This window comes from Furipterus horrens, unplaced genomic scaffold (assembly GCF_987537825.1).
Source record: "Furipterus horrens unplaced genomic scaffold, mFurHor1.1.pri manual_scaffold_1, whole genome shotgun sequence".
NCBI classification, from domain to species: Eukaryota; Metazoa; Chordata; class Mammalia; order Chiroptera; family Furipteridae; genus Furipterus; species Furipterus horrens.
Genome location: NW_028327171.1, coordinates 130,597,266 through 131,746,424, shown reverse-complemented (window position 1 = coordinate 131,746,424; position 1,149,159 = coordinate 130,597,266). Strand labels below are relative to the sequence as shown.

The following is a 1,149,159-nucleotide window of genomic DNA, read 5'->3' as shown; positions in this document are numbered from 1 at the left end:
AAAATGAGACCATGTCCAGGATTTACTTGAAAATAATGGGAGGTGGAAGTAGGTAGAGCTACGAATAAAACAGGATTAGCTATGAGTAGGTAATTGCTTTAAGTCAGTGATACACACAAGACTGTTTATATTCCACTTCTATTAGGTCTGAAATTTTTTATAATTAAAAGGTTTTAAAAAACCAAATCTCATGTAATGAGTTTTGCAACCCACAAGAAGGAATTTGAGGGTAGAGAGCTAAGAAGTGCAGTATAAGCAATACAAAATTCAATCAAAATAAAAGTTTAGAGTTATCAAAATTTGTTGATATAGATAGAGCAGATGAGGAAATTAAGGTCAGAAAAATTTTGACAACATATAGTTTCTGCCAGTGCCAAGCCTTGAACCTTGTCTCTTAATGGTCCTTCTAGTTTCTGTACACCGTGCTGGTGGGGGATTGTGAGCACTACTGCAGCAATTTTTCCCCAGAGGTCTCAAATTGGACCTTCATTCATTTTCAAGCATTTGTTCAACACGAACTATAGTAGATATCGTCCCTGACTTCAAGGAATTCAGGGTCTTGTAGGGAAACTGGAAATTCACTGCACATATAGAAAGAAGAGGTGCTACATGTGTCAGCATCACTATTAGCAATGGGGGGCGATCAGTGGTAACCTTGACAAGAAGCATCTTGAAAGCTGAAGGATAAGATGGGGGCAGCCAGGTTGGGGTGGGGAAGGCTTCTAAGCAGAGGGAATAGCATGTCCAGAGGCTTGAAGGTAGAAAACTCAGATCTGTATAATGACCAAAGAAGAGCACCTCAAACACAGTGTTTGCAATGAAGTTGAAGAAGTAGGTATAGACCAGACCATATAGGGCTTTCAAGGCTAGGCCCTTTATTTGAAGTACAATGGAAGTCATTAAAATCTTTCAAGCAAGAGGGCATTGTGATCCAATAAACATTTTGTAATATTGTCTGGGTGCTATATCATGAATTGGAGGGGACACAAAAGAAGTAGTAACAGCTGGTGACTGTAAAGCCTCCAGAGAGAGATGGTTTGGAGACTTTGACTAGGGTGGTCAGCAGATCAGGTGAACTTATTTGATATGTATTTTGGATATATGATAGACAAGATTTGATAATGAATTAGTGTAATAATAAGGAAAAGGAAGGAATCAAAGGTAATTTTCTGGTGTCTGACCTAAGCGACTATGTGAGTATGATGCCATGTTCTGAGATGAGGAAGATGGGAATGAGCAAGGAAACAAGTGTTCATTTGGCAAGTGTTAAGTCTGACAGGCTTGTAAGACATTCCAGGGGTGTTGTCAAGGAAAAACCTGGGGTGAAGATATAAATTTGGGAGTCTTTTAAATCACAAAAATAGATGAGGTAATTTAAGAAGAGACTATAGAAAGAAAGAGAATGAGCTTCACATAAAGGCCTGAAGAAATTTTATTTTTAGAGATGTAAAAAAGTATCCAGTGAAAAAAGAAAATAGTGGCTAGAGAATTAGGAAAATGAGAGAGTGATGGCGCAGAACCCAAGAAAGGAGACTATTTCAAGATGGTAAATATTGACTGCTGCTGTAAAATTAAGCTAGAGGGTAATATAGGGTCAAGAGTTATTGATTGTTGTTGTTTCTTGGTTTTTTGTTTGTCTTTTTCATTTGTCAAATGATAATACAGTTGACCTTTGAACAATATGGGTGGGAGGAGAAAGAGATGATAGCGATGAAGGGGGGATGGAGTTCTTCAGAACACACAAAAGGGAATGAAGGATATGGGGGGAGGTTGGCTTTTTCTGATAAGAGAAAAAAGGAAAGAAAAAGATGGATACAGAATTAAACATCAGGAGATTTGTACATATAAAAGGAAAATAAAGGCCTGGCTGCTGTGGCTCAGTGGATTGAGCGTCTGCCTGCGAATGAAGGGTCGCTGGTTTGATTCCCAGTCAGGGTACATGACTAGGTTGCACGTCAGGCCCCGGTTGGGGGCGCAAGTGAGAGGCAACCACACAGTGATGTTTCTCTCCCTCTCTTTCTCCTTTCCCCTCTCTCTAAAAATAAATAAATAAACAAATAAATATAAATAAATAAAGGAAAGGAAAATAGTTACTTGTTCACTTAACTTTTCAAGATTCTCACCAAGTGAAATAAATCTGTAGGTTTTAAGGCTAGACAAATCCAGGTTTAGCCATTTACTAACCATGTGACTTTGAGCAAATTAGTTAACTCATCTAAACCACAATTTCTTCATTAGTAAAATACAGCTTGTGATACCTCTTATTTCATAGGATCATGGCAAAGATATAATTCTATGTACATATGTAAAATGGTTAGCACATGTCCTAGAATGTAGAAGGTGATCAATGATGGTAGTAGCATTTATAATAAATGTACTATGAAAATCATAAAGTGCTATTCACATGTAAGACATTACTTTTTTCCCCCTTACTTAGCCATGAAGAAGTTTCAGTACATATCAAAACCAGAAACTAAAAAATTCACAAAGACTTGGCTTCATGAATTTTAGAAGTGTATGAAACAGCCTTATCATGTTGCTAGATAAAGTTTTCTTTCAAGATATTTTTGGCTCCCTGTCTTCTCCCTGGAGAAACTTTTTAAATTAGTTATTTGTTAAAGTGAAGCGTGAAGCCAGATGCTAATGATGTAAAGTACTCAGGGGAGACACACTTTTATTAGATTTTCACTGGTTCAAAAAGCAGAAAAACGAATGTTTCTTCTGTATTGAGAGCTATTTTGCTACACGTCCAAAGGCAAGGGCTTTTCCATGCCAATGTGTTTCCTCTCTGGCATAATTTTCAGTTACTTCAATGAGTTACCAAAATTGCAACAGGGAAATTTTTGAGGCATAGACAATTTAAGAGATTAGAAGCCTGAAAATGTGGGGACATAACAGATTGATTAGGTCTTTGTGAGAGAGTCAACATTGTTTGTAAGAGGAGCAATAACAATGGGACTACACCATCCTCATCTACCTTGATGGCATCTGTGCAGGGAGACTCAGGAATTTCTATGCTGCTACCATGAGAACAATTGCAACAGACAGTACAGCTAGAAGAGGAAGACATGCTATGAGAACAAGAAACTCTTTAGAGAGAAAGTCTCAAAATCAAAATTCTCAGCATTTATTCATTCATTCTGCAATATTTATTAAATGTCTACTGTTATGGCACTGTGGTCAATCTATGGAGGGATTCAAAGAATAATCTTTGTGCTCAATGTGTTCACAGTCTGAGGTAAAACATAAAGAATTAAAATATGGTTTAGAAAGGGATGAATCATGGTTATCCACTTCTTAAAACTCTTTGTGAAATTAGTAGCTGGAAAATATTCAAGTGATCTTTCAGAACACACACATTATCTTATATTCTAAATAAGTAGTCCATTATTTCTTGAACTAGAAAGAGGTATAGTCAACAAGTCATGGAATCTCCAGAGAATTTCAAGAGAAATAGTCTTCATATATTCACCATTTATTCAGTCATTTCTTCATTTAATAAACATTTGTTAAAAGCAGCTGCTATGTGCCTGGCACTATTCTAGAAATTGGGATATAAAAATATAAAGACAAAGTGCCTTACCGCAGAAAGTTTTAAGTATAAAGTAATAAGTGAAGAGCAGCTAGTTCCAATTTTTAAGTTTGTAACTTGTTGTCTACTAGATTCAGAAAGGACAGTATTTGCTGTTAGGCTGATTTAGTTTGTCCAAGTTTATGTGTTTCTATTTTTTAAAATATTTTAATAGTTCTTGAATTCTGAATCTAGGAAACTAAAGAATTAATTCAAGAGTCATGAGATTTGTGTACAAGTTTATAGAATAAGCAGGCTTTTCTAAGCCTATGTTTGTATCTGTACGATTAGTCATATTTTACACAGGCATATTCTTATTTAATCACCAGTCTTTCCTTGTTAGTGAGAGTGAACTATTTTAGGCACAGATGATTAATAAATGCAAAAGCTTATACCCAATCCTGACATTATTTTGTATTGTGATGCTCTAAGTACCACTGACTACTTTTACATTAATAATATTTCCAAATGCTTGCTGATCTGCTCATCAAATATCTTTTAACATTCAAGTCAGTCTATTTTCTAACTAGACTAGATGGACTGATTTCCATCCCAGCTGCTTCTGCTATATTGCTGCAGTTAATATTCTACTTTCCAGTTACCTTTGATCTTGCATTTGACCATTTATATACAGCAATATACTGCCTAGTAGGAGATACTTAAATCACTATCACCAGAGGTAGAGAGCCTGGGAATTGGATTTTAAATGTTCAAGTACTATACAATTAATGGGAATTTCTTTTCATCACAAGTTTCAAATTATATGCATAAAATAAACAACTTCCTTGACTGACTTTTCAATTCCCATACCACCAAGATAAAATAGCTAATATCAATTGTGTGAATTCTTTCAGAGCCTTTCTTATGCTTTTACATACTATTTGTGTATATAATAGATTTAGTTTTACCCCTCTTAAATCATTTTTGCACAAATGAATATGTGTAGCACTTAATATATGCCAAGCATTCTTTTAACTGTTTTTCTTATATTAACTCATTTATTTCTTACAATTATCATATGAGGCAGGTACTATTCTAATCATACATACATTGCAGATGAAGAACCTAAGGCAGAAAAAGCATTGATAACTGGCCCAAATCGTACACCTAGTAAGTGGTAGGTCTAGCTCCCAAACCTCCTCATCATACTAAAACAGGCTAAGCCTCTCTTTAACACGATGAGTATGCTCTTCAGTTGGTTTTTTAAGCCTCTCCCAGATGGGTTTCAAGTTTCTTTTCAGGCATTTCCCAAAGAGATTCACTCTGCACCTGTGCTGGTGGATATCCGCCAAAGATGGGTACCTGGAAAGCAAAGAGATCTGCTCCGCGCCTGGGTGAAGTGCCGGGCCCTGTATAAGCCAGACCCTGGCAGCTGTCTGGGGAGCCACGCTGTCTTCAGTGTGTGCTCCCATGGTGCATCAAGTTCCCTCCCTTTCTTCTTTCTCTCCACTTCGTTTTGAATTTCCTTTGTCTCCTTTTCTGATTTCTCTCTTGGGGTGGGGGTCAAGAACCTTTTCATCAGTGGCTGTACCAGTATCATGCTACTGTATATGCATTTTTCAGCAACTTGCTTTTTTTACTGAACTAGATGACTTGGTGCCCATTCAGGACATGATATAAAGCTCTTCTCACCTGTTTTACACTGCCCCACGGCATTCTAGAACTCAAAGCATAGATGTAGTACTTTTTATTTAATTGTCTCCTATAAGTTGACATGTAGATGATTTACATTCAAAGCCTTAACATTCTTAGATGGGTGATAAGTATATAGAGGTTCATTATATTATACTGTTTACTTTGCATGTTTGAAATTTTCCATGATAAAAGTTTTCTAAAAAAAAATACTAGGATAAAAATTTATTATACCAGCATTTTTGTGATCATTTGTGAGAATCATTCCAGGGTGAATACTGAGAAATGGAAATCCTGAGTTGAAAGTATATGTATTTTTAAATGTACTGTAATAGATAACACCAGATTGCAATGTCCAAAACAAGCACTACTAATTTACATACCCACCAATAGTAGCCATTTCCCCCATGCATTTAATATTATCAATCTTTTAAGTTTTTGCCAATATGCTGAACAAAAAATGGTTCAATTTACATTTCTCTGATCCTTGGTAAAGTTAATTTTTTATGTGTTTGCTGCCTATTCATATTTCTCTCCTATAAATCTTTCACTTGTCTTTCTGTGAGATTGCAAGAATCTGTGTTTTTATAAAATCTCTCCAGATGAAGCTGACAGCAACCGTATTTGTTTGCCAAGGCTTTAAGGATTGTCTTTTTTGGCTCCATATCATAGCACTGGAAATGTCCCTGCTCGTCTTCTCTTTTTGAGTTGCAGAGCACCTTATTTAATGAAATTAACAGCTGCTGCCATGCCCTTCAGAGTCACTGAAAACCCTGGTCTCCCTCTAGGTTTCTGTGTCTCTTAGACCTCAATGATCTCCTTTGTCTCTCTTCTCAGTCCACTAAAACGCCGAATTTATCCTCCTTTCTTTCCTCCAGTCTCTCACTCCCTCCTCCATCACCTTCTAAGTGAAAAAGAAGAGATTTAGGGCAAAGTTTTCCTAGGAAGATTGTGATCTTTAAAAGCAATCAGCCTTTTCACCCTGACTGGTGTGGCTGGGTTGGTCATCCCACATGCTCAAAGTCCCCCATTTTGATTCCCAGTCAGGATGCATGCCTGGATGGTGGTAAGTCTCCAGCTGGGTGTGTGCAGGAAGCAGCCAATCGATGTTTCTCTCCCTTCCTTCTTCTCTCTTAAAAAAAAAAAAAAAAGAAAGAAAAGAAAAATCAACTGACCCTTTCATGATTTTCTGAAAAAACTTTCACCTCTTTCCACAACTGTGCTTGCTGCAGGTTGAGCTTAACATGCAGAAGATGCAGTTCACATTCAAACTACTGCTGCCTCAGCAGAAAAGCTCTTTTTAAAATTTTAAATCCTTTAATCCTGTTCTACTCAATACATTCAGGTTGCCCAGGCATTCCAAAATTATTCATAGTGTATTCTGACAGTTAACATTGGATTTAAATCTTTAATTGTCATTCCTTTCAAGCTCCCCTACAGCATCGCATCTGCTACTGTTGTATCCTTAAATTATTTCTCCTCTCTACCTAGCCAGTATGTTATAAAAACATAGCTCTACTGAGAACTTGAGCTTTTCCCATACTGTTTTATACCCCTGCACAAAATTCTCCACTGTTTTTGAGCTTTCCCAGGTATATATTCAGTTCTAGAAACATTTACTGAGAAACTCCTATGTGTAAAATCCATAAACACATTAAGGGAAACAAAGATCATTAACATGCATCCCTTGTCCTCCAGAATCTAGAATCTAATGGAGAGATAAAATAACTACAACAAGCTTGATTCTGTTAAATGTCATAATGGAAGTATGAAATGATATGGGAACAGAGTGGATTGGAGGGGAGGATATTCCATCAGAGAGCATAGTGGAGCTTGAGGGTATGGCTGAATAAGGGCAAACTTTAAAAAAAAATTTTTTTTAATTGATTTTAGAGAGAGAGAAGAAGGGAGAGAGGGTGAAAGAGGGAGATATTAATTTGTTGTTGCATTCATTGGTTGTCCCTTGCATGTGCCCTGACCAGGGAATCAAACCTCCAGCGTTGGTGTATTGGGATGATGCTCTAACCAAGTGAACACCCTGCCAGGGCCAAGGGCAAGCTTTTGAAAATAGTGACCACCAGAGGGAAGACTTGATCACTGTGTTACTTCTCATTCCTTAGTTTTTCTTGCGTAAACAAAATTTTTTTCCTTACTGTTTGGGAATCTGAGGTTTTTAGAATCAGAGGGAATTTCTGAAATCATATCATATATCACTTTTTCATTTTATTAATGGGAAAACTAAGCCCAAGTCACATAGCTAGAGAACATTGAGGATGAGAGTTCAATAATCCTAATTCCTATTCTAGGGCTCCTTGCACCAAAAAACAGTGTCTTTGTTTATTGTTTTAACTTCTCTGCTTTTCTGTCTCTTGAAATATCAATCTAATATCAGGGGTTTTGCAGGTAGTTCCAAAGATAATTGCATTAATTAGTTGAGCGTGTGTGTGTGTATTTAATACAAAGGATTATATTGTCAAATCAGATTCACACAAATCAGAGATCTTATCCAGTATGACACTTTAGGAGTAATTACAGGAATATATTCAATCAACAGAAACAAGCAAGCAGGGAGAGGTCTGAGACACTGAGGGCAGCTCACAGGTACTCCCTTCCCATAAAGGACAAATGCTCTCCGTACCAAAGCATTTTCATTTTGTAGTCATATAGCTGAATAGTTTATGTGACATTCTTCAGAAAGCCATTCTCTTTAAATCCACAGATTCACCATAAGCAATCTTAAATTAGGGATATTCTGCAAAGAGCATTCCACAGATAAGGACACTCCTCCTAGCAAATAATACGGTATCTTTTCCAGGAGGTCCAGTTATCAACATATTTACAATACCTTCTTTCTTTGTCTGGGAGAATCTTGACCTTCTCACCCTTTATAATGGGAGAGAAATGGGTCACAGATCATCTGCCTTAACTCCTTCCCCAACATTTATATATCCAATAAAAAGTAAATAAGCGCCACACGTATACATCTCCTGTAACACTACCAGATACTTCATCATTGCAAAGATGAAAACAAATAAGTGGGTAGTTTTCCATGTTTAACTATGATCAGAGTGAGAGGGAGATGGAATGTTAAAATTTTGGTTCTGGGGCCTCTTTAATCATAATCTGTAAAAATGCTATTCAAATCAGTTTCTTTGGGTCAAAAAAGCAATAGAAATCTCAGGCAAGCAGTCATACTTTAGGACCTTTTATTTCACTCTCCCTTGGTTTCAACAAAAATGTACTCATAAGAAGAGTCTAGTCAAGGAACAAGTATAAAGGACCCATGGACATGGAAGACAGGGTGGGGATTGACTGTGGGAGTGGGAGGTGGGTGGGGCAGGGGAGAGCAATGAGGAAAGATTGGGATAACTGTAATTGAACAACAATAAAATGTGTGTGTGTGTGTGTGTGTGTGTGTGTGTAGATGAACACAGATCTCTCTAAGACCACAATCCAGCAAAAATGTTATTTATTTTTATTTACCTCCAAGCTTTTGAAATATATGTGTTTTTATCATATAATACATATATCTCTACATAAATGTATACATGTGCATAGAGCTGTGTGTATGTATATATATGCATATAAAATTCAAATTTTATGTTAATCATTTCATATCCATCTATTTTTACTTAATTTAAGTATTTGCTGGTGCAATCACTGATTCTTTACAAATGTAATTTTAAATTACCAGGCAACATTCTCTTACCAAAATACCATCATATATTGAATTATTTTCTATTAGGTTGTTTTGCTGTTATACATCACACTACAACTTCATAGTTGCAGTATTTGGAGTTACTTTTTAGGAACTGGCAGGTTTATTCTCTTGAATGAGAGCCAAAAATTTCACAGATATGTAACTACACAAAAGCATGAAACAACCACATTAGAATTTTTTTGAAAATTTATGTTGATAAGGAAAGGGAGTAAAAGAATTTGATTGTTTCTTACTAGGAGGTAAATGACCTTCAAGAGTTTACTATATCTGTTTTACTCAAAAAGATATGCCAAGTTCTTCATGGTACTTTTTCACCTACTTATCTCTTCCATCTCCAATTCTTTTTCCACTCAAATTACTCTCAACATTCTCCTTGAGCCCCTTAGGCCAATGCTATGTATAAGGTGTAGTAAGAACTAAGAATTTAATTACTACTTGAAGGACTACTTCTTGTTAACTAATTTAACCTAGAGGGGGTCACAAATGAGATTATAGCAAAATAAAGATTATTTAAAAAAAAAAAAATATATATATATAAAGAATGTTCTTCAAACAAGAGCACTCACAGTCATTTATATAATTCTCTTCTGTCTTCAAAGCTTTCACTTATTGGTAGGCACTTATGGCAAACCAAGCACCAACTGCTGCTTTTACATTCACCTCTGACTTCCACTTTTGCAACCTCCAGTCTTTTTTCTATAGAACTATTGATACAATCTTTAAAAAAAAAAAAAATCGACCCTGTTACTTCCTTGAGTAAAATATTTTATGTTGCACTTGGAATAATATCAAACTTCTTACCATGCCTATGAGATTCTTCAAGATCTGGCTCCTGTATGCTTCTTCTTCCTCAATTCTAACACCTTCCCCAACCTCCTTCTTTCTGTAACTTGAACATGTTGTATTTATATATACCTTAGGACCTTTGCACCATCTGTCCCTACTGCCTAGAACTCTCTGCCTCCAACTGGCTACTTCTTTGCATTCAAGTAACACATCAAATGTTACTTGCAAGGAAGATCTTATAAGAGCATGCAATCTAATAAAGGTCCCTCTTACCCACAACTGTCAGTCTCTATCACTTTAATTTTCTTTATAGCATTTATAGCCATTTGATATTATCTTCATTATTTATTTGTTTATCTATCAATCTGTTTTATCTGATATTTTTCAAGTACTTAGAATATCTCGTCATGCAAAAAAGACTTTCAAGATATGATGTTGAATGAATGAGTGGTGGGCTCCCTTTTTCCCTCCAGGTATACTTTCTGTAATGTAACCTTACATCTGTATGTAGGTGACTCTCAAATATTTGGAAATTATACAACACACTTATAAGAAAACCAGAGATCAAAGAAAAAAATCATCAGAGAAAATATTTTGAAGTAAATTGCAATAAAAATACAACATATAAAAATTTGTGGTGTACAGCAAAAGTGGTGCCTAGAGAGAAGTATATAGCCTTATATTAGAAAAGAAAAAAGCGTCAAAGCCATTGAACCTCAGTGGTGACATAATGTGATCCATATACACAGATGACCCTCAAATTTTTATCTCCGAACCAAAGAGCTTCCCACACACTGCAGACTTCTATATTCAGCTGCCTTACTTGATATCAATTTTTTGAAGACTAACAAGCATCTCATACTTAATAGGTCCAAAACATAACTTTTTTGTTAATTGAATTTATTGGGGTGACATTGGTTCACAAAACCATTCAGGTTTCAACCATACAACTCAATAAAACATCCTCTGCACACTGCATTGTGCACCCACGGCCCCAAACAGTCTCTTTCCATGCCCCTTTATCCCCCCTTTGTCCACCCTGACCTACCCCCACCCCCTTTTCCCTCTGGCTATCATCACACCGTTGTCTGTGTCTTTGTGTCATTTATGTTCATAACTCTTGACTGTTTTGCCCCAAATGTTACTCTCCTACTATCTGCATCCCAATAAATGATACCTTCATTTTTACATTCCTTAAGTCCCAAATTTAAGTCTTCCTTGATCCTTTCTTGTCCCTCACCTCTTAATTTCAATCTTCTCTGCATGTCCCCTTAATTATATTTCTAAAATACATTTCAAATGGTCTCATTTAGAATTGGAATAGACACAACCATTTACTAAGCAAACTGTTCCCTGACTCATAAAACAGATAAACTGTACCAAACCATGTTATGCAAAACAAACTAACTAAACTTAATTTAGAGCTATATGTTCCAAAACAAGTGTACAGCTATAGTATTATTACACAGATTCATATATTCTAAGGTTAAAACCACTGACTGTTCTAACAATCCTCCTAGTTTACAAAGTCCCTGCCTAAACCACCCTATGCTTACTATATGTCCCATGGAATTTATGATTGTCATGACTTCTTGATGATTAACTTTTTTATCATTATGAAACATTTCGCTTTATCTCCAGTAACACTCTTTGTCTTGAACTTTATTTTATCTGACGATAATATAGCCACTCTGACTTTTTAAAATTGATTTTTGTATGGTATATCTTTGTCATGTGTTAACTTTCAACCCGTGTCTTTATACTTAAAACATGTCCAATACACATGTTTAGCGTTTTCTTCTTTAAATCCATTCTAACAATATCTACCTTTTATAGTTAATGTAATTACCCATGTGATTGTATTTATGTCTACCATCTTGTTATTTGTTTTTCAGTTGCCCCATCTGCTTTTTTTTTAATTTTGTTTTGAATCCCTGCATGGTGCATACTCTGTCTAGGCACTGCAGATATAGCAGTAAACAAATAGAACTAAAATCCCTCTTCACTGATTACACTCTGATTGTGATACATCTGTCTTCTTTACACCCTGGAAGTCATCCGACAACAGAGACCCATTTCATCCCATCTTCACTGGAACCACACCATCTACCCACTAAATTCCCTAGTAACAATTTCAGAACTCAGTTGATTCGAGATGGCTGTATTTATTAGGACCATTCCCACATAAGTTTTCTGCTGGAATCAAAGCTGTGCCTGTCAGCCAGGGACAAAACACAGCAGTAGAAAGTTCATTTTAGATCTTGTGGTCCTCAAATAATAGCCCTCCAAAGATGTCCACAGAACCTTTTGATATGTTAATTCACGTGGCAAAGGGACTTTGGTTGTGATTAAGTTAAAGCTCTTGAGATGGGGTTATTATCCTGGATTGCCAAGGTAAGCCCAATGTAATCACCGGGTCTTTCAGCAGAGGAAGGAAATAGAGTTAGCAGACTCAAGGATGGAAGCAGAGATCAGAGAGGAGAAAATGCTGTGTTGGTGGCTCTGAAGATAGGGAAGGCCCCATGAGCCAGAGAACTCTGGAAGCTGGAAAAGCAAGGAAATGGATTCTCCACTAGGGCCTCCAAAATGAACAGGCCTGCTGGTACATTTGGACTTCTGACCTCCAGAACTAAGGTCACCAATTTATAACATAATATACATGTATTACATATGATATAAATGTTATATATATGCTATATTAAGTCACTCACTTGGTAATTTGTCATGGCAGCAACAAGACACTAATATAGATTTCTACCTATCCTCCCCCTAATCAGCCCTTCCCTCTGCTCATTCTCCCTGGTGCACAGAGCAGGACATTTCTAATTTGTTCATTATTTTCTCAAGTCATGGAGTTGTCCTGGTTTTTCTTAACACAAGTCTATAACTGTGTTTCTCTAACAGGGTTGTCTATAACCTTTGGCATTCTTTGGTATATCCCAGAGCCCTTGAGTTTTCCATGAGAATTTAAAATTCTGTATATTCAGTTCCAAACTTAGTTAAAAAATTAATATATAATTCAACTTAAAACCCAAAGGTCAGCCTCACCCTCATAAGAACACAAAAAACATTCTCATTAAAGTCAGGAACAAGACAAGGATACCATCAGCACACTCTTGCTGTTATGCTGAAGGTATTGGCTAATGTCATTACACAAGGGGAAAAAAATAAACCAAAGGATAGAAAAAAATGGGACAAGAGGAGGTAAATTTGTAGTTATTTGCCAACTGATATGATTGTATACCTGAAAGTCCAAGATAAAAATCTTTAAAAAACTATACAAATAGAAAAAGAATTCAGTGAAATGGCTGGGTGCAACACTGATGTATAGTAATCAATGTATAAACAATTACTTAGGACATGTAAATAATGGAAAAACTTATTCTATTCTAATGAGAAATGATAAAAGGTAACAAGAAATGTGCAAAATCAATGTGAAGGAAATAAAATAAATAAAACTTGAAAAAGAAGAAAAGTATGTCATATTCTTTGATAAAAAGATTTACCACCACAGGAATGTGAAAACCAAACCTTATGGTCTCACTGCAGTTGGGCTTCTTTTATTTACAACCAAATAAAACTGATAAGAGAAATAGTCTTGTTCATTTTCTCTTCATAAGATCATTCTCCACCCAGCCTTTTATATTACCTGGTCTTGTCTCAAGAGTTTCAATCTTCATAGGGGTATTTAGGCTACCCACTGGCAGAGGGCAGGGCACAGGCTAAAGGAGGCCTGATCTCTGGGTAGTTCAAGCAGATCCCACCTTTGGACTGCCAGGCCATGGTAAGTGAGAACTCCCTAGTTGTTGACCTCTGCTAGTTGTCATGACTTGTCATGGGCAACTTAAGTCCTCCTTTGTCTTTCTCTGTCTCTCTCTCTCTCTCTCTCTCTCATGCACACACACATACACACTCACACACACGCTACATACTCACTCACTTAGGAACACCCATTTCCATAACTCCATCTGGACCATGCTAACTTTCATTATCTCCTCCCACCACCACTTGAGGATATTGTTATTGATCTTTTTTCTTTTTTCTTTTTCTTGAGTTTTTTCCTTTTTTTTTTGTTTATTTTATTGATTATGTTGTTAGAAGAGTTCCAATTTTTTTTCCTCCTTTGCTCCCCTCTGCCCAGTATCCTGCTTCCCCCAGCAATCCCACCCCGCGTAGTTCATGTCCATGGGTCGTGCATACAAGTTCTTTGGCTTCACCATTTCCTATATTCTTCTCTTTAGTTTAAAAATAAAATTTTTAAAACAATAAAAAATAACAATTCCCCCCCTCTCAGATTTAATACCCTTTATAATCTTATAGAGGGCAATGGTCAAAGGTCTTGTGCTCCTCTAGCTGCTTCAAGCTGGACATGGTCATTGTCCTACCTACCTTTGGGTCCAGAAATCCCTAGTAAGAGTGAGAGTGTGGACGGCAGGGTGGCCTTATCACATGGGGAAGGATCATGCAGAATCCACATCGGTTGGCTGTCCCCGGACAATGGCATGCTTGATTTAACAGGCTGGCATCCCTGTTGTATTCTGGAGGCATAAGATTTGGCAACAGGGTTAAAAGACATCATTCAATCTATAACCACTAGGTGACAAAAGACAGGTATTAATTTTTCAATGTCCCACATTAGGGAAAAGAAGGGCTTCTTTGGAGGAAGGTGTGCCAGGTACATCTCACCTGTCCAAAACCCTTTTACCCATTATACTTAGTTTGGGCTGAGGGAAATATTTTAGGTTTCCCCCTTCTCAGACCTCTGGACTATTTCTGTCCAAGCCATTAGGACAGAAAAGAGAAACCAGTTTTAAAGTGAAGCCCACAGACCACCTCATTCTTCACCAACCCAGCCACTTAGTTCAGCCAAACCATTGAGTCTCAGGAGGCAGCAATGCAGACAGGATTAAGTGAGGCCTATACGTACAGACAATCATTCAGGTAATGAGATCATAGGCTTATGCCCTTTGAAAACAGAAAACGCATGTTAATTTATGTAACATAACCCTCATACAAGTCTCGAAATCAGTAGGATTGTCTTATCAAAAAGACATACAGTTTCTGCAAGACTTTCTTATTGGAAAGACATCCAGTTGCAAGGCATTTGACATTCTTCTTGCCTGTAAATTAAACATCTTTGATGATGTCACAGACCTAGTTTAACTTTCAAATGAAAACAAACTTTAAATGAAAATAATCTTTAAAGACAGCTGCACTACTTTATAGTCTACCACTGAGCATTATGATTTTCCCTGAATCGTGATTTTTCTCCCTAAGATTACCCTTCTTGTCATTAAAGGGACTACATTAAGTTCATTTTAAATTTATTCTGTTCATTTGCATAAACACAACAAGAGCAGCAAATGATCACATATGATCTTTAGGTTTGCTTTGCTGGAACCTTTAGGGTGACTTTCAGGCTGCCCTTCAGGACATAGAAGCTGAGCCACATACCTGCCATTCAGCCTTGCCTGTAAACACTTGTCTTTCCTAAGTCCTTCTGGTTTTCCATTGTGCTTTAAGGTCCCTTCTAGCCATCTTTCAGAAAAGCAACCTTTGTTCCTTCCCTGGAAAGATTGCCTTGGACCGCACAGCCAACCAAGGCACCAGGCCTTTTTTTCTCATGGGCTTTTATTACTTCAAAAGTCCATCCCAGTTCCTCAGGGCTTTTTGGTAACAACCAGAGCCCTAGCATGCCTCCTTTAGGCATGACATTTCAGTCAAAGTCTTTGTCAACAAAACCTCTATTAATAATTGGTCTTATTAGTTTTATGCAAAGAACCTTATGTCATTGCTTACTTCTTCAGAATGCCAAATTCTGGAGGGATCAGGTAGGGAAAAAAATATACAATGTGAAGTAAAATCCTCGTCTTTCTAATATTCACTAAAATTACATTTCCATACTTTACATTTTCTTTTGTTCATTGTCCTACATGTGAGGTTATTTTTTGGGAGGGGGGTTGCTGGCTCATTTATTAATTTATTTTGCTTTCATTGTTTTCCCCACTAAAAATTTTTGTTTGTTTGTTTTTCTATTACAGTTGTCTCACTTTTTCCCCCCTTTTGCTTCCCCGCAACCTGCCCACCCCTTCTCCCACAGACAGTCCCCACCCAGTTGTCCATGTCCATGGGTCATTTATACATGTTCTTTGACTAGACCCTTTCCCTTATAACCCCTTCTCTCCCTCCCACCTCCCCCCTTGTCACTGTTAGTCTACTCCTTGTTTACATACCTTTTTTTCTATTTTGCTCATTTGTTTGTGTTGTTCATTAGTCTCCTATAATAAATGATAGCATAAGGTATTTTCTTTTGTTGCCTGGCTTATTTTGCTAAGCATAATTCTCTCTAGTTCCATCCATGTTGTTGCAAATGGTAGAAGTTCCCTCTTTCTTTCTGCTACATAGTACTCCATTGTATAAGTATAACACAGTTTTTTGATCCACTCATCTACAAATGGGCACTTAGGTTGTTTCTAGCACTTGGCTATTGTAAATAGTGTTGCTATGAACATAGGTGTGCATAGGTTCTTTTGAACTGGTGTTTCAGGATTCTTCTAATATAATCCTAGCAATGGAATTGCTGTTCAAAAGGCAGTTACATTTTTAGTTTTTTGAGGTAATTCCATACTGTTTTCCACAGGGGCTGCACCTGTCTGCATTCCCACCAACAGTGCACCAGGGTTCCCGTTTCTCCACATCCTCGCCAGCACTTGTTGTTTGTTGATTTATTGATGATGGCCATTCTGACAGGTGTAAAGTGGTATCTCATTGTGGTTTTTATTTGCACCTCTCTGATGGCTAATGATGTTGAGCATTTTTTCATGTGCCTATGGACCTTCTGTATGTCCTCTTCGGAGAAGTATTTGTTCAGGTCCTTTGCTCATTTTTTAATTGGGTTTGTTTACTTGATGTTGAGTCGTATAAACTCTATATATTTTGGAGATCAGTCTCTTGTCTGAGATATCATTGGAAAATATGTTTTCTTATATGGTTGGTTTCCTTTTGATCTTGCTAATGTTTTATTTTGCTGAGCAGAAACTCTTTAGTTTGATGTAGTCCCATTTGTTTATTTTTTCCTTTATTTCCCTTGCCTTAGGAGATGTATCAGTGAAAATATTGTTACATGGGATATCTGAAATTTTCCTGCCTATGTTTTCCTCTAGGACTTTTATGGTGTCATGGCTTACATTTAAGTCTTTGATCCATCTTGAGTTTATTCTCATGTCTGGTATAAGTTGGTGGTCTAGTTTCGTTTTTTTGCACGTTCCTGTCCATTTCTCCCAGCACTATTTGTTAAAGAGGCTCTTCTCACTCCATTTTATGTTCCTTCCTCCTTTATCAAAGATTAGTTGACCATAGAGGCCTGGGTTTATTTCTGGGCTCTCTATTCTGTTCCACTGATCTATATGTCTGTTCTTATGCCAGTACCAGACTGTTTTGATCACAGTGGCTTATAGTATTGTTTGATGTCTGGTATTGTGATTTCTCCTGCTGTGATTGCTCTTCCTATTTGGGGTCTTTTTTGGTTCCATATGAATTTTTGGAGTATTTGTTCTAGGTCTGTGAAATATGTCTTTGATATTTTAATAGGGATTGCATTGAATCTGTAAATTTATTTGAGTAGTATAGCCATTTTGATGATGTTGATTCTTCCCATCCAAGAACATGCTATTTGCTTCCATTTATTTGTATCTTCCTTAATTTCTTTCTTCAATGTTATGTAATTTTCAGAGTATAGGTCTTTTATCTCTTTGGTTAAGTTTATTCCTAGGTACTTTATTTTTTTTTTTTGTTACTATAGTAAATGGTATTTTCTTTTTTGTCTCTGTAGTACATCTACTTTAAAAACATTTTTTTAACTTCTTGATTTTGAGAGAAAGAGAGAAGAGAGAGAGAGAGAGAGAGAGAGAGAGAGAGAGAGAGAGAGAGAGAGAAACATCAATTTGTTGTTCCATTTGTTTATGCATTCATTGGTTTCTTCTTGTTTGTGCCCTGACCAGAGATCAAACATACAACCTTGGTGTATCAGGATGATGCTCTGACCAATTGAGCTACCTGACCAGGGCCTCCCTATCTATGCTTTGCTTATTTTTATCTCTTTATCTTTTGCATTAATAAATTAAAATGACCTCTTGGTTTTTTATTATATCTCTGCATTATTAAAGGTTTACTAATTAGAGAATTTTCTAGTGGTAACTCCCAGAAAGAAAACGTTCATCCTTAACTTTTAAGTTTACTTATGGTTAATGAAGTGCATCATTCTCATTTAATATTAGAGCATTCCAACCATGTAAGTTCATTTACCTTGCCAGTTGCCTTTTTTTTTTTACTGAAGTGTAATTGATATATAACTCCCCTTTTAAAAACATCTTTACCCACGTGTTTGCTGTTTCTGGTGCTCTTCACTCCTTCCTACAGGTCCAGCTTTCTATCTGATATCAAGTGAAGAACTTCCTCTAGCACTTTTTGTAGTGCCGGTCTGTTAGTGACAAATCCTTTCTGTTTCTTTGCATGTAACAATGCTTTTCATTCAATGTCCTTTAATTAAAAAGCATGATTTATAGACTTTACTTTTTTATCAGGTTTAGGTTTAAGGAAAAAATGTATCTGTCACAACTCTTTAATGGAATCTTTTTATGATCAGAAACTTTAATTTTTAAGAAATATATATACATATTTGATCATCACCTGAGGATATATTCATTGATTCTGGAGAGAGAAGAATAAAGAGAGAGAAACATTGATGTGAGAGAGAAAAACATCAATCAGTTACCTCTCTAGATAGGTTCCCTCCTGGGCAACTGACTGGGGACCAAACCCACATCCCAGGCATGTGCCCTGACCAGGAATTGAACTTGTAAACTTTCAGTGTATGGGACAACACTCCAACCAACTGAACCACACCAGCCAGGCCCAGAAATTTTGAATTTTAATGTAGTCAAAATTTCAGTCATTTACTTTAGGTTACTAAATTTTACATATTAAGAAATCTTGCTATGCTGAGCTCATGAACCTGTTCTCTTAATATTCTCTCCTAGAAGGATTATAGTATTGCATTTCACTGTTTGGTCTTGAGGCCATGGAATTCATTCCTGCATATAGTGTTAAGAGAAGATCTATTTTTTTCCCACATTATTGAAAAGACCATTTTACTCCACTGATTTGCAGTGCTATCCTTATCACATACCAAATGTCTGTGTATGGATGGGTGTGTTTATGGGGTCTCATTGCTGTTTCATTCTAATACGGTTTTCTCCCCCTTTTAAAACATTTTTACTTACTGATTTTTAGAGAGAGAGAAACATCGATTTGTTTTTACACTTATTTATGCATTCATTGATTTCTTCTTGTATGTGCCCTGACCAGGGATTGAACCCACAAACTTGGTGTATTGAGACAAGCTCTACAGGGCTGGTTGTCCCCTTTTTCTGCAATTTTGCTTTCTGCAGCTTCCGACTGCGGTCAATTGCAGTCTGAAAATATTAAATAGAAAATTCCAGAAATAACCAATTCATAGGTTTTAACATGCAGGCCATTCTGTGTAACATGATGAAATATATATACTCTTCTTTTTCTGTTAGTCACTTAATAGTTCTCTGGGTTATCAGACCAACTGCTGCAGTATCACAATGCTTGTGTTCAAGTAACCCTTACTTTACTTAATAGTGATCCCAAAGCGCAAGAGTAGTGATGCTGGCAATTTGGATATGCCAAAGAGAAGAAGCAGTGACATGCTTCCTTTAAGTTAAGGGGGAAAAAGGTGTATGGTGAGTTTGCTAATATCTATGGTAAGAATAAACCTTTTATCCATGAAGTTGTGAAGAAGGGAAAATAAATTTGTATTAGTTTTGAAGTCATACCTCAAACTAAAATACTTACTGCTGCAGTGCATGATGAGTGCTTAGTTAAAATGGAAAAAGCTTCTTTATGGGTGGAAGATATGAACAGAAAATGTGTTCCGACAAATGGCAACATGTTGCACCAGAAAGCATTGAACCTGTACAGAGTTCACCAAGGGGTCACCTAAAGTGAGTGACACCAAGCCGTTTACAGCAAGTAGGGGGTGGTTACACAGATTCAGGAATAAGTTTGAATTGAAACATGTAAAAATTACTGAAAAGAGGGAGACCACATTTATATAACGTCTATTACAGTATATTCTTACAACTGTTCTATTGTGGTATTAGTGTTGTTAATCTTACTGTGCCTAATTTATAAATTGAACTCTATCACAGGTATGTTGTTGTTGTTGTTGTTGGCAGCCGTCCGTCTCGAGAGACGATGGTGTAGCTTCTTAAGAGTCTATCTGCACCGCCGAGAATGGCTGTGCAGTCCGACTCGGGAGTGACACAGTATCTGTCTCCTCCCCTGTTGAATCGACATCTTGCGATGACGCTGGAGTGTCCTCTCCAGTGAAGCTGAAGCTACAGAGCCTGGGCAGGGTAATATGGAGGGTCTGCTGTTGCCCATGCAGCAGACCCCCCCTCTCTTCGCAGCTGAAGGGTCCAAGGGAAAGACGGAGTCAATACAGCTTGGCTTCAGATGTGCCGCAGGAGTTGCCGGTGTTGACTACAACGTCAAACCGCCTTAGGGACTCCAGCTCCGGATTTTCTGTCGGGGTTTACTCCCTTAGCCTTTCCCCTGAAGAGGTATGCCGCACGGAGGTTTTTTGGAATCAGAGTTTTCCTTCTCTGATGTGCCCTGACTGGAAGATCGAACCAGCGACACTTAGCTCGCAGGCCGACGCTCAATCCACTGAGCCAAACCAGCCAGGGTCCACAGGTATGTATGTATAAGGAAAAACAGCATAAGTAGGGTTCAGTACTTCCACGGTTTCAGACAACCACTGGGGGCATCCCCTGTGGGTAAGGAGAGACTAATATAGCAATAAAAATCCTCTTATCTTATTTTTTAGAGTATCTTTATTATTTTGGGCCCTTTAAATTTTTATAAAAATTTAAAAGTTATCTTTTAATGTCCCCAAAGTAACTTTTATGATTTTGATTGTGACACCGTAGAAAAGGTATATCTTTTTTCATATTTTTGTAAGTCTACAAATAAAAATTTTAAAGTTTTCTCCATAAAAGTCTTAGACATATTTCATTAGACTTATTCCTAGATATTTTATATTTGTTGATAATATTATAAATGGTACTTTTTTATAAATTTTATTTTATTTTCTAACATTTTTTGGCCAGTACATAGAAATGTAATTGATCTTGATTTTGTATCCAATTACTTTATTAATTCTTATAATTCTTATACAGTACTCCCTCCTCTATATCGCGGTTCACTTATCACAGCCTCACTGTATCACGGGAGTTTTTAAAATATTATATTTAACTATTTATCGCAGACTTTTTGCTATATCGCGGGATTTTGTGGTACTGTATATGTATGTTGCTAAAGTTACGTAGGTTTAAGAGTGTAGAATATGTTTAAGAACCTAAGTAGTGTTTATAAAAGTGTGGAAAAGGTTAATAAGGGAGTGGGAATGGTTTATAAGTTGTGGGAAGGGTTTATAAAGCCTTAAAATGTATATAAATTCTAAAATAAATGTAAGGTTCCTACTTTGCGGATTTTCACCTATTGCAAGGGGTCTAGAACATAATACCCACGATGAGTGAGGGAATACTGTAATTCTTTTCTATTTCCACATAAACATTTGTATTAACCATAAATAATGTCAGTTTTGTTTCTGTTGTAGTACTTTGTGGTCGAGGGCATGGAAGTAATTCCAGCAGATAGAATGAGAGAAGGTCACAGGGCTGCCGCTGGCTCAGGCAGGATCAGCACTGAGCAGTGCAAGCACCTTCCTTTTATTGGATTTTGCAGATATGCTAATTAACAGGGAGGGTCCAGGAATGAGCTCACAGGCACATCCCGGGAATGATCACAATGTACTTGAAACTTACAACAGAGGAAGTTCAAAATGTCAACTGAAGAGAACGCTTCCTGACAAACAAGTCTATATAGCATTCATAGACAGAAAAACAGGAAAACAGAAATCCAATCACTTATCCTTTTAAGGCTAAGGAAGGGATGCACTGTTCAGAAAGCAATTAAGGTTAAACACCATTTGTACTTAGTTTTGTTTGATTTCCTTATCAACATCAGTGAAGATGGAGTACTCAGCAAGAGTCTTTTTAAGTCACAGGATGTCTCTAAGATCCTGAGGCCTGAGCAGTCAGAGACTGTCGGGGCCAGTGAGTCCAGCTTGCTGCTTGGATCATTAAACACCTGGGCCGAGAGGCATGTAAACATACCTCAAATCAGAAGTCTTGATTTCTAGCATCAGTTTCTTCCTTTCCAATCTTTGACTTTTTGTGTCTTATTTTTTGCTTTGTTCCTTTTACTTTGGCTTTAATGTGCTTACAAAAATCACTAGCAAAATTTTAAAAGGATGTGATGATAGTGTTAGAAACAAGGACACAGTGACTCCCAAACCAGTAAAAGGTCATTAGTAACAAAGGGCAAATGTAATTAAAGGGTCTTAAGGGCAAATGTAATTAGAGAATCTCTGAGAAGGGAGTTGACAGCACTGGCATATCTACAAATCACTATAGGGGCATTTAGATAACCGTGTTAGATTGTAACTCCGGAGTAACCAGTAATGGAGAAACCGGGAAGAAGGAGGGGGGGGGAGCTAATTGCATTAGGGCGGGGAAGCTAATTGCTCTCACTTTAGGGCCAGGAAGATAATCACTTTAGAGTGGCAATTTTAGGGTGGGAAAGATAATCACTTTAGGGTGGCAATTTTAGGGTGGGGAAGCTAAGACTATAAAACCAGTTTCCTCTGTCTACTTGGCGCGCACATTCTCCTGGCTGTGAGGGTGCGCCTGGTTCTGCAGACTCGTGAATAAAGGCCTCACTTTACTGCTCAAGTCCTGTGTCCCAGATTTTATTGTGAGCATTTCTCACAATAGCACTCATCCTTAGACAACAGGGGTTCTTTTTTTGCACCTACACTTTGGCCTGGTAATTTTTTATTATCTCGTTAGTTCTTCTCTACTGATAAGAAAATTCTGAATTATTTTATTCAGCATTTCTATTTGTTACCTGTGGAAGGATTGGTCTAAATAACATAACCTATCATATTTCTGAAAATTCTGAAACATGTTTTGTTTTGTTTAATCTCTTGACTGAGCTCCTTCCATTTATCTTTGCTGTTAGTGATTTAAGTTGTTACCATTATATTTTTCCTGATCCATTATAATAATATTCTAAGTTTTCTCTCTGTCTCTCTTCTTCAATTAATTTTCAATACTGCTGTCAGGAAGTTCTTTCTACAATACAGATTTAATCATGTGTCTCCTTGAATATTTTCAATATTTTGTGCTTTTATCTTCTCTCCGGACATGCTGTTGTTTAATCTACCTGCAATGTCCTTCTGTCTGTCATTTACCTGGTGAATTGTTTGTCCTTCAAACTTCAGCTCAGATAACTGTCTTTTCTGAAGACTCCCTATATCCTTCTGTTATGGGCTGAACTGTTTTCTCCAGGGCACATCAGAGAAGGAAAACTCTGACTCCAAAAAACCTCCGCTGCCTTGCGGCATACCTCTTCAGGGGAAAGGCTAAGGGAGTAAACCCCGACAGAAAATCCGGAGCCGGAGTCCCTAAGGCGGTTTGACGTTGTAGTCAACACCGGCAACTCCTGCGGCACACCTGAAGCCAAGCTGTATTGACTCCGTCTTTCCCTTGGACCCTTCAGCTGCGAAGAGAGGGGGGGTCTGCTGCATGGGCAACAGCAGACCCTCCATATCACCCTGCCCAGGCTCTGTAGCTTCAGCTTCACTGGAGAGGACACTCCAGCGTCATTGCAAGATGTCGATTCAACACGGGAGGAGACAGATATCGTGTCACTCCCGAGTCGGACTGCACAACCATTCTCAGCGGTGCAGATAGACTCTTAAGAAGCTACACCATCGTCTCTCGAGACGGACGGCTGCCGACGACGACGATGTTTTCTCCAGATTCATATGTTGAAGCCCTAATCCACAGTACCTCAGAATGTGACCGTACTTGGAGATAAGGCCTTTGAAGAGCAGCTTAAGTTAAAATGAGGCTGTTAGAGTGGGCCCTAATCCTGACTGGAATTCTTATTAGACAAGGAGATTCGGATGCATGGAGAGAAACCAAGTACGCAAGTACACAGAGAAGAGACCATGTGAGGACTCACTGAGAAACAGTTATCTGCAAGCCAAGGAGAGAGGCCTTAGGAAATACTAAATCTATCAACCTTATCTTAGACTTCCTGCCTCAGAACTGTGACAGAATAAATATCTGTTGGTAAAGTCACCCAGTCTGTGGTATTTTGTTATGGAAACCCTAAAAACTAATATACCCCACTCCTTCCAACCCAGAAAGTTAGGCACTCCCCTTTGGTGCTTCCTTGGAGCCCTGTAGCTCCATGGTGGCCTTATCACCTAATATTATGTTTGTTTTGCACACTTGACTCACCTTTATTTCTAAAAACCCAAGTTTCCTGAAAACACATGATTTGAATGAATATTTCTCAAAATGAGAGATGAGAGGAAGATTACTCTTTGGGAAACCAATTGAAATATTTTTGGATTGCAGACTAGCCAGATGGAACCCAAGGGTAACCCTGCAAAGATCTCCAACATCAGAAACCACCGTATTTAATTGAAAAACCAAAAAATAAAAAAATAAAAAATATAAAAATAACTGAAAAACAGTTTTTCTTTACTATTTACTCTATACAATATATAAAATGAATATCTAATGGCTACACTCATTTACTTTAATATAAGATGAACCTTATCTGAATGCATAAAGTATGTGGAAATCAATATAATAAATGTAAGCTTTTTTTCTCTAAGTCTACATTGTACCTTATGCCTTAAAGTTTACATTTTAAAATCTAATTTTGGTCATATATACTTTAAATAAAAATATTTCTTCAAAAATAAAAGAAACCACAGTATTTATAAATTTCTCTTGACATAAAAGTTAAGAGACAATACTATTCCTGCTGGGAGGTGAAACAAGGCAGGATGTAGAAAGTAAAACAGAGAATGACAATATTTGGATTAATGTCAGGGTGCTTCAGGCTGAATTGGATGATGAAAGAATATACATAAACCTAGAAACATCTGAGTGTTTTTTACCCTGAGTTGTATGTTAGCATATTAAAAGTGGTCAACATGGTGGTCAGGCTGATTAGGTTCAATCCCTTAGCCCTACCAATTATTAGCTTAAAATTTCTAAGTCTCAATGTCCTCATTTGTAACATGGGAATGATGGTGATTATAGTGTTTATAGAGTCATTGTGAGGGATAAATAACATCATTCATATAAAGGACTAACCTCATAAATATTTACTAAATATTAGTTGTTGTTATAATAAAATATTTGTACCCTATTTAGTTGAGTATATATAATGTTAAATATATCTTTAAAGCTAGCAGCACACAAATTCCAGGTGGCCTTATGTTTTAGAGTGCTCTGAATATACTTCCTTGTGAGTGTGTTTTTGTAGTCCAGAATTTAAAGTCACAAACAACTGGACTTATTACTATTTATGACTCACAAAAATGTAGTTGACTTACTAAAACTTCTGCTTTAAAATATTACAAGTGTAGATAATAAATATGTTCTAATGTAAGAATTTCAATCATTGGTACTTTCCCAAGCATGACTCTTAAGAATACAACTAGTTTAAGGGTAATCTATTGGGTTCTCACTCTGTAAGATTCAGATTTGGAAAGGGGCCCTTCTGGCACATCATAGCAATTACAATGGCTTTTCTGGAGAAAACCTCTGGGTTGGTGCCAACCATAGAAATGCACAACTATCCAACTCTTTTAAGCACTTGAAACAGCAACATTGAAGAGTGTACAATACTTGTTTTCCTTGCTGGGTGAGATTGTCCTGTTTTCAATTCTCCAAGCTAAATGCACAGTGGATGGTTGCCTGGGTGACAGCTTGTAAACTAAGCAGTTGCTTTGCAAGTAGCTGAAGGGTATGTACACACAGAACCAGCTTTAAATATATTGTAAAAGTACTTTGAGCTGTGCAACACTGGAAAATAATTGAAGATAAAAGTCTAAATCTATACTGCTTTTAAATGAATCCCTTGTTGAAATGTGGGTTGACAGCTGTCCCAGAAATCAGTGCCACAGTGAATTAGGATATGCTGGCTGCTGCTTGGCTTGGTGTCTCTTCAGCTCTACTAACTTCCTTGGTAAAACACACTATAGGTAAGCCAAATCTCCATTTTTCATCACATTTTAGATAATACCATATATTGTAACTTTCTTTCCTCCAAAAGGATGTCCCAGAGGAGGAATATCAGATAAACAGAGAAAACTGTATCTTAATGTTAAATAATTATATCCTTAGAGTTGTTGTAATAAACTATTTTTGACTTTTCCAATATTGAGACAATCCCTTCTAATCTTTTATGCAAATGCCTCCAGGTCATAGGCTAAACTAGTAAGGACAGGAAAAGTGTAGAAAATTGCTTCCATCAAGTTATACACAGGGACAATCTTTTATTTTAATCACCAAAATATGTGTTAACTTTATGTGATATAAACCTTCTTGTAACCACTCAGTATCGTATATATATATATATCTAGGCCATATTTTCTCAAAAAGAAAAAGGATTCCCACTGCTTTCAGCTTTAATTTCTTAGGATTCCAAGTCAAATATGCAGTGTATGAAGATTTTGTTTTACAAATAGGTTAACCATGCATACAATTAAACATAAAAGAAATTGGGCTTCAATAGATATGGGATGAAATATTATTGCTTAAAAACCATTGATCAAAACAATTTTAAAGAGAAAATTGAGAAGAATTTTCTTATGAAAAAATTTAAAATGGAAATGTATAGACTGAAGATCACAAAAGGAAATAGATCTCACTAATAAAAAGCAATGTGGGTTTGTCCATGCTAATTGAAAGAGGGAACTATAGATAGGAATACTGCTATATGTCATTCTTGACTTTTTCCAGTTGCTACTCGGTATCTGAAGCAATGGATGATCAAATAACGACCACATTGTTCAGTATTATTGTGATTGGATTTAATAACCTTGAAGTTGCCATTTGACTTAAATCTTAATTTTTATTTTTTATTTAGATGGTAGATACTACTTGTGGAATGCTCTAATTTAAAGGTTACATTAAAAATTAAACTACATGAAGTCCAGCATAGGGAATATAGTCAATAATATTGTAACATAATAACTATGTAGGTGTCAGAAGGGTATTAGTTGTTATTTGCATATCCAGTTCTTAGCTTTATTGAAGAACAGGGTTTAATTATCCTTTGTTTCTGAAAGTGTTTCTTTTACCTACAATGATATTGCAAATAGTGTTGCATTTTCAAAAATAAGTATATAAATCCAAGCTGCAAAGCAAGTTGCTGGGGCAGATATATATATATATATATATACATACGTATATATATTAGTTTTTAAATTTTCTGTGGCCTGATTCCTAGTGTATCATCTCTCCTTCAGCTCTTAGTCAAGTTCCAAGTACACTGTGCATTTAATGATGATGATTAGGATCATTATGATGAAGGGACAGCAACCAAACAAATGTCTGCTTCCCTTAGAAGAGCTTAAAGAGAACAGTCAGGCAATACTAGTGAGAGTGTAAATTGGTACAGCCATTCTGGAGACAGATCCAGCAGTATTTGGTGAAGATAAATACGCTCGGCCCATTCACCTCAGAGAAACTTGCATGATGTGAAATAAGGCCTGAGCGAAGGTATTTATTACAGTGTTGTTTGTGGAGTGGGAAGTTGGAGGCAACTTAGATGTCCATCACCAAGGGAAGGGATAATAAAATAGTACAGTGGATACTCCTGTTAGAGCTATTAGAAGCAGACAACCAGAGGTACACATAAGTACAAAGCTGAAGCTTAAAAATGAAGTGTTAAGTTAAAAAATAAGTAACCAATATCATTTCTACAAATTTAAAACAGGCACACACACATAGTAGCACCATACATGTATGCCTTATAAAGACATACACATATCTGAGGATACCTCTAGGTATGTTAGATTGGGTTCCTGTGAGGAAAAGGGGAGTGGAAGATGGGATTAGACCTGGAGGGGGAAAAATAAAATAAAACAAAAGGAAAGCTGGACATGGCCCAACACTACTAATGAGGAACATGTTTAACCCAAATCTCCTCTACTGAATGTCTGAATGAATAAATTAAAATAGGCTTATTTTACAAACGTTTCTTTAAATACTTGCTGTATTAAGGCTTTTGGGCACTAGCACCCACGTCTCTCCATGTGAGATCCCATTTTGCCAATACCAGTGCCCTGTTTTCCTCATCTGTAAAATGTGGATACTAATATTGCTGCTCTAATGGTATGGTTTGGAATTAGATAGATAAAATACAAGTAAAGTAGCTAGCATAGTGTATGGCACATAGTAAATGCATTTAATAAGTGTTGGATATTATTACTATTGTTATTATGTAATATTACCTTGAGCAAAGAAAGGTAGGAAAAGCCCTGAGGAATTCTTTCAGTTTATTCTCTATTAGAAAATTTGGGGGAACATTAGTATTTAAATCAGAAGGAGTAAGTGGTAATGATAAATGTTAATTAGAAAATAACATGAATTGCAAGAAAGATTGTGAATTGGATTCTAATCACTAGGTGAGTGTCTCCAGAAGCTGTCTAATGATAGAAATCACTTGAATGCTTAAGTGGGAAGGGAGAGAGAAGGGGGCGCGGGAGTTGGGGGGGCAGGTGGAAGCTGCGTCCTGGAGCCAAGAAAAACGTCAGCAGTTGCCAGTAGTTGGGGGAAGGGGTGTTGAACAGGTGGAGCACAACGGATTTTCAGGGCAGTAAAACTACTCTGTATGCTACAATAATGGGGGATACATGTCATTATATTTTTCCAGGTCCCTAGAATGTGCAACACCAAAGAGTGAACCCTAATGCAAATTCTGGACTTTGGATGATGATGACGTGTCAATGTATGTTCATGAGTTGTAACAAATATACAACTCTGGTGCTGAATGTTAATAGTGCGAAGGCTGTGTTTGGAGGGGTCAGGAAATATATGGGAACTCTGTGTTTTCCACTCAATTTTGTTGTGAACCTAAGAGTGCTCTAAAAAATAAAGTCTATTTTCAAAGAGTCTATTAGTCTTTAAAATTAAAACAAAAAGAGGGGAGAGTCCCCAGTCTTATGCCAGACCTACTAAATCAAAGGAATCTGGGAATGTTTATAACAAGGGTACAGTTCAGTCAAGTTTAGGAAACTGCAAAAAGCTAAGGCCACAGTTCTTTAAAATCTAAAGGCACAACATGCCCTACTTACATGCTGACTCTGTTGCTGACCTTAGCAAATGCCTGCCTCCTCTGGCATCATGTCTTGGCAGCTGCCCAACCCCATTCCCTTGGACCCATCTTTCATTATCTATGGCCAATATATCACAAATCCTTGTAAGCTTTATTTTCAACTTTCTGTTTCTGCCTCTATGTTTTATATCATAATGACCTTCCTAAAGTATCAATGTTCCTAAAAAGCACTGCTCAGAACTCTCCATGGCTTTCCCAAACTCTTGAGAAGTGAAGTATCAATTCCCATGTAGTTCACTCTCTCCTCATTGACCTGGGTATCAGCCTTTGTTCATGCCCTTCCCCCAGCCATAACTGCCCCTTCTCCTTCACTTTGGGTCTCCAAATATGATTGATACTCTTCTTTCCATGGAGTGCTACAGCCCACACAGCCATTCCATTTCTCTGGCATCTATAAGATGCAACATCTGTTGTTTGCTTTAACAATTAGGCATTTTCTTTCTTGTGTTTTGTCTTAATTATTTTATATTATGTTCTATCATGATGGTCAATGAAAGATCCTGAAGGACAATAGTATCCTCTTGAATGAATAGATGAATTTATCAAAGAGTACTAAACCTGGGATGAAGTACATGTTCTCCATGAGAAAAAAAAGCTTTATGTTGTCTAACCCATGAATTCGGAAGGCATCTGTGTGTTTAGAACAGTAAAGACTGATTCTAGATATTTTCTTGTTTATTTTTCTTAGCTTTTCTCCAAATGGAAGTTTATTGCAAATAAATTGTTCATTCAGTGAAATAGCATATGACTATGGTGTCGGAAATTGACATTGGAATATTGAATCTGACAAAGGACTTTGTGCTGTTTCCAACAGCAAGAGGCTCCATGGGGGAGATAGTTTGGTGACTTCAAAAAATGCAATTTAAAAAATATTTCACTGATTTGGAATATTGGGGTGGGATATTTAAAATTAGGACTTCACTGAAAAATTTAGAATGCTGGCCACATGCTCTTCATTGACCCACACTGTGCTAGAATTATGGAGGATACAAAAGTGGAAGGCATGGATGTCCCTGCTATTGAGGAGTTTACAGTATTGTAGGGAAGATTGGACTTGCAAAAAGAAAATAATATAAGAACTTTAATAACAACACTAAAGAAAATAAAATCCTACAAGAATTTTCACCAATAGAATGAGCCAACCCTTTGCATATAGTATTTCAGATCCTCACCAACCATTTGAAAGGGGGAATATAATTTCCATTTTCAAGATGAGAAAATAAAGTTCAGAGAAGTTGAATGACATGCTCAAGGTTACATAGTCAATAATCTGTACAGAAGGGATTTGAATTGGGGTCTGTCAGGCTCTAAAACTTGTGTTCTTTCCATTCTGGTGTTGATTCATCCTTTCTTCTCCTGTACCACAGCAGATCTTGAAAAGTGATAGTAGGTTTACAGTTGTGCGTATGTGAAACATAGTTCATTCTTGTATTATTACTTACTAATTATTGTATTATTTTTCATATGAACAACAGTAAACCTACTTTTGTCTTACCTTGTATATGTACAAATAACCAATATTGGTGGGATTATGGGGTTTTCTTCTTTTTAAAGTTGTCTTTAAAATTGTTATAATATTTTACACAAAAAAGAAGGAAACAGGGGAACTAAAGACAGACTTTTTTACATTTGAATCACTCACTGCTTTGTTTTCTCTCATTTAATTAAATCATTTATTTTTTCTTAAAAGCAATTATATAGAGTAAGCAAGATGAATAAAAATAAACTGATTCATGATTTCCTGGAAGTAGTTTCAAGAGGTGATGTGGAACTCATCTGTGACCGTATTACTAAAGTCCATTCCATCCTTGGAAACCTCGACTTTCAGCATCCAAAGACTGGGAATACAGCTCTCATTACTGCAGCAGAAGAAAATTTATCAGAGGTAAGATGTGGTGTTTGGGGCCCATGGATGTTCTTCTAGCTAAGGGTTCCAAGATGAGATGCTTGGGGAATGGCACTATCACCCACCTCCATGAAAGACTGTCTGAAGGCACAAAGCAGGGGTAGAAGTGGGAATGAGGAGGTGAGAGGCAACTGAAGGGAGAACTAGGAGACCCTAAATAATCTAGACAGTTACCATCTTGATTTATTCCCTTATTCAGTCATTAGATTACTAGACTTTAGATTGGATACAAAGTTAGGTCAAACACAGATGTCACTCTTGAGGAGCTTATGGTCTCGTTGGACAACATAAAGGAGCTTGAGTTATTTCCTCCTTTCCACTCCCCACCCTCAGCCCCATCAGACCTAAAATTTTGTTTCCTGCTCTAACAGATGTATATAACCCTGACAGGGAGGAAGGAAAAAATAAATAATAGTAAGACATCAAAGGACAGTATATTGTCCTCTTTGTTCTAGCTATATATCCAGCTAGAGTGTTTGACATACCTAGATGTTCAATAAAGACGTGTTTAATGGAGAAACTAATGAATGAACAATCCCTTTGGGTCTTATCAATCATGTATATCATTGTGTGTGGGAACTTACAAGATACTTTTTAAGAATGCAGGTCAAAGTCATAACATATGAGATTTGGAATTGAGGATGGTAAGCAAGAAGGGAGCTATAGGTGGAATAGAAAAGGGCTTAGAATGGGGAAATGCTAGTGAAAAAGACAAATTTCATTCAGTTGCACAGGTCAGTGACTCTACAAGTTCTTGGGAATATAAATGCAAGGGAATCCTTAACCCTGACTGGCCACTTCAATTAGTCTCTCCCTTGACTAATTCTTAGCTCTTTTTCTCTTCTGATTCTTTTGTATTAATACCTTTTAAACAAATTCTAAAATATTAATACATGTGCTAAAAAAAAAGAAACATGTATGTTCAACTCTTTTAAAAAAATGAGACTAACACCCTGTACCCACCATTCAAGCCAAAAATCAGAACACAGCCATGCCTCAAAATCTCTTTTTATGCTCCTCCTGAATTGTATTATCTTAAATTTTGAGTTAATGGTTTCCTTAGTTTTGACAATTCTGCATATATTCCTAAATAATTCATTGTTTACTTTTCCTGTTTTTGAACTTGATAAAAACAGACTTGCATTGCATGTGTTTTCTCTGTAACTTGCTTCATTATTATGTTCTTGAGATTCCTCCATTTCAATAGCATTTTTACTGCTATTTAGTATTCTATTTATGCCACAACTTAACTGTCTATCTTACTTTGATATACAGGTGTGTGGTTTCCATATTTATGTTATTGCTAACAGTGATGTTATTTTCCATTTGCAGTTAATATACTTAGATTCTTCCTTTTGATGACACATAAATAAACAAACACCTCTATTGACCCCCACATCCTCCTCCAGCCATTTTCGTTCCTCTTTCAGGCCTCTTCACTTGCAGACCTCTGTCAATAACTATGGAAAATCTGAGGTTTTACTCTACTTGCAAGCTAACAAGTTAGCCTGGCACAATTTCTTGCATTTTTGTCATAAGAAACAAAACAGGGTCAGAAACAATAGCATTTGCCATAGAATTATCAGTTTTATTTCAGTTCCTAATTCCCAGAGGATGATAGGAAGAGGACCAGATGACCCTTACTCATAAGGGATTAGATTGCAGGAGAGGAACCCTAAATTTATGGAAGACAGATATTTTATAATGGGCATTAAGGATTCTTACTCTTTGCTCCAGAAGGAGATATTATCTCTATTTAAGGCTACTCACTATGCAAACTGTACAAAAACTACACAAATAAGCTTGAAAAGAGAGTCTGGGGCAAAGACAGTCGGTGCTTCTGCTCATTCGACTTCTACAAATGTAAGAGACTCAGGGAGACTTGTCTCTTAAAAATATCTACCCTTCATTTCTACATTGTCTTGGTTTCTGGTGAATTTTCGCATGAATGTACCACTCTCCTAGTCACTCTAGCTAATATGATCAACAGGGGCTGGGACCAAATTCATCAATTTGTATCATATGACATTCAATTAAAACTACTCTATAGGACTCCAAGCAGCAGAATGAGGCCATACTGTAGGGTAGCTTCAACCATGCCAGAACCCTTGATGGCATGGTTGAAGCTACCCTCATCCTGCTGCTTGAACAAATCCCATAAACCATCAGGATCTTACCCTAGAAAACCAGGTGGCTTTCTCCTTAAGTTCATCTATTGATCATCTCATTTGGTTTGAGGCATCAACCCAGGTGCAGTAGCATGTGTTAGCCATTGCAGACTTCACCTTGGCCTGCAAGGAGGAAGTCTAGGGAAATTCTATCATCCATAACCACCCTGGCCAGTGACTTGACTGCTGATCTGAATGAAGTGGTATTATCGATAACTTCAACTAAACTCAGAGACAAAGTTTATCCTACTTTTTCTAATTGTATGACTCCTGTCTTTGAAATAATTATTCATAAGGGATACACAAGTGACAAGTCAGCTGTCCTGCTGGAAGCTCCTTCAAATAACCAATGGTATCTTCATTTTAAGGAGAGCTCCGAAGCTATATCATCTATTTCCTTAAAGAGTTGAAGGTCTCTTATGACCACCCCTAAGGCATAAGTCACCATGTTTTCAGGAGAGATGGAAGTTAATGCCAAGTTTCTGCACAAGTGTTTTCCCTTAGTGGGTGGGTGGGGGAGATGGTATTTACAGTTGTTGGGCTCCCCAAGTGGAACCTACATTTTTAAGAAGGCACAAGTTGACGGCGCCTCCATGTAGCCTCTCAGCTGGATGGTAGGCTGAAGATTCCTGATTCAGTCTGAATAGTAGAGTCTGGTCCTTGATTTGAGAGGATTATCAGTACTGTTGGTCTGTGCCAATAGCCTAGTAGTATTCATTCACCCTATAGAATGAGTGAATGATGGCTACAGGAACGGGAGTAGGAATAATCTGGAGGTGTTGGTTGGTGCACGGTCTGGGGCTGTTGGCCACTGTTGTTAATAGACTTCTTGGTTAGTCTAAGGGAATTGGCAATCAGATCATGATTGGGCTATCTGGCAGACCCAGCAGTCAGTTACATTTAAGGTGCTTGTAACAGTTTTAGAGAGCCACACCAGTATATTTTCTTTCACGAGGGTGGTTCTAAAGCACAAAGGTCATTAATGTCCTTCCTTCCCCTGTACCTTATGGTGTCAAGGATTTTCTCTCTTTAGGTAGCAGAATTGTTTCTCTCCTTCCACCAACACAAAGTCTATGTGTCCCATTTTAGTAACTGCAACTTCACCCCTATATCAGTAACATGGAGTTTTTTATTTTGTGCCCAGTCCACATTGGTGGCTGTATTGCCATGTCTGCTTATAATGGGTTCAGGCAGCAGGGTCAATCAATAGTTTCATTCAGTCTATCCATCATAGAACAGATCCTTGCCATGGGTTTCTACATGAGCTCACCTAGACAATTTGTTTTTGTAGTTCATGGCCTTAAAGAGACATGTTGGTCTATAATTTTAATCTGCCAGTCTATAATTTTAATCTTTCAGTATATAATTTTCCAAGTGGCAGACTAACAGCTAGGCCATTGGCAGCTGCCCAAGAATCAGTAAAAATATAAGAGGGTTCATCAAGGAGAGTAGTGGCCAGAGCTATGAGGAGAGCCCTCAGTTTTCCCCATTGAGTACAGCAGCCATGTTCATTATCAATTCTGCACCCCTGACACAGAGGCTGACTAGCTGCAACAGTCCAGTGCATGCCATTGGGTTTCAGCTCAGCTGAACCATCAGTTACCAAGGCCCATGAATTTATGGGAACCCTTGTGAAATTCTCTTGAGCCAATAGCCTTGCTTCGGGGTGGTGAAGTAGGGGATAAAATTTCCCCCAAAGGAAAAGATACCACTTTTTCATATAAAGCAAAGATGCCAATGTGGCCAGGCTGGCAGCTTTCTTAAATATATCATTTCCATGTGACAAGCAAGGCCTGTTGGGTCTTTCCCACCATGTTAGTCATTGAGTCCAAGTTGACTCACCACAAAATGGGAATACAGGGGACAAGGGTTGGCAAAATTAGGTTTAAAATTGTAAGTAACATTGTTTTGAGTTACTAATGTTATTTCAATAATCATAATTTGCATGTCTTTTTCATAGAAACAATTGTAAACCTACTTTTGCTCACCCCTGTATTGGGCCTGAGGGTCATAAGGTCTCCATGCATAATGAGTTCAGTTTTGAAAATAGCCACTAGCAAGCTAATATCCACTTTTCAAAAGTGATGTATTTATTAGACATGTCAGGGAGACAACAAGTTCAAATCTACAAGGGGTGCCTCAGGGTGGAGTCTGCCTCTCTTTGCAAGAGGCTCCCCAATTGATAAAATTATCAGTCAGAGACTCAAAAGGGTTGGGGACTCCAAAGATACTAGCACTTCTCTACATAGTAACTCATTATGATCAGAAGAATCCTTCCTGACACTTAATGGGATTGGGAAGTATACACTTACAGTACATTAATTTCTATTACAGATTCAGATATAGAAGTTGCAACCATAGTACATTGAATTGACCCAAAGGGCACCACCCACATAGCCACATTAGCTTTCCTTCCACACTGCAAACCATGTTGAAACCCAATTAGCTGAATTCGGACACTCACTTGCCCCAAGGGTCTGGGAAGCAAGCAATATGACTTTAAGAGAGCCATTAATGTTTGAGTCTCTTCCCTCCCCAAAGTTTACCAACATACTCACATGAGTGGCCATGATCTTCAGTCCTCTTAGAAGATAGTATATCTCTGGCCCCACTTCTAATGTTATTTTTCCTTAAAGCAGATGAGGTTGAGGTACTGGGGACTGGGGAGAGGTTAGGACCATGGAGAAAAAGGGTGGTTACAGACCAATAAAAAAGACACATTTACTTTTGGTTCCCAGGAACATGGAGGCTTCTTGTTACTCCACTAAATGAACTCTCAATGTTTTTAGTCCATTTATAGCCCTATATCAGGTGACAAAGGAATTATTACTGACACTATCTATTTAAGCTTCCAGCAAGGGCCACTCAATGGCTTGCTGACTGGAGCTTCAGATTTGAAGCGTTCGGTTGACTCAGGCTTAACTTTCACAGCAGGCCCTTAATGTTTTTAAAGGATTTTATATAAATATGAATTATTTGTTGACTCACTGTCATGATAACATCTCTTAAATTTTCACCTGATTTTAACATAAGATCCAAAGGACTTTTCCAGGGCAGTGGGGATAATCATAAGAATTTGTCTAGATTTCTTTGTGTCCATTTCTCTTTCCCCATTGAGTCACCTTCCTTGTCACTGTACCCAGGTCAGCAAGAACCTGAACACTAGTTAATGCCTCAGCTATAGTTTACCACGAGAATTTGTCATCTCAGAAAAATCTCCCAAGAGAACCAAACTTCTCTTAAAGTAGTGAAAACCCACTGCAAAAATAATTTTGAGGCTTTACCTTAATCATTAAATGGATCTAAGGCTGTCAGCAGGAAAGGCTGAGCTGCAAGATAACTATTATCACTTTTCCTTAACAATAATTATGCATCTTACCATCCAGATTCTAAATGAAACAGCCAAAGTTCAAAGTTTGCCTGGGTTTTTATTGTTTCAGTCATGAATTTTCCTACTTCCATCCTCAGTGAAAATATGAATCTCTGTAACTGTTGTCTTCTGCCCACCCAGGGCAATCTTGGCATTATTTGCTACATGGCATGAATTTGAGGCTGACTGCCAGATTGGTGAGGAAGACACAACCCACAGAAGAATGATCAAAAACAGGAAATGACTGTTTTAAACTTATTTCCTGATGCATAGCCTATAACTACTTTCCTGCTTAGTTTCTTAAACAGTCATGTATAGCCAATAAAGTGGGACTTCCAGACAAGATGGAGTCCTAGACAGACTCATGTGTCTCCCTCGACAACTAAGAAGGAATACAACTACCTCAAAACTAGAGACAACCAAAAAACTAGACTGCATGGAAGTCTAACAAACAAAGATATAAAGAAGAAATACCCATCCAGACAGGTAGGAGGGGTGGACCCTGGGCAGAGAGGACGCAGTGTGATGATGGCAGCAGCGGTGGCAGCGACAGGCGGGCTGAAAGTGCAGTCACACATTTTATAAAGTAGGGGGGGACACCTGGGGGGTGCTCTCACCACAAAACCAGACTGCAGCTCATGGTTCCAGTGCCGAGGAAAATAAAACCTCATTGCTTCTGACTGTGCAAACCAGTGGGGGTTGAGGTGGAAAAAGAAACTTCCAGTCTCTCAGCAGAGCCCGCTTGTTTAAAGGGCCCCCACATTCCTAGAATATCTGCAGACCCACCCACTCTGGGAACGATGGCCAGGGCAACAACAAGAGAGGCGCCAGTTTCATATGGAAGTGAAAGATGTGCCTGGAAAGGAGGCCAGTGCTGAGCAAACGGCATTGTTCCCTCTCAGACCCCTCCCCCACATACAGCACCACAACATAGTGAAACAGGTCTCCCCTACTGATGAATACCTAAGGCTCCGCCCCTTACAACATAACAGGTGCAACAGCTCTACCTAAGACACAGAGGCAAACAAACACAGGAGCCTGTCAAGATGAGGAGACAGAGAAGTATGGCCCAAAAGAGGGAATGAATCAAGGTTCCAGTGGGAGAACAAACAAGGAGGAGATAGCCAACCTAATAGACATAGAGTTCAAAACACTGGTGATAAAGATGCTCACAGGCTTGACAGATATGCTTAAGTATGGCAAATGCATAAGGGAAGAAGTGAAAGCTATTCTAAATAAAATGAGAAAAATCCACACAAAACCAATGGTGAAGGGAAGGAAACCAGATTTCAAATCAATCATTTGGAACATAGGGAAGAAAAAAAAAAAGTCAACCAGTACAGACTGAGGAAACAAGAGTAAAAAAAAAAAAAAAAATGAGGAGAGGCTTAAGAACCTCTGGGACAACTTTAAACAAGCCAACATTCAAATCATAGAGGTTCCAGAAGGAAAAGAGGAAGAGCAAGAAATTGAAAGCTTACGTGAAAATATAATGAAGGAAAACTTGCCAAATTTGGCAAAGGAAAGAGACATACAAGTCCAGAAAGCACAGAGAGTTCCAAACAAGCTAGACCCAAGAAGGACCACACCAAGACACATCATAATTCAAATGCCAAAGGTTAAGGATAAAGAGAGAATATTAAAAGCAGCAAGAAAAAAATAGAGAGTTACCTACAAAGGGGTGCCTATAAGACTGTCAGCTGATTTCTCAAAAGACATTTTGCAGGCAAGAAGTATCCAAAATGATGAAAAGCAAGGACCTACAACCAAGATTACTATATCCAGCAAAGCTATCATTTAGAATGGAAGGGCAGATAAAGTGCTTCCCAGACAAGGTAAAGCTAAAGGAGTTCATCATCACCAAGCCATTATTATATGAAATGTTAAAGGGACTTCCTTAAGAAAAAGAAGATCAGAACTATGAACATTAAAATGACAATAAACTCACAACTACCAACAACTGAATCTAAAAAAGAAAAACAAAATCCAACTAAGCAAACCAGAATAGGAACAGAATCATAGGTAAAAGGATCATTTGGAGGGTTATCAACTGGGATGGGGGAGGGGGAGAAATGGGAAAATGGTGCAGAGATTAAGAAGCATAATCAGTTGGTACAAAATAGATAAGGGGAAGTTAAGAATAATATAAGAAAGGGTGAAGCCAAAGAACTTATATGCACAACGCATGGACATGAAAGTGGGGTGGGATTGCTGGAGGGAAGGGGAGTACTGAGTGGAGGGGAGCAAAGGGAAAAAAATGGGACTACTGTAACAAGATAATAAATAAAATATACTTTAAAAAATAAATAAATAAAGTGGAGGATCATTTATAGTCTAACCTACCATACAATTTGGTAAACATATTTGTTACCATTTCCCATGAACTTTCCTTAAATCCCATCAATTAGCCAATGAAGCCCTCACTCTTCCTCTGCCATTACTGTTTTTTCTCATCACCTCATCTTTTGCAAAATTTATCAGTTGCGAAATATCTGAGGTTTTTCCTTTTATGCATCTATAAGTTAGCCTGCCACAGATTCCGAATCTGGCAGAAGACACAAGACTCCTGGGTCAGAGAAAAGTAATAGTCTGTTATTCTTAATAGTAACAGTCAGCACTAGCTTCAGTTCCCTGGGCCCTAATTTCCAGAGGGCAACATGAAGAGGTGATACCTGCACACACCGTGGGTTGGATTATAAGAAAGGAACCTTGAATTTAGGAAACCTGAGTCTTTTATAATAGCCAATAAAGAAGTCTTCCCAATGCTTCAGAGGGAGACACTATCTCTGTTTTCCAAGGTTGTTCACTATACAACCATCTTTAAAAACATAGTCCAAAACAAATTAGTCAGTGCTTCTGCTCACAAGACCTACAGAAACCAAATTTCTGGAGTTTCCGGAGAATTGTCGTTCAACAGCATTTTGAAGAATGTTCATGACCTGTAATGTCCCTGGTTACTTACAGCTTTTAACAGCATTGGACACCAATTTTTCTTGAAATGCTTTCTTCCATTGACTTCTTTTTGTTTTTTTTCTCCTACCTCCCTGGCAACATCTTCCCAACCTCATGTATGGAATCTTTGTTTTCATCCATTAAATATCATTTTTCCTCAATAATATGGAGATGGCTCCTAATTCTGAAACTCAGCCCACAGCTCTGTGAGCTTCCAACTGTCGTCGTCGTCGTCGTCGTCGTCATCAGCCGTCCGTCTCGAGAGACGATGGTGTAGCTTCTCAAGAGTCTATCTGCATCGCCGAGAATGGCTGTGCAGTCCGACTCAGGAGTGACCCGGTATCTGTCTCCTCCCGTGTTGAATCGACATCTTGCGATGACTCTGGAGTGTCCTCTCCAGTGGAGCTGAAGCTACAGAGCCTGGGCAGGGTGATATGGAGGGTCTGCTGTTGCCCATGCAGCAGACCCCCCCTCTCTTCGCAGCTGAAGGGTCCAAGGGAAAGACGGAGTCAATACAGCTTGGCTTCAGGTGCGCCGCAGGAGTTGCCGGTGTTGACTACAACGTCAAACCGCCTTAGGGACTCCGGCTCCGGATTTTCTGTCGGGGTTTACTCCCTTAGCCTTTCCCCTGAAGAGGTATGCCGCAAGGCAGCGGAGGTTTTTTGGAGTCAAGAGTTTTCCTTCTCTGATGTGCCCTGACTGGAAGATCGAACCAGCGACACTTAGCTCGCAGGCCGACGCTCAATCCACTGAGCCAAACCAGCCAGGGCTGCTTCCAACTGTATCTCTCCAGTTATATGTAACAAACATCTTAAACACAGCATGTTCAGGTTATCTTCATTTTTCTCCCCTAATCTAATTCTCCTGAGGAACACCAGCATCAATGTTTCATTAAACAGCATCACCATTTTTTTATCTTAAATTATTTACTCATTCACAAAATATTTATTCATGTAATAAGGTCTCTTCCCCTTGTGAACTCACATTCTAATGAAGGAGAAACACAATAAAAAGAAAACAAAAAACACTTAATTAAATTACAAATTGCTATTAGTGCTTTGAAGTAACCAATAGAATGCATCCTTTTTTGCTAAGGTGGCCAAGAAAGTTCTCACTGTTGTGGTTACATCTATGCTAAAACTAAAGTAATGATAAAGGATGTCATCTTAAGAGCAGTTGGGGCAGAGGTGACAGCAGAGACAAAGGCTCTTGGTTGGGAAGAACTTGCATATTTGAGGTATAGAAAGGTCACTGGAGCTTGAAGAGGGAAGGGGAAGAATGGAACAGGATGAGGCTGGAAAGAAAGGCAGGGTCCAGGTTATTCAGGGCCACAAAGGCATTCAAAATTTTTCAAAACAACTTTATTGAGATATAATTAATATACCATACAATTCACCCATTTGAAGATTGACATGAGGGTGCAAGCATCACCACAGCCATCTTTAAAGCATTTCATCACCCCAAAAAGAACCCTTCATCCTCCCACCCCCAAGAGACAAACAAAAAAGAAACCCAATAACCTTCGGCCAGTACTCCTTATTTTTCTTCCCTCTCCCTGCCCTATCCCTAAGCAACCACTATCTACTTTCTTTCTCTCCCTGTTTTTTATTCTGGACTTTCATATGAATGGAGTCATACAGTATGTGGTCTTTGTGGTTGGCTTATTTCACTTAGCATGCTGTTTTCAGGGTTCATCCATGTTGTAGCATGTCTCAGTACTTCATTCTTCTTTATAGCTGAATAATATTCCTTTATATGGATATACCACCTTTTACTAATCCATTTGTCCATTGATGGAAATTTGGGTTGTTTTCATGTTTTTGTTACTGTGGATAATGTTGCTATAAACATTTTTATACAAGTTTTGGCATGGTCATGTTTTTATTTCTCTTTCATTCTACTCCTAACATTCCTGGGAGTAGAGCAGCTGGCTCATATGATAACTGTTTGTTTAATCATTTGAGGAACTGCCATATTGTTTTCCAAAGTGGCTGCATCATTTACAGCATTGTATAATGGTTCCAATGTCTCCACATCCTTGCCAACACATACTGTTATTTGACTTTTTTGATTCTAGCTATTGTAATGAGTTTCATACAAAGGTATCTGACAATAAGAGACCTATTAGAAGGTTGTTGGATTGTTTCAGGTAAGAGAACATGGTGGTCTGGTATGCAATGGCAGTAGGGAATATAGACAAAAAGGGACTGGAATCAGATACCTGGGAGTTATTCTTGATTTCTGGCTCACCTTCAGCTCCCACATTTAATCATCTCTGCCTGCTAACTGTCCCTGGATTATACCCTCAGACATCCATGTCCACTGCCACTTCCCTTATTCAGTCACCACTATATCTCCAGGATCTCATTGGTTTCCTGAATCCCACTCTTCCCCACCTCAACCTATTTTAGCAGCCAGAGTGATTTTTTAAAAAATACTTATCTGATCATGTCATTTCTCTGCTTAAATTTTTTTACTGGCTTCTCATTTCCCCGGAGATTATAATTCTAATTCCTAAAAGGAGTTGGCAAAGCCTTTCAATTTAGCTACTGGTGACTTCATCACATTTCTTACTTTTCCTAACCCCATCCTGAGCTCCAACCATGCATAACTCCTTCTAGAGCTTTGAATGGTATTTGTCATTTTATCCAATGTATTAGTTTGGGCTCCCATAACAAACATACCATAGTTCGGATATCTCAAACAACAGAAATTTACTTCTTCATATTTCTGGAGGCTGGGAAGTCAAAGATCAAGGTTCTGGCTGATTTGGTCTCTGGTTAGAGGTCTCCTCCTGATTTGAAGAGGGCCAACTTATCTCTGTATCCTGACTTGACAGAGGGAGGGAGAGAGAGAAAGAGTAAGAAAGAAGAGGAAGAAGGAGGAGGGGGATGTCTTTTCTTTACAAATCCTGTTAGATCAGGGCCCTATCCTTATAATCTTATTTAAACTTAATTACTTTCTAGGAACCCTCTCTCCAAATACAATTACACTGTAGCTTAGGGCTTCAACATATGGATTTTTAGGAAACATAATTCTGTCCATAGAATTCACCGTACTTTGTTCACACTATATCATTTGCCTGAACAATCTTTCGCAGCAGTCTTTGCCTAGTTGACTGAGCCTGACATTGCAGTTCTCAACTTAGACATCACTTTCTCCAAGAAGTCTTCCCAGTCCCTGTAAGACAGCTTTTGGTTTCTTCTAAGTGCCCCACCCCCAGCTTTCTATATTTACCCTATCATTGCATATATCACACTGTGTTGCAATTGCCTTTTTATGCATTTCTGTTCCTCACTAGATTGTAAATGCCTTAAAGCATGGTCATCTGTCTTGTTTGTTATTGGGGTCTCAACACCAAATACAGTTCTTGACAAATACACTAGTCACTCAATCCATGTTTGTTGAATAAATTATGCCTTCAACATTTTGAATAGAATTTATTCTTTCCCTAGAAATATTTGTAACATTCAATAATCTATAAGCCTGAATTTTGGGGTTTGATACTGTAAACTACAGATCATACTAATAGTACTTGAATATTTTATGTGGGCTTAATATTTAGTTGTGACTAAAGGAATTAAGAGGATATATTTTTTAAATGCTTTCTTAGGGTATCGATCTTCCTGTTTAGATTTTCTACCCATAGATGCTCTTTTCCAGTGTAATTTGAATAAAATACTCACAGACTTCTAGTTAAAAAGAAAAACCATAGTATCCTCAAACCATTCACATCAGGGAAATTTTTGTTTCCCAAATTTAAGAAAGGCAAATAGCAATCACCTGCTTCCAAATCAGTTCTTCATTTTTATACTTCTTTTATTCTGTTTTCCTATATCATAAATCAAAACCACCTCTAAGTAAGTTTCCTACTCAACCCTGAAGACACTATTGGTACTCAAAAATGCTAAGTAAGAATATTGTGGCATTTCAGGTTGTTGGCTTTCTTCTGGAAAAGGGAGCAGATATCACCCTTTGCAATTACAACAATCAAACTGCAGCCCATGTGGCTAATTGTGATGTCCAAAGACAACTCTTGGCCACCAATGGAACCCAGACTCCCCAAATGCAACTTCTACAAAGTTCATGGCAAGGTGATCTTGAACAACTTCAACAATTGTTGGTCAGTCCAATTGATGTTTACTTCTGCCTTCGGGTAGGTGGGTTGGTGGGTGGTAAGAAGGGACAGACTACATATGACTCCTTTTAAAGAAAAATAAATTCTCTCAAAATGCAGTATCAGCAAGTTTCAGGCAGGAAACATGAGAAAGAAACATGATCAAACAGGACACTGGAGTGAAAAACAAGATAAAAGAACAAAGCATCAGCCTACTTCCACCTTCCTCCAGCTGGATGCTAGAAGTTGCATGGCACCCCTGGGAAATGATGTGCTCCCAGGATGCCCCTAGAGGACTACTGTCAACTTCCTCAGAAGCGTTCCCTTGACATCACTTCCATTTGTACAATTGCTGTTTAGATCCCTTTGGACTAGTTGCAGTTATTATCTTTATCCTGAAAAGGGAATCAGAGAGCCTGTTTTGCATAATATTTAGTTGTTACTAAAGGAATTAAGAGGATACTTTTTTAAAATCTCTTCCTCTTAGGGTATTGATCTTCCTGTTTAGATTTTCTACCCAATGATACTCTTTTCTGGTGTAACTTGCAAAACCATATACATAACCAAGCACATTAATTATTGGTAGCCACTGCCTACTCTTGGCATTTACCTTTAGAGATTCTGTCAGATTACATGACCTTCTATCTGAAAGGAAATAAATTGCTGCTAGGAAACTGTTTCTTCCATTCCCTTATGGTAGAGACACAAATAGGTAAAGAAAAAGAGAATGGTATTCTAATCACCTAGAGTTCAAGAAAATATACAACATCCAAAGAACTCTACGTTTTTTTTTGTTATGTTAAATAATAGTCTAAAATTGTCATAGTTCATGAATTCCAGCTTAGAATATTTTTGAAAGACAGCAAGTTTTATTTCAATGGCAACAGTTGTAATCCAATGTCTATTTTTGTGACCACATTTTTTACCCCTAAAGACTGGCAGCAGAGTTTTAAGAAACTAGTATCTATAACTGCATCCAGAGTTTAATCAACAAATGCTGGAATTAATGTGCTATTGTAAGACTATTCTCAGCTCAAAACTTGCATGTTGGTTCTAACTAATAATAAACATTGATATAAGAGGTGGTTTCTTTTCAGAGACTGAAAAAAATGCTAAACTAATTAATTCCCACAGCACCCCTATGAGGTACTATCATTATCTGTTGTTTGTCCCTGGTGAAACTGAGGTTGAGACACTGACTATATTAACATAGCATAAAGTGAAACAGATGAAAATTAGTGAGTTACTTTGGTCTACGAAATAAACAATTTTGATAATTTTGCCTTTCAGTAGCTTTTCAGTTTTGAATTAATCCAAAATTTAAAAATTAATTAATTTATAACATTAAAATAACAACCAACATTTATATTTCCACCATTTGATTATATAAATACAGTTATATGAATGGTCTCATTATTGTTAGTCATTCATTCCACAAATGTTTATTGAGCATGTGCCAGACACTCTACTCTCCAGTCATCAAAACAACCCTGCAGAGAAAACTCTTTTATTTCTACTTTAAAGCTGAGGACACTGAAGGTCAACGAGTAGGGTTACCAGATTTTGCAAATAAAATACAGAACACTCAATTAAATTGTACTCTTAGATAAATATCATTTTTTAGTATAATTATGTCCCAAATGAAAATTATTCACTGTTTAACTGGTAGTGTCCCTTATTTTATCAGGGTGGTTTAATCACCTTTTAACAGCGTGTCCTTGATATAACCTTATCAGGGAGGTTAAATAACCAACTTAAAAAGCTAAAATTCAAACCCAGGTTCATCTGCCTCTCAGGCCTGTGGTCTTTCAATTCATCAGCTCCTTCTCAATATACATATCGAAAAAGAATGTATTAAAGTTAAAAAAAGAATTTGGCCAAACAATGAAAATACAAAGATTAGTGTAAATAGACATTCAGAAAAACATAATGGAAATAAAGCTTCACATTTTTAAAGGCATCTGAAGAGTTCCTAGATGTAAATTTCCCAAACCAACATGGCTTGACCCCTCTGATGTTGGCTGTGAGAGACGTGGATCTATTTGACAGTCTGGACATGCTAACAGCCTACAGACCTGTGGAGGTCCTGTCTGAGCTCCTTGGGCATCACGCGTGAGTATGAATGGTCAGACAACGCCAGGGGAAGGGCACATGTGCCATTCTTATTTAGAGAAGTCATTTAGATTTTAAAAATTAGATATACTAAATGCACACACATGTTCATAAAAGGGATTTTGCAGTTGCAAAGTGATATACATATGTTAGATGTTGCTATCTATTATTCTTATTACATTGGTCTTTTGTTTTATTGGTTTAAATACTTGTTCTTTTGGTAGTCACTGGGAATGTCAGATGATTCTTTAGTATGTAACTCCCTACTCCCAAGATGTTACTAATTTCGGCAAGCATTTTCCATTATCAAAAGCAATATATAGTAATGATTTGAGGTTATCTAAAAACTACTACACACCAACATGCTCTTTAGGAGGAGACAAGTAAACACTTAACTAAAAAAAAAATTAGAAGGTTAACAAACAGTCTCTCGTGTTAGAATTTCAGTTTCTTAATGCTGCTTGTTACCTAGATACATTGTCATCAAATAAGAACAGATGGCCCAAACTCTTTCATATGGATTTTGTTTTGAAGAAAAAAAAAGAAAGAAAGAAAGAGAAAAAGGAGGTTCAAAAAGAAAAGTATAATCGAGAATGTGAGCTGTTTTAAAAGTATCAGGTAGAATAAGAGGTTGAAGATGGAAGTTTGAAGCTACCTCAGAATTTGGTGTTGAGAAACCAGTAAGGAGATTGTTAAAAATTGAGGTTACTGGATACCACCCCAGCGGTGGTGTTCAGCAGTCCTAGAGTGGGGTCCAGAATACAGGACACATAGGGACAGCACCTGGAGAAACACCATCAAGGCAGACAAACAAACTGAGGCTCCAACAAGTTAAGTGACTTGCTTAAGGCAACATATCAAGGTAGTGGCAGTCTCCTGAGCCTTGATTTTATGTTATTTCTTTTGAATCATGACCTTTGGTGGAGAAAAGGCCATAATAGAATATTGCCACCTGGTCCTGTAACAATAGATTCAAATTCAAAGGTGTTAGATCAAAGACCATGATAAACTCTCTCCTTGTTCCATAACATGACTAGTGAAGTTTTAGCATTGTTTCCCTCATCATAATCTGTCGATAGGGTTCTCATCATTTACCCTCTGGATCTCTTTGAATTGATGTCTAATCCTAGGATTCAGTACAGGTTAGAGAGGATATTAGTGCTGTTTCAAGGAGCCCTAAGATCAGCCAGTTGGGTTCAACAACCACAGGGCAAAGCTAAGGGAAATGAAAAGACCATGCAGACAGGAATTTTATGACACTGTCACTCCACTCAACCGAGAACCTATGAAGTAAGCTTAATTTTAAAGAGAGATTCTATGCCATTCTTCTGTTTTGAATGATAAAAGAATTTTGTGTTAGCATTAGAAAAAATATACATCAAGAAAGTAAACACTTAGCTAAAACATTGGAAAGAAAAAAAATGAAGTCAACTATTTGGAATGGTAAGATAATGCTTATCAAGATGTTTTCATATTTGCTTAATTTATATATCACTAAAGAGTTATGAAAATTTTGTGCAAAACTTTTCTGCAAAATTAGGATGTTTTAAGAATGAGAGTGGGAATAAAATATATAGCATATTCCTTTTATTTAAAAATCTGGAAAAATTGTCACTATATCATGTATTTTGAAGTCATTATCCCCAAACTACATATGATTACTTCTGTTTATTTGATGTCAATGTTTTTCCTTCCATATTCATTTTTTTCAACAGATTTAACTAAATAATCTTTGGTGTTCATTCTATTTTTCCTAGAGATCCTAAACTCTGTGATTTTAGTGGAAAATCAGCAATACATTATGTGTCACAAGTAAAGAGTTTTAAAAAACAGAAGTTATTGGACATTCTAATGAATTCTATGCCAAAACCAGGTAAATATTTCATTTCCATTCTCAAATTTCTCCTGCTATAAGGACCATACTAGAAATATTTCTTTTTCTATGTGTATTTGATGGATCCACTTCAAGAAATATAGCCAACAACTATATTAAGCAGTGACTGAAAGCCCCTGGCTAGGTTCTCTAAGGAATACAAAGAGGCCTAAGACATGGTCCAAACTTCTGAAAGTATTCACTATAGTCAGGGACACATCACATGAGTCAGAGGAGAAAGAAATTATTATGAACTTGAAAGGGGAAAAGAGACTTACGGTGGTTCTTGAACATTAGATATGATATGGTAGGAAGAAAAAGGAGAGAAGGTTTGATATAGGTGAGGAGAGAGAGTCTGAGCAAAGACATAATAATAGCCACAGCAAAAGGTATAATAAAAAATAATGCCACTGAGTTACCTGTGATTTTGTGAAACCTGATGACTTCATTGTTTAATTGGATTATTTCCTGGGCAGGAAATAATATATACCTAAAAAATACTTCATGGAGGATGTGAGACTCAGTCTGGTCCTTAAAAAATGATAAGATTTGAATTTGTGAAGCAGAGGCATCATGCTGTAAGGGGTTGTGGTTATATCCTAGGGCCAAACAGGAGACTAGAACCGAAAGCTCATGTCAGGAAAGAGGAACACATAGCATCAGATACATAAAGAGACTGGATCCATGGATGAGTCATTAAGTGTAAAGCTGAGGATATAATTTTTTTTTCAATAAAATAGAATTACTGAAGAATTCTGAACCACAGAATGATGAAACTTATATTTAGGAAAATTAATCTCTTCTTATTAAGTAAGATGGATTCAGAAAAAGAGGCTCATGGCAGGGAGCTCTATTAAGAAAGTATAGAAATGTCCATGTGTGGTGATAAGAACCAAGAAAATAGTCCTTTGACAAGGTGTGGTAGTGGGTCTGAGAATTGCTGGATGTGGTGAATTTAATAGATATTGTGAAAGAAGAATTCATAGACCTTGATGTAAAGCTGATAGAGGAGACACAAAGACAAAAGTTGAGAAAAGATATGTCAAACATGATTCTGAAGTTTCAGCCCTGGAGTGTGGGGAGATGGAAAGACACTCAATAAATTACAAAAACACTAGTTTGGTGAAGATATTGAATGTAGTGTGTTCTAAAACAATGTATTGATGGAATCTTTCACTTTGATGTAACAATGTTCTGTAGGACAGAGCTTCTGGGAAAGGACAGGTTGATATGTTAGTCTGGGAGTTTTCTACACGAAGAAGATAGTGAGGACATGAGAATGGACAAGATCATTGAAGGATAGATGATGGTGAGAAAATTGCAGGAGACTGAGCCTAGGAGATGCACCCACAGTTAGAGAGTGGTGCACACATAGGGTCTCAGCAGAGTGAGAGAGGTAGGAGGAGAATTGGGAGAGAGTTGGAAGAGGCATAAATGGAAACAGCATCAAATTAGAAAAGATATGCGGCCAAAATGGAGGCATAAGGAGACACAATTTTCCTCCTTCCACAACCATAAGAAGGACTACGTCTATCTCAAAACAAAAAACAACCAGAACCACAAGAAATTTGAACTTCATGGAAGTCCAACAAACAAAGATATAAAGAAGCAATACTCATACAAACAAGTAGGATAAGTGGAGCTGGGGCAGAGCAGATGCAGTGTGGTGGTTGTGGTAGCAGCAGTGGTGGTGGCAGCAAGGCAGTGGCTGTGGCTGGCCGTTGTAAAGAACAGAGCAGTCACAGATTGTAAAAGTTGAAAGGGACACCTGGGGAATGATCTAAGTCCCAGGCCAGACCTCATAGTTCTCAGTTCCAGTGCTGGGGAAATAAAGCCACATTGCTTCTGAAAACCAGTGGGGGTTGGGGTGGTGGAAGAAACTTCCCACCTCTCATGAGAGTCTGTTTAGAGGACCGCAGTCATAAAATGTCTGCAAACCCACCCACACTGGGAACCAATACTAGGGCAACAGCTAGAGGGTGCCAGTCACAGGCGGGAAGTGGGTGAAGTGATGGGGAAAACGGTGAGTGCTGAGCAAGTGGTATTGTTCCCTCTCAAACCCCTCCCCCATGTACAGTTCCACAAGATGGTGAAACGGGTGGCTCTACACCGCTGAATACCTAAGGCTCCACCCCTTATAAAATAACAATTGCAACAGTTCTACCTAAGACACAGAGGCAAGCAGAGGAGGCTGTCAGGTTGAGGATACAGGGAAGTATGGCCCAAAAGAGGGAACAGATCAAGGTTCCAGTGGGAGAACTAAGCAATGAAGAGATAGCCAATGTAACAGATGCAGAGTTCAAAGTACTGTTGATAGTGATGCTCACAGACTTGACAGATGTGATTGAGTTCAGCAAACATATAAGGGAATAAGTTAAGGTTACACTAAGTGAAATGTAGAAAAATTCACATGAAACCAGGGTTCAAATCAACAATATGTAATATAAGAAAAAAACAAAAAGTCAACCAGTAAAGAATGAAGAAACAAGAATTGAAAAAATGAGGAGAGGCTTAGGAACCTCTGGGACAACTTTAAACATACCAACATTCAAATCTAGGGGTGCCAGAAGGAGAAGAAGAAGAGCAAGAAATTGAAAACTTATGTGAAAAAATAATAAAGGAAAACTTCCCAAATTTAGTGAAGGAAAGAGACATACAAATCCAGGAAGCATAGGGTTCCAAACAAGCTAGACCCAAGGAGGACCACACCAAGACACACTGTAATTCAAATACCAAAGATTAAAGATAAAGAGAGAATCTTAAAAGCAGCAAGAGAATAGAAGTTATCTACAAAGGAGTTCCCATAAGACTGTCAGCTGATTTCTCAAAAGAGACTTTGCAGGCAAGAAAGGATTGGCAAGATGTATTCAAAGTGATGAGAAGCAAAGGCCTACAACCAAGATTACTCTATCCAGCGAAGCTATCATTTAGAATGGAAGAGCAGATAAACTGCTTTTCAGACAAGGCAAAGCTAAAGGAATTTATTATCACCAAGCCATTATTATATGAAATGTTAAAGGGACACATTTAAGAAGCATAAAGTTAAAACTATAAACTGTAAAATGATAATAAATTCATAAGTATCAACAAATAAATCTAACAAACAAACAAAGTAAACAACTAGAACAAGAACAGAACCATAATTATGGAGATCATATGGAGGGTTGTCAGTGGGAAGAGGGAAGATGGAGAATGGGGAAAAGATGCAGGGATCAAGAAGCATAACTGGTTAGTACAAAATAGACGGAGATATTAAGAATGGTATAGGAAATGGAGAAGCCAAAGAACTTACATGCATGACCCATGGACATGAAATATGTGGGGGGGATTGCTGGAGGGAAGAAAGGTACCAGGCAGAGGGAGGCAAAGCAGAAAAAACTGGGACAACTGTAATAGCAAAATCAATAAAATATACTTTAAAAATTAGAAAAAATATTACAAAGCAGATATGGTAAGGAAGTGAAAAGTTTCAATGACAGGATAGAGTCAGAAGATAGATTGTAAAGAATAAAGAAGAAAAGTATCATGAAGAAATAGAGGGTCTGAGTATAGATCACTTGTTCAATTTTGTTTGTTGTGAGATAAATGGAAGAGCATTGGAAAAGGAAGACATTTTCATCCAAGAGCCCATGCTTATTTGAAAAAATGTCAAGCTAGCAGCTGAGGTCTGAATATGAGAGCGGTGTCCCTTGGGAACTAACTGGGAGTTCACTATTGGGTGTTCAAACTTTGTTAATTTAATGTGGCTTCAGTGCTAGAAAGGACACGTGCTCACAGTAGCTGAGTGTTTTTGTCCTTGGCAACTATTGAATGAATGCAATTTCCTGCCCATTGTTAGGAGTTTCACTTAGCAACTTTGCCTAATTTTAAAAACTAACAAACAAAATCCATTCATTTTGTGAACTCTTGTTATCCTCTCATCTTCCTGTGAAAATTATCCCCTAAAGTCAGGACTCCAGACTACCATTTCACGAAAATCTTTGATAAACTGGAGCTTCTTTTAAAACAAAGAGCTAGGTCTCCCTGTGAAATTGCTGGAGATAAGTCTTATCAAAACATGTTATTATGTTTCTTTTGGCAGAAAGACACGCTGAATCATTGTTTGACATTTGTCATGATAGAAACTCTTCTCCAACTGATATGATGGTTACTAAAAACCAAAATATACTCTTGCAAAGCATCAGCAGCAGTGAGGTAAGATGCTCTCTTTAAAGACACAAACCAACAAAAAATGGATAACCTATTTCATCTACTGCTTCATTTGTGTTGCTTGAATATTTTGTAACAATTATATACTACAATTATATTTTAATATAATCATAAATAAATTTAAGTACAATAAATATGACATTGTTCTTTGCGTTTAATCTCAGAAGAGTAATTAGTCAACTCTCAGTCTCATGTATTGTGTGTGTGCATCTAATACCACAAAATAATGTTGCATCTACACAAATTAAGAAAGTGTAGCTTGTTTTTATGGATATTAATATGGAAATGGAGAAGGACATGAATCTAACCATGTCATTCATCACGGGGTACCACAAAGCAGATGCATCCTCTTGTCCCTAGTCGTCATGTCCTGTCTGTGATGAATGACTCCACATAAAGTCCCTCATAGTACAGTAACAGTACTAGTAACAAACACTGTGATCTATAGAATGACATGCAACAAATTGGTAACAGTAGTTGTCTATGGGGAGAAAAGTAGAGATGGACTTCACACTGTATCCTTATTTGTACCATTTGAATTTTTATAAAATTAACATAGCCCAAACAATTAAAAATATTACTACTCAATATTTATCAATAAGAAAAATATGGCCACAAAATTGTTTACTTTTAAAAGTTAATGAAGTATGGACTATAATATTTATAAACAATAATGAGTTTTTGAGACAGTGGAGTAAATAACTTTCAGCCCTTTCGCCATTTAAAAATAATCCCACAAGAACACAGAAATTTTAAAAAATTATTTTCTTAACCTTTTATTTTGAAATAATTATAGATTCACAAGAACTTACACATAGAGGTCCCTTGTATCCTTCACCAGCTTCCCCCAATGAGAACTACTGTTATAACTACAGTACATTGTCAAAACTAGAAAACTTACATTGATGCAATGCTAGGCTAGAGAACTTACTTGGATTGCACTTGTCTTTGCATGCATGCCTTTCTCTTTTTCTTTTCTTTTCTTTTTGTGTGTGTCTGTGTGCAGAGTTCTACGACATTTTATCCCCTGAACTACCACCATCAAGACACAAAACTATTTCATCACCACAAAGTAATTCTCTCCTACTACCCTCTTTATAACTACAAAAACCTCCCTTTCCTAACTCCTGGCAACTACTGATCTGTTCTCCATCTCTATAATTTTTTTCATTTCAAGAATGTCATATAAATGGAATTATCATAGAGGTAAACTTTTGAGATTGGCTTTTTCTACTCAGCATAATGCTCTTGAGATATATTCAAGCTGTGTATCAATAGTGTGTTTGGATTACTAAGTAGTATTTTATGATACAGATATTCTATTTTATTTAGCCATTCACCTATTGAAAGACATTTGGTTTGTTTCCAGTTTGGGGCTATTACAAATAAAGCTAATATGAACATTTGTGTACAGATTTTTGTGCATACACATGTTTTCATTTTTCTCGGACACATGCCCAGGAGTTCAATTACTAGGTTATATATATGGAAAATGTATATTTAACATTAAAAAAAAAAAGCCAAAATTTTTTCTAGAGTGGCTTTACTATTTTATATTCTCACCAGCAATAAATGAGAGATCCATCTTTGTCAGCATTTGGTACTGGCAGTATATATATATATTTAAAACCATTCTGATAGTTGTGTTGTGTGGTATCTCATTGTGGTTTTAATTTGTATTTCCCTAATGACCAATGCTGAATATTTTTTCATATGTTCATTTACCATCAGCATTAATCATCTGTTTAAGTCTTTTGTCCATTTTCTAATTGGATTATTCACTTTCTTACCATTGAGTTTAGAGAATTTTTATGTAACCTGGATATATAATAATTTACAAATATTTTTGCTAGTCAATAAAAAAAAAAACTTGGCTTGCTTTTTTCACCCTTTTAAAAATATAATTTTATTTTTCAAATATAATTGGTCTCCAAAATTGTATTAGTTTCAGGTGTACAACCAGTGATTAGACATTTATATAACTTACAAAGTGATCTCCCTGATAACTCTAGTACCCATCTGACACCATACATAGTTATTAAAATATTATTGACTACAATTTGCACATCTTAATCTCTCCCCCTTTTTTAGTTATCCACACCCCCCCGCCCCATGGTCCAACCATCAAAATAGTTTCTGCGTCTGTGAGTTTGCTGCAGGTCTACTTGTTCATTTATTTTGTTTTTTAGATTCTATGTATTAAGTGAAATCATATAGTATTTGTCTTTCTCTCTCTGACTTATTTTACACAGCATGATGTCCTCTAGGTTCATCCATGTTGTTGCAGATGGCAGGATTTCATTCTTTATTATGGCTGAGTCATATTTTATTGTATACAATATGCAGTACTTCTTTTTTATCCATTCATTTGTTGATGAACACTTACGTTGCTTTCATATCTTGGCTATTGTAAATAATGTTGCAGTGAACATATGTCTTTTTGATTTATTGTTTTGGGTTTCTTTGAATAAATACCCAGAAGTGGAATTGCTGAGTCCTTCATTGTCTTCTGTTACAGCCTTTGTTTTAAAGTCTATTTTGTCCAGTATAAATATTGCTACCTTAGCTTTTTAAAAAAATTTTATAAAATATCTTTTTCTATTTCTTTACTTTCAGTCTCTGAGTGTCTTTTGATCTGGAGTCACCATATGTCTTTTGATTGCAGCATTTAGTCCATTTGCATTTAAAGCACTTGTTGATAGATATGTATTTATTGCCATTTTATTTTTCATAGCTTTTATCTTTTTTCTTCTTTTTCTTCTTCTACTTAAAGAAGACCGTTTAACATTTCTTGTAATACTGAATTGGTGGTGATGAACTGCTTTAGCTTTCTCTTGTCTGGGAAGCTCTTTATCTGTCTTTTGATTCTATATGATAGCTTTGCCAGGTAGAGTAATCTTGTTCATAGGTCCTAGCTTTTCATCATTCTGAATATTTCATGCCAGTCCCTTCTGGCCTGAGGACTCATGGACAACAATGTGATAATTGCTGGGGGAGGGGGGATATAAGGGGACAAAATGGTAATGGAAAAAAAATACAATAAACATTAAATTTTTAAAAAATTTTTTCTATTGAGAAATCAGCTGATAGTCTTATAGACGCTCCCTTATAGGTAATAACTGCTCTTTTCCTGCTGCTTTTAAGATTCTTTCTTTATTTTTAACATTTGTCATCTTAATTATAATGTGTCTTGGTGTGGTCCTCTTTGGGTTCATCCTCTTCAGTACTCTCTGCACTTCCTGGACTTGTATGCCTGTTTCCTTCACCAGGTTAGGGAAGTTTTTCAAACAGGTTTTCAATTCCTTGCTCTTTCTTCTCCTTCCAGCACCCCTATGATGCAAATATTAATATCCTTGAAGTTTTCCCAGAAGCTCCTCATATTATTCTCATTTTTAAAAATTCTTTTTTCTTTTTGTTGTTCTGACTGGATGTTTTCTGCTTCCTTATATTCCAAATTGCTGATTTGATCTTCTGCTTCATCTACTCTACTATTGAGTCCTTGTAATGTATTCTTCATTTCATTTATTATATTCTTCATTTATGACTGATTCCTTTTTTATTTTTCTATCTCCATTTTTAAGTTTCCTATATTTTTGTTAAAGTTCTCATTAAGTTTGTTGAGTGTCCTTACAGCCATCGTTTTGAACTCTGTATCTGGTAGTTTGATTGCCTCTGTTTCATTTAAATCTTTTTCTTGAGATTTTTCCTATTTTGTTATTTGGGATATCTTTATTTGTCTCCTCATTTTGGCCACTTCCCTGTGTTTGTTTCTATCTATTGGGAAGAGCTGCTACATCTCCTGGTCTTAGCAGAATGACCTTATGTAGTAAGTGTTTTGTAGGGTTCATTGCCACAGACTTTCTGGTCACCTGAGCCAGGCGCTCCAGGTGTGTCTCTCTGCCATCTTGCTGTGTAGGCTGTGTGCACACTTCTGTTGTAGTTGAGCCTTGACTGCTTTGGCACATCACTGGAAAGAATTGATCCTCAGACACCCAGGCAATTGGCTGTAAATTACCAACTGCGACTACAACCAAGGGACTGCTGTAGAGGAGTCAACTCCATGGAGCAGGACTTCCTTCAGTGGGACTTTGGTGCCTGTTGAGTCTTCCCCTTGAATATGTTGCCTGTGAAGGTGGTTGGGTTGTAATATGGTGTGGTCTAACACACTGGCTCTGGAGCCGCCCACGAGGTTCAAACCAAGGTCTACCACTGCCTGTGCCCTGCCTGGGGCCACCCAGCATGAACTACAGAGTAATATGCAGATGGCTTCTGCTGGTGCTGGGTTTGGAGGTGCCCAGGAGAGTCCATGTTTTCAACTAAGATTGGGGCCCAATGCCACTAGTGCCTGACCTGGGACCACTTAGTATGAGGTATGGAATAGGTAGAGGCCAGATGCTGCTTGTTTGGGGTTTGTGAACCTTTTTGATATCTTAAAAAATTAATAGTATGAGTCAAGACAGAACATTTGTATGGAAAAGCCACTGGAAATGGCTAGGTTAGGATTGCAAATCAGGTGGGGTGGGGTCTCGGGGGATCAGCAGGGCAGGGTGAATAGTGTGACCTAGGTTAATGAAGACTCAGATATGACACCTACCTGTCAAGCTTGATAAAAACTAAAGTGAACTAAGAAAAACTCACTGTGGTATATCATACTATAGAAAACTATGCCTTGGTTAAATCTATGTATAGAGTGTGATGCTGCTTACATCAGAAAGAAAACCCCACAACAATACCATATGTTGTGCATGAGGATGTTGTTATGTAAGTAAATGCATAGGAATTGATATGCATAGGAACTGCTAACTGAGGCTGGGCTGGAAGGGGAGGGAGCCTCGAGGCTCGGATTGGGGTGATTGTTAAAAGGTTGTAAAAAGTACTGTTTTCCTAAAATAGAATATAAACAAAATTTGTTGAAAATTAAAAGAATGAAATGAATTTGTTTGTACTGGTTAAAAATTAAAATACAGAAGTGGTTAAATAAGGACTCCTCTGGGGTATGGGATAGGCTGAGGTAGAATGGAAACTTTTATTTTTTAATACTATATGAATATTTTAACTTTATGCACTTAAAACATTCTAAATGTGTTAGTATTTTTTTTTTAAGTTCCTTTAGTACAGTGTTTCTCAAGAGGGGGTGATTTGCCCCCCTCGGGACATTTGGCAATGTTTGAGGACATTTTTGATGTCAAAATGGGGGCAGAGGTACTATTGATATCTAATGGGTAGAGGCCAGGAATATTGCTAAACATCCTACAATACACTGGGCAAGTCCCACGGCAAAGAACTATCCAGCCACAAATGTCAGTAGTGCTGAGACTGAGAAACCCTGCTATGTAGTGGTTTTTTTCACACCACTGAAGGTTCTATTGGTTTTGGTTACTAAAATAACATAGTAATAGAAATAAAGTATCTAGAGACTAATATTTAAATTGAGTGTCATGGATTAGAAATTGATAAACAAAACACATTTACTTTTAATTTTAATATATTTAAGGAATTTTCTTCTTGAAAAAGCAGAAGAAAAAATTCCTTCATATTAATGCATTTTTGGTGCAACTTTAAATTTTTATTAAATTTCTTCTTATAATGGTTGAAGTAACTTTGAACTCATTTCTGAGAGACAAACAGACTCTCACCATTGAATTTGCCTTTTCTTCCCTAATGCTTTCGCTAGAGTTTAAGTTGCAAAACCAAAAGTCATTCTTCACATCTTTTCTTTGAATTAAAGTTCACTTTTCTTTTTCATTGTCTGCAATAGGTTTTTATAGTTGACAAATATAAGCAGGTGCCTTGCTTGTAGGATTGTTCCTAGAGGCCTTTTATAGCTTCTCCAAATCTTTTTCATCTGAGAACAATCCAAATTTAATTTTGTATTCTTATTTTTGTAATGTTGATAACAGCTTTATTTTTTTTAATATATTCTATTGATTATGCTGTTACAGTTGTCCTAATTTTCCCCCTTTGCCATCCTCTACCTGGTACCCTCATTGCTTAGTTCATGTTCATGAGTCATGCATATAAATTCTTTGGCTACTCTATGTCATATACTGTTCTTAATATGCCCCTGTCTATTCTGTACTACCAATTTGTACTTCTTAATCCCTGTACCTTTTCCCCCATTCTTCCCCTTCCCTCTGTTAACTGATAACCCTGCAAATGATCTCCATATATAACTGCTACTGTTCTGCTTGTTTGCTTAGTTTGTGTTTTAGACTCAGTTGTTGATATTTGTGAACTTATTGCCATTTTAATGTTCATAGTTTTGATCTTTTTTTTCTTAAATAAGTCCTTTTAACATTTCATATAATAGTGGCTTGGTGATGATGAACTCCTTTAGCTTTACCTTGTCCGGGAAGCACTTTATCTGTCCTTCATTTCTAAATGATAGCTTTGCTGGATAGAGCAATCGAGGTTGTAGGTCCTCACTTTTCATCACTATGAATACTTGCCAGCCCCATCTAGCCTGCAAAGTTTCTATTGAGAAATCAACTGACTGTCTTATGGAAACTCCTTTGTAGGCAACTATCTGCTTTTCTCTTGCTGCTTTTAAGATTCTCTCTTTATCTTTAACTTTTGGCATTTTAATTATGTTGTGTCTTGGTGTGGCCCTCTTTGTGTCCATCTTGTTTGGGACTCTCTGTGCTTCCTGCATTTACATATGATTTCCTTCACCAAATCAGGGAAGTTTTCTTTCATTAGTTTTTCAAATAAGTTTTTGATTTCTTGCCCTTTCTCTTTTCCTTCATGCACCCCTATGACTTGAATGCTGGTACATTTGAAGATGCCCCAGAGTCTCCTTAGCTTATCCTCATTTTTTAAAAAATGTCTTTTTTCTTTTCATTGTTTTGATTGTTTTGTTTTTTTCTTCATTATGTTTCAAATCATTGATTTTATTCTTGGCTTCATCCACTCCACTGTTGGTTCCCTGTAAATCTTTCTCTTTTTCTTTTTGTATTTTATTGATTATATTGTTACAATAGTTCCAATTTTCTCCCCTTTACTCCCCTCCCCCCAGCATCTCCCTCCCCCAGCAATCCCCACCCCCAATTCCATACCCATGGTTCGTGAAAAATAACTATCCCTCCCTCTCAGATATTAAGACCCTTTGTAATCTTGTAAAGGACAATGGGCGAAGGTCTCAAGCTCCTCTAGCTGCTTCAAGCTGGACATGGTCATCGTCCTACCTACCCCTGGGTCCAGAAAACCCCAATAATAGTGGGGGTGTGGAGGGGAGGGTGGCCTTCCCACAGGGGGGAGGATCGTGCAGACTCCAGGTCAGTTGGCTGTCCCCGGACAACGGTGTGCTTGGTTTAACAGGCTGGCATCCTTGTTGTGTTCTGGGGGCAACAGATTTGGCGAAAAGGGTTAAAAGACATCATTTAATCCATAACCACTAGATAACAGAGGACAGGGATAAATTTTTCAATGTCCCACATTAGGGAAAAGAAGGGCTTCTTTGGAGGAAGGTGTGCCAGGCACATCTCACCTGTCCAAAATCCTTTTGCCACCATACTTAATTTGGGTTGAGGGAAATAATTTAGGTTTCCTCCCTCTCAGGCCTCTGGGCTCTTTCTGTCCAAGCCATTAGGATAGAAAAGAGAAACCAGTTTTAAAGTGAAGCCCACAGACCACCCCATTCTTCACCAACCCAGCCATTTAGTTCCGCCAAACCGTTGAGTCTCAGGAGGCAGCGCTGCAGAGAGGATTAAGTGAGGTTTATGCGTACAGACAATCACTCAGGTAATGCGGTCATAGGCTTATGCCCTTTGAAAACAGAAAACACATGTTAATTTATGTAACATAACCCACAAACAAGTCTCTAAATCTGTAAGATTGTCTTATTGGGGAGACATTCAGTTGCAAGGCACTTGACATTCTACTTGCCTGCAACTTGAATATCTTTGATGATATCACAGACATGGTTTAATTTTCAAGTGAAACCATTTTTTAAATGAGAAGAAACTTTTAAGACTGTTAGTTACCCTACTTTTTAGTCTACTACTGATCATTGTGATTTTCCTTGCATAATGATTTTTCTCCCTAAGATTACCCTCCTTGTCATTAAAGGGACTACATTAAGTCCATTTTAAATTTATCCTGTTCACTTGCATAAACATAACAAGAGCAGCAAATGATCACTTATGATCTTTAGTTCTGCTTTCCTGGAACTTACCCAAGGAACATTTAGGGTGACCCTCAGTCTGCTCTTCATGGCACAGAAGTTGAGCCACATACCTGGCATTCATCCTTGCCTGTACATACCTGTCCTTTCCAAGTCTTTCTGGTTTTTCATTGTGTGTTATGGTCCCTTCTAGCCATCTTTCAGGAAAACAACCTTCATTCCTTCCCTGGAAAGATTGCTATGGACCGCACAACCAACCATAGTACCAGGCCTTTTATCTCGCGGGCTTTTATTACCTTTGAAAGTCATTCCCAGTTCCTCGGGGCTTTTTGGTAACAACCTGAGCCCAAGCATGTGTCCTTTAAACTTGACATTCCAGTCAAAGACTTGGTCAAAAAGAAAAAGAAAAAAAGGAACCTCTATTAACAACTGGTCTTATTAGTTTTATGCAAAGAAACTTCTGTCATTACTTACTTGTTTAGAATGCCAAACTCTGGAGGGATCAAATAGGGAGAAAAATATACAACATGAAGGAAAATCTTTGTCCTAATATTTACTGAACTGGCATTTCCATTCTTCATATTTTCATTTTTCCCCCCACTAAAAAAAAAAATGTTTGTTTGTTTTTCCATTACAGTTGTCTCACTTTTTTTCCCCTCTTGCTTCCCTGCACCCTGCCCCTCCCTTTTTCCACATTCACTCCCCACTCAGTTGCCCATGTCCGTGGATCGTTTATACATGTTTTTTGACTTGACCCTTCCCCTTCTTACCTCCTCCCCTCCCTCCCACCTCCCCCCTTGTTTCTGTTAGTCTACTTCTTGTTTACATACCTCTGGTTCAATTTTGCTCATTTGTTTGTGTTGTTCATTAGTTTCCTGTAATAGGTGGACAGCATAAGGTATTTTTCTTTCGTTGCCTGGCTTATTTCGCTAAGCATAATTCTCTCTAGTTCCATCCATGTTGTTGCAAATGGTAGAAGTTCCTTCTTTCTTTCTGCTACATAGAACTCCATTGTGTACATGTACCACAGTTTTTTGATCCACTCATCTACAGATGGGCATTTAGGTTGTTTCCAACACTTGGCTATTGTGAATAGTGCTGCTATGAACATTGGAGTGCACAGGTTCTTTTGAATTGGTGTTTCAGGATTTTTCGGATATAATCCTAGCAATGGAATTGCTGGTTCAAAAGGCAGTTCCATTTTTAGTTTTTTGAGGAAATTCCAAACTGTTTCCCATAGTGGCTGCACCAGTCTGCATTCCCACCAGCAATGCACCAGGGTTCCCATTTCTCCGCATCCTCTCCAGCACAAGTTGTTTGTTGATTTGTTGATGATGGCCATTCTGACTGGTGTGAGGTGGTATCTCATTGTGGTTTTTATTTGCATCTCTCTGATGGCTAGTGATGTTGAGCATACTTTCATATGTCTATGGGCGCTCTGTATGTCTTCTTTGGAGAAGTGTTTGTTCAGGTCCTTTGCCCATTTTTAAATTGGGTTGTCTGTCTTCTTGGTGTTGAGTCGTATGAGTTCTTTATATATTTTGGAGATCAATCCCTTGTCTGAGATGTCATTGGCGAATATATTTTCCCATATGGTTGGTTTCCTTTTCATCTTGCTGGTGTTTTCTTTAGCTGAGCAGAAACTTTTTAGTTTGATGTAGTCCCATTTGTTTATTCTTTCCTTTATTACCCTTGCCTTAGGAGATATATATCAGTGAAAATGTTGCTACATGGGATATCTGAAATTTTCCTGCCTATTTTTTCCTCTAGGATTTTTATGTTATCACGGCTTACATTTAAGTCTTTGATCCATTTTGAGTTTATTCTGGTGTATGGTGTAAGCTGGTGGTCTAGTTTCATTTTTTTTTTTTAATATATTTTATTGATTATGCTGTTACAGTAGTTCCAATTTTTTCCCCTTTACTCCCCTCCACCCAGTATCTCCCTCCCCCAGCATCCCCCCCCCAAGTCCATACCCATGGTTCGTAAAAAATAACTATCCCTCCCTCTCAGATATTAAGACCCTTTGTAATCTTGTAAAGGACAATGGGCGAAGGTCTCAAGCTCCTCTAGCTGCTTCAAGCTGGACATGGTCGTCGTCCTATCTACCCTTGGGTCCAGAAATCCCTAATAAGAGTGGGGGTGTGGAGGGGAGGGTGGCCTTCCCACATGGGGAAGGATCATGCAGACTCCAGGTCAGTTGGCTGTCTCCGGACAACGGCGTGCTTGGTTTAGCAGGCTGGCATCCTTGTTGTGTTCTGGGGGCAATAGATTTGGCAAAAAGGGTTAAAAAGCATCATTCAATCCATAACTACTAGGTGGCAAAAGGCAGGGATTAATTTTTCAATGTTCCACATTAGGAGAAAAAAAAAAAAAAAAAAAGGGCTTCTTTGGAGGAAGGTGTGCTAGGCACATCTCTCCTGTCCAAAACCCTTTTGCCCATTTTATTTAGTTTGGGCTGAGGGAAATAGTTTATGTTTCCCCCCTCTCAGACCTCTGGGCCCTTTCTGTCCAAGCCATTAGGATAGAAAAGAGAATTCAGTTTTAAAGTGAAGCCCACAGGCCACCCCATTCTTCACCAACTCAGCCATTTAGTTCAGCCAAACTGTTGAGTCTCCGGAGGCAGCGCTGCAGAGAGGATTAAGTGAGGCTTATGCGTACAGACAATCACTCAGGTAATGCGGTCATAGGCTTATGCCCTTTGAAAACAGAAAACACATGTTAATTTATGTAACATAACCAACAAAAAAGTCTCTAAATCTGTAAGACTGTCTTATTGGGAAGACATACAGTTGCAAGGCACTTGACATTCTACTTGCCTGCAACTTGAATCTCTTTGGTGATATCACAGATATGGTTTAATTTTCAAGTGAAACCATTTTTTAAATGAGAAGAAACTTTTAAGACGGTTAGCTGCCCTACTTTACAGTCTGCCACTGATCATTGTGATTTTCCTTGAATACTGATTTTTCTCCCTAAGATTACTCTCCTTGTCTTTAAAGGGACTACATTAAGTCCATTTTTAATTTATCCTGTTCACTTGCATAAGCATAACAAGAGCAGCAAATGATCACTTATGATCTTTAGTTCTGTTTTGCTGGAACTTACCCAAGGAACATTTAGGGTGACCCTCAGTCTGCTCTTCATGGCACAGAAGTTGGGCCACATACCTGGCATTCATCCTTGCCTGTACATACCTGTCCTTTCCAAGTCTTTCTGGTTTTTCATTGTGTGTTATGGTCCCTTCTAGCCATCTTTCAGGAAAACAACCTTCATTCCTTCCCTGGAAAGATTGCTATGGACCGCACAACCAACCATAGTACCAGGCCTTTTATCTCGCGGGCTTTTATTACCTTTGAAAGTCATTCCCAGTTCCTCGGGGCTTTTTGGTAACAACCTGAGCCCAAGCATGTGTCCTTTAAACTTGACATTCCAGTCAAAGACTTGGTCAAAAAGAAAAAGAAAAAAAGGAACCTCTATTAACAACTGGTCTTATTAGTTTTATGCAAAGAAACTTCTGTCATTACTTACTTGTTTAGAATGCCAAACTCTGGAGGGATCAAATAGGGAGAAAAATATACAACATGAAGGAAAATCTTTGTCCTAATATTTACTGAACTGGCATTTCCATTCTTCATATTTTCATTTTTCCCCCCACTAAAAAAAAAAATGTTTGTTTGTTTTTCCATTACAGTTGTCTCACTTTTTTTCCCCTCTTGCTTCCCTGCACCCTGCCCCTCCCTTTTTCCACATTCACTCCCCACTCAGTTGCCCATGTCCGTGGATCGTTTATACATGTTTTTTGACTTGACCCTTCCCCTTCTTACCTCCTCCCCTCCCTCCCACCTCCCCCCTTGTTTCTGTTAGTCTACTTCTTGTTTACATACCTCTGGTTCAATTTTGCTCATTTGTTTGTGTTGTTCATTAGTTTCCTGTAATAGGTGGACAGCATAAGGTATTTTTCTTTCGTTGCCTGGCTTATTTCGCTAAGCATAATTCTCTCTAGTTCCATCCATGTTGTTGCAAATGGTAGAAGTTCCTTCTTTCTTTCTGCTACATAGAACTCCATTGTGTACATGTACCACAGTTTTTTGATCCACTCATCTACAGATGGGCATTTAGGTTGTTTCCAACACTTGGCTATTGTGAATAGTGCTGCTATGAACATTGGAGTGCACAGGTTCTTTTGAATTGGTGTTTCAGGATTTTTCGGATATAATCCTAGCAATGGAATTGCTGGTTCAAAAGGCAGTTCCATTTTTAGTTTTTTGAGGAAATTCCAAACTGTTTCCCATAGTGGCTGCACCAGTCTGCATTCCCACCAGCAATGCACCAGGGTTCCCATTTCTCCGCATCCTCTCCAGCACAAGTTGTTTGTTGATTTGTTGATGATGGCCATTCTGACTGGTGTGAGGTGGTATCTCATTGTGGTTTTTATTTGCATCTCTCTGATGGCTAGTGATGTTGAGCATACTTTCATATGTCTATGGGCGCTCTGTATGTCTTCTTTGGAGAAGTGTTTGTTCAGGTCCTTTGCCCATTTTTAAATTGGGTTGTCTGTCTTCTTGGTGTTGAGTCGTATGAGTTCTTTATATATTTTGGAGATCAATCCCTTGTCTGAGATGTCATTGGCGAATATATTTTCCCATATGGTTGGTTTCCTTTTCATCTTGCTGGTGTTTTCTTTAGCTGAGCAGAAACTTTTTAGTTTGATGTAGTCCCATTTGTTTATTCTTTCCTTTATTACCCTTGCCTTAGGAGATATATATCAGTGAAAATGTTGCTACATGGGATATCTGAAATTTTCCTGCCTATTTTTTCCTCTAGGATTTTTATGTTATCACGGCTTACATTTAAGTCTTTGATCCATTTTGAGTTTATTCTGGTGTATGGTGTAAGCTGGTGGTCTAGTTTCATTTTTTTTTTAATATATTTTATTGATTATGCTGTTACAGTAGTTCCAATTTTTTCCCCTTTACTCCCCTCCACCCAGTATCTCCCTCCCCCAGCATCCCCCCCCCAAGTCCATACCCATGGTTCGTAAAAAATAACTATCCCTCCCTCTCAGATATTAAGACCCTTTGTAATCTTGTAAAGGACAATGGGCGAAGGTCTCAAGCTCCTCTAGCTGCTTCAAGCTGGACATGGTCGTCGTCCTATCTACCCTTGGGTCCAGAAATCCCTAATAAGAGTGGGGGTGTGGAGGGGAGGGTGGCCTTCCCACATGGGGAAGGATCATGCAGACTCCAGGTCAGTTGGCTGTCTCCGGACAACGGCGTGCTTGGTTTAGCAGGCTGGCATCCTTGTTGTGTTCTGGGGGCAACAGATTTGGCAAAAAGGGTTAAAAAGCATCATTCAATCCATAACTACTAGGTGGCAAAAGGCAGGGATTAATTTTTCAATGTTCCACATTAGGAGAAAAAAAAAAAAAAAAAAAGGGCTTCTTTGGAGGAAGGTGTGCTAGGCACATCTCTCCTGTCCAAAACCCTTTTGCCCATTTTATTTAGTTTGGGCTGAGGGAAATAGTTTATGTTTCCCCCCTCTCAGACCTCTGGGCCCTTTCTGTCCAAGCCATTAGGATAGAAAAGAGAATTCAGTTTTAAAGTGAAGCCCACAGGCCACCCCATTCTTCACCAACTCAGCCGTTTAGTTCAGCCAAACTGTTGAGTCTCCGGAGGCAGCGCTGCAGAGAGGATTAAGTGAGGCTTATGCGTACAGACAATCACTCAGGTAATGCGGTCATAGGCTTATGCCCTTTGAAAACAGAAAACACATGTTAATTTATGTAACATAACCAACAAAAAAGTCTCTAAATCTGTAAGACTGTCTTATTGGGAAGACATACAGTTGCAAGGCACTTGACATTCTACTTGCCTGCAACTTGAATCTCTTTGGTGATATCACAGATATGGTTTAATTTTCAAGTGAAACCATTTTTTAAATGAGAAGAAACTTTTAAGACGGTTAGCTGCCCTACTTTACAGTCTGCCACTGATCATTGTGATTTTCCTTGAATACTGATTTTTCTCCCTAAGATTACTCTCCTTGTCTTTAAAGGGACTACATTAAGTCCATTTTTAATTTATCCTGTTCATTTGCATAAGCATAACAAGAGCAGCAAATGATCACTTATGATCTTTAGTTCTGTTTTGCTGGAACTTACCCAAGGAACATTTAGGGTGGCCCTCAGTCTGCTCTTCAGTGCACAGAAGCTGGGCCACATACCTGGCATTCATCCTTGCCTGTACACACCTGTCCTTTCCAAGTCTTTCTGGTTTTCCATTGTGCCTTAAGGTCCCTTCTAGCCATCTTTCAGGAAAACAACCTTCGTTCCTTCCCTGGAGAGATTGCTGTGGACCGCACAACCAACCATGGCAGCAGGCCTTTTATTTCGCGGGCTTTTATTACCTTTGAAAGTCATTCCCAGTTCCTTAGGGCTTTTGGTAACAACATGAGCCCAAGCATGTCTCCTTTAGGCTTGACATTCCAGTCAAAGGCTTGTTCAGAAAAAGGAAACTCTATTAACAACTGGTCTTATTAGGTCTATGCAAAGAAACTTAAGTCATTACTTACTTGTTTAGAATGCCAAACTCTGGAGAGATCAAATAGGGAGAAAAATATACAACGTGAAGGAAAATCTTTGTCCTAATATTCACTGAACTGGCATTTCCATTCTTCATATTTTCATTTTCCCCCACTAAAAAAAATTTTTTTGTTTGTTTTTCCATTACAGTTGTCTCTCTCTTTTTTTTTTTTCCCCTCTTGCTTCCCTGTATCCTGCCCCTCCCTTCCCCCACATTCAGTCCCCACTCAGTTGCCCATGTCCGTGGATCGTTTATACATGTTTTTTGACTTGACCCTTCCCCTTCTTACCCCCTTCCCTCCCTCCCACCTCCCCCCTTGTTTCTGTTAGTCTACTTCTTGTTTACATACCTCTGGTTCAATTTTGCTCATTTGTTTGTGTTGTTCATTAGTTTCCTGTAATAGGTGGACAGCATAAGGTATTTTTCTTTCGTTGCCTGGCTTATTTCGCTAAGCATAATTCTCTCTAGTTCCATCCATGTTGTTGCAAATGGTAGAAGTTCCTTCTTTCTTTCTGCTACATAGAACTCCATTGTGTACATGTACCACAGTTTTTTGATCCACTCATCTACAGATGGGCATTTAGGTTGTTTCCAACACTTGGCTATTGTGAATAGTGCTGCTATGAACATTGGAGTGCACAGGTTCTTTTGAATTGGTGTTTCAGGATTTTTCGGATATAATCCTAGCAATGGAATTGCTGGTTCAAAAGGCAGTTCCATTTTTAGTTTTTTGAGGAAATTCCAAACTGTTTCCCATAGTGGCTGCACCAGTCTGCATTCCCACCAGCAATGCACCAGGGTTCCCATTTCTCCGCATCCTCTCCAGCACAAGTTGTTTGTTGATTTGTTGATGATGGCCATTCTGACTGGTGTGAGGTGGTATCTCATTGTGGTTTTTATTTGCATCTCTCTGATGGCTAGTGATGTTGAGCATACTTTCATATGTCTATGGGCGCTCTGTATGTCTTCTTTGGAGAAGTGTTTGTTCAGGTCCTTTGCCCATTTTTAAATTGGGTTGTCTGTCTTCTTGGTGTTGAGTCGTATGAGTTCTTTATATATTTTGGAGATCAATCCCTTGTCTGAGATGTCATTGGCGAATATATTTTCCCATATGGTTGGTTTCCTTTTCATCTTGCTGGTGTTTTCTTTAGCTGAGCAGAAACTTTTTAGTTTGATGTAGTCCCATTTGTTTATTCTTTCCTTTATTACCCTTGCCTTAGGAGATATATATCAGTGAAAATGTTGCTACATGGGATATCTGAAATTTTCCTGCCTATTTTTTCCTCTAGGATTTTTATGTTATCACGGCTTACATTTAAGTCTTTGATCCATTTTGAGTTTATTCTGGTGTATGGTGTAAGCTGGTGGTCTAGTTTCATTTTTTTGCATGTCCCTGTCCAGTTCTCCCAACACCATTTGTTGAAGAGGCTCCTTTCACTCCATTTGATGTTCTTTCCCCCTTTGTTAAATATTAGTTGACCGTATGAACCTGGGTTTATTTCTGGGTTCTCTATTCTGTTCCATGGATCTATATGTCTGTTTTTATGCCAGTACCAGACTGTTTTGATTACCGTGTCCTTGTATTATTGTTTGATATCAGGTATTGTGATTCCTCCTACTGTGTTCTTCTTCCTCAAAATTGCTGTGGCTATTTGGGCTCTTTTTTGGTTCCATATAAATTTTTGGAGTATTTGTTCTAGGTCTGTGAAATATGTTGCTGGTATCTTAGTAGGGATTGCATTGAATCTTTAAATTGCATTGAATCTATAAATCTTAATGATGTTGATTCTTCCCATCCATGAGCATGGTATATGCTTCCATTTATTTGTATCTTCTTTAATTTCTTTCTTCAGTGTTATGTAGTTTTCTGAGTACAGGTCTTTTACCTCCTTGGTTAAGTTTATTCCTAGGTATTTTATTTTTCTTGTTGCTATGGTAAATGGGATTTTTCTTTCAGTTTCTATCTCTGAGTTTTTATTGTTGGTGTATAAAAATACCTTCGATTTCTTAATATTGACTTTGTATCCTGTTATTTTGCCAAATTCATTTATTAGGTTGAGTAGTTTTTTTGTGGAGTCTATAGGGTTTTCTATGTACACTATCATGTCATCTGCAAATAATGAGAGTTTTACTTCCTCTTTTCCAATTTGGATGCCTTTTATTTCTCTTTCTTGTCTGATTGCTGTGGCTAGAACTTCCAAGACTATGTTGAATAGGAGTGGAGAGAGCGGACATCCTTGTCTTGTTCCTGATCTCAGGGGGAATGCTTTCAGTTTTTGCCCATTGAGTATGATGTTGGCTTCAGGTTTCTCGTATATGGCCTTTATTATGTTGAGGTATGCTCCCTCTATTCCCATTTTGCTGAGAGTTTTCATCATAAATGGGTGTTGTACTTTATCAAATGCTTTTTCTGCATCTATTGATATGATCATGTGGTTTTTGTCTTTCATTTTGTTTATGTGTTGTATTACGTTTATTGATTTGTGAATATTAAACCATCCTTGCATCCCTGGGATGAATCCTACTTGATCGTGGTGTATGCTCTTTCTAATGTGTTGCTGGATCCGGTTTGCCAATATTTTGTTGAGGATTTTAGCATCTATGTTCATCAGCGATATTGGCCTGTAGTTTTCTTTCTTTGTTGTGTCTTGACCTGGTTTTGGAATTAGGGTTATACTGGCTTCATAGAACGAGTTTGGGAGTCTTCCCTCTTCTTGTATCTTTTGGAATAGTCTGAGGAGGATAGGAGTTAGTTCTTTTCTAAATGTTTTGCAGAATTCACTTGTGAAGCCATCCAGTCCAGGGCTTTTGTGTGCTGGGGGTTTTTTGATTACTGCTTCAATTTCACTAGCTGTTATTGGTCTATTCATACTTTCTGCTTCTTCTTGATTCAGTTTGGGAAGACTATAGGTTTCCAGGAATTTGTCCATTTCCTCTAGGTTGTCAAATTTCTTGCCATACAGTTGTTCATAATAATTTCGTATAATCCTTTGTATTTCTGTGGTATCAGTTGTGATTTCTCCTCTTTCGTTTCTGATTTTGCTTATTTGCGTCCTCTCTCTTTTTTTCTTGATGAGCCTGGTTAAAGGCTTGTAAATTTTGTTTATCTTTTCAAAGAACCAGCTCCTACTTTTTTTGATCTTTTGAATTGTTAGTTTAGACTCTATGTCATTTAATTCTGCTCTGATCTTGATGATTTCCTTCCTTCTACTTGATCTGGGCTTTGCTTGTTGTTCTTCCTCTAGTTCTTGTAGCTGTAGGGTTAAATTTTTTATTAGAGATTCTTCTCGCTTTTTTAGGTAGGCATGTATTGCTATGAACTTTCCTCTTAGGGCTGCTTTCGCTGTATCCCATAGGTTTTGGGTTGTTGTGTGTTCATTATCATTAGTTTCCAGAAACTTTTTGATTTCTTCCTTGATGTCATTGTTAACCCATTCATTATTTAATATCATGTTATTCATTCTCCATGAGTTTGAATGTTTTTGAGTTTTTTCCTTGAGATTGATTTCCAATTTTAAGCCATTGTGATCTGAGAAGATGCTTGATATAATTTCAATTTTCTGGAATTTGTTAAGGCTTGTTTTGTGTCCTACCATGTGGTCTATCTTTGAAAATGTTCCATGTGCACTTGAGAAGTATGTATATTTTGCTTCTTTGGAGTGAAAACTTCTATATATATCGACTAAGTCCATTTGATCTAGAGTCTTGTTCAGTGCCTCAATATCTTTGGTGTTTCTTTGCTTCGAAGATCTGTCCAGTGTTGACAATGGGGTGTTAAAGTCCCCTATTATGAGTGTGTTGCTGTCTATATCTTTCTTGGAGTCTTTCAAAATTTTCCTGATATATTTGGGTGCTCCTCAGTTGGGTGCATATATATTTATAAGGGTTATATCTTCTTGATGGATTTTTCTCTTAAGTATTATGAAATGCCCTTCTTTGTTTCTTTTTATGGACTTTACTGTGAAATCTGTTTTGTCTGATATAAGTATTGCTACCCCGGCTTTTTTTTTTTAATCTCCATTTGCTTGAAATACTTTTTTCCATCCCTTTACTTTCAGTCTGTGTAGATCTTTTGTTCTAAGGTGGGTCTCTTGTAGACAGCATATATGTGGGTCATTCTTTCTAATCCATTAAGCTACCCTATGTCTTTTAATTGGAGCGTTTAATCTATTTACATTTAAGGTTATTACCGATAAGTACTTATTCATTGTCATTTTTCCCCTTTGTACCGTGTTCTTCTCTGTCTCTCTCTGCTTCTTTATCTTCTTAGAGCAGACCCTTTAGCATCTCTTGCATTGCTGATTTGGTGGAGATGTATTCTTTTAGCCTTCTTTTGTCTTGGAAGCTCTTTATTTCACCCTCCATTTTGAATGAGAGCTTTGCTGGGTATAGTATTCTAGGTTGTAGGCCTTTGTTTTTCATTGCTTGGAATATCTTTTGCCATTCCCTTCTGGCTTGTAGTGTTTCTGCTGAGAAATCTGATGATAGCCTTATTGTAACTCCCTTGTATGTTATTAGTTGTTTCTCTCTTGCTGCTTTTAGGATTCTCTCTTTGTCTTTGAATGTTGCCATTTTAATTATGATGTGTCTTGAGGTGGGCCTGTTTGGGTTCATCTTCATTGGGACCCTCTGTGCTTCCTGGATTTGCGTGACTCTTTCTCTCCTCATGTGAGGGAAGTTTTCTGTCATTAGTTTTTCAAAGAGGTTTTCTATCCCTTGCTTTTCTTCTTCTCCTTCTGGAATTCGTATGATACAGATATTATTACGTTTCATGTTGTCCTGCAGCTGTCTTAGAACCTCTTCAGTCTTGTTCAGTCTTTTTTCATTTTGTTGCATTGTCTGGGTGTTCTTGTGTACGTTGTCCTCCAGCTCGCTGATCCGATCTTCTGCTTCCTCTAGCCTGCTTTTAATTCCTTCTACTGTGTTCTTCAATTCAAGGATCGTATTCTTCATTTCCTCCTGGCTCTTATTGATAGCTTCTATGTCCTTTTTCATGCTCGTGTAATTCTCTGTGAGTTACTTTTAGTTTTTCTGGAGTTCCTTGTAGTTTTTCTGGAGTTCCTTGTAGTTCCCCTGGAGTTCTTTGTAGTTTCTGCTGAGCTCATTGAGCTTCTCCATAATCCATGTTGTGAATTCTGTAACTGATATTTTGCTCCCCTCTATTTCATTTAGCACTTTCTCTGGGGATTCTACCTTTTCTTTTGATGGGGGGTTGTTTCTCTGTCTCCCCATTTTTGTGATTCCTATTGTTTGTTGGTGCTTTCTTAGATTGATCTGCTCTTCCTGGATCTGCCTCTGGTAGTGTCAGTTCATGTACCAGACTGGCCCTAAGCAGCCTATTGGAGACTTCCAGTTATCTACTGCCTTTGTCTGTCTTCTTTAGTTGTTAATCTACTCAATCTGTTATTAGCCGTTGGGCTTAAGGACCGTGGATGTGGCAGCTTAATTCCTGTAGGCAGGGCTTTTATTTCCCCTCAGGCTGATGCCATTTGGAGTGGAATGATCTGTCTGATGTACTGGGGCTGAGTCAACACTGGCTGGTCCTGGGAGGAGGTTAGTGTAGCTTCCACTTACTCCTCCGCCATCTTGGATCTCCGTCTGTGTTGTCCTTGATGTTATTTCTTTAATCTGTCTGGTTGTATTTCAGCTACTCTTTGGTGGATCTTTTTCTCTGGTTAGTTGATTGAGAGTCACTCTGCCCACCTTTTCTTGAGATCTTTTGTGGAGGTGCTGCTAAAACGTAATCACACAACCCAGGCAAGAAACCCACACCCTCCAATATCTCCCCCAACTACAATCTCACAATAGGCTGCAAATGAGCCCGTATTAATATACTTGTGGAGATATTGGGACTCTTATTTCGTAGGAGAAACAGAAAGGAGTTGTTTTAAATGAAGGAAGGGTAATTTTTGAGCTGGAAGTTAATAGAGTAATAATATTAGCAATTGGGATCAAGGTTATGTAAGACAGCAATTAACATTTACACTGTACGTTTGAAAAGGAGGAGAGGGTTACAGTGTGGAGTGAGAAAGTGGAAGTGTATAGTATTAGGATTATATAATTGGTATATGGTATATGATTAGCGTGGGAGGGAGGATAGACACAACAGACATCCAGGCAGACAGACAGCCAGAAATTGAAAGAGAGGGCTGAGGAGGTTAGAAGGTAGGAAACAGATTGAGAAAGAATTTTTCAAGAATAAAAATACAGAGTAGAAAATAGCAAGACAGGAAGGGAGAGAGGAAAGAGAGAGAGAAAGTAGAGAAGAGAAGGGTAGGAGAAATAACGCAAGAAGAAGGGGAGGAAGAAGAGGGGGGGCTGATTTATTATTATTTTTTTAAAATTATATATTATAAAAAAAGATTAGGAGACTAAAACATGATATAAAATTGCAAGATAGAGAGAAAGAGGGAATATATATAGAGAGGAATAAGAGATGGGAAAGCAAGAGGATGGGGGAGGGAAAGAACACAGAGGAGGGGAGGATATCAGGAGGAAGAGGAGATATTAGAGAGGGAAAGATTGAAATTGAAGAAGTGACAAAAGATAGGATGAAGGAGAGAAATACAAGAGGGAGAGAACGAAGTGAGGGGATGGGGTGGAAAGAGAGAAGGGGTAAGAATGGGAGGGTGAAGGGAAAGGGGGATAGATTAGAATTATAATTTGAATATTAAAAGATTAGAATATAAAGTGGAATAGGGAGAGAGAAAGAAAGAGAGAGAGAATATTTATAGGGAGAGAAGGAAAATAAAGGCAAGGGATGAAAGAAAAAGGAATGTAGATTGAAGGGGACAAAATAAAGAAAGAAATTTAATAAAATTGAAGATGCTTAGTGCAGAGAAAGGAGAGAGAGAGAAAGGGAGAGAACTTAAAATTAAAAAATTAACTGAGAATAGGATGCAGGGGAGACATGCTAAGGGGAGAGAAGGGAGGGAAGAGGAGGGGAGAAAAGGAGAGAGAATAAGAAAGGACGGAGGGGCAGTTAGAGAGAGAGTGAGAAATAAAAGAATGAGAGGATTTTAACTCAATTCAACTTTTAGGCACAGTCTCTGTTTATTTTGGTTTGTTTGTTTGTTTTTCCTTCCTTCCTCCTGAGTCCACTCCTGTTCAAAATTCCATGAGTTTCAAATCTTTTTTGGTTGGTTGGCTGGCTGTGGGAGGGTTCTGTTTGATTCTGGGATTACTAGTCTTTTATTCGTGGGCCTACCACCGCTCTGCTGTGAGCTGCGTTTAGTTGTCCCCTCCTGAGGCACCCTCAGCCCTCCTCAGGCTTGCCCAGCTACTCCTTCCCACTGTTGGTGCAGCCTGTGCCTGCCAGCAATCCCCGCCCTGCCTCCAGTCGTGTCTCTATTCCCAGGCCACAGCTTCTGTTCTCTTCCCTGTCTATATGCTTGTGCACCCCACCTCTCTCCCTGTCTTAAGATCATCCCCCCGTTTTGTAGGACTCTGGCACAGTCAGTCAAAGTGCCGGGCCCAGTGGCACTTTCCTGCTCAGGGCCTCTCCCCTAGTCTGGAGCTCCGCAGCGGCTTTCCCGTGTGTGCTTTTCTCCTTGCCCCAAAACTGTCTCTATTCCGAGCTACAGCTTCCGCTGGCTTCCCTGTCTATAGGCCTGGGCCCTCTATCTTTCTTCCCGCCCCAGCACCGTCCCTTTGTTCTGTAGGATTCCAGTGTGGTCGGTCAGCGCAGCGCTCTCCTACCCAGGAGTTCTCCCCCAGTCTGGAGCTCTGCAGCAGCCCTTCCCTGTGGCCCCTTCTCCCCACCCTAAAACCGTCTCCACTCCAGAACCACCGCCTCCACTCTCTTCCCTACTTACACACCCTGTGCATCCTATTTCTCTCCTAGCCCCAAACCCGCCTTTTGTTCTGTGGGATTCTAGCGCGATTGCTCAGTTCTCCCCCGGTCCGGAGTTCTGCAGCAGCTTTTCTGTGCGGCTGGTCTCCTTGCCCCAAATCTGCCCTTTGTTCTGTAGGGCTCTAGCACAAGTGCTGTGCACACCCGGAGTGCCGAGCTTTTGGTCGGAGGCTGCAGCTGAGGAGGTTTCCCTCTAGACTCAGATCACACAGTTTCTCCCAGTCCTGGTTGTTCACTGTTCTCTCCCTCCTCTGGCTTTTTCGGCCAAATCCTCTCCCCAACTCTCTACAAGAATTCACTTATTGGTGTGCCCCTAGCAGGGGGAGCCTCCAAGCAGCTCTCGGTTACTGAATTCTCCGCCTCAGTACTGCAGATGCACCGAATCCCGGAATGACTCAGCCTGCAGTGTGTGGCAAACCCCTCCACCCCCCTCCACGCTGCTCCCACGCTCTCCTCCCTGTTCACGCTATCGGAGATCCACACTCACTCAGTCACTCCTCTCCGCATTCGTTCCTGGAGTCTCTCCCTAACAGGAGCGAGCTGAGAACACTGTCCCTACTCCGTGGCCATCTTCCCCTCTCCTAAATCTTTATTTAAGTTAGTGTAATCTATATTTCTCCCTGAGGTTTTTTTTTTTTTTTTTTTATGCTGTTGAAGTACCCAATGAGCTTCTTGAGTATCCTAATAACCAGTGTTTTGAACTCTTCATATGATAGGTTGGTTATCTATGTTTTATTTAGTTCTTTTTCTGGAGTTTTGTTCTGTTCTTTCATTTGGGTTATATTTCTCTGTCTCCTCATTTTGTTAGCCTCCCTTTGCTTGTTTCAGTGTTATTGGGTAGAGCTGTTTTGACTCCCTGTCCTAGCAGTGTGTCCAGTTGTAGAAAAGCACACCTGTAAGCTAGATGGGGTGAATGAAGCCTTAGGTAATCGTCAGGGTGGGGTCACTCTGTGGCTCTGTGTGTGGGAGGGCTCAAAAAGGGGACAATGCCACTGCCTGGCATGTGGAATTTTGTCCAGGAGAAATCTGTCCCCTGGATGTCACTGTGATGCCAGACATTTCAATTTCTCTCCATATGCCATTGGGTGCCCTTCCAGCTGCTGCCCAAGTGCTGGAACCCAGAGGGAGTGTGTCTGTGTAAGTCCTACATTCATTGCAGTCTCTTTAAGAGGAGACTTCTGAGAATCCCACAGTTTATTCTGCCACCCCAACCACCACTGGTTTTTACAGCCAGAAGTTATGGGGACTTATCTCCCTGGCACTGGAACCATGGGCTGGGTCATCTGGTGTGGGGCTTGGATCCCTTGACCCTAAAGTATCCCTCCTGATTTTTGTCCACCACATGTGGGTGTGGGTCCACCCACACTATGTCTTCACGTCTTTGCCCCTCCTACCCTTTTAGATAAATATGACTTCTTTAATTCCTTGGTTGTCAGACTACCATACATCTTGATTTTCTGATTTTTCTGGGTGATAGTTTTTTTGTAGCTTAGTTATAATTTTTGCTGTGGGTATGTGAGGAGCCATGCCATTTTTTCTTCCACCTCTACCTTGACCAGAAGTCTGTGATTATGTATGATTTCTATGCCTTTTTCTCTTCCATATGTTTAGCATTCCATTGTTTGTAGATGAGAATGCTGTTCTATTTCTAGTCTTTTGTCACCTCCTGCATTACTGTGAGTAGTTTATGAAATCCATTTGTGTTTGGGATGTGCTATTCTAATATTTTCTCTCCTTCACTCACAATTGAGTGTCATTATTTCAATTTTCTTCCTCATGACACCTTAGCACATCTTAAAGGCTTTCATATTTAGCATCCTAAAAGGAATTAGAAAAATTCTAAGCTGTTTTTGTATGAGTCTTCTTTCCCATGACAACCTTCAAAGTAGATATCATTCCCTACATACTTTTTGTCTGTGATGCTTACGGTTCTCAGTTTATTCTAAATAGAAATTTTGTCAGACACTTGTAGATAATATACATTTTTAATTTTTTCCTATACAAAACTTATAAATTAGGTTTGAGTATACTTTTTCTGAAGTTTGTTCATTGTTAGTATTTCTATTTTTCTGGTTTTTATTGGGATTCTTTATTTGAACTTTTCATGGTAGCAAGAAAGCAGAGTTAAGAGGTCTGGAACCAGACTTCAGAGTCTGGATGTGAATTGTGGCTCTACCCTTGGCTAGCTATGAGACTTTGGGTAAGTACCTTAACTTCTCTGGGCCTCATTGTGAAAATAAGAAAATAGACTTCTGGACAAGATGGAGGGGTAGACAGACATGCTGCGTCTCCCTCCACAACTAAAAAGGAATACAACTACCTCAAAACTAGAAACAACCAGAAGTTCCAGAAAATCAAACTGCATGGAAGTCCAACAAACAAAGATATAAAAAAGAAATACTCATCCAGACAGGTAGGAGGGGTGGAGTCAGGGCGGAGAGGATGCGGTGTGGTGGTGGCAGCAGTGGCAGCAGGGGCAGGCTGACAGAAAGTGCAGTCACATGTTTTAAAAAGTCAGGAGGGACACCTGGGAGCGTTCTCAGTTCCTCACCAGACCTCACAGCTCACTGTCCCAGCACCGGGGAAAATAAAGCCTCATTGCTTCTGACTGTGCTGACCACCAAAGGGGGATGTGGTGAAAGCAGAAACTGCTGGTCTCTCAGCAGAGTCCACTTGTTTAAAAGGTCCTTACGATCCTAGAACATCCGCAGACCCACCCAGTCTGGGAACAATGACTGGGGCAGTAGCTAGAGGTGCAGAAGTGGGGGAGGTGCCTGGAAAAGGGGCGAGTGCTGGGAAGGCGTCATTGTTCCCTCTCGGACCCTTCCCCCACATATAGCGCCACTACGTGGTGAAACAGGTTGCCCTGTACTGATGAATCCCTAAAGCTCTGCCCTAACAACATAACAGGAGCAAAAGCTCTACCTGGGACATGGAGGCAAACAAACACAGGAGCCTGTCAGGATGAGGAGACAGAGAAATATGGCCCAAAAGGGGAAATGGATCAACGTTCCAGTGGGAGAACTAAGCGACGAGGAGATAGCCAACCTAACAGATGAGGAGATAGAAAACCTAACAGACGCAGTATTCAAAACACTGGTGATAAAGATGCTCACAGGCTTGACAGATATGCTTGAGTACGGCAAATGCATAAGAGAAGAAGTGAAGGCTATGCTGAGTGAAATGAAGGAAAATCCACACAAAACCAATGGTGAAGGAAAGGAAATCAGGGTTCGAATCAATGATTTGGAACATAAGAAAGAAAAAAACAGTCAACCAGTGCAGAATGAGGAAGCAACAATTGAAAAAAATGAGAAAAACTTCCCAAATTTTGTGAAGGAGATGGACATACAGATCCAGGAAGCATGGAGGGTCCCAGGCAAGCTGGACCCAGAGGGGACCACACCAGGACACATCATAATTGAGATGCCAAAAGTGAAAGATAAAGACAGAGTCCTGGGGGCAGCAAGAGAGAGGCGAAGTGTTGCCTACAGGGCAGTGCCTATAGAAGTATCAACTGATTTCTCAAAGGACATTTTGCGGGCAGGAAGGGACTGGAAAACAATATTCAATGTGATGAAAACAACCTACAACCAAGATTACTCTATCCAGCAAGGCCGTCATTTGGAATGGAAGGGCTGATGAAGTGCTTCCCAGACAAGGTGAAGCTAAAGGAGTTTATCATCACCAAGCCATTATTATATGACATGTGAAAGGAACTTCCTTAAGAAAAAGAAGATCAAAACTATGAACACTAAAATGACAACAAACTCACAACTATCAACAACTGAATCTAAAAAATAAAAACAAAATCCAACTAAGCAAACCAGAATAGGAACAGAATAATAGGTATGGGGATCATTTGGAGGGTTATCAGCTGGGATGGGGGAGGGAGATAAATGGGGAAATGGTACAGGGACTAAGAAGCATAATCAGTTGGTACAAAATAGACAGGGGGGATGTTAAGAATAATATAAGAAAGGGTGAAGCCAAAGAACTTATATGCACAACCCATGGACATGAACTAAGTGGGGGGGGGGGGGGATTGCTGGAGGGAAGTGTGGTACTGGGCAGAGGGGAGCAAAGAGGAAAAATATTGGAACTACTCTAACAACATAATCAATAAAATAACTTTAAAAAATCGTGAGGATTAAATTAGTACATATATGTGAGGTGCATAGAACAATGTCTGGCACTATGTATGGAAATGTTAGTCATCGTTACTGATTTGGTAGATAGGTATGCTTACACCCATCTTCTTCTAGCTTTTCGTAAAGGTCAGTAAGCATTTAAAACTATCTTCACCTTTCCTACTAATCAAAGTATGCACATTCAAACAACAATATGGTAACAAATTCAATATATTATTAATACATTAATACAAATGAAAAGTGATGACAATCGATAAGGGAGAAGATGGAATGAAACACATTTTTGCACAGCTGATAAAGTGTAAGTGTAAACTTTACTTTTAAAGCAATGTGTGTAAAAAAAAACACCTTGAACATGTTTATAATCTTTGGATCAATAATTCCATATCTGGGAATCTACTCTAAAGATATAATGCAATATTAGAGTATTAATTTCCAAGATGTTCACAGCACTATATGTAACAAAGATGAATTAAAAACTGCCTAGTACGCATTATAGGGCTTATGTTGTGAGATTCATGGGGCAGATAGATATTTATTGAGGGAAATTTGAAATTCCATTAACTGATGTTTGTTTAGTAAATTGCTGTATAATTTATGCTTACCTTAAGATATAAAATTTATATGATATAACTATATATTTTTTAAAACAATTATGTATTTATTTATTTATATATTTGTAGAGAGAGGGGAAAGGAGAAAGAGAGGGAGAGAAACATCACTGTGTGATTGCCTCTCACACGCCCCCAACTGGGGACCTGACGTGCAACCTAGTCATGTGCCCTGACAGGGAATCGAAGCAGTGACACTTGGTTCGCAGGCCGACACTCAATCCACTGAGCCACAGCAGCCAGGGCTTACAACTATATTTTTTAATTCTTAGGGAGAAAACAGAAGAAATATGATTGTTAACAATGTTTTAAAATGTTTATAACAATTTTCATTGGTAGAATTATAGGTGATTTTTCTTCTGCTTTTTTAAAAAAGACTATTTTGTAGTTTCATATATACTAAAAAGAGGCCTCCCCTTTGTAATTTGATTGGAGGGAGAAGAAATTTGCTGGACAGTGGTAGAATTTTTGAAATGCAGAGGAGGGTGAACAGTGAAATTGACAACAGTGTAGGATAGGAGTGAACCATTCCAGGTCTCCCATCTGCCATTGACAACAAGGATGGTCAGAGGAGGGCACTTGAGTTTTGCAGAACGTAGAAAATGCTTCTAAAAGCAGGACTTGCTGCATAAAAGTAATGTTGACAACTAAATTATTATGATTGAATACCTAAAATATTGTTAATGGCAGTATAAATGATGGTTTTATTTTTATAATTCTCTATAATAATTAAAATGAACAAAGTGAAAAAAAAAGATTCCTGTGCTCTCTTGGTAAATAATGAATGACATAGGCTTTGTGATAGACTGCCTGCTTGTCCAACAGGCATTTGAATTTAGGGCAAAGACTTTCATCCAACAGTTTCCTTAAATAGGTGTTTACGAAGATCAGAGAAGCCAGAAAGCTAACTGTAATATCCACTGTGTGCAATATCCAGATGTAACTACTACTTGCATCTGTCACTGTTCTAGACATCGAAAAGGGAAAAATCACCAGCAACAACTTCTAATGAAGGAACCTATCAACATCAATGAATTCTAGTAAGAAAGCATTTCTTCTTTAGAGAGTTTGGAGAATTTTTATAAATCAAGTCAGTTCCCAACATGTTTTTCAGCATAATGATTCTTTTCTAGAGGGTAAAAATGAAGTTTGAGAAGTTGTGTGCTATGATTTGATCAGAAAGCTGGCAGAGTGAAACTTTAATCAGCTTTGCTGCTTCCTTGCACTCTAGGGTCCTATCTGTAGCTTCAATATGGGGCAGTGATTTCCACCCTCAGCATTTGTAAGTGACACCCCAGGGAGGCATTTGGAAAAGATCATGTTCCTTTGGGGTTGTTCACTGTGACCGTGGCCAAAGGATTCTTTCCAGTTACTCACCCAGATGGAATTTGTGGCAGCTTAGAAATCTGGATGCTGACATGATAAAGTATAAAATATTGAATTTCTATGTGTCTATGTGATTTCAGCTTTGATCTTCATTTTTGATTACGCAATTAATCATATCTATGTCCGTCTGAGCCTGCTGCTCTGGGGGTAGATACTTTCCTATCATTTTAGTCTTAAATACTTTATCTAATTTAAAAGGAGTCCACAGTGTGAAACTTCAGTCTAGAAAAGTCAACATTCACTCTGCCAAAAAAGAAAAAAGAAAAGAAAAAGAATAGCACATCGAATAACTAAGTTCTTATTTTATGACATTTCAGGAGTTTGACCAAGATGATGACTGCAGTCATTCCATATTGGTTAATGAAGGAGGAAATGCAAGTGGTGATGGGCAAGATTGGCAACCCAGGACAGAAGGTATCTTAGCTTCTGTCCTTGAAGTGTTTACAAAAAGAATGTGAAAGATAATGTGGATTATTTGGATTTCTCCCTAATTTCAGAAGCACTCATTACAGAACTTTGAAAACACAGAAGAGCACACAGGGAATAAGAACACATTCATAATTCTATCATTTGGTCCATATCCAAACTTGCTCTGCCAAAACAGGCATCCCCTCTGGTGTCCCTCTTCTGTCTCCTACCCCACTTCATCTCAACCACTCATTTTATGCCTCTTGCCTTTTTGTTTGATATCATGCCTCACCCCCCACCCCCCACCCCCGCCTCCATACACACACACTCATTTCTTTCCTCACAGGCTCTTCCATCAGCAACAGGGATCTGTCCCTTTCAGAATCGGGCATTTGTCCATCAGCTGTTGTCCTGGAGCTACTCCCTTGAGGGGAAGATGGGGGACTGAACAAGGTATTAAAGCTCCAAGCCTCAGTCTTTTATCCTTTGAGACCATACGTCTCAAATTTCCCGGAACAACGACTCATTCCAAATATGTTTTCCTGTCGTATCTTTAAGTGTCCTTGCATTTAACAGACCACAAGGCATTTGCAAATTTTTGCCTCAGAAAAGTCACCATAGCATTACGTTTGTCTATCACGTTCGCCTATAAGCTTCTTAAATTATATGTTTGTTCAAACTGTGCAGTTTCTTTCTGGCAATTTTGACTCCCATTTCTAGCACTCCACGGAACTGCCCCCTTGGAGGTCTTGTTTTCCCTCAGGCCTGCGACCCCGCTGAGCGCCGCAAGGTTAGTCCAGCCGCCGTGGCCTCGGGCCCCTGGGCGATGCTGCCCTCTGCTGGGCAGCCTGCTCCATCTCACTCGGAATCTCCTTTTCCCCAGGCGAGGGCCTGGAGTAATTTAGTAGCATTGGAAATTATGAACGCCTTGCACCCTGAAAGACCTAATTAAAATAAACAAATCCTGGTCCCTTTCCAAACAATCCTTGTGGTTGGCCTTAGACTTCCAAAGATTCAAAGCCAAGTTCTCAGATACCCAGTTGTGCCCAAGCACCTTCCAAGAGGTTAAATAATTCATTTACTCTGCTCTGTTTGGAGGTGACCTGGCATCTGAGGTGCTAGGGATTCTTTTTAAATTAGTTTATAATATTTTAGGTTTTCATATAGGAACCATAACACTTATGCAGCGTCTCCACAAAGCTCTTGTGGTTTTAAGCGTACATAACCTGGGTTATTAAAAATAACATTCGTTTTCAAGTTTCCTTCTCATAGTTGATTAAATTCAGTTGAACTAGTTACTCTTTTCAGTCACAAATTCTAAAATAAAAATGTTCTGGGCATTATTGTGCATTGAATTCATCTTAGCTATCAAAACATCTCTTTAAATTCCATTTACATGTTGTTTCTAGCGTACTCCAAGTGGTTAATGTTTAAAGTGCTAGCACACTTTATGAAGACCTTATACATATACCATAGAACTATGTATTCTGTTGTAGATATACACATTTAATCATTTAGTTTTTATCTGTCCATTGTCGGCGGCGGCGGCGGCGGCAGCCGTCCGTCTCGAGAGACGATGGCGTAGCTTCCTGAGAGTCTATCTGCACCGCCGAGAATGGCTGTGCAGTCCGACTCGGGAGTGACAATCCCTGCCGCACTTGTTACAGGTGAAGGCAGATGGCCGTTGTTGCTGCTGTTGACGCTGCTTCCGCCTCGATCTTTTCTGGACCGCCTCCTCGTTGCGCGCAGCCTCTGCACGTGACGTACCTTGCCTGACCGCGAGCCTCCAGGCTAGGCGGTCGTCTGCTTGAACTTCCCATGTGTTGAGATTGATGGAGCATTGTGTCATGTCCTTTTTGCAGATGTCTTTGAACCGCAGTTTTGGGCGCCCTCTCATCCTCTTGCCTTCTGCTAGCTCGCCGTAGAGGAGGTCTTTGGGGATACGGCCTGCATCCATTCTTTTGACATGGCCGAGCCACCTGAGGCGTCTCTCGCTAAGAACTGCATGCAAACTGCTCATATTGGCTCGCTTCAGCACCTCGGTGTTGGGGACCTTATCCTGCCAGGCGACATGCAGGACGCGTCGCAGGCACCTCATGTGGAAGCTGTTGAGTTTCCTTTCGTGCCTTGCGTAGGTGGTCCACGTCTCGCTGCCATAGAGGAGAGTGCTGAGTACACAGGCTTGGTAGATGCGCAGTCTGGTTTTCTCAGTGAGGCTGGAATTGTTCCACGCTCGCCGGTTCAGTCTGGCCATAACTGTGGCTGCCCTGGCGATTCTCCGGTTGACCTTCAGGTCGACTGACAGAGAGCTCGAGATGGTGGACCCGAGGTAAGTGAAGTCGTTGACAACCTCCAGGGTGTATCCGTCGATGGTGATGCATGGGGGAGTCCCCGTGCCTTGAGCCATAACGTTCGTCTTCGTCAGGCTGATGGCTAGTCCGAACTCCTTGCATGCGTGGGAAAGGCAAGTGACTAGCTGCTGGAGTCCCTCTTCGGAGTGTGATGTCAAAGCTGCGTCGTCGGCGAAGAGCATCTCACGGATGAGCACCTCTTTGACTTTGGTCTTGGCTCGTAGACGGGCCAGGTTGTAGAGCTTGCCATCGGATCTGGTGTGAATGAAGACACCCTCGCTGCAGTCCTTAAAGGCGTATTGGAGGAGCATGGAGAAGAAGATTCCGAACAGCGTAGGCGCGAGGACGCAGCCCTGCTTTACTCCGCTGCTGACTGGGAAGGCCTCAGAGGTTGCGCCGTTGTAGGACACCGTGCTGTGCATGTTGTCGTGAAAGGACATGACCACAGCAAGCAGATGTGGTGGACAGCCAATCTTCCGTAGCAAGCTGAAGAGACCGACCGCTTCGACTGACCAGATCAAACGCCTTCGTGAGGTTGATAAAGGCGAGGTAGAGTGGTTTATGCTGCTCGTGACACTTCTCCTGCAGCTGGCGTAGGGAGAAGATCATGTCCACTGTTGAACGGCCAGCTCTGAAGCCACACTGGGACTCTGGGTAGACGCGGGAAGCAAGGGTCTGCAGGCGGGCAAGGGCGACCCGGGCGAATACTTTGCCGACGACGCTGAGGAGAGAGATGCCCCGGTAGTTGTTGCAGTCGCTGCGGTCTCCTTTGTTCTTGTACATGGTGATAATGTTGGCATCTCTCATATCCTGGGGGATGTAACCCTCCTTCCAGCAGCGACAGAGTAGATGATGGAGCGGCTGTAGCAGGACTGGTTTCCCGCTCTTTAGGATTTCTGGAGGGATTCCGTCGCTTCCTGGTGCTTTCCCGCAAGCGAGGCGGTCGATGGCTTTGCCGAGCTCTGCCGCAGTAGGTGGGGTGTCTAGCTCCTCCATGACTGGTAGGTCTGGGATGGCGTTAAGAGCAATGTCTGTTACGGTGTTCTTTGTTGCGTACAGCTCGAGGTAGTGCTCGGTCCACCGCCGCATTTGCTGTTCCTGGTCAGTGATGACCTCACCTGTCTTGGACTTAAGGGGGGCGATCTTGGAGGGGATTGGGCCTGTTGCCTTCTTGATACCCTCATACATTCCTCGTGCGTTGCCTATATCGGCGGCTTCCTGAATGCTTCTGCACAGGTTTAGCCAATAGGTGTTGGCACAGTGGCGGGCGGTCTTCTGGACTTTGTTCCTGGCAGCCCGTAGAGCTTGAAGTGTACTGGGAGTGGGCGTGACCTTGTAAGCCAGTAGGGCCTTCCTCTTAGCCTCGATCACGGGTTCCATTTCTTCCCAGTGAGCCTCGTACCAGTCAGCGTTCTTCCGCTCTTTCTTCCCGTAAGCAATAATGGCGGAGTTGTATATGGCGTCGCGGAGACGTGGCCAATTGGATTCGATAATGTCATCTGCCGCCACTCCCTCGCCGAGTGCATCTTCCATCTTGTTGATGAATTGCTGGGTCTTAACTGGGTTGCTGGCACAACTGGTGTTGATGCGTGGGCGACCCTTCATCTTGGAGTGGTGCAACCTCTTCGGCATTATGCGCACCTTGCTTACCACGAGGGCATGGTCCGTGTCGCAGTCTGCACTGTGGTAGCTGCGGGTGAGGAGGGTGCTGCCAATATCCGTTCTTCTGGTGATGACGAGGTCAAGCTGGTGCCAATGGCGGGAGCGGGGGTGCCTCCATGACACCTGGTGGATCTCTTTGCACTTGAAGAATGTGTTTGTCACGCACAGGCCGTGGTGACACGAAAGCTCAAGCAGTCGCTGACCATTCTCATTGATCTTTCCTCTCCCAAAGTTTCCAAGGCAGGTGGGCCAGGCCATGTGGTCGGCTCCTACTCTTGCGTTGAAGTCTCCAAGGAGATAGAGAGCGTTACTTCTGGGGATCTTGGATAACGCTTCGTCCAGTGCATGGTAGAACTGTTCTTTCTCTTCGATGGTGGCGCAGAGGGTTGGGGCGTACGCGCTAAGAATGCTGACTGGGCCGAAAGTTGTTGACAATCGGAGGGTAAGTAATCTCTCTGTGCCTCCTGTGGGTGGCTCTATGGAGTTAACAAGCGTGTTCTTCACAACGAACCCAACACCGTGCTGTCTTGGTTGGTCCGGAGACTTCCCTTGCCAGTAGAAGGTGTAGTTGGTTTCTCTGATAGTTCCGTTGTCGGCCAACCGGGTCTCCTGTAGAGCCGCAATGTCGATGTTTAGTCGTGCCAGTTCCCTATCGATGACAGCGGTTTTCCTGGCACCATTGATCCACGGAAGGTCTGCAGTAAGTCCGGGGCACATGGTCCTGATGTTCCAGCTAGCGAGACGAAGAGCTGGAGGCTTCTTTCTTGTTGTTTGCTTGGAATTAACTGGTGCGGGTGTTTTGTGGCCCACTTTTCGAGAGGCGCCTCTCTGATCCCCACGCACCCAGTGGGGCAGGCGAGCCATGGCGAGACGGCACCTAATTGGCTGGGGCTGCCCAGCTTGAGGCGGGCGGTAGCTGTCCAGTGAGGTGCGATGACCTCTCCCACCATCAGAGGAGACCCCTGGCGCTCGTTTCCTTCGCCAATCGGATGAGCTTATAACCGGTATCTGTCTCCTCCCGTGTTGAGTCGACATCTTGCGATGACGCTGGAGTGTCCTCTCCAGTGAAACTGAAGCTACAGAGCCTGGGCAGGGTGATATGGAGGGTCTGCTGTTGCCCATGCAGCAGACCCCCCCTCTCTTCGCAGCTGAAGGGTCCAAGGGAAAGACAAAGTCAATACAGCTTGGTTTCAGGTGCGCCGCAGGAGTTGCCGGTGTTGACTACAATGTCAAACCGCCTTAGGGACTCCGGCTCCGGATTTTCAGTCGGGGTTTACTCCCTTAGCCTTTCCCCTGAAGAGGTATGACGCAAGGCAGCGGAGGTTTTTTGGAGTCAGAGTTTTCCTTCTCTGATTTTAGAGATGTCCTTCCTCTTTCCTGCTTTACAGGAGTAGTATTTTATTAAAGGGAGCATTACTAGTATATATATATATATATTCTCTATGTATGGCTCACTCCCATAGAGTTTAACAACTAAATATTCCTGCATGATGCATTTGCTTTAATATAGGCTTTTGCAGGTGGTAATGTGTAAAATGCAATCTTTAGACTTCAAAAGCAAAATCCCTCAATTTTTTCCTTAGTATAAAAATCTTTCATTCCTCAAGCAGCTATTTTCCCAGAACATAACAGATACAAACCGTGTAGACTAGAAATAAAATGTGTAAAATTGCTCTTTTCATGAGTGAATAAGAACCTATTTCCTGAAATGAGGGCTTAAATTTTTTTTATACTACAGTGTATATCCATCAAGATTCTTAGTTGCAGATAATAGAATCCACTGTGGTTGGGTTAAAAAGGAAGTTTTGAGAAGATATTAGAAAGTTCATAGACCACTGAAAAGCCAAAGGAGAAGAACAGACTGGGTTGGAGTTTCAGAAATAAATCTCATAACTACATCTCGAAAGTGGCTGCTACTGACCTCAATCACATTGCCTCTTCCCCAACCAGGGAGCTGCTTCCACATCAACCTTGACTCTGTGCTGCCACTGCATCAGCAAAAAGGAAGCCTGCACCTTATCTTTTTTCACGTAATTCATGTGAACCTCTCTCTCAAGTTATTTTTCTGAACTGTAGTAGCAAAGGAGGCTGGAAAAATGTAGTTTTTGAAAGCTCTTTGTTGAGATTTATGATTTAAGAAATTATCAAAATGTGGAAAGGTTATCAAAATATTTTGAACCTTAATGCCCATCAATTTAAGAACAATTAGAAAACATAAGAAAGTGAGACTTTTAAGGAGAAAATAATTTTTCTTTAATGAATGTTTTTGGCTTGGCCAATTCTTGTTTTCATTTTAATAATGGCCTTTACATTACAAATTAACAATCACTTTTAGTTTTACGAATATAATTTTTACCACTTTTGTGAAGAAACTATGTTTCTGCCTATGTTTAAATGTTGTCTTTTAGTTTTTCTACTCCAACATTTTCCAGTGGGGTTAAGTTACACCTGCTTATGTGGAAAGACGCACTCAGACAGACACAGATGCTTATTTTACACATGACAATGCATCATCTTTCCTGGCCCACATTCCGAGGCTCCCACGACCACTCACTGTGTTCAAGAAACAAAACAGAACACATTTGTATGTTCCCGGCTGACTTCAGAGTCAGCACATTTTATAATTTCTTTTCCCACTTAGGGCCAACAATTTAGGGGGCCCATCAGCTTTTAACAACTTCTTAAAAAGCAGGTATTTCTTATATTTGTTTATTGTATCTTTTTTCTTTGGTGTGAAAAAGAAATCAACCAATTAACAGACTTCTGAATACATTAACTTCGCTTTAAAATATTCTGGTTTTATTTGTCCTCAAAAATGTAAAAATAAAGTCATTCTTAACATGTTCTTTTGAATACACTGCACAATTTTCTAAGTTCTGTAGCAAAGTACTAACTGCACCTTGCCTTTGTATAGAACATCCTTTCCACTGACAGTTATTAGAAGTGGATGCTGTATGTTTTTCTTACTCTTAACATACCAACTAGGTTTCTGCACTCCAGGATGATTACAAAAATGTTATGAAAGACATCCATCTTCTTTCTAGTACAAGAGGGGCCCTCATCATGTCACTCAACCTCATGGGTCTCAGTTTCTTCTTTTCTAAAATGGACTTAGTAGTTTTTTTAGGTATATTTGTTTAACATGGTATTATAAGCAAGCATCGATTCTACAAATTGGAACTTTCCATTTTCAGAGTTATACTGGGAATCATTCCATGGCATCATACAGGAGATCACTAAAATTACAGATGAGCAAGTTCCCATGGAAATACATAAATTATCTCATTTAATTCTCAGAGCAGTCCTAAGTAGTGTCATCAGTTACACTTTACAAAAGGTAGCCTTGTTTTTTCTATCCTATGGACAACATTGCTCACAATTAAACTTCATTTTACAACTGAAAGTTTTGTTATACTTTTTTTTTTTTTTTGCTCTTCAAGTGAGCATTTATGTAAGACCTATCATATACTGAACAGAAAATATACAAAGATGGCTAAACCTCCTGGTTAGTTCCATTCTGTAATCATTGAGAATAGATTAGCCAAGTAACGAAAAATAAAATACTTCCTTCAGTTACCACTGGAATTCAGTACTTTCTTCTTTTTTCCACTCTTGTCATGTATTTCTATAGGTGTAGAGAATATTGCTACTTTTCCAAGAGATGTACATCACCCCCAGGGAATGAACCAAGAAGATATAAAAGAAAACAAGTAAGGAATATTCTTTTAAGTGTTAGATTGGAATTTAAGTATAAAATGATACTTGTGTGGCAACCTACATTTTTAGCAAGCCAACCAAAAAGAAGAAAAAAATCACCTGAATGCAGGGATCATGTTAAATATCACTGTGGTAAAGCCCAGATAAGTATTTGTGGCCCATATGGTTTCTGTTGCAATGATCCGTCTCTGCAATTGTATCTTGACCGCAATCAGAGACTGTTGGGAAACAGTCGGGTGTGTAGCTGTGATGTGATAAAACTGCAAAAACAGATGGGAGGCCAGAGTTTGCTTTCCCCATGTCACTGCTTCTTAAAATGTGGTTCTGTGGTCCTGTTACCAGTTCACGATGAAGTCAGTATAAACTTGAAAATTTAAACATTGAAAGTTGTATAGCAATTGGACAAAGTAACATTTCATTCATGGATCTGGTAATGCAAAAAATCGGGGCTTATTTTTCATTTTGATTTTCATTTCATTTTTATGGTAATTTATATTCATTACATTTTACAAAAGTATTAGACCATGGTGAACTGAAAAATTTAAAAACTGGTCCTTTACCAAAGATAGTCTGAGAAGCACTGGGCTGGTTAATGCCCTTGGAGACGTAGAAAGGCGCCCTTGGCCACTCTGCTCAACACAGGGACTAGGAAAGCTGAGGCTGGGGTGCAGGGGGGAGATGGTGTGAGGAGCAAGTCGGAGGGTGGAGAGGTCTCCCTTCAGGAATGCAGCCTCCTACTCAGCAGCACCATTTGGAAACAGTTCTCCCAACTTTCCAGTGATGTCAGACTGGACTGAGAACCGGAGATCCAGAAGACAGGGGGAGCGAGTTTTAAATCAATCCATTTCCTCCCCCTTTCAGTCAGATAACTTCAGTCCATCAAGACCCGGCACAAGCACATTCTGTTCCTCTTCCAAATGAAATGGAAATGATGGACTTCAGAACACAGGTACCAACCACACAGCCTTCACTCCTAAAGAAAGAGAAAAGCTCCAGGGAGCTCTGTGATGAGAACCTGGGTTCCTTGTGGCCGAGACCTTGCTTAGAACCCACCATCTCCAAGTCTGTAGCCAGGGAAGGTGTTCCTCACTTTCTGAAAGACCCGCAAAGGAAACTGGAAGGTGAGTCCATTTAATTACACAGTGATTCCTATATTCTTCATTTAACAAAGGTTTATCTTTTTAAAAATTTTCATCTGAGGATATGTTTATTAAATTTTAGAGAGAGTGGGAGAGAGACAGAGAGACAGAGAGAAAGAGAGATAGAGAGAGAAACATCTATCAGTTGCCTCCCACGTGAGCCCCAACTGGGGATCAAACTGGCAACTTTTGGTGAATGGAAGGACGCTCCAACCAACTGAGCCCCCTGGCCAGGGCTATTTATCTGTTTCTTGAGTGTTTGAAAATCTTTACTCTGAACTCATATTTCATTGATGTTTATCTGTGGGACTCTTGGGGGGCCCACACTGAGGATGCTTTCCTGCAGGATTTGAGTTTGCCTCTGTCTCCAGCGCAAGACTTTTGTACTTAGTAGTTAGCAGCACTTGTGCTAGCATTTCTCCTTTGGGCAATGTTGTGTTTGACATTTGCTTTCTACTGTTCTGAACCAGTCAGCCAACCACCTGAGACAAACCAAATGTGTAATCCAAGAAATTACATTTGTTGGCTTATCACAATGAGGGAGATCACACCACATGGGAACTGTGAGGCATCTCACCAAACAAAGGGGAAAAAAAATTATAAGATTTAGGGGGATGGGTAGAGCTTAAGTGAAATTTAAATAAAGCAGTATTCTATTATAATTTAAATTTTGATTGTGGTAAAATGTATGTTACTTAAAAGTTACCATTTTAACCATTTTACATGTACAGTTTAGCAGCATTAAGTACATTCACATTGTGGTGCAACCATCATCACTATCCATCCCCAGAACTTTTTCATGTTGCAAAATAGATGCTCTCTACTGATGGAACCAGAACTCTAAGGCTGTCTGCCTCCAACACCCCAGCTCAGTTGGAAACTCCCTGTCCAGCAGAGGATTCAGGATCACAGCTTAGAGAACACATTTATCCAGGACACTGTATTTTGTCTGGAGGGATGGGAGGTGGCAAATCTCTGTAGGGGAGAAGTGCACAGAATTCCCATTTCCCATGCCTTTTATTGAAGAAGGGATTCAGGAGATACAAGGTCAAGACTTATGAATCGTCAATAAGCTTTCAGACACTTGAGTTACTGTTGACAGTTACTAATTACAGATATCAATATAGAGAACACGATGACCAGTCCGTGTCAGGGTCTATTAAACATCTTGGCACCACACTGGCATTAGGTGCAAAGCTTCATACATTTTTAGCTACAGGTTGTTTATAGTTAACTAAGATATAAGAAAATCAGAGCAAGCTCTAATGCATAATATGCATTTTTAAAATCCAATTCCCATAGGAACCCTCTGAGTGGCCTTCAGTCCTGTCTGCATGTTAGCCTTCCAGTTTTCCATTGAGTCTTAGAGGCCTCTTGAGAGGCCCTGGGCCACGGCTTGGGCTACAATTCCCAAAACTTCAAGGAGCAGTCCCCTATAGAACTCCCGTTCTCCCTTCCCCTGTAACCCCCAGTAGCTATTCCACTTTCTGTCTCTATGAATCTGACTTTTCTAGGTACTTCATTTAAGTGAAATCATATAATATTTGTCCTTTTGTGTCTGGCTCATTTTGGTTATCATAATGTTGTAGCAGTGTTTGGATAGGCTGTATGTAAGAGTGTTAACATCAGGTCTGGACTGTGAGTAGACCCAGAGTTTTGTTTCTTAAAATCAGCAAAGGTAGCTCCAACTCTCAGCAGCCTCTCTTCAGCCTCCTATCTTGCCACTTTTCCTCAGCAGTGTGATAAACAGCACTGCTAGATGCCTTCCATTCTCGTAACAAACATACTGTTGTTTTTCTGCTGGAAAATTATGCCATTCTTCACATGTCACCTAAGATACCACGTTCTCTGGAAAGTCTTCCTGAACTTCCTGAAAATTGGATAAGTCATCATTCCTTTTGACTCCCATAGGCTCCTGCAACAGTGTTGAGTTGCCACTATTTGTTCATATGTTTGTCTTTACCAGATTACAAAGGCAAAAACCATTGTACCTTCAAGCACCTGGCACCAGGCCTGGCACATAACTATGAAAAACTGTATATTAAGTAAAAAATAACAATGATAACCATTTATTAAGTGTCTGCTATTGCAAGGCACAAATATACACAGATAGAGATAATATATCAAAGACTTGTTTTAGGAATGAGGAAACTGAGCCCTAAGAAGGCTAAGTGTGTATCCAGGTCACATAGCTAGTGAATTATAGAGGCTAGGTTCAAACCTGGACCACCTGTCTCTGAAGCCAATGTGCTTAAGCACCATGCCATCTGTTATCAGAGCTCATACCTTCTATCTGAGTCCCTCTCTAGTTATAAGTGAAGAAAAAGATAAACATAATTAGTGTTGTAGTAGAGACGGTTTAGAGAAAAAGAGGGGCAGTTGGTGCAGGTACAGACTGATGGGAGTGTGGATGGAGAGACTGAATTGGACATCATGGAAATACCCTCTTCAAGCCAAACCACAGAGAATCTTGAAGATGTAACAGAAGTAACTATGCACACCCAGACAAGAATAAATGTGGTTAGGTCAGTGTTCTGTAATGGAAAGTGCTCTATAGGAGCTGCAATCTCATGTGGAAATGTCAACTGGGGTTTCCCAGGCCAGTATTTGCCCTCACCCTTTAAAAATTGTCTAACTGCAATTTTAAAAAAAATTAGTCAATCAATGTATATTGAACAAGAAAAATTCAGACCCTGACTGGTGTGGCTCAGTGGGTTGGGCATTGTCCCACAAACAAAAGGTTGCCAGTTTGATTCCTGGTTGGAGGACATGCCTGGGTTACAGGTTCGGTCCTCAGCTGGGGGCATGCAAGAGGCAACTGATTGATGTTTCTCCCACACATTGATGATTCACTCCCACTCTTTCTTCCTCCCTTCCCCTCTCCCTAAAAAAGGTAAATAAATAAAAAATTTTAAAAACTTCAGGACAACTGTAATTGAACAACAATTAAATTAAATTTAAATTTAAAAAATAACAAAATTTCAGAAAAGACTAATGAACAAATATAAAAAATAAAAATTAAAAAGTACAAATAGTATTCCAAGACCATTTCTTTTGGAATGTACTTCCATATTTCTAAATAGCTTGTTTATAATGATAATGCTTGATTGTTCAATTTAGACCTTATCTATTAGAATTTAACACTTTTACATTACTCTCCTCACACATAGGCAATCCCCAATCTTCTCAATCTTTGGGTTTAAAAGAAATCACTATTTAATGTGTTTGTTCTTATGACTGGGTAAAATTTTATTTACAACTGAGCTCATTTGTGTGCTATGATTACATTTTCTCCCTTCTGAGACATTGTATTTATTACAGTGTTAAGTGCCTCATTTCATTATTCGCATCCTCTCTATGTATCTGTTCCTAATTCATCCCCATCCTGTCTGAAGGACTTGTAAAATGCATCTGCACATCAGGTAATCTGTTGGTTAGTTTTGTGTTTGGAGACACTGCTCCCAGAACCCTCTATCCTCTTGTTTCATTCTGTGTTGCTTGTTTTGGACCCACTGACCAGCTATGTCTGGGATTCCCTTAGCATCATCCTGAAAATTTTGTAAGCCTCCCTGCTGCATTGGACCCTGTTTACTGGATACTTAGCTTCCTCTTTTTTTATTTACTCCCTTGTTTCAGTGGGTACGTTTTCCAGTAGCTTCATGAGAATGGTGCATTAATGATGGTTTTTCATCCTCTGTTTCCTCTGAGCTCTTTACTTTCTTTCAGTTTGTTTTATTCTCTGTATTTTCACATTAGAGGCTTTTCTCACATACCAGCTGATCCTTGGCTATCTACATATTTGTATTTAAGAGGGCAGCTCTAAAAATGTGGAGCACTCCAAAGGGCTTCTTGAGTAGGCAGAGACCTGGACAGTTGGATGGGGGATTCCTGGGTTTCTGTGTGCATAACCAGGCTTTTCTCTCAATGAATTTCCCTAGAGAAAGATTATCCCAGGCTCCTGTCTTTAGGTTGTAAGGCTGAGGCTTCACATGTCAGTGTGCACGTTTTCATTGAATCCTCTTATGTTCACTCTAGCAACTCATTCCTGCTCTCAGCTGCAGCTGGCTCCTGTGCATCTTTGTTTCAAACTCTCCAGAGGGTAAACCTCCAACCCTCAGCTGGGAATGTTAGAAGAGCAACTCCTGACTAGTGGGGCAGGTCAGGGAATCAGGAACCTACTCCTTCTACAAACTAACAAGCAATCCCTTGTCTCAGCCTCAGCTGCATGCTTACCTTCAGAGGTACCTAGTGTCTTCAATTCCTGCTCCCTGCCCTTGTTTGTTATTGAGTTCTGTCCTCTACAGGTAGTGAGCAGAATAGAGAAAACTGGCAACTAATCAATTATTATTCACTTATATGGTTTTCACTGTCCAAAAGTTCGTTGATGTTGATCATCTGCTATTTTATTCTCTGGGTTTTTGTTGTTCTTACTCACACCTTTTAAAATTCTTTTATTGTAATTTTAATGAGGTTTGTGAAGAGAATGGAGAAAAGTTTGTACACTCAATTTTTTAACTGGAATTCTATATACATTTTAAAAGGCTTTCAAATTACCTATCAGAAAGATCTTATATCTGCATCTCACCAGAAATGCTTGAGTGCCTTTTTACCACTTGTTGTTCCTTTCCAACACTGGATACTAGTTATCCAAATATTTATAATAATATCTGAAATTTTAAAAAATTCAGGAAGTTATCCATATGCACCCAACTATAAATAATATTCAGTTGTATTTCTGGAATTAACTTGTAGTGTCTTTTCAACAGAAAATCTCAATCGCTAGCCCTTGGCTGCTGTAGCTCAGTGGATTGAGTGCTGGACTGCAAATCAAAGGGTCACTGTTTGGTTCCCAGTCGGGGCACATGCCTGGGTTGTGGGCCAGGTCCCCAGTTGGGGGCACATGAGAGGCAACCACACATTGATGTTTCTCTCTCTCTCTTTCTACCTCCTTTCCTCTCTCTCTAGAAATAAATAAAGAAAATACTAAAAAGAAAAAGAAAATCTCAGTCTCTAGAATGTCATCTCTATGAGGACAAGGATTTTGTCTTCGTTATTCACAGCTATATTGCCATCTTCTGGAACAGTGTTGGCCACTCAACAGGCACTCAATATTTATTGAATAAATTGTTGGGAGGAGGTGCCTTGGCCAGCTGTGGCTAAGGAAATGAATGCCTTTGCCCCTTCAGTTGGAATCCTCATCTCAGGCAACCATTTTTCACCTGAGAATGGCTTCTTTACCTATGTTACATCTTAGAGAAGCCTGTTTCTAAGTGAAATTTCAAAATGGTAGCTGTGGCTAAAATGGACCCACTGTCACATTTTGTTCAGCCTTCAAAATATTCAGAAAAGAAGGGGCAAGAGGGAGATTTCACATAAAGTCTTCAGATTTCAGTTTTCTCTTGACAATAGGGAGGTCTAGCAGTGACAGATTACCCATCTCTAATGGGCAACATCACTTAGAACTTGATAGTGGATCTCCCTTAATTGGGGCACATGATTTCAGTTTACTGCTGTCTCCACCTCTCCCACTTCATTTATTGATGTGACCTGCTTTGACTTTGAACACATTGACACTTTTGGTTTCAGCTTCAAACTATGGCAGTGCATGGGATTTTGGGGACCATTCTTACTTTTTGATAAGAAGACAACAACTGGGTTTTACACTACCCAGTAAATCACACCTCCCCTTTCCACACACATCCCCTTCCAAATTTATGATGTATTCTAAGTTTGAGTTCAAATGACAGTTGGGAGACAATTATTCATGAATATTTTCATGTTTCTACAGAGCCCAGACTTTCTGAGCAAAAAGCACTAGGAAACTAGGTTAAAAGAGGATTGACTGATAAACATGTCTTAGAAATTAGAGATCGTGTCCTGCTCCAGAGAGATTCAGAGGCTTACTTCCTCAGGAGTGTTTGCTTACATTCTAGGATCATAAAACCCAGTGACACATTTGTCCTTTCTCCTGGAAACATTTGCTTGCATTTCATAGTGAAGTTCTCTCTTTCTCAGGAAAAAAATATGGGTCAAAGTGCCAAACACTATATCAACTCTGAGTCTCATAATTCCTGTGGGGCAGCCCCTCTACGTGCACAGGTGGACATATGGCTCTCAGTGTGTTGCCTTGTTGGAACTGGGGTGTGCCTTGTTGGAACTGGGGTGTTGGAAACTGGTGCTATGATTCCATGTGAGTGATAAATGCTCTGCTCTCTATTCCAGAGATCTTGTGTTTCCTGCCAGGAGGTAAATATAAATATATATCAACATATAGATATATATACAAATGTTATATACATAAGACATATATATATATAACCTACATGTATATGAGAAACAATATTATGCATGAAACAACAACCTTCTTTAGTGGAAGCAGCCTAAGGTTTTGTGTGATTATACCATACCCACCTCCACATGGATTACACCTGGAATAACTCTTAATTTTGACTTTTTCAAACCTCAGCACCAAGATTACTCATAAACTCTAAGATAAGACAGACTGTGTTCATTCAACTACTAAGAATATCTAACTTTTATTATTTTTTCCTGTTACAGAGTTTTCTATCTCTGATATGAAGTACAGTAGCTGCAGAATTGAGGTAAGATTAGTTTTAGTGTTATTGACTTAAGGGTTAACACCAAAGAACCTTCGTTGTTAGAGAGAAACTTGATTAAATAACTCAGAACCAAAATCCTCAGCAATTATTTCTTGGGAAAACAACAACTCATATATAGTTTATAGAGTAGCCAGTAATTTCTGGGAAAATTATACGTTGCCATGGATATATTCCTTTTCTGGGATGTTTCCTATTCTCTACATAATGAGATGAGCAGCTTTCTTAGACATACTAAATTTTATCTTCTTATGACATATTAGAACTTAGGTCATTCTTTTTTCCAGTGACACAAAGATTTTTCTAGTTGTCTAATTTATAAGTATTTGGAAAGATCTTGCAGTCCTCAACTGTCTAACTCTTCTGTATCCAAGAGCCTTTGAGAAAATGCATAGGTACTGCTTCTTGTTGTAAAAGGGGTTTATTGGCCTAAAAAAAATGGCTGCTCTTGGAGAGATGTTTAAGCACTGGGAGAATCTGTCTTTATTTCCCATTATTTTTAAGAGATTGGAGAAAATCATCTAGGCAATAAAACTGCACTTCACTGGTATCAGGGTCCTTTCATTTTCCTTTATTTTTACACACAGTTGGCAACAGAATGAAAATGAAACATGTAGCTCTCAGTTACCATTCAAGATCCAGCTCATAAGTATTCTGAAATAATTAGGTATTAAATCTGTATATGCAGAAAAAGGTCTCAATGAAAAGAAGGATAAAGTTAGAGTTTAAAGCTTAATGACCCGAAAGCTGAATATTATACCCTGGGTTACACTGACCTCTAGAGGTTGATAATAATAAAAACTAGCTTAGTTTGAAATTAATTGGAGGGCAAAGAATTAGAAACCGTCATGGTTGCTAACATTCAAGTGTAGAGTGTGGCACATTGAAAAGCTACCCTCAACAAAACAGTTTGGCAAAACAATGAGAAGTAGTTGTACTCTGGATACAAACTATGAATTAGTATGTAACTCATTGTTAAAGTAAATGTGAAGAGCAATTTTAAGGTATTCTAAGTGGGAATTTAAAAAATCTTAGATCAGCTCTGGCCAGGTAGCTCAGTTGGTTAGAGTGTCTTCTAAGCTTGTGAGTTTGAGCCCCAGTCAAGTACATACAAGAAGCAACCAATGAATACATAAATAAATGGAACAACAAATCAATCTCTCTCTCTTCTCTCTCTCTCTGTCTCTCTCTCAAATCAATACATAAGAAAAAATATTTTTAAATCTTAGATTAATTCTTTGACAAATAAAAAGAGAAGAGAAATAGAATGTTTTATCTTGTATTTTTAATGTTTACATTATAGGGTCTTCCTTTTAAATATATAACTATGAATCTCTATGATAATTTTGGTTTCTTAAAAGTATTATTTTACCTTGGTTCTTAAAAAAAAAAAAAAAACAACACTGGGAATAAGCTTTCAACTTTTAAAATTGTGATCTCCAGCATAGCTTTGTATTTCCTAAGTATAAGGCCTTCCTATAGAAAATCTTAGATCCTCTTCAGATTACTTTAGTTAACATGATATGCATATATGTTTCTGTATTTCTTAGCTTTTTCTCTCTTTCCTTTTAGTTTCCTCTACCACCATTGTCACTCTTGCCCACGAGACCTGGATTTTTTACTATCCCCCAAAATCACAAGGATCAAAAAGTGAGAGGAAGAAATATTTCAAGCCTTGTATCTTTTGTACCTAAACTCTCAGAGCCTTTTAGTCTATCTAATGAGTTTAGATCATCAAACAAGCAACCGGAAGCATCATTTAAGGTGTCTGTGTATCAGACTCTCAGGTCCTCTGATAACTCTATCTGGTCCAGAAACATGTTTTGTTTTTGGAAGGCTAACCATCACAGACAACACCTGGAGATGGAGGAGAATAGGACATCCAAGGAAACAGAGGGATGTGACAAAATTCAAATCTCTCACTTTGACAAAAGGCCGTCTTGGGTGTCCTCTGAGAGTTTTAAGGAAGGCAATTTTCCTGCAGATAGGGAAGTGGATAGTGACTGTCTTGGTAGTGAAATGAAAAAAGCAGAAGAGACCTCTCAATATCTCTCATCAGGAAAGGTAGAGGGTTCTGTAGCCAGAAACTATGAACAAAATTCAGATGTTGGATGTACCACGCCAATTAAGTTCCAAGAAGCCCAGCATTCAGAAATAACTCTAAGCAAGGATAAAGAGACTAGAAATGATAAAGATAATCCAAAAAGTGCCTCAGTGCATAAAGGTGAAGGAATTGAACCAAATCAGATTTTAGAAGAGTTTACTGTACTTAAAAGTGTCTCCAATGTAATTCCTGATGGCCCCATTGAGAAGCTCCCAGGTCATAACAATATAGAGACAAATATAAAAATATCAATAGCAGAGGCAACCAAACCAGAAGTGAATGGAATAGTGCCTCTTATCCATATCACTTTCCCTGGAGATGAGACTCCCAATGCACCAGCCATAGTTAAACCAAGCCTCCAAAAGAGAAAGGGCACCCTTCATAACAACAATAGTGTCAACATAGTTGCACACCAGGGAAATGACAGGCATAAGATGAAAACCCATAGAAATAAGTCAGATTCAAAAACCAACACCAGTAACAAGACACCTCAGAATTTTGTGATTTCCATTGAAGGTTCCATTAAGTCTGCTATGCATAAAACCAGTATAAAAACTCAAGTTTTCCCTTCTTTGGGGCTTATTGACCCAAGACCTCAGCAATTAACCAGGTTTCAAAGGAGAATGCCACAGATAGAAAAGAAGCAAGCAACTTACCAGACTCTAAAACCTAAAAAGCAATCATTTCCCTGCATCTGTAAAAATCCAGGAATAAAAAAGGTTTCCGTTCCTCTCCCTGTTCAACCAAAAGAGCCAAGACTAAATTACCTAGATCTTAACTATAGCGACATGTTCAAAGAAATCAATTCAGCTGCTAATGGACCTGGAATCTATGAAATGTTTGGGACCCCTGTTTATTGTCACATGAGAGAGGCTGAACGACATGAAAGCACATGTTACCGAGAAATAGGCTCAGCTCCATCGGGCAAATGCACCAGCAGTAAACGTCTATCTTCACACAGTAAGAGGAGCAGCAATAGCAGAACAAGACTTTCTCAAAAGAGACCACATGTTAAACCCCCTAAGGCTTCGTTTGGAATTAAACACAAGCACAAAAGTTTAACTTCCAAAGAAAAAGATGGCGAGGCTCCAGGTAGCAACCTACAAGACATTGAAAATGGTGGTGGTATTTCAGAACCAGAGTGGCAGATGAAGTCTTCAGGAAAAGATTTTCTATCTTCCAAAGACAAAATTCAGCCCATGAACTTTGTTCAGACTCATGAGCAGTCTATTAAACAGAACAAATCCCTTTCTGTCTCAGATTTGTCCACTGTTGAAGAAGTCCCTATGGAGGAGTTTGCCGATGAAGGAGACATTTCTAACAGTCAGATACTTGCCACGAGCCTCAGAGATCTGCATGAACTTGAAGAGCTACATCACCAGACCCCATTTTTTCTGTCAGAAAACAGCAGAGCATTGCCTAGTGAGAAGAGTTTCAACAAGCATGTGCCACAAGAAAAACAGAATACAGCATCTCTTGGTAAAATAAATGCCAACCAAATTTTAACGAATGATGTAGAGTTTGATAGTTTGATAAATAAGTCTAAAACACTTACGAATTTCTCTTCCCAAGAGAAACAAATATACCAACATTGGGCACATTCTTTGGAGCATGATAGTTTAGCTAATAAGTCAATTACACATCGAACATTTGGAAAAACTTTAAGTGATACAAATTCAATTTCCCAAGATATTCTAGACTCTATAAAGAATGAAGAATTGACAGATGAACTATTAGGTTGTCTAGCTGTAGAACTGTTAGCTCTTGATGAGAAAGATAACTCTTGCCAGATAATGGCAAATGAAACAGATCCTGAAAACCTAAATCTTGTCTTCAGTAGGAGAGAAAATACCACACAAGTGTTGGGTGGAGAGACAACAAATGCCAAAATTCAGGTTGGTATAATTAAAATCAATGATTTAATTGGGATGGGAAAGGACCCCAGAGACAATCTGGTTCAAGCCCCTTGTTTTCAAATGAAGAATCAGATATCCCAAACAATTAAATAGTTTCATCCAGGTCTCATTGTTTGGTTGCAAGTTTGGAATCCAGGTCCCCTGATTCTCAGGTTAAAATGTTTTCATTATGCTGCTTTACTTTTGAAATTTGGCCAGCCTGACACTATGGTGGAAAAATTGGGGGTATGTTAATAGAGCAAAACTAGTCATTTAAATAGGTGAACATTTTATACAGTGATGAAGTTTTCAATCAACAAATATCAGCAACAGTGACCTGACCACTGTGGTTCAGTTGGTTGGGCATTGTCCCGCAACGCGAGGGGTTGAAGGTTCAATTCCCAGTCAGGGCACATGCCTGAGTTGCACCCAGGTCCCCAGTTGGGGACATGTGAGAGGCAAGAGATCGATGTTTTTCTCCCTCCCTTCCCCCTCTCTAAAAATAAATAAAATCTTAAAAAAAAAACATGAAATATGAGCAGCTGGGTAATTATGAGTAAAACATTGTTTCTAGGTGGTGTGTGAGTAGAAAGAAGTGGCTCACCATCTAGTTTACCACACAAATATTGATGATGGCTACTGTGTTTCTGGCACTGGGCTAAGAACTAGAGACATGATGGGATATAAGACCTAGCCATTGCTCTCAAGAAAGCATAGGCAATAATTAAAAAAAAAAAAAAAATTAAATCTGTTTGGCATGGGAGTGAGGAGAAGAAAATCAATGGGTAGTTGGGTTTTGTTAGTTTGTTTTAGTTCTCACTAAAGTACATAAGCCCCTGTTCTCATATGTTAGAGATAGAAACAGTCAGTTTAGATGAAATGTTGCTACTGAGCATTAACTCAGGTTATATCACACTATATCAGGATCAGGAATAATTATTTTAAATAATTGATCAGAAGAATACACTAGGGAAATAATTATACAATGACTAGGTTTACTGAGAACTTACCAAGTATGAGTGAGGTGCATCATATTGTCTCCTTTATATGCTTCGTAACAGCTCTATGAGACAGATACTAAAGGTACCAGCAAGTCCCCATGTAGCAGAAGAAATTGAAGTTTAGAAGATCACCCAGTTAGTGAGTGGTGGGCCAGGCATTCCGATTCCCATCTCACACCTTTAATCACTTAATCATGGTGGAGATCATCGTTGTCCTAAAAGGCCAACTCTACCTTCATGGTGATCTTGGTCTCTGCTGGGAGATAGTTATTCAGAGAGGCCTTAGGGCTGGGGTGGAATATGGGGGTATGTGTGTGCTGGTGTGTCTGAGATGGGTCTACCACTCTGCCTTTTCAAACTGAAGAAAAGCTAATAAGCTAGTAAATATAATTAGTGATAATCCCACCTTGCAACCAGTGAGTCAAAAACTGACCTTTTCTTTTCCAAGCAGTCCTTACATTTCAGTTTGGATAGAGAAACGTGAGAGGATGGGGAGGAAAAACCCAATGGCCCTGTGGAGGCACACATGCCCATCTGTGAGGAAGGTGACCCCATAGGATGTCTTGTTCCCAGAGGGCCTTCACCGTGCCTCTGCATCACCATGATCATTTATTTTTAAAAACTAGTGCAGGAGATCAGAACAAAGTATTTTCGGTCATGACCAACTAATGGGAAAACATAGTCTAAATTCAATAAAGAGATACTTGTTTCCTCCTTTCTAGGGCAGGGTCTCTCATAGTTTACTACGAATGCAAATCTCTTGGGGATCATGTTAAAATGTAGACACTGATTCAGTGTGTCTGGGGCCTGAGATTCTGAATATCTAAGAAGCTGCTCCCAGATAATTGCTGATCCAACTGGTCTGCAGATTCTCCTTTGAGTATCAAGGATCTACAGGGCCATGGATCTTCAGTCTGTTGCACCTGGCCTTGACCTTTAGACTTGCTTGTTAAGGCTGTGTGTGCACTCATCACAGAGTCTCTTATTTGTGTGTATGTTTGTGTGTAAATGTATGTATGTGTATATAAGTGTACACAGATATGCTTATGTAAACATACGTGTGTTTGAGTGTGTATGTGTTGTGGAAATAAATGAAGAACAAAGGCTATTTACTTAGAGCTCACTACAGCAAAGGAGTCAGCCACTATCACTTGGTTTTGGAAGGAACTCAAAGGCAGGCAGAGGAGTGGGAATGTTTTTTAGTGGAAAAAGGGAAGCTTCAGGTATGACCTGATGGGAGGCTGTTGGCACGGGGAAGCTGTAGTCAGGATAACTAGGAGGGGCATCCTATTTGACGGTTAGGGGTCCATATTTGGCTTTCTCTAGTTAGTTGATCTTACGTTGGAAAAAGGGAAGACCTGACTCTACTCTCCACCTCTTCTCTGCATCCCAAAGACTCAGAGTTTAATGGTGACTTTTCTTTTTGTCTCATTCTTCCAGAGACATAGTAATAGGTTCAGAATATATGATGAGGAGAAATTTCTCAATGAAAAGATCTTTTCTGAAAATAGTTTAAAGTGTGAAGAACCTATCCTGTGGACCAGGGGTGAGATCCTTGGGAAAGGAGCCTACGGCACAGTAAGTTGAATGGAAAACAAAATGAAACTCAAAACCTCCAGTCCTCCTTGACCCTCCTTCTTTATGCTCCAAGTGGGCCCTCTCCCCCAACCCCATCATACTCTTTTGTTTAGAACTATTTCAGGTTGAAGTAACAGGAAACCCAACCCAAACTGACCTAAGGAAAAAGTGGTTCACTGCTGTATGTAACTGAAGGTTCTGGAGTGGGTGTGGCTCTGGGCACAGGTGGTTTCAGGGGTGAAACAGTGCCATCAGGAGCTGGCCTCTCTAATTCCTCCTTCCAGCTCTCATCTCCTTCCAGCTTTCATTCTCAGGCTCCATGTGCTGGTACAATGGCCACCGCGCTTATAGCTTCTCATTCTCCTTGGTTCAATTCCAGAGGGAAAGGAATCTCTTTGTTCAGCAGCCCAGAATATGACACCGGAAGTAGGGAGAGTCATTGCTGAGTGGCAAAAACAAAAGACGTTCCTTATATTTTGTGAATTGTGAAAAAGATTGCTTGAACTGATATAGTACTAGTACTATAGATTGTATTTACATAGATTGGTCAAGAAAAGACGGACCCGCAGATAAAGCATGTTACATTTCTAGCTGGAGACATCTGAGGAATCAGTGAAAAGGCAGGAAGCATGAAACCAGTGAAATCACGTGATAGAGATGACTGCTGAATTTTCTCAGGATCTGCCTTCCTCTCTCTCTTCAGAGCTTTAGCACTGAAATACCCCTATTTTATTTATTGCATGAGGAGCTTTCCCAAACCATGATCTCACGTAGTCATCATATATGTCTATCAGGTAAGTATTGCTACCTCAGCTTTATAGACGAGAAGTTAACATTGCTGGGGAATGGAGGAAGCCAGGATTCTAACCCATTCAGGCCACTTGACTCCAAGCCATTATGATATCCATGCACCATGCTGCTCCTCCCCATCCTGGCTCCACTGAAACATTGGATTATATTTAATCATAAGTTGTTGGTTTGCTTCTAGGTGTATTGTGGTCTAACTAGCCAAGGACAGCTAATAGCTGTAAAACAGGTGGTTTTGGATACCTCTGACAAATTAGCTACTGAAAAAGAATACCAGAAACTGCAAGAAGAAGTAGATTTGCTCAAAGCACTGAAACATGTCAACATTGTGGCCTATCTGGGGACGTGCTTGGAAGAGAACATTGTAAGCATCTTCATGGAGTTTGTTCCTGGCGGCTCAATCTCTAGTATTATAAACCGTTTTGGGCCACTGCCTGAGATGGTGTTCTGTAAATATACAGAACAAATTCTGCAAGGTGTTGTTTATCTCCATGAGAACTGCGTGGTGCATCGAGATATCAAAGGAAATAATGTTATGCTCATGCCTACTGGAATAATAAAGCTGATTGACTTTGGCTGTGCCAAACGTTTGGCCTGGGCTGGCTTAAATGGCACCCACAGTGACATGCTTAAGTCCATGCATGGGACTCCATATTGGATGGCTCCAGAAGTCATCAATGAGTCTGGCTATGGGAGGAAGTCGGACATCTGGAGCATTGGCTGCACTGTGTTTGAGATGGCCACAGGGAAGCCACCACTGGCTTCCATGGGCAGGGTGGCAGCCATGTTCTACATTGGAGCACACAGAGGGCTGATGCCTCCCTTACCTGAACATTTCTCAGAAAGCGCAGCTGACTTTGTGCGTGTCTGCCTAACCAGGTAAGCAACTCAGAGCAGAAGGAGGAAGATAAGTTCCCAGAGATTTCAAGCAGCTGACAGTTCCCCTGTAATTTATGGCTCATTCAAACCTCCACTCCCATTATGAAGTCAAATAGGGAGTGAATTTGTGCCGATAGGAACCATCATTAACTATTTTGGATGATTATGTTCTATGTTGTATCAGTGTTTGGGGGGTAATGCTTCAAGTAGAAAGTGCCACAATTAAATGTCTTATCAGGTCCTAACAATTCTTCCCCAAGTCAACAAGTGTGCAAAAATTGCTAAAGATCTACGTACTTACTGTCACTGGGACATCTTCCCAGGAATGGGCCAAGGTGAAATGGCATGACCTTTGCTTAGGTTCCCCTTTCCTCTCAGGGAACCAGTGTTCTCATTCCCTTCCTAAAACCAGCTCTCAGAAAAGTCTGTGAGAAGTTCATTCATATTGTGGGATTGATATGAATTGATTGGTTGAGTGATTGATGACTAGCATTGAATGTACTGGTTTTCCCAGAAATACTTCAATTTAAAGTGAGGGTAAACATTTTGAGCCAAAGAAACAAATCTCTAATTGGAACATTTTATGCATTAAACTGGGGAGTATTTGAGAAAGCAGAAAATCCCCAACGAGCTGTCTTTCTCCTGTTCTGATGTCCCCTAGTATCTATGGAATAAAATTCTGGGTAAAATGTTAGACCTTAGGGATGACCCACTCGTGAGGTTTTCAAACCTTTCTTAGCTAGACACTCTATGCTCATACAAAATCTTAATTCAAAGAATAAAACATAAAAGTGGAGAGATGGTTCTGGTTGAAATGTGTGTATATGATCAGGGAGAGCTAGGGGAGCTGGCACCCATCCACCTGGCTTCCAGGATGATGCAGAACAGCCTGGTCAGGCTCAACATTTAGATGCACATACAGGACGAGGGAGACCTGAGACCGACAAAACACTATTTCTTGCCTTTCAATGAAATATGCTTTCTTATTCCTAGATGAAAAATTCCAGTGCCCTAGCTTTCAGCAAGCATATATGGCAACCTTCAACTCCCGGGGTCGGGGAGTGGGGGTCATTATGTCTTTCTTAATGAGTCTCAGAATGCACAGGTCTCCCTTTTCCAGGACGTGTGTATCAGCTGTCCTGGTTGATTTCAGGAGATCATGTAGGCCAGGTCAGGAGCGCATACTGCTGGGGTTCTTAGGTGCAGAGGCACCATAGGTGTTCCAGCATTGATTTTGTGGGTGGGGCCCCAGGCAGAGCTGCCCCTTCCTTCCCCCCAAAATCACAACTGGAGCATAAAGGCGTTAAGAATATCATATGAACAGTACCAGTTTTGGAGGTTAATCTTAACTCTTAAAACTACTGCAGTTTCTTTGTTCTAAATTAAATAATTACCTATTATTGAGTCAGAGAAACTACTTGTTTTCATTTTCTTTCAACTGTCACTACTCATATATGTGAGCATGTGTGTGCACAAACACACACACACACAGATGTAAAGAGAAAGGGTAGAATCTTTGTTATGGCTCTCCTTTTGAATCATTGTTTTATAAACTAAGCAACACACAAATCGTCGGCAGCCGTCCGTCTCGAGAGACGATGGTGTAGCTTCTTAAGAGTCTATCTGCACCGCCGAGAATGGTTGTGCAGTCCGACTCGAGAGTGACACGGTATCTGTCTCCTCCCGTGTTGAATCGACCTCTTATGATGACGCTGGAGTGTCCTCTCCAGCGAAGCTGAAGCTACAGAGACCGGGCAGGGTGATATGGAGGGTCTGCTGTTGCCCATGCAGCAGACCCCCCCTCTCTTCGCAGCTGAAGGGTCCAAGGGAAAGACGGAGTCGATACAGCTTGGTTTCAGGTGCGCCGCAGGAGTTGCCGGTGTTGACTACAACGTCGAACCGCCTTAGGGACTCCGGCTCCGGATTTTCTGTCGGGGTTTACTCCCTTAGCCTTTCCCCTGAAGAGGTATGCCGCAAGGCAGCGGAGGTTTTTTGGAGTCAGAGTTTTCCTTCTCTGATGTGCCCTGACTGGAAGATCGAACCAGCGACACTTAGCTCGCAGGCCGACGCTCAATCCACTGAGCCAAACCAGCCAGGGTAAACACACAAATCACACCACTAATAATTAATAGGCTTGTTGTGAAGGTTAAGTGAAATGGTGTATGCAAATTGCTTAGCAGAGTACGAGGCACATAATTAGGGCTCCTTGGTCTGTAACTGTCAGGGAGAATACTAACCTACTTTACCCAATTAATGTCATACACAAGCCTATAATTATCTCCTGAAATTCTATGGCAAAAACCCTAAGTACTCTAGAACCTGATGTCTATGGCAGTGCTCCTTGGAGGGTGGATAGTCAGAAATAAAGGGCTAAGGTACCTTAAAGATTTGGAAGTAGAAATGAGCACCAAGACTGGACAGAACAGAAATTAATTTCAGGGAGCAGTAAGATGTAAGCATGGGTGGGGATATTCCTATGGGCAGGCAGAAAGCTCTGGAAAGCGTGGCCAAGGAGCTTAGCTTTGTTGCAATGGGCAGTGAGGAGCAGGGGACTGCAGAAGGTTTGGGGTAGAAAGTGCCATGAAGGAAAGTATTTAGGAGGGCAGGTCAGAGGCATTGTATGGTCAGTCCTCAAATAGAGACTGCTTGAAACTTGGATTCCAGAACATTTCAGGGAAGATGAATCAGAACTTGGTGATGGAGGATAATAGAATTTCATGGTTTTGAATCTGGATAATGGAAGAAATTATAATACAAAGTTGTGAAAGAGAAATAGAGAAGGATGTTGATCAGGGTCGCTTCATCTAAGGACATGTTTGAAGCTATGGAACTGGAGCTCAGGAAAGCAGTTAAAATTGGGGGCACATATTTCAGAATCATAAGGCTGGTAGCTATAGTTGCAGAAGCAAAACAAAACAACTAGAGGGCTGATGATAATGTTTATGAAAATGGGAGAAGATAACAATAAAGAATATTGAGTCTAGCACATAACTGGTAAAAGGAAAGGAAGGGAGAAAGGGGGTGGGGGAGGCAAGGGAGTTGCTCCAAGGCAGATGAAGAACCAAGAGAACAGCTTCTTCTGTCTAAACAGAGATCATTTCAGGAAGGACGAGGTAGTGAATACTTCAGATGCTACAGAGATGAGGAGAATGAATTCATTAAATTTGGGAATGAGAAAGTCATGGTTAGTTTTTTGTTTTTAAGATTTTATTCATTCATTTTTAGACAGACAGGAAGGGAGGGAAAAAGAGAGGGAGACAAATATTAATGTGAGAGAGAATCATAGATCGGCTGCCTCTCATATGTGCCCTGATGGGGCACAAATCCACAACCCAAGCATGTGCCCTGACCAGGAATTGAACCAGCAACCTTTCACTTTGTGGAATGCTGCCCAACTAACTGAGGCACGCTGATTGGGCATCATGGTTAGTTTTAACAGGGCAATTTCTAGAGAGCATTGGGCCAAAGGTTAAGAATTTAAGATAATGAATGTTGAAAAAAGTCACTGAATTGTGGTCATATTATGGAAATTTGGCAAGAATAGAGGAAATAAGACAGCAACTAGAAATGGTAGCCAGATTAAGTAAGGAAAGGATTTTTGGAGAGAAGAGATTTCTGCATATTTTGAAGGCAGGAGAAAGAGCCTCCAGATGTCGGGAGGTTTTTATTTGTAAATGACTTATCATCACTTTTTTTTCAAACTATTTTTATTTCCATTTTCACCTAGGCTTCCTTAGGGGTTATTTGCTTCAAAACTTATCCAAAGATGCCAATTTAACCAAAAGAATTCCTTTGGAATAGGTCATTGCAGATAACTATTGACTGGTTCATTACTTCATTGACAGTTCATTGGTAAAAGTGTTTTGATTTCTTGAGAGAGGAAAAAAAAGCACAATTATACTGTTGTTGAGCAACTTCTCCTTTTACTTTATGCTCTTCCAAGAGTGCCCCAAATAGAATTATTTTAATTAATCACCAAAGCATACTTAAATGTTTCTTTAAAGGCTTTTCAATTTGGATTCTAATGCCTCAAAAATTTAAAAAGTACATTTATTGCTAGTTAGAAGTGCATCAAGCTTTTAAAAAAGTTATAATTTTACTAGTGTATAAATTATATCCCAAACTGAACATAACCTCAATGTGAAAAATATGGCCTACTTTTTAGTCAAAATAGCTACTATTTTTTGAACAACTACTACGTGCCAGACACTGTTTAAAAGCTGTACATATATTATTTAATTCTCCCATGCTGGGTATGATTGTTATTCCCATTTTACTGATGAGATAAGAGTTTGAGTCACTTGCCTAATATCACACAGCTGAAAACTAGCGCTGGGCTCAATCCGTTTGACTGGCAGAGGTTGTACTTTAATCTTGAAGTGGGCATTTTGAGTCAAGTAGATCTAATTGGCATGCACATTTCTGGGGGTTGCTTCTGATGTGTTTTTCCCTTCTTAGGGACCAGCATGAGCGACCTTCTGCTGTCCAGCTTCTGAAGCACTCTTTCTTGAAGAGAAGTCACTGAATATACACCAAGAACTTTCCAGTTTCATTATTGATAATTGCTATTGCTTCATTGTGGGAATGATGGTTAATGGGCCTTTGTTTTCCTTCTGGAAAGTCAATCTAACCCAATTTAACCAGATCCTACAGTGTCACTAACTGAAAAGTTTGTTACATATTAGTCTCTTCAAGCTTCAGGCATAATTACTTCTGTATATGAGAAAATTTTCTTTAACGAAAGCAACCAAAAACCTATTCTAGTGTTTACAGATTTGACTATCCAGGAAATATAACCTCTATTGCTTATGCAACATTTCTTTTTATTTTTGTTCTGTCAATTTTAATGTCATTACTTTAAAATAAATTGTAAAAACAGTTGTATTTAATTGCTTCGTGGGTAAAGATGCATTTCATTTTTACAAGAGTTGAGGAAGGTGGGAAGTTAAAAGTAGAGAGACATTAGATTCTGTTTGTTTTGGCAGCAGCCTTACCCTTGCAGTTTATAGGAGCTTTAAGGTTAACAGAAAGAGCGAATGGCCTTGGTGTTTCATCAGAAGAGGGTCCCCAACAAGAAAACTCCACCTACAAGAAGCTGGGTTATTCAAGGCGGCTTCGTAAACCTCAAGCTGCTTTCCCTGTAATTTATACAGAATGATTTGAGGTCTTCACTGGTCTGAAGAGTGACTTAGATCTTTGCCACATCTATAACTAGCTAAACCTAAGACAGCTGGTGGAATAAAGCTAGCTAGGGTAAGCGGGGAGTGAGTCAGCATATATAAACTTCTCAGGGCACTTTGCTCCTCTCACTTGAATGAAGGGTATCCCCACTTAGGTCATCTTCACGTCCATTTCCCAAACATTGGTAAACCTCGCAAACATGAAAATGGACAAGTTGTCAAAATTATTACAAGCCCTTGTTTCAAGTTGGTGGACTAAGCATATTTGATAAGGTTTCTATAGCTGTCAACTCCACCCACCTACTGAACTTCACGACACCTATTGTTTTTAGTTCTACCTATAGATTTTTATTTTAAACTGGCTGCTATCATTTCAAGATGGTACAGCTACAAACTTAGCTGTATTCTAACACTAGTTGTCAGATTTTGTTAAAATCAAGCTGCTGCTTCAAGTTTTTGAGAAGTAAATGTGAAATGCATTCTAGGCAGTCCAGCTGGGGTAAAACAGCTTTTACTTTGGTTAAACTGTTAGATGGGTCATTGTAGGTGAATCTTCCTTTCTTCTTTCCAATTTGTAGTTATCATATTTGATAGGAATTTAAGGAACACGCCCCATATTTTACTTACAGGCATCTCATTTTATTGAGTTTTGCTTTATTGCACTTTATAGATTTGTGTGGGTATTTTTGTTTTGTTTTGTTTTGAACAAATTGAAGGCAAGACCTTCCACCAGCTTACAACTCACTTCATTGCAGTGCTTTGGAACTGAACCTACAACATGTTACGTCATGCCTGTATTTGTGTATCAGCATAACCTGAAACATCATCTTGTTAAAGTAGGGCTTAAATTTACAAAAAATGTAGTTGCGATCTTTAGTGTTCTTTAAAATCTGAATGGTTTTATCTTACTTTGGAGCAATTATTTACATTCTAGCCTATTAAACTTTATGGGGAGAGGGTGGGAAAACGTTTGTAGTATGTATGCAAGTCACAGTAATGGACACAAGCCTTTGGTGGTAACCTACTCCTCTTTTGATATGGAATTCTGAAGTTTGGGAATGTTACACAGAACCTTCAAAACTTGAAAGTTTCAAGAGCAAGCCTTTGTCCTAACAACTAGTTCTGTTGTTTTGTTGGCCAGTGAGTTTGACATAGCAGATTGGAATTATGCTCTTACCAATGTCCAGGTATTTGATCCATTGTAGCTTCCTTAGTAGAAAATGAATTTGGAAGGAGATTGGGGTGCAGATAGGAGGGGGTTGGGAGGGCTAGCATTCATTTAGCTCTTATTGGAAAAATGCACATCATTTAATTCTGGTTGCTGTTTGGGTTGGTAGGTAGTTCATGAACAGGGCTCAGAGTTAAATAATTTTCTCAAGGCCATTTGACTGATAGGTGGGAGTTGGGATTGCCACCCAGATTTGTCTGACTTTAGAGTACTTTCTCTGCTAACTCCTAGTCATAAATAAAATCAGTTAAATTTTACCACTGAGATACTGATAAATTCACCAGTGTGATTATTTTTATTACATTAATGGTGTGAAAAACTTTCACTTTTCACTTCGCAGTATTCCCTTCCCCTCTATGATCACCTCTTTTCACCAGGTACAATGACCTGTTTTCACATTTAGGAGTGCATTTCATTATGTGCTGAATGTTCCTGTTCGCTCTGGGCCCCAAGCTCAACCAAAGGAAATGTAACTTCCCGAGTAGACCTCTGAAAGTCGTTCCAACTCTACTGCATTTCCTTAACTTGAACCTATGTAAGCCCTTACACTGTGGCCATGTCTCAGTGGCTGAATTAGGAGTTGCCATAGTGGAAGAGTGAGCACTACTATAGCCTGGAACTGGGGAATATGCTGTATTCCACTTACTTGCTTTATCCAGTCCCTTCTGCGTGACCACAACAGTCCTGCACCTCCCATAGTGTAATCAATAGCTCTGAGAGATAAAAAACAAACAAACACCCATTCACTCTGCTCTACGAGCACTTATTGGTCTGTCTTTATCCTTCACACTTGCTGCACTTCTAAGTATTAATTCGATTTAAAGCAGCTACATAATGTAGCAACTTGCATTTAAGAAGGCTTTCCAGGTGATGTCAACTTTAAAGCACCTGGTGTTGGTAGTCTACATCTTCATTTGTATTCAACAAAGTTTTTGTGTATGGCGTTGTGGTGTGAAAAGTTGAAATAGCACTCAAGAGGAATGGCTATGGGTTGGCCAAAAAGTCAGTTTAGTTTTTTCTGTAAAGTAAGACACATTTTGCATTTTCATCAATAACTTTATTGATTTGGATATTGTATGTCAGCTATCTCCCACATGGTATATACCATTGATTGTTCTCAATTAATGTCTCAATTTGATTGCTATCAACTTCAACTGGTTTATCCAACCTTGGAGCATTGTCCAGTGAGAAATCCCCAGCACAAAACTTCACAAATCACTTTGGACATGTTTGATAAATCACAGCCCTTTCTCCATACACAGCAAAATTTATTTTTTGGGTTTCAGTTGTTTTTACCTTTCTTGAAATAATAAAGCATAATATGCCAAAATGTTGCATACTTTCTTCCATTTTCAATATAAAATGGCTACACAAAAATTCACCAATTTTTTTTTTTTAAAATACACTGACGCAACAGCTGTCACAATACAAACAAAATTGTTTCAAATGACGTTAAACACAGCTAAGAGCTACTAGAGCCAACTTAACGGGGAAAAAAACCAAATGAACTTTTTGGCGAACCCAATACTTTGTCCTATTGCCATGACTATCCAAATTTGTGAAAAACCAAGGCTGAATTCATTTCTAAAACAGTCACTGCCAGATTATGACTTGAAAGACTGAAAGAAACTGATCTCAGGAATATGCCTGAATATTTGCCGAAGATCTAAATAAGCCTCTTAATTTCATGGCAATACGATAAAAACCCTTATTAGTGAGATCCTACATTGCATTGAGAGGTGGTGTTGGGGTGAGGAAACAGGCAGGTCCCTACAGTAGGAATTCCCGACTTTGTAATGCTTCTAAATAAAACTCATGTAATTATATGCTAACAAAATAAGCCCTTACTGGTCTTACCAACATAAAATGAAGACAAACATTTTAATATAATTTCAAAACATTTTATTTTACATTTATATTTAAAATGCATTTTAGAGGAAGTAACTTTTCTATCCTACTGCTGTCTTATTGAAGCCATGCAAGGCTTCAGTCTTCTCTCAAGTGAAGGTGCAGGAAAATCAGTGGGGAAGTGGAGGTTGGAGAAGAGCAGCAATATTAAAGCAGTTCATGATTTAACTTTTCATGGCTGATTCTCCTTCCAGATAATTGTAACTCTTTGCTTTTTGTGGAGCTGATGCAAGAGATTAAACAAGAAAACCCTGAAGTATGAATTAGTGAATAAAAATTCTGTTAACAGTAGGCATGCAGTGTTGAAACATACACTGAAGTTTAATGCACCTGGATTGGCCTTCCTCATTCCCTCTAATACCCAAAATACATACCTCTATTAGGATGCTCTTCCATGTCATCTATTCTTTTTAAAAAATTTATGTAAGTCCTTCTACCTCCTCCATTTTTATTTATATTTATCCTCACCTGAGGACATGCTTACTGATTTTAGAGGGGAAGGTGGTGAGGGGGGAGAGAAACATTGATTGGTTGCCTCTTGTATGTGCCCCAACAGGGGCCAAACCCGCAACCTACGCCCTGCACCCTGACTGGGGGTGAACCCTCAACCTTTTGGTTTATTAAACAGACACTTCAACTGAGCCACACTGGCCAGGGCTCATTTGTTCTCTTTAGCTTCCCCCCATCACCCATGCCTTAAACCTCACACCCTATATGATAGGTACTATTACCAACATTCTGTAGGGAAGACAGGGGTGGGGCCAAGATTGGAATGCAGACAATCTGATCCCTGAGGCCACACTCCTTGATGATATCTGAAGTTACTCAGTGTAACTTATATTAGTAACCTTATTTCCCACATCTCCCAGGGACTGAGTTATTTCTGATTCACATTAACAAGACATGTTAGAGCCTTAGATTTACACTGTTAATACACAAATTTTATTAATTCCGTGTAATAGATACCGAGCTGAAATTCAATGACTAACTGGATTCATGCCATATACACATATTCCTGTTTTGGATTTTCTATCAGCAAACACCCGATTCAACAGTCCTTGGGGATTGGAGAACATTCGGAAAACGAAATCCGTCATTGTTAACATGAGTACATGTGAAGTTTTTCAAACCGAGTGAAACTGCTTGAAAAACACATTAAAAAATGAAAATGTACTCATCAGCAACAGGCAAATCAAATTAAACCAACAACAGGTTTTAAGTTGGGCTTCCCCCCAAAACTTGGAAATAAAGGGTATTACACAGACTTCAGAATTTACTTTTGAGACTAATGAATCACAGTGGACAGGTTAAGTCACCTTTATAAGAACAAAATTAGTCCTAGCCACACCACCTTTAATGTTTCTTGCTTACCAACCTACGCCAAGAACCTGTCAGGCAGAACAGATACTGGTAAATTACACAGGGCATAAAACGAGGAGTAACATGTGCAAAAGTTAGCTGTGGCCAACTCTACATTGTGGAAAAATGGATGCATGGTGTCAGACTGAGAACAATTTGAGCATCCCAGACCCACTGACTGTAAAGATGTTTCAGAGGCAAATTTCTCTTACAAAACAAGCAGACTTCTGGTCTTACAGGTCAGCTTATAGTAATCATATTTCAGATATTAACAGCTGAATTTTGAATTTTCAAGTTAACACATTCATATAGTAATTTGGCACCCTAGGCAGCCAGGGATAGAATACGCCTATTTTCCAATGTAAATATCAGTCTAAATCAGCCAATTATAAGCAAATGGGCACATGAGACAGCAAGATATCTACAGAAATTATTTAGCAATTTAAGCATGGTACTCGGTGAGACACACTTTTCTGTTCAGATAAAATTTGGGAATGGTGAGATATCTTGAGAACAGAAACGTCTTCCTTTTCACATAATACCACGTTTAAAAAAATCCTTATTTCCTTAGTAAATGCAAAACCTTAACATATCTAATTAACTGAGGGTACTTAAGGAGCACGTAACATTCATTGATATATAGGCAGTAGGTTATTTCTACAGCTGGTGAAGGGGAAAAATCAGCAATTTAAATAATCAAATATAATTAAAAATGTGTTTTAAATGTTTTTAAGGCAAGACAAAAAATTTTTCTAATTTGGTTATCTAAAGTAGACCTCAACTGGTCATTTCTTTATTTCTAAGGGGATAGACCAAAAATTAAGGTATCCTACTGACAAGAGGAAAAAAACTCATGTTAAATTACAACAGGCCAGAGTGTTAAAGACGGGGGGTGGGGGGGTGGATCAGTTAACAGAGCCTAGGGCCAAAACCAAGAAAAGACTGTTCACATTCCTGAATCTACATTGAAACTTATAATTCCAGATAGTTATTCCTATGATTATCTAGAGAACAGCTCTCACCAGATGATGCCCCACATAGTTCACACAGGAATACTCCAGACTGTTGCTCACAACCAATAAAAGCCTATCCTAGAACTGTCACAATTCACCTTTTCCAGCCTCAGTCCCTTTTACCTAGAACCAATGTAAATTCTTTCATATAACAACTCACATCTTTCTTCCTCAGACTCATTGTATAAGAGCCGTCAACCCCAAGATGGCGGCCATGTGGGTCTTCTCCATCCAGCCCCACTGCTGGGGGTTTTAACTACACACCCCAAAACCTAGACTTTACTCTGGATAGCTCTTTCAGAAAACTTTTGGCCTTGAAGGTTTTTTAACATTATATAATGTCGGTACAAAATAATGTAAGCACTTCTCATAAAACTAGGCATGAAACCAGGTATCCCGGTAGAAATTTTCTTTGACTCTTTAAGAACTCAAACCAGAATGAATTGTACCTAGAAGAGCCAGATGCATCTATAAATACATTCAAAATAAGCCTAGGGGTGATTACATGACTTCTCAATATTTAAATACCTGCAATAAGAAATGAACCTCAAGGCTAAACAAGAAAAAAGAACTACGAGTTTTGCAAGGTCTTACCAATAAAGAAAACTACTGCCAGTTTTGTAAAGTAGGCCTCCAAGAATATTTCTGTGAAAAGATACTTCCTTGCTTTGGTTCTGAAAATACTGTATTTTAAAGTAACTAAGGCAAATATTTAGGGGGCACAGGTCAATATTGGAAAATTAGTTGAAAGAGGTAGAAGTAAAGACTTTGTATGCAATGTGCTTTTGCATTAAGGTAACAGATCTATGATCTAGGGAAAACACAACTAAAAAATGAACCACTCTTTTATAGGCTGTTTAAAGATAATGCTTTTTAATATTTCAAATATTTAAAAAATCTCACCAAAAATGTTTCACCTTAACAGTACTTTGCACATGTGAAATTTCATACCTAAATTTGATGATACTATTTTGGTTTATTTATGGCTACTTAACAAGACTCAGTAATAATGTCCATTCACTTGAGTCTTTTTCTTTGGTTGAGCCTATTGGGACCAGGCTACTTATGCAAATGACATGGCTAAAGCAAATTCATGGTAATATGAATTATAAGGATTTTCACTGAATGGAATAGAAGCTTAAAAGGATTTTCATATTTATCCCCATTGTGGTTTTGGAAGCTAATATCCTGTTCAGAGGTTAAAGAGTTTGAATAGCTCACACAATCCTGTAAAAATTACAACTGGCTGCCCTTTAATAAATAAAGTTATTGTAAAGATTTACATTTACAGAGTGAAAAGTAAATACACAGCATTTCAAATTCAATTTTGGAAGTACTATTAAGTACTGACTCCTAACAATATACACTAGCTACCTTTTTAACTGTCCATCATTAGCACCAATAAAGATTCAACAAAATTACCTTTATTCCCACATCTCAAAACAATTCTGCAAATTCTTGGTGAAGTTTAAGTATAGTCACAGACCTTAAATATTCACATTTTTTCTGTCATACTGAAAATATGTTCACTAATTTTCTGGATATTCTTTACAAAATCTTATGAAAATTCCTGGTATTCTCATCCCTAAGTATACAGTAGCACACCATCCTATGCAGTTTCACATGATAGCGCCTTAAGAGGTTTCACATCTAAATTACCAAGAACAAATCCCTTCCCTCCCTCATTTTCCCTCAGCTTAAGTCTATCTATACTAGTCCTTGGATTATGTACCACTGTCAAAGTATAACTGTATCAAAATTATCATGTTTGTGGATACAATAATATGCCATACAGAACAATAAAGTTACACATAATGACAAAGATTACTAAAGTTATGCAAGACAAGAACAAATGTTAGGACATGCTAGCTAGGCAAAGTCCCTAGAAAGAGGCTCCTAGCATCCTAAATTCAAATAACATTGACAAAATAATGAACAATAATCTTTAAAAAATTATAAAGCTACTTGCAAAGTAGGTAATTGCTAAATAAAAGTAGAGCACAATATTAAACTCTAATATTTACAACAGCAACATACTCGAGTAATTACAATTGTGCACATATCAGTGGTTTTAACAATAATAATTCATATACATAGAGGAAAAGTTAAAGACAGCTTTCAGTTCAACAGAAGTTGATTTCAACTCATCTCAAAGATACTCAACATCTCAAAGGTTTACCACAGAATAAATACAAGACTCGCTGATGAACCGAAGCCTATTACTGGTGTTTAAGACAAATGTTAAACAAGTTAATGTCTGTTTATTCAAAAGTCAGATGACTGTGCCAATTTGACCTCAACAGGAATATACTGAGATGTGCAAACAAAGGTAAAACCTCCACCAGCTGTTTACCTGGAGGCCAACCTTTTTTTTTTCTTCCATCAGAGGTTTCTGATAAGCTATAAATACAGGTACAATGCACAGTGATCTTTTCTTTTTATTTATTGTTAGAATATAAAAGAACTGAGAGAGCAATGGGTTTCACTTTGTTTTTATAAGGAAGACTGCATTTACCTGGAAAAGAAATATGACATCACACACAAACACGCTTCAGGGGAGGGGTATGTTTAAGAATATGGTGTCATTCTGAATGCTAAAGGAAACGCGATTCCTGTTTACTATTAAATTACGTAGTGTTAAAGTTCTTTATTTAAGAAAAAACTTAATTTTTCACTATGTATGTTTTATGAATTTAGTTTTCAAATCACAGTAATTTACATAACCATTATTAACAGCTGTGTTATAGTACTGCAACAAACCAACAAACATTTAACTGTACTTCACATCAAGAGTATGTAAACTTTATTTTTTCCTCTTCAAGCCTTCAGAAAATTAGGGGCTATTTCAGCAGCCAATCTGGTCAGAACCTCTGAAGGCAAAAGTTCAGTGCCTCACAGTGTAAATGACCACCTGTGGCACTGCATACCCATCCGGTAGTGAAGTGTCCCCCCCTTCAGAGGCTTCCAGTAAGGCCTAGAGTTTAAGGTTAACATGGAAAAGTGCCACCTTTGTTTTAGATTAGCGATGGACTCTGACAAGATAAAATAAAGTTATTCTGTATATTGTTATACTTACAAGCAGCTCCAATCCTGAGTATTTATGGTAATATCTAAACATACAAAAATGTATGTACATTTTTTCTCCACTTTCTTGTAAACAGTTTTCAGTACACTGTTTTATCCCTTTAACATTGAAACATGCAAATCATACATACAAGTATAAATACACAAAAGAAAACAATTTACACTCATTCAAAAGCCAAGCAACAACAAAAAAATATACCTACAGTATTCAAATTATAAATAACAAATGCTTGAGGCATTTTATATCCCTAGAAGCAGCCAGCCATTCATCTTAATGTTCTTAGCTGCAATTGTAGAAATACTGAGTTTTGCACCTTCCATGCTTTTACAGTATTTATAACACTATCATATGTGGAGATAAAGACTTGTTTACTATAATCTCTTCTTTTCAGAATGAAGAATAAAGCAGCACTTACAAATATTGAAACAGTGGCAATAGCAGGTGTTACCACTGCTAGATCAGGAGGATTCCATTCTAACAATTTTTAAATTAAAAAAAGGAAAGGAAAAATTGACCTAAACAAATGATTACATGTTCATTCCTTGGGCACTTAACAGCGAGTCCAGCATGTCGTATGTGTCTTTGTAGTCCATATGCTGGCTGTTTGTACTGTATTCGTGATTGACATCAGGACCGTTGGTCTCCACTGGCTTCTTGTCCAGTTTCACGAGGGTGCTGAGATGTCCGTAGCCCACCTGGTATGTGACAGGGGGAGGAGGGGGTAAGGGATGGTTAAAAACAGAGTTGTGAGAGGATATATACTGCTTAACAGAGGAGGAAGAACTAGATGAACTACCTGAACTTTTGGAACCTTTGCTCATTTTGGAGTGATGGTTGTGAGATGCATCATTGATATGCAGCTTCTTCCTTGAAGAGCTGGAACTAGAGGAAATGCCATCACTGCTCAGGCCAACAGGACTCCTCAGCACAGTGGGTGGTATTCCATCAGCACTGTGTTTACTGCCCCCACTGTTGCTGCCACTATGTGAGTGGGAATGCTTGTGACTGCTGGGGTGGTGGCGGTTTGAGAGATGTTCCTTGTGCTTTTCTTTGTGGTCTCTGCTGACATGTGGGCTGGAATGTTTGCTCTTCCCACTGCCTTCATCAGAAGAGCTGTGTCTTTCTGAGGAAGAAACTTTTATTTTCATTTTCAGTTCTTCTTTACTGACACTTTTATCAGTGGGTGGTAATGGAATCCGTAATTTCAGTGATCCACTTTTTTCCTTCTTATCTGCCATATATTTTTCAGGTTTTTCTGCATTTGTGATGGGGATTTTCATTTTAATGGGAGAAGTCACAGAACTGCTGCTGGTTGCCTGTGAGTGCACGTGCTTGTGTTGCTGTTCTACCTGGGCAGCTACATAATGATCCCTGACATCCAGATCAAGGGTTTCTAGCTTACGTTTTTCTCTGTATTTATCTAAAGACATTTTCTGAGGAATAACTCCAGGAGTTGCAGAAATTGGCCCATGGTGCTTACTGCTCCCTGCTTTATGGGTATATTCTTGCTTAACAGAAGAATGATCAGATATTTTGTCAGGTCTGTGATGTAATCCTGAATGCAGTGATATAGAAGGTCCCTGCTGGAAGTTGATGTTGTACTGGCTACCAGACAAAGATGCCTCCTGTTTCTGTGAATATATCTGCTCTGTCCTTGCTGATTCTTGATGTTGAGGCCATTCTTGGTGTGATGACAAACTGTATGAGGTACTTGGCATTCCTGTTGCTAGCACTGACAAATTATCAGATGTATGGCTGTCTTGAACAGAAATATTTCCTGAATTGAGAGGTACTGGTGCAGGGAATGCCGATGTAGATGGTTTCTGAAAATTTGGGTTTGCAGGCACACCAGTAACACTATCCACTAAAATGGAATTCTGGACCAATGATGAACCAAGAAGTGGCGTTTCTGATACTTGTCCATCTACTTTTGGTTTCTTAGCCGCCTGATTAGCCTATATAAACGAAACAGAAAAGAAGCAGAGACAGCAAGGAATTTAATATACATTGCTTATAAAAATTCTATATTTATAAGCATAAAGGAAGGCTATAAAAAAATTGAAAGCACTAATTTTGGAATTCGATACAGGTTAAACCCTAGCCTAGCCATTTAAGGAAGTAACTTAACTTGTCTAGGCTTTAATTTCTCCATTTGTAAAATGAGAAGAATATTGCCATCACTGTGAGATCTCTGCAAATACTTCATAAAATACTTAGTAAAGTCCACTGGACACAGTAGTTGAATGAACCATGTGTGCATGTATTACAGTTTATGATACACTGTAATTATTTAGGGATACTAGAAATAAGAATACTTAACCACAAAACATCACACTGGTTAGCTATGCAATTATTAGGTAAATGACAAACGGATAATTTATTAAACCCTGCCAATTGTCTTACCCTCCAGTTTCGAATCCTCTTCAACCTACTAGGCGTTTTCTCCAATATCTGTAGAAACTCATGTGTTAGCTCTAAAAATAAAATTTAAATTTATAATTTAGAAGGTTCCTTTAGGATTTATATTTCTCTCAAGTGTTCAATATGAAAAAGGGATTTCAAGAATTCATCTACTTCACTATCGCCCTCGTATTCAGCCTTTGGCATATTACAGAAGTAGACACAGCTCTGAACTAGTATTTATAAAGAAGAAAATAACTTCCTCACCCCAATTTTATGTACTTACTCAGAATTTCTGGAAAATTTAGTAGCATACAAAAAGACTCCCCCAAAATAGAAACCTCGATTAGGCAAAAACAATTGTAGTAATTGTTGCAGGCAAGATCCATCAATAGATTTAAAATTAGTGGGCCAAAGTTTGAGGAAAAAAAAAGTTCTCTGTATAATCTCAAATACCTCCCTCGAGGTATTAACTGAAAAGAAAAGCAATAACTTTAAATGAAAAAACCCACCAGATACGACCTTTACCAAGTTATCATGGTTATCATTACTAGCAATAACATGTATCAACATGATATGCCCCACTGATAAGATGCAGAGCAGGACACCCATTTTTATGGTATTCCTGTAAAAATTGTGTAGCCTCAACAAAATGAGAAAACAGGAGATAAATAATAAGGAACATTATATAAAATAACCATTATTCTTCCAGTGTCAAGGTTATGAAAAAAAAGGGGAAAGATTGAAAAACTGTTATATGTTGTAAGAAAATAAAGGGGCATATCAACCAGATGAATTGTGGGATCCTAAAGCAGAAAAACTGGAGAATAAAATTTGCAGTTTAGTTAATAGTATTGTACCTATTTTAATGTCCTGGTTTTGATAATCATGTATTATTATCTGAAATGTTAAATTAGAGAAACTGGATGAGGTGCATATATAATCTCTGTACTATTTTGCAATTCATATAATTTTATTTTTAACTTAAATGAAAAAAATTCCTCCACCTAACTCATAACTTCCTTAGCAATCAACACCATTAACATATTGGTAAACTGCCCTGGTCATATTTTTAGATCAATTTTTTTCTTACATTTAGGATTAAAATTAGATGACTCACTTTTCAAAAGTGGTGTGGTTAAGATCAATTTATACCCCCAAATAATATGTTTAACAGTTATTGGCAACTCTCAAGACAAATTTAGTATCAGTCTTGGCAATGCTATGAGTTCACAACTAGCTCCTGTGAAAGTCTCATGAGCTTCCTGACACAGTTTGGATGAAAAAAATCTAATGTCCAAACTACTTCCTTCCTCACTTGGAAAAAAAAATCCCCTTTCTACTTGGACTCTAAATAAATCTAGCAGATACATAATACTTTTGGGTTCAAAATTAATAAGAAATTGGCTCAATTTCTTTAACAGCTTGGTTGTCAAAGATTAAATGCACATACAATTTCTGGTCCAAAACCTCGTATTCCGCGGGCACAAAATGTAAGCTTTGGTTTTCCTTTCTTAAGTGTCCTATTCTTAATATTTATAATGGAGGAGCAAAAGATTGTCAAATAATCACTGTTAATGTTAAATATATAGCTACATCCATAAAAATCACAGTACACTTAAAATAGAGGATCCTCCTCCTAAAAGCTAATATACAAAACAAATTCAAAATATAAAAACAGCACACAAGGGTTGTTTTTATAAAAATAATATATAAAACCCCACATATAAATATGAAAAACCCCACATAACAAAAACAAAAAAACTTACAGATTGCTAAATATAAGCAAACATGGTTTTGGGAAGAGTCTTTTAGATGAATTATTTCAATATATATTGAATATACATTGATGCTTCACACACCACGCTAAAATTCAGATACATCTTAATTATCTTAAATTTTGTTTATTATTTTGGGACAAAAACAGAAAAGGCTGCTATATAATATGTTAAGTGTCCATAATTCCTGTTCAATGGCTTTCCAAATAAATAATGGGCTTGAACCTTTTCAGAATGGAAGCAGAGGATATTTAGGTCACCCCTGTGGTGTCAAAAACAAACAAACAAAAACTACTTTACCTATAACTTAGGAGAATAAAAAGCACTTTACTTTTTTTGGTGAGGTTTATTTTAGTACCATATATGAAGTCTGTCCAGAAAAAGTCCACCACTGTAGGACATGGGGGTGGTGGTGGTGGTGGGGGGGGGGTTGTGTGTGTGTGTGTGTGTGTGGGGTCATCTGTTGTGAAGGTATCCAGCCATTAATATGAGAACGAGAGACATTTATTGAAGGAGATACAAGAAACATTGTAGACAGGACAATGACGCCTCAGTTCCCTTCAAAGTACTTGGGACCTCACACAGTTCTCCCAATCACCATAAGCTGCCTCATTGTATTTTCCTGAACTCATCAATGGTTTGAAATCTCTTCCATTTCAAAGGTGATTTTAGTTTTGGGAAAAGCCCAAAGTCACAGGATGCAAAACCTGGCTTGTAGCGGGGCTGAGTCACCTTGGTGATTCGATGTTTCACTAAAAAACTATGCATGAGATGTGATGCATGAGTGGGTGCAAGTTACCTATAGCTGTGGTTTTCTGAATCATCTGAATAGTTTCCACAGAGGAATGTTCAAGCTTAATGCAAAATTTAATGCTGGTTCCGGCCAAGAAGAAGGCCTAGACAGACACGCTGGGTCTCCCTCCATAACTAAGAAGGAATACAACTACCTCAAAACTAGGGACAACCAGAAGTTCCAGAAAATCAAGCTGCATGGAAGTCCAACAAAGACAGAAAAAAGAAATACTCATCCAGACAGGTAGGAGGGGCAGAACCTGGGCGGAGAGGACGCGGTATGGCAGTGGTGGCAGTGGCAGGCCGGCGGAAAACGCAGTCACATGTTTTAAAAAGTGGGGAGAGACACCTAGGAAGCGTACCCAGCACCTGACCAGACTGTGCAGCTCACAGTCCCAGCACCAGGGAAAATCAAGCCTCATTGCTTCTGACTGTGCAAACCAGTGGGGGTTGGAGAAGGGGAAGAAATTGCCAGTCTCTCAGCAGAGTCCATTTATTTAAAGGGCCCCAGCGGTCCTAGAACATCCGCAGACCAACCCACTCTGGGAACGAAGGCCAGGGCAACAGCTAGAGAGGCACCGGTCCCATATGAAAGAGGGAGAAGTGCCTGGAAAAGGGGCAAGTGCTGAGCAAGTGGCATTGTTCCCCCTCCCCAACATACAGCACCACAACATGGTTAAACGGGTTACCCTGTACTGACGAATACCAAAGGCTCTGCCCCTCACAACGTAACAGGTGCAACAGCTCCACCTAAGACACAGAGGCAAACAAACACAGGAGCCTGTCGAGATGAGGAGACAGAGAAGTATGGCCCAAAAGGGGGAATGGATCAAGGTTCCAGTGGGAGAACTAAGCAATGAGGAGATAGCCAACCTAACAGATGCAGAATTCAAAACACTGGTGATAAAGATGCTCACAGGCTTGCCAGATATGGTTGAGTATGGCAAACGCATAAGGGAAGAAATGAAGACTATGCTAAATGAAACGAAGGAAAATCCATACAAATTCAATGGTGAAGGGAAGAAAACCGTGGTTCAAATGAATGATTTGGAATATAATAAGGAAGAAAAAAGCAGTCAACCAGTACAGAATGAAGAAACAAGAATTGAAAAAAATGAGGAGAGGCTTAGGAACCTCTGGGACAACTTTAAACGTGCCAATATCCTAATCATAGGGGTGCCAGAAAGAGAAGAGGAAGAGCAAGAAATTGAAAGCTTATGTGATAAAATGATTAAGGAAAACTTCCCAAATTTGACGAAGGAAATAGATATACAAGTCCAGGAAGCACAGAGCGTCCCAAACAAGTTAGACCCAAGGAGGACCACACCAAGACACATCATAATTAAAATGCCAAAAGTGAAAGATAAAGGGAGAATCTTAAAATCAGCAAGAGAAAAGCAGAGTTACCTACTACAAAGGGGTGCCTATAAGACTCTCAGCTGATTTCTCTAAAGAAACTTTGCAGGCAAGAAGGGACTGGCAAGAAGTATTCAGTGTGATGAAAAGCAAGGACCTACAACCAAGACTACTCTATCCAGCAGTTATCTTTTAGAATGGAAGGGCAGATGAAGTGATTCCCAGAAAAGGTAAAGCTAAAAGAGTTCATTATCACCAAACCATTATTAATATGAAATGTTAAAAGGACTTAAATTTAAGAAAAAGAAGATCAAAACTATGAATCTTAAAATGACAACAAACTCACAACTATCAACAACTGAATCTAAAAAATAAAAACAAAATCCAACTAAGCAAACCAGAATAGGAACAGAATCATAGGTATGGGGATCATTTGGAGGGTTATGAGCTGGGAGGTGGAGAAATACGGAAATGGTGCAGGAATTAAGCTGCATAATTGGTTGGTACAAAATAGACAGGGGGCAGTTGAGAATAATATAGGAAAGGGTGAAGCCGAAGGACTTATATGCATGATCCATGGACTGAACTAATGGGGGTGGGCTTGCTGGGGGAAGGGAGGTACTGGGCAGAGGGGAGCAAAGGGGAAAAAAATTGGAACTATTGTAACAAAATAATCAATAAAATATACTTAAAAAAATTTTTGATGCATATTTGTTGCTCTACTCACTCAGTCATTTTGAATGCAATGTCCACATAGAGAGGCTCACTCAATGGCGTCCACTGCCCCCAATGACTTAGTACAGTGAAGTCATCACTGTTCATGCATGTGCATTCCAGTCTACTCTCCTTGGCTGCCAGGTTACCCTGATGTCATGCAAACCATTTTTGTTATATTAAAAATAGCTGGGCCCTGGCTGCTGTGGCTCAGTGGATTGAGTGTCGGCCTGCGAGCCAAGTGTCACTAGTTTGATTCCCAGTCAGGGCACATTACTAGGTTGCACATCAGGTTCCCAGTTGGGGGTGCCAGTGAGAGGCAACCACACAGTGATGTTTCTCTCCCCCTCTTTCTCCTTTCCCCTCTCTCTTAAAATAAAATAAACAAATAAATTATAAAAAAAAAAAAAAAGCTGGACCTTTTCCAGAGAGACCTTGTACATTCAGTTTATTTTTCTTTAGGCTAATGAATCCTTATTTTCATCTTGTTCATTTGATCATGTAATTATACTTTAAAATCTCTTACCAAATTGTTAAAACAGAATTATAGTTGTTTTTAAAGTGTATATTTGAAATACAAACTGAAACACTAATAGATGAAATGATATATGGGATTAGCATTAAAATAACTAGAGGGGAGGAAGGATGTTTTATTGGCCGAAATTGGTAACTATTCAGTTGGGCATGAGTATATGGGATTCACTAGTTTTCAAACCTATGCAGAAGTAGACAGAATTTTTCCATATTAAAAGAAATATATTAATGTAAAAAATATTTATTTTCTCTACTTACCATCTAATAATTCTAAAGTAACTGTAGGATCCACATATTCCCACCAATGTTTTCCATCAGTTGACACAGGAATCTCCCAATTGGACCATTTGCAAGCCAAATGAATGCATACACATGCTATCACTGTTGGTTTGTACTGAAGACAGAAGGTGGTAAGATGTAGACTGTGTGGCACAGGTCGAAAAGGAAGAGCCACAGAAATTCAAATATGTAAAACAAAGAAAAAAATTTGCCAGTAAGATTAGAGCAAAAACAGAATCACAAGTGTTCTTCTGTAAGAGTACAAAACCTTATTTTGTTAAATTAAAAGCTGCTATCGCTAGTTATAAAATTCTAGTACTAAAAAAAGCTTTTATAAACATTCCCCACACCCTTACTCCCCCGAGTATTATATTCATATTTTATTACCACTATTAATATTTCTAAATTTTGCTTTTATATCTAAATTCAAAATATTTTTATTTCTTTATATAAAAAGGGGAAGATATACTTAATATACTTCTATTTCCAATAGTCACTATATATAAGTACAACACCTTAAACTTTTTGTGTGTGGCATTTTTGTTTCTTTTGTAACATCATGGCAAAAAAGTAAAAAAAAATAAATAAACAGAACTCTTTGTAAAAGTGACAAATTTCAACATTGCATTATAATATGGGATTCTACCATTTGGTGTGGTTTAATAAACAATTCTCAAATAAGTTAAAGAGAATTTAACATTTATCTATGTCAACCTCTGTCTTCTTTTCAATAAAGCCACAAAGAACTTACCTTTGGCACAACAGCTTTAAGAGCCAATGTTGCTATATACTACAAAAATACTACGTTTCTCCTTCTACTATACTGGGCATGTAACATGTCACAAATAAGCTTTTTTAAGCAAAGTTTTAAATTTAAGTGTTTTCTTTTTTTGTTTTTGTTACTGTTTGTAATTCTCATGATAGAGGTTAAATCTCAACAACATATATTTAAGAAAATACATTGACCTTTCCCAATCCAAAGTTTTAAATAAAACATAACAGTGTCACAAAAAGTTAAGGACCACACCAAGCTGGTTCAGTTCCCTGCTACCAATGACCCAGTAAAAAAACAAATTTAAATCAGTAATATAATCAACAGAGGACAGAATTTTATATTAAATTTTAAAGCCTTTTAAAAACGATTCTTCCATGGTTGGGTAGCTCAGTTGGTTAGAGCATTGTCCCCAACATTGTGGGTTCGATTTCTGGTCAGGGTACAAACAAGAATCAACTAATGAATGAATAAATAAGTGGAACAACAAATCAATGTTTCTCTCTCTCCTTTCCCCCTCTCTAAAAATCAATAAATAAAATTAAGACAAAACACTATTCTACTTAAGTTTCAGAACTGATGAAAATGTTCAACCCACACCATTTTTTATTTATATACACTGAATTTTTTTTAAAACTAAAGACTGTACTTATGCAAATTCAGGCACTGATAGGAGTTGACTACTTCTAATTTATTATTAGTGGATATTATCTGGATAAAAAACCCAAGTTATATAAATTTTATTAAAAAAACTTTAATTAATTAAAGATTGGATCAATGTGAAATTTAAAAAATTGTTATTTAACTATAATTGTAAACTAGAAATAGTTTTATACTTACCAAGTTGCTCGAATTTCTACGTTAAGTTTAGCTCTCTGTAATCTTTAGCTGCTATTCAGGCTACCAATTTTAGACTTATGCACTCACAAATCGAGAATATGTCATCAAAAAGCACCACTACACTTCACATTGTGCATTTAACCCCTCTGTGCCCAAAGTCCCTTGTACAATACACCGCAAAGCAGACAGGAAGGTACCACCACAGTAGATGGTCCAGTCTCCTGTTGCAACAAGGGTAAGAGACACATTGAGGGGGCCCTGCATTAAAGGAAGCTATAGTGTGCTACAACAGTGCAACAAAGAGGGTCAGGATAACAACCTGTTGGTAGCCATGAAATAGGATGTCTGTGCCAAATCCTTGCTTGCTGTAAGAAGGAAAAAAAAAACGAAGACAATACTATCAGCTTAAACATGATACCATCGAAAAGTTCTCAACACAACAAAAACTTCAAAGATGTGTACACAAAAAGTAAATTTTACTTACTACTTACAAATATCAAAGAGCGCCATCATTTTCTATACTACTGAAAATCTTCAACAACATTCACTCAAATGTTTCTTGCTATCCCCCAAAGATCTGAGAAACAAGCCGATTTGCTTTTAGCTAGCCAGTTACAAGGGCTAAACTTGTTACTAAGTTTAAGCATCTAGTCAGCTAAAAGTTGCAATAAAGCATTCTCCTGGATTTAAAAAAAAAGAAGAAGAAAAGATTTTGAAGTCTAATACAAAACACAAAGAGTTGCCTGCCAGACTTAATCCTCAATCATATTTAAATTGGCTTAAGTACTTCCCTCAAAACAAAAGAAAACAAACCCCCATCCCACAAACTCAGAGAGTAGAATCGCTCAGTTTTTCATTATGCAACTAATCATCAACAGAGAATAAACCTAGAAACATTATAAGGACATAGATACAGAAAATTCCATTGTATTATTTTTAAAAAACTATAGAATCCAGTTAATAATGACAACTTTAGATATGATACAAGTACTGTAGAGGGAATCAGCATGCTGCAAAACACATCCCCCCAAAAGAAAAAAGCTGAAAGTAAGACACTGAAACTGAAAACGCACCTTCCCAACAGGAATGCCACTGCTATAGTTTACCTATTTTTTCCCCCAACTACCCTAATATTCACTGACATACCTTTCCCCTCTGCTTCAACTAGGATCAGTTCCCCTCAACTCACCCCTCTCTAAAAGGCCTCAAAATCCTTGCCCCCTCCTAGTTTTATCCGTAGCACCTGTAACCCCAGCTGCCCCACGTGAATCTTTACAGAAAGGGATCTGGGCTTAACAGAGCTGTGCTAATGAAGTGTCAAAGCATCAGATGTCTTGGAGGCAGTGTGACTTAAGTACTGCATTCTTTCCTGGTAGGAATGGAAGGAGAATCATAAAAGTGAAAGGTCCCTCTGTAAAATGACATTAGCCAATTCTGCAGCAAAGTAGCAGAGAACCAATTCTCTCATGGGGGCTTTGGCGGGCAGGAAGGTGAAGAACTTTAAGGAAGTCAAACCATTTATCCCCTCACAAAAAACTCAAAATATGTAGAGAAGAAATTTTAAACTGCCATAGCAGTTTTCACCTCAAAATATCTAAATTCAATAACCTATCACTGTGCAACAGAGGAAGAATGAAGGGTAAATGTTCTTTTGTTAGCGGAAAATTGTAACAGAGCAAAGGAAAAAAAGACACCAAACATAAACGAGCATTTCTTAAATATAGAGTGAAATACAAACCAGTTACTTGAAATGTTAAGACAAGAGGAGGCTGGTTACATACATTTAAGATTTGTACTAAAATTTAAGAATCAGTACATTTTAAACATTAACAACAACAAAAAATCATATTTAAATATTTTGCTTTGGATGATAAGTCAAATTTGTAGTTTTTGTAAATGTTTTAAAATTCAGCATTCAATTTTGCAAATGAATGTTCTTTGTATGTGTCTAGCATCTTTAGATATAGAAGAACATGTGCAAAAATATAAACTCTGACAAAGAATTTTTAAAAAGCTGACTAAAATGTCAAAATACAAAAATCTAGTTTCAATTCCTACTAAATCAAAGTATTATTTTAGCCTATATTAGTGTCTTCCTTCAATATCTTTCTTCATTAGGCTCGATTCAGAACAAATTATATGGCTCTCCATTATTCTGAAAAAAGTTTACCCTTTCAAGTTTTCAGGAAAACAGAACTACTACTCAGTTTTATTCTTAATTCAACATCTACATTAGTTATCTATACAAATCTATACTACACTGTAATACTGGGGAGGAGAATGTGCTATAAAATGCATTCATATAACCACGAAGAACAGAAACATTAATTATGTTCCAGTTTACAAATGATAATATGTGCCATTAGGAGCAAAAAACATAAATGGCATTTTTAGTGGTCCAGTCTTAAAAACACTGTGGTATCTGATACGAGGTATTTTTCTTTTTCTTTCTTTTCTTTTTTTAAATGTAGCCATAACATAATGAAATCCTACCTAGGTATAAAATGAATTCAATTTAGAATGAATAAAATGTGAGAGTATTTAGGTAAAATACTAAAAAACAAAACAAGGCCTTCATAAATCTTACACATTTTGTTTAGAATAATCCTAAAGAAGTCCAGCGGTAAAAGAATGAAACTGCAAAATTTAATTTTCAAAAAGGAAATAATAGGTAAAGGAACACCAAACATTCCAACTGGTTGCTATTAGTACGTAACACTTCTAATGGGAAACTGGAAAGTTGAAGAAGTAGTTTAACAACATGCAACTGTGTACAAATATTTCTAGGAATACAGCAGCCATATAGGATTCATTAACAAGAGAAGAAAAATGTGTACCACATGCTTTATAAGCAGTAAAGTTAAAAAAAAAAAAAAAGCTTCCTATGCTTGTTTACAAAAGGTGTAACAGCCATATCACACTCTATAATTATTTCATTATACACAAAAAGGAAACCATTTTTAGTAATACTAAAGAACTGTGAAAAATGTATTAAACCAGTTTTGTTCAAATGAACAATGGCAAAACATTTCCAAAAATGATAAATCTGCTAAGAAAGGCAATTATTTATAGGAAAAAACTTTCAAATTAACCTCTAAATTCTTATACTCTAATCTTTTCAAGAAGTCAACAAAAATCTGACATAGATAAAAAATTAATATTACTTTCTACACCCACGTGTTAACAGCTTACATCTTAAACATTAACTGAAATAGGACAGACATAGCTCAACAGAGAAGTAGACACTCCTAATATTTGGAAGCCTTCCAGTTTGTCAGTGAAATAAGACTCTCATTGAAGTATAAAGGAAGCTAACTGACTGGTAGAACCACAAGTAGAGGGAGATGAATAAGTAGATATAGAACACTAAAAAGTAACGCTTCAACATGCCATTTTCCCCATTTTAGTAAAATTCAAAAGGCTATAACAACAAAATAACATCCAAATCAATTCTAGGTAATAAAAATCATTAATACTGTACTTAATTTAAAAGTTTCAAAGATCACTTACCTCTTACTAACTGGGTACATTTCACCACATCTGTATGTGGGTGCTCAATGGTGATCTCAAAACCTGAAATGAAAAGCACTTTTTTCCCCAATCACTTACCACTACAATACTTGCCTGAGAATGCCATTCACCACACAAGCATAAACATATATTTTTCACTATTAAAAAAACCCAAAGACGATATTTCTCATCACTGACATAATCATTATACCTCAGATAAGAAATCTTTCCTTCTCAAAAACAATGTTCCAATTATGAAAATTATCAGTTACTTATAGGTCGGGGATATTATTCATTTGAAATGCTGAATTATAATTAGTTTTTGATTATCCTCATGTTAAAAACAAACTGAAATCATGACAAATACAATTATTATCAAGCTTGCCCCACAGTTTAAGCAGGGAATAATGTATTTCTCCCCTCACCCCGCCACTTTATTGAATTTATTGGGGTTCTTAAGTGCATTACAATTATTTCAGATGTGAAAAGAACATTGTTCATAAATGTAACCTTTGGGCTACAGTGTAAGATAAATGACCTCTTAAATAATACAGTGCTCTTATTTTCTTAGTATGCCTTAAATCAAAAACTTTCAGTCAGTTAGCTTATAATTATGTTTCACTAATAAGAAAATTGTTAAGGTAAGTCAACTTTGTAGGCCTCATGATTTATTAAATCACTCTTTTTCAAACCAAAGATAAAATGTAGAAAAGCTTCCAATGTTCAATCTACCCTCAGGTAGGGCGGGGTTTTTCCTTTTTTTTTTTAAAAAAAAGTGGTCACATCTAATGCCTTCAGAAGAATTAAGTGAATAACATCCTAATAAACAGGTAATCTGGATTTATAGTTATTGTATGGTCTGTTTACATTTCTGTTCCAATTAAACTTACAAAATCATACTTTAATGAAAGCCAAAGAGGTGTATCTTATGAATTCTAATATTCCCCTTAAAATGCTATTCATTCTCTGTGCTCAAGTATGTGCCATAAACAATACAAATTACACATGATTTTAAATAAAATAACTTTATATTATTTTAAATAATATAATCTTCCTTTTCAACTTTCATTATATAAGTATTTGTAAATTTTTATATTTATATAATTTTATACAATAAACCAATAACATGTACTTTAATGGATTTGGAGGGTGTAAGAAAATTGTCAGTTTTATTTTTGTTTTTTTTTTTTTACTATAAAAACTTCAAGCAAGTGATATATTTCAAACTACTTCTATAATAAAAAGAATCTGTCATGAATAAGAAGCTGTTATTATCACTTCTATTCAACATTTGGGAATGGAGTAATACATAAAATAACTACCATAATAAATAATGATTATTTAGGACATACACAGTATGTGACAATTTTTAAAATACACCATCTTCCATCTTCAAAGTCACAATGTGAAGATAGGCATCATTATTCCACCTCACATATATAGAAAAGATGTATGAAAGGTAAATAGGAGAACTTTGCCCAAGTTTACAAAGCAAGTCAAAAACCTACAGATTTAAACCTAGATCTCCATAAAGCCAATGTTCTTCTGGAATATATGACTTTATACACATCAAAACTGCCTTAAGCCTCAATTTCCTCATCAGTAAAGTGAAAGATAAGAATGATCTTTCAAGATCACCTAAGTTGCACAAACGTTGTAGACAATATAACTTTTAGAAAAGGATGTTCAACATTTAATTAACTATGTCACATTAAATACTGACTATAAGCTCTAGGAGAACAAGAACTGCCATACATGTTTGTATACATTACAATCATAAGCAACAGCCTGAAAGCAGTACTTTATTCCTCCAGTACAAAGCTAGAATGAAGCACAGTATCTTAACTACTTGAAGACATAGAAATCACGTTGAAGGCTATTTATGCCAACTGAAATTAACTTAAAAAATAAATAAATAAAAAGGTTTCCTTATATTATAGCCCCAAATTTTGTTTTAAAATAAAACTTTCCCCAAAGATAACATCACTACAGAAATTTTTCCTTTATTTAGCATATAGCAGGCCCTTGAATACTGTCATTCCATTCAACATTATTTTGTTATACCATAGGAACTTGTTCATATCAATTAACCTGTAGTAAATTGGTTTTGTCATATGTTGTTTCACTTAAAATTGCAAAACCAATCGATGACATTAAGTAAGAACTTACCGTATTGCACTGTAAGAACATACACAAAAATATATGACATAAAAGTACATACCTAGGGTTTGTAGCATTATGGTTTCAAGTAAAACCAGTTCTTGAGTTTGCTGAAGATAAGCCTGCCAGGAAAAGAGTAATATTAAAATGCTTCATATAAACATAACACTACTAGACTAAGCAACCCTTAAATCTCATGACAATTATAGCTTGATTACAAAAGAACCAGAGTTGCTTAAAAATATGAAGGAAATAAACTTGAGGGTAAGAGAGAAAACCTATACTCTTGACAACTTGGAATTGAATTACTTCTAGTACAGGAAATGTAAGCAAAGCAAAAACAAAAAAAACAACAACCTAACAATATGAAAGGGGGTGAGTTAACTGGATCAAATCAATCTACAATGTAAAACTTTCGTCGTTGTCGGCGGCGGCAGCTGTCCGTCTCGAGAGACGATGGCGTAGCTTCCTGAGAGTCTATCTGCACCGCCGAGAATGGCTGTGCAGTCCGACTCGGGAGTGACAATCCCTGCCGCACTTGTTACAGGTGAAGGCAGATGGCCGTTGTTGCTGCTGTTGACGCTGCTTCCGCCTCGATCTTTTCTGGACCGCCTCCTCGTTGCGCGCAGCCTCTGCACGTGACGTACCTTGCCTGACCGCGAGCCTCCAGGCTAGGCGGTCGTCTGCTTGAACTTCCCATGTGTTGAGATTGATGGAGCATTGTGTCATGTCCTTTTTGCAGATGTCTTTGAACCGCAGTTTTGGGCGCCCTCTCATCCTCTTGCCTTCTGCTAGCTCGCCGTAGAGGAGGTCTTTGGGGATACGGCCTGCATCCATTCTTTTGACATGGCCGAGCCACCTGAGGCGTCTCTCGCTAAGAACTGCATGCAAACTGCTCATATTGGCTCGCTTCAGCACCTCGGTGTTGGGGACCTTATCCTGCCAGGCGACATGCAGGACGCGTCGCAGGCACCTCATGTGGAAGCTGTTGAGTTTCCTTTCGTGCCTTGCGTAGGTGGTCCACGTCTCGCTGCCATAGAGGAGAGTGCTGAGTACACAGGCTTGGTAGATGCGCAGTCTGGTTTTCTCAGTGAGGCTGGAATTGTTCCACGCTCGCCGGTTCAGTCTGGCCATAACTGTGGCTGCCCTGGCGATTCTCCGGTTGACCTTCAGGTCGACTGACAGAGAGCTCGAGATGGTGGACCCGAGGTAAGTGAAGTCGTTGACAACCTCCAGGGTGTATCCGTCGATGGTGATGCATGGGGGAGTCCCCGTGCCTTGAGCCATAACGTTCGTCTTCGTCAGGCTGATGGCTAGTCCGAACTCCTTGCATGCGTGGGAAAGGCAAGTGACTAGCTGCTGGAGTCCCTCTTCGGAGTGTGATGTCAAAGCTGCGTCGTCGGCGAAGAGCATCTCACGGATGAGCACCTCTTTGACTTTGGTCTTGGCTCGTAGACGGGCCAGGTTGTAGAGCTTGCCATCGGATCTGGTGTGAATGAAGACACCCTCGCTGCAGTCCTTAAAGGCGTATTGGAGGAGCATGGAGAAGAAGATTCCGAACAGCGTAGGCGCGAGGACGCAGCCCTGCTTTACTCCGCTGCTGACTGGGAAGGCCTCAGAGGTTGCGCCGTTGTAGGACACCGTGCTGTGCATGTTGTCGTGAAAGGACATGACCACAGCAAGCAGATGTGGTGGACAGCCAATCTTCCGTAGCAAGCTGAAGAGACCGACCGCTTCGACTGACCAGATCAAACGCCTTCGTGAGGTTGATAAAGGCGAGGTAGAGTGGTTTATGCTGCTCGTGACACTTCTCCTGCAGCTGGCGTAGGGAGAAGATCATGTCCACTGTTGAACGGCCAGCTCTGAAGCCACACTGGGACTCTGGGTAGACGCGGGAAGCAAGGGTATGCAGGCGGGCAAGAGCGACCCGGGCGAATACTTTGCCGACGACGCTGAGGAGAGAGATGCCCCGGTAGTTGTTGCAGTCGCTGCGGTCTCCTTTGTTCTTGTACATGGTGATAATGTTGGCATCTCTCATATCCTGGGGGATGTAACCCTCCTTCCAGCAGCGACAGAGTAGATGATGGAGCGGCTGTAGCAGGACTGGTTTCCTGCTCTTTAGGATTTCTGGAGGGATTCCGTCGCTTCCTGGTGCTTTCCCGCAAGCGAGGCGGTCGATGGCTTTGCTGAGCTCTGCCGCAGTAGGTGGGGTGTCTAGCTCCTCCATGACTGGTAGGTCTGGGATGGCGTTAAGAGCAGTGTCTGTTACGGTGTTCTTCGTTGCGTACAGCTCGAGGTAGTGCTCGGTCCACCGCCGCATTTGCTGTTCCTGGTCAGTGATGACCTCACCTGTCTTGGACTTAAGGGGGGCGATCTTGGAGGGGATTGGGCCTGTTGCCTTCTTGATACCCTCATACATTCCTCGTGCGTTGCCTGTATCGGCGGCTTCCTGAATGCTTCTGCACAGGTTTAGCCAATAGGTGTTGGCACGGTGGCGGGCGGTCTTCTGGACTTTGTTCCTGGCAGCCCGTAGAGCTTGAAGTGTACTGGGAGTGGGCGTGACCTTGTAAGCCAGTAGGGCCTTCCTCTTAGCCTCGATCACGGGTTCCATTTCTTCCCAGTGAGCCTCGTACCAGTCAGCGTTCTTCCGCTCTTTCTTCCCGTAAGCAATAATGGCGGAGTTGTATATGGCGTCGCGGAGACGTGGCCAATTGGATTCGATAATGTCATCTGCCGCCACTCCCTCGCCGAGTGCATCTTCCATCTTGTTGATGAATTGCTGGGTCTTAACTGGGTTGCTGGCACAACTGGTGTTGATGCGTGGGCGACCCTTCATCTTGGAGTGGTGCAACCTCTTCGGCATTATGCGCACCTTGCTTACCACGAGGGCATGGTCCGTGTCGCAGTCTGCACTGTGGTAGCTGCGGGTGAGGAGGGTGCTGCCAATATCCGTTCTTCTGGTGATGACGAGGTCAAGCTGGTGCCAATGGCGGGAGCGGGGGTGCCTCCATGACACCTGGTGGATCTCTTTGCACTTGAAGAATGTGTTTGTCACGCACAGGCCGTGGTGACACGAAAGCTCAAGCAGTCGCTGACCATTCTCATTGATCTTTCCTCTCCCAAAGTTTCCAAGGCAGGTGGGCCAGGCTATGTGGTCGGCTCCTACTCTTGCGTTGAAGTCTCCAAGGAGATAGAGAGCGTTACTTCTGGGGATCTTGGATAACGCTTCGTCCAGTGCATGGTAGAACTGTTCTTTCTCTTCGATGGTGGCGCAGAGGGTTGGGGCGTACGCGCTAAGAATGCTGACTGGGCCGAAAGTTGTTGACAATCGGAGGGTAAGTAATCTCTCTGTGCCTCCTGTGGGTGGCTCTATGGAGTTAACAAGCGTGTTCTTCACAGCGAACCCAACACCGTGCTGTCTTGGTTGGTCCGGAGACTTCCCTTGCCAGTAGAAGGTGTAGTTGGTTTCTCTGATAGTTCCGTTGTCGGCCAACCGGGTCTCCTGTAGAGCCGCAATGTCGATGTTTAGTCGTGCCAGTTCCCTATCGATGACAGCGGTTTTCCTGGCACCATTGATCCACGGAAGGTCTGCAGTAAGTCCGGGGCACATGGTCCTGATGTTCCAGCTAGCGAGACGAAGAGCTGGAGGCTTCTTTCTTGTTGTTTGCTTGGAATTAACTGGTGCGGGTGTTTTGTGGCCCACTTTTCGAGAGGCGCCTCTCTGATCCCCACGCACCCAGTGGGGCAGGCGAGCCATGGCGAGACGGCACCTAATTGGCTGGGGCTGCCCCGCTTGAGGCGGGCGGTAGCTGTCCAGTGAGGTGCGATGACCTCTCCCACTGTCAGAGGAGACCCCTGGCGCTCGTTTCCTTCGCCAATCGGATGAGCTTATAACCGGTATCTGTCTCCTCCCGTGTTGAGTCGACATCTTGCGATGACGCTGGAGTGTCCTCTCCAGTGAAACTGAGAGCTTCAATGTAAAACTTTACTGAGGTATTATTAGTGCTTCAACACATTAAGAACAGGAACTACTAACCCAAGTACAAACACCAAATTCAAACCCACTTTTTAAAGCAAAGACTCATCAACTTAATCTAGTATAATTCGTCTGGTAATTCCTAGACAGTCACAGTAAATTTGAGTGAATTATTTTTAGAATTAACTTCCTCTCTTCAGAAAAAACAAAATAAAATCAAAACAATTCGTATAATTTCTAGATTTAAAGAAAAAATTTTAGCTACAAAATATCAAAATATGGGTAGGTGTCCATGGGGACATTAAAAGAGGATCTTCTCCCTCAACTTTAATAAATTATTCCCTTATTGCAATTACTCTGGAAATAAAGGAAATGAAAAATTTTCTGGCATCTCATTCTTAGATTAAGAAAATAATATATCACATATAAATATTAATTTATATAGGAACATATCACTAAACCCAGAGTGAAAGCACCTTTAATTTTATTTATGCCACATTCTGAAAAGGTCACTGAGCTGATTTTTAAAACATAGATTTCTATTATTTAAATAATATCCTAAGTATTCACAAGAAATAATTCTAAATTTTTAAAATTAGTAGACATTACTAACTTGAAAGAGTTCTCATTTTGAATAATCACACATTCTCTATTACTGAACGGCTACATCAATATTTTGCTTCCTTAAAGCCAACATCTAGGATAAAACTTGTCAGTAATAAAATGAGATACATTTAATCTGACTAAATTAATATAATCTAGTAGTCATTCAGTAGTTAAAAGTTCCTGATAAAATAATTCACCTATAATAAGTGTTAGAAAAATTATTTTAAAGGCCCAGAATTCTAGCTTGTTTTACGATATCAGAACATTTTAAAATGGTACTTTCAAACAAGGTCTATTAAAATGTTGATGATGAACAAGTTGTTTGGAAACTAGCATTATTCTTTAAACTGAAATATTAAAAAATGACACTCATGAGCCATGACCGGTGTGACTCAGTGAGTGGATGTTGTCCTGCAAACTGGCAAGTTCAGTTCTTGTTAAGGGCACATACCTTGGTTGGGGAGGGTGTGAGGGGAAGTCCCCTTCCCCTCCCTCTAAAAATAAATAAGTAACATCTTAAATAAAATGCCACTTATGAAAGCATGATAAAATGTATCTTTGTGTATCAGAGAGCTAAATAGTAGTATATGTACATTAAGTCCCCCTGGCTGGTTTGGCTCAGTGGATTGAGCGTCGGCCTGCAAGCTAAGTGTCGCTGGTTCGATCTTCCAGTCAGGGCACATCAGAGAAGGAAAACTCTGACTCCAAAAAACCTCCGTTGCCTTGCGGCATACCTCTTCAGGGGAAAGGCTAAGGGAGTAAACCCCGACAGAAAATCCGGAGCCGGAGTCCTTAAGGCGGTTTGACGTTGTAGTCAACACCGGCAACTCCTGCGGCGCACCTGAAGCCAAGCTGTATTGACTCCGTCTTTCCCTTGGATCCTTCAGCTGCGAAGAGAGGGGGGTCTGCTGCATGGGCAACAGCAGACCCTCCATATCACCCTGCCCAGGCTCTGTAGCTTCAGCTTCACTGGAGAGGACACTCCAGCGTCATCGCAAGATGTCGATTCAACACGGGAGGAGACAGATACCGTGTCACTCCCGAGTCGGACTGCACAGCCATTCTCGGCGGTGCAGATAGACTCTTAAGAAGCTACACCATCGTCTCTCGAGACGGACGGCTGCCGACGATGTACATTAAGTAAAGGAACAATTCTGTGAAGAGATTAATTACTGGTCTGGAGGCAAATCCTGAGATTTTCCTATTCCTTTATTTGCTGACAATTTAGAGTTATTTTTCTCTGGTCTTGAATACAACGGAGGTGATATAATTTACTCTCTGCATGTATTACAATTTGCTGTGAAGATCAACAACAAAATATGAAACATTTAAAAAGTACCTTACATGATTCAGAATGACATTATAATTCATGAACATACATGAAATATGTTTCTGGCATATTGCTTCCTGACATTACATTCCTAAGTGGTAACAGAAATAGGCAGCACTTGGAAAGCAACACTAATTAAATTATATTATTACTAGGTCTAAATAATGAAAAGGTTTCAAATTTACAAAGAAAAACCAAAAAACCCAATTATTACATACATCGCACTTAGTATCCAGCAGTGGCTCTAGGGGGTGAAGACAAGCATGTGCTACTTTGATAACATGTTCAAGTTTTCGAGCCTGTTCTTCCACTTTTGCAGCCAAAAATAATGCAGTAGGTGCTATTATCTGTGGGAAAGATAAAAAGTTGGTGATTTAAAAGCAAATAGATTTTGGAAAAACCTACTTTCTAAAAGGGAGGGGAGTGCAAGGAAAGAATGTAATATTAAAAGTATGAATTACTAGTTGGGTTATGAAAAGACTGATGTTAAGAATATTAATAAAGATATTCATTAAATAGAACTAGTTACCCTAGTCTATAAAATCTGTTTTGTTTTGCAAGAAGAATGCTACAGGCAAAAAGAAAAGACTTATACTTTACCTAAGAGAAAGTTTAAATAATATTAATGCACATGGCAAAGAAAAAGGAAAACCCCCCTCAAGACAAGGAATAAAAGCATAGATTTAAAAAAAGATGAAAAGTGAGTAAAGTATACCCAGATTTTCCTTCTTTTGGGGCAGCCACCACTTTCTAAGGTTTTCTTAAATTAGTGATTTACTGTGTAGCTAAAAGCTACACAATCTTGCTTAAGAACAGAAAAAGGATCTACAAGGCAAAATGAGGATTCTGCACATGAAACTGCTACCTAATATCTCTATTACTTTACTAACCTCATTAAAAGCAACATAACAGAAAATAAACATGTAAGATAAACCAACAGAGTAGAAATACTGCCAATTGGAGATCAAGAAATTAGCAATTTTTTAAGCTTAGTGAATTATGTTCTTTGGCCAAAAGTATAAGAACATAGCACTAACAAAGACATTGACTAAAACAGAGAAACATCTATTTTAAACAAATATTTAACCCTAGAATTACTAATAAACCAAATAACTGTTGACTCAGAAAATGGGCATACTTTATACTCAAATAACATTTTAAGATTACATACAAGAAATATCTCATGGTGATGGAAGGAGACTAGATTTTGGATGGTGAGCACACAATGGAGTATATTGATGATGTATTACCAAGCTGTACATCTGAAATTTATATATTTATTAACCAATGTTACTCCAATAAATTTAAGAAATATCTCATGGAAAGATAATTTCTATATATTGAAATTCAGATACATTACTTTTCAAGAGATAAATATCTGAGTCTCACTGTATCTTGGGGGTCATCAATCACTACACAGGAACAATGTCAAAAGAGGGAGGGAAGAGAGACAGGCATAAATCATGCTATGTGATTTGGGTACATAACAAAAGGAAGAAATTTCTAATATAGAGAAGGTGGATCCTTTCCTCTGAGTGCTTTTAGAACTACTTATAAATATCATTGTGGAGATGAAATTTAATTGTTGGATTCTGGATCTGAAAGGGAACTTCTCTATTCCAAATGCATTTGCAGATGAGTAAATATGACTAGGATTTCTCTTCCTGATGCATAAATCTTTAAAACAGACCTAAAATTAATTGAGTCTGGCTCCAAACCACCAGAAATAATGTTGCTGTGAAAGGCCTGAATAATTTCAACTTATTTCCATCTTATAAAATTAAAATTACAACAAAAGAATTTTTAAAATTGAGAATGCTCCAGAAAGCAATGTATTCTTTGTTTTCATAGATTTAGAATAAACTATTATTCTAACAGATTAATTAAGCAACATCAAAATTAGTTAATATTCTTGAAACACAGTTAAACAGCAGTCACCCAGGGTGGGGGAAGGCAAAGGTGGTGGCGATGTTTCTGAGATGTAGAAAGTATAACTGAGATCAGACAATTATTCCTATCCGTTGTATTTTCCCCATACTTAAAATTTCCTACCACTGCTATCTACTTTGTTTAATTACTTTTCTATTTGAAGGCTTAACTCAAAAGATCATCTACCAAAGTGAAATTTCTGAGTTAAAGTGTCTCTCTTTATTGAATAAAAAATTTTGTATACCTCTATCATTGTACTTATATTGTATTCTAACTTTTATTTTATTAATCTTGTCTGTCCTCTAGTCTAGAAGCAGCTTGAACAGAGATTGAATTATTCATTCATGTTACTATTATCTAGATTGTGTAGCTGCTGTTTAATATATCTGAATAAATGACATGTGGACAATCTATATATAAATATAAAGGCATCAATATTAAATTCAAAGTATTCCAAATGCCACAATAAAAATCTAAGAGCCAATACCAAGGTAAGAAATGCAAGAAACACTTAATAAAACATAGACACTCAGTTTCCCACAATCTCTCATTTATTATCTTATTCATGTCTAAGAGGGGAATGGCTTTGTCAGCCTTCAAATGCTACAACTATTTATCAAGGAGTGAAGCAACAGAAGAACAAGTCAAAAGTCAAATTACACTGAACTTAACATTTAAACTTCCTTCCTAACTGCCAGATGAACCAGAATTTCTCTTACTTGCTAAAAGGCAGTTCTAAAAGTATCCAATAAGATTTCCTTGGTAAAATCTTTTAGGATTCCCATAGGTCAATCCTCTGGAGATTTTTTGAAAGCCTCAATATCAAGAGGTACTTTCAAACCACACAGCTCTCCCCTTAGAAGAGAGTCTCAATATAAACAAAGTATGTGTACTAGTGAGTGATTCTCAAATTCTACAAGTAATTTTAAAAAGTAAGTATTCAGGGAGCTAAACAATGATCTTCAGGGTAGATTCCTGTGTATTTAACCACACTCCTCACAGAAGTTTTTCCTGTTCCCTTTAAATAGGGCTCAATTCTCATTCTCCTCCAGTGCAACTAATACCCAACACTCTTCCAAAGTTCCTGGTGAAATCCACTAACTCCATTCACATTTCCTCCTCTACAGCCTGCGAACATTTTACTCCACCAGGGCTGTAAAAACAAAACAAAACAAAACATCTTTTTAGATACTTTGTAAATATCTCCATGTGAGACTTTAATTTTAAGGATGACTAAGGAAGATAATCAAACTAGGCACTACTGCTTTTTGTATGGAAAGCTGATTCTTTGGTCTGGCTTATTAAAAGGAAAAGAATTCCAAACATTTTAAGTATTGGCAATATTACTAGTTGGTCTGTGGTTTTAGAGGGAACAAACATTCATTAACACATGTAAACTTGGTTAAAGTCAAACAATTCACACCAATACTGGGGTACATACTTGGCTGGTTCAAGTGACCAAACCATTACAAACTCAGATTCAGTTCATTGTGTTCTCGTCCCTAGTTTGATGAATTTTCTCCAATTAGGATTTTTTAATAGTCCAGAGTTTATAACTCTAGCAGATGTACAACTATCTCAAGGAGATATTACATTTGCAAAACAAGACAAATTTCTACAGAAATTATACCATACAAATTAAAGAGGTGATGAAGTCAGCTGTAGCAGAGTATGTCAAAACTGCCTCAGTGTAATTTGACTAGCCTAGGCAAATTACTTATTCTCTTCATGGTTCAGTTTCTGCATCTGTAAAACGGGAGAAATAGTATCTGCTATAAAGTTGTGGTGAGGATGAAATGAATTAATATATGTAAAGCACTTAGAACAGTGCCCCAAGGTAATATGACTCGAATATTAACACTATGTTGAAAAATTAAACAATTGTGTATTGTTGAGCTTGAATTTCAAATGTGATTTAACACACTTTAAAAAATTTTCTTCTTTCTAGCTCACCTTCTTTCTTCCACAGTTAAACCCAATTCTTTAAAGGTTCTTAGTCCTAAGTGAACAGGTTCAAACACTGTTATGATACTTGGCATTACTTCAATGGTTATACTCACAATCCTTTCTTCCTTTCTCCCTCCAGTTGTTTTCACTTCCTTCTCTTTTTCTATTCCTTTATACATTTCCTTTCCTACCTCTTGATTTGACTCCCTCCTCCTGCCCATTTCTGGCCCTGGTCTCTACTTTCTGCTCATGATGATGCCCTCACTACTGACATTCTTCACCCTCCATTGCTGGTTTCAACTGTGATAGTTGGAAGAAAGGTCAATCTGAATTAACAAAAGGCCTGGGTAATTTCTAAGATACCGGAATGGCTGTATCAAGTGAATCATCTGTCTATTCTTTTAGTAATTAATTTTATGCACACACTTTGTGTATACATTTGCATTTAAGAACTACCCATAGCTGTTTTGATACTCAAGTTTAAATCTCCTAATCCCAAAGAGCCCTAAAAGAAGCAAAGATAAGACTTCTATGTTATATGAAATGTTAAAGGGACTTGTTTAGAAGAAAGAGGATCAAAACTATGAATATTAAAATGAAAACTGTCTCACAACAACCAACAACAAAAGCTAGGGAATCGAAACAAAGGCAAAAACTAAGTAGGCAACGAGAGTGGGAAAAGAATTACAGGTGTGGGGAACATATTGGGGGGAGGTCAGTTGGGAGGGGGAAGGAGAGAAAGGGAGGGAGATGGTACAGGAATTAAGAAGCATAGTAGGAGGGAGTGGATAGGAAGATGCTGAGAAGAACTATATGCACAACCAATGGGCATGGACTAAGGCGGGGGGTGGGGGGGACAACTGCAGGGAGGGGGAAGTCGCTGGGTGGAAGGGAACAAAGGGAAAAGAAATTGGGACAACTGTAACAGCATAATCAATAAAGCGTATTAAAAAGAGAGCTGTAGAGAAAAACTTGACGTGCTAGAAGAAAACTAACTGCAGTTTTGAAATCAGCAGGCCTACTTAAGTCTAAAACAGCTGAAAAACCAACTCAACAGGAATTATGTTAAAAATTGTTCCCCTGTGTTATAGAACTGTACCCCTGAAACCTGCATAATTTTATTAACCAATGTCACCTCCAATAAAAAGTACTTCTAAGACTGCTTTCTAACTGATCATTCAGTAGGAACCTAAGCTGTTCTAATGTTTCAGCTCTAGGTTTTAATGGGTGAGGAAACAACTCCTTCCCTTTGCCATAACTGCCTCAACACCCACCCCTCCTCTGATTAAGACTAGGATAATTATTTCTGTGCTTTAAAAAGGACTAATTATCTAGCTAGTTCTAGGTTTTGCAGCTCAAAATTTGGAAATCACGCTGGCTACGGCTATAAAGTGGTAATGGTATAACTTTAGCAAAAACTCATAAAAAAGAAGTTCCTAGAATAGGAAAAGGCAAAGCAGAAATTAGAAATAAAAACAAGAGAGCCCCTGTCCAATGAGAATGGAAAAGGTCAAAATCACCATTTGTTGATAAGAAACATCACCAAGCACAAGCAAATTAAAGCAAAATTCCAGTACAATGTAAAAAGTAGATTAAATCCTTAATTTTGCTGCACTTGAAAAGACTAATTTCATTACAGAAAATATCATTAACTCGGTTATTTTTTTGTTAGATTGGCAAAAATATGTATTTTTTGGTGTGGTGCAGAATTTTATTTTTTATTGTAGTTTTCCATTACCATTTATCCTGCTTATGCCCCCCAAGCCCCACAATCACCATCCTGTTGTCCACGAGTCCTCTCTCCTTTTTGCCCAATCCCTCCAACCCCTAACATCTCCCCCACTCCAGCTGTTATCCCTGCTCTCCAGCTATGAGTCTGTCTCTATTTTGTTAGTTCAGTTTGCTCATTAGATTCACCTATAAGTGAAATCATATGGTATTTGCCTTTCTCTGACTGGCTTATTTCACTTAGCATAATGTTCTCCAGGTCCATCTACACTGTCACAAAGGGAAAAATTTTCTTTTTTATGGCTGAATAGCATTCCACTGTGTAAATGTCCCACAGTTGTTTTATCCACTCAACTACTGATGGACACCTGGGCTGTTTCTGTATCTTGGTGATTGTAAATACCTTGTAATGCTGCAGTGAACATAGGTGTGCTTATGTTCTGAATTAACAGTTTCGAGTCTCTGTGGAGATATTCCCAGAACTGGGATCACTCATTCAGAAGTCCATTTTTAATTTTTTTGAGGTATCTTCATACTGTTTTCCACAGTGGCTGCACCAATCTGCATTCCCACCAGCAGTGCAAAAGGATTCCCCCTTTCTCCACATCCCCGCCAGCACTTGTTCTTTGCCTATATATTGATATCTATTCTGACAGGCGTGAGGTGGTATCTCATTGTGGTTTTAACTTGCATTTCTCTGATGATTAGTGACGTTGAGCACCTTTTCATGTCTATTGGTTATCTGTAGGTCCTCTTTGAAAGTGTCTATTCAGGTCCTTTGCCTATTTTTAAATTGGATTATTATTTTTTTGGTGTTGAGTTTTAAAAGTCCTTTATAAATTTTGAATATTAACCCTTTATCAGATATATCAGTGGATATGTTCTCCCATTTGGTGGGTTTCCTTTGCTGTGAATAAACTTTTTTGTTTGATGTAGTCCCATTTGCTTTTTCTTTTCTTTCTCTTGCTTGGGAGATATATCCAATAAAATATTGCTACAAGCAATGTCCGAGATTTTGCTGCCTACGTTTTCTTCCATGATTTTTACGGTGTTGGGCCTAACATTTAAGTCTTTAATCCATTTTGAATTTATTTTTGTGTGTGGATTAAGAAGATGGTCTAGTTTCATTTTTCTGCACGTATCTCTCCAATTTTCCATCTATTAAATAAACTATATTTAGCCCATTGTATGTGCTTATTTCCTCTGTTGAATACTGATTGACTATCACAGTGTGGGTTTATCTCTGGGCTCTCTATGCTGTTCCATTGATCTATGTGTCTGTTTTTATGCCAGTACCATGCTGTTTTAATTACTATGCCCTTATAGTATAGTTTCATATTAGGTAGTGTGATTCTTTCAACTTTGTTCTTTTTCAGGATCGCTGTTGCTATGAAGGGCCTTTTGTGGTTCCATATAAATTTTTGAAATATTTGTTCTAGTTCTGTGAAATACATCATTGGAATCTTTATAGGAATTGCACTGAATCTATAGATTGCTTTTGGTAGTATGGATATTAATTCTTCCTATCCATGAACATGGTATCTGCTTCCACTTATTTGTATCTTCCTTAGTTTCTTTCTTCAGCGTCTTATAATTTTTCAAGTAGAGGCCTTTTACATCCTTGGTTAGGTTTCTTCCTAGGTATATTTGTTTGTTTTTTGTAGCAATTATGAATGGGATTGTTTTCCTAATCTCCCTTTCTGTTAGGTCGTTATAGGCATATAAAAATGCAACTGATTTCTGGATATTAATTTTGGATCCTGCTACATTGCTGAATTCATCTATCAGTTCTAGTAGTTTCTCGGTGGAAACTTTGGGGTTCTCTATGTACAGTATCACATTATCTGCAAATACAGTTTTACTTCTTCTTTTCCAATTTGGATGCCTTTTATTTCTTCTTCTTATCTGATTGTTGTGGCTAGGACTTTCAGTACTATGTTTAATGAGAGGTGAAAGCAAACATCCCTGTCTTATTCCCGATCTTAAGGGGAACACTTGTAGTTTTTGCCTGTTGATTATGATGCTGGCTGTGGCTTTGTCATATGTGGCCTTTATTAAGTTTAGGTATGTTCCCTCTATTGCCACTTTGCTGGGCTTTTATCATACATGGGTGCTGGATTTTATCAAATGCTTTTTTTGCATCTGTTGGTATGATCGTGTGTTTTTCTTTATCCTTCATTTTGTTTATGTAGTGTACCACATTTATTGATTTGCAAATGTTGTACCAACCCTACATTCCTGTAATAAATCTCACTTGGTCATGGTGTATGAACTTTTTGATGTATTGCTGTATTCAGTTTGCTAATATTTTGTTGAGGATTTTAGCGTCTGTTAATCAGGATACTGGCCTATAATTTTCTTTGTAATATCTATTTAGTTTTGAAATTAGAATAATGCTGGCCTTGTAAAATGAGCTTGGGAGTCTTCCCTTCTCTTGAATTTTATGAAATAATTTGAGAAAAAGAGGTGTTAGTTATTCTTGGAATGTTTGGTGAAATTAACCTGTGAAGTCACCTGGTCCAGGATTATTATTTTTTACTCATATAATTATATGTGAATGTAATACTCTCAATATATGATGATTTATCTTGAGAATTAAAAAATATATTCAGGCTGAATGTTATTCAGGACATAGAATTACATTTAAAAGAGTGTTGGTTTAATAAAAACTAAAATATACTAGTATCCGGAATTGCTGAAAAACTGTCCTAATTGAGAGAAGAAGGCTTGAATTCCATAACTACACTTAAATATACTAAATATGCTTAATACTTTCTGGCATATTAAAATTTATTTATTTAAGAGTACCTCACCTTCAGGAATTTGTTACAAAAATAAAAATAATTATAAAGTACACTTAGTATTTCATAGTTGTCTTTTTTCTCCATTACTCAGCTACTACCATCTCCCAAGCACATTAGTATTACATATTCAAATATTCTACATAAACTGTAAAAAGTCTACTTTCTTTCATATGGCTAAACAAATAAGAACTAATATTACAGATTACTTAATATTGTGAAGATGGGAGTATTCCCCAAATTAATCTAGATTCACAGAATGTCTGTCAAAATCTTAGCTTCTGTTTTACAGAACAAAATTGGAAGACTGATACTTCCTAAATTCAAAATTTACTACAAAGTTACAGTAATCAAGACTGTAGACTGTAACTGCATCAGACTGTGGCTCTGCATCAGAGTGCCACTCAACCACCTCCACAAATGACACACACAAAGAGCAGGTACCAGAGCCCCACTATAGTGAATACTGCTCGACAGCTCCTCCCGTTAGTCTAGGTCAGTTCTTGCACCTATCAGCCTGAGAGTGCCAACTGCAATCAGGTCTCAACTGTAACAGGAGACCACATAAAACCCACACAGGGGACACTCCTGGAACACCTGGCTCAGGTGACCAGGGAGACTGTGTGACTGGGCCCTATAAGACACCTACAACATAAGGCCATTCTACAAAGACCAAGAGATGTAGCAGCTCTACCTAAAACACAGTAACAAACACAGGGAGACAGCCAAAATGAGGAGTAAAAGAAACTCGTCCCAAATGAAACAACAGGACAAAACTCTACAAAATGAACCTAACAAAATCTACGAGGTACAGAGTTCAAAACACTGGTTTAAGGATGCTTAATGAACTTAGGGCAAGGACAAATCAACTCAGTGAGAAGTTTAACAAAGAGATAGGACACATAAAAATGGAGACAGGAAACATAAAGATGAGCCAGTAATAAATGAAGAATAACTTAATGAAGAATACATTACAGGGAATCAACAGTAGAGTAGATGAAGCAGAGATCGAATCAGCAATTTGGAAGACAAGGCAGTGAAAAACACCCAATCAGAAGAGCAAAAAGGGGGGGAAAAAAGAGGATAGTTTAAGGGGTCTCTTGGACACATCAAGTGTACCAGCAATATTCACATTATAGGTGTTCCAAAAGAAGAGAGCAAGGAATTGAAAACCGATTTAAACGTAAGTCCAGGAAGTGCAGTGAGTCCCCAACGAGATGAACTGAAAGAGGCCCACACCAAAGCCTAAGAATAATTAGAATGCCAAAGGTTAAAGACAAAGAATTTTAAAAGTAGCAAGAGAAAAAAGTGACTTACAAGGGAGCTCTTCCTATAAGACTGTCAACTGAAACTTTGCAGAAGGGATTGGTAAAATTTTTCAAAGTGATGAAAAGCAAGGGTCTACTACAAAGATTACTCTTCCCAGCAAGGCTATCATTTAGAATTGAAGGACAGATAAAGAGCTTGCCAAAAAAGAAAGTACTAAGAGTTCAGCACCACCAAACCAGTATCACATGAAATGTTAAAGGGTCTTCTTTAAGATGAAAAGGAAAAAAGATAAAAAATATGAATAAGATGGCAATACATGCCTACTGATAATTACTTTAAAGGTAAAGAAGTAAAATCTTCAATCAGAAGACAGAGTGGCTGAAGGAATAAGAAAACAAGACCCATACATAAGCTGCCCACAAGACAGCCAATTCAAATCAAGATAGAGTCTAAAAGTAAAGGGACGGGAAAAGATATTTCATGCCAATGAAAATGGAAAATAAATAAATAAACAAACAAAGAAACAAACAAACCTGGTTTAACAATATTTACATCAGATAAAATAGACTTGACAACAAAGGCTATACAAGAGACAATTCTACTTCTAGGTATTTATCTGAAGAAACTCTACACACTAATTCAAAAAGACATATGGATCCCTATGTTCACTGTAGCATTATTTACAATAGCCAAGAAGATACCTAAGTGTCCAATGATGGGCAACTGGATAAAGACGACGTACGACATATATAGACGATGAAATAGTACTCAGCCAAAAAGAAAACAAAATCTTGCCATTTTTGATAACATGGTCAGACCTAGAGGGTGTTACGTTAAATAAGTCAGACAGAAAAAAGACAAATATTGAATACTGTGTGTTTTCACTTATATCCAGAATCTAAAAAACAAAATAAAGAACAAGCAGAACAGAAACAGACTAACAGATACAGACAACATTTTGATGGTTGCCAGATAGCATGGGACATGGGAGGATGGGTGCAAAAGGTGATGGGATTAAGATGTACAAATACCAATTACAAAAACAGTCAAAGGGGATGTAAAGTACAACATAGGGAATATAGTCAATAATGTTGTAATAACTATATGGTGTCAGATGAATACTAGACTTATTGGGGTGATCACTTTGTATGTTGTATAAATGTCTCATCATTATGCTGTACACCTGAAACTAAAATAATAGACAACAATAATAGTTGTATGTCAACTATAATTAGAAAATGAAAAGTTATTTTTAAAAAATAAGACTGTGTGATATTGGCATAAGGAAAGACATACCTATCACAGAATAGAATAGAGACCCAAAGTCTTTTCAACAAATGGTGCCTGGATGACTGTATGGCCATGTGCAAAAAAGGTGAAGCTTTTATACCATAAACAAAAACTTAAAATGGATCACAGACCGAAATGTGAGAACTATAACTATAAAACTTATTAATAATGCTTTCTTAGGTATGACATCAAAGCACAAGTGACAGAAGAAAAATACGGATTACATGCATGTGCCACAAAAGACACCATCAGGAAAGTAAAAAAGAACTTTTACAGCTTAATAATAAAAAAAGACCCCACCATTTTAAAATGGGGGAAAGGATCAGAGCAGATATTTCTCCAGAGAAGATACACAAATAGGCAATAAACACATGTAAAGATGCTCAATCCCATTTGTCATTATGGAAATGCAAACCAAAACTACATTGAGATACTTCACACTTACTAGAATTGATAGGCAGGACAGATAGCAAACCAAGGCAGAGAGCACGGAGGGAGATAAGTCTCACTCATTAATTCAGCAATCCTGAGCCTGGTCAGGTAAGACTGTCAGGTGTTCTGAAAAATCACAAGAAAAACCATGATAGAGCAGGAGGAGGGGAGCCCTTGAAATTCTGTCTCATTTCCATTATCTGGGAAAGAAAGCCTTTGAAACTATACATTAATCCCAAGGTCAAGAAAGGGAATCTAAAGCTGGCTACAGGCATTAAACCCCTAAAATCCCATAGCTGGGGCACTCAAGACTAGCTGGGTGCCCACTTGTAGCTTCAAGTTCAAGTGTACTTCATAAATAAACTTACTATCTCATTTCCACTATATGTGCTATCTCTCACCTGAATTCATCTCTTTCAAGTGAGACAAGAACTGAGGAGGGGAGCCCCCTAATTTGGGACTCCCCAGTAACAAAATGGCCAAAATAAGATAGCTTTAAAACAAACTAACTAACAAAGACAGTATCAAGTGTTGACAAAGTAGAGGAATTGGAACCCTTAGACATTGCCTGTGGGATGGTAAAATAGTGTGGCTACTTGGGAAAACAGTGTGGCAATTTTTCAAAACGTTTTTAAAAAGCTCCCAAAGCCCTGGCTGTGTGGGTTAGTTGGTTGGAATGTTATCCTGTAAACCAAAAAGGTCACAGGTTCGATTCCCAGTCAGGGTATGTGCTTGAGGCAACTAATGGATGTTTCCCTCTCTTTCTCCTCCTCTCTAAAATCAATATGCATGTGCCTGGGTAAGAATAAAAAGTTCTCCAAGATTACTGAGGTCTAGTGTCAAGCAACCCAGCAACTCCACTCCCATATATATCAAAAAGAAATAAAAACATATGCTTATACAAAAACATGTACATGAATGTTCCCAGTAGCATTATTCACGATAGCCTCCAAACAGAAACAATCCCAATGGTCATAAACTGGTAAATGGATAAATAAAGTGAGGTCTATACACATGAAGTATAGAATGTTATTTAGCAGTAAAAAAGGAAAGAACTGATACATGTTACACTATAGATGGATATCTTGGAAATATTGTACTAAGACCATACTGCATAATTCCAGCCATATGAAATGTCCAGAATATGCAAAGCTAAGAGACAGAGAATGGTATTCCAGGGTTGAGAGGGGCAAAGAAATTGTGAACTACTAATTGATACAGGGTTTCTCTTTGGGGATAAAAATATAAACTTAGGACTGTGATGGTGCTTGTACAACTGTAAATATATCCACAGAATTATACATTATATGTAGGTGAATTTTATGGTATATGAATCATATATATCTCAACAATGTCCAAAAAAAGAAGCTAATGTTAAAGATATCTTTTAGTATACACATCGACAAAAGAAATATCAAGGAAACCAAAAGCCTGATCACAGAACACTAGTAAACATGTAACCACGTATAAATTCACTGCCCATTTGTTAATTTAAAAGTAAAGTTAGGTTTCATTTTCAGAATATTTCTCAAACAATGATTCACTCTGTAGTTTAAATTATGCAAATATTTCAGAAAACCATTAACTTGTTTGTTTGGTTAACAAAAATCTGAACTATGCTCAAGTCAAGGTAAATGAACCATATCATTAACTCAAATAGCTACTCCTTTTAGGCTTTCAAAACACCGATCACTGAACCAGATAAATACAAACTATGTTTTGCACATGGGGAGCTTGAAAAAATGTGGTATACTCTCTGAATCAACACATTTAAAGGCTGCCCCCAAATATTCAGAACTTTCTTTCCCTGTTTTATTAGCTGCTTTTTTCCCAAGAATGGAACTATGTCGGTTTTTATGAGCTTAGTATTCTTCACAAGAGAAGAATCATTTTTACTTTTTCAACTTCTAAGTGAGTCCTGAATTTAAAATTAGTTTGAATTGCACACTTCCCTATAGAACAAATTCCAATGTGAATTCCACTTTATGTGTCAATAGATACAAATGTCTATACTTCCCATTAGTTAACTGGTATTACTTTTAATAGGTTCATAGCCCAAACCAGCACCCAAACAGGAAATTAACCACTTCTAGTTAGTGGTGATATATATATTAGCACAAGTTTAAACCCACAGTTGGCATTCTGAATATAAAATTCATTAAAATTATATAAAAACAAATTTAAATGCATTAAATGGTCACAGGCATCACAAAATGCCTCTAATTTATGTTGCTGTCATTCCCACATTAGACAGGCATGTTTCTTTTTGCTCTCTCACTGGAATGTAAGTCCCTTAGGGAAAGCACTGTCTTATTTATTTAAAAGAAAATAAATACCACCTCTGCATACTGCTTGTCACATTACATGCACTCAATGTTTGTGGAATAACTATTGTCTTGTAAGCACTAACACTAATGCTGAACAAGTAGGTGAACTTCTAGTCATTGTTTCTTTTTCTGTATCAGACTCAAATACCTTAGAGAAAAAGTCACACTGCATTTATTTCCTTAATAAATATGATCATATAAGGAGCTCTTAGTATGCCAGCTTTGTAACTAGAACCATAACCTTTTAAAGTATAAAATATTAAGTTAATGCCCCCAATATAGTAGGGTTTAAGAAGGTTCCCACCATTTCCCCCATTCCTTAGAGTACGTATACATGTTTATAGTAGAATGTACAGATTTTTTTCTTCACTTTAAAAAAATTACCCTATTTTATGTACTAAAAAACATCTTCAGAATTCCTGTTCTAACTGCCAAGTCAATTTATAAATTACAAAAGTCAGTTTTTATACAAAGACTTTTGTGTGCCTTAGCCTATACAAGTATTCAAAGACCAGATTTAGGTTAGAAGCACCACATTATCATATTGTACAAAATGCTGTCTTAGTTCTAGGACAAATGGGTTGATCACCATAGAAACATTTGAACTATAAAGACTAACAGACATGTATGTATGTATGTGTATGCATGGAAAAACTTTGAATTATTTGAATATTTTATAATCATCTAATATTGAAAAATAAAAGTGCTTCAAAAAGACTTTATAAAGACTTGTGTAATATATAGTCAATACACTCTATCAGTCAGATGGAGTGTATCTGTAATTAGTCAGATAGAACACCATGTTTCAAAATAACCATAAAGCTTTTTGGAAAACTTTCTACAGTTCTTTTCAGAATCAATCTGAAAAAAAAAAAAAAAATCAATAAAAAAAATTACATAAGTTTTATGTTTATCAATAAACTCCCAGAAAGATCCTCCTCCTTGTTTAACAGAATTTAACTTCAAGTAAATTATTCCTAAAAAATCATCTTTATCTTCCTAGAAACACTTATACCTATACCTAATTAAGTACATCTAAATGATAGTCTGGAGACCAGTGTATCAACTCCTAAAGTGACTGAGGATAGCCATTTGTTTGTTTCTATTCCATCACTTTGCCCTTTATTTCTTCTTTGAACATTTACATTTGGCTGAAGTTAACAAGTTTCAGGGTATGATGCTTTAAGAGGGTTTCATCATTCCAGTGTACATTGTCGATAAGTATTTATGGCTTGGAGTTATTTTCCAGCATTTTTGTTGACTCGTTTACAAATTTTTTGTTTAATTAATTTAAAAAAATAGTTTTTTTAAAGAGAGAAAGAGAAATATCCATTAGTTGTCCCTCACACACGCCCCAACTGAGGGCTGAACTGCAATCTGGGTATGTAATCGAACTGGTGACCTCTTGCTTCGCAGGATGACACCCAACCAACTGAGCCACACCAGTCAGGGATTTTGTGTTTAATTTATATTTAACATGACTAAGTTTGACTATGTATCTAAATGATGTAAAAACATTGAAACATAATAAATATACATTTTTGTAAAAAAAAAACCCACACTTTTTTTGGCTATAACTTCACAACATACTTCAGTATTTTATAAGAATAATTCCCCAGTATTACTTCTTTTCCCTGGATAGTCCTTTTTTATTTTTCCTTTATGGATCTGAGAATCAGTTTACTGAATTAAGAAAAGAATCTGTTTATATTTTTATTTTCCCAAAGTTATACTTACTTTTGGAGAAAAAACACTGCAAGTTCCTCCACTCTTTCAGTGAGTCAAATCATTTAAAAGGACTCCAGGACAACAGTAGACACTACTACTTTAAAACTGGTTTATTCTAAAGACTCAGTGGCTATGTCTACAGATTTTACCACAAGTAAATTTGAGTCAAATCATTAATAAACTATGTAATTACTTCATATATTGCTTTTTCTGTGTCTACGTACATTCACCTTTCTTTTTCCAGTGCCAGAGCTGCTAGCCGATTTCCTTTCTCCATGAAGTATTGGGTTGGCCAAAGAGTCTGTTTAGTTTTTTCCATAAAACACAATAAAAGATACATTTTTCATTTTCACCAGTAACATTACTGATTTGGGTATTTTGATTATGTTGGCTATCTCCCACTATTGGCTTCTAGTGCATAGAGGCTAAGGGTGCTGCTAAACATCTTCCAATGCATAAAACAGCCCCACAGCAAAGAATTATTTGGCCAAAATGTTGACAGTATCAAGAAACTTCGCAAACCACTTCTGACATGTTCAATCAAAGCACCTTCTCCATACATTGCATAAATCTGTTTTTGCATTTCAGTTGTTTTTACCTTTCTTGAAATAATAAAGCATCATATGATGAAAATGTTGCTACCTTCTTCCATCTTCTATTTTAAAATGGCTGCACAAAAATTCACCAATTTTGATGTTTTTTAAATGCATGCTGATATGACAGCTGCCACAATATAATCTAACAAAATTGTTCTGAATCACGTTAAAGACAACAAAGAGCCATCGAATGGAAAAAAAGTAACAAACTTTTTGGCCAACCCAGAATTTCAAATGAACTGTTATAAGAACCCCATGTGTTTTCTTATCTTTTAATTTATTTTAAAAAATTATTAATAATGGCTTCATCAAAATAAAACTCATACTGTTAGGAGAAGGTAGCTAGCTAGGCATGAGCTGAGTGAGGGGACAAATAGGGAAAGGAAAATATCAACCCTAAACATAACTGAGGGAACAGTGGGAAAAGGAAGTATCACCTTAAACATAATCAGCTGATAACTAGACATCTGGCTGCTCCAGATTCGGTGTAGGGCAGTTACGCACCCATAAGGGGCATGTGCATGGCCTCAATCATGAACAGCATAGGTGTAAGACTGCCCACTACTGGCAGAGATGTGTGCATGCATGGGCAGGAACAAACTGGCAGGGGGAATTGGGTGGGGAAGTTCAAGTCAGCATAAAAACCCAGTTTGTAAACGAGGAGGAGGGAACTTGGTTCAGTCTGAGTGGCTGGCTTGGAAATCTTCAACTGCACTTTCCTTCTGCCAATAAACTTCTGCCTGCTTTTCTATCTGTGTCTCTAGCCTGAAATCTTTCTTTTGAAAGGTCAAGAACTAGGTTTTCAGAACACCACCACTTCTCGGGTGACAATGCCATACAATTCATCTATTTAAAGTGTATACTCAATAGTTTCCAGTGTATTCATATATTTGTGCAACTATTACCACTCTCGATTTTAGAATATTTTTATTACCACAAAATAGAAATTCCAATCCGTTTAGATATATCAAGCTCTACCCCTATTCCTCCAAGCCCTAAGCAGCCATCTATAGATTTGACTGTTCTATTTTATATGAAAGAAATTATGTAATATGTACGTTTTCTTGTGACTGACTTCTTTCACTTAATGCTTTTAAGGTCATCTATGTTGTAGCACCTATAAACATTTCTTTTTATGGCTTAAAAATACTCAATTGTATGCACATACAACAAACTGTTTTTTGTTGTTTTGTGGCTATTCAAATTTATCTCTGTAAAAAATTTCATGTTTCCATTAACACTTGTTTTTCTTATGGTAAGAAACATAAGTATATGGTACAGTATTGTTGACTACATGCACATTATTGTAAAGCAGATCTTTAGAACTTTTTCATCTTGAATGACTGAGCAATGACTCATTTTTTTCCCCTAGTTCCTGGAAACCACCACTCTATTTTCTACTTCTTAAGAGCTGACTATTTTAGATACCTGATACAAGTGGTATCATGCAGTATTTGTCCTTCTGTGATTGACACAAGTTGTTATTCTGTTCTTTGGTCGACAGGCATTTGGGTTTTCCATTTTTGCACTATTACATATAATGCTGCTATAAACATTCCTATACATATTTTTATGTGGACATATTTTTATTTCTCTTGAGTATATACTTAGGAATGAAACTGCTAGGTCATGTGTTAACTATATTTACCAATTTGAAGGACTGCAAGACTATTTTCCAAAGTATCCGCACTACTTTGTATTTCCAATAACAGTTTGCGAGGGTTCCATTTCTCCACATTCCTCACTTTTACTTTTATTGACTGCCTGATTATAGCCATATTATTGTTGTAAAGTGTTATCTCATTGTGGTTTTGATTTTTTCATTTCCTTGATGACTAATGTCAGATAAAAAGATGGGGCTTCCAGAAACTGTCACAGAGTCAATAATGTGATTTGGAATCATAAATACCACAGATTCAAGGAATCCTGGGGTTAGAGTCGAGAAAACAGGCAGACCTTTAGTCCAATCTCCCTTAATTTTGTGTGACTTTAAATTTCTGATCAAATGCATTCCTTTTAATAAAAATTTATCAAGTACATAGATGTGATGAAGTCAGGTAGGAAAGAACTTGTAATGAAAAGCCATCTTTTCCTCCCCTACCTTCTTCATCCTACACTAACAATGAAACCAGTCATCATCTATGTTAACCTTTTTTAAGTTTCAGTTCTTCTGATTAAATACATACATTAAATTATGTAAAATTATATAACTCATAGTTACATAAAATTCTCTCTAACACATAAATATTATCTACAGCTCCCATTTACTTCTTCCTCATTTTTAACAATTACTGGTTGTTTTTTAATGTTTAAACTTGGCTGTTCTGCTTGATAAATATCTGAGCTCAATTAAAAAACACTGGTGGCAGAAACCGGTCTCTATAAAAACAAAACAAATTAAAGAGAAAAAACATCTTATATTCTCTGTAACCTGGCATTTAAGGCATGCACATGGAAGCAGGTCCAACTAATCATTGCACCATCCTGGAGTTTTGATTCTGCAGTGATTTACAGAATCAGAAAGCAGAGGGTTCATTCTCAGAGTCATCATCAACCTTCGCCAGCATTAGTTATCTGTGCAGTCATGGAGTCCAATGCTCAGTAGTGGTACTACAAGACTGAATTTATTGTGAGAGACCACTTCAGATGTGGTTCTGTGGGCTGGATGCTTAAAATTTTATGTTGTTATTACCCTGAGAAATGTTATATTTCATAAGCTAAGTAACTTGCCTAATGCAGCTTTACAAATGAACTTAATATACATAAATTAAAATCTGATTTCCTGCTATACTGGTATTTAATTATTCTGTTTTCAGCCTATCCTCTCTCTTCTGCCTTCATCACACTTGCATATTCCAAGCCCAGAATCCTTGGATTTCTTCTCCCTCTATTATCATGCTTTGGGCATATTTAGGTAGTAGGTGTTATTCCACCTGATATTATTCTACCATTTTCCTCAAGTTCAAAACACTTACTAAACTACCTTATTTTCTGATGGCTCTACTCTCATTAGAGTTATAAGTTTATTGCCCTTTAAAATATTCCATCTGTAAATTTTAGAAGAAAAAAAAAAAACCTGTAATAAGCTCACGTGGCCATCCTGAAATAGTAGCTTAAATGGCCTTTTCATTTTATAGCTCTAAATTACAGGGTTAGTGAGTTTTTACTGCATAAACTACTTTTGATTCTTTTGTATCTATAGCTGCTTCTTTTTTCTATTTCCTAAATTAATATTTTACACTGGGGGTTACTGACAAGTCAACCATAGTGCACAAACAATTTGAATATTTATCTGATCAGTCAGGAGTTCTGTGGCTATCACTATCTTTATTTAGTAAGTTCTGGCAGAAAGAGAACAATATTGCTTATCTGAAATATCTATACAACCTGAGAACTCCACCATACAGGCTGTTACAGCACTCCTTCCCAGCAGCAATCATAAGATTTTTGAAATTCGAAAATTTTTATTTTTTCAGAACAGAGTCCAATAGTCCCTCTCTATATCATGGTTCACTTACTGCAGCCTCACTGTACGGCAGGATTTTTAAAAATATTGTATTTAATTACTTACCACGGATTTTTCGCTGTATTGTGGGATTTTGCGGTACTATATACATATGTTATTAAAGTTACGTAGGTTTAAGTGTGTAGAATATGTTTAAGAACATAAGTAGTGTCTATAAAAGTGTGGAAAAGGCTAATAAGGTTGTGGGAAAGGTTTATAAGTGTGTGGGAAGGGTTTATAAAGCCTTAAAATATATATAAATACTAAAATAAATGTAAGGTTCCTACTTCGTGGATTGTCACCTATCACGGGGGTGGGTAGGGGTCTAGAACGTAATACCTGCGATAAGTGAGAGAATAGTGTATGTGTGGAACACTTAAGATTTCTCCGTATGAAATTCTAAATCATTAACCTAAATATATCCTTCTCCTTTACCAGAATGGCATCAAGATTAAACAATGTTCAATTAAAAAACTCTGATTAAGTACTGTCTGATTTGGAATTTAACAACTATTATATGCTTTAATACATAACTACTACTGCTTGCTCAACTCATTACATTTTTATTGACAATGTACCACTCAATGTTAACACACTGTTGACAGGTCACAAAAAAATGCAGGTTTTCAAGCCCAAACATTGTTGACTACTAACAAGTTAACTTGTGTTTGCACTTAATAAGCTTATACAATTCTTAAAACTGAGAGTAATATAGAATTTTGTAAGTTTTCTTAATCGTGTTCAATTATTTACTTTATAAAAAATTATTTTTCTAGATATTACAGGTTTTATCACAATTTTAGTATTGCAAAAATTGCCAATTGTATGTAAATGCTTTTTCTGATTGTCTAAGTGACTTTGAAGTACATAACAGAGATTTGAAAGACAACAGTCTGTTGGAAGATAGTTATGAATCTGTTATCAGACCACCAAAACGGTAAAAAAGAGATGTGATAGTATCTGGTAGTCAAAGTGATTCTGAAGAAGAGTGGACAGAAAATTACATTAAACCAACCTTGGAGGATTATACAAATAATCTGGTATAACTGTCGAATTTAGTGATCCACGGAGTATCAGTCAAGTGATGGATTTACTTTTTGATGATGATTTTTTTTATTTAATTGCTTCTCAAACCAATTTATACCACCACCAAATGGAAAAAGTTTATAAAACATCTGCTAAAACTTTACCATGGACAGAAGTTACCACTAGTAATATGAAAAAGTTTCTAAGTTTATTGATATTGATGAGACAAACAAAAAAATCAAATTGGAGAGCTTACTGGTAAACGGACTCTTTGCTTGAAGTGACCATATTTCCTAAAACTATGACCAGGATGAGATTTGAGTAAATTCTTACTTTTTTTCATCTTAATGATAATTCACAAGCTACATCTAATGAAGACAGACTTTACAAAATTAGGCCTGTTTTGGATTACTTTATTCCAAAATTTCATTCTTTGTACAGACCTAAACAGGAGTTATTCCTAGGTGAAGCAATGTTACCATATAGAGGGTATATCAGCTTCAGAACATATAATCTGGCAAAGATAACAAAATATGGAATTTTAGTGAGAATGCTTTGTGAAAGTGAGACTGGCTACATTTGCAATTTCAAAATCTACTTAGGTGAAGGCGAAAAGCTACAAGAAACTATATTCTCCGTCTTAGAGCTCTATCTTTATTCTTGACATCATGTTTATACCAGGATAATTACTATAACAGTGTGTCTATTACTGAAATATTATTGGAAAAGAAAACACTGGTCTGTTGTACTATAAGGGAGAATGGGGCTTGCCAAAAGAACTAAAAGAAAAATCAAAGAATCTTTGGAGAGGGGAAATGATTTTTATTGATAGGACACATTCTTCTTTTCACGTGGAAAGACAAAAGGCTACTGCATATGATCTCAACTATTGACAATGCTTCTATGAAATCTACTGGGAAGTGAAAGAGGAATTCTACAGATGACAGTTAAACCCACATGCATGCTAGATTACAACAAATTCATTAAAAGGGGTTGATCAAGCAGATCCATATTTGGGGAACAGCAGTATCTTAAAATGGTATTAAAAAAGTAGCATTCTTTTTGATCAATTGTGCTTTATTTAATGCATTCAAAATTTACTCTAACTACAATTTACAAAAGAACATGAGATACAAACAATTTCTACTGGAAGTTGCTAGGGAATGGATATGATGATTCAAATGAATGTAGTACAGAACCTGGCACTTCTTCCAGTACTTCTAAAAGAGCGCCTTACAAAGATACCCCTTTCAGGCTTTCAGGGAAACAAAAAGACCACGTTTCAGAAAAAACAGTCACTGGCATAAAGAAGAATCCCACTAGAACATGTAGAGTATGCTCTTCAAAAGGGAAGTGCAGCAAAACTAGATATATTTGCAAAACCTGTTGTGTACCATTGTACGTAGGTGAATGCTATACAGTTTTTCATACCAAAAAAAGTTATTAAAAATTACATAGAAGATACGTACAAAGTTTCACTTCAGAACATTATGTATAAATAAAGTATACTGAAGTTTATTTAGATTGTTTCATTATCACATTCAATTACAAAAAAATAGCTAGTGATATGGGATAGTTTTGTATAAAATTGCCGGTCAATGATGTGTTAATTTAGCACAGCTCAGAAAAACCTTAATGGAAGTGATGAGAATAGACACTTACCAATGAACTTCACCAAATGAATCAAGCCTCAGCAGTTCTTTCTGGCTTGGAGACAACCTGGCCTGATTAAACCAGCTGTCCTTTCCAGCTAGGATTTTCTTCCGTATTACCCCTGGCACTGTCACTGTCCTATACCCACTTGAATAGGTTACCCTCTAGCTCTGGTTTCTTACTGCTAAGAATAAGCTTTTAATGTCTTACCTGAGGAATTCTGAGAAGACAGTGACAGGTGATACCCAAATTCCCACAGAAAACCAGAGTAATTAGATAGCAAAATCAAAACCCAGGGATATGTATAACCAAATCATTTGAGGAGACATTCTTAGGAAGTCTGAAATACAAACGGGTAAGGACAAAGCAGACTACTGTGTAACCACAATACCTGCACAGTATCAGCATCTATGCAACAAGAAGCAAAGTAAAATAACAGGGCATGTGATTACAGAAGAACCTCAAAGTAGCCGCTAACAGACATTTATTGGAAATGATGGGGGCCAATTTGAGAATAGTAGCTAAACATATATTTAATGTACTATGTATTTTCTCACCATTCATTAAAGATGCCCAGAAACAAGACCAACATAGTAACAATAAGTAACTTAGTGTCAAGCTGGAATCTTGAAATGCTACTTGCTACTAAAAGAAAGCAAATTTCTGCCCTGGCTGGTGTGACTCAGTGGATTGAGTGCCGACCTTGGAACTGAAAGATTGCCAGTTCAATTCCCAGTCAGGGCACATCCCTGGGTTGTGGGCTGGGTTCCTTGCTGAGGGTGTGTTAAGAAGCAACCAGTTGATGTATCTCTCTCCCTCTCTCTCTCTCTCTAAAAACGAATAAATAAAATCTCTTTTTTTAAAGCAAATTTCTTCAGGAAATGGCCATTCCAGCTATGGAACAGAAAATGTACAAGATGAGCCTGTAATATGTTGCTATAGTGAAGAAGCTACTCAAGATTATTGGGGTATAGTTACCATATGGTCCAACAATTCCTTCCCAAGAGAAACTAAAATATATGTCCACACATATATAAATGTTCATAGCAGCAATATTAATAGCCAAAAAGTAGAAAAAACCCAAATGTTCATCAACTGATGAATGTACATAAAATGTGGTATAATGGAAGTTGTTCAAAAAAAATAAATGAAGTACTGATACATGCTATAACACAGGCAAACCTTAAAAATGTGCACTAAGTGAAAGAGGCCAGTCACAAAGGACAACATACTGTATAATTTCATTTATAAGAAATGTCCAGAATAGGTTGAAGGGAAGACTGGGAGAGAGGGCCAAAGGGCGTGGGGTTTCTTCTTCGGGTGATGAAAATTTCTAAAACTGATGCACAACTCTGCGAGTACACTAAAAAAAAATTCAACTGTACACTTTTAATAGGTTACTGTACACTGTTAATAGAAACGTATGGTATGTGAATTATCTCAATGAAGATGGTAAATATAGGGCAAGAAACAAGTATTTATTCTCCCTTTCCAATATGAACTGTACCACTGGGTGTCCAAATAGTATATGAATCACAGCATTTCTTATAAAAATACTCCAATTAAGAAATGAATAAGAAATGACAAGTAGAGTACCAAAATAAATAAAAGGATCTAGGAATTGAATACCAAGAGCTGCTAACACCACAAAAAGAGACAACCAGGTATTAGGTAGCTCCTGATGAAAGAACCTAACACCACTTGTACTTTTGCCAAAGGGATCTAATAGGAATCTGATCATATTTCAGGATCCAACTAGCAATTTGCAGGGAATACAAGAACAAAGGAACATGATAAACTGTACCATGAGTACACAATGAATAAATTCCACATAGTTGGAAAAACTTCAGGTCTAATGCCTTAGGTTTTTCAACAGATAAAATTTAGGAAGAGGAGAAACCTGCATATTGAGAAACTTAAAAGACCTATCAAATGTTTAATAACAGGCAAAACTAAACTGTGATATTTAGGAATTCAGAGTTGGGTGGCAAAACTATCTATGAACTGAAAAAAGTGATTACTGTAACATAAGGATACTGTTACTTTGTGGAGGGAAGAGGTTGATAGCAAAATGGGGCACATGGAGGCACTTCTGGGGTAGTTTGCAGTTTCTTGAATTGAGTGTGATTTACAAAGTTGTTTGCCTTATACTTTATTAAGCTATACATCTGGTGGTTTTGTATGTTTCTGTTATATTTTATAATAATAATAATAATATAATAATAATAATAATAAGCACTTCACCTCATATATGCATGATTTTGCCTCCGCATTAAAGGACACCAAATAGATGGAATACAATAGGATGTGAATAGGACGCAAAGGATAAGATGAGAGATAAAAACTTAGAAGAGTGGAGTTATCTGGAAAATGCTTTATGAAGAGTTGTAATTTTGGCTGAGTCATAAAACCCGACACACCATGGTCACATGAAAAAGAGAAAGCACCATACAGGAAAAGAGTGGAAAAAAAAAAAGGAATGCACAATGCACAAATGCTAAGACCGATGTATGGCTGAAAGAGGAATTACGGGCCTAATTTTCAAAGAACTTTACTGGATTTTGTGCAATGAGATAAGCAAATCAAAATCTGAGAGTATTTTCATTTACTTGTCTACTCATTTCCTCAGAAATAAAAGGCATCAATTGTTAGTGGGCCCTATTTCTTATCATATTAGAGTAGGACAAAAGTGGGAGAACTACAGCATGGCATTAGGCAACAGATCTGAGTTCAAATACCAATCACATAATGGATGCTTAGATTTTGGACAAGTCACTTAGTAACTACATCTGTTTTCTCAGGAGGTTAATATTTTAGCTGAGATAAGTAAAGTGTCTGTTTACATAGCAGGATCTTAAATTTTCATCCATGCAATTTATAGTTAAAAAAGAATTTAAGTCTAATAATCTCAAATTTATAATCCAGGAAACATATTTTTGGTTAGCATCTACTGTTTTGAACAGCAAAGGCACAGAATACTTTCATATTGCAGAGGTCTACTGGATAGTACTGCAGTATTTCCGAGTAGTATTAATGGATTTCTGAACATAAGATTATCCTTGAACTAATTACTTTATTAAACTAAGTAGAAGTGCACTATAATATAAACCACCACTCAGATTTCACAATAACAGAGCGTTAATGGATTATGAGACTCACAGGAAAAAGCAAAATTTAGACCAATGGTCTTCAAGTTGAGCAGCTATTAGTATCACCGAGGAAGCTTGTTAAGGCAAAGAATCCCAGGTCCCACCACAAATATCCTGATTACATAGGTCTAAAGCACAGTCCAGTAAAGCATATTTTTAATGAGCATCCTGATAATTCTGATGCAGGTAGTTAGTGAATCACAACTGGCACAAAACAAAAGCTTTAACACATACTGCTTTCATTGAGAAATCTCAGGGTTATGAAGAGATTTCTAGAAATAGATACCTGAGGTAGACATAATGATAACTGCATGAGCTATGGAGTCTAGATCTGGCTGTGATTTTTGCTTTTGTCACTCTGTTGGTGTGTGAATTTAGACAAACTATTTTGCTTGTGATTATCTGAATTAAGAAAGAGTGTATCAACTTCAAATAAGTGTTTAAGAACCACATACCAAAGTAAACCTAAGAAGGAAAAACAAACAACAAAAAGCCAAGAACTGTTCCCACGACATCAGTAAATATAGGGCAACACTCACCTCCAGATAAGCATGAAGGTCATGAAATACAGCAAAATTTAAGGCTAGCAGATTTGATTAACAAACTTAACAAAATTAGAACATAATTAAAACTAGAAGAACATAAAATTAGAAAAATATATTTATTAATATAGTGTCAAATTCTTAAACTCTAACAAGAAGCTAAGAAATACAGTATTCACAGAAAGGAAACATTCATTTATAAACTAAATTTAAACTTTAAATTTCAAAATGTTTCCTAAAATCCTCAGTTTAAAAAAATCACAAATGTGATAATTGTTCTTAAGGTCCTTGAAGAATTAGATATGAATAGGCAATTTCTTACTGAACAGGTGAAATTCACCAAGCACTCAAAATTAATCTAGTGAAAAGTAACATAGTTTTAGTATCCTTCACTCATTTAACTCTTTAGGTTAATGCAGGGTTTTCTCAACCTCACCACTACTGACATTTTGGACCAGTAACTTTTTGTTATGGGGTTCAGTCCTGTGCACTGTGGGATAGTTAGCAGCACCTGGCTTCTAAGAGATGCGATCAGCAGCCCTTCTTCCTTTTGCAAAAACCAAAAACGTCTCTGAACACTGTCAAATGTCCTTTGATGGGCTAAACTGCCCCCAGTTTAGATCCACTGGGTCAATCTAAATATACTATCCCTTCTGGTGCCATCTTAAATATTATTTCCCCAGAAGTAGCCACACCTAATAACTCCAAATAGGGTGAGTCCAATTCTGCATGCTGCTATGTGCTAGATGTAAGAACTGTGTGCGGTGATGGCAGCGGGGGGTACTGAGGTACTGGGAGAATTTTCTGTGCTGAAAAATATATATACATGTATGCCTGAACAAGCAGGATGTCTTCCTGAAAGGACACACAAATACTCTAGCAGCATGTAGGGTAGGAGGCTTAGACACTTAGATTGGAGGGAAGTTTATCATATCCTTTTTTGTATTGTTTTCATTTACTCTATGCCTGCATTAGTTTTTAATTTAAAAAAAAATCATTGTAAGTGTGTCTGTGGGGAGGACGTATATAGAGGAAAATATAAGGACTCATTCAATAGAACTATGGGGTAACAATATTTGATCCATTCTATTGATATATAGTTGCTGAATATCTGCTCTATGAGGTACTGGTAATACAAGTAAGCAAAGTTAGAGAAAGAAAACAAAAAACCCTGCTCTTTACAGTGCTTACCTTCTAGCTTGTAGTTTGAATATGTGTATGGCTGTTGAGGGGAGGGGGCATTTTTACATTTAACTTTATCTACATTGCTTTGTTTGAGAAATACTAGAGCTTTCACAATAAAAACTTAAAACAATACCCTTTAGTTAACCAATTCCCCCTAAATGTCTTCTTTCACAAAAGGCAATGATTATAAGTAAGTACAATGGAAAGTGGATAAAATTTACTTTTAAAAAAGGGTTTGATTCCCCCATCAGGGCACATATAAGAATCTACCAATGAATGCATAAATAAGTGGAACAATAAAATCCATGTTTATCTCTCCTTCCTCCCTCCCTCTCTCTCTCTAAAATCAATTTAAAAAATTTTGAGCGAACACTGCATTATCAAAGAACAGAGATAATGAGCACTTTTCTAGATAGAGAAAATAACCTACAATTTTCAAATGGTATCTACTAGTCAAGAGCCAAGTCAATTGAGAAAAGATTATATTAATAATTAAGAAAAAATGGCAATCCAATTTTAGCACAAGCAAATACAAGTTTGCTTATGTATAGCAGCTGACCAAACTTAGATGCATAAAATCAAACTCATATATGAGATAGATGATGCATTCGTTCTTAGAATTTGTTATAGCCATTCCTTAAAATCATTAGTCTTATTAAATAAATACTGTCCTTAACCAACCATGTACTCTTGGGACCTTCAAAAGAATCACAGCAACTTAAATTTGGCATATAAAGTATAGTTCTGATTACTGCAGCTCCAAAGAGGCAAAGGAACAAAGAGAAGTAGAGGTGCTATGACAATACCATGACCAACAAGATACTCAGAAAAAGTGTACTCTTTACAACTGATCTTAAAAGAAGTCATTAGACTTGGAATATAAAAAGCAAATGCATCATAAACTTGTCTAACCAAATTAAGAAGCAGAGTTACTAACCAAATTAAAGAGAAACTCGGTCAATATCTATTCTAAGATTGACCTTGAGGGGGATGCTTTTTCACAATATACACCTTGGAGGTACCGCTGCCTTCAGGACTTTTCTACTTGACTAGATTTCTATTGAGCTTAATCCAGCAAAGCCATTCTTTAATTACTAATCCCAATTAAATAAACCTCATTGCATCCAGTGAGCAAAGGGCAGATTAATCTAAGTATGTTACATACAAAAGTCATTTACTGCTGATAGTGATCCAACTCTCCAAAAGAAAATGACAATAAAACTCAATGACAAAAGTCTTTCTGGGTCACACACATGTTGAAACTGATTTTATCCTTCAATACAATAGCACTTGAGTTTTATAGAAATTTTTACTTTCAGAATTTATCAATGTGGGAAAAATGAAGCCACATAAACAGTAAAATTTTTTAAAATTAATGCACGATACTTATTATAAAATTAGATATAGTTTGTCATCAGCATCTTAAAACTTAAGCTTGTTAGGGTTTAATATATTGAATGATGTTCAGCTTACTTTGTGAGGACTCATGCTTTTCATAAGTTTACTTTATTATCACAATCCATTATAAACCTTTACAACCTTTTTCCCAATGATGAAGGGGAATATGAATTTAAAAGTGACTCATTCAATTTGAGACCACCCCCTTAACCCCAAAGAATAGGGAAAAAAAGATAAAGAGTGTGGCTGTACAACTGATGTAAGTGCACAAACACAAATATAAAACTTTTGATTTAACAGCAAAAGTAAAAAAACAATTAGATATGAACGGTGCACTATTACTTTTTGAAATAGAAATTAACACCAGATTTCAATTATCCTGCTAATAATAAGTCAATGTAAAATGCCTAAGTTTACTGCCGCACACATATAAGACACTAAGTAGGGTAATAAAAATTACTGAACAATGGCATTTAAATAAAATAGTGCCAGTAAGAATGCAAGTGACCTGGAGTTCACCAGTCAACTTTAAGTTAAAGTTGTGAGTTTTAGCTGTAAGCAAGATAGTTGTTTTAAAGCACACCAACCAGGCCATAGACAAATTTATGTAAGAGGGAGGGTTCAAAATGAGAAGTGTAGTCTTTAGAGAAATAATTTATTGGAAGTAGAAAAGTAAGCCTGATTCACAAATGGGGTATCTGTAGCCACACAAAGAATTTCCAGAACTATTTTGACTTTTGATTTCTACCAGCATTTTCCTGGGCTACTTAAGGAAAGCCACATTTATAATAGTATTCATTAGTTCACTACTGCCATTGGAGACAATTTACATAAAAACGCAATTTCTCAATCTAAATGTTATTGCCAAAAAGATTTCCTCTCTTAAATAACACCATCATTGACCTAAGTTCTGTGCACAAGAAATACTAGGAAAATGGAAACAGATCCAGAATCAATCAAATTTAAAAAAGAGTAAAAGCAACAAAGAATGCAAGATACCAAAATGACATAAATATATGGTTCAAGATAAACCTATATGCTGATCTAATAAACCAAATCAGACTGGTGATCAGAAGAAGTTAAAACAGGAATCAATCTAAATTATGAAGCTTTTCCTTTCAGTTAAAAAATATTTTAAGGATGTTTCAAAGATTTTTTTTTTAGCAAAAACGTCCTAATGACAATCCACAAACAGTATAAAGTCTTCCCTGGCCCATTTTTCTACACACACCTTTGGAAATAGCATTCTAAAAATAGCTGTGATAAAAAGACCAAAAAAATACAGTGAGAATTAAGGTAGGGTTAAATATTTCTAACAATACACAATTTTCTTTGTTAACAGATGCAACACACTCTGTATCTTACTCTGAAAAGAAGACACCAAATTCACATATTTCATTACTTAAAACTTTCAACTAAACATCATTACTAAATTTGCCAAGATTTATAGGTTATGCTTAAAATCAGTGCCTAAGTATGGGAGAGTAAGTTTTACTTCAAAATTACACACACACATCCCTGACACAATGTTTGAAGCAAGATTTGACGTTTGAATCACCAAAAATTTATGTAGACAACTAATGCTGATGTGTGATAAACAGGAATATTTGGCATCTTAAGGAATTATTGTGATAGCAAGTGAAATATTTCTGGTAAATACTTCTTTCAAAAGATCATTTCAAACTAATGTTACAATTAAATTAAGCCCTAGTCACAATATCTGAAACAATGTAATTCCAAGTTAAGATACACAACAGAATGACTGGGCTTGCCCAAACAACACTATACATTACTATTTGAAATTATTGAAATTTTAAGTATAAAATTTAAATGAATATCGAGTTAATAATCCTTTCAGTAAAGAAATGTCTCATATTTATCTTTTAGTTCAAAGGAACTGGCAGAGCCTAGCAGTGTCTGGCAGCTTATAATGACAAATTTAAAAAACCCAAAACACCCAGAAACTCTGCAATTGAAGTAAAACATTCATCACGAGATTCACCTTCACTGTTAACTTAGAACACTAAATCCAAAAGTAAAATCCATAACCAACTTTCTTCCTGCGTATCGACTTAGTTAAAATTTGGTTGTATTTAAAACAGACAATAAGATAGTACTTACATTTCTATTGAATTTGGTGAAAGAATGGTACATATAAAACCTGTGCATATAAACAATCGCAGTGTTTATTGTAAGCTGAGATCTGAACCGTAACATTTAGGAAATATCTGAGAAAAACAAGATGTCATTTCCAAAACAATTTTGATGGAAAATCCCCGTTCACACAAAAACTAATAAAATAAAACTCCGCAAGATGGTGAAGGTCGACGTGAAATGAATAGTAGTAACAACTCTGAGCACTTCACTCTAACATTACTATTAATCGAGCCCAGATAGGGTTTATCAATAGGTACGACTGGCTAAACTCAAAACCAACTAGTTGAAACGCGCGCGCACATTTGCACAAAACCACGCCAGGAACATAAAGACCTTCAGTGGGCTCCCAAGGGACAAGAGGACCGCCACCAAACAGGCGAGGGGGAAAGACTTTGAACACTTAAGACGCCTTTCGGTATCCTAACCGTCCTACCTCTCAACCCCTTCCCGGAAGAGAAGTCCAAGCTGCCGCCTCTTTCCTGCGATAATCCTTCTGATTCCCGTCTCGCCCTGGCGGCACTCCCATACCCCGCCAACACCACACGCGGCCCCGAACAGGTTACACAACGCAGCCTCCCATACCGCATTCCCGGACTCCTCTCTTCCGCCCCTCCTCCGCTGGCCGCTCGCGGCCTGCCGAGCCCGAGACTGCCTTCCCTTACGGCGCGGCCAAGGCCCACCGAAGGCACCGGCGCCATGTTTGCGGGGCACCAGGCCCGGAGACAGGGCCAGTAGTGAGGGGCACAGGGCGTGATCAGCGGAGGGCCAAGAACAGGAAAGGATACACGTTGAGACGTTGCCCCATTTCCTGGATAAGGTTAGCCGCCTGCTGGCGGTACGAGAGCTCTTTATCCGCCTCCACTCCGCAGCGCCGGCTCGGTGTGTTCTCCAGCTGCTCCCGAGTAAAGAACCAGCGAGAAGAAGCTCCACGGCCCGACGCCATGACACTTCCTCCACCGCCCGCTCCCAGGGCCACCCCCCTCCCCTGCCGGCTCGCGGACTCCCTGCCAAGGCCTCGCGACCCCGCCCCACTCCGCCCGCCGTAGACCCCGCCCCGCCTCTTTTCAACCACCGCCGTCGCCGTGCGCATGCGCGGGGGCCCCTCTACCGGCTCTCGCCAGTCTTTTGCTTTCTTTTTTCCGCTCCCGCCTCGCTTTCGTGTCCGGGCCCATAATGCTCCGCGCCGCCTGTCATTTGGAAGCGCCCGAAGGTGGGGGTCAGCGGAAGGAAAAGGTTGGCGCGGTGCATGCCGGATTTAGGATTGGCTAAGCAAAGGGCCGGGGGCGGGGGGGAGAGAAGGAAGGGGTTGGTGTAGAGTAGGGTGGCGACAGAGGTAAGTAGGCGGGTGGGCGGGCGATCGATCTATCAGTCGGTCGAGTGGCTACGCTGTAGGGCCTGGCGGTGGGCTCCGAAGTGTCGGCGGGTTCTTGGGTCAGGAGTGTGGTGACGTTTTAAAAGGAAAGAAACCGTCCTCCGCGGAGACCCGCCAGAGCCTCTACTTTTCTCTAACGTTGGCCCGCGGGGTCTGGACTCCCAGGCGCAGGACAGCCTCTGCCCAACCGGTGGCTCTGGGAAACAGAGCATAAGAAATAACGCTCTATGTGTATGTCGCGCTTGAGTGCTTATTTTCCAACATTATCTTCTTTGACTCCCACAATCACTCAGGCCATTGGTTTGTTTTTTTGTTCATTACTTGCTTTGGACCCTTCAGCTGTGAAGAGAGGGGGGGTCTGCTGCATGGGCAACAGCAGACCCTCCATATCACCCTGCCCAGGCTCTGTAGCTTCAGCTTCACTGGAGAGGACACTCCAGCGTCATCGCAAGATGTCGATTCAACACGGGAGGAGACAGATACCGTGTCACTCCCGAGTCGGACTGCACAACCATTCTCCGCGGTGCAGATAGACTCTTAAGAAGCTACACCATTGTCTCTCGAGACGGACGGCTGCCGACGACGACGACGACGACTTGCCAAAGGTTATGCAATTAGGCGCCAGAGGAGCTGATTTTCTAGAACAAGTTTCGAGTCCATGTCAATAGTGTTTTTAAACCCTGCTATCTTTTTTTAAAAGGGGAAGCTGATAGTAGAAGAGAGACTGCGTAAAAATTTTGTCTTTAGTATTCAATGCAGTTACACCGCACATATCCGTTGATTAACTTAAAAGTCCTTGTAAGAAAATACCACAGAGCATGGGTAGGTCTGTGGCTCTGAGCCAACGCCTATTGTGTATGAAATTTTCTAAATTTATAATTTTAACAGTACAGAGTATAGTCAGACATACTTCTAAAAGGCAACCGGTGTTATTTTTAAGTGAGTTCCTGATTAAAAGTTCAGGCTTTTGTCGTCGTTTGGGGGCTCCTATGCTCATCTGTCCCCAGTACACTACAGTATCCAGCTGTTGATTTGGTTGCAGTAGGCAGTTATGGTTGTCAAAATAACTCCATTTCTACGTACCTTGCCGGCCTCACATCTTATGCTTCCTAGAAGTTCCAGGAATGATTTGAAGCGAAGTTTATAAAATGCCAACTCCAACGTTCATCATGATAAAAACAAATTAAGAATAGAGGGAATTTCCTCAAGTTGATGAAGGCATTTGTAAGAACCCTACAGCTAGCATTATACTTAGTGGTAAGAAACTAGAAACTTTCTTGCTAAGACAAGGATATCTCCTCTCCCTACTTTCAACATTGTATTGGAAGACCTAGTTAATAAAATAAGAAAAAAACAAAAACAAAGGTAAACAGATTGGGAAGGAAGAAATAAAACTCATTTAGTTCACAGATAACAATTGTTTATGTAGAAAATATCAGTGTAAAACAAAGCTGGAACTAATAAGTGATTATAGCAAGATATAAAATACAAGATTTATGTACAAGAGTCAATATATGTCAGCAATGTGCAATTGAAATTTGAAATTTAAAACAATACCGTTGACAAAAATAATACTTAGGTATGAATCTAAAATATGTATAGGATCTATATGTAGAAAATACAAAATTCTGATTAAGGAAATGAAAGAAGAAATAAATGGAGGACTATTCTGATTCGTGGATTAGAAGACAGTATCATTAGATATCAATTCTTTCCAACTTGATCTATAGATTCAATGTAATATCAATCAAAATTTAAAAAGTCATTCCATAGATGGCAACAAATTGATCATGAAGTTTATGTGGAAAGACAAAAGACCCACAATAGCCAACATAATATCAAAGAAAAAGTTCGACTACTCTCCAACCTCAAAGCTACAGTAATGAAGACAGCATATATTGGTAAAGGAAAAGGTACATGGATCAATGGACCAGAGTAGAGATCCCAGAAACAGAACCACACAAATACAGTATACTGATCTTTGACAAAGGATCAAAGGCAGTTCAATTCGGAAAGGACAATTTTATATTGATTTGTTGCTTATTTGATACCTGTCTCCCTAACTAGATTATAAGCACCATTGAGAGCAGGAATCATGTTTATTTTCATTTACCATGCTAGCACCTAGCATGGTTCCTGGTACTAACAAGCACGCAATACATACTGTCGAGTGCATATGAATGAGTGAATGAAGGCACAGTTCCTCCTCTCAAGGAAGTCCCATTCTGGTGGGAAGATAAAAATTGCAATTTAAAATGAGAGGTGTGCTCTGTTAAGAGATACAGGTGTAATTTTTAAAAGGGGGATATATTGATCAATGAAATTTCCAAAGCTAGAAACCACCACTTTAGGTCATAAGGAATTTTGAGAGAGGGAGTAATATGATCAGATATGTACTTTGAAAATTTCTTCTGGCACCAGAGTGGAAGATGGATTATACCAGACCAAGCTCAGGCGGGGGTATAAATAAGAGATTATTTCAATAGTCTCGGTAAAGACCTGACTATCTAGAAGCCATAAGGAAGAAAGTAGATAAGAAATAAGACATAAAAGTGGTAGAATTTATTGTGTTTGTGACAGACTTGATATGTGTGAAGGAGAGGATTTAGGTGACTGGGTGATGCTATTAATGAGAGTTAGTACTTTAGGAAGTGGACCTAATTTTTGGGATAGAGATTGAGTTACATTTGGGCATATGATTCTGTAAAGTGCCATAATAAAGTTTGATTTTTTTAAATGTCTAAAGCTGTGAGCACTTCTTGAAACATTATCTTCCCTTGACTTCAGAATATCACATTTTGTTAGTTTTCCTTCTATTTCACTGGCTACTACTCAGTGCTCAATGCTGCTTGCTCCTCCATCTGACCTCCAAGTATTGACAAATCCCAGAAATTAGTCCTGGGTTCTTTTGATTCACCCCTTTACTTTTTCTGCAGGTGATTTCACCCAGTCTTATTTCTTTAAATACCTTCTGTACACTGATGACCTCTCCCCAACTCTCCAGATAAGTAGATCCAACTATTTACTAGACACTTCTACTTAAATGTCCAAGAGGCATCTGAAATATAAGAAGTCCAACAATGGAACTGTTGATTCTCTTCCCTCTGAAGTCTCTTTATCCCATAGTGTTCCTTATCATAGTAAATGGTAATAAATCTACTCAGCTGCACAAGGAAATGTATCTAAAGTATGGATGATCTGATTTAAATCTTAGTAAATTAATTATTAAGACTTGTTTTGTGTTCTAACATGACTTTTCCTGGAGGACGTTCATGTGCACTTGAGAAAAATGTATACTCTGTTTTTGGATCGAATGTTTTGTATATGTCTGTTAAGTCCAACTGGTCTAATATGTTGTTCAAAGCTGATGTTTCCTTACTGAAAAAAGGAAAGAGCTCGTAGCCGAGTTTGTAAGCAAGGGGGAAAGAGGTACGAGATGATGATGTAAAGTTGGCCAGATAAGTAGCCCATGGTCAAGAGCTTAGATTTTTATAGCATTCATAGGAAGCCACTGGACTTTTAAAAATAAGTCTGTGATACGCTCTGAGTTATTTATTTATTTATTTATTTATTTATTTATTTATTTATTTATTTATTGAAAAAACAGCCCTGACTGGTGTGGCTCAGTTAGTTGGGTGTCGTTCCACAAAGCAAAAGGTTGCTGGTTTGATTCTGGTCAGGGCACATGTCTAGTTGCGGATTTGTCCCACTGTTGGGGTGAGTATGAGAGGCAGCCAATCAATGTTTCTCTTTCATATCGAAGTTTCTCTTCCTCTATTTCTCCCTCCCTTCCCCTCTCTCTAAAGGTAAATAATATCTTTAAAAAATAAAAAATAAAGGAAAAAGATATTAGTAGTTGTGTAGATACTTGAAGGGTCAAGATTAGTAGTAAGGAGACTAGGCAAGAAATCATGGTGACTTGGGCAAGAGTAGTAGAATGCGGATGTGAGATGTCTTAGTAGAGCCAATAGTACTTGATGATGGACTGAATGTAAGGAAGAGGGAGGACAGGGAAGAAAGAAATCAAGGTTTCTTTAGTGGGGGAAAAATGAAAATATGAAGAATGGAAATGCCAGTTCAGTGAATATTAGGACAAAGATTTTCCTTCACGTTGTATATTTTTCTCCCTAATTGATCCCTCCAGAGTTTGGCATTCTAAACAAGTAAGTAATGACATAAGTTTCTTTGCATAGAACTAATAAGACCAGTTCTTAATAGAGGTTCCTTTTTTTTTGGACCAAGTCTTTGACTGGAATGTCAAGCCTAAAGGAAACATACTTGGGCTCAGAATGTTACCAAAAAGCCCTGAGGAACAGGGAATGACTTTCAAAGGTAATAAAAGCCCGTGAGATAAAAAGCCTGGTACCATGGTTGGTTGTGCGGTCCACAGCAGTCTTTCCAGGGAAGGAACGAAGGTTGTTTTCCTGAAAGATGGCTAGAAGGGACCTTAAGACACAATGAAAAACCAGAAAGACTTGGAAAAAACAGGTGTGTACAGGCAAGAATGAATGCCAGATATGTGGCTCAGCTTCTGTGCCCTGAAGAACAGACTGAGGGTCACCCCAAATAATCCTTGGGTACATTCCAGCAAAGCAGAACTAAAGATCATAAGTGATCATTTGCTGCTCTTGTTATGTTTATGCAAACAAACAGGATAAATTAAAAATGGACTTAATGTAGTCCCTTTAAAGACAGGGAGGGTAACCTTAGGGAGAAAAATTATTATTCAAGGAAAATCACAATGATCAGTAGTAGACTATAAAATAGGGCAACTAACCATCTTAAAAGTTTCTTCTCATTTAAAATATGGTTTCACTTGAAAATTAAACCATGTCTGTGATATCATCAAAGATATTGAAGTTGCAGGCAAATAGAATTTCAAGTGCCTTGCAACTGGATGTCTTCCCAATAAGACAGTCTTACAGATTTAGAGACTTGTTTGTGGGTTATGTTACATAAATTTAACACGTGTTTTCTATTTTCAAAGGACATAAGCCTATGATCGCATTACCTGAGTGATTGTCTGTACACATAAGCCTCACTTAATCCTGTCTGCAGCGCAGCCTCCTGAGACTCAACGGTTTGGCTGAACTAAATGGCTGGGTTGGGGAAGAATGGGGTGGTCTGTGGGCTTCACTTTAAAACTGGTTTCTCTTTTCTATCCTAATGGCTTGGACAGAAAAGGCCCAGAGGTCTGAGAGGGGGAAAATCTAAACTATTTACCTCAGCCCAAACTAAGTATAATGGGCAAAAGGGTTTTGGACAGGTGAGATGTGCCTAGCACACCTTCCTCCAAAGAAGCCCCCCCCCTTTTTTTTTTCCTAATATGGAACATTGAAAAATTAATCCCTGCCTTTTGTCATCTAGTAGTTATGGAGTGAATGATGTCTTTTAACCCTTTTCGCCAAATCTGTTGCCCCCAGAACACAACAAGGACACCAGCCTGTTAAACCAAGCACGCCGTTGACTGGAGACAGCCAACTGACCTGGAGTCTGCACGATCCTTCCCCATGTGGGAAGGCCACCCTCCCCTCCACACTCCCACTCTTATTAGGGTTTTCTGGACCCAAGGGTAGGTAGGACGACGACCATGTCCATCTTGAAGCAGCTAGAGGAGCTTGAGACCTTCGCCCATTGTCCATTACAAGATTACAAAGGGTCCTTATATTTGAGAGGAGGGGATAGTTAATTTTTACGAACCAGGGGTATGGACTTGGGGGGGATTGCTGGGGGAGGGGGGTGCTGGGTGGAGGGGAGCAAGGGGGAGAAAATTGGAACTGTTGTAACAATATAATCAATAAAAAAAAAAAAAAGAAATCAAGGTTGACTTCCAGGTATCTATGTGTGTGTGCATATGTGTTCGTGTATGTGTACTATAGCTTGTTTAGTCTCTCACATTTGGACAATATATATAATTTTCAGTGTTTTTCAATAAATAATGCTGCAATAAAATTAGATTGATTCCTCACATCATACATAAGGATAATTCCAACATTGATTAGATCAAAGATTTAACTATAAGACAATGAAACTATGGAGGCACTAGAAAAAAATGAGTAAATTCCTCTTTAATATGTGTATAGAGAAGGCTTTCTAACTATTAGTGTTTTATCATTCAAGTCTTAGGTTAAAGTCTTCTTTAAAGATGCTTTCTGTAGTCTCACAACTTAATGTCTTATTCCCCATCCTCCTCCCAGTTACTCTCTATACATTTCCCTGTTTTAATTTCTTCATCATATTTATCAATTTAAGAAAAATTTCCTTCCTTTATTCTTTCTTCCCTCCTCTCCATTCCTTTTTGCTTTTCTCTCTTTTATTTATGTTTCTTACCCTCCAGACTATAGGCTTCATCAGAGAAGGAATTTTATCCTTTTTATTTACTTCTATATCCCTAGTACCTGGAATAGTGCTACAGCTCTGGCACATCACATAAATACTCTGTGAATATGAATATGAATATACCCATTATCTGTCATCTATGATATCGACTAAAATAATTAGCTTACTTTTCATAATAAGTAAATAAATACAGCAGTTATTAAATACTATGTTAAAAAGTGGTCAAATATAGAATATTTGAGAAGGAATGGACATTTTCCCCAAATAATGGGGAAGGAAGAAAAATAGCATTTTTGATGTTGCTCTTTTGTTCAACCTTGTTTTTTTCTTTTTTCTTTTTGTAAGCAGACTGGTAGGTGGGCAAAGTTCTAGAAAGCAATAGGAGGAGCAAGAAAGAGATGGAGTAATGAACTAAATAAAGTGAAAATAATGGGAAAGACATAATTTAGCAAAAATTATATTAGCACAAATTGCATGCCAATACTAAACTCTTGATTTTTCTGGGCTAATGGGAGGGAAAAGAAGTATTACTAAAAGCAAGAAGGTAATTTTGAAAAATTATATTTTATTTTGGAATTCAGCCAGAGGTACACAAACCACAGATATTCACCCTCCTCCCAAGACCAAGTTTATTTTCAGCAGCCCAGGCAGGACCATCAATAAGTGAGTAGAACAAGGCTACAGCTGGCTTTATACTATCTGCTTAGTATTTTAAATTAAAACAGCTCTGGCAAAAGTAAGTTGTAGACTGGAACTTTTCTCCAGAATAGATAAATTCTCATTCAGTCTGAAACCTGTGTTCCCATAGTTTTGCCTTCCTATCTATTTACCATCTCCAACTCCAGAGAAGGCTTATTCATCCTTCTAGACGCAGCCCTAGTTCCAACTTCTGGGGAGATTTTCCCAGAAGTTGAGTCCAGATGAAGTTTACTGACACTCATGTTGCATTGCTTAGTAATTATTGCATGAACTTACGACTTGCCTCCTTATTTGGACTATACGCTCCTACAGGTTATGAAATATGTACATTTATTTGTGAAATATAAAGCATTTCCAGCCCAGTTGTGGGCCAATGGAAAGTGTTTAAAGTGAATAAAACGAGTTATTGGGCCCTAGGCACATATATTTGCTCAAAGTGGGGAACCTACTTGAGCCCTCTAGGATGAATCTGGTTTTGATCTTTTTCCATATAAAGAATGATATTTTGCATTTTATTTTTGCCATTAGTTTTTGAAGTGCTGGAAAAATCATTTTTGTTTGCATGTGAAATCATGTACTGCTTTTCAGGGTGAAAACACATGTGAGTCATTTTTGTTATGAATAGTTTAGGATACTCAGGGATATTCTGTTTCTGGGTAAAATAGTTCAAAATAGGATTTTAGTGTGCACATGTGGTACATATTTAAAGACAAAAATAAAATATCTTCTCAAAAGATTGCCTTTGTAGTAAATTCAGTCATTCAAATAGTTTTCTTTCAAGACCCAAAAATGCTAAGGCATTTCCAGCTTTGAGTTTATCCTGAAAAAGAAAAGAAAAGGTTTTATTTTAAAGCGTTATTTAATGGTTGTTTTAAGCACTTTATTGTGTGTCTTTATCAGGTTTTTAAAAAATCAATTCCCCAGTGTGAGAGAAAAATATTAGCAGGTTAAACAATGACCCTCTTACCAAAATCCTCTTGACCTATTCTTTGCCCCACTATTTGAACTCTATGTTTGAAATTTGGTTGTAGGATCAATGGAGGAAATTACAAGGTGAAGAGTCCTCTTAGGAAAATGCTCTTTGAAAACTTCTGTAGGGCTCTCCAATGGATATTAAGGATATCCATTAAGGATACAGTTAGAGTGATGGGACAAGAGAGCTGGCAACAGTACTCAGAGGTCATGTAGCCAACTTCCCAGCTTCTAGGCACAGGTGTTGGTTTTTTTTACATAGCCCCCCCAAAAGGTAAGCTCTTTCAGAGCAAGAAAAGTGATATAGATGAAGAATCTCAGAATATTGTACAAATATATACATTTATCTATTTCACACAAGAAATGGACAGCCAAATTTTTCTTCACTTTCTCCCCAGCTATAATCAATTCCACAGAAAGAGCTTCTGTGATTTGAGAGGTAACTTTGTGATACCTAATTGATATATGTCCAGTTTGCAAAGGTCAGGCATTTCAGCTGAGGGTGGAAGGAAACATGTATGGGGTTGTATAATATCCATACCATTAATGTATATCTGTATATCATGGTGACTTTAGAGCTCAATATTCAAAATTATAAAATGGATGCTATCTTCCTATAGAAAGCTGTCTTTTTTTGGTAATGGAATCTATTTTTATTTATTTATTTTGCAACAGCTTAATTGAGATATAGTTCACTTACCATACAATTTACCCATTAAAGTGTATAACTTAATGGTATTTAGTATGCTCAGAGTGCTGTGTAATCATCAGTTTCTTGTCTGTTATTTCAAAGATATTTTATGCACAAATAAGCAATTACTTATATTTAGATATATAAATATTCTTTTTTCACGAATGGATAGTACACTATAAACAAATGGAAATTTACTATACAGGTTGTTTGGCACCTTGCCTTTTGAACTTAATGTATTTTGGAAATTGATTTTTAGTGTTTTATTTTTTCCTTACGAGTGCCAGGACCAACAATCACTAGCTGCCCAGATACCAAAAAATTATGCTGCTGAAATCTCTTGATGTTGATTCTGCACATAGAGCAATCAAGCTGCCCTATGTGTGCCACTCACAACAGAAGCCCTTTTTGATTTTTAGTGTTTTTATGGCTGTACAGATTCTATTGTATGGATATATTATTACTATGTAACTATTCCCCTATAGATTGTTCCCAGTCCTTTATTACAGACAGTGTTGCAATGAATAATCTTATACAAAATGTCATTTTTAATTTGTGGCTCTATAACATTTTTACACAAGTTATTTTAAAACTTGAAAGTGATAAGCACATATAATTAAATGATAAAAGACATAAAATAATAATTATTCCATTGAACTCTTAGTCAAGATAATAGGGGTAATCTGGTTTCACTTTAATTTGTATTAATTTTATAGAAAAAATTTTATTTTCAACCTCTGTTGTAAAAAGAAAAAGTACAAATGATATCTTATTATGGCTTCCTACTTTAATAAGAAAATATTTAACGATTCGAGCCTTGAAGTGCCTTAAGGTGGGTAAGTGCCAAAGGGAAAATTTCCTGTATAAAGCAGTCTGAGGTTTCCCAGTTAATAACTTGCAACCAATAAACATCATAATGGATTCTTCTTAGCATCTGTTAATGTGCTTCAAAACTACTGAAAAAGATTTGATGAGCTTAATCCTTAATGATTAGAGCAGATAATTAGAGACCAAGAGAACTTTTGGATTCTGGTTTAGAAGAAAGCCAAGAATCATACAAAAGGATTATGACTAAGATTAAGATTTGTTAAGAGCTTATATATCCTTTCTTTTTTTTTTTTTTTTTTGTCATCCCTGACCACTGGTAGTGATTGGTGGTAAAGCCCTCAGGAAGAACTAGTTTTGTTGGGACGTGTTGGTGGGATAGGAAAGGTATGGCAAGGGAGAGAGAATCTGAGGACAACGCATCTCATTTTAACTCTTCTTGGTTCAGGAGCCTAAGGGGTAGAATAGGCCGTGGCAGCATTATGGCACATTTACCCACCCTAAAAGTCAAATGCCAAAAGAAAAAAAGTCTAGTTACTTGAAGATTTTGGTCCTTGGGTCCTTGTTAATCAAGACTTGAGTCTCAATACTCAAATGACTAGAATCATTACAAATTTTGAGATTGGTGGACTTATAACAGAAATGTTAAATGAAAAAATTAGACATTTTTCTTATTATTCATCTAACAAGCAAACATAAATATATTATTATGATATGCTTCTTTGCAGTTTTCTTCCTTACCTCCATGAATTTAGTTGTACTAGGCTGACTTTCAGCTCCTTACTTTTTTTGTCCTTTAATAGTTCAGCTATCTCTGGTGATCTAGTAACAATAGTAGGAATATTAAGTGTTATGATTCCCTGTTGTTATCACACATGAAAGTGCTCTGAAACCAAACACAATTAGAACAGGAAAACAGGAAGAAATCCATGAAATAAAAGACACATACCTTTGTTTCTGCATCAAATTCTTCCATGGATTCTATCAATTTTCCAGGTACCAGCTCACCTAGTGGAAAGGGGTAATCAGTGCCCAAAATGACTTTATCCTGAAAAAAGGAAATATATTTTAATCTATAATTTTTTAGAATACTGAAGAACCTCCTGTAAACTTAATTATATTTAATCACTACAAGAACTCTATGGTAAAATATCAAATTTCTTCCTGATTAATAGAAACACTGGTCTGAAATTTTAACAATTTAACGGATTCAAAAACTTATTTGATATTTTCTCCAGCAGGTGTCGCCAAGAGGTCTCCTAAAGTTGCAAATCAATCCCCATCCTTCCCCAAACATTTTTTCCCCCAATAACCAAAATAAAAAACATTCAAATATAAGAAGCAGGCATTTATTTAATAAAACATGCTGATGTCTTCAGATGAAATTAAGGATTCTGTATTTCTTAGAATGATACACTGCAATTGATCCCACAATTTTTGAAAACATACTAAAGTTGAAAGGAAAAAATGAGAAAACAAAAACAAAAACAAAAAACCCAAACAATTGGATGAAAAGAAGACAACCTCCAAACAATTCCTATCTCTATAAACTGGATGATTGCCTGTTTTTTGAATGATGTAGCTTCAACTTTCCACTTGCCAAAGCACATGGACTTGATTATCTGCAAATATATATAGCAATATGTCAGGCAATGAATGTTCTGTAATCTAGATTACCCTGGTCAAAAAAGAGAAATGGCCCATGTCTTCAGAGAACTCATAATCTAGTAAGAAAGACATTAAATCAATAATGACAGTTTATCAAAATAAAATATAAAAAAACAAATTTTCAACCAGAAATTTAACTTCTAGAAACATATCCCACTCATATGCATTAATGGAAATCTATAAAGAAAATTGCAACATTATTTATAGCAGCAGAATACTAGCAAACTAAGTAATAGCATATCCAAAACCAAGAAGGAACCAAGGATACTTACATACACTGAAATAGAATACACCAAGTTTCATTGTAAAGAGGGAAACGAAAGTTTAGAACAATGTATCTGCTATGCTCATATTTCTGTTTTTTTAAGTATGTTTTATTGATTGTGCTGTTACAGTAGTCCAATTTTTTCCCTTTGCACCCCTCCACTGAGTACACCCCTTCCCTCCAGCAATACCCCTATCTTAGTTAATATGCATGTGTCATACATGTGAGTTCTTTGGCTTCACCCTTTCCTATACTATTCTTAATATTCCCCTGTCTATTTTGTTCCTACCAGTTATGTTTCTTGATCCCTGTACCATTTCCTCCTTTCTCCCTCTTCCCTGTCCTAACTGATAACCCTCCAAATGATCTCCATACCTATGATTCTTTCCTGTTCTGGTTGTTGGCTTAGTTTGTTTTTGTTTTTATTTTTTAGATTCTGTTGTTAATAGTTGTAAATTTGTTGTCATTTTAATGTTCATAGTTTTGATCTTCTTTTTCTTAAATAAGTTCCTTTAACATTTCATATAATAACGACTTGGTGATGATGAACTCATTTTGCTTTACCTTGTTTGAGAAGCAATTTATCTGCCCTTCCATTCCAAATGATAGCTTTGCTGGATAGAGTAATCTTGGTTTTAGGTCTTTGCTTTTCATCTTTGAATACTTCTTGCCAGTCCCTTCTTGCCTGCAAAGTTTCTTTTGAGAAATCAGCTGAGTCTTATAGGCACCCCTTTGTAGGTAACTTTCTTCTTTTACTGCTCTTAAGATTCTCTCTTTATCTTTAACCTTTGGCATTTTAATTATGATGTGTCTTCGTGTGGTCCTCTTTGGGTCTAGCTTGTTTGGGACTCTATGCTTCCTGGACTTGTATGTCTATTTCCTTTGCCAAATTTGGGAAGTTTTCCTTTATTATTTTTCACATTAGTTTTCAATTTCTTGCTCTTCTTCTTCTCCTCTGGCACCCCTATGATTCAGATGTTGGCATGTTTAAAGTTGTCCCAGAAGTTCCTAATTCTCTCCTCATTTTTTTCAATTCTTGCTTCTTCATTGTGTATTGGTTGACTGTTTATTTCCTCCTTATGTACCACTCATTGATTTGAACCCTGGTTTCCTTCCATTCACCATTGGTTTTGTGTGGATTTTCCTTCGTTTCACTTAGTTTAGCCTTCACTTATTCCCTTATATGTTTGCCATACTTAAGCATATATGTGAAGCCTGTGAGCATCTTTATCACCAATGTTTTGAACTCTGTATTAGGTTGGCTATCTCCTCATCACTTAGTTCTTCCACTGGAACCTTCATCCATTCCCTCTTTTGGGCCATACTTCTCTGTCTCCTCAACTTGACAGGCTCTGTGTTTGCCTCTGTGTCTTAGGTAACGCTGTTGCACCTGTTACGTTGTAAGTGGTGGAGCCTTAGATATTCGTCAGTATGGGGCAACCTGTTTCACCACATTGTGGCACTGTATGTAGGGGAGGTATCTGAGAAGGGACAATGCTGCTTGCTCAGCAGTCGCCCCTCTTTCAGGCACTTCTCCCACTTCTTGTATGGGACTGGCACCCCTCTAGCTGTTACCCTGGTTGTGGTTCCAAGAGTGGGTGGGTCTGTGGACATTCTAGGACTGTGGGAGGCCTCTAAACAAGTGGACTCTGCTGAGAGACCATCAGTGTTTTCCTCTTCCCCAACCCCCACTGGTTTTCACAGTCAGAAGCAATGAGACTGTATTTTCCCTGGCGCTGGAATTGTGAGCTGCACGATCCGTGCTAGGAGTGCTCCCCAGGTGTACCTCACTCCCTTTTTTAAATGTGTCACTGCGCTTTTCACTGGCCTGCCACTGCTGGTGCTGCTGCCACTGTTGGCAGTGTCCTCTCTGCCCCAGTTCCGCCCCTCCTACCTGTCTGGATGAGTATTTCTTCTTTATATCTTTGTTTGTTGGACTTCCATGCAGCTTGATTTTCTGGAACTTCTGGTTATCTATAGTTCTGAGGTCGTTGTATTCCTTCTTAGTTATTGAGGGAGATACAGTTTGTCTACCTACACCTCCATCTTGGCCGGAAGTCTGAGTACTTTCTTACTGTTAAGCACAAGAAGTCATTCCAGCTCACTTTGGACTTTGTATTGAAAGCAGCCTTTCCTCCAAGCAGCCCAGCTTCCTTACAGTGGAAAATGGTATCTAGAAACCAAGATCTAGTTATCAGATGTGCTAATTATTGTTGATATGGAACTGTGTGTGTGTATGTACACAGACAAACTTGTATTTCCATATCTATTTATCTATATTTGTAATTACCTTCAGGAAGACACCTGAATTTTACTAAATTTATTTCATTTTGCTCAACCTTAGAATGCACAGAAAGTATTTTCAGAATTGCTAAAACATACTGCTGCAAAAATCAAAATCACTAGCTAGAATTCAATATTTTAAAAGTAATAATTATAGAATAGAATGCAAAATTCTTAAGTGTTCAATTAGATGTTTTTTAAAAATCCTCACTTGAGGATATGTTTATTAATTTGAGAGAGAGAGAAAGAGAGCAAGGCATTGATATGAGAAACATTGACCAGTTACCTCCAGTAAGTGCCCTGACAGGCACTGAACCTGCAACCTAGGTATGTATCCTGATGGAGGGATGGAAACCGCAACCTTTTGGTGAACAGGACAACACTTCAACCAACTGAGCTACCTGTCCAGGGCCAACTGGATAAATTTTGACAAGTGTATACATCTGTGTTACACCTCTATCAAGATACAGAACATTTCCATCACCCTAGAAAGTTTTCTCATGTTCCTTCACTTAAAATTGTTTTCAGTTTTTGGCTATTTTGAGTAAAGCTGCTGTGAACTTTCTCATAAATTTTTTCTGGACATACGTGTTCATTTATCTTGGATAAATACCTAGGGATAAAACTTTTGGGTATAAGGTAGGAGTATTTTCTATTAACAGTGTACGAAAGTTCTAGTTGCTCCACAACCTTCCCAAAAGAGTTTTCAATCTTTTTGTGTTTAGCCACTATTGTGATGGGTGGTGGTTCCTCAGTCTAGTTTAAATTGCATTTCCCTGATGGACTAATGAGCATCTTTGTTTATTTATTTATTTTTGCCACTTTAAAGAACATATTTCCTTTTATTCAAGTTTTAGTGAGATATAATTGGCACATAACATTGTATTAGTTTTAGGTGTATAATATAATGGTTTGATATATGTAGTCATCCCCCCTTATCCTCAGGGAATACATTCCAAGACCCCCATTGGGTGCTTGAAACTACAGATAATACCAAACCCTATATATACTTTATTTTTCCTATACATACATATACATGATAAAGTTTAATTTATAAATTAGGCACAGTAAGAGATTAGCAATAATAACTAATAATAAAAATAATAATTGTAAGAATACGCTGTAATAAAATTTATGTGAATGGGTTTCTCTCTCTCCCAAAATATCTTCTTGTACTGTATGTACAGTGGATACTCTGGAAGGGATAAAACAGGATGGTGTGAAATTTTATCCTGTTTCTCTGAACTGTATGCAATTTAAACATTATGAATTGCTTATTTCTGAATTTCCCATTTAATATTTTTGGGACTGCAGTTGACCATGGACAACTGAAAACTGTGGAAAGTGAAACTGATGATAAGGGGGAATACTGTGTATATATTGAGAAATGCTCACCACAGTAGGTTTAGTTGACATACATCACTTCAGAGAGTAAAAAATTTTTCATGTGATGAGAGCTTTTAAGATTTACTTTCTTGACTTCTGGCCAAGATGGAGACTTAGACAGACATGCTCGGTCTCCCTCTACAACTAGAAAGGAATACAACTACCTCAAAATAAAAGATAACCAGAAATTCCAGAAAATAAAACTACATGGAAGTCCAACGTATGAAGTTATAAACCAGCGGTGCTCATCAGATGGGTAGGAGGGGCGAAATCGGAACCAGAATTGAAAGGTCAGGTGGCGCTGTTTGTGGTAGCAGCGGGGATAGTGGCACGGGGAGCAATCCTGGCTGTAGTCAAGTCCCAGCAGCTCGAGACCCCAATGCTGGGAAAGGCAGCCACCCCCCACCCCCCACCATTGCCTTGGATGGGGAGGCCCAGAGGGCAGGGGGACGGATCCTGGCCTCCCAGTGGAGAATAACGGCAGGAATCCATCTTGGACCCCCGCCCCACACAAAGCACCACAGCGCAACGAAAAAGGTTGGGATCGCCGCTGGTCGCCGGGTAGTGATGAGTACATGGGGCTCCAACCCCTACAGCCTGCCCAGGAAGCAAAGCAAAACAAATCTGTCAAAATGAAGCAGACAATGATTGAAATCCCAGTGACGCAGCTCACCAGGCAGCAGATGAGGAACCTGACAGACGAACAAATAGGAAACCTTTCAGAGGCTCAGTTCAGAGTTATAGTTATAAGGTGGCTTACAGAATTAACAAAAGATTTGGAACAAGACAGGGAAGGAATGAAAGCCACTCATACTGAAACAAACAAAAACACATACGAGACAAGTGGTGAGGAAATAAAATCCAGAGATCAAGTCAACAAACTGCAACATAGAGAAGGAACAAACAGTCAACCAGTGCAAATAGAGCAAACAAAAAATAAGGAAAGTGAGGAGAGGATCAGAAACCTATGGGACAGCTATAAGCAGGCCAACATCCAAATCATAGGGTTGCCAGAAGGTGAAGAAGAACTAGAAATTGAAAAATTATGTGAAAAAATAATGAACCAGAACTTGGGGAAGGAAATAGACTTACAGGTCCAGGAAGCACAGAGAGTTCCAGAAAAACTGGACCCAGGGAGAAACACTCCAAGACACATTATAATCAAATTGTCAAAAATGAAAGATAAAGAGAGAATCTTAAAAGCAGCAAGAGAGAAGAAAAGGATCATGTACAAAGGGGTCCCAATTAGACTATCAGCTGATTTCTCAAGGGAGACCTTGCAGGCAAGAAGGGACTAGCAAGAAATATTCAAAGTAATGAAAATCAAAAACCCACAGCCACGAATACCCTATCCAGTGAAACTGTCACTCAGAATAGAAGGGCAGAGAAAGTGCTTCCAGGACAAAATAAAATTGAAGGAGTTCATTAGATCCAAACTACTATTATATGAGATGTTAAAGGGGCTGGTTTAGAAGGAGAATCAAAACTATGAACATTAAAATGAAAACTGCATCACAAGAACCAACAACAGAAGCTAGGGAATTAAAGGCAAACTAAGTAGGCGATGAGAGTGGAAAAGAACTATAGGTATGGGGAACATACTGGGGGGAGGTCAGCAGGGAGGGGGGAGGGGGAGAGGGAGGGAGATGGTACAGGAATTAAGAAGCATAGTAGGAGGGAATGGAATAGACAGGCAGAGGTTGAGAAGAACTATATGTACAACCAATGGACATGGACTAAAAGGGGGAGACAACTGGAGGGAGGGGGCTACTGGGTGGAGGGGAGCAGAGGGAAGAGAAATTGGGACAACTGTAACAGCAAAATCAATAAAACATGCTTAAAAATATTTACTTTCTTAACAAATTTCACATATATGACACAGTATTGTTAATTGCAGTATCCATGCTGTACATTACATCCTTGGGACTTATTTATCTTATAGTTGGATATTTGTACCTTTTGACTGCCTTCACCAATATCCCTCTGCATCTCTAAACATGGTTTTGGTTAGTGGTATATCTTTTGGAAACTGTCTAAGTCCTGTTCATTTTTAAACTGGGTTGTTCATCTTTTTATTATTGAGTTGTAGTAGGTCTTTACTGTGTATATAATTCCTTTATCGTATATATATGTATATATATATATATATATGTTTTGTAATGTTTTTATCATTATGTGGCTTGCCTATTAATTTTTCTCATGATGAACTGAAGTATCTAACTTGATGAAGTATAATGTGTTAATTTTGTTAAATGTTTATTGCTTTCTGTGTCCTGTCCAAGGAATTTTTGCTGGCTTTCAGGTTGAGAATATATTCTCTTATATTTTCTTCCTGAAGCTTTATAGTTTCAGCTTTTATGTTTAGGTGTATGATATTTTTAAAATTAACTTTTTTTTTGTACATCAAAATGAATAACTTTAATGAATTGAAACCATTAAATATATAGAAATCTATGAGTTTACAGAAAAAGAAAATATGTATTTGATATAACTTATGATGGTTTTAAAACAACTTGTTGCTTTGAAAACTGGCATCTAAAAGTAAAGAATTAAGACTAAACCAGTCAGAGAAAGCCAACTGTCATATGATTTCACTCATAGGTGGAATCTAATGAAAAATAAAAAGAACTAACAAGCAAAATAGAGACCGACTCATAGATAGAGAGCAAGCTGACAACTGTCTGGCAAGGTGGTGGAGGGTGTGGGAGTGTGTGGAAGGATAGAAAAAAAAAAAAAAGAGAAAAAGTCTCATGGACAGAGACAACAGTGTGGTGATTACCAGGGTAGGGGGGGAGTGGTAGTGGAAGACAGTAGAGGGTATAAATGGTGATGGAGGGAGGCTTGACTTGGGTTGGTGAACACACAATATAGTGTACAGATGATGTGCTGTGGAATTGTGCACTAAAATTCTTTAAAAAAAAAAATGTAAGGAATTAAAGCCTGTCCAGTCTTTTCAGAATTGATGATTTTTAGGAATTTTTAATTTTAGTACGTGATATTATTTTAGCTAAGTAGGTAAATCTTATTTTTGAAATATGTCTTGCAGGGCCTGCTCTCTTGCTCCTCATGCTTTGGGTTCCCTGTGGCTAGATGAAACATGGCTCTTTCCCTTGCTGCAGCTGAGAGATCTGAGCTGGTTTGGAAGTGGGTGATGTTAAGAAAGCCACAGCCCCATCGTTCTTCATTATCTCATCCCTTTACATGATCCTCAGAGCAGGCACCCAAGTTGCACTTTCCTCTTCAGTGAAGTACACATCCATGTCCTCAAAACACACTGATTCCTGGGGCCTGGCTCAGTACTGTCATCATCTAACCTTTTTTATTTCCTTGTTGGGGAAAGATAAAAGTCTCATGAACATGGGCTCTGGGTAGCCTCTGCAGAGTTCCAACAAAAATAAGTTTTGGGCACCATTCACCAGTCCTTGCAAACCAAACTCTCATGCATTACAGGCAACCTCAAATTAAGTTTTGTGTGTGATGTGAAGTAGAGTCAAGGTTCATTTTTAACCTCTTATGGATATCTACTTGTTCCAGCACCATTTATGAGAAGTCTTTCCTCAGAGGCATGGACACATGGAATAGACTAACAACTATCAGAGTGGAGGGGAGAAGATGAAAGAAGGTGAAGGGATTAGCCAAAGAACATATATATGCATAACCCGTAGACACAGACAAATGTGGTGATGGCCAGAGGGAAGATGGGGAGGGAGCTGGGTGGAGGCAGGCAGAGAGGGGCAGGAAATGCGGACATCTGTAATAGTGTCAATAATAAAAAGAAAAAGAAGAAATGGCTTTCCTATCCCATTTAGTTGTTTTGGCACCTTTGTCAAAAATTAATTGACCAAGGAGATCCAGTATGGCAGAGGAATAAGTAGAAACTACTTTAACCTCCTCCCAGGACCAACCTGGAATTACAACTAAATTGTAGAGAAATCATCCTGAATAACCAGTGAACACTAGCTGGAGAGAAGCCTTTTAACCATTGACAGACAGAAGAAACATCTTCAACATGAGACTGGTGGGGAGTGCAGAGGAGGCATGAGAAGGCTGACTGAGCTCCTACAGGCCACAGTGGAAATTCTAGAGGGATATTTCAGTGGCTGGGGAGGGGTTCCCGCTAAGAAGTATGTGATCTAAACCCCAAGCTGGGCTCCCCAGCCTACAGAGCCAGGAAAGGAACCTACAAAACATCCAGCTGTGAAAGACAGTAGGGGTTTCTGTCTGCCAGGGAGAGATAACTGGAGATCCAGAGAGCCTCTTAAGGGGCCAATGCACAAAATTTTGTTTGCAGCCACTTACACTGGGCTGCTAAGTACAGCTTGAGGCTATATCATTGATTAAAGTTAACAACTAACGTGGATATCTGGGAGCTCTTACCCTCCTCTGGGCCCAGTGCAGGTAAAAGCTGTCCTTGGTGCATAGTCTGGTTCTTTCTGCACACAAACAAGCCCAGCAGAGGGAGCCATACACTGTGGACACTGATAGCTCCAACCACATTGCCCAGGGACAATCACAAGTAGCACCTGACAAAGATCTGCACCAGAGTCTTTGCAGATCTACCTAGTACATAGAAACAAATACAAAATAGAAGCCAAATGGGAAGAAAAAGAAACAGACCCCAAATGAAAGAACAAGAGAATTCTCTGGAAGAATAGTTAGATGAAATGGAGGCAAGCAATTTACCAGAGAGAGAGTTTAGATTAATGGTTACAAGGATACTCAACAGCATGGAAAAAGACATGGAAACCATAAAAAAGGGCCAGTCAGAAATAAATAATGCAATATCTGAAATAAGTAATATACTGGAAGGAATAAATATTAGGTTCGATGAAGCAGAGGATCGAATCAGTGATTTGGAAGACAAGGTAAAAAATACACCCAGGCAGAGCAACAAAAAGAAAAAAAAATAAGGATAGCTTAAGAAAAATTTTGGACAACAAGTGTAACAATGTCTGCATCATTGGAATACCAGAAGGAGAAGAGAGTGAGCAAAGGATGGAGAACCTATTTGAAGAAATAATAACTGAAAACTTCCCTAATCTTCTGAAGGAAAAAGACACACAAGTTCAGAAAGCTCAGAGAGTCCCAAACAAGTTGGGCCCAAAGAGGCCTACACCGATTACACATCATAATTGAAATGACAAGGCTTAAAGACAAGAAGAAATCCTAAAAGCTGCAAGAGAGAAGCAGGTAGTTATCTACAAGGGAGCACCAATTAGATGGTCATCTGATTACTTATCAGAAACATTTCAGGCCAGAAGGGAGTGGCATGAAATATTCAAGGTGATGAAAAGCAAGGACCAACAACCAGGGCTACTTTATTCAGCAAGGCTATCATTTAAAATTGAAGGAGAAGCAAGGAGCTTCCCAGACAGGCAAAAGCTAAAGGAGTTTGTTAACACTGAACCAGTACTGCAACAAATATTAAAGGGCTTGTGAGAAGTGGTAGGGGGAGGGGTAAGGGAGGAGGAGGAGGGGAAGGAAGAGAAGAAAGGAAAACAATCTAACAATAAAATGGCTCTAAATACGTATCTATCAATAATCACCTTAAATGTAAATGGCTTAAATGCTCCAAACAAAAGACACAGGGTAACTGAAAACAAGACCCATATATATGCTGCCTCTAAGAGATACATGTCAGATTGAAAGATACATACAGACTAAAAGTAAAGGGATGCAAAAAGATATTTCATGCAAGTGGAAAGGAAAATAAAGCTGGGGTAGCAGTACTTATGTCTGATAAAATAAACTTTAAAACCAATGCTATAGTAAGAGACAAAGAAGGACACCACATAATGATAACAGGAACAATCCAACAAGAGGATATGACCCTAGTAAACATTTATACACCCAACACAGGAGTACCTAAATATATGAAGCAAATCTTGACGGACATAAAGGGAGAGATCAACAGAAATATAGTCATAGTTGGGGATTTTAACTCCCCATTACCTTCAAGAGATAGCTGTTTCAGGCAGAAAATCAACAAAGAGACAGTGACCTTAAACGACACATTAGATCAAATGGATTTAATTGATATCTTAAGAGCATTTTACCCCAAAGCAACAGAATAAATATATTTTTCAAGTGCACATGGAATGTTTTCTAAGATAGACCACAAGAAAGGACACAAAACAAGTCTCAATAAATTTAAGAAGACTGAAATCATATCAAGCATTTTCCCTGAATACAATGCTGTGAAACTAGAAATCAAATTACAAGAAGAACACTGAAAAACATGCAAAGACATGGAAACTAAATAATATGTTATTAAACAATAAATGTGTCAACAATGAAATCAAGGAAAAAAGTCAAGGTGCCATGAAACAAATGAAAATGAGGACACAACAATCCGAAATTTGTGGGACACAGGGAAAACAATCCTAAGCAGAAAATTCATAGTATTACAGGCCGATCTCAAAAAAAAAAAAAGAAGATCAAAGAAACAATTTAATTTTACACTTAAAGGAACATGAAAAAGAACAATAAACAAAGCCTGAACTGAGGAGAAGGAAGGAATTAATAAAGATCAGAGCAGAAATAAATGGAATAGAATCTTAAAAAAATGATACAAAAGATCAATGAGTCCTAGAGCTAGTTCTTTGAAAAGATAAGCAAGAATGATAAACCTTTAACCAGACTCATCAAGCAAAAAAGAGGGAGGACCAAAATAAATAAAATCAGAATGAAAGAGGAGAAATAATTGACACCAAAGAAATACAAAGGATTGTAAGAAAATATTATGAACAACTATATGCCAACAAACTGGACAACCCGGACAAAATGAATAAATTCTTAGAAACATACTATCATCCAAAAACTAAATCAGGAAGAATCAAAGAATCTGAATAGACAAATTGTACCTAGTGAAATTGAAGCAGTAATAAAAAAAAAAAAAAAAACTCCTAACAAAACAAAAGCCCTAGAGCAGATGGTTTCACAGGTAAATTTTACCAAACATTCCAAGAAGAACTAACACCTTTTGTTCTCAAACTATTTCATAAAATTCAAGAAGAGGGAAGGCTCCCAAGCTCATTTTACAAGGCCAGCATTATCACATTAACTTAATTCCAAAACCAGACAAAGACACTACAAAGAGAAAATTATAGGCCAAAATCCCTGATGAAGATATATACTAACATCCTCAACAAAATATTAGCAAACTGAATATAGCAACAGTACAAAAAGATCATACACCATGATCAAGTGGGATTTATTCCAGGAATGCAAGCTTGGTACAAGATTTACAACGCAATAAATGTGATACACTACATAAACAGAACGAAGGATAAAAACCACATGATCATATCAACGGATGGAGAAAAAGCATTTGATAAAGTCCAGCACCAGTGTATGATAAAAACTCTCAGCAAAATGGGAATAGAGGGAATATAAACCCACTGCCAGCATCATACTCAACAGATAAAAACTACAAGCATCCCCCTTAAGATCAGGAACAAGACAGGTATGTCTGCTTTCACCTCTCTTATTCAACATAGTACTGAAAGTCCTAGACACAGCAATCAGACAACAAGAAGAAATAAAAGTCATCCAAATTGGAAAGGAAGAAGTAAAACTGTCTTTATTTGCAGTTGACATGATACTATACATAGAGAACCCCAAAGATTCTACCAAGAAACTACTAGAACTGATACATTAATTCAGCAATGTAGCAGCATACAAAATTAATATCTAGAAATAGGTTGTTTTATATGCTATTAACTAACTAACAGGGAAATTAAGAAAACAATCCAATTCACAATTACTATAAAAAGAATAAAATATCTAGGAATACCTAACCAAGATGAAAAAGATCTGTACTTGGGAAACTATAAGACACTAAAGAAAAAAGTTGAATAAGATACAAATAAGTGGAAGCACATACCATGTTCATGGATAGGAAGAATTAACATCATTAAAATGTCCATACTACCCAAAGCAATATAGATTCAATGTGATTCCTAATAAGATTCCAATGACTTATTTTACAGAATTAGAACAAATATTTCAAAAATTTATATGGAACTACAAAAGGTCCCACATAATAACAGCAATCCTGAGAAAGAACAAAGTTGAAGGAATCGGGCTATCTAATATCAAAGTATATTATAAGGCCATAGTACCTAAAACAGCATGGTACTGGCATAAAACAGATACATAGATCAATGGAACGGTATAGAAAGCTCAGAAATAGCCCACATCTTTATAGTCAATCAATATGTGACAGAGGAAGCAAGCTCATGCAATGGGTTAAAGATAGTTTATTCAATAAATGGTGTTGGAAAAATTGGACTGATACATGCAGAAAAGTGAAACTAGACCATCTTCTTACTCCATACACAAAAATAAATTCAAAATGGATTAAAGACTTAAATGTTAGACCCGAAACTACAAAAATCATAGAAGAAAACATAGGCAGCAAAATCTCGAACACTACTGGTAGCAATACTTTATCAGATATATTTTCCCAGGCAAAGGAAACAAAAGAAAAAATAAATGGGACTACATCAAACTAAAAAGGTTTTGCACAGAAAAGGAAACCATCAACAAAATAAAAAGACAACCCATGGAGTGGAGAACATACTCACTGATGCATTTTATAAGGGGTTAACCTCCAAAATTTACAAAGAATTTACAAAACTCAACACTGAAAAACCAAACAACCAAATTAAAAAATGGGAAAAGGACCTGAACAGGCACTTCTCCAAGGATGACATACAGATGGCCAATAGACATATAAAAGATGTTCAAAATCACTAATCATCAGAGAAATGCAAATTAAAACCACAATGAGATGCCACCTTACACCTGTCAGAATGGCTATCATCAATAAATCAACAAATAACAAGTGCTTGCAAAGAGGTGAAGAAAGGGGACCCCTTTTGTGCTATTGGTGGAAATGCAGATTGGTGCAGCCACTATGGGGATACTTCAAAAAAATTAAAAATGGATCTGTTTTCTGAACCAGCGATCTGACTTCTGGGAATATATCTGAAGAATCCCAAAACTCTAATTCAAAAGAGCATAAGCACCCCTATGTTCATTGCAGTGTTATTTACAATTGCCAAGATATGGAAACAGCCCAAGTGCCCATCAGTAGTTGAGAGGATAACACAATTATGGGACATTTACACAATGAAATACTACTCAGCAATTTTAAAAAAAGAAAAGAAAAGAAAAAGAAAATTTTACTTTTTGCAACAGTGTGGATGGACCTGGAGAACATTATACTAAGTGAAATAAGCCAGTCAGAGAAAGACAAATACCATATGGTTTCACTCATATGTGGAATCTAATGAAAAAACTGAATGAACAAACAAAATAGAGACAGACTCATAGATGGAGAGCAGGGATAACAGCTGGGGTGGAAGGAACGTTAGGGGGTGGAAGGATTGGGCAAAAAGGAGAAAGGACTCGTGGACATGGACAGCAGTGTGATGATTGCTGGGATGAAGAGGGAATAAAGGAACTAGATGTTAATGGAAAAAATATAATAAAGATTAAACTAAAAAAATTAATTGACCAGATAAGAGTGAGTCTGTTTTTGAACTCTTTAGCCTACTCCATCAACCTATTTGCCATTCTATGCTGATACTACATTATGTGCTTGCTATAGCTTTATAGTAGCTCTTGAAGTCAGATAGTGTAAGTCTCCAACTTTTTTTTTTCCAAAATCATTTTGGCTCTCTGGTCCTTTGCATATTTAGCTTCAGCTTGGATTGTGTTGAATCTACAGATTAATTTGGAGAGAATTGATGTCTTAACAACAGATTTTTTTTTTTTTTTTTTCAGAAACATAGTCATGTCTGGGCCTGGATGTAATGGGCCACCAAACTTCGGATTTTTCCTCTATATCGTTTCTTGCATCCATCACTTACACTTCACTTCTCCAGTTTCTCTCTTAACTCAGGCTGTTATCATCTCTTAGCTCAGCCAAGTGTGACCTCTGTACTCCCAAATCACCCTACATACACTTTTATTCATAGCACTTCTTACATTTATATGAGCTAATCTCTTACAATAATAGTAATAACATCTACATTTACTGATTGATTACTATGTGCAAGACGTTGTTCTAAGTCATTTGCATTCATTAATGCATTTAATCCTCAAAATTTTTCTATGGGATAATTTTTATTATTATTCCTATTCAATAGATGAAGAAACAGAGGTAACAACTAACTTGCCTAGAGTTGTGCAGCTAGTATGTGGTGGAGCCAGCCTTGTGTCCCAACCTCATCCACTCAGCTAAGAACTGGGACAGATACAGTGTCTCCAGCTCCGAGCCAAATGCTTGTTATAGAGTCAAAGTTTATTGAATTAAACTGGGCCACTACTATAGTTTTCTAACTGATCTCCCTGAGATCATTCATTCATTTCAATTCTGTCTCATTCATTTCAATCAATACCTAACATTGGAGAGACGGCTATTTTAAAAATACAAATCTGATTATGCCACATCCCTACTTAAAATCCTTCAATAATTTCCCATTATCCAGAAAGTCAACAAATTCCTTAACATGGCATGTTGCCTCCAATAAATGTGAGAAAGAAAGTTGTCCCAGACCTGAGTTGGAGCAGAACTTTGTTGTCTGATATGACTAGTTGCTCTTCCTGGGAAATAATCAGCATTCTTGATATAATTCTTTTTCCCCTCTCTGCCTCCTTATTTTTCTTTCTTTCTTCAGTCTAACAGAACTATCTTAACCATTTTATCCCCTATAGAATGTCTCTGCCAAGATAGAATATTTGAATTGGACTTTTCAGGAAGCCTCTTTCTTTGAAACAAGTTGGAAATAAAACTGACATATGCTTATAATCAATCTGAGAGTTTCTTTAACAAATGTGTGTATTGAAGGAATGAATGCTTGACTGTATGAAAGAGGGAGGTCTGATTATTACTAGGCCTGGAATTAAATGTATTTTAATTTGAACTGTCATGAGGATGTGACACTTTGATTTCTACCAAAAAATATTTTCCTAGGTTTTATGAATATATTTACATGAAATAATACAGTAAAGTCGTCGTCGTCGGCAGCCGTCCGTCTCGAGAGACGATGGTGTAGCTTCTTAAGAGTCTATCTGCACCACCGAGAATGGCTGTGCAGTCCGACTCGGGAGTGACACGGTATCTGTCTCCTCCCGTGTTGAATCGACATCTTGCGATGACGCTGGAGTGTCCTCTCTAGTGGAGCTGAAGCTACAGAACCTGGGCAGGGTGATATGGAGGGTCTGCTGTTGCCCATGCAGCAGACCCCCCCTCTCTTCGCAGCTGAAGGATCCAAGGGAAAGACGGAGTCAATACAGCTTGGCTTCAGGTGTGCTGCAGGAGTTGCCGGTGTTGACTACAACGTCGAACCGCCTTAGGGACTCCGGCTCCGGATTTTCTGTCGGGGTTTACTCCCTTAGCCTTTCCCCTGAAGAGGTATGCGGCAAGGCAGCGGAGGTTTTTTGGAATCAGAGTTTTCCTTCTCTGAATACAGTAAAGTACATAATAAAATTTAGAGAAAGATCACGGTAGACTAATAATTATTTCTAGATTCTTATATTCACTACTGTATAAAATACTGAGCAACTACACCTGCCGATACAAGCCCTAAAGACCCAAAGTTATGTCTACTCGCATCTCTGCCAACAGCTGATCTGGTTCTGAACTGTCTGCTTGGTATTCACTGGAGATTCATTTGTCCATATTTCTACTCCTCTTGCTAAAGCTGTTTACAATTCCAAAACACAACATAATTTTTAGAAGTCCCATGCTTATATTACATTGGTCAACTACATTAACATAAAATTAAAATCTAGAAATCACTTTTTCCTCTCTAGCTCAGAATTCTTCCATTCCCAGTATTATGGCCTTCTAGGATTTAGATACATTTTAAGGAGGAGGGGGCGTCTTCTGTTTTAATGTGGAGAAAGCAAATGACTGTAAAGCAGAAATGAAAAACACTCCCCAGCAATTCATCCTTCCTGGTTAAGATACTTTCCCTGCTCCCCTTCCTAAATTGATTTTGGACGCCTGTTGCAGAACGCCAAGCTTAGGGTTTGGTAGCATTTAATTATTTGTAGATATTGTTCAGAACTCCTCTCTATAGGAAGTTAATTATCCTCTTGTAACAATCTAGTCTGTAAATTTTTCAAACACTTATCTGTCCGCGCACCTTTTATTGATACTTTTGGTAAACTTTTGGCCACTTTTAACTTGTTAGTAATTTCATAAGGGAGAGGGAAGTAGGCACAAAAGAACTGGACCTGGAAATGAAGTTCTTGTTAATTGCTTTTCTTGTTTAGGTGGAGAAGAGATAGTAGGGAAAAGGTGGGGAGGAGAGATTCCGTAAGAGTTGTATAGTCTTGTAGGATGAAGGTTGCATACTCTATTGCTTAATATCAGTCTATTTGGTGATGCTTAATAAACACTTCTGGAGTTAAAAATACTTTTTGTGGGAGTAGGGGGGTAGGGCAGTGGAAAGCAATGACAGAAAAACTGGGACAACTGTAATACAATAACAATAAAATATAATGTTTGTATTGCTATTTCTATTACCTGTTATCTCACAACTGCAAATTAATTATATTTTAAATGGATTACATACAGAATCCTGGTTAAGGAGGCATAGTTACATGGCTGTGGATAGACTGTTGCATGTTTTTCACTGATCCAAGCTCCCTGGGATACCTAAGACTCTTGTGACTTCTCAGGTCCCAACTAACATACTTGATCTTGACCTCCTAAAAGCTGGAACTTTCTTTTGTCTTCTTGTCTGTGACTTAGGAATTTATTCTCTTGGGAACAATCATGAACTGATTTTTAAGAATATTTGTGTTAATGTAATACTTAACAACATCCACATTTTAGCAGGGCTTTCTAAAGACTATTAAATATAAAAGAATAATTCTGATAGTGGGCATTTTGCATCCCATGGACTGCTCTTCTGGGATCCTGAAATTACACCTTCTACATAAACACTGACTTTCTTTGTTAGGCAGTAAAGCAGGGAAAGATCCTGATTGATTTCTTAGCACCAATAGTCTGCCCAACATATATTTACCTTATCAAAGTTAGCAGCATACATCCCCTATGAGGCCAAAGACTTACTGAGCTGATAATAATAGTAATTAATATTCCTGCCAGGGAAGAGAAATAAACTGCTCACCTGCTGGGATATATTAACTCTTCACATTTTGAGGAATGCTGGGAACACTGAAAGACACAGCTTACTAAATAAATTCAAAATGTTGGAGAATTCATTTGTCTTCTGGAAAGGAACAATTAACTATCTTCTTATTAGCATATTTCATTAGTAGCATTTGCAATAATGCAACATAACTCTGTTATAACATAGCTTACTACACAAACATGCTAGTATACAAAGGATTCATTTTGTTCCCTGAGACATAATTTTCCAAAGAAAGAGCCAGATTTAACTCAGTCAATGCAAAATACAATTAGCCTTATATCCACGAGATCATTACACGACTGTATTAACAAACATTAACATCTATCTGTAAAGCACTGGGTAATATAAACCACTGAACATTTGTATAGTCGTTTGACGTAGTATAATATAGCTCCTCACATCAACTCTACCTGGTTATTATCTCCATTTTACAATTGAGGAAATGGGCTGAGAGGTAAGTGATTTGTTTTTGAAGGCCATCCCGTTAACAATTGGTAGAGCCTGGACTTTACCTCTCATTTAACACAACTTCTTAAAAAGGTAGGAAGTTATATGTACTCTTGTTTTCAGGAAGCTTACAGGTATCAAAAAGGGTTTCACTCTATTGAGAACAACAGTGCACAGGAAAACACCATTTAACTGGAATACATATTGGAGAGGTTGTTACAGACAGAGGAATTAAAATACATTTAAGTCTTAAGTCAGATGGAAATATTCCTAATACATATGATATGCCCCACTGCCTAATACATAATAAAATCTTTCTTTGGCGATAAAAGATTTTTTCATTGCTTCCAGGTCATCCTAACATTTTAGAACCCTTGAACAGAGCAGTGCTGAATATTGAAGAAAGCATGGACCCCTGGCTAGTGTGGCTTGGTTGGGTGGAGCATTGTCCTGCACATAGAAAGGTCAGGGCACATTCCTACGTTGTGAGTTGAATCCCCAGTAGAGAGGCAACCAATCGATGTTTCTGTCTCTCAACATCTCTGTCTCTCTCTTTCTCCCCACACCTTTCTCTCTAAAATCAATGAAAAAAATATCCTCAAGTGAGGATAAAAAAAAAAAAAAAAAAAAAAAGAAGGCATGGAAAAGCAGTGAAGAAGCTTTAGCCTTTAGGCCTGACTGATCTCCAGCTTAGGTTCATCTTCTAACCCACAGATCAAATGCCCAGGACAAGATTACATTTAAGCCTTTTGTAAAAATTTAGACATTAAAAAAAATGCCTAAAATGATATTGTTACTTCTAAAAGTGAACCATTTCTTTTGCTGTGAAATAAAAATACTTTCTATTTTGCAGAATAGGAATTTCTGGTTTCTCTTTAAAAATAAAAGAACATAGGAATAGATACATTAGTTGGAGGGGTTAAAAGTCTAACTAGAAGAGAGAGGCCTCTTCACTTTAAAAAATATTGAAGTGAAATTCACATAACAAAATTAACCACTTTCTTTCTTTTTTTATTAATCGGGTTTCTTCGGTATTTTTTCCATTACCATTTATCCTCCTTAAACCCTTCTCCACCTCCATCCATCAACCTTCTCACCGCAATCACCACACTGTTGTCCATGTTAAAATTAACCATTTAGAAAGTGTATAGTTTGCTGGCATTTAGTACATTCATAATGTTGTACAATCATCACCTCTATTTCTAAGACATTTCACACCCAGAAAGAAGACCTCTTGCACATTAAGCAGTCACTTCCCAGTCCCTCCTCCCCATGCCCACTTGCCCAACCCCACCCCCAGCCCCTGATAACCCGTTATGCTTTCTGCTTCTGTGGATTTACCTATATTCGATATTTCATATAAACAGCACCACATGATGTGCAACCTATGTGTCTGACTTCTTTCACCAGCATATTTCAAGTTATACTCACTTGGAGCATGGATCAATATATTTCTTTTTATGACTGATTATGTTATCCCTTGTATGGATATACCATGTTTTGCCAATTAATTCATCTGTTGATGAACATTTGGATTGTTTCTACGCTTTGGCTATTGTAAACAATGCTATTCTAAATATTTGTGCACAAGCACTTTTCTGAATACTTGTTTGCAATTCTTTAGGGTATATACCTTGGAGTGGCGTTACTGGGACATATGCTAATTCTATAGTTAACTTTTTGTAGACCAGACAAACTGGTTTCCACAGTGGGTGCACCATTTATATTTCAACTAGCAATGTACAAGAATTCAATTTCTTCTCATCCTTGTCAAGATTTTCCATTAAAAAAAAATTAAAGTTATCTTAGTGAGTGTAAATTGGTATCTCATTGTTGTTTTTACTTGCATTTCCCTAATGAGCAGTGACGTTGAGCATCTTTTCAGGTGTTTATTGACTATTTATATATCTTCCTTGAAGAAATGTTTATTCTCCTTTGCCAGATTTAATTGGGTTATATGTATTTTTATTATTGAATTGTGAGAATTCTTTATATATTTGAATACAAGCTCATTATCAGATATATAATCCTTTGGTAAATTTTTCATTGAAGTTATATTTTCCTACTCCAGAATTTCTATTTGGTTCTTTTTAAAATTTCTATACATTCATTGATAATCTCTTTTTGTTCAAACTTCATTCTCTTGGTTTTCTTTAGTTCTTAGTCTATGATTTAAAAAAAATTTCTTTGAGCATATTTAACACTGTTGATTTAAAGTCTTTGTTGAGTAAATCCAATGTTTCAACAGTGACAATTTCTGTTAATTTTTAATGTAACTGGACCATACTTTCTTGTTTCTTTGCATACCTCTTAATTTTTTTTATTGAAAACTAGACATTTTGAATACCACATTATAATGTGGTAACTTTGGTAACAGATGTTTCCTTCTCCTCGGGTTTTGTTGTTTCTTTTTGTGCTTTGTAGTTGTTTGTTTAGTGACTTTCCTAAACTATTTTTAAAAGACTTATTTTTTTGTTGTATGTGGTCACTGTTCCTTAAGCTGGACATCAGCTCATGTTTTGATAAAGATTTTCTTAAATGCCTAGAGCAAAGAGAACAAGAAAAAAAAGAGAGAGAAGGAAAAAGAAACCCTCTCCAAGTCTTTGCAGATTGGCTCTGTGTTGATCATTCCTTCAGCACCTAGCCAGGCCATTTACAACTGTGCCTCGGTTTTCACTTCCTGCTGACACTGAGCTGAAAAATCAGGTAGAGATTAAAGCTTAGGATCCTGTCTTTTCTGAGGTGCTTCCTACTTTGAGCATGTGTATAACTTTCTAGATTTTTCCCTCTTTATACTCTTTCCCTCTTTACTTTTGATTAAATCTTCATGGAGGATCCAAGCCTAATTTTATTTTTTAAATTAACCATGGCTTTTTACTTTTAGTATTTCTTTTTTAAAAAAAAATTTCAATTACAGTTTACATTCAATATTATTTTGTATTAGTTTCAGATGTACAGCATAATGGTCAGACAATTATATACTTTATTAAGTGTTCCCTTCAATGTTTCCAGTACCCACCTGACACCATAGATAGTTATTACAATATTATTGGTTATATTGCCTATGCTATACTTAGCATCCCTATTAGTGTTTTCTAACTACCAGTTTGTACTTCTTAATCCCTTTTCCTTTTTCATCTAGTTCCCCAACTTTTCTCCCTTCTGGAGACTATCAAAATATTCTCTATATCTAGTCTGTTTCAATTTTGTTTGTTCATTTATTTATTTATTTTTAGATTCCACATTTAGTATTTGCCTTTATACATGATTTTACATTATTGTTTCAGACAGACTCATGTTTTGTCTGTTGTGAAGTTTAATTTAGGTAGTATTTTTCTTTATCTCAATTTTTTTGAAGTATATTTTATTGATTATGTTGTTACAGTAGTCACAAATTTTTTCCCCTTTGCTCCCTTCTGCCCAGTACCCCTCTTCCCTCCAGCAATTCCACCCGCCTTAGTTCATGTCCATGGGCCCTGCATATAAGTTCTTTGGCTTCACCTTTTCCTATATTATTCTTAACTTCCCCCTGTCTATTTTGTACCAACAAATTATGCTTCTTTATCCTTGCACCATTTCCCCATTTCTCCCCCTCCCCCCTCCCAGCTGATAACCCTTCAAGTGATTCCCATACCTATGGTTCTGTTCTTATTCTGGTTTGCTTAGTTGGATTCTGTTTCTATTTTTAGATTCAGTTGTTGATAGTTGTGAGTTTGTTATCATTTTAGTGTTCATAGTTTTGATCTTCTTTTTCTTAAATAAGTCCCTTTAACATTTCATATAAGGCTTGGTGATGATAAACTCTTTTAGCTTTACCTTGTCTGGAAAGCACTTTATCTGCCCTTCCATTCTAAATGATAGCTTTGCTGGATAGAGTTGTCTTGGTTGAAGGTCCTTGCTTTTCATAACTTTAAATACCTCTTGACAGTCCATTCTTGCCTGCAAAGTTTTCCCTAAGAAATCAGCTGATAGTCTTACAGGCACCCCTTTGTAGGTAACTCTCTTCTTTTCTCTTGCTGCTTTTAAGATTCTCTCTTTATCTTTAACCTTCAGCATTTTAATGATCAGTGTCTTGGTGTGGTTCTCTTCGGGTCTAGCTTGTTTGGGCCTCTCTGTGCTTCCTGGACTTGTATGTCCTTCATCAAATTTGGGAACTTTCCTTTCATTATTTTTTCATGTAAACTTTCAATATCTTGCTCTTCCTCTTCTCCTTCTGGCACCCCTATGATTCATATATTGGCATGTTAAAGATGTTCCAGAGGTTCCTAAGACTCTTCATTTTTTTCAATTCTTGTTTTCTCATTCTGTACTGGTTGACTGTTTTTTTCCTTGTTTTCTAAATCATTGATTTGAAACCCGGTTTCCTTCCCTTCACCATTGGTTTTGTGCATATTTTCCTTCATTTCAGTTAGCATAGCCTTCACTTCTTCCTTTATGCGTTTGCTGTACTCAAGCATATCTGTCAAGCCTGTGAGCACCTTTATCACCAGTGTTTTAAACTCTGTACCTGTTAGGTTGGCTATCTCCTCATTGCTTAGTTCTCCCACTAGAACCTTGATCTGTTCCCTCTTTTGGGCTATACTTCTCTGTCTCCTCATCTTGACAGGTTCCTGTGTTTGTTTGCCTCTGTATCTTAGATAGAGCTATCACACCTGTTACATTGTAAGGGACAGAGCCTTAGATATTTGCCAGTACAGGGCGACCTGTTTCACCACGTTGTGGCGCTGTGTGTGGGGGGGAGGGGTCTGAGAGGGAACAATGCCACCCGCTGAGCACTCACTCCTTTTCCAGGCAATTCTCCCACTTCCGTATGGGACTGGCGCCCCTCTAGCTGTTGTGCTGGCCATTGCCCTGGCCATTGCCTTGGCTGTTGTTCCTAGAATGGGTGGATCTGTGGACATTCTAGGACTATTGGGGCCCTTTAAACATTCGGACTCTGCTGAGAGACTGGCAGTTTCTTCCTCTGTCCGAATCCCCACTGGTTTGCACAGTCAGAAGCAATGAGGCTATTATTTTCCCTGGTGCTAGGACTGTATGGCCTAGCCTGAGGTTGGGAATGCTCTCCAGGTGTTCATCTGACTTTTTAAAATGGGTGACAGTATTTTCCACCAGCCTGCTGCTGCTGCTGCTGCTGCTACTGCCACCATACCACGTCCTCTTCACCCCAGTTCCACCCCTCCTACCTGTCTAGATGAGTATTTCTTCTTTATATCTTTGTTGGACTTCCATCCAGCTTGATTTTTTAGAATTTCTGGTTGTCTCTAGTTTTGAGGTAGTTGTGTTCCTTCTTAGTTGTGGAGAGAGACTCAGCATGTCTGTCTATGCCTCCATCTTGGCCCAAGGACCCTTTATCTCATTTTTAATAATTTCATAATTCTGAAGTTGCTAATATTTTAGGGTGGTTTGAACAGCTTGCAAATTTATTGATATTGTCACAGTGGTTTTCACTGTAGTTTCATTTTTCAAAGTCTGTATTCATCTTTATCAAATGCTTTTATTGAGCACTTTCTATGGGACTGGAATTGTGCCATATATTTTATGTGGTTATCTTATTTTACCCTGTAAACAACCCCAAGAGCCAGGTACTATTTTTATTTTATTGATAAAGAAATTGAGGTTTAGAGAGGTCAAATAATTTACTCAAGATCTATCTCTCATAGCAATGACTATAGTACAGCATTAATGTCTTAGCATTATTTGCTTCAAAAGAATGACATTTCCAGGATTTATTTATTTATTTATTTACTTCATCTTCATTCTTATTTTTATTTCTACAGTTAATTGTATTATAATTTTTTACCACATTTCTCAGGCATGCAGAAACAACTCAATAAGTTAATAGAAGCCACTGAAAAGTACAAACTATAAACAAAAGACCAACAGCAGGAATGAATTCAATTTGGAATAGAATGTTGTATGTGAATGACATATGAATAGTCTTGTAGTTCCCCCATTTCCAGGAAAATTCTGATAATACCTGGTTAAAGATGAAGCCTGGATATTTAGAAACTTTGGAAACAGACACTCTCATTAAGAGAATGTATTTACTGCAATGCTTATATACTTTTAAAAGCAACTTTAATGCCCAAAATGGTGCTTCTAATATTGACGAGGCACTATGTCAAGGATGTATGTTTAAACAAAATTATTTTATGAAATGTAATGTGGAAAAGTAATATTTATAAAGTAACAAGTTATGTGATTTTAAATGTTTTAGTTAAATTAATAAATTAAATTTTAGAAGTTAGAACAAAATCAAAGACTCTTAAGATGTGTATAACATCTTCCTTCCACTTTCAACCCAAGCTAGAGTATTAGGAAATTCTTCAGCTTCTGAAAATTCATCCTGAGCTCCTTCTATTCCTGTAATTTCTGCTGACCTGTAATTGCCTATAACTGTGAAAATGATTTCAGGGAGCTGCAAGCTGAGCCATAGGGGTATGCAACACAGGTAAGGTACATTTTTTGTTTTTACAGAAAGAGAGGAAAGCTTGAGATTGGTATTAATACATGTATCCACACTGGATTTTTACTTGTTCATTATGACATAAGGAGCTTGCCCTAAAATGCACCATTCTCTTTATAAAGAAAGACTTGCCATTAAAAACAAAAGTTATTAAACTGGCACCAGTACCTTCTCTTATCATGAACTGGTAACAGACTCTTTGTGGACTGGCATTAGTCTGAGGATCACAATTTAAAACTCTGCTAATAAGATGGTAAAGAGATTTTTAAAGGGCATATGCCCATGAGGATAAACAGAGCAGGATAGAAGAAACAATAAGAAAATTTCAGAAACTGATGGACAATAGTAATTGACTTTCAAAGATTGAGAAAGCAAAATTCTTAGTCAGTATAAGACAAGCCAAAAAGTAATCTTCTGTCCAAATATCTATAATTGACAGAACTGTGTGCCTCTGGAAGTAGAGACAAAGATGAGACTAAAGACTGGAGGATTTATTTTAAGTCTGTGTAAGAAGTAGTTAGACTCTAGACAACTCTTTGGCTCGGCTTAGTTCAGAGCCTGCTTTTCCCTCACCCCAACAAAACAGTCAAAAGGGGGTAAAAGAGAGGGTTTCACTTGGGGAGATACCAGGCATAGTGAGAGTGAGGGGACTCTTCTGAAAGCAGGAGGGTTAAATGAAAGTTTACTTATTAAAAATCGGGACTCCCAGACTTTTTGCCCTACTCAGTTTCTAGAATACTGGCAACTAGGCCATTACCATTCAGAGAAGCAATTGGAAAAGCTTCTCTGGGAAACTGATAAATCAAAAAGGAAAGACCAAATTTCTAGAGTTTCCAAAGTCCATGGTTCAGTTGAGTCACTGTATAAAGAAGACAACATTTGATAGGCCCCATGCATTTGCAGAAACTTTTTATCACCTTTTCAGTGACTGCTCATAAATAGCCAAGGATTACAGAGTGTTGGGGATAACATTTAATACGGAAGATTGAGGCTTTTAAAAAAGAGAAAAAAGCCAATTAAATAAAGATTTGCTGGAGTAGGTTTCCCCAAATCATTAGTATATTCAGAGACATAAGATACTTGCATATACCCAAGATGAACAAGATGTAAAAAGTTTAGAAAACAAGAACACTGACAACAGCTCTTGGAAATTAACTAAATAAACAAAGTCAATTAAATAGAAGGCTTTGTAAATAAAGTTCAGAAGGTGTCACAGAACGTAAAGTGAAAACTGAAAGAGGGGAGTATGTAAGACAGAGAAAAATAAGATTCAACTGTAGGATAATAGGAACTCCAGAAAGAACACAGAGGAAAGGAAGTCACTAAGAAAAATAAATTAAGAAAATGTGAGATTAGCCAAAGAACATATATGCATAACCCATAGACACAGATAACAGTTTGGTAATGGCTAAAGGGAAGGCTGAGGGGGCTGAGTGGAGCCAGGCAAAGTGGGGGGGGGGGGGGAATGGGGACATCTGTAATAGTGTCACAACAAAAAATAAAGAAAAAAATTAAAATAGAATCTTAAAATAAAAAGAGGAAGTTTACAGAATATAAGTGTTTACCACATGGCTAGTATAATGGCTGAAAATAGACCCACATCAAATAACATTATTGTGAAACTTCAGGACAAAAAGAAAATCTTAGTCTTTGAGACTCGGGGGAGGGGGAGAGAGAAGCAGATATTATATGAAGATTCAAAGATTAGAATGGCATTACATTACTCAACAGCAACTCTAGAAGTAAGAATGCAATGGAAAAATGTCTTTAAAATTAATAGAAAAAACAGTTTCCAGGTTAGAATTATATACCTAGCCAAACAGATAATAAGTATATATTATTGTTTCTTGACTTATTAACTTTAGAGAATATTTACTGACTTCCCATTATCAGAGAATTTCTTTCTTACCCCAACTTCCTTTCTCCATTTTCCCATTAGAATTACAATTTTCAGTTAAAATAGTACTTAGTGTATACACTATTATGGCTGTAAATCTTATTCACAGCTGATTATGTACAATGATTATCTGCCACGATAAGGATGTTTGTTTTCTTGGAGTTAATTATTTCCTTCCCTTTCACTTGCTTAATTTTCAGTGCGTGCACTGCTTGTTTGTTCCTAATGCATCAACAGATAGTTCAATGCCTGGTAATCATTGTTTCAACTTCTCAAGCACATCAAATATTCCACCAGTTCTTTTTTTTCCATCCTGGAAACCTCCCTCCACAGCATTCTGTCCTCTCAATGTAATCTGGACAGTTGCTCTCTAGCCCAGCTCTCATGCTAGAACTTCCCTTAACTGTTTTGGTTTGGGGATTGTTTTTGAGAGAATTTGTTGATGTGAATATAACTAGAATGAGGAAACATTCATATTTTAAAGGGAATCCTAAGTTTTTAACACATACTGCTTAAATGTCCTGAATTCACTAGCCTGTGAAATCATATAAAATGGGGTTGGTCACATTTACTTTGGATGCTCAAATTATAATGGCTCGAATCCTCACAGTTTGAATGCAAAATCTCAGCACAACTAACTTTGCAAAGTGCCCTTTGAGTTCTGTGGGTCCCTAAAAGGGACTCACATATGCTCACTATCTAGTCTGTCCACAAGGCTTTTACCATGTTCTTACACTTCTGCTCTGACCCCTGGCCATATATATTGCCCTGAATACTGATCCATCATAAGGTCGGTGTTGTATTTGCCAAGGGAGTTTTTCCCTGATTTTGCCATTTCCAAGAAAACCAGGGCATCTAGGCTTGATGGGAGGTAATAAGAATGGTGCTTTCCAAAATTCCACACCACTTTCCCACTTCCTCTCTTCCATTGCTCAAAGTCCAGGGCTCACAGTCTCTTTCAGCTTCTCTTTGCAGTTACCTGCTTACATACCTGCCCCTAATTTCTCTGTCTAAACCATAAACAATTAACAGTTACAATCAGCTGCTAAGCACCCATTTTGTCAGGGACAACACAAAAATTTGAAGGCTCAGAAACACGTTTCAGCCACATAATTTATTAGCAAACCAGAATGTTTAACATTTATATTCTAGTGAGTTTCTCCAGCCAAAGAAGAAGTCAGCTTTAAAGTGAGATGGAGTCTCCATTTTAGAGATAGAACACTGCTTGCATCTTTCAAATGATGGACCTCTTTTTCTGCTAAACAAGATTTTAAGTTCCTTTCAGTCTATTCTCAATCCAAGTACCATACTACAATTCTTTAAGAATGTCCATGTTATTTTAGAAAACCTCAAATATTTTTTTCCTTTGGGAAAATCTGGAAAGTCCTCATAGATATCTGTTGGTGACAAAACAGAATTAAAATACTAAATATTTCACACTTTTCACTAATCAGACTGGCCTTTGATCTAAAATTGTCTTAACTTGCTGAGTTAGCATTTTCAAAGAATACTTATGGTTGGAGGTGCTGCCAACAGAAAGACCGCTAGCAAACCACAAGAGAGGGAGGAAACGTTTCTTTCTGGTGAGATTTAAAGTACTACTATGCTGGTCTTTTTTGCCAAATGAGATAATCGTTTTCTTTTTTTAAGTACATTTTATTGATTATGCTGTTACAGTTGTCCCAATTTTTCCCCCTTTGCCCTCCTCTGCTTGATATCCCCCTTCCCTCCAGCAATATCCCCCTTAGTTCATGTCCATAGGTTGTGTGCATAAATTCTTTGGCTTCACCCTTTCCTGTACTATTATTAACATCCTCATGTCTATTTTGTTCCTACCAATTATGCTTCTTAATCCCTGAACCATTTTCCCATTCTCCCTCTTCCTCCTTTCAACTGGTAACCCTCCAAATGATCTCGATATCTATGATTCTTTTCCTTTTCTGGTTGTTTGCTTAGTTTGTTTTTGTTTTTTAGATTCTGTTGTTGATAGTTGTGAGTTTGTTGTCATTTTACTGTTTTGATCTTCTTTTTCTTAAATGAGTCCCTTTAACATTTCATGTAATAATGGCTTGGTGTTGATGAATTCCTTTAGATTTACCTTGTCTGTGAAGCACTTTATCTGCCCTTTCATTCTAAATGGTAGCTTTGCTGTATAGAGTAATCTAGGTTGTAGGTCCTTGCTTTTCAACACTTTGAGTACTTCTTGCCAGTCCCTTCTTGCCTGCAAAGTTTCTTTTGAGAAATCAGCTGACAGTCTTATAGGCACCTCTCTGTAGGTAACTCTCTTCTTTTCTCTTGCTGCTTTTAAAATTCTCTCTTGATCTTTAACCTTTGGAATTTTAATTATAATGTATCTTGGTATGGCCCTCTTTGGTTCTAAGTTGTTTGGGACTTTCCGTGCTTCCTGGACTTGTATGTCTGTTTCCTTTGCCAAAGTAGGGAAGTTTTCTTTCATTATTTTTTCACATAAGCTTTCTGTTGGTGGAAATCAAGTCTCTGGGTAGGGGCATTTCATGCCCCCCTGTCCAGGTGTCCTGTGACTCAGTTAAGTGAGCTGGACTTGCTAAGGCTGGCAGCTGCAAGCTGTTTCAGGCCACTGAGCTATGGTATCCTGAGAACAAAGAGACTTTGCTGAGTACTCCAGTACTCCCTTGTCCTGTCATCTTGTTTGGAACTTAGCCTTAAGGACTTACAGTTTTGTTTGTACCTAAGTAGTTAATGTTTGAACCCCAGTATCCTGTTTTCTCCTTAAGCAATAGGATGTGTATCCTGTAATTGCTACCCTCAGATTTCAATAAAAGGAAGGTGCTTGCTCTGCTCAGTGCTGACTTGCCTGAGCGTGCAGCAGCCCTCCGTCTGTCCCATTCTGTCTGCTGGAATTACTTCCACACCCGCGACCACAAAGTACTACAACAGCTTTCAATTTCTTGCTCTTCCTCTTCTCCTTCTGGCACCCCTGTGATTCAAATATTGGCATGTTTAAGTTGTCCCAGAGGTTCCTAACCTCTCCTATTTTCTTTTTTTCATTGTTGTTTTTTCTTTCTGTTCTGGTTGAATGTTTATTTCTTCCTTATGTTCCAAATCATTGATTTGAATCCTGGCTTCCTTCCCTTCACTGCTGGTTCCCTGTATATTTTTCTTTATTTCACTTAGTGTAAACTTCATTTCTTCCTTTATGTTGTTGCCATACTCTATGAGTTCTCTGAGCACCCTTATCATCAGTGTTTTGAACTCTGAATCTGATAGGTTGGCTATCTGTTTTGTTTAGTCCCCCCCCCCCCCGGGGTTTTGTTCTGTTCTTTAATTTGGGCCATATTTCTTTGCTTCCTCAATTCGGCAGTCTCTCTATGTTTGTTTCTGTGTATTAGGTAGAGCTGCATTGACTCCCTGTCTTAGTAGCATGGCCTGTGTAGCAAAGGCACCTGTAAATTGTGTGAGGTAGAGCCTTAGGTAATTGCCAAGGTGTGGCCACCAGCTTCACTACTTTGTGGCTCTGTTTGTGGTCAAGGTCTTGGAGAGGGGACAATGCTGCTGTCTGGATTCTGGTGATTTTCCTGGTACTCTTCTTGCTTCCAGTCACTTCATCCACTTCCCACATGTGGTTGGTGCCCTTCCAGATGCTGCCCTGGGGTTTGCATATGTTCCAAGACTATGCAAGACCCTTTAAGTGGCAGTTTCTTCTGCTGCCCCAACCTCCACTATTTTTTATAGCCAGAGGTAATGGGGGTCTATCTTCCCAGTGCTGGAACCCTGGGCTGGATAGTCTGACCTGGGGCTGGGATTCCTTGCTCCCAGGGTATCCGCCCTGATATTATCCACCACACTTGAATGCGGGACTCTCGATTCTGCCTCTGCCGATTGTCTGAGTCACATTGCCTCTCCGCCCTGTCTCCGTGAATCTGCCTCTCCTATTCATATGGATGAATGTGGCTTCTTAAAATCCTTGGTTGTTAGACTTACATATAGCTTGATTTTCTGACAGTGCTGGTTGTTATTTGTTTTTGAGATCTGATTGTAATTCTTTCTATGGTTGCGCAAGGAGTTGCCTCCATTTAGACCAGAAGTCTGAGATAATCATTTTCAAAATGAAGACCATATTATTTCAGATAGAAATTTCAGGTGGTCCATTTCCCGCTCTTTAATGTTCCAATTTTCTTTACTTAGTGAATGAAGACAGTTGAGTTCACAATTTACCCTGTCAGTAAGAGGGAGAGCCAGGATTTTAACTCAGGTCAATTTGACTTCAAAACTGGTGGCTCTTTTCTGCTTACTATATCACAATGTGTCATTTTGGATGGGTACAGAGATGACCTTAAGGAAGAGGAGCTGATCTGGGAAACTCCCCAGCCATGTGGATTATCTGGAATTTCCCTGGCATATATACTGGTTCCTTGGTGACACACACTCTGGTGAAGAATGTTCTGTACATGATCCCCTGTGAAAACTAATCCCAAACTGAGACAGGATAGTAAGAAGCTAGGAAAATTCCTGTGCAAGTGGAATGGGGAAACTGAGACAAGAAAATAAAACCAGGCCAAACAGTTTGAGCAACTTACAGCCACCTGGTAAATGGCAAGATTTTGTCTCCCCTAACCAAGAATATCTGAGAGTGAATGGTTTATATCTCTCCTCCCTAACCAGAGAATACATAACCTCCCTGGCCATAAACCACAAATGTCAGGGGAAGAGAGGAATTCTAATGCAAATGACAACACCAGAACAAAGGGAGCCAGCTTGGGAAGTAGCTGCAAGACTCCACCTTTAACATCCCCTCCCCTTACTCCCAAGAGAAATAGTACATCTGCACTCCTACTAGGAATTTCCCCCTCCCAAATTCCATTTCTCCTATACAAACTTGCTTCTGAAAGCTCAAGGTAAGGTGGATGTTAGGGTTTTTACCCCCTCTTCTCAGATTGCTGGCCTCTGATGTTAATAAAAGAGCAATTATAAACCAACACCTGTCTCTGCATTTTGATTGAGCAATGACAGGCAGCACAAACCCCGGACTTGTTGCCTTTCAGTTTCAAAACCTCACTGTCTCTGTTCTTTCTTCAATTGCCTTTTTTGGAAAGAGTCCAAGTAACTGGCTGCTGATCCTGCACTCTGCTCTCTATCAGCCATCCAAATGGCAGACCCAGCTTACCTTTCCTATGACATCTGTTAACAGCTTGAGGGCCAGAGGATCATGAACCAAGGAGTCTGTGTAAAAGGAACCAAGGTATTTCTTTGGGTTGATTGGATTGTCCTGGGCACACAGATCTGGGCGCACGCTGAATCCATGGGAGATTCTTCCTATTGTAAAGGGAAAGGCTCCACCTGCAAGTAAAATTCCTTACTGAGAGGCTTGCTTCCACTGAAAAGTATTCCTTTTAGTCCTCATGTTGTATGCAAAGGGAAGTTACTACAGCCCAGCTTGTTACAGTAGCAAAGGACCTACTGGGTTCCAAATGTTGAGAGGTGACCCAGAAGAAACAACATGAATTCATCTAGAGATTCAAACTTGAGAAATTTATTCTAGAGAGAAGACAAATGTGTAAAGATATGTGGTCAAAGTTTTTAAGTGTAGTGTGGTTATAATAGCAAAATACTGAGGCAATCTATGACGGCATATCTATAAAAAGTATTTCCATGCAAGTAACCATAAAAAATGATGAAGCTGTGCACTTATTGACATGGAAAGATGTCTCTAGCTGGTGAGAAGGTAAAGCAGATTAGAGAGCTGCACGCAGAGTTTTGTTCGTCTGTGAGTGTCTAAGAGTCACAAAATCAATTACCTACAGGAACCAAGCAGGAAGTGTAAATGAATAAAATAGATCTATTTGTAAACAATAGTGAATGGTAGGAATTACTGCAAACTGGAGAGTTTGTAATTTGACAAGAGAGATTTAAATAAAAAACAAAATGAGAAGAATGGAGGACTTCTGGTCAAGATGGAGGCATAAATAGAAATGATGTGTCTCCCTCACAATAAAGAAAGAATTTACAACCACTTAAAAACTAAAAAAAAAAAAAAAAAATCCCCAGAAAATTGAAACTACAGGGAAGTTCAACAAAAAAATAAAGAAGAAATATTCAGCCAGAAAGGGAGGAGGGGTGGAGCCAGGATGGAGAGAAAAAGTAGCTGAGCAGTGGCTGCAGGGGCGGTGCTTGGCCGCAGGCAACGGTGGCTGGCAGCGTGGCTAGCAGTATAGTGACTGTAGCCATGGTGAAAAGCAGTCATACTATTTAATCCCCGGAAGTGATCCCAGCCCCAAACCAGACAGCATAGCTTGTGGTTCCAGCTCCAGGAAAAATAGAGCCACATTGCTTCTGACTGTGGAAACCAGTGGGGGTTGGCATTGAGGAAGAAACTACAGGGCTCTCAAAGGAGGCAGCTTGCTTAGTACAGGAAGGGGGAGAAGTGCCTGGAAAAGGGACCAGAGCTGAGCAAGCAGCATTTTTCCTTCTCAAACCCCTCCTCCACATACAGCACCGAAATGTGGTGAAAGAGGTCATCAGCACTAATGAATACCTAAGGCTCCACCCCTTATAACATAACAGGTTCAATAGCTCTACCAAGACACAGAGGCAAACAGAGAAAGCTGTCAAATGAGGAGATAGAAAAGTATGGCCCCAAGTTGGGGGGGGAGGGTGTCAGATAAAGGTTCCAGTGAGAGAACTAAGCTATAAGGAAATAGCAAACCTAATAGATGAGGAGATAGTGAACCTAACAGAGGAGGAGATAGCCAATTTAACAGAGGCACAGTTTAAAGTACTGGTGATAAAGATGCTTACGGACCTGACAGAAAATATTAAATGTGACAGAGAAGAAATGAAGGCTATACTAAGTGAAATGAAGGAAAATCCACATGAAACTAGTGGTGAAGGAAAGGAAACCAGTGCTCAAATCAATGAATTGGAACATACAGAAGAAATAAACAGCCAACCAGTACAGAAGGAGGAAACAAGAATTGAAAAAAATGAGGAGAGGCTTGGGAACCTCTGGGACAACTTTAAGCATGCCAACATCTGAACCATAGGGGTGCCAGAAGGAGAAAAGGAAGAACAAGAAGTTGAAAAACTATGTGAAAAAATAATAAAAGAGAACTTCCCAAATTTGGGGAAGGAAATGGACCTACAGTCTAGGAAGCACAAAAAATCCCAAACAAACTAGACCCGAAGACACACCATAGTTAAAATGCCAAAAGTTAAGGGTAAGTGGAGACTCTAAAAAGCAGTGAGAGAGAAGAGGACAGTTATGTACAAGGGAGTTCTGATAAGACTATCAGCTGATTTCTTAAGAGCAACTTTGCAGGCAAGAAGGGCCTGGCAAGAAGTATTCAAAGTGATGAAAAGCAAGGACTTACAACCAAGATTACTCTATCCAGTAAAGCTATCATTTAGAATGGAAGGGCAGATGAAGTGCTTCCCAGGCAAAGTAAAGCTGAAGGAGTTCATCATTACCAAGACATTATTATATGAAATCAGAGAAGGAAAACTCTGACTCCAAAAAACCTCCGCTGCCTTGCAGCATACCTCTTCAGGGGAAAGGCTAAGGGAGTAAACCCCGACAGAAAATCCGGAGCCGGAGTCCCTAAGGCGGTTTGACATTGTAGTCAACACCAGCAACTCCTGCGGCGCACCTGAAGCCAAGCTGTATTGACTCCGTCTTTCCCTTGGACCCTTCAGCTGCGAAGAGAGGGGGGGTCTGCTGCATGGGCAACAGCAGAGGACCCTCCATATCACCCTGCCCAGGCTCTGTAGCTTCACTTCACTGGAGAGGACACTCCAGCGTCATCGCAAGATGTCGATTCAACACGGGAGGAGACAGATACCGTGTCACTCCCGAGTCGGACTGCACAACCATTCTCGGCGGTGCAGATAGACTCTTAAGAAGCTACACCATCGTCTCTGGAGACGGACGGCTGCCGACGATTATATGAAATGTTAAAGGGACTTATTTAAGAAAAAGAAGATCAAAACTATGAACATTAAAATGATAACAGAATCACAACTATCAACAACAGAAGCTAGGGAATGGAAACAAAGGCAAACTAAGCAGACAACTAGAGTGGGAACAGAATCATAGGTATGGGGAACATGGGGAAGGATGTCAACTGGGAGGGTAGAGGGGGGAGAAGAAGGGAAATGGTACAGGAATTAAGCATAGTAGGAGGGTGCAGAATAGACAAGGGGATGTAGAGAATAGTTTATATGCATGACCCATGGACATGGACTAATGGGGGTAGGACTGCTGGAGGGAGGGGTTTGCTGGGTGGAGGGGAACAAAGGGAAAAGAAATTGGGACAACTGTAACAGCATGATCAATAAAACATATGTGTGTGTGTGTATGTATATATATGTGTGTGTGTATATATATATATGTATATACACACACCCACAAATATATATATAGAATAGTATAGGAAAGGGAGAAGCCAAAGAACTTACATGCACAACCCATGGACATGAACTAAGCGGGGGTGGGATTGCTGGAGGGAAGGGGGGTACTGTGTGAATGGGGGCAAAGAAAAAATAATTGGAACAACTGTAAGATCATAATCAATAAAGTAAAATTTAAAAATAAGCAAAAACTGTGCCAAACTAAATTTGTCTGTGAAAATAGAATTTGGTCTCTGAACCATCATATACTTTATGACTAGAATAATTACTGAAAGAATGTTATGGACTAAATTGTGTCCTTCCAAAATTCATATGTTGAAGCCCTAACTCCCAATGTGACTGTATTTGGAGATAAGGCCTTTAAGAAAATAATTAAAATTAAATGAGATCATAAAGTAGGACCCTAATCTGATAGGACTGGTGTCCTTATAAAAAGAGGAAGAAACAAGAGAACTCTCTTTCTCTCTCCCCGCCCCCCACCCCCCTCTCCACCTCTCCCTCTCCCTGCATGCACAGAGTAAAGGCCTTGTGAGAACACAGTCAGAAGGTGGCCTATAATCCAGGAACAGAGGCCTCACTAGAAACCAACCCTGCCAACACTTAGATCTTGGAACTCTAGAACTGTGAAAACATTAATTCCTGTTGTTTAAGCCACCTAGCTGAGCTGCCTAGTACAGATAGGGTCTTACCTCCATGTGCAAAGCACACTTTCAGTTTAGGAAACTTCTCAAACACTCCACCCATGATCATGGAGCAAATGGCTGTGGTGGTCTCTGCTGGCATTCCTGAAAGACAAAAGAGTCACAGGTACAGGGTTTGTCACCTATAGTGAGACATTCAGTGATGCTCATGGCTGGGGAATAGCAGCTTGCTGTAATTGTCAGTGCTAAGAATCATGGGGTCCCTGTGCCCAGGCATGGCTTTGTTTTCTACATGTTGTTACTTTGGCAGGGAGAACCATCTGATGCTTCCTATTTGCCCTGTGCAGGTAGAGTCAATCATCTAATGGCTAGAATAGTTAAGGAGCCAGAGGACCTGGCCTTTGTCCTGATTCTTCCAGCTTCAGTTTTGGATGCAGTGGGGCAAGAGAATACGATGACTTTGGGCTTCACACTAACCCTTCTGATTTTTTGCTTTCCAGACTTTGAAGAGTTGTCTAAAGCCTCTGAGCCTGTGTTTCTTCACCTGTGAGATGGGGACAGTATTGCTCATCTTGCAAGGCTATAGTGAGTGGATCCTTGCAAATGATAATGCTGGGAAAGTTCTTGGCTGAATATCACATTGGAGGTGCTTAACAAGTATTAGTTGCCTCCCTGTGCCTCAATTTCCTCATCTGTAAAATGGAGATAATAATAGTTAGTTCTTGCCTCTTAGTAAGTGCTCAATAAATATTGACTAATATTATTATTACTTCCAAATTTTTGCTGCTTCTTAGAGCTGAGGTTGAAAATAACTGGATTAAAATGAATTATTTCAAGTACTTTGTAATTCTAGAAGCAGCTGTTTCATGCCTGATGCCTTTACATCCATGGAGTCAGTCTGGGTTACTTTTTCAGACTGATACTGGCATGGTCCCTGGAGGGAGGGAGGAGCCACAGGAAATGCCTGAGGCAGCACAGGTGAAATCATGCTGCTAGTGCTGTATGTGGTGACAGATTTCTCCACCCCCTGGCAAAGATGCTCAGGAGGACTTGCAAGGAGTATGAGTGAGACTAGCAAGAGTGATTGACAATGGGAAAAGCCCTCCTACTCCCTTCCAGTCCCAGAAGACATAGCTGCACATGTACTGTAAAGATCAACTTGGCAGCAGGGGGAGATGCTGTCCTGTCAGTCTAGCCTGGGAAAAGGACGGGATTGACTGGGGGAGCTGGACGCTTCTGGAGTGCACAGAAGTTTGGGTCAGGAGATTTAAACCAAGGGCAGGGAGAAATGCTCTCTCTTCTCTCTGGGACCTACCGGCTTACACGTGCAGGCTGGAGTGCTTGCAGGACAAGCTGGTTTTGGAAGCCACATGGTGATGGCTGATGGTGGTGCTGGCCCCACACGTGGACCTTTGGGAGGGAGCCTGAAACTGGAGAGCCATCTGCTTAGCAGCCTTGGGATCCAAAGGACAGATAAGGATGGAATGGGATTTCTGGACATAGTTTTGGGTTTCAGTCTTTCTTGGAACAGATGGGCTTTGTCTGGGTTTGGCAAAAGAGATTGGCCTCCCAAATTCTGCAATATTTTAATAAAGACTCTTTCCTTCCCCTGCAACCTTTGTCTTCAGAATGTGCCTCTGGGTGGCAGCACACAGCTGAACCCCACTTTCTGTTTGGTAAAAAGATGATTGTTTTTTGGGCTGTCATTAAGAAATCTCTGGGGTCTCCATAGCTGAACTTGCATTTTCCCGGGAAGCCTGATTCTCTGATCGCCTAATGGGGCTTAGCGGATGCTCATCCTGCCTCACTGCTCCATGGACAGAGATGCCCATGGCTCCCTGGCCTCTTGGGAATTCTGGAAGCTTGATGGATTCACGTCCATCTGGGGAGTAAGCAAAGTTTCCTGAAGGCAGAGAGAGGAACAGCAACACTTGCTTTTGGTCCTGTGATTCTGTTTTCTATTACTTGCTTGGACCATAACCCCACAGTTCATTCCCCATACAGGAGCCAAAGTAGAGTATTTACAGTGTAAATTGATTATGGTCCTCCCCTGTTAGGAATCCTCCAATCCACTAATGACCACCTTTGCATTCAGAATAGAATTCTGAAATTAGCCTGTTTGTTTGTTTATGATCAGTGGCCTTGTATATTGTTCTTTACCTCTAACCAGTACTTAGGCTTCAGGAGGGCAGAGGTTTTGTGCATGTCTATATCCTTGTGCTAAGATAGGGTCTGAGAGGAGGTCAATATATATGTGTTGCATAAATGAATGATGAAATGACCCTTTATGCAAATGCTCTCTTCTGTTTCTCATGTGGGAAGTTGCAGCATAAGTAAGTTTGTGGACTTGCACGGAGTATACGTGAGGCTAGCGAGAATGATTGACAAATGAAAAGTTTTCTTACTCCCTTCCAGTCCCAGAGGACATAGCCACACATGTACTGTAAGTGTTGTGTGAATTAGGATGAGATTTTCTTTGAAGCTGGAAAGCATTGGGCTTTCTTAGGTTATCTCTTTCTACTAATTGCTTCTCAAAAAATTGGTGAGGAATGGATAGGATGCTGCCTTGCTAAATACACTGGTCTCCAAAAGCAATGCCGGAGGCATAAAATATCAGAGCAGAAAGAGAATCCAAACCAGCTCTCTCATTTTACTGGTGAGGAACAGGAACCCAAGAAGTGAAGTGATTTGCCATTGGCTATGCAGAAAAGTAGACTACCTGGAACTGAAATTCAGTTTTTTTTTTACTTTCAATATATTGCTCCATTTAATTCTTTATGGTGGTCACTTCGTAGTTACTTGTATTAACAGGGCTGAGAAGAGAATGAATACTAACCTCCCAAAGAAAATCTGATGCTGTTCATTTGGGACCACTTTTCCTTGGGTTTATAGATGAGCTGCACTTTTCACTGGTGGCCCCAGCATTTTAAATCTGTCTTCATTTCTTTTTTCTTCTCAGGGATGATAGTGAGAGACTGGGTAGGCCATATGGAGGCCTCTCCTCTTTCTCCTTCCCTCATGTGAATGATTAGAGCAGGAGGCAAAGAGCATAATGTAGGGCCTCCGATCCTTGGGTGGTGTAAGGAGACCTTCCACTCTTAATTCCAGGGTTCTCATTTATAAATGCTGATGCTATTATTGAATTCTAAAAAATTCTATTACCCAGGCATGGTTACTTATTTCAGGGAGCCTTTTTCGGAATCTGTGGAGTGAGATGGTTTTGGAGTCAGACTGATCTGTGTAAATACATTCCTTTTCACTTATTAACTGTGTGACTTGAACAACTTTCCTAAGAGCTTTGAATTCAGTTTCTCCACCTATAAAATGGTCATTATGTCAACCTCACAGAGTTTTTCTTGTGGATATGATTAAAATTAAATGAGGTAATATATACAGCACTAATCTGAGTAAGAGCCCAATAACTCACAATCTTGTTACTAATTCATACTTTTTCTCTCTGGCATAACAGTGTTCCACAGACTTGGGAAAAATAAAGATTAGATCCTCTTTTTTAGATTTCCAAGCTGACACAAACCTACAAGCCAAGGGAGCCAGTATTTGGCCATCCGTCCATCCATCTGCATGTCCCAGGGGTGCACGAATAGAGAACAGTTCAGCTTTTCAGCTGCCTTCAAAGAAGGAATGAGAAAGAGAGTTATTTGGATGAGCCAGCAGATACAGGATACTATTTTAGGGAAATTGTTTTTCTCTAAGTCTATATTGATCTGAATACATAAACTAAAAAAGTTTTGAAGTTGTTTCCTGATCTTTATAAAAGAGTCATTGATAAACTCTGATTCTACTTGGAAAATAAAAAGGACCTTGAGATTTAACAAGAGAGTTGTGGACTTACCATTGAATAATATAATGAATTCCATATAATGAATTCAATATAATGAATTTATTATATTGTTTGGCAAAACAAGTCACAGGAAAAACATCCATCATCCATCATTCAGGTGTTTAGGCTGAGAGCCTAAGTCTTAATGCTTAAGGACTGATCTTGTACCTTAAATACTGGGGAAATTTCCCCTGCTGGTTCCTTCTTGGTCTACCCTTCTGGAAAGACTGCTCAGATTGTATCTTTGGAGTCAGGACTGGAGTATTCCCTCCCTTCCTCCACTTGGAAACCTGAGGATGTGGAATGTGAGGAAGTGATGTGCTGGGCGTCAGGGGTTCGGGACTGGGCTGGAGTGAGCTGACCTGACCGAAGCCTTTCGGTCACTCAGAGCCTGACACTGGGTTGGAATTTCTGGGGGCTGCAAGCACTCATGAAGCCTCAGGAGCTGAGAGTCCCTGAATAGTCTGGTGTGAATAAAATGGCTTTAGAAAAGAAAGAGCTCTCACTGCCTCAGTCAGGAATGTACTGAAATGAAGGCCATAGGTAAACCTGTTTCAGAGTTTCCCGGGAAATGAAAATACCATCTGAATGGAATGAACTTTATTCAACAAAATGTTTAATTTAAAAAGTTCCATCAGCAGGCATGAAGTATTAGTGCTTATCAAGGTTCAAAACAGATTTTTCTTAGCACATTTCTTTTCCAAATATATTGGGGTGCTGAAGTGACTCATCCTCCCTTTACATATTAATATGCAAGCTAACCAGTTGGATATAATGTGACTTCTGTACATAAGAATTTTTAAAATGGAGAAGCAATTCTGAGACAACAGGGGATTCTAGAAGTGGCAGACAGGGTAGATTGGAGAAAAGACTTCTAATTCAATAGGTTTTGAATTAGAGGAACAGAAGTGATATAAATCTTTTGAAATAAATCTGATAATGAATGCAGGTTGAATAGAGAATATCAGCTTCTTGGGGTAGTTTGGGCTTGACAAAGACACTTGATCATGTTATCTCAATGGGATTTGGCTCCTCATCAGTACAAAACTTGATTCTGTGGCCTATGATGGTTTGTTTCTATTTAATTCTAATTAACAAATTTTTTGGTCACCCTTTTGTATATGAAGTATTGTAGAGAACACAAACAGAAGTCATTTATACTCTCAAAATTATAATTCACATTAACTGAGAAATTACCATGTGCTAAAGCTGTGATAAGACTTTTACAATTATTAACTAGTATAATTGAGCGTTTGTATTACTCCTGTCTTGCAGAGAAGAAAACAAAGGCAGATAGAGGCTAAGTAGCTTTCTCAGAACTTAAAGCTGATAAATAGTAGAGGCAGATTGTCTGCCACTACCAGCCTGTCTTTCTCATACTCATAACAAAGTCATTTTTGTGCCTGAAAGCTGACCTGAATATGTATTGTAGGGTTCACTCACTAAGAAGGGAGGTCTAGGAAATAAGGGAGACGGTTAGATGCTCTGGAGCTCCAGACTGACTGAAACGACAAAACCAACTTGGCTCATGTAACCCCTCTTATTTGTTTCAGTCCATGTTACGGATGCAAGTTACAGGGTAGTGAGGCTGGCAAGTCTTGCTATCCAAGCAAATGTGCTGTCAACCCCAGGACATCGTAAGTCAGCTGGGGCCAGACTGCTCTCCTGAATCCCCTCAGAGACTGCTAGCACCCAAACAGCCTAGTTAGAATGATGGATGGGTCAAACTAGTCACACAAGTGAAAACTGTCCATTTGAACCCCAATCAGCTGCTGTTGCTTTCTGAGCCCCTTAGTAATTCATAAACCCAATTCCAATGAATAATAAAATGGTTTGGAGCTGAAGGTTTGCTCACACTGTGCTGAAACAACGTGCATGCACTAGTACATAAGTCCTCTTTCAAAGCTCATTAAAGTTTCCAGAAAACATCCATTCACTGCATCAGCTTAGTCACTGTAGCCAATAAGCTTTGGGGAGTTCAATATTCAGAGGAACATTAAATCTTTCAGGTCAGTAGGAAGCAATTTAACATGCAACCTCCCCCTCCCAACTGGTGGGCAGTGTCCATGGATACAAAAATGGGAATTTTTTTCCATGTAGTCAGATCTCAACAGATGATAATAAAGGAATAAATATCAATGATTATAGTGCCTGGTGAGTCCACCAACATCTATTTAGTTTATTATTGAAGATTTTGCATTTACATAAAAAATAATGGAAAACAATACTATCATAATTCTAGGAAGGAAGTAAACAATTTAAAAATACAATTGAATATAGAACCATACATCTTGAATCTTGGTACTAAGGAAAGCAGGTTTAGCTGTAGAAAGAACAGGAGGGAGGGAAGACTGATGGAGAGGACCATGGAACTGTGGACACTTTAGCTGGATACTTCAGAAATACTTAGCACTGAGTTTTTGAAGATATATTTATCTATGCAAAATTTCAAATATTGAAAGTTTAAATAATAGTGCAATGAATATAAATTCACCATCTAGTTTCATCAAATGCTAACATTTTGATAACATTTTTGTTATGTATTTTTATTACACATTTTCAAATATATGGCTTAAAAAGTATTTTAGTTGAATGATTAAAAAATTAAAACATGCATATATTGGAATATTATACAGTTACTTAAAATCATACATTAAGAGACTTTTCATTTTATTCTCAATTAGGATACAAAGTCACATGTATAGTAGAATATAGATATATGCAAATTAAAAACAAATGAAATATACTATAGCAGTGGTTATTTACATTTGGATGGTGGAATTATGGGTTATTTTGGATTATAGAATATGTTTTACTTTTTACAGTTTCTTTTATTTCCCACAACATCTTCAAAATTACTTTATAATTTTGAAAAATAAGGATTTTTTTCCCCCAAAACAAAAATAGGTTTTTTTTGCATGCCATTAATGTGGTTATTTTGCACAGTGGCTGTGATAAGGGTGACATTTTGGTTTCCAAATGAACGATTCAAAGGATAGCATGGTGGATCGAAAGGAAAGGGATTTCACTGAGCTAAGTCAGGGCTGGTCTAAGAAGCATTTCCGCTTGTCCCTCTTCTAGTGGAATGACCCGCTTCTTTTGGGGAGCTCTTTCCACATTTCCTCCTACATCTCAGCACGTCAGCACACATCTCATTCCTTCCCTCTCTCCCAGCGAAGTGGCACGTTTACGTTCTTCCCCGTCAGCACCCAGCACAGTGCCCCGCCCCGCCCGGCCCTGAGTTCCCTGATTGAACGCTGCGGACTCACTGCATAGACAGGGAAGAGTTCCTGCACATTCAGGTCCCACTCGTTGATGTGGGAGCCGATCTGGAACCCGGGGAAACGCAGCTCCTTCACGCAGCGCTCCATCTCCTGGACGGCCAGCTCGGGGGCCTGCATGGGCAATGTCCCCAGGCCCACGAACCTCCTGGGGTGCCTCGCTACGGTAGCAGCTAAGTCGTTGTTTAAAAACTGGCACAGGTCTAAAGTGTCTTGAGGTTTGGCCTGGTGGAGACAGGTAAGGGAAAACCACATCATTTAAAATCTACTTCTTCAGATATTTACTCTGAACAACACCTCCCCTAAGCTAAATCACTTGTCACTATCAGTGGCTTACCCCCTTAGAGAGCTCAGGCACAGATGGAGACAGGCACTTGCTGCAGGAGACCCAGAAGCTAGTCTTTGCAAATGTAAAGAAAATTGCTAGTATTGTTGATGAATTAGAAATATTGAGGCTATAATTTGAAGGGATGGGCACAATTACTGGTCCTGGCATCCCCACCCACTGTAGATAGGAGCCTACAGGGCCCCACACCTGGGCACCGCTTTCCCCCAAACAGGAGGCGGGGCCTGGCCAGTGCCTGCCATCGCCAGGGCACCTCCTTGTCATGTCTCATTGTGAGATGCCAGGGTGTTCATATACCTCTCCCGTTCCTGTTTCTTCTCCTCCCTGTCCCTCCTGCTGGCAGTGACACTCACAGTTACCCTAGCAAAATGCTGATACAGGTGAAGTTTGCTTTCTCTTCCCCTAACTCCTCCTTCTTCATTTTTTCCCCCTTTCAAAATCCTCTCACCCCACTGCCAAGAAATTTGGTATTCTGCAATCTCAGTTGTCTTGTCAGAATGATAATCTGATAAATTTAGACATACTGAGGTCTTAAGGGCATTTTTAAAGTCATGAATCTAATCACAGGAGCAATAGACTGAATCACTAGTACTGGAAATATGAGCACATTTGGGCTAAGTATGTGTGAGCAGGTGATATTTCCATTGCTCCTTAAATCACAACACAAGTGAATATTTACTAGTTTGAGCAGGTACTTAGTGCACTCCCAGCTAAGTACAAAGGTGTCCGTCCACAGGCTCACAGTCATGCCTGAAACTTTCAGCACTTGAAACCTAATCACTTGGGAAAAAGCATCCAACCCCAGGGATGCCAGTTTCAACCATATATTTCCCTGGGAGAGGCAACGTACCAGGTCATTATTATGGTTTCCACCTTAAAATCATTGTCGCCTCAGCATGAACTGGCTTGTTAATTACTAAGTAAGGCACTGCATGGATGAGTCATCCAACAGGTAAATTCTGATGGAAATTAAGGTTGGGTCTAGAACTGCGCTGTCCAGTGGAAATGCAATGGGAGTCACATAGCGACGTGCAAGTACTGGCTACTGTACTGGACCGTGTGGGTCTAGAACAAGGACAGGACTAAGAAGACAGGTCTGGGAGGGCACACTGCAGTCTGAGAAGCTGAGGGACCCCTCTGATCTCTAGTGGAAAGAAGTGGAGGGGAGGAGGAGCAATGTCAAGATCTGAGTCATCAACCTACTTGCCAGACATGAGCCTTCGCCCACCAAAGAGGTTTGAAGTTTCACACTCACCCAGTAGCTAAACATGACAGGAACCGTGGAAAGGGCTTGCAGGGTCACTCCTAGACGGAGACACAAAGAAAGGCAAAGCTAAGGAGAAGAGTACCCTGACACTCTTTTTGCATTTCCTAGCGCCATGGAGCCCAGGAATCCTCCCCACCAGCCTCCTCCTGCTCTCCCCTCCTTAGCCTCTCCTCACTGTTCACTTTCTCTCAAGATCTGTTTCAGCCTCCCTCATTCCTGTCTCGGATTCTAGGAAGAGGGCTAAAGGCTGCACAAAAATGGAATCATTTACAAAGAACTAACTGACCCTATTTGTCAAGAGTTATTTCTGTCCTCTTTTTTGTGAAGTTCTATTTAAGCAAGTCATTTCCCCTCCATTTTTTTCAGGGATTTTTATATTCCTCAGCCACTTTCTCCACACCTTTAATTCAGCTCCTAAGTGGATCTGGGTCCCATTGTCTGCAATGCTCAAAATGGGACCCTGGATTTAGCTCCAGAATCCAGCATTTAGCATGCCTAGAATCTCTTGTCTTCAAGCTCTTAGAGCCAGGGTACCAGGAGAGAGGCTGCCAAAATGAGGGTGGCTCCTCTTTCTCTCAGACCCATATCCAGCCCCCCCAGCAGGACCTGTTACCTCTACTCCAGCTCCTTTCATTCACCAATGTATCCCCATCCCCTGCTACTACCTAATCCAGGCCACCAGCATCTCCTATGTGTACCACTGCAGAAGTCTCTGAGTTGGTCTCCTACCACCATTCTTCTCCACCTGTGGTTTGTTCTCCATTCAGAAATCAGAGTAATATTTTAAAATTTAGATCAAGTCATTCCCTTGCTTAAAACTTCAAGGACTTTGCATCATACTACAGTAAAATCCAGATTTGAACATGGTCTACAAGGCCCATATAGTCTCTCCCAGGGCTCACATAATCTTCACTGGTTTCCTGACTGTTCTTTGGAACACTTTTCTGCCCCAGGACCTTTGCATTGCTGTCCCACCTGCCTGGAATGCTTTTCTTTTGGCTCACCACAGGATGCACTCCTTTTTACCCTAAGGTCTGAGTTCAAATGTAACCTCCACAGAGAGGTCTTCCTGCTATTATCTATTCCATCATTCTATTTCTTTCCTTTTCTAATAATTATTAGTCTTTATTTCTATGTTTACCTGTTTATTCTGTGCCTCTCCCTACTTGAATGTAAAGACCACATGAGCCTGTCTCTCTGTGCCATAATACCAGCATCCCAAGTGGTGCATGGGACTTTGAACATACCCAATAAATGAAAGACTACAGCTTTTGATAAGATAGTATTGTTAAACATTGTCCCAAGATATTATTTATATTCATTGGTTAGTATCAAACAGATGAGTACTTTTCAATTGTAAAACCTTTTACATTTTATGTAAATACTTTCACTTATATTACACTATTTAATTTCTTTATTTTATAGATTAGATCTAAGGCCACACATTTTGAAAGTGGTGTGATGAGGCACCTGCCTAGCCTTGTTCCTTTCCCATCCCACTGGCCATCACTTGTCACAATATTTCATACTGACATAGTATTGTATTATTTTTGTGTTGGTTGGTTTGGATACATATTCTTTGGCTTCTGGGAGGAAAAGGGGGAAAAACAAGTCTAATCCAATTAGAACTAGTATTTTTTAAAATGGGAGGGATGTTTAACACTATACCATAGCACAAGTTTCTCAAACTTATTGTTAATTGAAATTTGGGGGGTGGGCAGAACATTTTAAAAACGAATTCCTAGGCCCTCCTTTGGAAATTCTGATTTGGTGGATGGGGCCTGAAAAAAACTTTCAACCAGCACCCCAGGCGATCCTTACCCTGAGGGAGACGGGAAAAGCTTTTATGGTGGAATGAGAAAGCCTAGGTACAATCTTGGCTCTGCTCTTACTAGCTGTATGATCCTGAGCAAACCCCTTAAACTTCTTGCCTCCTCAGGCAACAATAGGTACAATAATGCCTACCACTTGGATGTACTGAGGAAGAATTACATGTGAGCAGGCATATGAAACCAAACCCAACTCCTCCGGGGCCTCTGAGCCTCCTTCTGCGTAAAGGACTGAGCTCCCACCGCAGCCCTCTCTCAGTTTGGATCCCTTACCAATTCTGACCTTCCTGGGTCTGTTCAAGAATCAGCTTCAACAGGAACCCAACCAGGTAGGGGACTTAGGAGACATTATTATTATTTTGGTCTTTCTTAGCTCTGTGTTGGATCTTGTGCTGAAGTGACCCAGGGGCTGCCAGTTACATTTTCCTCCTTGTGAAGATGGCATGGATTGCTGGAATCTTCTGTGTTGGGCTTTCATCATTTTATTTTCTTATCTCTGCAGAGGTTGCGGGGTTTAGCTGTTAAGCCCTTGGGGCCAAATTCCGCAGGTTCAAATTCTGGTTCTCACTCCTACAAACTAAACTGTGTGATTTGGGGCAAGTAGTTTAACCCCTGCTCCTCAGTTTCTTCATCTGTAGAATGGACATAATAATAAATGCTACCTCCTAAGGTTGTTACAGGGATTAAGTGAGTTTATACATGTTAGGTGCTGAGAAGTGTCTTCCACAAAGTAAATGCTCAGCAAGAGATAGTCATGACTGTTCTCTCAAAGACAGCCTATGAGTGAAACACACAGCAAAAACCTAAGGAGACACCCTTCATCTAAACCAATACCAGTCATCCCATTCTCATTTCCACTTGTTTTTTCTTTACAGAGGGGTGGGGGGAGGGCTAAGATACTTGTTTGAGCTTTATATTTAGAGCAAAACCTTGCTCTTTGCTGTAGAAGCTTGTTCTTTCTCTAGCTCCCTTTGCACCCCCATATACTTCTAGAACAGGAGCATATACACTATGTTCTGTGGAATGGTCTGCAGAGGTGCTTCAGGCTTTCTGCAAAGTTCAATTTGAATGTCATTTAAATATACATTTAATTATTTTTTAAAAACTCTAAAGCAATTCCTGGCCTAAAGTATCCTCATCCAAATTCTAGCATGCCAGAGACCACTTCCCTATTTGGGACTGACAGGTTTTCTCATTTTGTGAAGACTTTGGAATAAAATGTCTCCTGTGATCTCTGTGTATATATTTTAACTTCTTATTCATTTGTCTTTGATTAAGAAGGTGGTAGCTCTAAGCTGCTCTTTCATTTGTGGGTATGAATTGTTTGTTTTCTGGTTTAAGTCTAGACCACTGATGTCACAATTTAGGCCTGACAGCGTTGTAGTGGTGAGCGCCCCAGCCCACTGGTGAGCGCCGCCGTGGGCATGGCCCACACATGTCCAGGAGGCTCAGAGCATCTTTGAGAGCATTCAGTTTTGGGTGGCACCATCAGCCAGGCAGTAACAAGTGAAAGCACAATGTGGCCATCATACCATATTTTAGAGAGTCTTTAAAATTCTTTTAAATTGTGGGGATTTGTTTGCCTTCTAAATATAAAGAATGCAAAGTATTCTTTTCCTCTATGTGAAGATGGCATGGATTCCCATCTTAGAAATCATTAGTGATTCAGCTTAGAAGCAAAAATTTCCCAATTCTCCTCATTCAAATTTCTGAATTAGTTTTATTGTAGACTATTCTGAGAGTGCACTGTTAACTTTCTTTTTAATTGCTCTCATTTCCACCCCTTATGTGTAAACAGGGACTTTCTGTGTACTGTGCACTGAGACAACTATAGAAAGAAATTGGATCCTCAATCTGACTAAGCAGGAAATTGGCATCTTTACTCTGTGAATTCTAATTTTTACTGTTTTAATTGACTTTATAATAAGTAAATATGTTTAAACTTAAAGAGCTTTAAAATAATAAAATTCCACTTTTGTATTTTTTATGACATAGCTTTCTCCTTTAAAACAGAGTATGCCTAATTAAAAAATATTAATCCACACTAAAAACATTATAGTAGCAGGCCCTGACCTTTGCCCAGCAAAGCTGGAGCAGTCTGGCTTGGTGGAGAAAAAGCAATTAGAAGTAACCATCATGTAAATCCTGTACAGTGGTCAAGAGACTTTCGGGAGAAACACAGCTTTTATATCAGATATAACCATTGGTAACATTTCTCGTTCTAAGTACCTGTTTGGTCCATTTCTCTAATACGGACTTCTGGATCCCAGCAGTTCTCTTGGACCACCCTGAAAACCTTCCCATCTTTTAGCATCTTTGCTTCTCCCTAAGAAAGAAAATACACATCAGCTAAAACTAACCTGGGTTTACTTAGATTAATCCTTCCTCGTATGCTTTGAAACTTGGTTCTCCCCTAAAATTTTTAAGGGTTTTTACTTAATCCTCAATGAAGTAGAAATCTATTCATTTAACAGAACTCAGCTTTTCATCCTCATGCCTTAATATTGGTCTGGAGTTAAAGTCATGTGCTCTGTAGGTATCAGTAGTTAGACACAGTGAGAAACAAAATCATGGTCATGGCCTTTTGAGGCTTCATGACTGAGGATGGCTGGTCACCTTCTCTTCCGGAACCACTGGATGTAAGCCCCAAGACGAAGGCCCAGTGTCTGGAAAACTGCAGATCATAACATTTTAGAATTGAAAAGGAGCTTTGAGATACATCAGCTAGTCCATCGCTCTTGGTTTAAAGAGAGCAACAGATGGATAATGAGATTAAATGATTTGTCTAACAGCAGGGCCTACTGATATCAACACCTGAAGGAGGAGGTGGGCAATGAAGAGAATTGACTATCAGCATGTACGCAATTTGGGGCTGAGCTGCTGACTTCCACCTGGCATCATGCCATCCTGTTTGTACCATCTTTTAGTGAGCAGTGCAGGAGCCAAAGTAAATGGCTGAACAAAAAAGCATGGCAGTGGATTCTGAATCAGGCCTCTAGTTTGTGATCCCTGAAGAAAAGGGAGAAGTTCTGATCCAGGTCCCTGAAATCAGACTCCTCAGTTTCAAGTCCCATTCCACTACTTACTGTGTGGCCTTAAACAAGTTAAACAACATCTCTGAGCCCCAATGTGCTCGTCTTTAAAAAAGGGATAGTAATATGACTTATCTTAAAAAAATAACTTACCTTAAAGGGTTCTGGTGAGCATGAAATGGGATAACCCATATAAAGCACTTAGGTGAGTATCAGACACATGTTAAGTGTTAGTTATTCTAAGTATTGCTTATGAATGCCATATGGCTAATTAGGGACTACATTATCTCCTGGTGTTCCCCTGTTTTGAGGGCACAGCACCTCTGGTGGTGATTTAGGGCCTCAACATTGCTCTTGGGCCCTATGTGATGGCCAGGTGGGCATGTGGTGATCAAAGGCTTTGAGCTCTGCTTGATAGAGCCCATGCCCTTCTCCTCTTCTCCTTGGCTTGGTTAGGAGTTGCACACAGGCCTTGCCACAGCTTCCTTCTCCATCCTTCCATCCCATGGACAAAACTTTTTCCAACTTCTGCTTGGAGAGAGCCAACTACTTTTCACCTTCAGGTGTAGCCATCCATTCACGTCTGGTCTGCATGACAAGACCTCAGATCCATGTTTTCATTTCTCATGGACTAGGGGAAAAGGTCAATGAGCAAGTGACTTGTGTAACTATGATAGGGTCTATACACAAGCAGAATCAAGTCTCTGACATCGGGACATTGGGATCGATTTGCCTCAGTTCTCATCTTTTGCTGACTCTGCCAGCCTTGGCTGGGAAATCTCCTGTGAGATTCTTAGTGGAGGCAGAGCCCAGCTCTCCTCTAATAAAGCCCAAAAGCCCGAACACTTGATTTCCTTGCCCTGAGCTTGGCCAATCAGTGCTTGGTTTTTAATCAAGAGCAAGTGATACGAAAACACAGAACAGTGAATTTATTCTGCAGTGATTCCAGCTGTGGCCACGTGCGGTGTCTGCTGGCAGGGGTACTGGTGGCAGTGTTCAGTGTCCAGCTGGGAGCCAGCACTCTTTAGCCAGGCTGTTCCTGTGGTGTAGCCTTGGCTGTGGCTTCAGTTGCTCACACATTTTATGGGCTTGGTTCCCTAGGCATTTTGTAGTTCTTGAGGGTCTTTAAATACTTGCAGCAAATTCCTTTTATGCTTAAATTAACTGGTGTTGGTTTCTGTTTGCAACCAAGAGTCTTGAATGATATTGACTGCTCAAATGTCTTTCCATTTGGTGAAGAAGGGAGTGGACAGAGGTTTATGGTGAAAGAGAAGAAGTCTGGAAACAAACTTTCATTTGGCAAATTAAAGGTTTGATTATTCTTTCACTTCTTAATAGTAAAGCTTAATCACCATAAAATACCCAGAATAGTAGAGGGCTGAGGAGCATGATCTTTACTTTGGGACAGACCTGGGTTTAAATCTCATTAAATTACTTAACAGCAGTATAAGGGCTAAGTTATAGGCTTCCTGAGTTTAATTTAAGCCTCATTGTTTTCTCTCTGTAAAATGTAGGCCATTATATTTGTTATGTTTGTGGCCACCCAACATCCTTGAAACACTTTGTATACATGGAGAAATTTTCACATTATGATTCCTCCTTCCTGAGGAAGAATCCAGAATTCACTTTCCCAGCCTCCCTTGCAGCGAGGGCACTGACATGTGCTTTAGGCTCTAGCAGAGACCCCCGTATATGACTTTGATTTGGAAGTGAGCACTGTGAGAAAGCAGGGACTATGCAGAATCTGCCCTTGGGTCAGAGGTTGTCTGAGGTATCAGACATGGCTGGAGCAGAAACAACAATGCCTTAGTTTCCAATCTCAGTAGCATCAGCATGAGTGTGAGCTTCCTGTGACCAGCAGTGGCGGCACTCATATGTTTTTGCTGGAGCAGCTCCCCAGGTGTGACTGGGCATTGTGCAGGTTAGCACCACCTCTGAGCTTGATCCCTGACCCTCCCAGGAAGTCTGTGAGGTGCTTTTGTAATATAAGTAGCTGAGGTGGGTTCTGTTGTTTATCACTAAGAACACTGAATGATTCAGAAGATTCAATAATAGAATGCTTGTAAAAAAAACTTATCAAGACAGAGAACATGGTAAATCAGTTAAGGCCAGAATTTACTATATACAGTGATCCTCTCTGATCCACAGGAGGTATGTTCCAAGACCCCCAGTGGATGCCTGAGACTACGGATAGTACCGAACCATACACATGCTACGTTTTTTCCTGTAGGTATATACCTGTGATAAAGTTTAATTTATAACTTAGACACAGCAAGATATTAACAATAATAACAATAAAATAGAGCAGTTATAACAAAAGACTGTAATAAAAGTTATATGAATGTGGTCTCTCTCTGTTTCATGTCTTCACCCATAAATTTAATACCTTTTCCATCTTAACAAAGCATTTATCATGCACAATGGTTTTAACTCTTGCAGTTTGAGGTGCGACAATGAAATCAGCAGAAATCTCTTTTTCCTTTTTCACAATTTCATGGGGAGAAGATTCATTCTTACTATAGATCTTAGCAACTTCAGCGTATGATTTTTTTTTCTTTCATTAAGTCGAGAACTTTCACCTTTTCATTTAAAGGAAACACTTCATGGCTTCTCCTTGGCACATGCAAATTGCTGGCATCACTACTCTTGTGCCTTGGGGCCATTATTAACTAAAATCAGGATGACTTGAACACAAGCGCTTCGCTACTGGAACACCGGATCTGATAACTGAGATGGCTGCTAAGTGACTATCGGGCGGGTGGCACATTCAGTGCAGATGTGCTGGACAAAGGGATGGTTCATGTCCTGGGTGGGATGGAGTGGCACTGCTTTGAGATTTCATCATACTGCACAGAATGTCACACAATTGTAAAGTCACAATTGTTTATTTCTGGAATTTTCCACTTAATATCTTCAGACTGTGACATGTAACAAACTGTGGATAAAGGAGGACTACTGTATTATCAATGATAAGGGAGGAAACTGGGCTTCTCTGGAGGTGCATGAGTGAGCTTGGGTTTAAGACAAAGCAGAGTAATTTAAACCAGGAATAGATCATATAGTTCCAATCCTGAATTTACCAATGAGTACATGAGGTAGAGTGACTTGTCCAAGGTCATACGCTTAGTCGGTATAGAGCTAGGACAAGAACCCAGGTTTATGAAGCCATTTTCCACTCCACCAGGATGGTATTTGGTAATTGGTGTCTATCTAGCAGGTAAAGGTAAATTACTATAATTTCCTGTTGAGTTTTGTTCTTATTACATGGCAGGAAATCAGATTTACTGAACTTCTCTTTCTCTTTTCTTCTTCTTCATGCTGGATCCATGGTAAAGCAAATGAGTGACAGAAATTGTTAGTGAAACTCCTGAGTGGAAATTACCACAGAGAAGCTGTGCCCTATAATAGGCTTCCAATTCTCATTGTTCTTTCAGCCAGAATTTGGGGACCTGACAGCCATCGTAGAGAATTAATTCCTGATCCCTTTCGCTTTACAGTTGGGACCCCAATATCCCTGGTGGGCTATCAGTGCACCTCAGAGGTCAGCACTTGCTGCTGGGGGAAGAACTGGTGGGTCTCTAAGGTTCTGGTTTTAACATTGGCCTCAATATCAACAACACTTTAAACCAAACTAATAACCAAGTAATAGCAGCAAGCTGCTCCAATTTATTCAACCCGAAAACAATTTTTGTTTTCCCCAAATTCTGAAAACAAACAAACCAAGTTTCTATTTTTAATTAAAGGATTCCTCAACCAACCAACATCACCCAAATTACCCATTTCAAATACACCACCACCATTTTTAGGCTAGAACAGCATTGTGCAGTGGGAATCGTGGTACTGCTGGGGTCAGGAGACCTGGATCCTATGTGTAAACCATGTATCCTCCCAGAACCTCAGACTGTAGCTATGAAATAAATGATGCCTAAGGTTTTTCCCAGGGCAGTGTGATGTGTCACTCAGATTCCCATTCATGAATGAAGGATTTACTCTCCCAGCTTCTGGGAGTGTTGCTATCAGACAGCCCTTGGCTAATCAGCTCCTGTGAGGAGGTAAGAAAATTGCCACTGCCAGGAGAGCCAGCTCCCTCAAGGTCCTGCTTCACTTCTGAGTGGTTAACACAGAGGTGTCAGTGTCCCTCTATATTGGCCCTCTCATACCACCCCAACTTGGGACAACTCTGAAGGTTATCTTTCCAGATCCTTGCAGGGTCAGTCAGCTGAGACTTCCATTTAGACAACCTCACTGCTCAGCCTTGCCCTCTGTTCTATCCTGCTTCCTTCTCTTCCCTTCCACTTGTGTCCATTCTGAGAGAATTTCCCAATAAACCTCCTGTACCCTAATCTTTGCATCAGAGCCTGATCCCCAGAGAACCTAACTTGTGACATTTCTCATTCTTAACTTCCAGTTCTATTTAATACTATCTGTGAATAAGTTCAAGTATGGCTGGTATTTCAAATGTCTAGTACTGTGTGTATCATTTAAAATGTATTTTCAAACTCAGTATTTCACATCAGATTTCCATTCTTATCTCCTTACCGCAGTGCTCACTCAGGTTATCCTTCTAGACCATGCAAGCTATCATGCTGGTGGGGTTGGGGTGCAGAGTTGTCAGAAATGGCCCAGACACTGTCACCAGGGAGCAACCTCCGTTATCACTCAAACTTCCGCATTCCAAGGTTCTGAAGAACAGCTCCATGGGAGGGGCTGCACTACAGCCATCTCTCCTAGACCTGCTTGTCCCCCTGGCTTCGCTGCTTCTGTCCTTGATGCTTGCATTATCTTTCTCATCCCTCTGAGACAACAGCATTTTTTCATTTCCTCCTCTCTGGCGTATAACCATTCAATCCATTTCCCCAAACCATTAATTCAACCTTGAAAGTAGATCCTAAATGGTTCATTTTCCTCCATCTCCATGGCTACAGCCCTGGCCCAAGTTCCATCCTCTTTCACCCGAAGGACTGCTCCAGCCTCCACACTAATCTTTCAGCCTTCACTCTTGCTCTCCTTCAACCTAATCTCCACAAAACAGCCAGAGTAAACTTTTAAAACCCTAAATCAAAACAAACACAGGAGACTTCTGGCCAAGATGGAGGCCTAACCTGACACACTCCGTCTCCCTCCACAACTAAGAAGGAATACAACTACTGCAAAACCAGAAATAACCAGAAGTTCCAGAAAATAAATGGAAGTCCAACTTATGAAGTTATAAAGAAATGGTGCTCATCCAGATAGGTAGGAGGGGTGAAGTGAGGCAGAGAGGTCAAGCTGTGCTGGCGGCGGCAGCGGTAGTGGTGGCAGGACAGCAGTAAGTACAGACACCCGTATTTAAGGGGAGGCGAGAAGCACCTGGGGAGCACCCCGGGCTGCAGACAACCCATCAGCTTTCGATTTCAAAGCCAGGGAAGGCAGACCTCCACTGCCTTGGACTGTGAGGCACGGTGTGGGTTGGGACGGAAGAGGAGGCTCCCAGTCTCTCAGCAGAGAGTGAATGACAGGAATCCATCTTGGACCCTCGCCCCCACACAAAATGCCACAGCGTGGTGAGAAGGGTAACAGGGGCTCCACCCCCTATAGCGTAGGAGGTGTGACAGCCCTGCCCAGGAAGCAAAGGTAAACACAAAATGATCAGGATGGCACAGATCATGATAGAGATCCCAGTGACATAGCTGACCAGACAGCAAATATCTAATCTGATGGCTCAGCAGATAGGAAATCTTTCTGAGGCTCAGTTCAGAGCTTTGGTTATAAAAATCTTACAGACCTAACAGCAGATCTTAAACAAGATGGGGAAGGAATGAAGGCTAGTCCTGATGAAATGAACAAAAATACATATGAAACTAGAGGTGAAGGCAAGAAAACCAGGGGGCAAATCAACAAATTGGAACATAGGGAACAAACAGTCAACCAGTGCAGAAAGAGGAAACGATAAGCGAGGAAAATGAAGAGAGGCTCAGAAACTTATTGAACAGCTATAAGCGGGCCAACATCTGAATCATAGGGTTGCCAGAAGGTGAAGAAAAAGAACTAGAAATTGAAAAATTATGTGAAAAAATAATGAAGCAGAACTTCCCCAAATTGGGGAGGAAATACATTTACAGGTCCAGGAAGCACAGAGAGTTCCAAAACAACTGGACCCAGGGAGAACCACACCAAGACACATTATAATCAAAATGTCAAAATTAAGGATAAAGGGAGAATCTTAAAAGCAGCAAGAGAGAAGAAGAGAATTACATACAAAGGGGTCCCAATAAGACTATCAGCTGATTTCTCAAAAGAAACTCTACAGGCAAGAAGGGACTGGCAAGAAATATTCAAAGTAATGAAAAGCAAAAACCTACAACCACGATTAGTCTATCCAGCGAAGCTGTTGTTCAGAATAGAAGGGCAGAGAAAGTGCTTCCAGGACAAAGTAAAACTGAAGGAGTTCATCAGATCCAAACCACTGTTATATGAGATGTTAAAGGGACTTGTTTAGGAGAAAGAGGATCAAAACTATGAAAATTAAAATGAAAACTGTATCACAACAACCAACAACAAAAGCTAGGGAACCGAAACAAAAGCAAACCAAGTAAGTAACAAGAGTGGGAAAAGAATTATAGGTATGGGGAATATTATGGGGGGAGGGCAGCAGGGAGGAGGAAGTGGGGAAAGGACGGGAGATGGTGCAGGAATTAGGAAGCATAGTAGGAGGGAGTGGAGTAGACAGGAAGATGTTGAGAAGAACCATATGCACAACCAGTGGGCATGGACTAAGGAGCGGGGGACAACTGGATGGGGGATGTCAATGGGTGGAGGGGAACAAAGGAAAAGAAATTGGTACAACTTAACAACATAATCAATATAGCATATTAAAAAAAATTTTTTTTTGTAAAAAAAAATAAGTAAATAAAACCCTAAATCAGGGCTTTTTGTCCAGATGGTGGCATAGGTAAATGCGGTACTCACGTCCTCCCACAGTATCAAAATTTCAACTAGATTATTGAACAATCATCATTCAGAACTGCCTGAAATCTAGCTGAACAGAAGTCCTACAACCAAGTACATAAAGAAGAAGCCCCACTGAGACTGGTAGGAGGGACAGAGATGCAAAAGGGGCTGGCGCCACACCCATGTGTGGTGGATAAAAATCAGGAGGATTATCTCTGCTGTGGAGCGCCTCCCCCCTGAGGAGCAAGGGGTTCCAGGCCCACACCAGGCACCCCAGCCCAGGGTTCCAGTGCCAGGAAGGGAGGTCCCCATAGCTTCTGGCTGTAAAAACCAACAGAGTTTGTGGCTGAGTGAAACAGAAGGCTGCTCGAGTTTCAGGCAGTTCCTTTTAAAAAGCTTACATGTGGAGTTACTTGGACTCACTCCCTCTGATCTCCAGTGCTAGGGCAGCAACTTGAAAGGCACCAGGGATATTGAGGGAGGAAGTGAACTGTCTGGCATCATAGCAAGAGCTGGAAGAGCAGCCTTCTCTCAGACGGACATGCTGGCAGAGGCCATTGTTCCTTTGATGAGCTCTCCTCCGACAGAGCCAGCAGCCCTGCACCATATCTGAGTCTCCACCAACCTGGCTATCACTGTTCACCCCACAATAGCAATTCACTGAGACCCCACCCTACCCAGATTTCTGGTCCACCCACGTCGTTCCCAGTGACTTTTCCATATGAGTGACCTGGCTTCAGATTTTTCTGAAATCTTTCAAATAGCATCTGGCCTCAGCATGCCCACACCTCTCACTAAGTGGTCTCAGGCCTGGCACTAGTGGCAGCCAGCCTTGGTTCTCAGCTTAGCCTTTCCTAGGTACCTCCAAACCCAGCACAAGTAGCAGCCATCCATATACAGATTACTTTGTAGCTCATGCCATGTGGCCCTAGGAAGATCACAGGTGGCAGCTAACCTTGGCCTGTACCTCCCAGAAGGCCCTAGAACCAGCATACCCAATGGATAGCTTCAGACCACATTGAAGCACCACCACCCAACCACCTCCACGAGTGACACATTCAGCGGTCAGGCTCAACTGGCACCAGAGCTCTGCTTAAGTAAGTCCTGCTCTATGTGGTAGGCCGTTGCACAGCTGATCCTACATGGTGATTGCAGGCAATCAGTCTGGGGGAAAATTCCTTCCATTTACATGCCAACATCAATCAAGGCTCAACTACAACAAGAGGGTATACACAGCCCACCTGAAGTTCCCAGCTTGGGTGTATGGGGAAGCTGTGCCACTGGACCCTCCAGGACACCTACTACATTAGGCCACTCAACCAAGCCTGGTAGATGTATCAGCTCTACCTAATACTTAGACACAAACACAGGGAGGCTGCCAAAATGAGGAGAAAAAGAGACATGTAACAAATGAAAGAACAGAACAAAACTCCAAAAAAGGAACTAAACAAAATGGAGTTGAGCAATCTGCTAGATGCAGAGTCAAAAGCACTGGTTATAAGGATGCTCAATGAACTTAGGGGAAAAGCAGATGAACTTAGTGAGAACTTCAACAGCATAAAAAAGGACATGGGAACCATACACACACAAAAGTCTCAGTCAGAAATGAAAGATACACTAACTGAAATGAAGAATAATTTATGAAGAATCAACAGTGGAGTAGATGAAGCTCAGAATCAAATCAGTGATTTGGAATATAAGGAAGCAAAAAACACCCCATCAAAACAGCAAAAAGAAAAAATAATGCAAAAAAAAAAAAAATGAGGATATTGTAAGAAGCCTCTGGACAACTTCAAGCATACCAACATTCACATTATGGAAGTTCCAGAAGAAGAAGAGAGAGAGCAAGAAATTGAAAACCAATTTAAAAAAATGACAGAAAACTTCCCTAACCTGGTGAAAGAAATAGACACACAAGTCCAGGAAGATGAGAGAGCCCCAAACAAGATGAACACAAAGAGGCCAACATCAAGACACATCATAATTAAAATGACAAAGGTTAAAGACAAAGAGAATCTTAAAAACAGCAAGAGAAAATCAGTTAGGGAGCTTCCATAAAACTGCCAGCTGATTTCTCAACAGAAACTTTGCAGGCTAGAAGGGATTGGCAAGAAACATTCACAGTGATGAAAAGCAGAGGCCTACAACCAAGAATATTCTACCCAGCAAAGCTATCATTTAGAATTGAAAGACAGTTAAAGAGTTTCCCAAACAAGAAAAAGCTAAACAAGTTAAATACCACCAAACCAGTATTACATGAAATGTTAAAGAGTCTTCTTTAAGGAGAAGAAGAAAAAAAGATAAAAAATTATGAAGAATAAAATGGCAATAAATATATATATATCAAAAATTGAATCTAAAATACAAAATAAGTGAACAAGCAGAATGGAAATAGACTCATAGATACAAAGACACTTGATGGTTGCCAGATGGGAGGAGGGTTGTGGATGTGGGTGAAAAAGGTGAAGGGATTAAGAAGCACATAAGGTGGTTACTAAATAGTCATGGGAATGTAAAGTGCACCATAGGAAATATAGTCAATAGTATTCTAATAACTGTGTATGGAGTCAGATGGGTATGAGATTTATCTGGATGATCACTTAGTAAGTTATATAACGTCTAATCACTGGGGTGTAAGCCTGAAATTAATATAATATTATACATCAACTGTAATTAAAAATTAAAAACTGATTTAAATATTAAAAATATGAAAGAATGTGGAAGAACAATCATCTTCTAGAATTTAAAAAAATTAAGTAAAAAAATAAAATCCTAAGTTAGATCTTGCCACTGCCTCACATAAAACTCTTGAATGAATTTTGACTGTCTTGAAGGTACATCCCAACTCCTTAACCTGGTCTGTAAGACCCTGCATGATCTGACCCCTGCTTATCTTTACAACTTCAGGTTATGCCTATACCTTTATACATTCTTATTAACTCTTTTCAAAGTATTCTAATTTAAGTGTGCCATTTTTTTTTTCTGCTTTGGAGCCTGATTAATATAGCAAAAAATGTACATCACTATATTAAATAATGCTATGTATTTCTGTAGATGCATGTATATATAAGCAAAGTCATAGGAAAAAGTCTGGGTAAATACCCACCAAACTGTTAATAGGAATTACTTTTGAAGATGGGGAGTGCTGATCCAAGGGAACTAAAGTTTTATTTGCAATTACTTAAATTTTTAAATAATTTATTGTGCAAAAAGTATTCAATATGATGAAAAGCAAGGACCTACAACCAAGATTACTCTATCCAGCAAAGCTATCATTTAGGATGGAAGGGCAGATGAAGTGCTTCCCAGACAAGGTAAAGCTGAAGAAGTTCATTATCACCAAGCCATTATTATATGAAATGTTAAAGGGACACATTTAAGAAAAAGAAGATAAAAAATATCAACATTAAAATGACAACAAACACAACTATCAACAGCTGAATCTAAAAAATAAAAACAAAATCCAACTAAGCAAACCAGAATTAGAACAGAATCATAGGTATGGGGATCATTTGGATCAGTTGGGAGGGGATAGGGGGAGAAATGGGGAAATGATGCAGGGATTAAAAAATATAATTGGTTGGTACAAAATGGACACGGGGAAGTTAAGAATAGTACAGGAAAGGGTGAAGGCAAAGAACTTATATGCATAACCCATGGGCATGAACTAAGGAGGGGTGGGCTTGTTGGAGGGAAGCGGGGTACTGGGCAGAGGGGAGCAAAGGGAATAAAAATTGGGACTCCTGTCACACCATAATCAATAAAATATACTTTTAAAAGGAATTTATTGAAATAATACATATGTAATAAAAAATCTCTTCAGAATAAAAACATGAAAGGACAGCATTGGACTAGATTAATGGCTTTCAATTACTTTTGGCTGTGACCCCACATGTAGAAATATAGTCTCCATTGTGACCCAGTGGACCCATATATATTTATTTATAAAGATACGAACTGGGACAAAAGTTTCATGAAATAGTATTTACTCTTACCATGAACAATGCATTCTACTATTTTCTTTTGTAATCTATTTTATTTTTAAAGCTGTCCTACCTAATCCATTGATTTCTTATTATGACTCACTGTTGGGTTGCAACCCTTATTTTCAAACACTGGAGTAGACGATCACTAGTCTATGACTCTTTATCTTTATAAAAAGTGTCCCTGGCCTTGGGCTTTCCACTTTCCCTGAACTCCCTTGCTATTTATTGTCTCTTTTGTTCAGTTAGCACAAAATTATCCTGTTAGCACAAAGTTATCATTATCTGTATGTTCTTATCCATTTGGGTGTCTTCTTTGCTTTCCAGGAAGGGGAAAATCATTTTCAGATTAGGGATCCAATGATCAGAGATTACACAGAATAGTGTGTGTGTGAAATGTTTGTTGGGGTGATGGAAATGGTGTGTGCATGGTGTGTGTGTTTTAGTCCCAAGGGCCTGAAAAACACTGAGTGGATATTTGTAGATGCTGCTGACCCACAGATTTGAAATAGGCCCTATGTCTGTCCTTTGAAATGCTCCCAGGTATTCTTGCCATCAGGACTCAGTTCTACCTGTATCCTGAGAGGAGGCCCTACAAACTATCTTGCTACCTACACTTTTATAAATACTCAACCAAAAGGCAAATGGTATTTTTCAATTCTGAACAAGGCTTTACCATGGCAAATACCCCTCCAATCATTCCAAAAGCACTGAAAAACCAAAAGTTAAGAAAAGAAACAAATAAGGCAGGCCAGGGAAAGTTTTGGAAAGAGCTTTCAGGGAACAGGAATCTCTGAGATGAATCAGACATGGGGACAGAAAATATTTGCTCACCAAAGGAATGTAGGAGAATAAAAACAAATTTCAATCTCCATGTACTGGATTTTCTCCTTGCTGTTAGCCTAATTTGAATATTTGTATACATTTGCATGTTGTTTTCCAGTCACTGTAATCCCTGACCACTGTAATTGTGACAAATACAGAGTTGGTTCTGTTTTGTTTTTGAGAAAGAAGGAAGGAGAGTGTCACTGTTTTTTCTATTAGACTGCCAGTGTATCCGATTTTGTTGCAAATACGTAGGTAGTGGATGGAATTGGAAATATTTTCTTTCTTTTTTTCTGAAGTTTGCTGTTAAGTTTATGTGATCTCTTGACATGAAAACAGAATGAAATGAAAGCCATTCGATTTTGTTATTGAGGCTACAGACTGCAGCCGGGGATATGGAGTTAAAAAAAAATCACAAGCTGCCCTTCCCTGCATTTGGGGCTTCCTAGTATCCTTGTAATCAGCTCCACTCAGATTGTTTGTTCCCTTCCTTGGGGAGACTTACAGATGGCTTAGATCACTAGCACTTTTCATGACAGAAGTACAGTTCAGTGTCTGAATCGACCCTTAGTGGATGCTCTGTGATGAAGGTGAGAGTGAATTGCCCCAGAGATTCTGTGTTGAAAACTCTATACAGATTCCCCACTGCCTTCAGGATTAAGTTCAGTGGCTTAAACCGAACCTCCAAGGCTCTATCTAATGAGGCTTCTGTCCCTGCTTCAGCGGCTTCCCACCCCTTTGCCCCCAAAACTTTTGCCTGCCTCTATCCAGTCGCTGCAGCTGAAGTGGTTTTTTTAAGCTATTAAGACCCCCCAAAGAATTTGCATTGTGTGGAAAATGAAATCCAGACTCCTTAGCATGTACGATAAGTCCCTTCAAAATCTGGCCCCTGCATACCTCACTAGCCCCATTTCCTACCCTTTGCCCCTTTCACTACATTGCCGCCACATTGCCCTCCTGTCTGTTCCTTGGACTCAGCTGCTGTTCTCTGAACCACGGACACTGTTCCAGGTTTTCCTTCCTTTTCCTCCAAATCTTCACTACGTGCCTGTGCAGCCAGCCCCAATTAATCTTCCTGTTTTTCATTCCATTTTCCAAAGTGATCAGGTTTTTTGTCTCCCCCTAGAATTTGAGGACCACGGGGGCAGGCAGCATGTCTGTCTTGTTCACCAGTGTATTTCTCATGTCTAGACTATGGGGGGAGGTTGCTGGCACAAAATTGGTGTTAATAAAAATCAGTCAGTGAATGAATGAATATAGCCAGTGGCTTTCAAACTTCAGTAAGCATCAATCAGGTGGAGATTTGTCAAAACACAGATTGCTGGTCAGATCCTCAGAGTTCCTGATTTGGTAGGTCTGGGTTGAGGCCCACAAAGCCTCTGTATTTCTTCCAAGTTCTCAAGTGAAGCTAAACTGGCTGGTCTGGGTATATATATAAAAATATTTCCATGCCTTTGCTCCCTGTCTCCCCTTCCTGGAAATTTATTTCCTTTATTCCTTGGGCAAGCCGTCACCCCTGCTTTGAAACTCAGGATGGGCATTACTTCTTCCAGGAGGCTTTCTCCAATATTAGTGTCCAAGTCTATGTCCTCCAGCACCTGGTGCAAAAGCTGCCCTAACCTTAGCACATTGCATTGCGTTACCTGTGCACAGGGTAACTGCATCTTCCCAGACCACAAGTCTTCCAGGCCTGCCTTAGACACGCCTGTGTTCCAGCTCAGGAATGTTCCCTTTGAACTCCACACAGGCAATTGCTGCCTCTGAAAATGAAGTCAGACCGGACATCTGTGCAGCTCTAGACTTTGACCTCATTCTCAGGCCTCCTTTCACTTTTTCCTCTTACCAAACTCAGCCAAACAGTGGCTTCTTTTCCCCTGTCTCCAATGTTTAACTTCTCTAGCTTATGCTCAAACTTAAACTGTTCCATTTATGTAGCTGGCCTTAATATCCAATAATGACCTGTGGAGAAGGCTAGCTCACTCCCTTAAGGCAGAGCAATACTGTAAAGGCTAAAATTAGTTTGGGGGTGGGTGGGGGAGGAAAGGTTTCTTAATGGCTCCTCAAATTCCAATTTTATCTTCCTGAATGATGTACTTTGGAGTCACCCTCAGTTTTTCCAATAACTTTGCGAAACATCAGTGCTGCTCCCTGGCCTACTACAGAGTCAATAGGAGGGCAGAAGAGCTGGGAGGTCTCAGGCTCAGGATGCCGCTGGGTCTGAGGCATGTGCACACATGCTGGAAGAAACTCACCTTGTTGTGGTGTTGCAGCTGCACCCAGCCTCCGTAGCCAAATTTCTGCGGGGGCGAGGAGAGAGGCACAGTTAGACTGTAAGAGCAAAGTGGACAGGACTGCAATAAAGGGGCAAAGAATCCCCAGCTCCATCCTTTCAAGCTTTACCTGACCATTTTTCATTCATACCCACTTATCACTTAATATTTATATTTAAACCAATTTACTTTCTTTCCCTAAATGCATTTATTCAGGAAGAAAATTCTAAACATATCATAGAAGTGCTAGTTTTACCTTTTATCCTCCAGCAGGGTGCAATTTTAAAATGAGGATTTAAGTTAAAAAATATTTGTTTGCATACCACCAAAGCTATTTCAGGAGCCACAGTACCTGGATAGGAAGGACTACTCTTTAGGAAGTACCCTATTAGAACACTGCTCTTTAAACTGTGGGTTGTGATCCATGAAATCAATGTAGTGGATAGTGACCCAGACATTCTAAAAACACAAAATAGTATGTGTAGCAGATGGTGTTGGTGTTCCACCCACATTCCCTCCTCTTAACACTTCTGTGCACACTGGCCCTGTTGCCACAAAAACAACTTTGGTTAGACTCTTCTAGCAGGTCAGAAGTACCAGGAAATCAGAGCCACACCTCCCCTTAGCAGACCTCAACTGGTGACTGAGGATGCTTGTCTATAAACACGCTGGACACACTAGTTCAGAGGTCTGACTGAGGTGAGGCACACATCCTACGCTTCCTTTGGTGGCCTTGCTTTCCCTGCCTCACTTCCCCCCTGTACTGGTGTTTCCTGAGATCACTTCCAAAGTAAACTACTTGCATTTGAGTCTTTATCTCAGAACCTGCTTTTTGGAAAATCCAAGCCAAGATGGTAAAGGCATGAAATGGAATGGAAGAGATTAGAATGCCTCCGTGTATAGTTATTCATTTCATCAAACTCTTGTTTTCATTATATATATTGAGTCACAATATAAAATATATTTCTGCTTGGTGGTTATGAATAAAAAATTTTGAAAGCTGCTGCCTAAGAACATAGGTATATGTGACTCATTAACTATAGGTTTTTACATCTCATTTTGTTCATTCATTCATTCATTCATTCCTCAAACCCTCATGGAATCCCACCTATGACTGGCCTTACTATGGTCGAGAAAATAAAAGCGAAGAAAAGTTCCAGCCTCTGTGGAGCACAGCCTCGAGAGGGTGGGGCTGGGGAGGGTATTTGAAAAGCCATAATCGCATGTCAGAAGGGCTGCGATTGAGTGGTGCAGAAGTTCTCTGGGAGGCAGGAGGAGGATTCTGACCCACAATTTGGGTCAGTGGTGTCAGGGAAGGCAGTTTGGAAAGACAGTCTGGGGTCAGATTGGAGAGGAACTTCCACAGTCAGCATTTCCATGCTCCAACGCTGTGGCTCTCAAATTGTGATTAAGAGGGGAAGGTGTGGCAGCCAATGATGTGAAGAGCTGCTCACCAATGATGGGTAGATGAGTTAAGGAAACTGAAGATCAGTACAACTTCTCATGTGTTATAGTGGATGAGGCCAGCAAACAGTAGCTGGTTCTTATCTTATGTCATTACAGGGAGGTTGTCTTGAGGAAGTCAAGTCTGGCAAATCCCTCCTAGCTCCGCTCTCTCCTCCAGACTGAGCGGAGGACTGGGCGTAGAGGTGTTTATGTATCTGTGTCTGTGACTAGGTATGCCCCAGCAGAATTCTTAAAATTTGGGTCAGTTTATACCAGCTTTATTCTACCTAAACATAAGTTTGGTTCTTGATTACAGCACCAAATAATCATCTTAATTCTAGATCTACCTGCTTCTCCCCAAGCAGGGGATATCAGAGGACCTGGGTTGGTAGGCTGGGCATGCAAGGGAAATAGTGGACCATGGGCCTGAGCTCCTCCTCCCTGCACCCAGGTTCTCCTTCACCTGTGTCCTGCCCCAACCTCTTGCATTCCCTTCCCTTCACACATTCAATATCCTTGTGCTTTTCCCCTCTCTTCCTTTGAGTAAAGCTGCTCAGAGATCTATGCTGGAGGAGGGGGTGGAATGTGGATGGCCCCATCAGTTACTTTAGAGTAAACTTAAACTCTCAAACTGGAAATGTATGGTAAAAGAAAAGATTTTGTTTTTCTTCTCCCCCCCTTTTTTTCTTTCATTCCTTCCCCACTCTCTTTCTTACTTTTTCTTAATTCCCTATAGAACTTTAACCCATAAATTAGAAGGTTAGAAAGTATTCCCTCTGAGGAAGCTCAGAGAGGCAGTGGGAGGAAGAACAGAGGGCTCTTGTCATACACAACAAACCTCTCAGAAGATACTTGACTTCGCTGGAGTAACTTAACATCTCAAAGTCACTATTTCCTTACGTGTAACATGACGCAAACAGCAATGGCTCTGACATAGGGTATTACGGGAATTAACTGAGATAATTCATAGAAAGCTATTGTCACCAGACCTGGTTTATAAGAAGGACCTCATCAGTGCTAACAATGGTGATGTTTGTGACAGTGGGAATGGCGGTGGTGGAGGTGGATATGGTGGTGGCAACAGTGGTGATGGTGATGCTGGTGGTTTTGGTAGGGATGGTGGTGGTGGTAGTGGCAATGGTGGAGTTCATGAGCTGGTACTGGTGATGGTTGTGGTAGTGAGTTTGGTGGCAGCGGTGGTATCAGTGATGGAAATGGTAGTGGTGGCAGGCAGTGATGGCAGTGGAGGTGGCATAGTAGTGACAGCCTATTCTATCCTTAGCTGGTAAAATAAGGTATACGCTAGGGTCAGACACTAAGGAGTGCTGTGAAGGAAGGCGCCCTTTGTCACTCTATATTTCTCCCTCCCCTTTCCTGGAAAGCACAAAATTTGAATACTTTGTGCTTCTTCTAGGCACCTTGAAAAGACCTAACTTATGTGGGTCAGCTTAATTTTGTTCCAAATCTGGGACCTATTCAGTCCCCCAGCTCTCATCCTAAGTTGAACCAGCCTGAGGTCTGGAATTTATGACCCTGGGAGTACTTTTGGTCAGAGTATATGCCAGGAAGCATTTACAGTCTGAAGATGTTTCGCTGACAAGGACCAATGTCCCATAGGCATTTATGGGCATGACAAATAAAAAACAAATTAAGCGGAGAAAGAAGATGGCAGAGGAGTAAGTGGAAGCTACACTAACTTCCTCCCAGAACTAGTCTGGATTTACAACGCAATTTTGGAGAAATCATCTGGAATAACCAACCGAACACCAGCTGGAGAGAAGTCTTATAACCACGGAGAGACAGGAAAGGCCGCTACATCACAATGTGACCGGTAGGGAGTGCGGAGACGCGGAAGGGCTGGCTGGGCTCACACGGGTGGCAGCTGAAGGGACTGAGAAACAGCTCAGCAGCTGGGGATTCCCCCTGAGAAGGGCAGGGTCTAAACCCCCAGCTGAACTTCCCAGCCTACAGCAACAGAGTGGAAAGTAAAATAGTATCCAGCTGAGAAAAGCGAAAAGCCACAGGGTTTCTTGCTAGCCGGAGAGAAACAGCTGGAGAAAAAGAGCTCTTAAGCAGATCACATACAAAAATATTTTGGCCCCCACTTACCCTGGGCTCAAGCGGAGGAAAGGCAGAGAGGACTGGAGATGCTTGGGGAGAGTTTGGTGTGGTGGCTTTGAGGGGAGAGCTGGGGAAGCGGCCGGCTGGGTCCCAGTGCTGACTCATCCCCACACTGCAGGCAGACCATTCCCGGCCAAGTGGCGTCAGCCTGAGGGGAAGCAAAGGCCCTGCCTACAGGAATTAAGCTGCCACACCCACAGTCCTTAAGCCTGACGGCTAATCACAGATTGAATAGATTATCAACTAAAGAAGCCAGACAAAGGCAGTAGATCCCTGGAAGTCTCCAACAGGCTGCCTAGGCCCAGACTGGTACAGGATCTGACACCGCCAGGGCCAGATCCAGGAAGTGCAGATCATTCTAAGAAGCACCAACAAACAATAGGAGTCACAAAAATGGGGAGACAGAGAAACAACCCCCCATCGAAAGGAAAGGCAGAGTCCCCAGAAAGAGTGCTAAATGAAATAGAGGGGAGCCAACTATCAGATATGTAATTGAAGGCATATATTATGGAGAAGCTCAATGAGCTCAGCGGAAACTACAAAGAACTCCAGAAAAACTACAGTGAACTCCAGAAGAACTATAAGGAACTTACTGAGAATTATACCAGCATCAAAAAGGACATGGAAGCTATCAATAAGAGCCAGGAGGAAATGAAGAATACGATCTCTGAACTGAAGAACACAGTAGAAGGAATTAAAAACAGGCTAGAGGAAGCAGAAAATCGGATCAGCGAGCTGGAGGACAATGTAGACAAAAACTCACAGACAGTGCAACAAAATGAAAAAAGGCTGAACAAGACTGAAGAGGCTCTAAGACAGCTGCAGGACAACATGAAACGTAATAATATCCGTATCATAGGAATTCCAGAAGGAGAAGAAGAAGAGCAAGGGATAGAAAACCTCTTTGAAAAACTAATGACAGAAAACTTCCCTAACTTGATGAGAGAAAGAATCATGCAAGTCCAGGAAGCACAGAGGGTCCTAATGAAGAGGAACCCCAACAGGCCCACTTCAAGACACATCATAATTAAAATGCCAACATTCAAAGACAAAGAGAGAATCCTAAAAGCAGCAAGAGAGAAACAACTAATAATATACAAGGGAGCTCCAATAAGGCTATCATCAGACTTCTCAGCAGAAACACTACAAGCCAGAAGGGAATGGCAAAATATATTCCAAGTAATGAAAAACAAAGGCCTACAACCAAGAATACTCTACCCAGCAAGGCTCTCATTCAAAATGGAAGGTGAAATAAGGAGTTTCCAAGACAAAAGAAGGTTAAAAGAATACATCTCCACCAAACCAGTATTGCAAGAGATGCTAAAGGGTCTGCTTTAAGAAGATGAAGAAACAGAGAGAGACAGAGAGGAACACGAGTACAAAGGGGGAAAATGACAATGAATAAGTACTGAAAGAAAGAAGGAACTTCTACCATTTGCAACAACATGATTGGAACTAGAGAGAATTATGCTTAGCAAAATAAGCCAGGCAACAAAAGAAAATTACCTTATGCTATCACCTGTTAAAGGAAACTAATGCACAACACAAACAAATGAGCAAAATTGAACCAGAGGTATGTAAACGAGGAATAAACTAACAGTAACAAAGGGGGAGATGGGAGGGAGAGAAGTGGTAAGAAGGGGAGGGGTCTAGTCAAAGAACATGTATAAATGATCCATGGACATGGACAGCTGGGTGGGGACTGAATGTGGGAGAAGGGAGGGACAGGGTGCAGAGAAGCAAGAGGGGGAAAAAAGTGAGACAACTGTAATGGAAAAACAAACAAACAGAAAAATTTTTAGTGGGGGGGAAAAATAAAAATATAAAGAATAGAAATGCAAGTTCAGTGAATATTAGAAGGACAAGGATTTTCCTTCACACTGTATATATTTTCTCCCTATCTGATCCCTCCAGAATTTGGCATTCTAAAGAAGTAAGTAATGACCTAAGTTTCTTTGCATAAAACTAATAAGAGCAGTTGTTAATAACGATTTTTTGACTAAGACTTTGACTGGAATGTCATGCCTAAAGGAGACATGCTTGGGCTTTGGTTGTTACCAAAAAGCCCTGAGCAACTGGGACTGACTTTCAAAGGTAATAAAAGTCCACGAGATAAAAGGCCTGGTACCTTGGATGGATGAGCGGTCCATAGCAATCTTTCCAGGGAAGGAATGAAAGTTGTTTTCCTGAAAGATGGCTAGAAGGGACCTTAAGGCACAATGAAAAACCAGGAGGACCTGGAAAAGACAGGTGTTTACAGGCAAGGCTGAATGCCAGGTATGTGGCTCAGCTTCTGTGCCCTGAAGGGCAGACTGAAGGTCACCCTAAATGTTCCTTGCATAAGTTCCAGCAAAGCAGAACTAAAGATCATAAGTGATCATTTGCTGCTCTTGTTGTGTTTATGCAAATGAACAGGATAAATTAAAAATGAACTTAATGCAGTCCCTTTAATGACAAGGAGGGTAATCTTAGGGAGAAAAATCAAGATTCAAGGAAGATCACAATGCCCAGTGGTAGACTATAAAGTAGTGCAGCTAACCGTCTTTAAAGTTTCTTTTCATTTAAAATTTGTTTTCATTTGAAAGTTAAACTATGTCTGTGGCATTATCAAAGATATTCAAGTTGCAGGCAAGAAGAATGTCAAATGCCTTGCAACTGGATGTCTTTCCGATAAGACAGTCCTACAGATCTATAAACTTGTGTGTGGGTTATGTTACATAAATTAACATGTGTTTTCTGTTTTCAAAGGGCATAAGCCTACGATCTCATTACCTGAGTGATTGTCTGTACGTATAGGCCTCACTTAATCCTGTCTGCATTGCTGCCTCCTGAGACTCAATGGTTTGGCTGAACTAAGTGGCTGGGTTGGTGAAGAACGGGGTGGTCTGTGGGCTTCACTTTAAAACTGGTTTCTCTTTTCTATCCTAATGGCTTGGATAGAAAGAGCCCAGAGGCCTGAGAGGGGGGAAACCTAAAGTATTCCCCTCAGCTTAAACTAAGTATAATGGGCAAAAGGGTTTTGGACAGGTGAGATGTACCTGGCATACCTTCCTCTAAAGAAGCCCTTCTTTTCCCTAATGTGGGACATTGAAAAATTAATACCTGTCTTTTGTCATCTAGTGGTTACGGATTGAATGATGTCCTTTAACCCTGTTGCCCCCAGAATACAACAAGGATGCCAGCCTGTTAAACCAAGCACACCATTGTCCAGAGACAGCCAACCAACCTGGAGTCTGCACGATCCTTCCCCTTGTGGGAAGGCCACCCTCCCCTCCACACCCCCACTCTTATTAGGGATTTCTTGACCCAAGGGTAGGTAGGACGACGACCATGTCCAGCTTGAAGCAACTAGAGGAGCTCGAGACCTTCGTCCATTGTCCTTTATAAGATTGTAAAGGGTCTTAAGTCTGAGAGGGAGGGATTGTTATTTTTTATTGTTAAAATATTTAACTAATTAATTAATTATTTAAAAAAAAAAGAAGAAGAATATATGAAAGGGTGAGCCATGGGCATGGACTTGGGGAGGGGATTGTCGGGGAAGGGGGGTGCTGGGCGGAGGGGAGCAAAGGGGAAAAAATTGGAACTATTGTAACAATATAATCAATAAAATATACTTAAAAAAAACAAATTAAAAAATTCAAGGGAATTTAGTTCTACACACAAAGGATGTGTTTCTGAATTGGATATATATGAATGAGGTTGGTGAAGTGAATGACATTTTTAATGTCTTGGGGACCTCACACTTTCATATGGTGAGTAATAAATTTCCTGGGTGATGAAACTAAATATCTTCACAGAGGTTGTTTAAAAGTCAAGTTACGCCTGGGATTTTTTTCTCCTAAAATCTGACAGTGAATAAATGCAATTAAATTATTGCTTACTAAAGGCTGGAATTTTTGGATTCCATTTAAAATCAGAAGAATCTTTGCAAGCACTACTGTTGGGCACATAATAGGTGGTCAGTAGAGTTTTGCTGAAGAAAAAAGTTGAAACCTTATTATCATCATTGCTTTTATGAGCAATGATGGATCAACTTGAAATAATTTTCACCATGGTTTCTTAGCCAACAACCTCTAATTTGTGACAGCGGATGTATGGGTCCTGATTCATTAGAAACAATTTAATCAAGTGCCCTTCCAATCTGCTTTCTTTTCACCTCACAGATCTTAACTGTAACTCTGACTAAAATTATTCTTAGCAAGTGAAAAGGAAAAGTTTTCTCAAATCCCAGTCCTTTGTAGTCATTAGTTAATCATCAAGCTGGGCATGTTGATTCTGCTTTTCTGTTTCTTCATTGCATAAAGAGGTCAGGGTTATTGAAGTATGTCTATTAATATTTAATAGAGAAAGGCAGGTTTGAAAAAACAGGCTTCATCTTCTAACATAGAACTAGTACGGGCTTATTCTTTTCATTCCTTTATTGCACAGTTTGAAAAATGGAAAGAAAAAATCAGAGACTGATGTTTTGAAACATTTACCCACTAAGAAACATTTGGAAGACAAAGAAAAATCTGCTGTAACTATTGAACTATATGAACACCAAAGAAAATCTGCTATTAACTATTGCCACTTTAACACTCAATATACTCTGACCAAATAGACTGAAAATGGAGAGAGAGGGAGAAGGATCCAATTAATGTATTTTTATTTATCTCACTCCTCTCAATTTGAAAACACAGAACTGTTTTCTGCTAGTTATTTCATCTCTGGTTTGCCTGCACTCAAATGGAAACCTATACAATGTAACAGATCCAATTGTTTGACCTGCAGGTTGGAAGCCAGGTTCCAATGGCCCGGTGATGAAGCCCTAAGTGGGTTTGGGGAGTTCAGGAGTGGGCTGGTGTCCAGGGAGGCACGGAGGGGCAGAAGGAAGCAGGTATGTGCCTTATAGCAGTGATATTCTCCTAGACTAGCTCTCTCAGTTGGGTGTGGTGGTAGTGCTGGGGAGGGGTCACTAAGGTCACATAACTCTGAAATCCTAGGCTCATTTCTGAGTCTCCAGTACTTTATCTGTCCAGCAGGGTTGATAATATAAATCCTATGTATTCTGCAATTCACAAGATTTTATGTGAATCAAGTTACATATTGCTCCTTATGGTTATCACTACTATCACCACAATCATCACAATCATCATCTTCATCAAGTGTATCAGTTATCTACTTGCAGCGTGTGAGAGTGCTAGACAGACGCATGGTTTATATGACAGAATGCCCCACCCCTCTTTGAGACAATACCTGGAAAAGGGATGGCAGGTGGGGTAAAAAAGACAGCAGACCACGTACTTGCTGAGTCTCTGGGGCACCCGTTTGAGGCTGTAGCCTCCCCATGCTCTGCATCCCTCAGCTTCCTAGGCAGTTTTAACAATACCTTTAGGGCCCCGTATTAGGTGGGGCACTTAGAAATTACAGGCTCTTGTGACAAACTAGAGTCAGGCTTCAGGGTGGAAGACAAGTAATGGGGGGGGGGGGGCGGGTTGTGGCATGAGCTGTTAGGTAGAGTTTTCTCCCCTTAGCAGAAGAGGCATCTTTTTAGGCTGCTCTGGGCGGTCATCACTAAAACTATGAGGTAGTGTTTACACTTTAATAAACTCTGATGAGGACAGCAGCATTCAGAACAGCAAGTTCCCGTGTAAGCACTCAGACTCCTTTGGGAGGGGTAAGTTTGATGGGGTTAACTTTCACAATTGGCTGCAATTGGAAAGCCTTTCAAAGATGATTCAGCATCATCTGTATTTTTCAATCCACAATGTCTACCACCCATTTTACTTAAAATACCATAAACAAAGGAACACTTAAAATTAACAAGTATGAGAAGAAGATATTCTCATCTACTTGCACAATGACCTGCTATTTAATTAAAGCTTAGGTTAATTCATTTTTCTTCACTTGGGCTAAAAAAAATGAAACATTAGTGGTGTGAACGTTCTAGGGAAGGCTTAAGATGGGATAAAACCTGATACTTAGCCAGAATAAACTCAAGTCAATTTTAAATTTCATTCATGTCTCCTACCTTCTAATGGTTTTATTCACAGTTACAGTTATTTATTCAAAAGTTCTTAATGACGAAAGGAAATTTCCATCCTCTGAGAAACACGGAGAACAGTCTTTAGAGATATTCATTGTGCAAAGGCTACATGTCATTTCCTCTTAACATTTTTTGATGTTCCTTCTCTCTAGTTCATAACAAGGATTTACAGCTTAAAGATGATCAAAAGGGAAAGGTTTCAGACAGTGTCCTAAAATAGACTACAGAAAATTCTGCAAGTTATCTCTTGGTGCTGCTAAACCTTATTTTCAACATTTGGAAAAGGAGATGTTTTAGAAGTCCTGGACCTATCACATTCTATTTTTAAATAGTCTCTTCCTTGAAACTATAACTTTAAATTTTGTAGTTGGCACATATCTTCCTAACAGCTGAATATGTGATTTAAATGGAAGTAAAATTGCCTGATTTAAATTGTCCAGAAATTTTAAAGAATACTTCAGGAAAGAGATTTTGAGAAAACACTTACTTCCTTGATCAACGTATTTTCAAAATTAATATAAAAGTTGTTTTTAAAAACTAGGAAATCAGAACTACCAAAATAACTTTAAAGCACTCCTAAATTAAAAAAATGTAATATCTCATTACTCAAAGAAGAGATAAGTCTATAATAGAGGCACTGAGAAACCCTGAAGAAGTTCCAAAAATAATTCAGTAAATTAATCACCATTACCTTTTTTAGATCCGGCCATTCTTTTGGTAGAATATGACTATGGATGTCAATTTTCATCTCCACAGGGTCAGAGGAGAAGTGTATAAAGAAAGAGGTTTTGATATTAAGAGATCTCCTTGAAAACCATGGAGATAATTGATTTACTTTGTCCCTTTGTAGCTATGTTTAGGCACTGGTCAGAAATCTGCTCAACCAATTCTAGGTCCATTCAAGCTGCCTTATTAAAGTTCAAAGTTCTGTTTGTCAGTTTAGCTTTGGGTAAATAATTATTTGTTAATCAGGATGTGGAGCACAGAAAGTTTTTTTAGAGGACTGTACTAAACCTTATGAGGCCAAATTATTACAGGCTGCTTTTGAATATAGCAGGTCCAAACTTGACTAATCTTTGTTTCGATTTAATTAATTTATTTTTAAAGATTTTATTTGTTTATTTTTAGAGAGAGGGGAAGGGAGGGAGAGAAATTTTGATGTGCGAGAGAGACATCAATGGTTGCCTCTCACTTGCTCCCAACTGGGGACCTGGCCCGAAACTTAGCCATGTGCCCTGACCGGGAATTGAACCAGTGACCTTTCGATTTGCAGGCTGGTGCTCAGTTTACTGAGCCACACCAGCCAGGGCTAATCTTTGTTTTTAAATATTTAATTCTTATCAAGATATACATAATAAAAAATCAAGTAGTACCTGGTTAAAAACCAAACAGTACAGAGTGTTTTTAAAGAAAAATAATAGATCCCTGACTCACCACTTCTTATGCTTGGTTTCATTCCCCAGAAGCAACCAATTTTAATGCTTTTGCCTTTTGTTCAGTGAGTTGCCTCCTGAACACTGGTCATGAAAATTTGGCATGTTGCCAAGTTGGGGAAGTTTCAGCTTTAGTTTTACATCATAGAAAGAGCTCCTTCTTCAAATATGTTTTTTTTCCATTGCCTCATCCATGCATTTAACAAACATTTATTGAGAAGTACTATGTACAGATGATATAAGACTAAATGAGATAAAACGATACATATATTCTAATAAATAATTGTGCACAGCCCTAACTGTGAGGAAAAGAAGAAATAAGTCATTTTTATTGAGGGTCATCAGAGCAGTTTGGGGAGGACTTTCACTGGAATATAAAGTAGGGCTCATGGCCATGCCTCTAAAAGGAGCCTGGAACAAAGCAGCCCTCTATTGTTCTATGTTTAGCCTTTCCTATTCCTGGAAAGCTGAAATTGTCCAAGGGACTAAGGCCCCTGACAAGTCTTGAACCTTCTTTGGGATGTTCCCTTTAGCTCAGTTTCTGTAATACAGGAACTAAGTAGTCTTAAGAAGCCTTCCTACTAGGGTACTCAACTAAATTCTGGGTAAAGTATAATAAGCACACTTTTAAATGTTGCTTGAAAAAAAATAAAATCCTCAAAATACTTGAAAAAAAAAGTTTGATGAGCCAGAACATAATGAGTAAGTCTTAAACATACATGGAGGAACACACCAATACCCAGAGTAAGTGTAAGCACTTTCAGAGCAGTTCCTATGAGCCAACATGCTATTCTAAGCATTTTGCTCATATCAGTTCATTTATTCCTCATAACCGTCCTATGAGGGAAGATTACTAACATCCACTTTATATAAGAGGAGCTGAAGCACAGAGAAGCTAGGTGACTTGCTCATGGTGAACAATAAGTGGTAAAACCAGAATTTGAACTCAGGCAATGTAGATGCAGAATCCTAGAGTTCTGAGGGTTACTATTCCAAAAAGGAGTGGGAGGTCATACCATGTGCTTGTGAAAGCTGAGACTGTCTCATTAAGTTAGAATTCTTAAAGAGGCTAGGCCCTTAGTGAAAAAGTAGACTAGAAAAATATCCACTGGTCAACAAAGGGAGTCTGTAAGGAAATCTCTCTCCACTATGGTGAGAAGAAAAGAAGAAGGAAAAAAAAAGCTTTCTTTGAGAACTTCTTTAAAAAGTACTGATCCAAGACACCTGCTTAAAATTTTAGTTAAGGTACCAGGTTGGTAATGCTCAACTATTCCTTCCCCACACATATCTAGAAAATAAAAATACAAATTTTTTCTGGAGGAAATAATTCCAACTGAGTCCCTTTCATATGCACAGATCAAGGTCAACAAAATACTAGCTCATAATAAAAAATTCTACACACATGAGGAAAAAAGCCATCATGAGTGAGTAACTACAGAAATACTAATAGATTTAAAGCTCCAAGGACATGTATATTGGAGTTATTAAACAGAGAATATACATGTATTATATATAAAGTGTTTTAAAAAATAGAAATTTAAAAATTAGCCAAAAGACTATCAAATGGTTGGCTAAATTTGAAAAAGAACAAAATAGAACTTTCATAAATGAAACCATTGTAATTTAAATTAAAAACTCAACAGATGGGTTATACAACAGAATAGACAAACTTGAAAAGAGAATTAATAAACTGGCAGAAAGACTTGCACAGAAAGATGAGGAGATTGAGCCTATAGGAAAGTGTCACAAAGTACAAGGGATAGAAAAGAAAGTCTAAAAAAAGTCTAACTGAAGTGCTAAAAGAAAAGAAAGAGATATTCTAAGAGATAATAGCTTAAAAATTTTCAGACCTGATGAGCCAACAGATCCAAGACTCAAAACCTAGATCGAGAAAGATTAACAATAAGAACTCCATTTCAAGAAACCTTGCAATAAAACTACCAGAACACCAACAGTAAAAATTTGATCCTACAAACTGCTAGAGAGAAAAGGAGAATGCCTTCAAAACTCAGTAAATAGACTGACAGCCAACATCTCACAACAATGATGGGAGCCACGGGACAATAGAAAATATACTCAAAAGGCTCAGAGACATTGTAATGTTCAACTACTTTCTCCTCATCCACACCCAGAAAAAGGAAATACAAATTTTTTCTGGAGGAAACCATTTCAACTAAGTTCCCTCAATTATGCCACAGATTAACCTGGACTTGTATACCTTCTAAAATTTTATTTTGACAATGATGAAGAGGTAAAGGTATTTTCAAATAAAAACTGAGTTTGCTACCAACAGACCCTCACTTAAGGAATTTCTAATAATGTACAGGCCTACCTCAGAGATATTGTGGGTTTGGTTCCAGATCACAGTAAAAAGGTGAATATCACAATAAAGGGAGTCACACTTTTTTTTTTTTTTTGTTTCCCAGTGCATATAGGAGTTATAATTATAATATACTATAGTCTGCTAGGTGTGCTATAGCATTATGTCTAAAAAACAATGTATATACATTAATTTCAAAGTGTTCATTGCTAAAATCATACTAACCATTATCTCAGTATTCAGCGAGTCACAATCTTTTTGCTGGTGGATAGTGCTACCTTCAATTTGTAAAAGACACAATATTTGTGAAGCACAGTGAAGTGAAGCTTAATGAAATGAGATATGCCTGTACTCCTGAAAGGATGAAACCACTACAGAAACAAGGTCTGAAATGTAAGATTGAGTGAAGAGTGAAGAAACTAGTAATCATATAAATAAATTTAAATAATATTAAATATTTAAAACAGCAATAATAATGCCTATTTTAAGGAGTTAAAGCACTAGCCAAAGGTTAATTATCTAGCCACACTCTTGGCTTTTGTCTCCAAGAAATGTTCTCATGACTGAATCTCATAATTTCAACATCTTTTGCAATCTGGATAAGCTGAGAATTTCCTAAATCATCAAGTCCTGTTTTGTTTTGTTTTTTCCTTAGTAGTTTTTCAAGTTATCTTTTTCCTCTTGCATTTTACTGTAAGCAGCCAGAAGAAACCAGGATGAACTTTAACACTTTGCTTGGAAATCTCCTCAGCTAAGTATCAGAGTTCATCACTTATACATCTGATTTCTACGCAACTGTAGGACACCCCCTTGAACTAAGTTTTCTGCCACTATATAACAAGGGTCTCTTTTTTTCCACTTTCTTTTATGTTCCCCATTTCCTTCTGTGCCCTCACCAATAGTGCCTTTAACATGCATATTTCTACCAACAGTCTGTTCAAAGCAATCTATAGTTTTTCTATCATGCACCTCAATTCTTCCAACCTCTGCCCACTGCCCAATTCCAAAGTCACTTTCACTTTTTTATGTATTTGTTACAGCAGCATGCCACTTTCAGAAACAAAATTTGTATTAGTTTCCAATTGCTGCTGTAACAAATTACCCCAAACTTAGTGGTTTAAACTAACACAAATTTATTCTCTGATAGTTCTGGATGTAAGAAGTCCACAGCAGGTCAGTAGGGCTGTATTGCTGAGAAAGACTCTAGAAAAGAATCTGTTTCCTTCCTTTTTCTAGTTTCTAGAGCCTGTCTGCATGCTTGGCTCAGACCCCACCCCCATCTTCAAAGGCAGCAGTGTAGCATATTACAGTTCTCTTGTCATCATAGCACCTTTTTTTTATTTTTATTTTTTGACTCTTAGTTTCCCATCTCTCTCTTCTGAGGACTCATGTAGTGAAAATGGGCCCACCCAAATAACTCAGGATAATTTCCCCATCTCAAGATTCTTAACATAATTCCATTTTCAAAGTTCTTTTTACCTGTAAGGTAGCATTTTCACAGGTTCTGAAGATTAGGACATGGATATCTTTGAGTCTGGGGTATTAGTCAGCCTATCACAAGTAGGCATGGTAAATTTCCAAAGCAACTGCAAGAGAATATACAGAGAATATATAGTTTCCAATCAAGTTAAGTGGAAAATGAAATTTTTAAAAAGTTCATTTAAAGAAGGCAATAAAGCAAAACAGAACAAAACAAAACCATAAAAATGGAGGCAAATAGAAAGCACAAAACAAAATGGCAGAAATAAAAAAAATCCTGCTACATGTTGTTTATAAGAAAGACATTTCAACTAGAATACAGAAAATTTGAAGGTAAGAGAAAATAAAAGAAGCAAATTCTAACCCAAAGAAAGCCATGACAGCCATGGCTATCATAAATACTTCAGGTAGTTGAAATAAAAGAGAGTGCAAAAACACATAGCATTATTAGGGAAAGGATCCCTGTATAACAATAAAAGGTTCAACTAAGCACAAAGCCCTAATAAGTCTAAGTTTTGCACACTGGATTGCCTCAAAATATATAATGCACACACACGCATTGCAAATATATATTGGGTAAATCTTTCAACATATTTCTCTCAATTATTGGTAGGTCAATCAAATAAAAATCATCTACAGGAAGCTGTAGGGGAGGGCCCCAGTGCTGGGGAGCTACTGAAGAATCTCAAACATTCTGGCAGAGAAAGAGAACATTTTAAGCTCCAGCCTGCCCACAGAGCTCTAAACTATTTTTCCATAGTCTCTTTCAAGTAACAACTGTCCTATAGCCCTAACATTTCTTCTCTCTCCCTGCTTTGACCCTACCAGGGAAGGAGCTAACACTTATGGAGAAGGAGAAATGTCAGGTGGCAAAGGAGGAGAAAGGTTCACAGGCCCACCTTCAGGAAGAGAAGCTTTACCTTTCAATGACGATTGAAGGGATTATTCATATATTATGCTGGGCTTTTTTGACTTTTTTTGACTGAGACTTGGTTTGCAATTTAAAGTGGACTTATAACGTTTTATTATTGAAAAGTGAATAGAAATGTCATGGAGGCTGCATAGGTTTCCATCCAGAGGGAGGAGAAAAGACTACCTTCACCAAGTTGTATTAAAGGGAAAGTGGGAGATTTAATGACATCCAATGAGTCCTGTGTGTTCAGTGTAGCTATAACAGAAGAAGAGAGCCATGCTCTCACTTTTGCTTATAAAAACAGGCAAACTTTTTCACTCAATAGGCAGGAGATTACAGGGTCCTCAAGAGCAAACAGATAAAAGTCTTCCAGTTCCCACTATAATACTGTGTAAGATCTATCCACATTAAAAAAAAAAAAAAAAAAAAAAAAGGATTATAAATCAGATGAGCTTTATATTGGCATTTCTTTGTGGAAAAAGGCAAGATAGCCTTACATTATTCAGTAGTTGGGTTGTATAAGAATAAAAAATGGTTTAGATTAAGTCTGAGTAGCTCCTTCCTCCTGGCCCTGATCTGATGGGTATGAATCAGCTCAAATACCAAGGTTCAACCCTGTGTCTACTGCTTATTAGCTGAATGACCTTGGAAAAGTTACATAGTCTCTCTGTAAAATAGAGATCATAATAGAATGGATCTCATAGAGTTATTAAAGTATTAACTTGAGTGATATAATTCTCTCAGCTATAAATTAACTATGACACATAATCTAGTTATTTCTTACCCTGTCTTACACAAAGACTGGCAGTAAGTCTGGTATTAGTCAATCTGAGGGACCTTGCTCCCTCTTTCTTGGATTGTATAAGAAGCCTCGTTTTATGTGATCCAGGACTGCAGAGTGGGGGCATGCCCTCTTTGGTGGTCACCATGATTGTGTATCTCTTTGACTAGGTCTGTGTGATCCACTTGAAGATGGGCAGCTTCACTGGTTGAAAGGACCAGTTCTAGAGACCCTCATTTCAAAACGGAATTCTTTCCTCCTACATCTGCTCCTCTTTTTGTGTTTTCTCTCAGTGGATGACAAGTCAAACTTCTTTCTCTCCCTCCCCCCGACACACAATCAATAAATCACAAAGTCTTTTTATTCTATCCCATTGCATTTCTCAACCTTGCTCCTCGGTTTCACTTTGAGGCTTTCATCATTTCTCTCCAGGTTCGTTTAATCAGCCTGCTAATGGTTTCTGATTCCAGTCTTGTCCTACTGTAATCAATCTGCAGGACTCTCTGCCAGCATAATCTTTCTAAATCACAAAATGATCACATCTCTGTCCAACTTAACACTTTCCATGGTTTCTCATTGTCAAGTCCAAGCATGCATGGGAAAGAAGGCCCCTTATGGACTTCACCACCTCTTTTGTCTGTGCTTTGCTACTGTGCCCTAAGCCCAACCATAGGGAATACTTGGTGTCTCCCCAAATGTAGTGCATTTCCCTTTTGTCTGTATTTATGGATTCTTTGACCTCTAATGCCTGGAAGGATATTTTCCTGCCCTTCCTTTTGCTAAGTGTACACCTATCCATTACTGAATATTTAGCTTAAACTCACGTCCTCTATGAAGGCTTTCCTGGCTATGCCCATCTCCAAATGGTAAAAGGGGACCACCCCTTCCTGGAAGAGTAAGTTGGGGGTATGAGTGAATAGAGGTAACCTTGATAAAGCTGTGAATGATTTTAAGTTCATCTTCAAAGATAACAGAGTCCCTTTCTACTACCTTTTCCCTGCCTCTAGCTTTTGGCACCCAGAGACATCTTTATCTCTGACATTTTTATCTTTTCCCTCCTTATCAACAGTTGTTTTTAGAGAGGAGTGGGTTTCAGTCTTTCGCACTTGAGTTTGAATTTATATACATTGGGACACTCTTGAACTAATGAATTTTTTGGAAAACAGCATGGGACCAGGGACCGTGTTCATCTTGTCTGTTACATCCTCAGTGAAAAGCAACTAAGTAGGTGCTTGGGCTAATTAATTTTATGTGTGAACCTGGCTGGGCCACAGTACCCTGATATTTGTTGAACACTATTCTGGATGTTATTATGAAGAGTTTGTTTTTTTTTGTTGTTGTTGTTTTTGGTATGGGATTAACATTTGAATCAATCATATTGAGAAAAGCAGATTACTCTCAATCATGTCAAACAGCTGGCTCCTTCTAATTAATTGAGGCCTTAATAGAAAAATCGCTGACCTTCCTGAATAAAGAGGGAGTTCTGCTAGTCTTCAGACTTGAATGGCCACATCAACTCTTCCCTGGATCTCTAACCTGTTGGCCTACATTGCAGATTTTAAACTTGCTCACTCCCACAATCACATGAACTAATTCTTTAAAATAAATCTCTCAATATACATATACACATTTTATTGGTTCTGCTTCTCAGGAAATCTTGACTAATATAATGCTTTATAAATGTTTTATAAATACTTGATTACCTAATAAATAAATAAATAAATAAGCGTGAATAAGTGGTTAAAGTGTCTTTGATGGAACATTTCTATCTAAGCCTCATGTGGAACTGCTATGTGAAAGATTTCAGCCTTTATTCAATATCATGTAGCAACAAGTGCTATTCCTAGTATTTCCATGAATCCTCTGGCTCCTTTTATATTTGGGGAATTAGGCATTCAAGGGACTCTGCTAAGAGACCGGTAGTTTCTTCCTCCACCCCACTCCCCACTGGTTTTCACAGTCAGAACCAGTGGGGCTTTATTTTCCCTGGCGCTGGGACCATGAGCTGCACAGTCTGGTCTGGTGCTCGGAGAACTCCCAAGGCGTCCCTCTCTACTTTCGAAAATGTGTTACTGAGCTTTCCACTAGCATGCCACTGCCACCACACCACCTCCTTTCCACCCAGGCTCTGCCCCCCCTACTGTCTGGACGAGTATTTCTTCTTTATAGCTTTGTTTGTTGGACTTCCATGCAGCTCAGTTTTCTGGAACTTCTGGTTGTCTTCAGTTTTGCGGTAGTTGTATTCCTTCTTAGTCATGGAGGGAGATACAGAGTGTCTACCTACACCTCCATCTTAGCCAGAAGTTGAATCTTAATTGTTGATCCTCATAGTTTATTAAAAAATTTTCTACTGAATAATGTCACAGTTTCTGGCCAAGATGGAGGCATAGGTAGACACACCACGACTCCCTCACAACTAAGAAGGCATTACAACCACCTCAAAACTGAAAACACTAAAAAACAAAACAAAACAAACAAACCCAGAAGTTCCAGAAAACCAAGTTGCATGGAAGTCCAACAAATGAGGAAATAAAGAAGAAATACTCATCCAGACAGGTAGGAGGGGCGGAGCCAGGGTGAAGAGGATGTAGTATGGCGGCAGCAGTGATGGCAGTGGCAGGACAGTGACTGTGACTGCAAAAGAAAGTGCAGTCACACATTTTGACAGTAGAGAGAAAAACCTGGGAAGTGATCCCAGCCCTGGGCCAGACCGTGTAGCTCATGGTTCTAACACCAGGGAAAATAAAGCCACATTACTTCTGGGGTGGAGGAAGAAATTGCTGATCTCTCAGCAGAGTCAGCTTATTTAGAGGGCCCCCACAGTGCTAGAACATCCACAAACCCACCCACTCTGGGAACCACAACCAGAGCAATAGCTAGAGGGGCACCAGTTCCATACAGGAAGTGGGAGAAGTGTCTGGAAAAAGGGCGAGTATTGGGTGAGTGGCATTGCTCCCTCTCAGACCCCTTACCCACCTACAGCACCACAATGTGGTGAAACAGGTCATCCCATACTGATGAATACCTAAGACTCTGCTCCTTACAATGTAATAGATGCGACAGTTCTACATGAGAAATAGAGGCAAACACTGGAGGCTGCCAAATTGAGGAGAGAGAGAAGTATGATCCAAAAGAAGGGGGAGATTAAGGTTCCAGTGGGAGAACTAAGCAACAAGGAAATAGTCAACCTAACAGACACAGAGATGAAAACACTGCTGATAAAGATGCTCACAGACTTGACATATGTTTGAGTATGTCAAATACATAAGAGAAGAAGTGAAGGCTAAGCTAAATGAAAAGAGGGAAAATCCACGCAAAACCAATGGTGAAGGAAAAGAAACCAGGGTTCAAATTAATGATTTGGGACATAAGGAAGAAATAAGCAGTCAACCAGTATGGAATGAAGAAACAAGACTTCAAAAAATGAAGAGAGGATTAGGAACCTCTGGGACTATTTTAAATGTGCCAACATCCAAATCAAAGGAGTGACAGAAAGAAAAGAGAAAGAGCAAGAAATTGAAAACTTATGTAAAAAATAATGGAGGAAAACTTTCCTAATTTGGTGAAGGAAATAGACATACAAGTCCAGGAAGCACAGAGAGTCCCAAACAAGCTAGACACAAAGAGGACCACACCAAGACACATTGTAATTAAAATGCTAAAGGTTAAAGCTAAAGAGAGAATCTTAAAAGCAGCTAGAGAAAAGCAGAGAGTTACTTAGAAAGGGGTGCTATGAGACTGTCAGCTACCTTCTCAAAAGAAACTATTCAGGCAAGAAATATTCAAAATGATGAAAAACAAAGGCCTACAACAAAGATTACTCTACCCAGCAAAGCTATCATTTAGAATGGAAGGGCAGATAAAGTGCTTCTCAGACAAAGAAAAGCTAAAGGAGTTCATCATCACCAAGCCCTTATTATATGAAATGTTAAGGGGACTTATTTTAAAAAAAGGTCAAAACTATGAACGTTAAAATGATGACAAACTCACAACTACCAACAGCAGAATCTAAAAAACAAAAACAAACTAAGTAAACAACAAGAATAGGAACAGAATCATAGGTATGAGGATCATTTGGAGGTTATCAGCTGGGAGGAAGAACAGGGAGAAATTGGGAAGTGGTGCAGGGATAAAGAAACATAATTGGTAGGAACAAAATAGACAGGGGCAGTTAAGAATAATACAGGAAAGGGTGAAGCCAAAGAACTTATATGCATGACCCATGGACTGAACTAATGGGGGTGGGTTTGCTGGAGGGAAGGGGGATACAGGGAGGAGGGGAGCAAAGGGAAAAGAAATTAGGAATAACTGTAACAGCATAATAAAATGCGCTTTTTAAAAAAGAATTAAGATTAAATCCAATATCTCCTCTAATTACATTAGCATTTGCCAGATCAGAGTAACCTAATACAAGTCTACACTGGTAGAAAGAGCTATGCCTACTGGAACTTGGGAAAAATGATTGGCTCACTCTAAGTTAGATTTATGAGTGTTAGCCTAAAAGCTAATACACTTGAATTTTATTCATCTTTTCTTTTCACTGTAACTTGAATCAGAGTTCAACTCTCCTCTTTGACTAAGCCTCTTTACTTACTATTGTCATAATTAAAACCTAACTCAGAAATGAGTTGATAGGCATTTACATAATGGGGGATTACTTGCTATTCACTGAAAATGGCAATTCTTATGTGCTGTGTGTGTGTGTGGGGGGGGAGCAGAATGTGAAATCCATCACTTGAAGTATGTTTTTAAAGGAATGAATTCCACTCTAGACTTATTCAGAGCTCTAATGACAGAAAATAGTAATTTATCCTGTGCGATTGAGGGTGGGTTGGGCAAAACCAGAAGTTCTCAATCTTAAACCCTCAGGTAGTAATCACATGGGGAAATTTTAAAATATTGATTCACCCCCCCCCCAGCTCCTGCTTCCCTGTCTAGGAAGGCCTAATTATATTTGAATTAATAAACAATAAATAATATTTCTGGTATCAGTATATCCCAAATATTGCATGGGACTTACCTATACTTAAAAAAATAATAATTTATCTGAAATTCAGAGTTAACTGTTTTACCTTTATTTTTACTTGCTATATCTGGCAGCTCCCCCAGCCCCCATCAGATTCAGAATGAACAGGTCTGGTATTTTTTAAAGTCCCTCCGGTGATTTTAATGTGCACTACAATTCAGTAACACTGGGATAAACCTTAAAACTCCTCCTCTATAGAGAGGTTAGCAAAAGGCAAACTAAAAACAAGAGGGAGAAGGATGGGAAATGACTGTTAATTCAGGTCAGTAGAACCTATCACAGTTCCTTTAAAATCTTCTATTTTGTTGCCTTATCTTCTATGTATTATTCTACATTTGTTATACTTAGAACGATCATAATGCCTGCTGCATCCACAGCGCCTTCTGAACCATACCCTCTGCTAATGCTGAGTGGGCAATTCTAGGTGGCTATGCAGGTCTGTGTACCCATGCTCTGCATTAATGCCCCTCCCCACCCCCTTCCAACTGTGGCTAGGGGTGAATCTGAGGGAGGTACATGGCCCAAGACTATCAATTAATAGTCTGGACAATGGCCTATGAGGTGGGCAGTATAAGGGTTCTGCCCAGTAGGGTGCTGATGATTAAATTAGACCAGGCAGATTCTCTGTGTACTTTATTTCTGGACACAGAGCATCAGATGTTTGATAACGGAAGCAGAATCAGTTGGAATAGTTTAGGTCAGTGGCTCTCAAACTTAATGAGCATTAAATAATTTGCAAGGCTTATTAAAACACAGAATTCTGGGCCTCACCCCAGAGTTTTTGATTCAGTAGGTCTGGGCTGCAACCTAAGAAAGAAAATTTCCAGGCGATGCTGCTGCTTTAGATTCAGGGGCCACATTTTGAGGATTCCTGGGTTAGCCTATGCTCCAGATCTCAGTGGATGAAGGAAACAAGGTTTATATCTTGTTCCAGCCACATACCCAGTCAATGTGGCTGTGCACTATGTTGTACAATGTCAGTTTCTTCACTCTGATACCTGGACTGATAGAGTAGCCGCTCTCTGAAATATTCTGGCTATCACAGCAGAAAGAATGATGGAGCACACCCTGACTCCTAGAGTTTCCCCTGGAAACTCTACTCGGTGTCTCTGGCTCAAGAAAATCATATGCTCACACACAACTGTTAGTGGGGCAGATAACATAATCTTATCATTTGCTTAGAAGAGAGAGAATATTTGCTCTAATGACAATACAGATGCTGAAACTAAAAACACACAGAACGAGAACAGCACACAGATGGCCTGAGAACACTGGAGCCATAAATGAGGAAAAACCTGGCTGGTTGGTTGGTAGTGGCAAGACTAATTAGAGACAGAGGTGTATATGAACAGAATCATATAAAAGTTGATAATGGCTGATGATGGTTGTTGAAGCGGCTTTTGGTTCTGAACCATATCTAAGGTGTTGAGTTATATTCTGATCACCATGGATGTGTTCATATGACTGCAGCCCTGTCCCTATCAGATTCCCAAGATCCTTATTCACACAGACACCTATGATCTCATGAAGGGTTCACCCACAGCATCACATCACCAAGTCACCACCAAGAGAGTGTATCCCAACCAGTAAATGTAATTTCAAAGTAGCTTGAGTCTCCCACTTGCAATTCTCAAACACCGTGAAGGGACACATAGACTAAAATAAAACAACTTAAAATTTCTTTAAATATGTTTTATTTTCCACATATAGCCCCATGCCTCTAATTCTTCCCTAACCCCTGTCTTTGGATTTCTAGTTTTTCTCCTCCTTTTTCTTTTCTTCCAGGTGTGCATTACAAAATCCCAAAGGTCTGATTTAACAAAAACAGGGGTCTAGCCTGAGCAGGCCCAGCCTGAGTCCTCCATAGTGGTGAGAGAGAATGTCCAGGCATAATAACCTGACCCACGACAACCTCACTACAAACCCCCAATACCTAAGGTACCTGACGAACATTCAGTTCCTTGTCATCAACAAAGTTCAGACAACTTGGACATGGACTTTCATACTAGGAATAAATGATTTCTAAGGTGCAAACTGTGTGCAGGACTTAAATATTCTGACAACATTAGCAACAAAAAGGAAAATGGTATATTTTTATCATTGCTTAAGTTTTAAATTTGAGCTTAGATATATCCAAAACATCCCAAGTGCACTGGAATTTAGGGGGTATCCTAGCTGCTTACCCCACCCACTGTTCCCTTGAATTTACCATGAACCATGGGATTCTTTCTCCTTATTATTCTCTCCTGCTCACTAAGTGATTGGTTGGACTGGACCTGAGCCCTGAATTTTGTGCATTTCCCAGCATCACTTTTGTGAACACTTCTAGGGACAGACAGTATTTCTCTTGGCCTTGAGAAGGAGGGCTCTCTCCTCTAGGTCCCATGCTTTAGTGGAAATTGATACTGTCTCTCTTCTACCCTCAGCCCTCCCTCTGAACAGTCCCAAGACCAAAGGACCATGACCACATGTACTCCTTCCTCTCAGCATTTAGGCCATAGCCCTGGAATTCCCAATGGCCCTGGGCCTTCTTCTAAGGTCTGTGTGGGCCTTGTCCTGGTCCATCTTCCAGGGACAGAATGTGTCATGGAATGCATATCCTTAGACCCAAAGAGTAGGCAAGGTGTGGCTGTTTGAGGCTGTTTAAATGGAGCTTGGACATGTGGGCTGTAAGTTTGAGGCCCATTGTAGTATGAAAGGGGAGTGAACGTGAGGGACCAGAGCTCTCTTCAATAAATATAATTTTGGGCACAGAATGTCTACGAGTCAAGGATTTTAACTTTAAACTTGCCCTTCCACATAGTTCTGAAGATGTCTATATCAAGGTAGGTAGATAGAATATATTTTACTTGACAATTTCTTAGCTTGGCTTACAACTTATGCTCATAAATACAGCAGATAGGCCTTCATTTATGTCCTTGCCCCAGACCCTGACCAGGCCTGGCAGGCAAGTAGAGGACTCAAGAGGCTGAGAGCCAGATCTTGGCCTGGGAATAAAAGGAAGAGCCTGTCAATTTAATTCCATGGTGCAAATGCTGACTGCCTAATTTTACAAATTATAAAAACAATGGACTGTCCTGAAATAGAGTTCTTGGAAGCCTCACAGAAGAACTTAGCAAAAACAAAACAAAGCAAGGCAAAGCAAAACAAAACAAAGCAACCCCTCTTCACTTAGCTAGCTTGGTTCTCACTTTTGTCTGTCAACAACTTGTATGTGATATTAAGAGAAGTAATGCTAGATATTGAAGATGTGGTTTCTATGCTCTATAAACTGTTACTCATGAGCATGGACTTGGAGTCAGAGATACCCAGCTTATAAGCTGAGTGACCTCAAGTAAGTTTCAACTTCTCAGAGCTTCAGTTTTTTCATCTATAAATAGGATAATGATCCCTACCTTACATGGATATTGTAAGGGTTTAGTAAGAAAGATCTGAAAGGGCCCGGAGCATAACATGTGCTCAATAAACGTTAGCTGCTGCTACTACTGTTTTTATTTTTATTGCTACTGTTATAATTAATTGTGCTACCTTAGACCAGTGAGCTACTTCACATCATTTTAAAATCACTTAGAAAAATAGGGTAACACATTCATATAGTTAAAAAAATACGAAGAGATGTATATCAAAATATCTTTCTTCCACCCCTCTCACCATTCAACTCATTCCATATAGCCTTTTACTTTATGGATAACCACTTTTGTTAGCTTTTGTGTATTCTCACGGTGTTTCTTTATTCAGATATAAGCAAATATGAATATATTCTCATTTTCCCTTTCCATACAAAAAGGAGCATGGTATGTATATTTCTGAGGACTGTGCTTTTGTTCACTTAATATATCTTGGAGATCTTTTCAGGTCAGTATGTAGAGAGTTTCTTCATGTTTTTCAGAACTGCATAGTATTCCACCATGGAGTTTATTCCATTACACCCCTAGAGATAAGCAACTGAATTGTTTCCAATATTTTTCTCTAATGACCAATGCTGCTGTGAATGAACTTTAATGTGTGTCATTTCATGCAAGTAAATAAGTCTGTAAGATTGTGGTACATGGAATAAATGCATTAGTGGTTTTGATAGATAATGCCAAAGTGTCCTCCATGGTGGTTATACCATTTTACACTGCCTCCAGAATGTGAGGTTCAGTCATGTGAACTTTTCACTCATTTACATCAGTTAAATAGGACTGATAATGATGGCCAACTGTATCAGTTTCTGGTTGCTGCTATAAAACATTATCACAAGCTTGGTTGCTTTAAACAGCACAAATGAATTATCCGTGTATAGTATCTTGTAACTCTGGACATCAAAAGCCCAAAATGGGTCTCAGTGGGCTAAAATTGAGCTGTTGGCAATGTTTCATTCCTTCTGGAAGCGTGGGAGAGAATTTGCTTCTCTGCCTTTTCTAGGATCTTGAGGTTCCCACATTCCTTCGCCTGTGCCCTGCATCACTCCACCCTCTGCTTCCACCACCACATCTCCTGACTCTCCTGTCTTCCTCTTATATGGACCTTTGGGATCACACTGAGCCCTCCCAGGTTATCAAGGATGATTTCCCCATCTCAAGATTCTTAACTTAATCACATCTGTAAAGTTCCTTTTGCCATGTAAGGTAAGATATTCAGAGGTTTGGGGGTTAGGATGTGGACTTTTGTCTCCTCAACTCGTCGTCGGCAGCCGTCTGTCTCGAGAGACGATGGTGTAGCTTCTTAAGAGTCTATCTGCACCGCTGAGAATGGCTGTGCAGTCCGACTCGGGAGTGACACGGTATCTGTCTCCTCCCGTGTTGAATCGACATCTTGCGATGAAGCTACAGAGCCTGGGCAGGGTGATATGGAGGGTCTGCTGTTGCCCATGCAGCAGACCCCCCCTCTCTTCGCAGCTGAAGGATCCAAGGGAAAGACGGAGTCAATACAGCTTGGCTTCAGGTGCGCCGCAGGAGTTGCCGGTGTTGATTACAACGTCAAACCGCCTTAGGGACTCCGGCTCCGGATTTTCTGTCGGGGTTTACTCCCTTAGCCTTTCCCCTGAAGAGGTATGCCGCAAGGCAGCGGAGGTTTTTTGGAATCAGAGTTTTCCTTCTCTGATGTGCCCTGACTGGAAGATCGAACCAGCGACACTTAGCTCGCAGGCCGACGCTCAATCCACTGAGCCAAACCAGCCAGGGTTCTCCTCAACTAGAACATAAGAATAGAGGTGTTATGTTTGGTTCAGCAACTTAGGTCAGAGTACCTTCTATATAATTGTTTTATATTTTATATATTTTATATTTATATTTAATGTGTAAAATAATGAATGAGATTCTTTGAAAAAATATAAAGCATTATGCAGAAGTCTATTTATTTTTAAAAAGGGGGATCTGGAAAGAAAGCTGTCTCATTAGGTAAAGCATGGTGGTAAAGATAAGTGTGAACTCTAGAGCTGTTATTTTGTTAAATTTTTATGAGTCAGTAATATACTGTTCTTTTCTTTTAATATGCTTTATTGATTATGCTGTTACAGTTGTCCCAATTTCTTTTCCCTTTGTTCCCCTCCACCCAGTGATGCCCCCTCCCTCCAGTTATCCCCCCCCTTTGTCCATGCCCATTGGTTGTGCATATAGTTCTTCTCAAAAACTTCCTATCTACTCCACTCCCTCCTACTATGCTTCTTAAATCCTGCACCATCTCCCTCCCTTTCCCCCCTTCCCCCTCCCAGCTGACCTCCCCCACAAATGTTCCCCATACCCATAATTCTTTTCCCGCTCTTGTTGCCTACTTAGTTTGCCTTTGTTTCAGTTCCCTAGCTTCTGTTGTTGGTTGTTGTGATACAGTTTTCATTTTAATGTTCATAGTTTTGATCCTCTTTCTCCTAAACAAGTCCATTTATGATTTCATATAACAGTGGTTTGGATCTCATGAACTCCTACAGTTTTACTTTGTCCTTGAAGCACTTTCTCTGCCCTTCTATTCTAAATGACAGCTTCGCTGAATAGAGTAATCATAGTTGTAGGTTTTTGCTTTTCGTTACTTTGAATATTTCTTGTCAGTCCCTTCTTGCCTGTAGAGTTTCTTTTGAGAAATCAGCTGATAGTCTAATTGGGACCCCTTTGTATGTAATTCTCTTCTTCTCTCTTGCTGCTTTTAAGATTCTCCCTTTATCCTTAATTTTGCCATTTTGGTTATAATGTGTCTTGGTGTGGTTCTCCCTGGGTCCAGTTGTTTTGGAATTCTCTGTGCTTCCTGGACCTGTAAGTGTATTTCCTCCCCAATTTGGGGAAGTTCTGGTTCATTATTTCTTCACATAATTTTTCAATTTCTAGTTCTTTTTCTTCACCTTCTGGCAACCCTGTGATTTGGATGTTGCCCCGCTTATAGCTGTCCCATAGGTTTCTGAGCCTCACCTCATTTTTCTCACTTTTCGTTTTCTCTTTCTGCACTTGTTGACTGTTTGTTCCTTTTCTATGTTCTGATTTGTTGATTTGATTTCTGGTTTTCTTTTCCTGACCACTAGTTTCATATGTGTTTTTGTTCATTTGATCAGGACTAGCCTTCATTCCTTCCCCATCTTGTTTAAGATTTGCTGTTAGGTCTGTAAGCATTCTTATAACCAAAGCTCTGAACTGTGCCTCAGAAAGATTTTCTATCTGCTGCTTCATTAGATTAGATATTTTCAGGCTGGTCAGCTGTGCCACTGGGACCTCTATCATGATCTGTGTCATCCTGACCATTTTGTGTTCACCTTTGCTTTCTGGGCAGGGCTGTCACACCTCCTATGCTATAGGGGGTGGAGCACCGTGCACTAGTCACAACTGGGCAACCTGTCTTACCACGCTGTGGTGTTTTCTGTGGTGGGTGGGAGTCCAAGATGGATTCCTGCCATTCGCTCTCTTCTGAGAGACTGGGAGGCTCCTCCTCCGTCCCCACTCCCTCTGGGTCTCACAGTCCAAGGCAATGGGGGTCTGCCTTTCTTGGCATTGGAATCTCAAGCTGACAGGACTGGTTGGCAGCTGAGGGAGCTCCCCAGGTGCTTCTCGCCTCCCCTTAAATAGAGGTGTCTGTGCTTACCGCTGTCCTGCCGCCATTGCTACTGCTGCCGCTGCCAGCACAGCTTGACCTCTCTGCCTCAGCTTCACCCCTCCTACCTGTCCGGATGAGCACCACTTCTTTATAACTTCATACATTAGACTTCCATTTATTTTCTGGAACTTCTGGTTATTTCTGGTTTTGTGGTATTTGTATTCCTTCTTAGTTATGGAGGGAGACAGAGCATGTCAGTCTAGGCCTCCATCTTGGACAGAAGTCTCTATAATCTGTTCTTGTTCTTATTCCAAACATATATTTTATCTCTAAATAAAGAAAATGCATCTGTTATATCTTATTAAAAAATAGATTTTCAATTTCAAATTAACATGCAAATAGTCTGTCCCACTTTTCCAGGCTCATGTCACTGAGTCAGATGTCCTGGACCAAGGGACAGACTGCAGTAAAGCTGAGAATACACAGGTAGGGAAGACTAAGTTTTTGTGAATTAAATAAAAGCAACTATGATAGGAGAAATTGAAAGTGATTTCACTTCTAAGAAAAATGCCATGTATGCCCACCTCTTATCTGCCTGTCTAGACTTTCATCACGGTGTTTTCTTCTCAGCACTTCACAAATACAAACATTCTTTCATTATAAAGGCAAAGGCTGACCAAGCCTGACTTCCAAAAAGCCTACCATTGATAGGAAACTATTGGGTAATGATGAAATAAATGGGCTTTGGGGTCTACAGACCTGGGTTTGAAACCCAATTCCAATATAAAATTATCTTGATTACAATATATAATATCCCTAAATGTACCACTTTTTTTTAAAATTCAGGAGATAAATGATAGTAGGTAATGATAGTACTCCTCTCATAGAATTGACATAAAGAGTAAAAGATATAATATTTGCAATATGCTTAGCACAGTGCCTCAGTAAATGGCAGCTACTATTCTTATTGTTATCAGTCACTCTTATTATCTGTCACATGGTGAAAACTGAGGCTTGAAATCATCAATTAACTACAGTACCTCTGACATCTCAATGGCAACCATCTCACTCGGACCAAATCATCTTTTCATTGACCAAACCACTTTCTCACTTTCCATTGCTCTCTTGGTTCTCACCTCTTTTTTTTTTTTCTCTCTCAATTTAGGTTCCAAGTACTACTATACCTTCCCTTTAAAACACCTTTGACTCTCTTGGTCCTCTCTGTCTCTCTTGTACGTGCCTGGCAGAAACTCAGCTACTTGCCTCCCAGCAGCTAACAATATCTGGAGAAAAATCACACAAGAGTACATATCAAAACTATTTAAGTAATCATTCCAAAATATTATTTGCCTTTTTCACTGTGTTGACATTTGCATTGATAGTATCAAAGCAGTGATGGGTAAAACGTGTGATGTCATAGCAGAATTCAAGGCAATGGCACAGGGCCCATTACACACTTGCAGTTTTTTAAAAAGCCAGTTTAACTTAAGAATGTCCTTGATGAAGCAGCAGAAATTATTAATTTTATTAAATCTCAACTCTTGATTATTTATCTTTTTAATATTCAGTGTGACAAAATGGAATGTTTGCATAAAGAACTTCTGCATACTCAAGGAGGCATATCTTGAGTAAAGTACTTGAGTGTTTATTTGAGTTAGAAGCTGAACTATCCAAATCTTCATGAAATATAATTTTTTTACCTGAAAAAAATGACTGGCAGACACACTATGGCTATTACAACTTGGAAATCTGACAGTTTCTTAAAAATTAACAAAATGGATCTGTTGCTTAACAGAAAAAACAAACAATATTTTTTTTTTTGCCAATGATAAAATGCTAGCTTTCCCAAATTATGAATACAATGGCTTCCCACTACTTAAATACTTTTCTGATGAGATTGGTAAAGATGTTAATGAATGTGACTTTTAAAATAGTGTATAATAGAATGTGTCAACATTTGGGAAATCTGCATAATTCAGAGAACTAATATATTCCAGGCATTGGAATGCATGACATAAAATGATTCCAAATTCAAGATGGACCAATGAATCTTAATGTAACAGGGTACAAAATATTCATCAAGATGGTTTCAGGTTTGACATTGCAACTTCCTTTTACGATAAACGGTCACTTGTCAAGTTTTAGTGTAATCTCAAAGAAGACCCAAAATTATCTGAAATGGCTATTGTAAGTAGGTAATATGACTCTTGCCTAGAAATGCAGAGCAGAGTTAGAGCAATGAAGAGTGGTTATAGTAAAGTCTATTTTATTATTGGGGGGCAACATTTCACAGATAAATACATTTAAGTAATATGTGGTTGATTGCATTGCTAACTGAGCAGATAATCAATTTAATGAGAAACTAGTAGGCAAATAATTGTCTAAATATTCGTGTTACAATCATCCCGTGATTTTCTCACCCTCTTGGGAAAAACCAAATTGGAAATTTGATAAGGCCAAATCTTCTGCTATACATGCCCAGCCTCCAACTGCAGATCAGGCAGCAAGAATTTCATACCAGGCCTCTGGGTCTGAGTGGGGCCTGTTCCAATTAAAGTAGAGTTGTTGAGTTCTATGGAAAAGGAAGCAGTGGGGTTGATGGATATTTAGCTGCAGTAGCAAATGGAATTCAGTTGGTACCTGATGGTTCCAACTTGGTATCAAGATCTTTACATATTTTTGACAGACTGAAACTCAAAATTCTGTCCCTCATTGATAGTGGTGTGCAGCTGCCCACTGGAGACTTATTCCTTCTCAGATTTGATTTGTCAGCAGTCACCTGGCCACCACACCAACTTAGCCCTCAGATCCAAAACAATGATGCAAGGATGGCAGACCCCTCAAACTCAAAATCAATATTATGTCAAGATTTATACACTCCTATTTGTAAACAGTGTTCATTTGATCACTTTTCTTTCAGTGTTTGTTGAGAAGTTAATATCAAATGTTGGTTTCAGACTGTGGCAAATATAGTCTTTAATTTTTGTTTCCAAGATGTAATCAGTATTCCTGACTTTCTCTGAAAGTCAGACCATATCATCCCATTTTTATTCTGTAACGTCTGCTTCCTTTTCATGCAAGAATTTGTTTCTGCATCCAGTTTTGTCAACCCCAAATCCTTTGTTGAAAGTGCCTCTGGTTGCTTTGCTAATATCAGCACGTGTCAGAGAAGTGCTGGTCTTGCTACTATCTGCCCATAGGCTGCCTTGATTGGACCTCAGGAAAAGGTGGTTTGGTAGTTACCTGAGGATGCTGATCTACTGCTGCTGGAGAACAAAGTGAAAAAGAATTTCTACTTCTGAATTCTGGCGGTGGACTTTATTTTGTTCTCCCCTGAGATCTAGAGATTTTAAAATATCTGTTAAATATATAAAGGCATCACTTTTTTTTTTTTTTTTTAGATCCAGGAGGACTCTCAGAGATCTGATCTCACACCATCATTTGCTGCTTAGAACACTGAGGCTGGAGATGTCATTAGACGCAGCCTGGTGTCTCTGTACCCATAGTGTGGTGGATATTTATGGTGTTTTCCTAACAACATCTCTGCCTAACAGAATCTACTTCCCAGTCCCTTGCTCTCAGTTCATTTGGTTTCAGTGGGACTAACCCCACCTTCTGGTTCCAGTCTGGACAGTGCCAAGAGGATGGTTAGAGGTATGAACGTATGACCCAAATCTGGCCAATCAGACTCAGTATCATGTCTTTTACTGTTGCTATGGAGAAGGATGATGACTGATAGTATATGGAAATTTTACGACCTCTTGGAAAGAACCCAACTGAGAGGCAAGCCAGCCCTGAAGAAAGCAGAGTTGAGGGGGAGAGGTTGACCGATTCCTGGTGAACCCTGTCGAGCACCTGAATCTAGCTGCCTTTGAAGCAAGATCTATCTTTGGACTTTTTTTGTGACATGAGCCTATACACTTCTTTTTTGTCTTAAGCAAGTTAAAGTTGATATATGTCACAACTGAAACTTGGCCCTTTGGTATGCTAAAATTGTGCTTACTGGTGAAAGTTTGGAGCTCAGGATGACTGTCCTATTTATTCTGCTGGCTACATGTTTTGGCACATTTTAAAAGTCTTGTTGCTAAGGGTGATTTGGTCTCTGGGGCATCAGCTGAAGCCTATTGATGAGTTGTCTCTGCTTGAAGCAAAGATCTCACTGTTTTGCCCTCTAAGCAGCCTAAGTCCCTGAGCTATAGGTGACCTGGGTGCTACTGAGGCCCCATTTGACTTTGGGGCTCACCTGTATGGACTGGAAGGGGATGGCTCACTGTCCTCAGACCTTCAAAAGATTTGTTCTGGTGGGAAGGCCTGACTTTTTTTTTGTTTTGGGGTTTAGGTCCCTATTAACATGTGTCTCTAAAGGGATAAATATAATCAACTTTCATGCTAGTGAATTAGAAGAGGCTAGAAATAGTGTATATACTCTTTATAATGATACCATATGTGGAATATAAGGTGCATAATACAATAGTGTGCATAACATAAGCCTTAGAGAGTGCTTACCCATGGGCCATATAAATGAACACATTTTCCCTTCTGCATCACAGGCTTCTGGCAAAACTGATGACACATTAAATTAGACAATTTGAGAGACTTAACAAAGGGACTATTTACCAAGTTTTATGCAGCGGTGGGGGTGGGTGGATAGGCAAGCTGCTAGGATGGTGCAGTACCCAGAGCTAGAACTTATGGGATACAATTAGCTCTCACAGGCCTGAAGGAAGGGGCACAGCCGGCCTAAGCCAACCCCACGGGAAGGGAGAAGGGCAAGAAATGCTCCATCAGAAGTGAATTTATCATGAAACTCTTGAAATTGAAACCTGAAGGCTCCTCCCTCACATGGACGCTGGGGTGCAATTGTTGCCTGGAGCTATGAAGTGTGCTGTGTGAGGAAGCAAAACCAGTTAGCAGTTGGGAGTATTTCTCTATAAGTAGTTTCGATATTGTCTGAAGAGACCTCATACTAAAAGACAGTGATCTCCAAGCCTCCAGTAATTTGTTCTTATTTCTTTTCTCATTCTAAATAAATATTCATCTTTGTATCTAATTGTATATTTATAATTCTGTATTTTTCTTTAAGAAAGCCTCCAAAATGATATCAGTTTCAGGCCTCACAAAACATGGATTTGCTCCAGTGTCATTCTCCCCACCCTCCCTTGGACCTGAGAGAAACTTAAGACAAAAATACACGATCTCTGTCCTCAAAGGATTTAGAGTCAGAAGCAGATACAGACGAGTAAACAGAAACAGTCTCTCCACACTTCCACACAATGGCTTCCTGTGTCCCGTATCACCCTGTGCAAGCATTACACACCAAAACCTTATCGTATTGTCTTGCTAATGTCTGAGTTCTTTATCTCTCTCTAGTAACCTAGGAGCTTCTCAGGGCAGGTAGTGGTGTCTTTGATCACTGCACCCCTCACACCAAGCAGAGTATGAGAGGAGTAAGTGAAGGAATAGGGAGTGAATGAGTGAGTGTGATATGGCTGGATCCATCACTCTAGCAGGTGCAGTTGGAGCATAAGGAAAAAGCTCTTTCCTTTTTATCTTGCTTTATGGTATTTTATCTTTCTTTAGATTTATGGGCATGGGATTAAAAGTCCTAGATGTGTATGTAACGAGAAAGCCTTCTTTGTCAAACAGGAAAAAAGAACACAAAAGAGCACTTATATATTTACCACATTACACATTACATCAGACTTACCTGGGAAGTTTTTAAAAAAATGGGAATACCTGATCCTCACTCCAAGACTACTGAACCAGAATTTCTGTAGTTGGAACCTGGATATCTGAATTTTTAATAACTGTAAATAAGTTTGATGTTTATCTTTGCTAAAACTCACTAGATTGAAACTATGTAATGTGTTCATATATACATTAACATATGTGAGATATGAACTAGAAGTGATACTGCATCACACATGTTGTTTTGGCTTGGCTGGCATCTCTTCCTCTTCTAGTAATAGCACTCTGGCTTCCGTTTGGAGGTTCCCTTGCCCCACCCCCAGTTGATGAAGTTTGGGTTGGGCTAACCCATGTCCCCAGGCCCCCTCCATCCACCCACTCCTTTCCACCAGCTCCAGGGGTGGAGCAAAGAACCATTTCTGCCTAATCTACGTGTCCCATCCTCCTGGCCACAGGGACTGGCTCAGAGGTGGGCACATATGTCAGTCAGTGCAATGACACCCAGCCTGAAATCCCTGTGGGACACTTTGGAAAAGAGAAACCCTCTTTCTACTGGGATGGCAGGTGTAAGGAGGTTGGTCTGGAGTTTTAAGAGGACCTGTCAGAATAAAAAGCTAACAAAGAAAACAGATGCACGTAATGGAGCAAGGGCAAGTCCTGTAACTTTCTTTAAGCTCTCAGAGTCAGCTCTGTCTGAACACAACTCAAGTTGGAGCCAATACAATGTTCTTTTTACATAAGCCTACTGGAATGGTCACTCACAGATGAAACATCTCCGACTAACAATTTATGTTTAGTTTTTCCCCCCTGTAAATTTGATTAAAGTTCATGGTAAATGAATGGGAGTAAATCTTACTTACGGTAATACTTGTCAACATTTCTTGAGCACTGGTCTGAAAGCTTTACATACACTCATGCATATAATCCTTGCAGTAACCTACAAGGGACTATATCACTATATTACAGAGGGACTTAGTGAGCCCTTTTCCATCAAGCCTCTGTTCAACACATTTTCTGCTCTTAGGTTAGGAAAATATTACAAAGATCTTGTCTCCTATTTGACAGTCACCATTGAAATGAGCTACTGTACTTTTAAGGTTCAAAGTTCATATCTGCTTCCAGAGGCGTCTCACTGAAGCCTTGAGAGGATGAAAAAGAATGACGGCAACTACAGTGCAAGATCACAGAGCACATGAGGAGGCCTCTGTGCAGAAGGAAAGTCAAACATGTTCTTTTCTCTCTACAAGGTTAACTAAATAATCAAGGGTTGGACACTACTCTCAGAAATCTAGACTCCTGCAGAAAGAAGCTGGATTAGGAAATAACAGTACGTTGCCATGGCAGAGGAGATGGGGAGGTGGCTCTCCTGCAATCTCCCAGCAACCAGTTGACTAGGAGCCTTGCTAGACTTTGAATTACAGGCAAGAAAGCTACCACTCAGGGATCATTTGAAAGAGAATGTTAATCAAGCTTACCTCGGTGCCTCAAGAGAAGCCAAGATTTATTAACAGAAAATTCATACAATGTCAGGAGCCCCTAATGTATACTTCAGTGGACTGTTTCCTCAGTCTGAACACAGTGAAAGTGTTGCTCACAAAAGAGCCTTCCACTTTAGTTTCCTGAAAGCAGCATGCCCCATGCCAAGGAGGGATTAGCCTGTGTTTGCCACTGCCCCATTCAGGGACCAAACCTTGCGGGTGCTGGGATCTGGAATACTTTTGTAACAGTTACTAATAATCTTCTTTTTCTCCTTACCCACTAAGTCTTCTAGATATTTCCAAGCTACCATATCTTTGTCTACTTAATTCCTTTTCATTGTTGTCTGGTGTTTTGTAAGATGATGTTCTATAATTTATTTCACCATTCCCTTGTTCATGGGCACTTAGGCTGTTTCCAGGGTTTTGCTATAACAAGCACTGCTGCCTTCAACAGGTTAATGCTACTTTGTGCCCACGTGGAAGTAGTTTTTTTATGATAGGAACCTGAAAGAGGTTTGCTGGGTTGAAGAGTTTGCACATTGAAAACTTTTATACCAACTGCCACATTACCTCTCAAAAGACTATTGATTTTGCATTCTTACCAACAGCTCCCTGTGAGTATCCTACTCCCTTCCTTCTGACGGCCTTTGCATATGCTATTCCCCTCACTGAGATGCTTGTCCCTTCCTCATCTGTTGGATCTCAGTCCAAGCTTTCCTTCTGGAGCTCTTCCCCTCACTGTCATCAAGTTCATCACCTCATTCCACCAAGATCATGAGTATTTGTCTATCCTTACCACTGCTTTGTTCTAGGTTCTGGTTTCTGACATTCTAGTTTCCACACTGTCACCAGAGTGACCTTCCCAAGAGGCCAATAGGATAACTTACCTCCCTTGAGCATCACCAACAAAAAAAAAAAAGCCCAGCTTTATCAGCATGGCATGTGTAGCCCATCTTGATTTTGCCTGCAGAGCACATGCTGGCCATAGCTCAGGTCTCTTCTTCACACTACCCCCACGTGCTTGGTAGTTCCCACACAGATCGTAGAGCTACAAAGATTTCGTTCTGAATCCCAGAATTTCACCTACCCACTCTGTGACCCCCAGCAAGTTACTTAATATTTCTAAGATTCACTTTTCCCATGTGTAAAATGGGCGTAAGAATATTTAGTTTCAAAACTCACCAAAAATTCTGGAAATTATAGCAGGGAAGTGTGAAAAAATGACTTACATTTTGCACAAGTTTAAATCTTTGGTAAAATATGCATTACTTTTGCCAATAAAAATACTTAAGGGTTGAAAAAATAATTTGGTCGAGGTCCCATACTGCGGTGGTTATGACTCTGGAACCAGACTGCTTGGTTTAAATCCAATTACTCACTGTGTGACTGTGAAAATGTTACTTATTCTTTCTGTACTTACTCTACTGATTTGTTAAATAAGGGTAACTGTAGTACAATACTTACCTCGAAGGGTTGTTATAGCCATTAAATGAGTAACATACAGTAGTTGGAATAGCGCTGGCACATAAAAAATGCTACATAGGAGTTTGCTGGTATTGATAATAGACGGTGAGACATAGTAAGTGAATCATACCTGTCTGGTGCTCTCTGCCCTCCCCACATCTTTGCTAGAGTGGATGGGAGGATTAAATGAGGTGATGTATGAGTGACACCCACTTCATGTTGAGCACAAAGTACCTGCTGGATAAATGTGAATTCCCTTTCCTTCTGCTTTTGTTGCCTTTCAGCCTCAGTTGAGGACTTTTCCTTTGGGAAGACTTTCCTGACCCCAGGCTGTGTCATTGCCAGTTTACTTCTCCATTCTGTGCCAGACTTTAAGAACTTTAAAGGTGAGGAGTGTTTTAATTTATCCTTACATTTCTATCACTTGGCAGAGTACCTGGCAAAGAGTAGGAGCTCAATATACATTTGCTGTATTTTGCATGAATAAATATGGTCTCCACCTTCAAGCAGTTTGTAAAGTGTCTAGAATGGAGAGACGCATATATTTGAAAGGGTAAACCCATTATCCAATAAAAAGACCTGTTTTGGACAACATGATGACACAAGAGGCAGGCACTGGGAAAGTTCTGGAGATGTGGCTGGAGTGTCCATGCTGCTCCTGAGCATCCGGTGACATCGGGGACAGTGGCATAACCTCTCCAGGCTGAGGCTCCTTCTTGTAAAAGATGAGGAAAATAACACCAGGCTGCATGAAAATGCTTGGTGAGCACATTGGTGATTAAGTGTCCAACTTGGGGTAGCTCATCGATCCTGGAGAAACTCAGAGAAGGGAGAGAGATCAGCTTTGGCCTATGTGGTTCCCCAAGGCTTCTGGAAGAGGCAGTGTTTAAGCTGAGCTTTGAGGGGATAGGCAGAAATTAAACAAATGGGGAGGAGGCTGGACTATTTCAGACAGGGTAATATGTTGAGAAGAAAAACCTTAAAGTAAATGAAGAGACAGATGGAAAAGAATCAAATTTCCTTACTTTATGGTCCACAATGAAGAATTAAAAGAAAAGGTTCATTGGCTTCTGAATGTCGGCATTTTAGTTCATCTATCAGCTTTGAAGGAAAGCAGGAAAAACCCTGGTGGCTATAAAGGAAAAGTGGCTGGACAGAAGTGTCTGCCCTAGCTGGGAGAAAACTATGACTCTAAGTTAATTATAATAATTCACTGAAATTAATTTGTTAAAAATAGCACGTGATTGAGTGTAAAGCAAACAAACCAAAACGGAAGGTATAAAGAGTTAAACAAATAACCAAATGTTCTTACTACTTTGAAGTTTAATTTAGTTGTTTAAATGAATTTTAATGTTCTAAATCTATGAGTAGTAAAAGGGTTTTAAAAAATAAAACTGATAGTTGTTTCATATTCAGCTTTGAATGTGACATAAAAACATTTTTATTATTGCTTAACTGTATTTACTAATTTTTTCAATGTGGAATTACTTTAGGAACTTAAAGTTTTCTAAAATAAAAACAAAAGCAACTTAGAATAGTCTCTGAATTTTTTTCATTTTCACAGCAAACTTGTGAATATTATTGTTGTTAATATCTGAACTTTTCGAGCTCATAACTGCCCCTCTTTGGCTCATTTGCCTTCTACCTAACAATAGTCTAAGAGAGTAGGGTAGAAAGGAATTGTGGTGGCAACGGCTGATTGTCTAGCATCTATTTATATGCTTATGCACTTTGACCCTTGTCTACATTTGTGATGCTGAACACTTGAAGAGTAACTAAAGGTAGAGCTAGAATTCATCTCTCTGGTGAACTTTGACCAGTGCCCACGACCCAGTGACAGATCCTATTACTAATGGATGTTGCCCCCTAGTGGGAAACCATGGATCCAACCACACTTAGGAGGGCTGATCCGGCTTTGCAATTTTCAGACCACTATGTTTGTAATGCATGAGAGATCAATCCCTGGTTTTAAGCTGTTCTGTCAAACCTGGTGGTAGTAGAATAATGGTCTGCCTAAGGAGGTCCATGCCTAATCCCCAGAACCTGTGAATATGTTACTTACATGCCAAAAGGTATTTTGCAGATGTGATTATATTAAGGATATTGAGATTACCTGGGTGGGCCCAATGTAATCACAGGGATCCTTATTGACTTAGAGACAGGAGAATCAGAGACAAGAGAAGGTGATGTGAAAATGGAAGCAGAGAGTTGAAGGTGTTATGCTGCTGGCTTTGAAGATAGAGGAATGCATGCAGCTTGGAAAAGCTGGACAAGGCAAGGAAACAGATGCTCCCCTAGAATAAATATCCCAGAAGGACCTCAGGCCAGGTAACACTTTGATTTTGGCTCAGCGAGAACCATCTTGGATTCCTGACCTCCAGAACTAGAGGATAATAAGCTTGCATTGTTTTAAGCCACCAGGTAAGTGGTAATTTGTTATAGCAGGATAGGAAAAACTAAGATGCTGGTTGAGAAAAGGAGAGTATCTATGGGCATGCTCTTTGGGAGACAAGAAACCCCCACCCAGGTGCTGTTGTTTTTGTGTTAATTACCCAGGAAGAATGTGAAATGGAATCTTGTACACTATGAAAATGCACTTAAAAGAAGGAAAATGTTACTGTGTCTGGCCTAACAGGTAAGATCAACTGAGGTGGTAACCTTGTAAAACCAGACGATGACATTATTACCTAGATGATGAGAAAACACACTAACTATCCTGGGGAGAGGAAACATTTTTTTTTAAAGAAACACTTTTTCCCCCCTCTGGACAATAGATATGCCACATATGCACTGTAGAAAACTTGAAAAATATAGAAAAGCAGAGAATGAAAATCATCTATAACTCAACCACTCAGAAAACAATTCTTTTAACATTTTTTATTCTAGTAAGTTTTTACAATTCTTCAGATTAGAGGGCACAGGCAATTTTGAATTCTTTTAAATATTATAAGCATTACTCACATCATTATAAATCCGCTGAAAATATGCTTTTAATGATGATACAGTTTTCGTATTCTAAAATTGACATATTTTTATGTTATTGAGCATTTAAGGGGTTCCCAGTATAATGAATAACAGTGTAGTGAATATTTTTGTGTAAAAAAGTCTTTGTTTGGATTTTGAATTATTTCCTTAAGATATTCAAAAATGAAATAACTGATTTAGAGGCTATTAATAATTTCAAGGTCTATAAAACTTACTGAAAATTATTTTTCATTAGGTTGTATTAATTTCCTTTGTTATTAATAGTTTATATTGGGTGTGAAACCTGCATATAGTAATCTAAATTAGTGGCTTTCAAATATATTTTATTAACTCACCCTAAAAAATACATTTTGTGTCATAATCCAACACACACACACATATGTAACTGAGCAAACTGGGGCCTGTGCACGTGGTGCCTTGGTAAGTGACCCAACAATTAGTGTTGAGGGAAATAGGTTTTTATTCACAGGATTCCATCCTCGTGGGGTGGGGTCTGGGAGCACTCTTGCTTGGAGCCCTGTTCTCCCATGAGACCCAGCATTTCCCTTACTCTCCACCAGACTATAAGCCAAAAACACCAAAAGTTCACCATATCCTCATCTGTTCTTAAGCTGACTGCACAAATAGTTCTCCATTCCTTCTAGAAAGTACAGTTGTGGGTTTCAGAGTAGCCGTCCTCTCACAGCAACTCTCTCCTTCAGGATCTGGGGTACGTTGTCCTCAGCCTCCATGCAGTAGTCCAGGAATACATGTGCTGTGTTACACTGGATCATGGTGGAGTCCCAGGGAGGCACATGTCCCAAGAAAGTGACTTCTCTGTATGTCTCGAGTCCCAAGAGTCCACATAGAGCCTGAGTCTGGGAGGCAACAGGTCAGCATCTTGCAAGGCAGAGTCCTTGGTGGCTTCTAAGTCAGCTAGAGTGGGCACAATCAGAGCAGCAGCGTGCTGTTCCCTCCTTCTTGGCTGCTGTTTCCCTACTATACCCGGCTGCATGGTGGAAACCTGACTACAAACGGCATAGTTGCTTTCTCTCTCAGATCTCATGGCCAGGTTCCTTATGGCTCCCCTTTATGGCTGCCCCTTCCTCACTAGAGCTTGGCATGTCTGCTACCTCTCCTTCTTTCTCCCATGGTAGACCAGCTACCTCTTTCTTACTAGCCCAGGCTGCATGGCTGAATCCTCAGAGGAGCAGATGTAGCTCCTTCCTTACTGTAGGGAGCACAGCAGAATCTCCTTCTCTTTCAAATCATGACCCAGAGCTTCCTTTGTGACCTCATATCCGGCTCCTCTTATAATGAGTACATTTTCCAGTTTCTGTGTATCTTTTACATTCATTTGGGTGCCATTTTTAGTTAGGGCAAGTGTTCTCAGTGATGCAGGGGCCTCCCCTCCCCTGGTTGTGTCATGTGTCAGGATACATTCTGAAAGTACTGTACGCTTTTTGCCCAGGGCGGTAGCATGCTTCCCTTCAGGAAAGACTAGGCTATCACCTTGCCATTGTTATGAAAAGTCTCTTAAGCAGTATCATCCATTTAACCCCTTTCCCCCAAGCATGAACTGGCGGGGAATGTCTCCTATTTTGGGGTCCCCTAGCTTTGCACCCCATTACACACATACTGAAAGCATACAGTGCTTGACTATGATATGTATACTATATCTTCTATTCTTTTAAATGTGGTTCTGATTCACAAGGTGATTTCAGGGCCTAGGAATATCATGACCCAATTTCTAACATTGTTTTAGATCATGGGAGCAGACCCAGCTGAGTGTAATTCATATGTGTATCTACATGGATCATAGGAACTACCCCTTGTAAAATATCCCAAGCCTCAAATTTCCTGCCTCTTCAAGAAACATGCTTATATGATGAAATGATCAAAGCACTAGATTAAAACAACATCTGCATGAAACAGTTGACCAATCTTTCATAAATCTGAATTTAGCTCTGCCTCAAAACCTAAATGCTATCCCCATTAGTTCTACATTTTCGATGTTTGTTAATTCACAAAATTTCCACAGGTACACACCTTGTGGTTTCAATGCATTTAATAATGGAAGACAAAGTGGCAGCAACAGATCCTTAAAATTTTGAATCCTGTGATATGTTGATGCAAGTGGCACCTTTGGTGTTATCAACACTTTTGTATATCTGTGAGTTCTAGCTAGTCTTTAAAAGAAGGTTTCAATATCTCAGATAACATCTTGGGAAGGCAAACAAACAAGTCGTGGGCTTTTAAACATAGAGAAAAGGACATAAAAGAAAGGAACCATCTTTATTTTTAGATAGATGTCAGATTAATTTTCTGGATTCAGGTCTAAGAAATTCCTCCTCATGTGTAGAATGCTACCACCATTGTGATAAAATATATATTTAAAAATTTACCATCAAATACATCAAAAGCATACTGTAGACCTTTCAGCTCTAAATTTAATGAGATATTTAAAGGTCAACATTTCATGAGACATAGTGTATTTTTAATTGGTATCTCTTTTTTTTCAGCTGGCAAATAAACTAGAAGAAACATAGTAATGATGAAACAGCTGAATGTTAAAGATTGTGAAAAAGTGCCTCAAAAATTGTATTTCTTTTTACTTTGATTTACTTTTCATTTAAGGAACTCAGAGCACTTCACAGACATCTTCCTCATTATTTTCACAGTTCCTTTGTGTGAGAAACAGACAAAGCAATCTTAATGTGCACTATGTAGACAGAGAGACTTAGGGGGCAAGAAGGGTATCAAGGGCCAAAGGACCTGTCCAGATTCAGAAGAAGTCTGAACAAATAGTTTACAGTTTTTATTCCAAATCACCATCTCACATGTGACCTTCTTTTCCATCATAAGTTACTCAGGAGTTTGAGGTTCTGAGACTGAAGTGTGACTGTTAAACGCTTATGTGGTACCGCTTGTATGCCAGGAGCTGTTCCAAGAACTTTCTAGATATGAACTTAGTATTCATAACAAACCTACGAAGTGGGTATGATTATTATTTCCATTTTACCAATAAGGAAACTGAGATATAAATAACTTCTTCCCAAGGTCATAGATAGTCGCTGGTGGAACCGAGGTTGAAAGACAGCACGTCAGCCTCCATGGCAACACTCTGTTGCCTCCCATACTACAAAGTAAGTGAGTTCTCAGCCTTTTTATTTGAAAACCAACATTTCTGAGCACCTTATGATGTCTGCTATTTTGGAGCATAATTTCTTTCTTAATTAATTTAGTTTTTAAATCATTTTTTTATTGTTACTCTATTACAGTTGTCCCAATTTTCCCCCCATTTACCGTCCTCTCTCCAGTCCACTTGCTCCCACTGTCAATTCCCACACTGTTGTCCATGTCCATGGGTCATTCATACATGTTCTTTGACTAGTCCCTTCCCCTTGTTTCCACCATTATCCCCATACCCACTCCCCTCTGGTCACTGTCAGTCTGTACCATGTTTGGAGCATAATTTTTGATGTAATAATTTTTGTCAGAGAAAGAATACAGTAGTCCCTGTCTATATTGCAGTTCACTTATCGCAGCCTCACTGCATTGCTGGATTTAAAAAAATATTATATTTAATTATTTATCACAGATTTTTTGCTATATCACAGACTTTTGCGGTACTGTATACATATGTTGTTAAAGTTACGTACATTTAAGAGTGTAGAATGTGTTTAAGAACATAAATAGTGTTTACTCAGCAAAATAGGACTAGAGGGAGCATAACTTAACATAATTAAGGCTATATATGAGAAGCCTGAAGCCAACATCATACTCAATGGACAAAAACTGAAAGCATTCCCCCTGAAATCAGGAACTAGACAAGGCTGTCCACTCTCTCCACTCCTATTCAACATAATGTTGGAAGTCCTAGCCACAGCCATCAGACAAGAAAAATAAATAAAAGGCATCCAAATTGGGAAAGAAGAAGTAAAACTATCATTATATGCAGATGACATGATAGTATACCTAGAAAACCCTATAAACTCCACTAAAAGACTACTCGATATAATAAGTGAATTTGGCAAAATAGCAGGGTACAAAATAAATATACAGAAATCTGGGGCATTTCTGTACACCAACAATAAAATATCAGAGATAGAGACAAAAAAGAAAATATCATTTACTATAGCAACAAGAAAAAATAAAATACCTAGGAATAAACTTAACCAAAGAGATAAGACCTGTACTCTGAAAATTATGTAACATTGAAGAAAGAAATTAAGGAAGATACAAATAAATGGAAGCAAATACCATGTTCTTGGATGGGAAGAATCAACATCATCAAAATGGCCATATTTCCCAAAGCAATTTACAGATTCAATGCAATCCCTATTAAAATACCAATGACATACTTCACAGACCTAGAAAAAATACTCCAAAAATTTATATGGAACCAAAAAAGACCCCTAATAGCCAAAGCAATCTTGAGACAGAAGAACACAGCAGGAGGAATCACAGTACCAGACATCAAACTATACTACAAAGCCACTGTGATCAAGAGTCTGGTACTGGCATAAGAACAGACATACAGATCAATGGAACAGAATAGAGAGTCCAGAAATAAATCCAGGACTATATGGTCAACTAATATTTGATAAAGGAAGAGGAACATAAAATGGAGTGAGAAGAGCCTCTTCAACAAATGGTGCTGGGAAAACTGGACAGGGACGTGCAAAAAAATGAAACTAGACCACCAACTTACACCACACACAAGAATAAACTCAAGATGGATCAAAGACTTAAATGTAAGCCATGATACCATAAAAGTCCTAGAGGAAAACATAGGCAGGAAAATTTCAGATATCCCACGTAACAATATTTTCACGGATACATCTCCTAAGGCAAGGGAAATAAAGGAAAAAATAAACAAATGGGACTACATCAAACTAAAGAGTTTCTGCTCAGCAAAAGAAAACATCAGCAAAATGAAAAAGAAACCAACCATATGGGAAAACATATTTGTCAATGATATCTCAGACAGGGGACTGATCTCCAAAATATATAAAGAGCTTATACGATTCCACGTCAAGAAAACAGACAACCCAATAAAAAAATGGGCAAAGGAACTGAACAAACATTTCTCCAAGGAGGATACACAGAGGGTATCTAATAAGTGTGTGTTGGAAGGGTTTATAAAGCCTTAAAATATATATAAATACTAAAATAAATGTAAGGTCCCTACCTTGCAAATTTTCACCTATCACGGGGGTGGGGGAGTCTAGAATGTAATACCACGATAAATGAGGGAATACTGTACAGGGGACTTCTGGCCAAGATGGACATGCTTCATCTCCCTCCACGACTAAGAAGGAAAACAACTACTGCAAAACCATAAATAACCAGAAGTTCCAGAAAATAAAACTACATGGAAGTACAACGTATGAAATTATAAAGAAGTGGTGCTTGTCTGGACTGGTAGGAGGGGGAAGCTGAGGCGGAAAGGTTAAGCTATGCTGGCAGCTGCAGCTGCAGCAATAGCAGCAGGATGGCGGTAAGCACAGACACCTGTATTTAAGGGGAGGTGAGGAGTGCCTGGGGAGACCCTCAGCTGCAGATCAAACCCATCAGCTCATAATTCCAATGCTGTGGAAGGCAGACCCCCATTGCCTTGAACTGTGAGGGCTGGAGGGGGTGGGGACAGAGGAGGCGGCTCCCAGTCTCTCAGTGGAGAGTGAATGGCAGGAATCCATCTTGGACCTCCGCCCCCACACAAAATGCCATAGTGTGGTGAGAAGGGTTGCCTGGTAGTGATGGTAGTAATGAGTGCATGGGGCTCCACCCCCTATAGCATAGGAGGTGTGACAGCCCTGCCCAGAAAGCAAAGGTAAACACAAAATGGTCAGGATGACACAGATCATGATAGAGGTCCCAGTGGTGCAGTTGACCAGCCTGCAAATATGTAATCTAACGGCTCAGCAGATAGGAAATCTTTCTGAGGCACAGTTCAGAGCTTTGGTTATAAAAATGCTTACAGATTTAACAGCAGATCTTAAACAAGACAGGGAAGGAATGAAGGCTAGTCCTGCTGAAATGAATGAAAATACATACAAAACTAGTGGTGAGGGAAAGAAAACCAGAAATCAAATCAACAAATTGGAACATAGGGAAGGCACAAACAGTCAACCAGTGCAGAAAGAGAAAACGAAAAGTGAGGAAAATGAGGTGAGGCTCAGAAACCTATAGGACAGCTATAAGCGGGCCAATATCCGAATCATAGGGTTGCCAGAAGGTGAAGAAGAAGAACTGGGAATTGAAAAATTATGTGAAAAAAATAATGAAGCAGAACTTCCTGAACTTGGGGAAGGAAATAGACTTACAGGTCCAGGAAGCACAGAGAGTTCCAAAACAACTGGACCCAGGGAGAACCACACCAAGACACATTATAATCAAAATGGCAAAAATTAAGGATAAAGAGAGAATCTTAAAAGCAGCAAGAGAGAAGAAGAGAATTACATACAAAGGGGTCCCAATAAGACTATCAGCTGATTTCTCAAAAGAAACTCTACAGGCAAGAAGGGACTGGCAAGAAATATTCAAAGTAATGAAAAGCAAAAACCTACAACCATGATTACTCTATCCAGTGAAGCTGTCATTCAGAAGAGAAGGGCAGAGAAAGTGCTTCCAGGACAAAGTAAAACTGAAGGAGTTCATCAGATTCAAACCACTGTTACATGAAATGTTAAAGAGACTTGTTTAGGAGAAAGAGGATCAAAACTATGAAAATTAAAATGAAAACTGTATCACAACAACCAACAACAGAAGCTAGGGAATCGAAACAAAGGCAAACTAAGTAGGCAACGAGAATGGGAAAAGAATTATAGATATGGGGAATATTTGTGGGGGAGGTCATCTGGGAGGGGGAAGGGGGGAAAGGGAGGGAGGTGGTACAGGAATTAAGAAGCATAGTAGGAAGGAGTGGAGTAGATAGGAAGTTTTTGAGAAGAACTATATGCACAACCAATGGGCATGGACTAAGGTGGGTGACAACTGCCGGGAGGGGGTCACTGGGTGGAGGGGAACAAAGGGAAAATAAATTGGGACAACTGTAACAGCATAATCAATAAAGCATATTAAAAATGTAAAAAATTAGACAAATACACAGAATTTTTAAAAAGAAAAAAAAAGAGAATACAAAAGCCTATGTGTGTATGTGTGTGTGTGTGTGTCACACACATTGTGTTGATGAAACAGGTGAGAAATTTACCCAGTACAACTCAGATGTCCCATCAAAACAAATAACCTTATATCCTTATATTGACAAACTGAGCCCATCCTTCTTGAGACCATCCCCTTTTTTTCTCATGCTGAGGAAGACACTTAAAATTGATTATTAAATTTAACTAAGTTTCCTCCAGTTTAGAACTGTCAGTTGAGGGGTAAATCGTGGATTCAGATTCATATTCTAACTCAGGGATGTACCTCCCCTCTCTTTGGGCACCAGGGCTCAGAATGAGGGCCTTTGGGTTTCCTCTGACTTCCACAAGATGGGCCTCATCCTACAGTGTCTCTGGGCAATCCCTACCCACGATGCTGAGGGTCCTTGATGGAATTTTAGATGTCACCACTGAAGTTGAGGGTCCCTGCTCCAGCTTTTAGAAACAAGACTCTTGCTCTGTGGCCTCCTCTTGATACCCAGGCTTTCTATAATCTGCCAGTTTGCTTAACATTCCCTTATCCCCTACTTGCGGGTCCCCCTGGAGCCCTACATGTGGCATGTAGGCCGTGGTCCACAGGGACCACTAACTCCACTTGAATGAAGCTGCTCTGCCACCCCTTGAGGCATCTAGTTGCAGGGCCACTGCCAAGTGCAGGACTTCTTTGAGTGCCCTGCCGTCTCCTCTGACATAGGACCCAGTGTCTTCAGTTCCTCAGAACATAAGAGTGGGCTTCTTATACCCACTCTGGACATTTCCACCCCACAAGGTAAGCCAGAATATTTGCATCTGATCTTTTGCTCTCTCTCTCTTTTCTCTTTCAAATGTTTTGCTCTATCCAAGTTCTTTCCTTCTCTATGATCCATTCTTTGTTTCTTATTTAAAGGAGAAGTTTCAGAATTTAGAAAATGCGTTTGTCACTCAGCAAAACCCAATTTTTTAAATTATGATCTTCAACATGGATTTCAAATCAATTTGAAACTTAAAGCTGATCTATGATTTCTTTGATCCCGGTGGTGTGCACCTTCCTCTGAAGCAAAGAACCATTGAAAAACTGTTGAAGCAGTAGGTGAAGAGTTGGTCAGCAACATGATTGGCTAAGAATGATAAACAGCATTCCTTGATGCAGGTACCAGTGTTAGAGAATAATGAGACTGTAACTTAATTATAGACTACTTATTGGAGTATACTGATATTAATGGTAAATACACCCGAATGGGCTAAGAATTATACCGTTAACCACCACCATGGCCTTGTCTTTTTTCTCTACTGCAGTCTATGTCCTTGCCCTCCTCTAACAAAGGTGTTTCCTGTTCCTTCTCTGTTTTAAATTTTTTTATTTTCCTTCACCTTCGGAATTAAATTCAGTTTCTTTTGTGGTCTGGGCTGAGCCTAAAGTTTCAGCTTCCTCTGATGCCACCCTACCACCTCCACACGCCCTTGCCTCCAATTCACCCTGTGCCCCAGCTGCCGAAAGCTGAATCCCCCAGAGGTCCCCTCAGCATCCTGTAGTCACAGCAACAACATTGCACATACTGCCAACCTACTTGAATACCTTTTATCCTGCTCCTTCACTCTGGCCACTTGGCTTATCCTTCAAGACTCAGCTCAAGTGGCATCATGATTGTCCTTTTACCCTCAAGATGTTTTCTGTGTTTGATGTGTCTGAGCTACCTGAGGCCCTGCTATCTTACTATTTATCAAGTTGTGTTTTGTCTGTTCATATATTTCTCTCTACCACCACCACCACCACCACCACCACCACACACACACACACATGCACACAAGATCATGAGTTCTGAAAGGTCATAACTTGTGTTTTCATCTCTGTATCCTCAGAATTTAACACAGGTGTCTGGAACATATTAGATGCTTAAAATTTTTTATTACTGAGAAGAAAGAAAGGAAGAGAGGAAGAGGGAATTTGGGGTGCATCAAGGCTCAGGAGGAGTAAGCATGAAACCTGAAGATGTTCTACTTATTAGTTCCAACAAATTGGCTAGAATAACTAATGCTGCCTCCTAAGGGCCTGGGATTTTGTTCCCCCACTTGACTTACAACTTGTACTAACATGTTTTATTTTGCCTTTGCTATTGGCAAGACTATTCATAACAAGACTGGGTCATAGTGCCCAGCACAGTGCTTGGCACTAAAAAAGAGTTCAGCACCTATTTGCTGATTGACTTGTCCAACTTTCCACTTTGCCTCCTAGGACACAGGCGAGTAGGGTCCTTCTGTTAACCTGTGGCAGTGAGGTCCCCATCTTAAAGCCCCATGTAAATTTCCTCTTTCCATAGGGTGGCTGTGCTCCTGATCAGTTACCCCATCAAAATGAATTCTTGAGGTGAAATGGGAACCCAGTACTCCCCACACCCCCGAGACTTCTCGGTGGTTGTTATTTGATACTACCAGCCAGAGGGTCCCCATGATAAGCCTTTGGCACAAGCTTTACTACCCCAACCCACTCCTCTGCCTTCCAGGAGTATAGAACATGCAATCACCAGAAGTTGTAGAGAAAATTTTTTTATAAATCTAATAGAAGAAAAAAAAACTATGTCCCCATTAAATCTTATAGAAGCCATAATTTGGATCAAGACCTCTGCTCTTGGTTGTCTCAGCTATTTTTTTCCAGGATAGCTTATAAGAGAAACCATTGTATATTTAGAATAGGGGGGAGGGAGAAAAGGGGGATAAGTAAGGAAAGGGTCTAGTCAAGGAACGTGTATAAATGACTCATGCACATGGACAATGGGGAGGGATATGATTGTGGGAGAGGGGATGGGTTGGTTGGGGGGAACAATGGGGGGAAAATGGGACAACTGTAATTGAAAAACCAAAAAATAAAAGAAATTATAAAAAAAAATTATTGTATATAATTGTACTTAATCTCCTTGGATGTAACTAATATTTTAGGCTTCTCTGGCATGCAGGTAGGAAATGAAGTTACATTTTGCTTTTGATGCCAAAGCTAAAATTGTTTGGGCCTTAGCCAGCTTTGTTGTGAGAGCTCATCAGCCTCTTACCAAGCTCCTTCTATTTATTTCTAGATGTCTCTAAAGGGGTGCCTCGTAAGTGCTTAGAAACCTGCCCACCAGTTACCATGCAGCCTCACTGTGATTTTTCTCTCATTTAGCACACTCTGTCGGTCATGTCCTGACTCCCTCAGGCCACTATTCATGCTCTAGACACTTCTTAAAGGAAACTTGCTGCATTTCTGTTTGATGGTGCCATATTGCAAATTAACCTCAGAAATGGTTTTGGGAGATTTCAGTGGACATTCCCCACTGCCCCCAATCTTGGTATAATAAAGATAAATCTCATTAAATTTTTAAAATTAGAACAAGCAAACACCAAAAAAAAAAGTCTCAGACCAAACTCTACCACCCCTGCAGACAATTATTACATGAATTTATATTAGCAAGCAGCAGGGACCAAAAAGGTCCAGAAACCTTTTGGAATGAAGTTCATCTCTCTGCCATTTTAGTTACTCACCTCGTCCTCACCAGAATGTTCACTTGAGAAGGTCACTGCAACATTGCAGAGGCTGGATTCAGTCAGGGTCAGTTAGGGTTGGCCTTGGCAACCGGGAAACCTTCCAAACAATGGGACCATTGGGAACACTCCTTTCTCAGGGTGCAGGATTCTTACTTCCTGATGATGAAAGATGGGAAATGTCTCTAAAATATTTTATCCAGCCCACATGCCTTAAATACCATTATTTTTACCAATTAGAATGCATTTCCTAACCATGAATCATGCTAATCAACAAGTTGCTAATTTCATTATTGAAGAGCAATTTCTGGCATTCACTATTCTAATTAGCAATGCATTGATGGAAATACTGATACCAGAAGCATTTGCTGTGGATCTTTTGGTGTAAGTCTAACTGAACACTCCCTAAATAAAGTTCAGGGTGCTGGTGAGGAGTATGCAAAGGAGGGGTGCAAAGGCCCAGCATGCCCTGTTGAGGAGTTGACCTTTATTCCACCTGTCACACCCTAAGCATTTAATACTCATTTGTAGAAATTATCTTGCAACTGGAGTCTTTACTTTAAATAGAAAATTTTTATTCACCACTGCTCTCGATAGTGTATGTTCTAACAATGCCTAGGTAGAAAAGAGTAAGATTGCTTATCTCATACTTTCCCATTTCCCCTGGGGAGGATTCCATGAGGTGTCAGTGAGATTATCTGATGAAGCCATTCATAATAGCAGAGCTCCTGCCGTCCTTTGGAGATCCGTGCATTCATTCTTCTGGAGGCCCGATCTGGACTGGAGCGGCAGTTCTAACCCTCAGAGGCCTCTCAGACCACAGGACGGGAACTTTTTTCTATGCCTAGGCCACTCACATGCCTCCCTCCTCACTGGCTGTTGCTGTGGAGGCAATTTCAGAAAGCATGTGCATGTACACTTTCCCCCAAAGAGAGTTACTCGCATTTTCCCAATTAAACTTCTTACCGCATGTCATTTTTATTTTGAACGCTCCCTAAGCCCTGCACTGTGACTTTGAGACTTTACATTTAATATCACATCTATTTTAGTATCAACTGCAAATGTTGAGGAAATGACCTGTGATTCCTCTTCTGGAGCATTATTAAAGATGCTGAAGGAGAAGTGTGTTGCCAGATGACCTACTGAGGTCCCCAAAAGGGTCATAGAGAGAATCCACAGTGAAGAATGGAGGGAAGGAATGTTTGCTGTGACCCTACTATGAGACAGGGGCTTTGCAGATATTTTATTTAGTCTTGCCCCACAGACCTGAGAGGCGGATATTACCACCTCCATTTTGTAGGTGTGGAAACTGACTCTGATAGAGATTAAGTGATTTGCTGAAGGTCGGATTTGACACTAAAGTCATGACACTAAAGTCATTGTCTTTAAGAGATGCTTGACTTCCATAGTGGTGAAAATGCTGACTCTGGGGCCCCTGAGGCCCCAATTTCACTTTGTCCTGAAGGGAGCAGCTGAAAGGATGGGGAGAGGACTGGGGACGGTGTGGGGAGCAGGAGATGGGCCAACAGATTTTGCCCTGCACCCTGTGTGCCTTTTGCTAATCAGTATTTGGAGCAGATGCTCCCTGGGGACCCTCTTCAGGCCTCACATTTTCAAAGAAATTCAGGGAAAAGTCAGGCAGGCCTTTAGTTCTGAGCTTCATACGAGATCAGAAATAGAAAGGTGACAGCTCCCCTCTGAATGAGATGTTCTGGGAGCTCAAAAGACAAAATGAACTCCTGAGGTTTTTTTCTTTCCCCTTTTGTCTGAGACAATTTTCTCTTTCCACTGTGAAACCGCTGCTGAATAACCTTTCCCAAACCTCACAGCTCGGGTAAAGGAAATAAACTTCCCTGCTGCCACAGAAACAGCCTCTCACTTACCCAACTATGGTGTAGGGTGGAAGCTCCGTGGCAGCGAGACATATTATACACAAGACAAGTGACACCAGTGAAATGCCAATTTATGTGTTTATACACCAGGTACCAGAGGTGCACACCAGAAACCCAAGCTCTTTGTCTGCTCAACAGATGCAGAGCTGAGTGGCTGCACAGCTCAGGATGAGGCGCTGACGGTTCTTATGAAAAACGAAGCACCCCTGGGCAGAAAGCCTGCATTTGTGGTATTTTCACGGATGGATCTGAAGATCCAGGTGAGCCTTCCAAAGTGCCCCTCTGCATTTCACCTCTCATCTTTCTTTATAAAATAAGAAAGCAAATATCGGGATACTTTTTGGGCATTGTGTGACATACGAACTATATACTTTCTTTTCTTTTTTCTTTTTAACCAAATATATACTTTAAATTGGCATGAGTCTGAAAAGAAATCAAATGGTTAGAAGTGATTATTAATGGCTGATGAGATTATAGATAATTTTAATTTCTGGTGTTTATTCTCTGGTTTTCAGTTTCCAAATTGAACAGGAAATACTGTCCTATTAAAAAAAGAAAAACAGCCCTGGCTGATGTGGATCAGTGGATTGAACTCCGGCTTGCAAACCAAAGGGCTGCTGGTTTGATTCCCAGTCAAGGCACATGCCTGGGTTGTGGGCCAGGTCCCCAGCTGGGGGCGTGCAAGAGGCAACCACACATTGATGTTTCTCTCCCTCTTTTTCCCTCCCTTCCCCTCTTTCTAAAAATAAGTAAATAAAATTTTTAAAAACACACACAAAAAAAACTGTGATAGATTATTTTTTAAAAAAGAAAAGAAAAGAAAAACAGCTGGAGAATATTATGCTAAATGGAATAAGCCAGTCAGAGAAAGATGAACAGCATATGACCTCACTGATAGGTGGACTTGAATGAACAGAGTAAACTGACAAACAAAATGGGCTCAGAGGCATGGATACATTGAACAAACTGATAGATCTCAGGTAGGAAAGGTGAGAGTGTTACAGAAACAGGGGAGTCCAAAAATCCCCAGAGTTTGCTGCTGGGGGATGGGGAGAAGTAAGCAGCTTTTCAAATGCTTCCACATGCCTGAGGCTGGTGACTACTGTCTTTCTTATGCAAATGGCTTTAATGCATCCAAAGCCTCAGGCAGATGGGAGGAGTCTTGAACCAGGGGACAGTATGGAGAAAGCACACAGAGCCTACATAAGGACCTGTGAATGGTCAGAACTGTTTGCAACGCCCACTGCGTCAGATGACGCAGTCAGGGATATATAAGCAGCTGCAGACATTTTAGCGGGGACTCTCTCAGACTCTCTCTCTGGCTCTCGCTCGTGCTCTCTCTCTGAGACTCTCTCAAGCTCTCGTTCGGGCTCTGGCTCTCACTGGCACTCTGGCTCTCGCTCTGGCGCTCTGACTCGGGCTCTCTAGCTCTCGGGCTCTCTCGCTCTCTCACTCTCTTGTGCTCCCTCCACGTGGCTTGGTGAAGGGGCCTTCTCCATGTGGCTTGGAGAAGGGGTCTCCAGGCTGCTTTAAGAGGCTCTCGCCATGCAGTTTTGAGAAGGAGAGAAGATCCATGCGGTTTGCAGGAAGAAGGCAGTTTGCAAGGAGGCTGAGAATCCAGGCGGTCCTGCATTGAGAGCTGGAGGGCACCACAGCACAGAAAGGACCTCCCCAATCAGATTGAATGATTGGCAGCTGCTGGTAAAGCTGAACTGTGTTTGGAAAGCAGGGAAACGGTTTCTCTGACTTTCCTAAAACTAGCCTGGTTTGGAAGGGGGGAGGCAAGGATATGTGTTTGTGGGTATTTTAAAGAGCATAAGACTTAACAACAGAAATCCGCAAATAACTAAATCTATATAACTGTTAAATAAACAATTCTTTTTCTTTTCACCAAACTCTGGTATTGAGAGTTATAATTTTGGCGGCGGGCAATCGGGCCCCTAACTAAAGAGCCCATGGGTTTGTTTTCAACTGGAGCAGCCCAGGGGTTCTGTAACAAGAGGACTGGGAGAGACTAGCCAAAGAACATACAGGCGTATATCCATAGCCCATGGGATGCAGACAACAATGTGGTGAAGGCCGAGCGGTGGGCTGGATGGAGGGGGTTAAAAGATGGGGGATGCGGGATATCTATAATAGCGTCAACAGTGAAAAAACACAGAAATTAACTATTTTACAAACAAAGAATAAGAAACACAGTCAGTTCTCCATATCAAACCCCCAATGTAAAGGGCAGAAACAAGGAGATCTGGGCTTAAGCTGTGGCTTTGCCACTGGTGGCCCATTGACCAGCCTAATGCTTTTAAATGTCACTTTTCTGATTCCCAATTTTTATCTCTCCCTGGCCCTCTTTCCTGAACTCAAGATTTGGGTTTACAACTGCCTGTTAGGCAACTCCATTTGGATGCCATATAGAATCTCAAAGTTAACATTTTAAAACTGAACTATCTCCCACAAATTTACTTCTTTTCCAAACCTCCTTCTCCAGTATTGGCAGTCCCATCTTTCAAAGTCTTCTTGACTTATCAGTTTCTCTCACAGGCTATATACAATTTGTCTGTAAATCTGGCTGGCCTATATGTCATATCCTGCCATATCATGAAATCATATTGCTTCTTTTCACATCCACTGCTGGATCTATGACCCACACTATCACTCTCTAATGCCTAGATTACTGAGCTAACCTCTTGACTTTCTCTCTTACATTTATTTATTTATTTTTAATTTCATTAAACTTGTAGGGGTGACATTTGTTAATAAAAATTATATAAGTTTTAAGTATACAATTCTATGATATATCATCTGTATACTGCAGTGTGTATTTACCCTCCAAATCAAATATTTTCTTTCAAGTACATTCTATTGATTATGCAGTTACAGTTGTCCCAATTTTTTCCCCTTTGTCACCCTCTGCCCGGTACCTCCCTTCCCTCCAGCAACACTCCCCTCCCTTAGTTCATGTCCATGGGTCATGCATATAACTTCTTTTGTTTCTCCATTTCCTTTAATATTCTATTTTTTTCTTTTTTAAAGTATATTTTATTGATTATGTTGTTACAGTAGTTCCAATTTTTTTCCCCTTTGCTTCCCTCTGCCCAGTACCCCCCTTCCCTCCATCAATCCCACCCCACTTAGTTCATGTCCATGGGTTGTGCATATAAGTTCTTTGGCTTCAATCTTTCCTATACTATTCTTATCATCTCCATGTCTATTTGTACCAACTGATTATGCTTCTTAGTCCCTGCACCATTTCCCCATTTCTCCCCCATCCCCCTCCTAGCTGATAACCCTCCAAATAATCCCCATACCTATGATTCTGTTCCTATTCTGGTTTGCTTAGTTGGATTTTGTTTTTATTTTTTAGATTCAGTTGTTGATAGTTGTGAGTTTGTTGTAATTTTAGTGTTCATAGTTTTGATCTTCTTTTTCTTAAGTAAATGCCTTTGATGTTTCATATAATAATGGCTTGGTGATGATGAACTCCTTTAGCTTCACCTTGTCTGGGAAGCACTTCATCTGCCCTTCCATCCTAAATGATAGCTTTGCTGGATAGAGTAATCTTGGTTGTAGGTTGCTTTTTATCACATTGAATACTGCTTGCCAGTCCCTTCCTGCCTGCAAAGGGTCCTCTGAGAAATCAGCTGATAGTCCTGTAGGAACCCCCTGTAGGCAACTCTTCACCTCGCTCTTGCTGCCCCCAGGACTCTCTCTTTATCTTTCACCTTTGGCATCTGAGTAATGATGCATCCTGGTGTGGTCCCCTCTGGGTCCAGCTTGCCTGGGACCCTCCATGCTTCCCGGACCTGTATGTCCATCTCCTTCGCAAAATTTGGGAAGTTTTCCTCACTTTTTTTCAATTGTTGTTTCCTCATTATGCACTGGTTGACTGTTTTTTTCTTCCTTATGTTCCAAATCATTGATTTGAACCCCGGTTTCCTTTCCTTAACCATTGGATTTGTGTGGGTTTTCCTTCATTTCACTTAACATAGCCTTCACTTCTTCTTTTATGTGTTTGCCATACTTAAGCATATCTGTCAGGTCTGTGAGCATCTTTATCACCAGTGTTTTGAATTCTGTGTCTGTTAGGTTGTCTATCTCCTCATCTGTGAGGTTGGCTATCTCCTCGTTGCTTAGTTCTCCCACCAGAACCTTCATCTGTTTCCCATTTTGGGCCATACTTCTTTGTCTCCTCATTCTGACAGGCTCCTGTGTTTGTTTGCCTCCTTGTCCCAGGTAGAGCTGTTGCTTCTGTTATGTTGTAAGGGGCGGAGCCTTAGGGACTCGTCAGTACAGGGCGACCTGTTTCACCACGTTGTGGTGCTGTATGTGGGGGAGGGGTCTGAGAGGGAACAATGCCACATGCCCAGAACTCGCCCATTTTCTAGGCACCTCTCCCACTTCAGCACCAGACTGGCGCCCCTCCAGCTGCTGTCTGTTGTTCCCAGAATGGCTGGGTCTGCAGATGTTCTAGGACCATGGGGGCTCTTTAAACAAGTGGACTGTGCCTAGACACCGGCAGTTTCTGCCTCCACCCCAACCCCCCACTGATTTCCACAGTCAGAGGCAATGAGGTTTGATTTTCCCTGGTGCTGGGACTGTGGTCTGTGAGGTCTGGTGAGGAACTGGGAACACTCACCAGGTGTCCTTCCTGACTTTTTAAAACATGTGACTCCGCTTTTTGCCAGCCTGCCGCTGCCACCACTGCTGCCTCCGCTGCTGCTGTTGCCACCACACTGCATCCTCTCTGCCTTGACTCCGCCCCTCCTACCTGTCTAGATGAATATTTCTTCTTTATATCTTTGTTTGCTGGACTTTCATGCAGTTTGATTTTCTGGAACTTCTGGTTGTTTCTAGTTTTGAGGTAGTTGTATTCCTTGTTAGTTGTGGAGGGAGACACAGCGTGTCTGTCTATGCCGCCATCTTGGCCAGAAGTCCTCCTATAATATTCTTAATGTACCCCTGTTTATTTTGTACCTACTATTTTTGCTTCTTGATCCTCGTACCTTTTCCTCCATTTTCTCCCTTATCCACCTCTGATAACCCTCCATATGATCTCCATATCTATGATTTGTTCCTGTTCCTAGTTGTTTGCTTAGTTTGTTTTTGTTTTTATTTTTAGATTCACTTGTTGATAGGTATGAGTTCGCTGTCATTTTGTTATAGTTTTGATCTCCTTTTCTTATATGTGTCCCTTTAAAATTTTATATAATAAGGACTTGGTGATGATGAACTCCTTTAGCTTTCTTTACCTTCTCTAGGAAGCACTTTATTTGTCCTTCCATTCTAAATGATAGTTTTGCTGGGTAAAATAATCTTGGTTGTAAGTCCTTGCTTTCCATCACTTTGAATACTTCTTGTCAGTCCCTTCTTGCCAGCAAAGTTTCTTTTCTTTCTTTTTTTTTTTCAATAACAGTTGTCCCATTTTCCCCCCATTACTCCCCCCACCCAACCCACCCCTTCTCCCACAGTCATATCCAACCCTATTGTCCATGTCCATGAGTCATTTATACATGTTTTTTGATTAAACCCTTCCCTACCTATCCCCCTTCTCTCCCGCCCCCCTCTCCCCTGATAAATGTTACTCTGTTCCTTGTTCAATTTTGTTCACTTGTTTGTGTTGTTCCTTAGTCTCCTGTATTAGGTGATATCATATGGTATTTTTCTTTCATTGCCTGGCTTATTTCACTAAGCATAATTCTCTCTAGTTCCAAACATGTTGTCGCAAATGGCAGGAGTTCCTTGTTTTTTTCTGCTGCATAGTACTCCATTGTGTAAATGTACCACACTTTTTTAATCCACTCATCTACAGATGGGCACTTAGGCTGTTTCCAGCACTTAGCTATTGTAAACAGCGCTGCTCTGAACATAGGGGTCCATAAGTTCTTTTGAATTGGGGTTTCAGGATTTTTCGAGTATAATCCTAGCAGTGGAATCACTGGTTCAAAAGGCAGTTTCATTTTTAGTTTTTTGAGGTAATTCCATACTGTTTTCCACAGTGGCTGCACCATTCTGCATTCCCACCAACAGTGCAGTAGGGTTCCCATTTCTCCACATCTTCACTAGCACTTGTTGTTTGTTGATTTGTTGTTGATGGCCATTCTGACTGGTGTAAAGTGGTCTCTCATTGTGTTTTTTATGTGCATCTCTCTGATGGTTAGTGATGTTGAGCATTCTTGCATGTGTCTATGGACCCTCTGTGCATCCTCCTTGGAGAAATGTTTGTTCAGGTCTTTTGCCCATTTTTTAAATTGGGCTATTTGTCTTCTTGGTGTTAATATGTGTAAGTTCTTTATACATTTTGGAGATCAATCCCTTGTCTGAGGTATCATTGGCAAATATGTTTTCCCATATGGTTGGTACCTTTTCATCTTGCTGATGTTTTCTTTTGCTGAGCAGAAACTCTTTAGTTTGATGTAGTCCCATTTGTTTATTTTTTCCTTTATTTCCCTTGCCTTAGGAGATGTATTGGTGAAAATATTGCTTTGTGGGATATCTGAAATTTTCCTGCCTATGTTTTCCTCTAGGACTTTTATGGTGTCGTGGTTTACATTTAAGTCTTTGATCCATCTTGATTTTTTTTTCTGGTGTGTGGCATAAGTTGGTGGTCTAGTTTCATTTTTTTGCACGTCCCTGTCCAGTTTTCCCAGCACCATTTATTGAAGAGGCTCTTCTCATAACATTTTATGCTCCTTCCCCCTTTGTCAAATATTAGTTGACCGTGTAGTCCTGGGTTTATTTGTGGGCTCTCTATTCTGTTCCATTGACCTATATGTTCTTATGCCAGTACCAGACTGTTTTGATCACAGTGGCTTTGTAGTATAGTTTGATGTCTGGTATTGTGATTCCTCCTGCTGTGTTCTTCTGTCTCAAGATTGCTTTGGCTATTCAGGGTATTTTTTGGTTTCATATAAATTTTTGAAGTATTTATTCTAGGTCTGTGAATTAAGTCATTGGTATTTTAATAGGGATTGCGTTGAATCTGTAATTGCTTTGGGTAGTATGGATGTTTTAATGATGTTGATTCTTCCCATCCAAGAACATGGTATTTGCTTCCATTTATTTGTATCTTCCTTAATTTCTTTCTTCAGTGTTACATAGTTTTCCAAGTACAGGTCTTTTATCTCTTTGGTTAAGTTTATTCCTAGGTACTTTATTTTTCTTGTTGCTATGGTAAGTGAAATTTTTTTTTAAGTTTCTATCTCTGCTATTTTATTGTTGGTGTACAGAAATGCCTTAGATTTCTGTATATTTTCTTTGTACGCTGCTATTTTGCCAAATTCGCTTATTATGTTGAGTAGTTTTTTAGTGGAGTCTATAGGATTTTCTATGTATACTATCATGTCATCTGCAAATAATGACAGTTTTACTTCTTCTTTCCCAATTTGGATGCCTTTTATTTATTTTTCTTGTCTGATTGCTGTGGATATAACTTCCAGCTCTATGTTGAATAGGAGTGGAGAGAGTGGGCAGCCTTGTCTTGTTCCTGAAATCAGGGGGAATGCTTTCAGTTTTTGTCCATTGAGTATGATGTTGGCTTCAGGTTTCACATATATAGCCTTAATTATGTTAAGGTATGCTCCCTCTATTCCCATTTTGCTAAGTGTTTTCATCATAAATGGGTGTTGTACTTTATCAAATGCTTTTTCTGCATCTATTGATATGATCATAAAATTTTTGTCTTTCATTTTGTTTAGGTGGTGTATTACATTTATTGATTTGCGAGTTATAAACCAACTTTACATCCTACTTGATCGTGGTGTATGATCTTTTTAATGTGTTGCTGGATCCTGTTTGCTAATATTTTGTGAAGGATTTTAGCATCTATGTTCATCAGTGATATTGGCCTGTAGTTTTCTGTCTTTGTTGTGTCTTTACCGGTTTTGGAATTAGGGTAATACTGGTTTCATAGAAAGAATTTAGGATTTTTCCCTATCATGGATTTTTTGGAATAGTTTGAGAAGGGTAGGAGTTAGTTCTTCCCTAAATGTTTTATAAAATTCACCCAAGAAGCCATCCAGTCCAGGGCTTTGTGTGCAGGGAGATTTTTGATTACTGTTTCAATTTCATTCTTTGTTATTGGTCTGTTCAGGCTTTCTACTTCTTCTTGATTCAGTTTTGGAAGATTATATGTTTCTAGAAATTTGTCTATTTCATCTGAGTTGTCAAGTTTCTTGTCATACAGTTGTTTGTAGTAATTTCTTACGATCCTTTGTCTTTCTGTGATAGCAGTCGTGATTTCTCCTCTTTCATTTCTGCTTTTATTTGCGTTCTCTCCCTTTTTTTCTTGAGGAGCCTGGCTGAAGGCTTGTTGATTTTGTTTATTTTTTCAAAGAACCAGCTTCTACTTTTTTTGATCTTTTGAATTGTTAGTTTAGTCTCTATGTTATTTAATTCTGCTCTGATCTTGATGATTTCCTCCATTCTACTCGCCCTTGGCTTTGTTTGTTGTTGTTGTTCTAGTTCTTGTAGCTTTAGGGTTAGATTTTTTAGTTGAGATTCTGCTATTCTTTTCAGGTAGGCCTGTATTGCTATGAACTTTCCTCTCAGGGCTCCTTTGGTGTGTCCAATAGGTTTTGGGCTGTTGTGTGTTTATTATCATTAGTTTCCAGAATCTTCTTGACTTCTTCCTTGAGGCCATTGTTAACCCATTTATTATTTAATATCATGTTATTCATTCTCCATGAGTTTGGGTGTCTCTGATTTTCTTCTCTGAGGTTGATTTACAGTTTCAAGGCATTGTGATCTGAAAAGATGCTTGATATAATTTAAATTTTCTTGAATTGTTGAGGCTTCTTTTGTGTCCTATCATGTGGTCTATCTTTGAAAATGTCTCATGTGCATTTGAAAAGAAAGTATATTTTGCTTCTTTGGGGTGAAAAGTTCTATATATATCAGTTAAGTCCATTTGGTTTAGTGTGTTGTTCAATGCCTCAATATCCTTGGTCTTTCTTTGCTTCGAAGATCTGTCTATTGTTGATAATGGGGTGTTAAAGTTCCCAACTATGAGTGTGTTGCTGTTGATATCCTTCTTGTAGTCTTCTAGTATTTTCCTTATATATTTGGGTGCTCCTATGTTGGGTGCATATATGTTTACAAGGGTTATATCTTCTTGATGAATTTTTCCCTTATTATAAAATATCGTTCTTTGTCTCTTTTTATGGCCTTTGCTGTGAAATCCGTTTTGTCTGATATAAGTATTGCTACCCCAGCTTTTTTTTTTTCATGTCGATTTGCTTGGAATACTTTTGTCCATCCCTTGACTTTCAGTCTTTGTAGATCGTGTTTTCTAAGGTGCATTTCCTGTAGACAGCATATATGTGGTTCATGTTTTTGTATCCATTCTGCTACCCTATGTCTTTTGGTTAGAGAATTTAATCCATTTACATTTAAGGTTATTATTGACATGTATTTATTCATTTCCCTTTTTACCTATGTTCCTCTCCCTCTCTTTTTTTCTTCTTTTTCTTAAAGAATTCCCTTTGGCACCTCTTGCAATGCTGGTTTGGTGGAGACGTATTCTTTTAGTCTTCCTTTGTCTGAGAAACTTCTTATTTCATCTTCTATTTTGAATGAGAGCCTTGCTGGGTAGAGTATTCTTGGTTGTAGGCCTTTGTTTTTCATTGCTTGGAAAATTTTTTGCCATTCCCTTCTGGCTTGTTGTGTTTCTGTTGAGAAATTGGGTGATAGCTTTATTGGAGCTCCCTTGTATGTTATTTGCTATTTTTCTCTCTTTTTTAAAATTTTATTTTTATTTTATTTATCTGTCTTTAGAGAGAGGGGAAAGGAGAAAGAGAAGGAGAGAAACATCAATGTGCGGTTGCCTCTCACGTGCCCCCAACTGGGGATCTGGCATGCAACCTAGTCATGTGCCCTGACTGAGATTCAAACGAGCGACACTTGGTTCACAGGCTGATGCTCAATCCACTGAGCCACAGCAGCCAGATTTGCTGTTTTTCTCTTTCTGCTTTTAGGATTCTCGCTTTGTCTTTGAATGTTGCCATTTTAATTATGATGTGCCTTGAAGTGGGCCTTTTTGGGTTTGTCTTCATTGGGGCCCTCTGTGCTTTCTGGACTTGCATGACTTTTTCTCTCATCAGGTTAGGAAAATTTTCTGTCATTACTTTTTCTATCAGGTTTTCTATCCCTTGCTCCTCTTCTTCTCCTTCTTGTATCCCTATGATTCTAATGTTATTTAGTCTCATGTTGTCCTGCAGTTCTCTTAAACCCTCTTCATTCTTTTAAAATCTTTTTTCATTTTGTTCTGTTGTCTGGGAATCTTTCTCTGCATTGTCCTCTAATTCACTGATCTGATCCTCTGCTTTGTTTAGCCTGTTTTTGATTGATTCTACTGTGTTCTTCAGTCCAGAAATTGTATTCTTCATTTCATCCTGGTTCTTATTAATAGTTTCTATGTCCTTTTTTATGCTGGTGTAGTTCTCTGTAAGTTCCTTGTAGCTTCCCTGCAATTCTTTGTAGTTTTCTTGGAGTTCCTTGTAATTTCCCTGGAGTTTGTTGTAGTATTCTTTGAGATTATCAAGTACATAGAGCTTCTTTATCACCATTCTTTTGAATTCCATGTCTGATAGTTGGCTTATGTCTATTCCATCTATCTCTCTTTCTTGGGATTCCTCTTTTCCTCTCATCGGGAGGTTGTTTCTGTGTCTCCCCATGTTGGATTCTTCTTGTTTGTTTTTATTAGATTTGTCTGCTTTGATTTCCCCTCTTCATGGTATGTGATTCTTTATAGGAGACCTGGGGAATTCAGTGGTGAAGTCTCTTTGATCCCCTGAGCCTGACGCTCTTGGGATGCCCTTTATGCCGTTTGTTTAAGCTGTCTGGCTGTATTTCAGTTACTCTTTGGTAGGTTGAGAGTCACTCTTCCCACCTTGTCCTGAGCTCTTTTGTGGAGATGCTGTTAAAACATAAACACACAACCCAGGCAAGAAACCCACACCCTCAAAAATATCCCCCACCCACAATCCCACTATCGGCAGCAAATGAGCTAGTATTAAAATAAATGTAGAGAGGTTAAGACTATAGGAAAAATAGATAAGAGTTGTATTAAATGAAAAAAAGGTTAATTTTGAGAGGGAAGATGATGGAATAATAATAGTAGCAAGTAGGGTCAAGGCTATGCGAGACAGTAAGTAATATTTACATTGTATGTTAAAAAAGAGAGGGAAGAATGCAGAATAAAGTGAGAAAGTGGAAGTGTATAGTATTAGGTTTATATAGAAGTTATATGCTATACGTTTAGTGTGAAAGGGAGGATAAACAAAACAGACAAACAAACAAAAATTAAAGAAGAAGGGTAGGAGGGAGAGAAGGTAGTAAAGAGATTAAAGAAAGAGTTTTTAAAAAAAGGGGAAGAAGAAAAAGGGAAGAGAAAATAAAAGGAAAGGGAAGAAAACAAAAAAAAAGGGACGAAAAGAAAGAAAAAAAATGAAAGACTTTTTACTCAGTTCAAACTTTGAGTGCAGTCTTCTTTTTCTAGATCCACCCCTGGTCAAAATTCCCTGGGTTTCAACTCTTGTCTGGCTGGCTGGCTGTGAGAAGATCTGGCTGGTTTCTGTGGTTGCTTTTCTCTCAGCTGTGGGCCTGCTGCAACTTTCTGCTGTGAGCCGCACTGAGTTGGGTCTCTCCCCACTTGTCCTGCATCACCCTCCAGCAGTCCTCAGGCTTATCTAGCTACGTTGTTCCCTAGTCCCTGCCCAGCCTTGGGTCCTGTCTTTGCTCTTCCTCCCAAAAAGTCTCCGTGCTCCAAGCTGCGGCACCAAGCTGAGTCTGTCCCTGGCTGGCAGCGTCTTATTGTTTGCCTGTGCATACTGCTTGCCTGCCTGGGGTTCCTACTGAGTCTGCATTTCCACCACAGCTTTCCTGTATGGGCCCCTCTTCCTGGCTCAGTTCTGCTTCCTTGTTAGGTGGTGCCGCGATGCGTGCACCTGGGGCGCAGGGTTGCCAGCCCAGAGTTGCCAGCCCAGGGAGTTCTCACCTAGACTCAGTTCATACTGTTTCCCACAGTCCAGGCTGTTCACTGTCTTCCCACACCTCCGGCTGTTTCAAGGAAACCTTCCCATTGTCTCCCTCTGGGATTCTGCTGGTTCCAGCACCTATGGCAAGCAGCAGTTTCCAAGGAGATCCCAGCTAATGAGCCAGTCTGAAGCTGCCCCTTTGTCGTGCGGTGCAATAGCGGTGCCTGGCTGGGGGGGCCCAGCAACTTCTTTTGGGAGTGCAGACGAGCGTTCTGCCCTCTTTCACGCCACTCCCACACTCTCTTCCCTGCTCACGCTATCTGAAATCTGCACTCACTCACTTCTCTCCGTATTTGTACTCCAAGGCTTTCTGTGATGGGAGCAAGCAGACAACACTGCTACCTACTCCACCACCATCTTCCCTTACCTGCAAAGTTTCTTTTGAGAAATCAGCTGACAGTCTTATGGGAACTCAACTGTAGGTAACTAACTTCTTTTCTCTTGCTGCTTTTAAGATTCCCTTTTTATCTTTAATCTTTGGCATTTTAATTATGATGAGTCTTGGTGTGGTCCACTTTGGGTCTAGCTTGTTTGAGACTCTCTGTGCTTCCTGGACTTGTATGTCTATTTCCTTTGCCAAATTTGGGAAATTTTTCTTTGTTATTTTTTCACATAAGTTTTCAATTTCTCGCTCTTCCTCTTCTCTTTCCTGCATCCCTATTATTCAGATGTTGGCATGTTTAAAGTTGTCCCAGAGGTTCCTAAGCCTCTACTCATTTTTTTTTTCAGTTCTTATTTCCTCCTTCTGTACTGGTTGACTGTTTACTTCTTATGTTCCAATTTGTTGATTTGAACCCTGGCTTCCTTCCCTTCACCATTGGTTTCATGTATATTTTCTTCATTTCACTTAGGATAGCCTTCACTTCTTCTCTTATGCATTTGCCATGCTCAATCACATCTATCAAGTCTGTGCATTATTATCACTAGTGTTTTGAACTCTGTGTCTGTTAGGTTGTCTATCTCCTCGTCACTTAGTTCTCCCACTGAAGCCTGGATCAATTCCCTCTTTTGGGTCATACTTCTCTGTCTCCTCAATTTGACAGGCTCCTGTGTTTGTCTCTGTGTCTTAGATAGAGCTGTAGCACTTGTTATATTGTAAGCAATAGAGCCTTAGGTAAGTCCCTCCCCAGGTGTCCCTCCTGGCTTCTATGATGTGTGACTGCACTTTCTGCTGGCTGGCCACAGCCACTGCCTTGCTGCTGCTGCCGCCACACTGCATCCTCTCCACTCCAGCTCAGCACCTCCTGTCTGTCTGGATGAGTATTACTTCTTTATATCTTTGTTGGATTTCCATGCAGTTTGATTTTCTGGTAGTTCTGGTTGTTTTTTGTTTTGAGGTAGATGTAATCCTTTTTATGGCTGTGGAAGGAGGCAAAGCATGTCTATCTATGGCTCTATCTTGGCCAGAAGTCTCAAATCAAACCTTCTATCATATATTTGACCCCCCCCTTACCCTTTACTACCCTCCCACTCCCTTTCCTTATGGTAACCACCATAGTGTTGTCTGTGTCTATGAGTTTTTGTTTATTTTTGTTGTTTGTTGTTATTTGTCCATTTGTTGTTGTCAGTTTTATGTCCCACATACCAGTGAAATCTTATGGCTTTTGACTTTTTCTACCTGACTCATTTCACTGAGCATGATATTCTCAAGGTCCATCCATGTTGTTGCAAATGACAATATTTCATCTTTTCTTATGACTGAGTAGTATTCCATTGTATATATGCACCACATCTTTATCCAATCATCTATTGAGGGATTTTAACATAATGTTAGTAAGGCAGATCTTGTTATGTCTTTGTTCAAAGCCCTCCAAAGCCTTATCTCACTCCTAGGAAAAGATAGCCCTTATAATGGCTTGGAAGACCCTACACCATGGGCCCTCTTCCAGCTCATTATGACTGCATCTTCTACCATCTCCTTCACCCTGCTGCAGCTATATTTGTCACCTTCTGCTCTATGAACATATCAGATGCACTTTGGACTCACAACTTTTACACTTGCTGTCCCCACTGTATGAATTGCTCTTCCCACAAATGTCTGCACAGCTACTCCCTGGTCTCCTCTAGATATTCACACCAATGTCCCCTTTCCATTGAGGGCTTTCTGGTTCCAAGTTTTTCTACCCCAGTTCCAGCTCTCCTGTGTCCCTTTCCCTGCTATCTCTCTATAGCATTTATCACAATACAATTTCATTTTTTACTATATTTTGTAGAACTTTATTTTTTTTCAATTACAGTTTACATTCAACACTATTCTGTATTAGTTCCAGATGTATAGCGTAGTAGTCAGACAATCACGTACCTTACAGAGTGGCCTCCCTGATACTTCAAGTACCTATCTGCCACTGTACACAGTTACCATGATATTATTGACTGTATTTCCTATGCTGTAATTTACATCTATGGGACTATTCTGTAACTATCAATTTGTACTTCTTAATCCCTTCACCCGTTTCACCCAGTCCCCAACCTCCCTTCTCTCTGTCAACTGTTAGTCTGTCCTGTCTATTTATGAGTCTGTTTCTATTTTGTTTGTTTGTTTGCTTTGTTCTTTAGAATCTACACATAACTTCATTGATTTTATTTATGTATGTTGCCCGTTGTCTCCCTCCCCCAGCTGGAACCTCAGTGTCTGGGGCAGAGTAGGCACCAGTCTAGTGAAAGCTCTCATGGTGGGCAGAATAATGACCCCCAAAGATGGCTGAGTCCCAGTCTCTGAAACCTCTGATTTTGTTACCTTGCATGGTCTTTTGCCTTTTGGGCTTTGATGATGTAATTAAGTTAAGGGTCTTGGGGATAAGAAGATTTTCCTGGGTTATCTGGGTAAACCCATTGTAATCACAAGGGTCCTCATAAGAGGAGCTAAGGGGGGATCAGAGCTAGAGGAGGGGATGTGATGATGACAGCAGAGGTTGGGAGGATGCAATTGCTGGAAGAGTTTGTAAGCCGAGGAGTGCGGGCAGTCTCTCCAAGCTGGGGAAGGAAAGTAATAGGAGGAACAGAGCCCTGCCACCCCACTTCAGACTTCTGACCTTTAGAGCCATGAGAGAATACACGTGTGTTTTTTAGGCCACTGAGTTTGTGTTAATTTGCTACAGTAGCAATAGGAATACATCACTCAAAATCATATTCTGAAGAAATAAATGAGTGGGCTGGGCTTCCTCCATTTCCTCGAACTTAGTTAATGCTGTATTTTAAACATCTTGTTCATTGAACTGAAAAATGAATGCAGGTACTTGGTAAACAATTCAAAGAGTCTGAATCAAGTATAATTACATTAAGTTTCTCCTCTACCCCAAATTCAGTCCTTGGTCTCCCTGCCTAGACGCAGGCACCATACCAGTTTGTTGTGCAAGCTTCCAGAGATTTTATGAATACAGATATATTCCCCTTTGTCCACAAGTTGCAGTATACTAAACACACTGTTTTGTTTGTTTCTTTTTCATTAAAAAATGTAGGATGAAGATCATTCTATATCAACATACATAAAATTACCTCATACTTATCTATACTGCATGGTGTTTCATTCCCTGACTTAGATGTTCTTCAGTCTGTTCAATCAATTCCCTAGTGATAGTCATTTGTGTCTAGTCTTTGCTACTACAGTCTTTGAATACACATCTTTGCACACATGCATAGCTAAAGGATGAACTCTTAGAAGTTTAATTCAGGGTCAAGTGGTAGGTACAGATTTTGTTCTTATATTGCCAAAGGGGATGTACCTACTTTCACCAACAGTGTAGGGGTCTCTGCTTCTCTGCCTTTTTTGCCTTACTAAAAGTTTATTACTAAACTTAAAAAAAAAGTTATCAATATAATAGATGAAAAATGATACTGCGATGTTTTATGTGAGACTGACAGTTTTTTACTTGGCTATGCATCCTTTGTATTTATATTTCAGTGAACTTTCTATTCATTTTTTTTGTTGGTTCATTGACATCTTTTAAAAATTTATTTAGAAGCAATGTATATATTTAAAGGAAATTAGCCTCCTGACACTTATTATGCATGTATTTTTCCAGTCAATAGTTTTTCTGTTTTACTTTGCTCATGATACTTGTTGCCATGTAGAAAAATTTTAATTTCATCAAGTCAAATACATCAATGACTTACTTTATGGCTTCTGGCCTTTGCAATATTGCTTTGAAATGCACTCTTCATTCCGGTAGTATAAAGTATTCTCATGTTCTCTCATACTTTATTCTCATGCTTTTATAGTTTTTATCTTACTGTTAATACCTAGATTTACCTGGAATTTATTAGGTGTAAGGGTTAAATGGGCAGGTCAGTTCTTTTCTCCCCCCTGCTGGCAACCCACTTGTCACGATACCATTTATTAAAGTATTTGTTGTCTCCCATGGTGTGAAGTGCCATCTTTACCCAGTAAGAAAATTTCATAAGCATTTGCATATATTTCTGGCCTCTTCTCTTTTGAATTGATGGATCTATCTACTTATGGGTCACTTCCCAAGTAATCCCATGAATTATTAAGGGTTTAACAGTGCATTTGAATGCTTGCTGGGATTTATGTCCTCTCATTTATCTTCCTTGTCAGAACATTTCTGGTTGTAATAATGTGTTTATTTTTCCAGGTGAACTTTAATTGGATTGCTCTGCTTTTGGGGGGTGTTGAGTTGCATAATTCTTTTAAAATTTTGGATGTTAACCCTTTGTCAAATGTATGTAGCCATTCTAACATATGTGAGGTGATATTTCATGGTTTTAATTTGCACTTCTCTAATAACTGGTGACATAGAGCATCTTTTCATATGTCTTCCATATTAACTTTAGAATCAACTCATTATATTCCTCAAAAAACTCCTTTGATAGTTTGATTGGAATAGCATTCTGTTTATAGATTAATCTGTGGTACACTGAAATTTTTGTAATGCCTAATATCCTTTAAAAATTAGTTCAAAATGGTGTTTTTATTATAGAAATAATATAGGCTCATTGTAAAAAAAAGTTCTGGCAATCCTATAATGTATGAAGTGAAGTATAAATTTTCCATTTCTCTTCCCCTAATCCTTCCCCTTGAAGTAACTATGGTTAATAATTAGGTGATCATCCTTGAAGGTGCTTTTAAATAAGTACATTTGTAATCATATATGTACATATATATTTTAATATGTGTGCATTTTGTTATAGAGCTGTATCTAACTTCATATCACATATGCTGTTTCTAACTCATTTTTCATCAAATATATAATCAAATACATATCAATACCTGTAGCTCTATCTGACCCTTTTAAAGGTTGCATGGTGGCCCACTGAATGGGGGGACAAGAATACCACAATTAATTTACCCATTACCCCCTTGATGAATATTTACATTGTTTCAAACTTTTCTTAATTACGAATAATGCCACAGAGAACCACTTTGAACAATATCTTTGCACTTTTGTGAAGATAAATTCCTAGAAATAGAACTACTGGGTAAAAATGTAAAGGCCTCTTCCACAAAACTTCAGTGGAAAATTGTTACGACATAGAAATGACCTCTCCATCAAAGGGATACTTATCAGAGAATGTGCCCTTGTCTAATGCTGCCCTCAATTCAGAATCCCTGAGGGAGCTCTTCATCCTTTAGCACTGTAAAGGATGAACCAGGTCCAGGACCTGGTTAAGTGAATGCAACTTACAGCTCTGGGTGCACAGAGTCTTTGTCTCACTAAAAGGAAGACTAAAAGGACTGCTGGGCAGAGAGACTGGGGGAGAGTGTCAGAGATGGATGGTGGTAGGGAGAGGTGTTCCTGGTCTACTGAGGTATAACTTAGAAAATTTCCCATAAAAGATTATAATTAGTAATAGTGGGGGGTGACATTGAAGGATTAATATAGTATTAGCTCATGACTTCAGGGACTTTGGAGAATAAATGGGCTTTGCTGGATTGCTGGCTGGAAAACTAAACCACTGTGAACAATTGTTCCAATAGGACAATGCTTTCTGAGTCATGACAACTTTCTTAAAAATGAGTTTTGTAACCATTTAGGTACTGGAGGCTGTGCATGGAAGACACCCTTCCGGGAATCATCACCTTGCCCCTGTATTTCCCAGCCTTCACTTTTTCTCTTTGATGATCCCAAGTTTCCCAGAGTCTTCTGTTGGTGCCACATCAGGTCTGTGATCCCAACTTCCTATGCAGTTTAGTTACTTCCTTTTAGTTGGTTTTAGTCAACTCTCTCCTTCCAAATCCTCATCACTTTTCTTAATCCCTTCACATAGCCCCAGTGCTCTCATCTCCTAGATGACCCAAATCATATCACTTTATCACTTATATGACCCCAAAATTAGGCCATTGGACAAAAACTGCTCTAATTTCCTGTTTTCTACTTTACCCCTAATATATTCATCTGTCCAATCTGAAAGGATGAATACTCCAATTAAGGCCAACCTATGCTCCAGATCTCTGGCCTATCTATCTTCTTTCCCATCAAATGATCACTTCTTATATACAACTGGGCCACTGCAGTGCACAACTACAGAAATTCTGCTTCTCTACCACCTCTTTCGCCCCAGTCTACATATTAAGAACGACAATCTCCCTTCCCTTTGTGTCCTTCTTTAACTGCTAACTTCTCTCTCTCCTCTCAGTCAATCTTAAAAGAGTTACTTACACTTGTCTCCACACCCTTACCTTCCTTCCCCTCTACATTGTACTCAAACTCATTTATTCTTTTAATGTATATTTATTAAATACCCATTAAAGGCCAAACACTAGGCTGGATGCTCAGACTATAATAACAAGCAGGAAAAAAAAGTAAGCCCTTCACTCTCAAAGAGCTTACAAAGTGTTGAGAAATACAAACAGATAATAACAAATAACATTTTAAAAGTACATAGTTTCAAACAGAGATAGGTTTTATTTCCACATAAGTAGAAGCAACATATAAGAGTCTCACATATAGCAAGAAAGCTGATCTGCTATCCCTGTTTGTTCTGCAAAAGGCCCAATCTGGAACTATGACTATATTTCCTAGGACTGACTAAGGGTGGGAATTTCTCATTATGGAGCAGGTCAATGGGAGAGATTTTTGAAGGGGACCAAATGTTGTGGCGTTCCTCAGATCTATTTGTAGACCAGCCTATTGAGGTGCATGGTTAAGCCAGGGATGGGGAAAAGGGACCTTCCAAACCCTCCAGCCCTCTAAGCCCAGTACAAAAATGAGTGGCTTGATTTCTGAGCTCCCCTAATGAGAACACGCTGGTTTAGGGGGAGGATCTACCTGTTGAGCCCCAGCTCCCCAAAACAGGCTGACTGAAGTTAATCAAGCTGCAGGCATAAGAACAGTGAAATGAAGGAGGTGCAATGAAGACAGATACATGATAAGACTTGTGACTTTCTAGGGGTCTCATTGTTTATTATGAAAACCTCTGGCAAAGTGTTCCCATGACTTCGAGAGGGATCCTGGCTCTCACAGGGCCAAAATTCAGGGAAGTTCTGCCCAGAGGGTGAGAAGAATAGAATGGCTCTGTTTAGATCTCGGTCCAGTATCAGTTATGGCTGGGGAGCCCTTGAATGCTTGTGCAAGCCCATTCTATTCCAGAGATACAGAGCTGGAATTAAACTAAGGATGGCGCAGAGGCGAGAGCCTGTCTACCTTGGCTTTGCAGACAGACAGACAGACATGGCTTTGCAGCCTGGTGCTGCCACTTCCTAGCTGTGTCAGGGTTACATGTAACAGGATTCTCAACTAACCTGGCTGAATTCATAAGGATATATATGGTTCTCTCAAAAAGAAGGCTGCAAGGAGATAGCACCGGGCTCAATGAGACCATCCTGTCCCTCAGCCTCATCATGACTTCCATGAGACTGACAAAGCTGCCAGCTTCACCTCCTCTCCTGATAACATTCAAAGCAGGAGGCAACAGAGACTAGGCATAAAGGGCTTTCTCTTCTGCTGCTTTTTTTCACATCAGGGAGAAGACACTTTCCCAGGAGCCCCCAGCAGGCTTCCCCTTGTATCACTCATACCCACATCTGTCCCAATCATGGGTAAAGCAGGGTACAGTTACTAAAACTGGCTTTGACTAACCTCAACTCACTCATGAGGAGCTGAACTCATTGCCCCTCCCCCCCAATTCTTCTCCAAAAATCAGGCTCTGTTAACAAGGAGGCAAAAGAGAGTGGCCCTGGTGTGGCAGCCAGCAGCATCTGAGTTTCAATTGCCTCATGTCTCCAAAGGGGGAAATAACAGTATTTTTCTCAGTGGGTTGGTATGAAGATGAAATAGAGTAACAAAAGTCAAGCACCTGTTACATAGTGAGTGCTCAGTAAATGGCTACTCCTTTCAATGAGTTAGACTATCTGGACTCTTAGGACTAGCAGGGACTGTAGAGGTTAGCTAAGCCAGCTCTCTTCTTTTACGGGTCACAGAGCAAATCGGTGTTAGTGCCAGATCCAGGAAAGAGATGGCAATGGCTTAGGAAAGAATGGTAAGAAAAAGTCAGACTAGGGATATATTAGGAAGGTCTTGCCAGCAGGACTTGGTGATGGCTTAGGGATGTAGGTGTGAAAGAGCAGAGTAAAGGATGTGTCAGGGTTTTGTTGGTGTTATGTGCTGAGATGGGGAACAACATGAGTGCGGGAGCAGAACTACTGTGGCTAGAATGGGAAGAAGAGAATTTGAAGCTTTCAAACATTGTTGTCTTTATGCATTCTTTGTTGTACAGATTTTGAAATGATGTGTACCATATTGAATACTGGGCAATTTCTAAATCCATCAAAATGTCTAAAGATTTCCATACGATTTAGCTTCCAACAAATTTCCCAGGATTCTGTTACCTAATGTTGACATCTGATCAATCCAAGTCAAATTAATGTTAATGTCTTCCGTAGCCAGTCCAGATGTGGTCCTTGTCAGACTGAGGATGTATTGCCTCTGGGTCCTGGCCAGCCACCAGACTATACAACAACCTTCCCATTAACCCTTGCTTTGTAGTGTGGTCATGGGTAGGGTTATGGGGCCAAGGAGAATATAGATCAGAGGAAGAGCTTCAAGAATCATTAATGACCACTTAGATCAATGATTCTGGGCATTGACTACAACTGGAATTATCATGGGGTCTTGAGGCCTGTATCCCACCACTCAGAGATTCTGATGCAATTGTCTGGGGTGTAGCCAGAGCATTAGTAATTTTAAAACTGTCCTCCAGTGATTCTAACATGCAGCCTGGATTAAGAACCACTGACTGTTCCATTCTCCCATTACAGATAAGCTCACTGAGTCCCAGAAGTAGAATAAGGCCACATGGCTCATTTAGGTGGTATATGAGAATTCAAACTCACGTTTCATACATCTGTCAGTGGTCTTAAGAAGAGGGGGACAAAGTCAGGGAGAGAAAAGGGGAAGACCAATTTAGAATGTTGGTGGGAATGTTTCCAAATTCACTGTAATTCTAAATAATTTTTGTGGTTCATCTAAAAGTTGTGGTCACATCATTTCAAAATCTTCCCTGGTTAGTACAGGGCATGGCATGGGGAACCTCAGACACTGCCCTCCTACCTCTTATTCCCCCCACCCCTCCTTCATCTATTCTCTTTTAAACCAAGCCCTCCCTCAGGAGTGGTCCTCAACCTGACACATAGAATCTAAGTATAAAAAGACAGGGTTCACTGAGAATGCTGGACTTCTGAACTTGGTGTTCTTAGGGCTGAAGAACTGTGGATGGAAACAGGACATCTATGCTTAGGACCCTGAAGAGGAACATTAGACACATATATAGAAATCAGTTAACAAAAGCCAAGAATCATAGCTCTTTTTAAATTATGCCTTCAACAGATTGGTTTACAAACCTCGCAGTGTTTCTAAATCACCTATGGAAATTTCTAAAAATGAAGGTCACAGGGACTGACCTTTAGCAATTCTATTTCAGTAGCATAAGCCCATGGGAATCTGTATTATTTAAAAAGTCCCTAGGCCCTGGCTGCTGTGGCTCAGTGGATTGAGTGTCGGCCTGGGAGCCAAGTGTTGCTGATTCAATTCCCAGTCAGGGCACATGACTATGTTGCATGTCAGGTCCCCAATTGGGGGTGCGAGTGAGAGGCAACCACACAGTGATGTTTCTCTCCCTGTCTTTCTCCTTTCCCCTCTCTCTACAAATAAACAAACAAACAAACAAATAAATAAATTATTAAAAAAAAAAAAGTCCCTGACCACCTCTCTGCCCACCCCCTGCACCCCACACATTCTCATCTCCTTAAACACAGGCCAGAGCCTTTAGCAATGGATGCTAGGGACCCATCAGAATTTAACTACAAAATACAACCACACTATCACCACGACCACAATGCCTCTCTGTCCTTCTCTTTCCTCACTGCATGTTTAAACCATCAGCAATCTTGTCAATTTCACCAGCACAATTCAGCCAGAATCCCCCAGTTCTTCCCACCTCCACTGGTGATACCATGTTGGTTTGAGGCGCCATCACCTCCATCTTGGACCAGTGCCGCAGCCTGCTAACTAATCTCCTTCCTTTCACTCTTATCCCTGCAATCTATTCTCCATGTAATTACCCAAATTCTCCCAAACAGATTTATTGAGGTATATGTTATGTCAATAAATTTCATCCATTGTAAATGTACAATTCAATTGTTTTTAGCAAATTTATAGAGTTGTACAACTTTTACCCCAATCTAGTTTTAGAACATTTCCATCTCCCCAAACAGAACTGACTCCTGTTTTGCAGTCAGTCTCAACTCTCACACCTAGCCAGAGGCAACTGCTGATATGTTTTGTCTCTATGGATTTGTCTTTTCTGGAAATTTCACACAAATGGAATAATAGTATAGGTGGCTGCTTATGTCTAACTTCTTTCACTTGGTAAAATGTTTTTGAGATTCTGTCACCTTCTAGCACATATCCATAGTTTGTTCCTTGTTATTGCTCAATCGTATTCTATTGTATGGATACAAAGTTTTGATTATCCTTTCACTAGTTGGTGAGCATATTGATTATTTCCAGTTTTGGACGATTATAAAAATAGCACTAAGAAAATTTGCATGCAAGTCTTTGGGTGGACATGTTTTCATTTCTTGTGGGTAAATATGCAGAAATAGAAATGCTGGGTAATATGGTAAGTATATAATTAACTTTTTTGTGAAACTGCCAAGATAGTTTTGGAAGTGGCTGTACTACTTTATGTTCCCACCAACAATGTGTGAGGGTCCCAGTCTCTCCACATCTTTGCCAATACTTGGTACTGTCAGTCTTTTTGAAAGTTCTAGTAGGTGTGTGATGGTATCTCACTTTGGTTTTAGTTTACATCGCTCAAATGACATAATGTGAAGCATCTTTTCATGTGCATACTAGTTATTTAAATAGTACTTTTTCGGTTACCCTGGCTGGTTTGGCTCAGTGGATTGAGCGTCGGCCTGCGAGCTAAGTGTCGCTGGTTCGATCTTCCAGTCAGGGCACATCAGAGAAGGAAAACTCTGATTCCAAAAAACCTCCGCTGCCTTGCGGCATACCTCTTCAGGGGAAAGGCTAAGGGAGTAAACCCCGACAGAAAATCCGGAGCCGGAGTCCCTAAGGCGGTTTGACGTTGTAGTCAACACCGGCAACTCCTGCGGCGCACCTGAAGCCAAGCTGTATTGACTCCGTCTTTCCCTTGGATCCTTCAGCTGCGAAGAGAGGGGGGTCTGCTGCATGGGCAACAGCAGACCCTCCATATCACCCTGCCCAGGCTCTGTAGCTTCAGCTTCACTGGAGAGGACACTCCAGCGTCATCGCAAGATGTCGATTCAACACGGGAGGAGACAGATACCGTGTCACTCCCGAGTCGGACTGCACAACCATTCTCGGCGGTGCAGATAGACTCTTAAGAAGCTACACCATCGTCTCTCGAGACGGACGGCTGCTGACGACGACTTTTTCAGTGAAATGTCTATTCAAATCCTTTGTGCATTTAAAAATTGGATTGTTTGCTTCAATGAATTTATTAGTTCTAATAATTTGGGTTTGTTTGCTTGTTTTTCTGGTAGATTCCTTAGGGTTTTCTGCATATAGAATCAAGTCACCTTTAAATAAAGACCATTTTATTTCATTTTTTCCAATTTACATGTATTTGATTTATTTTTGTTGCCTTATTACAGTAACTAGGACCTCTAGTACAGTTGTAAGCAGGAGTGGTGAGAGGGGGCCTCCTTACCTTGTTCCCATTCCTGATCGCAGAACTAAGTTAGTGTTTCATATTAATCATGTAGTTAACTATAGGTTTTCACAGATACCCTTTTTCAGATTGAGGAAGTTCCCTTCTTTTCCTATTTTGTTGAAAGCTTTTATCTTGAATGGGTGTTGCATTTTGTCAAATTCATTTTTTAAAACAAGTATTAGAGATTTAATAGGCTTTATATTGGTCCCCAACCATGGGCAGAGCTGGGAGAAGGAGATCTGGAAGGCCGCCACTGAAGAATCAGAGGAAAAGTCACTGAAGACATGCTGTTGGATTTAGACTGCCAACATTTTATTAAAGATTTTTGCATCTATATTCATGTGGATATGTATCTTGAGTTTTCTTTCCTTATGATGTCTCTCTGGCTTTGTTGTTAGGAAAATACCAGCCTCATATATGAATTGGAGTGTGTTCCTTCATTCTCAGTTTTCTGAAAGATACGTAGGATGGTGTTAATTTTTCTTTAAATATTGAATGGAATTATCCAGGTGAACTTTGAAAAGCCTATTTCAGATTCTCTCTCTCTTTAGCTTAAAATCCTTCTGTTGCTTTCTCATTTAAGTTAGGATCCAAGTTCTCACCTGGCTTACAAAACCCTCACTGGCCTCCCCTGTCTACTGCGCTGAACTCTTCTCTCGCCACCATCTTCCACTTTGCGTGTCCCTCACACATACTGAGCTTGCTCTCACCATGTTCAATTCACTCTCACTCTTGGGCATTTCATTAACTGCTCTCTCTGCCTGAAGCGTACTTTTCCCGGGGTCATTTATCACTTGTTTTGGGATCTCAGCCTGACTTTTACCTCTTTCTTTCTAAAGGAGAGAACAGACTGGAAGATCTATTTCATCACTCTCTTAACCAACATCCTATTTTAATTCCTTGCAGAACACTTCACCACACCTGGAGTTTTTCTTACTTATTTATTAACTATCTCATCTCAGTTGAACATTAGCTCCTTAAGAGCAGGAACCTCATGTTTTGTTTTGTTTTTGCCAATGTCTTCCCACCACCAGTAACAGCGCGCACACATAGTAGGCAATTGCAGTAAATATTGGTTGAACAAATGAACATCAATAATAACAGTAATAGCTCTCATTGGGGAGCAGGCACTGATTTAAGTATTTACAAATATCATTTGACTTAATTCCCTATACTAACCCTAAATGCAAATATTATTTCCTCCTATTAACTGAGAAGGAAATGAAACTTGGAGAGGCTATATAACATGTCCATGGCCACACAGCTGTCAGAGCTAGGGTGCACGCCAGGTTTGTCTGATGTTAGAGCCTGAGTTAACCTGTACCTAGACACACATCCTCTTTGTTTACAGGCAGGAAAAGCTGATCCACCAGGTTAGAGGCAGTGACCTCAGGCTGACAAATCTTTATGAAAGTCCAGGTGAGGCCCTCTGTTCTGAGCAATGATCCGGGAGACCCTGAGGAGCTGCTGCAAAAGCCCCCCCACACCACCTCAGTGAAAAACAGACATCCTTGGCTCAGGCTGAGCTTTCACATCCTCTTTACAAAAATGGATTTACTGTCTTAAACACAGTTGGCATCATCTTTTACATAATGCAAATTCTTACTCCTGCCTTTTGTGAAACCAATCAGTGTTCTCATGACCTCCAGGTGTCTGTGAGCTGAAGTGCTGACTGTTTTAGCACCCCAGCCACAAAATCTAATAATAACCATGAATCACGAGACCTTCTTCTGCTCCAAGCACTGCAATCAGCATCTCAGGGATGGTCTGATATCATCCTGCAGCAGCCCCAGGAGGTAGCTCTGGTTATTGGCCCATTTTATGGATTAGAACTCTGGGGCTCATTGGGGTTAAATTATACACCAAAAATCACATAACTAGTCCATGGTAGGGCTGACACAGGATGTGAACCTAGATCTGGCTAGACTCCTACCGCCTACGCACGCCTATGTTATTGAGTGCAGTGCCTGGCTGAGAATCATGCGCTGTGATGTTTACTATTACTTTGTACAACAGGGATAAAATAATAATAATAATAATAATAATGATGATTACTTCCAGCATTGTGATGGGCACTTGAAATACACTATCTCACATCAGCTCTATAAGGGGTGCCCTCCGTGAGTGTTGACTGCTCGCTCAAAGCTTTCAGCTGCTTCCTCCTCCTGAGCCCTGGCTGCCTAGATATGACAGCTCTCCCTCTGGAGGTGATTCCCACCCCTCTCCCCACCCCAGGGAATGACTGACAAATACGGGGTGTAAAAGGCTGGTCCTTTGTCGCAAGGTTGAATAACTCTGTGTGCCATTGGTACGGGATCAGGCTGAGGTGAGACAGAATTAGCTGCACAGCTCTGTCCTGCTTCCCTTATTCATCTCCTGATGGCACTCGCACCAAGAATCCCCATCTCAGGTCCTGCCTCTGCTGTACCCCAGACAAGCCATGTGAGTCCAGAACTACTTGCTGTACTTTGCAGAAGGAGAACAGGAAACTGGAGGAGCTGTCCCCACTAAAGGCACTCCATATGACTCCTCAAGTATGAGATGATTCTAGGGTCCCTGCTCAGGGAAGGCATGTTTTTCCTCACCTTCCCTCTTTGAAATGACTGCTTTCAAAGGGAAAGAGGAGGGAGTTCACCTCCACAGCCTCTAGCCTCTCTGGGCTCCCTCTCCTTTATCTTCATTCCTTCCCTGTCTCTGTCTCATCATGGACCATGGCTATCGGACACACATAGACACTACTGTCTGTCCACTGATAGCACAGCCTGCAACCCCCTTCCCGACCCAGCACCCTTCATAGTGTTGGGGCACAGGACCCAGGCTGGACAGTGCACCATTTCCTGTTGGTTGCAGAGACTGATTTAGAAGTGAGCGCATGACCAGGCATGCCAATCAGAGCCCTACTTTGGAAATTTTTTGTAGCAACCAACAGGAAAGATGGTCTTCTGCCTTTGAGATGTTGGAAAGTCTCCCATCTAGGACTGTCAGAGGCCGTTTTCCCTGCTATATGGGGGAAAAAAAAAAAACCAAACCCTTCCTGAGGGCACGGAGAACAGTGATCCTCAACCCTTTTGGCACCTGGGACCAGTTTTGTGGAAGATAATATTTCTACAGACTGGAGTCTGGGGGTGGTGGTTTTGGGATGATTCAAGCGCATTACATTCAAGCTCACTTCTGTGCAGCCCGGTTCCTAACATGTCTGGAAGTTGGAGACCCCTGATGGAGGATTAGCAGCGCCCAGGGAGCAATAGCATGGAGAGGTGGAGAGAAAGAAGACAGTGATCTTGACACTGATACAGTACTGGGTCTGCCATACCTGATGCATCCTGTCCTTCCTACCACATAAGTCAGGGTATACCTTTCCTGTTTCTGTCTTTTGCATCTGAAAATGTTCTGATCAACACTAAGCACAGCTAGATGTCACTTCCAGGTGAAATAATTTCAGGGAACAGGCTATATTCTCCAAAGGCATACCAGCAGCACAGTTGTCAGAAGGTGAGATTAGGTAGGACCAGAAATCAGGCTTCCTGATTCCAGGTCCTGTTTTTTTCCAACCCCTGAGCTTTTTCAGGGAGATAATTTCCAGGCCTTGCACCTGACCAGGAAGGGAGCATGGACATGGAGGATCATCAGAAATTCCTCAAGCAGAGCCATCTCATCTGGATCTTTCAGCAGGAAAGGGCAGGTGCTCAAGTTGGGAAAGGAGTCTGATAAAAGGCAGGCCCCAGAGACATGTTTGGCTTTTGCTCAACCCCATCAAGGCAGAGTGTCCTTTTAGGGCTCTGTGTCCTGTGGTTTTCTCTACTATATTTACTTCTCCAGGGAAAATTTAGGACTCTACTCAGGGTGAAGATGGGAGTTCTGATTGAAGGGTTTGTGCTGATGGGAGCCAGCCACAGTGCTGGCTCCTGGGAGAGGTGAGGACGTGCTTGCTTTCCAGTTTTGCTCTGTCTGCCTTCACCTCAGCCTGCATAGCCTGTGCCCACCTTTCTCTCTGCATTCAAGTCTCTTCTCAGGAGAGGATCAGATATCAGTGAATTTGAGATGCTGCATGCTCTTCTCTAGGAAAATTTGGAAGCTAGATGTAAGAAAGAATACTGTACCCCATTTAAAAAGTTCAAGGAGTAATGAATGTAGTAGGTCTTTCTTGGTGGGAGTGTGGATGGGGGGAAGTACCCTTCCAGAACCTCCTGCTTTTAAATGTAAGGATATCCCTGGCTTTGGAGGTCCTTATATGCTTTCTGGAAATCTAAGTGTATGATCACAGGTGACTTTGGAGATTCTGTCCTCATTGACATTGCTAATTATAGTGGATTGATTTTGCCTACTGCTTTGGTGTAAGTTACCTGAGATAAGAATTTGACTATGAGCCATTCATTTAGGAAGTAATCTTAAGAACTCTGATAATGGGGTTGGAAAGTGAGACAGAAAAGATTGAAATAGACATAGAATGTTTTATCAAGCCAGTTAGTTACCCCTGTGGCAACTAGGACTCAGTTCCCCTGGAGAATTCTAAATGAATGACAGTAATTGCCTCTTTGAATGGTTTGAGGTAAATCAAGAAAAGGGGTGGAGTCCCATGTCTGGACAGTGCAGAATGGGAGAGGACAAGGAGCCAAGAGGACAGACATTTGTAGTACTTGAGATGTAAGTGAAATTAGGGGTTCAGTGGTGGCAGGAGCTCAGAGGGTGTAGGGAGTGGTGACTTTGACAAGATAGTACAGATGGAGTTAGCCCAATCTTGCAGAGTACATTAAACTTCTCAACAAAATCTCGGACAGGAGCTGGATTCATTTTTTAACTTAATCTTTGATGGCAGAGAGGCCTCAGCTGACACCCATGTGATAGAAAACCAAGAGCATTTGAAAGACCTCAGCCCTAGGCCTGGCTCCTTCCTCTTACACCATGTGGTAGGCTGATAATGGCCCCAAGAGATGTGCATATCCTAATCTCCAGAATGTGTGAGTGTTACCTTATATGGCAAAAGGGACTTTGCTGATGTGATTGTATTAAGGATCTTGAGATAGAGATTATCCTGGAGTATTTATTTGGTGGGCTCAGAGTAATCAGAAATGTCTTTATAAGGGGAGGCACAAGGATCAGAGTAAGAGAGAAGGTGAGCTGACCATGAAAACAGCTATTGAAGTGATGGGGCCAGAAGCCAAGGAGTGCCAGCAGCTTGGAGAAGCTGGAAGAGGCAAGGAATGGATTCTCCCTGGAGCCTCTTGAAGGAACTAGTTCTGCTGACAACTGGATTTTAGTCCAGTAACACTCATTTATGAGAGTGTTTCTGACTCCCAGAACTGTATAAGAATACATTTGTGTTGTTTTAAGCCACCAAGTTTGTCATAATATGTTATGGCAGCAATAGGAAACTAATGCCCCTGCTGTGTCTCAAGTTCCTCATCTGTAAAGTGAAGTCTCAGTCAAATTTAGGTGAGCTCTGAGGCCCCATCTAACTCTCTCATATTTGCATTCTATAATTATTATTCTGGATTTCTTTTGGGCTGCACAGAATACGTATCTATGTCTTCTTTCAGACATTAAGAATTCAAGGTCCAGTGAGACATAATAAGGACATACTGCTATGGCAAAGGCGAACTAGAACCCAGTCATTTGTATTTCCATTAGATGAAAAAGTAATAGAAGAGGTCTTTCATGCTTATATTTTGTTTGAACAGAGAACAATTTGGGCCTATTTCAGTGGTGTTGGCATCATAAGATGAGAGCTCAAGGTTGAACTCAAAAAAGAATTGAAAGTCAGAGTCAAGATAATGAGCAACAGCTCATGGTGATGAATAAGAACCAATTTTCAAGTTTATAAACAACTACAAAGTCTTGTGGTCTCATGAAGTAGTGTCACCCAGGATTACTATTTTGGAATCAAAGTAACATCAGGACATTTTTTTTCACCTATTAAAGGCTTTTTATCAGTGCTTAATGTGCATTTCTACCCAAAGAGTATTTGTAATTTTTAATACCCACAAGAGGAAAGGGAGAGAATACATCACAGGGAAAAGAGAACAAAAATGTCAACGCTTACATATAGGTTCATTGGAGAACTGGGATCTAAAAGACTGCACATTGCTGAGAAGGACGTTGAGTATTTTAAATAAATTGAGTGTTGTTAATTCACTCCTCCTTTCATTAAGCCAACAAATATTTATTAAACATCTACTTTATACCAAATACCATTCTAGGCATTTGCAATATATCAATGAACAAAACAGGCAAAAGCCCTTGTGAGTGGATTGCATATTCTAAACATATTTGATGGAAGTTGGTATTATGGATAGGTCACTTGAATACACCATGACCCATGGCAGAAACACTAATGGCTTTGGAATTGGGGGACTGCCCCAGGGCCTATTCATGGGAACTGAGTCGCTTTGTCAACATGGGTCTTAGGCAGTCATTCTTCCTTCCCGCCCATCTAGCCACATCTTTTTTCAATGGAAGTGCACATGCGCCAGCAGAAGGGGTTGGAGCTTGTGGAGCCCAATCCTGTGATTTCACTTCTGACTTAGCCGCCCCCAGCTCTGTGACCCTGGGAAAGTTGCTTTCAACCTCTAAGCCTCAGTTTCCTCAGCTGTAAAATGGAGATGGTAATAATCACTTCTGTATTGCCATTGTGAGTATTATAGAATGGGAAGTACCTGGCCCAGACTAGCTTTGATACTATTGGCTATTCTCACTGCTAGTTCTGGGCTGGATGAACCCTTGTACAAATAGTTACTTTGGGATTTAGGTAGGCATGGAACATAGCAGTAAGGAGGAATGTCAGAACTGAGGCAGCCATGCCCGTTTATGAATGGTAATGAGACAGCAGGCATTGGGCAATGAGCACAACTAGGAAAGAGCAAGGTAGCATTCATTCACTCATTCACCCATTCATCCATTGAATAAATGTCCACCAAGCGCCCCCTGTGTATATATGCACTGTGTTGGGTGTCAGAGAGGCTGAGAAGGGAGATGGGTGCAGCCAGATGAAAGAGGCAGGCATGCAGCAATTACAATACAATGCCCCATGTGCTCTGATAGAAGCATGTGCTGGTAGGCTTCTGGATAAGGAGGGAAGCTCACCTCCCAGCCTGCACATGGGGAGGGTGCCAGAGAAGGTCGCCCATGGCATGTCACCACTGAACTGAAGGCATTAGCCAGGCTTTCTGGGCAGGGGGAAAGCATGGGTAAAGGCAGAGTGTTGAGAGTGCTTGGTGATTTGGGGGAACCAGGATGTGAGTGTGGCTGGAGCACAGGGACCAAGGCGGGAGATAGTATAAAGGTGCAGAGGCCCTCAGAGGCCAAAACGTGGAGGACTTTGGATGTCAGGCTAATGAGCTTGCAAGCATTAGCCTGCATTAATGAGGAGATATTGATGGATTTTTAGCTTGGGACAGACATGACCAAACTTGGGTTTTAGAACTGATGATCTCACTGTGTTGCAGAGAATGAGCAGAGTGGGAGGAACAGTACTGGTAGAAGCAGACTGAGATGTTAGGAGGCTCTTGCTCAGTTTTGGTGAGTATGATAGCCTGGCTTTAGGGAAATGATGGTGGGTCTGAACAGGTGGTTCTCCCTTTGGCTGCATAAAGGAATCACCTGGACAAATTTTTTAAAAAATTGGTGTCCAGGCCCCATCCCAGACTAATTAATTCAGAATATCTTGGGTGGGCTTAGGCATGAGTTTTCAAGAGCTCCCCATGTGGCTCTAATATGCAGTCAAGGTGGAGGACCACTGAGTTAGAGGGAAAGGAAAGAGGAAATATCTATGATGGGGTTTCTCAGAATGACCTGGGAGTGTTTATTAAAAGTGCAGGTTCCCCAACTCCATCACTGAACTAGTGAATCTGAATGTCTGAAGCCCTGGTCTGGAGATGTGCATTCACAAAGCGGTGATTCTTAAGTTCCCTAAGATTGTAACACCACTGTTCTACAGACAAAATTAGGGAGGTAAACAGCAGAACCTGACAGGAGTAGAACTGGAAGAAACACCCATCAGAGTCCAGGAGGACATGGGAGAAGGCTCCCTGGGGCCAGCCAGACAGCAATGGAAGGTCAAGTGGCTCCATCTGGCCCAGTCAGGAATTTCCATTGCATGCGTGGGTTTGGGCATTGTATTAGTGTGCTAGGCTTGCCATAAGAAAGTACCACAGACTTGGTGGCTTACAAAACAGCAATTTATTATCTCTTAAATGGCTCCCCTGTCCCTGCATATTTGCATGGTTTTTCCTCTGTGTGTCTGTATCCTAGTCTCCTGCCCTCATAAGAACATCATTCATAATGGACTAGGGCCCACCATAGTGACCTCATTTTAACTTAATTACCTCTTCAAAGAACTTATCTCCAAACAGACACATTCTGAGGTACTAGGGGTTAGGTCTTCAACATATGCACTTTGGGGGACACAGTTCAGTCCATAACATGCATCTTAGAGCTGGAAAGGGAGAATAAGACAGGCCCTAACCCTCACAAGAAAGGAGAGTACATGAATAAAACATTTGTATCAAGGGTGAGAGAGCACAGGCCTTGTCAGGGTCCCCCTGGGAAAGTATTGATACTTGGAGCCCTGCGTAGGCCAGGCAAAGGAAACAAAGCCTGTAAGACCTGACTGGAAAATTGGGAAAGCTGGGTGCATACCTGCCTCGATGCTATAGCCAGTGGGCCCCAGTGGGAACTAGGCCATGAGAAAATGCTTTATGTCCTTTGAAGCTTGCCCTGTTCTTTTACCTCACTTGATCACTTTATCATGCCAGCAGCAGAGGTTTTAACTTTAACTCAGAATGAACTCACCCTCCCTATTTTATGGCCATCTGAAGTCTTTGTGTCCAACACACCCTGACCTGAGGGAGATCTCAATGTTTCTTCAATTGTTATCCCTGAACAATATCTGTTTTCTGTAATCAACACTGTTTAACATTGGTTGATGAGCTTTACGTGCATGCTATGTGCCCTTAAGTTTGCTGCACTCAATAAAAGACCTTGGAGGGAGGCACTTGAGGCATTTGTCTCTCAGACATTTGCCAGCCTTCTCTTCCCTAGCACAAGCTGCCTGGGAAGTCTTCCTTTCATCCAAGACACCACGGGATCTCTGTGGGTCGGGGGTCCCCAACAGGTCTGAACTGTAGCCAAAGGGTTTTTATTTTATTATATTTTTTTCCAGGTCTGATCCAAAGTTCTTTTTTATTACTAAATCATTTTTTTTACTGTTATTCTATTATAGTTGTCCCAATTTTTCCCCCTTTGTCCTCCTCCACCCAGAGGGTTTATTTATTTATTTTTGGGGAGGGGCTTTGTTGATTTTTAAAATTTTTAAAATATATGTTATATTTTTATTGTTGTTCAGTTACAGTTGTCCCACTTTTTCCTCTTTCCCTTGCCACCCCCCCAAGTCAATCTGTTACAGAAACAGGGGAGTCCAAAAATCCCCAGAGCTTGCAGCTGGGGGATGGGGAGAAGTAAGCAGCTTTTCAAATGCTTCCACATGCCTGAGGCTGGTGGCTACTGTTTTTCTTATGCAAATGGCTTTAATGCATCCAAAGCCTCAGGCAGATGGGAGGAGTCTTGAACCAGGGGACGGTATGGAAAGCACACAGAGCCTACGTAAGGTTCTGTGAATGGTCAGAACTGTTTGCAACGCCCACTGCGTCAGATGACGCAGTCAGGGATATATAAGCAGGTGCAGACATTTTAGCTTGGACTCAGACTCTCTCAGACTCTCACTCGGGGACTCTCTCTGGCTCTCGCTCGGGACTCTGTCTCTCAAGCTCTCGTTCGGGCTCTGGCTCTCACTGGCACTCTGGCTCTCGCTCTGGCGCTCTGACTCAGACTCTCTCAGACTCTCGCTCGGGGACTCTCTCTGGCTCTCGCTCGGGACTCTCCCTCTCTCTCAAGCTCTCGTTCAGGCTCTGGCTCTCACTGGCACTCTGAGACTCTCTCGGACTCTCGCGCTCAGACTCTCTCTGGCTCTCGCTCGTGCTCTGGGACTCTCTCAAGCTCTCGTTCGGGCTCTGGCTCTCGCTCTGGCGCTCTGACTCGGGCTCTCACTCACGCTCTCGGGCTCTCGCTCTCTCGCTCTCCCGTGTGCTCCCTCCACGTGGCTTGGTGAAGGGGCCTTCTCCATGTGGCTTGGAGAAGGGGTCTCCAGGCTGCTTTAAGAGGCTCTCGCCATGTGGTTTTGAGGAGGAGAGGAGATCTGTGCGGTTTGCAGGAAGAAGGCAGTTTGCAAGGAGGCTGAGAATCCAGGCGATCCTGCATTGAGAGCTGGAGGGCACCACAGCACAGAAAGGACCTCCCCAATCAGATTGAATGATTGGCAGCTGCTGGTAAAACTGAACTGTGTTTGGAAAGTAGGGAAACGGTTTCTGTGACTTCCCTAAAACTAGCCTGGTTTGGAAGGGGGGAGGCAAGGATATGTGTTTGTGGGTATTTTAAAGAGCATAAGACTTAACAACAGAAATCCGCAAATAACTAAATCTATATAACTGTTAAATAAACAATTCTTTTTCTTTTCACCAAACTCTGGTATTGAGAGTTATAATTTTGGCGGCGGGCAATTGGGCCCCTAACTAAAGAGCCCATGGGTTTGTTTTCAACTGGAGCAGCCCAGGGGTTCTGTAACAAATCCTCACCCTATTGTCAATGGGTCCTTTGTACTTGTTCCTTGACTAGACCCTTCCCCTTCTTTCCCCCTCTTTTCCTCTCTTTCCTGCTACAGGGTTTTAAAATCAGACCTAAGGAAGCCTCCAGTAAGGAGCAGAATATGGGACATCTTGTTCAGGAACTATATCAACTCCTCATGAGGGAGATGAATAAAAGGAACAAAAGTTATGATTAAAAACTAGAAAAATATCATGGAGGAAAAAAAATGAAGAATTGTGTTTATGGCTAAATGCAACGAGAAGTTCTTGGAATCAAATATTTTGTATTAAGACTCCAAATAGCTTTCGGAAGACTTTCTAAGCTAAGTGTTTGGGTGTCTGTGAATGATTTCTGGTGTGAAGGCAGGCGAATGGCTGGGTGATCACTGGGCTTCATTTCCACCTTCCAATTTCATCAATTTCAGATTTCTCCTTGGCCAAATAATTTTCATATCCCTCAATGTGCCTTTCCACTGAGCTGAGTGAGATGCCGGTCCCACAGCCACAGTCTCCCCTGGCCAGCTCTGGCTGGGTGCTGCACAAGGGCTGCAGCCATGGAGACCTGTCCTTCACAACATATATGCTTATTCTGGATGGAATTTTTATAAATCTTTTTGTTGTCAGATAAAACACAGACACTGAAAACCACACAAATCAAATGTACAGCTTACTAAATTTTTATAAAGTTAGTGCTACCCAAGTCCAGAACGAGAACTTCCCCAGCCACCCCAGAAGGCCCTTCAATTGGCTCCACCCTAGTCCAAATCCCCTTCTTCCCCAAAGGTAACCATTATTTGGAGAGAATTGTGGATATCTATATTTATACAAACTTTTAGCTGATTTTTATCACAGAATCTTCATGCCCATCACCACTTTTCCTGGAATGCCCTCCTACCCTTACAAATCATTGTGAGCCCTCACACCCAGGAAGCATTTCCAGCGACCCTTTTCTGTGTGTTGAATGCTCGTTGAGTGTGCTGAGCATAGAGGAATCCAAGAGTCATGTGTCCTAGAACCTGCTCCTCTCTGTACTGCATTACTGGTTAATCATATTTTGCTTACTTGATTTTCCATTCTTGTTAATTTTGTTCCCACATTCTCCCCTTCCTGACTGTACTGTAGTTTCTTTCCAAGTAGAAACAAAACCTGCTGCTTCTGCATTCCAGACCCTTCCAATCAGAGGGAGGTGCCTACATCAGAGGCACTAGCATTACCCGGGAGCTTGTTAGAAATGCAGAAAATTGGGCCTATCCCAGGCCTGCTGAACTAATGCCTACATTTTACCAAAATCCCCAGGGGGTCCTTGAGCACACCGAAGTTGAGAAGCATGGTCCTCAAGCAGTCCTTTCTGGTGCTTGGCTGCACATGGGAATCACTGAGGGTGTGGGGGTCTTCCAAAAACACTCCTGGCTGTGGTGGCTGCGGGCCATAAAAAGCAGGCCATCCCTGCCTTGGTGGGTCACCATAGTGGCCTGGCTGTCCTCATCATTGTGTGTGTGTGCCAGGTCCGAAACACTGTGAGTGGCATCAGGCCTTCATTTGCCAGTGGGAAGAGCCCAGTGCCCTCCTGAAGGAAAGGACTGCTTGGTGCCACTCAGAAATAGGCATCTGAGGAGCCCAGAGGAGTTAGGCCAGGGGGACTGTGGCAACCAGTTAAAGCAAGGGCTTCTTCAGGACTGCACAACAAGGGCTGCCTGAGACGGGGCAGCAGACCTTTCTCACCATGTCTGCAATTTCCTGTGTAGCCTGATGCAATTGGTCAGGGAGCTGGTTTGGTTGGGCATCAGGATTTTTAGAATCATCCCAGCAAGGTGAACAACTGTCCCAACTTTCCCAGGCCTGAGAGAGTTTTCCAGGACTTGCAACATTCCATGCTAAAGCCAGGAGCATCCTCAGTGAACCAGGATGAGATGGTCGGCCCAGCCCTTGAGACTGTGCTGTGCACACCAAGTTGAGACACAGTGCTCAAGGGAGCACATGGCAAAGGCAGGCCACGTGGTCCTATGCCATCCTGTTTGAAGGCAGGACTTGCACTGAACAACCTTTTTTGTACATCTTAATATGATATTTTGTACCTAAAGCCTCTTGATAATGCTTATCACTAGTATGGTGTTTCTCTAAATGGTCCATAGTCATGCCCTCCTTTATATATATTTTCTTTTATGAGAAAGAGAGCTTGTAATTTAACATTCACATCTTCAGGCATACATAGGCACACACACTTCCCACTCTCTAAAAAAAAAGATCTTAGGGCCCTTCCTATAAATGGAGTTCTGAGTTGACTTCGGCAACCTGTTTAAACACTGTGTCATGGGACAGCTCCTCACCCAGCACCAAGCCCAGGGTTCATGCCTGCAAGGTTCACACTAGCTCTAAGTGTCACGCTTCTTCAGGACTTGAGCAAGACAATAACATGTTTATATTTGGTTTTCCAAAGCTCATACATATAACAAAGTAGGACAGGTAAGCTTTAGTGTGGCATCTAATGTAGGGAAATCAGGTGTAGAAGCCATGCTCTTGGTTGCCTTTAGATTCTTCCAGAGGGGGCATGCAGTGTAGTGGTTCTGCTCAAGGACCCTGGGAGCTCCACTCCTGGGTTCATTAGCAATGTCACTGACCCTGAGCTTCAGTTTCCTTATCTTTAAGATGAGGATTAAGTGGACTCTCACCTGAAATGTCCTTAGAACTCATGACCCTCAGCAGGCAGCTCCACTGGGTAACTGAAACTGTTACAGAAACAAGGGAGTCCAAAAATCCCCAGAGTTTGCTGCTGGGGGATGGGGAGAAGTAAGCAGCTTTTCAAATGCTTCCACATGCCTGAGGCTGGTGGCTACTGTCTTTCTTATGCAAAATGGCTTTAATGCATCCAAAGCCTCAGGCAGATGGGAGGAGTCTTGAACCAGGGGACGGTATGGAAAGCACACAGAGCCTACGTAAGGGTCTGTGAATGGTCAGAACTGTTTGCAACGCCCACTGCATCAGATGACGCAGTCAGGGATATATAAGCAGCTGCAGACATTTTAGCTGAGACTCTTTCTGGCTCTCGCTCCTGCTCTCACTCTGAGACTCTTGCTCTCTGACTCGGGTTCTCACTCGCGCTCTGGCTCTGGTGCTCTGACTCTCTCTCTGGCGTGCCCGCTCGCTCGCTCTCGCTCTCTGGTGTGCTCCCTCCACGTGCCTTGGTGAAGGGGCCTTCTCCATGTGGCTTGGAGAAGGGGTCTCCAGGCTGCTTTAAGAGGCTCTCGCCATGCGGTTTTGAGAAGGAGAGGAGATCCGCACGGTTTGCAGGAAGAAGGCAGTTTGCAAGGAGGCTGAGAATCCAGGCGATCCTGCATTGAGAGCTGGAGGGCACCACAGCACAGAAAGGACCTCCCCAATCAGAACTGAGTGATTGGCAGCTACTGGTAAAGCTGAACTGTGTTTGGAAAGTAGGGAAACGGTTTCTCTGACTTTCCTAAAACTAGCCTGGTTTGGAAGGGGGGGAGGCAAGGATATGTGTTCGTGGGTGTTTTAAAGAGCATAAGACTTAACAACAGAAATCTGCAAATAACTAAATCTATATAACTGTTAAATAAACAATTCTTTTTCTTTTCACTAAACTCTGGTATTGAGAGCTATAATTTTGGCGGCGGGCAATCGGGCCCCTAACTAAAGAGCCTGTGGGTTTGTTTTCAACTGGAGCAGTCCAGGGGTTCTGTAACAGAACTTTTAGTCCAGCTGAGGTTCTTACTGCCTACTTTGTTTTCTCTGGCTTCTTGGCCTTTATTCTCTTTCCTATGTAATTCCTAGCATTAGGGATCTGGAGATGTTTACAGAAATATAGAAAGAAATAGATAAGAACAGAAAAATACACCACTCAAATTCTTATCATCTTTCCATAGTCCCTGTGCTCTTATCTGAATGTGAATTTCTAAAATGTCCTGGTGGAAACCCAGTGTTAAAGAAATTTGAGATTTCACAAAATTTACAAACTTCTTAAATCCTTAAATATACTAAAAAATAAGCCCCAGTAAAAGTCAGTGGAATAGGCTTAAAATTACAAATATTAGTTTAATTCTTGTCATATTCTATCTTTCTCACCATTGTTTATGAACATTGCAATCCCGGGAACTGTATGAAAGTTTTGCAGCACCTCCTGTACTTTCCATGGTTTCTCTTCTGCAGTGGGCACTAAAAGTTCAAGGTTAGACTATCTCTGTTTCAGATGCAAGCCTTCCCAACTCCTCTCACCTTTATTTTACTCTTTCTTTTTTAAAATAGATTTTATTTTTTAGCACTGGTTTAGATTTGTAGAGGAATGGAGAAGATGGCACAGAGTTTCCAAATACACTGCACCCAGTTCCCCTATTAAGGACTTCTTATATTAGTGTGGTTCATTACTATAATTAATAAACTATATTCAAAACATTATTATTAACTAAAGTCCGTGCCTTATTCAGGTGTCCTTAATTTTTATGTAATATCCTTTTCTGCTCCAGGATCCCACCCATGATACATTGCATTTAGTTGTCATGTCTCCTTAGACATCTCTTGGCTGTGATAGTTAAAGTTCCCTTTTATAACAATTTTTTTTATTTATTATTGTGATATGAAATACAATAGTAGATTGTACCTACACACATAGTTAAAACATCAGTATAAAGACCTAATTATAACAGAGGAGTAAAAGTAAAACAAAGATTTAATATGTATTTGCTTTTATAAATGCTCAATTCAAACTGCCTAAGAAGATATAGAGAAGTAGTTGACCCTTGAACAACACAGATTTGAACAGTGATGGTCCACTTACACACAGAATTTTTCAATAAATATGGTAAATGTACTTTCCTTATGAACTTCTTAATAACATTTCCTTTTTGTGAGAAACACTCACAATAAAACACCAGGACACAGGACTTGAGCAGCAAAGCAAGGCATTTATTCACGAGTCTGCAGAGTCGGGCACACAGCCAGCCACGGGCAGGCACACTCGAAGTAGACAAAGTAAACTGGTTTTATACTAACATGATTAGCTCCCCCTCCCCTTTCCTTCTCCCCCGTTTCTCCATTACTGGTTAATCGGGGTTTACAATCTAATGTGATTAACTACTTAACTAAGAGTGTGATTAATTGAGTAATCTAGTTACAGGTCTATCTCCAACTTATCTGCAAAGTTAACTAGCTACATCTTCCCATTTCTCTGTGTTTGGTGATGACAATCTTCCTCCTTTTAATCCTAGAGATATGTGTGAGGATCTGCGGAATGTCATTTCCTCACCCCTTTTCCATGATTCATCTGTTAATTATCTCCTACTGGTTTTAGAGTCACTGGCTTCTTTATCCCTTGCACTTTTTTCTAGCTTCTTTATTGTAAGAATACATATAATCATATTTATATACATATATATAATATATAAAATATGTGTTAATTGACTGCTTATGTAATCAGTAAGGCTTCCAGTCAATAGTAGGCTATTAGTAGTTAAGTTTTGGGGGAGTCAAAAATATACACCATTTTTCTAGTGAGTAGGGGGTCAGCACACTTAACCCCCACCTTGTTCAAGGGCCAGCTATAGTCAGATATTTGTATCTACTTAGAAGTTAAGAGCAGTAAGACAAGACTCTAGAATATTATTGACACTTCTTACTTTTTGACATTTTGAAATAAGTGCTTGTGAATAACAATATAAATGAAGCCGCTTTAAAATGGAGTTGGAGCTGCCATACAAGACGAACTTCCCTGTACTTCTTATACTTCTAACCTTTGGAATATTAAAACTGGGCAAATAACCTTTGGACTGAGCCTAAAGCAGCATTGTATTCCAAACAACTGTTTGCTAGCCCACCAACTACCAGACTAGAAATTAAAAATATTCTTTAGAATTAGCATCACTATGTTAGCTTATCTACAGCCATAGACATGTCTTCCTTTTCTTCATGGAATTATTCTCCTTTTCTTTGTCATAAATACCCCTTGCCTAATCAGAAAACTATTTGGGTTTCTGCCTGAATTAGTGCTTCCAGAATAGCTATTTCTTTGGGTCTCAGATAAATCCTTGTTGCCTCTCACTTTGGCCTTTTATTTTTAGGTACAAGCTAAATAAAAACATTCATATACATGTACAGAATTACTGGGCCTGGGCCAGTGATGCAATGGACTGGTGCTGCTGACTCTCCTGCCCTCAGTGGAACTGGCTCTAGTGTCCTGATTTGCCAAAATGGTGACCAATGTAAAATATTTCCTAGACTTACCCAGTAAAGTAATTCACCATTTAATATGGGGATCCATTCTGAGAAATGCATCATTAGATGATTTCATCATCGTGCGAACATCATAGAGTACATTTAAACAAATCTAGGTGGTATATTCCCCCTGGCTGGTTTGGCTCAGTGGATTGAGCGTTGGCCTGCGAGCTAAGTGTCGCTGGTTCGATCTTCCAGTCAGGGCACATCAGAGAAGGAAAACTCTGACTCCAAAAAACCTCCGCTGCCTTGCGGCATACCTCTTCAGGGGAAAGGCTAGGGGAGTAAACCCCGACAGAAAATCCGGAGCCGGAGTCCCTAAGGCGGTTTGACGTTGTAGTCATCACCGGCAACTCCTGCGGCGCACCTGAAGCCAAGCTGTATTGACTCCGTCTTTCCCTTGGACCCTTCAGCTGCGAAGAGAGGGGGGGTCTGCTGCACGGGCAACAGCAGACCCTCCATATCACCCCGCCCAGGCTCTGTAGCTTCAGCTTCACTGGAGAGGACACTCCAGCATCATCGCAAGATGTCGATTCAACACGGGAGGAGACAGATACCGTGTCACTCCCGAGTCGGACTGCACAGCCATTCTTGGCGGTGCAGATAGACTCTTAAGAAGCTACACCATCGTCTCTCGAGACGGACGGCTGCCGCCGCCGACGACGACGAGGTGGTATATAGCCTACTACACACCGAGGATATATGGGATAGCCTATTGCTCTTGTGGATGAAAAAGGAATTCTATGGAAAGTAACTTCACAGGGTGATCTGATTATTAATTCCTAACTGGGCAGGTCATGGTGGATAGTCATACCCCAGGCATATAACTTCTTTAGTGAAAGGTTTATCTTTGCCTAAAGCAGGCCCTATCCATTGTTCTTAAGCATCTAGGTTAGCAACCCTTTGCTTCAGTCGGCAGCCGTCCGTCTCGAGAGACGATGGTGTAGCTTCTTAAGAGTCTATCTGCACCGCCAAGAATGGCTGTGCAGTCCGACTCGGGAGTGACATGGTATCTGTCTCCTCCCGTGTTGAATCGACATCTTGCGATGACGCTGGAGTGTCCTCTCCAGTGAAGCTGAAGCTACAGAGCCTGGGCAGGGTGATATGGAGGGTCTGCTGTTGCCCATGCAGCGGACCCCCCCTCCTCTCTTCACAGCTGAAGGGCCCAAGGGAAAGACGGAGTCAATACAGCTTGGCTTCAGGTGCGCCGCAGGAGTTGCCGGTGTTGACTACAACGTCAAACCGCCTTAGGGACTCCGGCTCCGGATTTTCTGTCGGGGTTTACTCCCTTAGCCTTTCCCCTGAAGAGGTATGCCGCAAGGCAGCGGAGGTTTTTTGGAGTCAGAGTTTTCCTTCTCTGATGTGCCCTGACTGGAAGATCGAACCAGCGACACTTAGCTCACAGGCCAACGCCCAATCCACTGAGCCAAACCAGCCAGGGTTAACATACCTTTGAAAGAAGCATAACCACCTTCAAGAGAGCACATAATCTTGTTAACTACCCTGACTTTAATCCCCACCTTGCTTTCTCCTCTCTTCATAAGAATCTTCCTTACATTCCCTCCTTCATTTCAAATGCATAAAAGAAATCGCACAACTGTCATTCTCAGGAGCATTTGGGATCTTGCTTTCCAGCATATATCATTAGTTTGGCTCAAATAAAATTTTATAAAAATTCTTTACAGGTTTGGACATTCATACATTGACATTCTGTAGGGGAGAGAGAAAATAATTTTCCCTATACTCTTATGGGTTCTTGACTGAGATGTCCTTGAAATAAAGACAGATTAATGGGAGAAAAACACACAAAAGGTTAATAACATGTATACCTACTCTATACATAGGAGAGCTCTGGGAAAACTGAATAAGTTACCATCTTAAATACCACCCTCAGCTGAAGATAAGAGATTTGGGGGGAGTCAGTTATGGGAGATTATCAGGAAAAGCACAGTAAATAAGGGTAAGGTTGTTAAATAAGGGTAAGGTTGCAGATTTAAGTCTTGGTCTTCTGCATTGAGTTTCTAAAGGTAACAGCATTCCCCTCTACCTGGAAAGGAAGATTTACCTTACATATGTAAATATCTTTTACAAAGGGTAACTTCCATTTGCTTACAGAGCCTCTCTGATATCTGCTGTTTCTTAAAGTCAAACAACCTAAAATAAACCTTATGCCAGTAGGCATACTTTGAGGGGACTAATTCTCTTCCCTTACAGTTCCTAGGCTATAAACCTCTATGACATGTCACTGTACAGAATACTGTGTATAACTGTAATGCAATGGTAAATACAGTGAATTATGTCTAGAAAGTATCAAGCCACATAATATGAAAAATAGACATTTATTGAAGAAGATGTTACAGAAACAGGGGAGTCCAAAAATCCCCAGAGCTTGCAGCTGGGGGATGGGGAGAAGGAAGCAGCTTTTGGAATGCCTCCACATGCCTGAGGCTGGTGGCTACTGTCTTTCTTATGCAAATGGCTTTAATGCATCCAAAGCCTCAGGCAGATGGGAGGAGTCTTGAACCAGGGGACAGTATGGAGAAAGCACACAGAGCCTACGTAAGGACCTGTGAATGGTCAGAACTGTTTGCAACACCCACTGCGTCAGATGACGCAGTCAGGGATATATAAGCAGCTGCAGACATTTTAGCTGAGACTCTCTCGCTCTCTGACTCGGGCTCTCGCTCTCATTTGCGTGCTCACTCTCGGGCTCTAGTTCTCTCTCTCTCTTTCTGGCACGCTTGCTCTGGAGCTCTCGCTCTCTCGCTCGCTCATGTGCTCCCTCCACGGGGCTTGGTGAAGGGGCCTTCTCCATGTGGCTTGGAGAAGGGGTCTCCAGGCTGCTTTAAGAGGCTCTCGCCATACGGTTTTGAGAAGGAGAGAAGATCCACGTGGTTTGCAGGAAGAAGGCAGTTTGCAAGGAGGCTGAGAATCCAGGTGGTTCTGCATTGAGAGCTGGAGGGCACCACAGCACAGAAAGGACCTCCCCAATCAGATTGAATGATTGGCAGCTGCTGGTAAAGCTGAACTGTGTTTGGAAAGTAGGGAAACGGTTTCTCTGACTTCCCTAAAACTAGCCTGTTTTGGAAGGGGGGGAGGCAAGGATATGTGTTTGTGGGTATTTTAAAGAGCATAAGACTTAATAACAGAAATCCGCAAGTAACTAAATCTATATAACTGTTAAATAAACAATTCTTTTTCTTTTCGCTAAACTCTGGTATTGAGAGTTATAATTTTGGCGGCGGGCAATCGGGCCCCTAACTAAAGAGCCCATGGGTTTGTTTTCAACTAGAGCAGCCCAGGGGTTCTGTAACAAAGATACAAGATACAAGAAACATTGTACCTAGGACAACTGTAACAGAGCAGGGGGGGGCCTCCCCAAAAGTCACCATAGCTCATGGTTTTGGGGATGGGGAAAGGAGATAACACAGCCTTTAAGGTACTTTGCATATTTATGGCAAGTTGGTAACTAGATAATAGCTGTGCTGCAACCCAGGGCAAAAGGGGAATGATAGGCTTAAGATATTAGCCTTTCCTGAAGGGAAGCTATGATGCCCTCAGGTAAAAGAGCTGATGATAGGCTTAAGACACTTTTCATAACAATGATTTATGGTGCTTATGGTGCTTAAGGTCAGCATTTAAACTTAGGGAGAGCCATGAGGATAAAAGAAGAGAGAAGCCACAGAGTCTGAAAAGGTTGTAGATGGGAGTTGGCTAGGAAGTCTAGTGTATAAGGGGAGAGAGCCATGATGCATCAGGCAGGCAGCTTTGTAGGAGAGCTGGTCTGCTTTGGGAGAGGGCCATGTGCGCGGAGTGAGTGTAGAAGAGAAGAGGAGGAGTAGCCATGAGGAAGGAGCCGTGAGTCAGAAGGGGATTCAGCCATGCTGCCTATAGAGAAGAAGCAGCCATGTAGTTTGTAGTGAAGCTGGTCTGTGGTGAGAAGGAAGAAGCACCTATGCAGTTTGTAGTCAGGATCTTGTCATGAAGCCTGGCCTAGTAGAAAAGCAGGCATGCTGCTGCTCTGATCATGCCCGCTGCAGCTGACTTGGAAGCCACCAAGGACTCTGCCTTGCAGTTACAGACTCTATCTGGACTACTGGAACTCGGGACATATGGAGAGGACTCTCTCTTATGACTTGTGCCTTTCCTGGACTTCACCATGAACACGGCACATGCTTTCCTGGACTATCATAATACGGAGGCTGATGACAACATACCTCAGATCCTGAAGGAGAGAACTGACATAAGGAATGGGGAACTATTGGGCTTGGTTTTGGTTTATAGCCTTTTGGGGAGCAAGGGAAGTGCTGGATCTTGGGGGAGAACAGGGCTCTGAGCTGAGGTGCTCCCAGCATCCCCCAGGGTTGGAATATTGAAAATATTTTTCTCAACACTAATTGTTGGGTCATACACCAAGGAGCCATATGAATGAGCCCTGCTGTACTTGGTAACACAATGATGCCTCAGTTCCCTTCAAAGTAGGCACCTTGGGACCTCACATAGTTCTCCCAGTGTCTTTCCCACTGTTCAAATCACCCTGCAAAATCCTTTGTTGAAATTGTCATCAGCTGCCCCGATGTATTTTCCTGAATCTCACTGATGGTCTGAAATCTCTTCAAAGGTGATTTTAATTTTGGGAAAAGCCTGATGTTGCAGGGCACCAAATATGGGCAGTAGGGGACTTGAGTCACCTGGGTGATTTGATGGTTTGCCAAAAAAGTCTGCACCAGACGTGATACATTGTCACACATTGTCACAATGAAGCTGCCAATCATCAGTTGCCCATAGTTGTGGCCATTTTTATCATATTGCATCTCTGAACTGATGAAGAACATTGAGGAAATACTCCTTATTAATGTTTGGCCTGGAGTGGTGTACTCATGATGGACAAGACTTTCCCAATCAAAAAACACAGTTAACATGGTTTTGATCTTGCTGTGACTTTGCTGTGCCTTCTTCAGGCCAGGAGACCAGATGACTTCCATTGGGACAATGGGGATTTCGTTTCCAGATCATAGCTGTCGACCCACGATTCATCTCTGGTTATGACCTTCTTGAGGAAATCTGGTTCATTGTTTGTGGTTTGAATCAAGTTATTAGCAACTGCAGCACGATGTCCCTTCTGCTTTGGTAGCAGAAGTCATGAAACAGATTTTGCCACAACACATTTCATGCCAAAATTCTGCATCAAAATCTCAAACGCAGTAGTTTTTGGAATCCTCAGATCAGTTTCTAGTTCTTGCACTGTCAGTCGCTGATCTTTGTTAATTGCAGCCTGTGCATGTTCAACATTCTCAGGTGTTCTGCTTGTTGTAGGTCTTCCTGAACATGGATCACTTTCAACAGATTCAATATTCTTTGAAGTGTTTGTGCCACACTTTTATTTGCACTACACTCTTTGCCTTGTCCCTGAAAGCCTTCTGCATTATCCAAATAGTTGCCGTGGAGGAATGTTCAAACTTAATGCAAAATTTGATGCACATTTGTTGCTCTGCTCACTCAGTCATTTTGAATGTGATGGCCACACCGTACACATGCTCACTCAGCAGCATCTACTGCCCCCACTGACTAGTACAGTGAAGTCATCATTGTTCACACATCCACATTCCAGTCTACTCTCATTGGCTTCCAGGTTACACCAATGTGGCGCAAACTGTCCTTGTTATATTAACAATGGCTGGACTTACTTGGGAAGACTTCATATTTGTGTACTGTGTTACAAGGCTTAAGATGGCCCTGATGTCCCTAGGCAATAGAAAAATTTTAGCTCCATTATAATCTTACAAGACCACCAGCTTATAGGCAGTCCTTCATTGACCAAAGTGTTATGAGGCACATGATTATAGTTGCATTTACAGTAAATCTAGTGAGGAATACAGTGAAGAAATGAAATGGAGTCACTATCAGTCAGGTGCAAGAACCTCAAATTATTTTGGGAACATCAAGAAGAGAGGAATTCACCCAAATCAATAGGTATTACAGGAAATTCTGATGGCAAGTCCTTGCCTTAGCTTTTCTGGTTTCTAGAGGCCTTTTAAAGTTCAACCTGATAATTCCTTATGAAAAATTCCAGCAAAGCAGGTTTAAAAGAACCTATATGGTTAATTACCATTCTTGTGGCTCCTATGTCAATAAAAGGCCAAGTTTATTGAAATGAGACTTACTTTGCAAACAAATTAGTCTTAATTTAGCTATCCTTGGTAAAAATGAGGGTGATATTAGAGAAAAAATTGTTTTAGTAATACTCATTCATGGATATTAGAGTCTACTATTATTCATTGTCTTTTGAGGTTTTGTTTCTACCTATATGCTGGATTGGATTTTGAATTCTTCTAGTTTTCTCCAGTATTTGGTTATAACTCTCCAAACTAACGCTTCCAAGTTTTTTCCCATCCTTTGACTTGAAATCATTGAGAATTAAAACTGCTTTTTCCCAAAGCAATGCAATTAAAGTGAGACAACCTTGATATAAACCAGAGAAATCACCACATATATGGACAATCTTTGTGTCAGATGCAGAAAAGTCACCAGAGACATTCAAACTGCAAACCAGGAGACTCTATCTGTCTGCCTTCTCTCCATCTGAAGATGTTTTGAGGTAGACATGGAGACATTTCTGCTTCAGAACACAGAAACTGGGATTAAGTTTGCTTCAATCATTAACTGTTGTTTTTCTTTTGTTTCCATAGAGATGCCTCTTATTAAATACTTGACTGCTTATATCACAGACCATAGACCTAACTTTGTGAGCTACCTACATCATCACCTCCTGAAATGAGAGACAACTGTTTAACTGAACTGAACTAGTCTCAAAACTGAGACTGGTTTCTGAAACTAATATGTAATAATAATGTCTTAATTGGTCCTTTCCTAATGCTTTAACCTAAAAATTGGCACAATTATTGAACTGACTACACACTTAATCAGGGAAAGCATGTCTCTAGCCTGTACCCTCCACCCCCAGGGACATAATGGACCCAAAGAAGGCACTGCCACCTTGGTATTGAGGCACTTTAAGACATTTTGTTTGATTTATAATGTTTTTTGAGAGAAAAACCCTAATCAAGAAGGGAGAAAAAAAGGAATAGAATGAAGAAATAAATGGAGTCAAGCTGCTTAATTTCTAAAATTGAGAAGGTTGAGGAATGAGTAAATAATTCTATTCTTGTTTTAACTGGGTTGGGAACTTAAACTTTTGAACTTTCCAGTCCTGTATCAATGCCTGGATATACACAAGGTACCCGTCTTCCAGACCACCTGGCATCCATCATTCAGACTGTCTAAAATTTGAGTGATAACTCTCTTGGACCAATGTTAGGGCTGAGAATGAAGGACTGATTATTCTCAAGAACACACTTTTTACTATAAGAACCCTAAACTTTTCTTTCTTCTCTAGAACACTTCTGGGTTTTTGCTTAGCTGTGTTTCCAGTTTGCAAACTCTAAGATTCTTATAAATCTTTATCATTTATGTCTAGCAAAAATTCCAGACTTTCCTTTTTCTTTTTGCATTTACTTGACACCCGTGTGTAGTCAAATGGTGCAAAAATATTATGTGTTTATATGTACAACAGAATTAAAGTTTTAATGTAATTAGAAGCATATTTTAACTGTCCCAAATATCTAGTCTGACATATGAAAGCCATGTGGGACACACACAATCACCGTGCTGCAAAGTCCTGTGCACGGGGGTGTCGGGGGGGGGGACCTCCTGCATCCCTGCGTCCCCCACTAAATGCCAGTGGCCTCTTCCTTCTATCGTGATAACCAATGAAAGCAACTGCAAATTTCCAAAATACCCCTAGGGGGCAGTACCGCCATGGGCTGTGGTGCTAAATAAGAGCTTAACAGACTTGCCTCGATTTCTTCCTTTATAAAACGAAGATAGTAGTAGTTGAGTGAGGGAAACAATGCATGTAAAACACTTAGCAAGATGCGTGGCACATATTACGACCTCCAAGAAGGTAAGCTGATATTATCTCCCAGTCAACCAACAGAGATTGTTTGGGGGAACACTGTCCTTGGCATCCAGGTAAATGTGAGTGAAGATAGGGATCAGGCAAGCAGTGTAATCCCTGTCTCACACATGAAACAGGAAGTGAATTATTAAACATTTACAGTTCACAAGAAGAGTGCCCAGGGAGAACTGGAGTCAGAGAAATCTTTTTGGAGGAGACAAGAGTGGCTTATTGAACTAGGACATCTGGAACTTGATAATATATATTTACCCCGTGAATAATAAATAACTCCTAGATCCTTACTTCTCAAAGTGTGGCCTTCAGACCAGCTGTGTCAGCAGTATCTGGAGGTTTGTTAGAAATCTCAGCCTCTAGCCCAGACCTACTGAGTTAGAATCAGCATTTTAACAAGAATCCTGGGTGTTCATCTGTACATTCATGTCTAGAGAACTAATTGAGGAACCAGAGGAAAGGGTGTGATACTAGTGCCTTTGAGAGAACAGGTGTGTGTGTGTGTGTGTGTGTGAGAGAGAGAGAGAGAGAGAGAGAGAGAGAGAGAGAGAGAGAGAAAAGGATGCAGAGCTACCCAGTCCACATTGTGGAGGGTAGTTAGGTAGTAAGAATTACGAGGGGGACCCCCAAAACTCTCAGAATTTATTTATTAAAAAATTGTGTATTTATTCTTACATGTTTAAACTTCAGTTACTTTCAAAGTATTTTGATGCAATACACCTATCGAGACATTTTTTCCTCTGCTCGAAACAGTTTTTGAACTCATCAGTTTTGATGCTTTTAGTGTTTCTGCCATTTTTTGTTTCACCTCTTCCATATTGACAAAACATTTCCCTTTGAGGACTTTTTTTGACCAGGGAAACTTAACAACAACAACAAAAAAAGTCGCTCAGGGTGAGATCAGGTGAATAGGAAGGGTGGGGCATGGGGGTCAGGTTATTTTTGGTCAAAAACTGCTGAAATCTCAGGGTGTGGGCAGGTGTGCTTGTAAACCACCCATCATAAAATGGGCAAATGTGTTGAAAGAGTCTTTGAAAAAATTTTACTGAAGCCAAATGCAGCCTCTCACAACAATGCCAGCTGGTACACTGATGCAGATGAATGTTTCTAAAACACTCACCTACCTGGTGAACATTACAAGGGGCCTGCCCTCCAGAAGATAATTCCTTTTTTTTTTTTTTGGTGGTGGTGGGGATCTCCCATCATACAAAAGTGGCCCTGGAACAATCCACATCAGAATCTGTGTGTGTGTGTGTGTGTGTGAGAGAGAGAGAGAAAGAGAAAGAGACTCAAATGAAGGTTTTCATTCAGATTTCAGATTCACTTAATCAGTCTCAAAGCAATGAGGAAGAGTCAGCATTAAAATAAATACATAAACAAACAAACAAATAAAAGCTTCCCAGGTGATTTTATAAAGGGGAGTGAGCTTTAAAAAATACTGATGCCCAGGTCCCAGACCAGACCAATTCTGTCACCTAAGTTTTGGTATCTATAGCAGTGGGAGAGCCATGGGTATTTTTGTTTTTAAACTCCCCAGGTGACTCAAATGTTTGAGAGCCATTGCCAGAGAGATCAAATGGGAAAACCTGGAGGAAAGAAGTCCGTGTCGGAGAGAGCAGGGAGGTGGGGTTTATGTGTCCGCCTGTGTCTGTCCGCAAAAACCTGAGTGTTTTTCTATCTCCAAGGACAGAACAAAGACTGGAAGGTAGATGTTTTCATTTTGTATAACCCAACAAATCATAGCATTTTTCTTTCTTTTCATTCTTTCTTACTTCCCTTCCTTCCACCCTCTTTTCCTAGCAAGATGGGGCCTTTGAAATGACCTAGTCCAACTCCTTCAGTTTGAAGTTAAAGAAATTAGTGGTCAAAAAGGTAAAGTGAATTAGCCAAGGCCAACTCAGATCTTCTCATTCCTAACATAAGATGAAACACCCTTCCCACTTCTAGTGATGTTTCCACTACACCACAAAGGCCTTTAAATCCCACTCCGATTTCAATCACAGGCAAAGAGAGAATGAGAAAGGAAGCTTGTTATTCTACAAAAATAGGGTGCCTAACCCCCAAGTAGGCAGGCTTTAAATAAGGAATTGGCAATTGGCGTCTTAGAGCTCATTAAATTAAAAGACAAAATCTAAAATTAAAATTTCAATTTAAAAATTAAATCTAGACTCTATAGTTTGGATGATGATACCATTAAATTCAAGATAAATCTGATAAATGGCCGATCAGCTTCTGAATCTCTGAGGCTGCTAGAGAGCCGGCGTGGGCCCCGGCATGGCGCGGACCAGGTCGCCGCCTCGCTGCGGAGACCAGCCTGGACGCACGAGCTTCGTGCGGTCAGAGGTGCAGACAGTCGGCCGTGCTGGACAGCCAGGGCAGGCTTCGAGTCCTGAAGAACCTGCGAGACTTTAACACTAAGAGGGGAAACAGTGGGCTGGCTGGGACAAAGGACTAGGGACAGTCGCAACGGAGAAGCCTTGAGATCCAAACATCTTCTAGAGCTCCCAGTGTTCCCAAGGACTCCCGGCCCCCTCAAGTTGGTGCTGAAGAGAAAAACTGGGAGAGCAATCAAAGCCTCTAGAGAAGGTCCCGGACAGACGGGCTCGGAGCAGGTGAACCCCGATTTCCCGGGATGGGCGGCGAGGAAGGCAGCTCAGGCTGAGACTGAGTACAGCCTCCGAAGCCTGTGCAGCTCCAGAGGAGAAAGACGCCAAATTAGGGCGCTGCCTGCCCTCTTGCCGGAGCGCGGCCGCCGGCTTCCCGGACGGCAGAGGAAATAGGGCCCGAGGGGGTTCCCTTCTCGGCACCACCGTGCAGCGCGGGAGGGGCAGGTCTCCAGTCACACCCTCACCGGGCCCTGCCGGTGCCGCCCCGCGCCCCAGTAGTTCCCTGGAGCCTTCGGACGACTGGCTCCGCAGTGTCCCTCTGTCCACACCGGTCTCAGTGCCGGGCTTCCGGCGCTGGGGCCTCGGGGCGGGTCCCTGCTGCCCGCACCTGCCCCCGGGGGCGGAGCGCGGCAGCGACTACGCGGCCCCTGGCACCAGCTACGCCGCTCCCCGACACACCCGCCCCCCTGCAGCCGGCGCACCTCCACTCCGCGGCGCCCGCGCTTCCTCTCGCCGCTGTCGGTCCGACCCTCCGCCCGCTCCAAGCCGCGGCGCCTCGCACTTCGGGCTCGAGTCCCCGACGCTTTCGTCGTAGCCGCTGGGATCCACCGCCCCGCGCCATGGAGACGGCCGCGGGCAGCGAGCGCCGCAGCCCCCCTGGCCCCGCCATCCCGCCGCCGCCCCGGGGCCACGCGCCCTTGGCCGCTGCCCCGGGCCAGCTGGGCTCCCCAGCGCAGGAGCCGCAGCAGCCGGAGCAGGGGCAACAGATGCGGATCAGCCAGAGCGGCCAGTTCAGCGACGGGCTGGAAGATCGAGGTGAGCGCGCGCCCCCCGGCCCTTCCCCTGGCCCACCTCTGCCCATTCCTGGGTCCGGCGGGCGCAGAGCAGGGGCTTCCCAGTGAAGGCGCAGAGAACAGCAGCCTCACCGCCCGCGGCCGGCGCCTCCTCGGTACCCGAGAACCGGCAGCTTTCTGGGGAAGCCCGCAGGGGCCCGCGTTCTCCTCTCGGCCAGCACCTGCCTCTCCGGCGCCCACTGGAAAAGTTTCCGGGAGGCGGTTGTTTGCTTTCGGAGACGAGTGCTCCCGGGGGACTGCGGCCCCCGCTCAGCTGGGAGGGACCTGAGCTCCGTGCGTGCTCCTTCCTGAACCCCTCCGACCTCCACTGGCTCCCGGGATAACTGACCCCTGCGAGTTTAGCCTTGAGGAGCCCCTCAGCGGCTGCTGGGCCGCCCGCCCCGGCGAAAGGAAGTGGGGTGGCCCCCGACCTTCATTTACGGGGGGTCCAGTGTACCGTGGGGTGTCTGGTGGTGAGGACATCGGGGTTTGGGCTGCCAACCGCACCTGGATGAATGGGATGGATGCCACTGAAACCCGGTGGTTGCCGGAGCGCACGTCCCCACCCACTTGAGCTTCGCTCTCAAGAAACTGGCCTGGAACCTCGCAAAAGTCCCTCTCCTGGGAGGCAGACCCTACCCTCCGACCGTCAGCCGACGCCGCCTTTGAGTTGCCCCCCGGGAGACGGAGAGACTCCCCTGTTCATTCCCGTATCTCCTTCTAAACCCCCTTTTCCCTCCCTCCGTCGTTTTCTTTCCGTTCTCAGCCCTGTTCTTGGCCACGTCTATATCTTTTCTGCTTCTTGCTGAATCCAAGTCCAAATCGGCCCCTCAAAAAGCCTCAGTGGTTCTGCTAAAACTGGTTACATAGTGGTGGAAGCGGGATTCTTGCAGCCTGGCCCTTCACGGGGAGTCGGCTCACCGCCGCTTCCACCCCCTTTTCTTGGACGCCTGATTTTTTGTTGGCTGTGGCGGATTTTTATATTTTCGTCTTAGCAGGTTTCTGTCCTATTCTTAGTATCTCCTGTACATTTTTATTCCGATTTAGTGTGCAGATGCACGATCTCTTCCCTCTTAGAAAATTTAAGCCGTAAGCCTGTGAAATAGAATGACATAGAAACGGCAATTCTCTGCGAATCGGCAGGGAGCTCGGCGAGAACTGGAGCCGCTCCAGTCGCAGCCAACGACTTGGGCGCCTGTGTTGCAGGGTCTCCTCCGATTCTCATGTAACTGACTATCACTGTAGAGTTGATGGTTGATGACATCACAAGCACCCAACAAGACTTGTCAGTTTTATTATAGGTGGTGTTGATTACCTTCCTCTCTGCAACTAATGTAGCATTTACAAATTTGGTATGCAAGAAAGTACTCTGCGCTGAGCTTATTTTTGTAGCATTGCAGGTCATCTGCAAGAGCTGGCCTATTCTCCCCACCCCACAAAATAATAGGAGGGAAAAAAGTGCTCGGGCAAGTTAATATTTAGCATCGTTTTGTAGCTCATGTTCAAGTGTAAAAAGCCTATCTGAATTCGTTCTTAAGGTTATTTTTCACTAGTCTACTGAATTTCATTTTCCATTATATTATAGCATGAAAGCATTCACTGTTCATAAACTGTTACTTTGTGAGAGCTTTGCATACCACACACAGCCTCTCTGTTAGGATGAACCCTGTCCCCCAAAGAACCCAGTGCTGGGTGGCATTGAAAGCTGAAAGTATGACATTCTTTTGTTTAACCTATTCTCGACAGCAAAGAGTTAATGACGAATGAGTCATCTTTATTAAATAAATCAGAAGTTTATTTGGGGAGGTTTATTATAATACGTCTTTTGCATTCGTGTTATTTTTCCTTACGGGCTGCATCTTTCCAATATTGATTTTTGTATCTTTTCGGAATGGTTCAATTGCTGCTGCCTTCTTCCTGACGGTGAGAGGGTTTGGGGAGAAAGGAGCCTTAGCAGTTGCCTGCTATGCATCTCTCCATCAAGAAAGCCTAGAAGCTTCCTTCCGTCTAGGTCTAAATGCCTATAGGACAAGTGAGGGTTGGGTACCCTCGATGTATAGCTATGTTTACCTTTCTCTCTTGTCCTAACTTTCTTCTAAGCTCTCAGGACCCTGCTGCAGGCTGCTTCTAACTCCCATCTAAGACTTGCTTTATAACCTTTCGGGAATTTGGAGGTATTTGTCCCTTAGTAATGTGAGCTGGTTCCAGACACCTATCTAGCTCATAATGTCTATAACTGCAGTGCCATTTAGCTGAGCCTTGTGGTTCAGGGAGCAAGAGCTCTGTGGTCTGAGAGCTTTAGGGACTAAACACACAAAATATAGGCCACATTCATCTTAGGCATTTTCACTCTCTCCCTTTTAATACCCACTCTTCTTTCCACAAATATTTTCCTTGCCATCATTCTGCTCCAAGCCTTAGGGGCCAGCCTAGTCTTGAGTGTTATATGCTTCAGCATTTCCCACTACATTCCCATCTAATGAAATGAATATTCCCCTTCAGAGAATCCAAGCATGCCTAACTCTTTAGGAGAAAGCAACTGGAACTAACTTGTACTAGCATGGAAATGACTGATAGCTTCAACCTCTCCACATGTATTTGCATTCCCCTCCTTGCCCCCTTAAATAATAAGATATCAGTCCTTCATTAATACAACCCTTATGCTTACTATTTCCTGGCCCAAATTACAAATATGTGAACTTTGGTGAGATTAGAAATTTGAGTGCCTAGGCCAACTATCTGAGGCCAGCCTGCCTTAGCTTCTGTAGGCTATGCTGCCTATCTCCTACCTTGGAAGCACAACTTTCTGAAAACTTCAGAAATTTTCACTATGTCTCTGTGACTTGCAAGTGTGCATACAGACAACATGGGAGCAGAAGTTGAGGCAACTGTGTGCAAGCCATTTATGAGCTGGATCTTTGTAGGTAATTTGAGGAGTGGGAAGTTTTCCATTCTTGGTATTGGCTATATTTTTAGAGAGGAAAACTAGTAGGAAATAACAAAGGTTGGATAGAAATGGGAAAGTTCCTCCCTTCATGGACAGTCTTCCCATTTCATTTACTGCAGTTTTTTAATTAAAAAAAAAAAAAAGTCTCATGGAGGAGGTACACACAGGGTCAGATCTGGGGAAGAACTGCCAGTCCTTACTGTTCAGAAGACCCAAATGCCTCTCCTTAGTAGGGCAGGTTAGCCTATGTGGACTGTGATCCCAAACCCCTTCATGGGATTGCTGGCCCACTGAGGGCTGAGGCGTGTAGATTGGCCTGTGTGGTCAATCATGTTGTTGGAAATTGGAAACAGCTGACTTTGGAAGGAAAAAATGCCATGTGGCAGAATAGAAAATCCAGATCATTGGGTTTCTCTTAGAAAATTAAATTACTTCTAAAAGGAACCCTTTTTTTGCCCCCAGTAGATAAACCTCTCAAGATTGTTGCTGTCAAAATTCCCAGCAAATGAACTGCTTATTTGAGTCAGCTTCACTTCTGAAAATCAATTTTCCAAGATGAAAGGAAGATTTTTATATCATTTGGGAAAAGGGAAATAAATTATTGGGAGTGTGTGGGACCTCCTCATTGCAGACTGTGACTCACTGGGCACAGGGTGATTATAGTTGAAAATTAGAATGGCAGCTAGAGAAATTGTAAACAAAGGGACAGAAAGAAGTAGACTAAGGAATTTTAATTGGAAATCCCTTGTACCTAGGGCAGGATTTGATGAGAGGTTTTTCTGTTTTCTATTCAAGTGCACACATTTATTTTGGCAGGTTTGGGGACATTTTTACAGTGAGGTGATGGAGATGATGTTTAAACCTACCTTTAGCAATTTTATCTATATTATCTATCTATCTATCTATCTATCTATCTATCTATCTATCTATTTTTTGATCCTAGGTAAGTCTACATGTTTCAATTATTTAAAAATCCCTGAGGTATAAACTGAGCTCACTAAGCAACCTTCTCAATATTTCCTCTTACTTTGTTCAGAACTTGTTCAGGATGCTTGAATCTGGGTAGTAAATGGAATTGAGGAGTTTCAACAGGGTCCTTGCTGTAATTTTTGAATAGGACACAGTTTTTGGCAACCAGAGGCTTAGTGTGATGCCCAGTCGGTTTAATAAGATGATACCTTTTACGTAATGCATAGGTGTGATATGTCATACAGTGTGCAGTATTTTACAAATGGTGCCTGAGCTTTGGCTACAAATTTCTTCATTTTTTTGGAGCTGTTGTGATGGGGCTGCTCCACCTGCGAAAGGTATATGATAGGCTGTTTAGCCAGAGATGGTGTCATAAGCTCCTTTTATGTAGAATGCTTGACTGAGAAGTTGGTTCTATGTTTTCAAAGAAGAAGAAAAAAATATAAGTTGGGATCATACTGAAGATATTTTAATTTTCAACCCAGCGCAGTTGAAGCTTGGGCATTGCTGGGAGTCATGAATTTCTGTTGTCAAGGACTCTCAATGTTGAAAACCTAGGAGAAAAAAATCAAACCTTTCTTACACACATGGCCTATCTGGAGAGCTACCTCTAGTTTTAGCAGATTTACCCCACTTTAATATTCTAATAATTTTTCAACATATGCTTGGTACAAAAGGATAGATGGTACAGAACAGAAAGAAGAAAACATGGCATATAACTTAGGTCTGGTGGCTCTTGGTGGTGGCAGTTAAGAGACAAAAGATCCTTCTCTGTTAATTGTCAACTGAGGGAGCAATGAGGGCATTTGTATTCCAGGACTCATTGCTTTGGGCAAAACCCAGCCCACCAGTGGGACTGTGCAGGTGGATTAGTGCAAATCAGCCCCACAGCTGAGGAGCCTGAATGGCTAAATGTGGACTGTCAATGCTGTTTTCCTACCAAAAGGGTGTTGTTAGAAGGAACAGTACCTGTGTGAGCCAAGCTAGTTAACACAGGGACTGGGGGATGGCTGGGTTCATACAACAGGTCACAGAGTGGTGGGGTCTGCAGGGTCCTTATAAAGAAGACCGCTGTTTTTCCCAGATAGTGCTAGAGCCTCACATCTTTTCAAGAGATGCCAGAAAGCCTGATTTCCATGTGAACTCTCCTAACTGTTAAAACACATTTTGGCACAAAGGCTGTCAGTTTGCAGTCCTTGGACAGAAAGTGTATCTCTGGCCATGGATTTCTTAATGAGGAAATGTCTAACTTCCTTTCCTCCCTGTTTTTGTCAGGCTTACTAGAAAGCAGCACTCGACTAAAACCTCATGAAGCCCAGAACTACAGAAAGAAGGCACTGTGGGTCTCCTGGCTCTCCATTATTGTGACACTGGCCCTGGCGGTGGCTGCCTTTAGTGAGTATCTGGAATCTTGCTGATCAATACGTGCCCAGTTGCCTTTTTTATTCTCTGACTCGTGTGGAGTGTGCTCTTGCTTTAGTTGACTATTATCGATGAGTAAAAATGTTTTAGGTTGTTGGATAGTCAGGGTACTTATAAATTCATAAAATGGCTTTTCTCTGGGGAGGGAAGAAGGTGTTAAGAAAAAGAAATGGAGAGCAGCCCTTGGGAGGCTTGGCTTTCATCAGTATGTGGGTTTGTGGAAGTCGATTGCAGCTGCCATCTGACCAGGAAAATATTATCCTGGTGATGCCTTCAGCTCAGGCTGATATGACAAATATATATCCTGGAGATTTGTATTTTGAGCCTGATGCAATCTGATGAGTGCAATATTGCAGTACACCCTCTCCTTTCCTCGGTTGTATCCGTGTAAGGTTTGAAATAAAATTATGGGCACATATTTTTATAAAGAAGAACGAGAGGGTCCTCTTTCAAGTTTTCGGTGGCCACAGAAACAAAAACATTTATTACAATCAAGAAAAACTAAGGCAACAGACATTTTCCACCTATGGATCATCAGGTTTGGTGGGTTAGGAAGCCCTTGTGACATGCATTTTCTCAGCTAACATTTGTAGCCTATGGAAATGTGCATGTACTATTTATTATTAATCGCACAATGATTCACAAGCTTAAACTATGGCATTCAGCTTAGTTCAACCTTGGTAGAAACCAATGTTTTTTAATGCTGGGGAAAAAAAAGGAATGTATTTTGTGATTAGTTTATTACATTAATAGAAAGACCTATATTCTAAGTGATAAGTATCATATGAGATGTCTCATTTGACAACCTTCAGAGTAGGAGAGAAAAGGATTGTGTCCGCTGGAAGATAGGGCTCTGTGTTGTTTAAAATTCTATTCTGCACAGTTAGATCTGCTGCTGGAAGTTGGTGTTGGGTCCCAAGAGGCCATATTAGAATTTGACCAAATGCTCCGGGCAAAACTAGGCATATATTACTTGAAGCAATTTAATTGGAAACATTGTACCATATCTTGGCTCTCAAAAAAAGCCAAATATTTAGAAGCACAGGGTAATGCATTTCAGGGTATAAATATTTAGCAGTGAGCCAGAAATCTAATCAAGAGAAATTTAATTCCTGAAAATAGCTGCTTTTCCCTCTCCTTTTTAATGCTAAAACTAGAATAACAAGCTCAATTGGTGTCCCTGGAGGGTAATTTGTTTGTGGTGGCTATTGGCAGGCTATGATCAGACACCAATATTTACATATGTAAGGAAAGAGGAGTGCATGAAGGGAGGTGGTTTACAAACTGAGTAACAGCCATTCAGATGTGTCCCTGTGCCTAATAGAGCTGTTATTACTTTATGGTATGCGTGTTTGAAGAGGGACCTGAATGTGAAGAAATATTGAGTAAGTCCTTCCTTTAGGAGAATAATACTACATTTGATGTACTTAGTTTCATAATAGGGAAAAATAATGAGGAAATTTTGGTTTCACATGTTATGCCTGATCAGTTGGATTATCTTGAAAATTTTGTTCCATTTCCTTTAATAGGAAAAGACTGTTGCATAATGCATATGGAATTAGAATGTGACTTTGTGAAAGGGTTTTCTTTTTCTTTCTGAAATGATTTTACCCCTTTGTTGTATTGTCAAACAGAGCATCCGGCCTAAGAAAAAGTCTTTTAAGTATTTATTTGAACCAAACTGATGACAATTGCCAGGAGGCAAAATCTCAATGGTTTGAGAAGATGCCTTGGAGACGGGCAGTTTCACAGCTTATTTTATAAAATAGAATCAAAGGAAGTGGCATAAGGAAGGGGTTGGTAGATGAAGTTCATTGGTGGCAGATTAGGAAGGTGGGAGAAAGCAAAGGAAGAAATCTCTGAGATTGGATAAAAAGTAAAATGGAGAGTCACACAGTGGTGCGTACAGGGTTGTTAACATTTACAGCATATAGAGATGGTATGTAGGCAGCAAGACAACAATGGAGGGATTCTGTGGTCTCCCCCTCTGATGTGGTGGGTGTACCCCCAAGGGTCTAGAAAAAGGGGGTTACTCGGACATTTCAAAGGTATGTTATCTTAGATGCAAAAAAGAGAATAGGGTCACTGAAGGTAAAGATGGGCTGTTGTCTAGGAAGCTACAGGCCTAGGACATTATTATTGTCACAACTAGCTTTTATTTAGGAATTTTTATGTTCACACCATCCTTTGTGGTTACTTTTGGTCTCTGAGTTTGTAGGACCTGCCATGCAGGCCTCCCCTGAGTTTGTTAGGTTTAGTATTGTGACCTCTTTTTTGGTCCACAGTCAAATACTCCAACTTCTTACCTATAAAATGTAATTGGCATATAATATCATGATCTTAGTTGTTTTCTGTAATATATCCAATTTGTTCCCAAGTTGCTTTTAACTTGTTTTGGTTTAGTTAAACCAAAAAATGTAGATGAACTATATTTTTCCTTACTTTAACTGTACAGAGTACCTATATTGTGTGTGTGTGTGTGTATGTGTGTGTGGGGGTGTGTGTTTCATATTTTAAACCCTTGGGGTGGTCTTCTCGTTGTGTTTTTAGGATTGTTGGTTTTACCCTTTAGATTCCTAAATGTATTTGTAACATAAAATATTTAAAAATTATTTTTAAAGCATCATTTACATGTTGACATACTTCTGTGCAATCCTTTTCATAGTTTCTGATGGAATGAAAATCAATAGGGATTAAACAATGTGAGTTGACTTTTGAAGTTATGTTTTAAGTTATGATGTAAGAAAATTTTATGTTTCAGAAATAGCAAATGCATTTTGTATTTTTAAGTATATTTTATTGATTATGCTATTACAGTTGTCCCAATTTTTTTCCCCTTTGCCCCCCTCCTCCCAATATCCGCTTCTCTCTAGCAATCCCTCCCTGCTTAGTTCATATCCATGGGTCATGCCTGTATATTTTGTGGCTTCTCCCTTTCCTATACTTTTCTTACTATCTACCTATCTATTTTGTTCTTACCAATTATGCTTCTTGATCCCTGCATCATTTCCCCCTTTCTCCCCCTTCCCTCTCCCAGCTGATAACCCTCCAAATGATCCCCATACCTATGATTCTTCATGTTCTGGTTGTTTGCTTATTATTTTTTTTTCCTTTTCTTTTCTTTGCTTTTTTGGATTCAATTGTTGATAGTTGTGACTTTGTTGTCATTTTAATGTTCATAGTTTTGATCTTTTTCTTTTTCTTAAATAAGTCCCTTTAACATTTTCTGTAATAAGGGCTTGGTGATAATGAACTCCTTTAGCTTTATCTTGTCTGGGAAGCACTTTATCTGCCCTTCCATTCTAAATGATGGCTTTGCTTGGTAGAGTAAGCTTGGTTGTAGGCCCTTGCTTTTCATCACTTTGAATACTTCTTGCCAGTCCCTTCTTTGCCTGCAAAGTTTCTTTTGAGAAATCCGCTGATAGTCTTATGGGGACTCCTTTGTAGGTAACTCTCTTCTTTTCTCTTGATGCTTTTAAAACTCTCTCTTTATTTTGAACCTTTGGCATTTTAATTATGATGTGTCTTGGTGTGGTCCTCTTTGAGTCCAACTTGTTTGGGACTCTCTGTGCTTCCTGGATTTGTATGTCTTCCTGGACTTGTATGTCTATTTCCTTCACCAAATTAGGGAAGTTTTCTTTCATTATTTTTAAAAATAAGTTTTCAATTTCTTGCTCTTCCTCTTCCTCTTCTGGCACTTTTGGAGATGTCCCAGAGTTGTCTTATTCTCTCTTCATTTTTCTGAACTCTTGTTTCTTCATTCTGTACTGGTTGACTGTTTATTCCTTCATTATGTTTTAAATCATTGATTTCAACCCCAGCTTCATTCCCTTCACTGTTGGTTTCCTGTGGATTTTTCTTTATTTTACTTAGTGTAGCCTTCATTTCTTCCCTTATGTATTTGCTGTACTCAGTGAGTTTTCTGAGCATCCTTACCACCAGTGTTTTGAACTCTGCATCTGATAGGTTGGCTATCTCTGTTTGCCTTAGTCCTTTTTATGGAGTTTTAATCTGTTCTTTAATTTTAGCCATATTTATTTGCCTCCTCAATTTGCCAGCCTCCCTGTGTTTATTTCTGTGTGTGAGGTAGAGCTGTCGCACTTGTGATGTTGTAAGGGGTGAAGCCATAGGTACTTGCCAGGGTGGGGTGACCCATTTCACTGCTTTGTGGTGCTGTATGTAGGGGAGGGTCAGAGAGGGAACATTGCCACTTTTTTGGCCCTTGCCCCATTTCCAGTCACTTCATCTACTTCCCATATGGGACTGGCACCCCTCTAGCTGTTGCCCTGGCGATGGTTTCCAGAGTGGGTGGGTTTGCATGTGTTCTAGGACTGGTGGGGCCCTTTAAATGGATTCTCCTGAGAGATTGGCAGTTTCTTCCACTGCTCCAACCCCCACTGGTTTTTACAGCCAGAAGCAATGAGGCACTATTTTCCTGGTGCTAGAACTCTGGGCTGTGTGGTCTGGTCTGGGGCTCGGAGTGCTTCCCAGGTGTCCCTCCCAGCTTTTATTCACCACATGTGAATGTGGGACTGCCTGTTCTGCTGGCCACTGCTGCTGCCTTGCTGCCACCATCTCACTGCCGCCACACCGTGTCCTCTCTGCCTGGATCCCTGTCTCTACCCCTCCTATCCATCTGAATGAATATTTCTTCTTTAAATCCTTGGTTGTCAGATTTCCATACAGTTTGATTTTCTGGGAGTTCTGGTTGTTTTTTGTTTTGAGGTTAGCTGTGATCCTTCTTATGTTGTATGAGGAGGAAAAAGCATGTCTACTTATGCCTCCATCTTGGCTGGAAGTCTCCATAAATGTATTTTTTTAAAAATGTTAGAAGGAGCCCCAGGTCTTATTCTCCATGGAGGTTATTGATAGAGAGATAGAGTGAAATAGAATAGTCTGTCCTATCCAATGAAATGGTTGGGTTGACTTAGTTAATATTTTCAAAGAGAATTGCTACAGAATTCCAACATGCCCATATTTGAGATGGCAGAGAAATCTTTGGGGTGTGTGCATGTGCATGTGTGTGTTGGCAGAATAATCATCATGGTAAAGAGAAGACTATATTTATTGCCATGTCTTCTTGCCACTGTAGGATGATTTACCATCTCTTTGGGGCAGGAAGAGCATGAAGTACTCAAGATTGTTAAATTAGTTAACTGAGATATATTTTTAAAACTTTTTTTTTTTAGGTGGAAGGAAAATAATTTCTTAGAAAAACATTTTAGAAATAAACTTTATCTAAAGTTTTATTTAGGTACTGTTATTGAACCCCAATATGTAAGTCCATCTGCCTGTGTGCGCTTGGCCAAAAGAAGATGGATGAGATAGAGTTTACAGTGGAGAAAGGAATTCATTAGAATTGATGTCACTCTGGAGTTTGGGTGAGCTTGTGTTCTAAGACACGACTCCCTGCTGGTAGGCAACTAACAGGTGTGTAGGGCCAGATCACAGGATGCTGTACCTTTAAAGGTTTGGAGGATGTGTTAGGAGCTGATTGGTCAAAGGTAGGCTAAAGGTAGCAATCATTTCTTCATGTCTTGAGGACAGCTCTGGGGTCAGCTTTTGTGTCTCTCTGTGTGGTTTCAAGGAGAGTTTGCTGAGGGGATGCTTCTACCTTAGGGCTCAAGAGGTGCTGGAGGCTCAAGCCTTGTAACCATTAGTCAGGACCTGGCTCTTGTCTTTTACTGTCTCAAGGGTTAGTGATTTTCAAGGGGAAAGGCTAAGGTCTTTGACATGTGCAGAGTGAAAAATGATTTTTAAAACAAGGCATCACATCAAATTAAAATTATATGGACCCTTGGTTTCAATACCCGAGTGAGGTCTCATTTATTTTATAAACAATGGAAATATCAGGTTGGTGCAAAAGTAATGTCCGACTTTTTAAAAAATATGCTTTATTGATTATGCTGTTACAGTTGTCCCAATTTCTTTTCCCTTTGTTCCCCTCCACCCAGTGACCCCCCTCCATCCAATTGTCCTCCCCCCTTAGTCCATCCCTGTTGGTTGTGCATATAGTTCTCAACATCTTCCTGTCTGCTCCACTCCCTCCTACTATGCTTTTTAATTCCTGTACCATCTCCATCCCTTTCCCCACTTCCACCTCCCTGCTGACCTACCCCCATAATGTTCCCCATACCTATAGTTCTTTTTCCACTCTTGTCGCCTACTTAGTTTGCTTTTGTTTTAATTTCCTAGCTTCTGTTGTTGGTTGTTGTGATGCAGTTTTCATTTTAATTTTCATAGTTTTGATCCTCCTTCTTCTAAATCAGTCCCTTTAACATCTCATATAATAATGGTTTGGATCCAATGAACTCCTTCAGTTTTACTTTGTCCTGGAAGCACTTTCTCTGCCCTTCTCTTCTGAATGACAGTTTCACTGGATAGAGTAATCGTGACTGTAGGTTTTTGATTTTCATTATTTTGAACATTTCTTGCCAGTCCCTTCTTGCCTGCAGGATCTCTTTTGAGAAATCCGCTGAGAGTCTAATTGGGACCCTTTTGTACATGATTCTTTTTTTCTCTCTTGATGCTTTTAAGATTCTCTCTTTATCTTTAACTTTTGACAATTTGATTATAATGTGTCTTGGAGTGGTTCTCCCTGGGTCCAGTTTTTCTGGAACGCTCTGTGCTTCCTGGACCTGTAAGTCTTATTTCCTTCCCCAAGTTCGAGAAGTTCTGCTTCATTATTTTTTCACATAATTTTTCAATTTCTAGTTCTTCTTCTTCGCCCTCTGGCAATTCTGTTATCCGAATATTTGATCGCTTATAGCTGTCCCAGAGGTTCCTGATATTCTCACTTTCCTTACTTTTTGTTTCCTCTTTCTGCACTGGTTGTCTGTTTGTTCCTTCCCTCTGTTCCGGTTTGTTGATTTGATCTTTGGATTTTATTTCCTCACCACTTACCTTGTATGTGTTTTTGTTTGTTTCAGTATGAGTAGCTTTTGTTCCTTCCCTGTCTCGTCCCAAATCTTTTGTTAATTCTGTAAGCCACCTTATAACTATAGCTCTGAACTGAGCCTCAGAAAGGTTTTCTATTTGTTCCTCCGTCAGGTCTTGCATCTGCTGCCTGGTGAGCTGCGTCACTGGGATTTCAATTGTTGTCTGCTTCATTCTAACAGATTTGTGTTTAGCTTTGCTTCCCAGCAGGCTATAGGGGGCGGAGCCCCGTGCACTCATTACAACCAGGAGACCCTTCTCACCACACTGTGGCGTTTTCTGCGGGGGTGGGGGTCCAAGATGGATTCTTGCCGTTCACTCTCCACTGAGAGACCAGGAGCCTCGTGCTCCATCCCCACCCCCTCCGGGTGTCACAGTCCAAGGCAAGGGGATCTGCCTTCCCTGGTTTTGGAATTGCGAGCTGACAGGTCTGGCCTGCAGCTGGGGGTGTTCCCCAGGCACTTCTCATCTCCCCTTAAATACGTGTATCTGTGCTTACCGCTCTCCCACCTCTGTTGCCGCTGCTGCCACCACCAGCACAACTTGACCTCTCTGCCCTGGCTTCACCCTTCCTACCTGTCCAGATGAGCACCACTTGTTTATAACTTCATATGTTGGACTTCCATTTATTTTCTGGAACTTCTGGTTATTTCTCGTTTTGTGGTAGTTGTATCCCTTCTTAGTTGTGGAGGGAGACAGAGTGTGTTAGTCCAGGCCTCCATCTTGGCCGGAAGTCTCCTGTGTGTGTTTGCCTCTGTGTCTTAGGTAAAGCTGTTGCTCCTGTTAAGTTGTAAGGGGCAGAGCCTTAGGGATTCATCAGTACAGGGAGACCTGTTTCACCACGTTGTGGTGCTGTATGCGGGGGAGGGGTCTGAAAAGGAACAATGCCGCTTGCCCAGCACTCGCTCCTTTTCCAGGCACTTCTCCCACTTCCTTATGGGATTGGTGTCTCTCTAGCTGCTGCCCTGGCTGTCATTTCCAGAGTGAATGTGTCTGCGGATGTTCACGGACTGTGCGGGCACTTTAAACAAGTGGACTCTGCTGAGAGACTGGCAGTTTCTGCCTCCACTTCAACCCCCACTGGTTTGCATAGTCAAAAGCAATGAGGCTTAATTTTCCCTAGTGCTGGGCTGTGAGCTGCATGGTCTGGTGAGGAGCTGGGAATGCTCCTCAGGTGCCCATCCTGACTTTTTGAAACATGTAACTGCACTTTTGCTGGCCTGCCACTGCTGCCATCATCACACCGTGTCCTCTCCACCCCGGCTCTGCCTCTTCTACCTAGCTGGATGAGTATTTCTTCTTTATATCTTTGTTTGTTGGACTTCCATGCAGTACATTTTCTGGAACTTCTGGTTGTTTTTAGTTTTGCAGTAGTTGTATTCCTTCTTAGTTGTGGAGAGAGACGCAGCCTGTCTGTCTATGGCCGGAAGTCCCCCCCCCCCCCCCGCCCCTGACTTTTTTAAAAGAAAGTTTTAGATAGTATTTATTAAATTTGTGCCTCTTCTTATAATTTTTTGATGTCACAGTGACCAATTTATACATTATTTTTTCAGATTATCAAAGTATTGTTCATAATTGTCCACAATATTTGCACCTATATTCTCATCTAAAGACCACGTTAGAAATGTTTTACTCTATGAGTTTTATAAAGGTACCAATGCAAGTACAGCAGCAAAGTCTATTCAGAATGCTTATAGGGATGATGCAGTGACTGAAAGAAGTTGCAGGAGGTGGTTTTCCCGTTTCCGAAGTGAGGATTTCAGTTTGAAAAATGAGCCAGAAGTGGGTCATCCAAAAAAACTTGATTCTGAAGTGTTGGAAGCTGTTTTCACAGAGAACCCCACCATTACCTCTAGGGAACTTTCTGAACAATTTAAGGTAGCCCATACAACCATGCTACACCAACTGAAAAGGTTCAGAAATGTTTCAGTAGTTGGAAAATAGATCCCACACGAACTGTCTCCAGAGAATCTGCAACAGTGTATTGTTTATTGTGAATCATTGCTTTTGCGACACCTTCAGGCACCATTTCTAGGTAGGCTTGTTACAGGTGCTGAGAAGTGGATCCTTTACCATAACATTAAACACTGCCGATCGTGGATCAGTCAAGGAGGAAGAAGAGTTTAACAACCAAGAGGAGGACTTCATCCAAAGATGAAGATCACGTTGAGTATATATATGGTGGGATATGGAAGGAATTGTCCATTATGAGCTGTTGGACAACAATCCAACAATTACTGTGAACAACTTTGTTGTTTGAAAGCAGCTTTGAACCAAAAGCGACTCTCCTTAGTCAACAGAAAGGGTGTCATCTTCCATCACGATAATGCTCGTCCTCACACAGCTTGACTCACCAAAAATTTCTTGAAAGAGCTTGGCTGGGAAATATTGCTTCATCCTCCATATTCTCCTGACCTTGTTCCTTCTGATTATCACTTGTTTCGGTGACTACAGAACCACTTTAATGGTCTTAGGTTGACATCAATAGAAGAGGTTGAAAATGAGTTGGATTCATATTTTGCCTCAAAACCTAAAGAATTATACAAGTGTGGCATTTATAAGCTAGTGGACAGATGGAATGAGCTTCTAGAAAGCAAATGGGGTCATGTTAATGATTAAATATTTTCATAATCATGGGCTTTTTCATTTTTAAAATAGACCTTGAAATTGGACGTTATTTTTGCACCAACCTTATATTTCTGAGACAACTGGAACATCCTTATGGCCATTTTCTCGCTAGTGATGGTATCTTGGAACTGTAACTGCTGGGGTTGTTACCTTCAGTGTTTAGCTAATTATTTAGAAAAGAAAAGAGAGCAAAGGGAACTAGACATTGAGCTTTAGAAACTGGGGAGCAAAAGCCTGTTTGCTTCACCAAGAAGCTACAGCTTTTCACACTCCAGGGGGCCACAGCATTATGCTCTGCCAAGGGGATTAACACTCCTCGCCCCTTTGCCTCTGGTGCCAGATTGTTGTGGGGCACAGGGGGAAGTGCTTAACAATGGAGGCTTGTCAGTCTAACCAGGGGTGAAAACTGATCCAAAGCCCATGAAAGCCTGGGAAATCAGTTATTTTGGAAAAGAACCTGGTCCATCCCAATGCCAAGCTAATATCTCAGGGAACAAAGATCCCCCCCGACCCCCCTCCTAATTACCCACACTTGCACAGGGCACGCACCTGTTCTCTCCATGGCTATGTGGCCCTAGCAGCTACTTTAGCCCATGGCTGGGCAAATGCCACATGCAAGCTCCAGGAGGGAGTCCGAATACAACAGCACATCAATGGCCTGCAGCTGGAAACACGCTAAGCTATCTGGATGCTGGTTTGTACTGTACTTTAATATGAAGCAAAAAACTCTGCACACTGGCTTTTGTCTTTGCCTTCCTGAGAACAGGGTTGGGCTTTTTCCATAGCAGGACAGAGGGAGATGGGACATTAGAGACCCAGGGGGCAGCTTCTGTTTCCACACAAATACACAAATAACAAACTTGCCACCCCACAGTCTCCCATGTGTGGATCCTTGGACTGCTTTCCTCATGATCCTGTGGAAAAGCCTAATTCCCACCTGCAACAGTGCCAGTCAGAATTCCTGTCTTTATCTTCTCACCTGCCATTTTCTCTTTAATCATAGATGCTGATTTTTAGCTGAGCATCCTCTGAAGAAATGCTGTTGCCTCTTTTGTGTTTGGAAATGAGGATTATGAATATGTATAAGTTTTGGGATGCCTCATTTTTTGGTCAGCTAGAAAGATTTTATATTTTAAGATAGCATCTGCATTACAAATAAAGAATTCACTTCATATAAGCTTCCAGGTAATCAGGTATGCTGTGTTTTATCAAATTATTTAAAACTAGCTTTGGTCAGTATAACTGAGTTGTCTGTGATAAATCAGTTATATATGTAACTATGGTTGACATTCATGTGTCTGGTATAGTTTGAAAAGTGTAGGTGGACTCTCAGAGTTTGTGGCTTGGGAGTATTTTGAAAGGATTATATTCTTCAAAAGGAATATAAACTAGTTTTGATATTTCTTGGTAATATAGTGATTTTGGACCTATCCAAACACTGATATAAAACCAGATGGTAATACATCTTGAATATTTCAGAGAGAGCCCTAGTTTGGTTTTAAATTTAGAAAATGGCAATGCTGTTATGAACGAATCTTAAAAAAATCTGTTTTAATAATGAGGCTAGAAAGAGAACAGAAGTTCTGTTTCAAAACTCAGAGTTTTGACATCATTAACATCTTTGTTAGAATGATTTAGGAAAATGCATTCTGGCTCATTTTCAGGTTTGAATGAGTGTGTAGTGGAGGAAAATTTTCCCTTTTCCCTTTGAGTTTCTTCTGGTTGGTTTAATAATGAAATTGACATATGAAAGATTAGCAGGAGAAAAACAAATTAAAATTTAATAACATATATACCTCCTGTATACATGCGGAAGACCAGGGACACTGAGTAACTCAGAAGTTATCCCCTTTAATACCACCTTCAGCTAAAGACTGAAGATGTTGGGGATGAGGGAGTCAGGAATGGAAGGTTACCAGGAAAAGCACAGTAAACAAGGGTGGGAGACTGCAGATTGAAGCCTAAGCCTTCTCCAATGGTAACATTTTCTAGAGATTTAGATGACCTCCTCTTCCTGGCACAGTGAGGGAAACACCCCTACAGAGGGAGATTTCCTTACAAATGTGAGTGTCCTTTATGAAGGGTGACTTCTACCTGGTTTTCAGAGCTTCCGAGATGTCTGCTGTTTCTTAAAATTAACAAGACTTAAATAATCAGTATCCCAAAGAGACATTGATGGGTGGCAAACTCTGCTTCCCTTCAAGTCCAAGTTAATTTTTAGCCACTCAATAAATATTCTGTGGGAAATGAATGTATATTTGAAACATCCTCAGGGGAAAAACTTTTCCCAAGATATACAGCTTTATTAAATATTTTTTTAAAAACCCACAAAACAATGTACTCCAAAGTTTTCTCAGAAAAAGACCAATCAAAAATTTAGTGAATCAGAAAACTTAAGAATTTGAAAGTTTATGAAAGGAGTGATTTTATATTTGGAAGTTTTAAAATATTTAATTTTAGTGTAAACTCTTGGCCCTTAAAAATGGTAGGCTTAGTGTGCTTATTATTCTTTTTAGTTTTAAATTGGGAGTCTAGGAGTTGAAAGCTTAGTAAAATGAAGTTACACGACTCTTCTTATAAACTCATCAAAACCTGTCTGGGAGCTTTCTTGGGAATTCTCTCAACAGACACACTGTGAGATGGAAAAGGTCTAAGACCCTATAGTTACCTTTTGGTTCCCTGAGAGTAACATCTAAGTAGTTACATTGGCCCAACAGGCCCAGCCTGACCAGCCTTGGTGTTCTTTGTCAGGCATTCCAGCTTCTTCTTAGGACGGAGTGCAGGTCATTGGGCCACACAGACCATTTCTCATGTAACTCCACGTGGCCAGCTCCTCACAGAGGCCTCACCAACTACTTGGCCTCGTCCCCCCAGAGCAGTTTTATTCATTACACTGTATATTTTCTTCATCACAGCTTTCCGTTTGTGCCCCTACCTCCTCTTTAGGTAAGGTATGTATATGGCCCATGTCCCTAAGACTTTACCCAGAAATATTTCTGTGACTTAAGACTTAAACTTGCAACTTACATTCTGCTTATAGAACAATCCTTTGTATAGTTTGCTAGTCTTATATTTATTTTTATTGATAAAAGCAGTATACAGGGTGGGGCAAATGTAGGTTTACAGTCATATGTGAAATAGAGTCTATTCTTGTATTATTACTTATTTGTTATTGTATTATTTTCCATATGAACAATTATAAACCTACTTTTGCGCCACCTTGTATGGACATTTAAAAATTCTTTGAGACCAAAAGTACAGAAGTGTAGATCTCTGTCCCATCCAAAACTCTTTCTCCCTCTCACTTCTTTCTCCCCACAGACAAGCTTTATTGCCAATATCTTGTATCCTCTAGACTTTTCCATGTAAGCTCAAGCCCAGGTGTGGTGGCTGTGCATGCCTGCTGGTTGCCACTTCTGTTAGATATGAGGTCTTTTTTGTGCTAGTGTTTCCAATAGCATGGGACTTGTCACAAGCTACTGCTTTCATGATTTTGTATGAAGTGGATCTTCTGTGGAGAATCTTCAGGCACAACCTCCCAACCACTGTCTGCCTGCCACTGCTGAACTGGGTGAAACGATGGGGGGTGGGGTGGGGGGTAGGCAGGAAAGTTTGTGAGCCGCATCCTGGGGTGGTTAGTTGGGATAACGTGCTCCATGTCAGTATGCTGGGTGAATGATAAATATGGATGCCGTGGAAACCAGGAAGGAGGAACTGGCTGAAATGTCGTTTGGGAAACATCCTAGTGGTACTCTGACTCTGTGTTTCTCTTTCATATGCTGTGGTCATCAAAGATTCTGTGCCTGTTACCTCCACCCCTGCACTGCTAGCTTATGGATGGAATACTGAGTGGTATTTTAATCGGGCACTTTTGCTGACCACAAGGCCCCTCATGGTCTTGGTCCCCCCTTCCTGGCTGGACAGTTCTCCTCCCATCTCCCAACTTCTGGTGCTCAAACCCACAAATGCTCCTTGTAGTTCCCAAGTGGTGCACCCTGCTCTTTGCCCCCAGACCCAGGCAACTGCTCTGCACTTGGCCTCAGATGCCCTTGGTTCCTAACCCCACCTTTTTTATAACTAAATTTCACTTATCTCTCAAAATTGAGATAAAAGAGCACTTCTTCCAAGCAGCCTTTGCTTGCCTTCCAGGCTGATTTAAATGCCCCTTTATTTCCATAGCCCACGGGCGCATATCAATCAAAAACTTGACACACGGTGCTTGAATTGTTGCATTATTGCTCTTTGCACTAATACACACTCCTGGAGGCAGGGCCTCTGTCTTCTGCAGTCTGTATTCTCAGCCCCTAACTCAGACTGTGGTTGGACTGGGGTAATATTTGATATCTCCCTGTGCCGAGGCCACAGGACTGCAGCAAGTTGGCATGTTTGCAGGTAAAGATCCCAGACAAAGGAATAACAGCTTTTTCAAGTCAAGGGGGAGGGGGAGAAGGGAGGGAAGAAGGGGAAGGGTCTAGTCAAGGAACATGTATACATAACCCAGGGTCATGGACAACGGGGTGGGACTGACTGTGGGAGCAGGGATGGGGTGGGCAGGGCAGGGGAGAGCAATGGGGGACAGATGGGACAACTATAACAGAACAACAATAAAAAAATTAAAAGAAAAAGAAACAAGGGGAAGGCTGCCATTGGGCCATCTTCAACTTTTTAGAAAGCCAGGATGGAAGAGCCTATGCTCTCCCCCTCCCTCTTCCCTGCTGCCTCTGATGGGAGGATCCGGGATTCTGTTGACTGGGACTAGCAAGCAGCTTTGTTAGCAAACGTTAGGAGATCACATCTTCCTGAGTCTCCACCTCACAATGAGCTCCTGTTTCTAGCCAGAGTGGAGGAGGGGTCTCAGCAGCTGCTTGCGTGGTCTGCCTCCCTTTTCCCTGCAGTCTGCACACAGCATTTAATTAAAAGCATGCTGAGGGTGCATTAGCACGGAGGTGTCTTTGTCACACAGCTATAACAGTGACTCGGGGGAGTCGGGTATTGAGCCCCAGCTGGACTCATCTCACCAGGCCTGCAGGTCCTGGCCCCCTCCCTGTGGGTCTGCTAGTAAACTGCTGGTGGCCTGTGGGAAATTCCTAAGGCCTTTTCTTTTCTTCTTTCTTTTTTTAAAAATCAATTTATTGATTTCAGAGAGAGGAGGGAAGAGAGAGAGAAACATTGATCTGTTGTTCTACTTTATTTATTTACTTAATTTCCTCACCTGAGGACATGCTTATTGATTTTGAAGTGAGGGGAAAGGAAAGAGAGAGGGAGAGAAACATCATGGTAAAAAACATTCATCAGCTGCCCCCACACGTGCCCCAACTGGGGACTGAACCTACAATCCAGTCCTGACCGGGACTTGAACCATGACCTCTCTGTCCATGGGTCCACGGGAGGACACTCCAACCAACTGAGCCACATTGCACTTATTGATGCATTCATTAGTTGATTCTGGTACATGCCGTGACCCTGGATCAAACCTACAACTTTGGTAAATTGGGAGGGTGTTCTAACCAACTGAGCTACCTGGCCAGGGTCCTGAGACCTTTTTTTTATTGTTCAGTCACGTTCTATTTGCATTTGTTAGCCAGTGGGATAAGAAGGGGTTTTCTGTCTGCTTGTCTTTCAGGCCTATAATGATTTGGTCCTATGGGAATAGCCTCTTGGAGGTGAATTGCTGGTGTAGTTGCTCTTTGACAGGAGATTATTTTCTGGTGCCTTGTCCTGAGGGCTCAAAGGTAGGGGTGTTGAGATTTGAAAGTAACAGATGAAGCCAGAGGGAGGGAGAGAACCTTTTCTCCCCTTAAAGGAACCTGTTTCTCACTTTTCATTGTCTTCCATGTCTAAGGGCCAGTCCTTTCTTCCAGCTCATGAATATGTTCACTACAGTGCCTGTTGGTAAAGGACAGTCTGCTGAGCTGGATACCAAAGAGGATATTAGCAAGTGGAGCAATCCAGCAGTCCCCTTGAAGAGCTCATGTTTAATGGGAAGGTGAGCTCTAAAGATATCAGAGCAAATGATAGGGCAGAGGGGTAGGTAGATAACCTGATGGACCTGCTCTGCCCTGCTGATTAGATACATAGGGATGCTTAAGAAAGGACATCATTGAATTGTTACAGATAGGACAGTCTGTGATCCCCAGGAGCCTCTGTCCCCTCTAGCCCCAAAGAATGAGATGAAAATCTGAGCTATTAAATGAATAGCTAGGGCTGCCCTGGGTTGGAGTGCAGGAAGGTGGCTGGTCTCTGTACAAGGGGCCTGGGTTATGGTGTCCACACAGGGTGGGGCTATGGCTGCCGAAGTGTTCTATGGTTGCCCATAACAAAGCACCATGGACTGGCAGCTTAAACCACAGAAGATAATTTTTATCATAGTTCTGGAGGCTTCAGTCCAAGAGCAAGGTGTTGGGAGGGTTTGTTTCATTCTGAGGGGTCTCTCCTTAGCTGTAGAGGGCCATCTTCTCCCTGTGTCTTCACATGGTCTTCCCTCAGTGTGTCTGTATCCTAATCTCTTATAAGGACACTAGTCCTACTGAATTAGAGCCCACCCATGTGACCTCATTTTAACTTAATTACCTCTTTAATCACTCCATCTCCAAATACAGTCACATTCTCAGGTACTGGGGATTAGGCTTCAACATAAGCATTTTTTGAAGAACACAGTTCAGCCCACAATAATGGCCTTGGCCAGTACCAGGCAGGTGGAAGAAACTAAGAGCTCAGAATAAAGTAAATTCATGGAAGACTACCTTTAATGACTGACTGGACCAGAATAAACCCACCCACCAGCCCAGGAAGAGAATGAGGAAGCTTGTCTGTCTCAGCATAGCTGTATGTGGAGTGAGGGTTGGGGAGCCTTCCACTAGAATTCACAGCCATGAGACTGACTTTATATAAACCTGTGTTTGGAATTTTCATAGGTTGATTTCTTGGAAATAGACTCTGAGACTCTGAAATTTAGCAAAAGACGTTTATTGGAGAGGGGCTGGAGCAGTCATTGGTGTGTGGGCTGCCCCAGGGAGAGCTGTAACCTTGGGAGAGGAAGCTTCGCTTAGTAGAGAGTAGTTCCAGGAGGGGGATGTAACTGAGTCATCAGCAGCCCTCAGTCCTGGCAGCTGAAGGAAGATCTAGGAGACACCAGGGCATCCACTCTAAGAGTTTCTACATTCCACTTAGGCTCAGAATCCTCAAGCTGAGACATTAACATGGATGTGGTTTGAGGTCAGAACCACCCCTGGAGTACCTCAAGTATGGCTTGGCAGGTGTCCCAGGGGTACAGCTCCCCCAAATGTGAGCTCACAATCCAACATTAGATCCCAAGAAAAGGGTCCACAATAACTGAGGCTCATCCGGTTGGAACTCAAATTCAACATAAGAGAATTACCTGACAAAGTCTGTAAATAACTATGTTTAATATGAGTAGATCATCAGAAAGAAATCAAACACATGAAATGAAAAGATACTGAAAAGAGCAACTGGAAGAGAAACAAATATATTTTTTCCATTTTTATTGAAGCTCTAATGTGGATACAGTTTTTAAAAAGTTAAGAACTATAACAACACTTCCATTCTCTCTTTCCCAACAACTTTACTTCTTCTAGCTGATCCATGTATTTACTTATCTATGTATAAATAACAGGCTTTTAATGCAATTTTTTGACATTTTTTGAAGTTCATGCAGTATTTGTTGACTTTCCACCATGAAAGAAGACGATTTACTCTTTTAGTTTCCTCCTGGCCTCACACAAACGTGCTGAATTCCTGAATGTCCATCCTTGCTCGATAGTTCTGGTTGGCATTATTTTGACTTATAAATCTTGTTCTCTGAGCTGTATGGTGAAGATGATGATTTCTTTCCTGCACAATTTTTTGTTTTCTTTGGTTTTAACACCTGTTTTGTTTATTCCTATTTACTTTTCTCAGACTATTTCTTATTTAATTCAAATCAGCTTTCCTATTTCAACCCCACCTTCTCTGTTGTATTTCAGATGCATGATAATTTTATTAGTTTCTTCTTGAAGCCATCTGATGTCCTAAAATTTGTTCTGGTTGCCCTTGGTACTTGGTGCACAGTTACATCCTGGGATCGTCCTTCACCACCTTTGTGGGCATGCTCTTCATTTCCCACTGTTGAGTCCCCTGTTTCCTGAATACCAAGTTTTTCTGTTCTCTGGTTTACACCCTTTTGTGGGGAGCACATCTTTTTCTAGCTCTCAAGGAAAGGGCACATTGTAGGTAAAGCTTTCAAGCCTGAAATGTCATTAATATATCCTGACACTTGATTGATGGCATAACAGAAAATTCTCAGTAGGAAATCAGGTTTCTTAAGAGTTCTGAAGGTTTTGCTCCATTCCATTCTTATTTCCAGAGTTGATATTACAGTCCTAAACTATTCTAAATCCTAACCCTTTGTATGAGACTTGCTGTGATGGGGTCATTTTCATTTATGTATGTATGCCTCTACTTTCTACCTTTTTCTTCTTTTTTTTTTTCCCCCCTCTCTACTTCTAGAGAATTTCCTTTATGTATGCAGGGGTGGGCAAAAGTAGGGTTACAGTTATTCATATGGAAAAAAACATGCAGGCTATGATTATTACAGTAGCTTTATTAACTCAAAAGAATGTTACAATGGCACAGTGCTCTTGGATGCAATCTTGTAAGTGCTCAAATTGCCAACCTTCATTATTTACACATTCTTGTAGTCTTTGAAAAGCAGTCCACCAACCTGAATTTCAGTGACCTGCTTGGGTTAAGCCCCACTGCCTCCTGAGGTGTTTGGATTCAGACCTACTTTTGCCCACCCCTGTGTTACTTATATCTCTATTTCCTTTATATTTTTACATTTCTGTTGAGCTTTTCATTTCTATTGTCAAGGTTTTTTTTTTTTTTAATTGTCTGAGAGTTCCTTTGAAAAATCATCCAACTCTGGTTTTATTAACCTTTTTAAATGATCTTTTCTTATATTTCTGTGCAAATGTTAGTAACTTAAAAAAAATCTTTTCTGTTTCTTGTGCTGTCTTCCTCCAGGGTACTTTTTTCCCTTTTCTGTTTGCCCTGGGTCTGTTGCTGATGTTGAGGGAGGAATGTGATGTGCGGTGATTTGTAGTAGGCTGCTCATATTAAGAGCGAGAGTTACAAGGTTGACTGGAGCTTTTTTCATGTGTGTGGCCTTCATTGTAGGTTGGACCATTTGGTTGGGTACATTTCAGTTTCATGCTTCCAGATCCTTCCCCTTGAGCTGCCTAGGTTGCCCAGAGGAGGACCTTCTGATCTTCTGCCCAAAGGATGAATACCTGACTGACTGAATTTTGGGAACTGATTTGGAGAGGAGGATTGGAATCTCAGCATTCTGTGTGAAATTCTTAACTTGGTTTGCCATTTTGTTTGGTTTTCCCACCTTTAGGTGGTCTGGTGCTCTTCAAGAGAGAGACTGTTACAACTTCTCCAGAGAGTAAACATTTAATCACCAGATGGGAAAGGGTGCCTTTTCGTTTTGACACAGCTGTCTTAGGAATTTGCTTTCTGGAGTCTGTTACATCAATTGTGACCTGCTCATATGTTTTCTAGCTTCTAAAGATAGTCTGTGTTGCTTCTTTCATTTTCTTTTTCTAATGGTTCTTCTTTAAAAAAAATTCACTAGACTCTCAGTTTAGTGAGTTTTTTAGAGGAAGCAAAAGTAAAAGTGAGGAACCATCCTGCACATTTCTCTGAAAGTGTCAAACAGAACAATGCTGCACAAAGTGACACTTCTCTTTTGTATTTTCAATCAGAGATATGAAAAATAGAAGAAGTTCTAATATAAATGAATAAGAATCCCAAGTGTAGAGAGAGAAGAGAGAAAGTGGAGACTAATCAGTGGTTTTAGCTGTGTCTGAGACTGTTTTAGAATTGATGGAAATGATGAATTACATACTTTTCAAACCATTAGAAAAAATGAATTAGGAAACTTAGCTTATTCAGTAGAGAGCAGGAGTTGTGAAAATGGCACAGGAAAAGAATAAAAAGTGCAAAATAAAACTTAGAACCAAATCTAAACATTTTAATATCGATATCCTTTGACTTACAATGTGGGTTACATCACAATATCCCCGTTCTAATTTGAGAATATTGTAAGTGGAAAATGCATTGAACATACCTGACATACTGAGCATGATAGCTTAGCCTAGCCTACCTTAAACATGCACAGAACACTCATATTATCCTATAGTTGGGCAAGTATCTTGAGTTTCATGTTAAAAGTAATTGCCTTCCTCTTCTTTATCTCTCCAGAAGCAGGGGACACAGGTGGGCATTTTGTGGACATGAAGGGATGAGAAAACACAAAGCATGATGTCCAGAAAAAGCTGGCAATGTTGCAGAGTATCAGTTGTTTACCCTTGTAATTGCATCGTTGATTGGGTGCTGCAACTGGCTGCCACTGCCCAGTATCCTGAGTAGGTACCATACCGTGCATCACCAGCCCAGGAAAAGATCAAAATTCAGAATACAGTTTCTGCTGAATGTGTATCACTTTCACACATCATGAAGTCAAACTGTCATTAAATCCAACCATTGTAAGTTGGGGAATGTCTATAATTTAAAAAGTATAAATGGTTTAAATTCTTCAGATAAAAAGAGATAGGTTGGATTTTTAAAAATCTAGCTGTGCACTGTTAATAGAAGATAAATTTAAAACATAAGGTTACAGAATTACTTAAGTATAGGGATAGAAAAAGTATATCTGGAAAATACAAACAAAAGAAAGTTAGTGTAAAGAGAATTAAAGACAAAAAAGCACTAGTAGGCATAAAGGGTGGTTACTATATAAACAAAAGGCTCAGTTTACCAGGAAGACAAAACAATTTGCAAAGTGTACTATGATCATTTTGTCCTTTTTAATTTTAAAAAGTTCTGGTCACAACCTATCAAACTGGTGATATGCCCTACTAGTTGTTTGTAACTTTCATTAAAAAACAAAGCAGAACACTACTCAATAGGTCAGCACAGAACCATAGATCCAATAAGTATGTTTTAACATCATGGAACACTTATAAAAGGTGGCCACTTTCATGGCTGCAAAACAAGCCCATCAAATTACTAAGAATCTATATTTTATAGACATAAGAATCCATATTTTACAGACAATTTCTCTATTTACAATGCATTTGAAAATACTTGTAATCAAATACAACTAAAATACCCCTATATGTCATGATATACATTCAGAAACTACACATTTATGAGTATCTCAAGGGGGACAGTTATATTAAATATTAAAACATATTTAGAACTTAAAGAAAATGAGAAACTGAAAATTGATGAGCAAAACAGTCTAAAACAAGAGGCAAAGAAATAGAAAAACAGTAAATCCAAGATAGGTGGAAGGAACAAAACAATACATTTAAGAATATAAATTAATGAAAGGGATACAGTAGAATCAACAAAACTAAAAGATGTTGAAGACTACTTCTGGACAAGATGGAGGCATAGGCACACACTCTGCATCTCCTTCCATAACTAAAAAGGACTACAACTACCTCAAAACTAGAAACAACCAGAAGTTCCAGAAAATTGAACTGCATGGAAGTACAACAAACAAAGATATAAAGAAGAAATACTCATGCAGACAGGTAGAAGGGGCAGAGCCAGGGCCGAGAGGACACGGTGTGGTGGTGGCAGCAGTGACAGCAGTGGAAGGCTGGTGGAAAGCAGTTACACATTTTAAAAAGTCAGGAGGGACACCTGGGGAGCATTCCCAGCCCCTCACCAGACCGCATAGCTCATGGTCCCAGAACTGGGGAAAATCAAGCCTCATTGCCTCTGACTGTGCAGCCAGTGGGGGCTGGGGCAGAGGTGGAGACAGCCAGTCTCTTGGCAGAGTCTGCTTGTTTAAAGGGCCCCCATGGTCCTAGAATGTCCGCAGACCCACCCACTCAGGGAACAACAGCCAGGACAACAGCTAGAGAGGCACCAGTCCTATACGGAAAGTGGAAGAAGTGCCTGGAAAAGGGGTGAGTGCTGAGCAAGTGGCATTGTTCCCTCTCTGACCCCTCCCCCTTACAATGTAACAGGACTGACACCTAAGACACAGAGGCAAACAAACACAGGAGCCTTTCAAGATGAGGAGACAAAGAAGTATGGCCCAAAAGAGGGAACAGATCAAGGTTCTAGTGGGAGAACTAAGTGATGAGGAGATAGCCAACCTAATTGACACAGAATTCAAAACACTGGTGATAAAGATGCTCACAGGCTTGACAGATATGCTTGAGTATGACAAACGCATAAGAGAAGAAGTGAAGGCTATGCTAAGTGAAATGAAGGAAAATCCACACAAAACCAATGGTGAAGGGAAGAAAACTGGGGTTAAAATCAATGATGTGGAACATAAGGAAGAAAAAAACAGTCAACCAGTACAGAATGAGGAAACAAGAATTGAAAAAAATGCGCAGAGGCTTGGGAGCCTCTGAGACAACTTTAAATGTGCCAACATCTGAACCATAGGGGTGCCAGAAGAAGAGGAAGAGCAAGAAATTAAAAACTTATGTGAAAAAATAATGGAGGAAAACTTCCCAAATTTTGCAAAGGAAATAGACATACAAGTCCAGAAAACATGGAGAGTCCAGGGCTAGCTGGACCCAGAGGGGATCACATCAAGGCACATCATGATTAAAATGCCAAAGGTTCAAGATAAAGAGAGAATCCTAAAAGCAGCAAGAGAGAAGCGGAGAGTTGCCTACAAAGGGATGCCTATAAGACTATCAGCTGATTTCTCAAAAGGCACTTTGCAGGCAAGAAGGGACTGGCAAGAAGTATTCAATGTGATGAAAAGCAAGGACCTACAACCCAGATTACTCTATCCAGCAAAGCTATCATTTAGAATGGAAGGGCAGAGAAAGTGCTTCCCAGACAAGGTAAAGCTAAAGGAATTTATCATTACCAAGCCATTATTATATGAAATGTCAAAGGGACTTAAGAAAATTAAGAGCAAAACTATGAACACTAAAATGACAACAAACTCACAACTATCAACAACTGAATCTAAAAAATAAAAACAAAATCCAACTAAGCAAACCAGAATAGGAGCAGAATCATAGGTATGGGGATCATTTGGAGGGTTATCAGCTGAGAGGGAAGAGGGGGAGAAATGGGGAAATGGTGCAGAGACTAAGAAGCATAATTGGTTGGTACAGAATAGACAGAGGGAAGTTGAGAATAATATAGGAAAGGGTGAAGCCAAAGAACTTATATGCATGACCCATGGACATGAACTAAAGGGGGTAGGATTGCTGGAGGGAAGGGGGTTACTGGACAGAGTGGAGCAAAGGGGAAAAAAATTGTAACTACTGGAACAACATAATCAATAAAATATGCTTTAAAAAAAGATGTTGAAGACTAATCAAATAGACTTACCTCTAGTAAGACTAATTTAAAAGGAAAAGGAATGAATTAGAAGTAATTAGGAATTACATGAGGGGCATAATTTGTAGTAAATATTATTTTAGAAAATTAGCTATTAGTTGCAGTTTTATGCATATAAATGTAAAAGCTTAGGTTGAAATGCATAGTTTCCTAGAATAATACTTTGCCATGGTTAACTTAAGGATAAAAATGACCCCATGTGCCTGATTTAAATTAAAGAAGTTAATTTAGGTCAGTGGTTCTCAAGCATGTTTGATTTGCCCCCCCTTTATTCATAGGGATCATCTGGCAATGTTGGGAGAAATTTTTTTTTATCACAACTAGGGTTGTGGGTGCTTACTAGAATTGGCTTGGTAGAGGCCAAAGATGCTGCTAAACACCCTATAATGCACAGAACACTCCCCCACAACAAAGAAGAGTGTTGAGGTTGAGAACTCTGATCTAGGGTAACATGGTTTTACAGGTGCTTTTATGAATATTCAAGGATTTGATAAACTCAATAGTATGCCTGTGTCTTACAGACAAAGAAGGAAAGCTTCTCATATCATTTTGAGACTAGTACTTCCTTGATACACATATCAAAGACAATGGAGAAGAATTTGTAGATCATTATCACTTATGAATATATAATGATTGATGCAAAAATCTTAAATAAGATATTAAAAACTGAATCTTTTTCTACAGCAAACAAAACAATGAATAACCTCATTCCTATGCTTTATTTATCTTAGGAATGCACGGATGCTGCAATTAGAATATTTATTATGTAATTCATCATGTTCATAAATTAAGAGGAAAAAAATAATAACATCTCAGTAGGCATACAGAAGCATTTGAGAGAATTCATGGCAAGATAAAAACTTTTAGCCAACTAAGAAGGGAATTGTTTTAACCTGACAAAGGGTATCTAATCTAAAATGTCAACAATTATAAGTGGTAAATATTAAAACCATCCCTTATAATCTGAAATGAAGCTAAGAATGCCTGCTATTACCACTTGTCCTTAACAGTATTCTTGATGTCCTTGTCACTGCAGTAAGGCAAGAAAAGGAAATGAAACTATATGGGCCAGAGAGGGAAAAAAGTAACAACCACTATTATAGTCTGCTCTACATAGAAAAGACAAAGGATTCTGCTGACACTATTTAGAAGAAATAAGAAATTTCAGCAAGGTTGCTGTAGATGGATAGAAGTTTAAAACATCAATTGTGTTCTTATACAATGGCATAACCAAAGTGTAATTTAAAATTTTTGTAACAGAACCATTTCTCATAGACAAACCAAAAGGAATAAATATGCACAGTTCCTTAATGGAGAAAGTTTTAAAATGTTATTAAAATAAAATCTGAATTAAGAGAGAAATCCTGTGTTTATGATTAGGAAGGCAATATAAAAAAGTGTAAGTTCTCCTTCGATTAACCTGCATAAATATATATTAAGTGAATTAAGAAACTAAGCCTGAAAAGCAAGAATTAAAAACTTTTAGATGGAGATACGAGAATAACTACAGGGTAGGGCAAAAGTTGGTGCACAGTTGTTTGTATGGAAAATAATACAGTAATTAATCAGTTAATACAAGAATGAACTGTTTTACACACATCAGTAATCTTACTTTTGCCCCACTTGTATATGACTTGGCAGTGAACAAAGTTATTAATTTATGACACAGAAAGCACAACTATCAATAAACTTAACTATAAGAAGGCTAAAAACTTTGGGCATGATAAGACAAACAAACAAAAGGTGAGCCTCTGACTGGGTGGAGATACTCATAAAGCATACAACTTCCATGTGTTCAAGGACATCATATAGACTATTCACAGCACTTTTGTTTGTAAAAGCAAGCAACTGGGAGGAAGACAGATGTCCATTAACAGATTTGATAAACTTCATTGTCTTAATACTGTGGATCTTTATATAGCAGCAGTTTTCAGTTTATGAGAGCCAATGTGCTCTCTTTATAACCAATATTTTACCATACCTGTTAGGGTGTTCAGTGACATGTTAGGGTGGTCGGTGACGTGGGCTGTGAAAGAATTCACAAAGAGAAGCAAGTGGAGAGAATAAGGTTTATATTCACTCTCCAAGGAAGGAGAGGGGCATGGGGTGGAGAGACACAGCAGCAGTGAGGGGTGGGGGTTTGAGCTCTATTGGATTATAATTAGATTAAAAAGCGGAGGTTGCTGTTGTGAGGCCCCTGGGTTGTTGGGGCTGCAGTTTGTTCCAGTGCTATCTTCTGCCCGTGGCTGCAGGGAGCGAGCGGTTAGTTGCATTCTATTCTTGCTTTCTGTCATTTCCAGTCCTGGGACATGCTCAGAAGAGTGAAACGGCCGTCATGTTTGACAGGGCCATGGACTGCTCAGCAGGTGGTGCCGCAGTAACAGACGATGCTGACTTTATCTGTTCAATACCCATTTTACTATCTTAAAATAGATTTTCACCTGGACACACCTAGATTCAAAATAATGGAGAAATAAAGGAAGGTAATTTTGAAGATTACCTTCAAAATTTGATGATATTGATACAACTAAACAGTTAGTTGCTTATACCTGCATATAATGAATAAGTTGGGATCCAGGAGAAGGAAGAAAAGTGTCATAAATTATATTGCTGACATTTTCCTTTGTATGACATTTTGAAATAAAGACTAAAAAGGTATTGATACTCATATGTAAAATTATCATGAATGTGACAGCCAAAAGAACAAATTGATACAAATGTTTTGTATTGTGTCTTGAATGCCTTTGTTGTAGTTGCTAATTTTTTGACTTGGTTTATAACACTTCATAAAGGTCTGAATAAAACCAAGCATACTTTTCTCTTGATTTACACGGCTGCCGCCGCCGCCGACGACGACATAGTAGTTTCATTCCTGGAAAGAACTAAGTGTACATTTAAAATTATGAAAAACAGGTAAACACTGTGCCTGCCTTTTCTCATGACCACATCAAAAATTACAAGTAAACTACAGAGCAACTGTCAGAGAACCACTTACCTCAGGTTGCGGTGAGTATATGAGCCAAAGCATGCCACTGCTTAGGTGGTTATAGCACAAGTAAATGGCAGTGATTATCATCATTATTGTTAATAAGTTGTGCTTTGCTGCTTTAAATTTAGCATGAGATAAACTAAACCTTTCAGAAATCACTAGAAACTGAGGATATAGTATTCAAACAGTGTTTTCTCCTGTGCTTTCCAGTGGTGAGCATCTGAGCATTGACACATCTAATTTGGGGAACTGCTGAAGCAATCACTCCAGTGCCCTTGTCGTCCTTTTACCTGTCGCTGGCCACATTTGTTTTCATAACAAAATTGGATAAATGTTCTCCCCTTTCCCTGTGTCTATCAGATGCCTGCTGTTAAGCCAGGGGTTGTGCTGAGGACACAGGAAGGAGCAAGACCTGCTGTGGCCATTCAGCATGCCCAGAAACGAGCAGCACCTACTGCAGACGTAATCAGGAGATAGTAGAACCTTCAATACGCAGAAACTTAGGCTCTAGTGTCAAGAGATTTAGACTTTGTAATTACCTCTGTTGTTTACTGTATCAGAAAAGTCATTCTCGTTTATAGCTTAATCAGTGAGTTTGGTTTTAAATTAAGGAGTTGAATGCTGTGGAAAGAGAACTGAGCAGGAAGTCACGAAACTTGAGGCCTGGCTTTGGGACTCTGGAAGTCATTGCAGTTCCTGGAGCCTTGGCTTACATGTTCTTTTGTGAGGTATGAGGGTGAAGAGCTCTCAAGGTACCTCGAGCTCCGACAGTCTGTGGTTCTGAAGACTTGGGCCCCCTTTCTCTCTAGTTTTCTCTCCCTATGGCTCTCACAAAGGGATAGACACCATTTGCCTCAGTTTACTGTAGATGATGCAACAGTAACAAATGATCCTCAACATCTAAGTACTTTAATATGACACAAGCTTATTTCTCACTTTGGCAAATGTACTCCTAGTCCAGGTGACATTGCTCACTCTTGCTTACTTTCATTCATCATAGAAATTCATATGGTTACATGTAACTTCAAGGAAGAAGCAGAGAAGAGCATACTTCCTGAGCTCTTCATGTTACAGAAACAGGAGAGTCCAAAAATCCCTGGAGTTTGTGGCTGGGGGATGGGGAGAAGGAAGCAGCTTTCAGAATGCCTCCACATGCCTGAGGCTGATGGCCGGTGAAGAACACGCTTGTTAACTCCATAGAGCCACCCACAGGAGGCACAGAGAGATTACTTACCCTCCGATTGTCAACAACTTTCGGCCCAGTCAGCATTCTTAGCGCGTACGCCCCAACCCTCTGCGCCACCATCGAAGAGAAAGAACAGTTCTACCATGCACTGGACGAAGCGTTATCCAAGATCCCCAGAAGTAACGCTCTCTATCTCCTTGGAGACTTCAACGCAAGAGTAGGAGCCGACCACATGGCCTGGCCCACCTGCCTTGGAAACTTTGGGAGAGGAAAGATCAATGAGAATGGTCAGCGACTGCTTGAGCTTTCGTGTCACCACGGCCTGTGCGTGACAAACACATTCTTCAAGTGCAAAGAGATCCACCAGGTGTCATGGAGGCACCCCCGCTCCCGCCATTGGCACCAGCTTGACCTCGTCATCACCAGAAGAACGGATATTGGCAGCACCCTCCTCACCCGCAGCTACCACAGTGCAGACTGCGACACGGACCATGCCCTCGTGGTAAGCAAGGTGCGCATAATGCCGAAGAGGTTGCACCACTCCAAGATGAAGGGTCGCCCACGCATCAACACCAGTTGTGCCAGCAACCCAGTTAAGACCCAGCAATTCATCAACAAGATGGAAGATGCACTCGGCGAGGGAGTGGCGGCAGATGACATTATCGAATCCAATTGGCCACGTCTCCGCGACGCCATATACAACTCCGCCATTATTGCTTACGGGAAGAAAGAGCGGAAGAACGCTGACTGGTACGAGGCTCACTGGGAAGAAATGGAACCCGTGATCGAGGCTAAGAGGAAGGCCCTACTGGCTTACAAGGTCACGCCCACTCCCAGTACACTTCAAGCTCTACGGGCTGCCAGGAACAAAGTCCAGAAGACCGCCCGCCACTGTGCCAACACCTATTGGCTAAACCTGTGCAGAAGCATTCAGGAAGCCGCTGATACAGGCAACGCACGAGGAATGTATGAGGGTATCAAGAAGGCAACAGGCCCAATCCCCTCCAAGATCGCCCCCCTTAAGTCCAAGACAGGTGAGGTCATCACTGACCAGGAACAGCAAATGCGGCGGTGGACCGAGCACTACCTCGAGCTGTACGCGACGAAGAACACCGTAACAGACACTGCTCTTAACGCCATCCCAGACCTACCAGTCATGGAGGAGCTAGACACCCCACCTACTGCGGCAGAGCTCAGCAAAGCCATCGACCGCCTCGCCTGCGGGAAAGCACCAGGAAGCGACGGAATCCCTCCAGAAATCCTAAAGAGCGGGAAACCAGTCCTGCTACAGCCGCTCCACCATCTACTCTGTCGCTGCTGGAAGGAGGGTTACATCCCCCAGGATATGAGAGATGCCAACATTATCACCATGTACAAGAACAAAGGAGACCGCAGCGACTGCAACAACTACCGGGGCATCTCTCTCCTCAGCGTCGTCGGCAAAGTATTCGCCCGGGTCGCCCTTGCCCGCCTGCAGACCCTTGCTTCCCGCGTCTACCCAGAGTCCCAGTGTGGCTTCAGAGCTGGCCGATCAACAGTGGACATGATCTTCTCCCTACGCCAGCTGCAGGAGAAGTGTCATGAGCAGCATAAACCACTCTACCTCGCCTTTATCGACCTTACGAAGGCGTTTGATCTGGTCAGTCGAAGCGGTCGGTCTCTTCAGCTTGCTACGGAAGATTGGCTGTCCACCACATCTGCTTGCTGTGGTCATGTCCTTTCACGACAACATGCACAGCACGGTGTCCTACAACGGCGCAACCTCTGAGGCCTTCCCAGTCAGCAGCGGAGTAAAGCAGGGCTGCGTCCTCGCGCCTACGCTGTTCGGAATCTTCTTCTCCATGCTCCTCCAGTACGCCTTTAAGGACTGCAGCGAGGGTGTCTTCATTCACACCAGATCCGATGGCAAGCTCTACAACCTGGCCCGTCTAAGAGCCAAGAACAAAGTCAAAGAGGTGCTCATCCGTGAGATGCTCTTCGCCGACGACGCAGCTTTGACACCACACTCCGAAGAGGGACTCCAGCAGCTAGTCACTTGCCTTTCCCACGCATGCAAGGAGTTCGGACTAGCCATCAGCCTGACGAAGACGAATGTTATGGCTCAAGGCACGGGGACTCCCCCATGCATCACCATCGACGGGTACACCCTGGAGGTTGTCAACGACTTCACTTACCTCGGGTCCACCATCTCGAGCTCTCTGTCAGTCGACTTGGAGGTCAACCGGAGAATCGCCAGGGCAGCCACAGTTATGGCCAGACTGAACCGGCGAGCGTGGAACAATTCCAGCCTCACTGAGAAAACCAGACTGCGCATCTACCAAGCCTGCGTACTCAGCACTCTCCTCTATGGCAGCGAGACGTGGACCACCTACGCAAGGCACGAAAGGAAACTCAACAGCTTCCACATGAGGTGCCTGCGACGCGTCCTGCATGTCGCCTGGCAGGATAAGGTCCCCAACACCGAGGTGCTGAAGCGAGCCAATATGAGCAGTTTGCATGCAGTTCTTAGCGAGAGACGCCTCAGGTGGCTCGGCCATGTCAAAAGAATGGATGCAGGCCGTATCCCCAAAGACCTCCTCTACGGCGAGCTAGCAGAAGGCAAGAGGATGACAGGGCACCCAAAACTGCGGTTCAAAGACATCTGCAAAAAGGACATGACACAATGCTCCATCAATCTCAACACATGGGAAGTTCAAGCAGACGACCGCCTAGCCTGGAGGCTCGCGGTCAGGCAAGGTACGTCACGTGCAGAGGCTGCGCGCAACGAGGAGGTGGTCCAGAAAAGATCGAGGCGGAAGCAGCGTCAACAGCAGCAACAACGGCCATCTGCCTTCACCTGTAACAAGTGTGGCAGGGATTGTCACTCCCGAGTCGGACTGCACAGCCATTCTCGGCGGTGCAGATAGACTCTCAAGAAGCTACGCCATCGTCTCTTGAGACGGACGGCTGCCGACGACGACGACGACTATAGATGATGCTGAGGCACAAAATGGTCAGCTGACTGAGACATGACTTTGACCCCCTAAAATAGGCAAAGCAGGACCTGGTGCATGTTCTTGGCCTTCACAAACAGGAAGAGAAGCTTTCAGCTTTGTAAAGTGAGTTAATATTTGAAAGAAAGTCCCCCTACCCCAGCCTTTCTCAACCTTGGTTCTGCAAAAGATTTAAGCTCTAACACCCTAAATAGAGTGTTGTATGCAATGAATTAATGTCTGTCCCATGCATCAAGAAAGCAATAGCTATGTGCCATGAATGGGAGAAGTGAGGGCACTTGCTCCAATCATTTTCTGTGGTCTGTGGTTCAGATGAGGGATCCTGACAGAGAGATTGCGCAGCTAAGTGGCATCCTCTGGGTTAATTGCCTGCAGATGCTGTATTTGCCTTCTCAGACATCTCTTAAGTAAGTATTTGAGGAATAGGGTGGTTTGCCATCTGTAATGTGTGTCCCTCTCCCCCAAACCATTACTTAAAAAAAATTCCCTTTATATCTGGGTTCCAAATTTACACATATGAAAATATGCCTACTGTGAAGGTGCTTTTGGGAATATGAAAACTAAATTGGTGCTATATGGACACCAGCTCTTTTGTTCTTAGAGAAAAAAAGGTGCTTATTGGTGACCTGTCCCATCTGTTCATTCCACAGACCAGACTGGGGTCTCTGCCTGTCAGCCACTAGGTCGTCATTGTGGGGAGAGCAGGCAGGGATGACTTGTAAACCCGGAGTGTACTGTGTACGGTGGGTGATGCTCTGCCAGGGTGGGCATGGTGCCTGTGCCCAGCTGTTGAAGCCAAACAGTAGGACATCCAGATGAGTTCTTCGCTTTCTGTTAGGGGTGACTGAGGGGGGTGAGGTTGGAGAGAGAGAGGGAGGGAGAGGGATAGAGATGGTGGGGGTCGGGGGGTTGGTGAGGGGAGAGGGAGAGAGAGGGAGAGAGAGAGAATGGATATGAATGAGAATGTGTTCTGGGAGGGAAGGCAGAGTTCCTGAAAAGCCTCCTGCCTTTGGGGAATTGCAGGTGTCTGGGTCAGTTTGACAAAGCACAGGGATGGGGTTTGTGTAAGAGGGTCAGCCTGCTTGGCATGGAGCTGAGGCAGGGTCACCAGAAGAGGTCAGATGAGAGTGTGGCATGACCTGGTGTGCATGTCCGATATTGCCAACTGACCTGCGGAAGGTGGAGTAGGGAGCCCTGCTAGCTGGCTGTGGTGGACAATTGGATGGGAGAGGAGCTTCAGGGTGAGTGTATGTGAGTGGGACGGAGAGAAGACTCTGACATAGGAGATATGGCAGCTATCAAGGCACCCTTAACCACCCCAGAATTTTAGGTAATTGATCAAAGTGGTTATAGAGGTGGGTGAAGGCATACATTTACTATTTCACTTCCTTCCTAGATTACCAAATGTGCCCTGTTTAACTGCTTTTTTCCAAATAGTCCACTGTGGTTGTAGTGGTAATAATCACAGAGCTAATCTTTACTGTGCCAGGTGACCTTCTAAGCCCTTTGTGTGTTTTTGTGTAATACTGCAGCTCTAGGAAGAAATGAAAGCACAGGGAGGTTAGTGACATGCCCAAGGTCCTACAGCCCACACGTGGTGGAGCTCGGTTTGAACCAGGGCCCTGTGGCTCCAGGGTGATAGTCTGTCCTTACTCTACATGCACTGATGGCCAGCCTTACCTGCTCAAAATCTCTATCTCTCTGAGTGGGAACCGAGAGGCTGATTGTACTCTTGAACTGCAAATAGGTAACTACCCAACCTACAAATTGTTAGAAGGACTGGTAGGAAGCTAGCACTGTGATTTGATCCATAACAAGCCATTCAGAATACAACACTGAAGGAGAATTATAAGTCTTGGTGATTTAGTTGGGAAAAAGTGAAAGATTTGTGGGATGTAGATGTTTGACTAAATTTGATCAATGACTTTAAAAGCCAGATTTTGTATAGGTTTCTTCTTTGTGTGTTAAATCCTTTCTTTGATTATTCTTTTTATTTAATCCTTTTCTCTATCCCTTGAGGATAAACATCCATTTAAAATGAAAATTCCATGAAAGGAAAACAGTAATAAATTATTTAGAAAATGATTAAAAATTCTTTTAAGGTCACATTTTACATTTTTTGCTTCTAAAGCGTTATGCAGAAAACTTAGCTTTTTTAATACAACCATTTACACAGCTGAGAGGCTTCTAAGCAGTCAGGGTGTTGCCCCGAAACCTCCTTCGTAGCTGTCATGCTGCCAGGCACAGAGCCATGTCATTGGACATATCTTCTGTGCCTATTTTGTGGCTTGGTTGTCTCTGTTGTATTTTTGTAGGAATTAGTGTTTAAGGAGCAGTTTAGAATGGGTTTATTCTGTCAGGCACAGGATGGAGTGGTGGGGAGTGGTGTGGTTTGAGAAACAGTGATGGGGAGGCAGGTGGGTCAGGGCCCAGTGGGTGAGCCCCTCTCCACAATGTCTCTCACTTGTGGGGGATGGGAGGGGGCTGGGGATGAGTGTCTGGGAGTTAGGATGCTCATTTCTAGGCAAGGCACTGCTACTAACTCTGCGACCTTGTTTAAGACATCGAGTCTCTCTGCACCTTTTTGGTCATTTGTAGATTGGCAGGGATGACCTTCACCATTGGTCCTTCCCAGTATTGGGGTATGAATCAAATGAAATCCCTTAGAAAGCCCCTGGTAAGTTCCAGAATCAGTCTGCAGTTCTTCACCTTCAGCTCTTCTTTGCAACCCAGAGCACTTTGTCTTTCACTATCACTTGGATGAAACTGTTCTTTTTAAATGTAAATTCCCCCAGGGGCCAGGCAGGTTTGAAACTAAGTGGTGTGGGCTGGGATGAGGGCACACACCAGTCACCTACTTCAAATGCCAATCTTGTCCTAAGTGGAGAAAACTCCTTTTGATGTTATGATGAATGACTTAAATTGAAAGGATTTGTTCTAAGTCGAAGGAACACATGAATGAGGCTATACAGATATCTATAGTTATATACACTAACCTAAGGCTGTGGTCAGTGGGTACATACCAGAATGACCTGCTGGTGTTGAAGTACCACTTGGTAACTAGCCACTGGCTCAGGCTCCCTGCCTCTACCCTGTATCCACCTCTCTCCTCCTGTAATCCGGGGGGACGTACCCACTATCCAGCAGCTGAAAGAGCTAATGCATGGGGTGGGCCGCAAGACCTCCCTCAACCTGGGAGCAGACACTGTCTCTTATGGCTGGTGGGGACCAGAGCTCTGTTTGTCATTAAATATGTTTCACTTCTGTGTACAAATCCCTTATTTTCTTGTACACAGATAGATCTTAGAAAGATTTTTCCCTTGGTGAAAGACTGACATTTCAGCAGTTGAAGAAACAGTTCTCAAATATCATAACCTCATTAAAATATAGCTTATCTCCTTGAATTAGAATCGAACAAAAGAGCTCAATAAAAATTCATTCTAAAGCAATTAAAAACCAATAACTTGTAAGGATTGATTTATTCAGCTGACATTTACTGATCAGCTGCCTTGTACTTGGAAAAACAGCTTACCCCAAACAGCTGCCATCGGATTGCCTAATGTGAATGTGCCAGGGCTTGCGATGGCTCTGGGAACGTGCAACCCGGGCTCCCTGCCATGGTCCCATTTTACAGGTTCTGGGATCCGAGAGAACCTCTCAGGGTGACATGGCTTGTGAGTAGCAGAGGCTGGGTTTGAACAAGGTCTGAATGTTCCAGAGCCGCTGACCTAACCTCGATGCCCTTCACCCTCTCTCCCGCTGGGTGACATGAAGGAAAAGCTGAGTAGGATAGAGGTGCCACTGTCCTTTCCCGTAGGAGCTCATTCTAGTGAGAGGGATCTGGATGTAAACATGCATCTTCCCCACAGTGCCATGTTACCTGCAGAAAGACAAAAACCTTTTTCTGAACTATTTGTTGCCCACAAAGCCCAGAAAGGCAGCCGAAGAGAGTAATAAGTTCGTGTGCTGGCATGAGTGGGCATGGGAATGAGGCAGCACGGAGCTTGTGCTACTGTTTTGACCTTGAGCCTTAGCTGACATCTGCCTGCCTACTTTCTAGAACAGTGTATTTCTCCTGCTCTGGTGGAGCCCTTGGACGTGAACTCTCAGAGCTCCTCAGAGTCTCTCTACAGCTCTTTTTCTGTGGTGTTTGCAAATAGAGAGGGACTGATGTGTTAGAGGATTTTAAATGGCCCAGCGCAGTTTTGAAAATGTGCATCTGGAACTGTTTCAGCAGAATCGATTAGCTTGGATCAATTTTGCTTTCCTGAGAGCAGAAAGAAACCCTGAAATAGAGGGCACTGCAGGTCAGGTTGAGGCCACCACTTGTTTTTTGTGTCTGGCTACAGGAGAATTTTCTAGAAGGTGGTGGAGCGAGCTGCTCATGGCCAGAGCTCCCTCTCTCCTTGCTTTTGAGGTGTTGAGCTCTACATTTCGTTATGGATAGATGTCATGTGGATGCATTTAATTAAAAAAAAATAAAGATTACTTAGGTGTTTTTTATGGAATAATATTATAATAGTAGCACATCACTTAAAAAAAAAAAAAAGGAAAATAATCTTCCACTCTTCCATATCCCAGGGACAGTTATTTTAATATGTTTTTGGTCATCCCTACAGCTTTCCTAATCCATTGTAAGAAACATATAGGTGTGGTCATATAAATACAGTTTATAAATACAGTTTAGTATTCTGTTGGTTTTGGGGTAACTTTCAGAGATTGAAACTATATCCCCCACCACATCTACCCTGGGTGTAGTTTTTTCTTTTGCTTATAAAAATAATACATGAAAGCTGGTGGTTTCTTTGTTTCAAAAGGCTAGTGACACCTTCATTTTGTCTCCTCCATGCCTTTTCCTGCATAGATTTTGCAGTAAGCTTTTGTCTGTAGTAGTTCCCTGCCAAAGAGTGGGGTTTTGTTCTGAGGGAGGGGCATGGCAGGCGCTGCTAACACTTGGGAGATGACTTTAATTATGCCCCCTGGTGGCTGTCCAGCAGGGCCTTGCTCTTCTGCAGCCTGCACCTCTGCGAGAGGATCCTGCAGCATCTTTAAAGCTGTCATTTTCTGCACCATCAAAGCCATGATGTCTGTAGAGGCAGATAGAAGGGCAGGGTCACCAGAAGCAGGCCTGCTTTAATTTTGGGGTGTCACAAGTTATGCTAGTGGGTTGTGGACATTTTCATGGTATTTTACATGTCTTTCTTCTTGGCACCTATGTCTGGTTAAAATGCCTTCTTCAGAGAACTGTAGGAGAAAAACTGCTGACAGACGTTGATGCGTCAGACTGTCCTAGAGTTTTCCTACCCTGTGTATGATGTTTTATCAGTTGGTTCTACAAGACAACAGTCAGGGTGGTTATTCTTCTCCCTTGGCACTGTCTCACATAACACTTAAGTCGCTGTGGTCTGTTCATCTCAAATGTTTTTATACAGGGTGTGGGCGAAACGAGGTTTACAGTTGTATACAAATAAATAATACAATAATGAATACATAATAATACAATAATACACTGTTTGGCACACTCACAACTGTAAACCTACTTTTGCCAACTCTGTACATATTTAAAAATATATGTATGATAGTATATCATTTCATGTATTGCAATATCCAGAGTAAGCAAATGAATAGAGTCAGAAACTAGATTAATGGTTGCCTAGGGCTGGGGGTATTGGGGGAAAGGGAGAGGTGACCTCTAAAGGGTAAGGAGTTTCTTTTTGGGGTGATGGAAATGTTCTGAAATTAATGTGATACTGGTTGTACAACTCTGAATATATTAAATACTATTGAATTATGCATTTTAAATCAATGATTATATGGTGTGTAACTCATCTCAATAGAGCTGTTAGGAAAAAAATATGATAAATATATGTCCACTGCAGTACAAAATAATGTAGTTAATATATACCCCATTTGAAGGGGGCATGTCTCTTAAAGAGAGCAACAATAATAACAACAAACCCCCCAAACCCCCAATTTTTTACACATAAGAAAGAGTAGAGATTCGGGCACCTGAATGTGAGAAATTACCTTTTTTTCCCCTTTTTCTTTTGAACAAGGGTGGAGGGCTACTCAGTGAGATTTGTGAGAGCCAATTGTTAAATTTTCAAGATTTTCGTAAACTGGTGGCAGCTTGAAATTGGTGGTAGTGGGTATGTTTACACCATGGCAATTGGCAAAGGCTACAAGTCAGCGCTTTTCCTTCTCCTGGAGAGCCAGTTAAACATTGAGCATCTCACCCTGGCCCCACTCCACTGCATCTTGCATCCAGAAGGTCAGCTTTCCTCTTGAAAGTTGAAGTAAGAACAGGGTTTAAGAGAATTGTCTTGATGTGCTAGGGGGTCAGGAGGGTCATGTGGGAGTCTTCTAGGGTCTCACTTAACATTCCTTCTGTCAGAAGGTGGCTGACATTTTAGGGTTTGGGGGTTAACCTGAGTGGTTTCTTTTTGGGAGCTGTACACTATGGAATATCTGCTAATAGCAGTGATTGCCTTTGCATGGCTTTTCTGCTTCTGAGAAAGAAGACCATTTAGTTTCCAAATCCTGAGACCAGATTTGTTAATGAGCGCCCTTCCCTCCCGGGGGCTGCCCTATTGATAGCACTGGGTGAAATTTGCCAATTGCATTTTGTGAAGCTAAGAAACAGAATTCGCTTCCCTTCTCATTCATCTTCCTTAATTAATTCAATCTGATTTAGGCTTAGCTATCTAAGTCTTTTTTTTATAAATTTTTTTAGACAGGAGATATCTGAATTATTCATGTCTTTCCCATTATAAACTGTGCATCTTGATCCCTTGAGAAATCAGTGCTACATATCTTACTGCTGTTCATGTGTGTTAGTTTGTCAACATCTCTCAGCGAGATTAGTCAGTAGACAGCTAGCCACACTGGAAATTGTGGAAATAATAGAGGGCTGGGGAGAACCTCAGGTGATACAAGTGGCTAAAGTTTAAACCTGGATATAATTCACTTCATGGTAATGTGGTTCAAATTTCTTTCATTGGTGTTTTTTTTTAAGTTAATGAGAAAAGTAGCAGATGATATGTATCATTGAATTTTACTAATACTTGGTGTGACTTTTTTCCTTGTGTAATGATCAAAGTGAAATTTTGACATGAAACTTTTTGAAGAATGAGTTTTTTCTTCAGTGGAAATGTATAACTGTATTTCTTTTTGATACTACCTATTATGGAATACAGTTAGTTCATAGAAAGTAAAAGCTGATGGTTACTCTTGTCCTCAGATATGAAAAAGAGATACTTCTGTATTAATTTGGAAGATACTTGTGATTTAATGTATTAAGTGAAAAGGCAGGGGAGAGAGTGGTGTGTATAGAGTATGATGTGACTTGGCACAGAAAGTATCCCCCCGAATACAGTATTTAAGCATTTATACCCTAGACAGGAGTGTATGTTTGTGTGTGCATGTAAGTGAATGTAAGAGAAATAACAAACTTTTTCTTCCTAATGGATGTGAGGCACATCATTGTATAAATGCACCATGACATTTTTAGCCACCTCCCTATTGATGGATGCTTAGGGCATCACAGTCTTAGAATTCTAAATAGTCATGTAATAAGAATATACAATATAGTTCTGCATAATAATTTGTTTTAGTTTCCTATTGCTGCTGTAACAAATGACCACAAACCTACTTGCCTAAAAACCACAGTCTGGATGTCAGAAGTCCAAATTCAGTCTCAGTGGGCTATAATCAACTTATTGGCAGAGCCTTCCGGTGGCTCCGGGGAGAATCTATTTTCTTGCCTTTTCCAGTTTCTAGAGGTGCCTACATTTCTTGGTTTGCGACTTGCATCCATCCATCTAGTAACCACATCACTACTATCTCTACTGTCACGTCCCTTCCTCTGACTCTGCTACCTACCAATTCCCTTAAAAGGACTCTTGTGATTACATTGAGCCCACCTGGATTATCTCCCCATCTCAAGACCTTTAATGTAATCACATCTGCAAAATCTCTCTTTGCCATTGAGATAACATATTCATAGGTTCTGGAGAGTAGGATGTGGCCATCTTTTGGGGCATTATTCTGTCTACCACATAATTTAAGACTAACTGCTAGCTTATAGTAACCTTGCTTATTTTGTTAACCCAGTTCTATGTCTAAGCACTGGGTCCTAGGGATACAAAAATGAATGGCGCAGAATTTTTATTTTCAGGAGGTTATAACATTGAAAGGAGTGGGGACTCATGAAGGAATGCTGGGTGTTGGAGGGTCTGTGTCATTCACAGTGGCTGAGCTGTGGGCACAAGGAGAGAGGCAGCTAGAAATGAAGGTGGAGGGTATTAGAGGCAGGCCAACAGGTGTGTGTGTGAACTTATGAAATTGGACTTCATCTTGAGGTTCAGGGCTTCTTATCCTGGATTAGAATTAGGGCTCCCTTGTTTTGTCTAACCCTGCATGTGACGTTTTGGGCATTGTGCATTTTCTGTGGAGAAGGTTCATGACATTTATCATCTTCTCAGTGGAGTCTGTGAACCAAAAGTTCAGTGCCACAGCTGTGGTTGATAAGACCTTGAAAAACTTAAAATTGGGAAATGACACAAATGTTCACCTAGGAAAACTGGCCCTAGGTGGGATTTGGTGACACAGTTGGAGACAGAGACATCCTTAGGAGACTCCCACAGTGATGGGAGCCAGGGGTGATGAGGTTGGGGCAAAGGAGCAGAGCAGCAGTCCCAGCCTGTGGTAGATAAGGTAGATCGAAGTGGCTGGACTTGAATGACTTTGACTGGGGAAGGTAGAGGATGACTTGCCAGAGTTCTGGATGGATGAAAGCCCTATTAGTACACTTGGAGAATAAAAGATGATGTTCAGATTTAGAGATCATTGTAGGGTGGTAGGGAGGTGGAAATCTCAGTTTTATAAATATATATATATATATATATATATATATATATATATATTTGCCCTGGCTGGTTTAGCTCAGCGGATTGAGCGTCGGCCTGCGAGCTAAGTGTCGCTGGTTCGATCTTCCAGTCAGGGCACATCAGAGAAGGAAAACTCTGACTCCAAAAAACCTCCGCTGCCTTGCGGCATACCTCTTCAGGGGAAAGGCTAAGGGAGTAAACCCCGACAGAAAATCCGGAGCCGGAGTCCCTAAGGCGGTTTGACGTTGTAGTCAACACCGGCAACTCCTGCGGCGCACCTGAAGCCAAGCTGTATTGACTCCGTCTTTCCCTTGGATCCTTCAGCTGCGAAGAGAGGGGGGGTCTGCTGCATGGGCAACAGCAGACCCTCCATATCACCCTGCCCAGGCTCTGTAGCTTCAGCGTCATCGCAAGATGTCGATTCAACACGGGAGGAGACAGTTACCGTGTCACTCCCGAGTCGGACTGCACAGCCATTCTTGGCGGTGCAGATAGACTCTTAAGAAGCTACACCATCGTCTCTCGAGACGGACGGCTGCCGACGACGACGATATATATATATATATATATATATATATATATATATATATATATATATACACACACATACACATATATACTACACACACGTGGGTGGGTATGTGAGTGTGTGGGTGTGTATCATATGGTCCATGGGACATCCAAATGGAGGCCGGTAGTATATAATGTAGACATAGAGAGTTCTAGAATACAGAGGTTTAGATATTCATGAAACTATATTTCTGTATTTTTATTTCTTCCTACCTGTTCTTCCTCTCTGTTCCTCTAATGTAGTGCCAGACACTTAAAATGGACAGGACCCAGGTTAGGAATTTTTTGAGATAAGTAGCAATAGTTAATAAACTTTTTCTACTTTGTAATTTACAGGGCACTTTTACAAACCAAACCCCATTTTATTCTTATAGCAATCTTGTGAAGGGTGGTGATGGATGAATGTAACTGACATATGATGATAATGTTAATAAATAATAATTATAGATAATGTCTATTTAGCATTTATCATGTCAAGCTAAGTTATGACTGCTTCACATTTTTATTAGCTTAATTCATTTCACAATAACCCTATAAGATAGTTTTAAAAGTCATTCCACTGTATTGATGAGGCAGCCAAGGTCCATAGAGGTTGGGTAACTTGCCCTAAGTCACACAGCTAGTGAGCAGTGGGGCTATGCTTTGAACTCAAACAGTTGGTGTGATTCTTAAAGCCTGTGTGAGGCCTGTCAGTGGGGGCGCTTCACTCATATTCATGCTCATCAACCCCAGTTCTATGTTCCTTTCACATTGCCATGCTGTGTGGTGAGAGTTGAGTGTGCTGTGTGGAAGAGGGTAACAGCCATATTTCTGTTTTATAGGCAGTGATGGGTTGGAAAGCACTTCAGGAGGGAGTCTGGGAGAAGAGTGTCAGCAACGAGCAGACAGCAGTGGCATTCTGGGGTCTTCAGGATGAGGGACAGAGGAATTGGTTTGGAGCTTTAATCAACCAACCAGAGACCACATAGGAGAGAGAAATGCCGGACACAGGAGACAGATTGTGGCTCCTTGGGCATCTGTGGCTGGATCCAAAATAACTTGGGAAGAAGTAGTAGTAGTAATGATTGATCCTAGAGAACTGAAAGGACCAGGAGTTGGGGAGGGTTGGGTCTCCTTGCTGATAAAACAGTTGGGCTGGCCTCAGTGTGGGGTATCTGTTCTCCTGAGAATCAGAATAGTATCTTTAGGCCTGCTGAATGGCTTTGTTAATAACAAGGATTCTGAAACACAGGCAGGACTCTCAGCCATTGGGAACCTGAGCACTCTGGGTCTGGTGCCAGTCTTTGCATTATTCGTTGTTAGCCCTTGTTGAGAGCCAGCAAACTGCTGGTGGGGGACTGGGGATGCAGTTGTGGTTTGACAGGCTATAAATCATTGCAGAGGGAGGGCCTTTCACAGGACAGGGACTGAGTTCCTAGATTCGTGTGAAGATGCATCTTCTATTAGGAAGTAGGGACCAGCGCATGAAAGAAATGAGCCAGGATATCGTAGATGATGGATATTTTGTTTATGTAAGCACTTACATGGTGTTGGTTTCAAAGTCCTTTAAAATCAGAGACTTTAATGTCAAGTAATTGACTCTTGATGGAAAGGTTTCCAGTTACAAATGGGGAGCAAGTGATCTCAGATTCCAGCCGAACTCAGTTAAAAGGCCTTCGGTTTTCTGAAATTGAAGCTCCCTGCTCCCTTGATACACCCCTTACCTTTCTCGCGACTCTTGCTTGTTTATAAGCCTGTCTTCCCTGGTGTCACTTGCTGCTGCCTCCATAGCCACTGGATTCTGACAGCTCTCCAGCCAGCTCAGTGAATGCCACCAGTCCTGTTTTGTTGTTCTTTATTAATAAATGAGTCCGATTCTTGGTTTTCAGAGGCCTGCTCCTATGGTGTGGCAGTTGTGGAGGAGGAAGAGTAGTGCAAGGACAAGAACTCTCAAGTGGGAGTCGGGAGGCCCAAATCTGGCCCAGCCCTGCCTGCGCCCGCTCTGGGTCTGCCCTTGAGAAGCATAGGAGGGTCATGCACTTCTAGCTGTGGGGTTTGCCTAACTTCAGTTTGAGATGCTTCAAGGTCTCTCAAGTAACCTTGCAAGAGGTATTGTGAAATTCTCAACATTTTGAAGTAAAAATTTAAACTCCTATTTTAAAAAGGTGCCATTTATTCTGCTAAGAGGTTGACTTGTAAAATTAAACATTGACAAGACGTTCTAATCCTGCCCCAGAGGTGGTGAATTGCTATCATGAGAAAAGGGGCCATGTCTACTAAGGATCCTGTGTTCCAGTCACTATGGCTACATAAGAACACAGTGGCTTCAAAATAACAATCTTTATAATCTTCCACTATCTGTTAGGAATTTGGGAATGGCTCCGCTGGGTGGTTCTGGCCCAGGGTTCTGGTGAGAGTATAGTCAAAGCATGACTGTAGTTTGGATCATCTCAAAGGCTTCTTTACTTACATGTCCGCAGCCTGGTGAGAGAAGCTTGAACAGCTGGGGCTGGAACAGAGGGACACCTTGGACATCTCTCTCCACCCCTCTGTGGTCTGGGTCACTTCTGCAGCGTGGTGGTTTCAGGGTTGCCAGACTTCTTCCATTTTGGCTCAGGCTCTCAAGACATGTGTCCCATAACAGAACCAGGTGGAAGCTGATTTGCCTTATGTGACCTCACTTCAGAAGTTGTGGTGTGTTACTTTCACATTCTCTTGGTTGAGAGAAATTACGAAGATCTGCCCAGGTTCATGGGGAGGAAATGTAGACACACTCTTCAATGGTGAGTGTCATTGTCGTGTTGTGAGATGCACAGATGGGATAGGAAAGATACCGGGTGGCCATCTTTGGAAAGTACAACCTGCCAAATCCTGGGGTGGAGAGTTTTGTTGAAAGCTGACTTGTTATGGCCAATAAGTTTTGGAACTAGAGTGTTAGAGAATCTTTATTAGGAGCCTGGTTTTCTCCTTCTATCTGTAGGTGACCAGTAGTGAAAGTAAAATGAAAAAGACATGGAGGTGGCAAGGGCTCTTGACTCTTGTTTATTCTTTTCCATGTGACTGGATGATTGAATTAGACCTCAAGAGGCTCTGCAGGCCACTGACTAAAGTAGGAAGGACTTTTCCAAGTGAAAGCAGCAGCTCGGAGACATGGAGCAGGCATCAAAGGGGATTAGTATTAGCTTTGGAGATTGCATTTTGGATCTTGTGATGCCAGTATATCATCAAAGTGATCGAAGGACTTTTCACTCACTTCCCACTCTTGTTCTTCAGAAGTGAGGGTGAGTAGTCCAGGCTGTCCTCTCACAGGATGCTTCTGTGGCTAGGAAGTGGCCAAGGGCGCCTGGGTGTCTTGTTTGACTCAGTCTTTGGTGGTGGCCTCTTTTCATGTAGTACATGGCACTTGGTGTGGGAGTTCCTTTAAGGAAGGTAATTTAGTAACTAAAGTGGTGGATTTTGGCTTCCCAGGTGTGAAACAGACACAAAGGAAAATGATGCAAACACATAGCCCCCATTGTAGGTGATTTTGTGGTTGGGTTCTTAGGGATCAGTCGTATGTTTAAAATAAACTAGCTATGTGCTTACCATACGTAAGCCCTCATTATGACATGAAGAGGGGAAAGGGTAACAGAAGATGCATTTGTTGCAACCTCTGTGTTCTTTAAACCTAGTGAAAGAGGAACCAGAAGTGGTGGAAAGGACCAAAAAAAAAAAGAAAAGAAAAGAAAAAAATTGAGGCCTGGCTAACTGGGTCTAAGTATTTGGAAGAATGTTAACACCAATGAACAAGGGATGGGGCTCTCTAGACGCCACCCCCACATTCAGCTCTTTTCCTCCCAGCCCTGGACACCAATCAGTACCTCAGTGAGAGGAAGATGTGGCCAGCAGTAAACACAGATGGAAACTCTGGGCCGATTTCAGGAGAGGCTTATCTGTGGCAGTGGCAGTGAATTGGGCTATTCTTCTGGGTTCAGGTTTCTCCTTCCATTTGCTACTCTTGGGCCATTTCTTTCTTTGGTTGTAGAATTTTGGTCTCTGGCCCCTTCTGAGTCTCAGCCTCAGTGCTTTACAGATATAGAAAATGAGGCCAGCAGGTCTTGCTGCCACCGGTGAGTCTGGGTCCATGGCCCAGGTCTCCCAGCAGCTGGTCCAGAGCTTTGTCCATTAGAATGGTACATATTTTCCTACTGTGTGGTTCGAAACATTTTTAGAAGAAAACATTGCAAATGTCACTGGATGCATTTGGGCAATATAGGTGGATTCTGCCATTGGATTGGCTTTTCCTTCCCTCTCAGGAGATGTAATGATTTACTGTTCAGTGTGTGACTCATTAAACAAACAACACTCTAATACTCTAGCTGAACAAATATTTCTTTCCAAGTAGTCACTTTGGGAAACTTCTTCTTTTTTTTTTTAAATTATATTTTATTGATTATGCTATTACAGTTGTCCTGATTTTTCCCCCTTTGCCCCCCCCCTTCCACCCAGCTACTGCTACTCCCTTAGGCAATCCCCCCACTATTGTTCATGTCCGTGGGTCATGCGTAAAAGTTCTTTGGCTTCTCCATATCCTATACTGTACTTTACATCCCCATGGCTATTCTGCAAGTACCTATTGGTATTTCTTAATCCCCTTAACTCTTCACCCTTTCCTCCACAATCCCCTCCCATCTGGCACCTATCAGAATGCTCTCTGTATCCATGATTCTGTCTCTGTTCTTGTTTGCTTAGTTAGTTTTTTAGATTGAATTGTTGTCAGATTTGTATTTTTTGGCATTTTATTGTTCATAGTATTGATCTTCTTTTTCTTAAATAAGTCCCTTTACCATTTCATATAATAATGGTTTGGTGATGATGAACTCCTTTAGTTTTTTTCTTGTCTGGGAAGCTATTTATCTGTCCTTTTATTCTTTGCTGAGTAGAGCAATCTTGGCTGTAGGTCCTTGCTTTTCACAACTTCAAATATTTTTTGCCAATCCCTTCCAGCCTGCAAGCTTTCTTTGAAGAAATCAGCTGACAGTCTTATGTGAACCCCCCTGTAGGGAAATAACTTCTTTTCTCTTGCTGCTTTTAAGGTTCTCTCTTTATATTTAACCTTTGGCATTAAATTATGATGTGTCTTAGAGTGGGCCTCTTTGCATCCATCTTGTTTGGGACTCTGTGCTTCCTGGACTTGTGTGTCTATTTCCTTTACCAAATTAGGGAAGTTTTCTTTCATTATTTTTTCAAATAGATTTCCAATTTCTTGCTCTTTCTCTTCTCCTTCTGGCATCCCTGTGATGTGTATGTGGGATCTCTTGAAGTTGTCCAAGAAGCTAATTACACTACCCTCATTTTTTTGGATATTTTCTTCTTCTTGTTATTCTGATTAGTTTTTTGCTTCCTTATGTTCCAAATCATTGATCTGATTCTTGGCTTCATCCACTTTACTGCTGTTTCCCTGTAAGTTGTTCTTTATTTCAATTAGTGTATCCTTCATTTCTGACTGGATCTTTTATATGCTGTTGAGATCCTCACTAAGTTCCTTGAGCATTCTTATAACCAGTGTTTTTAACTCTGCATCTATGGATTGCTTATCTCCATTTCATTTAGCCCCTTTTCTGGCGTTTTGACCTGTTCTTTCATTTGGGCCATGTTTCTTTGTCTCCTCATTTGGGCTGCCTCCATGTGTTTGCTTCTATGTATTAAGTAGAGCTGCTTTGACTCTGTGTTGTGTTAGTGTGACCTAATGTAGTAGGTGTCCTGTAGGTCCAGTGGCACAGCCTCCCCTATCACCTGAGCTGGGTACTTGAGGTGCACCCTTTGTGTGGGCTGAGTTACACCCTCCTCTTGTAGTTGAGACTTGGTTGCTGTTGGCAGATCAGTAGGAGGGATTTACCCAGGCCAGTCAGCTGCAAGGACTGTCTGTGCACACTGCCCACCAACCTCCAGCCTTTGTCGAGGATCAGTTGCACACAGGCAGGGTGGTGGTGCTCCAACATGGTCTGTAGCTGTCCACTGGGTGCACGGGTCCTGGGGTTTCCTGGGTGGTGCAGGCCAAGGTCAGCCCCCATCTGTATTTTTCCCGGGGCCAACCTGCCTGAACTGTGAAGCAATCTGAGATGGTTACTACTTGTGCTAGGCTTGGAGATTCATAGGCAAAGCCAAGCTGTGAATCTAGGCTGCATGCTACTAGTGTCCGGCCTGGGACCCACTGAGGCCAACTGTTGCTTGTTTGATAGGATTAGGAAGTTGTGTAGCCTGAGCCAAGACCAGCCATTTATTTGGAAAAACAGCTTGGGTGGGCCCATAAATTGGGTCGGGCGAAGTCTCTGGGAATCTCCAAGGTGGGTCAAACAGTGTTAGCCAAGCTGATGGAGTCTCAGATAAGGCACCAGCTTGCTGGCTGTGTTGGGGGAGAGTTTAGAAAAAGGACAATGCCCTCTGCATGCCTTGATGCCAGACACTTCAGTTTCTCCCAGTATACCACTGGTGCCTTTCAAGCTGCTCCCTGGTGCTGGGGCTCAGAGGAAGTGAATATGAGTAGCTGAGTCTGTGTGTGGGTTCTTTAAGATGAACTACTTAGGGCTTTCTAGTTTCTTCTACAGACTCAATCCCCACTGGTTTTTGCAGCCAGAAGTTGTGGGGACTTTTCTTCCTGGCACTGGATCCCTAGGTTGGGGGGCCTGGTGTGGGCCTGGACTCCTGACTCCTGAGATATCCCTCCTGAAATTTTTTAAAAAATAATTTATTTATTTATTTATTTATTTTTTTAGAAAGAGGGGTAAGGAAAAAGAGAGGGAGAGAAACTTCACTGTGTGGTTGCCTCTCATGCGCCCCCAACTGGGGACCTGACGTGCAACCTAGTAATGTACCTTGATGGATATCGAACCAGCGACACTTGGTTTGCAGGCTGATGCTCAATCCATTGAGCCACAGCAGCCAGGACCTCCCTCCTGAATTTTTCTCCACCACACATGGGTGAGGGACCAGCCTGTTCTGCATCTGTGCCCCTCCTACCCGTCTGGATGGATGTGGTTTCTTTAATTCCATAATTGTCAAACTTCCATTCAACTCGATTTCTGATGGTTCTGAGTGATGATTGTTCTATATTTTAGTTGTGATTTTGATGTGTTTTGGGAAGAGGCCAGCCATGTCTGCCTATGTTACCATCTTGACTGAAAGTCCTTGGGAAATTTCATAGAATGTTAAAATATATTTTCAACTTTTCTTTTGCATATACATTTAGAAGCTGCTACATCTTCAAATTAGTTGAAATACAGGTTTGCTTGTTCTAAAAGACTCCAGATAATTGTGGCTTAAACATATAGCCTTGGATATAATCTGTCCTGGCTGCTGTGATGGCTCCATGGTATCAGAGATGCTGTTTCCTTCCTTTTGAGCTATTTCCTCTGGGATGTTAATCATGTCCACATTGTAAGAAGAGGTTTCCACATTCCATATTCACCACGTCCACGTGGCAATCAGTGTGAAGGCAATGGGAGGAGGAAGCTTACCCTTCCTGCATAAGGGAAACACCTGGAAGTTGCAGTCCACACTCTGATCTCAGTGGCCATAGCTTTCTATGTGGCTGTCTCTGCTGCAAGGAAGGCTGGAAGTCAAGTCTGTCTTCTGGATACTATGTGCCCAACTAAACACTGGGGCTCTATTAATATAGAAGAAGGAGGGAGTCAGTATCAGAATCAGTATCTGCCACAATATTATTTTCAATTACTCTCGGAAGGAGCACTTCATTGGGCATGGTTTTGATTTGGGGTATCATTAGATGGTTTGATCCAAGTCTTGTGAATAACCATGTTCAAGCACTATGTCAGCAATGTTCAACCAGTGTGCTGCAAGAATTTTTAAAACATGCAATACTTGACTATTTAGTCAGGGGCACTGACCTCTTTCCCCTTAGACTGTCAATTTAAAAATGACAACAGTCAATACAATAATAGCCACCCAGTATGAGCGAATCAAAATTATAGCTATTTTTTTTTGTCAGATTGGCAAATAATATATTTTTTGGTGTGCCACAAAATTTTAATAATTTGTTTATGTGTGCCATGAGATGAAAAAGGTGGAAAATGCTGCACTAGGTCATACCCCTGCTGGGATAGATATGTCAGGGGCCATCACAAGTGATGAATGGATTTCTCTAGCATGGTTCATGCACTGGTTCTGAAGGGCATAGCATCACAGAGGGGCTTCAGTGATGTATTAAGGAGTGGGCAGTTTGATAGAAAAGAACAAAGCTACCCTAGACAACATTTCTGAAGAGGAACACTTAGATATGCAGGTCCTGGTAACAGTTTACATTTACTAGACTCTTACTGTATAGTCAAAATCATTTGTTTCACGGGTTATCCACTTGAAGTCCTTATGTGGTAGCAGGCACTATTAAAATCTGCTTTTTATAGATGAGGAACTGGAGTTAATTGCCCAAGGTTATAAAATGAGGAAGTGCTAGACCAGGGTTGTGAATCCAGGCAGCTGGGCCCGGAGTCCCTGTGCTTTGCCTTAAATGACAGTCTCCCCTCTGGATGGTAAAACTCCTATTGTGCTCTCCCACTTGCTCCAGAATGGGGAGAGCCAGACTTATTCCACACCCAGTCAGGAACATGGAGGGGCCCTCACTGCAAAAGTTTGCCCTACGTGGCTGTGCTGAAGGTAGGGACCAAGGAAGGGCTTTCAAGGCAGAGGAAGAGTCATACATGGAGGCAGAAACAAGAATGGATTTTGAGGAAGTACTAGTTTAGTAAGTTTGAGGTAGATGGTCAGGTGAGGGTGAGTGGTGAGAAATTAGGCTGGAGAGACTGGCAAGCATCCATTGATGCAACATTTTGATGGGCAAGGGAGAAGATATGATTTTATTTAAAAAACTTCATACTGTTTTTTGTTACTCTTTCTGATAGATTTAGAGATGATCTGATGAGATCTCATAGGGAACTATTGACTAATTTGTGTCAATAAACACATCAAGAAGGATGCTTCTCTTTTCCTGGCCGGTGTGGCTCAGTTGGTTGGAGTGTTGTCTTGTAAACTGAAAGGTTACAGGTTTGGTTCCCAGTCAGGGCACATGCCTGGGTTTCATTCAGGTTCAGTCCCCAGTCAGGGTGGGGGCATGCAAGAGGCAAACAATTGATGTTTCTCTCACATTGATGTTTCTCTTCCTCTTTCTCTTCCTCCCTTACCCTCTGAGCATGGGCTCAGATGAGGATTTAAGAATAAAAGGAGGTTTCTGTTGATCAGAGTAGGACATATCTGTTCAGCTACTTTAAATGCAATTTGAAGTCACAAAAAATAATGATAGTAGCAAATGTTTGGTGAGTGCTTTCTATGGCTCACACAGAGCTTACACATATCATCTCATTTAATGCTCTCAATAGTGCTTGGAGGCTGGTGGCGGTATCCCTGAATTAAAGATGCAGAAACCGGGCATAAAAAGGTTAAGTGATTGGGTTAACCACAGAGCCAGTGAGTGGCAGAGTCAGGCTTTGAACTCAGCTTTGTAACCACTTTTGCTGTGCTCTTTCCAGCCCTATGAGTTAAGAGAGGGGGATGTGGTGTGGTGTGTATTAGTACACTGTTCAGAATCATCATCAGATCTTCCAGGGAGCTGTTCCTGCGGACCCTGATCCTAAAAGTGGCATGAGTTGTAACCAGGGCTCAATGGAGTGCAGGGTTCTCAAAGTGTGGACCATGACCAGCAGTATCAGCATCACTTGCTATACTCGTTTCCTGTGTCTGTTGTTACAGACTACCAAAATTTGGTGCCTTAAACCAACAGAAAGGTATTCTCTTATATTTCTGGAGGTCAGGAGTCTGAACTGAATATTATGGTGCTAAGCTCAAGGTATCAGCAGGTTTGGTTCCTTCTAGAAGCTCTAGTAAGGAATTTGTTCTTGCCTTTTCCAGCTTTTGGTAGCTGTCTGAATTCTTGGCTGTGGCCGCATTACTCCAGTCTCTGAGCCTCATTATCACATTGCTGTCTCCTCTTCTGTCATTGAATCTTCCTTTGCTTCCCTCTCATAAGGACCCTTGAGATTAAATGTATGGTCCACCATATAATCCAGAAAAATCTCCCCATCTCCAGATCCTTAACTGAATCACACATGCAAAATTCCTTTTGCCATATCAGGTTATATTTACAGGCTCCAGGGATTAGGATTAGGACCTAGATATCTATTGGGGTGGTGGTGGTGGTATTAATCAGCCTACACACCTGGAACTTGTTATAAATATAAATTCTTAGACTCCCTACCCCATTCCTATAGAATCAGAAATTCTAGGGGCAGGGCCAACAGTCTGTTTTAATAAGCCCTCAAGACGATTCTGTTGGAGGGTCTGAAGTTGACATTGAACTCCCATAGCTCAGCCTATAATTGGGTGAGTCAGGGTTGGGGAAAGGGTAGGCAAAGCTGTGGGCATCTTGTGTTGCTCTGTATTAATTTTTCCACAAGGATATAATGTAGTAGCAAGAACCAGTATGTACTAGCACTGATGAAAGCCTGCCTTTGCTGCTCAGGAGGAAAGCTGATCTGAGAAATCCAGACCTGGAATTTATGGAGGATATGTGGGCACATGGTCTTGATGAAAATGCCATGATCCAGGAAGGGGAAGAGGAGAGTCAGGGAACAAAAATGGGGGAGATGACTTTGTTTGGGTCCTTCAAACAGGACCATGCCTGCAGGGTTACTAAGGGTCAGCAGGTAGGCCAGGTTGGGTGCTCACCTGTCAGAGTGGCTTTGCGGAGATGTGGGGGCAGGAAGGCTTTCCGGGGAGCTTTTGGGGCACTTGAGAAGGGCAGGAATCAGAATTGGAGTCTTGCTTTTGCCACCTACTAGCTCAGCAACCTGGGAATGTTGATTAATGTCACAGCATCTCCCCTTCCTCTCCTGTGGAATGGAGGCTATTCCTGCTTTCCAGGGGGCAAGTAGGATGTAGGAAGATGCCAGAAGATGTGTGCAGAACATCCAACATCTGTGCCTAACATAAGGAAGATCAGTGCAGTTCCCCTGATGATGCTTCAAATTAAGGCTGTAGAAGAGACATCCAGGCAAAAGGGACCATAGCTTTTAAGATGTCGCTCTCCAGATCATCTCTCTCTTTGTGAGAGATAAATGACCATAATGCAGTACTTGTCCAAATAGCCCAAATCAGGGCCTCCTACAGGATTTGTTGTCTCAGAATTTTTAGGAAGTAGTAAGAAGTTAATGAGGAATTTTGAATTTAGTGAGCTGCTGGGACCTCTGCTGAATTCTGTCTTGCGTGTTTGCCTCACTAACCAGACCAAGAACCTTGGAGATCACCCAGCAGCCTTTGAAATATTAGGACTAACAAATTTCTAAGCAGCGGAAACCATCCTGAGCTCTGTTAAGTCAAAATAGGGCCTTAACCATAAGGCTTCTTCCTACAGGAACCCCTGTAGTTCTGGAGCTCAGGGACAGAACTCTAGACCCTTTCCAGCCCTAGAAAGCCAACAGGACTCCAGCCTCTGTACCTCTCTCTGGGTCTGTTTAATTTTTCTTTCTCTGCAGCCAGCTTCCTTCACTCCCCAGGCTGCCTGCAGGAGATGGTCCTTCACACATAGATGGAGCAGACTACAGACCCAGTTTGGGGTTTTCAGGCCAGAGAATCTGATTGGCCTACGATGGGCTCCTAATTCAAGTGATGCTGTCAGCATTGGCCGGGAGGGTACTGTCAAAACCAGGTACCCTTTAGAATGGGCTTGGTCCACACTGGTTCCCAGAGAATGGAGGGTTTTATTAGCTGGGAAGATAGCCCAAACCCGCCAGGCACACAGAAACTGTAATTTCTTTATAAGGTGTAAAGTGTTATAAAAAGTGTTAAAGCTCCTTGCTCTCCCTCATGCTTTTGAATCTCATAATTAATACATCTCGTTTTGGGAGTACTGGCAGGTTTCAGATTAGCAATGCCAAGAGGTTAAAACAATTCATGCCTGTTCTCTCTTCTTTTCTTTTTCCTATGAGACAAATATAAAGGGGGGAACAATAATTACTCATTTTTCAAATCCTGGAATGGATCACTATTAATATTTTCATCATGCTTAGAGGTAGTTTTTTCTGTGTGCATACAGATATTAAAATTTTATGAAAAATTATGAACAAAACATTACAGATAAAGCTAAAGGTTTTTTTAAATTTATATTTTACTGTTTTTCTATTATAGTTGTCCCATTTTTCCCCCTTTGCTCTCCCCTGCTCCACCCACCTCGCCCCTCTCCCACAGTCCATCCCCATTTAGTTGTCCATGACCATGGGTCATTCGCACTCGTTCCTTGACTAGACCCTTCCCCTTCTACCAAAGTTGTTTTTGATCAACATTCCCATTCTGGCCTTGCCTCCACCTATTTAAATATATCCACTTTTATGAGTTTGGCATATATCCTTCCTGTCCTTTTTAAACATTTAATTAAATTTATTGGGATAACATTGATTAATAGCATTATATGTTTCAGGTATACAATTCTACAATGTAGCATCTGTATACTCTATTTTGTGCTCATCACTCAAACTCTAGTCTCCTTCCGACACTATATATTTGATTCCCTTTACCCTCTTCATTTTCTCCCCACAACCCATTGCCCTCTGGTAACTATAATACTGTTGTCTGTGTCTATGAGTTTGTTTTGTTTGTTGCTTTCTGTTTTATATCCCACATGTGAGTGAAATCATATGGTTCTGTCCTTTTCTGTCTGACTTATTTCACTTAGCATGATACTCTCAAGATCCATTTACATTGTTGCAAATGGCCATATGTCATCCTTTTTAGGGCTAAGTAGTATTAATATGTTTACTACCTCTGCTTTATCCAATCATGTGTTGACTTTTTCTTATACCTTTATGCATGAAGAGATCACATTCTCACCAGTTCAAACATTCATCTTAAAGAAGGAGAAATTACATGATTGCACTTTAGTTCCAAGAGTGGATATTTGAATGAATGAAAAGTAATAAACCCATGAACACTTTCTTGAAATACTATGTAAAATTTTATTTATTTCAGACTCTGAGGTCTGTTAAAAAGCTTTTAAAAATCAAACAGTTCTCTAGAAATTATGTAGGGCTAGAGTGCTTTGGTTTCTAATCTTGGATTGGCAAATGTTTTTTCAAGAATGTGTAGGTTGTGAGCTGTGTATACACATTTGCTCAGTGTCTGAATGAACAAAAGTTAAACTGGTCTTTATTCTATAGATTTTTAATGAATTGTATTGTGAAAATCTCCCTGAGGTCATAATAAGCCTCTTGAAATTTAACAAGTGTTGCTGTGTCCCACCTGAAAAATTAAGGAGCCATGAAGTTTAAGTCTTCAGATCTGTGTGCATGTACATGAGCTTCATCTAGACCTGCTGTAGAACCCTCAGGAATGATGCTGTGCTGCGTGTGAAGCCATTGTTTTAGAACGTGAATATGGTTGCATATTTCACTTGCCAGCTGAATAAAATAAATTTGTTCGCAAAAATAATACATGGTGAAAATGATGCATTTGTATGTGAAAGTACTTTTCCCAGGGTCTTCTCTCATTTCCAAACTATCAAGAAAAAACTACTCTCTAAGTGACTGGGCAGTTGTTGTGGAGACCTTCAGCAATACTAGTGGGCATGCATGTGACAACCTTGCTCAGTTGTTTAAAGTGCAGAGCTATAGAGGATCTGATTTGGGTTTGTCTAATGGACTGGTTTCTCTTGCTTCTCTCTGGAATGAACTGACTTTCAAATGCTGGCTGTGGGTTGTTACAGAACCCCACCAATGTTGTTCTGGAAGAGCTGTGGGGCTTGATTGCCCGTCGCCAAGAAGCATGACTCCCAGTGCAAGAGTTTGGTGAAAAAGGAAAGGGGTTATTTAGTTAAAGGTTACACAGATTTAGAATAATGGCAGATTTCTGCAGTTAAGTCCGCTCCCTTTAAAACCACCCCAAAACATATAGCCCTGCCTCCCTTTGCTAAACCAGACCAGTTTCAGATTATGCCAGGCAGAGGTACTGTCTTTCAGAAAAGCCAAAGTCTGCAGCCCAGCATTCCCGGTCACAGTTCAGCTCCAAGCATCTCTCACAAATCTGGGCGGCCAGGCAGGTTCTGCGCAGCTCTTTCAGCTCTGCCACCATCTTCGCCAAGCAGACTCAAATCTGGATGGCTGAACAGGTCCCTGCCATACTGCCTGGCGACTCTGAACTTCAGCTTTTAGACCTCTTCTCTCTTACTCCAGACCATGTGGTTTCTCTCTCCTCTCTTTCACACCAGACCTCCTGGTGGACCTCTTCTTTTAGCCTGCCCTCATTTAATTGGCCCAGAACTCCCTGAGTGACCTCATATCCAGCCCCTCCTGCAATGTGCCATTTTTGCCAGTTCCCCCATATCTTTTACCTTCTTCTGGCTGCCATGTTCAGTCAGGGAAAAAGTTCTCAGCGGCTTTTGGGATGGGTATCTGTCCCCTGCCTCTTGTGCAGGCACTGTATAAGCTCCCCCGGCTATGTCTCGAGTCTCTGAATATTCTTAGAGTCACGTACACAATTCACCCTGGGTGGCAGCCCTCTTCCCTTCAGGAAGGCATGGCTCTTACCATAGTTATGCAATGTAACTTAAATGCCATATCATACGTTCCCTTCTTCCCTGAATCAAGGATTGAATTTCTTTGCAAACTAGAACTTCACAGAAACATAAGTTGATTTTTTTATATTATCTCCTGCTTCAGAATATACATTTCACTTTACCTCCATTAGCATGACAATTGTTTCAAAACTAAGAACAGAGCCAGGATATTTTTTTCTGAAAACTCATTAAAAATATATAATTTTTAGTTTTATACATTGACTACCTTTTTGCATGGTACTTGTGGGAGAAGTTATCATTTAACCCTTTGAGTGCCGCACATAATTCGAAATTTGGATCAACATGAGAAAAAAATTATATTAATATATAACCTGAGGTACAAAAAAAGAGACCAAAATATAAAATACGAATTGTTCTATTGTTGTTTACATTTATAGCCATCGAAAAAAGAGTCGCTGGGAGTGATGCTGGCACTTTTAGGAAAATTTGTCAGTGTCGCTCACAGTGACATTGGCACTCAAAGGATTAAATAAAACTACACAAAAGCATTTCATGTTACTTTAGTTCTCCAAAGCAAATAGAATCCTGAATTGAAAACTAGTTTTTTTGTGACCTTAGAGCTATTCAATAGGAATATAAACATTGCTGAATTTTTTTAGGTGTTTTATTTCTTCAACTTCTAGTCTTTTGGGGTGTTGTGTCCTCCTTATAGGCTGGGTTCTTTCACTCAGCTTAATGCTTAAGATTTATCCAAATTGTTGTATCTGTCAATAGTTTGTTCCTCTTTATTGTTGAGTAGTGTACCCTTGTAGGGGTGTTCCATGACTTGTTTATGCATTCACCTGTTGAAGGACAGACATTGGGCTGGTTTCCGATTTTTCGGTTATGAATAGAGCTGCTGCTCTAAGCATTGTATAAAGGTTTTTGTGTTAAACTAAGTTTTTTTTCTCTAGGGCAGATGTTGGCAAACTGTTCTGAAAAGGACCAGATAGTTAAGTACTTTGCAGCCCGACAGTCTGTTGAAACTCAACTTTGTTGTAGTTGAAAGCAGCCCAAAGCAGTATATAAATGACTGAGCCAGGCTGAATTTTGCCTGAGGGCTGTAGTTTGCTCAAGGGTAAATGCTTTCAGGACAAGATTGCTTGGGCCATGTGGCAAGAGTGTGAGAAACTGTCAAACTTTTCTGGAGTGGCTGTATCATGTGGCATTTCTACCAGCAACGTGTAAAAGTTGCAGTTGCAACTCATCCTCATAGCACTTGGTATAAGCAGTTCTATAAGTTATTTTTTTCTATATACATAATTATATCATCTACATATAGAGGCAGGTTTCTTTCTTCTTTTCCAGTTGGTTTGCCTTTTATTTTTTCTTGCCTTAAAACACTGATTAAGGCTTCCAGTATAAAATTGAATATTAGGAGTATAGTTGCTGAGATTTTTTGACTTGAATGAATATTGAGTTTTTATAATTGGTAATTGATATGATTATGTATTTTTTCTTCTTTATACTGTTAATATATTGGATTACATTGATTGGGGTAAACTCTACTTGTCCATGCTATATTATCCTTTTTTTGTGTATAACTGAATGTTTTAAACTAGTATTTTGCTGACGACTTTGCATCTATGTTTATGAGGGATATTCGTCTGTAGTTTTCTCTTTTTATTGCTTTTGATATCAGGATAATATTGACTTTATGAAGTAAGTTGAAAAGTATCCCCTCTTCTTTTATTTTCTAGAATACTTTGTAGAATTGAAGTTATTTCTTCTTTAAATGTTTTGTAGAATTTGCTAGTGAAACTATGTGGACCTGGAGATTTATTCTTCAGGAGGATTTTAATTATGGATTCAATTTTCTCAATAGTTATAGGAAAATTCTGTTTATCTCTTTACATTTCAAGTGAGTTTTGGTGGTTTATTGTTTATTTAAAATTGATCGATTTCATCTGCATTGCAGAAATCAGGTGCATACAGTATTTTATTATTGTTGTATTCCCTTATTATTCTTTTAACATCTGTGAGGTCTATAGTGATGTCTCCTCTTTCATTCCTTATATTGGTAATTTAGTCCTTCTCTCCCTTCTTTGTCAACCTTGCTAGAGATTTATAAACTTAACTGATTTTTTTCAAAGAACTGGCTTTTGGTTTTGTTGATTTTTTTCTTTAATTTTTATATTTCTTTTTATTTTAATATGATTTATTGATTATGCTGTTACAGTTGTCCCAATTTCTTTCCCCTTTGTTCCCCTCCACCCAGTGACCCCCCCTCCCTCCAGCTGTCCCCCCCTTAGTCCATGCCCATTGGTTGTGCATATAGTTCTTCTCAACATCTTCCTGTCTACTCCACTCCCTCCTACTATGCTTCCTAATTCCTGTACAATCTCCCTCCCTTTCCTCCCTTCCCCCTCCCAGTTGAGCTCCCTCAATATGTTCCCCATACCTATAATTCTTTTTCCACTCTCGCTGCCTACTTAGTTTGCCTTTGTCTTGATTCCCTAGCTTCTGTTGTTGGTTGTGATACAGTTTTCATTTTAATGTTCATAGTTTTGATCCTCTTTCTCCTAAACAAGTCCCTTTAACATTTCATATAACAGTGGTTTGGATCTTATGAACTCCTTCAGTTTTACTTTGTCCTGGAAACACATTCTCTGACCTTCTATTCTAAATGACAGCTTTGCTGGATAGAGTAATCATGGTTGTAGGTTTTTGCTTTTCACTCCTTTGAATATTTCTTGCCAGTCCCTTCTTGCCTGTAGAGTTTCTTTTGGGAAATTAGCTGACAGTCTTATTGGGACCCCTTTGTACATAATTCTCTTCTTCTCTCTTGCTGCTTTTAAGATTCTCCCTTTATCCTTAATTTTTGACATTTGATTCTAATGTGTCTTGGTGTGGTTCTCCCTGGGTCCAGTTGTTTTGGAACTCTCTGTGCTTCCTGGACCTGTAAGTCTATTTCCTTCCCCAAGTTTGGGAAGTTCTGCTTCATTATTTTTTCACATAATTTTTCCATTTCTAGTTCTTCTTCTTCACCTTCTGGCAACCCTATGATTCGGATGTTGGCCCGGTTTTAGCTGTCCCATAGGTTTCTGAGCCTCTCCTCATTTTTCTAACTTTTTATTTCCTCTTTTTGCACTGGTTGACTGTTTGTTCTTTCCCTATGTTCCGATTTGTTAATTTGATCCCTGGTTTTCCTTCCCTCACCACTTGTTTCATATGTGTTTTTATTCATTTCAGCAGGACTAGCCTTCATTCCTTTCCCGTCTTGTTTAAGATCTGCTGTCAGGTCTGTAAGCATTCTTATAACCAAAGCCCTGAACTATGCATCAGAAAGATTTCCTATCTGCTGAGCCATTAGATTAGATATTTGCTCTCTGCTCAGCTGCGTCACTGGAATCTCTGTCATGATCTGTGTCATCCCGACAGTTTTGTGTTTACCTTTGCTTCCTGGGCGGGGCTGTCACACTTCCTGTGCTATAGGGCATGGAGCCCTGTGTACTCGTCACTACCAGGTGACCCTTCTGACCACGCTGAGGCCTTTTGTGTGGGGGCAGGGGTCCAAAATGGAGTTTTGTCATTTACTCTCTGCTGAGAGATCGGGAGCTTCTTCCTCCATCCCTACCCCCCCCACCCCCAGCCTTCACAGTCCAAGGCAATGGGAGTCTTCCTTCCTTGGCATTGGAATTGCGAGCTGGAGCCAGGGGTAATCCCCAGGTGTTTCTTGTCTCTTTTAAAATATGGATATCTGTGCTTACCGCTGTCCCACCACCGTCGCTGCAGCTACTGCCACCAGCACAGCGTGACCTCTCTGCCCTGGCATCACCCCTCCTACCCGTCTGGAGAAGCACCACTTCTTCATAACTTCATACGTTGGACTTCCACATAGCTTTATTTCCTGGAACTTCTGGTTATTTCTGGTTTTGGGGTAGATGTACTTCTTCTTAGTTGTGGAAGGAGATGGAGTGTTTCAGTCTAGACCTCCATCTTGGCTGGAAGTCCATTTTTATATTTCAGTTTAATTGATTTTTGATCTTATCTTTATTATTTCCCTCTGTTTACCTTGCTTATTTTGTTCTTGTCTTTTTAGTTTTATACAGAGGAAACTAAGATTATTGATTAGATACTTTCTCTTTTACTATAAGTACTTAATGAGTAAATGTACTTTGAAGCACTGCCTTGTTTGTATCCCATACATTTTGATATGCTGTATTTTAAATTTTTCAGTTAAATATTTTTAAACTTCTTTTGAGGCATTCTCTTTAACTTATAGATTATTTAAAATTCTACTGCTTAAATTCTAAATGGTTGAAGATTTTATTTTCATTTTTCTATTATTGATTTTTAATTTAATCCCATATGGTCAGAGGATATACTTTGTATTATTTCAATTATTTTATTTTATTTTTATTTATTTATTTATTTATTTTTTGTGGCTAAATACAACCGAAATTTATTTCCTACTGATTATATGTTCTCAACACAAGTTGCAGGAAGTTCTACTCTCTGTACTTACAAAACAATCCAGGAAAGAAGAGGTTGCATCTAGGACCAGGTAAGACAGTATCACATATTCATGCTTTGGTTCTAAAGCCCCTTCCCAAGGGTGACACAAATCACTTTTGCTCCATTAGGTTTGCCCAAAATTATATGAAAACAGGAAAGTGCAGTTCTGCTTTTGGCCTTGTTTATGGCGAATGATGGTTGCATGGTGAAGGGGCAGCCAGAAGAACACGATAGACCTTTTTTTCCTCTGAAACTGGCTCCAACAGTAGTAGTCTGTTGCAATTTCCTTAGCTTGGATAAGATTTCAGTTTTGTCCACTGGTGAGGTCCATTATTAAGGTGAAGGATCTGGAAGCATTTTGCAATGGCTGGTCTTCTCTTCCCCCCTGGGCTCAAGCAGAGGGAAGGCAGAGAGGACTGGAGACGCTTGGGAAGAGTTTGGTATGGTGGCTTTGAGGGGAAAACTGGGGAAGCAGCCGACCGGGTCCCAGTGCTGACTCATCCCCAGTGCTGTAGGCAGACCATTCCCCCCCTCTCCAAGTGGCGTCAGCCTGAGAAGCAAAAGCCTCAATTATTTTATTTTTTTAAGATTTGATTTATGATTCATGGTAAGGTCGCTTTTGGTGACTATTTTGTGTGCACTTGAAACAAGGATATGTTCTACTGTCATGGAGTTGAGTATTCTATTAATGTCAGTTAGTTCTAGTTGGATGCTAGCATTGTTCAGATTCACTTCGTCGCTGATTTTCTCACTAGTTTAATTTATTACTAAGAGATTAGAATTGAGGTTTCCAACTATACTTGTGGATTTGTCTATTTTTCCTTTTAGCTCTTTTTTTCATGTGTTTTAAATGTATTTTTAGGTGCATATGCATTTAGGATATTATATTTATATTTTCTTGATGGATTAACCTATTTACCATTATATAATGTCCCTCTTTATCCTTGGTGGTTACCTCTGCTCTGAAATCTCTTGGTCTAATATTAATATATCTGCTTTAGTTTTCTTTTGATTCCTGTTTATGTAATACATCTCTTTGACCTCTTACTTTTAACCCATTGGTATAATTATATTTGAAATGAGCTTTCTGTAGATAGCACATAATTGGGTTATTTTAAAAATTCAATTTTGAAGATCTCTGTTTAATTGATGTGTTTAGATTATTTTCATTTACTGTAATTATTAATATACTTCGCTTTAAACATACCAGTTCATTATTTGTTTTGTTTGTTTCCTCTGCTTTTTGTTCCTGTGTTTCTTCTTTCCTGCCCTTTTTGAGTTATTTGAACATTTCTAGTAGTCCATTTCAATTTACCTATTGTGTTTTTGACAGTGTGTATGTATAGATATACACACACATATGTATACATATATTCACATATACATATATATACATAGATATAAAAATTAGTGGTTCTTTTGTCAGATATATGTATTGTGCATATTTTCTTCTCAGTCTTCTGCTTGCCTTTTTATTTTACTTTCTTTTTTTAAAAAGATTTTATTTATTTTTAAAGAGGAGGGGAAGGGAGGGAAAAAGAGGAGAAGGGAGAGAAACATCAATGTAAGAGGAAACATTGATTGGTTGCCTCTTGTAGGCACCCTGCCTGGGGACTGAACCCAGAACCCAGGTATGTGCCCTGACTGGGAATCAAACCCACAAACGTTCCCTTTGTGGAACAATGCCCAACCAACTGAGTCACACCGATCAAGGCAACTTTTTATGTCCTTGAACATGTCTTCTTCTGAGCATAAGTTTTTAAGTTTAATTTCTCAATTTTTTAAATGAGTATGTTGCCATACTAAACAGAAACAGTATATATTTTTTCTGTTTTGAAGTTGCACCCATTTTCTTTCTTTCTTCTTTCCCTTCTTCCTTCCTTCATCTTTAATTTCTTCCATTTTGTTAGGTGTTATGGCTCATCATTCTTTTTTCTAGCTTTCAGACTGATTTTGCATTCCATGCCCTATCTTACTTGAATTTTAGTACTGGTTACAGAAATGGTACTTTAAAGTTGGACTTTTATTTACTAATAAATAGAAGTAGCAGTGAAGAGAACCAGTCTTGGATAAATTACTACCTGGGAAAACTAGTTTTTTAAGAAAAGTTGAATTGCTAACACTCTGATTGTAAGTGAAGTAAGATGATTTAATATTCGAAAGAAGTAACTTGCTGAATTTAATGATGTTACTGACCTGACAGTAAAGGAATAAGCCAAAGAGACACTAACATCTTCCTTCCCTGGGAAACATATGACAAAAAAAAAAAATTTTTTTTCATTTTGTTTCCAAGAGTAGTTTGGAAAGTATACAATACCCTGAGCCTTGGGAAGAGTTGTATGCCATCTTTTGCATTGCTGCTTGTTTTGGTGGCATTTTCTAGATCTTTATTTCTGATTTAGCAGATGGTTTGCTATAGCTAGACAAAAGAATCCTCCATGGACAAGGTTATACACAAATACAGCACATTTAGATGGCAGCTTGTGTTGGCGACATTTTGCTGTGAGCATCTTAGGCGCTTCTTTTACTGCAGAGATGCCATGGGGGATTACTAGCTCACAGCATTTGCAATGGAAGCAAGAGGCTACCAGAAAATGGGAAACTGGAATTAGAACCAGAAACCACGAATAAAAGAAACCACTGCAGTGTCTAAACAGTGTGACTGTGGGCTGATTTTCACATCATCAGAATCTGATTAGTCATGATAATGAGGCATCTGGAGCCAATAGTCCTAAGATTTAGCTGTCAGTTACCTCCTCTGTCCTTTCTTCATTTCTCTTATCTTTGCACTTAAGTCTTCTGTTTGACTTATGAACTATGAACTGTCTTTCTTACCCAAGAAAAGTCTTCCTCCATTTCACTGTTCTTAAGCCTGTATCTATGTTGTTTAGTGACAGCTTGGTTGAAGGCAGCTCCCGCCTGGCTTCCTTTCCTTCCTTTGGTGTCTTTTCCATTTGTGTTGAAAGACTATGGGGCCAGGCGGCCAGATCAAATCTGCCACATTTCAGTGTATGGGATGATGCCCCAACCAACTGAGTCACTCTGCCAGAGCTTGTGCAGTTTATTTTTTAACCATGGCATGTATCCCATGTTTCCTAAAGAAAACTTAGTTAATAAATAAACAAAACCTTGCAAGCACTTCTTATGGACTCTATAGAAGTCTGGATTTCTGAACCAGTTTTCTATTAAAGTGCCCTTAGATTTGGTGCCAGTGGCTGTTTCCAGCCTCATTAAAAAAAAATCCTCACCTGAGAAAATGGCTTACTGACTTTAGAGAGAGGGGAAGGGAGGGAGAGAGACATCGATATGAGAGAGAAACATCAATGGGTTGCTTTTCTTATGTGCCCCAACCAGGACCTAACTCACAACCGAGGCATGTGCCCTGACCAGGAATCCAACCCATGACCTTTCGGTTTAGGAGATAACACTCAACCAGCTGGGTTCCAGCCTCATTTTTATTCCATCCCTTTGCACTGCATTTGTTAGCTAGCCTGAGCCCCGTAAAGAGAGACAGGACTCTGACTCTTGGTCTGGTTTGGTGTGGCCACAGCCCCAACAGCACGGGCACTGGACTTACTGCTGGACCATGTCCTGGAGGCAGCTGCGGCGCCTGTTCTCACCTTGGTTCCTGGATTGCAGACATGGTGGGAAGTTGCACTGGGGGAATGGGGAGAGAGGAAGGCTGGGGTGGCCAGGGTGATGGCAGCAGAGTTGCATAAGGCTAGAGAGGTAGTAGCATCCTTATACCCTCTGATATGAAGGTTTGCGGGATTTTTAACAACCAGCATAACCATTCTGACCTTTCCCCTCTGAATATCAACCCGAAGTGCTTTATGTAGCCTCTGCTTGCTGACCTGAGTGTTTGCCAGACCCATGTGGTCTTTTCACCTGGAACACCTTCTAGTTTTTGCCTTTTAGCATCCTGCCCACTCTTCATGACTGGCTGAGAGCTTTCTCTCTTCTTCACTCCTGACTGCAGGTAATCTCTGAAGCTCTAATCTTCTACCTTTATCTCATTCTACAGGAGACTTCTGTGTTTTTTATCTTGTCTTATCTCCCCTGCTAAAGATTTTAATGACTTGCTGATAAGACTAGAATCATTTGTCTTTTTTATTCCCTGTGCTTCATGAGGAAATTTTTCAGGACTCCTGTAATGTTGAATGTTTGGTTTTTCTAAGTCCTGTAGTCCCTTCCTTATCCACTGAGCACTGAGTGAAAGTCCCTGTAACCAGGAAATAAGGTCACAGTATTTCCATTTTCCAGATCAGCCCAGGAAGTTTAGCAAGGAATCAGAGACTGAAATGCTCTCAATTTGAAATGTAGACGTAGGTTCATAAATGTTTTCACTTATTCATTTTAACTTGTTTATTATTTTCCATGTTTTTCAGCCAATCTGTTAGTCCTTGTTCCTCCCCTTCTCCAAGAATAATGAAACACTGAACACTTGAAGCCACCTGTCACTCCTGAGACTGCTGCCTGGGATTCTTTAAAATTTGGTCTTACTCATCTCAATATGTTACTCATATCTCTGTTATCGTCTCTAAACTTAGCAGCTGGAGTCACAGGTTTAAGAACATTTGTCTTATTCCATCTTCTATTGCAGGGGTCAGCACACCATGGCCTACTGGCTGAACACTGTCTGTTTCTGTAAATAAAGTGTTTTTTTTTTTTTTTTTAATCCTTACCCAAAGATATGTTTCCATTGATTTGTAGAGAGAGAGGGAGAAACATCGATTAGTTGCCTCACATATGTGCCCCAACGAGGCATTGAACCCACAACCTAGGTATGTGCCCAGACAGGGAATCAAACCCACAATCTTTTGGTACATGGAACGTTGCCCCAGACAACTGAGCCACCTGGCCAGGGCTGTAAATAAAGCTTTATTGGGACACAGCCATACCCATTTATTTACAAATTGTCTAAAACTGCTTTCATGATGCAACAGTAGAGTAGCTGTGATAAGAACCATATGGCCATCAAATCCTAAAATATTTACCATCTGGCACTTTTTATAAATGTTTGCTGATCCCTGTTGTATTATGTTAAATCATCACCCTATTTCCTTCCCCCATACCTCTCTACACCCTATGAGCATATTTTCTTCTTGGTTGTTTTTTCTGTCATGTTCACGTCATATGTCCAACCATTCCGCCACACCATGAGCTGGAGGAGTGCAGACCTGTCCTCAGTGCCCCCTCACCTGGCTCTAGATGCAGAGGACCAAATCACTACTACCCTTCGAAGTGTCACTGGTGGGGGGGATGGGGAGGAATCGTTGAACAGCTGTAGGTGTTGATGAAGGACCAGGCAAGGTGAAGGGTTTCACATGCTTCACCTCCCATAACTTACAGGTGGAGAATGGGATTATCCTTGTTTTAATGAGGAAAAGGAGGCACAAAGCAGTTTAGTGATCTGTCCCAGATCTCATAACTGACAAATGCCAAAGCCTGATAATGAGGCAAGTCTGTCTGACTCTGGAAAGCTCTCTTACCTCCTGTGCTCTGCTGCTGCCTCACAGAAACCAAACCCAGCGGGGGCACTACAGGCTTGTGTTCATGCCTCCTCTGACTTACCTTTCTGGTGCATTTGAACTTCCACTGCCTACATTTGGCTCCCCTACTTCTTCCACCCAGAGAGTTAGAAATTCCTTCACAGCCTCTTTTTCTTATCCTTCCTGTTACTTTTGCATCTTAAATGTAGGCATTCTTTCTTTACTTTAGAGATGAATTCATCAATGTTTTGTTTATTCCAAAAACATAGTTAAGTATGTTAAAACATGTGAAATAGACTTTCTTCTTAAAAAAGAATTCTATGTGGTAATAACATTTTACCTTGAAAATTTTTTAGTATAAATTGTTCAGGACTTTTTTCATGCTTCATTGGTCTAAAGTTAGAGAATAATACATTTAAATTCTGGCAACAAAACAAAACAAAACAAAAACGCCACTTAGTAAAACTCTCAATAAGATCTGAAATGACAATAGCAAATATAGGCATTCTTTACGACTCTTCTTTCTCACACCTGTCTTGCGTAGGAATTTACTTTTAGAGCTTGAAGAGCCGACTTTATGCAGAAGACTCCAAATCTAACTTGCTTCTCTTTGTGAACTAAATCTATCCCCAAAGCTCCAGCACCTTCTTTTTAAAATCTTATTTGACTTTTCTCAGAAGACCTGAAACTCATTTTCTCTCCTCGAATCAGTTAGTCTCCTGACCTCAGGGTTTCTGCTCATGGCACCATTGTTCCTTCAGTCATCAAGGTTCAGAAGGTGATGCTCATGTTTCTCTTTATCCTCTTTTCTCACCTCCCGTCAACCCATGTCTGTATCCGCTTGTGTGTCTATCTTAGCGTGTCCCATTCCTGCCACTTCAAGCCCTGCATGGTACCCTCTGCTTACACTGGCATAATGGCCTCTTTCTAACCGTTTTCAGTGCTCTAGTCCAGGAGTGAGAGACAGCCTCTGGGTACCCTGGCCTCTTGGCCAGACTGTGCCTTGGAAGCCTTCTTAACAAATCAGTGATCGCACAGCAGTCAATCCCTTCTTAATTTTATTTATGCAGTTATGGGGAAATGGTTTCCTGGAAGTGCCACATCACTTATTTATGCTTAGAAGCTCAATGGTGCCTCCTTTTAACAAATTAAAAACAAATGTCCAGTGAAACACATAAAGCCTGCCTTTATATAGCCTTCAATTTTCCTTGCTAGCCTACTATATTTTCTCCAACTTCCAGGCAATTAGGCAATTCAGTAATCCTTTCCTTCCCACCTCCATGCTATTCCTTCTTCCCAGAATTCTTTTCCCATCTTGCAAAGCCCATTTCAGTTGCAATTTTCTCTGTAGCTTCTTGGATTTTCAAGCTAATGTGAATTTTCCCCCTTTCAAGCCTCCATATTACTTTGTGGCACCCGTTGTAATGGAACTTGGAGCTTTACATGTGCCAGGGTGACTGGTGACCTTGCCTTGCAGTCAGTTCATTGCAGGGCTAAAGAACTGAACCAGGGACTCTTTCCTGCTTAATGAGTGTTGAAGGTGCCTATAAAATGCTTAATACATATTTGTTGAATTAGTTTGAATGGAATTATAGGAGAAAAGTCATATGGTTCACCATGAAATTTAACAGGCGTCTCATTTAGTATTTCTGTACTGTTGGTTAATGATGTTGAGCTCTTTAAAACATACCTTTGGTAACATTTTAAGTTAAAATATTGTATTGTCAGCCAAAGTCTCAAACATACCAGTTCAGTGTGGAAAACATAAAGGACTGAGGAGTAGCCTCCATGGCATATTCCCTGTCCCGGCCACTAATTCAGCTCTTGGTGTTGAGCTTGCCTTGTGACCTTCATCTATAAAGTAGATGTAAATAAAGATCCTTTTTAGGTACAGCAGCAGTATCAGGGGGTGATTTTTGTCCCCTTGGGGGACATTTGGCAATGTCTGGACACATTTTTGGTAGTCACACTGCCCAGGGAAGCTGCTCAACTTCTCATTGCATAGGACAGCCCCCACAACAAAGAATTACCCAGTCCAGAATGTCAGTAGTGCTGAGACTGAGAAACTCAAGGTACAGCATACTATGGCTCAAGATTTTATTTTAATTAATTCAATAGGTATTATAAACCTGATGGTTTAATTATATTTTAATTTAGTAAGAGACTTATTGTTGTTCCAAGAGGTGTTCTGAGATGCAAGATCGTTTTGATTTCCTTAGTGGTTAAGCAAATAATGAACATCATTATGGATGTTTTAAATGTGTACAATTTAAAATCCTATCCACCTTCATCACACTGGTTCAGTAGTTCTCCAGGTTTCTATCTTATTATTAGAACACTTGGAAGACGTCATAGGAAGGACATTCAAAAGAAATGAAAACTATGTATGTGTATGTGGGCTGAACATGGGCTTTAAATAACTGGAAGGATTACTGGGTTGGCCAAAATGTTTGTTTTTTTCCATAAGATGGCTCTCGCAGTGCTTGGTTGTCTTTAACTTCACTTGAAACAAATTTGTTACATTGTATTGTGACTGCTATCATATCAGCGTGCATTTAAAAAAGAAAAAAATTGATGAATTTTTGTGTAGCTATTTTAATATTGAAGATGGAAGAATATAAGCAGCATTTTCCAGCATATTATGATTTAGTATTTTAAGAAAGATAAAAATGCAACTGAAACTCAAAAAAAAGTTTGTGCAACATATGGAGAAGGTGCTGTGACTGATCAAACGTGTCAAAGGTGGTTTGAGAAGTTTTGTACTGGAGGTTTGTCTCTAGACGATGCTCCACAGTTGTGTTGACCAGCTGAAGTTGATAGTGATCAGATCAAGACATTAATTGAGAACAATCAACATTATACTATTCGTGAGATAGCTGTCATACTCAAAATATCCAAATCAATAAAGTTATTGATAAAAATAAAAAAGTGTGTCTTTTGAGCTGGAGAGAAGTCTTATAACCATGAAGACACAGAAAAGGCTGCTTCATCACAACGTGACTGGTAGGAAGTGTGGAGACATGAAAGGGCTGGCTGGGCTCCCACAGGTGGCACCTGAAGGGACTGAGAAACAGCTCAGCAGCCAGGAGTTCCCCCCTGAGAACAGTGGGGTCTGAATCCCCAGCTGGGCTTCCCAGCCTCAAGCAACAGAGCAGAAGGTAAAATAGTATCCAGCTGTGAAAAGCGAAAAGCCACAGGGTTTCTTGCTGGCCTGAGAGAAACAGCTGGAGAAAAAGAGCTCTTAAGCAGATAATGTACGAAAATATTTTGGCCCCCACTTACCCTGGGCTCCAGCAGAGAGAGGGCAGAGTGGACTAGAGACGCTTAAGGAGAGTTTAGGGCACTGGCTTTGAGGAGAGAACTGAGGGAGCAGCCGACAGGGTCCCAGTGCGACTCATCCCCAGTGCTGCAGGCAGACCATTTCCCTCCAAGTGGCATCAGCCCCAGGGGAAGCAAAAGCGCTGCCTACAGGAATTAAGCTGCCACACCCACGGTCCTTAAGCCTGACGACAAATCACAGATTGAATAGATTAAAAACTAAAGGAGACAGACAAAGGCAGTAGATCCCTGGAAGTCTCCAACAGGCTGCCTAGGGCCAGACTGGTACATGATCTGACGCTACCAGGGGCAGATCCAGGAAGTGCAGATCAATCTAAGAAACAGCAACAAACAAGAAGAGTCACAAAAATGGGGAGACAGAGAAACAACCCCCCATTGAAAGGAAAGGAAGAATCCCCAGAAAGAGTGCTAAATGAAATAGAAGGAAGCAAATTATCAGACATGGAATTCAAAAGATGGATTATAGGGAAGCTCAATGAGATCAGCGAGCTCAAAGAAAACTACAAGGAACTCCAGGAAAACTACATAGAACTTATTGAGAATTACACCAGCATGAAAAAGGATATAGAAGCTATCAATAAGAGCCAGGAGGAAATGAAGAATACAATTTCTGAACTGAAGAACACAGTAAAAGGGATTAAAAGCAGGCTAGGGGAAGTAGAAGATCGGATCAGCGAGCTGGAGGACAACATAGAAAAAAATTCCCAGACAGTGCAAGAGAATGAAAAAAGACTGAAAAAGAATGAAGAGGTTTTAAGAGAGCTGCAGCAGGACAACATGAAATGTAATAATATCCGTATCATATGAACTCTAGAAGGAGAAGAAGAGGAGCAAGGGATAGAAAGCCTGTTTGAAAAACTAATGACAGAAAACTTCCCTAACTTGAGAGAAAGTCACGCAAGTCCAGGAAGCACAGAGGATCCTAATGAAGATGAACCCCAACAGGCCCACTTCAAGACACATCATGATTAAAATGGCAACATTCAAAGACAAAGAGAGAATCCCCAAAGCAGCAAGAGAGAAACAGCTAGTAACATACATGGTAGCTCCAATAAGACTATCATCAGATTTCTCAGGAGAAACACTACAAGCCAGAAGGGAATGGCAAAATATATTTCAAGCAATGAAAAACAAAGGCCTACAACTAAGAATACTCGACCCAGCAACGCTCTCATTCAAACTGGAAGGTGAAATAAGGAGTTTCCAAGACAAAAGAAGGCTAAAAGAATACATCTCCACCGAACCAGCATTGCAAGAGATGCTAAGTGGTCTGCTTTAAGAAGATGAAGAAACAGAGAGACAGAGAGGAACACAAAGTATAAAGGGGGAAAATGACAATGAATAAGTACCTATTGATAATAACCTTAAATGTAAATGGATTTAATGCACCAATCAAAAGACATAGGGTAGCTGAATGGATTAGAAAGCATGACCCACATATATGCTGTCTACAAGAGACCCACCTTAGAACAAATGATCTACACAAGCTGAAAGTGAAGGGATGAAAAAAAGTGTTTCAAGCAAACGGACATGAAAAAAAAGCTGGGGTAGCAATACTTATATCAGACAAAATAGATTTCACAGCAAAGACCATAAAAAGAGACAAAAGAAGGACATTTCATAGTACTCTAGGGAAAAATCCATCAAGAAGATATAACCCTTGTAAACATATATGCACTGAACATAGGAGCACCCAAATATGTAAGGAAATTTTTGAAAGACTTCAGGAATGATATAGACAGCAACACACTCATAGTAGGGGACTTTAACATCCTATTGTCAACAAAGGACAGATCTTTGAAGCAAAGAAACATCAAAAATATTGAGGCATTGAACAACACTCTAGATCAAATGGATTTAGTTGATATATATAGAACTTTTCACCCCAAAGAAGAAAATATACATTCTTTTAAAGTGCACATGGAACATTTTCAAAAATAGACCACACGGTAGGACACAGAACAAGCCTCAACAAATTCAAGAAAATTGAAATTATATCAAGCATCTTTTCAGATCACAATGGCTTAAAACTAGAAATCAACCTCAAGGAAAAACTCAAAAACATTCAAAATCATGGAGAATGAATAACATGCTATTAAATAATGAGTGGTTAACAATGACCTCAAAGAAGAAATCAAAAACTTTCTGGAAACAAATGATAATGAATACACAACAACCCAAAACCTATGGGATACAGCGAAAGCAGTCCTGAGAGGAAAGTTCATAGCAATACAGGCCTACCTAGAAAGGATAGAAGAATCTCTAATAAAAAATCTAACCCTAGAGCTACAAGAACTAGAGGAACAACAACAAACAAAGCCCAGAGTGAGTAGAAGAAAGGAAATAAAGATCAGAGCAGAATTAAATGACATAGAGACTGAACAATTCAAAAGATCAACAAAAGTAGGAGCTGGTTCTTAAAAAAAAAAAAAAAAAAAAAAGAATTGGGCAAAGGACCTGAACAAACACTTCTCCAAGGAGGATATACAGAGGGTCCATAGGCATATGAAAGAATGCTCAGCATCACTAGCCATCAGAGAGATGCACATAAAAACCACAATGAGATACCACCTCACACCAGTCAGAATGGCCATCATCAACAAATCAACATACAACAAGTGCTGGCGAGGATGTGGAAAAATGGGAACCCTACTGCACTGTTGGTGGGAATGCAGACTGGTGCAGCCACTATGGAAGACAGTATGGAATTACCTCAAAAGATTAAAAATAGAACTGCCTTTTGAACCAGCGATTCCACTGCTAGGATTATACCTGAAGAATCCTGAAACCCTAATTCAAAAGAACTTATGCACCCCTATGTTCATAGCAGCACTGTTTACATTAGCCAAGTGCTGGAAACAACCCAAGTGCCCATCTGTAGATGAGTGGATTAAAAAACGGTGGTACATTTACACATGGAGTACTATGTAGCAGAAAGAAAGACGGAACTTCTGCCATTTGTGACAACATGGATGGAACTAGAGAGAATTATGCTCAGTGAAATAAGCCAGGCAAAGAAAAAAAATACCATATGCTATCACCCAATACAGGAGACTAATGAACAACACAAACAAATAAACAAAATTGAACAAGGAACAGAGTAACAGTCATCAGAGGGGAGGGGGAGGGAGGGAAAGGGCTAAGTAGGGGAAGGGTTTAGCAAAGGAACTAATATGAATAACCCATGAACATGGACAATGAGGTCAGGATGGACTGTGGGAAAAGGCGTGGGCTGGATGTGGGGTAGCAATGAGGGAAAAAGTGGGACAGTTAATAGAAAAACAATAAAAATTAAAATAAAAAAAAAAGAATATAGGAAAGGATGAAGCGAAAGAACTTGTATTCACGACCCATGGACATGAACTAAGGGGGGTGGGTTTGCTGGGGGAAGTGGGGTACTGGGTGGAGGGGAGCAAAGGGGAAAAATAATTGGAACTATTGTAACAACATAATCAATAAAATATACAAAAAAAAATCTGTCTTTTATTTTACAGGAAAAACTAAACAGACTTTTTGGCCAACCCAATAAAACAAAACCTTTATTTCTTTCTTAAATCCCTAAGTACCACATTTACAGGTGTTGTCTGGGGGTTGTTCCTGAAGCCTCATAAGGGTGGAGCCCAGAGAGTTATAAGAGGGGAATATTTGCTGTTCCTTGGAACCAGCAAATGTACCTGGTTAGCAGTTGCTTATAGTTTGGAGAGTTTGTCTTTTTTTTTTTTTTTTTTTTGATTGTTTGTCTTGTTAAAACACCAGAGCCAACCAAAGATATAAAGCTGGCATGAAGACAGCATGGCTGGCTCAGTATACAAAGGCCTTCCTGCTGCAGGCACAAAACTTGTTCCTTTAGCAGGTGACAACCCAGTCTGTGCCCCTGGCAGTTGTAGACACCAGGGGTGTTACTTTTCCCATGGATGTGTTTGGAGCACTTTGGGAAAACAAGGCCATTTACTCTTCTTGCCTCTTTCCTGCCTCCATCCTTCTCTCCACAGGGGAGCTTTGGAATGCTATCAGGTATAAGAAGAGAAAGCATAATTTAACTTACGGAGAATCAGTTTTGGAATGAACTCAGAACCACACTCTAAGAACTTAGTATGAAATTGGCATAATTGCAATGATTGGCAAAAATATAAAAATAACTGAAATACATTGGAGGTGTGAAAGTATTTACTTTTTTTTTTTACCCCCTTCTCTCCCTCCCACCTCCCCCCTTGTTACTGTTAGTTTATTCCTTGTTTACATGAAAGTATTTACTTTTTAATGTACCAAATAATTTGGCATTCACCCTGCTTTGTACCACAGTGCTATTAACTGATGATAAAGATAACTCCAACTTGACAATTCCAACAGAATTCCTACAGCGTAGGATGACAGGTAGCTGCAGGTGAAAAAAAACCTCATTTGGGTGACTTAGCTGAATGGGAGGTTTATTATTCTCCTGTGAATCCAGAGGAATGCACTGCACAGCCCCATCAGGGACCCAGACCTTCTAGCTTTTGCTTCTCCATCCTTAGTAGTATGAGAGTTTCATTGTCATGCTTGTAGGATAGTTGTTTCACCACCTGCCAGAGAGAAGAGGAAAAGAAGTCAGAGCTCGCTCAGCTTACATCTTATTGGCTGGTTCTGGTTCACATGGCCACCTCTACTTGCAAGGGAGGCTGGGAATCAGGCAGCCTTAACTGGCATATTGCTGCCATCTCAGAACTGGAATCCTCAAGGCAAGGGATGAGGGAAATGGATCTTGGGGAGGCCCTCGGAGTGGCTGCCACTCAGTGCTTTTGCCCATCCTCAGACAGACCTTTGCAAGGATTGCAAACTCATTCCTTTGTTGGCTTAGGAGAGATAGGTCAGGAAAGATACAGTTTTGCTATATTTTCATTCTGCTTTTTCTTTTCACTGGTTATATTGAAAGTGGTTGTCCTGTATTATGGTTCCTTTTTGTTACCAGACACAGGTTAAAACTGCCTTTGCTGTGTAGTATTGTTGTAGAGGTGGTCCCTACTTACAGAGGTTCAACTTACAATTTTTTTTTTAACTTTATGATGGTGCAAGAGCATTCAAGAGCATTCAATAGAAACTGTACTTCAAATTTTGAATTTTGATCTCTTCCTGGGCTAGAGACCTGTGGAATGTTGCCCTCTCCTGATATTGGTGGTGATAGTGAGCCGTAGCTCCAGGCTGCGCCATGTGATGCCCTGCAGCGTATTCATTGTGTTAGGTGATTTTGCCCAAAGAATGTGAGTGTTCTGAGCACGTTTAAGGTAGGCTAGGCTATAAGCTATGATGTTCGGTAGGTTAGGCATATTAAATGCATTTTTGACTTACATGGTCAATTTATGGTAGATTTATTGGGATGTGAACCCCTGTAGGTCAAGGAGCATCTGTGTGTTTGATTTCCCTGCCTGGACTAAAATGCCCTCTTCCCACTTTGGGGCATCAGTTTACCTAGAAGGCCTTTGAATGTTGCTTCAGAGAGAGAAACTACAGAACAGGGGCACTTTGTAATTTACAGACAAGGACATGAGCCCCTTTTTACTTTCATGTTAAGTGCATGGTAAGGTGATCTGTGAGGAAAGATGACCCAGCTGTCTAGGTTACCGGTGTTTCTGGAATTTTCTACTCATGGGCAGGTGCCAGTTCTGTGGGAACTGGGAACTGTCCTCACAGGCCGTGGTGTCAGTGCTGTGTGCTATGTTTTGTCTATAAGGTGTGTGCATAAATGCCTGTCCACACTTTCACATTATCTGCTGTTCTTTCTTGTTTGAGCCCTGTAGCTAAGGTTTCTAAGCCAGGCAGCAAGGAGTTAACAAGCTGTGCTTATCGTTGACTCTTCTCAATTGCCTGTGAGTGTCAGAACCTCAGTGCACACCTTGATTTATATCTGGCCCACCCTAAACCAAGACCTGGCAAGCCTCTTTTGGTTCTGCTTTTTCTCTTTGCATGGGAGGTTCTTGTCCTTGTCTTGAAGAGGTTCTGGGCTACCTTTAATCCATTTCTCTTAGGCTCCTGATTGCTGATACTCCTTTTTATTAAACCATTTTTTCTTAAGCATTTGACACTTAGCTGAGTGAGGCTGTCAAAATGTTTTACTTCTATCAGGATCATAGTCTTTCTTAGCTCAGTATTGTTTGTGTTTGTAATGATTTTTTTGTTTAATCTGTTGAGCCACAGATTAACAGCCAGAGCTGCTCCTCTTCCTCTCACATATCTCCTATACAGGACATCAGTATAAAAAATTAGTTTCAAAAACATTCTAGATATTTCACAGTGCTGAAGAGGACAGGCTGTCTGCTTTACAGACTGGAGGTAGTGTGTCTTCTGTCAGGGTTGCCATGGTGACTGTGTGAAAGCTAACTAAACCTGGGCATGGGGGCGGGGGACTGGCTGTCAGACCCTTGTTCAGTCCCTCAGGAATGTCTTATTTCTTCCAGTGCCCTTGGGATAGGCATTTGACTCTCCAGGAGCACAATGGGAGTGCCCAAGTGGAGAGATGGCTTTGTTGGCTGTGCCCTTATCTGGGTTATTTGCTCCTGCCTGTCTTTCACATTCCAGTATCAAGTATTTCCCTCACTTTCTGTACCTCTTATTCTCTGTATATTGCTACATTGGAAATAAAGGACTTAATAAAGGAAATTCATAAATGAGACATTACTGATTTGAAAATGCTCAAAATAAAAGTATTATTTAAAGAGATTTTAAATATTAAAACTTTTTTTGAAAATGAACTACTACTTTGAGGTAGATTGGTTGTGTGGCAGAGCCATTAGGAGTGTTGGTGCTTTCCATTTCTTAGGTACCTACTGTGTCCTAGAAACTGTCGTGTATCGTTCCATTTGATAGTAATTCTCAAAGATGTATAATTATTATTCTCATTTTACAGGTGAGAAATAGAGGATCAGAGAGGGTGCCTAAGATCACACAGCTATTGAGTGACCACCAGAGTGTTAATCAAGTACCTTGAACAGTCGTGACATGTAATAAGCATGTAGTATGCATATCACATGAATGAATGCAGTTGCTACTGACAAGGACCTCAGAGGGTCTGAGTATATTGACAGTATACTGATACATAATTTAGCATATTCTCTGGAAAAGTAGATCATAGGTGTTTAGATGCAGCTGTTTTCCAGAGTTTATATGTCCATCTGGAATGCTTGGTTCAGCACCAATCGGTTTGTCCATCAAACCCTTTATTAACAGACAGCTGATGTGTACTTTGAGCCAGGCCCCTGAAATCACAGATTCTCAGCTGGTCTTCTCTTTATTAATGACACTGTACTCCTGTGTGAAACCCATGCAAATAACTCTATTTAATATACTAATTGAATTTAATTGGAGAACTTGATAGAGTAATAGTGAAATCTATTAAGAAAAGTATATATGCAAAAATAACCCAAAATTTGGATGGAGATTAATGAGGAAGGACTAGCATAATCAGAATTATAATGAAGTTCAATATTAAAGACATTTAAATATAACAGACGGGTACAAGGGCTGATTAGTGAAAGAAAACAGAAAGACCAAAAACAGCCCCCCATCACAGTATCCATGAAAACTGGGCAAGTGATATGGCAAATCTCATAACCTGCAGAACATTGTTATGACAACATGTGCTTGTACATCAAAACACAGTACTTACGAAAATTCAAAGTAAACGTCAATCTTTTCTTCCTGTAATCTCATTCCCAAGAAGAAACTATTATTAATATATATGATTTGAGGAATGCTGCAAATACACCTACAGATATGCACATATTGTGAGAGAGTAAGAATGTTGGCTCTGATGTAAGACAGCCTGGTTCCAAATCCTGGATGTGTGGCCTTGGATGTGTTACTTAACCTCAGTGTGCCTCAGTTTTTCTCATCACTAAAGTGATGATAATAATAGTAGTTACAGAATTGTTGTGAAGATCAAATGAAATAATACAAATAAAACAAATAAGGCCTGGTACATATCATGAACATTCAATAAAAGTTAGCTTTTAAAAATGTAAGGTCATACCAATCATGTTTTGCAATTAACTGATCATTTTACAATATACATTGGCATCCACTGTGAGTGTACATTCATACAAATATATGTGTTTCATGTCTTTTAATGACTTTATACTGTTTCGTTATGTCAATTTATCAACATTCCTATCGATATTGTATTGGGGGTCCCCAGGATCAACGTAAGGCTTTATGGTTTGCTATAAGGGTTCACAAGACTCAGAAGCTATTACACTTATAGTTTATTATAGCAAAAGGATTCAAATTAAAGTCTGCAAAGAGAAAAGGCAGATGGTTCATGGGGTGAGGTCAAAAGAAACCAGGCACAAGCTTTCAAATGTCTCCTCTCATTGGAGTTACACAGATGTCTAGTCACAACACATGCGAAGTGTTACCAAGCAGGGAAGCTCACCAAGTTTTGGTGGCCAGCGTTTTTATTGGGAGTCATTATATGGGCATACAATACCAATCTGATTGGCCTCAGCCCATCAGAGCGAAAACAGGTGTCAATCATACGTCATATTGTTTGCTTAAACTATTTGATGCAACCTGTACTTCATGGCTCAAGGCCTCAGGCATGCAGAAACACTCTTAACAGGCAGAATATTACAAGGGCTCAGAACTCACCTCCCAGAGACAGTCCAGAGCCGGTCTTGAAGACAGGTTTTTCTTGGGAATATGTAAGGTTTGATCAATCCAGGTCTGCTGAGTTAACTCTACATCACACAGAGTCATTTAGGAGTATTTTAATATTTTTCTAGTATTATGTATAAACATTACTTCAAGAATTAGCTGTATATACATTGTCTTGTGAATTTTATTGAGAATTTTTATAGTATAAATTCATAAAATTTAAATTGTTGAATGAAAGAGACTATGGAATTAAACTTAAAAAAAAAAGATTTATTTACTTTTATAGACAGGGGAAGGGAGGGAGAAAGAGGAGAGAAACATTAATGCCTGAGAGAAACATCAATTGGCTGCCTCTCCCATGGCCCCACCTAGGGACCTGGCCTACAATCCAGGCATGTGTCCTGCCTGGGAATCAAACCAGCAGTCTTTTCGTTTGCCAGACGATGCCCAGCTCACTGAGCCACACCAGTCAGGGCTGGTATTAAACTTTTGACAGTTTTTGTAATACTGTCCCCAAGAAGGTTGCTCTCATACTCCTATCAAGAAAACCAGTGTTGACATTTCCCCACATCCTCTCCAATGTCATATGTTATAAACCTTTGCAATCTTTTCTAATCTGATAGTGATAACATACTAATTTAATTTGCAATGAATTATACTTAGACTGTTCATTTTTATATGCATACTTGCCATTTCTATTTCTTTTTTGAGTTGAACAAGTGGCGTTTCAAATACAAAGAATAGTTGAGATGGTTAAATTTTTTTGAAAAAAAAAAAAAAGGTTATATTTCCCACCATATACACTTAACATTTCAGAAGAGTTTCTTTTTCTGTAAAGGACCAAGTACTTTGGGTTTTGTGGGCCAGACTGTCTCCTCAGCATATCCTGCTTTTTTCCCTCCTAAACAGCACATGGGCCATTGTGCAGATATACTTCCAGTTTGTGGCCTTTGTGAATAATGTGCATGAATATTTCCATAAAAGGCTTTGCCTAGGTGTATGTTTTCATTTTTCTTGGGTATATACTTAGGGGTGGAATTGCTAGATTATATGGTAATTCTATGTTTAACCTTTTAAGAAACTGTCAAACTGATTTCCAGAGTGGCTGTACCATTTTATATTCCCACCAGCACTGTACAAGAGTTCTAATTTTTCTAAGTCTGTCAACACTTAAATTATTATCTTTTGATTATAGGCATTCTAATGGGCTTGTAGTAATTTAATTTGTATTTTCCTCATGACAAATTTTGTTGAGTATCTTTTCATGTGTTTATTAGCCATTTGTATATTTTCTTTTGTAAACTGTTTTTTCAAGTCATTTGCTTGTGTTTTTTAATTGAGTGTTTGACTTATTGAGTGGTCATATATATATATATATATATATATATATATATATATATGTAGATAGATAGATAGATAGATAGATATGTTATTTATTTGGAATATAATTTGCAAGTATTTTCTTCCAATATTGACCCTCTTCATTTTCTGAATTGTATCTTTTGAAGCATAGAAGAGTTTAGTTGTGATTCCGCCCAGAACTTCTTCTTTTATGGATTGTGCTTTTGATGTCATATCTAAGAAATCTTGACACTTAATCCAAGGCCATGGAGGTTTTCTCCTGCATTTTCTTACATAGGTTTTATAGTTTTGGTTTTTACATTTAGGTCTGGTATCCATTTTAGTAAGTTTTCTTATATGGTGTTAGATAAGGCTCTAAGTTCATTTTCTTCTTTTGTTGGATATTCAGTTCTACCAGCACCATTTGTTGGAAAGATTATCTGTTACTCCAGTGAATTGCATTGGCACCTTTGTCAAAAATTAATTCACCACAAAGAACGTCTCTGAAAAGCTAGCTAATAGCATACTTAATGGTGAAAGACAGAATGATTTTCTCCTAAGATCAGGATTTCCACTCTTACTATTTCTATTTAACACTGTGTTGGAGGTTCTAGTCAGAGCAATTAGGCAAGAGAAGTAAATAAAATGTATCCATATAGGAAAGGAAGACTTAAAACTAACACCATTTATAGGTGACATAGTCTTATATAGTAAGAATCTACTGAAAAGCTATTAGAACTAATGAGTGCAGCAAGGTTGCAGTAAACAAACAGGATAAATATACAGAATTAATTACATCTGTGTGCAATAGCAATGAAAAGATTAAAAATGAAGTTAAGAAAACAATTGTATTAACAATAGCATCAAAAAGAATAAAATTTTTAGGACTAAATTTAACAAAAGAAGTGCAAAGAACCTTAAAACTATAAACCATTTTTGACTTCCGGCCAAGATAGTGACTTACACAGACACGCTACATCTCCCTCCACAACTAAGAAGGAATACAACTACCTCAAAACTAGAGACAACCAGAAGTTCCAGAAAATCAAGCTGCATGGAAGTCCAGCAAACAAAGATAGGAAGAAGAAATACTTATCCAGACAGGTATGAGGGGCAGAGCCAAGGCCGAGAGGACACGGTGTGGTGTGTCAGCAGTGGCAGCAGCGGCAGGCTGGTGGAAAGTGCAGTGACACGTTTTAAAAAGTTGAGAGGGACACCTGGGGAGCATTGCCAGCACCAGATCAGACCATGTAGCTCATGGTCCCAGCGCCAGGGAAAATCAAGCCTCATTGCTTTTGACTGTGCAAACCAGTAGGGGTTGGGGCAGAGGAAGAAACTGCCAGTCTCTCAGTAGAGTCTGCTTGTTTAAAGGGCCCCCATGGTCCTAGAACGTCCACAGACCTACTCACTCTGGGAACGACGGCCAGGGCAACAGCTAGAGAGGTGCCAGTCCCATACAGAAGTGGGAGAGGTGCCTGGAAAAGGGGTGAGTGCTGAGCAAGCAGCATTATTCTCTCTCTGACCCCTCGCCCACATACAGTGCCACAACTTGGTGAAACAGGTTGCCTGTACTGACAATTACTTAAGGCTCTGCCACTTACCACATAACAGGAGTGACAGCTCTACCTAAGACACAGAGACAAACAAACACAGGAGCCTGTCAAGATGAGGAGACAGAGAAATATGGCCCCAAAGAGGGAATGGATCAAGGTTCCAGTGGGAGAACTAAGCAATGAGCAGATATCCAACCTAACAAACGAGGAGATAGCCAACCTAACAGATGCAGAGTTCAAAGCACTGATGATAAAGATGCTCACAGGCTTGACAGATATGCTTAAGTATGGCAAACGCATAAGGGAAGAAGTGCAGGCTATGCTAAAAGAAACCAAGGAACATCCACACACAACCAATGGTGAAGGGAATGAAACCGGGGTTCAAACCAATGATTTGAAACATAAGGAAGAAAAAAAACAGTCAACCAATACAGAATGAGGAAATAAGAATTGAAAAAAATGAGGAGAGGCTTAGGAACCTCTGGGACAACTTTAAACGTGCCAACATCTGAACCATAGGGGTGCCAGAAGGAGAAAAGGAAAAGCAAGAAATTGAAAACTTATGTGAGAAAATAATGAAGGAAAACTCTCCAAATTTGGTGAAAGAAATAGACATGTAAGTTAAGGAAGCACAGAGAGTCCCAAGCAAGTTAGACCCAAAAAGGATCACACCAAGACACATCATAATTAAAATCCCAAAGGTTTAAGATAAAAAGAGAATCTTAAAAGCACCAAGAGAAAAGCAGAGAGTTTCCTACAAAAGGGTGCCTATAAGACTCAGCTAATTTCTCAAAAGTAACTTTATAGGCAAGAAGAGACTGGCAATAAGTATTCAAGGTGATGAAAAACAAGGATTTACAACCAAGATTACTCTATCCAGCAAAGCTATCATTTAGAATGGAAGGGCAGATGAAGTGCTTCCCAGAGAGGGTAAAGCTAAAGGAGCTCATCATTACCAAGCTATGACTATGTGAAATGTCAAAGGGACTTACTTAAGAAAAAGATCAAAATTATGAACATTAAAATGACAACAAACTCACAACCATCAACAACTGAATCTAAAAAATAAAAACAAAATCCAACTAAGCAAACCAGAATAGGAACAGAATCATAGGTATGGGGATCATTTGGAGTGTTATCAGTTGGGAGAGGGAAGGGGAAGAAATGGGAAAATGGTGCAGGGATTAAGAAGCATAATTTATTGATACAAAATAGACAGGGGGAAGTTAAGAATAATATAGGAAAGGGTGAAGCCAAAGAACTTACATGCATAACCCATGGACATGAACTAAGGGGCGTGGGATTGCTGGAGGGAAGGGGCGTACTGGGCAGAGGGGATCAAAGGGAAAAAAAATGGGACTACTGTAACAGCATAATCAATAAAATATACTTAAAAAACAAAAAACAAAAAAAACTATAAGCCATTGTTGAAAGAGAATAAGGAAGATCCAAGTAAATGGAACTACGTCCATGTTGAACACTTGAAATTGTTAAGATGGTATTAATCCCCAATTTGATCTACAGATTCAATGCAATCCCTGTTGAAATTCTAGTTTCCTATTTTGCAGAAATTGGCAAGCTTATCCTGAAATTTTTTAAAATTATGTTTATTGATTTTAGAGGAAGTGGAAGGGAGAGAGAGAATAAAAGAAAACACCCATCAATTTGTTGTTCCACTTATTTATGCATTTATTGGTTGATTCTTATATGTCCCTTGACTGGGGATTGAACCTGCAATCTTGGTGTGTCGGGATCATGCTCTAACCAACTGAGCTACCTGGCCAGGGCATCTGAAATTTATATGGATACGTAAAGGACCCAGAATTGACAAAACAATCTTGGGAAGAGGAAAGTTAGTAGACTAACCTTGTCAATTTCAAAACTTACTACAAAACTAAAGTAATCATGACAGTGTTATTTTGGCATAAGTATAGATTCATAGGTTTGTGGCATGTAATTGAGAGCCCAGAAATAGACCCTTACTCTTACAGTTCATTGATTTTCGTAAGACTGCCAAGACAATTCAGTGGAGAAAGAATAGTCTTTTCAACAGATGGTTTGGGAAGAAATGGATGTCCACCTAAGAAACGGTGGGTTGATGCTGAACTCCCTTACTTATACCATGTACAAAAATTACCTCAAAATGGACCATTTCTGAGACCTTGGGTTTGGTAAAGCCTTCATAAATATGACTATAAAAGCATATTTTCTTATTGGCTTACTTTTTCTGTATTGATGCAGGGAAGTTTTATAAACATTTTAGGGTTAGAGGGCATAAGGGAGATAAATGTAATGGAAAAAATACTATAAAAATAAATGATTAAAACATTTGAGATTTAACTCTTTAATTTAAATTTAATTAACATTTAAATTACAGTTGCACTATGTGAATACTGTGAATTCACATGAAAGCACCCCCCCTGAATCCTGTTCCTTTTTCCTCGGCCCCTTTTTCCTTAGTTCCTTTTTCCTGGATATTACCAGTTTGGGGAGTGACCTTTCAGGCCCCTTTATAACCCTTCACACACACATATGTACCTAGAGAAAACATCTTGCATTATTTTGAGGGTTTTTTTTTTTCTTTCAGTAACTGCTAAGAACACATTTCAAAATCTGAAACTGGATTTTTCATGAACAATATTGTCTAGTCCATCTTTCTTTGTTACTATGTAAAAACCTAGATACTGTGTTTACCTACTGCATAATATTCTGTGAATGGCTGTAACAGAATTTATTTTACCATTCCCCATGGATGATCTCTTGTCTCCCCCAACCCCCAGTTTTTCCTGTGGTATAAAAGTGCTATAGTTACTATCCTTGTGCATACCTCCTTGGGTACACCTTCATTTTTCATGGAAGTCTTAAAGCAGGGGAGAGTTGGGATCAGATGTGTCTTTCAGAAGCCACTCTGACAGCGAAGTGAAGGAAAATGGGTTAGGTGGGAACCAGTTAGCAGGTTATTACAATAGTCCAGGTGAGAGAAAATGAATATGAACTGATGAGATGGGTTTGGAGAAATAGGGTACTTGTGAGACAGGTTGCAGAATGGTTCAGGCTAACTTCTGAGTTCAAGAGTTGAAACAAAGATTCTTTCTTTTTATTGATTGAGCCCTATGCAGATTTGCTGAGGAACGAGGGGGAGAGTCTTTAGCTCAGCGAGGGTTAAGGGTTCCCAGCCTGAGGTCATGGGTATGTGTGTGCTTGGGTGTATGTGTGTGTATGCATGTGTGGTTCCAGTGACCTGAAGTCCTGAGGAGTGCTTCATGGCTTTCCTTTGTTAGGCATGGGACAGCAATTCTACTCGTAGCTTTCAGAAGATGCCATAGTAGGTACTTCACTTGCCCTGGGCAGAGGGCCGGAAGACTTCTTTCATGGGACTTCTTTACTAGGGCATTCATGATTTTATCGGGTATATTTACTGATCACCTTAAATAACTTTGCTGAAATCTTTCCTTATCTTCAGTTCAAATGTGGCCTTTGAGGCCAAATCTAAACTATTGTAACAAAATGGAATTCCATCATCTTTTAAAATAACATGTGGGGCCTTTGAACTTGAACTGATTTAGGGGAGAGTCTGGTAACCAAAGGAAAAAAAGCCTTGTTAAAATGTAAAATCTGCCAAGGCCCCTTGATGGAGATGTTCTAGGTGTTCTCTTCCAGTAGAAAGAGATAAGGTTGAAATGACTTTGACTTGGCATATGAGACTGGGAAAGAATAGTAGGAGTCAAGAGTGGCTCTGAGTCTGTAATTCAGGTGGCCAGAAGGAGAATATTATTACTGGTCCAAATGACTATATATGGGGCGGGCAGCATGTTTGGAGGCAAGATAATTCTGTGGTGGAACATAGTTTTAAGTTTACAATGCCCATAACCCATGTATTAGGGTTCTCCAGAGAAACAGAACCAGTAGCACGCGCGCGTGCACACACACACACACGCACGTGCACACACACACACACACACACACAAGATTTATCATGAACTGGCTTATGTGGTTAAGGAGACTGAGAAGTGATCTGCCCAGGAAGGCCAGTGGTGTATGTCAGTCTGAGTTGAAGGTCTGGGAACTAAAGGAGTCAGTGGTCTAAGTCTCAGTCCAAGGGCAGGATAAGACCAATGTTCCAGCTCAGCAGTCAGGCAGAGAGGCAAATTCTCCCTTTCCCTGTCTTTTTGTTCTATTCAGGTCCTCAGTGGAGTGGATGAGGCCAGCTCACACTGGGGAGGGCAATCTGCTGCACTCAGTCTACTGATTCAAATGCTAATCTAGTCCAGGAACACCCTCACCCACACCCAGAAATAAGGTTAGCCAAATATCTGGTCACACTGTGACTCTGTCAAGTTGATACATAAAATACAACCACACCCCATAAGATAGATGTATATTAGAAGGATTATAGCTCAAGAGACATAAGGACTATAATAGGTGGAAAACTCCCAAGTGTGCAAGTGGGTGTTGAAGCTTTGAGAGAGAATGGAACTCCCAGGGATAAGGGGTGTCAGCTGAGGTGGGGCACCCATTTCAGGGATAGAGGTATAGGCAGAAGAAGAAATGCAATAGCCAGTGAGACAGACAAATAACCAGGGAAGAACTGGGTTCTAGAAATCTAAAGAAAATAAGAGTTTCAAGGAGGACAAGATGAAATACTTTAGCATGTCCAGCAAGATGAAGGTTTGATTAGCCCTTGTCCTTGGAGATCAGAAGACCTTCATTCACCTGTACAAGGCAGTTTCAAAAGAGGAATGAATGACCCTTGATTTTGATTCTTTCCACTGAAAGTATCTGCTCTGTAGGGAGAGGTATTGCATTTGTTAGGGCAACTTAAGCAAGCTTCTCTAACAATCTTAGAAATCTCAGGGGCTGAACACAGTGAACTCATAGTTTCTCCCTCATACCACATCCTATGTGGGTTGGACAGCTCTTGGTAGCAGCAGTCCTTCAAGTAGTGACTTGGGAATCTGAGAGCCTTGTATCTTAGGATGCTGCCATTTTAAACATGAGGTCCCTGCTAATGCTATAGATGGGGAAGGGAGAGCATGTTCAGGCCTGTCCTGGAAGCAGCGTAATTCACTTCCACCCACATTCTGTTGACCAGAAGAACTGTATTACATGCTCTCCAAACTACAATTACAACCGAACTGCACAGGAGAGGCAAGAGTAGGAAATGGGATGGTTGAGCATCGAGCCCTTCTCTGTCACACGACCAACAGCATACTGGCAGCTCCCACTGCTCCCTCCAGTTACAGGGTCTATGTGTTTAATTTTTGGGTGGACATTTCAGAATCAACTTGTTTGAATTAGGTTTTAACTACTCCCTTCCTTTACCCTCCATCTAAAGTAAAAATTGCTCTCAGTTGCTGGTAACAGATCTTAATTTTAGAGTAATCTGAGAAGTACAGTCCTATTTTCAAGCCCTTGCTCAAGCTGTTAACCTCTTTCTGGAATGCTTTTCCCCCAAGTATCTATCTCATTGCCTTCATGTCCTGCTGAAACCTTATCTTCTTAGTGAGAATGCTTGGTCTGCTGTATTTAATAAGACTGTGACACCCACTCCACCAAGAGTTCCCGAGCCTTCCTAGTCTGCCCTATCACTTTCTTCATATCTTTTACTACCTTTGTATGCACAATGTACTTACTTGCTATGTTTATTGTTTATCAGGTGAAGCCCCTGGGCAGGGATCTTTGTTTTGGCTTTTCTGATAAATATCTTAAACAGTGTCTGGCATATAGTAGGCACTCTTTAAATATCTGTTGAGTGAATTGAATTTGGATCAGTTAGACCAGAAAATCTTAGAAGAAGTTTAGGAGGTAGGAGGACAGGAAGGATACAGCTGGTGGTCAAGTCCAGTAGCATTGCCTTTGCAGTTGCTTGGTCTCATGCTCATCACTTAGTTACCACTGCTCAGTTGGGCTCTGCCTCACTGGCCTCCTGGCTCCGGCTCTGCCTTCTCCTGCCCCTCTTGGACAGGCAGACAAATGGATCCTTCAGCAACACCACTGTGATCCCATGGTCATGTGTTGTGTGAACATGGCTCTTGCACATGGTCTGGTTTGAGAGGGAGAAGGGCTGGTGGTACCCGTTCCTGTGGAATAGGTGTGGTGTCCAGCTGACTTATCCTTAAGCCACCACAGGCAGTCTTTTGGGCCTGTAATACTTACGTTTTGTGGCCACAAAAATGTTTTAATTTCTTTTGAAATCAGTAGAAAAAGTTTTTAGGTCAAAGAAAATGTTTTAATATATAAGATTTGAACATTCATCAATAAGGTTGTAAAATATAAAATATAATATGTGATTAACATGTAATTGCTACATAATTAATTAATATGTAATTGCTGAAGGAAGGGGCAGAAGTGCCCAGGGCCACAAGAGTCATAATGCAGACCTGATTATGACTTGCCTGGTCAACCCAGAATAGAGTGGACTGAGTCCTAAAATTGTCTTTAAGTTCATGGGGGAAAATTCAGTCACTTTTATGGATGAGGTAGCTGGGGCACTGTAGGCTCTGCTTGACTGAAAGCCACAGGGATGAGCTGTCACATCTAGGTCTTCTGAACCACTGGGTAATACTTCTTGCCATATGCCATGTTCCCCACTTGAAAAACCTTTCAAAGCAGTAACTTAGATTAGTATAGTTTCTAAGTATGTCTCATTTGTTTTAATTATTCAGCAGATGATTATTGGTGCTCCATTCTCCTGTCATTTGTAAGGAGGTCACCTGTGAATGGCTGTAAAGTATACATTTCATTCTTTGATCATGCTGGATACAAATCTACTGTGTTACCAATAAGACGCATCTTTAAAGGGAGGAAGGGACTATTAGGTGAGTATATAAAACTCTTAATGGGGCTTAGAACTGCTTTACATATTTCTGTGTTTTAAAATGAAAATGTATCTTGAGGCATTTGGTACTTGGTAGGTTTTCAGGATCAATTTATTCCCTTTCTTTCCTTCCATTAGACAACATTTTTAGTCCTCTGCATACATTTTATTTTATGCCATTGCTTACTCATTACCATGTAGGATCAGAGACAAATGAAGAATTACACCAATAAACAATTAAGACACATAAAGCCACATTTATCTTCATTACTTGGGAGGAACCTTCCCAATTCCCTATGCTATTTTGCTTATCTAGACCTGGTTTCACCTAGCCAGTATTGTAGTTGCACACAACTCATTCAACAAATACCAATTAATTGTCTGTTATGTGGTGGACATTTTGCTAGAGTCTAGGAATACAGAAATGAACTAAGTAAGCAAACCCTGCTTTCAAGGAGCTTGATTTCCAATGGGGGCAACACTAGACTTGTTTACATAGTTTTCTATTTTGATGTCCTTGATAGCTCTGGATAGGTATGTGGGTGTGTGTCAACACACCTACACATAATAGAAGCCTCCTTACCAGGTGTAATCAGGACTAGGTGTTTTGATTAATAAAAAAGATGGGAATGTAGATATCTTTAATGTACTTTTAACTTTATATGTATAAAGTCTATATGTCTACCCAATAAATATGTAGACTTTTTCTATGAAGCTATATTTAGTGCCTGGAGTTATGAATTGAACTTGTGATAAACCATATCCAGAATGTGCTGCCTCCGATTTCCATTGACTTGGAATTAAAGCAGAGCATGCACATACATACTTGTCAGCTCAGCTGAGCCCAGAATTATACTTTTTAAAACTCATTTTTTATTATTATTCTATTACAGTTGTCCCAATTTTTCCCCCTTTGCTCTCCTCCACCCATCCCCCACCCCTGTTCCCTCAGTCAATCCCCACACTGTTGTCCATTTCCATGGGTCATTCATACATGCTCTTTAACTAGTCCCTTCCCCTTCTTTCCATCATTATCCCCCTTCCCCCACTACCCTTTGGTCACTTTCAGCCTGTTCCGTGTTTCCATGCCTGTGGTTCTATTTTGTTTGTTAGTTTATTTTGTTCATTAAATTCCTCTTATAGGTGAGATCAGATGGTAGTTGTCTTTCACTGACTGGCTCATTTCACTTAGCATAATATTCTTTTTTTTTTTTTCCCAGATACACCAAGGTTGTGGGTTCTATTCCTTGTCAGGGCACATGCAAGAGTCAACCAATGAATGCATAGCTAAGTTGAGCAACAAATTTATTTGTTGTCCCACTTATTCATACATCCACTGGCCAGGGATCAAACATGCAACGTTGGCATCGTGGGACAACACTGTTTCCAACTATACTACCTAGCCTGGGCCCCAAATCTGTTAACTTCTTTCTTGCTGTTGTCCTTGTGGGCTCAGAAACCCTGCATGCATCTGCCCAACAAATGTCAAGGTCATTTGATTTGCATGTTAAGCCTGATGTTTTTATTAGACATCCAATGGAGAAGTCCAGGAGGCAGTCAGATATGCATGCACATCTGGCTTTCAGGGGAAAGATCCAGCATGCCAGGATGCCCATGCATTTATGAGAGTTGTCAGCATATGAATGAGACCAGATGAGATCACCTACCATAAATACAAAGAGGCCTGGGAACTAAGCCCTGGGACCATGCATATATAAGAGCCTGGGGAGATGAGGGAGAACCAGCAATGTGGCTGAGAAGGAGCAACCACTGGGGGAGCAGGAAAGCTGGTGTTGTCTCTCATTTACTAACTGTCCTTCTCAGGAAAGGCAGGTTCACAAAGGGGTTACAACCGAGGGTTGGACTCAGATGGATCTGGATTGAAATCTCAGTCACATATTAAATACTAAATGAGTTTATACTTCATACATGCCCTTGGGCCCAGTATAGGGCCTGGAGGGCATTTGTTGAGTCTTTATTAATTCTTAACATAATATTCTCCAGTTCCATCCATGCTGTCACAAAGGGTAGGAGTTCCTTCTTTCTGCACAGTATTCCATTGTGTAAATGTACCACAGTTTTTTTGACCCACTTTTATAGGAACTCTTTTGTAGGCAACTCTCTGTTTTTCTGTTGCTGTTTTTAAGACTCTTTATCTTTAACCTTTGGCAGTTTAATTGTGATGTGTCTTGGGGTGGTCCTCTTTGGGTTCAACTTGTTTGGGACTCTCTGTGCTTCTTGGACTTGTATGCCTATTTCCTTCACCAAATCAGAGACATTTTCTTTCATTGTTTTTTCAAATAAGTTTTCAATTTCTTGCTCTTCATCTTCTCCCTTTGATATTCCTATGATTTGGACCTTGGTACATTTGGAGATGTCCCAGAGAGTCCTTATACTATCTTCATTTTTTAAAAAATTCTTTTTTCTTCTTGATGTTCTGATTGAATGCCTATTCCTTCCTTATGTTCCAACTTGCTGATTTGAATCCTGGCTTCATCCCCTTCACTGTTGATTCCTATATATTTCTTTTTATTTCACTTAGTGTAACTTTCATTTCTTCCTGAGTCATTTTTATGTTGTTACTGTACTCATTGAGTTCTTTGAGTGTTCTGATCACCAGTGCTCTGAACTCTGCATCTAATAGGTTGGTTATCTCTCTTTTGTTTAGTTCTTTTTCTGGGACTTTCTTCTGTTCTTTCATTTGGGCCGTATTTCTTTGTTTTCTCAATTTGGTGGCCTCCCTGTGTTTGTTTCTGTGTATTAGGTAGAGCTGCATTGACTCCCTGTCTTAGTAGCATGACCTATTGTAGAAAAGGTGCCTGTAAATTGTGTGGGGTGGAGCCTTAGGTATTCACCAGGGTGGGGCAACCCACTTCACCACTTTGTGGCTCTGTCTAGGTGCAGGCTTGGAAAGGGGACAATGCCACTGCCTGGCTTCTGGAGGTTTGCCTGGTACTTGCCCCATTTCCAGTCACTTTACCCACTTCCCATATGCAACTGGTGCCCTTCCAGCTGTTGTCCTGGTGAATCCCAGAGTGGCTGGGTTTGTGTATATTCTAAGTCTGTGCAGACCCTTTAAGTGGAGATTCCTGAAAATCCAGCAGTTTCTTCTGCCACCCCAATGTCCACTGGTTTTTACATCCAGAAGTTATTGGGCTTTATCTTGCTGTCACTGGAACCCTGTGCTGTGCAGTCTGGCCCAGGGCTGGGGTTGCTCACTCCTGAGGTATCCCTCCCAATTTTTATCCACCAGACATGAATGTGGGGCTGCATGTCCCACCGCTGCTGCCTCTCCACGCTACATCATGTGTTTGTGCCTCTTTGCCTCTCCATGTCTCTGCTCCTCCTATTCATGTGGACAAATGTGGCTTCTTTAAATCCTTGGTTGTTGGACTTCCATACAGCTCGATTTTCTGGATGTTATTTGTTTTGAGGTCTAGTTATAATTCTTTCTGTGCTTGCATGAGGAGATGAAGCATGTTTACCTATACCTTCATCTTGACTGGAAGTCTCAGAATTATACATTTTTTTGTGATTTTTCCCACCTCCCAATCTTTCACAATGATCTGGATAACACCTGGTGTGATGTCAATTAATTTTCAACAGTGGCTTTAGTGAGTCTTCCCAAAGGATTTAATCTAATTTCTGGAAACTACTATTGCTTTTTGCTCTCATTAATATCACTTTACCTACCATTTAGGCAGGAAAACCTAGTAGTTAGAAGCATGGGCTGTGGAGCTCGACTGCCTGGTTCTTATCTGAGCTCTGTGACTTTGAGCTTAAAGCTGGGCTGTGGCCTCAGTTTTTTTATTAGTAAAATAAGCCTGATGATCATACATACCTTACAGGATTGCTGTAAGAATACATCGGTAAATACAAATAAAGTCCTTACAGCAGTGTCTGGGACATGGTATGTACTAGCTGTTATTATTACTGTAAATATTTAGTATTATGAAATTGTACTAACAGATACAGCTGGCATAGCAGGTTGGGGAGCAGACAACATCACTTCTTGGCCAAATACTGGTAAAGTAGAACTGTGAGCACTTAGAGAGAGCAGCTTCTGTCAGTCAGGGAGTCTACAGAGGGACTAATGTTTGCTACTTCAGCAAATGAATTAGAGGAAGCCAGTTAAAAGGGTTATGCTTTGTGTATAATTGATCACTCACTTGCACATACTGTAATTCAGAACATACATCAAGCTCCCTGGATATAGATTTTCTATATTTTTTGTTTAGTGAAACCCATTAACTTGCTGCTTCTCATCATTCTTTCTTCTCCTGAAAAAGAAACAGAGAGACGGAAAGACTGACAGACACTGGCCATCCTTGAGTTCACACTGCATGCTGTAGTGTAGAGTATATTTGCAGGTTCTGTGGGATTCAGAGAACTGGCCACCATGCTTTGTTTTGAATTTGACACATTTGTGTGCTTGATGAAACAATATTTACTTGCTGATCATCTAAACTGGTAGATGGAAATGAATCTGAATTAATGAATAAAGTAAGCAGGATTTTCGCTACTGTGTTCCCTTCCCTGATTTAGAGTTCTGGTGCATCCTGGACTCTCTGGGAATGGGAGAGTAGCTTTTTGTGCCACAAACGTCTTTGTTTTTATCCTGCTGTGTGTGGAAAGGGCATGGTGACAGGCAGCATAAAAATAGCTTGCTTCCATTTTTATTTTTAGTGGTAATGAAATTTTTTTGAAATGGGATTTCTCATTTAATAAGTTATGGGATATAATTGCCACCTAGCAGAAATAAGATGCATCACACTCATTTGAAACTCAGTTAAGTTCAGGTCTACATATAATGAAATAAGCTAAGCCTGGTGATAAAATAGATAACCTTTAGGCTGCTTAATGTTCAACATTTTCCTCCCTCCTCCTCCCTCTGTCCTTTCCTTCCTTCATGTCTTACATATTGGAATGAGGCAGATTAAAAGTGTTTCTGAAAAGAGCTAGATGGCCCGTATCTCCTGCTTTAGGTGAAGTTGTGTCATCTCAGCAATCCCATTGTTCAAAGGCTGTATCCATAACCAGAATTTTCCCTTCATTTAAGTAGCTGCACACGACCTTTAAATTTTCCACCTGGAGAACTTGAAGACTTCATTAAGTGACCCTCCTGCTCCAGAAAGGCTGCATGGTGGCGGAGCAGCCTTCATCGGGGTTAAATCACTATAGGGCAGCCAGTATCTTCCTGAGTTAAACCTCTGCATGGAAAAAAAACAACCCCAGAGTCAGAGTCATCTTCAATTTTTTATGAATCAAGCTTTTAGTCACTAGAGACTATTAACCCTGCAGTAGCTCATGTTCTGAGCTGCCTGGATGGTGACTGATTGATTGGAAGAGCAGTGACTAATAGTTTGGGACTTGGCTTCCCTTCCACCCTCCCCTCGTCCCCTGCCTCCTCCCTACTGCGCTGATTCTCACCACCTTAGGTCTGTTCACACAAGTCTTTTCATCGAAGTGGTTTCTTAGATCTTCTCCAAATAGACCTGCAGACAGCACTGGGGTGTGAGATGTGTGCCTTTTGCAGAGTATGGTGGTGACCCGTCCTGCTGCATTCCTGAGAGGTGCGAATGGCGGAGGGAGAGGGGACCATCTGCTTGGACTGCTGTTTTCAATATTCAGTCTCGAGGATGGTGTGGGGTTGTGTCAGCTTTCCTTGTTGGCTGTCAGGCTCAGTGCTCCGGGGGTTGGGGGGCAGGCGGGGGGGGGGTTGGTTTCCTCATGTAAGATTAAGTGGGTGCGTTTAGACTGACAATGGAACTTTTAGGGAATTTGTGTGTTTTCCTCAGAACTGTAGGCACCTGCTCTCTCTTCTCCATATGTACCAATTCTTCCCTCACCTTTAAAGGCCAGCTCAAGTTGTAACCTACCTCTTACAGTAGGTCCTGTCTGTTCACATGGATTTCTGTCTTTGAGCTCATAGGAGCTTAACCTCTACCGCAGATATTGATCACTTATTGTCTTGTCTTCCTAAAAGCTTCCTATCTTGTATTCCCAATGAGACAGAAGCTCCTGGAGCTTGAGCTTTGGAAAAAAGCCAAGTAGAGCACTATGAGAATAGATTATTTGTTATGACATTGCTTTTCTCTCATTTCCAAGGAGTGAGCACTCTTTATACCTATACCTACACCTACACCTATACCTTACCAGTGCCTGACTGACTGTCTTATATGTGCTCATTTATGGGCTGTGAGGGCTGCAGGGAAACATAAAATGGTTGTTACTCCTAAAAGCTAAATGGGAGGGAGCAGTGGTGGCATTTGACCAGTGGTGGGAGCCTCTGAATGTCATGCTGTGGAATTTGAGCTTTATTTGATGGGTATAAGGGAGGTGTGGACATTTGGAAGCGATGCAAGTCTGGTTTTAGGCAGATTTGCCTGGAAGCACTGGGCAAGAACTGGGAGAAACCAGACTAGAGGTATATGGTTTGCAATCGTAGTAGCTCAGATGAAGTAACAGTGGTCAGGCTGAGGCAGGGCTCTAGGAATGGGAGGAAGAGTTGGGTGGAAGGTTTCAGGGAGGGGCAGCGGTAAGAACACAGGTTTAGAGACAGACGAGCTGCCTTGGCCTTTGACTGTGTGACCTCGGGCAAGTTACCTAACCTTTTTGTATCTCCATTAGGTCCTTGTTTGAAAATGAGAACCTCAGCCTTAAACTTCATAGGATTGAATTTGGTGTAGCTTGTCAATAACTTAGAAAAAAATAAGAATTGATGAGGCTTGGAACTAGAGGATAGCAGAAGGCCTGAAAGGTGATGGGAATTTCAAGGCTAAGTGAATAATGGATAAGGGCATGTCTGTTTATCCTGAAAGCCCAAATCATGTAGATGTTGCCATAGTGCTGTGCCCATTGGTGCTTTGTCTCCCTCAGGTTTCTTGAGAGTAGGGATGTATCTTACTCCTATTTGCATCACCGTCGTCGTCGTCGTCGTCGGCAGCCGTCCGTCTCGAGAGACGATGGTGTAGCTTCTTAAGAGTCTATCTGCACCGCCGAGAATGGCTGTGCAGTCCGACTCGGGAGTGACATGGTAGTATCTGTCTCCTCCCGTGTTGAATTGACATCTTGCGATGACGCTGAAGCTACAGAGCCTGGGCAGGGTAATATGGAGGGTCTGCTGTTGCCCATGCAGCAGACCCCCCCCTCTCTTCGCAGCTGAAGGATCCAAGGGAAAGACGGAGTCAATACAGCTTGGCTTCAGGTGCGCCGCAGGAGTTGCCGGTGTTGACTATAACGTCAAACCGCCTTAGGGACTCCGGCTCCGGATTTTCTGTCGGGGTTTACTCCCTTAGCCTTTCCCCTGAAGAGGTATGCCGCAAGGCAGTGGAGGTTTTTTGGAGTCAGAGTTTTCCTTCTCTGATGTACCCTGACTGGAAGATCGAACCAGCGACACTTAGCTCGCAGACCGACGCTCAATCCACTGAGCTAAACCAGCCAGGACTAGTTTGCATCACCAGTGCACTGTATACAACAGGCACTTGATAAGTGTTGAGTGTGGCATTCTTTTTTATGTGTTGGCGTCTTCTTTGATCCTTGCCTTCTCTTGTTCCCTTTTCAGTTCCTGGTCCTCTGTATTCTGTCTATACATCAGAGCTCACCCAGGTCCCTGTTTTTGGATGTCTTGACCTTGTCCATGAACTATTAAAATAGCCTCACAATTATACCCTCTGCCTGTGCTTTTGTCTTGTCCTATCCATCCTTGGGGGTTCTGGATACTGAGTAAACTTTCAAAGCACATCTCTTGTTCCCTCTAACATAAAATGGCCCTCATTCCCTACTAAATTAAGCCTGTGCTCCTTAGCCTGCTGTTTAAGACCCTTCATGATCCCTGCACTTCAGCCTAACTGGTCCTCTTCCCTGCACTGGGAACAGCCTTCTGCTCCCCTCCCAATTTTTGCATACCCACTCACCACTCTTAAATATCACCTGAAATGTTACTTATTCCATGCAGCCCTTCTTGATTTTGCTATATCAAACATGAAATCCCATGGTCCTTTGTATTGTTATGACAGGCAGACCTTACACTGGGATACACCTGCCTTACTCTATGGTGCATTTCTAGGGATCAGGGTCTGTGTGTTTATGCTGTAGGTTCCTGACTACCTCATCTAGGACATGCCCTTTGCACAGAGCAGGTGCTTAATGAATGTTTGAAAGGAAGGAGCTGTGGTGTACTGGTTGAGCGCCCTTTCCCTGTGCCCTTGGTGGCTTTGTCTTTCCTCTCAGATGTGATGCCACTCCAGTTTCATCTGACTTAGGAATTGTAGATCAGGTGATAATTGTCTTTTTTGTTTGGCTTTGCTCTTATAGCCCAAATGATGATGTGACAATATGTGATTGTCATAGTTTAGCAGTGGTGGCAAATGCCTTCATTGCAGAATCACATATTTCCTTCCCCGTTCTTTCTTCTTCTCTGACTCACTTTTTTCTCCTGAAGTTGCCAGGGAATGGTTTTTAAAATTCCATTAACAACTTAACAGCTTTCGAGGCCTGTGGCCTGACTGATTCTCCAGGTTTTTTTTTTTCAGAGCCCTACATGTAGTAGGATTTTTGGAAAGACAACAGTCCTTATAGTCACATGATGAATTCTCTAGTGTTAATTCTAGAACCTGAAGGGAGTGGATTTTGTTATAAACTGGGTATGAACCTGGCATTGAGGAGACTCATGTTCAGTTTTTTGGGCGGGCTTCTGTAATGTTCGACCTTCCTTGGGATGTGGCAATTTACAGAGAGACTAACCGACACAGCATGGAACAGTGTGGAGCAGCTTCCTCCTAAAAGTTAATTAAATGTAAACACTCTGCAGTAACTGGATTGGAAGCGCAGCCCTTCTTGTTATGTATTTGAATACCTCTTCAACAGTGCCCAAGAGAAGACCTCTGGAGTATTCCAGGTTTTAGACATCACGTGGCTAAACTGAGTCTTTGTTAGGAGGGAAAGGAATTCCCTGGGGTCACATTTGGGCCTCTTCTGCTAAGGAACCGCTTTCTGAGGTAGAATCCTAGTGTTCCAGAATTAGAACAGTGAGGATACAAAGTTACCTGATGCCCTTGCTGTGTTACTCATTTGTGTGTTCCTGACTCTATTGTGTCTTCGTGGTATTGTACGTGGATTTATACACCTGGGCATGGGGAAAGCTGGCGTTGGAACTGTAAGTTATGCAGGGGTGCAGGTTTTTCGTACATGGTGCTCTCAACCAGCTTCCCAGATGGGAGTAATACTTTGATTTAAGATCAGGTGTAGGTTTTTTTTTAAGGACCCAAAAGGCCATAGTTGTTTTTAGGACTCTGGGGCCAGATAGTAAATCAAAGACTGACTCTTATTAGAGCCCTGCTTTCCCATTTCTTCATTTTGCCCAGGTCGCATGTGAAAGGAAATGCCACCCTGTCTTCTGGTTATAGGTTGTGGAAGGATAAAAGGGCCTTTTTGTATTTTTCTGGTGGATTAAATTAGCAAATATAGGTGATGCTTGGCCTAAGATTGCTTGTTATAATAACCCCTGCCCCTTGATTACATTTCTATGGCTGATTAAAGCCCTCCGTAACAGCCAGCGCTGCTACTCACTGCCCTCTTGTGACGGTTCCGGGCATTCCACTGATGCTGCCGTGCCCCTGGTGGGCCAGGCCTGCTCTGTCAACAGCTCTTAAGGGTTGAATTGTGTCCCTCCAAATTTATATGTTGAAGTCCTAATTCCAGTACCTCTAAATGTGATTTTATTTGGAGTAGTATAATGCAGATGTAATTAATTAAGATAAGGTCATACTGGAATAGGGTGGGCCCCTAATCCAATATGACTGGTGTGCTTATAAATAAGGGAAAATTTGGACATAGACACCACACACACACACACACACACACACACACACACACACACACACACACACACACACACACAGAATGCTAGGTGAACATGAAGGCTGAGAAGTAGGTTGAAGCTAAAGAAAGATAAAGATTGCTAGCAAACCACCAGAAACTAGGAGAGAGGCATGGAACCCTGTTTCCTCAACTTTGCTAACACTTTAATCTTAGACTTCTGATCTCCAGAATTACAAAACAATAAATTTCTGTTGTGTAAGCCACCTTCATGTACTTGGTCACAACAGCCCTACTCCGCTAATAGAGCTTGGCCTGAGATCAAGAGACCCCAAATGGAAGGGAGATTGCCCTGGAAAGAGCCCTTTCTCCAACAGGCACTACCCAGAGACTTTCAGTGACATTTGTATGCCATGACTCAGCTGTAAAACTTGCGAAAATTGACCACCCAAATTTTGAGGTCCTTAGAGCCTGGTTTGCTCTTCATTACAGAATTCACTGAGCTCTTATTTCAAAAAGTCTAAAGCCTATGCACAAAAATGTTCCTCACTGGGAGGAACATTTATGATAAGGCTTTTATACTCAAATTTTGTGTTTATTTATATTAAATGAAAAAGCAACTATTGCGTTTTTATGGTTACATTTTTATTAATGAAATATCCCAATTTTTACATTATGATTACAAGAAATAGTAATGACAATAGTAGCTTACATTTATTGAGAATTGACTATGCTGGGCACCATTCTATGCACTTTATTTTATGAACTTATTTGATTCTCACATCAACCTTCTAAGAGGCTATGGAAGAACAGAGAGATTAAATAACTTACTCCAAGTCACCCAGCTAGGAAGTGGAAATGAGATCATGAGGGCTTTATGGATGATTCCGTTTACAACCATTACCTAGAAATTAATTAAATCAAGAGTTTAAGGTTGCTGTCTCTTTCTACCCCTGTTCCCAGGGTCATAGAAATTGAATTCATAAATTTAATAAATGCCTCTACATGTGATGTGGTTATAATAGAATGAAAATGTCCATAGACAGATCATTTAGTTTGGGGGCCTGTCTCTTAAGTTCCTAGCCAAAAAACATCCAAGTGTCCATGAAGTGTCTTGGCCATGAAGCACCTGTAGGAGAGGGGGCAGATCACTGTGGGCATTTGAGGTCCAGAACTGGGCCTTGAACTCTACTGTTACCATCTCTGTGATTCTGGACAAGTCATAGGCTTTGGTGGACCTCAGCTTCCTTAGCTATAAATGGAAATATACTATTCTACAGTAATATGTCACGCTCGTAGCCCAGGCACGTTGTTGATACTTTCACATTGTAGCTAATTTTAACAAACTTTCATGTATGAATCCGCTCTAAGTTACTACCTATACTTTCTTCTCCCCTTAGTAAATGTCTTGGGTCTTTACTTGGTGTCTTTGGACTGCTTTTTACAAGCAATTTCAGGGAGGTCTTCTAACATGAGATTGTCAACAAATCCATAGTTCTCCATGCTTTGCCTCCCAAACAGACTTTGAGGATTGTATCTTGCCTGAAACTTAGCTTCTAGGAAGGTATTTTCCACTCGTGATTTTCACATGGAAGACAGTGAAGGGGCTGTGCAGTCCACCTGGCAACCCTAACAAATGCCTTCTGAGTGTTCCTTCTGTGATCTTGGAGGAGCTCAGTGAGTACAAGCTTTTGTGAATGTTACTCTGAACACTGTAGCTGGGCAGTGAGTTCGTGGTTTTTGTTGGAGGTTGATGCCCTTCTCTGATCCATCCCTTTCTCAGCAGTGTGATATGTGTATGCTTTCATTTCACAGGTTTGCATTGCTCCTCAGCTCTGCTTCTGGCAACAGCTGAGAAATCTTAGTTGGATAGCAATTAGGGCATCCAAAAATGTGATTTCATCTCAGAAAAGCAAGGAGAGTTTAGTGATGTGTTTGCTTTATCATTTAACCTTTATTGCTAACAATAGAAGCATTTCCTTTGCAGCCATCTTGTAGCCCATTTATTCAGCACCTCCTGTGTGTCAGGGGCTGTTTTAGTCCCCTGAGATAGAACCATGAACAGAAATCCCTGCCCTTATGGAGCTCAAAAGTAATAGAATATATATTAGATTATGAGTAGTGCTATGAAGAAAAATGAAGCTAGAAAGGGAGTGGAGAAGGACAGAAATAGCAGCTACATGCTAAATAATGTGGCAGAGAAAACCTCACAAAGAGAGTCACAAAGATGCCGAGGATGTGAGGGAATGGCATGCAGATATCTGGGGAAGAGCATTTCACATGGGGGGAAGGGCAAAGTAGTAACCTGAAGTGGGTAGGCTTCTCAGAACAGCTCAGTGGCCAGTATGGCTAGAGCAGAGGAGGGGCCGGGTGGTGGGGTACCGAGAAGGCCAAGTCACGTGAGGTGACTGAGGGTCTGAGCATTGGGCTAATAGAAGCCTGTTAGAGCATAGGCCACAGGTAGCTCCCATGAATGTGGTGAGGCTCTTTTCCCAGAACCTCCTTGACTTTAGCTCCGTTATTGGCCCTTGAATTCCATCACAGTTGCAGACCAAGTGGCCTCCCACTTCTGAGGGTCTGGTGCCTTCTCCACAGGGTTTTGAGCGCGAGAGCTCATTAGCCCTGGAGTTGGTTTGATTGACTTTTCCCCTTCAGTCTGTCAGAGTCTCTTCTCAGATATTTGTGTCCTGCCAGTTTTATCACCATATATGATAAACATGAGAGTCTGAGCTAATTATTAGAAACATATGACCATAGGTGTTTACTGTGTGCTTTACATGTGTCAATTCCCTCAACACACAGCAAGCCCATGAACTAGAGATTATTGCTACCATTTTACAGGTTAGAGAACCAAGGCACAAAGAAATTAAAGAAATGGCCTAATTTTCAATTGCCTGGCAAGGGTGGGATGAGGATTCAAATCCAGGAGCTGGGTTCCAAAGCTGGTGCTCTAAGTACCTGAAATTCCAATAATAGCATCTATGGGAACACCAATGTTTCTCTTTCCATAGGACTATGCAAAAATAAAGTGATTCTAATATATTACTTTATTCAAATAATCATTTCAGAGATGCATCTTAAAATAAGAAGAATGGTCCCAGAAGTTGAGATGGCTTAGGAGGCATTTGGGGTGTATTCTAGCAGGTGGATTCTTTTCTACTTCTTGCAGGTAAGAGGGAATTTAGGCCCCTTGAACTCTAGAAGTGGCTCCTCTGTTCCCTGCCTCCCATCCTTTCAAAGTGGAGGCTGCCCCTTCACCTCCACCTCCTCTTCTTTAGCTGTCAGTGACTTAATGTTGCCAAAAAGATTGATGCAATATTATATTTTCTTCTTTCTTCTACAGATTGAGCATTATTATGACTGAGTGTTATATGCAGGCCATTGTAATTGTGTGGCAGGACCAACTTGGGTCAGAGTGTCTGATTAGGCAGACCTTTGGCATGAATTTGCAAAACCTATCCTTCCCCACCCTTGCCTCTGTCTTTAAGTTTCTTTCTCTCTCATCAGGCATCTTTCCATAGCATATACTTATCTTTCTTCTTCTTTTTTTTTGAAATGTTCATACTTTCCAGGAAACCCTCTGAAAATTTCCTCAAGCTTTTGCATTTCTTGTGCTCTGTCCTGGTCCTCTGCTGTTCAGGAAGTGTGTGTGAACCCAAGCAGTTCTGATTGCAGTGTCTTTTAATATTTCTACCCACAGTTGCAGTGACAGACACCCCTTCAACTTTCTGGCACCCTTCGGAAGGACAAAGTTCTCGATGATAGGTTACCGTATGTTGAGTGTTTAAAGTGGAGAATCAGTGGCCCAAAGGTAGAAGAGAGACAGAGGGATGGTAGCCTTTTTGGTTCTACTGCTTCATGTAAGGTTGTCTTCTTTATGGCTAATGCAGTACAAGTAATGTATATATGCTGATATATACAGTGGGAAAGGATGGGAAAACTAAAAGTAGAATATTTCTTCATCAGATTCATAAAAGGCTCTTCCAACCCTTAAAGAGTATTAAGAATGTTCCTGGATGTGGGGGGTTGGTGGGGCAGGGTGGAGGAGGGTCAGTACAGCAGGACAGCCAGAGTAGGATGGCAGCTGTTATTTTATATTTGGATGAAAATGGAGCCAGTTCTGTAATGACTGTGAATGTTGGCATTCAACTTTTCTCACCAAAGTGAAGTGCAGAATTTCAGATACGTTTATGAAGAGACAAGTATAACTTGCTGTTGAGGCTATTTGCATGTAGACACTTATGAAGATGGTATGAAATTGTTTCTGTGATATGGATTTTCCAGTTAATATTTTGAAATAGTAAGGCCTTTTTAGGGAAAGAAGACTATTGAGTTATTTTTAAATAGCTGCTTTAGGTGATAAAAGCTGGGTTTGGGGAAAAGAAAAGAAGAGTGGGGTCAACAAAAAATGGTGTGTCAGGATGCTAATGGTGTACAGTAGATTACAGTTTTCTTCCACCAGCTTTGCCCAATGTGTCTCTGACTCTTTACACCATGTCTCCCTGCCCTGACTGTTCTCGCTGGCATGGGCATCTGTAATGGTGAAGAAGTTTGTCTTCATTATGGGATTTGAACACTGAATTGGGTCTCAGAGGTCATCTTATGAAACCCCTTCTGGAGAGATTGGTTGGTCAGAGCTGGACTGACCCAGGACCACCATCCATATCTTGCCTCTGTCCTAGGGTTGCTTGTTGACTTATAAATGTGTGGGTCTTGGCCCAGTTCCAGATTAGCTTCTTGTTGTTGTCCCAAAGACTGCCATCCTCTGCACAATAAATAAATAAATAAATTTTATTTTATTTATATATATATAAATTTTATTTTATGTGTGTGTGTGTGTGTGTGTGTGTGTGTGTATTATATTTTTAGGGAAAGCTGGTGAGCCCCTGAAGAAGAATTTTGTTTTACTTTTTTTTTTTGCAAAGGAAAACTTTACAGCATCATGCAGTATGTTCTATCAACTTGCTTAATTAGCCTTGGTTATTGGGTTTTGGTTCTTGAACAGTTTTTTAACCCTACTAATTAAAATCCAGTGAATGGTGTTATGTCTCCTAAGTTGATGGCCATGACTCATGGGGTTGAGATGGACTAATTAATTTTCAACCCCAAGTCTCTTCACTTTTGTTTCTCTCACTATACAAATTATTGAAGTCTAGATAGCAGCATTTAATATGCCATGAAAATGCATTTTCTCAATTTAAGAAAATTCCTGTAGCACCATGTAATTTCACAGGTACAATACCTCTGCTTTGTTTATTAAAGCTCTTGAGGAAAGCTGGGGGTTGTTTTTTCTTTGAAGTACCTGGTTTAACAATTGATCTTTGATATAAGGTACTTTTTGTTTCTTGCTGTTGTTTTACTTATTTATTTTTTTAAGAGCAGATTTTTCAGTTTGGTATGAAATGGTATCTTTCATATCTTGTGTAAGAGACGAAATCATTACCAAAAATTAGCGTGTTTTTTTAGCGAGAAATATTTGCTAAACAAATTAGCAAGAAATACTCATACAGTGAGAAGTAAATTGTTCACTATATGACTGATATTTTACCTAATATTCCTTCTCATTTTCACAACTTTGCAAGTTAGTTTCTCGCTTTTCAGATGAGAAAACTGAGGTTTAGAAACACTCAACAATTGCCTCTTCCTTTTGGCTGATGTAGAGTCCTGGCTGGGTTCAAGTCCAGGTATACATGTGTCAAGGTACTGTGCTTCCAACTTCACCGCACTACCCTCAGGGCATTTGCCCTTCCCATTGACCCCCTTGTAAGGGGCCAGTTGGGGGACAAAGGGTTGATTTGATTCAGGAGAAGACAGCAGGAACATCCAGAACTTGGAGGAATCCTGAACTTTGTAATTTAGTGGCTGTCCATCGTTTTTAACTCCCTAAAAAAGTACTTAGTGGAAAAAACTTCAAATTTACCTTAAAAAAAATATTATGGAAGAATCATCTTGAAAAATTACCATAGCCAAATGATAACTTCAAGGTCTTTTAATGGTGGTATGGTTTAAAATCCATTTTATTTTGTAGTATGGGAAAAGCTGAGTTTGAAAAAATAATTCTATGTCCACCTCTATGTTTTGATTATCAGTAAACCTTGTACTGAAAGCTCTTAAGGGAATAGTTGCCTTTCTGTGGGTATAACAGCACCCTCTTGAGTGGGCTGAGTGGGGCTGGAAGTTACAGGGAAGTGAGTCACAGGACAGATGGGGCTGCTGTGGACAAGTGGGGTGGAGTGCAATGCCTCAGACTGTCCCTTCCACTCCAGGAGGGCTGGATGCCCCCTGACAGTTCCAAGTGTTGTACCTGCTGGAAACTACTCCTCTTGTTCTCAGTAGGAATAATTGAACCATCCTTTTTCCTTTTGTGATGGTCTCTCTGCTTCAATATTGGGTGGGGGAAGAGAGCAGTCTCTTACCTGAGAACATGGTCAGGCTGAGCTGTAGAAAAATTGTCGTTTTGTATGTATGCGTGCGCATGTGTCTGCATGCACACACTCACACACAGACCCAGTCATTTCTGTACCCACCTGCGCTCTGAGGTTTGACGTGATCAGCATTACCCCGTCTAGGCTGTGTGTCAGGTCACCGGGATGAGGTGAGAGGAGAGTAATCACAGCTGCATACTGGAATTATTTTGGATGTATACAGTCTTTTTCATATTAACTGTACCGTGGGGAAGTGTTGTCTGATGTCTTTTGCAATTCATTATCAAATTAATCTTCTCCAAATGGTCTCACGCAACATTACACATGTAAATCTAACCACAATGGTAAATGCTTCACTATTCACGTGTGTAGCAAGATGGAAATATTGAACGTAATTGGCTGACATGAATGTCACACATTACAGTTCTGGTTCTAGAAAGGCTCTACCCATGCTGTGGAGGCACTAATGTAACCAAGGTGTTCTGCCCTTCCCTCCATGGGTATGTCTGGGTTCTCCTGTTTGGCTTTGGTGAGAGTAATCAGTTTGAAATGGATAAATCCAGAGCATGAAATGTGTGAGCAGAATCTATATGTGGACTTTTCTTTTTCTAGCTGAATTCTGTGATTAAGATTTTTAATGGAACCCTGCCAGAATGTATACGTATATCTCATCTGAAAATTGTCCTTTCTCTTCCTGTTATTTTTAAATTATGAAATTAATATAACTGTTATCAAAAGTAGGAAAATTGGTGGGTTAAAAGAGCTATTCTGCCTCAGTTTCTCCTTACTTACGACAGAAGTAACTGTGCTGTGGGCAGGGAGGGTCACAGTGCAGGTGGGGAAGAGCCCCGGAAATGCATCCCAGCTGATGTGTGGCCTCAGTTCCTGCATCCCCCCTTCCTCCTCCCGCAGGAAACTGAAGGCTGGAGGGGAGAATGTTTGAGCCTTCCCTGCACCTTGTGTTTGGGCTCTGAGTCTCTGGTATTGATTGCAGCTTGATGATCATTTTCTTCTGGGGCAGCTCCTCTTGCTGGCCTCCAGCTCCTGCTGGCTCTGGGGACACTGTCTTTCCAGCCCAAGGAGTGGCTTCTGACTGTTACGTGTTCGTGGTGACTCACCGTCTTGGTTTTGCTCCCATAACCTCGCAAGGTAGTCTCTTCATTAGTTTCACACTATCTGGTTGGCTTCTGTTCCCTGCTGGGACCTTGTTGGGTCGAGGGGATTCTTGAAAGGAATGAACCTTCTAGAAGAGAGATGATGTGACTCTTGTAGAGAAAGAACACAGGTTTTGGCTGTTGAGAGGAGTATTTAAAGTCCATGCCATATGTGTGTTGTGTGATGTATACTCATATATGTGCATATGGCACATATATCTATCTACAATTCTTTTTAAAATGGCAGCTGCCTTCATTAAACTCAGGAAATATCTATTAGGTGCCTGTTTTGTGTCAGCCTCTGGCTGCCACTGGCATGAGATTGGAGGAGGGTTTTACAAAGAGGAAGAAGATAGTGGTGGCCCCTGGAGAGCTGCCAGGATGGAGAAGTCAGGACAAGCAAACAAGTTTGGATGGGATGTGATAGTACACAGATAAAGATATTGAAGAGACTTAGAAAGAGTCAGCTGTGCAGCATATAAGGAGGGAGTACATATTAGTATCTTTGTTTAATGATACTTCAGGTTAGGAGAGTTTAGAAGGTTGTTCCTACCTCCCATCTGTGGCATTTATAGCAGGGAAGGGAAGGAAACTGCACGAATCAGAAGAATGGATGTGGGCCTATTTGCAAGTGCAAAGTGTACCCTTTCGGCTTGGGACCTGAAATGTTTGCAGATGCATTAGTGTTTGAGGAAGGTGTCCTCTACTGGCCCTAAGACCTCAGGTTTCTAAATGGGGAGGCACAGGGGGTGCTCAGGAGAAGCTAAGCCATTATCTAGTTCTTCTGCTGACTGCTGCTGGTTTTGTGTGAGCTGTTTCTCTCCTAAAAAGAAAACCTTAGCCTCTGAGAGGCATCCAGCTTGATCAGTAAGAGGTCCTGCTGGGCCATTTTCTCCAGGTTAAAATTCTTCCTGCCATTTAATAGGTGGCCTTTTATATTAGGAGAGCTTGCTTTGCAAGCTAAAATTAGGCTCACCTGGGATCAAGCTCTTATAACTGAGGATGCAGTTTTCCCAAACCATGACTACAAAAGGCCCTGTTGGCATTTTTAGTTTCCTAACTTAGGCTTAATGAGAAATATAACAGTAACATGCTCCTTGATTAAAACCACTTTGTAGAATTTCACAGGCAGGTCATAATCTCCTACCTAATATTTTGTGATTTTCTCCTGAAGATCTCCAAGAGTTTCAAAAATCCTCATATCCCCTCTATTCTTTTTTGTGTCCTTCCTCCCCACCTGTGGGCACTGTTGATGGCCAGCCCCCTGAGAATCCCTTCCTCAATTACTAAGGCACTAAACCTGCCACCAGAAAGGGACCAGGACAAAGGTGAGTCTGCCCTGGGCACAGACTAGAATGTATGGGTTCTTGACTTGGTGCAGGAAGGATTTTACAACACAAGTCCAAGTGATTCTGAGAATATGTTTATTAAAGCTGGGGACAGTGAAACAAGGGAAGGGCTTAAGATAGAAGAGCACAGCAACAGGAGTGAGCCTGGACAGAGCTGCCTTGGCCCTTTTGAGATGTGAGGCAGAGTCAAGCCTAGATGTGGCTGCCTTAGCCTTTTAGAAAGTCACAGAGGCAGAAGAAGTGAGCCAGCTGGGCTGCATGGGCTCAGGAAACAAGTGAAAGAGGCCAAAAGAGGGCCCTTGGAGACAGGTTCAGGCTGTTAGCCTGGGGTGAGCTGATGCTGCCCACTGCTCCCCTGGTTGCAAGTCTCCCTGGGAACTTTTAGAGCTTAGGAGAAAGTAAGCAAAGATACACACATGAGGAAAGAAGTGGGGGCAGGGCAAGAGGAGAGGGTGTGCTCCAGGGAGAATGCATACTGGGTCTTTTGTCTTAAGGGTATTTGTTTTCTAGAAGGGGGAATTTTAGGGGAGGTCTTAGGGAAAGATCTCAATAGAATCTTCATCAGTTTTCCAGGTGTGTCCATTAATATGCTGATTCATCACAATGAGTGTTTTACCTTCAAAGAATGTCATGGAAGAGGGACCAGGACTGAGATGGGTCTGCCCCTGCAAGATCTGGAATATGTAAACATTTGCTTTTAAGTGTCTTTGGTTAGGGAAGATAAAAATCTTGCAATATATTAGCTGGCTGCCAATTGCACAATGGTTTAACTATCTGTCTCAGTTTCCCCCTTCCACTTGCCAAGGATTTTTCCTAGCTTCTTACTAACCTGCCTCATTTCCAGCCCTCATTTTTCTGCTTCCATGGTTCCTTTTGTTTTTTTACTGACTCTTCCACCCTTGCCCACCTCTTAAACACAGGCAGTCCCCAAGGTCCTTTCTCATCCTTCTTTCTACAGAGAACCCCTCTTCCATATTTCTGGGCTCCCTTCTTTATGAACAAATCCCAGGTCCCAACATAAGCTTGGTGCTTCTCCTGGGGGATAGTACTGCTGGGAGACCTGTCTCTCCAAAACATGTCTTGTTTTGACATAGGATGTTCTCTCCCACTCACCTGTTGAAATCTTGCCTAACTTAGGACAGAACTAGGCTTGTCTGTGTTCTCTCCCAGCCAGACTGGACACACAGCACTGCCACACAAGTTTGTCCTGCCTTCCTAGGAGCAGGTCAATGGCTTCCTGTGATGAGACACCTCTTTCATGATGGTGTGCAGCTAGGAAAATTCTCAGAACACCGTCTGTGTGTCTGTCTCCCCCACCCATCCAGGAGCTGAGGGGCAGGGATTATTCTATTTACTTCCATGCCTGCAACCCTTTACAGAGGGCAGGTCCTCAGGAAAAGTATGTGGAGTGGAAATAAAGGTCCGGTGTCAGCATTACCCTAGGGAATTGTCTGACAGCAGAGAGGTAAGTTCTCAATCTCAGTTCCTGGGTGAAAAGAGGCCGGAGTGGTGGTGGGATTGGATATGACCATGGTTTAGATAGTTTCCAGACTCTGTAACCAGGACCCATTTTATAGATCCAAATTCAGGGTGAAGCATCTGCTTAAAGTTATTTACAGCTATCTTTATGATTATTTCCTTCCTCTTGACTCTTTCCCCTCATATTCTGCTGAAGAAAAATCCACAGACCAAAGAGGTCAGGACTCTCCCTTCTACTCCCCTCCATCTGGCTTCCCATTCTGCATGCTTAGACCCCTGCATGCCCCCTGTTTCCCCAGAGCCCCACATGTTTGGGCTGGTCTTGTTGGCTAATCTCCTTCCTACGCCTCCTCCATCATGTGGTCTAATCACCTTGTAACATATTAGCCAAAGGCCCTCTTTCCTGAGTGCGGATGCATAGCCCTACACTGGATGCCCTGCCTGCCTAGCTCCTTGCCCCTGGTTTCAGCCTGAACCAGAGCCCTGGGCAGGAAGCCCTTGGGCAGTGGACAACCTGCACAGCTGTGCACGGGCTTTGCATCAAGCTGAGCCCAAGTGCAGTCTATTCCCATCTTGTGGCTGGAAAACCTGCAAGCACAATGGCTTCTGTTAAAGAGTTTACCCTCCTATTTGGGCTACAGATAATTTCTTTATCCAAGTGGGTGTTTTCTTGGGGCAAATTTGAAGAACACCAAAAGACCTTGACAAGTGCTGAGTCATTTTGGAGAAGGTGACATTTGAGCACACCTTCCTAGATTTTTAGTATGGTCTGTGCTCTGGCTCTGTTTTACTTTCTTACTGCTTGCCCCCCTCCCCCTTCCTCCCCTATAAACAGATAATATGTGTGGATAGATCTTACTTATTTTATTAAATGTACCTACTCATGTTCTAAGTTATCAGGATCTGCTGCTTTTACGGTTTGTCAGTACAGGTTTTATTTCTCATTCCTAATTGCTGTCTTGATTTACCACTGTTTTCATAGTGGTTTAGAAGATTTGACTCTAAAACCATAGAAACACAATTAAACACACGAACTGCTAGAGGTAGCTGGGGGCTCTGGCGCACAGACCACACAATAGGTGGCAGCTGGCTGGGCAAGCTCTGTGCTGCGGGGCGCTCTCCAGGTTCCCCCAGGGGTCCTGGGCTCCCCGGGCTCTAATAACAGAGGCAGAGCTGCGCTGTAATGACCACATTTCAGCCAAAGGCATTTGAAAGAACACAAGCCTTAAAACAGTGAAATGAAGAAACTAAATTCTATCTAAAATTTATGGCAACCTGGACCCTCTGGTTAATTGAATAATGTTTTTGATTCAGTTTCAGTGTTTGAATTTAATTCATCTTTATATACCATTGTTAACACTAGAACAGCACGGAATTCTCAGAATCTGTCTGCTTACTGTCAAGAGCTGTGAATTGGCCTTTGTCTCTGTAGATGAGGGTTTCTCAGTCTTGGCAGTGTCCATGCTTTGGGCTGGATCATTTTTGTTGTTAGGCGCTGTCCTGTGCAGTGTAGGATGTTTAGCAGCATCCCTAGCATTACTCACAAGATGCCAGTAGCATCTCCCTTCTCCCCCAGCTGTGACAAGAAACAGCAGTCTAACAATGTCTGCAGACATTGCCAAATGTCCCCGGGCATTGTGTATGTGGAGGGGAATGTCCTCGGTTCTGAAGCACTTGTCTGACACACCTTGAATGTCACTTTGTAGACTGAGCCCCATCTATCCATTAGTTTTTTTATTTGACATGTATTTTACAGAACATGGAAAGATTCTCATCATTTTGGTTTTTCCAGTTGCCAGATTATACACAATGAGAATCCGTTCTGGGGAGAAACGACTAGAACTTTGCCTTCACGTGCCCTTGTAGCTCTCTTTGTGTAGTGTAATAATGATAGTGTGCTGGGAAACCTGAAATCTGTTTCCTCTGGCCATGTAAATAAGCCCACGAACTTCTTTCACACACGCTTGCTCAGGAGCTAGACAGGGCATCAGAGGCCCTTTTGGTGGTCAAACCATAGCTTTGTTTGTGGGCGCAAATATCTGGGGCATGTTGAATCTTGCAGATTCAGCACTGTGTATACTTCTGAGTATTTTAAGGGATGTTTACAAATAGCATGTAAATGTCATATGCAATCTCCTCCAGTGCAGTCATCATTTTTATTAGTTTTCTAGTTTGAGGAATTGCCTTTTTGCAGGGCTGTACAGACTTCCTTGCACAAGTCATGAAGAGGAATTCATGTTAGATCATTAAGCACTTATGGGCCTGTAATAAGTGTACAGTCCTCTGAGCTCTGAATCTGGGCTGGTAGGACAGCAAGATGCACTAGAAAGGTGTGTGACTTAAAGTCAGGAAAGGAGGATTGTGGTCCCAGCTTTTAGATCTATCAGGTGTCTCTGCACTTCCAAGATAGCTCCCCACAACCCCGGGTTACTTGCAACAACACTGAACATGTGAGCCAGGTGCTTTTTCTGTTAAATAAAGATGTTGGACTAGATAGACCATCTCTAAGGACGCTTCCAGCTTTACGTGAAAATGTATGGTTTTAATTAAAGTGATAATGAGCTTGATATTTTCAAATATAATTAAATTGAGTTTGAGCGATAGCTTCCTAACAGGAGGGATAGTGGTAGGATATTAAAAATGATATTTATTGCACTAGTGAGACTTTTAAGTGATGGATATAATTAATGTTGCCATGGAGAATTTGTGGATTGAGAATCAAGGATGTCTTTGAATCTTCTTTATTCATAATCTCTGTTCTGAAGTGAACTTGTTTGGAAGATGTGTGTGCATGGTCTGGAGGCTGAGAGTCTGAGTGACTGTATCGTCTTTTCTGTGTCTCTGGATACCTGGGCGCTAGTTCTAGGTAGCTTTGCTATGTGATTTTGGGCAAGCCACTTCATATCTCACGGCTCAGTTCTCACTTTAATGTGAAATATTAAGCTTTGGTTTTGTTCAGAAAAGGTGAACATAAGTGGTGTGCCTCTGTATGAGGGAACTGGCTAGTGAACTGTTTTTTACACTGATATTAAACTTTCTCTGAACAATAAAAGTGGCTCACTGAGCCTAAGCTGCCTGTACACACAATGTGGTTTATGCTGAACACCTGCTTGCCTTTTGGGAGTCTGGAATTTTGGTACATGCTAGACAGAAGGTATAGTAGTCCCCCCTTTATCCACAGGGGATACATTCTAAGACCCCCCAGTAGATGCCTGTGTTGAAGAAGAAAATTTTTCCTCTATCCTTCTAGGTTGTTTTGACTGGTCTAATAATTAAATCAACGTGAGACAGGTTAAAACAAGAAAATAACCAAATTTAATTACATATGTGTGTACGGAAACTCCACATATACAAGAGGTTCAGAGACAGAAAGGTAAAATGAGGTATATAGGGCATCCTGAACTCAGGAATGGGGCAAGAGCCTTGAAGCTTCCAGTGGAGGAGGGAGCAGGGAATTCACAGAATGATAAGAGCATATATTCAGAGATTAGATCGTTGCCCTGCCATATCCATATATATATATATATATATATATATATATATATATATATATATACACATGTGTGTGTGTGTGTGTCAACAAGTTATCTCTGGCAATAATTCTTATTATGGGCAAGGCCCCTCACTTAATTTCTTTTATACAGTTAAGAAGGGTTGGGCAGAAGTTTCTACTGATCCTGCAGGGTCTCCATTGCCTTCAGTTAAAATAATCCACATGCTAAAGTAGCACATCCTAGGGAGGCCAGTTCTGAACCCCTTCAGTCCCACCTTTGAAATTTCCTGAGAAGTTTTACATTAAAAAAGTTGGGTTGATAGATCGCTCCATCTCTTTGTTTGAGAACAGGTCACTATTAATTTCAGAAGGCAGTAATACACATGGGCTCCCAAAGTTAAGCATGTGGTACAAGCAATCAAGTATTTAATGAATCATTTCTACGAAAATAAAATAAAAACCATGGTTAATGATTGAAGCAGTCTATGATCTCGGTTTCTGAGTTCTGAAAGCAGCCAATGGAGAAGATTTCTAGATGTTGCACTTGAAGCATCTTCACATGGAGCAAGGGCAGGCATGACGAGCTGATAGGTTTTCCTGGCTTGCAGTTTGAATGTCTGGTGATCTGAGTGAGACATTTAGGCATGAGAATGTCCATACATGAGCTACTAGTGTGAACCAAAGGTGGCACCACCAATTTAATGCCAATAGGAGTCCCCCGTTTGGGTTATGTTGAAGGGGGAGACTTCAGTAGAAACAGCTCAGTTGTGAAACAGGTCTGCTGAAGCAGCTGAATTGTGCGAGGTGGCTCAGATGTTACAGCTCCAGTGGCATTGTAACTCCAGCTCCAGCCCCAGCTGGGGAAGCACAGGCTTTGGTAGAAACTGAAAGTGTGCTCCGTTGAGGCTGATGTGAAGCTGGTTTATATAGAGAAGTGTGCCTGCGCCTGGTCCCTGATTGTTTCTTTTCTATGCAGATGAGGACTCCAAATCCTCAGGGTTTGATTAGCCCAAGTGGCACTATTCAGATTGGTTTTTAGAAAGGAGACTTAAGCTGCACACCTCTGATTGGATAGAGAAAGTCTCAGTAGTCTCAGTTCTATTGGTTAAGTTTCAGTTCTAGGAGATCTGTTAATAAGGGCCTACTCAGATGGCAGGAGCACAGCATGGGAGCCTTGACAGCTCAGTCTGCTGTTTTTCCCTGAAAGGCAGCGTGCTTGAGGGACCTCTGTAAATAATGACTACTAGAGTCCAGTTATGAATTTGAGCCCAATTAACCAAGAGGGGTCCTTTTTGGCAGGTGTGTTCTTCTTGGGGTCAACACTAGGCAATAGCATTTCAGTCATTATTCTATTAGCTGTGTTTTTTCACATACTGGTGTGTTCTTCTATGTTGTCGAATTGGATATAATTGGATTTTTAAGACTGTGGCTATTTATTCAATGTAATTTGGGGACAGCTTGTTGTTTGAAGAAGTCCTTATGTGAATCAATTCCTAATTTACTTTTGAAGTGGAGCTAACATGAGTAGGGGAGTATTGTAAATGTTAGCGTCAGGTGTTCTGATTGAAAGAGGTATGCATGTTGTAGCAATCAAAAGTTTTCCATTTACTAGCAATGAAATCCCTCGTGTTAATTTTAGCAAAATAAATGTGGACATACTTCAGATACCATTGGTTGGATCATGGCCTCAAGTGATGTCAGAATTTTGTTTCTCTCCCTCCTCCGCATCTCTTTCCTTCTCTTTCCTTTCTCCTTTCTTCTATGTCAACTTTATTCTCAGGCCAGCTCTCCCATACAAGGGGAGACCCAAAATAAACCAGAATTTATTTATAAAAAGCTGTGTATTTATTCTTAAATGTTTAAACTTAAGTCACCTTCAAAGTACTCTCCATTTGATCCAATACACCTATCAAGACTCTTTTTCCACTGCTCAATACAGTTTTGAACTCATGGATTTTGATGCGTTTTAGTGCTTTGGCTGTTTTGCTTGTTAGTTTGTTTGTTTCACCTCTTCCACATTGGCAAAATGTTTCCCTTTGAGGACTTTTTTCATCTAGGGAAACAAAAAACAGTCACTAGGGGTGAGATTGGGTGAATTCGGAGGGTGGGGCCAGGGGTCATGCCATTTTGGTAAAAAATTGCTGAACACTCAATGTAATGTGGTGTGGGTAGGTGCACTTGTAAATCACCCATCATGGAATGGGCAAACACATTGAAAAGTCTTCAAAAAACATTCACTGAAGCTAAATGCAGCCTTTCACAACAATGCCAGCTGATACAGATGGGTTCCTAGAACCACTCACCTAGTGGAGGACATCTGTACTGCAAGTCACCTGCCCTCCAGGAGGTAATTCCATTTTATTTTTTTTGCCCCCTCCTATTGTATGTGAATTGTCCCCGGAGGCAGGGTCAGCTTAGTATCAACTACTCGTGCTATGAAAGGACAGATTCCCCCACTACCCTATAAGAAATTATTCTTTTATGAGAAGAAGGAAGAGAGCAGAATAAGTAAGAATAGCATTCTAGTATGTGTTTATGTGGATCCCAGGTTCCATGGTATCTACAAAGTTGAGTGTTGTGGATTCCATTGGTTGTTGGTAGTTGATGGATGTCTTTGAGGATCACCTTTGAGTGTGGAAACAGAATATGGTCTTACATTCCTCATGGGCAATAATTGTAGTAGAGGCTTGATCTGGGCCAGATCAGAGACATGATTGTGACTAGAATATTAGTCCCACCTACAACGGGTAGTATGTAGTGTGAAGGCCATCCTCCTTATTAATGTGAACAGGGCATCCTCATTTATATATGTTTTCAAGTACTTTTCATTTAATCCTTGCAATTAAATTTTGACAGAACCCTAATTCTCTTCTGTCAGATACAGTGAGAAGGAAGTTGCTCTGGTTTTGAAATGAAGTAGGAGTGGGATGGGAGGCCCTGTGTGACCCCTTAAGGCATAATAGCATTTAAAGAATTCATTTTGAAAAACCATGGTGGAGAGTTGGAAATGTTTAATTCACTGTCTTTACTGTCCTGATACATAGTTATGAGTTATTTATCAGCACTGAGTGGAAATAAAACTGATCCTATCAGGTAAGAATTATTGTCATAAAATCAAGAAAAATCATGTCTCCTTATTTTTATTTCCTTTTGGGGCATCAACACTGGTTTATCTTTGATTTATAGCTCAATATCACTGGGAGATGGTTCCAGTTCAAGTAAAATACCAACACACAGCTCTCCATCTATAAAGTCCTATGAGGCCTCAGTTTAGGCTATTTGTATCAGGGTAACCAGCTGCACTGTGGGTCTTTGGCTTAGTGACATCATGGAATGCCTATAATTTCACACTGGAGGGTTGTATCTGCTTATTTGTTCTTGTAACTGATCCCCAGGTTTCTCTTGTAAAGTTGTATTGATCATGTGATGGATCTGATGGTCCGTGTTTGTTTGTTTGTTTTTCTGTTGTATTCTCCTCACTTTAGAATGCTCACAGGGTGTGTGTATAGCTAATGCATTTGTTGACTTAGAAACCATACTTAAGATTTCTTTCCTTTATTCTTGTTTCTACCCTTTGTAGGCTATAATGACTCATGCTCAAGGTCAATGAAAGCTGGCGATACTTTACTGAAACATAATAGACTTGGGGCACCCCCAAATACATCAGTTAACATAAACTTTTAAATAAAGTGAATCATATTCATCAAGTAAATTATCTTTTCTGATTGTAAACCTTAGTAGGGTCTAATTTTATGATTTAAAGTGGTAAGAATGCTAAGGTTATGTAGTTAACTACCTCAGATATCATGCTAACCCCTTAAAAAGAGAACATGTAAGTTTCGACCTGTAATAGAGGAGCCAGTGTCACCAAGTGGAAACCTGACCTTTTTAGCCACTGCAGAATATGTTCTCTGTCCTTTGTGTCTACCCAGTGAATGTCCAGGACCATTGTGATATTGGGAATATTTGCATTTGTTCCTCTTCTTGATTCTCCATTAGCATCATCATCCCCAACTAGGAAAGAGATATTTCATTGCCAACAGAGAAAGGCGCTATCTTGGGGACTTTAACTTTGGGACATCTTTGACTCTTTATTTTAACATTATTTTGTTTTTATTGAAAAATAGTAGATTTGTTTTATTCTTCACTGGAGAGTAATCCCAGGTCATCTAAGTTGCCATCAACTTAAATCTTCATTTATACCATACCTTTTTGGCCAAATCTATTTTAAGTCTCTGATGGAAAACAACTGTATAGTAACTGTTTTGGAGGGGCCATACCAAAAGTGGTTAGGCTTTTATTTCTTTGGTTGTGGTGCGTGAACCTGTCTCCACCTTGGAAGTACATGCAGGTACATACACAGAGTAAGACAACCAAAGCATACAAAAGGACATACAGTGAAATGGAGCATCCTTTCAACCTCCCACTCCCAGTCCCCTCTGAGGTAACATCACACAGTTTGTTGTGTAACTTCCCTGAAATTTTATCTGCATATATATGCATTTATTTACGTATACACAACGTTTTAATAATCCCTCTATGAATTACCTTGCTTTATTCACTCACAACATTTTGCAACATTAAAAATATTTTTCAAGAGCTTAATGATATCTCATAGTATATATGTATGATAATTTATTAAATCACTCCCTTATAAAAAGATGCCTAAGTGGTTAATGTTTTGCTGTTAAACATCTGTAATAAACAGTCTTGTATGTGTTCTTTCTGCACCTGTGCCAGTACAGGTTTAGAATACATTTCTCAGAGTAGAACTGCTGAGTTCACTGAATGTCTTTTTTACATTTGCTGAACAATTTTCAAGTTTCTATTCAAACAGGTTTCCCCACTGACATTGAATGAGAGGATTTGTATTCCCATACCCCCACAAACACTCAGCATTTAAAATATTCTTTTACTTTTGCTGTTCTAATAGGTGAAAGGAAACTGATCTTTTATTCAATTTTACCGTCTTATATTTATTCTGTTGTAGTTTTTTTCCCCCTAAAATTGCCTATTTATGTCCTTTCTTCACTTCTCTTTTAGGCTCTTGGACTTTTTTTAAACACTGATTTGTAAGGATTCTTTTTAAAAGTCAAAGTATAAGAGACATATATAAGAGTGCCCCGGTCAAAATTTTGCAGTTTGGTGAATTTTCACAAAATGAACATGGCTGTGTCACCACCACTCACTCTCACCCTTTACCCAAGAAGCCCTTCCCCTGCTCCCTTAAAGTAACCACTACCCTGGATTTTACCACCATATATTGCTTTGTCTGTTTTTTGAAAACTATTTTATTGATTATGCTAGTACACTTGCCCCAATGTTACCTCCTTGGCCCCCTCTGCCCAGTACCCCCTTCTCTCTAGCAATCACCCCCACCCTTAGTTCATGTCCATGGGTCATGCATATAAGTTCTTTGGCTTCTCCATTTCCTATACTATTCTTAACATTTCCCTGTCTATTTTGTACTTATCAATTATGTTTCTTAATCCCTGTACCTTTTTCCCCATTCTCTTCCTTCCCCCTCCCAGCTGAAAACCCTCCAAATGATCCCCATATCTATCATTCTGTTTCTGTTCTGGTTGTTTGCTTCACTTGTTTTTTAGAATAAGTTGTTGATGGTTGTGAATTTATTGCCATTTTAATGTTCATAGTGTTGATCTTATTCTTTTTCTTGAATAAGTCTCTTTAACATTTCATGTAATAATGGCGTGGTAATGATGACCTCCTTTACCTCTGCCTTGTCTGGGAATCGCTTTGTCTGCCCTTCCATTCTAAATGCTAGCTTTGCTGGATAGGTTGTAGGTCCTTGCTATAATCTTGGCAGCCCCTTCTTGCCTGCAAAATTTCTCTTGAGAAATCAGCTGATAGTATGAGAACTCCTTTGTAGGTAACTCTCTTCTTTTCTCTTGCTCTTAATCTTAAAACTTTGGCATTTAAATTATGATGTGTCTTGGTGTGGTCCTCTTTGGGTCCAACTTATTTGGGACTCTCTATGCTTCCTGGACTTGTATGTTTATTTCCTTTGCCAAATTAAGGAAATTTTCTTTCAATTTTTCAAATAAGTTTTTGATTTCTTGCTCTCCGTCTTTTCCTTCTGGCATCCCTATGATTTGGATGTTGGTATATTTGGAGATGTCCCAGATGTTATTCTCTCTCTCCTTTTTTTTTTTTTTTAAAAAAATTCTGTTTTCTTCTTGCTGTTCTGGTTGAATGCTTATTTCTTCCTTATGTTCCAAATCATTGATTTGATTCCAGCTTCCTCTCTTCCACTGATGGTTGCCTGTAGACATTTCTTTATTTCACTTAGTGTAACCTTCATTTCTTCCTTTTTTTTTTTTAATATTGTTGCCATACTCAGTGAGGTCTTTGAGCATTCTGATCACTAGTGTTTTGAATTCTGTATATGATAGGTTGGTTACCTCTGTTTCATTTAGTTCTTTTTCTGAGTTTTGTTCTATTCTTTCATTTGGGCCATATATCTTTGTCTCCTCATTTTGGCAGCCTCCCTGTGTTTGTTTCTGTGTATTAGGTAGAGCTGCTTTGACTCCCTATCTTGGTAGCTTGGCCTATTGTGAAAAGGCACCTGTAAATTGTGTGGGGTAGAGCCTTAGATAATTGCAAGGGTGGGGCAACCCACTTCACTGCTTTGTGGCTCTGTGTGTGTGTGTGTGTGGGGGGGGGTGTCTTGGAGAGGGGACAATGCCACTGCCTGGCTTCTGGAGGTTTGCCCAGTACTCACATCATTTCCAGTCACTTTACCCGCTTCCATATGTGGCTGGCGCCCTTCCAGCTGTTGCCCTGGTGGTGAATCCCAGAGTGGTGGGTTTGCATATGTTCTAAGTCTGTGCTGACCCTTTAAGCTGAGTTTCCTGAAAATCTGGCAGTTTCTTCTGCTCCCTCAACCCCAGCTGGTTTTCATAGCCTGAAGTTATGGGGATTTATCTTTCTGATGCTGGAACCCTGGGCTGTGCAGTCTGGCCTGGGGCTGGGTTTGCTCGAGGTATCCCTCCCAATTTTCATCTACCACGTGTGAATGTGGGATCATCTCTTCTGCTGCCACCGTGGCCTCTCTGTGCCACATGGTGTCTCTGTGCCTCTCCACCCATCTCCATGACTCCACCCCTCCTACCCATCTGGATGAATGTGGCTTCTTTAAAACCCAGGTTTTTAGACTTCCATACAGCTCAATTTTTTGACGGTTCTGAGTGTTATTTATATTGATGTCTAGTTGTAATTCTCTCTGTGGTTGCACGACGAGGTGAAGCATGGCTACCTATGTCTCCATTTTGAATGGGAGTTCCTTTGTCTGTTTTCGAATGCTATGCAAACAGAACTGTAGAATATCTGTCTAATGAATGCGTTTGTGCTTGCCTTTCTTTTCCCTTATCATTATTTGTTGAGATTTGTACATGTAGTTGCAAATAGGTATAATTCATTATTTTCACTGTTTCATGTAGTATTCCATTGGTGGATATACTGCCAGTTTACCCCATTCTACTGCTCAACATTTGTGTTGTTTCCAATTTTGATCATTGCAAACACTGCTACTGTGAACATTTTTGTAAGCAAACATTTTTGTTTCCATTTCTTTTGGTTGTATATCTAAGAAGAGAATAGCTGCTTTATAGAGTATGATTAGTTTTTATAGGTACTGGCAACCAGTGTTCTAAAGTGTACCAGTTTACACTTCCACCAGCAGTTTTTTGAGAATTCCAGTTGGGCTGTCTCCTTGCTAACATTTAATGTGGTCGGCCTCTTTTCTTATGCCATGGTATCTCTTTGTGGTTTTAATTTTATTTTCCCTGGTTACTAATGAAGTTGAGCATACTTTCATATGTTTATTGGTCATTTGTGTATTATCTTTTATGAGGAGCTTAAGTATTGGTCATTTTCCTGTTAAGTTGTTTTTCTTATTGATTTGCAAGACTTCTTTGTATACTGTCGATATGACCTGCTGGAAGTTATACGTATTGTAAATATCTTCTCCCACTCTGTAGCTTGCTGTTTTGCTCTTTTAATGGGCCCTTGTAATGTAGTTTAATTTGCTAGTATTCCCCTTCATGATGAATGCATTTATGTCCTATTTAAGAAGTCTTTTCTTTTTACCAAGATTAAGAAATTTTTCTCCCACTTCAGTTACCACCTGTGTTATCTTGTATTTGGCTTATCTATATCTACAGCTCATCTACAATTATTTTCTGTCTATGGTATGAGGTAGGGTCAATGGTTCAGAGCCATTTTTTGAAAAGATTTTTCTTTCCCCTGGTTTCCTTTGTTATAAATCAACTGATCATATATGTGTGGACCTTCTTTTGTTCTATGGTGCCAACATTATTCTGTCTTAACTACTGTAGCTTTGAAATAAATCTTGATATCTGGAAGTGACTATCTTCCAGTTCTGTTGTTCAATATTCTTTGACTCTTCACTTTCCACTTAAACTTTAGAATCATCTTATCAATTCTTACACAAAAAAATTGATTGAATTCTTAAAAATAATTTTTTATTTATAGTTGACATACAATATTATATTAGTTTCAAGCATACAATATAGTGATTAGACATTTATATGACATACGAAGTGATACCCTAGATAAATCTAGTACCCATCTGACACCATACACAGTTAGTACAATGTTATTCAATATATTCTCTATGCTGTACTTTACATCCCTGTGACTATGTTGTACCAACCAGTTTGTACTTTTTAATTCCTTCCCTTTTTTTACCCATATCCCTAATCCCCCTCCCATCTGGCAACTATCAAAATGTTCTCTGTATCTATGAGTTTGTTTCTGTTTTGTTTGTTCATTTACTTTGTTTTTTTTTTTTTAGATTCCACATATAAATGAAATCATATGGTATTTGTCTCCTCCGTCTGACTTATTTCACTCAGCACAATACCCTCTAAGTTCATTCATGTTGTTGCAGATGGCAGGGTTTCATTCTTTTTTATGGCTGAGTCATGTTCCATTGTATATATGCACCACTTCTTTTTTTATCCAATCATCTATCGATGGACATTTAGGTTGCTTCCATGTCTTGGCTATTATAAATAATGCTTCAGTGAACATAGGGATACATATGTCTTTTCAAATTAATGTTTTGACTTTCTTCATATAAATACCCAAAATAGAAATTGCTGGGTCCTTCTTTGTCTATTCTTACAGCCTTTGTCTTAAAGTCTGTTTTGTCTAGTGTAAGTATTGCTACCCAGCTTTTTTGTTTGTTTCCATTTTCATGAGATATCTTTTTTCATCCCTTTACTTTCTGTCTGTATGTCTTTTGATCTGAAGTGAGTCTCTTGTAGACAGCATATATGAGAATCTTGTTTCCTTATCCATTCAGCCACCATTTATCTTTCGATTGGAGCACTTAATCCATTTGCATTTAAAGTAATTATTGATAGATATATAGTTACTGCCATTTTATTGTTTATATTTTTGTCTTTTTTTTTCTTCTTCTTAAAGAAGTTCCTTTAACATTTCTTATAATACTGGTTTGGTGGTGATGAACTCTTTTAGCTTTTTCTAGTCTGGGCTTTTCTGTTCATCAATTCTAAACTATAGTTTTGTATACAGCCAGTATAGCTCATTTGGTTGGGCATTGTCCTGCAAACTGAAAGGTCATTGATTTGATTCCCAGTCAGGGCACATGCCTGGGTTGCAGGTTTGGTCCACAGTTAGGGTGCATACAGAAGACATCCAATCAATGTTTCTTTCTCACATTGATGTTTCCCTTCCACTCTCTCCATCTCTTCCCCTCTCTCTAAAATAAAAATTAAAAAATTAAATTAAGTTAAATTATAGTTTTGCTGGGTAAAATTTGATTGAATTTTGATCATTAATATTGAGTCTTCTAAGTCATTAACATGGTATGCCCCTCCATATGTTTAGTCATCTTTAATTTCTCTTAATAGTTTTTTATTATTTTTCTAGGTAAGAAGTCTTAACACATTTTTCTTAAGTTTATTCTTAGGTATTTGATTTTATGCTGCTGGAAATAGTGGGTTTTTAAAACTGCATTTAACTGATACTTGTGTATTGACTTAGAGTCTAGAGGCCTAATGTGTGCTGAATTCCTTTTTTGTCCCCTGGTTCTGTCTGTCAGTTAGCTGGTTAGCTAGTACCTCCCTGTTCTAATAATTTGGACTTTATGGGGAGCTGGAACATGAAAGAAAAACAGCATTCTGCTTTCATTTGAGCAGCATTTCTCATGGTACCTGATATCCCATGTTGGTCATCTATTTTAGGGAGCAACTCCCTGCCTTGTGAGCAAGAGAAGACTGCATGTCTAACAGGGCAGCCTCTGTTCCCCTGCATGATTCTTACACCAGTGGTTGTCTTAGCTCTGTAATGTGTGGAATGTGGGGAAAGGGCTCAGGAGTGGATGTTGCAGCTCATCTCCCAGCTTGGTATTGCACATAGGGGGTAGCTATTTGGGCTTTTGATTGTGCCACCAAATTATGAAAAACTCTGAGCTCTGAATACAATTTGACTGAGGTATGTTATCAGCTCTTGATAAGTAAATTTTAGTGTATTTGGTAAGATATTCTTTACAACTTGAGGTTTGAAGTTGGCCTTTTTCTAGGTTTTTTAAAAAATTATTTTATTCTTTTTCTGTTTTCTTATGCTCCTTGTTGCTTTGATGGATTTTATAGAGAAGAGCAGTAGTGGGGGAGGGGAGGAAAAGGCCTTTATTCTGCTATATTTAACTTTTATTCTCTGAGTGATGATATGAATGGTATCCTAATGACTTTGATCAACTCAAATGAGTAAATATTTACTCGCTACCATTTCTTTAAGCCAGGTCTTTTATTTTTAAGTCTCTTAGCCCCTCTTTAAACCAAAGAGGCCCAGTGTGTGCTATGGTGTCAGCAGTGTCAGATGAGGGTGACCTTAGGTGGCAAATCCCTGCCAGTGCTAGCTCTAGTTACCCATAATACTAGCTTTTGTTTTTGACACAAATTAATTATTGCATAATGGTAAATAAAAACCAGATATTATGGACTTCCGGCCAAGATGGAGGCCTAAACAGACACGCTGCATCTCCCTCCACAACTAAGAAGGAATACAACTACCTCAAAACTAGAAACAACCAGAAGTTCCAGAAAATCAAAGTGCATGAAAGTCCAACAAACAAAGATAAAAAGAAGAAATACTCATCCAGACAGGTAGGAGGGGTGGAGCCGGGGCGAAGAGGACATAGCATGGTGGTGGCAGCAGCGGCAACGGCAGCAGGCCAGCGGAAAGTGCAGTTACACGTTTTAAAAAGTGGGGAGGGACACCTGGGGAGCATTCCCAGTTCCTCATCAGAGCAGCTCACTATCCCAGCTCCAGGGAAAATCAAGCTTCATTGCTTTTGATTGTGCAAACCAATGGGGGTTGAGATGGAGGCAGAAACTGCTGGTCTCAGCAGAGACGGCTTGTTTAAAGGGCCCCCACAGTCCTAGAACATCCACAGACCCACCCACTCTGGGAACCACGGCCAGGGCAGCAGCTAGAGGGACACCAGTCTGGTGTTGAAGAGGGAGAAGTGCTTGGAAAAGGGGCGAATGCTGGGCAAGCGGCATTGTTCCTTCTCAGACCCCTCCCCCACATACAGCGCCACAATGTGGTGCAACCAATCACCTGTTACTGATGAATACCTAAGGCTCTGCCTCTTACGATGTAGTAGGAGTGACAGCTCTGCCTGGGATGCGGAAGCAAACAAATACAGGAGACTTCCAGCCAAGATGGAGGCCTAGACTGACACGGTCCATCTCCCTCCACAACTAAAAGGAATACAACTACCGCAAAACCAGCAATAACCCGAAGTTCCAGAAAATAAATGGAAGTCCAACGTATGAAGTTATGAAGAAGTGGTGCTCATCCGGACAAGTAGGAGGGGCGAAGCCAGGGAGGAGAGGTCAAGCTGTGCTGTCCATGGAGGCAGCAGTGGTGATGGCAGTGGGATTGCAGTAAGCACAGGCACCTGTATTTAAGGGGAGGTGAGACGCGTCTGGGGACCACCCCTGGCTGCAGACCAGACCTGTCAGCTTGCGATTCCAAAGCCGGGGAAAGCAGACCTCCAGTGCCTTGGCCTGTGAGGCCCAGTGGGGGTGGGGACAGAGGAGGAATCTCCCAGTTTCTCAGCGAAGAGTGAATGGCAGGAATCCATCTTGGACCCCCACCCCCACAGAAAACACCCAGTTGTGATGAGTGCACAGGGCTCCACCCCCTATAGTGTAGGAGGTGTGAGAGCCCTGCACAGGAAGCAAAGGTAAACACAAAACTGTCAGGTTGGCACAGATCATGATAGAGATCCCAGTGACGCAGCTGACCAGAGAGCAAATTTCTAATCTAACAAAGCAGCAGATAGGAAATCTTTCTCAGGCACAGTTCAGACCTAACAGCAGGTCTTAAACAAGACAGGGAAGAAATGAAGCCTAGTCCTGCTGAAATGAACAAAAACACATATTAAACTAGTGGTGAGGGCAAGAAAACCAGGGATCAAATCAACAAATCGGAACATAGGGAAAGAACAAACAGTCAACCAGTGCAGAAAGAGGAAACAAGAAGTGAGGAAAAAGAGGAAAGTCTCAGAAACCTCTGGGACAGCTATAAGCGGGCCAACATCTGAATCATAGGGTTGCCAGAAGGTGAAGAAGAAGAACTAGAAATTGAAAAATTATGTGAAAAAATAATGAAGCAGAACTTCTCTAACTTGGGGAAGGAAATAGACTTACAGGTCTAGGAAGCACAGAGAGTTCCAGAGAAACTGGACCCAGGGAGAACCACACCAAGACACATTAGAATCAAAATGTCAAAAATTAAGGATAAAGGGAGAATCTTAAAAGCAGCAAGAGAGAAGAGAATTATGTACAAAGTGGTCCCAATAAGACTGTCAGCTGATTTCTCAAAAGAAACTCTACAGGCAAGAAGGGACTGGCAAGAAATATTCAAAGGAATGAAAAGCAAAAACCTACAACCACAATTACTCTGTCCAGCGAAGCTGTCATTCAGAAAAAAAGGGTAGAGAAAGTGTTTCCAGGACAAAGTAAAACTGAAGGAGTTCATCAGATCCAAACCACTGTTATATGAAATGTTAAAGGGACTTGTTTAGGAGAAAGAGGATCAAAACTATGAACTTTAAAATGAAAACTATCATAACAACCAACAACAGAAGCTAGGGAACCGAAACAAAGGCAAACTAAGTAAGCAACGAGAGTGGGAAAAGAATTATAGGTATGGGGAACATTATGGGGGGAGGTCAACTGGGAGAGGGAAGGGTGGAAAGGGCGGGAGATGGTACAGGAATTAAGAAGCATAGTAGGAGGGAGTGGAGTAGACAGGAAGATGTTGAGAAAAACTATATGCACAACCAATGGGCATAGACTAAAGGGGGGGGGGAGACAACTGAAGAAAGAGATGTCACTGGGTGGAGGGGAACAAAGGGAAAAGAAATTAGGACAACTGTAACAGCATAATTAATAAAGAATATTTTTTAAAAAGAAGCATAGTAGGAGGGAGTGGAGTAGATAGGAAGATGTTGAGAAGAACTATATGCACAACCAGTGGGCATGGACTAAGGTTGGGGGGACAACTGGAGGGAGGTATGTCACTGGGTTGAGGGGAACAAAGGGAAAAGAAATTGGGACAACTGTAACAGCATAATCAATAAAACATATTTTTAAAAAAGATGTCAAAGAAACAAAAAACAAAAACCAGATATTATGATTAGGGTTCAGTGATTCTTCCATTTTTCATTGCTCAACAGGCGTTTCTTGAGCACCAGTTGTGTGCTTGTGCTTTCACAGGCCCTGGGGATAGAGATTTGAATACAATGTAACCCCTGATTTCAAGTTTGCATGTGCTTGAAGAAGACACAGGATCTTTTCTATGTGATAAAAAGTGAGAGCAGTGGGGGCAGAAGGCTTTGGGTGCTGGAGGAGAGACACTGAGCCAAGTTAGAAATAATGGGCTGAGAATGAGCAGTCAGGTTTTGGATTCCCAGCAACCAGTACAGCAATTGGAACAGAAGGCCAGAGAAGACAAACTGTATAGGCTCTGTTTTATAAAAATTTCCACTGTCTCTATTTTCTATTTAAAGAACACTTTATTTACTAGGCAAAAGTAGCAGTGTTCTGTGATTAAGAGATAGACAGGGCTTTAAGAGGCATATTTCATCAAGTCATTGGGCAAGTAACTGCTGTTTCCCCAGCTCATCACAACAGTGTGTGGCATGTAGCAGATGCTCAATAAATGTTTGTTTATTGAGTGAGAGAATGATTGGTGAGCTCAAGCTCCCCCTGTTGGTCTGGGCGGGGTGGGTTGCCAGACAGGGGTTAAGTGTCATCTGAGGCTACCTGGCCAGCCTGGGAAAGGACTTGGCTAGGCCTGCCACCCACAGGCAATAGACTACTTTCTTGTGAGCAGTGCTGGCATCATGGGAAACCACAGCACAGGCAGGAGTAAAATTGCCTACAAGGGGGAATATGCAATTGACGTTCAGCAAGAACCATGCTCTTACCGTTAGTTCTGGTGAGTGAGGTCTTTGGAATAAATGAAGCACCAAGTGAGGGTAGATTGTTTACTCTATTGAAGATAGTTCATAAACATTCCTAAAAGTTGGGTAAGCATTACCTCAAGCAGCTCTTTCTTCTCTCTAGCCTCAGTTTGTAGAAGCAGCAATGTGAAGTTTTGCTGTGCTGTTGAAGAAACTTAAGTGTGAAAACCTGGGCTCTTGGCTTTTTGTCTGTGAGATGGTACCTTCTGCCTGTGTGACCACTGAGAACCTGTCTAAACTGGGTCTCTCCTTGTAAGTGGCAGTTGTCCAGCTCACGTTCCTGTCACATGGATTCCCATTCTGGAATGGGGGTCGGTGGGTTTCATGTTATGCTGACTGAAGCAGGGTGAATATGTGGTGTGTGTTAGAGACAATGGGAGTGCCCTGGTCCAAGGTGGAGACTTTCCTTGGCTTGCTCTTATTCTGTTCTTTTTCCTCACGTACAATACTGGGCTTGCTCATGGCTTCCTGGATTCAGGGCTCTTCTTGCTCTTCCCATAGTCATTGGTCTTTGTCATTCAGATGCTCCACAATCTCCTTAAAAGGATAGTTTTTATTGAGGTTTTTTTTTTTGTGTGTGTGTGCGTGCCCTACAGTGTTCGCTGCTGCTCAGTTTGCTCAGGAAATGGCTCCCTGGTAACACAGCTGGGTCTCTTGGTATGCTGAACCCCTGGTCTTGTCTGCTTTCTCCCTGAACACTCTTGTTTACTGAAAGTTGGAGCTAATGTCACTGAACATTATGGTAGTGGTTCAGCTGCCCATCACCACCATAAGGCAAAATCTAGAGGCAGAGGCTGGTAAGAAAGATGTTTTTTGTTTTTTGTTTTGTATTCAGATACTGCACAGTCTGGGAGAATGGCGGACTCTTGTATCAAAGCCCATCTCCTCTAAAAAACCCAGAAAAAACCCAGCTGTCTTCAGCAAGATGAAGACAAAAGACAGTGTAGAGTTACTGTTCCCATTTAAAGTACCACCTTTGGGACCCACAGGCACCTGCTGAGCAGTTATCCAGGTAGCTTAGCTTGTTCCCAGTTGCTCTCCGGCTTCAGGGTCCCTTCTGTTCCCGTGTGTGGGGCCAGTGCTGCAGTTCGCCATTGGGCTTCTAGGGTTCCACGGAGACACTGGGCAGTGTGTTCACCAGGTGGGCAAGAGAGTGTTTCTTTCTTCCTCTGGGTCTATCAGCTCAGGTGTGGGATGGACCAGGTATTTTCTCAGAATGACCAGTTAACGTCCTAAACTTTCATGTGCTTTGGGTGGGTCCACTTCCCAACCAATCCCTTCTTTTCCAGGCTAGACTGACAGGCCACTTTGGTCCAGTACCTCCCCCTGCAGCCATTTTAACTTCTGTTGTTCATGTGCCTGCCTTCCCCTGGTCTCACTCCTAATCTGGTACCAGAAGGGGGTAGGAGGGCTTTTTTCCTCTTATTCAATTATCCTTCTAGCCTTGCTTGTGCTCAATGTAAGAACTTCCTCCTTCTGCCATCTTGGCCAGGGGTGGAGGAGCATGAGCTCAGTTCATTGTGGAAGTGCTGCAAAACTCAGTGTCATTGCCATGGCCTCAAGTGGTTCATGAAAGTATTTTCTGGCTGCATGCCAAGCCCTCGGTGCCCGGAGGAGCATGGCTTGGTGCAGAAGCATCTCCCAGGTCCCATCTGCATGGCCTAGCTCCATCTCCCTTGTCAGCCCCTCCCATTTCCTCTCTCTCAGCCCGCTCCCAATGGTCTGGGCAGACTATCAGTATCACTAAGGTATTATTTCAGTCAGTCTATCAGTCAGTCAATCAATCTGAATGCTTTCATGTTTTCAGGCACTGATCTAGACATTTGGGAGACATCAGGAAACAAAGTAGAAAAGTTTCCACCCTTTGTAGTGCTTATATTCTAATGAGTGGAGGGGGCAGGTGATACACACTTTTCATAGTTATGTCACTCAGATAGTGTGGTAGAAGATAATATGTGATCCAGATAAAGAATGTATAGAGCAAAGTGATGAGGAGCTAAGATGTGGGAGCTGGGCAGGTTGCAATATTAAATACAGTGAATAGGACAGGCCTGTAAGGTGAGTTTTGACCAGAGACCTGAAGTAGATGAGGGAGTGGCCAGTCAGATCCTGGAGTAAGAATGCTTCAGGCAGAGAAACGAGTTAGAACCAGGCGGGGCAGGAACATGCTGGGTTGCGGAGAGGTCATTGAGGAGGCCCCTGGGGCTGGAGTGGAGTGAGCAGATACAGCGGGTAGGGAGGAGGGCAGCCCATGGCACCTTATCCATTAGAAAAACATTGGCCTTTACCCAAAGTACAACAGATAGAACAACTCTGGCTGCATGTCAAGAATGCTGGGACAGAGGTATAGGTAGGGGGACAGGAGCGTATGGGGGTCTGGCCAAGACATTTTGGTGGTTGCTTCCTGGTATAAACCTGAATGCAAATCCATCTTTTATTGCAAAATGGACCAGGTCACTATCAAATGACCCTCGCACCCCCATAATAGTAGCTCAAGGGCAGTATCTTACAACCTCTTCAACCCCACTTTTGTTGTGGGTTGCACAGATTATTCTGGGGGATGGACTATATGGCCACTTGTACATGATCACCCACCACTTGATCATGCAAAAGAAAGAGTCTTGTGATCATCCTGAGGTCTTGGTAGGGGGTTTGCCTGTCTGCAGACCAACAGAGCTCTGGGGGTAGTTGGGCAGTGTCCATAGCCTGTCTGGAGCTAATGAATGGTTCTCAGGTTCTACAGAAGACAAAGAGCTTTCAAATAATGGTACATGCTTTGAGCACCCGAACTTTGGTGCAGCTTTTTGTAATTTGCTGGGAGCCAGACCTTATAATAGAGAATATTGGAGGCTACTGTTCATGCAGCACAATGACTATTGCCACGCATTTGCTGTGAATTGCTTTCCCTTAAGCTGCTTATGGGCTACATCTTAAGTCTCATACTTAAGCCCACTGGGTCAGCTAGATACCCAGAAGGTGCCCAAGAGCACGCACCCCGTCTGAACATAGGGCTAGCACCTCTAGGAGAAAGGGACAGCCCAGCCTTGGCATTTCTCGGATTTTCCAGAGAAGTCAAAAATCTAGGTGTTCTGTTTTCCTTTTTTTAATTTTTGAGGGCTCCTGATTTAAAAATGTTGGTAGCCAATTCTGATATTTGAATAATACTGTATAGGTTAAACAAAAACTTCCAAATTTTATCCTTAGATAGCCATTTTGCACATTTTTGGTCTATGCAGATAAAATACAAAGTTTTGTTGATTTGTTTTTCAAACTGCTTGGTCCTCTTTTCCTTCAGTGATGACTGAATCCAACATCCTATCACGAATTTTTGTAGTATAGTACGTTATATAATCTTGTTAAGAGTGGGAGAGAGTTTGGAAGCTATTGGAGGTTCTGTTGAAGTGAGTTAGAATATATATCCATTAGTTTTGACCCCCTCTTCGCTGCAGCTCTTCTGCCTCGGTTGTAGTGTGATGATAAAAGTGAGTGATGGAAAGATGAGTTCTCAAGCTGGGTTAGTTTAGCTCCATGGCTGTGGGTGTGGTTGCCAGGCTTCTGTGTGACAGAGGTGCTCTAATTAAAGTGGGATTGGTTTATTAGCAGAGCTCTACTGGGCACATCTTTAGCCACTTGGAGGTGTTAAGGGGCCTGGGGTATTGCTAAAGAGTGCTAAGGCTCAAGATAATTATTGCCTGACTTTGGGGAGAATGACAGATTGGTCCTCATTGTTGCTATAAACTGGCCTGCAATTAAAATGGCACCCTTTGTTTAATGTTCCTTGTTGAGGGGCTCTCACCCCGACCCTCAGTTGCCTTGCCGACACTCTTCTCTCTGTGCATTTCCAGGGCACTTCCTGTGAACCTTCACAACCCTCGGCAAAGCCTGCTGATTATTCAGCTGCGTGATTTGCATTTGGCTTTGCCCTAATGATGGGTTGCCTGGGTCCCTCCATTTTCCAGCTGTCTTTTTGTTTGAATTTGAGTTTTCAGTTGACATGCTTTCTGGCCTGAATGTGATCTAGTAAAAGAAGGTATGGTCTTCAACCAGACCTGTATAAATATTTATTTAAGACTACTGTTGTATGAATGGTTCTGGGAATGTAGCTGTTATTACCCTCTTGACATTTAAAGGAAAGAAGAGAGTGCCAGGCAAACAAAAACTTGGGAGGCAGTTTGTCCCTTAGATGGAGTGACTTTTTGCTTGTGTTCCACATCCTGACTTGCCTTGATTCTCTACCATGCTCTGGTGAACTCTTTGGAGAATTAGAAACCCAGTTATGTAGGAGACTTGGCCTAGTGAGATGGATTTCAGCAACTTGGATATAGCGAAGGCATTTAAGGTAGTATAATTTCCTGCTAGCCAGAAGCATTCATGAGCTCACAGCACAGCCTATTCCCATATGTGCATCATAAATCTGGTTTTTGCTGTTGTTTTATATCTGTGGCTTTGTTGTTATGACTTGGGTAATTTTTTCCCAAATAAATTTTATTTATTTTTTCTGACTTGAACGGCCATATATGATGAGTATAGAAAATGTGGAAAATACAAAAAACTTGAAAGGAAAGAAATTCACTCAAATATTTCTACCCACCAAAGATTAACTATGGTTATCAGTTGTGGGATTTTTTTTCTAGTTGTTTTCAATGCAATTCTTTAAATGTAGTTGTATCATGAAGCTAGTTATATCTCATATATTATCTTGTATCTTAACAGTTTGTACTAATTTTTTTGCTCAAACAGTAGGGAAATCTATGATCTCATAACTTTCCTGTTCTCCCTGTTGCTTCAGACTGAATGGCCTCAAACATATCAGGCACTTCGCCTCAGGGCCCTTGCAAGGACTCATCCATTACTGGAAGGTTTTTTTCTCTAAGTGATGGCATGGCTCCCTCCCTCACTTCCTTTAAGTCTTTGTTCAAATGTTACCCTCTCTGTAAAGCCTCTCCTGACCTCCCCATTCAGTTTGCACCTATATTAGCCAGAATGCCTCCTAACCCTAACCCATCATTTCACAGTACTGATGGCACCAAACATACCACCTATTTATATCAATATCATTATTCTAACTAACATGCTAATATGAGCATTAACCAACACTTATTTCTTGTGAACATTTTAAATAGCTACATGTAGCCTATTTTTTTAACGAACCATACTTTAGTCATCATCCTACTGCTGGGCATTTAGATCATGTCCAGTGTTTTGCTATTATAAATTACATAAACCTACTATGAACCTTTTATGTATAAAGTGTTTTTCTACTTCTTAGACATTAAAAGAGATTCTTGGACATGAGATTACTCTGTCTAGGTATATTGTATTAAGACATTTGGCTGTAAGTGATGAAAACTCAAACTGGCTAAAACAAATTAAAAGAAATTATTAGTTGATGTATTTGAAAGATACAGGGCATGGACTTCAGGTTGGCCTAATTCCAGAGGTTTAGCCCATGTCATCAGTGGTCTGACTTATATCTAATAAAAAAAATTATGTATATTATGTATATTTAAAATATATATATATATATGGTGAGAGAGAGAGAGAGAGACATCAATTTGTTGTTCCACACATTCCTGCACTCATTGGTTGCCTCTCCTGCATGTGCCCTAACCAGAGATTAAACCCACAAACTTGGTGCATCAGGATGACACTCCAACCAACGAAGCTACCCAGCTCAGGCTGTATCTCTTATCTTTAATCTGCTTTCCTCTATGTTGGCTTTATTCTGAGGCAGCCTCCTCCCATTTAGGGCAAAATTACTAACCGAAGCTTCTCTTTTCATCCTACCAACTCAACTTACAATCTCCTGCTAGAAAGATATCCCATTCTCAATATTTTCAGCAAAATCTCGGGGATTCTCACTGGCTCACATTGAACTGTGCCATCTCTGCATCACTCAGGCCATAGGACAAGGATACACTGGAGTGGAGATAATGGTGTTGTCCCACCCAGACCACCTAGTCTGCGGGTAGGGGAGGTAACATTTCCCAGAGGACACTCAGGGCACACTTACCCACACAGGGAACAGATACTGGGCAAGCCCCAAACTACAGATCTTCATTTTACTTATGAACGTGACATTTTAAAAGACTCTGTGTCTTAGTGTAAAAAAAAAAAAATGTTCACAAAGTGAGAAGAGCCCAGTCACATCCTAAGCACACTCTTTTGGATGCATAAACCCAACCTGATCACCACTGAGCAGTAAAAGGCGGGAAAGCAGGCCTCACCTCCCTGGGAAATGAGGCTCCAATGGCCTGTAATTGCTTGCTTGCCTCAGAGGCTGTTGGTGGCCACTGGCTCCCTAAGTGCATATTTAACTTATGAGCAACGGAGACAAGTTCTAAATGTAAGGAGCAGAAAGGTTCTTGCAAATTTGCCTAAGGGAGTCTGACAGCAGTGGTCTCTGGATGAATTTGGAGGCTGCTGACAGCCGGGTGCTGCCTTCCAGATCAGCTGTGGTGCTTGTTAAACAGGCTCTGCACTGAGCGCTGACAGCCACAGAGACTTTGTGATCTTCAGCTCTATGGCCCTTGCCTTGACCGAGAGCAGTGTTCATAGGAGAGCTCTGTGTTCACGGCTGCCCAATTGCCTGTCTGTCCACTGACCTTGCCAGCTTGCAGTGTAATTGTCTGAGGGTGAAAGGGCCCTTGTCTGTGGTCCACTGTTAAATTTGCACCTGTCTTAAAGGCTCTGCTGGACTTTTGTCAGATTGGTGGTGGCTTTCAGCTACTCTTAGCCAAGCACATGTGGGACACCTCCCTTGTAATCCCTGCCTTGCTGGGTCGCTCTGGCTCAGACCTGCTGTTCTTAAAGTGAGACCTATTTTTTTTTTTAATAACTTATTTATTTGTTTGTTTGTTTGTTTATTTTATTTTTAGAGAGAGGGAAAAGGAGAAAGAGAGGGAGAGAAACATCACTGTGTGGTTGCCTCTCATTTGCGCTCCTAACTGGGGACCCGATGTGCAACCTAGTCATGTGCCCTGACTGGGAATCGAACCAGTGACACTTGGCTCTCAGGCCAACACTCAATCCACTGAGCCACAGCAGCCAGGGCTTGAGACCCATTCTTAGTGCAAGGGAAGTTGAAAACATCCTGGTGAAAACCCCACATTTGCTCTCTTTCTGTGAGAACAGGGGCTGTCTAACCGGAATTAGGATGAGTCACATGCAGTGACAGGCCAGGGAAAATAGCATTATTACTTTACACTCTTCAGAAATTCCTAAAAGTCCTCCCACCTCTTTCGCTCGGGTCCTGTGTTAATGACTATTAGCTATGTTGAGCCGGAGAGTTGCCTGCACAGGGAGACTGCCTGAGCCAAGGCTGGTTGCGTGCCCTTCCATGTACCCTGGGTTATCCATGCAATTTTTTGGCATTTTGTCCCTTTTCATCTTGTCAGGGAAATTTGATGGAGTCAAATTTGAAATAAGTAATCCATGTTAATCTTTCCCTTCTATGAAGGACTCTGGATTAACAGTATTAATATTTCACTGGGAAGGCTGAACTCACTCACACAAACATAACTTTCCAGTATAATTTTTTTGAGTGCTTAAAGTCATGGACATTGACTCTGACTGAGTCCAGGAAAGAAATCTCACCACTCAAGGCTAGCTCCTTTGCTGGAGACCAGAATCTCTGAGACAAGCATCCTTGTTTCCTCAATATGATCCAGTGGACATCCACCTCTTTGAAATCTGCCCACTGTATAAATATTTGGTATTAACAAATAACTCAATTAAAACTTTTTAAAGCAATGGCTTACTGCTTGGAGAGCAGGCCATCTTCTGTGACGGTGAGTGCCATGCTTTTCTGGCTGTGCCCTCCTTGCGGTGGTGTCCAGGCCGAACAGCGCAGGTAGAGGCAGAGCAGAGTTGCCAGTGGGGCATCTCTTCCTGATCTGTTGTATATTTTGATGTTAGTAGGAGCTCAAAGATGTTAGTAGGAGTTCAAAAGGGTTCCACTGCTGATAAAGAGGCAACTCACAAAAAGCACAGAGTCAAGATATTCTAAAAACAGGTTGTCAAGGAAAAACCAGATACTCACTTTGACTGGTATTATACAAGTCAATTATCAGTTTAATTAATGGTTACTGAGCACCTACTGCAAGGCAAGCTCTGTGGCCTTTAGGGCATCTTGGTGCTCTGAGCAACCCCCTGAGGGATTTGCTGCCTTTTCTGCACATGCCAATGTGGTCTGTGATTTGAGTTCCTTTGGGAAGGCCCAGTGCCCCTTTGCACTGCATGCCGGTATTGCCTGTGAAACCTACCATTGGGCACTCTATACATCTGGCTCTGCTTCTGCTATGCTGGTAAGAGCATCGGTGAGGAAAGCTGGAGCAGCCCATGTCACAACAGAGAGGGTCGGGAACTTAATGGATTATATTACACAGCCTGAGGACTGGACTGTGGCTGAGTCTCAGAAGGTCTTGGGTACTTCAGGGAGCCAGAGGTTCTTTCTGCTCCAGAGCTGTGTTTACCGCATGGTTATCTCTCTGCTCCTCAGTCTTTATAGCAAACCACGGCCAACACTAGCTCCAGTGATTGCAAGTTTTGATTCCAATGACATAAATTAACCAACTAGATTCTCTTAGTTTCAATTCCTAATTCACAGCAAATGAAACATGCTTGCTTCACATTGGGTCATGTGACCCTTGTGGCTGGGGATGGGGTACAAAGGACTGTGGGTAGGACAGAGAGCAGGTCCCTGAGAAGGGACATGCGGTGAGCTGAGTGGCAGCATTGACCTGCACACCCCATGCCCCCGCCTCTCTCAGTGTGTGAATGAGCGCTTGCAACACATGTGCCTGGAACAGCCCACTTCGGAGCTTTACTGACCCATTGAGTCTGGTTTCATTTTTTGTTGGAGGGTGGATGTATTCTTGTTAAATATGGAGAATTGACTTTATTAAGTCAAATTGAGAACAATCTTTGAAACTGGACATTATTTTGGCATAGAACAGATCACAGAATCAGGCAAAAGTGCTACCTAATTGACTTATCCCCCAAAGGTAGATTTTTGAATATGGATAAATGTTTTAATTATAATTGTTACGTCTACATTTGTAGATGTCTATTGTTTAAGATCATTTGTTATTGTTTTTCTTAACAGTTTTAATGAGGTTTTTATTGAGTATTATTGAGGTCTACATTAATTTTAAGCTCTAATGGGCTAGAGATTTTTTTCAACTGCCAGCAATGGCACGTGCATATAGATACCATTAATTACTTTATTCTGGGGTCAGTTTGAGTGATTGCACTTTTACTTTGAAAGTTTACTATAGTTCCCAGCTCTCTATTCCCAGTCACTAAATTATCAAAGTCTCAGCGGTCATTTGATTGACAGCTGCTTAAGCATTTTCATTCTGAAACTGGCCCTTTGGTGCTCAGAACATGCTGGGAAGGGAAGTTGTTGCAGGCGGAGTCTGAAATCTTCACTTCACTCTGCTTTTTTTAGTTCTCAGGGTTTACACCTACAGTTAATTTTTAACTTTATTCTCTTGGAAATTTTAAAAGGGCATCTCAAATATATTAATATACTCACAAATGAGAGAAAATATCTATAAGGTCTTAAAATATTCTGAATAATATTTTCTTTCTTTTTAGCTGTCTCCGTTATGAGGTACAGCGCCTCTGCTTTTGGGTTTGCAGTAAGTAACCTGATATGTACTTTTATGAAGTTTTGCACGTTTTTCCTGAGCCCACAGATCTCACCCTGGGCTCTCAATAAGAAGAGGGTGGTTAGCAGATGAGAGCTTAGCATGACAAACATACCTTTATTGGAAATAGCTTCTATAGGAAATTAGAATTTACTAGAAGTAAACTGCAATGGTGCTGTATAATTCTCAAGAACAGATTAGGGGACCACATTTCCCACATTGATTGAGAGGATGATTTAGAGTTTTAGCCTTTAGTTGCCCCTCAAAGTTGTAGGTTTGAACGTGGGCACACCCTGGATCCTTTGCTGTGCAGGCAGAAATGTCGGTGGTGAAGAGTGGGGCTGTGGTTGCTGAGATGCGCCAGTCTGTAGCCTGACTGTGGGAGCCTGGGCTCCCAGCCTGCTCCTGGTGGGAACTGGAGAGAGAAAACGGGTCTCAGATGATCCACAGGACAGGAATGTTAAAGACTTGGGCGAAGTTTCCCCACATCTCCTCAAGAGAGTGCTTGTAATTTTTCAGATGACAAATGTGATATGTATGGCACAACTGCTCACACAGAGAGTTCTTGTAAACGCCCCTCCTTTGTAACTTTAGGGTTTCCTGTACCTAAGGGTATGTGTTTCTGTTCCCAAACCCACTTCTTCCTTTTGTTGTGAAACTTAATATTTGGAGGGTTGCAGATTCTTTTCAGAATCTTTTGAAAAAGTAGACTGTTTCTCCAGAAAAATGTACACACCTCACATGCACTCTCTCTTTCTCTTTCGCACACTCCCCTCTTTCCCTTTTTTCCCCTCCCTCCCTTCCTCCCCCCTCTCCCATTCACTCCTTCATTCATACAAAAGGACTGAATTTTGTATACAATTTCAAAGTGTTTGCAGACTTCTCAGAGCCCTTGAGTGACCACCCTTACCTGGACCCCAGGTAGAACAAGCCCATTGAAAGCCAGAAACAGATCCCTCATCCCACATATTTTACTTGGGATATACAATTAAATGCTCAAATGATCTTGCTTGCCACAGGGAAACCAATTACAGCGTGTTAGAACAGTGTAATCCCCCCATGTCTCCAGAGTGCTGGGAGTCAGGGGCCTGGGAGCAGCCCCACCACACCACAGAGTGCAGTTTCCTAGGCTGTGGGAGCAGTGTGAAATAGGAGAAGAAGGGTCTGGCATGGGGGGTGTCCTGGGCTCAAGGTCCCCAGGACCCACTGCGAGGAGGATGAATGGCCTGTGTCATAAGGATGCAAACCCTCTTTGCTCTGAGGTCACTTGCTCAGATGTTCCGAGTCACAGAATTATTGCCTTGTGTCTTCACGGTTGTGTCCTGTTAACGCTGGAAAACCACTAATGCCATGTCTCCTTCTCCTAGTTTGATGCCATCCTTGATGTCCTGTCATCGGCGATTGTCCTGTGGCGCTACAGCAACGCGGCTGCTGTACACTCTGCCCATAGGGAATACATGTAAGTGGATTTTTATCTTCTTCCAGACTGCAGAACCCTTGCAAATGAAGGACGCGTGATTAGGTTGTCAGCACAGCTTATTCTGTAGCTCTGGTCCGAGCGACAAGAATAAGGTCCCCAGATTGCCTTAGAGAATGGCTGGCTGGTGTGATTACCAGCCATTTCCTTCCACAGTGGTCAAGGAGATGGATGTCCCTTTATAACTCTGTTCTCTGCCTTTGGATCTGAAGTAAACATTTTTATGCTCAGTTGCCTTTTTATCCATCTGTCCATCCACCCATTGATTCATCAACCCATCCATCTTTCTATCCTCTTTCCCTTTGTGTTTTTTTGGAATTATTGTTCCCTTCAATTTTCATGCGTTTTTCTTTCTTTTGGAGTAAGCTGAGTTCTCCAGTGGAATTTCCAGAAGACATCTTGAAGGCATTTTAAATTATTCTACTTGTAGCTTCCTGTCCGTAGCAGAGGACGTTGCTTGCCCCAGTCTCCACATCTTGTGGGGGGATACCTTTGTCTTTGAGGGATTTGTGTTTGTGCCCATAAAACATGTGTCTTTTCCAACATTCATCTCTATTTGTAATCCTCAGAGTGATAACAGCACAGGCTCCAGAGCGATATTTCTTGGCTTTGAATCTCAGCTTCCCCATTTATTATATCTGACTATGGAGGCTACTAACTGCTCTGTGCCTTGTTTTCTTACCTGGAAAAGCAGAAAAGCAATACTTCCTTTATTAGGGTTATTATGACAATTATACAAGTGAGATATAATCATCACAGTATGATACACACACACACCCACTTTAGAACAGTGTTTGGCATGTAGTTCAGTAAATCTTAGTTGTCATGATTATTAATTATTAAGGGGACTCCCCTAGGACTGAGCCCTCACTGTTCATTAGGGCAAGAGTATTACCCCACCTCTGCAGCTTTTTAACAGTTGAATACAAATGAATAAATGCCCCTTGCTGTGGATTGTGGTGGTTCCCAGACAAAAAGTACTCTTGGTAAGGACGTTATATCATACTCACACATACAAATGTTGTGATACAAATGTTGGATGTCAGGGACTCAGGAGTAATATATCTCACATTTCATGGCCAATTGGAAAGCTTTTGAAAGATGACACCATAACTGATTCACAAATGAGAACAAATTTTAATTTAGTTAATTGTTGGCTTTAGGTAGAGCACAAAACTTCTTTTAAGTGTTAAATATTTATTTTAATGCACTTTAGCTTTTTGAACAAATATAATTAAAAAATAAAAATAAAGCATAAAAATTTGTGATACCACAGATGGCATTGTTTAGGGTAAGGTTAACTTTGAAAAAAGCGAGTCAATTTGTGGTTGAAAAAAATTAAGAAAACACTAGTAGTAAACTTATTTTGTAAAATTTCAAATGTTGGAACATAATGACCAATGTTAAACTAACACTGGTCTAGCTGAAAGAGAAGCTGATGCACCTACCCCAGCTATTGCTGGCTATTATACAAGAAATGCATGAGAATAATCTAGAGAGCGCAATCTAGAGATATGCTCAGATCTTGAGAGTGAGCTCCCGTCCTGCCAGAAGAACATATATTCTTTTGGTTCTGTAGTTGCACTGTCCCAAATGGTAGCTGCTAGTGGCTCTTTCAGCACTTACGTGTGGCTGGTACTAATTAAGAGGTGTCGTAAGTATACAATATATGCCACGTTCCAAAGATGTAGAAAGAAAAGGAGAATGTAAACATTTTATTAATAATTTTTAAAATATGGATTATATTTGGTATAAGAATATTTTGGATATATTGGGTTAAATAAACTCTTAAAATTAATTTTACTTCTGTTTACATTTTTAATGTGGTTTTTAGAAATTTAAAATTGCATATGTGGCTTATATTTTTATGGGGCCTTGGCCTCAAAAGAGAAAGCTGTTCTCTCTGTCTTTTCTTATTTTAGATTTAATAATCCTGAATTTGATTTGCAATTCCAGAAGGAATTGAGTTCATTGTTTCTCAATTTCTCTCTTCTAATTTGCTTATTGTAAATCTGATTTTATTTATGCTGAAATGGGATTCTTACATATTAGTCACAAAGCCACACATTAGTGTGGCTTTTCTATAGCGTTGGGATCTCTGTGATCATTTGCCAGGTGGCCTGGATTTTTTCCTAGATTAAAACTGATGACAAGAAATGTCTTTGGTTTCAACTGTTTTTAATGACCCCACAGCAAGTACTTTTTAAAAAATGTATATCTATATTAATGCCCAAAAGGCAAAATCTCACAGAGGAGTTGTTTTCATAATTCCAGATAATAGATCATGTGCTGATGCCAGAGAATTCATTCAGTCTTAATCTAGGGACTAAAACGGCACTCACAATCCATCTACTATTGGCTTTAGTTTAAAGTTTTAATCTCTGGCTCATTCCATGTAAATTAAAAATTCATGAAATCACTGCCAGCTGAGAAACTGATGTTTGTATATTAATGAGCATGAATGAATCATGAGAGGCAGAGCTAGAAAAGCTACTGGTTTTCAGTTATTTGCTGGAGAATAATATTTGAGAGGATGGAAAGATACCCAACTTGTTTTTAGTTAATTCTTCTAATTTTTCCTACTTTGACTCTAAGGCTTGGGATGAATATTGAGCTTGGACTTGCCAGTGCAAAGAGCATAGACAGCTTCCTCAGCCTTCTAGCTGCTCCCTGTGGCCATAATGCAGAGGAAGAGACTAAGCCTTCAGCACCACCACAGAGTAGAACCAAAACCCGGTAGTTTTGTTCTATTTTATACTTCGTTACTGTGGTTAAAAACAAACAAACAAACAAACAAACAAACAAAAAAACCCAAAGCACCTAACATTAAATTTACCATCTTAAACATTTTAAGGGTACAGTTCAGTGGTAAGATGTATTCGCATTGTTGTGAACGGATATCCAGAACTTTTTCATCTTGCAAAACTAAAACTATGTACTCATTAAACAACTCCCTTTTACTGTCCCCCCCCCCCCCCGTCCCCTGGCAACCACCATTCTATTTTCTGTTTCTGTGAATTTGACTACTCTAGGTTCCTCATATAAGTGGAATCATACAGTATTTGTTGTTTTGTGACTGGTTTATTTCACTTAGCATAACATCCTTAAGGTTCATCCATCTTGTAACATATGTCAGAATTTCTTTCATTTTTAAGGCTATGTAATATTCCATTGTATGTATAATCCATGTTTTGTTTATCCATTCATCTGTTGATAGATATTTGGGTTGTTTCTACTGCAGCTATTGTGACTACTGCTGCTATGAACAAGGGTGTACAAATGTCTCTTCATGACCCTGCTTTCAATACTTTTGGATATAGACCCAGAAGTAGGATTGCTGGGTCATATGATAGTATTATCTTTAATTTTTTGAGGACCCTCAAACTATTTGCTATAGCAATTACTCCATTTTGTAATGCTACCAACTAGTCATTCATGTTTAAAAACTCGAAATTTGACTAGTCACCTTCTTGTGGTGGGGCATATATGTGTGGAGAGGGCAGACCAGGTGTATGCATGGTCAGGATCTTCAACAGGCAAGTAAAATAGAAAGGGGGCAAGAGAATCAAGTTTATTTGTAAGGGAGGGATCTAGGAACATACCAGAATATTCAAAATGGGTAAGGAGGGATGGGAGGACAATGGCAAGGTTAATGAATAGTCATGGTGGTTTAGAAGTCTCGCTTAGCTTGACAGCTGTTGGTGTGGGATACTGACTTGAGAGTGGCATGCTCTCACAGGTGGTTCATTTCTTTGTGTGGCTTTAGGGTAGGAGTGGGTGGCTGAGGTAGGGTGAGGACAAAAGGTCAGGGACATGTGTGAGGCCAGGTGTTGGCTGGATGCTCCACGTGGGACTGAGGAGGTGTCTGCAAAATTTATGGAGGAGAGGAAGAGAGTGAAACAGGTGCTGATGTCCTCAGTGATTGAAGGGGAGGGGCCAGGGCATTGGGGGCAATGACGAGGAGGTGTAGTGGGTGGTTTAGCCTGTGGGTGACTGGGAGTACTGAGGGAGAAAGCCAGAGAAACTGGTTTGGAATTCACCCAGAGGAAGACAGGCTTTGAGAATGTGCACCAGAGAGGAAACACAGCCACCAGCCAATTCAGAGGTCAGGGAGGCAGCTTTCGCGGGGAACAACTGGGTTTTATTGGGCCAAGAGGTGAGGGGAGGAGTCTGAAAAGAGTCTGAGGATGTGCAGCCTGGGAGTGGGATGGAAGTTTTTGGGAGGGAGGAGCACAGGACGCCACCTCGGGAACACAGGGGAGTACAAGTGTGGTTACAGGGCTTGAGCGGTGGCAGTTGTCCCACTGACAGCGGCTTGCTGTGAGGACACTCAAACAAGAATGAAGCACTATCTGTGCACTTATATTGTGAGCTCTAAGTTTCATTCAGTGAAGAAAGCATGGAGCAATATAGTGTTTAGAGTCTTTTCTCATTTGTTTTAGTGAAAGATTTGCATTTACACACATTTGTTGAGACATAAAAAACAATCTCTGCAAGGACACAAAGGAGACTGGCAGCAGGATCGCCTCTGGGAGGAGGACTTGGAACATAAGAGGAGGGAGACATTTCCCATATATCCTTTAGACCAGAGCTGTCCACTGGAACTGGTTGGGCTAATGGGTCTGTTCTGCATCTGCACTGTAAGTGGTAGCCACTAGCCACATGTGGCCAGCAAGTACTTGACATGTGGCTAGAGTGACTGAAGAACTGCAATTTTGACTTAAAATAGTCATGTGTGGCTAGTGGCCATCATGTTGGACAATGCCTCTTTAGATGGTTTGATTGTTTTTAGTATATTTAAAAAAAGACAATGTTATTAACAAATCAGAGTCCAGGGGATTTGGAAATGAGAGAAGGATATGGAAGGAGGGAAGGAGTTACTAGAGTTGGAGGGTGTGGGAGAAATTAGTGTAGGAGGAACTTGGCGAGGCCAAGTGACCCAGGGAATTTGACGCTAGTCTCAGCCATCCTCCGCACTATGTACCATGTAAGGCCACAGGAAATACAGCCTCCTGCTGCCGTCAGCTGCAGAGGGCCACCGGATGCTTGCCACAGAAGGTACAGATTGATGCTCATCGGGGGCCTGTGACATATGATTGCAGCACAGGTGGGAGGCCCCAGGGAGGCTTCCCAGTCCCAGCTGTCTCTTTGGGCCAGCAGTCAGCTCCCTGAGACAGAGAGGTGGGGGCAGATGGGAGGCTGCTCACCTTTGCAAGCTTCTAACTGTGCAACACTGGGGCAAAAACAGCCTGGGAGGTTGTTCTCTTGCTCCAAATGGACCTCCAAATGGCATGATGCTCAGCAGCATATTTGAGAGCTCTGGAGGGGATATTCTTAGAGAGGCAGAACTCCTTTGTGTGTCTTCTCACGTGAGATAAACGGGCTCACTGGTTCTCACCCCGGCGGGGTATTTGCTCCGTTTTCTTTTCCAATTTGCTGAGCCCAATGTTTGGCCTGAAAACCATCAGTTGACAGAATAGCTTGATAGTCTTTTGATGACTGGTTTCAGCAGTGCCCTTGTTTTTGGAATCAGCTCCAGAAATTGTAAAAGAAAAGTAACTGGTGCAGTTAAGAAATGATGGATTGGTAATTTGCTTTTGGTGTCTGATTTAAGGAGACTTGCAAAGGCAATGCGTTATATAAAGAACGTACTAAAATACAAGGTCTGTCCAGAAGGTATCCAGCCATGTGATATGAAAATCAGAGACATTTATTGAAGAAGATCCAAGATACAAGAAACATTGTACATATGACAATGATGCCTCAGTCCCCTTCAAAGTAGGCACCTTGGGGCCTCACACAGTTCTCCCAATTGCCATCAGCTGCCCCATCATATTTTCCTGAATCTCATCAATGCTCTGAAATCTCTTCCCTTTCAAAGGTGATTTTAGTTTTGGGAAAAGCCAGGAGTCACAGGGCGCCAAATCTGGGCTGTAGTGGGGCTAAGTCACCTGGGTGATTTGATGTTTAACCAAAAATCTCTACACAGGACATGATGCATGAGCAGGTACATTGTCGTGATGAAGCTGCTGACCACCAGTTGCCCATAGCTGCGGCCTTCTGAATCATGAGAATAGTTTTCACAGAAGAATGTTCAAGCTTAATGCAAAATTTGATGCAGATTCATTGCTCCACTCACTCAGTCATTTGACACATTCTCACTCAACAGTGTCTGCCACCCCCGCTGACTAGTATAACGAAGTCATCGTTGTTCACATTTAGATACGTATTCCCTCCCTCTGCCTTTGGGGAAAGTGCAGAAACAGCCTGACGAACATGGTATGATACATATGACAGTAGTGGGGTGAGTCCCTGGCTGTTTTGGCTCAGTGGATTGAGCGTCGGCCTGCGAGTGAGTGTCGCTGGTTCGATCTTCCAGTCAGGGCACATCAGAGAAGGAAAACTCTGACTCCAAAAAACCTCCGCTGCCTTGCGGCATACCTCTTCAGGGGAAAGGCTAAGGGAGTAAACCCCGACAGAAAATCCGGAGCCGGAGTCCCTAAGGTGGTTTGACGTTGTAGTCATCACTGACTCCAAAAAACCTCCGCTGCCTTGCGGCATACCTCTTCAGGGGAAAGGCTAAGGGAGTAAACCCCGACAGAAAATCCGGAGCCGGAGTCCCTAAGGTGGTTTGACGTTGTAGTCATCACCGGCAACTCCTGCGGCGCACCTGAAGCCAAGCTGTATTGACTCTGTCTTTCCCTTGGACCCTTCAGCTGCGAAGAGAGGGGGGGTCTGCTGCATGGGCAACAGCAGACCCTCCATATCACCCTGCCCAGGCTCTGTAGCTTCAGCTTCACTGGAGAGGACACTCCAGCGTCATCGCAAGATGTCGATTCAACACGGGAGGAGACAGATACCGTGTCACTCCCGAGTCAGACTGCACAGCCATTCTCGGCGGTGCAGATAGACTCTTAAGAAGCTACACCATCGTCTCTCGAGACGGACGGCTGCCGATACGATACGATACGTTGTTCACATATGCGCATTCTAGTCCACTCTCCTTGGCTGCCAGGTTACATCGATGCTGTGTAAAATGTTCTTGTTATATTAATAATAGCTGAACTTTTTCTGGACAGACCTCATTGTATCATGTCTGCCCCTCTTCTCATAGTGTGTTTGATATGACCCTAAATTGAGCGCCCTGGGAAAGTGAATTGCGCATCCTCCACATTTGTCTAGTGCTGTTAACTTGACAGAGCTCCTGAGTGTATTTTAGCTCAAGAGCAGATCCTGAACTAGAAGAATAGATAACTTTGGAGATGGCTTCAGTGACTGATCAGAGCCATTGTAGAAGGCAAAGCCTTCATAGCGGGAAAAGATCTCAACTGCCTTTAAAAAGGTTGCATTTAGTCTTGCCTGAAGGTGGAAGGGAGGTGCCTTCTACTGCCATGATGTATGGAACCTCCATGACACTGACATGACATTAATGATTGTGCTGCTATGGGGAGGACATAGTAGAGAATGGAGTGTTGGCTTCCTTGGCCCCTGTTATAAGTTGAATTGTGTCCCCCCCAAACATACATTAACGTTCTAACCCTCAGTATCATAGAATGTGACTTTATTGGGAAATAGGTTCTTTGCAGATGTATCCAAGTTAAATGAGGTCCTAATCCAATATAACTGGGATCCTTACAAAATGAGAAGAGATGCAGAAACAGACATGCAAGAAGAAAATTACCATGTTGATGACGGCAGTGGACAGAGTGATGTAGGTAAAAGTCAAGGAATGCCACAGATTGCTGGTGAACACCAGTAGCTAGAAGCAAGGAGGGATTCTACCCCACAGGTTTCAGAAGGAGGGTGAGTCTGATACCTTGATTTTGGACTTCAGTCCTCCAGAACTGTGAGAGAACAAATTTCTGTTTTTTGTTTTTTTTTTTTAAGATTTTACTTATTCATTTTTAGACAGAGCGGAGGGGAAGGTGAAAGAGAGGGAAAGAAGTATCAATGTGGTTGCATCTCGCACACCCCCAACTGCGGACCTGGCCTGCAACCCAGGCATGTGTCTTGACTGGGAAATCTGGAACAACAGAAAGTAATACATGATTATTGTAAAAGATTCAGGTAATTCATAGAGGTACAAAAAATATAGTAATGCTCACTTGTTACAGGGCCTCCCAGAGCTAACATTTTGATGTATGTTGCATATTATATATTGTGCACACATCCATGTGTAATGTTACACGTATATCTTTTTATTAACAAAGACATGCTGTATACATACCCTTTTGAAAACTGGTTCTTCTTTTTTTATCACCATGTTTTGAACATTTTTCCTTCTTAGGATAGAGGTATGTTGTTGTTTGATAGCTATGTGGCATTCTTACGGATTTAACGTATTTTGTTTAAGCAGTTTTCTACTGAAGACATAGATTGTTTCCAACGTCTCAGGGTTAGAAACAATCTGAAATAACTGTTCTTATACATTTGTATTTTAATGCTTGTCATCTTATTTCTTCAAGATATATTACTGGAAGTCTGGGTCAAAGAATTTTCTAACACCATTTTGATGCCCAGTGTCAAATTGTGTTACAAAAAGGTTGCCCTGGCTTACATCCTGCTGGTGGGGCTAAGATGTCTGCTCACTGTGCCAGCGCAGTGTTACAGTTCTGTTTTGTCTTAGCCACCTGTCCAGGGGCAAAATTGAATTCTCCGTGCTACTGTGCATTTCTTTAGTTACTGGTATGTAGTTGAGCATATTCTCATATGCTTTTTTGTCATCTGTATTTCTTTTGGGAATAGGTTGCTGGCATTTCAGAAGGAATGAGAAGCGTTTTACTTCCATCTTTGGACATTTTCCAAACTCTGGCTACTAGAATTTGGGTGACTAAGGAAGTACAACTTAATAATTGACCAAGTTCTTCCTGCATTTTCTCCCATCATTTGTATTATTATTATTTTTTTATAGTGCAGTGTTTTTTCTTTTATAGAAAGAAAAGTAATTACCTGTGTTTAACTTATATATTGGTATATTTATCATCCACTGCTTTCACAAGACTTTAAGCTGATGAGAGCAAGGGTGTTCCTTAACCGTCTTATTCTTTTCATTCTCAATTCCTAGACTAATGCCTGATATGAAGTAGGTGCTCATTAAAATCTTGCAGAATGAAAGATTGAGCTATGGAACCCCTTTGTCTTATGAAAGTTTTGATATATTTATGAAGATGATAATAATAAGTATTTACTGAGCACCTGCTTTCTATCAGCTGTCATGCTGGGCTCTGTTAGGTAGAGGTATTATTTAATACCTGGTAGAGTAGGTAAATATTGTTACTGAAGACTGATGGCTAGTAAGGATACAGCTGGGGCTCGAACTTAGGTCTTTCTTGCTCTGAAATCTCATAACCATTATGCAATGTTACCTTTCCAAATGATCATTTTTGCATTTTTGTTTTACCAAAGTTTTTGGTCCCTCCACCCTTCCTACTGGAAATGTCCTTTCCTAGCAATTAGCTGCAAAACAAATTTAATTGAAGGCAAAGGGAAAGTGGTTGTAGATCAGAAGGATTTGTTGGCAGCCGTCCGTCTCGAGAGACGATGGTGTAGCTTCTTAAGAGTCTATCTGCACCGCCGAGAATGGCTGTGCAGTCCGACTCGGGAGTGACATGATATCTGTCTCCTCCCGTGTTGAATCGACATCATGCGATGACGCTGAAGCTACAGAGCCTGGGCAGGGTAATATGGAGGGTCTGCTGTTGCCCATGCACCAGACCCCCCCTCTCTTCGCAGCTGAAGGGTCCAAGGGAAAGACGGAGTCGATACAGCTTGGGTTCAGGTGCGCCGCAGGAGTTGCCGGTGTTGACTACAATGTCAAACCGCCTTAGGGACTCCGGCTCCGGATTTTCTGTCGGGGTTTACTCCCTTAGCCTTTCCCCTGAAGAGGTATGCCGCAAGGCAGCGGAGGTTTTTTGGAGTCAGAGTTTTCCTTCTCTGATGTACCCTGACTGGAAGATCGAACCAGCGACACTTAGCTCGCAGGCCGACGCTCAATCCACTGAGCTAAACCAGCCAGGGCCTTCAGAAGGATTAAGAGCTATAATATTATTCAACCTGAAAGGCTGTCCTGGGTTTTGGTTCTAAGTCTGAAAGGTGGGGAAATGTTTGGCAGTTGGCTAGATGTGGATGAACTTCCTGGGCAAGGGAGTCTAGGGGCAGGGCTGGCAAATTCCCAGCAGCTGGCATTCATGGTGAATGGTTGCCATGACAAGCCCTCAGTCCTCCCATGTCTTCAAGATCTCTCCAGTGAGGATCATTTGCCTTGGCTGCAACTTGATTCTGTGCTCTTCAGAACTTTGTTTCCTGTTTTGGGGTCATGCTGGAAGCTGGGTAGGACCTCCTCAATCCTGACTGAGGGCTTTGCCATCAAGGAATATGGACCCCCACTTTGTCCACTGCTGTGGCCTCTCCTCTGGCACTTGCTGCCAAAAGAAGGCATTTGCTGCATGGAGTCTTCTGTCCCTGAGAACACCAGGGCCCAGCATTGTGGATATTTCACCCTGATGATGGTCACCTTTTGGAAACTTGAGCCTGGATATCAGAGTGTCTGTCATCCTTCCATCTTCCCCTCTCAGCTGTGCTTTGAGGCAAATGGATTTAGTTCAGGAACCCTCACTGATGTGGGAGATTTGAGATCTCTCTCTTTGTGACCCCCCTTTGTCAGCAGGAGATTTTGGCAGGTTCTATCCTTGGTCCTGCAGTCCAAGGAAAGTTCTGTGGGCTTGGTTTCTCCATAGTTGTCTTTGAAGTGTTAGGGTCAGCTTTCATGGTGCATGAAAGCATCCAGATCTTGTCCAGTGTGTTAACTGCTGAACATTTTAAATTCATTTTGATTTTGCATAGTACTTGCTACTGACTACTAGTCAATACTAGCCGATGATGACTGTCTTCTTTATATATTTTGTGTTTTCCGAAAAATATCTCACAGGGTACATAGGTTACGTTTGCAATCCTATCAAGCATACTTCTTTTCCCTTTGGGGAAATATAAAAAGCAGTGGGAACAAAGAATAAAGCTCTCATGTCCTCTATGTTGATACGGCCTTGCTGCAATTATCCTCCTGGGTGCTGTCATGCTGACAGCGTCACTGGGTGCTTTTCCATATGGTTGCTTCCCACCGCAGTGCGTATAGCCTCCCTTTGGGGGGCCAATGAAATTGCATGGATTGGAATTCTGGTGACTTTCCCATTTCTTGCCTTTTTCTAACTAGTTGCACCCTCTAAGCTTTTAGTCAGCATGGGTTTTACAGGCATCTGTCTATAGATGATTTAGCGTATTCGTGTCACTAAATAGAAGGCATCTAAATGAATACGTGAGGCTTTTTAATAGTTTCTACCTACTTTTTAGACTTGTTATGAGAAACAATTTAGGTAATATCCGTAAGTTCCTAGGCAGAGTTTGACATATACTAAGTATCTGATTAATGGGGGATTTTTTTAATAGTGGGCTTTCCAGGCAAAATAGAACTAAGTATGTTTCTTTTAAAACTTTATTAAAATATAATTCACACAGCATAGAGTTCATACAATGAAAGTGTCCAAGTCAATGGCTTTTAGTACATCCACAGAGTTGTGCATTCATTACCACAATCAATTTTAGAACATTTTTATTACCACAGAAAGAGGCCCCACTCCTTTTAGCTACCACCACTTCAAACCCTCCCCCACCCCAACTCCAGCCCTAGGCAACCTCTAATCTACTGTCTGTTCCTACAGTTTTGCCTATTCTGGACCTTTTGTGTAAATGGAATCATGAACTCTGTGGTCCTTTGTGCCTTAGGAAAATGTTATCTTCCTTCACCTAGTCTTTCAGTTAGCATGTTTTCACCATTCTTCCACATTGTATCAGTAGTTACTTCCTTTTTATTGCTTTATAATATTTCATCATATGGATATACCACATTTAACTTATCCATTCATCAGTTGATGGACATTTGGGTCATTATGAATAATGCTCTTGTGAACATGTCTATGCAAGTGTTTGTATAGAACTATGTTTTAATTTTTCTTGGGTTTATACTAGGAATAGAATTGCTGGATTATGTGTTGACTCTGTGTCTAACATCTGCTTTCCAATGTGGTTGAAAAACTTTACATCCCTGCCAGCAATGTACAAGCATTCTAATTTCTCCACATGATCGCCAGCACTTGTTATTGCCTGTGTTGTTTTTGGTGTAGCTATTATAGTGGATGTGAGTGGATCTCACTGTGGTTTTTATTTATAGTTGAGGGTTTATATGCTTTTAGAAAATCACCTTTCTCTTTCCTTGTTTGATTCTTGGTCTTGATTCCCACAGACTCTTGAGAAGTTGGCTCTGTCCTCCCTGCTAATAAGGTAGCTTGTGTCTTGTGCCTTCAAGAGGCCCTCCACCCACTGATTATGTCTTTCTGGTCCCCTTCGGGCTTTTCAGAGTCTGGCCTTTGGCCCTTCAGGCTGAAGCTTGGTTTTAATGGCGCAAAGACAGGGGCTCAGATTAATCAAGTTCACAGAATGACATGCAAAAATGGGATACCAGTTTATTAGTGAATGCAGTTTCTCTACCACAAGACCTTGTCTTGTTATCCATATGGTTTCCTCCATTTTGTCCCTGTAGGTAGACCCACATAGAACTCCTGGGCGTTGCATCAGCAGGGATTAGGTGAATAGAATGTTCCATGACATCAGGCTCTGAGAGCCTGATAGATCTGTCTGTACAGTGGAGACGCTATTGAGCTCTGAAAGGAAGCACCTCTGAGACCAGGGCACTAGCTAAGATTCCTTCTCCTTTGGAGAGCGCATTTGGAAGGGGCCCATCATATTTGCCTTTAAACCCCCTTTTTTGTGTTTCTCTAGTTGACTAACCCCTTTTCTGTTTTATGAGCTGCTTTAGGTATGTCAAAACTATAAGCACCTGCTAGCCAAGAAGGAGGCTCCCTATTCTCCTTTTTTAAAATTCTATGTTTTCTGGTTCCTATAGGTTCTGAATATACAGTTGTAGATTTTATAGTTTGGGAGGAACCATGGCCTGGGGGCCAAGGGATTTTTGTAGAGGTCCTGTTCTGATCACTGAGAGGTTTTGATCTAAAAGTTTTAACTCTTCGGGCAGTTTTAATTACTGCTGTTGTTACCATGCTTTGGGTACTGTGCTAAGTACTGTTTATGTTTGTCTCATTTAATCTTCAGAACAATCCTATAGGTGTCACTATTCCAATTTTATAGGAGAGCAAATGGAGGCTTATTTAGAGAGAGCGACCTGCCCAGAGTTGCAGAGCTGGGGTTTATGCTGGTGATTTGCACCAGCCCCGAGGGACCCCAAAGCCTGGCCTTGCCGTTGGCTTCAGTTCAGGCAGTGCTCTGTAGTCCTGCTGGGGTGAGGGGAGCCCTGTAGATTCATTCTGTGCTGATGACAGTTGTGATGGTAGACTCAGATGTAAGGAGGAATCTGGAGAGAACAGCTGTGAACAGCCCCCAACCTTAGGCAACCTCCAGAGGGATGTCTCAGCTTCACAGCCAGCCAGAGGGGCAGCGTGGATGGATCCCCTTTCATTTTCCGTGTAGCTCAGAAAGCAGTCATTTTTCCAACTTAAGAGGCAAAAAAATCTGGGTTTTAGGTCTCTTTCTGCTATACTTGATGTTACTATCTTTCACTTTTATTTCTTCATCTGTTAGGTTCAAATTAAAGCTGCTGTTTTACCTGCCTTGGAGGCAATCAAGAAAAGGATTAAAAGAGAACATGTTTTGAAGAGTTGAAAAGTGTGTGTGTATATGCGTATGTATACATATACATAATAAATATAGACAGAAGTAAATGTATAAAATATTCATATGTATCAAAGTAATATATATATTATTAAATACAGTTAAATTAATAAACTTACGCCCTGGCTGGTTTAGCTCAGTGGATTGAGCGTCGGCCTGCGAGCTAAGTGTCGCTGGTTCGATCTTCCAGTCAGGGTACATCAGAGAAGGAAAACTCTGACTCCAAAAAACCTCCGCTGCCTTGCGGCATACCTCTTCTGGGGAAAGGCTAAGGGAGTAAACCCCGACAGAAAATCCGGAGCCGGAGTCCCTAAGGCGGTTTGACGTTGTAGTCAACACCGGCAACTCCTGCGGCGCACCTGAACCCAAGCTGTATCGACTCCGTCTTTCCCTTGGACCCTTCAGCTGCGAAGAGAGGGGGGGTCTGGTGCATGGGCAACAGCAGACCCTCCATATCACCCTGCCCAGGCTCTGTAGCTTCAGCTCCACTGGAGAGGACACTCCAGCGTCATCGCAAGATGTCGATTCAACACGGGAGGAGATAGATGTCGTGTCACTCCCGAGTTGGACTGCACAGCCATTCTCGGCGGTGCAGATAGACACTTAAGAAGCTACACCATCGTCTCTCGAGACGGATGGCTGCCGACGAATAAACTTAAATTCTTAATTTAAAATTTTTTATTGTAATAAGAACATATAACTTGAGACCCACCTTAACCAATTTTTAAGTACTGTATACAATACGGTATTGCTTCTGTGCACAATGTTGTATATCAGAACTTGTTCATCTTGTGTGACTAAAAGTTTATGCCTATTGATGAGCAAATTCCTACTTGCTCTTCCCCCTTTAACTTAAAATTTTTCAAAGTATATTTCATTGATTATGCTGTTACAATTGTCCCCATTTTTCCTCCTTTGCCCTGCTCTGCCCAGTATCCCCCTTCCCTTCAGCAATCTGCCCTTGCTTAGTTCAGGTCCGTGGGTCATGCATGTAAGTTATTTGCTTTCTCCCTTTCCTATACTATTCTTAACATCCCCTGTCTATTTTGTACCTACCAGTTATGCTTCTTGATCTCTATACCTGTTCCCCATTTCTTCCCCTTCCCCCTCCCCGCTGATAACCCTCCAAATGATCTTCATACCTATGGTTCTGTTCCTGTTCTGGTTGTTTGCTTAGTTTGTTTTTATTTTTGCTTTTTAGATTCAGTTGTTGGCAGTTGTGAGTTTGTTGTCATTTTACTGTGTATAGTTTTGATCTTATTTTTATTAAATAAGTCCCTTTGGTACTTACAAGCCACTAGAGCAGAAAATCTCTGAGAGCAGTCAGTGTATGCTGCACACTGTAAATGGCAGGGTCCCCCCTCCGCCTCTGTCTTCCAGCGCTATAGCTTTCCTGGGACAACTGTGAGGACAGGCAAAGCAGCCATGTTGCTCTGTCTGCTGTTGTGTTTGCTGCTGCAAAGGTGTCACTTAGTGTGGGCGTTAGCTCCCACCAAAAATTGTTCATTGGCATTTTTAGTGAAGAAATCTGTTGCTCTTTTTGTGCCTTTGTTTTTAATAAGAAAACCTGTGCCCAAATATTGTCAATGGTGTAGAAGTCCCCTGAACAAACCATACACTCATGTTACCTGCTTTTAAATCAAAGTTCAAATTCTCATCCTCTCCTAAGGTGACTGAGGCAGAGATCATGGGAAAACCAGGTCATTCTAGGTACAGTTCTTCTAGTATATGATGACATATATTGGAGCCTGATATTGAGAACCTTCCCAAAACAGTAGCAGTGTGAAGGGTCTCTTGATAAGTTCTGTCTGAGAGGACACATGGAAGTTTAGAAAATGACATGTTTAGGTCCCTGTATCTCAATATTCCCGTTACCTCTACTTTGATCAGGCTATTCTGCTGGCTCCAGTGAAAACCAAGCTGGGTAAATATTTGCTCTTCCTCAAGGTTTGTTTGGCTGTTTGTATTGACAGCTCAGAAAAGGAGGTCAGGGAGAGACTTCTTTCCAGCCTTTTCTAAACATAGTAAGGATTTATGGAACAATAAATCTTGAGGGACGTCTTAAAAATATCAGTGAATCTAGATTTCATCATTATTTGAATTCTCTATAATTTGCATTTCTGGATGTTGAATGATGATCTAGGCATCTGGTTTCTAGTGAGGTACCTGTTCTGTCAATCTAGTGTTCATTTTGTTTCATGTGTGAGAAAGTACAATTTGTTTTGAAAAAGTCCAGTGTTACTGATCAGATTTCTATCAGGAGGTGCATTTTCTAACACCTGACACTGACAGGTATCTGTTGATTCCACCGTGGGTTACTGAGTGCCCACTGTGTGCTGATACTCTTCCAGGCACCGGACAGCAAGAGAGGAGCCAACTCCCGTTCTTGTGGACCTGAAAGGAGGTCGACAGTAGTGTGACTGCAGGGAGAAGTGAGAGCTGTGAAGGAAGTAGGCCAGGGCAGTGTGACAACGTGAGGACGGCTCCTCCGAAGTTGGGGATCTGGGTCCCAGCACCGGTCCTCTGGGTGGGAGGAAGGAGCCTGGAGAAAAGGCATTCCTGGACAGGGGATTGGTGCAAACAAAGGCCTAAACCAGCTTGATGTGTTTGAGAGTCAGGAAGAGAGGTGCCTGTGGCTGGACCCAGTTAGTGAGGGGCAAAGGGGAGTTGAAGCTGGGAGGTGGCCAGGGTCTTGGGACTCTTGGCATGAATTTTAATGATAAGAGCAGTGGGAAGCCATAGGCAAGTTATTAAGCTGGGGATAAATGATCTGATTGTATAATTAATGACAGAGAGCTCAGGTGGTTCATCATGAGGGAATTCTGTTGTTCTTGTAAATATATGAGGCACTGTGTTGTTCCTTTAAAAATAAAAATTTTTTTATTCATTTCATTGATTATAATTGTAATATATATTTGTAGAACAAATACATTTAGATTAAAAGAAGTTTTAAAGTGTAAGTTTTCTCTCATTTGTACTTGCTCTCATCCCCCCCCCCCCCCATAAAAGATAATCAGGATGAATTGTTTGGTGTAAGTGCCTCCAAAATATTTTATGTGTAAATAAAATATAATATACACCCATATGCTTTATACACACACATGACTATGTGTAGATGAAAATAAGGATCTTTCTGTACGTATTGCTCTGGATCCTACTTCTTTATCCCTATACCAAACCAAGGATATTTTTATATCTCCTGTCTGTATATCTAATCCACTCATTTTAAGGACTTCATGGAGTTCTGCTGTTAGCTGAATGATAATTTACAGTCTCTGGTTAGGAAATCTGAGTTGTTCCAGCTTTTGCTGTTTTAAGCAGCCATGCCTTTTATTGCTTGTGCACAAATCTATGTACACCTCTTGCTGCATTCCTGTAGGCTCTGTGTTTGAAATAGTGGGTACTTTTTTCTTTAATAAGAGACAACTAAACAGTGATTTTAAAAATCCATCCTTACATCCCAGCCCAATTTGTATTCTGAATGTGGGGAAAAGCTGGTTTGTGGGCAAGAGTGTGCCTTGCACAGGAGATCTGTCAGTCCCCAAGTATGTGGGGTTGTTGTTTGACACTCATCTGTAATCTGGGTTTTTCACGAGGTGGCCATTGTGACTGGAAATGCTGCCAGCCACAAATGCAGGGGAGAATGAGGAACATATGCAGGCAATGGTAAGCCCACCTAGTTTACATGCACATCAAGCCGGCAGTATTCCCCCAGCGCCCATCACTGTGTGGGCACAGCTGCAGGTCCGTATGAGATTGCTTTCCTGAATATCATGAGTAACTAAAGCCAGGGACAGGTGTACAAACAATAGACTATACAGAGCTGGGTCTGCCCTTTGTGTAATTAACTGCGATTTTTGCATTTCCAGAAATCTGATTATTGGAGGCAGTGGCAAGCATGTTCAATATCAAATACACATTTTGTCCTTATTATTGAATCTACATTTTGCACGTATCACACCCTGTTAAAAGCACAGGAGCTGAGGGAAGAAAAAATGGCTGATGAAAGGTCTTGGAAGAAAGAAATGACAGTCTGTGTGTGTTGTTTATACCCAGTCCCCGAGACTGTCCAGGACAACTGTCCTGACTGGGAAGAGAATTGCTTGGTACTTGGTGCTTGTTGTCTGTTGCTTGGGCATGAGGCCCAGGTGCACCCCACCTCACTGTGGCTGGCCACTGTCCACTGCCTCTTTCTGCCCGTTCACGCCCAACGAAGTGGACGCTTACAGGAGGAGCTCTGTGACAATAGGTTTAGAATATTAGCCAAAGTACATATTCCAGTGGCCTTTTAAAAAGGGGATTTTAAATGGCAAAGCTGAGCAAATATAAAACCCCCTTATTCCCCTCTCTACATCAAAACCAGACTGTAGTATAAGCTGATAAATGTTGCTGGAGCTCAAGCCAGAAAGACTCAGGCATAGTTGAAGAAATGTAGAAATGTATATAAATCGGTTCTCTTTGGATCCTAAACTGTAACATTTGGCCCATTTCAAAGGAAGGGTGATGCATGTATGTGTGTGTGTACTGGAAATTTTATTGTGGGAGAAAATACATTTGCACATTAGTTACTCTCTAGAAATAATTACTTTGATTTATTCTCCTTCCAATTCCAGAGGGAAGCTGAGATTATTAGATTTAGAGCCAAAGAAGGCATATGTTATTGAGTTAAAGAAAAGGCCTTAAACTAGTAATTCAGTTTTTTTCTTACAGACTAAAAATGATATGGGTAGATTTATTAAGGAAGACTTTTTTTTTTTTTTAAATTTCTCTGGGGCCCATTCCATGTTGGGAAGTCCATCTTTTTTCTCCCAACTCTCTCTTAGAGAGTGGTGTGAGAGGCATGCACAGTGCTGGGTGGGCTGTTGGGGGGCATTTGCAGAATGAACACGCAGTGGGGAAGATTAGGTACTGCCCCTCCTCCAGCGCCCTACATGTCTCTTGGTTTTATTTAAGACCAGCCTTACTTTTGCTTTGGGATCCAAAAGGGGGAATGGGACTTCCTAACCTGGATGATCGTAATTTTCCTGTTGAAGACCTGCAATGGCCGCTGGACCGGACGTGGCCTGGCGCCCCAGGGCTCTTTCTTCCCCGCGTAGCAATTTTCCACATTGCATTTCTGTTGGTGCCATGACTGGGGACCTTTGGCCCTGCTTGGATATTTGTAATTTACCTTTTTATGATTTTTGAAAATCAATTGTAAAAAAAAAAGTTTTTCTTTCACTTTTTATATTGAAAAATCTCAAAGTTTAAAAATAAAAGTCACCCCTTATCCCACCACCCAGAGAAATGGCTAATGTTTCTTCTCTCTTTTGTGCGTGTGCACAGGTTTATGGGCATCTTTCCAAAATTGGGGCCACGCAGTGTGTTTTGTTGTGCACCCTACTTACTCCCCCTTAACTTCCTACAGTGAGCCTTTCTCCAGCATTAACAAACTCTTCATTTTTAAAGCTTGCTTTTTAATGAATTGATTTTATTTAAATTGCTTGATTTTTTTAAAAGTTGCATTGTGTAGCTCTTTTTACCTCTGTGTGTAAAATAGCATTAGCTCTGATTTTAGAAGAAGCCAGCCTAGATAGAGAGACTTTATTAATCACATAAAGGCTCATATCAGGCAGATGATTTGTCTGGCATAGTTCAGTTCCTCCCTGAGAGACTTTTGATGCCGATAACTATTTTATTTAAATTATTTTACAAATTTGGGGTTGTTCTATAAAGTTGTGTTGTCATGCTAAATGTATCCTGAAGTGTCCCTTCCCTTTTCTTTTATTAAGCGGGAAAAACACCTTTCTTCCATCCTGTTGGCTTCAGAAAAGATAGTGTTCAGTGCAGAGTGAACATTACCATGTTTTTTTTACCTGTTGTAGGCTGAGCAAATCTTGCTTTGAAATCATGCCCAGAGCTGCAGTTGGTGGAAACTGACGCCCCTGGGGCAGCATGGCCTAACCCATCTCTCCAGCTTATTCTGTTTCGCCTGCAGGAATGCCTTCTTCCCCCTGAAAGGACAAATTTGTTGTGCATCCAACATGCCTGCAGCACTCCTGACTTCTGGTTCTCATTCCATGTTCTTTCTTTCTGCCTCCTCACTCCACTTATCTTAACCTCACTCCCCTGAAAGACACATCCCACTTAGGAATGGACACTTTCCACTTTTCTGGACACTATGCACCCCTGCCCCTGGTCTGGGAGGTTGATTAGGGGAGATGCCCATGAGGTCTGTCCAGGCGCCTGGGACAGGTCCTGCAGGTACTGCAGCAGGTGGTAAGTGGTGCCCATCTTGCACTTAGGTGTGTGGGGCAAGGTGGGAGGGAATTTTCAGTTTCAGTGCATCCTTCCTCAAATACAGACTTGACAGTCAAATTTCCTTTGAGTAGTTTCAAACTGCATGTATTTGTACCTTTAACCCAAAGGTCAGTCTCAAAAGCAGACCAGACCATCCATTCCACTGGGCACACTTTCATGAAACATTTCCAAGGTCACCACAAAGGAAACCAGGGCCCTCACTTGCTGCTCCGCAACTGATTTTGTAATATGTGGAGGAACACAATGATATTTTTCCAAGTGATCAGAAAATGCTAGATGGCTGGGGGCATATCATTGAATGCAGTGTTGCCCAGACTACAGCCTCGAGTCCCCTGAGGACTTGTTAAAACACACACTGCTGGGCCCATCCCAGAGTCTCTGAGCAGAAGGGATGGAAAGAGGCTGAGATTTGCATTTCTAACAAATTCCCAGGTGGTGCTGATGCTGTTGTCTGGGGACCACAGTTGGACTAGCACTGATTTAATGTTTCTGAAGACAGTGGCTCTTACGCGGGGCTACACATGAGAATCACTGGATGCTCAGGCCACTCTCCAGATTAACTACACTTGGATGTCTGACTGGGGGTCCCAAGCATCAAGCCACCAGGTGAGTCCAGTGAACAGTCAACTTTGAGAGCCAACACTGAGCCACTGTTCTAAGCAAGTGTGGCCCGATTTTTTATGCACTTACAAATCACTCTGGGAGGTGAAAGTGCGTGTTCTGGTTCTCGAGTTCTGCAGAGGAACCTGAGATACTAATGAGCTCCAGGTCATGTCAGTGCTGCTCCGTGAGCCACACTTTGGGCTACAGGCTCTAAAGTATTGGAATAGAACAGGGTATCAACTCATATTTTGGGCTGGATAATTCCTTGCTGTGAAATTCTTATGCATTGTAGAATGTTTAGCAGCATCCCTGGCCCCTACCCGGTAGATGCTACTCACAGTCACCCACCCAGTTGTGACAATCAAAAATATCTCCAGACAGTGCTAAATGTCTTCCAGGGGTGAGGGTGGGGGATAAATATCTCCCCCTGGTCAAAACCACTGGAGTAACATGACTTACTGAGGCTGGACTTAGGGACCCCTCCTTCCTTCTTCACATCTTTCTGTTTAATGAAACCTTTATTCCTTTGAACAGGAGCAAAACCATTTATCTACACTGATCCTAGGCCTGGAAGAGGCCGCATAATGACTCAAGTAGTTCATACCAGGATGAATTACATACCAGCTCCTTTGCCTAAGGCCGAGGAAGGTTGCAGGATGGAGATGAAGCAGTAGGTGCCTGAGAAGTTGAGGGGTTTAGCGTGGGGCAAAGAAGTGCCCTAATAATTTTCTCTATAATGGATTTGGAATGGCATCAATGATAGCTTTATTTCTAAGAGAAATTTTGCTTATCCCTACTTTCAGTCATCTCTGAGTTAAAAAAAAATATTGACCACCACACCTCAGCACCTTTCTGTTGAATGAAGTTTTCGGCATATGACCTTTTAACAAGCCCATGAATAATTCTCTGAACTGACTAGCTGGTGATTTTTTTATTCTGAGGTGTCCTAGCTCTTCAGTGATAGCACATACCCCAACTCTCACCCACATACCCACAGGCAAGCTGTTAAATCAGTGAGGGGTGCTAATTGTGTGTCTCTTTCATGGTTTTAATTCAGAAGCCCCTCTTCCACAAAGCATGTTAATGGTTAATAAAATCACTGGGTACACATGCATCCGTCTTTACCCACAGACCCTAATTCTCCAATTTGGTTGAACCACCTCCGGCATTAATGGTGCAGCTGAGCGTCCTGTTGTAATGACCCAGGGCCTCATCACACAGGCTCTGTTAGGAGCAGCGTCCTTCTTTCCCATCTGCCAGGAAGCTGACGGCCTGGTAATTAGGAAGGGAATGGGCACTGCACGGGCTGCTCAGAGCCTCACGGCATTTTTCTTTCAACATCTGTGGAATTCAATCTTTCTTTTCCCTTGGTTTAAAAAAAAGCAGTTGCAGGTTACTTTAATTCAAAATCATTGGGCAGACAAATTAGAGCAAACTGGGGTAAGTCTCAGATAAGCTAGTAGAATAATTATGGTGGGAATAATAAATGACTCTCTTCTTTATTATTCCCATAATTATTTGCCCTTTGTGGCTGGCAGCCTGTTCCTATGAGGTTGATTCTGTTGTTGGCAAAATAAAGACCACAGTTGGTAAAGTCTCTGTTAGATATGAGTCCTTCAACACAGGCACAAGTGGGTTCTTTGCAAATGTTCCCATGTAATTTCTGGTTGTGGGACTTTGGGGGACAAATTACCCAAGCTATGCATCCATGAAGCCCTCGTGTGCTGACAACTGAGACACGAGACACTGTTCGTTTATGAGAGTAACCTGCTTAGGTGAATTTTCATTTCCGCCTTTAGGAACTCGCTTCCTCAAATAAAGTAACGCGAATTCAAATGCTTTTCTTCTCACTGGTCAATTGAGCCGACATTTTGTTTTGTTTCGTTTAGGGGAAATGTTTATGTTTCATGTAGCAAAGCCCGTCTCTGCGCCTGGAGGAAACGAAGCTGGTTGTTGGCCTCAGTGATACACTTGGACAAACAAAGGTCATTGAAGTACAATGTCTGGGCCTCAGACTGCAGGGTGCTCTGGAATCATCAGTGGAGCTTATAAAGCAGGATGACAGCTAGTTGGGGTGGGGGTGGAGGGACTGAGCAAAAAAAAAAGGAAAAAGACTCATGGACATGGACCACAGTGTGGTGATTGCTGGGGGAGAGGGGTCCTAGGGGACTAAATGGTAATGAAAAAATACAATAAAGTTTAAAAGAAAAAGAGACTCCAAAGTCTGTGCCCACCCCCCTCTAGAAACTTCCTACAGATCTGGGTGGGACCGTGGAAGGTAAGGTATATGAGATGCCTCAGATCATGCTTTGGACAAACAAAGGCACAATGTGAGATGAAAAGCAGGATGATGTGTGGGGGGACAGGCTTATGGTGACACACATGGGCTGCGTGCACAGCCCAGCTTGGCAGCCTTGAACACACTTGCTAAGCCCTTTGAACCTTGGTTTCCTCAGCTGCTCAAGGTAGTCGAAAATATCTGTTTTATGGCACAGTTGTGAGGAGTAAAGGGGACAGTGTAGGCATTGCGTGGGTGTTCAGCAGGCAGAGCTGGGACTCACCGGTCTAAAGGAGCAGCTCTGTCGTCTAACGTGCCTACAGTGTTGTGAGTATTGGTGTGCTCTTCTTAAGTGAAGTTCTTGTTCACCCTCTGTGCACAGAGGTTGTGGTGGCCTTTCTGTGAATTTATCACTGCTCTTCCGAAGCTGTTTGCCATCTGTCAGTCCAACATGTATTACCCAATTTGGTCCTCTTGGCTCTGTGAGTTGGCCCCAGCTGATGAACATGGGAACATGATGTCTGTTCTCTGGGCGCCACCAAAAAAAAGTCACATTCTAAAAATGACTTAGAGCAGGATTTCTCAACCTTGGCATGGTTGGCATTTTGGACCAGATAATTCTTTGTGGTGGAGAACCGTCCCGAGCATTGTAGGACGTTTATCAGCATCCCTGGTTTTTACCCACTAGATGCCAGCAGCACTTTCCAAAGTTGTGACTATAGAAAATACCTGCAGACATTTTGCCAAATGTCTCCTTGTCTGCTGGGGGGAGGATGGAATCACCCCGAGTGAGAACCACTGCCTTAGAGTCACATTTTTTTAGAACAAAATTTCTTAGGCCTCTTGCTTCATCAGACACCTGGAGAGCTTTGCGAAAATGAAAATAAAACTAACAAATACCACTTGCCTATACCCTATGGCAGACTACAGGGGTAGGAACATCAATGTGTAGTCCAGTTCTCCGAGTTCTTTAAACCTCACAGGTGGTTCTGATGAGCAGCCGGTTTGGGAACCAAGAGATTTACCATGCAGTCCCTTGGCCAGTGGCTCTGGGTGGACTTTCCTGGACACTCTTATTCTAAAGAAGGGTTTTCTACCTTTCCTTGCTGGGCTACCGGGTTAGTAATGGGAAAGTGAGGCTAATGGTGAGGAGGCATTTTGGACTTTAAGGGGTGAGTCGTAGGCCCCCTCTCACAGGACGATGGGAGTGTGGTCCAAGACAGTGAGAGAAGTTTGTGTGTTTCGATCAGTTACAGTTTGTGCATTTTACAAATAGCTCACTTTTTAAAAGAATCTTTGTGCCAGCTATCTGCTAATAAGCCCTGTTTGTGAATTTAACTCACAGCAGATATACCATCCACAGAGATGAAGCCGTGTTAGACAGAGGTTAAAGAGCTCCCCTGAGGTCATGCGCTGCTACGAAGTGCTGGCGCCACGGTATAGCCAGACGCTGGTTCTGGAGCCTGCACTTTCTGTTGCCTCTGTTCGTGGCAAGAGTGAGGACTCAGTCAGAGGTTTCACTGTGGTTGCCAATAATCAGGGCATTATGATCGACTTTACAGAAATTGGGTGTGATCATTCCTTATTAGAGGTATCCACGTCCTTTATTCACAAACGGACATATCAGTCATTGGTTGATTCTCTATTTGGGAGAATGTGTGGACAGATCAGATACAGTGTGACAGGTTGTCTTATTACAATGGTCCCTCCACACTGACCATTGTGGCTCTGTTGGGCATCGTCCCACAAAGTGAAAGGTCACTGGTTCCATTGCCGGTTAGGGCACATGCCTGGGTTGTGGGTTCGGTCGAGAGGCAACAGATCAGTGTTCTTCTCTCACATTGCTGTTTCTTTCCCTTTCTTTCTCCATCTCTTCCCCTCTCTCTAAAAATAAGTAAATAAGATCTTTTAAAACATAAATAAAATGGCCCCTCCCTTGCTTCTCTAAGGTGGTAGGTACATACAGTTAAATTATAACAAGGCACCCTCCTGTGTCACCCCCTCACCTTTATTTGACATGGAAGTTTGGCTTCCAGGTGAGTATGTTGAGGGAAGAATTGGTAATGTGGACTGTCTTTGCCTCTACTTTGTGCCCCTAACATGGAATACATAGTTGTCCATACCTGCCTCCCTCCCCGTAGGGACCCCCTTACCCTGCAGACATGCCTGTGCTTTAAAGATTGCTCTCATTGCTCTCCTTGTTGCTGTCCTGATTGAGCTTTTTCAGATGACTGAGCACTGAGGTCCTTGCCTCCATTCTGGGCAGTTCCAGCCATCGGAAGGACTGCTGGCCAATCTTCTGTGTTCATCTGGCCTCAGGAAGCTCACATCTCTTCCTGCTCCAAACTCATCACTGCCTCCTAGTCCACACTGAGATACCACTTTGTTCTCTGTGCTGATTTGAGAAAGGCACAAACCTCAGTACAGACTCACCCACATCTCCTTTATGGACTGCCCCCAAAGGAGGGGAAAAGCAGTGGATTTCAGAGACAAAATATGTGATAATCTGAAGGAGAGAATTCTTACTTTCTTTCCTTCTCTAATCACATTTATATGGCTTGGTTTATTCCTAGCCTTGCTTTTAGATCTGTGAGTTTCTTAAAGGGTAACAGGGAATTGTAGGCTCCTGCAACAGTCGTTCTTGCTTTAGTAAGACATTTGAGGCTCAGGGAATGGCCCAATTCTGGGGGCTCTGGACAGATTTAATCTGCAAAACCAGGAGAATGTTGAAGTTTCTGTCCTGGATCTACATTTGGTTTGTTCACATAGATGCTTGCAGTCTGACTCTGTGTTTCTTACCTCCAAGTATTTTGTTTCTCTTTGTTTGACAAAACACTATGACTGTTTCTCCTTTAAGTTCTTCCTGGAAGTCCCCCTGCGTGGGATTGGGCAGTGATCCTAGGAGTAATCCCAGGAAGCAGGAGTGAGGGAGAGGAGAAGAGTTAGACAGGAAGGGAGGAAAATCCCGTAAGGTATAATATTGTGGTCACTTCTGTAGTGGAGCTCAGTCCTGCCCCTGCCTCTGTGAGTGTCCGCCATGCCACCCCGATGGCACTGTGCTGGGAACCGTTCACTAGGCAGCAACTACAGTCTGAGTTGGCCGGGGGCAACGAGGAGGGAATGTGGTGTGGCTCCAGAGACATCTGCTGTGCCTCCCTCCTTGCCCCCTGCAGTCTTTCAGGTGACTCCCAGTGGTTAAAAAATATCCCACCTGTGTTGACTCTGAGATGTCATTGTATTTATTCAGCACCCCAGCAAGTTACACTTAGGTTTCTTCTCCATCCCTGAAATGGGCAGGATGATAAAGAATGTGTCAGCACTCCTATTTCTCTCTTATGATGGTGTGATTGATGATGTTAGCTTGCACTACTGATTTAGGGACCAGATCAATGGCAGATATGTACTTTATAGGGAAGTCTTAGTATTTTTTAGTCTAATAAGAAATATCACTGTAACTTAAAGTTCTAGAATTTTTAGCAACTAGTTCTTCCAGGTGAAGACGTTTAGAATTAATGAGCATTTCCCAAGTTATATAGTGAGGCTGCAGTGTATTAATACTCTGCAAATAATTTCAAACCATTGTTTTGTTTAGAAAGCTAGTTGCCCAACTCAGTGGATGGAAAACATTTTTCTTTTAAAAAGCTCTCTTTCTGGATTCTCTATTTTTTATCTCTTACTCTGAGAAATGTCACTCTTTAAAATAGTAGAGTGTATAGGTCACAGAGAAGTTGCAGAAATAAGTATAATCCAGCCCAAAACATTCTGAATCTTTCTTGCTATCTGACAGCTTTGTAGTATATATGAATAATTCTGTGCATTGCTCAGTGAGAAACCCCTATTTTATTCCTAACTTGCAGTAGATAAATAACACCTACTGTTCAGTTCTCACATTTTGGTTATGCAAATAAATCTGTGTCTCCAACCTGTTGATTTGAAATAAAAATCTTTAATGAGCAAGAATTCCTTCTCATTGCTACATTTAGGCTAGAATTTTAGAGTATCAGGACCTTGCTGATTAAGTCCAACTTGCTAATTACCAGCAACTGAAAATGAGGCCTAGCGAGATCTCACTAGTTCCCTCTTCCTCCCAAAGTTAATGACAAGGATGGATCTAGAATCCAGGACTCCTGCCTCCCTCCCCAACTCTAGCAACTTCTCACCCAACTCCAGCAATACTGCTGTTTATGTTAGAGTATTTTATACACAAAGCTGTATGCAAAACTTGTGTGTTAAAATTCATAGAGCACCCAGAAAAAGAAAATTCTAGATTGTCTCTGTTTCAAGGCTCAGATTTGGATTTGAGCCCCAACTCAGCTACTGACTGGTTTTGTAAACCTGGGCAGGTCACGGGCTCTTCTGAAGCCTTCCCGACATCACTGTCTTTCCCAGAATCCCCATCTCTCAGCCCTTCTAACTCGTCAGGTGGCAGCACTGATGAGAAGTCCGTGAAAGTTCTCTGCAAGCCACAAATCCTCACCCACATGCCAAAGGGTGTTTGCCCCCAGAGGACTCCCGTACCTTTAGGACTCTGCTTCAGGAAGGGCATGGCTAAATGGTGGGTTTCCCCCGAAGTCCCAGTTACAGAAGAAAACGCAATAAGGTTAAACCCTGTAAAGGGCGCACCTTACACATGGTGTCCCCTCTGTTCAGGGTGTGTGGTAGATGCTCACTTAAACCTGATTAATTTGTGCCGTCAAGTTTGAGACTTGACCGAGACCAGCATTTGATATCTTATAGGGATGTATCAAAAGGGATGTAGCTGGAGAAGGCAGTTTTAGACATTTTCTTTCCATTATAAAAGTAAAACATACAGAAAAGTAGAAGGGAAGAAGTTCATCTTGTGTATTTCCTGCCAAAAATGTTTCCCTGGCTTTGGATTTGATTTTACATATTTTTAATCTGTATACATACAATTTTATATCCTGCTTTTTCAGTTAATATTTTATCTGACACTTTTATGTTATTGACAAAACCAATTTTAAATGGCACCTAGTCGTGTACTGAATTGACGTGTCACAGTGACAAACTTAAACACTCCTTTTGTGGCATGTTTAACTTCCCCACTTTTAAGTATAATTAATGCTGCTGTGAACATTCTTCTGCAAAAGGCTTTTTTCTTTGGGGATAGTGTCCCAGAAGTGGATCAAAGAGAATGAACAATTTAAGCCAATTACTTTAAATACCGTAATCACGTAGGTTAGGAACACTGGAGGGTAGGTTACCGAGGAAATGATAGAGTATTTTTGTAGGAATGAAAAGAAAGAAGATTCAATTAACCAAGTCATGCCCATAAGTGTGTGTCCTGAAGGTGCGGAGCTTTTTGTTTCCCACAGAGACGGGCAGTTAAGTTGGTACCTGATGCCTCCAACACAGGTAGCAGTTCCAAAGATCATGGGAGACATCTGTTCTTCTTTTTAATTCAGTAAGAATATTCATTCAAGAAATGATATTCTGTACATATCTGTGGCATTGGGATTCTCTGATTTTCTGGCTGGATCAAAATTGGCTGATTCCTCTTTTCCATAATAAAGCTGCCTTCAGACAGGTGTCCCACAATGGTCCTCAAACAGCAACTCCCTGTTCCTGTTCCAGGTGCTGCTTTTTTGAGATAGACTTTTGCTGCCACTGCCATTAGACATTTTTTTTTCAAGAACATTGTGTCTGTCAGCTTTGCTACAGTAACAAACATCTCAAAAATCTCAGTGACTTACACTACAAACACAAATTTCTCCATCATTTTCCACTTAAGCTGAGGTTTGGCAGTGGCCCTGTGCCACAAGAATCCTTATTTCAGGTCTTGGCTAAAGGAATAGCTCCCCTCTGAGAATCATGGTTCTTGTAGCACAGGACAGAAATGAGGCCAAGCCAGCCAGGCAGAGCTTCTGCTCAGGTGTGTGTGGGGTCATCTCCACTTGCATTCTATTGGCAGAAGCAAGTCATGCCACCAAGCCTGATGGGCAGAATGTATATTTCCTGAGATCAAAATGTTGTGAACAAAGAAGCAATCTACCACAGTCCTGCTGGCAATTGACCTCCTCATTTTCTTATGACATCCCTTGTCCACTGCAGCATAGAACCTGGCTCAGTGCATGACCTCCTTTGATCCCAGTGTAAGAGAGTCTCCAGAAACAAAGGGTTTGCTGACCTAGTTGGTGGCTGGAAGTCCTGGGCCTCTTCATCACTATGGCAGATCATATTTTCTGAAGATGGCCATAGCAATACCGTTCCTCCTGGGTGCTCTTTTCCAATGTCACCCTGTCACTTCTCCATCAATAGATAGCACTCATTTCCCCTCTCCTTTCATTTTAGTCCTATGGGTCCCTTATAACCAACAGAATGCTCTGGCAGGGTGCTGTGTGACTTCCAAGGCCTGGCAGCTTGTCTCTGTGTCATTTTCAAAGCTGTCAGGGGCTCTGCATGGTGCTTGTAAGAGAGTTTTTCAACTTAGCACATAAGGCTCTTTAGGGTTGGCCTTTGCCCACCTTTCTACCCAGCTTCCCCATCAGGATCCCTCATGGAACCTTCACTCCAGCCTTACTAAAGCGCTTGTGATTTTTAAAAATGATATTGTCCACTTCCAAGGCTTTAAATACAGTCTGTGTGCCAGTGATTCCCAATTTATGTCCTCACTTGAACTTTTCTCTGAAGCTAAACTCCTGTCTCCAGCTGCCTTCTGAACACCTTGACTTTCATGCCTAACAGACACCGCATACTGGGTGTGTCTAACACTGAACCCCACCCCCACCCCTAAGCCCTGCTTCTTCTCCACTCCTCCTGCAGTCTTCCCCATCGCAGGAGTGGCAACTCCGTCCCTCACTTGTCTCAGGTCAAAAACCATGAGTCATGTTTGACTCTTCTTTGTTTCATGTTATACATGAGAAAAACTTGCCAGCTGTGCTTTCAGAATATATCCCCGAACACATAAAAACTTGAAATCAGAGTATATCCAAAGACACCCTGCCCCCTTCAATGCTGCTGTCCTGATCCCCGACACCCTCATCTGTGAGTTTCTCACCTTTGTATTGCAACAGCCTTTGCCAAGCAGCAGCAGCCATCTGGTTATGACATGTCACATCATGTCCTTCCCAAGCCAGATCCCCCAGTGGCTTCCCATCCTTGGAGATAGGCCTGACTCCTTACCATGACTGTAAGACTTTATGTGATCCTCACCTCTGACTTCACCTCCACCATTTTCCTCCTTGCTCACTCTGCCTTGGCTCACTGGATGTCTTTTTTTTTTTTTTTTTTTTAATGCAGTATATTTTAAAAAATTATTTGTTTGTTTACTTATTTAATTTTAGAGAGAGGGGAAAGGAGAAAGGGAGAGAAACATCACTGTGTGGTTGCCTCTCACTTGCGCCCCCAACTGGGGACCTGATGTGCAACCTAGTCATGTGCCCTGACTGGGAATTGAACCAGCGACACTTGGCTTGCAGGCTGACGCTCCATCCACTGAGCCACAGCAGCCAGGGCTTCACTGGCTGTCTTGATGTTCTTTGATCAAGTCAAGCAAATATCTGCCTTAGAACTTTGCTCCTCCTTCTGCCTGGAAGGTTCTAACCCAATACTTCTGCATGACTTGTTCCCTAGAGCAGTGGCTGGCATAAAGGAGGTTTGCTGTGAAAATGTGCTGAATGAGTGAGTTCTGATAGTCCTTTGGACACAATTTCCCTTTCCCTGGATCATGCTCTTCACTCCTCCTTACCAAGCTTACTTGTTTTGGTTCTTTCAAAGTCAACTCAAATTGCAATTTCTCTAGAAGATTCCAGCATTATTTAGATGCTCTCTCTCTTTGAAGAAAAGGACCATATCTTATTTGTCATTCTATTGCATAGCAGGTGTATTGTCATCTGGAAGACCTTCGGTAACTTTCCCTCAGTGTCCACATTGATGCAGTGTTTCTTTATTTTAACAGGTGGTACATGCATAGTCTTTTAAAAAACACAAAAAGCATAATGAGGCATAGAGGAAAGAGCAAGTCTGTGCTCCCCTGTGCTTTCTATATATAAAACAACACTCCCATCATTCTCCTCCCTTATTCTGCTTTATGTTTCTATGCACAATGTGATTATTTGTTCACATGCTTAGTGTCTGTCTCTCCTCCTGTAAGCTCCACGAGAGGAGGCAATTGTTCATTTTCTTGTTCACCTCTGAATCCTTGCCCCGCAACACAGTAGGTGTCGATGAGTATTTTCTGATGGACTGAAAGAGCTTGGGGTGTGGGTCTCAGCATGCATTACCCTTGCAGGGTATCCTGGAAGTAGAGGAACTGGCTAGGGTCTGGTAACCTGGAGATGAGGTGTCCCTCTGTGTTTCTCTTCTTCCATCTCTACACCTCAGAAACAACATGTGAAACCTGGGGAGGCCAGAAAAATAGCCCTGGGAGCCCAGGCTACAGACATGCCTCTTCAGCTAAGCTCAGTGTATCTGGCTGTCTGGACATCCCTCCTCAAACCTAGCAAGTCCCAAAGTAGACTCACCACCAGGTGCCCACTCCAGCCTCCCTTCACCTGCTCTTGGATGCGCCACCACTGCCTCCCTTTCGGCCTCTCTCCAAACCAAGGCTGTCCTCACATCCTCCTCTGCTGTGCATAGCCAATCAGTTACCACGTTCTGTCGACACTGCCTTCCCAGGGGCTTTCCCTGTTGATTCCTTAGCTGTCAGGGCTTTTGTGTAAGGAGTCAACCCTTTGTTGTCTTGGTACTAACATGTCTCCCAGCTGGTTCCCTGGCCTCTAGTTTCTTTCCCTTTAGCTCTGCCACACTCCAACCCCAGTCAGAGCTCTGGGGAAAGCCCCATCACATCATGGGCCTTCTTTGCTTGAAGTTCTTCGTGACCTCCTGTTACCACTGCAGGTTTCCTTAGGCTCAGACATGTGTTCCACCTTGATGATTTTTGCCCTGTGTGCCACCTATACTGTTATTTACTTAATATTTAAGTATGATCATACCTAAGTTTTTCCCTAGGCAATAATATACTTGCAGACATGAGGTAAAAATCATTTTTTTCTAATGTGGATTAAAATACATAACTATTAAACACAACACGCTGGACCATGTACCATCTAAGATCCATTGTGCATATCATGGGTGTTGTGCCCACCGCCCAGAGGGGACTTCCAGGACACCCAGGGCCCTTCTCCATGAGGCCCTGGTGTTGCTGATTCCCTTGGGCCAAATACTCCCAGAACAGCATCTCCACTTTGAACTTCCACCAAAGCAGGGCCCCACAGTGCTGTGTCTGCCCTTTGGCTCATAACTTCTCCTTTGCCTGGAGTGCCCTTCACAGCTTCTAGTTTCTCTGCTTGATGGTTCCTGTCTGTTCTTCCAGACCCAGCTTAAACATCATACGGCAGAGCGCTCCTTCCTTCCCACCTTGCTCCTGTCCTTTGCTTTCACATTCATAAGGAAGGACTGTCCTGTAATGATTTTCAGGTTTCCCATCCCACACCTGTGTTCTCGGGAGATTTTGTTTGCCTTAGCCTCGGGGTTTGGATGTAGATCTAAAAATGTGAATGAATGAACTAACTAACAGGCAAAATAGAGAGAGATTCATAGATAGAGAGCAGGCTGACAGCTTGTGGCAGAGGACATGGAGATTAAGGGGTGGAGGATTGAGCAAAAAAGAAAAAAAAGAGAGAAAGAACTCATGGACATGAACAATGTGATGATTGCTGGGGGGAGGGGGGATGGAGGTGGGAGTGGGTATAAGGGGGATAAATAGTGATGGGAAAAAGTTAAGTAAAAAAATAAATTTAAAAAAATGTGAATGACTAAAGTTCAAATCCCTTTCTAAAATAGTTGACATTAGATGAGTACAGGAGTGAGACTTGGCATACAGACCTTGGGAGCTGAGCATTTGCAGGAGGGAGAGAAGCAATGCGTTGATGGACGGCAGGTCCCACAGACACGCTTCCTTCCGCAGGGTCTCCTGGCACAGAGCCCGCTGGCTCACATCGTTACCTGTCGTGATGCGTAGCTCCAGGGCTTCTCTCTCTCTCCCCTTCTCTCTCCCCCTCTCCCTCCCTCTCTCTTTCTCTCTTGAAATTCTGTTGTACTGTACTGATCTAGAATCTAATTCTTTAAGAAATCCCCTATGTTGCTTTTGTTCCTCACGTTGAAGCCAGAAAAAGGTCCTGTCTAAATGAGATTTCACTTGGGTGGGTTTAGTCACCTTGCATATTATTACAGACACAAGAAGCAAAGGGCCATTGGTTGAGGAGGTGGACGATCTTCCCATGGAGAGTACATGGCCCAGAGAGCTCTGGCCTGAGTGAGCATCCCTGGTCCAAGCCACCCTGTTCACAGTGCAGCAGGTGGATGGGGCTGGAGATAGAGATGTGGGTGGAGAGAGGAGAAAGGGTCTAGAGCCTAAGAAAGTCAAGAAAAGGAGGTGAGAGGAGTAAGAATAGGAAGAGGAGGGGAGGGAGCCCCTGCATTAGGAGAGGAGGTGTGTGTTGGTAGTAATGGAGTGAGGATGGCCGGGAGCCTTGGCAAAAATGGCGACCTTTTGGCATAGCCATTATAGAGAAAGAAACAGCTCATAAGCCTTCTTTGCTCAATTTCTCCTTCCCTTTATCCCTTTATCCTGCCTTCAAACCAATTTTGTTTGTTGCTTTATTTAAAATGGCAGACTGCACAGAGTGAAACAGGACCTAGCTGGAATAAAACAGCATTAGAAATTGTGCATTTGTAAGCACTGTGTATACTCACCATTTGACTGTCTTGTATTTTTCAGTATTTTTCACTTGACAGTGTCCCAGATTATAAGTGCTTTGTGGACTAGGGTGAAAGATAATAAATAAAACATTTATACTTTAAACTGTAGACTAAGTTGGTTAATTGCCAGGGCTACTGTGTTTTAGATCTTGTGTAAATTAGGCGGCGATTAGAAGAAACTTCTCTTTGGAAAGTAAGTTAGAATTGGTCTTGATAAGACCCAGGCTTTATGAATGTGAACCACAGGCCTTTAAACCTGCAGTTGACAAAGGACCAAACTTTCAACCTTACATCATTTTGGATGTCAGAGTATCTGTCAATCGGTTTCACTCTTATAATTTCAGAGGCAAAAATTAATGCTTACTTGCAAAGTTATTCATAGATTTTAAATGCTGTGTGTAATTAGTAATTTGCAGTCTTTAGCAGAGGGAAAATAAAAGGTGCCCGTGGCTTTAACCATTTCTTTAGATTTTACAAGTCTTCTTTCAGTCATTAAATGTCTGTGGCAAGACTAATACAGACTTAAACTTGAGTGTATGTCACAATCACCTGAAGGGCTTATTTGAAACACAGTAAAACACAGATCACTGGGCTTCCCCCCAGTGTTTCTGATTCATAGACCTTTGGTGGACTCCAGAATTTGAAGTTCTAACAAGTTTCCAGGTGCCACTGATGCCGCTGATCTGTGATCCACACTTTTGACAGCCACTGGTCCTGCAGGAATTTAAATTCAGCTTCAGCCTGGGTTGATTGGGGGATTATGTTGGGGGGTGGAGGGCGGTTATTTACCTCTTTCTGATGCAGTGTTTTCCTCCTCTGGAGTTTGGACAGGAGGGAGAAGGAGTCTGAATTCATTCCAGTGACCTGGCTCCTCAGAACTGCCCTCTTTACTGGCCGAACCAGCTTCTCCAGGGAAGGCCAGGTGTGCTGATGGAACATGACCCTCATCTCTCCTTGCAGCCTCCAAACCAGGAAGCAGCACGCACTTGTAGATTCAGAAGCAGCTGTGCTTGCTCCTGACCCAAATTTCTGCTGCATCCTGGAGACGAATGCAGTCCCAGGACGGTAATGATGTGAGGTTGTGGGTTGTGCCCTGGAGGCCCAGAGACTTCCAGCAAGCAGCTGACTGACGGGGAGTAGCCACTGGGAGGGAGTCAGGAGAACTCGCTTCCATATCTGTGGGGGCCTCATATTCCTTGGGTGACCTTGGACAAGCTGCCTAGTCTTTGATTCCCCCACTTTGACTACTTGTGTTGATGAAACATACCTCTTCTCCTCCCAACCTATGAAACAGCAGAAAAACAAAAACCCAGGCCCAGGAAGTGGCCTGCAGGACATTTGTGAGCGGATGTATAGAACTTGGAGTACCCGAGGAGAAAGCTGCTGTGTAAACACACTATATTATTAATAAAACGTCAAAAAATAGCATCACACCTTTTGCTAATAATAGCTGCTTTGGGCTCTGGAAGCTGATCTGATACACAGGCTTCCAGCAATGGGAAAGACAGGGGTGCTGTGGTTTTTGAATTTGCAGCACATATTAAAGAAGATGAAAATAGGTTTTTAAAACATTATTAAGCATATTCATGAAGAAAATGTGATGGCATCTTTGTATAATTCAACTTTAATAAACCAAATCATCATTTTCTTTTGATTATCAGTACTCTTCAGAATTGTTTTACAGTATGAGTTATTCCCTAGGCATTTGGCATATATATTAGGAGTGTTTTTCCTCCTCCCATCAACATCGGTAAGTGGTTCCTGCCCTTTAGATTTCATGGGGGGAAACATACAAATCAGCTAGTCATTACTTAATTAGTTAATAGTTACATCACTTTACAAGTGCATGTGGGGCACCTGCTACGAGCTACTGTAGACACTGAGGTCTAAAAATAGGGTTCTTGCCCTTAAGGGATTCATAGTGTAGTTTTGATTAAAGATATATAAGCAAGATATTATGTAAGGAGACCATTGTATTCTTAACACTTATCTCCTTAAGCAAAGTAAACAAAACCCAAATCCACGGTGTGCATTGTAGAGGTGTGTCTGTAGAGATCCGGAGAAAGATTCCTGTGGCATCAGTGTTCCCTGCAGAGGAGTGTGGGGGGGGAAGCTTCTCGAGGATATTGTGACAAACTGTCCATAGAATGTCTGGCACCCAAGTGGTGGCTGCCCTACGCACATCTCTGGGGAGAGAGCTGCTCCGCACACAGATACACTACGGGCCTCTTAGGGACCATTAGCCTCCATTCCTTCCTTCCCAGCAACAGTGACCACTCCCTCCCCGCCCTTGTCCAGAGAGTTGTGCTTTTTTAACCCACAGTGGAAGCACCTGTAGGACAGGGCCTCCTTTGGCTCTGGGCAGGGACCCTCAGTCCTAGTGCACAGGGAACCTGCCTGGGGAGCTTTTAAACAAATAGGTGCCTGGATTCACCCCCAGAGATTCTGATAACATTGAACTAGGACAGTCTCTGGGCAACTGTTCAAAAAAGTCCCTTGGTGAGTGCAGTGTGCCACCAGGGTTGAGAAGCACCGAGTTGGTGGCTGAATTTACCTGAAAGGTGAATCATTGAATCTCTGCTTGATCTGCTTACCCTGACTTTAGGCTCTTTTCCTCTAATGGGAACTCTCACGGTCCCATTTGCTTGCAGGTAGAAATGGTCACTTCAAGTGTCATGCACAGCTGGCCCATCACTGTCTTCCCCAAAGCACAGCTGGAACTCAGGGGCCAGTTGCTTTGGAAACATTGATCCATCAACCTCTGGGAATCCCTGGTCTTGCCCCAGTGTTGTCCCTGAGGGCTTCTTGGAGGCATATCTTGTTCCTCTGTAACTGCTTTCAGCTGCAGCCCCCTTCACCCTGATCGCCCTGCCAGGACTGTGGCAACCAGCCCCTGGCCCACTGCCTCCCGTGAGCATCCTTCACTCCTGATGCTGTATCAGTGTGTACTTTTTGCCTGCATTATTTTTTCTCCCCATTGAGTGTGAGTTTCCCCCCCTGGGCTCATTCCGAGGATATATGGCACCTATGGCAGATCATCCATTTGGTTTATAGGGACAGGATTTCACTTGCTCAGGTCTGTACCAAAACCCCCAGCCCATTCATTACTTGTTCTATATCTCTATGCTCTTTTATGGTTCGCCCCAGCCAGAAATGATACCTTCTTTCTGTCTGTGTTGAAAGAATAAAACCTACAACTAGAGCATGGATTAGAAGCCTATTGAGTAGACTCCAAGCAGCAATGTTGACCTGCTCATTTCTGACTTCTAGGTTTAGGGGAATATGTTTATCCACATGTTTGTTAGGATTCTAAGTAGGTGCTACTTCAATGTTATGTGGGAAAATTTGGGCTATTCTTATAGTCCAGGGAAGGAAATCCAAGGTCAATAATGAAAAGTAATTTTATTTGATAGTGAAGGAAGAGGGCTGGGGAGACCACCAAATGATGGAGACATTAGGTTGGGACAGGAATGATCTAGAGCAAACAGTGGTCATTCTCGCTTTTTTTCCTCTTTTCTCTGTCTTTTCATTTTCATTTGGTATTTTGACCCTTGTTACTATCATTTCCTCATATTTACTTTCATATTCCTCCTTTCCCCTGTGAGTTGCTGTGTCTGGGTTGCCAGAGATAGCTCCTATGTCCTGAGCCCCACAAACTTCCTTGGCACTCCCACACCCCACCCTAGGCCTCATCCCCATCTCGCTCCTGCTTCCTCTTGTACTGGGTGTCTTCGTTAATCTGATTCTAACTTCTCTTTTCTCATTTCTTTCTCAAGAATTGCTCCATCTTGCTCTGGTCAGGTAGCTCAGTTGGTTAGAGTGTCGTTCCATACATCAAAAGGTTTGGGGTTCAATCCCTGGTCAAAGCACATACCTAGGTTGAAGTTTCGATCCCCAGTCAGGGCATGTACGGGAGGCAACTGATCATTGTTTCTCTCTCCCTCTCTCTCCCTTCCTCTTTCTCTAAAATCATTAAGAAATATATCCTCAGGTGAGGATTAAAAAAAAAAAAAAAAGCCCATCTTGTCATAAATACTCCGTCTTTTATAAATCATTCCTCCTTTTTTATTTTTGGGAAAATCCAAAAATGTTTTATCACCAGAGAGACATCCAAGGTAGACTTTTGTTTCTCTTTGTTGAAGCCAGCATTCATGGGTTACATTTTTATGCTCTGTGTCTTACCTGATTTCATCTTCAGGTAGAAATTATTCCCATTTGGTGGGTGTGAAAATAGAGGTTAAAAGAAGTAACTTGATCAAGACCAAGCATGTTAAATGATAGAGCTTGCGATGCCTCATACTAGAGCCTCCGCTCTTGGTTCTTGAACTCTGCAGCCTCCAGCTGGAGGAATGAAAGTGTTTCCAGGCCAGGGTGTGGGGCGGGGGGTCGGGGAGTGGGATTTCATAGCCTTGGAGAGCCTTCCATGTCTGCATTCATGGGAAGCTGGGAGATTATGTAGGATGGCAAGCCTCTTTCCCATGGTGATAAAATTCTGCACCATTCTCTTAGAAATGATTGACTATCAATTCTGAGACTGTGGGTGGTCACAGTGGGAATGCAGCAAATTGTGACTGGGTCTCAGTGCCTAGGATTGTTTCATTGTCACTGTCACTGTGTGAAGCAGGAGGGTAGGGGTCTCCCAGTTCAGTTTCTTAATGTTTTGTTTTGTTTTGTTGTTTTTTGTTTTTGTTTTTGTTTTTGTTTTTGCAGAGCCTGTGTCATCTTGGGGGTGATATTTCTTCTGTCATCCATATGTATAGTGGTCAAAGCCATCCATGACCTCTCAACTAAGCTGCTCCCGGAAGTGGTAAGGTCCTTCTTCTTTCTGAACAATCCATCCCTCCTGTGTTACCTCTCTTCACAGATTTACTGGGGGAAGTTGGGCCGATTGACAGAGAATGTACAGCATCCTAGGAGTCCTGAAGAACTCATTGTGGAATGGGAATGACTTCGGAGAGAGAAGCACTAGGCACAATGAAAAGGCTTCAAATAGTTGAGCCTGTACTGGGCTCTGTGTCCCTCCCCTTAGATTTTTGACTATTTTAAAAATAAGATGTCTTTTACATAAAGAGAAATGGGCTGATTTTTCCATAGCAGAGTGACCCAGCCTGTGTTGTTGACATTTGTTGTTCTGCGTACACTTCATGACTGTTGTAATAAGAATTATTCCTTTCCTTTGCACCTCAGTACATAAACCTGTTTAGGCTTTCTGGCACAACTGATATTTGAATGCAGAACTTGGAGGACACAATTTCATACTGAAGTGTGTCTTTGACTGCTTTGCTCTCTGGGTGAGAATCATTACCTGCACTCTGATTCTTCTTCCCCTCATCCCTTTATGAATGCTGAGAAAAGAAATATTTTTACAGTTTCTTATCGGGCTATCTTCATATAAGGCAGCGGATTTATTTACCAGGAGATACAGATGCTGTCATCACCATGATTCTCTCTATACAGGGTGGGGCAAAAGTAGGTTTACAGTTGTTCATATTAAAAATAATACAATAATTAACAAATCATCATACAAGAATAAATTCTGCATTTCGTGTACTCACAACTGTAAACCTACTTTTGCCCCTCCCGGTACAAGTTGCATAGTGATTTAAATGCAAAATTAAGAGCTCTTCTCTTAGGATGTGATTTGATTTGAGCTTGGCTACATGTACCACCTTACTAGAAGGCCTAAATTGTTAGACCTTTCATTTTACTGCTAGGAAAATACATGTTAATTCCTTTTGGGGTAACGTGTTATGTGCATGAGTGTGCGCATGTTTATGGGGAAGGTGAAAATGAAGCGGGGCATTGTACTGCATTTCACAGAGCTAGGGAAACGGCTGCCTTAAGTCGCCCCTCCCCCACAATGAGATTAGACTCATTCCTTTAGCAACTCATCAGGAACATAACTATAATTTATCATCACAGATGGAAAAGCTTTTTCTCTAACATCTCCATGACAGGAAGAAAAGATGGATACCAGGGTAGGAATGCACCTACCCTGGTTGTTAGTCTTTTTAAGCAGAACTGACTCAAGCAAATATTACTGTTTATTATACCCTGTGCTCATCATCTCACTATTGTATTGTTTTACTCTGATCTTCCTGCTTGCCTTGGATCCTGGACTTTTTCATCCTTCCCTCCATCACACTTGCTATCCTGTGTTCCATTCTGTCAGAATCTGAAGCTTACAAGAAGTGTGGACATGAAAATATTAAATGTGATTAATTAAGATGTCAACCAGATCGCATGTTTGCATTTTACAGGGTATAGAAATCCGACTCCACTGTAAGTGTTGTTTATTGGTGGGAATTTTCAGCATGAGGCTAGTTGACACACACATTTATTTAGGCATTAAAAATTAATTTCCAGCAGGACTAACTTGATATAGAATGGATAGCTGTGCTCACAGGCCCTTGCAGAGGCCCTCCTTGTTTTTCCCTAATAGCAGAACAGTTTTTAACTGGGTACAGTCTTACATCCTATGGTGCAAATTCTCCTAAGAAACAAAGCTCACCAACTTGAATTTCACATTGAGGTATAAATGTCTGATGCCCTGCCCCAGGTGGGGGTCAGAGAGGGTTAAGAAATTTCTGATTTTGCTCGAGACTGGACCTGTCCTTGGAGAACTCACACCCACTGCATCTTTTATCAGTCTTAGAATGGGATTTAAAACTCACACCCATTCATGGTTATCCCTTCAGAACTCTTTGTTTTGTTTTGATTTTTTTAAGCCTTCAGAGTTATGGAAAGGTAACAACGGTGCTTTAAGGCTGGGTGAGCTCCCTTCTCCAGAAGGGAGGCCTTCTAATCAGCTGAGTGGCATGTGGGGCCAGGTAAATGCTGCTAGGTTGGCGCTGATGGTAGTTTAATACTGGGTCTTTGATTCCCTGTGTCTGCTCTAGAAATTTGGGGGAGCCAGCAGGCTATAGCCAGATCACTCCGCCCCCAGTCCCTGCAGAAATAAAAAAATGAACATTTTTCCACAGTACCTCATCTAAATTGGGAGTCACAATCTCAGATGCCCACCAAAGTCAGTCTGAAAATGGGAGAAATTGCCTAGGTCTGTGGCAACTAGAGAGTGTGCCCAGATGAGGGGTCTGCCCCCTAGTGGAGTTGCCCTGTGGGAAAGTGAACCTGGGGTTTTCAGAGCTTATGTGCTTTTAAGAGAAAGTGAAAACCTATGTTTAATGTGAAATAAACTGGCAACTAATTTTAAAAAGTTGAAAACTCTGGTTGGGAGTGGGTGGACAATTTCACAGAGGCCCAATAAGGCATGCCTTTGGGCCGCTCATGGACAGTGGTGGCTGAAACCAGAGAGACTGGAGTTTAGGGCCTAGATATCATGAATTTAGTCAGTTACAGCTTCACCCTTGCCCTTAACCACAGAATTGCCTTTTTACATGTGATTTGTGTCCAGGTGTTAATGCAGGTGTGTCAGAAGCAACGTTTTCCCTGCCCCAGTCCTGTTCCCCTGGCAACTTTCTTTTTAATGTCAGCTGCACAATTCTCAGAGAGTAACTGCAAGAATGGGTAAGTTTTGACTAAGAAAGCTGTGCGATTAGGAATTTCCTAACTATGAAGTCGGTTGGCTCTGAGCCTTGGTGGTGTTGCCTGCCCCTTGGTGGCCTGGTACTAGAGTAGTCAGGCCAGCCCAGCTGTTGGGGAGCGAGCCCTGGACCAGGAACCTGTGGTGTGTGTTGCAAGGGCTTTGTAAGCAAACAGTGTAAGTCTGCTCCCTCACAACCTGTACACAATCGCATTGGATCATTAACCCTGCAGTGGCTGCGCTTCAGAATGGAGCATGAGAGGTTGCGTGGATGACGTGTCATCCAACTCTCTCTGTTGCAGAATTCTAGGGCAACTGCACGGTTTGGGCGCTTGGCCAGAACTGAGGTGATGCAACACCTTTAGAAGATTATTAATCTGAGCGCACGCAGCGTTGCCATGTCGACATTGGACTAAACCTGATGATTATTTTGCATGGATGACTATTGTCATCCATGCAACCACTCGAGGGTTAATGAAGTGAATCCCAAAGGTGCTTTCTCGGAAGCTCTGTATGAACTGTGGCTCTGAAGTCAGGGAGACTGGGCAGTGCCACAAATGTCATGGTAATAGTGCTTGCCTTGTGTGTGTGGATGGTTTTGAAAGGAGCATCGTCCTCTTCCTACCATATCCTGTTTTGGAAAGAAGGCACAATTGGTATGCTTCTCCTTTTGGGGAAGACATGGGGGCTTTGAAAGATGACGTGATCTTCCTGAGGTCGTCAGCTGGCCAGTGGCAGAGTCTGGATTTGAACCCTTTCTCCTAGTCCAGGAAAGACGAGTCTCTATAACAAATGGTGCTGGAGCAGCTGGATAATTATATGGAAAAAAAGTGGACTTACACCCTTCTATCAAAATTAACTCAAAATGGATCATAAAGCTCAATGTAAAACCTAAAACTTTAAAATTTCTAAAAGAAAATCTTTGCAACCTTGGGGTACGCAAAGATTTCTTAAATACAGTACCAAATGTATGACTCATAAAATAAAAGAATCGAAATAGGACTTCATCAAAATAAAAAATCTTCCCAGATACCGTTAAGAAAATGAGAAGACAGCATAGACAACACACATGTATCAGACAAAGGACTTGTATCCAGAACATAAAAAGAACAGCTTAATAAGAAGACAAACAACCCAATAAAAAGACTGGCAAAAGATTTATACAGACAATTCACAAGACGAGAGATAAATGAATGGCCAATAAGCTACTGAGAAAATGTTCAACATTATTCATCATCAGGGCATTGTATATTAAAACAACCATAAAATACCACTACATACCCACTCGAATGCCTGAAATTAAGAAAAACAAATGTGTGGAGAATCTATAGCTTGTATACTGATGGTAAGAGAGTGAAATGGTTCATCCACATTGGAAAACAGTTCAGAGGTTCATTAAAAAGTTAAACGTTTACCATATGATCTAGCCATTCCACCCTCAAGGATTTACCCAAAAGAAATGATACTATATGTTCGCACAAAGACTCCTACACAAATGTTTATTGTATTTTTATTTCTAATGTCAAAAACATGTATCAATAAGTGAATGGATAAATTGTGGTATACCCACACTTGAATACACTCAGCATTAAAAAGGCACTGTTGACCCATACAACAACATGGATGAACCTCAAAATAATTAAGATGGGGACCAGAAGCAAGACAAAAGGGAATATATATAGCATTCTGTTTACATTAAATTTTAGCTTCAAATTGATCTATAGTAACAGAAGGCTAGTGGTTGCCTGAGGATGGTGGGAGGGGAAGAGGAACTATTAGAGATACAAGGAAACTTTTGGGGGTGATGGGTGTATTCCCTTGTTTTTGGTGATGGGTTCTCTGATATAAAAATATGTCCACATTGATCATGCTGTACACTTTATATAATATATATATATATATATATATATATACACAGTTCAAGTACATCCAGGGGCCATGCATGGCCCCACATGACCTCACATTGCTAGGCCAAGTAGGAATCCTGCTCAGATCTATATAAAATAAATATTTTACGTTGCTATGAAGTGAGTTTTTATTTTTCCATCATTCAGTACCTAGGATGTTGACAGCACCACTCAAAGTTACACTATAAATAGGTAGTAATATGAAGACAAAGTGTATGTTAAGAGGGGAAAGTGTAAACAGTAGGCTAAATATAACAGCTGTCATCAGAGGTACCTAGTAAGAGGCGCTTCTGCTGAAGTATGACTGATCTCATGTCGTTGCTGGGAACACTCAAGGGGTACCTGCTGGTGGCTCAGGCTGAAAGAATTAACCATTTTAAACCCGAAAGCACAGGAAGTCAGTCTTTTCCGTCTCTTGCATAGTGTGATTTGTTTGTCAGCTCAGGTGTTACCTAGGAAATGGCTGACCGGTTCTCTTTTCCTGGCTGTGTTAGCCTTGGATCTGAGTCACAATGTGATATGTCTGTGAGCAGTCAGCCATGCTGCTTTATTCTACTGTGCCGCTTTGTATCTTCTACCTCAAAAGGTGCTTTTCTGCTTGAGTGTTGTTAGACTTTCACAATATCCCTGAAATATATCGTGGTGTTAGACTTGCTGCCATTTTGTAGTAGGAAAACAAATCCTCAGGTAAAGAAATAAAACTTCTTCCAGAGAGAGAGAGAGAGAGAGAGAGAGAGAGAGAGAGAGAACTGGAACGATGTGTTCTGATGGGGCTCTTTCTGTTCTGTGGATTGCCTCCTGAAGGACCACAGAATGTGAGACCTGAAAGTCAGCTTTCAAGAAAAGGTAATATTAACTGGTTCAGTTTTCTGACTGAAAAACATAGGGCCAAGGCGCAGTCTAACAGAAGATTTTGAATAAGCTTCAAGTCTAGGATTTTCCACAATTCTAAATGGGAGTGATCCCTACCCCCCCACCCCCCATTTTCCCAGTGGCCTTGAAAATTCCAACAAGACACAGACTATGAAAACCTGCCCCAGGGGGTGCTGCTCGTTATGGTAACAGAAATAGAAATGAGAAAGGAAGTGAGGGAAGGAGGAGGAGAGGGAATCTGTGTATTTAAGGATACTGGCGTTTATCAAAGATGGGTGTTGCTAAATCAAGGTTGAGTACTTTGCTATTCGGATGCATCTGTGCTTGACCTTTGGAAGTGTATTTAATCTCTTGGCACTTGTCTTTCTATTTGGAATGTGAGAATTCAGCACTTCTAATCTGGCATCTCTTTTTCTCTGAGGTTTTAAGAGCACTGCCTCATCTTTTGAAGAAAGGAAAAAAAATGTAACAGTGTTTAACATTTTTAAGTAAATTTTTTTCATTCACTTCCCTAAGTACAATATGGACAATGCAGTCCTCATAACATTTCTGTTTTTCTGTTTATTGTTTAGCTAATGAAGAGAACCAGACCAAATGCGTTTTTATTTCCCAAGCTTTGACTAAAATGCCCCTGTTGGTATGGTGCTCACAATATACCAGGGTGCTGGAGAGCAATGGTGAGAGCACCTCTTGTCCTTCTGCCCCAGGAGGAGTGCTGTGACTTTGGGATAGTCTGCCTGTGACCAGAATAAGAGTGTTTGGTGACAAAGGCACAGAAACTACTGAAGTGTTAGGGAAATATTTGATACTTTTGGGGGGCAGTAGCTTTGGGACACTAGGTGAAAACTCTTGATCCTTAAATTATACTATTGAAGTGGGCTTTCTGATCATCCCAACCCCTGTGGATTCTGTGGAGGGTGAGGCAGAATTGAAAAACCAGGCTGATGCTGGGCCAGTGTGGGACCTTGGACTTTCTCCTCTATTTTCTGTGTGGCTGACTGTTCCAAAGAGAGGGTGCGTACAGAGAGGGCTACAAGAGAAGCAGCTGCGTTAAGGCTCTCACTGTTGAGGGCTGTGGTCCTCTACACTTGCCCCATTTCTGCTAGTGAGAAGCAGCACTGGTGGAAGTTAGTGTTGCCACTAGGCTCTGCCTGCTGTCCTCTTTTGCCTACCCTTAGCACCCCTCCACTTGGAGTTCCCCAAATACCACTCAGCCCCAGGACAGGCGCTTGTCCTCTGTGCTCCCATGGCACCGAATGCTTATTGCAGTGGGAGCTCTGACCATGTTCCAGTGTAATTTTCTTTCTACTTGTCTTTCTGAATAGACAGTAAATTCTTTGAGGACCAAGACCCACTGCCCTCCCAGCACTGAATAGAACCCGGCATGTAGCAGGAACTTAATAAATGTATGCTGATAAATATATGTTGAATGAATTAATTCATTCATGTGTGAAACGCTTGACTATACCAGGCAGAGCCAGTTCCACACTTAGAAAGGGAATGTAACCAAGAGGAGCTTATCTTTCAAAGAACCTTGAACAGAGTCTGTGCTGTGGACATTTTTATACCACTAGAGGAATATAGCTAGCAAAGAGGCCTTGTCCCAGACCACTCCCCCACATTCATAGCCATGAGTTCTCTTCTGTGCTGCAGTGCTAGTGATATATGTGAACAGGTTGATATGCAGCTGAGGCAGCCCATATATATGGTTCCTTTGGCCATCACTCCTGATTTTTGTATGAGACATTTATATTCATAAGAAATATAATCATGAGTGTGTTATTACTTGAATGGATATTGTACATATCACCTTGCAACTTTTTTAATCAACATGTTTTTAAGATCTAGATACATATGATATTAATGCCTATCGTATAAGTTCATGCATTGCAGCCACTCCTCTGTTGCTGGGCATTTGGGTTTCCAGTTGTTTGTTATTACTACAAAGCTATCGGAATGCACATTGTTGTACTACCATGGTAGGGTGTAGTTTGTGCAGATGGTGTTTCTCTCGGTAAATATCTAGGAGAGGAATTTTTGGGTGGTAGAGGGTGCACATGTTTTAATAGATGATGCCGAGTTGCCCTTTAGTGTGGCTGCAGCAGTTTACATTCTCAGAATGTCGCCATGCTTGATAGATATCTTCCAGTTTATCATAGTTTTCCAGGCTCCTGGGTGAAATATGGTTTCTCATTTTAGTTTGTTTTCCCTTGATTATTGGCAAAGCTGATTATACTTAATATTTATTGTCTTTGTTTTTTATAAAACACTCCCTTTGCCCATTTTCCTGTTGTCTTTTTCTACTGGTTTTTAGGTTCTGAGCACTGGTCTTGTTGTATGAAAGTTACAAGTAATTTATCTTAATATCTAGTTTTTCTTTTTAATATTATATATCTTTTGCTATTAGAAGCCCCCACCCCCATCCTTGTCTTTCATTTTGCTGTAACCAAATTTATCAATCATTTCTTTTCCAGGGTAGTGATGTTTTGTTTTATTGGGGGAGATGGGGTGTTAAGAATGCTTTACTGCCCTGATGCAATAAGATGAATGCCAATATCTTCTTATTTTTTTATACATATAAAAATTGCACTTTAAAGTTAAATGTTTGATTTGTCTAGAATTTTTGTGTGTGTCTTTGGTATGGGATAGGGAAACGATTTTGTTGGTTACTTTTTTCATATGAACATATGACTTTCCTACTCCATTCCAAAGGCCACCTCCATCATATGCCAAATTCCCATAGGTCCATGACCATCTTTGGACCTAGGCCAGTCACATTCAATTCCATAGATCAGTTGGTTCCTTTCTAGTGGCATACTTGTAAATTTCTATAATTACAGTAGTCCCTCTCTGTATCGCGGTTCACTTATCGCGGCCTCACTGTATCACGGGATTTTTAAAAATATTATATTTAATTATTTATCGCAGATTTTTCGCTATATCGCGGGATTTTGCGGTACTATATATGTATGTTGTTAAAGTTACATAGGTTTAAGAGTGTAGAATATGTTTAAGAACATAAGTAGTGTTTATGAAAGTGTGGAAAATGTTAATAAGGGAGTGGGAAAGGCTAATAAGGGACTGGGAATGGTTTATAAGTATGTGGGAAGGGTTTATAAAGCCTTAAAATATATATAAACACTAAAATAAATGGAAGGTTCCTACTTCGCGGATTTTCACCTGTCGCGGGGGGTCTAGAATGTAATACCCACAATAAGTGAGGGAATACTGTATACAGTAGTTAAGTGTTAATGTCTGGCCACACTCTTTTCTGGAATCTTCAAAGTGGTTTTGAATAAAATTGCGTTTGTAGTACTCAATATGAATTTCAAAATTAGTTTGCCAAATATAATGAAAAATCCTGCTGTCGTATTGAGATTGCATTACATTTATTAGTTTTGAGTAAATTGGCTCTGTTTAACTATTAAATCCTGTCTTCCATTTCATTTCTCTTTATTCATGTTTTTCTTTTATGTCCTGTAGTGAAATTTTGTAATCTTCTCCGTAAGGATCTCACACATTTTTATTAGGGTTGTTTCTTTACATTTTATGAGTTTTGTTGCAATTGTTCATTTTCTAAATTATTACTGCATAAAATAGCTAATGATATTTGAATTTTGGTTTTGTTAGCTTGTAACCTTGCTAACTTTTCTAAAATTAGTTCTGTTTATCTGTTCATTGTTTTGGATATATTATGTAATAATGGTTTGGCTCTTTTTTACAATTCTAATATTTCATTTTTTCTTGTCTTACTTATCAGCCAAGATCTTCAATACAGTATTTAACTTTGCTTCTGGTTTTGGAGTGATGAAGTGACTATTCAATTTCTGCTTAAGAGTTTTTTTAAAAATCACAAATAGGTGTTGAAGTTTGAGTACTTTTTCTGTATATGCTGAGATGTTTTTCCTTTAAGATGTTCATATTTTGAATGAATATTCTAATATTGAGGCATCCTTACATTCTTGGGATAAACCTTATTTGGCCAGAAACTATTATTTTTTAAATCCATTGCTTGTTTCCACTTACTTTTTTGTTTAGGATTTTTTGCATCTATGTTCTATACATGACATTGGTCTAAAGCCCCATCCTTGTGTACCACATACAGGGTGGGACAACAGTAGGTTTACAGTTGTGACTACATGAAACAGAGTTTATTCCTATGTTATTGTTTATTAATTATTGTATTATTTCCCATGCAAACAACTGTAAACCCACTTTTGCCCCACCCTGCATAATGAGTTATGTAGTTTTTAAAATTTTTTCATTCAAGATATATATTTCTTTCTTTCTTTCTTTTTTTTTCCCTGGAATAACATTGTTTTTATTTGCCTTCATTTCCTCATTTGGGAAAATATAATCTATTCCATCCAGGTGCACTGTGTGGAGCTTGCATATTCTTCCCTTCTCTAGGTTTCCTCAAGGACCCAAGTTTCTTCCCACATCCCAAAAGATAGGCATGTAAAAATTGGTGTCTATAAATTGCCTGAGTGAGTGTGGCTATGAGTGGGCCCTGTGATAGAAGGGGCCCCTGTCCAGGGTTGGCTCAAATAGGCTCCTGTCACCTACAACCCTTAACTGGAATAAGTAGGTTGGAAAGTAATCTTACCTGTTTTTATTTATTCCTTAACTTAAAAAAGAAAAAGTGTGTATAACTCATATTTATTTGTGTTTTATATTAGAAGTGTTGAGTGATGTTTTTGTGACCAAAAATAGGCCATAGGAACTTATCTCTTGGCTACATAAATTAGCCTATGGCAAAATTTTGTCACAGTACTCAAGAACATATGATGTTAAGTGAGGATTTACTGTAATTTATGGCATCTCCTCTCCCTGCCCTGGTAGTCTCTAGGTCACTTTTTCCTCTTATAGATCTTGTGTGCTAGCCTCAGGAAGATGGCTGGAGGCAGGGGTGATGAGTACTGCTCAATGAGACCCATAAGGTGGCTGTAACTGTCTTCCTCATGCTGCATAAACACAGCCTGCAGATTCTGCTCCTCGTAGAGCGCCTTCACTCGGGCTACCTTCTCAGCCTCTTTCTGCCCATAATTCTCCTGCAAGATCTGGCGCTGTTCCGGAGAAGCCCGTTGTAGACACTGAACCACCAACCAGCTACATTTGTTGTCCTGGATGTCAGTGCCAATCTTGCCTGTCACACTGAAGTCCCCAAAGAGGTCAAGGTAATCATCCTGAATCTGAAAGAGCTCCCCCATCTCCAGCAGAATCTTCTTGGCATTGACATGTTCCTTCTCCCCGTCAATGCCCGCCGTATACATGGCAGCTGCTACAGGAAGGTAGAAGGAGTAGAAAGCTGCCTTATACTTGACAATAGATTTGTACCTCTTTTCAGTGAATTTGCCAAGACCCACATTGCCTTGTGTGGCTGTGATGAGGTCCAGAGTCTGTCCAATCTCAGTCTGATAGGAAGTCTGCAGGAAGAGCTCGATCAGGTTCAGGTAATAGGGCTGCTCCCGGCAGTAAAGCTTCAGCAGTCGGTAGATACATGCTTTCAGAAGCATAGCATCATTGATGGCATCCAAACCTATGCCTGGCTTCTGATACCAGCAGATCTGCCCCCGTCGGGTAAGTGATGAATCCATAATGTCATCTGATACCAGGAAGAAAGCCTGGAGCAGTTCCACACACTAGCCCACAGTCATGGTCTGCTGGAGACTATCAGCATCCAGCTTTCTTGGTTCCACCAGATCCTGGAATGTTATCAGCACCGTCATACCCCGCTGGTACTTGCCTCCAATGACACTGTACTCCAGGACCTCCTTGAGCCGGGCAATAGCATCTCCTATTTCTGGGTGCCCCATGTCATCCTCAGTCAGGACCCTGACAATCTCGGAGAAGTGCTGGATGAAATTCTTCTTTTTTTGGTCATAAATATCCAATTTCTGGTCTCCATTCATTCTGAGGGAGGAGTAAAGTACTCTGTTGCTGGATGCCGGTTCTTGGCCAAGATATATATTTCTTTTTTTTTTTTCACTGTGTGGTTGCCTCTTACTCGCGCCCCCAACTGGGGACCTGACGTGCAACCTAGTAATGTGCCCTGACTGGGAATCGAACCAGCGACACTTGGCTTGCAGGCCGACACTCAATCCACTGAGCTGCAGCAGCCAGGGCTCAAGATATATATTTCTTGATTGGGGTGAAATGCATGTAACATAAAAGTCACCATTTTCACATACATTTGGAATATGGATGATCTGATTCATCTATGTTGTAGCTTTTCTTCTTTTTCTGTGTGCTGGAATACTGGTTATAATGTAGGAATTATTCATTCCTTTAAGTTTCAGTAGAACTTACCTGCAAAATCGAGCCAGTGAACTCTGGAGCCAAGACTTCCTGTGTAAATTAGCTGTGAGACTTGTACAAGTTATTTCACTTCTTTGGCTACAGTTTTCTTATATATAAAATTAACATTAGTGCCTACTTCATAAAGTCGTAAGGATTAGCTCAGTCAGTGCATATAAAAGGCATTTAGAAACTATCCAGCACTTGGTGCTACAATAGGTGGCTGTTGCTTCTATTATTATTATTATTATTATTATTATTATTATTATTATTAAGCTTTTCCCCCTGCCACCTTAAATATTTTTAGTTTATGTTTTTGGAACAGTTTAAAAATTTTGTTTTTCTAGAATAATGCTTATTTTTATCTAGACTCTCAAATCCATTGCATTAACGTTTCTCTTTTTATTCTCAAATGATTTTTAAACAAATATCTAGGCCCTGTTGTATGGCTAATGTTTATTTGTGTTCTTGCTTTTTGTCTCTTAAGATAGCTTGAAAAAGTTTGTTTCATTCCTTTTTTAAAAACCTGCATTTGATTTTGTAGATCAAGTCTGTCAATTTGCTTTCCAGTTCATTAGTGGTTCCTTCATTTTGTTCACACTCAGTTTTGGGGTGTGGGTAAGTGAGTTCATGTTTGTTTATTTTTCCTTTTTCGTTTTTGCTGTTGGTGTTTCATTTTTCTTTCTGTTTTGTTTTCAAACTATAAGAGAGGCAAAATGGTCACTTATGTAAGAAGCTGGCAAAGTTAGTTTGCGCAGAAGTGTGTCCTGCATGGCGATTTGTCACACTGTATTTTTTAAGACCTAATTTCACGTGCTAGTGACTTTCAGATCTGGCCTAACCTATACTCTACCAGGTAAGGACCTCTGATGGAGCTCTGATTATTTATCAGTGTTAGAAACTATTCAGATTCTTCAATGACTAAACCATCAATGAGCACTCCTGGGGTAACCGTCTCGTGGAAGAAACCAGGAGTACAGATGTGCTGTCAGGTTTATATATCAGCTGGTTAGGCTGTAGTATTCAGTTATCCGGCACATGCTGCTGGGAAGGAATTTTGTAGAAGTGATTGATATGTATAATCAGTTGACTTTACAAGATCATCCTCAATAATCTGAGTGGGTTGATCCAATCATTTGAAAGGTTTTAAGAGCTGTGGCTTCTCTAATGAAGAAGCAATTCTGCTTGTGGACAGCAACTCCAGTCCCTGCCAGAGTCCCTTCTAGCTTGTCCCTCCCAGCAGGTGGCCCTGTGGGTCTCCAACTTGCTTAGCCAGCCCCCAGTCACGTAAGCCAATTCCTTGCATATATCTCATAATATTTCTCCCCCACTGGTTCTCTTTCTCTGCCCTGAAATATGTTCTTCACATTGAATTTCAATTTTTATCCAAGTTTTACATGTATATAATTTAAATAGCCAATTATTCTACAAGAAATGATAAAAAATAATCCTCTCCCTAGAGGCAACTATTTATAGCTCCTTTCAACCTGCACATCTCTAAGAAATATGTATATGTTGTTACTTCTTGCTTTTTCAGTTATTGGCATAATTTTTTGACATTCTATTCTGTTTAGCTCTTTAATCATTTCCTTGCCTAATTACACCCCGGTACACTTACATTTGTTATTTTGATTAGATCAATATTCAACATTGTTATTATTAATATTGTAAATGAGCTGAGAGTCTTGTTTGGTTCATTTTTTCCTTTCTTGCATTACTTTGTGTTCTCTCATACTAATAAATGAATATATAATGTAAATTACACACATGTATATACATATGCATACTCTGGGTCAGCTCCACAGTTGTCATCTTAAGATTACATTCATTGTAAACCTGGGGATTTATTTTATTTTCTCTTAGAAGAAAGTAAATGTATCGTATTGGATCCCACGTTGTTGTTTTTCCTGATTTACTCCATTGTTTTGGAGAAGCATATCCTCCAGCAGCTTCCTAAGAACAGATAGAGAGAAGGCAAAATTTTTGAGACTTTGGATATCAGAAAATGTTGGTAATCTATCTTCACGCTTTACTTGATAGTTTGGGTGGAAATGAGTTTACTTTTAGAGTGTTGAAGGCATAAATCCATTGCTTTCTTGTAACCTAGCAAACTGGGCCTTGTCCATGTGTTGCCATGATATACAATCCAACCATTACTATTGAAGGAAACAGGTGTTTATTTACAGGATTCCAACCTCGGGGCAGGGGGCGGGGGGGTTGCTGGGAGCACTCCTGCTTGGAGCCCTGTTCTCCCACGAGACCCAGCACTTCCCTTGCTCCTCACCAGGCTAGAAGCCAAAACCATGCCCAGAAGGTCCCCATATCCTTATCTCTTCTTAATGCTGCTGTACAAACAGTTCTCCATCCCCTCTGGAATATGCACTTGTAGGTTTCAAAGTTGCCATCCTCTTGCAGCAGCTCTCTTCTTCAGGATCTGGGGTATGTTGTCCTCAGCCTCCATGTGGTGGTTCAGGGAAACATGTGCCATGTTACACTGGATTATGGTGGAGTCTGAGGAAACACACGTCCCAAGAGAGTGGCTTCTCCATGTGTCCTTCAGAGAAGCGAAAGTCTACATTCCTGGTCATAGTTCAGGTTCCAGGCATCTCCCACGCAACTGTGCTTGGTTACGCAGGTCCCCGCACAGCTCCAGCAGCTCTCTCCTCACACCCTTTCCTCAGCCCGCATGGCTGCCGCCGTCACTAAGGCCACATGGCAGAATTCCCTTCTACTTCACTACAGCAGGCTGCGTGGCAGAACCCTGGCTACAAACTGCACAGCTGCTTGCTGCTCCCTCTCTCAGACCTCAGGCCCGAATCCCCTTGCTTCATGGCTCCTTCCTCATGGCTCTTTGGGTCTGAGCCCTCCCTTATTTTAAATGCTGACCCGGAGTTACCTCCGTGACCTCATATCTGGCTCCCTCTACAATGTGCTACTTTTGCCGGTTCCCCCATATCTTTTACCTTCTTAAAGCTGCCATCTTTAGTCAGGGCAAGGGTTCTCAGTGACGCATGGGCCTCTGCCTCGCAGCCTCTTGCACCTCCCTCTACATCATGAGTCCTTGAATGCTGTTAGAAGCACCTCCACATTTCACCCAGGGCTGCAGCACTGCTCATAGCTTGCCTTTTGTAACGCAAAATATCTTAAGCCATATGATCTGCTCTCCCTTCCCCCAACCATGGGCTGTGGGGAATATGCTATGTTATTTTGGGGGATCCCCGCTCTGTACTCCAATACATTCTAATTTCTAATATTGCTTTTGAGAAGTATAATGATATTCTAATAACCTATCCTTTTATTAAGGCCTGGTTTTCCTTGCTGAAAGTTTGTAAGATCTAATGTTTGTCCTTGATGTTCCGAAAGTTAACAGTTTTTAGCCTTGGTGAGCATTTAACTCATGTCATTTAGTCCTGGAAGGTTTTTCTTAAATTATTTTTTTAATGATTTTTTTATTATTGCTTTCTCTGTTCTATATTTTCAGTCTTTATATTATTCAAATGTTGGACTGGTCTTCTAATTTTTTTCTCCTATATTTTATTTTTTGTGTTTTTGTTCTTCTTGAGAGACTTGCTCAATCTTATCTTCTGATGCTTTTAAAATTGTTAATTTGTGTTACTATGTTATAAATTCTAAGAACTTCTTTTCCTGATATGTTCTTTTTATAGCATCCTTTTCTCATATGACAGTAGAGTATCTCCTATTTCTGATGATGTTAACAATAATTTTGAAAAGTTTTCATCTCTCTGCATACCATTGTTGTCAAGTGACATTTTTCTGTTTTTTAGTCTCTGTCTTTCATATTTGATGGTTTCCCAAGAGTCTGGTGAACATTGGCTGTCTGATTATATTTAAGAAGAATATATTCATGATTGTGTGTGGATGAGGCTTATCAAATGTGATCTCAATTAAGGGCAGGGGCTTTTAAGCTGGTGTTTGGGTCCATGGATAGAATTTAGGGGGTCCATAACTTTAATTGAAAAATATTGTCTTTATTTTTGTTTCACCTCTAAAATTTAACATTTTCTTCCATTATAAAATTAGGCAATTTAACACAGTTATAATATTAGAGTACTTGTGACTTTTTCACTAATAAAATAAAAAAATCACATTTTTTACTTAAGATTGGTTTGGCAGATATATCAATGTTTTTTATGCTTATCACAACTTAAAATTACTATACTTATTAAATCTGATATTGAATTTGCTATTAGTACATTAATTTAGAAACACTTCTATTACTAAAGCAGTTTTTTTCTGTCTTATTAAGTATATGCAAATATAATTGGCTTCCTCTATAAGTCTGTACATTTTACTTTATGCACTTAAATAATTTTCTTTGTTCTCCTGGGCTAGTCACTTTCACAGGATATAAGGCAAACTCCCTTAACCCTCACTTTTCAGTGCCACGGCCCCTGCCTTCAGCTCACCTGGTATGCCCAGTGCAGAGACGCTTTATTTTGAGCTCTGTGGTGAATGCGCTTTCCCCTGCTTTGGAACGGTGCTATCACATCTGCCTAGTGGAGGAAGGGGTAGGGGTCTCTTAAGGACATCGTTAATTGATCCCCCTGCTTTTAATTTTACCTCCTTTACCCCTGTCCCAGAAGTGCCTAGTGGCACAGATTCCTGAGTCCTTGGAGTTTTGTCACCTTGCTTCTCAGCCTCCTCTTTCCCCCAGTATTCCACCATTCCCTGCACCTTTAAGGCAGCTACCACGCATTTGTCTTCTTTTCCAGCTCTCACAATTTGGTGGTTATTGCCCTTCTCTTCTTTCCATTGTCCTTGTAGGTTCATGCCTTTAAAAAAAGTTCCTGTGGTGCCATTTAGTGGCCTTACAAAAGCTGAATATGTGTGTTCATTCCATGATCTTGAATAGGAATCCCTTCTGATTTTTTTTTTTTTTTTTTTTTTTTTTGTATCCTCACCTGAGGATATTTTTTCATTGCTTTTAGGGAGAAGGGGATAGAACAAGGGAGAGAGAAATACATTAATAGGTTGCCTCCCCCACACCCAAACAGGGGATTATACCACCCAGACTGGGGATCGAACCCACAACCCAGGCATATACCCTGACCGGAATCAAATCCACAACCTTTCGGTTATGAGATGATGCTCCAACCAACTAATATATGAAACAATGTTCTTTTCATTGTGAATTATTATTATTATTTTTTTTAGCCAAAATTGAAATTCAGGGCCATCAGACAACATTTAGAGGAAGATTGTCCTACATTTTTTTTTTTTTTTTTTTTGTATAGAGGGTAGTAGATTACAGGTCCAACACATGAGTTTGAATACTTTCTGTACCACTAGCTATGGGACCTGACCCTAGGGACTTACTTAGCTTCTCTGTTTGGGGTCATAATTTCAACCCAGTAGGAATCTTGTGATGGTTATGTTTAAAATAAAAATGTTTATTAAGCCTTTGGAAAAAGAGCCTCATTTGTAATGGGCATTAATAATAGTATCTGCTTGTATTACTATGACTTTTTTAAAGAACTCTCTAGTTTGATACTGGATTGTTGACGTGGTATTCATACCAACAAAGGGGGCAAAAACAAGCAGCCAGAAGATCCTCCATCCTTTGCAGAAAAGAGCTACCCTTCGGCGCAATGCCTCTGTGCCATGAGGGTTTAATTGAGGGGTGGTTGTGCTTGATCCTGATTTTAGGGAACCCTGGAGGTGTCACTTCCTGTGAATGCCCAGTGGTCCACCAGGGAGGAAGGTGTGTGAGCCCCACCATGAAGGCTCCTCTCAGAGTCCATGGCAGCATTCAGGGATTAGAGCACTTCTCCCCAGTGAGCTGTGCTTTCCTCTCTTGCATGAGCAAACAGCCATCAGACTGGTGCCTTGGTTAACAGAAATGAGGCTGCATCTTAGAGTGGTAGCCAAGCTCTTCATAGTGCCCTCCCTGCCCCTGAAGCAGTCATAGTGCCTCAGTTGACACTGCCTTGTCCTCTGTGGCATCTTGTGAGCCTGCCTACCTCAGCTTCATGGTATTTATGGAGCTGGGCACCTGCTTCCTCCACAAGACTTTGCATGTGGGCCAGCCTGCCGGAAATCACCGGGGACCAAGGCTCCTTACCAGTGACCCCAATGTCCACCAGCTGCAAAAGCTCCCAGCTGCTTACCTGATTGTCTAAATACGAGCTCTTGACCCTCCCAACATCAGAATGGTTTGATATGTTAATTTTAAAATTGTGAAACCATTTAATGTGAATCCACGGCAATTTGTCAATATAATTTAATAGCCAGGGGAAATTGAGGGCTTGCACTCAGTATAATTTTCTCCACATCTGCTAGCTTTTCTCATCTGCCTGACGGGTGGGGGTGGGGGACAAGAAGATCTAAAGGTAAGAGTGACTTTTAATTTCACCTGGGGCCATAAATCGATATACATTTATTATTCAACCAGCACTAGCATTTCCCTGGGTAATTCTATAACATATGCAGCATCAGAATGGTTTGAAATTTGTCCTCATTAGGAAAGCAAAGGACACCTTTTTTTTTTGCAGTTGTAAGCAAGTGAACGGCCATGGTCCCCTGCGTGCTGTCACGCAGCTGATGATAAGGGAACATGCTGGTCTTTGGGGGAATGGGTGAGTTGGATTTTCACACATGCCCTCTGTCTGGTGTGAGTGACCATAGCTCACTGTGACCTGGAATTGCATCTACTGGTGTCACTGCTATAAGGAATAAACTGAAAGTAGGACGTGACAAGTGGTACTGCAAAAAAATGTCATTTTTATGAAAGGTTTTCCTGTGAGCAACACTGTGAGAAAACACTTGAAGAGGGGGCTCTATGGAAATATGGGGTTGTATGGAAACATGGTGGCAGAGAGGATGGAGAAACTCAGTATCTCAGGGTTAGAGATGGCTGCTGGCTGATGACCTGCCAGGAACAAGGATCCTCCATTTCATGTGATAATGTGAATCATTTGGAGGATGAATTTGATTTGCAGGTGTTAACTCACACCCCCGCCTCTGTTTGGTGTATGAGTTATTGGTGGGAGTGATGGTGGATATCTTAGTCTGTCTGGCTGCTATAATGAAATATCACAGATTAGGGGGCTTGACCAACAAATATTTATCTCTGCTTACTATCTCTTTGTTGAAGTTCCCACTGACATCATTGAGCATCCATATAACCACTTTTTTGAACTCTGTATGTGATAGATTGTTTATCTCCATTTCATTTAGTTCTTTTTCTAGAGTTTTCTCTTGTTCTTTCATTTGGGACATGTTTTTTGTCTCCTCATTTTGGCTGCCTCCCTGTGTTTGTTTATGTATTAGGTAGAGCTGCTACATCTCCCAGTCTTGGCAGAGTGGCCTTATGTGGTAGGTGACCTTTGAGGCCCACTGGCATGGCCTCCCTGGTCACCTGAGCTGAGTGTGTCAGGAGTGTCCCTTATGTGGGTTGTGTGTGCCCTCCTGTTGTAGTTGAGCCCTGATTGCCGTTGGCATGTCAGTGGGTGGGGTTGACCCTCAGGCTGACTGCTGGGAGGACTGGCCACGACTATAGCATATGAGCTGCAGCCGTGTGGAGGCTGACCCCAAAGAGTGGGATTCGCCCCAGCAGGGCCTGCTGTGTCGATAGACTTTCCTTGGGGTTTGCTGTTCTATTGTAGTCTGAAGCCAGCCACCTGGTGGGTTGGTTCTGGGACCTCTTGGCATGCACCAGTGGCTACCTGGGACTGTCCCGTGGCTACCTGGTAGCAGCTACAAAACAATCAGTGTGTTGGAGCCCAGGGAGGGTGCCGACAAGCAAGTGAGGTTGTGCATGGGTCCTTTGAGAGGATAACTGAGTTTCTAGCAACCTTCTTCTGTCTCATCTGGATGGATGGAATCCCCTTTGATTTTCACAGCCAGATGTTGTGGGGGCTCCTCTTCCCAGTGCTGGTGCTTTGGGCTGGGGAGCCCAGTGTGTGGCTGGAAATCTTGCTCCTAAGGGGGTCCTCTGCAAATGAGATATCCCTCCTGATTCTCATCTACAATATGTGGCTGTAGGACCAGATCATTTTTTGTTTCTGCCCCTCCTACCAGTCTCAGTGTGGCTTCTTTATGCCCTTAGTTAAAGGACTTCTGTTCAGCTTCTTCAGATGGTTCTCCAGATGGATTGTTCTATAATTTAGTTATAATTTTTATGTAGTCATGGGGGGAAGTGAGCACAATGTTTACCTACTCTGCCATCTTCATCAGAATTTAAAACATTTATTTCTCATATTTCTGGAGGCTGGAAATTCTGAGGTCAAGGTGCTAGCAGATTTGGTGTCTGGTGAGAACACTCTTCCTGGCTTGCAAATGGCCACCTTCTTGCTGTGCCCTCACATGGCAGAGAGAGATCCTTTCTCTTGTGTCTGTTCTTGTAACGGCACTAATCCTACTTGTGAGGGCCCCATCCTTATGACTTAATTACCCTCCAAAGGCCCCACCTCTAAATACCATCACACTGGAGATTAGAGCTTCAACATATGAATTTGCAGGGAACACAAGCATACAGTCCATACAGGGAACATGGTGGAATTCAGTTTTAGCCAGCAGGCTGATAAGGTTAGAAAGTTGCATTGGGACATCCTGACAGCCATGATCTTGATCAGTGATTGGACTAGTCTTTTTAGAGGCTGCCCGTAGACACTGATGGGAGATTGTTCTAGCAATTTCTCTACCTGAGGTCATTTTACCCTGATATTTTGATCTGAAGATACACCTCTCATAATGGCAGATGGTCTCCTATGTAAGGGGAGATGATTAAGCACCATCAGCTTCCTTCCTGTTTCTTTGCCTATTTCTTGCCTTTCAACTGCCTATCTCCATTGAGAACCTAAATAAAAAAGCCTAGTGTGAACCGGAGGCATTTAGGCTGAGTTCAAGAAAACCTTCCATGGGGGAGGGCTGTGTCACTGATCACTAGACTCAGACTCAAGGATGGTACAGAACACACTGTTGATACATACCTTCAGCAACACAGATGAGTCTCAAAACATTATGTTAACAAAAGAAGCCACACAAAACTGTATGATACTTTATGATTCCATGTACGTAAAATCTGAGAAAAGACTAACTTAATCCTTGGTAATTGAGGTCAGAAAGTAGTTTCAGGGAGTGGAAAAAGGGACAGGAAGGAGCCTTCTACGGTAATGGAAATGCTCTCTATTTTGTTTTAGGAGTGGTTCAATGGGTGTTACCATTGACAGAACTCATCAAATTGAATGTCTAAAATCTGTATATTTTATCATATGTTAATTATACCTCAATTAAAAATTATGCAATAATTAAGAAAAAAACCTAATCCTTAGGTTCCTTTTGGAGGCTGATGTAAATCTATTGTGATGAATTTTAGCCCTGTGATTGCCTAATTCTAGGTCTGATGTCCTTGCTTACTGCTTTTGACTCTTTGTCAGGTCATAATCTCTGTCCGCTTCTGCCCTGTAATTGTCTAGAATGCTTTCTGGCCACTTATTGCTTTATCCCAGTTCAGAGGGAATAGCTAACTAGTTTCTAAATCAATATTGTCCACTAAAACTATCTGTGTTGATGGAAATATTCTAAATCTGCACTCTCCAATATAACCAATAGCCATGTGTGGCAATTGAGCACTGGGATGTGGCTAGTCAAATGAGGAACTGAGTGTTAAGTTTTATTAATTTTAAATTTAAATAGCCATAAATGTGTTTGAATGTGAAAAGTGCTATTAAAAAAAAAAGACTGGAAATGGAGAGGAGTTATAGTCAAGGAAGAACTTCACTGAGAAGGTGATACTTGAGATACTTAAGAGATATGACAGAGGTGAGGAGGTGAGAGGAAACAGCATGAGCAAAGGTCCTGAGGTAGGAGTGTGCTTATCATGTCTGAGGAACAGGGAGGAAGCCAGGGTTGGGGAGTGGAGTGGGAGAAGGGGAGAATGGTAAAGGTGAGGCAGAGGGGTCGGCTCCATCCAGTTGATCTGGTTGGGTTTGGCTTTGCGGAGAGGGGCTGGAAAAGGTCATCATTTTATCAGTGTGTGTCAGGTCATAGGAACTCATCCGCCAGGTCATCAGTCTGTGGGCGGGGCAGTGCCAGGCCCTGTATCCTCCCGGAAAAAGCTGACTGCGGCCCTGATGTGGCCGCAGATCAAGGTCTGTCTGCAGAGCTAGTGTGCAATGACTAATACCACATGTCTGTGCAAAGATCCTCCCTCCCCAGATTGGGTTTTATCTGCTCTCCCCTAATTGCCTTTGAATCCCCAAATTAGCCTTGTCGCTTTCACCACTTTCCGGCGGAGAGAATTAGGAGGAGTTGACAGTGTCTGGCTGCCGAGGTTGAGGAGGCTGCTGGTTGTGAGCCTTGAGCTCTGCCACTCTCTCTCTGCTGCCTTTGGGGTAGCCACCTGCTCTTTATTAGCCTCAGTTTCCCCACTTGCATCATCAATTCAATGATCTCTAAGCCCCTTTCTAGTTCTAATGCTCTATAATTTTAAGGCCACTTTATGCTCATTGGGAAGGCATGCTCTCCCTTGCCTGATCATGGGCCAGTTGCAGGGGCTGGCGGTGAGGGCCTGGGTGAGAGCAGGGGCATGCGGGTGTTCCTGTGACTTGATCTCTTAGGTAGGACAGGATTAATCTCCGTATAGACCACAGAGTGCAGAGTGGAGAGCTTTTTGTTCCACAGGGGTCTGTCAGGGTCGTGGAATTCCTATATGATGTGATGTGTTTCATTGAGCTAAGGTGCTGCTTTTCATGTTTTGGGACCAATGAAGTTGGGGCATTGCAGATTTAAGGTATTACTGGTTCTTAGACACTTCTCAGATGGGTTGACCATTGGCCTTTGTCACATGTGGTCTGGAAGGTGGAGGCCAGGCTGAGGTGGCTTCTCCTAAGCTGTCCTGAAGTTGGGTTGGGGGCCATGGGGTGGTAGGCATGGGGAGGCCTTTAGAGTCAGGCTTTCATGTTCCACTGCCCTGCCGGCGGGAGCAGAGAGATGTTCAGAGTGACCTCGTGTCCAGTATTTTGGACCGTGAGAACAGCTGTGAGAGTCTGTCAACACCCTCTGCGGAGTTTCAGCCTCGCCCTCACCCATATCCTGCTTCCCTCCAAAGTTCCAGGGAAACAGCTGGCATTCAAGAACACCCTCTCTGGGGTGGTGTTTCTCCCCATTCCGAGGTGCATTCCCACATCTCATTTGACCATTAGATAGCAGTTTAGTCCTCTCCGTCCCCTGCCCCACCACCCCAGGAATACCTTTATGGAGGTGATTTTGTAGCTTCATGCCACTGAGGTTTACTGTGGGCCAAGATGACAAATGGCTATATGGATAAACATTTCTGCATCTTCCATAAAACTGCTTGCAAAAGTCTGGGTGATTGTGATTCTGACATCGCTCTGTGCATTGTGGTAATTCATTTTTTATTGTTATAGGGTAGATACTGAGAGAATGAGCAAGGATCTCTTCTTCTGTCAATGAGCTTACAGGGGAGGGAGACAAAGAAAGAGACAAGGGCAAGGACATGTCATGGGACCCTTGAGGACATGGTCCAGTGGGGGTGTGGAGTTCAAGTGTCAGTTCTTAGAGCGTGAGTTGTCAGGAAACGCTCAATGAGGAGGAAACACTTGAGATAAGTCTATAAAAAGGAGTGTTTACTCAGCCAGACAGTGGGAAAAAAATCAGTAGAAAATTCAGGAGGCTTGAAGTCAGCCCATCCGGGTCTATGTTCCATCACTGACCTCTCCTAAGCCTCTGATTTAATCTTTATAATGATTGTGCTTTGATCTCTGTTCTCTACCTAAAATCATGATAATGAATATTACGTATATTATGATAATGTCCATTAACTGAACTATGTACATATTTTTAATTGTCACCTACGGATCCCCTGAGATAAAATGCTTGTTTTTTAAAGGCTCACCTAAGGATATGTTTGTTGATTTTAGGGAGAAAGGAAGAGAGAGAGGCAGAGAGAGGGAGAGGGAGAGAGAGAGAGAGCGAAATGTCAATGTGAGAGAGAAACATCACTTGTTTGCCTCATGTATGTACGTGTCCTGACCAGGGATCAAACCTGCAACCTAGGTAGGTGCCCTGACCGGGAATCAAACCCATAACCTTGGAACATGCCCTGACTGGGGATCAAACCTGAAACCTTTGTTGTGTGGGACAATGCTCCAACCAACTGAGCTACCCAGCCAGGGCAATAAATTGCTTTAAAAAAAGAAGTTAGTTATGTTGATATATAATGTACATACAGTAGAATTTCCTATACATGTTAACAGGTTTTGGTAGAGGTATATAGTCACAGAACTACCATCACAATGAAGATGTAGAATATTTCTGTCACTTTAAAAGGTTCCATTAGGCACTTGTGCAGTCATTATTACCTCCCCTCCCCAACCACCAATCTGCTTTCTGTTGGCATAATTTTCCTTTTCTAGACTGTAATATAAATGGAATCATAAAGTATTTAGTCTCTTCTGTCTGCTTTCTTTTACTTAGCATAATGCTTTTGAAGTGCAGCCATAGTCTTGCCGAATGCATCAGTAGTCCATTCTTTTTCATTGCCAAGTAGTATTCCATTACATGGATACACACACACACACACACACACACACACACACTCTAGTTTGTTTATCCATTTACCAGTTGTTGGACATTTAGGTTGTTTCCAGTTTTTTGACACTATGAAAATAGTGGCTAAGAACATTAAGAACATTAGTGGTCAGGTTTTTGTGTGGACATCGGCTTATGTTTATTTTTGGACAACACCAGTGGGTTGAATTGCTAGGCCCTACGGTAAATAAATATTTAACTTTAGAAGGAATGGCCAGTCTGTTTTACAATGTGGCTGTACCATTTTACATCCCTACCGGTAGAACGTGAGAGTTCCAGTGGCTTCACATCCTCACTATGATCATTATTATTTATTTTTATTTTATTAACTCTAATTGGTATGTAGTAGTATCTCATGGTGGTTTTGATTTACAGATCCTTGTTGATGAATAATGTTTTGTGTTTATTTGCTAATCATGTATCTTTTTTGGAAAATTGTTTCATTCAAATCTTTTGCTCATTTTTAAAAAATTGAGTCCTGTTATCTTACTGACTTACAGAAATTCTTAATATGTTCTGGGTACAATACCTTTGACAAATATGTTTGCAAATGTTTTTTCCCAATCTGTGGCTCCCCTTCATTTTTATTTTACTTTACTTGGTTTTTGAGTCAGTGGCCAGCCTTCTTGCACTTTTTGCCCTAATCTTCTGTCCAAATCTGACATCATAGGGCCCAGTGCTAGTAACAAGGGCAACTGAATACCTAACAAGGAAATGGCTATCCCTCTGTTTTTACAGAGTCTGTGGATGAGTGATGATATGAGAGATGTTTACAAGTCCACAGATGAAGCATACTGGTACTGTTTACAGCCGGGAACCGATCCAGGTCCTGCCACTAGCTAAGCGAGCCTGGGCAAGTCCTTTAGCCTATGTGCATATGTTTTTCCACTTGCCAAATGCTGACTACACCTGGCCATGAGAATTAAGGGAGGCACGACAGGTGTGACCGCACTTTGAAAGAAGTCAGTGGTGGTTCATACCTGCTTGGGTTGCAATTTCTTATCATTAGCCATGCCTGCTTCAGCTCCCTAACTTTTAGAGAGGAATCCTCTCAGAAATGCTTTTGTTTGTTTGTTTGTTTGTTTTCCATTACACTCAGGGACTGTCTTAGTCACCTCTGGCTGCTGTACTAAAATGCCGGAGACTGGGTGGCTTAAACAAAAAAGTTTATTGCTTACATCTCAGTGAGAAAACTGCCTTATCACTATGACCTCACCTGGCCTTTCCTCAATGGGTGCTGGTGGAGAGAGAGCTCACCTCCTTTTCTCATAAGGTGCTCATCCCATCCCAAGGGGGCCCCATCCTCATAACTTCATTTAACCCTAATTCCTCCCAAAGACTTCATCTCCAAATAACATCACATTAGGGGGTTAGAGCTTCAACATATGCATTTGGGGGGGCACAAACAGTTCATAACAGTGACCAATGTCTTGAGCAGACTAGTGGCCACATCTCTGTGACATTCTGCTCATGCTGACAATAGATGTGGTGGCAGTGCGGACAGAAGAGAGCCGGGTGGGCTCTGGTGGGGAAATCACAGAGGACTTCTAGGATTTTGAAAGCTAGTTTTGTAACAGTGGGAAATTGTAACCCACCCCACCGTTCTTTGGACATTGTTTTTGTAAGCACTAACTCTGACTGATATGTAGCTGGTAGGTGAACAGCATATTTGTATAAGACTCCTAGGAACTAACTTCAAAAGATACAGACTCTGACCTTCAAGCATCCCAGTCCTGAGAGATTTACTGACTTTACACCGTGGAGCCAGGATGACGTGAAGCCAGATGACTAAGCCAGGATGATGCGCACTGGACCATCGCTTACGTTTGTGGAAGAAAGGGGCCACATATGACCCTGACAAGCTCAGAAAAGACCTGCGAGGCAGCCTTACAATCCCAGAGACCTAAAGTAACCACAAAGAATGGTCTGAAATCAAAACTTATTAACTAACAGCAGTTCATGGTAGGTAGTCAAGTCCTAGATCAGAATTTTTTTCTAACAAAGGTCAGTGTTTTCCTTAACTGAACTTGTCTAATTGATATGTTGCTTCCTGGCAATTGTAATCAGTTTGGCTCAAATAAACTCACCAAAAATTCTCTACAGGTTCAAATGTCTCTTACATTTGACACCTTATCAGAATGGACTGTGCTTGTCTGCATGTAGAGAACTTTTCAACCCCCTCCCTTGATCTCTTTGTTCTGTTTCCCTTTCCCTCCTTAGGAAAACCTCTGCCTCCACTGAGGTGAGGAGATGGGCTTTGAGATGTGAGTCCCCCATCTTCCAGGTTGCTGGCACCTGAAAATAAACAACTTTCCTTTATAGCAGCACCTGCCTCCTGAGTGTTGGCTTCTGTAGCAGCAGGGCAGCTGGGCCAGCTTTTGGTTGCAGCTTTGGGAGAGGCTCTTTGGCAGGTCTAGGGCAGCCCAGGTCCTCTGTGGGGCCTTCAGGGTTAATTTTCTTCTGAGGCAGATCAATCCAGCAGTAATGAGCCAACCAAGCCTTGTAGCTCTGGGTGAGGCCTCAAAATGGCACAATCTCTGTTTTCTCAGACTTCAATAAGGTGTGATACTGGTGTTGTTCCTTCAGAGCTGACCCTAGGAACACAACATGGGTGGCAGAAATAATCCATGGACAGGAAAAACTTGGATTTCACATATTGGCTTCTCCACACTTAAAGAGAGCATTTACTCTGTGCTAGGCACTGTTTAAACACTTTGAAACATCCTTATGAAGTGGTTTGTCAGGGTCAAGCAGAGAAGCGGCACCTCTCTAAGTGGAATTGAATAGGGCATGGTTGCAGGGATGGGACCTTAAGGAGGTGGGGGCTGCAGAAGAGCCCCCTGTCAGACTGCCACCCGGAATCGGGGTCTGAAGTCACAGGGCTGCCTGGAAGGAAGGAAACATGAGGAATGAGTGGAGCAGAACAAGGACAATCTGGTTCTCTGTGGATGGACTGGAACTGCATCTGACCCTCACGGTCTCAACCCTGATGCCACGTGCCTTTTGCCATGAAGTTGTACACATGCCTGGCTCAGGACACAGAGGAGCAGGAAGGGGTGCAGTGGAAGCTAGGGGCGCTGGGGGCTGGCTGCCGCCCTCCCTCTAAGGGAAGCCAGTGGGCCAGCAACACATCGTGGGCTGCAGCAGCACCTGGCCCTGCACCTGCGCTCAGGGACTGGGAGCCGCCACTTCACTGCTCCCTTCCTTATCTCACACAGATGTCTCTGGTGGCCAAGTGGGACTCAAAGCCACCTAGAAAGGGAATTCTGGGAAATGTAGTTCCTGCTGATTGCTGTGGACACAGTACACAGCCACCAGGAGTGGGAGGTCTGCTCTTTTCTCCGTTTTATAGAAGTGGAGGTGGGGGACTAGAGGGAGGTTCAGTGACTTGCCCGAAGTCACACAGTTATTCAGTGAGGCTTCTGCTTTGGTACCTTTAACTACTAGGTGATGCTTCTGCTTTATGACATCAGTAACCTCATCCCCCTATTCCTCCAGGAATTGGACCTCAGAGCCACCCAGGCCATGGAGAGTTTTTGATAAGCCACTATGGGTCCCAATCCATAGTCCCTTATGTTTATTTATATTTCACCACACATACTTTTTTCTCAGTAATAAGTCCCTTATGTTTCTTTTATAGGACTGCTTACCACACTTAGGCCAGGGCTTAGCATTAGCACCTAGTTTGGTGGCATAAGTTAGTGCCTGGATGATGTGTTGGGCTCTTTGATGACAGTTGCTCCCTGTGGTACATATGATGCTTGCCAGGGGCTGCAGGCTTCTGGCTGCCCTTCATGGAAAAGAGAATTGAGATTTGAGAGCTTGGCTTTGTTTCTGTAGCAAGTGATGGATTTTACACTTGCACAAAGGCCTGCTGGCTCATCACTGCCCTTGGACAACCAAGCCCCCAGTTAGTAGTAAGCTTCCTGGATTAGCAGACCCAGGAGAGGACCGCCAGAGCTGCAGTGCTCTCCTCGAGCTGCATCTGGGGGTGGGACACCTCCACCCCCACTTCCCTGGCACCTAGGCAGGGTGAATGCAGACTTGATCCACCTCTGGAGACAGGGATGAGGGCTTTGCAAATACAGTGATTGAATGGAGCCAGAAAGGCATGGAGTGAGCCATGTCAGAATTCAGCCTTCGAATTTGGGGCCTTAGAGTGCTCAGTTGAATGCCCTGGTCCCCCCACTTAAGCTTTCCATTCCCATCAAAACCTGGGTCTGTGTTGACATGTGATTCCTGAATAATGCTCGCATTATTTCCTGGGGTACTGTCTCCCTGAATCTGCCGAGTCCCCGCACAAAGGGTATTTGATTTGGGATCCTCCCGTCATGGCCCCTGCTGTGTAACCTCAAGTACAGCAGGGACTTAGGATCTGCCAAGAGGCCAGGTTTGGCACAGCTCTTCCTGATAATTTGAGGAGGTGAAACTTCAGTAAGGTGATTATTTTAAAAAACTTTAAACTTTAAATAATTTTAGATATGTAAGAGTTACAAAGACATTACAGAATCCCCTTATACCCTTCGTCCAGTCTCCCCTAATGTTTAACATGTTACATAGATAACCGGAGCACATTTACCGCCACTACGACATTGGCAACACTGTTAATGAAAATCCAGACTATCTGATTTCCCCAGCTTTCCCACTTAATGACCTTTTTCCTTTCCAGGCACCAGTCCCAGAAACAATGTTGCATTTATTCCTCATGTCTCCTTGTCTCCCATCTATGACAGTTTCTCTCTCGGTTATTCCTTGTCTTTCATGGCCTTGACATGTGTCAAAAGTAGTGCTCAGATATTTTGTAGGCTTTCCCTCAATATGGCTTTAACTTTTTTTTCATGATTAAGCTGAGGTTATGGATTTTTAGGTAGAACACTAAGTGGTTTTCTTCTCGCCATGTTGTATCAGGAGGCACAGGATAGCATAATTTATTATTGGTCACTTTAATCTTGATCATCTGCTAAGACCACTTGCCAGGCTCTCCCCTGTAAAGTTACTCTCTTTCCCTTCCCATACCCTATCTGTGAGATACCAGCCACAAGTCCAGCCCACACTCAAGGGAGGTGGAAACTAAGTTGTGCCTCCCAGAGGAAGGAGTGCGAAAGATTTGTGGACATATGTTAAAACCAAGCACCAGCATTGGGGCCAAGGCATATCCCCCACAATCCCCATGCAGGTAACGGCCCTGTTTCCATTGAGGTGGTTTTTCCAATGGCTCTGTCCAGCTTTGAACTCAGGGGAACAGGCTGTCATCCCTCTTCCCGACTTTCTGTCAGCAGGTTTGTGAATTTGAATGGTAATACGCTTAAGGAATCCAATTTCTTTGTGTATATGTTATGCTTTATCAGATTTCTGCTGACAGTTGCATTTTTCATATTGGAGAATCTGGAGGCTTTGTCCCCTGGGAGTGCCAGAGGAGCTTGACGTGAGGAGCCTCGTGGGCCCTTGGGTCTTGAGACAAGGTGCTCTCCTTTGCGTATGACTCACTCATTTGCTTGCAGAGGTGAGGTAACAACTTATAGGAAGTGCTAAGATAACGTCAATAGCAGACAGTATTTTTAGATGCCTCGGCCCCACCTTGAGGGCTATAGTTGACTTCTAATTGCCTCATGTGAGTTTAAGGGGGAAAGTGGGTCGTTAGTAGCCCCGTTAATGCTCGCCTCTGTGGCTAATTTAGTGGGCTGTGTGCTGAAGTGTTCTTAGGCCAGTGGTGCACTTAGATGTTCCAAATTCTTACTCAGCTTCTTTTAAAGTTACCTATGAAAAACTCTACATAGAAGGCACTGTTTTTAGTATTTTGACCAACTCTGTTATGATCAATGATTGCCAATCATTTTGGCCTAATAGTGAAAAGGGGACTCTCCTACAGGGGAAAAAAAAAAAAAAAAGTAATGGGTTTCTAAGGAAATATGTCAAGATTATCTGTTTTTTATCATCTTCTCCAGTTCCCAGTGACCCAGATAACTAAGATGAAAACAAACAATATAACCCCCACCTGGTAGCTGCACATGCGACTGATTATTTGTTCTGGGAACAAAGCTGATCTTTAAGGCAAGCGATTTGCAGATAATCTGCTCTAGCGCGTGAACTGTTGAAATCTGGAATTTTCTCTTCTAGGATGATTTCCTGTTCAGTGTTTCCATTTTAAGTGGGATCCTTTGCAGCATCCTGGCCGTGCTGAAGTTCATGTTGGGGAAGGTTTTGACCAGCAGAGCTCTCATAACAGATGGTGAGTAAGGCCAGTGTGGCAGACCTCCGAGGCCGGAGGTCACAGTGAAGGGTGATGCTGTGTGCATCACTTTTAGTTGCTTGTCTTGCAGAAGAGGTCAACAATTTTGAATCAGTTCTCATTAGTCTCACCTACCCAGCCCGTATAATGATTCTCAGGGTTCCCATATTGGGGCAAATGGCTTGTGCTCTGGGAATATAATAAACACTTCATGAATCACCTTCACCCTGACCTCCTACCAGGGAAGATTGGGGCTCCCCAGCTTCTTAACTGTGAAGCACAAAGGGCATTCTGGAGTCTTGGATTCTATGTGCATTGCTGCAAATAAAAAGTCAATCTATAGAAGTTTTCTTTGTGGATTGTCCATGCTCATTTTCCCCTCCAGCTACTGCACCTGGGAGTTCAGGCTGCAATTAGCAGGGCTTCACTGGAAAAGTGAACCATGTGTTCTCTGCTGAGAACCCAAACCAGGTGGAAGGGTCCCTCTAGGTCCCTAGGGGTCAGGGGGAGCTTCCTGCATGGCCTTGCAATGACAGAAAGGGGAGTGTGAAAGCAGGAAAAATGCACTTCAGTTTGAGAACTAGTGCCGGTATGTAAACAAGAACCTTGACAAACACTATCACCTGGCCATTTTCTTTCTCTTCATTCTTGAGCATGTGCAGTTGTCAGGGGTAGAGACATGAGTCCTTGTACTCTGGGGTGAGAGGTCAAAGGGTAAAAGCTTGTGGGTTGGTGAATATGTCTGCACAAAAGAGCAGGAATCATTGGATTTGTTATTTTTTTAAAAAGATTTTTTAAATTTATTTTTTAGAGAGAGGGGAAGAAAGGGAGAGAGAAACATTGATGTGTGAGAGTTGCCTCTCACACACCCCCAGCTGGGGACCTGGCCCTCAACCCAGGCACGTACTCTGACTGGTGACCGTTTGGTCTGCAGGCCAGTGCTCAGTCCACTGAGCCACATCAGCCAGGCCTTCGGTTTCTTCTTTAAGAAAATATCCTCTCACCCCCTCCACCCCCCAGCTCTCAAGGCTCTCTCCTCTGTGAAAAGGGTGAATGCAGGCAGACATGGGTGGTGGCTGTTGCTTCTGTTGTGGAGGGCGTAAATGGCAGTGCAGGGGGCCCCTCTCTCCCAAGGGACAAAGCCTGGTGACACTGTGTGGGCTTGGACACCTCGTCACGTGCTGATGCCCTGCTGTGTGTGGAGCTGGGCTTTTGCACAGTAGGGCAGGTGGGCAGGAAGCCAGATTGTTATTTCCAGCTTTGCAACCACAGCTGCCTTTCGAGGAGCACCATCAGAGAGAGAGAGAGAGAGAGAGAGAGAGAGAGAGAGAGAGAGAGAGAGAGAGAGAGAGAAAGAGAGAGAGGAGAGAGAGAGTGTGTGTGGTTCCTTTGAACAGACCTGAAGAAGTTGGGGCTTACATGCTCTGACATGCTGACTGCAAAGCCAGGGGCCCCAGACACTAGTCAGTTGACCACGGCCACTGGCAGCATCAGAATTGCTCCTGGTGTTTGTTAGAAACATAGGTTCCTGGGCCTCACCCCTGAAGGTTCTGGTTCTGGGGACTGAGGTGGGCTTAGGAAATCATACTGCACACCAGCGACCAGTCCATATGATGCACCCTGAGGTATGTGCTGCCGCCATGGCCACCTCGAGGGGCCAGGACACAGTGCACCACAGGGGCGTATACCATTTTGATCAGCAGGGCCTGCCCTCTGACCTGGCCCTTGCAAGGTGACACCCTTCTCCCTGAGCTGTGGAGGCCATGTGCCTGTAGGAAACAAAGCTTTTTAACTAACATAGTAAAAGAATGGATGTTTGGGATGCGGGGCCTCGCTCCCCTGCTCTGCTCTCAGGCGGGTGTGCAGGCCCCTGTGAGGGCCAGGCAGCTGGCCCGCTCCTCAAGCTCCCAGGTGAGCCCCGAGGTTGCCGTCCTTGGGCAGACCCAGGGAAGTTAGGATTCAGCAGAAGCAGGTCCTGGGGGCGCTGCTGGTAGAGCCGATACTGCAGTTACTCCAACCAGTGGGGTTTGCAGTTCTTTTGAGCCTGGTACTGTGCTAGGTGCCACGTTAGCTGGGAACCTAGCTCCTACTTCAGGGTCAGAATGACCTCCTTCCTGTGTCTGTCCTTTTGCTTTAAATAGTCCTGCCTCTGCTATAAAGATGTAGCTCTTTCTACCAGGGCTGGATCTGAAGAACTTGTGACTCAGTTCCATGAGAATGAGGCAAGCCTGCCTGAGGCCACAGCCCGGGGGGCCCTCAGCTGCTGTCTCTGCCACCCATTCAGACAGCATGGAGTTATGGGCAGTTTGCATCAAACGGATGCTTAAAGCGTGCTCTTTCCTCCCCGGGGCTGACCCAGAATTTGGAGGGAAGTGTTCATTCCCTGCAGTTTTTGTGGTCTGGTATTTTTTAATCTTGAAAGGAAAATGTCTCCTTTGGGCATGGAGCCCTTTAGCCCTTTTCTGAGGCCTGAGTGACACAGGGGGGCGTGTGTTGAGTGCCAGCTTCGAGGCTCCTTTGTGTTGACTGAGGGGCATAGCTGCCTGAGCCCTTTAGGCCTGAACAGAGTGGGGACCTGGCTGGACCTTGGCTTCTCCAGCCATGTGTCCTATGCCTCCCTGTCATGTCTCTGTGCCTGGAACATGGGTGACAGGGAAGGCGGGCCAGGGACGGCGAGCTGCATGGGCCAGCACAGCTTTCTGGGTTCCTGGTGCTGAGTGTGGAGAAATAGCTCTTCCCACTGCCCTGAGCTGGGCGCTAAAGTCACAAAGCCCCTCTCACTTGCAGAGCCTCACATTTTATCTATTCAGACACAGGCCTGCCCTCCAGAAGTCTGAGGGTGGACCACCAGTCAGACCCTCCCACCCATGACCTTGGTTGGGGCTTGACCTTCCCAGAACAGTGATCCCTCAGCCCTGATGGGTAGTTCTACATCATGTTTTACCGATACCCCAGACACTTTCTATTTGCACTTCACTGTTCTTTTAACTTGCCACCGCTTCATATGGTGCACAGAGAGGACCCCAACGATAAGTCTGTTTTTCCGAATGAAATAACTTATGACTCCATAATATCCACACACAAAACTATCCATACACATAAGTGGTATTTCCATCATATTCTTAAAACCAGGGAGATGGTTTAAGTGAAAATTGTTCCACGCACAGGAAAGCAGGGAAGAGCACTCCTCAGGCCGAGGGAGCCCAGGGTGTGTGAGGGGCTGCGTCGGGAGGGGGCACGTAGGGGGCGGGGCCTCGACCAGTGAGTAAGGGCACATTATGCAGGACTTCATGTCAAGGGTAGGAAACTCTGTAAGTTTTGCTAAATATTTAAACAGATGAGCAGACATGATTAATGTTTTCTAAACAGCCCTCTAACCATCAGGTGGGGAACAGAATGGAGGGAGAGAGTTCTGAAGCAGGGGAAGGTCCGTGGGGAGCTGGGGGTGTTGAGTAGAGACTTGGATAGGGGTGAGAGCAGAGGGTGGAGGATGTAGGGGGCTTGGAGAAATGTCAGCGACATGGGGATGAATGGGCCATGGGGGTTGACGAAAGAGTGAGAGGAAGACAGACACGGATGGAGAGAGCGCTACTGCAAAGGGCAAAGGCCTGTTACCCATAAAGTGCCCGGTGCATTGTGCAGGGGGCGTCATATGCTGCGCTCTCCCTTGCATGGTGGGCGTGCCAGCGAAATACGCAGCAGTAATTGCAGCCTCCTGCTAATTGTGTATTCTGGGATCAGGTTTTACTCATTCATTGATTAGCAGAGCTAGGAGACCACCGGTAATTATCTCCTCTTGGTTCTTTCCTCACTCTGGGAGGTGGGGGGAGAGGCGGGGTTTGGGAGCCATGCCTGGTCACTGATGTTGGGGGTTTCTGAGCAGCTGGCTCTGGAGGACATCCTTGCTGGCTGCTTCTCTGAGAGTGTCCCTCTCATGGTCTGGCCCTTTCTGTCCAAGAAGAAAGCCAGTTCCACAAAGTGCTTCAGGTACAGGCAGAGAGGACGGGCCTCACCTGTCACCGGGTGAGGTGGCTGATTCCCGCGCTGGAGCTGTATGTGAATTGGGTCAGGCTGACCCCACCAGATCCTTTACTGCTAGGTTGCGTCCTTACAAGAAGCAGGTCTTCAGAGAAGGGGGACATCAGGGTGTGGGTAAATTCCAGATTTCCCCCCTCTGCGGTGCAATGCAGTACATCTTGTCTAAGTAGGCTTGTTCCTTTAGAGAGTTAGTTTAGTCAACATGTGAGTGTTGCTATCAGCACTGGGCTGACACTAGCTTTGCATTATTTGAAGTCAATGATTTTGTACAGCAAATTAATACCATACAACAAACCAAGCGGAGGACGATTATGAAAAGGCACCTGAGGCAAGTCTGAACTAGGGCCCAGGAGCTGGACCCCCACATTGCCTACAGGGACAGCTGAAAACCCGAGTTGAGTGGCCTTTGCCGACTCTTCTCTCACTTCTTCACAATTCTAAAGTACCAAGAGTCTGTGATGTTTTCAAGCACATGAAAACTTTTAATCAGAATTTTCTTCATAAAATTCATCTACTTAATTATACAGATTCTTATTTAGTCATTAAGGCTAGATTGGTGGTGTCTACTCAAGACACTCGACAGCTTCTTAAACTGCTAACAGTGTTATTCTTGACAACAGCTCTGGTTTTCACTGAGGAGGCTCATGGGCCTGGGTGGGGCGGGGATGGCGCCCTGCAAGTGAGTGGCCAGTCGGGTCCTGTGTGCTGCGTTGGTAAGCTGGATGGTTTGTTGGGCGGCGCTGAGAGCTCAGGGTTCTTTGTGTGCAGCACCTGCAGCTGGAAAGGCTGTGAGATTCTGAAGGATATTAACGGTCAGATACAGGATGGTGCCCCCGATCTCTGTGTGCTCAATCCAGCATTCCCTGGCAGGCTTATAAGAGGTGAAGAGGAAGCTGAAATGAGTCAGGCTCTGTCATAACCAAGACTGAGCAGAGCTGAGGAGGCCAGAGGTTCCTCCTAGAAGGTGCAGGTGAACAGACCATGAATCCATCAGCTGTGAAGTGTGGGGAGCACGCACAGGTGGGAGCGTGAATGCAGTGGGCCCCTGCTATCAGAAGCAGGAGACTGGGCTGTCCTTGGCTGGCAGAGCTGGTGACTTGGTGGAGCTGAGTGGACATCTAGTGGCCATCTTGGGGAACCTCACGTTCTCGCTGCACCCTTTCTGAGCCCCACTAGGCTTCTCTGAGTGCTCTGGGCCGACTGGCGCCCATGGCAGAGAGATGGAGAGAGGGAAGTAGAGGGCCCAGTCTGCCCTGAGGCAGTGGTCACCTCCTTTTTGTCTTTCCCTTCTCTCTAGCCACCCCCCAAACAAAACCTCCCCAAGTTTGAAAGTGGCTGAGAGGTAAACTCCAGCCCAGGTCCCTGTAACAGAGTAATGGCTTCTGCTGATTCTTTTGGTGGCCTTATGAGAAAAGATGTGGGCCACAGAGACTTTAAAAAAATGAATAGGATGATGCAAAGATCACTCTGGCTGCTGTGAGGGAAATGGATTGTGGGTTAATGGAGACGTGGGCAGGCAGGGAAGCAGGGAAGGCAGTGAGGAGGTAGGGGTGCAGGCAAGGGCTGAGGGGGGTTTGGGCAGGGGTTGGGCGGTGGGACTGGGGAGAGGTGTAGGGATGGAGAGTGAGTGTTGGAGGTAAGAGTTGGCAAGAATAACTTGATGATTGATTAGATTTGGGGTTGGTTAGATTTTGGGTGTGGCAGAAGTCAAGGGTGGGCTCCTAGATTTTGGGCCTTGGCCACTGGGTGAGTGGTGGCATCATTTACAGAGAAGATGAGGTGTTTTGGAGCAGAAACTGAGGTTTCTGCTGTAAAAATGCCCAGTTGGAGATGCTTATATGAGCGAGTCTGTAGCAGAAGGGAAAGGTCAAACCAAAGAGAGAGAGTTGGGAGACACTGACATGTGGGACTGGAGGTGATGAGCTAGAGTAGAGAGATGGAGACAGACGAAGAGCTCAGGGACTGAGGCAGGTGCTCAGACAGGGAAGAGGAGGCTATAGCAAAGGAGACTGAGAAGGAAAAGCTGGAGAAGGAAGAGGAAAAACCAGCCGAGCCATGGAGGCTGAGGACTGTCCCCCGGAGGCTGTACAATGAGGACAATGACTGAACCATGGCACGGGGCAGCATGGAGAGAGTCACAGTGACCCCGGCATGACTGAAATGAGGTGAAGAGAGAATGGGAGGTGCAGTCGGATAAACACCTCTCCAAGCTTTGTAAAGGTTGACAGTTAATGGGGCTGGCGATGTGGGTGGTGTGGGGTCAGACAGGAGTCTGAAGTGGATGATGGGAGGGGAAGGCTTATCCCAGTGGGAATGTTCCCGAAGAGGGAGAGGAATTTCAAGAACAAAGTCTTTTAGTGAACAGGTAATGGGAGAAGCAACAGAGTATGTGGGTGGTGGACTTGGTGTTGGGGGGGATGAGGCATTGTTGTCTAAACCTGTGTGCTCTGAGAAGCACGGGCCGCGCCATCAGCTGAGAACGGGAGTGAGGCGAGGACAGACTGGAGGGAAGAGTAGGGGGTGGCAGCACCCAGGGAGATGCCGTTGCAGCACCCAGCCAGGTCTGTTGTGTTCCCATTGCTGGGGAGCAGCCTGTGGGGTCTCTACCTTGCATCCTGAGAAGGGGTCTTACCCAGGCTTCACACAAATCTTCTCTACCCCCACGCTCTTCCTCTCCCCCTGCTCTCCCTTTAGAACCCCTCCCCTAGGGGTCCGGTCCCCAGTGAATACATTTAAGGTTGTTTGATCTTAGTTTGATCTTAGTTTTCCTGCTTGGACCTGAAGTTAACACTTCTGAGTTTGACAAAAGCATGGTATTTACACGGCGGCGTTGCCCGGGAATGAAACGGGGTGTTGTTGGTGAGGTTACTGACCCCGTGCAGACCAGCTGCCAGGAGGTCACCAGGACAACATGGACCTAGCGCTTCTCCAGGTTCCCATCGCACAAGGGGGGCGAGGGGCCTGTGGCTCACACCACAGTGCGGCCCCGGGAGCCCCTCTAAGCCGTTCCCTTCCCATGTGGTCTTTGGAAACTCAAAATGGAAGTGTGATACCTAAGTCGTGGGGACCCACTGAGCTGTGACATATTTGAAAACAGATGATCAGTGTCTGTCAGCTCCCATCCTTTTTTGACTGCCATTTCTGCAACTGGGTACCTAATTCTTGACTTCACATTTCTCTTCCTAGAGAGTGAAAATCCTCAGGGGACTGAAACAGACTGTGGAGGAAAGCACTTGGGTTCAGGCAGAAGCCTAGCCCTGCTCCTCTCAATCTGTACAACCTCAGTCAATTTATTTAACCTCACTGCTTAACTTCAGTTCTCTCATCAGTAAAATGGGATAATAATCAGACTTCACAGGATTGAGAAGATCTCAGCTGGGTACTGGGCCCAGCAGACTTTCAACAGCGTTGAGTCACCAAGTATTTGAATGCGTCATGTGTGCCAGGCACTGTGTGAACTTCATGGGGTCTGGACATGCTGGTGAGTGGGAGGGAGGAAGACTGACAGTAACTGCAGATAGGCTACATGAAGCGGGCCTAAGTGCCTGGCAGGGGACGGGGACTGACAGCGGGGGTGACAGCTCTACCTACCAAGGTCTCTGGTGACATTTGAACAAAGACTTGCCAAGAAACGTGGGTGTCTGTTGCCTGCGAGTGTGCTGCTGGGCAGCGTTCCTGGCAGCACAGGTTTGGCATGCCAGGTGTTCGGGTGGGTAAGAAAGTTTGCTTGGCACTGCCATCAGGCTCTCTCTGCTTCTTCCCCAGGGTTTAACTCCCTCGTGGGAGGTGTGATGGGCTTCTCGATTCTTCTGAGTGCCGAGGTGTTCAAGCATAACTCAGCGGTCTGGTACCTGGATGGTAGCACAGGTGTGATGATTGGCCTTACCATATTTGCCTACGGGGTCAAGTAAGTGTCTGTTTTCCTCTTTGTTTTCCTGGTGGCCAAAAGTATTCCATTGTTTATCCCTGATGGTCATACTTCGTACCTGTGACTCTCCTGAGCCTTGGTGAGGTCAGGTGACTGAAAACATTCCCATCGGGGATCAGACATTCTTGTGGCAGGCACCAAAGTGAGGCAAGGACTTTGAAGTCACAAAGGGGCACCAGTGCTGGGCCGAGGAGCCCCCATAACATCTGGCTGTGAAAGCCAATGCGGGGTGGCATCTGAGTGAGACAGAAGTCTACTGGAGTCTCAAGTGTTCCTTCTGAGGGGCCTATGCATGGACTCGCTCACTCACAAACTCCTTTGTTCTGGGCTCCAGGGCAGGGGCAGCAGCTGGAGAAGTGCCAGGGATATACAGGGAGGAACCGATTGACGAGGTTCAGAGTGAGGGCTGGAAGGGTGGCAGGGGTGAGAGCAGCGCTCTCCAGGGATGGAAGCGCTGGCGGGCACGATTGCCTTGCTGAGCCCTGCCCCCACTCACCTCAGGCACAGGGGGGTGCCCAGTCTGCCCTCTGCGTGACCTTGGCAGTTCTCTGAGACCCCACCTCACTCAGTTCGCATTTCCGGCCCCAGTGCTTCCAGGGGACCTTCCACACAAGTGGTCTCCTTTGGCTCATGCTGCTGACTTTCCTAAAACCTCTCAGAGGTCCGCAAACCCCAAACAAGCAGCAGCTGGCCTTGGCATGCTCAGCACAAGTGGTGATAGGTCTCAATGCGCATTGTAATTCCCCTCAGGGGTCCCTGAGCCTGACATAAACTTTGGCCGGTGTTGGCTTAAAACATAGCTTCTACTCCACAGCCACAAGCCCAGCACAAGTGGCAACCAACACAAATGACTTTGTAGCTCCTACCAGTTAGCCCCAGGCCAGTCACAAGCAGCAGCTGACCTTGGTCTGCACTGGAGACCCTCCTAAGAAGTCCCAGAACCAATAAGTCAGCTTTAGACCACATGAGAGCACCACCCAACCAGCTCTACAAATGACTCACCTGAAGGGTGGACAACACAACAGCTTGTCTGCTGTAGTCACGGACAGTCAGATAGCCTGAGGGTCAGTCCCACCCACTGATGTGCCAACAGCAGTCAAAGTTCTACTACACAAGAGAGCACAAAGAACCCACACAAGGGACAACCCTGGAGCACCTGGCTCAGGTGACCAGGAAGACTACACCACGGGTCCCACAAGACACTACATAAGGCCACTCTACCAATACTGTGAGACATAGCAGATCTACCTGGCACACAGAAGCAAACAACAGACAGGCAACGAAAATTAGGAGACAAAGAAACATGCCCTAAATAAATGAACAGGAGAAAACTCCAGAAAAAACTAAACAAAAGAACTAAGCAATCTTATCAGATACAGAGTTCAAAACAGTGAGTGGCAAATCAGTGCCAAGGACTGGAAGAATTAACATAGTTAAAATGTCCATACTATACCAAGCAATCTACAGAGTTAATGCAATTCCTATTGAAATACTAATAGGATTTTCACAGAACTAGAACAAATTATATGGCACCACAAAAGACTCCAAATAGTCAAAGTAATCTTGAGAAAGAAGAATTAACTTGAAAGTTTATCACACTACCTGACATCAAACTATACTACAAGGACATAGTAATCAAACCAGCATGATACTGGCATAAAAACAGACACATAGATCAATGGGACAGGGAATGTATCAGACTAACAGGTTTCTGCACAGTGAAGGGAACCATCAGCAACACAGAACTGACAGCCTGGGAGAAGATATGCACTGATGACATATCCCATGAGGCGTTAATTCCCAAAACATAAAAAAAATCATCCAACTTAACACCAAAACAAAGCAAAACCAAACCAAACCAAACCCCTAACATTCTGATTAAAAAATGGGCAGAGAACCTGAATAGACATTTCTCCAACGACGACATACAGATGGCCAATAGACATATGAAAAGATGCTCAATGTCACTGATCATCAGAGATGCAAATTAAAGCCAGTGAGTTATCATCTCATACCTATCAGAATGACTACTGTCAGTGAATCAAACAAGTGTTAGCAAGGATATGGAGAAAAGAGAACCCTCCTGCACTGTTGCTAGGATTGTAAATTGGTGCAGCCACTGTGGCAAACAGGATGGAGGTTCCTCAAAAAATTAAAAATAGGAGCAACCATATACCCAGCAATCCCACTTCTGGGTATTTATCCAGAGAAATCCAAAACACTAATTTGAAAAGATATATGCAGCATTATTTACAATAACCATGATATTGAAGCAACCCAAGTGTCTGTAAATAGAGGAGGGGATAAAAAAGGTGCGGTTCATATATACAATGGAATATGACTCTGCCATGAAAAAAGAATCTTACCATTTGCCACACGTGGATGGACCTAGAGGGTAGTACGCTAAGTGAGACAAGTCAGAGAAAGACAAACACCATATGATTTCACTTATCTTAGGAATGTGAAAACAAAATATATTAACATTAAAATTTTACACTTTAAACAATTAGATGAATTTTAAAAACTTGTGTACATGTCCATTTTTATAAATTAAAGGTTTTCTTAATTGGGGAAAATGTGTTAGTGATTGGGGGGGACCTGGGGAGGGGAAATGGGAGTGATACTAGTGTGCTTCTTTTTGAGGTGAGGAAATGTTCTGGAATTAGGAGGTGGTAATGGTTGGACAATCCATGCATATACTAAAAACCACTGAATCATTTACTTAAAAAGGCTGAATTGTACAGTATGGGAATTACATATATTTTAAAAATTGCCTCTCATGTCTACTTCCTCAAGTGCCCACACCCCAGGGCAGTGGAGGGTCTGTGTTGGGGTGACCTGTCTCCTCTCTGCAGACTCCTCATTGACATGGTGCCCAGGGTGAGGCAGACGCGCCACTACGAGATGTTTGAGTGAAGGGGGCCAGAGCCGCCATTCTGCATCTGCATGAAGGCCGTCAGGACGACAAGAAGTTTCCTCACTGGCGGACGGTGCCAATAGTGAACTGAACACCCAGTTTCTTACTTGGAAAGTGTGTGTTCAAGGGAACATGGTCTGCCCAGCAGGTTGGTCGGCACTGCCCCCTCACGCCACAGCCCCCTCACATCCAACAGGACGATGTGCACAGGAGGGGAGACTGGTTCTTCATTTCCAATGGGAACTGATCTTTTCTATTTTCTGGAGTCAAAGGGTTCTTCTTGTGGGTGGGATAAGATCTCTGCTTGGCAGAAGGTTCTTCTGTGGTGCTCCAGGCCTGAAATAGATAGCAGCTGACTAGCCCCGCCTCCTCTGGACTGGCTCCAGCCACCTGCAGTCCTACAGCCTGTGTCCCGGCAGAATTTAAGGGAAGACCGTATGTACCCTTTTGTCCTTCACCCCTTTACATACCCTGAACCATCAGTATGTAGCACTTCCTAATTTCTATCAATATATTTCATTAGTTTCATACTGTTTTACTAATCCTAAATCTAAACAGATTTGTTCAAAAGGAGACCATTCTATTTTTCAAGTACTTAGTGATACACGTATGAGCTTTGCATGGATGAACGAAGCACACGACCCTTTCTTGTACATTCAGACCCTGAACATACATGTAAAAACAGGATCCATTTTTGACAGATGTGAAACTACAGTTTATTTGTAATAAATGATTATATGATTGATCTGTATGTGCATATATCTGTATGCTGTGTTATGTGGTAATGGTGCATTGCAGTCTGTTAGAGGTTGCTGATTCCTCTGTAAGGAACAAGGTGTCTTCCGTTTATGTAATGTTAGGTATACATTCTGTCAAAATGTTTCCCAACACACAACAGTCTGTACCTCTCGCACTGCTGCTTGTCTGGGTGACAGTGTCTGACCAATAAAGACCTTTACCTGTTTTGTATGGTATGGGGAAGTTCTCTTTGAGACTTGTCACCATCATGGGCAGGTTTGCCGTTGTGGCTGAAGGATGACGTGGAAGGGTCACTTGTTCCTGGTGGAGTGGGAATGGAGAACCCGGAGCACTGCTGTGATGGGCTTCGTAACTCTGTGGGGCAGGCCCACCCACCACTCAGGGGAGGGGTAGCCACACACTGACAGGGCCCTGGGAGCTGACCTGGGGGGACTGAGGGACAGCTGCTCCCCAGACCTCACCCCCACCCCCTGCTGGCTATTTCAGGCTGGTTAAAGGGAGGCGGTTTAGCACAAGAGGTTGCTGACCCTGGTTCAGTCTGGTGCTGTCATCGCAGCTTCCTCCAACAGCTTTGTGGGATGTCAACATGTTACATGGACTAAAGTGTGGACTGTTCAAACAGGCGTGGGAAATGCAAGATTCAATAGGTTTCTTTCCTGCGGGTTTTCTGCATATTTACAGTGTGGAAGATCAGGGAAGGGAAGCCAGAAAGTAGCCTCTCCTAAACTCATGCACTTACATTTTTCTCGGCACCTTTCTGGGACTGGTGTGCACCAAACATGCTGTGTCTGGGACCTATGTGCTGTCCCTTCCTCCAGCATTGCCTACCCACAAGCCCTTGGTGTGAGCATGGACTGGATCTTCCTCATGTTTCCAGGGCACGTGCCTAACCAAAAGCTCACGGGCCACTGAGCCCTGGGTGAAAAAGTCCTCTTTGTGAGGGGGGGAGTGTACTCTAGGTCCAGTGGGCCGAGCCTTTTTAGGACTATTTTACTAGCACATCCTTAAAGATTTTTAAACACCTGATGTAGTATATTTTATAAGTATATAAAATAGCCCATCCGTCCACTTTCTAATTCATTCCTTTCTAGGTAAGTGCTCTGAAATTAGTCATTGGTGGATGTGATGTAAGGGAAAGAATTCTCAACAAGGTGTTGTCCACCACATGACCTTTCTTTTAGCGTTTTCAGCCGCGTTTGCAAACGGTGAAATGAAGTTAATGATGCCAGTGTGGGGGATGCCACTGGGCTATGACCTGTAGGTGACCCTGCCCCCTCCCAGCCCCCCAAAGATCACTCCCACCTGTCACACAAGAAAAGTTTATTGAAAAATAAAGTTCTCCCCAGTTTTGTCTACAACAGTGGGAAACACCGCAGTGCTCTCTACGCCGGTACAGGACGTTTAGACAGAAACAGCCCGTTCGCAGAGCCCCGCACTACTTAACCCCCGAGTGAACCAGGGGCTGTTTGAAGATACAGATGCGAACGGTCATTAGCTTAAAGACAAGGTTGTGACAGCAGCTACAGTAGAAAAGACACCACCATCTCCTTTGGCATCGATTGTTCCGCTATTGTCCTATGAACACCTGGGCAGGACAGTGAGCAAAAATGCTTCCCGGGTTTGCTCCATCTCCCCTTTGGTAGAGGTGGCGGACTGCGCTCAGTTTTCATTCCCGCTGTCCCAGCCAGGCTCAGACCTCCAGCATGGCAAACGCATTCTGCTACCCTACGCCCCACCACCAGGCACACCCGCCCGCTGCTGAATGAGCATGTACTGGCCTTTTGTGCCTCTGTTGTGCCTCAATAGCTGTGTGGTGGGGTGGGGTAGGGAGGGAGCAGTGCAGATAATCTAAGGCTCCACAAAATTGGGGATAGAGGGAATGATGCGTTGAAGGTCAATTCCAGTCCTATACCCTCCAAAGTCTAAGACTGCTGATTCCACTGAAAACAAAGGAACTTAAAGACCTAGGACTCTAGCACATTCCTCCATATTCTACAACTGCAGTCCAACCAGAAGAGCACCAAGACATGGGAGGACATACAGCTCTAAATCTATCAGGGAGGAAGAGGCTAAAACCCCAATGAAACAGAGAGTGAACTGATACGTAGGGGATTTGGGAAAAACATAATTGAACCACAAGCAGCATCTGAGTGTGGTTCTGAAGATACTCTCCCCCCCCACCACCCATAGCTCCACCAGGATGGTGGGGTAGTCTTGGGGTCCCCAGGCCAACTGCGGCAGCCTCAGGGAGCAGGGTGTTTCTCTGAGACTGGGGCCAATGCAAACATGTGACAGCTAACCTGCCCAGAGTCTGATCCCTGTGAACTGGACTGTGGAGGAGCCACCCTGACCAGCAGGGGACAGCAAAGGGGCTTCCTGGGGAACGAGTGAGTTCAGTTGGTCATTCCTTTCCCCTTGAATACAGAGAAGCCTCTCTTATGGTCTTTCAGAGGGCTAGTTAACTTTTCAGGGGTATAGTCAATGTGAAATTTCACCTTAATTTCTAGCTCAGAAAATTGCACAAGGAAAAACTCTGGAATGGTCCAGGAGACCTCAGTGGGTAAGGTCCAGCATGGAGCCAGAGGTCACCCTTGTCATCTCCTGTATACATGGTTCTTACAGCCTGGTTTTGCCTGGTGCTGAAGTCAGAAGTATTCTCAGGTCAGTCAGTGCATTCAGGGATGTGTTCTCAGCAGCAGGGTGGCCCAGGCCTTGGATGTGCTAAATCAGTAAATCCTACAACATTCCATCAACCTGGAATAATAGTTTCATGTACGTATTACATGAATCAACCGATAGGGAGTGAGCTCAGCTCTTTATTTCTCAAGTTTTGTGAAATGCTAATGACAACAACAATATTTAACATTTACTAGGGCTTACTATGTGCCAGATACTGCTAAAACACCCAATCCTCACAAAACCCCTAAATGCTAAGAAAGCTAGGGTAATTTTTTTTTCCTGCATCTGAGACTATACAGCTAATTTGGCCTTTTGTTATAAAAACGTGGTTTTCCACTTTTTGTTGAAGCCAGCAAGAATGAAAGGAACTTGCCCTAAGCTTTAGGAACTTCCACCTTCCTAAAGAAGTCTGAATCTATTGATGTCCATCCATCTCTTCACATGAAGGTGCTCTGTAGCCCTATAGGATGGATGGAATTAGAATGAAGCCAATGTGAAAACAAGTACTTTTTAAATAAATAAAACAATCCAGGCTTGGGATGGTAGCACATACAACAGAGCCTGTCGTTAACAAAATACTTAAAAAAAAAAAATCAAGAATTTGGTGGGCATGGAAGAGGGCAGTAATGTTTCAATTATATACATAATCCAGGTAAACCACCTTGGAGAAATGGGGTGGCCGGCCTCAGTCGGGTCTAAAAAGCACGAGCCTGCCTATGAGCAGCACTGTCAGTCAGCCCGTCACATATCTGCCTGCACTACCAGAGAGAAGCACCGGGTCGCTCCTCCCAAACAAAGCCAAGTAGTCATTTTTATCAAACCCTGTGTTCACTAAGGAAACAACAAAGGCGTGCGTATTTGTTCCCCGTCAGGATGTTAACCAGATGAAGTGTTTAGGGCCAGTGCTACTAATGAGCTCAGTGGGTCCTGCTCCCCTTCAGTGCAACCCCTCAGCTAGGGCGCAGTCATCTTCCCTGGCCACTCCTCCCAAATGCCTGGGGGCGCGGAGCCCAGGCGCACCTGCACACTGGCAACCAGCAGGCCCCCACTGAAAGCCATGACCTTGACCAAGCTGCTGGGGAGGGTGCGGGCTGGCCTGGAGAAAGCCAGCACCTCTCGGGGTTCTCACCGCTTCATGGGCGTATATGTGCATACATGTGGTGGCCTTGGGGGCCTGAAGGGCGTTTCCAGTGCCCGGCCCGAGCCTCCGCAGTGATACAAGGACAGAACCTGTATTCAGAACCTGGAGGAGTCTGCTCTCTTCCTTCCACAGCACCCAGATTCCAAAAACCAACCCCAAAGAAAAGTGAAAAAGGCACATCAGGGAAACAATAAATATCAACAAAGAAACATACTCTCAATATCTCCAAACATACAGCAACATAGGAAAAGCAAACTATAAGTAGGGGCTAAACCCCAATCTAAGCAAAAATGCAAAAAAACCTCTCCATTTGTACATGTGCAAATCAAATTATATCCATGAAATAAAATGAGGTGTTTACTGGCATTAAAAGAAGTGTATTTCCCCTTTGAGAAGCTTTTACTCCTGAAAGTGTTTACATGTCAAAGGAAAGCTTTTTATCTTTTAATAAATTAAATGTTTTCCCTCAAGTTTTTTAAGAACCCAGGATCACAGTGGATGGGAGCCAAATTTCACTTAGGAAAAAAGAAATGTACAAAAACTTACAGACGGGGCAAGATACGCTCATAGCACAGGAAGGCACTGATCCTGGCTTAGGATTTCTGTGTGTGTGTGTGGGGGGGGCTGTAATTAGTTTCATGCTGGTTTAGGATTCTATTAAGAAAAATCACCCAAGGCCCACACTCAGAGCGCGCCCTGCTCTAGGGCAGGCAGGAATAGTGGCCTTTGCGCACAGGGCAGATGGAGGGACCTTGCGAGTTTCCTGTTGTGGACCACTGACCCACTGGGGCTAAGTCTGTGGGGGACACTGCAACTCCAGTGTCACTGCCTCTGTTGATAACGCCTTCACTAAATGGAGTGTGGGTTGGTTTGCCCCACGAGCAGCAACCCCTCTGCGGAACTCCGCCCCGCCTCAGCCAGTACTGGGCTGGCGGAAGCAAGAGGGACCTGATGTGGGGAAAGAGCCCTGGGGACTGCCTGACCCGAGGGTCCTGACACAGGAGAAGACGGGAGGCCCTGAGCTCGGGCAGCCAGCAAACAATCCTTCCAGCTTACGGAACACAAGACCAGCACAGCGTCTTTCCGCAGAATGTAGCTTTCCAGCTTCCTTGCTTTCTGAGTTCCAGTGCTTGTTTAAACCACTCTGCAAAAGGGGTTAGCCTTGCGGACTGAGAGAAATTGGTCTCGGACCGCAGGCTCCCCCTGCTGGTCGAATGCCTACACTGACATGCTCATTATGGGAAGCGCCCAGGAGAAGCCAGGAGAGGGCAGCACCGGTCCAGGAATCGCCGGCCTGGGAGCTCAAGCAAAGTCCCACAATGTAGGGTGCAGCCAAGGGGCCCATTCACAGGGAAAAGCAATTCCTAACAGCATGGGAGGCAGTTACTTCTCTTCCTACCGCAGGAAACTGCCCTTGCAAAGCTTAAAAAACACGTACTCACTCACTCACTCACTCACACCCTATTAGCAAGGTTTCCTTTGGACTTGCGCCCTTGCTGCTCGGCTCAGGCCTCCCCATCAACACTCTCCCTAGCACACATGTTCAGGGGCCACCTGAGGGGTGGCGAAGACCCCAACTGCCCCTATCCTCTAGAATTGCAGGTGGGATTCGGACCCACTGAAAGTCCAAGTAAAAAAAAAACAAAAACCACAAACGCTGGCTGTGCGTTTGGTATTATTCACGTACCAGGGAAGAACTGAGAAGCTGGCAGAATCTAACTTTCCATACCTAAAGACTCAGCACACTCCCTCTGGTCCTCATGAAATAATCCTCTTAAGTCTCACTTCCTGAAGGCCCACCCAGCCATCAGCCTTGCCAGAAGGTCTGCCCGCTGCAGGCGGGCCAGCTGCCGAGGGCACTCAGGGTGTTCAGAAGCCAGGGCCACGTCAGCACTGGGAACCACCGCAGGGCTGGGTGGATCACAGCAGCTCACACCAGGGAGACTCCCGCTGAGGGAGGAGAGGGCTCACTTTCACCAGCATGCACTGCCAAGGGCTTCGGAGGAAACATCCAAAGCACCAGCACAGTGCTTAGGGGGGTGCGGAACTCACACAAGGCAGAGCACGGGGCCTCAAGGGCTAGAAAGGGGGGGTCCAATGAGTCTGACCAGGCCAAGCTGCCAACTGGCTGGTCCTCCTCAGAATATTGGTGCCTGAAGCGAGAGCCACGCCCACTCCCACCCCCACCGGCGAGTGGCCAGGACAGTGAGTCACTTTCATCCTGGCCTGGCCCTGCTCCCCTGGCCAACATCAAGCTCACCGAGATCCCCATTCCCTGGACTTTGGCGGTTTCAGACATTAGAGGGAATGAAACAAGCCCACCTGTTTGGAGCTCAGCTCCAGAGGGGACACAGGTCACAGGGGCCAGCTTCACTCCTGCCCAATCCCAGCTCACAGACAACCCTCTGAAGGGGTAAACATCAGGACCAAGTCCAAAGCAGCTCTTTCAGTCCCGCACTCAGAACGTACCACACACCACAAAATGCCAGTCCCCCCACATGCAGGGGGTGCCTGACCTGTAGCTACCACCCCTCAAGCACACACACAAGATTTTCTTTTGTTCTGCCCTCATCTACTTCAAGGAGCTACATCCTGCAGCCACCCTTAAGCCTGCTACCAGCCCCTCAGCGCACCATCTCTCCCTCCTGCACCCTGCCCGGAGCAGACAAAAAAATATTATAGTGAAGGTGGATGGTAAACAGTGGAAAATCAAAGAAACAAGCCCTGTAATCAAGACCTCTTCACCCTCCCCTGCTCCCCCTCCCGCCCTCCCAAATAAATAAGTTAATGGGTTTAGGAATGTTCCCACACAAAGTTCTTTCCATCCAGCTCAATTTCTCCTCTGGTTTTTTGTTTTAAATGAATCTTGAGATTCGCTCTCTACAATTCGCTCCTCAAAAAATAAGACAAAGTTGTGCCAAGGAGCAAAACCAGGCTCCCGGCCTGATGCCCGCTCTCGTTTTGTTTTGGTGAAAACTCCACTGTGATGCTGCGACTCCAGCAGGAGCAACACCAATCTGAAACCTTCCACCAAAAAGTTCAGGCTCTGGTGAGAGTCCCTGAATGCCGTCTGCCCCCTGGCTCTGCCAGGATGGGGCTGAAGCCGCTGTCTTTCCCAGCAGAGTGCGTGCAGCGCCGAGCCGGTGGCCGCTATAGACAGTCTTGACAGAGAGCCACCTGGCCCTTGATGAAGTCCCGGCAGGGGCAGATCCTCTGGTGCCTGGGGTGGGCGCCTGCACAGCTGAACAGCAGGAGATCACCTTGAAACACACAGTGCTTGTTCTTGGCGTGGTAAGAGGGCACCAGGATGTCCTTGGCCAGCTCTGAGCTTTGGCAGGTCACCTCGTACCTGAGGAGGGAGAGGAAGGCACATGGGTTTGAGATGCAGAGAGGAAGGTATCGGTGGGCCAGGCAGACCTAGATTTGAGCCGTGGCTTCATCTGTGACCCTGGACAAATGACTGAGCCTCTCTGGTTCAGTTTCCTCTCCTGTGAACTGGGAATAAATAACCCTTAACTCACAGGGGTGGTGCAGGACTGGCAACAGTACTTACAGAGCACTTGGCTGAGGCTAGTTCTGTAAAGGGTTCAGTAAAGGGTAACTATTATTACAATCACTGTTGTCACCATGACCAGCCTGACCTGGCAGAGACTGGGTGGGCGAGGCCACCTTCCTCCCTGGCCTGCCCCAAATCTCTGACTCACATGCCAACCGTGTCCATTCTCCTATGTTCACAGAGGCCTCAATTCTTGCTGACAGAGTGGAGATCCTGCTGGGGAACCTGAGGTTTCCTGCAGCCTCTGGAAAGCGTCCAGATATTGGGAGAAGAGCAACGTGCTCCCCCTCCCCCCAGCCTGGGCCCCCATTACTCCTGCCCCCTCTTGTCTTCCTCCAGCCAACTAACAAAGTCCCTGGCCTGGAGCCCTTTCCAACATCAGCCAGGCAATTTCCAGTGCATCTGGTGGGGATGTTGGGGGCTCTCAGGGGGCTGCCAGCGGGGCTCCTGCTGCTCAGGAGGGCAGCCTTCCCTCTTATCTTGCTCCTGCAGTCGCCAGAGAGCTCTGCAACGTCGCTACATGTCCTTACACCTCTGGCCTTGGCATGCCAGCTGGGAGACGGAGGCACCCAGAGCGGGTTAAGGCCAGGGACCATGAAGGTGAGGGCAGGAAGTGTGGGTTTTATGAACTTCCTCATGGAAAATGAGTCAGAGATTTGGGGCTTCCAAGTCCAACAACACAGAAAGGGGTCTCCAGAGCTCATTTGTGCATTTAGTTTCCATATGGAATGTGGCCTTGGGAAACAGTTATGCTTATGCTATTTACTTAGGTGAATTACAGCAGCTGATACATCTTTAGTGAACCCATCTGCCTGGTGGCCTGCTAACCAGGAGTGTGGAAATGTCTACAACTCATCTCAGACCCCATGGCCAGGCGTGTTATTTGTCAGAAGCCATGAAGAGACCCTTCTGTTCCTGCCCCTGGGTCACCTGGCCTCAGGCCAGAACCAGCCTTCTGGGTGTGAGCACATCCCAGCTGAGGCTGCAGGGGAAGCAGCCTGCTAGGGACGATGTCCCGAAACTACCACACACTGTTCAGACAGCGTGTTACCAGAACCACAGGAGCCCTGTTAGGAGGCAATCCCTCAAAGGTTCCCTTGATTCTGTGCCATGGGTCCCTCCCTCCAACGCTAACCTGCTTACTTCCATCCTGGATAGGTCAAGTGCCCCAAACTCCCTCTGACCACTGTGATTAGAGCCACCTCCTTTCTCTCAGGTACACCAAAGTGCTCAGTCTAGACTTCACAGCTTAGAATTCCCCCAAACTCAACACTCCAACATTTTAGAAGATACAGCTTGAAAAGGTAGTCAAATCACAAACAAGGTCTCACATTAACATACGTTCTTATTTACGGAGCTGACGTCTCTCTACTGGGCCACTCCGGCTCCTTCCAGTGCTTCTACCCTCCAGTTGGGTCAGTTTAGGTCACACTAGAACCACGCATGCTCTGCGCACAGGGTTTTGTGGTCACCCCTCCAGCACTTACACCGTACCCTGCCTGCACTGGAGCTCAGAGTCCAGCTGCCTGCATCCCGGATTCAAGACGACAGCGTGGGATGCTCCAAAGGGCTGAATTCATGTCACAATCTAGGCCCCAAACTGGAGAAGAAAACGCAGCACTGGGTTGTAGGAGCTGCTCATTGCTAATTGGCCATGAACATGGATGCGCCAGGACTGCCTCACTCCCAGGAGGCACTCAATAGACTGCCAGGTAGCTGGTGGCTGGGGTAGGGGGTGGGGAATTACAACATTATCAGTATTCACAGATGCAGGAACAACATATTCAATAGGGCTCTTATGTTCAGAGAATTAGTTTTAGGCAGCTTTACTGCAAAACTAAGCCTTTACTGCTGTCTCCTAGGAAGAAACCCCTGCAGATCTACAGTGGGGGGCGGAGGGGTGGTTAGGCCATCCCAGGGCACGGGCCTGGCTTTTCCGTCCCGTCCTGGTGACCTTGGGCTGCCCCACTGCTCAGAGCCCTCAGGAAGAAGTGGCCATTCCGCTCTGTCTTCAGCACTGGCCGCACGCCATCTCACCATCACCCCAGATGTCCCCACTGTACAGGTGGGGAAATTGAGGAAACACAGGAAACTGGCCCAGTGGCTGCCCTTCCAGTCCCCTCACAGGACTAGACCTGTGCCCTGGAGACAGGTCTGCTGTGGGGGGCCCTGATCCCTGGCCTGGGCAGTGCATCTCATGTTTCCTCCCCTAGAGGTGGGGACGGAGGGGGGGCATGCAGACAGTTCTGTGGTATAGTCCTTGGTCTGCCCCCAGCAGATCCAGACCCTGATACATAGACAGCTGCTAGGAGTCTTCAAAAAGCCACCCAGCTGCTTGTACAAGGAGCCAGTGGAAAGAGCCTTCAGGAACCCTAGAACTCGGGCTCTGGGCTGTGGAAATGCAACCCGCTGGGACCACGGTAGGCTTTCTATAAACAGACCCCCACTCCCTCTCACGGCGAGTCACTAGTCGCAGAGCAGGGCGCCATACAACTGTCCCGGCCTGATGCTTGGGCGGAGGGTGAACAGGGCAGCCTCTGGACCTGGTCTTGGCAGGAAACACAGCGTCTCCTGCAGCCTCCTCAGGAGAGCTCCCTGCGGGCGAGATGCCAGAGGCCCTGCACTTGAGAACAGTAGGCCTTAGAGGCGGGACCAGGCCAGCTCAGAGCTCCGCGCCCAGAAAGCAATGGTGGCCAACTGCACCACAGGGCATGAAGCGAGAATGGGGCCCAGGCAAGCCTTGAGCCCTGAGTCCACTCCACTCCTAAACATCCTCTTCAAGACGGGGACAGTGCCAAACTCGACTGAATACCTAGGGCTGGGATAGCAAATCTCTTCTTTAGGGGAAAACATCTACTCAGAGCTATTAAGGTGGGGGGGGGGTGCTAAATAATGAAGCACTATGTGGCTTAGGGTGGGGTTTGGGAAAAATGGGGAAATTTAGCACTGATGGGGTCATGAGTCAGAGGTCAGAAGAAACATGGAAATCTGGGAATTACAAATGCCAAACCCAAAACGCCAATGCAAAGGAAAGTGAGTGGCGTCCGTAAAAGCAATACAAGCCAGAGGGCAAAGGTTCACGTGATGCGGACGGACTGCCCTCCTGGTGCAGCTCTTGCCTGTGTCCAGGTTGCGCCCCTGTCCTGCTGAGGGACCAGGAGGAGTCAGGCCTGCTCCTGTCCCTGTAGAGAACCTTGTTCCACAGGTGCCAGGGAAAAGTAAGAAAGGGGACGGGGGCCGCAGTAGGGGAAGGTGGCAGTCGATTTTCCTGTGGGCAGTTCTGTGCCAGCTCCTCGTCCATACTTCTCATTCCTGTATGACTCCAGGGTGCAGGACTGGCACCAGCCACCTGTGCTGCTCAGATGGTTGGGGCCACCTGGGGACCTGGCGATGGCTTGAGGTTCTGTGCCCACTCTGCTCCTGTGCTTCTTGGGTGTAACATTCGCACAGTAAACACTTCCCACAATCTCCAAGCCCAGACATGACATATTTACGCAAATACAGACCCCCATTCAAATTCTAAATATATCAGCCTGCCAGGTGACCTCATACCAAACAATGAAAGTGCTGGGGGGGATCTTGCTGCAACCTGCTCCCATTCCCACGTCTTTTCCCCACAGCCCACAACCCTGGGAATGGAAACCTCATCCCTCTCAGCCCAACTCCGGCCCCCCAGGCAAGCAGAGCTACCCCCTCCCCACCCCAGCACTTACTTCAGCATGTCCTTTTCCTTGTTCAGGTGCTGGAAGAACGACGGCTCACAGATGAGCTGGTTCTCCTGACACACCTGCTTACAGGATTGCCCGGGCTCAGCCAGCTTCACCTGCAGGGCGCTGAGGGGCGGCCACATCACCTGCCCATGGCAGAAATCCTAGAATGAAAATGAAGCCATCAGCCAAGGGACCAGTTCAGCTGTGCCCAAAGCCACCCTGGGCTGGTGGCAGTGGTGGCTCTGACACTCGCGCACCCCTGGCACCCAGAGCTCACTCTGCTCATACCGTCCTCCGTGTCTCCAGGCTGCCCCGCCTGTGGAAGGAGCTGTCTGTGCAGGGGGCCTGAAGAGCCAAGTTTAACTCCTTCTGGGGTGGGCTAGCCCCCCCGAAGTACCGATGGTGGTGAGGATCCTGGGCTCCGTATTCCACTGTAGGAATCACCCCACAGACATCCAGGGACACACGGTGTCAGTGTAGAGCATTAGAAGTGAAATAACCTACTCTTTGTATTTAAATAGGTGACTGTTTAAATACAAATAATAACGCAAAAATGCAACAGGTTTCTAGGTGCTGACAGGAACCACATCCAGGATATACTGAGAAGTGAAAGCAGCAAGTGAAGGATGGTGTTAGTGTTCCCACTTGTGTCACCCCCTGGGGAACCTGAAGGAAAGATACAATAAACATGCATTTGCTCCTGCAGGAATATCGCTGGTTGGCATGGGTGCCGCTGAGAGAGGCAACAAAGGGTCAAGATCAGGGGTGGTAAAGAAATCTACTGTCCAGTGTATGTCCTTCTGGAATAGCTTATTTTTCCAGTTTTCTTTCCCCTCTCTATGTGGATGAGGAGCTGATGAGTAACGTCAGAGCTGGTGCAGGCTGAGGAAGTGCCCACTCTGTGGAGCGGCGCAGGCGGGGCAGGGAGCCTGACCTTGCCAGGCCCCAGCAGTGAGGTGGGTGCAGCCCCAGAAAGGAGGCCTGAGTCGCATCCAGAGTGGCCTCTGTATCAATCTCAACTTTTAAAAACCTGTGCTTGTATTACTTATAGCGAGCAAAGTGAAAACAAGAGCAAAGTGAAAGGCACCCCAGGATCTACAGGCAGTGGCCTCTGAGGGTACTTCCGCCCCTTATTACCAGCTGTGAACCTTTTGGGTAAAAAACATGATGTTAGGAAGCCTCTGTTTCCTCGTAAGATGAATGATGACACTGATGATTGCCCACGGTTCTTGCTTCTTCCGACCACGTTCCTAAAGGAGAAATGCTATTCCCTGCTGAGAAAGGCCACGGGCAAGCAGTGAGCACTCAGGCTGCTTCTAGTCTAGTCTGCTCACATCAGTGACCGAGACCCCAAACCTAAAGCAAACCCACTGCCGTCTTCCCCATCTCAGGGTCCTGGGATGAGGGGACATGGCCGTTTGAGCCGCCGTGAGTTGTGTGGTTAAGAAACAGAAACTCTTCGATGCACAGTAGTCGGGAAACCGAGGCCTACATTGGTATCAGCTGAAAACAAGGTTCCAGGAGAGTAATAATTTGGAGACACCAGCAATACAATGAAATATTTAGAGATGCTAGGATCCGGCTTAATCTCCTGAGACTGATGCAGGGGGGCGGGCTGTGAGCAGAGTGTGCCCCCCACAGCTCGGGGCACTGCTGGTGACAGAGCACGTGCTGGGCGGGAAGATGCTTATCTGGCTAATGGGGTTCGGGGTGATCTTGAGCACAACCCACGTTGCTTGCTAAGGCACGTGCAGCACAGTGACTTTGCTCTGGATGCTGTTGCTAAAGGGGGCGGCATGACTGCACAAACTGGTGGCACCTGGGTGGGAACAGCGTGTTTCCTAGTCACTGTCCCTCTCTTACCTGGCAGCAGAAGGAAACATACTGCCTGGCCTTTACACTCTGTCCATCTCCGAGGATGGCTGTCATCAAATAAAAAGGAGAACAGAGATGAGCAATGTAGTTTTGCTGATGTGAGCTGAGTGGGCGCATAAATATTGGGAGAAGGTTAAGTGATCCTTTTTAATTTATTTTTCTGGCTGCCTAATGCAAGCAACTTTGTTTATATATCTTCAGGAGACATCGGATAACTTCTACGGCCATTCAGTATCATGATAAAGAGACTTGAATTCTAATATACACCAAAGTGTGCTGTGTGACTGTCTGGAACAGGCAAACCACCAGAAAACCCTGGGTCAGATCATGCCGTCTACAGCACTAGAAGCCAAGTGAGAATTTCTCTCTTTGCTTCCTGGATATAGCTTGGCCAAACCCTTCATTAGGCTGGAGAACTGGAAACCCACCATGGCTGAAGGCTCAAACTCTGGCTTGTAGAGTTTGTAAGAAAATCGTTGACTGTTTTTCCTTATATGACACCTGCAGGCATTTAGAGCTGAGGGTAGTATCTCTAGACCTGTCGAGTTCAGCAGTCTCTTAAGAAACTCTGCTCTTCGTTCATTTTTAGCCTCTTGTGGTATGTGAAACAGTCCCAGGGGTAAAATAAATGAGGAGGTGATGTGGCCAAGGAAGGTACTTGGAGTCAGAAGGCCTGGATTCAGAGCTGTTTCCCTGTGGTGCTTTGGGCTTTCTACCCAGTCTGGTCTTGTCTCCATCACTCATCTGTAGAAAGTGATGCCAACAGACTGCGTGATGGAGCTGAGCAGAAGGCTGGCAAACAGCAGGTGATCCACTAATGCTCCCTCCTGCGTCCTGCTCCTCCGAGGGGGGTTCCCTATGCCCCTGCACAGAGGCTGGAGGAACCACAGAGTTGCATCTGCAGGTGCTGGGCAGCCTGGCACCCCGAGGTCTGCACAAAGGAAGTATCCTCAACACTATGCTGCAGGGTGGCTCTGTCCCGTTTGCTCACTTCTGGGGAAATCACTGTAGCCGACCTCTTTGACGTCCCCTTCAACAGGCGAGCTTAGCTCTATCACACATGCACTGGGGACCCGTCACCCTTACTCAGGGATCACTGGGGGCTGGCCTGGCATCCTCTCAGGTCTATTTGGGGTGCCAGAAGGATCGGGGACAGCAAAATAGCAGCAGGACCTTCTTAAGGCTTGATGAACCATCTGGTAAAATTGAACAGGGAGAGGCCTAACAGTGTTCCCAGTCAGCATGGGACCTGCGGCTTATCACAGGGGAGGCAGGACGGTGCCGGGAGTCTGGGCTACAATTCCGGCCCAGACGGTGAACTCCAAAGATGCCCCCTTAGCTCTCTCATCTGAAATGGAAAATACCATTTGTCCTCCAGTCCTTATATAATTTCTATTAAGTAAAATGGGATGACTCTTAAGAAGGTACCCAGAAATATTAAAGATAATGTTCCAGGGTCAACCATTATTTGCTGTCAGGGTCCACAAGTGAAAAGGCGAGTTGCCTGGATTATATATGACAATTTGTCCACGAGAGCCACCCCTTTGCCCAGCTGCTTGCAGGACACACCTGTAACTACAGCCCCTGTTATAAGCCTCTTCTCACCCTGAGAGCAAGCCCCCTGGGTGCTCATAGGAGGCTGGAGGTCTTCCATTCCTGTCAACCTCAGTATCGGCTAACATAGCCATGCCAACTTGTCTTCTTGCAGTAAGCACTCATTCATTCATTCATTCAACAAAATATTGCTAAGAATCAGAAAAGCATAATGGTTCAGAACTCAAACTGCCTGGGTTTGAATCGAGCTGCTCCAATCACTAGCTGAATGATCTTGGCTAGTTTCATAATCTTGCCTCAGTTTTCTATGGTAAAATGCAGAAAATGTCAACTGCTACCTCCCAGAGCTGTGATTAAATTAATTATAATGTGTAAAGTGCTCAGAAAAATACCTGATGTAAATACCACCACCTGCGGTTGGCTCTTACTGTTACTATGTGCAAGGGACTTTTCTAAGCCCACGGGGGTCACTCAGTGGGAAAAAAATGGAACTGAAACCTCTGTCTTCATAGAGCTTATAATCAATGAGGAAGAGAGAAAAACAAGATAAATAAATTATATAAAACATCTTAAGAGCCGATAAGTGCCCTTGAAAGAATGAAGTGAGGAGAAAGATGAGGACTGTTGGGGGAGAGGGTGTCCAGATAAGGCATCACTGAGAAGATGACATTTAAGACAAGGCACGAGGAGGGAAGTAAAAGAGCGAGCCACACAAGTTTCCGGGAAGGGCATTCCCAGAAGATGCAAACCAAGACCAGAGGCTCTGATAAGGCTCCAAAATGAGCAGAGAATGCCATGTGGTTTGGGCACAGTGTGTGTGCTGGGGCTAGAAGTAGGAGGAGATGGGGTCTGGGAGTCCAGGGAATCAGCGCATACAGAGCTTTGGGGCCTACACAACACTTTTCCTCTGAGTGGGATGGAAGCCACTGGGCAGGACGGAAAGAAGTTAGGGAGAGTCCCTGACAAGGAGAACGAGGAAGCAGGGGCAGATGTCACAGGCCCATGAGCTGCTAGGTCCTCTCACCACAGCCCCCACCGCCATGCCTGATCAAAGGGGAACAGTTTATGGCAGAAAATCTCTGTGGTGATCACAGCAACAGTTAACAACAACAAGAACTGGCTAAAACCATATCAATCCAAAATGGAGGAAAAATTGACCAGAAATGACCATGAAGCTCCTTACACCGTCATTATAATGAAATTGACAGCACATGCAGAAGGGGGTGGGTAACAAAGGCCATGGTGATCCCAGAAAGGACCATATTCAGAACAAGACCCCTTCCAATCAGAAGGTGAAAACAGAATTTGGTCCATGAATTTCAGAAAAAAACCCACCCTGAGAAACACATAAAATCCCAAAAACTGACTAGCCATGGTGCACGAGTCACTGGCAAGTTCCCCACGTCCACAAGTCCTTTCGCTTTTCACAGCGGCACCCTGTGGGCCGTGCAGCCTGGGGGCAGCGGGCAGTGGCAGTCAGTCCAGGGCTTATCCTTGATCCTGTCTCCAGGAACCCACGTCCTGGCTTCTTTCTCTCAACCTAAATAAAACTTGCTTTCGCACTCACTCAGATTGGCTCTAGAATTCTTCCCTGTGCGAAGCCAAGAACCTGCAGGTCACGAAATGATGCTAGGGGCCTCATTTCAGGTCCAACTCCAATGACAGAGTGACAGGAAGCTACGTAACAGTGAGGGAGAGAGCTAATGGCCTCAGACCAGACGCAGGCAACTTTGTTCAGCGAACCTCCATGAAACACTCATGTCCCACATTTTGGGCTTAAAGGTTTTTTCATCATCAATTCAAAACTTTACAAATGAAGCAGACATTTAAAAAAATTAAAGAACAGTACAAAACAGATGTCCAAACAAGAATGCACAGGTCACTCAGAGGAGAAACATAATTAACTCTGTGGGGAGAGGAAGGGTGATAATGGTAGCTATCACAGAAAGCTTCCAGAAAATAGGGACTTCCAGACTGGGTTTTGTAGGCTGAATAGGAGTTAGTGGCTTATCACTAATGGTGCTTTGCAGATAATTGGTGCTCAGTAAAGAGCTGTCCAACCGTATTGAATGGTTTGGCATCCTGGAGCTCTGATAGTAGAAGTAGAAAAAGAACAATATACTAACCGAGAGAGGCTTTATACAGACAGAATGAGGCATAAATAGTAATTTCCTATCTGGTTAACAAGCCCACTCAGAACACAGAACATCTGCATTGCTCTCTAACAAATATTTCAACCAGTCACCAAATTTCCCTAAATTTGCTTACTATTCTGAAAATTTCCTGCAGCAATTATGAGAAAGGTTTATTAATCAACACAAATTTATAGAAAAAGCAATGTTCTGAACAAATGAACACAAGAAGTAAGGGTGCTGCCTTTGTAACAAGGGCCAAGTGAGAAAATGTTACTCATAAAAATACCAAAAGGGCTAGAGAAGATGGGGGTTGGGCTGCTCCCCATAAGAGAAGCCCCTGGTGGAGGGCTGGCTGGTTGTAGGGGATGGGGTTTTTTCCACCAAGGCTTCACCCCCACCCAATCCAGGCCAAGCCTTTAACAGAGTTACTACATCCATGACATAATCAGGTGCGAGCAGATTTCTGTGCAAACTCACACTGTCCAGAACAAAAAAGACAGGTTCAGACACCAGCCTGGAGGCAGGATCTACAGTAAGTAAGGTCAGAAATTTGTAAAAAATAGAATACAAAAAAGCGTGTGTGTGTGTGTGTGTGTGTGTGTGTGTGTGTGTGTGGCAGGGGGGATATGGGTAGTTCTAGGTCATGAAATTGGGGTTTGAGCCAAGTTCAGTTATTTGAGGGATAAGGAATAAGGGATAATACTGTTATTTATATTGTAGCTGGGAAATCCAGGGCCTGGTACAGAAAAAATTGTTCAACAAATATTGACTGACTCAACAGATCAAACATATTTCAGTTGCCTGTCGGTGCCCACCATACTCAGCCCGGTCTGTCCTCAAAAGGAGTGAACTCTGACCACAGTGGACCCTGGGGCTGATTCCCAGTGATGGGAGTGAATCTGTGTTTCCACCAGGGCGGTGGGGAAACTGAACTGTGGTGACTAATCTCCATGAATGCGCTCTACACATGCAAATCAATGTGCCCACAAGTTCATCCTGGGAAAAGTTAAGAGAGACACCTTTCACATTCTGTCTCCTTTCACTGCTAGGAATCAGCCCAGGAGAAAGGAAACATACGTCTATATGCATGTGAATGTTCACAGCAGCACTCTTCACAATATTGAAAGGTGGAAACAGCCCAAATGTCCACCGACTGGTGTACGGATAAACAAATTGTGGTGTATCCGTGGAATAGTAGTCAGTAATAGAACTAGTGAAGCACTACGCATACTACAATGTGCATGGACCTCACCAATGTTATGCTGAGGAAAAGATGCCAGAAATCTCCAGCAAAGGCAAATCTACAGAGACGCAACACGTATTTCTTTGGGCTTGGGTCAGGAGACAAGGACTGACTGCAAATAGGCACAAACAGGCTTTTTGGGGTGATGAAATCATTATCAGACTACATTGTTGTAATTGCACAACTATCAGTTTGCTGAATAAGTCACTGAATTGTATCCTTACATGGAGTGAATTTATGGTTTGTAAACTACACCTCAATGAAGCTGTTTAAAAACACACTTTGGTTGGTTTCTGGGTCCCTGCAGTGGCAAGTAGCTAAGGCTTTCAGAGCTCCTATTCTGTGCCAGGCACTGTCTTAGCCCTAAATGTGTATTAATCTACTGATTCCTCCACCAGCCCTATGGTGTAGGTAGTAGTATCCCCACGAACAGACAGAAACAGCAGTGAGTTTAGAAAACCTGACCAGGTCACAAAGAGAGTGGGGACAGAGCCTGCTGCTTAATCATTGCCCACCCAGTTTTGTTAGGCAAACAGCAGCACTGATTTTTCAAAGGAGCAAACGTTCCCAAAGCTAGTGATAATGAGGATGGGATAGTAAGAAGCTGGGAGAATTCCTTGGCAAGTGGAATAGAGCAACTGAGACAGATAGCTGAACACAATGGCTGAGAAATTTACAGCCAGATACAGAAGGTCGCCTCCCCAGAGGTAACATCTAAGCCTCAGCTGTTTTTCAGCTCCAGGCCCTGAAAAGCAGCAAAACCAGGTGGGTAACGCCAGGACCAGCTGCAATGACTAAAGACCTCCTGCCCTGGTGCTGACCAATCAGTAGAGACCAGAACCCTGGAAAACTGATGAATATTCTGTTGTAACCCTCCCCTGAGACCTCCCTAAGATTTCCACCTGCAAGAGAGAGAGATAACAACCTCAAGACAAAGGACCCAGTGAGTGCTTTCTCCCTCTAGGGAGCAGCCCGAGCCATTTCCTTTCCTCTCCTCTTTCCCCACTTCTTTCCTGACAGGCACACATCTCCTAAACTCAAGAAACCCTGAGACTTGCAACCAGGGGAACAGCTCATCTGGGCTGATCTCCTGAAACCTGTCTGCAAAGCCCCTTTTCTTTGACTTCCCAGTGAGCGAAGGAAGCCCAGCCTAGGCTCCCCTGATTCTTCTGTGCTAAGCCCTTCCTTGTTTCACTGTCCCCAGCTTTAACAAATGTATCCTCATAGTCACCTGGACTCGTGATGTGAAATCTTTCCTACAAGAAGTCAAGAACCCACATGGTACCGGCTGGCCCTGGGCAGACCCGCTCAGGGCCAGGCCCCAGTCCCGTAACAATAAGCTTCCCTTCCTCAATTCCTTCTCTTCTTGCCCTGCAACCTGTAATCTCCACCATTCTCCCCACCTGGACTGTCCAGATTTCCTACCAGGCTTGTTGTTACTCCCCAAGGAGTTCAAGATGAGCTGATTTTCCTGGAACTAAGGCTGATTCCACAGTGGCTCCTCGAATTAACTCGTTTTTCCCTCATCTCCAGAATGCTTTTCATGTGAATTAACAGCTCTTTGTCAAACAGTATGAGCACAATCACCCTCCATATTTATAAGGTCTATATCAGAAGTAGAAAATAGGGTTGAAGAACATAGGTATGGTTTTCAGAAATCAATCTGAGCATTCCCAATTGCCATTCCTTTAAAAGAACCTGCTATATACTCTCTGGCCTGAGGCCAATACCCAAGTCTTTTCCAAGAAATGCAGAAGGAGAAACTCAGCAGGCCTGGGCCCACTCAGGCTAGGGAAGAATGGTACTCCTGATCCTAGACCACAGGGGAGTTGTGCCTTGCCCCAACCCCTCCTGCTGGAGAGAGGACCTCATTTAGAGAGAGGATTTAAAGGAGCCTGCAACCCAAATCAGTATTTTTTAGTACAGGAAAAGGGAGGCAAGGACCTTAAAGGAACAACGCAAGTGGTTTTCCTGAAGCCCAGACTCTGGTTGGGTGCTCCCGCTGGGCTGGCGGGGTAGGAGGCAGGCTTCCTGCCGTCAACCACTCAGCTGCACATTGAAGCCTGGGGCTTTCGCAATTGCTGCCAATTGGCCTCCTCTGGCTCCCGCTGCCTTGGTGAGCTGAGTGTGATGGACGCCACTGAAAGGGTTCTGGCATGAAAGCTTCCTTGTTCCTCTTGTAGATCACAGGGAGGACTTGAAGGCAGAGATCAGCCTAATTAGAGCCGCTGCTGCTGCGGGAAGCTTGAGGTGTTACCACCTCTTCAGAGCTTGAGGCTTTCCTGTTCAAACCAGAAACACCCCTCTCTCCAGTCTCACTGCTCTTTGAAGATATCCCTCTGGCTGCAAAAATATCGAACACCCAAAGCTCCAAACCACTGTGGCCTGGAGGCACTGTTAGAGGTAGAAGCCCCATCTGCCAGCCACAGAGTTCTGGCTTCCTGTCTTCCTCACGGAGTTGGGGAAACATTATGGCATCAATGAAAAACCTCCACAGAGGCCTCGGATAAACTCAAAATGGGTCCCTTTATTGTTCTTTTTGCAGCACTGGGAGAATGTTTAGTAAGAAATACCTAGAAGATTCCTAGAATAATTTTTCTAAAACACCACTCAGACAGCATCACTGCCCTCACCCTGCCTGAAACCTTTCTTTCTTTAGCTTCCTGCTGTCCCACAACCAAAGCTGAATTCTCCCCCTGAGCATCAGCATCACTTTATGATCAGTCTCCTCTTCTGGCCTCATCCCCTCACATTGTCTCTCTCTTCAGTCATAGCTAAACTTCCAATAGTTCACCATGCTCCCAGTGTGCCTTCAAGACTCATCTCCTGTAAATGCTTCAGGACAGACCCCCCTTCCCTCCCCTACTCCACCCTGCAGGCCCAGCTATGAGATCCAAAGCACCCTGGTCACATCCCTATTACAGGTTGTAACCTACACCAGTGGCTTTGCCTGTGGACTTGACTGGCTTCTCTGTGACACTTGAAGCTACCTAAGGACAAGGGCAAGTCCTTTTCTTTCCCAGCTCCCAGCACAGTCCATAGCACACAGCTGATACATAGTTACTGAGCAGATGAATGCATGAACAGCAAGCAGGAAAGGGAGGTCCGCAGAGAAGTCTACAATGAGGAGGTGGTGGGAAAGGGAAGTCTCATTAGCATGCTTTCATTAGAATGTTTTAGTGATGTTTTCCAATCATAAGGTCCAAGATGAGCTTCCTGGTACACACACACACAAAACCAAAACACATGTGCTCACTCACCCTCTCACCCACTTCTTCATTCCTTCAACTGGTAGTTACTGTGCATCTACTATGTGCCAGGCAGTGGGCTAGGCACATGGTATTTAGAGGTGAACAAGATGGGCATGGCCCCTGCATTATGTAGCATTTAGCAAGGTCTGTTTGGGGTGCACAACCTTCCTGTCTGAAAGGAAGTTAAGTAATAGATTTACAGAGAATGGGCCACATAAGAACTTTTAAGGATTGGCTGGGATCCAAGAGTCCCAGGAAAGAAAGAAATAAAAGCTTTCAAATAAACTTGATAAAGGGTCTTTTTACTCGTGGTGGTGGGTAACCCTTTTCCCTGAGAGGAAGTGGAGACAGGAAAGGAGGAGGTGGGTTTTGGCAGCAGCGGCAAGGATCCTAGTAAAACCGCAAACGGCCTCCCGTGATGGTCATCAGGGCTGTGTCTTAACACTCACTGCCAGAGGTCACAGCAGCCTGCACGTTCAGGAAGGACCAGCAGCTCCTTGAGGTAAAAGAAGATGAGAAGCATAGCTCTGGGCCCCCTGCCGCGGCCTAGCCCAGCAATGCCCTTGGAGCAGGCCTGGGCTCAGACCAGCCAGCATCAAACCACAATTCCAGGGCTTGTGAGTCCTGTGACTGTGAGCCTGAGTTCTACCATCCAGAGAATGGGGTTATTACTGCCACCTCCCAGGATTACCTGAGAATTAGATGATGCGCTGTGATGAGCCCAATACACATTGGAATGAAGTCTGTAGGTGAATTGGCTGCTAGAGTGAGAATGATGCCACTGTCATTCTTAATTTAGGTGTCATACAAAAACTGAATGATAATAATTCAAATGCTTAGCTTTCATGGTAAAGTCTGATGAGTAGTACTGTATAATATATAATAATAAAATATGCTTATGTAAGAATATAATACAATATTATACATTAGGTAATCAACATAAACCCTGGCTGGTTTGGCTCAGTGGATTGAGCGTCGGCCTGCGAGCTAAGTGTCGCTGGTTCGATCTTCCAGTCAGGGCACATCAGAGAAGGAAAACTCTGACTCCAAAAAAACCTCCGCTGCCTTGCGGCATACCTCTTCAGGGGAAAGGCTAAGGGAGTAAACCCCGACAGAAAATCTGGAGCCGGAGTCCCTAAGGCGGTTTGACGTTGTAGTCAACACCGGCAACTCCTGCGGCACACCTGAAGCCAAGCTGTATTGACTCCGTCTTTCCCTTGGACTCTTCAGCTGCGAAGAGAGGGGGGGTCTGCTGCATGGGCAACAGCAGACCCTCCATATCACCCTGCCCAGGCTCTGTAGCTTCAGCTCCACTGGAGAGGACACTCCAGCGTCATCGCAAGATGTCGATTCAACACGGGAGGAGACAGATACCGTGTCACTCCCGAATCGGACTGCACAGCCATTCTCGGCGGTGCAGATAGACTCTTAAGAAGCTACACCATTGTCTCTCGAGACGGACGGCTGCCGACGAATCAACATACTAGTTTGCATTTATTAAGCATTACATGCCCGCCCTGTTATAAGCACGTCATCCAACCCTCACACCAGCCCTCTGTGGTTCTAGTATTAACCTTATTTCATTGGAATGGAAACTAAGGCACAGAGAGGCTCAGTGACACACCCAAGTCATACAACCAGAAAGTCATGATGGTGGGACTGGAACCCAGGTGGCTGGCTGCTGAATGTGCCATCCTGTGGCCGAAAAAATCAGAGTATGAGACCGTCACCCTGAAGCCTCCGCCCCACGGCTCCCCCTCGCTCTCCAACAGCAGCGCCCGGGGCTGTCCACTGCTCGCCCGTCTGTCAACTCAAATCTTTCCTTTGAAACCTATATTGGCCTATGATCTATGTCTACTTATATTTTCAACATTCCATTTCTATTTTAGTCTGCACATTCCTCATCCCTTATTGTGTAACAATTTCTTGATCACCCCAAGACGCTCTGCTTTACCCTTTAAGGGAGCCCCTTATTTCTGGAATCTGGTCAAAGCGTTCATACTCCCCTACCCACAGGGGTTCTCAGCCTGGCTATTTCCAGCTGTGTTGCTTTTGAAGCCTAAGGAATTAAAGTGTTATAAATGGTGGCAATGACACTCTTGGCTTTTATTTCCATGAGCACGAGCCAGGGTATCCACACTCTGATGGGGTCATGGGACTTACAGAACCCTCCCCTGCTTTGGAAATCAAATTCTGCTTTTATCTGTTTTATATACTTAGGTTTCATGTAAAGTTTCACTTGAAAAGGGGTCCTATTTTAAAAGATGTTTGAAAAGTCCTGACATATTTGGAATTAGAGAACATATATGAAAGACATGCTTAGGAAGCACAGGGCTCAGTGCCGCCTTTCTTAGGGTGAGGGAAGAGTATCAGGTAGGACCAAAGAGCCATCTCGCTGTCCCATCCCCCAAGTCTTTCTGATGCCTTTCAGAACCCAGTGAAGGCAGGTTTTCATCTTGACCATCCAGTTTCTCCCATAAGTTTCTATTTGGCCTGCCGCAGTCATAAAGAACATTCTTCCCCCAAGGACAGACTGACTCCCCTGAGGGACCATGACAGGGCACGCTTTAGAATTCCATCAAGTCATAATTCAACTTCTGGAGTCTTTCAAATCAGGAAAATAACCATAAAAGCCTGGTGAGCTCTTAACTATTCATGAGCGTCCTCTTGGGTAACAGAGAGCAGCAGGATGTAGCCAAGACAGATGGACTCTGAAGAACCTTACCTGGTTTTCAATGAAAGCGTTGATTCTCTGCAGCATCCCCTCACATGTGAATTCATATGGCATGTATGGCTCAATCTGAGGAAACAGAATATGGTTTCACAAGAAGACAAGGCATATGTGACACTTACCCGGTCCTCCACTGACTCATTCACACTCAGATGCCAATACCTGTAGTCAGCCTTGTGCGGGGCTACAACTATGAACCTGGAAGTCAAGACACCTGGGTGCACAACCTCACTGCCCCTTACTAACTGTGGGATCGTGAGCCAATTACCTACCATCTCTGAGCCTCAGATTTTCATGTGGAAAATGGTGATCTGAGAAACTTACCTCTTTGAAGTTGTGAAGATTACATGGGGGGGGGGATAAATAAAGTGTTTTAGTTCAGTGTCTAGCACAGAGTAGGCATTCAGCAAAAGGTGGGGAGAATCACTTTTAGAAGGTAAGCCCCCTGGGACGGCGTCCACGGCTCTTTGCCTGTCAGTGCTGAGCAGTGTGGCACATGTAAGAACACAGCAATTACCCAAGCATCTGTTGAATGAATGCGTGCTCACTGCTCTGAGAAAGGCACATGATGAGTGGTTTAAGGACCCATGACGATGACAAAAGCCTTGTTCTATTTTTGTAAGTGAGACTGAAATGTACTGAAAGCTATAATATGTGATGAGAAAACAGAGTGATAAAGCACCACAAAGAGTTCAGGCAGAGGACCCTGGGAGGCTGGGAGGTCAAAGCAGACTTATATTCATGCTGTTGACTGTTAAGGTCAGCTGTGATCCCAGCAAGCCAGGATGCGGAAGGTATTCCATGTAGAGTGTGCAATGTGAAATTAGACACCAAAGAAGACTGCAGGACGGTAGAGCTCAGAATCACGGAGGCTGAGAGACAAGGCTGGGAGGAGGTTCACTGGATTTCCACAAAGCCTTGACATCTCTACTCTAAGGAGCCTAGACTACCTTTCAGGGTAGCCAGAGACTGAGAGGGGGCTTTGTTGGGGTGGGGAGGCAATATGAATAATACCGTGACACATGGAGGAAGGGGAAGAAATGTGAGTTTGATCTCTGCTGCACAGGGCTCGCGCCAGCATAATGAAGCCCGTGTTTCTGGGGCAGCCAGCTAGCATTACCAACATGAAATGGAAATTTCACTTGGCAGAAAACCATCGGCAAACCAGCATGTTATGGCGTCCAAGAGCCTGACAGCACTGTCAGCGATAGGAGAGAGGGGCACCTTCACCCTCTCCCTCTGATGTTTATATTTGGCTATCTTGAGACTACAGGGTAGAGAACCGGACAAAACATCTATGAGCTGAAAATTGGACAACTGATAGAGAAGACATTCTTCTGCGGGCACATAAGCAGTTAGCCTCAAGGCATCCTCTACTTTTTTTGTGTGTGTTGATTTACACACTACATTTTAAACCCTAAACCATGATTGCTAATTTCATAACATATCTTCGAACATATGACTAGATGGTACATCACACAAGCTGTATCTTGCTTTCTCTGCCACATCCATCCACACAGAGCTAAAAGAGGGTGAGTGTTAAGTATTATCATATCAGGGCATGATTATTCTGCAAGAACAGAGGTCATTCTGTTCCTAGATGATCATTCACTCCTGAAGAATTCAAAATAGTACTTTGAAAAAACTGACTTCCCTGTTCTGAACTTGTGCTTTTGCACTTACTGTGTCCTCTCTAACCCAGACACAGCCCTTCATACCAAATGTAAATCTTTTCTTTTCTTTGGAAGGTCATTTATACATTCAGTCAGTGGATGATGATTACAGAAGCTTTCTATAACCAGCCTAGAGATATGTCTTTTTTCAAAGGTTCACAGAAGAAACAAACAAACAAACAACAACAAAAAAACTATCTATAACAGAGGACTTGGCATATTGGGCTCATTTACAGGGAGACAAGTAGAATTTCTACAGTGACATAAACAAATATCAGTGGTCATCTGTCATGAGACAGCAGATCCAGTCATGCGGTGGTAAGCAGGCAGAATACTCGTGGGCCATTCCTGCCACATATTCCAAAGGGTATCCATTAGCAATGGAAGTGAATTAGTTCAAAGGGCTCAATGTAATACGGAAAAATGGTTCTTCCTGTGTCGTCCTAGCAACCAAACTCAGTTTAACCAAAGGAGGGCTGACTCATTTATTGCTCTGTGGCCCAGTCCACTGTTTTAAAAGATACAAAGCCAAACAATTTTCCCATAAAGGGAAAGCAAAAAAATGAAATTGTATTCTTAAGCTACCTCTGCCACTGAGTTGCATGAGCTGTCCTGCTGTGGACAGGAGCAAGAGCCATACCCAGCTTCGGGGAGGTGGAAGCTGTTGTGCAGTTCGGAGGCATGTGTGTGTGTGTGTGTGTGAGAGAGAGAGAGAGAAAGAGAGAGAGAGAGAGAGAGAGAGAGAGAGAGAGAGAGAGAGAGAGAGAAAGAGAGAGAGAGAGAGAGAGAGAGAGAGAGAGAGAGAGAGTTTTCTGCATGACAGTTCTTTAGGAACAAGTCTGGTTTTATTCATGGTTTCCTCTCTTAATGATAGGTCATATTTTCTTGCTTTTTTTTATTGTTGTGTAATTTAAATCTTGTAAATTAAAGCTTGACACCAGATTTCTGACTCATTTCTTACAAGTGTAAGGATTTTAATGACAATAGTTTTTGTATTAATCTCATTCCTTACTTCTTCATCTCTTTCTTCTTCTTATTTTTCCCTTTACTTCATTTCATATTTGTTTTTTTCCTTTCATCTTTTGTATTATCTTAACAAACTAATAAAAAAGATCTAGGTATCAATCCAGGTTTTACTATTTATGAATTACATGATCTTGAGGAAATTAATTAATTTCCTTAAATCTTAATCTTTTCAACTGAAGGGTAAAAAGGGATAAGGCTCATAAGGGTATATAGAAAAATTCTAGATGTTTAGAAAGAGGTTCTACCTATCAGCTACCATTTTACAGTAATGACTTTTTAAATAAGTTTTATAGCTTTTTAAATAAGTTTATAAGTTTTATAGTTTTTGGAATAAGGTGAAAAAAAGCTGATGAGTGTGGAGCACTAAAGTTTCCATGGAATGGACAGAGCCTGCATCCTGTAGGAGTGATCAGGTAGAACACAGTGCCCCATTCTTAGTGCTTATGTATCAGGCATTCCCATTTGACTTTTGTTTGACCAAAGGGATCTATTACTGAAAAAGTTTTTGGACTCCATGATCCAAGGTTTTCTACCTTTATATTAGCTTTTACATTTCTCCTCTTAAAGGGGATATACACTTAACTAAGTAGGTTCTTAAAGGGGATATACACCTAACTAAGTAGGTGGGTTGTATGGAGTCCCCTAAAAAGATATGATAAAGTCCTAACTTCCGGTACCTGTGAACGTGATCTTATTTGGAAATAGGGTCTTTGTAGATGTAATCAAATTAAGATGAGGTCATAGTGGATTTGAATGGGTCTTAGTCCAATATGACTGATGTTTTTATAAGAAGTGAAGACAGACAGACAGACACACACACATATAGGGAGACTGCCATGTGAGATGAAGATAGAGGTTAAAGTGTTGCAGCTGAAAGTCAAGAGCACCTGAGCCACCAGAAGGTGGAAGACACAAAGAAGGGACCATGGTCCAGCTGACGTCTTCATTTCAGACTTCTAGCCTCTAAAATTGTGAGAGAATAAACTTCTGTTGTTTAAGCCACCAAGTTTATGGTTCTTTGTTATGGCAGTCCCAAGAAACTAATACACTAAGGAACTAGAAGCCTCAAGAAAGAAGAAAGGCCTTCAATCTCCACAGGAATGACTTCCCGGTGGGGAAGCTTTAGATGTGTGGGGGATACTTTGATGGAGTGGTACACACTCCACTTGGCACTCTCCTGGCTTGGCCACCAGAGGTCTGGGGAACTTCTGCCCTAAACTGTTAAGATCGGGATTGACATTGTCTGTCATTAATGGGAAGCTCTGGGAAGTTACACCAAAAATCAACAACCAGACCCTCTTCAAAGGAGGCAGAACATGGTGACACGTAGCTGTGCCCTGTTCCCCGGCAGGTGTTTTGAGTGAGTTGGAACTGGCATTTCAGTGGGCCACACCACACACGTTTCATTTCTCAAAGGGGAAAGGTGGCCTTTTACATGTGTCAGTGGCTAGTCCTCCCAGGATTCATGCTTTTCCCTGTACTCACACTGGGCCTGGAACCCATGCCCTCCTGGGCTCCTTCTCAGTTTACCTTTGCAAATTCCTACTCATCCTATAAAAGTTAATTCAATGCTGCAATTTCCAGAAAGTCTATCCCAACTAACACTCCTCAATCTTTTGCATGTTGTTACTGGCACTGAACATTCTGCAAACTCTTCCTCTCTCTCTCCATCCATTAGGGAAATCACTATGCTGGGTTTTGAGAATACAAAAAGTTACATAGATATATTCACTGCCCTTGTTCTTAGAGTCTAGTGGAAATCCAGACTATCAATGACAAAAATAAGAATAGTATATTCTTATATACGTAATACTATTATTGGCTAGAGAAGGAAAACTCTGACTCCAAAAAACCTCCGCTGCCTTGCGGCATACCTCTTCAGGGGAAAGGCTAAGGGAGTAAACCCCGACAGAAAATCCGGAGCCGGAGTCCCTAAGGCGGTTTGACGTTGTAGTCATCACCGGCAACTCCTGCGGCGCACCTGAAGCCAAGCTGTATTGACTCTGTCTTTCCCCTTGGACCCTTCAGCTGCGAAGAGAGGGGGGGTCTGCTGCATGGGCAACAGCAGACCCTCCATATCACCCTGCCCAGGCTCTGTAGCTTCAGCTTCACTGGAGAGGACACTCCAGCGGCATCGCAAGATGTCGATTCAACACGGGAGGAGACAGATACCGTGTCACTCCCAAGTCGGACTGCACAGCCATTCTCGGCGGTGCAGATAGACTCTTAAGAAGCTACACCATTGTCTCTCGAGACGGACGGCTGCTGACGACGACTATTATTGGCTTAATAGTATTAACTAACCATATACCACATAGTAGATAGTACATGTAAGCTCTTTGTGGTCATTATCTCATTAAATCCTCACAACTGCCCTCAAAAGTACATAATATTAGCCTACATTAGAAATGAGGAAACTGAGACTCAAAGGTTAGGTGGCTGCCTGAGGGGATGATGCTAGTAGAGCTGGAACCCAAACCCAAACTGTCAGATACTGGTCTGCCTTCACAACCACGCCTCCACTGTTTCTCTTAACGACTTACAACGGGATGTAAAAAGTGCGCTGGTAGGATGAGTGGAGGGGAAAGGTACACCCAACAGAGTCCAAGACAGTCCTGGGGTTGGGAGAGAGAGGATAACTTAACCCACTTCTACTTGGTGGTAAGCTTCCTACAGGCACGGAGCCAGCCTCAACCAGGTTTATGGAAGTCAGTTTGCCCTAGAGTGGCTCAGAGGGTGCTCGGTGTGCAGCTGGTGCTTAATAAATGTCTGCTGAATTGGTCCAGAGAGTCTAGAGAGGTTGGTTACTTGTACAAAATTGTAGAAAATGTTTAGGTAGAAAAGCCAAATAAAAGGATGCAATATAAAAGCACATCCCAGTATTCCCTTAAATATTCCTTATCCTCACTTTCTTTTTTTTTAGAAGATCACGTCTATCTTTTTGGGTTTTTGTGGGGGCTACATAATTAGGTCCCTGAAGTGAGTAATATAATTCAAGCTCCTACTACTATGTCTGGGGTCTGGGAGTCAGGTTAAAGGGTTTACAGAACTATGCACACATCTGGAAACCAGCTCTGTTCCCATTTCACAGAACACCCACAAAATCCCCAGGTCAAGTCCCATGGCTTGGCTATTTTCTGATACCAGAGTTAAGCTGACATGGAAATGTTTTAATCACTCAAACAAAGGGCCTGTGATACACCCACACTTTTCAGTTCACATTATAAATCGGGGAAAATGAAATAAAAGAAAGAACCTTCTGATTTAGAATTGCTTTCACTGCAGCCTCAACTTCGTCCTGATTGCCGAGGTCAACAGTCCAGACGTGTGGCTGGCCGATGAAAACTTCAGCATAAGGATGCTGAGATGTCAGCTAAAAAAAGAAAAGGCAAAACACCTCAATTCCACACACACTTAAAAAACAAAACAAAACAAAAAAAAAACTCTTCTGTGCTGGATGAAGTGTTAAGCTTTTTATGGTACCAAGTTGTCCTTACATAAGTAAAAAGATACATTTTTTGTCCTTCCTTGACTATCAAAACCTCCTAAGCAAACTATTAGCAGATAACAAGAAAATAGTGATACCTCCACATTTTTTTTTTGACCCAGTGGGACATTTCTTGGGCCCACCCAGAACCATCTGTATGCACAGGCATGGCATGAACAGGTATGGATAAGAAAACTGAGGCAGCGCCTGCCTGGATGCCCAACAAGTTCATGTGGGATGGTTTAAAAGACAGATGCCCGGGGCTATCCTGGCCTCTTTGAGATGGGACCTCAGGACTTTGGAGGGGCCCCTGGAGGTCCCAGGATGGGTGGCATGTGGGCCATGGCCTTGCCTGAGGCTGTAAGACAGACCTATTTAGAAAGAAGAGGAGTTAGAATGTCATAACCAGGACATGTGCAGGATATCACACCAAGAAATAATGAAGATTTACTACCCTCCATCATATCCCAGCTCTGAAATCACCCAGATCAAACTTGTATATGTTAAAAGTCAGGATAGGCAGGTAAGCATAGGAAAATTACAATAAAGGCTTTAAAGTCATAGTAGGATGAGTAATGGCACATAGAAAAGGTGACAGAAAGAGAAATAATGCTACCAGAAAACCGGGAAATTTTGGAATGGTTTCCTGAACAATCATTAGCATAACAATGAAGCCGTAATATTTATGAAGACAATCTAGATTCAGAAAAGCAAGGAAAGTCAGTGTTTGATCTAAAGATAGTTTTACTTTAAGAAGAAACGGAGGTCAAAGAAACCCAGTATGAACACTGGTAAGTCTCAGTTCTTGAAGAGCCCTTTCTTTTAGACAGCTAACTTTACCCCTCAAATGTGTTTCTATCCCATGAAGGCTATGATGTGAAGGGAGCATTCTGGGCATTGGTGAGAGCATTTTCAGTTCTCACGAACACTAGGGGTGCTACCCTTCATGGGTGGGGTGAGACTAAGGATGTCAACACCAGTCCTGCACAGCACAGCACTGCATGCTTCCCATGCAGCCTCTGCACACCCTGCTGTGCTTTTCTGGGGGAGTACAGGCTCTAACACTTTGGTACAGTTTTAATATGCACTGAATTTGCTAGCAACATAATTGCCACATAAATCAAGGGATGTCTGTACTATGTTTTATTTGGAATGTCACCAATAAGCTGTTACCATTTCAGAAAAATGGCAGCAAAGTCAACGCCACTCAGATTATTCGCTCTCCAGTGCAACATACCCAAATGGGTCTATATTTGTAGCTACCCCATTAATGTGACTGCATATATACTCACATGTGTGTATATAGAGGCATTTTTTAATTAGCTCCTCTTTCATGTCAATTATAAGCAAAAAAGACCTGATCAGATTCAACTGCATGTTTTATTCCTTTTAAATACAAACTTATTCATTGGAAAGAGGAAAAAGACATTATGACGTCTTCCAGCATAGTTCTTTGGTGCAGATTAGTATTTCTTCACTTACATATATACTGAAATATGCATTACCTTATTGTAAATCATTTTGCTTTTATTTCTCTCATATTACAGTTAGAGAATCATTCTTTATTGAAATGACATATGTAGGCAGGGTATATTATTTACAAATTTCATTTCAGGAGAGAAAACTAGGTGTTATATTATTCCTGTAATAAAAGGAGGCATTGGGTCTGGTAGGGTTGACGCCCTTGCTTTAGAGGCCAAGATGGCTCTTGCTTTAGTTCAGACCCCAATATACACAGAGGACTGGATGATTGAACTGGCACCTCTCCATCTTGCTCATGTCACTGTTCTCTGTATCCTACCACACAGATGGTGTGTATGCACTACTCAGGGCATGTAAGTTACTAAGTCTTAGCTCTAAGCCTTCACTGGCACCCTATTGGGAAAACCACGTGATTCTGAGGTGCAGGTACCCTGGACTTTCCTCCTTCCTGCCTTTTCTGCCAGTCACGGCCCTTGCTAGCCTGTTCGGTTCTCCTTCCTTCTGACAGGCAACTAACCTCCTCTTCTGCTCAAACTCCTGGCTAGTAATAGAACCTATAGAATGCCCAGAGGCTCACGGAGGTATGGAAACATCACTTGTTTCCCTCAGCACACATTTTAGGTTCAACACGTATCAGTGAAGTCCCTAGCCAGGCCAGGTACTGTGCTAATCACCTGCAGATGCATTATTTGTCAGGTTTCCTGGGTATCAATGAGGATTCTGAAGTTTAGAGAGGGTTACAATTCCCCAAGATCACACAACTAAAAAGTAGCTCAGCAAATTCAGATCTAGATCCTTCAACAACGTGCTAGCTTTAGACAGAAAGGAAGATGACAACCGTTAAGGGATGTTAGTGGGTTCTTCCGGCAAGAACAAACAAAGTTCAATGTAAATAAACAGCAGCCTTTTAATCACTCTCTTAAAACTTGCCAATGTAAAAAAACCCCATGCTGAATTTATGCCTGTTATTAGACCTTTTCTAAAGATAAGCAAATGTCACATCATGTTAATTTTGTGGCCTGGAGAACAAACTACATAATTAATTCTTACAATGGAATCAGGGCAAAAGTTGACATGAATGTCACTATTTAGCCACTTACACACCAGCAGGCTCTCTCCCCTACCCTTTATGAGGTCCACACTTATTTATAAGGTTGTTTTTAAATTCTTGGAAAATAAAAAATGCTGATCCATTACATTTTATTCATTTACATTTACTGAGGTTACTTAATTTTATGAGTAAGGCATTTTGTGATTCATTATTCCCCCCTCCACCCTGAATGTTATGTTCCATCTTGTTAATTTATTGAGAACTGTCTGATCTGAGCTACGTCCTTATCTATCAATCAGTAAACTTACTGGAGTATAGTTTGTAAAAGTAATGAAAATCTTATTAAATATGAGACATTACTTCAGAGCAGCTATTAAATCTCCAAGGAGGACATAAATTCTCTTTATGGGGGAAAAATAAAACAACAGCAACAATTTCAAAGCCAGAGAATTCTAATGGTTTCTAAGATGTCATGATAATGATCAAGAACCTACTAATATGTTTTCCCAATATAAAGATAAAAATCCAATTTATACTACATTTAAAGTATAACTTGAACCAACCACATTACTTATGGCATTACAGAATTTGTTCCCCTCAGTGTACACTGTGGTTTTAAAAATTGTTTCAATGTAAAAAATAAAGACAAAATGTTTTTGTTTTCTAAAAACAAAGAGAAATCTAGTCATTTTCTTCTCTTCAAATGAAGGCAAAGAAGAGACATATATGCAATTTATATGGATCAACTGTTACTTAACTTGAAAGACTAGCATGAGCACAAAAAGATAGCTATTAATTATATACACTTCAGTTAAAATTCTTCTATTTGCTGAGGAAAAAAAGGATACTTTCTAGGGACTTTTGACCCTTATAAATCTGTAGAACAGTTGCTACCTATTTCCCAATTAAAAGCATATTTGGTTAGGGACATTTTTGGCTTTGAAAACTAAAAGAGAAGAGTCGGGTGGCCCACCTGGCCATGAAGTCAAGTTCACTGGCTCCTTTCAAAACTATGTGATGTGACTTCCGGCCAAGATGGAGGCCTCGAGAGACTTGCTGGGTCTCCCTCCACAATTAAGAAGGAATACAACTACCTCAAAACTAGAGACAACCAGAAATTCCAGAAAATCAAGCTGCATGGAAGCCCAACAAACAAAGAAATAAAGAAGAAATACTCATTCAGACAGGTAGGAGGGGCGGAGCTGGGGTGGAGAGGATGTGGTGTGGTGGTGGCGGTGGCAGAAGCAGTGGCAGCAGCGGCAGCAGCAGCAGCAATGGCAGACCAACAGAAAGGACGGTCTCACATTTTAAAAACTAGGGAGGGACACCCAGGGAGCCCTCCCAGCACCAGAATTGACCACACAGCTCATGGTCCTAGCGCTGGGGAAAATAAAGCCTCATCACTTCTGACTGTATAAACCAGTGGGGGTTGGGGCGGAGGCAGAAACTGCTGGTCTCTCAGTAGAGTCAGCTTGTTTAAAGGGCCCACAGGGTCCTAGAACATCCGCAGACCCAGGTAGTCTGGGAACTATGGTCAGGCAACAGCTAGAGAGGCTCCAGTCCCAAACGGAAGTGGGAGAAATGCCTGGAAAAGGAGTGGGTGCTGGGCAAGAGGCATTGTTCCCTCTCAGACCTGTCTCTCACATATAGGGTCACAACGTGGTGAAACAGATCGCCCTGTACTGACAAATACCTAAGGCTCCGCCCCTTACAACATAACAGGTGTGAAAGCTCTACCTAAGACACAGAAGAAAACAAACACAGGAGCCTGTCAAAATGAGGAGACAGAGAAGTATGGCCCAAAAGGGGAAACGGATGAAGGCTCCAGTGGGAGAACTAAGTGAGGAGGCGATAGCCAACCTAACAGATGCTGAGTTCAAAACACTGGTGATAAAGATGCTCACAGGCTTGAGAGATATGCTTAAGTATGGCAAATACATAAGGGAAGAAGTAAAAACTATGCTAAATGAAACAAAGGAAAATCCACACAAAACTGATGGTGAAGGGAAGGAAACTGGGGTTCAAATCAATGTTTTGGAACATAATGAAGAAAAAAACAGTCAACCAGTACAGAATGAGGAAACAAGAATTGAAAAAAATGAGGAGAGGCTTAGGAACCTCTGAGACAGCTTTAAACATGCCAACATCCAAATCATAGGGGCGCCAGAAGGAGAAGAGCAAGAAATTCAAAGCTTATGTTAAACAATAAGGAAGAAAAACTTCCCAAATTTGGCAAAGGAAATAGACATACAAGTAAGTCCAGGAAGCACAGAGAGTCCCAAACAAGCTAGACCCAAGGAGGACCACACCAAGGCACATCATAATTAAAATGCCAAAGGTGAATGATAAAGAGAGAAGCTTAACAGCTGCAAGAGAAAAGCAGTGTTACCTACAAAGGGGTGACTATAAGATTCAGCTGATTTCTCAAAAGAAACTTTGCAGGCAAGAAGGGACTGGTAAAAAGTATTCAATGTGATAAAAAGCAAGGACCCACAACCAAGATTACTCTATCCAGCAAAGCTATAATTTAGAATGGAAGGGCAGACAGTGCTTCCCAGACAAGGTAAAGCTAAAAGACTTCATCATCACCAAGCCACTATTATATGAAATGTTAAGGGGACTTATTTAAGAAGAAAATCAAAAGTATGAACACTAAAATGGTAACAAACACAACTATCAACAACTAAATCTAAAAAATAAGAACAAAATCCAACTAAGCAAACCAGAATAGGAACAGAATCATAGGTACGGGGATCATTCAGAGGGTTATCAGCTGGGAGGGAGGAGGGGGAGAAATGGGGAAATGGTGCAGGGATTAAGAAGCATAATTGGTTGGTACAAAATAGACAGGGGGAAGTTGAGAATAATATAGTAAAAGGTGAAGCCAAAGAACTTATATGCACGACCCATGGACATGAACTAAGCGGGGCGGGATTGCTGGAGAGAAGGGCAGTACTGGGCAGAGAGGAGCAAAGGGAAAAATATTTGGACTACTGTAACAACATAATCAATAAAATATACTTAAAAAAAAAGTCACAAAGGTAGAAAGTAAGCTAGCTGGGCTGTGTGGGCTCAGGAAACAAGTTACAAAGACAAAAGAAGGGCCCTCAGAGCTTAGGAGAGACAGAGAGCAAAGGTAAGCACCTTGACAGAAGAAGAGGGAGAAAGGTGTGGTGTGCTCCAGAGAGAGAGAACATGCACATGCGTGCACATGAAATAAACTAAAAAATTCTCTACAACAAACAAACAAACAACAACAACAACAAAAAAAAAACAAGTGATGTTGCTGGCTCCCAGTCCGCTCTCTGGATTGTCTCCAGCAGAGGAGGAGATTAACATCAGATAGAACCTGCCCTTCTGCATAAAGTGATGTGATCTTGGGGTTTCCTTCCAACTTATCAACATTCATGCTCCTGAAGCTTAAAACCCCACTTTCCTTCTATTCCTTAAAGGCACAGTTCCTCCACCATCCCTTCTCAGTTAACTCAGCACATTCTCCACCTGGCACAATTCCAAGTTAACTTCCCTCCTTAATCTACTTAATTTCTTTATGCCTTACCACTCTTCCATATCAAATTCTGAGCTCCTAGAAAATAGGAGATGTGTCTTAACAAGTTCCCCGAAATGTGGCAACTAGTACCATGGACCCTGTAGGGCACACTGTACATCTGTTAACTGACCTTCTGCATCCTGGCCCTGCCATGGGAACCCAGGACCCAGGGAGTCATCTGTGTGAGGTCACTTGCTGAGCAGTGGTTGAAAGGACCCCACAGTACCCTTTTAACTAGTCTCAATCATATGAAGGAACAGGAGGAACCAAATGCCTAGGGGACAGCTCCAATTCCTATCCTCTTTCTAAGTCAGGAAGAATGAAAACCCTCCATGATCTCAACAAAAAGTACATTAGTAATGGTAACAACTAATAGAAAACAATAATCATACTTTTCTCAGTAACTTCATACTGGCTGATTTGGCCTATGTAATATTATGCAATTCACTGGGAAATAGATTGTGTTTAATTGTCCTACTTTGTTTTTTTTCCAGAAAAAGTATTCACTTATAACAAAGTGTCATCAAAATTTTAGAATTATCACTAACAAAAAGTGCCAGTTGCCTACATAGTCTATGATACTTTTGATTAATCATTCCTCAAAGGCTGTTAAATAGAAACTACAGTAAGAAAAGAGATGGATTATTTGCTTTTAGGCATTTAAATAAAGTCATGATATCTGACATGATGGAGGAGTAAGTGGAAGCTGCACTAACCTCCTCCCAGGGCCAATCTGGAACTACAACTAAATTGTAGAGAAATCATCCTGAATAACCAACTGAACACTAGCTGGAGAGAAGCCTATAACCACGGACAGACAGAAGAAACTACTTCACCACAATGAGACCGGTAGGAAGTGCCGAGGAGGCAAGAGAGGGCTGGCTGGGCTCCCATGGGCAGCAGCTGAGGTTACGGAGGGATATTTCAGTGGTTGTCGGGTTCTCCCTGAGAAGTGTGTGATCTAAACCATGAGCTGGGATCCCCAGCTTACAGCACCACAGCCAGAAAGGAACCCAGATAACATCCAGCTGTGAAAAGCAGCAGAGTTTTTGTCTTCCAGGGAGAGATGGCTGGAGAAGCAGCAAGTTTCTTAAAGGGCCAATGAACAAAATTCTGTCTGCAGCCACTGACCTTGGCATCCAGCAAAGGGAGGGGCAAAGTGGACTAGAGACACTTGAGGAGTCTGGGGTTGGTGAGAACTGAGGGAACAGTCACCAGGATCCCTGTACTGAGTCATTCCCCATATGGCAGAGGCCATCCTTCTCAGGCAGAGTACTCCCCTCCAAGAGGCATCAGCATGAGAGGAAGCAAGAGCCGAGTCTCAGGAATTATTTACTCTGCCCCACCCTCTGGAGTTTAAGCTGAGCTCCTGATTATAGCTGGATTAGTTTAACAACTGATTAATTCAACAAAGAAGCAGACAAAATGGGAAGACAAAGAAACAGATGCCAAATGAAAGCACAAGGGAATTCTCCAGATGAAGAACTAGATAAAATGGAGGCAAGCAATTTATCAGATAGAGAGTTTAGACTAATGGTTATAAGGATACCCCACAGCATGAAAAATACATAGAAACCATAAGAAAAAAAAAAAAGAGTCAGAAATAAAGAATGCAATATCTGAAATAAATAATACACTGGAAGGAACAAACAGTAGGTTAGATGAAGCAGAGGGTCGAATCAGTTATTTGGAAAACAAAGTCGAGAAGAACACCCAGGCAGAGCAGCAAAAAGAAAAAAGAACAAAAAAAGGAAAAAAAAAGAAGAGACCTTAAGAAACATTTTGGACAATACAAAGCGTAACAACATTTGCATCATGGGAATCCCAGAAAGAGAAGAGTGAGCAAGTGATCAAGAACCTATTTGAAGAAATAATGACTGAGAACTTCCCTAATTTGGTGAAGGAAAAAGACATACAAGTCCAGGAAGCTCAGAGAGTCCCAAACAAGTTGGATACAATGAGGCCTACCCTGAGACACATAATAATTAAAATGACAAGGCTTAAAGACAAGGAGAGAATCCTAAAAACTGCCAGAGAAAAGCCAGTAGTTACTTACAAGGAAGCACCAATTAGACTAGCATCTGATTACTCAACAGAAGTATTTCAGGCTAGAAGGGAGTGGCATGAAATATTCAAGGTGATGAAAAGCAAGGGCCTACAACCAAGGCTACTTCACCCAGCAAGGCTATCATTTAAAATGGGAAGGAGAAATAAGGAGCTTCCAAGACAAGAAAAAGCTAAAGGAGTTAACACCAAACCAGTACTGCAACAAATGATAAAGGGCTTGCTTTAAGAAGAAGAAAAAAAGAAAGGGGGGGGGGGGAGGAAAACAGTCTAACAATAAAATGGTACTACATATATATCTAACAATAATCACCTTAAATGTAAATGTAAATGGCTTAAATGTCCCAACCAAAAGACATAGGGTAGCTGAATGGATAAGAAAACAAGATTCATATATATGCTGCTTCCAAGAGACCTGTCTCAGACTGAAAGATACGCACAGACTAAAAGTAAAGGGCTGGAAAGATATTTCATGCAAATGGAAAAGAAAAAAAGAATTGCCATAGCAGTACTTATGTCCAACAAATTAAACTTTAAAACCAAGACAAAGAGGGATACTACCTAAGGATAAAGGGAACAATCCAACAAGAGGTTATAATCCTAGTAAACATTTATGCACCCAACAAAGGAGCACCTAAATGAGTAAAGCAAATCTTGATGACATAAAGGGAGAGAGCAACAGAAATACAATCGTAGTCACAGATTTTAACACCTCATTGACTTCAATGGATAGATCTTCCAGGCAGAAAATGAACAAGGAGACAGCAGCCTTAAATGACACACTAGATCAAATGGATTTGACTGGTATCTTCAGAGCACTTCACCTCCAAGCAGCAGAATATACATATTTTTCAAGTGCACATGGAATGCTTTTTAGGCTAGACCACGTTAGGACACAAAACAAGTCTCAATAAATTTAAGAAGACTGAAATCATATTAAGCATATTCTCTGACCACAATGCTATGAAACTAGAAATCAATCACAAGAAGAACATTGAAAAACATGCAAAGACATGCTAAATAACATGTTATTAAATAATGAATGGGTCAACAGTGAGATCAAGGAAGAAATCAAAAGATACCTTGAAACAAATGAAAATGAGGAAACAACAATCCAAACATCCGTGGGACACTGGGAAAGCACTCCCAAGAGGGAAATTCGTGGCATTACAGGCCTATCTCAAAAAAATAAGAAAAAATATCAAACATTCCAACTTTACACTTAAAGGAACTTGAAGAAAAAATAAAAAAGAAGCCCTAAGTGGGTAGAAGGAAAGAAATAATAAAGATCAGAGCAGAAATAAAATATGGTCTAAAAAATGACACAAAAGATCAATGATTCAAAGAGCTGGTTCTTTAAAGATATAAACAAGATTGACAAACTTTAACCAGCCTCATCAAGAAAAAGAGGACCCAAATAAAACAAAAATCAGAAATGGAAGAGGAGAAATAACAAGTGACACCAAAGAAATACAAAGGATTGTAAGAAAATATTATGAACAACTATATGCCAACAAACTGGACAACCTGGATGAAATGGATAAATTCCTAGAAACATATAATTCTCCAAAATTAAATAAGGAAGAATCAGAGAATCTGAATAAACAGATTACACCTAGTGAAGCTGAAGCAGTAATCAGAAAACTCCCAACAAACAAAAGCCCTGGACCAGATGTCTTCACAGATGAATTTTACCAAATATTCCAATAAGTAACACCTCTCCTTCTCAAAGTTATTTCAAAGAATTAAAGAGGAGGGAAGACTCCCAAGCTCATTTTATGATGCCAGCATTATCCTAATTCCAAAACCAGATAAGGACACTCTAAAGAAAGAAAATGATAGGCTAACATTCCTGATGAACAGATACTAAAATCCTCAATAGAAGTATTAGCAAACCAAATACAGCAATGCTACAAAAAGATCATATACCATGATCAAGTGGGATTTATTCTGGGAATGCAATTTTGGTATAATATTTTCAAATCAATAAATGTGATTCACCACATAAACAAAATGAAGGATAAAAATCACATGATCATATCAATAGATGCAGAAAAAGCATTTGATAAAATCCAGCACCCATTTATGATAAAAATTCTCAACAAAGTGGGTATAGGGAACATAGCTAAACATAACAAAGATCATATATGACAACCCCATTGCCAGCATCATACTCAACGTGCAAAAACTACAAGTACTCCCCTTAAGATCAGAATAAAACAGGGATTTCCGCTTTCACCTTTCTTATTCAACACAGTACTAGAAGTCCTAGCCACAGCAATCAGACAAAAAGAAATAAAAATTGGAAAGGAAGAAGTAAAACTGTCTTTACTTGCAGATGACATGATACTTGTACATTGAGAACCCCAAAGATTCTACCAAGAAACTACTAGAACTGATAAATGAATTCAGCAAAGTAGCAGGATACAAAATTAATATCCAGAAAGCAGTTGCATTTTTATATGCCAATAACGACCTAACAGAAAGGGAAATTAGGAAAATAATCCCATTCACAATTGCTTCGAAAAGAATGAAATACCTAGGAATAAACCTAACCAAGGATGTTAAAGAACCTGTACACAAAAAAATTATAAGACACTGAAAAAAGAAACTGAAGAAAATACAAATAAGTGGAAGCATGTATCATATTCACAGATAGGAAGAATTAACATCATTAAAATGTCCATACTACCCAAAGCAATGTATAGGTTCAATGTTAATTCCTATCAAGATCCCAATGACTTATTTCACAGAACTAGAACAAATATTTCAAAAATTTATATGGAATCACAAAGGCTCTGCATAGCAATAGCAATCCTGAGAAAGAAGAACAAAGTTGGAGGAGTCATGCTACCAAATATCAAATTTTACTACAGGGACATAGTAATCAAAACAGCCTGGTACTGGCACAAAAACAGACACATAGATCAATGGAACAGAATAGAGAGCCCATAAGTAAACCAACACTTTACAGTCAATTAATATCTGGCAGAGGAAGTAAGCACATACAATGCGCTAAAAAGTTTATTCAATAAATTGTGTTGGGAAAATTGGACAGATATATGCAGAAAAATAAAACTAGACCACCTTCTTGCACCACACACAAGAAAGCATTCAAAATGGACAAAGACTTAAATGTTAGACCCAAAACCATAAAAATGCTAGAAGAAAACATACGCAGCAAAATCTTGAACATTGCTCATAGCAATAAGCTCTTCAGTGCCAAACTGCACACGGGCACTGGGTGCTGCTGAGGAATGATCTCCCCAAAACAAACAACTTCCGAAATGAAGAATTCAAATTTCTTACATTATCAGAAGAAAAAGCAACCAATTAAACACATACAGTGAACCCTTGTCCAAGGTTATCTGGGCCACAAGTTCAGCTTTTTGAGGATAATCTGTGGATCTCGCTGCTCTTCCTCCATCTCCTTTGGCCATTTCAGCAATGATTGGGAGGGTCAAGTAAAAGAATTCTCAAAATGAACAACTCTATAAATTGGTAAGATAGCTAATCTAATCAAGAAAGAATAATACGGACAATGAATTTTATGTAGTTGGGAGAGAGGTCAGGAGAATTGACCCAAAAGTGTTTAGAAGTAGCAGAATCGAAGAATGTATGCTTTAACAGCGCTGCTATAGGCTGCTTGTCATGGGAGGGCTGCCCAGCAGTGTAACACCCAGGAGAAGGCGCGAAGGACAAGGGCACAATGATGATGCTGAGACTCAGAGGCTTCCTCCCCCTACATCGGAGTAATAATAATTTTAAAAAACCCATCTCCTGATTTCTTGCACATACCTGTTCCTGACCAGACAAACCCCCAGCTTGATCCCCCATATGCTCTAAAGGACTTCTGTCTATTGCCCCAAATCAAACTGGACTGCCTCCAATGCTGATTCATTATTACCCACTGTGGGTTTTCAAGACGATCTCTGAAGGCAATTCAAATAAAGCTTCTGCAAACAGCTTGAGCAATGGCAGGGTTACTTCTCAGGGTGGTGCCTGCTGATGGTGGGCTAACATACCAGGCACATTACTTCAGTCACCCATGATCCATCCTGTTCCTCAAGGCTGATGTTTCTTCAAGGACCCCACAACTCATCATGGAGAGTGGGTCCTTCAAAAATATCTGGTAACCAGTTGACTTCCTTATTACATAACTCTAAACATTCAGAAAATCAGAGTTCAACTCATTCAGCTGGGGATATCTGTTTGAATGAAGACAGAGTTGGGGCAGAGTGAAGAAAATTCTACACTTTGTATTGACTTGTGTGGCTCAGTTGGCTGGGCATCATCCCACAAAGCAAAACATCGCCAGGTTCAATTCCTGGTTAGGCACATGCCTGAGCTGCAGTTTGGTCGCCAGTCAGGGCATGTGCAAGAGGCAACGGATTGATGTTTCTCTCACATTGATGTTTCTCTCCCTCTCTTTCTCCCTTTTCCCTATCTCTAAAAATAAATAAGTAAAATCCTCTTAAAAATGCCACTTTGTGGAGGGGCAGAAATAGACTCAAATCCTGGCTCTGCCACTATCTAGCTAAGAAATGTCATCATGTCCTTCCTCCCTGAGCCCCTGCACACCCTCCTCCCACCCACCTGTGTTAAGTGAAGTTGGTAAAACCTGCTGTCCAAGGCTATTCGCTTAAATGGGCTCCTAGCACTCAGTAAACAGCTACCATCAGGTTACTGAAAGTAAAAGGATTTTAAGAGACGCTTACCTCTCTCAGAGTTGGTTTGCCAATGAAAAAGTCTGTGTTTTTGCTGCTTTTGGGTGGGTTGAACTTGGGATTCAGAAAAGCACATCCATTTGCAATGGCCTCCAGGGGAGCTGGGCCCTCATAAGGGAACCCAAGCCCAACAAACAACTGTAAGAAGAAAAGCACACCACATGTAAGCACATAGATCAGAACTGGGGTCCCTGGCTCCAAGGCGGCTACTTTGTGCTCCATTCCTTTGGGAGGCCTCAGAAGCTCTGCAGGGTCCCCAGGCCCCGGGGGATAGGCCAAAGAGAAGTCAGCTTACATTGGGACCAGGGGCCTTTCAAGGCCCGCGGAGCTGCTCAGGGCTGTTCTCCTTTGCTAAAACAGTAAGGAAGTGTTGGGATGGGCTGTTGAGGAGGTAGAAAGTGGGTGTCTTAAAAGAATAAAAACAACAATAAAAACCAAGCCCCAACAATAGTTTTTCTGTAACTCAGCAGGAGACATGGTTGGAAAAACACTTGCTTAACTAAACAGAAGTTTTCTTCATTGAACCAAAGGAACAATAAGCCCTTTCAGTGATGCTGGACAGAGGGACAGAAAGGTCATTTGGTAGTTTGATTACAGTTCAAATGGAGCTGCTTTAAAATGATGGTAGGTCAGTAAACACAGGTTTTAATAATAGGGTTTTTCACTTGGGGACACCAACATCTTGGTTTTTATTTTTCCCTCAAAGTGGGTACAGGGTGCCAAGCTGCTTAAATGGGCAAGCCCGCTTCCTTCTCCAGCAAGCAAACCATGTGCTTTCCCCACAGCAGACAATAGATGGCAGCAAAAACACACCACCACCCTCGCAGCCACCGCAGCCAAGAGCAGCTGTGACAAAGGGGACTTGCTGCGGTTCCACGGCACTGATTCCTGGGTCCAGAAATGAAATAGCTCATAGAAATGCCTCACTGCATTTCCTCACCACAGGATATTTCGCATTGCTGGAGGGCTGGAGGTTACTGATGGGCAGGTCCAAGCCTGGACCTGATGAGATGTGAGCTCTCCCTACCCACATCAAAAGCCAGTTCTGAATTCACTCCAGTCTCCAGAGGCACATCAGTGACAAAGGACAACTGGGCCCCAAGGCCTCCTTTCCTCCTGCCACCCCACTGAGGAGCACCTGAATGGCCAGGTCAGGCATGGTGAGGGAAGGGAGGATACTGCAGAATCGGATAGGCTGCATGCTAGATTCTCCTTCCCTCAGCCCAACCCCCAGCAATCCTGCCTTTGCAGCTGCTTTAATTGAACGATTAGTTAGAATGGTTCTGCCTAGAGAGGCCGGAGTCCAGGTTGCTGGCTTCCCTGAGCAATACTGGAAGATGCATAATGTTATGGGCTGGGTATGCAATTCCAGGCCCAAACATTGAGCATGGCCCACACTGGCCATATTGGAGAGTTATGTAGCCCCTGCAGGGGTTTTTCCATGGCAAGAAACTAAAATCTCCGGTCTTTAGGACAGATTCCCTATCCTATAACTGTATGTTCTTTTGCACAGAACAGGGTACTTAACCATTTCGTTGTTTGGAGAAATAAGCTTTCATTTCCTAGAAACCTTGCAAGGACTGGCTACACTGTCAGAAACGTCCCCGAGGGCAGGGAACAGGGTGATTAAAGAGAAAAGAGGCTTTGAGAGGCCAGCAGAGCTGCTGGCTGGGTCATTTCTCTAGGGCAGAACCCCTGGAGAAGTGGGGGGAATGGATGCATGGTAGCAAGAGCCTGCATGCAGGATATAAGGTGCATCTCCACGCTGTTTGGAAGCCCTGTTTCTGGATCTTACCCTTATTCTGTAGCTAACAGGAGTGAGATTATCAGAGAATTTATGTGTATAGGGTGTGGCCCAAGCATGAGCCTCAAGGGTAGGGGCCTATCAATAGCAGCAGAAGAATGTAAAGAAATGGGGAAGTAGTAGTCTCAAGACACCCAGCTTTGTTAAATATGAAGAATCTGGGGTTACCATCCTTTGGGCTTGATTTGTGTGATCTGCTCTCTCCATTCGATTTTGGAGAGGATGTTTCAGCTCTCCAGGGAAAAGATGACCACTATCAGGCCCAGGCTGGGCAAAGGAAAGCACAGGGCTTTCACACCCCTTTGAGAAGAAAGCTATTGGAAGATGCAGATGAAGTTTTCATGCAGATGGGCTTGATCTGGGCCCTGGAGCTCAGTGCTTCCTGACCTCTGAGAATCAGAACCCGCCATAAAGAGCCGATACCTTCATCAACTCTAAATTGCAAAGAAGAACTTTGGAGGAGATGAAGGAGGCACAATGCTTGTCCATTTAAATAGAAAATCTTGGAAAAAATTTAATTAGCTCCTTCAGACCAACCAATCTGAACCCATTAATTAAAAGGATTTGAAGCTCTTGCTTAATGGACTTGAATGTGACCTAGGTTTAATTATATCTGAAGAACAATTTGCACCATCTCTTCTGCCCTCCTGGCACTGAAATATCTCAACACACATAAAATAAACACTTTGAGCTAACTCTGCAAAGCCTCACAATTTTAGAATGAAGCTTAAGCAGATATCACACAATTTTTTGGCAATGAGTTTTCTCATCACACCAATTAGAAATGCATTGTTTGGAAACAAAAAAACAAATTTTTGTTCTGTCAATAAGCAAATTTTTCTTTCTTCCTGTGCATTGATTTCCTTTGACATTATAATGGACAGTTGAGGTCAAAGAGCACACTTGAGGCTTGAATGACAATAGGATAGGGCAGAGAGAGTTTCATCACCACCAAAGGCATACCATATACTTCTGAGTGCCTATGGCTTTATCATACACTGGTACCTTAACCACACTACATCATTTTTCCCCCTGGACCCCCCACTTTCCCTGCTGTTTTGACCACTTTCTGATTTCCTTAGCATAGGGGCAAGAGACCCACTACAAGAATGCAATCAAGTGCAGAGGCTTGACTCTCAGGAGGAAACGGGCATCTTTTATTTATGCTTCATCTGGCCGTCAGAAGCCCAGAATCTAATGAGTATATTCCCGATGACAGAACAGCGCCATGGCTGCAACTCTGGCTCCATCAGTGAGCATTTCTAAACGGAGGGATTACATGCTCTAAAATTAAGTTTCTGCACTAATACGAAACAAGAGGGAACAGATGAAGCACCATATGTTTTATTCATGGCGCAAGCCTGGGACATTCCTATACATCAACAAAGAGTTTCAGTGAGACCACTCAGATGTTTACTCTGTGTGAAAGGAGAAACGGAATTGTTTTAAATGCCCGAGTGGAGGAGTTAACAAAGAATCCTTTAAACATGGACAAAGGTAGTTCTTAGGAAGACTCCATGGGTTTGGTCAGTTTCCAGTCACTTTTGAACATCAAAGATAATCCAAAATAGGAAACACAATCAACACACACTTTTCTGACTTGTTTTAAGTAGCCACGTTGGTGGGGTGGCTCAGGAAGGAGTTTATCAACCTCAGCTTATCCATTAGATGGATTACTGGCACAAAGGGCACAGGACCATGTGGTGGCTGACGGTGCAGGGTCTGGAACCAGGGAGACCAAGGCTCCCGTCGTAACTCCATCATATCCTAGATTCTGAAGGCCATTTATCATCTATTCTCTCTAGCTGTGGGACCTTGGTCAAGGTAACACAAGCTCTTTAAACCTGTCTTTTTATGTGTAAAATGGCAAAAATAGTGCTGTATTTCATGGGGCTGCTGTGAGGATTAAATGAGATATTTCATGGATAGGGTATATTCTAAAGCCTCGCACTTAGTAAATATTTACGCAAGAGTAATCCAAGTTCAAATCCAGACTCAACTTCATGCAGCTACATATACATGACCTTGTATTGGTTAGCTGGAGTTAAGGTGTGTGGGGGTTGCGGTTGTGGGTTTTTTACAAAATGTTCAGCACCTGTATGTGTACTTAAAGAGTCCCCACTGTTTTATCAAGTACCTGGACTAAAAACGGGGGAGGGACATCCAGCAAAGAGAGAGAGAACATGGTTTACAGTGACTGCCTCATCGCAACAGCAGTCTCATGAGCCACATGCCATTGCTAAGCCTTGTTTATTCTTCATATAATGATCAGGAGTCATTATATTTTTGGTGTCCCTTTTATATCTTTAAAAAGACTCCATACAATGGCTAGGTATTGAGAAAATTCATTTTCCTGAGAGGTGGTGATACATGTAGCCTGAAGGGCCCCTACTTTGACCACCTGTCTTCCCTTTTGCACCCAATTCTGAGGACAGAAAACAGCCTAATTCTCTCCCATATGGGTTTGGCTGCACCCTCTCATGGACTTCCACAAGCCCCTAACCTATACTCCCTGAAACTTCTCTTATAAAGAGCTAGAAGGGCCAAGGAGACAAAGAAACCTATGCTTGTCAGGCTAATTAGCACCCCAACTTGTCTGCTAAACCAAAGACTATTTCCTGGAGACCAGCTTACTGGCTAGACTCCCGAAGTGTGCCCAGTTACCCAAGTGGCCTTTCAGAAACAAAACAAAACAAAACAAAACAAACACCATCAGCAAATCTAAAACTTTCCGCACTCCCGTCATTTGGAAAGTCTAGTATAGAATAAAATAGATTTAGAATTTGCATTTTGGATGGAGATGGGGAAGTAAGAGGATACTTGGGTAAATGTAAAAACAGAACTGTAGCTGCTGACCATCGCCAGCCACGCCAGCAGGAAGTGTTTACCATTCAAAAGCAGCTCAGTTGTAACCTCCTTGGAGGAACATGCCCTGACCACCTCATCTCTCACCCAAATTCCACACCAGCTGACCCCTCAGCCCCCAACAGTGAGGCACCCAACAAGTCTCATCACTACCACATTAAGATACGTTCCAACGGTACAGAGGTCAGAGGAGTTTTGAGACAAAGAGATTCATGGAAAGGGTAAGAGTCAGAGAAAATGGCTGTTATTGTAGTAAAACCTCATGGCCACCCACACTTGATAAAATGAGTAAGCTGAATGCGTTAAAAGTGGCTGATGACTGACTCCTGTCCTCCACAGCGGCCGCCCCCGTTACCTCACTGACTCCACTAGTCCTACTGCAACATTTTACAAACGGACAGGCTAACCGGCTCACGGTGTCACAGGGAGGTTTTATGTTGGTATCACTATTTCTTATCTTTTCTAATGCTACTTGTGTACTTTTCACATTGTTATAGTGCCCTGTTTACCTGTTTGTCTCCTCCCCAACACCTGTATACTCATTGTTGGCAAAAACACCTTAGTCATCGCTGAATCAAAAGTGCCTAAAATAAGGCCTGGACTACATTCAGTACTTAATACACATTTGTCAGATAAATGAGCAAAAGATTAAATAGTAATAGGTTAGATTTTTCCAGCGATCAAGTGTCTCTGTGAGGAGGTGTTGACCATTCTGTACGTATTTGGATGTGGTGATATGCTTTTGTTATTGAAGTCAGAGAGACACTAAATCATATCTTGATACACTCTTCATTCTACATACATATGTAGGAAGGGAAGAGAGAGGACTAATATGAGGTCTGTCAGGAAAAAGTCCAGCTATTGTTAATATAACAAGAACACTTAGCACGACATTGATGTAACCTGGCAGCCAAGGAGAGTGGACTGGAATGCACACACATGAACAGTGACAACTTTACTGTACCAGTCAGTGGGGGTGGTAGATGCCATTGAGTGAGCATGTGTACTGTGTGGCTGTTGCATTCAAAATGACTGAGCAAGTAGAGCAAAAAATCTGCATCAGATTTTGCATTAAGCTTAAACATTCTTCCGTGGAAACTATTCGGATGATTCAGAAGGCTGCAGCTACGAGCAACTGGTGATTGGCAGCTTCATCATGCCTGCTTATACATCACATTTCATGCAGAATTTTTTTGCAAAACATCAAATCACCCAGGCAACTCAGCCCCTCTACAGCCCAGTTTGGCACCCTGTGACATCTGGCTTTTCCCATAACTAAAATCACCTTTGAAAGGGGAGAGATTTCAGACCATCAGTGAGATTCAGGAAAATACAATGGGGCAGCCAATGGCGATTGGGAGAACTGTGTGAGGTCCCAAGGTGCCTACTTTGAAGGGGACTGAGATGTCATTGTCTTATGTACAATGTTTCTTGTATCTTGAATCTTCTTCAATAAATGTCTCTATTTTTCATATTACATGGCTAGATACCTTCCAGACAGACTTCATATGTGTATACAAAATTTTTTCCATCTAGTTGGAACAAGAATAATTTTAGGTATTGGTCATTAGGATGAAAACTGCTGGACTGACTGAGGATGAGTATTTCAGTATCTGAAACAGAAATGGAGCATGGGCTGCTGTCTTAGTAACTAAGCTCTTGGGCTCCCTCACAGCCCACGGAGAGGCAGGCTGGGGGTGTCAGAAGGAAAGTGTCCCTTGCTGGGGAGATCTTGGAGACCAAGATGTGTGATTCATGAGAAAAGCAAGAACGCTCTCCTAGAGGGCATGGCCCCAAGATCCCAGATGGCAAATAGGTGTCATCTTGACACCTTCCTTCATTCTTACTATTGAACACCTCTACAAGCCAGGCACTGTTCCAGGCCTGCAAGCACGACAAGCCCCTCCGCTGCCATGGTGCGGCTTGAGTCAGGTCTCCTGGTGGTGGCTGTCTCAGCCCAGGGTTTCTGAGAAAAACGGTGCAACTTCCAAGCTCATGAGAAGAGCCAGGGTTGATTGGGAGTGGGTGGGGGATCAGACACGGGGGTGGGACGAAACAGTACATGCTGCATACCTTCCAACCCTGCCCAGGCTTCTAGGTGAGCCCCGTAGTCAAGCTGTGAGCTGACATGGTAAGGGAACTGGGGCATCCCGACCCAGCCAGGGATGGAGGGGGGATGACCACAGGCCTGGGTAGGAAAGGGGTGCAGCAACAGAATTTGTTCTTACCATCTGCTGTAGGAAGGGAGGTACCTGTTCTGGCTTACTCCAAATGCTCCTCCATCCCAGAGTAGGACGCTAAATACTCCCTTCTATAAGGAGCTGCCGTGGTTAAGACCAGGGGAAGTGGGCATGAAGAGGTTAAAATTAGGAAGGAAAAGGAAGAAACCACATTAAAAGAGATGGGGACTTAAACCAAAGCAAACACCTGCCACCCTAGTCAGTGCTTATTTGCTCACTTAAGCTGTATCCCTAGAGTTTGCTGGGCTCAATGACTTGTCTATGGTCCTCTGATAAATAATTAATTCATCCAAATTTATATGCCTATTAGAAGAGTCTTCTACGTTCCATGACTTCCTAGCTCTCGTAGCCTGATTTCAGGGCCACACTGAAATCCTCCTGTCTTCCTAGGCTGCCTGCAGTTGCAGCCTGTTAACGACACCTGAGCCCCTATGCCATGCCAGGGCCAGATTCTGCTGAGCAGGGGGTTTCCTGGGCTTGGCGCAGAGATTCAAAGATGGCTCATAAAAGAAAATAATGAGTCAAAGCTGATGAAGCATCAATCACTTCTATGTCTCTACACCTCGAGGAGCGCCAGACTTGCTTCCCTCTCCAGTAACGAGCCTAAAAACCGTTCTTTCCACATACATTTGCTTCTCTGCATCTCCAGTTCTCTGCTTTCAATGTAGATTGAAATAAATTGCTTTTAAATTGCTCAGAGACACAGAAAAAGGAGTTAGAGGTAGAAAGGGTTATATATGCAAAGCCTGACTGGTCTTTAGTGCCATTATTTCAAAGCCCAAGATTCATTCATTTTAGTGCCTGCTGCTGTGTTCTGGGTATAAGGGGGGCGGGGGGTGTCTCGGCAATACTGCCTCATTTTCATCATATTTGCCACTGTTTTAGCCATAATTCTACGTACTTTACTATGTTCTCGCCAGATGAACAGGAGATACAAAATGGGACCCAGTGACATCCTCTGAAGCCACCAGTTTTTCAAGGATGAAAATACGCCTCTCACACTCAAAATTCAAGTTGCAGTCCTTGGTTGTTAGGCAATCTCTGACATGGTGGCCTGGGCTTTCAGGCCTCTCCCCTTTTCCTGCGCTGGATACAGGGGGCTTCCGCCTCATCCTGTTTCTCCTCCTCTGACAGGGTAAATGGATGGTAGGTAAGTAAGAGTTCCTTTAAAATTTGCAAGGCTGAGTGAGACATTCATGAGGCTGGGTTAACAGAAGTGTGAGAGACAGTAACGACACTGCCGAAAGCCAGTGCGGCCAAAGGTAATTTTAAAGGCGCTCAAGCTTTCCCCACAATCTATGTTGGGAAAAGTAAAATGAGGCAAATGTCAAGAGAGCATTGCCACGGAAGGGCCCGCACGTGCTAATAGCTCCAAAATATCATCTAAGAAAGAAGGTGACCGGGAAGCACACAGAGCAAACTGGGAACGCGCTTCGGTCCTGCCTGCCACAGTCACCAGACTACAGATGACCTTGGGAGGAAACAAAATCCTGATTAAAGCAACCACACCTTCAGCCAAGGAGATAAATAACTTATCAAACTATTTTATTCATGGTCTCACACAAATGGCTGGGAAGGAGAAAAGGTGAAATGCATTTACATATGGCGAAACTGAGACGGAAAAGAGATGCATATTCTTTTGGCTGAGGAGTATCCATTAAATGTTCTTAAATGTGAGTGTTTATTCATGAGGTCTATATGTCAAGGGCCAGCAGAGCTTTAATGTGCAATAAAAAAAGTCATGAGTTACGGCCACTTTTGAGATGACCACGGTGACTGTGGGCAAGCCAAACCCTAGGGTCTGTTTCCTCATGTTTCCAATAAAGATAACAACACTACCTGCCCTGCCTACTGCTGAAGGCTGTTGTGAGAATTAAACAGGACAGCATATGTGAATATACTTTCCAAAATTGAAATATCACACAATAATAAAAAATCCCTATTATGCCAGAGAAGTCCATCCACTCAGCCTCTCTCCCTTACCTTGAAAATGAAAACACATTCAGTTGGAGGCCAGAGCTGAGAAATTCACTGTTGCCGATGAGCTTCTTTATCCTTTAGTAAACACTGAGGCAAGAATCTGCTTGTTTTTGTCACCCTGTGTCCCTTGCAAAATGCCTGGCACATAGAAGCTGCTCAGTCAATATCTTTAACATTCATAAGTGGAAGCTTAATAATAAACATGAGAAAGCTTACCTAATACATTACCAACCCTTCAAAACTAAACTCTGATCCATTCATCTGGTACTTCCATGGCAGACTTACAGACACTGGGCAGACCTCCCACGGTGTCGAAACAACACATTCATCACAGCACTGAAATAATCCTCCATTGATGGCTCCCTCAGCTCCCTGCACCACATGGCAGAACTCTGTCTCTGTCTGTGACATCAGACCCTCACCCCCTTATTACATTTTATCTTCCACTATTTCCCAACACTCAGTAGACTAGCTAGTTGGTTTCGGGCTCTCTCCACCTCCCCCACCTGACTCTCATTCCTGTCTGTCTGTCCCAAATGCCAGGTGCACCCACACTCCTTTCATTTTTCACCTCATACAAATCGCCTGTTGCTTTCCCTGCTTCTCGAGCCTGAAGGGACTTTTCCCTCATCTGAACTTCTTCAGGGTGCAGTCCAAATGAGGAGATGTGAGGAAAAGCTAGTTGGGGAACTGATTCCTTGGAGTTAAGCCCCCGAGGCTTGCTGTGACAGCCGCTGTTCCGTCAGAAAGTCTGGCCCTGGAGACAGGGCCTCACCTTCGCTGTTTGCCACCGTATCCCCAGCACCTTGCTTGATGCCTGGCACAGAGTAAAACCTCAGCAAGTCAGTTTTAAGCTGTAGCAACCTCCTTCCCACCATGCCCCAACTTGTCAGCTACAGCTGGTCTTGAAAAGCACTGCCCAGAAATGACCTAAAGAGCTGTTGCAATACTGAGAAGAAAGCGTGAGAGTCCAATTCCACTTTCAATGCCAATGGAAGCAACCCTGAAAACACTATCACTGATGAATTTTTACAAAACTACTAAAAATGTACCTTGGTTTCTCGGAGAAGAAACTGCAGGTCCCGGCCACTGAGGATACCATGGTTTTTCACATAGCTGGGGATGTTCTTTGTGCTGGAGCCGTAAACGGTAGCATGCACTTCCATGTACGTGTGAATAATGTCCAAGTAGATCTTCTTATTCTACAGAGGGAACACAACAAGGTTTTTCTCATTTCTTTTCATTCTCATAACCAACTGTCTCATAGCTGGAGGCCACAGAAACAAGAGTTCCTAATGGAGATTGCAGGAATTTGGAAATTCAACTCCTAAAATTTCTTTGAAAAGGAATCTGGATTTTGAGGGTAAAAACGTTCACGTAGCCACCAAACAGTTTTGCAAGAAGAAGCATAATATATAGCAACATATTACTGAACACCAATGCTAACTTAAGGCCAATTGTTTTGAAGTATCATCCTCACTTTGTAAACTACCAAGGACCCAACTCTTGGCTTTGTCTGTGTGTGGGCGAGGATGTGGGGGAAGGAAAGCCCAGAGAAGGCAGTCAGTTGGACTTGAATATTCATCCGGAAATGCTGAGCTGTCCCTGAGGAGTACGAACATTCCCCAGCTCTTGCCAATATTTCTAGTGATGATTAACTCATGTCGTCAGAACAGGATCCCACTTAATTTGCATGATGAGAAGAGAGTTTCCCACAATGCACAGTGACTGACTCCGCAGCTGGAGAGAGAAGACTAGCCAGGCAGACAAAAGTGGGAAAAAGATTAAATGTGAACTCTGATGAGCCCTGAAACATTTGAGAGTGGTTTCACTTTCATTATCAGCAAAAGAAAACCTCTATTCTGTACTGAATTTAAGGCACATTTTCTAAATGAAAATACCTGCGAAGCAGAGGCAAGCTCCCTCTCCCTCCCTGTTCATGTTTTCTGTGGCCAAGTTGCATAAACTGCATTTTGTGGGATGCTTTTTTTTTTTTTTTTTTTTTTTTAATTTGTAAGATTCAAGTTCTGTAATGTTTTCCAGTTGTATAAAAGTAGGACAAGGTTTCCCGGTCTCAGCCTCTTTTCAGACACTCCAGACAAACGCAGTCATAGTTGGTTTTGTGACTAAAGACCACAAGGACCACTGGGGTGTGGCACCAGCAGCCACAGAGCTTGGCGGCCATTCCTGGTGGGCTGGGCCCTGATTCTGACCATGTGGATCAGCTCCCCATGGCACCATGGGCGGGGTTCGGGGTCTGCCCTCTGCCATCCACTGCCCCAGTGAAGAATATTACAAAGGACTCTCAGCTTGAGGGTACATGTTCCAAATCATGTTACCAAGTCTTCTTGACTGGAAAAACAGTATAGGTCACCTTCTCCAGGACGACTTTGTTCTGAATCAACCAAGTCCATCCCTGTACCCTAATGTGTGCATAAAATGAATACTTTGACTGAAAGTTTAATTTCATGCCATGTTTAGTGTGGCTGAAAGATGTTAAATTCATTCTTTCAGAGATATATACCCTTGAATTAATGCAGAAGGGACTATAAACAGTTTATAAACCATGACTTCCCATTCAGAGCTTGAACCAAATTTAGGATCACTACCTTGGTGCAAGTGAATTTGAGGGGCTCTATGACATAGTCCTTGTGCTAATTATTACCTGTAACTCCTGTCCCCACAAACTCCTTCTCAGGGACTCCATCCCTACCCACACCCCTTGCCCCTGCGGACCCACCCAGGCTGAGTCTGACCTGAGGTGCACCCACTCCTCGGCTGGCCAGCAGCCTGGGACAGTGTGTCCAGACACTCCCGCAGCTCAGAATCCTGTACACAGAGAGATTATTGCCAGATGGCTCTGGGCTTTCAAGCAGAAAGGCCATTCAGTGTTGGAGTCTGGGCAATTATAGGCCAGATACAGATGTAAGTTCTGAGGAATCCAGCTGCCACTTTCGGGGGGGTGGAGGTGGGAGGAAAAGGAAGTAGGAGCTGAGAGAAAGAGGAAAGGGGAAGACAGAGGGTTGCTAATAAGAGGGACCAGAAAGTGACTGAGACCTAGATATCACCTCTGCAAATAAGAGAGAGAGAGGGTGGGAGGGAGGAGGAGTGATGAAGAAGGAGGGCTAAGGGGGCTGGGGAGGGTGGGAGGAAGAAGAGAAAGAAGAAAAGGAAGAGGAGGAGGAGAAGGGAAAGAAAGCAAAGACAGAAGAGAGAAAACCAGGGCCCAGAGATGCTTCTGGGTCCCCTCCTATCCACAGCTGCTCCCTATCCTAAATCCCCAGGCCTTTCTGGATCTTTACAATGACAGTAGCCGCCGAAAATTTCCCCCATCTTGCACTTGTAATTGAACTCGTCTGAGTGGATTCCCATCATCCAAAAGGAGGCCTGCCAGTACAGTTTACTGGGCTTTTGGTAGGAATTGGGGTAGGGGTGGGGGGTGGGGGGTGGGCAGCTTTACTTTAAGCAAAAGGAGACATTTCCCTGTGCAAACCAGTTGCTAATGAAGGAAGATGAACCAGAGGCCCCCAAACCAGGCCTAAAGTGAGTGGCAAAGGAGAACACGAGTGGTCCACCTGGCTCCTGTCCTGGAGAAGAACACTTATGGCAGACAGACTTCAGGTTAGGATTCTGAGACCAAATGCCCAGGAAGGGAACAATGCTAGGATACACAGGTATCACCAGCAATCCCAGGCCTCCTTGATGTAGAACAAGGGGGCAAGTTCAGGCAAATATGAAGAAGTAATGCAGGCGCTAATAAAGTCTATGAACTTATTAACATTAAGGCATGGTGAAATATGAAAGTAGAAATTACCTGCAGAGAGGACTCATGTGATTTCATGAAAAGGAAACCACAAGTTATTAGAAGGAAAAAAATCTCTCCAACATGACTCCAACTTTTGAAATTGACATGGCCACTAGGTGATCCTAACCAGGTCTCAAGTTGCCACTTAAGAGTTCTGTAGAAATCTGGCAAGTGTGAACCCTGTTATGGATTCCAGGCAAAGGTGACATGGGAGCTACTCACCCTGAGCTGTCCCACTTCCCAGCGTTCATGCTCACTGGATGCTAGGGGAACCTAAAAAAAGAGGAATCTGCAGCTCAGAACCGCTGCCTGAACTTCAGGTCCAAGTCTCTACCTGAGTGTGCTGCAAGCATTGCCAACCCCACGGGTCAAAAAGGGACTGCCTCACCCTTACTGTCCCAGAGCAGCATCACTGCCCCCACCACGTTCCTGACCGCAGAGACAGACGTTAATGCCCTAGTCAGGTTCCTGTACAAGAATCACCCCTGTCCCTGCACATCAAATTAGCCACAAAGCACTGCTGATTCTGTCTCCATAGTATCAAATTCGTCTCCTTCTCCTTAGGTCTTGATTCTTGCTCACCTGGCTTGTGCCAAGATTAATAAAACCAGCATCTTAACACATTTCTCTGTGGTTCAAAAAGGTGACTCAACTCATGGTTTCTACAAGTAAGCAGCAGCATTGGCACTGATTGCAAAAGAATTTGTATGGCTCAAATTTTTAACCATGTGAAGCAATATTACTCAATATAATGTATACAAACAATATTTTTACATATGGTTACTTATATAGTTAAGTACAGAACTCTATATGGAGGTGACAGACACCAACTTCCGGAGAGTAATTACTGGGGGGGCGGGGGGTTAGAGAAGTAGATAGAGCTTTTTTGGGGGTGGGGGGAACAAGCAAACATTTTCTTTTTCTATTGTTTTATTACAGTTGTCCCAATTTATCTCCCTTTGCCCTCTCTACCCCGTGCCCCTCACAGTCATGGAGCTTTAGTGATATTTGTAATATATGATTCTCTGTTAAAGAAAAATACTGCAAAATATGAACATCTATAAATCTAGGTGGCAGGTATATGTGCTATAGCTAGTATATGTCACAAAAGATAGAAAAATTGAAAAATATATGCAATCAAGAACAAAACAGAAAGCAGTTGGTATGACTTCCAAGCTTGCACCACTGACACCACACAGGAAGGCTCTGTTCTTGCCATGAAGAGGTTCACAGAGCCCCTTTTCCTTCTCTCTTTAAAGTCTATTGTCATCTTTTGTGTTTAAGAAGCGGGGTGATAAGGTTTCTTATCCAGTATGACCCCACCTGCCTTTCGCATGGGAAGACCTGAGTGGGGAGGTGGGTGTGCTAGGAAACACTCCCCTCCCCCTCCCTTATGGAACCAGGTGCTCTGTTGACCCATGAACTGGAGCAGGATCAGTCACTAGAAAGCTTTCCCTCCAAGACTTCAGAGATGAAGGTCATAGGAAATTATCTACTCCGTACAAATGATCAACTACAAGTTTGTTGAGATGCAGTCAAAAGGGGCCTGACACTGGGGAGCACAGCAAAGCATGCCACAGCCTGTCTCAGGCCATGAGCAATGCCTCCAAAAGGTGCCAGGTGAGCACCTTGCAGCCCCATCATGCCTTCAGTCTCAAGTTCAATTTAAATTCCCATTAAACACAACCAATCAAACCGATAAAAGTTGAAATCTATGTAGATGCAGAGGGAAAGGAGACCGCATGCTGAAGCAGAGGAGCAAGTTTGCAGTGTGTCTTCGGCTGCTCTGATGCCGCTGGTTGCTGGTCCATTTGCAGAAATGGTAGTAAGATGTCAGAGCCTGAACAGAGAGCTTCAGACAAGACGATTCATCTAAACAAGGGTGTAATATCACAGCAGGGGGAGAGGTAAAATGCAGAACCGGAGACCCAGGAGCCCTTTGCGCTTGCTGGTGAATTAGGGGTGCAGGAGTGTTTTGTTTTTTTCTTTTTCTTTTTGGCAAATGGCAGTATTCTGAGCTTTTAGTTGCAATGGATATTATGCACTTTTCTCCCTAGCAACCATCCGGTGCCCCACCGTGGACACACACATTCTGGATCCCATATTCCCTCCTTCATGTGGCATCTTGTGACCTACCATTTAAAAATAATAATTCTGCAGCCCTGCCCGAGTTGGCTGGCCCATGGAGAGCTCCTGGTGAATGCTGAGCCAGTGGGCCTTCTCTCCAGGAAGAGCTGAATGGGTGTGGAAGAGTCAATCTCTCTGGAGAGGCAAACCAATGAGCTCCAAACCAGGCTGCTAAAGCAAGCGTGGGTCATGCTGAATGGAGGTCAGGCTCCAGTCAGAGAAAATGGAAATCCTTTCTCAGACAAGGTCAAATGTGAGAGAGCTCATGTTCTTAGTAGGGTCTCGGTCCACAGTTCCAGTTATGCCTCAATCCCGGTGCATCCCTGCCGCCCCTGGGTGCTGAGAGTCAGCTAACACCCACACTGGCCCCCGCTAGTAAATCTGGGCTTCTGTCGTTTCAGCGGTCAGAGTTCTGACACTTGTGATCAATTCTTTATTTTGACCATCATAAATTTTAAATCATTTTTAAAATAGTAGCTTCCACTTCTATCCCCACAAATACAGAAATTGGTCCACTCTACCGTTTTACAAATATATACGGATGAAATGAATCATGTTTTAAGACACACAATGTTGTAGAGCATACCTTGTCCCAAACTAGCCATGGAAGCTCTTCACTACCCACTGCTGTGATATAACTACTCGAAAGGCTGGGGTTTGACTTGTTGACTCGAGCTGACAACCAGCCTCCTCCATTCACTCTGGCATCCATCCTGCTTGAATGACTGTCATAATCTCTAAGCTGAGCTCCTTGTCTGAATGTGAACACAATGTATGAACCTTCTCAGATTCCTCTGACTGCCTGCTCTTCTTTCTGGTTCTCAGCTGCTGTTGACACAAGCCAGGCTGCCCTCCACTGTCAGAATGGGAAGAAGCTACTCCATGTGATGGGGGGGTTGGGGCCTCCATTCCTGAACAATACCCCAGATCCTTGGGAGGTGAACCAGGAACCATGAGAAGTGGGAAACAGAAGGGAGCAGGGCAAATAAAACTGCCGGGTTTCCTCCCATCTGTAGACTAGTTATGCTAAGGCAGAGGTCTTCCTTGCAAACCTTCCAGGGAGCCCACAGGGTCCAATGCCCACACTGCTGCATTTGTGTGACTGCTGTGAGCAGAAGCTGGCATGGGCACACGCTCCATCACGTTATCTAACACTTCTTTTAGTCCCACTAATGAGTAATACTTGAATCTTTGCCTTAGGCCCCGCTCTGCGGAGGCCCTGGGCTAAGATATTGTTTCTAGGTTCTCACCCCTTCAATCCACTCTCCTCAGTGCCACTAGTTTCCAAAACTGAAGATTCAGTTCCCCCACATGATGTCTCCAAAGGCTCCTCACGGCATTAAAAGACCACCTACTCAGCTATGCACACAAGGCCCTTAATGATCTGGGCTTCTAGAAGCTCTTCAGCTTTACACCCTACTCCAGATAACCTCTGAACAATGCAGAGGTTAGGGGTGCCCACCTTCCATGCAGTAAAAATCTGCGTATAACATTTGACTCCCCAGAAACTTAGCTGTCCCTCAGTATCTGTCGGGGATTGGTTCCAGAATTCACACATACAAAAATTCAAGGATGCTCAAGTCCCCTATAAAATGGTATAGGACAATGTATATATATGGTCAGCTGTCTGCATCCACCACTCCAAACTGTGGGTCAAAAATAGTACAGGTATTTTTTTTTTTTTAAAGTCCATGTATAGGTGGACTCACACAGTTCAAACCTGTGTTGTTCAAGGGTCAACTGTATTTCCTCTCCTCCTCTCTCCCTACACTATTCCCCATTCCAAAACCTCTCCTGCAGTGCCACATACACCTGGCCTGACACTGTCTTTGCCGGACAGGCCCTCCCTTCCTACTTCGTTACAAGCTGGCATTCCCCAGCTTGCCCAGGTGAAGTTAGCTGCTAACCTCCTCTGAGTGGCTCTAACGCCATGGCTTCCTACGTAAGCAAATCATAATCTAAACCTGTAAATGCCCCAAGGTTACAAAATCAAAATGCTAAGGACAACCAGTCACAAACAGCCAACTAGGCTTTAAGCTATAGTCAATCAATAATTTCCTTATGAAACAGCATAGTGACTTGGGCTGGGGAATGAAAAAATAACAAGTGGCCAGGAAGCCAGTGAAGCCCAGGTGGCCAGAAGGAAAGCCAGATACGCTGAAGGCAAGAATATCATCACCCTTCCATTCCCTACTTAAAAACAGAGGTAGCTGATTTTATCTCCCTTATAAATGCTTGCTTCCTTGTAGATGTTAAAACTACTGACCCACACATGCAGTCGATCACGGCTTGACTGTTATATACCCTTCCTGGGGCGACAGTAGGGAGCTCCCCAGCCCACACAGAACACTCGGGAAATAGTTAACCAGGCAACACAGCTGGAAAAGGAAGTCGTTTGACCCTGAAATGAAAAATTCTGCAAGCCTGCCTTTTGCAAGAACCCTGTCTTTGGCAAGAAGCCTGCCTTTTGGCGCAAACCGGCTTTGTCCCCAGCTTATAAAAGCGGCTAAGCAGAGTCAGCCCTAGAGCCAGTTTGGAGGACCTTCCTTTCTTCTGTGCTCCCTCCCTTGTGCTAGAGCACAATCCTAATAAAGTCTGGATATTTCTCTGGGGTCCTCTTGATTTCTATGTTGGGGAACTCAAGAACCCCAATGCCGGTAACATTTCCTTTGCTTCTGCTCTTTCTATAAGCCTTTCCCTGGCTCCTGTCAAGAGGAACGCTCCTAACCAGTTCTGGCTTGGGATTGACTGACGGGAATCAATTTTTGCTCAAATAAACTCAATTAATATGCCTCAGTTTATTTAACAGTATCTTCCTGCTTGGCCTCTTGGGCTGCACTGTCCATGTGTGGCCACCCTGTGGGACTGAACTCCCAAGGGCTGGGCGCTGTAAGTTCAGGACCTGCAGAGGCCTGGCACAGAGCAGGTGCTCAGTAAATACATAGTGGCTGGATAAAGAAACAAAGAGGCCACATGAACCACTAACCATTCATGGGGCCATGAAATGATGGGTCTCAGGCAAGGGCCAGCCCCTTCAGACCCCTGCCACAGTCCTGTCTAGTTTCCCACCTCATTTCAGGAGCCAAGTTATCCACCACCAAACCCTGCTCTCAGCAAATGAGGTTAAGGTCCATGACTTAACCTAAGGGTGTATTTGGATCAAAATGAAAGTGTGCAAACCTAAAATTATATTCATAGTTGATTCAATTTCCGTTTAACATAGCTACCAAGTCAAAGATTCTCTTAGGAGTAGTGAGGTAACAGTAAGGGAGGGAGGGAAAGAAGGAGACAAAAAGAAACCACCCTCATCTGCCTGTTCCTGAAGGCTACATACAACTCAAAAAGGATGAAAACATCTTCTATTTCAAGATTAGAAATAAAGTTCTAAAATGAAAATCTCTGTGAATTTCAGCAGTGAAGAAGGAACAATTTACATCATGGAATAATTTAAATTCTTTGCAGTCCTTGGCTTCTTTATTTCAAGTAACTTCCCAAGGTTAAGGTGTGTGTGTTGGCGGGTGATGGGGTCTCTGTTGTGTCCCACTGAGGCCTCCTAGGGCTTTAGAAGACTCTGAGAAGCTAACATTCTCAAAGCCTGTCCACCTCTGACCCCTCCTCTCCAAATCCTTCTCTCTCTAGGATGGTGAGAAAGGATGGTGCTCAGTAACTGTACTGGGAATAATGCGGGGAACATCACTTTCTTGTCACTCACAGGCCCATGAGCAATAAAAAAAGGGGATCTGTTTCCTTTTGCTGGACTGAGCCCCACATTTATTCTTAATGGGACCTCATCTGGTATAAATTATAACTAATATCTATAGCAACAGGTGAATAGTTGTATGTAAGGCTGCAGTCAAGTATGGTATGAGTGGTTCTAGAAGCAACCTACCTTTGAGTTTTAGGAGGAAGACAAAAAGTGGATGGGGAGCAAGTGGAAGGGAATAATATTCACAAGCATGTTACTTATTATTCTTTATTATCTGATTAGGTGAAAAATTTTGGTCTCTGGCCTAAAGAAACTGGGAGACTTCTGAGGCTAAATGGGTAATGAAGAGAGAGTAATCAGCCCTATTTTTGCAACTTGATGGATTTACAAATAGGAGATAATATCACTTCCTAGTTATTTTAGACACTGTCTATACATGCTGAGCTAGAATTGGGAATAATGAAATATATGTAAAAACTGTTTAAATAGATACCTTATTTTAAAATATGCAGTGGTGATATTGCCCCCAAACGATAAATGGGACAAGTTAGAAATGAGTTCCAAGATGGCTAGAGCCTTCACCTCACAGCCCATCTTGAACCAGTGCCCACATTCCCTCCAGATCTCTCCATGAGAACTGCTTCCCTGTCCCCGCCCCCTCACTTTCAGGTTCCAGGGATTTCTCTGCCTTGGCACTGAGCTTTCTGCTATTTAAAGGACCCTGGGGACCCGCCAGCCAGTTTGTGAAAACAAGAAGCTGTTTGACATGACCTCCTTTCTGCTTTGAGAAGGGCAGGAGGTCTTCAAGGTGTAAAGCAGGCTTTTCTCCCAGCCACCCCAATGCAAATGCAGCCAGTTATGGATAATGAGTCCTCTTCTTCTGCTCCGATTGCCTCAGGCCTAAAGCCACAAAGCCCACCAACCATGCGACTGGGCTTAGAAAACAGACTGAGAGGTTGAAAACAGGCCACTGCAGCCCAAATCTGTCAATAGACTCCTCCAGCTTTGTTACTAGCTCTATCTAAATAGTAATCATAGAAAACAGATTGTTCAGTGATGAAAAGAAAGGTGTCACAACAGAAGGTTAGAGAACCAAGAAGCTGCCTTGGCAAAACTGAACTTGCACTTTTCATAGAGCCTCCACAGGGTCAATGAATTGTGGACTGAATGGACTTGACCTGTGAGTCTGTTTCATCCATGCCTGGAAAAGCAGAGATGATACACCAAAGGACTTGGCTAGTGCCTGACAACCAGATGCTATCTAAGGGCAGAGGAGAACTGGCCACCCTGCAGGGCCATCCTGTGTGTCTCCAGGGAAGGATTCGGAGCACTGGGGTGCATCCGCCTCAGCAGGGTGTCCTGGTCACACAGGTGGAGAGCAGAACCGGCGTAAATTTGGGGCTTCTCCTGCCAGTTAAAGTGCAGCCCAAAGGTCAGCAACCAAACAACAGGCACGAAGTACTCTCCCAAGTGAGAAGCCAGCCCACCTCTCCACACCTCCCCACACCTCAAGAAGGGAGGAGGGAGACTGTCGTTGGGGATGGTTGGCTGGTTTCCCTCCTCTCCCTGATCAGGTCACTTGGAGAGCTTCAGCTGCAACCGTGCTCATTTCTGGGGCACACAGATTGGCTCCAGACTTAAAACACCTTATGGTTGGAGACTGGGGTGGAAAGAGGCCCTGAAGGAGGAGTCGTGGGCAAGGCCTGCGTCCACAGAGGCAGAGCTCCCGCATTTCTCAAAGAAATGGGAGCTTGTTTCCCTTGGTCAGGTGTGGGTCGTATGGCACCCAACTTGGTCCTACTGGGGGGACCACAGGGAGTGTGGGCTCCTGCAAACCTGCCCTGGAGGGCACCACGCAGCCAGCCTGAGGTGCATTGCCTGTAATAAGGGAGCAAATTACTGCAGGTGAGTGGTCCATGGGTGGAAGGGGCACCTAAAGACCCACTGTGGATCCACAGCAGTCCCTGCAGAGAAAAGGTTCAGGCAACACCGATACTAGCTGGTGCCAATTCTATTCCCGCAGGAGTTCCCCCACTCTCTCACCTCAGCCCTTCCCACTGCACCTGTGGAAAAACTCCAGCAGCCTGGCTAGAGAGACGGAAAGACCTCAGCGAGGGTGAGATGACAACCTGCAAGCCAGGGTCCCACCTCCACCACCGCAGGCTCCTCAGGCGAAGCAGCACTGAGCAGTGGGAGGGAAGAAGCTTAACTTGAAAGGATGTTCAGAGCTTCCACTATTCAACGGAACTGTTCTTTCCGTGAAACTAGTGTGGATACTTGAATTATTGCACTCGAATTGCTCTTGGAACTAAAAGCAACAGAGGTTTTTTTTGTTTTTGTTTTTATTTGTGAGTTACAGGACTTGCCTAAAATTGTGTCCAAATGGTAGAAAAGACTAACTCTACAGTTCAAGAGATAAAAAGTTGTTTCTTTTTTAAATTCAATGGAATCCCACATTTTCAACTTACTGGTTATATATACAAGGTGACTTTAAATGGAACATGAATACATTTTTAAAAAATTGTAATAGTTTATTTGTGGTTTAGAAAAGCATAAGTACCATATCTATGTGATTTCATGTTTATTAATTACTTAGGACATAGCTAAAGTAATGATATTAAAAAAGCGTCCATTAAAAATATTAAGACATTAATAGTCCAGGGGGTTATGGACATAACAGAAGTCCTGATTTGGTGTGGACGATTTTTGTTTGGAAACTGATACCTAAAAGCCATCGGCGGATGGCCTCAATTCACAGGTGGGGACACCAAGCACACTGGTGACAAGACCATGGCCGGGGGACTTGTGGTCACTCCTTTTATCAGACAACAAGAACAGAGAAAGGGAAGAGGCACAGGGCACATGCATGTGAGCAGTGAAAGTGCAGACAGATGGAAGAGGTAGGGGGTGATCCAACCCCAAAAGAAAAGGGAGTGGGTAACCATTTTCCCTTAAACATTGTCTCACTTTGCAGAAGTCCAGAAATGGAAAGGGTCCTCATGTGCCACACTTGCACCCTGCAGCAGCTGTCAGCTGCTGATCCTCAGCAAACACTAGAAAGAAGTTGCTTCCCCCAGGCAAGCCTGCCATGACCCTCTCCCCTATGAACTCAGGTTACCCAAAAGAAAATTCCTTTTCTTAGGTGAGGCTGTGCAAGGATATTCAGAGTGAAGCGTTTGGGAAGGGGAAGCCTTGCATACAAGCCTTAGCTCTCCCGGCGCAGCCTAGGTAAGGTGGGACAATCTACTTCATCTTTTGCAATTTCAGGTTTCTCAGCTATAAAATGAGGGGCCTGAAGGTCCTTTGAGCCTTAAAGTTCATGATTTTTAGTGTATGACTGAATGCACCTTTCCCTCTGCTTTCCCAAGGGGGAGACTCATTGTACAGAAGGGAAAGGAGGCATGGTGGCTGCTGATGGCCGCCCAGGTCCCCTTTCCCACCAGTTGCCCCGTCCCTGGGTGTTAAGCGCTGGTTCTTAACCTCCCAGCTGCCCCTCCTCAGAGACCTGCCCTCCATGAGGAGGGGCAATGACAGACTGTTGAGGAGTTAGCACAGGGAGGCCCTTGTCTCCAGGTGGGGCCAGCTCTGGAACAACACCCTGTCCACTTCCATTTCCCCAAAGAAGCCAACTGAGGCTGGTCTCCATCTGCAAGCCGGGGGAGCAGCTGGAGCACCTAATACCCAAAGGGGATTATTTGTTAACGCCCTCTCCTTTAGGTCAAAGATTATTTTCAGTAATAACGATAAAATGAAATGAATAAAAATAATGGTCAGAAAAGAAATGTCGACTGTGGACATTTTCTTTTCTGAACTTTGTATATATCATCATTTCAATACAGAATTAAAAAATTACCATGTGAAAACAAAAAAGTAATAGATTAATATTTTAAATCACTTTCATGTATTTTTCGATAAAGAAGGAAAAACGTCTATGTTGGTCTGAGTAATAAATAATAACATTATATTTTCTGTTTCAGATTAACTTTTGTAGATCTGTCATTGACTCCATCAGAATCAATGCTCTTCGTATATTCATGTTAACAGACAGAATCCATTCATTTTTACTCATTGTTTATAAAGGAAAACTTATTAATTTTGAAAACTTTCTTTCATATGAAGCAATATATATAAATAAGAAGACACAAAGTAACTGGCAGAGCCACATCCAACCAGGCTGTCATTGCATGCCAGCCAGGATGAAAAGTAATTGCTTTCCTGCCATCACTTTTCCACATGTAATTACCTTACAACCAGGGGGGGAAAAGAGAATACCTGTCTCCAAAATCACATCTGGCAGCCCTGAAGGGCACAGTTCACCTGTGGTGACTAGGCAGAAATCTGGGAGGTGGGATAAGCGGAGCCCACTTCTCCAGGACAGTGCATGCCTTCACCTGCTATTCTAAAGAGAGTGCACCCAGGCCTCACCCTCCCGCCAGCCTCTCCTGTCTCGGAATAGGACGGGAAGCTTGACTCGGATGAACCACACACACAGCACAGGAGTGAACAATGCACTGAATATACATGTGCTTCTCCTTGAACTCTGCAAAAGGGGGTGTGGGGGTAGTGGTGGTGGTGACAACTAGTTCCATCAAGTTGATTCTGAATGATAAACAAAACAAAACAAAACAAAACAAAACCACAAGACCAGGTCATACTGTGCCGTGGAGAACCCAGCCTCTAGCAGTCTGGTACTGAAAACAGTTTCATTTACTGTAAGAGAATTAATGAAATAATTCTATGGTAGTATTTGAAGGTATTCTTCTCTTTAGGGCCTAATAATAAAAAATATCTCTTTGGGGATACTAGGGCAGCCATAAAGATTCAGGTAGGTCACAAACATGTCCTCCGGTGGCGTCCCAGATCTTGACTGCAAAGTCTGCACTGGAAGATGACAGAATCCAAGTAAGACATAATTTAGCCCAGGGAAGCTCTCATGGTTGGCATAGTTCTATGCAGGGTAAACAGCACTGCTTCGGAAAGACTGAGGTCATTTTGAAGACCCTTATTCTTGGTGGCTCTTACCAGCACCTGGCATTCAGCGCAAACACCGTGTCCCAGAATGGATGGCAGAGGTGAGTCACCTGTTACCAGTCTGCTTCATTATTCAGAGTAAAAGTGGGGAGAATTGGTCTCTGTTGGTAAATAGCATTTCCACGGGCAGGCCAGCCCCCACATTTGTGTACAATTAAGTAGGCAGTTTGGGGTCAAGAAGGAGGCTATCTGTTTTTTTATTCCAGATTTGTAACTAACTTCTTGTGAGACCTCAGGCAAGTTTCCAAGCTTTTGTTTTTTTATCTGTAAAATAAGAAAGTATTAAGCTTGTCCTATGATCAGAGAAGTGGCCACAGAAACCAATGAGGCTTTTTAAATTAAGTGAATCATCTGTCACACACCCTGTTCTCTGCTGCGCCTCCCAAGAGTGTCACCCAGTACTTGGTTATGGCAGAGCCAGGGCACATCACTGACCCCAGTGTCAATGTCTCCTTGTGATAGACCCTTTACTCACCAAGGGGCCCTTTGTCCTCAACACTGGGCCTATGACTGAGGGGATCCCCACCCTCCATATGGCTGTTTTGCATTCCTAGTGTTAAGCTCTAGTGCATAAGGACTGTACTTGTTAAATTTCCTCTCCAAGGCGTTCAGCTTAGTGCCTTATGCATTAATGCCCACGACTTCATGATGACGGATGTGTCAGTGTGTGGTAATGCGCATAATCTCTCCCCTCAGAATAGTAAGTGTCAACACCTCTTTGTAGGAAAGGCTGAGCCCTGGCATGTGATAAACCAGGCCATTTAAAACACAAGACTCAATCTCTCCGGCACCTTTCTTCCCTTGCTCCAATCATACTAAGAACAGCCTTCTAAATTGCAGGCATTATCTCTCTGTGCTTTTTGAGGAAGCCACAGTGCATAGATTGAGATTCTGATTTTGGCATAGCACTGAAAGTTTCCCTAGAAGGACCGCTGCTAACTACCGCTAGTCTGTAAATGAAGGACTGATTTTAAAAATACCTTCCCCTTCCCGTGTCCTTGAAATAAATCACAAGGTTTTCGAAATTTCTTCACTTCATTCTGGACTTTTTAAAAACACCAAAATAGCAAAATAAAAGTGATCAGCCAAATTAGCACACATTTTAATCTAAAATACTGGAAATAAATATATTTAGAAAGGGAAAGCAGCTAAAGTGTCTAATTTAGAAGCAGGAGTTTGAAAACAAATTATACTGGGAAAGTAAAGCTCAGGTCTCACACTTGTCCATCATTTTACAAAATCTCTCTCACACTTTCTATACCCTCTTCTCTCCCACTCATGAACATATCTCTCCCACACCTCTCACATTTCTCAGGCGTTGTGAGAGTTTTTCAGCTCTGCCCCCAAACCAACACTCGTTATAACCTCCCTAAGAAGGCACAGGGCAAGGGTGAAAGGCCTGAATCAGGTCCTCTGGGCTTCAGTCGGGGCTCTGCCACTTACTGGCCATGTGTCCGTGGGCAACTGGTTTCACTCCCCTGCACCTGGATTCCTTGGGTGTTAACCACCTTCCCTTCCAGAGAGGTCCAAAAGGTCACAGGAGATGATGTGGATAAGGGACAAACTATAAGGAGCTGTGCCATAGTTAGCGGACTTCTCAGCCTTGTATTCTATACTAGTCAAGCCTTTCTTCTCTATCCCATGTCCACAGTGAACTGCTGTCCCCACTGGTCCTTGTTCAAGAGACTCTCATGCTAAGAAATGCAATCTACCCCTTCCCACCTCAGGCAGCTCCCCCTTTGAAGCACGCTGAGTGGCGCCTTTCTCTTGATGCTTTCCACAAGCACTACCTGCCTCCTGATACAGTTGTAGGGGAACCATACTTAGATAGAGCCTTTCAACCTCTACCTTCCCAGATGATTCTAAGATATTTCAGGGTTGAGAACCACTGTACTGGAGAATTAAGAGTAGACAAGAAGATCTCTTGACTGGCCTCCCCTTCTCAAAGATCTGATTAATCTACACCTGCCATTTTCTTTGTCCAGTGTGCCCAGGCCAACAGCCTGCCGAATGGTGGTCTGCTAGGCTGCCCCCTATGGTGGCCATGCATACTGCGCCCACAGAGTGAGGTGTGTGCACATCAAATGTCAGGTGTGTCTGCTGCCAAACCTGTTCATGCTACATACCTGTTTTGTAATTACGTAATTCATTAACTGTTACATAAACTGATGAGCTATAAATGTCGACATTAAGAGCAATAACTTCTATACAAACTTATATTTGAAAGGATTTGATCAATGTGAGACCTCTTAAAAATTTGCTATTAAATTTTATGGATGTTGAGACAACAAACAGTACAGTAATGGTGAAATTCACACACACACACACACACAAAACTGAGGCTGCATTTATGTTGCTCTGCAAGTAATTTTAAGTTTATTTGACATTTTAAAGAAATTTTAGCAATTGCATTGTAGTTAGGTTAAAATAAAACATTGCTGGTATATATTTTTGTCTGCTTTGAAGGATTCTATTAGTTGAGCAACTACTTCTCCCTTTTCTGTTGAATAACAATCAGTGAGGAGTGGTGTCTGCTGTGGGTAAGTAAGAGTAGCTGTGATGATCATTAACATATTAATACAGCATCAGTTTTATACTAATTTAAATAACTGCATAATTTAGTGAACCGTTTTTCTTATAAAACAAAGTACCTCTAATTTAAATCAAGCACTGAAAGGAAAATTAGTCAAGACTTTGTTACTAATCTAGCTATTGAGCTGCACTTTATTAGAAGATTTGCTTTTGAAATTGCCTTCTTCCTGCTGGCCGCCCAGGCTATTTTCAATACTGCTGTTGTCCACTTTGGCCAGTTGGTATCTAATTGTTACTTATAATACAGGGGTTAGTCACATCCTTTTACCCTGGCTGGTTTGGCTCAGTGGATTGAGCGTCGGCCTGCGAGCTAAGTGTCGCTGGTTCGATCTTCCAGTCAGGGCACATCAGAGAAGGAAAACTCTGATTCCAAAAAACCTCCGCTGCCTTGCGGCATACCTCTTCAGGGGAAAGGCTAGGGGAGTAAACCCCGACAGAAAATCCGGAGCCGGAGTCCCTAAGGCGGTTTGACGTTGTAGTCAACACCGGCAACTCCTGCGGCGCACCTGAAGCCAAGCTGTATTGACTCCGTCTTTCCCTTGGATCCTTCAGCTGCGAAGAGAGGGGGGATCTGCTGCATGGGCAACAGCAGACCCTCCATATCACCCTGCCCAGGCTCTGTAGCTTCATCGCAAGATGTCGATTCAACACGGGAGGAGACAGATACCGTGTCACTCCCGAGTCGGACTGCATAGCCATTCTCGGCGGTGCAGATAGAGTCTTAAGAAGCTACACCATCGTCTCTCGAGACGGACGGCTGCCGACGACGACCTGCCTCCTCCCAACCAATGGATCCCTAATCTTGTCCTCTGGACTGTTTCCCACCATCTTAAAACACTGTCTGAAGGGTCGGTGTATCTCCTGCCCCTTCTTGACTCCAAGCTTTGGGGGTGGGGGTCAAGGACCTAGAGAGACACCTCTGATCATTAGTCAACACCATCAAAAGTTGTTCCATAAACATCTGCTAAGTGAAACAGGCATCCAAGAAGCAAGGATCTCTGAAGTCTGAAATATGACAAAGAACAGCAAATGTCTGAGAGCTGGTATAACTGATACTAAAGAAGAAATGTTTCTCCAGTAAACGAAAACTGTGCAGAGGGGTGGAAAGTGGTCCACATCAGTGGAGACCTGGGCCCAAAGAATTCCCTGTTTTAAAGGAACGCTGCAGTGACTATTTTAGCAAAAATCAGTGACCACCATCTGACTTAGATTTTTTTGGTGGTGGTGGTGCAGGGAGTGGTGGGGACTGAGTTTTCGTAACACTAGAACATACATCATATGACTTAAATTTGTCCTGGGTGGTAGTGAAAGACTACAGAACACAGGGATATTAAGGGACAGATTTGGATTAAAGTCACTCAAGAAGCCCCACATTTAACATGGCTATAGTGCCTTGTCATATGATTTAAAATAAAATTCATTTCTGAAAGCAATAGAAATTTATATATTGAAAATAATCAAGATAATTTATTCCCACATTTTCTGATTTTGAAAGTTAATTCAACTTTTTGTTTTTGGTTTGTTGGAGGGCACATGGCTTTGCTGGAACCTCACCCATACAGTGCTTAATCTAACTGATGAAGCAGACCCCAACATCCACTGGGGTGCAAGAAGAAACATGGAAATGTGTGGTTACAGTTTACAATGTTATATAATGTATATAATGGTCTTACATTACTTTACATTTTTATCAATAATTCAATATCCACAGATTGGGAGGGCATGCCCCAAATTGTTTTTCATTGACATGGCTTCAACAATCAAAAACAAGTGGCAACCATCCCTGCATAGAAGCTTGCTAATAACCACTTTTCCACAGCAAAATGAAGCCTGCAAGTCAAACTCTGCTGGCATCTGTTTTTCCTAGAAGAAGGGTTGGGGAGAGCTCCTGAAATCACAGCAGTGCCTCATCGGTCTTGGTCATTTGCAATTCTCAAGGAATTAGAACAGGAGATTGATGAAATCTTCTGAATTCCAGCAGATGTAGAAAAGGGAAAACGAACATCCTCATTAAAAATGTTCAAGAGAGGAGGCGTTTGGTCTCCGGTGTCCTTAACAGAATTTCTCAGCTCAGGGATATGGAGCTTCTCTTCAAGAGAGTCACCTAGTAAACACCCACTTGGGCAAAACCACAATTACTCCAGATTTATTATAGGAACAGCTTGCCATATTCCATATCAGTTCTGATTTCAAATTTATTCATGTCACCTTCACACACCATTAACTCAGTTACCCACCATGCCATTAGATACCATATGTGCATGACTGTAGCCCTCTGGGTCCCCAGGAAAAATCACTAATCACTGGGAAACCTATCTAGCTGGTGGGTCCGACAGTTCAGGTAGCAAAGCATATGGAGGCAGTGCAGAGGCTGTGGTGTAACTCTATTTGGAAAAAAAATTTAAGTGAGAAAGTTTTCCTTTTAAAAAGGAGCAATCTGGAAAAGGCAGAGGGTTGCTAGTTCAGTGCAGATGTTACCCAGGTCCCTTTCCTTAGATGACTTTTCTAAGTTCCTAAACTTAGCATTTCTGAAATTCAAATAGGCTCAATTTGAAAGTCCATATAACATCAGTAAGAATAACTGCAATGCACTGAAAAACATCAAATATATTAAATTAAGCGAGTTCATGAAGATACTTAATTAGAATATCACCATTTGCAAGGACTAACGAATTAATGGATCTAGGCAATGATTCCTAATGGCTAAGAACATCAAGAAAAGCAAGATGACCAGACTTCTGTGCTTCCTGGTGTTCGCACCCGATCACACCTATGAAGTAGCCTTTCAAAAGAATCAAACATGAATGTGATCAAGCTGTAATATCCTATCTACCAATTTCAGGAAGCAGAGCAGGGAGAGAACGATGGTAAACCACACCATGGGTATGCGATTGTGAGATTCAGACTACAGGATAAATAACCTGGTTTCATCAAAAAATAAACTTCCATTAAAAGAGATGTAAGGACAGACACAATCACAACGCATGCATCCTGAATGAACAGAATAAAAAAAAAAAAAGAGAGAGAGACAATTCAAGAAATCTGAACACTCACTGTATATTCAATTAATATTATTTTTAGGTGGTAATGGTATTGTGGATAAACTTTTTGAATTTTTCTTTTTAGAGGTACCTAATGAAATATTTAGGAATGAAGTAATACGATGTCTTGGGTTTGCACCTAAATAATCTGGGGGCAGGGGGTCAAAGATGAAACGTGATTGGCTGTGAGCTGATAACTGGTGAAGCTGGGTGAGGGGTGTGGGGGCTCATTATATTCTTACTAGCAGTCTTCGGCGATACAATTTAAGGGAAAAAAGTCACTGTAGCTTGTTGTGAGAAAAGCTTTCAGACACTCAAAAGGAAGAAGAAATCATATTTGCTGTCGACTTTTTTGGGAAGATGTGGCAAGTTTAGAGCTGTAGACAGCTCTTACCTTTACATTTTAGATCTTTGCTTCACTTTTGTTCATTATTTGTGCATCCTTCTAACCCCAAGGCTCTGATCCCCATGAAGTCAAGCTGATGTTTTCAAGTGTCTCCTAATTTCTCATCACTAGGATCGCTGTGATCACAGTATAATGTTGGAAAGTATCCTCACTCTTCACCTAACCAGTCGTCTTCCCTTGGAAGTTTCCATTCAGTCTCCCATTCACAGACATCTTCCTCTGGCTCTGGGGCTCTTGGATACACATGTGAATGAATACTCAACCCTCTGTGGCCACAAGCAGGCTGCTCTCTCCCCATACTTCTGCCTCACCTTGTCCCCCTTCACCAAACCACTCCGTGCTTTGTTCAGGACTGGGTCACAGGAATGAGTGCATCTCCTGCCCCGCCCTCTGGCGTGGGGGGGGGGGTGGGGGCGTGAGGCGACAGCCTGCCAGGTGCTCTGCTCTCGCCTGAACAGGATCTCTAGCAGAGACTGCACAGCCGAGTCAGTGGGCGTGGTGCTCCTGCGCATTCAGCCCTCAGCTCTGCACAATGACTTCCTAGGCAGCATTTTAGTTAATCCTCACTCCCACCGCGGGAGGAAGGGGCTGCTGTTTCCATCTTATGCATGGACGAACAGAGGCTCAGAGAGATCAAGAAACTTGCCTAAGTCCATCTAATAAGTTACATGGCAGAATCAATATTGGAACAACGCTCTTTGGCACTGCTCTGTGAAAGCGAGTTTGTGTGCCAGCTTGGTAAAGGGAATGCATCATATATTTTTTACCTAGTTAAGTGGTCTCTGCCATATTCCTACTGTGATAACATTTTTGTTGTTCTTTATTTTTATCTTCTCCTCAATTTTTGTTTATTCTGAGATGTCCCACACAAGCTTATTTCCTGGGCATACAACATTATCCTCCCAACCATTTTATTTTATTTAAAGATTAGCTTAGTACATATCCCTTTTGCGGTAGAGACAGCTGGTAGGTACCCGTCTTTTCTTTGGGTCAGAAATAGTCCTAGATAGATATTCACCAGTCTCCTTAGCAACCGGAGTAGGTAAAGACTGAGCATAACTTACAAGAGAGCTCTTTAAAGACAGCTGCCTCAGCAGAGGAATATACCCTTTCTACCCTTCTCTTCTTCCTCTTACATCCTAGATGGATTGAGGACCTACTGGCTGGAGCTCCAGCAGCCACCTTGGATCAAGAGGTAGCTTTGAGAATGGGCAACATGACTAAGATGGCAGAGTAGAAAGACAGAAACAGCCTGGGTCCCAGACGATAGGCCAGTCACTAAAGCAGCCCTGAACTGCCGATCTTTCTTAAGTGAGATAAAACTTTTAAGGTATTGAGAAACTCATTTTTTAGGGTATGTAATCTATTGTAATATTCACATTGAAATGCAATTCTGAATTTGTATACTCACCCAAATGCAGTACTTCGATTTGGGAAAACTTTAATGCCAACCTTCTATCTCTAAAAGCATCATTTGAATGGCATGTCTTCTAATACCTCTGAGGTCACTCCCCCCTTTTGCATTTTCCATCAATGGCCTGTTCAAACATTTCAGATTTGGTCTCTGACAGCTGTTCAGACCCTGACATTTGACGAATTTTCTGTAGTCCAGCCACAAGCTAATTCTGCACATTTAAAAATAACCCATTATTTTATTTCCCATCAATTTTTGCTCTGACACCCTTCTGAAGATTTCTGCCAGCATGCCAAAATGTGCCCTGTGCTTACTGTGAGGTGATTTTGGCTGATAACAAGGTGCTATTTACATCTTATCTCACCTTCCTAGAGATATTGCAGCTGCTTAGCATAGCTTCTGCTTAACTATTCCTTATTTTCTCTGTCTGTTAGGAGCAATATGTCCTCATTTTCTAAGCCTTGAGTAAAAAATGATAGATTTATCTTCCTTTTAACAAGCATTTAGCAAAGTCTAATTTTCTGTATGTCTTCCTCCTCCTGAGAATGCAAAATATTCTTTCACCTTCTGTGGGTTTATTATCTTTCTACTGTGTCCATATTGTCATTTTCATGTCACTGGGCCCTATACGTGTGTTGAATATATTTATAAATACCCAACTTTAAATGTATCTTTTACAAAAATGATGTATGTATGTCTTGAACCTGATCTTTGTGGCTTACCTTGCTACCTCAAATCCCGTGACATTAAAAATAGTATTGCCCGCCGCCCCCCCCGCCCCCCGTTTGTGTAATGTGCATTTACATGTAATGAAGCCCATCTGAAGCACTCAATCAGCAGCTTAGTGCTTCCCAGATCGGGAACCAGAAGTGACAGGCTTTAAATGGCACTAGAAAGATTAAGTGATTAATGACATCCCAGTCACCCTTGTATTCTTCATTCTCTTTGGATTTAATATACATTACAGCATATACATGCTGTCTTGACATAAATGCTAACCTGAAATCTTTAATGCTTATTTGATATCTGCCTATTTTTTTGTTTTTTGTTTTTGACTAGTTTTTGGGATTCAGATTCTCCTGCTCATGCTGCTGTTTAATGCCTAACATTATTTGGAGAAAGGTAAGAGGTGAGAGACTAAAGGAGGAAGTGAAGTCTGTTCTGCTGAAATGCATGCTTCTCCAACATCAATAAGCTCATACATGAAGGTAAGCAGGGACCGATGTCAAGGGAGCACATAAGCTGCTTCGGTATACATGCAATTATTTTTTCTCAGCACATTCATATTTTTCCCAGCACATTCATATTTTGTTGAATCATTAACAGCAGCTTGATACAAAATACACTCACTCAGCTGTGTGCAATAAACCAGAAGAGCACAGCACTGCACACCACACCTGTTCACTGGCTGTGTCTGGGAAGTGCTCCGTGGGGGTTTGCTTCCATCATTGTGAGCTGACCTTGTTACCACGAAGAAGAAGCCTCAAATCATCCTATACCCTCACCCCTGCCCAATTATCCTAATTTGACTTTTTTTAAAGGTGAGGGTGTATATTTACTATAGTATTTACTTTTTAGGCTTTAAATATGTCTTTTGAAACTCTGCTATTTTTATTAGGATTGTTATATATATTTTTATAATTACTTTGGACCAGAGTTTTTTAGATTTAAGGTGGTCTGGCCCAACCCAATTGTTCTCATAATGTCTGCCATTTTTAGTCTGCAATTTTGTAGTTATTTCTCAGGAACATGGATTATCATGATCAAGCAGAAGTGCTTGTACATCAAACTTCAAAAAGGTAATGGGGCACCAAAATCAATTTGAGGTATTTAAAATAAATGTGTATTTGTAAAAATCAAATAGTTATAAACCATTTGCATTTTTAGAAGGTGAGATTTGGCTTTACAAATATTTTATGATTTAGAACTAGGAGCTTGGTTCTTACATAGCAGAGGACTGGCCAGAATTAAGAAGGTGAACAAAGAACACATGAACAACTGACCCAGTTACATTCAACACGTTCACTTTAAAGGCAGGCTATAAGTAAGCTCTCAAAGACGGTGAAGGACCAGGAGCAATGGCTGCCTAGAGGAACAGCTACAAAGCCAGGAGATTCAGGCAGACATGCCATTTGGGTCAGAGGTTCAAAAGCTTTTTTCTTAAAGGGCCAGGTAACAAATATTTTAGGCTTTGTGGGCCATGAACTTGTGTTCCAACTACTGGACTCTGCCATTGTGGTGAAAGAGCCAGCGTTGGTAGCAAATACATGGGCATGGATGTGTTCCCATTAAACTTTATGGAGCACTGAAATGTGAATTTCATGTAATTTCACATGTCACAAATTCCTCTTTTGATTTGTTTTCAACCATTTAAAAACACAAAAACCACGCTTAGCTCATGGGTCATATGAAAACTGGTGGTGGGTCCATAGGCTGAAACTGATTTAGAGCTTTGAGCTGTGTTTTAAGGATGTGACTCGTCGTCGTCGGCAGCCGTCCGTCTCGAGAGACGATGGTGTAGCTTCTTAAGACTCTATCTGCACCGCCGAGAATGGCTATGCAGTCCGACTCGGGAGTGACACGGTATCTGTCTCCTCCCGTGTTGAATCGACATCTTGCGATGAAGCTACAGAGCCTGGGCAGGGTGATATGGAGGGTCTGCTGTTGCCCATGCAGCAGATCCCCCCTCTCTTCGCAGCTGAAGGATCCAAGGGAAAGACGGAGTCAATACAGCTTGGCTTCAGGTGCGCCGCAGGAGTTGCCGGTGTTGACTACAACGTCAAACCGCCTTAGGGACTCCGGCTCCGGATTTTCTGTCGGGGTTTACTCCCCTAGCCTTTCCCCTGAAGAGGTATGCCGCAAGGCAGCGGAGGTTTTTTGGAATCAGAGTTTTCCTTCTCTGATGTGCCCTGACTGGAAGATCGAACCAGCGACACTTAGCTCGCAGGCCGACGCTCAATCCACTGAGCCAAACCAGCCAGGGTAAAAGGATGTGACTAACCCCTGTATTATAAGTAACAATTAGATACCAACTGGCCAAAGTGGACAACAGCAGTATTGAAAATAGCCTGGGCGGCCAGCAGGAAGAAGGCAATTTCAAAAGCAAATCTTCTAATAAAGTGCAGCTCAATAGCTAGATTAGTAACAAAGTCTTGACTAATTTTCCTTTCAGTGCTTGATTTAAATTAGAGGTACTTTGTTTTATAAGAAAAACGGTTCACTAAATTATGCAGTTATTTAAATTAGTATAAAACTGATGCTGTATTAATATGTTAATGATCATCACAGCTACTCTTACTTACCCACAGCAGACACCACTCCTCACTGATTGTTATTCAACAGAAAAGGGAGAAGTAGTTGCTCAACTAATAGAATCCTTCAAAGCAGACAAAAATATATACCAGCAATGTTTTATTTTAACCTAACTACAATGCAATTGCTAAAATTTCTTTAAAATGTCAAATAAACTTAAAATTACTTGCAGAGCAACATAAATGCAGCCTCAGTTTTGTGTGTGTGTGTGTGTGAATTTCACCATTACTGTACTGTTTGTTGTCTCAACATCCATAAAATTTAATAGCAAATTTTTAAGAGGTCTCACATTGATCAAATCCTTTCAAATATAAGTTTGTATAGAAGTTATTGCTCTTAATGTCGACATTTATAGCTCATCAGTTTATGTAACAGTTAATGAATTACGTAATTACAAAACAGGTATGTAGCATGAACAGGTTTGGCAGCAGACACACCTGACATTTGATGTGCACACACCTCACTCTGTGGGCGCAGTATGCATGGCCACCATAGGGGGCAGCCTAGCAGACCACCATTCGGCAGGCTGTTGGCCTGGGCACACTGGACAAAGAAAATGGCAGGTGTAGATTAATCAGATCTTTGAGAAGGGGAGGCCAGTCAAGAGATCTTCTTGTCTACTCTTAATTCTCCAGTACAGTGGTTCTCAACCCTGAAATATCTTAGAATCATCTGGGAAGGTAGAGGTTGAAAGGCTCTATCTAAGTATGGTTCCCCTACAACTGTATAAAAAGATCACCCAGAACACCTGTGATCCTCAGGTTTACCTGGTGTTACTGTGTCCAAATCTCGGGGTGGTACCTGCTTTTGCTAAGTTCCAGGGTGATTCTGCTGCATGCTAGATTTGGAAACCACCCTTTAAGGAAGCTTTGTTTGAAGCCTCCATCTTCCCATCAGACACAGCAGTGGTGGTCAACCCTGGTCCCACACTGTAATCACCTGGGAGCTTTTATCAGGCTGAGAAGGCTTCTGATCTAGCTGGTCTGGGCTCTGGGTTTTTAATACTCCAGGTGATTCTAAAGAGCAGTGGCACTCAGGGCTAACATTATAGATGGGGCCAGCTCATAAAGACACTTCCCAATTCCTGAAAACTCACATAACCAGGGTTTAATACACAAATAATGGTTTGCATTTAAAAAATATACATTTCGGGGGATGGGGGAGGTAGAAAAGGGTATTGAGGGGAGTAAATGTGATGGAAGAAGACTTGACTTCAGGTGGTGAACACACAATACAATATACAGATGATGTGTTCTAAAATTGTACAACTGAAACCATAATTTTATTAATCAATGTTACCCCAATAAATTCAATAAAAAAAGAAAAAATACATTTCTAATGTGCTTAAAAGACCTGTGTTCATAATTAAGCAGGGCCCAAGGAATGCAGGCAGCTAAAAAAACAACTTCTAAAGAACTACAAATTGAAATGATTGAGAGAAAAAAGGCCAAGTTTATAAGAGCTGACTGCAAGATTTGAAGCAGCTAACACTAAGAAATGCATTTGGGTGCCTGGGCAGGATTTTTGGAAACTGCATTTCTATAGAAAATAGGAAACAAACCACTTTTTCCAGACATTTACCTGGGCACCTGAAACCACCAGTCATCATAATCAGGTCAAAGACATGATTTTAGCTTCCCACTATTCAAGAAGAATTCAGGCCTCATTTTGGGGGAAAAAAAAAAAGGAGCAACCTGTCCCCAAAAGGGGGTCAACTTTCATCATTTTCAGTTTTCTTACCTGGTTTTATTATTGGTCACAGGACATATCACTGTACTATATATTTATTTAGCAGCTTATTGCCTTCTTTTTCCTTAACAGCATATCAACTCCATAAAGGCAAGCTTACAACCTGCTTACTCTTGCAGCACTAGACCTTGGAACAATGTCTGGCATATAGACACATATATTCTGAATCAATGAAACAAAGTTCTTGCCCTCTGGGAAGTTAGAAATTGAATATAACCCATTCAGCTGGGGTGGAGCAAAACAAAACAGCTAAATATGAGAACATCTAACCATAGGTATGGCAGCGAAAGCAATACTGAATTGAGCCATAATCATAAAAACAATGACTTCCATTCTGGCATGTCACCAGTATCTACACTTCTCTCCTGAGATCTTCACAGCAAACCTGTCTGGTAGCCAGCAAAGAACCTGAAGCTTGGAGAAGACAGGTGGTTTGTTTGAGGCCACAGTGCTGGGTGGTAAGGGGGACAGGAGAGGGTCTGCTTCTAACCCATGCCCTCTCCTTTCTTAACTATACTGCGAGCCAGAGGTGGTGGTGGGGGATTGGGTGGGGGGTGGGTGCACCTGCAGTTTAATGGCATAAAGCTAACAGAAATGACTGTTTATATTTATAAAGCTAACTTATGTGCAGTCATGAATGGTGAGTGCTTGGTGCTAGTAAGATGTAATAAAATAATAATAGCTACCATTTACTGAGCATTTACTATGCGCCAGCAACTGTGCTACATGCATATTCCTAGTTCATTCTCCCACAATTCTGTGAGGTGAGTATTACTATCCTTGTTTAGCAGATGAAGTTTTAAAAAGACAGTGATTTAAGGGCAGGAATGACAGAGCCCGAATAAAAAAATGATCAATCCCTCTTTGTGCTAAAAAGCCCTATGTCTGAGCACCATCCTCTTTGACTTAGAGCAAAGCAAGCTGCCGGTGAACCTTTCTTGAGAACTTAACTACCTGCCAGACACTAAATTAAGCACTTCTTGACCTTTATCTCTACACACCATGGCCTAGGTACTATTAGCATCATTCTTATTTTACAGATGAGAAGGCTGGGTTTCTGGAGGTTAAAAATGCCTGGGGCAACAGGGCAAGTGGTGCAGTTGAGGGCAAGTCCAGAGCCCATGGCCTAACCCCTTCCTAGGAACATGCCTCCCAAAATCAAACCATTCTGGTTTTTCCTTTCACTGAAAGGTGCTGGAGTTACTGTGGTGGAGATGGAATCAACAGCACGCTCCTCTGCTTGTTTCACCCACATGTCCACACTTCATTCTCTTAAAATATTATTTTGCTCCTTCTGTGGCCAGGACCTGGCTGGGCAGTGGGGATCAAACATGAACAAGGCCACCAGAGCCCGCCCCCAGCATGCGCTGATTGGGAAGAGCCCAGCTCCATCACATGCAGCACCTCCCAGAGGCCACTTTCTCCGGCGCCCAGGTGCTGGTGGGCTGCTTCCATCTGCCGGTTAGTCTGCATGAAATGTAGTCATTTGAATTCAATATCCAGCTGCTGAAGAGTAGCCCTGGAAAGTTACAGATGTTTCCTCCTAAGGACAAGAAACCACTTACACTGAGACCTTTGTTTCTGCTCCTGAGTCATGACTAATCGCCACAAAAAAACAAAACAAAAACAAAACCTTCCTTCTTATCTTATTCCTGAAAGAGCAAAACTGGAAGGGAACACTTGACCCTGGAGACAGGTAATACTAGCAAGTCATCACAAGATAATAAAAAATTCAGAAGAAATGCATGTTTGTTTCTGCAAGGCCCTAAGCCAAAAAAAAAAAAAAAAAAAAAAAAAAGCAGTTTCTAAATAGGTTCATCAAACCATTGTTAATTCAATAGTGCAAAAGCTTAAAAATAGGGAAAATGGGGAGAATAAATTGACAGACACATAAGAAGAGGACAAAGGAGAGCAGGAAGAGAAGACAGAGCAGAGAACAGAGGGAAGGCCAAAGGAACAGAAAGCCAGACTTGAGGAGGAGGTGAGGCAGGAGGCGCGAAGCCAGGTGGATTCCTGCTATGGTGAGAGCCTAGAGTGAAAAGGACCCAGAAATTATCCAGCCCAGTCACCCACTGAGAGCCAATCTGAATCAATGAAACAAGGTTCTTGCCCCAACAAACAGCCACAGCATAATCCTGCTCATATTTATGGAGAGATTACTCAATGCCAGGCACTGTTCTAAGTGATTTCATCTGTGATAATTATCTCAGGTCATCCAGGGAACCCTGTGGCTTGTACACTATTATTATCCCCATTTGCAACTGGGAACACTGAAGCTTACGGTAGTTAGGTGTCAGGTAAAAGAGCACCAAGTGAGTAAGGGGCAGACCCTAGAAATGAAACCTCGTCTGTCTCTACAACCCATGTTCTCAACTGCTGTTTCTGCTTTGAGAGTTTTACAGACATGTCTATGGCTGAATGTCCTGTTAAATCTGACTTTGGTGAAAGTGAAGGAGAGAGACAGAAACAGAGACTAATTATAAAACATGAGAACCTTGTTACAAACTCTGCTTCCCAGATGACAGACCCTGAGCTCACATGTGCTGCCCCAGCCACATGGCCCCCTCTCCTCCTCCAGCTACAGCATGTGGCTGCTGCCGGAGCCACAAGAGAACCAGATGGGAAATACTTTCATTCTGTAATGTCTTTCCAGCACTTCTACTGACAGTGCTCTGGTGTCAGCTGCAAAGGAAACTATTTCAGAAAGGGTGCATTTGGAGCAGAGCAGCAATAAGTCAATAATTGGCATGCTGGCTTACCTTCATGTCCAGGCCAGGGAACTCCGTGTGCCCAGAGGCCTCGTGGGGCTGGGAGCGGAGGGCTAGAAAAAGGGGCGAGGCGTACGCTGGGTGCAGCAGATGCCATGCGGACTTCACTGAGGACTGTGCTAGCATTAAGCCTGTGGTACCTGCTTGGATGTACCTGGTGATCAGGCCAGTATAAATATTAGCTAATTCTCTGTAAAAGAGAATTTGGCAGTTTTCTGCTCCAGAGAACAGGAATGGAAAAACAAGTTGGGGAAGGGAGGACCAAATCATGAAAAAAGTTACCAGTTTGGAGGGTGGGAGCCCTCTAAATGGCCAGCCGGGTCCTCTGGGGAAGGCAGGGCCCCAGGAGGACGCAGGATTTTTACTTTGTCTCTATCCACGTTGCCCGTGGTATACTCTACCATCCAAAGTGCCGTCTAACTACGATAAAGAGAAAGAAGTAAGCGAACGTGCCACAGACACAAAATCCACTCCCTTTCCCTTCTACCTTGCTACAAGAATCCCAGTATCCATGAGGACACCATGAATCCTGACTGATAAGCCAATCACATTGTTTGTTCCTCTACCTTCTCTGCCTCTCTTGCAGCCAAGCATGGCCATGTGACCCAGGGCAGGTAACGAGAAATATCAGGAAAGAAGGCCAGGAAAAGCTTCCATTTCTTGACAAAAGGAACAGAGGTGTCTGGCTCCTGTCCCTTTACCCTTCTTTCTGCTTTGACTGCAGATACTATGCTTAGTGCTGCAGGAATCCCTGTGACTGTAAGCTAACATGCTAAGGATGACAAACACAAAGGACGTACGTGACCTCGATTCTTAGTCACTCTAAAGTAGAGAAGAGCCCTGTCCTGGGCTGCAGACACCAGACTTTATGTGAGAGAAGTAGGCTCTTGTTTGGTTCCCTCCCGGTGAGGCATTCTGCTCACTGTGGCTGAATGCACTTCTAATCGATCTGGAGGAACAGGTCCCAGCATCATGTCTAGCTTGTGAAAGTTCAAAAGGTATTTTTTTCAACTATCTCTTGTTTGACTCTCACGTCAATCCCACGAAGTAGGCAGAAGATGTGCTGTGAGCCCATTTGAAGGACATGGATGTGGTTTAGACATATGAAGTGACTTGGGCAGAGCTCAGAGATGCTCAGCAGAAGTGGAAACTGTCTGGGTCTAACGAGCTTATATCACCTTGGATGGTGTTGGTACGAAGACCCATTCTGGCTGCCAGTTCAGTGAGCCATCACATTCTCACCAAATGTAACTAAGCTAATTTCATAGTTTGGACCCGGCCTCAGGTACAGGATGGAAGGAGGCTGGTAATTCCAGCTGCACATGGAGAGCCACTGGATAAGGATGAGGGATAGCTTCTCTCCGTCCCTGGGCTCAACCATAAGACTCTTCCTGACCATGCTGTGCTGAGGAGGAATTACTATCTGGTCTAAATGGTGGAGATTTGTCCTTGAGAGCAGCTATATCTGTTTCTCCTGTTAAGTGTTACTCAAACCGCCAGTGGTTTAACCTGTCCAAATGCCAATTCATTCCATGTAAATAATCACTGATTTAAGAATAAGCATACAAAAGGATACTGTCTAATTTAGGGAAATTTCTCTACACCAACTCTAGCATAAAATCAAATTTGTTTTTAAATGAAAAGAGGAAAGGGAGGGAAGAGGAGGAAGGAAAAGAGAGAAGAGAGGAGGATAAATGAGAGAAAAACAAAGACAGAAAAAGGAAAACGAAAAGGAAAAGGGGAGAGAGGGAAAAGCAAGTCTTTGCCCTGGACGCGGCCTCTCTTTGGCAGTGGGTTAAAACTCCGTGTCTCCCAGACCCTGATTTCCTCCCGGGAGAATGCAGACTGTGGCGCTGTCCTACAGGGCTGCTGGGATTGTGCCCATGTCACTGCAAGTACATGGGCACAATCTGGAGGCCTGGGCAAACCTTAGCAGACTCTGAGGACCTGGAATGATCCTTAATTGCTCTGGATCAATGCGGCTGTTCATTGCTTTACCCCATTCCCTGCAATGGGCACGGTGCCCCCTGGGTTGTGCTGAGGACAAGCAGGGCCCCATGGGGTAGCCCCCACTAGCTCCCACTGTGGGGCCATGAACTCCCCAGCAGCCTGGGCAAAGGATGAAAATACTAGGTCAAAGCTTCCTAAGCCCCACCCCTCCCTTCTCTCCTCCACTTGAGGTGCGTGTTATGACTTAATTAAGGAAGTGAGTTCTTCAGCGCATAATGGACCATTGCTCATGCCTTACAACCATCCTGAAACTCCTGACTTGTTCTTCAAAAGCCATTTAGGCTCACATAGCGCTCTTCCATCCAGTTTTCAATTAACTTTAAAATTTCTCTCACTTTTCACTTGTCTAGGTCAGTATTTCTCTCTCTGAGCTCCCTGAAGGCAGACATGTCTTTGCAAGTGCAGGTATGCAAGCAGGTTCCTAACAACAATCAATATAATGAAAATGAACATCTTTCATCTTTATGTTTGAGAAAAAGCAAATGGTTTTACCCATTCAGTTTCACTAGTTCTTCATAAGAGACTTTGTCTCCACACAGAACCCTACAGAACTATTTCTTGAAATCTGCCCCATGCCAGCCTAAGTACAGTCAGCCTCCTGAGAGTGAGGGCATGAACAGGAGATGGAGGGAGAAGCTGCCACAGAGAGTCTGCTCCTGGGGAGGTGGTCCAGTGTACTGGCCACAGTATCTGTGCTCTTTCAATTCAAATTCTGACTCAGTCATTACCTGTGGGATCTTAACCTCTGGCCGCCTCAGCTGTGTCACCTGACAATGGCGCTAATAGCATCCACTCGGTGTCGCAGTTTCAAGGACGAGGCCTGGCACACAGGAACTACTCAAATATTAGGACTCATTAGCATCCTCCCCTCCCCAAAGAGCTCAATCTAGTCAAAAATGGAATCAGAGAAGGGAGAGCAAAGGCCAGCCAGCTGTAAAAATTCCAGCTGAGCAGGGAGAAAGCCAATATCCCCTGGAGCTCTGCTGTCCCTGGAGTTGGACCAAATTCTCGGGCGAAGCCGGGTATGGGGCGAGGGGATGAATAGAGTCATAAGTTATCTTGAATACAAACGGGTTCATTCAGCCAGATTACATGAGCATATGCCATTTATGTTTTTTATTTAAGTATAAATTTATATAGATGCTAAATATGATTTTAAAAGTATACATTATTACAGTTAAAATATTTTCTAAATTGGTTTATCAGTCTTTCTCAATATCGTAAAATCTCTTCTTATAATAAAATGATGGATTCTGCTTCCCAGGAATGCTCTACAGTGTAAAATGTGCTCCCAATCTGTACCTCTGATATAAAACTCCACCAGCTTGCTGTGCCTTTGCAGGGTCTGTTCAAGGTCTCAGTGGCATGGCTCTGCACTGATGGAGAAGCATCCTCAGGGCAAATCCCATGGGCTCCATTTCTACCAAAAAATATACCTCAAGGAATCCAGCTGGCATAGGAAGTCATCTGGGTGCCAGCTCACACTAACGCCTCAGGTTATCTGTTCTCCGTGGCAGTGCAGACGACACCAGAAAAAAGTCAAAATTCTCTCAACAGCCCCATCACACTCAGTTGGCTTACTGGAATGCCATTCCCAGATTTGCATTGCTCTCCACCTTTATTATAAAAACTTCTACTTTGCTTTTCTCTCCGAAAAAGAGCCAGAAAGCCACACTTTCATTTCCTTCTACTGCCACGATTTTGCTTTCTTTGTCGGGTTTTTATACAAGGGTTGATGTAGGAACCACAGAGAACTCTTTTAAAGGCATCCTTTTTCAGGTGTCTGAACCCTCTCCAGCCACGTCAACGGGTAAGGAACTTCTTTCTCCCAGCACAAAGCTGGGGCAGCGTCAGGGATTCGTAAACCTGAACTGAATGAAGACATCCAGGTTCCCCTTCCTCCAGGAAGCTTTCCTCTATCCTTGGCAGTCTCTCCACACGCGTCTCCTGGGACTGCACACCTTCAGCTGGGCTGTGACGCTACCAGGGGGTATGCACGGACAACACCAGGCTCTGCCATGGTCGTCAGGATCCTGGAGGTAGCAGTGCTATTATGTCCTCCTAGCCCAACCAACTGCTGCCTGGCATGGTCAGTATGGGGACTGTGACCGTGCTTTTGGAAGAACTTGAACTATGCCTAGAATTTTCATCCAAAACAACATTTCTGTAAGCTATTCTTTAACAATGTTCTATTTGGGGGAAAAACGTCAATCAATACAATATCCCAGTTCTTATAATCTGCCTATTCACATTCAGAAAGCCATGCCTTTCAGACCATTATAAATTCAGAGGCATTACATCTCCCTCTATTTTCAAAAATGATTTTAACCCTTTCTTTGCTTGAAGGGAACAATGTTGCCAGGCTTTTATAACTCTTGTCTGAAGGGGTTGTCTGGCTCCTCCCCTGCTGTTTGGCATTTGGGCCCCTGAGACCCTTGGTCAATACCTGGGAGTCTGCCTCCTTCTCTGTGAAGCAGATTTTCTCTCACCTGCCTGGTTTCTGGATTGGCTCAGTGGCTTTTGTCTCTGGATAGCCCTTTAGTCTTTTTTTTTCTTCTCACAGAAAGCAACTTCTTTTCCCATCCCTGAACACCATTGTTCCCCTATCAGTCGCCAAACTGTTAGGGTTGGAGTAATAGTAAAAAGCCGCAAGGCGATTACAACCACAACAGCTGTGTTTACTAAGAACTACAAATGAACTCATCCCAGCACTATTAGAGTGGCAGGCAGTGGTTCAGAACCTCGCAGAAGCACCCCACCCTCAGGATGTTCGATGGCTGCCTCAGCCTCCAGCTACCCAGCCAGCCCTGGCTTTCTGAGAAGTCCCTCTGCTGAGCACAAGGGACCTCTTTTCACCCACAATGCTTTTATATGTTTTCTTCTCACAGCTGCAGTAATTTTCACTCAGCTGTTTATGCCTCTGGGAGGGCTGCCAGTCACTGACAGAGCAGACAACTGGCTGGGGATTCTCCGGAGGGGCATCCAGAAAACTACTCTTCAACCCCAGGCTCCTCCAATGCCTCTGCGCAACCATCTGCGGCAAGGCCCAAAATTCTACCACTCATTATTCAAATCTCTGGACCATCAGTGACCTCTCGAAAGTACCAAGGTCACAGTTGAACACATGACATCGACAAGTCTATCACTCACTCCTATGTTAAAGTGGATTTTGTTTTTTTATTATTCTAAATGTCTTTGAGGCTGTTTTATCACCCGTAAAACTGACACATGCTTTCATGAGGCTATGTGGAAGTGCTTTGCAACCTCTCAAATTCCTACAAATTCTTATTTGAATATTGGGTTAGAAGTCAAGCATTCTTGAGAGACACTTCACTGGAGCCTCTATCAGCTGTCTGCACCCACACAAGGATTAATTTAGAAGACTTGCAATTAACATGGAAATAAGGGGGTGGGCCCTTGGAGGATGGATCATGGAGCTGGTCAGCTGCCCTGAGAAGCAAAGGCCCGGAGCACAGGAGGCAGCCAGGAACAACAAGGGCACCTGCGTCTTCTCCAGCACGCGGGGGGTGCCCGTTCCATGGCAGCCACACACTGTGTGTGGAAGCAGCTGACAGGAGGAGCTGATTAAGGTGTTTCTGGATAGGAAAACTGGTGACTCCCTAGTGCAATATTTCCCAAACTTCCTGTTTTAAAGTCACCTGGAGCCAGTGAGTCTTTTAACACACAATTCCCAGGTCCCTTGAGGCTGAGGAGGGTCCCTGGCATCTGGAAGTTTAAGTTCCCAGCTGGGATTTATGACTGGGCATACTTGTTTATCACTGACCTATATTCTAAGAACCAGCTTAAGCTTTCCTGCTTTTATTTGGAACACAGGCTGGAAATTATTTAAGCAAAATGCCCCATAAATCAGTGCTGTACCAGAGGACCATGCCACATTCCTGCATGGAGCTACTACTAGAAACTGTATCCACGAGAGGGCTGATCAGTGTGTTCTAAGCAGAGGTTTCCACTCCCAGGAGGAATGAGGTTTGAAGGCTTTACTACATTATGCAAGAGCAATAAGCCAACAGGTTTCAAGTCCCAGATACTGAGTCAGTTGCTATGCATTCTTCCCATCCACTCCAAAGAAAACTAAGTTTCAACCACAAGAAAACCTGGCAGGAGAAGCTCTGACAGCTCAACCTGGGCTGGGCTGTCAACTGGAAAGTGTTCACGGGCTCGGTGCCGACGAGAAGAAATCACTTGAAATTTAACCTACAGATATTAAGAACCTGGGGTTCCTGCTGAAGCTGCATGCTGAAAAAAGGGGGCCGTGGTCCTCCTTCCTGCCCACCTTCATGCCTCAGAACTGGACAGACTTCCAAACAGGTCAAAGGACGGTTTGGCCGAGATGAAACATAGAATTCAGTATTTCATTCTAAGCTCCTTTCCTAACTTTACCCTCTTCAGAGGAAACCAATTCTCTGAGAGGACTAAACAAAAAGTGTTAGCATCTTCCTGACCTCCCTGTGTAAGGTTGCACACTCAAATACCTCTGTGGGCTAAATGGGACTTGGCAGGGGTTAGAAAAGGCTCCCAAAGGACTGTCATTGCTGGAACCCCTAAACCCACTGTGGAGCAGCCACTGCTCCGCTTCAGCCAATCTTCGGTATACGAGTCCAATTTGCACGCTGTCTACATTTTCAAGAGAAGCCAAGAGTTTCAGCTTTCCCGATGAACCTTCCCAAATGGCAAATTTTCCAATTTAAAAAATATTGTGCCGCCTAAACAAAAAATGTCTGTGAGTTAGGTTTGGTCTGTGGGGTCCAAGGCTGTATCTGTTGCTTTAGGCATAAAGCTGGGCCCTGACAAAAGAACGGACCACATGTTTTCTTGATACCACCAGCCTGCGGATAAGCTTGTCCTCTGTGGTGTGTTCCCCTCGGTCTCTCTTCCTCCTGCCTCTTTCCACTGCATGCTACAAATATAGAATCTCTGGGTTGCCAGCACGATTCAGACAGTCCAGCGTCCCCCTGGCATTAGTGACACCTCTCCCAAAGTCCTGCCAATGTCCCTTCAGCCACCAGCAACGGGAGGTTAATGGCTGCCCAGGTGGCTCACCTCATCTTTGGACGGCTGAGTTACACCTCCTGCTATTCCTCGAAAGCTCAGCATGCTCACTAGCAGCCTATTTCTATTTTTTTGAGGGTCATCCAGGACAAATCCGATTCCTCATTTGTTTGCCACCCCTTGGGAATCCTCACCCACCCACCTGCAGCCTCAAATAAGCCTATTTTTTTCCCTTGTTCCAGACATGTCCCTTTCTTCAATCACTCTCCATAAAGCATGGCTGTGAGTCCCTCCACATTTTACTCCTAATCAAAAGGTTCTAATTTGTCTGGAGAGTATTATTAACAGCAAGCTAGTATAGACATTCATGAATATCAGGCATTGTTCTAATACCTTTATATTTATTAACTCATATGATCTTTGTAAAAACCCTATACTAGGTTTTTATTATTACCACCCTTTTTACAGATGAGAGGACAGGCACAGGGAGCCCAAGGCATTTTCCTGCAATCACACAACTAGTCATTGTAGAGCCAGGATGGGAGCCCACCAGTTTGGCTCCACAGTCCAAGTTCTTGACACTCCAAGACCCCAGCTGGACTTACCAGTGCAGAAAAAGGAAGTGCACCCACATGCCCAGAGCCTGAGACAATGGAACACTCCAGGTGCTCTCAAATAGACGAGAACTACCAGCCCTTCATTCTCCAAGTTATGCATCAACTAAAGCCCCATCATAAGTTGTTGGCAGTTCTCCGCACTGTTGACTCACATGAGCTTACTGTGAACAAATCCTTTAAATCTCTTTTACACACACAGATGCTAAGGCACAGCAACCCCACTGTTTCCTTATGCAGTTGGTTTTATGGACTCTGCCTGGCCTGACCCAATTATCATCCCTCTGTCCTATTTCTGGTGGCCCATAAAGTTGTCTTGTAGGCTGTCTTCTCTGTGCCCTTGCTCTTGAAACAATCAGAGAAGGCCAAGAAGGAGTTTAGATTATAGAATTGTGGAACTCTGGGGAGCAAAACAAAAGAACATACAGTCCTCTGCCTTGTTTTACAGATGAGGAAAGCAAGACCTGAGGGCAAGTCAATTCCAAGGACAAGCTGCCAGTGAGTGATGTAGCTGAAATTAGAATCTGGGCGTCTACTTTCCCACCCAGAGCTCCGCCAGCTGCTCCAGACGGTCTCCAATCAGTGCTTCAGGCTGAAACAGAGCTACAGCAAGTCCTCACTTAATGTGGAGGACAGGTTCTTGGAAACTGAGACTTGAAGGGAAATAACACATATCGAAACCAACTTTACCATAGGTTAATTGATACAAACAAGAGTTAAGTTCCTATGGCATATTTCTGGTCACAAAAATTCACCAAACTTCTAAATAAAGAGCCAAAACACTTCTAATAATAAACCCGGAAATACATGTGAGCTATACAGACATTTAAGAGATGAATTTAACAAGATAATTCTTTTCTAACCCACTTGCTCCAGTTCTGGGTCACAGGTGGCCAGAGCCTCTGCTGGCACTCAGAGCTCAGAGTGCAAACCCACCCTCGACAGGACGCCCACCCATCACAGGGCCACACACACACCCACACTCATTCAGGCTGGGGCAACACAGACACGCCAGTTCACCTGACATGCATATCTTTGGGATGTGGGCAGAAATTGGGGAACCCAGAGACAATTCATACAGACATAGGGAGAATATTCAAACTCTACAGACAGTGGCCCCAACTGGGAATTAATTTGTTTTTTAATCAACATGGTAGTTAAAGGATGTTGAATGAAAAGACCTGCTGTACAAGGAGAATGTGTTCTTTTTGCTCATGGAACAAGTAAACATCAATGGGTTTAAGATGAGAGCAGAAAACTTGCTGAAACAGGGAACAGAGCACTAGGTTGATGAGACAGAAGAGGAGGCTGCCCAAAGGTTCTTTAAGTTTGGTGTTCATTCCTGGACACATTTGCTCATGAAACACTGACATGCTCATGATGATGCCACAAGGGGTTAGGTTATAATCAGCATGCAACCAAGACTTTTTGGAAAATCCTTAAGTCCTCTGGACTGTAGCCCTTGGAGTCTTCGAAGCCAACGATTCATTTTTGATGTTTCTCTTTGCATTTAGTTTCTCTTCTCTGTTCCTTTTCCCTCCAAAAAAATTTGCACTTGAATTTTGGGGAAAGGCTCTGCAATGTGACTGCTCTTTATCATGTACCAGGAACCGAGTCAGACAAAAAACCAAGCACAGGTGACTGAGGCTTGGTGCCAGGCTGCCCTGGAGGGGTCACTTATGCACTGGCAGACCTAACTCTTTCCCAAGGAAAAGCAATGTGCTCCCTGCCACTGGCAAGTGTGGTCAAGGGGTCATGACTAGGTCTCTTGTGATTGACTTTTCTCCCAAGGGGCATACATTGGGGGGAGATATAGAAATGCTTCTGAATGTTCTTCTGATTGGAACCAAAACCAAGAGGTGTAATCACATTAGATTTTTCAGCAAATTCAACAAAACTGATTCCAATTTTGTTATTTCAGAATGTGTGCCAATTTGACTTACTTACGATGGGTTTAGATTTATCTGGTTAATATCTACATTATCTTTGAAGAAAAGTCTGGCCAAGTAGATTAAAGAACAAACAGGACTACAAGGTTTAACCTACTTACAAAAAAGTGTTCTTTTTAAGGATTTCAGTACATTCTTTAATTATGAAGATCTTTGGTGGTTTAGTAAAACAATATATAACTAAGAGCAGTTTATTTGTATTAGAAAATAAAATGGCATTTCTCCAAACTACTCCCCTTGCCAATTTTGCATTAATTTAAGCTAAACCCAAGTCAACTAAATTAGAGATAATTACACAGATTTTAGAATGAGAGATTCTATCTTAGACTCAAGAGGTTATCTAGTTTAGAGACTTTCAAGATTTATTTTCGGTTGTTTAAAGCAGTTGAACCCTTTTCCCAGTGAACTCTGACTGGAAATCCAAATCTATACCGGAGATAAATTAGAGCTACTGTGCCTGGTGGGACCCACACTGTGTAGCTGCCCCCTGGCTTCTGACAGCAGCCGGGCCCTGGCCAGGGCTCCCAGGAACACAGGTAAGTAATTATTGATCTCATCCAGGGGTTAGCAAACTTCTTCTGTGAAGGGATAGATATTAAATACTTAAGACTTTGTGGGAACATGTAAGATCTGTCACATAATTCTTTTGTTTTAGTTTGTTCTTCTCTATTTTTTTAAGACTTTTAAATGGAAAAACCATTTTAGCTTGCAAGCCATAGGGCACATTTGGCCCTGAAGGTCACTGCTTGCCAACTTCAACTTATGTTAACAGCACTGTTGACTTATAACTGGCATATAATAAACTGCATATATGTAAAGCATACAATTTTGTAAATGTGCATGGATGGATATACCATATACCCATCACCACAATTAAGATAGTAGGCATACCCACCTCTCTGTCGCACCCCTCCCCGGGCAACCACTCATCTGCTTTCTGCCACTACAGATTAGTCTGAGTTGTCTAGACGTTTATATACACAGAACCACACAGTATAGACTGCTTCACTGCTAATTTCACCAGGGGCTTTGAAAACTGGAGACCTCTATGTGGGCTGCAGAATTTGCACAGGTGTAGCTCTACTCCTTTTCCTTCAAATCCCTTCTTCTAGTGTCCCTTAGACCAGAGAGCACAGGGCAATGACCAAAGCAAAACACATTCCAAGTCATATCCCAGGATCCTCAGGTAAACTGCCTTTAACGAAATCAAAAGAAGATTCATTCATTCAGTAGTTAGTGAGGAAGCACCTACTATGCACCAGGCACTGTGTTGGGTAAAGCAAAATCAATAATGATTTCTACCCTTAAAGAGCTTACAGTCTAGCAGTTATGGAGAGATTGACAGAAAAAGGTAAATCTGTGATCACAAAATGATTAAAATTCCATGAAAGAAAGAAAAAGGACACTGTGATAGGGATGAGGAGGGGTGACAGTTGTTTGAGGGCATGTGTGGGACAGGGTGGCCCTAGGAGGCTAGGGCTGGGGCAGAGTAGAGCAGGTGGCAGCTGCTCCAGAGGCCCGGCTGAGCCCAGGGCCACAGAGGGCGGCACGTGGGACCCTGTGTGGCCAGAGCCTTGGGGCTGCTCATAGAGAGCCTCGCTAGGTCACGGTACTGAGACTGGATTTCACCGTAAGTGCAATGTGCTCTGCGTTTACAATGAACCCATTGAGGGTGTTTGAGAAAAGGAGTAACACAATCCTGTTTCCGTTTTAAAAAAGACCCCCCTGGCTGCTGCTGTGTGGAGAATGGATTAAGAAGGGCAAGAAATTAGGGACAGAGAGAAGGGACAAGCTGCATCTCATTTCTGGAAGGTGGGCTGCTCTCCTTCTTAGGACTGTGGGTACACAACGACGTGTCGTTTTAGGGGGTGCTTTAGAACCACACAGCCTTGGATTGTAGATAAGAGGAGCTTTCCAAATTCAGTTGATGCTGGTTGGACAAGCCAGGCCCTTGGAGTCTGAAGGTGGAAACAAGCTGAATTGCTCAAATAAGCTCCTTTACTCTTTGTAGAACTGACTGTAAGGCTGTTACCGACTTCCTCATTTGTGTGATGAGCAGCCAGGAGCAACACTTCACCTGTCAGGCCAATATCTGCCAGTGGCTCCTGCTGCTTCCATAAGTCACTCACGTAGACCTTGCTTCCTGGCTTCCAAATCCTGCTCTAACATGGACCCAGCCTCTAGGGTAGGGGGCTGAGGAACAGCTTCTCCAGCAAGTGGCAGCAGGGAGGCAGGATCCTAAGAGAAGAGGTCAGAACCCTGATCCTGGCCCTGGACTTGTCACATCACCTGACACAGGATCTTGGCCAACTCACTCCATTTCCTTAGGCCAGGTCCTCACCAGGATGGTGAAGGATAATAGAAGTTGCCCTCACTTCCTCAGAAGAAATGGGCATGCACCTCAACCGATGGCTGTGGAGGCTCAGAGAAATGTAAATACACTAATATAAGGCCTTTTATTATCAGTACATTAGTTACTGAATAAGTGGTAGCTCTACTGAATGCCTACTAAGAAAGGCTCGGCTCAGGGCCTGGGGCTTTGTCTTTAAAGTAACAGAGATTTTAGTAAAAATCACACTTCACTTTTCCATGTATTGCCTATCCATCAGTCTCAATCACACACACACACACACACACACACACACACACACACACACACACATATCAGGAACAACCAAACAAGCTGAAAAAGATCTCTGATGCCAGGGACGGTTGGCTAAACATGTCCTACAGGAGATCTGACTTACTTGTAACATAATGTATTGATACTTCAGGGGTCTCAAACCCTTTCTATAAAAGGCCAGATAATAAATATCTTAGGCTTTGCTGGTCTAAGAGTCTCTGCCACAACTATACAACTCTGCCATTTTAGTGCAAAAGCAGTCACAGACAGCAACCAGGTATGGCTCTGTTCCAATAAAACTTTATTTACAAAAATAGGTGGTTGGCTACATCTGGCTTGAGGGCCTGAGTTTGCCAACTCCTGACATAGTTTAAAAAGTGTAATCTGAATATTTCTGGGCAGGCTTGTATCTGCCAGTACCTAATAGGCTTTACTTCACCCCCACTCCCCAAACCCACATACATTCTTACTATGTTTCCAATCTGGCCCCAGACCTGATGTTACTGAGAGCAACAGACTTACTCTGAGTTAATGCAAGCACTTTGCATTTGTTAACTCATTTAATCTAAAAAGAAACTCTATCATCATCTCCATGAAAAATGAGGCCTACTGAAGTTCAGCAAATTGCCCATGATCAGGCAGTTGGTGGTAGAGGCAGGATTTGAACCCAGCTATTTTGCTCTGAGTCTGTGTTATTAACCACTATGCCATACTGCCTGGTAAGCACCCACTGTACAAACCAGGATAGCAGATGACGAGCAGACACCGCACTTCTCACTTCCTCTAAGGGGCTGGGCACCACAGACTAGAAGTAACAGCCTTGCAAGTGTACTGAGCAGGAAGTAAGATTGAGGGGTGACTGGAATCAGGTTCGAATAGTAAAAAAGTAACATAACAGCTGGCAGTCTGACAGAGTAGCAAAAAGGCAAAAGGAAAGAGGAAAGAGGAATTATTTATTCACTGACTGGTCAGCGACTCAGTGTCAACCACTCTACACAATCCTAAACACCCCAAGGCCTTGTTACTCAGAACAGGACATCAGCATTACCTGGGTGCTTATGAGACCTGCACAATCAGCATCGGAACAAGATGACAGGTGATCCACATGCAGAACAGCCCTGCTCTATATGGTAGATGCTACTGCTCCCCTTTCGCAGGCCAGGAACCAAGGCTCAAAGCATTTCATTGTCTCACATGCTGGTGAGTTGCAGGACCACCTCTGAGCCTCAGCCTGTGGTTCAGAGGCTATGCTTACTTCTCGGAGTTGCTCAAAGCAAGACCTTTGGGACATTTACCTTAGCAACAGTTGCCTATCAGTGAGTAATTAGAAAATCCTGGTGGGATCAGGAATATGTAAAATGCTGACCCTGTACCACCAACATCAGTTATGTTCGGGCTATTATTTTTATTATGTTATTTATTTAATTTAATTTTTTTTAGAGATACAAAGAGGGAGGGAGGGGAAGAGAGACATGGATTTATTTGTTGTTCCACTTATTTATTATGCACTCATTGGTTGCTTCTTGAATGTGGCCTGACTGGGAATTGAACCCATAACTTTGGTGTATTGGGACAACGCTCTAACCAACTGAGAAACGTGGCCAGGGCCAGGCTGCTATTTTTAAAGAAAGATGAAAATAAATAATACAATTAAGCAAGACTTCAATTAACTTTAATTTCCATAATTTTCAAAATCTTTTTTTTTTTTTTACAAAATTGGCTAATTTTTTGTTCTGTGATGTTGAAGGACCTTGAATTCGGCCACACTCGACAGACTTTTCTTCCTGGCAAATGTGTTAGTTGATACTAATAAATGATCGGTCTGTCCCAGAGGTAGATGCCCAAAACCTAGAACTTCGGGTTCTTGGGCTGAGAAAGAGATCTGTAGTTGGGATTAGGCTCTAAGAAGTGTCATTTGATGCTAAGGGTCTTGGACAGAGATGATTCCCAGATTGGTGTGTTTGGGATTCTGGAGTCAGATATCAAGTCCCCTCCCTCCCTCCCACCCACTCCTCCGCTGCAGATTATAACATCAGGACAAGACCACAGGGTACCTTGGCGGGCCAATGGGGAGGAGTTGAAGAGGTAACTATTCCTCCTCAGCCTCTATACTTAATAGGCTGTTTCTTGCTAGGCATTTGGATTGCAGCAAAGGCTTACATATAGGGTATAGCAAAGTAGGTTTACACTTGTAAGTACATGAAACATAGAGTTTACTCTTGTATCATTATTTATTAGTTATTGTATTATTTTCTATACCAACAACTGTAAACCCACTTTTGCTCCACCCTGTATTTTAGCAGATATCCTTGATATGACTATAAGGAACAGAAATCATTCAGGACACTGCAAGGGTATAGAGTGTGAGAAAAGGATGTAGGATCTGGAGAAAACTCCCAGGAACAGTGGCAGCTCATTTTCTTTCTCCCCAGCCTGCATGGGTTATATCTGTCCCCATTGGCCCCCAATTCATGGCATCCCACATCTCTCACGGCGCCGCCTCTCCTCCTGTGACTCTGCTCCATCATGTGCCCTGTCCCTTTCCAAATCAGTCCTGTTTCTTCACTGGACTTCTGGAAGGCTTCTGCTTTGACCTCATCGTATATCCTTTTAATTTCTGTCTCCACGGCTGTCACTGTCCCTCTGTATTGCAATGCCGAGTAAAAAATCTCATTGATATAGGTTGACTTTTTGAGCCAGAATCACGATTGCCAACCACCAACAAGGACTGCCTTGGGGCAGAGGACAACCCCCTGGGCCAACCAGCCACGGGTGGAGGGGTCATATGGTGGCATTCCCCACTCAAGTGCCCAGGCAGGTGAGGAGATTCCCTCAGAAGGAGGAGAAGGACAGTGAAATAGAACTGACAGCATAGCAGATACCTTCAGAATTTCAGTGAGTCCTAGAATCTGAAGGGGAAGAAGGAGAGGATTGGCTGAAACCATCTGGTTCACACCTGGCACTCCCACAGACTGTGATCCTAATGCTCCCAGGGCTGACGTGTTGCTCCCCTTCCCAAAGGTCTCTGAGGCGAAGGAGGATGGGGGTGGCGGTGGGGGGAGAATGGGGCAAGGGGTGGGAAAAGCAACTCCCCAAACTTGCTGTAAGCTCAGGTCAGTGTCAGATGCAACCTGAGAATGTGGGTGCTGTAACATCACACCTTAAAGGCACACCTGTTTTCTGCGCATACTCACTAGATACCATGGGATGGGCACATTTGGGAAAAAAGAAGCTGAACTCTCACATACTATGCTGTGTTCAAAAGTTTGAGATGTCCTGAATTTATATGAAAAATTTACAGTAATTTTCATCTTTTTCCACCTTTCTCATCAAAGAATGCTAGGTAATGATGATATAAAAAAACTGAAATAACAGCCTAGACTTGGTATTTAGACAGACTAATGTGGACACACTGCCACACAGCATTATGTAATAGTTGGGCAATGCATAGGACTTGCAAAGTCGGATCAGAAGAATCTCCAAATTATACCCCAAATCACATGATTAATACTTTTGGGATTTTGCCCGACATCAAAAAATCATCCTTTCAGTGGCAACCTTATTGTACCCAAGAAAAGATGACCCAAAAGTGTTCAGACTGCTTTGCTGTTTTGGTTTTCTAGGAAAACCAAAAAAGCTGCTGGAGGCACCGAGGAGGAAGCTGCACTTGCTTTCAAAACAGAAGTGATATAATTTGAAGGTCAAGCCCAAAGAGACATGCAGATTATCTTCTTTGAGCAGGTGCAGAGGGTGGGAGGCAGTTACTTTTTTTTTTTAAGAGCCCATGTCTTCCGAAAACCAGTGACACATTCCATTCATTTCACAGTCAGGCCGAGAATGAGAACGCTCAATGTGCTCTCTTTACCCCAAGCTGGGCTCAAAGTCAGTTGAAGAATGCTCTGTTAACATGGGCAAATTTTGATACAAAGATGTATACATTTATGAGATATTCTTAAGTAATCATTTATAACATAGCCTGGTTTTTATTTCACTTGAGAGGAAAAAATGTGGAATAATGTAGGTAGGAAGAAAATCTTATTGACCAGCCCAGGCTTCAACATCTCAGCCACATAAGTCTTTGCTGTGGGGCTGTCCTGTGCGCTGCCACATGTTTAGCAGCATCCTGACCTTCACCCACCAGGTGCCAGGAGTACCTCCCCTCAGTCATGATAACCAAAATTGTCTCCAGACACTGCCACACATCCCCTGACGGGTGAAACTGCCCCCAGTTGAGAACCACTGTACTGTACAGACAAGATTCTAGCCATTTATAGCAAAGACAGTCATCTGGAATTGAATCCGCTTCCCTAAAAACAGGCCGATTTAATCATCTCTTTGGCATAGTTAACATTTTAGAACTGAGAGCAGGCAGCAGTGCTTTTCCTTTTTGAACATGGGTCAGAAGAATTCTCACCCTGTACATGATGTGTGCTTCCTCAGCGAGCTGATTTCTAACTTCCTCAATAAGCGAGGCATGATAATTAATGTGAGACCAGTTTCTGATCATTCCAGAAAGTGATTCACTTTTATGTTTTGAACTCTTGTAGTTTGTTCCGTCCTACACAAATGTGTCCTCAGAAATAATCAAGATATTTGCATGTCATGTCATTCGGTTCCCTTCCTGTTTGACCTTCCCTAGATGTGCTCTGGAAATCATCCAGGAGAGCCAAGGGGCCCTCTAGGGCCCAACAGCCCAGTGGTTTTGGAAAACTTGGCTCAGCCTGTGGCCAAGAATGTTTTATCCAAGATGTCCCTGAGCAAACCGCCCGCAGTCAGTCCTGGCGGGCCTTTTTCCTTCGGTTAGCTGAACACTGACCACTGTGAGCACTAATGTCAGCCAAGCGGATGTGAAGGCCGCTACACTCCCCAGGCAAACAGAGCTGCCTGTCTTTACACACACTTCCCAAGAGGCAGAGGCAAAGAGCCACTTGGCACAGGGTCCCTCTGTGCAATGCTTTGCTCCAGAAAAATGTCCAGCTTCTGTGGGAACCTGGCTTTCAGAAGCAAATACAAGATGGGCAAGAAGCTGTAATGTGTCACTTCCAACGTGCAAAGAGTGAAGGGCTTTGTTGGGCAGCGACTGTGCAGATGAGCAGGTACAGCCTTTATTAGATATGCAAATGCTGAGCAACCAAATCCTTGCACATTTTTGTTTACTTCTAAGCAGATTCCATTAAGCCCTGGGCACTTGGCTTGATTACTCCCTGGATCAAATTTAAATTAAATTACCCAACAAGCATCTTTTCAGAGAGAGAGGGGGCAGGGCACAGACTGACTCACCTTCCAGAAGCTATCCACTTTGCCATACACAAGGGACTGGTTCTGCCTCTTGATTTCGTTAATGTGGTGGATGTCGCTGGAGTTCAGGTGCTGCTCCACCACAAAACCCAGGAAGCTGTTGTCTGGGGTGTGAGCTGATGTGGAAAGGAAAGGGCAGGGCAGTTAGGATTTCACCAGCTTGGAGAAACAACAATCACAAATTCAACAACGAACCATCTCGCACATAATTAAATGTTTTCATTTGACCCTGTTCTTTCTCACCCGGGGTGGGGGGGTGAGGAATTGCCTGCCCCCACATATCCCAGCAAAACATTCCCACGAGAATAATTCTCTTTGGGATGGATTAACCTGAACCAAATACTTCTTTTGTTAGTGGAAAATACATTTGTCTGAAAAGCAGTTAGCTGTGTGCTCTCCTACCTCCTGTTTCTTCAGAACAAGGCTACTGTCTCCTGACATGAGTGCCCTCATCTGGGTTTTACCTACTAATAACCAGAACTCTGTAGAGAGCAGGGCTGAATCAAAGGACCTCAAGAGGGTTGGGGGTGCTGTCAGTGGGCTCCACACAATTTATTCGGGCTCCAGCTGGGTTTACCGTTCAGCTGGGTACAAGGGGATTTGGGGGCAAAACCAAGCAACATCACCCCAATCCTCTAAGAATTACTCATGAAAGATATAAATTATGGGGCTATATTTTGAACTAATGATTGGAATAAAGAGAGAAGAAAAAAAAAAGTAAAGCTCACTGTAATGTAAACCACTCTGAAAAGCCAACCACCACAATGAACAGTGGTCTGGTCTACAGAGCAGACTATTCTGGAAGAAAAAGGCATTTTCTTCTGGATTCCTCAAATTTGAGTTTTAAATCTTCACTATTTTAACACTTCAACACTTGACCAAGGGGGAAAGCAGCCCCAAACCCTCACCAAACAATGGTCTCTTGTGCCTATCATTTAAAAACATTTCACCAGAAAACAATTCTCTCTTGAAAAAAAGACCCTCCTCTCCTGTACATTCCTTCTGCCCAGAGAAATCTGCTTTTCAAGGAGTTGACCCTGCAGAGGCCCACAATACTGAATGAAGCAATGGCTCTGCTTGACTTGGACCTGAACAGAACAGCTATAAATAACCTAAATGGAGAGATACTTGACACTCAGTAAAATCCACACAGTACATACTCATTCAACACAGCCATATTCATCAGAGGTGGGTAGTCAACAAACAGAGGAACTTGGTTCCTTTGTCTGGTTCTGGTTTTCTCAGGACTCAGGAGCCCTTTCCCGGGCGGAATGCCAGCCCCGCCGTCCTCTGAGCTGCGCGGGGCGGCCCGCAGGGCAGGCCTGGGACCTGAAGCCCAGCCCCTCTCTCCAGGGCCGTGAGGGAAGATGGAGGGGGGAACACTGGCCAAAAGCCCACACTGTGGAGATGAACGAGCTGCATAAATACTGAGTTATCACCATCTAGTCTCCCAGGGTTTTGCCTAATGGGGGTGACAGAACGAGGAGATAACAGGGTTGTGACTGGGGAGCTGTGCTAGGTCTCACCGACCTGTTATTTCATTTGTGTTTTTGAACAAGTGCCCAAAGGCAATGGCATTGGCTGCAGTTGGCTGGAAAGTAAATTACTGAATAAATTTTACTGCCAACAAGAGGCAATCATTGCTTCTTCCTTTTCTTTCTTTCTCTCTCTCTTCTTTTTTTATTTTTATTTTTTGAGGAGCTGGCAGAGGGAATTTGAAGGCATATGGGGTAGGGAAGAGACCCTATGAACACTCAGAAAGTCAAGAAGGCAGCTTTAAATAGTTTTTTGTAACACTGTAAATTGTAAGAACTCTGAAATAGGATCTGACACTTCTGAATGGTGTTTTTTAATCTTCAGAAAGGTCATGTGGTGACCAAAGCTTCATGCTTTGATATGTCTCCGCAGTTGAGTGATCTAGTTCTTATGTGGGCACTAAAAAAAAAAAAAAAAAAGAAAGCATCTAGCACCTAAAACACTTAATAGATTTTTACTTCATGTTAAACACACTCAGATATAGTCAAAAATAAAATGATTACCAAACCCTCTAAAAGAGAAAAGACACACACATGTTTATATTTTTGTGTCAAAGATCTTCCTAGTGTATAGCTTGAATAGTGCAAGGGGAAGTAAATAATTTATTCAAAGACTTGTGAGAAATGGCAGGCCTCCGCTGCATTGTGACTATAATTTGGTTCTAAGTCAACTTTGACACTATATAACACTGAATTGCACTGACAATTTCTCCTCTATTTAAGTTTTCATCCGAATACTTTACTTCAACTCTTTTCTCTTGTCTGGAGATGTTAAACTGCAAAGTGCAGTTTAAGGACCTCAGATGAGACTGAATGAGAAATACCAGCGGCGCTTACAAATGGCACCCCATTCCAAGAGCAGTGGTCAGACCCTCCATATTCCTTCCAGGTAACACTGAACCTTCACAGGACACTGGAGATCGGTAGCATGAGGGGTTGCTCAGCTACCATTTGAGCAACAGGTGGTTTAGAAATAAAGGTGGGCTGGTCTATGGTTACTTCCAAGGAGCTGGCCAGCAGCCAGGTACTGCATGGTGACATCCTAAAACTGCTTATGGTATATCAAAAGCCTCAAGGTCAGGCTGATGCTATCTGAAATGACCTTTTTGTGGAGACCTAAACTTAACCAAGGTTTGTCTTTTTGCCCTGCCTTCAGATGGGAATACGGAATTCAATTGTGTTGGCAGGATTTCAAAGGGAAGGTATTTACATATTTCAAGGTAAATCAAAGAAATCCCATCATAAATGGAACACAGGAAATTCTGGACTTTTGGAAATCATTCCACCCTAGGAGATAAACAAATGTGTTTTTAAAATGGCTGATATTTGAGTTCTGACTACCTGCTGAGTTCTGTGCTAAGTGTTTTTACAGTGACTATTTCATTGTATCCTCCACACCCTGAGAATATGTTTGTACAGATGAGAAAACAGAGAGAGTTAAACTCCCCATGTCTACACACTACAATGTCGGAATTCAGAGCCAGGCCAGCTGGTTCCAGAGCCTATTCTCCTTAAAGCACTTGTAATATATAGCCTCAGAGTCCACATAATTTATGTTCTGGGCTCAAGAACTATAGTGGTAGACATGCTTCCCAGGAAAATAATGTTATAAGATAGACAAAAACACACATGAAAGACCCAGGGAGAAATATATAATCTATTACCTCAGTTTCTTGAGCAACTTATGCTCTATGTATGTAGGACCAAGCTGACTTTCTCTTACTTGCATAAATTAGAATAATTTAGGACAAACTTTTTTTTTAATTAAGAAAAGCATTATTTTAAGCATGTTGGAAGTGCCTATTTACAAATATGATGCATGACAAATCAGTTTGATGAGTTTCCTGAGCAGATTATGGCGATGGCTTCTTTTAAGAACTAATGTTAGTTTAGCTTTAATAATTCAATGACAAACAATAGCAAGCATTATTTTACAAACCAGGTTATATGCTAGATATTGAGGGATCTTCTGCCCTCACAGAGTTTACCAGCTACTTAATAAATGAGGCATACACTATATCTACCAAGCAGTAATAATGTCCTCTTTTAAAATGTAAATCAAAAAATTTATTAAGTCAAATGGACCTTTCTTTCACTGCATAAATCTCCAAGATCAGTTTTTCCACCACTAAGTTCTCAAAATCTCCAAGAAGTGCAAATATTCATTTGAACAGGTTGTCTGCTGGCTTTTGTCTACAGCTGGCCCTAGCCTTGGGTACTCCTTGCCACCAGGTCCCAAAAGGCAGAAACCCCACAGTCAGCCTAGCCTGGGCTCCTCCTCAGCTAGTCAATCGCCAAGTCCTAAGGATGCCAGCTTCTTAAAAATCTTTCAACTCCTTCTTTCCTCTCCTCACCTTTCTCAGTTCTGGCCTCACCAATCCTTACCAAGACTTTTGTAATAGATACATTTTTCTTTTCCCTAAACAGAAATAGGTGGTTGTTGTTGTTTGTTTTCTTGATTATAAGAGAAATATACCCTCAGTGTAAAACTTTTTTCAGAGACCCAGAGAAAGACATAAGGAAAATAAAGATGACATACATCATTTTACCACCCAGAAATAACCACTGTTATTGGGCTTTCCCCCTAGACTTATGGATCGTTTTTATTCTCAAGTCAAAATTGGATCCTACTATATACCTGCTTTTTTGGGACCTTTTTTCACTTATACAATGTGCCACAGGTATCCTTCTGGGTTAACCACCACAGCCCATCATTGTTAGTTAAAGCAGAACAATACTTCAAGTGTGATCTCATTCCATCAGCCAGGATGCCCCATTCTGGGCTGCCAGAATTACTTTGTGGAAATAAACACCCTTCCTCCCCAGGCCATGAAATTCTTTTCCACTCAGGAAGAATCCTGACCCTGTGACTGCCCCACTCTCCAAGCCTCCAAGGACAGGGCACAGAACCCAGGCGACTTGACCTGACCAAAGCTTAGTTCAAAGATGGGTTTATGATCCAAGTCCCGCCAATCACAGTTGCTCTAGGACTACTCAGAGCTACTTTTGAAGTCACCGTCTTTCCGCTACATTCCCAAGGCTGTTGGGGGAGAAGCCCAGAGCTGTAGGTGTCATCTGTTTGCCCACGTGAGGACAGCCTGCCTGAGAAAAAAACCAATCCAGAGACATGCAAAGCCAAGATATGAAAACAGCCAAGACATCTTCCAAGTTCTGAATCCAGCTCCACCTAAAGCCAGTTTCAACAATCACCAGTGGCAAAAGCCAACAAATCCTGTGGTCAAGTCAATGTGACAGAAATTCTGCCTGATGCACCCTACCACAAGACATTTAGGACGTTCCCAATGCTCTAGTCTCTACATCAATGAATATCACAGAGACCTTCACACCCTCATAAACTCTGCAGTGGCTTGTGTAAGTAGTCCCCATACCTTCATTCAGCCTTGCCCCTTTCTCTCTGCTCCCTAACTCCGATCCATCCTCTGTGTTGCTTGACAAGGAGGTCTTTGAAACAAATATGTGACTAGGGCAGTTTTCTGCTGAAAATCTTCACTTCCTTCAGGATGAAGCAAGCCCAATACACCTAGCACTCCAGTTTCATTTTAGGTCATCCTTCAACCAATACCTCTGTTCCACTGATGACCTTCTTGGGGCTTTTAACATCATGTTTTTCCATCTTATCTCATGCTGACATACATCTGACACATCTACCACTTCCCCCTCCCTTTATGTCTCAGCTCCCATCACCTTTCACTTGAGGGATTCCCTAACTCCCTAAGACTGAGACAAGTACCTCTCCTCTCAGACCACGAAGAGTTATTAGAGGCTTCATTACAAATCATGATCTCCTGTAACAGATGACAGGCCCTTTGAGGACTGACCCATGTTCTATATGTCTATGAATTTCTAGGGTCCAGAGCATAGTAGAAAGTCAGCAAATGTTTTTTGAATGCATGATTGATTAGGTCAATAAGGAACGTTTAATTAGGTGGTGTGATTGATTTGTAAGTAGATCTACATTACTAGGCAGCAGAGGCTATTCCTAAACTACTTCTAGCATCGTACCCTTTACACAAAGCCCCAAAACCAAGGCCTGTTTTTCAAGGTAGCTCATCACTCTATCCCAGAACCTGGCTCAGGTCTGGCATATCATAGGTGATCAATATATATTTTTTGAACTAATAAATTTACATAGATTCTTATCTAGGTCAAAAAGCTGATGTTGGAAGAATGGAAACAAATCAATGATACAGATCATTAAAATTCTAATATCATAGGCTTTTAAATACTGTCATTCATTCAAAATCAGCATATTTATCAAGCACTTACCATAAGCCAGGCAACAACTTAAGAGTTAAGGATGTACTAGTGAGCTGACAAGCATGAATAAAGCTCCCGTCATTGAGCTTACATTCAGTTGGGGAGCCAGGTAGTGAATAAATAAAATAATTTAATGTTACAGATATCAAAGAAATAAACATAATTAGTTTGGTGACCAATATTGAATTCTAGTTAATAATATCATGCTAAAACATCTAAGAATTAAGTGTCCTTTTATGCATTTAAAAAAAGGGTGAATTGATAGATGGAGAAAAGATACTCATGGGTTGATTTACCATAGAATAAAGCAAACTGTTAATTGTAGAGTCTAGGTAGTAGGTTTGTACTGTACATTTCTCTAACCTTTTTTGTATATTTGAAAATTTTTGTTAAAACAAGGAAGGATATTGCCTGCTATCATATTCACATTGTTAATTCTGATTTCCATGATAATAAAACTGACATGATAGAAAAAATTATTGAAAAATAGTTATATCACACAAGTAGTAATCTGGTCTTCAAAACTGTACACAGACAGTGAGTGATGTTATGCTTTGAATTTTACCCACACTGATTTTTTTGAAATGGTGTTGATACTAGGCTTTTCGAGAGACAAGGCTGGGATGCAAGCTAGGGACCTATTATAAACAGTTGAGTTGAAAAGATAAGCGTCTGAACTGTTGACAGAAGCACACCAGAGTAATTTTTTCAAGTGTCAAAAAACAATTTAGAAGGAATGGACTCCTTAGAAGAACATCACTCTTGAAGAGACTTGGACTGGAGAAGAAATTACCAAGACTGATCGTATTATTCACTGGTCTGCACTCTGCACACAAGGGCAGAGCCCTCCTGACCCAAGTTAAAGGACAAAAAGCAGTTTAAATCACAAATAGCTCCTTTGCTTGTCAGGACCTAAAAAAGAAAATCATACATGGAAGCAACTGATCCTTAGCTGAAGCTAAGAGGTTTGTCATTTGCATGGAAAAAAAAAAAAAAAAAAAGGCTTGTTTCTAAAATTCCTGCTTTGTCAGGCAAAATTTTTGGTCCACAAGCCACTTTTCCAATCTGATCAGGCATATAAACCCCCACATAAACACGGCTGCAAGCCTCAACCTGGAGAAACTCAGAGTTAGAATGTCAATGACAAAAACCAGTATGATCTGAACAACTCTTGAAACCCAACCATGTAAATAAACTGTGGAAAGACAAAAAGAACACGAGGCCACACCTCTTACCCTTCCCTCCCTTCTGGCATGGACTAAAAATAGAATAGGCATTATCACTCAATTTATCCTAATTCAATTGATAAATATTTTCTGAATGCCTACTATGTGCCAAGCATTCTTCAAGGTGTTGAAGTTTTAGCAAAGAAGACAGACAGAACCCCTACTAATATATGTCAGGGGAAAAAAATAATAAGCAAAAGTAGTACCAGTACAGTTATGGAGGAAAATAAAGCATTTAAATGGGGAAGGGAGTCAGAGTTAATCTCATAAAGTGACATTTGAGTTAAAGACCTGCGGAAAATATGGAAGTTTAAGGAATAACTAAGAATGTTCTGGAAGATGGAACGACCAAAGCAAAGGTCCTAGGGTCGGAGTGTGCCTGGGCAAGAAACAGCAAGGAGGCAAGGAAGCTGGGGGCAAAAAGACATGTAGTAAGAGAGGAGGCCAGCCAGGTCAAGGGGCCAGACCACAGCAGGCCTTGAGGCCACTGGGATGACTCATCTTTCCCTATAGCGAGACACCACAGCACTGTGAACAAGGAGTGTTATGACTTCCATTTTAATTCACTCCATTTTGTAGTTGGCTGTATTTGTTCTTTATTCATTAATTCAACAGATATTTATCACCAATGATGTAACTACTTCAAACACTGAGGACTCAGCAGTGATCCTGCTCATGGGGCTTGCCAAGCGGGCTCTGGGTTGGAACTTAGGTGATATGAGAGCCGCAGAGCAGGAGAGCCTGGCTCAAGGAGGGAAGGCTTTCCTGGGGACGTGATGCCTCCCTGAAGGATGAGCAGGGTGATAGGAGTGAAGGAAAAGGGGCCTCCAGACAAGAAAACGGCATATGAAATGGTCTGAAAAGCAAAGAGGAGGGAAGACAATACCAGAGAGGCCAACAGGGGCTAGATGGTGTAGGAATCATGATAATCATGTCCTCCTTATAGGCTCCCATGCTGTGTTCATTTGGAAAGGAGAAGATGAGGCCAGACAGGTATCTCAATCTTTGAACCATGAGCACTGGGGAAGGAATGAACTGTGGGCTATGAAGTGCTCTGTTCAAATCCCAGCTTTGCCCCTTACTATTTTGGGCCAATTACTTTAAACTTCTGATGCTTAACTTGAATAACAGGGACTAAACAGGATTACTTCTGTCAAAGATAGACACAAAGCTGGTGGTCATCTATTTATAACTTGGCCCCTCTCTCTCACCAACTCCTAATCCCAATTTGATGAACTGGCACACCAATTAGTTCTTCACCTGCAGCCTTTTCACGAGAAAACCATAAGCTCTTTCTCCAACACTTCACCCAGAATTTTCAAAGGAAAGACAACACTAGGTACGTGTTCTGTCAACTAAAGAGGCATCATCTGGAGAACTGGATGGCTTTACTTTGCAATCACCATGGAGGTCATGGAGTGAGGCATTCACTCCCCTGCACTGCTTCCCTTTCCGTTACTTTTGCCCTAGGGATGGGTTTTTGTCAGTTGTCTTTGTTTCTTCCCTCCTCCTCTACACAACCTTCTGCTCTACCCTACATCTCCTCGCTGTGAAATGGGATGACCAACCATCCCAGTGCGCGTGGGACAGAGGGTGTTCCCATGATGCAGGCCATTCAACTTGAAAACTGGGATGAGTTGGTCACCCTACTATAAACCAGCACTTTAAAACACATCCCCAGAAGTGAGTGATAAAACAAACAGGATGTGTTTTGCCTCTATATTGAGGTCCTCTCTGCCCTACCCAACTAAGTCTGTAATTTCTCAAGTGGATGATGATAAAGTGTTGTTTTTGGATATGTGCCTCCTGACCCATAAAGAAGTAACCCAGAGAGCAGACACTTCAGGATCCCACAGAGCCTGGCATAAAGTACATGGCCAACAGACTTCATTAAATAAGTCGATAAAATCAACAACCTCAAAATATTAGCTAAGTTTTCAATTCACTCTCATAATGGACAAGCAAATAAACTCAGGATTAGTCACTTAAGGCCTTAGGGAGATTTGGGAAAGCGGGGGTGGGGTGGGGGGGTGTTAAAAAAAAAAGATGGATTGGAGATGAACTGGAAAGGCTCTAAATTAATGCCTCCCAAATCTCCAGTCTGTTCGTCAGTCAACTTCATTACATCTCCATCTTTTCTGCCCTAAATTACCACAAAACCAAGAAACACGAATTATTCCCCAGCCTTGACTATAACTACGGACTGTGAGCACCCAAAAGGCAAATTCCTTGGTGTTTTCATATTGTGAATGACAACTGAAATGTTGCAGATACTCGAACATTAGTTAATTAAATAAAAATAAACATTTACACCCAGACTTTGCTAGAAAATAAGGAAATTTCCATGATAGTGATATGAATAGTGAGGTTCTTAAGCAGACTGACTACTAAACATTATTCTAAGTTTTCAACTGTAGGATGTAAATATATGTAAGTCTGAAATGAAATTTGCCTGAAACCAGGAACAAAGAATCTTATAAACTCTGCTATTCCTATTTTCAGCCAGTCTCCAGGGAAAGAGAGGAAACAACTCCATTAGATAATGGTGTTTCACGACTGTTGATATTTGTACATAAGCCAGATGAAGTTGTGAAAGAGAGTCTGCAGGTGGATACAGTAATTAGAACTACCTAAATACAGGATGAATCAGGTACAAGTCATCACCTTAGGGTTTTATCGTTATCTTTTAAATTGTATAGGCAAATGTCTTATCTATGGGCAGATTTCCTTCATTCTGAAGTATAACATACCTGGTTTGGGACTGAGAAAAATAAGAGATTGTCTTCGCAAGTTAAGAAAAGGCAACATGCACAGCAGACTAAAGGCCACTGGCTGAAATAATGCCTACATACAGGGTCAGCCAAGTTCCTGACAAGCTCAGAAAAAGCAACAATTAATTGTCAACAAGAAATAACAAAAGAATCTCCAAATAAATACAACTTAGGAGCTAGCCACTTGACATGTTATAAAACAGATTTGAAAACAATGGTTTTAAAAACTTATGACATATAAGTGGAAGGAAAGGAAATACAAAATTTTAGTATGTGTGTTAAACCCATGTAAAAATGTATGTGTGTAGAAGATAATAATGGTCCTGGCTGGGTAGCTCAGTTGGTTAGAGCATCGTCCTGATAGGCCAAGGTTGCGGGTTCAATCCCTGGTCAGGGCATATACAAGAAACAACCAATGAATCCAAAAATAAGTGGAACAACAAATTGATTTTTTTCTCTCTCTCTCAAATCAATAATAAAAAACGATAATAATGCTTACATTAGGATATAGGTGACATTTTTGGTGGAAAGGGGTTTTACCTGTTTTTTATAATAGGGTTCTGTTTCTCATTTTATTTAAAAAATTTTTTTTGATTTATTGTTTTTCTATTACAGTTGTCCCACTTTTCCCCCTATCGCTCCCCCTCCAGCCCACCCCTTCTCCCACAGTCAATCCCCACCTTATTGTCCATGTCCATGGGTTATTTATACTAGTTCCTTTACTAAACCCTTCCCCTACTTACCCCCTTCTCTACCTTCTCCCGTCTCCCCTGGTAACTGTTAAGTCAGCTCCTTGTTTACATGCCTCTTGTTCAATTTTGCTCATTTATTTGTGTTATTCCATTAGTTTCCTGTATTAGGTGATAACATAAGGTATTTTTCTTTCTTTGCCTGGCTTATTTCACTAAGCATAATTCTCTCTATTTCCATCCATGTCACAAATGGCAGGAGTTCCTTCTTTCTTTCTGCTACATAGTACTCCATTGTGTAAATGTACCACAGTTTTTTAATCCACTCATCTACAGATGGGCACTTAGGCTGTTTCCAGCACTTGGCTGTTGTAAACAGTGCTGCTATGAACATAGGGGTGCATAGAGGTGTTTTTGAATTGGTGTTTTTGGGATTCTCCGGGTATAATCCCAGCAATGGAATCACTGGTTCCAAAGGCAGTTCCATTTTTAGTTTTTTGAGGAAATTCCATACTGTTTTCCATAGTAGCTGCACCAGTCTGCATTCCCACCAACAGTGCACTAGGATTCCCTTTTCGGGTTGTTTCTTTTTAAATTTCATTAGAAGATGGAGAAAATAATTTAAATAAGAGTCTTGAAGAAAAAACTAAAATTTTGCTGTCAGAGTGATCTGAAGGAGGCAGGAGTGGTGAGGAATCTGGGTGGCGTCTTCCAAGACCAGCTGGCCTTCTGGTGCGGCTGGGCTGGGACCCTTCGTCAAGGGGCCCAAGAGACAGGGTCTTGAATGCTTTGCTATGAACTGGGATCTGACTCTGAGGGCAAAGAGAAGGCACTGGGGTCTCTGAGGAGGACTAGCTTGGCCCAAGCTCAGCCTTCAAGAGCTGGCTCTGGTGGCAGGATAAAGGCCTTAGTGCCTAGCTCAGAGGTCATGCTAGAGTGTTGACAAGCAGAAAAGAGAGGCCCATCCTAAGATAGGAAAACCAGACGTCTGAGCTTCTTGGAAAAAGACACTCTGTAGATGTAGGTTGACTGACCACACATCTGGGCCCCGCAGAAGCTGTTCAGCAAGGTATCAGAAACAGTCCATGCTGACATGTAAGAAACTGTCCAATTGCAAGGAGAATACACGGAGAGGATGGTTCCAGTAAAATTCTGAGATTGGGGGCAAAGTATAAAGAAAAACTGGGCTTTTTAACTTGTAGAAACTCCTCCAACTTAGTGAGGAAATGAGTTTAGAAGAGAAGTAGAAACAGTTTTAAAGTGAAAAGTGTACTCCGAATACTTGAGAACAAACGCGTTCTGGTCAGGAATATCTCATTTCACTGCTCCTAAAAATGCTTCTCTTGGTGCATTTGTCACTCTTTACCCTCCTGCTGGGCCCTTTCTGACCAGGCTTCCCATTCTCTTCACGCACTCCACACACGCCAGGACACTACTGATCTCAAAGAAGACAGGTGCACTTGAAGACAACTGGATCCTACAGGTACAACACTACTTCTACGGTTGCTAGACTTTTATTGTGCACCCATCAGTGGAAAACAATCTAAGTACACCCTCAATACAGGTGTATATTTATCCATCAATTACATAATGATTACTATCAGTCCATATATTAAGCACTAGTAAATTTGCACTTTAGACCACGAGAATAGCCACATTTTCTCCAAAGGGTGAAGGAATTAAAGGTTTTGTGGGAAACACAGGGCTGGACTGAACCCCACCCCTTTTCCATGTGGGAAGGAAGGGCCCCTCTCTCCAGGATGCACCCAAGTTATCTGAGGGCAGGCTCTGGGAAGCAAGGCACAGGACTAGTTTTTGGTTGCAAATTCTCCAAGTGACACATCTCAACATGATGAAAGGTCTTGAGCTGCTTCATTTCACTATTTCCTCCATTCAAGACAGTTTCATTCATGAGGCACTTTCCCACCAATCTGTTACTTAATGGATTTATCAACCATTGAGGATCCCAGCATAGCTCTGTTATCTCATTGGGACGTATACAATGGTGATTTCCTAATTCTTGGGTGCTTTTGCATTTATTAGCTATGATTTCCTCATGATTAGTAACTTTTTCTCATCAACTATTTGATTGTCTTCAAATAGAATTTGTCTTAGAAAATCAGGATCAAAGCAAGATTCTTTCCCTTTATTTTTTAGGGTAATGAAGAGGTGTTCTAAGCAACTTGCTAAGGTGACCAATTGATTTTATGGGTTTTTCTCATTTGAAGAATCATGGATTCTGGACTCACGGAGTATTTGACATTGGTCTGATTTCAATCCACTAGAGTCATTATTCGTTTTGATGCTCTAACTACCCCATCTTTGGCTCCTGTGTCCTTCTGACTCCACCCCGTGGTCTGCCTTAGTTTTCTTGCTGTCTGGCATGCCAAGATGTCCCATCCTGCAAGCTTCTTGCCCTAGACCTGGAGTCAGGTTCCTTTTAGTGGGAAAGGTATTTAGGGAATCCCAGTTTGAGTGCTAAGAATACTGCCTGCTAGTGAGTCATCTTTACTTTTGGTCCTTTTCAAAGTACCAAGCTGAAAAACACTATCATTTTCAAGAGAAAAAAATAAGTTCATATTGATATTTCCTATACAAGTTGAGTATTATACAGTTTTTAATTACTTCCCCTGGCTTAAATACTGTAAATTTTGATTCCTACAGTATACCTGCAGTATTTTCAAGTAATAATATAATGGTTTCCACTATAAATGTATGGTCCAAAGATTGTGTTTCAAAGTTATTCTGAAATCATTATTTTTCTGTATGAGAGATTAACACTAACCTGATGTATCACTAGATTTGTTTGTTTCATTTTTTTCAACTTGTTTCAGTTATTAGTGAATGCTTTTCTCCTTTTGATTTTTCTTTTTAAGTTACGTAAAACATTTAATGGTTCCAAAGTTGAAGTAAGGTATGTTAAAAGATTTCTACTTTCTATCCCTGACCCTGTACACCCTTCCTCCAGTGATAATCATTTTTATTAGTTTATTTATTCTCCTGTTGTTTCTTTTGAAAATACAAGCAAACTCATATACACTAATGTATTCACACATTCCTCCTTCATACCCTTCTTTCATACAAGGGAGTAACTTTACACACTGCCCTGCACTTTGGTTTTTATCACTTAATATAACCTACACATCTCCCTGCAGAGCAGTGCAGACCTTCGTCCTTGCTTTTTCCAGTTACACAGTACTTCACTCTATCAGTGGACCCGTTATTCACTCAGTTGCCTGTTAGGAACATTTGGGGTATTTCTAATCTTCTTATTCTGTAATCCCCACCTGAGTATATGTTCACTGGTTTTAAAGAGAGAAGAAGGGAGAAAGAGAGAGAGAGAGACCACCTGACAGACACTGATGTGAGAGAGAAACAGCGGTCAGTTGCCTCCCCTACGTGCCCCGGCTGGGAATCAAACTGGCAACCGTGTGGTGTACAAGACGATGATCCAACCAAGTCACCCAGCCAGGGTTCTAGTCTGTTACAAATACATAGAGTCACCATAAATGGCCTTCGCATGTGCTTTTTAAAATTCTACTCATATATCTTTGAGATAGATTCCTAGATGTGATCTGTTCAGTCCAGGGAATGATGCCTTGGTAGTTTGGCAAGATGGTGACACCACCGCCACAGCTGGTACCACGCTGCGTTCTTACCACCAGCGTGGGGAAAGACAGCTTCCCGGAGCCTCACTGTTGGAATAGGTAGGCTAGCAAACATTACGATCTTGGCCAATCTGATATGTGGGATGTGGTATCTCGGTGCAGTCTGCAAATCCATTTCTGTTTATTGTGAGTGAGGTTAACAGGTTTTCATATGCTTGAGGTAATACATTGCATTTTTCTCTGAACTGGTAATAGCTTTTGCCCTTTTTCATATTAGACTGTAGAACTTTTTACTCATGTTTTAGAAGTTCTTTATATATTTGTGATACTAATTGCCCGCCATAGAATTTGCTTATGGTGTTATTGTTGTTGTTTCTTTTTTTTAAAAAAAAAGGCCGTCAAATGCATCAGTTTCCCCGTGACTCCTGCTGAATCTGAGTCAGTTAGGACCCTTAGAGACTTCCCAGGTTAACGGGAATTAATCTGTTTTCACTTCTAGTTACATTGGAAACATTGAATTTCTTTCATTCAATCAGCCAACACTGTGTAAATCCTCCATTCATGTACAACAAAATAGGCTTTTCAAAACTCAAACTCTAACATTCTAAAAGAGAACTTTATAATACTTTCTGGAAAAGTTCTTAGTTCCCACTCCCCGAATACAGAAAAACACCATCTTGCGGAAGGTATACACAAATCATTTCAGGCCATTTTAGACACAACTATCATTTTTTTCATTGGATATAGCACACCGGTTACTTCTTATGTTATTTTGTACCAGCTCATTCCAGCCCCTCAAAGTTACACATGCTTCACCATGGTGACCAGCCATATATTTGTTTGTCCCCTAAACAATGCCCCAGGGACAGGGTGATACAACTCCAGGAACAATAATAATCATGTTTACCATGCATATAACATGCTGTCACAAATCTCTCTGAGCTAAAAACAACATTTAAACATAAGCTGATTGTCAAAATTAACCCCTCTTAATTCTCCATTCTCATACCTTGCACTCAGGGATTAGTCCAATGTGTCTGCCATTACATCTAGTGAACTTGAGAAAAGAGTCACCTTTAGGTGGCTGCAGACAAAGGGGTGTGGCAACCACAGGGGAAAAGGCAGGGTACGGGTCCCTTGGGTCACCACTATACAAAGGAAATAATTTACATCTTTGATAATTCATTCTAGGTTGGTAACCTCTGGATTAAAGTTACCTGTTAAGTTTAGAAAATGGGAATTCTCCACTGTGAGCCTCCAAACGAACTGTTTTACTCATTCATGTGACCTTTCATTTATAGAATTGAATGTCACTTCATCACCAAGATATACTGACTTAAACAACAAATTTTTGTTTGGCATGAACACTATCAAAATTGGCTTCACAATATTCAGCTAATTATGAAGGAAACGGGGATAGAGACAGGTAAACTGATAGTAGCAGTAAGAAACAGTGAGAGTGGGAGGGAAAAAAAAACACTACAGAAACAGAAAAATGCTAAGAGCCTGCAGTTCGGGCCTGCTGGTTCAGCATCTCTCAGTGTGCTCACTGCACCATGAACAAGAGGAGGTGAGGCTTCCTTCTGGGTCTCGTGCTTAACAAGTTGGTCAAGTATGAAATAGAGTTTTTAAAAGTTCCATTTAAAAGAGGCTAACTGTTCTCTTTGCAAAGTTTGATGCCTAAATAATTAAGGTTAAATTATTTGAGAAATGTGTGGACAGGGAAGAGCTCACTCCTCATCACTAATCCAGTGGGCCCTAAACAGCATCTTTGCAGCATGAAGCAGGTGCAGTGCCTGCTGATCCAAAGTTGACGCAAACCCCCTTTCCCCAGTGGCTTCTTGTGATACTTCCTATGGAAACATTTTTCTCCAAAACATTTCTAAGGCTTTTCACAAAAGGCTCACCCGATCTTTTGATTGTAATTAAGAAAAAATTCAGTTATTACCAAGGCCAAAGTTCAAAAGCACATATTTCTACAGCTCAGGGCCCTGGGAATCACAACCCAAAATGCATGGCTATCTAATTTCTTTTCCCATTTATCTTTGGGGGAGTTCTGGAAAGCAGAGGTGAAACACGAATACTCACGAAACATGGTGTAAAACTGCTGCGGGTTCAGGTTCCATTTTCCCCAGGGGGTCTTGTGGCCTTTAGACTGGGCGTAGCTGGCATGGTTGAACTCTGGCTCGGTGCCGAATGAGTCTAGAACTCGGAGCATGCACCTGAAAGAAAATGTGCTGTGGGTAACACTACAACCTTGATCCAAGTTCAGGAAATAAAAGCTCTAACCCCTCTTTCAGGCACTACCAGAAATGGACAGATACTTTTAATGAGAAATGCCACTACCGGACAGGAACGGAGAGGTTTTAGAATAGGTTGTATAACCAAGCATCTCCATATGTGACTTTTGAGTCTGTATCATCAGGCAGCAGATAGATCTGCTTCAGATGAGTTGACTAATCACAGAAGATCACTCAAATACCTCCGAAATGAAACGTTTCCACAAGCTGGAACTGCAGAGTGCATGTGCATTGCTTTAACCTCAGCCAGGGCCAGGCATACAGCAGTGCCCAATGGACACTTGCAGAAACAAAGAACTACCATTTTTGAGAGGTTGCTATGTATGGTCTGTGTCTCCCAAAATTCATGTGGAAATCCTAATCCCCAAAGGTGCCAGTATCAGTAGACAGGCTGTTGGGAGATGATTAGGTCATGAGGCCAGAGCCCTCATGAATGGGGTTAGTGCTCTTACAAAGGAAACTCCACACTGCTCCTTAGCCCCTTCCACTGTGTGAGAATATAAGGAGTCTGAGGCTGGAAGATAGCCCTCACTTGACCATGCCAGCACCGTCTTGGGCTCCCAGTTGCTGGGACATGGGCAATAAATGCTTGATGTTCATAAACCCCGCAGTCCGTAGTATTCTTTTACAGAGGCCTGAACAGATACAGACAGCGGTCTTGGTCTGTGTAAACCACATGGCATGCCTTTTCTCTTTCAGCCACATTCAACATTTTCATCAATTAATCACAGTATGTGTTTTTAGGTAAAGCTTAGAATCTCACTCAGTAGACAGTGGTAATTTTACGTATTTGATAATAAGAGAGCACTGCTGCTTTCTCTCAGAGCCCGGAGAAGTGAGAAGATGTTTCGTTTGGCTGTTCCACCAAAGCCTTAGAACATGGTCAGTCAAATTTCATCTACCACCCTTTTCTGTATGGCCTTCAAGCTAAGAGTGAGCTTTACTGTATATTTTTAGATAGTCAAACAATAAAAATAATATTTTATGATGTGAAAATTATATAACATTCAATTTTCAGCATTCAAAAAGTTTTATTTGAACATATCTACACCCAGTTCTTTGCATACTATCTGTGGCTGCTTTCACACAATGAGAGAGATGGAGACCATATAGCTAGTAAAGCCTAAAATATTTACTATCAGGCCTGTTACAGGACAAGCCTGCTGGCCCCAGCTTTAGATTGCACATGGAATGACCAATCAGAAGAAAGGAATCAATACTAAAACAGAATTTATTGATTTTGGTGACATTTCATTACTGATTCTCAACATATCGATGTAAATTATCTTATTAATGGCCAATAAAAACAGCACTATTTTCTGTGGTCATGTATCAATAGTACTTCTGAATAGTTCTTATTGGACCAATAAACATGAAAGTAAATAAAGACTGAAGCGCACATTTTAGAATCAGAGGATGGCAATGACTTTTAAGTATCTGATTCAGTTTCTTTCTCCCTTTTCTCACTCTTACAAAGTTCATTCTTTCAGCTTTTTAATTGTTACATCAATATGTGATTCAGAGAAAAAAAATGCAACCACCACACTGGTTTTTCCAGAAAGAGCAATAGCGAACTGCCAATTTGGTGCAATGGTGTTTCTCATCAGAGATCACCATCCCTTTTCTCAACAAGGAAGAGAAGAGAAGGAAGAGGGTAGACAGGTGCACGGAGGGTGAGCCATGACTGCAAGTGAAGTACAAGCTGACCTCAGAAAGCAGTTCCTTGTTTTGGATTCCCGGGTGACTCTCAAGGAACATGCTATCATCACAGTGACACTTTTCACAATATCAACAAATAGGTGGACAGAAATGGATGTCCATATTCCAGGAGAAAACAAGCTCGGGATGCAAGGAACTGACCCATGTATGCTTTTCCTGCTCTTTCAACGGCTCCTGATATTCCCTTTTCTCTTCTTAATAAAACAGTCCCATACCTTAACTTAGTTTTCCTTTTAAAATAAAGATGTAAAAGGAACTACTGGGGACTGTATATTTTCTTCCGAGGAAGAGAGCAGCATTCAGGAAACAGCAGAGAAGAGAGTAGAAGCTCTGCAGAAGTTCGCTGCGAGAGATGGAGGGACACGCGCTGCCAGGTGGGGCCGTGGAAGGTTCAGCTCCTGCCAGAGGGACCAAGCTGGGATCGAGGGCCATGGCACTCCGTGCAGGCAGAGCAGGAACAGGCACCCCTGTCTTAAGGATCCTTTGCCTTGAAGGCTGTGGCTGTTTCACTTATTTGCAACTGACTGTCTATATTCCTCTCTAGCTTTGGCTTATCACTCTATTTTTAACTTGGAGTTGTACTGGTATTATTTTCAGTTTGGATAAATAAAGTCCAATGAGTAAAGATGCCCGGTAGTCTAGTCTAAAGTGCCTAGATTAAAGTTCACTGTGTGATGCTGGGCTTCTTCCCAACAAAAGACTATAGAATGAATTCTACATCCTCGTACTTCAAGCTTTGATTTAGAAACTGTCTATTTTTTAGCTTATCTGAGTTTGTTTTATAACTAGAAGCAGGAGACTGATTTCTATCTATGACAGGAGGCTTACTTTCCTTTTTCAATCACATTCTACATCTGTGTATTTTGGAATTGTGTTTGTACTGTTAATATTTATGCCCTCCCCCTAATGTCTTTTGTGTGTGTGGAACTTCAGAAACAAACTGATGACTTAAAAAGATACTTGCCTTGCTGCCCAAGCAGCTGGCTTCCTTCTAACAGGGATTCCTGCAGTTATGCCAAATGACTCCTGGAATACTCTGTCTGCTTTGAGCCACACTATTACGAGATGGATGCTCACAACCTCCTTGCCAGGACCTACTTTCTAATTTGAAACTTGATGTAAGACATGGCATATATTAGGCTATTTGCATTTCACTGTCTTGTGTGAATGCTCAGCAAAGGCCTCTTATGAAGCAAAATGGGCATCAGTTTTGTGGTACCTAGGAGTATACTGGTCGCATATAAGTACTAAATAAATACTTGAGTTTTCTGGGTTCCTACATAAATTGAACAGAATTTACGAAGATCAACATTTTCCAAGATCAATATGACTCAAGGGTTTGCCCCTAAATGAAAAATCAGAAGATAACTTTACATTTAATAGAATTCATATGATCTACCATCAACCAAGATGAATACAGATGGTCCTGACAATTTCTAATCTTCAAAAGGAAAAGAAACGGGCATGAAACTTCTTAGAGAACCTGCTTGGCTTTCTGATGAAATCTTAGCTTCATCATGACACAAAGACTGCAGGGCTAATATACTAACAGACCTTCTGCTGGCTCTTATCACTAATGCCACCAACACAGATGATTCACTAAAGCAAGGAGGGATGAACACTAGATTGCATAAACTCCGAGATGGCGTCTTTTCATCCAACAAGAATCAATGGTGACCGTTTTAATAATGAAATCATCCTTTTTAATTGACCTGACTACTTCGACTGAGAATATTTTCCTAACCAAACAGCCCTTCTCCACAGCGGGGACATTTGAGCCAGGCAGGCCCATAACGGTCAGTTCCTGTTGCACATTTGCCAGACGCCTGCCATTTGCAAAATGTCAGGATACAAGAACACTGCCTTTCTTTGCTTTTTAATGCTGTAGCTAAAAAGGAAATAAAAAAAAAATGTTTGTTTACTTACATGGCTCATTAACCAAGAAGAGAGATTGTTATTTCCGTGTAACTGAGAACGAATGGGACGGCCTAGGATTCATGAAGATTTCAAGAAAAGAGCAAAGCCAAACCAGGAAAAACCGGATGCGGAAGGCAGAGTGCTACCCAGGCCCAAATCAAATTTTTATTTTGCTGTTTTTGAGACTGCAGCCAAAGGCAATGAAAAGCACAGTCTCTTCTCAATCAGTCCCTTCTTATGCCTGTGAGCATTTCACTTCCTAGTGGGAAAATCATTGCTCCTGCAAGGAGATTCTAGGACAACGGTGTTTTCTCCTCTGTGTGCTCGACAGGAGCCTTAATATTTTGAATTTTCATTGCTTTCAATTCTAAAGAACCACCAATCTGGCATAACCTTGGAAGTGAAAGTTAATAATATTAAACTATAAACTAACCTGAAGTGAAGAAACCTAGTTCTGGCCATTAGGATTCACTTACTGGTGAATTTAAAAGAACACAAGAAAACATCTCTTTACTGAGTATCAACAGAAAAGAAACCCATGGAGGGGTTTCCAAGTCATTCTAACTGAAAGACATTCAGAGTGTTCTCTTAGGAAGTTGGGTTAAATTATAGGTCAACATTTACTATCATTGATAAGGGTGGTACTAACATCACATTTTTTTTACCCAAATTCATGCACCACTGACACTATTAAAGAAATATAATATTTACTTAAATTTATTCACCTTTTAAAATGTATTGGAAACTTTTCTAGACCACAAGTAAAAGCCAGGATCAACTGCAATAAATGCAAGACAACAAAAGAGCACGTTCCTTTTGCCTGCGAAGGCCGAAGCCTGAGACGCGCAGCTGCTCTCACTTTGTTAAAAATGCCTGCAAGTGTTACCAGCAGTGTTGGAGAGCCAGCAGCATCCAACCAAGCCCTTTTCAGAAAGCTTTAAAGAAAACTGAAAAATTAATAAACGTCATTGAGGTAATTCAATGTCATGTAATGCTATGCTGTGTATCATGCAAAATCATTTTGTTACATAGATAGTTAACTAGTTACTAATGAGAAAGAGAGCAAAGGAAATTAGACATTGAGCTCAATAAACTGGGGAGCGTGAGCCTATTTGCTTCACTAGGAAGCTACAGCTTTACATCCCAGGGGATCATAGCATTGCTCCACCAAGGGGTTTAACGTTCCTCCCTTCCCCCTGTGGCACCAGATTGTTGGGGGGCGTGCAGGGGGGTCACTGACTATAGAGGTTTGTCAGTCAAAAGCCCACAAAACCTTGGGAACCTGACTAATTATTTTGAAAAAGCTCCTGGATAGAGAATTCCCTCTCCCTCTCCCTCTCCCTCTCCCCGGATTCAAAAGAACTAAGCTTTAAAATGAAGCAAAAACTCTGGACACTGGCTTTGGTCCTGGCCTTGCTGAAGACAAGGCTGGACTTTTTCCATGGCAGGACGGATAGAGATGGGGCGCTGGAAACCCAGGGGGCAGCTTCTGTTTCCACCTGAATAAACCTTGCCACGTCACAATCTCCTGTGCATGGGTCCTTGGGATGCTTTCCTTGTGATCTTGTGGGAGAGCCTGATTTCCACTGACAATAGTTTCAAATGTTAAATCATGCCCCATACCCACAGGAAGGGGACACCAAGCTCTTCTACTTAACTAGTCAAGACTGTGCACAGGGTAGCACATGCATCCGAGCCATACTAAGCATGAGGCTTATCGTAAAACGTACAAGACCCCAGCATTCAGACAAGCTATTCCCTCAGCTTTCTCTTCCAAGAATGACAAGAATATTGCTGGGGGAAAGGCGGACAGAAATGAGTCATTATCTCAAACCCAAGAAACACAAGAAATGACACTGTCCGTATTTTACCAAAATCGTTATTTGATTCAACAGATGAGGTTGTTGAAGGCATACTGAGAGAGAAATGCTAAGTATTAGGGAGGGTAAAAAGGAGATTAAACACTTGTTTTCTGTTCTTAAAAGAAATCAATGAAAATAACGAACAGACCTTGAAAAGATGTTGCTGTGGAGAATCTGAATTTCAATTCAGAAATGGGAAACATACTCCATACGGTTCGAAAGATATTTAATAAGTTTTTTTGTACTTACAACCATTCAACCCTTTGTATAAAAAAAATAAAAAGCTCTATAAACTTAAGAACAGCATGTGGCACTTACTGGTAATGAACCCAAGATGGTCCGAGAGTTTTCTTGAATTGAGCGAGTCCTACAATATCAATATAAATGAGCTCAACAATTCTGTCTCCTACAGTTGGGCAGCCAGATCGGTTTCCTACAACCTTCTTCATTATTCTAGGGAAAGGGCAGAAGAGAGGAAAAAAGAAACAATTTACTTCAAGGTACTATACTTAGCAACTTTAATAGGCAAATAACACCCAAGAATCCATATCAGGAGAATGACATGGCCCTTCCCAAATCACTATTTATCCAAATTCTGTCCACCCATCCAGGCCCATCCAGAGCCCTGGCTTTAACTCTTCCAAGAGCAAATGATGGTGTACAAACACCACCTTTGGAACCCTGGAAGATACAGGTCTGAATTTCTCCCCTATTCAGCAGCTGTGAGATTTTAGACAAGTTACTTAACCTCAGAATCTTTCCTCATTCTCAAACAAAAAAACCACCACAAAACCAGGTTAGATGGCAACCTCTTGGGGGTTCTTTGGGTGGTTAAATGAGGTATTGAATAGGAAGTGCCCAATGTATGCTAGATACTCAGTGACTATTAGTTTCTTATTACTCCAGCCTTTACTGACCTCCTATTTGTGACTATTTTTAGCCTATACAGTATCTCCTCACTTATCGCGGGTATTGTTCTAGACCCCCCTGCAATAGGTGAAAATCCGAGAAGTAGGAACCTTATATTTATTTTAGTATTTATATATATTTTAAGGCTTTATAAACCCTTCTCACACACTTATAAACTGTTCCCAGCCCCTTATTAACCTTTCTCACTCCCTTATTAACCTTTTCCACACTTTTATAAACACTACTTATGTCCTCATTCCCTGGCTGGTTTGGCTCAGTGGATTGAGCGTCGGCCTGCGAGCTAAGTGTCGCTGGTTCGATCTTCCAGTCAGGGTACATCAGAGAAGGAAAACTCTAACTCCAAAAAACCTCCGCTGCCTTGCGGCATACCTCTTCAGGGGAAAGGCTAAGGGAGTAAACCCCGACAGAAAATCCGGAGCCGGAGTCCCTAAGGCGGTTTGACGTTGTAGTCAACACCGGCAACTCCTGCGGCGCACCTGAAGCCAAGCTGTATTGACTCCGTCTTTCCCTTGGACCCTTCAGCTGCGAAGAGAGGGGGGGTCTGCTGCATGGGCAACAGCAGACCCTCCATATCACCCTGCCCAGGCTCTGTAGCTTCAGCTTCACTGGAGAGGACACTCCAGCGTCATCGCAAGATGTGGATTCAACACGGGAGGAGACAGATACCGTGTCACTCCCGAGTCAGACTGCACAGCCATTCTCGGCGGTGCAGATAGACTCTTAAGAAGCTACACCATCGTCTCTAGAGACAGACGGCTGCCGACACGACACTTATGTCCTTAAACATATTCTACACTCTTAAACCTACATAACTTTAACGATATACATATAGAGTACCACAAAATCCTGTGATACAGCGAAAAATCTGATAAATAATTAAATATAATATTTTTTAAAATCCCGTGATACAGTGAGGCCACGATAAGTGAACCATGATATAGAGAGGGACTACTGTATAGTATAAACTTCCTTCTATATTGTCTTGTACTATTTCCTAATTTTTTCTCTTATGTCAAATTGTTCCTTCTGACTAGACCGCATTACAGACTGGCACTATGGTTTATACTTTTCCATTACCCTTTTTCTACCCACCCATCTATACAAACCCCTACTTGTACTCAAGAATCAACATACTTGATCGCACACCAACTTCATATGTGGGAGCAAACTGCTAAGGGTACTGCCGTTCACCTAGAAATGGGTCATTACTGAAGCCGTTTATCCCTGCTCATGCCCCACAGCAACCCTTTACCAAATTATGGATGGACATGCTACTTCAGAGGACAAGGGCCATGAACAGGACTCTGCTCTCTAGCTCCAAGCTTCCACTGCCTTGAGCACCCTGTTCCTCAGCTCTGTTCCCTATAAGCAATTTCTTCCCAAGAATTTGAATTTCTTTTTCTTTTTTGTAAAGGGCCAGATAGTAAATACTTTTATCTTTGAAGGCCACATTTTCTCTGTCACAACTACTCAACTCTGCCATTGTAGAATGAAAGCAGCCAGACAATACATAAACAATGGGTATAGCACCCATGAAACTTCATTCACAAAAATACTTAGGACTAGGCTTGGCCTGCTGAGCCGTTTTTTCCCAACCCCTGCTCCACCCAGCATTCAATGGATCCCAAACTTATCTGCACACTGGAATAACCTGAAGGTATCAAAAGATAATTAATGCTTGTGTCCTATCCCCAAAGGTGTGACTTAATCTGAGCTACGGTCTGGGTTCTGGGAGTCTAAAAGGTCCCCAGGAGGTTCTAATGCACAGGCATGTTTGGAAACCACTGTGCTATGCTCTATGTTGCTTCCATAATTATCTTCCTAAATAAGACACATCTGTTCCTATCACCAATGCTTAAAGACCTCTATAGACTTCCTCTTGACCACGAAACTAAGTCTTTGCCTGACAGACCCCTAATATGTCTTTCCCGACCTGCCTAGAAAGCACTTGTCCCTGGGGCTCCTACAGTATTCTCTTTGTTTACCCACCCCTCATTTATTCATCCACTTATTCATCCTTTCACCCATTTATTCAGTAAACAGTTATGAGCACCCACTGTGTGCTAGGCACTTTTCTACATTCTAAACACAAAACAATATTCACAGTTTCTTCGCGTGCTTATATAATAGCATCCATCCACACCTCGATTAGTACTTATCACATTGTAATTAGTGTAATTATTATGTAATGTATTAATTGCAATTATTGAAATACTGGTATCTCTTTGAACACGCCTGATCATCTGTAAATCCCATTCCAAGACGCACTGAAGGAATGAGTGCTGACTGCACAAATGCACCCACTTCACAGGTTGTGTGCACAGTGTGTTTTGAAGTAAGCGGGAGGGTGGCAATTGGAGGCGGCATGCAAAAGGGACAGAGCGGTGATTAAGGGTGCAGAAGATCTTGGGTTTATCCAGATCCGAAAGGAACCACTTAGCAGAGAGGTCAAGAGTACAGGTTTTGAGGTCAGATAGACACATGGCTCAAGTCCTGGCTCTCCCTCCTATTCCCCATGTGACTTTAGGTAACTCACTTGTGGTCTGAACCTCCGTTTCTTCATCTTTAAAATGCAGAAAGCAACAGCACCTACTTCCAGGTCTGTGCTAAGGACTAAATAAGATGGAAACATGTAAAATGTTTAGTGTCTGATGCATAGTAAGTGCTCTAGAAATTTGAGCTGTTAATAGTCATCGTGGTTGTCCTAATTGTTGAAACTGCTATTGTAACTAAAGCCCTTATCACAGTTTCAGCATATGGAAATCATTTAACAGATGACTGTTAATATTACCTTACTTATATTGCTTTCATCTCAACACTGCTGCTGATCAGGTGCGGACCTTGGACTATTGTTACAGAAACAGGGGTGTCCAAAAACAAACCCCAGAGTTTGCGGCTGGGAGATGGGGAAAAGGAAGCAGCTTTTAAGACGCCTTTGCATGCCTGGGGCTAGTTGCTAGTCTTTGTTATGCAAAATGGCTTTGAAACTTCCAAGGCCAAGAAGATGGGAGGAGTCTTGAACTGTGGGATGCTACGGAAGGAGACTACAGAGCCTACGTAGGGTTCTGTGAATGGTCCAAACTGGTTGCAACACCAACTGCACCAGAGGACGCAGTCAGGGGTATATAAGCAGCTGCGGACATTTTAGCTGGGTCTCATGCTCGCTCGGTCTCACGCTCTCACACTCTCTCTGGCTCTCTTGGTCTCGCTCTCGCTCTCGCTCTCCCTCACACTCACGCCCCCTCCATGCGGCTTGGTGAAGGGGCCTTCTCCATGTGAATTGAAAGAAGCTCAGTTCTCCATGCGGTTTGGAGAGGGCTCTCCAGGCTGCTCTAAGAGGCTCTCGCCATGCAGTTCTGAGAAGGAGAGGAGATCCATGTGGCTTGCAGGAAGAAGGCAGTTTACAAGGAGGCTGAGAATCCAGGCGGTCCTGCATTGAGAGCTGGAGGGCACCACAGCACAGAAAGGACCTCCCCAGTCAGAACTGAGTGATTGGCAGCTGCTGGTAAAGCTGAACTGTGCCTAGGAAGTAGGGAAACGGTGTTTCCGACTTTTCTAAGGCTGGCCTGGTTTGCTAGGGGGAGGCAGAACTATGTGTTTGTGGGTATTTTAAAGAACATAAGACTCAACAGCAGAAATCCACAAATAATCTAAATCTATTTAACTGTTAAATAAACAGTTCTTTTTCTTTTCACTAAACTCTAGTACTGAGAGTTGTAATTCTGGCGGCAGGCAATCGGGCCCCTAACTAAACGGCCTGTGGGTTCTGTTTCAATCGGAGCAGCCCAGGGGTTCTGTTACACTATAACACAAGTGACCTTTCTGGCAGTCAACATCTCCAACAGTAAAGTAGGAGCAAGGTGGGACATATTCACTGAACATAAAACGTTCACTCAAGGTGTCTCTTCTGCAACATTTGACATATTGCAACATGATAACTTGGCTGCTGCGTGGGAAAATCGCAGTGGGCAGTTATCTGAAAGAAGTGAAGGGACTCTAATCATTCTTGCTTCGCCAGCTGTGTCAATCTAAAAGAGATTAAAAGAGGGCTAGAGCTACAAGCAAATTTCAGTGAAATAGAAAACCCAGGTAGAGTTAACAGACTCTGAGCTGAAAGCTGGCTAATTGAAAAAGGATTGGATCAGGGCTTTCAGGAAACTCATTCTATCCTAATTAAATTATAAACAGGGATCTGCCCTGTTTCAAGATTTAGAAAGCTTGATGTTGAGAAGGGAACGGTATGAATTTCAGCAAGAGACAGGGAATTAGAAAAGTCAATAATGTTTTGTGCTGCAGATGTTGGAAGCACCTGTAATAGCAAAGAATAAACCCCTTAATTTGAATTTTCTGGCATTCATTTATGAAGCCTCTGGAGCCTGTAGCTACAATGAAAACACATTATACTTTTCACCGTGTATGTATTTAGCTCCTGAAAATAATCTTCTTATCTCCTGTTTAGTGAATTATCACTATCATTTTCCTCCACAAGAAATTACACACTAATAGAGGGCTTTAAGAGTTTACAATTTCTTTTTTGTATTCTGATTTTTAAATTGAAAAGTAATCTCCTTACTCCTTGAGCTCAGCCAGTGAAGCTGAAATCCTAATGTCATGGCCCAGTAAGTACAGAGATGTAATTAAATCACTCCACTGAACTAATTCACCGAGCGGGCCACCACTGAAAGCTGTCTCTGCAATCTTAAATCCAGATTCCTTCGTCAGGAGTCCCAGGTGGACAAGGACCTGAAAAGAACAAAGAAGAGGCATATAGTGATTCCCAATGAGCCAAGTACAAACTCCACGGTAGCACACTAAAAAGCGATCAACCAATTCTAACGCCATGTTTAGTTCCTAATGAAATCTCAATGTGGGGTAAGCAGTTTTTCTACAAAGTCAAATGAGAAGAAGGAAATGATTTTCCATTGTTCTTTTAGAGAAATAAATAACTGCCCGCAGTGCAGCTATGAGGAGAAGGTATGCACAGGGACCTCTTCTTTTAAAAAGAAGGAGATATTTGAAAACTAAACTAAAGGAGGGTAAGCCAGAACAATAAAATATTCTTAAACAATATTGCAACTGTTTTCCACAGCTGGAATATTTTTATGCTCTTAATATGGAAAATTTCAAATACATATTAAAGCAGACATGACAATGAAGTCAATTCTGATGTACTCCTCAGGCAACTTCAATGATTATTAACTCACTACAAATCTTATTTAATGTATACCCTTCATTTTCTCCCAACCCTTCTGGCTTATCTTGAAGCAAATCATAGATATCATGTTTCCATCTATAAATATTTCAATTTGGATTTCTAAAAGAAACCTTCACACACACACACACACACACACACACACAAACCCCCAAAACCCCCAAACCACACCACATCACTAATGCCCCTGTAATAGCTATTCATTCCTGATATTATCCAGTTCCCAGTTGGTGCCTATACTTCCTCAAGTGGTTATTCAAGTCAGAGATCAAATGAAGTGCATAAACTATAACTTCTTCATATATCTCTCAGCCATCTTTAACCTATACTAATGCCCGATCACCCTTTTGGGGAGATGGGGGGGGGGTGCGGCGGCAAGGGGCTTGTAATTAATTTGTTGAAGAAACCACATTGTATATCCAATAGCTTCTCTCACACTCTGGGTTTTGCTGATTGTATTTACGGTAAATTAGTAATTAGATCTACAGACGTGACCAAATTAATATTCAGCTTTTTTGGCGATATTACTTCATAGGTGGTGCCATGCACTTCCTTATATTGGTGGGAACAATATGTGTTTTGTGATGTTAGCAGCTACTGATGATCACTAAGTGCATTAATCCACTAGGGGTGGCAAAGCGGTGCTATTCTCTCATTCCTTCTGTATTTATTAGCTGGAGTACTTCTATAAAGAGAAACTATCCCTTATCAACTATTTGAGTACTATCAAATATAATTTATATTTTAAAAAAGCCTGGTAAATACTTCAGTCTTATGCTTTATTTACCAGTTAAAAAAATTTTTCTTTTGTGTTCTCTAATAATGACCAATGAGAACTTAAAAAATATGTGTATGTACAAATATCATTATAAAATCATGACTATAAGTGTGTTTGATGTGTTTTAATAAATTGCAGTTGTTATTCTTACTGATACTAAATTGTGTATCTTGGCCAATGAGAGGCTATTCAAGTTGGCTTCTAAAGTCTTTTGATACAATCCTAATAGTCTTTGATAGTTTCTTTACTATCTGGTGTGACAAGGTGTTCCAACCTCAACATGTACATTCTGTCTCAGACTTTAATCAGCCAATTTTCTAAGGACCTTGTATACCATTTTGTGGAAATGGTATTTGAAGACCAAAGTCCAGTACTAACGGTGCTCCAGGTTATCACTGTATGTAGGCCTTTCAGTGGATGCAACTGGAAAATTTATTTTTCCTCAAGGATAAAACTAATAACGAGTTCATACTGGTTTTTCCAATTCAGAGTCAGGATTACAGTATCTTTACATAACATTATCCATCTGACATCTGTTAGTATCTCTCTCCTACACTAAAAACCCCACTTTTCAAGCGCACTAACATAATCACTTGCTTTACTCCAACATACACAGTGGCTTCACAATGAAGATATAAACACCATCACCTTCTACATGATTAGTAAAAGTTATTTAAAAATATTTTTTTAATCCTCACCTTAGGATATTTTATTATGATTATAGAGAGAGGAAGGTGGGGGAGAGAGAGAAACAATGATGAGAAAAAAACATCGATTGGTTGCATCCCATACATGTGCCAACTGGGGATCGAACTGCAACCTAGGTATGTGCCCCCAGTGGGAACTGAATCCACAACCTTTTGGAGCACTGAATGACACTCCAACCAACTGAACCACCAGGCCAGGGCTATTTAAAGATATTTTTGCATTTTTTTGTCCTTTGTGATATCCCATCAGAAAATGTTCAATTTACCATGTACTAAAGTTAGTAAAAATAGTCCTTCTTTATTCATTTATATAAAATTGGATATGAAATGAACTGATTTGTCTTATATTCCTTGTGATTTTCAAGTATCACTTTTTATTGGAAATTAAGCTTTTACACTTATGTAAAATGATTCCAGTATTAAATCTACAAAGTAAGATATATTCAGAGAGGTCTGGTCTCTATACTTGTTGCTTCTACACTATTCCCTCCCTTTCCTTATTTGACCTTTTTTATTGTGGTAAAGTATATACACAACATAAAATTTACCATTTTAACCATTTTAAAAAATATGAGTGAGAAGTATATATGTATATTAAATGTTTTATATGTGTATATATATGTATCTATATGTATATATACATGGAGGTATAGCTATAGATTTATAGATAAATTCTCTCGCCCCTTTAAAAATAATGTTTACTCTTCTCTACCTAACATTTCTTCACCTAACAATATATCCTTGAGGTTATTGCATAGGATTACATAGAAATATCTTTACTTCTTTTTACAGCCTACCTGGACCTCTGACCACATACTTTTCCATAGAGGACTACTTAGTGACAGGATGTTTGGTCCTGCTGTCTCATAAACTCGAGGGATCTAAGCAGAACTGTGACTTGGGATTTGGAAGTACATCTGTATTTTCTTTTTCAAGGATATCAAATTAGCCACATTAGAAGTAACATCAAACACATCTTTAATTTATTTTTAGATATAGGAACATATCGTTTACTTTGCTCAGTTGTTCATGATCAGAGCAGTTAATCTAAAGCCATAACCACTCAGTTTTTAACTGTTAGGGTATAGAATTTCCCACACTCAGGAGTTTTTCTAGAGGTTTTTCCAGGCATTTCTCCATGTACATGAACAAACTGGCTTAAGTTTAATTTACAGTATCTCTCTCTCAAGATGTAAGCAGAAGCACCAACCAAACAGAGCAGGAATGGAACTCACCAGCTACCCAAACCCCGGAAGTGATAAATTCCAAAAATATGAAATTGTTATAATGATGTAACAGGAAGTTCTCAAAGGCTGTATTCAGGTAAAGAAAAGAGGGTTACGTTTCCTGATACCACTGAGAGAGGTAGTCAGATGGTTCAAAGGAAAATCCTACAGGCAGAGAGTCTGCTTGGATTCCCCTAGCTAAGTAGGATGACTGCACCCAGGGAAAGGAAAACCCCCAAAATGGCTGTATAAAAGCCCGAGCAGAGCAGGTTCACCCTCAGGGATTGTTACTGAGATATGACAGTTTTTAGTCTTTCTTCCAAGCAAAATCAAAAATTTAAAAGAAAACCGGCATCTAACTGAATGGAATGAACTACAAACTCACTTTCTTCCTCTTTCTCTTTTCAAGATTCTGCTTCTCTGCCAGGGACTTAATTGCTTGGATCCACGCATCAGCCATTCGCCGGATCCGCAGTCTCATCCACCGGAATTCTTCATGCTTTTTCATCATACTGTAGAGAATATTAAAATCTGTACGAATTTCCGCCTAGAAACAGAAATTTAATAAAAATGAGAAGATGGAAAGTCAGGAAGCACAATGGTTTTCATGAGGTGACATCTGAAAACTTGAAAGAGGTACTCAATTAAATACAGGGCTTCAAAAGTGAGTCTTTTCTGCTGCACACTTTTACTTTAAGGTCCCAGGATTACAAATTGAACCAAAGGCCCCTGACTGCTAATCTGCCAAAAGGGACATCATTTAAAAAATTAGAAATTGGGAAAGAAAGCATAGTCACTGCAAAGCCCTGAGCTATGTTAAAATGCGTTTTTTATATAAGTATGTTTGATGTATCTTAAAATTCTTTGCACCTCAATTTATTGGCCAATTCAGCTTACTACAGGGCAGCAGACCCCTGGGAAAACTGACGTCAGTTCTTAACAAGATGCCTGGCATTGTAGAGGCTGTTAAAAAGCCTCCTTCTGCCCACAGAATTTAGTAGGGAAATACATACTCCTCTTCCAGGTTTTTCCCAATCGAAATAAACAAAAGTTCATTATTTTCTAAAAAATTCAAAAGCCAAGAATAACATTTTCCTATCACAACTGAATCAAATGTAAGATTCAGGCCAGAACTATGTAAAAGCCAGAAAGAACATATTTGTAATACAGCTGCCTATAACCAGTGATTAAAATGACAGAAAAGATAATGACAGTACTATTGATTTCATGTAACATCTAAAACATGCTGAATCCAACTTTTAGCAGTCATCGTAGTTCATTTTAAACACTGATCTGATCATGTCCCTCCTTGATGCAACAATTTCCCCAGATTCCTATGATCTAAACTACAGGTCTTGAGCCAAATGTTCCTCACTGCCTGTTTTTGTACATGAACTTCCACTGGAACACAGCCACGCCCACGCACTTACATCTTGTCTATGGCTGCCCTCTATTACAAGGTTGGAATTGAGTAGTTGTGACAGAGACCTTATGGCTTACAAAGATAAGAATATTTAGTATCTGGCGTTTTACACAAAAAGTTTACAGATCCCCAGTCAAAAAGACTAAAGACTTAAGCTTATAATGTGTCATATAAAACTTTTCCCAGTTCCCTTAGCTACCTTTCCAATCTCACCTTCACCTCAACTCATCCAAATCCCTATGACCTTGTCCTACTGAACTGTGCTCTACTCCCTGAAAATGCCAAGCTCTTATACATCCACATTCCCTCCTCACATCCAACGCCTTTACCTCCTTGATCCAGTATAAACTCACTCAGTCTCATAAATTCAGTTCCAAAGTCATCTCTTTGCAATATCTGTTCATCTTTGCAGGCTGAGGTCACCACATCCTCATCAGTTTCCACGAGTCTGGGTTTTAGCATTTACACAGGTGTGGTCACTATTTACAACCATCGCCCTCATTAGACCACTGAGCACCTCCACATCTGGCATGAGGTCTTATTCATATCAGTAGCCTGTCACTTAGGGGCTCAGCAAACACATGGCGGAGATACCCACAGGGCTGAGGATAGAAGGTCTTCAGTTTACCACCATTTCAGATTACAGCTGGCATTGCTAGAGGACTCCACATGTATCAATTGGCATCAGACCCAAATCACAGGCCTAATAAGAGGTTTCCAAAATCACTTACTAATGAATTATGATCAGCTTCTTCGTAGGGATTTTTTGCTCTCCAAGGTAAATGAGGACACCAATTTTCAACCTGAAAAATATAAATCAGACACAGAATGTATGCTAGCTCATCTGTAAATGAATTAATGTATACACACAAAGCCCCGAGCACAGTTCCTAACACACCAAATGGGCTATTATGATTAATCAGAGTCCCACACTTTCAGCTAGCAATCCAGACAGGTGCCCTCTCAGATGAAACAAATAATCAGCAAAGGTCCCAAGGAGCATATGATTACATCTTATATCTGTCCTTCAAATCAAAATACTTTACAATGACTGATTCCTTAATCATTTAATCCCCTTATTTCTACACCAGGAGAGGGAGGGTCTTCCAGCAGAAACTTAAAAAGACCTAAACATTCCCTCAGGGCACGAAGAAGGAAAAGGTGCTGCTCTGACTACTTAGCACAAGGACAGGAATGATTCCTTACCTGCTGCGGCATGTCTCGCATTTGAGCCACAAAACTCATTTACCTCAGAATTAGGAAGGCAACTGACAGTTTAAGGCTAATTGATCCAGGCTTTCCCTCACTTTCTGGTTGTTCACGTCACACTAAGGACTAAGATGGTAAAAACTACTGGATATAGAGATGAAAGGAAAAAGAAAATAAAAACCCCTCAGTGATTTTGTGAGAACCATTCTGGAAGATGGATTTTTCTGTCAATGTACAAGAGTTTAAAGAATTGTGGGGAGGAAGACAGGGAAAGGAAAAGTGCTAGGTTTCATAGGGATCACTTCAACAAAGGTTACCAAATAATATTAGACAAATTCACAATTTCTAGTAAAGAAAAAATAAAAAACGTATTGCGTAATATTGATGTTTGACCTCGTTGTCAAAACTGGCCATACGATTGTAAAACAGCATATCACTCATTTACTAACATATAACATGATTATTAAATATGGATAATAAATAGCCACTGAAATAGTTTTTTCTATGGTCATGTTACAGAGTGAGGTCCCCCAAATTCTCCAGAGCCTGCAGTTGGAGGACGGGGGAAGGTGACAGCTTTCAAGATACCTTCTCATATCTATGTTTGGCAGCTAGTGTCTTAGTTATGCAAATGTTTTGGTTCTTCCAGGGCCCCAAGGAGAAGGGAGGGGTTTTGACCATGGAATGGTGAGGAAAGAGCTTGTAGGGCCTGTGCAAGGTTCTGTGAATGGTTAGAACCTGTTACCACGTCCACTACATCACAGGCCATGGTCAGGGATTTAAAAATAAGGCAGCAGCCATTTGCAGGGGAGATCCACGTGGCTTTGAAAGGGAAAGGAGAACCATGTGGTTTTGAAAGGAAAAGAGAACCACGAAGCTTTGAAGGATGGAAAGAACCATGTGTGATCCAGTGCAATGTGGCACATGTTTTGCTGGACTGTTATATGGAGGCTGATGACATTGTACCCCAGATCCTGAGGAAGAGAGCTGACAGATAAGGAATGGGGAACTGTTAGGTTTGATTTTGGTTTACAGTCTTTTGGGGAGCAATGGAAGTGCTGGGTCCCGTGGGAGATCAGGGCTCTGAGCCAGAGTGCTCACAGCCCTCCCCAGGTTGGAATATTGTAAATAAAGACCTGTCTTCCTCAACATTAATTGTTGGGTTTTACACCAAGGCGTCACGTGAAAGAACCCCCTTTCACTCAGTAACAGCGAGGGGGACCTATAGAAATAACAAAGCAAGAGGGTGAGGGATGTCTTGGAAGGTCACTGAGAAAGCAGAGACGTGTGTGAGACCACAGCCTCCTGGGTCAGTGACGCGGAGTCAAACAAAATGGTCTGTCTTCCAGCTGTGGGTGAGTTTTCAGAGAAACAGTAGTTTCACTAACCTAGAAACTGCTTAAAGCAAGGTGATTTTTACCAAGACCAGAATAACTGCCTGGACTGCATACAGCCAGCTGCTTGCAAATGAGCCAAGGGTGATTAAGCAGAGGGCAGTAAAGCTGGGGGGTGGGGGGTGGGGAGGTCCCTGGATAGGAAAGTGCAATATTCTCTTTCTCTTCTTGTGAAGTAAAATCAGATTTTACCATATCTGTGAATGGCTTCAGAGGCTCAGAAGGCCTCCCCATGAGGAAAGCTGAAATGGTTTTTGCTCCTAAAAAAAGAAAATACTGACTTGCCTTGGATGCTCCTCCTAATTACTGAGACCTCACAGCAATAGCACCATGAAACGCAGTATCTGGAGCACCATGAATGAGAACTATGAGGGGAAAACCAGCAGAAAAGAAGCGAGCAAGAGGAATGAAGCGCAGTTAGTTCCAGCAGCTCTGCACACTTTTGTACCTTGTACTGCTACATCAAACTGAATTATTTAGTACAAGTTAAATTTTTGTGAATAGACTCAAGACAACACTGCTGTAAAGCATATTTAAAACTCTTTGAGTGCCAACATCACTGAGTGACGCTGACAAATTTTCCCAAAAGTGCCAGTGTCCCTCCCAGCTACTCTTTTCAATGGCTATAATTGTAAATAACAATGGAATAATTCATAGTTTATGTTTTGTTCTCTCTTTTTGTACCTCAGGTTATATATTGATATAATTTTTTCTCATGTTGATCCAAATTTCGAATTATGCATGGCGCTCAAAGGGTTATAACATGAAGGCTTCGAATGGGCTGCAGACCTGACTGAGAGACCCTCACCCCCATACCAACAGGATGAGTGAGGATGAACAAGCAGGGTAACATTTGCAGGGAACCTCACTTCACAGGAACGTCAGCGTGAAGAGTTTCCTCGTGAACAGCATGACAGGGAAAGATGAAACATGACTCATCGTCGGCAGCCGTCCATCTCGAGAGACGATGGTGTAGCTTCTTAAGTGTCTATCTGCACCGCCGAGAATGGCTGTGCAGTCCGACTCGGGAGTGACACGGTATCTGTCTCCTCCCGTGTTGAATCGACATCTTATGATGACGCTGGAGTGTCCTCTCCAGTGAAGCTGAAGCTAAAATAGACTGACTCCATTTCCCATACTTTCAGGAATGCCCTTGAAGCCTTACAAAGCATTATCCAGTCATTTAGAGTAACAAGAAGACCAGCACTGGCAGTAACTCCATGCTGTGAAACAGTCCTCAAATGAGCAACCTTTTCCTAAATAAGAATCATTAATAACACTCAGGGAAAGTCTTGCTTGAGGCTAATCACTCAGCCTCCTAATCCCTGCTTTCTGTCAGATCTAGTCAGACTCCTTCAACAAACTTGACCCCTCAGCAAAGCATCCTACCGGGAAAACTGGACCCCAGAATGAGCCCATTGCCTTTCTCATCTGGATGCTCTTCGATTTCAAATCATTCTTATCATCTCTTCTTCCCTCCTAGGTCTCAGAATCCCAGTGTCCTGTGTCAGCCTGTGGTCGCTGCCTCCTTCACCCATTGCCTTGGCCACACTTTCAACTGTGACCCCTGGCGCTCTCCCTGGGGCAGGACTGTGTATTTGTTCTTATCAGTTTCTCCCCCCGCCCATACACATCCATCTCAAATAAGCGGGCTGGCTGTGGCACCGGACCCCCCCTGTGCACGCACCCTCACCCCGGCCCTCGCCGCCAGTGTAGGGACTGCACATCTTTAAAATAGTCCACAAATCAAGACAGTTAGTCCAAGACTTGAAAACTGTCCGAGTTCATGGCAACACACACAAGAATCAATAGAGGAGCAGAACCATTACTCTAATAACCTTGGGTTTGAAGGCAAAGCTTCTTCCAAGGAAACTAATCTTTTTAGTGCACAGGCCTTGGGCAACAAAATGAAGAGGCAGCAAAAACAGAAAAAGACCAGCCAGCCAGACCTTTGGAAAATTAATGCGCATTTCACTGAGAAAGCCTAGTAAATCACTTTTTTGAAGGAGGAGATATAAAATTAACCAATATGATTTTTGACATTCCTTCTCCCAATGATTTAAACTTCTTTGAGAAGATTTTGCAACATAATCATGAGCGATGTGAATCGAAGTCCCTGAACAGAGCTCAAGTAGGTCACATGTCCAAGGTCCATAGGATGGACAATTAATTATACTTAAGAAAAAAAATGTAATGAAATGGCAGCAGAAGCTAGAGGAGATTTAACATATATATGCATGTACTTAGGTATAACTTTGTAGTAATGTTCAATTCTTTTGAAAGAATAATGACCAGGCTCTGTTACGGTTTCTTCTCCCGTGATTAATGTTATGTGTTTTACTGTAACGAATCCCTGATATAGAATTACATGCTGCATTTTTCAGATTGTAAAGTGCAATCAAAACTGAATGAGAGAAATGCATAAGAAAAAGTTTGAGATTATCTCTGGATGATGATGTTATAGGTGCTTTTCATTTCCTTCTTTTACTAATCTGCATATTATGATTTTTTACAATGGAGATTGATTAATAATTTCTAAAGGAGTTATTTATATAAGCATACAATCATTTACTTAAGAGTCATAGTATGTCAGGATCTCTGGGAAAAAACAAATAAGCTTGCATACATTATACAAGTTAATTCCCGAGGTGCCCTAAGACACAGGCACCACTGTCAGATTACACATGAGGAAATCAAGGCTTACGGGGGTTGGAAACTTGTGAGGTAAGCTCAATAGTGAGCAGGAGGCCTGAGTGACAACTGAGAGCTGTTGCTCCCCTGACCAGCACACATTAAGAGCCACCTTAAAGGCCAAGCTTAGCGAAGGACAAGAGACTGGAAAAGAGGACTGGAATCAGCCAAATGGATTCTATGCCCAACTCTACAAACAACTAGGAATATAACCTTAAGTTTTCTCATCTACAAAATGAAGGAACTGGCTCAAGTGACCTCTTAATAATTCTATAATTTTATAAGATCTGAAAAAGATAATTTTACAATTCATCCTCTTGTCAGGTTAGTTGGTTAGATATCAAAAGGGTCGTCGGCAGCCGTCCGTCTCGAGAGACGATGGTGTAGCTTCTTAAGAGTCTATCTGCACCGCCGAGAATGGCTGTGCAGTCCAACTCAGGAGTGACACGGTATCTGTCTCCTCCCGTGTTGAATCGACATCTTGTGATGACACTGGAGTGTCCTCTCCAGTGAAGCTGAAGCTACAGAGCCTGGGCAGGGTGATATGGAGGGTCTGCTGTTGCCCATGCAGCAGACCCCCCCTCTCTTCGCAGCTGAAGGGTCCAAGGGAAAGACGGAGTCAATACAGCTTGGCTTCAGGTGCGCCGCAGGAGTTGCCGGTGTTGACTACAACGTCAAACCGCCTTAGGGACTCCGGCTCCGGATTTTCTGTCGGGGTTTACTCCCTTAGCCTTTCCCCTGAAGAGGTATGCCGCAAGGCAGCGGAGGTTTTTTGGAGTCAGAGTTTTCCTTCTCTGATGTGCCCTGACTGGAAGATCGAACCAGCGACACTTAGCTCGCAGGCCGACGCTCAATCCACTGAGCCAAACCAGCCAGGGGATTATCAAAAGGGTACAGTTGACTATACATATATTCGTTTGATAAACTGATAAATATATATGGAAATACCTACATACATATACAAATTTGTTATACCGATGACACATCAAATGAAGTTACTCATTAAGGTATAAGCCTAAAAAAAAGAAAGAAAGAAAAAAAGACTTCTCTATCCCACTCCACCCCTGGCCCACTTCCCTTTCTAACATTTCAAAAAGGCAATGGAATATGGTAAATTGTTCAGCTCTCTAGACCAGTCCTGTACACCAGACAACTGAGTTGATTAATATTTTGGCCAAACTGCTTATTAGAAATGGATGTGTATGGGGTGGAGGGAAGAAATTGATTAGAACAAAAGGCTCAATATACGGAGCCAAGCCTTCGGCTAAGCACTTGGCACACACTATTTCATTTGGTCTTCCAAATAACCCTCTGGGAAAGGCCGCTCATCATGCCAGATGCAAAACCGCCAGCCCGGGGAGGACCCACAGCTGAGCACTGGGATCCATCAGCCGCCCCAGAGCATGGGCCACTTTATCACCACACAATATCCACAGAAACCTGACATTTGGTTCCTAGTCCCATAAACACAGTCCAGTCTTCAATATTAGAGTGTCAGTGCCTAAATCTTCTATATAAAATCCTTCAAAATGGGTTTACTATGCTCCCACTGCTGGTGTAGCAGCTGTAATAATGGCTCCCTGCTTATAACTCTCACCTGACGTCTTTCCATGCAGCAAGTGATCGATTTAACACCTAAACTGGATCACATCCTACTCTAACTCAAACCCCTCTGTGGTTTGTCTTTGCACCCAGAATAAATCCCAGAATTTATAGCAAGATCCTACAGTCTGACCTCAACCCCTGCACTATCTGCCTCACTCACCCTGCCTTCCCTACAAAAACCTCCCTGCACATCAAACAGAACATATCCACCTCAGAAGGACTGCCAGATTTGGGTGGGCATGTATGTGTGAAAAAATAAAGCACCCAGTTAAATTAGAATTTCATATAAACAACTTTTAGTGTAATTATGTCACACAATTATAATTAAACAAACAAACAAACAAAACACAACATTGTTTGCCCTGGCTGGTGTGGCTCAGTAGATTGAGCACTGGCCTGCGAACTGAAGGTCGTTGGTTTGATTCCCGGTCAGGGCACTTGCGTGGGTTGTGGGCCAGGTTCCCAGCTGGTGTGCAAGAGGCACCTGATGGATGTATGGATGTTTCTCTCCTTCTCTTTCTCCCTCTCTTTCTCCCTCCCTTCCCCTCTCTCTAAAAATAAGTAAAAAAAAAAACACAAAAAATAAAAAACCCAAGACAGTTTACCTGAAAATGAAGTATCACTGGGTATCCTCCATATTACCTCTATATGCCTGAGGGCATCTGCATTTTCCATTCCTTCCAGAGAGTTCCATGCATCACTTCCTATTTACACACTATGCTCCAACTTTTCCTCAGAGAAACCTTCCCTGATCTACTCACCTGGCCACGCTAAATCCTTATTCTATTTTTCCTGGGGGCCCTCACCACTTGTGAAAATTACTTCACGTATCAGTTTACTATTGTTTGTTCCCTCATCCAAATGTAAGCTCTCTGAGGACAGAAGCTTCGATCTGCCTGTTCAGTGCTTTATCCTCAGCCCTGAGAGTAGTGCCTGGGATGTGGCAGGACCTCAATCATTTTGTGTAGAGGAGTTAATAAATCAATTAAAAACATGGTATAAGCACTAAAGACAGTCATGATAATGATTCTCTTTTCCACTTATGTGGCACTTATCCATTTCATCATTTTGTTAGAACCTTTCATCAACACTGAGGCACGCAAGGCAGGCTTGGCCTTGACCTCAGTGAGGAGAAACCAACTGAAAACTGAAGGGAACGCTCTGAACCACATACATAGGAGGTGGATACAAACAGGCAATCAGGTCATGTGTTCTCTGTCACACTGTACTGCTGCCCATGACCAAAGAGGGCAAGAATACTATGAACAGTAAGTACGAACCCACCACTCACCAAGACAGAGCCAAGGGCTGCAAAGATCCATGCTAGTTCTGCTCAGGATGTTAGGAAGGGGCAGAACTTAAGAGAAACTGCAGTAAGTTTTCAACGTGCCAAAAAACCAGCAGGCTCTCATGAGAGGATATCAGTTTTAAAAACCCATCCCAAACAGCTGTAGGAGAACTGTTCATTTTACTTTACCCAAGAGAGGCAGCAAATGAATTCTTCTGTAGTCAACCACATAGACAACGCATAGAAATGCTTCCTGTACCCATTCTCACTAGGCAGAGTTCCTGCTGCAGAGAGGCAAAACTGAGGACACTGCAATAGTCAAAATCACCCAATTTGTAGAGCGAGTTACATTGTAGAGACCAGGGATACAGTTCCTCTTTTGTGTTAATGTGCAATTTTCCCGGAATCATTAATTCAGACAAATATGCTGAGCAACAATGAGCATAAAAGATGGGCAAGAAAGCTGTGCCTTCTAATATAATTGGCTCATTCCATTCTATTAGTCTAATGTGATCCTTTGTACGTCCTTATAAATATAATATTCAAATATTCAAGAACATTATAATTGTTAATAAGTGTTCAAAATGCCCCTGCTTCATGTCTCAAAATTAATGTTTTAGCTGATTTTAATGCTACAAATTTTACAGTATGTTTTTTCAAAATTAGAAAGGTGTTAGCTGGGAGAAGTTACTACTTAGAACAAACAAAAAGCTATCATCTATTTAAAAAAATTTTTTAATAGAACCATTCATTGAATAAATATGTGTGCCAGGAACCATTATACCTGTGAACAAAACAGGTAAATCTCTCTGGAGATTATTTTCCATGTACTTGTTCTTAATGTTGGCTGTTGATGGTCATCCCAGGATCTTTGCACTTTTTGTTCCCACAGTCTGCTAAATAAACAGCTCTGCCAGACAGCTACACCTTCTGCTCTTTCACCTCCTGGTGTTCAAACACCATCCTCTCATCTTCTCAGTGGGACATTTCCTGACCTCTCTATCTCTAAAATGGACACTACCACTCCTCATGAGCATTTCTGCATTCCCCTCTCCTTTTCTATTTTTCTCTGTGGCACTAATTATCATGAAAAAGATACATATTTTACTTTTTAATTTGTCTATCTCCCCAGACAAAGCATAACCTTAATGCAGAATGTTTGTCTTTCTGTTCATTGTTATATCTCCTGTTCCCAGAAAAACCCAATAGGCAATACATGTCCTTGGCATGCAGACAGTGGTCTCTAAGTGTTATTCCACCACGCGGAACCAGGGCTCCTTAGAGAAATGATTCGTTCCAGACTTGGGCAACAACTGTATAAGATGAACCTGGAAGAGTTTGTCATACCAAGTAGCAAAAAACAGACAAACAAACAAAATTATTACAAACTACCAAAGTCATGTCAAAGGGACTCAAAATACAATATAAATTAGCTCATTCTGGCCAAAGAAGGGGCATTTTGAGACTCAGTAAGATAATAACTGGAATAGATTGAACACATCGAACATGTTTCAATCAATGACTTCATAATGATGATAAAAACCAATGAGCATACAAGTAAACAAACCAGTTACAGTTCACAGTGGAAGATGCTAGGTGAACAAGAGAGACATAAAGGTTTTCCACAGGAACTAACCCTCAGAGTAACTAAATATCAGAAGAGGAGTACTTTCTCTTCACAGAAGTATTCCTGATAGATTGAGAAGAAACCCCTAATGAATTAATGAACCCACTCACTGATCACCAACAGCAGCTAACATCACAAAAAGAGAGACAAGCATGTATTAATGTGCCAAATATATATCATCCATGAGGCAGTCTTGCAAAAATATATTAAGCCTGACTCTGATCAAGCCTCAGATCTAACTATCAGTTCACAGGAAATACGAGGGGCCAGGAACCAGGCTCTTCTACAACAACAGGGCATGCAATGAATGCTGAGCATTACGAATTCTCTAAGGCAAGCAACGACATTTCTTCAACAAAAAGTCGCAAGGGGTGTTGGCGGGGATGGAAGGGAACCTAAAATTAAAAAGAGGCTTTAGAGACACCAACAATTGTAATTTATGGTCCTTACTTGAAACTTAGTTCAAATAAACTTTAATTTATAAGACAGCCTAGAAAATGTGAATACTGAGTATTTTATCATATTAAGGGATTATGTTAATTTTTTATATAAAATGGTATTAGTAGTTATAATGGGAGTAGTTATATATTTTAGAAGAGTCTCTTTTAAAGCAACATAGTGAAACATTCACACATGATGTGACATTTGGAATTTGCTTCAAAATAATGGAGGGTGGAGGTTATTAATAAAATGAGATTGGCCACAAAATGACCATTGTTGAATCTGAGTCATGAGCACAAGGGGGTTTGTTACACACTTCTTGTTCATATATGTTTGAAATTCTCCATTTTAAAGTTCCCATATTAAATAAAAATCATAAAAATTTTTACAACTATTTAATTGGCATGCAATAGAAATTACAAGAGGCAATATTTAAAAGTTTGTTAAAGAAAAACAAATTGGAGATGAATGCATTAAAGCCTCTGCTTCTCAGCTGTATTCCAAGGAGCAAAGAGGTGTTGGTCTGGGCTTTGGCAGGTCCTGTCTTTTCTCATTTTTGTAAGGTGGAGTTCAATGCAAAAAGTCTCATATAAATGTAGTATCTGAAACTTACAAACAGTGATATCACTAAGGAGGTAACCTTGGGAGAGGACAGAGGTTGCGGGGAGAGAATTGAGAAATCAGGCTGATTGTTCTGTAAACTCAGGACTTTTAAAAAAAAATCCTTTTTCTAAGGATGTCTCAGAAGTCAGGTAATAAGAGCAACAAAAACACAGAGATGAAAAAGATACAAAATAAAGGTTGAACTCAAACAGGGAAAAGAACATGATTATAAATCTCGCCCCACTCCTTTACTGCCAATAAATATTATTTTGCAGAAAGGGAAGCTCCTATTGCAAATAGCTAAACATTTAAAAGATGTGTGTTGGTGTTCTCAGGCAACAATCTAGTGACATTTTTCAAATATTCTTGACTTGTCCCAAAATGTTAGTTATGTTTTTATCAATTCAGGTTTTCTCCTGCAACCTAAATAGTTCTTTATTGCTGCACACTTTGACAAATTAGTCTGTGCAACACAATTTCCAAGTTATCTTTGGCAGCCAACGCAGCCCATAAATCCAAATCATTGTGCTGGTTATTAGGATTTCATTTCATGCTCGCATTCACAAACATTTAAGCTTTCAACCTTTGCTGCTGGGCATTAATCTTGGCATTAATCAAGAGATTAAGTACGCTGAATTTAAACTTAAGGTTAATAGCAGGCTCAGCCAATATTAGTTTTACATATCGCCAAGGGAGAACAGAAAGAGGCAAAGACCTTTATGCCTGTTCTTCATGACATATAAGAAACAGATGGATGAATAAGGTATGAAATTGTTTCTTCAGTTCCTTTAAGAAGGAGTCACACACACATGCACGCATGCTCACTCATCCAGGCCAAACTGGCACGTGAAGCAACAGCCTGTGCACATCCTAAGAGCTGGCAATCAATCACTGGGCAATTTGATTATTTTAGAGCAACTATACTTGCAATGGCAATGGAAGTGCTTTAAAAAAGACAACACAGATTAAGAAGTCTGGAAAGGTATGACGGTTGCTAGTTGCTAGAATAATTGTGTAAAAAAAAAAGTCTGGGGGTCAAATATATCAGCATCATCTATCAATATAATATCAATAGGGATAAAAAAATTCTAAATTTCATAAAAGCTGAAAGCAGTGAAAGGATCTGCAGAAGGCTTGAGTTAATATACCTGAAACAATGATAGAGTAATCACTTTCCAGGCCTTGTCTCCACAATGGGAGTAGTTACATGGCTCACAAAAACAGAAACAGAAATGAACTGCCGAATGATCTGGAAATGCAAGGCAGCCTAATTCATTCACTCTCACTGCTTGGAATGACTGAGCACCTAGTTTTCATGAGTTGTATCCTTAGGAGAACTGGTGCTGTTTCTGTTGGGAGTGGGGGTATGGTAGCAAAACTTGAGTATTTTAAAACCAGCAATGAAGATAGATTCACGAAAACTAGCAAAATGAGAGCCAAATTTCAAATAGGTGGATTTGAGCACAGAACTGAATGCAAAGTCAATGACTGAATTCAGGTCTCCTTTGACATGAAGGAGCAACAGCAATGAGAAGTGCGGAAGTGCTCACCCACTTAACCCCTCAGAGCCACTATGACTGCCTTTCCCTTACTCAGAGTTGGGGAACGGTTTAAGTAACACTGTGTAGTTGAAGTGTCTGACCCGCAGTAGAGATGAATAATGTTTCATTCTTCTCATACTGTCTGCCACCCAATGAGCTCAGGGAACGAATTTTTTTTTTTACCAATCCAGTCCCTAATATAGCATTACTGACCAAGCATCTGTAGGTAGAACGTAAAGGGAAACAGCTTTACTTCCTGGAATTTAGCAGAAATGACTTGCAGACTACACATTGGTGAGGGTAAAAGTAGAAATTTATAACCCCATAATTCAGTGAAAGTTGGCCGTTCGAGACCCCCAGGGGAAGGACAAATAAAGGAAGAGTAGAGTGCCATCTCCTAAGACTGGTTGGTGTCTAAATGCCTCAGTTCACCCGCTGACTGACTGCTGGCATTTTATTTCATGTCCTTTTTTATATCTGTCAAAGTGCTGAAGTTAAACATAGATGGAAATAAGAACTGGTTTTTTAAGAGGGATTAAGAAAAGAATAAGTCACTGGTACACCTGCTGAACAAGTAGGCACATCAAATGAAGATATCTTAATCATTTTTGCAATTGCAAGAGAAACCTGGCATGTGATACAGGCTGCAAAAGAAAAGGAAAGTTTCAAGAAATCAAGAGGAAAAAAAAAAGATGACAGAAAAACAGCACCACAAAGCCACAGATGTCCAGGATTTTAAAACTACTAGAATGGAATGAGTTGGCTTAAGAAAACATTTCTAATAATTGCACATTAACAAAGGCAGGGGTGCACGACTGTTCCCGATATCCAGCTCACAATCTGAATCAAACAGAAGCGTCCTATCCAGAGAAAAGAAGCCAAGGGAAACAACTGATTTCTACATTACCAGAAGTCAAGGGATCTAAAATTAAATTAGATTGCTAATAAGAAGCGTAAATTGATTCTAATTCTAAAATAAACTCAAAGTCCCACATAAAATGTCCCAGGCAAGTGACAACCCACAACTGTCCTCAAAAAAATGACATTTAAGAAAAACATAGAAGTGCCCTGATTGGTGTGGCTCTGTGGATTGAGTGCCTCCTGCAAACCACAAGGTCAGGGGTTCGATTCTGGGTCAGGGCACATGCCTGACTTGAGGACAAGGTCCAAGGTGAGGGGTGGGTGAGAGGCAATCGACTGATGTTTCTCTTACACATTGACGTTTCTCTCCCTCTCTTTAAAAATAAATAGAACCTTAAAAAACAAAACAAAACATAGAAGTATCCATTAGGTTTAATGAGTGTCATCTATCTCCCAGGCTATACTCTAAGCATGTTCCTATATATAATCAGGAATCCTCAAAGTAGGATCCTTTCAAAATAAACAAAGAAAAATAAAACTATTATTTTCCAAACGAAGACCCTGAGACACAAAGAGGGTGAGTAACTTTTCCAAAAGCACAGAGTTTACAAAGCATCAGAAACACAAGCTGAAGTCAGGTACGAGGCTAAGTCAAACTTCATATGAAAATGGCCATACTGGTGGAATTCTCCTCTAACTCTTTTAGTGTACCTATTAAGATGCTATGATAAAGTGGAAATATTTTAGAACCCAATAGTTTCAAAGTTAATTTCAAATTAAGACACTAAAAAAAAGTGTTCCTCGTTGTCTCCCAGGGCTCTCCTGGCTCAACTGCCTGCATCCATCCACTCTTCCTCTTCCATTACTCTCCTGAGATAATGAATGCATAGCATGGTGCCAAGAAAATGAGTTCTCAGTAATTGTTCACAATCAATGAATAGAAAAGCTGTGCAATAAGCACTCACCGAACTGAATTCAACTGAACAAAAAGAAAATCCCAATCATCTGCATAAATTGGAACAGGCTAATGAAGAACCATTCCACACATCAGGAAGAAAAAAAAAAGTTAAAGGTTCTGAAAGGAAACACCCAGACTCCAACATTAAGTATATATGATCCGTCACGTCTTTATACAGCCCAGTCTGCACCACATCCTCTCAATTTACCTTCCCCAGAATCTCACTTTTCTTTCCTCTTAGCTGTATCCTTCTCTCTTACTAGAGGGAGGAGGGTGTGGTTTCAGAGGAAGAGAACAAAGTCACAAATAATCACTACCCCTTTCCATTGGGACCATTCTCCCAGGCCTTTCCAGGTGGAGAAGGGCTGGGGCAGGAATGTAAAATCCTCCACCTTTGCCTTGGCAGCCTGCCCCAACACGCCAGCTCTCAGGAAGGCATGAAATTAGCTCAGCTTGTCAATGTAGGAGCACAGCTGGTCTCTGGCTAAACTCTATCAAAGGGAAGGGGAAGAAAACTTTTGAAATTTAAACCAAAAAAAAAAGTCACTTTTCATAAATTTGTTTTTGTTGGAAGGTATGTTTTTTTAATATAATATGTTATCTATGTTAATATGTAATGGCTTTACTGTTGTTATTTTTAAATTACTTAATAAACATTTTAGATTTTCTACTGAAAAAAAAAAAAAAAGAGCCTTTTCTTCAAGATAAGCAAGGTGCTTCTAATGACTTCTCACTAGAGTGAAGGTTCACCCATGGCCGCAGGCCTTCCTCCTCTGGAGAAGGAAATGGGAGGATGGCCACAGGCAACCTAAGCCAGAAACACACAACTATAAATGCCACAGAATCAATTTGTCAGCAGCCTGCTAATGAGGAGCTTAACACACCCAATCCTCTGTGCTTTTAATTTCCAAGAGGCATTTTAACTTTCATTAGCTCAGAAGGTTCCCATGATCCCCTGGGGAGGCCATGGGGCACCAGTTTATAAAAAAAAAAAAAAGTCTGACTTGGTCTTACACAGGCAAAGGAAGTAAAGGTGTAGCACAGACACAAACCCAGAAAATTCAGGGCCACATGCCTAGAGCTATTTATACTTTTTGGTCTCTACCACCAAAAGTTGTCCCTGTCACCTTTATGACACAGAGAAGAGGTGCTTGAGTCCCACAAGAAAAACTATGGAAAAAGAACTTCATTTAGCCTCATAATGGAGGCATTCTCCTCCTGCACAGCAGCACCAGCAAGATGTCAAAGGGCAACTGTACACAAAACTGGGGGAGAGAATAAAAAAGAAATGGCAGCCAAGAGCCCGCCAAGTACACATCCTCTGAAATTAGCCAGCACCCATTTCTATGAAGGGGGGGAGAGGAAGTCAGCAAGTTTAACTTCCTACTCAGTTCTTCCTCTGTACCTTGCCTGGGATAAAGTCTTAACTATTCCACCTGCTCAATTTTCCTATAGATGACATTAGATCATTAAAGCATGTGGTCTGTAAAATGCTCTGCAACCTCTTAACAAAAAGAAACAACAACAACAACAACAAAATTGCCATTTAAATTCAAGGGTACAAAAAAACCCCTCAGATTAAAAGGGGGAAAAAAAGGTGCCCTGGCTGGGTCTCAGTTGGTGGAGTGTCACCCTGTACACCAAAAGGTTGTGGGTTTGATTCCCAGTAGTCAGGGTGCATATGGGAGGCAACTGATCTGAGGCAACTGATCAATGTTTCTCTCTCACAGTGATATTTCTCTTTCTCTCTCTCCCTCTTCCTCTCTCTCTAAAAATCAATAAACATATCCTCAGGTGAGGATTAAAAAAAATTTAAATAAAAAAGAGAAAATAAGGTAAAAGTAATTAATTCAGTCAATAAGCACATGAAAAGATGCTCAACCATCAGTAATTATTGAGGAAATGTAAACCACAACCACAATGAGATACCACCTCACCCCCATTAAGATGGCTACTATCAAACAGAACAAACAACCCAGAAAATAAGGAGTGTTGATAAGGATGTAGAGAAAATGAAATCCTGTATACTGTTGATGTGAATGTAAAATGGTGCAACCACTTTAGAAAAGTTTGGAGGTTCCTCAAAAAAAAAAAAAAAATTACCATATGATCCAGCCATTCCACATCTAGATACATACTCAAAAGAACTGAAAGCAGGTCCTCAAAGAGCTATGTGCACACCTATGTTCACAGCAGCATTATTCACAATAGCTAAAATGTGGAAGCAATCTAGTGTCCATGAACAGATGGATGGATAAGTGAAATGTGGTACATGATAAAACAAAATATTGTTCAACCTTAAAAAGGAAATTCTGACATAGCTAAAACATGGATAAGCCTTGAGAACATAATGCTAAGTGAAATAAGCTGATCGCAAAAAGACAAATACTGTAGAATCTCGCGTATATGAGTACTTGGAGTAGTCAAAGTCATAGAGAGCAAAAGTAGAATAGTGGTTGCCGAGGCAAGAAGGGAAGTGAAGGTTATTGTTTAATGGATAGTTTCACACTGACAGATGGAGGGTTCTGGAAACGGATGGATGGTGGGGATGGGTGCACAGCATGTGAGTGTATTCAATGTACACTCAATGGTTTAGAATGTTGTATGCACTTTATTGTATTTTTTTTAACTAGGGGGAAAATTAGTCAGCTGCACCTGTTTTTCTCTTAAATTAAAAAAAAATGTCATCCTACTTGGGGGCACAGGAGAGTAATAAAGAAGGAGATCACAGGTCTATCATGTAAAAACAATACACGTTTTCAAGCTCTTTGAATTCTACGCTTGACTGTAAAATCTACTGACCACACACATCTACTCCTCCAAAGCCACTCACCTCACTGAGGTAAATAAAAAAAGAGCAGGTGGACCCATCCACTCCGTAGTCTGCGTAGCAGGGATCCGAGCGCCACATATCTTTCATCCACTGAAACAACAAGAGCCAGGTAAGAACATCTCTGAACAGCCTGTTCTCGGTGACCCCGCCCATCTGCTGATAGAGAGGGAGAGGACACATGTACAGCTCAAGCTGAGGCCTAAGCTCAGTCACTTAGCGGTGGCCAGGATGACAGACTCAGCTGCTGCATGATCCACAGATACACTCAGAGTAGTGGTCGTGGGACACACCAGCCAGCGAAGCCCAGGAGAGGCAATGGCTAGGAGAGTTTTGTCATGAGCCGTGCCTAATAGGACCTTTGTACCAAAGTCCCCTCTCCCCAGAAAGCTGGGTTCACCAGCAGTAGCACAGTGCCAGGAAGAGAGTATGTGAATGAGTGCAGGAATCGCAAACAGAGACCATGGAAATGATCTGGGGTTTGGTCTCACCATCCTAACTGTACTCCTGAACTGAAACATTTCTCTGGAAACTACTGAGTAGGGGAGTGGTCTCCCCAAGGGCAGGCCGTATAAATAAGATTTTTAAAAAAATGTTAAAATGGGAAAAGTGGCCAAATGTCTTGGGGTATCCAATTGAAAATGCAAATGTGATATTTAAATGAAATCTGGAGACCTCAGAGCTGGGCCTGGGGACTGAGAAAGATGCTGGACACTACATAATGGCAGCTCTCTGTCACTGGCCCTTGAAAGATCACCTGCTGGAGGCTGGGAAAGCAAGGGAAAGGCAGCTTGAAATGGGCCAAGCTCTTTCAGTTTGACCAGTCAGAGCCACCGTTGACTAACTTCACGGAGTTGGCATAAGCAGGGAAGGGTTGTCATGGCCACAGCCCCAGACAGGCAGGATTGAAACAGCCCTTAATGACTCCCTTAAAGGACTTGCTCACCTTTTAAGGAGGGGCGTATTAGTGCAGAATGAGGATGATGGAAATGAATACTCATGTCTTCCTCCTTACCTTGATTTTCCCCTCACAATGGGGGTAGCCATCCATAGGAGGCAATACACATTTTTCTTGAGCTCCATTAATGATATCTGTAAAGGATGAAAAAGATCAAAGAATACATGAAGTTTATGAAACACAGCCTAACATCCTATAAGCAAGGGTCAGGAAGAGAAACCAAAAAGAGAAGTCACAGTGGTAGCCGTGTGCTCTGACCCATGCAACCCCTCCAGCTGGTAGCTGTAAGAACATGGAGGCAGCTAGAATGCACACTTGGACTTTTGGTATATGCTAATCAACCTGGCCCTGGACTTAGCAGTTCCCAAAGATATGTTGATGGACTTAGCAGTTCCTAAAAGATATGTTGGTGGACTGAAACCATTCCCAGGGGAAATGGTAATGAACCTAGCCCGATATGTTAACTAACCTGGTGTGTGTGTGTGTGTGTGTGTGCAAGCAATTAGATGTAAATGATCTACTGAATATGTTGATAAGCAAACTCATCCTCACCAAAATGTGTGGTTGGCAAGTATAAAAAAGGTGCCTGCAGAAGTGCAGGTGGGACTCCTATGGGCCCACAAGGAGTACCAGGAGTTCCCATTCCCCATTCCCCTTGTTCCTACAGGCCCTTTAGTTGGTCCAGGAGCTACCTCTCTCTTTCCCCTGCTTTTCCCTCAATAAATCCATTGCCCAATCCCACGGTGGTCTCCGGGTGATTTCTCAAAGCAAGGCTGCCCTGACAGTAACAGGTCCGATTGCTGCAGTGAGGACAGCCTACCTGCATGATGACCAGTGACCTATGAGGTGTGGGACCCAGCTTGAATGGGTGAGCTACATCAACCAGAGCGGCTGCTTGGAAATCTACAGCTGGGAAATTGAGAAACCAGAGAAGTAGGGAGCAGGAAATAAAGCCATGGGGTTAGGAGGGCCCGCCAGGCTGGCAGGGGCGATGCCAGGCCATGACTACAAGCTGAGGTCATGAGCAGCCATGAAGACATGTTCTAGAGCTGAGGTGGCCGGCAGGAAACAGAGGTGAACAGAGTTAGCACAGGTGTGGAGGAGCAGGGAGTCATTAGGTACATACATCTGTGAGGCAGGGCCTCTTAGTAGGGACCCGGCTCTTAAATTTCCTTGCAGATCTCCTTATTGCTCCAAGTATTTCCTCACTGTAAGCTCCCTTTCAACAAGCTAGCTCCAGTGGGCTCCTATTCCTTCTAACTACAGAGTTAAACCAAAAAGAATGCCTTTAAGAAGCTTATGGTTTAGTGGTGAACAGCAGATGAATAATTAAACAAAAAGCAGTATGACTGACATCATGTTTGGGAGGGGCAAGGGAAGGATGCCCATTTTGAGTTACAGCTTAGCTGAGATGTGAAGGTGAGAAGTAGGAGCGAGCCAGGTAGAGGGACAAGGTACAGATGGTGTTTAGGAACTAAGGTGGTTCCAAATGCAGGAACCTGCTCTGACTGCAATGACACTGTGAGATGCTGAGAGGTCAGACAAGGAAAAGCAGGCAGGCCCAAAGCAGAAAGACCTCAAGCACCAAGAGAAAGACTGGTTCTTATGCTAAGGGCACGGCAGGGCTCTGAGAGGTTTTAAGGCGGGAAAGGTTATGATCAGAATTTTGTTTAGGAATGACCATTTTAGCTGTGTGTTAGGACAACCCTAAAACTACATGCTTCTCTTTTTGGACCTACTATATTTTCCAGACCTTCTTGGAAAATGTCACCATTACGTACCGCTAACAGTTCTCTATCTATACAAAATACTAATGAGAAATTAGATACCAAACCACAATATCATTTGACAGTGGTATTCGAGTGATGTAGGTGGCTGCTAAAAGAGAGGTTAGTGCTAAGGGGTGGGGTTTGTTTAGTTGTATCTTTCCCTTGAAAACCAGTTCTTTTGACAGTCTGAAACAGAGATATTTTTTGACCTCGATTCAGTGTTTTCTACTTGCTGAGGATAACTACAACAAAAAAATAATATCTTACTTATCACAGATTGGAGGCAGTGCCACTTAACAGTTAAAGTGGAAGGTACTTATCTCATCAAAGCCTCTGTTTCCCCATCTATAGAATGGGAATAACTGCACCTCTATTTTACCCAGCTTCTATTTAATAGGTTAATATTTATAAAAAATCTGGCACTCCTGACAACTGATAACATCCAACAGAGAAGATGCTTAAAGTTGGCATTTGCTGTGTCATTAAACACAACTTTCATTCACTATATCCAGGAAAGCAATATTTCAAATGCATAGCCTCTTTTGAAAGCACATTCTCTCTCTCTCTCACTTACTTGTAAGGGAATGGCCAGCTCTAGAATCCACTGATCAAATGGACTTCCTCGCAAAAGAACAGAGATGCTTTTCAATGACTACAATTCCTATCACTATTTTTAATTCAATTTTTCTTGGCAACATTTACCAAGCAAATAAGCAGCAGCAAAGGTTCTAAGAAATTAGACTGAGTCAAAAACAGCTGGGAGTTGGGGTAACCAAACATTTAAGGGGATGCTTAGGGTGAAATGCCTCTATCTTCACATAGTATTCCAGTTCCAGATATTCAGAGCCAGAAGTAATGAAAACTAGAAGCTACTGAGTTGAAGGTGTAATGTGTGGGGTGGAGAGTAATTACCGGGTGGTTAAATAAACTAACAGGTCCATGAAGTTCTGCAAGCAAAGCCTGGCTGCCCACAGTGTGGGTCCTCTTCACTAGGAGTTTTAAGGAATAAAAATGTCATGTCAAGGGTTGGCAAACATTGACTGTAAAGGACCAGATGGCAAATATTTGTGACTCAGGAAGCAGCATGGTCTCTGTCACAACTACCTACTCTGGTTACACCAGGAATGCAGCAAGAGACAACAGGGGGAAGAATGAACCTGGCCATGTTCCAATAAAACTTTATTTACAAAAACAGGCACAGACCCCTGTGTCTGCTATGCCTAGAGAGTTCCAAAATGAGGAGCCTCATTTCTGCTAAGACCTGCTGAAATAAATATTTTTAAGGTCACCCGCAAGCATCCTCTGCCAGGGATGCCCTTCCTCTCACCCTCTTCTGCCTTCTACTTTCTCCACCCAGTTAAAGCCCCTCCTGTAAGACCCCGCTCAAGCTCAAGCCCCACCTCTTGGAAGAAACAAGTCCCTGTGTTTCCTTCCCATGCCTAATCAGCAGTTAGTGCTGCCCTGGCTGTGAACAATTGCACTATTTTTTCCCCATATGTCCATCTTGCCTTCTAAGCCTTGAGGGCTTTATAGGCAGGTGATGTCTTTCTGCTCCTCACCAGGCACTGGGCGAGTACTGTCCCTGAATAAACACGCCCGTGCTCCACAGGCACCCTGGGTTTGCTCAGGGAGAACTACACTGAGCTGAGGCCCCTGCTAGGCTAGGCTTTTTACTGCTCTTCCAGCTGGCAGGTTGTCAACTAATCCAACAGGGTCTGCTCAGCAATCCCATTTTCTTATGATGAATTTTCTATTTAGTCGCACAGTGCTGGGGATGAATGCACAATGACTTCCAAAAGCTCAGTTTGGTGGCTTGAGGCTCTGGGGTAGGAGAGATCTGTGAAAGGGAGAAGCAGGCGGTCCCAGCTGCCTTGCCAGCATGGGACAGGGCTGCTTCAAATCCCAGTACCACTGACCTGATGAGAACCCCCATGGCCTCACAGCTCCGGGAGTTTCAGCTCCTCTCAGAGGCCAGCTTCCCATTTTGTTTTCATCACAAGAAGAAAGACTCAAGAACTAATGTTTTTATTAGTTTGTGTCCACAGGACATTTTCCTACATGTGGAAGAGCCTCCAATTTAAGCTTGGTTGAAAACCAAAGTCAGGTTAATGTTGCTTTTCAGGGGAAATTTAGCTTGCTGTTCACCTCAAAAAAGGAGGAGACAGGATTCTGCCAATATACCTTAGAAGGGTCTTCTCCCCACTATTCACCCCTTGCTCTCCAGCACCCCATTTTTTAAACAATGAGAGGGAAAGGGGGAAAAAAAGATGGTAACATAGGCAATGAAGCTCAGTTCTTACTACTGCTTAGAATCCAGTTTCATCCCTTACTCTCACACACCAACCCACATTGCGTTTCTCCCTGAAGACTTCACTTCTGTACCGATTCTATGATACTGTCAACCAGGCATTACACGCAAGGTAGACGACCCAGGTGTGAAGAGTCTGTTGTTTTTTGTCACCAGGACCCACACACCGTAGGAGGGGCTCAAGTTACTGCATTTAATCAAAGAGGACACTTTCCCTGTAACCAAAAATGCTTGTATCAGGGAGGATGTGGACAGTAGGAGCAGAAGCAGCCAAAGATGTCATAAACACACCCAGAGTGTGCTGTTCCTATCAAGTGTGGAGCCAGATTCTCCCCGGCAGTCCTAATATACATACCTAGATTAAATACATGTGTTTGGAAGCTAAAGAGACAGAGATATGGAACCACATGCATGTTTTTTCACTCATGCTTTCCTCTGCCTCTGCGGAAGTAAGGAAAGTGGGGAGAGAGCAGGGCAGAGAGGGCAGAAGTGACGACAGTCTCACAGGGACAGCGAGAACATAAAGATGGTAACATAGGAAACGAAGGTGAACGGTAGGTAACTACCTCCCTCGATATATTAGCTGCCTTTCTCGAGTGCTGTCACATACATGACCACATTGTACACGAACCACATCCTCCTAAGAGAGGAAGACAGTTAACGATCTTATAGTTTGAAAAAGGGAAACATCAAAATCCTCAGTGTCTACTTCCAAACTCAGCTTGCAGTCACTTGGAATTCTCTCAAAAGCCTACTGTATGCCATGTGCTGAAACCTCAAAGCTCATGTTTGAGAGACACGCCCAGCATATACAAGGAGCTCACCACGACACGGGCCATAGGGGCAGTGGGACCACACACAACAGAATGAGGCACCTGTCAGCAGAGCCCCTCCCTGAGTTCAGAGCCCTGGAAGGTGGCACAGCACCCTCAGTGGCGTGGCCAGTGCCCAACACAGTACCTGGCCCACGTGCAATTCCATAGTAGATTTTTTAAACGAATGAATGAACAAACGTAACAAAGGAATGAAGAGCCTAAGTTCTAGAGAAGTGAAGAGAGGAGAAAACATCACAGAGAAAAGGGAGTGGGGAATCCTCATTCAGAATTGCTGAACCAGGAATTCAAAGTTCTGGACCACACAGTAAACACAACAGAAGGAATTTGGGTTCTACATAAAGGAATGGGGGAGGGGCAGTGAAACAGGAGTCATTTCCGAAGCAAGGAGAGGGGAAGTGGTTTACCTCCCAAAGTGTTACTGGCATTCACAGCTTGTTTGTACTCAAAAATAGAGGCTTAAGGTTTTGTGAGATAAGATCTTAATGATTCATAGGTTAAATGTCCTAATGTATTCACAGAACAAATACAAGATCCACTGGGTACCATACAAAGATGCTTTTCTTTTAGTTTTTATGTTTTATTAATGCATCATCAACTATTAACTCCGCAGCATCATAAAACTCTCACCCTACTACAAACTAATTTAAAGTTAATGATAACCGCACTTCACTGTTGAACTAGAGATCAGAAATATATTTATAAAAAGAGGCTCAAACAAAACCAGGCTGGCAGTCAGGTGTCACCTGCAATCCCCATTCTATCAAGGGGGAGAGGAAGCAGGTGTTTGTAAGCCAACCCCACACGGAACACAGCTATTTCAGAGTGAAAGTTCATGCTACCAAGACAGAGTCCTTTGTCAAGGCTCATTTTTCTGTGCATTAATTATAGCAAAGATAACAAGTGTTTGAAATGGCACTTCTTTTCAAGAACCTGTAGAACATGGTACCATTAATTTTTTATTTAGAACTGGACAGGCATCTGATCGGTTAAGGGTGTCAGCTTCTTCCACCATCGCTATTTTAAAGAGTGGAGTGGGGAGAAGGAAAAGTAGGTTTAAAAACCCTCAGAAATCTTAAAAAAAAAAAAAAAAAAAAAGACCATCTGTCTGCCCCAGGTAGTTTTAGGAAGCTGAGTTCAGTTTCCTCATCCAGTTCCTTTGCTAACAGCTAAGATAACCATCTTCATGAATGAGGGCTCAATTCAGCCTAAAGGTACCCCACAGTATCTCCTCTCTAAAGATAAAGGGTCTCCAGCAATTCTGTTCTGTGTTTTGGACAAGGCAGTATTTCTCTAACAACATCTGAGAGGAACATGCAGCCTGTTATCAGATGGTCCCTTAGAGCGCCCATAGGAGCACACCACGGTGCTGGGCTGTCCGCCCACTTCAGGAACCGACTCAGTTGCTGCGCTCAGCCTGGAGACCAGGATCCTGCTGGAACCTCCATCACTAGCCTTGCGTCGTGAGTTAACAGTAATAAATCGGACAGAAATCAGCCATGGAGAAATATAATCTCCCATTAAAAAATGACCTCACCTTGGCCAATATTCACTTAGAGCCACTTTACACTGGCATTGTGGAAAAAGTGATGGAATTTCTATAACTGAGTCAAGTACACATGTCCCAACACCAGGGCCCATCAAAGGAACTGGGAGCCGCATCCTGCAATGGGTGAGATCCCCAAGGATGCATACCAGGCACCCTGAAAAGAGTTGTTTGTATTTCACTGTTTTTGTTTTATTTTTAGCCTAAGAAGCTGGGAATGCAATCACTGCACCAAAAAATTTTAGAGCTGGAAGGGACCATTCACTTTTCCTGATCCATAAAATCAAGGCTTAGAGAGATGAAATGTCTTGCTCACTCACTGATTAAACAAAACCCATTAAGTACCTCCCATGTACAATGCATTCTAACTGTTAAAACCAGGTCTCTGTCTTCTGAGTCAAGATTATTTCCACTACACTGTTTCTAGGTATTAAAAGGCACACCACTGCATCACCATGACCTTCATGTACCACACTGGAAACCTGACAGATCAACACCAAAGAATAAAATGACAAGTTCTCACTCCTCTCTAAATAAGCACCTCTAAGGGCCTCACGCACTTGCTAAAAACCTGGAGCTGCATTACTGCGCATGTACAAACACTATGGGCATCAAGGAAGTCAACAACTCATACTCAATATACAGGTTCACAACCATACACAACTTTTCAAGAATGGAACTGATATTATAAAAAGAATGAAGTTGTGGGATTGCCATGAACACATTGCCAAGGATAATCAATGTCATAAAATTTCAAATCACAGTAACAGTCAAATAACCCTAGATTATTTATGCTGTCTTTTGTCATAACCTCTGTCACTTATTATTTTGCAGGATCCTGCAAATAAATAAATTGTATGCAAATGATACATCTCAATAAAGCCATTACACACAAAAAAGCAAACCCCCAAACCTGCCACTGATTCATTCAACAAATACTGCTGCACCTAAATAAGCATCTGCAAACTTCCAGTTATAAAATAAACAAGTAAGTCATGAGGATGCAATATACAGCATAGGGAATATAGTCAATAATATTGTAGTGACTTTCTATGGGGACAGATGGCAACTAGACTTATTGTGCATTTCATAATGTACATCATCACTATGATGTACACCTAAAACTAATAGGGTATCTAGTTATTATTAATAGGCATACCAGTCACTGAATTGGGAGAATGCTAATTTTATACATCAACAACAACAAAGAAAGGTTCACTGGGGCCGTATTGCCACAAAATATATATACATATATATTTATGATATTTTAAAAATAATATACAGTACTGACAGATTCTGATGCATCTTCAGTTGTCAATTCATATTTAAGAAAATATACTGAGAAGTAGGTGGCAGACATTAAAAATTCATGATTATACCTGCAACATCATATTCTCAGGTTGGGGGCCTAAGGTGATTCTTACACCTGTTCTTCCCCAGTAAGCAAGGTAGGGCACAGCCTTCCTGACTTCCCCTCTCCTCACAGGCAGCCTCCCAGGAGAGAGAAGCAGCATTACACAGCGATCCCACTGCGACAGCAACATGCCCTGGAACATGGAGCACACACATCTTTCTTCTCCCCTCAAACAGTAAGTGCTCCAATTTTTCTTCTAAAACACAGCTGAGCTAAGCACAGCTCATACATTTATGGCCATTCTTATCGAGTTGTCAGAGGTGCTTGGGGTTTGAATTTCGTTAAGGAAACTAGAGAAACAATGCAGCTTGTGTGTATGGGTATTAGTGCCTGCAGTTCCTTCTTGAAACTGAAGAAGAACATAAATAAGGAATAAACAACTGTAGGAGACAGGCTACATCCCTAAGCTATTTTGATTATACAAACTGCCAGAAATAGGTGTTACCACACAATGCCCCCTTTTTGAGTCACTTGTCACAGCCTTTATGCAGCTGCTGGTAAAAGACAGGGATTCTAACTGGCCACAAAGACACCTTCAGGCAGAGAGCAAGTGCTTTGGTTATTCTTTTAATGGAGATCAAGATAAATTTTTGTTTTCACTCTCTCATATGAATTGTGTTTTTCATTTTGTTTTGTTTGCTTGATTATAGCCTCCCTTCTCCCTGTTGAGCATGGAAAAATAAAATTTAAGTTAATTTAGAATTAAGATGGCACCTTGATAATGTTTTTGGTACTTGAAATAGAAGCAAAGAAAGAATAAAAAATGAATTTGGAAGCATAGAATAGTGAGAATACTCAAAAGCAGACCAAGCCCTTGCCTATGTTTGAAGAAAGGTGGAGAGCTACTTAATTTTTAGGTCTCATTTGATTTACCCAGTTGCATCAAATCTATAAGCCCACTGGCATAAAACCTATATGCTATGCCTGCTAGATATGTCCTTGGCTAGGAATGTCTCTCAAAACCCAGGTTGTGTTATAACTTAATTCCTATTCTCTCTCTTAACCCTTAGGTTTTCTTTCCTGTGAAAAGAAAACATGGCTGATATTAACAAAGACCATGTAAATTTGGATACTGGCATGCAGGTTGTGAAGTTGAGAGTAATGTGCATATTCTTAAATGTTATGTGTTACCCTGGAATGCTATTCACCTACTAAGTAGAAAAGGCTAGTACATGTATGAATGCAAGTTCTTTATAGCATGAAACACAAAGGCTTTCAAATGCCTGGGTATTTGTTTCAGGAAGGGGTCTGTCCCAGACTGGGCTGTGGTTTTGAGTCTGTTCCTGGAGGGCACTGATCTTCCGGTGGCAGAGATACTACCCGAATGTCTTCACCAGATACCATCCCAAACATGTTCGTATCCAGAACACACCACACTCCCTTCACGCCTCTTCAGCCGTGGTGTCCAGGGCAGAGGGAGAACTGTCACTGAAAACTCATTCTCCTTGTCAACCCAGAAATGACTGCTGTATCGAAAGCAAAAGGAGTTGGCATACACCCCAAAGGCAGGAGAAAGTCAAAGTACTGGTAAGAAATAACCCAGATTATTGACCAGGGCAGACTGCTCAACTGCAATACTTGTTCAAGAACTGGATGTTTAATTTAACATGGGATTCTTTACAAATCAAAACTGAGAAATTACATACTGGCAATGGCAGAGAAGCTATACTGGAATGATCTTCCCACAGATAATACAATAAGACAGTGCAGAGTAAGGAAAAGGGGCCCACACTAGAAGAGATTGATCCTTAAAAAAAAGGAAACTGCACTGGGTAAGATCCACATTTATGTAGGTTGGTCAATGCTGGGAACCTCCCTTCTGGGTGGTGGAAAGTAAGTAGAAGGTAAGCAAAATGTTACAGTTTTAGAATTAAGCTTGGGCAGTCAGGGTGGCTAGAAATGGAGGTAGGATATTTCCAAAAAGTGGGAGCCAAAGAAGGGGGAAGGAACCTCCCAATCCAGATATAAACTGCCTTAAAATCCTTGAATGACTCCATGATTGAGCATTTGTAGGGGAGACTCCAAAGAAATCTCTGAAAGAGATTCAGCTACTGTTCACCGTTGGGGAGTCAGAGTTTGAATCCTGACAAGTCAAAGGGGTGTGGTTAACATTTCAACTTTCAACTGAAATCCAAGAAAGGCCTTGCATCAGGCCCAGGACTTAAGACTTCCTAAAACTAGGGTGAAAACTGAAAGAGACATGTCCAACAAACCATAAAATCAAGTCTTCCTAGATCGAAGGTATTAAGTCAGTAATTTAACTGCCTGCTAAAACAAAAAAGCAACACTCTTCAGAGGATGAAGATAATAGAATGCAACACTCTTCAGAGGATGAAGATAATAGAATACAGACACTTTACAATATAGCATTATAATGTCCAATATATAATAAAGAAAAACAGAAAGATATGAACCAAAATCAAGAAAATCAGTAAACAAAAACATAACCCAAGATTATATAAATGTTGAAATTGACAAAGAATTTAAAGCAGCTACTATAAATATAATTAAAGAAAAGGAAAGGATAATTTAACAAAAGAAAAAAAAGAAATTCCAGAACTAGAAAGTTTACCATCTAAAATAAAAAATCCATACAAGAGAACTGACAATAGTTTGGAGATGGCAGAAAAAGGAATGAATGTACTTGAAAAAATGGAACTCATTCAATCTGAAAACAGAGACAATAAACACTTGGAAGGAAAAATGAGCAGACCCTCAGCGACTTGTGGGACAACTTCATGTGGACTAAATCGTAAATGAAGTGGTGTCCAGAGGTAGAAAAAAGAGAAAATGGAGGAGAAAAGTACTTGAAGAAATAATGGCCAAAAACTTTCCAAATTTGGTCAAGAACATGAACTTCAGATTCCATATCTCAGTGAACCAAGAAACAAGATAAATACAAAGACAATTACATTTGTCATAATCAAACTGCTAAAAGACAAAGGTAAAGCCAAAATGTTGAAGGCAGCCAGAGAAACATGAGATACATTCCATGGAAGGGTGCAAAGACATATCACTAGACTTCTCATAAAAAAAATTAAGACTAGAAAAGAAAGATGGTCTCTTTTAAGTGTTGAAAGAAAACTATCGTCAAGGCAGAATTCTCTACCAGGTTTTGTACCTTTGTCCTTAAAAAATTCCTGTCAAAAACAAGCCATTTTCAGATAAATGAATGAAGAGAGAATTCACTACTACCAGACCTGCATGGCAAGAAATAAACAAAAGTTCCTTGCAGTAAACAAAAGTTCCTTGCAATGAAAGGAAAATGATATCAGGTGGAAACTTGGAACTATAGAAGGAATGAAAAGCATCAGAAATGTTAATATGCAGGTAAATATAAAAGATGATCATTTCCCCCTTCTTCAATTTCTGTATCAATTGACTGTTGAATGCAAAAACCATAGGAGGTTACGGTGAGGTTTAAAACATTTGTAGATGCAAGATATTTAATAACAACAGTACAAAGGATGAGGGATTAATCAAATTAAACATGAAGTTTATAATACTAACTCTAATATTAACTCTTAACTGTAATTTCCCCTTCTTAGCTGCCTGACCTGTGGATTTCAAGCTCCAGTATCAGGCACAATGATTAACAGCCTTAAAGAAACTGTTACACTAGTTCCCACAACTGTGTACGCTCTAAGCCCTGTAACAAATCCCTTAATAAACACACAGGCACATGCATGCATGTGTGTGTGCATACAGGTGCACATACACCCCTCATAGTGATCCTGCTTCTCAGATTCAATGCTGTGAGACAAATTAACAAAGCCAAAATTGGTTATTTGAAAAGATGAATAAAAAAACTTAACCCCCCTAATAAGAGTGATAAAGAAAATATAAATGAGCGATATTAGGAATTGAAATAGTATGTCACTAAAAATCTAATAAATGTTAAAAGAATAAGAAAAGATTATGAACAACTCCCAGCAATACAGTCTACACTTTAGAAGGAATGATGGGCTGATGTTCTGGCAGCATTATTCATAATAGTCCCAAACTGAAAATGATGCACATGTCTGTTACAGAAACAGGGGAGTCCAAAAATCCCCAGAGTTTGCGGCTGGGGGATGGGAAGAAGGAAGCAGCTTTCAGAATGCCTCCACATGCCTGAGGCTGGTGGCTAGTGTCTTTCTTATGCAAAGTGGCTTTAATGCATCCAAAACCTCAGGTAGATGGGAGGAGTCTTGAACCAGGGGACGGTATGGAAAGCACACAGAGCCTGCATGAGGTTCTGTGAATGGTCAGAACTGTTTGCAACGCCCACTGCGTCAGAGGACTCAGTCAGGGATATATAAGCAGCTACGGACATTTTAGCTCTCTCACTCACGCGCTCGTTCTCAGGCTCTCGCTCTCTAGTGCGTTCCCTCCATGTGGCTTGGAGTCGGGGTCCCCAGGCTGCTTTAAGAGGCTCTCGCCATGCGGTTTTGAGGAGAGGAGATCCATGCAGTTTGCAGGAAGAAGGCAGTTTGCAAGGAGGCTGAGAATCCAGGTGGTTCTGCATTGAGAGCTGGAGGGCACCACAGCACAGAAAGGACCTCCCCAATCAGAAGAGTGATTGGCAGCTGCTGGTAAAGCTGAACTGTGTTTGGAAAGTAGGGAAACGGTTTCTCTAACTTTCCTAAAACTAGCCTGGTTTGGTAGGGGGGGGAGGCAAGGATATGTGTTTGTGGGTGTTTTAAAGAGCATAAGACTTAACAACAGAAATCCCCAAATAACTAAATCTATATAACAACAGAAATCCGCAAATAACTAAATCTATATAACTTAAATAAACAATTCCTTTTCTTTTCACTAAACTCTCGTATTGAGAGTTATAATTTTGGCGGTGGGCAATCGGGCCCCTAACTAAAGAGCCCGTGGGTTTGTTTTCAATTGGAGCAGCCCAGGGGTTCTGTAACATGTCCATTATCAGAAAAAGAAATAAATCTATCATGCTAATATTCATAAAACAGAATACTCTTCTGTGACTAAAAACGAAACAAAACACAAAAAACAAAGTGCTGATATGCGTAACACCATGTATCAGGGTAGTCCTGCTCTGAGAAATCGCCCAGAGACTGCCGTGGGAACAGATAACTGGTTTACTGAGGGAACAAAGGAAGGGGGAAGGGGGTTAAGGGGAAAGGCAATTCCCCGGACTGACTCAACGGCCAGTAGGAGCAAGGGAAATGGCGTTGGAGAGGGTAGGGGTAGCTCCCGGTCCTCCTTGTGGACCCGTAGGAGCAAGGGAATAGGGGAAGGTGGTTCTCGGTCCTCCTCATGGGCCCGTAGGAATCGCCCCAGGCACTTCTGCTGGCACCTTTTTTATACACCTTTCAGTAAGGGGGAGTTTGCTTACTGACATATTCAGTAGGTCATTTACATCCATTGCTTTCCCCCTCCCACACCAGCTTAGTTAACATATCGGGCTGGGCTAAGTCCATCAGCATTTCCTCTGGGAAAGTTTCAGCCCATCAACATATCTTTTGGGAAATGCTAAGTCCAGGGCCAGGTTGATTACCAAAGAGCAGGTGTACATGATCTGACACCATGGATGAATCTCAAAAAATTATGCTGGGACAAAGAAGCCAGACACACAAAAAATGTCTATATTGTATAATTTCATTTTTATGAAGCTCAAGAACAGGCAAAATTAATCTACGGTAATAGAAATCAGAACAGTGATTGCCTATGGGGAATGTAGACAATGCAAGGAGGCACCAGGGAACGTTCTGGGTGATGGATATGCTCTGTACCTTGCCTGTGGTACTGGTTTTAGGGATATACACATTTATCAAAACTCATCAAATGGTACACTTAAAGTCTGTGGCTTGCATTTTATGTAATCTGACGTAAAAATTAAGCTAAGTTGCTTAAAAAATATTTTCTCTATGACTTAGGGATACAGTTGAAGGAACATTATTTCCCTTGCTAATCTCCATTCATTAACCCTTTGCCAACCACCTTTAGAGGAAATACTTATTATCCAATAAGCTCCTACACATCTTAAAGCACCTCAAATAATAGTTCCTTCAGTGGCCTCCAATATCACGTTTCACTGTGGGCTGACCATGCTAGGGGATTTTTTAGTTTAGGTAAGTTACAAAGCACAGAAAGAATGGATGTTTAATCTTTATTCCTGAAATGACCATCTCAGAGTTAAGTACAATCTGTTGAGAAAGGGTTTTTCTCTGCCACTGGCTAGATCTAGGTGTCCTTTATTTGGAGTGGACTAAGTCACTGTGCATTTACAGTGCTCAGCCTAAAGGTGAAGAGGGGCTTAAATAACAGCCTTTGCTCTAACATGCAACTACACATGGGCAGAAAAGAGTCTGCAGTCATAGGAAATAATTCACCTGCAACACACTTAACATAAGAAAGGCTGTGATTCACTCCTTCCTGACTGAGTTTTGACAGAAATCACTTGACTTCAATTAATAATATGCAACCCTGTTTCTCAGTCTATTTGTAGGATGCAGCTTTCTGCTTCTCATATTAAGATCTGAAAAATACTGAAAAGAGAAAATGGTCTAAGTGAGGGAAAATAGGAGTAATCAGAAAGTTTTCATTTCTCAGCATCATGCAGAGATCATGTACCAAAGGGTCAAAGAATAGCTGCTTCTTGCAAAAGTTACAGTGAACAACCAGAAGGGTAAGGAATTAATCTCACTTTACTTCCATTCTGCTCACTGTAACATAGAAATTAATTTAATAGTAACCTCTGCCACAGAACTGCAGAACGAAGAGTAATGACTAATAAGTAATAACTAATGATTTCCATAATTATATGACAAAATCACACCATATGAGCTTAGCGAATTCAGAGTTCCAGGTAAGCTCAGCACAAGGCAAAGGGAAGGCCAGGGAGGAGCTTGTGGAGAAGGAGCGAGGTTCATGTGTCCCAGGGGTGAGCACTGGCGGCAGGAAAGGGACACTGCCCACGAGGCCTCTGAACGCTGACTATGGGATTAGAAGATGGCTTTGAAGTGGAAACTTTTTCTATGGGGCCTAAACATACCCAATCTAAAGTTCTCGAGGAATAGAAAATGAGAGAGGGAATAAATATTAGATATTTTATCTGAACAGTAGGTCAGAGAGGGAGAGAACTTCTAGGAGTTCTTTGAGGTAGCCCTCCTCTTTGGCATGGCCATACCACTATGAAACCAGAAGAGAGGATACAGCTATCCTTACCAACACTTGTAGCTCATCTGACTGAAATAAGGTCCGGATGCAGATGCAATCCATTTAAAAGAACAAAATCAATGAGCTACAAAACCTTAAGTATAAATTTTGCTTTCATTTCTTCAAATTCATAAAGGTCATGCAAATAACTTTCAAAATCCTACCCAGCCTTCAGGTCTAACTCACACTCTCCCTACTTGTGAAACTTTGCAAGAGTATTTCAGCTCAAAGAGATATCTTGGGGCTGCCTGTGAATTTCTGTAACTGTCTTGTGTTCACTTTGTCCTCGAACTGAGGTGTGTTTGTGTATGTGAGCATGAGCATGTTAGAAACAAGGTCATAGTGACTCCCAAACCAGTAGCAAAGTCATTGGTAACAAAAGGCAAATGTAATTGAAGGGTCTTAAGGGCAAATGTAATTAAAGGATCTCTGAGAAGGGAGTGGATAACATTAGCATATTCACAAATCACAATAGGGGCATTTAGATGAACGCGTTAGATTGTACCTCCGGAGTATCCAGTCATGGAGAAACGGGGAAGGAGGAGAGGGGAGGGGAAACTAGTTGCGTTAGGGTGGGGAAGCTAAGACTATAAAACCAGGTTCCTTTGTCTACTTGGGGCGCACATTCTCCTGGCTGTGAGGGTGCGCCCGGCTCTGCAGACTCGTGAATAAAGGCCTCGCTTTACTGCTCAAGTCCTGTGTCCCGGTTTTTATTGTGAGCGTTTCTCACAATTTGGGGGCTCGTCCGGGATCCTCCGCCTGTATGTGGGAAGGGCTCTGAGCCAAGGTGGGGAGACGCGTCCTACCCGCTTTTGGGTGGCCCGCTTGACCCAGGGCCCACCCGCCTCAGTGTCCGGAAGCGACCCGAGACTTCTTGTTGGGACAGCAGTGGATCGACGCAGGGGGAAACAAAAGCAAACACCGCGGCAACCAGGCAACCTCGTACAAGGGCCAAGGTAGGAAAATTGGACTTAAGTACTGCCTTGGTGGTTGGGCATCCTCGGGAAGCTGATTGTGCGTGTGGCTGGTACGAGTTGTGCGTGTGGCTGGTACGAGTTGTGCGTGTGGCTGGTACGAGTTGTGCGTGTGGCTGATACGAGTTGTATGTGTGGCTGGTACGAGTGTGGAGGAGTGTGGAGTGCCTCTCCGCTGGGTCCGCTGTCCCGTGAGGGAGACGGCCGGAGTGCACCTCCGCTGGGTCCGTCGTCCCGTGAGGGAAACGGCCGGAGTGCATCTCCGCTGGGTCCGTCCTCCGTGAGGGAAACGGCCGGAATGCACCTCCGCTGGGTCCGTTGTCCCGTGAAGGAAACGGCCGGAGTGCACCTCCGCTGGGTCCGTTCTCCTGTGAGGGAACGGCCGGAGTGCTCCTCCGCTGGGTCCGTTGTCCTGTGAGGAAATGGCCGGAGTGCACCTCCGCTGGGTCCGTTCTCCCGTGAGGGAACGGCCGGAGTGCACCTCCGCTGGGTCCATTGTCCTGTGAGGAAATGGCCGGAGTGCACCTCCGCTGGGTCCGTTCTCCCGTGAGGGAACGGCCGGAGTGCACCTCCGCTGGGTCCATTGTCCTGTGAGGGAAGCGGCCGGAGATGAACGAAGCATCTCGGTCTGTGTGCAAGTAAGCGAGTGTGGAGTGCCCCTCCGCTGGGTCCGTTAGGTTGAGAACACAGCCGGATTCAGCCACGGGAATCAGCTGAGGATGGGAAATGGAAATTTTAGGCCTAGGGGTGGGGACCAAAAGTAAGGAAGAACAGACAATGGTAAATTATTGTTGTTTCCTTTGGCCAAAGGAACCCATTTAGGGGAAATCTGTCTCCTAGCCCCTATTTGGGTCTGATGAATGTTGGGTTTGTCAAGCCCTGGTCTTATATGTGTGTTCAGTTTTTTTTTGGATTGTTTGTTTGTTTGTTTGTTTTTGGAGAAAGAAGAGAGGGGCATCGCTGTGTGGTTGCCTCTCGCTCGTGCCCCCAGTTGGGGACCTGGCGTGTGGCCTGGTCGTGTGCCCTGACTGGGAGTTGAACCGGCAACACTTGGTTCGCGGGCTGGTGCTTGGTCCACTGGGCCACAACAGCCAGGGCCAGGCATCAGCCTTTAAGGAAGAGAGGGAATATGCTCTCTGCTGATCACCACCTACCAGCAGATCCGCAGGTCTCTTCCCTGTAAAAAAGAAAAAGAGAAGGCCTGGGACCCTCTGTCCTGTCTCCCAGTGCCTTATAGCCCTGGCCAGCCGGCGGCCAACTGGGCAGAGGCACCGTGGACGGACAGTACAGACGGAAGAGGCCAGGAACACCTAGCAGATACCCCAGCAGTATCCGCCCCCATGACACCTAAGGCGCTGATGGCAACTTATCTAAATTAAGAAAGGAGTTGAAACAATGTAAGCAAGACCTAAAGAACTTCCCCATTCCCTCAGAGCAGCCGGTTTCCCCTTAGGGAAGTCTCCAGGGGTCCAGGACATATTAGATATGTCAAATGCTCCTTCAACAAGCACTGAAGTTAGAAACTTCAAGCGCAATATGAAGCGCTTGGTAAAGGACCCCCTTGGACTGGTGGAACAACTAGACCAGTTCCCCGGACCCAGCATATACATGTGGACAGAATTAATGTCTATACTAGACATCTTCAGTGGGGAAGAGAAGGGAATGATCAGACGGGCTGCTATGAGGATATGGGAAAGGGAACATCCCCCGGTCAGGAAATTGTCCCGGCCTAACAAAAGTTTCCCAGTATAGACCCTGATTGGGATAACAGGCCGGAGACTAGGGCTCAAATGAAAGACCTTAGGAGCTTCGTCATCAGGGAAATCAAGGAGTCCGTTCCCCATGCACAGAATGTCTCCAAGGCATTCGAAATACAGCTCCATCAGATCCCTGCAGAAGCTCAGGGACAAAATGAGGAAGTATTCTGGTCTAAATCCAGAGAATGCTGTGGGACAGGGACTCCTAAAAGTCACCATTGTAACAGAAACTGGCCAAATATTTGTAAGAAATTGCAAAAAGTAAGTGAATGGGCCAATTAAAGCAACTGAAAAACTCTTCAGGGAAGCTCAAAAAGTGTATGTTAGAAGAGAGGAGGAGAATGAGGAAGTAGCCCTCTTTAACTCTCTAAATCCAGCAGACAAAGGAACTGTTTTGGCGCCAAACTGCGCCCAGGTAAAGGCGCCTCCCATGGCACCACCCCTTCCACAGGTAGGGGTGGTTCCCGCGGCAGCATCGGAGGCTCCTGGGGCGCAGCCCCCTCTGCAGGTGAGCGTGGCTTCTGCAGTGCCCACCCGTCTGCAGATTCAAGGGACTTCCCTCTCAGCACGCCTTTTGGTTACGGCCTCTGAAGTGACTGCAAAGCCAATGACTCCACCTCTGCAGGAGGAGAAATGGGTCTCTCCCTCCAGAGCCTGCATGAAGGTTGTGATTTGGACACTAAGCCTCATAGGTATACTGCCATTTAGGGTAAGCCATGTGAGTGCTCCACCATGGTGGATAAGTCACGTGGGTTTGCCACCATCTTGTGGGTGGTACTTATGGGTGCCACCATCTTCAAAGATGCTGCATGTAATGCTGCCGCCATCTTTGAAGTGGGCAAAATGGTGGGTTAGATATGCTCTTAAGGTGATGTGCTTTGTTTGCAAAATGGTATATGCCTAAACATTCAAGTCATTGCTGCATGACAGGTGTTTGCAAGGTCTAAGCTTCAGAAAACTGCAGAATATCTACAAATCTAGGGAAATTTTAGCTGCTAAATACTGAGTTTGGGTAGAGTCCTTTACAGTGTGGAAAAGAATTGGAAATGGGTTATGGTTAAATCTGAATGGGTAAATATATGGAAAGTTTGTGAATGTTGCAGAAAGTCTGTGGAAAGTCATAAAAATGTATAGAAAGGTTGTGAAAGTTTTTAAACCTGGGAAAAGGGAAACCTCAACTACTTGTGGTCTAATTGTATGGTTACTGTACCTCTGTATTGGCATTAAGCCATTGGGGACCTATGAAAGGTCATTTGGAATTCCCTGTATTGGTTTGGCATTTAGCTGTTGGAGACCTAGAATTCTCTGAGGCCTAGGAAGGGTCTGGAATTCTCTGTATTGGTACTGGCCATATAATCTGAAAGGAAAATTGAGGTTTCCCAGAGAAAATTTAAAAAACTTCACATGTAGGAAAGTGAACAAAAGAAAGTATAAGGCATGGAAATGCAATTTTAGGGAATATTAGAAGGACAAGAATTTTCCTTCACACTTATATTTTTCTCCCTACCTGATCCCTCCAGAACTTGGCAATTTAAAGAAGTAAGTAATTACATTAGGTTTCTTTGCATAAAACTAAAAAGACAGTTGCTAATGGTGGTTATGTCAGCCGAGGTTTTGACTGGAATGTCATGCCTGAAGGAGGCATGCTTAGGCTAATGAAAGCCCATGAGGGAAAGGCCTGGCACCTTGGGTGGTTGTGCGGTCCATGGCAATCTTTCTAGGGAAAAAAAAACGAAGATTGCTTCCCTAATAAATGGCTAGGAAGAAACTTAAGGCACAATGGAAAACCCAAAGGATTTGGGAAAGCATGGGTTTTACAGGCAAGGCCAGATGGCAGGTGTGTGGCTCAGCTTCTTGCCCAGGGGGCAGACTGAAGGTCAACCTGAAGAGTCTTTGTGTGAGTTCCAGCAAAGCAGACTTAAAAAATTTATAATATCAATCGCTGCTCTTGTTGTATTTATGCAAATGAATAGGCTAAATTAACATTGGACTTAATGCAGTCCCTTTAATAACAAGGAGGGTAATCTTAAGAAGAAAAATCGTGATTTGAGGAAAATCACAATGATCAGTGGTAGACTATAAACTAGTGCAGCTGTGTCTATAAAGTTTATTTTAATTAAAAGTTTGTTTTCATTCAAAAGTTAAACCAGGTCTGTGACATTATCAATAATGCTTAATTTACAGGCAAGAAGAATGTCAAATGCCTTGCAACTGGATGTCTTCCCAATAAGACAGTCTTGCAAATTTAGAAATTGGTTTGTGAATTGTGTTGTGTGAATTAACATGTGTGTGTTCTTTCTGTTTTCATAGGATATAAGTCTATAATCTCATTACCTGAGTGATTGTCTGTACATAGAAGCTGCACTTAAGAAGCCCATCTGCATTGCTGCCTCCTGAGACTCAACAGTTTGGCTGAACTTAAGTGGTTGGGTTGGCGAAGTATGGGTTGGTCAGTGGGCTTCACTTTAAACTGGTCTCTCTTTTGCTTAAAATAACTTTCACCAAGGAGCTCCTTCCCGAAACTGCCAGCCTCTCCAGTGCAACCCTCTTCTTCTGACACTGAACCAGCCACAGACCTTAAGTCAGGAACCCCATGTGGCTGCCAGAGTTTATGGCCTAAAAGCTAATGTATCTGACATAAATCCAGTAGGGTGGCTAGGTCTTCACTTAGTGACAGCTACTCCTTCCCTAGAAAATCTAACTTCTCTCAGCTACACCTCAGAAAAGACTCCAGAATAATCCAGCCAAGGTAAAAGTTTTTAAGGTATATTAGATCTCAGACAAACCTTAGAGATAGAGACTGGGTACGGAGACGCAAATGCTTGGGTAGAATGGGTCAAATTTGCTGTTAATTCCCTGAATAAAAGCAACTGTTATGCTTGTACCACAGGGAGACCCCAGGCACAGGTCGTACCATTTCCACTAGGCTGGGACTCTGACCCCTCGGGAATCGCCTGTATGCTCGCTCTCTACCAGGATGAGAATGCATGGGGAAATGGGACTTGCAGAAGCTTGTCTCTCCTCTTCCCTCTATAAGGAGTAATGGGACTCAATCCCTCCCTTCATACTCAGTGGGGCCCATGAATTACTCTTCTTGCCTCTCTAGGTGGGAAGCGAATTCAGGTACCCCTGCAGAAGAACTCCGAACATGCACTCATACCAGAAATGCGAGCCACCTTCACAGTGGGGCCGGCGACTATATTCCCCTCCAAGTCCCCAGAGCAGATGTCTGGTGGTATTGTGGGCAAAGGAGTCTCTGGAAAATCCTACCTGACAAGTGGAGTGGAACCTGTGCCCTGGTTCAATTGGCTATCCCATTTACCCTAGCATTTCCAAAACTGGTCCAGACTAGACTGCCCCTGTTAGGGAAAAGAGGTCAGTGGTGCCTGGTGGATCCTTTGATCCTCATATCTATATTGACGCAATTGGGGTCCCCAGAGGAGTTCCAAATGAGTTTAAAGCTAGAAATCAAATAGCAGCAGTGTTTGGGTCAGTGCTCTTCTGTTGATTTATTTATTAAATGCCACCAGTTGAGTGGCTTGGGAGAACAGGATGGTACTGGATATGATGCTGGCAGAAAAGGGAGGTGTATGTGTAATGCTTGGGGGGCAGTGTTGCACCTTTATCCCTAATAATACAGCCCCTGATGAATCTATCACTAAGGCTCTGCAGAGACTAACTACCTTAGCAAATAAGCTAGCAGAAAACTCAGGTATTGACAATCCCATAACAGAATGGTTAGAAAATTGGTTTGGCAACTGGAAAGGAATAATCTCATCAGCTCTGGTATCCCTCATAGTGGTAACAGGTGTCCTCACAGCTTTAGGCTGCTGTATTCCATGCATTAGAGGTTTAGTTCAAAGACTAATTGAGACTGCATTAACTAAACAGATGCAGCAACTTTTCATAATCTCCTCCTCCGAGAGACCAAAGGGAATCCTAACCATGAGGAAGAAAGTCAAGAAATCCTCCTTAAATTTGGAGGAATAAATAGAATGGTTTGAGTAGTCAATTTTCCAAAAGAGACAGGGGGAAATTGTTAGAAACAAGGTCATAGTGACTCCCAAACCAGTAGCAAAGTCATTGGTAACAAAAGGCAAATGTAATTGAAGGGTCTTAAGGGCAAATGTAATTAAAGGATCTCTGAGAAGGGAGTGGATAACATTAGCATATTCACAAATCACAATAGGGGCATTTAGATGAACGCGTTAGATTGTACCTCCGGAGTATCCAGTCATGGAGAAACGGGGAAGGAGGAGAGGGGAGGGGAAACTAGTTGCGTTAGGGTGGGGAAGCTAAGACTATAAAACCAGGTTCCTTTGTCTACTTGGGGCGCACATTCTCCTGGCTGTGAGGGTGCGCCCGGCTCTGCAGACTCGTGAATAAAGGCCTCGCTTTACTGCTCAAGTCCTGTGTCCCGGTTTTTATTGTGAGCGTTTCTCACAAGCATAACTCAAAAATATTGCAAAGCCAATAACACTAACTTTTGCAAGGTCGGTGATCACATAAGGGCCTTCTTTTTTATTCCCTGGAACGACGGAACAAGAGGCTCACTGAAATTGACATAGATTTTGTGAGTTAAAGATGGTGATAATGATGCTGATACTTAGAAAGGTCAGATATGAACTCCAAGAGAGAAAAAGAAATAACAAGCACATGTGCTTCTGGGAAAGATGGAGAAGTGCTGACTGAAAGACCTAGGTAAGTATGTTATTCTCAAATGAGGACGTCTCTCTTTCAGAGGTGTAAGAAACAAGGAAATAGTGACTCCCAAACCAGTAGAAAATCATTAGTAACAAAGGACAAGTGTAATTAGAGGGTCTCAAGGGCAAATGTAATTAAAGGATCTCTGAGAAGGAAGTTGACAGCATTAGCATATTTACAAATCACAAAAGGGGTATTTAGATAATCATGTTAGATTGTAACACCAGAGTACCCAGCATGGAGAAATGGGGAAGGAAAGGGAGGGGGTAGGATTTTAGATGCGTTAGGGATAAATGCAACCAGCTCGCTCTTTTGTTGCGCATGTTCTCCTGGCTGAGGGTGAGCCCAACTCTGCAGACTCATGAATAAACGCCTCGCTTTGCTGCTCAAGTCCTGTGTCCCGGTTTTTATTGTGAGCATTTCTCACAGAGGGAAGGGGAAGAATCATTTTTTAAATGTCACTTTCTTCTTCTATTCTCCTTTTGCCTTCCTCATTCAGAGGAAGGGTAGAATGAAACTGTTTTCATGCTTTTTGGTGCTTTGAAATCATCTTGGCTTTTACATATCACAAGCAACCAGCCCCAGTTCAAATCAGTAACCCCTACCCACCACAGACAGCCTCCACCCATGAACATACACTCAACCGCCAACCACCACAATAAACAACCCCTTTCCTGGTTTCCAGCCGAGATCAGTTCTTTGGTATACTTCTGATCACAGCTAATCAAAAGAAACTCTAAGGACTCAACCAAATTCATCTGTGGTCCTGAATTTATGTCTTATTCAACATTAACATACAAAGATATATATTCATTCATACCCAATATAACAACATATTCATTCACAAAGTATTGCTAACATGATCTTAAACAATTTGGCTAAACAGAAAACAAGACTTCAGGACTTGGTAGTTTTTTTTAATAGCCTATGTTATTTTATCTAAATTTTATTAGAAAATAACTTGAAAGATACACAATGCTATAAAGAATGATATGATAAACCCCTAGTGCCCATCATTCTGTTTCAACTGTTGAATATATGTGGCAAGAATGGGCAATTTTGCTTTTTTCCTTAGCTTATGGGAAAAGCATTCAAACTTAATAAAGTATTATTTACCTCTGGGTTTTAAATAGTTAAGGAGATTTTTCAGGAGTCAATGTTGAATTTTCTTAAATTATTTTCTGCGTCTATTAAGATATGTAATTTCTGACTTTTGTTCTAGTAATATGGTATATTAATAACTTCCAAATGTTAAATCAACCTTGTATTCCTGAGAAAAATGTCAATTATTCGTGATATATAATCCTTTCTAAATGTTGCTGGATTTGGGTTTCTAATACTTTTAAGAATTTTTATATCTGTGTTCATAGGAGTCCATTGTGGAAGAAAAGGAGCCAAATGCAAAACCTGACAAGCTCTGGGGTGTCAGAACATGGAGGCAGCTAGAATGCACACCTGGACTTTTGGTATATGCTAATCAACCTGGTCCTGGTGTTACAGAACCCCTGGGCTGCTCCAGTTGAAAACAAACCCACGGGCTCTTTAGTTAGGGGCCCGATTGCCCGCAGCCAAAATTATAACTCTCAATACCAGAGTTTGGTGAAAAGAAAAAGAATTGTTTATTTAACAGTTATATAGATTTAGTTATTTGCAGATTTCTGTTGTTAAGTCTTATGCTCTTTAAAATACCCACAAACACATATCCTTGCCTCCCCCACTTCCAAACCAGGCTAGTTTTAGAAAAGTTAGAGAAACCGCTTCCCTACTTTCCAAACACAGTTCAGCTTTACCAGCAGCTGCCAATCACTCAATTCTGATTGGGGAGGTCCTTTCTGTGCTGTGGTGCCCTCCAGCTCTCAATGCAGGACTGCCTGGATTCTCAGCCTCCTTGCAAACTGCCTTCTTCCTGCAAATCGCATGGATCTCCTCTCCTCAAAACCGCATGGCAAGAGCCTCTTAAAGCAGCCTGGAGACCCCTTCTCCGAGTCACATGGAGAAGGCCTCTTTACCAAGCCACGTGGAGGGAGCACACAAGAGAGCGAGAGAGCGAGAGCCCCAGACCAAGCGCGTGAGCGTGAAAGAGAGAGATAAAATGTCCACAGCTGCTTATATATCCCTGACTGCGTCATCTGACGCAGTGGGCGTTGCAAACCGTTCTGACCATTCACAGACCCTTACGTAGGCTCTGTGTGCTTTCCATATCCTCCCCCGGTTCAAGACTCCTCCCATCTACCTGAGGCTTTGGATGCATTAAAGCCATTTTGCATAAAAAAAGACACTAGCCACTGGCCTCAGGCATGCGGAGGCATTCTGAAAAGCTGCTTCCTTCTCCCCATCCCCCAGCTGCAAACTCTGGGTTTTTTTGGAACACCCCTGTTTCTGTAACACTGGCCGGGTCTCCCAAAGGATATACTGATTGACTTACTGTTCCCAGGGGAAATGTTAATGGTTTAGCCTGATATGTTAACTAATTGGGGGGGGGGGCAATGAGATGTAAATGTCCTACTGAATATGTTGATAAGCAAACTCACCCTCACCAAAATGTGTGGTTGACAAGTATGAAAAAGGCGCCTGCAGACGTTCTGGTGGGACTCCTACGGGCCCACCAGGAGGACTGGGATTCCCTATTCCCCATTCCCCGTTCCCTGTTCCCTTGCTCCTCATTCCCCTTGCTCCTACGGGCCCTTGAGTCAGTCCCGGAGTTGCCTTTCCCCTCCACCCCCGCTTTCCCCTTTTCCCTCAATAAACCCATTGCCTGATCCTACAGTGGTCTTCAGGTGATTTCTCAGAGAAAGGGTGCCCTGACAAGGCGAGGCCTGAGTGGTAGCCTTACAAACTCTGAGACCTAAAGCAACTACATAGGATGGTCTGAAATAAAATCTTTCTAGCTAAAAGCAGTTGATGGCTAGTAGTCCTGTCTTAGGCAGGTATTTTCCCTCACAAAGGGCAACCAGTATCTGTTTTGTTTTCGCATCTAGGATAAAGTACCTTTGGAATGTCAAATTTCTACAGACCCTTCAAAGCACAGGCACAACACAAATTCCCTCATTGTTATTGTTATTATGTTAATTGTTAACTGTTACTATCCTGTACCTTCCTAAGTAAAAGATGTGTCTATCATTTTACTTCTTATCCAGTCCTGGAGGTGCCCCACCCTATCCACCCCTTTGCTTCTTTCTGCTTCCCTAATCTATCACCAAAGGATTTCATGTAACCCACTTATGCTTCCTCTTTTGATTGTAATGTATAAAATAGGGTTCAAAACTGCCATTTTCCGGGGCATTTTCTCAATCCCTTGAGGTTTTGCTTCCCAGCAACTGTATATTTGGCTCAAATAAACTCACAAAAATTCTCTACAGGTTTGAATGTTTCTTACGTTGACACTGTGTTTGATTTATTTATAATGTCTTTGACTAGTTTTGGTGTAAAGGTACTACTGGACTCACAGAATGTGCCTCCAGGTACTCCTTCCTCCTATTTTTAATGAAGAGTTTATAAAGGATTGGTGTTATATCCTCTTTAAATATTTGATAGAATTCACCAGTGAAGCCCATGAACCTTGCTTTTTCTTTGTAGGGAAAGTTCTAATTATTAATTCAGATTACTTTTGTTATGGGGCTATTCAGAAGCTTTAAGTCACTTATAAATGTAATGTGATTTATTTGGTATTTGATCTTTATCCACAGTTCTTGTTACAGAAACAGGGGAGTCCAAAAATCCCCAGAGTTTGCTGCTGGGGGATGGGGAGAAGTAAGCAGCTTTTCAAATGCTTCCACATGCCTGAGGCTGGTGGCTACTGTCTTTCTTATGCAAAATGGCTTTAATGCATCCAAAGCCTCAGGCAGATGGGAGGAGTCTTGAACCAGGAGACGGTATGGAAAGCACACAGAGCCTACGTAAGGTTCTGTGAATGGTCAGAACTGTTTGCAACGCCCACTGCGTCAGATGACGCAGTCAGGGATATATAAGCAGCTGCAGATATTTTAGCTCAGACTCTCTCAGACGCTCGCTCTGAGACTCTCTCAGACGCTCGCTCTGAGACTCTCTCTGGCTCTCGCTGGTGCTCTCACTCTGAGACACTCTCGCTCTCTGACTCGGGCTCTCACTCGCGCTCTGGCTCTGGCGCTCTGACTCTCGCTCGTGCTCTCACTCTGGGACTCTCTCAAGCTCTCGTTCGGGCTCTGGCTCTCACTGGCACTCTGGCTCTCGCTCTGGCGCTCTGACTCAGGCTCTCACTCGCGCTCGCGCTCTCGGGCTCTCGCTCTCTCGCTCTCCCGTGTGCTCCCTCCACGTGGCTTGGTGAAGGAGTCTCCGGGCTGCTTTAAGAGGCTCTCGCCATGCGGTTTTGAGGAGGAGAGGAGATCTGCGCGGTTTGCAGGAAGAAGGCAGTTTGCAAGGAGGCTGAGAATCCAGGCGATCCTGCATTGAGAGCTGGAGGGCACCACAGCACAGAAAGGACCTCCCCAATCAGGATTGAATGATTGGCAGCTGCTGGTAAAGCTGAACTGTGTTTGGAAAGTAGGGAAACAGTTTCTCTGACTTTCCGAAAACTAGCCTGGTTTGGAAGGGGGGGAGGCAAGGATATGTGTTTGTGGGTATTTTAAAGAGCATAAGACTTAACAACAGAAATCCGCAAATAACTAAATCTATATAACTGTTAAATAAACAATTCTTTTTCTTTTCACCAAACTCTGGTATTGAGAGTTATAATTTTGGCTGCGGGCAATCGGGCCCCTAACTAAAGAGCCCGTGGGTTTGTTTTCAACTGGAGCAGCCCAGGGGTTCTGTAACATTCTTGCCTGACAGCTCCCAAAACCCTTGGAATTTCTTGTGTTGAGATTGAAAAATGTCTTTTTTTATGTTAATGAGGTGGGGCTTTAGGGCCCCACCCAAGTGTAGGGTCTGGCTGCCAGGAGAATCCATCATGTGATTAAAGGGCTGGACCTTTCAGTCCGTCCCCATCCCTACACATCTGGGAAGGGATGGGGGCTGAAGATTGGGTTCAGTTGTCAATCATGACTATGTAATGAAGCATCCATAAAACCCCAGGAAGACAGCCCATTGTCTGTCCTCTTTTTCAGAGTGCTTTCTCTTTGGCGAAGCAAAATGCTTCCAATGCTGGGCTCCAAGTTCCAGGAGGACAGAGGATCCTTTGTTTGGGACCTCACCCTGTGTATCTCTTCATCTGGCAGTTGATTAGTATCCTTTAATTTCTTTTGCAATAAATCAGTAATCTATTGAGTAAATGGATTTTCCTGAGTTCTGTGAGCCATACTAGCAAATTAAACCCAAGGAGGGTGTCCTCGGAACCCCAATTTATAGCCAGAAACACAGATAACAAACAGCTGGGCTTGCAACTGGTGTTTGGTGTGTGTGTGTGTGGCAGGCAGTTTTATAAAACTAAACCCTTAATCTGTGAAATGTGATAGTATCTCTGGGTAGACAGTGTCAGAACTGAATGAAATTCTTAGAAACCCTGCTGAGTTTTTTTTTTTTTTTTTTTTTTGGTGTGTGTGTATCATTGAGTTTCTTTATAACTGTAATCTTGAATTCTGTCATTTAAATCACAGTCTTCCAAGGCTTTGAGTTTGGTTTCTGGAGACTTTTCATTTCCTTTCTGTGCTCTCAAGTTACCTTGATTGTTCATGGTATTTGATGGATTGTTTCTCTATCTGAACATCTGAGGTGTGCAGATACTGTTTTGCTCTTGACAATTCAGCAGATTGATAGGTAGGGTACTTTCTTTTGTTTTTTCATTAGATGGTACTATAGCGTAAGTATTTGTTTTTCCTTACCTGCACTATTTGTGCCTCTGGGATCACTACGGTGTCACTTCAGTTAAGTGTCACTGGTGGGTGGCCTCTGTGACCAGCTTTCCTTTGTAATGGAGCACCACCCCTGTGGTAGGTGGTGGTAGAGGACTGGGTTTTGAGAGCTCCCAGAACCAGCTCCTTTTTCCACTGTGTTTTTGGCTCTTCCTGGGCATGCGGGGGAGAAGAGGCAGGTTCACTGTCCTGCGGCTGTGTGCTCTGCTGTTTTGTTTAAAGCTTCCCAGCCACCTCTACCGTTTCTGTCTCAATGGGGAGGGAAGGGAGATGCCTTTTCTGGGAGAGAAACTGCTTCTGTAGCCTCTTATGCTCCAGGCTATAGCCCCGGGGCTGCAGCCTGACTTCTTCCCAGCTTCCATTGCTCCATAGAGCTGTGCTGGGCACTCAAATAAAACCTGCAGCTGTCACTGTCCCTGCCATCCCCCAACCCCTATCACCACCTCCCCTACTTACTCCCAATACCTTAATATGTCCCAATGCATGGACCTATCAGACTGGTTGTGTGCTGAGCAGGGGATCCCTTTGTTGAGTTATAGTTGTCCAACTTGTTATATGCCTAAGTTTAAGGGGAGATACAATGGAACCTTCCCATTTTGCCACGATGCTGATGTCACTCTCAAGAACTAAGTTTTGGTATCACTGATTTCCTCTATTTCATTGATTTTTCACTCTAATCTTTATTATTTCCTGGCTTCTGCTTGCTTTAGGTTTACTTTGCTCTTCTTTTTCTAGTTTCTTAGTGTACAAGCTTAAGTTATTGGAACTTTTCATCTTTTTAAATATAAGCTCTTAAACTTACAAATCATTAATATATGTTGTAAACCCAACAATACTATAATTATTTTTACAAAATTTTAAAGAAGTTAAGCAAAGAAAAATGTATCTATTATATCTAGCTACTATCTTTTATATTTACCCACTTACATTCTCTGGTGTTCTTTATTTCTTCGTGTGAATTCATATTACCATTATTAGTATCATCTCCTCTTACCCCAAAGGTCACATCCTTTAGTTTTGCTTTTCTTTTGGGGGGGGGTAATGCTTGGGAACAAATTCTCTGAGTTTTTCATTTGTCTGGGAATGCCTTCATTTTGCCTTCACTACTGAAGAATAGTTTTGCTAGAAAAGGAATTAAGTGCTAGTTTGTTTTTAACTAGCACTTCATATAACATTGTCTCAAAGTCTTCATTTTTACTGATGTGATGAGTTGTCTCTCCTTTACTGCTTTCAAGATTTTTCTCTTTATCTTTCAACACTTTGACTATGATGTGTCTACCTGTGAATCTCTGTGTTTATACTACTTTGAATTCATTGAGCATCTTTGTCAGCAGATTAATGTTCTTTATAAAAATTTCAGCCATTATTTCTTCAAATGTTTTTTTCTGCCCCCTTGTCTCCCTCCTGCTTTTTCTGGGGGCTCCTCGTCGTCGTCGGCAGCCGTCGGTCTCGAGAGATGATGGTGTAGCTTCTTAAGAGTCTATCTGCACCGCCGAGAATGGTTGTGCAGTCCGACTCGGGAGTGACACGGTATCTGTCTCCTCCCGTGTTGAATCGACATCTTGCGATGACACTGGAGTGTCCTCTCCAGTGAAGCTGAAGCTACAGAGCCTGGGCAGGGTGATATGGAGGGTCTGCTGTTGCCCATGCAGCAGACCCCCCCCTCTCTTCGCAGCTGAGGGGTCCAAGGGAAAGACGGAGTCAATACAGCTTGGCTTCAGGTGCGCCGCAGGAGTTGCCGGTGTTGACTACAACGTCAAACCGCCTTAGGGACTCCGATTTTCTGTTGGGGTTTACTCCCTTAGCCTTTCCCCTGAAGAGGTATGCCGCAAGGCAGCGGAGGTTTTTTGGAGTCAGAGTTTTCCTTCTCTGATGTGCCCTGACTGGAAGATCGAACCAGCGACACAGCTCGCAGGCCGACGCTCAATCCACTGAGCCAAACCAGCCAGGGGTGTGGGGGCTCCTATTGTACATATATTAGTATGCTTGACTTCACATAGGTTCCTGAGACTCTGTTTTTCATCATTCTTTTTATCCTCTGCTCTTCAGATTGAGTAATTTCCATTTAACTGCCTTCAAGTCCACTAATTATTTCTTCAACATCTCAAATATTGTCATGAGCCTCTTACATGAATTTTTCATTTCAGCTCTATTACTTTTGAACTCCAGAATTTCCATTTGGTTATTTTACATAGTTTCCCTCTTTGTGTGATTTTCTACTTATTGAGTCATTATCCTATTTCCTTTAATATTTAAAACATGGTTTTCTTTAGTTCTCATAACAGCTGCTTTGAAGGCTCTGTATGCTAAGTTCAAGATCTGAACCCACTTAGGGACAGTTTTTATTAACTATCTTCCCTCTTATTGTAGATTACTTTATGTTTCCTTGCCCGTCTCATAACTTTTTGATGAAACTAGGCATTTTAGATACGTACTGCAGCAGTTTCAGATTCTGACTTTCCCCCTGAGAGTTGTTGTTGCTATTATTATTTGTTTAGCAATTTGCCTAGACCAGATCTATAGAATCTGTTTCCTCCATACTCTACATCACATTTGACTGTTATCTATGCTCAAGTTTTTTGCTTTTTTTTGTTTGTTTGTCTGGTTTCATTTTTTAAGACTAGAGTCCTAAGGATCACTCCTGGGTCTTCACAGCTCAGTAGTCAGCCAATAATTGGCTACAGGTTGTATGGAAACACCTGAAGTGAGTAAGATTTCCACCCTCTACCAATGGATCTGTGTGGCTGTTGGTAAGCATTCAATAGTCAGCAGTATTTAAAACTAGCCTTCATTTTCTGCCATACCCTCTTGTGATGCCTCTGTGTACAAACACAGGTTCATGGTCAGCTAAGAATAAGTGGACAGCTCTGGTCCCCTCTGGTTTCTCCTCAGCAGATTCATGTAGAACTTTTATCAAAGTCCCTTTCACTTCCGATCTCCATACTAAAAATCTGGTTACTCTTCTGGTTCATTGCTTGCCCCAAACCAGAAGGCAGCCTCAGTCTAGCTGAGCCAGTGGTATTCTCTTTCATTTGCCGAGATCACTACTGTTACTGACTGGACATGGGGTTTTCCTGTGGTCCACTCCAAATCAAGTTAAACCTCTATCAGCGGAGCTGCTAGTTTCCCCAGCTTTCCTTGCCTTCCTAGAAATACTCCACTGACTGAGTTGGGTAGGAAATGGCAACTCCTGGCAAAAGGGCTATTGTCAATACCATTGGTTTTAACAGAATTCAAGAGTTTTTCATGATTAATCACTTCTCAATTTGATATATGCCTTTCATCAATTTCCAAAGCCCTGAAATGATATTTGACAACTTTATCCAGTTTTGTCATTGCCATTTCTGTAGAGAATTTGTCAGCCTACTCCCTCTGCCTTACTGGAAGTTCTGCCTCCAACTTAAACTGTGTTTACAGAAAAACTACAAATACTATGAAATGTAAAAGTGTAATTTATTCATATTCACTAGCTGGGGAAATCATAAATTTCATCTATCTCCCCTTTTCTGGATTCTAGAGCCTTTACCATTCGAATAAAATTTTTTGTTTTCTTTTCCTAATACATAGCAAGTCTATTTTAGGAAAGTAAAATAAATAACAGAAGAGTGAGAGGTTACATGAAAAAGATGGATTACAATATCTGCAGAATAAAAACAAATGTATAAAAAGATTCTCCCTCTTTTACTATCTCTCATATACTGTATAAGGAGTAAGGAAAGTGTTTTTTTTGTTTTGTTTTTTTCAAGTGTAAAAATTAATTCCAAATGGTGAAAAGGGAAAGAAAAAGGAAGCAAAATAACCTTAAGTTTTAGTCATATGCTGGAGAGGGGAGAAAACCTGAATATTCAACCTCCCATCAATAAAAACTTGAAGCCAAGAATATTAAGAACAGGAAATTCAAGAAAAAAATGAATGAGCTAGGAACTCCCTCAATACCAAGTCAAGTAATTTAATATTTGGTGTTTATGTACTGCCCACAAATTTTAGACATTGGCTTCCAGGTGCAGAGTTATATGTGATCACAGAGAAGTTATAAGCTGTATGTTGTTTTTAAAGTGCTCGGTATCCATCCCCAATTTCCGAAAACACAGCCCTGCAGAAAATACAATTCAAATACAGCTGGTTCTGCCTGCCCTGCTACACAAAATTTAACGAATTTAGTCTGTTCCCCACTCTCTTCTCCCTCTGCTCCACCTCTCTGCCTAAATGGCCAAGATCATGGTATTTTTTTTTTCCAAGGAATCAAAACTCAGATAAGAACAAATGTGTGCTTAAAGTTGTCAAATATAACTAGATGAACCACTCTTCGCTTCCAAATGGTTTCACCTTACTTTCTCTAACTCCCAAATAAAGCTGAAGTCATTCTTGGGTCCATTACAAATACCAAACCCATAAATTCCTATAATTTGGAAGGAATGTTGTGAAACCATCTAACCCTTCTCCCAATCCTAAAGCAAAACCTAGATTAAGATAGGGAGTATTTGCTGTGTAAAGGGTAAGAGACTGGCTGAGATAGAAACTGGGACCTGGTGTAACTCAAGCTTCCCGAAACCACTCCTGTTGGGTTTCAGAGCTGCCAAACAGTATTCCTGATGCTGTCAACAGAAACTCGGAACAGCGCTTTCCTGTTTGCATGAAGCCAGAGACATCACTGACAAGCCACTATCAGGCTACTACTGTTGCTTTGAGTCTGTATGATGTGTTAAAAGAGAATAAATACTCTTAGTAAAATGATAATGAAACTACCTGTTTAAATTAAAACAGAGAAGAGTGAGAATACAAGAGGAGGCCAATCAGGGGTAAAAATATTTTCAACACCATGAAGATTTCTTTGCAATTATATCCTATTTCAAAGCTCTAATGTTTGAAAATTACTGATAGAGAACCCCAAAATGACTGCATTTTCACTGACTGATTTGGGCCCACTAAACTCCCAATTCCATGGCCAGCCTCAGCAGGTACTTCTTGTGCAATACAGCTCAACTATAGCTATCTTCAACTTGTAAGTGGCTTAACCATAACTTCTAGATTTTCCTGGCCATTCCAAGTCTCCAATTACTCTTTTCAGGCATTTTTAAATCCCTTAACAGTCACCAAATGTCAATAAATGTACAGGGCACCTAAAATTATACAAGGTCTGTCCATGAAGTATCCAGCCATGTCTATCCATAAAGTATCCAGCCATGTAATGTGAAAAAGAGACATTTACTGAAGGAGATACAAGATACATTGTACACAGGGCAATGATGCCTCAGTTCCCTTCAAATTAGGCACCTGAGACCTCACACAATTCTCACAATTGCCGTCAACTGCTCCATCATATTTTCCTGAAACTCATCAATGGTCTGAAATCTCTTCCCTTTCAAAGGTGATTTTAGTTTTGGAAAGAGCCAGAAGTCACAGGGTCCCAAATCTGGGATGTAGTGGGGCTGAGTCACAAGTGTGGTTTGATGTTTTGCCAGAAAACTCTGAATGAGATGTGACAGATACATGAGCAGGCGCACTGTCATGATTAAGTTGCCAAACACCAGATGCCTGTAGCTGCAGCCTTCTAAATCATCCAAATAGCTTCCGCGGGGGATGTTCAAGCTTAATGCAAAACTTGATGCAGATTTGTTGCTCTACTCAGTCATTTTGAATGTGACAGCCACACAGTACACATGCTCACTCAACAGTGTCTACCAGTCTCCCTGTGTTGTCATTGTTCACACATGCTCATTCCAGTCCACTCTCCTTAGCTACCAGGTTACACTGGTGTCATGTAAACTGTTCTCATTATATTAACAATGGTTGGACTTCTTCCTGACAGACCTTATGACCTGGACCTTTTCTAAAACCCTCAGCATGCAGGACTACAAATCTCCTTATACAAAACTTGACCTACAGTAAAATGTACCCGCAATAAAAATCCTTTCTTAGACTATGTATTTCTAGTCTGTCTCAGAAATATGAATATCATACCCTGAACACTTAATCTGAGTAGTTTCTGAGGGGAAATAAAAAACTACCTGGCATTCCAATAGAATCCTATGTTGTTGAGACTCTATGTTAAGACTTGGAAACAGATGAAAATAAAAATGAAAACATTAGAATGGAGACAGTTACTCTACTCCCTCCCCTTTATGGTCCATGGAGCTAGACAAAGGCTGATGCCCTTAATTAATGCCTGAAACAGTGCAGACTGGCCACCATGAAAGAAGGTAGAACATAACTTTATCTCTCTCCTCTATTTGTCCTCTACTCATAGGCAAAAGGGTTGAGGCCACTAGGAAAGAGGAAAGGATCTCTTTAGTGAATGGAAAATGCTGTGTGAAGCAGTCTGAGTACTAGTCGCTGTTAGATCCACCTTCCTTCCATTTGAACACCAACAACCCAGAAAAAGAGCAGGTACCTGGGAGAGGAGTTACCTGCTGAATGTGTTTCACCTCCACCATGGTGGTCTGGCACTGTGCCTAAGGGAGGCCATGATCTCCTCCATCTAAAAGCTATTTGGAGACTCCACCTTGAAACATGGCCTCCTGGTACCTGCCTGTTCCTATTAACTTTCCTATTTGGCTCAACTGCTGTGGCTTTTCAAAGAGCTGTCAGAGTAGAAAGTAATACAATGTGCTTTGATAAAGAACCCCATGTGTCATCTACAGTACAACCACTGGTTATAAGAGTCGCCTATGGAACGGAAATGTTCAAATGGAAATTCAGTCACCAGCCCTGACCCAAGGCAAAGAATAAAGAGGAAGGTAGATCCTAATTGGGAGTAGGGCCGGGGGTACTCAATGATGTCTGAGACGACAGACTGGCTGGGGTGAGGTGGGAGTGCTGGAAGGAATAAACCTAAATTCCATTAAAATCATAGAAGTTTGGAGTTGGAAAATCTTAGACAGAACTCAAATCCTTTCATTTCAAAAATAAAAAATGTGGCTTTATCTCCAAATTAAAATTACCAACCATTAGCAGAGCTGGCAAGAGAAGCAAGCCCTTCTATTACCAGATACATCAGGATGGGATGGAAAGAGTGTGGAGTCGGGTCTCAGGCGGCCTTGCTTAAGAGCAGGGGATCATGAACAAATGACATTCCTCCACAATACTCTTCTCCAAAAGAGAACTAGGAGGGACATTTTGGTACTGCTTCCTGTTCTCCCTTTCCTGAGGTACACTCCTTTCTGAAGACAGAGACTGGATCTGAAATGACTTCACTAAATGAGGCAATGTTTACCTGCCAAGGTAAAGGAGTGCTTCTGTTTTACTCCTTAATACCATGTGGGCCCAACCCTTTCACAAATTAAAAACATCAAACTCCAAACAACGACAACAAAAACAGTATGATCATTTATGCCAACTACTTTGGCCTGACACAGTCTGCCGTGTAAATGAGAAGGAAATCTTCCATATAAACAGTCATGGAAGGTTCCAGAATGGACCAAATTCTATAACTAATGATGAAAGGAGAGAGGAAGCTCTATGCTTAATGCAGTCTGAATGACCACCAAATACAGAACATCAAAAGATTCTAGCAGGGCGCAAGTTTTATATGCTTTTAGAAAATATCGACACTGAGTGGGAGAAAATATTTGCAAACAACAGATCCGACAAGGGGTTATTATCCAAAATATATAAAGAACTTATACAACTCAACACCAAACAAACAGTCCAATAACAAATTTGGCAAAGGACCTGAACAGGCACTTCTCCCAAGAAGACACGTAAATGGCCAACAGATATATGAAAAGATGTTCAGCTTCACTAGCTATTAGGGAAATGCAAATCAAAACTACAATGAGAACCACCTCACACCTGTTAGAAGATAATTTAACTCTGAGTGGTGGGTATACATTGCAATATACAGATCATGTATCATAGAAAGGTACACTTGAAGCCTATATGATCTTATTAACCAATGTCACCCCAATAAATTTAATGTAAAATATGTAAAAACAATTGACTAAACAAGTAATCATTGCAGTAGCTATCACAGTTAGCATGAATATATTCTCACGGCATCCAACAAATGACTCTAACTCGGCCTACAAAGTTCTCAACCTCAGCTTGTATCCCTCTTACCCTCACCCATTGCACTCTGGCCAAACTGGCCTCACTTTGACCCACGGACATGATAAGAAATGTCCTGTATCCCAGACTCTCTCCCTGCTGTATCCTCTGTCTTCAATTTTGGCTCAAATGGCACTCCCTCAGAGGCCTTCCCCAACCAGCCTAAATGCATCCTCAACCTGTCCCTGGTAATTTCCTCTTCATCCTGCACGTATCACACTTCTTTATCACACTTATCACTGCTTGACATTATTACATGAAACGTGTCTGTCTACTGCCTGTCTCCCTAACTAGAATGCTCCCTAAAGTGAGGTCATTGTCCATTTCATTTTGCATTATGTCCCCAGAACCTAGAAGAGGCTCAATAAATATGTATTGGGTTATGTAATTAATTTTCAGACTCCCACTTGTCTCCACTGTGGGATGTGTTGTCTGCTATGTGTTTTTTTAGCACCATTGGATTTGCTCTGTAGTTCAGTCCTAAGTATGCTTTCCTGTTCTGACAAGAGATAGCAAAGAAAGGAAAGCCACAGAATCAGCAAGTCCCTCTGCCACAGTGATCAATCATGGACCGCTGGTGCCACTTTCAGGGGGCCACCCACTTTAACACAAAACCAGCCTTGGAGGTCGGCATGGCCAACAGGATACTGAAGGATGACCGGGAGAGGTTTCAGAAGAACAACTTATCAGGTCAGACATCAGTACAAGCCAACTGTATGACATGACTAGAGACAAGAAGAAATGCTTCTTTGCTTCTGGAGAGAACACAGGAAGACAGAGCATGATAAAGAAAGAGGATGGCAACCACAGGTCTCCAATCTGTTGCAGCGTAAGTAGAATTGGTCTCTGTCACCTGCTTTAATCTCCCACAAAAACCCTACAGACTGCTGAGGGCAACATGATCAGAGAGATAAAAAGGCGACAGCTCTAGCCAGAAATGGTGGAGTAAAAGCTAATAGCACGCTACAATGCGTCAGCGGGCTGAGATAAACCTGATGAGAGTCTCTTCTCAGTCTCATTTCACCAGTTTCAAGTGCATGCTTTTTTGAAAGAGATGATGAACATAAGAACACATGTGGAGAAGTATCTGACACCAGATAGTCTGCTTGGATTTACATAGCCTGAAGAGTTCTGGACATTCTGAGAACCAGACCTAAGAATAAGCCCTTGGGTCAGTGGAGGATATGCAAGACCACTCAAGTTTGGTGATTTGCTAGATCTCCTACCTAAGATTTATTACAGCAAAAAGATATAAAGCAAAGCCAGCAAAAGGAAAGGTGCAGGGGGAAGAGTCTGGAGGAGACCAGGTACAAACTAAACTGACTTCTCCAGTAGAGAGTCACACAGTACACGCTTAATTCCTCCAGCAATGAGTTGTGACGACATGTGTGAAATACTGCCTACCAGGGATGTTCTTTAGAGACTCAACATCCAGGGTTTTTACTGGGGGCTGCTCACATATGCACCTCTGCCTACTAGTGCCCAGATTCCAAAAGAAAAGCAGATGTGCAACATAAACCATAGTACTCGCACAGCTTAGGCAGAGTGAGCCACTCTTACCAGGGAATGGTCGGAAACCTCCCAATATTCAAGTTCCCGCGTGCCAACCATGGACCAATCTTGCAAGCAGGCTTTCCTGAAGACAGCAGTTTGGGGTCTGCTATGCTAACCCTTTCTGCACAGTCTTCTGCTGTACCCAAGTCCGTCACATCTCTGGATGCGTAATGCACAGTGTGCTGCTGCCCAGACGCCCTGGCCTCACGTAGCATGCATGAGACCGGGCAGGAATCAGCAGCTGACATCTCTGTCTAGGCCACTGCAAAGAAACATGCTATTGGCAGGGACTCAGTAAGAGTCACAGAATAGTGGCACACAGAAAGAGAGAATGGTCTCCAAGAGCAGAGAACTAGGCAGAGTCCCCTCCCAAAATCAGAAAGGGAGAGGCAACAAGAGTGGCCCCACCGAGCAAAGGAGTGCAGCCCTTGGGAAGTGACAGTCAGGATCCTGAAAGAGGATAGATAGAGGTGATGACCACAAGGGGAGGACATGGAGAAGCTACGGGAGGAAGACCAGGGCCCTACGCACAAGAGAGATGAAGGACATCCAAAAAGGTGGGTGGTTTAAACATATAATCTTCCAGCTTCCACATGCTGGCCACTGGCAACCATGTGATGGTTATTATATAAACTTGTTTTTGCAATGCTGTGAAAACAGTGACAGAGGAGCTTGAGCAGGGTAAGCCCATTTTACATGTTTAATATTTCCAGAAGTGGGGAATGAGGGAGGAGATTAGAAAGGGAAGTGGGGTGACTTTCAAGATAGAGTATTAACTACAAAAGCAATATTCCTGGAAAGCAATTATCTGGGCGAGTTCCCCAAAGGGTGGGCTAACACAGGTATTACTGTCACATACATCATTTGAAGAAAGATGATTGCCACTGTCATCTTATTTATTGGTTTTGCAGAAGGAATGACAATCATACTTATTAGTTTTTTACTCATAAGAACAAGGAGCCATCAATTTTCATGAGACTCTGCAAATAGCTTATGGTATCAAGAAACCAACAAACACGTAGTTCAAAGGTTGATAAAATTTATATACATGGCCAGATCTTAAATATCCTAGACTTTAATGATCTCTGTTGTAATGATGCAAGTCTGCCATTGTGATGTGAAGGCAGCCCTAGGTGATGTGTGAACAAATGAGTATGGATGGCTGGGTTCCAAGAAAACTCCATTTACACCAGCTGTGGGCTAGATTTTGGCCCATGGGCCGTCATTTTCAGACCACTGGTCTGATTCATATATAGAACTTGTAAGAGGCAGAAAAGGTCTTGGATGGTCATTGAGGGTTTTAGCTGAGCTGGTGTTAACCCATCAAGAGGAAATGCATATCATATGCCAGATAAGGTCTGTCAGGTGCCCCTAGCCTCACAGGAGGCTACTGATGCTGTGTCAGGGTCACAGAATCACAAAAAACCAATGAATATAAAGGAGGCTTTCACTTCCAGACACTAGCAGTGGGACTCAAACATCAGTAAGGGCTCAAAAGAAGAAACACACACACACACACACACACACACACACACACACACACACACAAAACATAAGCAGGGTATTCATATAATATACAAGTCCATGAAACATGGAAAACAACCAACCACTCTAGAAATCAAAGAAACAACATATAAAATATAATTCTATTTATTATACTGTAAAGATTTTTATTTTTTTAAAGAAAATACCAAGTATTTAGGCAGAGAATGTAAAACAGGAATGTTCATATGTTATTCATGTGAATATAACATAATGCCTATCAAGTCTTAAGATAGTTATGCTAGAGACTTCTAGTCATAAACAGCAGAGGTTTACTCTCTGTGGAGACTGAAACAAAAAGGGTTCAGATTCTAGAACAGCGGAGAGAGTTGGGGAGTGGAAGTTAGGTATATACTCCAAATTTTAGAAGGCCCCAAATCACCAGTTTTACAGCAAAATTTCAGCAGTGACAATGTTGGTCCCATGGACAGGACACTGAAAGATTCATCTCTAAGGAAACTAACCAGAGAGAAAAGACTAATAACAGATATCTACAGGACTCAAACATCATCTTTGGTTCTCTGTGAGGTGGCCTAGCAACTGTCAACACTCACCCACAACCAACCACCATGGTTCCGGATAGCTTCCCCTCAAATGTGAAATAAGGTTACCAGATATTTGAGAAAACATTCTCACATGAAAAAAATCAAAACAAACTCATAAACAGAAAGAGGGAAAGAAAGGGAAAGAACAAAACTCATAGGAAACAGAGACAATGCTGAAAACAAAATGTGATTTACAATTAAAAAAAAATTTTAATATATAACAGATAAGCAAAGAAATATATTGATTTATGAAACCAGAGCAAGAACAAGAACAGGTTGCTATTTATTAACTCTTTTAAAGAGAACCCTGAGAGAATACAAAGTCTTGGAAATGAAGACGAAAGTATAAGAATTAACACATTTGGTAGAGGAGTTAGATTAAAAAGTGGTGGAAATCTTCCAGATAATAGATCAAAAAAAGATGAACAGCAAGATGACAGGAGAGAAAAGTTAGGTGTGTGGAGATGGGAAATCTATCACTTAGGTGCTAATCCCAAATAATGTTCTAAAAGAAAAAGTAGGTTAGAGTGGGGAACCCTGGGGGGGGGGGGTGTCATCAAATAAAAGGTTCAAGAAAATTTCCCAGGCAAGAAAGACATAAACATCCCCAATAAAGCTCACCAACGCTTGTCAATTCAGCCTATACACCGCCATCTTCAGTAACTGCTATAAAGGAATTATAGTAAACACAAGTACAGAGCATCAAAAGTTTAGGTCAAGGTGTAGCTTATGGGTTGGAAAGAAGGGTCAGAATCAGGATGAAATAGGGTGCACACCAAGCACAAGAAATGTCAAAACACAGAGAGCAAACCCCACAAGCTTCCAGAGGGCCCAAAGGAAAGGAATGAGATTTCACATTTTTAAAATTGTTGTTCTATTATAGCTGTCCCATTTCCCCCCACTGTACAATAAAGATACTTTCCCACATGAGAGAAATTTCAAAATTTTCTCCCTATGTATCCTCAGCAAACTACTAAAACATGAGCTTTACCTGGATGAGGTAATAAACCAACAAAGAGGGAGTCATGGAATCCAGAAACTAGAAGACTGGGCCCAGGAGAGAAGGAAAGGCTCTTCCCAGGGCATTGGAAACAGGCAGCTCCAGAGCAGCTGAAGAGCGGGCCTGGAAGCAAGCAGGCCAGGCTGCAGCAGGAGCACAGAGGCTCCAGTAACAATGTGCTCGCCCTGGCCGGGGGGCTCAGTGGCTTGGAGTGTCGTCCAGTCCACCAAAAGGTTGGGGGTTCAATTCCCAGTAGGGGTGCATGTATGGGAGGCAAGACGCTTCTCTCTCTCTCCCTCTCTCTCTCTCTCTCTCTCTCTCTTTCTCCACCCCTTCCCCCTTCTCTAAAAATCAATAAATATATCCTCAGTGAGGACTTTTTTTAAAATGCTGCTCAATGAAAATGTATGTGAGAGACAATCTTATCGGATCTGCTGGCCATATGAAGGTGGATTCTGATGGAAAGTTTAGGACCCAGTTTTAGAGAGGGAAAGAATTTTTGTCTGTTTTGTTCACCGATGTGTTCCTAGCACCTTGAAAGTAAACAGTAAATGTTTATCGTACTAATTAAGACTAAGCAATTATAAAAGGTAAATGATTAACCCTGGAAAAAAAAACAAAAAGATGTGTCCAAAAGGCAATTCAGTATCATACCATTGTACTGGATGGCTAAGCAGTGTCTTTATAGAGTAAGCAAGGACCACTGATTTAACTGACAAAAAACAAATCAGGATATTAGGGTCCTGGGCAGAGGAAGTATGTGTGGGAGGGATTGCTGGTAATGGTGGTATGTAGTGTTGGAAAGCTAAATTCCCATCTTCCATAACAGAAAATCAGGAGGCAATGCAGAAAAGTGTAAGATAAGGAAAAGTAGCATTAACATGTTAGCGAGAAACATGAAGATATATATTGGAAGAAACAATGAAAAAGAATTAAGGGTATTTGCATTTGAGGAACTGAAGTCCAGAGGAGGAAGGAATAGAGAAATACAGGGCAGGGGATGGATTTTTTTATAAGCCCTGTATTATTTGACATGTGGATGACCTAATTTGATAAAAATAAAATGCCTATAAAGTGCTTATACTGTAGGCCTCACTATTCTACAGCTAAGAAACTCTCCCAAAGAGACGCAAAGATTTATTATATTTACTGCAATGGCCTTTACAATAGAAAAAAAATTGAAGATAGGAATCTAGTTAATGAAATAAGAGAATATTATTTAATTATTTAGGAAATAAAGCTTTTGAAAAATAATAAAGACATGAGAGAATGCTCCCTTAAAAATCAAGATTTAAAAAACATTTACAATTTTTATGTATGACAAGCATAGAAAAAAAAGACCAGAAAAAAATAACCATGTTAACAGTCATGTGCTCTAGATAATTGAATTGCAGGTCATTTTTTTTTCTTATTTTCTGCATTTTCCAAATTTCCTACAATGAATTTGTATCACTTTGCCAAGCATTTTTACAGTGTTTTTAAATTTTAAAGCAGAACAAGAAAAGAAAATTGGAAAACAGTTCTTGGTATTTCTCTAGAGAAAATCACTCATTTGAAATATTTAATGGTTAAGAAGAAAATCAAAGAGCAATCAATGCACACTGGCAAAAAAGACCGAAAAATAAAATAAAAAATAAAAACTCACAAAATAAAGTATGCTTGGTACCTGAAACATTTACAATTACATATGAATCACCAAAATGTTCCTGTCTCTTAGATTATCTTCCATTTTTGAGTCTTAAACTGTTCTCATCTTTAAATACACTCCATGTGTGACCTTTTGGTGTGATGGTCAATGAAATCTTATTGTGGCAGCTGTAGGCAGTTTCTGTGAGTATGGACTTTAGATTTGAGCCAACCAGGATCTGAATCCTAGGCTTTTACCAGCTTGAACAGATTATAAAGTGTCTCCCACTTGGACACTTCTTGTCTATTAATTGGGATAATTATTTTGCAGGTTTACTCTGAGGAAAGCTTTAGTAAAGTACTTTAAAATGATAATTAGGGCCATGGACATATGAATCCATTAAAAAAAAAGTGGCTACTTTTGGTCCTATTTTATAAACACCCCACAAATCTAATCTGTTTAGCCATATTCTGTCAGGGTCCCCCTGGGAAAGTATTGAGGCTTGGAGCCCTGTGCAGACCAGGAGAAGGAAACGAAGACTGTAAGACCTGACCAGAAAACCAGGAAAGCTGGGTGCCTATGTGCCTCGATGCTGTAGCCAGTGGGCCCCAGTGGGAACTAGGCCATGAGAAAATGCTTTATGTCCTTTAAAGCTTGCCCTGCTCTTTTACCTCACTTGATCACTTTATCATACCAGCAGCAAAGGTTTTAATTTTTAACTCAGAAAGAACTCATCCTCCCTATTTTATGGCCATCTGAAGCCTTTGTGTCCAACACACCCTGACCTGAGGGAGATCTCAATGTTCCTTCAATTGTTATCCCTGAACAATATCTGTTTTCTGTAATCAGCACTGTTTAACATTGGTTGATGAGCTTTACGTGCATGCTATGTGCCCTTAAGTTTGCTGCACTCAATAAAAGACCTTGGAGGGAGGCAATCGAGGCATTTGTCTCAAGACATTTGTCAGCCTTCTCTTCCCTAGCACAAGCTGCTTAGGAAGAATTCATTTCACCCACAACACCAGGGGATATCTGTGGGTCGTGGGTCCCCAACAATATTCACTAATAGAAACTGTGCCTTCCTCCCTTCCCTGACTTCTTCCAGACTCGACTTCATGCCACACATGTGAGGTTTGAGAATGGGTGAGAGGAGAAACTGACTTCAAAGAGCTACACAGCAGTGACTAGCTTACCCTGTCAAATTCTAACAACTTCATCCTTTATAAAGAAAGCGGCTATTTCAAAAGGAATATGATCAACTTGCAAAGAATTTGTGAGCTCTTTTTTACAAGTAGCAAATGAACGTTCAAGAGATATAAGAGCTGTGCAGCAATGAAATAACAGGAAACTATAATGTTGGAAAATAAATGAACCAGAGCATTACCTGTTCTGTTAGACCAGCGTCTACCAAGGTCAGTGTGTTATATCCACACAAAGCATACCTAGGTGATTATTTTCACCATCTTCTCTAACAGTGCTTTAGATATTTTTTCAAAATCCTCACTCAAGGATATTTTTCATTGATTTTAGAGAGAGAAAGGGAGAGGGAGAGAGAGAAACATCGATGTGAGCAAGAAATATCGACTGGTTGCCTCCTGAACACATTCTAACTGGGGATAGAAACCACAGCCTAGATATGTGCCCAGACCGGGAATCGAACTCACAGCCTTTCAGGGTATGGACAACACTCCAATCAAGCAAGCCACACTGGGCAGGGCGTGCTTTAAATATTTTTAAATAGTGCTTTCAGTAACTCTGCTTTTAGTTTCTATTGCCAATATGTAGAGTGGCAAAAAAAAAAAAAAAAAGTATGCTGTAGTTAGGAAGGATGAGGACGCTTTGCACTTTTATTAAGAGAGTGTTGAGAAGACTATAGAGATGGGCAAATGTTTCCTGTGCTTATATGTGATAGGGGGGATAAGATTATGTAAAGTAAGAATAAGCTTCCTGTTCATTTCCAGCAAAATGATTATTTTGAGAAGATCATTAAACAGTTGTCTTGAGAGTATTTAGAATACAAACTAAGTGAACATTATTCACAACTCCCTCCCTCCCCCTTTGGAAAGGGTACTAGATCAGGAATGGAGGGAATAGAGGAAACAGTGAAATGTCCTCTGACATGACATGTTGACTTTAGTCCTTTTATGATATCCTCATGGATAAAATGAGACAGTGACAGCCTATCTAGTTGTATTTGTACTTGGTTAAGCAGTTATAATAAAACGTTGTTGATCAATGGACCCATGTCAACCTGGAATTTGTCACTACTGCCAGATCACTGACTACTTCTCTTCAATTCACTGACTGAAAGACAAAATGGAAATACTGATGACCGATCTGGGAGAAAAAAAGGAAACCCTAATAATTCAATGGACAAGAAAAACCTTAAAGTTGACATTATAGTTAAGTATTTAACAGTAAGTAAAATAATACTGAATAAGGATGAAGGTAAAATCCCATGCTCTGAGAATATAAATAAAGCATGTATTGCTGGGGAGAGCAAGAGATGAGTGGAGACAGGGAGATCCCTTGGCTTAACAACAGTCCATACAGAAAAGACTGAAAGGCTTAGTCTGAGTCAGCAGGTGTCCATTCAGGCTACAGAAGGCAGGCCTGGTGTGCAGAACAGGAGGGTAAGGCCCTTTTTTTCCTCTATGCTCTGGACTCCTCAGTTTCTGAAGTAATGAACACGGTCCTATTGTCTCACCATAAAAAGAGTCTTGACAAACTGGAGCATGCTTAGAGGAGGGCCTCTAAGGGGCAAAAGATCAAGACTACACCAGAAGTGGACGGGTGCCAGACGTTAGGATGGTGAGGATATGCTCTCTGAAAGGTAATAATACTCTCCAGACTGACCCAAGTCTCCACAGATTAGGAATTGCTCTACAAGCTGAAGCCAACATCACCAAGTGAAAATACCAAAGCAGACCTGCCCCGCACCCAGGTGGTTATCTTTTACAGTGATTGTGCCAGACCAGGGCCACAGCACACGGGGGCCCAGACTGTGCTTGCACTCCAGGGAGCAACATCCATTAATCAAGGGCCAGCAAACTTTTTCTGTGAAGAGCCAGATAAAAAATATTTTTAGCTGTGCAGGTCATATGGTTTCTGCCACAATTTCGCAATTCTTTAGTTGTAGCACAAAAGCAGGGTATCATCTATAGAAAGGATTCTTGGAAGCACTTTATTTACAAAAACAGGAGGTGGGCCAGATTTGGTCCCTGGGCCACATTCAGGTAGCCTCTGATTTAGACTATGATGTGAATGTGGTCCATTAAAGTTGTGTAATATCTAGTAATTGTTCAGATACGGATGGAGGATCATTCACCAAGGATTTTGGAAAGCTGCAACCCCTCAATGTGGGAGAAAGGTTAGAACAATGCAAATCTCTTCCACTTCTAAAAGTCTATGAAAATCTGGCTCTGAAAGAGAAACAGAAAAAGAGGATGATCTCAGTCAGTTCAGACAGCTGCAGGCCTAGACCCCAGACCTCCTGGGTCCTGGCCCTACAGTCCTTCACTGTAGCTCACAGTTCCTAGCCTGGTATTCCTCAGGTGTGGCCAGCTTATACTCTGAAATCTTCTAAATGCCAGCCAATCAATCACTGTCCAGTCACACATTTCTAGCGACCAATCTGCACAGATGCCCATGTCTCTGCATCCCTGACATCACACAGAAAGAACCCAAAGGCCAGGGGAATCTGTGTGGTTCTCCCCTTTAGAGACTAAGAAGAAAGTAGGCAGAGCCTGGATGTCAACTCTGGAAAGGATTCTCATAGAAACTGGGAGGGGAGGACAGACTTTCACCCCATGACTCCATGTGTCCAAGATCTTATCTTGAGTCAAGGGGAGCAGAGGACTGAAACAGTGATAAAAATCTGGATCTTTAACACAGATATAGCATGAGGACTTACTTATCCAAGTACCATATTTCAGGAAGCATTAAGCTAAAAGCAGAACCCAATTTAGGTCAAACCTCACAAACACCACATAGGAACAATGATGATTTCACTGTGGCTTTCTGAAGACTCAAGGCCACACACCAACATCCCCAAACCTGAGAATGGTTTCTGCAAAAACGAACTCTACATTCCTTAACAATGCTTTTAAATCTGAAGAGAGACAGGGTAGAAGTTGATCTCCAGCAACTCTGCACCCGCTTCATGAACAAAAGCCGAAACCCTACCCCAAAAGTGTAATCCTTCTGAAAAGCCTTGATTATATTTTATTTATTCTTTGGCAAATGATTGAACTTGCTCCCACTTTGGTGCCTCTAATACAATTTCTGAAGCTTGTTGGCTTTTGGTTAAAAGGTCTATGGGACAAAGTCATGCACAGAGACTTTTAAAATCATTTGCTGAAACCTCATTTTGATCATTATAGTAATGTCCACCATTTCCAAGCACTTACTGTACACCAGCGCTTCTTACCCACTTTCTCCTGTGACCCTTCTATCTCCTCACCCAGTTTACTGTTCGCCACAGCATTTATGACCACCGAGCACAGTATGTTTGTGTATTTGTTGATTATGGGCCTTCACTACTGGAATGCAGTCCATGAAAGAAGAGACTTGGTTCTGCTCATTCCTCCATCAGCAGCGCCTAGAAAGTGCCTGGCAGAGTGCAGACACTTATAGTATCTGTTAGGAATGAATTCAATCAATCAATCTCTGGGTAATAGTGTAACACCTGCTTTGTATTTTCATCTTTTGCTTAGCTGTAACTTCCAAATTTCTAAGTAGTAAAATTTTATCCCTTTTTATAATATACAACAGAAGTTCTGTTTGTAAAGTCTTCCCTTTTGAAAATACTACCCCACTAAGACACAAACTCAAAGATAAAGTCATGACTGCTTTTGGTCACTGGTAGTCCGCAGGCATGAAAACTATGGCTGAATTAATCCCCTGGCACCCCTGGATGACAGATCAGCATGGCCAGTCCACGGACATACACTCATTATGGGCTTTTCCAAACAACTTGGTTGCTACTAATGGCCCTCCTCATATGGTACAGTCACGGGCCAACAGCCATGTTCTTAATCCTCACAGCACTCCTGAAGTTTAGGGAAGGCAGTTTGTCTTTGTTACCATGTTACTTTGTCTGACAGGCCAGAAAAGTAAGGAGAGAACAGAGCTCATAACCATCCCCTGAAGGACATCTATCTGTCTCCCCTGAGTTGGGATCGAGAGAAGACACTGAAGAGAAACCCCTGGAACTTCAGCCAAACGGTCCCTTGTATTTTATGTTCAATACCATCAGATTCAGCTTTTACTAATCTTCTCTTTGCCCCAACCCAATGCACCCTGAAATAAAGCCTTAAATATTTACTTTGTTCTGCTAATCTTGCTATAACTTGAACTGCTCATATTAACCATACTTAATGAAAGCAATTATTGAGAAAGTTCTATTAGCATAAAGTTTAGACAGGTTAATGATGGTCTTCCCTTGAGGGCTGAGCTCTACAGCACAGGAATTCCCCTCCCTACTAGGAGTGAGAAAGTACAGTGAGGGGTCAGGCACAGTTTCCAGATTGTTTAAGTTGGCTGTGATGAGGCCTGTATGACCTCCACCACGTGGTAGCAAAATTCCTTCTGTGCCAAGTCCTACAGGTTATTCTTATCCCTATCCCCAGCGGATTGTGGAGTTTAAAAGTCATTCCCAAGGCCAAAAGCTCAGCAAAAACAACAGGTCCTCTTGGACCAGGATGAAAGCAGCTCTAAGGTGAGGGTGAGGAAAGGTATGGTGAGCATTGCTATTAATCTCTTCCTTCTCCTTCACTGCACAGTAAGCCTTTTGTTCACAACAGGAGCCCTAGCTTCTTGCCCAGCTGCACTTCCACTGCTGGACACAAGGCCTGGCACCATCCAGGCAGTGCTGGCTGCATAAAAGATACATTGGTGTTTGCCATATCATACTACACTTAACAAGGTATTAACCACAGAGGGCAGGGTCTGCAGGTCAGTGTGTATAAGATGCCTGCTAGACATTCTGTACACATTACCTCATGGCATCCTCACTGGCACAAGAACCATGTGTTGGCATCATTATCTCCATTGTACAGAAAATGGCCTGCATTGGTAAGTAAAATACCAACAATGAGTAAATCAGGGCACCGGGAGTTTGGCTCAAAATTGTCTGATGCCAAAGGCCAGGTCTAGCCTGTGGTTTCCCGGCACTTCCCTCTATAAAATACAGCACTGGGATGGGGTACTTACATGCTCATCAAGCACTGGTCACCTGACATGCCCAGCCCATGGGTCCAACCCAGAGTTGGGTCCTTAAGAAATGCATGTCCCCATGGCAAAAATTTATTTTGTGGCTGGTCTTGAGTAGTTTCCATGTTTGAACTTACAGTGCTCACAACAATACCATGACACAGGTAGTTTGTTCCCATTTGTAGATGAGGAAACTGACTGGGTTTATTAAGGATACATAGCTATGAGGTGGCAGAGATGGGATTTGAACACAGGCAGTCAGTATCTGAACACAGAGTCTGTATCTGAATGAATCACAATCCTATGGCTGCTATTCAGAAGGGGAAACATTGGCACAAGCCCTCCCTACACTTGATGTTCAACTGTGGCTCTTCCACAATAACTGTTCTAAGAGCCCATCCCCAGGGTAACCAGTATAGGAAGTTCCACTGTAAATGTTGACTCCAAAAGCTCACCAACCATAAAAATCCTAGCGGAAAACATATGCAGCAAAATCTCAGACATTGCTCGTAGCAATCTTTTTTATCAGATGTAGCTCCCCAGGAAGGGGAAAAAAAGAAAAAATACACAAATGGGACTACATCAAACTAAAAAGTGTTCGCACAACAAAGGAAGTCATTGACAAAATAAAGACATCCATCCCACGGACTGGGAGAACATATCTGTCCATACATCTGATAAGGGGTTAATATCCAAAGTTTACAAAGTACTTACAAAACAAAAAACAAAAAAACACATGAAAAACAAAAAAACAACCCAATTTAAAAATGGGCAAAGAACCTGAATAGACACATTTCCAAGGAGGACATACAGATGATCAACAGACATATGAAAACATGTTCAACTTCACTAATTATTAGAGAAATGCAAATTAAAACCACAATGAGATACCATCTCACACCTGTAAGAATGGCGATCATCAATAAATCAACAAACAAGTGCTGGCCTGGATGTGGAGGAAGGGTAACCCTAGTGCACTGTTGGTGGGAATGCAGATTGGTATAGACACTGTGGAAAGCGTTATGAAGATATCTCAAAATTTAAAAACGGATTTGCTTTTTGACCCAGCGATTCCACTTCTGAGATTATATCTGAAGGAACCCAAAACACTAATTCAAAAGAACGTAAGCACCCCTATGTTCATTGCAATGTTATTTACAATTGCCAAGATACGAAAGAAGCCCAAGTGCCCATCAATAGATGTGTGGATACAACAATTATGGGACACTTACACAATGGAATACTACTCAGTCATAAGAAGAAGAAAATTTTACCCTTTGTGACAATATGGATGGACCTAGAGAACATTATGCTAGGTGAAATAGGCCAGAGAAAGACAAATACCACATGACTTCACTTATATGTGGAATCTAATGAACAAACTGAACTAACAAGGAAAATGGGGACAGTTAGAGATGGAGAGCAGGGTGACAGCTAGAGGGTGGGGGAGGTTAGGGGGGGAGGGATTGAGCAAAGAGGCAAAAGGGCTCATGGATAACAGTGTGGTGACTGCTGGGAGGTGGGGGGGAAGGAACAAAATGTTAATGAAAAAATAAAGAAAGAAAAATAAATAAATTTTTAAAAAGAAAAAAAGAAAAAGAAAAACTCACCAACATGAAACATTAAGACAGCTTAAAACCCTCCACTGGAGGCAAACAAACACAGGAGCCTGTCAAAATGAGGAGACAGAGAAGTATGGCCCAAAAGGGGGAATGGATCAAGGTTCCAGTGGGAGAACTAAGCAATGATAGCCAACCTTAGAGATGAGGAGATAGACAACCTAAGAGATGCAGAATTCAAAACACTGGTGATAAAGATGCTCACAGGCTTGACAGTTATGCTTGAGTATGGCAAATGCATAAGAGAAGAAGTGAAGACTATGCTAAGTGAAATGAAGGAAAATCCACACAAAACCAATGGTGAAGGGAGGGAAACCAGGGTTCAAATCAATGATTTGGAATATAAGGAAGAAAAAAAAAAAAAACAGTCAACCAGTGCAGAATGAGGAAGCAAGAATTGAAAAAAAGGAGGAAAACTTCCCAAATTTTTCAAAGGAGATGGACATACAGGTCCGGGAAGCATGGAGGGTCCTGGCAGAGCTGGACCAGAGGGGACAACAGCAGGACACATCATGATTGAGATGTCAAAGGTGAAAGATAAAGACAGAGTCCTGGGGGCAGCAAGAGGGAGGCAGAGAGTTGCCTACAGGGGGGTACCTATAGGACTATCAGCTGATTTCTCAGAGGACCCTTTGCAGGCAGGAAGGGACTGGCAAGTATTCAATGTGATGAAAGGCAACCTGCAACCAGGATTACTCTATCCAGCAAAGCTATCATTTGGAATGGAAGGGCAGATGAAGAGCTTCCCAGACAAGTTAAAGCTAAAAGAGTTCATCATCACCAAGCCATTATTGTATGAAATGTCAAAGGAACTTAAGAAAAAGAAGATCAAAACTATGAACATTAAAATGGCAACAAACTCACAACTATCAACAACTGAATCTTAAAAATAAAAACAAAATTCAACTAAGCAAACCAGAATAGGAACAAAATCATAGGTATGGGGATCATTTGGAGGGTTATCAGCTGGGAGGGAGGAGGGGGAGAAATGAGGATATGGTGCAGTGATTAAGAAACATAATCAATTGGTACAAAATAGACAGGGGGAAGTTAAGAATAATATAGGAAAGGGTGAAGCCAAAGAACTTATATGCACTACCCATGGACATGAACTAAGGGGGGTGGGATTGCTGGAGGGAAGGGGGGTACTGGGCAGAAGGGAGCGAAGGGGAAAAAAATTGGAACTACTCTAACAACATAATCAATAAAATATACTTAAAAAATAAAACTAAAAAAAATTAAATTAAAAAAACAAAACAAAAACCCTCCACTGGCTCTGTCAATGCTTTGGGCCCTGGGGGGTGTGATCGTGCACATGAGACCTGCTGAATGAATGTCCAAAGCACAGCAGGGACAGAGAAAGAGACTGCAATGAAGGTTAGTGCTGCTGTCCCAGACCGAGGGGCAGTCTAGCCCCTCTTAATCACATGCCTAATTGGACACCTCTTTCTTCATTTTCAGACCCACCTTCACCACGTGTGCTTCACCTCTTCTTTTTCTGAGATATAATGAAAAGGGGACCAAAAAATGACAAAAACTAGCACTTGATTTTCCACTTAGGTCACCTAATTTTAGAAGCTGCGGCTATGCAAAGTCAAAAGCACAGATTAAAATAAAAATCCCTCAAAACCCCACACACCTAAAAACCTTTTCAACAACACAGACAGATTAAGATTAACAGCTTTAATTATGATGCAGTTCTGAAGTTTTCAACTGCAGGCTCTAGAATGAGTGTATTGAAATACGTGCCAATGAAACCAGGTGAAGGACAGAACGGCAAAGACAAGGAATGTGTGCCGGAAAGCATATGCTCTGCTGTAGCTGTGGAACGTCTATTGAACCAATACCATATGTAAGCTGATAGCACAACTGTATACACATACCTCATTAAGCCAAATTAGAGCCAGCGGGATCTGCTGCCTTCTGACAAAAACAAACAAGTCTAATTCCAGTATGTCCTATCTCTGATCCACAGAACAACCCTGAGTAGAGGCATTTTCATAAAAAACAGTAAACTCTTCCCAAGCTCCCCAGGGCAGTTCCACAGCGCACATTCCTGAAGGATTCTGTTTTCTCCTCCGTCTCTCTTCAAATTGTTGAGGAGGAACAGCAGTCCCCATAGGGATATACACTCTCAGTTTCTGAAATGAAAAAGCCATGTATTCCCTGAAGGGTCAGTAAACTAGTCCAAAGCATTAATATTGGTGGATCCCTGCCTCTTTTCTGCAAGAACTATTCATTCAGAGCAATCTCTGATATAGCACAGCTGATTAGAGTGTTTTAAAATCTTACTTACATTATTATATCAGCCTCCAAGCAGTTACAAAAGAAGTGATCTTATTATGGAATCTCAGTTTACAGAAAGCACAGTAAAGCAAAAGCACTTCCTCTCTGAACAATACAGCAGTCAAAAGCCTCAGCAGGCCGATGACAGACCTGCCAATCTAGAACTGAGTGTGTGGCCATCACTGTTGTGGTCAAGTTCCAGGTCAGTGGCCGACCTGGTGTGTGCTCAGGAGAGTGAGGAGTGCACACACGCAGCTGCACAATCACTTACTGAGAACTTGCAATTTACCAGGCCTCCAGCTAGGTACTGGGTTTAAAAGGAAAATGTAGGCTATTTTACTCACGCCTCTGAATAGCTTACGGCTTGGCTGTGGAGACAGGCGGAGCATGGAACATTCCCAAAATGTACATAGCAGTCATGGAAACACAAAGCAAGATCACCAGAAACATCCGGGCTGGGAGGGGTGTCAAAAAGGCTTCTTAGGGGAGACAGTGCTTCAGATGAGTTTTGAAAAGGATGATAAGAGTTAGCCATAAAAACGGAAGAGCTTTCCAGGCTATAAATGTGTAAGGGCGTAAACAAACAGCATGCTGTGGGCTAGGGGAGCTCCTAGTGGGACTGAGCTCAGTGCGCTCAGCCACAGCACCATTTAAAATGGGGGCAGAAAGGTTAGTATTTCAGAAGCTTTGCCCTCTGATCCCTCAAGAAAAGAAAGGTTAGAGTCAGGCTTAGGAAGACTTTGGATATCCAAACCATGACAGGGGTCTCTAACAGTCATATGTACTTTATCTGCTTGCCTGGAATCTCTTTAGGGACCCTCCTAATCTCAGGGGTAACCTTCATGAACGATGCTCAGTCCATCAGAAGGTCCCTGGCACAGTGACTGGATCATGGATAGGCATAGATTCCAAGCCAACCCAAGCCAACCTGATTAGAACCTGCCCCAAGAATGCTGCCAGAAACCTAGAGTCTCCTGGGGACCGTTTCTGCCACTACTGTGCGAACACGGCCTATCATGAAGCCAACAGAGAAGGCAGTGCAGTTTCCACGTCTGAATCCAGTGGAGCTGCTCTCAGCATTATTTTTTTTTAACTTTTCAATGACATGAGCCCTAAATTCTCTTTTCTGTTTCAGCCAATATGAGCTAGGTTTCTTTTGCCTCTTGCAACCAAGAGATTACTGACTCATGATTTCCTACCAGGCCTCTAAGTATTGATAATGAAGGTCTCTAAGTACTGACCAAAAAAAAAAAAAAAAAAAGTCTATTTGGGAATTTCTTCAAGTTTAAAGTGCTCAAATGAAATAATACAGAAATATTTCATAATTTATAAAGCATAATACTGTTATTAATTTTTAACTATTAGTGGTAATATTCTAATAACTAGTCAAGGCAATTTTCATTTTTAGATAAGTGTTTCAAATATGTAGCTTTTAAGCTATAATTAGCAAATGCTCAGGTAGTACTGACTTTGTACCAGGAACTTTTCTTAATCATGTATCTCACTTAATCCTCGTAACAACCTCACAAAAGTTGTACTACTATTACCTCCCCAGTTTTACAGATCAGGAAACTCAGCCATAGAAAGGTTCAAAAACACACCCAAAGTCACACAGGTAGTAAGTGGTGGAGCCAGGATTTGAACCACGGTAGCCTGGCTACACAAACATGGTCCCTCAAGTCCTGAGCCAATGTTCCAACTGCCTTTAAAGTGTTACTCCGAACCACATGGCTTCCAGCAAAGCATTTATACTCCCTAAATCCACACTAACACATGGCTGCTGTCTTCACACAACCCTGTCTCTTTGCTGGCTTCTTTCCTCAATAGATACGTCACCCAGTCATGCTTAAAACTACGTCCTTGGTAATCATAAGGACAGCACTTCCCTTACCCTCTCCCACGGTCCACCAGTGTCCTCATCATGTCAGCTCCACCCGGACGTGGTCATGGACCCACCCCTTTTCCCTGGGGCTCATATACATGTCTAATTTCAGGCCTTCTCCTCCTGAGTCAACTAAACCCTCTCTCACCTGGCTTATAATATGACCCCCTTTCAAAAGCATTCCACTTCCACGTGACCATTCATTTTTCTCTGAAAATGCAGATTTCATCTAATCACATTCCTGCTTTAAACCTCATCAGCTGTCACTGCCTACAGAACAAAATATAAACTCCTTAGTAGTTTTACATGGGAAAACTCTTCAAAAATTACCCAACCTATCTTGCCAGTCTCTTCTTCTTCTATATTGCTCCAGATATGCTGTGTAGGGCATGCCATGCTACAAAGCAGATATTTGGGAACCTGTCTTACTTTCCTTAACTTATTTAATTTACCCTCTCATAGCTTGATAATTATGTGATCTGCTTAAAATAATAGAATGAAATTTCTTCTAAAACATTCTTATAATTTAAATCCACTCTCTCAGACTACTTTACCATCATTATGCTGAATCAGTGGCTCTTTCTTGAAAATAATTACCTTTTCATATAAGCAGGAGTAAAATACAAATTGCCAAAATTTTACTGATTTGGGTCTAGGAAAAGAGCTTAAGGTCAGGACCCTAAATAGTCTCCTGGGGGTTTATAAAATCTCTTACTTAGAGGTCCTGAAGATCAGTTGCAAAGCTAAAAGTGGTAGGCGTTGGGAACTTGCAAACAGCCATGCAAAGAAGATGGAAGGAGACTTTAGGCTATAGTAGACCTATGAGGAAACCTCAAAGTCTCAGGCACCTTTTTGCACCAATCACAAGTGGTAATCCCAGATTCCAACAATACCTCATAAGATCAGGGTTTCTCAACTACAGCACAATGGACATCTGGGGCTAGATAATGGTCTGGTGTAGACCTAGAGCTGTCCTGTGCACTGCAGAATGTTTAACAGCATCCCTGGCTTCTATTTACCAATATCAATAGTATCGCCTCAGTTGCGACAACAAAAAATGTCTCCAGACATTTCCAAGTGTCACCTGGGGGGCGGGGGGCAAAGAGGGCAGGTCAAAATCATCTTTGGTTGAAATTTAGTGCTATAAATACAGACTCAAAGGTCAGCATGAATTTCCCTGAACTCTATTTTTCCCCCTCTTCCTTCTCCTGTTCTTCTCCTTCTTCATCATAAAAATCAAAATGCCTTTGACCATGCCAAGTGAAAACCACACCATCAATGACATACATCTTTTGGTGAGGGTACCATAAGTATTGTTTCTGACAAGTAGCCAAGTATTTATTGCTGTCCTTGCAAAGAATGAAACAGAAAGTGACAGGTAGACAGGAGGAACACATTTGTTTCTTGCTCCAATCAATAAGAAAGCACCCTGTAATCTCATCTCTCTCCTGCCTCTTGCCAGCATCTGGGGAGCTACAGACTGGCCAAAATCTGATCCTGGAAACGCCACCTGCTGAGCCACTGCAGCGGGCAGGGGCACGTCAGACACTTCAGGTGCTGCTCCAACACAACTGATAATGTGGGCTGTACTGTGCAGGTGCCACTTAATTTCAAGGTCCATTAGCAGCACAAAGCAGGGAGCTGTACTTCTAAATGTAAGCCCTGGAACTCAGCAGGGACATTTTTTATTTTCAATTTTCAAATGGTAAGAATAATAATTATGATTCTTTTTATTGAGAAGAGCATCCAAGTTCAAATACACTGCACTTCAAACCTAAATACTAGAACATATTGCATGTTGCAACTGATGTTTGCAAAAGCAAGACTGCATAATGTTCAATTTGAACTAAATATCAGAAAACAGCCACTTGAATCATTACTGCACCTTTGATTTTGTGATAGTTTCTCTTGCAATTGTAAGTAGTCAAAACACAAAGGGGATGCTAGCATTATGTTGTGCCTTTTAGAGAACCGCCAACGCTGGCCAACCTGTTATTCAGCTGATGTTGAATGACAACAAATGGTTTTTGAGAGTATAAATAAATGTTCCAATGCACATGTCCATGCTCCCCTTTCCCCTCAACCCACAGTACGGAGATGTGCAATGAGGACCCCTCCCCCTTGGGTCCGCATCGCACATCTTGTCAATTCCTCTGAAGGCTCCACAGGCACAGAGTCATCTGTGGGGGGCTCAGTCATGCAGGACAGAGTCCTGCTTCTTAGGTGGTGTCTGCTGAGGTCTGAGAAAAGGGAAATGAGATCCCAAGTCCTACTTCCAAAGCAAATCCCCATGAGTATAAATAGAGAGGAGAAACTATGAGAAGAAACCCCTTGCACCAGTGAAACCAGGTGCTCTCCCCCTCCAGCACATTCCCAACCACATGGCAGGATTTATTGAGCACCTTCCACAGGCTGGCCTTCAACAAAACACTATGAGCAAAACGAGGATAAACGCGGGCATTGTCAGTCCTCAGGAGGTGAGTGTTTTCATTACCACACATCCATACTTTTTGCCTTCCCACCTGTTAGTTACAGGACAAAGAACCACACACCCAAACCTGTTCACTCTGCTTCATAATCTAAGATCACAAATCTGGAGAAAAGCAGAATTGGTCTTTTCAAAAAACCAATGTATCACTCTGAAAGAAGATAACTTTTGATGAAGGCACACACAAGTTCTTTCAGGGAGAAAACCTGGAGAAATGGTGACTGGTTGAAGGTTGGAGATTTTTAAATACCTATTTATTCATTCCTTTAATTCACCTTCTTCTTCAATAAAATAAAGAGCTCAAAATGCAGTTCAATATGATTCTTGATTTCAACAAAGTTCATTTTCATCTAAATTTCTCTAGGGAAACATTCATTTTCACATAATAAAAAAAGACCAAGAATGATGAATTTGGAAAGAAAGGCCATTTTGGATAGAATCCACGTCAAACACCGCAAAACAGAAAAGGAAAGAGGACACACACTCATACACACAAATGTCCCCAAAAGAAAATAAATGTAAGAAGCCCTTCTTCAACATCTATGGTACCCAATTGAGAGGCAGTTTACAGCCAACCAGAAGATATATCAGCAAGCAATAAGACATAACAGTAAGCAATCAGAAACATCACGAGCAATAAGACACCAGACTAAGCAGTAAAGACACACCAGGGAGAACATTTCTGAGCAATTACCAAATGTCTTAATGCAGAAAGTGAGAATGAAAAACTTCACTCAATGGGGATTGGAACCCTATAAAAATGAACTCTCTCATAGCTTAAGAACTACCATTCCTGCTTTGACAAGAAGGCTATGAGGACCGCCTGTGTGGCCACAGATCAGCAAAAGGGCACAAAAGCAATGGGGGACTGACAATGAACTAGGACCATACACTTTAAGTTTTTATCCTTCTTTTTCGCACCCTAATCTAAATATACGACAAATAAAAACTGTATGTCGATTATTTTAAAAGATGTAAAGGACTCTCCAACCTCTGGGGGAAATAAAGAAGGTTGCCTTCATTCCTTTTTTCACATCTATGCCCACTGTGGCCAATACAGTATCTAGCAAAGTGATGCATATGCACACACACACACACACACACACGGATGGGCTGCTGCTCCCCCCACCTTTTTTGTTTTTAAAGTACACAGGTCAACCAACAAATAGACGCTCCCTTATTTAACAAGCTATACTGTCACCTTTTTAGGAACCTCTAAGAAAATGATGGCACATTTTCCCAGACTCATCCATTTGCAATGATCTACAAATAAAAGCAAGAAAATCAGTGCAAACACTCACAATGTCTTCTCTGTGTGGTGCTAGGAGGTCTTAAGCTAAGGACCCCCTCTCCCAAATACTTAAATTCACTGAAACTTGTGAAACTACTTCTCAGAGACACTGAGAGGATTAAGTAAAAACATGTGGCTCCAAGAGTCAGGAACAGTAACTGGTATTGCTAGTTGTTAGTTACCTCTCCTTCCTTCCAAGTGTCTTTCTGGGTCACAACCCATTTCTAATTTGTATCTCTTCCATGAGGGTCCTATGCCTCAATCTTTCCTACCTTTCAAAGCTTACCTTCCTACGAAAAGTCTTCCACACTGACCCCCACTTACAGTGACCACAGTCTGTGTTATTTTATGCATGTGTTATTTTCCTAATTGGCCAGTAAAAATCTCGAAGGCATGAAAGGTATCACACACATATGAAAAATACAAAGAAGCAAGAATGAGATTAATTATTAAAGGCATAACTCAATTTCCTCCCATTTCTCCAAATGGAAAAAAAAATAAAAAAAACCTTTGGTTCTTTAAATATTAGTGGAACACAGGACCCATGATCTATAACTAAAGGGGTCTACCTCAGAACCAATGGCTTATAGAACATGCTCAAGAGATACTTGTTAAATGAGTAAAATAGCTCAATACATGGGGCTGGATCACATTTGAAAGAAGTAGCCACCAAATCCCTCCCATGTCACTGCTGAAGGTCTACTCATTGTTCTGTACCCTGGGATGTGGGACTCAGAAGGAAAAGTCTCCCTGCGAGGCTGGCTCACAAACATGTAGCCAGAGGCAGCAAGATCCCTTGTCAGGGAGGAGAATGACAGCAGACATGTTTACATGGTTCCTACAGGACAGAGGCAGTGGGAGCCACAAAATTAGTGGCAGAGCACCCCACCCCACCTCCGGAATTAGGAAAATGCAGAGCTGTCATGAAATGAGATAGGAGCTTTTCAATAGCATTTCCTACTGGGAAGAGGGTGGAGGAGTGGACACCAGAGGCACGGGTTCTGTTTATCAATAAGCAGCTCAACATAGTGGGAGGTTTCTTGTCTAATTACAGAAGCTGTTGGAGGCTGCAGGGAAGACACGATTTATGGCCTAGATGACACTGCCTCTGTTTTGTAATTAAAAGCTCTTTTTAATATTTTTGGTTGGCTATTTTGGATTATTAGAAGTATAGAAGTATATCCTGTAATTTAAAACTTGTGAAAGGGCAAAGATCATAACAAACAGGTAATACAACAAGCTTGCATAATATGAAATGATTAAATGTTTTGACACTGAAGGGGGGAAAGGAAAGGAATGGCTCCCAATTAAGTCTGTGAAAGGGGGAGAGCAAAACAAACCAACAAGTGTGCTAAACTAGATTTTTTAAATTTCATTAGTAACTCAGCTACTTATTTAGATACCACCTACCAGGAATACAGAATGGGTATTCAAAACCATTCCCCCGAAGCACCTAACCCTAATCCTCCAGCTCTTTGCTTTGTCCTGAGTCCCTAGGAAAGGACAGTGGTCACCCTAACAAGAAAAGGCTGACTCAAGCCCAAAAACCCAGAGGCAAGCCCAAGGGCTGTGTGATGGGAGTCCAATGAGCTGCGGACAGTACATGCTGTGCATGATTTGGGTTTTGTGTTTAACCCACTTCTCCTCTCAGGCAAGAACGCAGTCTCAAGAAGGGGCCAGACAAATGAACCTCGGTGGGAAATGCATGGTGGCAGCGTGAATGGCTAGAGAACAAGCCCAAGATTAGGCCGGGGCTGTTTATTTCCTAAGTGCCATTTCCAGAATTTCTCTCTCCATATACACAAAGGAGGCACTTTCTGCAATGGTGGCTCAGAGGAGAGAATTATTGTATATAACAAACTTTTGAAATTGTCTGATGAAAATGGAGAGGAGGAGGGACCTCTCACTGGCATGAGCTTCCCAGATAACCTCTATATTTCATTTATCCATGCTATGAATCTTCTCATTAAAAGTGAATTCCAGGAGCTCATTATGTGAAATATGTCAGAGAAACCACCAGATATCACACGTCATGATGAGACTATAAAAGCATTTTAACATCTGTTATTCAAAAATAAATTTAAATCTAGCTTTACAGGGGCCATCTCAAGTTTATAGGATTTATCTCATATCAAAAAGTATCACTGTGCTTCTTTATTCTTTTCCCGGTTCAAATCAAGGTCTGGCTCCACGCCAGGCTATAGAACTGCCCTTCTTACCTGCCACATTAATTTTCTCAAGTGCTACCAAACTGGGAACAGCTGTGGTGGAGTTGGTCGAGTTTGCTCCTGTGCCATTGATTACAAGGTTGTCCACCTTTGACTCTAACTTGCCAATGCGCTGCAAAATATTATCCAACAACACAGCAAGAGTTTTCTTCAGATCTGTAAAATAAAATGCAGACACTTTTTAAAATTCTTTGGCCACTGCATATTTGTTCAATGCACACGCTCTTTCCCTCTGACATTAAGAACAAAAAGTGGCGGTCAAAAGGTACTGCCCCAAGACATGTCCTAACGAACCATACCTTAACGATGACAGGGGCTATCTCCAAGTGGCCCAGAAAGTACAAAACAACATGGTCTATTCTCTGATGCAAGTTAAGCATAAATGATATAAAATTATTTCTAGCTCCTGGGCTGATTGTTACTTAGCATCCTACCCAAGCACTGTATTTATCAATTCCTCCTCCTTATAGCATTATGGTTACTGGTGCACAGAATGACAACCCCAACATGTGGCAAGGTCCCAAAGTGGTTTCTGGATCGAGTTTGTTGTAATTTTTAGTTCCCTGTACTGCAGTATGTCCTAAAGTTTTTTTGCAGTCTTTATTTCTCTTGGTTACATACAGTAACAATAAAAGCCACAGTTCCACATTTCTAGACATGCTATACTAAGTTAACTATGATCAGATTTAGAAAAATACTTAAAGACCAGAGGCATTCATTCATTCAAGAAATAACTAGCAAACAACTACTGTTAGCCAGACACTGTTCTAGATGTTGCGGATAGTCTCGCATGGTGCCTACATGTAAGAGTTGACTCCCTTTCTTACACATCTGGCCATGGGTTAAGGAGTTGAACACTTTCCTCTGGGCATATCATCCTCACAAATGTAATAGCACACACATGAAGAGATGAATTTAGCCCTTCTCCTCTGGAAACTCATCATTGAAGAAAGATACACTGACTTGTACATGTGGAAAAGGCAGAAGGACAACAGGATGGCCATCCATGTGGACAGGATCCAGATGATTTGTGGACTGGGTGCGGGTCAGGGCAGCGGTACACTGTGTGTGTAGCAGGACATAGTAAAGTCCTGAACTGAGACAACTGGGAAGCTGCTACCTCCCCTTCTACTGCAAATAGAGCAAACTTGCTTGAGCAGGTACTTTGAACCGGCCCCAAAAGAAACACACACCTGGTTCGCATAGACAGCCACCAACCTTGGCCAAGAGGCCCTCAGACAGCCCTGTTCTCCCAGGTCCAGAAAGAAACTCATCCTGATAGAAATACAGATATGTAATTAACATGGAAGTTTGTGTTCTCAGTGGTTTACAGACAACATCACTGGAGCTGATTAAAAACTGTAAACAGAAACAGAACCCACATCTTTATCCTGAAAGCCTGGTTTGATGTGTTAGGCATTATCTCATCCTCTCCATCACTCCCCAACATCAAACATCAGACTTCTTCATAATGTTAAGATCTGTAGCAGTCTGTTCACCCATTAATTCTAACAAATATCTGACCAGGTCTATTTTTTGCTCTTCAGTATGTATCTTACCTGCAGGCAGTAAGGCAAGCTGGCCATGACATTAGAGCAAAAGGGCCAAAAATCTGATTATAACAAAGAAGGGCAGAAGAGAGCTAACATTTTCTGAAGACCTATAATGTGTCATCTTATATATATGAAACCCCATGATATGTCCATATTCTCCATGAGATAGGTATGACTTCATTTTACAGATGGGAAAACTGAGGTTCACAGTGATGAGTCAGAATGAACACTTAATTTAGATCTGCCTAATTCCCTGATGTCTCACTGGGACCAGTCACAAGTTAAGAACCAAGGGATAAAAGGAAAACCACACATGAAACTCTGTCTTTCATCCACAGCATAGTGCTTAAGAGCCCAGACTTTGGAGCTGAACTTCCTAGGTTTGAGTCCCCCCTCTCCATTCCTGTTTCCTCACCTGTGAAAAAGAGATAACGCTAAGCCTGCCTCTTTGGGGTAGTTATGAAGGTCTAATGGGTTAACATTTATAAAAGATTTAAAATACTTCCTGGCACATAATAGGCACTACATAACTGCCTTTTACATATATAAATAAAAAATAAAACCGTTCTCTGGAATATGTTTCCATCCTTCCTGAACCTCCCCCTGGGTGATGCAAAGCATTATCACTTTATCCAGAGTCACAAGATCATTCTCTGGCAGGGCTGCAGTCCCCTGATCCACATGACTCACAGTCTGTCCCAGGCCCATTGTTAGCTGGCATGGTCAGCAGGAGTCAGCCGCCAGCTCTGCTCTTACACTTAATCTAAGGCGGGCGACTGGTTCTCTATAGTGTTCTGAAGATTGCCAGAGGCCAACCACACAGATGGGGGCACTGGTGTCACTGAGAGATGGCTGCACTCAGTAGGGAAAAACCACTCCTCACACAAAGGATGTTAATCTTCCCCACCTCCAGCCTCTTTGCCTGTATTGCCAGCCATGGAGTCCCTGTGTAAAATGGCATGTAACTATTATCCACTACTTAGCCAGGCACAGAAGCCTGGCCCTATAGTTTGGGTTAACTCACGGTTTCTCAACTTCAACAGTATTGACACTCTGGACCAGATAATTCTTTGTTGTGTGGGGCTGTCCTGTGCACTGTAAGGTGTTTGGCAGCATCCCTGGGCTCTAGACACCAAATGGGGGTAGCAATGTCACTTTTGTAACAGCCAAAAATGTCTTCAGATGTTGCCAGAGTCCCTTGGAGGGCAAAATTTCCCCCGTTTAAGAACCACTGAATTAGACACATTCTCTCAACCCTTTTCTTCCCTGCTGCCCCTCTGTGGAGATTCCAAGAGAGAACTCTGACAGAGGGATTATGGGATAGGCAATGGAAATACAAGAAGCCACTCACAGAACTTGCAGGAAGTTGACTTCCACTTGCTGAGGTATTGGAGGCATTGCTGCAAGTACAACGGGCAGTACCATGAGGGAAGTCAGCCTTCCTGCCTATGAGAGCTGGTAGACACACAAGGTTGGCAACCTTTCATACTCTTAACAGGCAATGAGACCACTGAGCAGAGCCCCCAACCCACAGTTATCAGTGGAGCACACCTAAGGTAGGATGCAAAGTCGTCACATCAGCATTAAGAAGATACTCTTCCTCAATTCTTAAAATAGAGTTCACCAGTAAGTGTGAGTAATCTCTTGTTGACCTCCTCTGCCTGAGACTGACCTTCTGTGACTCTGATATGGTATAAATAAGGGAAGCTGTATTGATGAGAGATGTACCACCCAATACTACTAATAACTACTGCTACCACTCTGCCACCACCACTACGTACTGTGTCTCAGCTACCATCCTCAGCACTTCACATGGATTAACTCATTTGATCTTGTCCAGACAGTATGGTGAATGTACTGTGGTTCCCACTCCCATTTCACAAATGCATAAACCACAACACAGGGAAGTTAAGTAATTTGCTCCAGGTGACTGCAGACACAGGGTTCATACCCACAGCCTGGTTCCATGGCCAAAGGCTCCTATCTACCATGCGATATCACCTCTAAAGAACCACCATGGACCTGCTGGTCAGCAAGTATATCTGACCTGCTGCTTCTGAACACACTTACCAGGGATTAACCTCTGGGCTTCCGCCATGTTAAATCATATCTCAACCACCCTCAACAATTGCTGATGCCACTGTTTTTTAAGCAATTCCAACACTAAAAATAATTTTGAAATCTGCCCTCCTGCCTTAAAATAAGAATGAAATATAAAACTATCAAAAACTTGGGATTCCCTAACGCATATCACCTGGATAGGCATCTATCCTCTCCTTACATGAAAAGAAAAAAAGTTCATTTGCAATTCAAGCAGCTATTTGAGTCACTATTTCAACGCAGTCCAACACGAGATAAAAGATACTACCAATAAAACAAGGGCAAAATGATGCCAAGCCCACCTCTGCATCCTTACCTACTGGCACAGAGCCTAGCGCATTACAGTATTCAGTAAATTTGTGTTACATAGTACAGGAATGAATGAAGCAACAAATAAACAAACAACAGCCTTCCCACCAATAAGGCTACATAAATTATACATTTCTAGGTGATGAAATGATTTCTCGTCTTTGTATTTTACAGTTAAACCTACAAAAGCTGTTGAAGTGTTATTGCGATTTTAAACTAATGTTAGTGCTTTTGTGTTTTAGTATTAATGATAACCCATTTATCCAATAAGACTATATATCCAAGAATAATTTCTATAGTTTAATAAAAAAAAATGATGGTGAAAATATTCTTCCAAATTCCAGTTTAATGTTTTTTATATTTATCACTGTTTTATAGTTATTATAACAGTAAAAGGTATCCTCAACAGCATTACAATTTTCAATTACTAACAAGCTTTTAAAATTTTGTGTTTCAAAGCCTTAACGATAAAAATATAATCCCAACATTACTAACAAAACTCTGTGTTCCTAAAAATTGCTGTACATGACAAAGATGAGATTCGAAAACATTTAAAGTGTCCCTCTGAGGAAAGTAAGCTTTGGTTTCAATCATGCTAGGAAGTTTGAGATCTACCGTATCTCAGCAAGCCATGACATTAGGGCCTCAAAAGGGGCTGGAAGATGCTGCCACATCCCTAATCAGGACAGTCAAGGAGATGCCACTGCCAGTTATACTTTCCTCTACAACTGGAATCCAAGGAGAGAGGATCTCAGTAGAGAGAGGGGCCTTGCTAGTGGAAAAGCTGTATGAGTCTATTAGCTACAGCTGTGAGAATGGGTGGTGAACCTGACTGCCCAGATCATTAAGTCAATCAATATTTGAGAGATTATCGAGAAAGGCTGTGCTTGGAGCCTATGCTGGGCCCATCCCACTCCCCTGGGACACGTTTCTAAGGCAGTGGTTCTGCAGCCTGCTGTCCCGCAGGCTCACCTGTGGGGTCTGAGTGCCCAGCCCGCCCTCAGGGCGCTCACACAGGAAGTGCAGACCCACATGTCGAGGACTCTGGCACAGCCATGGTGGAGAGTACGTTTCAGGTGCGGCCACCACTATTCACGGACACAGAACCAACTGTGCGATGAGCAGGGACTTCCATCTGAACTGCCAGAAATCATTTACATCTGTGCCTGCTCCTAATGAAAATCCCTCTTCACCACAGCCTCCCCTGAGAGGCAGAGTGTGAACAACAGAGCTGCTTCATTTGGGGCTCCAGAGACACCAGCCAAGACAGGGAGTTAATGAGAAAGGAAGGTGCTAATGAAAAAAGAATTAACCCCAACCTCTCATTCCCACTGACTGCCAGGCATGTCAAGTTTCATCAGTTAAATATTTTTAAATTAATTTTAAAACGACCTTTCCACAGAAAGAGAATGCAGTTACAGTAATGACCAAAATACACTCCATTCATTATGTACAAAGATGTTCAAAGCAGAGTTAGTTATAAAAGAGAACAGTATTATTTATTATAGATAAAAGCTGAAAACTTCCGAAATACCCAACCAAAATATTAAATTATATTATGTCCCTTTCTTCATAAGGTGGAACAAACTGCTAGACTGGAAACTCAAGGAAGGCATAGAGCAGGCCTGTCTTGTCATCTGCTTATCACCACTATTGGCTATTAATATCAGGAGGTCAATAAGTATTTATTGAATGGATAGTTGAGAAAGAATAAGCACAGGGTCATTAAAAATATCTAATGTCATGAGGAAATATAACAAAGATAAATTAAAAAGCTGTTTATGAAATACTCCAATTTTAAAAAATGAGCACGCACACATCTCTCTGCATTTTAAGAAAGGACTGGAATGAAATCAAAATTTATATGGGTTTGGGTTAAGGAGTATTTTATTTTTTATTCTTTTATTCTTGTTTTCTGGGTTTGGGTTTATGGAGTACTTTATTTTTTTATTCATCCCTATTTGTAAGGATACAAAGATGAACTTGGATCATTTTGCCCTTGTGTGTTTTACTGACAGTATCTTTTGCGTGGGACTGCCTTGAAATAGTGATTCGATTGGCTGCTTAAGTTTATGAACTTTTTTTCCTTTCATATTGGGAGAGAAAACGTGGCTACCCAGGTGACATGCCTACAGAGTCCCAGGGCTTCTTGATAGTTTCATATTCCATATGCTCTCAATTTTATATAAACATTCACATTACTATCACATCACAAAGATATCAAATGCTATTTTGAAATCACGGTACAGTGACGTCTATCCTCAGAACTCAAGGATACTGGCCATGAGTGCCCTGATGTCAGATAAGAAGACAACCCCCCCCACCTCCGCCAACCCTGAAACATCTCAGTCACTGACTCCCACTGCCTTATCTCGGTGGGTGACTTGCCGGCACCTAAACTCACATGTGACCTTCCCCTGTGGGGTTCGCGGACAGCCACACCAGGGCACAAAAGGGAGTTGATCATCAGCATCAAGTGACAGAGCAGCTCAGATGCTCAGTATCGCTGACCAACCTTCTCTCCTGCTTTAGGATTTAAGTGTGACTCCACTTTTACCTAGTGGTGAATGCTGTTCCTAAGGTGCTGCAGGGGGGTGGTCACTGGCATTTTAAGAATTTTTCTAGGCAGCAAAATCTGAGGAAAGAGCACATCTAGGCCTGTAAATGATATCAGGTGTTTAACCCTTTGAAAGCCATGCATAATTCGAAATCTGGAACAACATGAGAAAAAATTATATCAATATATAACCTGAGGTACAAAAAGAGAACAAAATATAAAATACGAATTATTCCATTGTTATTTACATATATAACCATGGAAAAGAGTTGCTGGGAGGACGCTGGCACTTTTGGGAAAATTTATCAGCATCACTCACAGTGAGGTTGGCACTCAAAGGGTTAATGGAATCTGTAAATATCTAGAATGACATTCTTGGGTCTTTCTCCCAATTTTCCTAACAACTAGCCAGTTGCATAGAGTAGGAGTCTAGCATTTTAGCTACTTTATAGAAGACAACTCAGTTTCTAAGAGGTCAAGACCATTATTGCCCAACGTCCCCGACCTGACTCCAGGGTGTGTTCCCTGGGTCTCACAGCCCAGAGAGGGAAGGAAGCCTTCTCTTTTGAACATGGCAATAACAAGCACACCTTCTATTTCTAACGTGTGAAACTAACCCATCTTTAGAAAGAGACCCAGTGAGGAGCCTAACACCATCTCTGCAGAGGCCAGGGCAGCAGTTCTCAACCCCAGATGGTGTGGGGGCCCAGCACTGCTTTTCTTAAAGCAGCCCGAGTGCTTCTGGTAGACAGGCCTGTCCTTGTGGAGGAGAGGGTGTCTGGATGGGCCTCAGCCGCTCGGGTAAGTGCTAAGGACACCTACATAAAGAGGCTCCTGAAGCCCTGCATTCAAGTGAATGAGCAATGTCAGGTTTACAGGCCCTTTTGGTTGGGTGGTAGCAGCAGGTGCAGGTACATGCAGGCCAGGGTTAGTGATAACTCACAGCAACGAAGGCTCTTTTATTCATCTCAGTGCTCCAATAAGCTTGGTCACATGTAATCCTTACAACAACCGTACGGGGTAAGTAATATAATCCTCTATTTTACAAAACAGGAAGAGGCAGGCTCTTAAACATCAGTTACTTGCCCATGGACACACATCTAATAAGGAGCCCTCCCACAAGCCACACAAAAACACTCTCTCACTGCCTTCTAGAATAAACAATGGTTCCTATGATAGGATCACATGTAACAGCTACTTGGAGTCTCGTGGACATGGAATCCACAGGGAATTTCTTGTTTCCTGTTTCACTGAAAGCATTACTCTGATTTTCAAAGTCGCCGCGGCTGTAGCTGTACCACACATAACCCTGGGGTGGGGCTGCTAGTCTCTCACGATTCCTATGCACCAGGCACATTTCAAAGCCCTGGAGAAGAGACAAAAGTCCCTATTCTCTGGGGGCTTGTGTTTAGAGTGAGGGAGAGAGATGATCATCGTCATCGGCAGCCGTCCGTCTTGAGAGACGATGGCGTAGCTTCTTGAGAGTCTATCTGCACCGCCGAGAATGGTTGTGCAGTCCGACTCGGGAGTGACAATCCCTGCCACACTTGTTACAGGTGAAGGCAGATGGCCGTTGTTGCTGCTGTTGACGCTGCTTCCGCCTCGATCTTTTCTGGACCGCCTCCTCGTTGCGCGCAGCCTCTGCACGTGACGTACCCTGCCTGACCGCGAGCCTCCAGGCTAGGCGGTCGTCTGCTTGAACTTGCCATGTGTTGAGATTGATGGAGCATTGTGTCATGTCCTTTTTGCAGATGTCTTTGAACCGCAGTTTTGGGCGCCCTGTCATCCTCTGGCCTTCTGCTAGCTCGCCATAGAGGAGGTCTTTGGGAATACGGCCTGCATCCATTCTTTTGACATGGCCGAGCCACCTGAGGCGTCTCTCACTAAGAACTGCATGCAAACTGCTCATGTTGGCTCGCTTCAGCACCTCGGTGTTGGGGACCTTATCCTGCCAGGCGACATGCAGGACGCGTCGCAGGCACCTCATGTGGAAGCTGTTGAGTTTCCTTTCGTGCCTTGCGTAGGTGGTCCACGTCTCGCTGCCATAGAGGAGAGTGCTGAGTACGCAGGCTTGGTAGATGCGCAGTCTGGTTTTCTCAGTGAGGCTGGAATTGTTCCACGCTCGCCGGTTCAGTTTGGCCATAACTGTGGCTGCCCTGGCGATTCTCCGATTGACCTCCAAGTCGACTGACAGAGAGCTCGAGATGGTGGACCCGAGGTAAGTGAAATCGTTGACAACCTCCAGGGTGTATCCGTCGATGGTGATGCATGGGGGAGTCCCTGTGCCTTGAGCCATAATGTTTGTCTTCGTCACGCTGATGGCTAGTCTGAACTCCTTGCATGCGTGGGAAAGGCAAGTGACTAACTGCTGGAGTCCCTCTTCGGAGTGTGATGTCAAGGCTGCGTCGTCGGCGAAGAGCATCTCACGGATGAGCACCTCTTTGACTTTGTTCTTGGCTCGTAGACGGGCCAGGTTGTAGAGCTTGCCATCGGATCTGGTGTGAATGAAGACACCCTCGCTGCAGTCCTTAAAGGCGTATTGGAGGAGCATGAAGAAGAAGATTCCGAACAGCGTAGGCGCGAGGACGCAGCCCTGCTTTACTCCGCTGCTGACTGGGAAGGCCTCAGAGGTTGCGCCGTTGTAGGACACCGTGCTGTGCATGTTGTCGTGAAAGGACATGACCACAGCAAGCAGATGTGGTGGACAGCCAATCTTCCGTAGCAAGCTGAAGAGTCCGCTTCGACTGACCAGATCAAATGCCTTCGTGAGGTCGATAAAGGCGAGGTAGAGTGGTTTATGCTGCTCGTGACACTTCTCCTGCAGCTGGCGTAGGGAGAAGATCATGTCCACTGTTGATCGGCCAGCTCTGAAGCCACACTGGGACTCTGGGTAGACGCGGGAAGCAAAGGGTCTGCAGGCGGGCAAGAGCTACCCGGGCGAATACTTTGCCGACGACTCTGAGGAGAGAGATGCCCCGGTAGTTGTTGCAGTCGCTGCGGTCTCCTTTGTTCTTGTACATGGTGATAATGTTGGCGTCTCTCATATCCTGGGGGATGTAACCCTCCTTCCAGCAGCGACAGAGTAGATGGTGGAGCGGCTGTAGCAGGACTGGTTTCCCGCTCTTTAGGATTTCTGGAGGGATTCCGTCGCTTCCTGGTGCTTTCCCGCAAGCGAGGCGGTCGATGGCTTTGCCGAGCTCTGCCGCAGTAGGTGGGGTGTCTAGCTCCTCCATGACTGATAGGTCTGGGATGGCGTTAAGAGCAGTGTCTGTTACGGTGTTCCTCGTTGCGTACAGCTCGAGGTAGTGCTCGGTCCACTGCCGCATTTGCTGTTCCTGGTCAGTGATGACCTCACCTGTCTTGGACTTAAGGGGGGCGATCTTGGAGGGGATTGGGCCTGTTGCCTTCTTGATACCCTCATACATTCCTCGTGCGTTGCCTATATCGGCGGCTTCCTGGATGCTTCTGCACAGGTTTAGCCAATAGGTGTTGGCACAGTGGCGGGCGGTCTTCTGGACTTTGTTCCTGGCAGCCTGTAGAGCTTGAAGTGTACTGGGAGTGGGCGTGGCCTTGTAAGCCAGTAGGGCCTTCCTCTTAGCCTCGATCACGGGTTCCATTTCTTCCCAGTGAGCCTTGTACCAGTCAGCGTTCTTCCGCTCTTTCTTCCCGTAAGCAATAATGGCGGAGTTGTATATGGCGTCGCGGAGACGTGGCCAATTGGATTCGATAATGTCATCTGCCGCCATTCCCTCGCCGAGTGCATCTTCCATCCTGTTGATGAATTGCTGGGTCTTAACTGGGTTGCTGGCACAACTGGTGTTGATGCGTGGGCGACCCTTCATCTTGGAGTGGTGCAACCTCTTCGGCATTATGCGCACCTTGCTTACCACGAGGGCATGGTCCGTGTCGCAGTCTGCACTGTGGTAGCTGCGGGTGAGGAGGGTGCTGCCAATATCCGTTCTTCTGGTGATGACGAGGTCAAGCTGGTGCCAGTGGCGGGAGCGGGGGTGCCTCCATGACACCTGGTGGATCTCTTTGCACTTGAAGAACGTGTTTGTCACGCACAGGCCGTGGTGACACGAAAGCTCAAGCAGTCGCTGACCATTCTCATTGATCTTTCCTCTCCCAAAGTTTCCGAGGCAGGTGGGCCAGGCCATGTGGTCGGCTTGCGTTGAAGTCTCCAAGGAGATAAAGAGCGTTACTTCTGGGGATCTTGGATGACGCTTCGTCCAGTGCATGGTAGAACTGTTCTTTCTCTTCAGTGTTGGCGCAGAGGGTTGGGGCATACGCGCTAAGAATGCGGACTGGGCCGAAAGTTGTTGACAATCGGAGGATAAGTAATCTCTCTGTGCCTCCTGTGGGTGGCTCTATGGAGTTAACAAGCGTGTTCTTCACAGTGAACCCAACACCGTGCTGTCTTGGTTGGTCCGGAGACTTCCCTTGCCAGTAGAAGGTGTAGTTGGTTTCTCTGATAGTTCCGTTGTCGGCCAACCGGGTCTCCTGTAGAGCCGCAATGTCGATGTTTAGTCGTGCCAGTTCCCTGTCGATGACGGCGGTTTTCCTGGCACCATTGATCCACGGAAGGTCTGCAGTAAGTCCGGGACACATGGTCCTGATGTTCCAGCTAGCGAGGCGAAGAGCTGGAGGCTTCTTTCTTGTTTCTTGTTGTTTGCTTGGAATATGTGATGCTGGGTAGTTTAATTACTGAGAAGAGTGAGAATAGAGTAGGGGCTGGCCCTGCTTCAGTGACGGAGTGACAGAGGGGCTGGCCCTGCTTCTGAGAGAGACCAGGAGAGCAGGGAGCTAGCCAGGAGTGAGCTGTCCGGAGAGAAGGGCTTGTAGATAGAGGGAAGAGCTGCTGCAGAGGCTCGAAGACAGAGACACACTTAGCCAGACCCAACAGCTGGTCCTAGCAGACAGTGCGTGTCATGGCTGACAACATGAGAAGGGTGGCAGCTCTCTGGGGTGGCGCTGTGGTGTGAGGTCTGCCCAGGTGGTCTTGGCAGGTCAAGGACAGAAAGGCAGAGCCAGGAAGAAGGAGGGGCTATGGCCACCAGGCCCGATGAAGGAATCTGCGTTGGAGCCCTTACACGTGCTCTCCCCTCTCAGGTCCGGACATGGAGCACACTGGAAGTGGCGCAGCATGAGAGAAAAGCCTAGGTGATGAAGGGTGTAGAAGCACCAGGCTCCAGCTCCTGCCAGAGACCCATGTTCTGACTGCACTTCCATCTAGACACTGCGAGGCCCTCCTCAGACTTCGGACTCGCTGAGTGTGCTTGTGCACTCATCCTGGCGCAAACGGGGATGCTGGGCAGGCTGGACTTCTACCACGGAATCACTGGAAAAGCCTCATGCTCCCAAGAGGCCAATCAAGGGAACAGTCTAGGCCCAAGAAATTCAAGGAACCAGGAGACAGGAGGTAAGGCAGAGCAGACATGGAAACCTAGAGGTCAAGGGGAGCAGGGCAGCAGGAAAACAGGATACTGGTAGGGAGGAGGGTAGCAGAGAAACTGAGGGCCCACACCTGCTTCAGCCTGAGCTGGTGACCAGTCTAGAGCAGAGGCATCCCAGTGCCCAGAGGAACAGGCAGGTGAGAAAGATCGGGGCGGGGTGGAGAAAGATCTCTCATCACCCCAGATTTCCATTCCTGTTACTTCGAGAACACAAGTAGACCAGGCCTGTTAGATAAGAGCTGATCACTGAGAATGAGAATTTGGGTCAGGCCATCAGAGAAAGAAATCGATTCTCCTCAGAAACAAGAGCGGCATTGACTAGGGTGAGTGACACAATTCATGATGCGATTCCGGCAAAGGCACTGACAGGCATGGCCCTGCCATGCCAGCCTGGGAGATGCAGTTGAGGCTGAACTGCAGGGAGCTCTGGCTCCACACACTCCTCGCAGGAGTGACAAAGCAACCTACAGAAACACAGAAATGCCACACACCAAGAATGAATGCTCCAACTGTTCCACACAGGCTGCCCAGGATATCTTCCAGGTACCACTTTTGAATTACCAAATCTCCAAAGAAGTTCATGAGTCTCTTTTCAAATGATCAAAAATGATGGGGAAGGGAAGATACTATTTAAAAGTCCTGCTGTTTGAGGCCCAGACAAACAACAAACAGCAACTGCACATCAGGCACCTGATATGCAGCACCTCGTTCACGCTTCACTCACCTGGCCAGACCCAGAGTGGTATCCCACTCCACAAGTAGTTTGTGCCATGAGGGCACAGGCCACACAGCCATGACATGGCAAAGCCAAGCTGGATGGCTCCAAAGTCCATGCACCTAACCACTCAATTCTTGATGTGCTATTCAGAAGCATTTCCAGAAAACCAAGAAATGCAGCATTTGGATGTGTGCCTCATGAAGATGACTTTAGTGAATGCAGATGCAAAGATGAAAGAGTCTTGAAGACAGCACAAAATATCCTGTAGGTAGAAAGCCAGACCCAGAGACTATAGAGAGCAGAGATTGAGACTTTTGGCAAAAGAGCAGACAGCAAATGTTTTAGGCTTTGCAGTCTCAGTGGCAACTACTCGGCTCTGCCACTGGAGGTCAAAAGCAGGCACAGACAACACATCAAAAAGGGGTGTGCTGAGTTCCAAGACACTGCCACACACAAACAAGAGACCACAGTTTGCTGACCATGCCTTAGATCATGGGAGTTCTGGGAAATTTTTGAGTCAAGGACAAACATAATCAGATGAGTGTGTTAGAATGGACTACGGTCACTGCCAAAAGATGGACTTAGCATGTTTTAATGTTATGTGAAATAAACTCTGGTGTTATTATAGTTCTCAGTTAATAAAGTTATTATAAACAAATGGGAGTGGTTGGGTTTCAATAAAAGTTCCTTTGCATGAGCAGGAAGAGGTCTGAATTTGACCCACAGGTCATAGTGTAACTGAACCCTGCTGCTCTAGGATCTCAAATAATAATCTGAAGTCAGACACTACGGTTCTTCACACACCTGCCACAGCAGAAAAAAACATAGCATGCTAGGAACCTCCGATTATACCAATACAGGGATGGGAATAGGAAGGGTTTTTTTTCTATGTCTTTTAATTGGATTCATTCAAACGAGAGACAGATCCCAACCGTAAAGGATTAGCTCTTCACTCTTCCAGAGCAGATTCTAGGCAGTGCTCTATGGTACAAAAAGAGAGGGCAAACTGATGACTCATGGCTCCTCTTTCCCACTGCACCAGCCCAGCTAAACTACTGAACCATCTTTCAGTCTCTGCATCTCCACCTGACATATGGCATCTACTGCCAGAGCTGCCTGCCTGCTGATATGTCTATGACTGGTACTGATGAATTACAGGGGAAGCAACATCACCAGAAGGACTCTCCAGGTTTCTGGGACTTGCAGGGCACTATACGATCTTGTTTAATCCCAGTTGTTGGTGCCCAGAATTGAGAACCAGGAAGGAAGATAGGCTGTCACGTTTTAAAGAACAAAAACCAGTTATCTGCTTGAGAACCTGCAGAAGAGATGCTCTTAGGTAGTGTCTGCTGTCTCCACTCTTAGTGCAGTGGTTCTCCAAGGTGGGAAAGGGGGCACTTTGGCCCCTATATCTGGAGATATTTTGATGGTCACAACTGGGGAGGTGCCACTGGTAACCAGTGGACAGAAACACCAGAAATGCTGCTAAACATCCTACAACGCTCAATTCCCCTCCCCACAGCAAAGAATTATCCAGTCCAAAATGTCAATGATGCCCAGGTAAGAAACCCTGACTAAGGATTTCACCATATGAAATCCTAAGCCTCAAGCACACACGCACAGTCCAATTAAATTCCAGAAACTCAGCTCCAAAGGCCATTTTGATTGACATATCAAGTTGATTAGATTAAAGAAAAAGAGCAGTGTGAGTTAAGACTTGCTGATGGTGTCTATGTGGTTATTTCTCTGTTGTTTTTGAGAAAAAAAAGATTATTTTGCTAAGGGTCATCTGTAAGGGGAGGAAGAGAAAATAAATAATTTCTGAAGTTTCTTTGAGCTCTAAAGTCTTATGATTATAAGCATATAAGGTGGCTGAAATTCTAACACACTACTCTGGGGGGATGGTAACATTTTAAAAACCATAACATCTCTGTGAGGGTGAAAAGCTAAGACCAGATCACTGTCCTTTAGAATGCAGAAGAAGCCTACTCTACGAGATATTTGGCAGTACACAAGAAATAAAAAATAGTTAAAACTAAAGAAACTGAAAGTTTCTATTTACCATCCATGTGCTTCTTCCTTCCTGTGGAAACGTCTGACAGACTGAGATAAATAGAAGGAGGAAATTACTACTGGACTACTCCCCCTGTCCCTCAAATGGAATCTACTGAACCAGAAACTTGAAAACAGTCTCTATTTTATTATTTTCTTTCTTTTAAATTTATTTTTATTGTATTTTCTCCCTTACCATTTATCCACCTTATATCCCCTCCCCCCTGCAATCACCACTTTGTTGTCCGTGTCCATGAGCCCTTTTTCCTTTTTGCCTGATCCCTCCACCCCCTAACCTCCTCCTCCCACCTCACCCCCAGAGCTATCATCTATTTTACTTGTTATGCTTACTCATTACACACTGGTAATACCAATGGTGACAATTTGCTTCATTTATTTTTTCTGATGGTTGCTTATAATACTCAGGAAATACAGGGTGGGGAAAAATAGGTTTACAGTGTGAGTAGACGAAACAGAGTTTATTTCTGTATTATTTATTAATTATTGTATTATTTTCCATATGAAGAACTATAAACTTACTTTTATTCCCCCCCCCGCCCCGTATTACAGAAGATTCACGTTGATTAGTAATTTTAAAAAGCACCCTCTAGAAAAGGACTTAGCTATTTCTCAGTGTAGGCTTTCCAAAGGACATTATCCTTTTATTAATCCATCAAATCAAAAAGGCGGTATTTTATTTAGACATACTAGGAGCCAGTATCTACAGACACTGCCAAATCTTGAAGGAATAGATGAAATGCAGACAGTGCGATAGTTTAAATAGTAGGCACTGAAAAAGAATTTCCACATTGTATGTTAAGGCAACAATTTCCTCCTTGCCAAAAAATACATATGTAAAATTAAAAACTAACCAAGTTTCTTGGATCCTTTCAAAAAGAAAAGAATATATATGTAAAACTGAGTATGACTCCCTGTGTTTGAACTCAAGCTTCAACCAGCTGCTGTACATATTCAGGAATTATCATTTAAACTCCACATACATCAGGGAACATGCCGTGATTGGGTCCCAACCTTTTCCTCCTTACTCAATCCCATTCTTGTATCTCGTTTATATTGTACCTCGGGGTCTCAAACCCTGAAGCGCCCCTGAAGTCTACATGAAAAGACTAGACTTGCCCCTGAACAACAACAGGTCATCCCACAGATCAAGTCCATTCCAACCCTCACTGACCATAGGAGAGCTGGGAAGTGGCTTCTCTAAAACACAGTATGATCCAAATTTCATTCGTATTTATATTTATGTATATGATTTTTGTAAGTACTTTGTTTTTATATATATTTGTCTGTTTAGTTGCATGTGCATATATAAATTATCAGAAAGATAAACACTGAAATGTTAATTATGATTACTCCTTAGCATAGTATTTGTGTGATTTTTTTTTTTCTCTTACTATTTTTTTGCTGGTCTCAGCTTCCAACTTTTTCTATATTAAGCGTAACTTTTGCCAAAAGAAAAATAAGTGAAATCCCATATGTGTATTTTTTCTTCACTCAACCTCATTTTAAAAAGGATTTAAGGCATCTGACAAAAAAAGCAACGAGTACAAATAGATTTCTTTCAAAGCGAGGGCACTTAACAGTCAAAGGCAAGAAATAAGAGCAATAAACTCTGAAGAAGTCCAAGGTTAAAGCTTTTAGTGAGCATGCGACCCTGATGTCCTTCACACTAGCGAGGGGGGCACATACTGGCTCTGAGTTTCTGGCATCCACAGAACCTTCCTCCCCAGCCTCCTTACCTCGATCCACCAATTTTAATTAAGTTTTGTTTAGGGAAAGATAATGAGAATATTTTTCTACATTTCCTGATCATACTCCCAGATGAGATCATGCAATCCAGAAATGTGGTGAGGGAAGAGGAGCTAACTGCCAACACAAGCAGTAGAATGCTAATATCCTGCCCCACTGCTCCTGGGGCCATCAGTGTGTGCAAGAGCTGAGAACCCCCCAAAGGGCATTGCTGCAACTTCCTAAAAGTGTCCCTCTGTGTGCAATTCACTGCCATTAAGGTGGTGGCAAGGGACACACTCAATCCATAAGACCCTGTCTGAGAGACTTTACAGTCCTTTTGAGGCAAAACCATGCTCAGTTAAGAAGCCCAGCCTGCGAACCAAGTGTCGCTGGTTCGATTCCCAGTCAGGGCCCATGACTAGGTTGCACGTCAGGTCCCCAGTTGGGGGTGCGAGTGAGAGGCAACCACACAGTGATGTCTCTCTCCCTCTCTTTCTCCTTTCCCCTCTCTCTAAAAATAAATAAACAAACTAACTAAATGATTTTTTTTTTTTAAAAAAGAAGAAGCCCATAAGCACAGCACTTACCATAAGCTGTCATAACACCAGCGTACGGTCCATCCACCACATTCCTATTTTCTTCTGCCAGCGCCTTGATGTACCTCTTGCTGAGGTCCAGGATCTGCTCCCGCAACATGGAGCTGCTCTCAGGCTGAGTTCGCTGCTGGATGGTAAAATGCAGGAGCATCATACCCCAAATAAAGCCAAAAGTCACAAGAAAAAAGCCCAGCTTCTGAGAGGACAACTTCCATGGAGTAAAGAGAGCCATTGCTTTCCGGCAACTTCACCTGCCGTTGGCTCTTAAAGCACAGAAGAGATACCCAAGTTCATGGTGGGTCCGTCCGTCTCACTCTGGCTCCTGCGTCAGCCGATTCCCTTTCCTCTCTTCCATTCTGCTGTGAAGGAGGGCAAAAGTTAGTACAGCAGTAGTGGCTATAAAATAAACCAGAAACCCTGGTTTCACTCAAGTGACTCTAAAATGTGTACTTCCTTTTTTCTTAGTTTGCAAGTTCAGTATCTTCTGTTATGATACCAGATCTGTAAGCTAAGAGGAGGAATCTGGTGAGGCGGCAAAAAGCTGTACAAATACGGAGGAAATGTGTGTCTGAGTGTGTTAACAGGTGTAGCAGGGCTGTTCCAGTCTGGACTGAGTTCAAAACAGGAAGTTTGTTTTGCAAGGTAGGGAGGAGATGGAACGATATTTCATTGAATGTCAGCAGAAACCCAAGTGGAGGGTGGAGTCATATCGCCACAGGGCACTTTTGTGCATCTGTAATGTGAGCTTACAAAGTCATTATTCTGTGCTCTGGTAAGGATTAGAGCGTGCAGCTGGACAGGTGAGCAAGAAAGTGGATGCCCCCCTGGGGTAATCAGACAAGCAAAGGGGAGAGCCTTCATATTACTTATGCATGGCCAGCTTTCATTAGCAGTGTCCAGAGAGGAGCTGACTCTCTTGGGGCCACCAGGTGACCTCTCCCAGGCACCAGCACAGAGACTATTCCATTCTTGCTACAGTGAGTGACAGCTGCACCTCACTTCTCTCCCGCACACTTCTCACATGGAATGTGGAGCATATGCCCGCCCGCTTTTCTGTGGCTCTCTTTCACTCACACCAGGGGGCAACATGAGGTTAAAAGGCAGTTTCCTCTGCCCATCACATCGTAAGGAATACAAATGTTAAATCAGTATGTTGTATACCTAAAACAAATATATTATTGTATGTCAACTGTACTTTAATTTACAAAGAAAAAAGGTATAGTTTCAATACTAACGCAACCAGATCCTATCTGGTATCAGCACAGACTGGATTCTAAATCAAGGCTTTCCAACAAAAAGGCTGAAGCATAAGTTACAAATGAATTACAGGTGGGCTAAGATAGCCACCTTCCCCCACCGTCAGAGCCCAAAGACCAGCTAACTTACAAATGACACCATTTTCTAAGTGTGCCAACAGAAAGGCTGAGCAAGCGTATCCTATGGGGTACTAGCCCACGATGTATTCACAGTGTGCTTAAGTTTCAGTTCAAAAGATTCTTCTTCATGAAGAGCCTAAGAAGAAATGATAACAAAACCTTGGCACTTCCAGAGTGTGCAATGCACATCTATCAAGAGTCATCAGTAGTAAGCAGTATCATTACTAATGCTAATAACAAATAATAAATAAATTCTAGGTATGTCCCCATGCATTGTGATAAATGTTTTTTTGTGCCTTAGCTCATTAAATTCTTATAGGAGTCTCATATGGTAAGAACCATTAATATAATTATGTCTGTTTTATTTATTATTAGGTTACTAATAATAGTGATAATTTATTCAGAATTTTTTACATGCAGTCTCAAACAACCATGTGAAGTAGAAATTACGCCTGTTTTTCAGAGAAAAGAAGTTGAAGTTCAGAGTATTTATGTTAACATAACATTGCTGGCATTAGTGTTCCAATGCAAGGCTCTCAACATCAACTCCTGTGCTTTAAACTATAACATTATACTACTTTGAAAAGCATCATCTTTTTATCATTTCATAAAACCCTAACTGATTACATATTTGCAGATAAAGACCTGTTAACAATTCATCTGAACATTTTTTATAAAATTATTTGTCTGAAGGAGACTGGACGTATTACTATTTAGTTATACTGCTAATTAACCTTCAACTGCTTGTATAGCACATAGGGCACCTGTTTTAGAGAATTATTTTTAAAAAGGCATAGAGAATGCTTTTGGCAAAGGTCAGCTGGCTATGTCACAAAGGAGAGAACACCTAGGGACCACTCAGGAGTCAGTAAATGAGACCCTGCCTTCCCTTCGCCACTCCCCTCCCCCACCAGCCTGTTTATCTATACATGAGGATGACCTGTACATGCTAACAGGGTTGCGAAAAGTGACAAATAAGAACATGTGACCAAAATCTTATGGCCTTAAACAGAAAATTCTAGGCCAGTGGGGTCTCTAACTCAGCAGCAACAAGAGCAAAAGTGAGAAATACAAACCTCAGGCCCCACTCCAAGCCTACTGAAACAGAATCTCTGGGCAGGACTGAGGGACGGCAACCTGTGCCCCCAACAGTCCTCCAGGTGATCTGACGCCTGCTCAGGTTTGAGAGCCCCTGACTCAGGCAGAAGGTTGCCATCATCAAGCCACACCACCCCAGTGCCAACACAAGGTGGCCTGAGCTCCGTCTCGCACCACTTCATCACCCAAGTTCCTCTGTGCCATCCCCTCCCTCCGCACCTGCTGGTCTGCTATCGCCATAACCATGCAGAGCCTTCTTGGGCCTCCCTGTCTTCAAGGAGGCTGCTCCCCACACCTGGCTGGCCTTGCCCGTATCCGCCTGACAATTCAAGCCTAGCCCATTCCCGCAGCCCCTGCCCCTTCAGACCACTTTGCCCACTGCTCCAGCCTATCTTTCCTACTCTGCAGTTTAAAACATGTCTGCCTGCCTTGGTTGTTCTGCCACTGTCTGTGTGGGATCCTGAGACATCCTCTAAGGGAGACCCTGCATACCTTCTCAGAGAAAAACACTGGCAACCGGGGCATGATAAAATACCTGCTGACTGAGGGAACTAGTTATCTGGGCACTGAGGAACTTTTTGGGCCCCTCTAAATGTGGACCAACTGGACAGCACCTGCCGTCTTTGCTGCCTCCGTGCGTTCTACAGGCATATGCTGAGCACCGCAGCCACCGGCCCTAGGGACTGAGCAACGAATATAACAGAGGCCCCTCCCTCAAGGGGCTGATGTCTAGAAGCCAGTCCTCTAGCCGACTTCTGGCCCTAGTTCCTCATAACGGGGCTGCACTTTCTTTTTGATAACCCGCACTAGTGAGTTGATTTTACCACAGGGCTGAAGGGATTTTCCCAGAGCAAGAACACTAGGTGCTGTAGCAAGAAAGTCTTCCGGTAATTTCCTTTTACTATTTTAGGAGAGAACACAAATGCGGACAGTAATTATCCGTCAACATTCAGACAGGAAGTCACACTGCTTCCTCAATTAATCTGAAGAAACTGCTCAAGGTTGCAGAGATTAAGCAAAGGTAAGGCCAAGGGCCAAGGGCTGGACAAGGGCTTCGCAGGGGGAGTCGAAGCCAGCCAGGTGGTGCATTCATGGGGCCAAAAGATGGTCAAGAACCTCAGCCAAGGTTAAGTCATTCCAGCTCAGAGTCACACACATTTAAATTGAAACTCCCTAACTCTAAGAAGTTTAGAGCACGTTCTGATATTGAAGGTCCAGATTTTAAGTGACTATAGAAATATTAGGAATATTCTTTTCTCCAGTGGAATCTATAGTTTGAAATAACAGCAACTATATCAGCATACAAACAGCATACACAGAGAATCAGAATTAATCTAAACAATTCCTTTTAAGGAGGTTACATTTTAAAAGACTTTCAAAATCATTTTTTTTTCACCCCAATGTTATTTACGCCAAGTGCTGGAAACAGCCTAAATGCCTATCAGTAAATGAATGGATCAAGAAACTATGGTACATTTACACAATGGAATACTACACAGCAGAAAGAAAGAAGGAACTCCTACCCTTAATGACAGCATGGATGGAACTGGAGAGTATAATGCTTAGTGAAATAAGCCAGGCAGTGAAAGACATATACCATATGATCACCTATAAGAGGAACCTAATGAACAAAACAAACAAATGAGCAAAATAGAACCACAGGCATAGAAACATGGAAGAGACGACAGTGACCAGAGGGGAGGGGGGAAGGGGAGAAGAGAGGAAAGAAGGGAAAGGATCTAGTCAAAAAACATATATAAAGGACCCATGGGTATGAACAACAAGGTGGGGATTCACTGTGGGAGTGGGAGTTGGGGACAGGGTAGGGGAAAGCAATGGGGGAACAACTGGGACAACAGTAACAGAACAACAATAAAAAAAAAAAAACTTGCAAAATCATTCGAGAGACACTCCCAACTTCTATAGTAATAGGAGGCAGCAATCCTCGACAGAGGGTCTTAGTGTCATAAAAGGGCCTAATAATGATCAGAAGTAATGAGCACACGATTAATCAAGAGGACATGGAACAATAGTGATTGAAAAGTTGTCTATCAGGCCAAGAATCTGCCTGCCTCCTGACCTTCCAACAGCCAAATCCTCTAGCCCAGTGGATTTAATAGCCACAAAAAGGACTAGACAGTGTATCTCAGGTGGTCTTGTCACCAACCAGAGTGATGACAGCCAGGGCAGCCATGACCTCATCTGCTCTCCGCCAGAAAGAAGTTTGTACCAAGTCTGTTTGCAATAAGTTAAGTTTCTAGATCAATCACTGCTACTAACTACCCTATTCCTGTTCTTCTTAAAAGAGCATCATGCACTTCTTTTTTTCCCTCATCCACTCCTCAACACAGTATCTGGCTTCCACCTTTCCAAATATGGTCAAAGGTCTTTGGCAAGAAGATGTGTCAGTTCTCTTCATTCAAAAAAATAAAGGCACATGAAAAGCTGCTCAACATCAATAGCCATTAGGAAAATGCACATCAAAATCACAATGATATGCCAATTCACACCCATTAGCATGGCTATAATAAAAGAGAGACAAATAAGAACAAGTGCTCATGAGGACGCAGAGAAACTGAAGCCCTATATGCTGCTGGTCGGAATGTGCAGGGCTGCAGCTGGAGCGGAAAAGACTCCGGCAATTCCTCAAATGGTTAAGCCCAGAGTTACCGTATGACCCAGACAACCATGCTCTTAGGAATTCTCCTAAGAGAAATGAAAACATGCCCATGCAAAAATGTGTGCAATAATGTTCACAGCAGCACTACTCATAATAAGACAAAAAATGAAAAAAAGTCCATCAACTGACAAATGGATAAGTAAAATGTGGTACAGCCATATAATAGAATATTGTCAATAAAAAGAAATGAAGTACTGATACATGCTGCAACATGGATAATCCCTGAAAACATCATGCTAAATGGAAAAAATAAAAAGGCAGTCACAAAAGACTGCACTGACTTCATTTACATGAAATGTCTAGAACAGGCAAACCTATAGATACAGCAAGTACAATGGCAGTTGCTTTGGACTTGAGGGAATGAGGTACTAGGAGGTGACAACTAAGTCATGGAGGGTTTATTTTGGGGGTAAAGAAAAAGTTCTAAAATTTGTGGTGATGGATACACAATTCTGTGGATACATTAGAAGTTATTGAGTAACACACTTTAAATGGGAGAACTGTATGTGAAAATAATCTCAATAAAGCTGTTAAGAGAAAAAGAGAGAGAAGAGAGAAGAGGCGGGGGGGAGCCCACCTCCAAAGCTGGGGGTGGACAAGGAGCTATACCTGAAGGTGGGCAGAGAAGCCTCCTGGACCAGCAAGGATCCAGCCCTTCCCTCATTCCCCACCGAACAGCCAGGGCCAGGCTGTACCATTAGTAAGGGCTGACCACCTAGAAACAGAATGAAATTACATGGAGAAATTTGCCACTAGCTCAACAGACGTAGCTTCTCTTACATACTCCAGAACAGTATCACAGGCTGCCAATCAGATGGCTCCTGGCCTGCCTTGATGCTAATTTCTCAAACCACCTGAGAACACACTGAAAAACATCCCAGTTCCAAGGGCCTGGAAACCAGACTGATGAAGCACTTCTTTCAGGTACCCATCCAACGCCCCATTTCTTATATTAGAACTTGCCTCTTCAGAGGATGAATGAAGGGGGAAGTGACCACCCCTCCAGGAGCAACACCAGCCCCAACCAAACCAACCTAATCTCTCCCAACAGCCCCACAGGACAACCCCGCCACAGCTTGCTGGCCCAACATTCACACGGGACAGTATTGCTCTAACCTAGCATACCTTTTCAGTCCTAACCATGCACCACCTGGACTACTTCGCATCTGTCTTCTAATAGTGGCTGTGAGCACCTACTTTTAGCCTCATCCTGTGCAGTAATATTCAAGGAATCCTGGGTCTGCTGTGCTCATCCATGCTGCCTTAGGAAATCTCACCTCATCTCACAACGGGAACGCACCTCCTGCATCAAGCTTGCCAGACAGAGAAAGCTCATCCTCCTTGGGCACTGAAGCAATCTGTGCTCTAGAAAGCTTCTTACCCACTGCTCTGTAGAGTAATCCTTTCCTTCATCTCTCCTGTGAAGTCTGTAGACTCCCCAAAGACAGAAGTGCTGGGATGGCCATGCCTTGCACATAGTAGATGGTAAGTAAGTGTTCGCTAGATGAAAGGACAGGATGATGGAAATGAAATGAAGAACACAAATAAGCAATGACCTCCAAGGCCTCTTTCTTGTGTGAACCACAAAGAGCCAGGCTCTCTGAGACTATTTGTACGTTACCTGTTTGAAGCTTTACCCTAGGATTTTGCCACATAGCCATGACAATCATTGTGCCCTTAAATAGATGGGCTTAACTAAAGTGGTTATGGTAGTAGACAGGATTAAAAGAGAAAAAGGAGAGAAGAAAAGCTCCAGAAAAAAATTCTAGAAGGGGCAGTAATTGAGGGATCAAAAGTGTCTGAGACAGAGAGAATGGGAGGGGCAGCTAGTGGCAGGGCTTTTGATGGAAGCTGCTTGTTTCATCACTGGCTACCCAAGATGACCAAAGGAAGACATCGAAGGGTGGTGAGGACGGGCTGAGAGAACCCTGCACCCAAGGCCTGGAAAGCTTTGATCTACCGCTATTCCACTGTGTGATCGTAGTCAAGTCTGTTTCAGTTTCCGCATGTATAAAAGCGGGAGAAGTCGTAGAAACACAAATCTCTGGGGGAGCGGGAGGAGAGAGGGGTCAGTGCTCCTAGTTACTGGTTTCCAAAGAATGTCATCTGGACATGATTCAGAGGTTCTGCAGAGGTTTTAATTTGATTTTTGTTTTTCAAATTGTATTGTTTTAAAATTTTGTTACAAAAAGTTTTTACATGCCAAATTTTAAGATACCAGGGACAACAAATACATGCATCAATGTACACTCTAGAGATCTGGAACAAAACTTCCCTAGCTACCTCCCTATGTGGAATTTGAACTTTGGATTTCTGTGTTATTTGGTCAGGAAAGTAATGCTCGGCAGTGGTCTTGTTTGCTTACTTGTTTTATTAAATTCCGGTCTATGTACCTACTCGTAAAATTTTATGACAATTAAATGCTAGATGAGAGTCAGTCACAAATTATAAGTTTCAGAGACTTCTTGTTTCACTTCCTTATTATAAGTTACAACAGTCTTAATGATTCAACTTTGAAACAATTTTCAATTACTTCATTTCCTATCTCTGTATCAATTTACATTAAGAGAAATGTGAGCACTTAGAGAATTGTTTTAAAAATAGTAGCCATTACCATTTGTAATCCAGATGAATCTGAACCAAAATGTGATATATATATATATATATATATATATATAAATAAATCAATTGGATGACAACTTTGAAATAACCGCACACCATTTTACCAAATTTCACCTGAGCGGCTCACTTGCCTGATGAACAACTTTGAAAGGATATGTGAATTAAAAAGTGTAATTTTTAAAATATAGACTTTATACACACTGGAAGACATTAGATTTTGCTTCCAAATATAATAACCAAGTACAAACTCTCAAGTTACAGAGGAGGACACCAAGGCACAGAGTGTTCTGTTTTCCAGTTAGAGGCAGAATCGAACTGCACAAAAATCCGCTGAAGCCCCAGTCCTGCTTCCTAATATGATGTGGTGCCCACCAAATCAAGCTGCATCTAACACCCACCTGCAGAAACTCAAAACAGAAGAGACTAATCAACATGAAACACAAAGCAGAAACCACAGTCTGGTGAATTTAAGGAGCTATGAGTCTAATGCAACACCCCACCTACCTCAACCAGTTGAATCAACAGATGACAAAAACAAAAAAAAGACACATTATTTACAGAATCACTGGTGTAAGGAAGACAGATGGTCCGCATGGCCTGGACACACAGGCCTGATACCACCAACTTGAAACCAAGCATAAGGCCCACGTGGGGACAACCCCAAATCTGAAGTGTGATTCCTTGACAGCTGTGATCAACCCAGGGATCCTCCTTCCATTCTAGTGAGCAAAGGAGCCCAGGGGCCAAGAGAGGTGACCAGGAACAGGTATGAACAGGGGCCCTTCTTTCCCACTTTCATGACGGTCCTCTGACGAATTCTGCAGCTTTTCTTTATGAACAGGAAAAGCACATTCTAAGTGAAAACAGCCTGCTCTCTTTAGAACTGTCAAAATTTTGAGTCACTAGCTGAAAGACACCCACTAAGACAACACACCTTTGATATTCTTAGGGAGGCCTTTAAAAAAATTCAATCTTCATCCTGGATTTATTATAAGCCCTATAAACTGTTGGCAGACCCGGTCTTATATGTGCCTGTGTTGTGGGGAGGCCTTTTTAATGTTCAGGGATTTAAACGGTCCAGTCTCTTATATTTGAAGTGATCAAACCAAGACGGGCCTGTGCCCAGAGCTTTCATTTATTATGCTACACTTGCATTCTCAGCCCTGGCTGGTTTAGCTCAGTGGATTGAGCGTCGGCCTGCGAGCTAAGTGTCGCTGGTTCGATCTTCCAGTCAGGGTACAGCAGAGAAGGAAAACTCTGACTCCAAAAAACCTCTGCTGCCTTGCGGCATACCTCTTCAGGGGAAAGGCTAAGGGAGTAAACCCCGACAGAAAATCCGGAGCCGGAGTCCCTAAGGCGGTTTGACGTTGTAGTCAACACCGGCAACTCCTGCGGCGCACCTGAACCCAAGCTGTATCGACTCCGTCTTTCCCTTGGACCCTTCAGCTGCGAAGAGAGGGGGGGTCTGCTGCATGGGCAACAGCAGACCCTCCATATTACCCTGCCCAGGCTCTGTAGCTTCAGCGTCATCGCAAGATGTCGATTCAACACGGGAGGAGACAGATACCATGTCACTCCCGAGTCGGACTGCACAGCCATTCTCGGCAGTGCAGATAGACTCTTAAGAAGCTACACCATCGTCTCTCGAGACGGACGGCTGCCGACGACGACTTGCATTCTCAGTGTGGACAGGAAAAAGAAACCTCCACCCTCTGAAGTGGGTATTTGCCTCACAGATACAAGGTCCACTGGGTGTAGTTTAGAGCTCCACGTCTGGTGTCAATAGCAAAATAAGTTTTCAAATACTGTATTAAGGCTAATGACTCCTTATTCAGAGCAGGCCCTCCTTCCTGCCCTCTGCCCACTCCCACCCCATCCTCGGGTGACTTCACATACGGCCATCTCCACTAGAGGGTGCAAGGGGGAGGGAAAACAGTTGGAAAGGAACGTCTGATGCTTGTATTCTGACTTAGCTTCTTCTGTGTGCACATTTCTGGCAGGTGGACAAAGGGGACAAAGAGTGAGAAGGAAGCTGCTGCTGCTGCATCAGATAAGATCTTCCCATGCTCTGTCAGTTTCACTCACCAGGCCTGCAGGTTATTCACAGTTGACAGAATTTCCCATCAATAAAAAATGAAACTGCAGCAACTCCAAGAATCCTGAAAACACTAAACAAAAACAAAAGCATGGGTCCCTGGAAAATGAAATAAACCCTTTCAACACAAGGTTTCTCGATCCCTAGTACAACTGACCTGTGAAGCCAGACAATTCTTTGTTACAGGGCTGTCCTCTGCTTCAGCAGCCTCCCTGTCCTCTACCACTAAAGGCCATGAGAACCCTCCACCCCAACGGTGACAATCACAGCTGTCTCCAGATGTTGCCAGATGTTCCCTAAAGGATACAAGCACCCCGGTTGAGAACCACTGCCTCTACCAATAGGTAGAGCCTTACCCACCCCACAGGAAGACGTTTGGTCAAGGTCAGCCCATAGGATTATACTGCAGAGCAAGGAGAAGGTAAACTCAGGAATCAATCAAAGGCCTGAAGATGAGCAGGCAGGAGCACCGTGCTAAGATTACAGGTCACAAAGACGTGAGGCGGGACCATTCCTGACACTGTCCCAAGATGACTGACAGATGAGTCTTATTTTCTTCCACGTCCTTCAGTGACAACACTGTCTGGGCACCAGCCAAGGAACTCATTCTAGGCTGGCTGTGCCCTGTTTACTAATTAGTGCATGGCATTGGGGCTTTGTTCCACAAAGACCCCAACAGGCACAGAGAAGAAGGCTTTGACAAGACAAAGTCTGGATGAGGAAAGGACTCTCATCTGGCTTCCAGCCCAGGAAACCATGAACATGTGTTCTGACAGGTCAATAATGACGCTCTAAGAAGAAGAAAAGGAATAGCCAGTAAATAGATCACAGAGTGTGTAAATTTGTTAGGTAGATTTCCTCAGTGTTGAATGAAAATGCTCAGAAGATCTGCTTTTACCCAGAGCCAAAGGACAAAGGAGCTGTAAAGGAATTTTTTAAAAAAATTTATTTATTGTTTTTCTATCACAGTTGTCCCACTTTTTCCCCCATTGCTCCCCCCACCTTTTCCCACAGTCAAATCCCACCCTGTTGTCCGTGTCCATGGGTCACTTATACTAGTTCCTTGACTAGACCTTTCCCTTTCTCTCCCCTTTTCCTCCTCCTCGCTCCTCCCATCCCAGTCACTGTCAGTCTGCTCATTGTTTACATGCCTCTGATTCAATTTTGCTCGTTTGTTTGTGTTGTTCATTAGTTCCCTGTAATAGGTGATACCATATGGTATTTGTCTTTCACTGACTGGCTTATTTCACTTAGCATAATATTCTCTAGTTCCATCCATGTTGTTGCAAATGGTAGGAATTCTTCTTTCTTTCTGCTGCATAGTATTCCAGTGTGTAAATGTACCAAATTTTTTTGATCCGCTCATCTACTGATGGGCACTTAGGCTGTTTCCAGCACTTGGCTATCGTAAATAGTGCTGCTATGAACAGAGGGGTGCATAGGTTCTTCCGAATTGGGGTTTCAGGATTCTTCAGGTATAATCCTAGCAATGGAATTGCTGGATCAAAAGGCCGTTCCATTTTTAGGTTTTTGAGGAAATTCCAAACTGTTTTCCATAGTGGCTGCACCAGTCTGCATTCCCACCAGCAGTGCACCCAGGTTCCCTTTTCTCTTCAGCACAAGTTGTTTGTTGATTTGTTTATGATGGCCATTTTGATTGGCGTGAGGTGGTATCTCATTGTAGTTTTAATTTGCATTTCTTTGATGGCTAGTGATGTGGAGCATCCTTTCATATGCCTATGGGCCCTCTGTATGTCCTCCTTGGAGAAGTGTTTGTTAAGGTCCTTTGTCCATTTTTAAATTGGGTTGTCTGTCTTCTTGGTGTTGAGACGTATAAGTTCTTTACACATTTTGGAGATCAATCCCTTGTCTGAGGTATCATTGGCAAATATGTTTTCCCATATGGTTGGTTCCCTTTTCATCTTGCTGATGTTTTCTTTTGCTGAGCAGAAACTCTTTAGTTTGATGTAGTCCCATTTGTTTATTCTTTCCTTTATTTCCCTTGCCATAAAAGACATATCAGCAAAAATATTGCTACGTGGGATATCTGAGATTTTCCTACCTATCTTTCCCTCTATGACTTTTATGGTGTCACAGCTTACATTTAAGTCTCTTTATGGTTAAGTACAAAATGTACTTTTTTGTCTGAGGATCAAACTTCTGGCAACTCTGTCTAGAAAATTCCCATGAATGACAACATGCCCAAAATGACCCCAGTAATAGAAAAAAGGCCGTCATAAGAATTGTCAAAATTATTTCCAAAAAGTGGGGCAAGTCCTCACGGTAAAGCTCATATTCAACAAGTGCCCCCTGAACCTTACAAGGCAACCACCCCACCCCCAGGGCCCCTCTCCTCCACCTGGAGAAAGACACAGGCTGGGTGCTGGCCTACACCATGAGTGTTCTAGCTGCACCGTCTGCAGAAATGGGACAGCCCTCCAAGCACCTAATTTGATGAAGACCACCAGGTTAAATTTTTTTAAAACTATATGATGAGTGACATGGTACGAATACATGCGTGTACATACACATACAATCTGAGGTGGCCACTCAGAGGCTTATCACCTTAAGACCTTATAATGAATTTCCCATCTTTTCTAAAATAGGGCTACAGTAAACGCACGTGGAGTGCGAGGACCCAAGCTTTGGCAGATCCTGGTCGTAATGTCCCAGGTCTGCGTTTTCTTAGGGAGGAACTCGACTATCAAATGCTGGTTGAAAAGCTTATTTGCCTCCCAATTTATAAACCAAGGTGAACTTTCCCAAATGCTGCAAATATCCTGGGTCAACCTGATGGGGATCTGGTCACAAGCCCTCGGATTCACAACTGAAGCATTAACTCAAGCTACCATGGAGCATCTCAGGAGTTTCCTGCCCTCCGAGTTAAGGAATACCTGAACTGGGGCCTCTCAACCCCAATGCACTTCAGAATCACCTGGGGTCCTTCTTAAAAAATATAAATACCCATGCCTGAAGATGCTGGCTCACTTCATCAGAGGTGTGGCCCAAGCAGGGGTATTTTTATTTACAAGGTGCTGAGGTGATTTTAACATACACCTAGACCTGAGAACTAATACATCCATGGAAAGATGTTCCCTGTATAGACTCTATGGATCCTATCTAGTGGGACCCCAAATGTGATCTGTTCCACTATTTTACAAGATAAACTTTCCACTCTCCACAAATGTAGATCCACTAGCCTACTAGACAATCCATCTGCAAGGTATACTGCTTTTCTCCTTAAAGAATCGCAAGCTGGTTTTCTCAAGCCAGTGACCAAGGAGGCAGCTTTTCAGGAAGAGCTAGTCCCCTAAGGAGACCTGTCACATCACCCCCATGCCATGGAGGGTTTGTTGAGGGATCATGCTGCCTTGTCACTCTACGTACTTTTGTTAACCTCTCATTGGTATTTGGCTCCAAAGGCAAGAAATTATATGAGGCTAACCTAATAGCCTCAATGTGTACCAACACTTCTGGTAACCATCATCTCTTTAACCTTGCTACACAAAATCTGGTCTGTGCACCCACAGCATTGAGATGACCTGGGAGATTGTTAGAAATGCAGGAGCGCAGGTCAAACCCCAAATCAAATGAATCAGAACTGGTGTTTATAACAAGATCCCTAGGTATTTGTTTGCACATTAAAGTTTGAGAAATACTGCTTTTTGTCCTTTTATCCAGAATAGTAAGAATGAGGGCAAATCAGATACTAATTTCCAATGGAGAATGATGAAGAATAGGGCACAAGTCCTCTTCTTTTTATAATATGCACAGAACTTTTGCATGAGATAGTTGCATGCCAGTAAGATCAGATGACTTATGGACACTCTTAGTTACTTGTTAAGATGCTTCCAAATGAGATAAGAATTATATATACAGATGACATGTTTTCATCATTGTCAAGTATAAGGGCATCTAAGACAACTGCTTTTGCTTTCTAGGTGCTGCATCTTGATCCATTATGCAAAAATCAAAGACAGTTTAGATACATGTCTTCCAACTTTTAACTCTGTTATAGCAAATATTCTAATGCCATATAAGCGAACTACTCTATGCAGCTTCCCATCATATTCTTCTCAATCAGTTTTTGTTGTTTTATAACTGCTGAAATGCTCACTTTAGAACACCTGTTTAACAACTCTTACTACTTTCCAGTTGACTTCAAAGGAAACAGCCTTCAACTGAGGTAACATCTTCACAAGGTGTCTTAATTTTGTATAAAATTATGTCCACCAATAATGTTTCTGGAAATGCCTCTAATTCTGTTTTTTCCCAGGAACCTAACAACTTTATGGCCATTGAAAGCTTTTCAAACCATTGCTGAAAGAAACTATATTTGAAGATGACTTAAGGGGCATACAATCCACCCATTGTTCTAGATCAACTCTGCCCAACCTTGTGTAACAAGTCAGTTCCTCTATCATCTGTTTCTGTTTCTCTCTGTCTCTCTCTCTCTCGCTCGCTCACACACACACACCCTTAGGAACTTTTAAATCATTTCTTAATTTTCACATATACACAATAAAGATGGATTATTGAGGTAAAATTATATTTCATTTTTGAAACAAGACATGAAAGTTTATAAAGCTCGCTCATTTGATACCATCTTTATTAATGTTCAAAATGATTAATGAAAAAATTATTTTTCCCATTTACCTGTAACAAACCAAATTTAATTCTGTAGAAAAAAGCATGATTAGTCAACAAAATCAATTCCAAACTTACATCTTGTTAGTATACAATTTGTGTGGGGACCAAATGTAAGTTCAAAACCAGACAGCAATCTAATTACCAGCTGTAGCATCAAAACTAGACAAGAAACAGCCCAATGTTTGGATTTCTTACATCTGAATTTAAAAACAAACCAAATGGCTTATGAGGGGAGGACTCATTACTTCTGCTCTGGACATGTTTTCATGCACAATGTGTGCTCCATTTTGCAGGAAGAAACCACAGAGCAGACTGTTCCTGCTTCTGCATCAGGGCACACGGGCCTTGTAGGGAAGGAAGTGTTACCTAAGAGCAAGTTGGGGTTCTGCTGCCTGCCACGACCCTTTGGGCAAAATTCCAAGGTTTGGTGGTAAAGGAAAGGAGTCTTTATTCAAAGGCTTCACAATTTTGGAATAACAGCTTTCCACATGCATTAGTCACTTAGGCCTATCAATTAATGCTAAACTCTTAACACTTGGGTTCTCCTATCATTCCCCGTTTTTAGTAATCTTATTTCTATAGGATTAGTTTACAAACTAAAGCAACATAAGATACAAAAGTTACACAACTTTGGAAGAACAGCAGGCTTCTGCCTCAGAGCTCATCCCCTCTAGAACACACAAAGAATAAACCTGCCACCCTCTGTGAGGCCAGCCTGCTCCTAGACTGTGCCCAGACTTCCTTCCCATCCAAAATGCTGTCTGTTGGGAAATGCAGACAGCTGCAGCACAATCATCCTGGTACCCTCGAGGAAGAACAGCCTGAGAGACAGCCAGAGAAAGCCAGAGCCTGAGACAAAACCAGCTCAGGAGCCAGAAAAGCTCTGTAACCAAAGAGCCAGCCCTTTTTTTATTTCCATTGGCTCTGGAGGGATTCAGCTTCTCAGCCAATCCCATCCTAGACTGATTGCCATTGCCTCAGCAAACTCCTCCTATCACCCCTCCTACTTCTCCCCATTGATCTGATCAGATCTCTCTGTATCAGAAGGACAGCATCTAAGTTGGGCAGGTGGTTGGGGGTGCACTCTCTCTCTCTCTTCTTGCCCCCCACATGTTAAGTGGACAGAGCTTACCACCCTACAGAGAGCACGCATCCCACCTAGCCATTATCAGGGCAGATGTGTGGATTCCATCCAGGGCAGATCAGAAAGTCTTGCACCCAAGACACATCTTCCAACTCAGCTTTACTATAATAAAGCTGGTATTGTACCTTACTCTTCATCTGGCACCTTCTGTTTCCTCTAGTTCAGAACCCAGAAGGGAGGGTGTGATTAATTGGCAGCCCCAAACACCCATAAGTTTATTTTTATATTTTTTCTGTTTTGTTTCTAAATATCAGGGAAAGACAAGTGGTTTCCAGCAGCTATTTTGAAAGCATTTCTCTACAAATAACACATTGCAGGTGTATGAATCTTTAATTTTAATAAAAGAAAAAATAGTATAAAAGTCATAATATTCTCTTTCTAAATACAGATTTAAAAAAAAATACTGAGATATACCAAAAGAATTCTGATCAGACGAATGCAACTAGGGCTAGAGGGAAGAAAATTTGAAGGGAAACAGCAGAATTACCAACATGATACTCAATAATTTTATTTTGACCTGAATGTTCCTAATGCATTCTGTTTTTAACTGACAGTCCATTAAGGATATGAATAAATATTTTTATTGTAACATACTTTCAAAAACCTATGGGTTGCTAAATGCAGAGCTCTCTCTTAAATGTCACTAGCCACGATCTAAGCTCTTGATAAATGCTGGTAGGCTTTCGAACTCTTTCATCTCAAAGGGGGATCAGAGATTGAAATCACATATATAAATACATATTTTGTTTCACAACCCTTAAAAATAGAAATAGGACAACATATCACTGCCATTCACAATAAAAGCTCAGGGCATCCTCAAGTCCTACAGCACAGAAACCACCAGGTTCTAGATATTTCAAACCCCTGGATTTGGAATGAATAAATGGAGCAAGATTGAAAAAAGGGGGGATGCGATTAAATCCATCAACCAGGCATATAATAATATGCACTAAACCAATATGAGTTGCTTTCTCACATTTGTTAGGCTTTCCCCACATTTCCATTTTGAGGAAACCCTGTAAGCCAATTATTTTCAAATGAGAAACCACAAAGTTTTATAATAATCAACCTGAAAATTTTTCTAAATCTATAGCCCCTAAGCAGAGACCTTCCTCATCTCCTCCAGCTTTTGTCATTCTGGGTTGGGCTTCTAATTGGGGATTAGAAGAAAAACATCTTCCCAGGTGATCCTGCAAACACCTGTTCACAGCCCCCGCCAGCTTAGCCAGCGAAACATCTCTGCTGGGAGGTCTTGGCTCCCAAGGCATGGAGGAGAACCCAGAGTGGATCGAGTGTGGAGCCTCATGGTGGTAACTTGATTTCAAAGACATGAGGATGCAGAAGTAAACGGTGAGCAGAATAATCATGCTATTACAGCTAGGCAGCCAGGTACACAGCAAGAGGGTAAAACACACACACCTTAGACTAGAGGCTACCCTGAAAAAAATCAGAGATTACTCACATGTCACCAGTTTAGAAAGAGATATCCTAGTATTTTTTTTCTCTTGTAATTGAGTCAAAGTGACACTACAGTGACATTTTAGAGTGTTTTCCCTAGACAAAAACTAGATGAAAGGTCAGCAAGAGGCCAACCTGAGAGTTGAGACCCCATCAGACAAACATTCAGATAAGGAGCCTGCTGTGTGCTCTCCATGAGCCTACACATTGTAGAGAAAATACGAAATGTTCGAGAGATGTCCTTGCCCTTAGGGACAGACCCCTTATCTCCCCAACACTCAGATAAAGAAGCTGTACACTGCTAACTCCAGGGCACATCTGAGAGGTCACAGTGGGTCCCCAAGACTCGGGGGCTGGAAAGAAACCCAGGAGGTTTCACATAGACCCTGTAACCTGAAATGCATCTTCCTTCCTTCATCATCCCTCACTTTCTGAACTGCAGCTAATGCCAGGTCCCTGGCTAGACACTGGGGTATAAACGTGAATAAAACAAGGTTCCTACAGCAGCTGACTACGAGCTGTAATCTTAAAGCGAAGTGCACAGCGTTAGGTACCCCTGTCACTCTGAAGTCATGGGCACCTGCGGGAATCGCTCTTCTGTGGAGGGAGGAAAACGTGAGGTTCCATAAGGGGCAGAGCATTGAACTAGTCACTTAACATGTGAGAACCTTAGTTCTGTCTGCCCATAAAATGAAGATGCAGAAATAGGTAGTGTCTAAGCCCCTTTCATTTTAAGTTTCAAATGAGAAGGAGAATTTTATTAACCAGCTACTTGAAGTTTTTAATAATTGAGGATGACCACACTCAGCCTAGAATATGATCCTGGCAGAAGGGGGAGGGGACGTGGGCAAGAGATGATAGAAATTGATTCACAGTAAGAGAATTATAGATGAATAAAGCCATTATGTAAAACTGTGCCCCCTCCATTTTATTCCTCAACTCAAATACACTAAATTCATGTTACTTGTCTCTCATGACCACTAGATTTATAAGCCCATTAAAAATACTTTTATAATCACTCTGTGCAAAAAACTATGGACATTATTATAATGATTTAAATGCCTATGGCAGTATAGCAAAACCTGGGGGAAGTTTATTAATACCTCAGCAAAATGTGCCATGAATATACTATTGGGATATTTGCTTTTGAATAGTTCCCTGACTTTTCCCAGTGAGCTCAGGCAACATTTAACTCAGGTTGTGACTGCCCCATCAATAGGATCAGGTAAACTGTCACTGTTCCCCTTCTCTATGGTGGTTTACTTCCTCAAAACCCACCCCAGGATCAACTGAAGCACTGGTTCTCAACCCACACTGTGCATCACAATCACCTGGGGAGATTTTTAAAGATTTTGTTTATTTATTTTTAGAGAGAGGGGAAGGGAGGTATAAAGAGACAGAGAAAAACACCAATGTCTCTCACACACCCCAACCTGGGGACCTGGCCTGCAACCTGGGTATGTGCCCTGACTGGGAATCGAACCAGCAACTTTTCGGTTCTCAGGCCATTACTCAATCCACTAAGCTCTCAAATATTCTAAGGTGCAGCCAGTGTTGAGAACTCTTGAACGTGTCAACCTTCCCAGGCAGATAATAAAAAGAAGCAAGGGGAAAGGAGGGGCAAGTCTGAGGGGAAGGGGAAGGGGGCCTGTGATGAACCAGTGACCATGTGGCCCATCTAGAAAGGGCAGCCACTTCGCAGCCTCAACCACTGGACAACTTGAGGAAAGACAGCCTGGAGTGTGGCCAGATCTTCCAATCTTTCCAGGGAAGCCAGGAACCCAGAGTTTGAGGTAAAATATCTGTATTTGTAAACATTTACACTAATTTAGACTTTAAAAAAATTCTGGGTAGGCCAAAGTTCAAAGGAGTTTAAACCTTGCTCACCTACTCAGTTTATTTCATTATAGGTTATCTGTTACTTTGCCCTATTTGCCCAACCATTCTTAACTTGCTAAATAGTAATAGTAGCCTGTATTGTTCTCAATCAAATACCAGTTTCTAAGCATTATTATCAAAGGCGTCAGAAAAGTAGCTTCCAGCCCACATGTTCTACCCAATAACATCTTGTGAATTAGTCATACCCAATTGCCAATCCTAAGGGAACTGAAAAGGGAGAGGGAGAGGGAGAAGAGGGAGAAAAAGGAGAGGGAGGGGGAGAGGTACATGGGCAGGGCACAGGATCCAGAAAGTCTAAGCCACCTGCCCAGGGCCACAAAGACTATTGAAGGTAGGGTGTCCTGGTGTTACAGTGTTAGCACTGCAAATCTCCTGCCCTGGGTAACCCTCCAGTCCCAGTCAAAGCAGAATGATTGGTCACCCTAGATAAAGGACAGAGCCACGCTGCTGTTCCTTATGCATGAACCCCCAACATCTGGTACTTCTTGATACCTATACACATTGTAGCTTCATGGTTTGATTCCAACCTCTAGAAGAAAAAGATTCAAGTATTTCTGCAAGTTGAGTACTTAACATCTGTTGGGAAAAGTCTTTATAGCTCCTTGATCAAGAAAGAGGCCTGCTGGTGTTGTCCTTGAGAATCTCTCTGAAGGTCTCCACCACTCAGTGGACCCTCCGTCTGCCCCCAGGAACTGCTTCCCCATTTTGCTATGAGAAAGTAAGAGGAACACAAAGAACTGAAGGAGATGAGTAACCCCCGGCTGGCTGCTTCCTGCTTTCCTTGGGCCACAAGGTCTTCTTCCTCCTCTAATGAGGTTATTACTCATCATCAAGAGTCATGGCATCTAGTGTACATATTCAAAATTCTCCACTCAGAACTACAGCTCAGGGGCAGCTTCTCAGCAGTGGAAACAGCCTGCCTTTGCAGTCCTCTCTCAGACGCCTGCTTTGGAATTATTTAAGGGGATCAGAGCTGAACCTGGGGGTCCTTCATGGATGGACAGGTGATCTGGTATGGTAGAAAGGCTTGGGAATTAGATCCAGTCTCAAATCTCAGCACTGACATGAACTGGTCCTATGCCCTCTTAAGGAAGTTACATAAAGATCCAGGTTTCTCATCTGTAAAATGTCTACCTGGCAGGTTTTAGTTTACAAAGGGCCTAGCCCAGTGCCTGACCCTCAATGAGAGAAAAGTCATTGCCTCATGATCCCTCTATGGAGCCCCAGATGCCTCTGAGAGTCAGGTGGTAGAACTCACCCTACTGCCTGATTTTAAAACATAAGACTGGCCTCCTCTGACTTAGTTTTATTCTGAAGCAGAGTGGTTTCCTTAGTGCTCTGCAGTCACATTCTCAGAAGATGTAAGCAAATTTCTGAAACACAGGAAACAGAGACAAGTGTCAGCAAGATGTCTCCGCAACTGGTAAGTATTTACAAAGAGTTTTTTAGCTTGTCCATCAGTTTTGATGAGGAAATCAAGCAGAGCTCAGCCACCAAGCCTCATTCCCAGTACTGGTAAAGATCACTACTTCAAAAAATGTCCCCGGTTAGCACCTGAAAGTCTGAAATCCATTCCACTGAATTCATTATAGCTCCGCATAATATTCCATCTCTCAGAGCAAAACTCCACTTATGATCAGTGCATGGAGCCATTCCCTAGCAGATGCTATATTTTAGAATTAAACCAAAACATAACAACAGAATAAGCTCTGTGCCCTTATGCTTTACAATCTAAACAAAGCAAGATTTACACATGTCTGGGAAACAATTCACACTGACATAATTTTAAATTAACTGTATCTTAGGTTCAGGAAGAATAAATGTCTGTACTGTTCTTCTAGCATAGAACCTATTATGGCAGTTCTGACTTTTTATGTAAGAAAGTTATGACCTTAGGTTACTAGATAGGATTACATTGCTCAAATCTATTCTTGGCAAGCTCTTTGGGGTATAATCCACTTTATAAGAATAAACTACTGGCAGCTATCAAAATCTTAACACACACACACACAAACACACACACACCAAACACCACCACCACTCCAAGAATCAAGAATGTCCATTCCATTCCCAAGCTTGAATGTGTCCCAATGAAGTCAAGAAATAACCCATTGTTTATGTAACAGGGCATACAACATTGTAACCTGGCAAAAGAAGAGACATTAAAAAGCATGACTTGGGTATGTAGTTTACTTAACAGTAAGTATCATTGTTAATTTCCTGAGCGTGTAGGGTAACACCATTTGCAGAAGCTGGATTTGGGGGCCTTCCTGTACTCCCTTTTGCAACTTCCTGTGCAATAATGATTTCAAAATAAAAAGCTATTTTTTAAAGCATTACTTATTGCATATTGTTTTTGTCACAGAAGCCCAATCTCCTGCCAGTGCCCTCATTCTACTTGTGTGTTTATGATGGGACCCATACCTAAATACTTAGAAAAAGGTCAAACAGTCTGAAAACCTCCAGTGTTCAATGAGAACCACTAACCCAGACAATGTGAATCACTTGAGACTTTAAGCACAGAGGGACTGGCATGTCTGATCCTGGCTGTTGTGGAAAGGATCTAGAGGACATGACTGGAGATGGGGAGAACCATGAGGGGTTCATGAGGCACTAGGTGAGTAATGAGTCAGATAAAGGTCTTAGCGGGGTAGTAGCAGTCACAGTAGGTGGAGACCAGGAGCCAGAAACTTTTAAGAGATCAAATCAGCTGACAATGAACAATGACGAACTGGAGGGGAGTCCCTCATGACCACTAGACTTTCAGCTTGGGCAGCTGAGCAAACACTATCCTTCACCAAGACGAAAAGATGGAGGAGCTGGTCTGTGAGGGAGGAGGAAGAAGGCTGCCTAAAGGTTATACAGGGAAACAGTGCTCCATTAGATATTGCTGACAAAACAACCTTCTTCTGTTGGGGAAATATCCTCGTCCTTGTTGAACTGGGTGTGAAGTACTGGGAGATGAACAGCTTTCTTCCAGGGTGAGAAGGGTGACCCTGGTCAGATCATTCTCACATCAGCCACGTGGCCTGGTCAGATCCTTCACACATCAGCCATGTGGCCTGGTCAGATCCTTCACACATCAGCCATGTGGCCTGGTCAGATCCTTCACACATCAGCCATGTGGCCTGGTCAGATCCTTCACACATCAGCCATGTGGCCTGGTCAGATCATCCTCACATCAGCCATGTGGCCTGGTCAGATCCTTCACACATCAGCCATGTGGCCTGGTCAGATCATCCTCACATCAGCCATGTGGCCTGGTCAGATCCTTCACACATCAGCCATGTGGCCTGGTCAGATCCTTCACACATCAGCCATGTGGCCTGGTCAGATCCTTCACACATCAGCAACATGCTCTGGTCAGATCATTCTCACATCAGCCACGTGGCCCTGGTCAGATCCCTGACACATAAGCTATGTGACCTGGTCAGATCATCCTCACATCAGCCACATACCTAGTCATTTGACCCAATATACTGCCACTTGGAAAAGGTCTACCCAACTAGTTTCTTGAATTATAGCATTCTCATAAAAAGAACTAACTGCCATAAGAAATCTGACTTAAAAAAGTTTTTTTTGTTTTTTTTTTCAAAATTGAATATCCTAAAACAAATGTTCTGACATTTGTATAGGTTATTGGGAAATAGGAAGAGGGCCCCTGTTCAAACATTTCCTGAGCAGACTGCTACAGCTTCTCCAGTTTCACTAAGAAATGCATTTCTTTGGGGTAGAGAATTAAAATTCAGGAACTCCTTAAACTACTAATAATCATAACAGGTCAAAGGGACCTAAAAATAGTTATCTTCTATTATCTTCTCTATAACTAATCGCTGGTTTTCAGAAATTAGCCTCTTCATCATGTCCTCCAACCTCCATCTACTGAAAGGCCATTTTCAAATGAAATGTTGCCTCTTCAGGCCCTAACACATAAGAATCCTCCTTTCTCCAAATCCCAGAGCACTCTGTCTCTTAGAACTTTTATAAAATTTCTGCACCATAGTATTTTTGTGTAAGTCTGATGCTGCTGATATTGTTTTGTATAATAAGCACAACTTCTTGAGTGCTTGCTAAGCACCAGTTAGGTGCCTTACTGGAAATCTTAATTAATTCTCACAGCCAATATAATATCTGTTTAACAGGTGAGGAACCCAACACTGAGAGGTAAAGCACAGAGCCCTTCTTACTACTCTGTACTAACCCCCTATGAGTAAGCCCTAGTTTGTTCCACATTTTACTGTATGTGTGATGTGAGGTTTCTATCCCCACCATATCTAACACAGTTGTCTCCCAAAAGATATTCAATAATTATTAGCTGAAACTGCACTCACAACTCTCAGCCCCTCCCCCATCAGGGAACCCTCTACCTGCAGTCCCCTTAAGTTGGTGATTCTATTAACCAGATCCCAGGGTTCCCAATGGGATCTGATTCTTGCCAAATATTGGTACTGTCATTATCCTTAATCTAGACTCCATACTTCTGTAACTACATATTTTCTATCATCTGCATCATTATCAAATAGTGCCTACTGTGCTCCAAGTACTGCTTTAAGGCTTCACAAATATTAACCTGCCTAATCCTCACAACAACTTATAAGGTAAAGACTATTATCCCTATTTTATACATGGGAAACTGAGATGCAGCAAGTTTAAGTAACCTGCTCTGGCTACTCAGTTCTTAAGTGGATGAACAAAACTAAGAGTTTTCTGGAAGCCATAGCAATTTCTGGCTCTTATTCAGCCTTCTCACCATACCCCAATTAAAATCACCATGACTTTATTTATAATTGGAACTGCTGTTAGGTGAGGTATTTTTCATTCTGAGTTGATACAATCGATTGTTTTGAACCTAGATGCAAACAATCCTATTTATTCCCAATACATTTTATGTTGTTACTTTGAGCCCATTGTTCAATCCCATTGGTTTTTCTTTGAATTTTTTCTGTCAGTCAAAACTCTAGATATTATTTTGGTTCTGTATTATTTGTGACTTAGTTAACTGACAGATTCACAGACTCCTTTCACAGCCACTATCACAAGATCCTGAGAAAGAAAGATATAAAATAAGACCTTAAACATCTTAGTGACAGAAAAAACAGGAGAAATAAAGGTTTAGATAAAACATTGGTTCTCCAAACTGCCTCCCATGATGGGATGGGGTAGGGGAAACTCCTCAAAAATGATGCAGCAGTTGATTTCATTTTACAGTAATCTCCCTTGAAGAAATGGTGTCCCAAATTACAAAGTTCAGTATGAGAGGTCATCAAAAAAAAAAAAAAAAAAGAAAGCTTATGAAGACCTTCCGGCATGTGGACAATGGGCCTGTGCACTCACGCACACGCAGCATTTACCACGCACCCCCGAGGAACATGCTTTATTTGATCATTATTTGTCTAGGTTAGGTTTACTGAGATATAATTCACATACCAAACAAATCGCCCATTCAAAGCATACAATTCAATGGTTTTAGTATATTCAGAGTGACACAGCTATCACAGTGATCCATTTCAGAACATTTTCATCCTCCTCAAAAGAGACTCCACACCCGTTAGTTGTCACTTCCTAATGCCCCATCCTTACCCCAGCACTAGGCAATCACCAATCTACTGTCTCTGTAGATGTGCCTACTTTGGATGTTTCCTGCAAATAGAATCATGTAATATGAGGTCTTCTGTGAGCAGCTTCTTTCACTTAGCAAAATGTGTTCAAGGATCACTGTTGTTGTAGCAGGAATCAGGACTTCATTCTGTTCATGGCAGAGTAATATTCCACCACATAGATAGATCAAATTTTATGTATTCATCAATTGATGGTTATTATGATTGAAGTTGCTCTATAAACACTCATATCTAACTTTCTCTTGGGACATGTTTTCATTTCTCTTGGGTCTACACCTAGAACTGGAATTGCTAGGTCACTATGACACAATGCCTAACAATTCTGAAAAGCTGTTAAACTGTTTTCTACAGTGGCTGAACCACTTTGCATTCCCACCAGCAGTGTACGAAGGTTCTTATTTCTCTACATCTTCACCAAAACTGGTTATTAACTGTCTTTTTAAAAAATTATTATTATAGTCATCCTCATAAGTATAAAGTGATATCTCACTGTGGTTTTGATTTGCGTTTCCCTGATGATTAATGAGGTGAGAATCTTTCCATGTGTTTATTGGCTATCTGTGTTTCTTTGGGGGGGAATTATCGATCCAGAGTCTTTAACCTTTAAAAAAAAATTTTTGTCCTTTTATTACTAAGTTGTAAGAGTTTTTAATATATTCCAAATATAAGTCCTTTATCAGGTATTTGATTCACAAATGTTTTCTCCCATTCTGTCGGTATGTTAGAATCTTATCTTCTATTTTCAAAACATAAGTGTAATACCTTTTTATTTGTTCTTTATAAACAAAATGATTTTATTTCGCTATTTCTGTCAGTTATAAGGTATTAAGAATGCATTTAAATCATTTTATAGCAATTCATATCACCATTTTCTGTGGTATTTTAAGATCTGAGTGGGCATATCATGTGGTCTCCCTAATATTTTTGTAATTTTTAAAGATAATATTTTTAAAGATAAAACTATGACTTTTACAAATATAGCATGAACAGATAGCAAAGCTTTTATTTAACTTATTAATTAAAAAGAGAACTAAAAGGTTATTACAGATTAAAAAGTACAAAGAACATATACACATATATAAGCAATCAGAAATGCTGAAATAAATATAATACTAGAAAACTGACTTCTTGAGAGAAATCAATAGTACCTACCTCCAATGGACAACATTAATTTGCATTTCTATGAACAAGATTCATTTCCATCACTATCATTTTTCTATAATTTGCCAAATTGTAAAAAGTATCAAAGAAAATGAAAGCCACAGATAACCCAGAAGGGTGCACTACATACTAAGTAATCTTTTTTGCCAATTTCAGAGTCTCACAATTTTTCTCAATAATACTTTAAGGTCAATCAGGAAATGAAAATCAAACAGTAATTTGAACAAAAAAAGCTTATTTATTAACTACATTCAGAGACTGACATAACAAGAGGTTGACTAGTAAGAAGTAATACAAGGAACTCTAAAACATAGGAAGAGGAGCTATAAGAAAAGAGCCACCAGCCCTGGGATGGAGATTGAGCACCCATGGAAAAGGTACCCATCCCGGGGATACGTATCCTGATTGTGTTGGGAGGGACACAGCTATAACTCACTACATGGCACAGAAGCCACTGTGTGGTGCCAGCTGGCCAAATTTGCTGTGATGTGTCCTCTAAGGTGCCAGGGAAAGCTGTTCACAGGGGGGCACCTCACCCGAGGCACTCTACTACAAATCACCCAAGGGGTGCCAGAGGAAGCTGCTGACCAGGGGTGCTCTTGACTGCACACCCCACAAGAGCAGGACACTGGAGAAGACACACACTCTGAAAGAGCCCTCCCAGGGAACCCACAGAATCAGGAGGTAAAACCCTTTCCTCGTGTAGTATCTCTGCTGCCCTCTTCTGACAGAGGATAACATTGTGCCACTGCAGGAGAAAAAGGGCCCACGTCATTTCACAGAGCAGGCAAAAGGCACACATTTGAAATTGAGAGGCCATAAATGAATGACGGCATGTGTGATACAGTTTAAATACATTTCAGAAGTTCCAGAAACAATGGGTCCAGTTAAGATGGCTGAATCCTCCCACAACCACATCAAAACTACAACTTAATAACTAAACAACCATCATTCACAATGTCTGAAATCTAGCTGAAGGGAAGTCCTACAACTCAGGACATAAAGAAACCACACTGAGACTGGAAGGAGGGGTTGGGAGGGGGTGGAGAGGCAGAAGTCCCATGTGGCTGATAACAATCAGGAGGGATATCTCGTTTGCAGAGGTTCCCACTAAAGGAGGGGTCCCAGCCCCAAACTAGGCGTCCCAGCCAGGATTCCAGAGCCAGGAAGAGAGATTTCCATAACTTCTAGCTGTAAACACAAGCAGGGATTGTGGCTAAGTGAGATGGAGGGATGCTGGGGTCCCAAGCAATTCCTCTTGAAGGGCCCATTCACAGACTTAGATCCAGCACTGGGGCAGCAGCTCCAAAACCACCAGGGACATGTAGGGAGGAACCGAATTCTCTGGCTCCAGTACAAGGGCTGGTGGGGCAGCTTTCTCCCATACAGAAGTGCTGGCAAAGGCCATTGTTCCTTTGCCACCACAGAGCTGGCAGAGAGGCACCAAATCTGAGTTTTCCTCAACCTGGCTCACACTGTTTGCCCTGCTCTGGTGAATCCCTGAGGCCCCACCCCACCCAACTAGTGGGCACACCCAACCTGTTTCCAGTGGCTTTTCCATACAAATGGTCTGTCCTGACTCATGCTTCAGACTTTCCTAAAATCTTTCAAACAAGCAGCATCTGGCATCAGCGTATGCATACCTCTCACTAAGTGACCCCAGGCCTGGCACTAGCAGCAACCAGCCTTGGTACTCAGCTTGGCCTCTCCTGGGCACCTCTACGCCCAGCACAAGCAGTAGCCATCTACAGATCACTTTGTAGTACACACTGAGTGGCGCCGGGCAGGACACAGCGGGCAGCTGACCTTGGCCTGCAGCTCCCAGGAGGCCCCAGAGCCACCTTAACAAACAACATACTCAAGGGCAAACTCAGGGGGCACCAGAACCCTGCTGAAGTATGAGGGGAGGGACTCCCAAAAACCCAAAACTTATTTATAAAAATTGTGTATTTATTGTTACATGTTTAAACTTTAGTCACCTTCCAAATACTCATTTGATGCAATACACCTATCAAGACATTTTTTCCACCGCTCAAAACAGTTTTCTAACTCATCAATTTTGATGTCTTTTAGTGCTTTTGCTGTTTTTTGTTTCACTTCTTCCAATTGGTAAAATGTTACCCTTTGAGGACTTCTTTCATCAGGGGAAACAAAAAACATCACTCAGGGTTAGGCTGGGTGAATAGAAAGAGTGGAGCATGGGGGGGTCATGCTGATTTTTGGTCAAAAACTGCTGAACACTCAGTGCAGAGAGGGCAGGTGCACTCGTAAATCACCCATCATGAAACGGACAAGGGAGGGAGAGAAGGGGGATAAGTAAGGGAAGGGTTTAGTCAAGGAACATGTATAAATGACTCACGGACATGGAAAACGGGGAGGGATATGACTGTGGGAGAAGGGGTAGACTGGGTGGGGGAGAGAAATGGGGAAAAAATGGGACAACTGTAATTGAAAAACCAAAAAAATAAAAAAATAATAAAAAATAAAATAAAAAAAAGTGAAATGGACAAACATGTTGAAAGTCTTCAAAAATATTCACTGAAGCTGAATGCAGCCTCTCATAACAACACCAGCTGGTACAGTAATACAGATGGGTTCCTAGAACACTCACCTAGCGGAGGAAGCCTGTATTACAAGGGGCCCACCCTCCAAAAGATAATTCTCATTTTGGGGGGTACCTCTTCGTAAGACCTGCTCCATGAGTGGGCTCCTGCACAGCTGATCTTCCATGGGGGTAAATTCCCCTCACTGACATGCCAACAGCAATCAAGGCTCAACTATGACAGGAGGGTGTACACATCACACACAGGGGTGGGGGGAAGGGGGTTGAACCTGGAGCACCCAGCTTGGGTGACTAGGAAGGCTGTGCCACTGGAACCTACAGAACGTCTACTATATAAGGCCACTCCATCAAGCCCAGGAGACAAAGCAGCTCTACCTAATACATAGAAGCCAACACACGAAGGCTGCCAAAATGAGGAGACAAAGAAACATGTACCATATGAAAGAACAGAACAAAACCCCAGAAGAAGACCTAACAAAATGGAGAAAAGCAACCTACCAGATGCGGAGTTCAAAACACTGGTTATAAGGATACTCTATGAACTTAGGGTAAGAGTAGATAAACTTAGTGAGAACATCAACAAAGAGAAAGGAAACATAAAAACAGAACTAGAAAAAATTAAAAAGAACCAGTCAGAACTGAAGACTACATTAACTGAAATTAAGAATACATTACAGAGAATCAACAATGGAGTAGATGAAGCAGAGGATCAAAACAGAGATTTTAAAGATCAGGAAGCAGACAGCGCTCAATCATAAGAGCAAAAAGAAAAAAAAAAAGAATCCAAAAAAATGAGGACAGTGTAAGGAGCCTCTGAGACATCAAGTGTACCAACATTTGTATCACGGGAGGTCCAAGAAGGAGAAGTGAGAGAACAAGGAATTGAAAAGCCTACGTAAAAAAATGATGACAGAAAACTTCCCTAAGCCCAGGATGACCCCAACAAGATAAACCCAAAGAGGCCCACACCAAGACACATCATAATTAAAATGCCAAAGTTTATAGACAAAGAGAGAATCTTAAAAGCAGCAAGAGAAAAGCAGTTAGTTATCTACAAGGGAGCTCCCATAAGATTTTCAACTGATTTCTCAGCAGAAAACTTGTAGGCCAGAACGGAATGGCAAGAAATGAATGAAAAGCAAGAATGTATAACCAAGATTATTCTACCCAGCAAAGCTATCATTTAAAATGGAAGGATAAAGAGGTTCCCAGACAAGAAAAGTTAACAGAGTTCACCACCACCAAACCAGTATCATAAGAAATGTAAAAGGGTCTTCTTTAAAGATGTGAAGGGGGTTGGAGGGATGGGTGAAAAAGGTGAAGGGATTAAGAAGTATAACTTGGCTGCTACAGAGTCATAGGGATGTAAGTATGGCATAGGCACTATAGTTAATATTTTCTAACAGCTATGTATGGTGTCAGATGGATACTAGCTTTATCACAGTGATAACTTACTGAGTTATGTAATGTCTAGTCACTGGGTTGAACACCTGAAACTAATGTAATATTGTATGTCAACTGTAAGTGAAAAATAAAAAATTATTTAAAGTCCACAGAAAAAGTGAAAACAAGGATTCCAACTGGAGCTTCTCAAACTGTGCAATTTAACATGGGCTGATCCTGAGTGTTTATACACCTATAATGCTAAGAATTCTTTGGAACTTGCCTGTGAATTCTCACCTTTCCCCTGAAAGGAACATTCTTTTCACCTTCCACTTCACACCTATTCTTTTCCTGACCTCCTAAAACACACACATATACAACACACAGTCCCAACCCAAACAGGTGTTATGTTGTGACAACAGGCAATGCTGCTGTGACGGATCCCACACTAATTCTGGGTCATTCCAATTACTCCCTCTGTATAAGTCCTTCCAACTTTGTGCTAATATTCTCACTTGGAAATCACTACCGTAAGCCTGGTATTTTCTGGATCAATTCTTGCCTTCTTTGAGCCTTTAAACCACCGCATTTTGCCTCTGATGGTGAGTGAAAAGCTGGATACCTGGGCCTTAGTCTCATAAAAGAAACATGTGCACTCCTCCCTGTCATGTTCCACAGCCCTCGGACAAGGCAATCCATTAGCACCCACCGCTGCCATGCCAAGGCACATGGAAGTGGCTAAAGAACAACAGCTCCCACCATCATGAATCAGAACAGTCTGAGGCCACAGGAGGGGCTGAAGAAAGTGACAGCTAAAGAGGATCCTAGAAGAAACCAAGGATCTTTTCTCCTTGAGGAAGTCTTTCCTGCCAAGTTCACTCCCAGTAACCATGCAATGTAATCCAGTGGTAAGTAAATATGTGTTAGAGTTCAGCCATTGCAGAAGACAGCCTATAAAAAAGCCATGCTAACAATGGTTTTTGAGAGGTACTATTTTTTGCTTGTTTATTTTAGTCAAACTTTGTAGCTCAGAACTTAAGTACTCATAAATGCAAAACCCTGTATAGGATGAATGTAAGTGCGGGCCCTGCCAAGAACAGCTAGTCTCTAAAACACACTATTTCAGATCTTCATTTTTAGGTTCAAGTGGAAGCAGCAATTAGAATAGTGTAATTTAAAAAACCAAACCAAAAATAAAACAAACAAATAAACAAAAACACTACACCCAGAGCTCAATCCAGTATGGACCTTTTAAACTGTTTTTATTTCAGGCAAGTGGCCTTTCCATGGTCAAGTTTCTCACTGTTGTGGCCCACAGTTCAGGAAGAGGGATTAGGCACAGCCCTGGGATACAGACCCCAGAGGCGTTTTCTGTAAGTGGAGAGAAGATGGGTGGATAACTGGAGCCCTGCTTTGTGGAGAAGGGATGTGCCAGAGAGGGCAGAACATCAAAATTACATTTGTTGATAAGGATACACTCTTATTATTATTTGAAGTCATACTAGAAATCAGGTCAGGAAGATCTTTTTAAGTTGGTTAGCAACATTTGAAAAATAGGGAGATTTCACATAAAAATCTGAGTTCCTAGTATCTTGGCGGGGGCGGGGGGGGGGGCTATCTGGTAATGCTGCACCTTTTCCTTCAAGGGGACCTTGGCAAGAATGGAGTATTAGGATATGGTTCTCCAATTTTTCATGGAAACTACTCGGGCTGCTTCATGTATCTGTGTTACCGGCCTAGCATTTTAATTTAGTCATATGTTAAAGGACTAGAAGCTCTAATGAGGACAGGTCTTGTCCTAATTAGAAACACAAGTATATTTCAACACAGTGCCTAGCACATAGTTCCCAGCAGCTCTGCCCGCTAGGTGCCAGGTGCTCAATATAAAACAGTCAAACAAAAACGATTACATGAACTCTACTAGACCCTCTATATATCTCATCTCAGTTTGTTTTGAAATATTTGCTCTCCACTGTACACATAAGATTTAGAGAATCAGCTAGCTGCACTTGTAAAGCTTACCTAGCTAGTATGCGATTAAAAATTTGTTTCCAAGTTTATTTGACTCCAAGACAGGGAAGTGTGGAAATGAAAGTCGGGGTATAGAAAAAGAGCTTCCAGTTAAAAATAACACTCTCTAGTTTCCCAGGTTTTGTGCCACAGTAAACAGAACAAATACTATAAGGTCATTGCTTCTTCCTTCTGCAAAACTCTTAAGAATTTTCATTAAGATAGCCAAAATCCACCTCTTAAGTCTTCAAATGGGGTCAATTCTGCTACAGGGATTAGTGACTATGCTTCAGCTAGGCAATCCTGAAGGAAAAGCCATAAGTTTAAAATATAACCTGACTCCAATCTAAGATCACAAACACAAAAGTCATAACGGGAAGTCATTCCTCTTAATAGGAAGCAGGGATTCTCAGCCATGGGCAGAGCAGCAGAACAGCACTCCACAGCAAACATTCTCTCTCTGGCTGCACACCAGCAGGTGGGTAACTAAACAAATGACTGTGTAAGCTCCTTACTTGAAAACACAAAATGTGCTATCCATTCAGTCTGAAGAGGAATCAGGGCAGCTCCCTGAAGAGGTCAGAAGTCTGGCAAAGATGGTTTTACCATCTTTATAATATGAGGCTGTCCACCTATCAATATATAATGATACCCCAGCAGTACAGAGCTACCCACTCTTTTCTCTAGTCCCATACGCTATCACAAGACATAGTATATGATGAATTATCCTTTCATATGTTCATTTCCCTGGACCAGACTTCTCAAAAAAACAATATTTTACTGCTTAAATCCCCAGCGCTTTCTAAGGTGATTGCATATGGTAGGCATGATGGTATCTTGCCATCCCCAGCCCTCAAGCAGATAGTCAAGGATTATTTTTATGATCTATACATCTGCATCTGCCTGTGAACATGCACAGAAAGGGGCTAAATCAAATCACATACAGACATACAGAGGTACATCTAAATCACTTTGTTATAGAATTTACTATAAAGATAATAGGAAATCAGAACTTAGTCCAAAACACTGAAGCTGTGCCATGACACGGTGCCTGTGAGAGTCCTGGCTGCAGTCCATGAGACAGTGGAGCCTAGAATTTGCTCCTGAACATTCCTGTGTCTCAATCACCTGCGGATCTGGCTACATTGTAGATTCTGAGTCAGTGAGTCTCAAGAATCTGCATTTCTGATTAGTTCCAAGATGGAGCTGATGCTGCCAGTGTGGGGACCCCACTATGGGGAGCAAGGATCAGGAGTTCCAGTGGGGACCCATAACTCCCATTGTTCCCGGTAGCCTACAGCCGCTCTAAGGAGCTGAGCTAACTTGCCGAGGACAGAACTTGTGGTGTGCCTCAGGCTGGAATTCCTAAGGCAGTCACACCTTTTTCTTTTATTCCATTTAACCTCTAAGGGGTAAGAATTCGTACAGGGGGAAAATTCTCAAAATAAGTCTCAAGCTCCTTTATTACCACTCCCTTTCTGGATGACATAGTTGTGGATACCTGCACTTGTGCATCTCCAGGTACCTAAGAAGGGCTTTTTTGCTACCTGAAACTGGTTTGCGTGTGCTCCTGCAGCCTCTATCCTTGCTTCCAGATCACACATTACAGTTTCAAATCTTTTTAGGCTTTCTAAGTAAGCCAGGCAGAGGTCCTAATACATGGGGGCCACACACTTCTATAGGAGTCTGATAAAAACTATGAACACTTTTAGCCCCCAAAATACAGATACAAAAGATCTAATATTTCAGGGGTTTCATAGACTGTGTCTGAATCTATGAAAAGGAAGTTTGCTCCCTGTCTTTCAGAAGATTTGCTTTAAAAACAGAAGTTAACACTCAGAGCTCTTTATTATTAAAATATGAATCCTTTCCAACAAACATTCTATATAAGATACCAGGTCCCTGCCTCTGGAAACTTACCACAGATCACAAATGCCTGCAAATAGTCACACGCCTTATTTATTACAGAGCAAGATGACAAAGTCACAACCCTGGAAACAATAACTCTGACTAGTGTTGCTCCAACCCACATTTTCTTAAAAGCATGCAAGAAATCATGGGACTTGCACTGGTTATCCACAGAAGGGCAGAAGGGCAGAGGGGTGAGGGCTAGAAGCAGGAGAGGGAAAATAATTAAAAAGCAAATGGGGAAAAATTAGCTTGGAAAGGGCTCACTGAACCGCTGACAGAATAGAGCACTGAGGTGAAAAACAAATGCAAAAGAGATTTGGCAGAATCCAAAAAGAACATGATCAGAATGAGAAATGAGGTCAAAGCCAATTCCCAGTTACAAGTCAGAGAGCGAAGCAGTCAGAATGACATTTGTGGAGATGAAGAAAGGAAAAAGTTCCCTGGACAAAAGGACAGCAAACAGACTGGACTGAGGGAGAAAGAGGGCTGAGGTAGAAAGTGGGCAGATCCCTATTACAGAACACAAAACACAAAAGCATCACAGACACACACACACACACACACGGAGGACAGCAAAGAATCTAACAAAATTCAATCTGATGTTCTCTTAAGGAAAAAAAAAAGAGACCAACTGGAGATGAGGAACAATGACCTGCCTAAGCCATCACAAATCAGCTTATAGTTAAAAACAAAATCCTATCTGGTGTGTGGAGACAATTTCCTCCCAGTTGCACAAACACCCCACCACACACACACACACACACACACACACACACACTATCAGGCTGTTCTGCTCCTTTCCATTAATGCTGGAAACAGCAAGGCACCGTCTATGTTCCTTTAATCTGTGCCATTTACTGTAGAGACAGGTTATTTCACGTGGGGGTGGGGGAAGTAATGATACACAGGAGACAGAATATGAATAAATGTGCCTGGGCACATCACTGTGAAACCAGAGCTGCACTTGGAGAGTTAAGTTTTCTGAAATGACAGGCTGGTGGAGCTAGAATTTTATGGACGAGATTAATGATGTACAAGCACTGTTCATTTCAGCGTGTCATTTCATGCAGAATATAAAGTCTTATTTGCCACTCAAAGACTCAGGAGCTCTCCTGCCGGTCTGCCTTCCCCCAACAGGGGTATCTGTGCTATGCTCTTGTTGCCGTTACATGAAGACAGTTGACCTAGCAAGAGCCAATGATGACGGCATTACTCAATTAATAATGGTAAGAAAGTAGCTTCCAATATTAGTGCTTACGCTATGCCAGACTCCATTTAAAGCCCTTTTCTTTTATAAACTCATTTATTCCTCTTGATAATCCTACATAGGGAGGTATCATAACCACTTTAGAGATGAGGTCAGAGAAAGAAACTCACTTGCCCAAGGTCACACCTCTAATCATAGGCAGGGGCAGGATTCAAACCCAGTACTCTTAATGACTTGACCAGAATCAAACTTTTCTACTGCACTGTTAGTGATTCAGTAATTTTTTTTTTCATGGTACCCATAGGCCAAAAGAAATAGCTAATACAAGTTTCACTTATTAAGTACAGTAGACCCTTGAACAACATAGGTTTGAACTGTGTGGATCCACTTAGGTGCAAATTTTTTCAATAAATATTCTACATGCATTTTCTGTTCCTTATGATCATAATAACACTTTCGTTAGCTGACTTTATTGTAAGAATTCGGTATATAATACAGATAATATACAAAATAGGTGTTAACCGACTGTACGTTATCAGTAAAACTTCTGGTCAACAGCAGCTATTAGTAGTTAAGTTTTCGGGGAGTCAAAAGTTACATGCAAATTTTTGGCTGCGTAAAGGGATCTATGCCTTTCTAATCCCTGTGTTGTTCAAGGGTCAATTGTAGTTAGGTACAAACAACCTCATAGTAGTAGGTACGTGATGTCTGGCAGACAGAGCTGTGTTTTCTTCCAAAACTTTATAATATCCCATGGCACCCTCCTGCCTTTCCTGTGATGCCCAGGGCACCTCCACACACAGTGTGGCTTCCACAGAACCACACCTGCTTCTCTTCCTCCTTTTGCTGAGGAAAAGACATCAGGATGCAGTAATCACACTGTCTTTTCCTTAAAGTGCATGAGTCACTGAATGTGAAAGAAAAAAAAATCTGCGAATAACTGCTTTTCGGCCATTAATGTCTGAGACCCTGAACCCTCACAGCAGGCTCCTCCACCAGCCGAAGCACACTTTTCCCAATCTTACCACCTGCCTTTCCCACCCCTACAGTAAACCAAGCATTTCAGAACAAATACCATGGTCCTTTTGTCCCCTCGGCACTCCTTCATCTTCTATACACCTTCTCTCTCGCTGTTCTCCAGCCATTTCCTGCTCCCAGGTCCTGGGTGACAGTTCCTCTTCTATTTCTGATCCAAACCACAGACTTGGTTCACTCCTCCTCTGGGTTCAGAGCCCACTCTGCACACAGGCTTCTTTGGGCTCATTCCAATTCTCTCTGCTTGGCTGCATTTGTGTCTATCTCCCCCACCCCTTAGATTACGAGCCTCTGAAGAGTGAGCATAGTATCTTATCTTGGTGGCTTCCTCAGAGTACACACAGTAACCGGTACAGTCTTTCCTAAGTTCTAATTACTAAAGAATGGAACAAGAGGATAAAAGATTGCTTAAGGGACCATAAGGAAGATTGTAACATGAATGAATAAAATAGTGGACATGGCAGACTAACTATATTGGTGGCCCAATTAATGGTCTCCCTGTGTCCATGACCCTTGCAATGAGGCTGCAGCAACTCCCATCACGAAGAGTCTCTATCCTTACTCTTTGAAGCGAGCCTGGTCTCACAACTTGCTTTGGCTGATGAAATGCAGCAGAAACCTCAGTATGCTAGTTCTGAACCTGGGCCTCAAAAGGCACTCATTGTATGCTTCTGCTTATCTTCCTACAATCACATAAATAACCTGCTAAAGAGGGCAGACAACATGGAACGTAGCCCAGCTGTGACCATCTGAAACCACTCAGCCCTAATGCCCCAAACATGTGAGAAAGCCCAAATAAGATCAGCAGACTGACCCCCAGGTCTTGTAAGTGAACCCATTTGAGATGCAAAGAACAACCCAACCCACCCGCAGTCCTGGGAGCACCAATACAAACTTGCAGTTTCATGCCACTAAGTGCTGGGGTACCTTGTCGTGTGACGATAGCTAACCGATAATGAATGCATTTATGTCAGTGATGTCCCTAGCAGGCAGGAGCAGAGTTTTATCCTGCACCATAATGAGAACCACGGATCTTCAGCACAGTGTGGCAACATGTTAGGAGGCATACAGTGATTTGCTGTAAGGGACTTGAACATAGTATTTCTGAAATTTATAAGGGATTTACTTGCAGTTAGTATGGATCCCCCCTCATCTATAATACCACTGCTGTGCATTTTGATGATCTCCTTGAGAAGGAGAGAGGGGAAGAGTAGGACTGAGAGCCTATATCCTGCTACACACACATTCTGGTAGCCAAGAAGGACGGTAACAGAAAGCATTTAGTGATGTCTGTCTTCTCCACTTCTGCGCACGTCACCTGCCTGTGACCCAGCTCTCAGTGAATCTAAATGGCAATTTCTGGTGATGACGTCAAATCTTTTTGGGAAAGAGCAAGGCATAAAAACATTTTTCAAAATTATAATCCCTATTTTTCCTCTTCAACTCTTCATGTTCTTCCCTTCAGTCAACAAATACATAGTTTTGTGCTCAGCATTGAGGATACAAAAGACAGGGCTTCTGCCCTTAGGGAACTCAGTCTGGCAGAGCTGAAAGGGCTTCTTAGCAAGAAGCTATAGATGAGAGCGGAGCTTTATTCTGACTGTAACAATGAAAAACCCAGAGCAGGTGGTGAGCCCCAGGGCTTGCCTTCTAAAATGCAAAGTCCCCATAACCACATCTGCCTTGTCTGTCAGTGGCAGTGGCATTGTGGGAAGGTCCCAATAGCAACCACATTTCTTAAATAAAGTACTTTAAAGAATGTCCTTGCTGAGGGTAACTGCTACCCTGGCGGCTGACGCAATGTCTTACCCACACCTGCTTCTCCTGCACTCTCCCAGGGAACTAGCCTGGCAAGCGTCTGTTTAACACAGACAAAATGGAGCATCAAATGATATAATACAACATGGAAATCCAAAGGCTTGGCACTGACCTGGGCACTTATCAGTGCTCAAGAAAAGACTTCTCTCCATCCTTTCAATAACAAAAACACACTTTGTACACCACACAACATGTGCATACATGCACACGCACATGCATGCTCATCCCCTCCTGCCCAATAAAATGTCACATTTGTAATAACACTAATAGTATAAAGTCCCAAAAGTCATATCCTAAAACAACAGACATGAATTCAACTTTTTCCACCATGCTGGGTATAATCAACAAGGGATTGTACCAACCTGTGGGGACTTTTCTCTTCCTGGAAGGGATACCAACAGCCTCTTGACACAATCCACTGGGTAACTAATGAGGAAAGCCATTTGAGTCCTAGGAAACAGCATTCCATTATCCCACTGAAGTCAGTCTTTGCCAAGCCACAGTAACTTCATTTTCTGGCAAAAGCATCCCTAAACCAGTCAAGACTCCCGTCATGCACAGACTAACGCTCCAATCTACTCAGAGAGCCCTCATCTAGTACAGAGGAATCTGAACTCAAGAATTGCACCTCCAGATCTCCCCCACTCCCACCTCCCTCCTTCACTGAGCACCCAAGATGGGTCCCAGACAAAGAGCAGAAATGGCGAAAGTAGCAGCATAAACAACAATGCCAAATCTGTCTTCGTGAACCATCTTCCTGTGCTGGTGTGAACCGAGGAATGAATCATTACCCTGCCTTCAGAAAACCGGAGTCTTTCCGGCATGCTTCACACACCAGCACTATTTCCTAGTCAAGCTTTAATTTTCCTTCAGGATTTTCAGGATAAATGCTTTAGATCATGAAATTGCCATGATCAAGAGAAACACCTGGATGGACTTCATGCTAAGAAGTAACACTAGGGTTGCAACTTCAGTTGTCGAGTGGTTCTGAGCCACTTCTTCCTTTTTCTTCTCCGCAATCCTTCCATCCGGCAGCACTCTGGACTGCCACAGGGGAATGCCCCACTCAAAACCTGAAAATCGAGTTTGGTCTCACAGGACCTCGATGTGAACAAGCTTCAGGCTTACCCATCTTTCACCTGCTGACTCCCCCATATAAAACTATAAATGTCCAGGTTTGCTGCTAATAAATTCAGCTAGACCAAATTATGCTGGCTTGGTTTGGACATTGTTCCTTATTTCTGTTGATCTGCCTGCAACAAACCAAACATATGGTGAGAGCAGAATGTTATTTAGTGTAAGCCACCAACTCCACACACCCCTCTCTTGCAGAACAGCTGAAAGATGAGGGAGTTTGTTAGAACCCATCATCCTCTTTGAAAACTTAAAAATAATGTTGCCTTTCTAAGGTCACCATCCAAAAACAGTGAAGATTACAAAGTCCCTGATAAGCACAGCAAAAGCACATATCCTAGTCCTTTAGAATCAAATAGAAAGGGTGAGATTAAAACCACAACAGAACACTATTGCACACCCACCACAATGGCCAAGGTAAAAAAGACAGAAAATACTAAGTGTGCCAAGGATGTGAGGGAGGGAAGCCCTCATACACTGCTGGTGAAACTACATGTTGATATGACCACTTGGGAAAATCGGCAGTTATCTCTTAAAGCTGAACATACACAGCCCCTATAATCCAGAAGTTCCACTGGGATGTGGGCCCATATTCGCTAAGAGCCACACACTAGAATGCTTCCAGAGGCACTATGCACAGTAGCCCCAAACTGAAAATCCACATGCCCATCTAAGGTAGAATGGATCAAGAAATTGTGACATGTTCACACACTAGAATACTCCACAGCAATGAGAATGAATGGTCTACAACAGCGATTTTCAACCAGTGTGCTGCAAGAATTTTTAAAACATGCAATACCTGACTATTAATACCTCTTTTCTTTTAGACTGTCAAATAGAAAAAATGACAACAGCCAGCACAACAATAGCCATCTGGTGTGAATGAATCAAAATTATACCGATTTTTTTGTTAGATTGGCAAAAAATATATTTTTTGGTGTGCCACAGAATTTTAGTAATTAGTTTATGTGTGCCATGAGGTGAAAAAAGTTGAAAATCACTGGTCTACAACTATATACACAACATGGATGAATTTCACAAGCATAATAATGGCCAAAAGAAGAGAAAAACAAAATAGTACACTCTGAATGAATTCATTTATACAGAGTACAAGAATGGACCACAGTAATCTGTGCTGGTCAAGGTTAGGACAGCAGCTGGGGGTAGTACAGGTAGTGACCAGAAGGGAGAATGAGGGGGCTTATGAGGTGCTGGCAATATTCTGTTTTCTGGAGGGGTATGTGTGTATGTGCATTTTGTGAAAATTCATAAAGCTGTACATGTGTCATGTGTACTTTTCTGCATATGTATTATAGGACAATGAAAAGTTAAAAATAAGGCCCTGGCTGCTGTGGCTCAGTGGATTGAGCGTCGGCCTGTGAACTAAGTGTTACTTGGTTTGATTCCCAGTCAGGGCACATGACTAGGTTGCACACCAGGTCCCCAGTTGGGGGTTCGTGAGAGGCAACTGCACATTGATGTTTCTCTCCCACTCTTTCTCCTTTCACCTCTCTCTAAAAACAGATAAATTAAATAAAATAAAGTAAAAAAATAAAATAAAATAAACTATTAAAAAAGAAAGTTAAAAATAAAATAAAGGGTATGGGTTTCCTTGTTAGGTCTCTACTTGTGTCAATGACTCTTTATCAAAATGCTGGTGGGGCTCTGGCCAGTGTGACTCAGTTGGTTGGAGCATCGTCCCATGCACCGAGAGGTCACAGGTTGGATTCCTGGTCAGGTCACATACCTAGGTTGCAGGTTGTCCTAGGTCAGGGTGTATACAGGAGGCAACCAACCAATGTTTCTTTCTCACATAGATTTTTCTCTCTCCCCCTTCCTCTCTCTAAGATCAATTTTTAAAAATGCTGGAAAGGACTTTTTTTAAATGCTGGTTGGTTGTAAGGTCGGTAGAAGGTTCTTGATGATGACTACTCCCGAAAAGGTAATCAGTTAGCTCAGGCACCAGCTGGTTGTATGCCTGGAGCATTCTTTCACCCATGTGCCTAACCTCACTAAAAAGACTGGGCACAATGTTGGCTCAGGTTCCCTCAACTCCACTTCTTGAAGACTCTAAGATCCTCCTCCTCGTTCATGCCCTCATCTTTGGCCTTTGTAAAGTAGCTCAGAATCACAGAAGGAAGTTGGCCAGGATTAGGTATAGGGCCCAGCTGGGACCTGGAAGAGTACCTGGCACTGACCCTCTTCATCTTAGCACCCAGAATTTAAAAAGAGAGATGCCCAAGTGCCACTAACTGGATGTACTTAACGTTTCCAAAGCCAGCCCAACAGCTATTAGACAAAAATGGCGCTCCACAACTTGGGCCACATATTTATTCACATGCAAAATCGTCCCAAAAGCCTACTGTGCTGCCAGCCTGTCACTTGGCTGCCTTTGCTTCCTCTAGGAAAATGAGGTAAGGGGGTATGTAAAGTCATATGTTTACCCAAGTTAGCAGCAAAGACTCTGGAAATAAAATGCAAATATTCAAAAGGCCTGTCCACACTGGGCTCCTGCAAACAGCAAAACAGTACCTCAATGTCAAAAAGATGAGTTAAACATTTTGCACATGCATCAACTTCAGCAAATCAGCAATCAATGCCAAGTGGAGCTCAGCATTCAAGCTGGTTCATTTACCACCATCACTCAAAAGACATGCAAGTCCCAAGATCTCACGATATCTTCCAGCTCCCCGGAAAATAAGAGTTTGAGACAACTAATAAGAGGAGTATTTCTAGAGAAGATAGAGCAGAGGGGTACAGACCGTGAGCCACGGGGAAACGCAAGTCTTCTCACAATTTTCCACGTAAAATTAGATCCTTGAGTTTTGAGGAGGTTGGAGAGGCTCTAAATTTCCAAAGAAGTTAATTTTACATTCTCTCAAAGCTGGGCAAGAAGAGGCCCAGGAATCCAGCTCATCATTTTAAGGTGTTTTTATGTTGTAAGAAGCAGCGAACCCCATACACAACTCCTGCAACCCCAACAACGTTGTGGGAGAAAGAGGAAGACAAATGACCACTGGCAGCACAGGTGGCAGGACAGGTCTTGGGTCTTTCCATGCACACGGTTACCTTCATGCTGATGGCACAGAGACCCCGCAACCCTGCTCTCAGGACACTTGGAAAATCTGACACTGAGCACAACAGTGGGACCTTTCCCTGTTGATTCTTTTTGTCATTTAATTCTTTTATTTTCCCCAAAGGCTGAGAGCAAGATAAGTTTAATTAAAACAAAGAATATGGTATACTTTTTTTCCTTTTTAAAGCCCAGCCAAGAAAGGCCAAATAAGTAAAAATATGTTTATTAAATTCTTACTTCCCTTGGATAATGAATTTCACGGATCTAGTGAAGGCTTTGTTCCCTTCATATAAAAGTAATGTAAGTTCTTCCTTAGCTTTTATCCACAAGTGGAATAAAGATAAAGATTTTTGGTGTATATACCTATCCATGTTATTTATATTACAAATACTAGAGTAAGTAAAGACACCCTTTTGCTTGTTGTGAATATAAGTATGTCTACTCCCTGGTTGACAGGTATTCTTCTTGAAATGTTCCTAAATAGCTAACCAGTCAACCTCTTAGCTAACAGAATTCTGGCTGACTGATGACTTGTTCATTGAAGACTATCTCCGTTGGGCACAGGGCCTCTGGGGAAGTAGATATGTTCTAATATAATTTTTTTTTCTGAGTGTGATACACCTGTGTTGCAGAACACAACATGCTATTTTATTCTAATAGCTAAGTTTATTTTAACATGCATAAGCATGACAAATCCATAAGTCTGGATATGTTTTTAATCAGAAGAAGATCAAAGTAAACTAAATGAATTGACTTAGAATAAATTGGAAGACAAGTATGTTATATAACTATTCCAGATGGTAGCAGGGATATGGTAAAAACTATGCCTTTAAGTTTCGAAAATACTGGTCCACTTAAAAAGAAAGGAAAAAAAAAAAGTTCAGCTAAGATTCAGAAAGCTCTGGTTCTAAAGGCTGACTTGCTGTGTCCTTACAGGTCCTTCACCTATCGTCCCCTGGCAGGCCCCCTACAATGAGAGTAACAAAGCTGATAGGGTTGGGACAGTGTGACAAATGTGAAATCTCTGGAAACTGAATACAGAATACAGGGCTATCTGCATTCAGTTAAAGTGTTGCTACTGTTCTGCTGACACTAATGAACCAGAAAGGCAATACAGGAAAAGTAAAGCTCTGTCCTTAAAGCCTCCTTAAGCTGTGGAAAGCCATTTCCAAACCTGCAGCATTGACCTCCTGAGGTGCTCTTGGGCACAGAGTACAGACAATATACATCATGCAGCCTGGTGTCTGATCTTCACGACAACTGTGCACAAGATCCCCAGAAAGGTAGGGCTTTCCAAGGTCATGATTCATTGCCAGGCTCTTAAAATCCAAACCTAGCAGATGCAAACGCTCAGTATCTCTGGTAAGCAACTGTCTTTTTTTAACTTGCTAGTATCATCACGAGGTTTGCTATGTGCCTTGAGAAAGAAAGCTTGATCTGGTAACTGAAACATGAAAGTCTGGATGGCTCATGTCACGGGAAAAGGGTAACCATGCCATGTAGTAACCTCACATGGGCAAGTCAAGTTTCCCAGCAAGACCTATTTCTTCACTAATCTTAAGATTATACTGTAATCTTAAAAAATACACCCTGTGGACTTTCGACCAAGATGGAGGCATAGACAGACATGCCGCATCTCCCTCAACAACTAAGAAGGAATACAACTACCTCAAAACTAGAAACAACCAGAAGTTCCAGAAAATCAAACTGTATGGAAGTCCAACAAACAAAGATATAAAGAAGAAATTCTCATCCAGACAGGTAGAAGGGGTGAAGCCCGGGGCAGAGAGACACGTTGTGGTGGGGGCAGCAGCAGGCTGGCAGAAAGCCCAGTCACATATTTTAAAATGTGGGAGGGACACCGGGGGAGCGTTCCCAGCTCCTCACCAGACCTCCCAGCTCACGGTCCCAGCAACAGGGAGAATCAAGCCTCATTGCTTCTGATTGTGCAGACCGGTGAGGGTTGGGGTGGAGGCAGACACTGCTGGTCTCAGCAGAGTCTGCTTGCTTAAAGGGCTTCCATGGTCCTAGAACGTCCGCAGACCCACCCACTGGGAACAACAGCCAGGGCAGCAGCTAGAGGGGCGCCAGTCCGGTGCGGAAGTGGGAGAGGTGCCTGGAAAAGGGAAGAGCGCTGGGCAGGCGGCATTGTTCCCTCTCAGACTCCTCCCCCACATACAGTGCCACAACGTGGTGAAACAGGTCGCCCTGTACTGACGAATCCCTAAGTCTCTGCCCCTTACAGCATAACAGGAGCAACAGCTCTACGTGGCATGTGGAGGCAAACAAACACAGGAGCCTGTCAGAATGAGGAGACAGAGAAATATGGCCCAAAAGGGGGAACAGATCAAGATTCCAGTGGGAGAATTAAGCAACGAGGAGACAAACAACCTAACAGATGAGGAGATAGACAACCTAAAAGACGTAGAATTCAAAACACTGGTGATAAAGATGCTCACAGGCTTGACAGATATGCTTGAGTACAGCTAACGCATAAGGGAAGAAGTGAAGGTTATGCTAACCTTGTGTGGAAGAAAAATCCACACAAAACCAATGGTGAAGGGAAGGAAACCAGAGTTCAAATCAATGATTTGGAACACAAGAAAAAACAGTTAACCAGTGCAGAATGAGGAAGCAAGAATTGAAAAAAATGAGAAAAACTTCTCAAATTTTGCAAAGGAGATGGACATAGAGGTCTGGGAAGCACGCAAGGCCCCGTGCAAGCTGGACTCAGAGGGGACCACACCAGGACACATCATGATTTAGATGCCAAAGGTGAAAGACAGAGAGAGTCCTGGGGGCAGCAAGAGAGAGGCGGAGAGTTGCCTACAGGGGGGTTCCTATAGGACTATAAGCTGATTTCTCAGAGGACACTTTGCAGGCAGGAAGGGACTGGCAATGTGATGAAAGGCAACCTGCAACCAGGATTACTGTATCCAGCAAAGCTATCATTTAGAATGGAAGGGCATATGAAGTGCTGCCCAGACAAAGTAAAGCTAAAGGAGTTCATTGTCATCAAGCCATTATTATATGAAATGTCAAAGAGACTTATTTAAGAAAAAGAAGATCAAAACTATGAACATTAAAATGGCAACAAACTCACAACTATCAACAACTGAATCTTAAAAATAAAAACAAAATCCAACTAAGCAAACCAGAATAAGAAGAGAATCATAGGTATGGGGATCATTTGGAGGGTTATCAGCTGGGATGGGGGAGGGGGAGAAATGGGATATGGTGCAGGGATTAAGAAGCATAATCAGTTGGTACAAAATAGACAGGGGGAAGTTAAGAATAATATAAGAAAGGGTGAAGCCAAAGAACTTATATGCATGACTCATGGATATGAACTAAGGAGGGTGGGATTGCTGGAGGGAAGGGGGTTACTGGGCACAGGGAAGCAAAGGGGAAAAAATTGGAACTACTGTAACAACATAATAAGATACACTTAAAAAATTAAAAAAAAAAGAAACATGATTAGTAGGAACAAAATAGATGGGGATATTAAGTATAGTATAGGAAAGGGAGAAGCTAAAGAACTTACATGCGTGATCCATGGACATGAACTAAAGGGGAGAGTGCTGGATGGAAAGAGGGTACTGGGTGGAGGGGGGCAAAGGGGGGAAATTGGGACAACTGTAACAACATAATCAATAAAATACTTGAAAAATAAATAAATAAATAGTAAAATACAACCTGTCATAGGCAAATAACAGCCTCCAAAAATGTCCCTGTCTTAATCCCCAGAACCTGTGAATATGTTGCCTTACATGACAAAAAAAAATTATTGTGTCCATGGAATTGAGGGGCTAATCAGATGATTTTAAGATTATACTAGATTAATCAGGTGGGTCCAACATAATTACAAGGGTCCTGCATGTGAACAATGGAGGCACAAGAGTCAATATCTAAAAAGTTGTCAAGAAAGAATGGCTTTGAACTGAAAGGGGGCATGAGGTAAGGAATGCCCACAGCTCCTAGAAGCTGGAAAAGGCAAATTAACACTCTGCTTTAGAGCCTCCAGAAAAAAGCAACCACCACCACCACCTGATTTTAGCCCAGTGAGGCCCTGTATTAGTTTCTTATTGCTGCTGTAACAAAGTACCACAAATTTAGTGGCTAAAAACCAACAGAAATTTATTCTTTCCTAGTGCTATAGTTCAGCAGGGCTGTGCTACCACCAGAAGACCTCGGAGACAATCATTTTCTTGCTCTTCCAGCTTCTGGAGGCTGTGACCATTGCTTGGCTGGTGGCCCCAGCACCCCAATCTCTGCCTCTAAGGCCACACTGTCTTCTCTCTGTCATCCTCCTCTGCCTCCCTGTTATAAAGGACATTTGTGATGGCATAGGGTCTATCTTGATAATCCAGGATACTCTCCATATCTCAAAATGCTTCATTTACCCACACCTGCAAATATTGCCTTCTAGAACATTTACAGGGTTTAAGAGTTAGAGCCTGAAATCTTTGGAGGGCAGCAGTCAGCCTACTACAGGTCTACTTCAGATTTCTGACCTCCAGAACTGTTAAGATAATAAATTTGTCTTATTTTAAGATGTGAAGTGTGGTGATTTGTTACACCCACAACAGGAAACTAATACCCCCCCATCTCCCAAATGTGTGCTCCAGATCAGAAGGCCTAGGTGAGAGGGAGGAGCTAGTCTGTCTGGATTAGTCACATCAGAACCTAGGAAGTTCTTTATATGTAAACAACATGATTCTTCCTCCATGAGACATGAAAGAATGTCCAGGTTCAGCAGTAAATAGACATTAGAACTTTCAGAAATCAGCCTTCTCTACTTTCTCTCACCTATGACAAATTTCGAAAACAAACTTTGTGGTAATTTGTAAAGCAAAGCTTTGGGGGAAAAAGAACTGACTGACATTCATTTCAGATCATTCCACTTAATAAGGAGCACACTCCATGCACAAATGTCAAAGGGCTTTGCTCACAAAGCCAATAATCCCTAACACAAACATAAGACAATGTAAGATTCTAAAGGGCCATATTGTTCAGTTAGGCACAGCCTCTTCAGGTAGCTTTCCTAGAATTCAAGGGGCAAAACATGACACTTTTAAGCACCTCTTAATCACTATTCTTTTTCAGAGCATGCCGTATATACAGCTGGCCGGTTTTCTGTTATCTCCATGGGGACTTCTATTTATAGAACCATTCCTTTTCACTGAGCTGCCTTCAGGACACTGCAGCCATCCCCTAGAGGGCTGCTCTATGAGAACTCTCCAAGTTGGGACACCCCTAGACTCTGTCCTTGGCCCTCTTCTCTCTAAAGTCTTTCTCTTAGTGAGTATACCCTGGCCCATGATCTTGAAACCATACATCCAGCCTTGAATCCTCACCTGAGTAAGCACTAGATCCAAATACCACAGTGTGGACTCAGTTACCCCACTGGAGTGTTTAGGAAGTATCCCCAAATTAGCAACCAACACAGAGCACACGTTAGCTCAGTAACCAACACTGCCATCCACCTAGTGCTCAGACAAAACCCACAGCCCTCACGTGCATATTCTGCTCATGCCCTCCCACCTGACATTTTTAACCCATCAGTAATTCTATAAGCTCTGCCTCCAATCTTTATACCAAATCTGATTATTTTCCACCATCTCCACTGCTTCAACCCCAATTCAAAGTACCCACACCTCCCACCCAGATGATAGCAATTAGTTCCCAGCTCAGTCCTCCAGGGTGCTCACCCTCACCTCCAACCAGCCTTCACCTTCCACAGGGCAGCTGGTCACCTTTCTAATGTATAAATAGATGTCACTCCCAGGTATTAACTATTCATGGGCTTCCAGCAAACAGTCAAACTGCATACTTGACCATGAGCTATTTGATCTGGCCACTGCCTGGCCCTCTATCTCTCTGTTCTTTCTCTTATTTACTTGTGTGAATGCTAAGAAACATACCTGGGGTTAAGGACTCCTTGTGGTTAACAGGGCTCAGATTCGTAAGCAGAATCCCACAGCCATTGCCAGGAGAGGCCTCTCGTGCACACTGCATATGAGGGAGAAGCCACAGACTGAGCTGCCTCTGAGTTCCTGAAGGGACCGTATATAAGAGTACCTGGAATTCTATTTCCGACAGCCTGAGACCTTCCTCGGCTAATGGAAAGTGCAAGCTGTGCCCTCACTTCCACCTATACTGACCAATCAGAGTGGCTTCATAAAGTGAACTCATGAAGCTGACCAATCAGGACAGTGCTACTTGGACCAACCAGAACTATGCAATTGGGATTCCTATGGACCAATCGGGAACCAGGACAGGTACTTTGTATAAGCAGGCCTCCCCTTTGTCCTGGTGGAGTGCACTTTTGGTTCCCTCTGGAAGCTGTGGCTCCGGGTTTGCAAATTGTTCACCTGAATAAACTTCCTCCTTTCTCTGCACCCCAGACTGGTGATTCCTGTGGGCATTAGATTGGTGGCAGCAAACTTTTGTTGACACTACCATGCACACAGGCTTGTCCCCGGTTCAGGGCCTTTGCACTTATTGCCTCTTCTGCTGTGAATGATCTTCCAGATCTATAGGCCTGTCTTCCTCCCGTACTTAGGCCTCACCTCAAATGTTGAAGGCGCCACCCTAGAGAAGTCACCTCTCAGTCACATACTTTCATACTGCCCTAATGTGTTTCCCAGATCACCCTCTTACTTTGCTGATGCAGTGTGTGGTTCCTTCTCAGGGTGCTCACTCACTGAGGACAGGACTCTTGACCATGGTAGCTAGCCCCAGTGCCTGGTACATATCAGGAGCTCAATTAATTCTTGATAACAAGCTACTGACTGGTTTTGCAATCCAGGGGCACTATCAAATTATCTTAAGAAGTATTATTTTAGTCAGTCTTCTTAGTTAAGGAATAGTGATTTCCTAGATGTCAATGAAAAAGTGGCTATATACTAAACTTGGCAAGCTAGGGGGAAAGCGGGCACATGGCAGGACTCACAAACTCGGTGACTGAAAGTAACCATACAGGATGGTCTGGACATAAAAGTTCCTAACTGGGTCATGGTGGGTAGTGACTTTCCTAGGCCTGTAGCTTTTTTGTACCTTAAGTGAGCCCTGTCTGTTTTTTTTTTTTTTTTTTTGTATCTAGAATAACACATTTTTGAAATGCAAGAGCAGTTCTTTCCAAATCCCAGCAGCAGAGCACAAGACCATCACAGAGCACTAGATCACAGAACCTCATTGTTATCTTGTTGCCCATATACTCTCATTATGTACTGTAAATGTTAACTAGTAAGTATCCTATGCCCACCAATATAAAACTGTTTCTCCATTTTGCTCTTTATGCAGCTAGAGATTTCCCAGCTTTGCTTTATCCTACCTCCTTTATCTACCACCAATGGATTTCATGTAACCCTCTTTATATCTCCTACTCTGATTGTTAGGTGTAAAATAAGGTGCAAAACTGCCACTCCCTGGAGCATTTTCTCAATCCATTAAGATTTTGCTTCCAAGTATGTCCTCAAAATTTTAGCTCAAATAAACTCTTAAAGACTTTTCTATAGGCTGAAAAGACACCAAAATCTCCATCCTCGGGGTCCAGCACTCCACTCTCATTCCCTCTCCCGGCTTCTTTGCAAGCTCTTGTTCTCTCTCTCTCCTCCCTCCTCCTCCCCTCTGCCTTCCCCATTCTCTCCTTTCTGCCTATTAGCTGGCTCCCTAACCTTCCCTAAGTATTGCTTCTGCTCCTTCACAGAACTCTTGCTGACCAAGGCTCTCAACCCTAGGGCATCAGACTACTCTGTTAATGATCAAGTTTTCTTTTAAGTGTCTCACTGGCCTGGAAAGAAGGGAACACAGGAAAAACATGGCCACTCAGCAAAAGTTAGGATTTCTAGTACTGAGATGAAGAAATCCTCCCAACAACAGGAAGATCAAGTGCATCTCCATTCCTTCTCCTTTAAAAGATGAATGAGTACTGACCACAAGATCCTCTCAAAGAGGTGGGAAGGCTATCAAAAACGACAGATGGTGGGAATCTCAAGAACATGTGCAATGAGTGTTGGCATGAACGAAAATGAAGATTAGCAGGGAAAAGAATCCCTCCATGTAAACAACATGATTGATTGAAAAAATTAAACAGTGAAAGGACAAGTCTGATCCTTTATGTGTGTGTACCAAGGCTGGCTCTTAAATGGAATACTTCTTCTTGGCCCATGGACAGCTCCAATTTAGGCCAGATAGTAAATATGTTAGAGGGTTTTTACTCACATTAGCTCTAAAGCACACAACAGACCTGCAAAGTAACTACTATCTTGTTTTTCAGGTGAAAAAAAAATGTTATGTTCAGAAAGGTACAAGGCCAACTTACCTACGAAGCATGGCACACAGACTGCCTCAGGCCTATGGAAATGTTTTCATCCTTTTAAAGTCAGGAGGAGAAAACGAAATGGCCCACCCTGAATACAGCTGTAAAATACAATTTTCACTATTTTTTAAACAGAGGAAGGGTTCTACTAAAGCCAAAGTGCCTTGGGCCAAAGGTCACAGCAGCAAAGAGCAGACAGGTAAGAGTCTAGATCTGTCCCTACCCTTTCCCAGAACACTACTCAACCTCTCATGAGTCAATGCATCATAAAACCCTGGGTGTCTCTATAGTTTTAGAATCCCTCCATCAACTGACCTTTTTGAAAATGCATTTTTTTAAAATCCAAGAATCATGAAGCCAGAAATGTCCCTTATAGGACCAAAAACCTTAGCCCACTTGGAAGACCAAGTGCTCTTAGCAAATATTAACATAAGCAGGTTCTGGGCGCTCCCTATTTCTAGAATACCTCATGGAGGGAACTCAAAAGGAATAAAGACTGAGTATCAAGTAGTGTATATCAAAGGTGGTCCCTGGACCCACTAACTGCACTGGAAGGACCTGGGATGCTAACTAAAAATGCAAATTCTGGAGCCCAGGAGATGCCTTCAGAATCAGCAGTGGTATAGCTGCCAGAATGTGCATTCTAAACGAGCATCCAGGGGAATCTGATCTGAGTGTGATTAAGACCCACAGGTCAGGACCCTATATGGGGACAGACTACTACTTCTGAGTAGTTTTTAACATACTGTGAATTTTCCCAGAATGTACTTATCACATACAATGAGCCAAGAATATACTTCCTTTTGTTTTGGACTTTTACCCCAAGGCATTAACTATTTAAAAAACAAAACAAAACTGTAACACTGATGACAAAGCCACTTCTGGACTATGAGTCACCAAGTCAACCCTGTGTTTGGAGTTGTGACATGTATAGATAATTTCACAAACAGATACAGGGATTTATGTGATTGCTTTACTTTGTCCTCTTGGTACGGTTGGGCCCAAGCATTTATGTAATGAAATATCTATCTGACTATGGATTCCTTTCATTTCTATTTACATTAATTAGCAAATAGCATTACTTTTTGTTTTTGTTTTTGAAATTGTGCATGCTAGTCAGTTCTATGATCTCTAACTTGTATTCAAGATGCAAAGAGACCATTACAAAATATTTGCTATAAAAGAAGATAGGGGGCCTTATAGGGTTAAATTTGACTGCAAAATATCTCAGATAAAATGACTCTGAAATTTTGCTAATCTCACAAGTAGGGGAGGTCCTTAAAAGACATTCCCCAACAAACCACTCACCTACATACGAAAAAGAAAAAAGGAGAAAAATAAAAAAAGAGTGACCTGGGCATTGGAGGCTGGCAGCCTGGGCACTCCTACCCAGGCAGATGTTGAGCCCTGGGCCAGCCACAAGGTAGAGGCTGAACAAGAGAACAATGAACGTAAAGTTCTGGCTAGCAGTTACTGAGGCAGAAGACAGGGATGGCAGAGAAAAGGAACATAGATGGGAGTTACTGGCAAGTCCAAGCTCTTGTGTTAGTTGGTTTCAAAGGTATTCAATAATAACAATAACAATAACAATAACAATAATGTTATGAAACTAGTTGCATATATTAGGATCAATCAACTATTGTATTAATAATCATTGAAATGAAAATAATTAACTTAGCAACAATACCAAACCCAGGCAGCTTGTATTACAAAGAGCAAACTATATATTAGCATGGAGCAGTTCAAGCCTGAGTGGTAATCAGCTGCTTCTGGAAGGATGGGTAGCCACTGTTCTCATATTAATAAAAAAAGAAGAAGGAAAAAAAAAAAAAACAGGCACTTGGTACAGGGAGCATGGCCTCCTGAGCAGTGTGTCAGGCAGGCAGATAAAGAGGCCGGTGCCTGGTGGCCACTAAGGCACCTTGGAAAACCATTCAGTTTTCTTATTAGCATTGTGCAGCTGTTACTTCATTTGACAATAACACCCCCTGGGGGGATTTGACAAGCACAGGTCACCCTGAAGGTGTAAGCAGAAAAAGATCCAAAGACAAATCATAAAAACTGTTCCACCCTGACCAGAGTTGTCACAGGTTGACTGTGTATGGAAGAAGATGGTGATTCTTTTCTTAGGGGCCTCTTGAGGCTTCAAGGGGCATTTGGCTGTCTACTCTTCCCCCCTCCTTCCCCATCATCCCATTTTTTTCCTATCTGCTGGTTTCCTAACACAAAAGAATATGAAAAGGAAGATGCTTTTCAAATAGAAGAGAGAAAAATGATTTGCTTATTATGACCAAAGCATAAGAGAGGATTACAATATCCCACCCCCTACTCCACCATCTCAGAAAGCAGACCACCCCCTTCTTGAGTGCTCCCAAAAGAAACATCTTTGTGTTCCCAGTGGCCCCTAGACTTGCCTTTATATTATTACGTAACATTTTACTGTACCTATTGGTTCACAGGTCAACCTGCCTCAACTAGATCAAACAGGCCCTAACAGGATCAAGACATCCTCTCCTTCAAGCAACAGTTCCAGGAGTGACATCAGGCACAGAGCAGTCTTTAACTAAGGTTGTTGAACAAATAAATACAACAGATAAGCTTCCCAAAACTAAAGTGTAAATTCATTTTTTCCATTTGTGTTCGCATCCAAAGTAGTTTATAGAAAATCTAGACACTGTTGTAACTTAAACCATGGATATACATTTTACTGTGCTATCTAACACATGATCTTTAAGTCTTTATGAGCCCTGGTAATAACTTACAGGAACAGAAAAGAAGATAGAAAACTCTAGGCCCAGCCCCAAATGGAATAGGAAAAGGGAGAGAAGGAGAGAAGGAGACAGTGAGAGAGTCATAGCACTGGGAACATGAGTAATGATGATTTGCTCTAGGCATACTTTATTCAATTTCCTTTTCCTCTTACTACATCAATAAGCATCAAGAAAAAGCTTTAGTTAAGAGCAACACAGGAACAGACAAGGCAGGCAGAGTGGCCTGAACTTTCCTTCCACGACACCTCCACGAGTCAAGACCGTCACAAATTACAGCTTCCGCTGTGGCAGATAAAGAGCTTGACTATGTGGGATGAATATATTAAGGCAGTGAAGATGGCCTGGTGTGCTAGTTCTAGGAAAGAAATAAAATTCATAACTTGGCCTTGGATCTCCAATGTCCAGATATGAGTATGTAACCCAAAATTTCAACACCATGGAAATGTGAGGCCATGCACACAGCCTTACTAAGGCTGTGCTCTTTATTCCAATGACTTCCCATTACACTTAAGGGAAATTTGAAACTCCTTACTCTGGTTACATGCAGACTATTATGACCTGACCTGCTACCACACCAGCCTCATTTCATCCCACTTCCTCCCCAAAATGCCAGTTTCAACCTTACCTCACAAGGTCTTTGTGCATGCTTCCCCTTCTGCCTGGGGAATTCTTCCACAGCAGACTCCTCATTCAACTCACCATTCCAATGTAAGAAATCAGGTTGTCCCTGGTCATTTTATTAAATGCACGCTCCCCTTTTAACTTTCCCTTTCCTTCACAGGCACATAATTATCTAAAATTACTGTATTTATTTACCAAAATAGAAGCTTCATGACAGCAGAGCACTCACCTGTTTTGCTTCCCCTGCATCTCTGGAGATGAGAATAGCACCCAGTATACAGTAAGTGCTCAGCTGCTCCTTCAATGCGTGAATAAATGGAGAAAGGCTAATCGCTCAGAAGTGACACAGATACTTGACCTGTACCAAACTGGGGTTACCTGATTACATGTAGGGGATGAAAGGCAAAGAGTGGCTAAATAGAGAAAAGAGGAAAAAGAAGGCAGTGGTACCCCGAACTGACCACGACTGCGGCAGGCCATGAAGAAGAGCTATGCCCCTGCAAAGGCAGCATCACTGCGGACCAGGTATGTTTCCAGAACTTGCAGAGAGGTGATGTCAGTGGCCCTCCAAATGGCTCTGTCTGAAGCGCTCAGGCTGAAGACTACATTCCCTCGACAGAAAATCGGTTGGAACTCTCCAAGCATGACTACTGGCCTGGTAGTACCCTTGCCAAGGTCAGTCATCCACGTGTTTCCTGAACACTTCCCCGAACTTAAGACTTCCTCGGCCTTTACCGGGGATGGGAGAGTCAGCTAAAATAGTCATCAGTATTCAAATTAAAACAAAACACAACAAAAAAACACTGCTATCTGCAAAAGGACTATACAATTGATTTTTAATTTCAAAGAAGTTGACCATCATTTATTTCAAAGAAGAGGCAGAAGGGAAATAAGTCCCTAGGTATTCTGGAAATATGCTTCTGGTCAATGGCTTCAAGACTCTAGTTGTGCATGAGGTGTTATTTTTGTCATACCACTGAAGTTCCTTGCAAGCAAGGACCATAGTCAATCCTGCCACCTGCTCCACTTCCAGATACAGAGCATCCAGCTGGTACCCAATCAATACCTGCTGCCCTCAAACACCAACAGGACTGATGAGTAACAATGGAGAAGAACCGTTATGCAGAGGTATTTCCCAAGCAAAGGATTTCTGGGTATCCTTTCCAAAGTTAAAGGTTCAAATAGTAAGGGAAGAGAAGAAAAAGCAAAGGATTCCAGGTCAACCCTATGAACAAAATCCTGGTGACGAGAGGAACAAAACCACGGAATGAATACTTGAGTGATCAAACACTTGGGGAAAATCACAGAAAGTTGACATCAAAGAGTTGTTGGAACATCATGGAGAACGGGGTAAAAATTATTGTGTTTTTCCAAACAGAAATTTAATGCTCCATCCCCACAGAGTTAATAGAAGAATGAGGTACAAGTTATTGTTTTTAGAAAAAGAAAACAGAGCAAGCAAACAAAACCAGCTGCAGCCATCAGCCAGCCCTGAGTCATCACCTTGCATTAGAGAACAGCCAGGCAGTCCACAGATGGCACAAAAGAAAAGGTGGCTTTCCACCCACACAGCTTTTCCCACTTTGCCCTGACTTGCTCCAAGACTCCAGACCCATTCTGTGAGATTTTGTCTTATGATATATACAAGCCTCTGAGTCCTACCAGGAAACAGGAAAACATACTGCCCTCTCATGAGAGCAGGAGGATGGGAGGCAAAGGTGTGCAGTTAGGAAAGGACAGGAATTCAGTACCCTTAGAATTTAATCAAATTGTGTGCAAAAGATTTCCCTAAGAAACACTGGCTTAGCATAAAAACTCCATTCTGGAGTTTAATGTTTACTTGAAAATCTATCACCAATTTTGGAAGAGATGAAAGTATTTAATTTCTCTGAAATGCTGCACATGTAACATTTCCTGGTGTGCTAATTTTTACCTTCTGTTAACCAAAGTGTTTTAAGACAACTTAATATGCCATGAAAATACATTGTAAGGGAGTCAGGGAACTTCTCACAAATCCATTCATTTGAAAATAAACTTTCATCTCTTTCATACTTATTGAGTGTCAGAAACAGCCCAGTGCCTAGCATTTACAAGTTAAGCTGTAATATAAATCCCTCAATAGAAGGAGAAATGTGGAACAGTTCCCAGGAGTAAGTTGTATGTAGTAAGCGAGTGGTTTCAAAGAGATGGTTCCCAAGCCTGTCCCACCATCAAACGCACATGGAGGCAGTGTTCTTCTCGGCACCACTGTGAGAAGCTGCTTTAGTTCACTGCTCTACTCTGGCGGACTGCAGGAACTCACAGGTTTAACCAGCCCCTCCTCCAGGTGATGCGGAGCTCGAGGCAGGTTTGGGAGCAGCTGCTGTAAGAAGTATGGCGAGGGTGAGCTGACTGTGCTCACCCACACCAAGGGAACTCCAGGTGCACAGACTGCTTTGTACTGAAATACCCAAGAGGTCTTATTAACTCAGCAACCCTGGAGGGAGGCCAGATGGCCCAAGAAAGCCAACCTCACATCCAGCTGGACACAAGAGCTAAAGGCATCCTCCAGCAATCCTGGGCATTCCTGCCATTGTTAGGCAGGATTCAAGAATGCCAGGTCAGAATATTTGGAAATGCTTACATCAAGACAGGTGTATGTCCAGCAGTACATTTTTATCGCCCACAGTGGGGAAGCTCAGGGAGGGACTTTGAGGTTGGCTAATAGGCTCAGAGAGCCTGAAGAGGCAGACAGAGATAATAACATGTTTTATTCTTCAGTGAAAAAAACTTGAAGAAAATAGGCTGTGGCTACCCACCTTGGTTAGTCGGGGTTTAAAGAACCTTTTATTTCCAGTTACCAAAGCTTCAGCTACAGATGACATGGTCCAAATAGGGCTGTGCTGCACTGCTATTATTACCCCAAAGGCATTTTCCCCTTCTCCCACGGAGTCAGAAATGGGGCAAATACCTGCAGTAGGCGGCAACGGCATCAAATCCTGCCCACATGCAACTCCTGGGTTATCATCTCCTCACACCCTTCCTCCCGTCCTTCTCCTTCCTTTATCCTAGGCCATACCAGGGAGAACGACCCGGGAGATGGTGGAGTGACCCTGTGGAGGGAGCCTAGGCCCAAGACCTTAGCAGAACAAAAGCACCATTCTAGCTGATTTTGACATAAAAGAACATAAACTCTATCTTGTTTAACTCACTATTGTTTTGGATTCCTGTCAGAGCAGCTGCATATGTACCCTAATACCAAAACTTTATTTTCCACTTGGAATAAGATGAAAACTGCTGATCAAAAAACAATCCTGACTTCCGGTCAAGATGGAGACATAGACAGACACTCTGAGTTTCCCTCCACAACTAAGAAGGAATACAACTACCTCAAAACTAGAAACAACCAGAAGTTCCAGAAAATCAAACTACATGGAAGTCCAGCAAACAAAGATATAAAGAAGAAATACTCATCCAGACAGGTAGGAGGGGAGAAGCCCGGGGCAGAGAGACACGTTGTGGTGGGGGCAGCAGCAGGCTGGCAGGAAGCCCAGTCACATATTTTAAAATGTGGGAGGGACACTGGGGGAGCGTTCCCAGCTCCTCACCAGACCTCCGAGCTCACCGTCCCAGCACCGGGGAAAATCAAGCCTCATTGCTTCTGACTGTGCAGACCGGTGGGGGTTGGGGTGGAGGCAGACACTGCTGGTCTCAGCAGAGTCTGCTTGCTTAAAGGGTTTCCATGGTCCTAGAACATCCGCAGACCCACCCACTCTGGGAACAACGGCCAGGGCAGCAGCTAGAGGGGCGCCAATGCAGTGCGGAAGTGGGAGAGGTGCCTGGAAAAGGGGCGAGTGCTGGACAGGCGGCATTGTTCCCTCTCAGACCCCTCCCCCACATACAGTTCCACAACGTGGTAAAACAGGTCGCCCTGTACTGACGAATCCCTAAGGCTCCGCCCCTTACAACATAACAGGAGCAACAGCTCTACCTGGGATGTGGAGGCAAACAAACACAGGAGCCTGTCAGAATGAGGAGAAAGAGAAGTATGGCCCAAAAGGGGAAACCAATCAAGGTTCCAGTGGGAGAACTAAGCGACAAGGAGATAGCCAACCTAACGGATGAGGAGATAGACAACCTAACAGATGTAGAATTCAAAACACTGGTGATAAAGATGCTCACAGGCTTGACAGATATGCCTGAGTACGGCTAACGCATAAGAGAAGAAGTGAAGGCTATCCTAAGTGAAACAAAGGGAAAGCCACACAAAATCAATGGTGAAGGGAAGGAAACCGGGGTTCAAATCAATGATTTGGAACATAAGGAAGAAAAAAACAGTTAACCAGTGCAGAATGAGGAAGAAAGAATTGAAAAAAAGGAGAAAAACTTCCCAAATTTTGTGAAGGAGGTAGACATACAGGTCCAGGAAGCACAGAGTGTCCCGGGCGAGCTGGACCCAGAAGGGGCCACACCAGGATGCATATCAACTGAGATGCCAAAGGTGAAAGATAAAGAGAGAGTCCTGGGGGCAGCAAGAGAGAGGCGGAGAGTTGCCTACAGGGGGTTGCCTATAGGGCTATCAGCTGATTTTTCAGAGAACACTTTGCAGGCAGGAAGGGACTAGCAAGCAGTATTCAATGTGATGAAAGGCAACCTGCAACCAGGATTACTCTATCCAGCAAAGCTATCATTTGGAATGGAAGAGCAGATGAAGTGCTTCCCAGACAAGGTGAAGCCATTATTAAATGAAATGACAAAGGGATTTACTTAAGAAAAAGAAGATCAAAACTATGAACACTAAAGTGACAACAAACTCACAACTATCAACAACTAAATCTAAAAAATAAAAACAAAATCCAACTAAGCAAACCAGAATAAGAAGAGAATCACAGGTATGAGATCATTTGCAAGGTTACCAGCTGGGAGGGGGGAGGGGGAGAAATGGGGAAATGGTGCAGGGATTAAGAAGCATAATCAGTTGGTACAAAATAGACAGGGGGATGTTAATAATAATATAGGAAAAAGTGAAGCCAAAGAACTTATATGCATGACCCATGGACATGAACTAAGGGGGGTAGGATTGTGGGAGGGGAGGGGGGTACTGGATGGAGGGGAGCAAAGGGGAAAAAATTGGGACTATTTAGCAACATAATCAATAAAATATACTCAAAAAAAAATCCCTTCTTACTTCCCTTTTCCTACCCAGCAATATGGCAGCATCATCATCTTCACCTCCAAAGGATGTCAAGTTCTATCAGGAGACTCTAAAACTGCCCTTGAGCCCTGGCTGGTGTGGCTTAGTAGATTGAACACTGGCCTGAGAATCAAGGGGTCACAGGTTCGATTCCCAATCGGGGCACATGTCTGGGTTGCAGGCCAGGTCCCCAGTTAGGGGCATGCAAGAGGCAACCACACATTGATATTTCTCTCCTCTCTCTAAAAATAAATAAATCTTTAAAATCACCCTTCAATCCTAAACCTCAGATTTTAAGTGCTAGATCCACTTGAAAACACAAGCTTTCCTCCTTTGGCCAATCAATGTCCCAATCTACCTTTTCACTGAATTTTCTAATGATAATCAGCATGTAAATTATTCACAACTTCTGGAAGAAGCCTAGCATTACTTCAGCAATTCTATTACTGTCCCCTCTGTCTGGAAGGCCCTTCCTGAACTAAAAAAGTCCTCAACATCATAGCCAAGTTCAATGTTCCAACTCCCAAGGGCTTAGAGGACTTTTAAAAAATGGATTGAAGTACATTGTGATATACACGCCTGTTAACCTCTGAGCCTGCTGGGTTCTTGTCAGCAAGAACTGCTTACTGTCTTCACATCCCTGAGTCACCTGCCTGCCATCTCAGTACCTGGCACAATGAGACAGCAATATGCATTTGCTGAACTAATAAATGAAATTATTAAATTAACTGTGCTATCTTATAAATAAATAGTTTAAAATTCAAAGACAGAGCACCTACGATTTAAGATAATCTTCTTGTAAATCCAATAAAGAGAAGTATTCTCCTTCCACTACTATGCCTTACTTAGTCTTTTAAGATAGGAGACACAATCTTTAAGGATAAAAGCAGAGCTAAAGATCCTTGACACTTACAAGCATCAACTATCATTTATTAGGAGTTTCACTTAATAGAAAAAAAACCAAAAATATCGCACCTAATAGAAAAAGAATTAGCTAGCGCAGTATGAAATCTGAGCTGTCATATTTTTTAAATGATCATTTTGCTCTGAAAATATATCCTACATTGTATCAGAAAAAAAATGCATATACATTAAACAATGTTTTAAAAAGCTCCCTTAAATACTATATAGACATTTTTAACCTTAAGTGCTGAAGAAGAAAGTAAAATTATACACACACATCCCATGCTACCTGAGCACCAGAAGCAACAGCCTAAAATCCCTTTGCAAAGATAAAGGAAAACATATTCTTTGAAATACCAAAGATAGGTCATGGGTCACAATTCCAAGCACAAAGAAAATCTAGACAGATTCTATGCTCAGAGAAATTTCCACTTCTGCTAATTGCATATAGCTTGGCACAGGGACAAAACAAATGTCTAACAAAAGGTTTAAAAACAATACAGGACAATGAGAATGTTCAACTATCAAAGACCATGCCCAGAGTACTAAACAGGAGCCTAAGGGAAGCTGCTTCGAATGATAAACTGAGAAAAGGCTACTTTTAATGCCATGAGGATGATCTTAACTGTTTACCCTTGAATTCCCCCAAAGTAAAGCAAGTCATTCTTATTCTTAAAATCACAGCATTTTAAAGGTGGAGGAGCCATTTGTTCTGGGTGCCCATATATGTTAAGTGACTTGCTGGAGAACTCCAGCCAATTCCAGGCACAGGGAAGCCTAGACTCCCAGTCCTCAAAGAACCAATCCACAGATTGGTTCTGCTAGCACAGAACAGACAATAAAAGCTGCTCCTTAATACAAGCTACACACCAAAAAAACCAAGTCTGGGAAAGATTATCATTCAGTCCAGAAGTTCTACCCAAATGCATACACACATATACCCCACTCAGCTATCAAACACAGCAAAGATTATAGACATTAAAAAGCTCTAGGAAAACTTTACAATGGGATTCACTTAAAGCAGTAGGCACTAGAAATTAAATATGAATGAGGCTAAAGGAAACCCATTCCACAAGGAGCTCATTGTGAGTGAAGGGAACAGAGGCTACATATATAAATTATGAAACAACATGCTACAACCCACATTGGAGATAAGAACAGGGTATTATGAGACATTTCTGGCTCCATGATTAAAATGTTGGGATCTTTCTTCCCTCTAATTTTTTGGGTTACTTCCAGAAAATTATAATCTAACGTAAGTGGATAATAAAGAACTGTTACAATGCTCAGACTAAAATCAAAACACTATTTTAGAACCTTTGAAAAGATAAATGCTTCTTCAAAACAGAAAATTCATACTTAAAACTTTTTTCTAAGTCAAATTTAAAAACGTTGAGAGTGTTATATTTGTCGAAGACTATAAAGGGCTCAATTCTAATACATTATCTGCTAATTTAGATTCAAGTCACCCTTTGGGTGGGTGAAAAATGAGCCACGCTGGTTTGGGAACCTGAGGGAATCCAAATTGTTGATGAAATATCCCAAAGGATCTTTTAGTCATGGAGGTTAACAACCTCAATTAGGTAGGACACCAATGCCCACTGTTTTCTGGGCACATTTGAGATCAGAGTCAATGAATATGAAGTAGATATGTGACCTTCACAGCCACAGCACTAATAAAATACTGCTGGACCTTAAGAGACCGAGCAACCTACTCGGATCACAGAGAAAAGACTCCTGGATTTTGGTAAAACAGCTCCCCACTTCAACTCTTTATTAGCTTCCTGAGGTGAGGTTCTTGCAGTAACATGGACCGTCTGAACCACAAAATTCCAATAACCAGAAGAGGTGTAAATGCTCTCAGGAGATATTCCACCAGGGCCTTCACCATGCAGAAAGTGAAAGCAGAATTAAGGAACACTCTTACCTCTAGAAAGGCCTGGGGAAGGAGGCAGGGTTTCAGAACCGGCTTAAGTGATTAGAGCAAAACGGTTCTCCATATGGATCTACACCTGCTAGGAGAGGGAAATAATTTATGTTGGGTTCTAAACACCTGCCCCCCAATTACTTATTTCATAGTCTGTGGAATAAATTGATGAGATTGATTTCAAACATTTATTATTACTGCACAGCACCCAGACATCTTATCTTCAAGTTGGTTGAGCAACTACTAGGTAGATGAACTTAATGTACTACTATCTGCCTCCCTGTTACTGCTGAAGGCTGTAGCAAGAATGAGAGAGCCAGAATCCCAGGGAACATCATGTTGAGAATGGTATTGCAGCCACAAGCCCCATTCTTTCTGGCCTCCTTCACACTAGTACCTACACACATCCTGTTCCACCTTACACAGGAGCACATTATATTAAAGCTACCATTAAAGGCAGCTCTGAGAAGAAATCTGCTTTTCCCAGAAGTTGGTACAACATATGTTTACTCAGGGAGACATATCTATATGACACTAGCAATAAACTAATTCAACCTACAGGAAATTATCTCAGAGAGATGGTGTTATCTCTTTCTCCTTCCTAAGATCAAAAGGCGGAGAGAAAAAGAAACAAATGCAAATTGCCACTGGCACAGTTTTGTGTTTAAGGTGAACTGAACGATTCAAGAGCAACTCAAGGTTTTCAGCAAATGCCTATTCATTAACCCAGTAGGAGGTACGAAACCATCTGGCACCCGCGTCCAGTGGAAGACATATTGCTTAGGATCAATTCTGAACAGCAAGCAAGTTTATTTTTACCCTTTTCAAATTTTATGCACAAAACTACAAGGACATAAATGTCTGCACCAGGCACGCCAGGCAGGCTTCACAGAACTCAAAAATGGGACCCAGCTGAGGTCAGCTTTCATCATACTTGATTAAACAACGCCCTTCCACATTTCAGGAATCCCTGTAAAACCCCAGTGCCTCAGCTTGAAAATCTTTCAGAAACCACCAGGAATTGGAGCATGTGAGGGAGGCAAGACTGCCCGCATCCACTGATGCCACAAGACTTGGAGAGGGCCTGGGGGCGCTGCTCACCTTCAAGCAGGTAGGGCCTTGGGGTCCGGTTGGGCAGAAGGGGTTGTAGGGCAAGTGCACCACAGCTCGGGTACAAGGGGGTGCTGGGAACCCCTGTACGGCAGGCCCACTCTGCAGGATTCTTCCTCTGTGGTTGCTTTCTTAAAATTTCACATAACCAACCAGAATATTCTTTTTCCATCTTCTTTTTCTAATAGAAACATACTTGATGGATGCCAAAAATTTACTCAGTGCCAAATAACTAGAAAAATCACAAAGAAATTAAAAAAATAATTTATCATCCCACTACCTGTTCATATTTACTAGTAAGATTCTGGTATATACACAAACACACACATATATATATCATAAAATATACTTGCTTTGTATCTTTAAAAGCCTGCTTTTAAATCTTATCACATTTTAAACTTTCCCCTAAGAATAGTTTTGATCACAATGTAAAAGCTAAGCAGTACTTCACTGCCCATACATATTTTATTTAAATAATCCCACAGTATTGGGCATTTTACTTTCCTCTCAATTTTTCTCTATCAAAACATACACAACAATAAACTGTCTTCCACTCCTACCTTTGCAATTCCTTAGAATGAAGGAATTACCAGGTTACCTAAAAGGATTTCTAGGCTTTTGATGCAGTACTATTCCCACATTTTCTTTCAGCAAACTTATATCAATTTATATTCCCCATTAGCAATATGTATATAAGAATGCTCATATACCCTACACTCTCACCAAAGTTTTTATTATTTATATTTTGTCACTTAAAAAATTTTTGCCAATCAGATTGATACAAATGACTACTGCTAATAAAAACCACAACCACAGTGTTTAGCAGGCACTTACTATGTGCTGGGCACTGTTCTAAGTAATTTACATGTTTGAAGTAGGTCACACTAATCACATAAAAGGGCGTATTTGTTTTCTTGTGTCAAAAAGGATTTGAGATCTAGCAGTTCCACTTCTGGGTATGTACCCCAAAGAATTAAAAGGACTGAAACATAATTGTGCATCAAGTTCATAGCAGCATTATTTACAATAACCAAAAGGTGAAAACCACTCAAATGTCCATCAATGGACAAATGGATAAACAATATGTGATATACACATACAACTGAATATTAGCCTTAAAAAGGAAGAAAATTCTGTCACATGCTACAACACAGATGTACCTTGAAGGCATTACTCTAAACTGAAGAAACCAGAGACAAAAGGACAAATATTGTACAATTTTACTTACTTACCTAGAATAGGCAGTCAGAGAGACAGAAAGAAGAATGCTGGTTGCTGGGGGCTGGGGCGGGCAAGTGGGAGTTATTCAATGGGGACAGCTGGGAAAATGAAAAAGTTTTAGAGGATGGCAGTAATGGTTTCACAGCAATGTGAATGTACTTAATGCCACTGAACTGTACGCTAAAATGGTTAAAATGATAAATTTTATGTTATATGTATTTCACCATAATAAAACAAAATGACTTGGAAGCAAAGGGCTTATTTTGAGCTTTTTATCTAGTTAAGGTGCTTCAGCCACTTAAGCCCTAATCAGATAAGCCCTTCTGGGTAATGCTACCAAACAGAAGTGGGGGAAAGAAGGAACATGGGATACAAATGCTTAAGAAAAGTTGAAAAAGCTTCTGGAAATAGTCAATCTTTAATTGCAGGGACCAACTTATACCATGATGTTCACATTAGTGAGCAGCCTGGAATACAGAGAATCAAAGAGATAAGACTATAAAAACCACACTTACTACAGGAATCAAAGAACAAGTGGAAAAATCAGGAGGGCATTCACTAGTGACCACTGAGAACAGCAAAGACAACCACAGGTCTTACCACAGCCTGCAGATCATTAGGACACAGGTATTCAGTGGTCAAGAACACAGCATGCAGAAAGCAGAAAGACTGCCCATCCACAAGCCAGCACCTCATGTCCATCCAGGGCTTGGGTGCACTTATTGAGAAGAGTACTTCTGGGAGGCAGAAAGACAGCTGTGATCAGTTAGGAAATCACTGTAATCACACAGCATCACAGAACAATTTCAAAGACATATTTCTGAAAGACTCAAATTCAGAAATGATGTCTTTGGGACTTATTTAATAAAAGGTCACGATAAAAGATTGCTTAATCACCATGAGACTATACAAAGTTGTTCTAAAGAAAGAAAAGCTAGAGCTATCAAGACTGATCACATGTTACTGCCTAGTCATAAATGCAACCTGACACCAGCTGACAGTGACAACACCAAGACAAGAGCTGGGCACCTGTCCCAGGCCACCATCTTATATCTTGATCTTAACTATAATCCTCTGCTGCATAACAAAATATTTGACTGGCATTTGTCCCTGGTTCCTAAGAGGGAGATTAAGTCCTTGGAAATTCGCACGTAATAGAAGTGTTATTATTATTCATGAGTCCCTTAGATCACACCTGAGTTTATGCTAAGAGATGAGAAGATTCCACTTGCTGGCTGATCACCAGAAAGACCAACCATGTGATCGAAGGGCTGGGGCTATGAGCCAGCCCAATCTTGGGAAGACAAGGGGACTGGAGATTGAGTTCATCCACATGACCAATGACTCAGTCAATCATGCCTACTTAATAAAAAACCAATAAAGACTTTGCATACTGAGCTCAGCAGAGCTTCCTGTCAATAGTTGGTGAATACAATGACTTTACAGGAAGGTGATACACCCTACATCCCACAGGGAGCGGGCAGGGAAGCTTAGCATTTGGAACCCTCAAACCTCACCCCCTATGTCTCTTCATTTGAATAGCCCTGATTTATATTCTTTAAAATAAAACCCTAATCATAACTATAGCGTTTTTCTGAGTACTATGAGTCATTCTAGTGAGTTATCGAATCTGAAGGATTCATGGGAGCCCCTCGGATTTGTAGCCAGTCAGAGGTGACAGAGGCCTGGGGACCCCACTTGCAGCTGACATTTGAAGTAGGGACAGTCTTGTTGGGGACCATATCCTTTAACTTATGGGATCCACACCAACCCCAGGCAGTTAGCATCAAAACCGTATAGCAGTACACCTGCTGGTATGAGAATACTCTCCCCACAACTACATCGCCAGTTGATTCAAGTGTTGTACCCTAGCTCAATACCCATGTCCATATAACATAACTTTTATCTGCTAAAATTTACACCAACTGCTAATGACTACAAAGTTCCCCCATTCAATAATAGTAGTTGAAATGTTTTGAGTAATTGCTATCCCAGACATTGTTCGAAGACCTTCTACATGTATTAACTCAATCCTTAAAGCAACCCCATAGGGCAGGTACTGTTCTTATCCCCATTTTATAGGTGAGAGTACTGAGGCACACCAAGATTAAGGAACTTCCCAAGGTCACACAAGATTCCAAACAAGCTCCTCTGTCTCTAGAGGCCACCCCTTAGCCATAAACCTAGAGAAAAAGCAGAGACAGCTGGCTGCCCACCCCTCCGAGCGACCACAGTCATTGCTCTTCGCCATCCCCACATGCTCCCACTCCCTGTCCTTACAATGGTCACATGCTCATATCCTTGAGGAAGAATATGTGCTTTCCAATGATACAATTAACCAATTTTGTGGCTCAGGAAAACTAATTTTGAGAACACATACAGCAATGGGGAATATTAACTATTTCCCTGAAAGTCTTTTCTGACAAAGACACGAATTAACAACTAGATGGTACAAGATGTAAATGAAAATGACAAATTCCACCACAACAAATAAACAGATTCAAAGTTGTCCCTTTATCATCTCCATCACCATGAGCAGAACCTATCCATAGCTGAAACCAATACCCTCTTCCCTCATTTTTCCCCATTATTTAAACCCTAAAGTGTTTAGTTTTTCTTCACTTTCATTAAATAAATATTAGTTTGATGTTTTCTGTGTTTTGCACTGCAGTTAAAACCTGAGGCAGTCATAGCAATTTTTAAAACAGAAATTATGTAATCAGGACATCAGCTGGTTGTCCTTCCGTTTCATGCACTCCTTCAGTAAGTATTTTGAGCATTCTAGGAACTTGGGACTCAGCAATAAGTATAAGAAAGTCCCTGCCTGCCACTGGGGCACCTGCATGGCAACAGGAGAGAAAGTCAAAGAAGCAACAAGCAAGTGTGTGTGTTTACATGCACATGTGTATCATTTCAGGAAATAAGCAACAATAAAAAATATATAGAGTATAGATCCGAGGAATGTACAAGAAGACGTGTGTGGTGGGAGTGAAATCAACCATGGGAAAGGGAGTGGGAGATGATGATGGAGAGGGGCTAGGGAAAGGAGGCAGCCAACGCTCATCACCATCCCCCACCCTGCAACCCGAGCCTGTGCCACCACCACCTTGACAGAGCAGTGGCCATTGCTTCCCCCCTTGCCTCTTACAGCCAGTTCTCCCCACAAGCTTGTCCTTTCAAAAACCACTGTTGGGGAAAATATGGTGTCAGTCCCTATGCTCTAGTGTGAGGAATCAGCGACAGAAAGGTCTTCTGGCCTGACTCTGGGTAGAGGGGCGGGTACTCAGCCCCTCCTAGTGGAATTCAGGCCAAAGTAGGAAGTGGGGATCTCATGACTGACAGGGAAGGGAAGACGGAGGGAGAGGAGAGCCTCGCCCTTAGAGCTGCCTTTAAGACTCATGGTGGCCAAAGTTAATTTTTCTCCTTTTCTCTGGGCAAGGGTAGTGGCTCTGAGGGGAGGTGGGTGTTGAGTAATGAAGACTACTGACATCAGGCCTGGGAAAGGGAATGTCTTTCTGAGGTGGTACTGTCACAAAACAGCAGAGATTAGCAGGTGAAACCTTCATAATGGATATCACTGTCCTACGGCTGCTCAATCTTCACTTGTCTCCTTTCTACCCATAAGACTGAGGAAATCTCCCTGTGCCCACACCAGTGGAGGGTAACGCATGCAGAGTAACAACCACTCACAGAAGATCAATACATTCCCGATGTGACAGTATCTAGACCATGCATGCTGACCTGCTCAGTTCTCCCATGTAGAGCGAGGCATGGCTGAGGATTGTGTTTTGGGATCAGTCTTCTCTCTCATGTTTTTTCCACCAGATTGGGAGCAAGGAGCCATGCTGTCTGAGCCATGGGCCTCAGGCAATATACTTCTTCATAATTCAGGGGTCCTCAAACTTGTGAAGGCAGCAGAGCCCCTAACATCACAGGCTCTCCAGATACTCGGGCATCCTGCAACATGGAATCCCTCCTGACTCAGGAACAATTCAAGTGGGAGCACAGGGCATGTGTTGAAGGCAGAGGCCTCAGCACCACAGGAAATATTAAAAAGTCACATCTCTCTGCTCTCTTATCAAATTTGGTTTTTCCTTGGTTACTCATTTCATGACTCCCTGGGCACCCACTGGCAAATAAGCGATTGCCAAAGAGCAGGTTAGGGAAAGAAAGACTCACATTTGGAAAAGCACTATCGCATCATTTAATTTCTTTTTCTGGGAACTGAATAAACACCGGTATGATGTGATACTAGGAACCTTTACTGGGCTGTTGTGATCATGTAAAAATGACAGTTACTTCCCTTAAGGATGATAATTAATATTGCCTCTACATAACCCACTTTTTTAAAACTGATGTTTTCCTAGCAATCAACAGGGTAATCAACATCACTGTCAGGAATTTTCTCTGAGAGATGAATGCTTTCATCAACACTTGCCCATACAAGAGACATTCCTATTTCAAAAACAAGGGGGTGGGGATGGGAGAGTAACAGGGCATGGTTCTTACCCCATAGCATTCTGGCATTCTCTCGCACCTGCCACAAAGCCACAGGATGAGGTTCTGCCCATACACTCAAGACTTAATACAAATGACTGAGGTGCAAGGAAAACTCTCCCCTGCCTCTATGTGTAAGTGCTCGCCTTCCATTCAAGCGTTTTAGGGAACCTCTGTCAGCCACTGAGCACGTGATGATGACTAGGCATGACCCCTGCCCTCAAACTGTAGTAGGGAGACAGCTACAACCATAGATTAGAATATAATATAAAAATGAAATCCATCCATTTGTTCAATAGGTATTTGTTAAGTGCCTATATGTGAAGGGCACTACCCTGGATGCTGGGCACACACCCGTGGACAAATGCAAGAGTACATGATAGATACAGGTATCACAAGAACACAGAAGAAACTCCTCTCATCCTATCCAGGAGGATCAAGGAAGAAAATCCTGGAAGGAGTCTTGAAAGATAAAAAGAGGATGAGGAAAGAAGCCTCCCCAGCAGGGAGAGAGCCTGTGAATGGAGAGAAGCACCAGCGAACAGCCCCGCCCAAGGGCACAGCTCCCCTGCATGCCTGGTCCGTACAGAGCAAGCCAAGGTGAGTCCTGGGTGGCAAGACAAGGTGACCAGGGATCTTTAATGTCATGGCAGGACTAAATGGCTACCTACAGCTTATTTTTACGAGTGACTTTGAAGAGCCTGAAGCCCAGGAGTGTCGTGATCCAATTCCCATCTCAGATATAACTTCCTAAATGGCTTTATTTGCAAGCATTGCTTCTTCTGCATTAGAGACTTGAAAATGCAAAAAAGAAAAAGAAAAAAGGCAGATTAAGCAACTAAACACAAATAGGTTTCAAAGAATAGCACATATAAGATTCTTTTCTGTTTTAATTAGAGAAAATAGCTAGAAACCACTACGGGGAAGAAAAAAGAGAATGTTTTTCACAACCAAAAAATTAAGTGAGCAAAGACCAGTTTCCCAGAGACAAAACAAGCCTGACTTAACAATTCTGCTAGAACTGTTCCTTTTCATCTCTGCTGGAACTGGCAGAAGTTGCGTGGCAAATGCTTTTCATGTCTAGTGTGGCCTGTTGCCACGTAACACCTCAGTAGGAGCCGCACCAACCTCCCAACTTGGCCACCGTGGCTCACCATGAGTAAGCCGCCTCTGACAAATCCAGGAAGACGAGAGAGTACATATTCTCGCTGTGGATGATGGCTGTAGGGGAGGCTATACTTCCTAAGTAACGGTTTCACGTTAATTTAATAGTTCAAACTGAGTACTATATTTCCCTATAATGTGAAGGGCGATTTCAGATTCCCATGGCCTGAACTTCAACTATGAAACCTTCCGTCCATTCTATCCCTATAGACAAGACACGCCGACTATTCAGAAAATGGTATTGTGAATAAAATACACTGATGCAATAAGACTGCACTGCAATGTTATGGTTTCTAACTCAAATGCAATTATAAGCTTCTATATGGTATCCAGCTCATTGACTACACTTTAAGCCTATAAGCTACTCTAGCGGCAAATGAACGTGACTGTTTTAATACATACACAAATTTGAATTTAATTTCTGTATAATTATCTGCCTTCCAAATAAAAGTCTAAAGCCCAAGAAGTAATATAATCTGGTTGGCTGTGGTCATTACAGAAGCAAGCATTTTAGATGTTACCACTTGAAGGTCAATGTTTCTATTAATGAAGCCATACATGAAATAGACTGGGAATTTTTGTTCATCTACTGCTAAAATTGCAAGATGTTTCTTCAACTGCCACATTTTGGAATATTTCAAATGTCTCCAGCCCAGAACCAAAACCCAGAGATGGGTTAAAAATTAGTCTTCTGTGTACTGTATAATTAATTCCATTTATGGAACATCCAAAAACAGGCAGAACCGATCTCTGCTATTGGAACAGTCAGTGGTTACACGTGGGACCGGGGTGAATGGAGATCTTTACAAAGGAGTTTCTGGGTACTGTTCACTTTGGTTTTTTGATCTGGGTACATTTACACAGGTGTGTTTGGCTGTGACAATTCATCATGCTGTATACTAATAATGTATACACTGTTCTTTATGTATAATTCAACCCCAAAAAAGGTTTAAAACATTAGGGTGGAGGGAAAATTTGACTACTCTCACAAAGACATTAACAGGTCAGAACTTCAATCCTATGTAGTGTTTGAAAGAGCACAGGTTTCACATGGGACAGAAACCAGATCAACAGAAATAATGAATTGAGGGACACTCAGGGCAGATCGCTATTTAACATTCCCTCCCCCAAATGACAAAATTATTTCCAGCAACGATCATCCAATAATCAGTCATCATTATATTCTTGAATCATTCTTTAGTTTAAAAACAACCATCTAAAAAGAATGTCAATTTTTAAATTACTTCTAAAATTCAGTAAAACATTTCTTCTATGAACTAAAGTATGCACTCATCAAACAACATTATACCTAAGAGTTCCACTCTTGCATTGTTTTAAATTCTAATCACATAAAAACTCCAAATGGTCACACAGAGTCACAGAATTTAGAAACTCCAGTTCCATTTCTTTGTCTTAAACTGCACTATCATTATTGAAAAGCTCTATTTAAGCATAGAAATACGTTATATTATATTCCTTGTACCAGGTACCAAGGGTCAGAGGCATGAACTGTGCTGAAAGTAAGCTCTAATTCTGCACCATAGGAACTAAATTGTCAAAGAGACATGTATAGCTCAGTACACATGTGTCAGGGCCAACTATATGACAGGGAGTTCTCCAAATTAATTTCCATGTAGAAAAAATGCTTGTTAAAGGGTAAGCTTAAAACGTGTGCTAGTCTAAGTGTTTAGAATTGCCCACACAGTGTGATAAAGAAAAAGCAGACCTGCTGAAGTCAGTTTTATTGTTTTTAGTCTCCATAAATACGTACCACCTTGTATTGGTACCTGGAGAAAACCACTCCCATCCCCACCCATGCATGCAGCTACAGCTCAACCAGAAGCAAAAGAACCAGGCAAACAAAAGCCTTCCAAAGACGGAAAATCAACATCAAAGTCCAGACAAAAGCTTTTGTGTTTCATACATAAAGAGAACCCTTCAGTCAATATTGAAGGGAGAACAAGGTTTTTCAACCTCAGCACTACTGCCTATTTGGGCCAAATAATCCTTTGTTGTGGGGTTGTCCCGTGCATTGTAGGATGTTTAGCAGCATTCCTGGGCTCTACCCACTACATGCCCTACCCCACCCCTCCACCCAAGATGTGACAAATATCTCCAGAGAAGCAAAATCAGTACCAGTTGCAAATCCCTGAGGTAGAGGTTAGAACACCTTTGGAAGAGTACAATAAGTCCTCAATGTTATCAATAGATTCTGTGACTCTAAGCAAAATAACATATAACAAAACTAATTTTAGTACAAGCTAATTGATAAAAAGGAGAGTTAAGTTTCTATAGCATTTCATCAACATTATAACAAAACAACTTTGAACGGAGGAATGTTATTTGAGGAATTTCAAGGACTTGTACACCAGAAATCAGGTACAGTGATCGCCTTGTGGGGATGTCTTTGTTTTATATAGTACATTTATAATTCTTAATATGTACATCTATTTCTTATTCAAACACATATTGAAATACAAAAGGAAACTGAGAGAAGGCAGAAACGATGTTTAAGTGAGAAAGTACATCAATAACAAAGTCCCAGCAGCCCCCCCCCAATTATCTTCCCTTTATTTTCTTATTTATTTTCAAATATTTCTCTAATTAACAGAAAAAAAAATTAACTTCTCTCCCAAAAGGTCATTCTAGCCCAAGAGAGATTTTTTATGAACCTTGAGATAAATGGTCAATTTAAAGAAAATATTTCTCTACATACAATTCTAACTTTCCATGGTTTCTCCAGGTGAAAGCAGGAAGGAGCAGCAGCACCAAGGCACACGCCCCAGAGCTGCTCCCAGAGCCTCTCCCAGCGGCAGCCTCTGGCCTGCAAAAGAGCCGGGCATTCAAAGAGAGGAAACCTGGGTGTGAGTCTCTGTTCTACCACTTCCTCATCCTGGCACTCTGACCAAATCACAACCTCCCAAGATGCCAGTTTTTATTTATGAAATGCAGGGTAATGCTGCTGTGAGAACTAACACATTCAAAACACTTGGAGATTTTTATACAAATGTCAAATACTGTTACCTTTATTGCAGGATTATACACATCACAATTCTCAAGCAGAGATAACTCTTGGCTTTACCAAGAGGAGTTTTATCACTGAAAATAGCACTAGGGTTGATTCCAGCAGCATCAGCAGCAGACTCGGAAGGGTGTAAAACAGTATGAAACAGACGTGAAAGGCAATAAAGCATGGAGGTGAAGAGTGAAGGGCAGGCAACCAGGCTGCCTGGTTCTGATCCCGCTGAGTGACCTTGGGCAACTTGCTTGACTCCAGTCTCTATAAATCAGGAATAATAGTAGCACAATCAATTTTCTTAATTCACAGTAACTATATCCTATAAAGTCATCACGGACACTGAATTAGCGAACACTGAACAAGAGGAATACAAGGTTAGGTTCCTGCAAGCCTCTGGTTACAACATTTTTGTCAACTGATGAACATATAAGCATGTTTTATATGTGTTTCTCTGTTGATACTTTATTTAATATATACTGTTGTTTCATTAACATTGAACTCACAGACATGCCTATTAACTTAGGCTTGAATAAATTATCTAACATGTATTTTATACCTAAAGCACATGACAGGCTTCTTGCAACTTAGGAACACTAGCTAGCACTTTAGCACTATGCTTAGGAGCCATCATAAACAGTGAAATAACTTAAAAAAAAAAAAAAAAAAGCTCACAAATGCCTCCAAAGTGGCACTAATTAAACCACAAAGAGGACACACATTTACAGTATGAGACCTGAAACAAGAAGGCAAAAAATCAACTTGTTTGACCTTACCCATGGGAATGTGCCCATCAGGCAACTCGGATTTTGCCCCACTTCCCGAAAGGTCACAAAAGCCCTGTAACTACTGCCATTAGCATTACAAATACATTTTAACACAAGTATGCAGATCTGCAAATACAGAATCCACAAATAATGAGAATTGACTATACCTGCCTCACAGAGTAGCTGTGGTGATTTAATGAATTAATAGGCTCATTGCAGGTTGAGTTCTGATCAGCACCACAATAGAGCAAGTATCAAAGTGAGTCACAAGAACTTTTGGGTTTCCCAGTGTCTGGAAAGTTAGGTTTACACTCTACTGTATTCTATTAAGTGTGCAATAGCATATGCCTAACAAAGCAATGCATATACATTAATTTTAAAACACTTTAGTGCTAAAAAAATGCTAACTATCCTCTGAACCTTCAGTGAGTTTTAATCTTTTTGCTGGTGGAGGATCTTGCTTCAATGTTGCTAAAAGCACAGTATCTACGAAGTGTACTAAAACGAGGTATGTTGTACAGAAAAAGGACTACTTTCCTAGCCCATAGTGAGCACTCAACAAATGTTAGTTATCATGGGGGGGGGGGTTCAAATATGGGATGGGGCAAAAGTAGGTTTACAGCCGTTCATATGGAAAGTAATTCAATAATTAATAAACAATAATACAAGAATAAATTCTGTTTTGTGTACTCACAACTGTAAACCTACTTTTGCCCCATTCTCTATGTCAATAAAAAGAAATCACAGTGCAAAATGCATAACAAAATTATAGGAAAAAAGAACACGGATGGTGATAAAGAACCACAAATGCAGGAATATGGCTTGAAGAAAGACATCAAAAATCAAAACCCAAAATTTCTTCCTAAAGCAATTCTCTCTCAATCTGTTTCTCTTCCTTCCTTTTCATGAAGAGGTCCCACTCCCCATGCCAGTCATCTACCTCTTTGTTCTCAAATCCATTCTCTACACACCTTGCCCTTTCTGCAAGGTACCAAAGGGAAGGAAATTTCCCAACACCCTTGCCAACTGGTTTCCTCACAGGTTGGCCTATGGGAGGCACCAGCAGAAGCTGGGAGGGCAGGCACACAAGAGATCAGGGTCTCTTGCCCTCCTTCCACCTGCCCAGTGTGCAGCTCCTTCCAGGGGACCCCACTTCCCATTTCTGATAATACCCCTTATTCCCATCTTTCCTGCAGCCTGAGGGTGGGACATGTTCCTGTGGCTGTGAATCTCTGGGTTACCACATACTTTTGGCATCTCGCCTCTTCCATGACCTACATACCCGATTTTCAGTAGATCTCAGTCCACCTGGCTGCAGAAGAATGCTACACACTGCAGTTCTGCCAAGAACCACCCCCCAACACACACACCCCTGACACTCCCCCAAATCTCACACCCCACTTTCTGATTTCTCTGCATTGAGACAATAAAGGTGTCCCTTTTTTTTTTTTTTTTTTTCTTTAATTCACTGCTGCAGGAAAAGAAAAGTGTACTTACAACGATATTAGAGCCACTTCAGCTTTTAATCGATATGGGTTACTGGCTTCCCCTGAACCAACAGTTCCCTCCATGTAGGTGTCATTTCCTTTTTGAAAACTATGCATTACTCTCAACTCATAAATACCTTGATTAAAATAAAAATCCAAATGTGACCTATGGCACATATCAAATTTACTCTCATAGTTGGCACCAGTCACTCCTGGCTGCTGACAGTGGCCTGCATCATCATTAGCCATTAATTCTGAGGCAACTTCCATTCTCTTTTCTTTCCACTGCTTCTTAGCCCAGTGCATAAAAATGGAATGCCTGACTATAATCAGGGGGAGGCATAAAAAAGGAATAAACAACTTCATTTGGATAAAAGAATGCAACAGTAAACAAGATTCTGGTAAGCGAATCTGAGAAGCAGGAGAAGGGAAGCTATAGTGTGAATGCTCAATGCTCACTGAATCTTCATTATCTTCTCCATGGACACACAGCTAGACTACGGTTCCCAGAGAGGCGTGGTGGCCTGGTGACTGAGTTCCAGGCAAGGGGATAGGAATGAAAAGTGACCGTAACCACTTCCAGGCCGGGCCCAAAAATCCTCCCATGGTGGCTCCTCTACCTGTTCCCTACTTCCATTGAGCTGGGATGAGCATTACTAGAGGGCCTGTGTTCAAAAAGTCAGGCCAATTTAGTCCTGGTCACTAAATGACTTCCTAAAATGGACCACAACACCTGCCAAGTCTAAAATTATGGACAAAAAAAATAACTATATAGATAAGACAGAAAGACAGACACAGACGCACATGGAGGTCCATTTGTTATAGAAGGTCACTAATGCAGGTCATACACCTTTCAAATGAACTGGTCAGACACCTGGTCAAGGTGGCCAAGGGGACATATAAAATTATCTCCAACATGCTCCTTCCAGAAGGATCCCTAAAAGGAGACGCACTGGGGCCAGCGACTCAGGAATAAGCGCCTGTCCTGGTTCCACACTGCCTGTCAGGGAGAGCAGTACCATGCTGACCAACCACCACTTTGTAGCATAAAAACTCAGATTCAGAAAGGTCAGCGTGAGCCTCCCAGCATATGATGGCAGAAACGGAGGTGAGACCCACATCTCCTAGGTCAGTGCTACTCAAAGCAGGGAGGGACGACCACAGAGTGGGACCGGTCCACAAAGTGTTTCTGGTCTTTGAAGAAAGAAGTACCAAAACTGAGGGTAAGCGTTCTGGAAAATTTTATAATAATTTGATAGAGTAATTATGTTTTTGAATCTAATAATAAAATTAAAGACTTATTATTCTGAACTTTGTTCTTTTATTTCATAGAAAAAGTAACTGATTTTTATTGTACCAGACCACGATGGCTTAGAATTTTTCAAAACTTCAGTTTCTCCAAGTACCCTGAGTCCCCAAACTCTTTAGCTAAATTCCCATGGCTACTGCACCTCCTTCCCCAATCCTTCCTGCCTCACCCTCACCCAGGCTCTCCTCAATCTCCTAGCTCAGCAACTCCCTCTACCCTTTCTTTCATGGTGGCATTTCTCATTAAGTGTGTGGTGATAAACTCTTCGCGGGCTCCTCCAACATGTAAGCTGTGGGCACTGATTCGTGTAAGCCAGTTTGAAGTTCAGACCAAAACAAAGCGTTAAGTGAATGATCAGTCATCCGTCAACACAGCTAAATTAACACAAACTCTGGTCCCAGAAAATGGCCACGGTGAAGACTAGAAACCTGTCAATGGGCCTTACCTATGTTAATTAACCTTAGTGGGAACTTCGGCCTGCTCGATGGATGATGTCTATCCATCATTCTAAACCTGAAAGGCAGTGGGAAATGGCCTTCGCATCCCTCTTCCAGGGAGATGGACACACATGGAGGAATCCCGTACTGGCTTGGGGAGAAACGAACGGTTATTTAGAAAGTGAGTTGTCTGTGTGTGGCATCAAATATGACGAAGTGTCCTGGGAAGAGAACGAGATGTGGAGATGGTATGAGCTCTACCAGGCAGGACTGGCTGAACAGCCCTTTACAAGAGAGTCCTGAACTAGCTAGAGAAAAGGACTGGAACACGCACACACCTCCCTGAAACTGAATGAGGAGAAAACCAGATGGCAAGGAGGGCAATGACAGAAAGGAACGAACAAAGACAACTGGAGGTAAGGGCAACCCCAGGTAGCACCAGCCCTCCTCGGAGCATGGGTACGCTGTGGTTGGGTGTAGGTCTGGGCGTCAGGTAGACCTCATTTTTTAGAATATCCAGGGACAAAAGGACAGTAACTTTAACATAAGCCTACATAAGTATCTTTTAGAGTTAATAAGACATGTGATTAGTGAGATCAGAAAGGCAGGGAACCTAGCAGGAAGTATGTGAGTGTTCTAGTAAGTCTCTGCGCTTGTTTGGATATCGCTCGCCTGGATATTTGAAATATTTTAAAATTCTTAAATACTGTTTTCAGGTAAAGCCAGAGAACAGGTGCAAGATGTTGTTTTGAAACCTCTTGCCACGAACTGAGAATTCTGATTAGATCCAGGCAAAACCAGGCACACCTGTGATGACAGCTGCTCTGCTGCCCCACGTCTGGCCTGGGGACAAGGCAAGTGGCTCTCCACAGACCTGACCTCTGCCCCTAGGCCCCACCTTTCACCTTCCCCTTGTGCCAGGAGGGGAGCAGGATTTTCTCCACTGTGCTCCTCTGTCAATAGTGGGCAGTGGCTACCTGGAGTACAGTCTTATGGGACTCCAAGGCACTTCTTGGACTCTGAAAAAGAGGACTCAGATGAAGTATCAACAGGCACCACAGGCAAAGGACCATGAAGATGACAAATATTCCTCAGCTGACGATCTTCCCGAAGCCTGTGGCCACCATCAAGCTGGCTCAAGAGCTTATTCCTGCTCACTCCTGCCTGGCAAACTATGCACTGGACTTAGCTGCACAGCACACAGACAAGGTCAGGCACTCACATTTTCTAAGATGTGACTAACGTCCTGGGAACTGTAGGCAGAAATCATAGCATAGGCAATGAAAGTGTTTCATTTTAATCACTTCTAAGCCCTGTTTTCTAAAGCCCCAATTCTGTTATGCCTCTTCTAAGATTACTCATCTTTGACATCAAGAGAAAAATGTAATTAACTTTAAATCCTATAATCTGGATTTTCTGATTAATATATTTCAATGTTGGCATTACCAGGATAAAAATACAGTCATGTGCCCTGGCCAGGTGGCTCAGTTGGTTGGAGCACTGCTCCATGAACCAAAAGGTTGCAGGTTCAGTCCCCAGTCAGGACACATACCTGGGTGGCAGATTTAATCCCTGGTCAGGGCATGTGCAGAGGCAGCAGATCAATGTTTCTCTCTCCTCTCATCTCTCTCCCCCTGCCCCTCCCTCTCTTCCTTCCTCTCTGTAAAATCAGTGAAAATTTAAAAAAAAACTTAAATGTCATAGCGCAATGTATTACATCATATGTTTGATGTAAATAAATCTACTGCACTGCCAGCTGTGTAAAAAAGCAACAATACAATTATGTACAGTACATAGTACTTGATAATAAATGACTGATAGATTGTGTTGTTAATTTAGAGTGTACTCTTTCTACCTATAAAACAATATGCTGTGTTATGCCAGCAGTATGCTGTTTATCATATCTCTCAACTGCATCATTTTCCTTTGTGCTTGATTTAGCCTCTTATTGTTTTGTACAATAATGTGTTGTACAAGCTTGTAACCTAGAAGCAATAGGCTAGACCACATAGGCTAGACCACTTAGTCTGTGTAGTACACTCTATGTTTGCACAATGACAAAATCACCAAACAATGCATTTCTCAGAATGCATCTCCATCACTAAGTGACACATGACAGGAAAATGAAATCAACTTTTTCTACACCTTTTCTTCTTTACACTCATTTGTTCAGCCCATCGTGCTGCCACGTGCCAGGCTCTGTGCTAGCCACTGGTGGTATAAAGGGCAACGGAGCCAGTAGCCCTCAGGAAATTTATAGTCCACATAAAATGTATTCCAGTTTCATTCTGCCCTTTCTCCACTTTCTTTGGCAGTATATGTTCACATGATCTACTGGGGTAGCTTTGGTTTTAATTTTATCTTTTACCATGAACAATGCATCTTTCTCCTCCAGTCATGCCTCAAGAAGTGAAGCTGAGAAACTGGTTCTTTCTGAAATTAATGCGTAAAAAACTAAGTACAGGATCTATCAAACCCATGTAAGAAACGCTTTCTGACATCAGTTTTCTGACATCAATTACCACAGGCTCTATAGCAGTCAGAGTTAAAAGAGTCACTTGTTCTTAGAAGCCAATAATCTTCCTGATGTAAACTGACTCATATGGTTCCACACAATCCTAAGCACAAAGCCAGGAGAACTTCTCCCTATCTAAATCAGAAGAGAGATGATTTTACAATATGGGAGAATAGAGAGCTGCTTCTCTACCTTCTGGAAGACCCAAATATTTCCAGGCTCCTGGGAGCTGCCAAAGTGTGTAGAGGCCATGTGCTTTATATTCTGAAGGCTATTTAAAGGATTATAGGAAGCACAAAGTCATCTGTGATATGGCTTTCAAGTTATAAATGTCAATGACAGCCAAGTCTGCTACATTGGGAACTCTTCCAACAACAGGTTGACAACAACCCAATCCAATCGGTCTGGAGGAGGCTGAAAGACAGCTGCTCTTTCAGCAGTTATTCCTAAAGGAGCCAAGAGGCCTCTCCAAAGGCAGCTAGGTATGGCATGCTGAGGGGGGAAGGTGACAACGTATTTGGCGGCAGATAGAGCCCAGGGGTGCTGCACGACACCAACATGTCTGCCTGCTCCTTGAAGCCTGTCAGCCACACCTAATGCAGAGCCGAGAGCAGGAGGGAAGCACAGGTACTGCCATAGAACAACCTACAGCACAGGAAAGGCAGAAGGATGCTCGTTTTTCCCACAGCATAAGCCAGAGCAACCAGGCATCAGGGACCAGAGACCCAGGTCCGAGTCAGCAGGATGTCAGCCTGCTACCTCTAGCTGCTATGCCTGACTGCTGGAGAGCAGTGAACAAACATCCCTATCTGCCACCACTAAACTAATTTCAGAACAGACTCTTGAAGGGAGATTGTTCAGTTGGCCAGTCTCTGAAATAAAGTTTCATTTACATTAAATGATGGGTGTGGTCTGTGCATGTGGGGCAGCAGTGAGAAGATGGGAAGGATTAAATGTGCTTGTTGCATCTCAGACAAAAATCCCTCATCTTTAGAGATTTGAAATCCCTCTGAGGTTCTGAAAAAGACATTTCCTATTTTTCTGGTTTCTTCAAGTAGGACAAACTCTCAAGGTGACAGCTAGAAAGCTGCCTCTGATAAAAGTCACATGGTCACATTATTTCCTAGCTCTAACATTAAGGCTTTCATTCACATCAGACATTCATCTGCTTGTGAGTTGCTGGGAGTTTTGAATCCTGTGATGTTATTAGAGACAAAGTTTGTTCAAAGGCCCACATACATTAAAGAAACAAGAAATAGGAATGTTTAATGTTTCATTCTGTTGGTCCCATAACCTTGACACCCAAATCCTATCAGCCTGTGAAATCCATATATTCTGCTCCCAAGATGAACATCTCATTTACCAAGGTAACTCTCAAGGGTAGCTCAACAGTGGTTTCGAGTGCTACTGACTGTTCAGACAGGTAAATAAGAAAGTATTTAGCAAATTGTTTCCTCCAAAAAGTACATTAGTAACTGAAGACTTGAGGAAAATGTAGTCCTTGAGCCGGTTTCTTGATACAGACACAGTTTAGTAACTGTGCAATCTGTAGGAGTCACACTCCAGTTCACTGCCTTTCCTTATGTTTACATCACGATCCTCTGTGTCCTCTGTCAGGTCTGGGCTGGGCTATTCTGAAGGGGCGAGCCCTTCCACGTAAGAGTGACTATTTGTAATCAAGATCAATAACTTTGTGTTTGCTGATGACTGAATAAAGTAACAAATGGCCTTCTGCTACAGTCACTTTACTAATTCTGGACAGATGAAATATTCTTGCCCAATTATTCCAAAAGATCAAATCCACCAGGCTTTAACCACATAGCTAGAGATGTCCCCCCAGGACTGGGTTGCACTGGTAGACTAGAGTGTATTTTATGGTTCAAAATGCTAACTAACATCTGACTCAACTACCTGGCCCTCTGCCTTCCAAGGTCAAATATCCTGGATCTGTGCTTAGCCAGGTGAACATCTGCTCACTACAGTACTTACACGGCCTGATGGATCCTCCGTCTATGTCCACTTTAGAATAGTGATCACTCCTGAAATCACAAAAACAGACATTTTTAAGTTTCTTTTCTTTAAGAACTTGATTCATTGCAAACAGGCTGTCAAAAGTCTTCTATGAACCTTGCTTTCTTCCATTTTGGTACTCCAGTGACTTTTAAGATAGTCCCACTCCCCAAAAAAGGATGCCTGAAGATAGCTAGGTGGGGGGGCCCTATTACTTTAACATCTAGAGGCATTTGTCTAAAAACTTGTATTACTTCACTTGCTAGGATCCAAATCCATCCATTATTAGTTCTGCAGGAATAAGGCTGCATTTGGCAAAGACGGAGCCTCTGCACAGAAGTGCTCTTTGTTCCAAGTCTCTGGAGGCATTAAACCAAAGCTTTTACCAATCCTAAAGCTTTCCGGACTCAACTACATTAATATATATACACGCAGTTCCAAGTATATGCATACACACAATTTTAACAACGAATAGCTCTATTACAAAATACTAAGGAGTTTGCAATATGAAATAAAGCCAACTGAATTACATGCCTGTTTATTAAAATATAACAGATTACTTAGAGCCTCTTCACTTTGAAGAATAAAACTCAAAAAAAGCAATGGAAAACCATTTTAGAAATATATCTACTATGTGCTTCTAGACAGCTAATATTTTCCCTCTATAAAACACCTTTGTAAAAGAAGAAAGGGGGGGGCACACATGTCCTTTAACAGATACATACAGTGTGTTTCTGATATTTGTGAAATCTAACAACAGAGAATTATAAAACTGAAAGAGCTCAATAGGAAGGGAAGCAAGGAGAAAAAGAGGGAGAGAAGGGAGGAAAAAAATAAACATCGTACTGCACAGACCCTTCTGCAAGCTGATTCCCCATAGGTCTTCTAAGACTAACCAGCTGGTCTACCTTTGATTTAGGAACCTCATGTAAGAACATGTACTTTTTTCTGCTGGAAAATGTCTGAGAGAGTGTTGTTATTTTTAATTCAACCAAGCCAGTTCCTTCCTTATATAGTCTGTAGCATATAACTACCTTTCACAGCATTAACATTTTTGTCTGTGTCAACAATCTCTGAGCAATACCAGAGGGTGGCAAACTGGGGCAACTTGGGAAAGAAGGTTCAACCCTCAGTCACTCCAAATCTGCAGTCTCCATAAAACAGTCTGGCCTCAATAAATGCTCACTAAAAAGGGATGGAAAGCTGGAAGGAACTGAGTCAATGCCAGTGACCAATGTGGCTACCTTTTTATATCAGCTTCTATTTGAGATAGTTTTGAGGTAAAAGACTGCTTTTTGAAACTAGATTATCATGATACAGAAAAAGCTGCTAACTCCAATAAGTCCAGTCATCAAGATATATTTTGAAAAAACAGAAACAGACTCATAGATACAGAGGACAGAATGATGGTTGCCAAAGGGGAGGAGGCTGGGAAGTGGAGTAAAAAAGGTGAAGGGATTAAGAAGTACAGATTGAAAGTTACAAAATAGTCACAGAGCATAGGAAATATAGTCAATAATATTCTAATAACTATGCCTGTGGGGTACTGGAAAGATCAAGGGAAACACTCTGTAAAGTATGACTGCCTATCCACTATGCTGTACACCTGACACTAATACAAAGTAATACTGAATGTTAAGTGTAACTGTAAAAATCTAAAACAAACAAACAAAAGAACTATGAAAAATAAATGTGTAAAAAAAGATATATTTCAAAAAAGCAATCCTAAGCATCCTAGTCAACATCAAAAACCACATTCATCTGTAGTGATCTAGGTTAATAAAATTAATACACATGTGCTTCAGACATAAGTAATACCAACTTACACTTCCAGTGCTTTTATTCCTTTCTGTTTCTTTTCACAAACATCTCATTTTGTACTTTATTTGGCAATTTTCCTTATGAGTACTGGGATCAAGTGCAGGGCAGCAGGTGACATGAACCAATAGTAACAAATTGTAAGATTCAAAAATGTTCATGATGTGCCAAAAAAAGAAAGTTCATTATCTCCTCCAATGCTTTCAAATCTGGATTTGTTTTTCTTTAATAATACACTAATTAAGAACTCAATCTTGATTTTACCTTAAGAATCAGACAAGCTACTCCCTGAGTCATAGGAAAACGATTATATTACCCTTGGCTGTACACATCAGCAAAATTCATGGTTGCCAAGGAATCAAAGACCATTCACTTCTATCCTCAGCAAAGCTTTAATGTCCAACTAATCTTAGTATCATTTCCCGCAGAGACAAGGATGTAATATTAATGAAAGTTTATAGCATTTCTAGCCATGTCCATAGGTAAAGAAAATGTTGAAGAAAGTCCTTTCTCCTTCCTAATTTTCAAAGCAGCATCACTGCAGCTTTCATCAAGATTTCACCCAGCTGTATCTTTTCTGGGGATTAACATGTTCCCTCAATTTTTTCCTGGGCTTATGTGTTGCTTTTCCTCCCTTTCTTAATTATACCAAAACTGTGAAAGCATTTATAAATAAAAATCATGGGAATGCAAGTCAATCTAGAAAAAAGAACAGACAACAATCACAGGGGACAGTGAAAAAGGAGTTACAGAAAACTGGAATCCCATTTTCAACCAACATTATTGCCTCTTTCATTTTATATTTTGGATAAAATATATTGCAAGTGGCCCATAAAATAACCTAATGATCAGCTCTGCACTCTAGGGTGGAATTCTATCAGAAATCTGCATTTGAGTTTCTTGCCTGTACCCCAAACCCCTTTCAAAGCACCTCTAAAAGTGGGCAGTGATAAAGCGAGCATGTTCAAGGACCACTCCTGCAGTGTCTGCTCAGGATCTGAAGACACATGGTGGCCAATTCTAAACCTGCAGGTCTCACACGTCCCATGCCCCCTCATGCCCTTCAGCACTGGAATCTGTTGGGATGATCCCTTTTCATTTACATTCAAGCTTTCATCCTCTTATCCCCCATGGGACAGCTCCTTTTTCACTGCCTCACCAAATAGAGTCTCAGAATCTTGATGCAAAAACATCTATGGGCATGACTCAAAGCAGGCTTTCCCTTGCTCCTCTTTTTCTACAGTCTAATAAGCAAAAGTGGCACACTAAGAACACCAAAGCTGTCTAATATTTATTAACATGAGAAAATAGTTGAAGGGATTCTATGGTTCCACCTAAAATATCTTCATGTCTAGAGAAAAGATTTCAAATGATAAGATCACCTAGTGGTAATGACTAGAAACAAATCATGGCCATGTTCACAAGCTTTAAGTCACTTAATCTTCCTTATTGAACATCAGACGGTCATACAGAAAAAGATTCCATAATTACAGTACAGGCTTCAGGCTTCATTCAGCTTGCATCTTACATTGGGCAGAGCAGCTAAATGTAGTGCACCATTAAATTTTGCCCAGTTACAAAGAACTTACACAATCTTAACCTTAAATATGTTCAGTTTTATCACACTTCAAACTTTCTAGCCTCTTTCCATTTTAGTGAGACCTCCCATCAAGCCTCCACTGAAAGCTTCCCAAAATAGATAATCAAATCTAAGTCTGTCCCATGTTGCTCACACAGCCTGGACTCAAACACAGAGGTCCAACCCTCATCAGCTGTGAGGACAACCAAGTGCCTCTCCAAACCTCTGTCTCTTGTGCCTACACAGAGGTCATCACAGTACATCAATCAGAAATGATGGCGGGATTCATGAATTAACAGACCCCGAGAGTACAGCCACCACATCAGAGCGGCAGCGAGCCCTCTACAAATGGTAGCGATTATTATTGGGGTTGCTGTTGCTATAAGAGGATAATAAATACACAGGATAATACAAGGATAGCTCTAGACCCAGAAGCCTGGAACCACAGGCACTGACTGGGGGTGCCCAATGTCCTATATTTTCATTTTCATTAAGTTAGGCGTCGCAATGACAACGATTTAGTGCCTCGGGCTCTAGATTACCCTCACTTAAAATGATGGTCCCCAGATAAAGTGTGTTTTATTTACAAACGAGAAAAAAGTATTCAAACCTTGTGATTTCCAAATTCATCACAAGCTTGCGTTATAGTGATAACACTTGTAACCAACAAAGTTCATTCAAGATATTACCAAGATGACAGAGGGCCGGGAGTGCTGGGAGACCAGTTATCCAGGTTCGCAACTGTTTTTAATGTTCATTTACAATGTCACAAAGAGCAAATCCCTGTTACAAAACTTGCATACCACCCCAAACAAAATTTGGTATTTTCATTAAAATTATTTTAACAAGCATTAGAGAATTAATCTTAAAATTCTGTTTCTGGAACCATCCCCAAGTGACCCCTGGTCCATCCCTTAGCCTAATGGTTCCCATTGTGCAGTCACTGAACCAGCACCACCAAAATCATCTGGGAATCTGCCATACAAAATCTCAGACCCTCAAAACACCCTTGAGCTGGGCCAGTAACATGAATGCCATCCAGGAGATTCAGAGCCATGCTTAAGTTTAAGAACCACTGCTAATAGGCTATTAACATGTGGACTGAGACATCACTTCAGACAGCTCTTTTCCTTAAAATACTATCTGGCATTTTTTTGTTCCTTAAAAACCTGCTATAGGATGATGTCAACTGTTCCTTTCTATTTTTAAATTCTTGTGATGAGGCTGAGGATGATTCATTCAGCGCCTTATGTGATCACTTAAATAAAGTAGTAAGGCTCCTTCTATCCTGCCCCCAATGAAAGGTGACTACTGCTTGTTATTTATGATGTAATTACAGAACGATCCAGTAACAGAAGTCTGTCCTTTATCAACCTCAGCAAAACCTGTAATAGAGTTGTAATTATAATGCGCCATTCTTTTCTGTAATGTGTTCATAATAACGTATCCTTTGAAACTGATCATATCATATGTCATAACAAGGAAACATAGAACCTGGATCAAATTTAGTTTATTGTAAACAGAGATCAAAACTGCAAGTGTTTGGGCAAACCTTTTTCAATTGACAGGAAACAAGTATACATTAACCATTTGGCTTTATCTTATTTATCTCAGTGGAAATATGAAAGAAAAAGAAAAGATTTAATGCTTACTATGGGGTCCTAAGGTGACCTCACAATACTGAATGGTCTTATCACCAGACACCATCCATCATCTAATTATCAAAGCAGGAAGCATTAAGGTGCATTGCCTAAATAATAAACAACTCTTCTCTGTACCTTTAATTTGTTGAAGTATGTCTTAATTCAGAGAAGTTAATTTCACACCTGCTGCGAAATCTGATGAATTGTAAATACCAACATATTATTAATTTCCCTTTCCTTTTTGATTAATTTCATACTTACGTTGGGTAAGAAAGGCGAGATTAATGATGTCTGGAGAACAATGTTCAGTTCTTGTACGATACTAAATCAACCTCAAGTGTCCAAGTAAACAGAACCCAGATAAGGAAATAATAATGAAATCATCTGTGGGAGGTATCCAAGATGCTATGTAAATAAATGCTCAGAAGCTTAGAAAGTGTTTAAGCTGTAAATTCTAGTGAATACTCTTCTGGGACAGAAGAATGAAAGCTGGAATTCTGAAAACAATAATACGCATAGCTAAACTTGCCCCTTTACCATTGACTGAAGAGTTGGGTTTATTTATCACTACAAATTTATTTATCACTACAATTCTCAGTTTTTCAGGGATCCCTCTGTGTATTTCTTAATCTCTTCACTCCCTTGTCTTCTCTCAACTCTCTCTGTAACACAACCTCGGGACTCTTAGCTCTATGCCTGTGAAGGCACACAGATCTCTCATCAGAGGAGATGAAGAAAATGAGTATGAACTCAGTTTCATCATGCAGTTTTAGACAGTCAAGGACCTTGGTGTACATATGCTAACCCTATCCCTATAGGAATGCCTCCCTTAATGAGAACTTCCTATGTGCCAACACACTAGGAGTTCTGTATGTTATCTAACATAACAGCTCTTTGAGGTAGTACTATTATATACATTTTGCAGATAAATAAACTGAGACTCAGAAAGCTAAATACCTTGCACGGGGAACCCCATCTTCACACAGAGCCGCCCGGCTCCCACACCATACTGCCTCCCTGGCAGTGAGAGTAAATGGACCATTTACAGCTGCATAGTCCAGAGGACAGGAGAGCTATGAGCATGCCGCCTTCCCCTAAGACACTTCCCTGCCTACTCCAGCTCTAACTGACCCAAGCCTTTTTTGAATTCCAACATTTATTAAATACAATCTCACAAATCTATGTCATCAGATTTTCTACTGTCCACTAGAGTACCCTGTGTCTTAAATCTCCCTCCACAAACAAGCCGCCCAACTAAGACTGATGGCCAATTCCTGAGTGCAGCCGTCAGGCACCTCTGGCCACGGTCTAGGGCAGTGCTCTCCAATAATTGCCCTTACAACATATGGTTATTTAAATTTAAATTAATTAAAATTAAATAAAATAACTTCAGTTCCTCAGACACACTAGCCACATCTCAAGTCTTCAAGAGCTACATACACCTAGTGGCTGTCATGTTGGACAGACGGCACAAATGCAGAACGTTGTGCCAGAAAGTTCTACTGGACAGCACTGCTAGAGCTATTTCAAGACAGCAGCCTTTCAGCTAATATCCACTAACAACAGTGCAGGAGGACAGAGCCTCTTCACCTCAGAGCCAATTAAGGGCTGCATCAGACTGACTGTGGTCATACTGATGTGTGTTCAGATATTGCCTTTTCATAAATAGCATTCTTTGAGAAGTCACTTGGTAAATTTATAAATAAAGCAAGCACATCAACCAGATAGAACAGAAAACATCAGAAATGAGAGGCAATAAGAAACAATCATCATAAGACCTTCTGTTCAGCAATAACCACCCTATGCAACAGTAGGTCAGGAATCACCAGGAGTGACCCCCCCCACACACACACACATGAACCACTAGCCACCCAGGGCCTCCCTGAGACACATCCTCACCAAAGCTCCTCCAAACGAGAACTTAATCTTTGCTATTTCTCCTTAGCAAGATAAAGTCCCCAAATTTGACCTCTTCTAATTATTAAGGAAGCCAATACAATGAAACCACCTTTGAAATCACTATTTTCTACCCATCATTCTCACTTGTTTCACTAAAAGTTGGATAATTAGCAATGAGACCAGTTCTTGGCAACAATGACAGTCAAACAGTAGGCTAGAAAAGAGAATCTCAGTCCTCTTGGCCTCCTCAGTGACACCTGACCTGGAGTTACTTAAAAGATTTCCAGGAATTAAAAACTTGAGAAACTCTGAGGATAGCTCCTATTTGGAGGAGGATCCTAATCCAACAGTTGGCTACTATTGGATTAGAACATTAGAACAGCCCCAGGTGGCACACAGTGATGAAAAGTCAAGGTCACTGATGTGATTGATACATCAACCCTGAACGTGCATTTCTTCCCTCCCTCGGTTCTTCACTGCTTTCCCCTCCATCCCTCCCTGCTGTCTGCAGCAGGGACTGAGCTCTGTGCCGAGACAAGCTAGCCCTCGTGGGTGCCAGCACTAGTCTGTAAAGTAGTGGATTGAAGTCTGAAAGCCACCTCCACTGCCAACGCCTTTAGGTAATTTTTAGAAACCCCTTGATCATCCCAGATTCAAATTGGTACACAGGTCAGACCTAGGCCTCTCACACCACCATAATAAAGTAGCAAAGAGGAATTTTGTAAAGGTAGGACAAGAAATCAAGGTGTAGAGTTTTCTAATAAATATGCCAATCTATTCTTCCTCGTGGGGCCTAGGGTGATAATAAACTAACATGTTCCTCCCTTAGAGCCTATGAAAGTCATCTAATCCTGGATAAATGTTCCTCTCTCCTCTCTTTGAGCTCCCAACTCAGTCACATCAGTAAGGCCGATTTCTGCCTCTTCCCAGCATTACTCACCTTTGCTTAAGGACCAACTGAATCACTAACCTGAATGTGCAGTCCAGCATTAACCATTTCCTGCCCAATAAATCACAGCAATAGTTTTGTAACCTGGTGGACCTTTTTCCAGCCTCATTCCCCTTCCCTCCCAATCCATTCCTTACCACGGAGGAGATGAAACTTTGGGACACCCCCAGCCCAGGCCAGGCCTTTCTGATTCAATTCAATACAATGTCTAAGATCTAACCCTGGTCTGTGAGGCCCTCCCGAATCAGGAAGGACTGCTTTGTTCAAGACAACTAGTCTACCTTTCCTCTCTGCCATCTTCAGATTTTACCTGCAGGCATACCTGATTTTATTGTGCTTCACAGGTATTGTGTTTTTATGAATTGAAGGCAAGACCCTCCACCAGCAAAAATATTACAACCTACTTTATTGCAATACTCACTTCATTACAGTGGTCTGGAGCTAAACCCACAAAATCTCCGAGGTATGCCTGTACATTCAATGTATCCTTCCATAACACAAAAAGCAACTACTCTGAGAAACTTTCCCAGATCTGAAGTGCCCTCTCTCTCCTGTGTGTGGTAACACCCATATCCAGATTGTCAACTCCTCAAAAGCAGGACACGTCTTCCATTCTTGCTATCTCTAAACAGCATTTTAGAAATCAGGATCTTACATAAAATCGATGCTCTGATAAATCCACTGAAATCCATGCTTGCAATTTCATTGTGCCAACAGTGGAATCTCAGTTCATAAGACCCCTTCAAATATTGTTTGCACACCATGAGCCCATGAAGGCTCTGTGCTGAGGGAAGGAACCCCGGCTCTGGATTCAGGCTGCCTTGTGTCTTCCAGCCCCACTGTTTATCAGGCAAGGCTCCTACAAGGCCCCTACCACTAAGCCTGTTTCATCTTTTGTGAAACCAAGATAATAATAGTACCAACGTCCCCAGGCTCTCTGCACATTAGACACAATAACAAAGCACTTAGCACAGTGCCTGGCACACAGTAGACATTCAATAAATGTTAGTTCTAGCCTTTTACTCCTATTATCAGTAAATCTCCTTAGGGGCACATGTAGCACAGTAGAAATAATATGACTATGGGAATAAAACTTATCTGTGTTTAAATCCCAACTGTTCAGATCCTAGCTGTGAGACCTTAGGGAAATTACTCAACCACTCAGCTTCAGTATTTTCATCTGTAAAATGGGATAATAATCAACCTCAAAGGGTTAGTCTAAGAATTTAATGAGTTCCCAGTACATAGGCAGCAACTCAATTAGTGACATTTACTAAATATGATTATAACTCAGTCAAAACACAAGTGGAAAGGAAACAAACACCTTTGTACTCCTAACTCATATCACTGTCATCTCCTTCCAGTCACAGAACACGACCCACACCTCCCAGAGTTGTCAGCCAGAGTCTGCACATAGCAAATGCAGGAAAATGACATCGAGAGCTGCAAGGAGACCCCTATGTGCACCTCATTTTTATCACTTTGCCAATCTTCAAACATTCCTATCTATTCATACTTACACATAGCAATAGTGAGGCCATTCCTGAAAGGAAAACACACTAGTAACATTAGTTACATTTTTTAAAGGAGTCTAGGACTAAAACAATCCTTACAAGAAAAGAGCCCAAACTGCTGAGAGAAAAAGCCAGATTTGAGATGAATATTCAAACAAATGAAGCTGTACAAGCCCAGGAAAGGCCGTCCCCACCAGGATCATGCCCTTACTGGGAGGAAAAATGAACTCTACTCTTTCAAGTTTTTGAAAACTCAGAGGGGAAGTCAGAGCAAAGAGAGGTCTGGTGCTCTCACTGTCCCTCCAGGGGCTGCGTGGTTCCTGGATTTGGCCTCCACTGAGCTGGAGTCCAGGGACCCAGGAGGCTCAATGGGCGAATCCCTGGCTCAGATCCCTCAGATGCTGGAGGGAGAGGAAGAGCAAGAAGCCAGCATCAGAGTTATAGGAGTTACCAGATAATTAGGTTCCCACCAGAAAAATGTGTCTTCTTGGTGAAGGTCTGACTCCAACGAGCTGAAAAATGACTTTGCTTCCTTCTCACTCTGCCAGGCTCGGCCCAGGGCGCAGGGCCAGGCGCGGCAGTCCCCAGGCACTGGGCTTGCTCAGGCATGCAGGCTCTTACCCCAGTCCTGCTAGTCAACTGATGCAAGGACAGTCACTCCCTCTGATGCAGGCCCAGGAAGAGTGAGTTGTGCTTCACAAGAGCCTAAATTTCTCTAAAGAACTGCAAACACTGACCATCCCCAAATACTCCACATGGCTCTGGGCACCCAAGCTTCCTCACCTCCTCACATCACCACCTCCACTGTCCACAGTCTTTCCGAGCCCCATGTGCCCTGGAGCTCATGCACTGGGAACCCATTGCTTGCTAAAACTTTGAAGCCAGCTCCACACTCCTTGCTGAAGAGAACTCGAAGATCATCAGGAGTTTCAGGTAACACTAATAATCAGAGCGTAGCTGCAGCTAGCAGCCCTGAATGCTCACTGACAAGCCCTATGCTTTTTGGAGGGACTGTTATTTGTAGATAAAGACACGGAGACACAGAGTTAAAGGAACACTCATCAAGTCACAGAGCTGGAAAGTGGTGAAGCCAGGATGTGAACCCGGACTTTCTAACCTGTATTGTCCATGCTGCTTCCAGCCACTCAGGACTGTTTGTCCTTTCATCGTCCTTTCATGAGAATGACCTCTTAGGCCCAAAAAACCATCACCAGGGGCTGGGTGCTGGGGAGGGCAGGGAGGACCAGCCATATCCACCCCCACCTGCACCAACAGCTGCACATGCTCTCCTGATCAGCATCCCTCTGGAACAGCAGAAATGGAAACAAACTTACCATGTAGGCCAGGCTGCACTGCCACACTAGTCAGGTAAACGTGTTAGATTTGTTTGGTGTAACTCCTTCCTTATTCCTGGCAAAACCCAGCTGGACCAAGCTCAGGATTCTGCATTTTCACTGTGATGCCATTTCATAAACACTGCCACCCCCCACCCCACCCTTCTCCACAGTGGCAACTTCCAAGGATGAATTGGGAGAGATGTTAGAATACGCCCCAGGAGCTTTTGAAAAGATATGCCACCCCCCCCCAACAAGTACAAAACAAATAAACAACCAAAAAATGCAGAATCTTCTAGAGCATGAACAGTAAGGAGAGGAGCTGAAATCTGTGATTAACTTTCTAACTTTTTGGGCCTGTATAAAGCCCCAGTGACCCTGCCATGGTTCAAATGATTTACCTTTCCACCTCCAGAGATTCCTTTAGCAGGCTCTGATCAAGTGAATGAAAGGATTAAGGGGGGATGGAGGGAGAGAGAAAGAGAGAACACGAGACAGAAAGACACAGACAGCAGGGAGGGAAAGAAACTGAAGTTCTGGGGAAACCTTTCACATGACACTGTGACAGAAATAATGGGACCCTTCACATAAATTCTCTCTCTCTCTCTCTCTCTCTCACACACACACACACACACACACACACACACACACACACACACACACTACGAGTAATATTTAGACCAGCACTCTCCAAAAGAAAAATAATGCAAGCCACATATGTAATTTAAAATGTCCTAGTAGTCATATTAAAAAGTAAAAAGAAACAGGTGAAATTAATTTTAATAATGTAGTTTATTTAACCCAATATATCCAAAATTTTGTAAAACATGCAATCAGCATTTAAACATTAACAAAATCTTTTATTCTTTTCTTCACAATAAGTCTCCAAAAGAACTTCAGTATTTTGCATTTACAGCATATCTTGATTCCAATTAGCTGCATTTCAATAGCTTAATAGCCACACATGGCTAGAGGCTACCATGCTGAACAAATCCGGTTTGCACAAAGATGAGAAGAAGAAGAAAAGGGGCGGGAATAAGGTCTTGAACAAAGAACTAAGGGAATATGACATCCAGGATCATCCATGACCTTCAATCTGTGTTCATAAGGGGTTAGGTGTAATCAGCCTTCAAACTCAAGCGTTAATATGTTAGCACTCTTTGTTAACTAAGAGTTAGCACGTTTCACCCTTTTGTGCCCAAAAGTACCAGACCCACAACTGAAGAATGACAGTCCATTACCCTATGGACCCTCAGTAACATGGTGCCCAGCTGTACATCACACATACCTGCTAGGCACAAAGCAACATCTGTACCCTTGGCTTCACCCACATGGAGCGCAGGCCTCCAAGGAAAAGAGAGCTGGAAAGCAAAGCCCACCCAAGAAAAAAAAACAACAGTTCCCTCCCATCTAGGGGCTGTGTAAGGGAATGGGACACAGGCAAATGACAAAAGGAGGGTGAAGACAGCTTACCACTTGTGGTGGGCAGAATAATACCCCCCACTGAAAGATGTCCTTGTCCCAACAACCAGAAGCTGTGAATGAATATGTTACCTTACATGGCAAAGGGGACTTTGTTGATGTTATTACGTTAAGGATCTTGAGATGAGGAGATTATCATGGATTATTTAGGTGGGGGTGTAATTATAAGGAGCCTTACAAAGAGAGGCAGCAGGGTAAAGTCAGAGAAGTAAATGTATCATGGAAGCAGAAACCAGCATAACTTGATCATTTGCTTTGAAAATGAAGAGGAGCCAAGGAACACTTTGGCCACCTTTAAAAGCTGGAAAAGGCAAGGAAACAGAATCTTCCCCTAGAGCCTCCAGAAAGAAAAGCAATCCTGCAGACACCTTGATTTTAGCCCATTGAGACCTACTTTGTGTTAAACCACCAAGTGTGTAGCAGTTTGTTACAGCAGAAATAGGATGCTAATACACAATTGATAGAGTGATCAGTTAGACACACACACCAGTTATGATGACCCTTCAAGGTATCAGTATAAGTAACTGTACTTGTAGTATCAGCAATAGTAATGGCCACCATTTATTGAGGGCTTACTAAATCCCAAGCATCCTGCTAAATACTTCACAAACATTTTTTAAAATACACTGAATAGCTTCAGATTTACTGAAGTTACAGAAATAGTATAGAGTCCCTGTATACTGTTCACCCAAGCTCCCTCGACGCTAACCTCTTACACAGCCATGACACATTTTGTCAAAACCAAGAAATTAACATCAGTGCAATACCACTAACTAAACTACAGTCTTTACTGGGATTCTACCAGTTTTCAGAGGAATCTTATCTTCCTAAGAACTGTATGAGGTAGGTACCACTCTAACCCTCACATGAAGGAGGATGCTGGGCCTCAGTAAGATTCAACCACTTGTTCATGATCATGACAGAGAACGGCAAGGCTTTTGAACTTGATTTCCCTGCTTGAGCCCAACACTGTAAGCTTCCCTAGGTATCATCATCCTCACCTTTCAGGACTGGAAACCTGATGAGAAGTTGGTTACCTACAGGCATGCCTCCAGGAGGAGATCAAACCTGGATACTCTAACTCCAAAGATGTCGCTCCAGCCACACCATCTGTCTCCCTGACAATGAGGAATAAGGGGCCACTTGGGTTCATGAAAAGCTCCTGAAACCCATAAGATTGGGGTGGCTGAGACAAGAAAGCGGGGGATCCTGCCTCTGTAAATCACCTAACTTGTTGTAGGGCCACTAGTAAACCCAAAAGCTTTCTTGAGGCTCTCTGTGAGCAAGGAAAAACTCAAGAGTCCTTTACCAGGAGCACTTCCAGGGGAACATGTAGCAGAAGAAGTTGCCATCAATAACCATCCTAAATCTAACTTCCTTAAACCGCCAGGAGCCATGCTCAGGAGCCTTTACAACATGATTACAATAAGCTCCTTTAAGTCTTCTCCTCGGGGAGCCAGTACCTTCAATCTTTCTAGCCCTTAGATTTTACCACCTGAGCAACAAAAGTAGGAAGAAGAGCTGTTCCCACTGTGAGGTCGTTATCTACCTCACACAGAACTGCACACGGCAAGTAGGGTAGGGATTAGGACAAATTCAAATGGATGGCCCATAACAAGCCACCTTGTTCACTTGTCTCCTGGCGTTTATTTCCGCTGCGGCATCCATGAGCACAGGCCTCTTGGCACTATTACAGAAACGTTAGCTGTCTACGCACAAGCAGACCTCGGAGATACTGCGGGCTTGGTTCCACACCACCATAATAAAGCAAGTCGTAATCTTTATGCCAGTGGACGGTCATGCCTTCTATTTGTAAAAACTGGAACACATGTGAAATGTAATAAAGCAAAGTGCCATAACAAGGTATGCTTGTCCCTCTATCAGTGTTTCTGAAAGTATAGCCCCCAAATCTGCATCAGCATCACCTGGGAACTTAGTAACAGCAAATTCTCAGGCCCCATCTCAGGGCTACAGAATCAGAAACTCTGAGGCTGGGTCCAACAATGGGTTTTAACAAACCCTCCAGGTGTTTCTGTTGCATACAACAGTTTGAGGACGACTAAGCTGTGTATTTCCTCCTCCGTGGCTGACCTGTGCCCTAGACACATGGTCAATAAAAAAATAAAGACTGTGTCACACATTGACTGCGGGCCCAGAAATGATACTCACAAGCCTGGTGGGTGGTGGTGACGCATTCATTTATCACATAGTTAGGGAGTGGGATAGGCCAGCAGAGGCCAGACCTGTGTTATAGGCTACAGCCCCATCCTTGGCTCCATGGAGCTTAAAGTGTAAGAGCACTTGAAGATACCAATCCAGCGAACTCAAAAATGAATATAAATGACAAACTGTGGCAAACACTATGAAAGAAAAGAATAGTGGGTGACACAGCAGCGAATGACGGGGCTGTCTTTCCACCTCAGGGTCTAGGAAGGCTCCCTGGGCAAGGGACAATTGGGCAGAGATATGAAGGAGAAGCAGTTGGCAGCCAAGCAGAGGAAAGGACAGAAACATTCTCAGCAGGGGAAAAGCTTGTGCAAAGGTCCTGGGACAGGAGAAAGCTCAGTGCTTTGGAGATGCCAAACAAAACCTGTGTGGGTAGAAAACAGAGAAAGCTACAGGAGTAATTGGGAGATAGAGGTAGAGAATTTGTCTGGCCTTGGATCATGTCCCACCCCCAACCCCACCCCCCCACACACAGGCTTTTAACTGGCCCTGAATTTTAGGCAGAATATTGAGAATAAACAAAATGATTAATATTTATTCAGCACAGGTCTGAGTGCTCCACACAGTACCATATAATCCTTAATATAAGTAGGTTCTATCATCATCATCGGCATTTTACAGATGAGGACAGAAGTTAATTAAGTTGCCCCAAGTCACCCAGCTAATAAAGGAATGAACCAGTGAAAGCCACTTCAAAACCAAGCTCTCAACCATGGGTGACACGCCTCTCAGCAGGAGAAGGAAGACGCAGTAGACTGATTGCAATCATCCATGCTGTGGGTCTGCGTTTCAGAAGCTCGTTGTGGGTGCCCCTGCAAACAGGGAAAGGGGAACAGAAACAGAGCCATTGCCTCATCCAGGCAAGAAATAGCGGTGTCCTGGGCCAAGGTGGTGGCAGCAGAGATGTCCATGCAAGAGAGCTGGCTGTGTAGCAGAAAAAGAGTAGACTCTCCCAGGAGCTGCTTAACAAGTTCCAAAACTCCTGAAAAATGGAGTGCATCCCAACCCACCATCGGCATCTTCCGTCAGAGAACTAGAATAAGGGCTAAAAAGAGAGTTTCCTAGCCTGTGGGACTAACCCAACACACAGGACTCTCATGATGACAGAAATATCAGCATCTGGCCTCTTTAGTCAGCGCCACTGTTATTCTTAAACTAGCACTTTGAGGAACAAGTCTATTCCCTTGTTTAGAATGGACATAGATATCTAGCAGGAAAGGCGACAAATGGCCAAGAATCCCCACAGCAGTCCTCTCACAAACACTGATCAGATTCAAACTTAGTGGAAAAGAGAGACTTCTAGCTCACACTTTAGCGGGCAGAGTGTCCCTTAATGACCTTGACTGCCACCCAGTTCATTTGGGGGAGAATGACAGCAGTTCATTGGGGTGGCTGACTTTTCCAAAAAAGTCCCACATGTGACTTGGTAAAATGGTATGGGTCTTGGAGAAGCCTGATGTTCACCTATTTACTTGGGCTAGATTTTGAGTCTGAGGTGTGTGGTCAGTGTTACCTGACTTTTAACTTAAAAGGATGGGGAGGTAAGGATGGAGGCTTCAACCCAATCATCTTGCAGAGCCCAAGAATCAAAGCTGCTGACTAAGATCTTCGTGGGCAGTGGGGACATCCCAGCCAACCAATGGAGCTGCTAGGCTTCCTGTCTCCCATGACAGGTTAACTCAGGGCCCCGCCAGGCCTCCATTTCCCAGATGAACCTTGTTCTTGTCCTCTGTCCTGCAGGTCTGCACGCAGCATAGACAGCCCGGTGGGGGGCGTGGATGGAGGGCAGCGAAGCACCAGTTCCTTTGTAAGTCCGTCACAGACTCACTTATCACAGTTGTGAAAAGGCCATACAGATATGAGATGTGATGGGCTTTGCCATAAGAGGCTATAGGAGTGGGCAAACTGCCCCCTGGCTCTCTCTTGCATTAAGTATCCATTCCTCCACCATTCATTTCCCCATATTCTCCTTCTCAACACTCACTGCCTTATTTAGCCACAGTGCATCTGTATTCTAAATTGAAACTTTAAAACCTGGTGAGTGAAAGCTGTCTTTCTCTTATTTACAAAAGTATGAAATTATTAATTACCTCTTGTTGTGTTCTTCCCTAGAGAATAATGAACCTTAAAAAGAAAAAGCTACAGCCCTGCCCTTGCCCCACTCAGAGGAGCCAAGAAGCTTCTAATTATATAGGAAAGATAAAGGGATAGGACTGGCAGGAGAACCCCACCTCTTTCCTTCCCAAGGAATCAGAAGCAACAGCTGATGCACCTCGTAGTGAGCTCTCCAAGAAGTGCGGGAGTCTGCTACAAGCCAACAGTCGTCCAGCGGCCCATAAGGCACCGGTGGAGTGGCTTATCCACCCAGCAGGTTCTAGTATAAGATACGTAGAACTCCTCCGGGACAGTAAGCCTGTAAATGGAGAGCATTATCATTTGTAACAGGATTAATAACGACACAGACTTGAAACAGACAGACACAGCTGGATTACTTTTCTGACCTCTTCAGGGAGACCACTGAGTTAGATGGAGGGCTTTATTTCTTTGTTTTAAAACAAAATAGCATCCTCCACCCTGTGACAGTGGGCTCCCTCTCTGGGGAAATTACTTCTTGTGCATCTGCCCTACCAATGACAGGCTGCCTAAAGTACAGGAGTCACAACAAAACAAAAAAGTACAGCCTATAAGAAGGTCCAGAGGAATTTTACAATTCTGATTTTAAAAAATGAAAAGAAAAGAAAGACTGTCTTGATGGTGTGACTTAGTTTGTTGGGAGGGATACTGCAAACCAAAAAAGTTGCAGGTTTGATCCTGTGTCAGGGCACATGCCTGGGTTGCAGGCTTGGTCCCCACTCCAGGCACATGTACGAGAGGCAACGGATAGATGTTTCTCTCTCACATCGATGTTCCTCACCTTCTCTTTCTCCCTCCCTTCCCCTCTCTCTAAAATCTATAAAAGAAAAAAAAAATTTTTTTAAACCAAAGATCTCCTGATCAAGCATCAGCACTTCAAAAAGGCTTAAAGGGGTCAATATCCCATATTGCAGGTGCTTCCTAAGCTGTTTCTAGAACCAACTGGGGTGTTGGCTGAAAAGGACTCCATACCCTGGGACAGGGGAGCCTAAGATCTGCCTTTCAGCAAGCTCCTTCGGTCCTTCTTATACATCTGAAGTTGGCAAACTGCTGCCCTCTTTTATTAACGCATATACAGCTGAAGTCACATAACAAATCGTACTTTTCTTTTAAAACTAAGATAGTTTCAATTGTATCTGCATGTCACTTGGAGATAAAACATATTTCACCATAGTCATCAGCCAAGTCTCGGGCTCCCAAATCTTTCAACAGACAGTTCATTATTTAAAAAAAAATAAAGATATTAATTTTAAATTTACTTCCTTTCTTTTCCTTTGCTGAAGTCTCTGAACTACCAGTGATCAAAAACAGTGATTTTCAACCTTCTTCATCTCAAGGCACACATAAATGAATTACTAAAATTCTGTGGCACACCAAAAGTAAATTACATTTTTTGCCAGACCAAAAAAAAGAAAACAACAGGTATTATTTTGATTCATTCATACTGTATGGTTATTGTTGTGTTTCCTGTTATTTTTTTATTTGACAATCTAAAGGAAAAAAGGTCAGTGCTCCTGACTCAGTAGTCAAATATTGCATGTTTTAATAACTCTTGTGGTGCACCGGTTGAAAACTGCTGAAGACAGCAGGAAGAGCTGTCACCATCGGCGGTGAGCTGGACCACTCTGTTCAATAAAATGGTCCTGTTAAGACTCACTCACTCACGCTTGATCAGCCTGATACCTTTGCAAAAGGAAGACATACTCCAACCCTGAATCATTCTAACCTGGGTCTGAAAGCATAGAGGCAGTGGGACTTAAAGTATACAGAACATGGAGGAACAGGGTATAGATTTGGCAAGAGCCCAATTCACATCAGCCTCAGATGCAGACTTCTGATACTTTCTCCCAATGAAGTCACAGAGCCTCACAGAGATAGAACAATGGGGTTGAAACAGGAGACATCAATCATATAACTTTGAACTGATATCCTATTTCCAGACTGCACCACCTCTAGTGCACTATTGTCTCTAAATTTTTGTACCTCCTATAATTACCTTATGAAAAAAAAAAAAAGATAGGCCGCATTGTTTCTTTGTGTTAAAAAACATTCAGTTCTCACATGTAAATATTTATAATTCCCTATGGTGTTTCTAGACCAAATAGACATTTTTGGACCTTTTAAATACAATAGAAGGTTCAAATTTTGGAAGCAGCCCTGTGTTCCCTTTTGCCCTGAGAGGCTGGCCTGAATAGCAGCCTGTGAGCTACTCCACCACCAGCGTGGTCTCCCAGCTACCTGTGATGACAACTAGAAATCTCCAGCATGGGTGTCAGGAGAAGCAAGAGAGGAAGGTTCCAAATTAACATCTCCTTGACTGGATCTCCATGTCTTCAGTATACTGCCCGCCCAGTGCCAGCCATGAACTAGGGCATAATTTACATGGAGAGCTTCTCTGCCCAGACACCAGGAGGGCCAGAGCTCAGAAAACTATTGCATGACAGATATTGATTCAAGTGTTTGCTGTTTTTAGATGAAACTCTTCCCACTTCTCTCTGCCTCAATGGCCTTGCTATTGCTTCCTTATGACAGGAGTGAACAAGCTGCCATCAACCCTAGGAGGCAAGGGGAAGGAAACAATAATTACTGTGCACCATTACGTTATCAGCCCTCTGTCAGGCACATCACACAGTTCTGACACGGCACACAATTCTGACATCCAGCAGTCTGGTTATCTGATTATTCTGTCTGCTCCACTCCCACTATTTTCAGTCCTATTCTGTGCCTGTGCCTGTCCAGCTGACACCTGTAGACAACTCACCTGGGCTCCACTGCCTGGATTCCCATTGGTTCAGCCAACCAGAGGCCCAGCAGGGAACTGGAGAAAGAAGGTAGGTCAGGGTATTCCTTACCAGCTCCCTCTCTCCTTGGCTGCCATATCTTTGGGCACCCTTCTTCCTGACTATAGTTCTTGCTGGGCAACCCCTTTCCAGTTCCTTATCTCACTGGGCTCCAGTAACTACATCCTTGGCCCTCAGCCCTAACGATGTATTGATTTTCTATCGTTGTTAGTCCCTGGGTGCCCCACTTGCCTGGCCAGCACCTGTGTAACTGTTCCTTCCGTTAGTCTTCACACAAATCACCTTGGGTGAATTATGTTCCCCGCCAGGAGCTCTCATACTGGTTCTCAGTCTAAACATAATTGCTCTTGCAAGTGAAATGAAATGCAAAGATATGGGTCGATAAGCACATGGAGGCATCTCTAAGAGTTTGTTAACCTAGCAGAATTTACTAGGCTGAGAGGAGATTATTAAGGCTGATTCATCAGCAGTGTGGTCTTGAACCCAATTCCTAATCTAGCCAAAGGATGGCAATTCCAAGGCATGGGTTCAGGGCCTCTAGACTTTGTCCATAGTAGGTGCACAAGAATTTTTTTTTTAACTTATCCTGTGCTTTCTGCTACCTTCATACTAATAGGAAAAAGAACTCAGGGGGCCACAGAACATCCCAAACCCCTTTGGGGAATACAAGCTGCAAGGAGGATAATGATGATAGCTACCTGTCACCAACCTTGCACCTATTTCACAGTAGCCCTGTGAGGAAGCTTTCTTTGTCTCCATTTGACAAATGAGCAAACAAATTCAAAGAAGTTTACATGGATATGCAATTTGCCCAAGTCCCTCACCCCAGATGGGACTGATCCCAATGCTATTCTTTCCTCTCCACTGTACAAGTTCTTAAAAGAGGGAAATGGAAATAAGGACTCATGGTCTCCAAATTACTGTGAACTGGGCCTAGAGGGATTAGGCTCTGTAGTTGTAGGCAAATCAATAACACCAATGAAAGAGAATCTTGATCTCAAGGACTAACCTATATCAGAAAGTGGTTATGAAAGCTCTCTAGGATATAAGTGAAAAAACGTGTATAGTATGGCTATATGGTATCACATGTAGAGGAGACCCCCATTGTGGATATACGCGTGGATGTCTGTGTCTCTAATGATTGCTTATGCACAAAAATCACTGAATACTTATCTTCAGAATGGTGAGAGATCTGTGCTCTTCTATACAGTTTGAATTTTCTACTATGAACACGAAACTTAATTTCTTATTTAAAAAACCAGAAAAGAGGGAAACAGGGAGGTAGGCTGGCTTATCTGAACTTATAGACCAATGGTTCTCAACCTCAGCTGCACATTGGAATCACCTGGAATCACCCATGTCCCACGCCAGAAATTCAAATTGAAGTGATTTGGGGTATGGCCTGGGCACTTCGAGTCTTTAAGCTTCTCCAGGTGATTTTAGTGGGCAGCCAGGCTTGAGAGCCACTCCTTTAGTCCTAGTCCCTTAGGATAAAATTCAAACAGAGGGTGAAAAGGAGGGTATGCCATAGACCCCACTTGGCAATCAGGCGAAGCCCTTGGGAGTATCCTCCAAATGCTGTTTTTAAATGTATAATGTAAAACAGAAATCATTTCAAAGCAAACAAATTATACTTAGCTTTAGTTATCACAATATTGTTAAACTGTGATAAGTTAACATAAGTGCTTCTTTATTAATACACAAGTGACAAGACCTACTGTTATGAACCGTCATTCTGAAGTAGAAATGAATGTAAATAATATTTGAAGACATCTGTGAAAACTTTAATGCGATAAAGATTTGTTGGTGACAAAGTTGAGATACTTCTAACATTACTTTGCTTTGTTGCTTATATTAGTAACTAAAAAAAAATGCCAAATTTCAGTTAGAATTCATTGTATATGAAAGATGAAAATTTTTTTCCCATTCAAGATGACGGTTTCCTAGGTTTAGAGGGAGGAGAAGAGAGTCCTGTTAAAGCTCAGAGTTCAAGGACTCACTCATCCCAACAGCACCAGGTGTGGGACAGAAAAAAAATTCAACCTATCCATGCTAATGTCCAGCAGAGGCTGGTTTTTGTCTTTTTTAAAGTAACTCTGTAAGGCTCCTTCAAGACATAAAAGAATTTACGTTTCCTGAAAATTAACTTCACTGTGTATCTTAATTACAGCAATATTTTTCAAGTGCCACTTTAAGTGAAAATATCCCTGTTTCTTCCACTAAAAAGACTCCGCTGTTTTATCTGCCTCAAGACATCCATCACATGAGTGCCAATATCTTGGGATTTAAAAGGAGGTTTTTGGAAACTTTCTAAGTGCTTAATCAATAGGTTCCCTTTCATACAGAGCTATGCTGCCTGCACAGAGCTGAATGCTTCTTTCTCCAACCTGAATTTAAAATAGCATTTACCATGTACTGAGTGGCTATTATAGTTCAGGTGCAGCGCTACACTCTCTTCCTGAGTTAGTTCTGATGTTCACAACCATGCTGTACTATTATTCCATCTTACTAACGCAAAAATAAAACGATTAGGAACTTCAAAACAAAGCTTGATGTATGGTGTGGGGTGGGGGTAGAAAGCTCAAAATATATTAACATCTGGGTTGAAATTTCAGTTATGAATTAAAAGGTACAAGCATACCTCATTTTATTGCACTTTGCTTTATTGCGCTCCACAGATTTTTCCCTTCGTTACAAATGGAAGGGAAGACCCCTTTGCCAACAAAAAGATTAAGACTCCCTCTATTGCATTACTCGCTTTATTACAGTGTCTGGAACCGAACACACAATATCTGTGAGGTATGCCTATACTTGCATTATTACTGTTGTCTGGCACCTATCCCAAAAATATCTCTGAGGGTTTCCCTGTAGTTATTTTTAACTAAACAATAAAATATTTTCCTGCAGTGGGGAAGGATCATCACACCCACTTATCCTAGCAACAGACCGAGCTCTGCTACTCAAAGGCCTATTTTATTCATAGCCACACTTTTTCTAAAGACTCCAGGATAACTTCTTTTAATGCTTTTTAAGAATTTTTTGTTTTTTGAGTTAGAGAGAGGAAGGGAGAGAGTGTATGTGTGACAGAAAAACATGCATGTTCCACTTATTTATGCATTTACTGGTTAATTCTTATATATGCCCTGACCATGGGTCAAAGCTACAAACTTGGCGTTATCAGGATGATGCTCTAACCAACTGAGCTACCAACTGAGCCAGTGCTGGAATGACTTTTTAAACTTCTTCCATTCATGTATTATTGGGTTGGCCAAAAAGTTCATTTGTTTTTTTCTATAAGATGGCTCTAGTAGCACTTAGTTGTCTTTAACTTCATTCGAAACAATTTTGTTACAACTATATTGTGACAGCTGTCATATCAGTGTGCATTTTTTTAAAAATTCTCAGAATTGGTGAATTTTTGTAGCCATTTTAATATTGAAGATGGAAGAAAACAGGCAAAATTTTTGGCATATTATGCTTTCTTATTTCAGGAAAGGTAAAAATGCAACTGAAATACAAAAAAAGCTTTGTGCAGTGTATGGAGAAAGTGCTGTGACTGATGGAATGTGTCGAAGGTGGTTTGCCAAGTTTCGTTCTGGAGATTTGTCCCTGGACTATACTCCATGGTTGGGTAGAAGTTAACAGGGATCAAATCGAGACATTAATTGAGAACAGTCAACGTTATACCACACAGGAGATAGCTGACATGACATATTCAAAATATCCAAATCAATAAAGTTATTGGTGAAAATGAAAAATGTGTCTTTTATTTTACAGAAAAAACCAAAAGGATTTTTTGACCAACCAAATATTACTCTGACTAAATGCAGGGTCAGACCCAGCAGGTGGCCATATGGCTGTGGAAGAAGCAGTGGCCAGTCCCCAGAGGTGAGAATACCCAGCTGTGGAGAGAGGCAACCAGACATCTGGAAACTTGGACTATGTATGTAGAGTCACAATCAAGTTGGGGAAGGTCTCCCCACCATCATCACTATCTTCAAATAGGAAGGTTCCCATTCAATAACTACAAGAGGGCTTTTGAAATGATCCTATACAACGTTTTGATTCAAAATGTTCTCAGAACTCGTTTCCTTTGACTTAATACCTGAAATGGGGTAGGGGACAAAAGGGTGGCATTATTTTGCTTTCTGATCGCTATGAAATCAGTTCTTCTTGAAGGCATTTAATGAGGTGGGGAGGCTCGTAATTAATGAGTTGTTTCAACATTAACCAAACACTGTAACAAAAGTTAGGATGCCCCAAACTCTCCTTAAAACAGGAAAGCTTGGGGAAAGGAACCCACAAAGGAGACACCACTGGGAAAAGAGCGGGTTAACCAACACTGTGGACATCTTTAAACCAGCCCAACAGGAAGTCTCAGTTATTCACTTTGTTCTTCTCTGTCTCTTCTACCTGGATGGAAAGGTACAGGAGGTAAACGTAAGAGGAAACTGGAGGTAGGGTGGGAAGTGCCCAGGAGAGAGAGATGGCATTTATTGAGTCTTAGCATTTAGGGGACTTTCACATGCATCATTAACTCCTTCAATTTTAACCATAATCTTATCAGACAATCACCTTTGAATGGCACATCATTCTTTGTCACTGCTGAATTGAGGAATGGCAATCCAGCAGGACTTGTTTTAGAGGAGTGGATTTGCAGAACTGTTCTGTTCGGAAACTTTTGCTTTCACACCTCATCTGGCCTATGCAAGAGAACAGGACACAGTAAACAAATAAACCCTGGCATGAGTGCTGTGTGACGTACTATCTCAGTAGTAAGTACCTTGAGCTCCATCTATATTTGTGTCTGCACCTCTGCTGGGTGTGTTCACACATATGTATGTATCTGACACTCACAGAAGAACAGAGGTTGATCACAAGCCAGTGTCCAGTCCTGGGAGTGCAACATAGTCCAGTACTGGGATTTCATCTTAACAGCTCATAGTAATGATTATGCCACAAAATAGGCTTGGATAAGAACAGTCATGGACGGAGTGCTAAAAACAGGGGTAGTGTATTGCATCTACACCTTTACTATTGAAGAATTCATTACAGCACTTTATATCGTAACAGTCACTGGCTATGAAGATGTTTGCCCTGGATATGAGATTTTATGAGTCTCACTTTATCTTTCTTGTAAATGCTAAAGCAGACTCATTCTTTTAAACAAAAAAATGGAAAACTATTTTTCAAGAAGAGAAAAACCATCTGCCTTCCCCCTGCCACTCACACACACACACATGCACACACACACAGGTCGGTCGGCAGCCGTCCGTCTCGAGAGACGATGGTGTAGCTTCTTAAGAGTCTATCTGCACCGCCGAGAATGGTTGTGCAGTCCGACTCGGGAGTGACACGGTATCTGTCTCCTCCCGTGTTGAATCGACATCTTGCGATGACGCTGGAGTGTCCTCTCCAGTGAAGCTGAAGCTACAGAGCCTGGGCAGGGTGATATGGAGGGTCTGCTGTTGCCCATGCAGCAGACCCCCCCTCTCTTCGCAGCTGAAGGGTCCAAGGGAAAGACGGAGTCAATACAGCTTGGCTTCAGGTGCGCCGCAGGAGTTGCCGGTGTTGACTACAACGTCAAACCGCCTTAGGGACTCCGGCTCCGGATTTTCTGTCGGGGTTTACTCCCTTAGCCTTTCCCCTGAAGAGGTATGCCACAAGGCAGCGGAGGTTTTTTGGAGTCAGAGTTTTCCTTCTCTGATGTGCCCTGACTGGAAGATAGAACCAGCGACACTTAGCTCGCAGGCCGACGCTCAATCCACTGAGCCAAACCAGCCAGGGGTAACACACATACACACACACAAAAAAAACCTTTCCACGTTTTTATATGAACAAGAGCTCTAGTAGAAGTGTCTCTTGCCAAAGGAAACTTTTATTTAGCCTTAGAGGAATTTTTCTTTGTCTCTCTACCTAGTGCAGAACTCATCTTCAGAAGATTCTTCAGTATCTGCCTTACCAATTTATCTGCAGATGAGGCTGCCTGATCTAATGGAGAACAGGTGGTCTTTGGAATTAGAGGCTTGAATTAAGCTCCCATCTAAGCCCTATTAGCAGAGGGACCATATAGCCCTATTAATGGCTGTTATCCTGGCATAATCATTACTACCCCCTTTCACTCTCAAAAGTGTTCAGGTTTGTATGGTAAATTATGTGGTCACCTTAAAATTATATATGAGTCACTGCAGACAAGACAGTTAACTTCTCCATAACTCAGTTTCACATCTGTTCAATGGAAACAAGGGAACCTAATTTACAGGGTTGTCATTAGCATGGAATTAGACACTGTAGTCAAGATCTGGTTCCCAGGAGTGCCCAGTACTCCCCTGGATGTTAGCTATGTGCTCTAGAGATCCACTTCTGGGGAAAAAGCGTTACTCTGTATGTGCGGTCCTCACCGCTGATTGCCAGTTTGAAGACAGGACCGTATCAGTTTTCACTGAGAGACCGTCTGTAATGGGATCTACTGTGTCCAGAAGCTGCACAATTAATTCTGTTCCCCATCTGACCAGGAGATGAATCACACATGGATATTTAAACACCTAGTCTCGATTTTCTGGACTTTATTTACTCTCTCCACAAAGGTAGGATTAAGATCAAAATTCACCTGAAACAAACCTCTATGAAAAGTAGATCAAGGGAATGTGGCTCAGAATAGGGGAAATGAGTAAATCCTTTAAAGTGAGTGAAATAATCACGCTTCAGTCAATGAATTTGTAAATTTCTTACTTTCTCAAGCCAAAAAATTTGCCCTTATGTATCCAATGATAGGACAGTTTCTTGATAAAAGGGTTGAAGTATCTCATTTTTAAAAATTACGCCAAATAGTATCCCCAATCTTGCACATGTATCCGTAATAGTAATCAGCGGCTCAGGAAGTAACATAATTTTCCTGTTCCCTTTTAAAAAAGAAAGAGAGAAATGCTGTCACTTCATTAATAAGCTTGTTAAACACACATATGTTCTCTTTAGTCTGACATGAGCAGTAACAATATCATGTAATGGGGCTGTTTCTACAACCTTAAGGTAGTCGCTTTTACTCATTAAGAAATTCAGTCAATAAACCCATAAGAAAATGGAGGTTAAAATTTTGAAATTATTCCGTTCCAATCTTCAGCATATCTTTTGAAACAAAGAATCACAAAAATACTATTCTCATTATTATTTAATACAGTTGTCCAAGGTATTGGAGTTAACTGAGTGAAGATCCCTCTCTATGCTCAACTGCTAAAGAATCAGAAAGGAAATGGTCTGCATTTTCATGCTCTAAATATAGACGTAGAAGCTGCTAGAGAAAAAAGATGCACAGGGCAGCACAGCAGTGATTCCGTGCGTGGAGGACTGCAAGAACACAGCAGTGGGCTACTCTGTGGCAAACTCACTTCCTACCAACAGAAGTTTCCAAACACAGAAAAAGGCTAAGGCAGTTCCCAGAAATCCAGTTACAGCTGCAGCACAGTACCCTTTAGCTGGGCTCACTGGGGCCAAGGTAACCACTATGGTGAAGTACACACCTATGGAGCTGTCTGCCTGCACCTCAAACCCTGATTCCTGAGAAATGCCCCTCTCCTCACGAGCCATATGGTAGCAGGAAAACACCCCAGCAGCCATGTGCACAACACATTTCTGGGGCAATGGGGTTCTTAGAGTTCTTGTATGTAACTCTGAAACATACAAAAAGGAAAAGAGAAGTTGGCCTGTATACTGGGAATATCCTCCACTTGAAAAACTGAACCAGAAATCACACTTCTTTTTAGAATTCAAACAATCACTATGTTTTAGCTTTAATTGCAATACATTATGTACCTTGTACTGATCAACAGAGCCTACCAGGAGGAATGTTCTGACAAAGTTGCCTCCTCATGTATAATGAAAGAATGAACTGAGGGTAAATCAAGCTCAATTCTTTGAACAGGTCTAAGAAGGAAATAAGACAACCAGAGATAAGCCCACACCCTCTCCACACCCTTACCTTGGGGAAAGACCAAGTCGGGTGGCCTCCAGATAAACAGAAGAGACAGGGCAATGGTGTGGTGTATAGTGTTAAGAACACTCCAGAATCCTACTCTACAATTGCTGTTATCACAGACCCACTGGCAGATTGATGAGGCCTACAGGCTCCTTCTCCAGACTTGTTAAATGCATAGGATTACAGAGGAAGTCAATTATAGTTAAACATGGTTATCAAAATATTTTTTTAATTGTGATATAACACATATGCTTATTTATTGATAGATTAAATTACACTATCTAGCAGCAGATATAATAACCACCATTAATTTCAAAGTCATAATGATTACTGATATTTCGAGATATCTGTTAGCCATCTATGATGTGATATGAAATATCGAATTTCTATTGGTGACGGAGTCACAGACAACAACACTAACATTACTGTGACTTGCGGTCAACATTCAAAAGTTAAGATACTCCTCAATTTTTATTAGGGGTTAGAGAAAATCAAGGTGTAATATTTTTTCATGCAAGCTCACAGATCCCCTTGAAGCTGTACAAAGTGATACATATGAAACTCATGTGATAATCTGATTTTATCTCCTACTTCTGTGGCTTTTCCAAAAGATGAGGTGACCTACAACCTGGACCCTGGCTATAAAGCACAACATGGAAGGGGGGTAGGTCTGCATGCAGTATGTGGCCAATATTCTGTTCCTTTTTTCTCAGCCAGCTGCACCCAGTGCATGAGCCACAGTTTTTTAATTTTTTTAAATAGTGTTAAGTTTTTAAATCAGCTGAATGATTGGGATAGGGGGAAATTACAAGTCACTTCCCCTAGCGCCATGTTCTAAACTCTATCAGTTCCAAAGCCCCAAACTTATAAGCAAACTTCTAATACTCTTTTACTATCTGAAATTACATTCTGAGGAAAACTTCCTAAACACAATTTCAAACATATATATTTATTGCCCTAAGAGTAACATAAATGGGAATAAAAGGAAAATAATTTATAACAAATGTAACATGCATTTAAATATGCAATTCAATTCATTGGGCAAGACTAATCTAGAAGGCATGATGGGGTCTTTAGGTGCCTGTACTTGAATGTGAAATCCAACAGTGGGTCAGATATAAATGAAGGCTTACACAGATGATGCAGTGATGTCATGCATGGTGTGATTTTTCAAAATGGCAAATACTTCTTCGCAAATTTCCCAGCAGAACAAAGCACTTTCTTCATCGACTGAGCAAGTCAATGCTTACTAAAAACATGCAAAATAGTCTTTGTTTATGCGTGAGTTAGGTAATAGCCGGTTTTGTTTGTTCATCTATGATCATCTCACAGTGGAACACAAGGATACACCTTGGGGTGTAAGACTGTTCTAGCCATCACAGATGGTTAGTATCACTGGTCCCCACCCAATAAACGTTAGTAGCACCCTTCAATCATGGACAACCAAAACCACAGATTTCTAAAGTGCCCCCACAAGACTGCTGGAACTAGCCAAGATCTGTATTGCACTTCCCACGCTCTGCCCACCTCTGGGTGATATCAAGCTGGGTTACAGAGGGAACACTCCCCGGGAAACTGGAAGTGGCTTTACAAGAGCAAGATTGGTCTTCTTGGGTGGCTTTCCCAGTAAAAAGGGCCCTTCCCCACAGCTCTGCCCTTGGGTCAAGAAAAGTATAAGAGGGGTGGGGGCGGGGAGGCAGCCAGGCAGATGCAGCAGCGAGGAGGACAGGAAACAAACGGGGCTCCCAGAGTCCCCACCCCAGGCTACAGGCAGCTCCTGGCTCCTGCTCCCATAGCCCTAACGTGAATTCTCCACTTTTGTTTGAAGCAAGCTCTGGCAGTTTCTGGTGCTAGCGCCTGGAGGAGTCCTTATTAATTACAGGCATGGAACCATCTGCAAAGATGGCCACCCACCTAAACTGAGCGGGGCAGTTAACATCAAAAATGCTCAGAAGAACCTGTTCTAATGTCAAAGAACGTACCTTATGTGGGAGAGAGTTCTCAGATTATACCTAAGCTCTTCATGCCATACTTGAAGCCCATTTATTTCACTCTGTTCTCACTGCCAATAAATAAATGGGCCCATGACCATTCTTCACCTGGCATTTCAGATTCTAGAAAGATATATCCAGATCATTCCGAAGCCTTTTCTGCCTCAGCTCCCTTTCATCAATCTCATTAGCCACAACACATTTATAAATAACAATTGTTGTCCTTTGTTGACAGACTTGGAAAATTGAAGAACTGGAGAAATTTGGCCTTTAAGGGCCCAATTCAGTCTGAGTGAAAAATAAATAAATTTTTCCAAAGTCTTTCCAACACCATGATTTTAATGTCTCTAAATCTTATTATGCTCAGAAATAATACTGCCCTAATTCAGAAATGTGGCAGTAAGGACAAGTTGCTAGACCAGTGCTGTAAAAGAAGCCAAAATCACTCACTGTCTCTCTACCTCTTCCACTAATGTACTCATTATGTTACAAAAAAGACACTGCTGGAATCTAATGAATAAATAACTAGCACTTGAATGGAATTTGTGTCCATGTTATTTCCAGCTAGTTTCCACAAGAGATCCTCCTTTAAATTAGGGGGAAAAATAAGGGGTACGGGGGATGGAGGTAATACTACTTAAAATGAAACACTGTAGAATTGCTTGAAAAGTTTCCTATATAAGCCAATCAGGTATAACATTAAATAGCAAAAACTTAATTGTCAGCAGGAAAAGGGTTATTTCATATCTGCCAGATTTACGTACTGTAATTTCCATAAGAATATTATTAAAAAAAATGTAAAGGTCACTCAGTCTTCTGAATGAAGGGTCCCAACTGACGGGTTATGAAATCAATTCAGTGCAAGAGCCAGAAAACTTTCTTCAAGAGCCAGGAGTAAGTGCTTTAGGCTTGTAGGCCAGATAAGCTCTGTCACAACTACACCACTCTGCCAATGTAACTTGAAGGCAGCCATAACCATACTAATGAACACATGGGAACAAGTAGCTGCATTCTGATAAAACTTTATTTACAAAATGGGTAATGGGCCATGGTGGTAACTCCTGACCAGCATTTTTTTAAGTAAATAAAAAGAAAAGAAAACATGAGAGGACATCAGAGATAGAAGGGTAGGTATTGTTTCATGAACTTTTCTTGAGCATATATGAATTCTGAGTCAATTTCCTACTCAGGTTGGGAGTCAAAAGCCACCATATTAGAAATAATAAATAGGTTGAGAAGGGAAAACAAGTTGGCTTCTGACTGAGACTGGTAAGAATTTATAGGATTTTCATATTAAAAAGAAAAAAATGGGGGGGATAGAATGGGCAAGTTCTTAAGCCTAAAGTATAATCTTAAGATAATATTAGAAAACATCAGATTTTTTAAAAGAACATTTAGTTACATGTAGTACAAAATGATCTTCCAAAGGACACTAAAATATTTCGTTTGCTACTTAAAAATCTGATGAGATGTGTATCAGTTAGCTACTGCTGTATAACAAACACTCCCAGAACTCAGTGGCTTAAAACAATAATCATCAATTATTTCCATAACTCTACCAGTCAGCTGGGTCATTCTGGTGATCTGGCTTGAAATGTTCAGGGAACAGTCCAGGTGAGGCTGGCTGGTGAAGGATGGCCTCAGCTGACACAACCTGGCTCATTCTCAAGTGTTTCTCAGACCTCTCCATTAGGCTTTCCTAGGTATGTTCTCATGGTGGTGGCAGGGATCTATGGGAGCAGCCCAGATGTGTAAAAGACTGTTAGAAACACCTAGACTCTTCTAAACTCTGTTTACATGGCATTTGTTAACATCCCACTTGCCAAAGTAGGCCTGGTGGCCAATTCCAGTGGAGGGCGAGGAAAAGGAAAGGGGCTAAAGAGTTATAAGATAAAGGGGAGGCCATTAATCGGGGCCATTCATGGAATCAATCTACCACAGACTATATTTATCATTTGTATCACCTTGGCAGAAGCACATATTTTACATTATTTTAAAACTTCCCAATGCCTTTCTCATTTTGTTTTTCCATGATCACTTCTGCGGCAGGAAGGCAGAGTGAAAAGAACTGGGCTTCGGAATCAATGAGATCCACATTTGTTCCCTGACTCTACCACTTCTGGCTATGTGGCCCTGGGCCAGTTTCCTTCACACCTCAGTTTCCTCATTGTACTAGCAGGACTGTTAACAATTACGTAAACTGGAACAAGTAAACATGCATAGATCAATGCCTAGCACAGCTGAACACAAACCTTATATATTGTGTTTTGCAAACAGTTTATTTGAATATACAGTCAGCCTTCCATATCCACTGATTTTTAAATCCATGGATTCTACGAACTGCAAATCAAAAAAAAATTTTTTTAATCCCCGAAAGTTCCAAAAAACAAATCATGAACTTGCCACATGCACAGCACTACTGAATCCATGCTAGTGAAGTGATGTGTAGGCACACCCTGCTGTAGCCTATATGCAAATACTAGGCCATATTATATACAGAATTAGAGCTTCCAAGAATTTTGGTATCCAAGGGGGATCCTGGATGCAATTCCCTGCAGACACTAAAGTACAACTGAATTTAAAAATATGAGCAACAAGGAAATGGGCAGATTTCCTGTGACAGTAGAGTTCTTCAATGGAAAGGAACATCTCCTTTACATAATGAGCAGAAAATCATTTCTTTGCAAAAAGTTTTCAGAACTGTGGTAGACAGGTAAGTGGCCCCCAAAGAATGTACAGTTCCTAATCCCTGGAACTGGTGAATATGTTACTTTACAAGACAGGTGTGATTAGGTTAAAGAGCTTGAGATGAGCTTATCCTGGATTATCTGGGTGGGCCCAAGCTAATCACATAGATCCTTAAATCAGAGACTCTTATTTTAGAATTTAATGTTTCTTATATTTATGTAAACTTATGCCTTCATTTATGTAATAGTTACTTACTGTTTCATGTACATCCAGGCTATAAACATCCTTTCAAATCAGTTCATGTTCTTCTATCTATCTGATTTTAGTCCTTCAGATGAATGTATGGTAACACTTGCATTTATCAATCCAAACATAGGGCTTTTGCAAATTATGCATTTCCTGTAACTGTCACTGTTTAATTTTTAAATAATAAACCATAAGAGAAAAGGAAAAAAAAATCAGAGAACCTTTCCCTGTGGTCAGAGCACCAACCTGACAGTAAATGGACAAGGATTCAGCTCAGCATTGCTGGTTTTGACGTTGGAGGAAGGGGGCACAAGCCTATGAATGTATGTGGAAAAGGCAAGGAAACTGATTCTCCCCTGGAGCTTCCAAAAGGAACAGATACCGTGATCTTAGCCGCTGAGACCCATGTTAGACCTCTGACTACAAAATTATAAAACAATATACCTGTGTTGCTTTAAGCCACTAAGTCTGTGGTGGTTATTTCTTATAGCAATAACAGAAGGGTTACATAATTTTGTAATCTTTATACTAAAGATTGACACTGAGGAAATGGAAGAGTCTCTCTTAAAGCCACTAGACTGGGAGAAAGTTTGGAACTTGGAGAACACTAACCAGGCACGGCATGAAACATGGAAAGCTATATCTGATTCCAGTTATAGTGGCAATAAGACAAAAGGTATTATAATAGAATAAGCAACTCATTATCGTGAAAAACTTTTATTGCAGTCTATAGAAAGTACAATAAAATCATTACCCATATACTGTAATCTCCAAGCATGTACTAGGGGAAAATCCATATTAACAAAATCCTTCCACAGAAACTTTCTAGAGACTTCATTTAACTGATGGCTACTCCGGATCTGCAGCTCTAACTCTGATCACTCCTACTTCTTTTCATAGATAATAAGACAATGAGGTAATCAGCTCTAGTAGTACATGAAATTGGATACACACACACACACACACACTCACACATACTCGTTCATTCACTAACATACAAAGTCCCAATTTGTTTGGCTTCATGAGCCCATGAATTATGCCCATGGTGAGGGAGAAAAGACAAAATGTCTACAAAAGGTCCACTGATCTAAAAAACAGAACTCTAAACACACACAACCAAATGGGACCTCAAGATTGGGAACACACCTAAGAATATTCTTAAAGGACAGATTAAAGATTTAAGAATATTCTTAAAAGACTAGAGCAGATGAGTGTGCTGAGCTCAGCCTAGAAGGACACTAGTAGAATCCCACAGTTGTAGAAGCTGAGATGCCTCATGTGACAGAAGAGAAACCGGAATCACAGAACACGGAACTGACCAACAGGAAGACAGCTGATCCCCTGCAGAGTGACCCCGCCTGCCACAGTCGGAGTTTACCTTCAGTAAATGCCACACCTGACTGGTGTCATGTCCTGTACAAAGAAATGGAGATTCCAGTTGTGCCTACTAGAACTCTATACTTCTGAGAAACCCTTGGGGACAGATGTTTTTATTTTTATTTTGAAATTTTTAAAGATTTTATTTATTTATTTTTAGAGAGACAGGGGAAGGACGGAAGAAAGAGAGGGAGAAAAAAAACTGATCAGCTGCCTCTCGCACGCACCCCAACCAGGGACCAAACCTGCAACCCAGGTATGTGCCCTGACTGGGACTCTGAGACCTGTCCCTTTGCAGGATGATGCCCAGTCAGCTGAGCCACAACTGTAAGGGCTAGATGTTTTGTGTTTTGTTTTGTTTTTTTTTAAAGCAACCTTGGGAAAAAAGAAAAAAACAACTTTCCATCTCTGGAGTTCACTGGACATCAGAAGAGCAAATAAGGAAACGTAAACCTATAGAAAAAGTTGTTAACATTTTCTCAAGAGAATTACATTTGTGTGTATTAAATAACATACAATGAAGGATTATCCACAGAACAGTGTCACCCTTAAATTTCGCAATAGCTAGAACTCACTAGAGGGGCGGAGGGGGAAATGTGCCATTCTTGGCCATTGCTGCTGAGAACTTTGTTAAAGGGGGAAGGCCATCCTGATGGACACAGGGCCTTGAAGCTGTGTTGGCAAAGGTCTCACAGAAGACTCCTCATGTGACGAACATTATTATTGGGGAGGCAGGAGATGGAAAGTGCCCCATCCTCTCCAAATCCCCACTTGGCGCTGCCTCTAACCTTGGTAGCTCTGAACAATCATAGGAGATGGGGTGACGGAAGTACACCAAACAGAAATACAATACTAAGAAAACAGAAAGGTCATGCTTAGCATGAAGTAGAGATTGCTTTTCTAAACAAGATATGTAAGAGAAAGAATTGATCATTCAGAAAACTCCTCATTGGCATGAACACTAGTAAATAAAAAATTGGCCTTGAAAAAAAAAGCAGCGGCAAGGAGGTAGATGTCAGCTTCCCTGTTCTTTCAAAGTAGTTCCAGGAGTGACAAAAGTAATGTAAACAGAACTGGGTGCAGCCCATGGCAGTGCAAACACTGAGCCACTTTCCCCGGGACGCTGTGCCACAGCACTCCTGCCGGTCATCTTCTGCTCTTTGAGTCTCCGTTGCCCAAAGGAAAAAAATAGCTTCACCAGGGGAAGCAGGTTATCTCTTGGCTGAGAAGGAAAGCCCAAGACTTTTCATTTCTAAACATTCAAAAATAAACACCCCAAAGATAGCAATATTAGAGGACTTGTTCTTTTTAGGTAAGCATTTGAACTGTCTGCCAGCAAAGGCAAAAACAACTTGAGTTTTCCCTGAATGTTTTTTCTTTTTTTTAATAAGAAATTCCATTTCCTTATTCTACACCTTTTTTGTCATATATATATATATGTACACATATACACATATATACAGTATTACACAGTATTAAGACTGAACAGCACTTTGGAGAGCTCATTCACTCCCATTACTTTTCAACATAAGAACTGAGGCCCAGAGAGGTCACGTGGGCTGAATGAATATGTTCTTTATTTGCATACTGCGTTATAACTGAACTTAACCCTTCTGTGTGGGCCCTGAGCAGGCCTAGACCTCCAAGTCCATGAGCAGCTAAGGACTAGTTATTAACCAGAAACTTTCAGGATCAGAATCAGAATCAGGTGAGAGCACTGATGTGACAGATACAAACTTGATCCTATGCAAGAAATAAAATGAAAAGAAACTGTGTTCCCTGAATGCCCAAAAGGAAAATTCCACGAAATAAGCAGATCCCAGTGGTCTGGGGAACATTTTACAATCAGCAGTCTTTCTAGGATTCCACATACACTGTGGGAATGTCCTCACCAGCCCTTTATTGGAACTGTGAAGAAATAGCCTTTATGGACAAAAGCTAACAGCATGGTGATTGTGGGGCAGGGGTGTGTGTGTGGTATAGGGATATAAATGGTGATGGACACAGAGACTTGACTTGGGGTGGCGAACACACAATGCAGTGTACAGATGTATGTAGAATTGTGCACCTGAAACCTGTATAATTTTGCTAACCAGTATCACCCCAATCAATGCAATAAAAAGGGAAAGGAATAAAAAGAAATAGTTCTGTCACCTCTGCTTGGTTACCCACGCTCCTAAAGAATAGAAATCAATGCTGAGAGGGGCCCCAAGCCCTTAGGCAAGAGAGAGACAGAGAAAGAGGATATAAGAATTTCAGAGTGAAATGTCAAGTCCATCCCAGATGACTTTCTTAAGATGTCGAACTCAAAAGGTAGCCAAAAAGAGGGGAACACATCTCACTTAAAAGCACAAGAGTTGCTTCTATTCTCCCATTTGGGGATAGTGAAGGACCAGGGACCCCACCAGATTCCAATGTTAAGGGGGATGTGAGTGCACAAAAGGGTTGGTTCTAGGAGTGGGAGGAACAGATGCCAAAAGACCTTCACATCTTCCTCCTGGATCAATGCTATAAACAAAGCAGGCACATATCTGTTATCAGTTGTTATTCATTGTTCCTATGGGACCAGGGGTCACAATTGAGACCCAGCTTTCCCACTGCTTTCTGCTAATGAGACTTGGAGCAAGTTTTCTACCTCTCTGCACCTCCATGACCTCAGCTAGAAAGATAAGGATCCGGAGGGATCTTCCTGAAGTCCCTTTCAGCCCCTGAGTGTCTAAGATTTCTCCTAGGTTTGGTTGGGAAGAAGGTGCTGGCTAGTACAGGGGGAGGTTCCTAGCCTCAAAAATTAAGCATAGTCCAGCTAACATGGGCCCTGGACTCAGACCACCTGAGTTTGAATCCTCACCCTGCCTCTTGCCATGTGTAACCTTGACCAGGTTTCATAAACTCCTCATGTCTCAGTCTCACTATGTATAAACTGGGAATGACATTAGCATCTACCTCAGTGTTGCACTGAGGACTAAATGAAATATAGAAGTAGCATTTTGTGAGATCACGTCAAATATAGAAGATATATTTTTTCATCACCATCTCTATCTTCTCGCCCACCTGTTCTTGAAATTTCTGCACCAAGACATGCAATCTGTACACTCATCACCAACACAACACACTCCCAGGGGTGGCATGAGCCATGAAAGAGATCCAGACCATTATACTGGAAGACTGTGCTGTGTAGGATATTTATAAAAAGCATCTGACCAGCACAACAGGACTTACAAGCTGTCTCTGCTTAGAACTACAACACTAAGAGGCACTTACACAGAAGTGGGTGGGTGGCACACATTTCCTCAAGGGCCAGCCACAAAAATCACAGAGGGATGCAAATAAGTGAGGCTGTTATTATTCTAGGAATAACTTTGAAGTACTGATGTTTTTTGTAAGGAACTAAATTGCAAACACTGGTACTTAACTCTTACAATGAACCAAGTACTTTGATAATGCCACTTCTGCATTCATGGGCAACAGGGTGGAGAAATGCTCCTTACTCTCCCTAGGACAACATCCCAGCTGGGGCCAAGGTCCAGAAGGCAGAAAAGCAGGTGTGGCAGTGGGGGTGCCAATTTACAAGGAGAAATGCTCCCACCAAATCCAGCCATGAGAGCTTACCCTGTTGGTCTCTCCTGATTTTTGAGGCAAAAGAGCCCAGCAGAAAGTCCCCTGTTGTCTTTCCAGAAGGTTATGTGTTCAGAAAAGAGCTGTGGGATTCTGAAGAAATAAGAGATTCCTCCAAACCCTCTCATGCACACATATAGCCTTCCAAATGTGACAAAGTCGGGGAAGGATGCATTTAATTGTGGCAATGAAAAATAAATAAATAAAACTGTGCAAGTGGGCAAACACAGCTCAGGTCCCAACTCTTCCAGCTGAAAACACAGTTACAGCACTCCTGGGACCCACCTGGGCAGCTTTCCAAGAGCTAGTAGTTGGCATTAACACACTGAAAGAGAAGGTCAGATAAATTAAAAGTGAGGAGGACATCTTCATACGCAGCACCAGCACAGAGCGTGGCTCATGGAAATGCACGCTAAACATTCAATGAGTTCGCCTGAGTTGGCACAAAAGTCACCACAACTGTGCTTGGGTTTTTGGTGTGGACTATTATGGACATGGCTTAGATTAGAAACTTTAAGAAGATGGGGAGATCTTTACTCAATTTCAAAGAGAACTTTAAAAGTATGGCTAAATTCTAGCTATTAAGAGGGACTCTATACTTCAATGCAATTATGAACTTTAAAGGCAGCCTAGTAAAGACTGCACTGACCAGTACCAAATTTATTTCTGACCCAGACCTCTCAACTGTCACCCACATGGCATTCACTCCCAAATAGAAAATGATTCTCTCTCTCTCTTTTTTTAAGTACCTGAGTTCTGGAACAGATACACCTTCCTTCAGTCAGAACTATCTGTTAGCTGTTCACCTAACACCAGGATCCTTCCCCAGACTTTGACATCCATCATAACAAATCCCCAAAGACATACTTTCCTGAGACCTATGATAATAACACCAACACAGGCTACCATCCCCAACCACCACCCCACCTTCCTAGAGCCAGAAGGCCAAGACACACGTGGGGAAGGGGATAAAAATGAGTCCCCACGCTCTTAGAAAGGAGCAGAGCAACTACCCGCTCAAATGACCACAGAGTACAAAAGGGAACAAACTTTCCAACTCACGTCTTACTGATGTCTGCTCTTAGCACTCTTCTAGACATTGCTGCACGGGACACTGGTCACTTATACCTGCCAAAATCTGAGAGTGACTGCAGTGACTGAGATCCCAAGCCACGTGGAGCATTAGGAAAAGTCGTGTCAAATGTCAGAATACATCTAGACCAGATCCTGAGGAGCAACACTTTTCAGGGAAGGGAGACTCTGGCACCAAATACCTTGGGAAGCCAGCTGAGCAGCAGGCTGCTTGGTTATTTTTAAACTGAAGAAACTGAATGGGAAGGGAGAAAATCTGAATTCCTATGATCTCCTGAGGTCTCTTCCAGCTCCAAGATGCTACCAAAGAACACTGCATATGCACATACATATGCCCATGCTTCTTTATAAAAAACTATAGGGATGTGTGACTATATATAAATGAGTACTGTATTCACACTTCCAAACATAAAGCACTTGAAATGCGCACTGCTGAGAAGATTCAAAGCCCATGAGCAGATTTGTAGCACTGGCTGAAACACACCGATGCCACTGGCAGATGTGGGCAAATCCCTCAGCCCTGCTGCCATTGCAGTCCACCTTAAAACCACCCAGCACTGCCTGTGCAGGTGCACGCCCTGGAAAGCCCCAAACCAGGACTGGGGACTCCTTTCTCACAGTGACTCCAGTCACAAGTCTCCCAGACCCAGGAAGGCAGGCTGGAACAAAAGAGAAGTCTGAGAAAAGTCTGGTGTCTGGCAGAGCAGCTTCCTTCTCTTCTTCTTCCAGTCCCGAAAGGGGGCAACAGGTCACCTCTTCCCCTTCATCTTATATCACCTCATTTCTCAGGCCTCTCCATTTCAGGTTGACTACATAGAAATCAAGTTGGTAACAGGAAAAAAAAAACATAAAAGATCTCTAGACAGGAGAGCTTTGCTCTCATCCTAACAGCCAGAAAAAATTTAGGGTGCCTATCTCAGCCCTGAATAATAACAACAAAAACAATTTGTAGGAAAAAGGAAAGGGGAGGTGAAAATTCATATATCAAGACAGATCTGTGATGGTTTCCCTATCGTGAAAATCTGTTTTACGATTTTCTCAAATCAAAAACAAGAGTTTTGATCCTGGGTCAAGGCTCCGGATGTGAGTGACACAGTGACTAACACGGGGGTGGGGGGTGGGTCTCTCAGAGTTAAAAACCAACCAAGTATCTCAGATTCTAACTATAAGGGGACAAGGGTGACAACCAGCTTCCCACTAGGCTCTTTAGAATGAGATCCTGCCGCTAACACTTGGATTCAGGTGTTTTCAAGTGCAGTGTTGCCATCGCACCCGAACTCCACACAAACCTCAGCTTTCTCCTCAACTCCACAGCCCGCGAAGTGCCCAACCTTCTCTCGCTGGGCTACCACAGCCAAGTGCAGGGCCTGGCAGTAAGTGCCAGGAGTACCAGGGCCTAGACTTCCCCTCGGGCATCTCTGACAACCACAAGCGTCCCCAGGATCCAGCATCCCGGGACCAAGCAGCGAGCACGCTGTTGGTGCTCCAAAAGCGGTTGGGCATTGCAAGAGGCACCTCTTCCCTCTATTGCGCGGTGTAGCTCTTCAACCAAGGCTTTGTGTGTGACAGCGAGTGTGTGTGCCGAGGGCCCCGTGCCCACACCCCCTTTCACCCAGTCCGCTTACTGCACGGTCCGTGCGCCTGGCGAGCGCTCAGGGAGCGGGTTCACCCGGCGGGCTGCCGCGCCACCAGGCCTCCCTGGCTAGCCGGCCTCGGACCTGGCCTCAGGGAGCGCGGGGTGACATCCACGCCTCTATTCGCAGCCGTGGGGGCGACGTAGGAGAGAAGCGCTGGGGGGCCGGGCATGGGTGATGCAGGGAGCAAGGACGCCAAAGGGCGACAGGCAGGCACCGCGACCCCCACTCGGGCCCCTCGCCGCCCCCAACTTTGCGAGCAGCCGGCTGGGAGAGGGCCGGGGCAGCCGGAGACTCGGCAGGAAGTTCCCCGGGCCGCACTGAGCATGCTCTCGGGCAGTGTGCGCGCGGGTGTGGACTCTGCGCTCCCCGTAGCCTCTTCGGCTGGCGGGATCGCGGGCCAACGGGCATCCCCAGGGGGTGGAGGGCGCCGCTGGACTTCTCTGGTCACCCGGACCAGAGCGCCCGCGCGCCGCATCCCTCTGGGGCCCAGGGCCAGCCTCCCTTTTACTTCCTCCTCACTGGCCCGTGGCTATACCCACCCTGCCCGCCCAGGTCCGGGCGACCTCAGACTGGCCCACACCCCCAGCATGACCCCAGCAAAGCTCCTCAGCGGTCTGAGCGCCCATCTGCCATCCCCAGCCGCTCGCCTCCAGCCCGCCAAGCCGAAGCCTCCTCTGGACAGTCCCTCGAAAAGCCAACAAACCACCTCCCCACAGGTCCAGGGGGCCTGCAGCCTCCGCTGGATACGGGCTGCCACAGGCAGGTGGGCGCCTCAATGCGCGTCCCCGGAGGCACTCCTGGGTCCAGCAAAGCGGCCACAACCGGGGCACCCACGCAGGCAACAGGGGGGCGGCGCACAAAAGCCCCAGGCAGCGCCACCCTCGGTACGGGCTCTCCCTGCCCGCACCCAGCTCCCTGCGCCTTCCACGGTCCGCTCTGCGTGCATCTTCCCGCGGGGATGGAGAGTTTCGACGCGATCGCCCCGATCCAAGGGCTCTCACCTCCGTGTAGGGTAGCAGCAGCAGCCAGAAGCGTCAGACAGTCGCCGTTCCTGCGGGGACCAAGGAGCAGTGGGGCTCCGAGCTGCGGCGCCTAGAGCCTGCCGTGCGGCTACCAAGGCTGGATTGTGCCTTGGGCCACCGCGGCTGCCGCGGGAGCCGCAGGGCCGCCGGGCTGATCGCGGCAGGGACGGTCTGCAAAGTCCCAGCCCTGAAGGGGCCGCGCGCACGCGCCCGCTGCGTGTCCACACTCGCCCCGCCGCAGCAGAGGCACTCCTCGGGAGGTCAACTGACCAGGGCTGGAGTCTGTCCGCAATTTCTACCAACCCTTCCTTTTCCGGACTCTCCAACTTCTCCCCTCTTCTGGGCTCCCTGATCTGGAAGGCAGGGATTCCAGCCAGGGACGTTCAGCAAACTCCCCGCCCTCCCGGGCTGAGCGCTCAGCCAATTCCTAACGTCCCAGCCTCTTAGGGGCCGTCTGCAAACTATCAAACCTTGTTTGAGAGGACTTCTACCAACTGTACAATTCCACAGCCCAAAGGGAGAAAGAAGTGAGAGAGAGAGAGAGAGTTTGATCCCGGCCATAAATAATATTGTAGCAAGGTCAGGGGCAGTGTGAAATGCTGATATGTCATTGCATCCTCCAGAGTGTTGCAGTGCAGGCCTCTAAGCACCAGGGCCCTTCCAGGAATAAAGCCCTGTGGGGGGACACTGAGCTCAACCATCTCAAACTGCCCTGAGCCTTTCCACCCTCATAGAATGGGTTATATGAAGCAGTATGAGTTTCTGCCACTTGGTTTTTGTGACCACAGGCAAGCCAATTAACCATATGAATTTAGCTTCTTTATCTATGAGCATAATAAATGCTGCTTCATGAGGTTATTTTGAAGATGAAATAAACTATATGTAAAGTACTTAGCAATACCTGGCACATAGTAGATGCTCAATAAATGAACTCCATTTCTCTTTCTCTTTCTCTTTCTCTTCCCCCTCCCACCCCATATTTTATGAACACTGCAGACAGCCTAGCTGAACATTGTACTGTTGTAAATTCAAAAAGAAATAAAACATATTCCTTGCCCTGAAGGCACCACAAAGAACATTGACTGACAGGACATTAAATCCAGCCAAACCTTGGGAGAGAATTTGTACATTTACATCATTAAGCATTATAGATCCTTGTTAAGTAGTATTAGAATGCAAGAAGAATGACCTGGTGGGTACTTAGGGGTGAACATGACAAGGGACGATCATAACGTCAGCAAGTTCCATACCATGTAACCAGTCACTGTGTCAGGTACAGGAGAGTTTATGTTCAACTTTACCTTTCGTTCCCTGCAGGATTTCTCCTTCCCCAATTCACTGTCCTCCCTGGGGTCTTCTTTCTTGAACTTAGATCACTACATCCTGCCACCCACCCTCCAAGCAGAGTCATTTAAAAACAAAGAATCATGGAATTTAAGGACGATAGAAATTACTTAGTCCAACTCCCTTATTCTGTAAGTGAGCTCTTGGGCCACCCAGCTAGTTAAGGGAGGTCTTCTGACTCCAGGATTGTAATAGAAAATACCCTGTGGCCTCTCCTGCATTGAACTAGCTCTAGGCTCTAGGCACAGTAGATCAGTCCTAGCTTACTTTAAGGCTGAAGGAAATGGCTTTAACATTTTCTGACCAAATGGGCCCCAAATTATCAGCCACTTGGATCCTCAGCTGTCAAAATCTGTCCAGGTGATGCTCAAGAACCACAAGGAAATCTGCATGAGCAGCATGATTCCTCTCAATAAGGTCTTTTTGTGAAGTCCTGGGAATATTGGGAGGCACCTATTTCCCTCAGTCCCTTGGAAGAAAATAACATCTCAACCTCTCTTCTGGCACTGGAAGGGGAGATAGAAGAATGGTGACATCTGGTGGTCAGGACTTTCTGTGCTTAGGACACGGATGGTACAGATTCTAATCCTAATTGATTTGCTTTGAAGCCAAGTTCCCACCTGGTGGCCTAGAAATTTCCGAAAGACATCAATCATTTATAATTTGCGGACTCACTGCTACAAAGGATATTACAGATGATTATTATTTCAGGAATTTTTAATGAATGTATATATGTATGTATTAAGTATAAGGATATAATATTCATATGTACACATATTATATGTATTTCATATAATACATATATGTTTGTATTATATATATACAATTTATTTGTAGAAATAATTTACTCGCACCCTAACTGGCATGGCTTAGTGGGTTGAGCATTGTCCTGCAAAGCGAAAGGTCTCTGGTTCCATGGTTCTGTTCCCAGTCAGACAATATGCCTGGGTTGCAGGCCAGTTCTATGGTTGGAGAATGTGTGAGAGTCAGCTGATTGATGTTTTTCTCTCTCTCTCTTTCTCCCTTCCTCCCCCTTTCTTTAAAAGATAAATAAATAAAACCTTTTTAAAAATAAAATAAAATAATAATATACTTGCAGTGTCTTTGAGGGAAATTAATATTATCTCACTTGTTTTTCTTACAGAGTTAAGATTTTATTTATTTATTTTTTAAATTACAAAGGCACATTTATTTTACATTCTATTTACAAAAGAAGAGAGTGCAATTGTAATAAGGAAAAAAAGAAACAAAATGATAGGCATACATTTTTACATAGCAAGTATAGGCAAAACTAGAAGAAGATCTTTAAATACTAGCATGTATCAAATCAGTTTCTAAGAATAATTCTTTATCAACTTTAGGAAGAATTTTTAGGAGGCTCAGCCTATATTATTCAAACTACGACTATCTTAATAAAAAAATTATATTCTTTGAAAATCTCCAAGGTCCTGGAGGCCAAGTTACCAGATCATTACCAATTTTTAAAAGAATCAAAGGCTCTTAAATAAGGGCATCATAACTCCTTTAGGGAATTAAAAAAAAAAAAAAAACAACTCGAACATACTATCATTTATTAAGTGGTACAATGCAGACTTAGTGTACCTTAATTTCTTAATCCATTAAAATGGTTTCTGTTACCCTACAGTGAGATCCTACTGTTCTCTGATGAGAAACATTAAGTCATTTACTATTTAGCTCTTAGGAAAATCATTTGAAGTGTATATTCAGCCTTTAATAACATTACCATACATGAGAAATAATCAATACACTTAACTACCATCAGTAACCAGTTAACTGCTGGATTTTCTAAAACCAGAGACAGGCATTAAGAATCAAGACTTTTCAGACCTCTACACCAATATATCCTAGTGTATAGAGTTTAATTTCATTTCATTAACAGAAAATTAACATATAGTGAAGAACATGATGGCATATTTCTGCAATTTTTCCCTGTAGGTGAGTAGACACAGCTTGCATTGTTCATACGTTGCTCATGACAACTTTTGTGTTTTTCAGTCTTCCTTTAGTTCACTGTCCTTCTAACTGTGAAGTGTACTGACCAAGCCTTGAAGTTTCTGAACTAGAAAATGGAGAGACTCCCCAGACTTATTTTCTTTCTCAAAGGAATCATCTTCTTGGAATGCAACTTTCTGCTTCAGTGCCTGGGATATTAAAGATCCTGGATCCCAGTGTGAATTGTGTTTTTTCCTCTTATGAATGGTTCTGCCTTGAGGTAATCATTCAACAGCATAAAGTTTAATCTTATTCATATTCTTTAAAACATCCAACATGTTTAGAACATCTTTATTTTGGGGGGTTTTTTGAATAACAACTATAACTATGCTGTTTTTTCATTTCAGTTGCTGAATTACCTGAGTCACAAATATTATTAAATCCTGGTTGTAGGAGAGAACATAGAGGCTGTAGAAAAGAAAACTGAGAGGGTGGGGGAGAAGGGGAGGAAAGCTCTGAACTTGAAAAGAGATCTGGTTTAACATGCAGTTCATCAGTCCTTGATGATGGCACGTGTCCCAAGCCACCAGGCCCATCATTTGAGTCAAAGGAACCAGAATTCACACTGTTTTTCAGTTCCTGCATTTCCACAATTGCAGCAATATGAGAGCAAAGAAAAGTTAGTACATCTTCAAAGGCAGCTATTGTTTTCATTGTAGCTTCTCTTACAGGCTGAGCACTAGTTTGTTATGTCCTAGAACAGGTGACAGTGGATCCCAAACTAATTGCAAAGAATAGAAAAATCACTTTTTCTCATCTTCCTCATTTTTTCATATACCATTAAAAAATCTGAGATAGCTGGCTTCATCATTTACCACACACAAAATATTAGCAAAAGATGGAACGACAAATCCACGGTTACCATAGTCTACAGATTTCAGGATCAAGTCAAAAACAGGCCTGGGACTATCTTTTCAAGGAAGAATTTATCCAGTAATACAAATATTACTCCAAGATGATCCATAGCCTTTATTTTCCCAAATATGCAAAACCTGGTCTATGGGGACACCAAAATATTGCAGCATCTCTCGTAAGATAATTAATACGAGAGATATTGATAAAGCAAGCACAGACGCATATTCGAGGAAACATTAGTTTCTTGATACCGTCTCCAAAGCCATACCTCTGAGCAAACGTAGAACTTCAAGCCACGGTCCTTAAGGAAGCCTACCTTGGAATCACCAGTCCAAGACGCCCGACGTGCCCTCCTCCGGGTTCAGAAATGATCAGACCCGTGTCAGCCTACACACCTCACTTGCAGGCCACAGGTGGTAATATCATCCCTGCCAACCCTGGGGCCAGGCCCTGGAGCCCCTCGGTTTGCCACCAGGATAACTCCACTAAAGGCGCCTGCCTCCTCACGGGCCCCACTCAACCTGCTCCAGAGTGAAGATTTTAATTTAGAGTAAGAATTGCTAAAGGACACTGCTCACAGACATAAAGATGCTCACTAGGATGGAGGTGTATATTTCATCATGTCCTCTCAAGAGTGAATTCGTTACAAACTTAGAGTATTAGAAAACAGCACAGTGCGATTTCAGGACTGTAGTGAAAGCCCTGGCAGCTGAGGTCATGCTTACTTGGTGAACAGTGATTCATTTTTTAGCATTCCAATTCCTTGTGAACAAAGGTGTTAGGTTAATAGAAGAAGAAAGGTGTTTGGGGTTACTTCACAGCGATGCACCAGTATCTGTTGGTGTTGCCAAGTCTCTTCCACTAACTTCCATGTTTATCTCACATGCTTCAGATAATTGCTCTATTACAAACTTTGAAAGCACAACTCTTTCCACACAATCAAGTCCATTGTTTTTCAGCCTCTCTTACCAAGCTCTATGTGACTCATATTGATCCTCATAACAACTTGTGAAGTGGATTTTACTACAACTGTATTTACAGAAGAATAAGTCAAGACTTCAAAGTTAGGTAATATAACCACTGATAAGCACTGTTATTTAAGGCCAGAGCCCGTATTGACTTCAAAGTTTTCTGACTCCAGAACCTAAAATCTTTCTACTCTACTCTGCTGCCCACCCCAAGGAAACCAGGAAGAAATGACAATCAGGGCAGAAACCATTCTGAAAACTATGTTAAAAACAAAAGAGGGTATTTCAGGTACTATACATAAACCACATTTCTTGAGTTATTCAAACTGTAGGAAAAGAATAAGCAACAGAATAACAATTATGTATGTCAATCTTATAAAGCTAGGACCCAGGCGATTCAGTCTTGGAGCAGGTCTCTGTGAAAAAAACCAATGAATCGTTACTTCCTGCCCAGGACCTGAAATCTTGTATGGCATGGGAATCGTTTACTATGTAATCCTGGTGGAAGGTAAAGCCTCTGATGGTAGAGGTGGCTGATGCAATGTTTAGGCCGGCATGGCCGGCAGTGGTACCCAGTGACTGATGGAAGCTGAGCCGTCTGATACGTAGTGGCTGGGGCAGCACTGTCTTCCCCTTACCAATTCTGACCTGATTTTAGAAGTTGTTTCTGGATGCATATGCCTCTGAGCCTGACTCCACCTTGCCTTTAAACAAATTCCTTTTCTCTTTAAATCAGTCAGACTAGGTTTTTGTTGCTTGGCTTAAGTTGCCTGACTGATACATTAGAATCAAGAGGCACAATCCTTAGGGAAAGAGAAGAAATCAGGAATGGGTTGTCTAGCCTGATTAAGCCTGAGGGTTGAAAATCCATCCGGTTTAGCCCTGGCTGGTATGGTTCAGTGGCTTGAGCGCCAGCCTGCAACCAAAATGTTGCCAGTTCGATTCCCAGTCAAGGGCACATGCCTGGGTTGCCGCGGGGCCCCTGTGTTGGGGGTGTGAGAGAGACAACCTATGCTTATATCTCTTGCACATTGATGTTTCTCTTCCTCTCTTTCTCCCTCCCTTACTCTCTTTCTAAAAATAAATGAGAAAATCTTAAAAAGAAAACAAAAAAGTAAAGTTTAACTGTTTTAAAGGGTTTTAATGCAGGCAGCCTGTGGCATACAGAAGCAAAACATTAAATTTATCAAATGTACTCATCTAAAATAAAGTACCCATTGAAATTAAGCTTTGGGGAGACCAAGTAGCAGCTGAAGAATACCAAGGCTATAGGATATAGGAGTAGGTGGTTTCATTTTGTTTTTTGGAGTTGAACAGCTCAAAGAAAGAGAATAATGAGCTCTAACTCCTCATGTCTTAGCTCAAATTCTCATGTTCTCAGCTCAAAACATATATATACCAAGAATTTTCTATGAGTTCTAAAACAGAAAAGCAATAACAATAACACAATTTCTTTTTCTAGCAGCTAGGGGCTAAAATACTGTATTTTTCACACTACAAGACACACCTGACCATAAGATGCACCCAGGTTTAGAGGAGAAAAACAAGAACAATATTCTGAACCAAATGGTGTACTAAAATGTTTAATAAGATACAACAGAATAATATTTCAACCATGTTAAGTGAACAGCAGTCAACAGCGGTATTAAGAACCATCACTGCCATTAACAAATTAGGAGAGACTTTAAGGTTCAAGTACCCTTCTAGTTTTCTGGGAACCCCATGAACTCATCATCGCTAGTGTCAGAATTTATGAAGCTCAGTTGCTCACAATCACTGATACCACTTTCTTCGCTATCATCATACTGACCAGATGCCCTGAGATTCAGCAGTAACGTGGGACATTTAAGCAACCCCAGGGGTTTCACATGGGCCCACTGCTTCCTCTTTTAACAGCTGTCACCACCACTGACAAGTCGGTCAGGTAATACACATCACGGTCTGTGATGCAATATTCACTCCTTAAGACGCACAGACATTACCCGCCCCCAACTTTTGGGGAAAAAAAAAGTGCATCTTCTGGAGCGAAAAATACGGTAGATTAAAAACTAAAAATAAAGTTTGATCTTGTGGGTTGCCAAATTACAAAGTCACTTAAATTCACAGAGTAAATATTCTCTTATTTGAAACCCAGGGCATCCGATTAGAATGGAGTAGGGCCCTGAGGACTGGAGAGACATGAGCAAATCGATCAACTTAATTGACTCACCCCTTGCACCCTGGGTTGGCTTCCCTTGCCAAATGAAGGGTATGATGAGGTTCCTAACACTGCGCAAGAGACCAGTTGAAAAGACAAACCCTGAAGGAGAAGGCTTACCCATTACAGGAGTTGTGAGTTTCTGCTAATTTGTAAAAGGGATATCTGGGGACTACATATGGTGAGAGCTTCTGATAATTCTAGACCAGGGAAGGAAGAACACAGCTTCAGATCAGGCTGACTTTATTCAGATGTAGACAGTTACCAAAATTCTAGGCTTCTGCTCAGTTGGCTACTGAAATCTAGACTCATGGGGTCCAGCGTAAATAACAACGCTGGCCCGCACCCATGGAGCTCTTACTAGGTGCCAAGCACTGTTTAAAATACTTCTGTATTTTAAGTTTTTTAATCCTAAGAATAAGCTTTGAGTTATGTAATATCACTTCCACTAATAAAAGAGAAAACTGAGGCACTTAGAGGTTCCACAACTTCCCACATGCAGCTTGCAAGTGGTAAAGCTGAGGTTCAAATCAAATAGGCTGGTTCTGGAGTTGACCTTTAAATTAAAGTTCATGCTGAAGTTCTTCTTATAAAGGTGAGAAACTGTTACAGAAACAGGGCAGTCCAAAAATCTCCGGAGTTTGCTGCTGGGGGATGGGGAGAAGGAAGCAGCTTTCAGAATGCCTCCACATGCCTGAGGCTGGTGGCTAGTGCATTTCTTATGCAAAATTGCTTGGATGCTTCCAAAAACTCAGGTAGATGGGAGGGGGTCTTGAACCAGGGGATGGTATGGAAAAAGCACACAGAGCCTACGTAAGGTTCTGTGAATGGTCAGAACTGTTTGCAACACCCACTGCGTCAGAGGACGCAATCAGGGATATATAAGCAGCTGCGGACATTTTAGCTCTCCCTCACTTTCTCTCACTGTCGTGCGCTCCCTCCATGTGGCTTGGAGGAGGGGGCCTCCAGGCTGCTTTAAGAAGAGGTTCTCACCGTGCGGTTTTGAGAAGGAGAGGAGATCCATGTGGTTTACAGGAAGAAGGCAGTTAACAAGGAGGCTGACAACCCAGGCGGTCCTGCATTGAGAGCTGAAGGGCACCACAGCACAGAAAGGACCTCCCCAATCAGAATTGAGTGATTGGCAGCTGCTGGTAAAGCTGAACTGTGTTTGGAAAGCAGGGAAACGGTGTTTCTGACCTTCCTAAGACTGGCCAGGTTTGGTAGGGGGGAGGCAAGGATATGTGTTTATGGGTGTTTTAAAGAACATAGACTTAACAGCAGAAATCCGCAAATAATCTAAATCTATATAACTGTTAAATAAACAATTCTTTTCCTTTTCACTAAACTCTGGTATTGAGAGTTATAATTCTGACGGCAGGCAATCGGGCCCCTAACTAAAAAGCCCGTGGGTTTGTTTTCAATTGAAGCAGCCCATGGGTTCTGTAACAAGGCAAGAAATAGTGTTACAGAGTAGGGTCCCCCAGAAAAACCCCAGAGCCTGTGGTTTGGAGGATGGGGGAAGGGAAATAGCTTTCAAAATGCCTTTGCATATCTATGTTTGGTAGCTAGGGTCTTAATTATGAAAATGGCTTCAGTTCTTCCACAGCTCCAAGGAATAATGAGCAATGAATAAGCAAGGCCTGTGGAAGGTTCTGTGAAAGGTCAAAACCAGTTACCACACCTACTGTGTCACAAACTACAGTCAGGGATTTAAGGAGAGGGCAGGAGACACTTGGTGGGGAAGAAAAGAGGATAGGAGATCCACACGGCTTGCAAGGAGGACAGAGAAGGATACCACGTGGCTTTAAAAGGGCAAAGAGAGAACCATGCGTGATCCAGTGCAACACGGCACATGTTTTCCTGGACTGTTACATGGTGGCTGATGACATTGTACCCCAGATCCTGAAGGAGACAGCTGACAGATAAGGGATGGGGACTTCTGGGCATGTTTTTGGCTTCTAGCCTTTTGGGGAGCAAGGGAAGTGCTGGGTCCCGTGGGAGAACAGGACTCTGAGCTGAAGTGCTCACTGCCCTCCCCAGGTTGGAATACTATAAATAAAGAACTATTTTCCTCAACACTAGTTGTTGGGTTTTACACCAAGGTGCCACATGAAATAACCCCCTTTCTCTCTGTAACAATACCTTCATATTATGTAGAGGAAGGAATCCAAGAATTTAGGAAAATGATCTAATAAATTTATGAAGTGTGACCTACTTGTCCATTCCAATACCAAATTTCCCATGGTGGCCCAAAAGGCACGTATATGTATCAACACTGAGAGTCCACCGGTAAGGGGAATGGCAGCATTTTTGAAGAGTACCGCAGTGACTTTTCTCTGGAGGCAAGACCTCAGGACAGAGTTGTAGCCCTCACTGAGTTCCCAAATCTACTGCCCACCAACGTGGAGCCCCTTGAATATAAGGGAGACTGGATACTTGCAGCAGACACCATTGGACAGCCATCCAAAAAACCATTCCCAGCCTCATTTTCTTTGCTACATTCCACTACAGAGTCTGGAAATCCAGATTCTTGCTTTCTCCGCCTCTATTCTACAAGTAGAGGAGACAGCACGTGACCCAGTTTTGGCCAACGAGATCTAAGGGGAAGTCTGCTGAGGGATTCTGGGAAAGATAATTCAGTTCCTTTTAATAGAAATGTAGGAGGAGATAGGTTCTTACTTGGCCACCCCTGTCCTTCCTGTCTTTGAATGAGGTCATGCTGCCTGCAGCGGAAGCAGCCCTCATTCAAACAAGATATAAGCCTAAGCTTAAAAGCCACTGGAATGATCAGTACAAGATGAAAAGAGCCTGGATCCTTGAGGAACCATTCCTACAACTGCATACCCCCAGGGCTTCTTGTTATTATTAGAGGGAAACAAATCCCTACTTGTTAAGGTATTATTGGTCCACTTTTCTAACACCTGCAAACTAAAGCATTCCTAAATGGTAAAGGAACCCTTAAGGAAGGATTCAAAATAACATCACAGGAATGTCTTATGTGTCTTCCAACAACCAGAAGAAATCCCCAAATCGCTTATATCCTTACACTGTATTTCTTGAAAACTTTAAAGAGTATCCAAATACGTTTGTATGATTTACAGCAATATATTTCTTAAGATCCCCCTTTCTCCCTCTGTCTACTTTGATCGCACCTGTGCTTCTCTAGAGCATCTTGCTCCACGGGTCTCTGGCTCCTTTCTTTTCTTTCTTTTCTTCTTTCTCAGTCTCCATTGTTTCTGTCTTTATAATGTAGACTTCCTGGCTTCTAACCAGCAAAACTGAAGAGGGAGGAGGAGCACTTCTAACTGCAAAATTCCCTCTGGAGACTCCAACTCTCCTACATTAATGTTTTTTTTCTATAATACATAATTTTTATTTTTTATTTTTAAAACTGGGTTTACATTTGCTTATAATGGACATTTTGGGTACTATTTCTCACTGACTTCCATCTTTAAAGCAATGATACCTTCTTTTGAAAGAAAAGTTGGTCACAATATGGGGTAAAATCACATTTGAGAATGTCAAATGTTCACAAACAACATGCCTTAAAAATAACAGCATGCATTTTAAAAATAATTGCAATGCTTAAGTGACATGTTAAAAAAAATTGAAGCTAGGTTTATTTCAACATGAGATTATACTACTGGCCTCATATTAGTCTCTAGTTGCTGCTGTAGCAAATTACCACAAACATAATGGCTTAAAAATAGTACAAATTTATTATCTTACAGTTCTGAAGGTTGGAAGCCCAAAAGAAGTCTTAAGGGCCCCTTGTGTCTGGTCTCACCACTCCAATCTTTGCTTCCGTCATCATGCCACCTCCCTGTGTTGACCTTCTTACCTCTGCCTTATTAGGATCCTACCTAGATAATCCAGGATAATCTACCCATCTAAGAATACTTAACAATAGTAAGTACAAAGTCGCTTTTGCCATATAAGGTAACATTCACAGGTTCCAGGGACTAGACTGTGAACATCTTGGAGGATCCTTATTCAGTTGACCACAGTCTGTCTTCTGGCCCCTGAAGTTTCACATTCATCCCACATCAAATTTCCTCCTGTCTTTTGAGCCATTCCCATTGTCATTACCAGAAGAAATGCTTCCTTCAGGCCAGTGGCCCTGAGGTGGGCCAGGGATGTGTGGAGCAGAGCTGTGCCCCAGACCCAGTTCAGAGTGGATCCTCCAGTAGCTCCACAAACAAAAGATTAAGCCCAGTCAAAGGCAAGTCTTCACAGTTAACTCTCAAATGTGAGAACTAAATGCTTACTGTTGAGTGCCACTGACTTTTAGGGTGATTTGTTATTCAGTGATACAATTCTTTTATTTGCACAATAATTTTAAGGCCTGAGGGAAAACTACAGATTTCTATCCAATTGTTTTAAATACCTAGAGTCATGTAAATTTTTTTAATCCTCACCTGAGGATATGCTTATTGATTTTAGAGAGAGGGAGAGGGAGAAAGTGAGAAAGGGGGAGAGAGACAATCAGACAGACATCAGTTGCTGTGCCCTGACTGGGGATGTATCCACAACCTTTTAGTGTATGGGACAATGATGCTCTAACCAACTGAGTCAGCCAGCCAGGGCTAAAGTCACATAAGTTGTTATGTAAATTTTAACACACACACACACACACACACACACACACCCTTCATTTCAAAATGGAGTAAACTCAATTTTTTTAGTTCTTTGGAAAAACTGCTTCCAAGAGCCCCTACCTGATAGTTCAGTTGATTGGAGCAGTCATCCCAATACAAGATTGTGGATTGTGGACTCCTTCCCTGATCAGAGCACATACAAGAAGCAATCAATGATTGCATAAATAAGTGGAACAACAAATCTCTCCATTTCTCTCTCTTCCTTCTTCTCTCTCTCTCTCTCAAAAAAAAAAAAAAAAAAAAAAAGCCTGCTTCCAAGAAAAATATTATCTGAACTGAAGCAAAGAGGGATCAGAATAAAATCAGATAAGGCAGTGATTTAAATTAGAGGGGCCATCTGTTTTGGAAAAATCCCCGAAGAGGGCTAAATTATTAAAGGGGATGCTTACTAAAAGAGACTCACAGAAGACATGAGCATTCACCTTTAGGTATTGCACATTGCTTCATTTTTTGTTGGTGGTGTTTTACAAATTTTCAAATTAGAAACGGTTTCCCATAGTGTTGCAACACCAGTTCACTAGTCTGAATTGATGTCATTGTTGTTGCTGTTATAAGTGTGTGTGGCAGCTGTGTGCTGACAGCCAATTGTGTGCATGTCTTCTCAGCCGCATGCTCAGCGGTTCAGCGACATCAGGTTGATAGCTAGTAATGAGCAATGCTGGGAGTATTTACACCACGGAAACCTTGCTTCGGTTAAGGATGTGTGCACTAGGTCATAATAGAAAGTGCATTTCTTACACTGGGTCATGGTCAAAAGCTCTGAAATCCATGGCTCTCACAGTGATTGAGTAAACTTCAATTCCCCATAGTACTAACAATCTATTTGTGTAAAACATTTCTGCTCCTGGAAGCAAGGCTTGACCCTGCAGCCAAGTAAATTGTGACACTACCCAAATTAATTTGGAAAAAGGCATTTTTATATGGATGTTTCTGCCATAATTGTTCGGGTTTCTGTGTTTTTCTTTGTCCTCTATCCAGCTGTGAGAGCTGAGGGGGAGTTGTGTGTGGATATTTCATCCTAATGTTTCAGGCTACAGATTACATTTATGTCAATTATGAAAAGAATGGGTATTTTGCCTGTGTGACTTCAAGAGATGGCTGTCTCCGCCTTCTTTCTCTTAGGCCATGTCATATGCCTCCGTAGTACCATCCTGAGTGAGGTGGGGGAGAAATGGCTTTGAACCCTGCTGGTGGCCTTTGTCTGGAGCCAGCAGACACCTGCACAGTAACCTGAGAGATGTTATGCTCTAGAATAATTCCCAGCCCAGCTGGTATATTGACCAGCTCACCTAGGCTGGGAATTAGAAGGAAATCTAGTTGGCCTTGCTAATGAAGGTTTTGGAACAATCTCTGTGCCAGGCAAGAATCTTAAAATCCACTTTTGTGTGTCTGTCCTTATGAAGAAGCTGAGTTGCTGCTCTTCTTTGAATTTGCCATATTTTGATGAGACATCATACATTTTGACAAACATACTCAATGTTTTGCTATTGCTTTATGACTTTCTGTGCATTCCAAGCCTCAGATACATTTAGGCCCTTAGAACCTCTCTCTGCTCATTTTTCTTGAGTTCCCCACTTTCATTGCAGGGCCACTGGGTAGATACTGTTGTAAAAGGAACCTTTCTGGAGTCATATAGTGTAAACCATTACAATAGTCCTTAGTCAGGCTCGTTTCCTGCCCACCCCTCCACAGTAAGGGTGTTGCTGGCCGGCCTTGACCCACAACCCAATCTCCAAAACCTCATTATTTCATTTGATCAGTTGACTTTATTCACTCTTGCCTATATAGCTACGGAGTTATAGGATTATATCAAGTTAAAACATTACATGACCCTTGTGAGAAACGCTCACAATAAAAACCGGGACACAGGACTTGAGCAGTAAAGCGAGGCCTTTATTCACGAGTCTGCAGAGCCAGGCGCACCCTCATAGCCAGGAGAATGTGCGTCCCAAGTAGACAAAGGAACCTGGTTTTATAGTCTTAGCTTCCCCACCCTAACGCAACTAGTTTCCCCTCCCCTCTCCTCCTTCCCCGTTTCTCCATGACTGGATACTCTGGAGGTACAATCTAATGTGTTCATCTAAATGCCCCTATTGTGATTTGTGAATATGCTAATGTTATCCACTCCCTTCTCAGAGATCCTTTAATTACATTTGCCCTTAAGACCCTTCAATTACATTTGCCTTTTGTTACCAATGACTTTGCTACTGGTTTGGGAGTCACTATGACCTTGTTTCTAACACCCTGGCCAGGGAGTTCAACTGGTTAGAGTATCATCCCGATACGCCAAGGTGGTGAGTTTGATCCCCAGTCAAGGCACATACAAGCATTAACCAATGAATACATAAATAAGTGGAACAACAGAACTATGTCTCTCTCGCTCTCTCTCAAATCAATAAATTGAAACAAACAAACAAACAAAAAAACCTTACCTACCCCACAACTTCTGACCAGATTGGTGTCAGTGAGGCACTCCTACAAGGGGATATCTGAGGCGCAGTGGTCAGTGCTCCTAGGCAGTAACACTTAGCTCCAAAAAACACATACAAAAGTAAAGACAATTGAGGTTCTGGTAGTCATCATTGCTAATTCTACATGCCGGAAATAATTCTAGGTACTTTACTTGTATTAAATTACAAAATTCCTCTGAAACAGGTGCTATTTAACATCATTTTACAACTGAAGAAAACTGGGGTTAAGTTACTCAAAATTACAGAGATATTAAGTGACATGACAACCTCTGGATCTGAAGCCAGAGAGTTTGGCCCAAGGACCAGGCTTTTAGCAAGGTGGCATCGCACCCCTAATTCCAAACCCTTCACACATTCCTCCAGATTGGGTGCTGACTGTGAGAGAGCCCAGGGCCTCCTCACCTGGCCTTGGCTCTCTCCAGCCTCATTCTTCCCTGGCTTTTCTTCACTTCACACTCTCCCCACACTAATTCTCAGTGCCCTGAAGTTTCTAAATACCTTTGCATAAGCTATTCCCTTCCTCGTGGCCAATTAAGTGAGCAGGAATGCCATTGATTGTCTGAAGTTATATTTTTTAAAAGATAAGTCACCTTTAAACATTAATGTTTGACTTATATATAGTAAAAAAAACCACCACCACCTTATGTTGCATCTTATAATGGATTACAATGATCATCGTGATATAATGCCAAAGTCAAAAGCCACTAAAATAATAATTACAACTTACTTTTTGTTGCTTGGTAAGCCCTCACAATATTAAACTTTACCTGAGCCCTATACCTGAGGAAAGAGTAACACTTAAAAAATCTCTCTATCCTTTTGTTTTCTAAAAGTCTTCTACTGTTTTATTTTCTTAAATCCCTGCCCTTTTGTGTTCCAGGAAACAGCTAGAGGCAAAGAACCCCCACCCCTCCCAATATGAATTACTTAAAGAAGACCAACCTCCACTGTTCCTCACAACTGCCTAATTTATGTGATTCTATAAAACCCCAGACAGAAACCCCTCCTTTTCTTTGTCATTCCTCAGTAATGGGTGTTCTCCTTTTTGCAGTTGTGCAAATAAAATCATCTTGATTGTCCAGCGCATTTTTAAAGTGTATTTTATCGATTATGTTGTTACAGTAGTCCCAATTTGTTTTCCCCTTTGCTACCCTCTGCCCAGTACCCCCCTCCCCCCACTTCCCTCCAGCTATCCCACTCCCCTTAGTTCTTGTCCATGTGTCATGCATATAAGTTCTTTGGCTTCACCCTTTCCTATGTTATTCTCATCTTCCCCCTGTTTATTGTGTACCAACCCATTACAGTATTTCCTCACTTATCTTGGGTACTATGTTCTAGGTGCCCCCACCCCAGCGATAGGTGAAAATCCGCAAAGTAGAAAACTTATATTTATTGTAGTATTTGTATCTATTTTAAGGCTTTATAAACCCTTCCCACACACTTTTAAACCATTCCTAGTCCCTTATTAACCTTTCCTACTCCCTTATTAACCTTTTCCACACTTTTATAAACACTAGTTATATTCTTAAACATATTCTACACTTTTAAGCCTACGTAACTTTAACAACATACATATACAGCACCACAAAATCCCGTGATATAGCGATAAATCCGTGATAAAAAATTAAATATAATATATATAATATTTTTAAAAATCCTGTGATACAGTGAGGTCATCATAAGTAAACCACGATATAGAGAGGGACTGGGTCTGCTGCATGGGCAACAGCAGACCCTCCATATCACCCTGCCCAGGCTCTGTAGCTTCAGCTTCACTGGAGAGGACACTCCAGCGTCATCGCAAGATGTCGATTCAACACGGGAGGAGACAGATACCGTGTCACTCCCGAGTCGGACTGCACAGCCATTCTCGGCGGTGCAGATAGACTCTTAAGAAGCTACACCATCGTCTCTCGAGACGGACGGCTGCCGACGACGACGACGACGACGACGACGACGAGAGAGGGACTACTGTATGCTTCTTAATCCCTGCACCATTTCCCCATTTCTCACTCTTCCCCCTCCCAGCTGATGATCCCCGTATCTATGATTTTGTTCCTATTCTGGTTTGCTTGGTTGGGTTTTGTTATTATTTTTAGATTCAATTGTTGATGGTTATAAGTTTGTTGTCATTTTAATGTTCTTAAGTAAGTCCCTTTGACGTTTCATTAATAATAGCTTGGTAATGATGAGCTCCTTTAGCTTTATCTTGTTTGGGAAGCACTTTATCTGCCCTTCCATTCTAAATGATAGCTTTGCTGGATAGAGTAATCTTGGTTGTAAGTCCTAGATTTTCATCACATCGAATACTTCTTGCCAGTCCCTTCTTGCCTACAAAGTTTCTTTTGAGAAATTAGCTGAGAGTCTTATAGGCACCCCTTTGTAGTTAAGTCTCTGCTTTTCTCTTGCTGCTTTTAAGATTCTCTCTTTATCTTTTCACTTTTGGTATTTTAATTATGATGTGTCTTGGTGGGGTCCTCTTTGGGTCTAGCTTGTTTGGGACTCTCTGTGCTTCCTAGACTTGTATGTCTATTTCTTTTGCCAAATTTTGGGGAGTTTTTCTTTATTATTTTCTCATATAAGTTTTCAATTTCTTGCTTTTCCTCTTCTCCTTTTGACACCCCTGTGATTCAAATGTTGGCACATTTAAATTTGTCCCAGAGGTTCCTAAGCCTCTCCTGATTCTTTTCAGTTCTTGTTTCCTCATTCTGTACTGGTTGTCTGTTTTTCTCTTCCTTATGTTCCAAATCATTCATTTGAACCCCGGTTTCCTTCCCTTCACCACTGGTTTTGTGTGGATTTTTCTTCATTTTATTTAGCATAGCCTTCACTTCTTCCCTTATGCATTTGCCATATTTAAGTATATCTGTCAAGTCTGTGAGCATCTTTATTACCAGTGTTTTGCATTCTGCATCTGTTAGGTTGGCTGTCTACTCTTTTGTAAGGTTGGCTATCTCATTGTCACTTAGTTCTCCCCTTTTGGGCTGTACTTCCTGTCTCCTCATCTTGACAGGCTCCTGTGTTTGTTTGCCTCTGTGTCTTAGGTAGAACCGTCACTTCTGTTACATTGTAAGGGCCGGAGCCTTAGGTATTCATTAGTACAGGGCAACCTGTTTCACCACATTGTGGCGCTGTATGTGGGGGAGGGGTCAGAGAGGAAACAATGCCGACTGCTCAGCACTCGCCCCTTTTCCAGGCACTGCTCCCACTTCTGTATGGGACTGGCACCTCTCTAGCTATTGCTCTGGCCATTGTTACCAGAGTGGGTGGGTCTGCAGACATTCTAGGACCATGGGGGCGCTTTAAACAAGTGGACCCTGCTGAGAGACTGGCAGTTTCTTCCTCTGCCACAACCCCCACTGGTCTGCACAGTCAAAGCAATGAGGCTTTATTTTCTCTGAAGCTGGGATTGTGAGCTGCGTGGTCTGGTCTGGTGGTGGGAGCACTCCCCAAGTGTTCCTCCTGACTTTTTAAAATGTGTGACTGCACTTTCCACCAGTCTGCCGCTGCTGCCGCCACCACACCACGTCCTCTCCGCCCTGGCTCCGCCCCTCCTACCTGTCTGGATGAGTATTTCTTCTTTATATCTTTGTTTGTTGGACTTCCATGCAGCTCGGTTTTCTGGAACATATGGTTGCCTCTAGTTTTGAGGTAGTTGTATTCCTTCTTAGTTGTGGAGGGAGACACAGCGTGTCTATCTAGGCCTCCATCTTGGCCGAAAGTCCGCATTTTGTTTTTGATAGTTTGATTGGCATTGGTCCTCTCTTCTGATCTTCATTTACTCCACCCAAATAATAAGGACTTAGACCTCTGTGTTCTTTTTAAAAAAAATTATTATCTTCATCTGAGGACATGCTTATTAATTTTAGAGAGAAGGGGAAGAAAAAAGAGAGAGGGAGAGAAACATCAATGTTAGAGAGAAATACCCACTGGTTGCCTCCCATATGCACCCCGACTAGGATCAAACCTGCAACCTAGGCATGTGCCCTGACTGGGAATCTAACCTGTAACCTTTCAGTTTACAGATGACACTCCAACCAACTGAGTCGCACTGGCCAGGGCCATGTTCCCTCTTGATTGGCAACTGGGTGACCCAATAGTGAGTCTGACTTGGGGTTCCATGTTCCAGACTCTCATCCATTGATATTATGGTAAGAATATGATTTTGATTTTTTTTTTTTGAATAGTTGATATCTAGATTGAGCTTTTGGTTTTATTTTCTGACCATTTGTGATCTCTGTAAATGGGTTGATGGTTTATAAAGATCTTGTCTCTGCTGGGTGAGAAATGATAGATAATCTGGCTTATTATTCTTTTATGTTTGTCAATTGTCTGTTTTGAGCTTAAAGCAATTAAGAATTTGTGCACAATGATAAGAGAACAACTCTTTGATATGAACCAGTAAGTTTGGTGTTTCTATATTTATGCTCTCTACCTGTACCTGTGTATTTATTTATCTATTAGTTAAAAATATATTTCTACAGCCCTGAGTGGGTGGCTTAGATCATTGGAGCATCATCCCATGCATCAAGAGATTTCAGGTTCCATCCCTGGTCAGGACACATACTTAGTTTGGGTTCAATCTCAGAGCTAGGTGCGTATGGGAGGCAACCAATCGATGTTTCTCTCTCTCTCTCTCTCTCTGTCTCTCAAATCAATAAACATATCCTCAGGTAAGGATTAAATATATATATTTACTTACATAAAGATGGTATCACCAAAAGAGATTATAAAATCTCTTAAAATATTCTTACATAAACTGGGTATTCTTAAAGTTCCTGTATGATTACATCTTTGGGTCTGTTAATAACTTTGTTCATTTTTGTCACTTTGAGAAATTATAATAAGAGAAATGTGTTTTGTTTAAACAAAACAAACAAACAAACAAGAGTAGTTTTGGCCTAAGTAAAATGAATAAAATGATATAAAAATTTGTAGAAATTTTGCAGAAAGGGAATTTTACTTGCCATGGTCAAAGCTGGCTAAGATTTATGAAATTTTCAAAAACCAGAGGTGTCAATTATTGAACTGATGCAAAACTACAATTTGGATTTGTCTCAATTAAAATGACAAAAAATTCCGCCCTGGCTGTGTGGCTCAGTGATTGAGTGCCGGCCTGTGAATGGAAACATTGCTGGTTTGATTCCCAGTCAGGGCACATGCCTGGGTCGAGGGCCAGGTACCCAGCTGGGGGCATGCAAGAGGCAACCAATTGATGTATCTCTCACACATTAATGTTTCTTTCCCTGTCTTTTGCTCTCCCTTCCCTTCTCTCTAAAAATAAATAAGTGAAATCTTTAAAAAAATAAACTGACAAAAAATTCTGAGATTTCTGGTCTGCTCTTGATAAAGGGTTGTAAAAGGTGATTCTTACTTTGTGTATAATCTACCTAGACAACAAAGTTTCTGTGTATTTTAAGAATAATTTCCTTTTCTTTATATTGACTTTGTCATGTTCTTGATCATTTAAGGGGACAATGTTTTCTTGCTTCTGAAATTAAATTATGGTTCTTTACCATCATGCTACCTTCTGTTTACTTTTAAAGTCTCTTATTGTCCTTTAATTAAATTGATTGCCAAGTATTATTCTCAGTAACTCTTGATCTTATCTTAACCAGTGTTCAGATTTCCTGACAACTTTTCATACTTTGTCTTTCCTAAATTGAATCCTAAATAATATCTTTAAAAGCTCTCTTGAAGATTTCCCAGAGGGTCCCCAGAAAATCACAAGCAATTTGTTCTTTCACCTTCTAAAAAGAGAAGTGCTAGAAATAATTAGGTTTATTTGATATTTTACTATTGGTGAGTTGCATGTAAAACATTGTCAAATCAGAAAAGATACTTAACATTCATCAGGTTAAATTTGTATGGGAAATGTTATTACTATAAATATTTTGAAATGGTGTGCTGTATAGTAAGTTCCTAGAGGATTGTCAGTGCCCTCGCTGTTCCTGATGGGGTCCTGTTTATCAGATTCCTGGCACTGCTTTGCCTGATATTAGATAACAACAGTATAGTGTTATTAGTCATAACTTCACTCATTTTTTAAAAATGTTAATTTTAATCATAAATTTAATTCTTTAATTTGAATCTAGCATCCATCCAGGCCAGTGGCTTTCAAGTGAGAATTCAGATGACTTACCCATGGAGTTCTATAAATATACAAGTGTTTAGGACCTACTCAAGACATTCTGAATCTCTTGACTTGCTATTCTCAAGATATTCCTGGTTTGGTCTAACTACGTGCTTACTTTCATGGGATTTCATGTCTCAGGATTATTATATTATATTTAAAGATATTTTTCTCTGTAAAGATTATTCCATCTATTTAAAATAATTATATGTTCTATCTACTCTTCTTGAAAAATAGGATTAATCATTGTGTTTATAGATACTATAAAACTTGTTTTAGATTGACTTTATTTTGTTTTACACACCATAGAAACATCCAAATTTCCTGCCAGGTACATTATTCTTGTAATAAACTTTTCACATCTTTCTCTTTTGAAGATGACTAGAAATAAATTAACCACAACCATTTTGACTCTTTTGTCATCCACAGATAAGTTTTGTATTACTATAATGCTTCCCTGAGAAGTCTTGCCTATACCATTCCTCAACCAAAGACTGGCTCAGAGCCTCATGCATGGGACTTTGCTAGGCACTTTTGGGCACAGCTTTCTGAAGGCTTCACTTAAGAGACAAATAAGTGGATGAGCCAGGACTTCCAGGATAATAGTAAAATAAAACAAAACAAAAAAAACAGATGGCTTCATGAGATCGCCAATCCAAGATGGAGCAAACAAGAATTAATTTTAAGAACCAAATGAAAAAACATGATTGTGGCTTGTGTTAAGAATATTGTTGACATTTTAATGTTCTATTTTCCAAATATAAGAAATCCTTTAAAGCATCTTTTTTCTAAGTTTTCTAAAAACTTGTAACAATTAAATATAAATGTAAGTGATACATCTTATTTTTTTTTTCCCTGCCTTATTTCTCTAGAATTTGGGAACTATTAAGTATTCTCTTTTATTGAAAATATAGGGATCTGAATAGTTTAAAAAATTACCAGTCTTTCTTGTTAACAGGACATAATTGGAAACATTAATTATGCAACCATGGCCTTATCTAGAATGTCATATTTGAGAATGTTCATTTAATCAGAAGTGACCAAACATTTTTAAGAAACAAAGGTTGACTATATGAAGCCCTCTTGGAAAAATTGTCCATATAACTGGCTTATAGAGCCCCTGGTGTTTTTCAAATTATTTTTGAAGGCCCTGGCTGAGTAGTTCAGGTGGTTAGAACATCATCCCAATACATCAAGGATGTGGGTTCAATCACTGGTCAGGGCACATGCAAGAATCAACAAATGAATACATAAATAAGTGGAACAACAAATAAATCTCTCTCTCTCTCTCAAATAAATAAATTTAAAAAAATTATAATTTTAAAGAAGAAGGTTCATCATGATCTGGTCCCTTTTTCACCTCTGCACTTCTCACTCATCCCATGCTTGAGCCAACTAAAATTATCTGAAGTTCCTAAGCATGGAATGTTATTTTACTTCATCATGTCTTGACCCAGGCTAGGACACACACTTATCTACATTTGGCAAACTCTTGTCCATCTTTCAGGACCCAAGTCAAACACTCTTCTCCAGAAATCTCCTCCCATCCTGTGCCTCTTTGGAAGAAATGCCACTTCCTCCTCCATATCCCTCTTATTACTTACCTCTAGCTCTGCACCTGCCACACTCTTTTGGAGAGGTTTGTCTCTGTGTCTGTCTCCCCAATATATTCCTATCTCCTTTAAGATAGAAAATGGGTCATTTTTACTGCATTATAACAAACCAAATAATGTTTGATTTGTTGAATTATCTTACAACTTGTTGAATTAAACCGAGAGTTTAATTCTTCATTGTGAAGGAAGAGAGTGGCATTTGAATGGGGAAGTATGGGATCTTGACCTTCTGCCTAATATGGGCCCCGAATACCTTCTACAGACATAATAAAAAAGAAGAAGAAAGAAATATCTTCAGAGTTAATATATTAGTGGCAAACTGGGTCATACTGAAGCTGGAGGTATTTAAGTAGGTCTTTTTTCTAGGGAGGCAAACTACATAAATTAATACATTAAACCATGGCCTGGAGAGCACAGAGGCTTTAATAAATAAAGAGATGTAGTGGGCCAAACAAGAACATAACACTGCCAAATGTCCCGACATCTCAGTTACAATAACAATGTTTCCTGGGCCCAGGCCAGAGAGCAGCTCAAAGAACATTAAAGAATTTTTGTGCTCCTCTTAAAATCCTCTTTGATTCAAGAGACAAGTTTGGCATCTCCCAAAAGCAAAGTGAACATCTCCAGTCTGCTCAAGGCTCCTGCTTAACTCTGGCTTGAAAGAAAAGGCTATTTCTGGATCCTTTCTCTCTGCACTGTTCTCTCCTCTGCAGTTTCTCTATTTATTTAGGACAAAAAAACAAAAACAAAACAGCTGCTAAGAATGGCAGGCCTTTGTCAACAGGATCTCTTTCATAGAGAAAAAGAGAGTAATTCTTGGGATAAGTGCCCCCTGCTCCACCATAGAATATTAGAATATTTGAGCAAGAAGTTGTATCATCCAATCTCTTATTTTACAGATGAAAGAACTGAGACTCAGAGTGGTGGTCAAACTTGCTCATGGTCAGAGAGTAGGGACAAAATTTGTTTAGGATTGCAATCTAGTGCTTTATTTATTCAACTCTCCTTGTTCTTTGAAATGCCTCTAACTTCCAATGTACTCATCAATCAAAGATTGTGTTAAGCATCTATTAAGGATACATTGCCTTTTATTCTACTAAAAATAAACTTAATTTTTACAAACACGTAGTCTGGTAGTGACTTCTAGGGCTCCTGGCTTTCCTTCTAGTCTTATGAGATGCTTAGACTTGTTTGCCCTCAGCAGTTGGGAAGGACCACAAAACTAGTTCTAACCAATGGGCTTTGAGCGGAAGTAGCTTATGTCACTTCTGGGCAGAGGCATGCCATGTCCAGTGTGAGACCTCCAACACTTTTTGCTACTTGTCGCCACTAAGGAGGCCATTGGTCAAGCTTCCATGAGCCTGCATCTTAAGTGACTGTATGGAGTAGAGTCCTCTGCTGGCCCATAAGAGATCTATAATATGTGTGAGATCTTTTATTGAGTTATATTACTGAGATTTGGGGGCTGTTTGTTACTGCAGCATAAACCTAATCTGCCTGGGTTAATATGACATGAAAAATGATTCCCATTAATTTATAATAAGGTATAAATAATTCTAATAGCTATTTCCCTGGAATCAGATTTTAACATTAATTTATAGGAATGAATTAGACATAGATCCTTTCTTGCAGGATTTTGTAATCTAGTGCAGAAAAGAGAATGTGTATAAGCAATTATAAGGGACGTTATGAAAACTTCCATTGAATATTGCTGAAAAGACATTATGGGGGCAGGAGATAGTCCCTTATGATAAGAGAAATTATGAAACACTCAATGCTCAATGACTTTTAATTGAGCTCCTCTTATATGCTAGGAATTGAAAGAAGAAGCCTTGAGGGATGGGTTGGATTTAGAACTTCAGAGAACTTAGGAGGTCATTTTATCTGACTGGAAGGGAGATGAAATCCACTTTTATTTTCTTCATAAACTTTGCTCTGAAACTTCTTGAGATTCTGAAATTTGAAGTCGGAAGCCTCTTTGAAACAAAATCAGAAGCCCTGGGAGTTTATGAGAGTTTAGAAGAAGATGGTATTAGTATAGTTGTTTGAAAATACGCTGGTCCAGTAGTCAGAATCTTACATTGACTGTGTTATTTTGGGCAAATTACTTAATTTCTCTGTACCTTACCTTCAATGTCTATAAATAAAAAAAAGATGGACTGGATCAATGTTTTCCACTCTCTGTTTCCAAAGTATGTACCATGAAATAGTTGTTTACCAAGAAAGACACTTGATGGAAAATCATTCTGAAGTCAAATAACGTTGGGAAATTCTGTTCTCTCGATTCATTTGAGATCTTATCTTGGAGATTCACGGTGAACATTAGCTTATTAAAGAATCTGTAAATTCCTACCACAAAGAAACTTGTATAGATTTGCTTAATCCAGTATTTCCATTTCCACCATACAAAAAACATTACCATCACCTGGAACAAGTATTATTTGAAACACTCCTTGGAAAACACTGATCGCTAACCAGCATGATTCTGTAAGATGAAGATTTACCTTAGCTTTCTAGCCTCTCACAGCCTCAACAAATTTATTTCTCATCAAACATTTCCTTTGACTTTCCTGTGAAGAGCAGTATGCAAATAATTATAGGTCAGACTTAATGCCCCTTGTTTCAGATTCATTAAAAACAACAACAAAAAAGATGAAAGTGAAAAGTAAATATTTTATATTTGATAATTGCTCTATACTTCCCATTAATTCATTTCTTATGATAGCTTTATATTATGGTGGCAGAGAACAGTGACAGACACTATTATCCTTACTTGAAGTGTGAAGCCTTAAATCAAACACATATTGCTATCCTCACCAAGTTTACAATCCAGTGAGGTAAACAGACATGTAAATTCTAACAACAATGGCCAACACTATGAGACAGTTCATTAATTGCTCAGCCCTGTTCTAAGTACTTTATGTGTGCAGTAAATCATTTGATCCTCACAACAACCTAATGCGGTAAGCACCAGATAAGGAAACTGAGACAGACAGTTAAGGAGCTCATTCAAGGTTGCACAGCTAGTATACATCAGAACTGGGATTCAAATCCTGGAATTTCTGGTCAGAGCTAACCTGACCCCTCTGTCTAACAAATATTAAAATAGATGGGTACAGATATAACACTTAACTCAGCAGGTAAAGAGGCTCAGAGAAGGTTCTTTGGAGGAGGTACCACTTGAACTGGAAAAGAATTAGCCAAGCATAGATAAAGTGACTTTCTAAATAGAGGAAACAGAATACATGCCTGGAGATGAGACAGCTATGGGCAACTGTATTTAGCTTTGCAAAGCAGAAGCATGGGTGGTGGGGAGGGAGCAGGAGGGCAGATGAGAGTGGTGAGGTTGGCAGGGGTCAGTCATGGGAGGCCTCGTGTGTTCTGAGGGTCTGAGGTCTTCTCACAGAGGCACTATGTGGAGGGGGGAAGCATTGATGGCTCTTAACTGAGAGAAGTCATATGCTCCGAGAGTCATGTCAATTTGGGAGGGATGACCTAATTGTCAAAAAGTCCACTTATGAAGCTATTGCAGTAAGTAATCCATATAGGAGGTGATGAAGTCTGAAATAAGGGGGACAGTAGAAACAAAGAGGTGAAGACAGAAGGTGGAACCAAAGGGCTACCTAGGGAGAGACTGGATAAGTAGAGAAGCAGTGACTGGGGACTATCCAGCTAAAGAGAGAGTTGCTAGAGCAGGATTTCTCAAGGGTGCCTTGGCACCATTGGTATTTTTGGCCAGATGATTCTTTTCGAGGGGGGGGGGGATGTGGCTGTTCCATACATTTTAGGGTATTTAGCATCATCCCAGTTCTTTACCCACTAAGTTTCAGTACCATAACTCCCCACCTCCTAAGTTGTTACAGGTAAAAATGTCTCAAGACTGCCAAATGTTCAAGGGTGGGGGAAGAAAAGTCATCCCTAGTAATGTTTCTCGATGTATGGCCCAAAGACCAGCAACTTTGGCATGAAACTCTTGTTCAAAAGGCATACTCTAGAGCCCCAAACCAGACCTACTAAGTCAGAAACTCTAAGGTGGAGCCCAACAATCTTCAGAAGCCCTCCCAGGGAAGTTTGAGAACCACTGATACTAGAGAGGAGGGAAGAAGCTGAGGTTGAGGTAAGAGACTATGGATAGGGCCACGCACATCAGACCTTAAGAGGGTGTGTTTTAGGTGGCGATCAGGAGATTCCTAGCAACCCTTGTTGAAGTAAAATCAATGGTGTGCTGGGGACAGAAGCTATTCTGTCTTAGGTAGGAGATGAGAGGTTGGGTAAATGAAGATTCTTAAGTACAGAACATTCTTTCCTGAAGCTTGGGTGTAAGGGATTGAGAGAGAGCTAGAGGATTATGCAAGGGCTAATAAAGGTGATTTATTTTTTGAATGAAGGTTAAGTTCATTTGGGCAAACAAACCAGTTGGGAAAGAGCTTAAAACCTGAAAAAGAGAAAAGTTGCTGGTCTAGGAGATACTAGTTCAGAAGAAACTGAAATTTGTGAATAAACAATCCAAAACCCCAAAGAGTGAAGTGGCAAAGACTATGTATGCTTTAGGCTAGAGTCTCATGGGAGAGGTAGGGGAAGTTCAGTATTCAGATTTAAAGTCAGCCTTGGGAATGTGTCTGAATCCCAGGAGGCTCTCACTGAAGATTCAGGCTTGGCCTACACCTATGCAAAATACCTACCACTTTAGGCCAAGGGAAAAGAACTGCATCTTCAATTATTCAGACATTCCAATTAAAAGGGTTTTCCTTCTTTCTTTTTTTCTTTCATTGCTCATAAAGTTATTTTTCCACCTCATTGATCTATTCATTATGCACATAGATTGTGCTTCGGTGGCTTGGAAACTCTCAAGTTCACAAATCCCTGTAGAATCCTGTATTCTTGGTGTGAGAGAGTACCCTGGGTGAACTGGTCTCTGCCCTCTCTTTGGGAAGGTAAGGCATATTTATACTCACCTTCACAGATAATGCTGCTGAGCACCCAAGAGAGAAAGAGACTTGCTCAAGGAAACAGACAGAGTCCCCTTGTTAGTGTGTTAAGTGTTAAGTGATGTACTTGATACCAATGGCTCCATGACTGGATATCTGAGCATTATCAGAGCATAAACCATAACTGACAATTTCAGAATGATAAGTAAGAATCCTGAAAGAAAACAAGCAATGGTGTTGAGAAAAAAGCTAGTTACAACTATACGACTGGAAAGACCCCATGGACAAGAGAAGCAAATTTCAGGCAATTCGCTGTACTCATAGCTCCTATTCAACTTCCTTTCAGTTGAATCACCATCCTGGTGACCTCTGAGCCTCTTCTCCTAACCTCAGCAGACTGGATGAGGAGTAGACACTTGGCCCAAGCACTGCCAGGTTATAGGTTCTGCAAAATCTCTGTTCAAACAGAGACTTCACTGGTTAGCTGGACAAATCAGATTACCTCTCTTTGGACTTTGAACTGCAGCTGAAACAAGAAAGGTGCTTAGTTGGTAATGTGAGCACAGAAGAGAGGGGCTTGGAAGGAGGAGGAAGAAACCTTGTCATGTTGACAATAGGGCCCTGGGTGAGGTCCCGGGCACTGATGATGTTTTGGATTCAGAGCAAGTCCTGAGCTCCTGACTGGAGTCCCAGGCTCTGGGAAGCCATGTTGCCCCAGGACCTTGTTGTATTGAGGCCATGTGCTGGGTATGCATGCACTTCTTCCCTGTTTCAGTCAATCATAAAGCAATGAAGCAATTGCTCTGCGCTCTAGCCTTCTTCAACTCCAATCCCCAGCTTTGGGTAAACTGATAGTGGAATTCCAGGATTTCCAAAGGACTGTAGCAGCGACAAATGTCAAAGGAGACAGAAGAAATTAAAAGAGAGAGAGGGGGGAAGAGAAAAAAAGTCAGCAGGCAGCAAAGATATAATTTACCTGGAATAGAAAGACCCCCTCGATGAAAGAAATAAACAGGAGAATGACTGACCTTTATTCATGGGGAATGTGACATCCTAAAAGCAGCTGGTGTCATGAAAAGAAAGGGAAATGAGAGCCCTGGAGAGAGAGGAACATTTTCCTATCACTGGACAGTGGTAATGTTATTGAGTCCTGCCCATGTTGTCTCTGGGCTGCCTGGGGAATGGGTAGAGACACTCTAGGAAGAACAGGAAGCAGGCTACATGGTCACATGGAGTCACATAGACTCCAGCCCTGGACCAAAAATAACCTCCCTGCAGGCCTGAAATGCTCACCATTGTCACAGTGCTTTTGAATTGTGTCTCCAATTGGAAGGATAAAGCATTAAGCCATTAGTGTTTGTCCAAATTTTAGCTCAGACTGGCTCATTTGTAGCCAATATAATCTAGTGAATTATCTAATGTATTCTACTGTATCTAATGTTATTTCAGGTGGCAGAAGCAGTGTGGGCTTTGGCTAGAAGGTTGGGATGATGTAGAGAGGGGGAGTCCAGGGGGGCTGCTACAGCAGGAGAGACTCCCAGATGCTGGGGTGTTTGAGGGGAGGCTCTCATCCACTGTAGAACAACCTTGGCCTGAGAGATTCACCAGTACACAATACAAAGTCTCTCCCAAAGCTCCACTTTATTGTGAATTACAAAACCAAACCTTTTGGATTCATCAGAAAGGCATGATGATCACTGAATGGTGTGACAAGTATAACTTTTAAAAATTCAGCAGAAACTCATTACTAATTCATGCCTAGAATCAGCTTTTAAAAATCTGTCTTTAATGTTCATGAGGTAGAGAATTGGGCTTCATAAGTTGTTTATTTCCCCCCAAAGGAAAGGCAATACAGAGTGAGTCCAAGCCTTTCTTTTTTCCCAACCCTCCCCCGGACAACTCCATCTTCTCTCCCCAGGAAAATAGTAAGTACAGTATTCCCTCACTTATCATGGGTGTTACGTTCTAGACCCTCCCGCAATAGGTGAGTTGAACAAAGCTGCTGAGGATGTTAGGCACCTCTAGTCAAGGCAGTGGATGATGAGCTGCTGTTCATTTATAGATGCTACAAACAAGAGACTGTGGTGACATAAATACAGACAAACTGGGATGCTGGACCTCAAAGGCCAAACTAAGTGTGATGCCTAGAATGAATTGAAAGGGGCTTCCAAGGAGGGTGGCATGAAAGCTCACATCAACAGAGTGGAAGAATTGCATTTAGTCACCTCATAGTCACAGGAAATAAATTTACTCTCCCATTCATGCTCCCATTTTACATATGCAGGGACTGGGGCCTAGGAAACAGAACAGTCTACTTAAGTTTACCTAGTCAGTCAGTGGAAAAGCCAACATTCAGATCTGTCAGATTCTCTGTGCAGTGTTCTAAAGTTTCTGAGAGGGTTGTGGACTATGGCTTTAGTTTAAAATAGAAAAGATTAGGGTGATAGGTCATATTTTTCCCACTTGTTCTCCAATCCACACCCTTTGTCACATGAATGTGCAGTTCCTATCATATGAGGCAGTTTATTTTTTGGCTCCACTGATGCTGGGTTTGGCCCTGTGACTTGCTTTGGCCAAAGGAATGTTAGGGGATGGGAAGCGTGCATAGGCATTAAATCCATCAGAGGGGTTGGGCTTGTTCTTTGTGTTCTGACTTTTCCCATGGGAAATCCATGCCTCAGGGAAGTGCTGATTTGAGGAGAAGGAGAGACAGATGGAAGAGCCCTAGTGCCTCCCCACAGTTCGATGCCAACCTAGGTGAGGCCAACCTACCTTAGGCAAATCTGTAACAACCCCCAAACGTCTGAGCAGGAAATAAATTTTTTTATTATGCTACTGAGTTTTGGAATTGGTTGGGATTGGTATTTTTAGGCAGCATATTTTTGGCAATAGTGGATGAAATCAGTCAAGAAATTAATTTTAGAGACACAAAATATAGTAAAACAAGAACATTATCCCCTCCCAGTGAAGTCTAAAAGAAGGCCTTTATCTTTTAGATACAGAGGAGAAGGAATTTGTTGATGGTAACTGTTGTTCTAGATTGGTCAGTTGAAGAATACTAAATTTTTTCTAGGATAGCTTAATGAAGAGTTATTTTTCTTGCAGACTCAGATGTGGGAAGAGAATAAGCTAGAAGTTGTTTCAAAATCTCTTAGAACCCAGATTTTGCTGACCTTTGACGATTTAGAAAACTATTTTAGAAGTTTTTGAAGTCACAAATACATTGTTTAAAATACTTTAACTGGCAACATTTTGATAAAGTGGCAAAATTGTGCTACAGTAGTCCCTCTCTATATCACGGTTCACTTATTGTGGCCTCACTATATTGCGGGATTTAAAAAAAAAAACATTATATTTAATTATTTATCACAGATTTTTCGCTATATCGTGGGATTTTTCAGTACTGTATACATATGTTGTTAAAGTTACGTCGGTTTAAGTGTAGAATAAATGTAAAGTTTCTACTTCGCGGGGCAGGTCTAGAATGTAATACCCGCGATAAATGAGGGAATACTGTATTTACTTTCTGGCCAGATTGCACTTGGGAATAACTGTACCATGGGTAAAGTAGCAATATAAGTTTGAGGACAAAGAAAAGAAAAAATTTAAGTTCAGGAAAAATATGCACCCAGAGATTATGAAAGCTTTCAGTATCTTCCCATCACTCACGCATTCCTGCGCTGAATTCTATGCCTTCTAGCAAGGTTGTGCTCACTCCTCAGTTTGAAAAGTCCTTGCTGGGCTTTCAGGGTAGGGATGTCAGGCTGGCAGTGCTAAATTCATTCCAGGTTTCCCTTCCTGAGGCTCGGTCTTGGCCTCTCTCTGGAGCTGCGTCAGCCTCCTACTCAGACACCAGGAGGAAGACTGAATGTTTGCGGTCACCCATGGTTGCTACTGAAGCATCCATTGTATAATAATCGCCTCATCACCAGTAATTCTTTGATAATTTTTATGTTGATGACCTCATTGGGAGTGGAGATGGGGATCATCAGCAAGCACTTCAGGAACCTTTCTCTTTCTACCTCTATTTTTCTTTAATTACTGTAATTGAATCAGTTCCCTCCCTCTAAGCCCCCAAGTGTAACCAGTGAAAGAATTAAAGAGAATTGTTAAGATTTATAGCAACACAGTCTGACCTACTTTGGAGCAAGCACATCCTGGGGAAGAAAAGAGCCAAGATTTCAGCTATCTCTTCTCTTCATGTCTAAATCCTTCACTCTTTTAGTTAAGAAAAGTCAAAGACAAACATTGCTTCATTGAAATTTAGAGAAATTCATTTTCTGTGGTGGGGGTTAAGGAATAAGCTTGATTCTCATGCAGGTTAAAGCCACTACATAAAAGAACAGCCTTAGTAGTTGGGTCAGGACAGCAGTTTTAATTTCAGATTCATTAATAACTCAAACTCAGGCCAAAAATCTTAACACTTGCTAAAGCAGACCAAATTGGAAGGATAAATGTTTAACTTTCTCTGAAAGGCTTAAAACAGAAAGAAAGGAGAGAACTTCAAATGAATAAATATTGGTTTACATTGTTGCTTGAAGTCTTCCAGAGCATTCTGTTAAACTATAGCTATTAAAAGAAAAATTTCAGAGAGACCAAGGTGGAAAAGAAAGTATTCCAGCTCTAAACAATTAGGCAAATATTTTTTAAAAACTTTAATATCTATGACATTCAAAATTTAATGATCAAAAAGAAAAAGACAGAGATTCACCCCCTTTCCAATCAATAACTACCTAAATATCTGACCTAGAGGCCTCAGCACTTGTGGGTTGTTCATGGGATGGAACTGGAGACATATTTTTCTCTGGAGTTTCTTTTCCCTATTCCACATGCTTTTGTTTTGTTTTCTAATTTAAAAAAAGTTATTGATTTTAGAGAAAGGAAGAGAGAGAGAGAAAGAGAGAGGACGAGAGACAGAGAGAGAAATGGTGATTTGTTGTTCCCCTTATTGATGCATTCACTGGTTTCTTCTTGTATGTACCCTGACTGAAGACTGAACCTGCAGCTTTGGTGTGTGGGGATGATGCTCTAACCAACTGAGTCACCTGACCAGGGCTTACATATTCCACTTTTTAGCAGAGTTTTTCTTACAGGTATCTCCACCTTGCCAAGTTGTTCAGCTCACCCTTCTACTCTCACTCTGTTTCCTTTCCATCTCCCCAGGATGGTGCAATACACATTTAGCTACAACAGAAATAACTAGAATCTACACGTATGTGGGGAGTAGCTGCTGTCATTTGCTACTTAGCTCAGTGGGCACAGCACTGGAAGGATTAGGAGGCCTGTGCAAGAATGTTCAGTGCTGGGCCACTGTCATGATGAACATGGTCTAAATGTTCACCAACCTGAGAAGAGCTAAATATACTGTGAAATATTTATAACTGTGTTCAAGAAGACAGTGTCTATGAACAAGGATGCAGGTCCTCACCAGATGCCAAATCTGCTGGTGCCTGGACCCAGGACTTCCCAGCCCCCAGAACTATGAGAAATAAATGTTTGTTGCTTATAAGCTACTCAGTCTATGGTATTTTGTTATTGCAGCTGGAAGGGGCTGAGACAGTAGAGCAAGCACGGGAGCAAGGCCCCAGTTGGCAGGGTTGTCTTGCACTGCTCTCTCACCCTCGGCTTTTTAAGCCTTAGTTTTCTGACCCAGGGGATGGAAAGAGCTGGACTCAACAATCTAGAATTTTAGGCACCAGCCTGGAGGAAACAGCCCAGTGCCTCTGTCTGCTTGTCAGCCTTCTTCAAAGGCTGTGTCGGGATAACAGGGTGAGAAAAAGAGTGACAAACTAAAGTGGCCAAGTATGACCCAAACTGGCATGCCTGATGTTGGTAAGAATTGTACTGACTGCTCCATCAGCACCTGCTGAAGCCGCCCAGCTGGATGGGACTCCTTTGCTCTCAGATTCTTCTAGAGAGAAGAGATTCTACAGTTTCTCTTGGTAGCCCATCCTATGATCTTGCAATTACTGCTAAGAGGGGTACAGAACACAAGAAAATGAAGCTACAATTATCTTCTTTCCTTTTACATGGACTTAGGTAAAAATTGCGTTAAAAAGCCCACTAAAAGAACATTTTACTTTTTGGAAAACACTCTATGACTTGGCAAGATGTCCATGACATATAACATTAAATAATGAAGAAGAATATATAACTCTATATGGTTATGATCTAAATTCTCTTAAAAATCACACACATCCACATGCGCACACACAAAAGACTGGAAGGAAATGCATGCAGGTGGTGGAATTACAGGTAATTTAAAAATGTTTTTGCATATCTAAATAAAATTTTCAATTTTTCTAAATAAGACTATTACTGTTATAACCAGATTATTTATGTGCATGCATTACTCTAATTTTAAATGTGGTTTGTTTTGAATTGCAATCTGTGTTTCCAGCACTGCCCTCCTGCCACTGACCCCAGCAGCAAGCAGGAGCCGGGCAAGCTCTGAGTTACTCAGCAAGGACAGAGTGCGGGCCCTCCCTGAGAGCCATTTACGCACTAAGCCAGGTTTTCAAAAGCCTGGTCTCATAGAAGCTTTCAAAGCTCCATTTGCCAAATTGCAAGGGACAAATACGTTGCCAGGGAAAATTTGAATGCTTCCAGAAAGTTATAAAAAGTGCAACTGGGTTGGTTCTGATTACCCGCAGAAAGTGTCTGTCTGGGGGATAATAAAATGCCCCCGTATATTTCCTCAGCCAGCTCAGCAGCCCAAAGCCTTGTGCGAGACATTCCCTTAAACCACACAAACATCTCTGTCTTAGTCAGCTCAGGCTGCCATAACAAAATACCAGGAACTGTGTGACTTAAAATTTATCTTCACACAGTTCTGGAGGCAGGAAAGTCCAAGATCATGGTGCCAGCAGGGTTTGGTTCCTGATGAGACCTTTCTTCCTGACTTAGTAGACTAGCTTTCTTGCTGAGTGCTCACATGGTCTTTCCTCCCAGCGCATGTGGATAGAGCGAGACAGCAAGCTCTCTGGTGTCTTTTCTTCTAAGGGCACTAATTCTATTAAATTAGAGCCCCACCATTATGACCTCATCTACCCTTAATTACATCCTCAAGGCCCTATTTTCAAATACAGTCATATCGGAGGTTAGGACTTCAATGTCTGAATTTGGGCAATGTAAGCATATGAATTTAAGAATTTCCTAAAGATGAACTTCAGTGAGAGCCCAATGTGCCTCTTCTCTGTGGGGTCAGCCTGACAATGCCCTTGCCTTCCCTGCTTCTGCATGAAGCAGTTCTTTGAAGACCAGTGACAGAAAGGGCACAGACAGATGCAGATCTAGGTGGGGAGTACACAGCCTTTGTGGGGATGGCACAGGGTGACCTCCAGTGAAGGGGAGCATCTGTAAGGAAACCCTGCTGGCTTTCTTAATAACTCCCCATCCAGTCCTATGAGGTTGAAAATGAAAGGGGAAACTCCAAGTCTGCAGGGAAGGAAATTGGGACTCAAAGATTTACCCTTCTCCCCAGAAATCTCTTTCTACTAATAACCAACACCATGACGACCTAAGGGATTTCTGTTCCCTCTTAAGAATCCCACTCCCAAAGGTGTCATAGATTTCCTCTTCTCAATTCCCTGATATATACAAGGAACCAGGCGGGGTCATTTAGCCAGGAGGGGGTATTTCTTTATACTCTCTGGGGCATCCAGAGTTCACTTATTCTCAGACTGAGTCATCTAGGAAGTTTCCTGGCTTACAACTCAGGGTATTTACTCAACGTTACCTCCCACAATGCTATTCTTGAAAAAGGAAATAACTAGTTGGCAGAGACTGTTTTGCTTTAGAACAGTAAGTAAAAAAAAAGAATCTGAAATTGGGATTAGTTCTCACAGATGCCTGTCACTGAGTTAGGTTCATTTGCAATTTATGGCTGCAGCTGGGCTATGGAGAGCATTTATCGTCCTTGTGTTAGAATGACATTATGCTTTGAATAACCTGACCCTCCCTAGTCCAGCCCCTGAGCACGGAGCAGACTCTGGAAAAATATTTGTTGAATGCATGTGTGAATAAAATGGCCACTCAGGGTGTCAAGCACAGCATTTGCTTTTATCGTCACCATCAACAACAACTACAATGAGAATAGTATTTATTGAGTATTTACAACATGGCCAGAATTTTCGAATTCTCTTTTGAAAGGGGAAGTCATTCATAAATTAAAGACCCATAGGAGTCATTTGTCTTAGTGATCTCACCCAGGAGCCTTCGGGTGGCTCAGAGGGATCTCTGAGGACCTTGGACAGAGAGTGCCAGGAGGAAGCAGCATCGTTTGTACCTGTCTTCTATATTGTGGTCCATTAAAAAGTATCATTAGAAAGACGATTCCACTGGTAAAATCTGAGTAACATTGTTTCATTCAATTCTCTTATTGAGAAAATTAAGTACATACCAGAGTTAGGAAGAGCCTTACCAAATGTCATGCAGTCAGTAAGTGGCAGAGCTGAGACTGGAAACTAGGTCTCTAAGATAGAGCTTTTTCAATCATACTCCATCACCCTCTACCCACAATAATACCATCAAGGTAACAATAGTGTGATATTTGGATTATAACTTGGATGACTGTAGTAATAAAGGCTTTATTGAGTCCTCACTATATGCTGGGCATTGTGCTAAGTACTTTACAGGTATTAATTTATTAATTTTTCACAAAAACACAGAGAAGTAAATGGTGCTATTGCTGTCTCTTAACAGATTCAGGAATTCAATCACCAAGAGCTTATATAACTTGCTCAAGGTCTCACAGGAATTGTATTCTAAAGTCAGAGTTTGACTTCAAATAGTACAGCTTCAGAGCTCATCTCCTGACTGGCATGTTACTCTGTATCCCACAACTGAAGGGAATTTATACCGAAGCAAAGACACACAGAGTTAGTCCATAGCCTTTTCCCTTGTCTTAATGGTAGCCTTTTTTATAGTCATCTTATTTTCCATCCTCTAAGAAATAAAAACTACAGAATCCTTAATGGATTCACTGAAATCTCTATGGGAAGAACTGGCAGTGAGAGAATGATTTCTGCTTTACAGGAGGAGTGCCTTGTGGGGGTTATTGACAAGTCACCATTCCAGTTAGCAGATACAGGTGAAGTGGGAAATTGCACATGGCTGAGTCCCCACACTTGGTTCATCTGACAGTATGAGCTAACTGTTTGGGATAAATGGTTTTGTGCATGTGTGAGTGGTGCTGGAGGTGAAGTGGGGAGTGGATTTTGAAGGACAAGGCTAGGGAGGTGTGCAGGGGATAGGCCATCAGTGGTCTCGAAGCTCCTCAGCTGCTGTGCACTGCACTGAGGCCACCAAACAGCTTTAAGAAAGTAGGCGAAGGACAGTTAGCTTCGTGTTTGAGAAATACCATTTTGCAAGGTGGAGACAGAATTGGAGTTGGACAGTGTCCTAAAAAACTACCTAGGAGCGTGGGGTTCAAGGAACTGAGTCAGGGAGCTGTGGCCCTTTTCCAAGAGAAAAAAATGCTGGAACTCTGTTTAGACAATGGTAGTGCCTGAACAATATTTGTAGGCAGTACACACACTTTGAACGCGCTACATTTCAATGTTAAAAACACTTTTTTCATCCCTTAAGCTATCAGGAAATCCTCCAGCATTGACTGAATATAATGGTGGTTGAAGGCTTGTGGTGTGTGGACGCTTGCTTGATTAGAGATTTCAAACTAACCCCTGTCCCTGAGGGTGGTAGCAGGTGAAAATTAACATATTTATTACACTGTTGATGCTGTATAATTTAAAAATAAAGTATGCAGCCAACAGTGTAACTGAATGATGTGGTATGCCCATAGGAAAGGTGGGTTGGACCAGGTCCTTTTTTTTTTTTTTTTTTTTTGTGCCCCCTGGACCAGGTCCTTGCCCTCCAGGAGTCTTCTGGAGATGACAAAATGCACAGCAGTTTCCTCGTCAGAGGGGGCCCTGTACAACAAAGGGTCTAAATGCAGGTTGTATGAGCGACAGATGTCCTCACAGTTGGCAGGTGGTAAGATAGACTTAACTTCTCATTTATGTAGCAAATATTTATTTAGCAGTCACTATGTGTCAGACACGCGGGGATACATGGTTGCACAACATAGATGAACAAGTTGCTCTCCGTGGGGAGTTTATATTCTTGGGAACATTTTTAGAGGAGGTGGGGTTTGAGCTAGATCCTGACAGAAGGAGATCCTTGACTGGCTCAGAGAAGACATCACAAGTCTGAAATCCAAACACAGGAAATGCTCATGGGGGAAAGAGCAAGAGGAGACTTGCAGAGTGGCTAAAGGGAGTTTGTATTTGGGGTTGGGATCAGCAGGAAGTCAAATTGGAGGGTGAGTTTGGGGCCGAGCTTGAGAACCTGGCGGGAGAGCCTGAACTTTATCCTGTACACACCACAGAGCCCAGGGGATCGGATGCAAGCTTCAGGTTGAAAGGAGGAGGCAGCGAAGGTAGCAGAGCAGATGGTAGGGCAGGAAATCAGTGGCCATTTTAGAAATTATTTTTCTTTCTTGCTTTGCCTTGTCTTTTTCTCCACCCTCTGAATTTAAAGATATCTAAAATGTTATAATTACGTCTGAATGCAACGAAGAGTAGAATCAGGTGGAAACAGCATACAGATCCATGGAAATTTTTATGTAAATGACTTAGCAGTGACCAGTGTTTCCATAGTGAGCATATAACCATTCTTCTACTGGCTATTAAGTATATTGTGAGCTTAAGAGCAAATCCAGGCAACTGATGTGCTTGGGTGGAGTGGGTCCCTGGCCAGAGTCATCTGGACATGGCTCCTCCATTGGAAGTCTTTCACAGAGAATTTTATTTTTAATGATGATCATAAAGTGGAGAATTAGAGTCAATGAGAGGGAGGGAAAATGGATAAAGTCTCACATTTTTTCTTTTTCTTCATACCACATGCTTTATGGAATCTTTTATCATTCTGACACTTGCCATTTATATCCCCAGCATCCTTTCCTGCCACATTTATTTTACTCTTACTGTTGAAGAGAAATAAAGCTGCTTAAGCAATTCTCTCAGTTGCTCTGCAAGATATAGACACCTTGTGATGATTTCAAGAGTCCAAAACCCCTTGAATTTTTCAGAGCAAAGATGTGCATTATGGTAACCTTGAAAAGGAACACGGGAGACTTCCCTGTTCAATCCAGATGTCTCCAAGCTGCTGTTAAAAACCTGATGGTACAAATGATCATGGGGTAACTGTGGAAACTCAAAGCTTGGACACAGTCTTCCCCAGAGATTTTTTGGGGTCTCCTGGGGTGCTTCACCTGTGCTCAAGAACATGTCTGCTCATATACCACCTTTACAGCCAGTGTCCTCTGTGAGAATGCCCTCTGCTTGGCACACCATTCCTTGAACTCTGGGGCCGCCTGTGTCCTCAGATGACAAGGCTGCAGTATGGACTGTGGTGAGCCCTTGCACTTTATCATCAAAGCCCCAAAGCATCACTGCCTGTATTTAGTCTCATAAAGACCAAGGACTTTCTGCCTTGAACCCCCTTCTCCACAGAGCTCACCATGAGGCCATCAAAATTATGCATAAGAACATGTGTTTCAAATGTGTTACAGTATTTAACAACTGGAAATAAACTGATTTCCCATCAAAAGAAGAAATTGGCTGAAAAATTGTGATATAGCCATACTGTGAAATAATATGCCTACATCAGAAAGAATGAATTAGAACTGTTGCAGATGACTTGGAGGAATTTGAGTTGCAAACAAAAGAAGTAGGAATGTATATGAAATTTGATCGTACTTTTGTACAACAATGTTACCACCATACGCCTTGATATGTGTGTATCTATAAAGCAGTTGTGTAACATGGTCTTCATAAGATTCTATTAGTATTAAGAAAAAGTGGAAGGACATGACTTAGGTTACCTGTTATAAAGCTGCCAGAAACCTCTTGTGGCCCACCTCACATCTTTTTAGTCCATCTGTTACAAAAATTATTTACAATTTTTAAAAAACTGTAGTTAAATACAAATAAACTAAAATTTAGCATCTTAACCATTTTGAGTGTATAGTTCAGTGGCATTAAGTATATGTACTTTTTGTGAAACCATCAACACCATTCAACTCTAGAACTTTTCTTATTTTCACAACTGAAACTCCACACCCATTAAACAGTAACTCCCCATTCTTCTCCTCCCAGCCCCCAGAAAATACCATTTTACTTTCTGTCTATAAGTTTCCCTGCTCTAGGTATCACAAAAATAGAATCGTACAGTATCTGTCATTTTGTGACTGGCTTATTTCACTTACCATAATGCCTCAAAGTTCATCCATATTGTAGCATGTAACAGAATTTCTTTTTCATTTTAAGGATGAATAAGAGTCCATTGTATGTATATACCATATTTGTTTACCTGTTCATCCTCTGATGAACACTTGGGTTACTACCATCTCTTTGCTGTAGTGAATAGTGCTTCTGTGAACATGCTGTGCAAATATCTCTTTCAATAGCACAGATGTGGTTGCTGGATCGCATGGTAATTCTATTTTTAATTTTTCAAGCAACCTGTTGTCCACAGCTACCATACCATTATAAATTTCCACCCACACTGCATGAGGGTTTCAGTTTCTCCACATCCTTGCCAACACATGTTATTTTCTGGTGTTTTATTTATTTATTTATTTGTTTGTTTATTTAGTAGCCACTGCAAAGAGCATGAGATGGTAATCTCATTGTGACTTTGATTTGCAGTTCCCTAATAATTACTATTTTGAGCATCTATTCATGTGCTTATTGGCCATTTGTATATATAAATATATATATATATATATTTTTTTAAGTATATTTTATTGATTGTGTTGTTACAGTAGTCCCAATTTTTTTTCCTTTGCTCCCTTCTGCTCAGTACCTCCCTCCCCTCCAAAAATTCCACTTGCCTTAGTTAATGTCCATGGGTAATGCATATAAGTTCTTTGGCTTCATCCTTTCCTATATTATCCTTAACTTTCTCCTGTCTATTTTGTACCAACGAATTATGCTTCTTAATTGCTGCTCCATTTCCACATTTCTCCCCCTTCCCCCTCCCAGTTGATAACCCTCCAGATGATCTCCATGCCTATGATTCTGTTCTTATTCTGGTTTGCTTACTTGGGTTTTGTTTTTATTTTTTAGATTCGGTTGTTGGTAGTTGTGAGTTTGTTGCCATTTTAATGTTCATAGTTTTGATCTTCTTTTTCTTAAGTTCCTTTGACATTTCATACAATAATGGCTTGGTGATGATGAAGTCTTTTAGCTTTACTTTGTCTGGGAAGCACTGTCTCTGCCCTTCCATTCTAAATGATAGCTTTGCTGGATAGAGTAATCTTGGTTGTAGGTCCTTGCTTTTCATCACATTGAATACTTCTTGCCAGTCCCTTCTTGCCTACAAAGTTTCTTTTGAGAAATCAGCTGAGAGTCTTATAGGCACCCCTTTGTAGGTAACTCTCTGCTTTTCTCTTGCTGCTTTTAAGAGTCTCTCTTTATCTTTCACCTTTGGTATTTTAATTATAATGTGTCTTGGTGTGGTCCCCTTTAGGTCTAGCTTGTTTGTGACTCTGTGCTTCCTAGACTTGTATGTCTATTTCCTTCACCAACTTTGGGAATTTTTCCTTCATTATTTTTTCACATAAGTTTTCAATTTCTTGCTGTTTCTCTTCTCCTTCTGGCACCCCTATGATTCAGATGTTGGCACGTTTAAAGTTGTCCCAGATGTTCCTAAGCCTCTCCTCATTTATTGCAATTCTTGTTTCCTCAGTCTATACTAGTTGACTGTTTTTTTCTTTCTTATGCTCCAACTCATTGATTTGAACCCTGATTTCCTTCCTTTCACCATTGGTTTTGTGTGGATTTTCCTTCATTTTATTTACCATAGCCTTCACTTCTTCCCTTATGCATTTGCCATACTCAAGCATATCTGTCAAGCCTTTGAGCATCTTCATCACCAGTGTTTTGAATTCTGCATCTATTAGGTTGGCTATCTCCTTGTCACTTAGTTCTCCCACTGGAACCTTGCTCTGTTCCCTCTTTGAGGCCATACTTCTCTCTCTCCTCATCTTGACAGGCTCCTGTGTTTGTTTGCCTCTGTGTCTTATGTAGAGCTGTTGCTTCTGTTATGTTGTAAGAGGTGGAGCCTTAGGTATTCGTCAGTACAGGGCAACCCATTTCACCATGTTGTGGTGCTGTATGTGGGGTAGGGGTCTTAGAGGGAACAATGCTGCTTGCCTAACACTTGCCCCTTTTCCAGGCACTTCTTCCACTTCCATATGTGACTGGCGCCTCTCTAGCTCTTGCCCCGGCCGTGGTTCCCAGAGTGGGTGGGTCTGTGGACATTCTAGGATGATGGGGACTCTTTAAACAAACAGACTCTGCTGAGAGACAGGCAGTTTATTCCTCCACCCCAACCCCCACTGGTTTGCACAGTCAGAAGCAACAAGGCTTTATTTTCCCCGAAGCTGGAACTGTGAGCTGTGCAGTCTGGTCTGGGGCTGGAAACGCTCCCCAGGTGTCCCTCCTGACTTTTTGAAACATGCGACTGCACTTTCTGCTGTCCTGCTGCTGCTGCCACTACACTGCATCCTCTCCACCCAGCTCCACCCCTTCTACCTGTCTGGATGAGTATTTCTTCTTTATATTTTTATTATACTTCCATGCAGCTCGATTATATTTCTTTTTAGTTGTGGAGGGAGACGTCGCATGTCTGTCAAGGCCTCCATCTTGGCCAGAAGTCTCTATTTGTATATCTTCTTGGTAAATGTCTATTCAAGTCCTTGCCCATTATTTTATGCAGTTGTTTGTTTCTTTGTTGTTGAGTTGTAGTTCTTTATATATTATAGGTAATAACCCCTTACCAGATATACGATTTGCAAATATTGTCTGTCACTTCATGGTTTGCCTTTTCACTCTGTTGATTGTGTTTTTGATGCACAGAAGTTTTGAATTCTGACATCATCTCCATTGCTTATTTTTTTCTTTTGTTGCCTGTGCTGCAGTCCACCTTGTATACCAAACTTGCTGCAGTTACCAGCTTCAGTTAAGTGTAACCTGATGCCTTCTCCCCTCAGTTCCACCTCTTACCCTCATGGAAGATTTCTGATGCCACTGTGGGAATGCCTGCTGGATTCTGCCTGGCATTCGAGCTTGCATCGAAAACCTGGAAGGTCAGTGGTTAACACCCACCTGGTAACTCTTGATCAGTGCAAATTGGGAGGTGCTAGATTAACCCCCTCCCCTTTTTTTCCCCCAAGTGAGCAATTTTGAGGTACATGCTACCCCCAGGTGTCTATGCTAGGCCATAAAACAAACCCCCCCAAAATATCCATGTCGAATTTCAAGGACCTATAAATATTATTTTATTTGGATAAAGGAGCTTTGCAGATGTGATTAAATTAAAAATATTCAGATGAGGATATTACCCTGGATTATCTGAGTGGCCTCCAAATCCAAGGAGCAGTATCTTTTTAAGAGAGACAGAGGGAAATTTGAGACTGAAGAGAAGTCACAGACACACAGAGGAGAAGGTGATGTAAAGATAGAGACACAGCCACACACCAAGGAGTGCCAACAGCCACCAAAGCCTGAAAGAGGCAAGAAGGATTTTTCTCCAGAGCCTTCAGAAGGTGTCTGACACCTTGATTTCAGATTTCTAGCCTAAAAAACTGTGAAAGAATAAATTTCTGTTGTTTTAATCTAACAAGTTTGTAGTGATTCACTACAGTAGCCACAGGAAACTAGTGCAATGTCCCCGGGGTATCCAGCCCTAGATGCCCAGAGTTGGGGCAGCTCAATAATTAAACGGTTGGCTTTCCTTCCTTCCTTCCTTCTCTCTTCCCAGTCTCCATTCCCATTCCCTAGAATCATTTCTCAGAATAAATCACTTGCATGGAAGCCCTGGTTTCAGGCTCTGCTTTCTGGGGGGAAATCTAGGCTAACAGATTTGGTTCCAGAGGTGACCCTAGAAAACAGGACCTCAAGATGGGATTGTGGAACTGGTCATTCACTGGACAGACAATGATAAGAACTCTGTTGCTGGAGATGAGTGGGCTGGAATTCAGCATGTTAATGAACATTCAGGACCTAGTGGTCTGGGTGTGCCAAGACAGGCCCAATAAGTTATAAAGGACAACTTATTTTTTTCTTGCACCTCCTACTACCAAGTAAAAGATATTGTACTTTGTGTGCCATTTTCAGCTTGGAGATTACATTGAACACATTCTAGATTAATGCTTTTCTCCTTTGATTGGGTGAGTTAGAATCCTGTTTGTTGAGAAAGCTCTGCAGCAGGTCCAAGCTTTAGGGTGAGATTCCTGCAACTTGGGTCATAAGACCCAGCAGATGCAATCATGCTAACATTATCCATGGTAGATAAGAATGCTTGTATGAAGGCTTGGAAAACCTTAATAGGAAAATCATAGCATAGGTACTTGAGTTCTGAGGTATAGTCATGCCTTCTGCAGCAGAAATTCAATTACCATTTGAAAAACAATTCTTTGTGGGCTATTAGGCCCTATTGGAGACTGACTACCTGCCATGAGCCATCAAGTGACTATGTGACCTGAGCTGCTGATCAATCAAACATAGGGCATTATGGCATGCTCCAAATCATAAGACTGGACAGACATAGTAGCACATAAAAGAAATTGTAGGTTTTGGATTGTACATGAAGAGGGACAAAGAGCACAAGTTACATGAACTGGTAGCCCTGACTCTCGTGCCACTTGCCTCTGTTGTACCATTGCCGCCTCCTCAACTTACACTTGTAGCCTAATTGGGGGGGGGGGGGCATTTTTTAAGACCAACTGACATAGGAGGAGAGAACTTGGACATTGTTCATAGGTGGATAAGCTCAGCATGATGGTGCTAACTGAAAATGGAGCTCTCTTATTGTAGCTTCCCTGCCCCCATACCCAGGGGTGACTGTGGGACTATGAGAAGAGAAATCCTCTTTGTGGGAAGAGCTGCAGGCCGTACACTGACTGCTTAATGTGCATAGAGACAGAGATGGCCTGAGATATGACTAAACACAGACTCCTGGCAGTGGTAAGTGGCTTGGCTAAGTGGTCAGAAGCCTAAAAGGAGCAAGACTGGAAGTTAGCAGGTGAGGCATTTGTATCCATGGGAGTAGGCACAGTGTGTAAGATCTTTGGGTCTCATTAATTTTCACCAGAGAGCACCTACCACAGACTATTCAATATTTCCCTGACTGCCATAGTAATAAAGGACAAGTCCATGTATCTGGGTCCAATGGCATGAGCTTCTCCTCATCAAGGCTGATCTAGCCACTGCCACTCATGAATGCCTGGGTTTCCAGCCAAAGGAATCATAGTTAAGCTCTTGGTATGATAGCATCACTCAAGGAGAACAGCTAGCTACCTAGTGCCAGGTGTATTTTTTCAGATTCCTTCAACCTAGTGAGGACAGCAATTTGTTCCCAGAAGAATTGATACCTATTCTGACTATGACACTCCCCTCCCTGGCTGTCAGCATCACCATCTAAGGGCCTATAGAATTTATCAGCATAGAGCCTATATAAGGTTGCCTCAAATAAGGGACCTATTTTAGAGTAAAAGTAGTGTGTCATTGGGTGCATGACTATGGAAATCATGGATTCTACTATATAGCACATTGCCTGGAAGTTGACAGCCTAATAGAAGAATGAAAGACTTGTTAAAGACTCCCCTAATATGTTATCTTGGTGTTGAATGTAGTTTTTAGGATGGGCCATATGCATTGAACCAATGACCAGAGTAGGATCTGGGTCCCTGATAGCTAGACTACATGGAGTCTGGAACCAAGGGTTAAAAAGTAGTATTCTCAACACTAGTCCCAGTGACCCACTTGAAAAATATATATTTCTCACCCTGAAGCTTTGTCATTGTTGGATTAGATGCTTTGGTGGGGAGGGCAATGCTTGTCCCAGAAGGGCTTTTCTGAACTTGAAATTGTAACTGCTGCCTACTCATTTTATCTTACCCTGAATACTTGTGAGGAGCTAAGGTCGCAGCTCCACAATGGTGTAAGAAAGGAACATGTCTGGATCCCATGGGACACTGGTGCTTCATGTCAAGTATTAAGTATAAATGGGACATCCTAGCAACTGTGACCCAATAGGGGTAAGGGAACTAAGGCTTCATTCTGCAGAGATGAAGAGGGAAAGTCTGGATGAGGATGGGGGGAGTCTGAAGTGAGTGTGGGGGAAAGAGATGATACGTAACAGCAATGATTTGGGGACCAGTTGCAGCTGGGAGGACTGTAGCTTGGTTTTAACTCACTTGTATTAAGTCTCCAACAAAGATTGCTGCTAGACATGAGTGGTGTGAAGAGTAAACTGTATTGGTCATCTATCATGCCTCATGCTTTACATCCCTTCAGTCTACATTTTATTGTGTCTTTTGCTGCAGCGACCAGTTTTGTGCAGATATAACCTTCTCATACCGTCACTTGGCTGCACCTAATTTCTCACTTTCTGCCTGGGGACCTTGCTGAAGCCACTCTCTGAGATGACTGTTAAATCATTCTGGCACTTGCTAGAAGAAGTAAGAGGGAATTAATACTCCATGTGGCAGCCCTCGACCAATGGGAGGTAGAAGCTAGCGAATAAAAAGTGCTTCCATTTTCCTTCCCACGGGTGGACAATTCTGAGGTATGTTCCACACAACTCCTTAGAGGGTCCCAGGGAGACTGAGCCCCAGTTGCTTATGGCTGTGGCCAGCTCAATAAAACAACCTTGTATTGGCTTTTCTTCCTTCCCTTTCCAGTCTCTCACTCCTGTTCCCGGATCACTTCCTCAAATAAACTATCAAATGCAAACCCTCATTTCCTGACTCTACTTTGCAGCTAAGACACATGGGCTACTTGGGGAAAATAGAGAAGGGTGTAGGTGCAGATATGGGTGAGGACAGAGAGAGGTGGGGAAAGGCGTCCACAGGAAATATAACCATTTATACTAGATCCTATTTTTGTAAAGTGACAAAGATATGTGCCTGTATGCATAAAGAGATGCTTGCAAAAATGATCACCAGAATATTAGTGTTGGTTATCTTAGGAGAGTAAAATATATTTTATTATATTTTTATATTTCAAAAGTACTACATTTTTATAAGTTGTTTGAATTATTTACAAATAACATGTGACATTTACATATTATAACAAGAAAATACTGTAAGAAGGGGATTATAAAAGGTAGAGAAAAAAAATGTAAACTTTCAGGCTGAGGTGGGATTTCTCTCCCCAGACATCTGTTCATGAAATGATCCTTCCATCCTGAAGCAAAAACCCAAATTCTTCTCAATATAATCAGCTCACTGTAAATAAAAATTCCAAAGTATGACCAGAGCCTGTTAGATCCACAGCAGGAGCCAGACTTCAATTTGAATGCAACTGGGTTTTCTGGCTATACAATACATACACAGAGTCTGCGAACCTTGTTGAAAGCAGATGAATCAAACCCCAACTTGCAGGAAAAGAAAAAGAGAGTTCTGAGTTCACAGGGAAGTGATATTGTCTCAAAATTCTCATCTAAGCTAGAGAGCAAGGAGAAATACATAGGTTCATAGTTTACAAAGACTGAGTTGGATCCTCTGAGAAATGATGCCCTCTATTTATCATCTTTTTCCTCCATTGGTGAAAATTTAGTACCTGGAGTCCAAACATCATCTGATTCTGAAGGCCTCAATCCAGTCTACAATTTCAAGTGTCTTATTCAAAATTGTCTTTGCCCCAGCCAGTGTGGCTCAGTTGGTTGGAGCATCATCCTGTAGACTGAAAGGTTGTGGGTTAGACTCCTGGTCTGGGCATCTACCCAGGTTGTGGGTTTGATTCCCTGCTGGGGAGCATATGAGAGGTAACCACTCCATTTTTCTCACATCATGTTTCTCTCTGTAAAAACAATAACAAAATATCCTCAGGCGAGGCTAAAATAATAATAATAACAAAATAAAATAGTCCTGAACACAGTTATGCTCCCTGCAAACATCAATTTAGGCACTTAAAAACATCATTAGCATCTATTTTTCAGCTTTAAAACCAATGTTTTTACCACTCAGTGGCCATTAACTGAAATTATGACATTATTATTCCTTATTGTCCCCCAAGCCTGGGTTTTTCTTAAACCTCATGTTCATTGCCATTCTCACCCAGCCTTCATTCCCTTTTCCCTTGCCTTAAAGCTTCTTTCGTTTTGTCAAGAAAATGTTTTCAGTGGCATGGGCTTGCTTTAACAAGGCATTTGGAGAGTGCTGGAATAGTGTGCCTGAAGGTGTCATCTCTAGGATAAATCTTTCCTCCCCTCTCTACTGGCTAGCTAGGCGGTCTATCCCCTAGGGGGTCTGGAAGAATAGAGCTTTTATTACATTACACTATGATAGGAGGAGGCCGTTTCTATTTAGTAAATTAGTTTTATTTTCTTTTATGGTGATACTTCATTTATAATTGACAGTACCCTGGAATGCAGTTTAGTTTTAAAACTGAAAATGCTCAATTCTTGAGTAATTTGTAGACAGCTCCTACTGTCAGGATCCTCTCCCAGGAGACCTGCTGGCCAGCCTGCCTGACACTGCTCTTGGTTTGATGGCTCTCGGCTGGGGCTGGCTGGCTGTAAGGACACAGTCCCTGACACCATTCCACAGGGCAGGAATCCTGCCTGCATGTGGCTTCTGCTTCTCTGAGTCTAGGCTCTTGAAATAGGACTTACAAACCACTGGCCAGGCATCTGGCCAAGTGTCCATTTATATCTTGGAATAGTCTGCTTTTATTATATTAAATTAGCCACTCCCTGGGCAACCTGTGCAAACTGTTTACCTCTCAGGGCTTCAGTTTTTTCACCTGTACAATGAGGGAGTTGGTTAGACTCAGTGGCTGAAAGACTTGGAGACAAGTGAGACTCACTGGGTTGCTTTAGCCCAAATAGGAGATCAGGTGTTATAGTAGACATTTTTCAAGGTGTTGGCTTAAAGACTGTTAGTCCTTAGGTTTCTTTAGTCGCAAAGGACATGTTTTTAAAAATATATGCCTGGTGCAAGTCTTCTTCAGCTTTCGTTTTGCTGATTGACATTTAGAATACGCTGGCCGTGCAATTAGGTACTCTAACATGTCTGTGACCTACCTGCTCCTTCCCCTTCACCCATCGCAAGTCATCCATTCCTGTTAGAATAAATGCAACCAGCTTTTGGTTATTAGTATTTTTAAACTTTTTTAAAAAAGTAATTTCAAATAAAAGAATTTGCAAAAATAATACCAAAAGTTGCTGTGGAGCCTTTACCCAGCTCACTTCCCTCCATGACAACGTCTTATGTGGCCATCATCATCGGCTATTATTTCACAAGATTAACCTCCTCCCCACCTAAGGACCCCAGGGCTCCCAGCCCCCAACTCTTCTACCACTACCCCACCCCAGCGACCAGCCTCAGAATCTGAAAGAGCCTAAAAGCAAACAGCAGCGTATTTACAATGCAGAAGAAAGGAGTTAATACTAAAATTCATTTTCTGGTTCCTAATCCAGAGTTTGTCGTGAGATCTGGCTTCCCAAGGAGGTTAAAAAAAAATTCCTAAATGAAGATCCATGGTTCACTTATTTAGGGTAGAGGCAGTGAATGACTCATGAATTTCTGCATTTGCTTATTATTCTTCCTTGCAGTAGAGATGGATGGATGAATTGATTTATTCTCTGCCTCCATGTGTATCTCCACCATGCAAGCAAAATGAGTAAGGTAAGGAAGGCACTCAGTGCGGTAGGAAGACGGTGTGGCCAGGACTTGGGAAACTGAAGGCTTAGCCCTAGTTCTGCCGACAGAGTAAACTTGGTAAGTCATTCTCTAAGCCTTTATTTTCTCATGTGAAAACGAGGAAGGACGGCTGGGTAGGGGCGCAGTGAGAGGTTTGAAGTGTATGAATGTATGGAAATGGGCATGGCTGGTGAGTTCCCTAGGGAGTTGACTCTGAGAAGGGGTTTAGTAGCAGGCAGGCGGCTTGTTAAGGAAGAGCTGTAGGAGAAATATCTTGTAAGAAAGGGGCTGAAGCACGTTTGGGCAGAGGGAGACATTGAGGTCTGGTAAAAGCCTTGACCGCATGAATAGCTATGGAGTTAGAATGCCCATTGGCATAGTGTCAGTAGGGGTGAAAGAACCAGGCCTTTTTACCCCACATCTACCAGTGTGGGCTACCCCAGGAAGGGTTGGAACCCTGGTAAGACAGTTCTCTGCAGCCTGAGACACTCACAACTGCTGGGTGTTCATTGAAGAGTCATCTGGAAGGCTCATCAGTGCCCCCTCATAATTTGAAAGCATACAGTTATGTTAATTAATAGAATAATAGGAATGACAGGATATTGACATTCACAGGGATATTAGAGATCATGCAGCTCAACCTCTTCATTGAACAGGGGAGGAAAATGAGGGTTTTTTTTTTTTTTACTTCCTCAAGGTCACACAGCAAGATCATAGCAGACCAAATTCATATCCTTGCCTTTGTTCTTTCCAAAACAGAACAGTTCATGTGTTGTGTGCCTTCGAACTCTCCACAGGAGCATAGAGAGGACCAGGGGTCCACACGCTCTCCTGAGGGTGCCACAGCTGGCGTCAGCCACAGTCAAGGAAGCCTGAATCCAAATTGGTGTTTCTAACAACTCTTCTACTCCCTGTGCCTTCAGCTTTTCAAAGAAACTGGCACTCATCCTCTGGCTCTCTGTGAGCTCCTCCAGGGAATTTTTTTCAAGTTGATCTTCTCACCTTGGTGGCTGGCTAAAAGGGGAAGGTTAAAAATGCATTAGGATTAGGCCCAGTGTGGCGGTGTCTTGGTACCTTTCATGGGGGAAATTCATCAGTTCATCATATGCAGCTGGATTGACAGAGCGAAGACCCTGCCAGAGAGGATCAGGGACTGGCATTTCTCCTAGATTTGCACAATTCATCTGCAAGCGTAGCTTGGCCCATCTGAGAGGCCCGCAAGCTTTGTGCTGAAAGCCACTCTCTGTACCTGGCAGCACTTGAGGTGGGGGCTGGAAATCAGGGGCAAAGGGAGCCAGAACAAGTTCCATTTTGTAAGAAATGTGTCTTATCTTGTTCTATTCACAGTGGAAAAGAAAACATCAGCTCCAGAGCCAAATCTATTTCTCTGGATAATCCATCTCTGTACAGCTGTTTCCTGCAAATCTCTCTTGCATTAGATTTCCGGGCTTCAGAATAATGCACGCACTGTATTCCTTGGAAATTTAATAAGAGCTTGACATGTCTTTTATAATTTGTGTTTCTGTGTCTTATCTCCACATAATGCGTTAATATGGAAATTAATTTAGTGCTCATCAGATAGCAGAGTGAGTTGTCAAGGTGTAGGTTTCTTTTTGCCTGTTGAAAGATCTCCCCATCCCCCTTTCTTGCAGCTGAATACTTAATACTATCAAAATAGGGGAAAATTAACTTACCACAAATACATAGGGACTACTTTAAAGTAGAAGGGATTCCTTAGCTTCTCAAGCCTGGGTCCAACGTGGCCCTGCTGCGCTCTTTACCCATCATTCCCACCTGTGTCTCACCTGGGTACCCTCCAATAGAATGGACCTCAAGAAGCTTCTTAAATGCTCACACTTTTCCAAGTCTCTGTCCCTTTGCATATGCTGGTCCCTTTGCCTGAGCCACCCTTGCTTGCCTTCTTTACCAGAGAAACAACTACTTCACCTAGTAAGTCTCCTAAAATGTCACTTTCTTCAAAAGGCTGGGGTTGGGGCTGATCCAGTCTTGGGGAGGGGGGACTGCACTCCTGCAGGTGGGTATCAGAAGTTCCCTAGGGAGCTGAGATTCTGATTCATGCTATTTCCCTCCATGGAGAGGACTGATGCAAGGGAGACCTGCTCTCAATTAGGGGGGCTGCCCTCAGCCAGGGCTGCTTTTTGGGGGTGCGTACTTTTATTTGGCTCCTACTGAAGGGATTGCCAGCAATTCCCATGTGGGAACCTGGTTTGTCACCCTTGATTTCCAGCACTTAGCAGGCCTCACAGAAGGACGGCTTGTAGGAGTCTTCCCCAACGAATACATGAAGGAAAGACAGAAGGAATAAAATATGAATAGGAAGTAAATTTGTCTCTAAGAGGAAACAGATGGAAAATTATTTTTCCTCTGATTTAGAAGATTACAGCTTTTTAAAGAACAAATATCTTTCTTTTTTAAAAGAGGAAAAAAGTAATAAAAAACAAAGTAAAAGATTTTTCACAGCTCTGGAAAAATAAGGATGCCAAGTTCACTCCCCTTGGACCCAAAACACATGTGTGACCCAAGTGTTCTCTTCCTTTAAGGGTCCCTGTCCAGGGTAAGTCCCCACCTCATGCCCTGAGCTACTGGCATAGACTCTGGCTAACATGACCCTGAGCTGGAATAAGCGGGTTAGAGAGTAATTATTTTGCTAGTTTATATTAATCTTTCTTAAAAGATATGTAGAACTTAAGTTTATTTCAATGTTTAATGTCAGAAGTGGTTTGGGTTTTTATTTAGAAGTTTGGTGATGTTTTTGTGACCAGAAATATACCATAGAAACTTAACTCACGTTGATACCAATTAGCCTATGGTCAAATTTGTTTTGCTATATGTCGTTTCATTCAAAGTCGCAGTTTCCAAAAATCTATTGATGACATTAAAAGAGGATTTGCTGTATTCAATTCAAGGAACATTTAATGAGGAGCTGCTGCTGCTGTGCTAGCTGTGTGCTACTTAGAACAAAAAAGAATCACACATGATCTACCCTAAAATGATATCAATCAGTAGAACTTTTCTCAAATGTTTTGGTCCTGATTCACAGTAATAAATGCCTTTTAAAAATTTTTACATTTAACTTCCGGCCAAGATGGAGGCCTAGAAAGACACACTGGGTCTCCCTCCACAACTAAGAAGGAATACAACTACCTCAAAACTAGAAACAACCAGAAGTTCCAGAAAATCAAACTGCATGGAAGTCCAACAAACAAAGATATAAAGAAGAAATATTCATCCAGACAGGTAGGAGGGGCCGAGCTGGAGTGGAGAGGATGCAGTGTAGTGGTAGCAGTGGCAGGCCAGCAGAAAGCGCAGTCATACATATAAAAAGTAAGGAAGGACACCTGGGGAGTTCTCACAGCACCAGACTAGGCCACACAGTTCAAGGTCCCAGCGACAGGGAAAATGAAGTTTCATTGCTTCTGATTGTACAAACCAGTGGGGGTTGGGGCGGAGAAAGAAATATCTGGTCTCGCAGCAGAGTTTGCTTGCTTACAGGGCCCCCACAGTCCTAGAGCATCCACAGACCCACCCACTCTGGGAACGACAGCCAGGGCAGCAAGTAGACAGGGGCCAGTCCCATACAAAGTGGGAGAAGAGCCTGGAAAAGGAGCAAGCGCTAAGCAAGCAGCATTGTTCCCTCAGACCCCAACCCCACACACAGCACCACAACATGGTGAAACGGGTTGCCTTGTACTGATGAATACCTAAGGCTCCAACCCTTACAACATAACAGGAGCAACAGCTCTACCTAAGACACAGAGGCAAGCAAACACAGGAACCTGTCAAGATGAGAAGACAGAAAACTATGGCCCCAAAAGGGGAATGGATCAAGGTTCCAGTGGGAGAACTAAGTGACAAGGAGATAGCCAACATAAAAAATGAGGAGATAGACAACCTAACAGATGCAGAATTCAAAACACTGGTGATAAACACGCTCACAGAATTGACAGATATCCTTAAGTATGGCAAACGCATAAGGGAAGAAATGAAAACTATGCTAATTGAAACAAAGGAAAACCCACATGAAACCAGTGGGGAAGGGAAGGAAACCAGGGTTTAAATCAATGATTTGGAACATAAGAAAGAAAAAAACAGTCAACCAGTACAGAATGAGGAAACAAGAACTGAAAAAAATGAGGAGAGACTTAGGAACCTCTGGGACAATTTTATTTTATTTTATTTTTTATTTTTATTTTTTCAGATTTAATGTGTTTTATTGATTAAAATATTACATTTGTGCCAATTTCCCTTCCCTCTGCTCCCCTCCACCCGGTGGCCCCCCTCCCTCCAGTTGTCCCCCCCTTTTAGATTATGTCCATTAGTTGTGCATACAGTTCCTCCCAACCTCTCTCCGTCTATTCCATTCCCTCCTACCATGATCCCCAATTCCTATATCATCTCCCTCCCTCTCCCCACTCCCCCTCCCTGTTGACCTCCCCCCAATATGCTTCCCGTACCCACAGTTCCTTTTCCACTCTCGTTGCCTATTTAGTTTGCCTTTGTTTCATCTCCCTAGCTTCTGTTTTTTTAAACCAGTCCCTTTAACATCTCATATAACAGTGGTTTGGATCTAATGAACTCTTTCAGTTTTATTTTGTCCTGGAAACACTTTCTCTGTCCTTCTATTCTGAATGACAATTTCGCTGGATAGAGTATTCGTGGTTGTAGGTTTTGGATTTTCATTACTTTGAATATTTCTTGCCAGTCTCTTCTTGCCTGTAGGGTTTCCCTTGAGAAGTCAGCTGATAGTCTAATTGGGACCCCTTTGTACATAATTCTTTTCTTCTCTCTTGCTGCTTTTAAGATTCTCTCTTTATCTTTAATTTTTGACATTTTGATTATAATGTGTCTTGGAGTGGTTCTCCCTGGGTCCAGTCTCTTGGGAACTCTCCTTGCTTCCTGGACCTGCAAGTCTATTCCCTTCCCCAAGTCTGGGAAGTTCTCCTTTATTATATTTTCACTCAATTTTTCAAGTTCTAGTTCATCTTCCTCATTCTCTGGCAAACCAATGATTCTTATGTTGGGCCTTTTATAGCTGTCCCAGAGGTTTCTGATCCTCTCATTGTTGCTTCCCATTTCCTCTCGCTGCATTGGTTGACTGCTTGTTCCTTCTCCATCTTCCAGTTTGTTGAAATGAACTCTGGATTTTTTTTCTCACCATCTATCTCGTATGCGGTTTTGTTCCTTTCGTTATGAAAGTTTTTCGCTTCTTTCTTATCTTTTTCCTGCTCTTTTGTGAATTCTGTAAGCCACCTGATAACAATGGCCCAGAACTGAGCCTCTGACAGGTTTCTTATCTGTTCATCTGTCAGGTTCTCTATCTGCTGCCTGGTGAGTTGTGTCACCGGGATTTCTATAGTTGTCTGCCTCATTTTGACAGATGCGTTTTGTTTTCTTGGGCCGGCTGTCCGGGGCAGTGCCTGTGTACGCATCACAAATCAGCGACCGGCGCCTGCCTGTCCGCGACCTATTTCGCAGCCCTGTGGTGCTTTCTTTGGGGGCGGGGTCCAAGATGGATTCACACAGTTATTCAGCTAGGAGACCGGGATCCGTCCTCCCACCCCCCTGGGCCTCACTGTTCAAGGCGATGCGGCGGCCGCTCTCCCCAGCGCCGGAGTTGCGCACCACCAGGGGCTTGACCGCAGCCGGGATTCCTCGCCGCCCCGCCGCTGTCCAGGTGCGACCGCAAACAGCACTGCCCTCTTTAACTCTTACCTGCCCAAATGGCACCGCTGGTTTATAACTTCATATGTTGGACTTCCGTGTAGTTTTATTTTCTGGAATTTCTAGTTATCCTTTGTTTTGAAGTAGTTGTATTCCTCTCTAGTTGTAGAGGGAGACCTAGCGTGTCCGTCTAAGCCTCCATCTTGGCCGGAAGTCCTCTGGGACAATTTTAAACGTGCCAACATCTGAATCATAGGGATGCCAGAAGGAGAAGAGAAACAGCAAGAAATTGAAAACTTATGTGAAAAAATAATGAAGGGAAACTCCCCAAAGTTGGTGAAGGAAATATACATACAAGTCCAGGAAGCATAGAGAGTCCCAAACAAGCTAGACACAAAGGGGACCACACCAAGACACATCATAATTAAAATGCCAAAGGTGAAAGATAAAGAGAGACTCTTAAAAGCAGCAAGAGAAAAGCAGAGAGTTACCTACAAAGGGGTGGCTATAAGACTCTCAGATGATTTCTCAAAAGAAACTTTGTAGGCAAGAAGGGACTGGCAAGAAGTATTCGATGTGATGAAAAGCAAGGACCTACAACCAAGATTACTCTATCCAGCAAAGCTATCATTTAGAATGGAAGGACAGATGAAGTGCTTCCCAGACAAGGTAAAGCTTAAGGAACTTATTATCACCAAGCTATTATTATATGAAATGTCAAAGGGACTTACTTAAGAAAAAGAAGATCAAAATTACGAACACTAAAATGACAACAAACTCACAACTACCAACAACTGAATCTAAAAAATAATAACAAAACTAAACTAAGCAAACCAAAATAGGAATAGAATCATAGGTATGGGGATCATTTGTGAGGCTATCAGTTGGGAGGGGGAAGAGGGAGAAGTGGGAAAATGGTGCAGGAATTAAGAAGCATAATTGACTAGCACTAAATAGACAGGGGGAAGTTAAGAATAATATAGGAAAGGGTGAAGCCAAATAACTTATATGCATGATCCATGGACATGAACTAAGGGGGGTGGAGTTGTTGGAAGGAAGGGGGATACTGGGCAGAGGGTAGCAAAGGGGGAAAAATTGCGATACTGTAACAACATAATCAATAAAATATACTTAAAATTTATATTTAAATTTGGTAAAATTGACACGCAGAAGTTGCCATCTTCACTATTTTTAAGTATACAATTTAGCAACATTAAGTACAGTAGTTCCCCCTTATCTCGGGCAATACATTCCAAGATCCCCAGTAGATGCCTGAACCCACGGATAGTACCAAACCCAATACATATACTCTTGTATACTCTGTTTTTTTCTATACATATGTACACATTATGGCTTCTCCTGGCATATCTGAATTGCCAGCCAGCATCACTACTCTTACACTTTGGGGCTGTTATTAAGTAAAACAAAGGAGACATATGCAAGCGCTGTGATACCATGACAGTCCATCTAATAAGTAAGACAGCTACTAAGTGACTAAGGAGTATATAGCATATACAGCGTGCATATACAGGACAAGGAGATCATTCATGTCCAAGGTGGGATGCAGTGGGATAGCAGGCCATTGCATCATGCTGCTTAGAATGGTATGCAATTTAAAATTATGAGTTCTTGCCCTGACCGGTATGGCGCAGTGGCTGAGTGTTGTCCTGCAAAGTGAAAAGTCATCTATTTGTTCTATTCCTAGTCAGGGCACATGCCTGGGTTGTGGGTTCAGTCCACAGTCAGGGTGCATGCAAGAGGCAACCGATGGATGTTTCTCTCCCTCTCCTACTCCTTTCTTTAAAAATAAATAAATAAAAAATTTAAAAAAGTTATGAACTCTATTTCTGGAGTTTTTATTTTAATATTTTCAGCTTATGGTTAATTACAGATAACTGAAACGGTGTACAACAAAACCAAATAAGGCAGGGGGCTATTGTACTTCACATTGGTGTGTAACAGATCTCCAGAACTCTTCATCTTACAAAGGGTAAACTCTATATCCATTAAACAATAATTCCCTAGCAGAACTAGTTTTTATGTTGCAATGCAGCACATGCACCTGTACCTGAGTGCAAATACATGCGTGCGCACACACACATATGCACACACACCCTAGTGATACAAAAATCTCACCCAACAATACTTGTTCTTTTTTTAAGTATATTTTATTGATTATGTTATTACAGTAGTCCCAATTTTTTTCCCCTTTACTTCCCTCTGCCCAGTACCCCACTTCCCTCCGGCAATCCCACCCACCTTAGTTCATGTCCATGGGTCGTGCATATACATTCTTTGGCTTCACCCTTTCCTATATCATTCTTAACTTCCCCCTGTCTACTTTGTACTAACCAATTATGCTTCTTAATTCTTGCACCATTTCCCCATTTCTGCCCTTTCCTCCTCCCAGCTGATAACCCTACAAATGATTCTGTTCCTATTCTGGTTTGCTTACTTGGGTTTTGTTTTTATTTTTTAGATTCAGTTGTTGATAGTTGTGAGTTTGTTGTCATTTTAGTGTTCATAATTTTGATCTTCTTTTTCTTAAGTAAGTCCCTTTAACATTTCATACAATAATGGCTTGGTGATAATGAACTCTTTTAGCTTTACCTTGTCTGGGAAGCACTTTATCTGTCCTTCCATTCTAAATGATAGCTTTGCTGGATAGAGTAATCTTGATTGTAGGTCCTTGCTTTCAATCACATCGAATACTTCTTTCCAGTCCCTTCTTGCTTACAAAGTTTCTTTTGAGAAATCAGCTGAGAGTCTTATAGGCACCCCTTTGTAGGTAACTCTGCTTTTCTCTTGCTGCTTTTAAGAGTCTCTCTTTATCTTTCACCTTTGGCATTTTAATTATGATGTGTCTTGGTGTGGTCCCCTTTGGGTCTAGTTTGTTTGGGACTCTCTATGCTTCCTGGACTTGTATGTATATTTCCTTCACCAACTTTGGGGAGTTTCCCTTCATTATTTTTTCACATAAGTTTTCAATTTCTTGCTGTTTCTCTTCTCCTTCTGGCACCCCTGTGATTCAGATGTTGGCACATTTAAAGTTGTCCCAGAGGTTCCTAAGCCTCTCCTCATTTTTTTCAGTTCTTGTTTCCTCATTCTGTACTGTTTTTTTCTTTCTTATGTTCCAAATCATTGATTTAAACCCTGGTTTCCTTCCCTTCACCATTGGTTTTGTGTAGATTTTTTTTGTTTCAATTAGCATAGCTTTCACTTCTTTCCTTATGCGTTTGCCATACTTAAACATATCTTTCAAGCCTGTGAGCATCTTTATCACCAGTGTTTTGAATTCTGCATCTGTTAGGTTGTCTATCTTCTCATCTGTTAGGTTGTCTATCTCCTCATCTGTTAGGTTGGCTATCTCCTCGTCACTTAGTTCTCCCACTGGAACCTTGATTCATTCCCCCTTTTGGGCCATATTTATCTGTCTCCTCATCTTGACAGGCTCCTGTGTTTGTTTGCCTCTGTGTCTTAGGTAGAACTGTTGCTCCTGTTATGTTGTAAGGGTTGGAGCCTTAGGTATTCATCAGTACAGGGCGACCCGTTTTACCACCTTGTGATGCAGTATGTGGGGGAGTGGTCAGAGAGGAAATAATGCCATTTGCTCAGCACTTGCTCCTTTTTCAGACATTTCTCCCACTTTCGTATGGGACTGGCACCTCTCTAGCTGTTGCTCTGGCCATCGTTCCCAGAGTGCGTGGGTCTGCGGACGTTTTACCACCATGGGGGCCCTTAAACAAGCAGACTCTGCTGAGAGACCAGTAGTTTCTTCTTTCGTCACAACCCTCACTGGTTTACACAGTCAGAATCAATGAACTTGATATTCCCTGTCGCTGGGACCATGAGCTGCGCAGTCTGGTCTAGAGCTGGGAACACTCCTCAGGTCTCCCTCCCCACTTTTTATAACGTGTGACTGTGCTTTCTGCTGGCCTGCCACTGCCGCCACTGCCACAGCTGCTGCCACCACCACACTGCATCTCCTCTGCCCTGGCTTGGCCACTCCTACCTGTCTGGATGAATATTTCTTCTTTATATCTTTGTTTGTTGGACTTCCATGCAGTTCAGTTTTCTGGAACTTCTGGTTGTCTCTAGTTTTCAGGTAGTTGTATTCCTTCTTAGTTGTGGAGGGAGACCCAGTGTGTCTGTCTAGGCCTCCATCTTGGCCGAAAGTCTAAAGACTCAATTTGTTGTGTTCAAGGTAAGCATAAGCACGTGAAGAGCAGCTCTCAGCCCCGTGCATTGTTTGGGGAGGGATGTGCTACTCCAGCATGGGTTCCAATGAGTGCACAGGCCCAGTGGGTCCTCAGAACTAATGAGACAAGCCTTGGTGTTTGTGGGGTCGGCCTGTGCTCATCAGTCCTCCCAGTTCTGATGGCAAATGTCAATACTTGCTCTTACTACATGGGGCACTCTCTATTTTCTTTTATTCTATTATACTTCTATTCCATTCTATTCTATTCTATTCTGCTTATTTTTGAAAATACTGATCAAGATCCAACAACTTATTTCAGTGTCCTTTGGTTGGTTCCACACCCGTGCTTTGACATGCTCTACTATGGAGTACAGACACATTCACAGATAGTCAAGGCCAGGTCAGGTTTGAGGCACAAGGCAGAGGAAGGATGAAGTACTGGTGGATTTACAAGAGGGAGGGAGCCTCTCGAATCAGGAAGATCAGAAAACGTCACTTGGGAGGAAGTTGCTGTCAGAAATCTGCCTCAGAATCTCCATGAGATTTCAACTGTGAGTAGAGGATAAGGAGGAGAGGTTGTGGGTGAAAAGGAGGATCTTCTAGGAAAAGGAAAGAGCGAGTGTGATCCTGACTGCACAACTTCCTGAGTGTACTTGTGCCTCTGTTGCCTCATCTGTGAATGGAGATAAGAATAGCATCTGCCTCTTAGTAGTGTGAGTATTAAATGAATTAATCCATAGAAAGCACTGCCTAGTGCATATGAATCATGCAATACTAGTGCATCACTGTATTTTATTATTCATACCTGGCTTATAAGGTCATTATCCAGACACTCCACTTATTCATAACATGGCTGAGAAAGAAAAAAAAAAAAAAAGGAAGACACCTTCCACCAAGAAGCTCTCAAAAAGCTATGAAGTTACTGATGTGGATTTAATAGACTGTTTTCTATGGAATAGTAAATAATAAAATAGTAAAAGCAGTGATAATAGTGACTGGCATTTACTGAATGTCCCAGGACAGTATTAAGCCTTCCTGTGATTACCATAATCTAATCTGTATTTACAGTTAGTAGAACAGTTATCTAACCTACGCCCTGGACCTCCTGGCCTGCCTGGCCTACCTGGCCTACCTTAGGGACACATCTGCCTCCACCAGAAGCACATCGACAAAAAAGAAGGGAGTCCATCAGGTAGAAAGACGTCTCTTTAAATCTAGGCAGTCTGGGGGGACCGTCACATGGAAGGTGGCAGGTCCTCTCGAAGCCACAACTGAGATGGAGCCCTGCTCCCATAGCCACCCATGGCTATTTGACTCAGATTTGGCAGCTGGCCTGAAAATTTCCTGCCTCTCCACCTAAATCTGTCAATTGTAGAAACCCCAAGCTACACATTATTTACCTGCCTGTTTCCTGGTGCCCAACCTCAGCAGCTCTACTGAGGTCCATTGCTGATGGCATTGACTTCCCAACCCTGCTGGTGAGTTATTGTGTTTGTAGTCTTTATCCTTCACATTCAGCGGCATGACAGCTAACCTAAAACCAGGCAGGGAAAGCTCTTATTCTTATTCAAAAGACTGCCTCCCAGGCCTTCACTCAGAGCTGCTAATTCTTATATCAGGAATATTTTTAATCAGTCCAAACAGTTGGCTTTCTGTCTTGAAGCAGATTAGAAGTATCAAATTAAAAGGGATGGTTAATATTATATGTAAACTTCATTGGCTCAGATGAACATTTTTCTGGGTGTGTCTGTGAGGGTGTTTTCCAGATGACATTAGCATTTGAATCTGTGAACTCAGTAAAGCAGATTGCCCTCCCCAGTGTAGGTGTCAGCATCCAATTTGTTGAAGGCTGAATAGAACAAAAGGCGGAAAAAGGAGAAATTCACCCTTTTGCTTCCTGGCTGCCTGCAGAGCTGGGACATTGCTTTGCTCCTGCTCCTGGTCTTGGATTCCCACTATCAGCTCTCCTGGTTCTCAGGCCTTCAGACTATGACTGAACTACACCAATGGCTTTCCTGGGCCCTCAGGCTTGCACACAGCAGATTGGGGGACTGCCTAGCGTCCAGAATCATGTGAACCTATTCTTTGGAATAACCCTCTTTCTATATATTATATCCTATTAGCTCCGTTTCTCTGGAGAACTCTGACTAATTAATGTAAGGTGTGTGTTTGAGGGGAGGTGCTTAATACAGGCAGCTAACTACACAGCAATGAGGGAAAAAGAAACTGAGACATTATACATAGTAAGTGATGTGCAGGGAAAACATGGGACCTGCAGCCACTTGGGGACATAACCACGCTACATGGCTTTGGAGTTCACTGGACACTGCATATAGAGAATGACAGGCAACCACAGGCAGAAGAAGACCTGAAATCCTCAAGGAAGAATTCATTAATGGGAGACAGCAGCAGGCCTAACTGGAAAGAGAGAGAATAACTCAATAGAGCTGGGGGCTGGCCCCAATCCCACCACTGACTGGCCCTGTGACCTTTAGCAAGTCACCATCCCTCTGCGCCCCAGTTTCACATTTACCAAATGGGTGTGAGGTGGGTAATAACACCTGCGACAGCACTCTTGTGAAGACAAGATAATACAAATAGGAAGTCCTCTGTGAGTTTAGAAGCACTAAGTAAATGTTTGAGTTAAATTATGCAGCTTAATGTTTAAGGAGAAAAAATGTGTGAAATAACATTTAAAAATAGTTCTCTGCAATATTATGTGAAGTTTGTTACATACATGGAGAGAGAGAAAGAGAGAGAGAGAGAGAGAGAGAACTAAAAAGTTACAGTGATAGTAAAGGCAGAGGTGATTCTGGGGTCACCTGTGTATGTATGTATGTATGTGTGTATATATGTATGTATGTATTCATTCATTCATTCGCTTGCTGAGTATCTACCACTGAGCAGGCCATGAGCTAGTTACTGGGTTTGCCTGGGTTTGAATCCAGTTTTCTGACTTGCTGCCATTGGGTGTATTGTTGAACTCCTCCAAATGTCAGTTTACTCATGTGTTAAATGGGGAATAATTATGATACTTACTTCTTAGAATTGTTGTAAATGAAACAAAGTGAGAGGTCCCCGAAATAGATATTCCCCCACAGCCCATGGTTGGGAGATGGGGAAAGGGGAGAAGCAGATTATCCAGCTTAAGATACTTTTCATAACAATAACAAGGTGATAGCCGTGCCTTTCCTAAAAGGAAGCTGTACTGTCACCAGGTAAAAGGTAAAAAGTCTAAGTGACTTTCAGTACCTATAATATTGAGTAAGAGGTCATATAGGTAGCTTGCTGTCATCATTTAAAAATTAGGACAGCCAGCCTTGAAAAAGGGGAGCCATGAGAGAGGAAGCTGCATGGTTTGATAGTGAAGCTGAGCTGCCTCCAATGCCCTGGCTCGGTTGGAAACTTCCTGTCCAGCAGAGGTTTCATGACCATGGTGGAACAAATTTATCCAGGACACTGTATTTTGTCTGCAGGGAATGGGAGGTGGCGGTTCCCTCTAGTGAAAAAAGCACTGGAGACAGACATCTGGTGCTTTTTATCGAGGAGGGGATTTGGGAGATACAAGGTCAAGACTTATGAATCATCAATAAGCTTTTAGGCGCCTGGACTATAATTGACAGTTACTGGTCATAGATATCAGTATAGAGGGCACAGTGACCAGTCTGTGTCAGGGTCTATTAAACATCCTGATGCCACACTAGCATTAGGTACAAGGGTTCTTACATTCTTTGCTGCAGATTGTTTATAGTGAACTAAGAGATAAGAAAAATGGAGCAAGCTCTAAAGCGATTCCCATGGGAACCCTCTGAGTGGCCTTCAGTCCTGTGTGCTGCAAAGCCTTTGGGTTTTCCACTGAGACTTAGAGGCTTCCTGGGAAGTGGGGTGGGGCTGGCTCATGGCTTGGGCTAAATCCCCGAAACCACATGGAGTGGTCCCCCACATGAGAGGATGTAGAAGGGCCTCCCTCCCTGTCCTCCATAAAGTCTGGTGCGAAGGGAGGTGCCATGTGGGTTTTGGATTAAGAGCTAGAGTAAAAAAGAAGAAACCCACTGGGAAACCTGCCTAAAGAACATGATGGCATGACTGATGGGGCTGGAATTGCAGAGACCTGCCTAACCAAGCACATATTAGTGGCAGATGCCTGGAATGGTAAACTGGGACTGGGAATGCTGAGCTGTGAACTTCTGCTTTTCTGAAAGATGCTACCTCTGACAGGCATATTTTGAAATTGGCCTGGTTTGGCAAAGGGCGGCAGACTGTGTTTTGGGGTGTTTTAAAGAGAGTGGTACTTAATGGCTGAAACCTGCCATTATTCTGAATCTGTATAACCTTTAAATAAAATCTCTTTTCCTTTTTCACCAAACTTTTGTATTGGGAGTCATACTTCTTAGTGGTGGGCAATTGGACCCCGTAGCTGTTCTGTAACAGCATTGGCACCCATCGTGGAGCCTTGATAATTATCCGTGGCAGGTTGACCCCCTCAGGAGTGGGAGACTGGGACTATGGAGTTTCCCAGACTCTGAGAATTTCTCTGCACACCTCTTGAGGGTGTTTGCCACCTAAACATGCCTGGAAGGTGGAAAGGAAACAGGACTGGGAAGAGATTTGAAAAAATGAGATTGTTTGGCTGAAAATTTTTTTGGATCACTGTTTAGAATAATGGAGTTGTGGATAATAGTTTTGTTTATATGTTCCTTCCAGGTTGTCTGCATTTTTCTGGTTATGGCCTTTTGCATGTATGGCTCATACAATGAAGGCAAGTCTGAGTAGAAGTTTGGAGGACTGGAATATGTACTGCTGTTGTGCCATGTCTAAGGAGGCGTTGATTGACTACTGTAACACTCTTTGGCCTACATGTTTTGGGTTGTGAGGAAAGGTGGCCTGTGAATGGTTCCCTGAGATACTGTATCATTAAGCAATTGGAACAGTATTGCCAAGTTGGACAAACGGGAGGAAATCCATTATGTTAATGCATTTATATGTTGCATAATAGGATTTTGTCAGGGACAGAGAATCACTTGATGGTACAGAGGAGGAAAGTGGCCTCAAAACCCCTTCCTGATGGTAAAACATAGGAAGAACATGAGAATGAGGAAATTAGTTTCATTAATACTCTGAATCCAGGGGATAGAGGCAGGGGAGCAGGAGGGGCTTCCTTGGCACCACCATCCTCACAGGCAGGAGGGGCTTCCTTGCTCCCACTCCTTTCACAGACTGCTCCTGAAGTGGAGACCACTGAGCCAATGGATCCATCCCTATATGAGGAGAGATGGGTCTCCCCACTGAAGACCCATCAGGGCACCCAACATAGTCAGAAGGCATCCCAATTTGGAGCAAGCCAATGCCTTTGAGACAACATCCTACAGGTGGAATAAATCAGAAGGGTCAGCTTGCTGGCTACAATTGGGCCCATACTCTGTTCTCCACTTCAGACTTACTGAAATGGAAGAATTCCAACCCCTCGTGTATGGGTGATCCTCAGAGAATGACAGATCTTACTGCCTCCATTTTTGCCACTCATCATCAAAATTGGGCAGATGTACAGGCTCTCCTCAATATCTTGCTAACTGCAGATTAGAGATGGTTGGTTATGGGTAAGGCTAATAAAGAGGCTCAGCATCTCCACCAAGAGGATCCTGATGGGAACCTTCACCCAGCTGAGGCATTTTCCCTGATGGAGCCTAACTGGGGCCCAAATGGTGGGGGCCTATCCACCTTGAAACATTACAGAAGGTGTATACTGGAAGGGCTTAGGAAGGGGGTACCCAAGCAGAAGAGTTTGAATATGATAGAGGTCCTTCTGAACTTTTAGAGAGGATCTATCAGGACTTATAGGAAACACACGGATGCTGATCCACAGGCACTGGAGAATGTGTGGATGGTGAACATGACTTTTATTGGGCAGAGTGCTCCAAATATTAGAAAGAAACTCCAGCGTGTAGACAGGGTATTGTAAATGAGTCCTTCTCAGCTGGTGGACATAGCGCTTAAAGTTTACAATGTTCAGAATCAGAGAAGACAAAGCAGGCCTTGGTGTTTTTAGAAAGAGGCTGGGGAGGCCTAGGGAAGAGGTAGCACCCTAAAGGGAGGAGGAAAGGCCCAATAGACATCAACCAATGTGCCTGTTGCAAGGAAGAGGGCCATTGGAGGAATGAGTGCCTGAAACTCAAAAGGGAAAATAGAAATGAGAACCCTCACCGAGAAATGCTGAAAAGGAGAAGGGAGGAGCATGATGAATGAGGAAGCCCAGGGGCTCCATTGGACCTCTCCTGACCTATTACTATTTCCCCACAGGAGCCCCAGGTACAGTTGACTATGGGGAACAAGTCAATTGATTTTCTTGTAGATACAGGAGCTAAATACTCAGTGTTGAACACAAAATTAACCAGAAATGTTTGAATTAAGTAACAGTTGCTAGAGTGACTAGACAGTTACAAAAACAGGCATTCCTGCAACTTTTGGAATGCAAGCCTGGGGATCAAAAGTTTACACATAATTTTTCTGTATGCCAGATTGTCCCATTCCATTGTTGGGCTGAGCTTTACTTTGTAAATTGCATGCACAAATAACATTTTCTTCTGAGAGACAGCAGTTATATGTAGAAGTCCCACTGGGACATGCCCTCCAGCTCCAGGCACTCCTGACTTGCCCACAAGATCCAGGAGGGGAGTGCTTCCTGCCTGAGATCTATGAACAAGTTGATGGGACTGTTTGGGCTGGCAGAACCCCAGCTAAAGTGGTTAATGGGCAACCTATAAACGTTAATCTAAAAGAAAGGGCATGGGTCCCATAAAAGAAGCAGTACCCCCTCAAGAAGGAGGCTTTAGAGGGGATCCAGCTAGTGTTGCAGAAGTTTTTAAAATTGGGATTAATTTGGCCATGGCAGTCCCCCTACAATACCCCCATTTTGCCAATAAAAAAAATGCACTATGATGAATATCAGTTTATACAGGATCTTAGGGCCATTAATGACATTGTTCAGGACATTCATCGTATGGTGATCAATCCCTACATTCTGTTGGACATGGTGCTTACGGATAGCAAATAGTTTCAGTCCTAGACTTGAAGGATGCTTTTTTCTGCATCTTAATAGATGAACAAGCTCAGCTACTGTTTTCCTTTGAATTTACTTTCTAAATGCATGCACAGACAACCCAGAAACTAAAGCCACAGTCAAGGACTGCTGGACGGTGCTGCCGCAAGGATTTAAGAACTTCCTGACTATATTCAGGAAAGTGTTGGCAAAAGACTTAAAGGATGTTCAATTGAAATAGGGAGTTATTTTGCAATATGTAGATGACATATTGATAGACAGCAGCAACTATGAGGACTCTTTGCACAACACCATCACAGTCCGAAATCATTTGGCAAAAAGGGGATATAAGGTGTCACCTCATAAGGCCCAGATTTGCAAACAGGAAGTGGCATATGTGGGATTTCAACTGAAACAGGGTACCAGGAGCTTAATGACAGGTAGAAGCAAACAATTGCTACATTAAAAATCCAAGAAGACTGTAGGCAGCTCCATGGGTTCTTAGAAATTACACGGTTTTGTCAAATTTGGATTCCAAACTTTGGACTCATAGCAAAGCCACTATATAATTCCTTGAAAGACCTGGACTCTGAACCCTTCGAGTAGACGGGATTGTCAGGTAGCATTTGATACCTTGAAGGAAAAGCTGGTTTTGGCTCCTGCGCTAGTACTGCCCAATTTATAGAAGCCTTTCAAATTGTATGTTCATGAAAGGCAGGGGATTGGACTGGGGGTACTAACCCAGACTCTGGGAAATATACCCCAACCCATAGCCTATCTCTCAAAGAAGTTGGATCACACAACAAAGGGATGCCACCATACCTCTGAGCAGTAGCAGCTACCCATGACATCTTACAGGAGCTGAGGTTTACTTTGGAACAGCCCGTTACACTATTGGTACCACACCAGGTCCTAACTATTGGAACAAAAAGGAGGGTATTGGCTGACAGCCCGGCATATGGGGAAATATCAGGCCATTGTGCTGAACAATCCAAATGACACATTGCAGACTGCCACAACCTTGAACCCAGCCACCCTACTCCCAAATATGGAGGGGGACTCAGCCTTCCAGCATGACTGCTTGGAAATTATTGACCAAGTTTATTCTAGTAGGCCAGATCTTCTGGACCAGCCACTGGCAGCACCAGACTGGGAGCTGTATACAGACAGAAGCAGCTTCATGGACAATGGCCAGTGACAAGCTGGGTATGTGGTAGTCACCACAGACAAGGTAATAGAAGACCAAGCCCTTCCACTGGGAGGCTCAGCACAAAAAGCTGAACTAATAGCCCTCACAAGATCCTTAATGCTGTCCCAAGGAAAGAAGGTTATCATATACACAGACTCCAAATATGTCTCCATGGTAGTCCATGCCCATGCAGCAACATGGAGAAAGAACTTTTAACTTTGGGGAACAAGAATGTTAAACATGCAGGGGAGATTTTACAATTGCTAGAGGCAGTGAATCTACTGGACCAGGTTGCCATAATGCACTGCCCAGGACACCAGAGGGATGGTTCCCAAACAAGCCAGGGAAATCAGACTGCTGATAAAGCAGACAGAGAGCTGCTGCACCTAGGGGCTTTGGTCCCTTGTTTAGACTTGTCAGAGTTTAAACCTTATTACACAGGACAGGATGAGAAATGGGCCTGAGAATGGGGATTCACTAACAGTGGCTCCAATCCTATGTGGAAGGGCAATGCCCATGGTATAATTTTACTCTCTGAGGCTCTAGTGCAACCCATCCTCAAAAACTTACGTGAGGAGACACATTATGGAAGGGATGCTTTAATGGACTTCATCAGGTCACATTTGAAAGGACCTTATCTGCAAAAGGCTGAGGATCACCCACACCTGTCAAATGTGCCCAAAACAATCCTAAGGCAGAGTGTGTCCCAGTGGAAAAGGGAGTACAATATAAAGGGCTATGTCCATCTGAGGCTGGCAGATGGACTTCATACAAATGCCTAAAACCAGGGGGATTTCAAATTTTTGTTGGTCTTTGTGAATACTTGTTCTGGATGTGGAGAGGCGTACCCCACTAGAACTGAGAAGGCAACTGAGGTGGTGAAACTGTTACTTAAATAACTCCTAAGTTTGGACTTACTTGCAGCAATCAGAGTGATAATGGCCTATCAGTCACTTCGGATATCTACCAGAAGGCTGGACAGGCATTGCAAACATAGTGGAAATTGCATGCATCTTGGAGACCTCAATCTTTGGGAGGGACAGAGGAAATCAATCAAATCATAAAGAAGACCCTGGCAAAAATATGTCAGGAAACACATTTAAAGTGGGACCAGGCACTCCCCGTTGCTTTGCTCCAAATTAGAGTCACACACAGAAGTGGGCTTAAATTGAGCTATTTTGAAATAGTCTATGGAAGATCCCTCTAAATCTCTGGTTTAGGAATGCCCCCTCTAGATTTGGAGCATGAAGCAAGAATTAAGCAATATGTACAACATTTAGGACAAACTAACCATTTTGCACAGGTTTGCTTATTGCAAGTTTGTTTGTCTATCTGAGGAGCCCCTGCATCCATTCTGGCAGGGGACCGAGTCTTACTGAAGACCTGGAAGACTCAAAGCCCTGAAGAGCAGCTGGCTGAACAATGAACTGGTCCCTGTGACATCTTGTTGACAATGCATTCTTCTCTGAAGCTGATGGAAATCGAGCCCTAAATTCAGCACACACAAATAAAACAGGCACCACCTGAGGAGGATGCAGACCCTGCTGCTGTGGCTGATGCTGGAAGGGAAAGCTGGACCTGTACTCCAGAAGGAGATTTGAAATTACTCTTCTGGAAAAGGACTGTGAACCCCAACATAGGGTGACAATGTTTCTGTTACTTTATACACGTGCTTATAAATCCAGGGATTTTTAGCTGCTAGATACAGAGTTTGAGTATAGTCCTTCCCGATGTGGAAAAGAACAAGGCTTGAAAGCATATTATGGTTAAATCTGAATGGGTAAGTATATATAAAAAGGTTGTGAAAGTTTTAAACCTGAAGGAAAGGAAACCTCAGCTCCTGGGTGTGGTTATTCTTTATTTGTTTATTTTCTGACCTTATGGGGATGTAGTTTGAACTTTGTTGTTTTGGGTACATCAGGAACCCTTGGCTTTTTGGCCAATGAGACCTAGGAAAGGTCACCTGTAAATTGGCTCGGGAGAATGCTTTGCCATTTGGGCCTAGGAAGGGTCATTTGTTGCCAGTGGAATCTGGCCTGGGGCAAGAGAACATGTCTCTGCCAAGAGACCAGGTGATGAGAAGGCATGCCTCTGCCAGAGGACCAATGGGTGTACTCGTGGGAGAGGCAGTGCCTAAATGAGACAAGATTCCAGAACTACTTCCAGTCTGCTTCTTCTTTTGGTACTCTGTTTTTGCTTTGAATTTTGCTCTGTTTCTGCTCTGAAAGGAAATTGAGGTTTTCCAGGGAGAGTTAAAATTTCACACTATGTAGGAAAGTGAACAAGGGAACATATAAGCCATGAAAATGTAATTTTAGTGAATATTGGAAGGAAAAGGATTTTCCTTGATGCTTTATGTCTTTCTCCCTACCTGATCCCCCCAAAATTTGGTATTCTGAAAGAGTGAGTGATGGCATAAGGTTTCTTTGCATAAAACTAGTAAGACCAGTTGCTTATGGTGGTTTTGTCAACTGAGGCTTTGACAGGGATGTCATGCTTGAAGGAGGCATGCCTGGGTTCTGGTTGTTACCAGAAAGCCCTGAGGAACTGGGATTGACCTTTGAAGCTAGTGAAAATCCATGAGAAAAAGCCTGATACCTTGGTTGGTTGTGTGGTTCATGGCAGTCTTCCCAGGGAAGGAATGAATGTTGCTTTACTGAAAGATGGCTAGGAGGAACCTTAAGGCACAATGGAAAACCTGAAGGACTTGGAAGAAGCAGGTGCTATAGGAGAGGCCAGATGGCAGATGTATAGCTCAGCTTCTATGCCCTGAAGCGCAGACTAAAGAGTCAATCTAAAAGTTTCTTATATGAGTTCCAGCAAAGTAGACTTAAAGATCATATGTGATCAGTTGCTGCTCTTCATGTGCTTATGAAAATAAACAGGAAATATTATAACTGGACTTATTGCAGTCCCTTTAATGAAAATAAGGGTGATAGTAAGGAGAAAAATTGTGATTCAAGGAAAATCACAATGCTCAGTGGCGGACATTAGACCAGTGCAGCTAACTGTCTTCAAAGTTTGTTTTCATTTGGAAGTTGAAACCAGGTTTGTAACATCATCAGAGATGCTCAATTTACAGGCAAAAAGAATCTGTCAAATTGCCACTCTTAAATGTCATGCCAGCAAAGGCCTTGCAACTGAATGTCTTCCCAAAAGACAGTCTCACAGACTCGGAGACTGGTTTGTGGGTTGTTGTGTTAATTAACATGTGTGTTCTTCCTTCTGTTTTCATAGGGCATAAGCCTGCAATTTCATTACCTGAGAGATTGGTTGCAATATAGATAGGCTTCACTTAAGAAGTCTATCTGCATCGCTGTTTCCTGAGACTCAACAGTTTGACCAAACTAAGTGGTTGGGTTGGTGAGGTATGGGACAGTCTGTGGGCTTCATTTTAAAACTGGTTTCCTCTTCTGCCCTGATGGCTTGGACAGAAAGGGCCCAGAGGTCTAAAAGGGGGTAATCCTAAAATATTCTCCTCAGCCCAAGCTAAGTGTAGTGGGCAAAAGGGTTTTGGACAGGTGTGACATGCCTTGCCCACCATCCTTTAGAGAAGCCACACTTTTCCTAATGTGGGACATTAAAGAATAGGTCCCAGCCTTTGCTATTTAGTGGTTTGGTTCTTTATTATGCCTTCTAACCTTTTTGCCAAATCTGTTGCCCCAGAATATGACAAGGATGCCAGCTTGTCCAGCAGTGCTAGCCCTCGGACACCGAGCATGCTGCTTCCCAGGGACAGTCAACTGACCTGGACTTGCAAGGTCCTTCCCCATGCACAAAGGCCACCCTCTACTCCACACTTCCACCTGGTTAGGAACCCCTGGACCCAGGGTAAGTAGGATGACCGCCATGACCAGCAAGGAGTAGCTTCTGAAGATCACAAGACCTTTGCCCATTGTCCTTTATAAAGGATTCAGAGTCTAAAAGGGGGGGATTGAAATAGAGAGAGAGGTCCCTGAAGCAGATATCCCCTACAGCCCATGGTTGGGAGATGGGGAAAGGGGAGAAGTGGATGATATGGCTTAAGATACTTTTCATAACAATGACAAGGTGATAGCTGTGCATTTCCTGAAGGGAAGTTGTGTTGCCATGTGGATAAAAGGTAAAAGGTCTAAGTGACTTTCAGTACATATAGTGCTGAGTAGGAGGTCATATGGGAAGCTCCAGGTCAGCTTTTAAAAGTTAGGGCGGCCAGCCATGAAAAAGGGAGACCACGAGGGAGGAAGCCATGTAGTTTGAAAGGATGTAGAAGCCACCCTCCCCGTCTGCCATGAGGTCTGGTGTGAAAGGAGGTGCCATGTGGGTTTTGGATTAAGAGCTAGAGTAGGAAAGAGGAGACCCACTGGGAAACCTGCTTGGAGAACACAGTGGCACGGCTGATGGGGATGGAATTGCAGGGACCTGCCTAACCGAGCACAGATTAGTGGCAGATGCCTTGAATGCTGAACTGTGACTGGGTCGTGGACTTTTGCTTTTCTGAAGGATGGTACCTCTGACTGGCTTATTCTGAAACTGGTTTGGTTTGGCAGGGGGAGACAGGACTATGTGTTTTGGGGTGTTTTAAAGAGAGTGGGACTTAATGGCAGAAATCCACCATTATTCTGAATCTCTATAATGTATAAATAAAACCCCTTTTCCTTTTTCACCAAACTTTTGTATTGGGAGTCATGTGTCTTGGTGGCAGCCAATTGGACCCCACAGCTGTTCTAGAACATCATAAACTGGGGTTCTGTAACATAAAAATTAAATGGGATAATACATCTAGAGTAGAATTTATGTCCTTGGTGCAGTTGACACTTTAGGGTGGATAGTTCTTTTTGGGGAGACTATCCTGTACATTGCAGGATGTTTGCTTCCTTGGCCAGCAATGTCTGTGGGGCAGTGGGGTCGGGTGGCGGCTGATATGCCTCTGGTTGGGAAAGCACTGGTCTAGAACTCTTAGAGCAGCGGTGTCTGGCATGTGTTGAATGTTCAATCTATGTTAGCTTTTATAATTTTCATATAGGAAAAGTATACAAAAAGACCCAGGAGTCAAATCCTGCTATTGTCATTGGGTGTGGTACGTAATCTTGGGACGATTTATAAGTGTATGTGCACCTGGGTTTCTCCATTTTTAAATAATGTTATCTCACATATTAAGTGAATCTTAAATAAAATATTATATTTTATTTTAATAATGGATATCCATATAAGTTGCACATAAGTGTACCTAAGATAATGGTTATATCTTTAAGACAGGGGTTGACAAGGAACAGCCCATGGACCACATCTGGTCTGCCCTTGGTTTTTGTATAACACACAAGCCTAAATGACTTAAACAAATTTTTTAAAAATTGGTTTGAAATTCACATAACATAAAAGGAATCATTAACCATTTAAAAATGTACAATTCAGTGACAACAGCTTTTGAACTTTCTAATGGTTGAAAAAAATCAAAAGAAGAGTAATATTTTCTGACATGTAAAAAAGTATATGAAATTCAAATTTTAGTGTACAAAAATAAAGTTTTGTCGGAACACAGCTCCCCCTCATTCTACGACTCCTTTCTCACACAGCTGCAGAGAGAAGTAGTTGTGATGGAGGTTGTATGGCCTAGAAGGCCTGACATATTTACTATCTGGCCTTTTATAGGAAAAGTTAGCTGACTCCTATGTTAAGGAATGTGAATGCACAAGGGGCTATAAAATAAACCTGACAAGCTCAGGGAGGGCACAAGGCAGGCCTGACAAGCTCAGTGACCAGAAGAAACCACACTGGATGGGCTGATTACAAATTCCTAACTGGGGAGGCCATAGTAGGTAGTCAGGTCCCAGGCCTACAGCTTCTTTAGCAATCTTTATCTTAATTGAGCCCTGTTCATTGTTTTTGTACTCCTAGGATAACATAGCTTTGAAAGGTCAGAGTAATTTTCTTTTCTAAATCCCTTGGAGTCACAACCATAGGCACCAAAGCAGTAGACCACAGAACCTCTCATTGTTATCTTGTTCCCTGCATACCAGCTCCATGTACCATAAATGTTCGTTGTTAACTATCCTGTACCCACCAATGCAAAATACATATGTGCTTTCTATGCAGTCCTAGAGATTTCCCTGCTTTGCTTTCTCCCACCTCCTTAATCTATCACCAATGGATTTCATGTACCTTCCTTACATTTTCTCTTTTGATTCTAAATGCATAAAAGGAACTGCAAAACTGTCATTCTATGGAGAATTTCCTCAGTCTGTTGAGATCTTGCTTCTGGTCATGTTCTCAAAAACTTGGCTCATATAAACTCTTATGAAACTTTTCTATAGGTTTGGATAGTCTTTTGTCAACACTTGTAAAACTGAATGCTTAACCCAAGTAATCTGATGCTATCTCTGGGTAGCTAGTGCCAAAAATGAGTTGAATTCTTGGGCAACAGGCTGGTGTTCCAGAATTGTTTGTCGATGTGCGAAGAACCCCTCCCCCTATGGGGATGTCAGTCGCACAACATCAATTCAGTTGTTGTCAGTGAAGTGGAATTTGCTTGAAAGGCCCTGGCTCACAAAAACATGTGGTGTTTGGAGAGAAAGAATAAAGGTTTTCAATGAGTCCAGAGGCTCGAAGGTTCATGACCCACTGTGGGCTCTTGACTTCACACAGGAAATAATTCAAATGCTAGCCAGAATAGAGTTTAAAGAGGAAGTGTGTTTGTTAGTGAAGTAGTGAGGCAGAATGGGCTACTCCACAGATAGAGCAGTCCCCCTTTAGTGGGATTTGCTTCTTTTATTGAGATTCATTTTATCGGGGGTGGTGGGGGTAAGTTATTCAATGAGGGGGAGGAATATTCAGAATCTTCCCAGGAAAGGGGTGGAGATTTCTCAGAGCAGCTCTGTTGGCCATTTATATCCTTATATGGGCTTTCTATTTCTGATCATGGTGGTATAGGGTGTCTTATTTAGCATGCTTATGTACAGTGAATGCATAGTGAGGCTGGTGGTTTCTGTTAGGTGTAATTAGTTACCATGTTGGATCAAACTGGTCTCTGCCAGTTTTAAGCCATCAATCTACTGCGGGGGTGGCCTTTCTTCTTCTTGACAGTTCCTCTAGCTTTTATCAATTGCAGCTGTTCTGTCACATACCCTTTCTCAGGTGGAGGTGTAAGAACCTTGGATCCTTGGATGGCCACCTAGTTACCCACAGTATGAAACTGCAGCTATGCTGTGATCAGTTACCAAAGGTAAAAGTTACCAATAAAACTTAAAAATGGTAGTAGAACTGACTCCTAAAAATTTGGCTCAATGATTACATAAGGAAATGAAAAATAAGAAGCATACTAAATATGTGATTCCCTGGTTATTGTTATCTGTAACAGAGAAAATTAAAGTAAAATAAAATGCTGGGTTGAGCTTTGATGCTGAACTAACCTTAGATTTGGGCCAGTCTGAGCTTCAGACATTAGTCTCTAAGCAACAGAAAGTACCTCTAAGACCTTTGGTCACCAAGAAGGTAGTTAATGGAGGGGGAGGGCAAAATCAAGAAACAATGGAAACCAGGGGATATGGTATAAAGAAATGAGCTCATTATATGGATCACTATCACCAGCTTCCTGAAGAAACTTTACTAAAATTGATGGTTAGAGTAACCAATTTGAGAGCCATGCCTTTGGTCTTGAATGCTGCAGAATGGAAAAAGCATGTTTGGGTTGGTGCAGAATTCACAGGTCACTACTGAACAATCACAGATGGTTGTACATGATCTAGACACACAGAAGATTACTCCTGAGGTAACAAACCACCTATCGGACTGGATATAAGCTGCTATATTGTCTATTTACCCTGAGAAGGGAAATTGTCCCCCATGAATACCAAGTGGAACACACTTGATAAAGTGGCTGATATGCTTTGTAAGTAGGTCATGTGGGACTGGCTTTATGATGGATATTCACCCACTGAGTATGACCTTTACCCAAATCATGGTAAATGCTGTGATTAAGGGGGCCCATGTTGAATGGACACCCCTTGTAATTTTATTGCTAGAGAGTTGAACAATAGTCTTATCAGATTTGCCATCTTAACTTCCTCATATGGGTCTTACTGATAACAAAACTAGTAAAGTAATTAAGAAAATGAAGGGAGACACAGGGAGAGTCCAAGGATTCTACCCAGCAGAGTGGCAGTCTTCAGATGGTTATTGAAGATTGGGATGAATAAAGTGGACAGTGATAGAGTTAACAGAAAGGTGTTCATACAACACTACTAGAGACTGGGTGAACCAATGGAACCCTCTGGTTTGTCCTCTGACATTAAGAGCCCCAACCAAATCCACTCAATTTACCCCAGTTTGGAGGAATTAAAAATCCAGAAGGTGAAGATATGTTGAGGAATCTGACCAGAAATTCCTTGGGGTATGGTTAGGCAGGTTAATCAATGTAAAGATCAATGTAGAAGCCAGGGTCTCTGGCAGCACCCTTAGCCAGGGACCCAAGGCCATATGCATATGGCTGGGGGAGAAGAGACTTTCCTGAGAATCCTTGATATAGGATCCCACTGCAAAGTGATTACAAAACCTGTTGGTGAAGTCTTAACAGGGCTAAGGTTAAACGGGAGGATGTGGAAATGCAACAGTTGATGGAGTTAAGGTGCAAGTTTGGATGAAAACTGGGGTGTTTGAACAGATTTTGTGTCAGGTGGTGGCATCTCCTTTACTTACATATATTGTTGGATGGATATTGTAATTTACTGGGGAAAGCTTCCCCTATCTAATCGTGCAATACAGAGGGCATATAAATCCTCTTTTTTGGCCAATTTTAATTGGATGTGCTAAATGGGAACTGGTACAACTGCTCAAGCCCAGACAGGCAGGAAACTTAAAGCAGCATAGGAAACCTGGTGGACAAAAGGAGATCACCAGGTTAGTTAATGACATACTATAAGCTGGAGCGCTGGACAAATGAATTTACTGGACAATAGCCCTGTGTGGCCTACAAGAAAGGTGGATGGCTCATGGAGACTAACAGTAGACTCTTTAGGCTTAAATTAAGTTGTACCACCCATAACCTCAGCAGTTTTGGACATGGTTTCAACCAAACAAAAATACAGCAGGCTGAAGGAGGCTGGTGCTCAACGACCTTGCAAATGCATTCTTCTCTATCTCGATCTCAGAAAGAGCCAACCACAATCAGCCTTCATGTGGAAAGGATGCCAATTTACTTTTACCGTTCTGCCACAGGGTTCTCTGAGCTCACTGGCTTATTATCAAAATGTAGTCAAAAGGGACTTGGACTTGATACAGGTCTCAAGTGTAATAATACACTGTATTGATAATATTATGATAATATTAGAAACCTATGAGGTAGGCTAAGACTGATTTGAATGCAATGGTGACAAACATGACCAACTGGGGTTGATTAAAAACCCAGCAAATGTCCAAGGGTCTGCCCAGACAGTAAAATTCAGAGGAATAACCTGGACAGAAACTAACTGGGATATTCTACAGGCTAAAAATAAACTGTTGGTACTAGCCACCCCTAGGAACAAACAAAAAGCTCTGTGTTTGTTTGGTTTATTTGGATCTTGGAGAACACATATTCCACATCTGGGAATACTGAAGAACTGCACAAAAGAATGTTATATTTGAATGGGGATGTGAACAAAAGCAGGCCATGTCTGGATCATAAAAGGCGGCAGCTCTCTCAACACTGGCAGGCCCTTATGATTGCTACTCTGATATGATTTTGGAAGGGTCTGTCACCAGAACCCATGCAGACTGAAGCTTTGGGCAAAAGACCAGCAGCGACTATTGGGATTTTGGACCAGAAAATGCCCAGATGCTGCCGCCTGGTACACACCATTTGAGAGACAATTATTAACTGGCTATTGAGCATTAATTGAGAGTGCCTCAATGACTGAAGTACATTAACTCCCACCTTTCATGACAGCATAGATGGAACTGGAGAGTATTATGCTAAGTGAAATAAGCCAGGTGGAGAAAGGCAGATACCATATGATCTCACCTATAACAAAAACCTAATGAACAAAACAAACAAATGAACAAAACAGAACCAGAGGCATGGAAACAAGGAACAGACTGACAGTGACAAGAGGGGGCCAGGGAGAAGAGGAGAAAGAAGGAGAAGGGTCTAGTTAAGGAACATGTATAAATGACCCATGGACATGGACAACAGCGTGGGGATTGACTGTGGGAGTGGGAGCGTAGGAAGGACAGTGGAGAGCAATGGGGGAAAATTAGGACAACTGTAATAGAACAACAGTAAAAAATAAATAAGTAAATAATCATGAAACCTGAGATACCCATAATGTCTTGGATGATGTCAGAGAAACATTCCAGTGAGGAAGACAGTGTTCAGAAGAGTTTCATAATAAAATGGAAATTGTTTATACAGGAGCCTACTGCTGAGAGAATGCAAATAGATATCCAGTGTATCCACTAGCAGGGCACCCGTTTCCCCCCAGGACCAACTTTGGAGCCACCCAAATAGCTGCCAGAACCACCTGCCACGTAGGCAGCACCCTCTGAACAGCTCGTGATTGAACATCAAAAAGCTACTTGGTTCATGGATGGCAGTTCCATGATGAATGGATATTATCCCCTTTGGAAAACTCCCTTAAGACCAGTGGATTGAAAACTCTGATTGAAGAAGGTAAGAATAAATTGGTTCAGTGTGCTAACTTGCATGCTGTTTTTCTAGTTGTGATGGAACAAGTGAGCAGTGGTAAAAACCCCTACATTTGGGTTTTTACTGACTCATGGGCAGTAGCCAATTGCCTGAAAGTATGGTCAGGGAGGAAGGCAATGGAAACCTGGCCTGTTAAAGGAGTGTTCATATGAACTATGGCCCTACATAAATTTGAGAGGTGCATTAAACTAGGACACTAGGACATGTTGATTCCAATCAGAAGAATGCCCTTCCCAGTTTGGAAGGTGATTGGGATCAGCAGCAGATAGCCCTGTGTACCCACTTGACGTGGATGTGGAGCTGGGTCCGCGAAATGATTGGACATAGGGCACTGCAGCAATGTAGAGAGGCTGCACCCTCTGAGGCACAAAATGCCATGATACCCATTCCACCTGTCAGTAAAAGAAAGAGAGGCTGCAGATGACTATGTGGTATATTCCCTGGGGGAAAGGCCCTAACATGGCTGGTACATGTTCAGCTGTGATAAGATAGCTTCAAATAGAAAAGAATTATATGATATAAGGAATGTGTACCCATTAGTTTTATATTAAAGATAATTATCCAAAAGTTAGCAGAGCACAAACAGATCAGACAAATGCCCTCAAGGTTCTTTATAATCACTTCAGGAAGATCCCTCTCCCTCTTTTCCAACCAAGGAAAAAACCAGTGACTGTGAAAGATGGATCATCTACACCATATCCATTTGACAGTAGAAACTGTTACTTTCAGCTCCTGTTTGGGGCTGTCATTCAACGTTTTGTGATTTTCTTTTAATCTTTGGATACAAGATTGAAAATTGGGACCTGTAGCATCCTGATGAGGGTCTCCCTGGACATGGGACTTTCATTGGTAAAAGCAGGACAGGTCTAGGCAAACTAGTTTGGTTGCCCTGATTGCCTTCCAGGAGCCCACACCAACTCTACTGCCTAAAAAAAGGAAGAAAGCTCATTGCAAGTTCCTCCAAATTAAAAGAGCAATCGTTCATAACCTCACACCTTAAACATAACTCTTTCCTAAACTTTATCTAATAAATTCTACTATCTTAAAACCCAGAACATTGGAAAAGCCAACATCTTTGGAAATCTCAAAAACTTTCATATGTTGCCCCTATATTTAACCAGGACTTAGGATGTCCTGCCAACTTGCCTCAGCCACTCCTAGAAACACTCTTCCCCCTTTTACCTACCAATCCTAAATCTCATCAGAGACAGAAACGCACAGTTCTCTTGCACTTCGGCTACTGAGCCAAAGTTGTCAATTATTTATTTTGTCTACTGTCTGGTTGGATGATTATTGCTGTAAAAACTGAAGAAAAGCAATCAGCCATCATTCATCCCTGAGTCCTTCATGAAGGAACATACTTTCCTTCCTCTTTGACCTGTATGTGCATTGAGTTGAGATTTACTTTGTAAATTAAATATAGTGAGGTACTGCAGAACATGGTATATATAAACCCAATCTTTGTATCCAGACAAACTTGAGTGGAAAATAACAGTGACTAAGTTACAAGCACTATCCAGCCTGGATTTGACCCTTGCAGAAGTCCCATCTGTCTGTGGGCAGCTACCCTAATGGGGGGGGGGGGGGGATCAGCTTAAGGCACCTTCTGCTAAAACTAAAGTTAAGTTGCCCGTGTGGCCACTTTGATGCCCTAATTCTTGTGTTCAAAGTAAGCAGAAGCGATTTCAAGCCCTCTATTAATAACCTCTTAAAACAGGCTTAGGTCTGACCCAGAGCCCATATACCTGTAGACAACCTAGTGAAGATGTCAGGAAATTTAATTCCAAAGGCAGACAAGTGTAATGCTGTGTTGAGAACCTATGCCACCTGTCAGAACATGGAGGCAGCTGGGCTACCCACCTGAACTTTTGATGTATGCAAATGAACCATATGCAAATTAACCTGGCTCTAGCCCCTCCCATAGAAAATAAAAATGGACTTTGCTTGTTCCCAGAAGAAATGTTGATGGACCTAACATGATATATTGGCTGGTCTGGTGGGGGGTAAGCAGGGAGATGTAAATAACCTGCTGAATGTGTTGATGGGTAAACTCACCCTAACCAAAATATGTGTTTGGCAAAATGTGGAGCTGATACCTGCAGACACACAGGCAAGTAATTCTTACAGGCCTGCGTGGGTGACCTGGAGTTTCCACTTCCTTTTCTCCTTTCTCCTTACTCCTATGGGTCCGTGAGGTGGATCAGGAGTCACCTTCCTCCTGCTTCTATTGCTCCTATGGCCTGTGAGTTGGTCTGAGAGTTTCCTTTTCCCTCCAACCCCATTCCACCTCTTCCTTCAATAAACCTGGTGTTTAATCCTAGAATGGTCTCTGGGTGACTTCTCAGAGCAAGGCTACCTGATACCACCTTAATGCATATGTCAGCCCTGTTTATCCCATAGTTTCTAATTCTAACACCATCCTCTGCAGGATCCCAGGTCTCTTTTGTGTTACCTGGCCAATGCATTATTTTCTGTCTCCAGTGTATTTCCATTCCCAATACCTCTTGCCTTTTCTACCATGACCAATAACCCACATTAATTATACAGATGGGGCTAGTCAGAGAATTGCTTGTGCTGCTGCAGCCACTAAAGCTGCTTCTCTCAATACCATCTATTTCTTCTTGCCACTTGCCAACCATAAAACAACTATATGACTTAAAGAACAAGACCACCAATTAGAAAAAGGCCATCAGGAAAACAGCATTTTGCCTCCTTTTTCCTATTTACAAACTGTTTACATCTGTATAGTCATCCTATAACTCCTATGTTTCTTCTCTCAGTCAATATATCAGTTGGAGGGGATGCCTGGGAAACTAGAGGGAACAGAACAAGTCAGGACTGCCTGTGTGTGCCTGGATTATCCAGCACAGTGGCTTGTCATTACATGCGCTCTCCGCTTGTAGTGCAAGGAAGCTGGTCCAGGACCCTTCCAGGACTTGACCAGGTATTGGATACCTTTCACCAACTAGCAAATAAATGTATCTACCTTCTCCTATCAAGTGGTAATACCATGTCCCAGTTAAATAATGCTTATTTTCTGGAGGACCCAAAACTTTCCCTGGGAGAAATGTTTCTAGACTTTAGTATGCATGAGAACCACTTGAAGGGCTTGTTAAAATGCAGATTCTGGATCACACCTTCAATTTCTCATTCAGTAGGTCTGGAGTGGGGCCTAAGAATCTGCATTCTAACAAGTCCCCAGGTGATGCTGATGCTGTCAATGTGGTGACTATGTTGAAAACTGTTTCCCTGGAAGAAAGCAGACATTATTACTTTGCCAAAATATTGCTCCAAAAATACATTTTTCAACATAGACTCAGATTAAGTTTCTAATTTTATGGGATAAGTTTCCCAATTTTTATGTAAATCCCTAAACATTAAATTCTAACCCATAAGCTTGAAAAGCTTTGACAAAGTAGGGAGCAAAAATTATACATTAAGCAAGAATTAAGTAGACATTTCAGTGTAGACGTTAATGGTCTGAGGCTTTCCCAGTTATGATAATGCACATGTAGTTCTACAGCCAGAGAACTCAGCCCATATGAAATTGCGAGGGGATGGTGCAGGGTGGTTCCCACTTAAATTCCAGCTGTTTTCTTCTAACACCTGGAACTGCAGTTGGCAAATTATGGCCCACAGGCCAAATCTGGTCTGCCACCTCTTTTTGTAATGGCCTTCAAGCTAAGAATTATTTTTACATTTTTAAATGGTTGAAAGAAAAAAAATTAATTAAATGTGAAAATTATATGAAGTCCAAACTTCATTATCCACAAAGTTTTACTGGAATACAGCTATGCCCATTGTTTTTCTATTGTTTGTAGCAGAGCTGAGAAATGGCAACAGGGACAGTGTGGCCCGTAAAGCCCTAAATAGTTTCTATGTGGTTCTTTACATAAAACATTTGCTGGCCCCTCCTCTAGAAGGAAAGAGAGTTACTTTGTGTCTTCTACTGAATGAAGATTATTTAAATCCTGCAAGGAAGAAGTAAAGAACTCTTTGGAGATGCAGGTTTATGACCTTAGGACTTGACACATGGACAGGAAAATGCTGAGTTTCCATAGTCCCATAGAATAATAATTTCTACTTTGTTTACCATTGCAGCTGGCTACTTCTCCTAGAAAGACCTTTCCTTTGCCCTCTTACCAGGTCCATCTCTCAGAGTCTCTGACCTCTTACTCACTTGTATCATCCATTCCCAATACACCAGCAAAAGGTTTAGTAGCCCCTCTCCCAAACCCAGCAACTGCATTGGGAAAGTAAGTCAGTGCTGGCCTTGTGTGTATGGCCCCCTTAATGATGGGGAGTCTTCTTTTTAAGGTCTTACTATAAATATTTGGTTTTGGAACATTTCCATGGGTTGGGTGAAGTTCCCCAGAGAGAAGTAGAGTTGGAGCAATGCCAGACAAGGCATTGTATACTGGCCAGCGTAGTCACATACAGTCCCACAAGCTTCACAAGAGGGACACATGGTCAACCATTAGGTCAGGGGCAAAAATGCAGCCTCACAGCATCCTATGACTGACTACTAACAGAACTCATTGGATCAAAGAAAACTGCCCAAAAGTGCAAGCATTCAGCAAAATACACATAGAGATTATTGAGTACTGAATAAAAATCATGTTTTGTGACTGCAGAGTGTCAAGAATGACTGACAATTTGGAACACTTTCCAAGCAAACAATTATAAAATAATTGATTGAAAATATGAAGCTTCCATTGATAAAGATAAAAGTAATTCTTTTTGAACATTTCTCTAAATTCTGTGTAATTTTATAGCCAGGAAAAGTGTGTGAACTTATTTGCATACAACAAAAAATTACAAATTAAAAACAAGAATTCATTTTTTCTACTATATTCTTAAGTTCAAAAATTTTTAATCTGTTAAGGGAACACAAAGCCAAAAAATAAAAAGTCCTGGTTCTAGAAAAAGCATGTATGTAGGAGTGGTTTTTGTTTAAAGAGTCTTCTGTGGATTTTGTATTTCAAAATGTATTTTTCAAATATAGACACTTTTGTGTACTATCTCTTTAAACTTCCAAAGGTGGTTAAAAAACATTTATATAATGAAAATGGAAATTTTAACATTTTGTTTTAATATTAAGACTGTGATTTGTTGTTCTCTCCATAGAGAAAAGAGTAATCATATTATGCAAATGTACTGTATTGCGATTTCAATTGAAATGTATTATAATTGTATTATGCTAGTTACAACAGTAAAAAATGGCATCATTTGTGAATTGGAGCTAGTAAAACCTTTAGTAATGTCTAAAAAATACATGCATCTAGAGAACTGTTTTCACTTGAACATTTTTGATAAATTTTATTTTATTTGAATAGGTAATACAGTTTCATGGTTCAATAAAATCAAAACAATCCAAAAAGATATGCACTAAAACACTTACTCACTCTTTTTTCTGTTCACTCCATCCATCTTTTTCCCCATAGGTAGCCATTTATATTAATTCTATGTTTATCATCCTAGTGTTTGTTTTGGAATTAAAAGCAAGTATGAATATTTATTCTTGGTTCCTTGCTTTTTCTCATATAAAAAGTAACATAGTAAAGACACTTAGATAATTTGCTTTCTTCACTTGTTATGTAGATCTTGCTTTGCTGTGCACAGACAGCTTCTGCATTCTTTTTTTTTTTTTCAGCTGAGAAGTACTCCATTGCGTCACTTTACCATGGCCTACTCAGTTGATCTCTTAATGCTGGGCCCTGCTTGTTTCCAATATTTTGTCTCTGTGTCCTTCAGGATTGTTTTAAAGTTTTCCTCTATAGGTTTTATACATTTCCCGTTAAACAACTGGGCTTTGTTTATATTTTTTTCTTTCTCTTGTTTTGAGTAAAATTTTACAGTGATATCTGTCACATTTTTCCGGTATCTGTTTCTTATACAATGTATTTTATCTGGTTCAATCTGGTTGTATTTTCTAGTACTCTTTTAAAAAAATTGAGATATAATTGACAAATACCATTATGTTATTTTAAGGTATACAGTGTAATGATTCAATATTTGCATATATAGCAGAATGATCACCACAATAAGTCTAGTTAACATGTCACCATAGATAGTTACAATTTTTTTTTCTTGTGATGAGAACTTTTAAGATTTACTCTCTAAGCAACTTTCAAATATGTAAGATGGTATTATTAACTGTAGTCATCAGGCTATACATTACATCTTCACGACACTCATTTTAGAATTGAAAGTTTTTGCCTTTTGATTACCTTTGCCCATTCCCCTCCCCCCCCCACGCCTCTGGCAAAAACCAATCTGTTCTCTGTATTTATGAGCTCAGTTTTTTTTTTTTTTAATTTCATATGTAAGTGAACTCATAAGGTATTTGTCTTTCTCTATCTAATTTATTTTACTTAGCGTAATTGCCTCAAGGTCCACCCATGTTAATGTAAATAGCATTTTCTTTATCCATTCAGCCATCGATGGACACTTAGGTTGCTTCCATATCATGGCTGTTGTAATTAATGCTGCAATGAACATAGGAGTGCATTTATTTTTTCAGGTTAGTGTTTTCATTTCCTTCAGATAAATATCCAGAAGTGGAGTTGCTGGATCATATGGTAGTTCTGGAGACCTCTATAATTTCTTGAGGAACCTCCATACTGTTTTCCATAGTGGCTGCACCAATCTACAGTCCCACCAACAATGCAAAGGGGTTTCCTTTTCTCCATATTCTTGGCAAAACTTGTTATTTCTTGTATTTTCAATAACAGCCGTTCTAACAGATATGAGGCAATTACTCATTATGGTTTTGGTTTGTATTTTCCTGATGATGAGTGATGTTGAACACCATTTCTGTTGATCGTCTGTATGTCTTTTTTGGAAAAATGTGTATTTAAATCTTCTACACATTTTAAAATTGGATTGTTTTTTTTTGTTTGTTTGTTTGTTTTGTTTTGTTTTTGCTAGTGAGCTGTATGAGTTCTTTTCTAGTTTGGATATTAACCCCTTATGAGATAAATGATTTGCAAATATTTTCTCCCATTCAATAGGTTGCCCTTTAATCTTGTCAACACTTTCCTTTGATGTGCAGAAGCTTCTTATTTTGATGTAGTCCCGCTTGGTTATTTTTGCCTTTGCTTTTGATGCCAGATCCAAAATATCTTTTCCAAGATCACTGTCAAGAAGTTTAGGACTTCTGGCCAAGATGGAGGCCTAGACTGAAATGCTCTGTCTCCCTCCACAACTAAGAAGGAATACATCTACCACAAAACCAGAAATAACCAGAAGTTCCAGAAAATAAATGGAAGTCCAATGTATGAAGCTATAAAGAAGTGGTGCTCATGTGGACGGGTAGGAGGGGTGAAGCCGAGGTGGAGAGGTCAAGCTATGCTGGCGGCAGCAGCTGCAGCGATGGCGGTGGGACGGCGGTAAGCACAGACACCCGTATTTAAGGGGAGCCGAGAAGCGCCTGGGAAGCACCCCTGGCTACAGACCAAACCTGTCAGCTCACAAGTCCAACACCAGGGAAGGCAGACCTCCATTGCCTCGGACTGTGAGGGCCAGAGGGGGTGGGGATGGAGGAGGAGGCTCCCAGTCTCTCAGCAGAGAGTGAATGGCAGGAATCCATCTTGGACCCCCGCCCCCACACAAAACATCACAGTGTGGTAAGAAGGGTCAGCAGTAGTGATGAGTGCATAGGACTCTGCCCCCTATAGTGTAGGAGGTGAGACAGCCCCGCCCAAGGGGCAAAGGTAAACACAAAACTGTCAGGATGGCACAGATCATGATAGGGATCCCAGTGATGCAGCTGACTAGACAGCAAATATCTAATCTAATGAAGCAGCAGATAGGAAATCTTTCTGAGGCACAGTTCAGGGCTTTGGCTATATGAAAGCTTACAGACCTAACAGCAGATTTTAAACAAGACAGGGAAGGAATGAAGGCTAATCCTGCTGAAATGAATGAAAATACACATGAAACAAGTTTTGAGGGAAAGAAAACCAGGGATCAAATAAAAAAATCGGAACACAGGGAAGGAACAAATAGTCAACCAGTGCAGAAAAAGGAAACAAAAAGTGAGGAAAATGTGGAGAGGCTCAGAAACCTATGGGACAGCTATAAGCGAACCAACATCTGAATCATATGGTTGCCATAAGGTGAAGAAGAAGAGCTAGAAATTGAAAAATTATGTGAAAAAATAATGAAGCAGAACTTCCCTAACTTGGGGAAGGAAATAGACTTATAGGTCCAGGAAGCACAGAGAGTTCCAAAAACACTGGACCCAGGGAGAACCACACCAAGACACATTATAATCAAAACGTCAAAAATTAAGGCTAAAGGTTAATCTTAAAAGCAGCAAGAGAGAAGAAGAGAGTTATGTACAAAGGGTCCCAATAAGACTATCAGCTGATTTCTCAAAAGAAACTCTACAGGCAAGAAGGAACTAGCAAGAAATATTCAAAGCAATGAAAAGCAAAAACCTGCAACTGTGATTACTCTATCCAGCAAAGCTTTCATTCAGAATAGAAGGGCAGAGAAAGTGCTTCCAGGACAAAGTAAAACTGAAGGAGTTCATCAGATCCAAACCACTGTTATATAAAATGTTAAAGGGACTTTTTTAGGAGAAAAAGAATCAAAACTATGAACATTAAAATGAAAACCGTATCACAACAACCAATAACAGAAGATAGGGAATTGAAACAAAAGCTAACTAAGTAGGCAATGAGAGTGGGAAAAGAACTATAGGTATGGGGAACATTTTGGGGGGAGGTCAGCGGGGAGGGGGAAGGGAGGAAAAGGAAGGAGATGGTACATGAATTAAGAAGCATAGTAGGAGGGAGTGAGTAGATAGGAAGATATCAAGAAGAAATATATGCATGACCAATGGACACAGGCTAAGGGGAGGGGACAACTGGAAGGAGGGGGTCACTGGGACAAGGGAACAAAGGGAAAAGAAATTGGGACAACTGTAACATCATAATCAATAAAGCATATTAAAAAAAGAAGTTTAACACCTATGCTTTTCTGAGTTTATGGTTTCAGGTCTATATTCAAGTTTTTATCCATTTTGAATAAATATTTGTGTATGGTGTAAGATAGTGGTCCAGTCTTACCCACTCTATTTATTGAAAAGACTATACTCCCCTCATATTATATTCTTGGCTCTCTTGTTGTAAATTAATTGACCATATATGTGTGGGCTTATGTTTGGGATCTCTATACTATTGCACGGAATCCACTCTAGTAGATGAATATTCTCACCAAAAAAATACTAGTAGTCAAAGCTACTCTCTTGTAAGAATTTAAAATTACCATATGCTACTGTCACCTATTACAGGAAACTAATAAACAACACAAACAAATGAGCAAAATTGAACCAGAGGTATGTAAACAAGGAGTAGACTAACAGTAACAAGGGGGGAGGGGGGAGGGAGAAAAGGGGGTAAGAAGGGGAAGTGTAAAATCAAAGAACATGTATAAATGACCCACAGACATGGGCAACTGAGTGGGGACTGAATGTGGGGGAAGGGAGGGGCAGGATACAGGGAAGCAAGAGGGGAAAAAAAAAAAAAAAGTGAGACAACTGTAATGGAAAAACAAACAAAAAAATTTTTTTTAGTGGGGGAAAATGAAAATATGAAGAATGAAAATGCCAGTTCAGTGAATATTAGGACAAAGATTTTCCTTCACGTTGTATATTTTTCTCCCTATTTGATCTCTCCAGAGTTTGGCATTCTAAACAAGTAAGTAATGACTTAAGTTTCTTTGCATAGACCTAATAAGACCAGTTGTTAATAGAGGTTCCTTTTTCTGAACAAGCCTTTGACTGGAATGTCAAGCCTAAAGGAGACATGCTTGGGCTCATGTTGTTACCAAAAAGCCCTAAGGAACTGGGAATGACTTTCAAAGGTAATAAAAGCCCGCGAAATAAAAGGCCTGCTGCCATGGTTGGTTGTGCGGTCCACAGCAATCTCTCCAGGGAAGGAACGAAGGTTGTTTTCCTGAAAGATGGCTAGAAGGGACCTTAAGGCACAATGGAAAACCAGAAAGACTTGGAAAGGACAGGTGTGTACAGGCAAAGATGAATGCCAGGTATGTGGCCCAGCTTCTGTGCACTGAAGAGCAGACTGAGGGCCACCCTAAATGTTCCTTGGGTAAGTTCCAGCAAAACAGAACTAAAGATCATAAGTGATCATTTGCTGCTCTTGTTATGCTTATGCAAATGAACAGGATAAATTAAAAATGGACTTAATGTAGTCCCTTTAAAGACAAGGAGAGTAATCTTAGGGAGAAAAATCAGTATTCAAGGAAAATCACAATGATCAGTGGCAGACTGTAAAGTAGGGCAGCTAACCGTCTTTAAAGTTTCTTCTCATTTAAAAAATGGTCTCACTTGAAAATTAAACCATATCTGTGATATCACCAAAGAGATTCAAGTTGCAGGCAAGTAGAATGTCAAGTGCCTTGCAACTGTATGTCTTCCCAATAAGACAGTCTTACAGATTTAGAGACATTTTTGTTGGTTATGTTACATAAATTAACATGTGTTTTCTGTTTTCAAAGGGCATAAGCCTATGACCGCATTACCTGAGTGATTGTCTGTACGCATAAGCCTCACTTAATCCTCTCTGCAGCGCTGCCTCCGGAGACTCAACAGTTTGGCTGAACTAAATGGCTGAGTTGGTGAAGAATGGGGTGGTCTGTGGGCTTCACTTTAAAACTGAATTCTCTTTTCTATCCTAATGGCTTGGACAGAAAGGGCCCAGAGGTCTGAGAGGGGGGAAACATAAACTATTTCCCTCAGCCCAAACTAAATAAAATGGGCAAAAGGGTTTTGGACAGGAGAGATGTGCCTAGCACACCTTCCTCCAAAGAAGCCCTTTTTTTTTTTTTTTTTTTCTCCTAATGTGGAACATTGAAAAATTAATCCCTGCCTTTTGCCACCTAGTAGTTGTGGATTGAATGATGCTTTTTAACCCTTTTTGCCAAATCTGTTGCCCCCAGAACACAACAAGGATGCCAGCCTGCTAAACCAAGCACGCCGTTGTCCGGAGACAGCCAACTGACCTGGAGTCTGCACAATCCTTCCCCATGTGGGAAGGCCACCCTCCCCTCCACACCCCCACTGTTATTAGGGATTTCTGGACCCAAGGGTAGGTAGGACGACGACCATGTCCAGCTTGAAGCAGCTAGAGGAGCTTGAGACCTTCGCCCATTGTCCTTTACAAGATTACAAAGGGTCTTAATATCTGAGAGGGAGGGATAGTTATTTTTTACGAACCATGGGTATGGACTTGGGGGGGGATGCTGGGGGAGGGAGATACTGGGTGGAGGGGAGTAAAGGGGAAAAAATTGGAACTACTGTAACAACATAATCAATAAAATATACTTAAAAAAAAAATAAAATTACCATATGCTAGAATGTCAACACCTTCTAATTAAAAAATAAATGGAAACATGTGACTAAATTAAACATCAGATAAGTACTTTAAAAAAACACATAGAATAATAGGATGATGAGTGATTTTTAAATTCATCCCTTCAACAATATTTATTGAGTGAGGACTGTGTATTAGGTCCTAATACAAATAGTGCTGGGATACCTCAGAATATAAATTAAGGGAAATGATGCCAGCAAGATGTCTGAATAAGACACCTCTCACGTATCCCCCCTAAACAACTTGGCATTCATCCGCAGACAAAAGTGCCTTTTTGGGAGCTTTGGGATCCAGGTAGGAGACTGTGAAGCCTTAGGGTAGTCTAAGCTTGTGGAGAGCCATTTTGATAAGGCAGGCTTTGAACCAGGTGCTCACTTGCTAACTATGCTACAACCACAGAAGTAACTCTGTGAGACTTGGCTATAGCTCTGCTTGACTTGGTCTTGTCATAGCATCATATACCGAGGGACCTGGGAGGAGTCATGTCCACCTGTGCGTTGGGTAATAGACACACAGACATCAGGTCCAGCCGTTTACACTGAAGTGGCCCATGATTCAGCTGCTGTGGCCTGAAGAAGTCCCTGAAGATAAACCTGCTAAACTAAGTCAGATTGAACATCTGGAAAGAGCCCTGTAACAGGGTTCTAGCAGCTGGACCCTAAAGTAGTCCACAGTCAGCTGATTTAGGGAGCCAAAATGAGTCACTCTTTTCTGTGCCTCTAGGGATGATGAAAGGCTCTATAGCCCTGGATGGTGTAGTTTGGTGGATTGAGTAACAGCCTTCCAACTGTAAGGTCTCCGCTTTGATTCCAAATCAGGGCACATGCCTGGGTTGCTGGCCAGGTCCCAGTTGGGGGTGTGCAAGAGCAAACAGATCAATGATTCTCTTGCATATCAATATTTTTCTCCCTCCCTTTCTCCTTTCCTCTCCTCCCCTCTATAAATTAATTAATTAATTTTAAAAAAGGCTCTATAGGTGGCTCCAGCATTCTTACAACCACAGGAGTCTGGAGTCTGGAGAGTCCAGGGTCCCAGTGAGAGACACTTCCACCTGCCCTATACTCAGCTTCAGCCCCACGCAACCTCAGTCTTGCTGGCCCAGGGATCCAGCAGGAGACAGTACTCTCTGTCCCCAGAGAACCCCATCACAGCCACAGTCTTCTGTTAGACTTGCTAGGCCAAGGTCCCATACTCTATCCAGTTCCTTCCATCTCTGCCCCTGGAGACCCTTAAAAGGCCCTATTTTTGGTTCCAGCTCCTCCTAGCTGCAGTCTATGAGCTGTCATGCTGGCAAAGAGACCAGGCAGGAGACATGCCTGCACCTCAGAAGACCCTTAAAGGGCTGCACACTGGGTTCCAGCTGCTCCAGTCGCAGTCAGGGACCAGTCCAGACCACCCAGGGATCTGGTGGAGACACATCCATTCATGTCTCCAGAACCAGGTCTGCAGAACTCAGTCATGGCTGTGGAACCTGAAACAGCCCAGGGACTTGGTTCTAGCCCTTCCCAGCCATGGTACAGGGCCAGTCCTGCCCACTCAGGGACCCGTCCAGTAACCAGGCAGCAGCATTCTCAGGGCACTGGTGGGAGCCATACTCACCATACACTTGGGAATAAGCTTGCTGACTGAGGACCATAAAATGAAATTTTGTCTCAGTACCACCCTACTGAACAAGGTACTGAAAGCAGTCCCATCCACCCAGGGATCAGATAGAATCCATACCTGACTGAGCTTCTGGTAATAAGCTGGCCAACTGCAGACCCCACTGCAGACCCAGCCACAGCATCATAACTAGCTTCAGCCCAGCACAACTGCAATTCCAGGGGGAATCCCTTCAGCAGGGAACAGAGAGGTCTTTATCTGATGAAACCCATCTAGATAAGAGAAAAATGCAGACCAATATCTCTGATGACTATAGATGCAAAAATTCTCAAGAAAATTCCAGCAAACCAAATTTACAATACATAAAAAGTGGCACACAACATGATCAATTTGGATTTACTTTTGGGATGAAAGATGGCTTAACACATGCAAATTGACAAATATAAATCACATTCATAGAAAAAAGGGTAAAAAATCATACTATCCTCTCAACAGATGCAGAAAAAGTGTTTGACAAATACAACATTGCTTCATGTTAAAAAAAAAGCTTTCAATAAATTGGGTATAGAATGAATGTACTTCAACATAATTCAGGCCTATACAATAAGTGCATAGCTAACATCACACTGAACTCTGGAAGTCCTGGCCAGAGCATTTAGGCAAGAAGAAGAAATCAAAGGCCGCCAAAGTGAGAGAGAAGAAGTAAAATTGTCTGTATTTGCAGGTAACATGATCTTATATACATGTAATCTTATAGATTTCACCCAAAAGAGTTAGAACTAATAAATGAATTCAGTAATGTTGCAGGATACAAGAATTTGTTGCATACATTAACAATAAATATCTGCTGAAAATATAAAGAAAACAATTCTACTTACAATAACATCAAAACATGAAATATTTAGGAATATACTTAACCAAAGAGGTCAGAGATCTGCACACTGAAAAGTATAAGACACTGATAAAAGAAATTAAAGAAGATACAAATAATCAGAGGGATATACTGTGCTCATTAATTGGAAGAATTAATGTTGTTAACTACCCATACTACCCAAAGCAATCTGTAGATTCAATCTAACCCCTATCAAAATTGCAATAGCATTTTTCACAGAAATAGAAAAACAGTTCTAAAATTGTATATGGGAATACAAAAGACTGCAAATTTCCAAAGCAATTTTGAGAAAGATCAAAGCTGGAGGCATCACACTTCCTGATTTTAAACTATACTACAAAGTTATAATTATCAACACAGTGTGGTACTGGCACAAAAACAGACACATGTAAATAAAATAGAGTCCAGAAATAAACCCATGAGTATGGTAAAAAATATTTACATATTTTAGGATCCCTACAAATCATATAGATGACGCTTCCAATTTAAAGTGACAAATTTTCCAACATGAAAGAATAGCCTTAATTATCAAATTCAACCACACACATCAGCTTCTGAGAATATGGTGGGCTAGGTATACAAAATAACTATATAATGAAAATGACCAGGAATGCTGTACAAAATGTAGTTTTAAAATCGCCTTAAAATTCAAAAGAACCTATGCACCCCAACATTCATAGCAGTGTTATTTACAATAGCCAAGTGCTGGAAATAGCCTAAGTGTCCATCTGTAGATGAGTGGATCAAAAAACTGTGGTACATTTACACAATGGAATACTATGTAGCAGAAAGAAAGAAGGAATTCCTACCCTTTGAGACAGCATGGATGGAACTGGAAAGTATTTTGCTAAGTGAAATAAGCCAGGCAGTGAAAGACAAATACTATATAATCTCTCGTATAAGAGGAACCTAATGAACAAAAACAAACAATGAGCTAAATAGAACCAGTGACATAGAAATAAGGAACAAATTACAATGACCAGAGGGGAGAAGGGAGGGAGATAATGGGGGAAAGAAGGGGAAGGGTCTAATCAAGGAAGAGGTATAAATGACCAATGGACATGAACAACAGGATGGGAATTGACTGTAGAAGCAGGGAGTGGGTGGGGCAGGGAACAACAATGTGGGAAAAATTGGGACAACTGTAATTGAACAACGATTAAAAAAATGAGAAAAAAAGAAAATCCAAATTAAAACCACCACTAAATAAATTTATTATTTTAATAAGTAAATTTATTATTTTATTATTTATTATATTGGTTAATAAAAAAAATCTTCTCAAAAGCATTGGAGAGCTGACAAGGATATAAATAATTTTCAGGCCAAAATCTAAGTGAGAGAAAAGTACAGAGGGCAGCATAGACAGGCAGAGAGTTGCAAAATATGAAAAGCAACTGAGAGACATGGCCTTTAGGATCAGAAGTTCTAATATACATGCAATTGGAGTTTCAGAAATAGAGGAGATAGAGAATGGGATAGAGGCAATGTTATAAGAGATATTTTTTTAGAATATTGTCCAGATGATGGAAGATACCAATCTACAGAATCAAGAAGGATAAATCCAAAGGAAGATCCAACCGTGTAGTCACAAATGGTAAGATTTCATTCTTTTTTTGTGGCTCAATAATATTCCACTGTATATATGTACCACAGCGTAGCACTTTGTGAAGTATATGCTTGTCTACTATGCTGCACATCTGAAACAAATACAAAACAATATTGAATGTAAACTATAATTGAAAAAAAAATAAATACAAAGGAATGTTACAAAGTAAAGAAAATTTAAAAAATTAAAAGAAATACACATTTACAGAAAACGAATGGAAAGGAGAATATCTTAAAAGCTGAGTGAATAGCAGAGTCACCTGTGTTGACTCACTGTTATTCCTTGGTGCTGGTGTTGCCTGTAGGGCTGGTGGCCATATAGGCAGCCTGGCAACTGGTCCATGACAAAGACTGGAGGCTGATTCATAGGACAGACTATTCTGAAAAATACTCACAACAGGTATCCATTATAAATGTAGTAAAGACTGTAAGAAAATCTCAATGAAGTGTACAGAGATTCAGGCCAACTATATTTATCTCATATTGTGGGTTGGGAGGCCCATATGGGTTTTAATATGGCCTGTATGGTTCTCAACAGCTTTTGCTTTTGTAGCTTGTTACTACTTGCCAGGAAAAACTGTCCTCTCCCTACCCTGAAATTCCTTGACCTGATAGTTACCACGTGACGTTTCTTCATGTCGTTCACAGATAGTACTATAAATCTGATATAGTAAGATGGAGAGACATCATTCTGTGGAAGAAATGTTTCTTCTCTCTTTGTCCCACAAAAATAAAGTTGCATGTCACACACTGCTGATTTAGCCCTTGGAAAGCAAGTAAGAACCTTGCTTTAGTTCTCCTGAGCAAACAGTGCGACCCCTTTCAAAAGTCAGTTATAAGTATGCTTTACAGTGAGTGACATTTTAGAAATTGCAAACCCAGGCCTTATTTTAAGAGAACTTCACAGAATATCTTTCCATGTTGAAATATTTTGCTGTGATCTTGCTTCTTAATTTAATTTATGTACCTAAAAGAATCAATTATTTCTTTTGTACATTTGAATTTTATGTCAGTCAAGGAACTGGGGTAAGTGTTATAGAAACTTTGTGTTGTATGTTTGCCTCAATTCCTCATAGGATTTTGAATAAATAATAAAGTTTTCCTCAAAGCCTGGGGTTTGAGGTCTTATTTTCTACTATAATTAATTAAAATTACCCTCAAGCAGAGTATTTTAATAAGCCTATGATGTAGTGGCTAAAACCCCAAGGTCTTCTTCAAGGGAAAAACATAATCTGTAAACTGTCTTCAAAAGAAGGTGAGTTTTGTAGTGGAGAAATCCTCATTTTTCTGAGCACTCTGACAAGGTTGCTGAGATGAATTGCTCTGTATAGTCAGATGCGGTGAGGAATTTGAAGTTGGGGTGTGTATAAGAATGTGCAAATGAAGAGAGAAGAACAAGTGAGGCTCAAGATATCAACTAAGAAACAAAAATAAAAACACAACATCTTGGGAAAACATATCTATTATCTTAGGGAGAAGGCTCTTAACCTTCTGAGTGCCATCTAGCCCTTGGTGGTTTGGTGAAGCCTAGGAATATATTTAAAGCCAAAAATACAGTATAGAGGCTTACAAAGGAAACCGATTATATTGAAATATAATTATAAAATTATAAAGAGCAAAATTGAGATATACTAACATATGTACTTTGTTATTAATAGTTTACACAAAAAGATACAATAACCACCATAGATTCTGAAACAATGGTTATCACAGATATATTTCCAGATACAACAACTACACCATGATTTGAAAATGCCTGTGATTTTTGTTAGTGAGAAACTAACAGGTACTGCTAACATTGTTGCCTATATTCATAATGGAAGGAAGTGTTTATCCAGTATTTTTGTCCAACCAAGTTTACAGACTCTAGAATAAGAACTCAGCTCTATAGTGTAATGTACATATCCTCCTTTCCCAGGTAGTCTCCAGTAAAGACTGCCTTGGAATGCAATGCTTCTGTGTGAGTGGATTCTCTTACAGGACGTCAAGGGCCAATGGGATGGGGGCCCAGTCCCCTCCCAACTCTTAACTCCAAGGCATATACCAAGAGTTCAGGGACCATTGGCTCTGACCTGCTAGGGGTGGAGATGTGGCCTCTGTCTGCCAGCCTGTACACAAAAGGCAGGTGAACAGCAAGAACACACAATGAATATCCACTTTTGAGAGAAATGCACTTAAAAACCGGGAAGTGAGTAGATTCAATATTTCCCTAAGGCACATTAAGAGCCTTTCTTATGAAGTTTGAAATGGTCTTGTGCAGAGCACTTCTAACTTCTCAAAGCATTTTTTCCCATCCATTGGCTAATTTGTTTTTCACAACCACCCTGGGCTGGGCAGTGCAGCTATTATTCTTTTGCTTCTTTTTCTACAAATATACATTTAGAACACAAATTTGCCAGAATCACCACAAAAATTCAAAATGAAATTGCAGTGATAATTCTGAAAAGACAGCAACTATTCCATCCTCAGAGGAAAAATTTAAGTGAAATAAAATATTTAACATATAAATTATCTCCTTTTGCTGCTAAAATACTGGAGAGGCAGAACTAAATGTTTATTAAAGAACTCATCTTTAGATCCCATCAAGATGGCAGCATCAGCAGACATGGCTTACCTCTTTGCACAACCACATAAGAATTACAATAAGATGTAGAACAACCATCAGCCAAAACTGTCAGAAATTGAGTTGAATGGAAGTCTGACAACTATGGAATTAAAGAAACCACATCCATTGAGATGAGTAAGAGGGGTGCAGAAACAGAATTGGCTGATCTCTCACCCAAGTGTGGTGGATAGAAATTCAGGAGGGATATCTCTGGATTGAGGAGTCCCTGCCTCACACCAGGACCTCCAGCCCAGGGTTCCAGTGCCAGGAAGATGAGTCCCCACAACTTCTGGCTGCAAAAACCAGCAGGGATTGAATCAGTGGGAAAAAGTTCTGGAGCCCCAAGCAGTTCCTATTAAAGAACCCACACATGGACTCACCTACTCAGACTAACTCCCTCTGAGCTCCAGCACCAGTGTAGCAGCTTGAAAGGCACCAGTGGCATACAGGGAGAAACTGAAGTGTCTGGCATCAAGGCCAGAAGAGGTTATTGTCTCTTTTCTAAATCCTCCCCTAACAGAGCCAGCAAGCTGGTGCCATAACTGAGACTCCATCAACCTGGCTAACACTGTTTGACCCACCTTGAAGACCCCCAGAAATTCCTTTCACACCCAACCTAAGGGCCCATCCAAGCTGCTTTTTCATACGAATGGCTGGTATTAGCTCATGCTTCACAACTTCCTAAATCCTATCAAACAAGCAACAGCTGGCCTCAATGAGCTCCAGGCCTGACCCTAACAGCAGCCATCTTAGATTCACAGCTTGGCTTCCCCTGGGAATCTCCAAGCCCAGCACAAGTAGCAGCTATTTCAGATTGTCTTATAGCTCAGGCAGGGTGACCTAGGAAAAGCACAGGCCACGGCTGACCTTGGCCTGCACCACCCAAGAAACCCCAGGGCCAGCACACCCAGTGGACAGCTACAGACCACATTGGAGCACCACCATCCTGCCCCTGCACAGCTTATCCTCCATGAAGGGTGGAGGTTGGTGGTCAGTGGTTAAAGCAACTTGCAGCTGACTGGACTGGATAAATCCCTCCCATTGTTCTGCCAAAAGTAACCACGGCTCAACTACAAAAGGAAGGTGTACTCAGCACACATGAAGGGTGCACCTCAAGTACCAGCTTGGGTAATAAGGGAGGCTGTGCCTCTAGACCCTACAGAACATCTAATAATACATTAGGCCATACTACTAAGATATGGAGTCAAAGCAGCTCTACCCAATACACAGAAACAAACACAAGGAGGCTGCCAAATTGAGGAAGCAAAGAAATATGGCACAAATGAAAGAACAAAACAAAACCCCAGAAAAAGAACTAAACAGAACAGATATTGCCAGTCTATCAGATACAGAGTTCAAAACATTGGTGATCAGGATACTCAGAGAAATGATTGAGTATGGCCACAAAATAAAGGAAGAAGTGAAGGTAATACAAAGTGAAATAAATAAAAGTATACAGGGAGCCAACAGTGATGGGAAGGAAGCCAGGATTCAGATCAACAATTTGGAACAGAAGGAAGAAATAAACATTTAACCCAGAACAGAAAGAAGAAACAAGAATTGAAAAAAATAAGGAGAGCAGCAGTGGCAGAAGTGGCAGGCTGGCAGAAAGTGTAGTCACATGTTTTAAAAAGTAGGAAGGGACACCTGGGGAGTGCTCCCAGCACCAGACCAGATTATGCAGCTACAGTTCCAGTGCCAGGGAAAATAAGACCTCATTGCTTCTGACTGTGCAAACCAGTGAGGGTTTGGGTGGAGGATGAAGCTATTGGTGTCTCAGCATAATCTGCTTGTTTAAAGGGCCCCCATGGTCCTAAGACATCCACAGACCCACCCACTGTGGACACAATGGCCAAGACAACAGCTAGAGAGGTGCCAGTCACTTATGGGAAGCAGGAGAAGTGCCTGGAAAAGGGGTGAGTGTTGAGCAAGAGGCATTGTTTCCTCTCAGACCCCTCCTCCACATACAGGACCACAATGTGGTGAAATGACTCACCCATACTGCAGAATACCTAAGCTCCACCCTTTACAATGTAAGAGGTGTGACAGTTCTACCTAAAACACAGAGGAGCACAAATACAGAAAGCTGTCTGAATGAGGAGACAGACGTATGGCCCAAAAACAGGGAACAGATCAAGGTTCCAGTGGGAGAACTAAGCGGCGAGGAGATAGCCAACCTAACAGATGAGGAGATAGACAACCTAACAGATGCAGAGTTCAAAACACTGTTGGTAAATATGCTCACAGGCTTGACAGATATTCTTAAATATGGGAAACGCATAAGGGAAGAAGTGAAGGCTATGCTCAATGAAATGAAGAAAAATCCACACAAAATCAATGGTGAAAGGAAGGAAACTGGGGTTCAAATAAATTATTTGGAACATAAGGAAGAGAAAAACAGTCAACTAGTACAGAATGAGGAAATATGAACTGAAAAAAATGAGGAGAGGCTTAGGAACCTCTGGGACAACTTTAAACATGCCAACATCCGAATCATAAGAGTGCCAGAAGGAGAAGAGGAAGAGCAAGAAATTGAAAACTTATGTGAAAAAATAATGAAGGGAAACCTCCCTAATTTGTTGAAGGAAATAAACATACCAGTTCGGGAAGCATAGAGAGTCCCAAACAAGCTAGTCCCAAAGAGGACCACACCAAGACACATCCTAATTAAAATGCCAAAGTTTCAAGATAAAAAGAGACTCTTAAAAGCAGCAAGAAAAAAGCAGAGTTATCTACAAAGGGGTCTTATAAGACTCTCAGCTGATTTCTCAGAATAAATGTTGTGAGCAGGAAGGGACTGGCAAGAAGTATTCAATGTGATGAAAAGCAAGGACATACAACCAAGATTACTCTATCCAGCAAAACTATCATTTAAAGTGGAAGGGCAGATAAAGGGCTTCCCAGACAAGGTAAAGCTAAAGGAGTTCATCATCACCAAGCCATTATTACATGAAATGTTAAAGGGACTTATTTAAGAAAAAGAAGACCAAAGTTATGAACATTAAAATGACAACAAATGCACAACTATCAACAACTGAATCTAAAAAATAAAAACAAAAATAAACTAAGCAAAGAACAGAATCATAGGTATGGGGATCATTTGGAAGGTTATTAGATGGGAGGGGGAAGGGGGAAGAGTGGGGAAATCCTGCAGAGATCAAGAAGCATAATTGGTAGGAACAAAATAGGAGAATGTTAAGAATAGTATAGGAAAGGGTGGAGTCAAAGAACTTACATGAAGGACCCATGGACATAAAAAAAGTGGCAGGGGTTGCTGGAGTGAAGAGGGTGTACTGGGTGGAGGGGGACAAAGGGGAAAAATTGGGACAACTGTAACAGCATAATTATTAAAACATACTTAAAAAAATCTAATTTTTAGGTCAAATTTTTCCAAAAAAGAATATGTCTGTAAAAAATTCAAACAATACAGTAGTGTTGAAGAGAATACTCAATTTCACCCACCTAGTAAAAAAAAAATCAGAAAAGATTTTTCAGGCTGAGTTTAGTTCAAAGACAGTAATACCAACAGTTAGTTGATCAGAGATGACAATATAAAGAATTGAAGCATGCTCATTTATTTACATATTGTTTATGTCTGCTTTGTTCAATAATGACAGAGTTTAGCAGTCTTAACAGAGACTATAATGGTGTGCAAAGCCTAAAATAATTACCATTTGACCTTTTGTCTCAAAGGTGTGCTGACCTCTGCTCAGCATGAAGGTATCAAGGAGGTAACAATTCCAGAGTGGTTTCTACCTCTAGAACTGGGAGAACAAAGCAAAGGAGTTGGATTTATTAACACTAGGAGCTTGGAGAAGCTTAAACTCAAACCTCTGAGGAAGTGGTTGCAGACTGGCTGCTGCTGGCATGTTGGGGAATGGGGTGCCATGAGGCTGGTTCTATCAAGTGTTGGAAGGACTGATAACCAGGTCCATTTGAGTAAAGAAATGAGGCTCACAGGAGTTAAGAGACTTACCTTTAAACTTAGTAACAGTACTGGAAGTTCTCCAGGAAATAGAATTTTAGAATTGGCTTAAAAGATGGAAAGAAAAGAGAGCCGAAGCCCATCAAGCTGGTGGCATGGGAAGGGGTCCTCACTTAGGTAACAACTCAAGGGTGAGCATGCAATGCAGGAGGATGAAAAGGGCACCAGATGTCATGCCCAGGTCACACCCCAAACAGATTAGATCAGGACCTCTGTATGTGGCCTTTAGGTATCAGTATTTTTGAAACCTTTCCGAGTGATTCCAAATTGGGGCCAAGGCTGAGACCAAGTGCTGGAAACTGAGACAAGCATGCACTCACATTCAGAACCCACCCCCTTCCTTTCTACCTTGCTCTGGAATCTTTCCTGCCTTGGAAGGAGCCCCTTGTCTGGGGGCAGATGTGGCCACTACCACATTGAATAGGGAGATGGTGGCAAACAGCAGCTCCTTATTGTGGAGAGTAGAACCCATCAAATGACATTTGTCCAACCAAGATAACATAAGGTATATAAAACAAAGTCGAGTCACTCATGTCAACCAAGATGGCTGCCAGTCAGCCATGACACATTGGTTCAGAGGGAAATTACCTAAGTCAAGCTAGACACACTTGGCAAGGAGAAACACTTAAGCTATCTGAATATGTGATCAGAATAGCCATGGCTGCAGAGCAGGGCCACCCATAGATAGCTCCTGGGGAAATACCCCACTTGGCATCAGGAGTGCTGGACATTTAAAAAATGACCCAGAAGGGTGGAGTACACTACTTTCAAGGTATAACTGAGGCAGTTTCAAGACCACTGCTGAGACAGCCAAGCTCCACACGCCAGAGTGCTGCTCCATGTCATGCTGATCGCCCTTGGCATTGGCCACCAGGGGCTCTGTCCTACTGGATTAAGGACTTTGTCTATCCTACTGCCCACCTGGCTCCAGAGATTCTCCCTTGCAAGATGCTGACAACACCCTTGCCCACTATGCTGTCTCCCAGACCTGCAGATCAAAACTCTGGGTCTCAGGTTCGTTATCCCCCATTGATTGCTGTGTGTGTGTGTGCGCGTGTGTGTGTGTATTTCTCTTAGATTGTTAAAGTGTGAGTAGGATATTATGCATGTTGATGTTCTACTTTGAGTGAATCTGCATTCAATAAAAGCTGAGTGAACAGCACAGTTACTGTGTGTGACTCTTGTCTATTCCTTTATGCTGGGCTGCTCAGCAGGCAGCTAGCTGAGCAGTTGCCCATCTGACTTATAGGAAAGATTGTATCATGACCTTACCTTCGTGACACTTATTCCTCAGCAAGCAGAGACTCAGGCATGCCCATTCCTGGTGCTGTGGTCACAGGGGTGAGCACCTGTTCCCAGACTGCTTGCTAAGAGCAGATTGGCTCCACCTCCTGTGTTCCTTGTGCAGTCAAGAGTTTAATAAAGGCCCTTTTATAGACAGTGGGGTCACTTTCAGAGCAGCAGTACTTGTGTAATGAAGGTAAAACAATCCCCATGGAGGGAGGAAAAGACCTCACACAAGGAGGCTGTGGCAGAAAGGTCACAACCCCTGGTTGCTCTGACAGGGTGCCTCCTGGAAAGTGGCACCAGATAGACCCAAGGGAGGTGGATTCACTGAGAAGCACAGCCTGGGACATGCTGAGTGGAGCTGGTAGCTGGGCCTTTGTCAGGCTTACTGATGTTTTTCACATGGGAGACCACAATGAAAGGTGGACTGAAAAAGCAAGCCTGATTTTTCTTTAAAATTTTTTTTCACAACAAAAGAAGTACACATTGATTTAAAATTTTTTTGAAATATTACTGAAAAGCACCAAGTAGAAAATTATCACCTGTATTTCATTACCCAGTTATGACAACAGGTAGAGTTGTGGGGAAATTGTCAGGAACATACAATGCATATGCACAATAAAATATACATAGAGCAGAATTTGGATCATATTGATTGTATATCCTTGTCCTTTTTAAAAACTTAAATAATAAATCCTGAGCATTGTCATCTATAACATTTTTTTTTGAATTTTTACTTTCTTTTTTTTAATTTTAATTTTTATTACATTTTATAGATTATATTGTTGCAATAGTTCCATTTTTTCCCCTTTGCTCCCCCCCGCTCAGCACCCATCTCCCCCAGAAATCCCACCCTTCCCCAGTCCATTCCCATGGGTCATGCATGCAATCTTTCCAGTTTCTCCCTTCCCTATGTTATTATTATTTTAGAATTAATTATCTGTAACATTTTTTATGGTTTGTTGGATTCTATTTAATGGATGGCATAGCTTATCTATTTCAGACTTTTTTAGAGCAGTTTTAGGTTCACAGCGAAATTGAGGGGAAGGTACAGAAATATCCCATGTAGCCCCTGACACACATGCACAGCCTCCCCCAATATCCACATTTCCCACCAGAATGATACATTTGCTATAATTGATGAGCCTACACAGACACATCATAATCACTCGAAGTCCATAGTTTATATTAGGATTAACTCTTAGTGGTGTACTTTCTATGGATTTGGACAAATGTATGACATATATCCAACTCTATAATATATATGGAGCTTTTTTACTGATCTAAAAATTCCCTGTAGCATAGCTTATTTCATCATTCCCCTATTGTTGGGCACTTGAGTTAATGATATTTTTTATTCTCATAAGTAATACTATAAATGATCATTCTTATAGATAAATCTTGATCCATATAGTTGATTATTTTTCAGTTCCTCTTAAGTTCTAAGCTGTGGGCTTTTAAGCTCTGTGTCTGGAGCACTTCCCCTCTCTCCACGTTCTTTACTTAGCTAACTTCTACTAATTCCTTCAAATCTAAGCTTAAAATATCACTTTCCCCAGGGAGCCTTCCTGACTCTAAGGCTAGGTTAGGCCTACCTGTTACATATCTTGGAAGCACTTAGTACTTTTCTTTCACAGCACTGAGACATTTATTTCTGTCTTGTTCTCCATTAAGCCCCTAGACTTTGAATAGTGTCTAGTCCATGGTAGGTATCCAACCATTTGCTAATTGAATCCATACGCACATCAATTCTTCTAAGCTGGGTTTCCAGATATCTTTTCATCTTTGAGAAAGAGAAAGTTTCAGAAGACCTATCTAGCCTACAGTTCACCCATTGTAATAAAACACCAATGCATAGGTTGCACGTAATGAGGTCAACACCAGAGCATAATCATTCCAAGTGTCAATAAACTGTGCTTGCCTGGTTGCCAGTCAGCTCCACCAATTCAGGTCCAGAAAGCATATCTTGGACTCTCCAGAGGACACATTTCTATTTACTAAAGGAAAACATACATATTAGTCCATCCATCCACCTATCCCTCCCTCCATCCAACCATCCATCCATCCATCTATCCATCCATCATATATATATATATACACTATTCCTTCGCTCAACAAATATTTGGGTGTCATGTGCCAGGTATGATTCAAGTTTCAGTGAAAATGGTGGATAACATGGCTTTCCCCCTGAAGCTTATACTTTGTCTATTATATGGAAAATACTGTGCCATTAACTTATAGAATACCTATGGATAAAATAAAGGTTCTTTTCCTTAAGGAACTTACAGTCTACAGATGTGTTAAGGCAAGCACACAAGTAGCCATTATACTAGTAGAAAATGATATGAGAGCTGAAAACTAAGAGCTATGGGAGAGTATAGCAATACCTCCTTCTAGATAGAGTTTTCATGTAAAAATATAATTTCAATTCTTTGTCCAATGGTGGGACATCATTCAAGCTGATCCATACCCCTGGTCATAGTTCATTGGTGTAAGGAAGGAACCTGACCAGTCTCAGCCAGTTTGTTTCCTTTTCTGGAATACTTCAAGCTAAAATTGAGAGTTTCTGTTTCTTTCTAAAAACATAGATTTTTTAAAAAGTATATTTTATTGATTATATTGTTTCAATAGTTCCAATTTTTTCCCCTTTGCTCCCCTCTGCCCAGCACCATCCCTCCCCCAGCAATCTCACCTCCCCAATCCATGCCCATGGGTCATACATACAAGTTCTTTGGCTTCACCCTTTCTTATATTATTCTTTTTTTAAAAAAATAATTAATTTTTTTGACAATAAAAAATAACAGTCCCTCCCTCTCAGACTTAAGACCCTTTATAATCTTATAAAGGACAATGGGTGAAGGTCTCGAGCTCCTCTAGCTGCTTCAAGCTGGACATGGTATTCATCCTACCTACCCTTGGGTCCAGAAATCTCTAATAAGAGTGGATGTGTGGAGGGGAAGGTGGCCTTCCCACATGGGGAAGGATCGTGCAGACTCCAGGTCAGTTGGCTGTCCCTGGACAATGGCATGCTCGGTTTAACAGGCTGGCATCCTTGTTGTATTCTGGGGGCAACAGATTTGGCAACAGGGTTAAAAGACATCATTCAATCCATAACCACTAGATGACAAAAGGCAAGTATTAATTTTTCAGTGTCCCACATTAGGGAGAAAAAGGGCTTCTTTGGAGGAAGGTGTGCCAGGCATGTCTCACCTGTCCAAAACCCTTTTGCCCGTTATACTTAGTTTGGGCTGAGGGAAATATTTTAGGTCCCCCCCACCTCAGACCTCTGGGCCCTTTCTGTCCAAGACATTAGGATAGAAGAGAGAAAACAGTTTTAAAGTGAAGCCCATAGACCACCCCATTCTTCACCAACCCAGCCACTTAGTTCAGCTAAGCCGTTGAGTCTCAGGAGGAAGCTATGCTGTCAGGATTAAGAGAGGCTTATATGTACAGACAATCACTCAGGTAATGAGATCATAGGCTTATGTCCTTTGAAAACAGAAAACATGTTAATTTATGCAACATAACCCACAAACAAGTCTCTAAATCTGTAAGACTATCTTATTGGAAAAACTTCTAGTTGCAAGGCATTTGACATTCTTCTTGTCTGTAAATTAAACATCTTTGATGATACCATAGACATAGTTTAACTTTAAGAACATAGATTTTAAGAGAAAAAGATCTAAAGAACTCTAAGCAAAATGTTTTTTACCATCTGGTGAAAAACTGGCCATAGTGAGAGAGGATGGAACCTAAATGAAAAGAGACTTAGGAGATAAAGGTTCTGGTGGCTTTTCATTCCATGTTTCCAGTTGTACCTACAGCTCAAATATACTTTCTCCCTTTTCCTGTATTGTTTGTTCAAGCCTTCCTTGTATTTCAACAGCCAGCATATTCATCACTAGTATTTATTAGTTAAGAGTTGGGCTTGTGTCACTTGCAACTAAAATAATTCTTTCTAAAAGTGAGGGTTTTCCAGAGAAGGTAAAATTTGAGCTGTATTTTTAAAATTTTTATTATATTTTATTGATTATGCTATTACAGTTCTGATTTTTCCCCCTCCACCCAGCATTCTTCACTCTTTCCAGTGATCCTCCCTCTTCTATCCATTTCCATGGGTCATGTGTATATGTTCTTTGGCAACTCCATTTCCTATTCTAGCTCTTAATATCCCTCTGCCTATTCTGTAACTACAAATTTGTACTTCTTAATTCCTCCACCTTTCCCCCCCCCCCATTCCCCTAGACCCTGCTCCCAACTGGCCTCTATCTTAATGTTCTCCATATCTGTTTCTGTTCTGCTTGTTTACTTAATTTGTTTTTATATTTAATTGTTGATAGTTATATACTTATTGGCATTTTAATGTTCACGGTTTTGATCTTTTTCTTAAATAAGTCCCCTTAACATTTCATATAACAAAGGTTTGGTGATGATGAAGCACTTTCTCTGCCCTTCCATTCTAAATGATAGTTTTGCTGGATAGACTAATCTAGGTTGTAGGCCCTTGCTTTTCATCACTTTGAATACTTCTTGCCCTTCTTGCCAATCTCTTCTAGCTTGCAAAGTTTCTTTTAAGAAATCATCCGATAGTCTTTTCTTTTATTAAGATTTTATTTATTTATTTATTTTTAGAGGAAGAGAAAGGGAACGAGAAAGAGGGAGAGAAACATCAACCTATGGTTGCCTCTCCCACACCCCCAACTGGAGACCTGGCCCACAACCCAGGCATGTGCTCTGACTGGGAATTAAACCGGTGAACTTTGGCTTTGCATGCCAATGTTCAATCCACTGAGCCACATCAGCCAGAGTCTGATAGTCTTATGGGAACTCCTTTGTAGGTAACTCTGCTTTTCTCTGGCTGCTTTTAAGATTCTCTATTATCTTTAACTTTGACGTTTTAATTATGATGTGTCTTGGCATGGTATTCTTTGCATTCATCTTGTTTGGGACTCTCTGTGCTTCCTTGACTTGTATGTATATTTTCTTCACTAAATTAGGGAAGTTTCCTTTTAGTATTTTTTCAAATAGATTTCCAATTTCTTGCTCTTTCTCTTCTCCTTCTGGCATCCCTATGATGTGACTGTTGGTATGCTTAAAGTTGTCCTAGAGGTTTCTTATGCTATCCTCATTTTTTAAAATTCCATTTTTCTTCTTGCTGTACTGATTGGATGCCTTTTGTTTCTTTATGTTCCAAATCATTGATTTGATTCGTGGCTTAATCCACTCTGCTGTTGATTCACATAAATTGTCCTTTATTTCAAGTAGTGCCTCCTTCATTTCTGATTGGATCATTTTTATGATGTTGAACTACCCACTGAGTTCCTTGAGCATCCTTATAATCAGTGTTTTGAATTCTGCATCTGACAGATTGCTTGTCTACATTTTGTTTAGTTCTTTTTCTGGAATCTTGTTCTGTTCTTTCCTTTGGGCCATATTTCTTTGTCTTCTCATGTTGGGAGTCTCCCTGTGTTTGTTTCTGTGTATGAGGTGGAGCTGCTTTGACTCCGTGTCTTGGCAGCATAGCCTAATGTAGTAGGTATCCTGTAAGGCCCAATGGCAAGGCCTCCTCTATTCCTCAAGCTAGGTTCTTAAAGTGCGTCCTCCGTGTGGGCTGAGTATTCCCTCTTCTTGTAGTTTAATCTTGATTGTTGTCAGCATGTCAATAGGAGGGGATTTACCCAGGCCAGACAGCTGATATTACTGGCTGTGACCACTGATGACAAACCACCTCCCTCCATGGCTTGTGGAGGTGGTTAGGTGGTGGTGCTCTGATGTGGTCCTTAAGTATACGCTGGATTCACAGGCTCTAGGGTTTCCTTTGTGGAGCAGACCAAGGTCAGACAGCACATGGGTTCTGTCTGGGGCCAGGTGGCATAAGCTATAAAGAGATCTGTAGATGGCTGCTACTAGTGCTGGGCCTGGGGCTACTTAGCAAGGAGTGTGGGGGATGGGCTCAGCTGTTGCTTGTTTGAGAAGATTTAGGAAGGTCTGAAGCCTATGCTTACCCCAGCCATTCAGTGGAAAAGCCACTGTTACCATCTTGGTGGGCCCATAATTTGGATGGGCTGGAGCCTTAGGTAATTGTCTGGGCAGGGCTAACCATTTAAGCCAGGTTGATGAAGTCTCAGATATGGTGTTGCTACACTATAGCTCTGTGTGGGGGAAGGCTCAGAAAAGTAACAATTACCACTGTCTGCAGTTCTGTCTGGGAGGAAGCTATCCCCAGCTCTCTCCCTGATGCCAGACACTTTAATTCCTCCCTGTATGACACTGGTTCCTTTTAAGGTGCTGTTTCAGTGCTGGAGTCCAGAGGGAGTGAGTTGAAGTCCATGTGTGGGGTCCTCCAAGAGGTGATATCCAAGAATCTCACAGTTTCTTCCACTGACCCAAACCCTATTGTTTTTTACAGCCAGAAGTTATGAAAACTTATCGTCCTGGCACTGGAGCCTTGAGCTGGATGCTCTCATGTGGGATTGGGAACCCTAGCTCCTGAGATGTCCTTCCAATTTATGTCCACCACACATGGGTGTGGGATGTATCCTCTACTCCTCTGCCTCTCCGTCCCTCTCACACGTCTAGATGCATGTGGTTTCTTTAATTCCTTAGTTGTCAAACTTCCATACAGCTCAATTTCCTGATGGTTCTGAGTGATACTTGTTCTGTAGCTTATCAGTAATTTTGCTGTAGTTATGTGAGGAGGAAAGCCACATTTACTATGCCTCTATCTGACAAGAAGTCTTAAGCCAAGTCTTAAAGGATCACTAGGACTTAGGTGTTCTAAGTTATGGCTTTTGCTTCAAGCCGGAGCTACCAAAGAAAATGAGTCAAAGCACATATCAATCGTCATTTTGTACTTAAAAGAAAAGGAAATGACCTTTCCTCTGATAATAAAAATGTATAAAGATTTCAAATAATACAAAAAAGTTAATGTTTATTTCTTATTTCCATATAATTCCACCCTTCAAAAATAACTGTTTTTAATAATTTGTGATGATCATCCAATATGCAGTATTCTATAATCTGCTGTTTTCTCATTGTAGGCATCTTTTAAAGTGTTTTTATTTTTTAAAAACTTTTTATTTGGAAATAATTTTAAATGTACAAACATTAAAAAAAAAAAAGCACCATGAAAAGATAACCTACATAGATTCATGTTATTGTATTTATTTTATCATTTGCTCTCTTTCCAAACCATTTGAAGACAAATTATTTATATATAATTTAATATAATTATATATATATAATTTAATTTTAAATTTTTTAGGGTGTATATTCTAAGAATTGGGATATTCTCTTACAACATTACCATATAGTTGTCAACTTCATAAGTTTATACTTATATGACACTTTAATCTAACCTACTTTCTACTCTTTAGTTTAGTCAGTTGTCCCAGTAAAGTGTTTTTTTAACATTCTTCCCTTCCAGTACAGGAGTTAATCTAGAGTCAGTTATTGCATTTAGTTGTCATGTCTCCATAGCTTCTTTTAATCTGGAACTTTTCTATAGACTTTTTAAAATTATATTTTATGCATCAGCATTTGTTTTTTTTAAGTTTTTTATTTTTGTGTTCATTTGATATTTTCTTATGATTAGATTGAGGTTATGCATTCTTTGCCAGAATACTGCATAGGTGATATTATAGTCTTTTCAGAGCATTACATCAAGAGGTATAATTTACATGTAGAAAAATGCAGAGCGCATAAGTGTATAGCTTGATGGCTTCATTGTGTGTTCATACACGCATATAATCAACAAGGTAAAAATCTAGAATATTTCAATCCACACAAGAAGTTTTCTTGTGCCTCTTCCTAGTGAATGCTCACTCCCATCCCTACCTCAAGGAACCATTTTTCTTCCTTCTATCATTACAAGTTAGTTTTTCATGTTTTTGAATTGCAGGTACATGGACTCATGTAGTTGTTACTATTATGTCTTACTTTTATTTAACATAATTTTTTGAGATTCTTTCATGTTGTGTGTATTAGTAGTTCATTCTTTTTTACTGTTGTATGGTATTGCATTGTATGAATATAGTACCATGATTTGTTAATCCATTATCCTGTTGATTGGGAATGTTTTCAGTTTTGGGCTATTATGAATAAAATTGTTATGAAGAACCTTTTACAAGACTTTTGTGGATATATGAGGTCTGTCCAGAAGGTATACAGCCATGTAATATGAAAAAATAGAGAAATTTATTGAATAAGATAATAGATACAAGAAATATTGTACATAGGACAATGATGCCTCAGTTCCCTTCAAAGTAGGCACCTTGGGACCTCACACAGTTCTTCCAGAAGTCACAGGGTGCCAAATCTGGGCCGTAGGGGACTGAGTTACCTGGGTAATTTGATGTTTCACCAAAAAATTCTGCATGAGACATGATGCATGAGCAGGCATGTTGTTGTGATGAAGCTGCCAATCACCAGTTGCCCATAGTTGTGACCTTCTGAATCATTCGAATAGTTTCTGTGGAGGAATGTTCAAGCTTTATGCAAAATTTGATGCAGATTTGTTTCTCTACTTGTATGGTCATTTTGAATTCACGGGCCACAAAGTACACATGCTAACTGAATGGAGTCTACTGTCCTAACTGACTAGTACAATGAAGTTGTCATTGTTCACGCATGTGCATTCCAGTCCACTCTCCTTGGCTGCTAGGTCACATCAATGTCGTGTAAACTGTTCTTGTTATATTAACAGAGGCTGGACTTTTTCCAAACAGACCTTGTCTAGTTTTATTTTTCTTGGGTAAGTAAGTTGGAGTAGAATTGCTAGGCTGCAAAGGAAGCTTATGCTTATATTTTTAAGAAGTGCTAAATAGTTTTTCAAAATAGTGCTACCATTCTAAACTAATACCAGCTATTTATGAGAATTACGATCACTCCACATTCTCATCAATGCTTGTAGTTGCCAGTCTTTCATTTTAGCTCATTCTGGTGGTTGTATAGTAGTATCTCTTTGTGGTTTTCATTTGCATTTCCCTGATGACTAATTATTTTAAGCAACTTTTCATATGTCTTTTGGTCATTTGAATATCTTTATTTATTAAGTGCCTTCTTAAACCTTTGCTTATCTTTTTCATTATTTGGTTTGGCTTTTCTTATTGATTTCTAGGGGTTCTTTACATATTCTGAATACAAGTTATGTCAGATATACATTCAGTGAATATTTTCTCTGAGCTTGTGGCTTACCTTTTAATTCTCTTAATGGTGTTTTGTCATAAACAGAAGTTTTTCATTTTGAGTAAGTTCAATTTACGAATTAAAAAATAATTTCAGCTTTTACATTTGATACACCAACATAAAAATAATTTTTGCATGTCGTGAGAAGTAAGGGTCAAGTTGCTATCAGGTATGTTACAGGCTCTTGCCTCCAGCAGGACTCCAAGCCCTGGATGACTGTGGATGTCTCTGGTCTCCAGCCCATCCCTAACTTCCCTCACTGCTGTGACTACTCACCAGCATACATTACATGGGGAGAATTGGTGGACAAAGAGAACCAGTTCATCATTTAAAGCTCTTACAGATTCTAATCTCTCCTGCCAGCCCACAAAGTTGCTCTAAACTCTGCTGATCTCAACAGTGTAAAATCCTTCTGCCTATAACACGCTGGATTCTCCATAGCCTGGGGTCAGGGCTCAGATGCTAACTCTAGGAAAGAAAGCAGTGTCTGACCTCTTCTCAGCTCAGGAGGGCCTGTCCTTTGCTGGTACTTTGTTTCTAAAGACTTTGTTCTCACCACTACTGATGTTATATATAATTGTACATCTTTAAAAGCTTATCCACTTTTTCTCTAGTTGTTACAGTGAACGTGATAATCCATTGCAATTGTCTACATCAGAATCAAAAGCTAAACGCCTAGGTATCCTAACCCTCTTAAATTTACCTATCTTATATGGCACTCATCATCTTTCCCCATAGACCAGCTCCTACCTGAAAGTTCTTGTCTTGGATAATACAATTCCCACTCACCCAGTCACCCTGGACTTGTTGACCTTACCACATCAATGGGTTACCAATTTCATTGGAATCTATCTCTAAAATTCTCACATATCCCATTCCCTTGATTTTCCTGCCACTGCTCTACTGAAGTCCTTAATAAGCACTGGCCAAAATTACTGCAATCCCCTCCTAATCAAACTGTAGACTCTCTCTCTCTCTCTTTTACTACTTTCCTAACTGAGCATGATCGTGTAAAATCAATATTTTTTGAATAGTCAAACATGATTGAGTCACTCTAAGACTTACATATTCCTGATAGCTCTTTTAATTTCCATAGCAGAGTATAAATTATTTAGATTTCAAAGTCCCTCAGAACCTAATCCAGACCTATCTTTCTAGGCACATGCATAGCACTCCCACTTAGAAGTCTGAGGGCCACTGATTTTGCACAGCTTCATGGAACACCATTCACATGGCATTTTTATATAAATGCAATGTCAGTGGAGTTTTGCAGTGAGATAGCCTGTTCTTTCTTTTCTTTCTTTCTTCTTCTTCTTTTTTTTTTTTAAAGCATCTCTGGATTGCTCTCTGTTCCCATTCATACATTTGTAGTCTTTTCTCATTTAAAAAAAACATTGATTGATTTTAGAGAGAGGAACATCAATTTGTTATTTCACTTATTTACACTTCATTGGTTGATTCTTATTATGCCCTGAAGAGGGATTGAATTCACAATTTTGGCATATAAGGGCAGTGTTCTAACCAACTGAGCCACTTGGCCAGTGCTGCTGTCCTTTCTCATTCTACCTAGAATTTCTTTCTACTCCAAAACCTAGCTCAGGTGACTCCTAGACATCTTAGGTTTTTATAACAACCCCTTCACCCTATACAGAGGAATAAGTTATTCCATCATTACATTTTATTATTGGTACTTGTTTATATATCTGTCTCATCTGTTAGGCAGTCAAATTTTAGGGAGAAGCTTATGCATGCACTGCACAAAACTTTTTAAAAAATAATTTATTTGTTTGTTTGTTTGTTTATTTTATTTTTAGAGAGAGGGGAAAGGAGAAAGAGAGGGAGAGAAACATCACTGTGTGGTTGCCTCTCACTCGCACCAACAACTGGGGACCTGTCATGCAACCTAGTCATGTGCCCTGACTGGGAATCGAACCAGTGACACTTGGCTTGCAGGCCGACGCTCAATCCACTGAGCCACAGCAGCCAGGGCTAAAACTTTTTTTTTTTTTTTTTCATTTTAGTTGTGTTTTTACCTTCTTGAAATAATAAAGCATAATATGCCAAAAATGTTGTGTATCTTTTTCTATCTTCAGTATTAAAATGGCTTCAATTTTGATAAGTTTTTAACAAATGCTCACTGATATAACAGCTGTCACAATACAATCTAACAAAATTGTTTCAAATGAAGTTAAAGACAACTAAGCACCACTAGAGCCATTGCATGGAAAAAACTAAAGGAACTTTTTGACCAACTCAATAGGAAGATATTGGTCTGGATAGTAGACTCTGAGATCCATACTTTTAAGTTTATTGGACAACAGAAAAGATAGCATCTTATATGTCAGTGTGTAGAATAAGGAAGTCTTTTGAACAAAAATCAGGTTATCTTTAGACCTTTCATAACCACATTCACTGGAGTAATGTCTACAATCATATGAGGAAAAGTATGACAAAAAATATGTATCCATGAAGCACTATGAGAAACAGTATGAAGGTTCCTCAAAAGATTAAAAATGGACCTATATTATAACCTGGCAGTTCCACTTTTGGGAATATATATGAAGAAACCCAAAACACTAATTTGAAAAGAGATATACACCCCTATGTTTGTTGAAGTATTATTTTCAATATCCAAGATATAGAAGCAACTCAAGTGCCCATCAATAGACAATTGGATAAAGAAGATATGATACATATATAAAATGGAATATTACTTGGCCATAAAAAGAATGAAATCTTTGTGACAACATGGATGGACCAAGAGGGTATAATGCTAAGTGAAATAAGTCAGACAGAGGAAAACAAATACCATTTGATTTCACTTATATGTGGAATCTAAAGAGCAAAATAAATGAACAAACAAAATAGAAACAAACTCATAGATACGGAGAGCAGACTGACTGATTGTTGCCAGAGAGAAGGGGCATTTGAAGGGCCTAGTAAAAAAGATGAAGGGATTAAGAACTACAGATTGGTCGTCACAAAGTAGTCATGGAGATATAAAGTACAGCACAGGGAAATAATCACTAATACTGTAATAACTGTGAATGCTAACAGGTGGATACTTGAATATTCAGGAGGAACACTTTGTAAAGTATGTTATTATATAACCACTATACTATATACCTGAAATTAATACAAAATAATATTGAATGAAAATCATAATTTAAAAATAAAATTAAGAATACATATCAGTCATTATCAAACATTAAATAATCATGCGAATGTACATATGAGCCACTCTGGAAACAAAGAAATCAACAGTTTTGTGATAAAATCCAGTCAACCAAGAGATAAATGGAGATGCCACGGGGGACGCGGGGGGATAGGGGGAGACTAGTGGAACACTATATGCAAGAACACAATGAAATTATACCTACAAAGTTCTGAGAAAGTGTCACCCAGGGATTTTATAGCCAATTTTATAGTAAAAAGGTGAGAACTTCTCTTCATGTTATCCAACACACACATGTGAAAGTTGACATTGGTACTTAGCTCCCAATCTCTTGCTAAACAGAGAACTGAAGTCCTCTAGAGATGAGCAGAAATTATGGGGACCTTCTTTCTCAGATCACTGCTGCTTTTGTGCCACTTTCTATTCTAGTCTCAGTATCTATGTCTTTGATTTCTATTCCTTTCTTGCTCTGCCAATAGAAAGAGCATTGTATTTAGCTTAGGGCTTTTGCATTTGTGTTCATTAGTGAAGTTGGGCTGTCATGCCACTTTCTTGTAATGTCCTTGCTATGTTTCCTAGTCAAGGTTATATTTGCCTCTACATAGTATGAGTCAGAGCCCTGGCTGGTTTGGCTCAGTGGATTGAGCGTCGGCCTGCGAGCTAAGTGTCGCTGGTTCTATCTTCCAGTCAGGGCACATCAGAGAAGGAAAACTCTGACTCCAAAAAACCTCCGCTGCCTTGCGGCATACCTCTTCAGGGGAAAGGCTAAGGGAGTAAACCCCGACAGAAAATCCGGAGCCGGAGTCCCTAAGGCGGTTTGACGTTGTAGTCAACACCGGCAACTCCTGCGGCGCACCTGAAGCCAAGCTGTATTGACTCCGTCTTTCCCTTGGACCCTTCAGCTGCGAAGAGAGGGGGGGTCTGCTGCATGGGCAACAGCAGACCCTCCATATCACCCTGCCCAGGCTCTGTAGCTTCAGCTTCACTGGAGAGGACACTCCAGCGTCATCGCAAGATGTCGATTCAACACGGGAGGAGACAGATACCGTGTCACTCCCGAGTCGGACTGCACAACCATTCTCGGCGGTGCAGATAGACTCTTAAGAAGCTACACCATCGTCTCTCGAGACGGACGGCTGCCGACGAGTATGAGTCAGAGTGTATTATTTTTATTTTACCAACAGTTTGGGTAAAATTGGCATTAGTTTTATTTAGAAGTTATAATATGTATTTTAGTTGTGAATTTCTATATTAATAGCCTAGTAGAAAGAAAGCATAGTCTGTTGATATTAGTTATTTGAAATTTACTGAGGCTCACTTTATGGCCCAGTTACAAAGTCAATTCTTACAAACGCTTAATGTGAACTTCGTATGCTCTTTTTTATTATTGGGCCCAAAGTTACATAGTACATGGTTATTAGGTCATGATTATTTATTAACTTGTTCAAATCTTCCATATCCTTAATTTTTTTTTTCTGCTTGAAATCATACATTTCTAAGATAGGTATATTAAAATCTCTTATTACAATAGTGAGATATGTATGTATACCTCTTAGCAGTATATTAAATTTTGCTTTTCATTTTTTGAGGCTATGTTTTTAGATGCATATTATGTCAATTAAACCAAATTTATATCATGGAATACTACTCAGCCATAAAAAGGAAGGAAATATTACCCTTCGCAACAACATGGATGGACCTGGAGAACATTACGTTAAGTAAAATAAGCCAGTCAGAGAGAGATAAATGCCATATGATTTCATCTGTATGTGGAATCTAATGAACAAAATGAACTAACACAAAAAATAGAAACAGACTCATAGACAGAGAGCAGGCTGAAAGTTGTCAGAGGTGATTGGGGTTTGGGGCTGGGTGAAGAGGGTGAAGTGATTAAACAAAAAAAGAAAAAGAGAGAAGACTCATAGACACAGACAACAGTATGATGATTGCCAGAGGGAAAAGGGGGTGAGAGGTTGGTAGAAGAGGGTATAGGTAGATAAACGGTGATGTATACTGCAGAACTATATCATTTCATTAATCAATGTCACCCCAATAAATTCAGTAAAAAGAAAAATAAGTCAAACCAATCTTATATAAAATGTTATATAAATTAAATATTATTTCAAGAAATGTTTTATGCTTTAGATCAGATTTTTTTCTAGTATCAGTATAACTTCAATAGCTTTATTTTGATTAATATTTAAGAGGTATATAGGTTTTACATTTTTTAATTGTTATTTCTTAACCTTGCTGTATCCTTACCGATTTTTTACATGCTCTTATAAATAACATATCATTGAGTTTTGAAGACTTCTGACAGTCTCTGTGTATTAACAAGCAGTCATTCTATTTACATATGTTGTTATTACTTGTCTATTTAGCTTTATTTCCACCATCTTATGTTGTATGTTCCATTGTTGTGCCTTTTCTATTGTGGGTTTTCTCTCTTCTCTTCTTTTGGAGAGGTTAAATATTTTTTCTCATCCCAATTATCTTCTATGGATTCAGAAGTTATATACTATTATAATATTTTTAGTTTTTTTAAGTAATTAGCCTGGAAATTGTATCATTAACATTTAAGTGATTACATTTTAAAGTTAACCAACAAGTTTGCTTGGCATTTCAGATATTGTTTCTCTTTCCTCATATGATATTTTTTCATGTATTTTCATTGTAATCTTGTTTTGTTTTCTCCCTACAAAACATTATCATTGTTTGATATTTCTTGGTTTTTATAATATATAATAAAGCCCCATGGTTCAAAAAATCAAAATGCAATATGAAAGGGGAGTTTAATAAAAAATTCTCTCCCCTATCACTGACTACTACACACCCCCCTCACAGCCTCCCCACACAGAAGATTTTTCTAATTTCTGATATTTCTCATTATTTATATGAATAGCTATGAATAGAAATTCTTATTTTTTTACCTCCTTATACAACAGCCACCATAATGTAAACACTATTCTTCATACTTTACCTTGATTTTTAACTTTAACAGTGTTTTTTAGAAATCTTTTATATCAGTTTATAGAGATTTTCTTTATTCAATGTTATGCAGCTGGACAATATTCCACTGTATAGATGTATAATAATTTATTTAGTGAAGCCTTATTTTTGGAAAGTTGAGTTGTCTCCAATACTTTCCTAGCAGAATCAATAATACCATAAATATGTTACATTCTAGCGAACAGTGTCATTTTATAAAGGGGTAGCTAAATCTGTAGAACAAATTCCCAGAATTGTGATTACCAGGTCACAGGATAGGTGCATTTTTAATTGAACAGATTGTTACAAATTGCCCTGGATTTGGTTGGCTAATGTTTTGGTTATATTTTTTATATTTGTGTTCATGAGTAAGGTTGACTTACAATTTTGCTTTTTTGTCATGTTCTTGCCAGGTTTGGATATCAAGATTATATTTGCCTCAAAAAATGAATTTGGGATGTTCCCTTGTTTACTTTGGTAGAGTTTGAGTAAGGTTAGCTTTATTACTTTTTAATTAAATATTTGATAAAATTTGTTAGGGAGACCATCTGCACCTGGAGTTTTTCTTGTGGGAAGGTTTTTAATTGCAGATTCAAAGCTTCAAATGAATTATGTAGTCTGCCATTACCAGAAGAGAAAACTATTTGTGGCTTCATTATAGAAAGACACTCCCACAGGTAAAAAATTTAGGCTGGAAGTTATTTCTCTCAGCACAGAAAATTAATTAAATACAGTGGTCAAGAGCAAAATCTCTGATGCAAGGCTAATATGACTGGAATTCTAATTCCGACACTACCTGTGTGAACATGGAAAAATTATTTAAGCTCTCTCTTGCAGTTTCTTGTATGTAAAATAAGGAAAACAGTAGTGCCTACTGCACTGTGATTTCAAAGATTAAATGAATTAATGCAAGTAAAGCCCTTAGAATATTTTGAGGTACATTATAAATACCATATAAGTGCCAATTTCTATTATTTAAAATGTCATTCCTCTATATTCTAGTTTATGTTGAGAAAAAACTCTAATTTCTGCTCGTGTAAAATTTTTTAAAGTATATTTTATTATGCTGTTACAGTACTCTCAGTTTTTTCCCCTTTGCTCCTCTCTGCCCAGTAACCCCCTTCCGTCAGTAATCCCACACCCCTTAGTTCATGTCCATGGGTCGTGCATATAAGTTCTTTGGCTTCACCCTTTCCTATATTATTCATAACTTCCCCCTATTTTATATCAACCAATTATACTTCTTAATTCCTGCACTATTTCTGCAATTCTCCCCCTTCCCCCTCCCACCAGATAACCCTCCAAATGATCCCCATAACTATGATTCTACTCCTATTCTGGTTTGCTTACTTGGATTTTGTTTTTATTTTTTAGATTCAGTTGTTGATAGTTGTGAGCTAATTGTCATTATAGTGTTCATAATTTTGATCTCCTTTTTCTTAAATAAGTCCTTTTAACATTTCATATAATAATAGCTTGGTGATAATGAACTCTTTTAGCTTTACCTTTTCAGAGAAGCACTTCATCTGCCCTTCCATTCCAAATGATAGCTTTGCTGGATAGAGTAATCTTGGTTGTAAGTCCTTGCTTTTCATTACTTCGAATATTTCTTGCCAGCCCCTTCTTGCCTGCAAAGTTTCTTTTGAGAAATTAGCTGATTGTCTTATAGTCACCCCTTCATAGGTAACTCTCTGCTTTTCTCTTGCAGCAGTTAAGATTCTCTCTTTATCTTTCACCTTTGGCATTTTAATTGTTGATGTGTCTTGGTGTGGTCCTCTTTGGGTCTAGCTTGTTTGGGACTCTCTGTGCTTCCTGGACTTGTATGTCTATTTTCTTCGCCAAATTTGGGAAGTTTTCCTTCATTATTTTTTCACATAAGTTTTCAATTTCTTGCTCTTCCTCTTCTCCTTCTGGCACCCCTATGATTCGGATGTTGGCTTGTTTAAAGTTGTCCCAGAGGTTCCTAAGCCTCTCCTCATTTATTTCAATTCTTATTTCCTCATTTTGCACTGGTTGACTGCTTTTTTCCTCCTTATGTTCCAAATCATTGATTTGAACTCTAGTTTCCTTTTCTTTATCATTAGTTTTCTATGGACTTTCCTTCGTTTCACTTAGCATAGCCTTCACTTCTCTTATGTGTTTGTCATACTCAAGCATATCTGCCAGGCCTGTGAGCATCTTCATCACCAGTATTTTGAATTCTGTGTCTGTTAGGTTGGCTATCTCCTTATAGCTTGATTCTCCTACTGAAACCTTGATCCATTTCTCCTTTGGGGCCATAGTTTTCTGTCTCCTCATCCTGCATCAGTTTGCATCTGTGTCTTAGGTAGAGCTGTCGCTCCTGTTACATTTAAGGGGCAGAACCTTAGGTATTTGTCAGTACAGGGCGACCTGTTTCACCACGTTGTGGCGCTGCGTGTGGGGGAGGGGTCAGAGAGGGAACAATGGTGCTTGCTCAGCATTTGCCCCTTTTCCAGGCACTTCCCCCACTTCCATATGCATCTGTCACCTCTATAGCTGTTGCCCTGGCTATCATTCCCAGAGTGGGTGGGTCTGCCGATGTTCTAAGACCATGGGGGCACTTCAAATAAGCGGACTCCACTGAGAGACAGGCAGTTACTTCCTCCACCCCAACACCTACTGGTTTGCACAGTCAGAAGCAATGAGGCTTGATTTTCCCTGGTGTTGAGACTGTGAGCTTTGGGGTCTGGTCAGGAGCTGGGAATGCTCCCCAGGTGCCCCTCTCAACATTTTAAAACATGTAACTGCATTTTCTGCTAGCCTGCCACTGCTGCCACTGCTACTGCCACCTCACCGCATCCTCTCTGTCCTGGCTCCGCCCCTCCTACCTGTCTGGATGAGTATTTCTTCTTCATATCTTTGTTTGTTGGATTTCCATGCAGCTTGATTTTCTGGACCTTCTGGTTTTCTCTAGTTTTGAGGTAGTTGTATTTCTTCTTAGTTGTGGAGAGAGACACAGCGTGTCTGTCTAGGCCTCCATCTTGGCCAGAAGTCTGCTCCTTTAAAATTTATTTATCTTCCTGGCTACTTTCATGATCTGCTTTTTTGTTTTGAGTATTATCCAGTTTGATTATGATGTTTCTCTGGATATTTTTAATATCCTTTTTATTTATTTTTATTTATTTATTTATTTATTTATTTATTTATTTATTTATTTATTTATTTTTCTGAGTAAATGTCATGTCCAAAGGCAAAAAATGTAATTTTTTAAAATTATTTTTCTATTACGGTTGTCTAAATCCCTGCCCCCTCCAATTGCTTCCCCCCACGCTGCCTATCGCTTCTCCGCAATCAATTCCCAATCCACTATCCATGTTTATAGGCCATTTATACTAGTTCTTGACTAGACCCTTCCCCTTCTTACTCCCCTTCCTTTTCTCCCCCCTTCCCCCTTGTCACTGTTAATCTACTCCTTGTTTACATGCCTCTGGTTCAGTTTTTCTCATTTGTTTGTGTTGTTCATTAGTCTCCGGTATTAGGTGATATCATATGGTATTTGTCTTTTATTGCCTGGCTTATTTTGCTAAGCATAATTCTCTCTAGTTCCATCCATGTTGTTGGAAATGGTAGGAGTTCCTTCCTTCTTTCTGCTGCATAGTGTTCCATTGTGTAAGTGTACCAGTGTTTTGATCCACTCATCCATTCATGGGCACTTAGGATCTTTCCAGAACTTGGCTATTGTAAATAGCGCTGCTATGAAGATAGGGGTGCATAGGACCTTTTGAATTGGGGTTTCAGGTTCTTCAGGTATAATTCTAGCAATGGAATTGCTGAATCAAAAGGCAGTTCCATTTTTAGCTTTTTGAGGAAATTCCATACTGTTTACCATAGTGGCTGCACCAGTCTGCATTCCCACCAACAGTGCACTAGAGTTCCCTTTTCTCTACCTCCTCGCCAGCACTTGATGTTTGTCGACTTGTTGATGATGGACATTCTGGCCAGTGTGAAGTGATATCTCATTGTGGTTTTTATTTGCATCTCTGATGGCTAGTTATGTTGAGTATTTTTTCATATGCCTATGGACCCTCTGTATGTCCTCTTTGATGAAGTGTTTGTTCAAGTCCTTTGCCCATTTTTTAATTGGGCTGTCTGTCTTCTTGGTGTTGAGATGTGTAAGTTCTTTGTATATTTTTGAGATCTATCCCTTGTCTGAGGTATCATTGGCAAATATGTTTTCCCATATGGTTGGTTCTCTTTTCATTTTGCTGATGTTTCTTTTGCTGAGCAGAAACTCTTTAGTTTGATGTAGTCCCATTTGTTTATTCTTGCCTTTATTTCCTTTGCCTTAGGAGGTACATTGGTGAAAATATTGCTACGTGGGAGAATGAAAATTTTCCCGTCTATGTTTTCCTCTAGGACTTTTAGGTGCCACAGTTTACATTTAAGTCTTTTATCCATCTTGAGTTTATTCTCGTGTGTGGTATAAGTTGGTGGTCTAGTTTCATTTTTTCGCATGTCCCTGTCCAGTTCTCCCAGCACCATTTGTTGAAGAGACTCTTCTCACTCCATTTTATGTTTCTTCCTCCTTTATCAAATATTAGTTGACCATATATACCTGGGTTTATTTCTGAGCTCTCTATTCTGTTGCATTGTTCTATATGTCTGTTTTTATTCCAGTACCAGACTGTTTTGATACAGTAACTTTGTATAGTTTGATATCAGGTACTGTGATTCCTCCTGCTGTGTTCTTCTGTCTCAAGATTGCTTTTGCTATTCGGGGTCTTTTTTGGTTCCATATAAATTTCTGAAATATCTGTTCTACATCTGTGAAATATGTCACTGGTATCTTAATAAGGATTGCATTGAATCTATAAATTGCTTTGGGCAGTACGAACATTTTAATGATGTTGATTCTTTCCATCCTTGAACATGGTATATGCTTCAATTTATTTGCATCTACCTTAATTTTTTTCTTCAGTGTTATATAGTTTTCCAAGTACAGGTCTTTTATTTCCTTGGTTAAGTTTATTCATAGGTACTTTATTTTTCTCATTGCTATAGTAAATGGGATTTTTTTCTAGTTTCTATTTCTGATATTTTATTATTGATGTACAGAAATGCCTTTGATTTCTGAATGTTGATTTTGTACCCTGCTATGTTGCCAAATTCACTTATTAGGTTGAGTAGATTTTTTTGTGGGATCTATAGGGTTTTCTATGTACATTATCATGTCATTTGCAAATAATGATATTTTTACTTTCTCTTTTCCAGTGTGGATGCCTTTTATTTCTTTTTCTTGTCTGATTGCTGTGGCTAGGACTTCCAAGATGATGTTGAATAGGACTGGAGATAGTGGACATCCTTGTCTTGTTCCTGATATCAGGGGGAATGCTTTCAGTTTTTGTCCATTGAGTATGGTGTTGGTTTAAGTTTTCTTACCGTACATGGCCCTTATTATGTTGAGGTATGCTCCCTTTATTTCCAGTTTGCTGAGTGTTTTCATCATAAGTGGGTGTTGTACTTTATCAAATACCTTTTCAGCATCTATTGATAAGATCATGTGTTTTTTGTCTTTCACTTTGTTTATGTGGTGTATTACGTTTATTGATATGTGAATATTAAACCATCCTTGCATCCCTGGGATGAATCCCACTTTATCGTGGTATATGGTCTTTCTAATGTGTTGCTAGATCCAGTTTGCCAATATTTTGTTGAGGATTTTAACACCTATGTTCATTATCAATATTGCTCTGTAGTTTTCTTTCTTTGTTGTGTATTGACTTGGTTTTTGAGTTAGGATAACACTGGGTTCATAGAAAGAGTTTGGGAGTCTTCCCTCTTCTTGGATTTTCTTGAATAATTTGAGAAGGATAGGAGTTAGTTCTTCCCTAAATATTATGTAAAATTCACCTGAGAAGCCATCTGGTCCAGGGCTTTTGTGTGCCGGGAGTTTTTTTGATTATTGTTTCAGTTTCACTCTTTGTTATCGATCTTTTCAGGGTTTCTGCTTCTTCTTGATTCAGTCTTGGAAGACCATATGTTTCCAGAAATTTGTCCTTATCATCTAGGTTTTCAAACCTGATATACAGTTCTTTGTAATAGTTTCTTACAACCCTTTGTATTTCTGTGGTACGGTTGTGGTTTCTCCGCTTTCCTTTCTGATTTTGTTTATTTGGATCCTTTCTTTTTCTTGATTAGCTTGGCTAAAGGCTTGTTGATTTTGTTCATCTTTTCAAAGAACCAGCTCCTGATTTTATTGATCTTTTGAATTCTTTTTTTACTCTCTATGTCATTTAATTTTGCTCTGATCTTGAAGATTTCCTTTTACTTGCTCTGGGCTTTGTTTGTTGTTGTTCTAGTTCTTGTAGCTGTAGGGTTAGATTTTCTATTTGAGATTATTCTATCCTTTTTAGGTAGACCTGTATTGCTATGAACTTTCCAGTCAGGACTGCTTTTGCTGGGTCCTATACGTTTTGGGCTGTTGTGTGTTCATTATCATTTTTTTCCTGAAATTTTTTGCCATTTTCCTTGATGTCATTGTTAACCCATTCATTCTTTAATAGCATGTTATTTGTTCTCCATGAGTTTGAATGTTTTTGAGTTTTTTCCTTGAGGTTGATTTTGCAGTGTCAAGCTATTATGGCCTGAGAAGATGCTTGATATAATTTCAATTTTCTTGAATTTGTTTAGGCTTGTTTTGTGTCTTACTATGTGGGTCTATCTTTGAAAATGTTCCGTGTGCACTTGAAAATAATGTACATTTTGCTTCTTTCGATGAAAGTTCTATATATCTCAACTAAGTCCATTTGATCTAGAGTGTTGTTCAATGTGTCAATATCCTTGGTGTTTCTTTGCTTTGAAGATCTCTTCATTGTTGACAATAAGATGTTAAAGTCCCCTACTATGAGTGTGTTACTGTCAATACTGTTCTTGAGGTCCTTCAAGATTTTCCTTATATATTTGGGTGCTCCTATGTTTGGTGCATATATGTTTACAAGGGTTTACCAACTTGATGGATTTTTCTCTTAAGTATTATGAAATGTCTTTCTTTGTCTCTTTTTATGGCCTTTCCTGTGAAATTTGTTTTGTCTGATATAAGCATTGCTACACTATTTATTTTTCATGTCCATTTACTTGAAATATTTTTTTCCATACCTTCACTTTCATACTGTCTAGATCTTTTGTTCTGAGGTGGGTCTCTTGTAGACAGCATATACGTGAGTCATGCTTTCTAATCCATTTAACTACCCTGTGTGTTTTGATTGGTGCATTTAATCCATTTACATTTAAGATTATTGTTGATACATACTTATTCATTGTCATTTTCCCCCTTTGTACTTGTGTTCCTCTCTGTCTCTCTCTGTTTCTTCATCTTCTTAAAGCAGATGCTTTAGCATCTCTTGCAATGCTGGTTTTGTGGAGATGTATTCTTTTAGCCTTCTTTTGTCTGGGAAACTCCTTATTTCACCTTCCATTTTGAAGGAGAGCCTTGCTGGGTAGAGTATTCTTGGTTGTAGGCCTTTGTTATTCATTGCTTGAAATATTTTGACCATTCTCTTCTGGCTTGTAGTGTTTCTGTTGAGAAATCTGGTGACTGCCTTACTGGAACTCCTCTCTGTTTTCTTTGAGTTTTTCCATTTTAATTATGATGTGTCTTGGAGTGGGCTTGTTTGTGTTCATCTTCATTGGGACCCTCTGCACTTCCTGGACTTGCATGACTTTTTCCCTTATCAAGTTTGGGAACTTTTCTGTCGTTACATTTTCAAACAGGTTTTCTATCCCTTGCTCCTCTTCCTCTCTTTTTGGTGTTCCTATGATATGTATATTATTACATTTCATGTTGTTCTGCAGCTCTCTTAAAACCTCTTTATTCTTTTTCCGTCTTTTTTCATTTTGTTCCACTGTCTGGGAATTTTTTTCTGTGTTGTTCTGTAGCTCACTGATCCAATCCTCTGTTTCATTTAGCCTGCTTTTGATTCCTTCTACTGTGTTCCTCAGTTCAGAAATTGTATTCTTCATTTCCTCCTGGCTCTTATTGATAGCTTCTATGTCCTTTTTAATGCTGATGTAATTCTCATTAAGTTCCTTATAGTTTCCCTGGATTTCTTTGTAGTTTTCTTTGAGCTCACTGAACTCATTGAGCTTCCCTATAATTCATATTTTGAATTCCATGTCTGATATTTTGCTTTCCTCTATTTCACTTAACACTCTTTCTGGGGATTCTTCCTTTCCTTTTGATGGGTTTTTTTTTTTTCTCTGTCTCCCCATTTTTTGTGACTCTTCTTGTTTGTTTCTTCTTATATTGAGCTGCACTTCCTAGGTCTGCCCCTGGTGGCATCAGATAGTATCCCAGTCTGTGCCTAGGCATCCTGTTGGAGAGTACCAGAGATCTATTGCCAAATATTCTCTTTATTGTTTTTAAGTTTGTGGTTAAAAATAATTTATCACTGTTATAAAATGTGTAGCCTTAATTTATTCAAAGATTGCTTCCATTTCATTCTCCTTTCTTTTTCTGGAACTCTAATTACACATATGTTGTACCTTCTTACTTCATACTTGCTGTTTTTTAACTTTTTGTTGTTGTTGCTGTATTTTTCCATCTCTTTGTACTTACTTATGGTTCATCTTTTCAGTTTTTGCTTCCAGTTCACTGTGTCTCTCTTTAGCTGTGATGAATCTGCTTTGTAGCCAGTCACTGAAATTTTATTTTCAACTATTAATTTTTTTTCTAAGAGTTCCTTTTGGTTCTTCTTGAAATCTGGTTGGGTACACTTTATATTTCTAGTTCTTTATTCATTTTCAAGTGTCTCCTCTATTTTGTTTTTTGTTTTTATTTTTATTTTTTTATTACAGTTGTCCCATTTCCCCCCTTTTCCCTCCCCTGCTCCACCCACCTCACCCCTCTCCTATGGTCAACCCCCATTTAGTTGTCCATGTCCATGGGTCATTTATACTAGTTCCTTGATTAGACCCTTCCCCCTTTTCTCCCCCTTCTCCCCCTCCCACCTCCCCTCTGGTCACTGTCAGTCTGTTTGTTATTTACATGCTTCTGGTTCTATTTTTCTCATTTGTTCATTAGTTTCCTATATTAGGTGAGATCATATGGTATTAGTCTTTCACTGCCTGGCTTATTTCACTTAGTATAATACTCTCAAGTTCTATTGATGCTATAGCAAAAGGTAGGAGTTCCTTCTTTCTTTCTTATTCCAAATATCATATTTTGCTTCTCCCTTCTATTGTATCCTTCTATTTCTTTAAGCATGTTAAACATAATTTTAAAACATGCATCTGATAATTCTAATATTGGAAATATTTCCTGTTATTTCAGCCCTTTCTTGCTTTGGCTAATTCTCAATCATGGCACTTTCTTTTTTGTGTATGTTTTTCGACACTAAATTCTAGACTTCTTATTTTTCTTGAAACTTGATCTGCATAAATTCACATGAGATGATGGTACATTTACTTCTGCTCTGTGCCTTAAGGCAATGTCACAGTCTAGGGTGATTGAAAATTATATTTTTGGCTTAAAGTTTCCAAATCATAAGGAAATGTAAATTTGAATTGCCAATTTAAGTAAAATTTAAATTTAAGTAAGTTTAAGTAAAATAAACTTTAATAGTCTAAAAATAACTTTTTGGAAATATTTACCTGTCTGTTCAAGTGTCTGTCTGCATACTCATCCATCTGTTTATCAATGTTTTTATGTGTATGTGTGCCTAGAGAGTTATCTGAAGTAAAATCTATTGAATAGTTAGTAGCAAGGTTTATTCCTAGTTAATGCAGATTAATGCACTTTATTCTTTGACCTTTGTTCTATTTTGGTTTGCGTAATTTTTGTTTATAATGAACACACACACACACACACACACACACACACATATACATATATGTGTATATATATCTTCAAACAATGAAGTCCTTTCTTTAAAAAAACAGACAAAAACATGAACACTGTGCTGTAATATGTTACATCTCTTATCTGCCCAGAAGCATCTTGCCTGGCCTCCCCTCATGCTTCTGCTGTAAGTGGATTTCTGATTGTGCTCTGGGCCTGTCCTGTAACCTTGGAGGAGAGGCCAGTCTCTGGTTCCTAAACCAGCATCTCTAGCTTTGCTACTTGCTGACAGACTTTTACCACACCTGCCTCTTTGGTTTTCAGATCTGGCCTGCAGGGAGAGTCCTTTTGCCGGGGCCTGACATCCAGCAGACCACTGGTCAGATTCTTGGTGCTGACCATTGTCTGGGCAGTGCACCAGGCTCCTCTGGTCAGTCCCTCCAGATGGTGAGCCATGTGGGCTCAACTGAAATTCTGCCAGTAACTGACTTCCACTAGATGGAGACTTCCTTTTGGGCCAGGCTATTGGCAGGTGCCAGCTAGTTTCTCTCTAAATCTCTTCCTCCCTCCTTTTCTCCCTCCCTCATTCTCTCTGTCTCTTTCTTCCCATGTCACCTCTTCTCACCACTCTTCTTCTCATCCTATTCTGCCCCTCTCAATTTTATTTTGTCCCCTCTTTTCCCTCTCTCCTTTGATCCATTCTACCCTTTTTCCTTTCTCTTCCCTTCAGCCACCCTCTTCATCCCTTTCCTCATCTTCTTTCCCTCTTTTTCTCTTTTCCCATTTATTCTCTTTCCCTCCATTCATTTCTTATCTGTAAAACAATCTCTTACAAGATTAAATGCAATTATAAAATGTGAGTTGTTTAGCATACTGTTGTATACATAGTAAATGTCTTCTCTATGGGAGCCATTACAATGATTATGTTTTTGTTGAATCATTCATTCATTCAACAAACATGAATGAACCTACTATGCATCAGGCACAGTGCTCAGTATTCGTGGTTACAGTGAAGGTTCAGTCATGATTCCAGCCCTCAAGGAGCTCACAGCCAAGTAGTGAGAATAACAAGGGGATAAACAAACACTGTGCAGTTAGCTGGCCATCTGTGCCCGTGTGCAATGTATGTGTCACCTTGTGTGCAGAGGCCATGCATCGTCAAGCCTGTGGTAGATTCAGTAGATCCAGTCCATGCATGGTTTGTTAATGTTCTCTGAACTGGCAAGGGAATAAAATCAACAGACTTTTATAGTCAAAGAAGATGGATTCTAATTCCTTAAATGGATCCTTTTGTTTTGCTCACAACTGTAAGTCAGCCCTCTTAGCTTCTAAACCTGGGTGACCCCTGAAGCAAAGATTAAGAAATCTATATTTGAACCATTTTTAGAAACAAAGCAGTAGATGAATAATAGGGCTAGGGCACTGGTGCTTGAAAGAGGCAAGCCAGGTCTCTGTAAGAATTGAGATTTCTTTTAAGAAAAGAATCACCGTGTATTTCATTATGGCCGGATTTGTGCCTCCAGCATCATTTCTTGTTCATATGATTCTGTCTCTGAAAAATAAGATACCCCAAGACATTCAAAGGACTATTTTCTACAAGCACTCCAACTGCTTTGAAAATGTAATCATGAATGAAATGTTCTAGCTCCACCTTATCGGCCATTTGGTCTTTGTAGCAGGCCCCTCGGTAGGCCCCTCAGTAAGCCCCTGTGCATTAGCTGCCTGGAGGCCTGGTAGGCCCTACTAGGAGTGGCAGTGCATCCAGGCAGCCCTCTTGCCAGGCTGGAGCCAGGAGTATCTCTGTCTTAATGTCATTTGTGCAAGTCAGCCTTAGCTCCATCTCTCCAGGTCCCCTTTCCTGGACTGCCCCATGGATGCCAACAGCTGCCCACCATTTCCTTCAGGCTGGGCCCTCTGTCCTGGAACTATTGGTACTGAACCTGCCAGCAATATTGATCTGTCATCTGTCTCAATCCCGTAGACTGATGCTGTCTTCTAGTGACCTGAAGTCAATCCAGGTGTTGTGCTATATTATAGCTTTCCTGGTTGGAAAGTAACAGAGGCTGAGTCAGTGACAATGCCAATCTTCAAAAGTTCTTTAGGACTAACCCACTGAACAGTTTCTGGTACCAAAGCAGGTGGGTGAGCAAGATATTTAGGGGCCTGTGGGATTTGTTTTAACCCTCAAACCACACCTTTCTTTGCCTCTAAAAACAACTGGTCTTTGCTATAAAGTGTATATAGCAGAAGGTTCAGGGAAGAGAAGGACCAGTCCAGGCCTGAAGGAAGAGTGAGAGTCTGAATCATTTCCTTGAACTGTGTTAAATATATCCCAACCAGCAAGTCTCTCTCTTTTGAATAACACTTTTCTTTTTCAGATTTAAAAAATAATACATGCTGATTTTAGATAATTAGAAAATTCAGAATGCACAAAGTAAAAAATACAAATCATTCATGTTCTTATAACCCAGTTATAACAGCTGCCATTTGGTATATGTACTTCACGTCATGGATAGATAGAAAAATAGAAAGGTAGGTAGGTAGGTAGATAATAGATATATAGATAGAAAGTTTAGTAGGTAGATAGATGGATAGATAAAAGGTTGGTAGGTAGGTAGATGGATAGATAGATAGATAAACAATGGATAGATAGGCAGATGGATGGAGAAGGCGCTACATCACTATATTTAGCCATATCAAGACAATGGAATTCCTAAACTCTTTAGAAGACTAGTTCTCAAGTTATCATTCCTGGACTAGCAGCATCTGCAACATTTGGGAACTACTTAGAAATGTAAATTCTCAGGCCTTTTGGAAATCAGAAACTCTGGAAATGGGCCAGACAATCTGTGAGTTAACCAGTCCTCTAGGTGATTCTAATGTACACTGAAGTCTGGGAACTACTGGTCTATAACTAACCTGATTCTCCAATCCACCACGCATTCTGACCCCAAGCCCATCTGCTACACAGGATTGTTAGAAAGATTCTCGATTTAGCTCTTTGGATGTTAAACTTAGTCCAGGCCAATAATTTATAGTCCCTTTAGGCTTAACTTTGTCTTCTTGGGACAACTGTTCAGTCTTTCAGATTCTTTCCTTGTTGGCCTCACCCAGCTGCTCTCAAATGACCTAGGGACCAGAGGGACCCCAGGCCTTGTGCTGATGTCCCCCATGTGCAGATAGATAACTGGCCAGGTCTCATCTTTGGACATTTTTCTGGCATTTGCCCCTGACATCTGTGACTGATGATATGTGTCCTATTCTTTCTCAGCTTATTCAGAGGCCAGGAGCCTCCTTCTGCCACTAGGTCTTTTCATGGCTCCTGTAGACCCCTGAATTTCTGCCATATTTTCTATATTATCTTACTTGGTCCACACATGCTGTCACCTTACAATGTTGTCACTTAGAGTCTGTTGCCTAGAGGGGACGCTCACTCTGCTCAGCTGTCTCTCTGCCTTATTAGTTATGTCCCATGCCCTTTCCTTGTACAGTGGTCTCTGCCCCAGGTCCCAAGAGGACAGTAGAGTAAGGTCCTGTTTGCCCTGGGTCCCTTGAGCTCATGGGACACAGCTTCTTCTCCCTGATCATCTCCCTGACTCTGTCTCCATTTCTCTTTCTTCCTGCCTTTTATGTAAAGCCCTTGCGATGTTGAATGGCCCTCTTTTACCAGTTACCAGCTGTCAAGGCCATCTCAGGTGTAAAATCCTATTTCAGATGACAAAAGCTAAACAGTACTTCTTTCTCTTGGCATCTGTAATAATGTCTCACCCTGAGGCAGATGGGTGTAGGAAGGCAAAGTAGAAAAACACAATGCTATGTTTCCAAATGCTACCCTTTTTTCATAATCAAATATGCACACAACTTCCATATAATTTGGATTCTTCTACACGTACTTACTGATGGGTCTTTTTTTGTTGTCATTTATCCATATGCCATAAACACTGTTTCCATGTCGTTAAATACTTTTCTACAACATGACTTTTAATGGCTCTGAGAAATTCAATTAAATACGTGGTGAGGAGAAAAATAAATTGCTGTTTTAAAAGCTATTGGCAGTTTATCTCGGTTTCTTTAGGGTATGGTAACAAAGTTCCTTTGAGGGAAAAATTGTTTTCTTTTTTTTCAATTGGGATAAAAGGGACACTTAAATGGGGCTTTTGCTTATGCAAAGGCAATAACTAATGATGTCATTGCAGCCCAAGTTTGAGGCATGGAGGAGAAAAATGGCAGTGAAAAAGTTGTCTTCTTGAGTTGTTCAAGTTCTTGCAGATTTTTGGTTTCTTTTGGGAGTCTGGGGCCAGAGGTGCAGGTCTTGGACCCAGGAATGTGAGAAGGATGTGAGGATAAGAGTGGCCTCTAGAGGGGCAGGTGAGTGAGGGCCAAGAGGTGATTTGGTCAGCGAGCAAGCTCCTTGCATTGAAGCACAGATAATGGATTTGTGAATCAAGATGTCTGACTTTGAGAGTAAAGTTTTATTTTTCGGTCTTGTACTCATTTTAAAATCTCTCCAGTAAAGACTATTACACACAGTTACACACCCCAGCAATGCCTTGAGAAATGAAGGAAGGGGGCTGTTTCCACATTTGCAGTGAAGTGGAGAAGGGTAAAAATGTGGTCAAAAGATACATCAACCGAAGCATGAAGCAAGAGCTGATAGCTACAATGAGCCACTTTAGGCACTCCCCATGACGTGTTAGAAACATCTGAGAATCCCTGTGTCATAAAAAAATGGGAAGTCTGGTTATCGTTTTTGACCATTAAATAGCAGAGTAACTATGTGAGGCTGGAAAATCCTGGGACACTTTAAACTGAAGTGTATCAATTTATTTAACCATCTTCTATATGTTTTTCTACTTTCCACTCTCATCGTAACAATGCTATAAGCAGCTTTATAGATAAAAGTTTTGGGTATATTATTGATTGTGTCCTTTGTGCAAATTGCTAGAAGTAGAATTGCTTGGGCTATGGTATACCTGTTTCAGAGGCTTGTTATGAAGGCAATTTTGCTTTCAGTCTTTGAACTCTCTGGAAAAACAGTCATCAGAAGGGTCATGAGTCCATCGGAATTGATACTTGGCATGCGGCCTGGGAACCAGATGGAGGATTCCAGTCTTTGAAAGGATGTGCATGTCCCGGGTTCACATTCTGGCACCACACTCGCCCAGGTGCCACTGGGGAAGTCAGCTCAGTCTCTGAGACTTTCCTTATTTCAGAAACAAGGATGATTCAGTATGAATTTAACAGTTTGATTTCATGGAAATTACACATAGAAACTGCATAGATTTGGTATATTCTAAAAAAATCTATAGATTTCAGAAATAATGACCTTTCTGCCATTCTTTTTTCAGAATGGGAGAAACCTGAAAATTTCAGTGCTTTTATCTTTGTGCCTCCAGACACGAAAGAAAAACAAGCCACATAGAATCTGCTTGCTATGGTGTCCACTGCGAGCCGTTAGCCCCAGTAATTTGAGTCAAGGTTATTTATGACCTACTTTTTGATTCACTGCAGCCCAGGCTGTGCTATTTTTTACATTCTCTTGCTAAGAAACCAACATACAAGCAGAGTGTGTGTTTTTCTGTGAAGGGGTGTTTAGGCTTCTCTGGACATTCTGGAAGCCTTTCCAACTGTATAGTACAAGCTAACAGCATGATAGAGAACAGCTGCTGTGCAAATGTAGGCATGTTTCCCCAGGATTCCTCAGAGGGCTACAGCCTTGGTGAGGGTTCTTGTCTCCATTGGTGCTTCTTCCCTCAGACACTCACTGGCAATAATGAAATCTCATTTGGCCTCTCCCTTACAGCTTGGGCTTTGGCCCTCCCATGTGTCCTTTTTCATTAAGAATGGAGTCATGTCCACATGAAGAGCTGGTGCAAGAGGGAAAAGAAGTGTTTTCAACAGTGTATTTGCTCCTTGACACCCCAGAGGTCAAATCCCAGGAAGAGATAAGAGTTCCTTACAAGAACATGCATGGTAGAAGAAACCAATACTTTTGTTTCTTTCTAGCTCCCTGACACTGCTCTAGAGGCCTTTTTCAGAGATTGTCTCAGCAGGACTGCCCCAGGGGGATGTCAGTGAAGAGCATTGTGCTATTGCAGGGCAGAGCCTGTCTTTATGTACAATTTAAACATTTTGTTCTTCATGGATTTTTTTGCATTAATTTTGACTTTCAAAATATTGCTGCATTGGGTTGAATAAGTCTCCCTCAAATTCAGAACTTCAGGATGTGACCTTATTTGGAAATAGAATCTGTGCAGATGTAATTGGTTAAGATCAGTCAGACTGGTTTAGGGGAGACTCTAAGTGCAGTGACTGGTGTCCTTATAGGTAGACCATGTGAACACATGGAGACAGAAAGGGGAGAGAGACACCCATGGGAGGACAGAGGCAGAGATTAGAGTGGTGCAGGTACAAGTCAAGGAGCACCAAAGACTGCCGGCAGCCACTGAGAGCTGGAAGAGGCAAAAGAAGATTTGTCCATAGGTCCTCAGAGGGAACATGGCCCTGCTGAGACCTTGGTTTCTGACTTCCAGCATCCAGTGCTGTGATAAAATACATTTCTGCTCTTTTGAGCTATTCGTTTGTAATACTTTGTTATGGCAATTCTAGGAAACTAACACAATTGCATTAAAATATTTACGCAGACTACTGAATTTTTGGTGCCCCTTACATTCTGCACCCAAGGTGAGTGCCTTCCTCTCCTCACCCTACTGCTGCTTCTGTCCCCTCATTTATCCGTTTGCAACAACTCAATGAGGAGCACACAAAGGAAAATTGCCTATAGGCACCTTTTGCCATGACATTATTTTATAATATATGATTGATATTACTTTGACTTTATTTGAATGCCCAGTTGGTGAAGCCTGAACATATCTAGGCTATGGAAGTCCAATGTTATTTCTCTGACAAACACTAAGCTTCAACAGCGTCAGAAGTTGTGCTGAGTGATAACAGCAAAATACACAATCGCTGTCTTTGAGAGGTTCACTGATAGAAGGGAGATGAGAGAAACACAATCACCACAGAAAAGGACAGTGCAAAGCAGGGGCCAAGCTCCTCCAGAGGTTTGTGTCTGCCCTAAAATCCTTCCAGGCCTTTTACAGAGTACTCCAAACCTCCTTCTATCCGTGGTGCAGGAGATGAAAGCTATACAGTATTTCCTCTGCCTACCCCTCCCTCCTGCTTTCCAGTATGGGTGGTCTTCCTGGTGTCCTGCCAGCACCTATTTCTTGGCAACAGTCATGAGACAGGAGATCAGGCCCATGATCAGAAAACACCAGGAGCCAAGAAGCCCACGCCAGGGTTCAGAAAGAGTGTTGTCAAAATAAAAGTAAGAGTATACATTTCCTTTGGAAATGGTGGGATAAGGATAGGGGCCCTGAGTAGGACTTAGAGCTCAAGAGTCACTGGGTATCTGCCTATGGTAACAGGATAATCCAGATCTCTGCTGCTTGTTTGGAGAGCCAGCTGGGAAGAAAGGGCCAGACAGAAGAAACAGGTTGCTGGTCCCATGAGCCTGGAACTTGCAGGTGATGCTATGCTGGAAAAAGATCATCAGAGAAAGAGGGATGGGCAGTAACTCTAGTACATGATTTTCCCAGCTGGAGGAAACTCAGGTCTCTTGGAACCAGCTGTGCATTTGCCTTAGTGATACAGGTTAAAAGTGGTGCAAATTGCCAGCTCCTGGAGTGTAGCCAATTATTACTATTATTATAATTGGACTGGAACTTAACCTATTGTGAATGGAACCCATAACATATCCCCATTTGTTCCAGGCCAGCTGGCTTGTGAGATGCTAGTGTTAGCATGGTTGGCATGTTCTTGGAAGACATCTCATCAGAGGTGGGGTGAGAGCAGTGCTGGGACTCCTGCGGCAGCTGTAAAACTCAGAGCAGTGACGAGTGGTGGCAGGGGGGTGAGAGGCTTGCCTTCCCAGTGAAACACTATCCAGTCTGACCACCTAGACAGGTTTGCCCACTCTCAGCGGGGCACAGGGACTGGGTGTGAGTGACCTGTGTGTTCTGGAAGGTCTGAGGCCTTTGGGAACCCTGAACTGATCTAAATGCTGAGACTCTCACAGAAATTTTGCCCGTTTGGGAAACAACATATAATAGGAAGAAATTACTCTGCACAATGTGGTGAGAGAGAAAGAGTGGGGCCTCTCCACCTGGCAACATAAGGCAGAGCTGGGGCTAGGACGATGCCTGCAAGATGCTTAGGGTGCAAAATTTAAGGAGGCTCTCACTCTCAGGTTCATCTTGAATGAATCCGAGAGTAAGGGCCTCCTCACATGTTGTGTCCCATCTCAGTTCTGCTCTCAGAGCTGACTCCGGTCCTTATTGAGAGGAGACACCAAGCAGGATGCTGGCGACCAAACTACGTAGAAGGGTAACTTTGGGCTTCTGTGGCAAGTGCTGTGGTCTCTCCCAGCATTCAATTCTCCTTCCTCCTTAGTAACAGGAGCCTGGTTTTATTTGGGACAGTGAGCAATGAATCTAGTTTAATAAAAACAGATAAGTAGTCTTTCTCAGGTACCCTTATACCTTGCAGCTGGATCTCGAGACCAAGCTCTCCTCCTTGAAAGTGAAGCTTAAATGTATGTTATATAGGCAGGACAGGCTGCTTAAAAGGAGCTGACTAAACCAGAAGAGAGGAAGAGACCTTCTTCTTCTTTCTTCCTCTCATTTTGACTTTTCTCCTGCTTGCAGCTCGAAATTTGGAAGACCCATGGATGTCTTACATCATTAGGTGATCTTGAGAATGGAAGCCACACACTAGAGAGACAGAGTAGAAGGAAAAATCTGGGTCCCTAATGATGCTAGGGAACTGTTAAAGGTGCTGTTATTAAATTTCATACTAGACACGTCTATATAGATAAAGGATAGTTAACTCTGAGAGATAAAATAAGTGGCTTCACATTTTCATCCAAAGAAGGGCTGAGCATGAACTGAGACCCAGGAACTATTAGATTCCAAACCTGTGTTCTTAGCTGCTACCCTGTGTTGCTGTGAGTCAAGGGTCCCCATGGCCAATCTTTGGTATGTTTTGCAGTGGAGCTGAAAGTCAGCTCCTTTCCTGACCTGGCTGAAAGGTTTCTCTCAAGGCCCACTGAGCAAGCTGTGCTCCCCAAACCCAGTGTGAAGCCTGCTTAGTGGCTCTGCTGCCCCCTGACTCTGCAGGCACCACCTGCACTGTGCTGGTGCTGCCTGCCCAGCCAGGAGGGGAGCACCCTCCAGGGCTTTTTACCCTCAACCTCCACACACTCAACTAGGTTAGGTTTTCATAAAACATGTATGCTTTTTCCAATCACCTTGGGAAGTCCGAGTCTTTCAAGATCAGCTGAGCTGATTGACAATTGAGGCTGAGGAGAGTCACTCCTTTATTTAACTGTTTTGCCCTGCACAAGGACAAAGTGAGAGGAGTTCTGGCTGGAACATCTTCATGTTTCAAGGGTAGCTCAGGATCAGAAAAACTGCCCAAGGACAGTTCTTCAGGTGACAGTGGATAAACCTCATTGTTCTCAGGAAAACCACTTAGCCAAAAGACAGGACAGAGCTTACTTGATATAATTTAACCCCTCCCCCTTTTGCTTCCCCCAAACTTCCCACTTCTTTTTTGCTCCCAGATACTCAGGACACTGCTGACATCTGAGACTCCTTTCTTTCGTCTTGAAGACTTTGAACTCTCCAGCAGGTTTCTCAGCCTGGGTTTAAATTTTGAATCCCATTTATCTTAGGGTTCAGGCTTGCCTGATCTTGTGGAGAGCTGATTGTTGGTGAGGAAGCATGAGAGGTCTAAGTGGGGGGTCTATTTATTGTGAAAAAAATAAAGGATTTTGCAGGAAAAGAGCTCAAAGTAAGGAAAGAGGAAGTTAAGGTACATATGTTTGGCTCAAAGTGCAGGGAAGGGGATGAAGGTGAGGCGGGGCATGCTGCGTGCCTCTGCCAGGAATGGGCAGCTGCAGGAAAAGCTTTGGTGCAAATGACACAAGCTTTGCTCCTGCCTTCTTTGTGGGACCCACAGGCTGTCGTGCATCATGTCACTGGGACCAGGTGCGGTGTTGACGGTGCAATGGTGCAATGATGGGCGATGGTGCTGGTGGCCTCTGAGCATTGCAGTGAGACTGTAGGGAGCACCAGTGACCTTGCCAATGTTTGATGACACCTCTCCCAGCAGAGCTCACCTGGGTATAGCAGTGCCACTGACACCTCTGCAACTGGCACCATGTGATGGTGAATTTTAGGTGATAACATGCCCAGATATCTGGTTAAACATTCTAGGTGTGTATGTGAAGGTGTTTGGATGAGTCTGGCATTTAAATTGGCAGACTGAGTGAGGCAGATTGCCCTCCATGATGTGGGTAGGCCTTTTCCAATGAGTTGAAGGCCTGAGTAAAACAAAAAGGCTGACCTGGCCCTAGTAAGTGAGGATTCTCCTTTCCAAAGCCTTCTGAACTGGGACATTGACTCTTCCTGGTTCTGCAGCAGCTCTGATCTTTGGACTCAAGCTGCAACATGGGTTGTACAGAGTCTTGACTTGTTAGCCATCATAGTTGCATGAGTCAATTTTTAAATAATTAAATATATTTGTTTTGTTCTGTTTCTCTGGGAAACCTCTGACTAATATACATTTGTCAGGAAGCATCAGCATTGTGACCCAAAATAAAGGGTCATGCCATGGGGTAGCCAAAAGGGCTATCTGAGGAACACATGTGGAAATTTTCACAATTATCTGACATAAATCTTTAGGAAGAGTTGGTGAGAGCATAGAGGACACAGCCAAAGAGATACCTCTTTGAGGCTCTGTGGTAGGCTGAAAAACAGTCCCCTGACGATGTTCATGCCCTAATCCTCAGACCCTAGGCATATGTTACCTTACATGACATAAATGACTTTGTGAATGTGATTAGGTTATGAATCTTGAAAAGGGGAAATTGTCCTGGATAGTCCAGGTGGGCCCAATGTATCTACAAGGGTCCTTAAAAGAGGCAGGCAAGAGGGTCCCAGAAGAAGGCAGGAGATGTGATGATGAAAACATGTGTGGCAATGTGCTTTGAAGATGGACAAAGGGATCATGAGCCAAGGAATAAGGTGGCCTCGAGAAGATAGAAAAAGCAAGAGACTGATACAGAACCAGCCAATTGTGTTCTGCAATAGCTGTAGAGTTTGATTGCCCGCTGCCAAGAAGAGTGACTCTCAAGGCAAGAGTTTGGTGAAAAAGGAAAGGGGTTGATTGTTTAAAGGTTATATAGATTTAGAATAATAGCATATTTCTACCACTAAATCCTGCTCCCTTTTAACCCCCCCCCCAAAAAAAAAAACATTAGCTGCCTCCTTCTGCCAAGCCAGGCAAGTTTCAGAATATGCCACTCAAAAAGTATCATCCTTCAGAAACGCAGAAGTCTGCAGCTCAGCATTCCCAGTCACAGTTCAGCTCCAAGCATCTCCCAGGTGTCTGTGCACTTTGCCAGAGAGGTCCCCTGCAGTGCTGTCAACTCTGCTGCTGTCTTCTGGGCAGGAGGGGTGCTGAGGATGTTTCCAATGGGTCTCCACATCTCCAGACCTCCAGACCTCCAGATCGACTGACAGGGAGACCTTCAGGCAGACTTTCCAGACCTCGTGGTAGACCTCTTTTTACTTGCCCATTCCAGTTTTAAATGCTTGGCTCCGAGCTTCCTGCATGGCTGAGCATCTTGCTCTTCCTATGGTGCATTGATGTTCACCATTTTTGTCAGCTCCCCCGTGTCTTTGACCCTTTTTTGGCTGCCATCTTTAGTCAGGGCAAGGGTTTCTAGCCAGCACAGGCACCCAGGGTGGGCATCTGCCCCCACAGCTCACACAGACGCTGTATGAGCTTCTCCCCTGGTTATGTCACCAGTCACCCTGCTTGTGCAGTTCTCAACATCACATACACAATTTGCAGCTTCCACAGCTCCTCCCTTCAGGAAGGCACAGGGTGTTAATCTGCTTTTGTTATGCAATGTGCCTTAAATGTTGTACTTTCTGCTTTGGGGGCATTCTTTCCCTCACTGTCCAGTGCCTTTTTGCAGGATTTGGGGGGATGTGAAGTATGTCTACCTTTAGGGGCTCATGCTCTGTACCCTGTGACAAGACTAACATAGGTCCTAGCTGGGGAACAATAACCATCCCCTTGGAAGGGCAGGGCATGAAGGCGTCAGCCTGAGCAGAAAGTGAGTCTCTTTCTGTATTGCATGAGAGCCATGAGGATGGCCCTCCCATTTGCAATGTGAATGTGGAACTGCTGAACTGACCCTGAGACTACCTTCCCCCAGTTATCTTGTTATATTGATTGTGTGTGTGTGTGTGCGCACCCGCGCGTGTGTATAATATACCCTTATCTGTGAAGTCACTCACTGTTAGGAGGGTTTTCTACTGTGGCAGTCAAATGTGTTCTCACTACCCAAATCTATGCTGGATCTCATCTGGGCACCTCAAGATCTCACATGTAAGGACCATGGGGGCTGAACATTTTTGAGACCCTTTAGGTTTTATAGTTTATTCCCATTGCACATAAGGCTGGTCCATTCAGCTGATGGCAGGGAATGTGTGGGGCCCTTTCCGCTGCCTTGGGATTATGTTTGATGTGAGCACAGTATTAGAGAAGGTTGTTTGCTTATCTTATTTGAAGGCTTTGATGTTCAGTGAAGGTGGCCTGAGAACATTTTTGCCAGGAAAGAACAGCGAATAGAGCAAGCCTTGCAAAGCGAACAAACAACAATCAGAGATGTAATTATTTTCTGGGAGGTGAAGGACATGAGGCTGCGGTTGTTTTCTTACTCCCCACCACCCATCTAGTAGTTTTTCTAAGTTTGTTTTGGCTTCCCAGATAATCTGATTTTCACATTCTGTCTTTGTGTTTTCTTTAACTATTTTTAGACCTTTTGATTCAGCTTAGTTGGCAGTTGCTGTTCCCCTAAATACTTGAAGAACTTCCAATTTCGTGGTGGTTGAGGCAAAGACACGGGGGATGGCTAGAAAGTAGCCCTCTTCTCACTGCAGCTTCCTGGGTTTCGGAGACATAATGGCTCTGGCTCAGCAGGTGTTGCTTGCACACAGTTGGTGTTCGCGGAATGCTCCAACCAAGGCTTTCTCAAGTGTGGTGGCAGCTCATGTCGCCTTCTGTGAATGTAACTCATGGCAACAGTGTAAGGGTGGCCCTAGACGTCTCTCCTTCAGAGAACATACCATCATTCTTCTATGATTCTCTGTGTAGAAGTAGGCAAGGGCAGGGCTTTGGACTGACTCTATGACATTTATGTGGTTTTAAACTCAGCTGAGATTTCAACACTACTTCATGATATTTGAGTCATCCCTGGGGTATTCCTTCTGTAAATCCTGACATTGGTTGGTGACTGTCTGGGTTCAAATTCTAGCTCTGCCACTTGTCACCTATGTGATTGTAGCCTCTCTGTACCTCAGTTTACTCTTCTGTAAAATGGGTGTGATGATAATAGTGTCTACCTCCTAGTGCTCTTGTGAAAATTAAATGAGTCAATATAAATAAAACACTTAGGGCAGTGCTTGGCACATAACACACACTACGGGGGTGTCAACTGCCATTTGTTCCAGCCTTGGAGTGCTCTCAGGCTTCTACCCATTGCCCCATTCTGCATTCTCAGGCAATGATGTTGCTGCCTTCATCAGAGAGAAAGTAGAGGCCTCTGGTACAAGTGATCTCAACTTTATTCACTTAATAACTTACATTTCATGCACGTTTAGCCCCTGCTTTCTGATCTCCAGGGACAAATGGCCTCTCCTCATTCTAATGCCAATGCTCTACTTGTGGCCCTGACCCCTGGTCTTCTTGCCTCTTACATATGGATCTCCAGGATGTCCCTGTACTGAGTTGCTTTTTCTTTTCAAGTCCACACATCTTAATTCCCTTGGAAGTGGTGAGTAAAATCCATTCATAGTTGAAAAAATACAAATGAATAAAAATAAAAATCACCCAGCATCTCACTAACTGTTCTTATCTCCAATCCATTCTTTCTACCCATATCAAATGTTTTTTCTATATTTCTGTTTCATCACACCGTTACTCTGCCACCTTCCAATGGTCTCCACTTTCTACAGAAGATGTTTATCTTCTGCAGCTTGGCACCGGGTCACCTTCCCATCCTTCTCTGCCACCCAGGAGGCCTTTACGATCTCTCATTTGTTCCTACTCTTTTCACTACCTGGTAAAATTCCCTAGTTATTCAAGCTCCACATTAGATGTCTGTTCAGTAAAGCCTTCTTTTAACTACCTCCAGTCAGCAGCAATTGCTTCCTTTGTGCTCTGTTGCATTGTGTTCAAATTTCTAATAAAACACTTATCACACCCTACCACCTGTGCAGGTTCAAATTTACATGATTCTCTTGATTCATGAAATCTGGCTGCTGTTGGGTGATTTTCTCTTGCTCAGCACTCCTGGGAATGCTTAAAATATGAAATGGCAAGAGAGTTCTTTGTGAGTTGTTCTAATAGGCATTTAACTTACTGTTGAACTAGCATATCATAAATTCTCCCAGATTTCAATTTGCAACAGCAACAGGACTTTTTTCTTTCCAGCTTATCTTGAAAGAGCAACTTTCAGGGGCACCTTTTCCAGTCTTTCCAGGAGGCACAGGAGACTTAGCTATGCCAGGTTTTCTGCTGTGTTTGCCTTCCTGAGTGATTTAGAATCTGTCATTCACTGGACTTTTAGATCAGTGGTCCTCAAGCTTCAGTGGATGTCAGAATCACAGGTGGTAGGGGTGGAGTGTGGCCCGAGGGAGGAAGATGGGTTAAAATACAGATGGTTGGGCTTCGCCTCTGGAGTTTCAGATTCCCAGAAAGTCTGGGTGGGACCCCAAAATGTGAAAGTCTGGTAAGACCCAGGAGATGCTGGTACTGCTATTCTGGGGACCACACCTGGAGAACCACTGCTAGTGGAAAATGCACAAGCTTAGGTTTGCTTTCCTCCACTGTCACTATCCTGCACTTTCTTTGTGTCTCTATGGTGATGGCCACCATTTCCCTTTGCCATTAGCATCAATGCTGGTGAGTCCCATTAGTTTTAAACCTGTTTCTTACTCTTCCCTGGCTCTCTTGCCCTTCTCTGACCTGTCTGTTATGAGCACCCAAAGGGCAAGGATTGATTAATGCCAATGTGGTTTTTATATCTTTAGTGTCGACGATGACTGGCATACACCAGGAGCTTAAGTGTCGATGATGACTGGCATACACCAGGAGCTTAAATAAATGCAAGAATAATTGGATGTCTGGTTCTGGCCCTGCTAGTGAATTGGTCTTTTAGGCAGACAGTTCAATATTCTCCATTTAAGTCTTATTGTAGGTGAAATAAAGGGAATGGTGCTTGGCAGCAGATAAGGATTAGAGAATTGGGCACAAAAATGTCTGCCTAAGAGGAAGGTTAATTAATAATCAGTTAATCAACAAGGTGAATGGAGGCGGTGGCTGCTAATGACACCAGGAGGGGCGGTGTGAGCACCAGGAGCCCTGGTGGCCCACAGAGCTTTTTCTGGGGCAGGATTGCTCTGAGCGTCTTCACAGGAACACAGCTACAGCAGCATTTATGAGAAAAATTCTCCCCTAAGAACTTTGGTTTGAGGAAAAAAAAAAAAAGGAAATGCGAGATCTACACAGCTGCCCTGGCTGAGTGCTTCACAGGATATTAATAAAAAAGCTGACTATAAAAAGAGAATAATGCTGATTTTTTTCTGAGTAAAAAATTAATTCACACATTAGAAGTTTACAAAAAGTATCCTGTAAGTTACCTATAATCTGAATACATGTATCCAGAAGTTACTTGCATTTGTGAGTTGAATTATTTTCTTCCTTTAAGTGTCTTTCTCTCTCTCTTTTTCTTTTTGTATGATATTTTATGGGGTTGTAGCCCTTATGTATTATGTGTCTTACTTTTAAAAATTAACCTTGAATTATAAACACTTTTGTCATTTATCAGTCTTCAAAAACATGATTTTTAATCGTTATTACAAAAATACTATTGTCAGTAAACTGAAGGATTCAGAATTATGTAAGGGAAGAGGAATTTTCTCTGCTCCACATTCACTTCTGAGAAGAAATTGCTACTAACAACTTGAGACTTTTTTTTCTGGGCCTATTCAGTAATTCAAAGTTTAAAGAAAATAAACAAATGGGCTTATATCATTCTGCCACTGGCTCTTAAAAAAGATTTAGCATTTTGTAGTCACTTCTCCCTTTTTATTAAAAATAGTGAAAATATGATTTTTTATAATTACTAAATATTATTGAGCATTTACATTGTTTGGTATTTTTAGTATTCTCAAGAATGCTGAGGTGAACATGCTAATATATATTTCCTTGTTGATAAGGAGGAAGGGTATTTCTAATGGCTGTTGTATGCTAAGCAAGTCAGTATCAAGGACTCAGCCTCCAAGTAGGGCACTTGCCTTCATTCTCATCTTGACTACTGACTTCACCCCTCACTTTCAACAGTCTCTGAAGTCTCTTTGGGGTTTAGTGCAGTCTGCAGTGCAGAGTGTGAATCACTGAGACCCAGGTCCCCCTGGTCATAACTCAGGCTGGCATTTTCCCAGAGGAAGGAGAAGTTTTGAGGCCTTCATAGGAGCAGAAATTTCCTAAAGGAGAGGGCATTCTTGTCACTCAACCTCTGTGAACACCCAGGGTGAGGGGGTGGGGAGTATGAGCCCTGCTGTCTCCTTCTCCAATGAAGTGGAAGGCTTCCATCTTCATCTCTGATCCTGAGCCACACTAGCACTGAAAGCTTTCAGACAGAAGACATCTGAAGTTACGCTAATGTGTGGCAAGGGCAGGATTCACAGAGGAAACTCTGGAGACAATGGATGACTGGGCTGAAGGTTTTTAGAATGGGAACTCACAGACATTTCTTGGAAGTGAGGAAGAATATGTTCAATTTCATATGACAGGAATATGTGTTTCTTGATGAAAGTTTGCAAGAGGTTCATAGTTCACTTGGAATGAGGAAAAAATCATGTTCTCCCAAGATGCACAGAGATAAGGGAGGAATCTTGGGTCCTTGAGGAGCACAGATGATGTGCAATTATTCCAGGCCTGGGACACAGTTTAAGGGTCTCAGCAGCCATTTCTCATTTCTTCAAGCATATGTTGATCTGGGGTCATTCCTATCATTAACCTGTCCTTGAGATGGTGCAATTGGGAAAAAGATGAACCTGGAAGAAAAAGAAGAAGCCATGAAGGCGCAAAGGCTTCTCCTTCACACACAGAGCTTGGAATTTCCTGATGGCTGTTGTCTAGAATGGGCCGAGTCTTCAAAGTCTCATGGGATGTGTGCTAGGGGGTAGAAGTGTCTAATGCTTTGTGCTAGACCTATGTATCAGTCAGGATTCAATCAGAGAAGCAGAATTTATCTATCTACCTATTTATCTATGCCAAATCCCTGCAAAAATTATATATGTATATTACATATAATATAATGTTTTTGTATTATATATGTACATAGATAAGATCAAATCCTTGCAATATATAATGTACATATATATATATATATATATATATATATATATATACATCCCCAAACCAGAATTTATTTATAAAAATTGTGTATTTATTCTTACATGTTTAAACTTTAGTCACTTTCAAAATACTCTCCATTTGATGCAGCACACCTATCGAGATGGTTTTTCCACTGCTCAAAACAGTTTTTGAACTCATTCATTTTGATGCTTTTTAGTGCTTCTGCCATTTTTTCTCTCACCTCTTCCACATTGGCAAAATGTTTCCTTTTGAGGAAATTTTTCATCTTGAGAAACAAAAAAAATCTCTTAGGGTGAGACTGGGTGATTAGGAAGGGTGGGTCATGGGGTTCATGTCATTTCTGGTAAAAAACTGCTGAACACTCAACACGGTATGGGCAGATATGCTCATAAATCACCCATGAAATAGACAAACTCTTCAAAAGAGTCTTCAAAAAATAAATTTACTGAAGCCAAATGCAGCCTCTCACAACAACACCTGATGGACACTGATACAAATGGGTTCCTATAACATTCACCTAGCAAGGGAAGCCTGTACTACAAGGGACCCACCCTCCAGAAAATAATTCCTGTTGTTTTTGGATCCCCCTATATACATCATATGATAATATTATTAACCAAACATATCATATTTAAACATTTATTATATTATATCATATTATATATTTATATATAGAGATGGTAGGCATAGGTCAAGTACTTATAACACTAGATATGTATTTATGTGAATGTAAAGTAGAAAAGAACAAGGACAAGTTGGAACCTGCAAACACAAGTGGGAACCATGAGGATGAACTGAAGCTCATGGCAATTCTCACTGCCTCTGGCCTTGGTGGTATGGACTTCCTACAGAAGTTGAGTCGTTTTTATAAAGGAGTGAAACACATACCTGGCCCAGGAGTTACATGAGTAGAAGAAGAATCTATGGGAGGACAGAAGGCCTGACTACTCCCTTTCACCAATGAGATGAACCAGCAGATAAGTGAGAACATGTGTGAGCTACAAAACACCTGCTTTCCTTCCACACCACCCCCTCAAAGAAACTCCCATAAATATATTTCATCACCCACCCATCAGAAGCACACAGGAAAGAGAATGTAAACAAATGTAGTTCAGTCTAACCAAGTTCATACATCAGTAAGTCACCATTGTCTGTTGTTCTCTTCCCGACCATTTGTGATTTATATATATTGCTAAAACCATATTTGATCTTCAAATAAAGATAGTAACACTCAAGTTTCTACCTAACATAATACAGCATTCTGTGTGCAAAAAGAAACACTCTAACCCTTTTTATGAAAGAGGATATAAAGTCCTTTTTTTTGTCATTGGCTAATGTTCATCCTTCTCTTGGGAGATTCATACTCCCCATTTTTTATCTCTACCTTAAACACTAAAATGCAAAGTTAGTATCTATTAACTTATATGATGTAAAATAATAAATGGAAGAGAGAGAGAAAGAAAAGTATTTGGTAATATGCATTTGAACGCAAATCAAAATAAATATTCATAACTACTATAGTCCTCTATGCAACTGATCAGAATTGTAGCTGGTATTCATAACTACTTTCTTCCACCATCCATTCCATATTCTCTTTACCTTCAATAAGCACCTCAGCTTGTCATGGTTCTTTGCCTAGTGGGTTACCCCAAACTTTTATTGTTGAATTGTCTGGGTCATTAGTAGTCCTGCCTGTACTGGGTTGTTGAATTTAATCTCAGAGCATGGGAATCTTCCCCATTCCGTACATACTGCTTCTTACCCTTCCTGTGTCGTAGCAGCTCAGTTTCCCCTTCATAGGCAGGATCACTTATCCCAACCTGTACGGGAACTTCCCCTCTTCTGTCTATTGAGTCACTGGCACAAGGAGCCCGAATGGTCAGATGGCAATCTTAACCTTCAGTTGAATGGAATCATTACTATGCTGTTAGTGAAGGCATTTCTCCCTTGGAACTAGGACCGCTGGCTCAGCAGAACCTCAAGTTGAGGAGACAGAAGAAACATTTTACCTGGGTCACTAGTGGTCATTATGAGTGGTTCCACTTCCATTTCCAACCCTTGATTCCCAAACCTGGCTGTGGGAGAAATAGCAACATATACTGATTTAGAGCATATACTGCATCCTGGAGGAGATTGTCCCACCCTTCAATATTTTTCCACCAACCTAGTGCTATAACTGAGTCTTCAAAAGGTCATTCCATCATCTTACCAAACTATAGCTGCTTGGGGATGATGGGGAACAGTCATAGGACCAATGAAATCATGATTCTGATGAACGTGAGTCCATTTCTACACTTCATTTTTTATGAAGTGAGTTCTTTGGTTTGAAGTGAGGTTATTTGGACTACCATGAAAGTGGATAGATAGGGCATACTATATGTTCATAGATGCTACTTTTGATAGAAGAATTGTAAGCGAGGAAGTAAAATCCATATTGAGTAAGTGGCTAAGACCAAAATACTTCCCCTTCCACAATGGAAAAGGTCCAAGGTAGTTAACTTGCCACACAGTCCCCCTAAGAAATGGTGCCATATCAATGGCTCAGTGTTTGCCTTTGTTGTTGGCCGATTAAGGACTCAGCAGTAGCTGAAACTACATCAGCTTGGGTGAATAGAGGTCCATGTTCCTGAGCCACAGGGCCATAATGTTTGTGAATCCATTGGTGAGTGAGAAGAGTGACTAGAGAAAGATGGTATCCACAGAGTGGGTCATCTTATCCACTTGATTATTAATTTTCTCCTCTAATAAGGTTTCCCTGTAGTGAGAATTTATGCACAGAGCACTAATATGTTCACAACCCATTTCCATTTGGAGAATCCTCTCCATGTGCCTCTTCCCTATACCTCCTTATGATTCATTTTCCAGCCAAAACATTATCCACAGCCCAAAAAGCAGTTTAGATTCATACTTCTTGCAATCTCTACTTCCAGGCAAAATGAGCTCTTTGCTCCAAATACTATCCACTAGGCATATTTTCACTTGTCACTGTCCTTCTTGCCCATCCTGGTATGTGGCTGTAGTGCTGCAGCCACCTACTTTCAGAAGAACCATCTGTGAACCATTACTGAAGTTTCCACACATCATTCCTCTGAACCACTCACACTTCAAGAATAATTACATCTGTGGGTTATATGGTCTAAGTGGCAGAGCAGCTTGCATGGCAGCCTGTTCCTGCTTCAGAGCCTTCTCTTGTTCTGGGACCCACTCAAAACTGGCACTTTTTGGAATCACTTGGTAAATGGGTATATGTTGCCTCTTAAATCCACTGATCCAGTATGCAGGATGGTCTAGGTGTAGCGTCTTGTTCTCCATGTTGGAAGATATCTCAACATGCCTCAGACAATAAAATTTCATTAAAATTTTTGTGGGATTTATTTCCCTTTATCTTCCACATCTGTTATCTCAATGTGCCTAAAGTAGTTGATCACTGAGTCCAATTAGCATATTATCATCAATGCAATGGACCAGCACAATATCCTATGGGATGGAAAGATGGTCACATTTCTAAGGACTGGATTACAGATAGGATGGAGAGTTTCTATAGCCCTGAAGTAGAGGGTGAAAGTGTATTGCTGGCCTTACCAGTTGAAAGAAAACTACTTATGATGGTCTTATTAATATATATAGAGAAAAGGGCAGTTGACAGAACAATACATGCATACCAGGTGCCAGAGGAAGTGTTGATTTACTCCAGTAACAGAACAATTATCTGGAAGAGCAACTGCACTTGAACCCACCACCTGATTAAGTTTAAGATAATCCAAGCTCCATCTGTTTTCTATAAGGGCAAACTATTTTAGGCTAGTTGTATGGGGATGTGGTAGTAATTGCCATCTCTGCATCTTTCAAGTCCTTGGTGGTGAAACTAACCGCTATAGTCTTTCCAGAAATGTGGCATTGGCTTTGGTTTACTATTTTCCTAGGTATAGAGACTATTGGTGACTTCCTTTTGCTTTTCCTACTATAATAACCCCCACTCTACAGATAGGGATTCTGCTTAGTATGTCTATTTCAAATACGCTACTCCAAGACTGGAGAAACAACCACAAGATGGTTTCAGGGATCCACTGAGCCCCTATGAGAGGGGGCTCACCTTTATATCCCCATACTCTGATTGGTGGACCATAGTGACATTTTAGTTTTTTAGGAATTAGTGCCAATTCAGGTCCAGTGTCCCATAGTCCCCTAAGAGACTCATTGCTTTTTCTTCCCCAGTGCACAGTCACCATGATAAATTGTCACATGTACTTTTGGAGAAGCAGGAAGGGAGATAAACAGTTTAAATTTTTTATAGAGCAGCACGCTTATTTTTCAGGGACCCACCAGCTCTGGGTTGGTGACCTGGCTCAAGCCTAGGAATTGACTGAGAGGTTGTGACTCTCTAGTTTGGTGACTTAAGCCAGACTTCTGTTCACTAGACTTCTTATTCAGATAAAGTAAGACTCTAACATACTCCCTAAATATTTTGGTTCTAGGGAGAGCATGACCAACTAGCCAATGCCAAAGATTTCTGAGTCAGACTATTTTCATTACTACCCCTGCAACATCAGAACCCTGTTATCCCCATTGTATTTAGAAATCACAATTTGATCACAGTTTATACTGTAATATCTGACCAACAGAGAAGAGTAACCACAAAAATCTTCAAGGATGCTGGGGGAAGAGGTCCACTCATGAATTTATTAAAGCCTCAGTGAAGGGGGTGTTCTCTGGACCATTCCAGAATGGATTACAAGGTCTGTGTGATCAATCAATTCTTACATTCCAATCTCCTTAGAACTTTGAATATTTATTTTTTTAGAGTGCACTAAGGAAGTTAAGGCATTTCACTCTCATTTACTGCAGAACCCCTTTGTATATAATTGCTACAAGTGTATAGTCTTTCCTATAAGCCAGCCTTTGGTCCCTGCTCAAATCGTCTGATCCGGGCCTTAAGAACTGAAAGCAGGGTAGACAGGGGTTGGCTAGGAGGTTGCGTGTGTAAGGGGGAAGCCACATCGTTTGAAGAGAGCCCACCACAAAGTGTGGAGTAAGAAAGAGGAGACCCACTGGGGAAGCCTGCCTGAAGAACATGGTGACAGGACTGATGAGGCTGGAATTGTGGGGACCTGTCTTACCAAGCATGGATTAGTGGGAGATGCCTGAAATGCTGAACTGTGACTGAGAATATGAAGCCATAGACTTCTGTTTTTCTGAAAGACAGTCCCTCTGACTGGAATATTCTGAAACTGACCTAGTTTGGCAGGGGTAGGAGGTACTAAGTGCTTTTGGGTGTCTTAAAGGGAGTGGAACATAACAGTAGAAACCCACCATTATTCTGAATCTGTAAAACTGTTAAATAAACCTTCTTTCCTTTTCCATTAAACATTTGTATTGGGAGTCACACTTCCTGGTGGCAATCAGATCCTACAGTTGTTCCAGAAGAGCATAGGCTGGGGTTCTGTAATATCATGACATACATTTTATCAGTTCCGCAAGAGATTGGTAAGGCACACCCCCTAACTAGCAAGACAGGTAAATTTTCCCTTAATTAGCTTATCTTTGCTTGTCAGCTTATTCTTGGTTTTTAGTACTGAGGTGAGTAGATAACAGAATTGTGAAAGTATGCTATTGTCAACTGTTCTTTCTTTTTGGTAGGAATAGTAGTTCTCCAGTTTCTTCTTCTTTAAATGGGCTACTGCTTCATGGAAGTTGTGAAGATTAGAGACTGTAAAGAGCTTGGCACATATAGGCATATAATAAATAGTTGGTACCTGTTCTTCTCCTTAAACCTAACCATGAAAGGAAAATCCATTCTCATCCTTTTTGCTTGAATACTTTTGAGAGACTTTTTGTTTAATTTTTATATTTGTCTTTTTAAAAATTGTTGTTCTATTACAGTAGTCCCAATTTTCTCCCTTTGCTCTCCCCTGCCCCACCCACCCCTGATTCTGCAGTCAGCCCCCACCCTGTGGTTCATGTCCATGGGTCATTAATACCTGTTCCTTAGCTAGACTCTTCCCCTTCTTTCTCCACTTATCCACGCAACACCCCCCCCCCCTCCCTGGTCACTGTCAGTTTGTTCCTTGTTTCCATGCATGCCTCTGGTTCTATTTTGCTTGTTTGTTTGTTTCATTCATTAGTTTCCTGTATTAGGTGAGATCATATGGTATTTGTCTTTAACTGCCTAGCTTATTTCACTACGCGTAATATTCTCCAGTTCTGTGAATGCTGTTGTGAAAGGTAGGAGGTCCCTCTTTCTTTCTGCTGGGTTGTATTCCATTGTGTAAATGTACCACAGTTTTTTGATCCACTCATTTACTGATGGGCACCTAGGCTGTTTCTAGCACTTAGCTATTGTAAATAGCACTGCTATGAACATAAGACTCCATAGATTCCTTTGAATTGGTGTTTCAGGATTCTTGGAGCATAATCCCAGCTATGGAATTGCTGGATCAAAAGGCAGCTCCAGTTTTAGTTTTTTGAGGAAATTCCATACTGTTTTCCATAGTGGCTGCACCAGTCTGCATTCCCACCAACACTGTACTAGGGTTCCCTTTTCTCTACATCCTCACCAGCACTTGTTGTTAGCTGATATGTTGATGATGGCCATTCTGACTGCTGTAAAGTGGTATCTCATTGTGGTTTTTATTTGCATCTCTCTCATGGCTAGTGATGCTGAGCATTCTTTCATATGCCTATGCACCCTCTGTATGTCCTTCGAGAAGTGTCTGTTCAGGTCCTTTACCCATTTTGTAATTGGATTGTTTGTCTTTCTGGTGTTGAGTCATATGAATTTTTTATATATTTTGGAGAATAAACACTTGTCTAAGTTTATATTAGCAAATATGTCTTCCCATGCAGTTGGTTCCCTTTTCATTTTGATGATGCTTTCTTTAGTCATGCAGAAGCTTTTAAGTTTGATGTAGTCCTATTTGTTTATTCTCTCCTTTATTTCTCTCATTCTAGAGGATATATCAGTGAAAATATTGCTACATGGGGTATCTGAAATTTTACTGCCTATATTTTCTTCTAGGACTTTTATGATGTCACAACTTATGTTTAAGTATTTTATACATTTTGAGTTTATTCTGGTGTGTGGTATAAGTTGTTGTTCTGGTTTCTTTCTTTTTTTTTTTTTTTTGCATTTACCATTTCAGTTCTCTCAACACCATTTAACAAAGAAGCTATTTTCACTTCATTTTATGCTCCTGCCACCTTTGTCAAATCTTTTTGACCATAGAGACCTGGGTTTATATCTGGGCTCTCTGCTATGTTCCATTGACTTATGTGTCTGTTCTTATGCCAGGATCAGGCTGTTTTGATTACAGTGATCTTGTAATATAGTTTGACATCAGGTATTGTTATCCTTCCTACTTTGTTCTTCTTTCTCAAGTTTGCTAAGGCCATTTGGAGTTGTTTTATATTCCATATAAAATTTTGAAATATTTGTTCTAAATATGTGAAATATGTCATTGGTATGTTAATAGGAGTTGTGTTGAATCTGTAAATTGCTTTAGATACTATGGGTATTTTAATGATGTCAGTTCTTCCAATCCATGAACACGGTATATGCTTCCATTTATTTGTATCTTTCTTAATTTGTTTCTTCAGTGTTCTGTAGTTTTCTGAATACAGTGTGTGTCTTTTCCCTCCTTGGTTGAATTTATTCCTAGGTAGTTTATTTTTCTTTTTGCTATAGTAAATGGAATTTCTTCTTAGTTTCTGTTCCTGATATTCCATTGTTGATATACAAAAATGTCTTTGATTTCTGAATATTGACTTTGTATCCCACTATTTTGCCAAATTTACTTATTAGGTTGAGTAGATTTTTGGTGGAACCTATAGGTTTTTCCATGCTTGAATACTTTTGAGAGCTTTTTTTGATTTTAGTTTAATTTATTTCTGCTTATTCTGAATTTTTTATGATCAGCAAATTATACCTTTAACCCTTTGAGTGCCAAAGTCTCTGTGTGCGATGCTCACAAATTTTTCCAAAAGTGCCAGCGTCACTCCCAGTGACTCTTTTCCCAATGGCTATAAATGTAAATCACAATGGAATAAGTCATATTTTATGTTTTGTTCTCTTTTTTTGTACCTCAGGTCATATATTGATATAACTTTTTCTCATGTTGATCCAAATTTTGAATTACATATGGCAGTCAAAGGATTAATACCCATATGTTGTTCCTTAAAAAACTATGTGAAGGATGTGAAGTCACAGAGAGCAACTGAAGGTACTGTTCCTACAACTTTAAAACATACCTATGACTGGTTTATTTTGTGCAAACCTCAATGCAAATACTGTTTGACCAGTGAGTGGTTTGCACCAGTCACAGACTTTCTGTTGATTTTAATGATGAACTTTCTAGTGCTTGAAAGACCAGATTTCAATAGTCATCAAATGAACATGGGGCATGGATGTGGCAGAAGAAGGAGAACTACAATCCACAGAGTACTGAACTCTGTCCATGGCACTGTCTTGCCCAATAAAAAAACTTCAAAATGACCCAATTTTTATAAACAGGAAGTTGTACATAAAGTCACATCGAAAAAAATCCAGGAGAGTAGAGTGCTTCAGATCATGGGCACTAGTCAGGCTGTTGGGGTTTGAATCCTGGGTAAGGGTAATTTTTCGAATCTCTGTGCCTCAGTTGTAAACTTTGCCTCCTCAGCGGGGCTACTCTGCCTACTCCAAAGGTTTGCCATGAGGGTTAAAGGAGTTAATATATTAAAAGCTTAGAACAGTTCCTGGCACATTGTGCCCAAGCTCAGTAGGAGCTCAGTAAATATTTGCTATTAGAGCAGGTCTCCTCAGTGTACATGGTTATGTAATAATAGCCTATCACTGAGGGAAGCTGGGGAAAGGGTCTACAGGAACAATATGCAGCTTGCTGTGGTCTTAAACTCTTTTCCAAATAAAATGTTATACAAAACAAAAGCAAATCTCTTGGCTCTGAAGTCTGTACCTATCCTTAGATTTCTTTTTTCTCCATTATTAGGAAAAGGTGCTTCTTAGTTACACTGCAAGAGCTGCTCTGGCCTAAGGGCTGCAAGGTTAATCAAAGAGAGTTTTTTCAAGGTCCAACTGTATATTTAGAAAAAAGCTTTAGCTACTTAGGGAGTAACTAATTATATCTGCAAGGAACTTGTAGTTGAAAAGCCTAAAAGTTGAAAATTTTAAGAGAAACATCATCCTGCCCAGTTAAATTATGAATGCAAGACCATGGCAAAAATATCTTCAGTGGTCTGAGTTCTGGGTGTGTTTGCACACATGCATCACATTCTTGCCTTAGTAACCTCAAAGATTAGCTATTTGTCGTGTGTGGGGCCCAAATGATAGATAAAAGCTTATGTAAGTACATGAAATATGCACTATAATCTTGTGCATCACACAGTTAAAAACGCTATTGAAATAGCTATTGAAATATCTAGAAATATAATTTTTAAGACATTAAAAGGAACAGTACATCCAACCCCCCACAGATCAGATTATTTTGCTACTCCAGTAAGGCACATGAAGCTTTTTGGAGCCAGAGATGAGGAAGTAATAAGGAATTTTCTGACTCCTCCAAATGCAATCTTATTAACCCTTCAAAAGCTCTTGAACTCTAGGAAGATTTTCAGGGAAAATATGTTTAGACCAAAGTTCCCAGCAGTATGTCTCCCAGTGTTCTTCAAAGGTGGTAAGTAGGTAGACTCTCTCAAAGGGTTTGAATGAATGGTTTGAAACTCATATTTCAATTGTAATTGAATACAAATACAATTTGTATTTGGAAAAATATATTTTAAATATTTTTTGTAATTTTTATCTAGAAAAAGTAAACCTGAACAAAATCTCCTTGAGTGGGAGGGACGTGTCAAAGGAAACACTCTACACATCAATAATTCTTAGGGTGATGATAAAATTTTCCATCAAATGGTGGTGTGGGTTAAAAAAAAAACATTCTAAACTTCTGGAGAGATTGTATGATTCTCCTTCCCTGAAGAATGACATTTTGTTTGCCCCACCCCCACCTTCCTCACCCTCCACCATTCACCAAGACAAAGCAGAGTGACTACTAAATTATTAGCAGAAATTATTATTTTTTTTGGTATAACAAAGGACTCAATATTTGGAACGGGAATTGGAGAAACATTTTCCCAAGGCTGTCTGTTTTGTCACTGATTTGAAAAAGCTGAATCTGCTGAGTTTCACAGAATTGTAGATTACACATCAGCTCTCATCTCCCCTCTATGGTATTACTGACCAGGATGACTGCTGGATTTGAATCCTGTTTCAACAATTTAGGAACTTAACTGTCCTGATTGAGACATTAATCTCTCTGAGCCTCCATTTCTTCATTTATAAAATGAGAATGATGATAAGAGTACTAGTACTCTTGAAATGCTTAAATGAGATAATGCATTTAAAACATTCAGCACTTAAAAACCCTCAATAATATTAGCTGCCATTATTATTATTATTATTATTATTATTTAATCCTCACCTGAGGATATTTTTATTGTCTTGAGACAGAGAGAGAGAGAGAGAGAGAGAGGAAGAGAGAAGGAGAGAAACATTGTTGTGAGAGAGAAACATCAGCAGGTTGCCTCTTGTATGCGCCCCAGCCTGGGATTGAACCTGCAACCTAATATGTGCCCTGACCTGGAATTGAACCTTTTGGTGTAGAGGATGATGCTCCAGCTAACTGAGCCACCTGGCCAGGGCTCACTATTATTTAATTGAATGTATTGGGGCAATATTTGTTAATAAAACCAAACAAGTTTCAAGCATACGACTCAATAAAACATCATCTGCGCACTACATAGTGTGTCCATTGCCCAAATTCAAGTCTCTTTCTGTCCCCATTTGTACCCCCTTTGCCTACTTCTACTTGCTCCCGCCCACCCCTTCCCTCTGGCAATCACTGTCCTGTTGTCTGTGTGTGTGTGTGTGTGTGTGTGTGTATCATCATCGGCAGCCATCCGTCTCGAGAGACGATGGTGTAGCTTCTTAAGAGTCTATCTGCACCGCCGAGAATGGCTGTGCAGTCCAACTCGGGAGTGACACGGTATCTGTCTCCTCCCGTGTTGAATCGACATCTTGCGATGACGCTGGAGTGTCCTCTCCAGTGAAGCTGAAGCTACAGAGCCTGGGCAGGGTGATATGGAGGGTCTGCTGTTGCCCAAGCAGCAGACCCCCCCTCTCTTCGCAGCTGAAGGGTCCAAGGGAAAGACGGAGTCAATACAGCTTGGCTTCAGGTGCGCCGCAGGAGTTGCCGGTGTCGACTACAACGTCAAACCGCCTTAGGGACTCCGGCTCCGGATTTTCTGTCGGGGTTTACTCCCTTAGCCTTTCCCCTGAAGAGGTATGCCGCAAGGCATACAGTGTGTGTGTGTGTGTATATATATATACATATATATATATATATATGTATATATATATATATATTTGCTTAATCCCTTCACCTTTTGTCACCCAATCCCCCAGCCCCCCAAAGCCCCTTCCCTCTGACTGCTGTCAGTCTGTTCTCTGGGCTTCAGCTTCTGTTTGTATTTTGTTTAATAAATCATTTTGTTCATTATATTCTATATATGAGTAAAATTATACAGTATCTGTTCTCTTCTGACTGGTTTATTTTACTTAGAATCTCTAAGTCCATCCTAGTTATCATTATTATTATTCAGGAGTATAATTAATTGATCTTCTTCTCTCCTTCACCTAAAGGTGCCCCCCACCATTCCACATACATATGAATGTTTTCAGCCCTACCATAGGATCTTTTATAAATGCCTGGTCATGTTCCAAGTATAAATACATTGTATATGTAGGAAGACAGAATTAATCAAATAGAATCAGGATTAGGAGACCTAGACATCTCATCTGCAATTCAGCCACTGGTCAAAGCTGAATCTGAGTTTAAAGGTTTAATTCCAGATGCCTGAACCTGGGATATCTCTCTCTATAAGATAGACAATAATAAGACCGAAAAACAGTCCTTTACCTTGCCTTCTAATTTCTTAAATTCCAAGTGCTCCCCTGTCATGAGAATCCTGAAACACCCCAGTTTTATAAAATGGGACCCTTGCTGCCCACCTCCTTTGCAGATGGGATTGCTTTCATTTTGTGAGAACTCAGGAGTCAAAGGGCTGCATCTTGGTAACAGACGATCAGCTTCTGGGCAGATGGTCCAGTGACTGAAGCTCCTGTGTTCTCTGAATGCCCAGCTCACATTCAGTCCTCATGTCTCCCCTAGAGAGCTCAGCCTCTCCTGAATTGCAGCCAACTAACTTTACAAAAGTGCTCTTAGGGCTACTTGTATTTGCATTTATAACTTTTTTTTTCTCTTTGGCATTTTGTTTCTATTTTTATGCTCCTTTTTTGGTATTTTACGTATCTTCATAAGGCAGATGTCATCCTTTCTGGAACAAGATGGCATATAAATATATACATATATGCATATTTAAAATGTATACTGATATTTGAGAAAGACATATAAAATACAAATGCATCCTTCCAGGTCACTGGTATTCAAAAGAGTGAGGGGGGAGGAAGGAAAAGGGACCTATGTTTTTAAAAACATAAATGCCAGTATTCTTTCTGATTCATCCCTACTCCCACTTTCAGGGACCCGGTGATATTAGAATCATGGTAGAGGATGGATTTATATATTGACAGATTCTTCCAGGTGATTCTGAAATACCTCTGTTTCTCAGTCCTCTGCCCATGTCTAAGAGCCATATCTCCAGGTTTGCTCAGCTCTGTTTCTGTGTTTGGTCAGAAAGCATCCCACTCTGCCAGATGAGCTCATCTCTCCATGGAAATGCCATCCAGGACTCATTATGTGGTGTTATGCCCTTGCCTTCAGAGAGGGATAATATAAGAAACAGACAGTTTAAGGGCATTTTTGAATCTTTGCAAAACCTTAGATGAGGCCATTGTCTGTTATGTGAACAAATGTCACCCAAATAAAGACTTCTCTTCGTAATCCCTTACATACTCAGTGATAGAGAAAAATTTGACTCTCCAAGAGAGCTTGAATTTTGCCTGTAGGTAGGTGAGACTTGCAGTGTTCATCATCCTGTCATTTTCTCCCCCATTATCTTCTAAGGGATTCTATTCAGTCCAGCAAATACTGAATGCTAGGTACCAGATTACATACTGGGTTGTAAAGATGAGTGGGGCTGGTTCTGGGGTCTGGGACACCAACAGTGTACACAGAATGCAGAGTAAAATACATATCCCATTGTGGCTATGCTTGCCTCAGATTTCTCTTATAAAGATATTGTTCTTTTTCTCAGTAGTTTCTGGAAAACTTTGTTCTCTGAATTTTTAATGCCCTATTGGAGGGGTTTATGTTTTGTTTTGTTCAGGTTGTTTGCTGTTCAGTACTTTCTGTTGCCACTTTATCTCCACTCTCAGATCATGATCTCTTTATAACAGCCTCATGTGCAATGCAGCCCCACTTCCATAGCCACAGCTGACAGGAAAACATCTAACCCAAGCTGGTCAAATCAGGGTTTAAAAAAACTTTTTAAAATTCTCTATCAAGGATATGTTTACTGGTTTTAGAAAGAGAGGGAGAGCGAGAGGGAAATGTTGATTGGTTGCCTCCTGTATGTGCCCTGACCAGAAATGGAACCGCAACCTAGGCATGTGCCCTGACCAGGAATTGAACCTGCAACCTTTTGGTGCATGAGATGACACTCCAACCAACTGAGCCACCTAACCAGGGCCAATTGGCTTTTTCAGACTGGGAATTTGGAGTTGAAGCAAGTCAGGTGGTCTTGGGGACTGAGGTTGCCATTCTGAGGTGACTGCAGTGGAACTCGTGATAGTGAAAAAGTGAAATGGGAATGATGATCTTCAGAAGGAGGAGACTTAACTCAACACCCAGAGAAAAGATGAAATAAAAGACTATTTAAAATGAAGGAAAATTAAGTATGAGCATGAGAGAGTGAGAAAAGCTTATGGGGGCATATGAACATTCTCTTGTGATTATTTCTATTCTCTCAGTGAAATAAAAGGCAAGTCTTCAGCTGAGAGTAGGAATAGGCAGGAATAGAGAGAAGAAGGTGTGAATTAGTCATCTCTGACTGGGGGAGTGAATTGACTAAGGGCATGTGGTAGGAGTGACAACACTACAGGCTCACTGAAGTGACTAAATTGAGATAAGTCAGCTAGTTGTGCACTTTTTCTCTGACCGCTCTCGGCTGTGTGGGTAAGGAGCAGGAAGAAAGTTGCATTGCATTTAACCATTACTGGGTTTTCTGCCAGTTGAATATGACAGAGGAAGAGAGGCACAAAGGAGCTGATTATATCTGTGGAGGGATGATTTTAATAATGGAACATGGTATCTACTGAGGGGCTTTTGGTTACAAGTGGACAAGGTTCAAGTTTCCATGTGGTCTAGGAACCAGTGGTATTAGAATATAGAGGGAGTAAGCTCGAGAGATAAAAGACCTTGTTCGGAGAACAAGATATTCAAAGTACAGATAATGGAGGGGTGCGGTAAATGATGATGACAAGGAATAAAGTGAGGCTGAGCAGAGATGGATGGTCAACTTAAGTAGGGATGAGAAGATAAAGAAACTGAGAGGTAAAGATACTTGAAGTATGATCTATGTGAATACTGAAATCAAGTGTTATACCAGTAGGAAACAGAAAGGAGGGATCATAAGGCCTTTAAATGACTCCAGTAAAGAGGAGCAACAGATGGTACTGTGTGGTGCGTGTGTGTAAAAGAAGCTGTGTGTGTGTGTTTATAAGGGAGGAATGAAGGTCTGAAAGTGGCACTGAGGAAAAAGGAGGAAACATTTCCCACTCAGTCCCAGTGGTATGAGATAAATCTGTGACTTGAGCTGGCCACGAGGGATAGAGAAAGTGTACTCAGGAAGGAGCCTGGCTTCAGCCAGAGCAAGGAGAAGGAAATGGTCAGCTCTTAAGGATGGAGGGGATTTTGCTGATGATGGATCAAGGGTTTCAAAAGCACAGTGAGAGAGTTTGAAGTAATAGAAAATTTGGTTTGACTTGAACTTTATGGGGGTGAGAGTCCAGGCAGAGAGGAAAGACCTGGAGTTGTGGACATCTTGTGGTTATGTAGGAAAGAGGAACGTAGGGCCAGTTGGAGTGGCACTGGTAGTTTCCTCCTGGCAGGTGAGCAATCCATTATAAGTGTTGTAGCCTTCTTGAAAGTAGGTTCTTGGGAAGATGGTAGCAGTGAGCAGAAAATAATGGAAAAGTGGTGCTTTGTGGTGTTTTTGATGGTGAAGGCGTGACTTGGTAGGCATGATGGGGTAGAGGCATGGGACATAGCAGTGACATAAGCTCAGTGAGTCACAGACCCCAGTTCCCATTGGAGATGGTCTCTAACACTGTGAATCAATAGTCCAGGTTTTACGGATCACTCTCCACATCACTGCTATAGATCTGCAATCTCCTATCTTTTATTCTGAAATCCCTAAACTCTGAAAACCAAAAGATTTTATTTAAATTATGTATGATTGCAAAGTCTGACATGACCTGAGCTAACAAGAGGTTCTATATAAATACCCTTTATCTTAAAATTGTGAATATTCATACATTTTACTATAAAAAAAGTTAATAAATTTTATTATGGAGTGCTGCCCCATACCTTAACAAGGGTAATACATAATCCATAGCATATACTTTATATTATGTTTCTAAAATTGAAAAAGGCCTACAACTCATATGATTCCAAAGGTAAGGGTTTTGGATTTGTATACCCAACTATTTAAAAGTCCTTCTGAAGTCAACTTAGGTGAGGCAGCTTCGTGGGACTTGGCTCCACCTGGAGACATTGTGAAGAACACTGTGGGGACACCCAGGACCCAGGGGTCCTATGGGCATGACCTGCTTCTTCTCTATCTTCTTGCTTTTAGCCTCCCTTTCCTCTATGGGTCAAAAAGGATGGGAAGAAAAGTAAAAATAAATTCTTTAAAAGAAGCTATTTACCTCTGTATTTCTTCTCTTCTTATTGCTAACTAGCTTTGGCATAAAATTATTAGCTCTGAGAGAAAGTTAAGGAATTTTAATGCAGCTGTTGAAATTCATACCCACTAGAGATTCGAAGGCTGCAGCTGGCCATGGTTTTTGCCATTAGAGTGAAGTAAAGACGACATTTAAAGACAATAATGTGAGAGGCAGAACTAGAAAGCAGGTTCTAACTATATTCCAGTCCCGGCATCCATTATTTCTGAGGCCAGTTCAACTTTTCCAAGGTTTGATTATGTGAGCTCATAAATCTCCATATCCTGCTTAAGCTGATTCAGGTGTCCTATTTATACATGAAGCAGCAGGGATGTCCTTCCAGGCAGACAGTGTAAATTGACAAGGATCCCTGGACCTGGGGGTATTGGGTATCTTAGACAATAAGTAGCTGTTAGGACCATGGAAATGTCTCAGTGAATAGCAGTCTGCACTTCTGAGCTGGGCTTCAGGATGGGAGTCAAGTCTTATGAAGGAATGGTGGGCCATCTTACAGTCCTAGAGGAAATGGGGTCCTAAAAGAGTTCCAAGTCAAGGACTCAGGATCATGAGACAAATGTAAATACCTAAGTGCTGTCCTCAGCCAGCCAGAGTCTAACTAAGGTGCTGAACCCAGAGCCCAGGAAAGGCCCCTGGGTGAGCATCACTTACAGGTAAACTTCCATGCATAGAAATAAGGAAGTAGTGTAAAGAGCAAAATATGAGTTGAAACACAATAATAGAAGTCAAACAGGCCATCCTAAGTAGTAGCTGTCATTTGAAAGAGGCTAAGCAGAGAGGGTGGGTTATGGTAACATTTATAGAGAGAAAGAAGGATAAGCCTATGAGAGATAAAAGCTTCAAAGGGGAGTGAAAGAGGCAGAGTGTGAAAAAATTCTTGAGCTGAAGATAAGATAGGTGTAGCTGCTTTTTATAGGTTATCTGCGGCTTAGGTTATGGGTATAAAGAAAGGTGAAAAAGGTGCAAATTTCCTGGAGACACAGAAGCACAATGATCAGGACAGGATCAGGGCCACACTGGACGTAAGGATGAGTCAGATTGTTAAGGGGGTAACTGTTACACTTCATGCTCCCCAGGGAGCCATGTTTCTTAGTATTCACACTCCTGTGAAGTCCCCCTGACATGGACTTTGGTCTCAGCCAGGTAACTTGCTTTGGCCAATGTGATATCAACAAATGTGATATATTATAAGACTGATATATTATAACACTTCAGTATTGGATATATGCTCTTAAAATGTTCCACCTTTGAATTCTGAGATCACCATGCTGTGAGAAAGCCCAAGTTAGCCATGCAGACTATTGACATGGAGGACAATCAAGGAACTCAGCCAAGATCAAAACTCTAGGTCCTAGGTGTATGGCTCTGATTGAACAGTCTTGCTCAGCGCTCCAACTGAAGGCCCAGTTATCAGGGAGCAAAAATGAGTCTTCTCCACTGTGTCTACTCAACTTCCTGACTCATAGCACTGTGAGAAAATAAAATGATCATTGCATTAGACCTCTAAATTTGAGGGCAGTTGCACAGGAATGGGTAACTGAAATAGGTGGTCTTCCACTTACAAAGTTCTGTCTTCAGTCAGAATTGGCCTTAAGAGCTAGTGGGGTGGGAGTGGGGTTGGGAATGGGGAAGAAATGACTGAGCCTGAAGGCATGTAAAATCTCTAGCTGTGGGAGTCCAAATGCTGGAGAATTGAGCCATCCCAACTCAATGATCTCTGTGTTTTTAGCTGTGTGTTGTTGGTTGTCTATTGTTTTTTTCTTCCTCCTCCTAACAGATTTCAGGTATACATCTCTGCTCAAGGTAATTTGGAGAAAAGCTTCCCCATCCCCAGGGTTAGGTCCTAACTATTCTAAACTAGCATCTGGTTTAGGAAGGGATGTATAACTCAGTTTTGGCCTATGATGCATGAGGATGATCCTGCATGGGGGCATATATGGTTTCTGATTTATAACAAAGGGCTGAAAGATAGAGTTTCTTTCCTTTCAGCACTGTCACTGTTCACATGCATTGACCAGATATAACCATCTCTGCACACACCTGTTGGTGAAGCCAGCACAGGAGGGGTGGGAAAAAGAAGAGAGTTAAAGAGATATGGGGCTGGAACTCTAATGCTACATGCCTGGTCCTCTCCTTACCTCTTTTCTTATTATGTGACCTAATAACCTATCTTACTGTTTAAGCTCCTCAGTAAGTCCAATTATAGCTGCAAATATACTAATAACACAGGCTTGTGTTTTGTTTCTAATTTATGGAGGTAAAATTCACACAATGACAGCTTCCATTGCAAGCTGGAAATTCTATAAGTAAAAATGCTTGCTAACCACTTCAATGGGGACTCTATCCTTGTGCCCATACCTTCTCTCTCAGCACCAATTTCTAAAGTGCCTGCCACTGGGATGCAGCAAGGAGCCAGGCTGGTAATTTTAGAGCATCACAGCTGTGAGAAGTATTATGATGGGTTATGTGTACTGATCCTTAACTAAGTTCTTTGGTTCCAATTGTCAGCTTGTGATCCAAGGGGACAATACCCATTTATTCTTGCTCCCAAGATGCTTTGATGAGGAGACCAGATATAGATATTGCTTTTGTCCCTTCTAGTTCAATGTCTAAAAGATTGGCTGACTTGGGTGCCTGGAACTTAAGAAAAAGACAATAAAAGATACATACCCACATGTTAAATAACTGTATCTTTCAAATATTATATTCTTTTTCCTAGACATAACAAACATGTCAATTAGCCTTGTATACTTCGTAATACATTTCCTAATGTTTCCCAAACACATTCTCTACTTGGGTATCGAAGAACTGTAAGATGGTTCTATAGAAATTAGAAATTTATCCATAATTGTCTTCATCTTTGACCGTGTCTATAATAAGCCACTGTACTGAGGTCACTAAGCTCTATACATAGGTCAGAGAGTGCAGATGACTCACATCTCTCCCCATCACTGAAATATAGCTGAAAACTCCTCCTTTCTGCTCACTCTGTGGTATCTTTGCTAATAGACGATAGCAAAGCTATGTTATTTGGAGAAAGCTGAGACCTGTGAGCAGAAATGATCAATGGAGTATCTCCACTGTTCATTATTGGGAAAACTCAGAGAGGGAAAATGTGCCCTGTTTTCTTTCACTGCTCTTAATGGTACACAATCTCATTGCTCCATCTCTCTTCTTAAGACTGTGCTGGAGCAAATTGTTTTGGGACACACACAATTTGAAGCAAACCCATTTAGTCAGGATGGCAAATGCTATAATGCATCTACCCTTCCTCCTTGGAGAAGTTAGATAAATATTGCAATTGGGCTTCCTAGAACAAGACTGTAACAGAGCCTCGAATCCTTAACTAGGTTTACAACAGTAAATCAAGATCTTTTCTCAGAAGAGAAGCACAGATTTTATTTCCAGTTGATGTGCTAGATGCATTTGAGATGTGTGAGTCTACACAGAGTTTGCAGTTCTAGGTGAGGTAGTTCTTAGGACACCTAAGCCAGACCTCTTTCCTCTGAGATGGGCTGCTATTCCAGGAATGCTCTACGTGAGGCAACTCAAGTGTTAAATGGATTCCATGTTTTAATCTTCATCACTCGATTGGAACTTGCTCTTATCTTATTTCCATCACTTTATTTTCAATCTCAGTCCCAGCTATCTGCAGGTTGTAGTGCTTCTTCCCACAGCCAAGCAGAAGGTAAATGGTCAGCACATCCCTAGTGCTGTCAGAAACCAAGAGAGGAGAAATGGTAGCACTTCCCTATGTCAGTGAAACAAAGATGGTGCAAGAGCATTTCTGTTCAAGTAATCATATATTGAGTACCTCCTACTGGCCAGTCCTCAAAGATCTGTGTCAAGAGTAAGAGTTGGCAAACTACATCTGTGGGCTGAAGACTGTTGCCTATTTTTATAAATAAAGTTTTATTAGAACACAATCATGCCCACTTATTTACATATGACCTATGATTACTTTTGCTCTACAATGGCAGTGTTGAGTAGTTGTAACTAAGATCGTCAGAGCCTACAAAGTTTATTGTTTCATTCTTTACAGAAAATGTTTGTCCATATCTGCAGAAGTCAGTGATTATATATCACCACTATCAAGTAATAGAACATTTTCATTACCTCAGGAGAAATCTTGTGTTCATTAGCAGTCAGCTCCCTAACCCCTGGCAACCACTAATCTAGCTATCTCTATGGATCTGCCCATTCCTGACATTTTATATCAATGGACTAATGCAGTATGTGGACATTTATGACTACCTTCTTTCACTAAGTATACTGTTTTTAAGGTTTATCTATGTTGTAGCACATATCAGTACTTCATTACTTTTTATTGCCAAATAATATTTCGTTGTGTGGATATACCACATTTTATTTATTTATCAGTTGATAAACATTTGAGTATCTTCCATATTTTGTCTATTATGGGTTATGCTGCTATGAACATTTGCATATGGTTTTGTGTGGATAGGACTTTTCAATCTTCATGGGTATACATACCTAGGTGTAGAGTTGTGGGGTCATGAGATAACTCTATGTTTAACATTTTTTATTTAATTTTATTTTTTTGATTTTTCAATTACAGTTGTCCCATTTTCCCCCATTGCTCCCCACCACCCAGCCCACCCCTTCTCCCACAATTATATCCCTCCCCGTTGTCCATGTCCATGAGTCATTTATACATGTTCTTTGACTTAACCCTTCCCTTACTTATCCCCCTTCTCTCCCTCCCCCTCCCCCCTATTGACTGTTATTCTGCTCCTTGTCCTAATTAGTTCATTTGTTTATGTTGTTCTTTAGTTTCCTGTATTAGGTGATATCATATGGTATTTTTCTTTCTTTGCCTGGCTTATTTCACTAAGCATAATTCTCTCTAGTTACATCCATGTTGTCGCAAATGGCAGGAGTTCCTTTTTACTCTCTGCTGCATAGTATTCCATTGTGTAAATATACCACAGTTTTTTTGATCCACTCATCTACAGATGGGCACTAAGGCTGTTTCCAGCTATGAACATAGGTGTGCGTAAGTTCTTTTAAATTAGGGTTTCAGGATTTTTCGGGTATAATCCTAGCAGTGGAATCACTGGTTCAAAAGGCAGTTCCATTTTTAGTTTTTTGAGGTAATTCCATACTGTTTTGCATAGTGGCTGCACCAGTCTGCATTCCCACCAGCAGTGCAGTAGGGTTCCCTTTTCTCCGCATCCTTGTCAGCACTTGTTGTTTGTTCATTTGTTGATGATGGCCATTCTGACAGGTGTAAAGTAGTATCTCATTGTGGTTTTTATTTGCATCTCTCTCATGGCTAGTGATGTTGAGCATTTTTTCCTGTGTCTATGCACCTTCTGTATGTCCTCTTCAGAGAACTGTTTATTCAGTTCCTTTGCCCATTTTTTAATTGGGTTGTCTGTTTTCTTGATGTTGAATCGTATAATCTCTTTATATATTTTGGAGATCAGTCCCCTGTCTGAGATATCATTGGCAAATATGTTTTTCCATATGGTTGGTTTCCTTTTCATCTTGCTGATGTTTTCTTTTGCTGAGCAGAAACTCTTTAGTTTGATGTAGTCCCATTTGTTTATTTTTTCCTTTATTTCTCTTGCCTTAGGAGATGTATTGGTGAAAATATTGCTATGTAGGATATCTGAAATTTTCCTGCCTAAGTTTTCCTCTAGGACTTTTATGGTGTCACAGCTTACATTTAAGTCTTTGACCCATCTTGGGTTTATTCTGGTGTGTGGTATAAGTTGGTGGTCTAGTTTCATTTTTTTGCAGGTCCCTGTCCAGTTCTCCCAGCACCATTTGTTAAAGAGGCTCTTCTCACTCCATTTTATCTTCCTTACTCCTTTATCAAATATTAATTGACCATGTGTCCCTGGATTAATTTCTGGACTCTCTATTCAGTTCCATTTATCTATATGTCTGTTCTAATGCCAGTCCCAGACTGTTTTGATCACAGTGGCTTTGTAGTATTGTTTGATGTCTGGTTTGTGATTCCTCCTGCTGTGTACTTCTGTCTCAAGATTGCTTTGGCTATTTGGGCTCTTTTTTGGTTCCATATGAATTTTTGGAGTATTTGTTCTAGATCTGTGAAATATGTCATTCGTATTTTAATAGGGATTGCATTGAATCTGTAAATTGCTTTGGGCCATTTTGATGATGTTGATTCTTCCAATCCAAGAACATGGTATTTGCTTCCATTTATTTGTATCTTCCTTAATTTCTTTCTTCAATGTTAGGTAATTTTCAGAGTACAGGTCTTTTATCTCTTTGATTAAGTTTATTCCTAGGTACTTTATTTTTCTTGTTGCTATAGTAAATGGTATTTTCTTATTTGTCTCTATCTCTGATATTTTATTGTTGGTGTACAGAAATGCCTTAGATTTCTGTATATTTATTTTGTATCCTGCTATTTTGCCAAATTCACTTATTATATCGAGTAGTCTTTTAGTAAAGTTCATAGGGTTTTCTATGTATACTATCATGTCATCTGCATATGATGATAGTTTTACTTCTTCTTTCCCTTTTTGGGTGCCTTTATGTCTTTTTCTTGTCTGATTGCTATGGCTAGGACTTCCAACACTATGTTGAAAGGAGTGGAGAGAGTGGACAGCCTTGTCTTGTTCCTGATTTCAGAGGGAATGCTTTCAGTTTTTGCCCATTGAGTATGATATTAGCTTCAGGCTTCTCATATATAGCTTTGATTATGTTAAGGTATGCTCCCTCTATTCCCATTTTGCTGAGTGTTTTAATCAAAAATGGGTGTTGTACTTTATCAAATTTTTTTTTTTGCATCTATTGATATGATCATGTGATTTTTGTCTTTCATTTCGTTTAGGTGATGTATTATATTTATTGATTTGCGAATAGTAAACCATCCTTGCATCCCTGGGATGAATCCCACTTGATCGTGGTGTATGATCTTTTTAATGTATTGCTGGATCCTGTTTGCCAATATTTTGTTGAGAATTTTAGCATCTATGTTCATCAGTGATATTGGCCTGTAGTTTTCTTTCTTGTTGTGTCTTGACCTGGTTTTTGAATTAGGGTAATACTGGCTTCATAGAAAGAGTTTGGGATTTTTTTCCTCTTCTTTGATTTTTTTGAATAGTTTGAGGAGGGCAGGAGTTAGTTCTTCCCTAAATGTTTTGTAAAATTTGCCTATGAAGCCATTTGGTCCAGGGCTTTTGTGTGCTAGGAGATGTTTGATTACTGTTTCAATTTCCTTCTTTGTTGTTGTCTGTTGAGACTTCCTACTTCTTCTTTATTCAGTTTTGGAAGATTATATGTTTCTGAAAATTTGTCCATTTCTTCTAGGTTGTCAAATTTCTTGCCATACAGTTGTTTGTAATAATTTCTTGAAATCTTTTTTATTTCTGTGGTATCAGTCGTGATTTCTCCTCTTTCATTTCTAATTTTGTTTATTTGGATCTTTTCTCTTTTTTTTCTCGATGAGCCTCACTAAAGGCTTGTGGATTTTGTTTATTTTTTTCGAAGAACCAGCTCCTAGTTTTGTTGATCTTTTGAATTGTTTGTTTGGTCTCTATGTCATTTAATTCTGCTCTGATCTTGATTATTTCTTTCCTTCTTCTTGCCCTAGGCTTTGTTTGTTGTTGTTCTAGTTCTTGTAGCTGTAAGGTTAGATTTTTTATTTGAGATTCTCCTATCCTTTTCAGATATGCCTGTATTGCTATGAACTTTCCTCTCAGGACTGCTTTTGCTGTGTCCCATAGGTTTTGGGATGTTGTGTGTTCATTATCATTAGTTTCCAGATATTTCTTGATTTCTTCTTTGATGTTATTGTTAACCCATTCATTATTTAATATCATGTTATTCATTCGCCATGAGTTTGGGTGTCTTTGATATTTTTCTCTGAGGTTGATTTTTAGTTTTAAGGCATTGTGGTCTGAAAAGATGCTTGATATAATTTCAATTTTCTTGAATTTGTTGAGGCTTGTTTTGTGTCCTATCATGTGGTCTCTCTTTGAAAATGTCCCATGTGCATTTGAAAAGAATGTATATTTTGCTTCTTTTGGGTGAAAAGTTCTATATATATCAGTTAAGTCCATGTGGTTTAGTGCGTTGTTCAATGCCTGTATATCCTTGGTGTTTCTTTGCTTCGAAGATCTGTCTATTGTTGATAATGAAGTGTTAAAGTTCCTTACTATGTGTGTGTTGCTGTTAATATCCTTCTTGTGGTCTTCTAGTATTTTCTTTAAGTATTTGGGTGCTCTTATGTTGGGTACATATATGTTTATCAGTGTTATATCTTCTTGATGGATTGTTCCCTTAAGTATTATGAAATGTCCTTCTTTGTCTCTTTTTATTGCCCTTGTTTTGAAATCCATTTTGTCTGATATGATTACTGCTACCCAAACTTTTTTTTTATGTCCGTTTGCTTGGAATACTTTTTTATATCTCTTTACTTTCAATTTGTGTAAATCTTTTGTTTTGAGGTGCATTTCTTGTAGACAGCAAATACATGGGTCCTGTTTTCTTATCCATTCTGTTACCCTATGTCTTTTAATTGGAGCATTTAATCCATTTACATTTAAGGTTATTATTGACAAGTATTTATTCATTTCCCTTTGTACCTGTGTTTCTCTCCTCTTTTTTTCTTCTTTTTCTTAAAACATTCCCTTTAGCATCTCTTGCAATGCTGGTTTGGTGGAGATGTATTCTTTTAGTCTTCTTTTGTCTGGGAAATTCCTTATTTCACCTTCCATTTTGAAGGAGAGCCTTGCTGGGTAGAGTATTCTTGGTTGTAGGCCTTTGTTATTCATTGCTTGAAATATTTTGACCATTCTCTTCTGGCTTGTAGTGTTTCTGTTGAGAAGTCGGTTGATAGCCTTATCAGAGCTCCCTTGTATGTTATTTGCTGTTTTTCTCTTGCTGTTTTTATGATTCTCTCTTTATCTTTGAATGTTGCCATTTTAATTATGATGTGCCTCAGAGTGGGTTTTTTTGGGTTCCTCTTCATTGGGACTCTCTGTGCTTCCTAAACTTGTATAACTTTTTCTCTCATCAGGTTGGGAAAATTTTCTGTCATTATTTCTCCTATCAGCTTTTCTATTCCTCGTTCTCCTTCTTCTCCCTCTTTTATTCCGATGACTCGGATGTTATTTTTTTTTCATGCTGTCCTGTAATTTCCTTACATCTTCATCGTACTTTTTCAATCTTTTTTCATTTTGTTGTATTGTCTGGGAATATTTTTCTACATTGTCCTCTAACTCACTGATCCAATCCTCTGCTTCGTTTAGCCTGCTTTTGATTGATTCTACTGTGTTTTTCAGTTCAGAGATTGTATTCTTTATTTCTTCCTGGTTCTTGTTAATAGTTTCTATGTCCTTTTTTGTAATTTTCCTGGAACTCTTGGTAACTTCCTTGGAGGTTGTCATAGTTGTTTTTGAGGTTGTCGAGTATATTGAGCTTCTTCACCATCAGTGTTTTGAATCCCATATCTGACATTTGGGCTATGTCTATTCCATCTACCTCTCTTTCTGGGGATTCCTCTTTTTTTTTTCATTGAGAGATTGTTTCTGCATCTTACCATGTTGGATTCTTCTTGTTTATTTTTGTTCTTTGGATTTGCCTGCTTTGACTTCCCACCTTTGTGGTATGAGATTCTTTATAGGAGTTCTGGGGGTTTCAGTGGTGCAGTCTGATTTCCTGAGCCTGATGTTCTTGGGTTACCCTTTATGTTATTTGTTTATGCTGTCTGGTTATATTTCAGATGCTCTTTGGTGGGATCTTCCCTCTGACTAGTTGATTAAGAGTCACTCTGTCTACTTTGTCTTGAGTTCTTTTGTGGAGATGCTGTTAAAAACATAAACACACAGCCCAGGCAGGAAACCCACACCCTCAAAAATATCCCCCACCATCTATCCCTCTCTCATCAGCAAATGAGCCAGTATTAATATAAATGTAGAGAGGTTAGGGCTTTTATACTATAGGAAGAATAGATAAGAGTTGTTTTTAAAGAGGGAAAGTATGATTTTTGAGAGAGGGGATGATAGATTAGTAATAGTAGCAAGTAGTGTTGAGACTATGTAAAATAGTAGGTAATATTTACATTGTATGTTAATAATAATAAAAGTAAAAGAGGGAAGAATGCAGAATATAGTAAGAAAGTGGATTTGTATAGTAGTTAAATTCTATTTATTTAGTGTGAAAAGGAGGCTATACAAAACAGTCAAACAAATAAACAAAAATTAAGGAGGAAGGAAGAGAAGGAGAGATGGTATGAAACAAATTAGAGATAGAAAATACAAATAAAAAAACTAAAATAGAAATAAAAATTAAAAAATATATATACAAAAGGAAAGTTTTTACTCAGTTCAGCCTTTGTGTGTCATCTTCTTTTTCTGGATCCACAGCTGGTCTAATAGGCGGGTCAGAGGTTCCTGATCCTTGCAGCAGCGGTGTGCACCTGCCTATGGTCTTGGTCACGCACCCAGATTACTCCTGCACGCCCGCGGTGGCCGGTGTGTTCGTTTGGTGCCTGTTGGAGCTGGCCGGAGTGCTTGTGTGCGCACGCAGTTGCATGCGAAAGGTGGCCTGCGCGCTGGCTTCAGGCCTGCTGAGCCGCGCCCTGGGAGTTGGTCTCTTGCCCCTTGGGGTGGGGCCCCAGACACTTGTGCACGGTGGAAGTGAGTGTCTGTAAGTAGATGCCACCCACTGTTTCAGCGCCACAGCCAACCACCGTTCTTGCACCCGTCTGGGTGGGCATGAGCAGAGCTAGTGCAAGCGGGCTGTGCTTCAGCCTGGCGCCCACTGGGGTTTCTGTGCATGGTCTTCTGCGTGCCCAGCGGGCCCTTCCTGTGCCTGTTGGAGCACTGATCTTATGCCTGTTGGGGTGTGTCCAAGGGACACCTGGATGTGCGGCCGGCAATCTGGCCGCGCACCTGGGCCAGTGTATGGGGGCACTTCCCTGTGCGCGCCCTTGTTACCCAAGGGGAGGGTTGGGGAGTGGGCAAGCGCACTTCTGTGCCTGCGCTCCTCAAGAATGTCCTATCACCCCTGTTGCAGTACTTAGTGATCGAGGGCGTGGAAGCAATTCCAGCAGACAGAATTGGGATGGTCGGAGGGCTGCCACACACTCTGGCAGGTCAGCAATGAGCAGCGCAAAAACCTCTCCTTTTATTGAGTTTTACAAGTATAGAAATCAATAGGGAGGGTAAGGAATGAGCTCACAGGCACATTCCAATATTGATTACAATATACAATTACTTACTTGGGATTACAACAAAAGGAGGTTAATATATAAACTATAAAGAATCTTTCCTAACAAATAAAACTATATATCATTTATAGATTCAAAAACAAAAAATAACAGGAATTCAATAATCTATTCTTTTAAGACTATGGGAACGGATACACTGTTCCTTAAACATTAACAGAAAGCACGCAAGGTTAAGCACTTCCTGTGCTCGGCTTTGTTTGGTTTCCTTGTCAACATCAGGGAAGATAGAGTACTCAGCAAGATTTCTTTTAAGTCACAGGATGTCTTGAAACCCTGAGGCCCGATCAGTCAAAGACTGTCGATGCCCGCGAGTTCAGCTCACCAGCTTGGGTCATAGAACACCTGGACCGAGAGGCATGAGAACATGCCTCAGTTTAGGAACCTTGATTTCCAGCATCACACCCCCAACCTTTTCTCCCCTCTCCGCAGTTCACAAGTGAAAAAAATAAATAAAAATCACATTCTCACATGCACAGCAGTATGCTATTTCTTGTCTTTCAGCGCCAGATGCCACCTGGTCCAGTCCTGGCTCTGCCAGTGGACAGAGATTCGTTCTCCTCCCAATTCCTCTCTGGGGAAGACTGTGGTCACTAAAAAGTCTTAGTGTACTTCCAGCTGCAGCTCAGGGAGCCACCCCAGTCAGAAATCCCATCTTGTCTCTTTTTCCTTGGTTATCTTCACCAAACATGTCACTCCCAGGTAGTTTTCTCTAATCCAGCATTGCCAAGGCTTGACTCCTGCTAGTGTCCAGCTGCTCACCGGATGTTCTGTCTGTAATTAATCCAAACTACAGATGGGTCTCGAGAGCCAGAAAGCACAGCCTTCCCTCACTCTTCCGCCATCTTCCTCTCTATATGTTTAACATTTTGAGGAACTGACAAACTGTTTACAAAGAAGCTGCTCTGTTTCACTCTTCCAGCAGTGATGCATGAAGGTTTCAATATCTCTGCATTGTTGCTCCTAACACTTGCATTGCCTAGCCATTCTAGTGGGTGTGAAGTGGTATCTTGTGGTTTTGATTTGCATTTCCCTGATGATGATTTTTTTCATGTGCTTGTCAGTCACTTTTAAATTTTCTTTGGAGAAGTGTTTATCAAATCCTTTACCCATTTTTTAAAATCCTCACCTGAGGATATATTGTTATTGATTTTAGAGAGGGCGGAAGGAGGACAGAGAGAGAGAGTGAGAGAAAAACATCAATGTGAGAGAAGAACCATTGACTGATTGCCTCCCATATGCAGCCTGACTGGTGATCAAACCCACAACCTTTTGGTGTATGGGATGACACTCCAACCAGCTGAGCCACCTAGCCAGGGCTCTATACACATTTTAAAATTGGCTTATTATTGTTAAGTTGTAAGTTATTGATATATCCTGGATTCTAATCCCTTATCAGATATATGATTTGCAAATAAGTTCTCCAATTCTGTGGGTTGCCTTTTCACTTTTTTGATGATATTCTTGGAAGTAAAAAAATGTTTTTAATTTTGAAGATATCCTATTTATCTATTTTTTCTTTTGTAACTTGTGCCTTTGGTGCCATACTAAGAAGTCATTGCCTAATCCAAAGTCACAAAGACCTACTTTCATGTTTTTATCTAAGAATTTTATAGTTTTAGCTTTTACATTCAACTCTGTCATCCATTTTGAGTTTATTTAATCACTTCATATTTTTCAGTTATAACGGACATGCAATATTGTATTAGTTTCAGGTGTATACCCCAGTAATTAGAGATTATATAACATTAAGTGATCATTCTAATAAAACTGTACCCATATGACACCATACATAGATATTAGAGTATTACTGACTATGTTTCTTATGCTGTACTTTACATCACTGTGACTGTTTTGTGACTACCAATTTGTACTTCTTAATCCCTTCACATTTTTCCCTTATACCCCCAACCCCTCCCATCTGGCAAACATCAAAATGAGTCTGTTTCTGTTTTGGTTGTTTATTTATTTATTTTAAAGATATGATTGTTGACAAAAATGTATTTATTGCCAACTTATTGTTCATAGTTTTTACTTTTTTCCTCTTTTTTAAAGAAAACCCTTTACTATTTTATGTAGCACTGGTTTGGTGGTGATGAACTCCTTTTCTTTTCTGGGAAGCTGTTTATGTGTCCTTAGATTCTAAGTGATAGCTTTGCTGGGTAGAGTAATCTTGGTTGTAGATTCTTGCTTTTCACCACTTTGAATATTTCTTTCCAATCTCTTCTGGCCTGCAAAGTTTCTATTGAGAAATCAGCTGACAGTCTTATGAGAGCTCCCTTGTAAGGAGCTAACTGCTTTTCTCTTGCTGCTTTTAAGATTTTCTCTTTACGTTTAACATTGGCATTTTAATTATGGTGTGTCTTGGTGTAGGGTTCTTTGGATTCATCTAGTTTAGGATTCTCTGCACTTCCTGGGCGTGTATGTTTATTTCCTTCACCAGGTTAGGGAAGTTTTCTGTCATTATTTTTTCAAGTAGGTTTTCAATTTCTTACTCTCTCTCCTCTCCTTCCAGCACCCCATGATGCAGAAGTTGGTATGCTGGAAGTTATCCCAGAGGCTCATTATACTATCTTTTTTTTTTTTTTACTTTATTTATTTATTTACTTATTTTTTGCTGTTTTAATTGGGTGCTTTTTGCTTATTTATATTCCAAATTGCTGAATTCATTCTGGGCTTCATCTACTCTACTGTTGAGTCCCTGTAGATTATTCTTAATTTCAGTTAGTGTATTCTTCATTTCTGACTGGTCCTCTTTTATGGTTTCCATGTTCTTTTTTGTGCTGTTGAAGTTCTCACCAAGTTTACTAAACATCCTTATAAGTAGTGTTCTGAACTCTGCATCTAGTAGAGGACCTGTTTCCATCTTTAGTATTTTCCCCCCTGGGGTTTTATCCTGTTCTTTCATTTGGGACATGTTCTTTTGTCTTTTCATTTCAGCAACCTCCCTCTACTTGTTTTTGTGTATTAGATAGGGCTTCTATATCTCCGGGGCTTGTTAGAATGGCTTTATATAGTAGGTGTCCTGTAGTATCCAAGGGCACAGTCTCCCTCATCACCCAAGCTGAACACTCCAGGTGCACCCCACCCCACCCTGTGGGATGTGTACACCTCCTGTTGTAGTTGAACCTTGACTGCTGTTGGCACACTTATCCCCAGGTCAGTTGGCCACAATGACAGGCTGTGACCATTGTGGAAGATCAACTATGCAGGGGCCTACCCACAGAGAAAGACTTACTTCAGCAGGGCTCTGGTGCTTGCTGAATCTGCCCCTTGAGTATTTCCCTTGTGGAAGTGGTTGGGTGGTGCTTTGATGTGATCTGAAGTTGTTCAATGGTGTGCTGACTCTGGGGCCTACTAGGAGGTGCAAACCAAAACTAGTCATTGCCTGTGTTCTACCTGGGGCCACCTACCATGAGCTACAAAGTGATCTGCAGATGGCTGCTACTTTTCCTAGGCTTGGAGGTGCCCAGGAGAGGCCACACTGCAAACTGCTGCTAGTGTTGGAACTAGGGCCACATAGAGAGAGGTAGGGGGTATGCTGAGACCAGATGCTGGTTGGTTGAGAGATTTTAGGAAAGTCTGAAGAATGAGCCAAGACAGGCTTTCATATGAAAAAGGCAGTGGAAATAGGTTGGGTGGGTACAAGATGGGTGGGACAGGGTCTCAGGGAATCACCAGAATGGGGAAAACAGTGTTAGTAGGGTTGATGTAGTCTCAGGCATGACACTCGCATGCCAGTCCTGTCGGGGAAGGGCTCGGCAAAAGATTTTGCCAGCACTTCTGTCTGGGAGAAAGCTGCCCCTTCAGCTTTCCCTGATGCCAGAAAATCCACTTCTTCCTTGTATGTTCCTGGTGCCTTTTGAGCTGCTGTCCTAGCAATGAAGCTTAGAGAGAGCGATTCCAAGTAAGTTCACGCACAGCCTCTTTAAGAATACCTGGGACTCCAGTGGCCTTTTGTCTCACTCAGACACATTCTCACTGGTTTTTATAGCTAGAAGTTATGGGGACTTCTCTTTCTGGCACTAGAACCCTGGATGTGGGGCTGGGACCTGTTGCTCCTCAGGGAGGACCTCAAAACAGATATCCTCCCCAATTTTTACCTACCACGTGTGGGTGTGGGATCAGCCTTTTTCTCATCTCCACCCCTCCTACCAATCTGGGTGCAGCTTTTTTTTTTTTTTTTTTTATCCTTAGTTGTGGGAACTTCATTCAGTTAGACTTCAGGAAGTTATATATTTTGAGTTTATTTTGGTATATAGAGTGATGTTGGTTTCAACTATATTCTTTTGCATGTGGCACCATTTGTTGAAAAGACTGTTTTTTTCTCCATTGAATCGTGTTTACATCTTGTTGAAAATTAATCAACTGTAAACGTGAGGGTTTATTTCTTGATTTTCAGTTTCATTTCAGTGATCTATTATCATATATGCCTATCCTTATGTTAGTACCACACTGTCTTGATTACTGAAGTTTTGTATTAGGTTTTGTAATTGAGAAATGTGAGTCCTATAGCTTTGTTCTTCCTTTTCAAGATTGTTTTGACTATTTTGGATTCCTTGAATTTTCATATAAATTTTAGGATAATCTTTTAAGTTCTAAGTAAAATCTCAGCTGGGATATTGATAGGGACAGCATTAACTGTAGATCAGCTTGGGGAGGATTCCAGGATCAACTTTAATCCTTTGCTTCCAAAATGTGGGCATGGGTCATCAGATTACTCACATCAATGTTTCCGAACAGTTTTGAGCATCAAGTTTCCTTTGTAATGTAAAACATTATTGTTGATTTTTCAAAGGATAAAAATTGTATTTTTCCAGGACTTCTGGCCAAGATGGAGGCATATACAGACACGCTGCGTCTCCCTCCACAACTAAGAAGGAATACAACTACCTCAAAACTAGAAACAACCAGAACTTCCAGAAAATCAAACTGCATGGAAGTCCAGCAAAGAAACATATAAAGAAGAAATACTCATCCAGACAGGTAGGAGGGGCGGAGCCGTGGTGGTGGTGGCAGCAGTGGCAGCAGTGGCAGGTCAGTGGAAAACACAGTCACAGGTTTTAAAAAGTGAGGAGGGACACCTGAGGAGCATCTTCAGCTCCACACCAGACATCTCAGCTCACGGTCTCAGCACCGGGGAAAATAAAGCCTCATTGCTTCTGATTGTGTAGACCAGTGGGGGTTGGGGTGGAGGCAGAAACTGCCAGTCTCAGCAGAGTCCACTTGTTTAAAGGACCCCATGGTTAGAACGTCCACAGACCCACCCACTCTGGGGACAATGGCCAGGGCAGCAGCTAGAGAGATGCCAGTCCGGTGTATAAGTGGGACAGGTGCCTCGAAAAGGGGCAAGTGCTGGGCAGGCAGCATTGTTCCCTCTCGGACCCCTCCCTCACAAACAGCGCCACAACGTGGTGAAACGTGTTGCCCTGTACTGACGAATCCCTAAGGCTCCACCCCTTACAGTGTAACAGGAATGACAGCGCTACCTGGGATGCAGAGAAACACAGGAGCCTGTCAGAATGAGGAGTAAGAGAAGTATGGCCCAAAAGGGGGAATGGGTCAAGGTTCCAGTGGGAGAACTAAGCGATGAGGAGATAGCCACCCTAACAGATGAGGAGATAGACAACCTAACAGACGCAGAATTCAAAACACTGGTGATAAAGGTGCTCACAGCTTGACAGATATGCTTGAGTACGGCAAACGCATAAGAGAAGTGAAGGCTATGCTAAGTGAAATGAAGGAAAATCCACACAAAACCAATGGTGAAGGGAAGGAAACTGGGGTTCAAATCAATGATTTGGAAATTAAGGAAGAAAAAACACAGTCAACCAGTGCAGAATGAGGAAGCAAGAATTGAAAACACTGAGAAAAACTTCCCAAATTTTTCAAAGGAGAAGGACATACAGGTCCGGGAAGCACAGAGGGTCCTGGGTGAGCTGGACCCAGAAATGTCCACACCAGGACGCAGCATGATTGAGATGTCAAAGGTGAAAGATAAAGACAGAGTCCTGGGGGCAGCAAGAGAAGAGGCAGAGAGTTGCCTACAGGGGGGTCCTATAGGACTATAAGCTGATTTCTCAGAGAACACTTTGCAGGCAGGAAGGGACTGGCAAGCAGTATTCAATGTGATGAAAGGCAACCTGCAACCAGGATTACTCTATCCAGCAAAGCTATCATTTGGGATGAAAGGCAGATGAAGTTCTTCCCAGACAAGGTGAAGCTAAAGGAGCTCATGATCACCAAACCATTATTATATGAAATGTCAAAGGGACTTACTTAAGAAAAAGAAGATAAAAACTATGAATACTAAAGTGACAACAAACTCACAGCTATCAACAACTGAATCTAAAAAATAAAAACAAAATTCAACTAAGCAAACCAGAATAAGAACAGAATCATAGGTATGGGGATAATCTGAAGGGTTATCAGCTGGGGTGGTGGGGGAAGGGGAGAAATGGAGACATGGTGCAGGGACTAAGCATAATCGGTTGGTACAAAATAGACAGGAAAATGTTAAGAATAATATAGGAAGGGGTGAAGCCTAAGAACTTATATGCACAACACACGGACATGAACTAAGGGGGATGGGATTGCTGGAAGGAAAGGGGTACTGGGCAGAGGGGAGCAAAGGGGAAAAATTGGAACTACTATAACAACATAATCAATAAAATATACTTTTAAAAATCATACTTTTCTCTTAATAGTAATGTAGTATTGCCTAATTACAAAAGGACAAAAACTTATAAATTCAAAAATTCTTTTACATAAATTTGTATTTTATCAATTCATAACTACATCTCTATATAATTGAGTTATCATAACGCATAATATGAAGAAATGTGAAACACTCTCATCTTTAGTTAATGTGTAGTGTAATATTTGTTGTATTGTTTGCAAAAACAATTGTTGGCTCCCACCTTGAGAACCTCTAATTAGCTTGAAAGTTTTTCTTCTGTAGCAGATTCATCTTTCTATACAGAATGCTTCAGCCACAGAAGGGAACTTCACCAGAAGTGGCAACTGAGACTAAATAAAAGTGCCCAGCTATAATAGGGGAGAGAGGAGCCAGCCAAGGTCGAGGCATAAATACACGCACTGCGTCTGTTCACAACTAAGAAGTAACTTACAACCACTTCAAAACTAAAAAACCTCCAGAATATCCAGAAAATCAAGACTACTATGAAAGTCAGCAAAGAAATAAAGAAAAAGCAATCAGCCAGAAAGGTAGGAGGGGTGGAGCCGGGATGGAGAGAAAGAGGAGTGGAGCAGCGGATATGGGGGTGGTGCTTGGCAGACGCTCGGCTGGTGGGTGTGGCTGGCGGTGCAGCTAGGAGTACAACGACTGCAGCCATGGCAAAAAAACACAGTCATACAGCTGAAATCTGAGAAGTGATCCCAGCCTCATACCAGACCAGGTAGCTTGCTGTTCCAGCGATGAGGAAAATAGAGCTGCATTGCTTCTGACTGTGAAAGCCAGTGGGGGCTGGGGCAGAGGAAGAGACTGCCAGTCTCTCAAAAAGGAGACTACTTGCTTAGTACGGGAAGGAGGAGAAGTGCCTGGAAAAGTGGCAGCAACCAGCACTGTTCCCTCCCAGACCTCTCCCCCACATACAGTGCAAAAATGCAGTGAAACAAGTCGCCAGCATTAATGAATACCTAATGCTCTGTCCCTTATAACATAAAAAGTGTGACAGCCCTTACGCAAATCAGAGAGGCAAACACAGAAAGCTATCAAGATGAGGAGACAGAGAAGTACATCTCAGAAAGTGGGGGAGCAGATCAAGGTCTCAGTGACACAACTAAGCAACTACCAGATAAGGAACCTAACAGATGAGGAGATAGCTAATCTAAGAGATGCACACTTTAAAACATTAGTGATAAAGATGCTCACAGACTTGATAGAAAAAATTAAACAGGATGGTGAAAGAATGAAGGCTATCCTGGGTGAAATGAAGGAAAATCCTCATGAAACAAGTGGTGAAGGAAAGGAAACCAAGGTTCAAATCAACAAGTTGGAACATACAGGAGAAATAAACAGTCAACCAGTACAGAAGGAGGAAATGAGAACTGAAAAAATAAGGAGAGACTTAGAAACCTCTGGGATAGCTTTAAACACACCAATATCTGAGTCATAGGGTTCCCAGAAGGTGAAGAGGGAGAACAAGAAATTGAAAAATTATGTGAGAAAATAATGCAGGAAAACTTCCCTAATTTGGGGAAGGAAATGGACATACGGGCCCAGGAAGCACAGAGAGTCCCAAACAAACTAGACCCAGGGAGGACCACACCAAGACACATAATAATCAAAATGCCAAAGGTTAAGGATAAAGAAAGAATCTTAAAACCAGAAAGAGAGAAGAGGAGGATTACTTACAAAGGAGTTCCTATGGACTGTTAGCTGATTTCTCAAAAGAAAATTTGCAGGCAAGAAGGGACTGGCAGGAAATATTCAACGTGATTAAAAAGCAAGGACCTATAACCAAGATTACTCTATCCAGCAAAGCTATCATTTAGAATGGAAGGACAGATAAAGTGCTTCCCAGAAAAAGTAAAGCTGAAAGAGTTCATCACCACCAAGCCATTATTATATAAAATGTTAAAGGGACTTATTTAAGAAAAAGAAGATCAGAACTATGAACTTTAAAATGAAAACAGTTCCTTTAATGACAAGGAGGGTAATCTTAAGGAGAAAAATCATGATTCAAGGAAAATCACAATGCTCAGTGGTAGACTATAAAGTAGTGTAGCTAACTGTCTTTAAAATTTATTTTCATTTCAAATTTGTTTTCATTTGAAAGTTAAACTATGTCTGTTACATTATCAAAGATGCTTAATTTATAGGCAAGAAGGATGTCAAATGCTTTGCAACTGGATGTCTTTCCAATAAGACAGTCCTACAGATTTAGAGACTGGTTTGCGAGTTATGTTGCATAAATTAACGTGTGTTCTGTTTTCAAAGGGCATAAGCCTATGATATCATTACCTAAGTCATTGTCTGTACATATAAACCTCATTTAATCCTGTCTGCATCACTGCCTCCTGAGACACAATGGCTTGGCTGAACTAAGTGGCTGGGTTGGTGAAGAATGGAGAGGTCTGTGGGCTTCGCTGTAAAAATGGTTTCTCTTTTCTATCCTAATGGCTTGGACAGAAAGGGCCCAGAGGTCTGAGAGGGGGGAAACCTAAAATATTTCCCTCAGCCCAAACTAAGTATAGTGGGCAAAAGTGTTTTGGACAGGTGTGATGTGCCTTGCACACCTTTCTCCAAAGAAGCCCTTTTTCTCCCTAATTTGAAAAATTAATACTCGCCTTTTGTCTTCTAGTGGTTATGGATTAAATGATGTCTTTTAACCCTGTTGAGAAATCTGTTGCCCCCAGAATACAACAAGGATGCCAGCTTGTTAAACCAAGCATGCCATTGTCCGGTGACAGCCAACTGACTTGGAGTCTGCAAGATTTTTCCCCATGTGGGAAGGTTGTGGGGAACTAAAAAGTTCCTCGGCTAAAGTCTTGCTGACCGGCATCCTAAAGTTCTGCTTGGCATGGCCTCATCATCCCATAATAGTTGTCTGCTCCTAATTAAGGGCAACTTCCCTCTTTCTCTTCCTGGAAGTTGCTGTCCTTCATTTTAACTCTTATCTGTTAGATCACGCCCCAGCTGCGGCTGCGCTCCTCCCTAATGAAAACTTCCTCTTCTCCTGAGCTACAAAAAGGCTGTTTTGACTTAGAATAAACGAGACTTGATTAGAGCACTGTCTTGCCTCCATTCTTTGTGCCTCTTGCCCCTTTCTCATCCTCACTCCCCCTCTAGGGTCCTCGTTGCTCGACCTGCGGGACAGGTCAGAAGGCCACCCTCCCCTCCACATCCCCACTCTTATTAGGGATTTCTGGACCCAAGGGTAGGTAGGACTATGACCATGCCCAGCTTGAAGCAGCTAGAGGAACATGAGACCATCACCCACTGCCCTCTATAAGATTATAAAGGGTCTTAAGTCTGAGAGGGGAGGATTGTTATTTTTTAATTGTTATAATTAATTAATTAATTAATTAATTAACTATTTTTAAAAGAATAATACGGGAAAGGGTGAAGCCAGAGAACTTGTATGCACGACCCATGGGCATGGACTAGGGGTGTGGGATTGCTGGGGGAGGAGGGTGCTGGGCAGAGGGGAGCAAAGGGGAAAAATTGGAACTATTTAAACCATATAATCAGTAAAATATACTTAAAAAATAAAATAAAATGAAAACAGTATCACAACTATCAAAAATGGAAGCTAGGGAATAGAAACAAAGGCAAACTAAGCAGACAGCCACAGTGGGAACAGAATCATAGGTATGGGAAGTATGTGGGGGGAGGTCAGCTGGGAGGGAGAAGGTGGGAGAGGGAGGGAAATGGTGCAGGAATTAAGAGGCATAGTAGGAGGAATGGACAGGGGGATGTAGAGAAGAGCTTATATCTATGACCTGTGAATATGGACTAAAGGGGTGGGCTGTGGAGGGATGGGGTTTGCTGGGTGGAGGAGAGCAAAGGGAAAAGAAATTGGGACAACTGTAACAGCATAATCAATAAAACATACAAAAAAGAAAAGGGAGAGGGGAGGTGGGGACTGATTGAAAGAAGGCGAAGGGATTAGTTAAAGAACATACTTAAAGGAACCATGGACATGGGCAAAGGTGTGGGGACTGACTTTGGAAGTGGGGGGTGGGCTGGGAGGAGGGGGGTGAAGGGGGAGAAAGTTGGACAACTTTAATAGCATAAAATTATTAAAGAAACAAGGGGCGTTTTGGTGGGTGGGGGGAAGTAGTAGAGGGTAAAGGGTGTTAAATGGGGATGGAAGGAGACATGACTTTGGGTGATAAACACAAAACACGGTATACAGAAGATGTATTATAGAATTGTATACTTGAGACTTATATGATTTTATTAACCAATTTCACCCCAATAAATTTAATAAAAATTTAAAAATAAAGGGTTGCAAAAAAATAACAATAACAATGCCAGTTAACCCACAATCAACCCAATGCTTGCAATGAGTTGATTTTCTTGTGAGGGAAGAAAATCCCACACTGAATGCTGCCCCTGCTGTCTCAGGCTAATCGTGCTGATTGCCTTGCCTGCCTTTGGAGTCTTGCTCCCGGGATGCTCTAACAATTGAGCTAATTAGCAGCAATATTCACATGAACAAATCAGTCATAAAGTACCTTAATTTTTTTGCTTGACACCTCTAATTACCAGTCTCCATAAAAATAGAAAACAAGCAAACAAATTTCATGAAAATATTCTAAACTTTCTTGATGCTACCACCTTTCTGTATATTTGGAACAAAGTGAAGAAATGAAAAAAATGTTTTTTCAGTCAAAAAGATTTATTAAAGAAAAGAGTGAAGTACCTTGATTGCTTACACCATTCCAGATAATTATTTAGCTTTTTATTCTCTTTTACTTGGGAAGGTCCATTTTGCCATATTTTAATGGAAGAATACTGATTTTAACATAAAAATTTCTGAGCTCAAGTCTCAAATTCCCATCTTGCTAGTGTCAGTTTCTTTACAAGTTACAAAATTATTTATAGCTAACTTTTGTATGTGTGAATTAAGGAAAAACTTAAGAAAGAGAAGACTAAAATGTAGTTTAATAACTGAAGTAATGTTTTTTTTTTATTATTAGTGTACTATTTTTGCACTAATGATACTGTACCTGCCACTTCATGAGATTCCAAGACTCTTATAGTAGGCCCTCTATAGAGAGGCCTGGTTCTGTCTGGGCTTGCCTCCTTCTGGAACAAGTGGAGGCTATGCACCTTCTCAGGAGTGTGCCCAAATTATGGAAGGCTTGGGAGATACCAGGCTCCAAGAGCTTCTCTCTGATGGCAGGACTGGCCAAAGGCAGAGAGTCAGTGGCCCGTGTGAAGTGAGACCAAAAAGCTGGAAGAGAGGAGAGAAAAAGTCTCATCTGCCAGAGAGATGAGCCGTAGCACTTGCCCTCCCCCCGTCTCGCACCTGTCCATGTAAGTGGCATTGCTTTCATCTTTGTGTGTGTACACTTTGGCTTCCTGTGTCTTCTCCTTTCTTTTTCAAATTGTCAATTAATATTTTCTATGCCCCTGACTTGATGCAAACTATCTGTCCTTGTGGAAAATAATACTTTTTGAAAGATGAGCCTATAAAAAATGTTTTCTCTAACCCCCCACCTGTCCCTTCCCCCTTTCTCTGCAAGCCAAATTTCATTCTGTGCTCATTGCCTCAGGGAGGGGTGTGAAAGGGCAGGGTAGCCTGCCAGTTGCTGACTTCCTGTTTCAGAAGTCTGACTGATGTGGAAGAGCAGGTGAGGTGCCTTGGGTAAGGTGGGAGATAGTAGGAAACTGTAGGAGACAAAGGAAACATGGGTGCCTCTGAGGGAACAAGCCCAAGGTCAACAGGGAAGAGATTTTTCCTCCTACTCTACTACCCCCAGACTGGAAAAGGATCTAAGAATTGGGTTCAGAGGGAAGAGGAGAGAAGTAGAGAGGTGACAACAGAACAGAAAAAAATCAACAGGACTGAGAAGGCTATTATTCACCCAAAGGCAGGATCTGGGAGATCATAAGCTGCAGAGAATTTGGAGTAGCTGAGGATCAGGAGGGTTCTGCAGCTTTCCTCCTTGGCCTTAGTTTTAGAAGCCTGTAAGAGCCTAGATGGGGCGTATCTCAGCAAGAGATCTCACAAGATGAACCACAGAGAGCCTGGATGAAATTCTTGTGTCCTATTCTGGCTCAGAAACTTTACAATGTGTCATAAGTAAAACAGAAAAGTGCATCCTCAAAAGGGCCACATGAACAGTAACCTCAGGATGCAGACAAGTAAATGAGGAGCAAATGGGGTGAGATACATTTTGTCCAACACTTGTGGCTCAAGGACCAGAAAATTCCCTCCTCTTTCCTCTGACTCCCATGGCCCTGGCACTAAGTAATCTCTCTTGAATTGAAAAACTACCCTGGAAAAGGGGAGGTGGTTTCCCATGGACTGAGATTACATTTTTGCTGTCATGGAAGGATGAGTGCTCAAAAAACAATTGAGTTGTAGAAAATTTTGTAATTTTGACATTCTTGAATTGGTGTAATGAAATTCATAGGCATCACACCACTATCTGTTTATTCCTTGTATATCTCCTTCTCTACATGGTGTGAGTCCTTTCGACTGGGTTAATTATGGTGCCACAGATATTACTGAGCTTACCATTTGCCTGGCCCTCTTTTAGGTGTGGGGCATGCCCATGTGACTAAGATGTGGTTGGTGGTAGAAAGCCTTTAAGAAGCCCCATCTCCTGCTACTTGTGACCTTGAGAATTTTCTCCATTTGGGTATGAGCTGGACTTAGTGACTCACTTTTAGCAAAGAGAATGTGGAAAAAGTGATGGAATGCTACCTCCAGCATTAGGTTACAATAACACTGTGACTTCATCTTGCTCTCTTTCTCTCTCTTCTCTCTTCTGGCTCATTTTGAGGGAAGTCAGGTGCCATGTTGTGAGCTGCCTCATGAATAGGTCCATGTAGAAAGAAACTGATACCTTTGGCCAACAGTCCTCCCCATAGTCTCTGAGGGGAGCTTGGTTTTTTCCAATGTTGGTCTTTCAGATGACTGAGCCTGGTCGACACCTTGATTGTAGCTTTGGAATAGGCCCCCAGAGACACACAGCGAAGACAGCTGTATTGCTGAACCTCAGAAACTGTGAGATAATTCCGTTATAAACTGCTAAGTTTGGGGCTTATTAGTTATACAGCATTAAATAACTAGTACATGGTCTGTACTCCCAGAACTCTTGCTCTAGGATGACACTCTTTGGAAAGAGCATCCATGATAATAAAGATAGGCAAGCTGGGAGTAGTGGCATGGATGCTGCTGATGAGGTGTCAAGGTGGTGAGAAAGGAAAGAAGGGGGACTCTGAATGTTGAACAGGCAATTGTAGCTTTTGGGGACTGTGATGGGTTTCCTCTAGCCAAGCATTCTCTTTTGTTACAAAAGTGGTTTTCTTGAAATGACAATATTTGTATTTTCACTTAACAGGTTGGCAAAAATGAGAAATAGCATTACATAGTAGAGATGCAAGAGTAAGGCTGTTCTGCTATTAAATTTTGCTCAAATCAACAACTACTTTTGGGGTGCCCACTCTGTACTCACATGTGTCTCACATATTCATACATGCTCTGCCCCAGGCTCTACTGTATAGACCTCTACTGATGTATCTTTGCTGGGAGGGATGGTGCCTGTGAGTGACACCCTTAGTCCTCATCTATTCTGTGAGATGGGGAACTTTGAGTCAGTGACTCTCATCTGCCATTATCACAGTTGTAATGAATTTGAAAATGGAAAGAGGCGATGGTGGTGGCAGAAGTGGCTATGAAGGAAAAATGGGACAACTGTCACTTCTGAAAAGCTTTGGCTGAGCCCAAATATGGGGAGTGATGCAATCCTTTTGATTCTGCTACCTTTAGTTAGGGATCCCTAAGCCACTGTAAAGGTATGCTCCCTTCTCATCCAAAATATTGTGCTCTAACAAACACAACCCTGGGCACCGAGATAATTTCCCTGCAAACTGATTTTTCCCTGGGGTAACATCATGTTGGAACATTATTCCTGATTCTTAACTTTAGGACAGTTCAGAAGAAAAGATGCATCAGACTGAAGGAGGGCACTGAAATCAATTACAAACCGATTATCTTGGAACAGTTTCCTAACTCGTTTTCTTTTTTCCCTCTTTCTGTATTGGCAAATCCCCATGCACACTGCATTTGGGTGCAGTCAAGCTGCTATAAGCTTCTGATAACTGCTTCCAATGACAGAAGTCACAGAGAGAACCAGCAGTTCAGCACCATTTCTACAGAAGTACCACTGAGATCTGTGGAACTTTGTGAATCTTATTGGAATGCCTCACATTTCATCTCATCAGCCCAACCAGCTACAGCTTGCTGCATGCAGCTTTTTAGAGATGATCCATTCCTGGGCACAATGTGAATTTTACCTGCTGATAATTCACTCCCTTGTCTTTTGTTAAGGTCACTCTGATTTTCTGAGGGGAAAAATCCTCTTCTTGGTCCACATGATTGGGGTGGAACTGATCACACTCCTGGCTCTGGCAGGAGGAATTAGACTCAGATATAGGCAATCAGAGCACTGTATCACCAGGTCCGGTGGTTTGTTTAGGATGCACATAAGACCCAATCTAGGTCAAACATAGCATTGAAATTTTATTTCAGGACTTCTGTTAGAAGGATTGGAAAAAGGCATCCTCTGCTCTGAGGTTGGTGCTACAGGTAGCCAGCCCTCTTAGATGATAAGGAGAGTGTCTGTCAGTGGGTGGAGACAACATAGAGGAAAGGGAGAGAGAGAGAGAGAGAGAGAGAGAGAGAGAGAGAGAGAGAGAGAGCAGAAGGAGGAGGAGTAGGGAGGAGTTCTGTGAGCCAAAACATTTTTCTTCAACCCTCCTTTGTTTCATTCTGTTTAAGTAAGTTTAAGCTGGGTTTCTGTAATTTGCATCTTGAAGAGTCTTGACTTTATACTGAGGAGCAATCCTCCATGTGCTCTGCACATTCTTGCTGGCTATGTTAAAAATTCAAGGACCTGGATGATCTTTGTTTGAAACATTTCTCAGGACCGTGTTTGCACTGAGCACCTTGAAGGGTGACATTAGTCTCTCTCACAGACAAAGAGCAGGTTTGCTTCTGCTTTCTGTAAAGATGGGGAATAACCCAATTTCAGTTCCTTTCTTGCACCACCCACCGTATGTGCAGACATTCATCTAGCCTCACTTGTGCTGCCCCCTGGGACTTAGGGGGCAGGAGGAATAGACAAAAACTGATGGCATGTTCATAGTTTACTGTCTGTGACTACTAAAGACCTTTGTCTTTAACCAGGAGTCTTGTATCTTTTGCCAACATCCATAAAACTGTAACAGGTCAGATTATTAGCTTGATAAATAGGGTGAAATCCCAGACCCTTAATATTAGCTGTAGAGCTCTTTTGGGCTTTCCTAGGCCAGTGAGTGTAGCATGGCAGCGTGGCTAGGGACACATACTTGACTGGAAGACAGATTGAGTTGAGTCTTGCCTCTGCCACTGACTACCTTTGTGACTATGAACAAGTTACTTAACCTCTCAGGCCTTCTCCTCTGTAGAGACTGTCCATGAGGATCAAATAAGAAAATGCTTGTAATGCACTTGACATGAAACCTTGCATAGAGTAAGCTCAACAAGTGTTAGCTATTACTAACCACTTGGTAATGGCACTTAGTACATTAATTAATTTTTAAATATTTCAAAATATACTTATTACAAAAGAAAAAATGTTCATTGTTGAAAAACTGGAAAATTCATATGGAAAAATAAGAAAAGTTTTTAAAAATTATAATTCTAGAACCCAGACATCCATTATTATCATTTTGGCCATTATCTATCTAGAATTTGAATGTGTGTGTTGTGTGTGTGTGTGTGTGTGTGTGTGTGTTCTCTTGAGGCAGGATCATAATGTACAGACTGTTTTGTACCTACTTTTCTTAATATATTATGACCATCTTTCTAGTTCATACTTCTTTTGCTGCTTTTCATTAAAATCATCATAAAATAGTTATATATACAAAAGAATCTGGGTAGCATAGAATTTATTAAGAGGAATAAAATGAATACCCCAGGACCCACCATGCAACTTAAGCAACAGAACACCACCCAGGGCATTGAAGTTCCTGTGTGCCCCTCCCTGAGCAGAATATCCTGACTCCTCCCCTTAGCACCAAGATACCTTGCTCTTGAATTTTGTATTTATCTTTCTTTTACAATTTGAATAGTTTTACCATGCATGTATATATTAAAAAACACTACATCATTTGGTTTGGTCATATTTGTGCTAAATAGACACAGTATTATGCTGCATTTCTGTGACTTGCTTTTACGTCCCTGAGATCTATCCATGTTAATACATGCATTGGGACATCTATTTTTCAGAAGTTATGGTGTTCTCATGTATAAATATGCCCTGATTTAGTCAATGCCATCTGGTTTAATCATCAAGGAAATAGATTTGAGGAAGGACATCACCTATCTATCTTGGCAGGTGCTTCAGACTCTGGGTAGAGGATGGGAGTCCCACCTTGACCCAAGCCACTTGCTCTCAGGTCAGTTAGTGGTTTCCCAGTCCTACACAGCCTTACTCAGACAATGCAGGCCCAGGGGCATTGTGGAGGGGATCCTCACAAGCATAGAGGAAGGAAAGCTTGAGAGTCTGGAGCTATGGATAAACAGCCTGAATGCCACAGGTAGATTGCAAAAGTTCCCCAGGGGAAAAATGTAGAAGAGACATAACATTCTTCATTAGAATCTATGGCTAGAGATGGAGTATTGAATAAGCTGAGATTACCTATGAAAAAGCATAGAAAAAGTCATACAATTTAAAGTAACCTATGCAGGCTGAGCGTATGAAAAAACTGACACTTTCTTACATTACTATTGGGAGTATAAATTAGCAAAACCAACATGAAGAACAATTGGCCAAACCTACAAAAATTTTAAATGCACCTACCCTTATTCCAATGATTGAATTTCTATGACTTTATCTTACATATGTGAAAGATTATGTGTACATAGTTACTGATTGCAACATTATTTATTATAAAATATTCAAATAATTTAAATATCTATAGGGGATTAGATAAATAAATTATGGCTCATGGAAAACAAAGCAGCTGTTACAGATAATTAAGCAACTTTTAGGTACTAGTATGGTACACTCTCCAAGTTTTATTAAATAAAGAAGAAAAGTGCAGTGGTTTAAAAAAGAAAGTGTGTGTGTGTATGCGTGTGTTCGAGTGGTCATGTGCATATCTGCTGACTATGCATAGAATATCCCGGGTTATGGTGATGCTTCTGGGATCTGAATAGTAGGGGATAGAGACCACAGAAAGATATTATTGTTATCTTTTGTGTCTTTACAATTTTGTACCATGTGAAAGTGTCAATACAGTAGTCCCTCTATATACGGCAGTTCACTTATCGCGGCCTCACTATATTGCGGGATTTTAAAAAATATTATATTTATTTATCACGGATTTTTTTCTATATCATGGGATTTTGCAGTACTGTATACATATGTTGTTAAAGTTATGTAGGTTTAAGAGTGTAGAATATGTTTAAGAACATAAGTAATGTTTATAAAAGTGTGGAAAAGGGTAATAAGGCACTGGGAATGGTTTATAAGTGTGTGGGAAGGGTTTATAAAGTCTTAAAATATATATAAACACTAAAATAAAGGTAAGGTTCCTACTTCGCGGATTTTCACCTATCGCAAGGGAGGGAGTGTCTAGAATGTAATGCCCGCGATAAGCGAGGGAATACTGTAAACCAAAGAGAAGTGAAATGAAGACAAAGAGTTGGGGCGCAGCAATCAAAGAGAAGAAAGCAGGGGAAGTGAAGAAGGTGCAGGTACAGGCTGCAGCTCTGATGAAAGGCAGAACGATCTGTTATGAACAGGGGACTCCTGGAAGATACATCGGTGAAAGTGTTTTTTGAGAAGTTTGCAGACTCTTAGGGGGGATATATTGTGTTTTTTCATGATGCCCTTTGCCCAAGGAAATATTTACTATTTAATGCCACTTTTGAAATTGTTTTTTTTCTTCTTTTAAGTGTTTTTGTTTTGTTTTTGTCTCTACAGGCAAAAGTTGTAACAGGAATAATAACAACAATACATAATGATAACAACAGTAATGAATTATGGATATTATTTAGCATGTACAATGTGACAGACTTTGACTAAGCACTTTACATGCATTATATCAACCATATGAATTTGGTAGTATTATTATTTCCACTTTATAGATGAGGAAACTGAGGCACAAAACATTAAGAAACATGTTCAAAATTATATAGCCAGTCAGTGATAGTGTTGAAAATTAAACTCAGTTTTGTTTGACTTCAAAGATTGTGTTTATAGCTACTTTACTATATTATTTTCTAATGAATAATAAATTTGTTAGAAAGCACAGTAGCATAAATATGCATGCGTGCACACACACACATTTATATAGCATCTGACTTCAGATGTTCACTGTGTACAAATATTTATGGGCCAATTGTCAGATGGAGCTGGGATTAAAAAGGCTGCTGGGAATTCCCAGAATGGGAGACTGAGGAGGAAATCAAACAAATAGTTTGCTGACTCCACAAACTTGCAAATGTATTTTCAAAACTCCACACAAATTACTCACTCTTCAGAGATCCTCAGACTCTGTGTGAAATTTTAGAGAAAATGTATTAACCCAAAAATTCTTATAAATCACCCCAATGCTAAGTTTAGCCAAGCTACTTCAGCTCACATTGGGGACTAAGGAGCCAGTATCTTCCCTGGAAGACTCTTTCTTTCTTCTTCTTCATTGTCCAGCAAGGCTGACTCCAGTGAGTTGATGAGAATTCAAAGTTGATTTTTTCAGTCTTCCTTCCAGAGGGAGCTGAAGGAATGTCAGTACTTTCATTACTGTGGAGGGAGAAAGTGTATCTCTGTATTTTTCTCCATGTTAAACTGTGATTTATTGGGATAGCATGTTTCTACTCAGTTACTCATATTCCCAGCAAGTCTGGCTTACAAAGAAAAGATGCTCCAGACTTGTGTTGTCAAATACTGCACCACTAACCAGGGTGGCTATTGAGCACTTGAAATGGAGCTAGTCTGAAGAGAATGGCTCTGTAAATGTAAAATGCACATTGTATTTTAAATATTTAGTATGAAAAAAGTGGTAAGTCTCAAAATTTTATGTTGATGATCTGTTGAAACGGTATTATAGGTAGTCTTTGTTTTGCATGGTGGTGCAGAACCACAATAGTGACCATGCAAGGTAAAATGATACAAATAATTGTAATAATCAATGGGGGAAATTATGATTGTTACATGACCTTTAAAAACTTTTTGTCAAAATATTAAAAATCCTTACTGTCAGTTATACATGTTTGAAGAAATAAAAAAAGTAGTAAAAATTATTTACTTGGCACTTATAATAATAGAAAAACTTAGAATTAAATGTTTTTTTTTCTTTGAATAACCTTATCAAGAGTAGTTTGAACAGTACCTGTTCATATATGGAGCAAGCATGTTTCCTAAGCCTTGGTGAGCTGCTATGCTCCTTTCTGAGATCAACTCCCAACATTTTATCCTTTGCTATCTCAATGTCATAAAATAGCTCCTCGACTTTTTTTATTGTGAAGTGTTTAGCTGGTGTCACTTCCTCTGGGACATCCATATCCTTTTTGTCACAAGTGTTCCTCATTTGTGTCATGCGTGCCTTGACCCAGTTTCTCTGCCTGGAGTCTCTAGAACAGGGGAAGCGTCAGCTCCCCATAGTCATCTGTCTTCTCTTTACGCCTACCTTCACTTCCAACACTATCATTCTTGTTTCTTTGCTGCTCTCTCACCCTTGTTGGGTAGTTCCCTGTTTAGGTTACCCATTTTTGTAAAATGTCTCATGGGTTTACCACCAAGAGACAAAAGGAGGCAACACACCCACACACCTTGCTGTTTGTGCACAAACTAACAGATGTGCAGTGACTAATCACCAACAGACTTTGAAAGAACTTACGTGGCTGGTCACTGGTAATGATGTACACCAATTGTTTAGTCATTTGTGGCCTGAAACTCTAGTAGCAAAGTCTGTACTTTATGTAAATACTCATAGTTATTATACCATATAAATGTAAATTTGAAACATGTTATTGAATAATATATTGAGTATAATATTATTTAACTAAGCAGTGGTAACTGAACTTTATGCATATTGGAACCATGCACAGAAAAATTGTCCATATTTTGGATATTGGGTTAAATAAAATATATGATTAAAATGAAATGCAGTTGTTTCTTTTTACTTTCTGAGTGTGGTTAATAGAAAATTTAAAATCACATATGTATCTCACATTATATTCCTCTTTGACAGTGCTGCTCTGCCCCATGCATTAATAAAAACATTGGGAGAAGAAAAATAAAGAAAAAAGAAATATAAAGAATTGCAAAAGAATAAAACATTGTCACAGTTTTGAAATAATAGGACTAGTCACAAACGAAGGAATAGATTCAAATCTACACAAATTAAACATGATTGTAGAGTGAAAAAAAGCAAAGCTAAAATTATAGAGATAATAGATTGGGAAAATATTTGCACCAAATATGTAAGCCAAGAACAAATTGCCATTATTATAAAATTACTCATTCAAATTTATTCTGAAAGTATTGAGATCCCATAAGATTATAAAAAAGGTGACTAGCAATTTAAATGAGAGGAAATTGAAATAATAAAATAAATGAACACTTCATAAAGCCTTCATCTTGTCTAGTTACCAGACATAAAAATTATTGTCAACTTTGAGTTACAATTTAATAACCACTTGATTAACAAAACAATTATGACACCCAACACTGTGGGGAATTTGGTGATTTCATACATCATACTGACATTACAATTAGATACAATGCTTTTAGAAAGCAATATTGGGTAAATAGAAAGATCCATGCAGATACTCCTAATCTTTTGACCCAGTAATGGCCCTCTTAAGAACTTACTCCAAGGAAATAATTCTATAAAAAATAAAAGTTATGTAGACATTAAGGTGTTTATTCTATCATTCCTTACAATAGCAAAAAGCTAGAGCTCTCTTAAATATCTAATACAGAACACTGCAACCAACAATGACACAGTGTTTTTCAAATGCACATGGAACTTTTACGATTGGCCATATGCTGTGTCATAAAGCAATGTGCAATGTATTTTAAAAGATTCAGACATGCTCTGTGAGTATAGTGGAATTAGTCTCAAAACCTATAACAAAAGTTAACAACAAAAAACACCAATTGCTGTAAAATTAAGCAACAAAATTCTAAGAAACCCGCAAATCAGAAAAGGAAGCACAATGGAAATCAGAAAATATTTTGAACTGAGTGATACTGAAGATATAGCATATCAAAATGTTGAAAACAGCTAAATGGTGATCAAGGAAATAACTGCCTAGACTTTTATAATCATCAAAAAATACCTTTCATATATAAAGATGAGATAAACATATCTTCAGATTGACAAAAACAGAAAGAATGCATGCACTGCTGGGAGTAAAATTTATGTTCTTAACTGTACATATTAGAAAGAAAATAAAATGCTATACATCAATGATTCACGTTTCCATCTTAAAACAAAGCAAAGCACAACAAAACAAAATACTGCATTCATAAGGTAATCCAAAGGAAAACGTGAACAAAAATAAAATCACATTGAAAATTATGTTTATAAACATAAAAATAAAAGAAATACAGAACAAAATACAATAAAGAAAATAAACAAAATCAAAAGTTTGTTCCTTGAAAAAGATGAATCAATTTGATAAAACTCTGGCAAGACTGATGGAAAAAAGTGAGACCAAAACTGGTACAATAAGAGAAAATAAGCAGAATATCATATATCTACTAAAAGCATTAGATATTTTATTTTAAATTTCTCCACAAAGTATAGAAATCCTAGCCAAATGCTTTCTTTAGTGAATTCTAGTGAAAATTAATTAAAGAAGGAATAGGTGAATTATAGTAAACATTAAAGAAAGTAATAATTCCAATTTCATATACACTTTTCCAGAAAATAAAGAAAGAAGGTACTTCTTAGAGATTTTCTATGGGGCCAGCATAATCTTGACAGCCAGATTAGTTAAAAAAATTATAAGAAAGGAAAAGTACAGACTAATATGTAGCATGGCTATATATGTAAAAATTCTCAACAATATATTAGCAAGAATAATTAAATGATACATAAAATAGAAATGCAGCTAATCAAATAGTTTATTCCAGGAATGCTAATCATATTTTACCACTATAATCAATATAATTTACCACATTAACAGAAAAGTAGAGATAACTAAAATGATTATCTTAACTACAGAAAATTTTTTTGATAAAACACAACATTGGTTTATAATAAAAAACCTCTTAGAATAACTGAAGTCAATTGAATGGTGAATTATTTAAAAGTTTCTCCCTGAGAGTAGTAGCATGATATGGATATCTGTTCTTACTATTTCTATTAAAATAAAAATGAAAATCTTAACTGATACAATAAGATAATAAAAAAGAAAGTCATAAGGTTTAGAAATAAACAAAATAAAACTGTTATTATTCACAGAAAACATGGTTCTGTACACAGAAAATTCTTTAAAAAAATTTAGACAAACCACCAGAATTAGTAACTGAATTATCCAAGTGTTGGATCCAAGGTCAAACTGTGAAATCAATTTATTTATATGTACTAGAAATTTAAATATTACAAATGAAATATTAAAAAGATATAATTTATATTACCATAAAACTCCAAAAATTTAGGAATCTATTTAATGACATATGATCAAGAGCTCTGTACTAAACACTATAAAAATTTGGCAAGAGAAATTTTTAAAGCCTGAATATCTCTCTCCCCCACTCCCATTTTCATGGGTGGAAGAATTAAAATTGTTTGTCTATATATTCTCCCCAAAGCAATGTTTATTTTTTATTTTATTATTATTGTTTTTCAATTACAGATGTCCCATTTCCCCCCCATTGCTCCCCCCACCCAGCCCATCCCTTCTCCCACAGTCATATCCCCTCCTGTTGTCCATGTCCAAGAGTCATTCATACACGTTCCTTGACTAAACCCTTCTCTTACTTATTCCCCTTCTCTCCCTCCCCCCTCCCCCCTGACAACTGTTATTCGGTTCCTTGTTCAGTTTAGTTCTTTTGTTTGTGTTGTTCTTTAGTTTCCTGTATTAGGTGATATCATATGGTATTTTGCTTTCTTTGCCTGGCTTATTTCACTAAGCATAATTCTCTCTAGTTCCATCCATGTTGTTGCAAATGACAGGAGTTTCTTCTTTCTCTCTGCTGCATAGTATTCCATTGTGTAAATGTACCACAGTTTTTTAATCCACTCATCTACAGATGGGCACTTAGGCTGTTTCCAGCACTTAGCTATTGTAAACAGGGCTGCTATGAACATAGGGGTGCATAAGTCCTTTTGAATTGGGGTTTCAGGATTCTTTGGGTATAATCCTAGCAGTGGAATTGCTGGTTCAAAAGGCAGTTCCATTTTTAGTTTTTTGAGGTAATTCCATACTGTTTTCCTTAGTTGCCGCACCAGTCTGCATTCCCACCGACAGTGCACTAGGGTTCCCATTTCTCCACATCCTCGCCAGCACCTGTTGTTTGTTGATTTGTTGATGATGGCCATTCTGGCCGGTGTAAAGTAGTATCTCATCGTGGTTTTTAATTGCATCTCTCTGATGGCTAGTGCTATTGAGCATTCTTTCATGTGTCTGTAGACCCTCTGTGCATCCTCCTTGGAGAAATGTTTGTTCAGGTCTTTGCCTATTTTTTAATTGGGCTGTCTGTCTTCTTGGTGTTGAGATGTGTAAGTTCTTTATATATTTTGGAGATCAATCCCTTGTCTGAGTTGTCATTGGCATATATGTTTTTCCATATGGTTGGCTTCCTTTTCATCTTGCTAATGCTTTCTTTTGCTGTGCAGAAACTCTTTAGTTTGATGTAGTCCCATTTGTTTATTCTTCCCTTTATTTCCCTTGCCAATAGAAGATATTATTGGTGAAAATATTGCTACGTGGGATATCTGAAATTTCCCTGCCTAAGTTTTCCTCTAGGACTTTTATGGTGTCATGGCTTACATTTAAATCTTTGATCCATCTTGAGTTTATTCTGGTGTGTGGTGTAAGTTGGTGGTCTAGTTTGATTTTTTTGTACGTCCCTGTCCAGTTCTCCCTGCACCATTTGTTGAAGAGGCTCTTCTCATAACATTTTATGTTCCTTCCCCCTTTGTCAGATATTAGTTGACCATATAGACCTGAGTTTTTTCTGGGTTCTCAATTCTGTTCCATTGATCTATATGTCTGTTCTTATGCCGGTCCCAGACTGTTTTGATCACAGTAGCTTTGTAGTATTGTTTGATGTATAGTATTGTGATTCCTCCTGCTGTGTTCTTCTGTCTCAAGATTGCTTTGGCTATTCGGGCTCTTCTTTTGGTTCCATATAAATTTTTGAAGTACTTGTTCTACGTCTGTGAAATATGTCATTAGTATTTTAATAGGGATTGTGTTGAATCTGTAAATTGCTTTGGGTAGTATGGACATTTTAATGATGTTGATACTTCCCATCCGTGAACATTGTATTTGCTTCCATTTATTTGTATCTTCCTTAATTTCTTTCTTCATTGTTATGTAGTTTTCCAAGTACTGGTCTTTTATCTCTTTGGTTAAGTTTATTCCTAGGTACTTTATTTTTCTTGTTGCTATAGTAAATGAGATTTAAAAAAAAAAACTCTATCTCCGATATTTTATTGTTGGTGTACAGAAATGCCTTAGTATATTTACTTTGTACCCTGCTATTTTGCCAAATTCACTTATTATGTCGAGTAGTTTTTTAGTGAAGTCTATAGGGTTTTCTATGTATACTATCATGTCATCTGCAAATAGTGACAGTTTTACTACCTCTTTCCAAATTTGGATGCCTTTTATTTCTTTTTCTTGTCTGATTGCTGTGGCTAGAACTTCCAAGACTATGTTAAATAGGAGTGGAGATAGCGGACATCCTTCTTTTGTTCTTGATCTCAGGGGGAATGCTTTCAGTTTTGTTCCATTGAGTATGATGTTGGCTTCAGGTTTCTTATATATAGCCTTAATTATGTTGAGGTATGCTCCCCCTATTCCCATTTTGCTGAGTTTTCATCATAAATGGGTGCTGTACTTTATCAGATGCTCTTTCTGCATCTATTGATATGATCATGTGATTTTTGTCTTTCATTTTGTTTAGGTGGTGTATTATATTTATTGATTTGCGAATATTAAAGCATCCTTCCATCACTGGGATGAACCTCGCTTGATCGTGGTGGATAATCTTCCTAATGTGTTGCTGGATTCTGTTTGCCAATATTTTGTTGAGGATTTTAGCATCTATGTTTATCAGCAATATTGGCCTGTAGTTTTCTTTCTTTGTTGTGTCTTGACCTAGTTTTAGAATTACGGTAATACAGGCTTCATAGAAAGAGTTTGGGAGTTTTTCCCCTTCTTGGATTTTTTGGAATAGTTTGAGAAGTAGGAGTTAGTGCTTCCCTAAATGTTTTATAGATTTCACTGGTGAAGCCATCTGGTCCAGGGCTTTTGTGTGCCAAGGGATTTTTGATTACTGTTTCAATTTCATTCTTTGTTATTGGTCTATTCAGGCTTTCTGCTTCTTCTTGATTCAATTTTGGAAGATTATATGTTTTCAAAATTTGTCCATTTCAACTAGGATGTTAAATTTCTTGCCATACAGCTGCTTGTAGTAATTTCTTACAAACCTTTGTATTTCTGTGATATCAGTCATGATTTCTCCTCTTTCATTTCTTTTGTTTATTTGGGTTCTCTCACTTTTTTCTTGATAAGCGTGGCTAAAGGCTTGTCGATTTTATTTATTTTTTCAAAGAACCAGCTCGTACTTTCATTAATCTTTTGAATTGTTTGTTTAGTCTCTGTGTCACTTAATTATTCTCTGATCTTGATGATTTCCTTCCTTCTACTCACCCTGGGCTTTGTTGTTGTTGTTCTACTTCTTGCATCTGTAGGGTTAGATTTTTTATTTGAGATTCTTCTATCCTTTTCAGGTAGGCCTGTATTGCTATGAACTTTCCTCTCAGGACTGCTTTTGCTGTGTCCCATAGGTTTTGAGCTGTTGTGTGTTCATTATTGTTTGTGTCCAGAAATTTTTTATTTCTTCCTTGATGTCATTGTTTACCCATTTATTATTTAATATCATGTTATTCATTCTCCATGAGTTTGGATGTCTTTGATTTTTTTCCTTGAGGTTAATTTCTAGTTTCAAGGCATTGTGTTCTGAAAAGATGCTTGATATAATTTCAATTTTCTTGAATTTGTTGAGGTTGTTTTGTGTCCTATCATGTGGTCTGTCTTTGAAAATGTCCCATGTGCATTTGAAAAGAATGTATATTTTGCTTCTTTGGAGTGAAAAGTCCTATATGTATTAGTTAAGTCCATTTGATTTAGTGTGTTGTTCAATGCCTCAATATCCTTGTTGTTTTTTTGCTTTGAAGATCTGCCTACTGTTGATAATGGCGTGTTAAAATCCCCTACTATGAGTGTGTTGCTGTTGATATGATATGTACAATGTTACAGGGTATTTCAGGCACCATATCTTATTTGAGGGGGACCATTAACATTTCAGGTATCTGTTTAAGAATTTTTCTCTTTTGGTGTTGTAGGAACACTGCTAATGGATCCATGTTAACCCCTAAAGAAGTTTCTGATGGACTGAAACAAGGTTCTGTCTGTGGCTTTGTGCATTTTATTATACACCCATGAAGATGTTGATGCCATACTCCAGACAGACAATTGGAATACGTTAGTAATATATGTTGGATGAGAAATTATGGTTCGAAAATTTTTTTTTTTATCTTCCTTTTTCTAAACCAGTCCCTTTAACATCTCATATAACAGTGGTTTGGATCTAATGAACTCTTTCAGTTTTATTTTGTCCTGGAAACACTTTCTCTGCCCTTCTATTCTGAATGACAATTTCGCTGGATAGAGTATTCGTGGTTGTAGGTTTTAGATTTTCATTACTTTGAATATTTCTTGCCAGTCCCTTCTTGCCTGCAGGGTCTCCCTTGAGAAGTCAGCTGATAGTCTAATTGGGACCCCTTTGTACATGATTCTTTTCTTCTCTCTTGCTGCTTTTAAGATTCTCTCTTTATCTTTAACTTTTGACATTTTGATTATAATGTGTCTTGGTGTGGTTCTCCCTGGGTCCAGTTGTTTTGGAACTCTCTGTGCTTCCTGGACCTGTAAGTCTATTTCCTTCCCCTAGTTTGGGAAGTTCTGCCTTATTATATTTTCACTTAATTTTTCAATTTCTAGTTCATCTTCTTCGCCCTCTGGCAAACCAATGATTCTTATGTTGGGCCTTTTATAGCTGTCCCAGAGGTTTCTGATCCTCTCATCCTTGCTTCCCGTTTTTTCTCTCTGCACTGGTTGACTGTTTGTTCCTTCTTTGTGTTCTGGTTTGTTGATTTGAACTCTGGATTTTATTTCCTCACCATCTGTCTCGTATGTGGTTTTGTTCCTTTCAGTATGAGTGTTTTTCGATTCTTTCTCATCTTTTTCCAGATCTTTTGTGAATTCTGTAAGCCACCTGATAACAATGGCCCTGAACTGAGCCTCTGACAGGTTTCTTATTTGTTCATCTGTCAGATTCTTCATCTGTTGCCTGGTGAGCTGCGCCACCGGGATTTCTATAGTTGTCTGCCTCATTTTGACAGATGCGTTTTGTTTTCTTGGGCCGGCTATAGGGGGCAGTGCCTGTGTACTCGTCACTACCCATCGACTGGCGCTGATCCGCAACCTTTCTCGCCGGAGCTTTGTCGTCACTGCCCCGTGACCAGTGGCGATCCGCAACCTATTTCGCAGCACTGTGGCAGTTTGTGTGGGGACGGGGGTCCAAGATGGATTCACACAGTTATTCCGCTAGGAGACCGGGATCCGTCCTCCTGCCCCCTGGGCCTCACTGTTCGAGACGATGTGGTGGCTGCTTCTCCCAGCGTTGGGGTCGCGAGCCGCCGGGGTTTGACTGCAGCCAGGATTGTTCTCCCTGCCACTGTCCCTGGTGCGACCACAAACAGCACCGCCCACTTTCGCTCTTACCTGCCCAAAGGGCGCCGCTGGTTTATAACTTCATACGTTGGGCTTCCGTGTAGTTTTATTTTCTGGAATTTCTAGTTATCTTTTGTTTTGAAGTAGTTGTATTCCTCTCTAGTTGTAGAGGGAGGCCAAGCATGTCCATCTGATTCGAAATTTTGATAGGCTGCAAACATGTACTGAAATTCAGTAAGTATAAATGATGTCATAGGTTTTGGAAGCCAGTATCACAAGTTGAGAGTGGGACACATGAGAGTACATTGCAATTTAAATATAAATAGTATGAAGGGTTTAAGTAACTGACAGTCAAAAGATAAAAATAAAACAATTTGTTTTCTAGTGAACACTTGCTAGCCTGTCTGCCTAGCACATATTTCCTAAAATTTCACCTTCACCTAGTCAAAATGTTTGCAAGATAAGCACTTAAGTCTTAACATGACTTGCTCCTATGGTCACAAAGGTAAGGTCCAGGAGTGGACATTTGATGAGGGAATGAGAATTCATCTCTGAGGATTTAATAATTATTAGTTTCATATTAATTTAAAAATCTGATTATTTTCAAGTTAGAAAATCACATGCCAGTCTCTATCTGGAACCCTGGGTTCTAAGATGGAAAGCTTTGAAATTGTAGGTAGCCATGTTTTCACCACTGGGACAGCAGAGAAATCTCATTTGTGAGAGAGCAATAGAGGAGAGATGGAAAGAGAGACTTCTGTTCAACTTTAGATTCCTTGCTGAGGTATTCCTGTGGCTCAGCTGCATTCTTCCTCCCTCAGTATCATTTTATTCTAATAACCTAATAGAACTTAATAAATTCCATTTTAACTCATTAATTAACTTTCTGTCATTTGCAATACAAAATGTCCCAAGTAATAATACACAGACTTAAGCTCCAAATATAGCATCCAGAGTAAGGGTGAGATAATCATAAAATATTAAATTCCTTGTTAGCTCTAATCTAGCTCTTCCTTGGCTACACTAATATGGACTGTTGTGGTCATTTCCGGGTTCACCTTTCTAAATATGATTGTCAGAAAGGAGGAGACTTGGAAGTGGAAGCTGTAGCTGTGTAGAAATATTTAAATGGTTGCCAAGTGGAAGATAAAGTAGATGTTCTATGTTGCTCCTATGGACAAAACTGATACCCAAAGTCAAAAGTTGGAATAAAGATTTCAACTCAATATAAAAATGGTCTTTGTAAGTGTTAGACTTACCCAATAATGGAATATATGACCTCATGAAACATCAAGGTCTCTATTAATGGAAAAGTTGGATCAGAACTTGGATATCCACTTATTTGGTAATTTGACAAATAGGTATCAACAAATAGCTTTAATTTATTAAAGGTTTTCCATGTGTGAAACACTATTCTTGACATACACTTTGTATAAATTTACTCACTTAATCTTTATAATGACTTACAAAGTATTTCATATTCACTTAAAAATGTATCAAATATCGTACATAAAAGCAATATTTTGGTGTTGCTGATTTTTAAGTGCAAAAGATAATCTGTAGATAGATGGAGGCGTAGATAGACTCACTTCACCTCCTCGTGCAACCACAAAGAAAATTTCAACTATATCTCAAAAAACAACAACAACAACTAAAACTGTCAGAAAATTGAACTGTATGAAAGTCTGACAACAAAGGATTTAAAATAGCCATATTCATCCAGATGGGTAGGAGGGACAGAGTCACAAAGATGAGCAGAGGGCCACAGAGAAACAATGTGGTGCAGAGAGGCAGCGGCAGCATCAGAGAAATGGGCAGTCCCACACTCCCAAATGGTGGATAAAAATTGAGAGGAATACCTTGGGAGCAAGTAATCCCAGACCCAGGCCAGATCACACAGCCCAGGGTTATAGTTCTTGGAAGACAGTTCCCCATAACTTTTAGCTATAAAAATCAGTGGGGGTTGGGGCAGCAGAAGAAATTACCAGAATTTCAGGAAAGTCTTTTTAAAGGAACTTCATTACTCAGAATGTATGCAAACGCACCCGTTCAGATGCAACACCAGGGTAACAGCTAGAAGGGTGCCAGTCACATATGGGAAGGGGGTGAAGTGACTGAAAGTGGGGTGAGTGCAGGGAAAACCTCCAGAAGCCAGGTGGTGGCATTGTTTCATCTCCAACCCCTCCCCTCAACAGAGCCATGAAGTGGTGAAGTGAGTTGCCCCACCTGGCAATTAGCTAAGTCTTCACCCCACACAATTTATAGGTGACTTCTCTTATACAGGGAATCAAAATAGCTCTATCTAATATACAGAAACAGACAGCGGGAGGCTGTCAAACTGAGGAGGCAAAACTTATGGCCCAAATAATGGGACAAAACCCCAGAAAAAGAACTAAACAAAATGAAGATAACCAACCTATCAGATGCAGAGTTCAAAACACCGGTGATCAGGATGCTCAAAGAACTCATTGAGTATTTCAAAAACATAAGGGAATGAATGAAGTTTACACTAAGTGAAATAGAGAAAAATCTATAAGGAACCGATAGTGAAGAAGATGAAACCAAGAATCAAACCAATGATCTGGAACAAAAGCATTCAATCGGAAGAGCAGGACGAAAAAGAATTCAAAAAAGCAAGGATAGGCTTGGGAGAAGAGGAAGAGCAAAAAATTGAAAACTTATGTGAAAAAATAATGAAGGATAACTTCCCTAATTTGGTGAAGGAAATAGACATACAACTCCAGTAAGCACAGAGAGTCTCAAACAAGTTTGACCCAAAGAGGAGCTCACCAATACACGTCATAATTAAGATGCCAAAGTTTAAAGATAAAGAGAGAATCTTAAAAGTAGCAAGAGAAAAGAAGAGAGTTACCTGCAAAGGAGTCCCTATAAGACTATCAGATGATTTCTCAAAAGAAACATTGCAGGCAGGAAAGGACTTGCAGGAAGTATTCACAGTCATGAAAAACAAGGAACTATGACCTAGATTATTCTATCCAGTAAAGCTATCATTTAGAATGGAAGGACAGATGAAGTGCTTCCCAGACAAGATAAAGCTAAAGTAGTTCATTATCACCAAACCATTACTACATGAAATGTTAAAGGGACTAATTTAAGAAGAAGAAGAAAATCAAAAGTCTGAACATTAAAACTCACAACTATCAACAACTGAATCTAAAAATAAAAAACAACTAACCAAGCAAACAAAAAGAACAGGAATAGAATAATAGAAATGGAGATGATATGGAGGGTTATCAGCTAGGAAGGGGAAAAGGGAGAATGGGGGAAAAGATGCAGGGATTAAGAAGCATAATTGGTAGGTACAAAATAGACAGGGGGATGTTAAGAATAGCATAGGAAATGGAAAAGCCAAAGAACTTATATGCTTAACCCATGGGCATGAACTAAGGGAGGGGATTGCTGGAGGGAAGGGGATATACCAGATGGAGGGGGCAAAGGGCAAAAATTGGGACAACTTTAATAGCACAATTAATAAAATACATTAAAAAATGATAATCTATAGAAATTACATTAGAGTTAGTTTTAATGTTCACTGTATTTGTAATTTTACCTTTCATGGCATATTTTAAGTTAATAAATAGTTCTCAATTTTGACTCAATTATACAGCAAATGGTGGACCTACTAGAATTTCAAGTAAGTGCAAACTATAGCATTTTCATTTCTATTGTGATTAATTCAGTTATAGTTGCCCAGTAAGCTTTCTATAGTGTTCTCAGGAAATAGTGTACTTTCCTTTATTACATAGTAAGGGAACTCACTTTTGTTGTTTTAATATTTTTTACCTCTGAAGCTCAACTATTTTATCTTTCATAGATGGGTAAGACAAGCATTAAAAATTGCTATTTTACTGTTACCTGCCATCCCCAAATCTTTACTGTTATTATCTCATCCATAAAGATTCCAAAAACCATCACTTAAGGGTCTGGTTAACATCAAACTAAATAGATAATTTCTTTTGGAAGATAACCAAAATTTGCTAACCAGCCCAACCTACCACACATTTTATAAAATAAGAAAGTCTTATTCATCACACTAAATTCTAAAATATATATTTTGAGCTCTGAAACACTTTCTATAACCATCTATTTAATTTTTCACTTATTTTTACCAGATACTAAAAAAACTCTGTTATATCATATTATTACTTTATTTTTATCCATTCTCTTTGTCTCACATTATTTTTCTTTATAAAACGTCAATGAAGACTAAACAAATGTACAAAGATCACAACTAAACCAGATGTTGAGAGACTGACAGTTAATGCCAGATGTTGAAGATTCTCTTCAAATTAAACATTCAGTACCAGGTGTGAGCTGACCTAACAAAGGAACACATGCTTATGAAGGATACAAAGACAGACTTAGAAGGACTAGCTTTGATTAGGATGAAATTATGTTATTTAATGAAAGTATGTAAGAAAGATTTGAAATCAAAGTAAAAATAAAATTAAGTTAAATTATTCATTCACATCTACACAAAGGGAACTATTATTGCCATTTGTAAAATTTCTGTTCAAAATTAATACTTAGGACAAATGCTAGTATTTACAGTACCACCTAAAGCAAAAATTCTTTAATTATGCTTTAGTGACAGCATAATATTAAATCTGTTTCCAACTCTCTACAGACTGGTAATAATTGAAATAATCAACTTTTCTTCCTATGGGATAAAAGAGAAATATAATTTTTAGTAAAAATATATTGTATTTCTTGTACTGAAATATTTCATAGCTGAAATTCATGTTGCTGCTCTTACAACTGGCTGCAATAAATGAATTGACCAGGTAGTATGACTTTATATAGAAACTATTGACCTTAGGAGCATTTTAAGATATTTTCTTGGCTTCCAGTCAAGATGATGGCATAGATAAATGCAGTATCACATCCCCCTACAGCCACATCAAAATTACAACTAAACTACTGAAGAACCATCATTCAGAACCACCTGAAATTTAGCTGAACAAAAGTCCTATAACAAAGAATATAAAGAAAAAGCCACATTGAGACTGGTAGAAGGGGCTCCCGTACTAATGTATGGTGGTTTAAAATTGGGATGGATATTTCATCTGTGGAGGTAATTCATGAGGATCAAGGGTCCCAGCACCACATCAGCAGCCCCAGCCCAGGTTTTCAGTGCTGGAAAGAGAATTCCCCAAAACTTCTGGCTGTGAAAACCAGCAGGGGTTATGGCTGAGGGAGACAGAGGGCTTCTGGAGTCCCAGGCAGTTCCTCTTAAAGAGCCCAACCACAACCTTAGTTGGACTTGCTCCCTCTGAACTCCAGTGTTGGGGAAGCAGCTTAGAAAGGCGCAAGGGACATATGGGGAAAAACTGAACTGTCTGACATCAGCGTTAGGGCTGCAGGAGCAGCTTTCACCCAGGCAGAAGTGCTGGCAGAGGCCATTGTTCCTTTTCTGAGACACCCCTTTCTACAGAGAGCCAGCAAGTAGGCACTATATCTGAATCTCCATCAACCTACCTCACACTGTTCTGCCCTGGTGATTCCCTGAGACCCCACTCCACCCAGCTTTCAGGCCCACCAAAGCCATTTCCAGTGGATTTTTCATACGAATGGCCTGTCTTGGCTCATGCTGCTGACTTTCCTAAAACCTCTCAAAGGTTCAGAAACAACAAGTAGCATCTAGCTTCAGAGTCCCCATACCTCTTGCTAAGTGGCCCCTGGGCCAGCACTAGAGAGTGACATCTGGCCTTAGTTCACAACTTGGCTTCTCACAGCTACCTCCAAGCCCAGGAAAAGTAACAACCACCAACAGACTGCTTTGTAGCTTATGCCAGGTGGCCCTCCCCAGGGCACGGGCAGCAGCTTACATTGACCTACAACTCCTGAGAGGCCCTAGAGCCAGTACACCAGGTGGACAGCTTCAGATTGTGCTGAAGCACCACCCAATTGTCTCCATAATTGACATACTGAAGGGGTAAACTCAGAGAGCAACAGAGCACCACTGAAGTGAGTCCTGCTCTGTGTGGTTGGCCCCTGCACAGCTGACCCTATGTTGTGGTCACTGCTAGTCCTTGCAGCCAATCAATGTGGGGTTAAATCCCACGCATTGACAACAATCAAGGCTCAACTAAAACAAGAGAGTATACACAGTCTACATGGTGGGTGCACCTAGAATGCCCAGCTCTGGTCACCGAGGAGGCTGTGCCACTGGGTCCTACAGGACATCTACTACATAAGGCCACCCTACCAAGACTGAGAGATGTAGCAACTCTACCTAATACACAGAAACAAAGCAAGGAGGCAGCCAAGATGAGGAGAAAAAGCAACATGTCCCAAATAAAAGAACAGAACAAAACTCCAGGAAAAGAACTTAACAATCTACCAAATGCAGAGTTCTAACAATAGTTATAAGGATGCTCAGTGAACCTAGGGGAAGAGTAGATGAACTTAGAATTTACACAAAGAGAAAAGAAGCATAAAAATGAAAATAGAAAACAACAACAAAAAGCAGTCATAAATGAAGAATATATTAACTAAAATTAAGACTACATTACAGAGAGTCTATGGTAAAGTACATCAAGAAGAGAACCAAACCAGCAATTTGGAAGATAGGAAAGCAGAAAATACCCTATTAGAACAGCAAAGAGAAAAAAATAATCTCCCCCAAATGAGTATAGTATAAGGAACCTCTGGGACAACTTCAAGCATATTAATGTTCACTTATTTCTATTATGGATACTTTGTTTGAGTTCTTATAGTTTATAACAAGAAATACTTTAGTATGGCTTAAGCCTTACTCTAAGCATCCACACTTTATATTGAAAATCTTCAGAATGTTGAGATTTATTTCAAATACCACCTGTTAATTGTGATCACAATGGGTTGAACACACCAGGAACCAAGGGAACATAGGATGTTTCACTAGTTAAATGATAAAACTGTAAGGAAATACCATTGTACTCACATAAAAATATTTTTTGTGGTTTTTCAAATATGACATTTGTGATATTTATTTTTTAAACATATAAATTGAATATTTAAATTATAAGATATACTTAAAATATAATGAAAAATAAACCTATAATGAAATAGTGTGAAATAGGGCAAACTTGTTCATTGCAGGTTGGCTGGGCAGTAACTGGTTAAATTCAATACTTCAGAGCATGATTCCCACCACCTGTGGCAAACCATTAACAACATAAAAATCTGTTGTTTTTCTTTCATTTTTTAGTTGTATCTTTTTTACCATAATATGGTGACACAATTTTAAAGATTACATGCTTTACAAGACTTATAACAAGAAAGTGCAGACCCCTTATCTAGTCCACCCCACCACCAATTTCTTCTCCCTAGAGGCAGCCATGTTGAATTCATCTTGCTGTTTCTTCTGGAATTTATTCTGTATTTCTAAATAACAACATTGCACCATGTTATTGCTTTTTGAGGGGACATATTCATTTTCTGTTGCTTCTGTAACAAACTACCACAAACATGGTGGCTTAAACAACACACTTATTATCTTACAGTTCTGTAAGACAGAGGTCTGACATAGATGTTATCCTGGGCTACAATCAAGGTGTCAACTATGTTTGCTCCTGGATGTCGCGGAGCAGAACCCATTTCCTTGCCTTTTCTAGCTTCTAGAGACCATTCAGATTCTTTGGCTCATGGTTCTCCTCATCCACCTTCAAAGCCAGCAAACTTGCAGTACTGTGCTTTTCTGCCATAGCCACATCTTCCTTTGAATGACTCTGTCTCCCTCTTTCAACTTTACGGGCCCTTGTGATTACATTGGGCCTACACAATTATCCAGCATAATATTCCTATTATAAGATTAGTTTATTGGCAAATTTAATTCTATCTAGTACCTTAATTTCCCTTTGCCATGTACTGTAACACAGTCACAGGTTCTGAGGATTAGAACATGGGCATTTGGGGGGGGGGGCGTATTTATTTTGCATAACTCACAGGGCTTGAGAGCCTCATCATCTACAAAGTAGACTTTTGCTCAATCCCCTTGATTTTGGGATGTGTTGTGCAGCAGCACACCTTCAGCTATTCCTGGTATCTCTGAGTCCCTTGGTTTGATTTTTTTTCCTTCAGTTTCTGCCATTGTCTGACTGCATGTGGTTCTGTGTTATAAATTGGCTGGTTTCCAGACTGGGTTCCAGAAAGGAGTTAGCTTCTTTCTGCTGAGCTGTTTGCCCCTGATTCTTTCCTCTCTCATTCTTGTGTTATGGGTAAAAAAAAATTCCTTGCTGTAATTAAATAGGGGTTTCAAGAGAGTGGAAATAAACATGTGTGTTTCATCAGCTTTCTAACCAGAAGTCTAGTATACTCGTTTTATAGAAGAAAAGGCAGCGTCCTAAGTATATCAAATAACTACCTTACCTAGTTACAAAGCCAGTTAATTTACAAATAGCATTCCTGCGTAGGCTTTTCTGATTCTTGTATTGAGGGAAAGATTAGATGAGATTAATTCTAAATTCTCTCTCTACTCTAAGATTTTATGGATACAAGAAACCACAATGATTCTCAGGATTTATTGCCTCTCTCACCTGCAAGGCAATTTGTATTTACATACACATTACATAGTGCCTGTAAGATTATAATTAGCTTGAGAAATTTATATTTCTTATAACTCATTTGTGTCATAAACATAATGGTCACCTGATAAATGTCAGTATAAAAGAATAATGCAGCCTTATTTACCAAACAGACTTGATCTTCAGGGTCTTCTCACCTATAATTTTAATAACAGCCACTGTCAGAGCTAGGGCTCAGATTAAGCCCGCAGTATAATGTGCTGGCAATTCTATAGCAGGATTTGTGCTTTGTGAGTCTGCAACTGCTCATACAGTATTCCCAAGGCTCTTTCATGAGCACATTTGCGATAAGGTGACTGGTCATCAGTGTGGATTGATATCACTTGGTAGATACTGGCATTGGCTCTAAATCCCAGGGTTTTTTTTGTTTGTTTGTTTCTTTTTGCTAACACTATTGGTATTTGGGGGCTGGAGGCATCAGTGTTAGCAATGTAATTTTAAAGTATATGTTATCGATTATGTTCTTACAGTAGTCCCAATATTTTTCCCTTTGCTCCCCTCCACCCAGCATCCCACTTCCCTCCAGCAATCTCACCCCGCCTTAGTTAATGTCCATGGGTCGTGCATATAAGTTCCTTGATTTCACTCCTTCCTGTATTATCCATAACTTCCCTATGTCTATTTTCTACCAGCCTATTATGCTTCTTAATCCCTGCACCATTTCCCAATTTCTCCTCTTTCCCCCTCCCAGCTGATAAACCTCCAAGTGATCCTCATACTCATGATTCTGTTTCTATTCTGGTTGCTTAGTTGGATTTTGTTTCTATTTTTTAGATTCAGTTGTTGATAGCTGTGAGTTTGTTGTCATTTTAGTGTTCATAATTTTGATCTTCTTTTTCTTAATAAGTCCTTTTAACATTTCATATAATAATGGCTTGGTGATGATGAACTTTTTTAGCTTTACTTTGAGTAGCACTCTAGATTGGGAAGATGGCGGAGGAGTGAGAAGAGGCTGTGGTTTCAGGCTCCCGAGACTCGTCTGCAGTTTGGGCTAATTGCAGACAGAACATCTCAGTGAGCAGCTGGACACTGGCAGAAGTCGAGCCTTGGCACTGCTGGATTAGAGACAATCCATCTGGGAACAACCTGTTTAGTGAGGATAGCGGAGGAAAAGGGGACAAAACGGGATTCCTGACGGGGGCGGCTGCCCGAGCTGTGGCTGGAAGTACACAAAGGCTTTTTGGCTTCCACAGGCTTCCCCAGAGAGGAGTCAGGAGGAGAGCGGATCTCTGCATGCTGGCAGAGACGAGACTCGACCAAGTGGCATTGGCGCTGAAGGACAGGAGACAGCGTGCTGCCGGGCAAGTGAGAACATAATTCTCCTTTATATTTTTCCCTAGTGGACGGTGGAGAGGGGAGGAAAGTTTGGGGGTGGTAGGCCATTCTTGAGGAGCACAGGCGCAGAGGCGCACTCATCCACTCCCCAACCCTACCCTTGGGTCCCGGGTGCGCGCATAGGGAAGTGCTCTTACTCACTGGCCCAGGTGCACGGGACTGTGAGTCCAGGCCTCCCTCGGACACTCCCCAACAGACATAAGATCAGTGCCCCAACGGACACAGGGAGGGCCCACTGAACATGCAGAGGACCATGCGCAGATACCCCTAGACAGCTCCCGTGGGCGCCAGGCCCCAGGCCGGAAAGCAGACCACTAGTGCAGGCTCTGTTCGTGCCCGCCCAGATGGGTGAGGAAAGGCGGGCGGCTGCGGCGCCGGAACAGCGGGCGGCAGCGACTCACAGACGCTCACTTCCACTGTGCACAAGTGTCCGTGGCCCCGCCCTAAGAGGCGAGAGACCAACTCCCAGAGTGCGGCTCAGCGGGACTAAGGGTGTGGGCGGCGCATGAGCGCAAAAACACCTCAGCCCGGCAACAATAGGCGCCAATCACGGGGAAAGCTCTCGGCCACCCTGCCCGTGCAGGGACACGCGCGGGGACACCTCAGCGAGATCGCAGAAACACCTCAGCCCAGCAACAATAGGCGCCAACTGTGGGGCAAACTCTCAGGCTGCCCCACCTGTGCAGGGGCTCACATGCAAGGACACCTCAACTGGCTCCGGCGGGCAGCAAGGAAGCGCACCGTGCCGGCAACCATGGGCGCACACCAGTGCTGCAAGAAACAAGAACCTCTGAACTGCCACACTAGACCAGCTGCGGACGCAGAAAAAGAAGGTGACACGCCAAGGCTAAAACGGAGTAAAAACATCGCTTTTTAAAAAAAATTTTTTTTCTCCCTTTCTTCTTTCTTTTCTTTCTTTCTTTCTTTCTTTCTTTCTTCTTTTCTTTCTTCTCTTTTCTTGTTTTTTTTTTGGTTTTTTTTTTTCCTCCCCTTCCAAAAAGAAAAACAAACTTTATCTCTAACGTGTTCCATATAACCTCTCCTTCTCATCCTTTCTCTTTAATCATTGTTTATTTGTTTGTGGGTCTAGTTTAGCCCCCCTATCACTCTAAATAATAGAATATAATTACTATATAAACCTAATACAATACAATCCCACTTTCTTACTATATTATGCATTTTTCCATCCTTTTCTTCTATTTTTATTAACATACAATGTAAATATTACCTACTGGCTTGCACAGTCTCAACTATTTTTAATCTATCACCCCCTCTATCAAAAATTATATTTTTCCTCCCCCAAAACAACTCTTATCTATTCTTCTTATAGTATAAAAGCTCTAATCTCTTTACATTTATATTAATACGGGCTCATTGGCTGACGATAGCGGGAAAGAGAGTGGGAGATACTTTTTGAGGGTGTGGGTCTCCTGCCTGGGCTGTGTGTTTATGTTTTTAACAGCATATCCACAAAAGAACTCAAGACAAAGTGGATAGAGTGACTCTCAACCAACTAGCCAGAAGGAAGATCCTACCAAAGAACATCTGAAATATAACCAAACAGCATAAACAAACGACGTAAAGGGTAACTCAAGAACATCAGGCTCAGGATATCAAAGAGACTGCACCACTGAAACCCCCAAATCTCCGATAAAGAATCTCACACCACAAAGGAGGGAAGTCAAAGCAGACCACCACCCCCCAAAAACAAAAAAATAAATAAATAAAAACAAACAAAAAGAATCCAACATGGTAAGATGCAAAAATAACCCCTCAATGAAGAGAAAAGAGGAATCCTCAGAAAGAGAGATAGATGAAATAGACGTAGCCCAAATGTCAGACATGGAATTCAAAACAATGGTGGTAAAGAAGCTCAATATACTCGACATCCTTAAAATCAACTATGAAAACCTCCAAGGAAGTTACCAGCAGATCCAAGAAAATTATAGTGAACTTGCAGAGAACTACATCAGCATAAAAAAAGACATAGAAACTGTTAACAAGAACCAGGAAGAACTGAATAATTCAATCTCTGAACTGAAAAACACAGTAGAATCAGTCAAAAGCAGACTAAACGAAGCAGAGGATCGGATTAGTGAGTTAGAAGATAATGTAGAGAAAAACTCCCAGACAATACAGCAAAATGAAAAAATATGAACAAGATGTAAGGAAATTACAGGATAGCATGAGAAGAAATAATATCAGGATCATAGGAATTAGAGAGGGAGAAGAAAAGGACCATGGAATTGAAAAACTGATAGGAGAAATAGTGACAGAAAATTTTCCGAACCTGATGAGAGAAAAAGTTATTCAAGTTCAGGAAGCACAGAGAGTTCCAATGAAGAGGAACCCCCAAAAACCCACTCCAAGGCACATCATAATTAAAATGGCAACATTTCAAGACAAAGAGAGAATCCTAAAAGCAGCAAGAGAAAAACAGCAAATAACATACAAGGGAGCTCTGATAAGGCTATCAACTGATTTCTCAACAGAAACATTACAAGCCAGAAGGGAATGGTCAGAAATATTTCAAGCAATGAAAAACAAAGGCCTACAACCAAGAATACTCTACCCAGCAAGGCTCTCATTCAAAATAGAAGGTGAAATAAGGAGTTTCTCAGACAAAGGAAGACTGAAAGAATACATCTCCACCAAACCAGCATTGCAAGAGATGCTAAAGGGAGTGTTCTAAGAAAAAAGAAGAAAAGAACAAGAGAGGAGAGGAACAGAGGTACAAAGGGCAATGAATAAATACATGTCAATAATAACCTTAAGTGTAAATGGATTAAATGCTCCAATTAAAAGACATAGGGTAACGGAATGGGTAAGAAACACACCTGAAAACAAAAGATTTACACAGACTGAAAATAAAGGGATATAAAAAAATATTCCAAGCAAACGGACCGGAAAAAAAAAGCCAGGGTAGCAGTCCTCATATCAGACAAAATGGATTTCAAAGCAAGGGCAATAAAAAGAGACAAAGAAGGACATTTCATAATACTTAAAGGAACAATCCATCAAGAAGATATGACTTTGATAAACATATATGCACTCAACATAGGAGCACCCAAATACATAAAGCAAATACTAGAAGAGCACAAAAAGGATATCAACAACAACACACTTATAGTAGGGGACTTCAACACTCCATGATCAACAATAGACAGATCATCAAAACAAAGAAACACCAAGGATATACAGTCATTGAACAACACACTAAACCACATGGATCTAACTGATATATATAGAACTTTCCACCCCAAAGAAGCAAAATATACATTCTTTTCAAATGCACATGGGACATTTTCAAAGATAGACCACATGATAGGACACAAACCAAGCCTCAACAAATTCAAGAAAATTGAAATCATATCAAGCATCTTTTCAGATTACAATGCCTTGAAACTAGAAATCAACCTCAGAGAAAAAAATCAAAGACACCCAAACTCATGGAGATTGAATAACATGCTATTAAATAATGAATGGGTTAACAATGACATCAAAGAAGAAATCAAGAAATTTCTAGAAACTAATGATAATGAGCACACAACAGCCCAAAACCTGTGGGACACAGCAAAAGCAGTCCTGAGAGGGAAGTTCATAGCAATACAGGCCTATCTGAAAAGGATAGAAGAATCTCAAATAAAAAACCTAACCATAAAGCTACAAGAACTAGAACAACAACAACAAACAAAGCCTAGGGCAAGAAGAAGGAATGAAATAATCAAGATCAGAGCAGAACTAAGTGACATAGAGACTAAGAAAACAATCCAAAAGATCAACAAAACTGGGAGCTGGTTCTTCGAAAAAATAAACAAAATCGACAAGCCTCTAGCCAGTCTAATCAAGAAAAAAGAGAGAAGTCCCAAATAAACAAAATTAGAAATGAAAGAGGAGAAATCACGACTGATACCACAGAAATACAAATGATAGTTAGAAATTACTACAGACAACTGTATGACAAGAAATTTGACAATCTAGAACAAATGGACAAATTTCTAGAAACATCGTCAGCAGCCGTCCGTCTCGAGAGACGATGGTGTAGCTTCTTAAGAGTCTATCTGCGCCGCCAAGAATGACTGTGCAGTCCGACTCGGGAGTGACACGATATCTGTCTCCTCCCGTGTTAAATCGACATCTTGCGATGACGCTGGAGTGTCCTCTCCAGTGAAGCTGAAGCTACAGAGCCTGGGCAGGGTGATATGGAGGGTTTGCTGTTGCCCATGCAGCAAACCCCCGCTCTCTTCGCAGCTGAAGGGTCCAAGGGAAAGACGGAGTCAATACAGCTTGGCTTCAGGTGCGCCGCAGGAGTTGCCCTTATTGACTACAACGTCAAACCACCTTAGGGACTCCGGCTCCGGATTTTCTGTCGGGGTTTACTCCCTTAGCCTTTCCCCTGAAGAGGTATGCCGCAAGGCAGCAGAGGTTTTTGGGAGTCAGAGTTTTCCTTCTCTGATGTGCCCTGACTGGAAGATCGAACCAGCGACACTTAGCTCGCAGGCCGACGCTCAATCCACTGAGCCAAACCAGCCAGGAAAACTAGAAACATACAACCTTCCAAAACTGAATCAAGAAGAAGTGGAAAGTCTCAACAGACAAATAACAAAGAAGGAAATTGAAACAGTAATCCAAAATCTCCCTGCACACAAAAGCCCTGGACCGGATGGATTCACAGGCGAATTCTACAAAACGTTCAGGGAAGAACTAACTCCTATCCTCCTCAAACTGTTCCAAAAAATCCAGGAAGAGGGGAAAATCCCAAACTCTTTCTATGAAGCCAGTATTATCCTAATCCCCAAACCAGGTCAAGACACAACAAAGAAAGAAAACTACAGGCCAATATCACTGATGAACATAGATGCTAAAATCCTCAATAAAATATTGGCAGACAGGATCCAGCAATACATCAAAAAGATCATACATCATGATCAAGTGGGCTTCATTCCAGGGATGCAAGGATGGTTTAATATTCGCAAATCAATAAATATAATACACCACCTAAACAAAAGGAAAGACAAAAATCACATGATCATATCAATAGATGCAGAAAAAGCATTTGATAAAGTACAACACCCATTTATGATGAAAACATTCAGCAAAATGGGAATAGAGGGAGCATACCTTAACATAATTAAGGCTATATATGAGAAGCCTGAGGCCAACATCATACTCAATGGACAAAAACTGAAAGCCTTCCCCCTGAACTCAGGAACTAGACAAGGTTGTACACTCTCTCCACTCCTTTTCAACATAGTGTTGGAAGTCCTAGCCACAGCAATCAGACAAGAAAAAGAAATAAAAGGCATCCAAATTGGGAAAGAGGAAGTAAAACTTTCATTATATGTAGATGACATGATAGTATACCTAGAAAATCCTATAAACTCCACTAAAAGACTACTCGATATAATAAGTGAATTTGGCAAAATAGCAGGGTACGAAATAAATATACAGAAATCTAAGGCATTTCTGTACACAAACAATAAAATAGCAGAGACAGAGACAAAAAAGAAAATACCATTTACTATAGCAACAAGAAAAATAAAGTACCTAGGAGTAAACTTAACCAAAGAGATAAAAGACCTATACACTGAAAATTATGCAACAATGAAGAAAGAAATTAAGGAAGATACAAATAAATGAAAGCAAATACCATGTTCTTGGATGGGAAGTATCAACATCATCAAAATGGCCATACTACCCAAAGCAATTTACAGATTCAATGCAATCCCTATTAAAATACCAATGACATATTTCACTGACCTAAAACAAATACTCCATAAATTCATATTAAACCAAAAAAGACCCTGAATAGCAAAAGCAATCTTGAGACAGAAGAACACAGCAGGAGGAATCACAACACCACATATCAAACAACACTACAAAGCCACTGTAATCAAAACAGTCTGGTACTGGCATAAGAACAGACATATAGATCAGTGGAACAGAATAGAGAGTCCAGAAATAAACCCAGGCCTCTATGGTCAACTAATATTTGATAAAGGAAGAAGGAACATAAAATGGAGTGAGAAGAGCCTCTTTAACAAATGGTGCTGGGAGAACTGGAAAGGGACATGCAAAAGAAATGAACCTAGACCACCAACTTACACCACACATTAGAATAAACTCAAGATGGATCAAAGACTTAAATGTAAGCCGTGACACCATAAAAGTCCTAGAGGAAAACTTAGGCAGGAAAATTTCAGATATCCTACACAGCAATATTTTCACCAATACATCTCCTAAGGCAAGAGAAATAAAGGAAAAAATAAACAAATAGGACTACATCAAGCTAAAGAGTTTTCGCTCAGCAAAAGAAAATATCAGCAAGATGAAAATGAAACCAACCATATGGGAAAACATATTTGCCAATGACATCACAGACAGGGGACTGATTTCCAAAATATATAAAGAGCTGATACGACTCAACATCAAGAAAACAAACAACCCAATTAAAAAATGGGCAAAGGACCTGAACAAACACTTCTCTGAAGAGGACATACAGAAGGTCCATAGACTCATGAAAAAATGCTCAACATCATTAGCCATCAAGGAGATGCAAATAAAAACCACAATGAGATACCATTTTACACCAGTCAGAATGGCCATCATCAACAAATGAACAAACAAGTGCTGGCGAGGATGTGGAGAAACGGGAACCCTACTGCACTGTTGGTGGGAATGCAGACTGGTGCAGCCACTATGGAAAACAGTATGGAATTACCTCAAAAAACTAAAAATGGAACTGCCTTTATGAACCAGCGACTCCACTACTAGGATTATACCCGAAGAATCTTGAAACACAAATTCAAAAGAACTTATGGACCCCTATGTTCATTGCAGCACTGTTTACAATAGCTAAGTGCTTGAAACAACCTAAGTGCCCATCTGTAGATGAGTGGATCAAAAAACTGTGGTACATTTACACAATGGAATACTATGTAGCAGAAAGAAAGAAGGAACTCCTACCATTTGCAACAACATGGATGGAACTAGAAAGAATTTTGCTTAGTGAAATAAGTCAGGCAAAGAAAGAAAAAAACCATATGATATCACCTAATACAGGAAACTAAAGAACAACACAAACAAAGGAACTAAATAGAACAAAGAGCAGAATAGCAGTCAATAGTGGGGAGGGAGAGAAGGGGGATAAGTAAGGGAAGGGTTTAATCAAAGAACCTGTATAAATGACTCATAGACATGGACAACGGGGAGGGATATGATTGTGGGAGCGGGGGTGGGTTGCGTGAGGGAGAGAAATTGGGGGAAAAGGGGACAACTGTAATTGAAAAACCAAAAATTAAAATAAATAAATAAATAAATAAATAAATTAATTAATTAAAAAAAAAGAAAAGGAAGAAAAAAGCACTCTACCTGCCCTCCCATTCTAAATGATAGCTTTGCTGGGTAGAGTAGTCTTGGTTGTAGGTCCTTGCTTTTCATCACATTGAATAATTCTTGCCGGTTGCTTCATGCCTGCAAAGTTTCTTTTGAGAAAACAGCTGACAGTCTTATATAACCCCTTTGTAAGTAACTCTGCTTTTTTATTGCTGCTTTTAAGATTCTGTTTATCTTTAACCTTTGGCATTTTAATTATGATGTCTTTTTGTGGTCCTTTTTGGGTCTAGCTTGTTTGGGACTCTCTGTGCTTCCTGGACTTGTATGTCTATTTCCTTCACTAAATTTGTGAAATTTTCCTTCATTATTTTCTGACATAAGTTTTTGATTTCTTGCTCTCCCTCTTCTCCTTCTGGCACCCCTATGATCAGGATGTTGGAGCATTTAAAGTTGTCCCAGAGGTTCCTAAGCTTCTCCTCATTTTTTTTCAATTCTTGTTTCCTTATTCTGTACTGGTTGATTCTTTTATTCTTCCTTATGTTCCAAATCATTTATTTGAAACAAAGTTTCCTTCCCTTCACCATTGGTTTTGTGTGGATTTTCCTTCGTTTCACTTAGCATAGCCTTCACGTCTTCCCTTATGCATTTGCTGTACTCAAGCATATCTGTCAAGCCTGTGAGCATCTTTATCACCAGTGTTTTGAACTCTGATTATGTTAGGTTGGCTATATCCTTGTCTGTTAGGTTGGCTATATCCTCATTGCTTAATTATCTCACCAGAACCTTGATCCATTCCCCCTTTGAGCCATACTTCTCTGTCTCCTCATCTTAACAGGCTCAATTGTTTGTTTGCCTCTGTATTTTAGGTAATTTATCACTCCTGTGTTGTTGTAAGGGGTGAATCCTTAGGGATTCATCAATACAGGGCGACCCGTTTAACCACGCCTTAGCGCTGTGTGGTGCGGGAGGGTTCTGAGAGGAAACAATGCCACCCGCTCAGCACTCACCTCTCTTCCAGGCACCCCTCCCACTTTTGTATGGGCCTCGTGACTCTCTAGCTATTGCCCTGGCTGTTGTTCCCAGAGTGGGTGAGTCTTCAGACATTCTAGGACCATGGGGACCCTTCAAACAAGAAGACTCTGCTGAGAGAACAGCAGTTTCTTCCTCTGCCCCAACCCCCACTGGTTTGCATAGTCAGAAGCAATGAGGCTCTTATTTCCCCAGTGCTAGAACCGTGAGCTGCGTGGCCTGGTCTGGAGCCCAGAACGCTCCCCAGGTGTCCCTCCTGACTTTTAAAAATATATGACTGTATTTTCTGCTGGTCTGCTTCTGCCATTGCTGCATCTGCTGTTGCCAGCTGTGCCCCAAGTACGTGTCTGGGTGAGTGTTTCTTCTTTATATCTTTATTGTTGGACTTCTATGCAGCTTTATTTTCTGGAACTTCTGGTTGTCTCTACTTTTGAGGTAATTGTGTTCCTTCTTAGTTGTGGAGGGAGATGTAGCATGTCTGTCTCTGCCTCCATCTTGCCCGGAAGTAGCAATGTAATTCTTTTTTTTTTTTTTTACTATCACATTTGGTTTTATTATTGTTTTTCAATTACAGTTGTCCCATTCTTCCCCCATTGCTCCCCCCACCCAGCCCTCCCCTTCTCCCACAGTCATACCCCACCCCGTTTTCCATATTCATGTGTCATTTATACATATTCCTTGACTAGACCCTTCCCCTACTAACACTCCTTCTCTCCCACCCCCTTGCCTCTTCCTTGTTCAATTTAGTTAATTTGTTTGTGTTGTTCCTTAGTCTCCTGTATTAGGTGATATCATATGGCATTTTTCTTTCATTGCCTGGCTTATTTCACTAAACATAATCCTCTCTAGTTCCATCCATGTTATCGCAAATGGCAGGAGTTCCTTCTTTCTTTCTACGGCATAGTACTCCATTGTGTAAATGTACCACAGTTTTTTAATCCACTCATGTACAGATGGGCACTAAGGCTGTTTACAGCACTTAGCTATTGTAAACAGGACTGCTATGAACATAGGGGTCCATAAGTCCTTTTGAATTGGGGTTTCAGGATTCTTTGGGTATAATCCTAGCAGTGGAATTGCTGGTTCAAAAGGCAGTTCCATTTTTAGTTTTTTGAGATAATTCCATACTGTTTTCCTTAGTGGCCGCATCAGTCTGCATTCCCACCAACAGTGCACTAGGGTTCCCATTTCTCCACATCCTCGCCACCACCTGTTTCTTGTTGATTTGTTGATGATGGCCATTCTGGCCGGTGTAAAGTAGTATCTCATCGTGGTTTTTAATTGCATCTCTCTGATGGCTAGCGCTATTGAGCATTCTTTCATGTATCTGTAGACCCTCTGTGCATCCTCCTTGGAGAAATGTTTGTTCAGGTCTTTGCCTATTTTTTAATTGGGCTGTCTGTCTTCTTGGTGTTGAGATGTGTAAGTTCTTTATATATTTTGGAGATCAATCCCTTGTCTGAGGTGTCATTGGCAAATATGTTTTTCCATATGGTTGGCTTCCTTTTCATCTTGCTAATGCTTTCTTTTGCTGTGCAGAAACTCTTTAGTTTGATGTAGTCCCATTTGTTTATTCTTTCCTTTATTTCCCTTGCCAATAGAAGATATTATTGGTGAAAGTATTGCTACGTGGGATATCTGAAATTTTCCTGCCTATGTTTTCCTCTAGGACTTTTATGGTGTCACGACTTACATTTATCTTTGATCCATCTTGAGTTTATTCTGGTGTGTGGTGTAAGTTGGTGGTCTAGTTTGATTTTTTTGCACGTCCCTGTCCAGTTCTCCCAGCACCATTTGTTGAAGAGGCTCTTCTCATAACATTTTATATTCCTTCCCCCTTTGTCAAATATTAGTTGACCATATAGACCTGAGTTTATTTCTGAGCTCTCTATTCAGTTCCATTGATCTATATGTCTGTGCTTATGCCAGTCCCAGACTGTTTTGATCACAGTAGCTTTGTAGTATTGTTTGATGTATAGTATTGTGATTCCTCCTGCTGTGTTCTTCTGTCTCAAGATTGCTTTGGCTATTTGGGCTCTTCTTTTGGTTCCATATAAATTTTTGAAGTACTTGTTCTAGGTCTGTGAAATATGTCATTAGTATTTTAATAGGGATTGCATTGAATCTGTAAATTGCTTTGGGTAGTATGGACATTTTAATGATGTTGATACTTCCCATTCATGAACATTGTATTTGCTTCCATTTATTTGTATCTTCCTTAATTTCTTTCTTCATTGTTACATAGTTTTCCAAGTACTGGTCTTTTATCTCTTTGGTTAAGTTTATTCCTAGGTACTTTATTTTTCTTGTTGCTATAGTAAATGGGATTTTTAAAAAAAAACTCTATCTCCGATATTTTATTGTTGGTGTACAGAAATGCCTTAGTATATTTACTTTGTACCCTGCTGTTTTTCCAAATTCACTTATGTTGAGTAGTTTTTTAGTGGGGTTTATAGGGTTTTCTATGTACACTATCAGTTCATCTGCAAATAATGACAGTTTTACTACCTCTTTCCAAATTTGGATGCTTTTTATTTCTTTTTCTTCTTGATTGCTGTGGCTAGAACTTCCAACACTATGTTGAATAGGAGTGGAGGTAGTGGACATCGTTGTCTTGTTCCTGACCTCAGGGAAAATGCTTTCAGGTTTTGTTTATTGAGTATGATGTTGGCTTCAGGTTTCTCATATATAGCCTTAATTATGTTGAGGTATGCCCCCTCTATTCCCATTTTGCTGAGTTTTCATCATAAATGGGTGCTTTACTTTATCAGATGCTCTTTCTGCATCTACTGATATGATCATGTGATTTTTGTCTTTCATTTTGTTTAGGTGGTGTATTATATTTATTGATTTGTGAATATTAATCCATCCTTGCATCCCTGGGATGAATCTTACTTGATAATGATGTATAATTTTAAAATATAATAATTTATTTATTTGTTTGTTTGTTTGTTTATTTTTAGAGAGAGGGGAAAGGAGAAAGAGAGGGAGAGAAACATCACTGTGTGGCCGCCTCTCACATGCGCCCCAACTGGGACCTGATGTGCAAGCTAGTCATATGTCCTGACTGGGAATTGAACCAGTGACACTTGGTTTCCAGGTCAGCGCTCAGTTCATTGAGCCACAGCAGCCAGGGCTTGATCACGCTGTGTGATTTTTTAATGTGTTGCTGGATCCTGTTTGCCAATATTTTGTTAAGGATTTTAGCATCTATGTTTATCAGTGATGTTGACCTGTAGTTTTCTTTCTTTGTTGTGTCTTGACCTGGTTTTTGAATTAGGGTAATACTGGCTTTATAGAAAGAGATTGTGAGTGTTTTCTCTTCTTAGATATTTTGGAATAGTTTCAGAAGAGTAGGAGTTAGTTCTTCCCTAAATGTTTTGTAAAATTCGCCTGTTAAGCCATCTGGTCCAGGGCTTTTGTTTGCCGGGAGATTTTTGATTACTGTTTGAATTTCATTCTTTGTTATTGGTCTGTTCAGGCTTTCTACTTCTTGTTGATTCAGTTTTGCAACATTGTATGTTTCTAGAAATTTGTCCATTTCATCTAGGTTGTTAAGTTTCTTGCTGTATAGTGTTTGTAGTAAGTTCTTACAAACCTTTGTATTTCTGTCATATTGGTTGTGATTTCTCCTCTTTCGTTTCTGATTTTGTTTGTTTGAGTCATATCTCTTGTGTTCTTGATGAGTCTGGCTAAAAGCTTGTCGATTTTGTTTATTTTTTCAAAGAACCAGCTCCTACTTTTGTTGATCTTTTGAATTGTTTATTTAGTCTCTGTGTCATTTAATACTGCTCTGATCTTGACGATTTCCTTCCTTCTACTTGCCCTGGGCTTTGTTTGTTGTTTTTGTTCTAGTTCTTTTAGCTCTAGGGTTAGATTTTCTATTTGAGATTATTCTATCTTTTTTAAGTAGGCCTGTATTGCTATGAACTTTCCTCTTAGGACTGATTTTGATTTCTTCCTTGATGTCATTGTTAACACATTCATTTTTTAATATCATGTTATTCATTCTCCATGAATTTGGATGTCTTTGATTTTTTTCCTTGAGGTTAATTTCTAGTTTCAAGGCATTGTGTTCTGAAAAGATGCTTGATATAATTTCAATTTTCTTGAATTTGTTGAGGCTTGTTTTGTGTCCTATCATGTGGTCTATCTTTGAAAATGTCCCATGTGTATTTGAAAAGAATGTATGTTTTGTTTCTTTGGGGTTAAAAGTTCTATATGTATCAGTTAGGTCCATGTGGTTTACTGTGTTGTTCATTGCCTCAATATCCTTGGTGTTCCTTTGTTTCAAAGATCTGTCTATTTTTGATAATGGGGTGTTAAAGTCCCCTACTATGAGTGTGTTGCTGTTAATATCCTTCTTGTAGTCTTTTGATATTTTCCTTATATATTTGTGTGCTCCTATGTTGGGTGCATATATGTTTACCAGAGTTATATCTTCTTTTTTTTTTTTCAGATTTAATGTGTTTTATTGATTAAAATATTACATTTGTGCCAATTTCCCTTCCCTCTGCTCCCCTCCACCCGGTGGCCCCCCTCCCTCCAGTTGTCCCCCCCTTTTAGATTATGTCCATTAGTTGTGCATACAGTTCCTCCCAACCTCTCTCCGTCTATTCCATTCCCTCCTACCTTGATCCCCAATTCCTATATCATCTCCCTCCCTTTCCCCATTCCCCCTCCCTGTTGACCTCCCCCCAATATGCTTCCCGTACCCACAGTTCCTTCTCCACTCTCGTTGCCTATTTAGTTTGCCTTTGTTTCATCTCCCTAGCTTCTGTTTTTTTTAAACCAGTCCCTTTAACATCTCATATAACAGTGGTTTGGATCTAATGAACTCTTTCAGTTTTATTTTGTCCTGGAAACACTTTCTCTGTCCTTCTATTCTGAATGACAATTTTGCTGGGTAGAGTATTCGTGGTTGTAGGTTTTAGATTTTCATTACTTTGAATATTTCTTGCCAGTCCCTTCTTGCCTGTAGGGTTTCCCTTGAGAAGTCAGCTGATAGTCTAATTGGGACCCCTTTGTACATAATTCTTTTCTTCTCTCTTGCTGCTTTTAAGATTCTCTATTTATCTTTAATTTTTGACATTTTGATTATAATGTGTCTTGGAGTGGTTCTCCCTGGGTCCAGTCTCTTGGGAACTCTCCTTGCTTCCTGGACCTGCAAGTCTATTCCCTTCCCCAAGTCTGGGAAGTTCTCCTTTATTATATTTTCACTCAATTTTTCAAGTTCTAGTTCATCTTCCTCATTCTCTGGCAAACCAATGATTCTTATGTTGGGCCTTTTATAGCTGTCCCAGAGGTTTCTGATCCTTTCATTGTTGCTTCCCATTTCCTCTCGCTGCATTGGTTGACTGCTTGTTCCTTCTCCATATTCCAGTTTGTTGAAATGAACTCTGGATTTTATTTCCTTTCCTTCTGTCTCGTATGCGGTTTTGTTCCTTTCGTTATGAAAGTTTTTCGCTTCTTTCATATCTTTTTCCTGCTCTTTTGTGAATTCTGTAAGCCATCTGTTAACAATGGCCCAGAACTGAGCCTCTGACAGGTTTCTTATCTGTTCATCTGTCAGGTTCTCTATCTGCTGTCTGGTGAGTTGTGTTACCGGGATTTCTATAGTTGTCTGCCTCATTTTGACAGATGCGTTTTGTTTTCTTGGGCTGGCTGTCGGGGGCAGTGCCTGTGTACGTGTCACAAATCAGCGACCGGCCGGCGCCTGCCTGTCCGCGACCTATTTCGCAGCCCTGTGGTGCTTTCTTTGGGGGCGGGGGTCCAAGATGGATTCGCACAGTTATTCAGCTAGGAGACCAGGATCCGTCCTCCCGCCCCCCTGGGCCTCACTGTTCAAGGCGATGTGGCGGCCGCTCTCCCCAGCGCCAGAGTCGCGCACCGGCAGGGGCTTGGCTGCAGCCGGGATTCCTCGCCGGGGTTGCGCACCGCCAGGGGCTTGACGGATCCGGGATTCCTCGCCGCCCTGCCGTTGTCCAGGTGCGACGCAAACAGCACTGCCCTCTTTAACTCTTACCTGCCCAAATGGCACCGCTGGTTTATAACTTCATATGTTGGGCTTCCGTGTAGTTTTATTTTCTGGAATTTCTAGTTATCCTTTGTTTTGAAGTAGTTGTATTCCTCTCTAGTTGTAGAGGGAGACCTAGCGTGTCCGTCTAAGCCTCCATCTTGGCCGGAAGTCCGAGTTATATATTCTTAATGGATTGTTACCTTAAGTATTATGAAATGTCCTTCTTTGTCACTTTTAATGGCTGTTGCTGTGAAATGTGTTTTGTCTGATATAAGTATTGCTACCCCAGCTCTTTTTTCATGTCCATTTGCTTGGAATACTATTTTCCATTCCTTCACTTTCAGTCTGTGTAAATCTTTTGTTTGGTGGTATGTCTCTTGTAGACAGCACATATGTGGGTCATGTTTTCATATCCATTCTGCCACCCTATGTCTTTTGATTGGAGCATTTAATCCATTTACATTTAAGGTTATTATTGACAGGTATTTATTCATTCCCCTTAATATGTGTTCCTCTCCCTCTCCTTTTTTCTTTGTTTCCTTAAAACATTCCCTTTAGCATCTCTTGCAATGCTGGTTTGGTAGAGATGTGTTCCTTTAGTTTTTCTTTGTCTAAGAAACATTTTATTTCACCTTCCATTTTGAATGAGATTCTTACTGGGTAGTCTTAGTTGTAGGCTTTTGTTTTTCATTGTTTGAAATATTTTTTGCCATTTTCTTTTGTCTTGTAGTATTTCCATTGAGAAATCAGTTGATAGTCTTATTGGAGCTCCCTTGTATGTACTTGCTGTTTTTCTCTTGCTGCTTTTAGGATTCTCGCTTTGTCTTTGAATGTGCCATTTTAATTATGATGTGCCTCGGAGTGGGCCTCTTTTGGATTCATCTTGATTGGGACCCTCTGTGCTTCCTGGACTTACATGACTTTTTCTCTCATCAGGTTAGGAAAATTTTCTGTCATTACTTTTCCTATCAGTTTTTTTTATCCCTTGCTCCTCCTCTGCTCCTTCTTGTATCCCTATGATTCTAATGTTGCCTAGTCTCATGTTTCCTGCATTTCTCTTAAACCCCCTTCATTCTTTTTTTGCTTTTTTCATTTTGTTGTATTGTCTGGGAATTTTTTTATACATTGTCCTCTAACTCACTGATCCAATCCTCTGTTTCGCTTAGCCTTCTTTTGATTGATTGTACTGTGTTCTTCAGTTCAGACATTATATTCTTCATTTCCTCCTGTTTCTTATTGATAGTTTCTATGTCCTTTTTATGTTGGTGTAGTTATCCGAAAGTTCCTTGTAGCTTCCCTGCAATTCTTTGTAGTTTTCCTGTAGTTCTTTTAATTCCTCTGAAGTTCATTGTAATTTTCTTTGAGTTTGTCAAGTTCATTGGGTTTCCTTATAACCATTCTTTTGAATTCCATGTCTGATAGTTGGCTACGTCTATTCCATCTACCTCTCTTTCTAGGGATTTCTCTTTTCCTTTCATTGGGAGGTTGTTTCTGTGTCTCCCCATGTTGGATTCTTCTTGATGGATTTTGTTTATTAGATTTGTCTGCTTTGATTTCCCTCCTTCATGGTATGAGTTTCTGTATAGGAGATCTGGGGGATTCAGTGGTGAAGTCTCTTTGATCTCCTAAGCCTGATGCTCTTGGGATGCCCTTTATGCCATTTGTTTAAGCTGTCTGGTTGTATTTCAATTACTCTTTGGTGGAACCTCCCCTCTGGCTAGTTGATTGAGAGTCACTCTGCCCACCTTGTCTTGAGTTCTTTTGTGGCGATACTGTTAAAACATAAACATACAACAAAGGCAAGAAACCCACACCCTTCAAAATATCCCCCACCCACAATCCCACTATCAGCAGCAAATGAGCCAGAATTAATATAAGTGTAGAGAGGTTAAGACTATTATACTAGAGGGAAAGAGATAAGAGTTGTTTTAAATCAAAGAAAGATGACTTTTGAGAGGGAAGATTATAGAATAATAATAGTAGCAAGTAGGATTAAGGCTCTGTGAGACAGTAAGTAATATTTACATTGTATGTTGAAAAAGGGAGGGAAGAATGCAGAATGAAGTGAGAAAATGGAAGTGTATAGAATTAGGTTTATATAGCAGTTATATGCTATATGTTTAGTGTGAGAGGGATGGTAAACAAAACAGACAAATAAACAAAGAAAGAAATATTAAAAAAGAAGAATAGGAGGGAGAGAAGGTAGAAAACAGATTAAAGAAAGAGTATTACCCAGTATAACCTTTGGTCGCTGTCTTCTTTTTCTTGATTTTCCCCTGGTCAAAATTCCATGGGTTTCAAATCTTTTTCGGCTGCCTGGCTGTGAGGAGATCCAGCTTGATTCTGGGGTTGTTATTGTCCCACTCGTGGGCTTGCTGCCCCTCTGCTGTCAGCCGCACTTAGCTGAGTCCCCACCCTTTGGTCCTGCGGTGCCCTCAGCCCTCCTCAGGCTTTTCTAGCAACCCTGTTCTGCTGGTGGGATAGCGTGAGCATGCCAATAGTCTCTGCCCACCTCAAGTCCTGTCTCTGTTCCTCAAAAAAAGTCTCTGTGTTGCCTCCAAACTGCAGCACCGGCTTGCGTCCCTGCCTGTATGCCTGAGCGTGCCACCTGCCCGCCTGGGGTCCTTACCGAGTTTGCAGTTCCACCGCAGTTTTCCCGTATGGGCCCCTCTCCATGGTTCAGTTCTGCCCCTTTGTTTGGTGGAGCCCTGGTGCGAGCGCCCAGAGTGCAGAGTTGTCATCCCAGGGAGTCCCCACCTAGACTCAGTTCATATAGTTTTTCACAGTCCAGGCTGTTCACTGTCCTCCCATGCCTCCGGCTGTTTCAACAAAACCTTCTCATTGACTCCCTCTGAGACTTTGCTGGTCTGAGTGCCTATGGCAGGGGGAAGTTTCTAAGCAGATTCCGGCTAATGATCAGATCTGCAGCTGCCCCTTTTGGGTGCCATGCGGCAGAGGCACCGGGCTGGGTGGCTCAGTGACTATTTGGAGAGCGCAGGCTGAGCTTTCTGTCCTCTTTCACGCAGCTCCCACACTCCTGTCCCTGTTTGCGCTATCTGAAATCTGCACTCACTCACTCCTCTCCACGTTTGCAACCCAAGTCCTTCTGCTATGGGAGCAAGCAAACAACACCACTACCTACTCTACAAGCATCTTTCCTCCTCCGCAATGTAATTCTTAAAGTTTCCTAGCCCGAGACAGATTGAAGATGGTATTAATCCTGGGCTATGACCTTCAAGGCTTTAAAGATTGAAAAGTTTGTAGTCTCAAGAGAATGAGAAGATAAGCCACTGAATATGAGAAAATATTTTCTAAAAACACATCTGATAAAGGACTGTTATCCAAAATAGACAAAGAACATTTCAAACTCAACAATGAGGTAACAAACAATTCAATTTAAAAAAAGAGGCAAAAGACCTAAATAGTCACCTCCCACAGAAAATATACAGATGGCAAATAAGCATATGAAAACATGCTTCACATCATATGTCATTAGGAAAATGCAAATTTAAACAACAATATGATACCACTACAATAACATACCTATTAGAATGGCCAAAATCCAGAACACTGACAAAACCAAATGCTGATCAGGATGTGGAGCAACAGGAATTCTCATTCATTACCGGTGGGAATACAAAAAATGGTATGCTCATCTTGAAATACAATTTGGTAGCTTCTTACAAAATTAAACACACTGTTGTTACTAAATAAAAGTGGGATCCAGCTGCTTTGGGGGGGAAATAGCAAATTCTTTTCAAGAATATATTTGCTTTTGTTTTTGTGTGGGTGCTTCTGTTCACTAGGAGCTTGGGAGTCTGCATTTTGGTTACCCAGCTGTAGGTGGAGGTACCTTGTAACTTCAATGTCTTCTCTTTCCCAGTGGTTCCCTTGGTCCCTATGACTGAGATACTTGGAAAGATCCAAGGCCTGACAATCCCTACCCATGGTGAGGTACTTGTTTAGGTCACAGACACATATTTCCCCTTAGTTACTGAAGTCCCTGATGAGCTTGGTGAATCTTCAGAGGTCACTTCCTAGAATAAATATGGGTTTTAAACAGACAGATGTGATTTTGAAAGCTATCTCCTCTTGTCTAACAGTCCAAACTTAAGGCAAGTCATTTTATCTCTCTGAACCTTAGATTCCTCAGTAATGTTTGTTTTAAAATACAAGGCCCTTAGGAGGAATGTGAGGAAGAAATGGAATAATATACACAAAGCAGTCAATTCTTGTCAATGGATATCAGCTCTACCATACTCGTTCCCAACTCCATGATAAAGAAGGTGATCATGGTGATGATAA

General features: G+C 41.4%; 5 protein-coding genes, 1 non-coding gene and 2 pseudogenes across 16 annotated transcripts; 2 read left to right on the top strand and 6 right to left on the bottom strand.

Moving 5' to 3' along the window:
* The first annotated feature begins 30,783 nt into the window (after positions 1-30,783).
* Positions 30,784-109,335, top strand: MAP3K19 (mitogen-activated protein kinase kinase kinase 19). Of its 5 annotated transcripts, XM_090267049.1 has the most exons (13): positions 30,787-30,960; positions 43,406-43,594; positions 45,546-45,700; positions 47,458-47,573; positions 51,655-51,767; positions 80,806-80,902; positions 88,541-88,619; positions 89,488-89,747; positions 96,324-96,367; positions 97,955-100,381; positions 102,823-102,960; positions 103,949-104,646; positions 109,105-109,335. In XM_090267049.1, exons 1-13 carry the CDS (start codon positions 30,787-30,789, stop codon positions 109,169-109,171), a joined length of 4,557 nt encoding a protein of 1,518 aa, XP_090123175.1. In that variant the 3' UTR covers positions 109,172-109,335. The 5 variants fall into 5 exon arrangements, with proteins under 5 accessions (XP_090123184.1, XP_090123175.1, XP_090123206.1 ...); XM_090267058.1 differs by lacking the exons at positions 88,541-88,619; positions 89,488-89,747 and having other exon boundaries at positions 30,784-30,960; XM_090267080.1 differs by lacking the exons at positions 30,787-30,960; positions 43,406-43,594; positions 45,546-45,700; positions 97,955-100,381 and having other exon boundaries at positions 47,552-47,573; positions 102,823-102,928; positions 104,061-104,646.
* Positions 109,336-117,810: 8,475 nt separating this feature from the next.
* CCNT2 (cyclin T2) lies at positions 117,811-171,100 on the bottom strand. 4 transcript variants are annotated; one of them, XM_090279456.1, is made up of 10 exons: positions 170,914-171,100; positions 170,093-170,174; positions 139,685-139,813; positions 133,616-133,676; positions 131,395-131,457; positions 128,204-128,249; positions 126,252-126,415; positions 120,823-120,893; positions 119,216-120,374; positions 118,980-119,114 (listed from the first exon to the last, which is right to left on the bottom strand). In XM_090279456.1, exons 1-10 carry the CDS (start codon positions 171,069-171,071, stop codon positions 119,047-119,049), a joined length of 2,001 nt encoding a protein of 666 aa, XP_090135582.1. In that variant the 5' UTR covers positions 171,072-171,100; the 3' UTR covers positions 118,980-119,046. The 4 variants fall into 4 exon arrangements, 3 of the variants coding, with proteins under 3 accessions (XP_090135575.1, XP_090135587.1, XP_090135582.1); XM_090279449.1 differs by having other exon boundaries at positions 117,811-120,374; XR_016511395.1 differs by lacking the exons at positions 118,980-119,114; positions 119,216-120,374; positions 120,823-120,893 and having other exon boundaries at positions 126,351-126,415; positions 127,885-128,249.
* A 7,284-nt stretch (positions 171,101-178,384) lies between these two features.
* On the bottom strand, positions 178,385-255,721 carry ACMSD (aminocarboxymuconate semialdehyde decarboxylase). 3 transcript variants are annotated; one of them, XM_090279428.1, is made up of 10 exons: positions 255,527-255,719; positions 245,226-245,270; positions 230,433-230,529; positions 226,363-226,412; positions 224,750-224,986; positions 221,175-221,268; positions 217,688-217,783; positions 213,760-213,932; positions 181,976-182,074; positions 178,385-179,358 (listed from the first exon to the last, which is right to left on the bottom strand). In XM_090279428.1, exons 1-10 carry the CDS (start codon positions 255,581-255,583, stop codon positions 179,296-179,298), a joined length of 1,011 nt encoding a protein of 336 aa, XP_090135554.1. In that variant the 5' UTR covers positions 255,584-255,719; the 3' UTR covers positions 178,385-179,295. The 3 variants fall into 3 exon arrangements, with proteins under 3 accessions (XP_090135554.1, XP_090135567.1, XP_090135560.1); XM_090279441.1 differs by having other exon boundaries at positions 179,297-179,358; positions 181,976-182,034; positions 255,527-255,720; XM_090279434.1 differs by lacking the exons at positions 178,385-179,358; positions 181,976-182,074 and adding an exon at positions 209,712-210,013 and having other exon boundaries at positions 255,527-255,721.
* Positions 180,478-180,611, bottom strand: LOC150021924 (U11 spliceosomal RNA). The gene has a single exon (XR_016513740.1). It is a non-coding gene; the product is annotated as a U11 spliceosomal RNA (small nuclear RNA).
* Positions 255,722-350,005: 94,284 nt separating the features above from the next.
* Positions 350,006-571,806, top strand: TMEM163 (transmembrane protein 163). Of its 2 annotated transcripts, XM_090267025.1 has the most exons (9): positions 350,006-350,359; positions 355,568-355,687; positions 441,345-441,494; positions 489,361-489,404; positions 490,781-490,872; positions 529,238-529,334; positions 559,838-559,949; positions 567,753-567,894; positions 570,771-571,806. In XM_090267025.1, exons 1-9 carry the CDS (start codon positions 350,164-350,166, stop codon positions 570,829-570,831), a joined length of 1,014 nt encoding a protein of 337 aa, XP_090123151.1. In that variant the 5' UTR covers positions 350,006-350,163; the 3' UTR covers positions 570,832-571,806. The 2 variants fall into 2 exon arrangements, with proteins under 2 accessions (XP_090123151.1, XP_090123162.1); XM_090267036.1 differs by lacking the exon at positions 441,345-441,494.
* LOC150021922 (farnesyl pyrophosphate synthase pseudogene) lies at positions 539,522-540,808 on the bottom strand (annotated as a pseudogene).
* Positions 571,807-578,204: 6,398 nt separating the features above from the next.
* MGAT5 (alpha-1,6-mannosylglycoprotein 6-beta-N-acetylglucosaminyltransferase) lies at positions 578,205-921,306 on the bottom strand. Its single transcript, XM_090279425.1, has 18 exons — positions 920,949-921,306; positions 879,931-879,980; positions 798,754-799,121; positions 781,667-781,831; positions 721,115-721,191; positions 720,103-720,192; positions 703,783-703,854; positions 702,014-702,175; positions 698,279-698,448; positions 693,094-693,228; positions 687,066-687,199; positions 670,853-670,986; positions 624,468-624,617; positions 614,518-614,664; positions 601,422-601,538; positions 595,461-595,535; positions 582,681-582,838; positions 578,205-578,760 (listed from the first exon to the last, which is right to left on the bottom strand). The coding sequence occupies exons 3-18, from the start codon at positions 798,992-798,994 to the stop codon at positions 578,562-578,564; spliced, it is 2,226 nt and encodes a 741-aa protein (XP_090135551.1). The 5' UTR covers positions 798,995-799,121; positions 879,931-879,980; positions 920,949-921,306; the 3' UTR covers positions 578,205-578,561.
* A 3,035-nt stretch (positions 921,307-924,341) lies between these two features.
* LOC150021919 (mitochondrial fission regulator 2 pseudogene) lies at positions 924,342-925,375 on the bottom strand (annotated as a pseudogene).
* Between the last annotated feature and the right edge of the window lie 223,784 nt (positions 925,376-1,149,159).

What these genes read in the sequence shown, in the direction of transcription:
- MAP3K19 (XM_090267049.1), top strand. Translation starts at nt 30,787, where the DNA reads ATGAATAAAAATAAACTGATTCATGATTTCCTGGAAGTAGTTTCAAGA. An exon ending in CCCGCAAAGGAAACTGGAAG is followed by an intron (nt 89,748 to 96,323) that starts GTGAGTCCATTT and finishes TTCCTGTTACAG; the next exon opens with AGTTTTCTATCTCTGATATG. An exon ending in CAACAAATGCCAAAATTCAG is followed by an intron (nt 100,382 to 102,822) that starts GTTGGTATAATT and finishes TCATTCTTCCAG; the next exon opens with AGACATAGTAATAGGTTCAG.
- CCNT2 (XM_090279449.1), bottom strand. Translation starts at nt 171,071, where the DNA reads ATGGCGTCGGGCCGTGGAGCTTCTTCTCGCTGGTTCTTTACTCGGGAG. An exon ending in ATGTACCCAGTTAGTAAGAG is followed by an intron (nt 128,250 to 131,394) that starts GTAAGTGATCTT and finishes TCCTTCTTACAG; the next exon opens with CAAGCAAGGATTTGGCACAG. An exon ending in AGAGGATTCGAAACTGGAGG is followed by an intron (nt 120,375 to 120,822) that starts GTAAGACAATTG and finishes TCGTTTATATAG; the next exon opens with GCTAATCAGGCGGCTAAGAA.
- ACMSD (XM_090279428.1), bottom strand. Translation starts at nt 255,583, where the DNA reads ATGAAAATTGACATCCATAGTCATATTCTACCAAAAGAATGGCCGGAT. An exon ending in CTGTCATGTTTAGCTACTGG is followed by an intron (nt 224,987 to 226,362) that starts GTGAGTGTGAAA and finishes TGTCTCCACCAG; the next exon opens with GCCAAACCTCAAGACACTTT. An exon ending in AGTGTGCTTTGCACATGGAG is followed by an intron (nt 213,933 to 217,687) that starts GTAAGACCCTAT and finishes TTTTACTTGCAG; the next exon opens with GTGGAGCCTTTCCCTTTACA.
- TMEM163 (XM_090267025.1), top strand. Translation starts at nt 350,164, where the DNA reads ATGGAGACGGCCGCGGGCAGCGAGCGCCGCAGCCCCCCTGGCCCCGCC. An exon ending in CGACGGGCTGGAAGATCGAG is followed by an intron (nt 350,360 to 355,567) that starts GTGAGCGCGCGC and finishes TGTTTTTGTCAG; the next exon opens with GCTTACTAGAAAGCAGCACT. An exon ending in CCTGGCGGTGGCTGCCTTTA is followed by an intron (nt 355,688 to 441,344) that starts GTGAGTATCTGG and finishes ATTATTCAGCAG; the next exon opens with ATGATTATTGGTGCTCCATT.
- MGAT5 (XM_090279425.1), bottom strand. Translation starts at nt 798,994, where the DNA reads ATGGCTCTCTTTACTCCATGGAAGTTGTCCTCTCAGAAGCTGGGCTTT. An exon ending in AAGCTGATCATAATTCATTA is followed by an intron (nt 702,176 to 703,782) that starts GTAAGTGATTTT and finishes TTCTGTTTCTAG; the next exon opens with GCGGAAATTCGTACAGATTT. An exon ending in AAGCAATTCTAAATCAGAAG is followed by an intron (nt 595,536 to 601,421) that starts GTTCTTTCTTTT and finishes CTGTTTCCTCAG; the next exon opens with ATTGAGCCATACATGCCATA.